Source organism: Acomys minous (genome assembly GCF_964271855.1).
Source record: "Acomys minous genome assembly, chromosome: 10".
In the NCBI taxonomy this organism is placed as follows: Eukaryota; Metazoa; Chordata; class Mammalia; order Rodentia; family Muridae; genus Acomys; species Acomys minous.
The window spans coordinates 74,640,306-75,793,738 of record NC_140491.1 but is presented as its reverse complement, the minus strand read 5'-3'; the positions used below and the strand labels follow the sequence as shown (position 1 = coordinate 75,793,738).

The 1,153,433-nt window shown below is 43.2% G+C and overlaps 10 protein-coding genes, 2 long non-coding RNA genes and 2 pseudogenes across 59 annotated transcripts; 7 read left to right on the top strand and 7 right to left on the bottom strand.

Moving 5' to 3' along the window:
• Nucleotides 1-101,872: 101,872 nt before the first annotated feature.
• Nucleotides 101,873-133,134, bottom strand: LHX2 (LIM homeobox 2). Of its 4 annotated transcripts, none has more exons than XM_084798616.1 (5): nucleotides 132,576-133,134; nucleotides 118,852-119,054; nucleotides 117,498-117,925; nucleotides 112,125-112,330; nucleotides 101,873-102,771 (listed from the first exon to the last, which is right to left on the bottom strand). In XM_084798616.1, the coding sequence occupies exons 2-5, from the start codon at nucleotides 119,049-119,051 to the stop codon at nucleotides 102,484-102,486; spliced, it is 1,122 nt and encodes a 373-aa protein (XP_084654742.1). In that variant the 5' UTR covers nucleotides 119,052-119,054; nucleotides 132,576-133,134; the 3' UTR covers nucleotides 101,873-102,483. The 4 variants fall into 4 exon arrangements, with proteins under 4 accessions (XP_084654742.1, XP_084654740.1, XP_084654741.1 ...); XM_084798614.1 differs by lacking the exon at nucleotides 132,576-133,134 and adding an exon at nucleotides 120,480-121,322; XM_084798615.1 differs by lacking the exon at nucleotides 132,576-133,134 and adding an exon at nucleotides 120,480-121,320 and having other exon boundaries at nucleotides 117,498-117,901.
• A 57,691-nt stretch (nucleotides 133,135-190,825) lies between these two features.
• On the top strand, nucleotides 190,826-667,810 carry DENND1A (DENN domain containing 1A). 17 transcript variants are annotated; one of them, XM_084797948.1, is made up of 24 exons: nucleotides 190,826-191,084; nucleotides 234,376-234,446; nucleotides 288,082-288,198; nucleotides 306,648-306,691; nucleotides 339,549-339,668; nucleotides 419,563-419,632; nucleotides 425,060-425,140; nucleotides 428,445-428,498; nucleotides 441,302-441,412; nucleotides 459,216-459,316; nucleotides 479,344-479,389; nucleotides 500,378-500,479; nucleotides 524,237-524,362; nucleotides 605,058-605,162; nucleotides 605,489-605,576; nucleotides 607,541-607,581; nucleotides 609,555-609,626; nucleotides 610,902-610,958; nucleotides 619,697-619,828; nucleotides 644,637-644,693; nucleotides 650,668-650,756; nucleotides 661,718-661,846; nucleotides 664,550-664,808; nucleotides 665,581-667,810. In XM_084797948.1, exons 2-24 carry the CDS (start codon nucleotides 234,405-234,407, stop codon nucleotides 666,793-666,795), a joined length of 3,258 nt encoding a protein of 1,085 aa, XP_084654074.1. In that variant the 5' UTR covers nucleotides 190,826-191,084; nucleotides 234,376-234,404; the 3' UTR covers nucleotides 666,796-667,810. The 17 variants fall into 17 exon arrangements, with proteins under 17 accessions (XP_084654074.1, XP_084654080.1, XP_084654066.1 ...); XM_084797954.1 differs by lacking the exon at nucleotides 288,082-288,198 and adding an exon at nucleotides 194,232-194,407; XM_084797949.1 differs by lacking the exon at nucleotides 288,082-288,198 and adding an exon at nucleotides 329,448-329,497 and having other exon boundaries at nucleotides 190,827-191,084.
• Nucleotides 293,997-294,986, bottom strand: LOC311606461 (ribosome biogenesis protein WDR12-like; annotated as a pseudogene). The gene is made up of 2 exons: nucleotides 294,907-294,986; nucleotides 293,997-294,768 (listed from the first exon to the last, which is right to left on the bottom strand). The product of its transcript is annotated as a ribosome biogenesis protein WDR12-like (transcript).
• On the bottom strand, nucleotides 433,321-439,385 carry LOC311606425. The gene is made up of 3 exons (XR_014782349.1): nucleotides 438,999-439,385; nucleotides 437,305-437,384; nucleotides 433,321-434,305 (listed from the first exon to the last, which is right to left on the bottom strand). It is a non-coding gene; the product is annotated as an uncharacterized lncRNA (long non-coding RNA).
• Nucleotides 667,811-667,848: 38 nt separating the features above from the next.
• Nucleotides 667,849-689,560, bottom strand: CRB2 (crumbs cell polarity complex component 2). 3 transcript variants are annotated; one of them, XM_084797936.1, is made up of 13 exons: nucleotides 689,396-689,560; nucleotides 682,368-682,691; nucleotides 680,137-680,332; nucleotides 679,913-680,052; nucleotides 679,253-679,438; nucleotides 678,948-679,061; nucleotides 675,736-676,608; nucleotides 675,138-675,646; nucleotides 674,548-674,713; nucleotides 672,937-673,708; nucleotides 672,349-672,465; nucleotides 671,565-671,691; nucleotides 667,849-670,331 (listed from the first exon to the last, which is right to left on the bottom strand). In XM_084797936.1, exons 1-13 carry the CDS (start codon nucleotides 689,490-689,492, stop codon nucleotides 670,107-670,109), a joined length of 3,846 nt encoding a protein of 1,281 aa, XP_084654062.1. In that variant the 5' UTR covers nucleotides 689,493-689,560; the 3' UTR covers nucleotides 667,849-670,106. The 3 variants fall into 3 exon arrangements, with proteins under 3 accessions (XP_084654062.1, XP_084654063.1, XP_084654064.1); XM_084797937.1 differs by lacking the exon at nucleotides 678,948-679,061; XM_084797938.1 differs by lacking the exons at nucleotides 682,368-682,691; nucleotides 689,396-689,560 and adding an exon at nucleotides 681,394-681,587.
• An 80,615-nt stretch (nucleotides 689,561-770,175) lies between these two features.
• Nucleotides 770,176-813,592, top strand: LOC311606992. Its single transcript, XR_014782491.1, has 4 exons — nucleotides 770,176-773,790; nucleotides 774,933-775,082; nucleotides 811,707-811,814; nucleotides 813,436-813,592. It is a non-coding gene; the product is annotated as an uncharacterized lncRNA (long non-coding RNA).
• A 13,729-nt stretch (nucleotides 813,593-827,321) lies between these two features.
• On the top strand, nucleotides 827,322-902,031 carry STRBP (spermatid perinuclear RNA binding protein). Of its 6 annotated transcripts, none has more exons than XR_014782488.1 (18): nucleotides 827,322-827,481; nucleotides 830,022-830,242; nucleotides 832,916-833,081; nucleotides 837,565-837,709; nucleotides 845,720-845,811; nucleotides 846,642-846,737; nucleotides 847,876-847,987; nucleotides 848,540-848,637; nucleotides 848,849-848,960; nucleotides 864,061-864,153; nucleotides 864,770-864,969; nucleotides 871,780-871,938; nucleotides 873,850-873,984; nucleotides 874,390-874,530; nucleotides 881,654-881,777; nucleotides 886,302-886,346; nucleotides 891,979-892,112; nucleotides 900,720-902,031. XR_014782488.1 is itself a non-coding variant. In XM_084798469.1 (17 exons), the coding sequence occupies exons 1-17, from the start codon at nucleotides 827,479-827,481 to the stop codon at nucleotides 891,981-891,983; spliced, it is 1,947 nt and encodes a 648-aa protein (XP_084654595.1). In that variant the 5' UTR covers nucleotides 827,322-827,478; the 3' UTR covers nucleotides 891,984-902,031. The 6 variants fall into 6 exon arrangements, 3 of the variants coding, with proteins under 3 accessions (XP_084654595.1, XP_084654593.1, XP_084654594.1); XR_014782489.1 differs by having other exon boundaries at nucleotides 898,031-902,031; XR_014782490.1 differs by having other exon boundaries at nucleotides 892,996-902,031.
• LOC311606460 (small ribosomal subunit protein uS5-like) lies at nucleotides 878,777-881,515 on the bottom strand (annotated as a pseudogene). The gene has a single exon. The product of its transcript is annotated as a small ribosomal subunit protein uS5-like (transcript).
• A 4,406-nt stretch (nucleotides 902,032-906,437) lies between the features above and the next one.
• RABGAP1 (RAB GTPase activating protein 1) lies at nucleotides 906,438-1,044,697 on the bottom strand. Of its 9 annotated transcripts, none has more exons than XM_084798463.1 (27): nucleotides 1,034,324-1,034,338; nucleotides 1,033,860-1,033,931; nucleotides 1,019,021-1,019,220; nucleotides 1,014,359-1,014,578; nucleotides 1,013,161-1,013,365; nucleotides 1,010,123-1,010,297; nucleotides 1,008,634-1,008,791; nucleotides 1,005,122-1,005,232; nucleotides 1,004,682-1,004,748; nucleotides 1,002,654-1,002,756; nucleotides 1,000,828-1,000,997; nucleotides 976,228-976,402; nucleotides 972,591-972,684; nucleotides 967,354-967,504; nucleotides 940,568-940,681; nucleotides 935,867-935,941; nucleotides 931,169-931,294; nucleotides 930,517-930,660; nucleotides 929,028-929,069; nucleotides 928,662-928,790; nucleotides 919,521-919,613; nucleotides 918,990-919,100; nucleotides 912,362-912,466; nucleotides 911,528-911,611; nucleotides 910,988-911,059; nucleotides 909,303-909,500; nucleotides 906,438-908,105 (listed from the first exon to the last, which is right to left on the bottom strand). In XM_084798463.1, exons 3-27 carry the CDS (start codon nucleotides 1,019,168-1,019,170, stop codon nucleotides 907,983-907,985), a joined length of 3,195 nt encoding a protein of 1,064 aa, XP_084654589.1. In that variant the 5' UTR covers nucleotides 1,019,171-1,019,220; nucleotides 1,033,860-1,033,931; nucleotides 1,034,324-1,034,338; the 3' UTR covers nucleotides 906,438-907,982. The 9 variants fall into 9 exon arrangements, with proteins under 9 accessions (XP_084654589.1, XP_084654588.1, XP_084654587.1 ...); XM_084798462.1 differs by having other exon boundaries at nucleotides 1,034,319-1,034,333; XM_084798461.1 differs by lacking the exon at nucleotides 1,034,324-1,034,338 and adding an exon at nucleotides 1,031,671-1,031,736 and having other exon boundaries at nucleotides 1,033,860-1,033,924.
• Nucleotides 947,810-966,518, bottom strand: GPR21 (G protein-coupled receptor 21). 2 transcript variants are annotated; one of them, XM_084798471.1, is made up of 2 exons: nucleotides 960,452-966,518; nucleotides 947,810-960,065 (listed from the first exon to the last, which is right to left on the bottom strand). In XM_084798471.1, exon 2 carries the CDS (start codon nucleotides 959,687-959,689, stop codon nucleotides 958,640-958,642), a length of 1,050 nt encoding a protein of 349 aa, XP_084654597.1. In that variant the 5' UTR covers nucleotides 959,690-960,065; nucleotides 960,452-966,518; the 3' UTR covers nucleotides 947,810-958,639. The 2 variants fall into 2 exon arrangements, with proteins under 2 accessions (XP_084654597.1, XP_084654598.1); XM_084798472.1 differs by having other exon boundaries at nucleotides 947,810-959,868.
• Nucleotides 1,044,698-1,044,815: 118 nt separating the features above from the next.
• ZBTB6 (zinc finger and BTB domain containing 6) lies at nucleotides 1,044,816-1,064,953 on the top strand. 4 transcript variants are annotated; one of them, XM_084799784.1, is made up of 2 exons: nucleotides 1,044,816-1,045,281; nucleotides 1,060,584-1,064,953. In XM_084799784.1, the coding sequence occupies exon 2, from the start codon at nucleotides 1,060,593-1,060,595 to the stop codon at nucleotides 1,061,862-1,061,864; it is 1,272 nt and encodes a 423-aa protein (XP_084655910.1). In that variant the 5' UTR covers nucleotides 1,044,816-1,045,281; nucleotides 1,060,584-1,060,592; the 3' UTR covers nucleotides 1,061,865-1,064,953. The 4 variants fall into 4 exon arrangements, with proteins under 4 accessions (XP_084655910.1, XP_084655909.1, XP_084655911.1 ...); XM_084799783.1 differs by lacking the exon at nucleotides 1,044,816-1,045,281 and adding an exon at nucleotides 1,059,414-1,059,567; XM_084799785.1 differs by lacking the exon at nucleotides 1,044,816-1,045,281 and adding an exon at nucleotides 1,059,529-1,059,686.
• Nucleotides 1,045,290-1,057,949, top strand: ZBTB26 (zinc finger and BTB domain containing 26). Of its 2 annotated transcripts, XM_084799782.1 has the most exons (3): nucleotides 1,045,290-1,046,865; nucleotides 1,052,940-1,054,219; nucleotides 1,055,638-1,057,949. In XM_084799782.1, exons 1-3 carry the CDS (start codon nucleotides 1,046,792-1,046,794, stop codon nucleotides 1,055,691-1,055,693), a joined length of 1,410 nt encoding a protein of 469 aa, XP_084655908.1. In that variant the 5' UTR covers nucleotides 1,045,290-1,046,791; the 3' UTR covers nucleotides 1,055,694-1,057,949. The 2 variants fall into 2 exon arrangements, with proteins under 2 accessions (XP_084655908.1, XP_084655907.1); XM_084799781.1 differs by having other exon boundaries at nucleotides 1,045,291-1,046,865; nucleotides 1,052,940-1,057,949.
• A 2,523-nt stretch (nucleotides 1,064,954-1,067,476) lies between the features above and the next one.
• RC3H2 (ring finger and CCCH-type domains 2) lies at nucleotides 1,067,477-1,117,398 on the top strand. Of its 6 annotated transcripts, XM_084798453.1 has the most exons (22): nucleotides 1,067,477-1,067,732; nucleotides 1,071,293-1,071,328; nucleotides 1,076,147-1,076,443; nucleotides 1,079,375-1,079,492; nucleotides 1,082,004-1,082,237; nucleotides 1,083,443-1,083,618; nucleotides 1,089,117-1,089,317; nucleotides 1,089,881-1,090,013; nucleotides 1,090,136-1,090,254; nucleotides 1,092,452-1,092,564; nucleotides 1,096,551-1,096,859; nucleotides 1,100,801-1,101,015; nucleotides 1,103,756-1,104,189; nucleotides 1,105,233-1,105,400; nucleotides 1,108,234-1,108,380; nucleotides 1,108,908-1,109,121; nucleotides 1,109,503-1,109,587; nucleotides 1,110,142-1,110,223; nucleotides 1,110,308-1,110,442; nucleotides 1,110,684-1,110,791; nucleotides 1,110,891-1,111,039; nucleotides 1,112,190-1,117,398. In XM_084798453.1, exons 3-22 carry the CDS (start codon nucleotides 1,076,213-1,076,215, stop codon nucleotides 1,112,383-1,112,385), a joined length of 3,567 nt encoding a protein of 1,188 aa, XP_084654579.1. In that variant the 5' UTR covers nucleotides 1,067,477-1,067,732; nucleotides 1,071,293-1,071,328; nucleotides 1,076,147-1,076,212; the 3' UTR covers nucleotides 1,112,386-1,117,398. The 6 variants fall into 6 exon arrangements, with proteins under 6 accessions (XP_084654579.1, XP_084654581.1, XP_084654580.1 ...); XM_084798455.1 differs by lacking the exon at nucleotides 1,071,293-1,071,328 and having other exon boundaries at nucleotides 1,110,178-1,110,223; XM_084798454.1 differs by lacking the exon at nucleotides 1,071,293-1,071,328 and having other exon boundaries at nucleotides 1,110,148-1,110,223.
• Nucleotides 1,117,399-1,128,482: 11,084 nt separating this feature from the next.
• PDCL (phosducin like) lies at nucleotides 1,128,483-1,138,236 on the top strand. Of its 2 annotated transcripts, XM_084797669.1 has the most exons (5): nucleotides 1,128,483-1,128,669; nucleotides 1,129,832-1,129,956; nucleotides 1,130,495-1,130,671; nucleotides 1,132,620-1,132,801; nucleotides 1,135,902-1,138,236. In XM_084797669.1, exons 3-5 carry the CDS (start codon nucleotides 1,130,500-1,130,502, stop codon nucleotides 1,136,451-1,136,453), a joined length of 906 nt encoding a protein of 301 aa, XP_084653795.1. In that variant the 5' UTR covers nucleotides 1,128,483-1,128,669; nucleotides 1,129,832-1,129,956; nucleotides 1,130,495-1,130,499; the 3' UTR covers nucleotides 1,136,454-1,138,236. The 2 variants fall into 2 exon arrangements, with proteins under 2 accessions (XP_084653795.1, XP_084653794.1); XM_084797668.1 differs by lacking the exon at nucleotides 1,129,832-1,129,956 and having other exon boundaries at nucleotides 1,128,484-1,128,669.
• Nucleotides 1,138,237-1,153,433: the final 15,197 nt, after the last annotated feature.

The following is a 1,153,433-nucleotide window of genomic DNA, read 5'->3' as shown; positions in this document are numbered from 1 at the left end:
TTTGCCACCGGCTAACATGTAACATGTCCCATGGCGAGACAAGGCAAGCATGCCAGCTGTCTTCCTATTACAAGGCTGTCCTCGGGGACCCACCCTCATGACCTCATTTGATCCCAATGGCTTCCGGAAGTCCCCATCTCCAGATACCATCATATGAAATGTAGGACCTATGTGGCCTGGGTGCCTGGGCCTAGAGAACCGCATAGCCAGATTCGTCCTGAAGAAGAGCTGGCTCAGCTGTGTCCAGAGTGTGGCTGAGGACTCTGAGAGTGCCTGTTAAGGCCTGAGGACTTTGAGCGAGCACTGAAAGCACAGACCAAGTGTGTGCTGCTAAACCAGCTCTCTCAGCCTGACCCAGAGCCCTCACTTTCAGCTTCTGCCAGTTCCCACGGTGTAAGTGTCCCACGACTCGTGTGTTCATTTCAGAGGGGCGTACGTCACTGGGTGCAAAGCTGGCACGAGAGTCAGCTCAACCATGGCTTACCAGGAAGCAACAGCTCAGAACTGGTAAAAATCATGCATTGGCTAGTGGTGGCCTGAGGTAGCATGAAGGGAAGAGACAATAGCCCTGATGTGTTCCAGGAAGGACAAGGCACAAGCAAACATCTCCGCGCAAAGGGATCACAAGAGACAGCAAGCTTCTCAGTTGCATGGAGCCAAGGGCTGCAGGGAACTTGGAAGTCAGCCTTATGGAAGATGAAATATAGGGATGGGGCAAAGGGGAGTGGCCTAAGAGGGGAGGAGGAATAGCTTGTACAAGGGTTAAAGAGATGAAAAGACTGTAGGGCATTCAATCTGGTGGAGGGTGAGCATGCAAGGAAAGGGAAGAAAGAAGAGAGGCCCAGAGGGCCCTGGAATGGTTGGGAGCCATCTAAGACTTTGGAGCTAAGAGATATTGGGATCTGATGCCTCTGCTGACTGGATCATTCTAGACTCCCTGGAGTCAAGATGGGGCAAGGGACCAGTTTAAGATGCCGAAGCAGGAGGACTGAGGAGATGGCTCAGTGGGTTAGGTGCTGGCTGCACAAGCACGAGGACCTGAGTTCTGATCCCCCCAGCCCATGTAATCCTGACAACAGGGGAAGAGGGAGGTGGATGCTGGGGAACCACTGGCTAGCCAGGCTAGGTGAAATAGCAAACTCCAGATCCAATGAGAGACCATGAGTCAAAACATAAGGTGAAGTGATGGAGGAAAGACATCTTGATGCTGAGCTCTGCCCCGCCCCCCCCCCTCCCAATTCCCACGGCCAGGTGAGCATACCTGCACACATGCATACCGCACACACAGAACAACCAACCAAACGACAACTGGAAATAGGTCAGCAGGAGATAAGACATGGGATACTTGAGGTAGAGAGAAAGGAGATAGGGAGGAAAGATGTGGAGCAGGGGGTGGGGGATGGGGGGACAAATAATGACCATGGATGCTGGTGAGAAACCAGGCAGAGTGATGATGGTGCTGTTTTGGAATAGGGAGAAAGCTAGAGAAACATAAATTGGGGTGGGGAGAGCATTATGGGGGATGTTTTGCCACTATGAACTCCAAGTTTCTTCACCAGGGGCCTCTCCATCTCAGGCATTCTAGTAGGAGAAGAGGTCAGGGCCAGACACCCCTTGCAGGGTAAATTATGTAGATTAGAACAAGTGCAAACCCAGTGCCAGGTGAGGACGCAGAGACCCTTGTTCAAACTTCATGGGCACGTGAGGTGTTTGCTGCCAGGCCTGGCAACCTGAGGCCACCCCTCAGAACTGACATGGTAGAAGGAAAGGACTGAATCCTGAAAGGTGCCCTCTGACTGCCACACAGTGCTGCGGCACATGCCTGCGCATGCACACACACCCATAGTCACACAAAGAAATGTAATAAACTTTAAAAATGCCAATTTCAAAAGAGTGACACCAAGGTATTAAACCAAATGTGGAAGCTGCACAGGTCACATGTCCCTGAAGTCACTTCTGACAAAGGGCAATTATTTTCCCAGCATCTCTTGCAGCTCAGCAGACACGCGGATGCTATTTAGTAGACGGTATCTACCAGCGTGGCATCAGGTGAGGGTGACTAAAGATAAGGGTGACATAGAAAGCGAGAAGCCAGCACTGTGCTGTCCTCACACATGCTTTTAGAGGTCAGCAGAGGAGACTCCAAAGGGAAGAAAAGGAAATGCAGGAAGTCAGTGGAAACTAAGAGGGGCAAAAGCTGTCCAAGATCGGAGAGGTGCTCAGCCATGTTGGGCTTTATGGTGAGAGGTTGGAGGGACACACCTCTGTGTGGCAGGGGAGGGGCAGCACCCTGGGAACGGCCACCTCAGTCATACTGCACACAGAATCACCTAGGGCTCTTGTGACATGGCAAATTCTGATTGCTCTGAGCCAGGGTGGACTCTGAGATGACAGGTTTCTGACAAGCTCTTCTGACAAGTTCCACTCCGAGGACAACACGTGGTCAAGGAGGTTCTAGGGCAGTGGCTTTTGAAATCGGCTTTCCCAGTAGAAAGATCTGGAAAGCTTGACCAACATGCTCCATCCCTCCACCCTATCCAATGAATGAAATCAGAGCCTCCAGACTGTGAGGCAAGGCCCTGAGGATTTTTTTTTTTTTAAATTCTAAGGGTGAGAGTCTAACACAGAACCAAAGCTATGGATTATGCCTAAGGAGTCTGGACCATTATTAACCACTTCATTTGGTTAACAGATATTTCCTCCATCATAATTCTTACATGTAGATTGCTACATATTTTTTATTATATATACTATTATCAAATTTTCATCCTATTTCCCTTTATTGTTATTACAGTGTGTGTAAGTGAAAGACAGAGGACAATTTTTGGAGGTCAAGTCTCTCCTTTCAGGATGGGTCCCGGGAAATCAAACTCTGGTGGTTAGGGTTTCACGGCAAGACCTTTTACCCACTCAGTCGCCATCTTGCTTATCCTAAAACTACTTTTCTTAGAGTTTAGCATATTTGTTTGTTTGTTAGTTTTTTGATACAGGGTTTCTCTGTGTAATAGCCCAGCCTGGAACTCTCTTTGTAGACCAGGCTGGCCTTGAACTCACAATGATCTACCTGCCTGTCTTCTGAGTGCTGAGATTAAAGGTGTTTGCAACCATGGCTGGCCTAATTTTAGCATTTATTACAATGCACAGATCTGGACATTTTCACTATCATTGTTACTATCATTATTGGTATTTTTGAAATAAGAAGAGCCACACGGAGAGGAAAAAACAGCACTGAAAGGCTTGAGGGCAGCAAAGACACCGATTGTGACAATATAACGGTGGACACGTGCCATCTGACATTTGTCTAAACCTGTGAAACTACCAAGAGTGAACGCTAAGCTAAACTATGGACTTTGGGTGATAAAGATATGTTGACGTAGGCTCATCAACGTCAACAAATAGGACACTGATAATGGAGGACCCTGGGGAGGGTCATGGAGTGGATGGGGAAACCCTCCCCTCTTATCAGGTTTGCTTGAACCCAAAATACCTAACAACAACAACAAAGGGAAATGTTTAGTGAAGGCCTTCTTGGCCCAGACCTGCACACAGTGACTAGTTCATGCTCTTACTTTACAAACAACGGTCTGGATTCCAAGAGATTCCTGTGATGACATTTGGTGGAAACAGTTTGAAATGTCAGTTATTTAAAAAGCCCTGCTCTAATATACTATTTTATAGCACGGTGCTCTCTATAATTGTGTGTGTTGTGGTGTGATGGATGTGTGAATGCTCACACCCAGAGACCATAGGAAGATGTTGGGTACCCTAGTCTATCACTCATCACCTTCTTCCCTTGAGGCAGAGGCTCTCACTGGACCTGAAGCTCAGCTGGTGGCCAGCAAGCCCCAGGGACCTTTCCATCTCCTCCCCACAGCACTGGGGCTACAGGTGCTTGCAATCATGCCTGGCTTTTTAAAAACATGGGCTCTAGGGATTGGAGCTCAGCCCTCAAGCTTTTGATGCCTTTCTCTGTGGCCCCTGTAATCTGATAACATTAAAAACAAAAACAAAAAACAAAAACCCTCTGTATAAGGACCCTCTGTAGAGACCCTGACTTAGGAGCTCTACAGTGGAGCCCTGTCTACATTTTCATCCTGCACCCCTGGTTCTATTCATCAGGCAGCTTGGAAAACAACTGTTATCATGCCCAGTGATAAGATTGTAGAGTATGGTTTTATTATCAACAGTTATTCTTTCCTGTCCCTGTAAGAGAACCATCCAGCTCCATCTTGCCCTGCTCATGGAGGCAAGAATGTAGTTCTCTGCGTTGCGGCAGAGCATCACGGTGTGGGTTAGAAAGCGAGTGGCATGGCATCTGAGGGCCCAGCACGAGCCTTGAATACAGTCCCATGATTCAGCCTGTTCTTGCACTGCACTGTTTGGCCTCTTGGCCTTCAAAAGAACATGCCCCAGAGAAGGGCTGTGACTTCATCCACAGGGCCATGGCTAAAATGCCAAGTCCCTGTGAAAAATAAAGGTCTGTTACTGCAAACTCTTGCAATGGGTGATGGTTATTACCCAGCACATCTGGCTAATCGCAAGGCTTAGCTGGAATATTGCATAGCCGTAGTGACATCTTTGTATGTGGGAACCCTCCTGCTGTCGTCTGTCAGCTCATCTTAGCAAAAGTAACTTTGAAGATTATAATCAGCATTCGGGAGATGGGTAAACTGAAGCTCAAACTGATAAGGAGGCTTGCCCAAAGTCCGTCTTCTAGGAATGGCCAGGGCACTCTTATCTCCTATTCCAAAGTCTTTCACCTGATTTGTGAGTCTTTTTCTATCTCCCCTCCTCCTTTCTCCTGGCATCAGCCTCAAGTACAACCTGTTGGCTGACACAGACATATGCAATATTTAATTCCCTTTAATTAAAATATATTTTAGTGGATTTTTTTTTCGGAGACATAACTCATTTTGATGGGAACCCATTGGATTTTAATGGGAAACCTATTAGGGGAACATATTGTGATCTTTAATGAAGCCAGGCTGCAAGGAGAACCACCTACAGGTAATTAGAAGTCTTCCAGGCCCTTGGGGAATAAGGTGCAATGAACTTGGGTTTGTTTAAGACAATTAGTGCAGACAATGATCTGGGAACGAATTAAATGGCCCTTGATTAGGAGCAGCTGTGCAGGTGATGTCCTCAGGAAAACAGGACAGGCAAGCTGGCTTCAGAGAGTGCGATTAGTGCTTATCTGTTTGTATTGGCAGCTGGCACCTACCCAGGCCTGGCAGTTTGCTCAGGTGGCTCCTTCCGGTCCCACCTTTCCTGCCACCCCTGTGTCCTCAGTGATACCTGCTCCTTCTGGGTCTTCCAAGCATCCCAAGGGACAGCCTGGGCTCTGGTGACAGATGGGCACATTGGTACTGGCAGCGGCGGGAACCTCATGATGTTCCCACTGGCAGATGCTCCTGTACTGGTGGCTGATACTCTCCTAGGTAGGCAAGTGGTCTCAGTACTCAAGGATGGATGCTTCTAACCTAATAAGAGCACTTCTATACACCGTGCGCAGGGGCAGGCACACACACAAGCATGCATGCACACATACCCATTTTACCTTTGCTGCTTTTGGTGTCTCCGTAACCCTAAAAGAGAGACTACCCCTGGTCTGGGGTGGGCACATGCATGCCATGCTGGAAGACTGACACTGGGGCCATAGCTGTGCCTACTTTGCTACAGTGCTGGGTGTTTTGATTTTATTTATTTTTGTTTGTTTGTTTTTTCAAGACAGGGTCTCTCTGTATAGCCTTGGCTGTCCTGGACTCACTTTGTAGACCAGGCTGGCCTCGAACTCACAACAATCCGCCTGCCTCTGCCTCTCGAGGGCTAGGATTAAGGGTGTGTGCCACCACGCCTGGCTACTGCTGGGTGTTTTATGATCCTGAGATTTTTGTTTAGTTTTTCAAGACAACTGTGTTGGTGGTGGATAGGAGTTGACAAGAAGGTCCCTCTATGAAGACAGAAATTGAACTTAGAAAGAATGTGCAGAGGTAGAGGTGAAGCTATCCCCAGGGCATGACGGACGTGTCCACCATGCCTAAACTGGTGGCCTCTGCTTCTGGGAAGGGTGCTCTGCACAGGTAGCCATAGGCTTCCATCATCACCACACCCATCGTTAGAGTGTGTGCTTTGCTGGGTGGATGTGTCTGTGATAGCAAAGGTGACACCACTCGAAGGGAGGGATGTATCCTAGGCAAGCCTGGAGCTCTGCCAGGCGTGGTGTCACACACCCATAGACCCAGCACTTGGGGGGCTATAAGCAGAAGGACCAGGGGCTCAGGACCAACAGCGGCAAGGATGAGGGCTTCCTCACAGCCTTCCCTGTGACTACAACACACAGGGCTACCCATGGAGGAGACACATCATGGGTGATACAGGACACACAAAGACAAGGTGGCCAGGAAGCAGGAGTCTGGTAAGCTGCCTGAGGGCTGGGTAGGGAGGCCCTAGGCATGCAGGTGAGGCTGGAACCCAGAGAAGATTCCAAGTAAATATTCTGGTGCCCAGAACCAAGGAGGCCAGGGAAGGTGGGGGCTCAGATCCTTATCCTCATCCCCATCCAGCAGCCCAAGCCCCCTCCTCAGTGCTCCTCACAGCTCTAGCTCCTGGCAGGGGCTGCGCTGCGAGATTCCCCATGCAGCCGTGACACGGGGCTGTAGCTAAAACATTGGTCTGGCAGTTTTCCCTCTTTAAGTTGAAGTGTGATGTTGGCAGGCAGTGGGCTGTGGTGGCAGGCTGCCAGCGAGAGCATGTGTTGGAAATGCTTGTTCCACGTTGCAGCAATCTGGGGCTCCCTTACCCACAAACTATACTCCCGAGCCAGCCAGCCATGGAGGCCAGAGCCTGGCACTGATAGAGAACAGCCCACTGAGATCAAGGGGTTGAGGGCACAGAGGGCCTTCAAGAACCAGGACAGACAGACATGAGGAGAGATGGAGCCACAGAGAGCCAGGGGGCCACCCTCAGAACAGAGAGACGCGTCTAGCTAAAGAGAAAGCCAGGAATACGGAGAGTTGACATCAGAGATGCAAGGAAGACCCAGCAATGACAGAATCTCAAGAGGATAAGCACATCTGGGTATGGCGGAGGCTACCCAACGTCCCAGCATTTGGGAGGCTGTAGCAACACAGTGAGATTCCATCTGAGGGGGTAGGGCAGGCAGCTGGAAGACTGGATCAAAGACCAGGACACAGTTCTGTCTGCATCCCTGATTACTGTAGAAAAAGAAACACGTGGAGCCCACAAGATGGCTCAGTGGGGAAAGGGCTTGCTGCCAACACGGGTGACCTGAATTCTATCCTTGGAGACCCACATGGTAGAAGGAGAGACCAACTCCTCTGAGATGTCCTATGATAAAGACCACCAAGCATTCATCGTGGCACATGCAGCCCGCCTCCAACACACACAAGCAAACAAATAGATATGCATTCAAACAAGGTTTTAGTGAAAAACAAACAAACCTCATGTATTCCCAGTTGTAAAAAAAAAAAAAAAAAGCAAGAAACTTGAAAGTTCACAGTAAGTCAGATTCTTCATGGATCTCCGAAAGGTGGAAGTAGATGAGTTGGTTTGGTCATCTACAGTCCAAAACACTGGAGGGGAAAGGCCTTGTGTTCAGAGTGGACAGGACCAAGGGCCACCAGGCCCAGCAGAGAATGCTGCAGCCATCTGAGCATGAGCAAGCAGAAGCTGTGCTTGCTGTTCACCAGAGTGGTGGGAGGAAACACTAGAACTGGAAGGCAGGGCCAGGTCCTGGGGTGGCCAGTGGCCCTCTAGAGACAGAACCAAGATCTCCATCTGCACACAGCACGGGTGGCGCTCCTTTACCGTGGTCACCAGAGACAAGCCCTCATGGTCAACAGCAGCCTTTAGAGATAGACAGACAGGGCTACTCAAAGCAAAGGGGCTGAAAACTAAGAGTGCTTTGTGTTTTGATTCTGGTGGTTTCACAAATTTTAACAAGCATCAGATTATTACAGTGTCCTTTTTTTTTTTTTTTTTTTTTTTTGGTTTTTTGAGACAAGGTTTCTCTGTGTAGCCTTGACTATCCTGGACTTGCTTTGTAGACCAGGCTGGCCTCGAACTCATAGTGATCCACCTGCCTCTGCCTCCCAAGTGTTGGGTTTAAAGGCGTGCGCCACCACCGCCTGGCTACAGTGTCCTTCTTAAGAGAAAGGAACCCCCACTGTGGTCAAACCACATCTTAGTAAAAAGGACCTGGGGGAAAGATGCTTGTTTTCTCAGACAAGCTCTTGCTCTATGGCTGGTGTCTCAGCCTCCCAAGTGCCAGGATTATGGATGTGCGCTGCATCTTGCTGAAAAGTTACTTTGAAAACCACAAATCGCTCTAGGATGTGTCACACATGCCTTTAATCCCAGCGCCCAGGTGGCAAAGGCAGGTGGATCTCTGAGTTCGAGGCCAGCCTGGTCTACAGCATGAGTTCCAGGACAGCCAGGGCTACACAGAGAAACCCTGTCTTGAAAAACCAAAAACTGAAACCGAAAAAGCAACAATACCCCTGCCTAAAACACACACAAATCACAAATGAAAGAGCCATTTCCCTTTGTGGGGTAAGGGCTTGAAATGGGAAGACGGGGCCACAGAACTTCCATTTTTACTGAAAACGTGTTTTATTGATGAGACCTGCTTGCCACCACTCCATGCAGGGCAGGTGGGGGAAGACTCCCAGAGGTCCACCTGCCTCCACACCACACAGCCCAGACAGAGGTCACCCAGGGGCCGGACAGCTACACGCCCCACCCACAGTGGAAGCCACTAAGATGTTCAAGTGTGTGGTGGACAGATAGGATAGAAACAACAGGTTGAGCATTATGAACTGAGATGGAACTGGAGACTTGAAGGTGGAGAAGGGTAGTCTTATGTGAGTAGCCTGCCCTGTCACCTAAGGCCATGGTGACACATCCCGCCCTGTGTTGCTGCTGAGGGCCATGTCTGGGCCCTCAGATAAAATAGACACTGGAATGACAAGAGGAAAATCTCAACATGAGGAATGAGTATTATTAAATAAAGTCATAAAAAACTTGGACAAAGTGAAAGTTTTCAAGAAATATTTGAAAATTCTAAGCATAATTACATGAAAACTAGAATATGTGCAAAAGATAAAAAGAAGTCAGCAAACTTTTTTTTTTTAATTAGGGGCTAGGAGTGTAGCTCAGTTACAGTCTCTGGGTTCAATGCCTATTGCTAAAAAAAAAAAAAACCCACAACCTTCCCTCTTCAGTGGGCTAGTAACAGTCTATGAGATGGGAAAGGTCAGAAGAAAATACTCAGATAGATGCAACTGTGTAATCATAGTTCTAGAAAGAGAGGGGGAGGAAAATTGTGTAGTAGAACTCTCTAAAGAGATCATAGGAGAGAGAGAGAGATGGCTCCATCTGTAAGGCGCTTGCCAGGCAAGCGTGTAAGGGTCTGAGTTTGGACTCCAAGCACTGCGTAGAGTGGGGTATGGGTGTGGGCCTGCAATTGATGAGCTGCCAGGTGCAGGAGTAGATCTGTAATTGTGAGCTACAGAGGCCTTGAGACCTTGTCTCAAAAACTAAGGCGGGGGTGACCAAGGAAGGTACATGGCAACACTCTGGCCTCAACACGTAAACACACATGTGAACATATGAAGATAATGGCTGAGTCTGTTCTGCTTTTCAAAACTGTTGAAACGTTGTACCTCAAGACATAGGGCCGTCATCAACCCTCAGGATGAAGTGCAGCCTCAGAGTGACAGTAAGAGGACTTTTCAGTGGGAACCTCAGAAGCCAGAGGACAGTGCAGTGACACCTTTCACCATGGAAAAAAAAAAAGAAAGAAAGAAAGAAAAGAAAAGCAGCCTGACAAGCTAGAGTGCCACACACAACAAAAGTTCCCTTCAAAACTTAAAGCAAACTGACAGTATTTCAGGGGCCAGGTGTGGGGGCACACACCTTTAGCTTCCGCACTTGGGAGAAAGAGGCAAGTGGATCTCTGTGAGTTTGAGCCTTGTCTACAGAGTGAGTTCCAGGACAGCCAGGGTCACATAGAGAAACCCCGTCTTAAAACAAACAAACAACAACACAAAACCAAAAAAAAAGTTGAAAATTTCTGGGGCTGGAGAGATAGCTCAACAGTGAAGAGCACTGGCTACTTTTCCAGAGGTCCTGAGTTTAATTCCTAGCAATAATATGGTGGCTCGACCATCTACAATGTGATCTAATGCCCTCTTTTGGCATGTAGATGTACATGTAAACAGAGCAGTCATCTATAAAATAACTAATTAACTAACTAAATAATTTAAAAGTTGAAAATGTTTCATTGTCAGCAGCCTTTCAAATTCAAGAACCACTTCCTTGCCAAACTTGGTTGCACAGGCATGCCTTTAATCTCAGCACTCAGAAGAAAAGCTTGGTCTGTGTAGTAAGTTCCTGGACAGCCAGAGCTACACATAGAGAGATTATTTCAACAGAACAGTTCCTCAGCCTGAAAAGTGGTCCCAGATGGATGTACGGGACTATGGGATGGAGTGACAAAACTGGTCAGTATCTTTAATTTGTCTGGAACAACAGCGATACACATGTGAGTGGAGCTTGGAACATCTGTAAAAAGCAAGATATCCGACCACACTAGCACAGAGTTCAGACGTGGAGTTAAAGCACTGTGAGCTCACTGAGTGCTCCAGGGAAAGGTCAAAAGGACCGAGACTTGCAGCTGTGGGACAGCACCACATGGCTTCATAGCCCCAAGTTAGATTCCCAGAAACATGAGGAAAAAGAAATGGGTCATAAGAAATCCTTGGAGAGATAATGGCTGGGAACCGCCTCCAAATTAATAAAAGGCAACAAAAAAGAAATCACAGATCCAAGGAGTTCAGATGACAGCAAAGAAAATAAGAGAGGGAGGGAGGGGAGGGGGGAGGGAGGGAGGGAGGGAGAGTTGGGCTGGCTGGGGAGAGAGCTCATTGTGTAAGAGTGCTTGCCGTGTGGATGTGAGAATCTGAGTTTGAATCTCCAGTTCCCACGCATGTCTGTAAAGCTAGCATTGTGCAAGGGCTGAGACAAGAGGACCAGTGGGCCTTGCTGGCTGCCAGCCTAGCCCTAATTCTGGTGAAAGACCCTATCTCAAAAGAGTCAGGTGGACAGCGATAGAGCAGGACACCAACATCCTCCTCGGGTGTGCAGTGGCACACACGTGTACACAATAAATTAAAATAAAGAGGAAAAATGTCATATTCAAACTGCTTACAATTAAAGGTGAAAAGAAGGAAAAAAAAAAAAAAAAACGAATCATAGAAGCAACCAGAGATAAAAGCCGTGTTACATATAGAGGTACAAAGACGAGGACTGCAGATTTCTCAGCAGAAATGACACAAGACAGAGTTCTGAGTGTCATCTCTTTCAAAGTATTAGGGGAAATGCCTGTCAACCCAGAATAATATACCTACTGAGAATATCTTTCAGTCAGGAGACAATGATGTTCTTATTCAGGAAACACAGAACATTTATTACCCGCATATTTCACACTAAAGACACAGTGCGCAGTTTTAGGTAGAAGAAATTACAGACAGCCTACATCTACAGTAAGAAATAAGGATGGAAATAGCGTCGATTAAAGTAAAACTAAAATGCACCGTATTGTGGGTTTACAATATATGTAATAGCTAAATATTTGATGAATTAATACAGCGAATGAGAGAGAGGAATAAGAAGTGTGCTTCTGTGTGGACTTGGTCCTATACTCAAAGCAATATAATTGTTACTTCTCAAAATGCTTGAGAGAGAGCAACCCAAAGAGGAGGGGCCATTTATTATGTCTCATGCTTCCAGAGGGTTCTCTCTATGGCCACTGGTCCCATTGGTTGGATGGAGCATGGGGTCTATGATGGGTCCTGTTTACCTTATGGCAGCAAGAAGCAGGATGAGGCATAGAGGAGCCAGGGACAAGGCACTCCCTTAAGGACCCACCATCCCTAGTGATCTAACCAACTCCTCCAGTGATGTCCTACATCCTAAAGTTTCTAGAACCTTCCCCAACTATCATCTCTATCTCATGGGCACCAATCCCCTAACCCGGGAGCATGTTAGAGGGACATCACATCTAGACTAAAATGATAGTGCTATTTGAAAATAGATGGATATCAATCAAACATAAGCAATATAAGATAGGGCAAGCACCAAAAAAAATGTTAAGGTGCTAGGGAGGTGGCTGAGTGGGTAAAAAGTGCTTGCCTCCCAAGTGTGAGGATCTAATCCCCAGAGCCTGTGTAAAAGCTAAACAGATAGTGTGTGTATCTGTAACCCAGCATGCATGGGTGAGATGGGAAGTGGAGAGCGAATCCCCGGAGCCAGGCCTATGCAGTGGAAAAATCAACAAATAGACCCCATCTCAAGTAAGGTGGAAGACAAAGACTAAAATCCTAGGTCGTCCTCGATGTGAGCTGTAGCATGCAGGCATGCTCCATATTCATACCTACAAGAGCATGCATACACATATACATCCAGAGGATTTTTAAAAACACATGTTTGTCCAGACACAGAAGCAAGGGGGATCACTAGGACTTTGAGGCCAGCCTAGTCTACATAGTGAGTTCTGGGCTAGCCAGGGCTACGGAGTAAGAGCCTGTCTTGAAATAAGAGTGTATGAGGAACAATGAGATGAAGCAGTGTGTAAAGCCACGGCTGACAGCCTGAAGACCCTCAGGACAGAAGAAGAGAACCCATCTCTTCAAGTTGCACTCTGGCCTCTACACATGCACCAGGACATGTGCACATACATGCACAATACACACCCACTATGATGCCCACCCTTGGTTGCCAGCTTGACCTTGACTATATCTGGAATTAACTAAGCTCAAGTAGCTGAGTACATCTGTGTGCGTATGTTTTGGCGGGGATGTGGGGTGTGGTGTGGTGTGGTGTTTAATCACCTATGGTGGGAAGACACACCTTCTGTTGGCAGCCCGTAATAAGGACAGGGAAGAAGGAAGCTTTTGTTCTTTGCCTGCTTGCTTTCGCTCTTGGTGACAAGTCCACTTCTTAACTGGCATGAGAGTCTACTTCTTTGGGATTCCAGTGTATACTGAAGACCAACTGAAACACCTACCCTCATAGACTGAACAACTACAGGATTCTTGGGTTTCTATTGGTAGACAGCCATTGTTGGACTAGCTGGACCACAGCCTGTAAGCCCTCTAATAAACTATATATATATGGTTTAAACATATGGCATATACATATAATTAGTTATATTCATTCATCTTATCAGTTCTGTTCCTCTAGAGAACCCTGAATAATACACACACCAACACACAAAATAAATAAATATGTAACAAAATATTTTTTAAAATAATTCATTTAATTACTCAGGAGGCAAAGGCAGGTGGATTGCTATGAGTTCGAGGCCAGCCTGGTCTACAAAGTGAGTCCAGGACTCAGAATCCTTAGAACTGGAGTTACAGAGTTATGAGCTACCGTGTGGGTGCTGGGGATTCCAGGTCCTTTAGAACAGCAGACCGAGCTCTTAACCACTGAGCTCTCTCCCCAGCCCCCAATAAAAACAGTTTTAATATAATATATGAATAAGCCAATAGCAAAAACAAAATGGTGACAGGTATTCTTCCACAGACAAAAAGAGCCAATTCAAGCCAAATTAGAGTATATGAAGGCAGCTCTTGGCCAGGCTCACTGACCTCACAGGAGGAGGTCAGTGAAGTCACCATGTAGATGGAGACAGAAAAGGTAGGAGCAAAAAAAAAAAGGGCGCTGTGTGTGTGTGTGTGGAGAGAGAGAGAGAGAGAGAGAGAGAGAGAGAGAGAGAGAGAGAGAGAGAGAGCGCAAAGTGTCTGGATTACATAGGGGAAAGTTTCCGGGGAGGAGAAGCCGATCCCCTGGGCTAGAGAGTTCAGGGCAAAGGGTGGGGTTATGCCAGCCGTGCCTTGTAATAGGGATGCTGGGAGAACCTGGAGGCCAGGTCTGCTTTGATATTAAACAGGCACTTCAGCCATTTGCCCCACGTCTGAAACTCAACAACAATGGACTGTAAAAATATTTAATTCAGGGCTGGAAAGGCAGCTCAGAAGTTAAGAGCACTGACTGCTCTTCCAGAGGTCCTGAGTTCAATACCCAGAAACCACATGGTGGCTTGCAACCATCTATAATGTGATCTAATGTCCTTTTCTGGTGCGCAGGTGTACATGCAGGCAGAGTGCTGTATATATAATAATAAATAAATATTTAAAAAATATTTAATTCAGCAGCCAGGCATGGTGGCACATGCCTGTAATCCCAGTACCCAGGGAGGCAAGGCAGGTGGGTCTCTATTAGTTCAAGGACAGCCTGGTCTACAAAAGTGAGTCCAGAACAGCCAAGGCTACACAGAGAAACCCTGTCTCAAATTAAAAACAAAATTCAATGGTATTTTCATAGACTTTTTGTCTCATGTTGCTTTGTTTGGGCATTTCTTTTGTCCTATTGTTCTTTTGCTTGTATATTATGATTTTTGATTTTGTGGGTTTTGTGGGTTTGGGGTTTGTTTTGTGTGTGTTTCTTTCTTATGTGTTTAGATTTTTTTTTCATTTGTTTGCTTGTTTATATTCTAAAAAGAGAGAAAAAGAGGCCAGGCACTGGTGCCACACATCTTTAATCCCTGCACTTGGAAGGCAGAGGCAAGTGGATCTGTGAGTTCGAGGCCAGCTGGTCTACAGAATGAGTTCCAGGACAGCCAGGGCTACACAGAGAAACCCTGTCCCAAAACACCAAGGGGGAGGCATTGTGGAGTTGAGTGGGGCAGGATATGGTAAAAGGCAGAGGGGTGAAAAGCATGATCAGAATACATTGTATGATAAAAAAATATTTTTTTAATTAAAATCCCTTGCTTCTTGCTGGGGATTTTGCCCCAGCAAAGAGGGACGTAAGTAACACACAGCTAACCCAATAGTTCCGTGGAGCTAGAGCATCAAATACTTACATCAAAACAAAAGACAAAATAGCACATTAATGATCTAAGCTCCCAACTTAACAAAGAGACAAGGAAGATCAAGTTAAATGCAAATCAAGTCGATGGAAAGAAAACATATAAACGGAAGGTGGTAAAGCCGAAGACAGAAATCGATCAGCTGTAAGTACAAGCAGGCCTCCTTCGCAGAGATCATTAGCATTCGTCAATTTCTAGCCAAACTGGCCCAGAATGAAAGGACGGAAGGCACAGTTACGTCAGAAATGAAAGACCTGCTAAGGCTTCAGATAAGGACATTTGACAAACAAGTCTGGTTCACGGTTTCAAGCCCTTAGCTGAGATGGAGAAATCTTTTGAAAGACGCCAACCATCAAAATTCCCTTAAGAGACAGAAAGCATGGTGAGCCCTGTGTTTCTTGAGGAAATGGACTTCATAGTTTAGAACGCGCAGTAAAACTGTACAGGTGGATAACCAGGGCTACACAGAGAAACTTTGTCTTGAAAAAACAAAAACAAACCAAAAAGACAAACAAACAAACAAACAAACAAAAAACAAAAACAAAAACAAAAATTGCACAGGTGAAGCCAACATTGAGTCATCTGGATCCTCCCGATTGGGACTCAGGGGCTGCCTGTCCTCGCCTGCCGCTGGAAGTGAGCGACTCCTCTCTGGAGAAGGATGACAGTTCCAGAGCCCCACAGTTTTAGACGTGCTCAGTGCTCAGCTCTTCGTTACCTTTATTTGTCGCCCAAGAGGATAGACAAGCAGGCAAAATAAGTTACATTTCTACCAACGGCTCAGGGTTTGGTGTTCCTTTTGAACCAATCAGATACATATAATAAATACTCTAAAAGCACTGGGAAGTAGCCATGGGGGAGGCAGAAACAGGAAAGGAGCTGAAGTTGGAGGGTGGGAACGCGGGCACGGTACCGAGTAATTTTCCTTCTTCCACTTCAACAGCTTTGCCTGAAGGCAGAACTTCGTCAGCACCCCATGGAGTTACTGAAATTTAGGCAGAACATTCAGTCTTGGGGTTGGGGAAATGGCTCCGTCAGTACGTACCGGCCACAAGAGCATGAGGACCGGAATCCAGATTCCTGGCATCCAAGTTAAAAGCCAGGCGTGGTTCCTCGAGTCTGAAACCCTCATCCTGGGGGAGGCAGGGGAAGACAGCAGACCTCAGAGCTCCCTGGCCAGTGGGTGTGGTCGGTCAGTGAGCTGGGTTCAGGAGAGACCTTTCCTCAAAAGAGGAGATGGAGAGGAGCAATAGGAGACACCTGGCATCAAGCTCTAGCCTCCACGCCCACATGCACACACCTGCATCCACACGCGCACACTCAGACATGACACATGCACACACCTGCATCCACACGTGCACACTCAGACACCTGGCATCAACCTCTAGCCTCCATGCCCACATGCACACACCTGCATCCACACGTGCACACTCAGACATGACACATGCACACACCTGCATCCACACGTGCACACTCAGACACCTGGCATCAACCTCTAGCCTCCACGCCCACATGCACACACCTGCATCCACACGCGCACACTCAGACATGACACATGCACACACCTGCATCCACACGTGCACACTCAGACACCTGGCATCAACCTCTAGCCTCCACGCCCACATGCACACACCTGCATCCACACGCGCACACTCAGACATGACACATGCACACACCTGCATCCACACGTGCACACTCAGACACCTGGCATCAACCTCTAGCCTCCATGCCCACATGCACACACCTGCATCCACACGCGCACACTCAGACATGACACATGCACACACCTGCATCCACACGTGCACACTCAGACACCTGGCATCAACCTCTAGCCTCCATGCCCACATGCACACACCTGCATCCACACGTGCACACTCAGACATGACACATGCACACACCTGCATCCACACGTGCACACTCAGACACCTGGCATCAACCTCTAGCCTCCATGCCCACATGCACACACCTGCATCCACACACGCACACTCAGACATGACACATGCACACACTCACAACAACAAAGACATCTCAGTCTTACTTAACTAAAAGACACTTCTCACAGCAGTGGAAACTGAGGCGAGGACTTTACAGAGAGAACAGAGGCAGATAGGTGAAGCCCCTGCTCTCCCAGTTCTGAGTATAAACTTTGGGGTGGGGGTTGAGACAGGGTTTCTCTGTATACCCTTGACTGTCTTGGACTCCCTTTGTAGACCAGACTGGCCTTGAACCCACAGCTATTCACCTGCCTCTGACTCCCCAGTGCTGGGATTAAAGGCATGAGCCACCATGTCCCGCTCTGAGCATAAACTTTACCCCAATCCCTAGATGACCCCTGGACCTCACATTCATTACAAAGTTTCAGGAAACATACACAGGACTAGAAAAATGGCACTAAGCCAATTTGTAATTTGGATTTGGACTTAGCTAAAGAAATGCTGCATTAAAAACCAAAATTTGCCAGGTGGTTTGGTGATGCATGCCTTTAATCCCAGCACTTGGAGGCAGAGGCAGACAGATCTCTCTGAGTTCAAGTCCAATCTGGTCTGTAAAGCAAGTCCAGGACAGCCAGGACTACAAGAGAAACCCTGTCTCGAAAACACCAACCAACCAACCAACCAACCAACCAACAAACACTTGAGCCCAGTGCATTGGCAGCATGCCTGTAATCTCAGCACTCAGGGAGGCAGAGGCAGGTGGATCTCTGAGTTTGAGACCATCCTGGTCTACAAAGTGTGTTCCAGGACAGCCAGGGCTACAGAGAAAAAAATATAAACAAACAAGAGACAACAAATGGGGCTGGATAGCATCTGCTGCCCTTGCAGAGGAACCAAGTTTGATTCCCGGAACTCACATGGAAGCTCACAATCACCTGTAACTCCAGTCCCAGAATCTGATGCCCTCTTTTGACTTCTGCGGGCACCAAGCATGCATGTGATGCACACAGGTATGTGTGATGTACATACAGGCATGCAGGCAAGACATTCATACACATAAAATTTTTTAAAAATCTAGAAAGTAAAAACAATGATGACAAGAACTAGTAGGATATGGAGGCACACGCCTTTGATCCCAGCACTCAGCAGGCAGGGGCTGGCAGGGCTCTGTGAATTCTTGCTACCACACCTAAGGACCTGAGTGTAGCCCCCAGGGCCCACATGGTGGAAGGAGAGAACCGAGTCTTATAGCTGTTCTCTGAGTCCACACAAGCACCTGGGCATCCCCACACAACAAATAAATAAACATACTTCAAAAATATATATAAAAAAATCAAACAATAGATAGAAATGAGGAAATACATAAATATTTTATATTATAAAATGAAAATTAATAGAATGGAAAAAACTCATAGCATATAGAATGGGATATTAATAATTAACACATACAAGCACATTAAAAACAAGCCAGCAGAGAAATGAGGGGAATACAAATATTAAATGTGGAAGAAACAAATGATAAAAATAAGATCCCCTCAAAGATGTCAATAATCATAGAACTTAGAATTAAAATAATGCTCAATGAGAGTTCCAAGACAGCCAGAGCTACATATTTGTCCCCATATTGAAGAAAATGTAAAATAATGATATCCATTTGTTGGTCTGATGTGTTTTGCTTGTTTGTTCGGTTTGGTTTGGTTTTTCGACAGGGTTTCTCTGTGTAGCCTTGGCTGTCCTGGACTAGCTTTGTAGACCAGGCTGGCCTCGAACTCACAGCGATCCACCTGCCTCTGCCTCCTGAGTGCTGGAATTAAAGGTGTGTGCCACCACATCCGGCTAAGTGTCTGTGTCTTAACTGATTGCTAGCGGGTTAGAAAATACTGTCATGATAATATTATGTTTTTAGGTTATACTGGTAATTTAACAACATCCATTGATGTTTGGACTATGTAAAGAACAATTTCTTTCACATGATTAGTAGGATTATTAATTTTAGAAAGTATTTTTGCATGACAAGCAGGCAATGTGTATTTAAATGTTTATATTCTTCAAGCAATCTTTCTTCCAGTAATCCATTCTGAAGCCATGCATGCACAAACCATGTGCACTTGAATGTTCATTGGTGAAGAAATAGCTAAATTAATCATAACATGGGGCTGTAAAGACAGCTCAGTGAGCTGGGCATGGTGGCACACGCCTTTAATCCCAGCACTTGGGAGACAGAGGCAGGAGGATCGCTGTGAGTTCGAGGCCAGCCTGGTCTACAAAGTGAGTCTAGGACAGCCAAGATAACATAGAGAAACCCTGTCTCGAAACTCCTCCCCGCCTCCAAAAAAAAAAAAAAAAAAAAAAAAGACAGCTCAGTGGTTAAGATCAGTGGCTGCTCTGGTGGAGGACCAGGGTTCAGCTCCCAGCACCCGCATGGCAGCGCACAACCTCCTGTAAGTATGGTTTCAGGAGACCTGATGTCCTCTTCTGATCTCTGAAGGCACCGGTAGTGCACCTGATACACAAACATGTGCAGAAAACAAACACAAAGGAATCTGTAAAGGGAGAGGGCGGTCCAGGAGGAGAGAACAGAAAGGAGGGCGGAGAAAAAGATATGAAGGCCAAAAGTTCTGGGAAGGAAAGAAGGGGCAGATGGAAGGATGGGGGGGGGAGAGAGAGAGGGGGGGGGGAGGGAGGGAGAGAGAGAGAGAGAGGGAGGGAGAGAGAGAGAGAGAAGAGGGAGAGAGAGAGGGAGGGAGGGAGGGAGAGAGAGAGAGAGAGAGAGAGAGAGAGAGAGAGAGAGAGAGGGAGGGAGAGAGAGAGAAGGAGAGAGAGAGAGAGAGAGAGAAGAGTGGGGAAAGGAGAGGAGAGAGAAGAGGGAGAGAGCCAACAGTCCTGGGAATTGAACTAGGCTCAAATCTCACCTGAGCCAGGTGCAGTACGTCGGTGCACACCTGTAATCCCAGCACTCAGGGAGGCAGAGGCAGGTGGATCTCTGCGAGTTTGAGGCCAGCCTGGTCTACAAAGTGAGTCCAGGACAGCCAAGGCTACACAGAGAAACCCTGTCTTGACAAAACAAAACAACAAATCATACCTGATTCCCACTCTGACCATAGCTCGTCCTGCCTGTTCCCATGGTGAAGAAGGGGAAGTGGGTCCAGGGCTGGAGATCCAGAGAGCCACTTAGCTGCTCCACTCCCTCTTTCCCTGCCCTTGACCCTCATATCCCTCAGGCTCTCTCAGTGAACAGGACTGAGAGCGTTGCCTACGGCCATGGGGAGAGTCTCGTGTTCGGGAGCTCAGGGAGAAGAACTAGAGCTGACATCATGAGGTTATCATCTCATGGCACCAGACAGTCCAGGAAAGAGGCAGGTGAGATGGTGTTTGCAGAATGCTGTCAATGTGACCCTAGGCAATGCAGCTCTGGCCTCAGAGCATGACATGGCTGTTGTCACCTTGATATCAGAAAAACTGTGTAACCACATGACACCTTCACAAGATAGGGCCCGTTAACATTCTCTGACCTGAGAGCTCAGCTGCTCACTGCTTGGCCCACTCCCACCACTGCATGTACTCCTGCCCCAGCTGCAACAGTCTTGGAGATTCAGAGTACAAAGGAGAAAGAAGGTTGATTGAAGTTGCATCTCCAGGGATGAATCTTTTGTGAGTAATCATCGGTGCTGGAGCAGGATTGTTTGCCTGTAAGTAACAAGATCTGATATCTGCCTGCAAGTAACCCCCACCCAGGCCCCTATAAGTAACCCTCACCTAGGCCCCTGTAAGTAACCCCCACCCAGGCCCCTGTAAGTAACCCCCACCCAGGCCCCTGTAAGTAACCCCCTCCTAGGCCTCTATAAGTAATCCCAAGAAATTCATTGGTTCCTCTAGCTGGACTTTAGTGAAATAATTTCTTTGGTCTCTTGGTGCCCTATTTGGGATGAATAGATGTGTCTTTATGTCTCCCAAGGAAAGTCATGCAGCTCCTCCCTATGTTAGAAATTGTCAATATAGAGGGACAGTTGGGGAGGACTCAGCACAGGACTGAGCAGACAACTGGACACATTACTCAGGGAGGAGGAAGGCCAAATCAGGGTCCTGAAGCACTTTGGCACTTAGTTTCAGCTCGATAGGACAGCATTCCTAGGGTCTGAGCCTTTGATCCACATAGACAAAGACACAAGGAGGAGTCCAGTTTCTGGTACAAGCACTAGAGTAAATCAAGACCATTCTTTATAATGTGAGACCCCTCAGGAAGGAGAAAACCAAACCAAATACAAGAGCAAGGTCTTCTTTGATGGTTTATGACTCAGAAAGCTAGAGAACTGAACAGACGTGAGGCCAGAATTCCTGCAGTGGAAGATAATGAAGACTATCAACTGTTCCATACATCCCAGATGACATCTGAAATATAAGTAATTAGCATTCCTGAAGGAATAGGCTGCTTACCTAGTTACAAATGCAGGTATCCTGGAGCCTATACAAGAATTGGCAAATGTACAGCAGACACCCAAAGCCTACTCATTTTCCACCCATGGCAGACATCATTAATCAACCTTGGACTGTCAGGAAAACACTCCTCATAGCTGCCACAAAATGCTTGACAAAAAGAACGTAAAGAAGTAATGGCCATCAGGGTGCTAACACACACTTTTAATCCCAGCACTTGGGCGGCAGAGGCAGGAGGCTCTCTGTGTGTTTGAGGCCAGCCTGGTCTGCAGAGCAAGTTCCAAGCCAGCTAGGGCTATATTGAGACACCCTATCCAAAACCTACAACTAAAACAAAAGCCAGAAAAGTTGAGTTCAGCTGAAGAGTGGCCTACAGTCCATCCCAGTGCGGAAGCTTTGAAGGCAGGAGCTTGGGGCAGCTGATCACAGAGTCGGCAATGAAGAAACAGAGAGATGAACGCTGGTGCTCAGCTCTTTTTACTGCATTTACTTTTAAGAGGTGGGCTGGCCGGGCGTGGTTGCGCACGCCTATAATCCCAGCACTCGGGAGGCAGAGGCAGGCGGATCTCTGTGAGTTCGAGGCCAGCCTGGTCTACAAAACGACAGCCAAGGCTACACAGAGAAACCCTGACTCAACAAAACAAAACAAAACAAAACAAACAAACAAAAAAAAGAGGTAGGCTGAGGACACACATGCCTGCCATGGGAAGAGTATGGTCAGAGAACACTTTTCAGGAGTCATTTTTCTCTTTCTACTATGTGGGTCCTGGGGCTCGAACTCGGGTCTTCAAGCTTGTTGAGCCATCTCCCCAGCCCCTCTTCTTTGTATTCAATCCAGGATCCCAGATCACAGAACGAACGGTACTGCCCACTTTCAGGGCAGGCCTCCCACCTCAACCTGACGTAGAGCCTCCTTCATTAGACGTCCTCAGCAATGCGTCTCCTTGATGATTCTAAACCTAGTGACATTAAAAATCAAGATTAATCAGCACAGCAGATACCTCATGGATACCTTCTCTGTGGACATGTGTGTGGGTATGCCCAGGTATGGGAGTGTGTGTGTTCACATGTGCATGTGTGTGCTCAGGTGTGTGTGTGTGCGTGCTCAGGTGTGTGTGTGTGTCTGTTCACGTATGCATGTGTGTGACCAGGTGTGAGAGTATGTGCACATGTATATGTCTGTGTAGGATCAAGAACCGCAGGTGCAAACCACTTTGTGGTTTTGTTTGGCTGGGCTGGCAGGATCTCCTGTCTCCCCTTACCCAGCACTGGGATTCCAAGTACACACATCCCACTAAACCTAGAGTCTTCCTGTTGTCTGAGCTAGGCTTTCAGTCAGAACTCGTGCTGACTGGAACCCACCATGTAGACCAGGCTGGTTTAGAACTCACAGAGACCCTGTGTCTTCCTCCTGAGCGCTGGGATTAGAGGGAGGTGTGCATTGTCATGCCTGGCAAAGGTTTTCTTTTGCTTTTCTTTCAACGTCAGTTTTGGGTCCAGACTGAGAGGCTTCATGCTTGTGTCACAAGCGCATTACTGATGGGGCCATCCTCCCAGCCCCTTCTCGAAGATACTCTCTAAAGGCACATTTTTTTTCTTATTTAAAAAAGGATATGTTGTCACCGTAAAAAACAACGAGAAGCAAAAGGAGAATAGAACCTCAGGAGAAAGGCGCTGCCCAAATCCATGGTGGCCCTTAAAATCGTAACCACAAACTGGGGCCCTTTGGCACCTGAGCATGCTGAATTAAAAGGAGTTTCAGGTCAGCCAGGGCCACACAGAGAAACCCTGTCTCAAGAAACAAACAAACAAAAAAAACAAAAACAAACAAAAAAAAACAAATAAATAAAATAAAAGACCCTGAAAAGTCTCTGGAGCAAATTCCCTCTGATCTCCTTCTGTCTTCCAGTATTTTGTTTTCTTTTCCTCCCTCAATATGAGTCACAGAAACCAGAATTTTTCTCCTCCGAGGCAGGCCATGGAAACTGGAACACCTGCCCCCACCCAAACTCTACAGTCTAGAAAGGCACTATCCTTTCTCCCTTGAAGGTGCTCATTCCTGAGGGCCCTGCCCCATTGCAGGAGGAAGAAATGCTAAGGCGGCCAAGGAGGATCTGAGCAGAGGCCTTGATGGCTTCCCTTGTTCACTGCTGCATGGCTATCCATTCGTTACCACACCCGATCATAAAACCAGTTTTCTGAAGGCTCCCTTGTCCCAGGAAACTGGTTTTTTTTTTAAGTTTTGGTTTTTTGAGACAGGGTCTCTCTGTGTATCCTAGGCAATCCTGGACTTGCTTTGTTGACAAGGCTGGCCTCCAACTCACAGAGATCCTCCTGCCTCTGCCTCCTGAGTGCTGGGATTAAAGGCGTGCGCCACCACTTCCTGGCCAGGAAACTGATTTTTAAAAGTGTTCTTTCCTCTCGCTAAGTTACCTTATATAACAGGGCTGCCAGCGTGTGAAGAAATGGATCCGATTCTCCTGTCCCTGTGCTGATTTCATGTTTCAAAGTCTCACTTAACCTTTTATCATTAGCCTTTTATTATGTTAGAAATTCTACATAAAAATTAAGGCAGGCATCATGGTATGTCCCTGTATTCCCAAAATTTGAGGGGCACAGAGAGGCAGGAGGATCTCTGTGAGCAAGGCCAGCCAGGGTTACAATTGAGATCCTGTTTCAAAAGAAGAAGAAGAAGAAGAAGAAGAAGAAGAAGAAGAAGAAGAAGAAGAAGAAGAAGAAGAAAAGAAGAAGAAGAAGAAGAAGAAGAAGAAGAAGAAGAAGCCTTTGCTAGTTCACAGCACAGCTCAGGGATGGGTGGAATATAATCTTTTGATCATTCTCATTTTTTTTTGTGTGTGTTGCTTTCATTTTTTTATCTTTATGAAATCATAGCAAGGGCATATATTTGAAGATACTGGTATGGACCTTTCTGCTAGTTTTATTAAGCTGTAAGAAGCAGAGACATGGCGTTAAGGGACCTCACCTCATGCAGTCATCTTTGAGAACAGTATGGCCTTGGCTCCTTTCTTCAGCACGGTGGTAGAGAGCTCCATGCGTCAGCCCCAGGCTGAAGGTACAGCTTAGCGGATTGGCTAAGCCGAGGCAGCAGAACCTAGAGAGCAGCTATCCGTGGCAGACAAAGCCTTCTGGCCTTGTCACTTCTTCTGTCTCTCCTCAGGGTGGTCTCCAAACTGTGACCAAAGGGCTTCCTTACTCTCATTTGAGTTCACTCCGCAAGGAAGGGAAGGGAAGGAGGGATTGGTGCAGGGCAAACGAGCTGACTGTTAGACGCTCTGGAGCCATGCTGCACTCGCTCTGCCTCCGGGGAGCTGACCTGGATGGTTTTGCTTGCTTTCCATTCAGCTCAGCCCATCAGTAAGAGACCAGAGAACGGAGGGAGGAATTTCAGTGTCCCATTTCCAAACTTGCCTTGCTAGAGCGGCCTTGCTAATCCCACCAGGTGAGAATAAGACCAGTACCATAGTTTTGGGCCAAATTGGAAGCAAGCTTTATTAGATATTGGCCAGGGTGATGGAAACTGGGCTGGGATGATGGTCACTGGGCTGGGATGGTGGACACTGGGCTGAGATGATGGACACTGGCCTGGGATGATGGACACTGGCCTGAGATGATGGTCACTGAGCTGGGATGATGGACACTGGGCTGGGATGATGGACACTGGGCTGAGATGATGGACCCTGGGCTGGGATGATGGTCACTGGGCTGAGATGATGGACACTGGGCTGGGATGATGGTCACTGGGCTGGGATGGTGGACACTGGGCTGAGATGATGGACACTGGGCTGAGATGATGGTCACTGGGCTGAGATGATGGACACTGGGCTGAGATGATGGACACTGGCCTGAGATGATGGACACTGGGCTGAGATGATGGACACTGGGCTGGGATGATGGACACTGGGCTGGGATGGTGGACACTGGGCTGAGATGATGGACACTGGCCTGGGATGATGGTCACTGGGCTGAGATGATGGACACTGGGCTGAGATGATGGACCCTGGGCTGGGATGATGGTCACTGGGCTGAGATGATGGACACTGGGCTGGGATGATGGTCACTGGGCTGGGATGGTGGACACTGGGCTGAGATGATGGACACTGGGCTGAGATGATGGTCACTGGGCTGAGATGATGGACACTGGCCTGAGATGATGGACACTGGCCTGAGATGATGGACACTGGGCTGAGATGATGGACACTGGGCTGGGATGATGGACACTGGGCTGGGATGGTGGACACTGGGCTGAGATGATGGACACTGGCCTGGGATGATGGTCACTGGGCTGAGATGATGGACACTGGGCTGAGATGATGGACACTGGCCTGAGATGATGGACACTGGGCTGAGATGATGGACACACTGGGCTGAGATGATGGACACTGGGCTGAGATGATGGACACTGGCCTGAGATGATGGACACTGGGCTGAGATGATGGACACTGGGCCGAGATGATGGACACTGGGCCGAGATGATGGACACTGGGCCGAGATGATGGACACTGGGCTGAGATGATGGTCACTGGGCTGAGATGATGGTCACTGGGCTGAGATGATGGACACTGGGCTGAGATGATGGTCACTGGGCTGAGATGATGGTCACTGGGCTGAGATGATGGACACTGGCCTGAGATGATGGACACTGGGCTGAGATGATGGACACACTGGGCTGAGATGATGGGCACTGGGCTGAGATGATGGACACTGGCCTGGGATGATGGACACTGGCCTGAGATGATGGACACTGGGCTGAGATGATGGACACACTGGGCTGAGATGATGGGCACTGGGCTGAGATGATGGACACTGGGCTGAGATGATGGACACTGGGCCGAGATGATGGACACTGGGCCGAGATGATGGACACTGGGCCGAGATGATGGACACTGGGCTGAGATGATGGACACTGGGCTGAGATGATGGACACTGGGCTGAGATGATGGACACTGGCCTGGGATGATGGACACTGGCCTGAGATGATGGACACTGGGCTGAGATGATGGACACACTGGGCTGAGATGATGGGCACTGGGCTGAGATGATGGACACTGGGCTGAGATGATGGACACTGGGCCGAGATGATGGACACTGGGCCGAGATGATGGACACTGGGCCGAGATGATGGACACTGGGCTGAGATGATGGACACTGGGCTGAGATGATGGACACTGGGCCGAGATGATGGACACTGGGCCGAGATGATGGACACTGGGCTGAGATGATGGACACTGGGCTGAGATGATGGACACTGGCCTGAGATGATGGACACTGGGCTGAGATGATGGACACTGGGCTGAGATGATGGACACTGGGCCGAGATGATGGACACTGGGCCGAGATGATGGACACTGGGCCGAGATGATGGACACTGGGCCGAGATGATGGACACTGGGCTGAGATGATGGACACTGGGCTGAGATGATGGACACTGGGCTGAGATGATGGACACTGGGCTGAGATGATGGACACTGGGCTGGGATGATGGACACTGGGCTGGGATGATGGACACTGGGCTGAGATGATGGACACTGGGCTGAGATGATGTCACTGGGCTGAGATGATGGACACTGGGCTGAGATGATGGATACTGGGCTGAGATGATGGACAGTGGGCTGAGATGATGGACACTGGGCTGAGATGATGGACACTGGGCTGAGATGATGGACACTGGGCTGAGATGATGGACACTGGGCTGGGATGATGGACACTGGGCTGAGATGATGGACACTGGGCTGAGATGATGGACACTGGGCTGAGATGATGGACACTGGCCTGAGATGATGGACACTGGGCTGAGATGATGTCACTGGGCTGAGATGATGGACAGTGGGCTGGGATGATGGACACTGGGCTGAGATGATGGACACTGGGCTAGGATGATGGTCACTGGGCTGGGATGATGGTCACTGGGCTGGGATGGTGGACACTGGGCTGAGATGATGGACACCTCATAGAATGAGGGTCCATACCAGGGATTCCCAGCGTTTGGTACCCATTTACATTAGTCAGAGGCTTAGAAGTCGAAACCCACAAGGCTGTGTACTTCCCACCTTCATCCAATGGGAGGCGGGTGCAAGCATACCTCCTGTTGTATGTACTTCCTGCCTATGTACCTCCCACCTACGTGTGAATAAGCACATCCTGTGCAGTCGGAACATCCAACCTTGCTTACTGAAGTGAGAACACATGGCTTGTTATTTGACACGAACAACAGCCCCCAGCATTCCAGGAAGTTATCTGCCCTGGGGTAAGTGGGCCTTACAGGTTAGCGGCATCTTTGTTTTACAGATCCCGTAAGCATAGTAATTTAAACTTAAAACATAGCTTTAGCCATCGCAGCTTGTGTCCATTTTTTTGAAGGCTCCATTCCTGCTCTGATGGTCCCCACTCTGGCACTCTCTCCATTCACACAGGTTTTTTTCTCCCTCTGGCCCAGAGGGTGAAGGAAGGACAGTAGCTCCTCATGGTGCCAGCATGGGATTACTTAAAAACGTCTTTCATTACATCTACAAGTTTATTTGTCAGGGGTGATACAGTGTATATGTGGAGGTCAAAGAACAGATTGTGGAAGGTAGGGTATCTCCTACCAATATGAGACCCCCGGAATCAAACTCAGGATATCTAAGTTTGGCAACAGGTGCTTTAACCCTCTAAGCCAGCCCAGGCTCCTGAACCCTCCTTTATCCCCCAATCCCTGCCCTGCCTGCAATGACTTCCCCCAACTACTCAGTGTTTGACATATGACAGGGTTAAGAACACAGTCTCCCTACACACACACACACACACACACACACACACACACACACACACACACACACGACTGCCCTCACTTTAGACAGCAATCAAAACTCTGGGGTTCCCCTGGCTGTCCTCACTTTTGACCAGCTGGTAACAAATCGGGGATTTCCATTTCTCCCTCACAGAGAACTCAGCTGGATGTGTGACCAGCAAGAAGATGCAAACCAGAACTGTTTAAAAAAGAGGCCAGGAGGATCCCACAAACTTCTTTCTCCAGTAGGGACCTGTGGTCCTCCCCACATGAGCCTGTGACAGTGAGCATGGTCCTGCCAACAGGGGGAGCTCATCTGAGCCACGGTGTCCACATTTTATTTGGGTTTTTAATCACACGGCACGGCTTATAGAATGTCCACATAGTCTAACTCAGTCCTGAATCCCACATCTGTAGGGCACGCTCTCCATCCTGACTCATTAATCAATACACACAACCTAGAAGTCATGAGCCAGCATCTCCTTCTGCATAAACAATCCAGTGTGGACCAAGAGCCCTACTGCCTGAAGAAAGACCCCACTGTCACTCAGGGAGTCCCAGGTTACTTCTGTTCACAGGCCATGGTGTGATGGTGTTTGCCTGTCACCTCAGCACCCAGGAGATGAAAGGAGGAACAGAGAGAAGGTTCGTGTAGTGACAATTCTGGAATTATGGTTTCTTTAAAATAACACACACACACACACACACACACACACACAGAGAGAGAGAGAGAGAGAGAGAGAGAGAGAGAGAGAAATATTGTAAGAGTATGTTTTTGTTTTAGTCCCAGGTGTGGGGATATGGGCCTGCTTCGGATTGTCCACAGCAGCTGATTATGACTTGCCTCATGCTCTAGCAGAGATGTGATTTTGCCAGCTGCAGATAGTTTCTGCAATTGTGTGACATTTGGAATTCTAGGAACTTTTCAGAGAGTATATAAATCTAAGGCCTCAAGAGGCAGGGTTGGTGTCTGTTGGTCGTTCAGAGGGCTTGATTGTGATTTCTTAGTAGTCATGCTCAAAGAAGAAACAAATGGAAAGAAATTAAATTCCGGGTGTCTCTGTCTCTCTCTGTCTCTCTGTCTCTCTGTCTCTCTGTCTCTGTCTCTGTCTCTGTCTCTGTCTCTCTCTCTCTCTTCTCTCTCTCTCTCTCTCTGTCTCTCTCTCTCTCTCTCTCTCTCATCTAATAATAGGATGTGAAACCAGGGGGATGAAGGGTGAGAAAAAGAAAAACCCACAAAGTGGCAAAAAACACTTTTGTCAAGTTCCTTTTGTCAAGCCTAATGGCTTGATATTGACCCCCTCAGCCACATGGTAGAAAGAGAAAACCAGGTACCTCCCTATCCTCTGACTTTCAAATGCTCATTTCCCAGATGACCTCCATCTCTCTCTCTTTCTCTCTCTCTCTCTCTCTCTCTTTCTCCCTCTCTCTCTCTCTCTCTCTCTCTCTCTCTCTCTCTCTCTCTCTCTCAATGTAATTAAATTTTTAAAATAAATACATAGAAAAAATAAATACATAAACCCTAAAGAAAGAACAAGGTGCCTCATATGGGTGTTTGTTTGTTTGTTGCTGTGATCCATGGGTCCTCCAGCGCCCAGGTAAAAGCCAGGCATTCCAGCCGGCAACTGTGACCCCAGCACTGTAGAGACAATTGGATCTTCAGGACTTCCTCCAAATTCAGTGAAACCAATGAACCACAGATGCCATTGTTATTATTGTCCCTGTGTCACATGGACTTCACTTACCTCTCCTTATTAGACTATAAAGATCACCTTTGAGGTAGAAATCATATGCAAATGGAGCCCTTGTCCAAATTAAGGATGAGAATCCCAATGGTCCTTCATCCTCCCATTCTGTGCCTCTAGGGGAGAGCAAGAAAATGCGTGCCCAGGGCCAGCGTGCCTGTCATTGGGAGGCTTCCTTGTGGGTATCTGCCTAGTTCACAAATGACTTTCTCCTCTTCAAATATCCTTCCTACCCAGACTCAAGCCACTGTCCCAGGACACAGCTGATGACGCCACGGGCTCTGACTGTAGACAGTCCAGTTTCAGCAGAGAACCATCTTCAAAGACATGAAGGACACCATCAATTAGTGATTTCAAGTGAATCCCAGCCTGAGTTTTAACTTCAAGATCATGGAGACGGATCTAGGCTAGAATGCAGAATGACATATCTCCTTAGCCCTTCCCTGGTCCCCAGTCCCTCACAGCTGCCCTGGCCCCACCAAATTCCACACACCCAGCCCCCCTCATCTCCTCCCCAGATCCTCACCCCACACATCACCTCAGCCCCCTCGCCTCTCCCTCTACTACTCTGTCAGCTCATGTCTAATCCTTTTTTTTTTTTAAGTTTTGTTTATTTATTTAGATTTTTTTTTTTGAAACCAGGCTTCTCTGTGTAGACTTGGTTATCTTGGACTCATTTTGTAGACCAGGCTGGCCTCAAACTCACAGAGATCCACTTGCTTCTGCCTCCCAAGTGCTGGGATTAAAGGCATGAGCCACCATGCCCATCTCTTTCTTAATTTTTTTCTTTTAGGTTATAATAAAATTACATCATTTCCCCCTTCCCTTTCCTCAAAATCATCCCATATACCCCTCCTTGCTCTCTTTCAAATTCATGGCCTCGTTTTTTTTATAAGTGGTTATTACATACAAGTGTGTGTGTGTGTGTGTGTGTGTGTGTGTGTGTGTGTGTGTGCACGCGCTCTACCTGTATAAGGTCACTTGTGTATATGTATGTTTTCAGGGCTGACCACTTGGTACTGGATAACCAGTTGGTGTACTCTTCCCTATCATAGGCTATTGCTATAGGCCTTGGTTGCCCCCTGTAGGTAGAAGGGAGGTCTCTGTGCTGAAGACACTATACACTTCAGACAGAGGTCCCAGGATCCTTTGAGATGGATCTGACCTGACAGCTCCCTCGCTGAGGACTAGTGTTCATGGAACTAGAAGACTCCATGTGACCTTCCGGAGGAGGGAGGCAATCAACAGTCCCACCCAGCTATGACACCTATAAACCACAACAATGGTAGTACAATAACCCCGAGGTAAGAGTAGTGGCACACGTGCCTTGTCGATACCCAGCGGCTCTCCAGCTAGACATAAGACCCACTGAACAAGAGGGAAATCACGCTTGGTAATAGAAACCTAGGCAACTGCCCAGAGCTAGTGAAGTCATGGACCTTGGAAGAGAGAGAGCCTATACCGGCCATTTTATTAAGCCATCATTATTCATAACTACACTCTAAATATTTATATTTGGTGAATGTAAATACACCCACAAATGACTATAGTCTTCACCCATCACCAAGGAATCTTCTCTTTGCAACAGACTGAGACCACTGCAGAAAATTACAGAAAACCACAACCAATCAAAATGCAGAGTTGTGGAGCCCAGTCCATCTATTCCTTTCTTACTGAGTTTTTTCTTTCTTTCTTTCTTTCTTTCTTTCTTTCTTTCTTTCTGTTTTCGAGACAGGGTTTCTCTGTGTAGCCTTGGCTGTTCTGGATTCACTTTGTAGACCAGGCTGGCCTCGAACTCACAAAGATCCACCTGCCTCTGCCTCCCTGAGTGCTGAGATGACAGGCGTGCGCCACCACGCCCGGCTCAGACATTCCTTTCTTACTTCATCACAGCTTAAGGTCTGAGAACCAGGCTGGGGATGATGGACAGAGACGGGTGGGGTAAGAAACATAGATGACACTGAATGCCTAAATAAGTACAGGTCCTGTGTGTGTGTGTGTGTGTGTGTGTGTGTGTGTGTGTGTGTGTGTGTAGCAGAAACCTGGCCTATCAGCACCAGACCTTCCTTTTGCTATCTCTGTGGGACTAGCTTGGTCTTCGTGATTTGCATGTCATTACCATATTCATCCCCAGCTCTTGCCATAATCCCGGAGACCTGTGCGCCCATGTGTGCGGGAGTGTATACACCCAAACAAATACACTTGAGTACACGTGTTCACACTCAGACACGGAGTTCCCAGCAATGCATGCCGTGTGCCCTGTTTGAAGAGCTTCATTAAGGCACACAGAGCTAGGGCGTTAGCCTTCCATGGGTAGCCCTCCACAGGCACTGACTGAACTCCAGGTCCTCCGGTACTATGAAGCATCCTTGCCTGAGCGTCTTACCCCATCCAGAACACTTTTTCAGGGTCCCAAGATCTGCTGGGACCTTGTTCTTTTCACAGCTCTAAGGGCAAACTCCCAGAGCAAAGGGAAGTTTTTGTGAAGAGATTGTGAGCCTAATGCCCCAAGCCATTGCCAGCCCAGCTCCCTAGAGGCAGAGTCCCAGGCTTCACTGAGACGGTGACAATGGTCAGACATGGCCAATCCTGGCTCCCACTAGAGGACTTTCTTTCCCTGGCAAGCTGCTCCACAACACACTGCCAACTCTCTGTCCCCTTGGGTTAGGGAGAACCTTGGGCTGGCTTTGTTGGGCTCTGTGCCCAAAAAAAAAAAAAAAAAAGTTCCTAAACCGTCAGCTCCAGGAAGGGAGGTTTTGCTCCATCGGGTATCACAGGACCAAAGAGCCCAGGTACAGGGGAGAGACAAAGAAGGGTGTGGGGATCAAAGATAAAGGAGGAGAAACAGTGACTGGCTTATCATGAGCAGTGTCCCCTGCCAGCTATCAAGGCCAGGAAAGGTCACTCACCTCTTGAGATCCTGTTTACTCTCAAGGGCCTCATGACACCCTTCCTGAAAGCTGAGGGTGCCTCAGGCTTGCACCACGAGCTCACACGCGCTCTCACCAGCTCAACCCGCATAGGTTTCGTGTGACATCAGAGGTTCTCCTTCCAGGGCCCCTCTCTAGTTGCCCCACCCCTCACGCCTCACCCCATTTTCTTAAGCCTCTGGGCTTCTACCGAAAGACTCTAGACAAAACTAGGACTTCTGAGTCCTCATCTGTTCAAGGAGTATGTCCCCAGGAAACCCAGGTGCCGGGACGCACTTGCCTTGGCCCAGGGCCTAAAGAGCACCCTCCAGAGCTTCCCCACCAAGCCCACCCTCTCCAGGCTGCAGAGCTCGTATGCTCTTGATTTTCACAAATAAATAACTCATTATTTCATCCTCCAGCCTCACACATGGAGTTAATTCCCATCCTGACAGAGGGGCCAGTGCCAGCCAGAACTGGGAGGGTTGCTCAATACCCGCTGGGCACCACTGTTTCCATCACAGCGTAAATTAGTCCCTAAGAGCCCCTGGCCCAGAGAGGCCATTCAGCCTGAGAAGGCCAGAGACTCAAATGACAAGTCTGTTTCTGCCTATGACTGTATGTCCACCAGACAGGCACTGTGCCCCGACCCGCACCCCCTCATCCCTCCCCCCACCTCAGTTTTCCCATCTGCAAAAGGTCCACGTGAACCCTGTGACCCCTCAAAGTACTTTCCAGCCTTGAGGTTCTCACATCATTCTGCGGTTTCCCAGCAAACAGCCTCTTACAGACGAGGGGGCCTTCCAAATCACCTGTGCGACATTGACAATCATCTGCAGCACGGCCTGGTAGCACCGGAAGGCGGTCCTTGGCATCCGCTGGCTTTGATGAGCATTCAGAACATTCCGCGGCACCTTCTGACATTTACAAGCACCCTGTGACCTTCTTTGACATTCCAAAGCACCTTATGACATTCCTCAACATTCAACTTCCCTCTGTGCCTTTCTAGGCGCGGAATTCCTGGGCACTCTGTGACATTCTACGTTCCTACCACATGGACTTGTTCTGCTTCCAAGGGGCCTCCCTGACACGACTGAAACAGTCCTTACCCCACACCCGCGGAGTGTCTCCCGCCCTGGCGCGGGACCGGCTGTGGATAGACGTCCTTGAACTTGGCTATGCAGGTTCTTGGGGGGCACTTCGTGGGCCAATCTCTCCAGCAATAGTAATCTCCCACTTTGCACCGGAAAGAACCCACCCTTTGCCCCTCGCTGCTACTAAACAGTTCAAGAAAGGTTCCATCCTTTGGGATGTGGGGGCGGGGTGTCCTTCATAGCAATAGTTTAAGCATACCAGATATTTGAAATTCTTCGGCCTATGGGAATGGCACTCTTATGTAGTTTAACTTAGTATAGGACAAAGGAGGTGGGCCTGGACGTCAGACAGTCCCAGGGACAAACTGTGATCTATTAGTTATGAACTGGGACCGCCCTTGCCTAGCCTTCCTTGCTGCAGCCACATCACGTTGTGGCAGAAGATGCAATGAGGCGGGGTAGAAGTTTTTCCAGGTTGGGGAACAGAACCCAAGAAAGACTTCAAGGTCTTCGTCCTCTAGGGCAGTAGCTCGAAACAGCTCCGTGAAAAAGAGGAACTGGGTCTGGGTCTCAAGCCCACTTCCTCCTTTCTGTGGATCCTTGAGAATGGGATTTTGTTCTGTGGGCCTCAGCTCTCCCATCTATCAAATGGGTAGGAAACGGGTCCTCTAGCCTTCTTAGCCTGGGCTTCTCGGGCTGGGGCAACAGGAAATCTTGAAGTTTGGGTGTGCCACTATAGGGGGTAAAGCCAGAACACTGATGACTATGTTAAAACTTCCAGGGGTGAGGACCGGTCAAAACTGACGAAGAGCAGCATTCTGAGCAGCCATGTAAAAACACTGTGAGGCTTTCTTCCATCGAGTGTCAGGAGAGCAGTACCAAGGTTCTTTAACCCAGAGGGGCAAACAGAACGGACCTAGCTGTCTACACCCTCTCTAGACCCGTGTGGCCCCTGCGTGGCAAGAAGGATCTGAGCCCCGGCAGAAACCTTAAGAGACTTCGCCCCCTAGTGACCACAATCTGCCATTGCAACTCAGGGCTCCCAGCCCTGGAAGGTGGCCAACTCTTGTTGACTTGCAGGGAAAACCCTAGGGAGCAAAGTTTGGGAAGAAGGTGACCCAATGAAGCAAAATTTGAGGTCTGGAGGGTGTTGAAGATGCTTCTCATGAACAAGTATTAAGCGCCTACTGTGTGCCTGGCAGCAGGCTAGGCTTTGGGGCCTAGTGTTAAATAAGACAGGGCTCTTTCTTACTTAGGAAGGCAGTCACACAATCCAAGGCTTGTGAGCTGGCTGAGGTCCTACTATGTGTCAGGGTTTTAACTCCTGATACTCTTCACAGCAACCACGAGAGGTGAAAATTACTATCTGCATTTTACATGGAGGGAAACTGAGGCTCATAGCCGTAAAAAGCAGAGCTTCAACTCTGAATTCGATCTAGGTGATTTCAGTGTTGAACACACCATGAGCTCTGTCGTAGAGTCTGTAATAGTCACCTCCTCTGGGAAGTGGGGCCATAGAGGTGCTTGGTGGGTTAAAGGCCCAGGTATTCTGAGGCCCGGCCCTTCTCACAGCAGAGGGCCAGATGTTTTCTGGGAGGCAGGACTGAAATCCAAGATCCTGGCATTGCTGTCATTGTCATGTCGAATGCCCCACCCAGCTTGCTCCTCCCCTAGCATGGCAGGGCCAGCTGCCTGGAGAGCTAGCCTTCTCTGGAGATGACTAGGGCTCTCTAGAGCACCCCCACTATTCTTGTGGGACCCCACTATCACCCCAGGGTCTGGAAAGAGTTTGACACAACTCTAAGCATAGCTATTGCTTGGTTCCTTTATGGGGGGGCACCCAGGGGAAGTGGCACCCAGGGGAGGGGGCACCCGGGGGCTCGGCTCTCCTCAGCACAGCAGACGCAAAGCCTTTTCTTCATGTTTGCTCTGATTCCGGGTGAGGCCACACCATGGCCTGCTCAGTGCGATGATATGGCGCCAGGTCCTGAATAATGGCTGTGTCAGGCTGTGTCCTGGGTGGGGGGACACCAGTGAGCAGTGAGCCTGCAGGCAGGACTCTGTGGGGAGGCATCGTGTCGCCTGGAAGGGCTGATGGAACATACATGACTGCAAGTGACCCTGGAGGGAGGTGTTCATGTGACTGAGCTGAGGACAGTATATACAGGGCTGCTGAGGGACCTTGCCTTTGACTCGTGACTGTGCGTGTGACACTATGTGGGTGTGAGCAGGTGAGGTTGTGAGGATCATGACTGCATGGTTGACAGTGATAGTTGGTGAACGGGAACATCACCATGGGCGGTGGACTTAGTATATGCTGGGTTGACATGGGGTGACAGGGCTGGTAGTGCAGGGTGACAGTATGTGTAACTTTGGCTATGCTGATGACCCTGGGAGATGGGACTAATTGTGTATGTGACATTGCTTTTTTGTTTTGTTTTGTTTTGTTTTTCAAGACAGGGTTTCTCTGTGTAGCTCTGCTGTCCTGGAACTCACTCTGTAGACCAGGCTGGCCTCGAACTTACAGTGATCTGCCGGCCTCTGTCTCCCAAGTGCTGGCATTAAAGGCATGTGCCATTACCGCCTGGCTGTGGCATTGAATATTAAGAGGGCAGAAAACTTCAGAACTCTCAGCGGTCACAGGGAGTGCCCCTCCCTCCTCAGGTAACTCGGGTCCCTCCCTCTTGATCTCCCTACCATACCTTCTAGGTGTGTGTGTGTGTGTGTGTGTAGGAATGGACCCAGGATTTTGCACATACTACACTGGAGATCTTTCCATTGGGTGCCATCTCAGCTCTCCAGTTTTAAAAGGGAGCACAGTGCCTGGGGATGTAGCTCAGTTGGTAGAGTGCTATCCTAGCTTGCATGAAGCCCCTGGTCCGATCCTCAGAACCACACGGCAGAGTGGCCCATGGCTGTGATCCCATCACTCTGGAGGATAGAGACAAGAGGATCAGAAGTTCAGTGTCAAAGGGAGGTGAGCTGGAGGACAGAGGGGAGCCCTGTGAAATGTCCTCCACGTCAACACATGTTGGCTGACAGGGTCACACAGCAGCTGTGGTCTGTGCCACACATCTGTGTGTGTGTCACACAACAGCTGTCTCACACACCTGTACACACAAGATAGATAGATAGATAGATAGATAGATAGATAGATAGATAGATAGAACAATTGTGTAGGAGGGGACTGATTGGGAAGATGTGAATATGTTCACAATACATGTAAACATATGTACATGTATAATATTGCTAAACATAACTAAAGGAAAACAATTCAAGGTCATCCTTGGCTATATAGTAAGTTCAAGGCCAAGACCAGGATACATCTCAAAATATATAATATAAAGTAATAATAAGTAAAAGAATATGCACATACATATACTAGTTGTATCCATTGGGAAAGGATGGAAACAGGGCTGGAGAGAGAGATGGCTCAGTGGTCATGAGCACTTGCTGTTATTGCAAAGGACCAGCACTCACATGGCAGCTCACAACCATGTCTAACTCCAGTTTCAGGGGATCTGATGCCCTCTTCTAACCTCCACAGGCATCAGGCACTCAAGTACACACAATGAAGATGAAACACACACACACACAAATGAATAAATCTGAAGCCAGGCATGGTGGCACACGCCTTTAATCCCAGCACTCGGGAGGCAAAGGCAGGCAGATTGCTGTGAGTTCAAGGCCAGCCTGGTCTACAAAGGGAGTCCAGGATAGTGAAGGCTACACAGAGAAACCCTGTCTCAAAAAACAAAACAAAACAAACAAAAAATAAATGAATCTGGAAAAAAATTGAAACAAATGCGATCAGTTATTTGTTCCAACCACGTGTGACTCTTACACTGCCCCTTTAGAAATCCTGAATTTGTTTGTTCTTTGCTTTGCTAGGAATGAAAAATATAGGCACCATTCCCATGCTAGACAGGCGCAACCACTGAGTCCCGTACTCAGCTGCCTTTCAAACTCTCAAAATTATTTCAAAAACCAGTTCATAGCAGAATGTGTCACCTACCCAGGCTGACCAGGCCACTGAGTGTTCACAGGCGGGTGAGACACTTTAGCCTCTTGCATTTTATAAGTAGGAAAACCCAGGCTCCGAATGCTTTTTAACGTTGTTCTCTCTTCTACTTCCCCTATGCATTTCTATTGCTTAAACATTGATGAATAAAAATAAAGAGTATAGAAACCTCTCCAGCATTTTTGGTTGATCCACGACACTTCCAGACATTAAAACTATTTTAAAATTACTTTGTGTGTGTGTGTGTGTGTGTGTGTGTGTGTGTGTGTGTGTGTGTGTATGTATGTGTGTGTGTGTGTGTGTGCGTGCACGCGTGTGCGCGCACTCCTGTGTGTGTATCAGGTGCTCTCAAAAGTCAAAGAACATTTTGTAGGAATTACTTCTCTCTTTTTGCCGTGTGAACACCAGGTTGAACTCAGGCCTCTCGGGCTTGGTAGTAAACACCTTTACCCAGCAAGCCATCTCAGCGCCTAGACATTTGTTGCCTGTATACATATGTGTGTTTCCTGGGGTCACAGATGTTAACATATATCATGTCCTGGAAATGGGGATAGAGATTGCTTGCTCATTCTGTGTTCTGGAGTCCACAGCCTCCAAGAAAACCAGACAGACAGAAGCTAGGCTGTGCTTTGGCTTAGTCCTGGAATCCCGTGCCATCACTTGCCCCATATTCTCCTGGCCATGGAGCCAGCCCGGTTCCATGTGGGAGTCTGTCTGGAGTGCAGAGCAAGAGGTTGTGTCTTACCAGAGTCCAGCTAGTTAACCTGCCATAGATTCTAACATGTGGGGACACAGCTCAGCAGGGTCCACATTTCTCACTGGTCAGGGCCTGTGTCCCCACAGACGCAGCTACACTAGGCCATGTTACTGGAACGGCATCTGCTTTATTCACTGCAGGAGGGAGTACACATGTGTGGAAATCCAAGGATGATTTTTAGAACTGGGTCTCTCCTTCCACCGCATGGGTTTCAGGGTTGGAACTCAGTGAACAGGGTGGAAGCAAGTGCCTTTGCCCATCTCACAGGCCCTCTTTTTATGTCTTCTATTTTGTCCCTAATTGTCTCCAGGCAGGTAACACTCCCTATCCCACTATTCCAGAAATGATATTCAAAGTTAAGGGGGAAAAGCACGTAAATAATTTTCAAAATGCTAAGTCCTTTTACGTACAGAACTTTGCCAGCAACACAGGTGGGAATATCTGATGCATGCCTTCATTGCATTTGTTTATTTTGCAGTGCTGGGGACCAAACCCAGGCCTTTGCATTTTATGTCAGGAAACACGAGGCAACCCCTATTGACAATGTAGAGCAGCTTTCCTCCTCTCTTTTCTTTCTTTCTTTTTTTAAAGTTTTTTTTTTAATTTTTGTTTTCCTCTCTTTTCTTTTAAAACATTTTAATTGAATTTTTCATACAATATATTTTGATCATGTTTTTCTCTCCTCACCCCGCTTCCCTTCCCACCCTACTCTACATTCATTTTTTTCCTACTCTTTAAAAAAGAAAAGAGAAAAAAGAGAGAAAGAAACGCAGATACACACACAAACCCTACGAAAACACAAAAATGGAAAGAAAAAAAAAAGCCCAAATAAAGCAAAATGAGACCAAAAAAAAGAACAAAAAACAACATTCTGTGTTGAGTTCACTGTGTTATGCCACCACTCTGAATGGGAAGTTTCCTTGTGTGATGTTGCTGCCTCACCACACAGTCCAGATCGGCCACATGCTGCCCATCAGGGCTCCTCTGAATGACAGGCAACCTGCTTCTGAAAACCCCCATGATCGCCATCCCAGGGATAGTAATTTCATAAGACAGATTTTTAGAAGCCACATTGCTGGGGTGTAGAATATAATTTATATCTTGATATCAACTGCTGAAGCATCCTTTCTTGTGATACAATTTACATTCCAACCAGCTGCAGCATGTGGACAGGCTCATGCTCCATGTCCTCCCCATTGCCGAAGAGCATGTGGTTGTTGTCCTGTTTTGTTTTAACAAATTTGTCCATATATATATAGTTTTCCACATTTTTTATTGTTACTAAGGGGATTAAGCTTTACTCATATGTCCCATTTGTAACATCCTTTTGAAACAGCTGACCATGTTTTCTAGCTCTGTTTTACCCTCCTCCTCTTGGGATGGTGGGGCTATTTTTTATTTATTCATGGGAACTCTTTATATATTACAGATAATACTTTCAGTCCGTACCATAATGTACAGATCATTATTTCTAATGAGCTTGCTTGTCTTGTAGGTTTGACTCCTTTTACTGCTTGGAATCTAATTATTTTTAACTCATTGAATTGCTGATCATTTCCTTGATCTCTTCTGGGCTTGGTGTCTTTCTTGTATAAACCTTTCATGGAATAAAGTCTTTTTCAGCAACCCTGAGTCTGAATATTGTCTGATTCTGCAAGCAGTTTAAGATCTATAGCCTTCACTGAACCCCCCACCCTCCTGGCACCAGGGAGGGGCAACATCCCAGAAGATAAAGACAGAGTCTGAGAACCCCCCCTACTCCCCCCTCCCGTTTATTTCCTGTAGCACACACTGGTGTGCTTGGAACAAAACAAGCTGAACTCTTAGGAGCAGTTCCCCTTGGAGGGCGAAAAGCTTCTTCAGAGGCCCAGGGGAGCCCTGGAGGAGCAGCTTGCTGGCCCAAGTTTACCACAGGAGGAGCTGCAGAAGCAGCAGCTGCTTCCTTCAAACGGCAGACATGAATCACCCTGCTGCAAACGCTGCAAATGCACTAAAAAGTGCGTAGATCCACACAAGCACATGGAAACAAGTCCGGGTGTCTGTTTTCACGACTGCTTTCATGTGCTCACACCAAGCATATGCACACATATGTGGGTACAAAGACATGCACGTGTGCACACAAATGCCAGGATGAATACAGGTCCATCAAAGAACTATAGCACTTCCTGTGTGAGTGGGTGTGTGCGTGTGCGCACACTCCCCCAAACACATACACTGACTCAGGCCCAGCAGGAAGTGGAGGTCACACGCAAGGTGAGAAGAACTCCATCAGGGCAAAGCGGCCGAGGAGAAGGCAGGCTGAGGGGACCAGAAGTCCATGATGAAGCTAAGGGACTAACAGTGACTCAGAGCAGCCCTTGCACAGAGTGACCAGGAGGCTGACAGATGTGCTCTTCAGGGTGAGTCTGGAGAATTGCAGATCTACCAGGCACTGCCACTGCCTGTGGGTGTGCAGAATCACGCAGGTGCAGCCTGCAGAAGTGGCTTGTGCGCTCCTATCATCCTGTGCCCACGGGAGTGCATAGTGAAGAGCCATGTGCACACAGCCCCTCCGTGCCACACACACACACACACACACACACACACACACACACACACACACACACACACACACACACACTTCCACAAGCAGGACCTGAAGCAATGTGCAGAGCTGCCCGGCCAAGTCTGAGCTCTTTCCTTACCCTTCCCGTCTCTGTCCCCTCCCCCACAACCAGCCCAGAGCCCCGCTCCTGAGCTGAGCTCTTTGTTACTCTCACCAAAGACCAAATCCCAGGGCGACAAAGGGCCGACAGGGCCAGCACAAATCACCGTCACCGGCCCTTCGAGGGCCCCAACTGCTTGAGTGACAGCTGAATCAAATGCGGATTGGGCGGCGGGGCACGCGGAAGGGGGGAGGGCGGGGGGAGGCTCTCCTTCAGGCAAGCCCCCAGCCGCAGAGCTGGGAGGTCTCCTTTTGGTTTCCATGTCTGCAAATCCCTCCCCCCACTTCCAACCCACTTTCCTAAGGGGCACCAGAGCCTTCAAGGCTTGGCAGCTGGCTCTCCAATAGCAGACTTACTCCCTGGCCGCTGTGCATCCCAGCTTCTTTGCATCTTACCTTCCTAAACACTGCCAGGCAAGCCCCTGGCCAGGCAGCCTCTTCTCTGGTCTGGTCTCTGCACGGGGCTGTTTTCCAGAAGCCAGATCCTCCTACCTGGAAGAGCCTTTCTGCCGTGTGAATCAAATCAGTTTGTCTCCTGCTTAGGAACCTTCCGTGGCTCCCCACACCTCTATCAGATAGTCTTAAGCCCACTTCCAGCGCGAGGCACCTCCTGACCACTGGCCCCGTTCCCAGCTTCCCCTGCCTCAAGCAGAACACCACTCCAATGCTGAGTCTCCCAAGCTCCCAAGTCGCACTGTAGCTCCCTCTCTTTCTCTCTGCTGGGAACCGGTCCCCATTGCTTCACTGGGGACTCTTGTGAGACCGGGAGGTAAGAGCAGGTGTTTTCCTTCCTTCCAAGCCATCGTGGGCCGTGTTTGTGTAAAACGCAATAAAAATGAGCTGCTAGAGTACAAAAAGTGAACACGTGAAATTAATACAGTGAGGCCCACCCACCTGAGATCAGCTTTCTTTGGCCTTAACTACCGCCCTTGCCCTTCGCAGGAGCCAGCAGCGACACTCAGAGGTGTTTAACCAGGAGAGATGGAAGCTGAGCTGATGAAACGTCTGTGTGCACGTTTGCTGTCTTCATAACTGTCCAAACTGTAAAGGACTTACATAGCCTTCCTGGCGGCTGGCAGGTATATGGTGCTGTCTCCACACACACTGTCTTAACATGCCATTGACAAGAACCACAGACATGATGTGGGGACGTGGCCAGGTCTCCAGTATGCTCTACCAAGTGAAACAGCCAGGCAAAGCCCCAGGCCCACCTCTGAGGACCCTCCCTTCTCTCTGCCCACTTCCCCGTAGGGAACCCGGCCCTTAGGATTGATTGCAAGCCCTAATCCAAAACTCTGAAGTCTGAAGTGCTCGAAATTCAAAGAAAAGTTCACACCTGACTTCATGTGACATCGCACAGACGGAAGGCAGGTGTGCCCCTCCCCCCAAAAAAATCCTGTAAAATCGCTTCGTGATGCTGAAACATTCCAAAATACCTTTGGTCCTAAGTATTTCAGATAAGAGGTACTCAGCTTGTATTGCATCAGGAGTGGGGTGGGGTGGGGGTGGGGGCTGAAACTGGTCGGTGGAGGCAAGATGCAAGGTTGGGAGGGGCAGCTCTGGCAGGAAGCATGAAGAAGATAGTGAGTACCTGTGCCTTGACTTGCTAGGGGTTCCGTGACACTGCACCATTAAACGCTAGCTCTCCACTCCTCTGCCCCTGGGAAACCATTCTAGGTCTCTTACCTGAATTAAACCATACCAACCTTACCATGGCAACTTCTTTCATTTAACACAGTGCTTTCAAGGGTCATACCTAAGAGTGACATGATTTCACTCTTTTTGGTTTTGTTTTGTTTTGTTTTGTTTTGTTTTTTTGGTTTTGTTTTTTTTTTTCGAGACAGGGTTTCTCTGTGTAGCTTTGACTGTCCTGGACTCGCTTTGAGGACCAGGCTGGCCTTGAACTCATAGAGGCCTGCCTCTGCTTCTCTGAGTGCTGAGATTACAGGCGTGTGCCACCGCACCCGGCTGCTTTCACTCTTTTTAAAGGCTAAATAATATTTCACAATATGTATAGGCCACACTGTGTGTATCCATTTGTCTGTACAGGGACATCTGCGTCATTTTTACATTGTGGATGCTGTGAATAATGCTGTAAACACTGGTGACAACTACAGGCCTGCTTCTCTAAAATTCAGCAAACAAGACTGCCACCTGTCATTTTGCTAAGCATTTACTCTCAATATCTGAAGTAGCACAGCAGGCTCTGCCTCCCCTTCCCTGAACCTAAAGGGTGGATTTTCTCTCTTTTCCAGGCACCCTCCCCAAGCCTTGGGCTGTGTCACATCCTCTGGAGTGGTCTGTAAAGAGCCCATCACTCCCAAGCAAGAAGAGTTCTGAGTGTTGTCTAATGGTAGCACTGGTTGGGTGAAACCAGAGAGCAGGCACAGCTCAGGACCAGCCTCCCACAGCTGAAGAACCAGACGGGATGAGGTGCCTGAGCGCACACCAGCTGGTTCCATGGCCATGCTCTCTGCTGTAAGACACACACAAAAAACAACAGCCTCTGTGTCCTCTGGCGTCTGGCAGGAGTCAGGGTTTGCCCCCTCTGCTGTCATGGGCTTATGTTCCTATGTTCACATGAATGTATGTGTATGCCACATATGTGCTACCTGAGCATGGAGGGCTCACTGTGTGTGTGTGTGTGTGTGTGTGTGTGTGTGTGTGTGTGTGCGCACACACACACACATTTCAGACTTAAAAAAAATCAAAAATTCAAGTTACAAACACTCTCATTTCAAACACCAGGAGTTCAAAGTGTTAGAAATGAAAGCTTTATCCACACCGACTGCCAAGGTATCGTGGACGTTTAAGAATAAGTTTTAAAAATACTAATACAGCCAGGAGGTGGCACACGCCTTTAAACCCAGCACTCAGGAGACAGAGACAGGAGGATCTCTGTGAGTTCAAGGCCAGCCTGGTCTACAGAGTGAGTTCCAGGGCAGCCAAGGCTACACAGAGAAACCCTGTCTTAAAAAACAACAAACAACAACAATAATAGAACGAATACAGTTAGAAGCTAGCAAGATGGCTCAGCAGGCAAAGGGGCTTGCTACTCAAGCCTAGTGACATGAGTTCAATCTGTGGAGCTCACATAAAAGTAGAAAGAGAGAGCAGACTCCACAAAGTTGTCTTCTGCCTTCTGCTCTTCACATAGACGTGAGGTAGGCACGACACACACACACACACACACACACACACACACACACACACACTTTATTCAATGCTGAATTAAAGTCATGGATGCACACATGTTTATACTTAAGCATACTCTGCCCCAGGCTGGATTATAAACATGTGCTTAGAAACACACACAGACAGCTGCAAGTAGTCATTGCCAACATTTGTGACACACTTCCCATGACTCCAGGCCCAGCCCCATTCTAAGTTCTTTGTTGTTGTTGCTTTTGAGACAGGGTTTCTCTGTGTGGCCCTGGCTGTCCTAGAACTCACTTTGTAGACCAGGCTGGCCTCAAACCCAGAGACCCATCTGCCTCTGCCTCCCGAGTGCTAGGATTACAGGCCTGCTTTCCAGCTCCATTCTAAGTTGTTATACACCCTGAGGATGAGTGTTCAATTTCCAGTCTGATCATACAGAAAAGGAAAACTAGGGTGACAGAAGTGAAGTGACCTGCCCCAGGTTTCAGAGCTGGGAAGTGGCTGAGCTGGGACTGAAGCTTTCACAGCTGCAAGTCCAAGTTCAAAGTATTAGATTCTTCACCAACACACAGCCGTATCCATCATGTGCTCATGAGTTTATACACAGTTCACATGGACCAACACACACAGGCACACATCTGCACATAGACACATAATTCAGATGGTAGCTTACACACAGAGACACAGATATACAAAACCTAAACACCTAGGCACACAACAGCAGGCTCACCGTGTCAGTTGTGGGCAGTTGGGGGCACACTGGATTTACCGACATGAATGTGTATGGAGTCCCATTTTATCCCCACCTGGGTCCTGACACAGACTAGCCCAGTTGTCAGGTGAGAGCCTGGGGGTTGGACAGGCGCTGTGCTAAGCCCTGCCAGCTGGTGGCTCAGCTCCTCCAGGGACAGGCTGATGCCTCCTACTCCCACCCACCGAGTAAGCAGAGCCACCCTTGGGGCTAACATCACAAAGCCCCACACCTGGGCCCCTCCCAGGAGAGACTGAGCTCAGGAAACCTCCAGGTGGCTGCCATTGTGGCGCTCCCCAGCTGCAGCCTTCAAGTGTCTCCCTAACCACAGGTGTGGCCAAGGAAGACAAATCAGTTTCCATCTATTGCCTGCCCCTCCCCAAGACACCTGCCCCTCAGAGCACATGGAGCAGCATTATCTGCCTTAGGCTCCTCAGTGGAAGGTTGAGCAGACAGGCAGTTCAGGTGTCAGAGGACTAAAGGCAGAGGGCAGCAGGGCAGAGTCCCAGGAGTGAAGAAACTGTCTTTAGGACTCTCAATTGAACACAAAAGACTGCAGAGTGACCAAAGCCCTTGTTGAGGGGTGCTTTGTGCCATACAAGATGAGGTCCTCAACAGAAGGGTGAGCTGAGGGCTCTGAGAATCCAGAGACTCCATACTGCCTAAGACCTGAGAATCCAGAGGGTACCGTTTATTTGAACCTACCCAGTGGTTTATGCCTGCAGCTGGGGTGACCCCACCCCCACCCTCCCATCCCCAGCACAGAGGGGATGCCTCACAGGCCCTCCTTCAGCTCCCAGTTCAGGCCTGTGTTTGAATCATTGGCCCTTTGTAGAGGTCTGAGCATGAGGCATGATGGAAGAGTTCATCCTAAATTGCTTTCTGTGGCTGTGGATAAAAACACCACAGCCAAAAGTAACTTCGGGGCGGAGATGGGGTAAGTGCCATGGGCTTTAGCACGCTTGATCAAGGTCCACGATGAAGGGAAAACAGGACAAGAATTCAGGGCAGGAACCAAGCCTATGGGGAAATGCTACTTAATGGCTTGCTTGGCCTTCTTGCTTTTTCTTTTTTTCTTTTTGCAGGATAGCAGAGATTTAACCAAACAAGCCAAATCCATGTCACCATCTGACTCCTTCTTGCCCACAGAGGACAGCAAATGCCAGGCTGCTTTCTTACAGAACCCAGGACCACCACCTACCTGCCTATGAGTGGCACTGCCCACAGCGAGCTGGCCCTTCCCACATCAACCAAGGAAATGGCCTATAGACTTGCTCACAGGCCAATCTAATGGAGGCGTTTTTCAGTTGAGCCTCTTTCCAGATGACTCAAACTTGGGTCAGGTTGACAAAACAAAAAAACAAAACAAAACAAAACAAAAACCAAACAAAAACAGCACAGTTAGGAATGACCCTGGCAGGTTTTGTTTCTGTTCTCAGCCCTGTGACCTGGCATAAGCGCCCCATCCATGAGCATCGATTAGGAGAAGGATACAGCTACCTCGGGGGAGTTCCTGACCAGGTTGTGATAAAGATTACATGAGAAAAGTGTCTGGAAATGCTCAAGCATCATACCTGGATCTGAGTCAAGACTTTAGAAATGGATGCGTATGGCTGGATTTAGCCCATTTGGCGGAGAGCTTGCCTAGCTTTCACTGAGCCCCAGGTTCCACCACCAAACACTGCATTAACCAGGTGTGGTGGTACACACCTGTAATCGCAGCATCTGGGATATGGAAGCAGGAGGATCATCCTTGGCTACATAGTGAGCTCAGGGCCAGCCTGTGCTACATGAGAGTTTTTTTAAAAATTGGTTTTTAGGAGTCTCCGTATGTCCTGTGGGAATGAATCTAGACTTCAGGGATTTGCTAAGTCAGGCCTGGGCTTACTCTTCAGCCTCACCTTGCCTGTAGCAGGTGGTGCCCTTGGCTGTGGAGCTCAGGGAGCAGATGGTATGAGACATCCCCTGGGAAGCCCACTGGGGAGGAGCTGAGCCTGCTGAAGCCTCTGGGGTAGCTCTGGATGGGGCCAGAGCTGCTGGATAGGCTCTTTCTGTCCATCTAACTATTCAGGCAGTCTGTACACTGTACTTCCCCCAACCAACACCCCTGCCCTGGGAGCCTGCTCAGAGAACTGACAGCTCCTTGTTAGATGTAGCCCAGGATTGCCTGTGCTTGTGACAGCCTTGGAGAGATTCAACATCGTCATTCCACCCATGAGAGAAGAGGTTGGGAGGCCCCTGGGGACGTGTGGAGGAAGCATGGAAGAAGGGCTAAATCGCTACCTGGGTAACTGGGGATTCGCATCCTATCTCAATCTATGCGGGCCTGGACAAGATGCTCTCTACCTCCTAGCTTTGCACCTGTAAAAATGGAAAGACTTAGCCAGGTGTGGTGGCCCATGCCTTTAATCTCAGGACTCAGGAGGCAAAGGCAGGCAAATGTCTGTGAGTTTGAGGCCAGCCTGGTCTACAAATAGAGGCAGATGGATTTCTGTGAGCTCAAGGACAGCCTGGTCTACAGAGTGAGTTCCAGGATAGCCAGGGCCACACAGAGAAACCCTGTCTCAAAACAGGGGGCGTATTATACCTATAACATAGGCTTGTATGGTATATTAAATGAGACGGTACACCTGCAACCCAGCGCTGGAGCCAACATGCCGCAGACATATTAGATCTGAGTAGGAGTATGCCCGTTCTTAGTCTTAGCACCCAGGACAGCTCCCCAACCATCGCTGTTTGGCTGCTGTCCGTGGTTCTGATGCTGATTCATTTCAGTTAGCTTGCCTGCCTGAGTCAGTACCTAGCACCACCATATTAACCAGAGGCAGTGGTGTGTGCTTGTAACACAAGATCTTGACATGGGACAAGAGACTCCAAAGTTCAAAGCCATCCTTAGCTACACAGCAAATTAGAGGTCAACCAGGGTGACATGAAAACCTGTGTTTTAAAAAACCGACTCTCTCATTCTCTAAGTTCAGAACCTTGGTGACTTGGGGACACTCTCAGCTCGATGGTGGTACGCTCCCAGCACTTAAAACATTTTTTTTCAAAACATTTATCATCAGACCTAAAGTATAGTTGAAGTATATGGTTCCTGTGGTACGCTGACATGTTCTTTTTCTGCACCACCCGCCCCACTTACATCAAGTGTCACTTGTGTTGGTTCAAGAGCTTCAATGTGTCACATAGACTTACACTTAAAGAAAAGGAGAAATCTCAATGGCATTTACTAACCACCAATAGATAAACTCTCCCGTTCCTTAAATCTCAAGCTACTGCCCAGAAACCCAGGTATCTTCAGCAGCACCTCAAAAACTATTGTCTCACATTTCTCCATCATGTGTAAGAAGAAGAATGGCCGAGGTAACCAAACCCCAAGTTCCTGCTCTTACATCTGGGCAGGGGTGAAGTTAAAGCCATGGTGAGTCCTGGCATGCCTTCCAGCAGGAAGTCAGGCACATAGGCTACCGGAAGAAAGCATCAGATTTGGCTTCGAATGCTGCACACCACCCACCAGCTCTGAGGTTTGGCAGCTTATCTGAGCCTGAGTTTTCTTGCCTAGGCCTAGAGCAACAGCTAAGTGCCCAAGTTTGGTTCTCAGCACCCATGACAGTTGGCTCATAAGCAGCTGTAACTCTAGCTTTGTGGGATCTGATGCACTCTTCTGGCCTCCAGGGCACCTGCAGTCATCACACACACACACACACACACACACACACACACACACACACACACACACACACACACACGCATGCAAGAGCAAGGAGGGTAGAGCGAGAAGGAGAGAGGGGGGGGAGGAATTAAAAAAAATTAAATCCGAGTTTTCTTATGTATAGAGGTCAACAATTTCCCACCTATACAAATTTATTGGTAAGACCCAAAGTGTATCAGTGTCTCAAAAATGCTTTACGAAGTGGCAAGTCCACTATCATCATCATTATTTTGGACATATTGAGTCTCTCTAGGGAGACACAAATTCCTATTAAATCACCTCCATCCTCCTCAAGGTTGGGGTTCTCCTGGAAACCTAGGCTCCCTTTCATTCCTGCTGGCTGTTTCCCTGCCGAAACCCCCGTTTCCTCCCCCATTCTATCTCTTTTCAGTGTAACACTCACCCCCAACCCCATACTTGTCCATTCTTGTTGGGTTCAAATCCACCTCTTCTGACTCTTCAGTGAGGAAGGCAGTTAATTGAGATGCAGGCAGATCTCACTGCAAGCCCATGTTGGTCCTCAGGAGCCCTGGCCCCTTCAGCAAGACACCAAATGTCTCTAACCTCATCTTCTCAACTGTTAAATGGTGATGATAAATCCAACCTCCTCATGAGAAAGTCACAGAGAGCAAAACAGAAACCATTCAGAGATCTCGGATGCACATGCTCAGTACCCTTTACCTGCCAGTCAGTTGTCCTGTTTCTGCCATCCTTCCTTGGCTTGCCCTCCTTTTTTTCTGAACAGTGGGAGCACAGAGCACTGTACCCAGACCTACTATCTCCTTTCTGAAAGCAGACTGTACTGACACATAGGGAATTAATCTGATGTCCTGGAACTTGCTTTGTAGACCAGGCTGCCTTAGAACTCACAGAGATCTGCCTGCCTCTGCTTCCCAAGTTCTGGGATTAAAGGTGTATGCCACCTTTTGTCAATTCTTGTTTGGTTGGGAAGACATATACAGTGTGTCCCACAGAACCCAAGACCCTGTCTAGGACAATTTATCTCTTGAATTGAGATCCTTGGTAGAATATTCAGATTCCCTGATTGTGGGGTGTCTGTGGCTGTGTGTGCATGTGTGCGTATGTAAGATTATGTGTATGCATAAGGGGGGACAAAGTGAGTCACATGATTGTGACCTTGTGAAAGTATACATACAATAGCGTGGTTAAGGACAGGTATGGGTGCATGTGGGTGTAGGTGTCATGTCTGTGTGCAGCTGCTAGATATATTATGGCAGTCCAGGAGTTAATAGCAGGCTTGGAGGGGCTCCAGCAGCTCAGAGATTGCTGATTGCTGGCACCTGCCACTCTGCAATGTCTCCCACCTATCCATAACCGTGCTGCTCACTTGGGGTCTCTCATCTGAATAAGGCAGGGTATTATGAGCAGCCGGCTGGACACACCAATGGAACTGGGTGATGGGCCCTTTAAGAAAGTTTTCCCATACATGTTATGAGTACTCAGTTGATCTCACTTGCTCACGGTGAGTGCTTAATTACCAATGATTCGTATCTTTTCACTGAATCTGCCTCTTGAGAATCCACATTTTGACAATGCAGGGTTAGTTATTAATTTCTATTAATTTGAAAACAATACAACTTTTTTTTGCAATGTCTCATAATTCAGACGTATCACTAACTCACAAACACACTCCCATTAATCCAAACCAGGAAAGTTCTATTATTTAATAGCAATATATACTGTGCTCAGGGGAAATAACTGCAAGGTCACTATTTACAATTCAATGATAATACATGACATCATAAGAATCCCTTTATCAGAACAGAGTGGAATGGAAGCTAGGACCTCCTGCACACGCCCCAAACTCCAGTGTGGGTCTTCCCCAAAGCCCTATTGTCTTGTATGATTCCTGTAACAGGACAGAGGGACATATTCCTGTAACAGGGCAGGGGCACAGATTGCCACTGGTCAAAGAAATGGTCATGGAGGTAAAGTGACTACAACTAAAGCCCACAGAGTGAATTAGAAAAAAGCAGACACAATTAAACCCAAAGGACATATTTGAGGTTTGTCTCGATGTATGTACAATAGGTACATACTTGTTCTGGGTTTGATCCCCAGAACAAAATATAAGCAAAAGAAAATAATTGGGGGGGGGAGGGGAGGTGTCTCTATAGTCTTGGTTTCTCAAAAGCTGGAAGCAAGTTCCACCCTTGCCTGTGGAGGCAGAAAAGAAGCCGTGGTTTGTCATCTCAAGTTCTGTAGGATATTGTTTTAGAGATAGCAATGGCCAGGCCAGGAGGCTGCTTAACAACATGCATCTTCCCTGCCTCTCAGTGCTTCTGTCCATCTGTCTTCAGTGCACCCACCAGGTGCTGGGAAACATCCAGGCTTTGTCTGCATCTGATGACCATGTAGTCTAAGGAAGGGAGGTAGAGTCATAATACAGTTGCCCTGAACAGCTGGGTTTGTGAGGTAGAGGGCAGCGCAAGGGACTGTGGGAGCCATGGAAATTATGATAGATGCAGTCCTTTGGGTAGGTGTCAGCAAGGGGGGGCGTTTGTATGGAGCAGAGCCAGCAGGCCAGATATTGTAGACTTAACTGTGTCTTCATGTGAGCTCCATGTGTCAAAGCTCTGTCCCCATTACCCTGGAATGTGGCCATATTTCAGGTTAAAATGAGATCGTTTTTGGTCATACCAACCACACCAGCGTCCTATAAGAAAAGATTTGAATATAGACACATGCAGAGGGAACAGTGTGAAGATACAGGCAGCAATGACCATCTGTGAGCCAGAGAAGAGGCCTAGGACAGCTCTTTTCTCAAGGGAGCTGTCCTTCTGACAGCTTGATCGTGAAGGGCCACTCTTCAGAATGGTGGGGAAACAGATCTGTTGTTGAAGTAATCTTTGTGATGGTAATTTTTGCTGGCTGGTTTTATGTCAACTTGACACAAGTTAGAGTCATCAGAGAGGAGGGAGCCTCGACTGAGAAAATGCCTCCATAAAATCGGGTTGTGGGCGAGCCTGTAGGGCATTTTCTTGGTGAGTGATTGACTGGGAAGGGCCAAGCCCATGGTGACTGAGACTGTCCCTGGGCTAGTTGGTCGTCCTAAGTTCTATTTAAAAAAAAAAAAAAGCAGGCTGGGCAAGCCGTGGGGAGTAAGCCAGTAAGCAGCACTCCTCCATGGCCTCTGCATCAGCGCCTGCCTCCAGGTTCCTGCCCTGCTTGATTTCCTGCCCATGTCTTCCTTCAGTGATGAGCAGTGATGTGGAAGTGTAGGCTAAATAAAGCCTTTCCTCTGCAGGTTGCTTTGGCCATGGTGTTTCATCACAGCAATAGTAACCCTGACTAAAACAGTGGTCCTGGAAGACTGAGAGAGGCACAGGATAGAGCCCTAGGAAGTTGCAAGTCCTCAGCTGTCTATGTGGGTACCCCTTGGTCAGGGCAGAAGGGCAAGACTATGGAGTGCAGTGTTGGAAGATGAGAACTGGACCTTCCGTGCTGAAGATTATAGATTTTCTTCATATTTTATCATAAAAAAATAAGCAAGAGAGAAACAGATTTCCGATTGCAGGTGAGTCCCTTCGGTAAAAGGCTCTTATAACAAGACCACAGAATCTTAGGACTAGCTCTCTGTGATTTACGGTACAAGAGAACACAGCAGATAAACACAAGCAAGCTAGCAGATCTAGACTTAGATTTTAGCATCCCATTCATTCACTCACATAGCTGACAGACACTCGCATTGCATCTGCTGGGTGCTGCATAGTTTCTTCACGGCTTTCCAATGGCCCTTCCAGCAGCCAAGGAGGTCAAAGATCCAGAAGCCACAGTTTGCAGACAACCTTGATGACCACGATGTCCCTCAGAGTGGTGGGGACAAAGGTACAAATGGGGTAAGCTGAAGGACAAGCAGATGGGAGTGGCCCACTGCCACCTAGCCCTTCTGAAGATGCAGATGAGGGCTTATGGGAAGGTGTTTTCCCCAGAGGTCAGGGCAGCATGTCTGGATGCTGACAGAGGGAACGGAGGCAGAAAGGCTAGGTGAGGAAGGACTCACGCTAACCACCACGAAGGGAGGTTCTGGACTTCCCAGGCAGACACAGAGGAACAGGGCAAGTGCTCTGGGCAGGACAGCGGAGGAGGTTTCAGGGCAGGGACGAGGGGAAAGGAGCTGAGCAGAAACAACAGCTGGGCAAACTTTCCCCGGGCTTGTGTGAGTTACTTACCAAGCCATTAGCTGCTGCTGCTGCTGCTGCTGCTGCTGCTGCTGCTGCTGCTGCTTGGGGACATTTACACCACAGGGGTTGGCAGAGGGTTGCACAAGGGCTTCCTTCCAGAGAGCCAGTCATTGCTGATGTGCTCAGTGGAATGGGGAAGTGAGGTCATCAGCTAAGCACCAGGAGAAAAGAGTGAAAAGTAGGGGGAAGACAGGGGTGTGAGTGAGTCATCTTGCCAGGGGTAGAGGTGGGGGTGGGGGGGGTTGGGGTGGGGGGGTGGTAGTGGTGGTCAGGAAACCATCCTCTTGCCCTGAAAACATTCCAAGTTGTTTGGCAGTTGAGAGTCCATGTCCTAGACAAGTTACACGTCTTGGACCACTTTGTGCCTGTTTGTATGATTGGGTCTGACTTTGGGGGATAAAGGGAGGATGAAACATATGGCAGTGGTCCACAGAGGTGGGGACAGCGACTTAGAGGAAGGAGCTGTGTTCTGGGCCTCGTGTTGTCAGAAGAAGGGAGAGAGTCAATCAGCTCTTGCTTTTAACCTCTTGGAGAGCTTGGCTAAGCAGCCCCTGCCCCAGAATGGTGCAGCCACCCTCCTCTGTAAACTAGGATGAGTGGCTCCAGGGACCCATTACCCCACCTCTCTCATCTACATATTTATCACAATACAGCAACTGCATAATTTGAGACGACTGTTAAAAAACCAGTCCAATGTGTTGTGCAATTTTTGCATTCCTGGGTAAAGAAAAATTACAGCAAGAAGGTGGTTAATTATTTCAAAAGACAAATTTCATGAAATAAAATAAAAATAGACTTGTTGTCCAGAGAGAATGTGAGAAAATAGGGGAAACCATGCAGAGAGCTACCCCATAAATAAAATGTATTAAATATAATACTGTATTTTTAAGTAGTGGGGGGTGGGGGTAAGGAGGCATGGGTTGTCCTTGAGACCCTATCAGAATGTGCTAGAACAGGGAGGCCAGGGCACCTGTAGTTCAGGAAGGGAGTAGGGCACCTGTAGTTCAGGAAGTTGCCAGGTGCCTATGACTCTCATCTGAGTCCTGACTGACTTAAGAAGTAACAGGAATTGAGTGAGTCCTGTATGGTGGCTCACAGCCGAGGCTGAGGCAAGAGAATCATCCTTAGGTCTATTGAAGAAAAAGGCAACTGTTGAGGACCAGCCATCACCTTGGTCTTGGAATACAGGCTTTGTACAGCTTTGTGTGAGAGCCAAATGGGCCAGTGGGATAAACCCTGGGCTAAGACACACAGGCCTATGGCAAGTTCTGTTGCCTGTGGCTGTAGGCTGCTTATTCAGTGGCCGTAGGAAGTGCAGAGCCCAGGCCATTTGCTCTTCCTGAATTTGTCCACCAGGGAAGTCACTGGAAAGGGGCTATGAGTGAAGGCTATGAGTGAAGGAGTCATTCCTTGGGGGAAGACAGCTTCGGGCTTCACCCCATTTTAAGGAAGTGGGAAGCCACGTTTCCAGAGATGGAGAGCTGAAAGCAGCTGAGACATCTGTGGTGTGGGCTGCGTTTCACTGGCCCATGCCCTGTGTTGCCCTACAGTATCACTTGAGTCCTTGTCGTCTTAATTCCTCCTCCAGGAAGTCCCTCGTGGCTCATTCCTTTGCCTCTTGTGTCCTTGCAGTTGGCTGCCTCATACTGTTGCACTAGCCCTCTGTGTCTGGTTTTATGTCTTCTTCTTTTCCAGCAGTGTCTCTAGGTGCGTGCTGACCAAACCAAGCAGACAGCTCATCAGTAGAGAAGCTTTGATTATCAACATGCACTTTCTTTATGGTGTGAATGTGTCACTCACTGAAGAGACTGGCTCTCTCTTCATGCAAGTAGGGATGTAATGACACCCCCAGTTTCTCTTGAAACTTATGGGGTGGCCTTCCAGCGACTATACTGCACTGTGATTGTCTGTGAGTGCCTGTAGCAAGTGGTGTGTGCTGGTGCAATGTGACAGGACTCACTGCGCAGGTGAAGGGCAGCGGCTGCCAGAGGCGGCTTGCCTCCAGTAGGGTAGAGCCCCTCCCTGAAAGGGGACAGAGCTCCTGCATGAAGGAAAACATCTTTGTGGCCTTGTTTGGGGCTCAGTGGCAAAAAGGCATTTCAGATGAGAAGTCAAGTGGTTCTGGTCACAAAGAGAGACACAGTGGTCCATGGTGCCAATGATGGGGGGCTGCAGAAGCAGAGTCCACAGAAGTTCTTGGTGCAACCAATGGAGGAAACCACTTAGAGCTCAAATGGCTGAAGCCTGCTTCACTCAACAGCCCAGAGTGAGTTGATTGTTGGAGAATGGTGTAAGGGGATGGCAGTGCCAGAGAGCTGTGCTGTGCCCAGCAGCCATGGACAGGGGAGAGGGAGCCAGGCAAGATGACAAGGAAAGACACGTTGTGATCAATGCAGCCGTCACCAAATAGAGGAAAATGACAGAGACGCCTCAGGGGCAGAGGGCAGAGGCAGAATGGAAGGTAGACTTGCTGCATTAGGATGGGGCTATATATGGTACTTGTTATGACAGTGCAGGTGACCTCAGAATGGAGAAGGCATGGAGCCTGCACACAAGGCTGATCAGTTCAGATGATTTGAGATTAGCCTACGATTGGGCCACATTGCTCCTTCTTCCATGTGATCTGTTGAATGAGAAAGGGTAGGCATGTCAGGGCATGCATCGTGCCCCAAAGCTCACACACACCCTGGGTGTGGACATAGCAGATTGGACTGGCAAGAACAGAGGAAAGGCTCAGCATTTCCTTCCAGTCCCTGTAGACCAAACGCTATCCAGCCCGCAAGGGGTCTGTGCATGCAGTCCACTGTGGGGCTGCAAGAAACACACGCGGCCCTGCCACAAGGGAACAGGCAGGGGGAGCTGCCCAGTGAGGGGTACAGATCTACAAGAAGGTGCTTCCTATTTGAGGGAAGGAAAGCTGGTGGGTCCTGGGGGTGTTTTTTGTGACTGAGACAGCTTGTAGACAGACACACATCACCACACTTGTGGTTAGTGGGAGTGTTGAGTATGTGGGGGTACACATCTGAGGCAGTGGGTCTCGTGTGTGCTTGTATGTGGGTGGAGGACATACATTGGCAAGTGTCGTATGAGTGTGTATGTGAGTGTGAGTGTGAATGTGTGTGCGTGCGTGCCTGTGTGTACAGACCAATACTGTGAGGGCCTAGTAGTGGCTGTGAGCAGGATGGTGAGAGCTGCCTAGAATTATTTTTCAAATGTGTGTGCATCCCTCATGAGTGTTTGTAGAAGTTGACACATCTGAGTGTGCAGACTGGAACATCTATATGACTGTTCAGTGCCGTAATGCTTTGGCAAGTCATTAACCCTCCTGTGCCTCAGTTTCCTCACCTATAGAGTGGAGCTAATTTGTCCTATCTCAGAAGGTTGCCACAAGCAATCAGTGAGGTGTGCATGTCCAGTGCTTAGAAGACATGTCCCATGCTAGGATCTATTGTCTTTCATTGTTGTTTTTCTACTCAGGTGAGTTTTCAGCTAGGAGCAGTCACAGTTCTATGCTTCTGCATAAGTGGAAAGCCATAAGTCCCAGGTGGGTGATCCCTGACGACCCCAAGGGAAGAGGGAGGGAAACTACACCCCAAAGCTGGACCCACGCCAGCTCCCCTGCCAAGGGCACATAGCCCCTTCCCGATACCCACTGGGAGACTGAGGGCTAGGGTTCCAGGAACCACCCTGCCCTTCTGCTCCTGCCTCCTACCTACACAAAGGACTGACAGGAGAGGGGGGTGCTGAAGTCAGACTAGCCAAGGGACCAATCCCTCCCACTCCACAACCTGACAGCTGTGGCCCAATTAAAATCAACAGTTCACAGGTGTTCATGTAATGACTCACGCACTGGCGCTCCACTCCCTTTAGGGCTCTTTTTAAAAAATTTAGAGCTCTTTAAATTTTATTCACCCACAACATCAAACCCTGGGAGGAAGTAATAAAAGAAGAGGAGGCAGCACTGCACACGCATGTGTGGTACATGCTTGCTCACTCATAGGCACCCATGCAACAGCCTTGGCCACGTCAATGCATGCTTTTGTGGGTATCTACAAACCAAAACACTCACTCCAGACATGTACTTGAAGACGTGAACGTTCAAATACACATGCCTCCCGACTGCTCACACAGCCTGGCTGACACACCCTGCTCACACAGGCCCTGACCCTAGTGGTTACCAATGGACCACAAGCTCAGTGGCCTAAAGTGATTCCCACTTATCATCCCACAGCTTTCATGGGTCCCAAGCCCCTGATATGAGGCCTTGGGAAGCTGAGTCAGGCCTTCATTTCCATGCAGAGGCTCTACTGGGGAAAATCCATGCCAAGCTTCCTCTAGTCATTGGCAGAATACAGGGCCTAGAAGTTATGGGGACTGGTGGCCCCAACACTGCAGGCTGGGGACTGAGGACCACCATAGCCTCTTGCCCAGCTAGCCTCCTCTGCAGGGCCACTTCATAGGGCCAGCAGGAGGAATTTTCCTAGGTTTCACTAGCAAGATAGAGTTGTACATGTGTGCCTACATGTATCTTCATACAAGCATGTATATCTGTGCCTGTGTGTGCATATGTATACATGTGAGTATCTCTACGTGCTCATGTGTACATATGTATTCATGCATATGCCTATGCAGTAGACATGTATGTTGTGTGCATGCATGCAAATAGATGTGTAGTATCTTCAGTTATGTTCTCTTTATATATGCATGTTTATGTGTATGTGTCTATGTGTACGCATGTATACACATGCGCCTGGGTGCAGATATGTGTGTCTGTATGTGTATTACATATGTGCATACCCATCATGTGTGTATATTTTTGCATCCATGTGCATATGCATGTTGATATGTATGTACCAGCATGCACATACATATGGATATATACAAGTGTGCATGTCTGTGTGTACCTGCGTGCATATGCACGTGCATGTGTACACATGTATGCCTGTTCCTTTTGTACAGAGCCATTGAACTGTCCAGTTCCAATTTGTGCATGTCACCACATGTTTTCTTTACTTCAGTAATGAGTTTTGGGATACAAAGAGAATGCCTAATGCCTGGCTTGCTGCGGACACACAGCAGCCATGCTGTAAAACCGTCCTCCTTCTTTCTGATGAATTCGCTCTTCTGTGAACACACAGGAAGAGCGCAGATGCTTTATCCTCTCTGTTAGCTTCATCCTTTCACTAAGCAGTGGGGATCAGGCTTGTACCTCCTTCCCCACACACACCCGAAAGCCTCTTGCATGCATTCAAAACATCTTCCCCAGGATTGGCCTCACTCCAGCCTTCGAGCCTCCAAAGCCGTCCTCCTACCTTCTCCTTCTCTCCACAGCCCTTCCTAATGATGCTCCTCCTTCCACTGCGGCTGCACGTGGCGGCGGCCTGGGGGGTGTGTGCTCATGTCCCCCTGCTCGCTCCTTCTTCCTTGGCCCCTCACCTGAATTATCAGGATCTGCTGCCAAGAGCCTGATACTCCTTCCGCGCTGCTGCTTAATAAGCAGCCTAAGTTTTCTGCACACTCTTTGACATCCGCTCTCTGAGGGAGCGCAAGCTATGGGGTCCAGGTACTGTGGAGCAGTGGCTACCATGGTGTAGGAGATGTGCAGGAAGTTATCATCTGCACAAGGACTTGCCAGGCCTCTGGAATGCAACCTAGTAATGATGCTGAAACTGCCTGCTGGGCCCTGGCCGGTCAGGGCTCACTTTTGGATTAAAAAACACAAGAGGCTGCCTGTGTTCTACCCTGTGGAAGAAGCAGTGCACAGCCTCTGGCTCTGGGGCTGGGGGACAATGGCAGCGCGAGGGGAGGGAAGATCCATGGTTGTGGAAGGACCACACGGTAGACATTTCAGACTTCAGAGGCAAAATGGTCCATCAAACAGTCCTGGGTACTCAAGCAAAGCCACATGCACAAGCCAAGTGTAGCTTGCCAAACTCTGATGTGGAGGGTAGTTCAGCCCATCAGAAGATTTTTTAAAATTTATTTATTATATACTTATTTATTACTTCCACCAGTGTGTATGCCTGCAGGCCAGGAGAGGGCAGCAGATCTCACTATAGATGGTTGTGAGCCACCATGTAGTTGCTGGGAATTGAACTCGAGACCTTTGGAAGAACAAACAGTGCTCTTAACCTCTCCAGCGTCCATTAGAAGATCTTAATGTGACAATAGGACCACTTGGTCAGGTCACAAGTTGGGTCACACGCTGCCCACTGTGACAGTGTGTGAATGTGAGTGTATTTCAGTTCCTCCCCTCTTCAGGCACCTGGGAAAGGGAGGCAGCAGATCCACATGTGCATCTTCCCCAGGGTCCCTGCTCATGGCTGTCCACAATGACGATTCCCAGGTAGTGAACATGATTTGGCAAGCTGTTCTGCTCCCCATCGTCATCCTTTGCCGCTCCCCTCCTTTAGTATTGGTCCCTATACTTCCTGTCTGACACTGCGGTGGCCTCTCCTGTCCAACTCCATTCATCTCTGCATCACCATGGGAACTGCCTTTCCTAAATTCCACCACATGATGCTTCCAGAACCCTCCACAGCTCTGTGGGGCCTGGAAGCCCACATTCCTTGGTTAAGTGCAGCTGACACTATTTTGTTACCTACATCTCTCATTCCTGGGGCTCGTGCTTTTCTTCTGGAGAAATGTTTTCTACTCCCCCACACAGACACATCACATCTCTCTCTCTCTCTCTCTCTCTCTCTCTCTCTCTCTCTCTCTCTCTCTCTCTCTCACACACACACACACACACACACACTCCATTTACAGTATTATGTCATGAACATCAGTCAACATGGCCCCACCATGGACCACCATTGATTGGTCCAGAGGTGATTAGATGTTGAAGATGGGCTAGTCAGAGGCTGCACTGGTTAATGCTTGCCAACTGGATACAAAGTAAAGTCACCTGGGAAGAAGCCTCAATTGGAGAATTGCCTCCATCAGATGGACTGTGGGTACGTCTGTGGGCCATTTTTATTGATTAATAGTTGATATAGGAAGGCCCAGCCCTCTGTGGGCAGTGCCACACTTGGGCAGATGGTCCTGGGCTGTGTAAGTAAGCAAGCTGAGCAAGCCACAGAGAACATGCCTGTCCTAGCTTTGCTCCTAGCACCATGACCAACTGCAGGTTGGAAAGAGTTTATTTCATCTTATAGGTTACAGTCCATCGTGAAGGGAAGCGAGGGTGGGAACCCACGCAGAAGCCTGGGCGTAGGAACCAAAGCACAGACTGTGGAGGAGTGCTGCTGCTTGCTGGCTTGCTCTGGAATAGAACTTCTTAGCCAGGCTGGGCATCCTGATCCAGGGGAAGAAAAAGCCAGGTGATAGAGAGACAAGTGTGGCAGACCAGAAGTGCAGAGGCAAGTGTAGGACACGGGACATAGAACATCTACTCTTTAGGCTGGGGTGGGGGTTAGGCCCCTACTCCATCACTTAAGCACCCACTTCTCACCACTGTCATCAGCCAGCCAAGCTTTGACACACTCTCACATGGACCATTTCCCAGGAGGCTCATGTTACTAGAAGTCAGGGGTGATGCTGCCAGCATCTAACTGTTGGATCATGTCAGACTGACAGTCAGTGGCTTTGCCCTTAGTAGGCAGAACATTAACCCTTTAATAACCGGAAGAAAGAGAGGCACAGATGTCCCAGAGGCAGGCCAAGTTGGCCTGGCACCAGAGGTAGCAGTGAGTGGAGTCGGCTAATTTTGCCAACTGAACAAAGGTGTCCTAATAGCTTGTGATGCCACCTGAAGTAAGCCCTGGAGGGCCACCTGTGCAGCTGGAACCTGTTTCCTCCAGACTATGCCTGTACAAGTCTGCTTGTGCTGCCATAACACAAGGTACACAGGCTGGCTGGCTCAACCTTTGGAACTTTACATTCTCCGTTGTGGAGGCTGGGACATCAGTGGTTAAGTATTAGTCAACTGAGTCCCTGGGGAGGTCTCTCTTCCTGAGGTGTAGACAGATGCCTCCTGGCTATTTTTATATGCCCTCACATGATGATAAAAAGGGAAGCACACACCTTTAACCCCAGGGCTCAGGAGGCAAAGACAGGCAGATTTTGCCTGCGAGTCTGAGGCCAGGCTAGTCTACAGAGCGAGTTCCAGGACAGCCAGGGCTATACTGAGAATCCCTGCCTCATTAAAAAAATAAAAATTAAAATTAAAAAAAAAAGCGGAAGAGAGAATGTGAGTTCTTCTCTTCTACCCCTATGACTTGTTTTTATTTCCCCCTAAAGTCCTATTCTCCATATAGGGTCGTACGGGGCATAAGGGCTTCAATATGTGAATTGGGAGGACATAATATCAGCGTACCTTCAACGCTCAGTCAACAAACACCTCAGTGCCAGATTTGTGCCATGTACCAGGGATCAGCGATGTCCATGGCTGAGCCAGTTCCCGACTCCTTCGTGCAGCCTTGATGGCTTGACCACCATTCTCTTGGCATGTCTCTCCCTCTGGGAGGTTTTCTTCTGTATGCCGCCCTTTAAACTCCTCCCACCCCTGGCAGAAACCCTCCCAGACCTCCAGTCTGTAGGCACACCTCCCTGTGCCCCACTTAGTCCTATTCGGCTCATAGCCACCTTATTCTGGCCTTTCACAACCTACCCAGACCCACGCATCTGCACTTTCACAGCTCTCTCTGTGTCTGCCCCCTTCTCCCCAACCACACATAGGTCAAGAGCTTTCCAAGGCTTGGGGTGGCATCAGGGTTGTCCCCATGTTTTCAGGCAGCAGCTGGCCTTGAGTGCTACACACAGCAGGGCCATTGCCCCACCGTCTTCCCTGGATGTTGGGAGTCTAGTCTTACAGTGCGGGCTTGCTTCACTGACAGTGGCTTGGAGGGCAGAGGCATAAGGCAAATGAGTGATGGTCCCAGGGGCAAAGCCCACTGAATCTCCCCAACCCCCGAATGCTTCCCTGCCTCCCCCATCTGCTTCCTGACTCAGCCCTGCTCAGGCTCCTGTCTTCACCTGGAATCTCCAGTCACTCTGGTCTGTCTGCTCTATGCCTCTGGACCTTTGCACATGCTCTTCCCTCTGCCTGCATCACTCTCCCCAACGCCCCCTCCCCCTTCCTTTGGCTATAGCTCAGCCTGTTCCAGGAAGATTGTCCTAAATCCCGAAAGTCTGGTCCTTTGGTTCCCTTCACCCCTCTGTGAGCTTCCCTAGGTCCCTACACTTTTTGCATAGTATTTATCATTGTCACCATCTGCTTAATTGTCTGTGCTTCTCATGGGAGTCGAATAGGCAACAGCTGCCTCCAACTGGTATGACGTGGTGCCCCCAGGAACACTCCCAGTGCCCAGATGCTGGGCTATAGTGTGGTCCACACACCAGCTACAGCATCATCCAAGGGCTTGTTAGAGATGCGGTGCTTAGCAACCCTGCTCCCCCACCTACTCTGTGTGATATTCTTTAGCAAAACCCAGGGGACTGCTCTGCACATAAAAGTCTGAAAGCAGCTTATGTAGGTCAGTGGTTCTCAGACTCGATTTCACACTGAAGTCACCTGGGAGATTTCAAAATCTCCCCATGCCTGGGTGCAGGGTAGACAGAACCTGGGGTGCTTAATCTGACTATCTAGATTGTTGAAAGTACTCCACCCCAAACTAGTACAAAGCGGGCCTTAAAAAAATATAGCCTAGTAAATGTCTCCCGAATGAATGAGGCAGCTTTTCTAAGCATTTTGTGTAACTCCCAGTGTGAATGAGGACTGACCCCATTGCCCAGATGAGCCAGGATGAGGCTTGAGGTGGGGTTAAGGAGCGCTGGACGTAAGCAGCAGAGCTCAAACCTCCTTCCTGGACAAGGGCAGAGTCCTTAGGAATCAAGCTGGCTCTACCCTGGCTCCTTCTTCAACTGAGAGAAGCCCCTGCAGACACAAGGGAAAACAAGTCCCTTGGGGCCCTAGGAGGCAAAAACACACATAAATAAAACTTGAACCCCAGTGCCCGCTGTGAAGATTAGGCATATATTTATAAAAATCCTCTGAGCCTCGGTTCCTCGGTTTCACGTTTCATTTACGGCGAACGCAAATAGCTTGGGCAGGAGTCTCTGGAATCCAGACAGCTTCAGGTTCCGCAGCATCTGTGCCACAGGCAGCGCAGGAGGCACCGGGATAATTTTAGCAGAATGTGTTATAAACAAGATCTGCAGAACAGCGCGGCGGGCTGAGTTTTGAAAACTTAGGATTCTAAATGTATAAATTGTTTGGAACATTTAACATCTAGTCATTAAGCAGTCACCCTCTTGCCCTCCACTTTCAGTGAGATGCTTGCGGCACGACAGCCTCCAGCTGACACTCCCTCCCCAGCTATGAAAGAGGAACCACTGTGATACACACGCATGCACGCGCGCGTGCACACACACAAACACACACACACACTCACACTTGCCTCACATGCTCACAGGCATCCATGCTGGCACACACACACACACAAATACATACATGACCACACATGCACTTACAGGCACCTATGTGCACAGGAGTGTAAACACACATTTACTCAGGCTAACAGGTGTCCATGGGCATACACAGGTGCCCATGTACACACATACCACATTCACAGGCAGCGTTGTGACACACATACACACACACACACACACACACACACACACACACACACACTCTCTCATACACTCATGCTCACAGGCATCCATGAGCGAATACACATATAATCTCACACATTTGCAGAAGCCTTGTACATACATGCCATGCTTATAGGCACCCACACCCACACTCACATACTCACACACTCACACACACTTACACATTATCAGAAGGCAGAACCGTGCTGAGGCAAAACACCCCCTCACTGCTGTCCTGTAAAGAATGTTTTTCGGGAACTGAGAAATTTATCTTTCTTTTCCGACTGAATTTTTTAACCAGTCTTACACCTCAGATTCCACATATCTCCCTGGGACGGAGGAAAAGAAATTGTGGGGGGGAGGTAGGCCCTGGAGTCACACCACAAGCTAGCAGGGTAAGAACACTGCCCCCGCCCTGGTACAGGAGATAAAACGGAGGCTGAGAGAGGGGACCTTCCCAAATCAGATTGCTGTCAAGGGCAGAGGGGACATCCCAAAGAGGGGGCTTGGTTATGTGGCAGCACCTGGCAGCCAGGGGTCCATATGGCCTTATGTGGCATCTACTGAGATACTGGTGTTCCTCTTGCTGTCAAATACCACACTTGATTCTTTTTTCTGTTTTGTTTTGTTTTGTTTTTGAGACAAGTTTTCTCTGTGATAGCCTTGGCTGTCCTGGACTCACTTTGTAGACCAGGCTGGCCTTGAACTCACAGAGATCTGCCTGCCTCTACCTCCCAAGTGCTGGGATTAAAGGTGTGCGCCACCACGCCTGTCGATTCTCTTTTCTTAAGACAGACTCTGGGAAAAAAAAAAAAGACAGAGTCTGAATGTAGTCTAGTTTGGCCAAAATCCACTATGTAACTCAGACTGAATTTGAACTCATGACAATTCTTCTACCTCGGCCTCCTGAGTTCTGGCTGGAGCTACCACCCCAACTAAATAACCCCTTTCGAATGGTGTGTGTGTGTGTGTGTGTGTGTGTGTGTGTGTGTGTGTGTGTGTGTGTGTGTTTAAAGCTTAGCAATTACTTTTCCTTTTTAATCCTCCTGGGAGCTGGTAGGATGGCTCAGTAGGTGAAGGTGCTTGCTGAGAATCTGAGTTCAGGTCTCTGGGGTCCACTGGCTCCTGAATGCTGTCCTCTGATCTTTACATGTGTGCTCGGCATCACAGACAGTTCATTTAGAATAGTTGTTGCTTTGTATTTGAGCCATGCTCTTTTTTTTTTAAACATATTTTTGCTTTTCCTGTAGGCTTAAGTTGTCTTTTTTTATTTGTCTGTCTGCTCATTTTTATCTTTTACACTTTGTTTCCTCCTTCTTTTTAAATTGTTATTTATTTATGGTGTGTGTGTGTATGTGTGTGTGTGTGTGTGTGCGCGCGCACGTGCGTGCATGCTGCAGTACAGGGATGGAGTCTAAAGGTCACCTTGCAAGAGCCAGGTCTTTCCTTTCACCATGTGGATCCCCAAGATCAGACTCAGTCATCACTGAGCTATCTTGAATGCACACTTTCTTGTATTTCCAATTTTTAAAAATGTCTTATTCCTCCCCTAGTCAATCAAGCTACCAGTTCCTCAGAAGTTTCCCTCCCGCCTCCTTTCTCTTTCTGGAGAGACCATTCACTAACCTGTTCTTGGTATCTGTCATCCTGTGACTTACAGTCACTACAGTCTTGGATTGGATCTGACATTCCAGGACCAATTTTACTCTTTCTTGGTTGACTTATTTTGCTAGCATGAATCTTAATTTACCATCCTAAGGTGGTAAGGGGGGAGGGGGGAGGAGGGAGGCATGTGTTAGTTATTTCTGCATCATTGTGACCAAAAACACCTGACAGACACAGCTGAGGCTCATAGTTTCAAAGAGTGTTGGCTCATCCTGGTGTAGCAGGCATGGCGGAACCTTGCCAGACATGGTTGGAGCATCAGAACAGCAGAAACTCTTAATATGAGGAGATAGAAGACAGAGAAGGCTGGGAATCATCTTCAGGATGTAGGCCCACCCCTAATGATCCCTTTCTGCAGTGTGTACCCTACCCTCTAAAGGTCCACAGCCTCCCCAAACAGCATTCAAAACAGGAGCCTGTGGGGGACATTGCAGAATCCAACCATCACAGGACACATGGAAATTCAATTGTGGAATCTTTAAAAATACTCTCTGCTGGGTATGGTGGCATACACCTTTAATCCAAGCACTGAAGGGGCAAAGGCAGGAGAATCTCTGTGAATTTGGGATCAGCCTGGTCTACAAAGTGAGTTCCAGGACTGCTGGGACTACACAGAGAAACCTTGTCTCAAAACAAAAAACAAAACAATCACAACAAAAACTCTCTTCTCTGTGTCGGGACGATGGGAAAAGCAAAAGAATCCAAGCTGGAAATCATTTTCCTTCTGAATGTTAATTTTCTTTTAGAAGCTGGTGTTCCTGGTGGGAGGGCTGATGCTGGCTTGATTCCGACTCTGTGTTGGTAAACTGAACTTTCCTTCGGAACAGCATTAGGATCTTTTTACCTGGATATGTTATGATGTGTCTAAATGTGTTCATGTAGGTGCTGGGTACTTGGTGGCTTCTCTCTCTAAGCACCCAGTGAAATTTTTCTGTTGCTATTTTGTTTGTTTCTGTCTGTTCCCCACCCATTACCTTTATTCTTCCCTTGTCTGTTCCAGGACTTGGGATGGCCCATAAAAAGCTCAACCTATAGTACATTTTCTAGTTCTTTTTAATCTAGCTCTGTGTTCTAGAAGGCATGCTCCAGACTTTGTGGCAAATGTTTTTACAATGCTGATATTATTTTCTTCTTCTCATATGTGTGTGTGTGAGTGTGTGTGTGTGAGTGTGTGTGTGTGTGTGTGTGTGTGCGCTAGTGCATGCCGTGTTTGTGTTTGCATGTTTTGGGCACACTCGTGTGTGCATGTGGAGGACTAAGGTTGATGCTGAGGCTCTTCTGTGATCTCTCCTCTGCCTTATTCTTTGAGTCAGAGTCTTTCATTCAAACATAGATCTTGTCAATTTAGCTGCATTTGATAGCTACTTACCTGAGGATCCCTTGTACCCACCTTTCAAGGCTGGAATTACAGGCAGAACATTGCACCTACCCAGTGTTCATGTAGATGCTAGAGATCGGAACTCCAGGTGTCCTCGCTCATACAGTAACTGCTATAGCCTCTGAGCCATCTCTGCATCCCCCAGTGATGATTTTAATCCTTCAATATCATCTCTGCTCTGCTAATAAATATTTCTTGTGGAAAGCTACCTTTATACTTTGGTGCCCTGCATTAGCTTTGTTTCCTCCCAGGTCAGTTTTTCTACGTAGCTTCATATTTAGCGCACATCTCTGATCCTCATCAGATGACTGCTGCTCTAGAAGCATCTTCCAGTGTTAACCAAGATGCTTGGCCTGATGTTGGAAGTGGGCCTTGTGGCTGGGGAGGACCTTTGGAAGAATAGTCAGTGCCCTTAACCTCTGAGCTATCTCTCCATCCCCCCCTTTTTTTCTTTTTAAACATCTTTACTATTGTTTTGATCATATATTGAGATCCATTGGGACAAAGGCTGAGCCTGTGAGTCCATCTAAACTGGGAGTACTGAATGCCTCGGTTTCAACAGGAGCGATTGCTACATTCTGTAAATTCTAAATGACAATAACTTTACATACACAGTCATTTGCATAAGGCAATTTAATGTCACATGGTTTATATTAAACAACTTTCCACTAAATAGTGAAACCTTAGCAACTCATGTCTGTGTGTAGATGTTCATGCTGTGTACACATTTGCATATGTGTGCGTGAGCATGTAGAAGCTTAGAATTGGACAGCTGCTCTTTAGATTACTTTTTGAGTTAGGCTCTTTCACTGAACCACTAGAGCTCACGAATTTGGCTAAGTTAGCTGGCCCGTGAGCTCCAGGGACCCTCCTGTCTCCTCCTCCTCAGTGCTGGGACTACAGATGTGCACATACAAACCTGGCTTTCTGACATAGGTGCTCTCTACCAAGTAAACCATTTCCCAGCCCCAACAGTTTTTAAGTAGATTTAAGGAAGACCCTGACTTCAATCTTGTTGGAAATTACATTTAAATGATGACTTTTTCTTTGCTTGCTGTAGCCATTTCTCATTTTGACAAAGTAAGATGGGCACCATTGCCCTTTCCTCACACAAAAGGGCATAAATAAAGCTCAAAGATATTGCATTTCCTGCTCAAGGTAGCACAAACAGGACACGGGGTCTCCCAGGGGTAAGGGTATGGTGAAATCCAGACAGACTCAGAAGACATGATGCTCTGAATAGACACTTCTCAGAAGAGGGAACACAGATGGCCAACGAGTTTACAAAAACCTGTTTGGACATCACAGAAATGCAAGTGCAACCCACAATGAGATACTATCCCAGTTAGAACAGCCATTGTTAAAAAATGCTGCCTGGGTGTGGTGGCACACGCCTTTAGTACCAATGCTCAGGAGGCACGGGCAGGTATAGGTCTATGAGTTTGAGGCCATCCTAGTCAACATAACAAGTTTCAAAACATCCATGGCTAGCCAAGGCTATATAATGAGACTTTGTCTCACAAAAAAAAAAAAAGTAATTCTGGTGGGGGTGGGAAGCAATTTGTACACCGTTGAGGGTGAACATTAGTACAGACACTATGGGCAAAACTACAAAAGTGCCTCAAAGACCCAAAAATAGAACTACCATGTGATCCGGCCATCCAGCTACTGATTATTGATGCCAGCAGATCAGACAGAACACACTTGTGTTCACTATTGCTCTGTTCACAATGGCCAGGATCCAGAATCAGTCTAGATGCTGTCAATGGATGGGTGGATAAAGAAAATGTGTATATACAATGAAATATCATTACCTATAAAAATGGTGTTCTGCCATTTGAAATAAATATGCAGAACTGGAGAGTTTTATGTCACATGAAATAAGTCAGGCACAGAAGGACAAACGAAGCATGTCGTCTCTCATACGGGGAAAGCACAGTCAGTTTGGAGTAGTGTTTCCTGGGGAGTGGGGGCAGGTAGAGAGGTTAGACAACAGATCGCAACACGTAGACAGAAGTCTTAAGTTCCACATCTGTGGCACAGTGGGGAAATTACGGTTCACAGAGACCTGCTACCGATGCTATAAGGAAGCAGGAGCAAGGAGTACTGGCACTTCACACACCATGTCATGCTGGAGACAGACACACTCAGCACCCTGATTTGATTATAGCACAGCCTTTGTTGAATTGTCACACTTTTCCCCAGACCATGAATACTTAAATAGCAATTAAAATGTAAAACTTTAAGGGAAGGAAATGGACAAAAGTATTTCTAATCTTATCTGTCATATAGGGTATGTTTCCAAAAATGTATTCTTTACCCAAAAGCAGGAAGTCGAGTATTCAATTAAAGACTGGCTAAACAATTTGAGTAGACATATTTTCATGAGGACTTACAAGTCAGGTGGGGCACACCTGTTATCTCCAAACTGGAGACGAGGAAGCTTGAGGATCAGGAATTTGAGACTAGCCTAAGCACTTAGCAAGTTTTGGGCCATCCTTGGTGATGCAGCAAGTCCTTGTTAAACAAACAAACAAACAAACAAACAAAATCCAAAACAAAAACTATGACAAGAAAAAGTAACAGTGAGGTTTTAGGGTTTGGACATGCATGCCTGCTTAGAAGGTGGAGGCAGGAGGATCAGGAATTCAAGGTCATCCTCATCTACATTGCCAGTTTTAGGCTAGCCTGGGATACATGAGTGCCCGTGTCAAACAAAATAAAACAAACAAACAAAAAAACAATAACAAAAACCCACAAGGGCCAACATGTGGATACTATCACAAAAGGGGTTTTTGTTTTTCTCTAAAAGAAAGAGAAAACTTGGACAGAAATAATAAAAAGGAAATGAAACTAAACATCATCTCTTTGCTGTGGTGCGGTATAATAGGAGGACCCAGCCTGGTGACAGGAATGACGTCACCAGAGAGGACAGCGGCCTAAGGAAGCAGGCAGAGCGAGGAACAAGCTGCGAGTTCTCCTAACAGCTGTCCCTCCTTTCAAGCTACTTATGTCTTAAGAGAGCCCATGGGACTCCTCCAGGCTGCGGAGGATACGGCCCTCTCTGTAGAAGCCCCCACACCCGCCCACTCCAGACTCCCAAGAGCAGGTCCTACTTATAATTATAGCCTGGCTTCATGAAAGGCAGCAGGAACAAATATTATTATAAGAAATCTTAAACACACACAAAAGCAGGATTGCGTAATGAGCCCTCTTGCCTTCGTGTTAGCCGGGGTGGCAGTTTTGTCAGTCTTGCTTCTGTGTGTAGCCCCACATCATCGTGTACTTACAATACACACTGAACCCCCACAATAAGCCTGTGCAATGCTCTGGCTCCAGCTTTTACATGAGAAAACTGAAGCTCAGAGACACACTCAGTCATTTACCTGAGGAAGGTCCAGCATTGCCAGAACTCGCACACGGGTCTGCCTGATTTTAGGGCCTGTGCTTCTGAACTATTCTCGACTGCTGGCAAAAGAAGAGTGGAGAAGGATGATCAGGGCCCACACCAGGAAGCGACGGACCCACCCTGATCCTCCAGTCACCACCCCAACCCCCACCCCTGTGGCCAGAGGTGGAGCCAAGGAGCCCATCTTGGAATATGTATTGATCCAGCTAGAAAGGATAAAGTGGATCTTGGAGTGCCACCTCCTCTGACTTGACCTTGAGTCACATGGGAGTGAGACTGTAACTCAGAGAGTCACTGGGGAGTTTCATTGACACAAGTAAGAAAGGTGCCTGGCACACAGTGGTGCTCCACAAATGGCAGCCTTGAATTTTTTGTCTAAGCTCAGGAGTGGCATGTTGATTTTGGGGGTGCATTGTGGAATCTGGGGGCAAATCCAAGCTGAGGAACTGGACAGAGGAGAGACAGCAAACCCCGATGGCTTGGTGATCATGGAACCTCCTAGAAGCCCAGTGCTCTGCTGAGGAGGCAGTGTGGTAGAAGAGTGTCTGCCTAGCACATCAAGGGCGTGGCTTCAGGTTCCAGCACTGAGAGGAGGGTGGAGGGAGGGGAAGGCCTGAAGACTTTGTCCTTCTCTGTAGTGTCTCCGTGGCTATAACATTGCGGGGAGAGACTTGGTGTTTCCCTGAGGCGCCACTGCAGGATAGAGTAGTGGTCAGCGTAAACAATGGCCGCCATCAACATGGCCTGCAGCACTCCAGGACTTATTCTGACAAACAGGAGACATCAGAGGAGACTTGAGGCTAAGCCATAAGTGGTCCTCAGTTTCTATTTCTTCATCCCCACAGTGTAGCCTAGCCTTTGTGTTCCTGCTGAGCCATAGTCACTGACAACGTCATGCAGGCCCGCACTCCTCGCTGCACATCAGAAGCCACGCCTGGCCAGCCCACAGAGCCACTGGGCATCTAAGACTTCTCGTGTGAGTGATGTGAGAACTGAGGGGCTCGGCACAGGTGAACCACATACCTAGATGGCAGCGAGATCAATAGAGTCTAGATTTAGTTCAAGCTGTTTCTGGCGCAGGGAATCGTCACCTCTACCATTCAACCCTCACAGAAGCCAGGACTGACGGGGTAGTCCAGAGAAGAAAGAGACCCAGAGATTGGGGCGAGGGCAGAGAACTGATACCTTCAGGGCTGGAAGTTTCTCTCCATCCTGTGCAGAAACCCCACCTGACTATGGTTGTGATATGATTCTGGATGCAGGATGTGAGTGGCCTCAGTAATCTGTGCGTATCACCTGGGTGTCCTTGTGTCTGTGAGCCTACGGCATGCTATCATGTGGTCTGTGGTGGTCTATGCTTGTGGTGTGTGTGTGTGTGTGTGTGTGTGTGTGTGTGTGCGTGCGTGTGTATGTGTGTATTATGTAAAGTACGTGACTCAGTTTGGCACGTGCTTATGTGTAAAGTGTGTAGAGTGTGTGTCAGGGATATATGTGTGAGGTGTGAGGCCTGTTCTGGTGTGTATCGAGGGTATGGTATATGTGGAGGTCTGTAGGTGTTGAGTATACAGGATGTGGTGTGGGTCTTTTAGATGTGGTCTCTGTGTGACGTATATGGTTCACATCGTGTGCTTGTGTGTGGCATGTACTGTGTGAGATATGTGGCTCATGTTGTGTGTATCCATGATGGAGTCCATGTGGGAGGTCTGGCGGGGCGGGAGGGGCCAGCAGCGTGCAGAATATGTAGAGGTCTGAGGGTGTTGAGTGTGGGCAGATGGGCTGTGTGCTGTGTGCTGTGTGCTGTGTGTGGTGTGTGGTGTGTGGTGTGTGTGCTGTGTGCTGTGTGCTGTGTGTGCTGTGTGCTGTGTGTGGTGTGTGCTGTGTGCTGTGTTGCTGTGTGCTGTGTGCTGTGTGCGGTGTGTGGTTTATGTTGATATGTGTTTGCGTGTGTGGGATGAGGTGTATGTAGAGGTCATTGAGTTTTGAAGGTGAGAAGGTGAAGGAGAGATAAACATGTTTTTTGTTATGATCCCAAGAGTGGGATGAGGAAAGGACGTGTGAGAGAACAGGTGATGTTAATCCACTAGAAGATGAACCACCTCGTGCGGGAGCTTGATTGTGGCCAGCTGAAAAACACATGGACAGACTCTAGGAGGTATATATATATACCCAAAACAGGAGAGGGGGCTTTTTGGAAAAACTTGGGTTCATCACTCCACTTTGGGACATTCCTAGAGAGAATCACTCGAGGGAAGTCTTTGGGGCTCCAGGCTCCAGGCTCCGGGCTCCGGGCTCTGGGCTCTGGCTGAGGCTCCGGGTTCTGGTTGCTTCAGCTTCCAGCAAAAGAAGTCCTGCTGACTACGCCAGGAGAATTGTTCCTCAGAACTGATATCCTTAAGGTTTCATTATTGTGTTTTTTAATCTCTCTTTCCTATTGTTTAGGTTAGTCAGGTTATAAGTGAGGTACTCTCGGTTTATAAGTTCATAATAAAATATAGTTATTAAGAAAATTGAGCCTACAGGAGGGGTTGGTGTGTATTATGTATGTATATGTGGGGGGCATGTTGGTGCGTGTGTGTGTGTGTGTGTGTGTGTGTGTGTGTGAGAGAGAGAGAGAGAGAGAGAGAGAGAGAGAGAGAGAGAGATTTGGTATATGTGGAAGTCTCCATGTATTGACTGTAAGAAGGTGGAGCGTGCATGACTCACGTTGGTGTGCGAGGTCTGTGGCATGAGGCGTCGTGTGTGCAACAAGAGAGGAGCCCCACTGACTGATGGTCTCGGGCGAGTGTTCGTTCCTTGCACCCAAGCATCTTGCTGACACTGATCTGGGCCTGGGAACGTCTTTTCCTGAATAAACATGATGTCATTTCCATTCCATTCAGCCTGCGCCGGGACAGCTGCTGTCAGCATCACTGAGGGAAATGCCACCTCGGCCCTGACAGCTGCCACTTGGCACACTTTGTAGAAAGCTTCTCTGGGAAGAAAAAAAAAACCAGCCAGTCATGCAGATGCTATTTAAAGCATGTTGCATCCTGATGAGCCTCGTGTAAAAAGCTAAGTGAGCTGGGGGACACGGAACCTGGGCTGGGCAGGGAGATTGGGGAACAGTGCGCATGTGCTGTGGTTCAGGGGGTGAAAGCCGTCCGTACCTCCCATTTTACAGGTGAGCAAACTGGAGTCTGAAGAGGGCTTGCCTGGGACCAGAGAGTAAATTGTTGATGGAGCGCACGGGCAGGGTGTGATAAGGAAGACTTTTAAGTCTAACAGAATTTGCTACCAATGGAGAAGCTTAGACCCAAAAAGGAGGAAAGATTGGCCAGAGGCGACACAGAAGATCACCACACAGAAGATCACCCACCATGCAGCTAGGTAGGGAGTTGGTCCCCTCTCTTAAACACACAGGCATCCCCTGTCTTGCATAACAGTAGGTGCTAAGCAGATGCAGACAGTGTGATAATTCATCTTCATGGCCAACTGACCAAATTTGGAATCACTTAGAAGACACACTTCTGTGTATGTCTACGAGGGGAGTTTCCAGAGGGTTTGAACGAGCAAGGAAGATCCATGTGGATAGTACTTTTTTTTTTTTTTGACCAGAGTCCTGGGCTGAATAAAAAGGAAGCGGACAGTTGGGCATCTACAGTCAACTTTCCCTGGTTCCTCCTGGAGCACCAGCCACCTCATGCCTTCCCTGCTATGATGGACTGTTTAGCCTCAAACAATAAAGCCAAAATAAACCCTTCTTTCGCAAAGTTGCTTTTGTCCAGTATTTTTTTCTCAACAGTGAGAATGATAACTGACACGAGTGGCTCCTTAGGGTGGATGACCCCCACGGTGGCACCCGAGGGCACCCATGTCATCCTGCTGCTGTCCAATTCGGTGCAGTGTTCGGTAAAGCTGATGAGGCAGAGAGCACGTTCTTCTAAAATGGGCTACATGTGAGATGGCTTTGTACCTTGGGCTAGTGTGGGTGTCTGAGTGTGATTCAGGTGGGCCAGGCTAACTGGTCATGTCTCTGTAACAAAATACCTCAGGAAATAACTTGAGGGAGGAAGGCTTTATCTTGGCTCAGTTGCAGCACCTGCTCCCTCCCCATAAGGGCAGGGACCATGGACTCAAAGGGAGTGAGTGTGTCTGCAACCTTGAGGAGGGGCCTTGCATGTCTTATAAACTTCAGCTTACAGCTTCTATTTTTAAAGATTTATTTATTATGTATACAATGTTGTATCTGTCTGTACAACTGTGTGCCAAAAGAGGGGCACCAGATCTCGTCATAGATGGTTGTGAACCACCATGTGGTTGTTGGGAATTGAACGCAGGACCACTGGACGAGCTGTCAGTTCTCTTAACCTCTGAGCCATCTCTCCAGCCTCACTTACAGCTTCTTGAATCTGACTAGCCTCCCTCCTCCCTCAGAGGGTAGGGCATAGCTGGGTAACACCTCAATTCAGAGGGAATTGCTACCAGACAAACACCATGGCAGAAGGGCCAAGTGGAGAAAAGCTGCTTGCCTCCTCAACACTAGAAACAAAGAGACTTAGAGAGAAGGGACAAGAACAAAGTATGTCCTTCAAAGGCAAGCAACCAACAACCTGCTCCCATCAGTGACCCCTGGCCCCAATCGTCTGTCCAGTGTGGATCAGTCCGTCCACTGAATTAAATGATCCAGTCATCTGTTGATAAAGCTGTTTGCATTTCTTCCTTGCATGTGTTTCTCTTAGAAAGTCCGTTCTCTGCCTCTCAAACTCCTATTCATCCTTCAAGACCCCACTCCAGTATCAGCCCTTCAGTGGGATAGAGCAGATAGTTTAGGGTTCTGGACATTCCTTGGAATGTCCAGGAAGTTAAAGTGCATGGGCTCATTCTCCTGCAAGCTCACTGTGTCCAATGCTAAGATTCAAGGCTAAAGGAAAACAGTTCAGAGATGTTTATTGAGTGTAAGTCCTACACGTTGACTTACTGGTGGGTGCTGGTTCCAGAGAACCCAAACAGAGGAACAGCTCCGGTGTGGTTCTGAGTTTGGGGCCTGATAAAGAAGGCCAGCCTCTTTGGATTCACACACTTCGGCCCCATTAACCTTGTGAGCCTCTCTTGACTCTGTGGACCAACTAAGCTCTCAGCCCATGGCCTTCTCGGTGTGAGATGCCAAAAGCACACACTTGCGGGTCCCGGTCCCAGGACTGAACTCAAGTCATCAGGCTTGGCTGTAGTACCTTTACCAGCTCACTGTACACGTTTCTTAACATCCCAAGAGGATGTGTACCCAGAGCCCTTCTGCTGCAGGAGGCAAAGCAAAGGCTGTCTCCAACACAGGTGTACACACACACACACACACACACACACACACACACACACACACACACCATGTGCACATGCACATGCATGCAAGTCAGCTGAGTCTGGTGTGCTTCTCAGAAGTAGCAGGCTTGTCTATCATGTTTGAAGCCCTGGGTTTAATTTTTAGCACCTAAAATGTTGGTTGGTTCGTGTGGTCTGGAGCCTCCATTTAACTAAGCTCTTTAAAAGTCTCCTGCTCATCAGGTTGTGATGTAGGATCAAGGAATAATACAATTATCTTGTTTAAAACTATGAAAATGCCCTCCCTCTTCCAGCTGTGTGTTTGCATGAGACCAGATGTTTTGCATAGAGTTCAAGCAACACAGTTTATCACAGCCGACTAAAGACCAAAGCCAGTAAGAGAACCTAGTTTTCGTACAGCAAGAAACCTCTGTGAGTTTCAAATATGCAACAAAAGCCGTGTTTCTCATTAAACTTGTCTTTTGAAAAAAATTACTGTTTTTCATAAAAGCTATGTTGAGCTTTTAAAATGCATATTTAAGTAATTTCGTGTTTATGTGTGCATGCCCGTGTGTATGTGTGCGTCATGTGTGTGCAGGAGTCCTCAAAAGTAAAAAGGGAGCATCAGATTCCCCTGGACCTGGAGTCACAGACGGTTGGGAGCTGCCATGTGGGTGCTGGGAACCGAACCTGGGTCCTCTGCAAGAGCAGCCAGTGTTCTTAACCACTGAGTCATCTCTCCAGCCCTACGTTCACATTTTTACATTTATTTTCCTTTATTTATTATTACTGGGGGAGGGGCGGGTGAAGCCCATGACACAGCACATGTGTGAAGGTCGGAAGGCAACTACATAGAGGCAGTTGTCTCCTCTCACCTGTACACGGGGTCATGAGGACAGGTCAGGCTGTGCAGCAAGCACATTAGCTGTGGGACTCTCTCTTCAGACCAAGATTATGTTTCTTATGTGAACAGTTAATGGGTTCTTTGTTCCTTTTAAATAACTCAGTAAATACTTTAAGCTTTAGCTTTCATGTTTTATAGTAAATGTCACTTAGCTAATAATCCATACATTAAGCAATATTAACGAACACTGATTGGCAACCAGTTTAAGAGTATAAAAGGGTCCAAAGGTAACTATGTGAGATCTACCTAGTGGAGGCTATTGTCTACACTTTCCAGGCAGAAACCAAGGCTCAGGGAGGCAAAGTGACTTTTTGTTGGTCACCCATATCTGAGCGCAGCTGCAGACTCTGCAGCCCCCATTTGTCACCGTCATTCCATCAGGGTTGGGATCTAGCTTGGCAGCTTTCTTAGAATTTCCACCTTCATCTCTGCCCTGTCTTCCCCACAGCTCGGTGAGGCTGGCGTACAGCCTGTCTGGCCACACAGGGCTCAGAGAAGGGCAGCGTCTTTCCCTAAGGTCCGACTGGGACAAGCAAAGCTGGGATTCGAAGCAGGCTGACGTGAGTGTGGAATCCGCCTTCTTCCCAGCACTCTCTGGGGAACCTGTGTGTCTGTGACAACCAGTTCTCAGTCAGGCTCTTGAAAGGCTGACAGCTGCAGGTGGTCCTATAATAACCACTCCATCTGTATGTTGTAATCTGAAGTCAGGCTGGCTTACGCATCTTATGTGGAGGGGAGATCACGGTCTGTATCCCTGGAGAAAACACTATATCTCTCTTGTATGTAGAACAGCAGGCTGCCGCATAACTATTCAAACAAAGTAATTTGGTTATACTGAGTGGTTGATTCATTTGGGACATGACCAAAAGAGGCAGAGAGTAGACAGGTCAAAGGGAAAGAGGAAGTAAGCTGATGAGGGTACCCGTTCAGGGGTGACCCTGCAAGCAACCGAGGCGAGACTTCACTTGTAATCTTTTGGGGCTGCTTGGAGTATGCCTCAGAGAAGCTGGGCTGAGGAACAAGGAGGCCACCATGTTTATCCAACCATTCCTTCTAAGGCTTGATCCTTTCAACCATCCACACCTTCTTCCCCTCCACTTGAGGCTGAGCTTGCCTTGAGGCACCACCAGAAGTGAAGAGATCCAGGAAGGCTCTGCCTGAGAGGAACCTTTCTGCATGTGACCTTGGGAGAGGGGGATGAGTTTTAGGATCCGGGTGCAGCCCTCAGCCATACCTTCCATAGTCAATAAATCCTTGATGGCACCCCTTAAAGCCAAGACTCCATCCTGGGCACTGGAGCCACAGAGACAAGAGAACGCAGTGCTGCAAGGACCACATAACAAAAGGGTGTTTGGGTTGAGTGTTGGTTATCACCCTCAGTAAGCCACACAGCAAACAGCCCTCAAATCGGATGACAGGTACCAGGCGTTGCCTTTGTACTCAGCACACTGTGGCTGGGCTGGGTTCTTCTAGCTTCCTCTGGGACCACTTGGATCTGGCTTAGATTTTAGGTCAAGTCCAAGTCTGTTCCACGTGAGTCTCATTTTAAGAGCAATGGGTACCGAGGGATGTTGTAGTGATAGATGGCAGATGTTCATGTGACCCAGGTAAAGCACAAATGCCTGTGCAACTCTGCTTTCTTCACGGTGAAGTTATCACTGGCCAAAATGATCCCCAATGGTTGGGAATGGATTCTCTGTGGCTCCCTTGGGAAGACTGACCAATCAGGGGGCAGAGGATGTGGCCCTATTGCAGAGAAAATGAAGTCAGGGGAGGCCACAATCTTACTTTCTAGAGAGTAGGAGTGAGGTCAGCTCTGGGCCCAAGTAGTATGACTGATTCTTAAAAATAGAGGTTAGGCAACTGCATGTGGCGGCCTACACTTTTAATCCGAGCACTAGGGAGGCAGAGGCAGGTGGGTCTCTGTGAATTTGAAGCCAGCCTGGTCTACATACCAAGTCCCAGGTTGCTTGCTGCCACCACCACAGAGATTAAAAAAACACATTTGACATCTTGAGGGCACAGAGAACAAGAGGACAATTATGGGCCTCCGAGCTGAGTCCAAACAGCCACTCCCTGTGCCTCTATCATCCCCACTGGACAGGGCAGACGTGGGGGCTGCCATTTGCCAACCTGCTTGTCAGAGTTACTCTGCCAGTGAGAGCCACTACCAAGACACTACCTGGGTAGATCCAGGTCTCTGCCACCAGTCCCTTAACATCTCAGTGTGTCTCACCCAAAAAGTAGGATCTAGCTTAACTACCTCGATGTGGCCGCCTGGTACTCCAACTGCCTCACCAGTGTGGTACCTGGTGTGTAGTAAGCAATCAGTGTGAGGTGATATGTGCAGTACCATGTACAGCTGTGTGAGGCTGGCACTTTTTATTACCCGTGTACATTTTATCTTTCTAAAACTAACTGAGGTATATTTTGCACATTGTAAAATTCACACATTTTGAGTATGGAAGTTAATTAATTTTAGTAATTTTTCCAAGTAGCACCAACATCACCAACCCTCACTTTTAGAAGACTTCAACATCCTAAGGATTTCTCAGTCCTATTTGCTATTAATCCCTTTCCCCTCCTTCTTCAGCCCCAGGTGACCACTAATATGCTTTCTGTTTCAATATCTCTGTCTTTTCTAGAAACTTCTTATGAATGCAATAACATATCAACCAGTACCTTTTACTTAGCTTGACACTGTTACGGCTTATCCATCAAGCAATGGGAATCTTCGGTCCTCTTCAGGGCTAAGTAATATTCCATTGTATGGATCTACCATTATATTTTGTCTATCCATTCACAGGGATGGGCATTTTGGGGTTTAGATATTGTAAACAATACTGGAATGTTTGTGTAAAAATGCTTTCTTTTCCCCTCTTGGGTGAAGATGTCAAGGAGTGGCTAGGTCATATCATAGTTTTTTGTTAAACTTTTCTAAAAACAAATTGTCTATCATGTTACTGGTGCTCCTAGTAGTAGTAATAGTAGTGTGTGTGTATGTGTGTGTGTGTGAGAGAGAGAGACAGACAGACAGAGACAGAGAGAGAGAGAGAGAGAGAGAGAGAGAGAGAGAGAGAGAGAGAGAGAGAGAGAATAATGTATGTCTGAAAGAATGAGGGTGGGTACATGTACATACTTGTGGAGGTCAAAGGCAACTCTCTGGAGCTGGTTCTCTCCTTCTAGCTCAGGTTCCAGGATTTGAACTCAGGTCATCAGGCTTGTAGGACAAGTGCATTTACTTGCTGAGTCATCCTCCTGGCCCTGTGTTGAACTTTTGGAGAAACTGTTCTCAAAGTGATATACACCAGTTTTTAGTCTTCAGCAGCACCTAAGGTTCCTGTCTCCCCTTGCCCCAGCACTTGCTCTGCTCCTGAGTTGTAGCTTATTGCCGTTCTGTTGGTATTAATGAGTAATGGCTAGATTACAAATCTTTTTTTACATATATTTTTATTGTATGTGCATTGATATTTTGCCTGCACATATCTGTGAGAGTCAGATCCCCAAAACTGGAGTTATAGGCTGTTGTGAACTGCCATGTGGGTGCTAGGAATGGAATCTGGGTCCTCTGGAAGAGCAGCCAGTGCTCTTGATCCCTGAGCCACTCTCCAGCCCTTAGATGACAAACCTTTTCACATTCCTAGCAAGAGTACATTAGCTGGGCAGGGGTAGCACATGCCTTTAATCCCAGCACTCAGGTGACAGAGGCAGGCAAATCTCTGAGTCTGAGGCTGGCCTGGTCTACAGAGTGAGTTCCAGGACAGCCAGGGAAACCTTGTCTTGAAAAACAAACAACAAAAGGATTACCTTACTTTAGTGAAGAGGAAAGAGCCAAGAGCATGAAGGTTACAGAAAGGGAATACACCTCAGGGGCAAACATTGGGGTGCCCAGAGGGAGGGATGGGCCTTCTTGCTTCCAATTAGGGTCAGTTGAATAGCCATGGGTGTGAGGCTGGCTTAACCCACTACTGCCTGCATCCAGTCTAGGGTGTGACACCCACCTCTCAGGCCTCTACAGGATCCAGGGGCTCCTTCCATGGTCTCCAGAAGGCCTCCTGACCCTGGTTAGAACCTGCAGATATGTGCCACATGCTATGTAGTAACCAGAGTCCTGGCTTAGCTAGACACCATATCAATCAGTCACTGGGACCCAAGGGCACAAAGGAGAGAGATCTGTTCCTACCCACAAGAAGGCCCTAAAGCACAATAATCAGCCCTTGTAGGCCAGTGTGTGTGTGTGTGTGTGTGTGTGTGTGTGTGTGTGTGTGTGTATGAGAGACAGAATATGTAGAGGACTCGGATGTAGCATCATGGTAGAGCTCTTACTTAGTTTGCTAAAGCTCTAAGTTCAATCCCCGCCACTATGAAAACAAACAACAACTAGATGCTGTGTGCAAAGGACTTGGGTGTGAGGCAGCATTCACTGAGGGCCCTCATGTGTTGGACAGAGACCTAAGTGGTTTCTGATGGTCTTGACAGCCTTGTGACCCAGGTCCAGCAGGAGGTATTGCTACTGGCCTGCTGGACTCACAGCTATCCTCCCATCTCAGGCCCAATCACTCCTACCCTGCCCAGAAACACTATGGTTCGAGCTTCGAGAACCTTCCCCGCTCTGCCCAACCTTTCTTCCCTCTGACTGAACTGCATTACCACAATCTGGGAAGTCTGTATCCAAACAGCGTTGGCTGTGTTGTATGTATTGTTGTAATTACATCATTTAACTAGATAAAACACAAAGAAATGAACTCTGTATAACAAAAGGAATGTGTTGAGAAAAACTAAATCGAGTGCTTTGGAAAATATGCAATAAGGACGGATTGCTAAAAATAAATCTGTTCGCTTTGGTTCAGGAGAGACTTGAGGCGGGAGGGAAGGATAACTTTGCAGGATTCCAAATTCCAATTGTTGCAAGACATCCTTGCATGCATCTCAAAGGAGGAAGGCTACCACACTGTGTGGTGCAGTTTACACAGTCAGAGCCAGACCCCAGGCAAACCCCTTTATCCCACAGTGGTGGCTTTGCCTCCCCCTACACACACACACACACACACACACACACACACACACACACACACACACACACACACGCTGAACATTAGAATAAGCATTCTGCCCCCCTGTGAATCTGGTCTTTTCTGTTGTTTGTTTTTAAAGATTTATTTATTTATTTATTATGTATACAGTATTCTGCCTCCATGCCAGAAGAGGGCACCAGATCTCATTATAGATGGTTGTGAGCCACCATGTGGCTGCTGGGAATTGAACTCAGGACCTTTGGAAGAGCAGTCAGAGCTCTTAACCTCTGAGCCATCTCTCCAGCCCCTGTTTGTTTGTTTGTTTTTAAAGACTAGGCTGGCTCTGAATTCACAGAGATCTGCCTTGCCTCTGCCAGTGCCTGGATTAAAGGCGTGCAGTGCCAATGCCTGGCTCCTTTCCCTGTCCCCTTCCTTACCACTCCTGATTCCCTAGGCAAGTGCCTGGAACATGCTGGGCAGCTGCTGGGCTCTGCTGGGCTACAATGGCCAAAGTGGATGGTGGGCTGTGTGGTGAGTGCGTGCAGAGAGTCTGGGTGCGGTGAATGTGTATAAGGCGGTGTTCAGAAGCCTCCCAGGTCTCTCTGGCAGGGCTCCATCTCCACAGAGTTTTGCAGGTAATCCTAAGTAATCCCTGGGCATTGCCACAGAAATCTGAACTCTGAGGAGGAGGCTGAACATGGCCACGGGGACTCGGCTCAGCGCAGATCTCGCTCACCTGTGGCTTCTAAACCCACTGGTGATCCCAGGCCCTGCTCCCCAACTCCTGGAGGCTGCCCCCACAGCCCCACAGGTGTCTTCACCCTTCCTAGGGGCAATGGCGCACTAAAGATCCTGCTCTGCAATTTTACCCCAGGACAGGAGGGACCTGGGGCTGAGTGTAGTGGCGAGGAGACCAGGCTCAAGTCACCTGGGTTTATGCTGTGACCTGGCTGTGTCCTGGCAGCTGCTCTAAGGCTCCTTCTACCTACCTGGGGGGGGGGTATGGCAGTGTCCACCTGAATTACGACAGGAGAAGCTCACCTGGGGCCATAATGCTTGTTCTGACATTTAGCTCTGTGTTTTTGGGTACGTGATGTAACTGTTCTATTCTGTATGTCACATACCCTGCCCCAATAAGAAAGTAATAGCACCCATTTCATAGGAGCACTGGCTAAGTATGTAAAGTAGTCAGAACATAGAACACAGGCAGCATCAGTACTGTGTGGGTAGTTTTGTTTTGTTTTGTTTTTTACCTTTATTGTCCTTTTTGTTGTTGTTTTAATGTAGGTTTGCATTAGGCACAGAACCCACCAGATCCCAGGGCATCTTGGCTGTCCCCCCCCCCACCAGCCTAGGCTCATGGTGGCTGAAGTCACAGTCTAACAGCAGATGGGTTAGAAGGCCCTCAACTCCATTTTCTAGACAAGGTAACTGAGAGCTCCCAGGGGTCAGTCCTACCCAGAGGCTAAGGTCCTAGAACATCTAAGTCAGAGAAGTCAGAGAGACCTTGATGGCTGGGACACTTCAGGGATGGGTGTAGCCAGAGTGTTTGGGCTCTTTTACCTGCCTGATACTTTTTACCACTCTTCTCCACCGCAATCCCAACCCCCCAACACTAAGTAGGAAAGAAAGAAGAATAGAAGGGAAAGAGGTGTAGATCTCTTTAGGTTACTTTCTGCTGATTAGGAGCATCAAGTTCCTTGAGGCAAGTCCAATCTTTGTTGTCAAGATATCTCCAACCAGCAACCAGTAAAAGCAGCAGCAGGAACCAGCAACAAAGGGGGAACCGAGGCAGCAGCGGTCGCCACAGGCTCTCTCAGGGCTCTTGCATTTATACCCTCTCAAGAGTCCCCAGAATTCCAAACATGAACTATTTTCAGCTGGCAAAATCACACCCCTCCTAGAGCACAAAACAATCATAGTTAATGGCTGTGGACAAGCTGAAGCAGCCCCATATCCCACACCTGGGTTTATATTCCCAACATTACTGGTTTTTGGGGGGCTTTTTATTTGTTTGTTTTGTTTTTTGTTTTTGTTTTTGTTTTTTGAGACAGGGTTTCTCTGTGTAACAGCCCTGGCTGTCTTGGACTCACTTTGTAGACCAGGCTAGCTTTGAACTCACAGAGATTTGCCTGCCTCTGCCTCTACCTCCCAAGTGCTGGGATTAAAGGAATGTACCACCACACTTGGCTTCTATAACTGGTTTGTTTGTTTTTTTTAAGAAACCAGAATTCTCACTACAGATGGGTCCATCTCTCTGAGGCCAGCCAGTCCTCAGACCTACTTGAGGCCACTGTGGCTGTTCTACACTGACCTCTCAGAATACATGATCTTGAATTGCAAAAAAAAAAAAAAAGAAAAGAAAAGATGGATAGTTCCTGAGGAACAACACTTGAGGTTGGCCTCTGACCTCTGCAGGCATGTACATCACACCCACACATACACACATGTGTACTGCACATACATGTACACATGTGTGCACCAAACATACATAAGCACGAGCTTGCTCCTTTCTGAAAACAAGGGTTACTGGTATTTGATATTTTTGCTTAGGCTTATTTTTTCATAAAGATTGAGGATTTCAGACTGATGTCCTTCTTATACCCTTCTCCAGATTCACCTTCCTTCCCTACGGAGGTGGCCACGATCAGGCAGCGTCCTCCGGCTCTACCTTTCTTTGTTTTTGCTGTTGTTTTGGAGACAGGTCTCACTATGCATCCCTGGTTGGCTTAGCATTCTCTAGAGAGACCAGGCTGGCTTTGAACTCACAGAGATCTGTTTGCACCTGACCCCTGAGGGCTGGGATTAAAGGTATGTGCCACCACACCTACCTAGTCTACTTTTTTCAAATCTAGAAACAATGTATGCATTTTCTCTGTGTGTTTTCAATTTGGGGGTAAATAATGTGATTTTACACTCAGCATCTTTCAGCTTTCTTTCTTTCCTCAGCATATTTCTTTTCTAAGGTGGTGTTAACAAGGAATGCCAAGCTGAATGTCTCCAACTATAGTAGTGAGTTCTTTCACAGTTCGGGAGGTTAGAGGTCAGTTGCCAAGGTCAGTGGTGAGCAGGGCCAGGCTCCCTCTGCAACTCGAGGCAGAATCCTGCCTGGCCTCTTCTACCATCCAGCAGCCTTCAGAGTCACGTTCCTTGACCATCTCTGCCCTGGTGCTATGTGGGCGTCTCCTCTGTTGATATCTGTGTCCAGATAGCCCACTTTTTATAAAGACAGCAGTCATAACGACCAGCGCCTTCCCTGATGGCCTCTCACCTGAAAGGACACCATTTCCGAAAGTAGCCACATCTGTAGTTACCTATAGTTGGAACCTGAACATATGGAGCAGGGGAGGAGAGGTGCGATTCAATGCCCTGTGTTGCGGGGGGAGGGGGAGGAGGCGGTGCATGTACATGAATATGTGGGTGTCCAGTCTCATGTGCACCCTCTCAGAGGCCAGAGTATGTTGTCAAGTCTATTATTCTTACTGCCTCGACACAGGTCTCTCACTGACCAAAAGTCTGCCACTCCAGCCAGGCTGGCCATTGAGCTCTTGGGATCTGCCTGCCTCCTCTCGCTGCTGCCGGAGTTAGAGTTGTGCAGCCGTGCCTGGCTTTTCTGGGATTTGAACCCGGGTCCTCAGGCTTTCAGAGCAAGCAACTTTGACCCATCCCAGAACACAGCACTTTTAAAATTAAAAACTCAGAGCGCGGTGTCAGCCAGTGAGATGGCTCAGCGAGTAAAAGTGCTGGGTGTACAAGAGTGACGGCCCGTGTCCCAGGCCCAGAACCCCTGTAAGGTGGAAGAGCAGAGCCATCTCTGCAAAGTACCCTCGGATTTCCACACAGTAGTTACGGCATGTGGGTAACCCCATCTCATGCACGCACGCACAACACTGAGTTTGTTTTGGTGGCACACACCTGGACTCCCAATACTTGAAAGGTGGAGTCAGGAAGACTGGAGGTTACCTAGTGAACCGGAGGTCAACTGGGCTGCCTAAGTCCTTGTCTCAACAAAACTAAAAACAATACAAAACCAAACCAAAACCAAAAGAAGCCAACAGAAAACCCTCTAAGTGTGGTGGTGCATGCCTATAATTCCAGCACTCAGAGAGCAGACGAGGGTGGGTCTCCGTGGTCTCCCGCCACCCTAGACACGTGTGTGGAGGTCAGAGGGCATCGCGTACCATTAGCTCTTGTCATCCATCACATGGTGTATGGTGTAAGACTGATTTTAGTTCCTGTAGGGAATTTATTTATCCAAACTTAACTTTTCAAATCCACCAACAGGATTTTTTTGGTTGGTTTGTTTTGAGGCAGAAAAGGATTGTTTTCCAGGTTACTTTCAAACTCCTGGACTCAGACAAAAATCCTTCTACCCTGATCTTCCACGTGCTTCACTGTGCCTGGTTCCCTGAAGAGCCGTAACGCTGTATCATCTCACCTGGGCATCCCGGGTAACCTGGCCTCCCTCCTGGTGGTCCATTTGCTCATGGGCACACTACAGCCAGGTTAGGCTCTTTACCAGGCCCTGCAAACAAGGCCGGCTACTTGCCGTGTCACGTTCCATCCCTGTCCTATCTCAGAGTGCTCCTAGGCATCTATCTCACGGGTTGGTTGGTTTGTTTGTTTTTGTTTTTGTTTTTATCTTTTTAAAATTTTAGAATCAGGCTAGCAGGTTTAATGAACAACCTCATTGGAGCAGAAATTGCGCTGGTTTTATGAATAAATGTGGGGACACAAAGGACACTGAACCCCCTTTCCAGGAACATGGTCTTACGTCCTTGTCTTCTTGCTTTGCCCCTTTTGGCAGGGTTTTATGTAGCCCAAGGCTGATTTCAAACTCACTACGAGGCTCAGGATGGGCCTGAGCTTGTAATCCTCCTGCCTCACCTCCCAAGTTCTGTGATTTCAGGTGCACCACCATGCCTGGTTTTATTTGTGGTTAAGGACTGAACCCAGGGCCTTATGCATGGAGCGACCAACTGAGCTAAATCCCGACTCCTGTACCCTAATTGTGCGTGTGCGTGCATGTGCGTGCATGTGCGTGCATGTGCATGTATGTGTGTGATATATGTGTATTATCTGTGTTTGTGTGTCTATGTGTGTGTGTGAGTGCATGTCTATGTGATATATGTGTGTCTATGTGTTTGTGTGTCAATATGTGTGGTGTATGTATGTATGTGTGTTTTATGTCTATATGTATTTAAGTGTGTATATGTGTGTGTGCGTCACACTTATATTTTCTTCACAGCGTGTCCACACATCTTTGGTCAGTCGGTTACTAAGCTCTGACAGTTTTCAGATCCCATCTTATTTTAGTAAGGTGACATTTTCTGATCAGGCACTGCTAGCAAACAAGCGTGCTGTGGATTTTCTATGCTGATCTCCTGCCCCACTTGCAGAGGATTTCCTCACTCCCTAGTCCCAGCTACCAGGAGTAGCTTTGAATGTGGTGATTTGCAGGGTCTCGGGGAAAGATGCAGCGAGGTCTAGAGAGGCAGGATATGCGCTAGGCATCTGACAGACCCGTCTGGGTTCAAATCCTGCATGGGTTGTGGACTCGCTGGGGAAGTTGACGTCTCATGCTCACTCTGCCCTGCATTACTGCAAGAGTCTCAGGAGGAGACAGCTCAAGCCACGTGCCCTGTATAGTGCCTGGTGCCAAGTGGGTGCTTCCCTGATGCTGCCTCTTATATTAAAATGGGGCATGGTATAATCTCGAGGCAGAGGGAGGAGGTTCAGACGTTCATGGCCATCCTGGGCTATATAGTAAGTTCAAGGCCATCCAGAGACACAAGAAACTAGCTCACTACAAAACGGCGCACTCACAAACCCAAATCATCATTTCTCTGGTGTTGTCACTTTGAGACACACGGCTCCCAGCCAGGAAGCGGTGGTTGTTGACTGTTCATTTGAACACACCAAGGGGCCTCTGCCTATGTCTGTGACGCTGCCTTCTGTTCCCATGACCTGAACGTTCTGAGGATTCCCTGGTCCCTAAGATAGACCACACCAAACATACTTTCCAAGCTGCTCACACAGCCTCTTGCCCCTGGTGAGGAAACAGTCCAATGGGCAGGTAGAAACCGAATAATGTTTACGTGATGACTCATTCCCTTCTATTCAAGTCACCTGTGTATACAGGGCCCAGCTCAGTGCCCAGTGTCCACAGTGGGTGGTGGATGGAAAGGAGACAGGGAAGGCAGAAGATGGAGTCAGGGCTTCTGACCTACATGGAAAAAGGACCAGAAGTGCCCTTGAGAAGGCTCCTCAGGGATCACGTGCTGTCTGTCATATGCACATTTAGTCACTTGTACCTGCTCTTCTAAGGATACACATGATCTATGACCCAGCAATTCCAAATGGAATATAGGCCCAAGGCATGAATTCATGGTCCACCTGACGCACATGCTCACTGAAGTGATCCTGTGGTTTGAATGACAGTGCCCCGCCCCCCCCCCACACACAGAGGTTCATGTGTTTGAATTTTGTTTCCCAGTTGATGGACTGTTTAGGAGGGATTAGGAGGTGTGGCCTGTTGCAGGAAGTGTGTCACTAGGGGTGGGGCTTTGAGGTCTAAAAGCCCATGTCAGGCCCAGTCTCACTCTCTGAGACTGCTGCCTGTAGCTACCGCCTCAGCACCATGCCTGCTACCATGCTCCCTGCCACAATGACCTTGAGGGTTAACTCTGAAACTGTAAGCGAATCACCATCTAAACGCTGTGTTTTTATAAGTTGCCTTGATCATGGTGCCTCTTCACCACAGTAGAGAGGTCACTAAGACAGGTCTCGAGCTGGGAGCAAGTTAAACACCCACAGGAGAAAGGCTAGATGCGTGAATTGTGGCAGATTTCTATGCTGAAGTACTACACGGCCATGAAAGGGAAATGGTTGGCTGCACCAGCGGACGGAACCATGTAAATGCAACCACATCGTTGCTACTCGTTTAGGAGAACGCAGGGTACAATTCCTCAAGGGCAAAGTTCAAGAACAGGCGAGGTGGTACCGCCTGTTACCTCAGCTTGGGAAGTGTGGAGGTAGGATTAGGAACCTGTGGCCTCTGGCCTTAGTGTGCAAGTGTGTGCCCACTTGTTTGCACCACTAAAAAGAAAAAAAAAGATACACATGGTTGGAAGACAACCAGATTGCCACCCACAGAGAAAGAGCTGATCCCACCTCACACCACACAGCAAAACAGACTCTGGGATAAAGACGATGAGGATGCACTTTCGAAGCCATTGCTAGGCTGAAGTTCTCTCTCTCTCTTTCTCTCTCTCCCTCTCCCTCTCTCTCTCTCTGTCTTTCTCTGTGTCTCTGTGTCTCTGTCTCTCTCTGTCTCTCTCTCTGTCTCTCTGTCTGTCTGTCTCTCTCTCTCTCTCTCCATCCCCCTACCCCAAGTCAAGATTTTCCTGTGTAGCCCAGGTTGTCCTGGAACTTACTTTGTAGACCAGGCTGGCCTAGAACTCACAAAGATCTGCCTGCCTCTGCCTCCCAAGTGCTGGGGTTAAAGGTAGGCGCCGCCACTATCAGCTTTTTGTTTTGTTTTCCTTCTGAAGTCCTTTTAAGAATGAATTTCAAACAAAACTCTGAATCTACAAATGAAAAGATGGATACGTTTAGCCACATAAAATTATTTTTATTTCTACAAGAGAAAACGACATAAACAAAGTCAAAAGGCACATACATTATAGGCATATCATATGCTATTGACAAAGGGCTGCTATCTCTGTCATTTTAAGAGCTCCTACGTATTAGGAAGGGGGGAAAACAACCTAATTAAAAAGATAGGCAGCAGAGATAGACAAACAGTTCCCGGGAAAGGAAACATAAATGATTCTTAGTCAGATGAAAACACGGTCAACCTCCCTTGTAGCAGGAGAAATGAGATTACAGCTCTGAGATACCATTTTCTATCTAACAGATTGACAAAGATCACAAAGTTTGATAACACGCTGTGTTGGCACGGGTGTGGGAAACAGGCATTTCCATTCACTGTAAGTGGGAGGGAACACTGGGGCAACCTCCCTGAGGAGTGATTTGGCAATATGTGAGTAAATTAAAAATCTGCATACCCTTTAACCCACAATTTTCATCTCTAGGAATCCACCATGCAAATATCCTCATACATGTGCCATTCAGTGTCTAGTGTAGGTACTTGCTTAGGCTAACAATAGATTGGAAGCAGCCTGATTTCTCACTCACGCGGAGCTAATGGAGTCAGGGTTCAAGTATCTGCTCAGTGGAATAATATACACTGGTTTAAAAGAATGGAGTAGATTAAAAAAATATTTTTGTTTAAGTAATTTATTCAGATTATATCTCATTTGTTATCCCCTCACTTGTATCTTCCTGTTCCCCCTCCCTCCCTCTTTCATCCTATTCCCCTCCCCTAGGTCTGTGACCAAAGGGGACCTTCTCCCCCACTGTAAGATCACAACTTATCAGGTCTCTTCCTGGTAGCCTGCTTACTCTTCCTCTGAGTGTCACCAGGTCTCCCCACCAAGGGAATGTGGTCAATTAGGGGGCACCAGAGTTCATGAATGAGTCAGTCCCTGCTCTCCACACAACTGTGGAGAATGTGCTGTCCATTGGCTAATCTGGATAGGGGTTCTAGGTTTGCTGCATGCATTGACCTTGGTTGGTACAATAGTTTGAGCTGATTTGCCTGGGTCTGGATCCTCCAGCCTTAATGGTCTTCTAATCGGTTTCTAGGACCCTCTGGATCCTTCTATTTCCCCATTATCCCTTGCCTCTCTCACCTAGAGTCCCAATAGGAAGTCCCAGTATCTATCCCAGTCTCTGGCTAAGTGAAGACTTTCAGGGGACATCTCTGTTGGTCTGTTGTCCAATTATAAGTGAGTATATACCATGTGTATCTTTTTGGGTCTGGGTTAACTCACTCAGGATGATAATTTCTAGATCCATCCATTTGCCTGCAAATTTCAGGATTTCCTTGTTTTTAATAGCTGAGTAGTATTCCATAGTGTAAATGTACCACAGTTTCTTTATCCAAGAATGGAGTAGATTTTAATGCCCAATATAGAAAAATCTCCATGGCAAAGTGGACCCAGTTGTCCCACTGCAAGGCCAGCCCTGCTTGGTGGAGCGCACAGGGCGGGGGTGAGGTGGGGGTGGGAATGGGAGGTTGGGGGTGTGAGCTGAAGGAACCCAGAGTGAGCCAAGAGGAAGTGGGGGCCATCACAGCTACACCTGAACAAAAGCCCTTTAGTGAAATGTCTTCAGGATGCACTTTCACAGACAGAGGATGTCTGTGGAAAGATATGCGTCTTGGTAAGGAATTTGTAGGAAAAGTTCTGTGAATCTGCATGGACTGTGGGTATAGGGTAGCCATGGGGGAAGTAGGGGACTATAACTTTAAAAAAATATATGACAAAGAAAGCAAAGGGGGTGGGTGTTGAGACGTCTCATCGGGGAAAAATGTTCTTGCCACCAAGCTCTGAGTGCCACGTGATGGGAGGTGGGACCAGAATCTAGAAAGTTGTCCTCTGACCTCCATATGCACTCGAATGGTCTCACACACACACACACACGCACACGCACACGCACACGCACAGAATAAATAAATGTAATTCTAAAAATTTTAAAAAAATAGAGAGTAAGCCATTTTCAGCTGAGATAAGAGTCTAAATTCCAGCTCCCCTGGGTCTCTTGGAGAAGTTACTCCAGGGCTCTCAACTTCAGCGTCACCGTCTATAAAATGGGAATAAAAACATGCCCTCGCTTCGAGGACAGGGGCTGGAAAGAGGCAAAAGTTTAAAAACTGGGGACTCTAGAAGGGTATATGAGGGTTCATGGGTTTATGGTAACTATTCTATGATTTTGAAAAGTTTTCTAAATAAAAAGTGGGTTTGTTTTTTGCTTTGTGAGTTTTTTCTTTATTGATGAGCAAGTCTTCACCCTCAGATGCCAAGGTGAAGGTGGGGGTCCCCCGGGAGGGTATGGGGGAGGGGAACTCACTCTCCTTCCTGAGCGCTGGTGGCCTATGCCCAGGCACGCAGGATACCCCAGTTCTGGCTGTGCCCCGATCAGATAGGGCGCCTCCCCCGCGCTGGCAGCTCTGGGAGGCGGCAGCGGGGAGTTTACGTAAGCCACTTGTTGATGGAAAAACAACGCACTGGCCCAGTAGTGGGGCGGTTTCTGGCTTGCTCTGAGGAAGCCCCCGGGGACCCAGCAGGCCATGGCATCCCCCATCCCCACCCCAGGTTCAGCCTGTCAGAAATGGGGGTCTGTATCCAGGCTGCAAGAGTGGTTTATCCGAATCCAGGCCACCCTGCAGATGTCACCAGGTACCTTGCCCTGGACCCAAGTGCTGGACCCAGTTATCCCACTGCAAGCCCAGCCCTGCTTGGGGCAGCGGGGGTGCGAGCTGTGGGAACCCGGAGTGAGCCAAGAGGAAAGTGGGGGGCCATCATAGCTACACCTGGAGCCTCCTTTCCTGGTTCCAGAAGCCAAGGAAAGCTGGGCCGGGCCTGCAGTTTTTGCAGGCACACCTCTTCAGTTCCCTCTTGGCTTTGGCAGAAGGCGTATGGATGACCAGGGTTCCGGTCCAGCTGCGTAACCTCATGGGCTCTGACCCAGAGTTCTTTATCTGGAAAACCAGGCTGACTGTTACTTGTACCAAACAAGTTTTGAGAATTACACGAGACATTCTGAGGATTAAAAGAGATGACTACAAAGCCCTTAACTCACACCCAGCTGTGTCTATCACACTAGCACGTGTCCCTGTAGATATAGATTGTGTGGTGGTGGTGGGGTGGATTGTCACACCTGCCCGTTCCATTCCAACACAGACGTTTGCTTTTCAGTGGCTCCCCCAATGCCTCTGCCCTAGCTCGGTGTCCAGCGTCATTCACTCAACAAGTCCCCATTAGTTCACTGTGGTGTGGCCCTACCCTGAGCACCCGGAAGTGATTTTTTTCTGATACTGTCCTCTAGGGGGCGCAAGCCAGGGAGGAAGAGAGAGAGCATGCGGGTAATGTTAAATATCCTTCTTAAGGATCTGGACAGAGTCAAACCGATGATTCATGGGAAAGCCCATTCTGAGCTCAGAGGGTTGTCCCTACCAGTTAGGAACTGCCCCGTCAATGCCAAAACCAGGAACCATTCTGGACCAAGTTTGGTGTCAGGCTAGAATCAACACTCAGCTTGGACAGTCCCTTGTTTTAGATTGTTTCAAGATTTTCAGCTTCCGGTTCCTCATCGTCAAGTGAAGATAACAAAACCTATCATCCAGGCTCCCACAAGGCACCAAAGAGCTCCCAAAAGAGGAGCTAATGTTTTTCAGTGTTCTTTAAATTTTGTTTTATATAAACACACACACACACACACACACACACACACACACATTGGTGTTTTGACTGTATGTGAGGGTGTCAGATCCCCTGGAGCAGGAGTTACAGACAGACATTAGCTGCCATGTGGGGGCTGAGAACTGAACCCAGGTCCTCCGGAAGTGTAGGAGCCTTTGCTCTTAACTGCTGAACCATCTCTCCAGTCCCTGCACCCACCCACCCACCCCCCTTTGTGAGACAGGGTCTTACTATGTAGCCCTGGCTGGCCTTTGCCTCCCAAGCCTTAGGATTAAGAGCCATGAGCCACCTCACCTGGCTTGAAATATATATATATATATATATATATATATATATATATATATATATATATATATATATATATATATATAATAAATTGACATTTTAGAGCTGAGGAAATGGAGGCCAAGCAATGTTAAGCAACTTGCCCAAAGTTAGACTGCTGGGAAGCTGGCTGGCTGAGACCCGAATACTGGATCTCCTAGCCTCCCAGAACAACCTGTATAAAGAGACCAGCAAGGACTCCCGGTCAGGCCTCAGCAAACAGTAGCTACGAGCATGATCCTATTAGTATATTCTGTTGGTATCATGGTGATCTCAATTACTCATCCATCCCTCCTCAGAAGAGGACAAGCTGGAGCGCTTTGAGTCTGGGTGAGTGCCAGCTAAGAGCTGGCGCCGATGCCGCCAGAGCCCCAAATTCAGGCAGAGCTTTGCTTCCTCATCCCACCTAGTAAGAGTCATCTGAGGGCTGGTGTGGGCAAGTGGGTCCAGTACCCAGGCCGGTCCCTCAGTGAGCAGGAATGTCACATGCCTCTCTGCCCGGCCTGATGCTGGGTACGCCCTCACCTCCCTGTGGGGGGTGGGGGTGGGGCAGGGGCAGACACTGGGCCTTTTGTGTAGTGCTCTCCAGAGAGCCCAGCCCTGAAACCTGTCCCCACCTCTTCTCCAGGCTGGGCAGAAGGTGCCCAGGGCCCTCCTGAGAGAGGAAAGAATCCAGGCTGATGCCTGAAATGCTGAGCAGAACCCTGCTCCGTGATTTCTGCCCAAGGGCCCTTAAACTGGACCCTTTAAACCTTGACTTCTCATCTCTCAAAGGAAACCTGGGATTCTGGACGTGGAGCGGGAGGAGGGAGGAGGAAGCCGGTCCCAGTGCTGGAGTTAAGAGGCACAGAGTCAGCCCTCTGTTGGATAGAAGGTGACAAAGGTGGTCACCCCTCCTTGGTGTCTCTACGCTCACCCCCACCCTGTGTACTATGAACAGGTCACAGTGCCTCAAGGCGCATTCACACCTGAGCACTCAGCCTGGATCAACACCGACTAGACAGATGATAAGCGGGATTCACGGACGCACTGCTCCTAAGCAAACGCAAATACTCTCACACAGTCAAGTGTTTTAAAACACACACATATACACGCCCGCACGTGCGCGCGCGCACACACACACATGCATGCACGCACACATGTGAGCACCTGGGAGTGTACTCCTAGATGTGGACATATGTCCCCGACACACACAGACGGGTGTATGCATCTCTGGAAATGCATGCAGCCCTGCAGACCAGACTAAGCAACACACACACACACACACACACACACACACACACACACACACACGCCGTGCTCTCTCCACTCAGCAGGGTGGCCACTGATCGCAGAGTGAGTCCCACAGGCCAAGGATGACAGCGTGCAGCTCTTCACCCCTCCCACTTTTGGGTTGCCCTTCACACCCAGGCCCAGAAGAGCTCTATCCAGAGGGTTGAGGAAGGGGTCTAAAAGAAAGGCAGGCATGTGGGAATCTGTGTGTCAGTCCACAGGTCCTGAGCTTCGGTCCTCTCTCAGCTCTCCACTTCGCCTAATGCAGGAGTTGGTATACCTAGGCACTTAACAATGATCACCCTAGCTTTGCTGACGACAATACCCTCTCTCTGGTGTCTTTGGAGAATTTCACCCTGAGACCTTTAGGCTACAGAGAGGAGACGCTGGAGACTCGGGGCAATGCCGAGGTGCACCGCCAGGGGGCGCTCTCCACTCGGCTGCGACGCTCCTGGGCAGGACCCCAGGTCCCACCTCCGATGCCTGCGGCTCCTATCTCACTCCCTCGGGAGCTGGTCAGTCCCACAGCGGGCGCCCCCGCAGGATGTCTGCGTTCCTCACTCTGCCGGATCCCACCTCGGCTCCGGCTTCCGCCCCCTCTGCAGTCCCTAGGGCCTTGCCTCTTGGGACAGTTCCAGGACTTCAGCCATCCTCTCTGCCCGGAACCGCCCCAAAGCCCACCCCCACCAGGCTCTGTCTGAGAACCAACAAGGCCATCCTCCTGTGGGGCTGCCTCCCACGCCTCTCTCCGTGGAGCAAAGACACATAAAGGCGTATTAGTTGACAGATGGCAAACATAACAGCCTCCGCCCCAAGGCAAGAACCTGTCCAGGCTCCAGGCTCTCCACTAAATGCTGTGGCTGCGGGAGTTACGCTGTTCAGGGGTCACAAATTATGAAGCAGGTGTTATTACCTGGGCTTCACACAAACCTATTACAGATTCCAGACGCTCAGAGAGGTGGGTGATTTGCCCAGAATCTGCAGTAGTGTCTGGCTCCAAAGCCGTAAGGGCTGCACTCCGACACTGGAGGCCCCAGCTCTTTAGACATGTTTATTAAGACCTGCCATGTGCCAAGCATTGTGCAGAGATGAAGAGGGACATGGAGTTTTGAACCTTTCAGCAGCTGAAAGGAGGGCTGAATTACGCCTGAAGTCTTGTCCTCACCTTGTCACCTTACTCAATTAGATGCTACCGGCCCGCACTGTGCTGGCTACACAAGGCTGGTGGACACTGGTTGGTCTGAAGTGAAGAAGATGAACAGTCAAGTGAGCACTGTGCTTTGAGGCAGACAGATAGGTATGCTAAACAGGGAAGTGTTGGGGGCTGCGGTATTGGGGCTGGAGTTTGGAAGGGGAGATCAGGAGCAGGACCCCCCAGGGCAGAGCCCACCCAGGGTGCAGCAGTCTGGCGCACCTGGCTGGCTTCAAGCCCAGAGATTGGTGCAGGTCCCAAATCCTGCCTCAGAGATGTTAGGCAGGGACTGACTGTAATGGAGCCACAAATGCCAGCTTGTGGCCACCTCGTTCAGGAGGGCTAGGAGACTCAGAAGACATAGTATGCCAGATGTCTTCCCACGCCTGCCTGGGAGCCTCTGGGTTGGGGTAGGGGGTGGAGGGTGGGGGGAGGACTCAAGAATTAGGATGGAAATTGACCTAAATTTGATGTCTTAAAGGCATTGAAACCTCAAGTCCCAAACCTGTGGACCCGTTCCTTTCAGCATGCCCTTCCTCCCCAATGCTTTCTCCCACTAGGTGGAGGGTCCTATGACCCCATCTGCCCAGGCAGGATGCTACTCCAGGTGTCTTCCACATCCTCTCAAAGCTACATAATTCCCTCTTACCTCTACTGTGCTCGCTAGTTTCATGTCAACTTGACACAAAGCATAGTAATCAGAGAGGAGGGAGCCTCATTTGAGAAAATGCCTCCATAAAATGGGGCTGAAGGCAAGCCTATAGTGTATTTTCCTATTTAGTGACTGATGTAGGAGGGCCCATGGGGAGTGGTCCCATCCCTCGGCCGCTGGCTCTGGGTTCTATAAGAAAGCGGGCTGAGCAAGCCATGAAGAGGGAGCAATGGTATGCAGTCCTCCTCCACGGCCTCCGCATCAGCCCCTGCCTCCAGGTTCCAGCCCCGCTTGAGTTCCTGTCCTGACTTCCTTCACTGATGAACTATGATGTGGAAGTGTGAGCCAAATAAACCATTTTTTTCCTCTGCTTGCTTTTATTTTATTTTATTTTTCTCCTGCCGTGGTGTTTCATGTCATCTAGGACATCTGCCATGACTTGACTGACTCTGAAATTTCCCCCTTGGCCCCCTCCTTCCTCCTCCTCCCCTGACTCAGTACCTCCTTGGTGTTCTTGAAATGACCCAGCAATAATACTGCTCTGTTGCTTGTCTCACCTCCCACCATCCTGGCCCTTGGTCTGAAAGCTCCAGTCACACAGCGCCTTGAACTCTCTGGGTCTCAGGGTCTTTGCACACCCTCGTTGCTCCCTTTGCCACGTGCAGAGTCAGTTCCCACTCCCTTATCCAATCTGTCAGTGGGTCTTTCTTCCCAGATGCTGTCCTTTGGCAGGCCCGTGTCTATGCTTTTATGGTTATGCATGGCCATCAGCATAGACATTGTTCTAATAAATGATTTGGGAGCCCTTTGACTCAGGTGTGCTTTGTAGATGCTAAGAATTCTCCCTCCTCAGGGTCTGTGAGATACCCCTGGCCAGGCTCCTCCACGGGAGGTGATGGGGAGGCAGTTAGACCACTTACTTGTTTGCTTGTTTCCAAGGTTGGCTTTGAACTCACTATGGCAGATGGCTTTTAACTCTAGATCCCCCTTGGCTCTTCCTCATGAATTCTGTGCTTTCAGACGTGCACTCATGTCTGGGGATCGAACCCAGAGCTAGGGACATGCTAGGCCAGCAGCCTGCTAATTGAAGTGCATTTCTACTCTGGCTATTTGGGAGAGCCTCAGGAGAAGTTATTAAGAGCAGTATAGCCGGGACGCTGGTGTGCAGCTATGTCTGTGCAGGTGCCCCCACACCCTCCTGCAGCACCCAGCCACCTTAAGCACTTTGCAGTCTGCTGCCTGATCTTGAAACTCAAAAACTCCTCCACTCATCCTGAGAGAACCTCCTCTAACTACTCTCCACTTTCTTGAGCACCCATGCCCTGTACTTCCAGTATTTCCCTCTGATTCTGCAAGATCTGCCAGAAGGGATTTGAACTCCCATGTGGCCCAGCCCTGGTGGCTGCTGTGGTGGGGGATGGGTCCATCCAAGCTGTGAATGTCCAATGGACCCCCCCCCATGCTATGTGATGCTTCCCAGCTGGTCTGTGAAAGCTTCCTGCAAGCAGGTCAGCAACTGGCTGTGGCTTCATATGTCTCCCAGAGAGCCCAGGAGCCTTAAGGAGACACCGTAAAGTTAAATCATCTCTGTGTCTGGATCCACAGTCACTGGGCTGGCTGAAGGGAGGATGAGTGCATAAAGAAAGATGAAAGAGAAGGTTTAAAGGCCTGCTTGACCCTAGAGCCCTGGTGTCCTGGTAGCACAGGAAGGCCCTCAGGTGATGAAGGAGCCTGGAGATGCCCAGTTATACCTGCAACCCATATCAGGGACTCCAGTGAGAAATTGGGAGGGGGAAGGTCCTGCTGTCAGAACCCAGCAGTTTAGTCCAAAAGGGTAAGCTATGAAACTGGACAACTCCCTCTCCAGTCTCACTGCCTCCCCAGGGTGCTGCCTCAGCCCCCTCCGGTCTCCCTGCCTCCCTCCCTCCTCACTGCAACAGTCTCTGAGGCCTCTCAAGAGGCATGAGTGAGAAGCCCATTGCCCAGGGCTTTCCCCATCATCCTGTCCTGTCCGCTCTGAATGTTCATCCACTAGCCTCCCAGCTCCACTGTGGCCTCTCTGTCAACCACTGACAGAGAGGTTCACATTTCCTCACAGAGAGATTCTTTAGAAATGTTCCAACTACAACTGAAAATAGTAAGGGCCAGAGTAGCCAAGCACCTTGCTCATGGTCCCCTCAAAGTTAAAAAGGTTGCAGAAGGGCTCTTCCATCTACCCTGGACACCCCCCCACCCCATGCCCTGTGGACAGGGGCTGGTAGAGCGGGAAAGGCTCATGATGGAGACTTTGGCCCCTGCAGCCTGCCCATGCTGAGCCTCTGTATGGATCTCAGGTCAAGGGGGACCCCATATTCACAAAATGTGTGGTCAGCAGACACAGTGGGCCAGGTTGGCAGAGCCTTCTCCTCTCTTGTCAGCTGGCAGCCTGGACACCACCTGTTTTTCCGGGCTCTTTCTTGTTCTGACCTAGGTCCCACTTCCTTATTCTTTAGGTATCTCTTCAAAAGCCCTAGTGGACTCGTGTCTCCCGTTTCCTTCCTCAGAAGAGCCTCGGAGTCTGTGGCAGGATCTCCCTCCATTCCCTTCTCCATCCCAATCTTTTTGCCTCCCTGTCTTTCCCTGGGTCTCTCTCTCTCTCTCTGTCACTCCACCTCTATCTCTTCGGTGTGCTGTCTTTTCTATGCCTACTGCTCATGTGTTTCTCTTCCTTCCCGTCTGCTCTCTACCTCTGCCTCCACCTCTATGTGTTGCTATCATTGTTTTTCTGTCCTAGCATCCTTGTTGGTTTCCCTCTCTCTCTCTCTCTCTCTCTCTCTCTCTCTCTCTCTCTCTCTCTCTCTCTGATTCCGGATCCTGAGCGAGAAACTCCTCCCACACCTGATTCCAGGGTCCCCATCTCTGGCCCAGTAGCAGACCTGTTTTCTAAACCTGCTCCTGTAGCAGGGCGGGGGACCCTGGGGCATCATTCCCAGGCCCTCTCCATCTGGGTGGCAGTGCTGACAGACGAGATAGTAATCAGGTTCGGCTCTGCCCGGGCCTGAGCAAGGGGCACAGCAGGGCTATGCGGGGGTGTCTGGGTACTGCTTACATTCACGTGCATGCACGTCTGAGGCTGGGTGCAAGTCCCCCATGTGGGGTGGTCTGGTGTCTGGCTGAGTCTACATGGGAGCGTCTGGGCCTGTTTTTGTCTGTCTACAGGCATCTGGTCTGAGTCTTCATGAGGTGCTGTCTGGGTAGAAACATCTTAGCTGGTGGGTCTGTCCCTCTAGGGTCCCCTCACGATGTGCGTAGGTATGTGTTCTTGGGGAGGGGAAGGGATTGGAATCACTGTGTATGTGTAGCCAGCCACTGGCCATGCCCTCTGCTGGCCTCCTCATGTGGTCCTAGTAAGGAATGCATGGATAAAAAGATGATGCCCCGTGCTGCTCCCCGCTCTTGCTTGCAAGTGTAACCATGAATGTATGTCTGTTTAAGTCCTTAGCTTAAGGTCTGGGACTTAAGGTGTGGGACCCCAAGCAAGTGAATGAATCTTGCTGAGCCTCCTTTGTTGATCAAAAGCAAATAAAACGGATCTCAAGTGGCTGGAGAGACAGCTCAGTGGTTAGGAGCACTGGCTGTTCTTTCAGAGGCTTGAGGTTCAATCCCCAGTGCCTACAGGGCAGCTCACGGCCATTGATAACTCTAGTCCCCAGTGATCTAACATTCTTTTCTGATCTCTGTGGACATCAGGCATGCACACGCCGCACAGACATATATGCAGGCAAAATGCCATTACGCATATTATAAATAAGTAGATATTTTTAAAAGGTAAAACAACAACAACAAACAAACAAACACACTAATCTCAAGTGTGAGAAGTGGGAACAGGTGCTATCAGAAAGGGGTTGTCAGGGAAGGGACCAGCGGAGAGACTCAGGGGGTGTGATAGCGTCCCATGTTTTGGCTTGGGTGGCAGCAACACGGGTGTGTTCACATGGAAAACATTTACCAACCTGTTTTGCTCAGGTATGTGCATGTTACATTTCTAGACGCTTCCCCAAAATCTACTGGGTTGCCGTTTGCTGCATATTAAATGATGGTAGGCATACGTGTGCCTTCGGTTTTTAAGAAAACATTTCAGCCCAAGCTTCCCGCACTCAGGCCAGGCCTGCCTCATTTCCCCCTGCCCCTGCCCCTGCCCCTTCCCAGCTACGATGGCCGAAGGAGAAGAGAGAGAGAGAGAGAGAGAGAGAGAGAGAGACCCCAGACCTGCTCAGTCTTCTCCAGCTACAGTGTCCCTCTGCATGTTTCAATCAGTGGGCTCTGAGGGTAGCCAGAGAGAAAGCAAAAGGGATCCACTCCACCTGCAGAGATTCTGGAGCCCCGGGCAGCACCTAGAAACACACGTTCATGCTTCCTGTCACCTGGCATTCAGTAAAAGACACCCAGAACCCACCCCAGCCGCACCCCCTGCTGGGGCCTTGAACACAGCTTTCTTTGCCCTCACCCGACCTGGGAGCCACACTCTGTATCTTACAGGAGAGGAAACTGAGACCCAAAGAGGCAGAGTAGCTCAGTGGTCAGTGGTCTAGATTCAGGTTTGGTTGCTCTGGATCCAGAACCCCTTTTTCTCTGGATTTTTTTTCAGGTTCCCTAAAGCTTTAGTAGAAAAACTAATTTCATTTGCTGTTTTCCTCTTGAAATTTTTGCAAAGATTTTTTTTTATATAGATTTAGTTTGTGTTTTGCATACATCTATGTGTGAGCCGTGTATGTGCCTTGTCCTGGTTGAGGTCAGAAGAGGGCCATCAGATTCTCTGGAATTGGAGTTATGGATGGTGTGTGTGTGTGTGTGTGTGTGTGTGTGTGTGTGTGTGTAAATGTTCATATGCGTGCAGGTTCACAGGGAGGCCAGAAACATTGGATTCCCTGGAGCTGGAGTTGCAGGTATTTGTAAGCTGCCTGATGTGGGTGCTGGGAACTGAACTCAGGTCCTCTGTAAGGACAGCAAGTGCTTTTGACCAATAAGCCATCTCTCCAGTCCCATCTCATGGGGGAAATTTAAAAAAAAAATCTCTCTCTGTGTCTCTGTCTCTCTCTATCTCTGTGTGTCTCTCTGTCTCTGTCTCTCTGTATGTGTGTGAGAGAGACAGAGAGACAAGAGACACAGAGATCAAAACAGAAAGGGAGACAGAGACAGATAATAGGAAGACTGGGGCTTAGGTTGCTCTTGAGTGACGGCATAGACTTCTCCCAAGGAAAAGCTGCACATTTTCAAGAGGCCGCTCACAGTGCACAGTGCACCCTCAGTCCTGCCAGGGGCAGAAGAGATGGGTGTGAGCACCTCTGACCTCCAACTACAGAACATGGGCATCAGACAGGAGAACAAATAAAGGGATGTGTGCAATGATGAACAAAAGGCACTTAACCGACCACACACACATACGTGCACTCACACACACACACACACACACACACACACACACACACACACACACACCACTGTCAGCATGATAGCTTGCCTCTCTCTGCTGTCAACGTTTTAAGTGCAAGACCTGGAGGTCTTTGGATTGCTAGCCACAATCCTGTCACAGAGAAAAGACCCCAAGAGCATTTGGCGGGTAGGCGAACACCCTGGAATTGGTCCCTAGGGCTCAGAAAATGCTCTGTTCTCATTCACTGAACAGTACCAGCACCAAGTCTTTTCGATAAGTGATTTTATTACTGGTTAGGTTTTACAAATTCTGATATCCGAACAGACTTCCACCTTAAAATTCTAAAACAAGAAAGCGACCGTTGGAGGGGATTTGATTTTTTTTCCCTTATTTTTTTTTCCTTTTTCTTTTTAGGACTATTCAAAGTAACAAACTTTTTTTGTTGGTTTTTTTCTTTTTTACATTTTGCTCTGGTCATAAATATACAGAGAGAAAAAGAGGGAGAGGAGAAAAAACCAACAACTCATCCAAAGTATGAAGATAAAACAGTATTCCTAAGGCACGTGGCAGTCTTTGAAAATACGGAAGCTCTCAGCCAACTTAAATTATTTGTTGTTTTCCTCGCTCAGTCCACAAAACTGTACAGGGACACAAATGTTGTGTTGCAGATATATCTCCCAAGTAATTCCTTAGCACACACCGCTGCGTTAGCCCGACGCACAATTCTTTTTTTCCCTCTGTTTCCAGGCGAGATCCTAAAACGTGGTTAGTTAGTTGCTCAAACCTCTATTTTTAAAATACACTTGGAATTCAACTAAAGATAATTTCTTTTTTAAAGAAATCGTGGGGGCTTGGGGAGAAGGGGGTGGCGAGTCATTAGAAAAGGTTGGTAAGAGTCGTTTGTGAAGGGCTGTGGGGCTCGTGGCCTTCCAGGTTGCCAGGCACAGAAGTTAAGACTGACGTCACAGTCGGCAGGGTGGGGCTAGTCAAGTCTGTGAGGGTTGTAGGAGTGCTGGAGGGGCTGAGCGAGGCGTTGGACAGCTCCGAGGCAGGGCCCGACGGTGTCCCTGTCTGTAGTGCGGCATCCGACGTCTTGTCCACGCCCGTGTTTTCCTGCCGTAAAAGGTTGCGCCTGAACTTGGCCCGCGCATTCTGAAACCAGACCTGTGTGGGACAACAGGGGAGGACTGGTTAGGGGAGGGGCAGGAAGGGGCTGGGAATAGCAGCAGCTCCTGGCCGCTCAACTCAGCTCAACCCAATTGTGGCCCAGCGGGAGGTCTAGAACGGCCATGCCACATTTTCTCTTTGCAAAAATAAAATAAAATTTTCTTTTCTCTTGTGGCTATGACTGGGTCACTCTTCCTGCCAGGACACTTCTTAGCCCCTTGCAATGGTACTGAGACTGAGACCTTTGAAATGCCACTATCCAAATGTGGCTAATGTAGCAAGTACGAGACTTACAGATTTAGCAAGAAAAAGGAAAGAAGGGGAAATATTATCGATTTTTATATTGATATACATATATTTTGGACATGGATTAAACAATAAATATTAAAATTTGTTTTATCTATTTCCTTGGACTTTTTCAATGTAACCACCAAAATTGTTTAAGTATGTGTGGCTCTCAGGCAGGCGCGCAGTGGCACACACCTGTGATCCGAGCACTGGGGGAGGCAGAGGCGGGCGGATCACTGTGAGTTCGAGGCCAGCCTGGTCTACAACAGTGAGTCCAGGACAGCCAAGGCTACACAGAGAAACCCTGTCTTAAAACAAAACAAAACCTAAATAAATAAATGACTCTTGTCACGTCTGTCACAGAAAGCAAAAACCAGACAGATTTGGGCCATGTATAATTGAAAGATTGGGGGTGGACAGTGTGCCCCACAAGTATTTATGAATACCATTTTAAAAAATGTTCCAGGGCCAGTGTCTGTCAATACCAGAATGTCATGAAGAACATGTAATGAATCGATAAGGAATGAATGAATAACAGGGAGGCAGTGGCCAGGGCCCTACTTTTTGCTCTCAGCTGGAGTGCAGAGAATACCGGAGAGACAGTCTGAAGGGTTGCTTTCACTTTTTCGGGGGTACATCACACTCATAGCTATGTGTATGCTTGAGCATGCACACACGGACATGCCTATACATATCAGTAAAGATGCACACAAAGCTCACCCCTGCCCATCCCCACCCCCTCTGCCCGCCCCCCCCCCACCCCGCGGCCTCTCTCCACAGCAGAGACCCTGAGGTACCCAGGAGCCCATGCAGCGCTTAAGAAGATGCGAAGGAAATCCAGGCCACTATCCAGGAATGGGTAGTTATTCCTCCCAGAGGAAAAAAAGTCCAAAAGACAGGGCCCCTTCACTTCCTTCTGCGTAAGAGAGCCCCTGGCCAGACGCCTCCCCATAAAACAAAGGGCCTTGGGGATTCTGAAGACTCCAGGCTGTCCAGCTGCGTATTTCCAGATGTGTCTGCATCTGCCTGTCTTCCCAGTGTCTCTGACAGGGGTGGGATGGGCTAGCTCCTGACTTTACCCTCCCCTCAGGACCACCCCAGCTGCAAGAAGCCTGTGGCCTCAAGCCGCGCCCCCCCCCCTCAGATGTCCTGACACAATTTGGGCTCAATTAGCAGCGTAGTCTGGCAGGAAGGAGAGAGATATTCCCCGTGAAGTGGGGAACAAAGCTGGCTCTCTAGAACACAGATCCTCCTCAAGAGAAAGCACATTTCTCCAGCTCTCTGCCGCAAGGAAGCTTATTAATCCTTTGAGGGGGGGGGCTAGAAGGTGAGTGTGGAGCTTCAAAGACCACCCTCAGCACTGCCCATCTAAAATAGTCAGGACCTTCTCCGCTGGCTCTAGAGTCTGCAGTGGGGGAGCCTGTGTTCATCTGGCCTAGGGGGTAGCTGGGGAACGGATGGAGACAGGCCCAAGGAGGACCTGACTTCCTCAGTCTCACGAAGGTCAGGCAGTGAGAAAGGCCAGAGCTGCCTTACTGCTCCCACACCACCATCCTGGCTCCTGTAAGAGGGCAGGAGCTGGAGCGGAGGAGCCTTTTGGGCCCTGGGAGTTGATTCGCTCTTCATCCTTAGGGGCTCCAGGACCTTGGGAAAGCTGGAAGGCCCGTGGCTGCCGCCTGTTAGCTATTTCCCAGGCGTTGCCCCAACAGCTCGTGTATAAACAATGACACCATCTTCACAGCTGCGTTCTCGGCTTTACGGGATCCCAGGCACTAGGAATCTGCTCAGTGGAAATCTAAAGTCAACTCTAAACCTGGCCATTCTGTGCAGTCCCTCTGTGTGAAGCTTCACCAAAATTCAATCACGGCTCTTTCAAAAAGTCCCCTCCCAGAAGAGCGCTGGGGGCAGGGACCCTGTCCAGCCCCGGGGATATGACAGGGAAAATCAAGATTAAATGCTGGTAATATGCATAGTGCCGCTGCTGGGGCTCGCATGAGAAATGGTGATGCTAATGCGTGACCTGTGTTGTGTCAGGCACCTTGCCACCCTGTACCATCCCTGGTTAGAGCCTGCAACGAGCCAGGCATGTGGTTTCTATTATTAGCCCCACTTTATAGATTTAAAAGTTACCCATGATCACACAGAGGCTAAGCCGATGGGAAACAGGACTGTTGGCCGTAAAAATGTCTACACTCTCCTTACCATACAACCCTGAGTAGGTCAGCAAGTAAATGAGTGAATGAAGGGACGAATGAACAAATGAAGCAACTTGGGCAGTAGAAAATCACTGAACGTATCTTCTAGGCCTGGCTCTGCCACCGACCAGCCAAGGGAACTACAGCTAGGCCCTTTCCTCTGGGCCTGCCTCAGTTTCCCACATGTACAAAAAAGATGGGCTGGAGCACAGCCCATCTCTGTGGCTTCTTGGGGTTCCGATGAGCTGGGGGGGGGTCCCAGGGCAGCTGTGAGTAGCACACAACTGACCTGCTCCACCTACCCATCCTCCTGAAACCAGAGGTGGTCAGCTGGCGCAAGCGCCACTCTACACAGCAGCTCGGCAGTTATTTTGGGGACAGCAAGGACAAGTGCAGGCATAGACCCATCAGGACACAACTAATACCAGGCCTTGTAAGAGTAAGCACCGCAGCCTGGCACAGAATGGCTCCTGACAAATCCCAGGAGAGTGAAGACACCATCATTGTGTGGCCCTTGTATAGGCTCTAGCTGTCTAAGGAGCGAGGTTTTGCTCGCTAACCTCTTTCCCTAGATAGCTTTCACCAAGAAGGCTGGAAGAGATGGGCATGATGGCCCATGACTGTAACCCCAGCACTGTGAGGCAAAAGCAAGCCGACTGCAAGATCATGAGTTCCAGGACAGGCTGGTGGACAAAACGAGACCCATTGGAACCCCCAATAAATCTCCTGGAACACTGAAGAAGCCATCCCAAAGGTGACACCTCATGCCCAAAGATGCTCACTGTGACATGTCTTAGCACAGTCAGATAGGCTGTGGAAGCATGACACAGCAGCTCGAGCAAGCCCTGGGGGAAATGCTGCAACAAAAGAGAGGGCATGAAAAAAAAAATCACAGCCTCCTCGCACGCAGAAAGCTGAGGAAAGAAGATTGCCGAGCCAGCCTGATGCACAGAATGAAAAATGGACACCCCTCCCCCAAACTCTGGAGATCTAGCTCAGTCTATGGAGTACTTGACCTGCATGCCTTAAATCCGGGACTTGAGCCCCAGCACAGCATAGCCCGATGGGGTATCATATGCCTATAGGTGGAGAAGAACCAGGACTTCAAGGTCATCTGAGGCTACGGATCATGTTCAAGGCCAACCTGAAACTAGATCATGTCTCAGAAAACGACAACAACAAAAATCTGCTTTGGAAACAAATAACAGCTCAACTACGGCTTCTGGTGTTACAATTCATGAAGAAGATATTAAATGGTGGTTGTTGTTGCTCCACAGTGAAAGCCAGGCACCATCTGAGCAAAGCTCTAAGCGTTTTGTCCATGTTAGCTCACGGTCCTGATAGTAATCCTGTGAGGTCAGCTTGAATATTAGTGCCCGAGACAGAAAGAGGCAGAACAGACAAGTGGATCCTTTATGATCCATACTCGCCCCTGACCACTTAGCCTCTCAAAATTATGAATCACTGAGCCTGCCATTTCACAGTGGCATTTCTTCCTTATCTGTCTTATGGGCCTGAATGGTGATCCTATTATTTTGCAGTCTTAAAAAACAACAACAACAACAACAACAACAACAACAACAAACGTTTTCCTCAGGGGCTGGAGAGATGTCTCAGTGATAAGGAACACTGTCTGCTTTCCCCCCTCGAGGACCAGGGGGCCCTCCCAGCACCCACATGGTAGCTCACAACTGTAACTCCAGTTCCAGAGGATCTGACACCCTTGCACAGACACACATGCAGGCAAAGTATCAACACACATAAAAATAAATCTTGAAAAAGAAAGGTTTCTTCCAAGAACTGAAAATGGTGATGAGCACTGGGTAGGACTCAAGAGCTTAGTTGTAGCCCTGGGTCTATCACGGAATTGCTGTGAGGTGTTGAGGAGGTTCTCCTCCGCTCTGGGATAATGTTCCCTCTTTCCCAGCTCAGTGGTAAAGCCCTTTGCCTAGCATGTGTAAGGTCCTGGCTTGGGTCCCTGTGACTGTAAGAAACAGGAAAAAGATTCAAGGCAAGTCGTCTGTGAAATTCCCACCCAGTGTGTCTATGTCCATACTGAAGGTGTCTAAATGCCAGACAGGACAACGACCATCTTATAAGTGGGAACCGGTGGCTCAAGGAGATGAATTCCCTCACATTCCCCTTATGGAAGCTTTCACTACTTTCTGCAGCAGCTCAGATTCCCACTGCACATGTTTACTGCACCCCCTCTGAATTCTCTACCAGGTTGATGAGAACTAACTAGTGATGGGGAAGTGGTTTTGAGCCATTGGTATTTAAAATGTCCTTCTAAAGTCACACCAAGAATCCCCAGAGACTTTACCCACCCAAGATCAATCAGCTGGCCGCCCCTCGGGGCATCTGTATATCCGAGAAGAACAAGAGGCCTGGGTGTGCTTAGGAAGTCCACACATACCGGCAAGGCATGTCACAACAAACCTCTGTCGAGGAGGGCACTGTGACTCCTGCTGGTCACTCTCCTCAATCTTGGAACATGAGTGTTCTGGCTGCCATGTGCTGTCGGTGACAAATGGAATTCTTGATGTGATGAAAGCTTTGCTACCAATTTCCAGAACCCTCCCGCTCTGCATTCTGCAGCTTGGTCCAAGTCACAATCCTTGTGGCACTTGAAAGATCCCTGGGCTCAAGCCCACATGGGCTTCACTCCTGGCTTATTTACTAACCGTAAACCAAAGGCTGGCCGAACCTCAGTTTCCCCAACTACAAAATAACAAAGAAAAAAAAACTAAAAAGCTGAAATCCCTACAAAAGACACGTGCAGATTGAACCCTGCTATGTGACATTAACATGCATGCACGGAGCCTCTGATATAAACTTTGCCAATTGTGTCATTTTGTTTCCTCCTTGCAATATCCAGTGAGATAAGTACTAGTGTCACTGTTGTTACCATGATTTGAGACAGGGTCTCACGAAGTTGAGGCTAGATTTGAACTCACTTGAATCGACTCTCCTGTCTGTATCTAGTGCTAGAGTTATAGATATGCTCTACCACACGCGGCTTATGCAATGCAGGGGAATCACACCCAGGGCTCCCGGTATGCTATGTCAGCACTCTACCAACTGTGCCACAGCCCTACCTCCTTCCTAACACAAGCCTCCATGGCCTCGGCATGGTTACAATACCTAGGATCATTCAGAGTGGGAGTGGGAGAGCTGAGCTAGGATCTCACTGTAGTGGCCTCCAGATTCCAACAAGGATGCCACACTGGCCAAACATGTTGGTGAGCCTCACACTGTATGTATTCAATAGAGCCTAGGACCGACGACACTGCCTTTCTTCACACACATCCTGCACTGCCCATCTCTGGGAACACAACTCAACTTCAATCCCCTTTGTCATGAAAAGCTTCTGAGGGGCTGGCTGAGGGGAACCATGGCCATGGGGAAAGAAGCTATAAAGAACACCAAAGAATCTTGTATCACCGCTAAGCTGGCGTGGGCTCACTGCTGAACTGATTCTGGACTCATTTTTTTTTTCTGATTTTATTCTGTAACATGGTTTTTGTTTGTCTGTGGTGCTGGGGATTTACCCAGGGTGGTATACGTGTAATTAGGCACTAAACTGCTTCCCCGGGCCAGTTTCTTATTATGTATCCTAGTCTGGCCTTAAACTTCAGCTCTTTCTGACTCAGCCTCCCAAGTGCTGAGATTACAGGCATGGGCTAGCCTTGCCCTTTTGAGAAACTGCTTAGTACATACCTACTGTGTGCAAGCAGGCATTGAGCTGGCACATTTCCCCCAGATGTGAGTTATTCTTCAAATCTCACAGGCAGGATATCAGGGTCAGAAAGAAGGAATTAATGCACCAAAACCCCGGGGCAGGTAACTTGGGGGAGAGGGGACAACGCCAACCAGTCCATCATCTCCCGAAGTCACATTACCAGTTGTCTCACACTAAATCACTCCTAGCCCATGTCCTCAAGATGTGCCACTGACGGTCAGGGCAATGAGGAGCAAGTCCCATCCTGCCTGTGCCTGTAACCCACAGCAAACCACTCCTGTTTTGCTAAGTCTTAAAACCTTCTCAACTGCCAGATGGTGGTCCATACCTTTAATCCCAGGAGGCAGAGGCAGATGGGTCTCTGAAACCAGCCTAGCCTACAGAGCGAGTTCCAGAACGGCCAGGGCAACCAGTCAGAGGAACTCGGTCTCAGAAAACAAAAGCAAAAATAAAAACAAATCTTTTTAACTGTAAAACAGGCAGGAGAAGATTAAGATGAGGTAGATGCACGGCTGAAAAGATGCTTCGCTGGCGCAACCAATTAGGCTTAGAGAACAGAAAGGATTTGTGCAGGAGCTAGAGAGAGGTCTGGAAGGAAGAGAGACGTTACCCTAAGCTATGGGCCCCAAGTGATGCTCTCAAACCCTGAGAAATCCAGCCTGGCTTGTCTCAGAGGAGAGGGTGCTGGGCCCATTGGCTGGACAGTTACCAGCAAAGTGTGGCTTTGGGCAGATAGAAGTCATCTGGGCCTCCATAGGCTCGTCTGCACTGTGGGGAGGGATATCCTATCGCTCAACATGGAGTGCCTGGCTCGTCCCACAGCTACCCCAACTAATTACACCAAGAGGAAACTGACTGCCTCTCTCTCTCCAACAGATGAATTTCTTTGGGGCCAGGACCAGATCATCGATCTAAGTGCCCAGAGCCTGGTACCAAGGATATTCAGCCAGATGAAAAAAATAAGGGATAGCTAAGCTGGAAATCCCATGTGTTCCTAAGCCAAGGAACCTACCTTCTCGCCCCTGAAAAGTCAGGCTTAGACTCCTCTGTATTAAGGCTAAACTGTGATGGTTTAATCTAGACAGCTGGAAGAGAGATGTGCCCTAGTTGGTGGCCTTTTTACAAATGAGAAAGCTATGGCTCAGAGAAGGTAACTGATTTGTCCAAGACACACAGCAGAAAAAAAAATAAACCAGGGGGATGTTCTGAGGCTAGGTTTTTCTGAACTCCAGATCCCACCTCCCTGCCATCTCCCCCCACCCCACCCCCCAACCCCCGTCCCCGACTTCCCAGCATCTGGAAATAGAGTGAAATCACTAACCAGAGAAAAAATCTTATGTCCTCAGTACAGGCTGGCTCCAAACTAAAGGAGGGAGCACAGAGAGTGAGAGGGTAGGGGTACAGGAACAGCAAGAGGTGTCCTGGACCTAGTCCCAGACCGGAGGAAATGACCAGAGGAACTTGAACCCCAATCACAGCAGTGCATTCCCCCAAAGTCCAAGCCAGGGGAACCAAAGGCTACCTAGCACAGACCAAACAGTGATTGGATCTTCCTCACCTCCCTTACTATGGCACCTAATCCCCGGAACCCAGCACTGAAGGGGTGCCCAGAGGCTTCCAGGGTGCCCATCTGATAAGTTCCATCATGACCTGTAAATCTCTGACCTCTGATTCATGCTTGTGCCTGAGTCACAGTTACAGCCCACCACCACTACCACTGACACCCCATAAAGTGTCCTTTCATTGTTTTCTGACAGTCATTGAAACTTCCTTTTGAGGTTGTGTGACCCTTCTGATTTGTCACTTCCTCAGTGTCAATCTCTCAGCTTTCAGAGCCTGTCCTCACCTCACTGTGACACCACAGTCAGGTTACATAGTCTCTCACAGTTTTGTTTTGGGTTTTGGTTAAACTTCTGGGGCTGTGAGGGGGGGCATTTTGCCTGTATGATGGGGAAACTGAGGTCTAAGAACCAGGGCTGTTCGAAGAAGTTAATCACATATCGAACTAACATAGTGTTATTTTTAAACTAACATCCACTGAGCACAAAGCATCAGTTAATTCCATTGTCACCTATGTCACCTCAGTAGCAGCTCCCACAGGTGAGCCATTCTTTTTGTTGGTTTTTATTTATTTATTTATTATTATGTATACAGTGCTTTGCATTAGATCACATTATAGATGGTTGTGAGCCACCATGTGGTTGCTGGGAATTGAACTCAGGACCTCTGAAAGAACAGTACTCTTAGCCTCTGAGCCATCTCTCCAGCCCCCAGGTGGAACATTCTTGTGTACATTTCACACAAAATAAACTGAGGCTCAAGAGGCTTAAGAGGTTTGTCTAGAACTGGGAATGAGTATCAGAAAGGCAGAAAATTTGAAATTTGTTGTCCCCACATGGTACCACAAGTTTGGGTTCCAGACTAGAGTTTTCAACATCTTTGGAGGCGTGGGAATCCCACAAAATTTCCAGATCTTGTCTATCAAGAAAGTGCCCTCACACATAAGGCCTGATTCCATTCGGTCCCACAAGCACTCAGCCACTTCCCTCCATACTAGAAGGTGGATGCCACTGGGCAGCCCACCGGAGCCAGCAGATCTGCAGGCACACCCCCCATCACCAAACCCTATTTCCTGGAAAGTCTGGGTGACAAACAACAACCAAGGAGATAATTTAGAGCTGCCAGAAGAAAATCCAATAAAGAACAGAATGGCCTGCAGGCAAAAGGACCGAGAGGAACAACTTGAGGCACTAAAAAGTACCTTGGCTAGGGGGCAAAGCAAGAGGGCTCTGGATTCATCCGAAATACTTGAAATTCTTAAAACATGAGCAAGTTGGAGAGTCACTTGAGTCACTGATGGCAATTAATAATGGTTTACCACGGGGGTTGGGGGGGGGGAGTCAAGTATGAAGACAGAGGACCACACATAAGAGAAAAGATGAGGATGAAAATAGGGAATATGTGGCGGCAGACAAAAGGGTTGACATTCTAAGACAACCTACAAAGGTAGAAGAAAGAAGGCGAAAAGCACTCTGGCAGAAGATTCTTCCAAAGTTCTAATCCATGCGCGCAGTTCTGCCTCCGGCCCTGGCAGCTGCAGGTACCCCCACCCCGGCCCAGCTAACCTGGAGGACTCTCTTGGTGAGGCCGGTCTTTTGCGCGAGCTGCTTCAAGTCCTTGGCGTCGGGATTGTGGTTAATGGCAAAATAAGACTTCATTGTCCGAAGCTGGTGGTGCTTGAAGGAGGTGCGCATGCGCTTTGTCTTTTGGCTGCTGGGGTAGGGCTGGTCGCGATCCAGGTGCTCCGCGTCGTTCTCGTTACAGCTCAGCGCTAGGAAAGGGACGCAGAAGCAGCAGGTGAATTTCCTGACTCTGCCTAGTCCACACCCTCACCGCCCACTGACAAACACATCTAGTCTGGGAACCTGGTTGTGTTTGCACACAATGGTGAAATGGGGATAATATCCCTATTTTAGATATGGAGAAAATGAAGCTCTTTGAAAAAAAAAGTGACCTACCTAGGAAACAGTGGAGCCAACCCTAGTTCTTGGAAAAACAAAACACCCAGAAGCCATCATGTTGCAAGAATAATGGGAATAGCAGCAGCCAAGACTTGCTGATGGCTTTTTGGATTCAGATGCGGCACTAAAAGGCTTTCTCTTTCCTCTTTTACGTGTATTTATTTTGTGGGTGGGTGGGGAGAGGGGTTCTGGGTATTGAACTCGGGTCCTCAGACTTGGCAGCAAGTCCCCTGACCCACTGAGCCAGCTTGCCAACCCTTAAAAGGCTTTCTTTGCAAGCAGACAGCGGCTGGACAGTTAAAGCAACTCTTTCTACAGATGTTGAGACACAAAGGGAAGGGCACAAGCCAGGCTCTGACACCCGTGTGGACCTGTCATCCATGGGCCTGCACTCTTTTGTTTCCCAAGCAGTCGCCCAAATCCTGCAATCTCCATCTCCCCTTGCAGTGAATGGCGCTTTCTCTCCCACCCAGAAGTTGCTGGCTGACAGCTTAGATTTCAGTCCCCTTTCATCAACTCTCCCTCCCTGAAGGACTGAGTAGGCTCCAGGGCCCCCAGCACCAGGCTGGGAGTTGCTTTTTTTTTTTTTTTCAATTTAATCTTCAGCACTGTCCGTAAACTGCTCCCCACGTTTGCAGAAGAAGCAGATGACGGGGTTCAGGGAAGTTGTGAGACGCCTGGCCATCTCAGGAAGAGAGCAGTAGGCACACACTGCGAGGGAAAGAGGCTGGAGGAAGCCGGCACCACCCATTAGATGCCTGCCTTAGGCTCTGGCTTTTTATGTGTCACTCTCCCATCACTACTGCCCCCATTTTAGAGATGAAGAAACTAACACCAAGGAAAGGAAGCTGCTCTCACACACTGGTAAAGGCTGAGCCCCTTCTCCCTTTTTCCTGCTGCACCACCTCCAAGAGGGCGGGGGTGGGGGGGTGGGGGGGGGAGATAAAGCCTGACTCTTTCGGGAGCCTGCCCTATCCCATGGGACTTTACTGGGGCCTGGGAAGGGTTCTTGGTTGGGGAGGACTTAGAAACTTTGGGTGTCAGTAACTGCTCAGCTGATGAGGACATACAGAATCCCTCATTTCATCCTAAGTCACCCCATCTTTAGAGAACCGAGAAAGTATCTTTCAACACAGTTCATGCCTGGAACAAAGGTGCCAAAATTAGCAAATAAATGTAAACAATGCCCAGTTAGATTTGAATTTCTAATAAACCACGGACAATTTTGTAACATCATCAAGTCCCAAAGAGTGCATGAGCCCAAAGGAAACTAAAATTTTATCGAAGATTTATATGCTGCTCAGGATACTTACAACATTTTGCCCAAAATTCAAAATTAAGTGGCTATCCTGACACCACTACCTAGGAAGCTCTCTCCGGGACCCTCTCTCCTTGCCCAAATACCATTGCCTCGATGAGTCCCTACTTCGAAGCTTGAAGCTGTAAATCAGGGTCGACCCTATATCAGGACATCCAAATGCCCCCCCCCTCCTCCTCCAACCAGTAATCCCATCTAGAATAACCAGAGTGAAGAATTTAAAGGGGATCAGAATATGACTCCCGCAAGCCAGCAGCACTAAACCCTCACAGGGAATGGACCCTCCAGTTTCTCCCAGCCCCCAGTTCTACAGGGTTGGGGCAGGCCTCCCCCATGGGAAATTGCTAGGCTCATCCCTCTGCCCAGCCCCCACCTGGGCCTCACTGCTGTTAATGAGCTCCGTGGGGACCCTGGCGCCCTGTAGGCCCAAGGGAGGTGCCCTGAAAGCGGCCTACTATGGGGGAAGGTGGTGGGGGGTGGCAGAGACGACAGAGGTAGAAAGCTGGAGAATGGATGGGGGAGGGGGCGGGACGATGGACAGAGCCAAGGGAAAGGAGCGGGGAACTAGAGCAAGAAAGCTGTGGCAACCGGGAGGGGGGTGGTGGGAGACAGAGAGGCGGGGTAGGGAACCACTGAATGGAGAGTCTCAAAAATAAGGGGGATCTGTCTGTGGTGGGGAGTCTGCGTGACAGAATTAATCTCGGGGCTCAAGAAGGCGAGGACCCTATGGAGAAGACTTTTCCAAACGGCTATTGGCTAGGAAGTGCAGCCAGCAGGGAAGAACCCGGGAGCCTTAGGTGGCCAGGCCAAGGCCCCGCTGGCAGTGAAGGCCGGGATAGGAGCTGGAGGAGCCGGAAGGCAGAGGAGGCGCTGGTGCCCAGACCCCCCTCACTTGCGCCCCTAAAGCCCGGGGCCGTGTAGGGATTCCCCAAGATCAGGTCTGGGGAGGAGCAAGGGCTGAGAGGAGGGGAGGACCAGGGCTTCCCCCCCCCCTTTTTTTCCTCTCAATTAGGCCGATTCAATGGAGCTAAAGAGCTCGTAAAATCATGAATAATTTACTCGTGATCTGTTATTAACCCATCGGGTTTCGAGCTCTTGTCGCTGGGACTGAACCTGTAATCAAATCTGACTTCGCCTCATTTTACTAAAGACGAGACTGTAGGTTCAATTGTCTAAATAATGGATTGGAATCAAATCAGTAATTACGCCGCCAGGCACACACACACACACACACACAGACACGCGCGCGCGCAAACACACACACACACACACACACACACACACACACACACACACGGGGAGGCCGTGTCGGTAGCCGGTCTGCTCGTGACTCCCGTAGCTGTGGCGCGCAAACAGCGCCCTAAAGTGCGCGCCCGAGGCCCCTCGAGGGTCTCACCACCGGTCGTCAGCCCCAGGCCGACCAGCAGCCCTGCTCTGGGTTCAGGGGGATTTGTGTCCCGCCTCTGGGGCCAGGGAGGGGGGCAACGCGCCAAGCCTAGAGGGGCCGTGGGAGGAGGGCGGCCACGGCTCCCGCCCCGGAAGAACTTTCCGACCTTACGACCCCGAGGCCTGGGTCGCCCTTCCATAAGCCCCCGGCCCAGGGGCTCCCCCACCCCCTGTTCCCCTTCGCCCCAAGCGTCCAGCTCCACCTCCCTCCGCAGGACAGTTCCCCCCCCCCGCCCCCTCCCCCGAGCGCGGGTTTCAAAGTGTCCTTAGGTCTGGCCCCTGGGTACGGGGCGCTAAACCAAGCAAACTGGTGTCCGCGCTATCAGAAACACGAGTTCCCCTTCCACGCGCACTTGCCTGCACACACAGCCCGCAGCCTCATCCTACAGATCCCACTTTCCAACCCCAGCTGCCCCACGACCCACACTGCAGCCATTTCTCTCCTGCCAGCGCCGGGAGACGAGAGAGGGGGCGACAGGAAGATCTAGGAAAGCCCGGCTGGGCCCCTCAAGCAAAATAGAGTCACCCTTTCTTCCCAACTTAGTCCGGGGAGCCCCACAGCTACTGTGAGCCGCACAGCCACTGCCTGTGGGCCCGAGCGCCGCCTCCGTTCCTCCCAAGACTGAGGAGTCCAAGCGGGCCAAGGCCGAGACCCGCGCGCAAGAGAAGCAGACAAACTGAGAAACACAGAGGCGGAAAGAAAAGAATAGAAGGGACGGAAATAAAAGAGGGGGGAGGGGGCAAAGAGAAAAATGAGGTAGCAGAGGGGCCCCTCCGGAACTCAGCTACTGGCCACATCTTCTCGCTGATTCTGCAAAGGACAAGGCTGAGCAACAAAACGCAAAAATAAATCTTGAAACCCCTCACTCTGTTTTTTGCACAATCACAAACCAGGTGGCAAGCTAGTGTGTCCAAGAAAACATCAGACCACTCCCCACACACAAGATACTCTGGAGTAGAGAGCCCTTCTCATTCTTAGGGAAGCTGACCCTCCTGATAAGCAGAGGCCACTCGGTTTGAGGAGGGAGAAACGGGCCTGGACCGGATCTACTTTTAATTTTAAGCCTAGTGCGTGATGAGGGTGTGAGCTCTAAAGAATGGTATCTATAGTACTTTCGACAAATTTTAAATCGCCGAGCCAACCACCACTTTTCCTTTTATGCAACCCGGGGTTGCATTTCCCCCCTCCCTAATCGATCTCAGGATCCTCTATCCAGCAATTTCGTTGGAGCGAAAAAAAAGGACCCTCTCCACTTGCCCCTATTTCCTTCCCTAAGCAGTTCAGACTATTTAAAATCCTAACAACCCTGGCTTTTTCCTTCACTACCACAGCCGATCAACAGCCCTGGGTTTGTTTTGGTTTTGCGCGTGGGCACACACGCACACGCACACACACAATCTTATGATTTCGACTAAGAGGAAAAGGAAAAAGAAAAAAATCTGAACATCGGATTTGTTGCTACAAACTTGAGAGGGAAAATAACTGCATGTCCTAAAGCTTTCCTTGGCCTGCAGATGTTGTTGGGCCTCAGAACCTCCGCAACTGTCCAGAGCCGGGATGGTGCTGGAGTGCAAAAGACCCTCTCTGGAAAGGCCCAAACTTCAAAGAAATACGAATCGAGACCCCCACACCCCCCTGTGAGGACTCTCCTGCCTCAGTCTCTTTGCTGAGAGCTGCTTGCTAGGAGGGGAAGGAACGCCTAGGAGACCTGATGGTGCGGGGTGTCGGAGGATCCGGCTGGACAGAAGGACCCATAGCCCTTGCTAGTAACAGCTCCAAGCCTGCCGCCCTAGGGACATTCCATATAACCAGCCTGCAAGCCAAACCCAACGGTGTTCTCGGCCACGGCCACGACTAGCATTTTCTCTTGGGACCCTTGCCGCCTAGAGCTATCTCCCTGCCCTCAGCCACTCAGCCTGCTTGGTGTCGGCGCCGCTGCCTTGCTCTCTTTCCCCGCACTTTCAGTACAGCAAAGCGGGTGAGGCAAACCAAAGGTGTCTCAAAAAAAAAATTTCTATATGACAAGGTCCTGCACCTGGATCGCCAATGAACTAATGCATCAAGCGAAAGAGCATCGACTGGAAGCTAGAGGACTGAAGTCCTTTCAATCAGACACCCTAGTGCGTAGGGCCTGGAAAGCCCGGGGCCAGAGTGCCTACTGTACACCAAGCACAACGCGCGGGGCCAAGGCTTCAGACGGTCTTGCACTCACCGGCGTTGTAGGCTGCCAGATCCGCCCCTGGTCCCGGACTCTTGCGCTTTCTTGGCCTCCCCTTCTGCACAGTGCCCACGCCGTTGTAGTAGGGAAGACCCAGCGGGTTAGCCCCGGCTGAGCCCAATCCTGCACTCTTAGCCGCTGCGGCTGCCGCGGCCGCCGCCGCCACGTCGGCATGGTTAAAGTGTGCCGGGTATTCGCCCTGCAGCAGTGCCTCGAAGTGCAAGCGGCAATAGACCAGGCTGTCCTTCATGCCGAAGTGGTCACCAGTCGTTAGCATCTTGTTACACGTGGTGCACGTGAAGCAGTTGAGGTGATATACTAAGTCCCGAGCGCGCATCACCATCTCTGAGGCCGAGATGCCCAGGTGGCAGCGGGCACAGCGCTGCACAGAGAACCTCCTGTAGGGACCATGGAGGGAGGGGCTGTGGGGACAAATGGTTGGGTACTCCCCCCCACCGTATCCCTATACTCCTCCTCCAGGTATTGCTGTTGGGGGTGTGGGGTGTGGGGAATATCCCCTCCTCAAGATGGACCGCCTGAACTTGGCTGAGAAGATTTGTAGAGAGGGAACTAGATTTCAAGCCAGGCCTGGCCCTATCTGAAATATTTCCCTTCACCGTTTTCACACCCACGAGAGATTCTACTTTATTCAGATCTGAGCAAGTCTTAGGAAAGACTTTACTTACAATGGGGAGAAACTCCCTCACTTACCCCTTCCTCAACCTTTGCCCCTGCCCTCCAGACCAGCACCTGGGAATCCTACACACCGCTGTAATTTGGAAGAAACAGAGATGGGGAAAGAGAGAAATAGAGACAGAGACACACAGAGAGGATCCATAAATAGGCCCTAACCCTAAACTGGGGAAGAGAAAGAGGACCTTGGCTCTTACTCTTTAACCCTGGCCAACTTTTACTACCACCCCCAGCCCCCAAGGACCCAGAACTGCTGGGCTATCCTAGCTCCCCCTCCAACTTGGTTTCACATCAGACATCAAACAAGCTGCCAGAGGTTTGGAGTGTCTATTTCTATCCCTTCTGGTTGAGTCAAGAAAGTTCAAAGGGGGTAGGAGAGTGAAGAACTCCCCCCCACACACCCAAGCTGAGTTTTTACGTACCCTAAACTCAGAGGAGGGGGGTAAAATCAGCTTTTCTGTTCCTACACTTCGTGATTGTTTCCAAGAGTGCCCCAAATTGCTAATTTAGAAAAATTGTCACCAAGTTTTTGGTGAGTGCTGGCTTGGAGAAAGGTCTACTTTACAGAAACCTCTACTGGGAGTGAAAGCAAAGGAGGAGGAAGGTGCGGGTCCCTCGAAGTTCAGTGGGGAGGGGGGGTCTGGGTGGGATCTACCTGTAGTAGTCTTCTTTGCAGTAGATGCTGCCGTCCTTGCTGAAGCAGGTGAGTTCGGACTCCAGGTTGAGCTTGCATTCACAGCACTTGAGGCAGCGCATGTGCCACTGCTTGTCTACGGCCAGCAGGTAGTAGCGGTCAGAGATCTTGCCCCCACAGCCAGCACACAACGCAGCTCGGTCACTGCTGATGGACGGCATGGTCTACAAAAGAAAGAAGACGGAAGAACGCTGTTAAGAGACAGCCTACAGCTGTGCTCCCAGCAAGAAAACCGGCCCTGAGCTCCGTCTCTGGCCCTGGCTAGCCTTAAAATTTGCCTGGAGGATGGTCTGGCAGGGCAGCCCATTTTCCCCATCTAACAGGCCCAAGCTACACAGCTCAACTCCAGGCAAGCAATGAGCCAAGTCGCAGCCCCGGTTTCCAGTTCTAAGTTGTTCTCAGGCTTTGGGTCTCCCTATTCCTACTCTCCCACTCTTGGGACAGAGGGGGGGGGGCTCTTCCCCTAAGCTCTCTAAGGGAATTCCACAAACTGTTTATTAAAAGTGCTGGGCCGCAGGAAAGAGCTAAGGGGTAAAGTAAGGCGAGTATTAAAAGTCTCGCTCCACACACACTCCTCTTCAGAGAAGCAGCAGAGTTCCTGGCCCCAAGCCTCAGTAGTCTCTTGATCCTTAGACCAAAGGTTCAGCTCAGGGCAGGTCCAGCAACTTCTGGCTCCTCTGCCACATCAGCTGGGTCCCTGGTTGAATCTTGAGAGAAGATTAAGTGGGATATAGGGCGACCTTCCAAGAGGGTGCAAGACAGGCCCAATCCGATTTTTTTTTCCCCTAAGCAAACAGAGGAGCGGAGGTTTATCCAGAAAGAAGGGTTCAGGGGAAACTGGCAATCATTGAGCTATGCTCTCGCTCTAGAAAGGAGAAGCTCGGGCTAGGCTTCCCACCTCCTTGGTCTCTAAAGGTCACTCTGCAGCCTCTGCTTAGGCAGCGTCTGCTAGTCTGGCCCCGGGGGAGGCTATTTGGGGCCCGGGACGGCGGAGCCAGGTACAGAGAACCTAATGGAGTCCTCCTTCCGCAGAAGCCAGGCCGGAGCCTGAACTCCGAACCATTGCCTGGCCGAATCTGGCCAGTCAGGAGCACGGGTCACAGTCAACGAAAAGCGCTGGCCCAGAAATCACAGGGTCCTGAAACTGAGCTAGGGAGAGAGCCCGACTGCTAGGAGACTGAAAGCAACTCAAACCAGCTACAGCCACAGGGCTCCCATCGGTTCTCCCTTTTCCCCGAGGCGCCGGCGGTAGCGGCAGCGCCAGCTGCTGAGTGGTGCAGAGTCAGGACTGTGGACCCGGAGCACCAGGCACAGGGAGAAGTGAGTGGCCTCAAGCTGCCACTTCTAGGACAACGTTCCCTTCCACCCTCGCGGTCCAGAACTGGGTTTCAATTTTGACTCCCTCCTCTGCTCTAGCAACCCAGTTTCTCCAGAGCCTGGCGCCCCGGGCCTCGCACTCTGCCGGAGGGTTTTCCTAGCCTTGGTCTTGTGCGTCTCGCAAGACTCTCCCCAAAGTTCGGGGAGCAGAGGCGCGGTCCGGCTCGGCCAGGTCCCAGCGCTCAGCCCCAACTCCACAGCCGCGCGCCTACCGTCTCCGTGTCGCCGCGGTCGATGGCGGAGCTGATGGCCGGAGCCTCGTTCTTGGCCCTGCGGTCCATCTCGTCGATGACCCCGTGCACCTCGGGGCCCGACAAACTGTGGAACAGCATCGCGGCGGGACTGGGGATGCGGCTGCCCCGAGGAAGGGCTTGTCCCCCGCCTTAGCTGCCGGGTGCTCCCGGAGTTAACCGGCCCAGTGCATCGCCACCGAGGCCCCGGCCCCGCCCGAGCTCGGCTGCGCCCCCAGGCCGGGCTCCTGGCCCCGGGTACCCGCGGGCCAGGACGCCTCCCGCCGAGGCGTGGGGGCAGCTACATCGCGGGGCGCCTGGGCAGCGGCGCCGAAGCCAGGGTCACAAGGGCAGGGGTTGCGGTGGGGGCGGGAGACCAGGGCAGAGGTCGGCGCCCGCTGCGGGCGCTTTCACGCCGCGGGCATCGCTCTGTAGGCTCTGGCGCCCAGGGCGCAAATCAGGGGCGCAAACTCTGCCCTAGGCGGCGGCGGCTGCAGTCAGGGTTCACCCAGGAACAGCTAGGTGCCCGCGGCGGCCCAGATGCCTTGACGTCTCTTTCCCCCCCCTACCCCCTGGGGTGTGTTCTCAACCAAAGGCGAACTGGAGTAGGGGTCTCTGCGAAGCCTGCGAGCTGAGCCGAGCCACCCGGAGAATTGAAGAGGAGGAGGAGGAAGAGGAGGAGGAGGCGGAGGCGGAGGTGGAGGAGGAGAAAAAGGAGGAGGAGCAGAATGGGAGGAGGGGCCGCCGGCCGCGGGCCCAGCCGCGCGCAAAGCTACCCAAGCGCGCGCCGAGCTTAGCCTCGGCTCCGCAGTCCGCGCCAGCGCAAGCCTCCGCGCCTTTTCTACAGCCGCGCCTGACATCACGTCCTGCCGCCGTGCCATTGGCCGCCCGGCGCCCCAGGCCTTGGCAGCGCGTGCTCCGGGAAGGCGGGAGACCCAGAGGGAGGGGAGAGGCTAGAGGAGGAGTGGAACGGAGAGGGGAGGTGGTGGGAGCTAGTGGGCGAGGCTGGAGAAGGAGGCGGGAGGGAGGGAGAAGGGAGAGCGCGGGGTTTGGAGTTTCTAAGCTGCGAACAGTTTCCTGTGTTTCTTCAGGAAGGAAAATTAAACCTTTCCTGTCGACTCTATCCTAAGAAAGCGCTGCCAAAGGATGCTTGATGAGGTCTCCATCCTTCTCTTTGGCCTCTGGCAGGGATGGGCAGAGAAGACAGTCTGAGAGTACAGTTTCAAGAGCCTTCAGTTGCTTCCCGCCCAGCTTGGCTTTGGTCTGAGGCGCTGCTCTCAGCTCCGCTCTGCGGCGCTGGGTTCCTGGGGACCAAGGGTAAGAGCCACAGGAGCAATGACTCCCTCGGGTAGAGGTCCAGGCAGCATATCCTCTCTCCAAGCAAGCTAGGAACTGTACTATGTATTGCTCCTGGATTTCCCCAAGCCTCTCCAGTCTGGAAGCACGTCTTTACGGACTCAGAAAAAGAAGCAGCAAGAAGTCCACAGCTCTCCCATCACGTGCAATGTGATCCCAAGAGAATGACTCAACCTCCTTTACACAGTTTGACTTTCTCAATGGGAAAGAAGAAGGCCCCCTGCTTTAAGGTGTTTGGGTTTGATAAAAGAAAGAAATAGAAAATGACTGGAGCATAGTAGGCACTCAGCGATTTCGCTCCCTCTTTTTCCTTTACTATTCAAAACCTTCTCACTCACATTCTCTTCCTATGGGACACTCCATTCCACCACCACCACCAGCACACACACACACACACACACACACACACACACACACACACACACTTCCCCCAGCGCCTTATCTGGATCCACCCAGCCACCTGGTTGCACAAGCACTAACAATAACACGGCCTGCTCAGCAAATCCCAATTGCCATCCCTGAATCTTTTGGCTGAAGCCAGGGCAATGGCCAGGTGTCTGGTGAAACAAGGATTGGGGAGTCAAAAAGGGATTTGGGGGAAAAAGGAAAAAAAGGGCAAGTCAGTTGCTCAAACCCCTTTTCTGGGTTCATTTTACAAGTTGCTTTCATTCCATGTTATAGGGAGTGAGAAACGTAGTCTGAAATGTCGGTCTGCTTGCCTAACACAATCAAAGGGAAGCCAGGACCTCTGCAGTTTATCTCACAGGACATATAATTGAGGTAGCATGTAGTCATGCTTTCCACATACTGTACAAAACTTGTGCACATAAATATGTGTTGCACTTATGGTGCCTACGCTTGTGTCCATGGGTGAAAATGCTCATGCTCATCTCTTTTGGCAAAAGTACAGCCAGTATGTGTAGTACATCTTTATTGGCAAAACCATAGCCTGCACTAACGGACTAACGGACAGGTTCACATCATACCCAAGGGGCCATCTGAACACCCAGCACCAACACGTGTGTCCTCAGGCAAGCCTTCTTAATCTTGGTGCTCTGTGAGCTCCTATCAATCATATTTGCAAAAATTCTTGCAGTTGTACATTTGTGTGTATACACTGCTCTTGTAAAGGTGCCCTAACTCGAGAGAAAGACCATCACTCCAAAAACAGGAATGTGCATGTTCATACAGACAGTATCTGAATAGTCACTGACCCACGATCAACTCTAGGAATATACAGGCACACTCTACTGGGGTATCGGGACATTTTTCCCCCTAAAGAAAGTAGGAAATTAAAAATTAAGTCTGGCAGTCTTCAGGTTTGATATGGAAGTTGCTCAAGGTGCCGGACACTTTTTGTAGCAACCCTGAGGTGTACGCCCTTGGTGCTGGCTGGACTCAAGGGGCTGCCTTAGGAGCTGGGCAGGGGGTACTCAGCGATTCTTGTTAAAAAGCTACCTAGGGGACAGGAAACCCTACCCATAAAGACATGTAAACCATTCGGTACCCATCTCTCTGACCAGCAGTCCCATCCATTCTTGGCCTGAACTCTCCGTTGGGATTCCCCACCCCGGGGCGCTTCTCTATTTATCCGTTGCTTTTGGCTGGGAGGCTATGAAGTCCATTAGAGGCTCAAGCCTATTTCCCGCCGCGGGGCGGCATCTGGGCACCCAGGCCCTGGGTTCAGAGGGCGCTAACTTTGCTAATCATGGGGGACATCGTGTAATGGCTTTGCCCTGTCCTGGGAGACTAAGCAAGGTGAGGAACAGGCTGTAAACACAAATCCTGACACGTGAGTGACATTTACACAGTACAAGGAGACGCAGCGGAGGGAAAGGGGGTGGGGTGGGGTGGAAATCAGGCTAAGACAGGTAACTGGAACATTCATAAACGTCTGGAAGGGCGGCCCCTCGACTCCCTCTCCCGGCCAGGGGTAAAGCACCCTCAGCTCCCTGTATCCTGCGTTTTGTGGAAGGTGACAGGTGAACGGGATTCAGGTCTGGCCACTGTCGCCTCTGCCTACCTCTCCACCATCTGCTTCCCTGCAGACTAGCAGACCCGGCGCATAATGAGGTAGCAGCCTCCAGCCGGCCACCGTGACTAACTCAGAACAAAAGCGCTCCTCCACGCCTTCTCCAACAAAAGGGCCACCAGCCCCGGCGCTCCCCGAAGGCTGCGGGGCTCCCGGCTGCCGGCTGCGGAGATACAGCGCGCAAACTTCCCTGGGCTCCCCGGGCTGGCGGCGCCACCAGGCTGGGGCCACAGAGGGAGGAAGCATCCTGCGCAGGGAAAAAAGTAAGGCCAGGCCGAGGAGGGGAGAGGGGGAGGAGGACGCGAGGCGCAGCGGAACCAGGGTGATTGATCTGCACGCTGTTACCAGCTCTCTGTCCCGTTATTAGAGACGGCCAAAGCAGGGCCACGCAAATACCCTCGGAATCGCCAACTAATTGACGCTGCAGGCAACTATTTCATTGTGCGCGCTGGTTTTATGTCTTCATAGCCGGTGATTGACAAGGTGTAATTAGTCATCTCACTCGGTGATAAACATGGGCACCCTCCTCCCGCGGCATCAGGCCGAGTGTACCAGCAGAGAAAGCGATAGTTGACGCTGATATACCATTACATCAAAATGAAGACGTTCAGAAGTGTGTGTTTGCTGTGACGCTCTCGTGGTTTATTTCTCAAATACGGCACCAACAGATTTACTTGATTTGCAAGTTAACTACAACATTAACTGGTTTTATTTATTTTGCCTCTTTCCTTCCTCTTCCTAGGCAGGGATGTTACTCTTGGAGTATGTGAAGACAGTTTGCTTTTTGACAAGCGAGCAAGCGGGCGCCCAGATTTCTGCAGCCTTGGAGTCTCCCCGGAGGGAAAGACAGATAGAACAAACCTCGGACTGGGGAGCCGTCCCGGAAGGGCTCTGCGCCGGGGAACCGCCCTACCCCTTGGCTCCAGACTCTTCTGCCTGGGGCTCCCGGGCTCGGTACTACTAAAGGATTGCCTCAAATTCTGAAAATGAAGCTGGGGTTTAGGGTTCCGGAAAACTCTCGAATAACAACTGTGGGGGACAAAGAGGCTATGCCACCACTTTTTCCTGGTCTCCCAGCAGAAAGGACTGTTTTCTTTAAGCTGTTGGCTTGGCTTGCAGTCACAGAGCCAGTGGCCCGCCACTCTTGCCCCTGTCCCCTGTGTAAAGCCTAACTTCTCTGGGCTTGCTTGTACCATTCAGCAAATTATATTCCTTCCTTACTAAAGTGGGTCTTGCTCAGGAACATATTCTCTCTCTCTCTCTCTCTCTCTCTCTCTCTCTCTCTCTCTCTCTCTCTCTCCCTCCCTCCCTCCCTCCCTCCCTCCCTCCCTCCCCCCTCCCTCCCTCTCTGTCATTTTAAGTGTGAGGAGGCCTGATCTGTTTTGAGAGCACCAACTAAACAAAGCCACCAGCCTCTGAAAATCCGTCTCCAGGTTACCCCATGTGCCCCCAAGAGACCCTATTGGGGACCGCTTCCTGCACTTTTGCTTTCTTTTTAACCCCTTTTTCTTTCTTGTAGAGCAGAGAAATGAAAAGATGATTTCCCCTACCAGGCAAAGGAATGTGGGGAGGAGGTAGCACCAGGAAAAGGTGGAGTAGGGGGTCATAGGAATGGTAGAGGAGCCCTACATCTTCAGTGAGAACTGTCCTCCATCCCTAGGCTTCCGGGCCTTATTCAGGAATGGGGGTGGGGGGACTGCTGTATATTGATGAGAGAGGTTGTCTGCAGCAGCAAATGTGCTCAGGCAAGGCTCTTTTACTATGAAATCTGTTCATTGTTTGGGTCATACTATACAGAAATCTGCTGATTGCTAGTATTGACAATATAAGTCAGTGGGACCTTCATTATTTCCAAGGGGAGCCCCAAATCTGTGGCACTAGGACAGAGAAGTGGCTTGGCTCGTGGCAAGCAGAGAAGAGTTCCTCCTCCTCTTTCTCCCCGCAGCAATCTGAACAATTCTAGGGGGGAAAAATGCCTCCCTGGGCATCAACTGAGAAGGTTGGGGAACTAACCAGGGCTCCCTTGCGCGCTTTCTCTCTCTCTCCCTCTCTCTCTCTCTCTCTCTCTCTCTCTCTCTCTCTCTCTCTCTCCTGTCTCTCTCTCTCTCTCTGGGGCCCTGTTAAATGCACTGAACTTAAAATGAAACACGAAGTGTGAATTTCAGGTTTGAACATGATGCATCGGGAAATGCGAAGGTTGGCAGCCCTTTCCTCTTCCCTACCTTTCAGTAGCACGTATTAATATTGTATTAAATATTATGAGAAAGTAAGGGTTGTGGAGAGGAATGAATGTGCTCAGATGCAATTTTGTCAAGGTTTTTATCTGTGATTATGGTTCCAGATGTAGGAACTCCCTGAGGAGGGACATGAGGGGCTGCTGGCATGTGACATGTGTTTTAAGGTGTTTGGCAGTGTTTCTCAAAGTGGTGACAAAATGTTCAATTTTATTACAGGGAATTGGTAAAAGAAATATGAATTCTAGGTCAGAGATTATTCACCTTCAGCAAAAAACGATTTACCATTATTGATTAGGGTGTGGAAAGTTTGTATCTGGGCCCTCCTCAAATCACATTGCCAACAATATAAATCTGTCAGATCAAATTATTCTTAAAGAACAATTGCAGCAAAATACACAATAGCTAATTGCATTATCTTCTGCCTCCCTCCAGCTAATTTCCACAAAAAGGTATACACTGCTCAGGAACAAAAAGGAAAGTGAACATTTCGACAAGAGGCCTTGTATTTCATGTGCTACAATTATATCTTGTACCTAGAGGGTCAGTTCTTTTTAATTTAGTCCAGAATAACAGGCAGTCCTTAAAAGGACATTTTGCTAACCCCTATTTTCAGTCTTTCAGGTTGAAGAGAACAATAAAATTTCTCACACAAGGAACTGTATTTGCTTAAATGAGTATCAAAGATTCTGTAGGAGGAAGTAGAGATGGTGGTGATGGGGGCGGAAGTAGATAAACCACCAGGTGGCTGACATCTCTTCCAATTCCATGCACTTAATACTGGGAAATTTTCTCTACCAGCCTTTATTCAAAGGCCTCTCAGAATTCAAGACACCCTAAATTCTATCCTGAACACAAGTTTCTGTAATAAATTTTTTTCTGAGCTTCACATACACCAACATTAATAGATTGGGGTGCCCAGCTATGGCTCACTAGCCTGTAGGTGGATTTGGTAACTATTTCCATAGAACAGAAAGAGGTTTTGCCTCAAGATTCTGAGTTTAGTTTCTCCCTGGATCTCCCATCAAAGGCCACAAACTGCCCACTTACTGACACTACTGCTGCTACACAGGTCATCACACACCTAGTGCATCATTTGACCCCAACCTTTCTGTAGCTGATGGGAGGGGGCACTGCGTTGTGCTTTCCAGCTTTGAGATGGGCTTGCCATCACAGATTGTGCTAGGTTTTAACCCAAACTGCACTTTCTTGGGGGTAGAGAAACTTCTTCTCTTGAGTGCAGGTCTAGGTACTTTTCCAACTTTACAACCATTAGCAGTGAGTTTGGGAGAGAAAATAGCCAACATGACTACCATCTTATGCAGAGTTCTTAGCAAGAGCTTTCCACATCCCAGCCCAACTTTCTCCTGGTCTGATTAGCAAATCTTTATTGCTGTCCAGGGAAGTTGCCATTGTCTCTTTAGGTGAGAAATGAGTCATTTCCCACAGATGCTTCGGCTGAAGTGCAGCCCCTAGGCACCCCCCTCCCCCAACATTTTTTTTATTCTTTCATTAATTAAAACAACTAATGTCCCATTGATTATCTTTGCATGAATGGAAATCATTAGAACCCTTGCAGGTATATGGGAAATTCTGTTTGCTTAAGTATTCACACTTTGATTTCCTATAGACTCATTTTTTTTTCAAGCATAAAGTGATTCAAACAAAACAAAAACAAAAATAAAATCTCTGACACTTTGCAATGAAATATGAAAATCAGTTTTCAATGAGCTTGTGGGGATCTCTGGTAGGAAGATATATGCAGACTACCCTGTTCTAGCACTGAAGCTGACCCTCTGATAAAGGGACTCTAGACAGTTAAGACAGACATTAATAGGTCGGCAGGCTCAGGTTTTTAATATGTGCTTGTTTAGAGTCAGATGAGGTCATCCAAACCACCTCAAAAGTGAATAAGAAAAAGAAAGAAGAGGAAGAAGAAGAAGAAGAAGAAGAAGAAGAAGAAGAAGAAGAAGAAGGAGAAATAGTAGTAGTTGCTGTCTCTTTGAAACTTCCCAATCCGTTGGCTGGTTCAGCTTACATCCATTTCTGGGGACAGCCATAATTAGAGTGATCTATTTTGCATTTACCCTCTTTACAAGCAGTACATTACCCACTCTTCCCATGCTTATTAAACAGTGCCACCTGCACCAGACTCAGCAAAGCTCTTCCTTCAGTCAGGCCCAGCTAAGGGTCCCAGACCATTTATTACCATTAACTGAAGCTCGGCTGAATAGGTGATGATGAGTAAAAGCAGCTTCTACGAATTGTTTATGAAAATCTTCTAAGCAAAAAAAAAAAAAAAAAAAAGTTATGAGTTCCTCAAATTGTCATCTTTTATAAACCTGTTTCATGTTCTCTATATACTAATTTAAGCAGCAATTAGCAGGTTGTTTAATTAATCCACTATCCTTTGCATGTCACCAAGGTGCTTCTAGCACAAACACTCATGGGGACTAGCCAATGCGGTCAATATTTTGTCACCCAAAGCCTCTGAAGCTGACCACCTTGATAGCCTCAATGGTATAAAAAGGATCTGAAGAGCCCAAGACTAGGCTAAGAAGCAAAGGACAGTTTCTAGGAAACCAGCCACGGATAGTCTGAATCCAGAGAGAGGGAGAGGCAGAAGAACTTGAGGCAGAAGCAGAGAAGGGAGAGGCAGAAAATGAATCTCATACACATCAGTGGCTAAAGAAAGGCACAGGAAGTTTCTAGGAAACATGGGACCATTTCTGACATTCAGCTATGTTCTAACAAACTCGACTTTCCAAAGCTGATGATTTACACATCTTTAAGGGCCTCGAACCTCACTGTGGCTTGTTCTTTTAAAAGCTTCCTGCTTTGTTCCAAATACTGCTTATCGTTGGCATTGTCAACAGCTCTGCATCTGGGAGAGATTAATTAAGTGATAGGTCAGACACAATGAGGTGAAAGGGCATGTCCACCCAATCAGAGCTGATTCATCCATTTCAGGGTGGATCAACTTTTTTTTTTCCTGGAGGTTGGGGGAGGCCAATTTTGGTTCTATCCCAAGGGGGGATTTGTCAATAGGGATATCTGAGCTCCTCTGGTGAATGTACATAGCTGAAAAGGAATGTTTTGCAGATTAAAGAAAAAAAAAGATCTAAAAATCTACACTCTGTTTTTTAAGGTATGAAAACAAATCTCAACTATCAATCCTGTCTGTGTGCTCAAGTTCTACAACCTGGGTGAGAGCTGATTTTCCTGAATGTGAGTCTCTTACAAAAATAACTAATTGGATGGTTATAAATAAGATTGATAGATAATAAAAAATTTTTAATTAATTTTCACTCCCTTCTCCTCTCTCTGAGTGCTTGACTCCTTCCTCTCAAGTCCACTTTTTAATTTCTAGAAGGTAAAGTGAAAGAAAGACATAGGAAAGGGAGTCAGAGAGGAAGAGAGTGGGAAGGAAAGAAGAAAGGGGGGTGATGTTTGTAGGTGTCATGGACTGAATTATAGACCAATTAGAGATTATCTTTAAATCTCTATCCTCCACCCCCTCCACACCTTTCTAAATAGATCTTTAGATTAATGAGAAATTAGTTAATTGGGGAAAGCCATGTGGCCAGTTAGCTTGGTTCCTAAGCAGAAGGGGTGGAGGACTTTAGATTCTACCCCCAGAAATGGCTTTCTCCCATATCTTCAGCAGTGAATCAGCATGGGTCAAAATTGGCTGCAAAATTGTGTGTGTGTGTGTGTGTGTGTGTGTGTGTGTGTGTGTGTGAGAGAGAGAGAGAGAGAGAGAGAGAGAGAGAGAGAGAGAGAGAGAGATGGACAGAGGATAGATATAAACTCTGAGCCTAAGAACAAGGCTGGGTCAAGTAAAGTAATTGTTCTGGGTAGACTCCAGATAAGATATTTGCAATATTTTTACTTTGTTCTTGGACATGTCTGCCAATGAAATTTCCATTTTCTAAAGCCTTCCTGCCCTCCTTCCTCCCTTCCTTCCTTTCTCAGATTGGTGTTAAGCAATGATAGGAATGTTTTTTAGTTAACTAGCCATTTCCATTTGCCAAAGAAACCGAATGATAGTTTGTTAGTTATCCAATTCTTTAATTCATCTGGGATCCATCTATATTTCTAAAACTGAGCAGAAATACTTAACAGCCTGATCAATAGCCATTGACCGTCAGCACACCTCGCACCCTAACATGCACAGCTTGATCATGTATATTTGATCATTGAAAAATTCAAAGCATCTTTCTGCTGTATATCAAGCTTCCCATAAAATAGTCTGTCTGTGGTCTTTAAAAGAGTGTGAGTGGCTCTCTCTCCTGGATTCATCTATCCATCCATTTACACACACACACACACGCACACACACACACACACACACACACACACACACACACAGGCACACCTTCTTGGAGAATTTATTGCTCATATATTTGATGAAGAACAAGGTAATTAACTGCGAGGCTGTACATCTGGGCGGCACTTCATATCCATTGCAATAATAAAAACACTTTTTTTCACATTTTAGCAGAAGAAAGGCTTAGTCCTGCCCACAGATTCAGAGGACCCCAGAGTCTCTGTCTGCAAAGCCTCCTTGTTATAAATCCGGCCTTCCTCTTAAGTGATGGCACACACAATTGCACCAAGGGGCACTAAGTTTACTGTACAAAAGCATTGCAAGAAAAGCTGGTCCCTTCTCAAAGCATGTGGTGGTTTGATATATATACAGCATATATGGCAGCAAACCGGGGCAATAGTCCAAGGGCTTGTCCTGTAAAGGGCCACAGGTACAAAGTGCATTTTAGGATCCTAAGGGCTGGTTCCCTAAGCATGTACCTTTATGATCTAGTTACCCCCAAAAGGAGCCAGTTGTGTAGAATTTTCCTATATTCAGGGCTCAGAAAAACTGATTCTAAGTTTCTGCATAATGGGAGCCCACAGACCCATTCAAATCACTCTAGGGATCTGACCCAATGAATACATCTGGCAAACCTGATCCAAGTTCCCAGCGCAAATCCTTAGAACCTTAACCCCAGAGACCACCCCTACCCCCAGCCAGGGGAAAAAAATTACCTGCAAAACCTCCCATCTCCGGAGTCCCCTGTTCTGTATTGCAAACTGTGCCCAGCACAAATTATTCGGGGGAGGGGGACCCTTACTTCTAAAAAGCAGCAGCATCTGGGCCGAGACTCCCTCCTTTAAAGGAGGGGGACTTCATATGATAATACGTGTAATATGATATGGAATGACAGAATGCATGACAGTTGCCCATAATACAGAGAAGTCAGTCAAAGGACAGAGGGGACATTTGGATAATTACCATCCATTGGCTAGTCAATCACTCGAACAGAGAGAAACTACACAAAACCCACAATGGAGTTGGGAAACAAAAGAGACCCGAGCCAGACTCAGGATTAACCGGTCTAAAGCGATCTAAATGCTTTTGTGTCTGAAGAACTGAGGCTCCCGGGTCCCCCCCCCCCCTCGTCCCAGGGAACTAATTGCGGGGATCAGAGTTAAGGCTTTCTCCCTCCTTTCCTATTTCTCTTTGTAGACTGCTCACCACGCAGTGAAAAACAAATGGTTTCTCTCTGTGTGTTCATTAAACTACTTTAAAGTTAAGGGGTGCAGGAGAGAGGCTAGATGTGGCCCCCTGTCCAGAGGTTGAGAGTCTTCTCCCATGGAAGATGCTAGAACAGTCAATCTCCCTTGGCCTTAATGCTTTGTTGAGAGGAAGGTCTCTCCTTCTTGCCCCTTGGAAACAAATGCTCATGCACCTGACTGAGGCTAGGCAGCTGTCTTCGTTCTGGTAGAGATGGGCTGCTGGTACCCTGCCTGCTTTGAGTAAAACGTCTCTCTGCGTTGCCTCCGCACCAGAAAAACACCAGGTTCCATGCCCCCGAGTTAAAGACTCGAACTGCACATCTGATTACTTGGGGGTAAAGGGGCAACAGAAGAGCGCGGCTAGCCTCCAAGCATAGGGAGGGTGCTGCGGACGGAGACGGTTGTAAATTGTGGGTAGAGAGAAATTCTTTTTAAATTGAGGAGTGAGAAAGAGGGAACAAACCCTTCTAAATTGGGAAAGAGAGAGAGAAAATGGGTTTGTTTGGGAAGAGAAGTAGAGACCCACTTCTTGCTTAGGAAAAGGAGAAGAAACGGGGTGATTCCTTTAAAGAGACATCAGGAAATGGTGACTTCAGAGACCGAGAGAGGACAGTGAGAGAGGGAGAGAATTCCTTAAAAGAGATGGTCACTAGAGCTCCATGCCCAAAATCCAGACCCTCCATTCCCAGGACTGGAAGACTGGTAACTATCACCCAGTTCCTTCCAGGGTCTCAATTCACAATTCATCTTGTGTCCCCGGCGGGCCCTCGCAGGTTCCGGGTTGGGTGGCAGTCGCAGTTTCTGTGCCGACCTGCGGGTGCCGGGGGTGGCCCAGCCTCGAGCCCTGCACGCAGCCCTCCCGGTCCCGGCGCCTCTTACCTTAGTGAGCCCTCGGCAGCGGGTGTGGCCGGCTCTGCGGGCGGCCCTGGGCCAGGGCCGGGGCGCGGGGGGCGGCGGTGCGGGACTGGGGGGCAGCAGCAGGGTGAACGCTGGCGGGGCTGGCACGGTGCCCAGAGGTGGGGACGGGGCGGAGGGCAGCCCTGGGGCCTGGCGATGCCCGCAGGGGGCCGGGGAGGGGCGCCGGAGCGCGGGCCTGGGGACCAGGGGTTCCCTCCTGGGGCCGGTGGGGCGCTCCAGCCTGAGGGCCAGCCCGGGAGCCCGGGCGGCGCTGCGATCGCAGTGGCTGCTGGCTCGCTTGAGCTGACAAATCAATCAGGGCCCGCAGAGCCCCGGGAGTTGCCACCCTGGCTGGGGCGCGCGGTCCCCGCGCTGCCAGCTGACGGCCGCCTCCAGTGGGCTCAGGCTGGCCGCGGTCATTAGACTGCGTGCGCGGGCGGGGGCGGCCGGGCCGGCGGGAGCCCGGGAGGAGGCGACCGCGCGGTAGCGTCCTGGCCTGGGCGCCCCGCCCGCCGCCGTCCCGCGCCCGCTGGGCTCCTCGCCGTCCACCCCCACCCCGCCCACCCCTGCTCCCGCCCCGTCACTGGCTTCGCCGGCCCCGCTCCCTGTTTGGCTCGGTCCGCCTCCCTCCGTCTCCCTCCATCCCAAGAGTCTGTCGGTCTTTTCGTCTCCTGTCCTCCCTGGATCTCTCCCTGTGTCCCCAGCTCTTCCTCGCTGCGCCTCTCTTTCCCAAGGTGGGGCTGCTCTCTTACCCCTCGCTCCTTACTCATTCTCACCATTTTCTCCCTCCCTCTCATTTCTACGCCCCCGCTCCCCCCCCCCCCCCCCGCACCGCGCCACTCGCTACCCCTTTCTCCCTCTGCTCGGGAAGATTGGCTGTCCTTTCCTGTCTCTGTTTGGAACAGAGGTCCCCCGAATCCAACTCAAGTCGTTTCCCTGCCCTGGGACATCGGGCAAGTCATTCCCGCCCCCCTGCAGTTTCATTATCTTTAATACAAGCTAATAAATAAGGAGGGGGTTATGAAGCAGGGTACGGAAGCAGGATGTGCCAGTGGCTCTGGGTCCCCCTCCTGAACCTCGCACATTAGCAAATGCAGCAGCTACAGTGGCAGCTGCTTGGCGACCAGGGCACCCTGAGACCAATTTAGCAGGGAGTGTCAAGGGTGATTTCTTCTGGGGTCTCCAGATCCTGACTGTGGTTTCTTAACGCCTGCTCCATATTTTGGCTGGGCACAGCCCAGAGCTAGGTCTGATATCCCAGGCTGTGTCATCTGCTGGTTCTTCCTTACCAGGGCCCGGGGGGATTGGCTTTTTAAGCACCAAGAGGTGTTTCCTGGACGGAATCTTCAAAGTTAAACAAATGTCTTACTTAGGCAGGTAACACCATCCCCAGTGTGCCTTTCCTCTTCTAGGAAATAGAAACAACCACTACTTTTCTTTTTAGGGTTGTGAGTTAGATTATTCATGGTTTGTGTACTGTGTCAGTCTTTGGAAGGCTTCCATTCTGCCCTGTCTTTTATTCAGGTTCTGTGGAAGGGATGGCAGTTCCTAAGACAGGCATGCACTGGCTCCTAGTTGGGGAGGCAAACTGGAGTGGGGGACTCATATCATGACAGCAGAGTGAGTGTGAGGACAGGAAGGAGTGTCCTGGGAAACTGATCTGGAAGGAGACTAGGATCGGGAAGGGGTTTCTCAAGGTGTGGTCTTCAAAGCTGAGACCTGAGGGGGAGACCAGAGGATACAGGCAGCTAGGAGGGGATGCTACAGGAATGCGTGAAAGCTGTGGACCAGGCGGAAGGTAGAAATGCCATGGTCAGAAGGCCAACGAGGCTGGAGTGTGTGTGTGTGTGAGGAGAATGAGGCTGGAGAGGTGGTCCAGCCTGATGGGGAGGGCTCTGCGGACTGAACCTCAGTGGTGAGGAGAACTGCTCATATTAATCCATAACTACTTCAGTTTTAGTTTTCTGTTTCTGAACTGGAAGAAGCCAGGTCTAGCAAGACACACCCTTTGCACTTAGTCTTTTCTTGAAGTTTACCATCATCTCTTGTCTTCCACCAGCCTATCCCTTTTTCTGTCCAAGTGACCTTTCTAAGAACACATAGCTTAGTTCTCTGTGTCATCAAGCCAGGCATGCAAGAGTTATCCTCAAACAGCTCTATTGAACAACTAGGAGCCAGGCAGCATCTGCTGTGTGCCAGGCAATGTGCTAGGCATTGCTCCTGCCCTCTCAAAACAAATCGCAGACACTTTGGGACACAGGACCCGGATGCCGTAGTCTCACAGAGTGCTTGAGACTGGAAGTTCTCTGAGGGTAGGCCTGTCTTGAATGGATTTACCTACTAGCTCCCCAGTATGTTGCAGCACACTGCCTGGTGCAAGGCGAACCCTCAATAATACCTATTGAGAGGACAGAAAACGAAATAAAGCTTCCACGCAGAGGGCTGGAAAGGAAAAGGGACTCACATGAGGCACGGAGGAGGAGACTTGCCTATGGAGAAGTAGCCAGCTGCAGGGCAGAAACGCCTTTAGAGAGTTTGGGAGCGCTTGCTCTGTGCCTCAAGACCTCTGCCAGCCTTTATAGCATCTCAGCCTCTTGGGCACGGTTACCTTCCTTTTTCTGATAAACTACTAGGGTCCAGAAAGGTGACCCCCCCCTCCCCCCTGGCCCAGAGTCACAAGGCCGGTTCTAGGGTTTGAACCCAGGCCCGCTGGTTCCTTTTCACTAAAAGGAAGAAGCAAAGAGAAAGAGAAGGCAGAGTGAAGAAGGAGACAGCTGAGAACAAAAGAAGGGCGGTGGTAAAGGAGTTAGCTCCTTTAGCGAGTAATTTTTCAACTTAAAAACAATTCCCATTTCCCAGCCCTGCGGAGGCAGGCACGGCGGATCTGAGGCGAGGCCGGCCCTCTGACTCGCAGGAGCCTGCCGAGGGGCCCGCAAGCTGCTTCAAAGCCGGCCTCTCCGGCACAGGCGCTTTTAAACTTCACACGGGGAAACTTTCCAGGGCTGACTTTCTGCACTTTGTTTCCAAATCAAGAGATGGGGAAGTCCCTCTCAGCCCAGCGGGGAGGAGAGCTCACTTGCCCTAGGGTCTGGGCTTGGCGAGGGACTCCCCAAGCTGGGCGACCTGGCCCTCCCCATACACGCGGATGGGGGCGGGGACCTGTCCCCTGCTTGTGGTGGTCTCCCGGAAAAGAATCAGTGTGTGGACTGCCTCTGGTCTCTTAGGGGGTGGCGAGACCTCACTTCCCACATCTGCTTCTTCCTAGATTTCCCTGGTGACAAAGTGGGACCTTCCTAGGAGGACCATAGTGTCTGCATGCTTTTCGTTCAGCAGCAGCTTCAAAACCGGATCAGTCTGTCATCCTCTGATCTCCACACCCAGAGGCAGGAAGGGTCTTTCTAACCCTCAGCTCCTTCTGATTTTTGGAATCCACATTTGGTTTTTGGATGTACATCAAGAGGCTGGCTCCGTGCATTTTAATTAAGCTGTCTTTTTTTTTTCATTTATTACTAATATACTCCTCTTAACTATGATTTATTTGTTAAACAAAGCACCATAAGCCGTCACTTATTCATCTTAATTTCAACAAAATTAAAGTAGTCGCTGTTAGATTGCACCTAATTGCACTTGCAATGAAAAGAACGGAGATGTTAATCAAAATAAATTGAAGATAAACAATAAAATCATTACATCTTTGCGACTGTAAGTGTAACTAATCAGTTTTGACTCAAAGCGACTGAACAGGAATAATGAATGTGTCACTGAAGGCTGGTTCATTAAGAGAAGCCACAGAGACCTGGTCTTTGGGGTAGCAGACAGACACCCTGTGTATGTGGCCCTGAGGGTTCTTGTCCCCTGGGTTGGGCAAAAGGGCTCTAAGGAGCAATGGGAACGTGTGGGTAGCTCTCAGGTTGGATGCCATGGGTGGAGAGCCTCCCAAGCTGCCCTGCCACCGAAAGGTTCTCTCATTCTGTTAAAGCAGCAAGGAATCCCAGGCTCATTCCTGGACATACCAAGTAACCAAGATGGAGCAAATTGGGCTGGAAGGTTGATAGGCGACAGCGATACCAAGGACACAAACAGGGAGACACACCCCAGGGGATGGGCAGGCAGAAAGAGCTCAGGAGAGAGAGAGGAATGAAGATGGTAAGAGAGCACGAAGAAGGAAGGAAAATTGAGGTAGCCCCTCTACCCGGCCCGGGGTGGGGGTGAGGAGCAAAGAAGCAGGTGGCTTCGCACAAAAGGAGGGAAATGGAGATAATGTTCAGGAAGCCTCAGAATCCCAGAGTCCTCAGGAGTCCAGGCAGGCACGTGATTGTGGGGATGGGACCAGAGACATGGGGGATGATAAAGATCCCTGAGTGGGAGAGGCAGGTGTCTCTCAGGCTCATATGTCTCATAGACTGAGACCCTTCCTCAGGGAGTGTGGATCTAACTGTGGAGGCAGAGAGAGGCCAGCTGGCACTGTGTTCTCCTCCGCTGCCTTGGCCGTACTCTCTCTTCAGTCTCGGACGCCCCAGAAGATGAGCTACCCTGGGAAGTAGAAAGCTATAAAGCTGTGGACATTTCCTGTGCAGAAAAGGACAGGAGAGACAACCTGAAAAACATGATTTTTTGTTTGTTTGTTTGTTGGTTGGTTGGTTGGTTTTGTGTGGTTCTGGGATCAAACCTAGATAGCATTCTACCATTGAGCCACATCTCAAGCCCTAGGATATGTTTTTTTTTCTTTTTAAATATTTACCTTGTACTTAGCTCTCATCTTTTCATGGGAAACACACCAATGAATTAGCTATAATGTCTCTCTGTGCCCCAGTTTCCTCATCCTTAAGTCATTTAATAATAGAACTGACTGCATATGTTTACCATAAAGATCTATCTATCTATCTATCTATCTATCTATCTAACTAACTAACTATAGGGCTTTGCTATGTAGCTTAGTTTGGCCTCATACTCCCAATTCTTCCTCATTCTCCGGAGTACAGGGTAACAGGCATATGTCAGCACGTCCAGCTTAAAAGAGTAGCTGTTTGCAAAGGCTCAGAATGGTTTTCAGCTCTTGGAATAGGATTTATATGTTTGTTAAACAAAGTTGAGTGAGTCATGTCTTAATGAGGCATATGCCTCAGAAGAGGAGATTGATCTTTGTTAGTTCAATCCAACAAGTTAAGGGACATAATAGAAGACCTTTAGGATGTTTCGAGGCCCAGAGTAGAGATAAGTTTACTCCTGTTGAATAAATTCTCAAAGAAGTCAGAATTTGTTCATTGAGGATGAAGGGAAGGAGAAAGAAATGTATGCAGAAGTACCCATGTGGGCAAAGGCAGATGACAGGATATCCCAATATGGGAGGCTGAGCAAGTTGGAGTGGACGTTGAGTAGAGGCCCAGGACTTGTATCTTGATTCCTTTGTCAGGGATCAGGGGAGAACATCTGGGGAGACATGGCTTATCATTATTATTTTTAGTATTGCTTACAATGCACTTGTTATACTTAAAAATGAAAGGTAACTTTTTGTATCAAGCCTTTCCTCCCCTCCTATCAGTCCACATGCTTTTGGTAGAGGTAAGTCCTCCATGATCCCGGAGGGAACATGTGACTCAATCCTGACCCAATCAGTGTGTCCCACTCCAATGGCTGCAGTGATTGGAGGAGGGATGGTAATTCCACCCAATGGGAGCTGATCCAGGGTTTTGATTTGAGGACCTGGGAGAGGTCTTTAATCCCTTCTGCCAGGGTCTCTAATCTGACAGGATTTAGGCTTTGGGGCTGCTGTCACCATCTCAGGACCATGGGGATTCTGAGACCAAAGCCAGCACAGCAGAAGGCAGCGCAATGAAGCAAAGAGAGCCCCAGTGACATTGTTTGAGCCCCAGATCCAGCCAAGATGAAGGCAGCGCTAGCCCCTGGCCCTTTTGGTTTCACGAGCCAATAAATTCCTTTTAGTTCAAGCCAGTTTGGGTTAGGTTTTCTGTCACTTGGAACAGAAATACAGGCTTTAGACAAGAATGTGTCATGGTCGTGTGTTTTAGTAACATGGCTCTGGCAGCCACAGCTAGGCTCGGGAACCTAAAGGAGCAAGTATTGAGGCCACCCCGAAAGAGGGCTTACGACAAAGGGTAGGCAGAGCTGGGGACTGTCATAGCTTATCACCATAAGGTGGGGCTCAAAACAGTGAAAATGATTTTTTTCTGTTTGGGGGTATGTTCAAATGCTCCCCCGGCCCCCCAACTAAGGGCTCAAGACCAGGCCTTTGCTACAGCTTCATTCCCTAAGGAGAATTATCTTCTCCCACCCTACCTTCCTTTTTTGGTGTGGTGCAGGGTTGGAGCTCAAAGATGTACCACTGAGCTGCAATCCCAGATCTTGGTTCCTGCTATGTAGCTGAAGATGACCTGCAGCTTGATATCCTTCTGTCTTGCCCTCCTGAGGGTTCAGGGGAGAGGCTTACCTATTTGATTTTGACAGCCTGGCCTCTGACTTACCATGCTTCAGGTGATGACCTTGAACTTTTGATCCCTCCTGGCTCTACCTCCTGAGTTCTGAGATTACAGGCATGTGCTGCCATGCCCAATATATGGGATGCTGAGCATTGAACCCAGGGCTCTGTGAAGTAGGCAAACACTCCCCAAGCTGAGCTATGTCCCTAGCCCCAAGAGACAGTTCTTCAAAAAGAATTCCGCCTTCAGCTTCTAGAGGTCTCAGGTGTAACTTGTAGCTGGATGGCTTCTATTTCTGCTGCCTTCCTCACATGGCATTCCATCTGCATCTGTGTCTATCTCTGGCAAGGATGCTGGTTATCAGATTTAATCCAGGATGATCCTATCTCAAGGTCTTAATTAATCTGCAATGACTCTTTTTTTTTTCCAATGAATTTTCATTTACAGATTCCACAAGGTGGGTATTTCTTGGGTGGGGGGAAGTTGCAGGGTTATCTTATTTGATCAACCACAACCAGCATGGGCAATGGCCACTAGTGTCCAAAGCCTAGCACAGTTATGTCCTAGAAGTCCCGGGTTTGCTGGCTTCTACCCTAGTAGACAAAAACATAAGCCCCAGGTTCAGGGAGCAACTCTGACTCAAAGGAATAAGCAGAAGGTAATAGAACACTCAATGCTCTTTTCTGTCTCCATGCATATACACAGGTGCATGTGCCTGCACATACACTCACACACATACACACACACACACACACACACACACACACATACACACACACACACATACACACACACACACATACACACACACATACACACATACACACACACACACATACACACACACATACACACACACACATACACACACACATACACACACACACACATACACACACACACACACACACACACACACACACACACACACACACACACACCACACTTCCCCCTAAAGACACAAATCCAACCTGCTCAGTCTGTATATATTACTTGTATTTCTGTTTTCAGGACTGACCATTTACCACTTGGTAGCCAGTCGGTGTTCTTTTCTCTGGGGAAGGCTATTTCTCCTGCTCTCAGCATTCCTTAGTTGCCTGTAGGTCTCTGTCTAGAGTTGTAACCTCACGCGCTTGCTTTCCCCCTTCCACGTTAGCCTGTCTGTTGATGTCCTTCTTGTTCAGGTTATGCCAAGGCAGCCATGTTGGTGAGATGCTAATGGTGTAGCTTCTGACATTGCTAGGAGACACAACCTCACAGCAAACTCCCTGCCCCTCTGGCTCTTACAAACTTTCCACCTCCTCTTACACAAGGCCCCTTGAGCCTGACGTATTTGAGTTGTGTTGTGGATGTATTTATTGGGACTGGGCTCCATAGCTCTGTATTCTGATCAGTTGTGGTTTTCCGTAATGGTGTCTCCACCTGTTGGAAAGAATAACGTTTTCGTTTACGTCTATTTATCATGTATAGGTGTGTGCATGTGTGCCATGGCACAGGTGTAGAGGTAAGAAGACAACTTGGGGGGATGTGGTCCTCTCTTTTCACCATGTGGGGTCCTGGGATCGAGTTCAAGTCTTCACCCTCTGACCTACCTTACCATCCCCCAAGAATAGGAAATTTAAGAGAAAATAGATTTAGGGAGGGGATGGGTTTGGCTTGGCCAATCTAGAATCTTCAGTGTTTTCAGCCAGGCCTCTGGGAACCCGGTTCAGAAGTGCCCGGCGTGTGCTTCACCCTTGAGTGGAGTGTCTGCTTCCCTCGGTCTTTGTGCACCGCCAGCTTCTGACCCTGTGTGCGACAGGTGAACTTGCTGACATTTGCCCCGAGCCGGGCAAAGAGATCGGGATTGTCATAAGCCAGCTCAGCTTTTCTACTCAGAGTTGGCAACTGTTCCCTGTAAGGATGCTGAGGCTCTGGCTTTCTTAAACATGTAAGCTGGCAGCTGCCAAAGCCAGGCCTCAAGCTTAGATATGTCTGTTCTCAAAGCGTGTGCTTATACCTAGGATACCAGGCTGCTGGGAGCAGTCCTTGGGGGTTCAGCAGTGGAAGTGGAAGCGTGTTCTTGGGCTGGGTCCCAGGGTTAGTGGCAGACAGAGGTGGTCACAGGAAATGGCAGTGATCTAAAGAAGGGCTTCTGAGATGTCTTCTGTTCTTTTTTCACCTGAGAAAAAATTCAATCAAAAACATTTCACCCTTTCTTATTTACTTTACTTATTTAGTGTGTGTGTGTGCGCGCGCGTGTGTGTGCATACAAGTATATGTTGGCTCTCTCCAAACTCAGGTTGTCAGGGTTGGTGGCAAGACCCTTATCCCTCCAGATGGTGGTGGCTCATGCCTTTAATCCCAGCACTCGGGAGGTGGAGGCAGGTGGATCGCTGTGAGTTTGAGGCCCACCTGGTCTACAAAGTGAGTCCAGGACATCCAAGGCTACACAGAGAAACTGTCTTGAAAAACCACACACACACACACACACACACACACACACACACACACACACACACACAAAGAAACAAAAAAAAAAACAACAAAAACCAAAAACAACAACAACAAAAAACCTTATTTCAGTGAACTAGCTCACTGGTCCTCACCTGAGAAAGTTTAATGAAATCCCAGGTATATAGATATATACACACAGGTGTATAAGTCAAACAACTGATAATAAAGCATAAAACATTTGTTTAAAATTTTCTTTGGTATAGATGTAATCTTATCATTTTTAAAAGTGAAAGAAAAATTGCATCTATAAATATGCATCTTTATTTTTACTTAAAGAATAAATTTTCAGCTGAATATTTGATACTGCAGGATGCAAAGCATTTTCAACATTTTTCAGGGTTGATTGATATTTTGATTTTGTGATTGGTGGCTGGTACTGAGAACCAGAAGCACATAGCACAAAATGACAGAACTATTTTTAAGGTCACTTCAGAGATCACTGGAAATTCTGTCCTAATTCCAAGTCAAATTTCACTGAATGATGTGTGTGTGTGTGTGTGTGTGTGTGTGTGTGTGTGTTGATGTTGATGTTGGTGTCTTTCTCAATTACTCTCCACTTTACTATTAACTGATAATTAATCAAGTAAGTAATTAATTGTATGTGTATGGGTGCTTTGCTTACATAAATGTTTGTGTACCACATACATGCCCTGTGCCCACAGAAGCCAGAAGAGGGCATCAGATCTGGAACTCTGATCTTCCATGTGGGTGCTGGGAACAAAACCTGGGTCTTCAGGAGGAGTACCAGATGCTCTTAAGCATTGAGTCATTTCTCTGGTTATATTTTTTGGAACAAGATCTCCTACTGAACTTAGAGCTTACCAATTGGCCAGGCTGCCTAGCCAGTGAGTTCTTGGGATCTGCCTATTTCTATCCCCCAGTCCTGAGCTTATAGGCACATGGCCAGGCCTGACTATATACATGCATGATGAGGATTTGAACTCGGGTCCTCATGTTTCCAGAGCAACTGCTGTTACCCACCGAATACTCATCCCTCAAAGAGAAACCTTTTATAGAAAACTGTTGCTTAGGAGCTGGAGAGATGGCTCAGAGGATAAGGGCACTGATTGCTTCTCCAGAGGTCCTGAGTTCAATTCCCAGCAACCACATGGTGGCTCTCAACCATCTATAATATGATCTGATACCTTCTTCTGGCCTGCAGGTATATGTGCAGGCAGAGCACTGTATACATAATAATAAATAAATCTTTTTTTAAAAAACCCTGTTGCTTAAAAAGGTTTTGTTTATGTGTATGAGTGTTTTCCCTGCTTGGCTGTATGTGTACCATGGCCATGCCAGATGCCTTCAGAGGCCAAAAAAGGGTTTTGGATCCTAAGGAACTGGAGTTTCACATGGGTGTAAACCAACATGTTGAGCTCTGGGAGCACAAGCAGCAGTGCTCTTAATGGCTGAGACATCTCTCCAGCTCTCAAACAGCAATTTATTTGTTTGTCTCACTGTGTATTCCAGGCTGATCTGGGACTCAGTTGGCAGACCAAGTGGCTTTGAACACTGCTTTTGCCTCCTCAGTATTGGGATTAAAGGTGTGTGCCTAATCTTAACATTCTAACGCAATACAAACTAGAGATATACTAAATTGATTCTTTCATGCTGCAAAATGATGGTAGGAAGATATCAGAAGTCTTTGTTTTCCATAATTAATCATTCTATTTCCAACCACACACTTAAAGTAATAACACTGCAATTCATAACACACACTATTCTCAGGTCTGAGTTTTTGCATGCTGTGATGGCAAACACAAGGTATAAACTATAGAAATTCACTCTCCAGTCTTGAGGAGCACTGATTATTGAGTCATTACAGATCTTTATGGTGACTCTCTTTGGTAAAGCCCATCATGAAGTGACCCCTGTCTTCTCTTTAGTATCATCGCCTCTGCCCCAGCTCTGCCAGCCATATGACCTTCCTCACCTAGCCTTTGTATCTGAGCCTCCCTCCAAACCCACCACCATCTTGGTTGCCCACTCATTCCTCTGGCCTCAGGCCCCAGATCAAACATCATTACTTGAGAAAGCTTCCCTGACTTTGGGTGTGGCCACTTTAAGTTCTACCAGGCTCACTCCAAAACTGGACTTTGAGACCTTGCAGAAGACATCTGGGCATCCCATGACCCTTTTATTAAAGACATCCTTGGAAATGCCTGGGGCTGTCATCACCTACCAGACCTTTGCAGCTGCACATGAAACATGCTCATATTTGGTTCACGGTTTATGGCTGAGATGCTTGGTGAGCCATCCTTTCTGTCGGTCCTAGGTTGTCAGTCTTCCAGCTCACAGGGAGGTGAAGGCTTCTGGAGAAACTGAGGACAAACTGAGCTCAGTTTTGAGGAACAATGTGACAGTTCCTCCCAGAACTGTACATACACTTAGCATCAATCACTCTTGCCCTCTGTGCTGTCACACTTAGTTTGTAGTAATCACATCTGTCACCTGAAGCTTTACTTTCTGGGCAGCCTGCTTACTAGGGGGTTTTCCTTGGAGTGTCTCCCTTTACCACACAATGAGGTCAGCCCCTCATCATAGGTGAAGACACTGAGGCCCAGAGTCATCTGGCTGGGAACTGGTGGCCTGGTACTTCCTGTAGCCGAACTCTCTCTTCTCTACCCATAGACCTCCGCTAAGCAACTGCCCACTGACATTGAGACAAAGTCCAGAACCCTTAAGGTGGTCCTGTGGCCCCTGTGTATGATTCGAGTGTCTCACGGGTACCCTTGCGAATCAGCTGCCTGACGGCTTTGCATTCTGGGAAACCATGGGCCATTGTGTCCATTTATCTCACACATACAATATCCGTTCCGGCTTATACAACTGACGGACTCTGAGGCAGTCTTTTTCCCTCCCTTTGGATGGTACCGGGTACTAAACTTGAATCTCATATATGGTCTACCATGACCTGTACCCTCAGCCCTTTTTTTTTTAATCTTTTAAAATTATATCATATTTGTGTATGTCTGTGTGTAGGTTTATATATGTATGCAGGTGCCTACAGAGGCCAGGTGAATTGGATTCCCCAGAAGTAAAGTTACAGAAGGTCGTGAGCCCCCTGACGTGGGTGCTGGGAACTGAGCTCAGGTCCTTTGGAAGAGTAGACTGTGCTCTTAACCTAAGCTACCTCTCCAATCACCTCAGTGCCCACCACTTTTTTTTTTTAACTTTTTGAGACAGAATTTCACTATGTTTCCCAGGCTACCCTTGAGTTTTTGATATTCCTGCCTCAGCTTCCCAAGTAGCTGAGATCACAACTCTGGGAGGGAATCCCATTCTTTAGCATCTACAGAAGCTGGTTAAATTACTTTTAATTGGATGACCCCGGTGCATATGTATGTGTATGTGTATGTGCCCTTTCATGCTGCAGTGTGCTACAAGTCTACACTGAAACTCTATGAATCTTCAGGCGGCCAGACGGTACTTGGTATGGGAGCAAAAGGGACCACTGGACTCAACTCCCAGCTCCCCAGCTCCTCCTTACACCAAATCTGGAGGCTCAGGGCCGGAGCTTCCAGCCCTGTGCTGGTGAGGGATTCTTCCCAGTATTTAGACTCAATGAGGGTGTTGCTCCTAGTCTGCCTTTGAGGAAAGGGCAGAGATGTCCATATTGAGGCAGGTGGGGCAGACACAGACTTCAAAGGCTTCCTTTTTAAGCACTGGCTGACAGGTAGCTAGGAGGCCAAGGGGCCAGAGGCAAGGTGGGGTACAGCAGACAGTGGACAGCCATGCCAGGGCTGGGAGAGGTTGTCCTCCTCAGTTGAGGCAGAGCATATGCAACTCTTCTTTTCCTCTGGGGACCAGGTGAGCACTCTACAAGGGCAAGGTGCAGAAGAGTAATGCCCGGTTCCTCAGCGCCCAGCACGGGACTAGACAGACTAGGTCTGGATCTTCCTGTTCCCCAAAATGTCTTTCTCGCAGTGTGAGATCAGTCCTCCCATTCCCTCACGCTGGCTCACTGCCTTCAAAAGACAAGTTGAAAGCTAAAGAACAAAAGACAACAAAACCCAACCACCTCCAACACGCACGTCCTTTGATGTGACATTTTTCCTTTTAGGGATGTGCTCTGTAGTCAGGAACACAAGCGTGCGTAGAGCCATCCAGCGGTTGCTGCCTTTAGTTGCCTGTGGGAAATGATCTGCTGAAGTCCAGTGGGTTCCAGGCACTGACCGAGGCTCTGAGATAGTCCCCCGAATACACAGACCTGACCCCTCGAGTCCCTCTAGAAAGTGCAGTCAGTAAGGGAAAGGGTCATGAAAAGCCATGTATGGGACTCCTTAGTTGAAATTACGTTAGTATTTTAAGTGAAGCATTTGGAGTGAAGGCGGCGAAGGTGAAATGTCTTCCTAATGGGGGGAGGGGCTGGATAGATGGCTCAGTGCCTAAGAGCACTTGTTCTTGTGGAGGACTCTGATTGGTTCCCAGCACCCACATGCCAGCTAGCTCCAGTTCCAGAGGATCAGACCCCTCTTCTAGCCTCAACAGAGGTGCTGCAGGCATGTGGTGCACAAACACACGTGCGTGCAAAACACCCATCGACATAAAAAAAAATAATCTTGGGAAGAAGATCCTTCTAATGGTATTTGTTGCCAGGGAAAACTAGCAGTATCCCAAATATTCACCAAAGAGGAATGGTGAGAAGCACGTCTATCCGTACAATAGGTTAGTATGTGCTACTGAAAACAACGAAGCCAGGCTGGGCATGCAGCGCAGGACTAGAGGATTTGCCTAGCACAGAAGCTCTGACCCCTAGTACCTTAAAAAGCAAAAGCTGCCAACCATTGTGACGCAGTCTTTTAATCCCAGCACTTGGGAGGCAAAGGCAAGTGGGTCTCTGTGAGTTTGAGGCCAGCCTGTTCTACAAAATGAGTCCAGGACATCCAAGGCTACACAGAGAACACTGTCTTGAAAAAAAAAAAAAAATATATATATATATAACAAAACAAACAAACAAAAAGGGAAAGCTCAAGGACAGACGCCTCAGGGGCTTTTGGAGATGGCTCAGCGGATAAAGTGCCAGCTTCGGGATCCTGAGGACCCGAGTTTGGCTTCCCAGCACCCACATAAAAAGCGAGGTGTTGTGAAGTGACCTTGCACTCTTAGTGCTGGAGAGTCAGAGACAGGGGGATTCCCCAGGACTTGCTGGCAGCCAACCTAGCCAAATTGGTGAGTTCTGGGTCCAGTGAGGATCCCTGTCTCAAAAAATAAGGCGGAGGGTGAATGAGAACACCACAGGTCAACCCCTGGCCTCTGCATACATGCCTATACATACATGCACACACACCCATGCCTCTGTACACATGCCTATACATACATGCATGCACACTCATGCCTCTGCACACATGCCTATACATACATGCACACACACCCATGCCTCTGTACACATGCCTATACATACATGCATGCACACTCATGCCTCTGCACACATGCCTATACATACATGCACACACACCCATACCTCTGTACACATGCCTATACATACATGCACACATACCCATGCCTCTGTACACATGCCTATACATACATGCATGCACACTCATGCCTCTGCACACATGCCTATACATACATGCACACACACCCATGCCTCTGTACACATGCCTATACATACATGCACACACACATGCCTCTGCACACATGCCTATACATACATGCATGCACACTCATGCCTCTGCACACATGCCTATACATACATGTACTCACACTCATGCCTCTGCACACATGCCTATACATAGATGCACATACACCCATGCCTCTGCATACATGCCTATACATACATGCACAAACACCCCCCCACTATATACGCATGTGTGTATGTGCACATAAATTCTTTAGAAGTCCTTAAAATAAAAGAGGCAGGTTATATAAGCATAATGTGAAAGACATCCTCAATATAGCATTAGATTTTTTTTTAAAAGAAAGGTGTGTTCTGTGCTTGAATACTAACAAGCATTATGATTTTTGTGTGCATTATTAATATTTTCATAGCAAAAGACTGGGAGAATATGTCCCATATTGTGAGCAGCTGTTATTTTGGGGGAGGGCAATACCTGTGACTTTTATTTTTTAAACATTCCAGTAGTGTTAGAATGGTTAAAAATAGACATGTAGTACCTTGGTAAAGAGAAAGAAATAAAGGTAATAGGGAAATAGGCTGATTTCTTTCTTCTGGTGTTGGTAGAGAGGAAATCAAGCAAGAAAGGACCACCGAGTCAAGGCCTTAGCCCCAAAGATTGTTACCATTGCTCTCACTGTATGTGTATGCACCTAATGTGTCTTCTGGGAGTTTATGACGTGGTGTGCATGTGGAGGTCAGTGGACAAGATAGTGGACTTGGTTCTCTCCATCCACCTTTACTTGTGTTCTGAGGATCAAATTCTGGTTGTCAGGTTTGCTTGACAAGAACTTTTACCTGTCTGTCTGGCTCCAGAAGATCCTGTTTTGAAATGGCTATCTGTAATAAAGGCTGGTCGTAGCAAAGGGCCTGTCTCCATCCCTTCCTCTCTCCCTTATTTCCACCTCTCTTTTTCCTTCTCTTTCATATAGCTCAGGATAGCCTTGAGCTTACTATGTAGCCAAGGATAGCTTTGAGCTTACTATGTAGCTAAGGATAGCCTTGAACTTACTATGTAGCCAAGGATAGCCTTGAGCTTACTATGTAGCTAAGGATAGCCTTGAGCTTACTATGTAGCCAAGGATAGCTTTGAGCTTACTATGTAGCCAAGGATAGCCTTGAACTTACTATGTAGCCAAGGACAGCTTTGAGCTTACTATGTAGCCAAGGATAGCCTTGAACTTACTATGTAGCCAAGGATAGCTTTGAGCTTACTATGTAGCCAAGGATAGCCTTGAACTTACTATGTAGCCAAAGAGGATCTTGCACTTCTGATTCTTTTGCTGGGGTTACATGTCTGAAGCACCACATCCACTTGAAGTCCTCCTCCTCCTCCTCCTCCTCCTCCTCCTCCTCCTCCTCCTCTTTTTTCTTGGTTTTTCAATTCAGGGTTTCTCTGTCTAGTGTTGGCTCTCCTGGAACTCACTCTGTAGACCAGGCTAGCCTCAAATTCAAACATCTGCTGGCCTCTCTCTGCCTCCCAAGTTCTGGGACTAAAGGTGTGCGTCACAACACTCAAGTTTTCCTTCTTAAAGACAATCTCCACCGGGACTAGAATTTCACAAGAGAGAAAAAAACAAAAACAAACAAACAAACCACAACATGGTAAGTAGGAGTAAAGAGCCTTGTAAATGGCAGCAAGGTACATTATGAAGTTTAGTATCCCGCCCTTCCCTTCAGCTAGGTTAGAGGCTTCGATCTCTTTGCCTTCAGGAAGGACACGGTGCTTTTTCCTCATAGTGCTGTTTGCTACTTTAGAATTCTTTTGGAAAGCAGCTATTCGGTGGTTCTAAACAGAGGGAATGCTTTTGCCAGACCTGGAAGCATCATATGGGATTGTTGGAAGAGGAGAAATAATTTTGCTCTTGGCTCTTCTCTCAGAGATGTGAAGTTTGCTTATATCATCTACCTAGGAAAATCCAGTAATGTGTCTGCTTGCCGATAAGCAGCAGTGATTTCTTCAAGCTTCCCTCGGCAACACCCCCCACCCCCGGTGCCTCCCCCCACTCCTCACAGGCAGCAGCCCCCTCCCTTTTCCCCAGCACAAAGACAGTATCAGGGGTTGTTGACTGAGTAAATGAATGGCCCACTCCCACCCAGAGTTTCTCTCAGCATCTTCAGGTGTGAAGCTCAGCTGAATAATTCACTGAACACAATCCACATCTCACTCCTCAAATAGACTTGGTAGGATTGATTGTGAAATGCCAGCAGGCACACTTCACATCTAACGCCTGAGCTAAGGGAAAAGTCAGCGAGGTTGGCTCAAGCTACATACCAGTTCACAATAGTTGAGATGCTGTTCCTGACTGCAGTTTGAAGGACAAGGCAGAAAGTGAAAGCTGACACAGGTCCTGGCCTTAAGGTGCAGAAAGGGAAGCGCCGTAGGCCTTGACCCTGGGACTCTTTCCAAGACACTGAGTCTTGGCTCAAGGCATGCTGGATCCTCAGCACCAAGATAGTGAGAAAGTAAGGGTCTCCCCAGGGCAGGTTTCTGGGGCCCAAAGTATGATAAATATCAGCTTGAGTCCAGCAGGGGTGGGGAGGTAGGAAGTTACGGGGTGAGGTGGGTGGGGCTGTGACATGAATTGAAGTCTGGCCAAGCATGAAGGCAGGAAGTAAAGTGATCAGTTTATCCACAGCAGGAGTCCAACCAGCCTCTACAGCTCGAGGTCTGGTCTATCACAAATGGGCCAGCAACAGCTGTTAGTGGTATTATCTAAATATGTTCTGTGGAAGCTGGGGGTGGCTTGGACCTATGCTGGTTCTCGGGATATTATCCAGGGGTCCTGGCTTCAGTGGTGAGTTCCACAACTGGGATTCTCCAGAGAAATTCAAGTAACAAGGTGCTGCGGGAGGCTTGTTGCTTACACACAAAGTGTACCTGTGAGCTTGCTGTGTGCCTACAAGACACTGGGAGCCTTCTACCTGCAGGCTCACAGCACAGTGGGGAGACTCAGTCCACTGCCACATAAGGGGAGAGGATTCCTACCCAGGGCCACTAGAGAATACAAGGCTGACAGTCCCCACAAATGCCTGACTTTCAGCCAAACCCTCACGCTCTCTTGGGGGAAGCCTCCTGGGTCCCCAGGATAAATAGCAGGACTTTGTGTTACATGTGAGGAAAGCAGCCCAGAGGTGCAGTAGCACGCCACACTTAGGCATCCAGAAGATAATGCTGCAGGAGGGAGAGCCTGCAACCTACTGTGACTGAGAAGCAGGTGTGAGACCTTCCGAACCAGGAACAGCATCTCAAAAGCTGAGCAGAAGGGCCACTGGGGACTGCCACACTCCCTAAGACACAAGGGTGCCAGAGGAGGGATATGGCTCTACTTCTGCACCCCCACCTGCCAGAGGGGTGGATTGTGTCCCCTCTCCCTACCCCCACTCTACTAGGACTACATCCAGGGGCCGGAGCTCCGAAGGTCTACATGGAGAAAGGAGTGTGTGGCTCAAGTGACTGGCTGGCTGGCTCTCATGGTCCTCAGAGAGAGGCAGGTACCCCTTATGGATCCTCTGCCATCCCCCCCTTCCTGCTCCTATTTTTAGTTTAAAGCTGTAGGGGTCGTTTGAAAACACAGCTGGATGCTCGAACACTGTGGTGAGGGTCCTCAGTAACCCCTCGTTTCTGCAGAACATGGCCTTGGTGATTAGCTTCACATTTGACTTCCTGATGTGACCTTGCTCTTGCCTTCCTCTCTAGCCTCATTCTCTATCCCTACTCCAAACACCACACACACACACACACACACACACACACACACACACACACCACATACACACACATCACACACAACACACACATATAACACACACATACACATACAACACATACATATCACACACACCACTACACACTATCACACACATCACACACAACACACACATATAACACACACATACACATACAACACATACATATCACACACACCACTACACACTATCACACACATCACACACAACACACACATATAACACACACATACACATACAACACATACATATCACACACACCACTACACACTATCACACACATCACACACACACACTACACATATATCATACACACATATCCACACATACCACATACACACACACACACACACTCACACATATCACACACATCACACACACACACACACTCACAGCATATTGAACACCGCTTCTCAACTATGACAGGCTCTCGTAAGCTTCTAGGTCTTTCCACTTGTCGCTTCTTTTGTATATAGTGTCTTGTCTTCATTCTTGCTTATCTAGGCCCTACTGACTGCTCTGCTGACTCTCACACCTCAGTTCTGGAAATATCTCCTGGTCCAGGCTTGCCTGAGCCCAACTGGAATTACATGCCTACATGTGCTCTGCCCCACTCCCATCACTGCACATGACAGACTGGCTCGGCAGTGCCTTGCTGTGTGTCTCCCTTATTAGGGAGCCTCCTGTCTCAGGCTGGACCTTGCCTGCCTCACCCCTGCCTCTACGAACTCAGGCAGGTCTTGCACAGGGCAAGTCAGGGCTGGCCAGTGGAGGCTGAGTGACCGGGTACAAGATGAGAAGGAACCACAAGTGTTCTCCCCGCTCTCCTCTGCCTCTCTTTTTCAGGCTGCACAGCTGGCAGCAGGGGGTTAAGCATGGAGATGCTCTAAATGTCTCAGGAGCATGAGGACCAGGTGAAAACAAATGGTTACCAGCCTGCCTCACCACATCCGCCAGGTTCCTGTCTGTTCTTGGCCCCACAGATGGTCTCCATGCCCGTCTGGGAGAAAGGCTCAGCCTTGGAGGATACTTAGGAGCTGAGAGCTCAGAGGGTATGCATGATCTCTCTCTCTCTCTCTCTCTCTCTCTCTCTCTCTCTCTCTCTCTCTCTCTCTTGTGTGTGTGTGTGTGTGTGTGTGTGTGTGTGTGTGTGTGTGTGTGTTACAGAGGGAGAGAGATGCTTACACACTCCCATCACTGCACATGACAGGCTGGATTGGAGGTGCCTTGCTGTGTGTCTCTGCTATTAGCCTAGCATCCTCCTATTTCAGGCCAGACCTTTTCTGCCTCCCTGAGCTCAGCCAGTGTGTGAGAAAAAGGGAAGCGAGGCAGGGAAAGGGAGCATGTTCACTCTAGGAAGCCTCAGTGCTCTTATTCTCTGTGATCTGTGCACTTTACATGCTACACTGCAAAGAGAAGTTTAGGTTCAAGCCAGATCTCATGATACAGGCCTCATCAAGAAACAGAGGCAGGAGAATGGAAAATTCAAGGCTTGCCTTGAGCTATAAAGTGAGTTCAAGGCCAATCTGGGCAACTTAGAAACACACTATAGCAAAATAAGGGCTGGAAGATGGCTTGGGGGTGGGGGCAAAGGGCTTGATTTGCTAGCATGAGGACCTGAGCTCAGATACCCAGCACCCATGTAGCAGGCCTGGTGGCACGTGCTTGTAACATCAATGCTAGAAAACTCATTTTGATAGCTAGCCTGTTCAGCTAATTTTCAAGCTTCAGGTTGAGTGAGGGACCTTGTCGCAAAAAGTAAGGTGGAGAGCAAGTGAAGAAGACAACCAACAACGCTACCCTGGCCTACACACACACACACACACACACACACACACACACACACACACACGCACGCACAAGGGAGCGGTCTTCTGACACATTCATATGTTCACGTGCATATGAAATACTGCTAGTAGTAACAATTAGAAATAAAATTATTATAGCTGAGGAATGCAGCTCAGCAACAGAACAATTGCCTGGTGTGAACAAGGCGCCACATTCAACTCCCAGCACTTGAAACCTTTTGGTTTTCTTCAGTTGAAAGTGAAAGAAAGCACAAATTTAAAAATGAGGGCTTGAGCTGGGGCAGTGGTGGTGCACACCTTTAATCCTAGCATTCCGGGGGCAGAGGCATGCAATCTCTGTAAATTCAAGGCCAGCCTGGTCTACAGAACGAGTTCCAGGACAGCCAAGGATACACAGAGAAACCCTGTTTTGAAAAGCCAAACAAACAAAAAACAAAACAAAAAAACAACCGAGGACTTGTGTATCCCAAAAGACATACAAAATACAGAAAATAACAAATTTTCTGGTGAGACTGTAGAGAAACTGGTGTGTGTGTTGGGGATGTATTTTGAGCCTGGAATCAGTCTGGGTTACATAATGAAACCTTGTCTCAAAAAAAAAAAAATGGTAGTTGGCCTTTCCTATCTTTTATAAACGTAATGTTTTGAATTGTAAGTTACATTCTGTCTGAAGTTCCTGTCATAAACAGTGCACATAAGAACTCAATTTGGGGTGTTGATTCTTTCTGGTCGTGTAGGAGAAAAAGAAGGAGAGGCTGGCTGTGATTCAGTTTGACTCTCCAACCTGGGTGTGGATTAGCTGTGGGGACAGGCAAGGCAGAGCGTTCCAGTTGGCTCAAGCTGGACTGAGCAGAGTTACATTAGAGAGATGCAAGTTCTCAGCAGAACAGCCGGAAGGTACTACAGCACCTACGACTGGGAGTCCGGCAAACACCAGATCCCCTGCGATATTTGTTGCACACCTGAGTTCTGTCTGTTTTACAGTGTGGAGCCCTAGATCAGGTGACCACTCTAGGGAGGCACAGGTGGGTGAGATGCCGCTCTTCCAAGAGTGTTGCTGAAATCGGAGCAGTTCTGCCTGCAGCCTTCCCCAATCCACCCAGACCACACATGGAAATGAGATTGCTTTGGCACGGTTTGCCTGGCACCACTCAACTTCTAGAGAAACGTATCTGTAAGAATCGATCATGTCGTGGCAGGAAACCAACGAGGAAGCAGGCAAGTGTGGCTTTGAGAAGTCGGTAAACAAGCTTCTGTGGGCAACCTCCAACCACGATTTCCATGGCTGCCCCACGGCTTGTGGGACATGGCGCCGGAGCTGGCCCAGCAGGCAGGCCTGGCCGAGGAAGGGCTCGTGGCTCAGCTGCTCTTGGTCCCTGCTCCATGAAGGCTGTCACACGCTCTCGGCATCCATGTGCAGCCCAAACACACTGTTCACTTCTCAAGTTGGTTTCAGACTTTGCTCTTTTTATTCCTGTTTTTCATTTAGAATTTTTTTGGCTGGTTCAAGTTCGAAAGGCAATTTCAACACTGAGCTTGAAGGCAGCAAACACAGCCTGTAAAAGAGCAGCGGGTGTATGCTTGCTGGTGTTGGTTGGAGAAGGCGCATCCATGCATTGAGTCTATTAGCTGGGCTCTTGCTTTTGGTCTGGATTTAATTCATAACCTTGGCCTTGCCTCCAAATGATTGACTCTGTGTACCTAATTGTGTGGCCTTTCAATCGCTCTTCTGTGCCTTTATTCACATTTATGTAAATACAGCACGTAGCATCGCTTTCAGTAATTTACAAAATTTGTGAACACAATCACATGTTCTTCATTTTTTTTTTTTTTTTTACATAAGTAAAAACAAGCCATTCCCTTTGACTGGTATGGTGTTTTTATGTGCTTCCTATGTTTTTTGTTGCCTTCCCTGTGGATTCTCTGGTTTGCTCCAAGCTCTTTGTCGTTGTAACAATGATGCAACGAGCATCTTTGTACTTGCTGGGCACAAGCTGCACATTTCAACGAATCTGGATGGAGTTGGGCTTCCACTGTGGGTTCACTGTATGGCCTTAGGCCTCTGATCCACCACCCATTGGAGGAGGAGGGAGGGAGGAGGAGGAAAGAGGGGAGGAAGAAGAGGAGACGGGGAGCAAGTGGTGCATGGCACAAGCCTGTAATACCAGCTCTCAAGAGAGGGCAGCGGGAAGATGAAGTTGACGTCATTTCTGGCTACATGGTAAGTTTGAGGCTAGCCTGAGCTTCATGAAGCCCCCGTCTCAAACAAGGGGTAGGGCAGAAAAAATTGCAGTGTTGTTTTTGTTTGTTTGGTTGGTTGTTTTTTCAAGACAGGGTTTCTCTGTGTAGCCTTGACTGTCCTGGACTTGCTTTGCAAACGAGGCTGGCCTCGAACACATAGCGATCCACCTGCCTCTGCCTCCAGGTGTGCTGGGATTAAAACCATGCCCGGCTTTAAAATTGCATATCTTTCATCACTACCAAACAGAATGACTTGGAAGCAGGCTCCTATCTGCCCTTATCTCCGCTTTATCTTCAACGTGGCATAAAATAGGTATTCAATAAGTATACCTGGGCCAAAATGACTACCATAAAGGTCACCCAAGATATTGTTTAGAAAAGAACATTGGCAGGTGGATCAATGTGAGTTCGATGCCAGCCTGGTCAGTAAAGGAGTCCAGGCCAGCCAAGGCAACACAGAGAGACCCTGTCTCAAAAAAAAAAAAAAAAAAAAAAAAAAAAAAAAAGAAAGAAAGAAAGAAAAAAGAAAGCCTTGGAAATGCTCAGTGTGCCTGTGGAAATACAAGCCATTCTTCTTTGCTGTTATTTATTTTTACTTTTTACTTTTCTTTCTTTTTTTTTTTAATTAACTCATTCATATTACATCTAAATAGTTGTCCCATCCCTTGTATCCTCTCATTCCTCCCTCCCTCCCGCTTCCCCCCTACTCCCCTCCCCTATGACTGTGACTGAGGGGGACCTCCTCCCCGTGTATATGCTCATAGGGTATCAAGTCTCTTCTTGGTAGCCAGCTATCCTTCCTCTGAGTGCCACCAGGCCTCCCCATCAAGAGGACATGGTCAAATATGGGGCACCAGAGTTCGTGTGAAAGTCAGACCCCACTCTCCACTCAACTGTGGAGAATGTCCTGTCCATTGGCTAGATCTGGGTAGAGTTTTGATGTTTTCTGCACATATAGTCCTTGGCTGGTCCCATAGTTTGCTTTGCTGTTATTTAAATAAAGTTAATAATGTAAAGCCAATACCAGGGCTTGCATTTTGTCTGTATCTGTCTCCAGGTTGCCTCCTCCTTCCAGGGCCTGCTTTGGCATCAGGAAACACTTTCTGAAGATTAATCAAGAAGGCCTGGTCTGGGGTTGGGAAATATGAGACCTGCCTGCCAGGCTGAGGTGGGGCAGCTTAATTGTCCCTTTTGAGTCAGGTGTCCAAGGGTCATTCACCATTCAAAAGCCTCCCCTGGGCTACCTTGGCCTATAAAACCTAGGTAATGCTGTGCACCCAGCTCACTTAGGTGTTGTGAAGATTAATTATGGCTTGTAAAGGGCTTTGAAGATGAAAAGTCCTTGTTATGAAAATAAATGGCTTCAGACACAAGCTTTCTTCAAGCCTTTAGTGCCTTGGTGCCTTCTATCCAAGGACCCTGGCTGAGTTCAGAGGTGAGGGTGGCCTCACTCCCACCCTCATGAGAGGCAAAGCTTGCCTTCAGACTTCTTCCAATGACGCAGGGCCCTGTGACTCGTTGCAGCTAGTTTTAAATTTTAAACTCCTGATGGATTTCCTAACTAGATGAGCTAAGCTGGTTCAAAATACATTAAACAGACTCAGCAATGGTGTGGTGAAATGTATTTCCGGTACTGAGCTTTTTGCTGTCAAATTTAATTATTCAAATTGGTATTAAAAATCGGGCTACTCCCTTTCCTGTGTCTTCCCAGATTTAGAGGCCTTTAAAGTGGAGGCCTATGAACCAAATGGGCATTGTTGGAAACTGGACATGAGTTTGGGCAATAGCTCAGCCCTTTACTGGCTTTCGACCTCAAATTTCCGATCTGCCAACTGAGGATAATCATAAATCACTAGGGTGCCCTCCCCACCTGGTAAGTAAGGAAGCTGAGCCAAAAGGGGTGATGTGGTCATACTTACTCAGAAGGAAGGTGATGTCCCAGGATTTAAACGTGGATCTGGGGGCTGGTGAGATGGCTCAGTGGGTAGATTCACTTGTAGGACAAGCCTGGTGACTTGAGGTCAGTCTCCAGAAGCCATGTAAGGACGAAGGACAGAATCAGCACTACAACACTGTCCTCTGACCTCTACATGAATGCTGCGGCAAAAGTTCCCCTGTCCCAATAAATTAAAACAAATCAAAGCAACACCAAAAACCTTAGAACCTGGATCTGCTTGGCTCTATCCTAGCAATCCCCATACGGTCTCACCTCTGAATAGAAGCTGGGTTTTGAGCATTTTATTTACTTATTTTGTTATTGTTGCTTTCTTCTTTTTAAACGTGTGCGTGTGTGCGCGCGCGCGTGTGTGTGTGTGTGTGTGTGTGTGTACGTGTGTGTGCATGTGTGTGTACGTGTGTGTGTGCATGTGTGTGTGTGCATGTGTGTGTGTGTACGTGTGTGTGTGTACGTGTGTGTGTGTGTGCAAACACATGGAGGCCTGCAGTTGACATTGGGTGTCTTCCTTGATCATTCTCCACTTTATGTACTGAGACAGTCTCTCAACCAAACCCAGTGTTTGCCAAGTCAGCCAGTGTAAGCCAGCCAGCTTGTCCAGGGATCCCCTACCTTTTCTCAGTGTCCAGATTATGGGCTGTCTTCGCCTGCTTGGCTTTTCCATGGGTGACACGGATCTGAAGGTCTTGTGTGACAAGTACTTTATCCAGTTCCCCAGTCTGAAGATTATTTTAGTTAGTTAGTTTGTTTTGTTTTGTTTTTAAGACAGGGTCTATTTTCACCCAGGCTGGCCTTGAATTTAACATTTAGCCAAAGATGACCTTGAAATCCCACGTTTACAGTGCTGGGATTACAGGTGAGTGACACCATGCTATTTATGGAATATTGGAGATAGAACCCAGGCCCTTTGTATGGTAGACAGGTACTCTTAACAGCCGAGCTACATCTCCAACCCCTGTTTTTATTTTATTTTGTTTTTTATAGACAGGGTCTTTCTATATAACCCTGGCTGTCCTGGAACTCACTACGTAGACAAGACTGGCCTTGAACTCATGGAGATCTGCTTGCCTTTCCCTCTCAAGTGCTGGGATTAAAGATGTGTATTATCACATCTGGTCCCTATTTTTATTTTTATATTTTGGTGCTGGGACTCAAGGACTTACACATAATAACCACATGATGCAGTACTGAGCAACAGCTCCAGCCTGGGAACTTGTTTTCTGTAATCAGAATCTAAGCAAATTCTAACTCGAGTACACAGAAAAAGGCGTAGCCCTGTGGGTTGTTTGTTCCTGTGTTCTGCATTGTATAGCCATTGCACATGCCAGCTTCTCACTGCATGCTGATGTTAATGCTTGCTCGTCCATGTAAGGACTGCTAGATAGAAGCAGGTCTTCTTATACTACATGATGGGACCAAAATACCTTGGTGGCTACAAGATCTCCAGACTCTTGGTGACCTTCTACATTTAAAGGGGTTGGGCTAAGCTCAGCAGCCTCACCTTTCACTCCTATCAAGGTCAGCCTGGCTGGATCCTTCTTTTTGCCACATCGTCCTATCTTTTTTTTTTTTTTTTTTTTTTTTACAAAACATTTATAGAGCTCCTCCTATGCCTGGAACTCGGGTTAATCGCAATGGCCCCATCTGACATTTACCACCCGTCAGGCACTGCACTTTCTAGGCATCACCTCATCGAAACCTCCTTGGTACTTTGAGGTCAATATTGACACCATCACCATTTTACAATGGAAAGAAAAAGATCTTCAGAGTGAAAACAAGCGCCAAAATACAAAATGGAGCCCACATTCTCCCCATGTTGTATATACTGCTTTCTTGACAGCATATACAACAACATATTCATTCCTATTATCTCCAGCCCCCAGCCCCGTATACAGTAACGCTCAATAAAAGTTTGCCATTGAATACATAATTAAAACCCTTAAAAACTGCTAATATGTGTCCAGAACGCTACAGTGTTGGCAAAAGGTTTTTCACTTTATGCCTGACTTTTGGGCTATACACTGGGGGTTGGTTTTACCATCCCACTTCAAGTGAAATTTGTAACAATAAACAGCGTTATTGGGGGCCACAGGAAAAAATACGATGTAGAAATCAGATAAGACTCTAAAGCAAACTCACAGAGAAGACACAACACTCAACAGAGCTGCAGGGCAGAGAAGTGTCTGTCTGGTTGGAAAAAAAAAATCAGATCTTACAAAGCGCTAGAGCTTAAGCCAAGATCATATGCACAGCACATGTTTTCTGAAAACATTCACATCACTTACACGGTTGGTGTGAGGCTTCAGATAGTAAGATTATGAGAAAGCAAAGCAAGATGTGAGAGGCAGAGATGGACAGAGAACAAAGTAAGCTCGGTCTTGTCACCACTTCCCCCGAGCACAACTCCCTTTCCAGAAACCTCCCCAAAGCCCAACCCTGGCAGCTTGACTCCCTCTTAGATGGTGCAGCTTGCAGCTGGGAGCTATGCTGTACGTAAGCAGACTGGGTTCAGATTTGGACTCAGTTGCTTCCAGTGTGTGACTTTGGATATGTGTACTTGGTCTCATTGCCTGCACTTATGAAATGGAATTAAGCCACAGGCTCGTTAGGATGACAGAGCTATTATTTTTAAAACTTCCTTTTAGAATTGTAGGAGTTAAAAATCTTAAATTGTTATTAGGTTCATCTTCTGCACTGGTCAGAGTAAGTAAGGTTTGGCTACAATATAAGCAACCTATAACTTCAGCAGTTAACACAAAGAGTTTACTTCTCACTTCTATCTATGGTGTGTTCACTGTGTCACAAAGAGATTCTGACCAAGGGAGCAGCACCATCTTGTTTGTAGTCATTGTGTCCAATAGGCAAGAGGAGTCTGCATGGTCCTCCAGTGACAGTAGGGACTTTTTCCTGGATGTGACCCATGCCATTTAAATATTTTTTTTGAATTTCATACATGTATATAATATACTTTGATCATATCCACCCACAACCCCATCCCTCACCAATTTCTTCCAGAGACTTAACCTTCCCAGGACTCCCTTTCAACCTTATGCTTTTTTTTCTCTTTATAACCCACTGAGACTGGCTAGTGGTGCTTGTACCCATTACATATCTATGACAAAGACATGTCACACAATCTTTCCAAGTACTTAGAGGCTAAAAGGTGCAGCCCTACTGTGTTTCTAGAATAGGCAGAAATGTTTGTTAAATGAGATCAGTCCTTCACTGCACATGCCAGTCACTGAGGGTAGACATATCCCTTAATGCCCTCAGAAATCTCTAAAGCTAAGATTAGGATTGCATGGCATGTGTATGTTCATGAGTGTGCATGTTCATGTGTACACACGTTAACATGCTGTGTATGTACATGTGTGTGTCTAGAAGTCAACCTCAGATATAATTCTTTAGGTGCTACACACCTTGTTTTTGAGACAGGGTTTCTTACTTGGTGATTAGGCTGGCCTGGTCTCCCCAACCCTGGGATTACAAATGTACACTGCCTAGATAAGCTTTTTAAAAACATGGTTTCTGAGGATCAAATATTGCTCCTCATATGTGCATAGAAAGCGCTTTCCCTGCCCAGCCTATGAAGCAGGGACTTGTGTCTTAAGTTTATAGTCAAACAATCTGATACTGAGAGATGTAACGTGACTTGTCTGGGTGATGAAAGAATGGTAGGGTCAGAGTTGTTATCTCTGAGCTGTGTTCCTGCAGCCGGGCAGTTGTCAGATACGGTGAAAAAACCACATTGCTGGAAGAACTAGCATTAGTTGAGCCCCCTCATATGCATCACGCCTTTGTCATCTCAGTTATGCATGAGGACTCCTTTCCAAACCAGTAATAAAAAGACCCCAGGTTTATGGGTTCAAAAACTTCCCAGCATCTACAGCCGAGGTAGCACTTGAGCCCAAGAGTTTCTGGGCCTAAATTCTCTACTTAATATCCTTTCTTTCTTTCTTTCTTTCTTTCTTTCTTTCTTTCTTTCTTTCTTTCCTTCTTTCTTTCTTTCTTATTATTATCATCCCTTGTTATAGTGATAATGATGGCCCTGGATAGTGGGAGGCAGAGAGTGTGTGAGGGTGGGTATTAGAGTTAGCTTGCAGCTCAGCTTGAATTTGGACCCTGCTCTTTATTGCGTCTTACCTTCTAAGCCTGCCACCTAGGGCTGACAACTGAGCTATCTCTTAGGGTTGTTGTACAGAGTAACTAAGGACATCATTATGATGGAAGTAATAACATATTTAAAAGAAATTAACTAGGTCTAGATACTGAGCTCAGAGATTTATATGCACAACTGATCCCCTCCTGCCCCTCTTAATTGTTTACTTTGGATATTTAGGTTCCAAGTAAGACAAAGAGATACCATCCAGACTCCTCCCAGCTTCCCCTAAGGTTAGCACCTGGCATTATAACCAAAGCACATTTACCAAAAGTAATTAAGATTGGGATGATACTTATATTTAAATCACACTTTTTTTTTTTAATTTCATCTGTTTCCCCACTAACATCCTCTTGAGCCTTTTGTCCCATGGCTCAATCTGGGTTGCAACACTGCATCTGGGTATCACACCTCCTTGGCCCTGGCTGATTTTCTCTGTTCCCTTTTTAGTGGTGGTGAACCCAAAGCCACTTCCCCGTTAGCATGCCAAGTGCACCCTGATGCTGAGCCACACCCTGCCTGCTGATCTGCTGAGATATGTGTGACTCGAAGCCCAAGACTTTACCATTTGTAAAGAAATGATTGGCAAGAAATCCACCGTTCCAAGGAAGAGCAGCTCAGAGAGCAAGAGGCTCACGGTGGGGAGACACCGACACACAGAGAACTGGCTGTGCAGCTTTAGAATACTGACCTCAGTATTCTCCCATCACAGCCAAGGCCAGGCAACCTGCTCTGAGAGGAGAGCACACCTGGGGAAGCATGTTGGAAGTAGCAAGCTTAGACACTGGGCTTAGACACTTGGGCTTAGACACTGACAGAAGGGTGTCTCTGAGAGTCAGGCCATCGTAGCTGTTCCTTGGCAGCAAAGCCAGATCCAGTATCCTGAGCCAGGTTGGGGGTCAGTGGCACAGGGCATCGAGACAGGACCAGAATCCACTTAACAGGGGCTTCCAACTAAACCACCCATTGAAGTGCTGACCTTAATAATACTAAGCATGCCTTATTCAGCATGCCTATCCGAGAGAGAGAGAGAGAGAGAGAGAGAGAGAGAGAGAGAGAGAGACAGAGACAGAGAGACAGAGAGAAAGAGAGACAGAGAGAGAGATTTAGAGAGCAGAAGGGGATAGGCAGGGTGGTACACACCTATGATCATAATGTTTGAGATGCTTGAGGTTGGAGGATTGTCTCAAATTCAAGGCCAGCAAGGGTAGCAAGACCTTATCAACAACAACAACAAAAGGTTCTTTAGGCACTTTTCCTGTAGCTTCCACCGCTTATCAAAGAAGCCTCTCTTTATAGCAAATGTAGAAAATGACAGCTGAACACAGTGGATCAGGGGGATCCCAGCCCTAACAGTTACATCTACACCACAGCTCCTGCACCTGTGGCTCAGGAAACATTGAGGAAGAGGGGGCAGAAAGGTGGTAAGATCCAGAATACCGGGAAGTCAGGTATAGAACAGTCATTATTAGAAATGGCTTCATAAAATAGATTGAACATGCTTTCCACACTGCCCAGGCATGGATCCATACAGCGTTGTTGTTGATTCCCTTCCTAACTTAAAGGGAAGCTTACACAATGTCTGGAGCCCTTGATGTCCTGCAGATGAAGGAGGAGGATGTCCTCAAATTCCTTACCCCAGGAACCCACTTAGGTACCACCAACCTTGACTTTCAGATGGAGCACTGCATCTACAAAAGGAAGAGTAATGATATTTACATCATAAATCTGAGGAGGACCTGGGAGAAGCTGTTGCTTGCAGCTCAGGCTATTGTTGCCATTGAGAACCCTGCTGACATCAGCGTCATCTCCAGGAGCACTGGCCAGTGAGCTGTGCTGAAGTTCGCTGCTGCCACTGGAGCCACTCCCATTGCTGGCCCCTTTATACCTGGGATCTTCACCAACCAGATCTAAGAAGCCTTCAGGGAGCCACGGCTTCTAGTGGTGACTGACCCCAGGGCTGACCACCAGCCCCTCACAGAGGCCTCTTACGCCAACCTGCCCATCATCGCTCTGTGCAACAGGCATTCTCCTCTGCACTATGTGGACATTGCCATCCCAGGAAACAACAAGGGAGCTCACTCAGTGGGTCTGATGTGGTGGATGCTGGCCTTGGAAGTACTCTGAGTGTGTGGCACTGTCTCCCATGAGCACCCATGGGAGGTTATGACTAATCTTTACTTTTACAGAGACACAGAGGAGACCGAGAAGGAGGAGCACAGCTGAGAAGGCTGTGACCAAGGAGGAACTCCAGGGCAAATGGACTGCACCAGCTCCTGAGTTCACCACTGCTCAGCCAGAGGTGGCAGACTGCTGCTCTGAGGGTGTTTAGGTGCCCTCGGTGCCCATCTAGCAGCTCCCTACTGAGGACTGAAGCACCCAGCTAGCCACTGAGGACTGGTCAGCAGCTCCCACAGTGCAGGCCACTGAGTGGGTTGGAGCCACCACTGAGTGGTTCTGAGCTGCTCTGCAGACACTTGAGCAAAGGGAAAATGGAAGGCAAATAAAGTTTTCAAAAGCAGAAGAAGAGGAAGAAGAAGAAGAAGAAGAAGAAGAAGAAGAAGAAGAAGAAGAAGAAGAAGAAGAAGAAGAAGATTGAACACTGGTGATAAATATCAGTGGACATGCTAATGTGGAAAGGAGAAAAATCAGTGGGGTCCCACCCCTAGACAAAGAACCACTGGCAACTAATGACTGCTGGGAGAAGGGGAATTAGTGTATTCCAGAGGTGAACCTCCTTAATGGTTGTCTAATGCAGATTGGCTAGACCCCAAACCATATACATACCATTGATGAAAGCAGACACCCATAGGCCACTAAGATAAGCTAGTATGTGGTTGAGTGATGGAAGGGAAAAGAGAAACAGAATGGTGCGTGCACAATGAAGAGAGGTGGAACTCAATGAGGCTCAACTGAGGAACAGCCTGATGTGATCCTAGCTGGTGCTGCCTCAGAGGGCCATGTCTGGGTCCCCAGCCTTGAAACCTCGAGACTCTGCATCAATATGTTACCACTAAAGGCCATGCAGTCATCCCTGGTCTGGGCTGTCATGTGGGGCCATGTTGGTCTGAGGGCTGTGCAGAGCTGGCTCCATCCCTCACTGAGGTGGTGCAGGAGAGCTGGCTCTGGTGGTGTGAGTGTGGAAAAGTTGGACCCAATGGCATGAGTGGAGAGAGCTGTGTAGCTGGTGGCAGGGAGGAGTCATCGTGGGCATGCTCCAATAGGTTGTATTTTTATATTTGTGAACACATACATACAAAGGCATATGTGTGTGCATAACAAAAATAATCAAAGAAAAAGAGGCTATCAACTTGAGAGTGGAGGAAGGAGCTGTGGAAAGAGGATATGTGGGAGGGGCTTGAGAGAGAAAAGGGAGGGGCAAAGCAATGCAATTTTATTTCAATTAAACTCATTTAAATTTCAAATTAGTTAAAAGCAAAATATAAGCAACAAGCAGGGATAGAGAAATAGCTCCATTGGTAAAATATTATGGTAAGCATAAAGGTCTGATTTCCACCCCAGAACCCATGCTTTAAAAAACAAACAAATAAACCAGGTTCATGCCTGTAATCCCAGGACTCTGGGAACCAGAGGCAGGCATATCTCTGTGAGTTCAAGGCCAGCCTGGTCTACAAAGCGAGTCTAGGACAGCCAAGGCTACAGAGAGAAACCCTCTTTTGAAAAACCAACCAACCAAACAAACAAACAAAAGTCAGTGGGGTATGGAGCCCTGTGAGTGGTTTTGTGGGTATCACAATCACTATCAAACCTGATGTTCACACTTGGAAGTTTATCCCAGGAACCATGTAGGGTGGAACAAGAAAACTGACTCCCACAACTGTCTTCTGTCATGGTCCACATGTGCCTCATCCCCAGTAAACCAAATTAAAAACATTAAAAATAAAATTCTGGATGTGGTGGCATCCATTTGTAATCCCAGCTCTGAGGAAACAGTGACAAATGGAACCCTGTGTTTGCTGGCCAGCCAACCTAACCTTCCTAGTGAAGTCTAGCCCAGTGAGAGACCCTGCCTGAAAAACAAGGTGGGGCCCGTGATATGGCTCAGTAAGTTAAAAAAAAAAAGTGCCTGCTAAGAAGCCTAATGAACTGAGCTCCATGCCCATTCAAAAAGGTCCTTTGTCCTCAACACAGACACACACACACACACACACACACACACACACACACACACACACACACACACACGCACGCATGAACACACACACACACAAAAAGTAAAAATGTAAAACGAAGTGCTTGGCTCCTGAGGAACAACTTTGGAGGTTTTCACACAGTCATACTTCCAAAGTCCACTCCCTGACACACGCCCAAAGAAGAACTAGAGCTCATCCTGACTTTATTCACGGGTAAAGAAATAATCTGGATGAATCAGCCGGCCAGGTGCATGTACAACTGAGAGGTTGTCCTTGATGCTGCCTGAGGCTGCATACAGGGCAGGAGCTAGTGACCATCTGTCAAAATACGAACAAGCGAAGTCACTCACTTAAGGAATTTGCATGCAATCCACTAAGAAGAGAATCACCCCATGTAGATCTGCCCAACATGTAGGACTCTGGGCTACTTGTTGACCCAAGAGATGTACCACCATGCTGCTCTCCGTAGAGTGGTTTCTGGTGTGCAGGTTGCAACTCACCAGCCCAGAAGGCATCTGGGCGGCACAGTGGGTGGTGGCCCAGACCCTGGGGTGCGGTGCTGAGGTTTGAGCAGCAATCCTACCACTTGATGATTATCTGGCCCTGTACAGCTCACCAAGCTCATCCATAAAGTGGGAATAAAGAGGATGGATGGTGACATTGTCTGTGTCAAAGAATTAGAAGAAGATGCAAGAAGTCAAGTTTCAGGGAGTTAGAATAAGTGAGTCAAATACATAGACAAGAAACAGACACACAGAGAAAGAGAGACAGAGACACAGAGAGAAACAGAGAGAGAGAGAGAGAGAATGAACATGTGACACGTTCATTTGGAATTTAGCTCAATTTTATTTATTTATTTATTTATTTATTTATTTATTTATTTTTGGTTTTTCGAGACCAGGTAGCCTTGGCTGTCCTGGATTCACTTTGTAGACCAGAGTGGCCTCAAACTCTCAGTGATCTACCTATCTGCCTCCTGAGTGCTGGGATTAAAGGCATGCGCCACCACGCCCAGCTCTTAATTCAGTTTTATAGCTGAGTATAAGCATCTCACAGGGTTAGCTAATGTAAGAAAATTTCCCTGTCTCCTCTCTCTTTCAGCACCAATTCTGACTTAAGTACCTCTAAAATAACACACATATATACACAGACACATGTGCACACATCACAAGACACACACACACACACTCACACTCACACTCACACTCACACTCACACACAGAGCAAACAATTGCCTCAAGAGGGAAAAGCTGAAGAGACTTCATTAGCAGAGGAAAGGTTGGGCTAACTCCGGAAGAGCAACAGCGTCTTCTCTCTTCAGATCTCTATTGTTGAGCTGCCTCTGGCGGGAAGGCTTCTCCTCCCTTGCCCAGTGCCTACCAGGTCTGTGTTTACATAGACTGCTTACTGCACAAAGCCTAGCCTGGCGCTGCCTTGGCCTTTCTATGCCCCTTACCTCAAATCATCCTTTCTTTTAGTATAGGGACCACCTACCACAGCAGCATCCCCTGGCACCTTCTTAGAGACCTGAGTCCTCACCCCAGACCTGCAGAAACAAATTGTGCAGGCTGGCAGCCTGAATGTCACCAAGATGTCCATGTGATTCTGATGGTACCTCTAGTTCGCCAGCTACAGCCATGAATGGAAACTGCTTTTCTTTGGGGGACATTGAGGCCCAGAGAAAGGAAGTGACTCCTCCAAGATCCTAAGATTCTGTGCCATCAGGGTACTGCAACTGGTCAAGCATGCACTCTTCTCACTAGACAAAGAGTCCTCAGCAGGGTTCAAGACTGATTCATTTTTATTTTACTGTCTATTTTTTAAGTTAATTACTTTTAAATTTTTGCATGTATATGTTTCATGTAGATGTGGGTTTAAGTGTGTGTGTGCTCACACATGTGTGCATACCTGTGTAAGCTAACCTCAGGCATTATTTTGCAAATCTATCTATCTATCTATCTATCTATCTATCTATCTATCTATCTATTTATCTATCATTTATCTATCTACTATCTGTCTGTCTATCTATCTATCTATCTATCTATCTATCTATTTATCTATCATTTATCTATCTACTATCTGTCTGTCTATCTATCTATCTATCTATCCATCCATCCATCTATCTTTGTATGTATACAGGCATGGCATATGTGCCACAGTACACCTGTGGAGGTCAGAGGGAAATTTGCAGGAGCTGGTTCTCTACTTCCACCCTGTGAGTCCTGGGGATTTAACTCAGGTCTTCGTGCTTGGCAGCAAACACCTTTACCTCCTGAGCCATATTGCTGGTTCCTGTCTACTTTATCCCTTGAGACAGTGAGTTTGTCATTGGCCCAGAGCCCTCTAAGTAGACTGGCTGGCCATCGGTCTCTGCCTCTCCAGCACTGGTGTCACAATGCCTGGCTTTTAAGATGTGAGGTCAGAGGTCTGAATGTGGGTCCTTGTTTGAGCTACCTCCCCTTCCCTCCGTTCTGTTTCCTAGGTCAAGCCTCATGTGCAAAGACTCTGTGACCTCTGCTGACTGTGTGAAATAAAAATCACAAACATTAATTAAGATTTGGCCTAGGTAGTTTATCAGTCCAGATAAGAAAAAAGTCCCAAGTGGATATTGGAACTGGGAGCCAGGAAATGGTTAACAATTTGAAAAATTAAAAGAAAATGTTGTCTACTGGTTGTGAGACGTTCCAATAATGAGGAGTCAACACAATTAGACAAGGCACTAACTTCTTGTGCAGACTGCCAGCTGTCATTCTTCCTGACTAGCTCAGATCAAAGGGACACATCTTATCTCCCAAGTTATTAGACATGACAGGGCCATTAAGTGGAGATATTGTCATAAGAAATATGTTGCTTGCTTTGAAAATAAACATCTCACCTTTGCTTCCTTTCCTCTGTGAAAAGCTGAAAGAAATCAAACTATTTAACTTGGGACTTTCCAACATGCTGGTGCCCTAACATCTTTTTCAGGATTTCAACTACTGCCCTTACTCCAGTCCCAAGATAACCATGTAAATTGAACTCTGGCACCATGGTGTGAAAGGTGGTAGTCTTGGTCCAGCCTTGCCTTTCCTACTTACAACCAAAGGTGATGCTATTCTGAAACCTTTTTCATAGGGAGACAGATGGGTCTCTGTGTCTCTGTTGTGGAACCCTGTCAACCAGGTATAACATGGCTGTACACACACACACACACACACACACACACACACACACACATTTTAAGATAAGATAATTTAATAAATTCTCTCTCTCTCTCTCTCTCTCTCTCTCTCTCTCTCTCTCTCTCTCTCTCCCCCCCCCCGCCCGCCCCCCTCCTCCCTCTGTCTCTCACTCTGTGTGTGTGTGTGTGTGTGTGTGTGCGCGCGCGCGCGCGCGCGCGCGCGCACGCGCGCACGCGTGCACCTTTAGGGAAGTCAGAAGACAAGTCATGGTGGTTAATTCTTTCCTTCTACTGTAGCGGTCTCAGGGACCAAACTCGGGTCTTCAGGCTTGCATAGCAAGCATGTTTGCTCACAGGCTCCATAAGGTGGGTTTCTGGTCCCATTTTTACAACGGTAGACTCTGTTCAGAGAACACATTCCAGGCAGCCTTAGAACTCTCCCTCTTCTAGTCCCTTCCTCATTCCATCTGCTCCCATTCCAGCCACACTGGCGAGGGCACACCAAGCTCGTGCCTGCTCCTGCAACTTCATGCCTGCTCTTCTCACTGCCTGGAATGTTCTCCCCTCAGATGCCTTATCATTCCTTCCTTTTACTTGCTAAATACAACCTCCTCAGACTGCCCTCCCATGAACATGTGACCTAAGTTCGTCCTTTCCTGACTATCTCGTCTTTACTCTTGACTAATATTTACTCACCAGTAGCTTGTCCAAGGCTGAAGAGGCAGAGATTTTATGTCACCCTTAAGCCTGCATTAACCCACAGGAAGTTAAGATTCCAATTGAGATGAAATTTACCTGACCCAAGACAAACCATTTTAAAGTATACATTTAGTGAAACTTATTACATTGGCCCTGCGGTATGACCATCACTTCTTAGCTCCCAAGCATTACCGCCTCCCTAAGCGAGACCTTGTGCTCCTGAAACAATTGTCTTTTATTTTTGCCTCCGCCCCATTCTCTTCTGCCCTAACCCGTGATAAGCACTATGTATTAATATCCTTTCTCTCTCTATGCCTCCCAGACTCTCTCTGGATTTCCCCACCCTGGACATTTCTTTCTTTCTTTTTCTTTTTTTTTTTTCTTTCTTTTTTTCAAGACAAGGTTTCTCTGTATATCTTTGGCTGTCTTGGAACTCACTTTGTAGACCAGGCTAACCTCGAACTCACAGAGATCTGCCTGGGTCTTGGACATTTCATACAAATGGAATCACATAATCAATACATGACCATTGGGTCTGGCTTATTTCACTAAGCATAATACAAACAAGGTTCTTCTACAACATAGCATGTATCTGTACTCAGTTCTTTTTTATAGCAGGTTAATGTTCCATATATATGTCCATCAATGATGGGCATGTTTCCATCTTTTGGATACCATGGATGATGCTGATAAGAACATTTGTGTATAAGTAAAAGAGGCTTCAAACCCAAGGCCTTGAACACATTTAACATGCACTCTGGCTACACATGGTCTTAGGACTGTTATTTTTCCTGCTTTGTTTTCCCCATCTATGGACTTATTTCTCACTTGTAGGTTTCAGTCCAGCATGCTTGGGGGTGAGAGTCTCTTTTCTTTTGAACATTGGGTCCTGCTGGAAATAGACCCCAGCCAACTGGCACCTCTGTATTTACAGGTAATGTAGCCTCCTGGAAATGAGGCTAATTTAGTTCTTCCGAAGCAAATGCCCATTGGGAAAATGAGTCCTATGTCTGTGCAGCGTCAGGCTTGCCTTCCTAGGGAGACATGTCAGGATGTGTCATCCTTGGCAGTAAATGAAGGCTGGGTGGTTTATTACTGCTATTAGTGATCATTTGTATGGGACTGGAGGTACGCACAGCACCCCACAATGGCTAGAGGAAGCTGGAGCAGAAGGCGACGTCAGCCCTGCAGGGTCATCATACCTTGGTTTATGGATGGGAATGATTGCTCACAGGAACCGGATGGGTTCTTACAAGCTGAGGAGGTCTCACTGGCTAGAGAGAATGAGTCTCTAAGTGCCTCTATGTGTCCACTATCAACCTGGATCGGGTCCCCTTCATTCTGTAAAGTATGAGGGACTTTTACCTTTACCTCCAACTCTAGGGATCACAGTCTACACTGGATGTGTCCTTCCATGTGTCCTGAGTTTCCCAAGCTCATTAGCACATGTCTCTAATCCCAGCACTCAGAAGGCAGAGGCAGGTGGATCTCTGTGAGTTCAAGGCCAGCCTGGTCTTCAAAGTGAGTCCAGGACAGTCAAGGTTACACAGAAAGACCCTGTCTTGAAGAACAAAAACAAAAACAAAAACAAACAAATAAGAAAAAAAAAGAAAAGAAAAAAAAGAAAGGAAGGAAGAAAGAAAGAAAAGAAAAAAGAAAAGAAAAGAGCTGTGGGTTCAGTTGAGACCCTAATGTAATGAAAAGGATGGCAAGAAACTGAGGAAGACTCCCACCCAACTCTAGTCCTAGGTCTCTACAAAAAGCATGCACATGTACATGCATACTAACACACATGCATGTGATCACACACATGGGAGCACACATGCCACACACATGCACATGAGAATAAATAATTTTGATACCTTAGTTCCTGTCTGTAAAAGGGAGATGACCAAGTGCCTTCCTTGTGAGGTGAGAGGACTTAATGAGTTAATACAAGCTCAAGGTGAGGAGGTGTCTCCGAACATTGAGCAAGCTTCTTGCACATCTCTGCTAACATCAGCGCATCCTTCCTTCTGCCTTTGGGTTGATCAGAAAGTCCCACGGGGCGCTTGGCCCTTGTTAGGGCAGTGGGTGTACTGGCTGGCTTTGTGTGTCAATTTGACACAGCTAGAGCCATCAGAGAGGAAGGAGCCTCAGTTGAGGAAATGCCTCCAGGAGATCCAGCTGTAAGGCATTTTTTCAATTAGTGATCAATGGGGGAGGGCCCAGCCCATTGTGGGTGGTGCCATCCCTGGACTGGCGGTCCTGGGTTCCAGACGAAAGCAGGCTGAGCAAGCAAGGCATGGGAAGCAAGCCAGTAAGCAGCACCCCCCATGGCCTCTGCATCAGCTCCTGCCTCCAAATTTCAGCCCTGCTTGAGTTTCTGTCCTGACTTCCTCCAAAATGGACTAGGATCTGGAAGTGTAAGTCAAATAAACCCTTTCCTCCCCAACTTTTTTTTTTGTCATGATGTTTTTGTTGCAGCAAGAGAAACCCTAACTAAGACAGTGGGGGAAGTGAATGTCTGATTCCCCAGCAAGATGGGTAAGGTTATTTTGGCCCTTGGATCCCCAGGACTTCCTGTCCTGCCTGAGCTTTGGCACAGGAGCTTTGGTCTGATGACCATTGTCATTCAATGTTGAAAGAAGAGCTGCTAATTTAGGGCTGGGCTGGGCTTGAATAGCTGGTGAGACCTACTCTCATGGAAGAGCGGAATCGTGGATTTTGTTCTCCTTGAAGCAGAATGCTATGAGTACCCTTTGTTGGGCTAATTGTTAACATAGGCACTGAGCATGGGCCTTCACTTCAGTCTGGATAAGATCTCTATCCTCATTTTGTTGTTTCTTTTCTTTTCTCAAAAAAAAAAATATATACATATATATGTATATATATATAATGTATGTGTTCATGTGGGGGGGAGGGAGGGAGGGAGGGAGGGAGGGAGGGAGAGAGAGAGAGAGAGAGAGAGAGAGAGAGAGAGAGAGAGAGAGAGAGAGAGAGGGAATGAATATCTAACTGCCAGGCACCACAGTTGTGTCTTTTCTCAAAAAACAAAGCAGATGCTCTGTACTTCTGGACTTCTGGGCTTCCATGAAAGCTGGCCTTGGGCAGAAGAGGAACACAAAGATTTCCTCTGGTGTCTTAATGACATCCTGAAGTGACACATACATACATGGTGTCCTGCCCCTCACTCCTTAGCTACATGATATCACCTTAAACCTTACTAAGAAATAGATACCCAAACTCAAAATAACACACCAACATGTCCACGTTTTGCTTTTGTTTTAATCTTTGTATGTTTGCTCACGTGTGCGTGTGCATGTGCGTGCGTGCGTGCGTGCGTGCGTGCGTGTGTGTGTGTGTGTGTGTGTGTGTGTGTGTGTGTGTGTTAGAATGCAGGCATGTACAGCATGCCTTGGCATGCATATGGAGATAGAATAGGAGACTGGGCTGTCTCCTGTTTTGACACTGCATATGTCAGGGTAACTGGCCTGAAAGCTTCCAGGGAATCTCCTGTTGCTGCTTCCCACCCTATTGTAGGAGCACTGGGGTTACACACACAGCACTATTGGACCTGGCTTTGAGTGGGTTCTGAGGATCTGAACTCAGTAAGCACTTTTACCTACTAAGCCATATCCCTGACACCTCCCCTATTTCTTTGGGTCTCAATTTCCAAAGGAAGCTAACCCTGTCATGCAGTTATGTTTTTTTGTTGTTCTTGTTGTTGTTTGTTTGTTTTTCATGATGGGGTCTCTGTATTCTGTAGCCCTGGCTGTCCTGGAACTTATTATGCAGGCCAGGCTGGCCTTGGACTCACAGATATCCACCTGTCTCTGCTGGGTGTCTTTCTTTATTGCTCTTGGCCTTACTCCTTTAAGACAAGGTCTTTGGCTGACCCTGAGCTGTCCATCTCATCTAGGCTGGCTGGGCCGTAAGCTCCCAAGGATCTGCCAGTCTCAGCCTCCTAACACTGCGATCACATGCACATACAACCATGCCCAGATTTTTACATAGGTACTAAAGATTTGAACTCAGATCCTCAGGCCCTCCTGCTAGCATAGCAAGTCCTTTAATCATCAGGCAACCTCCTCAGTCCCTGTCTATTCGTTAATAGTACCTTCCCCTAGACTGTAAATTTCATGAGAGTAAGGCTGCGTCTTTTTTACTCTGAGATCCTCAGCTCCAATTGTTATGGCATCAGGAAACCCTCGAGAAAAATGGGCAGTTAGCCCTTTGTTGCATGTAGGATTGGTGAAGATCTTTTCCCACTCTGTGGGCTGTTGTTTTCTTCTGTTGACAGTGTCCTTTGCCTAACAGAAGCTTTTGAGTTTCATGACGTCCCATGTATTAATTGTTGATCTTAGGGCCTGAGCTGTTGGAGTTCTGTTCAGGAAGTTGTCTCCTGTGCCAATGGGTTCAAAGCTCTTCCCTACTTTTTCTTCTAACAGATTTAGTGTGTCTGGTTTTATTCTGATGCCTTTAATCCACTTGGACTTTAGTTTTGTTCAGGGTGATAAATAAGCATTAATTTGCATTTTTCTACAAGTAGACATCCAGTTAGACCAGCATCATTTGTTGAAGATGCTCTCTTTTTTCCATTGTATCGTTTTGGCTTCTTTGTCAAAAATCAAGTGTCCATAGGTGAGTGAGTTTCTTTCTGGGTCTTCAGTTCGATTCTCTTGATCCACCTGTCTGTTTCTATGCCAGTACCATGCAGTTTTTATTACTGTTTCTCTGTAGTACAGCTTGATATTAGGGATGGAGATTCCTCCAGAAGATCTTTTGTTGTATAGGATTGTCTTAGCTATGGTGGTGGTGGTGGTGGTGGGGTGTTGTTTTCCCAAATGAAGTTGAGAATTGTTCTTTCAAGGTCTGAAATAGAATAATACTCAGCTATTAAAAACAAGGAAATCTTGAAATTTTCAGGCAAATGGATGGAACTAGAAATGATCGTCCTAAGTGAGTTAACCCAGAACCAGAAAGACACCGATGGTATATACTCACTTATAAGTGGATATTAGCTCAACATAGATGTGTTCTAAGAGTCTCCATTCAGTGGGGCATCAGGACAGATGCTGGGACTTGCAGCTGGACTCCAGGTGAGAGTGGTGTGGAAGAATGGGGAGATGGAAGGACCCAGAGGGTTCAGGAGCCCCATAAGGAGACCATGCAGGCTGGCAGATCTGGACCTGGGGGGCAGGGCTGCACAAACTATTGCACCAACCAAGGACAATTCATGCAGTAAAACTAGACCCCCTATTCAGATCTAGTCAATGGACAGCTCATTGTCCACAGTTGTGAGAAGAGCAGGGACTCCTGTCCCGATTTGATCAATTCCATTTGATGGAAGGCCTGGGGGCACAGAGAGGAAGGGGAAGCAGGCTATCCAGATGAGACCTGATAGGCTGTGGTCATATGGTGGGGGAGGAGGTCTCCTTCTGTCAGAGATCTAGGGGAGGGGAATGGGGTGAAAGACGAGGGAGCGTGGGAATGGGAAAATACAAGTAAGGGGATAATAATTGAGATGTAATCTGAATAAATTATAATAAAATTGAGGCGTGGGCAGAAGTGGAAGCATTCTGAGGGCAGTGATAGAAAACAAAGTAAATTCAATTAGCTTAAGTGTAATGTAAAAACCTTGCTTTTCTTCCTGAGCAGCTGAGATAAGCAGCAGAGATTTGGTTTCAGGGCCAGTTTAAGAAGAAAGACAAAGGGGCAGGAGAGATGGCTCAGCAGTCAAGAATTTGCTACTCTTCCAGAGGACCTGAGTTCAGTTCCCAGAACCCATGCTGGGTGGCTCACAACAGGCGTGTAACTTCAGCTTTAGGGAATCTGATACCTTTTTTTAGCATCTGTGCATACCCACATACACATGAACATACCTCCACATGTGCACCTACACACATACACATACCTAAAACAAATCTCTTTTTTAAAAAGTCAATTATTTTTCTCATCTATTTTTTTATTTCTGTGGATGCTGAATTCCTGGGGCTTTGCTGGACCCAGGAAAGAGGTCCTCAGGGACTATCACTCGGGCCCTAGCTATGCCCGTTCTGTACTTCTGTCTGGTGTTCTATGTTGTCTGTTATGTCTGATCCTCTGTGCCTTCACACTTGAAAAATCTGTGTCCTTTTTTTTTTTTTAAAACAAAAACAAAACCAAATTTTAATTTTCAGCATTTCTCTATGTGTCTGTGTGTGAGATGAAGCACACGTGTAGACTCAGAAGAGAACCCCGAGTGTCTGTCCTTGGCATCTACACCTACCTTGTTTGAGACAGGGTCTCTAGTCTGCCACTGCATACCCGGCTGGCTTGAGAGCTCCCAGGGTTTCTCCTATCTCAACTTCCCAGCTTGTAGGAGCCCTGGCATTATAACTGAGACCAACCAGGCCTGGCTCTATGTGGATTCTGGGGTATGAACCCAGCCCTGCATGCCTACATGGCCAGCACTACCCACTGAATTATCCCCTCAGCCCCTGTGTAGCTTTGTTTTCTAGAAAGCGCAGCCTCTCCCAGGAGGGAGAGCCCTTTCTCTACTCTGGCTGGAGCCCTTGGCTTGGTACTTGCCAGGCAGCTGCCTTGTGCTCAGCTGTCCTCCCCCCACCCCCCACTCCAGACCCCAGGAGGGCTTGACTTCTCTTCCTGAAAGGCTCTGCTAGCTAGGCGAGTGCGAGTGGGATCCTGTGGCAGTTCCTACCAAACTCCCAAGCTGACTGCAGACATTTGTGCTGTCAACAGAATTGCAGAAAATGCAATTCGTGTTGTTAATGAGCAGCTTGTTTGGGTAAACAAACCAGGTGAGGTGAAAAAAGTGATGCTCTCCAGCAGGAAACACAGGCGAACATTAACCAGATGGAGAGCCACACATTTCTGCACGCGTCCTATTCTACAGGCTCCGGGTGGCGGAAGGGACATTCCTGTACTGTGTGTGAGCTGGGACTGTGCACACCTCCTGTCTGATCTGGAGCTGTTTTTCTAGGAAGCAAGGAGAGCCCCACCTTTTGCTCAGGATCACCCTGAGTCTGGCTCTGTGCCTCACGCCCTGCCCAGCTCACTTCATTTATCATCAGTCTGCCCAGCACTGTGCATGCATCATAGCTGTGGAAACTGAGGCTTGAAAGTGAGAAAGAGGCTTGCTCAAAATCAGCATGGTGGATTTGAATCCACGTCAGCCTGATCTCTTAAGACCAAGATTGCACCGATATTTTAGTCTTTGGCCCTCACATCTGCCTTCAAGCCTCCCTTGGTGCACTGGAGGTCCCAGAGGCTGCTGCTCACAGCTCCTCTTCCAGATGATGATTTTGAGGAATGTTTGGGCTTCCTCCACAGAAGGAGTCCTTGCCTAACCGGTCAGGATGATGTAGCTTTCTAGAAATTGTGTGAGACAACTCTAAGTCATGTGTGTCTGTATCTGTGAGTGTCCATGTGTGTATGCCTATGTATGCATGTTCTCATGAGCACACATGCATTCTTATCTTTGGGAAATCAGTCACTGAGAGGTATTCGCAGGCATCTCATAGTAAGCTGACTGTGCAATATACAGAGTTAGCTGCTATCATCCAGGATAATAGCACACATACACAAACAGAGATAAGGCGACATTGTACAAACATGACCCACTTGGGTAAGTGCCATGGCCAAGATTGTTACCATGCTGACAGGGTCAGGAAAAAGGAGGGCCTAGCTGTAAGCTCAAGTCCACACATGTTTCTGCCTCTCTGTCCACATTGTTCAAGGGGGGAAAAAGGAGGGAAATGCATTGCATTCCTATGTTATAATACCATGGGCTATTCTCTTAGCAATCAAGGATGAAGAGTCCACAGAATTGTCATCAGTCACATAATCAGAAGTCGGGCAGACGGCATGGTTTGAGCTACACAGAGCACATGCGCTTTGCCCCTCTCTAGTGTCCGTGTGAGTTTTGCCCTAGAAGCAGAACTCAAGTTCTATGATGCTGGGGGGCAGCAGGGAGGTGCTTGCTGTGAATGCAGTCACCATCGTGGTGAGCCCTTTCCAGGGATTCTGTCTTCTTTACTACAAGAAAACTCAGGCTTGGAGATGCATCACGGAACCTAAGCTCGGTATATACTGGGGTTTGAACTGCAATCTTTCTGGTCCAGAGCTCTGAGTATTCAACCACTGGATTATCCTACCTTTCCCGCTTGTGAGCAGTATTACTCTCTCTCTCTCTCTCTCTCTCTCTCTCTCTCTCTCTCTCTCTCTCTCTCTCTCTCTGTGTGTGTGTGTGTGTATGTGTGTGTGTGTGTGTGTGTGTATGTGTGTGTGTGTGTGTGTGTGAGAGAGAGAGAGAGAGAGAGAGAGAGAGAGAGAGAGAGAGAGAGAGATGGGATTTTGCTAGGTAGCCTGGGATGACCTTGAACTCTATGATCCTTCTACCTCAGTCTCCCAAGTACTGGGATTACAGGTGTGCACCACTGTGCCCTGGTTATCTCCCAGCTTTCCAGGGGCCACATATGCCCTGTGAGGCCTCAGAGATGATCTCATTTGTCTTCAGAGAAACCCTACAGGGTAAATGCTTCTTGTTAACAGCTGAAAAGTCTGATGCTTGGGAAACGGGAAGAGACTTGCCCCAAGTCCCCCAGCTCCAATGTGGCAGGTGTGGGTGAAGGAAGGGAGCTTGTTTTCCATTCTGCTACACAGCCACCCAGCTAGTGACACGAGCCCAGCGGCAGAGGGGCATCCACAGGCAGCACCTTTGCTGAATTCAGACAATCTTCACTGAGCAGCTTGGCTCCTTTCAAGTAGGTGGAAGCCTTTCCTTTGAATGAACCAATTATGTTAAAAAAGCAAAAAATAATGTATGCGTATTAGCTAATGAGGATGTTGTTCAGGATATTTTTAGCTGAAGAGGGAGGGAGGGTGGAAGAGTGGGAATAAGGAGAAAGGGAGGGAGGGAGAAAGACAGAGAGACTGAGAGACAGAGACAGAAAGACAAAGAGACAGAGAGAAAGGGACAGAGACAAAGAGACAGAGAGAGAATATGGAGAATTTGAACTTGAAATCTGGGTTTAAATTACTTTGGGGGAAGCAGCTTGGGAGTAAGGCAATCACACAAGGCCCAGTCCTTACCACTTTTGGCTGTGAGAGGTAGGGGCCAGATTACATCTCTCCCTGCAAGTGTGTGACCATGTGTGTATGGTACCAACTTTTCATGGGCATTGTAAAACTTGAAAGTAGGTCTCCTGTAGGCATCTAGAGGTAATTTGTAAAACCAGGTTCATTAGACCCAGAAGCCCTAAAAAAATGATGCAAATCAATAAGTCTAAATCCTCACACTCATTTCAAGGGTACTAAGAAACAGCCTGGAGTATGCAAACACAAAACACATTTTGTTTCTGAATGATGTCACTTTTAAGAAACAGCTTGTAGCCAGGCCATGGTGGCACATGACTTTAATTCCAGCACTTGGGAGGCAAACAGGCAGATCTCTATGAGTTCGGGGCCAGCCTGTTCTATACAGCAAGTTTCAAGACAGCTTGGGCTACACAGAGAAATCCTGACTCAAAGAAGAAGAAGAAGAAGAAGAAGAAGAAGAAGAAGAAGAAGAAGAAGAAGAAGAAGAAAAGATGATGAAAAAGAAGATGAAGAAGAAAAGAAGCAGCAGCAGCAGCAGCAGCAGCAGCAGCAGCAGCTTGAAGGTGCTAAGAAGATGTTTCTGTCAGTAAACTGCTTGCTGTGTAAGCCTGAAGACCTGAGTTTGATTCCCTGCACTTATATAAAAAAAGTTGGGTATGACAGTGTATGCCTATAATACCAGCATTGAGAACATAGAGCCAAGAGGATCCTTCAGGCTTGTGGGCCAGCCAGTCCAGCTGAGTTGGTGGGTTCTATGTTCATGAGAAGCCCTGTCTCAAAAAATAACATGGAGAGCAGTTGAGGAAGACACCTGACATTCATTTCTGGCCTCCACAAGCTCACACAAGAGCACAACACACATACAAGCACACATACACATACCACACAAAGAAGCAACATGTGTCAATTTGGTTCTGTAATGGTAGAGGCAGTAGAAATACCTGGGGCCAATACTGCATAGATGACTTAAAAAGACTACCGAATCTTTGCTGCATTTGCAAAGTGGTGTTGACTGTAAAAGTTTAAATTCAGATCCTCTAGCCCTTGAACTACCCAGGTGAACAGAAAACCAAAGATGCACCATTTACAAAAACGGAAGATGATCAGTAACAAGATGGAAGAGTCTTGCCTAAATCACTGGGTTCATCAGGTAGAAATGGAAACAGCTTTACTTAAGTCAGGGGGTTTGAGAACACCTGACAAGTATAATCAATAACCAAATTAGGTTGAGGAGCGCCACATCTGGCTAGGAAGCCTATATATATCCAACCCTAGGGCTGCAGGGAACACAGTGTGGAAGAAAGAATGGCAGAGCCCAGGGGCACGGCAGGGAACAAGCCCAAGGACTCAGGGGTCCTCTTACAAGGTCTTCAGTTTGAGCCATCAGGGAGAAGCCAGGCAGGTAAGGGGCCACACTAGGCCAGATCCTGTACTATGTCTAATCCATACAAAGCTTTATAATACCCACTCCCCAAGTACAAGGCCTCATGCACACAGGAAACCCATAGGGAATGGTTGCTGACTGACAGGGCCGGAAGAAGAGGTCTCTGACGGGAACATGAAACTACCTCAGCATAGGGCCTGGCGCATAGGAGGGATCTGGTAAATGGGTGGATTTTTTTTTTTTTGGATTAGTTCTCACTAGCTTTTGTTAGATTTGCCCTTTTTCATTGTTTGATTGTTAAAAAGAGAATATATAGCCTCTACCCCTGAGGCATCTCAAGGCTAATCTATGTACTCCACATGTAGTAATATATTGTCTTTTCTTTTTTTTTTTGAAAGAAAAAGAACTATTTATTGAACATAATAATACAGACAGAAATAGGAGTTCAACCCACAAAACTGGTTTTTGTTTGCCTTAAGAACAAGGAAATATGAGTGAGAATCATTCAATCCTCGAGGTAAAAGCATTTCCCACCAAGCCTTACAATATTTGTAGAAAAGGAGAACTGATTCTAGCAAGTTGTTCTTTGGCCTCTTTACACACACACATACTCACACACTCACACACTCACACATACTCACACATACACACACACACACATACACACACACACACACACACACACACACACACACACACACACACACCACGGTCCTACATATTCCTACCATGCACACACACTAAATGAATGTAGTCAGTTTTTTGGGGGTGTTTTTTATTTTTTAAGTTTAAAATATTTTTATTATTATATGTATGCTTATATTATGACACACATATAAAATAAACTACACACAGCAAGAAGAACCACAACAAATCAGGAATTACATTAAATATATTTAATTTTCATAGTGACCCACTGAGGAAGATACTGTTGCCCTCACTTTTCAAATGAGGGAACTGAGTTAGAGAACGTTTCACAGCTTTTTCCCAAGATTCTATACAGAGCCAGGAAGTCTGGCTCCAAACCCCATCATCTTAGTTTCTCTAATAGAATCAGTTTAAATCCGTGGATAGGCAGTTAAAAACACTGCCAGGAAATTACATGTGTTATTTATTCTCTATATATGTATATCTATATATACATACATATGTCAATATATATACACACACACTTACACACACACACACACACACACACACACACACACACACACGACTGAACTCAGAGTTTCACATGTGCTAAGCATAGATTTTTCCAATGAGCTGTATGTTCACTAATCAATAATCCTATGGCTAGGTCAAGTTTGTTGTATGTGAGGTTTTTTCTTTTTTTTTAAATTTTATTTTAATGTATGTGCGTTGGTGTGAGGGTGTCAGATCTTGGAGTTACAGACAGTTGTGAGCTGCCATGTGGGTGCTGGAATTGAACTCTGATCCTTTGGAAGAGCAGGCAGTGCACTTAACCACTGACTGAGGCATCTCTCCAGCCCCTGTTTTTGATTTTTTGTCTAACTGTGTAGCTCTGGCCTAAAACTCACTGTAGATCAGGCTGGCCTTCAACTCAGATCTGCCTGCCTCTGTTTCTGGAATGTTGAGGTTAAAGATATAAACCACCACAGCATCTTTATCTTTTTTTTTTTTTTTTTTTTTGAGTCTTTCTACGTAAGTGGCCAGAAGTCCTAACCAGGGTGCCACATGCTCTCCAGCTCTGATTTATTATGGTCAAGTATACTACCTTGCAAGTGCTCCATGGCTTACCTCTCTCCAACTGCTCAATAATAAAAGAGAGCTGTAGCCTTGCTTTAAAGGTGAAGACGGTGCTACAGTGTGCTTGACTGACTGCTCTGAGATCAAAGCCAGCTGGGTGTGATGGCGCCAAAAGGTGGAGGCAGGCAGATCTTTGTGAGTTTGTGGTCAGCCTGGTCAATATAGTGACTTCCAGGATAGTCAGAGATAGATAGTGAGACCATGTCTAGATCTAAATACGTAAATAAATAAATAAATGACAAAGATCCTCACCCTGGGCTGGCAATGTGAGTCAGTGGATACAGGTGCTTCCCGCCAAGCTTGATGACCTGAGTTGAATTCCTGCCACCCACGTGCTAGGAGAGAACCGACTTCTACAAGTGTTCCCTGATCTCCACAAATGTGCTATGGCACGCATGCATCTCCCTTCTATTTACCCCTTACCCAACAAATAAGTGGAAAGAAGAAAGAAGAGCCACCACCTTTTACTCGGATACAAAACATTTGCTTATGGTGACAAAAGACCTAAATGTAAGATCTAAAACAACAAAATTCTCAGAAGAAAACAGGGGAGAAACTCATGACACTAGATTTGGCAGTGATTTATTGAATATGACTACAAAGGCACAGATAAGAGAAGAAAAATAAATTGGACTACATCAAAATTTTAAAACGAAAACTGCCTTTTTAAAAAAAAAAAAAATAAAGGACTCTGTTAAAAAGTGAACCCATAGAATGAGAGAAATGTTTGCAAGCCATATATATCATAAGAGGTTCATATTCAGAATGTAGGACAATCTCTGATAGGTCAAACATAAAGGAAAAAAATAGCTTGGCTGGTAGAGTGCTTGTCACTTTAGGCACAGTAGCATGCTGAAGGCCCTAGGTTTGACCCAGCACCACATGACCAGAGGTGGTTCAATATGCCCGTGATCCTAGCACATGGGAGGTGGAGAGTGGCAAATCATGAGCCAGGCAGACCTCTGTGAGTTTGAGGCCAGCCTGGGTGACATGAGACTATGTCTCAGAAAAAGAAAAGAGCAAAAACAATCCCAGAGCAACCTTATTTACAAATGAGCAAAAGACTTGAATGGTCATTTATTTCTCCAGAGAAGATGTGTGTGTGTGTGTGTATACATACATACACACATACATACATATATACATACATATATATATATATATTTACAAAAGGCCAATAAATACATAAAGGATGCTCAGCATTACTAGTTTACTAGTAGTTAGAGAAGTGTAAATCAAAAACACAATGGGGTACCCAATTCACACCATCTGGGAAACTCAGACATGCAAAACAGAAATGACAAGGACTGGAGAGGATGTGAAGACTTTGGTGCACTGAGGGTTAAGCATCCTGTTAAGTGGTTCAACTGTTTTGGGAAACAGTGTGGTAGTTCCTCAAAAGGTTAAAAATAGAATTATGATCAAGACATTTCACTTCTCGGCATATACCCAAAACAACTGAAAGCGAGGCCTGCTGACGGCTCTCGAATACATACGATGTGATACACACACACACACACACACACACACACACACACACACACGCAGTGAAATTCTACTCAGCTTTAAGAAAGGACATGCTGACACGCACTTCAGGATAAATGAACCTTGGAGACACTGTGCTAAGTGAACTACACAAGTCACTTACTTGATCCTACAGGAGAAAAGACTGGTTCATAAAGGTATGGAGTATAAAAATTCAGGAAATAAAACAAATTAGTGGAAGTAGATTATTGCTTTTTTTAGTGGATACAGAGTTTCAGTTTGGGGAGGTGAAAGAAATCATGGAGGTGGAGGATACTGATGTTTGCACCAAATACTACTCAATGGCACACTTAAAAAGTGATTAAGTCAGTCAGTTTAATGGTATCTATGTTTTACCACAATTAAGCATTAAAAATAAGAAATAAACTCACATGTGTGTGTGTGTCAGATGAGGCAGTGTAGACGCCAGATGACAACTTGCAGGAATCAGTCCTCTCTTTCAACCATGCTTCTTCTTCTTCTTCTTCTTCTTCTTCTTCTTCTTCTTCTTCTTCTTCTTCTTCTTCTTCTTCCTCAGTTTTTCTGAAACAGGGTTTCTCTGTGTAGCCTTGGCTGTCCTGGACTTGCTTTGTAGACCAGGCTGGCCTTGAACTCACAGAGATCCACCTGCCTCTGCCTCCCGAGTGCTGGTATTAAAGGTGTGCGCCACCACGCCGGCTCTCAACCATGCTTCTTTTAACACTGGGGACCCTGGGGATTGAACTCAGGTTGTCAGCTTGACAGTGGGTGCGTTTACCTACTGCAATCCTGCCAGCCCCCCCCCCCAGTGCAGTGATCCAGTATACTAAGTCCAAAGTTAATTGCTTTGATACAGGTTCTCATGTGTCGTAAGGGAATAGGTATGTGCTATCACACCCAGTCCAATATTTTTTTTTTTGCTTGTTTGTTTTTTGTCTTTTGAGACAGGGTTTCTCTATATAGCCTTGGCTGTCCTAGATTCACTTTGTAGACCAGGCTGGCCTTGAACTCACAGAGATCTGCCTGCCTCTGCCTCCAAAGTGCTGGGTTTACAGGGGCATACAATCTCACCCAGCTTACCGCACCCAATTTTATGTGATTCTGGGCATCAGACTTAGGGCCTCTTGCTTACTAGGAAAGCCCTCTGTCAACTGAACTATATCCCACAGCCTTGATTGTTTGATTGTGTGTGTGTGTGTGTGTGTGTGTGTGTGTTATGTGTGTGTGTGCATATGTATGCATGTATGCCACAGTGGTTTTGTGAAAGTCAGAGGACAACTTTGGGAATTGGGGTTCTCTCATCCTACCATGAATTCTGGGGATGAAACTTAGGTCAGGCTTCTGTGGTAAACACTAAGCCCAAACTTAAGAAAGCAGTTTCCAAATCTTGTTCTATGATTTGTTGTTTTAGGATAAGTGCCTCGAAATTAGAGATTTGAGGTCATTTATTTATACATTCAATAAATATTTATTAGCCACTGCATGCATTCAGAGACCGGTGCTAAATGTTGAGATCTGGATATTGACAAATCTAATGTGGTTCTTGTCTTTATCAATTGGAAAATTTACTAGACCGACATTCCTTTTGGCTGAATATTAAATATACAGCAAGAAGCTCATATCTTTTACTATTTCATCTTTACAAGGTGGGAGCCATACCCCCTTGATAGAGAACCTTGATAATCGAGGATTAGAGAATTTAAGCAACTTCTTCCAAGTTTACTCACCTCACAGCCTGTGTCTGCTTGACTCTCAAGCCTGTTCCCTGACCTTATGGCATAACCTGTCTGCATTCTCCTTCTAGGAGAGTCACAGTGTATTTGCCTAAACACGAAAGGCAGAGCTATTCTAAAATTAAGAAACCCATTTAACTCATCATGATTCTGCATACCACAAGCTCCTTTTGGGGGAAGGGGAGCAGCACCCCTATTAATGAGCCGTGGATTCTTTCTGCAGAATATAACCACAACACCCAAGAGAATTGAAAACATATGTCCACACAAAACTGTGTACACAAATGTTCACAGCAGCATTAATTACCCATAATATCCAAAAAGGAGAAAACCACCCAAATGTCCATCTACAATATGTGGATCAACAAAGTGTGGCACATCCAGCCAAAGGACATTATTTGGCAACAAAGAAGAAATTATTCACCCATGCGATGACACAGATGGACCTTGAAAACCTTGAAAAGATACAAGGCATAAAGGCTGCACATCATGTGACTCTACCTCTCCAATAGAACCGGAACAGACCAGTCCATAGAGGCAGGGTGTAGACTCCTGGGTGCCAGACTGGGAGGGCAGGGACTACTGGTGGGGGTGGGTTTCTTTGGGTGGGTGGGCAAAGTGTTCCAGAAGTAGTGATGATGAGATTAAACTAAAAACCACTGATATGCACATTTTCAAGTGATGATTTGTTTTTGTTTTTTGAGAAAAAGTCTCAACCTGTAGTCCAGGCTGGCTTTAGACTTGCGGCAATTCTCTGGCTTCAGTTTAAGTGCTGAAATTACAGGTGTTAGCCATCTTGCCCAGTTTAAAGTGATGTGTTTGATGATGCATTAAATAAATCAGATTTTTTAAAAAAATTAATGTACCAGAAACAACAGACCATGGAGTCCTAACTCACAGACCATGTATTCTGCCATTTAATGCTGTATAGTTAGGGTATGTGGTAGCTCCTTGAAGACCCTCTGTTAACTAACACAGCTACCCAAGTCCAAAGTTGAAAAACTAACGAACAATGGTGGTTTGAGGTTAGCTTGGAAACTTTGGTGTATCAGAGCATGCGTTAGTGCAGGAGGAATCACACCCTGCTGTGGGCTTTTCATCTGTTCCATTCACTTAGTGAGCCTATTTTAACAACAGTCTGGAAGGCAAAGTTTCCAATCACCCCCTCACTGGAAGATTTTAATTCTAACAATCTATTATGCCACGTACTTGGCAGGGAGCTCTCATTTTATTTGAATGACATCAGATAAATGAACCATCGAAAACAATGAGCCACTGGATTATAGAATTTTAGAAATGGACATTACTTTGTGAAGAGATCCTGGCCTGACTCTTTTGCTTTGAGTGTGAGGAAACAGACCTGGAGAAATGCAGTGTCTCGTCTAAGGCCACAAGAGCAAACACGGCCAACATGGGCAGTCTTGCAATATCTGCCCTCCCTTTGTTTCTTGGAAATGCTACTCCTGCCTTCAGCTGTGCACATGACTGTCTGGAATAGAGATCAGATTTTCCAGTAAGATGAGGCTTCACGACTAAGTTCTGGGCTAAGTGGTGTAAGCACTTGTGAATGGTGTGGAGAAGTACGCTTGCAGGTCAGGGTTTGGGGTGGATATGTTCTTCCCTCTGGGCTGTAGATTGGTAGCACAAGTTCAAGTAGGCAGCCTGGACAACAAAGTGGAAGATGTGATGTATTTGTAAGTAAGACAGAGCAGCAAATGTCCTGATGGATATGGAATTGAAATTGACAGAATATAAACAGTAAAGGAGGGTTAGGCATTTTGGGGCTCCCAAACCCAAGTACAGGACTATTATGTTTCTCTGTAGGTGAGCATGTGTGCATATTTGTGTGTATGCAGGGAGCACATGCATGTTTGCATGTGTGAGTGCATGCACGTGCGTGTATGTGTGTGTGTTCTGTGTGTGCGTCAGAGGGTAACCTCAGGTGTCATTCCCCAGGTACCATCCACCTTTTACTTGAGACCAGCTCTCTCATGGCCTAGAACTTCCCTAGCTCTAGGGGACCGCCTGTCTCTGCCTTCCCAGCACTGGGATTACAGGCACATCACTATACCTGACTTTTTTCTCTCTCTCTTTTAAACATGGCTTCTGGGGATCAAACCCAGGTCCTCATACTTGCAAAGTAAGTGCTTTGGTAGCTGAACCACTCTCCCAATCCTTATTACACTTATTTAAGAACAAATGTCAGGCCTAGGGTATAACTTGGGAATAGAGTGCTCACAAGCACAAGGCCCCGAGTTCATTTCCCAGCAACACAAACAATCAACCAAACGAAGCCAAGCATTAACCTGTGCTCAGAGCTTTTTACATACTAGTTGTCAGTGACTTTTGAGTGTTTTACTACATGTTCATCACTATATACATTATTGTCACTAATTTAACTCTCATGTTCACTATCTGATAGTATCATCACTCTCATTCTACCGAGAACTGAAATATTGAGTGATTAGAGAAAACTTGTCCAAGTTCATATATGTTGTAGGAAGGAGCCCAGGCAGCCTGGTTCCATGTCCTGCACTCTTGGCTCCTATATCACACTCTGTCTTATGACCTGAGCTCCTCCCCATCCTCTCTACCCATTTTACAGAGGAGGAAGTGGAAACAGATGATTGCCCAATTATTTGCTTAAACCCACAGTGCTGCAGACAGTCATTGCAGGCCAGACTTCTAACTTCTACTACTTCTACTCTGTTCTTTTCCCAGACCACCCTGTTGTCTAGAGGCCACCTGGGCAGACACATAAGCCCCACCCTTTGCCTCCCCTTCCAATGTACAACACACACACACACACACACACACACACACACACACACACACCCCACACACAACCACCCAGTAGGCATTCAGACATTTTTGTGGCCAGGATGGCTACAACCTTCTTTGAAAAGCAGCCAGCTTTTGCCCTCCACCAAATAACTTTGTTTTATTTATAGTCTCCTGCACAGAGCTTTTGAACTGACTGCTCATTCCAAAGAAGATCTTGATAACAACTGCTCCTTGGAGAGGTTTCATAGAAAACAAGGTGAGTAAACACACAGAACCCCTGCCTGTCTAGCAGAACATTGCTCCTGGGGGTGTTTATAAGTCTGTGTTGGTGTCTGGGTGCAAAGACTTTGAATTCAAAATGGCAGTTTGGACATTTCTTTCTTTTCTTTTTTTTTTTTTAAATTCAAAAAGGTTCACCCTTTGCCTTCAACAACCTCAAGGCATTGACAAAAGGAAGATCTGATTTTTATCCAGGAGGTAACTCCCAAAGGAAGAGTTTTTCTGTTGTTCATTGCACTTTCTTTGCTCCCTGCCTGCCTGGGGAGCCTAGGATGTTACCGTGGTGACTATGACATGAGTGCAGAGTGGGGAGACACTTTCTGGACTTAAAAGGGCTAAAATGGTAGAAGGGATGAACAGTACTTTAGAAGAGAAAATTAGCCGGATGGTGGTGGTGCACACCTTTAATCCCAGCACTTGGGAAACAGAGGCAGGTGGATCGCTGTGAGTTCGAGGCCAACCTGGTCTACAAAGTGAGTCTAGGACAGCCAAGGCTACACAGAAAAACCCTGTCTCAAAAAAAAAAAAAAAAAAAAAAAAAAAAAAAAAAAAAAGAGGAGGAGGGAAAATTGAAGGAGACAAGGAAGAAAAAGAAAAAGTCTAGTACCAAAAGGGACCCGTGGGCTTGTGGTGCCTTCTGACTTATGTCCAAAAGTGCCACCCTCAAGTACAACTAGGTCTGTCACGTGTCTGGAATTATTCAGCACTGATGTTGACCTTGGCTTCACTAGTTGTTAGTTGTATCCGCCAGGGAATATGCCTCTGTTTCCTCTTTGCAAAGTGGGAGGACGAATTCTTAGAAGCATCTTGAGGATTGGCATGTACCAGGCCTGGGGAATACTGTGCCCCATTCATAGAGGGCAGGCACTCATGCCTTCTCTAAACGAATCTGTCGTCATTGCTTCTTTGTGGTCCCTGTAGGCCTAGAGGACATGAAACTGGAGTACATAAAATGAGGCTCTCCAGGGCCTGCCAAGGGCAGGTAGCAGGTTGATGGTCCTGGCTCTCAAATATTTTCCTTTTTGTTAACTTCTGCCAGGGACTGTTGAGATCAAATGAGGTTTCAGTACTGTAGCCCTGATAATGACCACTAAAGAAAGCAGAGGCTCTTGTTGAGCCATCCTACAGGTTTTGTATAAGTTGCTCTTCTTGTGATGAAATACCTTACAAAAGCAATTTAAAGCCGTGTGTGTGTGTGTGTGTGTGTGTGTGTGTGTGTGTGTGTGTGTGTACATGCTTTGAAGACCAGCAACACTCAGGAAGCAGAGGCAGGCATAGCTCTGCCAGCTACCCAGGCCTATATAGTGAGACCCTGTCTAAAAAAAAAAAAAAAAAAAAAGGACCTTAGGGTTTAATTTGGCTCAGAGTTTGAGGGTACAGAACAATTAATATGGTAGAGAAGGCAGCAGGAAGATGAGGCAGCCAATCACAACAGTCAGGAGAGAAAGAGAGGAGAGAGAGAGAGAGAGAAAGACAGACAGACAGACAGACAGACAGACAGACAGAGACAGAGAGGGACACACACACAGAGAGAGACAGAGACAGACAGAGACAGAGACAGAGAGAGCTTCCCTGCTTCCCTGTTCTTTAAGCCAGCCCATGGAATAGAACCACCCTCCTGAACTAAACTAATTTAGAAACTCCCTCATAGTTTCTCACCTAGGTGGTTGTTGTAGAACCTGGTGTCTCAGCAAAATAGCCTCAACTCAACTGTGCCTGTTTGCAGAACATCAAGAGCAGGCCTGTTGGTTGTTAACAGTCCCTCAGAGGAGACTCCACCCGACCCTCCCAGGCATTTGTATGCAATCTTACTCTAATTGCACATTCCTCTGGGGCTGGGGAGGAGCTAGAGTACAGAGATTGTAGATTATAGAAGGTTAACTAAAGAAAACTATGTATGTCTATGGGAAAGCTATCATTCATGGTAGGGCAGACATTTAAAAAATTTTTTTTTCCAGATAAGGGTTTCTCTGTGTAGCCCTGTCTGTCCTGGAACTAGCTCTGTAGACCAAGCTGGCCTCGAACTCACAGAGATCTGTCTGCCTCTGCCTTCCAAGTGCTGGGATTAAAGGTGTGCGGGCGTAGTGGGGGCATAGGGTGAATGGTTTCCAGTGTAGTTGCTTTGAAATCACCCTCACTTCTATAAGCAACCCTCACGCATGCTCCATGAGTAAGCCCAATAAAATCATTGGTTCCCCAGGTTCAGCTTGAGTGGACTTACCTATTTAGTTTGTTATTGGGACCTTCTAAGGAGAGGGTAGATGCTGTTTCTATTTCCCAAGGAAGCAATTCTCAAAACATGATTCTAGGCAGTGTTAATCATCCCAAGGTCCTGTAACCTTTCCAGGTGGCTTTCCTGTGGGTCTTTACACAGTCTTAGCGGAAAGGTTAAGAGGAAACCAGGGCATGAAGTGGATAGCGTGACAGAAGATTTGTATGGAATTGGAGGGAAGGTACAAGTCTGAGGGGGCAGCACTGTCTCTATGGCAAAGCTGGTAGGTGAGAATGGAGAGAACAGATGATAGAAACAGGCCAGCACTGCCTAGAATGCCCTTGCAGGAGGCCAGGAACACCAGAAGAAAGTTTGGGCTGTGTTATCGATTACCCTTGTCTGCAAGTTATAGGTGAGGACATGACTTGAAAACGGAGAGGAGACACCTGACTAATTCTTCCTCAGTCATAGAGGTGCATGCACCTCTATGGTACCCTGCTTCTCGTGATGGGCCGACTGTTTTGTTTTCTTCCAAGCTCCTACTTAGGGATGTATATAAAAACTCTTTAAAGGTTCATGAACTTCATTCTTTAAATTTGGGAGACAAGAACCCTGAAGCTTGACTCAGTGAAAGTGGAGTCAATGAGGACTCCTGAATTAAAGCATATGTGAGGGGACGACAAATGCCTCCCACCAATCAGACACTCCAAATTTTAGCCTGTCAAGAGGACTCCACAGGGATGTGGATTAAGGTTTCTTCAGTGGCCTCTGGGGTCACGACGGAAGTTTCTTCAGGGTGTTTTGGGTGGGTTCTGATGGAGAGCAGTGGGACAGAGGTCCCTAGTTCTCGTCTCAGAAAAGCCCCAGGCCTTTCTAGTTGACTAGTGTCCGGATGTGCATTTCCACCTCGACCCCCATCCCACCCCCGCGGCGTCACGCGAGCGGACTACACTTCCCAGCAGGCTCCGCGGCCGGCGGCGAGGGCGGGTGGGGGCGGCTGTGTGAGAGACGGAGGGGGCGGCGCGCGCCGGGTACGCGCGCCGGCGACCATGGCGTTCGCCAGGCTAGAGCGAGTACTTTAACCCCGGGAGGCGACGGCAGCGAGGGAGCGAGCCTCGAGCGGGCGGGCCCCAGCCTGAGGGAAGGGAGGAAGGGGCGGGGAGAGCGCCGGAGGGAGGCCGGTCGGCCACGGGCGGGCGGGCAGCGCAGCGCAGCGCCGAGCGGGGCCCACGGGTCCATGAGGAGGCCCCGGGACCATGGGCTCCAGGATCAAGTGAGTGCGGCCGGGCGGAGCCGGGCCGGGCGCGGGGGAGGTGAGGCCGGGCTAGAGCTGCAGGCCGCGGGCTGCGCTTGGGGGACTTGTTGCCGGGATCGGAGGGGTTTCCCGCGTGGAGGCGTCAAGCGGGGAGGGGGAGACGGTTGCCATGGCGATGCGGGGAGGCCCGGGGTCTGGGTGCGTGCGGGGTGGAGGGGCGCGGGTGATTAGATGTCCCCTCCTCACCTGAGGGCGGGAACTGCTGACGTGACGAGGTGGCTCTCTCGGCGGGATGTACAGAGCCCCAGAAAACTGTCATAGCTGCTGAGAGTGGGGAGGTCTCCGAAAGCACGTCTTCGTGTGGGTGTGTTTGGGGTGACCCCGAGAGTTGGTAGGTCCCGAGAGGTTGCAGCCTGTCTGCTTGAGGCCTGTAGCCATTACAGAAGTGGTGTGAGGTTCTTCGAGGGAGGGGGCTCCTGGTGGATTTAAGGGCTAAACAGCCTGCAGGGAAAGGCCCTTTGCCTTTGCTTTTTCTTCCTCTTATCAAAGTCTACACAAGCAAGGGCCAAAGGCGATGAAGGAAGATACCTTTTGGGTTGTAACTGAGCACCTGATTTTGAAAAGGGTTTGTAATCTTATCTGGCAAATTCCCCCACTTCTTCATTCACTTGGAGTCTCTGGCTTAGTTTTCTGGTGCAAGGGCTGATACTTGTAACTTCAGCACCGGTTGAAACATTACAAGTTGACTTTGGAAAGTGCAACTTTTATGTGGCCCAGTTTGGGTGTGTTGCGTTAGACTCTATCTCTCCTCCCAGCCAAGACCTCTTCTGGCCACTCCTTTCCTCAGCCCTAGAACTCAGATGCTTTATCTCTCTCTCATCATTAGCAGCTGTTCACTTTTTCTTTATGACTAATAGAATTGCTTAAGGACATTTAAGAACAAATTTGACAGCATAGGCTTTTCTGAAAAACACCATAAACCCTCTTATAGGAAAGTCCATGGAATGTGTTTATTTCAGCATTTTGAGAATTGTACTAGGGAAGTTTGAAAGAGGAAGGGCCTCAAGGGCAAACATCTAATAATTATTCAAACACTGCATCTCATGTCCAGGTGATGCACATGCAGTGTGACCCTTGCCCAGCTGTTCAGTCTCTTCAGCAGTTAGGGTTCTCATTTACAAAAAAGGTGTCTTGTATGTTTTGCAGAAACCCTGTGACACCCGCTGAATGAAATTAGCAAGGTTTGCTTATGAAAATGAATGTGGAGGCATAAGGTGACCTTTACTTTTTATAGAGGGGGTTTAGAACGTAACCCAAACAAGAGTCTGAGAATCTGGGGAGGAAAAATGACTTAGTTTGTCAACTGTTGGGAATAAAAAGGCACTCCAAGCTAAGTAAGAGTTGTAAACGTGGTTTTCAGTAGCACACAGAAACATTTTCTGTAAGTTACCTCAGAGTAACAGAGGAAGCACCAGAATGCTTACCTTTCTTGTTCCAGAGAAATTCAGAGACTTGCTGGACTGGAGGCATCGTGCATTTGAATGAACATTAAAATAGAACAAGCAGACGTTCAGGTGACTAGCCGTCATCTGCTCTTGCTCTTGACAGTAGCAGGTCCACAGATACGTTTCTTCAGTACGTTTGGTGGAACGCATCACTGTAATATCTGTGCACTTGAGCAAGGGAAGTTACCAAGGCATGAAATTGTATTAAGTGTGAAATTAGTATGAAGAATGGCCTTATTGATCTTCAAACTAGACTGCTCAGTGGCTAAAAGAAAAAGACCTGGGAAATATGTTAGCCTGTGGTGAGACTGAAAGAGAGTATGAAAATAGAGGTAATGAAAGTTAGTTGTGATTTACATCGAGTGTTAATTGTGCACTTTCTGTTCATAGCTGATCGTATGGATAGACAAGAGGTAAGGGAATAATCAGTTTAGGTACCATCCTTACCATTGAAGAAAATGGCTTTGGTTGCTACTGGCCATTCTGTCAGGCAGAACAGTTGGTCAGGGTGTTCACCCAGCTGAAGTAGACGCTAAGTATGCAGGCCCTATTTAGTAGGTAGGTATGTAGGTGGGTGGGGCTTCCTAGGCCCCTCTAAGCAATCTGTTTTCTTTTGCTTATCTCTGATGTCTTGTGTCATTATAAGGACTTTGTGGATCAGATCTGGGTTCAAATTCCAGCTCTTTCTCAAGCTATGAAACAGTATGTATGTGAATCTGGATTTTGCTAGGGTAGGAGGGGCCTGCAGGATTGTTATGAGTAGTAAACACACGGTCAGGCCCCTGTTAGGAACTTAGTGTTTGCTTTACACCTTCGTGTCAAATGATTAAGAACATCTGATGAATTTTATGCCAGGAATGTCAGAGAAAGGCATGTTTAAGGTAACAGAGAACAAAATTTTAATGACCAAGGGTTAAGACTGACTTAACACACTGTCACAATATTAAAAAATAAAAGTTGATTAAAAAACAATACTGTGTGTAATTGTGAAGCCGATGTCTGCAGTATGATGAGTGATAAAGCATGTGGGTTACTAGATCCAGGGGGTGATTGACTGCTTATTCAGGCTTGGCAAGCTAAGGCCACTGGAGCAGTCTCTGTGTTGGGCACCATGGTAATGTTTAATGTGAATCATTTCATAAAACCCCCACAACTGTCCACTGGTGCTATTTATTAACCACTGTTTTCACATGAGACAGTGGGAGTCCACAGGCCTGAGATCAGATGCTAGTTCTTTACCAGCTGTTTGCACCCCCATGCTAGGTCAGGCGCCTCTCTGTTTCTGTAACACTTGTTCATTAGGATGGCAGTGCCAAGTCTTGTTCCTCAGTTGACTTATATTAAGTGGAACACAAACTTCTTGAGAGCAAGGGCTATCAGATTTGTTTTTCAGTTCCCTATATCAAACCTGAACTGGCACATGATTGTCTAGCAAGAATTTATGGGCTGTGTTTTAATAGGCTCTGAATTAAGATGCTAAGACATTAAGTTCTCACATTGAAATGTATATAGAATTAAACAAGAGCAAATTGCTAATAGAAATCTCAAAAAATTTTGTATTTATTAAGTATAAGGCAAATTATCTTGGTCTGGGTAGAACATTACTTTTACTAACAAGGGTTTGTTGGTCTGTTTATTCTCCCATGCTTTTCTCATCTAGAGTCCCAATAGGATGTCCTCCCCAGTTTTGTTGGTCTGTTTAAATAATGGCGCATTGTCTTACATCAAACAAAGCATCTAAGTGACAAAGAAAAGAGGTCACCAATATTCAGGTAGTTCACTGGAAACCTAAACCTTCAGCCCAAGCAGATATTTTCTAGAGTCATAAAAACAGTGGTAAGTGACATTCTTGGACAGGTATGTTTAAATCATATTTAGTGTTTGAGTGATCCCTGTGGACTGGAATGTGGTTAATATGAGGCAATTTAACAGATAATGCAGATGCACAGAAGGAAACTGTGAGGCAGTTTAATATTGCTTGCGGTGACATCCTAGAAATTGCTTCCAGGGATCAAGTCCAGGAAGTGGGTTGTTAAGTAATGGAAGGAAGTATTTTAAGTGAGTTTGAAGAGGCCTGACATTAATGGACCCTGAGAAAAGTATACTTTAAGATTTGAAGGCATAGGAACAGGATAGGCCAACAGCTTTGGCCTTGTGGTAGTCAGCATTAGCCCATATGCTATTCTGCTGTCCCCACCGGGCTGACCTCGAGGTTGATATTGGAGGAATACATTAATTCATTTACCCTCTTACTACAGAATTAAGAAGTGTCAAGCACACATTAAGCATTTAACAAACATTAGTTGTTATCAACTGTAGTAGTGCTGTGCCTGACAGTGTGTCCCAAGTACTAGAGGTACAAAAAATGAAGATTTTCTTTTGTGCTGAGGCTCCAGAAAGTACTAGATACAAGTACAAAATAAAAGCACCCAGCCCCCCACTCTTCTCCCTCAGACCCTAGGCATAATTCAATATAATTGCTATGGTGGTAGGGCGGCCAGTAATGACTAGGTGGTGGAGTGAAGGTGAGTCTTGCTACCCTGGGGGTGGGAGGGAGTGTTAAGGCTTTAGGGAGAGAATGTTCTAGTTGCAAGATGAATATGGACCATAAAGGGGTTAAGGGTGGTGATGGTGGCTGTGGCAATGACTGTGATTTCAACCAAGTGGTATGTATGAGGTCAGGCCTATTAGGGAAATGAAAATATTCAGTGTGAGGAACTGTGTTAGACATCTGGCATTACAGTGGGGATGATAGATGTTTTTTGTTTTTGTTTTTTGTTTTTGAGACAAAGTTTCTCTTTGTAGTCCTGGCTGCCCTGGGACTCATGGAGATCCACCTGCCTCTGCCTCTGGAGTGCTGGGATTAAAGGCGTGGGCCAGCACACCTGGCTGATAGATGATACTTATTTTTGTGGTACTAACAGACTAGTGGACCTGATAGATAAACTGAGTAACTTCACATAAGGTAATGTGAATGTGTTGTAAGGCAAGCAAGATGCTGAGAGGATGATAGCAAGTGGCCGTCCTATTTGGGATAGAGTGGTGGGGATGGCCTCACTGTAGAGGTGTTGTTTGTACTCCGAACTAGAAGACTTAAAAGACTTAAAAGAGGTAATAGTCATGTCAGCTTTGGGCAAGACTTTTATTTCAAGCAGAGGGCAAAGCAAGAGAACCCTGGGGAAGATTTTAGGAACTGATAATGTAAACAGGGATTTAGGTGAGGTCAGAGTGAGAGCATGCTTAAAATAGGCCTTGCAGATTTTGCGATGTTCAAAACTGCTTTGTTAAAATGGAATTCACATACTGTAAAACTTACGTATTTATTTTTGAGACAGGATTTCTGTATACTCTTGGCTGGCCTGGAACTCTATGTAGATCAGACTGGCCTTGAACTCACAGAGGTCTGTGTGCATCTGCATCTTAAGTGCTGAGATTAAAAGTGTGCAGCACCACATCTGGTCTTATATTTTTTTTGTTTTTTGTTTTTCAAGACAGAGTTTCTCTGTTTAACAGAGCCCTGGATGTCCTGGAACTTCCTCTGTAGAACAGGCTGGCCTCAAACTCAAAGAGATGCTTCTGCCTCTGCCTCTGGAGTGCTGGAACTAAAGGTGTGCACCACTACACATGACTAATAAAATCTTTTAAAGTATGTCTACAGAGTGAATGCCACAGTATAATTATGGAGCATTTTATTACCCTAGAAAGAAACTGTTAGCTGCCACTCCCTATTCTCCCAAATTTTTCCAACCCTAGGTAATCACCAGTCTAACTTCAGTTACTATAGATTTACCTGTTCTGGGCATTTCATATTATAACCTTTTGTGTATCTAGCTACTTTTCCTTTGCATAATGGTTTCAAGTATTATGTTGTAGTATGTCTGAGTCTCGTATTTTGTTTTGTTTTAGTTTTTCGAGACAGGTTTCTTTATATGTAGCCCTGGCTGTCCTGGAACCACTCTGTAGACCAGGCTAGCCTTGAACTCACATAGATCTGCCTCTGCCTCCTGAGCTCTGGGATTAAAGGTGTGTGCCACCACTGCCAGGCTAAGTCTTGCATTTTCATTGTAGGTAATATTTTGTTTGTTTTGTTTTTTTGAAACAGGGTTTCCCTGTGTAACCCTGGCTGTACTGCAATTCCCTCTGTAGACCAGGCTGGCTTTAAACTCACAGAAATCCACCTGCCTCTGCCTCCGGAGTGCTGGGATTAAAGGCGTGTGCCACTACTGCCCAGCTTTATTTCTTTACTTTTGTTTTATTTTTTTAGATTTCAAGACAGGGTTTCTCTGTGTAGCCTTAGCTGTAACTCTGTAGAGCAGGCTGGCCTGTGGGTAGTATTCCATTGTGTATATGCACCACATTTTACTCCTTCATTCATCAGTTGTTAGATGTTTGGGTTGTTTCTACTTTTTTACTCTTTAAAATATTAATATGAACATTTAGTGTAAGCATGTGCTTCATCTCTCTTGAGTATACGTACCCAAGTGGAATTGCTAGGTCTTATATGATAACTCTTAAAACAATTTTCCAAAACAGTTTTGCCATTTGATGTAAATGGGTATCTCCATGTGGCTCTGATTTAGTCCAAATGAAATCTATAGAAAACATAGGCTCAAAGTATAAAAGATGGCTTCCCATAAGAGGTTGAGGCTTGAGCTGAAAGGGAGGAGGAACTTGAAAAAGGAGGGAGTTCTCACAGGACGAGTAAAGGAAGTCCTGTGGTTTGAAAGTGGCTGTGAGTCTGTCTCATTCTTGTCAAGCATAGAGGAGCACCCTTGCTTTTAAAAATCGTATATGATTATTTTAATCATACTTATCACATTACTTTTTCTTCTCCTGCTTAGGCCCAACCCCACCTATTTTCATATTTCTCTCTGTGTATGCGAGTCCCACTGAGTTCAGTTCGGGTTGCTTGCATGAGCATGGGTGGGCCGCTTTGTTTCTTAACATAGCCCTGCTCCAGTCTGTTTTTGGTCTGCTCTTTAAGGGATCCCATTACCAAGAGACTTGATGCTTCTTGTGACTTCTTAGGCAGCACAAAGAGTTCATATCTCTGCTTTGTGATGCCGCTAGCATCTGAGATGTGACTTTTCTTTGTGCCTTCTCCCTCTAATGCCTCTTGCCTTTCAAATACAGTGTTTCCACCCCAGCCCCAGTAGACTGTAAGAAAGACCTAGAATGGTGGAAGAAAAATCTCAGATTGGGCTTTCTGTTACTAGAGACCCCAGTCAGCCTGTTGAGTTTTTATGACTTTTCTGAACAGTGTGTCTGTGCTACTCTGTGCTTTCAGTCTGAGCCATTGCAGTCAACTTAGGAAAGTTGAAACAGGGAAGGTAATTGTTTTTATTCAGGCTGTTAAATCTGTATGAGTCCCTGGCTGGAATGTTGGTTGCAGTTTCAAAGGTTAACCTTTTTTTTTTTTTTTTTCCATGGCCCTTGGAGAACTGATCCCTAGTTTTGCAACATTCTTTTTGCTGAGAGGACTTTGTTGGGACATGGAAAGATAAATAAGGAAGACACAAACACAACGAAGTTGATCTCCTTTACTCTTACTGAATTTATAACCATTCATTTCAAGTACAGTCATAAGTACATAAGGACATTTTGGATACAGACTGGATCTTATATATGATTGATGGTCTCATAAAAGTCTATAGTAGCCTTATCTGTGATGCTCAAATAAAAAATAGCCTAACAACACATTTCTCAGAATATATCTCTATTATGTATTTAAGTGTTGAGTGTGTATGTATGTATGCATATATATATAAAACAGGGTTTCTCTATGTAGTCATGGCTGTCCCTGGAACTCATTTTGTAGACCTTGAACTCAAGAGATTCACCTGCCTCTGCCTCCCGAGTGCTGGGATTAAAAGTGTGTCACCACCACCCAAAACCAGAATTTTTTTAAAAAGCATGTTTCAAATAAAAGCAAGAAAGAATTATGTTCAGAATGTATTTGTTCCTGTTGAAAAGACAGTGCCATTCCAAGAATTTGTCTCTGTTGGTTATATATCATTAGAATGTACTGTTAAATACACATCAGCAGCTGTCATGAGCAATGGCATTCCAGACAGAGAAGACTACAAAAGTCAGAGGGAGATAAAAAGTATAGCTGAAATACAGGAAGGACATGATTATATATGTAAATACACATGGACACAGATTACAGGATGCGGACTTGAAAAGAAAAAAAAAAAGCCTGTACCATTGAGGAAGTCAGTGAGAGTTGTAATGGGATCTCACTGGGGCTTTTAGGTAGACTACTAGTAGCAGCAGGTTAGAGAGCAGTGACCAAGCAGTGGCATCCCTAGGTTGTGCAAGTTGATCATTGGAACATGAGGAACTGTATTAGACCTTAAGATTTATTCTAGTGACAACTTTCAGGACTTCTGTATTTTCTAATATATTAGTGTAGCAATGAACTATTGGAATTTATAGGTGGATATATGTAAAGTTTGTTTCTTAGTTTTTTTTCTGACAGCATTGTGTGTAGGAAAAGGAAGGCTGATGGATTGTGGAACTATGAAGTAGTTTGTTTCAGGAGATGAAGGCCTGATCTGAGGTTTTGGCAATGGAAAGAAAAGAGATGAGTTTCAGAGAGATTTTAGGTAGACATAATGGGGTTGTGGACTCCAGAGATGAGTAAAGATGATCTAGCAACCTTAACAAAGTTATGTTTTAAATGGGGTGTTCATAAGGTGAGGACTGGTGCAGGATGTATTTGCATTTCAGAAGACAAGTGAAAGATTACAATTGGGAGAAGATATTTTGGCCTATAGTGAGAAAGGAAGAATCTTTTTTCTTTCTCTGTATAGCCCTGGCTGTACTGGAACTCATTATGTAAACTCATTCAGAGATCTACCTGCCTCTGCCTCCCTGTTGCTGGGGTTAAAGGTGTGCACCACCATTGTCTGGGAAGGGAAGAAATGTTTAAGAGCTCCACAATGAATACATGAGCTCTGGCAGACAAGTAAGACTTAAAGTGAGCTGGTTCCAGCTGCAAGAAGGAAATCTGCCCATGGCAGATTTAGAAAGAGAAAGCAACAGAAAGAAACACCTTTTGAACTGTTAGCCACAGGAAAGGCTTTAGGGACGTTGCATTGATATTGCTTAGGTCTTGTGAATAAACGGAAGGAAGGAAACCAATCTAGAAAAGATGCTATTTGAGTCCAAGATGAGCCTTGAACTCCAGGGTGTGAGAGAAGCTGGAATGGGGTATGATATAGTGCTGAAGCAGCAACCCTTCCCCCAAAAGTCTATTATGACATAACTGGCTTAAAACTTATACACTCTCTGTGCTGAATTCTGAGTCTCCCACCCTAGTGTGTGTGGCTGAAATTTGTAAAGGAAAGTACATATATCACATTGTGAGGGATCAAAAGAAGTCTCTGGTGTAGCTCCCAGCAGAGATATGACTCTCTAGAAAGCTATTAGAAGTATTGCTTGTTGAGGCTAAAACATGCTGACATTGAAAACCTGAAGTTTAAAAGGTTTAGAGAAAGCAGATATGTTTCTTTTTACAATTATGTATCTTTTTGTTTTGTTTTTTATTAAAACATATTTGTTTCCTTTAGTGAGACACTTAAGATGTATGCTATGTTTTACTAGATTTATTTGAAGGCTTAAGATCCTGATATCCGAAAATCATTCTTTCTCTTGCTGGCTGGAGAGATCAGATAAGCATGTAAATATTCAGAATTGCAGCACTTAAGAACATTTTATGTTCTCATAAATATTGGACATTTTTATTCCTTTTTCTAAAAGACATCAATAATTTATACTTTATTTTAGCTGTTATCACCGTTCAGTCATTTTCCATAGTGCTTAGAGTTTCATTTTAAAATTGATTTTATATTAGGAAACAAACACCTATAAAAGTAGAGCGCATAATGAGCCCCCAGATCACTCTCATCACTCAAGTTCAAGCCATTAATTTCTAGCTTTGCTTTCATTAGTAGGTAATAGCTTGTAATTCCCTTCCCACCTTCCGCTGTCCTGGATTATTCTGAATCAAATTCCAAATGACACATTTCATTCTTAAATATTTCCCTGCCCCGGAAAGATCTTTTTAAACAATGTCATACCTAAAAATTTTTAAGAGTTCTTTATTATCATTAAATATCTATTCAGCATTTCATGATTTTTTGGCTTATGAAATGTTTAAGTTTAATTTATTGTTTGGGTACACTGTGGATGATGTGACGTGTGTGTGTGTGTGTAGGTCAGAAGACAGCTTTGTGGAGTTGGTTCTCTCCTTGCATCTGTGGGTTCTGGAAATGGGATTCAGTGCTCAGGCTTGTTCGGGTGGCAAGCACCTTTATTTACTGTCCATCTTGCCTCCCCTCCATTTCAAATACATATTTGCTTGAATACACTGATGTCATACACTGTGTCTGGTTGGTATCTCATAAATCTTTTTTTCTTTTTGCAATTTCTTTTTCTTCTTGGTTTTTTGAGACAGGGTCTGTCTACACGGCCCTAGATGACCTGGAGCTCATTCTGTAGACCAGGCTAGCTGGGAACTTACAGAGATCTGCCTGCCTCTGCTTCTCAAGTGCTGGGATTAAAGCATCACCATTCCTGGCTCTACAATTTATTTCTTACAGAAAAATGTACTGTTATTTCTATGTAATTTCCACAGAATCATCATGGTTTATTAAATATTTCCTTTATCTTTTATATTTCCTATAGTAATTAGAATGAGTGATTTGATGAGATCCAAGTTCATTTTCTTGGCAAAAATACTTAAGTGGTAACAGCTGCTCTACTAGGTGGCACATGTTAGGTATCTGGTTCTCTCTCCTAGTTTCACTGGCTTGGGTGGTCACATGCCATACTCTGTTTCTGTCATATCTTTTGTTAGTTGAAATGCTTCTATAAAGAAAATCTTTTCCTTATCAACCTCTGAATACCCCCATCCTAGAAAGACAGGATGGATGCTTGTTTTCCTTTATGAGTTTTCATACAGCTTCCTTGAATTTTCTGAAGGCAATTAATATACTTTTTAAAATTGGAGGGAGTGTCACTTTAAATGCATTTATATAATCTTATTTGCCTTGCCCCCCCATCCTCTCAGCTATCAGTTATTATCCTTCCTGATACTGAATCTGTCCCTTTTGAGGGGGGTGCTCATTGGGAGTTTCTTTAAGTAATTGTTTGAAGTCCTTTTGACAAGGTCCTAGGAGTTTCTAAGAGTTGGTTTGTTTGTTTTTGCTTTTGCCATAAGATGTTCTAGTATCATCTTAAGTGTTTCTTGCTTCAGACCTGTATTCTACCATATCTCTTGGGACTCCTGCCTGCTTAAGGTGGAAATGATCTTGGTCTGGGTTTTAAGAGTTTTGTTTTTCAATATGGGAAGGTTTGCTGTTGTGTCAGTTGTTATTTCTAGGCTTTTCTGGATGTCAAAAAAGAGTAAGGAAAAAAAAAAAAAAAAAGGGTCTGTCGAGATGGTTCAGAGGTTAAGAGCACTGCCTGCTCTTCCAGGGCTCCTGAGTTCAATTCCCAGCAACCACATGGTGGCTCACAACCATCTATAATGAGATCTGGTGCCCTCTTCTGGTGTCCAGAAACACAGGCAGGCAGAACATTGTATACATAATAAATAAATAAAATTTTAAAAAAATTAAAAAAAAAAAAGAGTAAGGAAGGGAGGGAGGAGGAGAGGGGGATAGAATACGAATGAATGAATGAATGAGTGAATGAAAGAAAGAGAAAGTATTTCTGGGCAGTGCTGCACACCTTTCAAAAGCCCAGTTATTGAGAGGTTGAGGCAAAAGGATTCTGAGTTCTTGGCAAATCTGAGCTACATAGTGAGGCATGCCTTCACGTAGAAACATGAATTGTTTACTATGTTCATACCATTCTTTCCCAATTCCCAGTACAACAGTTTTATTACCTTCATCACCCTTATGTCCCAGTCACCCACACTGTGCTCAAAGACTTAATTTCTAACAACTCTTTGCTTTTTTTCTGTAATTCCCAGTCTACTCAGTAACAGCACCAGTATTGCTTCCAGCAGTAGGACTGCTAAGCATATTTATTATTATTTTAATACTGTTTATTATTGTTGTACATATGATATGTGCATGGCCTTGTACACCAGTGTGTAACGGAAGTCAGAGGATAACTTTGTGGAGGCCAAGCTTATTGTCTACCTTTATGTGGGCTCCAGAGGCCTTTTTTGTTTGTTTGTTTGTTTTTGTTTTTGTTTTGAGACAGGGTTTCTCTGTGTAGCCTTGGCTGTCCTGGACTTACTTTGTAGACCAGGCTGGCCTCAAACTCACAGTGATCTGCCTGCCTCTGCATTCCGAGTGCTGGGATTAAATGCGTGCGCTCCTCCCCCCTTCCTATGAGGCCTTTTAAGTGCTCATAATCACTGAACTATTTCTCAAGACTATTAATAGATTTATTCCTGTTTTTCTCCCCCTCCCCATGGGTGGAGAGAGGGAGAGAGAGAAAGTGAAAGAAAGTGAGGGCACTCATGTGCTATGGTACATATATGCAGGTCAGAGAAAACCTCTTGGGAATTAGTTCTCTCCTTCCACCTTGTTTTTGAGCAGGGTCTATTTAGTTCTTTCTGCCAACTGCACTTCACAGGTGAGCTTTCAGCCATGCTGTTGCTGCCTCCTGTTTGATTCTGAATACTGGGGCTGGGATTACAAATGCGACTACTGTGTTTCGTTTTTTTACATAATAGGTTGCTAAGCAAGTACTTTTACCCTCTGAGTCATCTTGAAGGCTCATTATATTACTATTTAATTTGATGGGGTTTGCTTGTTTGTTTTCATCTATGGGTATACATAAAGAATGTATAGTCAAATTACTGTTCTAAAATCAGTAGAAATAATTTCTTTGTGGTTGTGTCACCAACTTGAAACTACTTGGCTTCAAAAAATCTTTTGGAGAGTTGCTTTTTTAATTTTTTAAGCTTGGGGCAATTTTATTAGACTTTAAAAGAACAACCCTAGGGCAGGTAAGCTGTAAATCTCAGCAGCTGCCCAAGGAGGAGGATGGAGAAAAGGAAGAAAGAAAACCATGCCCTTTCTAAGCAGCTGCATGGTGGAAGTGCGGGGAGGTAGCTTCAGAAAAGAGTAAGAGGAAAGTACTGGAAAGAAGAAGAGAGAAAGAAGAAAAATGGAAAGTTAAGCTTCTCTGAGATAGAAAAGTGGGCAGAACCAACAGAGCTACACACTGCAACTCTATAAGGAACTGCTGGAATTGTTTTTAAAGACAACTGAATTTATTTTATCATCACATATATTATAGCTTCAAAGATAAATCTACAGAACAGGTATATTCATGAAGGTTCTGTATTCCTGCTCTGTCCCCCTCACTTCTCTTCTCCATAGGTAACCAGCTTGATTTTAGACTTTTATTTGTCATTTCACTAAAAGTGAACAAGAAAGGCAAATATGTAGCATATTTATGCATCTTTATGCTAGGCCTTCCAACGAAATTCTTGGCCCACTTTTCTCCTTTTGATTTTTTCTCATTCTATAAAGGGATGGCTCTTAACAGTATGTAGAAACCACCCTTCCTTCTCTGTAGACAGCATAATATTCCACTGAATAGATGGACCATGGTTTATTCAGCCTGTCTCATAAGGTGAGTATTTAAGTTACAAATGTTGCAGAATTAAATGCCCATGTGTAATATGCACACACATATAAAATAGTATATACATATTGTACATACATATATAATGTGTATATATATGTACATATATGTATTCCTAGGATGGAATAGTGGGTCAGATGGTATGTTTAGGACAGGGGGTGTTGTAGCTCATTGGTAAAATTCTGCTAACATGTCTAAAACATTTGGTTTGATCCCCAGAGCTAGAAAAAAAAACAGTCTATTTGTAATTTTGCTAGATACTCTTCCACATGGTTTGTGTCAGCTCACACTGCCACAGGAGAGTGCTGTTAACCTTATAGCTTTGTCAACAGACTGTCAGTCAGACTTTAAAAAGCATTTTGACTGGGCTGGGGATATAACTTGGTAGAGTGTTTGCTTAGCATGCAGGAAGCCCTGGGTTTGATCCAGCATGGCATAAAACAGGTGCTGTGATGTGTATCTGTAATCCTAGTACTCAATAGATTAAGTCAGGAAGATCAGAAGTTCAAGGTCATCTTCTGCTACATAGTTGGAGGCTGGCTAGGACAACATGAGACTCTGTCTCAAATTTTCTTAAATAAAATTTAAGTATGTGGTAATAAATCAAATCTTTTATAAGCTCATAAAGAACAATCCCTCTACCCTGCTCTTTTCCAGTCCTATTTGGAGTCAAACTCTGTTAACTGGTCCTATTTTTAGATCTGTTGATTCACCCATAACCCTAGATAAATCTGTCTGTTAATTGATCTTAGGCAGTAACTACTGATTGCCAAAAGTGAAAATTGAGTGCCTTTATAGTCCTTTTGTGTGTGTGTGTTTTGTTTTCTTTCCTTCCTTCCTAACTTACTTTCTTCTTTTTTTAGTCTTAGGGATTGAATTAAGAGCCTTCAAGAACCATATCATCCCCAGCCTTGGTCCACTGTTTTCTATATTATGTTAATAATGGAATTGGTTAATTATACTTAAAACTTATTTATTGTTTCACTAGCTTTTAGGAGTGTCTTTTGATTCAGTACTTTATAAGGCCCAGAAAATTATTATTTAGGCTTGCTGGTCTACTTTCTGTAAGCTAGACTTTTACTTCATGTGATAACTGGATTTTTAAAAAATGTATTTATTTGTTTTGGTGTTTTGAGACAGGATTTCACTTATGTAGGACAGGCTGGTCTTCCATTTCTGATCTTGCTGCCTTTGCCTCATGAGGGCTGAAATTATAGGCACATGCCATGATCCTTTAATTTTTTTTTTTCAAGACAGGGTTTTTCTGTGTAGCCTTGGCTGTCCTTGAACTTAGAGTTTCACCTGCTTTTGCCTCCTGAGTGTTGGGATTAAAGGCCACCATCACAAGGTGATCCTTTAAATTTTGATGTATGACCAGAGCCAAATTTTCAATGCTTCATCCTTATCTTAACTCTAGAAGTTGTGACTATTTAATTATGAGAATTTAATTCTACTAGGGCTTATAGGGCATAGGAATAATATTTTTTCCTATTTGGAGAAGAATGTTAATACTAGGGTCTAGAGAACTTTTCTTACAGTTCATCCAGAATTTAATATTATGTAATTCTATCTTTATTATTAGCTTCATATCCACATTTAAAGTTTTGCATTTATATGTGCATGATAGTAAAGTCTGACATCAACTTGGGGGATATTGTTTCTTAGAATAGTGTTCTTTCCTATTCCTTCTTCCTGGATTTCCCATATTTTCTTCTTCTTCTCCTCCTCCTCTTCCTCCTCCTCCTCCTCTTCCTCCTCCTCCTCCTCTTCCTCCTCCTTTCTCCTCTTCCTCCTTCTTTCTCCTCCTCCCCCTCTTCTTCCATTATTTGCCTTTATCATATCCTTTCCCCCTCAAACTTGAAATGGTGCTTGTGTGAGTCTGGACATAGTGGAGCATGCCTTGATCTTAGCACTCTGAAGGCAGAGGTGGGTGGATCTCTCTCTGAGTTTGAGGTAAGCTTGGTCTACATGGTGAATTTGAATTCTAGGACAGCCACAGGTACATAATAGAATGACCCTGTCTGAAGAAAGAAAGAAAGAAAGAAAGAAAGAAAGAAAGAAAGAAAGAAAGAAAAGAAAAAAAGAAAAAGAAACAGAAACAGAAACAGGAAAGGGAAGGGAAAGAGAAAGGAAAGAGAGAGAAAGAAATGGTGCTTGTGGTTTTTGTAAGTTCTTCCCCTTGCCTTAGTCTAGGGTCCCCTTCCCTGCTTTGCTGTTTTAGTCTGTGTAGGCAGCTGTATTGTAACCCTGGCAGGACCCTGTCACTATTTTACTGAGTTGATTCCATTATCTCCTCGTCCCTGGGCTATCATTTTTGTTTTAATTTGTCTGTTGGAACACAAGTTCAAGTTGTAGGAGACACTGCAAAAAGCAGACTTGTAGAAGTGCTTAAAAAGTAAACTGAGTTCTTGAGCACAGGTAACAAATGCCTTCTTTCTCAGCCTTGATTAGTAATTTATATGGGCATGGATGTTTAGGGTGACAGAATTTCCCCTCAACTTTACCTTAGGGATGTAGAGTACTTGCAAAGTATCCAGCATTGCACACACACAAAATGAGAATGCCAGGAGATATGGGCCATAGGGGAGGAATAGTATAACAGAACTGAGATTTCTTGGAGTAAATGGCAAGGCTGATTAGGGTTATGTTAAGTGTCATGTTGCTACTATCCATGGGGAACTTTTAGAGTTAAAAGTTGGACCTGAATGAAGCTCATGAGCAGGATGGGAAACTGTGCTGGTTAGTTTTATATGGATTTGACATAAACTGGAGTCATCTGAAAGGAGGGAGCCTTTTCTAAGATGGCTGTAGGCAGGCCTGTAAGGCATTTTCTTAATTAATGATTAGTGGGGAGAGCCCAGCCCATGTGAGTGGTGCCATGCCTGGGCTGGGGTTTCTGGGTTCTATAAGCAAATAGGCTGAACAAGCCATGTGGAGCAAGCCAGTAAGCAGCACTCCTCCATGGCCTCCGACCTCTTGCTCTGGGTTCATGTCCTGTTTGAGTTCCTACCTTTGGTGATGAACTGTGGTATATAAGTATAAGCCAAATAAACCCTTTCCTCCCCAAGTTGCTTTTGGTCATGGTGTTTGATCACAGCAATGGAAACCCCAACTAAGACAGGAACTGAAGATAGCAGTTTGGGAATCAGCTTTCAGGCTGTGGGTGGGGAACCAAAGGGACATCAGGACTCTGGTTTGCAGATAGGGCAAGTTTGTTGGTGTGTTGGGGACAGTGAACATCCTAATAGTACTGAGATTAAAGAATTCTGCCCCCACACTTAGTTGATGTGGTTTTGTATGTGTGCACAAGTGCATGAGTGCTCACTTGCCGTGGTATATGTGCAGTGGTCAGAGAATGATTTTCTGGAGTCAGTTCTCTTCTTTAACCATGTGGGTTCTGGAGATCAAACTTAAGTCACCAGGCTTGGCCATAAAATGACATTACCTTTAAAAAAAAAGGGGGGGCATTACCTGCTAAGCCATCTCACTGGCTTTGGGCTTTATTTGTTTGAGACAGGGTCTCATTACATAGCTGAGGTTGTAGAGTAGGCTGGCCTCAGACTCACAGAGATCTACCTGCCTCTGCCTCCCAAGTGCTGAGATTAACGGCATAAACCTTCATATCTAACCCTGGGTTTTTTTTTTAAGAACATTAAATTAGGAATCTGTACACAATTTTAATGCCCACTATTTGTGTTTGTGATAGTTCTGCATGACTAATAATCCTCAAATCATTTGGCTTTAGCAATTCCCCTTGGGCTCATAAATATTTATTTATGAATGTTTGTATGTATGTATACATGTATGTGTGTATGTATTGGCTTGCATTATGCTGTATCTGTGCAGTAAATACTGGGGATCAACAGAGAATGGTGATCTAGAATGTGCTAGTCTAACTGGAAAGAGCAGTCCAGGTTATTTTTGATTGCTGGGTCTGGAATAGAAAACCAGCCACTTGTTCACTCATTGCTGCAGGTTGCTTCTGTCCACCTATCTGCTGGTGGGCACTGCTACACGATGGGTAGTTAGGGCTTGGAATTAAGGAGGAAGAAACTTATATGGTGTCCTGGTGGCCTACTCCTTAGTATTTTCTCAAGCAAATTGGACTGACCTTGCACCTTGGTCTGACTTCCTCATAGGAAAAGTTTCACATTGCACAGGAAAGAACAATTTAGCAGAATATAAGTTGCAAATTATTAGTTCAGTGGTGCTTAAGCATGCTCAGGTGGTAGAATCCCTTAGCGTCGTGGTATTATGTGGAATGCTATGAAATATTTATATTTTAAACTTCAAGCTACATTTTCTCTCTAAATCAGATGCTATTTTATATTGTATTCCAGAATAGAGAGTAACAGGTGAGCACGGGGTAAGAACAACTTATAATAAGAAAAATGTAAATTATATTACCTTATTTTAAAATGCAAGTTTGGAAAAAGGCTATTTTGGATCTTAATCTACCTCTTAAACCTCCAGTATTTCTGGAAAGTTTATTGGAGAATCATTAAATAAATTGACTTCAGGGGAGATAAGAAGCTGGAGTAAATGAAGACAAGCCACACCTTCCCATTGGGGAGTTGTTGAATGTTGTTCTGAGCACAGCTACCATTATTACCATCTTCATCAGAAGAAGCTGTGACTACTCAAGAGTGCATCATGAGCTTGGGCCTGTCGACCTTGTCTCATAGGAGACGGGTAGGGGAGGGTCATGAGACCCTTACCTGAGATGTCTCTCCCATCTTTATACAGTCCTACCCTATCTGCATGTGGTCTTGTGAGATGCCAGCCTATACAGAGGGTGGAAGATTAACTAAAGTAAAGACTCCATGCATCTAAGGAGAAGTCATCATTCATGCTGGGTTGAGACTGTTACTGGTACTGCTGTTTTCAAGTCACCCACGCTCAGTGAGAAAGCCCAGTAAATTTATTGGTTCCCCAGGTTGGGGATTTGATCATTGGTGCCTTATCTCAGAGGTGGGGGTGAGGGGTGGGACCAGCATTTGTTTATCTCTTTCTGGGAAAAGTTCACATAACAAGAGTGTTAGGGAACCATTCATAGAAACTGGTAAGTGAGAAGAAGAACTGGCTTTGAGATCTAGAGGAATGGATTTGGTTGAATGTAAACTAATAACGTTCTAGGGAAACATATACAACATATAGCTAGAAAATATCTTAGGGCCAGCCACATAGTAAGGCTGTTAATAAATATTGACTGCCACTGTTCCCAGGCAGAGAAGGTATATATTTAGAAATTATTGGCATGGGTAAAAGTTGTGGTGCGGCTGTGAGAATTATTTCAAGACTGGATTCAAGGTTTGAATCCAGGTAAGAGAATTAAGTAGTACAGTGTGTGTTCAATAGAAGGAGGAATCTAACAAAGATAACTACATTTCAAGGTGGGTTGTTGATGTACTTTGAGGAGATAGTTTTGATGATAGGTACTTATTTATTTACTAAACCAACGCAGGAAGCATCGTCTTTGCTATCCCTTCCCTGTAATTTTTTCATCCCTCTATCCTATTTTAAACTACTGCTAAATTTATCTTTTTTTAAAGATTTATTTTCATTTTTACGTGTGTGTGTGTGTGTGTGTGTGTGTGTGTGTCCGTGTCCGTCCGTCCACTGAGGCCAGCAGAGGCCATCGGATCCGCTGGAGCTGGAGGTGCATGAGCTTCCCGATATTGGTGCTAGGAACTGAACTCCAGTCTTCCTGCAAAGTCAGCAGGTGTTCTTAACCACTGGGCCATCTCTTCAGTAAACACAACAAGTAAACTATAAAAGAATAATTTGGGCTTATAAAAAGTAAATTAAAGAATTTAATTCAATTTGATGTCCCATTAAGAAAGTGAAAAGAACCTATAGGTTTCTAAAATTCTCACATATTTTACCAGCTCTTCCTATTTCTACTGTTACCTTTATATAAAACATATATTGTATAGGCTGTGACTTACTAAGACAAACAACCCAGGATCTGAATAGACATATAATCAAGGAAGAAAAGCATATGATGGCAAGTAGCACATGAAAAGTTGCTCAGTATCATTATTCGTTAGGAAAATGCTAATTCAAAATAGAATGAAAAAGCCTGTATACTCCTGATATGAGGACCAAAATGAAAAAAAGACAATCTTGTTAGTGAACATGTACAGGACACTGAGCCCTCATATGCTATAACTAGGTTCAGAGGTGAGATTTGGAGTTGAACTCCCATCTGTACTCTTCCTCAGCTCTCAGTTTTGGTCATGGTAGACAGTATTGGGTTTTTTGTTGTTGTTGTTTTGTTTTTCAAAACAGAGTCTCTCTGTGTTAGCCTTAGCTATCCTGGACTCACTTTGTAGACCAGGGTGGCCTTGAACTCACAGCAATCCACCTGCCTCGGCCGCCTGAGTGCTGGGATTAAAGGCGTGTACCACCACACTCACCAGTGTTGGCTTTTTTTAGTCCTGTTTTGCTGGTCGCTTGTGTGTCTTTAAAAAAAATTATTATTATGTATACAGTGCTCTATCTGCATGTACACCTGCAGAGCAAAAGAGGGCATCAGATCCCATTATAGATGGGTGTGAGCCACCATGTGGTTGCTGGGAATTGAACTCAGAACCCTTGGAAGAGCAGTCAGTGCTCTTAACCTCTGAGCCATCTCTCCAGCACCTTGCTTCATGTCTGCATCTGTAATCTGAGTCTCACATGAGAGAGGAAGAAAAGATTCATGTCTTTTTGGAGAGAAGGGTCCTTTGAATACCTGTTTCTCTCCCCTCCTTGCATTGGAGTTGGCTGGCCTCACATTAGTTTTGGGACTGATTTGAGTCCATCTGGTGGGATAATGGAGAAAACGTGGCCAACTTACCACGGCTTTGGTGGTACTTTGAATTGAAGCCTTCTACCCAAGTCAGCCTGCTACTGTTTACTTTCTACATTCCTCAGATAGCTGCTCTATGAATTCTACCCTGGTTTCACAGATGCATTTTATACCTGTGGGGACAAGGTGGAGTGTGCCTATGACGTTTACCTGGAACACGAGCATATACATTTCTTTTGTTTTTTTTCTCTCTCTCCTAATTTTTTAAATCTTGCAATGTAGTTATTGAATGCTCCAGGGTGTGAGTGTGTTGTTGTTGGAAAATGCTCATCTACTTTCTAACCAAGAACTATAGGAACCTGGGGACCGCAAAGGTAGAAAGGACATTAAAAGCAGTTGTTGGTTGTGCACCATGCCTTTCTCCCCTCCAGAATAGTAATAAATCTTATGTTACATGTACCTTTTATGTTCTTTCCCCCCCTTCCTTTAGATAGGCTTTCACTAAATTGTCCAAACTGGCCTCTAGTTCTTTAATCTTCCTGTCTCAGCTTCTCTGAGTACTAGGCTTATAGGTGTGCACTGCCATACTCTGTCCTTTTGTGGCTTTTATTTTTAGCTTTCTCATTCTGAACCTGACTTTTTTTTTTTACTCATTTATTTATTTATCTATCTATCTATTTTTTGAGACAGGGTTTCACTGTGTAGTCCTGGCTGTTCTGGAATTCACTCTGTAGATAGGCTGGTCTAAAAGTCACAGAGATTCACCTGCCTCTGCCTGCCTGAGTGCTGGGATTAAAGGTGTGTGCCTTTATCACCTGGCTCTGATTTTTATATAATTTCTTCAGATTCACTAATTCTCTCCCTGGCTTTATCTTTTCTTTAGCCATTCGTTGAATTATTCTTTTAGTGTAGTTTTCATTTTTAATTTGAGTCATCTTATTTTGAGGAATATTTTGTTTTGGCTTTTTCAGTGTTTTATTTCTTTAAACTAATTAAACATCCTGTTTCCATATTCAATAATTCCAGTACCTGAAGTCTTAGAAAGTTTGAGTCTGTCATCTTTTCTTTTTGAGCCTCTTATTAATGGTCTTGTTTCTTTATTATTATCATTATCATTCATATATGGAGTATATATATGTATGTGTATATACTAAATATGTGAGCCATGGCATGTGTTTGGAGGTCAAAGGAGAACCTGCAGGAGTTGGTTCTCTGGGATCAAACCAGGTTGTAAGGCTTGGTAGCAAGCATCCTTCCCTGCTGAGCCATCTTGCCATCTCCTATGATCTTGTTACTTGAAAAGGTTTTCTGACTTTTGCCCATAGTCTCACATTTCTTAGAACTTTCCATAGAAAGTTTTTTGAGCGTGGGTTGAAGTGAATTCTTTGATGGGTTTTACACTTTCTTATGTAATGTCCTGTGGCCATTTTTAGTTGGGTGCCACTTCAAATTTATTTTTTGGTTGGGGGATTTTGGATTGTTTTTGACCATTTAGTAGCAATCTTGTGAGCTATCGGGCATTTTCCTTGAGTGTCAAATTTTTAGACTAGTGATTTTTATTTCAGTTCTTGAGATAACATGCACATAGTTTCTTTCATTTTTCATATAATCATTTTTATAGTCCCAGTTTAAATGGCAGGAAAGAATTCTTAGTTGCACTTTCCACCAGGATTAGTTACTTTTGCGCTGTTGTGCTGTGACAGAGTGACTTAGGGAGGAAAGATTGATTTTAGCTTGTTGTTTCAGAGTTCGTCAGTTTGGTGTGATGAGGAATGCATGATAGAGCAGTCCAGATCATGGCAGCTGAGCATATGAAGGAGGCTGTTCACCTCATGGAGGACCAAGAAGCAAGGGGTAGGGTGGTAGGGGGGCAGTGTTCTGCTGCCTTTCTTCTTTTCACCTCATCTGGGTCCTTAGCCCAATGAGTAGTACTGTTCACATGCAGGGCAGATCTTTCTCCTCAATTAAACCTCTCAGTTCTTAGGTCAGCAGCTCTCGACCTTTCACAGGGGTCACCAAAGACCATCTGAAAACACAGATATTTACATTATTATTTATAGCAGTAGCAAAATTACAGTTATTAAGTAGCAACAAAAATAATTTTATGGTTGGTGAGGGATCACCACAACATAACTGTATTAAAGGGCTGCAGCATTGGGAAGGTTGAGAAACACTGTCTTGAGTGATTCTAAATCTAGTCAAACTGAGTGAAAATTAACCATTACCACCGAAGGCTGAACCTTAGTTTTCTGATATTCCTGGAGCCTCATCAGAGCTGGAGAATGAAGATTACATTGGATTGAATAATAACCTCTGATAGGTCTTTTGTTTTGTTTTTGTCAACTTGACACAAGCTAGAATCATCTGGGAAGAAGAAACCTCAACTGAGAAAATGCCTTGATCAACTTGGCCTATCGCCAAGTTTGTAGGGCATTTTCTTGATGATAGATGTTGGTGGGCCCCGCCTAGTAGGGGAACTGTCATCCCTGTGGTTCTGGGTTGAAAAGGCAAACTGAGTGAGTTGTGGAGGGCAAGCTATTTCTCTGTGGTCTCTGCTTTAGTTTTTACTTCTAGATTCCTGCCTTGAGTTCTTGCTTTGACTTCCTTCAAGCTGTAAGAAGAAACAAACCCTTTTCTCTCCAAGCTGCTTTTGGTCTTGGTGTTTATCACAGCAATAGAAACCTAATTAAAGCAATGCCTTTTGGGACTAGACTAGTTTTTATGTTTTGGCTATTCTACTGCATTCTTCTGAATCTTCCTCATTTCTTTCAAGATCCTTAATATACCTAAGGAGATGGGGAAAATCCATTATTTATGGTTATTTCCTATGTGGTCAGAGGGCACTTAATGCTGGCAGATTGCCACAGTAGAATTTGCAGCTGGAGGTTTTCCAATTTGCAGTCAGGTTGATTTAGGTCTTGTTCATTAGCTTCTTCATGATACCCACATCTTTATTGGTACCCGCATCTTCATGGACACCCACATCGCTATGGGTATCAACATCTTCATGGGTACCTTCAGCTATGGGCAGCCACATCTTCATGGGAATTCACACTATGGGCACCCACAGCCCTTCTGCATCTTCATGGCCATCTACAGCTTGGAAATCCACAGCTATGGGCACCCACATCTTTATGGACTTCCATAGTTCTGCTCAAGCTCTTTTTTCTGCTTGTAATCTACTCTACCAAACCAGATCTTGAAATGTTTACTTCATGTCCCACCTCTTCAGGATGCTTCTGTTTAGTGTTTGGAAAGTTTGTATCAGTAAAAACTTGAAAACAGAGCCATGCAAAAACAATTCTCTCATGTCACCAAAATTTTTGGAAAGAGATTAGATAACCTGGACCATTGGCTTCAATTGGACTGATATCTTCACTTTGCGTTTGGTTTTACCAATTATTTGGCACCTAGTTGTGTATTTCTTTATGACAGCACTTCCAGTTGCCTGTTTACTTTCATATTTTATTATGTTTTGTCTCCTTGACTGGGTTTTAAGCTCCTTAAGAGCCATTATCTGTATGTATTTAGATTACTCATAAATATGTGTTGAATGAGTTAAATTTAGATGCTTCAGATGATAGTTGAAACCTAGAAATATTTATAGAGTGCATGGTTGAGTGTATCACAGCTCTGAATAATGTTTATTTCGCCAGGAAAAAGAAGTTTTAATATGAATCATGGTTGCTTACTCATCGCTCTCCTCAGGGAATTTCATTCAGTTAACAAACTTATCGAGTGCTTGTTAAAAGCCATTCTTTTTTGCTAGGGGTTTGGGAATACAGTGATAAAGTGAAGCAAGGTTGCCAGTCTAGTGGGTAATATTACATATGTTCATATAAGTAGGTAGCATTGCATACCACCTGGGAAGCCATAGCATAAAGCTTTGAAATGAGCCTTGTAAGGATGTGGAGAGAGCAATTGGGTTTTGTAAGGGAGTCAAGAGAAGCCTCCAGAGAGGAGGAGGCATTTGTTATTCGCTTACCCACTCCTTCAACAAATCTCTTTTAAGTATCTTCAACTTGCCAAACAGTGGTCTAGATGCATCCTGAGTAAGGTACTGTTAAGAAATAGAAGATATTTGAGGCAGGAAAACTGATCAAAAACATGCGTTTTGAAGGAAGTTTTGTGTTTGAGTTTGTACTACCTCTCCAGAGGCAAGCTGCTTTTGACTTTTAATTTCTACAGGACAGTGTACCTGCAAGTATGCATACAAGTGTGTGCGGGTGTGCTTGTCGTGTGTGTGTGTGTGTGTGTGTGTGTGTGTGTGTGTAGGCTGGAGATTGATGTTGCTAATTCTCCCCTGCCTCCCCTGAGACAGGGTTTCTCTGTATAACAGAGCCCTGGCTGTCCTGGACTCACTTTGTAGACGAGGCTGGCCTTGAACTCACAGAGATTGCCTTCTTCTGCCTCCTGAGAGGATCAAAGGTGTGTGCCGCCACACTCAGCTGCTAATTCTTTTCTATTGCTCTTTGCCTTATTTTTTGAGGTAGGGTTTCTCATTGAACCTGGACATTGTTTCAGGTAGGCTAGCTGGCTAGCAATTCCCCCAGGACCCATATGCCTGCTTGTCTTCCCCCAGTATTGGGGAGGGGCTACAAATGTATGCCACTCTGCCTGGTTTTTGTGTGTCTGCTGGGGAACTGAACTTAGGTTCTCATGCTTACTCAGCAAACACTTGATCCGTTAGAACAAATCTCCAACACTAGAACAAAGATTGTCAAAAAATCCTACAGACACTCTCTAACTCACCATATTCTTATGTAGGCAAATTTAGGATGAATATATAAACTTAAGGTAATAACATTTATTTGAGCTGGAGAGTGGTTAAGAGCACTTGCTGCTCTTGCAGGGGACCAGGTTCTCAGCACCTACATGGCAACTCATAACCATCTGTAAGTCCAGTTCCAGGCAATCTGATGTCCTCATGTGCCCTCTGTGGCCAGGCAATGCACTTAAGTTGCATATCTATATAGACAAGAAAATACTCATACACATAAAATCAAAACATCTTCAAAATACTATGAAGCCTTCAAGGGAAACAGTACAGTAGCTAGTAACAATGAGCAGGCCCTTCTCAAATAGCTTACTAGGTGGTAGTGCAGGTAGAAGGCATGTGAGTGGGTTAGACCTGATGGAACCGCAGAAGGCCTATGGTGGGGTGGTGGGCAGATGATGTTGAGGGGTCTCTCTAAGGATGAACTACAGTTGTGAATGCCATGCTTTGGTTATTATCCTTTTTTTTCTTTTGGATTTCTGGATGCATTGAGAATTTCTGCTTTTGCCTTTGGATTTTAAATTCTGCAGTGACATCCTAGGTGTAACATGTCAGTTAGGAGCCTGGACTTTGGAGCTCAGTCACCTGGATTCTAGTCCCAGTGCATTCCAGTCCTCACTCCTAAGAACCTGACTTCAGGCAGCTATCCTAACTGACACATACCCTAGTTTTCTGCTGGTATAATTGGTAATGAACCCACCTGTCTTGTATGTTTGTTTTGCTTTCTGGTCATTATGCTCTTTGAACCTTTTGTATTTGAACCTATGGAATATTTATATAATATACATTAAAATATGTTAAGTATTAAATATATAAATAATATATATAACACACATATTTATATTGTATATAAAATATAATTATTTTTTTGAGGAAATCATAGTTGGTAGTATGCTTGCATAGCATGTTTCTTAGTCACTGTTCTGTTGCTGTAAAGGGGCACTATGACCAAGGTGCTTATAAAAGAAAGCATTTAACTGGGGCCTGGACTACAGTTTGAGAGGTGTGATCTGCTGTCATTATGGCAGGGAGCATTGGGAAGGCAGGTGTGGTGCTAGAGAAGTACCTGAGAGTTACAACCTGATCTGGAAGCCAAGAGAGAGAAAACTGGGCCTGGCATAGCCTCCCCCTTTTTTAAAATTTAAAATAGATTTTTCTCATACATCCTGATTATGATTTCCTCTCTCTCTACTCTTCCCAGTTCCTCCGTCACTCTGCGCTGCCCCCATCCCCCAAATCTGGATCCCTTTCTGCTTTTTATTAGACAAGAACTTGTAAGAGATAATAATAAAATATAGTAAAATAAAATAAGAAAAACTATCACATCAAAGTTGAACAAGACAAACCAACAGAAGGAAGAGAGCCCAAGAAAAGGTACAAGAAAGAGAGACCCACTTTTTCTGCACACTCAGGAGTCCTTTGAAAGTACTAAACTGGAGGCCATCATATATATGCAGCTCTATAGACTAAACTGGAGGCCGTCATATATATGCAGCTCTATAGACTAAACTGGAGGCCATCATATATATGCAGCTCTATAGACTAAACTGGAGGCCGTCATATATATGCAGCTCTATCTATAGACTAAACTGGAGGCCATCATATATATGCAGCTCTATAGACTAAACTGGAGGCCGTCATATATATGCAGCTCTATCTATAGACTAAACTGGAGGCCATCATATATATGCAGCTCTATAGACTAAACTGGAGGCCGTCATATATATGCAGCTCTATCTATAGACTAAACTGGAGGCCATCATATATATGCAGCTCTATAGACTCGTGCAGGCCCATGCATGTTGTTTCAGTTTCTGTGAGTTCATGTGCAAGTTGCTTAGGCTGATTTAAAGGGCCTTATTTTCTTGGTGTCCTGAAATGGGCTTTTGAAACCTCAGAGGTCACCCTTAGTGACACTTCCTTCCAAAAAGGCCACACCTCCTAATCCTTCTAATTCTATCAGAGTTCTTTCTACTCCTTGGTGACTTAGCATTTAAATAGATGAGCCTATGGGGACTGTTCTTACTCAGATCACCACAATGTGTGAAGCCTTGGGTTCAGTCAGCGCCATATAATCTGGACATGTCTGTAATCCTAGCACTTGAGAGGTAGAGGAAAAAGATCCAAAGTTCAAGGTCTTAGTTGGCTATATAGTGGGTTTGAGGTGAGCCTGGATCACATGCGACCCTGTCTCAAAAAAAGAAACAAACAAAAAATAAGCAACAAAAGCCCCACATCATCACCACCACCACCACAACAAAAACCATTCAGACATGGAAAATAATAAAAGTAGTTCTGTTTGGTGTGACCAGTTAGGAACTTGGGAAGTTAGCAATTAAATTGACATAAATCATGAATCTTTATACTAATGCTTCAAATGTTATTTACTGTTTTGTAAGATAAAAGACATTGAATGATAGAATGCTCTGTTTAGAGTTGAAGGCATTGGATCCTGTAGAGGGCAGTCCTTAAGATCATGCTTTAGACAGTTAGCACCGATTCATATTTAAACTTGTCAGCCCGCCCAGAACCGAGACAAGCATTTTCCATCATTCCAGCCTGTATCCCTACAGCTGTACCTCTTGCTGATTTACAGGGCACACTCTTGGCTTTTACTGCAACTCTGCTCTGAAGGACTTCTTGGCAAGTTTGTCTTTTGTTTCCCAGTTGAGCTTCAAGGTCTCTGGACTTGGAGTAAGGTTGCCTTTCTTGTACCAATAGGTTTGAATAGCTGTGGCTAAATACTGTATAGGAGTAAAGCTAGAGCAGGAAATGGCATGAAAAGTAAAACTATTCCAAGTTAATGAATACTTTGTGATTTACTTAGATGAGTAAGTAGACCTACCATAGCTGAAGATTTCATTGAAAATTAAAATTCTCTTTCTCATTTTGTTAGTGTTTTTTTTGGAGGCAGCAGCCACTTGAGTGGATGGGCCATTGATACTGCAATATTCAGGAGTTGAGGTTGTACAGTTACTTGACATGCCCACAGGGAACAGAGAATCAGTTTGGCTTTCTTATCTCCCTTCATTTTCGTATTATTTCTCTACTTGCATGTGGCCTTCCATTGCTCCCTGTCAGTTTTAAGTACTGTTATTTAATTAAGTGGGTCTCAAACTTGGCTGGTTATGCACAAGAATCACTTGCAGGTCCTTAACAGTTTTCTAGGCCCCACTTCAGAACCTCTGCATCGGAGTCATTGGAACCCAGGAAACTTCAGTTTCAAAGTGTCTCAGATGGTCCTAGCTGAGCTCTAGAATTAGTCCCGAGGCCACAGTGGGCTGGGGGGGGGGGTGGCTTAATGTTTGTCAAATGTCCAGTTGCCTTTTATTTTTAAACAGGAAAGGAGGTTCCTACATTTCCATTTTTAAGAAATGGATGCATTTATAGCCATTTTCAAACTGTGTTCACACAGAACAATGAGGTTCTATGGGCTGATTTTTTTTTTATTATTAATTTATTCAGGTTACAACTCAATTGTTATCCCATCACTTGTATCCTCCCATTTCTCCCTCCCTCCTGCTTTCACCCTATTCCCCTCCCCTAGGTCTATGACCAAGGGGGACCTCCTCCTCCCTCACTGTATGGTCATAGGCTATCAAGTCTCATCCGGGTAGCCTGCTTATTCTTTCTTTGAGTGCCCTCAGGCCTCCCCACACAGAGGAGGTGGTCAAATATGAGGCACCAGAGTTCATGTCGGAGTGAGTCCCCGCTCTCCACATAACTGCGGAAAATGTCCTGACCATTGGCTGGATAAGAGTAGAGGTTCGATGCTTACTACTTGTATTGTCCTTGGTTAGTGCAATAGTTTGAGCAGATCCCCCTAAGCCCTGATCCACCCATCATGATGTTCTTGTCTGTGAGCTGATGTTAAAATCAAATACTGCTGTAGAATTTACCCCAAGTTCCAGGGTGGGGAAGAAAGCAGATAGACAAAATGTCCCAATTTTAAACCAGTTTTCCCCTCTTATTGAACAGAGATTCTTGATTTTGATGTAATCAAGTCCATTAGTTGGGTGCTGTGTGTGTGTCTCCAATGTTCTTTGGACCACCCAATTTGATGGTGTAGGCTTTTGGATACCTTTGGGGAAGGAGTGCTAGCAGGAAGTCTCAAAAGATTAGACAGAAATGAGAGAACAAAGACAGGCAAAGGGGGGTGAATAACCTCAACTTTAATATCAAAGTCTCTCCAAGACCGTGTTGTCTGAAGAGCTTATCTCTCTCTCTCCTTTCACCTTATCCCTCCTCCCTCTCGTTTCTTCCCAAGCTTTTCAGTGTAATGAAAGAGGGATTTCCCTTGTGCTGTTCCCAATCATGAAACAGATTCAGTCTTTTACCTTTAAGTATAATGTTAACTGCAGTTTTATTTATTTATTTTTTTAATTTCAATTTTATGTATGAATGGTTTGCTTGCATGTATGACTGTATACTGTGTACACTCCTAGTGTCCATGGAAGCCAGATGAGGATGTTAGATCCTCTGGACCTGGAGCTACAGATGGCTCTGAGTTGCCATGTAGGTGCTAGGAACACTGGAAGATCAGCCAGTGTTCTTATCTACTGAACTCACTCTGTAGCTCCAAAAGCAGGTTTTTGATAGGTGTCCTTTGTCAAGATGAGGAATGTTCCTTTTAGGTTTTTGAAGTTTAAAAAATATGGTGTTGAATTTTGTCAAATGCTTCTTCTTGAATCAACTGATAAGATTTTCTTCTAATTCAGCCTGTTAGTATTGAATTATGCTCATCAATGCTAGGTGATACTGATTTTTAAATACTGAGCCAGCCTTCCATTTCTGGAATGAAGCACACTTGATCAGGATGGATATTATAGAATCCTATTACTAATTACTAATGTAATTTTTATTAATATATTTTATTACATATTTATTTTGTGTGTGTGAGTGGGAGGGTGGAGAGAGAGAGATATGCAGACTTGGTATCAAGTGCCTTTACCTGCTGAGCCATTTCATTGACCTCTATTTGCTAATGCTTTGTTAAGGTTTTTGTGTCACCCTATATGAGAGATATTGGTCTGTATAGTGCATATCTTTATTTATTTTGTACTATGTCTGCTTTTGGGATGAAGGTAAAACTGGTCTAGTAAATATATTGAGAATTGTTCCTTTACATTTTTTGGAAGATCTTATATTGCATTGGCATTAAGTCTTCACTTGTTTAGTAGAATTCTTTGATGAGCCCACTTGCATCTACTGAGGGGTTTATGGGTCTTCTTTGGTCTGAGTAATTATAATTTCTCATGTTTATTCCTTGGTATGGTTCCTATATTTACATCTAACATTTTAAATTATTATTATTATTATTATTATTATTATTATTATTATTATTTGTTATTATAGGTTCTTACTAGGTAGCCCAAACTGGCTTCAAACTCATGGTGATCCTCCAGCTTCAATATCCCTCCCTAGTGCTCGGATTACAGGCACATGCCACTTATACCTGATGTCTGGTAGCTGTTTTGTATTAATATTAATGTGTCATCTCTAGTTCTAGTGATGAATATTTTGTGTCTGATATGTCTTGTTTTCTTCAGGGTTTTTGTGCTCAAGGGTGAGCTTTTCGACTGTGCAGTTATACTTTATCAAATTAGACTGTTTTGTTGCCTTCAGATACAGGTTTTTCATTTCACTCTCCTTGTTTAGAGAGTACAGTTTGTTAGGTGGTATAGTGTAAGGTTTTTGCTTACCCTTTAACTTCCTCACTCTATCCCACTTCATTTTAGATAGGTTCTGTTGTTACATCTTTTACTTTTCTGAGACAGGGTCTTCCTTTGTGGCTTAGCTCACTACATATATAGCCCAGCCTCAGTTCCTGGCCATCTCCTCCCTCAGCCTCTTGAGTTCGGGGATTGCAAGCATGTACTGTCATACTCTGCTGCTTGTTGTATTTTAAGTTCATTAGTCTTTTCTTCTGCATAGTTCAATCTGCTGAATGGTAGGCTTTACTTGTGTGAATCAAGTAACTACCACTGAGCCAATTCTCCAGACTTTTACAGACCTTTACTGTCTTTACATTTTACTTAGATACAGAGTCTCACCAAATTATTGAGAGTAATCTTGAATTCTTGCCTAGGTAGGCCTTGAACTTGCAATGTTTCATCCTTCCGAATAGCTAGAATTATAGGATAGACCCATTAGCCATGGTTTATTTTTTTTTAATCTCTAAATAATTAGTTTAAACTATTTCTGAATCTTCTACATTTTCAGGTTTTGAGTAGGTAGAATGAAGTTGTCAGTAGCTATTTGAAAGTTATTTCTGCTAATTCTAATTGGTATATTTATTATGATATCATTGATTATTAAATGCCCTAAAAGTTTTGACTGAACGTCAGACACTGTATATTTTATTTTGTTGAGGGCTGGGTCTTGTTATATTCTTTAAAATATTTATTTTGAGCCGGATGTGGTGGGGCATACCTTTAAACTCAGCACTCAGGAGGCAGAGGCAGGTGGATCACTGTGAGTTCGAGGCCAGCCTGGTCTACAAAGCGAGTCTAGGACAGCCAAGGCTACACAGAGAGACCTTGTCTCGAAAAAAAAAAATTATTTTTATTACTGTTAATTGTATGTGCATCGGGTACAGGTACCTAAGGGGGACATAGGTGTCAGATCCCTCTGGAGTTGGAGTTGAGGGTGATTGTTAGCTGCCTGATGAGGGTGCTGGGAAGTGGAATCAGGTTCTCTCTAAGAGCAGCACATGTCTTTAACATCTGAGCCATCTCTGTAGCTCCTATGTCTTCCTGGCCAGGGTCCTCAATTCTCTGGGAGATCTGATTGCTCAGTTCTGAAGGCCTTTACAGTTGCTTTCAAGTAATGACATGGTTTTTGAAGGGAATATATTTCTTGAAGATAAAAAACAAAATCAGTGGAAGTAGGGATTGCATAGGTATATGCAACTGCCCAAACTCATAGAACTATGCATTTTTAATATGTGTATTCTAGTGTATGCAGACTAGAATAAATACAATTGTGTAGATACAATTGTATATTGTAGGCATCAAGTTAATTTAAAAAAATAAAAGGGGTTGGAGTCTGGTACTTACACTGTTTGCAAGCCAGGGGGCAACTTTTTAAACTTCGTTGTATTTGAATGACCTCAACTATAAAGTGAGAATGATTATGATGGAGTCTTTAATGGACTTATCAAGAAGGGTAAATAAGATAATGTAGAAGTACTTACAACAATACCTGACATGTAGTTGTGTTTAATCCTTAGCAAGGCTCAGAAACTTTTTGTTCTTGTGAAGAGTATCCACCATTACTGATGGGACTAATGATGAGAACCCTCCCCTCATAGGCTTGACTTGAGGCTGAAGACAGACTATGGAAGCCATCAGTGAAACAAGTTCTTGTTGCACATTTCTGTAAATAGCTTTGTGATCCCCTGAAAATAGTATGACATATATTTTACTGTAGGAGCATTTTTTGGGGAAGGTAGTGAAGCTTTTGGTGAGGTCCTCTGTTTCTCTTTGCTGCCCATCCAGTTCCCTCTAGTATCTCTTCTCTAAACAGCCCCAAGCTGTTGGGGATAGGCAGCATGGTATGGCAGAAAGGCATAGGTTTAGTTTGAAAATCAGCCTTTAGGTGGAGTTCTGTATACATTTTAGCCTCAGTTTCTGTTACTGTACAACAGAGAAAATGATAGGCCACGGTACTTGGCAGGCATTGGCAATCAGTTTCAGAAGCCCATGTCTCCCAAGTTTGTATTGTACAGTGTTTTACAGATACATTGTTCTTGACACTGGGCTGGAAGCTGAGTATCCAGAGACCATTGATTTGCTCAGCATTTTTTCCATTGTAAAGGAGTGGCTTTCTTTTAGTTTTGGTAAAATGTGATATTTTTCTTTTGTGCCACAGTCTGTCCCTTGTTCTTAAAAGTCAGTATGCTCATTTCCTAGACTAATGATTCTGTTTAGTAATAGTATTTGAAAGCATAAGTGGGAGTCTTTGAAATATACAACAATGTGTAGATTTACTTACAAGACCTATCATTGGTAAGGTGAAGAGATTTATTTTTATTTTTTATTAGAGAGAGAGAGTGGGGAGTAGGGAAGGGAAAGAACACTAGTTGAAGTCATAGGACGACTCTAGAGAGTGGCTTCTTTCGTGCCATTTTGTTTTGAGGCATGGTTTGTCTTATTTCTGTGTACATGACTATTTGGAACATGAATTTCTAGGCAAATCTGTCGTTGCTTCCCATGTCAAAATAAGAGTTGGGCTTACAGATGCATACAACTGCATTTGGCTTTTTAAAATATAGATTCTGGGGAACTGAATTTTTAAAAATGTAGGTTCAGTTGTCAGACCTACACTTAAATGCCTTTACTCACTGAATCACTTTGCTGGTCCAACAGATTTATTTTTTTATAAATTAGTAATAGGTTTTATGCCAATGTAGTATACAAAGCATTTAATCTTTCTCCCTTCCTTCCTTCCTTCCTTCCTTCCTTTCTTCCTTCCTTCCTTCCTTCCTCTCTCCCTCCCTCCCTCCCTTCCTTCCTTTGTTCCTTCGTTCGTTCTTTCCTTCCTTCCTTTCTCCTTTCTTTTCTTGAGACAGTGTTTGTACATAGCTCTGGCTATCTTGGAACTCACTGTGTAGACTAGGCTGGCAGAGATCCATCTATCTCTGCCTCCCAAGTGCTGGGATTAAAGGCATGTGCCACCATACCTGGCTACTTTCTTGTTTTTCTTGGTAGCTATCCTTGAAAGACTTTTTCTGATGAGCAGGGCAAATGTTAATTCTGGACAGAGAGGAAGCTGAATGGTAAAATGGCTTGTTCTAATTGCATTGTTAATGAGGAATCTCCCTGGAATTTTGAACCCATGCTTTGTGATGCCTAGTAATCAAACCATACATTAGTACTGTGAGAAAGTCCTTTGAGCACATCAGGGAAGTTAGTATTAATGAAGGATTTTGTTAATTTTTAATAATTTATTTATTTTTCTTTTATGTGCATTGGTGTTTTGTCTGCGTGTATGTCAGATCTCCTGGAACTGGAGTTACAGACAGTTGTGAGCTGCCATGTGGGTGCTGGAAATTGAACCCAGGTCCTCTGGAAGAGCAGCCAGTACTATTAACCACTGAGCCATCTCTCCAGCCCCCTGTTAAATTTTTTTTAAAGGACTAAGATATAGAGAAAAGTTGTCAATATAGTATACAGAAGTTTTTTGTCTGTTTGTTTCTGTTTTTGTTTTAACAGAGAAAAACACCAGTTTAGAGTGACGTATGAAAATGATACCCCACCAGTCTGACCACTTCAGGGTGCTTTTCCTTTAAGCAAGATCATTGTTCTATGTAACAACAGTGCAACATCAAAATCATTACTACTCCTTATCCTTAGGCCCTACTCCAATTTCAGTAATTGTCCCAATAACACCCTGATGGTCAGACTTACACGTTGCCTTTAGTTGTCAGGTCTCCTTTCTTTCCTTCACCTGGGAGGAGACCCTTGGTTCTTCCCTTGTATTTTAGGACCTTAACACTTTGAAGATTACAGGCCAGATTTTTTTTTTTTTAAGGACCTTCTGCTTGAATAATTTGTTTCAGGCTAGCAGTCTCTTCCAGGACCACCCCAAAAGCTTGGCTGTGCCCCTTTTGTTGCATCCTAGCACTTGATTGTATTCAGAAGCCACTGTTTTGGTACACAGCGTGCTCATTCTATTGGGTTATTGATCCTCCCAGGCTGTCTCATAGAAAGAGCCAAGAAATACATGTACATTAAAAGTCTTTTACAGTTCATTTCCTTTAACAGTCTTTCTCTCTATATATATACATACATACGTTTGTGTGTGTGTAAAATCTTGACCTCATACTCATATTTCTAAGTGCAAGGCCAATTCCATGTGAGCTATGCTAGTTTGCTGTTACCTTCAGCAATGAGAAATAAGGTTTCCACATGCCAGCATTTGTGCCATCCTTTGCAATCTGTGTGGGTGCTTTCCCATTTCACCTTGCTTTCTAAGGATCATTCTTGGTGTTCCTCTATTCTCCTTTCCTACCACTGGCCTACTTTGACCCTGACTGCCAAGTATGATGGCCAAGTCCTCATGCCCACATCTGGTGAGTGCATGCCCATGAGCTTTCATATCCAATCAGGGTTTTCCATACGCTTGGAATGCTCTCCATTGTCTTTGCCTCTGACACCTTATGTTGGGTTGTCCTTGTTTGGTGATTCTTTATTCTTTCCCTGCTTTGACTCCCCAGGCCTGGCTGCCCCAGCTCCCCAAGCCAAGCTGTTTCTCAGTAGATAACCTTCCTTATCATGTGCTTGGATTACACATCTCATGCCAAGTCACCCCTCAGCATGTGCTACCCGCTCCTGTGCTGACATCCCTTGTTGGGTCACTCTTTCCTCACTTGCTCAGGTGCTCCCCACACTGGGTCACCAGCATGGTCATTCATTTTGTTTTGTGTAGCTCATAGCTTTAGGATTAAATTGTCAAAAAGAGGACACATTAGGGAAGGAGAAATTAAAAAAAAATGTGCATGTGATGTGCACGCAGATGTGGCCAGAAGACCACTATGGACTGTATTCTGTCCTTCTATCATTACCAGTGTTCTGTGGATTGACTGCATGTCACCAGGCTTGTACAGCAAGTACTTTTTATCTGCTGAGCCATCTCACTTGCTCTCGTTTCTACATTTTTAAAGGGCAGTTGTATTTATTGATAATAAATACTGTCTTTGCATATACTGATTCTACTGTTGACATGCCTAGATTTTCCATGGAAGGGTGGCCTGTGAGAGACTTTATGAACACAGTCTGGAGCTCTGCACATTGCTGAGTAATGCCCAGCCTATGTTTCTGTGTGGAATGCAGCTGGGTTCCTCTAGTGTCCCTGGGAGCACAGAGTGGTGTAAGACTCTTTCCCTAGTGATAGATGGAAGTCGAAGCTTTGTAACTCCTTTCATAGCAGTATCTGCATATCTTTATTAATGTGATCCTGAGAATATTATTAGAAAAGAAACGTGAAGTGTAAAGTCTTGAAGTGGCTTGTTTGTATAATTGCACAACTAAGTTAATCACTTTTAACAAGTCTCAACAATGACTGCATTCTCCTAGAAAGGTGTTAACTTGTTATGGGGTAGAAAGCACCCTTTGATACAACATTTTCAGTCTGGAAAAACGGCTTTAATTTCAGAGTCCACCGAAACAAATGGAGACTTGTTGGGAATATTAACACTACCTTTTTCTTGTTTGTTTAGCTTAACAGTATCAATGTTTATTAGGTGATGTTTGCTAGCAAGCTCTGAGGTGTATACTGATTCTGTTGACCATGTTATCGATGTTCAGACAGTGCCAGTTGGTGTTAGTTTCATACCTTAGCCCTTCACGTCTCAGTTTGTAAGAAGCTCTGTGTCAAAGCTGGGTTGGAGTTGTTAAGGCAGTGACGTGAGGGTTCTGAACACGGTGTTTCAAGGTGGTATACAGTTAAAAAGACAAGGGCCCGACACTGTGGCATGGTTACCCTTTGTAGCCCAGACTCATTTTGTAAAGAGTTAGTGTTATAGTTTTCTCTTAATCTCCTAATATGTTCTAATTGAAGAAAAGCAGATCTTAATTGAAAGCTGATGATCCCAGCACAGTAATCAATATCATGATGGTTTGGGTGGCGGATAGTGGGGAAAAACCAGTAAGCTATCCTGCTGCCTTGAATATTGTCAAAGCTTTTGTCTGTCTGCTGACTTCAAGCTGATTGTATTTAATCATTCTGAGACCATGGCCCTTAGCTCTGAGCAAGACTCTTCCTGTGAATCACTGAGAATTGTGTTCACTGGAGAGGTAGAGAATAGAAATGTTCTCTTGACTTATTCTCTGCCCTCTTTCTTCCTGAACTAAGAACTGAGCAGACTTCTTTCAAACACATTTTATCTGTTTGTGTCTGTTACTTTCCTGTGTGTAAGAGCTGGCGCTGTTGTCAGCAGGTGTGACTTATTGATACCTTTGACTCCATAGGAAAACATCTTTAGAGAGTAATAGGTGAAAGCGAGTTCTGTAAATTACCTCTTGCCAGAGAAAGAGAGGCTTGTCTGGTTGGAAGAAAACTCATTCAGGAAATATTTATTGTGCCAGGTGTCAGACCAGGGTTATGAGAAGACACAGTTGGTGTCCTCAAGGAGCTGCCAGTCTGTTGGAAAGGACAGATGCTTAATTGAGACACCACAGTGTTTCTCAGCCTTGGATGCACTTTGGAATAAACTGAAGAATTAAAAAGAATGTAGAATCTTGGGGATTTTAGTGGTCTAAGGCAGTGGTTCTTAACCTGTAGGTTGCGATCCCCTTGAGGTGGGGATGATGTGAAAGGGTCCTCTTTAACAAGGGTCTCATATCAGATATCCTTCATATCAGATATTTACATTATAATACATAACAGTAGCAAAATTACAGTTATGAAGTAGCAATGAAAATAATTTTATGGTGTGTGTGGGGGTCACCACAACATGAGAAACTGTATTAAAGGGTTACAGCATTCTAAGGTTGAGAATCATGGGCCTAAAAGTATAGCATGGGCATCAGGATTCTCAAAAGTCTCCAAGTAACCAGAACTATACTCAGGTTGAACTCAGTAAGAGCCTGGATAATGGGAAGCACAGTACAGAGGAGGGGCACTTAAACTTGGCAGAAAACTTCAAGGCATAAGAAGGAATGTCCTAGTTAGGGTTTCTATTGCTGTGATGAAACACCATGACCAAAACAACTTGGAAGGAAAGAGTTCCATATCACGTTTATCACTGAAGGAAGTCAGGACAGGAACTCAAAACAGGGCAGGCACTTGGAGTCAGGAGCTGATGCAGAGGCCATGGAAGTGGTGCTGTTTACTGGCTTGCCTCCCATGGCTTACTCAGCCTGATTTCTTATAGAACCAGCAGTTCAGGATGGCCCATCCACCATAGGCTGGGCCCTGGCCTACCAATCACTAAATAAGAAAATAACCTACAGGCTTGCCTACAGCCTGCTCTTCTGGAGAAGTTTTCTCAGTTGAGGCACCCTCCACTAAAGTGGCTCTAACTTGTGTCAAGTTGACATAAAACTAGCCAGCCCAGGGAGGCTTGAACTTAGGCTTAGTGTGTGAAACTTCTTAAAGGCTGAAAGATAGGTCCTTGCTGAAGAGAAGAACAGCTGAGTAACCTAGGACAGGACAGTGCCTGGTGCCTTTTATGTCAGTTCCTTCCTCTTCTGCTGCTGCTTTGCCCTGTCTTTAGCCTGTGTGCCATTTGTGGACCTCAGTGGTTCTCAGCTCCAATCCAGGGCTAATGTAACCCATAGGTTCACCCATGTTGAAAATTATGTGAGATCCTGCAAAAACACTGTTTAGGATCATAGAGTCCAAGAAACAATTAGTAAATGATGGTAGTTGTACAGTAATGATACTATTAGTAGAATTGGAACATGGTTTGATTAGAGACATATCCTGGTTCTTTATGGCTACAACTTATGGTCCAAGACCATAGGATATACTAGTGTGTGCAAGGAATATGCTTGGCAGGTAGGCAGGGTTCCAGATGAGGCCATGGATAAGAGTAAAAGGCAATTAATAATGGGGCATTGTGGCAGAACCAGGACATTTCCATGGTAATATGCTAAGATGTATCACAAAGGGCTCTGGGAAAACTTGGGTCCATATTGGAAAATTGGCTCTGAACATGGTATTCTCAGCATCATTACGTGTTCTAAATTAGCAGTGAGTGTTAATAGGACAGAAATAGGATTTTCAGCTTCTTTAGCCAAGTAGTTAAAAATACTGAGTGTCTTGAAGAGTGTTAGAGGAATAAGCGGTCTCAAGGTGCTCTCAGAGATCCTGTGCAAGTTGCTATGGCCTTTATTGTTTTACCGGCTTAATGAGAAAATTAAGAAAGGATTGCTTGGCTATTTGCATTTAGAGGAGGCACTTTCTAATTTACTTTTTGATTTGCAGAGAAATAAAAAATGCCTCCATCTGCATTGGCTTCACTGGCCCTTAAAATAACTTAAGTATATTTGTTATGTTATATAACTTGTCACAACATTAGTCACCACTTCTTCCATAAGGCAACATGTAAACCATCATGGGTAAGCATGACTAGAGCTTATAATTATAGACCAGTTTGTTCTTAACATTTTAGTCCCTTCTGCCTTTTTTTTTTTTTTTTTTGAGAAAGAGAGATTAAGAGAGACTGGAGAGAGAGAGAGAGAGAGAGAGAGAGAGAGAGAGAGAGAGAGAGAGAGAGAGATATTAAGAGAGAGATTAAGAGAGAGATTAAGAGAAACTGACTCTGATTTATAATCTTTGGCTTTGTGCAGTAGAACTCTGCCAGCTGCCTGAGTTAAGAATCTTAGTCTTATTACTTAACCCTCATTAGAGTGAGGTAGAGAGTGAGAGACAAACAGAAGCAGAAATACTTGTTTCTACAGACGGCCTTTTTCTTTGAAACATATCTTTCATTACAAAAATACCGTTGAAAGGTACTGAGATGTACTCTTTGTTTCATATATATTTTAGTTGTATATACTAAATCATTTGGGAGAATTCCATTTAATCAGTGGTTCCAAAATACGGTCACAGTTCAGGTAGAAACCACTAGAAGCTGGCTACTTGTTCTACTTGTTAGGAAGACTCTGGGGTTCTACCTCAGAGACTCTTGGGGGAAAGAAATCTATCTTTTAATTAGTCCTCTAGTTAATTGTAATCCATACTACAGGTGGAACATGTGGAACTGGAAGATCATATCTGTCATTTATTGTACTCTTTTCGACTCCAGGAAGACTAGTCTCCACTTCCTTTGTTCCTTACCAGTATTAACTTGCTTAGGTATGGGGGAAACACAACCTGACATGAGAGACAAAATCCTTGCTCTTCAACAGCTTATTTGCAGAAGAGGAAAGCTAACTATAACCAGTGTTGGGACTGGTATAATGTGGAGAATTAAATTAGGAGAGTATGATGGAGTTAGTCTTTCTGAGACCAAGTATGAGCAGGGTTTTGGGTGACAGAAAGAACCGGGTGAGCTTATGTGTCTGAGTGGTCAGTGTGCATAGATGTAGTAAGGAGAGAGAGAGAGAGAGAGAGAGAGAGAGAGAGAGAGAGAGAGAGAGAGAGAGAGAGAGAGAGAAAGTGGGGGGGTGGGGGTAGGGGGACCTAAAGTGAAATTGGATAGGTAGACAGAGGCCAGATCTTATAGGCTTCTGGGCCCCACTCCCCCTTTTATTCTCTTTTTAACTTCATTTTAAAAATTCTGGCAAGAAACATAAAACAAAATCTTCCATTTTAACCATTTTAAAGTGCTCAGTTCAGAAACATCTGTATTGTTCTGCACCCACCTGACACTTGAACTTGAAGTTTGACCTTGAGTATGTGCGATGCTTTGGAGAAGGTTTACATGAAGGGCTGACACAGTCTGTATTTTAGAATGAATGGACTGCTGCATGCAAAATTGAGGTATAATCACATGGAGAAAATAGTGGGAGCAGGAAGACTGTCAGGAGAGTAATATATTAACTGTACCATGAAGCACACTATTTGGGATTTTTATTTATTTAATTTTTGGGGTGTGTGGGTGCTGGAGCAGAACCCTGGGACATGGTACCATTGAGTCAAATGTTAAGTTCCCACAACTCTAGATGTATTCTGATAGCAGAATCAACAGAGCTTGCTGACTGCTTGGTAGTGACATATAAAGAGGTCAGAGACAGTAAGTTTTGTTGGTTTGAGTAACTTGTAGAGTTCAAGTAGCAGTTTGGGAAATAAAAAACATATGTTAAATTAAAATGTGTTTGAGATGTCTAAGCATAAGTGTTGAGTAGGCTTAAGAAATCTGGAATCAGGGAAGAAATCAGGTTGAAGATAGGATTTAGGGGCTTGTGAGCATTTGCTCAGTAATTAAAGCCATGAGACTGAATGAGATCATCTAGGTAATGAGTGTAGACAGCAGAGTCTTGACCAGGTTCAGGAGCAGGAGTTTTTAATGTGGGAGTGTGGCAAAGAAGCAGCAATAAGAAGGGCAGAGACCCATCAGAGCAATCTCCTGGAAGGGACAGGGAGGATGTGTTTGAAGGACAGTTTGATCAACTGTCGCAAAAGCTGCTGTGAGGGTAAGGCAAGCACTGGGAACTACTTTTGATGCATAGAAGCCATGTGGAGGTCTCTGGTGACAGTGGCAAGTTGTTGCGAAGATATGGCGGTTTTATGATGCCTGCTTGAAGTATGTTGCAGGAAGAAAGAAGGACCAGAAGTAACGAGAGTAGCCAGTTAGGGCATCCTTTCCTTAGAGTGGGTCTGTACAAATGTGCTGCAACTCAGGAAGGCATGGGTCTGTAACTGTTTCAGAATTTGAATGTAACACTTTCACATGCTCATGTTCATCATTTTAATTTTAAGAACATGTAAAAAGTTGAAGGAGTGGAAAGTGAGTAAAAAGATGTGTGGGAACTCTGAAGAGCACAGGGACAGAGGGCAGTTTAGAACACATTTTACTTTATTTTTTGAGACAGGGTCTCTTTATGTAGCCCTGGCTGCCCTGGAACTCACTATGTAGACCAAGCTGGCCTCGAACTCACAAAGATATGCCTGTATACCACTACTTCGACCTATGTGTAAAACATATTTTGAAATCTGTTTTAATCCAGAGAAACAACATTCTGAGATGAAATCTAGCCATTTGTAAAAGGTGTTTTAGGTTTTTGAAGAAAATCTTATTAATGCTTTTCACATTATACCATATATTATTTGTGAAAGAGAAATGGTATTTTATCAAATGTCAGAAACCTCAGGGTTTCTGATAGGAAGGGATGTTTCCATGTGGTATTTCACACACATTTTGGTGCCAATTTTGAAGTTCATGTTCTACCCTCTTGGTAGGAAAAAGAATGCAAGGTTTTTAAGCCCTTAAGACTTAAATTTACTTTTTTTTTTTTAAATTAAGATGCTCTGGTTTAGTGTCTTATTTTTCAGTATCTATATTTAACAAAGTATATTTAAATACCTTGAATTTTATAGTCAACTCTCTCTACTCAAGACACTTATTTAAAGCTAAAGCCTGAGTTTTTCTACAGTGAAAAACCGATGTTTCACGAAGTATAAAACATTTTTTTTCTACTGCTATGGAAATAGAGCAAGCATTATCTTATTTTCCTGACTCTCAAGATGCACACCTTTAATCCTAGCACTTGGGAGGCAGAGGCAGGTGCATTTCTGTGAGTTTGAGGTCAGCCTGGTCTACAAAAGGAGTCCAGGACAGCCAAGGCTACATACATAGAAACCCTGTCTCAAAAAAACCACCGAAAACCCACCCAAACTACTATTTATAAGATAGATGGTTATTTTATGTGGCACTAAGAAAAAAAGTTGTTGCCATTTACAATGGCAAAATGAAATAGTTGAAGATGTGAAAGTATGGGGGACCAAAGATCATCATTTAGTCAATGAAACATGGAATTGGAGGACTAGATGACATGAATTCTGTGGTTTTCAGTCAGCAAAAGGAGGTAGACAAGTTCTTTAGAGTGTCTTTCTTTGGGCCTCTCACTTTCCCAGTGAGAGTAACACCCCCACACATTAAAATGCCACAGTAAGGATCACATGAGATAAATGTAGGCTTTCCTGGGAACATTCAAAATATTTCTTTGGTTTAAATTTATGGCCTTAGATACTATTAAATAACTCAGGAAGGTCCTTATCTGAGCTTTGTTGTCAAGTTTAAAATATAATTTACTTAAGTATTTGGAAATACAATATTATCATCTGCTACAATATTTATTTACTTATTTATTGACACAGGGTCTCTCTATGTAGCCCTGGCTGGCCTGGAACTTGCTGTATAGATCAGGCTGGCCTCAAACTCACAGAGATATACCTGCCTACTCCTCCCAAGTGCTGGGATTAAGGCATGCATCATTGTGCCTGGTTTGCTAAATCATTTTTTTTAATCCAGTCTGGAAGTAGTTACCTTTTCATTATAGCAAAAAAGATAATATACCTACATGTTTTTATAACTCAGAAGTAACAACTATAAACATTCTGTTAGTGCTGTGATCTTTTATGAATTTATTATGAGTGCTCATGACATTAAAACGGTAAAGGAAGAAGGTAAAGGAATATAACAGTAAGCATGCACATATACGGTATTGCCATGCAGGCAAATGCTGTCTTAAATTTAACTTCTCATGTTCATAATCTTAGAGTGAGGTGATGGCGCCTCTAGTTTGGTATTAAAAAGCTGTAAGTAACATCATTTTTTGTCATATGTATGTTTTATCTAGTAATGTAGGAAAGGGTGCTACTGTATACTGTGGGTGCTTTGAGCTCAATTTCTTAAAAAATCCTACCTACAGCTTTGGAGATGGAGCTATGGAAGTCAGACATGACACATGCCAAGTCATAGTCGTGGTTAACTTACTATGTCCAGACATTGTGTCCAGATCACTTCTGTGTATTTTCTTAAAGTTGCACAATTCTTGGGGAATGCTGTTTTTATCTTGTATGTTGTAAAGGTTGTGGGCCAGAGTTAAGTAGCCTGCCCAAACTTTCATAGCTCTTCAGCTGAGATCTACATTACACTGCATCCCATGTGTTTTGTTTAATGCTGCCTCAATCCTTGTTAGTAATCATGATTTGTTTCCTTTGTAGGCAAAACCCAGAGACTACATTTGAAGTGTATGTGGAAGTGGCCTATCCTAGGACAGGTGGCACTCTTTCAGGTACTGGCTTCATCTAATTGCAATAATGATGTTTCTTCATTGTATGGAATAGCTGTAGGAGAAAATAGACGAATAATGTGATGTCTTTAAGTTCTTGGAAGTGCCTTTCCTTGTTTTTCATACTCACATCATCCTAAGAAGACTGGAGAATAAAAGCATAGTGAATATTTTCATGGGGATCCACTGCCTTAGCAGGCTTGACATATGGCTTTGTTTATTCTTATCATTGGGTGTTGGTTTGCATCTATCATGGAAGCCTGGAAACCAACTTATTAGGCCTTGCTAATGAGCAAGGCTTGGAATTAGACTACAGGACTAGAGGAGACTACAGGAAATTCTTTGCCTCTAAACTGCTTGAAAAAGACTGAATTTATCAATACTGTTGGTAAAAGAAGGTTGAGGAAACACTTCACACCCTAGCATTTAGTCTGCTTTCATAAGTGCCCTGAACAGTGGGGTCTCAGGTGAGGTTTGCGTGCCCTGTACAGCTGTATAAACCACTTGTTTTGTTTGTTTTGTTTTTGCTTTTTTAGGACAGGGTTTCTCTCTGTAGCTCTAGCTATTCTGGAATTTGGTCTGTAGACGTGGCTGGCCTCGAACTCATAGATCTGTCTGCCTCTGTCTCCCGAGGGATTAAAGGTGTGTGCCACCACCACCCAGCTTGTATCACTTACTGACCTAAAGTCCTTTTTGCTTAATGAGAAAAATAACCTTGTGCTTTTTTCCTTCATGTTTTTTGCCAAATGTTAGGGGCTCTTGGTCTTCACACCCAAACATTTGTGTATATTATTTGGTGTTTAGGGAAAGTAAATTTACTTGAATTAGAAATTTGAAGTATTAACTTATGCTCATAATTAGCTTTATGCCTTTGGTACTGTTTTCTGTTGCCTTACTTTCATTAGATTATTATAATTATATGCATAATGACTTTTGATCAAATGCCCTTTATTTTGTTATACATGTGCTGCCAGCTGAGCATCTATATTGTCAACACAATATAATCCTTAAAGACAGTTGAATGGCACCCCATAATACCTATGAGAAATTAGAATCTCAAGTGTAAAGTAGCTTACCAAGGCCATGTAGGGAGGGATAGTGAGGATTCTTGTTTCAATTCCACTCCACACTAGTAAGCTGTCTTTTTGAGGGCAGCATTTGTGTTGCATATATCTCTCCATGTTATCTGCAGGGCTTTGTACAGCATCACAGTGTTTGTTAAAGTGAAAAATTTCTCTCTCCCACCCTATCCCTTGCCCCCATGTGAAACTGATTACCAGTTTTATGGTTGTTTTAAGAGTAGAAAATTAAGGTCCACGTTAAGCTATGTCTCATGTTGTGCAGGGAGAGTACTGGACTTAGGAGCAAGTGATGTACATGCAGCCACTGCTCCGTGGGTGGACCTCATTCACTACCCAGTTGGTGACAGCTGTGATCTTATATGAGGAACATTTTGTTATTTCTGTAGTTACTTAATTTCCCTTCTTTAGTGTTTTGGAATTCTCCCTAAAGTTAAAATGTATTTTTTGAAAGATGAACAAAAAGTGAAAGCTATACAGTGAGATGGAAGAATAAGCAGGGACGCCTTTATCCTGCCTGCTATTATAGCTGTCTGGGGTACAGAGCCTAGCAAAGTGACAAAGGAGACCTGAAGACCACATACCAAACTGTTATTCAAAGGTTATATAGCTGGGCATGGTGGAGCATGCTTGTAATCCTGGCACGTGGGAGGTGAACCCATTATTTTGAAAATATTTTGAAGTTACAAGAACAGTTTGCTGCATGTGCCCCCTTTTAGAGTCCATTATTATCATTGTGTTACATTGACTTTGTCACTACGTATACAATCTTTTCTGCAGATGTGGCTCTTTACCCGTAAATATTTCAAGGGTAGACATTGTAAAAACAAGGACATTTTCTTTTATAATCCTAGTCCAGTTATTGAAATAAGAAAATTTAACATTGATGTGACATCAATTGTCATATTTAAACCGAGTCAATTGTCTCGAGAATGTTATTTATAACATTTCCCCTTCTGGTCCAGAATCTAATACAAGTTCATGGAACCCAATAGTTTTTGTCTGTTTAGTTTCTTTAATTCTGGATAGTTTTATAGCTATATTCCTCTCTTCTGATGACATGTGTCAAAATGTAGGTCTTTCGTTTCATCCCTGTTTTTGCGTTTGTTTGCCTGTGTCTTCATGATTACACCCAGGTTGTGTGTTTGTGATTTCTGCCCTCAATGTGTCTTACAGCAAGCATGTGATAGCTAGCCCATTATTTGTATAAAAATGCATAAAACTTAAAAGTGTGGGTTAACAAGTAATGTAACACAAATGACTACATGACTGTTAATTCAGGTGTGAGCCGGGCGTGGTGGTGCACGCCTTTAATTCCAGCACTTGGGAGGCAGAGGCAGGCAGATTGCTGTGAGTTTGAAGCCAGCCTGGTCTACAAAATGAATATAGACAGCCAGGGCTACACAGAGGAACAAAACAAAACAAAACAAAAAAAGAATGTTATGTGGGTTTTATGCCAAAACTAGTCTTGGCAACATAGCTATCTGCCCCATCCTATGCTATGCCTTAAGAGTTTCACATTGGCCCTCCTTTCACACTGCCACTTTACGTGGGGAACAAAGCTGCTGGGTGTATAAAGCATCACACTTGACACTTGAACCCTTTCATTTTATATTTGGGAGAATCCAAAATCTTAGGATTCCTTAACCAGATGGCCTGGAGCTTGTTTCCAGAGCCTGTATGGGTCTGTTCTGTAGGCTCTGTCCTCCTGAGGGCGAACTGTCTGCCAGTGTATTCACCCCAAGACTTTAGGGTGCTCCTGCATGGGGAGTAGGATATGGGACAGTTAATAGGTATAGATGAACTTGGGACTAGGTCCCTTGCACTGCGGGGTGTGGAAGGGGTAATGAGTAGCCAGCCAATAGCTAGTATTCCCTTTACTGTTACTTTTCTGCATCAAACTCTAAGCAGTTAAAAAATGGACACCATGTCTGACTTTTCAGTTAGTTCTAAAGGTCTATTTATCATGGGAGGAGGGAAAAGATATTTAATAGTTGTAAGCTTTTGTTTTTTTTGTTGTTGTTGTTGTTTTTGTTTTTATGTATTCTAGACTGGCTGTAGTTTAGGATGACCTTGAACTGATGATTCTTTTGCATCTACCTTCCAAGTATTAGGATTACAGGCATGCACTACCACACCCAGCTGTCTGACTTAAGGACTTAAATGTCTAGCTATATGGTCTGTAGATCTCCTTTGTACATTTGCTAGGTCTGTAAGTGTTAGAGATGGTCTTAGTCATACCCCAGGACCCTCTCCCTTCCTTTCTTTAGAGGTAACTATCATTCTTTTATGAGAGTCATTCCTTTGTTTGTGTTCATAGTTTTGTTACATGTGTATGACTTCCTGAAAAAATAATTTAATTGTACCTGCTTCTTAATTTTATAGAAATAGTTATTCTTTATGTGGTTTTTGCTCAGTTATGTTCATAAGGGTGCTTTATGTTACATGTCACTGCAGTCATTTATTTTCATCACTGTGATACTCATAGAATTGTACTCCAGCATTGTTGCTGCTCCTGTTACTGCTGGGGATCAAATGCAGGGCCTTGAACCTGCAAGGCAAGCATTCTACCACTGTGTTCTTACTCCCAGCCCTGTCTGTTCTGGTCCTGATAGTAAAGTTGCAGTGTTGAAGTCACAAGCCTGTTTTGAGTATTGAGAGTACCGTTGTGTTTTTTCTTACACATGTATCCTGGTGGGTGTAGACATATGTTGCCATTGATTCCTGTGTCATACTAAACTTTTCTTCATTCTCACCTGCTGTATTTGGTGGTCCCCACTGCTCTACAACTTTATCAGTACCTGGCATAGTTAGATTTCATTTTCATTAATCTGATAGTTGTTTTTATTTGCATTTTCCTGGTAATAGATTGAACACCTTATTGGTGTGGTGTCTTGAATACTTTCAGGTGTGTGTGTGTGTGTACGTGCGCGCGCGCGCGCGTGCGAGCGAATGGGTGGCTATATGTACCCATACATTTACCTACCTATATGAAGAAGTCACAGGAGGACATTGGATAGCCTGCTGGGTCTTGTACTGACCCTGGAGTATGCCATTTTGGCTAGGCTGGTTAGCCAGCATCTTGCTCATTTTTAAATAACCTTTCATTGTTGGCTCATAAAGTATGCATTATGGATACTATTTTTTGATTTGTCTTTCACTCTGTGGAAACTTTGATCAAATGTCTTGGTCTAAATATGGTATAAAATCAATATTTTTTTGCCTTACCCATACAGATATTTCTTTTAAAAGATTTGTGGGGCTGGAGAGATGGCTCAGAGGATAACAGCATTGTTTGCTTTTCCACAGGTCCTGTGTTCAATTCCCAGCAACCACATGGTGACTCACAACCATAAATAAATAAATCTTTAAGGAAAAAAAAAAGAGATTTGTGATTTTTGCCTTTTATATTCAAGTATTTATCAAAGACTTTAGTTTTTAACAAGTTAATACCTTGAAACTTTAAATTCTAAATTGATTTCTCATCCATGATTTATATAAGTTAGGAAGACAAACAAAGCTGAATTTCTAGCTACACTTTACAGCTACTTAAAACAGTTCATAAAGTATTGAGGTATTTCACATGATCAGCTAATGTTACAAAGATGAGAAAGGAAAGCAATATCCTTATCTTTAAAGACAGATCTTTTTTCCATCGATTAATCTAAATGTGTGTATATCAGGGAAGACTTTTCACTGTCAGTTACATGTGCTGTGCTCTGAGAAGAGGCATGTGATTTGTCAGTACTGTACAGAAACTAACTACACAGGAACCTTAACACTGCCGGGATGCCTTCCTCAGGCTGTACAGAACTTGAGTTGGAAATGGACATGTGCTCTGTGGTAATTTGTCAGATTTCCTTTTGCTGTTCCTAGTGAGTGAACTGTAGCTGAATATTGACTTCAGATAACTTTGCTTCCTTCTACAACCTTCTTATTGGGTAGCACTTGGTATATTTTCCCTTTTTTCTGTTATTATTTTAGGCATTAATTTGACTGTTTTAAATGATTGCTAAGAATGTACCTTTGTTCCTCAGATCTACATCTCTGGGTTTCCGGGCAAACTTAGATATAAACCTTACATTGCACAGTGCTAGTGTCTGGGCCTAATCTTGTCTTTGAAGTTTGTTTGCACCCCCCTGGAGGGATTAAATCCCTGCTGTGAGAAGGTGGGCTAAAAAGCACTGAGACCACTTTATGGGTCTTTAATTGAAAGGTTTAGTGTACATTTTGTTCTATAAATGTCTGTGAGAGTTCCATTCTTAGATTTTTTTCTTCCATCATGATAGATTTTTCCTGTAAATAAAAAATGTATATAGTGAATTTTTTCTCAAGACATATATTTACTGGCAGATTATCCCGTGTGTGTGTTTTGGCTATTCATCTTTAAATTTTTAGCAACCTTATTTAGAGGATTGAGCATGTTTAAGAGTTTTCAAATTTTGAACGGTTATAAAGAGGATAGAATGGCCATTCAATAATAGTTGTCATTAATATTTTGGTATACTTTTTTCTTGTTTCCTTCAATTAAGGCTTTTTTTTTCTGGTTTTTTTCTGTTTTTTTTTTGTTTGTTTTTTGAGACAGGGTTTCTCTGTGTAGCCTTGGCTGTCCTGGACTCGATTTGTAGACCAGGCTGGCCTTGAATTTACAGCAATCTGCCTGCCTCTGCCTCCTGAGCGCTGGGATTAAAGGCATGCGCCATCACTCCTGACTAAGGTTTTCCTAAAAATTATTAATATAGTTTTGTGAAGTCACTTTAGTTGTTATAAGTTATTGTACCTAGTGTTGATTACAATAGACTCTTTAGATGCCTCAAGGGTTCTTTTGTAAATGATAGCATTTTTGTGTATATCTTTCAGTCAGAAGCTTGTCATTTATGCACCAGATTTTGATTTCTTTCTTTCTTTCTTTCTTTCTTTCTTTCTTTCTTTCTTTCTTTTTTCTTTTTTCTTTTTCCTTTCCTTTTTTTGGTTTTTTTGAGACAGGGCTTCTCTGTGTAGCCTTGGCTGTCCTGGAGTCACTAAGTAAACCAGGCTGGCCTCGAACTCACAGTGATCTGCCTGCCTCTGCCTCCCAAATGCTGGGATTAAAGGTATGTGCCACCACACCTGGCTGTAGATTTTGATTTCTTAAACAGAAACTGAAATGCAGTAATGATAGTGATAATTTCATGCTCTTGAAATTATTGGCATGCATTATGCAATGAGGAGTTTAAAGTTATTCCTTGGCTATGTAGTGATGCCAGCCTGGGTTCCATGAGATCTTGTCTCAAAACAACAACAACACAAACAAACGCAAAACACAAAACAAAACAAACAAAAACTCTAAACAAACAAACAAATGAAACAAACAATAAAAAACCCACAGAAAATTGGCTAGTTTTGATTAGATTTTTGGTATATTTTGTTACTATATTTTTAATGCTTTCTAATTGGCCAGTTTGCTGGAGAACTCACCCTTCCATAAGGCTCCCCAGATAGGCATGCTTCACTACAGAAGCACCCCCACTGAATTCAGTAGAGTGTCAGCCATGATCAGAAGGCACCCTGCATAGAGAAACTCAGGAATGCATTTCTAACACAAGTGTCTCCTTACAGTTGGCCTTTCTGAGCCTGCTGCAGGCACTCTGCCTGGGCAGATGCTTAGCGTTGGGAGAGTGGCAGCATCAGGTTTTTTAGGGCTGCCGATCAGCTTCCTTCTGTGTGCACCCGTCCTGCAGCATTTGTAATGCGTTAGCCCAGTGGCCAGTATTTTAAAAAGATAAGGGTGGCAAAGTTGAGAAACTCTTGGGATTTTTTGAAAGTAGTGTTAGTCACAATGCTTTGGAAGTTGACTTGTTCAGTTACCCAGGTGTTAGGCAGCAACCCTAAGAAAACATTCTTTGCTAAAGTTGCTCTTAAATTTTTGTCTGAGCAACATTGTGAAGAACACTGGGACTTTGCTGTCTTACTATTTTGAGAGCCAGGTCTTTGATTTGGAGCTTCAGCTTTCATTGCACATGAATGTGGTCGAGGAGCTTCGTCTGAATCTGTGCTGATAACAGATGCCTCATATTATTAAGAATTTAAAAAAGAAAATTGAGAGGCTAGAGCAGTGGATCAGCAGTGTCTTAGGGTCTCTGTTGCTGGGATAAAACACCATGACTAAAGAAACTTGAGAACAAAAGAGTTTATTTCAGCTTAAAGTTCCACATCACGGTCCATCATTGAGAGAAGTCAGAACAGGAACTCAAACAGGGTAGGAACCTGGAGGCAGGAGCTGATGTAGGAGCCCATGGTGAGTGTTGCTTACTTAATGGCTTGTTCAGCCTGCCTCCTTATAGAACCAGAGTTACCTGACCAGGGGTGGCACCACCTACAATGAGCTGGGCCCTCCTAATTCAATCACTAATTAAGAAAATACACTATAGACTTTGCCAAGAGGCCAGTCTTAGGGAGGCATTCTTTTCAATTGAGGTTATTCTAGCCAGCACAAGGGTTTCAGATCATTTGTGTTCTTCCAGAAGACTCAGCTTTGGTGCCTAGCACCCATACCAGGTTGGTCACAACCATCTGTAGCTCCACCTTCAGGGGATCTGGCCCATACACCTCTATGTAATTAAAATTAATGATGATTAAAAGAAAAAGAAAAACCAACAAGGGTCTGGAGGTAGTGGTACATGCCTTTAATCCCAGCGCTCAGGAGGCAAGAGGAAGGTGGATCTTTGAGTTTAAGGCCAGCCTGGTCTACAGTTCGAATTCCAGGACAGCCAGGGCTACACAGAGAAACCCTGTCTCAAACACACACACACACAGACACACACACACACACACACACACTCCAAAAACAAACAAACAAAAAACCCCAACAACAACAACAACAACAACAACAACAACAAAACGGGAAAAAAGTTGATTTAAACTGTGCAATCTGGTGTATGTGAACATATCTAGTGTATGTATTTTTGTTGTTGGTGGTGGTGTGCTTTTGTTTTATCTTTTCTTTCTTTCTTTTTTCCCCCCTGAGATGGGGTTTTGCTATGCAGCTTTACCCTGGAACTCACTATGAGTATTATGTTAGACTTTAATTTGTGTCGATCTCATAGTGCTGAGATTATAAGCATGAACCCATAATACCTAGCATGTGGGAGCTCTTTTCAGAACCAAGTTTTATTTCAGATTAAAATATTCTTGAGGGAGATCATCTAAATTTACCATCATATTCTTGCATTGATAAGAAAGTGAATCCAGCAAACTTAAAGAATGGTAATGTCTTTTATGTCCTTATTATGTCCCAATATTTTCCTTAATATAGTTTGCTAGCTAGCTCTCTCTCTATCTTCTCCCCTTCCCCTCCCCTCTGTTTCTCTCTGTCTGTCTCTCTGTCTCTGTCTCTCTCTGTCTCTCTCTGTCTCTCTCTGTCTCTCTCTCTCTCTCTCTCTCTCTCTCTCTCTCTCTCTCTCTGTAGGCCAGAGGTCAGTGTCATTGTTGATTATTCTCTAACTTGTTTTTTAAGAATGAGTCTCTCACTTGAAACTGGAGCTTAGCAAATTGACTAGACTGGTGGACTAATGGGCTCTGTCTCCACAGTGTTGGGGTTATATATACACACTTCTGCACTCAGCTTCTTCTTCTTTTTTTTTTAAGATTTATTTATTTTTTATTATGTATACAGTGCTCTGCCTGCATGTACACCTGCAGGCCAGAAGAGGGCGTCAGATCTCATTATAGATGGTTAAGAGCCACCATGTGGTTGCTGGGAATTGAACTCAGGACCTCTGGAAGAGTAGTCAGTGCTCTTAACCTCTGAGCCATCTCCCCAGTCCTGCACTCAGCTTTTATGTGGATGTAGGAGATCCAAACTCAGTTCTTTATGCATGTGTGGTAGGCACTTCCAACTGAGACATCTCTCTAGCCTCTTTTTTTTTTTTTGTAATCTTAAGAAACTCTTGCTGGTGGGTGGTGGTGCACGCCTTTAATTTCAGCACTTGGGAGACAGAGGCAGGTGGATTTCTGAGTTTGAGTCCAGCCTGGTCTACAAAATGAGTTCAGGACAGCCAGGACTATTACACAGAGAAACCCTGTCTCCAAAAACAAACAGAACAAAACAACAACAACAAAAAGGAAAACAAACAAACAAACAAACAAACAAAAAACCAAAAAAAAAAAGGAAATTCTCTAAACTGGCCCTGGGTTTAATTAAGGAAATTAAGGTGAATTTGTGAATTTGCACAGTCTGGGCAACCTCCCAGTTCTAGACTGTGTGTTTAACTTCATCTGTATGGCAACTTCCTTACAGTTACTGCCTAACTGCACATGTACATGCAGTGGTTAGGGAAATCAGCAGAGAGAACACATTATTTATAATAGACAAAGAAATCTTACTATTTTTGACAAGTCTGCACCAGTTAACTCTCCCCCACTTTGTAGTCCTAGTGCTGGGGAGGTGGAGGCAGGGAAACCCTGGGGCCTGCTCACCAGCCAGCCTGGTCTAATCTATCCTAGTGAGAGACCCTGTCTCCAAAAGAAAAAAAAATCCAAAGTCAATTTATGGACTACAGGCCTTGCACATCCCTCAGCAACAAAACAAACAAAGTTTTAAACCTCTTGTTTGAGATACTGGTCTAGAGTTTCCCTCATTGAACTATTTTGTTGTTTGTTTGTTTTGTTTTGTTTTGAGATAAGATTTCACCTTGCAAGTGCTGAGATTGCAGGTGTTCATGTGTTGCCACAGCTACTTATTATAAGACTGGTTTTATAAAGTCAGGGGAAGCTTTGAGCATTGCAGTGTGCCTTGCCCCTTTTCTGTTTTAAGATGGCTACAATAATGCTTATTTCTTTAAGCCATAGTTGAGCCCAACAGCTTTTAATAATAAATTGGTTGCCTAATACGCAGTGAAGTAATAAGCATTATTTCAATTATAGAGGTACAAAACAGGATTTCACAAGGGTAATGGTTCCTTGTGTTGCAGTCCTTAGCAGGTTGTCAGGATAGAGTATAAAGCATAGAGTAAGAGAAGCTTGGCACTAGGAACTGACTTGTCCAAATGATGGAGCTGGAGCTCGAGTTCTAGTTCAAATATATTCCTTATATTTGTAAATGCTGTGATCGAAATAATGTATCATATATGCATGTATGTATGTATGTATATCTGTATATGCTTCAGAGAATAAATGAGAACACATCTACCTGTCACTCAGCTTCAGAAACTGAACATTTGGTGCCTCCCTCAATTTGCTTTTCTTTACCAAGATCACATTTTGAATTTTACATTAATTGTATATCTGTGCTTGGAATTGATGCTTTTTATTATATTGCTGCTACTTTAAATTGGTCATCTTGAGGGGGTTTGAACTGCTGTTCTCAGGAAGAAACAGAATATGAGCCACATATTTTCTTTTCTTAATTAATGCTTACTTTTTGGGAAGCAGATTTCAGACTTATTTTTTTGTTACTGAAGTATGCATTTTAGGAACCATCTAGTTATAAATTATGTCTAAGAATATCTCATAATATTTGCTTTATTTACAACAGTGGCCTTTCTTGCTGTCTTTGCGATTCACACTATCAGCTTTTTGGACTTTCAGGTGGACCAGATCTGTTAAATGTTAAAATCCATGCAAGCAAGAGATTGTTGAAAACTTTTTTAAAATTTTTTTTAAATTAATTTATTCTTGTTACATCTCAATGGTTATTCCATCCCTTGTATCGTCCCATTCTTCCCTCCCTCCCATTTTCCCCTTATTCCCCTTCCCTATGACTGTTCCTGAGGGGGACTTCCTCCCCCTGTATGTGCTCATAGGGTATCAAGTCTCTTCTTGGTAACCTGCTATGAAAACTTTTTAAAATAGATTTCTATGTGTGTGCTTTTGAGGTGGTGTGTGTGTGTGTGTGTGTGTGTGTGTGTGTGTGTGTGTGTGTGTGTTTTGTTTGGTTTAAGAGCAAATTTCCAAGCCTGTATTCTCTTAACTATATGAAGGAAGTACAAATGGTACTTGCTTCATGCAGCTGAGAAGCATTGATGGGAGTGCAAATTGCATAGGACATAGAGAATTCTTTATAAATGTGAACTGTTATTTTAAATCATTTGTGTTTAAGGCAGGAGTTCATATCTCAGTAGAACTCCTCTATTCAACTTTTATCAGTGAGACCTTGCTGGGGAGTAAGTAGCAAGCAAATAAAAGTAGCTTAAGTGGATTTCTAAGTCCTTGTATTTAAACTCAAGCCTTTTTATTCATAGAAATGCCTTTAGCTTATGCCCTAAATGCTCTGGCACAGCCCAAGGATTTGTTTGTATTAGATTTCTTGTTACAGTTTTGATCATGCTGATAACTTTATGGTTTTATTTCATCCAGAATTCTTTTTATAAAAGTGGCAGAACTCAGATTAAGTCTGTCTTGAGTATAAAAAGGAGTTTATTAGTGCTCCATATGACAAATCCAGTGGTAAAAATGCCTTCAGATTTCCCCAGATCTAGGCCTTCTACTTGTGTTTTCAGATATGTGCCTCCTTCTTTCTCATGCTTGGTCATCTTTATTGAGTCCCTGTGCAATAATAAAGTTAACTATGAAGAAATCCCAACTTATATACCACTATAATCACCCACATAGTAAAAGAACATTCTGTGGTGTTTTGAGATCATTTTAGATGTAACATGTTTCTGAGTTGTTTAGCTACCCAATTGTTAGGCAGCAACCTTAAGGAAAAAAAAAGTCATTGTTTAAATTTACTTTTTAAAAACCATCCAAGCTGGGCACACTTTACATGCCTGTAATCTCAGCACTGGGGGAAGCAGAGACAGGCAGATCCCAGCCTAGTCTAAAAAGTAAGTCTAAGATGGGCATTGCAGCGCACGCCTTTAATCCCAGTGCTCTGGAGGCAGAGGCAGGTGGATCACTGTGAGGACAGCTTGGTCTACAAAGCGAGTCCAGGACGGCCAAAGCTACACAGAAAAACACTGTCTCAAAAAACCAAACCAACCCAAACCCCAACAACAAAAACCATACAAAGTAAGTCTAGGACAGCCAGGGCTACACAGAGAAACCCTGTCTTGAAAAAACAAACAAACAAACCAAAACCACCACCAACAATACCCATACCATACCTTTAATCCCAGCACTTGTGAGGCAGAGACAGGTGAATCTCTATGAGTTCGAGGCTAGCCTGGCCTACAAAGTGAGTTCCAGGATAGGCAGGGCTATTACACAGAGAAACTCTGTCTCAAAAAACAAAACAAATTTAAAAACTACCTATGTTTCTCTATAGGCAACATTGCAAAGAAAACTGAGACTTTGCCTACTTAATATATTGAGAACCACGTTTGTGATTTGTAGCAGGTTCCATCTGGATCATGTACCCATCTTTGAACTACGTTTAGTTGTTTTTTGACAAGATTTCTCTTTGTAACCTTGACTGTCTTGGAATTTGCTGTGTAGATCAGGCTGGCCTCAAAGTCATAGAGATCTGCCTGCCTCTTCCACCTAAAGGTGTGTGCCACCATACTTGGATAAGAAGGTGATTAGTGTGAGTGTGTGCATGCGCGTGCCTATATGCACACATGGGCTTGATGGCCATTCAGTGCCATTTCCATAGAAGAAAGTCTGGTGAAGGGAGGATGGGTGTTAGGTAACTAAAAGAGATTTCTGTTGTAGCCATGAAGGAAATGTGCATTCAAAATACGCTTTTCAAAAAGCAGCAAAGTGTTTGTGTACTTTAGTTTGGAAAGATTTCCAACCCAAATAATTAAGGAAGGTTTTAGAATTTAGAAATGTGGATCTCATGTTGTTTCATGATTCCAGCTGTGGGAAACTGCAGCAGGAGTGACACTAGTGTGAGAACTGCATGGTGAGATCCTGTCTAAAAAGAAACAAGGTTGCTCTTCCCCTTCCTTGAGAGTTACAAGGTAAGGCTGGTTTCCTAGAAGTCTATATGACTAAAATCAGCTGTCATTGAATTCTTCATCACCTGTCCTGTACATGTTCCCTTTAGATTCTGCCTGTGCAGGACTGTATAGTAGCAGCTATGCTAGCTCTGTAGAACAGACCCAGACCTTATGTTTTAGAGGCATAGAAGGCTTTGTAAAAACAAAAACCTTTAGGAAGTGATGATATTCTCGCCTTTGAACTTCTGGTACTATTTCACAATGTATTTTGCATTTATGTTAAACACAGTCTGCTCAAGGCTTTGATTAGAAGCAGCAAGCCTTACTGAAGAGATCACCAGGAGTCTCCTTTGCCCAGCAGGAGGCTTTAATAAGTTGCTCCCTAGATCTAGGTCTTCCCCCCCCCCCCCCTTTTTAATCTGTTCTTACTTAGAAATTTTTGCTATCATGAGCCTCATTTGAAGAGAGAATAGATGCAAATCAAATACTGTCTTTATTTAAAAGTGGTGTTAAAAAACTTTGGGGATATTCTACCAAAAACAATGTTAAAGGAACTGTGTAGGTTTTGAAATCACAAGTCTTGAGTTCAGATTTCTTTGCCCTTCACCGATTGTTTGACACTGAGAAAGTTGTTTAAACTGAATACTAGATTGTCATCATTTAAATGGAACTTACATCTCTCTGCTTGACATGCTTTTTTTTTAAACTTTTTATTGATTCTTTGTTAATTTTACATCATGTATTCCAATCCCATTCATATCCCATTCTCTCCATATCTGCCCTCCACCCTTGAAACCTCCCTCCCAGAACAAAACAAAACAGCAAAAAACCCATCTTGCCATGGAAGCTATGGTTTATAGTACACCCTTTTGCCCAAGCAGTGTTACTTTGTGAATGTTCATTGCAATGAGTCATAGGTCTGGTTCAAGGCCTCTGGCTACCGCTACACCATCAATATTGTTTCCTCATTAGGACTCTTTTCAAATATCCTTTTGTATTCCTGTGCCATTTGTGTAGCTTTTGTTCTGCAGGACCAGTCTCTTCACAAGAGGGGGTAGATGTTGCAGTGGACCAACTCAAAGCCCTGATAAGGGTCTGGATGCTACCTGAGTTGGTCAGCCTGCTAGTGCTCCCACACTCATGCTATCAGGGCCAGGTCTCCAGCACTGTCTAGGCGAGGGATGTTGCCAACCCACCTGACTGTCACAATCGGCTGGAGTAGCTCTCCCATGCTGCACAGGTGAGGGACTGGGCCAGCTCAGCTTAGCCCTCGGACATCAACAAGGCCCCAGATGGTAGCAAAGACAGCAACACAAACCCCTGCTGTGGTAGGGCTATGGATCAGACATGACCCTTAGTGGCAACATGGGCCTGAATATCACCATGGCCTCAGGTGGCAACACAGGCTACTCACATCAAAGCTATTATGCCTCACCAGCCCTGTGTCTCCAGTTCTGTCTCTCTTCATAGTTCACAAACTGCTCCATTTCTCTTTCTCTCCCACATCTCTGCCACATAGTTGTTCATTGTAGTGGTGCCTAGCCGGCAGGCCTCTGGCTATTTTCTGCTTGCCTTTCTCCTGTTGGTGGTGGGTGGGCCTCCTTTTTTTTTTTTTTTAAATTAGAGATAATTTGTACTAAAATGTCTATCATGGAAACTAGTATAAACTAGATATTCTTGTAGTGACTTAATTTGCCATATCTAATTAAAAACATAAGTAAAAACTAAACAAAAAACCTCCACACATCAAAAATAACCAACCAACCTTCAGCAGTTGTGATGAAGAGATTAAACCTTCCTTTTGATAAATTTTTTGAAAGAGTTCAAATATTAGAATAGTAATTATTGTGTGAAAGGTTGACAAATTTTTTTTTCAGAAAACAGAGGACTAATTCTGAGTTCTGTTTATAATATTTATAATTATCAACCTGTATATTTTTCTTTTCATTTATGAGTCATGTTTAAACTTTAACAAGAACTGTGTGGTCAAGCCTTTATCACCAGTGTTCTTATTCACACTCTGTACCTATGAGAAGACCCAGAAGCCAAGAAAATAAACTACTATCAGAGACTTACTAAAATAGTTCATTTCTGGCTGGGTGCTGTGATGCATGCCTGTAATCCCAGCACTCGGGAAGGCAGAGGCAGGTGAATCTCTGTGAGTTCCAAGCCAGCCTGGTCTATAAAGTGAGTCCAAGCCAGCCAAGGTTACACAGAGAAACCCTGCCTTGAAAAACCAAAAAATAAAATAGAGTCCATTTCTAGAATGTGGTTTTTAATTGGTGTATGTTTAGCCCAGTTTTATTCCCCAGAAGTAATGATCACTGATACTCGGAATGATGGAATTAGCTTCTTGGATATCAGTGGAAATTTCTATTAGTTTATTTGGGTATACTTAAGAAGGAAAAAGTGACATGAATATTTGGAAAGATTTTCTATAAGGCTGAAATGAAGAAATAGTTTTTCTCATAGTCCCCAATGAAGTTGAAAATCAGCAAAGTAGGTCTCTCTTCCTACTTAAATATTTTGGTTAATAGAAGACCCCTTCCTGCAAAGGCCCACAGGAATATTGTTGGTGAAACCTGATTGAGAATGTGGTTTCTAGAGGAGATTGGCTGGGTTTAATCTAGTATGTTCTATTTGATTTTGAATAAATGACTTAAGCTCAGTCTAGTTCTGCAGTTCTCAGCCTATAGACTACAGCCTCTTGGGGATGTTGAATGACCCTTTCACGGGGGCACATATCAGATGTCCTGAATATCAGAAATTTGCATTACAATTCATAACACTAGCAAAATTACAGTTAATGAAGAAGCAACAAAATTAATTTTATGGCTGTGTGGCTGGGGGCGGGTGGTCAACACACAGCATAAGGAACTGTATTTAGGGTTGCAGCACTGGGAAGGTTAAGAACCTCTCACTGCTTTAGTTCCGTAGACTAAAATGGACATGATGACAGTATCTCACAGTATTTTTTCTGAGGATTAATTATGAGAAAATCCCCGCAAAACATATGGCAGAACACTTCTCATTATGGCGGAGTGTGTTGGATTTGGCTAGGGGTCTGAGCTAAGAAAACATCACCTGGTCCTGTGGTGGCCTCCGCTTCTCCACCCTTGTAGGCTTGGCTTTGGGATGGCTAAGCAGTTCCAGGGCTAAGGTTTTGGGGAGGTTTTAGCAGGCTTCTTTCTTGCCTTTAAAGGCCCCAACACGATCATTTTAGGCTTGTAAAAGGATCTTTATTCCTGGGGTAGACTCTGGAACAAGTTGTCCCAGTTTTTCCTTCTTGAATGGAGATGGGGGTGATTATTTGGACCTCTCTGAATTTGCTGCAGAATCAGTACTCAGCTAAATGATGCTGTCTAGGTGGTCTTGATCAGGTTCATTTTCTCTGCCAGTTAAAAAAATTAAAAGACAAAAACCTCAAGTGCAACAGGTAGCAGCAGAGAAATCTCAAGCACCATGAGACAGGAGGTGAAGCATTTCTTGACTGTAAGCAAACACACACATATGCAGCAGCCTGGCAGAGTAGAAACACTAAAAGCTGAAGGAGCCATTCTCTTCTGAGGCATCCTCCTCCCCTTGTGTAGGGTTGGTCAGTTTCAAGACAGATAGGGCACTGATTGGCCAGCAGCTGTTTTATGGCAGGTCCTGAACCAACCTTGAACTTGTCCATCAGCAGGGGCCTGCAGGTGGGAGATAAAAGCCAACAAGGCTTTTGTTTTAAGTTGTAGGGTTTTTGTCTCAAGTCAGGAGGGTGGCTATGAAACTGGCTCTTTTGGAAATTCACCACCTTTGTTATCTAGCTAGTCATGGCTCTCTTTCTATCTCTGCCTAAGAGGGAGTCTCTCTTATAAATGTAAATCTTAGAAAACTAACCACTGCTACACATTCCCTTGTTTTGGAAGACTTTTTAAAATCGATCACAGGACCTGGGGAGATAGCTCTAGGACCAGTAATGCCTAGAACTCACATAAGAGCGTCTGATCATGGTTTTAAGTACTTGTAATCCTTGTGAGGTGGAGACAAATGCGTCTCTGGTACTCACTGGCGGCCAGCCTAGCCATATTAACGAATTCTAGCCCAATGAGAGATCCTGCTTCTAATAATACAAGATGAGTGGTGCCTGACAAAGAACATCTGCACGTGCATATAAATGCCTGTCTAATATAGACACTCATGTGAATATATACTCATACACATACACACTACAATTTATCCATTTGACAATATTTATTGTAATTAATAACATTGTGGGTACTGTTCTAGATGAGTTCTGGCAGGATGTGCTGGCATCCTGTAAAGAGGGAATCCTAATTGAGAAAATGTCTACATAGGATTGGCCTGTAGGCAAGTCTGTGAGGCATTTTCTTGATTGATGGTTGATGTGGACAGCTCACTGTGGGCGGTTCCATCCCTGGGCAGGTGGTTCTGGACTCTTGAAGAAATCAAGCATAGCAAGCCCTGACGAGCAAACCAGTAAGGAGCATTTCTCCATGGTCTCTGCTTTAGTACCTGCCTCTCAGTTCCTGTTTCTAGTTTCTGCCCCGACTGCCTTCAGTGATGGACTGTGATGTGAAAGTGCAAGTGAAATAAACCTCTTTCTTCCCAGGTTGCTTATGGTAATAGTGTCTTATCACAGCAATAGAGACCTGAACTAAGACTAAAGGGGAAAACATTTGCAGAACTGTGAAGCAATATGTATTTGTTTTTATTAATTACATATGCCGTTCAATCAGGTTTTGATGGAAGGAGTGACTCTTTGCGTTCTGGCCACAGTCTGAGAATGTCAGTTCTTTAGTGCAGATTGTTTTGTTTGTGTTACCAGTATATACACAGCATCCAGAGCAGTGCTCTGCACATAGTAGAGACTCAGGACATATCATTCTGACTGAAGAAGGAGAGCTCTGGAGAGTTCTGTGAGCTGTTGAAGTTTTACTGTTGATAAATATTTCATTTCCAGTAGGCTGAATGGCTACTCTATTTATTATATTCTCTTTTTTAATGACAAGGTCTAGGGAGGGAGGGTGTCCATGTGAAACATGAGTTCTGTGAGTTTTTTTCTAGCAGTTTTTCTAGAAGACATTATTCTGCCTTTTCTATGAGCAGATGTGCTCAGGAAAAAAGTTTAAAGGCAGGCATGCTTACATTTGTCCTACCAGGAGAGGAATGCCTTTTCCTTCTGTTTAATACACGTCCATCAGACTTTCCAGAGGACAATGAGGCATTTACCCAGCCCTCCACTGTTTCTGCTACCTCTGGGAAACAGCCTGGTGGTCTGGCATCATGGGAATTTGTGTCACTAAAAGCTGTTTCCCTGTCCTATCCTGTAGCAAAGTAGTGACTTGTATCTGAATTAAAGCTCTACAGCTAGTGAGTTTCTCTTTGCAAAGATAAATTTGGTAGTGTTGTCTTGTAGGGCTGCCTGAAGATGCAGTAGGGCACTAAGTAAGTGATTCACAGTGCCTAGTTAGTTTCCTTTCCTCCCTTGTCAGATGAAATCATTGTTCTTCATCTTCAGTCTCTTGACACGAAAGTAAAACTGTATCATTTTTCACAGCTTGAAGGATTATGCAGGTTTGAAACTCTTGGTTTCAAGGGTTTTTGTTCTCATATATTTCCAATGGCATGGAAAAACTGTTTAAACCCCCCCCCCCATATACTCAATTAAAAAGTTTTCCGTAGTTTGAACTCAAAGTTAGTGGGGGTTGGGGGAAGGGGGAGAAAGAGGGGGGGGGGAAGGGGAGAGAGAGAGAGAGAGAGAGAGAGAGAGAGAGAGAGAGAGAGAGAGAGAGTGTGTGTGTGTGTGTGTGTGTGTGTGTGTGTGTGTGTGTGTTTATCCTGGGTTTGTAAATTTAGTTTGGTATACAAGGTACCAAAAGTTATTTCTCCTCAGGAAGTGCCTCTTTCAACAGTTTGTGAAGGCAGTGTAAATTCTCACTGGGCTCAAGGAAGATTGTAATACAATTTAGTACAACCAAGTTTTTTTTTTTTTTTAAGTTGTTAGAAACTAAAATGTGATTGCAGTGGCAAAGTTGTCAGCATACTGGAGCTTAACAAGTGTCTGAAGGATTAGTAGAGGAAATGTAGTTTACTCTGCAGCTTTTATGACAAAGAATTTAAAAGGTTTTTCTCTAAGCCCCACCATGTGTTTCTTCCTTTTCTCCAAAATATACCTCTAGGTTGAAAAGCAAGATGAATCTCTCAGGGAGAAACTATTAACTCTGAGGGAGTTTATCATTGTTAGAGAGGCAGCCGAGCATTTCCATTTGAATCGCCTCTCAGTGTAGCTTGTGCCCTAATCTTGTCCTAGAAGTTGGTAAGGAGTTTAAGTACTTCCTACTTTGTGTTTGCGTCCTTGTAGTGCCACCTTAATTTTCTTGGGACCATAAATTTTCTAATTCGGAAGTAAATAAACTTCTGGGACCCTGCACCTTGGCTATATATGGAAATACTTAATTGCCTGCTGTCTTCTCAGTAGGGGCACTGGCCAAAATTGTATGTTTTAGCATAAGTGTACTTGCTACTCCATTAAAAAATGCTACAAAAGACAAAATATTGCAGAAAGTTTGAAAAAGTGGTAGAGTATAATCATCTACATCAAGTCCCATTTCTAAGCTTGACTATCCCTGTGTTAAGTAGCTGTTGTTGGTGCTGTTCACATGAAGAAGAGTTAGACCTAATGTTTACCATGAGACCATCTTATCACTATTTGCAGAAGAGCTTTAGTCTCAGCAAGTGGTTCCCTGTTATTCCTTATCAAGTTCTGTGATAAAAGACAAATTTTATTGACATTTTTTCGGCCAAATTTTGTCGTTGCTGTTAGGGAGGGAAGTGGGCAGGTGAAGAGGAAGTTAGCTGAGTAGAAAGAAGGCTGAAGGAGACATACAAAGGTAAGCCATATTACACATGACTGTGTTTTCTCCAGTCCAAATCCATAGCAAACTTTTATGTGAGCCCTTTAAAAAAAAAACCATTGATTTATTTGCATGTACATTTGTGTGTGCTTGCATGCATGCCATCATGTGAGTGTGGAGGTCAGAGGACATCTTCCTTCCACCATGTGGTTCTGGGGGTCAGGTTTGGTGACAAATGTCTTTATCCACTGAGCCATTTTGTCTGCCAAGTGAGACAAAGCAAAGCAAAAAAGTATTATGAAAATAAATTAAAGTAGCAATATTTGGGAGCTGGAGACATGGATCAACCCTGGCTGCTCTTGCAGAGGACCTGGGTTCGATTCTAAGCAACCACATGGCGGCTCATATCTATCTATAACTCCAGACAGTTGTAGTCCTGGAGGGTTCTGACACCCTCTTTGGTCTTCTCGGGCCATCAGGCATGCAAGGGGTACACAGACATACATACATGCAGGCAAAACACCCACATACATAAAATAAAACTAAAGTAAATCAAAACTTAACAAAGTAGTAATACTTTAAAAACAGTTATATCATAATAATTATTAGGCTACACTTAATGTTTGCTTCTCTTTATTTTATCTGAGGAATATTTCTACTCATGGAGGATTTAGATCATGTTAGTCTAAAGAGAATAGAAGGCACTTACCTAAAGACCTGATGATGGGAGAAAAGTCTTTGTACCTGCTGTCATGTTTTGCTAGACTGCTACGGCTCAGACCCAGGACTGGACTTGGGAAGCAGCTGTGAGGGCCTCACCTTCTAGCTATAAGTTGTTCCTGGTGAAGGTTTGCTTTTGTGGTGAGGGAATGACATTCAACCTATGCGAAGACACGTGGCATGAATGCTACTTGACATCACACTTGCTGGAGCTATAGTTTCATTAAATCCAGTATTTCTATGTATGTCATAGTCTTTCTGCCTCAGCTTCCCTAGTGTTAGAACTACAGTGTGTCCAGGATCTCAAAGTTCTTTTAAAAAAATTAAAAATTAAGTATTTATAAGTTAGAGCTGGGGAGAGTAGCCTGTGTTTCTTAGAGATTGAGACAAAAATTGTGCTTTGTTGAAAAGGGTCTGTGTAGTGCAGTACTTGGTTGAAAACGCTTTGCCTGGCATTTGCACTGGACATATTTGGAGAAGAAAGCCTCCCTGCATTGTGCATGTAAAAAAGTGTTTGTAAGTGTGCTTAGAAAATGGCAGCATTTATTGGTCTTGGCTGTCAATGTCTGCTGCTCCTGACTGTGTTTAACCAGAAAGGGAAACTCAGAGTAGAAAAAGTCTCACTCCCAAGATTTTACAAGAAAACCCTTCTTTGTTGAGTTTTATATATATATGTTTTAAAGGAGCTTGACATCTTCATCAAGTTCACAGTGGGCTTGCTTTGTTTGCTTTCTCTTGAATGCTTGATAAGATTTTTCTTCTATTGTTTTGTGCAGCAAGAACAGATCTTTCCCTGGCTGGGGTGGGTTTTTTGTAAATCCACAATATGGTCATTGTCTGGTGGTGAATAATTGTGGCTGCTTTTTGTACAACCAGAACTAAGGCTTTGGCTGTGAACAGATTCCTTCTTAGCGTGAAAAGGGACTAATCCATGTAAATACAGCACCAAAATAAAGCTTTACAGAAAAAGGGGAAGGCCGCTAAGCAGGAGGGCACAGGTCAGCAATTTAACCTTTAACCTAACAAATAAGAAGCATGAAAGTTCCAGAATTGGTTTACAAAAGAAAGCTCCTGTGATCTGTCAGTTTTTCTTCTCAGGAGGGGGCTGGGGGAGAGATCTGACTGACAGCTACTGCCTTTTAACTGCAGCCCGAAATTAACTGCCAAATAGAGACTAGAATATTTGAGGGAGAAGTTTTCTTAAAGAAATGAAGGTGGCAGAATAGACTATATAGACCTCAGTCAAGGGACTTGTGTGGGATTTTAGCCTGAAAGTGGGGTGAAAAGCTTAGAACTGGACTGCTATTAGGGTCTCCCTCCAAAGGTTGTCAGTCTGTGGTCTGACTCTTATATCAAATTAGACATGAACATTGCAGTTTTGGGCCAGATAAAACTCTTTCTCCTTTTCAGTAGGATTACTGATACCCTTTGTAGACTCTTCATGCTTCCATAAATTAATTGAGCTTTTACCAAAGACTAAGAGCTTCTTGTAACTGTAATGAATATGTTTTCCACAGAAGGGCCATCTTGAGATTTCAGTACTTACAGCTGTCACAGCCTGGTACATTTTGAGACTCAGTGTAGTGTGTCGCCGTGAGGCAGAGGATGCAGGCATGTGCTCAAACACTGCTCTTTAACTCTATGGGCAGATACAGTTGAGGCTGAGCTGCAGAAAGTGGAGTATAAATGTTTATCAGGCTGCGAAGTGGGGAGACCAGAAGCCATAGCAAAGAAGGGATTACTCCATCTCTGCAGGCTAGGAAATAAGGTTTGTGTTGAGTGGCAAGTTTTACTTTTATCCTCTTTTACCCACTTACAAACTTTGCAAACAGTTTGTATTTATTTATTCATAACAGGTAATCTTGTTAATGAGTGTTAGTTTTTGCTTAGAGCATAAACCATCTGAAGTCTGAGGTTCTATCGCACTGTAGAGAATTTTGTAACTGGTAAAAACTTTAATTACTTAGAATTATTCAGATTAAGAGAAACTATGAACTAATGACTTTAAAGTAGGCTCCCTATAGATAAATAAGAATAGTAATTACACTGTGTTATTTATTCCCATGTAGAACCAAAGGTCAGGGGATGAGACTGAATTCTTCAGTTGTCCTTCCTAATGCTGTGACTCTTTAAAACAGTTCCTCGTGTTGTGCTCATCCCAACTGTAAATTTGTATTGCTACTTCATAATTATAATTTTGCTATTGTTATGAATTGTAATATAAATATCTGATATGCAGGGTATCTAATATGCAGTCCCCGTGAAAAGGTTGTTTAAATCCTAAGGGGGTCATGACCCACAGGTTGAGAACCACTGCCATAGAGCATTGTTGTTGGTTAGTATTTGTTTCTTCCAAGGTGCTTATAAGATTGCCTCAGTTTCGATAGATATCAGAGAGAGACCGCATAAAGCTGCCCAGTAGAAAAAGTATGAATGAAGTGGCTTCTCTCACCTCACTCCTGTATACATCTTCTCTTTACTTACTAGGTCCCATAGCCTACAATCTGGCCTTTTTGCATCTTCTGATCTATGCGTAATGGTATCATGTGTTCAGTCTTTGAAACACATAGCTGAAAACATGTCTTCCCTCCTTTCTGTGGTCTTATCACTCAGGCTAATGCCCAGCTTGTCAAAAAGTCTTCCACGATCCATTCCCTAATATGTCTGTGATGTCAGCCATCACAGTTTCACCAAATAATGTGTTTCCAACCAAATTTTGTGTATGTATTCTACTTACACATTGCATTTGGAAGATGTAAGAGAGGCTAATGTCTTTGAGATGGGGAGTGTAGTGTTGATGCTTTTAAAATTGTTACTGTTTGTATGTATTTCATACTGTGCTCTATTATTTAATCTTCACAGCAACACTGTAAGATATTGGGTAGTGTTTTCTGAGAAGTACTCAATAAATATCTGAGTTAGTGGATATCTTAGGGTTCCTCTTGCTGTGAGGAAACACCATAACCAAGGCAACTCTTATAAAGGAAAATATTTAATTGGGGCTGGCTTATAGTTTCAGAGGTTTAGTCAGTTATTGTCATGGCAAGAAGCATAGCAGCATGCAGGCAAACATGGTGCTGGAGAAGGAGCTGAAAATTCTACATCTTGATTTGCAGCCAGCAGAAGGGGACTGTGTCCACACTGGGCATAGCTTGAGCATATATAAGACCTCAAAGCCTGACTACACAGTGATACGCTTCCACCAACAAGGCTGTACCTTCTAATAGTGCCATTCCCGATGGGCCAATCATTTAAACACGTGAGTCTCTGAAGGTGATACCTATTCAGACCTCCACAGTGGATGAATAAAGGAATAAGTGGACTGTGGAATAAGAAAACTGGGGTTCTAGTCAATTCTTGTGCATATTAGGTGTGAAAATTTGCTTAGTACTATATCTTCTTGTAACCTGTTTGCTAACCTGTGAATTTAGGCCTGTTCTCTGCTTACTTATTAGAATGGTATGAAGACTGAGTGAAATAATACATAGTAGATAAAACTGTTTTCAAACTACTATAAACTCCTTGCAAATACTACTATTGTTTAGAGTATTTACTTAATCCATGTTCTGTAGGTGAAGAAAAAACCACTCATAAACACCAGTACATTTTTATAATTGGGAGAACACCAGAACTGTTTCATTTATGTAATATTGATATATACACTTTCTGTGATAGAAGATAGAAAATGCTATGCCCTTGTTTTATTTCATAAAGAAATTGCCAGGTTTATATTGTTAGTCATTGGTAGCAAAGGAAAATACCATGAGGTGGATGTTTAGATGTAATGTCTAGACTCTGTTCAGTGCACATTGTCCCTTCAGGGCCACATGTTCTGTGGGAGTTATAGAAGGTTGCTTGGTATGCTGTTGTTACTGTGCACTGTTTTATATATTGCTGCCTGCTAGCTGCTTCTTCTCACGTCCTTCCTTTGTCCCTACTCTTCTGTTTTATTTGTGGGTCTTTATCTGCTATCTTTTTACCTAAACACACTTTTGTAAGCCATTAGATTGTTTATGGTGAGAGCTTGGTTACCTGTGGGTTTATTTCACCTACAGGCCTGACAGTTGCTAGACTCCCAGACCTTGGCCCTGTCAGCAACTGTTTCTGCATGCCCCACTGGTATCTCAAAATAGAATGTAAAACACACACACACACACACACACACACACACACACACACAGTGTTTCTCATTAAGTTTTATTTATTGGGCTTTAGATTCAATGTTTTCCTTTCAATTCAGGTCACTTGTTGAGTTGTTCAAGTTATTGTTTGAGTAAATTGCAGTACTCAGTTTGTTCTGGTTTTGGTCAGCAGGAGCCAGTGTTTAGAATGTGGTTCTTAACCTTTCTAACCCTTTAATTTCAATTCCTCATGTTGTGGTGGTCCCCAGCCATAAAATCATTTTTGTTGCTACTTCATAACTGTAATTTTGATATTGTTATGATTCATAATGTAAATATCTGATATATAGGCTATCTGATGTGCAACCCCTGTGAAAGGGTTGTTTGACCATCAAAGGAGACATGACCCATAGGTTGAGAACTGCTGGTTTAGGGAATTGTGCTCTTTTTATCTGTCCTTGTTATTCTTTGAATGTACTTTTTTGCTTTTTGGCACAATTGCTATTTGATTACCTTTTCGTTAACCTCAAAACCTGTCATTTCTTCAAGAAGCTTTAATTCCTTTTAGTGGAAAATGAAGCTAAGGGTCCTGTTTGCTGCTGGGATGTGGCCCTTCCTAGGCTATCTTGGTTGGAGAGAGATAAGGAGTAGATGATGTGCATTTGGACATCTACATTTTCCAGCTTGATCCTGCCTCTCTTACTTGAGATATGACATTCAGGTGTTCTCTGTATGAAACTCCCTGTTCAGATTCTGTGACACTTCACCCTGGGGTAGCTTTAATGTGCATGTTTTACTCAGATTACTTTGAAACCCCATGTCTGCTAGCTGTTCTTGGAGATGTCACTTCTTGTTTGGGCTTTGATTCTCTATCCTGGATCACTCTCCTGGGTAGACACTTTGTCATTCTCAAGCTCTGGAACACTCAATATTAGATTGCTGCCTGAGCACAGGAAGCCTCCTTATACTCCTTGGATGCTTCTCCATGTTGGGACTTCTTATGTAAACACTGTCTGTACTCCACTCTAAACGACTAGTAGGAAGAGGAGGAGAAATTAATTTCCTCGACTTTTTTTCTTTTAATGCACAACTTCATTGTTTTTACTTTAGTGTTGGCCTTCCCTATTCTTCTTTTAACAACTGCCACTTAATTAGCTTCCTTTGTCTAGATGCCTCTTCTACCACGCTTTCAGAGTGTATTTGAAATAGATGTAATTATGCTATCCCTCTGCTTAACCCCGATAATTCGCATAATACTTCTTAGTGTGGAGCTCAAGGCCCATTGTGACCTAGCTGACCTCTCATCTCTCCTATCCTGTTGTTGGCCTTGTGCTCCAGTTCAGTCACTTCAGGCTCTTTGTCCCCTTATTTTTCTTTTTCCTGTTATCTTCTGCTTTACTTTCATTATCCACTGAAACTCAGATAAAATGCCACCTCTTCTAGACCTCTTATGTTTTCTGTCTAACCTTGTCTTCTGGTATTGCCATTTTGAAACACTTTGTTAGATACCCTTTGTCTTAGAATCTTGTTGTTTGAATTCTTCCATACAGGTTAGCTTTCCTAATAGGTAGCTGGCTAAATAAGGGGACATTTTGGCTGGCAAGATGGCTCAGTGAGTTAAGGTCTTGCTCCTAAGTCTGATGATCTGAGTTTGACCTCTGAGACCCATATGGTAGAAGGAAAAGAAAAGAGTAGCAATTCCTGAAAGTTGTCCTATGACCTCTACACCTGTGCCATGCATGTCCCCAATCTCAAGTTAATAAACCTAATATAAAAAGAGACATCTAAAGATATTTCTATTTTAGAGAATTCTCATTCAGTGGAGTTTGGTGTGTCTCCATTAGTAATGTGATATTAGTACCAATTTGTAAGACCATTGAAAGTCTCATTTACAGAGAACTGCAGGTTATAACTGACATATTAAAGGGATTTTTACCTGTCACTCTATGGTTGCAAGAGCTTTTTGAGTGTCTCTAGGTACTTACCCTTGTTTTTCATAGCAAGGTAAAAAAGAGATTGAGATTATATTAAGCATTCCTTCATGTATTAATCAGGGTTCTCTAGAGGAACAGGAACGATAGAATGAATATCTTTTAATAGAGGATTTATTAGATTGGTTTTCATGGTATGGTCTGGATAGTCCAGCAGTGGTTGCATTCAGGCAGGAGAGGCTTAGAGTCCAGCAGTAGCTCAATCTGAGGCTCAATGCTGTAGCAGCCCCACTCTGGTACTGTTGAGCCTGGAGGATTTTTGGAGATCGTGTTGGTGGAAGAAGCTGGGTTCTGATGTCAGTGGAGCTGTCAGCAGAAGTTGCAGAGGCAACAGCAGTGTAGATGAACTTACAAACAAGATGTGAAAACAAGCAGGCAAAAAGCAATAGCTTTTCTCTCAGACCCTGTATCTGGCCTGATACTGGAAGATGACACTTATATTTAAGATAAGTCTTCCCACTTCAATTAACCTAATTAAGAAAATACCTCACAGATGTGTCCAGAGATTTGTCTCTTATTTGATTCCAGATCTAGTCAAATTGACAACCAAGATTAACCATGACAGTTTATTACCTTCTATTTCCCATCTGCTATGTTTATTACCACTGGGCAGTGGCAATTCCCAGGACCATCCAACTACCTACATTGAAGACACAAGAGACCAAATAGGGGAGAGAAAGTGATCAGACAGTTAATCAGTTGCTTCCATTGATTAAATCAGTGGCTTGCTTGTTTGTTGTTTTGATTCTGAGCATCTTGAATTTTATTTTTTATTTTATTTAGTCCTCTTACCTAATCATGTACAGTAGCTCTTTGCAGAGGCTGTAGAGGAGTATCATCAATCAGTTCAGGGTGGAAGAGTTGTCTGAGAGCTGAGGTCAAAGTTCACTACTTGTCATCTGTTAAGAGCAACAGGAAATGTTGATTCCTCAGCTGAGAATGATCAGGCATAAGTCCAGACAGCATAACAACTCAAAAATTGATTTGTAGGCTGTTTTGCTGAATTAGTTATTATTTCAGAGTGTTTTTTTATTTTAAAGATTTATTTATTTATTTATTTATTTTACAGTATTTTTCCTGCATGTATACCTACAGACCAGAAGAGGGCATCTGACCACACTACAGATGGTTGTCACCCACTATGTGGTTGCTGGGAGTTGAACTCATGACCTCTAGAAGAGCAGTCAGTGCTCTTAACTGCTGAGCCATCTCTCCAGCCCTTCAGAGTGTTTTTTCTAGGGTTTCTCTTCCTAGACAACATGAGCCACTTTCTAAAAGTGATCATGTGTATTTACATGTTTTCCATGAAAATATCTAGGAAGCAGCTCATTTAGGTACACTATACTAATTATTGAAAGGTATACTTTTTAATCTAAGAAATGCTTTAGCCCAGTGAAAACTTTTTTTTTTTGAAAAGCTGACATTTTTTAGAGGTGTTGCCTGCATTGCTACCTTGTCATGATCTGAAATGGGCACAGTTTGAATATGAAGGGTCACCCCAAAGACTCAGGTATTGAATGAAACCTCGGTGCCCAACTGGGAGATATAGTCATTGGGTAGTGATTGGATCATGAAGATTCTGAGCTCAACACTGGAACCATACATTCAGTGGTTTAGTATTTTGAGAAGTAGTAGAAACTTGAGAGTAGGCTGATTTGGAGGAAGTAGGTCACCGGGGCATTCCCTGAAAAGACATACCTTGTCCCCATCCTCCTTTTGTCTTCCTGTACCTGTCCTCTACCACAGAGTTCTTACTGCCATGATGTTCTGCCCACCATAGGCCCATGGCCAAGGAGTCATCCACAAAACCATAAACTGGAACCTTTGAAATGAAACATGAACCAAAATCTACCTTTTAAGTTGTGAATTGTTTACATTAAGAATTTTGTTATAGTGACAGAAGGCTATCACAGAAAATTGGTCCTGAAGAAGTGATATTGTTATGACTACCTGACCCTATGGTTCAGAGTCTTTGTAAGGTATGTGGTCAGAATTCTGAAAAGTTGGGAGAGTCAGCCTAGAGAAGGCCTAGAATGCTGTAAGTGGAGTTTAACAGACAGAATTTGTGGGAGTTCTGAAGACCAGAAAGGTAGGTCATAGGAATTAGGAGTAAAGGTTGTGCTCAAGAAGCTTTGGGTGGCCACCAGGACTCTTGGTAACTGGGCAGTAGGCCCCTGTTTACATTCTGACAAAGTAATTGTCTACAGTTTATTCATTCCCAAAGTCTTTGTGAGAGGTTAAGTTTATGATGATAAATGTAAAGCTTTAGTTTATCTGCAGAAAGAAGTTTCAAGGCAGTCTTCTGTGCAGGCTGTTTCATATATATTACTGGCTACTTTTAGCCAATATATACTGAGACTGAGGAACATAAAGATTTGAAAACTTTGAAGTTTAGCTAGAAAAGAAGCACATTTGAAGTTGTAGACAAGGAGAGCATGGTTGCTAGAGGCATTAAAGCCACTTACGAAGGCTGTTGCAGTGTACTGATGTAAGAGGAAAGATGCCTTGAAGCAATTTCAGGATTCAGGAATTCTCTGGCTCTAGGGTCTTCAAGAATATACAGCTGTAAATGCCTTTTTAAAGACTTTTCCAGAACTGAGAGGTGGTGGCACACACCTTTAATCCCAGCACTTTGGAAGCAGAGGCAGGCGGGTCTCTGTGAGTTCGAGGACAGCCAGGGAGGGATACACGCAGAGAACTCCTAAACCTTGTCTTGAAAAGCCAAAGAAAGCAAGTACGGAAGGAAGGAAAGAAAGAAAGAAAAAGACAGACAGACAGACAGACAGACATTTTCCTTAAAGAGAGAACAGTGCAAGGATGCTCCTGCCTTTTCTGAGCTGCCTAGGAAGTTGTTTTCCAAGGACTCATTTCACCATGCTTAAACACTGAGATACTCAGAGGTTGCTATAGCCATGGACTGAGGATAGCCACCATGCCAGCTGATGACTTGGTGTTACTTGTGTGATGCTAGGTTTGCAGCCATGTATAATGCTAGAGATCAAGGTTGTGAAAGTTGCATTTAGATTTAAAAGAAAGCCTAGGAGGTAGGTAGTAGATAGCAGTCAGAATTCCTGTGGGCAGTCCCTGAGACAGCAGTGCATGAATCCAAAAATTCAGTGAAGGTCTCCAAGAAATCAGAGATGGGATAGGTGGATGTTGAGGAAAGCTCTGAATAGTGAGAGGAGCCATCCCAAGAAAGAGATTTATGTGGGTTGCAGGCATTGTACGTATAGACGAAGGTTGCCCAACCCATTTGTATTTGAGTACCTCAAATGGTAACCACCGTGGAGCATAGGATTTAATGTTTGTCCTACTTTTCATACTCTTGCATTGGTCTTATTCCCCCTTTCTTCCCTTTTAGATTGTGATTGTTTATTCTACTCCGTAGCATTGTATTTGGGATTTATAAGTTGTTCATTGATTTTTCTAGTGGCTTATAGCTAAGAATTTAATCCTCACAAGAGAATTTGGCCTTGAACTGTTAAGTAGTAGTTAACTTAAATTTTGAGGGAAACCTAGAAACAAACTAAAGATAATTTACATTATGAGATTACTAAAACCTTTGGAGTTAGGGAAAGATTGTTAGAGCTTAGATGTTGGAAGGCCTCCTCTATAACATGTGTTGTGGTGTGCTTCCCAGCTGATGAATCCAATCATGAGGACTCTGGTATAATCCTTTGAGGGACTGTTCATTTGACTTCTGTAAGTGTTGGAAATGATAGGAGGTGGGGTGGGATTACTTAGAAGAAGTATATCACGGGGTGGGGGGTGTCCAGGAAAGATTTGTGCTGTTTTCCTGTTTTTTTTATTCAAAGCACCACAGGTTGTACTATGCTTGTTTTGTTTTTTGTTTTTGTTTTTTAAAAGATCTGTTTATCTGCTTGTTTTTCAAGACAGGATTAGCTTCTTTGTATAGCCTTCAATGCCCTGGATTCTTTGTAGACCAGACTAGCCTCAAACTTGAGATCCGCTTTTTTCTGTTTCTTGAGTGCTGGCACTAAAGTATGCACTACCACTGCTCAGCTAGTTAACTTCTTCTTAATAGTGTCAGCTGAAACACAAAAGTTTTTAATTCCAGTGAAGTGTATTTTATTTAAGATTTCTTTTGCCCTTTGTGATTTGTATCTAAGAAACCAATATCCATTTTGGATTAAGTTTGGAAGTCTTAATCCTGTGCTTTTCCCAAAGACTCTTAGAATTGTGGTGCTTATATTTGGGGCATTTTGAGTTGGTTTTCATATATGCTGTTAAAGAACTAATGTGCTAGGTACTGTGCCTATACTCATAGGGCTTGGGGGCTGAGGGAGAATATCTACAATGAGGACAGCCTGGGCTACATAAGGAGTTCCATACTAGCCTAGGCTACAGTGCAAGACTTTCTGCTTCAGATCCTTCCCCTCTACCCTTAAGAAGGAGTTTAATACCATTCTTTTGCATGTGGATATACAGTTGTCATAGTACCATCTGTTGGAAAGGCTGTTTTTTCTCCATTGAGCTATTTTGGCTCTTTTGTTAAAAACAAAAACAATAACAAAACTAACCAGTTGACAATTATAATCATCAATTTTCTGGGCTCAATTCTTTTCATGTCTTTTTACTGGCACTACATTGTCTTGATTACTGTAGTAAATTAGGAAATAGATTTATGTGAATCCTTGCTATATTCTTTTCAAAATTGTTGGGCCATTTTCATATAAATTTTGATATCAGTTTATCAGTTTCTACAAAAGGTCAGCTGGATTTCCATAGGGATAAGAGAATGTGTGGATCTGTTTCAAAAGCATTGCATCTTAGCCAGGTTCGTTCTTTGAGCTGGTGACCATAGGATATTTTTCAACTGGATAGGTAGCCTTTGTTTTTTTTTCCTATTGTGTTTCTTCTTAGAGTAGGTAGAGGCTTCGAAATGGCATTTATTACATTTATGCTATCCCTTTTGATGTTATTTTAGTTGGAATTTAAACTTAAATTAAATTTGCATGTTTCCTTTTTGTCTTATTTGCTGGTGTATAGACATGTGCTTGATTGTATATTTACTATATATCCTGCAACCTTGCAGAATTAGTTTATTAGTTCTAACTGGCCTTTGTTTATGGGGAAAGCTTTCTGTAGTTATCATTCACCAGTTTGTTGAAGCTCCTTTCTATTCATAGTTTACTTGCTAATTTGTAGCACGAAGTGATGTAAACTTTGTGAAATGCCCCCTTCTGTGCCTGTTGAGAGAATCCTGTGAGTTTGTTCATCCTCTTGATGTGTCTTATTAATTTATTTTTGTATTTTAACCCAACCTTGCTTTCTTAAGATGAAGGTTACGTGTTGTAGTATATTACCCTTCTTATGAATTGTTAGATTTTGTTTTCTAGTATATTGTTGAGGGTTAATTGCAGTTCTTGTTAATCTTACCAGGGAAGAATAAGACTACTACCACAATTTGAGCTAAATATGGAGGAATCTTGATTTTACTGGGGTGGACTCAAGAGTTGGCCAGTGACTGCCTCCTAAGTTGGGTTAAAGAGAGCAGCCCCATATTTATATCTTGGTCCCTTTTAAAGGAATAATATCATGAGTAGTTGCAACGCAGGTTTACAGAAGGAAGACAATGGAGCAGTAATGAATTATAGAAAAAAAATCTCAAAAAAAGAAAGAAAAAAGAAAAAAAGAAACCCACCATGTGGCCCCCATATGATTAGGGAGAATAAGGGAGGGTAGGTATTCTGAAAAACATGTCAAGGTCATGGGTTGGTGAAGGTCAAGCTCTAGGAAACAGAATTAAAAACAACAACTCAACTCTTACAGCAAATGAAAACTTTTAAACAGTACAGCATAATGGCTCCTCCCTTTAAAATGGAGTTAGGCAGGTTTCTCATTTGTAGCTGGCTATTAGTGTCAGTGTTGTACTGGCTTCACTGAGTAATTGGGAAGTTGTTCTTTTATAACTTGAGTTTTGAAAGAGATTACGATGAGTTCTTCAAATGTGTGATGAGGTTCTCGAGGGACTATTTTGCTATGCACTGTGGAAAGTTTTAAGTTAGTAATACAATTTTTTTTTTGTTCAATATCAGCTCAGATTTCTATTTCTTCTTGAGTAAATTTTGGTAGTTTGTTCATCTCATTTAGCTAATTTGTTGAAATAGTTTATTAATGTGTAATCTTTAATTATATTAATTTGATTTTCATGATTTCTTTGACATTTCTGTCACAGTTTGCACTCACAACCACTGTTAACTCATTGCCATTTCAAGATGGCTGTTCCTGTGTTTAAAGCATCTTTTCTTACTCAATTTCGGGAACTGCTGTTTGTTGTTAAGATAATTTTTCTTATATGGCCTTGCCTGATTGTCCAAGCAGACTGTCTGTCTTTCCTTTGATTTTCAATGAACTCCTACATCTCTGACATTTCATTTGCTTTTTAAAAGGGTTGCTTGGGATTTTGTTTGTGTCCTTGTTCCTATTGAGCATGGAACACAATTTAAATTGTTTTTAAGGAATTGCATGCTGAATAAGTAGGGTACACACCTTTCCTCTGAGTTTTCTAGACCCTTTGATGCCTCAGAGGCATTTGAAATCAAAATGTCTATGTCCATTAATCCGAGATCTGGCCGCCTTCCAGTATGCATCACATTAAAAGACAAAAAAACCCCACCATTCCGTTAACTGAAATTTACTGCCTTTATCCTGGTGATCTGCTTTCCTGCTCTCCCTTCACAGTCAGCATTACAGAAAAATTATACTGATTTATCCTAATGTCTTTCAAATTAGACATTCCTTCCCATATTAAGTATCATCCTATTGACACTCTTGCTACTTTTTTTTTTTTTAATCAGTTCTCTCATTTTCTTAGATCTCATCTTGGATATTACATCTCCAAGGAAACTTTCCTAGCTCCCCAAAGTAGAATTGTTATCTTACTGTTTGCTCTTAGACGACTGACTTTGGCTTGTAATGACATAATTTGTGTAGTCATCAGTTAGGTGAGCATTTCTACTGGGTCTTAAGTGCCATGAAGATAGGGTCCTCTCACTATGTTGTAAGTAGTGCTGTAGGTAGACTGGATGCATATTTATGACATAACTGAACCAGGGAAAATGAGATAATTTATGTGGAAATGCTTTTAAAATGAAAATTGCCAGGGAAACATTTGTTATTCCAATCTCTTAACATTTAAACTGATTAGTTTATTGAATTGACAAGTTTATTGGTTTGTTTGTATGGAAAGAAATGCCAAATATTTGTGTTATTTAAGGACTAGTTCCCTTATCTTGTATTAGACATTGTTTACTAGAATTGTAGAGCTGATGTAATAGTCACTATTGTAAGCGAGGTCTCTGGAAAGTACCAGAATACCTTCTTGGTAATTATCACATTTGGGTTAAGATTTTACTTAGCACAAACTGGGTTGCAGAAATCCTTGTGTATTTTCAAGTAAAGGTGATGACTTTCTTCAAGATAGAACAGAGATGAAATAGCTCCTACATTTATTATTCTGAATGGAGCCTTGGGAGGAAATTCCAAGCAGCAGAATGCCACTTAACATTCTGCATGCTATTTTGCTCTTTAGTAGTATAATTGTAAAATGAGGTAATAAAACTGGAGAGGATATAATATTTATACCTGTGCAAGCAGTTCACATGATAAAATGTCACTTGGGACTGTTTACTCCATACTGGCTATTTGGATAAGCCCCACCTGCCTGGTGACAGGAGGTGCCGAGTGTTGAATAAATCTTGGAAGGGAGGTTAGGGTTAATATAGTAAATTCTGCAGTGGGAAAGAGAATGCATCATATGTGGTAATAATAATGGCTACTCTCTAAGTACAGCTTTTGCACCAGCACTTTGCTAGGACTCTGGGGACTAGAGGGACAGTAAATGAGAGAATATTGTGGACCTTCTATGCATCAGTGATCACGCTGAGCATTTCATTTATAACAGCTCTACCAGGTAGGCATTGTGTGTGTGTGTGTGTGTGTGTGTGTATCTGTGTGTGTGTACACACACACACACACACACACACACACACACACACACGTCTTATTGTTTTTCCTGTGAAAATATTCTGACAACCTCATCGGAGTTCTGTTATAATTATCATGTTAAACTTTGGTGCCTTTTTTTTTTTTTAGACAAAAAAAATTTTTAATGAGAAGAGACAAAGAGACATCAAAGAGCTTTTCCCTCTGATTGCTGTGTTAGAACTTTTGCCTGAAAATAGGTTACATTCCTTCTGTTTTCAGCTGAATCCTCATTAACTTTACATTTTAATGATGTCCAGGGCAAATTACACCATTTATGGTCAGTACCTTAAAGGGATGCTCAAAGGAGAATTAATTTTTTTTTAAAAGAATGGTGGATGTATTTATTTCAGGACTATAAATTGATCCTAGGTTCTTACAAATATAAATAGGATAAAAAAAGAAGTTATTTTCCATTTCCAAGTGACATAATTCTGAAGGAATTATTTTAATTTTTAAAGTAGAATAACCTTTGAAAAACTTATTTATAATATTTGGGAGTATGCAGCTAGCACCATAGTCCTACATTTATTTTTTAAAATAGTTCAGTTTCTCACTTACTTAGATTTAAATTCAATTTTACTGCTTAGCTTCAGAAATAATTCATAGACAGTAGATGCTCAATAGAAATAAATGAAGATACCTTCTTCCAGTTATGGAAAAAGCAAGGGTGATTGAAATGCTAATATGTTGATAGACACTTGTATTTGCACAAGAACAAGGGAATATGCTGTAAGGTGGAAGTGGGCAGCTACAGTATTTGATTTAGAAGAGCGATATGAACTGTAGAGCTGTATTTTCATCATACACTTTGAATGCTCAATTACTAGATGAGGAATCAGAATAAAATATCACATTGTGTCAGATAATCCTTAGCAATTAGTTGATAAGCAGAGTAAGGGAAATTTGACCTCTTGAGTGAGGAAACTGTAATTATGGGAATGTCCACATAACATTTGGTGCTTTATAAGGTGGACTGTAGTCCAGTTTTTCTTTGGCTTTTAATGTACCAAGTTGAATCCTTTCTCTGTCTGATAATCTTGGTGAAGCTGCCTTAAACTCAAGGAATGCAATTTCAATAAAAATAGTTTAAGAAGGGCAGGGTTGGAGGTGGAAGGGTCATTTGTACAGTAGAGGACAGGGAGCAGAGTGCAGTGGGCTTCATGAAGACAGACTGCACCTGGAACATTACTGGCCAGAGGGACCCCTTGATTTCTTTTTTCCTTCACTGGCTCTATTTGCTGAGTACTTATCTGTGTTTGTTCAAATCAGTGTCTATGTGATCTTTCAAGTGTGACTTCCTAACACTAACAGACACTTACTGTGTCTATTTGTAGTGCTCTTTGTATTCACTCAGGTGCTATGCGCATAAGAATAAACATAAGAAAAGGACAATTTTTACCTAATGTGTTAAGGACTGTTCATATGAAAATCTCTATGAATAGCCTTTAATATTTGCAAAATGGGGAACCAGTGGGAGGCTTAAGGGCATAGCATTTTGTTTTGGAATGGATTTTCTTTCTAGATAGCATACTTAGTAGTTGGCAAAACATTTTATGTGGCTTTAGGACCTGTAATTTTTGGATTTGATCCATTATGCTTAGTGACTCTTAATATGGCTGTTGTCAACATCTCTATCTTTAATGGCCTGTAAAGAACTGGTGGAGCCTACAGTTGCTTTGCCAGAATGTGTCATATTGTTTTTCTTGTCTCTGTGATTTTATTTCCTGTGGTTTCTGTTATCAACAGCTACCTGCAGCCTCAAATACTAGTGTTTCAAGAAAAAGAGACCACATTTGTATAACTTTGTATAGTATGTGGGTATACCTGTTCTACTGTTATAGTAGTTATTAATCTCTTACTGTGTCTAATTTGCAAGTTAAACAGGATATTTATGTATTCACTTGCCCAAATGTTCTTCCTGGCCATTGTGTTTAAGCAGGTTTTCAGCTTTCTGAAGTTTTGCCTTCTATTAGGTGGTCTTTATTAAAAGAGGTTCTGACTATGAGGATTGGAATAGAAGAGATAACAATAGAGTCAGTTTGCATCTTAATTTAGTTAGAATGATAATTTTAAAGTTAGTGTGTTTTTTCAATTGTCAGAAAAAATTACTTATATATAATGGTTTTATTTACATATTTTAAAAAGATTTTATTTGTTTTCCTTTTATAAGTATTTGATTGCATATATTTGAACCATGCGTGTGTATCTGGTGCCTGGTTCCTGTAGAGGCTGGAAGAGGTGATTGTTCCATAACTCCTTGGAACTGGAGTTAATGGATGATCATGAGCTGCCATTGGGTACTGAGAACCAGACCTGGCTCCTCTGCAAGGGCAACAAATGCTCTTATGCTTAGCCAGCTCTTCAGCCTTATAATAAGACGATTTTGAAGTTGCTTCACCTTTAAGTTGACCTTTTTTGTTTTTCTGGAAAGATGTCTATTTTTTTGTGGGAAAAAAGAGGGTATTAGTTGGGGTGTGTTTTTGTTGAGCAATGAGACCCTGTTGTCTGTGAACGTAGGTGACTGGTACATCCCTTAGTTCACAGAGTAGGGAAACTGGTCTAACCAAGCAAGTTGACAGTCCACGTGCCTTTCTTGTGTTCAGTTTTCTCATCAATAATATGGAGTTACCTTTACCTGCCTGCTTTATTATTTTGATAGTTTAATTGTATAAGAAATTTAATGTTATGAAGTGTTCAAAATGCCTTAATAAATATGTAGTAAAGGAACTGTGGAACCTTACAGAAATATTATTATAGCTGCTTTATGTAGTAAACATTTTGAAATATCATTAGTGTAAACTAGCCACTAGTTAAATGAAAGGAAGCTTCTTTTGGAAAATTGTGGTCAATTTTGTAACACAAATTAGCTATTTCTATTCTATTTGTAAGATAGTATTAACATTTATTTTAAAAGGCTGTATCTGCTTAAAAACTTTATTATATGCAATGATATTTTATTGTTTTCAGTGGTATTTTATTGTTTCCTTAATCTTGAACAGTGTATGATATTAAACCATTTTAAAAAACCCTGTAATATAAAATATTTAGCACTTAGACTTAAATTATAATGTATTTTACCTCTGACTTCTTGGCTGTTTTTCTTGTGGTATTTTAATAAATGTTATCTTTCTCCTCCTTTTTCAGAAGCCACTAGGCCTTTTATTTTTAAGAATACTTTGGTTTTTCATAATTAAAAAAAAATTACTTACATGATTTTTTTTTCTGTATAGGATGCCAAATCCAGTAAATGGAACACTTATACTTACGAATTTTAAATGAACCTCACTATACTGTAAACCCACTTATATCTTAGACTTGTTAATTTGTCTTAGGTGTGTTGTGGAACTGCACAATTGAGGCACAAGTGCTGTGAACATAGGATTTTGGACAAAAAGGGACATACAGTCTTCTTGTACTCTTATGTAATTGTCATTAAGTTTCTGATTCAGAAAAAAAAACCTGTTGTCTTTGAAACTTAATATACTGTGTCCAAATCTAATCAGAAATAATAGAACTACTAGACAGCTACTGTGTATTAGGCAGCCTGCTGACCACTTCACATAGCATTTTTAACCCTCAGTATTCTGTGAAGTCCATTCTGTTTAACTGATGAAGATTCAGAAGAGTGCTCTTACCACACTGTCAGGGTTTGGCAACGGAAGTTCTTCCCATTTTATTTGTTTGTTTGTTTTTAAAGAAGGATGTCTCATTTGTCTGGAACTCTCTAGCCCAGTGGTTCTCAACCTTCCTAATGCTATGACTCTTAATACAGTTCCTCATTTTATGGTGACTCCCAATCATAAAATTATTTTTATTGCTACTTCATAACTGTAATTTTGTGAATTATAATTTGAATATCTGATAAGGAGAATATCTGATATGCTACCTCTCTCAAAGGATTGTTTGACTTCCAAAGGGTTAATGACCCATAGGCTGAGAACCTCTGCTCTAACCCAAGGTCGTTTCAGACTTGTAGTGATACCCCTCCTCAGCCTCCTGAGTGCTGAGATTACATGCATGTGTCAAGACTCTTGATGTGTTGCCATGTTTATACTCGACACTCATAGAAGCTCCGAGACATCTAAAGGCAGAATATATTTTGATGGGAAATTAATGATTTGATTTTACTGCCCCACCTCTCACCTACTTCCCACCCCCTGCCACTGGAATGAGTGAGGTGCCATGGAGTGAGGTGTCATGGAGGATCATTTTAGGAGGGCTTTTTTTTCTATAGAAAGATTATTAGATCCCACCTCTCATCTTTTGTTTAAATTGAGATGAAAATTCAAAGATATCCAAGAAAAAGAATGAGAGCAGTAAAGAGTTTGTGGATAGGGTCAAGATTAACTTGACTTTTGGAAGGATTCTCTTGATTTTCTTTTGAAATTTAGCTTTTTAATTGATGGTAGGTAGGTAGACAGACAGATAGACAGACAGACAGACAGACAGAAATACCATGTGGTATTTCAGTAAGTGTGTGTATTGTGAATGATTAGATCAGGGAAACTGACATTCATCACTTCAAAGAACATTCAAATAGCTATTCTTCTTGGCCAGAGCTTATGTAGTGTTTCTAGAGCTTGTATGTGTTTTAAAATATGTTGTTATCTGTAGTCATTCTGTGAGGTAGATCCTTTCCCACTGAAACATTCTCCCTTTTCTTGGTCCTTCCCTCCCTGATTTCTGGGCACTATCATTCTACTCTTTACTCTGTGATTTTTTAATTTTTTAGGTGCAACGCAAGTGAGATCATATTTGTCCCCCAGTGCTTAGCTTATTTTACATAGTATAGTGACCTCAAGGTTCACTCATTGTCTTCAGGTTTCTGTTGCTGTGAAGAGGCAGCAAGACCACCTGTTTTACAATTTCAGAGATGTAGTCCATTATCATCGTGGCTGGCTGCATGGGGGCATGCAGACAGTCATAGTGCTGGAGAAGGAGCTGAGAGTTCTACATCCAGACTGGCAGGCAGCAGGGGGAGAAGGGGAGAGAGGGGGTGGGGTGGGGAGGCACACAGACAGACAGACAGACAGACAGACAGACAGACAGACACTGAAACTCTACCCCTTGCTTGAGCTCTTGAAAACTCAAAGCCTGCTCCTGGCGAGGTGCCTCTTTAACAATGCCACACCTACTCCAACAAAGGCACACCTCCTATAATTCCACTCCCAATGAGTCTATGGGGTCCTTTGCATTCAAACCACCCTCCCACCCTTTAAAAAAAAGACTTAGTACTATTTCATTGTATATATGATACCAATTGTATATGTATATATAGTTGGAGTGCCCTCTTGCTGTTCTTAGTCTCATTAATAAAATAATTTAAGAGTGGAGGCAAACAGAAGCTCAAGGAACACATTTATAGAGTTTGAAAGAAAAACATGCAGAGCAGGCTAGCTGTGATCCTCTGCAGTTGCCTAGAGGAGGAAAATGAATGAGAGATGGGAGGGAGGAGGCTGGGTCCTTTAAGCCAGTATGGAGTTCAGATACATGGCACAAATGGCAGGGAGGGAGCTTTTTGGCCAGCATCCAAAAGAAAGACAGCAAAGGAAAAGTTGTGCCTTTCTGTCTCTGAGTTCAAAAGGTGGGCAGCCCCTCATTGTGACAGCTAAGGATTGTGCTGGTGGGGTGGGAATTGGGAAGAAAAAGAACAGTACCTCATCAAAGAAAAAGAAGAATTTTCCTCTCTCTTTTGTGTTGCTTAAGGTGAGTCCACCTTCCTGGGATGATTCCTTGGTCAGGTGATTTGATTGGGTCCAACTGCAATGCCACATCTCTACCCAGGTCAGAGATTCTATTCTCTTGAGCAGTTTTCCCTTAATCTCTAGCATATAAAGGCTGTATTTTAAGATCTATTTATCCCTCAGTGGGCACATCAGTTGTTTCACCATCTTGGCTATTGGGAATAGCTGCAGTGAACATGGGAGTACAGGCCACCCTCCTCTCCACTCCTCTCCACCCTCTCTCTCTTTGACTTGCTCGTCTCAGACTTGTGAAGATCCTCTTGCCTCAGCCTCTCGAACACTGAGATTGTTAAGTGTGCACTACCATGTCTGACTGCAAACATCTTTTGAAGATTCCTTTGGCTATATACCCCAAAGTGGGATTACCATATCATATAATAGGTACTTTATTTTTCTGAGGAACATTTGTGTTGTTTTCTAAAATGGCTGTCCTTATTTGCAGTTCACCAACAGCTTGCCAGGGTTCTCCTTTCCCCTTTTATCTCTGAGTTTATGCTTTACTTTGTTTGTACTGGGGTGAGGGTGCTTGGCCTTATAAAGCTGCCTTCAAGGTGGAGCAGATCCCCTTGTCTCCCACCACTGTGCTTCTGGAAGCAGAGCTTTCTTTTATCATTTTGTTGCCACATGTATATGTGGAAAATCAGTTGCATTGTAAAAATTCTTACTTCCTGGAAACCAGAAATCCATTCAGCAAGTGTCCCTACCCGGATGCTTCCTCTTCGTTATTTCTAAATGACAGCGCTGATCCTGGGGGCATTCCAGGCATTCATCTAGCTAGGATTCCTTTTTTCACATTTTCTGTTTGTTGCATTTTCTCCTGTCTTATTTTATTTCTTTGTCCTGATTAGTTCACAGAGTATAATAGCAGGGACATTTGTGCTTTTTTTTCTCTTGTAAAGCAGTTATTCTAGAGGGAGAGTGAGCCAGTGATAAGAGCTGTTTATATTCTAAGCAGTTGATTTGTAATTAATGTTGCCTGGGCTCTCGCATGTTGGCAGAATTGGTAACAGCTTGCAGTATTTGTATTTTTTTCCCAATTCTTCTTCGTCTTCTTCTTCTTTTTTTTTTTTTAGTATTTTGACAATGCCATTCATATCTCATGAAAAAGTACCTCATACTTAAAGGTTAAGTGTACTAAAACGTGGATGGACAGGGGAGGAAGGAGACCCGGTGCTGCCTAGAGACCTTGATCTTTTGCCAAAGTATTTAAACAATTTAGTGTTTTGGTTTTCTAGCTCCAAGCTGCTTCTCAAATCCCTGGCTAATTAATCCAGTTAATGCTTTGTAGACTTGCTATATGCAGTGCTTTGGCTTGCTGCTCTGTCACTGAGTAGTCTGTTTTGTTTGACTGAGTAAGCCCAAGCAAGCAAGGCTAAACTCCTTTGGGTGCAGTACTGCCCAGGGGGCCTGTGGGTGCATGCAATTTTGGGTCTTTAATGCCTTCCTATACGTGGCTATATGTACATATATGCCTGTTCCTCGCAATTTTATAGTCTTTAGGTTCAGAATTTAAAGATTAAAGAAATGATGTGAAATAAATAATACCCAATAGAAAATGGGTATTTTTCATGGAACCAAAAGATCCAATCCATAGACTGAATGGCCCATCTCCTACTTACTGTGTGAATTATGCAAATTCCTCTAACCCTTGACTTGTCTAAGACTTAACTTTCATATCTATGAAGTGGGAAAAGTAGCTCTATATAATGGTTGTGTGGATAAACAGAAAATTTAAACACGGAAGTGCTCAGTGCAGGATGAAACTTACTTAGCAAATGACAAATGCATTGTAACTCTGTGGAGATCTGCACGTGTTAAATACAATGGTTTCTTTTGATGTTTTCTAAATTTTGGAGTAGGTAATCTTTTTATTTTGTTTTTCCCCCTTTGCAAAGGAAGTTTAAATATCTCAATTTGTATCAAAGGTATAAAAATCAAGTACTTAACCAGGTGTGGTGGTGCATACCTTTAATCCCAACACCCAGGAAGGCAGAGGTAGGTGGGTCTCTCTGAGTTTGAGGCCAGCCTGGTCTACAAAGTGAGTCCAGGAGAGCCAGGGCTACACAGAGAAACCCTGTCTCAAAAAAAAAAAAAAAAAAACAAAAGACAAAAAACAAAAAACATGAAACGAAATGAAATGAAAAGAAAGAAAGGGGAAAAAAAAATCAAGTACTTCAAGTACTTATTCTGATAAAATACAAATAGATGTATATGGCTTGAGTGTTGGTTTTAGAACCATAGCTATGAGTTTTTAATACAAATGATCATTTTTGAGCCTGAAGGATAAGTTGTGTGTTTTCGTACGAGCATATGTATGCCAGCAACACAGGTTGTGAGAGTCCATTCTCTCTTTCTCCCATGTGCCTCCCAGGAGCTAATTGAAGTTCCCAGTCTTGGTGGCAGGTGTCTTTACCTTTTGAGCCAACTTTGGGCCCTAATTTTTTTTTTTTATTTGTTTTGTTTTTCCCTCTAGTTAAATAACCAGGAGGCAATCTCAGGATAGTCACTGCAAGTGAAATTGATGATATTCTCTGCTAACTCCTTTCTGAAAGCCGTCTATATGGTCGTAGTTAGTGGAGCATGATTTAGAGAGTACCGAAGCAGCCTGAGGATTCTTTTCAGAGACTTCTACTCTGGTGAGGCCCAGGATTCTTGAGTTTGCCACAGAAAGGAATTTCAGGAGGAGTCAGTATGAAACAAGTTGGAGTTTATTAAGATGAGATTTTAGGGACTGTTGAGCGAACTAAGTGGGTAAAATGCTTGTTTATGTAAGTCCAATGACCTGAGTTCAAGTCTAGAACCCACAATAGAAGGAGGTGACTCCTGAAGTATGTCACATGTGTGCTGTGGCACAGAAGTGCCTAGGTGCACACGCGTGTACACACACACACACACACACACACACACACACACACATAAATTTAGCAAAAATGAAATTTGTAATGTGTAGTTAAACACAAAGGTTAATAGAAAGAGAAGTTTTCAGAGAAAATAGGACACACCCAAACATGGTATGGACTTCCCAAGGGCAAATCATCTTGTCAGCCTTACCCATATGAAGTTATACCTCAAAAGGTTACTGAGGAATCCCCTCGCCAGTGGTTTCTCCTTTTCAGTAAATTGGGCTATAAGATGCTTCTACAGGTGCTTTGCATAGGCTTTCAATCTGATAAGAGAAAACAAGGATCACAAAGGCTGCACAGGAGGGTTAAGACATGTCTTCCTAGCTGGGCGTGGCGGCGGCGCATGCCTTTAATCCCAGCACTCGGGAGGCAGAGGCAGGCAGATCGCTGTGACTTCCAGGCCAGCCTGGTCTACAAAGCGAGTCCAGGACAGCCAAGGCTACACAGAGAAACCCTGTCTCAAAAAACCAAAAAAACAAACAAAAAAAAAAAACAAAAAAAACCAACCCCCCCCCCCCAAAAAAAAAGATATGTCTTCCTAAATGGTGTTTCTTGTGTGCAAGTGTGCAGCTGGGAATGGTGAAAAGCCATGTATGCCTAGGCAATCACAATGGCCCATTGCTATTTTAATACTTATTTGAAACTTCTCACTAGTGTGGGCATTCTTCAAGGAAATGTTGTTAATTGTGCTTGAATTCTTGAATCAGCTGGTGAGAAGCTTCAACCAGAATTGGGTGAGAGGCTTCTTTCCATCCTATTTTCCTTGCTTTCTGTCCTGCTTCATTATGAGTTTCCTTATTTATTTATGTATTTATTTTAGGACAGGGCCTGGCACTCATAGAGACCTTCCTGCCTCTGACTCCCAAGTGCTGAGATTAAACATGTGCACCACCATGCTCAGCTCATTTTATTACATTGTTTTGTTTTGTTTTTCAAGACAGGGTTTCTCTGTGTAGCCTTGACTGTCTTGGTCTCACTTTGTAGACTAGGCTGGTCTTGAACTCACAGAGACCAGCCTGCCTCTACCTCCCTGGTTCTGGGCTTACAGGTGTTCACCAGTGCCCAGCTTCATTATGATTTTTAAATTCAAAATATACCTTGGTAATTAGGAATTACAAGGTTTACTTTTTTAATAGTTAATGGAAATATTACTACCAGCTCTACTCCAAAGGAACTAGTGTATTAAAACATGTAACAGTCCTCTTCTTTTTACTTATTATTATTATTTTTTATTTTTGGAGACAGGGCCTTAGTGCATAGCCCTGGCTTTTCTGGAACTCAGTTTGTAGACCTGGCTGCCCTTGAACTCACAGAGACGTGGCTCTGTTTCCCTTTTGCTGGGATTAAAGTTGTATACCACCATGCCTAGCCTTTTTTTTTTTTAATACAGCTAATCACATTTTGTTTATGACATTTAAAAACATATAAATGTTCCTATAAAATAAAGCACAGGAACAGACAGGCAGATAAAGATATCACTTTACCTAATGATAACAGTAACTTAAAACATTAGTGGATTCCCTTCCAGGCCAAGGAAAAGAACACTGCTAAGCATCTTACAGAACTTACTGCTGTATCTTCCCTTTAAATAGCCTCTGAATTCTCCCTAAAAACAACTAATCGTCGGTTTTAGAGTCTAGCTTTTTACAAAACACGTTTCCAAAAAGGTTTGTAGTCTAAAGGACCAAAGCTCACATCATCATCAAATTGCTCAGATTATTCTTTTGCCTCCACTTTCTTCCCTGTAGCTGCTGCCACAGCATGGAGGGAATAGGACATTTCCTAGGGCAAATCCATCAGCTCCTACATTGTAGATGAGGCTCCTAGTGTTGACTTTGCAAACAAACTAAGCCCAAAAGGTTCAGCTGCTTTAAGAAGGGAAATGATCTTAACCTCTGTGATGGTCTCCACCTCATCATGCATGATGAGGGTGGGATATATGTCAGGGGCGCTAGGAGATGGAGACATGCCTGCCTGTAGCACTAGGTGCTAGACAAAGTGAGGGCCTCACTCAGACATGTTCTTTGGCTTTATTAGAAGAAGAGTTCACCTTGGGGAGAGCTGAGGAAAGAATATTTTATGTTTATTTCAAAGCATCTAGTATTTTGCCTGTTTCTGAACATACATGAATGGAATTATATGGCTTTGTAAATTAAGTCATGAGTATTTTAAATTTTTTGGTTTCTATTCAACATTGTATTTATGAGATCATCTGTGTGTGTTCCTGTGGCTTATTTACCTCCACTGTGTGCCATCATGTGACTGTACCACAGTTGATCTAAAGAGAGTTTTTTAATGAATATTTCTGGGGAGTATGTCTTTGAGCTACGTATGTTCGTAAGAGTGAAATTACTGAGCCGTAGTGTACGTGTATATTTAACTTGAGCATAGATTGCCAAGCTGTTTTCCACTATGGTTGGACCAGTTTGCATTCCCATCTGCTGTGTGTGACTGCCTCTTGCTCCATGTCCTCACTAGTGCTCTATTAAGAGTCTTCTTAGGACTGGGTGCACCTACGCAGGTGGTAAAGCAGGCATGAGGCTTTAGGTTTGATTTTCCAGAAGGATGAAACAAATAAAAGTCTTTTCATTTTTCTGTCTTCTTGGTGATTGTACATGCTTTTCTTTTCTTTTAAATTCCATTTTTGTGGTCACTAATGAAGTTGACATCTTTAAATGTGCTTGATTATATATGCCAACATGCCATATATCTCAAAACCCAAATTTCTTTTGTCTCTCTGAAATTCTTTTTTTTAATAATTTATTTATTTTTATTTTATATTCATTGGTGTTTTGCCTGCTTGTCTGTCTGTGTGAAGGTGTCAGATCTTGGAGTTATCAACAGTTGTGAGCTGCCATGTGGGTGCTGGGAATTGAACCTGGAAGAGCAGTCAGTGCTCTTAACTGCTGAGCCATCTCTCCAGCCCCTCTCTGAAATTCTTAATTTATTGACCAGCAATAATATCTTTCCTCTCTGGCAACTGACATTTCACCATATGTAAGTTCACTTTTTTTTTTTTAAATCAGAGTTTGAACCAAAGGCCTCACACAATGAAAGCCAGTGCTCCAGTCCAGCCTAAGTTCAACTTTAAAAATATCTGTAAGTGAGTCTATGCAGAATTTCAGTTTCTATGCATGGCTTACTTCCTCTATCATAGTGTTCATCCATACTCCGTCAGAATTTCCTGTTTCTCCAACTTTATCTCCTTTCCTTTCCTCCTCTCCTCTGGGTATGTGCATGTTCATGACAAGACCCAAGGACAAGCGTGAGTGCCCTTCCTCAGGAGCTACCCACTGGTGGCTCTCTCACTGGGACCTGGGGCTCACTGCAGGGCCCCTGCATTTCTTTTTGTTGACCACTATTCTACATGGTCCACCCCAGGCTTGACCCACACCTTTAGACATAACTAGTGCCTTAGTTATGTAGCAGACACTTTCTTATATTTATCGTTTTCTCATTTAAATGCCCTCTTACACAGTATGATGCAGTTGTTCTCATTTGGATGTTAGGATATCTTTAAAACAATTTTTTTTAAGTTGGAAGTTTACCCCATCTCCTTTTTCTTGTTAAAAATGAGTCAGATGTGTGTGGGGGCCTCTGTAGGGAGGTAAATACAGAAGACAGTGGGAGGAGGGAAAGGGATGGTGGTATCTAAGTGGTCTGATAGGGCAAATGGGGAAAAGGGCTCTAAGGGAAAGGGAGGGAGGTGAATACAAAAGAAGAAAGGAAGAGGGTGAAATAACAACAAGGATGTCCGAAAAAGTTACAAGGAATCATACTATTAGCTAGCTATCTTTTTTTTTGTGTATGTGTCCATAAAATCTGTGTCCAATTTGAGAAATTGTCTTTTGAGTTGTTTGCCAGAATTGTTCAAGAGACTCCCAAAATATACAGCTTATTGCTGTTGCCTTTGATTGCCCTCAGAGATGGAGTGTAAGCCCCCCCCTTTTTTTTTCTGAAGACACCATGCACTTCAGAATAGGGTCAGAGACCATGGAGCTGGAACTGGCCTGAATGCTTTTTTTTTTTTTTGAGGACTTGATTTCACAGTATTGGAAGGCACCATGCAAACTTCCTAAGGAAGGAACCATATAATAGCTATAATGTCTATTAACCACATCAATGACCAGCATGGCATGATAACCTTAAGGGTGCAGTAGTGGCATGTATACCTTGGTGGTAACCAACAGCTCTCTAATTGGACTGAAAACACATTAAACCACATGCCTGGTACTGGAAACAGTTAACTACTCAGTGCTAATAAAGTTATTGGAAGAGATTATACAACCAGTAAGTAACCCAGAACAATCTCTGACAATAGTCTAAAACCATTTGTTCTTATACCTACAGATAAACCCTTTGCAAAAGCTGAAGATCACTACTGAAAACCACAACCAATCAAAATGCAGAGTTGTGGAGCCCAGTCCCAATTCACATATCTGTAAAACACTTCCACACCTAAGGCTTAGGGAACATTGTTCTAGATGAGGAAGAAAGTTTTTTTTTGTTTTTTTGTTTTTTGTTTTTTAAAGATTTATTTATTTATTATGTATACAGTATTCTGCCTGCATGCCAGAAGAGGGCACCGGATTCTCATTATAGATGGTTATGTACTATCATGTGGTTTCTGGGAATTGAACTCAGGACCTTTGGAAGAGCAGGCAATGCTCTTAACCTCTGAGCCATCTCTCCAACCCAGGAAGAAAGATTGTAATGACCAAAGAATCAGGGAATTTTCTGTGAGGCTGTCTTCTCCTAATAATCTCAGAAGCTTCAGCCATAAAAATCTCACCAATATGACAGCCCAAATGTGAGCTGAACAATGACACCAGTAGAGATGCCAAAGTAAACAGGGGAAAAAGCCCATAAGTCCTCAACCTACTCAAAGAACTATATATAGACAACTGAGAAAAGCTAGGGGAGAGAGGTGCTCTTGCTCGGGAAGTCATGCATCTCTGCCTTGATGGGCTGTACTTCTAGAAACCATCAGCCAAAAATAAACACTTTCTTCCTGAAGCTGTTTTGTCATTGTGTCTCATGAATGAGAAAAGTGACCCAATACACTCAACAAGGCTCATTACTTCTTGATCTATCAGAGTTGCCTTTCCCCCCGACCCCCCCTTCCAGGTATATACAGGGTCCCTTTTAACAAGAGACTTACACGATCTGCTGTTAGACAAAATACCTACTCCCCTTTTGATCCACCTGCCTCTGCCTCCCGAGTGCTGGGATTAAAGGCGTGCGCCCTCATGCCAGGATTGTATAAACCTTTAATCTAAGCACTCAAGAGGCAGAGGTAGGCAGATCTCTTGAGTTTGAGACCAGCCTGGTCTATTTAAAGGTATACAATGAGATCCTGTCTCAAAACAAATAAATGCAAATTAAAAATTAAAGTATTTATTTGGCAAGTAGAACTCAGATTTCCTTGTTATGCCTTCTTATCATACATACCTGGGGTTGCCTTCCTACTGCCTTTATTCTTTCTGGCTTTAGGAAAACTTTATAAAAGATAAGCTAGTAATGTTTTTGCTCTTGACTGAAATTTCATTCCAAAGGGTAAACTTTTGGATCTTTGTGTGCTGATATCTATTTTTACTTATTTATTTGGTGTGTGTTTGTGCCTGTCTCATGATGCTCATGGAGACAACTAGTGGACAACTCTCACTGGTTGAGGCTCTTCTGCCACCTGGTGGGATCTGAGGATTGAGCTCAGCTAGTCAGGCCTATGGGCAAGCTCCTCTGTCTGCTGAGCTGTCTTGCCTGCCCTTTGTGTTCTTTCTGATCGGTTAACCACATGGAGAAACCCCTTCTTGAGAGGTACTCATGCCTGAAAATATCAACTGGGACAGAAACTCATGGAAGAACATTTTGACATTTGCCTTCACTTTCGATCTTGTCAGCTCTGAAGCCACTAATGTTTTGAGGGTTTTTTTGTTTGTTTGTTTTTGTTTTTTGTTTTTAACTTTACAGACACTGTAAAAGAAATACGTATTTCATCGGTAATTTTCAAATGTGAAGCCTGACTTGAGAGTTATGAAATACACGATTTCTTTACAATGTGTTCATTGAACAACTCCTGAGACTTTGTGCTAGAGCCTTTTTCAAAGATTTATGGAGCACCACTCTGCTTTCAGAAGCACTTCTATTTGCTGGTCGCCAGCATCTGAGAGTTCTGTTACGATGCTTTCAAAGTTGAGGGCATAAGTTCTGAACCTGAGAAGAATTCTGGTACTTCTTCTAGAATTTAATATCTTTCTTTTGTGGACTCTATTTTTTTTACTGCTGAGTTAGTTGTTCTGAGTGCTTAGCACAGTACTTGATATGTAGTAAAGCTCTTTGTCAACCTCTGTAATTCATCTCACCCCTCCAGGCCTCAGTCTCTTCAGTAGAATTATTGTATGTGTGGGTTAGTAAATGTGACCCTTCGTTGTATGGGATTCCCCTTTACCACCATGGCAATCCCTGTGCTGACCTGGGTGTGGTGAAGGGTTTTTATTTTGTGTCACATAGCCATGGTAGGGTTGTAGTTCAGTCTTTGCCATTTATTAGATGTATGGCACCAGTGACTTCTTGATATCCTTGCTGGATCTCCTCATAAACACCTCAAACTCAACTAAACTTCACTCTTTCCATAGTCTGTTTGTGTTAGTTAGCATAACCAGATATCTGACCTTTTTCTCACAATATTGGAGATTGCAATCTGTAATTGGATAGCCTGTGGCAAGGTGGCATATGGTGGGAGTGCATGGTGGAACAATCTGCAGAAGAGAGAAAGAAGAAGGATTCAGGCCCCAATGAAGAATGCCCTCTGTGTCCTGAGTACTCCACCAAGCTCCACATCTTAAAAGTTTTATCACCTGATAGTAGTGCCATCCTGGGGACCAAGACTTATATCATGGGCCTTTGGGAGATGTTTAAGATCCCAGCTATAGCCCAAACTTAAGTTTCTTTTACAAAACTGGGAGATATACATTACCATCATCTCTCTCCACAACTCCTGGTAATGCACCCTCATCTCCACATCTGACTCAGGCTTGTACTTTCCAGCTCCATTGCCATTAGTTGTGCTGTTTCTCACTCACACTGCTTGAGAGGTCTTACTAACTATGTTCCTGCTTGCTCAGTTTGAGTTCGTTTTCTACAGATCCTCTACAGTGCCTTCCACTCCTGTGTAAAACATCTCAGCGGCTCCCATTTACAACTGAATGAAGGCCAGAGTTTTTAATTTAGCCCATGAAGACAATGGGTTGGCACCAGCAGCCTTCTTCAGCCTTATTTCCTACTACTAGCTCTCCTGTGTGTAGTGGGAGGCATATTGATCTCTAAAAAAAAATTTCATCTGACAAAAGTTTCCTGCCACAAGGCTGGCACTTTCTTAGTCATTGCTGTTCCCTCTGCATAGATCACTTTTCGCCTGCTTTTGCTTATTCCATTTCTTTGTATCCTTGAGGTCTGTGAACATTTTAGAACCCCTTCAGAAAGATTTCAGCCTTCAGAGAGACCACAGCCTTTCCTTTCCATTTAAAAAATTTTTTTTAAAAATTTACTTCCCAGTTAATGTCTTCATTTTGTGGACTCTGTTTATAGCTGAACTTTTCTGACCTTAACACAGAACTTGATACTCAGTAAGAACTTAGTAAATATTTACTGAAAGGATGACTAGTTGAATGAATATTACTTGCTGTGTGAGAATGATGTTGGAGCATAGATGGCATGAGTTTACTGATTTCTTGTTTTTTGTCCCCTGCTCACCCTGTACATATGAAACGTGATTGTGGCCTACTAGTTGGCAATTTACTATGTCTGACTAAACTTTAACGTATTTCTTAATGTGGGTAATGGCATAAAAATCAACTTGAAAGCCACTCTCGTGGCTTACATATAGCATGGGATAGTGCAACCTTTGGGCAACACTGTTTATGTTAGGGCAGTGAACTGAGCTAGAGATTGCTTCTAAAGAAATGTAATTTTGCTCTTGCTCTAGTATACTCCTTAGTCATAAATACCACATAAAAATCTTTTGCGATAACTGCTTCACCCTCTTTTACAGAAACAGTCTGTTTCCAACTCAAAGTAATTTTCACTTTTGTGTACTGTGTACCATAGTGCTTTCCTTTCTATCGCCTTGAAAACATATCTGCATTATTGTTGAATTTAGTGTGGGGAATCTGTCTTATATAAGCTATATGATGATGTTTAACATTATATTGTGTCTATCATAATAAAACTCACTAATAGTTTAAATTACTGCTCATAATAAATTTTATCACTTTTTATAAGTTTCTATGGCCTTTAGTATTACTAGTTTGATACAATCAAATGCTATACATATGCACAAATACCCAGATTATACATAAGATTCTCAAAGGCTAGACCCAGACACAAGGGAACCAAAGGATAAAGGCAATAATATTTACCCTTGTGTTAGCTCTGTTAACTAACACTATTTTTTGCGAGTGGTTCATATCAATTTGATAAACATTTATGTGACTGAGTAAGATTTTCTTCTTTAAAGCCAGTGGTCAGCTCAAAACCTTTGATGCTGTTGACTTTCTCAGTATTAATCATTGTTTTATAAGACAGTCTCTAAGGATGCATAAATTATGATAATGGAAGCCAGGAAAGGGCTAGAGCTGGTGGTGGTTGCTGCTGCGTTATTGTGTCCACTGGGATGACACTTTGTGTGCTTGCCCTCTGTGTATTGTTGGGTGAGGAGCTGAGTTCTGTCCCTCACAGAGCTGGAGACAACAGTGAATTATAAAAGGCACCAGAGAGCAGTCCTGCTAAGTAGTTTGTCTGGCACTCTTAGACTTGATAGGGGAATCTCATGAAAGCTTAAGTAGTCCTTTCCTTATAGCTTACTCTGTTCTTAGGCATTAGTGGCAAATGCTCAAATAATAAGATTCTTCTCTGTAATCTACCATAAAGAAAGGGATGGTCAAGTAACAGAGTCTAGTTTTCATGTCTTATTATTGAGCTATATCAGACATTGCAGAATGATCAGTAATAGATGCTATATTCTTAGAATAAGAACAAATTGACACTTTTTTCTTATCTGTTACATATTTTTATAAGTATGGTGTTTGTATTAGAAAAATTAGAATGAAATTTAATTTGCAAAAAAGGAATATGATACAAAAATTTCTCAACATTGCGATACTTCCAGTAGTCTCACTTTATCTATATTTTAGCCTGTTTATATGTAAGAAAATACTTTTCCTGAAGAATTTTAAACGAAACATATTTTTAGGTAAGTTATATATTACCAGGTTAATTGAAAAAGAAGTATAGAAAATTGCCTAGGATAATATTCATAGAAGAATTTGATAAGTTGTTAAAATACTATTCCTGAAGAGTTGGCTACTCTGATGACTTTGTTTGTCATTATGCACATCTTTGAAGACAGTGCCTGTGCTGTCCTCAGTCATCGCCGTCGTCGTCGTCGTCATTGTCATCTTCTACTTCTTCTTCTTCCTCCTTCGCTTCCTCCTCCTCCTCTTCTTTTTTTGGTTTTTCAAGAAAAGGTTTCTTTGTGTTGCTCTGGCTGTCCTGGAACTCATTCTATAGACCAGGGTGGCCTTGAACTTAAAGATCTGCCTGCCTCTGCCTCCCCCAAGTGCTGGGATCACAGGCATACTCCACCATACCTGGCTATCTTGAGTATTCTGAAATGCCCTTTCTTGTGTTTCTTCATTTTACTAGGCTGTTGTAACCCAATATGAAAATGGTGGGACAAAATATAAGACAAAAGACTAATTTTTTCTATTACCATGGACATGACATAAACTATGAAAACATGATTGTTGCCCTAACTATTTTAATTTCACAAGAGAAGGGGTGTGTGTGTGGTTTTTTGTTTTGTTTTGTTTTTTGTTTTTGTTTTTTTTTAAAGACAGGGTTTCTCTGTGTAGCTTTAGCTGTCCTGGAACTTACTATATAGACCAGACTGACCTTGAACTCTTAGAGATCCACCTGCCTCTTCCTCCTGAGTGCACCACCACTGCACTGCAATGTATATGCTTTGAGTATAAAATACCATTGCATTACTCAATTGATTTATAAATTAAAAACTTTAGTCCTACAAAAGATTATCACTGTAAAGTATGGAAAACAACAACAACAACAACAACAACAACAAAATCTTCACATAATTGTTTACTATTTTTCCTGTTTGTGGGGTTTTTTTCTTCTTCTTCTTCCCTAGACAGTTCTGTTCCATGCAGTGTTGGATAGGGTCATTTATTCATCAAAAGCTGGTGTGTCCAATATGGTTTCACTTAGGTGCCTCTTAACTTCACCTAGGTACCATCTTGTTGGGTCTTTAATGGACTATGTGCTCTTTCTTCATTTAGAAGTCTGTGGCAGCAAGAGTAAAGGACAAGCAGAAACTGTCAGTCGCTAATAGCTTAGGGCCTGAAGAGACCCAGTATGATGTCTTCTGCATCCTATTGTTCAGAGCCAGTCAGGAGGTCAGTCTGATGGGAGAAGGGGCATATGATAAGACTAGCTGGTGACATCTTTGAAGATTCTCCACTGGGGTAGTATCTGATACCCTGGAGCCCCTGTGTGCCTCTGTTCTTCTTGTTTCTCACTTTTATACTCAACTGTTAAATGTGTCATTTTATTATTGGGGAGAAGGGGTGTATGGCCCAGTGCATATGTAGCAAACAGAGGACAACTTCCATACTTTCCCTAAGGTGAGTTCTGGAGGCTGTCAGATTTGCACTGAGAGGAAGGCAAATACTTTCACCCAATGAGTCATCTTGCTGGCCTACCAACCCAATTAGAAAAATCACTTTTTTGCTTTTCATGATCAATTTCATTCCACGTGCTTGACAGGAATTTTTTGTTTAAAATTTTTTAAATTTCAATTTAAAGTAAGTGTGTGTTACTTGTTAAACTTACACACACAAAAAATGAAAATAGTTTCTAATGCTAGCCCTAGATTTTGATGATAATGACTATGTAATCACAAGTGTACTTAGCCTGATTGCATATCAAGCATTTCTTTTTGTCTGAATCACGTTGTCTTTTGAGGTTAAGTAGCCAAGCCACTGTATCACTGAATCCATAGTATTCAGTTTCTGAATTTTGGATTACAACTAGAAAGAAGTTGAGTTTGTGAGAGACTCACCCAAACTTTTGTCTTGTTTTCTGTTCTGATAGTAAGAGTTAAGATAGTGAAGGTTCTGTGTGTGTTAGTGTAAGTGCATGTGTGGATGTGTTCATATAGTGAGTAATTTTTTTTAAAAAGAGGTGGAGGATTATATACTAGTAGTTTTAATAATTTTTGGAATGAAAAAATAGTTTCATAGATGACTGTTAAATATCATTCTGTAATGTTCTAAAACTTTAATGTGCATGACAATTGGTGAATGTGTTAACGTATACCTTGCTAGACCCTAGAACCAGAGTTTAAGTAGCTCTGCTGTGAGCTTAATTATTTACATTTTTTATAGGCATTTTTGGGCAATGCCAAATCTACTGGCTTAGGGACCATAGTTTGGGGACATCTGTTCTGTGATATGATTTTTAATGGCTATACTATAGTTTCTTATGTAGATGCAGCATTATTTTGTCAATTTATTCTAAGACAGTTAGGTTGTGCAAATATTTGTAAACAGTATTATAATGGCCATTATTATGCACATTTATTAGCATTTCTTTATAGCATATTTCTAGAAATTGAATTACTTGGTCAAAGGGTCAGCACATTCCTAGGACCTTTAGTGTGTAAGCTGAATTATGTTCTAGAAGGCTGTACTCATTATATTTCTCCTAAAATAAAAGGAGAAACAAATCAACATTCTAAAGTTTTTCAAAAATTTAAAGAGGGGACTTTGAAAATAGTTTAACATTAAAATAAATTCATTGACTTACTAAAATTATTAGATTGAGAGGAAGTAGTAATTTAGATATAAAATTATAATATATTAAAAATGTGGGGCTGATGAGGTGGTTTAGCTAGTAAAAGGTGCCTAGGGACCTGAGTTTGATTCCCAGGTCCTACATGGTGGAAGGAGAGAACCAAGTCGTTTAAGTTGTCCTTTGACCTCTACACGTAAACTGTGGCATGTTTATACACGTGCATGTTTATGCATGCACTTGCGCACACATGCATGTGTACACAAGCACGTGCGTGCGCGTACACACACACACACACACACACACACACACACACACACACACACACACACACTGTAACAACCTGGCTAGTTTGTATTTCAGTTCTACTGTGGATGTGGATAATTAGCACTAAGTTACAGCTCTTCAGGTAGGAGGATCTTCTTCCTCAAACCTCCCATTATGTGCATGGCCAGGCTAGGCCAGGTTGTTAAGTATTTGTTATCTTGGTGCTGAAATCCCCTTGCAATCTTATATTTCCTGTTGTTTTTGACATAGAGCTTAATAATCTTTCATAGCAAAGCAATTATAGGGAAAGGGTTAGCAATTCCCAATTACAAGGTACAAAGACCAGGGCATAAATCTTGTTTGTGAAACTTGGTTCATGGTGTTGGAGAACGTCTTATCTTTAAGGTGTCAATGCTGTTATCCCTAGGAGTATAAAGAGAGGCTGGACAATCCTGGACACAGCTCTGTTCTCTTACTGGAGTCCCTGCAGTTAAGAATGGCCATCTCCTTTCAACTTTGAGAGAGGATCCCAGGAGAGATCAGTTAGTTGTCTCTTGGTTGTCTCATGCTAAGGGCCAGGAACAAGGCATAGCTTAGTGCTAGTGTGCTTGTCTAGCATGAATTAGGTCCTGAGTTTGACCAACAGCAACAACAAAAAGACAAAAAGCTTCAGAGCTATAATTTTCCCTGAGAAGGTGTGTTGGTGGAACTGGTGGTACAGTGTGAGTTTAGAATGCTTCTTTTTCTGTGTTGATATAGCCACTCTGTTCCCGTCACCTTTCTGCTGGGTTTTGTGAGGATTTTATGAATTCTAAAGCACACTTTAAAAAATACAAAAGTGCTTTTGCAAACTCAGAATTATGTGATATTTGGCCGCATCCAAGAGTCTGTTGAAATGAGCCAAGAGTGGTGGTGCACACCTTTATTCCCTGCACTGGGAGGAAGAGGCAGGCAGATCTCTGTGAGCTCAGGGCCAGTCTGGGCTACATAGTAAGTTCTAGCACTGCCAGGGCTATATATACAGAGAGACTCTAAGGGTAGTGTTGGAGGCCAGATAATTTTTTTCTGCTTCAGATTGTTCAAGCATTCTTAGTTTTAGAGGGACATCATATAAATTTGTAAAATATTTCCATGGCATTTAACTTCTTTGGATAAGTCCATAAAGTCTATATTCAGTGGGGTGAAGGGAACTTGGTGAAGATGAGGCTTGGACTTCAGAGTCATACAACCTTGGAATCTAGTCTTAGCTGTGTCCCTTAACAGCTGTAACTAAGAAGAAAACAGTGAGCCCCTAAGCCAGATCTCTCCAGCTTGAAGTATACAATGCTGGTTGCCAGTGTAGGGGAGACTATGAAGATGGGAATGGAACATTCCTATAGCCTTTGGGGCCCAGTGCCACAGAGGTCCTGGACAACTTGCTTTTTTTTTCTCTTTTCTTTGAACAGATGGTCCTAACATTCCTGTTCTTAAGTTATAGCAGCTTTGATTTTAGTATATGTACAGATTGCTATGTTGCCCTGAAAAGCTAAACCTCCAGTTTAAGGGTTTTATATAACGAGGGAGAGTAAGGTCTGTTAGTTAGTGTGACTTAATAAGTTAAAACTGCCCCTGTCCCTCTTTTTTTTGGAGGCAGGGGAGAGGGTGATATATCAGAAGTTACTCCTGGTCTGCAGAACAAAACCTGTTTGCCATGGTTGACTTTTTGATAATCTCCTACAGTTATTTATAGTCATATGAATTTATTGAGACAGGTCAAATGTGCTTGAAGGGGTGGTTTTGAACTTTACACATTTGCTGATTATTTAGTTACGAATTGTGCTCATGCTGGTCAATGGTTCCTGCTGGTTTAAAGACAAAAGGCACATCTGTAGTCAAGGCTTAGATAGTATAAAATCAGTTGTTTTGAAGTTGCAGGACAGCAATAGTATCTTGAAGGAATAATTTTAAACAATATAGCTGCTTGTTCTTTTGTTATTAAGGTACTATTTACTTGTACCTTCACTTTGATTATTATTTAATTTCCTGCTTAGCCATAATCTTTTTTATTTTTATTTTTATTTTTTTTATTTTTAGGTTTGAGTTGGCTTTTATAGGTTAAATTGTTTTTAGTTCTAATTTTAAGTGAAGGCATTAGGGATTCCTTTAAGGAATTTTAATGTGTTTGCTTTCAGTAAAGCTACATTATTATTAGATTCACAAAACTATCATTCAGTGAATACTATGTAATTGATCACTTTTTAAAGTGTATTATTGCTATTGATGTTATGCCAGGTATTGCATCTTTATCTTTCCTTTAATTTTTTTTTAAAGGTAGCATCACTTGGGCACAGAAAAGTAGTGTGCTTTGTTCTAATAATAAAGACGTGATTGTCTGAGAGTTGATTGTTTGAATTGTGTGAATCGGGGAGTGGTGTTTTCTTAGCATGACACTTTGGGAACGCTGCTTGGTTAGGATACTTTTGTTCCAAGATCTCTTTGAGTCAGTTCCTATTAAGAGTGAAATGTGACAAGCAGCATAACAATGAAAATATTTGAACAATACAATACTTGTGTTATTATTGTATGGCTTTGAGGGAAACCTCATACTGTGTCTAATTGAATTTATTATGCTTAATGAAGTTTTGAAACCAAAGAATACCTTTTTTGTTTACTTGACCATTAAGTTTACCTTCTTTAGTGTAGGTAAAATACACTATAAAGTATACAAAATGCTGAAAATTTGCATCCTGGGAGATAATTATACAGTGGTTGCCCTATACCATTTTCAGAGAATACTGTTAAAAATGATACTCTCTATGAGTTAGGTCCAATAAATAACTGGAGAAGGAAGTGGTAAAAATAGTAAATTAACATTAGCTTTCATTAATAGTTCCTGTGAATTTTTATAATAGAACTGATCGCAGTAAATTTATTTGGTAAATTATCAATGTCCCTGTTATGAACCTCCTTAAGAATGCCTGATAGGGTTGTGTTCAGAAGCGTATCATTAATTTAAAATGCTGTGCTGTTTCTTTTTTAAGAGAACAAAGAATTGGAATTTAGCTGCTTGATACTACTAGTTATGTAAATTATCATGGTAAATGTAATACTATGTAAAAAGGATCCATAGAGTAGTTACATGGCATTTTTTTTTTTAATCGTGAATCGTGAAATAAATTGTGTTGGCTTGTACAGGTATACTTCTCTGAGTCAGGAAAGACTGCAGTGGCACCTGTGAGACAGTTCTTTCCCTTACCACTGCAGCTATTAGGAGAAGTACACACCACCAGGTAGTCCTTTCCAACCTAAGCTTTGAAAAGCTGTGGGAAGCTGGTGTGTGTGGTGGTGAATTTTGAGGACTAGGTAAAAGTTTTGTTTTCTGTCCTTGTGAAACATGGTATTTGATAGGTACAAAAGAAAGCTGGTGATGCCTAGCTCCCTGGAATTTGTCTAGTTTCTTTTACTTGATAGATGAACTGGAATCTGGTTGATTTTACTATACTTTTTTGTTAGATAAAGGTGAATCATCTCATTTCACACTCCCTGGTCCCCACATGTGATAAAAATCAACCCAGTATATTCTTTTCTATCACTAGTTTTACCTCTCATATTTAACTGATATTAAGACATATACCCCCCCTTTTTTCAACAAGATAAAATTCTTTTTTATCAGTCATTTTAAAGCCTCTACATGGGAAGTGGTAGGGGAGAATATCTATAGGAGTATAGTTTATTGTCTGCTCCTCCGCTCAGAAGTAGCCCTATGTCTGTCCAGCTGACACTTAGAGCTTTATCTTCATGAGCAGCTGGATCATACAGAGGAGCCACACAACTTCTTGTAGCCCACATCTTGACAATGTTATCTAAAGAACCTGAGCTCAGCTGTGAGGTGGGTAGGAGACCACTTCACTGATGTCATCCAGCCTGTATGTGAGGTGAGGAACAGAGACACCAAAGAGCCATCTTTAGTTTGGGGATCCCACAGTCTAATGTGCCTAACTGTGCTTCCAGATGCCAGATCTTTGCAAAGGGAGGAATAGGAAATGCAATTAAATACTTTATTTCCTGTCAGAGTTGACTTAAGCCCACCAGACTCAACATCCCACACTCTAAATTGTGTGATCCTAAGATGCACTGCAGATTTCTTCCCCATCTGACCTAAGTATTGAGGAAATTGCTTCTGTATGGCCAGAGAGGGTCACCAGAGGTGTTCTTGTTAGTCCCAATTGCTCTGTTTTTTTCATTCTTTCTTGGTCAATTTGTGGATTCTTCTAGTTCATCTTTTTCATCTGTAGGCACTGTAGACCAGATCTTATCCCAGGAGCTACTGCAAAATTTAGTTCCCGAGCTATCAACTGCTATAGAATCCACCCCCCACCCCCCCAGCATGCTTTCTGTAGTAGTGTTGGGCTTTTCACTTTGATCCTTTCTACATTCCATTCCCATAAGAGAATAGTCTGATCCATTAATGCACTCAGTAATAAACAGGACAAAACGTCTTTTTTCACCCAAGCCACATCTTTCTGTATGTCCCACAGTCGTCATTATTGACTTTCCTTCTAATGACCAGATCCGAGAAGTCTTACCATAAGAACCAGACAGGATCCATTTCCTCTGCCCCTTTAACTGAGCTGATGCAGTTATCATGGAGCATGCATTGCTCTGGCTGGGCTGTATTTTTCTACATATTCTAGTTCCATAGCCTCTTTTGATGAAATGTTCTCCAGTTCCATGTGTTTGACCAAGGACATTCGAAGAAACTGGCCCTTGATAAGGAAATCAAACTTGACATGTTTGTGGAGCTCATTTTTGGTCTTCAGCAATTTATTGATGATGTTACTAAGGTCAGCAACTGCAGAGGTGAGAAAGGAACATCATCTACTGCATATTTCTTGTTCACAGTGTAGAAATGCCCCTGGAATTGTGCCCTGGTGGAAAGTACACATGAGACTGCTCCACAAAAACATATCAAGGAGCCCTAAAGTAGACATGTATGCCGCCTAATCCTCTCCCCTTTGAACTTACATAGTTAACTAAGTTGTAGTGAAATTCACAGTTACTCATACACGTAAAATGAGATTGTCAGTGCAGTTGCGAGTTTGCCCCAGCCACAGTCAGCCACAAAGGTACAGGCGAGAAGCTGCATTTAACAAAGTTTAGGGTTTGGCCAAGCCAGGAAAACAAGGTGAGATGCACAGAGAGTAGAGGATGTATATCAAGAGATAGTTGTAATAATGGAATGTAAGTTGGCATAGGGAGATGGTGTGGACCAAAGCAAATGAAAGCAGTGGGAAGATTGAGAGTGTACACTCATGTGGCATTGGTGAAAGCAGTGAGAAGATTGAGAGTGTACACTCATGTGGCATTAGTGTAAGCAGTGGGAAGAGTGAGAGTGTACACTCATGTGGCATTAGTGAAAGCAGTGGGAAGAGTGAGAGTGTACACTCATGTGGCATTGGTGAAAGCAGTGGGAAGAGTGAGAGTGTACACTCATGTGGCATTGGTGAAAGCAGTGGGAAGAGTGAGAGTGTACACTCATGTGGCATTGGTGAAAGCAGTGGGAAGAGTGAGAGTGTACACTCATGTGGGATTGAGGGGCATTGAACCAGAGAGAGAAGATAGTAGGGCATGGCTAGGGACTGGGACATTTGCAACAGGCTGCTTGAGGGGATTTAACACAGCAGTGCTTAAGCTTAAAGTGTGAATGTGGCCGTGTCTGTTAGTTCCTTTCTAGTAGCTGTGAGAAAACAGAAGCACAAAGGTTTTATTTTGACTCATGGGTACAGAAAATTTTATGGAGGTGGGAACATATAGTAGAGGCTGTTCACCTCATGATGGACAAGAGGCCCTGAGAAAAGAGAGGCAGAAACCAGGAACAGTTTAAGCTTCAAAGGCACGCCTACATTGACCTAGTTTCTGTAGATAGGCCCACCTTGTGAATTTCCCAGAAGTTCCTTTACAAAAGCATCAGTAGCCATGAACCAAATGAAGCATTTGACCATGAGCCTATGTGGGCACCAGAGTGGTAGATGAGGTTGGATAGAGGACAGGATTTTGGGAGAAGAAGCCAAGGAATGAAAAGTCCTGGGATTTGGAAGAACTGTTGTGGATAGTAAACCAATGGCTGTGATGGGAATGGTGTCAGAGTTAGTTTCCACAGGTTCTGGGAAGTAAGAGTGAATTAGTATATGACAACAAAATAGCAATGTGGGGTGTAGTCTGGTGAGCCTAGGGCAAAGGCTTAAGTTTTGGAGAGTAAGAAAGAATAGCTGGAAGTGGCAACAAGAGGACATAAGCTTTACTGCCAGGACAGGAGGGGTAGAGAAGAAAATTCCAAAGAAGTTTCTCCTGAAGTAGCCAGGATTGGATAGCATTGAGAATGGGAAGGGCCTCTCTGAAAAGGAGGCTGGAGAGTTGAGGATGCTGGGCTTTGAAAAGGGTAGAAAAAAATGTATGTGAGCATGCTACATGCTTATATAAACTATGTTCGTGAATATGCTGCTTGCCCACATACTTTTATGCTTGTCCTTTGGCAGCCTTATTTAACATCCAGTGCACCTTTGATTGTGGATACAGTTCTTTGTGTTTAAAAAATTTTAAAGGTGTCAGTGTAGCTAAATGATGACTCATATAAGCACACATCTATACCCTGTGGTAGCACATAGTTTCAAAGGCTCTGATTTGGAGGGTAAGAAAGAAAAGCATGCCAATATATTCTAGGAAAGAAAATCAATTTAGCGGTTAGACATGGGGGTTGAGAGATGAGAAACAGAAGCTGGGTGGGTTGCTCATAATGGCTTGGCTTAAAATTCTAGATTATTAGTGATAGTTTTAAAAAGTTTACCTTATTTTATGTGTATCAGTGTTTTGTCTGCATGTATGTGTGTACATTACATGCATGCCTGATTTACAGAAGGCAGAGGAGAATGTCAGATCCCCTGGAGTTACAGATGGTTATGGGTTCTCATGTGGGTGCTGGGAATCAAACTCAGGTCCTCTGGAAGACCAGCCAGTGCTTGTAACTGCTGAGCCCATCTCTTAGCTCCTAATAGCAGCAGTTTTATAGTAGCATGGTCTTGAAGCATGTGAAAAGGATATCATAGGTCTTAAAATTGTATTGTTATTTTATTTGTTTATTTTGAGACAGGGTCTTACTATGTAGCTCTAGTGGCCTGGAATTTGCTATTATATTCCAGGCTGATCTACATGCCTCTGCCTTAAAGGCCTGAGCCACCATGGCTGGTTAAAAATTTTAAGATGGAATTTTATTATTCTATCTTAATAATTCTAGTGGACATATACCCATAGCATTGAAAGTAGGCATTGGACAGATGATTGTGCATCTATATTTATAGCTGTGTTATGTACAATGGACAAAAGGAAAATAACCCAAGCATCTATTGATGGGTAGGAGGCAGACAATGTATGTGCCTATAGATGCAGAGTAGTGTTCATTTTGAAAAGGTGAGCAGTCACTAATGTGTTATAAACAGACCTTGAAGTTATTAGATCACATTAAACAAACCAGTTACAAACGGACAAATACTCCGTGATTTCTCTTACATGAGTTCCCTAGAGTAGTCACATTAATTAACAGAGGCACAAGCTAAATGGGAAGAAGGAATAAAGAAGTAGTGGTGCCACACGCCTTTAATCCCAGCATTTGGGAGGCAGAGGCAGGAAGATTTCTGTGAGTTCCGGCCAATCTGGTCTACAAATCAAGTTCCAGGACAGCCAGAGCTACACAGAGAAACCTTGTTTTGAAAAACAACAGATTTAGGTACCACTTCTCTTGATAGTACATCTAGGGGCAAGCAACAGTTTTCCTGAGGACAGATAATTCCTCCATGAAGAAATTTGTTCCACTTTGGCTTTTTGAGGTGATGTCATCAACAAGCTTTGCTGGCCTGGAGCTCTCAGTCCTCTTTCCATAGTCTCCTGTGTGCTGGGATTGCAGGTGTGTCACTGTGCCCAAGAAAATCTTGGTGGCAGCTCTGATCTCAGGGATAACACCTTTTATTTACCTTGTGTGCATTAGTTTGCTCCAGTTTCTCAGTTTCTTAGTGTTATTTAGAGGGTCCTTGGAAATATTTTCTTGAACAGAAAACCATTTTTTACCTTATGGCCTCATTTTTATTTAAAAAACTTTAAGCAAAAAGTTTTTTTCATTGATGATATAAGAATAACCTCTAACTTTTAAAATTCTTCTCAGTTTTGAAAATAAGCTCATTTCTTAAATATTGTATTTGTTAGAACTGGATGCTAATTACTTTGGAATCATTTTCTTTATATTCTGAACTTGGCAAAGGAGTCGAAGTAGAGGAATTGGAAGGCTCTCATTCATAATCTGTTAAGGCCTGTTTCATGACAACATGTTGTAGTTATTTGTCCAGATGTAGTCTTATTGTTGAGTCACAATAATGATGAGACGACAGATCAACAGGAGGATGTAAATAAATAAAGCCAAAGAAGAAAGCCAGTGTCTGATGGGCTCCAGCCGAATCCTGCCTCTTGTTGCTTAACTGTGGATTTGCTCTCAATGAACTTTTTTTTAAACCAGGCAGGGTCATTTTGATTAAACAAAGTTAAACTGCCTCCAGCCTAGGCACCCAGTCAGTGGTAGTTAGTGGGGTTATAATTGTTCTGCAAATGTTTTGAGTCAGATTGTGTTTCTAAAACTGAGTTTAGAAACTCAAAAAGCAAAGAAATGAACAGAAAGAACCTTCAGTTTACAAAGATTCACCTCAGGGTTTCTGAAAATCAGGAGAGTCCCTAGTGCCTCATGTTTACAGATCATTAGCAAACAGATGCCTGGAGGCAAATAAATGGTAGCTTGAAGATCTGCATCCACTGAACATAGAGAAACCAGTTTCTAAGAGACTTATAACAATCTAGGTAAGTAATAGAAAGCAATGGGAACATTTTAATTGGGTTTATAAAAGTTTACTTCAGAAACACCCATATTTCCAATTTGAGGTATGCCTATATGTCTATAGTCATTTATAGTGCTTGCTTATTTCTCCTTTGGGATTAACAATATCCTAGCAATTAATATTTATTCCATTTTTGTTGTTGTTGTTTTGTTTTGTTTTGTTTTTACCACATACCAAAGTTATATTAGGAAGCCCATGGCAGTCAAATGCGTTTCTTCAATTGGATGTTTTGAAATAGGCCTTTTTATCCACTTGAAGAGACAGGGTATTTAATTAGCTTATTCTTTTCTATTCTATTTGTTGGTTATTTGTAACAGGAAAGATTTATGTGGGAAACAAGCTAAGTAAACATGGGACCTGACTCCATGAAATATTCTGGCTCTGTTCCGTGTTCTATTCAGAATGAGGGTGTGGCATCATGGGCTTGACTGTTGGTCTAGACCTAGACTCCATTACTTCTCGGCCTCTCTTCCAGGAAGCGTTTGCTCTTCTCTTTTGGACAAGGCTCCATGCCCCTAGGCTAATCCCTGCTTTAGCCCTTGCTCAGCTCCAAGGTAGCTGCTTGTTAAGTGCTATGTTCTCCAGTTACGCTCTGTTAAATTTTAACTCCTGGGGGCCTTGTTCATCACCTGGCTGGACATGTAGTACTTGTACCACAAATGCATACTGACTTTTAAATGTTGGAGAAGTTAGTAAAACCCTAGGCAAACCTATTGCTTTCATTATAATAAAACTGACAAGGTAGTCCCCAAGGATAATTTTGTTGAGAGTGAAAAAAAGAGAAAATTTCAATAATATTCTTGTCACAGTGCTGCTGACACATAGCCAGTACTCTATCAGTGGTTTTGAGTAAATAAGTAAGTTCTCTCTTTTTTCCCCCATACAATCACAGATGTTATATCATCTATAAAGACAATATGTAGTAATGCCACCTTTTGAATATAAAAGACAAAGCTGTAATTTTAGTCTAAAATAGTTTCTCACATGGACATAAAAATGTGACACTTTGGTTATTTGTTCAAAAAGACAGGATAGGGCTGATGCTGTAGCTCAGTGGTAGAGCACTTGCTCTGCATGCTTGAGGCCCCAGGTTCTATTCCCAGTACTGCAGAAAACAATATCAAGCTAGAATAAAATAAATTGTAGCTCACAGAAAACCTTCATGAAACTGAAATTATAACTATTTAAAAAGGTAACATTCATCTATATGTGCTGGTGATCAATTTGATAGATTTTAGAAATTATAGAAATAAAAAGAAACTATAACTATTTAAGTTTAAATGCCTGGGTTGGAAACTGGAATATAATATGGGAAATGGTACTTTAAGTGAGAACATCCCTTTGGGGATATGTGGTGTAAATTTGGTTAAGGATGAGACTTATATTTCTTTTGTAAGTGAAGTTAGTTATGAGATTTACGTTATCATTAAGTGGTGGCATTTTCTGGTTAAAATATTTTAGCATTTTCCAGAAGGCAAGATGAATTCTCCAGATTTTGCTCAATGATGTCAAAGGACTCATTATTTGAAGAGCAGCTGATGCATTTAGAAGTTGTTGATTCATTTAATTGGTAACTGTACTACATTCATAATTCCAACAGCTGAAAACAATAGGTCAGTGTCTGCTGTTCATGCATTAATAGCCACGTTGGTGCAGGGCATGTCGGAAGAGCAAAACATGTTAGTCTGAGGAGGAATCCGGCTCCTATTGCTTACTATACCAAGGTGGGTTTTCTGCCCTTCATTGAGAAACACTATTTGTCTTTATTATAGATGTCAGTGGCCAACTATGCTGTGTCTATGTTATCAGGCCGGCTGCAATGAAATAGTATGTAATTGAGTTGAAATTTCAGTGTTGGGAGGAAGTGCTAAAACTGAGTCATGCTCTAAAATCAGCTCAGTGTTTTTATGTCTTTAGTTTTCATGTTTTAGAGCAGTAGATTTTTCATGCAGTAGATTTTTTTAAGTGATAAATTCCTTTGAAACACAGAAGCCAAATAAAGGTCCATTTGAAGAAATTAGAATTATTCTTTTTCTAATTAGTGGGTTATTTATACTCTTCTGAGATTTTAGGATCAAATTTCCATTTTAGTATTAGTAATTATTAACTAAAAACATAAAAATAAGAAAACTTCCTGTTTCATTGTCAAGAAAAGGGAAAGTGATTTTTAAATTGTGTAAAATATTTAAAACATTCCTTTTAAATTGTGACTTTTTTTTAATAGGTAAAATTTAACTGTGATAGAAATGAGTGCATTGCCAGAATAATTATGTTCACTTAAAATGCTAAACTAATAATTTGAGTATTTTATGGTTATAAAGTAAGCATAGTGAGTTTTTGTAGCTTTAATAGGTTTAATGAGAATAACCATCTTTGAAGCTTTTTATTTGGCTCAGTTTAGTTTGTAATCACACTCAGAAAACTTTAGCTTTGTATTGTACAAAGAATTTTTGAAAATAAAATTTACTTCTAAACATATTTAGAGAAAGATTATGGCACTTCCGAGAAGGTGTTACAACTTCTTGGAGTGTTTTCCTAGCCTACACTTTTGGTGTATAAAATTGGAAAATACCATTAGTGAATGAATGGTAGAGCGTATGATCATCCTGTGTGTAGCATATTCCCATCTTCTCATCTGGAAAGTTAAATCTGATCACAGCTTGGATTAACATTTATGATTGTAGGAGAGGATGATAGTATCTTAAACTCCATGAAATCAAGCAATGAGATTATATGACTGATAGTTGATGTTTAAAGCCTAGTCTTTTAAAGGGTAGGGCTTGATTATTATAAGAATCAAAGGTGTTCAGTGTTTTGTCTTTTATAGCTTAAAACGTACTAGAGACAAAGATTGGATAAGTTTAGTAGGCATTTAATCTAAGTTTTTCTGCTTTGATCTCTAGTATGTTAAAAGTGAAAGCAGTATAGGCTCCCGAGTGAACTGCCACGTGGGTAGCTTCTTTTAGAGTCCTCCTGAGAGCCCCAGTTATGGAAGTTGGTAACATTTAGTTAGTATATAGCTTGTTGCACATTTCATACAAAGTGAAGTCAGCATATTTTTCAATGATCTATTAGAAAATATGCCATGCCTTTCTCTTCAGATGTAGTGATTCATGGGTGAGGAGAGAGAGCCAGAAATAATATGGAATGATTTGTGTGTAAGGGTATGTGTTTACATACTAGTTACCAATGTGCAAATGAGACCTCATACAAAACCATGGTACTTTTATGATTTATTTTGTATTTTTGTTGTAAAAACTCTGTCTACCAGGTTTTCTAGGAACTTTAAGCCTAAGGCAAATTCAAGGGTTTTGGAGCTGTATAAAATAATTTATAGCACCTTTCCAGTGAGTCTTGGCCAAATTCTTATTCTATTAATTAAACATCCTGTGGCAATCTGGTATATCTTATTAAATATTTAAAAGTATGTATAGTTGGAGACTAGAAAACATGGGTTGTTGAGACCTAAGAAAGCCAGTCTTTTCTTTCTTTCTGAAGGTCTCCATTTTCAGCACAGCCATGTTCTCTGCTGGAATGAAATTGTACTGCTGAGAGTCCTGCACTGTGACAGTTTTGTCTGGTGGCCTTTAGGAGAAATGATGTTATTGTGAGGACAGACTTGTAGTAGCCATGCTTCTGGGAGAAGGCAGTGTTCTTCAAACTGAAATGACATGGAGCTTTGTCAGGAGCCTATTTTAGGCCTTTTGGTTAAAAGATGTGTGGACCCTTGTAAGATGCTCCGCATTGTTGATGAAGTATTTTAAATACGTAATTAATTTAAAAAATTCATTGAACAGTGTTATTTTGCCGAGTATGATGATGCACACCTTTAATTCCAGCACTCAGGAGGCAGAAGCAAGCGGATCTTTGTGAGTTTGAGGCGAGCCTGGTCTAATTTGTGAGTTCTAAGACATCCAGTAACCCTGTCTCAAAACAACAACAAAAGAAGAGTTTACTTAGGATATGATACAATTGGATTTTAAGTTTGAATCAGAACAAAGTCGTCAAGTCAGGAGGTTAAGGAAAAGTGTATGTTGTTATATGTTCTTATCTCTCAGTTCTCAGGGGAAAGGCTGGCATATACTAACCACTATTCTTATGGTCGCCCACATCAGCACATGCTTAGCTTGCCCTCTTCCATGGTGGCACTTTAGTCTGCAGATGTTCACATTAAAAGTTAGCTGGCTGGTGACACTGAATTTGGTGGTGTGCTTCTGAGTGAGAAGGTGTTTTGGAACATTAGAAGTTACAGTACTAGACGGTGGATAAAAAGTGGATATGTAAATATCAGACTGCTGTTTTCCAGTGTACATTATTTTCCATATAAATATATAGAACATTTCATAAAATGTTCCCAGACCATTTAAAACTCAAAGAAATGCAGCTGACGCAATGAAATCTATTGAGTACTTGTAAAAACATACAGACATGCAAGTGGATTGCTGCCAGACAGAAAATTTAAAGGCGGTTTGCTTAACTGCAGGGTGCTATGTTTTGTATGTGCCATGCTGAAAGTGTTACTAAGGCGGGGTGTTGTGTTGCTTGAGAAAAGCAGATTGTCTTTGGACCTTTGTCACTCACATGTTTCCAATGTCAGTATTTTGGTGACATTATGGCATCCTGATCAACTCAATGTGAAAAAACATTGCAGCCTCTTGTGCAAAATACATGCTTTAAGACAAATTGTTTGCAGTCTCTGTCTTAAGTTTTATAAAATGTCTTTCATAGTTTTATTAACTATCAGACTTAATCTTTGAGCTAATTGAATGGAACTTTATAGATTGGATTTTGGGCTTAAAAGGCATTGGCTTAAAAAAAAAAAAAGAATTGTTTTAGAGAATGTTAAAAACCCATGAAGTTTGCTTTTTGTAAATCTCTGAGGCCTTAAAGAAAACTAAACAAAGGTCTCATGCTTGAATTGTGGTAAACAATAGTGAGTGTATTGTCCTGGAACATTGTTCTATTAAAATCTGGGACTCTGACTTTGGGAACAGCCTTGGGCATCCGTGCTGCTAACTGTTGAAACAGTGCTGCTGTACTGTGCTTGGTATGGCCTTCTTCATGGCTGCCATAGTCATCTTTACTTTCAGTCTGTTAAACTGAGTTGATCCTTTTCCATCTATTTTTTCTTAATTCTGTTAGATTATATATGAAAAATCACTTAAAATATCATTTAAAGTAATGGGTATCTTATTAATATTGTTTTTTATTACTAGAGGTTTTAAAAAGAGATTTAAGAACTTTGTCTCACATTTAAACAAGAAAGTTTGAAGAATATACTACGAAGTTTGATTTCTAGTGTTTATCCTTTCAAAATTTGGTGGTAGAAAAATAAAACCTGTAGATTTTATTTCGGCTGTTATTTTGTGATCCCCAAGAAGCATAAACTAGTGCAAGAAAGAAGGCATGCTAGTAAGGATCTAATATGAAGTCATCTGTATGATTTTTTTTCTTGTTGAGGAATTATGTTAACCACATGGCATTTGGGAGAAAAGGAGCATGTTGTAGGTGACTGACTTTCCCACCATCTGGGCCGTTGTGCTTCTCAGTTACGTAGAGCTGCTGCTTTTGGGTTTGTTTCTAGACTAAAATGTTAGGTAGTTTTGCTTGTTTCAGGGATGATAGTCACTGTGATGATGATACTCTTCCTTCTTCCTCTTCTACTTCCTTCTCCTCCTCTTCCTACTCCTCCTCTTTTTCTTTTTTTTAAATCTCTGCCACCCACCAGGTTTGTTGGGCTGTCATATCTTGCTGCTCACTTTTCTTTGTTAGATTGCAGACAGTTTGAACATGTGTGGATCTGAAATGCTCCAACATCAGATGTTGACAATTTGGGTTAAGAATGTTCAACCCATAAAGTCTATACAAATATTCCAAAAATATGAAAACCTCACACATCTTTAACACTCTGGTCCCAAGCATTTGGATAAGAAATACTAAACCTAGACATCACCTGTCAGCTTAGCTAGTACCCTGTGGCCTTCTGTCTCAGGTCAAGTAGGCAGGTCAAAGATAGACAACACCTTTTCTCTCTGGTTTGAGAGGTGAGCCTCCAGTGGCGCTTCAGGGAGCATTACTCTAGAACCCCCCAGGTCACAACCTAGACACACCATTAGTCTCAGTAGTTGAAGACTTCCACTTGTCTTCACCTCCCCGTTTTTTATATTTTCTTTTATTTTTGAGATTATAACTTAATTACCTGTTCCCTATCCCCCCTCACCCTTCCTTTCTTTCAAATTCATGGCCTCTTTTTTTCATTAATGGTTGTTATATCCATATGTGCACATGTATACATATATATTCCTAATTATAACCTGCTTAGGAATGTGTTACTTATGGGCTAACCTGCTCATAATGTTACTTATATGTACGTTTTCAGGACTCACTATTTAGCATTGGATAAGCAGTTGGTGTGTTCTTCCTGATACAAGACTATTTCTCCCACTCCCAGCATTCTTTAGTTGTGTGTAATTGTTTGTGTAGGGTTGAGGTATTGTGGTCTTTCTCTCATGCACTTTGGCATGTCTATTGTTGTTGTGTGTGTTCAGTTCATGTTTAGGCAATTATGTTTGTGAGACTTAGTGAGTGTAGTTTCTGAGGTTACTAGGAGACACAGTCTCACAGCAAATTCCCTGATTCTCTGGTTCTTAGAGTCTTCCTGCCTGCTTTTCTGCGGTGTCTCCTGAACCTTAGGGTGTGGGAGTTGTCTCCATTGAGCTTAGGATCCAAACTCTACAATTTGATTGGTTGTTGTTTTCCATAATAGTAGTCATTTGTTGCAAAGCTATATGGGGAAACAATGCTTTGGTATTGTGAATATCTCTGTTCTTTGGGCTAATCTTGGACTAAAAAAAAAAAGTATACAATAGCTTTCATGCTTTTAAAAAAGATATTTCAAAAATTGAAAGGTAGTAAGTTTAGCTCACCCACCTGTTTTTGGTCTTTCCTAACTGAAGAATTAGTTGTGATTTGGAAGATTTGAACCTTTGCAAGGATTCATGTTCACAGGGAGGTAAACTTTTAAAGACAGAAATAAAAATCAAGCAATGTATACTGTGAGATTACTGTAGATGGGAGATCACCAAACATTGCCTTTTGAATTGATACATGAGTTCCCAAATGGATTGTAGTTGGCTTGCTAATAGTTATTACTTGGTAAATGTCTGTATTGACTTAACAGACTTAGCATTGGTCTTACAGTTATGACTGAAGAATAAAGTGACCCTTTTAGTAACTCCATACTACAAAGGTGGTCAGAAGAGGTATTTTCAACTTTGTATTTTTATAGTTTGTACATAAGCCTAATTATGATTTTATACTGACAGACCAAAATTACTGGTTTTGTTTTGAAGGAAACTTCCTCTAGTTGTGGCTTTGTTTTCAGAAGCACTCAGGGAAGGACATAGTTTATTTTTCAAAGTGCTGACATTTACATTTATTCCTTGAAAGAATTCTTCCCTTGCTATCCTTTTCTTTCTTGTCTGCCTGGCACTTAAGGTTTATCAGGCCAACATCTGTAACGATGAAAAGGAAGCTGCTGATTAAAGAAGAAAAGTCAAGCAGGTTTAAGACTCATTTTCTTTGGAAAAAAACATTGAGGGCAATTTGCAGCTGGCAAGATATTCACGTTAGGTAATAGTCTAAAGTTAACAGTAGCATCGGGCCTTTAAAATGTTCTTTTTTGTATTTCTGGAGGAGGGCAATGGGAGTGCCTTGCTGAGGCCTTCCTTGTGCTCATCAACATAGCAGCCTCAGCTGCCCCCCTTGGATCCCCTGCCAGGGCTGCTATCATCTTCTGATCAAATATTAATGTGTGATCCTCTGCTTGCTCACTAATCCAAAGCCAATTAATATTATCTGTCAATTATTTACAGATCCTGAGGTGCAGAGGCAATTCCCAGAGGACTACAGTGACCAGGTTTGGAATGCGTAATTAATTTTTTACATGACAAAATTTATTTCAGAGTTGTTCAACATATTATTACTGTTCTTTTTAACTGAAAGAGATAAATGAAGTTTTAGAAAGGAATAGAAGCGGTAATTAGGAACCAAAGACAAAAGTAAAACACAGTGAAGTGGGATTGAAAATATTAATGCTAGATTTGGGGTGTTTCCTCCAGAGGGCTATGCACAGCAACTAAGCAAGCGATACTACCTTAGGTGTGTTGTTGCGTGTAGGTCAGTAGGAAATTCTTTCAGAGCTGCCTGTGAACTGAAGTTTTTGTTTTGTTTTGTTTTTAAATATAATATTTAAGTAGTCAAACAGTCTGACCAAAAAGGGAGGGAGATTAATAAGGAATTGCAGCGGAGATGATGTCTGTTGTCATCCTGGAATAAGGAGGTACTTGGCAGGAGAAAGTGGCTCTGACCATGGGAAAGACTGCTGACGTTGCCCAGGTGATGCCATTACCTCTCAAAGTTCCAGCACTCTGCAAACAATGGCTGCACTTGCACAGTAGTGCTGAAGGTCTCATGTCACTCTGCTTTTTATAGCTGGTTCTAGGTTATACATTGGTGCTCCATTTTCTACCCCAAGGCTTTATTTGGCTCCTTGAATTTTTAGTTCAAATTTGCAAGTTGACATACTTTTTTAAATATTAGAAAAGCATCATTAAAAACAATGCTATCCCAATTTATTTTTGACAACTTTATCAGAACTTTCACACAAGGAATATTGTGTACAAAGCATGTTCTTGATGCGTTCATTCAAGATTTTCTGTTTGTAAGTCCTTGAGTGAAGGTAAGTATAATGGAAAAGAAACATGCAGGGCAGTGGTAGCATCTTTGTATTGTGGCCTGTCATAGAGAGAACAAGTTGTCTGATACTCTTTTTGAAAACAAGGGTGACAGTGTGACCAGGAATATAAACTAACCAATCCAATGGCATGTTTTGTAGTAAAAGTTTAGGATATAAGAATCCAGGAGAGGTGGTCTGGTTTGCTTTGTGTCTGACCTCAAGATTAAAATAAGATTTAAAAAAATTAAAATCTCTCTTTACCTCTTTTTTATCTTCTTTAATCATGTTTTAAGTTTCTATGAGATTAAGTCCTTTCAATTAACTGATATAATCCAAAGATTACAGGACTTTTAAGTAATATGTATAGAATGAAAACCTATTGCTCATAATTCACTGATCATTTTTAATATCTATAGGATGAAAAACTATTGCTCATAATTCACTGATAGTCATAGCTCTTAAGGAAATGATTGTTTTTAAATCTTTTAAGTAGGTAAATAATCTTTGTGATCCTAGCATTACCCAGGAAGGGACTGTTCTGTAGGAGAAAAGTTAAAACAGTGTGATTACCATCTGGATCTAGTCCCTTAAACAGAGTTCCTTACTATTTCTGAAAGAAGTTGAGTGAAATGATTTTTTTTTAAAAAAAGTATATAACATTAGGAATTACATAGGTAGTAAGTTTGTAACAAAACTCTAGAAAGTCGAGGTAAAGCAAAAATAAAATTTAAGAAGCATAAAGAAAACATAAATCATTCTGGTATTTTAATACTCGGAAGAAATTACTGGAACAATCTGGAATTTTAGCATCTGTATTCATTTCTCTAGAGTACATGTATGTATTTATGTGTTTGAGGAGTGTATGTGTGTACGTAATAATACTTGTATATGAGTATCCACAGATGAATCTAGACTGTTTTCTGCATTGTCATTTCATGTGGGTCCAGTGGACTAATGTGATGTTACCTGTGTAGAGAATTTAGTCCTTTACCTTTGTCAGTAGATGGCCTTACACACATTTCCTGTATCAAAGATGGAATGATTACAGTTAGAGTAGGCATTTATGAAGTAATAGCTGTAGTTACTTTTAAAGGTGCTCACAGGGTAGAGGTATCAGATTTCCTTGTTTGGATGAGTGACACTGGGTTGAACTTTGCAAATCAGACTTACAGACTCAAGGCAAACCTACAAGAATGTAAGCAGAGACAGGCAGATCTCTCTTGAGTTTGAGAGTCTACAAAGTGAGTTCCAAGATAGCCATGGCTACAGAGAAACCCTGTCTCAAAACCAAACCAAAACAAAACAAAAACAAAAACAAAAGTCAAAAAAGAAAAAAAAAAGCATCTTCTCAAATGGTAAGATATATAATCAACTCAGGAAATGAGACATGAAGAATCTCCTTGATTTTTGAAAATAATGTTTTCTACTTCCCAAAAATGTACTTGAGGAATCATATCTACTATGGAAGATAATGAATAATGCTTATTTTATTTGCCTTTTAAAAACACTTATTTTCTAATGCCATAGGCCTTTTCCATATTATCATTTGTTTGAATAAAACAAATTCTCTGTCTCTCTGTATACCATTCGAACTATCTGTCTCTGCCATATATCATTATAAAAGATTCTTAGAAATATTTCTATTATGTGTAAATTTTAAGTACAGCATTTCAGATAGTAAAACATTTATGATGTGGTCCTTAAGAAATATTTATCAGTCACTATCCAGTGTGGCACCTATTACTGTGTGGGTGTGAACACTACTGTTCTCTCCTGCCCATACCCTCTCACTCCAGTTTTCACTCCTCATTCACCTAAACTACCATAGCTTGTTTTTACATATAGTGTATTTCCCATGTTCCCGCACACTTGATCAGAGACTCTGGCTGATGCTAGATGTTTTATTCCGTGTGTTCTTTGTACCTTACAGTAAAAGAATCTGTCACAAATTATTGTGCCTCACTGCTTTAGAAACTGAGAAAAAAGGGAGGTTAGATTGACATCTGTGACTGAATAATGATGACCAGCCTTTTGGCTCTCCTTGAGCCACAAAGCTAGCACTGCCTTTAGAGTGGAAAAAGAAGTAAGAAGAAAGGGGAGGGATAAAAGAGAGTTACAAATCTGTGGTCTCAGAGATGTATTACTGTTGGGCCAGTTGTCTGCATGGTATGATAATCCATTTTGATCTTCTCTGTCTTAATTGTCTGCTAAAGACAAATGGGCAGTAAAAGTTCATCAGTTTCATCTTTTTGCTTCTCGTTTAGAAGCAGAATAAATGATCCATCACTACAGAGGAAGCCTTTCTTTCTGTCACGGAAGTAATGCAGACCCAACACGTTTTATTAAAATGTTTTCCCCTCATTATTTCAGTCCTCTCAGCTCTGATAGATCTTACTGTTTCATAAAAAATGTAATCTGAAATGTAAATAAGGGTCTTGATACAGAGAGAAGAAGTAATGAGCAGCCTGAGCCACATTTTAGGGCTCTTGATTGTAATTACTGACAAAGTGATTTCTCTGTGCCCCATTTTTTTTCTTTCCTTAAGTTGTCTGTGACACAGTCAGACCACAATGACATCTATGGTTTAAAAGCCATTAAATCACTGTAGCACTCGATATTTCAGTAAAAATCTAGTAAGCTTGCTATTTTTATCCTGAAAATGAAGGCTTTGTTAATTCCTAGAAGATGTACAGTGCCTATATTTTTTAAAAGAGCAAAACAAACAACAAAAGCAGGACGAACAAGGGCTTTTCAGAGTTCATGTTCCTGACTCATCTGCTGTTGTTTAAAGCTTAACTAGTTTAAATACTAAAACATCAACAGTGGTAGGGTTCTGACTTGAAAAGGATCTTGTACTTTTGAAAAAAAAAATCTTCTAACAGCTTATGTATGAGATGGAAAAAAAAAGAAAAGAAAACCTCTCTCTCTCATAAGTATATAATAAAATAGGCGAGGTTTTTTTTGGTTTTTTTTTGTTTTGTTTTTTGAGTTAAGATTACGAAATTGAGGCTAGATTTTACTCTGGGTTATGGGAAAAGTCTATTCTTTCCAACCTCCAAGAGTAAGCAGTAGAAAATTCCTGTTAATAGGAAAGAAGAACAAGAGTAATTAATGGAGTCTTCTCAGTTCTCAAAGATAACATGTAAGTTAGACACTGGAAATAAGAAAAACCAGGAATGTTTTTGAATCATGAATAAAACCATACTTCTGTAGTCAGCTAGGTGCCTTTTTACTTATGTCATTTTGTTTATTACTCTGTTCATTCATAATTAAGGAAATAACTGGTAAAACTTTATTGTATTAATACCATTTTAATGAACACTAGTTGAATTAAGGGAAAAATAGCTAAATGTACATGTTTGTAAATGGTTGCTTCTCTCATCAAAAGGCCATTATTGGCTTCAAAGCAACACATTTTTCAGATTAAAAATTGGTACTAATTATGATGTGTGGTATAAGGTAGTATGAAATAAAGGTATAGTAACTTATCAGATACTTCCATAAATAGCATTATACTGTATCAAGTAAAACAGGTATTACGCATGATTTTAAAACATACTGGTCATAATGTGATTATTTCTTATCATAAAACATGTACAATTATTAATTTCTTCTCACAATTTTGCACTTTTTATAGCCCATTGCTCCATAATAATATTTAGAGTTGAGAATACCAGAAGTTTTCTCCACCAAGTGCTCATGTATATTTTGCTAAAATAGTGTCATAGTTCCCCGGAGAGAGGGGGGGTCTGTGCATACCTACCCACCCCCATATACACAGATTGCTATTAGAGTCACAGGTAATTTTTCTTTCCACTGGCACCAAAACACAGGTTATAATGATTCCAGCAATTTTATGCATTTATAGAAAACTATAAAAAATTTATGGAAATCTTTATATAGAAACTGTGTTTCTTCTACAACTATATGTAAGCAATGTAGAAACATGGTGCACTGGGAAAAATAAAAAAGTGCCCTTTTTTTGTGGTTTCATATGACCTATGTGATTTTATAATTTCACTACAGAAAGCAAATTTTAAAAATAGACATGGATACTAAAAAACAAACACAATATATTTTATAATTTGGGCTAATTGTGATGGAAATTGTCACCTTTAAGTAGCATGTAACTGCTTAAATATGGATTTTCATGTTTGTATTGCAGATACGCTCTAAAGAAAACATTTCCTAAGCTTCTAATTATCCATAGATAACCTTGATGAGTTGATTTGAAGATTCTGGTTAGAGGGATTGTAGAGATAGTGTTTAAATGAGCATTGCTACTTGCTTGATGATTGCTTCATTTTTGATGAGGTCCAACATAAGAAAAGTTTCATGTTACTTTGTTTCAAAATTTTAGAGACTAAACATTCTGTTACAGAATTTAGTGTCTATTGGTTGATGGAAAAATCTGTTTAATAAGAAAATTGTATATGTAATCCACACTTCCTAAATATTTTACTAAAAAGGTAGCCTGATTGTTTTACTTTATGTAACATAATGTGTAATTCTTATACAAAATGCAAAACAAGGGACACTATTTGATTTCTGCCTGTTCTTACCAGGCAGGCAAGCACAGAGAAGAGGGCACCTTGTCTGTTATAGTCATAAGTAGAAGTTCAAGTCGAAACTGAGAGCTGGGCTTTGTGACTCACACACAGAAGGACTTGGACTTGGGTGTACCCCATTTTGCTGCAAACTTCAGAGCTTTCTTGCTTTTGCAGTTCTTCTCCAGCCTGCATGCTGTTAAGCTAAAGCCCACTAATGCAGTCGATTCAGATTTGGTCCATTTTGAATTGTGAGTCTCATGTGATCTTGGAAACTCAATTTTAAAAAATCAATACACATTAATATAGCTTTTAATTATGATATTTTAAAGCAAAATTAATTCTTGTTGGTGCTCTTGCCTCCTGAGCCCTCTTATCCTCTTTTTGCCCTTCTACCTCCTTTCCTCCATGGCTTCCTTTTCATTTTTGAAAAGTTTTTGCTTGTCTGTCTTTGACACAGGATATCATTGATTGGTCTTACACCTGTGAGCTTTCAAGGAATCCACCTATCTGCCTTTCACGTAGCTGCAAATGGCAGGTCTTTATGGCAGGAACTAGACGCCATAGAATAGAATCTGTGGATTCATTTGCATTTCATTCATAGAATTTGCTTATGGGATGGTGAACTAGATTACACTTTAAAACAATTCAGCATCCCAGTCTTAACATTAATGTAGTAATAAGGAACTATTTTTCCTTCCATCCTCTTTGCTGTTTTTGGTGGTAAAAACCAGTCTGGATTTTATTTATGCCGATAGAGTTTGGTAATTTTGTAGCGCATAGGCCAGACACTATGTCAGGAAGGGAAGAAGAAAAGAGCAATAAACTCATCTCTGGTCAGTAGTATGCTGTAGAAGTAACTTATGGCCAGAGTGTGTGGTACTTAATGGAATGGTGAGCTAGCCACAACTCCTGGTGTTGGGAATGTTGAGTGATGGTGCCATGTGAAATCACATCCCTGTCATAGATGATAGCAGAGGCATCAAGAGTGGTACAGAGTGGGCTAGAGAGATGGCTCAGAGATTAAGAGCACTGACTGCTCAGGTAGAGGTCCTGAGTTCAATTCTCCGCAACCAGTTGGTCGCTCACAACCATCTAAAATATGATCTGATGCTCTCTTCTGGCCAGCAGGTATATATGCAGACAGACTACTATATTGACAATAAATAAATAAATCTTAAAAAAAAATAAGAGTGATACAGAGAAACTCAAGTGGAAAATATTAGAGATTTTCCTAAAGAAATATCATTTTTAGACACATCTTACATAGTGCTTTCTAAGGTGGCTGTTGATTTATGGGGCTTTTAACTAAATGCCCCAGTACGTTTCATATACTTATATCTCTATCATCTGTCTCTCTCTCTATATGTCATTTATATTGAGGAGGGGCAGCTAATTGACTGACTGACTTGGCATTCTGGCATTGTAGGTGGAATTGTAATTTTTGTTTGCACAAATAGAAACTTTCAATCCCATCAGCCTGGACGGGATTGTAAGTCCAATAGCTGCAAAAGTGCCTTGGTACATAGTTTTTTGGAGTCATGGTACATATCAGTTCCCATGACTGCATTGAGTGAGGCTGCTTTAGTACATTGTATTACAGCTCTCTAAAGGACTCATTGGGTTGAAGATGGATGTATGAATCCAGATCAAGTATGTACTGCTCTATATATGATTTGTTTATTTATTGAGACAGGGTTTTGCCCTATAACCCAGGTTCTCTTGGAAGTTGTGGCCCCCTGCCTCATGCTGGGAATATAGCCATGTCACCATGTAATCTTTACTTAGTATTGTTATTAGAAGTGTTTTTTTTTCTTTCCCCCAACCCCATTAAAATGTAAGTGTTGGGGATGGGTAGATGGCTTGATGGTTAAAAGCACTGGCTGTTCTTCCAGCAGACCCAGCTCTCTATATAACTCTAGTTCTAGAGGAGTCAATGTCCTCTTCTGGCCTCTGTAGATACCAGTCATCCACATGGTGCACAGACACATGCAGGCAAAACATCCATACATATAATAAAACTGAAATAAGCCTTTAAAAATTTAAGTGTCTGAGGGTACTAGTAGATAGTTGGCCTTATTTTTAGCAAATTACTCAATAAGATTATCAGTGAACTAGGTCTAATTTTTGATGAATTTTAAATTAAAAAATTGAATTATACACATTTGTTTTGTGTATGTGTGCCTGTGTGGGAAGGCTAGAAGACAACTGGTGAGAGTCGGTTCTGTCCTTTTACCATTGAGTTCTGTGGATGGAGCATAGGTTGGCAGGCTTGACAGCAAGTGTCTTTACTGAATATAACAATTCACTGGCCCTACTTTTGTGAGTTGTAGCCTATCTCCTTTTAGTGGCACGTGATTGGTTCCTCTTGTTGTGTAGGCTCCTGCAAGTCTTGCTCATTTTCATCTCTAAATCCTCTCTGGTCTTTCCAAGTTTTCTATTTGCTTTTGCATCTATATGCTCAGAGTCGTGTCCCCCCCCCCCCCCCCCCCGGTGTATTCCTTGTAATGGCCAGCAACCCAGTGATGCCAAGGTCAATAGTATCTATAACGGTGGTTCTCCTTGGGGGGTTGAATGACCCTTTCACGGAGGTTGCCTAAACCATTGGAAAACACAGATATTAACATTTACATTCATAACAGTAGCAAGGTTGCAGTTATAAAGTAGCCATGGAAAGAATTTTATGATTGGGGCTCACCACAATGTGAGGAATAGTATTAAATGGTTGCAGCATTAGGAAGGTTGAGAAATACTGGCCTATAAGATAGCTAGAGATAGTGTTTTAAAACCTGTCAGATCACACCACTTCTCTTTAGGTAAAATTCTTCATTTTTATTTTCTTCCTACTATTTGTTTGTTTTGAGTTACCATCTCACTGTGTAGCCCAGGATGGCCTTGAACTTGTGATCTTCTACCTCTCAGTTCTGGTATTACAAGCTGTGTTTCCATGCCCAAATTCTATAGTTAGACCTTTTGGTGGTGGTTGCTGATACCTTCATGAGGTATCCAAATTTCTAAACTTGAAGACAGGTCACTATTTTTGTTGTTACTGTTTTTTTGGGGGGGGGGCGGGGGGGAGACGGGTTTCTCTGTGTAGCATTGGCTGTCCTGGACTCACTTTGTAGACCAGGCTGGCCTCAAAATCAATCCTCCTGCCTCTGCCTCCCAAGTGTTGGGATTAAAGGTGTATGCCATCACGCCCAGCTGACTGTCACCATTTGACCTTGATTCAACTTCAGTGCTTATCTCCTGTTACTATCTATAATACAGGTGTATACTTTCATGATTTTTCAGAACATGCTCTGCTCTGTTCCTATCATTTCTGTCCAATCTGCTTTTATGTTTGGAATATGGTTTTCTCACTCCCATACTAGAACACTTCTGCTCAGTTTTTGTCACCTTGCCTGTGAAATTGCCCTGACTGAACTGTTAAGTCAGGCCTCAGCTTGGAGAACACTTAGAATATTTACTTCTTACATTCTATTGTCTATGTGTTTGTCTCTTTTGTTAGTCTAAATTTCTAGGCATAGAAATGGCTATGGCCAGTGTTAGACTGATGAGGCTTGGTGAATAATATGTGAGTGTAGGAGCATGACAGTGGTGATTAAAAGCATGCATTTTGGGTGCGAGCTGCTTGGGTTTAAATCTTAGCTGCACCATTTACATTTTGAGATTTCACTTACTCTCTTGTAAACTAGAGATGGTCACAGTAAAGACCTTAGAGGATCTGGGTCAGGATTAAGTGAATCAAAGTGCATGAAGTGGAAACAAAACCAGAAAACAACCTAGCATGTAATTGTAACCAGTAACTGCAAATTCTTTGTTGTTATTAGAAGTAGATTTAAGGTGGCAAGCTAAAGTTGTTTGGTGCTTTATTAGTTGTTGAGGCTGAGTATGATAGATAACCTTTGCCTCTAGATTTCCTGATTCTTCTCTGGAAGAAATCTGGAACATTCTTCTTTGATAAACCTACACTGTTTAGAATGAAGTTTGAAGTCATAAAGGTGATCACAAGTGATTTGTCAAGGAAAGGAAGAGTGGGAAACCATTCTTGCATATTTATGTTCTGAGATGTACAAAAAAATGTAAAAGCTTTAAAAATGGTGATGAAGGGGTTTCAAGTAGTTTACATTTTTTATTACAGTCATAAAATCTATATGTCAAGACTCTGGTGATGAAAACCTCAGAAATTTCTTAATACGTCCCACCATCCTTGTAAATGAGCCTTTTTGGTTGTATATGGGCTTTGTATTACTAGGGTACCTTTCATTTTGAAATGGTTATATGTAGTATGGTAAAGACTCCTCTGACCATTATAATTTCTAACTAACTTCAGTCAGTTTCAGATTTCAAATGTGACATAATAATCCCAGACTGTGGGCATGGGGCAGGAGTTGGTGATTGGATATGAAAGGAATTCATAAAATTATTGACATTGTTTCTTTTTTGTATGTATTTGGTGTCGGAGATCATATATAGGGTTGCCTTTAAGGAAAATTATATTTATCAAGGATTATTTATTACTTACCAACCTTGAAAAACATAAGATGTAATGTTTCACATTGCTTTTACCCTCCATAAAATTTTCTTACACAGCCCACTTACCTGGTAAATACTGATTTTATAAAAGGTTGTGGTTGTTGTTGGTGGTGCTTGCCTCCTAACACCTGGGAGGCAGAGGCCGATGGATCTCTGTGTGTTTGAGGCCAGCCTGGTCCACAAGGTGAATCCAGGACAGGCAAGGCTACACACAGAGAAACCCTGTCTCAAAAACATAAAAACAAACAAACAAACAAACAAACTCAAAAGGTTGTAGTTTACATATTTCTTTCATTTAAAAAATTTTATGTGCATGGATGCTTTATCTGCATGTATATCTGTGTACCATGTGCCTGGTGTCTATAGAGGCCATAATTAGTGTTGGGTTTCCTGAACCTGGAGTTTAAAAAGTTGTGGATTCTGGGAATTGGACAGGGGTCCTCCAGCAGAGCAGCCAATACTCTTAACTGCTGAAATATTTCACTAGCCCCTGCCTTGTCCATATTTCTATCAGAAAGCCCAAGACAGGTAACACTTGCCTGTGTATCATCCTCCTCCAGGCAGGAAGCTGGGATGCTTGCCTGCTTTATGTTCCTAGCTCTTGGACTTGATGCATGGATGTTAAGATGCAGAGTTTTTATATATAATACTAAACAACTAAATAGTGGTCACACTCTGATCTGTGAGTTCAGAATTTAAACAAGATAGGACAAATGAAGAAGCATAATTATGAAACCTCCATTTGTAACACAAAGGAAATAAAGCATAGAGAAGGTTTTGATGCTTTATATGGAGTTGATGATATCTGAAGTTTTATTAAGCCCTAGGATGCGAATAAATATTTAGATGATGAGCCTGGAGTCAGGTGATTGAAAACTAAGAGTCCCAACACTCTTCTTCAGTTTCACATCTCAAGTAGGCTATGTGAAATAGGCACTCTCACTTTGTCCTCCAGACAAGCTATATTCTCATTCTCTCTCTCTCTCTCTCTCTCTCTCTCTCTCTCTCTCTCTCTCTCTCTCTCTCTCTCTCTCTCTCAACAGTATCTAACCTAGGACTTATGAACATGACAGAGAATACACTGATACACAGAAATACATGTATGAGGGGGAGTAGGTTGCTCCTCCCTAAGACCCTTTAGCACAGATCTTTGATTATACAGTTGCACCTGGAGAGAAAGGTAGGTGATAGGCTATAGCTTAACCTAGCATAGCGGCTGCTCCTGTAAGCTGTAGCTATGTGTTTGAAACTATTCAAATAAGGTATGAGATGGACAATTTCTTCTGTTCCTCCATGTTCAAGGTCGAATTAATCTACAGGAGGATAATATCTGCATGATACTAGTGATAGACTCATTGAACATAGGTAGAACTTTTAGTATTAGTTTCTTTTTAATTGCCACTTAAACCCTCTCAAGAAAACAGATGATCACTGGCATGTGAAAAAAAAAAAAAAGAAAACCAAAGTCCGGATGCGCTAGTTTCATAATCAGATGAAATTTGTATCAATCTAGTCTTTGAAATTATCTATATAATCCATATTCTTAGACATGAATGATAAACAATAAAAATTACTAATACATTAATACTAGCTTGAATAGTCTTCTCCATTTCTTTCATTTTCTATGCCATGAATAAATCTTAACTTTTAAAGCTTGATTTTCTCATAAATTCAAGTCTTTGGCTTGCCAGCTATTTTCATTGATTTTTATAGGAATTTAGCAGTTTGGAAGAACTCGTGGAGAATAGTTTCAGCCTGGAGGGGCTGTGAGTGGATTTGAGTCGGAAAGTCTTGTGCAGGTGGGATGCAAAAGGCTCCACACCCTCCAATGAGTCCCAGTGCATGAGCATGAGGTCCACACTCCCTCCAGGACATAGGATCCCTCATGCCATGAGCACTGCAACCCATCCATTTTTACCCACCACCCCCTCTTTTCCTGCCAAGCTTGCTTTAACCTCCTGTCCTGGGGTGTCTTGCTCAGTGGCTTTTGCTCCTGCTGCTGCTTTTGCCTCCCTCTTTCCACCCCTTTCCCAGCCTTGCCTGGGATTTCTGCTCATTCCTTAAGCCTTCCTCACACTTTCTGAGAAGCTGTTTGTAACCTATATGACTAAATTCAGGCCTCTGCTAGTTTGTCTAGAGCTTTCTGTTCCTTTCTCTCACAGTTCCTGTGCATTTTGGATGACCCGTTCTTGCATTTATTTCAGTAGCCTCTGTCTCCAGCTAGATTTCATTCCATGTGGACAAGGGCCTCACTTTACCTGGTGTCTGTCTCTTCCCTGGTTACTAGTACATGGTTTGCTACTAAATTGCCTAGTCAGTAGCTTGCTTAAATGACACACTTAGGGAAACACTGCTATTTCTTTTTAAGATGGTCTAAAGTAGACTTGATCTTAGGAGCTGCTTCACCCTCTGCTGTGTTTACAGATGCTTGGAAAAGTTTCAGAGACCCAAAGATGTTCCTTCACAAGTTATCTTGAAATCCAATCGCCACAGTGAACGTTTAAATCAGTGGGATTCTGAGAGCCTTTTTCCTTCTGATGGAGTGGGAGTCTGATGGGGTCAGAGCTGTATAGGAATATAAGTGGTTGAGCCTGGATCCTTGATGTGATGAACTAGAATACCTGTGAAATGCAAGGCAGAATGGTGATTAGACTTTGTGATGGGGACCTAGAACTGGGAGGCTGTGAGGAGGCTTCAGAGAGAGAGAAGGAAGGGAAGTCTCAGGAAACCGATTTAATGAAAAGGGCTTGGATTAGGAGTCAGAAGACAAATTATGGCCTGGAAGAGGGCTGTCCACTTTCTTCATTTAACAGAATGTTGGACAAGTAACAGTATGGTAGTGAGTGGTAAGAGAAGCAGCAAGAAAACCTTCCCCTCTTCTAATGCTGCGTTCAGAAATATTTACAAACAAAATGAATCTCAAGTGGAAAGATGGTAACAAATTCAGAGATCATGGAATCTTTTGTTTGCTTAGAAAAGTCGTAGACCTCACCAGGGGATTGTGAACGAAAGGAAGAAATGCTTCTGTGATTAAGTTGAGGCTACAAAACAGTTGTGAATGCTCAGTGTTGGAAAAGAACCTTAATTTTTCTTGTTGTATATTTTACAAAGTTTTCATTTAAAAAGACATGTAGTACACATTTGGCCATTTAGCAGCAGTCACATGTGAATGTTGGTTCACCACAGAACCAGTAAGCAATGCCCTTTTACCTCCTGGGAAAGTAGTTCTCAACCTTTCTAGTGCTGTGACCCTTTAATACAGTTCCTCATGTTGTGGTGACCCCCCACAATTTTATTTCATTGCTGCTTCATAACTTTAATTTTGCTACTGTTATTAATTGTAATGTGACTATCTGATATGCGGGATATCTACGTGACCCCTTTGAAAAGGTCATCTGATCCCTAAAGGGGTCAGAACCTACAAGTTGAGAACTGCTGTCCTAGGGGTTTCTAGAGTTTGGGATACTACTGAGTCTGTGCAATATTAGTTATTTCTTTCCTTGTCCTTCTTGTGCTCCTCACCCTCTTCCTCCTCCTCACCCTTTACCGTCTCCTCATTCTTTACCTCCTCCTCATTCTTTACCTCCTCCTCCTCCTCCTTTTCTTCATCTTCCAAGTTATGTGGCTAGCATCTTACTCAGGTTTGCTCACTGTACTCAACTGGTCAGATTCTGACTACAGAACTGGGACTAGTATTTCTGGTAGCACCTCCCGTGGCCCCCCCTCCTGTTGTTTTGAGATAGTGTCTCACTGTGTAGCTCAGATTTTTCCCAAGTTAATGGTCCTTCTGCCTCGGCCTCCTGAGTGTTAGGATTATAAGTGTGCGCTGCCATGCCTGGCTGTGGGATGTGTTGTTATTGCTTTTTGTGTGTGTGTCTTTCACATTATGATTGTTGTTACCTTTTCACCCCTTTAAGGGTCTTTAAAAGTAGACTATGTGAAAGAAATGTAACTGACTCCCAAGCCTAAAATATTTACTTTAGGCTCTTTAGAGAAAAAGGAATGTGTTCTTAAACATCTCTTTAGGTGCTAAGTTGTCCAAGAAATGAAGTCCATGACAATTCAGAGTAGCTTCAATACTTTAGGGCTTCTCTTTGAAATAGTGACTTCAGCTGCTGACTCCTGAGAATATATATGGTGAAGTGAATCATTTGATTGAAAGCTGTCTTGTTTGACTTGACAGTACATAAGAGGAGGAAAGGATTTACAAACAGTGTGGGATCACAGAAGAGTTCTAAAAAATGCTGAAGCCTATGCTGGTCCAATTTCTGCCCTTGGCTTATCTCAGGCAGCCAGGTAATTGTTAGTTCCTGTAATGTTGAAGCCAGAGCAAAAGAAAACATATATGTGAGGTTGAATTATTTTTTCTTATATTTTGCTAGTCTTCTGAAGAGAATTCCTTTTAAGAAAAGATTAAACTATTAAATGTTAGATTTAAGGAAGCCTCTTACACCATTTTCTGATTTTGCTAGTGTTTCATATCACCTGCCTCTCTAACGGGATGCCATCAGTCTGTTCTGACTGTAAGTTTCCTTGGTCCTGACTCTTCCTCCTGTCCTCCTTTCACTGTAAGTTGTGAGAAATATTAGTTGTGAAATAGAGATGACTATGCAGTGGAACCTTGTCTAATCAATTCCTAAATAATACACTCTTTCCAAAGCAGGTCTGATATTTACAGTTTGATTCCCATTTTCTGCTTGCAGTGTTTGTTGATGGTATCTAACATTTCCTGGCATCAGATAAATAAAGGCTGCTATTTCCTTTTCAACCTTTTCAGCTATTATCCTCATGCAAGAGCTAACAAGTGGAGGTTAGGTGAATTACTAAACCATGATCCTGTCCATCAAAAGAAGCTAGGAGCCTTGATTAGCATGCCTTGTTAACTGATAGGTTCAGTTCCATACTGGTAGTGCTAGAATAATTTGTATAAACCAAGCAGTACAGATTCCTTATTTTAGCACTAAGGCTTACAAAGGCTTCTTTTAGCAGCCTTTAATTTTGTACTTATGTATGTGACATAGCCTGTGGCTGTGATAGCTACTGTGAATCTGCAGTTGTTTGGGGATGAAAGGAGGAGGCAGCTGGAAACTCGGTAGCTACATCTAGCTGTCTACCTAGAGAAGGCCTTGATTTCAAGTTTATCTAAACAAGCTCGACTAATCCCAACTATCTAGGGGGATCCACTGTCAAAACAAGCAGCGTGGCCCTGAGGCAAACACAGCCATACAGAAATGAAGGCTGGGGCTTCCAATACTCTGATGACTGCATACTGGAGGCTTTTTTCCCCCTGAAAGAGGGTAAGAGAGGTAGAATTTGCATAATGCCTTTTCATTGGAAACTTTTGGAAAGCTGACAGACCCCCAGCTTATAGATCTGTAGCCACAATACAGAGTCTATAGGAGAATCCTTGAATGACCTAACCATATTGAAAGGAAATATAAAAGCGTCCAAGTATAGCCAAGTGAGAGAGGAAAAGAGGCCGATGCATTGTCTAACATCTGCTGCACTTCTCGTTAGTTTTGTTCTTTGCTATTCTATGTGGACTTTGGAGAAGCCTAAGACAGCCTAACATGAATCCTATAATCTTCCTTCTGAATATTTATGTAGCGTGCCAGCTTCTAAGCTGTCCTTTGCGTTTTCCTACTTCCCCCTCATTTTCATGCTCTCAAATGAGGCCAACATTTCAAAAGCTAAATAAATGTTTGTGAATGTTTATAAAAGATTTGCATAAATTTGTCCTTGTCTGACAAAGATCACTTTTTTCTTATGCCAGTTCTGAAAAAAAAAATTTTTTTTTAAAGGTTTTGGTTCTTGTCTTGACAACAAAGTCCCGCATCCCAGAACAATGATTGCTGATTAAGTGGGTATGCAGTTGTGGCTGAATAGGCTTTCAAGATACTGGGTAAAAAGACCCATCATCTGAAGGCTGAATTATAGAATTTAGAAAATGTTATCAGAGGTACATATTTAAATCAATTTTTATGGTACCGTGTCATTAGATAAGACAAAGACTTCTTACAAGTTAAAAGTATAACCACCCACGGTTTAAGAAATTGTCCTGTATAAATTTTAATAAATAGAATGTTTCATTAGCTCAGAATATTACCTCTCTCCTATGTTTGAACATGTTTAAAAATAATCTTTAGACCTTTAGGTATTTTTTGGAGCCTGTAAGTCTCCCAGTGGTATATGTGCATATGCTTACTGGGGTGCTGATCAGAGGGAGTTTAGTAGGCAGTCCTTTATATATCTGAATGCTCAATCATACCTTGAGAAAAATACAAATTCTATGAAATATGTGTCTGCGCTTAATTATAGGACATCCACACACACAGCACCCAGACATTTGTGCCACCAGTGTGTTTTCTGAACTCATTTATCTTTTAAAATTAGAATGGATTTTGAGGGGTGGCAGGGGAAGTTGTGGGGAGAGGCGCTAATTTAGTTCCAAGATATTGGAAGATTGGCAGCAGAGAGAGGTAACAGCCAGCTCTGTTCATCTTTTGGTTGTATTGGTTTAGAGGTTTAAGTTGTCATTAAGGCACAAACTAGAGCCACTTCTCTGACACAGTTTTTATCACATCTGCTAGGCTTGTGTCCCAAGAGGAGACGTGGGGAGCAGTGAATTCAGCATGGGCCCATTATCGACTGCTTTTTCGTGTGTTGTAAAAGGAGTGAGACCTCAGGGAGGCTTGGAGCCTCCTCCCGTGTAATGTCCAAGTCAGATTTGAAGGACTGGTGGCAGGAAAGCTTTGGCCTTGGGGTGTGAATTCTAAGAAATAGAGGCACAATTAAGTTTAAAAAATTCAAGGACTTTGAGCTTGATAATGAAAGATTTTTTTTCCTAGACTAATGTGAGCAGAAAAGATGCCCATCTGTGCACATTTTTGTGTGCATTTAAAATATTTAAAAGCTGACAGCTTTTAATACGCTTACAAAATAGTATTTTCTTAATCAGTGCTCTTTTTTCCTTCCTTCCTTTCTTTCTTTCTTTCTTTCTTTCTATCTATCTTTCTATCTTTCTATCTTTCTTTCTAGTAGTAGTTTCCCGAGGGCAAATGACTTCTTGAGGAAAATTGTGTTCGCAGTTTTACTGCAGGGACCCGTTCCTTTGGTATATGCTGACTTGAGGCCTTTTCCCTTTCCTTTTAAAATTGTTGGTAACACACATGCTCAGATAACAGGAATATAAATGATTAAGGAAATGATCAAACTAAAAACAATTTAAAGGGGTGATATGAAGTCTAAGGAACTGTACTACTGATGTCACCAAATGTTAATAGTATGAAATAAATTTGTTCACTTTGGAACTATTTGAACCCAGCCTTAAGAATTGTATTGGCATTTAATGTGGCCTCTCTGTTTTTTAACTCAATGCTGTGCGGTTTAAAGTTTATCAAATGAAAGTTTGGACTAAAGGATTTTTTTTTTTTATTGTGACTATGGAACAATTTGTAGGGAATTGTTTTGATGAAAGGAAAGAACATAAAAAGGATAAACCAAATTTGTTTAAAAAAAAAAAGAAAAAACCCTGAATTTTCACTTTGGACTTGAGAAGGCATAGGTATTGCCGTATAAAAGTAGGTCTTTTGCTGTTGGAACTTTCCTTTATTTTACCTGAAAGTCTTTGATAATGTAAACAAAAAGTTAATATATGTTGGGAATGTTGGGAAGGTCATTGTGTAGTAGAGTGCTTACTTGGAATGCCCAAGGCCCTGAGTTTGGTCACAGCGTGACTTAGAAAAAAAAGATTATATGAATGAAATTGATATGATATGCTTATAGAGTATGATAAATTTACTTATTGTAATGTTATCTTTGAATTGCCACACTAATTCTAAATGTTAGGTATAATTCAAAGTACTATAATTATGTGCATAACTAAAAATTAAAATTTATAAAAAGTAGTCTTGGAGTAAATATTGAATATTCCTAAAAGAGAAAATTAGCAGTGTATTTGAACGGGATTGTTCAAAAATTGACCTGGCTTTTATGTTTAGTGTTGAAAGGCCATTCTGTAAAACCCTTTTTTCAAAGCCTCTTTTTCTCACTGGGTGAGAAAATAAATAGATCTTAACCATGATATGGATCTTGAATTTAATTTGATGCTTATAATGGAAAAATAAAATTTTATTTACTCATTTCTCATTTAGGAAACTTCCCATTAACATCCTTGAACTTGATGCTTATTAAGTTTCTAGGAACTTCTGCATTACCATTCTTAACTATAAACATTAGAAACCTTTGTTAACTTTCCCTTGGAGTCACTGGCTTTAACTTGAAATGGCTTAAAGTGCAAATTTTGTTAGCTTTTTGAATGTGTGGATTGTGTGTGTTCTGTAACTTTCAGTTTGAGTTTTAAGATCATCAGTCAGAAGCTTTTCTTTCCCATCAGTGGCACAGCTCTCACGTACAGGAGTCGGAGGGTCAGCTTTCCCTCATGCTAGTAAGCAAAACAAAACAAAACAAAACCAATTTAAACACACTATGTTAGGAATTTGAGCTTCTCTTTTTCTCACATACCTATGATTTTGAAATGAACAGATTATGTATACAAAACCCAGGAAATGTTCTCCCACTGGCTCTCCTGTTTACCTTTGTCCCCCACCCCAAGCCCCTTCTTCCCCTGACCACCCTCCTCTTCAACCTTCCCTCCCCCCAGGTAAATTATCAACTGCTCTTTCAGCTTTTAGACTGCACTAAAAGGCTAAGTATAGTTTTACATATTTTAAAATACACTCATTTATTCACAGTATATCTTAGACATTTTCTTGCATACCTTTTTCCTCCAGCCTTTAGTTACGGAGCATGTGCACCATCTCTCAGTATTCTGTACTTTCAGGAGACACTGTAATGTAAGATCAGCTGGCACTTTATCCTTCAGAAGTACTTATTTGTGGGGTATGCCCAACTGCTGTTTTCATCTGTCAAATAAAAGTTACTTTTGTTTATAGGTTTCTTTGAAGAAATGAAATGAAGTATTTTACTTAGGAAAGGATGTCTGTTACAGGATTGCCTACACACCTTCTTACAGCCCAGATTTAGAGTGACTTGGTCTAACCTTCTTATGATTAACAGTTCCAGATAAATTCACTGAATTTAGTCTTCAAAGCTTTACTGATTCTATAATGTATATTAAAAATATAAAACTTTACTTAGTTTTTAAGAGAATGTCTCTGTGTTGCAACATATCCCTCTTTCTTCACAGTATGAAAATTCCCTTGATGGGCTTTCTGCCCAGAGGTGAGACTTCTCATTAGGGAAGATGAACCCAGGGTAGACCAAGATTAGCCCTGAGTTCGTTTCTGACTTCGGTTGTTTCGTCCTGCTGGGCCTGTGTTGGTTCAGTCTCCTGGTGGTCAGAGTTTTGTGGATGTTGCTTTTCTGCTCCTGTACAGCTGGCTGTTTAATATATGCATAACTGAAAGGGCTGTGTGACTCCCCCCACCCCCGTCCTGTTTCTTCCCACATGAAATCCCATATATTTTGTTATAAAGAAAAGCATTTTGGAAATTGTCTGTTTCATAAATTGTCTGGTGACACAAAGGGGTTGAATGCTGTATTCTTGTCTCATTTATTTTGAAAACTTTGCTACCAAACTCACCTTAATCAATGAGCTCAGTGTTGTCTCCAATAAGTTATGTGTTGGATATATTGATTGGGAGGGATTTTAGAAAACCCATCTGGGGTTTATAATGTCAGCAGTGTTTTGATTATGAAAAGAGTTGGAACCTAGGGACATGGAACCAGGTGGCGAATGTCCTAAAGCCAGTGGTGACATGGTGGACTGGTTCCCTCTTGGGATCTAGTTCATGCCCTGAACTTTAACTGTGGTGACTGGCTACTATAAATTCTCTTTCTTTCTTTCTTTCTTTCTTTCTTTCTTTCTTTCTCCATTAAAATTTTAAAAAGAATCAAACTGTACATAAAAAGATTTGTGAAAATATAAACTTGGAATTGATCTGGAGAACTGGCACACAGTCCTCCCCACCCCCACCTTTGCAATGAGGTCGTTTACATTTCATCAGCTGCCCTGTATTTCCGAGATTCCCTTTATGTTACCGGAGTGGAGGCTGAGCTGAGGCTGACTGGCTGAGAGAGCTTGTGTGGGAGAGAAAACAGTGAAATTGACATCTACAAACCAAGTTCCCTAGCCAGACGTAGTTCTCGAGAGAAAAGAGGGGTTGGTAACTGGTCAACGATTATTTCCCCAGTAAAATTAGTGTTGAAAGATTCTGCTATACTCTGCAATAACTAGAAGACTCAAAAAATATTCAAATCAGGGTTTTACTCCCCCTCCCTTGGAGAGTGATCTTTCCATATTTGAATAATTGTGTTTTTCTTTGGACAAAGAGGATAAGGTAACTGAATATTTATATATGATGAAAGCATCAGTATACAGAAAATTGGTTTATTTTGGCAGTTTATGATTTACAAAGAACGTTGCTTGTTTCTTTTTTCTTGTCCTCCCTTCCCTAAACTCAGAAGTAGATATTTTAGTTCTGATTGAAATCATGTGATTATGCCTATTACCAGATAGATGCTCATCCCCCCCCCCCCCCCCCCGCCTCTGACAGCACACCACCATCTTGTTTGACTTAAATTGAAATATCAAGCTCTTGTGGCATCACAAACATGAAGAAACATACGGTAATATGCAAACACACGCCTGCATTTTCGTACATCCCTTGTTCCCTCATCTCCCCTACCCTACTACTTTGTTGTGTAGAAAGAAAAGTTCTTGGGAGGTGGGTTATACTCAGGCTATGTGTTTCATTTCTGTATACTAATATTATTTGTCAGACAAGTTCATGGTTGACTATTACTCTTGATATAAGAAAGTGGCAAGTAGTTTCTATATTGTAGTGAGTAATAAGTTGGGCATATTTGATTCTTTTGACTCCGCTGTAGAGCACAATGCTTTCTTGTAGCCATGGGGGTCCTTTCTTTCAAAAATCTTTTGAGGCCTTTTCCCAGCACAACTCCAGCATAGAGTAGAGAAGTGCTTTCTGTACCTGAAACTTTTGAGGAGTAAAAGATAGCTGTCTTTGTAGCTGCTGATGTTGGCAATGAGTGAGCACATGGTACCGACTTTCAAAAAAAAATGTGTATTAAGTTGAGAGATGCTTTCTGGTGTTATCATGGTATCATGGGAGTTTTGTATGTGGATAATATATTTTAGAATTACATTAAAATGAGGCTTTTATACAGTCTCTTTTCCAGCATTTGCCTGTTAATATGTGCTTGGAAACTAATCCTTATATGATGCTCTATTTGAGCTACATACTACTGGTTTAAAATCACAGTAGGTACATTGCTGAATGCCACATAGAATATCCAACTGATAGGCAAATGCCTCTGAAAACATGCTGGTATTCTTCTCTGCTTCTTTAGTCCTTACTGTTTTATAGCATGCCATAACAGTACTGTGATATACGTAGACCCAATCCAAGATGATATTAAAACTAGGATATGCTCAATTGAATTGTCTTGGCAGAACACACTCTGGCAGAGCAAGTCATGTGCTTTCTGCTTCACTGAGTGGGTTATTAGATTGATGTGGTTTATTTCTTGAATGATAGAACTGGTTTTAAAAATAAATGAAGCGAGAAGCATCAATTCAGTTAGCATTGATAATTCATTATTATTTGTTAGAAAAGCGCTACATTTGTAAACTGATCTTTAATTTATCACTTGGATTAGTATTTGCAACAGGCAGATTTGTTTTCATTTAAACCAGTTTCCCAATGTGTCCTTCATTTTGGCTTCAGGTTGGGATTTAAAATAGTTAAAAAGATCAAATTCATGAAAGGAATATTTTTAAAGAATGTGTAACACTGGTCAATGACTTTATGATGAACATCAACTGTGGGCTGTCCAAGCCTGTGGTAAAATTAAGTCAAGCTATAGAAAATTCTATGAAGGAAGTAATAGTTAATTACTTGTATATATGTTTAGCTGTGTGCATATATGTATATGTAACATGTGTCTATTAGGAAGAGTTCCCCACCCCATGTTGTGTTGCATGTTCCAATGCTCTTGTCTTAATGTAAGAACATTGTCTTTTATTAATAAATTGTTGAGATGCTGTTGCTTTCTGTGCCCCTTTCCTGAAAAACTTGCTTGCCTTGATGTGCCTCAGCATTTGTAAGAACGTTTATTCATACTGGTAGTTTGCTTTGGATTTTCATAAGTTACAAGCAGGTAAGTATGTCTAATTATGGTAATGATGTTTAAATAAAAACATTGGTCACAGTTTGATTCCAAAATTACTGCATGCCAAAAATGGCAACTTCTTGATAAAGCAACTAAATGGCGTTTTAAACTCTAAAAATGAATTTAGGAATGTTCAGGAACAGTTATCTTCAAGTTGGCTTTATCTTCTTCTGTAATTCGGCCTATTGATACTGGGAAGCGCTGTCTAATCCTGGCCCCTCTGTTCCTAGGTAACAGGCAAAATCAGTGCCAGCAACAGCGGCCCTGCCAGGCCAAACCCATGTGGCTCAGTGTTATTCACTCTGATCCATATGGTCAGGCTGGAGATGGTCCCTGGAGGGGTGTTAACACTCAGCAACCCAAGCACCTCCCTCCCTTCGGAGCTTTCCTGCATGGCTCCTGCTGCTTGCCCATGTGTGGTTCTTGATTAATTTTTCATTTTTAATGAAGTTTGATCATGTTTATTATTTCTCATGATTGACTGCCTCGCACTTCTCCTGTGTAATTGATAAAGCACATATTTCTTCATCTGTCTCCTCTTTCTTTAGGGTAAAGTTGCTAGATGGTGTTCTGTGATTAATGTTAGATTTATTGGTCCCATTAGATGTATAAATTATCTCTCTTTCTCTCCACAGGAAGTTCTACAGACTTTGACCAAGTTTTGTTTTCCCTTCTATGTGGACAGGTAGTGTCAGATTTTCAAACTTTATTAGTATTAAAAAAAAAAAAAAGAATAGTATTAAACTTGCTGAAGAAAATAAAAGCCATACCATTCTTAACATTCTGTCTGTTTAACCATGATTTAAAGCACTTCTGCTCCAAGGAGAATTGCAGTATTTTCCTTTCCTGGGAATTTTATTGACACTATCAAAAAGTTTAAAGCTTAGAGCTGTGTGTTACATGGTTTGTGAGATGTATTTTGTGTGGCATTCAATTTTTGATTTTTGATTTTGGTTATCAGACTTAAAAACCATGATTAAGAATGGTTGGTATTTAATTCAATACTGTTGAATTTGTATTTAAGTATTAATATGTTTTGCTTATACAAATAATATATGACCACCTGGCCTTATGGTTTGTTTTTCCTTGCTTTCAACTCCAAATTTAAATAGAGAAGGACCTATTTTGTTTAGAAGCAGTTTACTACTTAAAAGATATGTTGCTAGATAGTGTTTTACTTTAGGTTTAAGTGACTGAAGGTGTAGTGTCTTTGGGGAATCAGCATTTCTATAGGCATGAATACAAAATATACACAAGCTTCTAAACAGCCCTTAGTATTCATATCATGAGAAGTGATTTATGGGAAAGGTACAAGTGTAAGAACTCCAGGACAACTGAAGCTGTGAGGCTTATTTTGTTTTGTTTGTTAAGTAATCCACTGCATGATGGCAGCAACTTTTCAAAAACGTAACTTTTTAAAATTGTAACTTATTACTGTTAGTAAAATGTCAAGGTGGTGATCTTCATTTTATGTTTTTAAGATCCATTTGCTATCGTCTCGATGTCAGTGAAGCATGGATCATGTGATCACTTGTTTACTTTCTTGTTGTCTCTTTTTTGTTTTCTTGGGAAACTGAACTGAGACTATATGTATTCTGTTTTTGTTTTTGTTTTTGTTTTAAATTCCACTTTTAGTGTTAGAGAGCTTGTGGAAAATAAGCAAATTATGACTAATGAATTTCTAAGAAAGCTGTGTAAAGTGTAAACCTTTTTCGGGAAGGTTCTATTGAGTATTTTTAGCATCCACAAATAGGCATGAAGAAAAGGATTTGGGTGGTTTAGCATGTATATGGATAGTATGCTACTGATTTTTTTCCTGTATATTGTAATACCAGTATCCTGGTTTATTTGTCAAAAGCCAAAGAGTGTTACGGGATGAGACTTGGTAGCCAAGGAGTTTGAGTCCTAGAAGCAACTCTGGAATGCTGTCAGCCACTTAGCATCAGTGCTCTCCCTGGTTCTCACATGTTGGTTTTAAGCCAATCAGCCATTGTAGTGGTTTCATGCTTAGCACTTTTATGACCTGGTAGTAGGATGTTTTATTAGTAGGTTGGTACTCAGAACAGACTAGCCTTGATTTTTAAGAGGGTCTGTCTTTGTAATGAGAATCCCTTCTCTCCTCCTTGTCCTATTGCCTCTAAAACATAGCAAGACGTGTATGGTATTGTTGAGAGATGTTCAATACAAATTTTATATTTATATGAATCAGCAGTGTATGGCATTTCTAGCCACCTAAGGAACTATATTATGAAGAGACATAGTTATATAAATTAATAAAGCTAAATACAGCTAGATATTTAACAAAATATATAAGAAGACATTTTGATAGCACTTCTTGCTAGAATGGTGATCTGTTTTGGTTAAGTGTTCTTTATGTGACCTTTTCTTTTCTTTGTTTTTTCAAGACAGGGTTTCTCTGTGTAGCCTTGGCTGTCCTGGGCTCACTTTGTAGACCAGGCTGGCCTCGAACTCACAGTGATCCGCCAGCCTCTGCCCCCTGAGTGCTGGGATTAAAGGTGTGCTCCACCACACCCGGCTCTAATTGACCTTTTCAACTAATATTAGAAGACACACCCCACCATAATGCAGTATGCACGCACATGTGCACACACAAGTACACACTTCTCATTTACACTGCACCCACCACCCTGCTTGCCTGTCCATTTGCATGAATCTGTCCTGAAATAAAAGAAAAGTAGAACTTCAGGGATAACTCTGAAACACCCTCTTCCTCTCCGTCTCTGTCTCTGTCTCCGTCTCCGTCTCTGTCTACCTCCACTCTCCCACCCCACCCCCACCCCTGTTACCTGTAACATTGGATGCTTTTTTTTTTATTGCTACTGGGAAATATTTTTCTTGTAAAACACATTTGTGCAAATCACTCATACCAGTGGTGTTCTTTATTTTTTCTTTTGCAACATTATTTAGGGATATATTTTGATATTCAGTGTATAATAGTTTGTCTTTACATAATAAATATTCCTTAAAGTAATTTCTACTGGTGCCCCAAACAAGAAAAACAAAGAAGATCCCACTTTATGTGGAAGACCATACTTTCTTTTGTACCTCTTTAGGCAGACATACTTCAGTATAGGAGAGATTGTCATAATTAGACTCATTTATGAGAAATACAGAGGTTTTAATGTCACAAGCATTTTTTAATTAGTTGTAGCACTTTCAAATAAATGAGCCCAGATTTTAAGGCCCACAGGTTTGTCCAGGTCTATGGAACTGTTGACTTAGTGAGTAGACTAGCAGGGAGATGAGATGAGCAGTGCCGCAGGTGATGGCACTTTCTGATCTCAGGTTTTCTTCCTTAAGGAACAGTCATGCAACTTCCTGACATTCTAGTCTGTACCAAGAGTAGGACTTCTACAGTCGTCATCAGATCACTCATCAGCACTGACGTTTTGCCATCTCTTGTACTGTTTTAAGGTTGTTCTTTCTGAAACTAGGACTTATCAAAAATAATAATCCTGGTAGCTCTGTAAAGTGAGCCCTTCTCATGTATTATCTCGTTTTATCATCCAGCTGTAAGAGAGAAGAGCAAGTACGTGCTCTTCATTTCAGACTGTCTGAGTGTGGAGGAATTATGACTTGCTCAAGGTCCTGTTAGGCTTATAGCCTGTCCTAGGTCTTGTCTCCCACTATATCACCTTGTAGAGAAAGACTAGTCACCAAAAATAGCCCAGGGAGGGGAGGAATGGAAAGAAAAGTAGCTTTGAGTGCCTATTGATTCTAGTCAAAGTGCTACCCTGGTGGTTGCTTCCTCCCTTACTCTTCCAGCAGTGGCCAGGTGATAGGTATGAAAGCAAAGGCTTATTCAGGGTAGGTGCCGTTATGTTGAGCTATATCCAGAATGTAGAAATGGTCTCAGATTTGAAGCTCTGTCCTCTGGGTATTTGCCAGTTTAGCTCAAGACATTCTGTAAAGGCATTATAAACAGTGTCTGAAAGGATGGGGAGACAACAGAAGACTAATATGTTCAGAGAGAACTTGTTATGGTGGGTGAGACTTGTGTTGAGTCTATCAGGCCAGCAAGAAGTAGGTAAGTAGAAAAGTGAGCTTGACACCCCATATGCACCATAGAGCAAAGCAGAGGGGAACCACTGAGTGAGCCTGGAGATGTTCAGCCAGAGCAGATGGAACCTGCTGGGGAGGCTGCTGTGCACTGTAAGAGATTGGGCTCTGGCCACAGGAGGTTCTGAAAATGTGCCTATGGGGTCTGAGAGTGCAGCATCTGCCCCAGACATCCCATTTTACAGAAGTCATCATAACCACAGTCACAGTGCTGGGGCGAAGGAGCACATTCCTGCCTAGAATTCTTTCTACCCACTACTATCATGAAGCCCTTGGTGGCAGAAGGAGTAAACACTTTGTTCCTGCCTTGTCTCAAGAAATGTTCACTGCTAGTGATGAAAGCACTTTCTCAGAGTGCATGAGAGACATGCCCCATTCTAGACTCAGCAATGACAAGTACATAAAATGAAGTGACACCATTTCATGGTTTTGGAAGCAGCCCCAAATGCTAAGGGGGCTCAGATGTTACGTGGCACTTTAGCTTGTATGTGTTATCTGCTGAGCACTGTACAGTGTTCCTTTCTTATGCTGACACATAAGCTATTTGCAGTGTTACCATGCTTGGTATTCTGCATATGGGCAGCAGAGGCCCAGGTAGGTTTAATAATGAGCTCAAGGTGTGGAGTAAGGCACCTTTAGTGTGTGGAGCGGACTGTTTTTCAAGCTCCTCATTTTGCTGCAACCTCTAATTCTACATTGTTTCTTTTTTTTGCTTTACCGTACTGCTGCCACTAGCTAACACAGCATAAAGTAATTATTTTGAGTAAAGATTATTTTGAATATATAGTTGCTTTAGAAAAATACAAAATTTAAATAACTGAAGAAAATGGCTCCCACACAGATAGAGAGTTTTCTTGGTTAGTGCATCATTGTAGATTGTCCCATACTTCTGTTTCTGTACCATATTTTCATTGTGATGGGTTCTGCTGTGGCTTGTGGTCATTTCCACAGCATTAGTGAGTAGCATGGCAATTGGCCCTAGTGGCAGAGTATGGGGTGGCCTGTAAAGAAATAGGTTCCCTTTGGGTGTGTCCTTGACTTGCTGTGTTCTGGAGGGAGGCTCATGACTTCTGTCCTGTAAACTGGGAAGTTCTCTATGGTTCCTCTAGTTTTGATACGTTTAAATTCTGTGGTTATAGATAATTTATTTTGTCAGGCGTACATAGACAAGGTCAGGACAGTTCTTTCTTAGAAATGCCTGGTGCTTTTCTTGAGCAGATAAGGGCTGCACTCTTTTTAACAGTCTGAAATCACTTACTGCTCTGCCCAGAACTCTTGGGAGACTGTCATTCTCAACACCTAGTTCTCTGTGGAGAGATGATAAGAAGCTTGAGGCTCAGGCAAATGGCAAGCTGTACATATGTAGGAAAGCTTTGTGGGTCACAGAATGTCAGTATGGGAAGTGGAATTTAATAAAGCTTGGCTCCTGCCTAGCAGTCCACAAACTCTCAAGGACAGGATAACTTGGCAGTAGACAGTTCTAAAGGTGATTATTAGTAGACTACAGTAAGCTGAGGTGACAGTGTTTTAGTTCGGGCCGTGAATTTTATGTATCACATAAAATGTACGACATATGTACGTGTTTTACGTACAACAATCATGGTCACTTTTGTTGTATACTTACTATGTGCTAATTACTTTATATTTTTTTATTTGTAATCTTTAAAACCCCTTTGCAGTGTGATGATTGATTTTACAGAAGAGATCAGAGAGATACAGTAACTTACCTATTCGCACACAGCTTGTGAGTAGACCTAGGATTCTTATACAAAGCCCAACTCTCAGTTTTGTCTTTCCTCTCCTGTGTCATTCTCAGTGGCTTAAAAACAACTTTTAGTATTTCTTCATCCCAAAGCAATACCAGCCTCTTACTTTACTCACCCAGTTACTGTCTAGTTCTTTAGTGCTTAAAAGAGTTACTACCTATAGCTGCCAACTCATTCCCCTTCAGCCTCTCTTGCTTTTGTCTTTCAGCTACAACTGTTCTTATCAAGTCCACCCAAAGCCTCCCTATCATTCACAGTGATAGACATTGTCCCTTCTCACCTTGATGCATCAGGACAGGTGACCTTCCCTCCTGTTTGTTCTGCCTGGTGATTGTCTTTTTTCCTTTGATGGCCCCTTTTTCATCTGCTGTCACAACTGGCATTTCTGTGGATGAGTCTTAGATACTCTTTTGCCTCTCTTAGTTCTTTTCTTAAGGTGACATCATCATTTCTGTAGTGTTCAGTACCACTTGTGTTCAGATAACTTCTGAATGTATTGCTCCAACTGAAACATTTCTGTGGCTTTCCTAACTAGTATGTTCAACTCTGTACTTGACTTTCTTTTTGATGTTTGAGATGAATGCTTTCCTTTTGATTAGAACTATTCAGGAGCCTTTCATTACTCCAAACACCCCGCTACCCAACCCACACCTACCCAAAAGAGCTAATATCTTAATATGACTTGTCTACCACTTTATGTGGTAATTCATTGTGATGCTGCTGTTTGTCCCTGTGCTTTAGGGGGCCCTTGTTATCTTTTTCATTCCTGCATGTGCCCGGCTCCTTTCAGTCCCCAGGACCTTTGCATAGCTTTTCCTTTGCTGGAAATACTCAGTTCTTATGCCTGTTCCATCTCATCCTTTGTTTGAGTCAATGTTGTCATCTCCAAGAAGCTGCTGGTCAATTAGGTAGTCAGCTATGTGAGTTGCAAGGTCTGTGTTTTTGTTGTTCCGTATGTGTTTCCAGTGTGTATTCTATCACCCTGTGTAGATGTACTCCAGTATGCAAAATGGCTAAGCTTAAAGTGAGTCTGACTTGAAAAAATCTCATTTCTCACTGAAGGACTGGATTCAAACAGCACATACTCTGTGCTGTTCTTGCACTGAATCTGTAAGCAACTTCAAACAAAATATTAAACACCCTTTTAAACAAAACAGGGTAGGAAGGATCTTGAACAGCTCATGAGCGTTTAGAGAGTAGCATGAAGCTTACAGCCTGAGCTTAGCTCTTGCTCTGTTCCCTTGTTTTGTACATTCTTCTAAGTGTGGGAAGAGTGCCGAGGGTGACCCTGGGCCTGGTCAGCTGGGCTTATTTCTGAAGGTGCTCAAATGTGCTTTCTGGAGCTTAATGAGAAGCACAGTCCATTCGCCAAGACAACTCTGCATTCTTGTCATAATTCGGTTCCTTAACCTGAGGTGAGACTTGTAGGGGAGGGCTGGCCTTGAATTAGAGCAGCACGGCAGGATGGGAAGGACATTGAACCACAAGTTGGCTTGGATTTTCGCCCTAGTCCTAATTACTTTGAAAACCAAAACAAAACCCCACACCTCAGTTGCCCACCCTTAAAACAAGAAAATTGGATCAGATGGTTCCTATGGCTCCTTTTGCTTTAATCATTGTGAAATCGCTGATTCTTGTAGAAATTATAAATGCTGATATTAAAAGGAAACGAACTGCAGCCTTTGAGGAAGTGGACCCCCTAGTTATTTTATTTTTATTTTATTTTTTAATGAAAAAATAGAGAATACTTTCATAGACTACCTCAGCTAGTAGAGCAAGTGATACAGTCATTGGAAATTCAGAGCCCTTCCAGTGAACCTCTGTTTGACTGCCCCTGACAGACTTAGTTTTTTGGATCTTGTCCAAGGGGAGGGGGAAAAATGAATCAACTGTTTTTGTGTTTTGATGACCTGTACCTCATCTCTTGTAGGAATTAAAAAAGTGACTCAGCCGGGTGGTGGTGGCGCACGCCTTTAATCCCAGCACTCGGGAGGCAGAGGCAGGCGAATCACTGTAAGTTCGAGGCCAGCCTGGTCTACAAAGCGAGTCCAGGACAGCCAAGGCTACACAGAGAAACCCTGTCTCGAAAAAGCAAAAAAAAAAAAAAAAAAAAAAAAAGTGACTCAGTTGAGAATAGTAACTGTGTCCTTCTAAATTGCAACATACCAGAAATAATTCATTTTAACGAAAAATTGAATCACTTGGTCCCCTAGAGGACTGCTCAGTTGTTAGAAAGCTGAGTTGGGCAAGGAGACTCTGTAGATCATGATCTTCCTGTGAATTTGATTTTCAACCAGTTAGTAGCAATACCTTTTATTAATTATTCCTACTAAGGACTGGCCTTTTAAAACACACATTCCACTGATTCCCAAAGCATACTTTTAGTTGAATGGTAGTGTCTCATACTTATTCCATGGAAAGAAGTTGAGATACTGAAATCTGGTTTTAAGAAACTTGCTAAGTTAAGGCCCAGGTAGTGGCAAATGAGCTGGGCTTTGCAGCAAGCCAATTAACAATGAGTCTTTCTTTGAGTTTATAGTGCAGTTATGCATACTTTTTAAAAAATTCATTTTTTAATGGTAGTATGAAGAGTAGGAAATTAATGGCAGTCAATTTGTAGGTCAAGTCATTTTCATGCTGGGTCCTTTTCCTAGAGTCTGTTTCTGTTTTGTTCTTCATCCAGTCCTATCAATAGCCTTCTTTCTAGGAGTTTTCATTTTGCACATTTTAGGTATAAAATCAAACCCCAAAAGCAAAATAATGAATCCTATTTGGTAGGCTCACACAGTAGCATTTCACAAAAATGTGACCTTATTTGTATCTTGGACTTATCCAAACCTGTTGCATTAAGTATTTTAATAAAAACAGGCTTCCCCCTCCCCCTGAGGCCCACTTTCCTCCCGGATCACTTTAATTATGTGAGCTAGAATCCTGTTTCTCACACATCTTCACTTCTCAACCTTGTTAAAATTAATCATATAATCCCCCTTTAAAACATAGTATTAAATCACCATAGTAACACAGTATCCAAGCTTTATAGATAAAACATAACAGCCATAAGAAGGTAGCATTTGGTGTCCCCTTGACAGCTCTATAACTTTTATGGAAATGTGTTCCTTCCCCTAGCTGTAAGGTGGGGGATAGCATTACTTACACCTGCTTTATTACCACATGGCTTTGAAATTGCCACCTTGTTTTTGTTCACCTCCTTAGTTAAGGAAGGAGAGTGGAATACTTTCTTGTCTTTCAGAGCCATTTTCCTGTGCTTGAAGTACTCTCCAAGGGATAGAATTGTTTCCTTAAATATAAGTAGGCAGGGCCCTTGACCTTTGTGGTGGGATACCCTGAAAATCTCTTTAATTTTACTTTTCTTTTGTGGCTTGTATAAGGGAGTCTTAGAAAGAAAGTCTATTCTATATTTGAAATTTTAATTCCGTAGCCTACCCAAAGAGGCTTGTTAAGAAATTATTTTTCGGCCAGGTGGTGGTGGTGCACACCTTGAATCCCGGCACTTGGGAAGCAGAGACAGGTGGATTGCTGTGAGTTTGAGACCAGCCTGGTCTACAAAGTGAGACCAGGATAGTCAAGGATACACAGAGAGACCTTGTCTCAAAAAATAAAAAACAAAACAAAAACAAAAACAACAATAACAACAACAAAAAAAGAAAGAAATGATTTTTCATTTCTACCGACAATTTGAATATTTTAACAAAGTCAGGGTCTTATCAACCTGAGTATACTTTGTGAAATATAGTATATGATACATACAAGTTGCTGAATTCCTTGGCTTAATTCACTGTAAAATTCTAAAATATTAGTGCAAACTTAAGTACTAGAATTTGGAATGAATGTTTGATTTAAAAAAGAGAGAGAGAGATGCAAGATAACCAGTAAACTGATTTTAAAAATGTACATTTTTGAAGCATTTTGACACTTATAAGAGTTTTAGATTTTTCTGCTTGTTAATACTCTTTTAAATTATTTATTAGCTATTTTTTGCTCTATATTGCTTTAACGTATAGTGGGCTCATTTTGTACTGATAGAAGAAATTTTGGCTTCTTAATGGCTTGAAACACTGCTTTACTTTTTTAGCCCCTTGAGCAAGCTTAGCATTTTAGTACTCCTGCACTCTAAGATAATAAATTTGTTTCTCAAAATTCAGAAACTACCAACGATTCAGGAATCCAGGAGAACAAGTTATAGCCCTGCTCCTTTTTCTTTCTGGTGTTTATGATGGCTCTTCCTAGCACTCAGTGAACTGGGTCAGTTCCCTAAGTAGTCTTGAATGTCCTTTTCTGTAAAATGGGAACATGGTTGAAATTCCAAGATTATCATGAGAATAAATGATATGATACATTAGGTATTTAACACACCACCTCTGGTGGCAGTGAACTGGTGCTTGTGGCCATTGGAGTCACAGCAAGGCTTATAAAACAGCTTTTGGCCACTCACCATGTACCGTAGGCAGTGCATGTCCCAGTTTTCTTCCACTTTAAATGAAGTGGATAGAGTACTTCTTCAGCATTGGCGGCTGATTCACTTAGCTACCAGGGCCGCAGCTCATTCAGGGGCATTGGCGAGTGTTGATAATTTTGACTTCTGGTGATCATTAGAGCAGTCTCCTCCCCACCCCCCTTATTTTCTTCCCTTTCCTTCTTTCTTCTCTCCTTTTCCTCCTTTTACCCACTTCTGTCTTTGCTTCTTCCCTGCTTCCCTCCCTTTCATTTCCCTCCACTTTCTTGTCTGCTGTCTTGAAGTGTGTAAATTTATAGTTCATTTATAAAGTTCCACAAAGGAAATGTATTAAGTTCAATGACTTGTGGTGATTAGATACTTTATCCGGAAACTTAGCACACACTCATTTCTCCTTTGTTCTGTCTTCTCTTCAGCCTCGCAGTTAGCCAAGTTGGCCAGAACTTCACGTTTGTGCTCACTGACATTGACAGCAAACAGAGATTCGGGTTCTGCCGCTTATCTTCAGGAGCCAAGAGCTGCTTCTGTATCTTAAGGTAAGGGAGAAGGGCTTCAGCCATTGGCTGGTTCTTTGAAACAGTTGTCTGCTTTTGCATAGTCCTTCTGTAATTAAGTTTTCCAGCTGTTGTTTTCGTGTCCTATCTGTTCCCCACAAGTCACTGTACTTGGGGAGAAGGACTTTGTGGTGTTGCTCTTGCACTCAGAGGGCCTCCAGATAATTGTATTTATTTATTTGCATCACATCCCTTGGGTGGGAAGGGCCCATTGCTCCTAAGTGGTATGCGGAAACCAGAGAGTCAGCAGGGCTCCAATCCCTCCTGCTGTTATCTGGAACTGTCAGAAATTAGTCTGTTAGGCTTCCCTGTGGACATTTTGTGTATGTAAGATTATTAATAAAGTATGTGTCTAGCTCAGGACAGCCTGCAGACGCTGATTGTGTGCTCCTTGGAGTAGCACCCTTGGCCTCTGAATAACTTTACAACCTGGCTACCTCTGTAGAAGTTCCAGAAAAGTGCAGAAGTGTGGGAAGACATCTTCAGGCCTTCTGAAATCCCCTTGCACACCAGAGCCACACTTGCTTAATGCTCTGTTTCCTCCTGCCAGAGGGCTAAGGCATTCTGGGGTGGGAGGATGTGTGGAAATCCGATTTTGGAGTTGCTGGTTCTGTGGGCTCCTGCTGGGCGCCTCCTGAGGGGGAGGTAAAGGCATCCCACGCACTCTCTCCTCTCCATCTGCCTCCCTTAACTAGGTGTTGCAGGGCCTGCCTCCCATCTCTCTCTGCTGTGGAGCAGCCAGTGCAGGCAGCAGGGAGGTGCCCATGACAAAGCCTGGGCCCCATGCTTGGGCCCAGCCAGGGGAGAAAGGCCAGACCCTCTGTGGATTCCAGAAGGGGCAATTCTCTGCTGTGCACTTTGTTCATCTTCTCACTGAGTAAAGGGCCTTCCCAACATAATTCACTCTCCGAAGCCACACATCACACTAGGACAAAAGGGCCCAACTAATGAGTTTCCTTTGCTCCTATCAACCTGGACCACAGCTCTGCATTTCTCTACACAGATCTCAACATTTTCCTTCCTAGTTAGTGAGGTCAACTCCCCTCAGCAGCAACCTTAGGATTTCTGATTTGGGCAAAGAGGCCTCCTGTACAGAGTCCTTGGGAATGGGTAGGACTGGTTGCTTTGGAGCAAGAACTGTATATCTGTCCTTGAGTAGCTAGTGCTACACACCTACCTACCCAGGAGCTAGACTTGGATGGTAATGTTTATTTACTTCTGACTAGGCGTAACTCTTTTTATATATTTATTTATTTATTTTTATATTTTTATTTAGAGGACATTTTTCTCTTCCATTTCTGGCTGTTATATATGTGAGCCTTGGCCAAGATACTGTATATTTACATTGTGCATTTGGAGGACTGAGACCTTAGTCCTGGTTCTTGAGTTTGGTAGAAAGGATTCTTCTGGCATGGTCATGGTGGTGCACATCTTGATCCCCCGCAGAGGCAGATGGAGCTGTGAATTTGAAGCCAGCCTGGTTTCCATAGTGAGCTCCAGGCCAGCCTAGCCTACGTAGGGAGACCTTGTATCGAAACAAAGCGAATGGAAAGATTTATTCCTTAGATTTGGGGGAATCAGTTCCTTCTCTCTCTCTCTCTCTCTCTCTCTCTCTCTCTCTCTCTCTCTCTCTCTCTTCTCTCTCCCTCCCTCCCTCTCTCTTTCTCTTTCTCTCTCTCTCTCTCTCTCTCTTTCTCTCTCCCTCCCTCTCTCTCTCTCTCTCTCTCTCTCTCTCTCTCTCTCTCTCTCTCTCTCTCTCTGTGTGTGTGTGTGTATGTGTGTGTGTTTGAATGGTTGGTTGAAACATTTGTCAAAAGATAGCCTACTGAAAAGGAGTTGGAGATGCCTGATGTCCCTTGCCTTAGTGCTGATGAAGATATTTTAAGACTCAGGAAAATTGCAGTGGTAGAATGGGCACACTGTGTCAGATTTAATCCTCCATAATGGGAAGACCCAGAAGACATACCCTTGACTAATCCTATGAGACACAAAATGGTGAGATGGGTTCCAGCACATTGAAGAATTTTATTGTCACACTTTTCCTTGTGCCAGACCTTAGGGTTGGAGATGTTACTGCTTTATTAGATAAATGCAATGGGTTTAATTGGTACCCAAAGTAGCAGGGGCAGGTGGCAGCACTGAATTGCCAAAGGCAAGGTGATCGTAGTTATTGCAATGGGCAGCATAGACAAAACAGTGACCATAATAGCCTGATACTCTGTAGTGGTCAGCACAGGCAAAATTACTTTTTTGGTGGCATGACTTGTGTGGACATTCAGTACTGGCTAATCAATCATGGCATTTCAAGGCATAAACAAGATAAGAAGCCTGTCATGTTTTTGTTTGATCTATGTAAGTAGAAAAATCCACATACATATGAAAGAAAGGCTCCATTAGGTCATGATAAAAGGGAATTTCTAGACTTGAGCCAGTTTGCAGACCCAAAACTCCTGAGGGAGGACCTTGATAAAATATCTAAAAGTTTTACTGTTAGCCTTTCTACAGTCCTTACCCAGGGGTCCTATGGCCTTTATAAGGGTTACTGTACACTAGAGGAAAGGAAGCAATCAGATCTTTGGGTTTTGGGAGCAAGGCTTAACCACCATCTGTAGACAACTGTTCTCTCTTTGAGACACAGCTCTTGGCTTGCTATTGGGTCTTAGTGGAAACTGGATGTTTGACTATGGGCCACCAAGTTACCATGTGACCCGAGCTGCCTACCATGGCTGGGTGTTACCTGATCCACCAAGTCATAAAGTAGGACCGGCATAGCAGTAATCCATCATCAAATGGATGTGATATATATGTGATTGGCCAAGTTAAATGAAGAAATTGCCCAAATGCATATGGTTTCTACTCCCATTACAATGATGTCTGCTTCTAAGCAAGTACCTGTAGCCTCATGGAATGTGCTCTATGATCAGTTGACTGAGGAAGAGAAGACTAGGGCCTGGTTTACTGATGGTTAACCTCATGTAGGTACCACCCAGAAGTGGACAGCTGCATCATTATAATACCTTGTGGGACAAACTCAAAAGATACTGGCAAAGAGAACTCTTCACAGTGGCGGAACTTCTGGTAGTACACATGGTCATACATTTTGTTTGGAAGGAGAAATGGCCAGATGTTCACTATTGTTGTGAAAGATTGTTCACTGATTCATGGGCTATAGCTAATACGTTGGCTGGATGGTCTTAGAAAAAGCATGGCTGGAAAATTGGTGAGGAAGACATCTGGGGAAGAGGTATGTGTATTGATTTCTCCAAATGTGCAAAGGATGTAAAGATACTTGTGTCCCGTGTAAAATGTTCATCAAAAGCATCAACTGAACTCAGAACTCAAGTAAGTAGGATGACCCACTCTGATGATAGCCTCTTTCCCTAGCTATTCCAGTCATTGCTCAGTAGGCTCATGACGAAAATGGCCATGGTGGCAGAGACGGGGGTTATGTATGGGCTTGACAACATGGACTGCCACTCACCAAGGCTGACCTGGATACAGCTGCTGCCAAGTGCTAGATCTGCCAACCACAGAGACCAACACTGAACCTCAGATACAACACTGTTCCTGGGGTGACCAGCCAGCAACCTGATGGCAGGTTGACTACATTGGGCCACTTCCTCCCTGGAAAGGACAACAAATTGGAGTAGATACTTGTTCTTCTTATGGGTTTTCCTTTCCTGCATGTAATGGTTCTGCCAAAACCACCATGCATGGACTTACAGAATGCCTAATCCACTGCCATGGTATTCCACACAGAATTGCTTCTGACCAAGGAACTTACTTCACAGTCAGAAAAATGCAACAGTGGGCCCACAATAATGGACTCCACTGGTCTTACCATGTTTCCTATCATCCTGAAGTAGCTGGCCTGAAAAAAGATGGAATTGCCTTTTAAAGACATAGTTACAGCACCAATTAGGTAGCAGCAGCCTGAGGGCTTGGGCAGGGTTTTCCAGAAGCCTTTGAATTAGCATTCTATCATATGATATTGTTTCTCTCGTAGCCATAATCCGTGGGTCCAGGTATCAGAGAGTTCCACTTACTCTCCTCTCTAGTACCCACTGGGAAACGTTTGCTTCCTATTGCTGTGACCTTAAGTTCTGGAGGAAGGAGAGCTCCTAAGAGATACAACAAACATTCTACTGAACTGAAAGCTCAGACTGCCCCTTTGGTGTCTTTGGGCTTCTGATGCCCTTAAGCCAAGAGGTTAAAAAAGGAATAACAGTGGAAGGAGGGGTGATTAGTCCATATTACTATGGGGAAATTGGGTTGCCTCTCCACAATGGAAGTAGGGAAGATTGTGTCTGGAGTGCAGGAGATTCTTTAGGGCTTCTCTTGGTGCTACCATGTTGTGTGATTAAAGTCAAAGGGAAACTAAAAACCTAATGCAGGCAGAATGATAATGGATGCATACCTTTCAGGAATGCCGTTTTGAGTCACTCCTCCAGGACGAGAGCCAGACCTGGGCTTGCTGAGGGTGGAGGAAATACAGAATGAATAGTAAAGGAAGGTAGTTATAAATACTAGCTAATGCCACTTGGTATTTGCAGAAAGAAGATTACAATTGACCCGAGTGTTTCTGTTGTATTTTGTTAAGACTTTTTTTTTGTACAGATATTTGTATTTTCTTTCCATTTCCTTATTAGATAATGTAACATCAATTAAGAGAATATCAGTATTTATCATATTTAAGCTTGAGATAATAAAAGAATGTCCCTCAAGGGACATTGTTTATAATGCATTGTGGTTGTAGACGGGATAGTTCTATCATGTAAGGCATAATTATGACCTTGTTAAATATATAATGAGTTTGTGATTTTATGTGGGATAGTTATATCATGTTAGGAGTAATTATGACCTGGTTATTGGTTTTGGTTGGAAATTAAACATGACATAAGGAGATATGATTATGTGTCAAGTTGACAAGAGGCAGATTTTTGATGGCTATTCTTGGTTGTCAACTTGACTACACCAGGAATTAACTAAAACCCAAATGGCTGGGTATACCTGTGAGGGATTTTTTTTTCTTAAATTATTTGAAGTGAGGTCCCACTTCTTATCCAGATCTTTTCAGGTAGGAAGATCCACCTTTAATGTGAGTCACACCACATATTGGCAGCCTATATACAGGGCAAACAAGAAAGAAGCTCTCTTTCTTTGCCTGCTTGCTCTTATCTTCAATAGCAAAGTCTGTTCCTTCAGTGGCATTAGAGCTGCCTTCTTCAGGTATATACTGAAGATTAGCTGAGACATCCAGCCTCATGGGCTGAACAACTACTAAATTCTTGGACCTTCTGTTGGTAGATAATTATTGTTGGATTAGCTGGACCAGGGCCTGTAAGCCATTCTAATAAATCCCCTTTCTCTATCTGTTCATTCTGTAAATTCTCTTCCTCTATAGAGCCCTGACTAATACATTAAACTAGCAGTTCTTCATGCTGCTGTTGTTTAGAATGAAACTGGCAGCAATTGTTTTGTTTTCTAGTTTGTAACCACTGAGAAAGATTTTGTGGTATAACGCATTCATTTGCCAGCCTTTAACTGAATGCCTACTATTACCTGTGTCTGCTTTGAAAGGCTTCCACACTAGCTAGAGAGATGATGACCTTAAGTAGTGTGTAATATATAATGCATGGAGTGTTCCCAAGGCCTGATGTCTTGTTTCTATTGACCTGTTAGTGTCAAAAGATCACAACAGTGGTTAAAAATGGTATTTTAAAATAGTTCTATTATACTTATTTATTTTATGTGTGCACATATGTATATAAATGTGAATGCAGAGGTCAGAGGGCATCTTGTAGGAGTCAGTTTTCTTATTCTACTGTGTGTGTTCTAAGAGTCAAGCCCAGGTCATCAGGCTTGGAAGCAAGTGCCTTAACTTGTGGAGTTATCTTACCAGCCAGTAAAAGTCCTGGGGGAGGGGAAGTGTGGGGACTGCAAAGATGGCTTAATATTTTAAGAGTGTGTACTGCTCTTACATAGAACCCCGATTGCCTTTCCAGCATCCATATTGGGTTCAGAAGCACTTGTAACTCTAGCTTCAGGGAGATCTGATGTCTATTGCCTCGGAGGGCACCTGCACTCATGTGCATGTACCCATAAAGAGATACATACACATAATTTAAAATAAAATTTAAAAATGAATCACTAAAAATGTGGGTGTGTTATTTATATAGTGTATGTACTTGTTTGCAGATGGTTTGAACATGTATATACACATGTATGTGGAGGCCTGAGGTCAATTTGAGTCTCTTCCTGGATCACTTTGTTTTGTTTGTTTTATGATAGAGCCTCTCATTGAACCTGTAGCTTATTGATTTGCTGGGCTGGCTGGACAAGATTTCTATCCCCTAAATGCTGAAATTACAGGTTTCTGCCATGCTGGGGATCTAAATTCAGGTACTTGTGTTCATGCAGCTGGCAGTTGGTCAACTTTGCCATCTTCTCGGCCCCTAAGAATACAGAGTCTTGTATGAATTTTGGAATGTATTTTGAAGGTATTCAATGAAAGTGGAAAAGAGACCATGCATAGTCTATACAAAAAGGATGCATGTGTAGTACTTCCTTTATGTTGGTTTGAGAACATTTTCAATTGAGGGCAGTGTATAAAATGGAGGGTCTGCCATTCATACCATGTCCAGTGGGGACTGGAGAGGGTTGCCTAGAGACAGCAGTTTGGGGCTAGCTCAGATATTATTAGCCTTATCCTTCTTTGGGTAAGCTTGATATCCAGCCACTAGTTGTAGTGTGCCCAGTGCTATGACTCAAATATGTACAAAAGCCAACTTTACTTTTAACTTCCAGTCTTCCCTGAGGGGTGCCACTCCCAGTAACGGTGTCTGTGTGAGCATAGCCTCTACTGTTCGCAAATTTCACTTCTTTAGTATCACTTCCTCTTTGGCTAGTCTCCTAGCCCTACATATTATATTTCTGGTTTCTATGAGCCATCATACCTCCTTGCCTTCACACATCGCCTCATCCTCTCAGAGTAGTCTTTCCTAGGCAAATGCCATTGTTCCTTCCTCTGAACACACCTTTCATTCTTTAAACATTTCTTTGTCTATTTATAATCCTTGATCTCCCTTTAATTTTTTCCAGTTGTATAGTCAGCTCTTCATAGGTAAAGGCAGTGTCTTAATCAACTGTATTTCCAACCTATAGAGTAGTACTAGACTGAGATACTGTGTATCTGTCATTCAGGAAAAAGAGAGGTACATCTAGAAAGAAAGGAGAGGGTAGTCAAGACTTGAAATGAAAGAATGGGTCTAAGTATTTAAAAGAATAAAAGCTAAATATTTACTGGTACAAGTGTGGTTCCTATTACTGAAGTCATTTCATACTAATTACAACTTTAAGGAGGTTAAGTGCTGCTTTGAGTCGGCCAGAGATTTAGTTTCGAGGGATTGGTATTGTGGTCATAAAGAACTAATTTATCTCTATCACAAAATTTAACTTCAATTTCACAGTCAAAGCTTCTTAGATCGCCTTTAGAAAATATACTTTATAGATTTACTTTTAGTTTTTGTTCCTCTTATTAGAATATATCCAGGAAGGCTGATGATTTTTGTTGTTTGAGATAGAATATTATTATATAGCCTGTGCTTATTTAAAAAACAAAAACAAAAACAAAACCCACACTTTGAAATTTTAAGTTGACTTTGAAAGATGTGTAATTGTACTGGAGTATGAACAAGCGTCATTAATACCCACGTCATTGTACCATCAAATGTATTATATCCTGCCATGATTGACTAGTTCTTAGCACAAAAGAATTTTCCTTCTCTTGAGATAATTACTTAACAAGTTGCTGGATTATAATTAATACTAAATTTCTGGGTTTTTGTTTGTTTTGTTTTGTTTTTTTTCTCCAAGACAAATTCTCTGTGTATCCCTAGAACACACTCTATAGACCTGGCCTTGAACTCAGAGGTTTGATTGCCTCTGCCTTCCCAGTCCTTGGATTAAAGGTGTGCACCACCACTGCCTGACTGTTAGTACTAAATTTCAAACTCCAACTCTGAGAACATTTACAAGTAAGTCTGTTGTTCTTCATGTTGAGGTCACAAAAGTTATTGGAACATCTTTAGATTGTGCCATTTGGGTATGCTGTGTTCTACACATTGATCTCAGAAATCTTTTGAAGTTGTTAAACAGAGAAACCTGGAACTGCAATTAGTCGTGGCTCCCAATTTCCCAAAGTGCCACGTCCCTTATTAAGGCTAGAACCATAATGAAATGTGCTATTTCAAGCCAAGTTCTGCTTTGGGATCTACAGAAAGAGTACAAGAATTCTAAGTCATGCAGTTGTTTAGAGCTGAAGAGAGAGAGATGTCATACAATCATTGTATTTCTTTAGTCTTCATAAAAGGACCTTACAGATAGTTGTGCATACATGTGCAGGTACCCACAGAGGCCATAATACAGTGTCAGATCTACTGGTGTTGGAGTTGCAGGTGGTTTTGAGCCAGCAAGTGGGTGCTGAAAACTGAACTCCTATTCCTCTGCATGAACGGCAAGTGCTCTTAATCAGAGCCACCTCTTCTGCCCCAGAAATAACCCTTTTAGCATGGTATCATCTCAGAAAGCTTTAGTTTAACTCTCTAGATCTTTATTCAGTGATGTATCTGTGTGTGCACTCTTATCTGATAAGAGCCATCCATAGCACTTGGTCTTTGTTCTTTCTTTATGTCAAACTCCTTTAGTAGACACAGATGTCTGTCTGCAAGTTCCCATTTGAAACTCTCACCTAGCATTTTGATAAGCTGAACTTCATAATACAAAGTGAAAGCAATAAGTACTAGTTCTTGGCACAAAAAAGAATTTTACTCCTCTTGAGATAATTATTTAACAAGTTGCTGGATGATAGTTAATACTAAATTTCTGGGGGGTTTTGTTTGTTTTTGTTTTGTTTTGTTTTGTTTTTTTCTCAAGACAATTTCTCTGTCCAAAAGTGAGTGTGCCTCTAAATATACTATACTGGCTATGAAATTTGTTTCCCAGTTCACTTTTGCTGTTCTTTCTAACTAAAGGAAGGCATTATGTATAAACTATAGTAATGTCTGCGTGCACATGCACACTCATACGTGTATGTATGTATGTCTCTGTGTATTTATGTAAAGTGCTTTTGGATCATAAATTAGACAGTGCTCATTTCTTAGTATTGCTGATTGGTTAAACACAGTGAATAGACACTTGCCTGGCAGTAGATGGGGGGAAAAACTCCTTACCCATGAGAAGTGGCATGAAAGGCCCTGAAAAAATGAGTGTATCCAGATAAAAGAACAAAGCTCATCCATTTATAATTGGAATGTCTGACTGTGGAAATGCGGGTGGGATATGATTAAGATTTGAGGACTGTTCCATATCCCAGATTTTAAACTTAGTTCTATGGCATACCATCAGACTGAGGGTTGAGGTGGTTATTACAGCTGTTGCTGTTTGTCCAAGGTGATCTGAATATGATGCTGCATATCACTCCAGGAAAACCATGTTGATTTCCACTGGACTTCTCACCACTGCTCCAAGTCCCCATTGTCCTTTCTGTGCATGTTGGCTTGTGGGCTTACGAACCTGAATAATGCTTGATAGAATCTTCTTCCTTTAGAAACCTTTCTAGCTGAATGGTAGGAACAGTCATGGCCTCTATTCTCTTTGGTATTGGGCCCATTTTTTTTTTTTAACCATAAGCCCAGGAAAGCTCAGCTTACATAGAGAAAAACTCTAGAAGAAGTTTGGCTTCCATCTTCTAGCTGTTCCAGGGTTCTTTAAACAAGAGGTACAGCTCAGGAGAAAGGTGAAAGGGTCCATTTCCTCATGTGGGTGCAGTGGCAGACATTCTTTTGGGTTGTCTGAGAGATGCTTCATGTAAAATAAGTGTTTGTGGTTGGGGAAGTGAGTTGTGGAAGAAAGCTCTGAGGACAGCTTCCAGATTTTTACCTTGAAAGCAGGTGCTACTGAAATATCTAGAAGCAGATGGAATCTCCTGATTTAAGCTATTTATGGTTGTCTTGCCTGAGGGTTCCCTACTATACAAAAATGCATAGCCTGATGTTTTAGGGCGGTTTGGGCATCAAAGCTGGGAGAGAGCAGCTTTTCTGCCTAGTGCCTTAAAGGATATCTTAGAAACCTGGATGTTTCAATCTGTACAACAGAGGGCTTTTCTTCTGCCTTTTAGTGTTTCTGTTTCTCTCTCCAGGTGTGTGATTTCTTTTGTCATTTTTCCCCTTAAAAGTAAGATGCACACCATGCTGTTGTTCTTTTCTGGATGATCATGTAGGAGAAGGGAGGCCCTGTTGGCATGCATGGCAAGTTTATAATTTCACTGGCTGTGAGGCCTGGGACATATATTATCAGTGTGCAGTCCCTGGGATTGCCTGCAGTTACTCTGGTTTTTAGTCCAGGGCTCTTTCTCAGCCCTCAGGATTTTGAAATAATGCATGGTGGTAAGTTCTCATCAGATCATCACTTTGTTGGACGTTATGAGTTCCTTATTTTAATTAATAAGACAGTGAGGTGGTTGAGGATAGAATACATTTTCCCCCATATTGATGCCTTACCACTTAGAATATAATCCTCTAGGGAGTCAAGCTCATTGGCAGTAACAAACTGTACAGTTTAAAGAAAACCACCTTTGAAGAGAAGAAAGGTCTGCTCTTGAAGCTGAAGTCTGTACAGTGGGAAAGACGGATGTACCTTCTGCTATGACAGCAGCAGTAGCTGACTGTGGCAGCCAGCCTTAGGTCATCTCTTCCTCCTGCCCCAGCCATCCCTCAGGTGACCAGAGCCCAGAGTGGTGCAGAGATTGGAATTTCAAGTCTTTTGCTAGCAAAAGTGTTCATTTCTGAGATGGAACAAGCTACAGAGAAATGAGAAACGGCTGCTTCTTTGCTCTTATTGTACTTCCTTGGTACTGCCAAAGCTTGCAGGGCAGCGAGGTGCTGCTGAACTCCATAAGGACAACTTGATTTTCTCTAGGCCTTTGCTTTTGGTTGAGCAGGAGGTAGAAATGGCCTAACTTATGCTATATACCTAAAATTACCCTTTGTGGCCAACCTGCACTCTTGAGGGCAAAGCAGATTTGCAAATACAGAGCAGGTCTGGATCTAGATTTACGCTTCAGTGACTAGTATGAGAAGCAATAGGAAGTCTAGTGCCTCACTCTGGAGGATGGAAATGGCAGACCACTTCAGATGCACATAGCACCAGCTGAAGTTTGAAGATCCTGTAATTCTAACATTCACCTATGAGCCACTTATTTTTAAGAGGCTGTTTTTAAAAATTAATAGCCACATTTATTTATTTATTTACTTTCTTATTTGTGTATACATGTATGTGTGCATGCATGTGTGTGTATGTTCATGAGATATGCACATGTTACAGTACAACTTGATGGAGTCAGTTCTTTCCTTCCACCATGTGGGTTACAAGGAAGGAACTCAGGCGGTCAGCTTGGCAGCAGGTGCCCTTCTCTATCTAGTCATCTCAATGACCCTAATACGTTATTTTTGAAAGTATGAAGGTTATACTTGTTCACTCCAGGAATTAGAAACCCTCAGAAAAGTAAGTCATCCCATTGCTCAGATAGTGACTGGGGTGTTTAATTCTTTGACTTGTGCATATGCAATAGGTATAGTTTTTTATCGCACCTCTTCAGTAACTAAATTATATGCATCATTACATCTCATTGTATGTATTTCTTGGGAATGTCTTAGACTACATAATTTAATCTTGCCCTATTGTTTCATAAGGGAAGAATTTCCTAGTGATCTGAAAATACATTAGCTAGAAAATATGATTAGTTAATCTTGACAAAGAGGAAACGTTTATAGCTTTTGGAAACTGCATGTAAAACTACAGAAAGTTTTAGATGAATCAAATGGGAAATAGCCAGCTTATCTTACTTTCCTGGATTTTACTCAGTCTGCTTGTGTCATTAAAGGACTCTAAGAGTAAGCAGTGCTGTATAGGGCAGAGAACAATGTAGCATAAGACCAGTTTACTTATACTCTGGTGCATATTATATTAGGAAAAGCAACATTTTAAGACCTTATGTCAAGACTCAAGGAATTTTAAAATATTGTAGAAAAATGAAATCCTATATTAAAGTTCTCAGTGGAAATTAAATAGAGTTTTAAAAAATTTTTTTCTTTTTATAGGACTTGAAACTATCAAACAATCTCAGGCAACATGAAGGGTGCTGTCCTTTAACTCAGTTCCTAAATGTTGGATCAGCACATAGTGATGTCTAACCCCTTATCTATAATACCAAACAATATTTATTACAAAATTAATCCAGGTAGTCATCATTTATAGTTTTTAATCCATTCTGTTTCAGATGCCTTTGACGTAAAGTGGGTGGAACCTTGCATGTGGGGTCAATTGTCCTATTGTTCATTTATTCAATCTGGTATTTGAACTAGTTCTTTATGTGTATTGATGAGCCCAAAATGCAGCAAAAAAATGGTTGCCTCTAAGATTCTTGATATTAAAAAAAAAAAAACACTTAAATTGTAGAAAAAGAACTTGGGTAGAACTCAGCTTCCTGTAGTTTGTTTGCTAAGATCTGAAGTGCCTAGTTTTCTTCTATTGCTATTATTTTAAATTTTATTTTTCCAGAAAGGCTAGAGACCTTTAGAGGTTTCAAACAAATAAACACTACCTCATCTGCCAGTGAAAACAAATCCAGTCTGAAAACTATAGAGTAGATTTACTGCAGTAGTGTCCTGTACTGAGCTGAGACTGTCTATGATGACTTTTTTGTATTTGGTGATTGTGAACACCAGTGTTGAAAGGGAGATTTCAGTTTGTACTTTGCTTTTTTTTTTTTTTTGTAACTATCTGAAAATGTACAAAAAGCTGATTCTCATCTTTGAGTGAAGGTGCCCACTATGAAGTTACCATTAGACATAATACTTGCTTTGTTGTTTCTTCTTTATGTATTCCTTAATATTCCAAAATATTATATATTCCACTTTTTTTAAAAGAAATTTTTACTCTTAGGGACTCTGTTGGATTTGTCCTTTCCTCAGATCTAGTACTTATATTGTGATGTAAAGAATATCCACACATCAGTACTTAAAAATCTTCCAATAAGATTTCTAGATAGAGATAGAGCTCACTGGTAAAGTGCTTCTGTAGCACGCACAAGATGCAGAGCTCAGTTCACAGTGGTAAAGAAGAAAGGAAGAGTTATAGTAACGATCCTTCTGCTTATCTGTCATTTATTCTTCATTTCTGTTCTTTCTATGGCAAATGGAAGGTGATACTGATTGATAATTGTGAAGTATAACCTGTAGATTGCATTCAGTGGAGATTAAATGGGCTAGTACATGCACATGCACACAAATGCACTGACACCTGCATATACACATCCACCTTCAAATCTGCACACACATACACATACATACTGCACAGTGTCTGGGCATGGTGGCACATGGCTTTAATTCAAGCACTAAGGAGGCAGTGCAGGCAGATCTCTGAGTTTGAAGTCAGTCCATTCTACACAGTGAATTGTAGGCCAATCAGGGCTGCACAGTGATAACCTGTCTCAGAAAGCCACCCCTCCCCCATAAAAACCCAATCAAAACACACACAAAAGCCCCAAAATTACTAATTAATGACTGCAAATGTCTATATAATCACCATTATGTAATTGCTAGCACTGAAAAATTAAATATATTTAGATATAAATTCCTGAATAATCTAGAATAGCTTTGGTTTTTTTTTTTTTTACTATATTAGTTTTATTACATGATTTGGAATTATTTTTAATTATTGGTTTTAAAATTATGTATTTTTGTATGTGTGTGTGTTTGTGCATGCATACAGATGTGTGCAGGTCAGATGACAACTCTAGGCACTTTATTCTTGCCTCTATTTGTTTCTGTATCTGTGAACTTCAAGCTAGCCGGCAAGTGAACTTCTGGGTGCTTCTCTGGTCTCTGGCTCTGATCTTGATGTTGGAGGCCTAGGATTACAGATGTGAACCACTGCCATCCCATTTATTATGAGAGTTCTGGCTATTGAACTCAGGTCATCAGGCTTGCACAGAAAGTGCTTTTACCTCATGCACTGTCTTCCTCACCCTTCCTTTTGAGATTTGTCTGTGCTGTAGTTAGTTTTCTTTCCTATATAGTTTGGCCCACTGTCAGAGCCAGGCATCCAAGGCTGTCTTCTTAACTGGGGAGTGTGCTTTGAGTTCTCTGCTAACTCTAACAGAGCCTCCATTTCCTCATATCTGTGTGCTTTATAATTAGAGATTGTGTGTGTGTGTGTGTGTGTGTGAGAGAGAGAGAGAGAGGGGGGGGGGGGGGAGGGAGGGAGGGAAGGAGGGAGGGAAGGATCTTGGTAATATAATCATTGGTTCCTTATGACACCACTTAGTGTAATAGCGATTAACAGGATAGAGCAGTTGTATTATTGTCATATCATAGATAAGATATGTATGGTCTTATATGCCATCAAGTATATATGAGCCTGATCACAGCACCCTGAAGAGGACACTTGGTAGCACCTAACTTTGTTGGTAGCATTAAAATGGCCCAATGTTCCTGTATAAACAGAAATATACAGTTAAAACTTTTAAAGTTCTTTTCACTTTTGGACATATGTTCTAGGAAAACTCAGAATTTATTTACAAGAAAAGCTTGGATGTTGTTCAGACTGTATGTCATGGTTTTTATGTCATTTATATTTTACATAGTTTATCAACATGTTTGTGAAGATACTTAGCATAGTGTATAGAATGGAAACTATAATTTAAAAGCATAACATTGTAGAATTAGGAAGATAATTAAATTAGATGGCAATTGTTGTGGATGATTCTTTGATGACATGGAAAATATCTAGGATGTAATTGCTGTACAAGAGACAGATTTTTATATGTGGTTTTATTTCTATTTAAGAAAAATGTCTTGGATCATTGAACATTAAAGCATTAACCATGAGTGGGCTGGGGGTGATAGCTCAGTGTTTATGAGTCCTTGCTGCTCTTGTAGAGAACCTGGGTTTGGTTCTCAGCATAAACATGGAAGCTTACAACCATTTGTAACTCAAGTTCCAGGAAATCTCACACCTTCTTCTGGCCTCTGCAGGTACTACATGTACATGGAGCACTTACATATATGCAGGCAGAATATTCACACACATAAAATAAAAATAATTAAATAAAGTATTACAGTGGGCATAGTTAGGCAATTTCTTAAGCATTTGATTTTTTTCCTCCCTTTGGATGTCTTTAAGAAAGTAGTTTTTAAGCTGGGTGCTTAAGTGGTGGTGCACACCTTTAATCCCAGCACTCAGGGAGGCAGAGGCTTGTGAATTGCTGTGAGTTCAAGGTCAGCCTGGTCAAGGCCTGCCAAGGCTACACAGGAAAACCCTGTCTCGGAAAAAAAAAAAAAAAAAAAACAAAAGAGAGAGAGGCAGGGGGAGGGGAACGGACAGGGGATGGGACGGACGGGACGAAAGAAGGTGGAGGGAGGGAGGAAGGAAGAAAGAAAGAAAGAGGAAAGAGAGGAAGCTCTTATGGAAGTTTACATCTTCCACCTTGATCTAAACACTCGTTTTATCATAGTTTACAAATTTTAAATTTATTAATCCCAGCACTCAGGAGGCAAAGGTAGGAGGATCTTTCTGAGTTCAAGGCCAGCCTGGTTTACAGAGCACATTCCAGGACAGCCAAGGTTACACAGAGAAACCCTGTCTCAAAATACCTAAAAAATAAAGGAAGAAAGGAAGGAAAGAAAGAAGGAAAGAAGGAAGGAAGGTAGGTAGGTAGGTAGGTTTTATTTTCAATGCGTGTCACCATTCTAAGTACAGAATGTCAGGGGAGGGAAGCAGCACAATAAGGTGCTGTTGCCGGGCGTGGTGGCGCACGCCTTTAATCCCAGCACTCGGGAGGCAGAGGCAGGTGGATCGCTGTGAGTTCGAGGCCAGCCTGGTCTACAAAGCGAGTCCAGGACAGCCAAGGCTACACAGAGAAACCCTGTCTCAAAAAACGAAACAAACAAACAAACAAAAAAATAAGGTGCTGTTTCCCCTTAAGTATGTACAGAGACTTGAGCCTAGGGATTAGACTTGGCTTTTACATTTTCCACCTTGCTAGCTCTAAGACCAGGAGTAAGTCATCACTTCCTGAGCCTCAGTTTTGTATTTCCCACGATGGCATGGAGAATGGTAGTTTTTATTTATTGGCTCATGTCATATACAGTGCATGTTACATTTTTGATACTCAATCTGATGTGGTCTTGCAAGATTTAAAGCTGCTATCATTATAAAATGTGCTGTTAATGAAAAGCATCTTTTTGCTTGGGGTGGTGTGGGTGTTGCCCTCAACTTGTAGTAAAGTCTCATATTGATCTCAAGAAGCATTTTATTTCAGAAATGTTCAAAGTTCATCTGACTTTGTGAAATCATTGTGATAGTCACAGGCGGGGGTTCACATCTGCCCTATACATCGCCATCATCCGCCACCAACCTAACTGACCTTTTAATTTTCCTAGAAGTTTATGTCTTGTTTGTGTAAAATGCCGAGGAGCCTGTTCCCAATACGTGCCTCAAACCTGTTTTTTTATGGCCTCAGGATCTCTGTCAATAACTTGCTTTATGTTTTCACAAACGGAGCCCTGGGGAGCTGTCGGCACTGTTCAGTGTGATCCAGCTGAGTTCCCCACTCAGACCCTTCGGTTTGCCAGGTTTTTGTTCATCCAGCCTAAGGATGGCCTGAGATTACAAGTATGGCCTCTCTTGTGGTGAGAAGTGAGAATTGTTTTTAATTGAGCAGAAACATGTGGAAGGATCAGGAATATCTCAAGGGATTACAGAAAAATTCCAAATTTGTACTACTTACAGCTTGTGTTTAGAACAGGGTCTGCTGGGAATAAATGTTAGTTAGTGTGGCCTGTGACCTTAAAAACTGTTGACATGGACTTCAGCCAGAAACTAGCCACAGACCTCCTTTGTTAAACTCATTCACAGCCCCTTGAAAACTCTAGTCAGTGGAAGTTGCCAGCTCCAATCTAAGCACAGCTTTTTTTTTTTTCCCATGCTTTGGAAACAGAGGATGCCCCTTAACCAGCAAGCCTTCTTTAATAGGACTACATGGCCTAAACGCAATTGGAATTGACAACTTCCTGGCTTGGGTTTGCCAACTGGCAGTGCTGGGAGGCTAAGGGGACAACAGCACTGGGGCGCTGTGCACTTGTGTTTATGTGTGTGCAGAGGAGACTGAACTCCAGGGCAGGGTGATACCCCTTCACTCCAAAAGCAATGCTTTGGCCCTAATTGAACGTGTCTTCCAAGTGTTCTGGCTGGGATAGACACATCAGAGTTATCTTGAGATATTTTCTTATTGAAGACAAAAAAGAAGGGGGCAGGGGGAAGCAGGCTCTTTTCTTTTCTTATGAGATGATCTCATCTTGTCATTCTCCCTCAGAAATGCTTGAGCAAACCCTCTGGTGTTGGGTTGTTCCAGTATGCAGTGAGAACTGAAAGGAGACAATCATTTTGGGGTCAGTCCCCCATCCCACTCACTGTGCAGCTCTGTGACAAGGTTGAATGTCTGTCAAGCTAAAAGGGCAATTAGGTATTTCTCCATATTCTCCCCTTACTTAGGAAACTGAGGAGCTAAGTAGGTTAAACAATTTCTCCTGCTCCTGTCAAAGGGACAAGAATATGTCTTACATGCATATGAGACAAGAAACAAACACCTCTGGCTCTTCTCTGTGATTCACAAAACTGTATTATTTGAAATACATTGCGTGAGACTTTGAGATGGGTAAATTGGGCTGAAAGAAGGAGCATGTCTTCAGCTGGGAGTTGACTTTAATACTGTTAGATGCTGATGGTGGACCAGGGGGCTGTCTTAGCTATCTGTTGGCATCTTGAGATATCTGGGTATAAAGATGGCTAATATCTTTTCTCCTTATCAGTGTGTAAAAGTCTGGTTTTTGGGGTAGAATATTTACTTACAGTTACGGTGTTGAAATTATTATTTTTAACAAAGTCTCCAACAGACTTTATCACTTCAAAAAGCTGCTGAGGTTTGGCATGATTTCAGCCAGGCATGTGTGATGGGAAAATAAGAATGTCACATCAGCCTAGGAATATGTAAACTTTGTAGGGGGGAAAAAGATAGGATTTTCTAGGAGAATTTACTTGCAGTGGAAAGAACCTGGAAGAGTACATGCCCCCAAATTAGGTACTTCTTTAGTACCTATTGAGGAAATTTTGCTGATATAACTTACTTTCAGATACAGTATTTACCTCTCCATACACACATGCACAGATAGATGCTGTACACATACATGTATGTGTACAGTTTCCCTTACTCTGTACTATAAAGCAATTAATGTTTTCCATAGACATTAAATGACATGTGTTTAATTACCTGACATTCTAAAGAGAGTTTCTAGTTTTAGCCAAAACTAGATTCACATTCTGACTTATGTATCAAATTATACTGTAACTCATAAATATAAGTACTATGTGTCTGTTACAGTTCTGATTTATTAGCCATGTAGCACATCTTACCCCTTGCCTTGTCTCATCCCACATCTGTAAACTACTAACCTGCACCCCCTGTATACTCAGGTAATTAATTTTATTCCTTCTCAAGTCTCTGATGGGGTTGAAGACCAGATAGTTTAGTTTTACAATTAAGCTTAGTTGTTTTGTGGTTAAGATGTTTTTAGGTCTTGATAGATGTTTTAAGTTGATAATGATAATGATAGATATTGATTTACATTCAGAATTTTAGATGCACCAAGATAGGAAAGATGTTTTCTTCAAGGCTGCCAAATACAAATAGCCAAACACTAAGAATGTAATATTTAGCCAGACATGGTGGCACATGCCTTTAATCCCAGCACTTGGGAGGCAGAGGCAGACGGATTGCTGTGAGTTCGAGGCCAGCCTGGTCTACAAAGTGAGTCCAGAACAGCCAAAGCTACACAGAGAAACCCTGCCTCGAAAAACAAAAAACAAAACAAAACAAAACAAAACAAAAAATGAAACAACAATAGAAGAAGAAGAAGAAGAAGAAGAAGAAGAAGAAGAAGAAGAAGAAAGAATGAATGTAACATTTATGTAATTTCTTATTGTTTCATGGTTCTTCTTGCTGTAGGTAGTTTATTATATACATGTGTGTGTGTGTGTGTAATAATATAAATGCATATGTAAAAAGCCAAAACAAAACAAAACCTAAAAAAAAAAAAGATAATGAGAACTATTTTGTCAAGTCATTCACATATATGTAATCATGTTATATAAAAACCTAATTTAGGGTTTAGCAATATTTTTTCTGCAGAGAACTTAATATTTTCTTCATGTGCTTTTCTCCTGTTCTTCCATCAAAGGGAATCATAAGAAAAGGTTTGATGTAATTTACTTCCTCTACAACTCTTCCTGGTCATTCAGGGAAAGGAGTTATTTTTGTAGGCTAGTTGAGAGGTACGGGAAGCAACATGGTGAGGTTGTTGAATCCCTATTTTGTGCTGAGAGTAAATTAAATTGTCAGTAAAAATCATTATATGGGTAGGTAGTTAAGAAAGCTTGATTTTTCTTCTTTCTTTTTTCTTCTGACAATGAAATGAGTACAGCCTCAGAGCAATAGCAGGCAGAGATTATTGCAGACATCTCAGAACTCGTGTTGAGGTCCCCTTTTACCCAGATTTCACTGTAAGTGCTCATGCTCTTACACACATACAGTCTTGTTTTCATGAGAAAACATTTATTATAAAATTCTCACACTGGGGAGCTGCTGATTGATCTGTTGGGTTTTATGGCCTCTGCATTTGGTATGTGTGTTCCATTCTTGGTGTTTTGTGTGAATTGCAAATTTTCTGAAGCCTTTCTTCTGTCTCCTACATAATGGAGGAGTAAGAATACATTCTGGATTAGGTGAAAGAGGGTGAAGAACTCTGGCGTGTGCAAGAAGAAAGATTACTTGTCAGATTTTATATTACTGAAGCATTCTCCACTAAGATTTTCAGGGTGAGAGCATGTCATCTTTTTCTTAAGATTTCCCTCCTAGTGCTACTTTATTTTCTAAACTTTTATTAATAGCTCTCTGCAGCTGAAGCAAATATTTGAGATTGTGTCTCTGCTCTGCTCCAGCTGGGAGTATCTTTCATACATCAAAGACAGATGCAAGCCTTTCATTAAAAGATAGTGGAAAGTTAGTCATCTCAGAAGAGTGGAACCAAAATCCTGAAGGAACTTTGAGCTACAGGTCCTGTCAAAGCTAGCTTGAGATTTTTCCATGGGTGACCACACTTCTTTCTCAGTTTGTCACTCCCAGTTACTTTCAAACCTGCTTTTCCCCTTAGTTTTATTTATATATAGAAATTTTCTTTATTCGAAGTTAAATGTAAAAGTTAAGAAAGATAAATGCTTTAACATTTATTTGTAAAAACCCAGAATTCTGCCCTTCGGATGAAAGTTGGGCCCTTATTTGTTACTTGCTCCTCTCACCCTCTCCCATATTGCTTGCTTGCTCAGTACTGACAAGGTAATTATTTGAAACTGAAGTTAGCTCTGAAAATGCCACAGAGCTCTTTTTTTTTTTTTAAACTGCTGAGGAAAAGCAGTGCTGACATCAGAGGACAGTTGGATTATGCCCTTCAGACTTTGTTCTTTAAAAAAAAAAAAGTCTGGATCCTGGTGAAGACTGCATATTATGTCCTAGCTAAAAGCTCAGCCGGCAGTTTAGAACATGTGTGTATACCAAGGCACACGTGCACATGCTATAGAAAAGGGTTGTAGGCTCCATCCTCTCTGTAAGAATCCAGAATGTCCAGAAGGAGTCTTGCAGTAGTATTTACTTTGGTCAGTTTCAAGCTCTGTGTCAGTATTTTCTAGCCAAAGGTGAAAGTTGTCCCCAGATAAATATTGGGATGGTCTGCCAACCAAATCCCAGGCAACCCAGTGAATTACTCTCTTTGACAGTAGAAAGGTTCTGTTCAAATTGCTCTGAATGGCATTTGACTATAAAACAACAGCCTTAACAAAAGTTGCTGCTGTTCTTCAAATGGCTTCTTACCAGTGGCCAGTTCTTTTGGCACTTAAAAGATATAAGGCTTATTCCACTAGTACACTCAGTGAAAGCTTTTGGAGCATTGCGCAGCCACTGAATGGTGAAAGGGGCACGAAGAAAGTGCGTAAATGTGTTGAAAGTGGTATCAAAAATAAAAAAACAACAACAACAACAACAAAAATCACTACATGCATGTGCATACACACACATGCGCGCGCGCGCACACACACACACACACACACACACACAGATATCCAGAGGCTGTTGATTCAGCAGTTTTCCTTTCTTTATGGATTTAGAGAAATATTTAAATTGTTTTTTGTTTGTTTGTTTTTATTCTCTTGTGCTATGTTGAACAGAAAGGCAGTGTTTGATGTAATCTGGCCCAGATATCAGCAATGTACAGACTTGTGATGATTATTTATCTTCAGGTTTTTACTTTGTAAAAGGAGAATCCAAAAACAGTTGTTTAGGGTTTTGTTGTATTTAGAGTCTGTTTGTGCTGTGTTAAATCTGTACAAAACAAATGTACATTAATTTAAATATGTCTTAAATTTAACTTCATTTTGGCTATTAGTCTTACAATCCTCTTAACAAATACTGGTTATGAGTCCCTTGGTAGCTGTTACTATACTCAGGGTTTTGCATTCTGGATATTGTCTCTCTTGTTTCAATTTCTTACTCTTCTGGAAAGCTTTCTCAGCTAAGAGTGTTGAACTCATAGGCTCTTTTAAATGGTATTTGACAGGAATTTTTTATATAAATTTCTCAGAAGGTTATTTGTGGTTGTTGGTACCGGTGGTTGAGAATACAAGTGACCAAACTTGAATAGCATTCCCCACATGGTGTTCTCTTCACTCACTTCTGAGGTGTGGGAATTGTGTGCTGTGAGACTATATTCAAGAGTATGGTTTTCAGCATGTTTCATAAAGTGAGAGTTGCTTGTGATTTATGCTCATCTACCTCCTTTGAAGTGCTGCTGATGGCTGCAAAATCCTCTGGAAAGAATGGATTCTGAAATGTTCTTCTGTGGATAGAGCATGTGAGCAAGGCCTTTGGAAGTTATATAATACCTTTTAAAGATCAAGGGTGCATATGAAAATGTTTGATTCTGTTATGTCCATGCTCCCCAACCCCCAATATCAACTCAGATTTTTTTTGAGTAAAAATAATTTGACTAATAAGGCGTGGTGGCACATGCCTTTAATTCCAGTACTCAGGGAGGCAGAGGCAGGTGGATCTCTGTGAGTACAAAGCCAGCCTGGTTTACAAAAGTGAGTCCAGGACAGCCAAGGCTACACAGGGTTAATTACTGTACTCTACTAGCTAACCAAGTAAACTTAATAAAATTTTTTGTTTAAAAGTATTGAGTAAATTGAGTTAACATCCTATAACTGACTTGAAGATTGCTGATTTCCTGGCACTGATGATCAGTTAAGGCAGGGGCCATTGGCATCAAAGTGCTATGCAGGAAGGATTGGGAGTTTGAAGACTTGGTCTATGCCCTATGTGTTCTGCTAATCAACCACATGATGCTAAGCATAGTGCCTGACTTGATCAGCCACAAGTGCACACATGAGGGAATTGGACTGGCTAGTTACCCATGATACTAAGACTCAGATCTCCTGAGACTTGTGAAAAATTCAAGCCAAAGCCATCTTATGAAGGTCCAGTGAACTTATTATGGCTTTATTGCCATAAATCATGCTTTTTGAATGCTTTCTTCCTTATTCCCAAGAGTACGTTTGTAATGAGTGATTAGGGGCCTATGGTAAGTTTTGTGCTTGTTTTCCAGGTTCACAACTATATTATCAATTTAAATTGCATTTGATTATTGACATCTTTGTGACTTTTAGGTGGGATATTAAATACAAATCCTCATTTGTGTTTCAATATAGATAAGTGTACTACTGCAATACTATTATCTTCTCTTTCTTCAAGGCTCTCCCTTAGGCCTCAGGATTTTTCCTTGCAACATTATAGAATATTCTAGCCTGGACTCTTGAGGTAGCAGAGCCACTAGGTTAGCAGAGGAGAGACTTCATTGTTGTCCCCTACTCGGCCTGGTGAGCTGTGTGACTTTAGGTGTACACTGAGTGTCACTCCCTCTGTGAATTCTGACTCTTCAACACTCCTGGCTTAGTTCTCAACCACTTCAAAAGGCTTTTTAGATTATTGGTGTCTTCTGTGTCATTAAATGAACAGCTGTTGGTGGAGAAATTTCAATCTAAATAGCTAGTTTCCATGATACTGGGTTTTCAAAAGTATGGGTCTTCTGGTGATTTGGAATGCTTGGTTGATAATAAAAATTTTGAATATAAAATGTGGTCCCTGGAAGAATTATTTAAAATACATATATTTAAAATGGCCATAGTAAAAAAGGAGACACATTAATTTTTATCAGCTAGTTAATAATGGAAAGGTCACCGAGCCTTTAAGTGAATGACATTTGTTCCTTGTGAAGGGTCAAGTCCCGTCTCTTCTTTTCCTAGCTACTACTGCATGAGCACATTCTCACTTTCCTCGACTTCAGTTTCTAATCTGTATAAAATAAGGACAGTAATGTGTCCCACAAGGAATTATTCTGAGGGACAATATGGTGTATCCTTGCAGTAATCTATCCCAACACAGGTTTTGAAATCTAGTAAGACTAATACAATAAAAGTAATACTTTTCCAAGCTTTGTTCTCTTTTGGAGTGTGTAAGTATCAGCAGAACTTTGCATGGTGGAAGCCATTGGTGTTTAGGGTAGTGCTCTGCATTTGTGCACATCCCTCCCTTTCATTAGCTCCGCCAAGGACACATAGCTTCATTTTATAGGAAGGAAAGAATGGGCATGAAGGCAAACACCTTCAATCCTAGTACTTAGGAGTCAGGCAGAATAGTCACAACTTCTAGACCACCGTTAGCTATATAGGGAGAAACTGTATCATAAAACCAGGCAAAACAATTAAGAGAAGGATACATCACAGAATAGGCATTGACTATTTGTCAGTAGTTGAAGCTAGCTCTGACCCTGGGATCCATAGTTTTTCTCTTGTATATACTTCTTCAGCTGGGTGCCAGTAGGTGTTGAGTGTGAAACTGTAGACTCCAAGGAGTAAGTGACATATGGAACATCTACCTGACACAGGATCTGAAGACAAGCACACTAGTGTCAATCAGCTATAATGTTGATAAGGAAATCTGGATGACTATCTATATGATAAGTGCTTGTGGATTGACTGATTTAATGAGGCAGGGTCTTGTCATATAGCCTAAAGTGACCTCACACTTGTAATCCTCCTGCCTCAGCATTCTAACAGGTCCACATTGCCATGCCTATTTTACTCCTTCCTTCCTTCCTTCCTTCCTTCCTTCCTTCCTTCCTTCCTTCCTTCCTTCCTTCCTTTTTACAATGCCTTTGACTGAGTCCAGGTCTTCATGAATGCTAGGCTAATATTTGACTGTTGCATCCCAACCCTCCCCCAACTGTGTATTTTATACAGGGGATTCCCTCTGATTATGTGCTTCTGTTGATTTCAGAATATCATATTATAGCCTTTAAATGATTCTGCATTTTGATTGAATGCAACATCCTATATTTCTGTTACTTAAAAAACTTGCTAAAATAAGCATAAAATTAATGACAGTTCATATTTATTGATGCTTAGTATTTGTTCAGTCCTTCCCACACATTCTGTAGTTCGATCTGCATACTGACTATATGAATGGCTCTGCTATGCCCATTATACAAAGAAATCAAGGCTCAAAGAGTTAAGAGACAGTGAAACTTGCCTATAGTGAGGATTCTTTTCCTTCCAGAGCCCAGTTTTAACTTACATACTGTAAAACTTACTCTTACTAATGTCCACTTACAGTTTTGACAAATTCATAGAGTCTGGTATCTGTTTCCAAACAATAATGCCTCTCCTATGCCCATATGATGCTCCTTGTAGTCAGACCCTTCTACCCTTCTACCCCTCTACCCTTGAGGACAATAGATTGCCAAAGATCTGATAGTTTTGTCTTTTCTGAAGTGTCGTTACAATAGAATCATTGCCCTTCATTTGTGGAATCCGCTTGTTGCACATAGCAGAGTACATGTAGGCTTGTCCGTGTTGTTGTATGTGCAAGTGATTAACTTTTGTGTTGAGTAGAGATTTGGATGTAACCCACAATGTGCCTGTTGGCCACTGATGGATATCAGAGTTGCTTGTGGTTTCTGTGATTGTGAATAAAGCCATTTTAAATATTGGGGAGCAGATTCTCATGTGAACAATGTTTTTGTTTTGTTTTAGTAAATGCCTACGAGTATGATGTGGGGCTGTGTGCTAAGGATTTGTTCAGGGGTGTGAGAGGCTGCCTTGTTTTCTAGTAGCTATGTTCTTTTGGACTTAGATTTGCACCAGCAATTGAGTTCTAGCTGTCCTGAATCTTCACCAGAATTTGGTATCGTCTCTGTCTGATTATGTCACCTATTCTCCACATCTCAGCACGTACTGAAATGATAGTCTCTGAGGCCCTGTGATTTGGAACTTATCTATCTGTGTTTAATTGCCTTCTGTATATCTTTGGCGAAGTGGTTGTTCAGAGGTTTTTTGTTTGTTTGTTTTTCTTTTCTTTTCTTCGTTCTTTGTTGTTATTTTGTTTTTCTCATTTAAAACTTGCTTTATCTCTTTATTGTTGAAATTTAAGACTTCTTTATTTATGATAGAAATATTTTGTCAGAGGTATGATTTAAAAATCATTTATTCTGGGTTTTCCATCATCTTCATTCATTGAAAACAATAGATTTTCACAGAGCAAAAGGTCTTATTTTTGATGGATTTGACATATAAATCTTCTAAAAATATTTATTTCATGATTTTTGTGTGTATGTTTGTATGTGGAAGAAATTGATACCAGAAAGTAGTCTGTTGTTGTGAGGACCCTGGCCATGTTGGAAGGATGTGAAGCACTTGGGAACTTCGGGCAAGAAAAGCAGTTGAGTGGTGTTAGCAGAGCCTAGAGATCCATCTTAGCAGAAGCCTGGAAGACAGTAGCATGAGAGCAATGAATGCAGAAACCAAACTCAAGAGGCTTTAGTGGGAAACAGTATCAGTGACTGGGCTAGAAGCCATTTCTGTAATGTTTTAGAAAAGAATCTGGCCGCCTTTGGCCCTTGTCATAAGAACTTATTTGGGGCTAAGTTTAAAACGGGCTAATTATTCTGGTGGAGAAGATTTCAAAACAACAAAAAGTTGAATCTGTAGCATGATTGTTACTATTGATAACACCCATACAGGTCCACATCGAAAAAGAACAAGTGGGACAGAAAGAACTATACAGTTTGTAGGGGGGGGGGGGAAGATCTGTAGGAAGCTTAATGGTTTTTTGTTTTGTTTTTAGATTTATTTATTTATTATGTATACAATGTTCTGTCTGCATGTGTGTGCCAGCCCGCCAGAAGAGGGCACCAGATCTCATTATAGATGGTTATGAGCCACCATGTGGTTGCTGGGAATTAAACTCAGGACTTCCAGAAGAACAGCCAGTGCTATTAACCTCTGAGCCATCTCTCCAGCCCAGGAAGCTTAGTATTATAGTGCAGAATGTGCTGGAAGAGAGGCTGTAGTTGTTGGGGAGATTAGTCCCATTAAGGCAATGCCTACTCTGTGTGCCCAGCTAAGCCTCTGACTTGTGAAAGAGTCTACAGAGTTTTCTGCTACTAGAAATCAATTGAATTTAAAAATAAAAAATGCTGCTAATAAAAAAAGGAGCCAGGACCATCCCAAGGTCAGCCAAACTTTGCAGCATCATCCACATGGTGCTGGCTTTAGATGCAACAGTATAGGGGTCATGGATTCTTCCTTCATAGTTTTAGAAAAATCACTGAGGTCAGGTAGAGTGTGGCAGGGGAGTCCATACAGGAAGACCCTGAGAGGGTAACAGCCCTGGAGAGGCCATGGTATAATGCTGTGAAAGGAAAGCCTGGGTTGCAGTAGAGTCCCTAAAATATTGGGGATGCCAGAGCTGTGTGTGATACTGTGGAGAGAGCTGCACATAGGGAGTGGAATCCGCCTAAGAGAGAGATGTATGTTGTAGGCAGCAAAGGTGGAAAAATGGAACCATCTAAACCCTTTGACGCTGGACATGGTCTTCTAAGATTTGAAATTTATCCTGCAGGGTTTTGGTTTTGGTGTAGTTCAGTATTTCTTTACTGACCATCCTCTCTTTTGGAATGGTAATATATGTTCTGTGCCATTATATGTTGAAAGCATATTTGCTTTTAGACTTGATAGGGTCTATAATTAAGAAATTGCCTTGAGGCCCAGAAGAGAATTTGGACTTTTAAACAGTGTTGAGACTGTTGAAGATTATGGAGACTTTAAATGTTAAACTAAATGCAGTTTGCATTATGATACGGCCATAAGCCAATGTGACCAGAGTGGAAAATAATTATTTGAATGAGAAAATGTTCTCCCTAGGCTCAGGCATTTGAACACTTAGTGTTATTTGGTGAAACTTTTTGGAGAAGTTATGGGGAGATGCTACCTTACTAGAAGAATTAAGTTATTGGGGGGGGGGCTTTGGGAGTTTAGAAGCCTCATACCACCTCCACTTTGCTCTCTGTACTTTATGCTTGCTGTAGAAGATCTGAGCTCTCAGTTTCCTATTCCTGCCCTATGCCTGCCACTTGCTGTCATGTGTCTCCACCACTGAATTTTTAACACTTTGGAGCCAAAAGCCAAAATAAACTGTTCTAAAGCCCGTGATATTTTATCACAACAACAGAAAAGTAACTAAAATGGACATGTTCATGCTATGGTTTGTTTATAGAAGTCATAGGATAACTTTCAGGGGTTTGTTCTTGCCTTCCTCAGTGTATTCTACAAATCAAATTCAAGTCATCAGACTTGGTGGCAAGCACCATTACTGGCTGAGCCATATCAGTGGCTCTCAATCTTATTTTTTATGCATTGTTTTTAATGTCATATTTGTTATCTCTTTGCATAAGCATAGATCACAAAGATCTCTCTATTTTACTTCTTAAAAGTTTTTTTCATTTTATGGTTTATCTGTAGTCCTTAGCTTCATTCTAATGTGGTTTTGATTGATTGTTTTTTGAGACAAGGTCTCTCTATTATTTAGCTCTGCCTGTCTGGAGCTCACTATGTAGATCAGGCTGGTCTCAAACTCACAAAAAATCTACCTGCCTCTGCAATAAATTAAAGTTGTGCACCAGCATATGTACCACCATAAATGGCTTTAAGTTGTTTGTTTGTTTTTTCAATTATTTATTAATTATGTATACAGTGTTCTTTCTGTCTGCATATAGACCTGCAGGCCAGAAGGTCTATATGCACCAGGTCTCATTATAGATGGTTGTGAGCCACCATGTGGTTGCTGGGAACCGAACTCATGGCCATAGGAAGAGCAGACAGTGCTCTTAACCTCTGAGCCACCTCTCTAGCCCTGTTTGTTTGTTTTTTAAAGGTTTAAAAAATATAAGCTGAGTTATTCTTCTCCTCAACATACATAGATAGATGGACACGGGGACGGACACACACACACACACACACACACACACACACACACACACACACACACCATGCCCAGAAACAATTCTTGAGAAGATTCTACTCTGTTAAATAACCTTTGCACTTTTAGAGAAACAGACTCTGTGGCAGTCTGTTCCAAGACCTTCGTATTCCACCGTCCTTTGTGTCTATCAGACTGATTACCATGGCCTGTTACAAGTCTTTAAATAAGATAGCATGATCTTTCCAGCAGTTTTTTATTTTTCAAAACTGTCGACTACTTTAGTTCTTTTGCTTTTATAAATATTTTCTAACTTTTTACTTTTAAAATCCATCCCGGTGGTATCTAGATGGATATTGGAATAAATATGTAAATCAACTCAATAAAATTGAAGTTTTGCCAGTTTTTTTTTTCAGTTTTCCTCATCTATGAGCACAGTATATTTATCTATTCATGTATCTATCCATGTGGTTTTTTTTTATTTCTTTCTTTGGTGTTTTGTATGTTTTGGTGTACACCTACCTTATTAGATTTAGAGCAAGGTTTCTTTCCTAGTTATTTGCATTTTCTTTGGGCGTCAATATAAGTCATATAATTGAAAACCTAAATGCTTGACTTTTCATTGTTTTTGTTCTACCTTTGCAATTTTTTCCCCTGATGGTGTTTTCCTCCTATCATTTGGTAGGTCTCTGGCAAGAAAGAGACTGTTTCTTGATGTTTGTTCTTCTTTGAGTCATCATCTGTTTGTGATCTCACAGCCCTTGCACCATTTTGTAATTATGATGTCAAAAGCAAACAACTTCAAAGGATACAGCTGGCCAGATCTGAAGTGTTCTTCTTTGGGCAGGAGGCTGGGCCTAAAAGTGCCCATGCTTCCTTCTTTTCCTTGGTGTTGAGGGCATCAGAACTGCTTTTGTTTTCCTTTGCGTATGGGAATGTTATTTGATTTCTCTTATAAAAATCTAGCTTGAACTATGAATTAAAATTAACTTTAATTTGATAGAAATGAAGTTGCATCATAAACATGCAGGGAAAGTCATTGTTTTCTGGTTTATTCTTAGTCAAATAACCAAGAATTTTTGGGAAAAATAAGAGCAGCTGCTACCCTCATTAGCTTCCCTCCAGTGGTTTTGTACCAGCCCATCTGTATTTTATTGCTGTGCACCTCACTCACTTGGAGCACTGCATGCCTAATACTTTTAGCATTCACCATCCTACTCAGTTCTTGTGACAACTGGGTAAGTGATATATGACAATGTGGAGTTCAGTGATCTGAAGGGCTTCTGTAGCAGTTGAGTTGGGTGGGACTTGAACACAGATCCTCTCTGATGATCTCTGGACCTTTCTACTTTGCTCTCTAAGACTCTTTCCAACTTTATTAGCTCATGGAACATTTTTGGGGGTGATAACATACATTTTCAGATCTGTGAAAGTTTCTTGGAACTGCCTCCCCAAAATTATTTTGAGTGTTATTATAAAGTTTTACAGACACCAAGTGTTTCCAAAGGACTCTTGCTATGGTCTCTGAATAATCTATAGTGAAGGGCCTGGAGAGATGGCACATTGGTTACAAGCACTTGCTTCTCTTGCAGAGGACCTGGGTTCAGTACCCAGCATTTACATGGTGACTCACAAACACCAGTAGCTTCAGTTCCATGAGATCTGATGGTGTCTTCTGTTTCTACAGATAGTTAATACTATTTGCACAGAATGCGTGTAAACATGCGTGCTTGCATGTGCACACATACACGAGATACACACACACACATACACAGCAAATACTGCATTCACAGAGTGCACACACACACACACACACACACACACACACACACACACACACATATGCAGGCAAAACATTCATACATAAAATAAGTAAATCTTAAACTTTCTTTACTTGCTGTATTTTCTTAATACAGCAAGAAATACCTGATTAAAAAAATTTTTTTTCTTCTATGTCAGTTGGGCACAAATTTACTACTGCCTGTCCTGAGTGCTTGTACTTTTGTAATTGCCCAAACCAGAGGTTCTTCCTTCTGCTCTCTTCATTCTTTCATGTTCTGGGCTGGCTGCTTGAGGGTTAGGCTGGGAATAAAGCACGATCCCTATCCTAAAGGACTTCGTGGTCTAATGCATTTTGGAGATGATCATGCTCAGAATAGCTAACGTATGTTCATATGATAGCCAGGCAACATAGAATCTATATGCTTCTATTGATTTAGATTTTAGGTAAGTTACTACTGAACTGTCCTGCTTGGTGTGTAAAGGGATTCCTGATGATAGCAGCTATCCTATATAATTTCAAAATGAAAGCTTTTCATAGTAAAAAATGTTTTTTTTCTGCAAATTAAATCATACAAAAATCCTGCAAAGAATACCTGTTATAGACTAAGCCACTGGTAAAGTGGCTTATTATTGCACAAATTATTGCACTTTTTATTGTACAAATATGTATGGGTGGGCACACACTTGAGCCAGGCTTCATATACAGAGACAGACCCACTAATGAACATCATAGCACAGCACAAACTTTGATGTTGAAGTCTGAATTCACGCATAAGAAATTAGATTTTGGGCTGGAGAGTCATTAAAGGCCAAGCTCACAATCAAAAAATATAAGAAATCAGATTTTACTGAAAATGTATTTAAATAGGAAATAGCGACTACATTTGGTTGTACAGTATTTCCTACTCGCTAAATGTCATGATTCAATTTCCTTTGTCATTTATCATTTACCTGCAAGAATCCAGTTTTTAGGTGACTACATAATTTCTCAAGAAGAAATCAGCCTGAAGATGTATGTGGCATTATTTGTTGCTGGATTAAGTTATTCCGCCTTTGAAGTTGGTCACAGCCTAAAAGCACAAGTTGTTTACAAAGGAACCCATCGATTCTCCTTCTTTCTCTGGAAGCATCCGAGCAGTGAGACCCACACAGTCTGTTTGGCACAGTGGTGGCTCTCAGCTGGCCCGGGCCCTCCTGCTGCTGAGCAGAGGATGCACCAGAGCTGGTTTGTGGCATGGTACAGCCCACCTGCAGTTCTGCTTGTGCTTAACTGGGGCCTTGCGACCGCGCACTACTACAGCCTGCTGTTTCAGATGCAATATCTTCCCTTTAATATTTTCCATCTGGCCAACAATGACCTATAAAGACAGACACAAACCAGGGTTTGAGTTATGAGGGGGGCGATGCTGAACCACTTCCAAAGCACACTGTAGAGCCTGTGGTCCTTTGCATGCTGGAGAGAATCGGACGGTTTTTCCCCCCCAGGTCGGTTTGCAAAGCGTTGTCACATCAGAGACCTGGGCTTTTTAGCTTTCAAGCATTTTAAAAGGCTTTGTAAATTCTGTCTCTGAATATCACTGAATGTTAGCATTTAACTCACAATTACACTACTGATAGTGAAGATTTTTGAACAAGAATATAATGAGGGTCACGAGTGTTTCATATTTAACTTCTAAATTTTCAGTTCTAGCTGAAGCTTTGACAATTAGGCTTGTGGCATAATTGGTGTCTTGTACTGAGTGGCACTGTAGTGGCAGATATGTTTGATGGTAAAGTCAGAGTAGGTTGAAATTGTGACTTCAAAAATCAGAAAGAGTTGCTGTTGTTTTTCTCTTTGCTAAGAATTTCTGGAAGATGCATTTGTTCCTACCTTTTTTCAGCCATCTTAAAATGGTAGTCTATAAAACTAATTTTATGCTTCTAAGTCATTAAAAGCATATTGAAAATACTAGTCAAGATCTGAATTTCAAGTTTGGGTTTTGACAGTTTTGTATGTGCTTTCAAAAGCCCTTGGGGATCATTTGTGTTTATCTGCTGCTTGGTTGTTTTGTGGAGAATCACTGCTCTCTTTAGGCTTTTCATACTAGACTGTCCTATAGAGCAAGGGGTGAGTTGCTCCTCTCTCTGCAGAAGATTGCCTGCTCTCCAGATTTTGCAGCACAGTACTCAAGAAAAGGCTATGCAGCCTCAGTGGGCATGCTGATACTCAGACCTCAAGTCCATGCTGCCACCTCCTGTCTACAGCCTCACTTTTGTTTGAGCAAACCCAGCCTCTCTTCTGAAGGAAGCACAGTAGATGTTTTTGGTTTTGTTTTTTTCTGTTTTACAGTTTTGTGCTTCACTGTCTGCTTCCCTTTCCCCCTGTTCTCTTCCCTATCTGCTCTCTTCCTCCTGCCCAGTGTTTGACTCTGTACCGGACTAGAAGCCAGATTTGGCCTGGAGCCAACAGCATTGCGCGTGCACACACAGTTTGCTTTTCAGTGCCATTAAAGAATGAAATTCCTACTGAAGGCTCATTAGGAAATTTAGGTGTGCTAGTTTAGAGGTTGATTAGATATTCCACAGGTGTGCACTCACAGGTCCTCCCTCTTTTGGTGCTTCTTGATGAATGAGGCTTATTTTATAATGCATCAGAGGGTTAGGATGAGAAATGCAGGTTAATTAGAAGAACCCAATTGACTCTAAAAAAATGGGAGTGGGCACCACATGCTAAGAATACAAAGACTAGACTAGCCAGTGCATTCAAGAATAATGAATTAAGGAAAACTTGGAATTTTCTTAGAACCCTGACCAGAAGCAAAGATCATACTAGAGTAGGTTTGTTGTCAGATAATTGTCTGTTTGCCAGGAATGGAAAATTAAGGGGTCACCAAACATTGTCTGCATTCTACCTTGAGCCTGGCCATGCAGTTAACAGTAGACATATGTAGATAAGATGTGGGTTATTGCAGCTATGTTCAAACCAGTGATCTTAACATGTTAAAACTTGGAAGCCTGTAAAAGCTTGTAGCCCTGCAGGAGCCAATCTGTCTCACTTGGTAACAGTAGGAAGTGAGACCTCAAGGGCCACTAAGAGGATTCCTCCAACTTGGCTGGCAAATTGGAACTGGGATGATGATAAGGAAATCACTTTAGGTAGGTTGGATGTCACAAGCAGAGGCCCATAGCCAAGAGAGCCCAGTGTTTCTGTAGTATCAAGCCATTCAGTGTACCTGAACAGTGTATTGGAGCTGTGAGGAATAACAGGAAGTGAGGTTGGCAGCCCCAGGAACAAGACCCTCACATGCTAGGCATGGACTTGCAGCTTGATACAGAAGTCAGTGAGGAGCTATCTGGAAAATCACCAGTTAGAGCATCATAGTTAGATTTATGTGTGAGAAAACCACTTTGGAGACAGTGTTGAGGACTCAGTTATAGGTGGCTAAGAAGGTGTGGGATCAAGATAGAGAGGAGGGAGCATGTTAGTATTTTGAGTGAGAGAGCAGGCCAGTAAGCTTGCCATTTAAAGTGGAATCCGGGCGTTTAGAAGGAGTATCACTACCTGGAAATCCTGGTTTTTGTACTTAAATCCCTAACTTTGCCTTTTAAATGCTCATGAAGTATTTGATGGGCAATGAGTGCTATTTCTTTTAGACATAAGTAGCTGCTGCTTCTTGTGAGTTTTGCCTAAAGTGGCACCGGGTTTCTGGTGTTCCCTGAGTATGAGCTCTCAAACAACAGTCTGAGGCAGCCTATTTGAATCCTGGGTGGCAGCAGGAGGCTGATCCTGGATTTCAAACATCTCCATAGATAAGCGAGAGTCATCTGTAAATAATCACGGCTCAACATAGGAGAAAACGTTGACAGTGATGAAGTTGACTTCCCAAGGTTCTTCTGAAAAGCATTTGAATGTATTATAAATAGCCTCATAGTCAGAAAAGTGAGTGTTTGTCTGTACGAGTTGCTGGGCCTTGTGAAAAGAATGAGTTTCCGTTAATGAAAGGATCAGAGAGCGATTCTTCTGATCCTTTGCTAGACAGAGCCCAGGCCTCTACTTTGATTATATTTGAAGTTGCAGGCCATTAATGAGAACACTTTAGCTGGTCTCAGACCGATCTTTCTTACTCTTCTCTTTACCTTTGTTCACTTGGGGCTCCCCTCTGCCCCCTCAGCAGGCACAGCCCCTCCTCCATTGAAGAGTAAGACCCCTTTTCCCTTGGATTTCAGGCTGAGACAGCTGCCTCTTCTGTCTCTTTGCCCGTCTCTCTCTTGTTTTCTTCAAGACTTAGCTGGTGGTTGGGGTGAAGAAAACTATTTGTCCTCTATTGTGAGTCTATTAACACCTTCCTGTTGGAATACATGATGATATGGAGCTATGTTTGAATGTAGTAGATGTACTTTTAAAAGAAACTTTGTGGTTTTAATTGATAGTCATGGCATAGTACAGAGTAATTGTCCATTTCCAGCGTGGAAATTAAATTAGGGCAAGCCTTTAATTATGAGCTGTAGCTGTTACTGAAGCCATGTGGCAGAATAAAAAGGGAGCAAGCTTCATAGATAGGATTCAAAGGCTGGCTCCCTCACTTAATATTCGAACCAAGGTTCATTTCTTCCTTCCTTCCTTCCTTCCTTCCTTCCTTCCTTCCTTCCTTCCTCTTTCTTTCTTTCTTTCTTTCTTTCTTTCTTTCTTTCTTTCTTTCTTTCTTTCTTTCTTTCTTTTGCGAATTTAAGATAATAGTTATTTAGGGAAGGGCTCTCTGCTCTGATACCTGCATATAGTCTGACAGCAGGAATCTTCCTCATCAATATCCACCAGTAAGAGCATGGCCCTGACAGGACTGGGGAGAAGGCTTAGAGTCCAAAACAGACTTTGCACCTGAGCTAGGAAAGTTCAAGATGATGTGATGCACCAGTGGGGAGCTCAGTGAAGTACCACAGCCTAGCAATTGGCCCCAGGTCCTTATCACTGTCACCTGGGCTTGCAGTTGAAAAGAACTTTCTTTCCTTTTTTGTTTTTTTTCTCACCCTGCCCCCAAAGCTTTTAGTTTCATGGGCAATCTGGTTTGGTCCCAAATTTTGACTACTGCCAGTGTTACCGCAGCAGAAGGGTACACAGAAAGGAGCCACTGTCATGGTCTGGTGGGTCTGGCTCATCAGAGGGACAAAATGCAAGCATACCTTCTCCTGTATGACTCTGCAGGAGGCTGTAGTTTCTTCCATGAGTATGGAAAGGATGTCAAGACTTCAGCCAGTACTGCAACTATCATCACATTTTTTTGTTGCTGCTCAGTGGAGCTAAGAAAGCTTAAGAACATTACCATCTGGGCAGAACCAACCAATGGTGAACTGTGAACTGCTTACCAACTTAACAGAAACTCTTGCTACCTCATTCATTAATTAGGCCTTTATGGCACACCTTCTCTGTGTTGCTTGGCAACCATAATAGCAGTCATTAAATTCTGTCATTTTATATTAACCCTTTGGCCCTGGGTGGATTGGGAGCCCCCACCTTAACACTAATGCATTTTACATTAGTACATCTACCTGGGAAATCTCATTCCCTTGACACCTCAGCTGCAAAGAGCAAATAGCCAGAGTCCAAAACCAGAAGAATTTCCTTTTTTCCTTCACTTTAGTGTGTGTGATTTTTAAGGCATTTATGAAATGTATCTTTCAGGATGGAGACCATTCCCTCATCTGCTGACAGACAGACATAATGTATACCCAGCAACATGAAAAGACAGTTAGAATCCCAGAGAAACAGGAGCTGGCTGTGACTTCTGTGGGCTCTGGAGGAAAAAAGGGCTGCTGTGAAAACCAGATGGGAGAGTTGCTAAGAGTTGTGTTTCTAAAACTGCCTCTGTAGATGCTCTGCAAAAATTTGGACCGTGTATGCTGTAAGAACAGAGGGAGTTTCAACAACATACTTCCAACATTTAAGTGATGGGGTGACGTGATAGGGAGGACAGAACCGTGTATTCCAGCAAAAGCTAGAGGAGAACTGGAGTTCCCCAGGCAGTCTCTGAGAAGCTGCAAAGGGCTCCTGCAGTGGTCCCTTCACAAATGAACTTACTCAAAACTACATAAGTATAAACAAGGAAAAAAAATCACAAGTTAAAATGGGGCTGAGACATGTAATAGTGCCATGTCCTCTTTTTATGGGATCTTGAATGCATGGAGTGTAAGTAATGTAATTCAGCCTCACAGAAATATTTATATTAAAATTAGAAGTTAGATTTTGCCAGACAAATGTAGGATTGAATTTCCATCCCACCCAGAAGCTGTGATTTTGGGCAGTAGCTTTCTTTTTGAAAGCCTTGGGTTTATTATTCTCTTTCATAGCAGTTTTACAGATGAAATGAGTCCCTGTTTAATGTATGCATCCCCCAGTCAGTGCCTGGCCAGTGGTATAGACTTTGTTCACTCAACCGACATGTGCCAGGTACACTACAGTGGCCATCAAGAAAGAAGCCCTCTACTCTCATGATTTTACAGTCAGGTCTAATATCTGATCCCCCTTTGTACTTCCACTTGCCAGGAAGGCCCAGAGAATCTTCTTACCTGGGTATGGTTGTTTATACCATGGTCGCAGTACAGGAAACTGAGGCAGGAGGACTGCAAGTTCTAGACTGCCTGGGCTTCACATCGCGATCCTTTCAAAACAAAACAAATAAAGGAGGCATTTCTTTTCCAGAGGTATCTGACAAGATCTGAGAGCACACAGTTTCTCATCTACCGGTCTGGTGCCTCTCCATGAAACATATGGTATTGTGCAGCACTGTGGAGTTTGCTGAGTGATACTGTGACCAGTCAGAATAATGTGGAAAGTAATTGCACCTGACAAAGGCAAGCGTAGTCATGCTCACTCACTAAGGCAAAGTTATTTTGCACCAGACTTGCAAACCAGATTATAGCTTTATACTGACAGCTTGAGTGAGTATTGTAAACTGGCTGGCCTTGTGGGTTATTGAGCTTAAGTAAACATTTATCTCTCACTCTTTGTCCCACCAAGCATGTATGCATCTAGGATCTTAAGTGGCTTTTGTTTGTTAACAGAACTTCCCTGGGAGAACTCAAAAAGGCAATTAGTCTTGTTCCTTGGAGCAGTGCCTCCACTGTATTAGATTTCACTGTACGCAAGCTTAAATGATAACCCAGGAGCAAGCCATACCGTGATCCGATTTGGTATTTAGTTTGATTTTATTAGTAGTTGCCTTTAATGGATGTCTTGTCATGTAGGTTTCCTGATTATTAGTAATTTAAATTGACTGAGAATGAAAGGAAACCACAGGCATGAAACTGATGGACTGTGGCTGCAGCAGGCTCCAGCTTTCCAGGCAGCGGTGATGCTGGCAGGCTCCCTCCCTCCCCCTCCCCTTTAAGGCTTTGAACACCCTTTCTGCTAATGCTGAAGATGAGAGCTTAATATTGTTGCTATCTGGGAACCTTTAAAAGCAAATGGGCATCGTGAGTGTTCCTTCTTCTTTGAAGGTAAGTGTTGACCATGCGCCCACTCTCTACTTGATCAGCTCTAATTTGACCCAGGAGTAGAGATCTGTGAAGATGCTAACTGAAAAACAATGATTGCAGGAGAAGTAATTTTCCTTGTCCATATGTTGTGCTTTCCCATCACTCTCCAGGACTGCTTGTCCAGTCTTGAGAAAAGGGACAGCTGAAAATGCATTTTTCCCCCAAGGGCACTGGGAAATAGCCAGAATCACATATCAGGCAGGGACCCAGCATAGCCTAGAGCAGCACAAGGCCCCCAGCTCTCAGACCCAGGTAGAGTACCCTGCCTTAGCATTGCTGGTCTGTGTAAGTGCTGAGATACTGGGAACTTTCACTGAAATTTAATTCTTGTTGTTGTTGTTGTCTTTTTGTTTTGTTTTGTTTTGTTTTGAGAAGCTTCTCTGTGTGGTCATTCTGTAGACCAGGCTGGCCTCGAACCTCTAGAGATCCACCTGCCTCTGCTTCCCATGTGCTGAAATTAAAGGAAGGTCGCCCACCATTGCCCGACCTAGCTTTAATTTAAAATGAACAAACTTGAAAGAAAGTAATTTTAGGTCTTTTATTAAATGTCTACTAATAAATTATCAAGCATGCTCCATTCAGGCATTGATGTGGGTGAACAAATGAAGGAATGAAGGAATGGAGGAAGAACAACAAATAATTGAAGGAAGGAGCTGTGCTTTCTGTCTTTCTGACTGAGGCAGTTTTTATGTGAAAGCTTTGAACTTCCAACCACTGTGATATACTGCCAACTCAGGATGCTGAAGTCATAGGCCCATATCTTGCAGAAACTTTTGTTTTCTTATTTCTCTTGCTGATCCAGAAAATGTAAGTTTTGAGCAAAACTTTTTTTAAAATAGTTTTTTGACACAGGATTTCTCTGTATGTAGCCCTGGCTGTCCTGGAACGCTCTTTGTAGACCAGGCTGGTTTTGAACTCATAGAGATCCACCTGCCTCTGCCTCCCAAGTGCTGGGATTAAGGGCGTGTGCCAACATGACCAAGGTAAAACTTATTTTTTAATCTAATGAAAAAATAATTTTGAAAAGTCAGTGAAATCTTTGTTGGAAAAATGTTTACTTCTGGCAACCAAACTGTGGGCTCTTTTTGTGGGGGAGCTATGATGTCTACATGCAATGTACTGTCCTCCCACCAACCCCGCTGGGATAAGCTACAGTCACCCCCAAAGTGGCAAAGTGTGTGAAACTGCCACTTTTCCCATGCCAGAGTGCTTTGGCTCTCTTATAGTAGGGCCAACTCTGAGAGTATTAGTTCCCCACCCCATAGGCCTAGGGTAGACAGAATAGCCTGGAGGGAGCCATCTGCACACCTTCTCAGAAACCCCTGTGGCTCAAGCTGGTCTTTGTGATCAAGGCCAGCTGCAATGCAGGGGGACACCTGCCCCAGCCTACCGGAATGACTTGGGAGTATCCTGCAGAATGTTGAGGTACTGCTTGCCACCAGCTGGCTAAATGTCCTTCATACTAAAATGCCCTTATGTTGCCTTTCCTTAAATTGATCACTTTTGGGGCACCTGCCAGGAAAGGTCCTAAAATTTATTTTTAAGCCTTAACTATATCTCTGGATAGCTGTGTTGTAAGCCAGTTGTGTGGATTTACCTCCTATGTACAAATACAAAGGTTCAGAGGCAAAGGCTGGCAGGTATAGCCACAGCTCCTGAGCTCTGCTTTCCATGAACAGTGTGGCCCTGCATGAGCTCTTTACCTATTTAAATACAACTCTCCCATCAATAATAACATCATACATAGTCACTCTCTCCCATGTTAGAATTAAATACAACATGTAATGACTAGTGTGGTAGTGTGCTTATGTGGTCTAGTTAAAAAAAAAAAACTTACTTTCTCTCTTCATTCTAAAATGTCTTTAAGTGCAGTTTAAAATGCCCTACTGAGGAGTTTATATTGGAGGCTGATGAAAAGCCTGTAGTCTGCACTCTCCTCTCAGAGTCACCATGGAGAAATGGAAATGCTGTTCTGAGCTGACCTGAGCCAGTGGTCCTGGGCTCTAATCTCTGATTCCCAGATGATAGCAGATGTCTCTTAAGTGATTCCAGGTGTTCTGAACAGAGTACAACCTCTTATCTGACACAGCCACAGCGATTCCTTAGAGTTCTTTCATATTCCCTCTTTATAACATTTGAAGGATCGGGATTCCTTGACAGCTGCCGGAATGCTAACTCCCCACTTAAAGGGACTCTGCTTCGAGTCCTTAGGTGATCTGTACACTTTCATGCTGTACTGTTTGATTCAGGCCCACATGCCAAATAGTTTTAATATGTTCTCTTTTTTCATTAAACAGATTTTGTCATGTCCAAGAGACTTCCTGCTGGTAGTAGCTCTAACATTTTTTTTACCGACCTGGCATTGCCTGCCCCTTGTTAACTCTCTGCATATGTCCCTTCAGAATATCCCCATTGGCATCTTAGCCGTGGAGATTTGTCTGACACCTTCAGAAGGCAGTACTTCTTCCCTTCCATAATTTCTGGGATGGTGTGCCCATCTTTTCTTTGAGGGGATTTCCCATTGGTAGGAACTGAACTTCACTGTTGTAACAGGAGCTGAGGTATTTAGCTAGAATTTTCTGCCAAGTTAAATCTTAGAAAATTTGAAGGCAGAGTAGTATAGTTACAAAGTAGAATTGCTGAATAATCTCAACTCTGCATTTCAATATTTTTTGGACTTTGGGCTAATAAGTTAGTCATCTAACTTTTCTTATAGTAGGCTACATTTAATTTTGTTTTGTTTCTGTTACCTGAAGTCAGGGGAGCTACAGATTTGTTTACACACATTTCTGGTGTCTGGTACATGTAGGTGTCATGGCAGTAGTACTGGTTAATATTTATTGTTTTCTTACCTTGTGTCAGCCTCCATTCTTGATTTTAAAACTTTAAAAATATTTATCTATGTATATACAAAAGGAGGGGACATGAGTGTGTGGCACTGCACATGTGAAAAGAAGAGAACAACTTGAAGGAGTTGGTTCTTACCTTCCATGGTGTGGAATCCAAGGGTGGCAGTCAAATCTGTGGCTTAGCAGTATGCTCCTTTACCTGCTGATCATCTTGCCAGCCTTCAGGAACCACTCTAAATGCTCCAGATATGCTTAACTTTTTAAACCTCACCACAACTCGAACAATTATTTCTAGCTTATAAATGAGTGAACAGAAGCACAGAGGGATTAGTTTACAAAAGAATGGAACTAGAATAAGGATGTTGATGGCCAGGCCAGTGCTCAGGTCTGGTGGTATTTGCCACTTAATGAATGAATCATTGGAAAGTTGAATAGATGGGGGAAGATTTAAAATAGTCATGGAGCGTAACTAGTGAAAAAGAGGGGCTAGTTGGCATTGAAACCTTAGCTGATATGGTAGACTATAATTGTGGAATTCTTAGAGATGTATCCAGGTGGAATTTCCCAAGCAATGTGCAGCAGCCTAAAGGCAGGCACAGGGAAGTTGAATAGTTAGAGCTTTCTACAGTCAGCCATACTCATGCATAAATGGTGAAAGGAAGAGACGCTGGCCTTTCGAGTCTTGATGTGAGCCATAGAACCAAGCTGGATAAGGGAGGAGTGAAGTGAGGGCTAAGGACAAATGGAGTAGGAGTTGTAAGAGGAGCCATACATTTGCTTCCGAGTTGGAGAGTCTTAAGCAGTGGTTTCAGAGGCAAAGCAGACTTGGTAATGAGGGTCAACTGAAGACTAAAGGATGTGGTGGAAGAGATGCAGTAAACAGGGAGATTATTCACATACATGAAAGGTTAATTGTTGCCCCCATCCAGTGTGCATGTGGTATTTCTGCTTTGCAGCAGGTAGTATTTCCTAGAAGTGGTAGAATAGGAAGGCATTGCTGAATTATATGTGAAAATGTATATATTTTTTATTTTAATGGACAGGATTTTATATATTTGTGATGTAATGTGATATTTTGATAGAGTATAAAATTATTGTTATAACATTGTCAAATCAAGTAATTTGACTTGTGAATATTAACGAATATTTGTTGATTCTTTTTGTGTAGACGTTCTCAAATTCATACACAGAGATGGTTGCTTCTAAGATACTTTAGTTTGATTTTTATGTGGTACAAGTTGCCCCTACCACTACATACAAATGACTAGAACTTGTTAAAAACTCAAACCAAGTTAGTATGATGCTGAAGTTTTTTCAATGAGCCTTCATTAGCTGACTCAACAGCACAGCTGCGCTTGGGTTATCTTTTCTCGCCTGGAAAGTGACTAGAAAGGATTCCCTAGAGATAGTTTTGTTGAACTTAGCCTTCAGATTTTGGCATTCAGACTCTCACAGTGATTTCCCAATTGATTGTTTCCTGAAACTGAACAAAAACCCTCAAAATTCTTATTACATAGTGCCTTGCTAGAAATTTGGCTGATGATATAGAACGACAAAATGGGACAGACAAACAAAAAAGCTCTTGCACATAATGCCCTGTGACTGTCTTTTCTTACTTTTACATATTGAGGTATGTGCTTTTTAAATTCCGGGCTGGAGATAAGGCTCAGTGGTTAAGAGCACCTGCTGCTCTTGCTGGGGACCTGGATTTGGTTCCCAGCACCTACACAGTGGCTCACAATTGTCAATAACTCCAGTTCCAGTAAATCCAACATCTTCTTCTTGCCTCCGTGGATACCAAGCATGCATGTGGTACATAGACATACATGCTGGCAAAACACATCAATAAAATAAGTAAAGAAAAACAACAAATGACAGTGCCTGCATATCACTGACATAGCTGAGTAAAGATGTTGGGAGTGCCTTGGCAGCCCTTGGTATACTGAGATTTGATATCAGTGTGGTGAGAAAAGAGAATTAACGTAGAGCGCAGAAAGACCACATTCTAATACTACATCCACCAAGCAGTTGGTGAAAGATGAAAGTTACTAAACTGTACTAAATGTCAGATTCTTTACCAGTAGTGGCAATTCTTAATTTATTGAATTGTGACTAGTGGAGGCAGATGTCTGGCACACAGTAATTGCTGAAGAAATTGTAAATTTTGCCTTTTTAATACCCACGCACCCCCGTTGTTCCAGCACATTTTTGGATCATTTGCTCTGAGGGATGTCTTGCTTCTCCACATTTCTTAGAAATTCTAAGTGTCAGTTTACCATACACTTTTCAATTTTCATTAGCGTGTTTAGCATTTAGGAGACAGCACTTCAGGTCACAGAGTTATATTTGCCAGAACTGACCTTGTAGAGGTTAAGGTTTATGACTAGGTTATTGTTGAAGAACAGACTATGAATAAGATTTAGAACTTTTTGGTTGTAGACAAAGGTGGCTATTTGCAAAAACTTAACAGTGACACAGGGAAGTGAACATGGGAATGTGTGAAGAATAAGAATCCCCTTTGGAGCCGGGCGTGGTGGTGCACGCCTTTAGTCCCAGTACTCGGGAGGCAGTGGCAGGTGGATCTCTGTGAGTTCAAAGCCAGCCTGGTCTACAAAGCAAGTCCAGGACTGCCAAGGCTACACAGAGAGACCTTGCCTCAGAAAAAAACAAAACAAAACAAAACAAAAAAGAAAAGAAAAGAAAAATCCCCTCTGCCTTTGGCTCTCTGAGGTCAAGTTAAAAATGTACCAAAGCAGAACCAATGCTAGCCATGCACAGAAACTCAAGGAAATTGAGGATAGGAATTTGTGGTAAAGACTGGATCCCAGATGAGAATTAGTCCTTGATCATTATGAGAATCACACCCAAAGGACATGAGAATGAAACACATACCTTCTCATTGGGCACTGGGACACTGGTGCTTAAAGACAGGGTAGGAGGAAAGGTGGAAAGAGAAGTCCTTCAAGCTGAGGTGGCTTCATGTAGAGGAGACCTGTGTGCTCAGTTAAACTTTCTCCCTGGAAAGGTTGCAGAAGGGCTGGCATTGCCACCCTTAGACATTGAACAGTTTGACCACTTCAGTCTTGCTGAGCTGTGGAGTGGCAGCGCTTTCTATATTGACCAGCTGGCTCAAGGTCAATTCCATGGGACAGTAGGCAGCCTACTGACAACCAAAAGGAGCTGAGACTGGGCTAGTTATCTTGGCACTGCAAGTTAATTTCAAGTTATATGTTTATTCCCGGGACATTTATTTTCTATGAAATACCTGAAAGCAAATGCCTGAGCCAGGGGCATCATGAAAAAACAAAAACAAAACAAAACAGGTGGTCAGTTATTAAGAGTCCAGTTATCCAGTTAAAATCCAGAATCCAGTTAAAAGCACAGTTCAAGCCTTGGGCTCTGAGAGTTCTAAAAGAGAAGACAAGTGAAGGCTTCAGGCACTTTACTTTCTTCTGGTTCAAATTTCGAGGTCTTAATTATATAATCAGTATATGTTCATTACTTATCCAATTCCTTTTGCCCAGTTGAAAAGGTGCTGTAAAGAAGTAGTAGAAGAAAGTCCTGTATAACCATACCATCTGTAAGCAGCTATAGGCACAGACTTTGCTTTTTCATATGCTCACATTTTGCACATGGTTGCTTAAAATTTTTTTCTAAGTCATGAATGTGTTTAGGCTTTGAAATAAGTACACAGTATACCAAAATATGAGGAAAATTACCCACATTTTTTCCTACATGAGAATTCAGATTCCAAAAAGTACTATGTAAGCACATCAATAGGCTCTTTGTAAATAACTAAAATAATACACATATTTAATTGAACAAATATCAGTACAATGCGTCTCCTTTGACCACTCCTTATTTCCAGTACTCCTTCCATAAGAGAACTGCATAATATGAGTGTGAGACGTGGGTGTGTGTGTATGTTCACGTTTGCACATGTATGCACATAAATGTGGAGCCCAAAGGTTGACATCATGTATTTTTTCATTGATTCGTCTATCCCTTTTTTTTGAGACAGGGTCTTTCAGGGAACCCAGAGCCAATCAATTCAGTAGGTTCCTTAGGCCAGCAGGCTCCAGGGATCTACTTGTCTCCATGTACGTAACTTCTCCAGTTTGGGAGTTTTAGATTCATATTGTGCCTAGCTATTATGTAAGTTCTAGGAATCCATTCAGGTCTTCTTGCTATGAGGCAGACTTAGCTATTGAGCCATCTCTCCAACCCCAGAAAAGAACTTTCCTATGTAAATAATCATTACATGTATTGTTTGATGCATATGGGAGTCTATCTCATTTGTAAAGAAAGTTATAAAATGAATACCCAAAATCTGTTTCTTTCTCAGTCTTTCCCATCCATTTAATGGCAACACCGTCTTTCCTTTTAAGCATTACAAAAACCTTAATAATGCCCTTGACTTCTCTCCTTTGCTCACATACTCTGTTTCCCACTCACCAGCAAATTCAGCTTCTCCATATATTCAAATGTATCTAGGATTTGATGACTTCTTTCTACCTCAGCATTACCTTCCTGATCCAAAGCACCACCATTTCCTAACGGTGAGTTAGTGTTGTTAGTATTCCTACTCTAGTCTTAACCTCTGTCCTGGTTGGCTTTAATTGTCAACGTTATCTAGGGAGAGAATCTCAATTGAAGAATTCTCTAGATCAGGTTGGCCTGGGGGATTATTGATATAAGAGGGTCTAGCCCACCTTGGGTGACAACCTTCCTTTGGCAAGTGGTTTCAAACTGTATAAGAAAGCTAGCTGAGCATAAGTTTGCCTGCTAACTATCAAGAAGCATCTTCCATGATTCCTGCCCATGCTTCTTTGGCTATGAAGTAAGTTCCTTAGTCAGACATAACGCTATGTGGAATAGCAGGCAGGCCTGCCTTTGAATTCCCTCAGTGATGGACTGTGACATAGAATTTAGGCCACATAAACTCTTGACTCTTTTTAGTTGCTTTTGTTTTTATCACAGTAATGAAGAGGAAATGAGCACAACTTCCTAGTAGCACAGAAAAGGATTTGAAAGACCTTTCTCCATTCTCCCAAGTAGGTTGCATAAGCCATTGCTTCTCTGCCTCTATAGGAGAGTGGTTAATTCGTTACATATGAAGGAATACTTAAGGCATCAAAACTTAGCTCTTCTTTGTTCTTACCTAACTATATTCTTAAAAGTTATTTATTACTTTTAATTTGATCTTTGAAAATTTCATGCATATATACAATGCATTCTCATTAATCACTTCCCAACTTCTCTTACATTCCATCCTTGTCAGTCCTCTTGCCCCTCCCCCCAGAAATCTCTTGCCCATGTTCACATCTTTCTGTTTTGTTTTGTGAAACACTAAGTTTAACTACGACTATTTGTATGACCCTGATTTTGAACTATACATTGGAGCCTGGTGAGTCATTGATCAGTACACAAGTGAAGACAATGACTCTCTCTTCCACTGAACACATCAGTAGCCAGTCATTCAGCAAGTTGAATGACTAGCCCCTCCTCTATCCATGTCTGACTGTGCAAGCCCGGTCTTGTGCAGGTCTAATGTAACTACAGCTGTTATGACTTCATAACTGCAGTGGCGTTGTTGTACCTTGAAGGTAGCACATAGCAGTCTTCCTACTTTCCCTCTCTCCATCCTTTTCTGCAGTGCTCCCTGAGCAGAGAAGCTATCATTTTGTCTCAGGTCACACACTACTACTGAGCATTGACCTTTAACTCTGATTCTCCTGCCTTTACCTTCCTAGTGCTGGAATTAACAGGTGTGTATGCTGGGCATTGAGCCCAGGGCTTTGTGCAAGCTTAGCAAACATGCAACTAAATGGAGTTACATGCCAGCCTCTTTATGTACCTGTATGTAACATAGCATCTAGTTATTTAAAAGTATTAGCTCCTTGGCCTCAAATCCTTTCTTAGCTTCGCTATGGAGAAATTGCTTCAGTACAAGGACCTTCGTGATCTGATCCTGTTTACCTCTCCTTATTTCATGTTCATGTCTTCATTTTGCTCACTGTCAACTGGGCATACTGGTCTCTGTGTTTCATCTGCCTTGATGCTTTTCTGGGTGGTCACCTATATGACACTCACTTCCACCCTGGCTGTGCTTAAATGTTACCTGCTTAGGAAAGCCTTCCAGACCCCTCTACTTAGAATCATCCCTGATCTCCCTTGTCTTTTGTTTTGTTTGTTTCTGTGCCATTTTCTCCTGTGTTGTTATTACACTTTCTGTCATCCTTTCATTTACTCCCATTTACTTCGGAAATTTGAAATCTCTATTACCATTTTCCACTTTGTGATGTCCCCTTCAGCAATTGGCACTTGTGTTTCTACCTCCAGGATTTTACTTTACTTGCTATACTGCATGCCTGTATACCCATCCATGCATCTTTATTATGCATTTCAAAACATGTTGCGAGCCAGGCATGTTGCACACCTTTAATCCTAGGACTTGTGAGGCAGAGGCAGGTGGATAGCTGTGAGTTCAGGGGCAGCCTGGTCTACAAAGTGAGTCTAGGACAGCCAAAACAACACAGAGAAACCCTGTCTCGGGGGTGGGGGGAGGGGGGAAACAATGTGTTGCAGACATCAGCATTGTGGTTTGAATATTTGTCCAAAAGCTCATGTATTTGGTCCATAGTTGATAGCACTATTTTGGGGATATTATGAAACCTTTAGGATATATGTAGCCTTGCTGAAGGAAGTACATTATTGGGGATGGGCTTTATGAATTTTTACCTTGGTCTGCTTCCTGTGTGTGATTGAGAGGTGATCTCAGTTTCCTGCTCCAGTTGCATGCCTTCCACTCCATTATGGACATCTGTCTAGTCCTCTGGAACTATAAACCAAAATAGTTTTCCTTAAGTTGCTTTTGCTCGTGGATTTTATCACAGTAACAGTAACTAACACAAGCAGTATATTTCCTTTTTGCTGTCATTCATATACTAACACTTAGTATTTCTATTAACTCCCACTGAAACACATGAAAAAATTAAACCTTGAGTTTTATGCACATGGGCAAGCAATTTCCTGATTTCTGAGCTACTCCTAGCCCAACAATTGAACTTCTTCTTTCTTTTTATTTATTATAATTTATTCATATTACATCCTGATTGTTATGCCCTCACTTGTATCTTCCTGTTCCCATCCTCCCTCCCCTCCCTCTTCTGCCTTATTGCCCTCCTCTAGACCTCTGACAGGGGTGGGGTGGGGTGGGGGCTGGGAGGTGAGGGGGCTCCTCTCCCACCTTATGGCCACAGCATGTCAGGTCACATCCCCTTCCTCTCTGTGCCTATATGGTATCCCCACCAAGGGGAGGTAATCAAATCGGGAGCCCCAGAATTCATGTCTGAGGCAGTCCCCTCTCCCCCAACAACCATGGAAAATGAGCTGTCCATTGGCTATATCTGAACAGGTGGTCTAGGTTCTCAGTATGCATTGACCTTGGTTGGTGCAACAGTTTGGGCAGGCCCCCGCCCCCGTCCTGATACACCAGTCTTGATAGTCTTCTTGTGGGGTTCCTGAACCCTCTGGGTCCTTCCATCCTCCCGTTTTTCCATACCACTCTCCTTGCTCTGCCCAGAGTCCAGCAGCAAGTGGCAGCATCTGTCCTGATCTCCTGTTGGGTGGAGTCTCTCAGAGGGTATCTATGTTGGTAGTGCTTTTTCTTAATCAGTCTTTCCCCTACTGCCTAGAGAATAGTTAGGTACAGTAAAGTACAAAAAAATTGTTTTCCCTAACTGAGTCCAGGACAGCCAAGGTGCTGTTACACAGAGAAACTCCCATATGGCAGGAGTGGGGGCCACTTGGGGAGGCTTGTCCCAAAATACCCAGCCGTTACCACACTTTTTAACAGTTCCCTTCAATGGCTTCCCATTTAGGATGTTACCTGTTTGGAGGGGGGTAGGGTAAGAAGGAAACAGAGATTGTCCCAGAAGCCTTCCATGTCCCTCTTTCTCAACTGTGGATCTGTAGTCATTGATACCACTGCAAAAGTAGCTTCCTTGCTTTTTTTAGTAAGTGGGAGCAAGGATCATGGCCTTCCACATGACTTATGGTTACAGTACTAGCCATGAACATGGCCTCTGGTTGCAGTAGGGTCATGATCCCAGACGAGGCCTTTGGCGGCATCCCAGATCATAGACATAGACATGGCCTCAGGTGACAGTGCAGGCCATTCAAATCAATATAACCCCCAGCAGCAGGCAGCAAAGCTTGAGGACATCACCCAGGCTTAAGTCAGTGGTACAGACAGTGTACATCCACATGGATCTTGGGCTTCATCACATTCTGGGACAGCAGCAACACCAACATGGTCTCCTATGGCCTCGTGGACCACAGTGGTCCTTCCAGGAGGTCCAGTCCTCTGTTGTTACCCAGAGTCAGGGCAATCCTGCAGCCAGGCAGCATGTTTGGGAGCTGAATCCACATAAGCTCCAGGTGCTGCATACCCTCCCACTAACCCCACTGCATAGCCACATCTTCCACTATAGACTTCAGCCCTCTCTCACACCAGTCAACGCAATGTGTCTGCAGTTCTACCTTTCTCCACAGTGCACACACACAGCTCTGCTCTTCCATCTTTCCCAGCTCTTCATCTCACATTCATTCATCATAGTGTCGCTTGCCCTGCATGTGGAGTGGGGTGGGCAGCCAGGGGCAGGAGTCCATCAAGTCAGCCTGGCTGGCTTCTGACCCTGAGAGGGGTGGGGTGGTTGGCCTGGCTGGCTCCAGTACAAAATCTTAATTCTGTCATTTCTGTGCCTTGCCAAACACAGATGCCTTTGTGATCCAAATAATTATCTAAACATGGAGTTTTACCCTCTCCTCTTCCCAGAATTTTTTTCTCAGTCCTCACTGTCCCTGCTTATAAGTGAACTCATAGGTATTCTTGTGCAAGGCTTCTTTTCAGCCAGCATTTGTTTTGAGATGTACCCATGCTATTGGGTTAACAGTTCCTTCTTTTTTATTGCTGAACTTTAGTCCATTGCATGGTTGCATCGCTGTTTATTGTCCTTGTGCACCTTCCAGTTATTGGTGGTTAAGGAGCAAAGCTTCTGTGAACTTTCTGATGCAAGTCTGTCTGTGCCTGTGCATTTTTATTCTTAGGTAAGCCAAAGTAAATTACTGCATCACAGGATGTTTCTTTTTTGTTATTTTAAAATTAGTTTATATCATTCAAATTATTAAGAGCACTCCAGTATTTCCATGCCATGTATATAAGGTACATTGATGGTGCATTTAATTTTATAGGAAATTTCCAGATGTTTTCTGAAGTGTACTATTTAACATTCCTGTCATCAGTGTTTGGGAGTTCCAGTTACTCTATATGCCTACCTTTTGTGTTGTCAACTTTTTATCTTAGCCATTCATTGTGTCTCATTGTGATTTTAATTTATATTTCTCTGGTGACTAATAAGCATTTTAAAAATGTGTTTATTGACACATGAAAGATCTGGTCCAATATTTGGTTATTTTTAGTGTTTGAGTTCTAGGTCCTTATAGTTTGGAAATATTTTCTTCCAGAATAGGAATTGCTTATTGATTTCCTTTTTCCTTTTGGATTTTAAGATTTATTGTTATTATTTTTATTTGTTTTAGATGAATGATTGTATGCCTGAAGACTCTGGAGGCCAGAAGAGGACATTGGTTCCTCTGAAACTAGAGTTTTAGGCAGTTGTGAGTTGCCATGTGAGTGTTAGGAACTAAAAACCTAGGTCCTCTGTAATAGCAGCAAATACTCACAATCACCCTCCAGCCCCATTTATTTTCTTAATAATGGCTTTTGATGAGCAGAAGTTTTTAAGTTGATGAAGTTTATCAGTATTAACCTGTTATGATTGATTTTTTGCTATAAGAAAACTTTTTCCATATCTTGAAATAGTTTCTTATTCCATATTCAACAAACTAGGATTTTAATATTTCCATATAGGTCAAAGAACTATGTAAAATTGACATTTGCATGTGATATGAGATAATATATTCACTCTTTCTGTATAATTACCTAGTCATTTTAATACTCCTGTAAACACTTTTTCTCATTGACTTGCTTTGGCTCCTTGGTAGTAAGTGTGTACTATGGGTATATCCTATACTACACATGTATTTTTTAGTATATCCTATGCTTTACATGTATTTGTTAGCCCTTATACTTTGATGTCTTAGTTACTGTGGCTTTAGAGTGAGAAGTGATTAGTGGTCATATGTATCCTCCAACTATGGGTTTTTTTTTCAAGATTTTTAAAGACATATATTTTATAGTTTTCTTATTTTGGGAGGGTATTTTACAGTTAGTTTAATCAATTTCTGTAAAAATATCTGATACTACACTTCATTTTTTAAAAAAGGCAGTTACAAGTCATAAAATTTTTATATGAAACCCAAAAGATGTACAATTTATAGAGAATATATAACAATACTGAGCCTTTTAACCCCTAAGCATGATGTTTTCCTCATTTATGGTGCCTTTAATTTCTCTCCTCCTCAGCCTTTCTTCACCTGCTGGTTGCATGTCTTCTGTTATGCTTATTTGTGGGTATTTTATTTTACTTTTAAAACTGTATAAATAAAACCTTTCCTTTATGTTGTTATGTTTGCAGTTATTTGCTCTTGTATGTACTTAGGTTTGGGCATTGAGCCTGTATCCTTGACCTTGCTAGTGTCAGTTACAGTGCTACTTCCTACATTCTCTAGGAAGTGTAAATAATAATGCCTCCTGTGTGTGGTGATTTTTCCTTTTGAATTTTATGCTTCTCATTTATCTTTCTTTCCTGTTGCTCTGGATAGGCCCTCAAGTGATGAATGCTGAACAGAAGTGTGGGGAGCCAATATTTTTTTTGTCCCCAGTTGTAGAGGGAACAGCATCGTAATATAAGTGTAATAATATAAACTATAGTTTGCTTTTCAGAGATGCCCTTTAGATAGAAGCAGTGCTATCCTAGTTCATGGAGAAGGTTTTAAAATTCTAAGGAGGTTCTAGATGTTGGTACATCTGTTGCTGTGAACATAGCTTTCTCCTTTATTCTTATTGGTCACAGCCTGTTTAATAATGTCTTTTTGGTTTTTACATATTATTGAACTTGGTGTGCTTGAGAATTTTGTCTCCATTCATGAGAGAGGTGAGGTGTTACATATCTTCTGTAATATCTTTGTCCACTCTTGTGACAAAGGTTTTTAATTTGTCTTTCATACTTAAAATTTTTGTCCACCTAAAATTTTGTTATGGATAGTACACAGTTGGGATCTTGTTCCAATTTAGGTATCAAGTTCAGCTGTAACACATCCTTAGTATCATTTTTTTCTCTTGACTTTGTTTGCTGTTTTGTTTTTGTGCCAACCCTGTCATACATCAAATTTTTCTGTATTCCTGGGTCTTATTTCTGTTTTGTATTAATGTGTTTATATCTATAACAATACCATGTTCTGTTAATTAACTATAATCCTTGTAGCTTTCTACAAAGTTTTTTCAGTCTTTCATTTTGTTTTGGTTGGTTGGTTGGTTTTTCAAGACAAGGTTTCTCTGTGTAGCCACACAGCTCAAACTTTGTAGACTAGTCTGGCCTCCAACTCAGAGATCTGCCTGCCTCTGCCTCCCAAGTGCTGGGATCAAAGGCGTGTGCCACCACGCCCAGCTTCAGATAGTATTTTAATTTTCTTGGCTTTCTTTCTGCCTTCCTATGCAAATTTAACTCCTGTTGACTTTCATAAAATACAGGTTGACAAGTTGATTGGACTTCACTAAGGTGAATCAAAAGCACTATGTTGAACATGGTGTCAATTTATATGTTTTATTTTGATGACATTTAAATTAGTCTCCATGACAGTCCACATCTTTGACTCATTTTTCCCCTAAGAACCATTTCTTATAGATTCTGTAAGTGTTTCCTTAATTACATGTTCTATTACTCTTTTGAGAAAAAATGCAATTGATTTTTAAAATACTAATCTTTGCCAAGGTCCCTAATAAATTTTAGTAATTTTTACATCTTTTGGGTTTCATATAGAAATTTTTATGACTTGTAACTGGCTTTTAAAAAAATTTTATTACTTTATTCAGATTACAACTCAATTGTTATCCCATCACTTGTATCCTCCCATTCCTCTCTCCCTCCCGCTTTCACCCTGTCCCCCTCCCCTAGGTCTAAGACGGAGGAGGACCTCTTTCCCGACTATATGGTTATAGGCTATCAAGTCTCATCTTGGTAGCCTGCTTATTCTTTCTTTGAGTGCCATCAGGCCTCCCCACCAAGGGGAGGTGGTCAAATATGGGGCACCAGAGTTCATGTCAGAGTGAGTCCTCACTCTCCACATAACTGTGGAGAATGTCCTGTCCATTGGCTAGATCAGAGTAGGGGTTCAATGTTTACTACTTGTATTGTCCTTGGTTAGTGCAATAGTTTGAGCAGACCCCCTGGGCCCCGATCCACCCATCAAGACATTCTTCTTGTAGGTTTTTATGACCCTCTGGGTCCTTCTATTTCCCCATCTCCTATATTTCTCGTACCTAGAGTCTCAGTAGGATGTCCTCACATCTATCCCACTCTCCTGGTAAATGAAGACTTTCACGGGACATTCCTTTTGTCTTAGTGCCCAATTATAAGTGAGTATATACCATGTGAGTCTTTGTGCTTCTGGGTTACCTCGCTCAGTATGATCATTTCTAGTTCCATCCATTTGTCCACAAATTTCAGGATTCCCTTGTTTTTAATAGCTGAGTAGTATTCCATACTGGTGTAAATGTACCACAGTTTCTTTATGCATTCTTCAACTGAGGGACATTTACGCTGTTTCCAGGTTCTGGCTATTATGAATAAGGCTGCTATGAACATGGTTGAGCTTATGTCCTTGTTGTGTGGTAGAGCATTTTCTGGGTATATTCTAAGGAGTGGAATAGCTGAGTCTTGAGGAATCCCTGTTCTTAAAGACTGGGAAAAGATCTTCACCAACCCTACATCTGACAAAGGTCTAATATCCAAAATATATAAAGAATTCAAGAAATTAAACACTACCAAACCAAATAACCAATTGAGAAATGGGGCTTAGAACTAAACAGAGACTTCTCAACAGAGGAATATCGAATGGCTGAGAAACACTTAAAGAAATGCTCAACGTCTTTAGTCATCAGAGAAATGCAAATCAAAACGACTCTGAGATTCCATCTTACACCTATCAGAATGGCTAAGATCAAAAATTCAAGTGACACCACATGCTGAGGAGGATGTAGAGAAAGAGGAACACTCCTTCATTGCTGGTGGGAATGCAAACTTGTACAACCACTTTTGAAATCTATCTGGCGCTTTCTTGTAACTGGCTTTTACTTGTTGTCTCTCCTTTACACTTTCACTTCCTTATCTGGGCTATTTCTGCTTTGGTGTTACCACTGTGATGTTGAGAAGAAGTAAAAGTAGTGAATTTCCTTGAGACCTGAGAAAGAGCTCAGTGAAAAATTATTGCTTCCAAGCCTGCCAATCTGACCTCCACTTTCAGGACCATATGGTAGAAGGAAACAAACAACTCCTGCAGGTTATCTCCGACCATACAGGAGTGTGCATATGAGCACATCCTTATACACGCACAGACTCACACACACAAATAAATGTTATATATACGTACATCTGTATATCATTTTATTTTTTAAGATAGCGTCTCTCTATGTAGTCCTGTAGACCAGACCTGCCTGCAGCTCACAGAGATCCACCTGCCTCTGCCTAAGTGGTGAGATTAAAGGGATGCACCACGATGCCTGGCTAAATAAATGTAATATTTAAAATGTTTTAAAAGAAACTGTTGAACTTCCTTATGTTGCTCCTAATTTTAAAGCAAGTACTTTAATCTGTCTCTGCTAAGACAGGTCAGAGGTGTTCTTCACTAGTCAAGGGAGTCAGTCTTTCCTGTGTTTGATGTGTTTGTTTACTTGCCACAGATGTCTAATTGCTGCCCTTAAACTGCCTCACTTATTCTCTGTTGCTGTTTTTAATTTGAGTTTTTGTCCTTTCCTCGGTGCTTTGTTTCTGATGTGAAATTTTTTTCCTTTTTAATCTTGCTTGAGATTTCTGGTCCAGCTTTACTAAAATCTCTTGAGCTGTAAATTCTTGGTAGTCTGACTTGTTTCACTTCTGCTTTTATGTTCATCTGGAAGTCTGATTAGGATACGTTAGACCTTTTTACTCTTTTTCATATTGCTTGTTGTTTTGAGGAGTGGGAGGTCCTTTTTTCCTATTTGATTATTTGCCTCTGCAGTAAAGTTTTTCAAGCTTATGGGACTCGAGTGATGGCTCACTGGTTAAGGGTGCTTGTTGATCTAACATGAGGCTCAGACTGTAGATGCCAGGGCCCATATCTATAGGCTTACAAGCACCTGTAACTCCCACTCCAAGAAATCTGATGCTTTATTCTGGCCTCAGAGGACACCCATGTGCACATGCTCATGTACACAGATACTTACATGGCTCATACACATGTACATAATATAAAATATAAAAAATTGTATGTGAACATAGTCTAGAATTTAATTATAGTATTGAAAGACTTTTCAAAAGTATCTTTGTATATATGTGTATATGTATATATCTACATATATAAACACACACATATACAAATATTCAACCATGAGAAAGAAAGAAATCTTATAACATGGATGGCACTGAAAGATAATCAGGTTAAGTGAAATTACTCAGGCACAGGATGACATGCTGTCATCATGGAAGGAAAAAGAAACAATATCCTAGAGGGAACATGTGGTATAGTGGTAACTAGTACCCGGAAGGGGAGGCTAGAGAGAGCTGAGGATGCCGACATATAGATGAGTAGGGGAGTTGCTCTAGTATTCTGTAGCACAGCTGGATAATTCAGTCTGTAGCAATTGATGATATATTTTAAAATAACTGGAAAAGAGGAGTTTGAAGGGTTTAAAACATAAAATGATGCATGTTGGGGCTGGCAACATGGCTCAGTGGGTAGAAGTAGTTGCCCCAACCCAAAGCTTGAGTTCACTCCTCAGGTCCCAAATGGTTAGAAGTAGAAAACTGACTTCCACAAACTGTCCTTAGATCCCATACATGGGTCATCGTACATTTAGGTGTACAAGGATGCATGCATGTGTACACACAGAGAAATAAGTCAAGATAATAATATTTTGAATAAAGAAGAAATGATAAATGTTCAAGAATGTAGGAATGCTAATTACCGATAAACCAAATAACCAATTACCAATTAAATCATTTCATATTATATATACATTGGTTATCAACAATATTCTTTCTATAAAGTATTGATGAGTTGTGTTCAAAGAAGAGCAAAATAAATGAAGAGACACAGCATACTTTTGGAACCAAAGACTCACTGTTGTCAGATACACAGTAGTCTGTATTACCTGTCAGTACGGCTAGGTTATAATGTTAAAAGAATTTGTAAAAAGAACAAGCCAAACACTCAGGAGGCTAAGGCCAAAGAGTTGTAGAGAGTTGAAGGCCAACCTGAGTTATATAGTATAAATAATCTACAGAACGCTCATTACCTAATTTAAAATCTTACTATACAGCCATAAACAAAATATTGTGGCATCAGCACAAAGATGGATTTATCTAGCAGTGGAACAGAATAGAGAAGCTTAACCACAAAATTTTGTTTTAAAGATACCTAAAGTAAGAAGGCTCAGTGGGTCAAGGCTCTTGCCTGAGAAAGCCTGGCTACCTGAGTTCAATTCCTGGAGTCTACATGAAACTGAAAGGCGAGGACCAGCTCCACTAAGTTGTCTACTGACCTCTGCTTGCTGTTTTTCAATTCCTGGCCTCTTTTTCTATTAATTGTTGTTTCATGCATATATGTGTATATGTATATATTCCTAAATACAACCTGCTCAGTCTATATCATGTTACTTGTATGTATGTTTTCATGGCTGGCCATTTGTCATTATATAACAATTGGTGTGTTCTTCTCCGGTAAAGACTATTTCTTCCACTTTCAACATTCCTTAGTTGCTTATAATTCTTTGTATATAGTTGAGACCTGGTGGTCTTTCCCCCATCTACTTAAGCATGTCTATTGTTGTTGTCTGAATTCAGCTCATATTTAAGCAGTCATGTGGGTGAGACTTTATGGGTATAGCTTCTGAGGTTACTAGGAGACATGATCTCTGAAAACTCCCTGATTCCTTGCCCCCTCTTCTGCAGTGTTCCCTGAGCCTTGGGTATGGGAATTATTTTGTCGATTGTGTCTACTGGGCATAGACTCTTTTTTGTTTTGTTTTGTTTTTTGAGACAGGGTCTCTCTGTGTAGCCTTGGCAGTCCTGGACTCGCTTTGTAGACCAGGCTGGTCTCAAACTCACAGAGATTCTCCTGCCTCTGCCTCTCGAATGCTGGGATTAAAGGCATGGGCCACCATGTCTGGCTTAGTATGCATAAACTCTTAAAAAACATTAATACTTTCTTTTAATTTATTTTAAGTTTTTGAATGTTTTGGGGTTTTGTTTTGTTTTGTTTTGTTTGTTTTTTTAAAGAAAGTAAAAATATAACAGAGAATTTTATGTTTAAGTCATCAGTTTTATTTTTGCAGGTTGGGAGAATCATTTCAGAAGGAAGCATGAGTGGATTTCTTTCCTATTATGATTTGCTATTCTTCTTTTCTCTCTCCCATCTACTCAATAAACATCATCCTTGGACCAATACGGGGAAGGGCCATTAATACAACAGTTGACATCCACAGCAAATATATAAAACTGACTTTGAATAAATGTAACTTTTGATACTATAAGAAGAAAATCATTAGCTTCATTTATTTATTTACTTGTCTTTTGAGAAACTAAGACAGGCCTTGAACCCAGTACTCTTGTCTTACCTTTCTGAGTGCTGGAATCACAGGCATGCTTATATACTAAATAGAACTAATTACTTTGAATCCCCCCTTCCAAAAGTAGAAATTCTGGTGTGTTTCCTTTTAATCATTTGGTAGTAATATATAGTATACATATATAGATATTTTTAAAGCTGTATACCTTTATTTGCTAACTTTTCTATATATCCTGATTTCCTCTCTTGGACAGGTTTTCATTTTACCTAAGGATTGTCTGCTGTTGGAGTCATTAATAACAGTGGCTCAGTTGCTGTCTGTTACTTTCAGCTGAAAAGCTGTGCTGAACTCATGACAAGAACTGTACCATTACCACAACTCTTGAGTAGATAACTCCATCTTATAGAAAAGAAAACAAGGGTTAAAAAACTTGCCAAATTTGAATCTGTGGAGCTGGGTTTTAAAATTGTCTTTCATTCAAGTTTTTGTGAAACATATACTGTCATTTAAAAAAAAAAACAACAAAGTTTTGCTATCAGAAGCAGCTCTGAGAAGGACATTTTGGTTTAGAAGTTACTGTCTGCATTTCAGGTGTCTGAGCATCCTTCTCAATGCCAGTCCTTCATACATTTAATCCTTCCTCATCAAGTGAATGTTTCAAAGTGAGTGTGGTTGTCCAGCATGCACACAGAACAAAACTATGCTCAGAAAGCCAAGTTGACTATGGAGTCCATGAACGGCAGAGCCAGATACACAGGAGTGTAGATGCCTTTCTGCAGGAATCCAGACCTGCAATTGTGCAGCTTTGTGATGTGGTGCCTACTCAGTGGTTGGACTCATAGTATAGAGCAAAGAAAAAATTGTTTTGTCCTTGGTCCCCAAGATAGTGAGTCATGATTTTAAGATTGTATTTAGGTAACCTTTCCTGCCTTCTTTATTAAAGGATACCAAGTGAAGGCTCCCTTGCCAAGGTAGAGGTCCTGACAAGGTCATATGGCCAAGGAGCATAATCACTCCTGTGATCTGTAAGTTACTATGAAGGTGTGCTTGACTCAGGATCTGCTCCCCTCATTTTAAATACTTATTTATTTTATGTACATGAGTGCTTTATATGCATGTACACCTGCATCCCAGAAAAGGCATCAGATCTCATTTTAGATGGTTGTGAGCCACCATGTGGTTACTAGAAATTGAACTTTAGAAGAGCAGTCAGTGCTCTTAACCTCTAAGCCATCTCTCCAGACCCCATGGGATTACATATATCTCTTAACATTTCACCTCATCTAAAACAAACTCCCTGTGGCTTCTTACTGCTGAGAATTTGAAACAACACTGATTCCTCTGGTTCTGTAGGGGAAGGGCAACTACTCCCACAAGTGGCCCAAGATTCTCAGAAGCTGCTCATTTCTACCTCTTCTGTCTGGCATGGTAATGACAGAGATCATTAGTCTCAGTCCTGGGCTGTTTTTGCTTTTCCTATGCATTCTTTTATTCTGGTTGGGAGTAGAGTGTTTAAGAAGACCTCAGAGTTAGTGAGAAGCAGTGTTTCTGTGGGTCGTGCCCTTGCCTTTTCCTTTTCAAGTTTAAGGCTTAGGTACTGTTAGTGTTGCCGTGTCTCTCACTCCCTAGCTTCTTTTTGTGCTGAGGGTCCAGGAATCTTGGAAACCCATAACAGAAGGGGAGGGGTAGATGGTGGAAGAAGAAAAGGAGAAGGTGACTGATAAAACTTGAAGAGAGCCTAGTAGGGTATATAATATTGGAACACATACCTTTAAGTGAACTTTTCATGTCTTTGTCAGGCACTCTTATTTTTACAGAACCTCTTTTAGACATGTATGGAAAAAGAGGACTATGGAACCAGGGGTGTGAAATAACTGCATGTATGTATAATTTTTTGAATCCTGGACTTTCAGACTTAGGGCCTGAAACCTTACCAATTGAACTATCCAGGCATGCACACATGCATGCGCTCTCTCTCGCTCTCTCGCTCTCTCTCTCTCTCTCTCTCTCTCTCTCTCATTTTTTTTTTAATGTGTAATTTTTTAAATGGAAAACTGGAAATCTGGGGAACAACATGGACTTTGTAGGCAGATGTTCATTGGCCTAGAATTTGGGCGTCTCTCTTTATGCAAAAGGAAGGACCCTTTTCTTGTCTGTATAGTTCTAATTTCCTTCATACAAAAGAGGCCTGAGCTGACAAAATGTGCTGGTGTTCAGGAAGAGGTGGCCTTTACATGGCACTTTATGACGTCTCCTTTGGGAGATTCACAGATGGTGCTGGTGGAGAGAAGCTTCTCTCTCTTCATGTTTTATCTTCTTTGTTTCCCAGTGCCCAGCCTGCCTAACCTTGAACGACTGACACAGAGAAGATAGCCATAGTAATTTAGAGAGGAACATGCTCAATCTTTGCCTCTTCTCTGCCTAATGAGTCCCTGTAAAAAATATATCAAAAGAAATCCTCATCTCAGAGTCCTCACATTTCAAAGTGGGATGTATGTATTATAAGAACTGCTGATTCATTAGGAATGCTTCCTAATTCCACTGCAACAGCTGCTTCTGGTTAGAATAAACTCCTTCTCTTTTGTGCCCCGTCCCTCTGAGGAGACCTTAAATTTTGGCTGAAGACTTTCCTCTTGTTTCATTCAGCCTTCTCTCTCCCACTCTGTTTCTGCCCTTTGATTATAGTGCTTATCCTTCTCAGTATTCATGCGATCTGAGCAGCCTACTGTACCCATGCCTCACCTTTGAAAGTGGCTTTTTAAAGATTACAAACACTAATACAACTCTTGTGGTAATGCTTTTTGTTTGCATTCACAGTGACAGCGGAGTATATTGTATAGCAGTAAAGAAAGAAGTTGCGATACGTTGTAGTCATGAATTCTAAGTGCAATAATTTAAAGTACAGGGAACAGTTCAGAAACTGCCATTGTCCATTAAATGTAACCACTGTATTAGCGTATCATAGCATGCTGTTCTAATCACTTTCCTCCAAATACCAGCTTTTGAAAGAAACATACTGTATATTTTTTTATACAAAATCTGCAATCGTGTAATTGAATGGCTCAGCAGAATAGGTAAATGAATGTAGCAATGTGCATTCAAAATGTCTCTTTGGTCTGTAATGAGCTGATTGAGGTTCACAGTTGTAAGACTTGCCATTTATTTTCTGATTTTATATTCTAGACCCAGACAAAAGTGCCTTTAAAAAAGAGAAAAAAGTAGAAGAAAATCGTTCATAACAATCAGGCAGCTTTTTGTCGAGACCACTATTGGATTTGGGGTTCTGGTGGTCTTTATGTAGCGGTCCATCTATAAGGTAGATGATATTATATATGATGGGGCTGGAAATGTAGCTGAATAGCAGAGTGCCTAGCATTTGAAAAGTACAGGGATCAGTCTCCAATACTGCCCACCCACCCCTAATAAGAAAAATAAATAAAAATGAAATAAAATTTTCCTATGTGACCATTTCAAATTTTAGAATTTCTGCATTTTTATTTTTATGTATATATGTGTTTTGTTTGTTTGTTTGAGACAGAGTTTCTCTGTGTCGCCTTGGCTGTCCTGGACTTCCTTGGTAGACCAGGCTGGCCTCAAACTCACAGCGATCCACCTGCCTCTGCCTCCCAAGTGCTGGGATTAAAGGCGTTCGCCACCATCCCTGACCTATATATATATGTTTTGTTTGCATGCATATTTGTGTAGCATATGTTTGCAGTGCGTACATAGGCCAGAAAAAGAAGACATCAGATACCCAGACTTGGAGTTATGGATGGTTGTAAGCCACTATGGTGTGCTAGGAACTGAACTTGGGTCTCTGGAAGCATAGCCAGTGCTCTTAACCATTGAACCATCTCTCCAGCCCCTCATTTTTGTAATTATCAACAATTTCTATTAGTAGGGTTGAGAGCTTCTCATGTACATGGAATCAATCACAATTGTAAGCAAGTTCTTTGGGTACCTATGCTACTTCCTTCATAGACACTTGATGACTTGTAGGTCTGATTTCCCACTATACACTGAGCTCCTTGAGACTGGAGATTGTGTCTGATTCACCCATTTGCTTCAGGATCTCAGAGGGCCTCACCACCAATACATGTTTGATGACCAAATGAGCCATAAAAGTCTAGTCCTGCATATGTCATAGAAGTTCTCAAACTATGGAGAAGATTGATGAACAGACATCATTTCAAATCCTAATTAGTACAGATGATGCAGATTCAATATAGATATAATTTTGAGCTTCAGGACAGTTTTAGACAGTGAAGACCCTTCGGTTCTTTTCCCCAGGCAAGAGAACTTTTCTTTCTTTCTTTCTTTCTTTCTTTCTTTCTTTCTTTCTTTCTTTCACCTTGCTTGGTGGGAAGCAGAATGGGAACAGGAAGGAAAAAGAGTAGTGTTGTAGAGCTGCCACTCACTTGGGACTGCTATTTGTGGGCTGGTTTGTATGTCCCTCGGATTCCATGGCTGTGTCGCTCCAGGGAAGTTCCTTATATGCTCTGTGCTCACGTTCCTTCTACAAAGTGAGAACCAACAGTTTAGAGTAACTGAGTACTCTCACACATCTGTAACCTGACTAAGTCAGGTGATAAAAACTTGGGTTCTGACTTTTCTGATCAAGAAGCAAAACCAAAACAGACTACCCAAACTATGGCCAGACCTCTGGGATAAAAGAAACCATGACACAGAATTCTTATGCCGAGTGTGGACAGAGATGGCCTATTTCACAGTGTGTTAGTGATAATGTAGATGAGGCTGTGGATGACCTACTGCGCTAATGCGTTAGTGGACTGAAGGCATTCTTCTAACATCCCCTCATGGGAAATGAAGAGCCCCCTGCACCACGAATGTGAGGTATGGCATTACCCACAGAACTGCCCTACCTTTAAAACGTGTCCCTTGTTTGTAACAGTAAATAACAAACTATGAACAAAGAAAAAAGTTAAATTAAAAACTATGACTTACACATCATACTAGAAGCCAGATTAAAGTTTGTGTATTGTATTTCCCACTTCCCTGACATTCTTAAAATGGTAAAATTAAAGGGCCAGGCAAGTCAATTGGGTGCAGGAACCAAGAGTAGGGTGAGGGTTGACTAACATGGCCTAGACGAGCCTCCTGGGAGTAGGCTGTAGAAGTGTCAGTCCTTGTTGTCTTGTGACTGCTACACCCACAAGCGCTTTTGTCAGATGGCTGAATTTTTCTTTATGTTAAAAAGAAGTGGGTTTTTTAAAGGTAGCAATGGTGGGGAAAACAGGTGGAGAACAGATGATCTGACTATAGTGTGGGTAGGGCACAAGAGAACATTCTGGGGTCCTGGAAGTGTATATGTTGCTTGAGGGTGGTTCTTATGCAGCCATATGCAGCTAACTCGTTTAAGGATACATAGACAGAGTGAGTGTGCTTCATCATATGTCTGTCAAAGGTAGTTTTTAAACAACCAAAAGAATGATGATGACTTTAGAACTTGAGCCCTTGTTTCAATCCCTCCCTGTCCCATCAGTAGTGTGATGATGACCTTGAGCAAGTCATCCCTAACCTGGAGTCTCAGCTGCTGTGAAAACAGCCACCTCGTATGTAGGTGAGAGAGAAAAACCATGCCTGATGGGGTTGAGATAGCCAGGCACCTTTCCTCCCTTATCTTGAAAGGCCCTTCTGGTAAAGCTGGTCTTTCAATTAACTGGAGCTCTTTTACTTGAGAGCCACCAAAAAAAAAAAAAAAAAAAAAAAGTTAAGCCGCAGCATTTGTGAAAGGTAAAGGTTCTTAATGCTAGCTCTTAAATCTTGTTTTACTATTGTTGTCTTTCATACCATCCAGCACACCATACCTCAGGGTTAAGTTTTAGCTAATTAGTTAGCAATACAGTATATGATGTTTCTGCAGTTAGGAAAGCATAAGGAAGCATTCGTAGTGTTAGCTTGCAGTCATTCGCTCCTTAATTCTGGTAATGTATGTATGCTCACATCCTAAATTTTTTCTCTGCATTCTGTCTTTGAAATAAAAATCTTTATCCTGTGGTAAATGAATAAATATTAATTTAGAAATCCCCATTGGCTCAGCCCACTGTTCTGTTAAATCATAAAGAATATCTATATACTTACAGCACTGAGCATTTTACATGCATTTAAAAGCCATTGCAAATATGACTGGTACCATTCTTTCTCCTAAGAGAGCAGTTAGGCATCTCTAACCTAATAATCAAAGCAGAAGCTACCTATTTTTCAGTGCTTGATATATTCCTTGAACTGTGACAGGCCCTTTTGTGGTATTTTGCTTAACTTGTTCCAAACCTCCACCCTGTTAGGCAAACAGGAAATGCCTTCCTTTTGTCTTGAGAGGCTGCTCTGGGGAAACAGCCCCTATTGTTCTGGGCTGCTTGACTCCACACCCGCCATATGTCCTGTACAGCTTCTGCTGCTTCCAAGGGGACAGGCAGCTTTTCTGACTAGCAGGTTCCAGTCAGCCTCCTGCCTGATGGGTACTCAGTTTTCAGGTCTTACCCTCTAGAGTCACATCCATTTAAAACTGTACTTGGTGGATGAAAAGAACCAGAGCTCCTCCTATCCCAAGCACCCAGGACTTCCACTGCTGTGCCTGTCCTCTTAAGCCTTCCAGTCTATCTGGTTCCAGACATCTACTTGGTGCTTTATCTGATCTCTCTTCTGCTCTCAGTTTAGAGTCCAGCCTGGAGGCTCCTTATAAGTGGACTGCCCTAACCATTTTATCCAAGATTCCTTCCTCCATGCCCATCCTCAACTCTCCAAAACTACCATCCAAAGCAACTTATTACCCCATCCAACTTCATGAATGTCCCAAGTAAGCCATTTATAACTATTGAGTCTTTGCCATATTTTGTTCTCTCTAGATGGAAATGACTTCTCATTCATCTAGATTTTCTTCCTGATATGGCTGGACCCCCCAGTTTATTAGAGATACCTTTCCTTGGGGTGCACATATTCCTGGTAGCAGCTGGGTCACAGTGTAATATTTCATTTCTGTTCATAATTCCCATGTCTGTTTTCTCAGGAGACTGAAAGTTCCTGGAGGCCAGGCAGTTCTGTGTTTCTTTCCTTATTTTTCCCAGCTGCCCAGCTCTGGGCTGACATCCATGGGTGCTTATTAAACACTGGCACAAATGGTCCACCCTTGCAAATTTGGCCTCCAAATATAACAGGGAAAAGTAGATTCTTAGTCGTTTTCTTCTTTCTTTTTTTTTTCCCCTCAAGAAGAGTCAGGGTTTACTGCAGACAACTCTATGAACCCTAAGGAAAGTCACCAAAAAGCTTAGATAACCACTTCTTCCCTAGAGCCACAGTTGATAGGAGCTGTGCAGGGAAAGAGCAGTAGGCTTGGGCATGAGCAGTTATCACAGTATCAGTTGTCATTTCATCTGGGAGCTTGTCTGGGAACTGGGTCATCATAGAAGTCAAGATACATAATGAAGCGGGAATACTGTCTTTCACTCTGCCCCCTATTACCTGCCTCCCCAAGTCCAACAAGATCACCAGAAGTTGGAAGCCTGGAGGAGTTTGTTTCAAAGAGGATATATATATTGTTTATTGGCATTAGGTATTGAACCCAGAATCTACCAATGATCTTCACTACCAGCCAGAAAGTGATATGTATTTGTTATGTGACACTGGGAGACTATGGAAAACAAAAACAAAAAGAAAAAAAACATTGCCAGTCATGTTGGCCATGCCTGTAATCCTAGCACTTGGGAAGCCAGAGGCAGACAGATCTGTCTGAGTGCAAGGCCAGTCTAGTCTACAAAGCGAGTCCAGGACAGCCAAGGCTACACAGAGAAACCAAAAGGGGAAAAAACATTTGTACATAATATAGAGCCTGCTTTTATATCCAAATATATTATAAATATTTTTGTATGGCAAATACACACAAGACATAGAAATCTTAGAGTTCATTGTAACCATTCTTACTGTACACTTAGGATGCTTCCAGTTGTGATTAGCATGGTACAGAAAAGACTTTCCTTTTTAACTTCTAAAAACACCATGTGCTAAAGACATAAACATAGAAGATGTAGGAAAGAATGTGGAACAAAGAAAAGTTCATAATCTTGAAATAAACACTAATGAGATTTTATTTCATCTTTTCGGAGAGTGTGCATGCCTGTATATGGTAAAGGGAGCATACCCTACTTTTCTTTTTTCTTCTATTTTATTTCATAGGTATTGTCTCACACAACTGAAAAACAAGCCAAAACATAATTTTCTGTTGCCTGAATTGAATGCAATTTATTTAATTATTCTCTTAGTACATGTTCAGTGTGTGAATGTTTTGCAGTTACAAGAAATAGCTACTATTTATATAATATACTACCAAAAATAAATCACAAGATTTAATGTAGATAAAAATAAGGCTAAAACATACTCATTTTCTGGTCTTCGTGTGAACTTTAGTAGTTGCTCATTAAAAGGCATGCTCTTTCTTATTGTAGGACTTTAAGAAATTATATTAGAGGAACTGGTTTCTGCCAAGAATTTTGCTGACTAAGTATCTTTTTCCAAAGTTGGTTTTAGTGTTTCTTTTTTAAAACTTATAATTATAGTCCTATTTTGAGGGGGGGTTATAATGCCAATTGTACGTTTTTGTAATATTGTAAATATCTCCTGGCTTCTAACAAACAACAATCCCTAAGCACAAGTGGTAGAGTTTCTGGCCCAGCCGTAACAGAGTGTGACTAATGGCGATCAGGTGTTGCACTTCTGATCACCATGTCCTGCGTTCCCCTGCTCGTTCATGTCTGGATTCATGTCTTCTGCTGAGGGGAACAACAGAACAAAGCTGAGAGTCACCCCGTTGGCTACAGTTGGCTATGGTACAGGATGTGTGGCTCTTTCCCTTTGTCTGCTTACATTCCCCCAAGTCTTGCATTTTTTTTGCCTCTCTCAGGTCAGTCCTAACTTTACCATAGTTTCATGTGCAGAATCTTAGCCTTAGTGATCATTCAGCTCTCTGCCCAGGTACTTGCATTATGTTAGGAAATGAATGAAAGATGCTGCCAAACAGTGATTGTTCCATTTTGGCAGCAGCCTAGAAATGCTAAAGGAGTAAGTATACAGTGTGAAAGCTGTCCAGAGGACACTCGACTGTACTGTTCCCTTGGAGAATGAGTACCTGCTGGGTTTTACTCTGATCTTTGAAGACATGTGATTTCAACAAGTTACCTAGCTTCTCTATGCTCCACTTTCCTGAGCCTCTACTTCAAATCACTCAGAGTCAATAAGCAAATTCTGGGTGATCTCCTGGCATGTGGTAAATCCGTGAATAAATAGAGTCCTTGGGATATTTTGATCTCTTTGGTATACCATGAGCAGCACAGCAGCAAAGGTGCTTGGAGCTAGGTGGATCTTGTAGTCTTAGTTTGGCAGATTATTTTCTCCTCTTCAGAGTTACTGTGGAGAGCTCTGCTTTCCTCTGCCCAGTGCAGGACTGCTACAGAATTGGGCAGAAGCAGAGGTTTTCTTCTGAGTAGCACAGTCTAGAGGGTGGGACAGATTGCTGTGGCTGAGGGAGGCAAGAGGAAGGTTACCTGGCTGGCAAAGATTCTTCTTTTACCTTTCCTCACAACCTTCAGCTTTACTTACATAAATACTTAGAACTGTCTGAGTGAGAAAGCCATGCGGTCACCAGAAGTAACTGAGAGCAGACCAGCTTCCTGTCGATCTTTGTTGCCAATGCTCCTTATTTGAGTCTGCTTTGCACCCAAAGGAGCCTTTGAACATGAGCTGTCTGGAGCAATCTCTGGCCTTATAACTTATTTTAATGTTCCTTGCACAAGGTCACTCTTGGATGTGGTGCTCTGGGCAGTCTCACCCCAGAGTGCTTCCCTTCCTTTATTTAACCTCTGACCTGTGAAAACAAGAGTTAATCAAGAGTTCTAAGGTAGCTAAGAGGAAGGGGAAGTGTTTGGTTACAAATTAAATATGAACAAGTCATAAGTCATAAATCCCCAGTAGTGCTACCAGTTGTGTGTCTCAAGTTGCATATGGCCCAGAGTGTTTGAATTATAAATTCAAGTTCAGAGCCCTCTGATTGCTTGGGGGTAAGTGCTAGGTTCATTTTCGTTTGGCCCCAAACTCTTTGCCTTCTAAAACATTAGTTTTATTGGACCAGCTACCTTCATACCCTATTTTCTCGCCTCATGCCTGCCTCTCTTTCCTCCCTTTACCTGCCTGCCTGCTTATGTTGATTGGTGTGCTGTTCTGTGAATTCAGACAGAACTGTTTCCCTGAAAAAGGTTAAGCATATGGAAAAAGTCGCCAAGGAACGGCACTGATGCATTGAGCGTAAATGGCTTTAAGAGACAGCCAGACACTTTTATAGAGAGATTTGCGATGGAATGAGAGAGCATTCAAGCAGAGATGTGGGTACAAATGAACAAAATGAGTGCTTTTCATGGAAACCGAGTGCCTTGTTTAGTGCTTCCTTAATAGTCACCACAAGAATGCACATAGAGCTTCATGCTTTAAATTTAAAAACGCTACTAAGAAAGCCTAAAAACTTGTGACATAAGATACGGTCTTTCTAGTAAGTTCTTTAAAATGTGCATTTAGACCACAACATGAGACACTGGAAACTTGAAATATCCCCCTCCCCTGGTTCAATTGAAGCATCTTAAATTGACCTGTTTATATTTGTGTTCCCAATATCACAATAACATGCACTCTAATTCCTAAAGCAAAGAAGAGTGGACACATGACTGGTGTCCCTGGAGCTGGCAAAGTAAGAAAACACACTGGATTATTGGTAGGAAGCCAAAGTTAAGATTGTTCAAGGTATTTTATAGTTTTGGAGGCAGTCTTTTACTGTATCAGGGTGTTGCAGTTAGAACCACAAGAATTCCACATCTCAGCTCAGGATCACTACTCTTACAGAGCAAGCAGGACTGAGAATGCAGACTGGACTAGTTTTGGGCTTAAGTAGTCACACCATCACAGGGATGTCATTCCTCTTCTGAGACTCAGTTTTATCATCTGTAAAAGAGGATAGTCCTCATATAGCTGCTACAAGTACTGTATCAAAGCACCTAACACTTTATAAGCGCCCCCCCCCTTCCCTCGTAGCTTTCACTTTTTCTAAAATGATGTCAAGTAGCGTCTCCATGGGATAATTACGTTTGTTGTTTACTATTAAAAGTAAGACAGGGCTACTTATAGAACCGTTTCTTGCCTTTGTCTTTTTTCTGTTGGGGGGGGGGTTGTTTTGTTTTGTTTTAATAGTAGAGACAGCATATGTCTCTCTTAGGCTGTGAAACCTTCGGTAAGGTGGACCTGGCTTAGAACCTCACTGGACCATTATATTATATTATAGTTGTAATTCCAGCCATAAAGTCAGATGATCTGAATGGGGAAACTTGCAGGTGTCTGAGTACAGGAGTGGGCTGCCCCATAAACTCCTGGGAACATGATGAAAGGCCTGTGTGCTCACCCTCTCTGGGCTCAGTGGAAAATACTGAGAATTACAGCTCCCTGTCAGTGCAGGTGATACTATTCAAAGGTCTCCCAGTAGCAGCTTTTCACCAGTGATAACAGCAGAGTGCCCCATGCTTTCCTCCAGAGCAATCTCCTTCAATCATAGTCATACTACCACAGAAAAGAAGACAGCAGACACTCCCTCTAAAAGCAGCAATTATTGGGCACCCATCAAGAGAGAAAGAAGCCTTGTTTCCAAAATCAAATTCAAGTGTATGTTCCAAGTGTATATAAGCTCGGATGTTTCACAGGAGGGGTGTGTGTGTGTGTGTGTGTGTGTGTGTGTGTGTGTCTGTCTGTCTGTCTGTCTGTCTGTCTGTCTGCTCACTCCATAATACAAATTAATATTTGTAGTCATTTGGCACATACAATACATTTTCCTGTGTACATGTAATAGCTCTAACAATGGGATGTTAATTATGAGCATAAATCAGAGATTCTTGAGCTTAACTGGATACTATAATAAATTTACAATTCAAGATTAGCAGCTGTGAGCAAAGCAGAAGGATCAGGTTGGGCAGGACTGGCTTTGATCTCCCAAAGGGGGTGTGTTTTTCTCTTACTTTGACTTTTGGTCTCATTAGCAGTAAGAGTGCAGCAATAGCAGGGTGAGGAAAGTTAGTGCTGCTCCAGGCACAGCTGGGATGTGTTTTGATACTCTACTCAGCCATGTCGTAACTTCCAAACAGCCATTCAAGGGTAGGTGTTACATCCCCATTTCACGGATGGGGAAGGAGGAGCATGCTTGGGCTACAGCTGATAAGTTTCCTTCTGTGCAGTTGGTGGTGCCACTTCTTTGAGAAGGCGTTTGAGATCTTTGCTTTGTCCTCTTGTGACCCTCTATCACTGTACTGTCTCAGTGCTACTGCGTTCTCTGTTGGTATGAGTTGTTCATCTTGTGAGCTCTTCAGATTTAGGGACAGAGGAGTACCAGGCATACACTGGAAAGTAATGTGATGCTGGGCTGGGACTTTACTGCCATTTCAAACTCCACAGAGCTCTTCTCTGAAGGAAGCTAAAGTGTTTAGCTCAGGAACGAGCTGTGTGCTTATCTCCTGGAAAGGAGTGTGCACAGCGCAGCTCTAAGGCTTGAGGTAGAGAACTTAGGCCAGCACCCACAATTGGTTTGTGTTGTGCCTAAAAGAGAGAGTCCCTCTATGCTGGGGTAATGGGGAAGGGGGTGTATCTTATGGAAGGCTCCACAGGGGGCCTAGGTGTTTCCTCCTCCACCCACCAGCAGTCAGGAAGGAAGGGAAAGGATGGAAGGTGTACAAGTAGATGAGAGGAGTCGCGGCAGAGCTTTCCTCTTCGGTACATTCGGAGACTGTCTGCTACAGGGTGCTTTTAAGGCTCATCTGCACTTGGAAAATTAGCTTTTCAATGAAGACAATGAGAAGAGGAGTAATTGAGAGACTGACATGTGTTGGAAGCTAGGGAAGGGCTAAGAAGTCTTCTGTAGCCATTCCTTTGATCCACTATAAGCATTTGCTCCAATGTTCAGATTATTTGTCACATTCCAACAGGATGTTGGCATCTTTGGTTTTTAATCCTGGGTTATTTTCCTAACCAAAATGTTGCCTGCTAAGTTGGGTTTCCCAGTAACAAGAACAGGCTGACTGTTATCCTATGGTTCCAGTGGTCCTGGCCTTTGTAGTACCTATAGCAATGATTACTGTCTGTCACAGGAAGTTGTGGCCAAGCACATTCACAGAGTTGGACAATCAGTATTCAGCAACTTAATACTAATAGAGAAGCGAAATACAAGCATGTAGAGTCAACTCTGGGGAGCTTCATGTGGGGGAAGCCCAAGACATCTTCATGTTCTTGTATTAAAGTGTGTCCATTTAAACAGACACCACCAATGCATAGTAAAAATGGGGGAAAGTTCAGAATCTTATCTAGAAAGAGTAAATCTAAGAGTTTGGAAACAAATATACTCAACAGAATCTAGTTTTTAATTTTAACAATGTATTAACTCTTAGAATAATTCATGAGCCGGATGAGTTTCTAAGGGAAGGAAGGAGTTGTGGTTTTTTTGCCTTGATAGCACTTCGTGTCTGACTTGTATAGCATAACCAGAAAGGAATCTTTTCTTTTTCCTTAAAGTATTTGAGAACTTTAGTTTCCCAAAGGCTTCTCTTGTCCTTTGATATTGAAATCATTTCCTTTTGATGTAGCTGTTGTGTCACCGTGCTTGTTTTTATCATGTTTCTCATACTTGTTTGTTATCTGGGCTGGTGCTGCCAGGTCTTCATTCATCAGTGCTGAGCAGGTGTCCAGCTCCCTAAACTGTCTCTGTGAAATCTGCCTCCTGACTGTGGGTTATGATTTACTTCACGGACTGCTGATATGTGATTTGGACACTGGCAAACTCTAGCAGGGGATCAAGGGTAGATGCTACAGAATGACAACTTCTGTTTGAGGCAGCCACACCTTGTTGGTGAATATTTTCCTCCTGCTGAGGTTCTGCTTTCTGACTCATTCTGCTTGACATATATTAGGTCTTCTGTTATATGTATAAGGAACCCATGACTCTGATACCAGGGCTCCAAAGAAAAGTTCCCACAACCAAGGTCAGCAAGAACAGTAAGCTGGGAAGCCCAGGAGAGGGCTTTCAGCAGTGGACTGGGCACCTCTCACTGTGTGTCAGGTCTGTAAGTTAGGTACTGGCTATTAAACTATAGCTGAATGTTGAGATCATATATACACATGTACATACAGTTGTCAACAATAAAGACATTTAAATATCCAGAAAGGAAAAAGTAACTCAAGACAAAATATGAAATGAATCTTGGTGTTTCTGGTCATGCTTGTCTGTACTGCATTGCTCATCCATAATACCATGGTCAACAATGCTTTAGGAAACACCTCAGCTCAGATTCAGATCTATTATTTTGTCAACTGCAGGGTGTTCATGTCTTCACAAGCTTTTCTTCTCTTATCAAAACAGTGGCTTGGTTATAGAAAGCAAGTACTTTTAATATTTTCCTACCATTAGTAAGTATCAAAGTAGCATACCATCAGACTGTATAGCATTAGAATATTTGATTTTACAAAATTGTTTGAGCTGCTACCATTTTGCACTGAATATTTGTATGAAGCAGCATTCTCCATATTGACAATTAAAAAGTGAAAATATTGATCACAGCATAGCAAGACCTATCTCAAACAAACAAAAATAATGATAAACTCAAAATCATTAATGATGTTCTATCTGTGGTATTAAATATTTAGTCAGGACTTAACTTTTTATGTGAAAGTAAGCAAGCAAGCCATCTGATTATTATGTAAATTTGTTTTTTATATTTAGTAAACGGTAAAATTACATGTTTGCTGAAGAATAGTTTAAGATGAAGTTCATTATGATTTATTCTTATTAAATATTTGGTTTGTATACCTATTTTACATACTGTTATGCCTGGGCCACATAAAATATTTCTCAGGCAAATATTAACTATCAGTACAAAAGCTTAAGAAACTTTGTGATGGCTGGGCAGTGGTGACACATGTCTTTAATCCCAGCACTTGGGAGGCAGAGACAGATGGATCTCTAATTTTGAGGCCATCCTAGTTCTGTTTTGTTTTTTTCATGATTTATTTATTATGTATACAGTATCCTGCATGTACACCTGCATACCAGAAGGGGGCACCAGATCTCATTATAGATGGTTGTGAGCCACCATGTGGTTGCTGGGAATTGAACTCAGAACCTCTAGAAGAACAGACATTGCTCTTAGCCGCTGAGCCATCTCTCCAGCCCTCAATCATCCTAGTTTAAATAACAAGTTCCAGGACAGCCAGGGCTACACAGAGAAATTCTGTCTCAGAAAGAAAGAAAGAGAGAGAGAGAGAGAGAGAGAGAGAGAGAGAGAGAGAGAGAGAGAGAGAGAGAAACTTTGAACAATATGGCTTGTTATATCTGTAAGCATAATTTATTTTTATTATTTTTAAATTATGTATAGGTGTATGTCTAAGGTATAGACCTGTGAGTGCAGGTACCCACAGAGTCCAGGAGAGGGAGTGTTGGATCCTTTGGTGGTTGTGAGCCACCTGACCTGGATGCTGAGAATTGTACTCAGGTCCTCTGAAAAAGCAGCAGTGTTCTTAACTACTCAGCCATCTCTCCAGGCCTGGTTGTTTCTTTTTAGCGATAAGGTGCCCGCCCCCCTGCCCCCCCTCCCGTCTTTGAGAGACTGCTCTCAAGTTGCCATAACCAGATGTCGGGTGTCCTGCCAGGGAGTTGTTACTTCATTTTATCTTCCCATATAATATGCCCCAAGTATTTACTTGCTAAAAGTTTACAATCAATTCCTTTTATTATTCTCTTCTAAACTAGAGCCAGGGTATTTTATTGACCTTTTTTAAGTTTTAAGGATGACTGGATTATATTAGCTAAGATTTTCCTCTCAGGAAAGCAAATCAGACGCTGGTTCTTATAGAGCTGAGTTGACAGAGAGAGAGGTGGCCACTTATAGAGCAAGTTGACAGAGAGAGGTAGCCTCTTTCTCATGGCTTTAAGGACTCATCCCCAGGATGTTCCTTCTCTTTCCTTGTCTCTTTGGTCCCATCTCAGTTGCTGAGTACCCAAGAAGCCCATTAGTTCAGTCTTCAGAGCCCAGCGCTGCATGCCTCTGGCTTTCGTCATTGCCTTTGCTCCAGCCGTTGCTTATGAGAGGTCTTTTTCTGTTTGTGCTGATCTTTGTGCCCATTGCTTCCAGCATTCCCACCTCACTGTGTCCCAGCTCATTCAGAATCTAGCTGAAGCTCAGCCTCTTTGAGATGGAGAGCTGCTTCCACAGCTGCCACCACTTTCTCAGTGTTGTGTAACTTGCTTTCTGGCCATGCCTTAAACTTTTCATCTGCTTTGCAACTCATATCATTACTGTGTACATTCCAGATGATGTGTTTACACTGTTTTTGATGGAGGAGACATTCTTTTATATGTATTGTCTTAAATACTTGCAAACTTACACACAAAAATTGGAAGTTCAACACAAAGGGCAGTTGTTTTTCTCCCGTTTGAGACATATTGCTAAAATAATAATTCATAAAGGCAAACATTTTCTTATTCACGTTTTTAAGAAATCCAGCTCAGAATTAACATTGCATATATTAGTAGTATCTGTACTTCAGTCTGGCCCAGTTCCTCAGTGTTTCTTCCACCTTTATTGTTTCTGTTGTTGTTCCTCCCACACATGTATTACAATTTAATTGTGTGCAAAGTACTCTGCAAGGCACTTGAACCTGTGATAAAGAATGAAACAATTCATCTCTTAAAGTAAGCCACTGTTTTTAATACTTTCTCTTTTCTGCCCCAGTGTTATATGATCTATATGTATATATGCAATTTATAGATATGATTATATATTCATACATGTGTATTATATATTCAATTATGTGTATATTTCTATATGCATGATTATATGTGTATACATATGTAGGACCATGTATATTTATGTGTCTGTTTGTTTCTGGTGATTCTCCCACCGTTATGAGCAGTGAGGCTCCTGTATCGTAGAATGGCCTCCTGTGGGATTTATCTGATGTCTCCTGGAGATGAGCTCTGCTTCCATGCCAAGTGTATGATAAAGTTGTGCTGCTTTCTGTGGCATTCTGTCTGGTGACACAGTTCTGTTCTCTCCTGTTATTTGTGGAGATTGCAACCTCAGGGTCTTCCTTCCTGTTTCCCTGTGACTTAAAACTTGATTGTGGGGCGGTTGGAGAGATGGCTCAGCCAATAAGAGCACTGTCTGCTCTTCCAAAGGTCCTGAGTTCAATAACCAGCAACCAACATGGTGGCTCACAACCATCTATACTGGAATCTGATACTCTCTTCTGGCATACAGGCCTATATGCAAATGAGGCACTTATACATAAAATAAAATCTTTTTTAAAATCTTGATTGTGAAGACTTACCTTGAGCCTATGTAAGAAATCTCATCACTCAACAAACATGTTGTTTGTTATTTTATCTGCATGGACTCTGTTAGCTTTGACGTTCGGATTCTCCTCACCAACTTTTGTGTCCTGCTGATATGTCCTGATCATGGATTTAACACTGCCTTGTTTAATATGGTATAAAGCATTTCTTAGCTCTTATCTTGGAAGCAGATATTTCTTTAGAGAACCCTCATTCTTAGTAGAGAATGCTATTTAGAAGCCAACATCCACCACAGGCTTTTTCTATCACTCAATCTCTCTCTCTCTCTCTCTCTCTCTCTCTCTCTCTCTCTCTCTCTCTCTGTGTGTGTGTGTGTGTGTGTATGTGTGTGTGTGAGAGAGAGAGAGAGAGAGAGAGAGAGAGAGAGAGAGAGAGAGAGAGGTCTGAATGTGCATATTTGTATTTATATTTCTGTGTCTTAGCTGTCTGTCTGATATGATTTCATAGCTATATCCAGCCAGGATTCATTCTTGTTTCTTCCCTAACCATATTTCTAATTCATGTGTCTGATATCAAGACTTAGGTTTTCTATTGCATGTTTAGTTTCTTGATCATTTCCCTTTATGTCACCATGTTCCTGCTACACCTTCCTTCCCACATGGCTACATTCCCTCGCTGTTTTAGGATCCACATTTTAGATGAAACTGCCACCTCCTCCTACCATAGACATCTTTCTCATTTCATTTGCTTGCATATTTTCTGGCTGCCTGCGTTGATTCCCTCCTCTTATCTTTCTCACACAGGGCTGCCTACCAGATGATCTCTTTCTCTCCTTGACTTTCCACGTCATTTCTGTTGCTGTCATCCGTTCTCTCCCTCTTGAGTTCCAGAGTTCTGCTTCAGCTTCCATTCTCTATCTAAGGTGTTTAGCTGAATACAGACCTGAAATCCTATCTCACATGTGTACGCTCGCCCTCTCTCTCTCTGTCTCTCTGTCTCTCTCTGTCTGTCTGTCTCTCTCTCTCTCTCTCTCTCTCTCTCTCTCTCTCTCTCTCTCTCTCTCTCTCTCTCTCTCACACACACACACACACACACACACACACACACACACACACACACTCGGTAAGATGGCTATTCTAACCACCCATCTGGTGAAGGGAGATGAGAAGTCAGAAAGTCTAGCCTCAGTTGGACTCAGTTCCTGAGTCCAGTTCTGGGGTGAGCAGCTCATCAAGCTGACACATTGAGAAGTGGAATTTTTTCATCCAGCCTGTGTTGACACTCAGGCTAGCTGCTTTATGTCCATACACACTATGGCTATTGTTAAAGTATCTGGAATGTGGGACTGTACTGCCTCCATGGACCCATGATGTTCATCAGGCCATGTGGAAAGGTCTTTGTGACATGACCCCAACTCTTCTAACCTTTTTAAGATTTCCACAGAACACCACTTCCCCATTGACAGATCGAGATATGAGGGCAAAGCTCCCTGAACTGTGATCCTTCTGTTCATGGATCCTACCTTCCCCTCTCCGCTGCTGAGGTCATGATAATTACCCCAAATCCTGAAATAGTGCTTGAGAAGGATAGCTGGCTTCTCCCACCTAGACACCCTCTCTTATGTTTATTTCTTTTCTGGACCAGGACTGTGGCCTTCTTGTTATTTGTCTTTAGTCCTACCACTTGTGCTGAGCCCACAATACAGTGCTCTCCTGCAGGGAGATGCAATCATACCTAAGAGTTTTGGGCCCTGGAAGCCACCACGGAGGAGTTATCTGATAGAGTGCTTGTTTCCTGTGGGGACCAGGAAGTACCATTTACTCACTGCTGACAGACACACACGGGATGGAGAGAGGGCTCAGTGTCCTCACCTGCAGCTTCCTGGTAGTAAGGCCGGGTGCCAGCACTAATGAAGCAGGATAGGAAGTGCCAGCAGACAGAGCTCAGCTGTGAACCATGGCCTCCTAGCTGGGGAAGCTGGGACACTTTGAAGAAGACAGCTGCAGTTTGATTTCAAAACCCTAGCACTGCCATCACTGGATATTCATCTGTCAGCACACAGGAAACAACATGTGGGGAACAGTTGTGCCTGGCTTCCTGGGTAGCTAACTACCAAGAGTCCGTGGAAAAGGATTCTGCCTACCATAACCAAAGAAATTGGTTAGGTGAAGCAGAGGCTGGTAAAGTAAAGTTGGCTAGCTCTGTGGGCCAGGAGGTCCTCACCAGGTGAGGTTATTGAGGCTGCAGGACGCATGCCAGGCTCTGTCTGTGAGTTGATTAGTCGTCCCAAACTACTTTAGTATGCACTTCTTAAATTCCACAGTCTGGGAGAAGCAGGCTGCTCTGCTGTACTGCCTCCTGTACACATTCATAAAAAGAGTAGAACTTTGCTTTCCTCTGATTGTGGCCTGTTTCTTCCCAGCTTGCCTTTTCCTCTTTCCTGACTTAAGTAGTTAGTTTTACCTAGTGCTATTCCTTTCAAGAAAAGAAATACTTGTAACCATTGCCTGGGTTTGTTTACCGAGTCCTTTAATCTGTGTGGTTTTCTTGGGAGGGGGTTCCTTGTTCTTCTCTAATGGCTTTTAGCTCATGGAGAGTTATTTAGCAGAAGAGGAAGAGAGCATGTTATCTCGTACCTAATCCCTTTTGAATGTTTACATTGCTCCCCCAGAGCTAGTGCTGTGGAGAGTGGCAGCAGCCATTTGCTCTGGAGGAGTCCATATGTGGCTGCCAGAGATGATGGAAACATATTAACGTAAGTGATAATACTGTCATAGAAGTGAAAAGTTAAGTTGCTTATCAGTATATTTTGATAAGCTACTTAAATTTTACAGTAGCATGTTCTGGCTTCAGACAGACGTCACAGATAGGAGCTTGTGCACTTTATCTGTCCTCTCTATTACCTCTCACTTCATTTATTACCCTCAGTGATCCAGCAGTAATCTGTACAGGGTGCTGATCCCCTCTCCCAGGCAGGATGCCACATCTGGGCCCTGCCTTGGGTCCAGGCCTATCTATTATTAACGAACACGATTTGCAAATGTGAGCAGACTAAAGCAGCAAGCTTCTCTCATGGTTGTTCTCAGTAATTTTGGGACCGTTGCTAATGTGGGGGCAGGGTATGCTTCTTGCGGGTGAGGATACTTCTACTAACTCTTCAATGGCTCTAATAGCCTTTGCTGTCTGCTAGTCTTCATCTGAGAAAGAGAGAGAGAGAGAGAGAGAGAGAGAGAGAGAGAGAGAGAGAGAGAGAGATTGGGAGAGGGAGAGAGATTTTGAGAGAGAGTGAGATTCCCAATAAAGTGTGAACTCAGAACGTAGGGCCAAAACTCATTCTTGGTCTTGGTGCTGAGGACATAGTGATGGAAGGTGTGCTCCCTCCTCTCTGCATAGTCTATTGAGAACACAGCCATGCTGTTGAGTGTTATGTTGTGGGGGGAGACATTGTAATAGTAGTGTATGCATGACTACAGAGGAACAAATTAGAGCACAGATGTAGGGGCAAGAGGGCATCAGGCTGTTAGAACAATGAGCAGACATCAACTAGACTAGTCCATGAAGGCCTGAGGGAGCAAAGGGCCGAAGTATACTGGCTTGGGCAGACCCAGTGATGCCTGCTATACCTAGGGTAAAGCTGCATGTCTCTAGAGGAGAGCCAGAGAGTTGGTCAAGATCTTGAGAAGAGAAAGTAGTAGAAGCATAGACTGCTGTGTCCCATAGCAGTAGATGCCACTGTAGTAACTGCACATGTTCTGCAGATTTAGATTGCTTCTGGGGGAGGAAGAAGACAGTTTGTTTTAGTTATTTCTTAGTAGCAGGCATGATAGTGGGGAAGAACAAAAGAGGATGCTGGCAATCGTATACCTCCAATGGGAGGTTCAAGCTTCCCAAAATCCCTTATCCTTCCCCACTTTGGGCACTTGGTGTTGGGAGGTGAGATGGCAGAGACAGGGCATGGTTGACAAAGCTAACAAGACTATAGAAGGCTCTAGTAGGTCATCTTTTGGGTCTATGGGAGGAGAGGGCTCCCAGGAAGGACCAGAGATCCTGACCTGGCCTCAGTCAAGATCGTTCCCTTCCTTTCCCTTCCTTGGCTTTGCTCTTTACTTGGTTACCCAGGTGGCCTCCTGACACCAGGCCTTCTTTAGGATGCACCTCAGACTATTGGATTATCTGTGTCTGAGCCCTACACGTGCCCTCTCTGACCCATGCCTAGGTCTTTGCTGCTGGGGCATAGGGTCCCCAGGTTCACTACACACACTTGGCCATCCCCTAGCCCCCAGATTACCTTTCTTCTTTTTGTATTTTTGGTCATCAAAGGAGTTTAGTGCCAGGGAGGACTAGGGGAAGAAACCCCAAGGCTGCATCGCATTGACTGCCTATGCAGCTTCGCACTCTCTGGCCAGGCCCATCCAGTACTGTATTTTTGATAGTTCATTCTGACAGGCACACAGAGGGTCAACTTGCAGAGTGAACTCTGCAGGCAGACCATCCTGTGAGTTGAAGAGAGCAATGGCCAGGACCTGCTAGATGGCAGAGGAAACAGAGCTATCCATTCCTGCTGCAGCAGTATAGCACAGGTGCAATAGAGGCAGAAAGTCTGATATGCTAACATGATTGGTTGTTGTTGTACAGGGCATGTAAGACACTTTGCAGAGGCCAACAGTAGGCATGTTGTGCATTACTTTGTGTCTAATCATAAGAAATAGAGTAGATATGGTGATGGTGGGAGAGGCCTGGCCACTAAAATATGGTGCCTGGTTGCAGGCTCTAGTTTGAATTTCTTCTCTATGAACTTGGTCTAGTTTTGAGGCAAAGGAATAATTCAGAATGGACAATTAGTGTTCTGCCTCACACAGGCATGTTTTTTAAAGCCCAGAAATAATTAACATTTAACCAGTTTGGATTTTATCTGCCATGGCTAGAATCTTCAGGATATAGAGAAAACCTGAAATGTTTTGGTTTGAGTTAAGCCCTCATTCGAGTTTTTGACCTGCATACTAATATTTATTGTTTTTCTTTGTCTTCCTCAGCTACCTCCCCTGGTTCGAGGTATTTTATAAGCTCCTTAACATCTTGGCAGATTATACGACAAAACAACAGGTATTTGCCTTTTTAAAAAATAATTCTTTTTAACAAGTAAACTTTAATTTTTATGATTATGAAAGTAACGTGTCTTATATTTATTTCACTAAAACATTTATGAAAAAAGTAATGCTTGCCCATCATAGAAAGGCTAAGAAATTCAGAAAATAGTAGAAGGAAAAAGAAAATCACTTCTTACCTAGTATGCCTTTCCTCATCTTTAAAATAAACATTGATAAATTTTTTAGATGTTTCTTCCTTGTTTTTTATTTCCTTCCAAGGTAAGGAAATAATAACTAGACTGCCCCTGTTCACAGTGTTAATATCACATTTTCCCAACAACCCTAAAAATGCACAATGTTCCTGCCATGTTACAAATCACTTAACTGGCAGGTGACTTACCAGCTGCCTCAATCTCCATTTTGATAAAGCTCTGTGGTATTTTTATACTAATTTTTGTAAGGGTCAGGAGTTTCTTTAACAGTTCTGTTTTACCTTAATCGCTTTTGGAAGAAATGGCATGCTAACCTAAGCTCTCAACTGTGGGTGACACAGGTTGTTTGTATCACTCTTCAAGCACATGTATTTGGGAGGTATTGTCACAGAATCATTTTTCCCACACTATTGGTAATACTGTTTAAGTATTTTTTTAATGGCTAACATTATATCCTATACCTTTGCTCTCTGAAACAGTTTCTTCTTATGGGGCTTTTTAATTATTTGAGATTTTTGTTTTCATTATTATAAGAAGTACAAAGGCTGGGGAGGTGACTCGGTGGAAAGGTACTTGTTGTGCAAGCCTGAGAACCTGAGTTTAATGAAACTCTAGCAGAAATGTGAGGGTCAGGCACAGCTGTGTACGCACCTATAACCCCAGCACTATGGGAGGTAGAGGCAGGAGGATTACTAGGGCATGGTGACTCCCAGCCGAGGTCCAGAATCAGTGGCAGACTTTGTTTCAATGGGAAAAGATAATGTTAGAGCAGGACACCCAATATCTCCTCTGACCCCTGTGAGTATAGTATGTATACATATGTGTGCACACACATATGCACAGGTAACGCCCTCATATACAAACACACAGAGGCGGGCATATGGAAAGAGGGAGACCAGCCACTCAAATCTTTGAATATAAAACATTTTCTTCAGTTTTTATTACTTCTTTGAAAATCTCAGAGAGGCAGTTGTAAGCTTGGCGTGGACATAAGCATTTATAATACATTTGCCAAACTAATTTCCAAAAGAATTGCCTATTTTCTTGAAGTACACTTTTTGCAACACAGTGAGTCCCACACTGTCACTGATAGCATTTGTTGAACTTGTCAAGTTAAAGTTTTCACTGTTATGAATGAGTTGAATATTTACCTGTATATCTAACTTCTTGTGTTTTTCTTGTTGGAAAGGACAATATTTTAAGATAAAGTAATGTATAGCATAATTATTAAATGCTATAAGTATTTTTCTGTTTGATTTTTCCATAGAATTCTGAAAATATTCTATTAAAAATTATAGTTCCATATTATTGCCCTGGGCCCCAAATCTGTATTTCTTTTATCCATATGATTCCTATAATATAGGCTCTCAAAAGAGCTGCAGTGGAGACGATTTTGTTCCTCAGTGCTTGCTTTCTCATTTTACCCCAAATGCTTTTTAATCCATAACAGAATCCTGATTTGTGGGGTTCCCTGAAACTTGCTTTGGGAAATGCCATTTGGCAGGAGCAGGGGTGGGATATTGGAAAGTGAGTGTAAAATGGATAAATCTTTTCTTTGAGTGAATTGTACTCACTAGCAAATGTGTTCCTGAGGTCACAACAGATGGCAGGAATGGTTCAGAGAAATGGCATCTCTCTTGCTTACCACACTCTGTGGTAAGCAAGAGTATGAAAAGAAGCATCAGGTCAAGAATTCTATCATAGGAGAACTGGCATCTTTGATGAATGAGGTAGCAGGCTGTCTTGGGATCTGTTCATTGATTTCTGGTGCACATTTAGCTTTGGTCAGACATTCAGGTTTCCACTCAATTTGAAAGTTATCTTTAATAAATAAAGGCATGTAACACATCTCTGAACTAGAGACTGATTCATGTTTTTGTACCTCACATTTGTACCAACACTGCAACTTACTACTGTTTTAAAAATGTGTCTAAAGATGTGCATAACTATAATGCTAGCATTTGAGAGGCAGCTAGGAGGATCAGGAATTCAAAACCATCCTTAATTACAAATGGGGATTCAGGCAGCTAGCAGCTTACTTGCCAATTAGGTGAGTTTGAAGCCAGTCCAGGCTACATGAACCCTTGTCTAAATAAATAAATAAATAAATAAATAAATAAATAGGAAGAAAGGAAACCTTGGGAAAGGAGGGGTGCAATAAACTATGTATAACCCTCTGGGGTCAGCGCTTTTGTCTTCTGGACCTGGTGAGGCTCCTGCCTTATGCTGTATGGGAAACTGAGATCAGTCACATGGCTTATGGAGTCTGTTTTTCCTCATCCAAGATGCCTGGCCAAAGGAATTATGATGATACAGAGTAGGGACTGTGTCTACAGTTGGCTTGTTCAAAAGGTGTTGGTTACCAGATTAGAACAGCCTGAAAGGAGGGGAGATTTCAGTTGATTATGTATCTGGTCAACAAGCATGAGTATGTTAGCTCACATCTCCAGTGCCCATATAGAAGATAGGCAAGCAGCTTTTGCATCAAATCCTAGCACTCAGGGAGAGGGACAGGCAGATCCCTGGAGCTCATTAGACATAAGTCCTAGCTGAATAAAGGAGCTCTGAATACACTGAGAGACCTCATCTTACAAAATGGACAGCAATCTAGAAAGATACCTGACATTGGCCAGTAGATTTCACATACACATGCACACACAAGAACACACGCACACATCATATAACCATGGAAGCCAAGACCCAAATGAAACTAGTATATTTTTCCCTCAAAAACTGTCTTCTTGTATCCAGAAGTAATGTGATTGTTGGATGAGGTAAGCTTCTATTTGAGGAAGTGTATGTGTGACCCTGAGAGTCACCAGATGTGGTGGCATAAGGTGGGGCTATGGCCACAATGTTGTCAGACCCTGAATACAGCAGAAAGGGAATCCGAATGGGAGGAATGACAAGGAACCTGAGCCTGCTTGGGGTGTTGGAGCCAAAGGAGATGAGAGTGTGTGCGTGGTAGAGGGGTAGTAGGTGTGAGATGTGATGTGTTAACTCAGCTGGGATCTGCGGAGATCTGAACAGGAAGGACACAACAGTGGTGGCTCGGTGCTTGGTGTCAGAGCATGAGACAGAAAGACACGCAGTTGAGGGTTGGGCAGTACAGACCTAGCCCCAAGATAGAGGCTTTTATTTATGTGCAGTATAGTCACACTATGCAGAGAAAGAACAGGAATGACTCCTGTGTTGGCCTGGAATTGGAAACATTATTGTGCAGCTAAGACTTTAAATATGTGAAAACAAAAGTAAGTTGAGATATAAAGGCCTGTGCTGGCCTGTGTGTGTGGTACTTGATGCCTCTGACCACTGAAAAAGGCCTGTGGTGGCCTGTGTGGTGTTACTTGATGCCTCTGACCACTGAAGGCCTGTGGCAGTGTGTGTAAGTGGCACTTGATGCCTCTGACCACTGAAGGACTGGTGTCAACAATCTCAAGAAGCAGCAAGTATCACACACATAGTTCTCAGAACTAGCTTGTCAATTCTCCCCCAGGAATAGGGTCCTGGCTATGTGAAGAAAGGATTACTTCCCCAGCTTGGGTAAGGAATGTATATGATGATGCTAAAATATCTTTCATGCCCCTAATTAAGAAAGTATTCAAAACATGATGGGGACATGTCCTCAAGATACAAAAGCAAAATAAAGGGCCAAGAGGTTATCTTAGTCTGGAGGGTCAAGGCAAACGCTGACAGCAAATGAAAGCTATGCACTTGTGGCAAGATAAATAAACAGATAGATTCAAAGCTTGAGGGACGAATACTTGCATAAAATGTCATGCTACAAAATGCTTTTTAAATGCCAGAGGGAGAGGTTTCCCAGTAGAGATCTGAGGTGAAATAGTCAAGTGACAAGAAGCATCATCAATGATGGACAAGCTGGGATTCATGAGGAGCCATCTGACAGCTGAGACTCCTTTTGCAAAATGGTCAAGTCCTAGAGATCTAGGAAAGATGAGAGCTTTTCCAACAGAACCCAAGAGTTAGCCCAGCTAAAGGCCGCTCATGCTTCTAGACTGGTTTGATTGTCATGAGGACATACACAACACAGCTGGCACAGCTGGACAGGATTAGATGGCATACTGGGCTGAGGCATACTTCCTGGTTGGGGTGATTAAACATGGTTATTCAGAGGAACCATGAGTATGTGTGTGTGTGTGTGTGTGTGTGTGTGTGTGTGTGTAGATGATAAGGTATAAAGTAAACAACTCATTCTCAAATAGTTGAGGAAATGAAAGGGCATTTGTCTATTTCTAAAATTATCCTGTAGGCGTGAAACTGCTTGAGAGTAAAACTAACCCTGTGCATACATGTTCAAGCACCTGTGTCCTCTGAGAAACTTGATTGTCAGAGCCCAGATTGAAGCAAGCTTGTAAGTCAGATTCCTCCCTTTCATCTCAGGCTCCCTGCCAGAGGCAGACAGGGCTATGGACTTAGACACTGCAATCATGCCTCCTTCCCTGGGCTGTGGAGCCTCCTGTCCAATGTGAGACCAGTGCTTCACAGTTCAGTCCTTCACTCTTCACAATTCCTAAGTGGGTGGCTAGAAGAATCCAGTAGTTAGGACATGGCTGCCCTTGTAAACTTAGCCTTTTATTAGCGCACAGAATTCTACAGGGAAGAAGTGGCTTTTGGATCATTTTGTGAGCGCTGTTGTTTTGAGCATCTTAAAGGCGAATCTGTTTTGAGTCGAATAATTTGTGCTGCTTTGTATGTTGTTCAGCTGCTCAGTTTCCCTAATTAAAATGCACGGCTGCTGTCCTGTATCACGTGCTGGTGAACTTGCTTCATTTCTAACTTTCCATAATTGGAGGCTGCTACATGTACCCAGTGAACACTCAATAAAATTAATTGAGGGTAATGATGATGAAGACAAGATCCACGGTGTCATTGTTATTTCTCCCAACCACCCCCGCCCTTGAAGCTCAGATTGTTTGCATTTAGAAGTTGTTGCTATGGAGTTTAAAGGATAGATTTGCTGAGAGCTTATGGTATATGATCCATAAAAGGTGGTCATGGTAGGTGTCTGACTGAATAGAAAATGTCAAACTTGGTGTGGGAGGATGAGTTTGGCTCTTGTGTTTGAGCCATAAGCAGTGTCTTTTATCCAACCCTACTTGAATATCAAACCTATTTCTGTCTTGGGGCCACTGTCTCCCACCGATCTCTCTGTGGGTCTAGACCTCACCACAGGTCCCAGCTTTTGTTACCTGCACCTTTCTTTCTTTCAGGAAAGTCAGTGGAATGAACTTCTTGAAACTCTACACAGGCTTCCCATCCCTGACCCTGGAGAGTCTGTTCACCTCAGCGTGGTAAGTGGGGCAAGATGGTGGCCACCCCAAGCAAGCATGTCTGTATGGATCTTCAGAGGAGGCCATAGCCACACTCTTATTTAGCCTGGGCCCCTGGTTTGAGGCAGGCTGGAGTGTGGGATTCTCCCTCTTGCTGAGATTCACTGAAGAAGAGATGCTCCTCAAATGACTGCTCATATTCTAAGTCACAGATTCAAAGAATAGGATGGGTGGACCTGTCAGCCTTTGTATCCCATCTTTAGCTACCTGTAGCACAGTTAAATTCTACTCTAGGCCCTCAGTCTTCAACACTACCCCTCTCCTGTTAGCTCATGCACCCTTCAGAACCATCCTGATTCTGTTTCTGAAAAAGTCTTCCCTGCCCTCACAGGCTTTCTCTTTGGCCCCAGTACCCTTGCATGCTCCTGTAGACTTAGTTCCATCGTGTGGGAGTAAGCTGGTTCCTAGTCTCCATCACTTGAAGGCAGAGCAAAAGTACTGGGCATAATTCCTAGCCTACAGCACTCAGTTTTTAAGTGTTTTGAGGTACATCTTGCACATCTTGTGTGGTGGGCTATGGTAGAAATTCCTCTGAACCACCTGATGGGAAATCTCTGTTCCAGTTGTCTATTTTGCTAATGATTGAAGTGACCTTTAACTATGTGGGCTCAGCTTCCTTATTTGTCACATAGGAAATCAGAAGAGGTGTGTAGGATCTTTTCTATAATTCAGTTACTAAATTCTTTATCTCTTAGATGGAAGCTGTCACGTCTTAATCAGAGTTCTGTGGTAGACACCCTTTGGCCAGGCACCCATTGTCGTGCAGACCTGTCGCCCTATCTCACAAGTCTAGAAGGTTAGAGAATTTTCTCTCCCAGCTTCTCAAGAAGCAGAAACAGTGCTGGTTTCAGGGATCAGGAAGGTATCTGACTTCATAAGGGAAACTAATGTGTCTTACCAGAATGGTATCAAAAGCCACAGTGTTGCCAATAACAATAACAATAACAATAACAAATCTATTCTAAGTTCCTAATTTATACTAATATTATCTCTGGTGTTTAAAATTGTTCCCAATGTAGGCTTTAACATTCTCATATCACCAAGGAAAGGTTTAGAGAAGAAAGGGTATGCAAGTAAAGTCATGCAATTTAGAAATGATGTGCTAGCTTTGACAGAGCTAATAGGAAGAAGGGATGAGGAGGTAAGGAGGAAGATGGGAAGCAAGAAGGAGGAAAGGGATTTACCCATGGGGGATTTGCTCATAGGGAAGTAGGGACTGGTAGAAAAGATGAGCAAGTGAGCTTTAGACCCAGACGTCACTGAAGCAGAGCAACCGTGCCTTTGTCTCAGTCTTTTTTCCTAAACAGCTTGATCTCACTGCTTCAGCCTGTAATGACATCCGACAGGTAGCTGTGGAGCAGCCAGGCTAGGTCACCAGCTGCCTGGGCGGAAAGGCCACTCCTTCCCCAAATGTCTACACAGGCTGCATGCTGTCAGGCCTCAAGGACAAGCCAGCTTTGGGGCAGAAGGAACTGTTGGGTGTGCAGCTGTTTCATTCCAGTGGATTCTAGGAATGTTTCTGACCTCCCCTGGTCCCCAGCATTTCATGGGCAATGGAGCAAGACAGAATCTCAAAGGACAGCCTGGGGACTAGTTGGTTTGGAGTTACGCTGGCTCACTCTTTACAATCCATTGCATCTGTAAAGGCAGATTTCCCCCCTCTTCACTAGACATTCTTCTTCCCAAAATGAATTTCTATGTTGAAGGGCTACTGCCTCATTTGGAATAGAAATATATTGAGGAAATGCCAAAGCCTGGGCTTTGTATCTTTAACCACTTTCTACAAGAGAATGTTCCTGTGTAGCTGCTGGAGGTGATTGACAAAAATAGAAATGAAAACTAACAACTTAAGTAGTAATAATTGTATAACAAAATTCAATTGTTAAGCTGGGTGTGGTGGTGCATGTCTGTCATCCAAACATTCTGGAAGCAGAAATAAGGGAGGATCAGTGCAAGGCCAACATCTGTAGAGTTCTGGGATGGCTGGAGCTACATAGTGAAACCTGTTTCAAAATGAAATAGTGAGTAAATAAGGTGCCATTTTTTGTGGGCCTTATGTATGAATTGCTTCTTCAAGTTTCTGTGCATAAATGCACAGGTGTAGAGTCTGATGCAAGGGAAAGGGCCTGGGTGTGGTTAGTTGCATGGCTCTGGTTTCAGCCTAGTTTCTCCCCATGATCTTAGAATATTTGCCTTTCTGGACATTAATCTGTCTATTTGTAATATGCAGATAATATCTATTTTCAAATTTTATTGTGGCAATTAGAAGTGAAGTTTTAAAGTATCTAATATAAAATTTTCTGTAAGCAGGTGTTCAATTAATATCCTTTGAGTGTCAGACTAGCAGCTCATTGTTGCCATCATTGGTGCAACTTGTCTCCAGGAGGTTTTATTTTAGAAAGCTTGTACAATTGATTTTTCTAGAAACCTACTTATTCTCTCATTACCCAGGAGTAAGGAGTTCGGGACAAGGTCCAGATTTGAGCTCACGCCATGGCTAAGCTGAACCTTTTCTGCACATGACCTTTCCTGGCCTTTCACAATCCATCTTTAATTGGCCAGCATGAGGCTCCTTCCAGTGCCACTTACCATTATCTTCTGAGCCTTTAAAAGAAGCGAGGAGGTGGCATTAGTTCAGACAGTTTTCATTTAACTTGGAGATATAGGCTTGTTACAAACATGGAGATGCCTCATTGCAAGTCTTTGAAGTCAAGTCTTCATCCTCACCCAGGCTCCATGACAATCACACTGCAAGTCAGGAGCTTATTCTCCATTAGCAGTCTGTGGCCCTTTCAAATGAAGTGAGAGGCCTTTGCCTGGTACCGTCTTGAGCTTCATATGAGCAGATTATTTTACTACAGTGTAGATTGATATGACCTTGGATGCTAAAATGGAATGGCAGGATGGGTTGTGCGTGCTCCTACTGTTATTTGGATTCTAAGAATTCACTGCCCTATTGAACAATACATTACAGAACTAGCCACTTATTTATGTTCAGAAACCCACAAATATCACATGGGAGTTTAGACTTAAGCTTTGAATTTTTTATTCACGTTTCCCAAAGACATTAATTCTCATGCTGATGTTACTGCTCCTAGCGTGGTCTGACATTAGCCTAAGCAGCTCTAATGTGGATAATTTCCTACAACAGAAACATGGCTTAATCATATGAGTAAGGAAAGATGCTTCAGAACATTTACCTGAATTTGGAATAAAGTTTAGATCATCTTGAAAAAATCTGCAGCTTATATTTTTTCTTTTCCAGCATTCTTACTTCAATGTGCCTGATACCAGAGAGCTTCCTAGCATACCTGAGAATGTGAGTACTTGGAAAAGGCGCATTACATTTATTTGTTTACTGCTTGTGTTTTTAAAACAAAAGGGTATATTTTCATGTATAATTGCTAAAACAAATGTAAAAAGAGCAATGGGTTATAATAGCAAAAGCAAACTGAAAATATCTATAAAATACATACAAGGAGAGGTGTTCTTCATATTTCTCAAAAGTAATCACTTATTAGCGGTTGATATTAATTCTGATCTTTTTAGGAAATTCTTACATAGCTTAAAATCACTTATTAGAAGAGCATTTTAGCATTTTCACTGATAAGATTCTTCATTGTCCACTGCAAAAATCTTCATTTGAAATTACAATGGAAACTTAAATTCTCCTTTCTATTATAGTAAGATGAAATGTTCTTAGCAAAGAAATTCCTAGCTAACAGTTTATTAAGGCAAGTGTACATAAGTAGAACCACACTCTTTTGTCCACTTCTCAGAAAGCATGTAGTAAATGAAGTAGGAGAATGCCCATCTTCACAAGGGCTGGGACACAGTGAGCTAAAGTGGCAGATCCGTAGGTTCATGTTGGCTCTCTGAACAAGCTTAATGACCTCTCTACCTTAGGACACATCTGTACAATATTTTACTGTGATTATAAACCATACAATGTAGAATAAAGCCTAAAGCAGCCACCAGAGAGGTACTTGGTAAAATATAAGTAGCATGAAGTAAACTCTTATTCACTTCATAGGATACAATACAGTAGTTTTGAGTGCATTTACATTCTATTGGTCTTCAGAATTTTTTCATCTTTCAAAACTGTAGCTCTGAACCTAGCAAGTAACAACCCTCAGTGCATGAAGCCATCATTCTACTCTCTGACTGTGATTGTTGCCTACTTTCAAGCACCAAATGTCAGTGGAATTATATACTATTTGTCCTTTTGTGTCTGGCTTATTTCACTTAACATAATGCCTTTAAATTTTTACTGTATTGTAGCAAGTGCCAAAATTCCTTTCCATTTAAAAAGAAGTGGCCAAAAGCACCCCAAAAAGGAAATTTCATAGCTTTAAATGCTTTTCTAAAAACAATAAAGTTGAGTTGGAATTCAAGAAATCAAAGGGCTAGACACATAGCTCAGTGCACAGCACTTGCTTGATGTTTGCAAGGACCAAGGTTTTCTATAAAGCACTGTAGAAAATCAGCTCAAGAGAGTAGAAAAAGACTAACAACAGGAACAACAAAGAAAACTAGAAAAAAATTTAATGTATTGTTATAGTAAAATTACAAATCAAGACTTTTTAAGAACATGAAAAGAGAGAGGTAGAGGCAGGCTGATCTCTGTGAGTTCGAGGCCAGCCTGGTCTATAAAGAGTGTCCAGGACAGCCAAGGCTACATAAAGAAACCCTGTCTCAGGGGAAAAAAAGAACTTGAAAAGATGAATTGGGAGAGGCTAGAGGGAGGAAAGATAAGGAGGAAAGTGAGGTGATTATATTTTAATCAAATGGATAAAAATAAAAGTGTAAAAAGCTAAATAAATACTCCCAATAAATTTGGAAAGTGGAAGTGTAGAAAACTGTGGCTGAAGTTAAGATAAATGTAATATGTGTAGAGAGTAACTTGGGAGGATTATCACATTGCCATCTCTGCTCCTGCCTCTGTAAACATATCAGGGTTTCTTTTGATTTATTGGCATGTTCAAAGTTCTGGCTTATAGAAAAGGTGTGTGTGTGTGTGTGTGTGTGTGTGAGAGAGAGAGAGAGAGAGAGAGAGAGAGAGAGAGAGAGAGACAGACAGAGACAGAGAGAGAGAGACAGAGAGACAGAGAGAGAGAGACAGAGAGAGAGACAGAGAGAGAGAGAGAGAGAGAGAGAGAGAGAGAGAGAGAGAGAGAGAGATCTCAGAGGAAGTGCTTCTCAAGCTTTGTCTTCCTTTCCTTGTAGCCTCAGACAGTGCTGCTTAGAGCACTGAGGGTGTTCATGGAGCCCTAGGGAGATAGATGTGCTGAGTGTCTGTTCCTGTGGTTTTAGCTCTGGTTAATTTATCACTGTTGAAACTAAGAGTTGGATAATACTTAGGACAAAAAGATTTCTTGTGGGTTTTTTAAAGTAAGTTTAGGAGCTATAGTTGAACAACATGCAATGGTGATCATGCTAAATGCACACCTCCATAGTTGCTTCTTCACCTAATGGTGTATTAAGAACAGTTTCCCATCTCATTCAAAATCTATCAGAAAAGTGCATATTAAAAATGAGTGCAAGTCCTAATTATCACCATTCCTCCCCAACCCTGAAACTATGGGGACAGTTTGATGACTGTCCCCAGAACTTTCTCTATAACTTTAGAATGACTATGACTGATAACCTATGTGTATAGCATATTTTTAATATAAAGGTCATACTGTTCACTATTGTACTTGTAGTTTAAATTATCCCAAAAGTTGTTCACATCTGTCTACTCTGATCTATGTGTGTCTGTGGTCGCAGCACCCAAATACAGCGCTTCACATTTGCTAGGCAAGCATTGTACCACTGAGCCACACTACCAACCTTAACATTTTTGTTCAATAGTACAAATAGTTTAGAAATCATATGGCATCGCATAGTAATTGAAAAGGCTTGTATCTCCAAGTACTCCATACTTACTCTACAGAAGCAGCTACTTCCACATGTTTTTAGCAGTTGTATTTTCCATCATTATTTTACAGATTTGCTTTTATTTATGAGTAGGTTTGTGTTACTATGTGAGTATATCTCACATAATTGTGGCTGCCCAAGGAGCCCAAAAGAGGGCATAAGATGCCCTGTAAGTGAAGTTTCAGACAATCGTGAGCCACCATATGGGTGCTGGGAACCAAAACTTGGGTCCTTTGGAAGGACAGCCAATGTTCTTAACCACTCAGGCATCTCTCTAGGTCCTACCATACTTTTAATATGTCCCTGTTGCTACATCTCAAGATTTTCTTTAATTTCATATATTACCTAATTGAATTTCTTATGTGAGATAAGAAGTTCGATGCCCCCTCCCAGAAACCCACATAGACAAACCACTGTCTCTCATCTATCTATTTGTCCTCTCTCATTCTTCCTCTGGCTTTATGGGGGGATGGGACAGTTATATTAAATCAGCAGTCAATATTTACATTTGAATGAACTGCTGAAGCAATCAGATTGCGGTTCCTTTTTTGTACAATTGTTGTAGATGAGATCTTGGGTTTAACACCTTTCTCTTTCTTGGTTTTAGTCCATCATTCTCAGGAAGCATTCTCCAGCAGTATCTGAGACAGTATGTTGCTGGAGGGAACAGTTTTGAGCTTGCATGATTGTACAGTGTGAATGTGGAATTCTAGTTTGCAAGTAACTCTCCTTTCAGAATGTGAATGCATGCTCACTGGTTTCTTTTTACTCTTGTAGCTTAGGAGGTTTGACCAGTTTGATCCCTATTGTTATTTTTTATGATCTATTGGCTTCTAATATCCTGAAATTGAACAATAACGTACCTTAGTGGATTCATTTTCACCCATTGGCCTAGGCATTGATCATCTTATCCATTTTGGAAACTCACATCCTTATAGCTTACAAGTATTTGGTTTATCTTTTTCTTTTTTTCTATATTGATCCTCTAATGTTCATTTTCTCTCCTATCTTCAACATTTCTCTTTTAGGCTGACCTCTACTTTATTTGACAATTTTTGTATCCTTTCAAATTTTCTACTTTGGCCATCTTATTGGTTTTTTGGGTTTTTACCTTGTCTGTGAGACTATAATTCCCAAATTAAAAAAAAAATTTTCAAATTCATTCTTCCCTCTGCTGTGATATTAGGCTTGTCAGTGGACACCAGCAACCCTCCCAGCTCATAAGCCTGCCTGCTTTCACAACCCTCACAGCTCACAACTTTCGCAGCTCAGCCTCCTGTAGCTAGGGCTACACAGATGCATCACCACACCAGCTCCTTCCAGTCCAAGCTCTTGTCTGTCCTGTGACTGTCTTGTAGAGCTCTGCCTGAGATGTGCCTTGTCACTTTTCTGTGCTCACCAGCAGAGCTTGATCCCAGGAGGAACCCTTGGGACTGCTGTGACTGAGTGCAGAGGTGGAGACGCCCATATCATCAGAACCTTTTCCTTGTGACTAGTCAGTTTCCTTCTGCCTGGAAAGTGGGTGTTTTATTACAGTGCTAAGGAAGCTGAGAGCATTATGAGATGACAACATATGATATGGTTATCTTGGGTTAGTCCCCTTTTCTAACTAATGCTTTTTTGGCCATCCTCAGTTTTACCTGGTATCCCCAGGACCCTTTGGTTCAGAGCATCTAATCAAAAACACATTTACTCCATCTGGACAGGTACAGGAAGCTAGCTGAGGAGTTGGGGACTAGGGAGAATTAATTTGGGGATGAATCATTTGTGCCCTTTTCTAACCTCTAGAAGTTGAGCAACTCCACTTCCTGAGCTTTCCTGGGCTCTGTGTATAAGCTGGGCTGGGTGCTTTTTGCCATGTCCACTCATCCACCTCAGCCTTAGTGCCCAGCCTTCTCTTTATCCTCCATCAACTCTCAGGCTACCTTGCACCAGGTAGTTTTTTGTTGCCTGTGTCTGTCTTGTATATTGCTAGGTAGGTTTGTTTGTTTGTTTGTTTGTTTGTTTAGCATCCTTGGGCATTACTCACTATATGATGGTATCAATCTCCTCCTTGCCTTAAGCAAGAAATGTCTCAGGTGTTTCCTAGTGTGCCCCTCGTGACAAACTAGTTTATTAGTAACATCATTTTATACTTTAGAAGGTTGACATCTGTCTTCTATTCTTTGGGATACATAAGTTTAAAATGCTTTTACCTGACTTTTCCTGGGAGGGTAGTGTTCGAAGAAAAAAGAAACTTGGGAGTTTCTCTTTGAGGAAGCACCTGGGTGGGTTGTTATGTTTCTTCTCTGCTAAATAATAACATGATAAAAGTAGTTACTTAGGTCTGACTCATCTTCTTATTTTAAGGGCCAAGATTTCCTTAAAAACTTGGTTTTTTTAAAGTAACTATGTTTTTATAATTCTCCAATTCTTAGCTTCTGAGGTTGGAGACATTGGTTTGAATGGTCTTCTCTGTAACACACCTCTAGCTCTTTGCTGCACTGTGTTAATGTCACCTCCTCTGCCCCCACCATTTTTGAAATTTAGATTTTCTTTGCTGGTTTTGCCACTAATGAGCCAATTCCTTGTGTATGATCCATTGTCCCCCTAAATCCCCTTTGCAAACCAGTAGAAGGCTTGTCTGTCTTTAAGCAGAACAGTAGTACCAATCTGCTAGTCTCCTAATGCATACCATTCCATTTTAATCCCTGCCAGCTACGCTGTGAGAGGTAGCCATGAGCCCCATTTTACATGCACAGAGCCCAGAGCTCATAGGCTCTGCTTGCTAGCCTTGGTCTGCAGGTCAGTGGGGTGTAGCAACCCCTGTTCCAAAGGTTTGCCCCCCTAGGGTTGACTTGTGATATTCATGAGGGAAAAAAAGAAATGATATTTTATATCTGAAATACACAGCAAAGCAAGGAAGCTTTTCCTCTAAGGAGACTCTGAACTTTTGTGAGACCAATTTGTGTGGGTTTGACACAGAATCACTATAGAGATCTAGCCATGTTGAAATTTGCATTTTAATCTCTTGGTGACTTTTCAGGGATTAATTTTAAATGACAAATGGCTGCATTGCAAATTAAAACAAGCAATAACCACAGGTTTGTTAATGTGATACAGTATGCTGTCACAGACAGAACATGGGTTTCAGAGATAGCCAGACACGGGGCTCCACCAGCCTGGGCCTTTGGGCTTCTTGTCTTCTTGGAACCTCAGCATTCTTATCTAGTAAAGGGAAACATGCAGAGCAGAAGTCTTAAATGTTAATCCCAAGGACAGTGCTGAGTGCCACCATCACTTTCTTTTTCTCCTTGTCCTAGTTTCCTGGGGACTCTAGTTTCATCTCCTTGAGGTCTCAGTCTGACTGTGAGCTGAGGAACACGAGGCTTGTCTTTCCTGAATGTTAGCTGACATTCTTGGTTTACAAATTAATGCCATCCCTCTCATGGAATATGTCTTTCATAGAGCCACAAAAGGCTCTTGGTGGCACCTGTCATTACTAGTGTGGTGAATAGAGTGTGGGTGCCCAGTGCTTGCCATAGAAGAGGGCTCTGCAGGCAGAACCTTCACAAAAGGACCTTTTAGTCTCTGCTAAAGGACCATCTAAATTTAAGAAAGTAAGCTACTGAAGGGCACGTAGCCTTTGGGACATGGAACCTAAAAATGTTGTTTTTCTGACATCAGAGAAGGGTTAATGTAAGAAGGGAAGGAAGAGCTAATACTTGTTTAATGCCCACTGTGGCTCAGGCCAGGCACTGTTTGTTACTTCCTAAGCTCTTACCTTAGCCAATAATGTGGTTGTTAGTCCCTTTGAAAAAGAAGGGAAACCCAGAGTTGTAAGTTCATTCACTTATCTAATCTCTGAGTGCAAAAATCAGAATTCATACCTTGGTGAGTCTAATCCCAGTGTGGAGATGCTTCTAGGTCCAGGTTCCAGTCCCACCTGTACTTCCCTAAGAAAGCATTAGTGGAAGCAGTATGATTACCTGCATGGAGAGCTGGTTAATGCCACTTGTCCTTTAAGAATAGAGGACTAGTACCTGGAGCTTATAGATGCTAGACTGGATGTTATTATTGGCCAACTGACTGGCTGGTTGGATGAGGGAATGAACTAATGAAGCGCCTGACCCTGAGAGAGGGAAAAGAACAGCTCCTTACAGCTGGCTTTTGGGCCAATTTGTCTACAAATTGTTAATGAAAAGCAAACGTGGAAAATTAATTCTTTCCACTTTCAGCCTCTTGTTGAAGTTAATTCTCATTATTTCTCCTATTTCTTTGTAAAAATAATTTTTTGCTTTTTCCTGAAAAATGATTACTATGTAATTGCTCATCAGGGTTTTCTGTGTCTATCAAGATAACACATGTAGGAGTAAATTTTATGCAGTCAGTAATTAAATGAGCATAAATCTTTATAAATTTTAAACAGGTGACCTGCATTTAAGAAAAAGTCACAGATCATGGGCAGATGTGTAGTAATAATTACATTGTAAGCTGGCTGCATAAGAGATACTTTGTTTTACACCCAGATTTTGAAGTTTACTTTTGATTAATGGGTAATCATATAGGCCTTAATTTGAAATATTAAACAAACCTGTCTTAATTATCTGGTCAGTGTCATACCAAGTAGTTAATGATGCGAGCAAAGTGTTTAGCTGGATAGTTATGTGCGACATTGCCCAGACTCTACTTTGTCAAAAGATGCACCATGGTATAGAAAAGATTTATGAAGTCATCATGACTTTCACAAATAAACAAAGTTGAGATGGCAGAAGAGGACCTATTATCGAGTACTGAGATTGCTCCTCCGAATTGTCAGATAATTGTTTACTCTAATGGTCTTTCCTTTTACACAGAGGGATAAAGCTGACCTTGAGTAACTCTGCTTTCTTTCCTGTAATATGCTTCTTTCATTTGACTGCTCAAATGAGTTTGTGCATTTTTTCCCCTTGGGCAGATTATTTTAGAACCCCAAATTTGACATTCTCTTTAAAGAATCTGATGCCACTAAGGTAACTTAAATTATTTTTTAAAATATCACTTAAGGGCTTAAACTGTTTTTACATTTTAAAAGTTAGGCCTAGTGCCGGGCGTGGTGGCGCACGCCTTTAATCCCAGCACTCGGGAGGCAAAGGCGGGCGGATTGCTGTGAGTTCGAGGCCAGCCTGGTCTACAAAGCGAGTCCAGGGCAGCCAAGGCTACACAGAGAAACCCTGTCTCAAAAAAAAAAAAAAAAAAAAAGTTAGGCCTAGTGACACAGCATGCCTGGCCTCTCTGCTGCTCAGAACACTCAGTCAAGAGGATGCTGAAGCTCAAGATGTAGGCACCAGTTTGGGCAATTTAGCAAGACCCTGCCACTCTTTAAAGAAAAATCATGTTGTAAACTATCTGAGCAAGAGTTGTATTAGGACCAGAGACCTGTTTATAAAACCAAGCCTCTGGCCTAGGAAGCTGCCTTGAGAGCGGGCACAGTGGGTCTTTATTCCTGTGTCGTGGTGGAGACTCTCAAAGACTAATCAAATGACAGGCTGGGGCAGACTAGCATCTGCTTTGAAGGCTCCAAGGAGTACCCAGCTTAGAGTCAGTTCTTTGGCTTGAGGATTATCTCATTTCCCTATGGTATTGAAGCTAAGATGCTTTCTCTCTAAGCCACATGATATCCCCTCCTGGGCCCAACCCACTCCAACCCCACCCCCACCTCCACCTGTTTCATAACCTCAGGCATGGATCACAGTGAGTGTGAAGTCCCCAGCCATCTCTGCTGGTGCCAGAGCTAACAGAGAGGAAGGAAGGAACAGCAATTGGAAGGTGCTCCTCAGGAGCATGGGGTTTGCCGGGTGTGGCTCCCCTTTTTGTCTGGATTGAGACCTTCACTAACTTCTTTTTGTACAAATGAGAAATAGAGGCTAAGGGTTCAAGGACTTACTGCACATACCTCCTCTGAAATTCAGCTTCCACATGACAGTGTCTGGATTCTCCCCACCACCCCTCACCCCCACCCCCCTTGGATCTGAGTTCTGGCCAGACTGGGAATTCGGGCACCTTCATATCCCAGCTGTCTAGCCCTACAGGGGATGAGTAAGGTGGGCAGTATATAATAAAGTTCAAACAAGGAAAGACATCTTCTTAAGCTTAGAAACACTGACACTAAATAAATTAAGATCAGAGCCCAGAGCCCAAGAAAGAGTTCTCCAAGCAAGATTCTCCTTTCCTGTCAGGTAAATTACCTGGTAGTAACTGTCAGAGGATGAAGGTGCAGGTACTTGGGCTTAGATGTGATGGGGTTGCAATGGTCCAAGGTTCCAAGCTGAGGAACAGGAAGCAGAAATGTCATGTTTGACAGGAATGGTGGTTGTTTAGAAGGAGGGTTGACACACTATTAAACACATAGACACTGAAATGTTTGGACAAATAGAAGGTGTGGCCATAGGGCCAAAGAGCCTTTCTTCCTCCCCTTCCCAAGTCTAGTTCTCTGTCAAGTCCTGTGCTTAAGAGTTTCTCACATGTATACCTAAAGCTTTCTTCTAAATTGTTTACACATTTAGATTCTTTCCCCCTCTGGAATGTGGTAGTAACCAGTTAAGGAGTCAGTAGGTCCTCCCATTTGCCTTCTTTCTATCTGCCTTAGGCTTTGGGAAGGTTTTTGCTTTGGGTTTTGGGTTTTGAGTTTTGTTTCGTTTGTTTGTTGTTGTTGTTGTTTTGTTTTGTTTTTGTTTTGTTTTTTCAAGACAGGGTTTCTCTGTGTAGCCTTGGCTGTCCAAGACTCGCTTTGTAGACCAGGCTAGCCTCAAACTCACAGAGATTGCCTGCCTCTGCCTCCCAAAGGGCTGGGATTACAGGCACATGCTTCGGGGAGATCTTTTTTTAAATCTTTGTTTATGTGTGGAGCTGCTTTGCCTGCGTATATGTCTGTGCACCATGTGTGTGCATGGTGTCAACAGAGGCCAGAAGTGGGTGTCAGATCCCCTGCAACTGGATTCACAGAGAATTGTGTGGGCTGGGAATTGAACCCAGGTCCTGTGAAAGAGTAGCTAGTGCTCTTAACTGCTGAGCTATCTCTTCAGCTTTAAAGAGATCTTTTTGAAACACAAGTGTGATCCTGTCTTTTTTTCCGTGGCCCCTTCACCAGCACTGAGTAATTGGCCACCTCATCTGGCTCACAGTCCGTTTTTCTGTCAAGTGCCTTTTTCTTCCTGCTAGACCACTCTCCTATGCCCCTGCTCACACCACAGCCAAGGGACAGGTAGTCTTCAGACACATGTTTCCTCTACACATAGATTTATTATTTCAATAAACTGCTAGATATTGGGATTTGTAATTTGCGCAAAGGTCCTCAGCCTAGTAGAAAACGTACTTAGACCTAAGTTACTGTAACATACAGACAAATTGCCATGGAAACACAAAGGAGCATTTGGCAAAGGAGTCCAGGAACCCTTCCAGGAGGAGGTGACACAAGGGCTGATCTTGTCAAATAAATGGAAATGTTTAGAGCAGAGAATTAGAGTATTCTGGAAGGAAGTAAAGGCCTGATGGGTGGGAAATGGCAGGGCAAGTTTGAGACATTGAGGTTTACCGTGGTGCTCAAGCTATTGGGCACTTAACAGCAAGAGGGGGATCCCTGTCCCCAAGGGGCTTTCTCTGAGCCGAAGCTTGGCGGGAACTAAGAGTAAGCCAGGGCCCCCTCTGCCCCATAAGTGCTCCCCGTCTAAGAAGTTCCTGGGTAGGGGCCGTTGGCACTCCCTCCCACTCTGACGGGTGGCATCCCAGAAGGAAAGAGGCAGGGGAGGAAGCAGATAAGAGAGACAGCTTCTGTTTAGACACAAATATCTTGGTGATCAGCACAGATGGGATGAGAAATACCAAAAAAAGTACATGACAGTTTAGAAAGAATTTGGCTAAATGTTACATATTTTTAACATACCTGTGTAGAGTTTTGGACCAAGCACCTGAGTCCCTCCAATCTTGACTGGGAATGGGGTCCTGCCTCAGTCGAGTGATGTTTATATTTCAGAAGCACGCCCTTCCCTGTCCCCAAAAGTATCCTTGTGAATTTTTTTTTTCCTCCCACCAAAATAAGGCACAGGATTTGTCTCTGACGCTGTGTCTCCCTATTTGGACGGCAAGCTGTGTAACATATTTCTCCTCAGCGTGAAGCTTCTTGGCAGACTCTTGAGGCCACGTTTTGGTGGCTTCAGAGTTATCTTTGGATCTGTCAAAAGTGCTAATGGGCTTTCTGGCCTTCTTTAAGCTCCTCATTTCTATTTTCTTGTTACTTCTATCCTCTTCTAAAAGAAAAATTCATATAATTCATCAGCATTTAAGCTCTCTCTGAAATGCTCAGCTGAGGGCCTTGTATTTTTGTTTGTGAAAACTGCTCTGCCGTGTCACTGTCTCGGGAACAAACCCCACCCTGACATCATTAACTCAGCGCTCCTCAGTCCACTGGGCAGAGAAATGCTTCCTGCCTGGCTTCATCCGGTTTCAGTGCTCATTTTATTTTATTTTATTTTTTCGTGGAGTTTGTTAGGAGGCAAGCTGGTATGATGGTTAACAGATAAGTTTTAGATGGAAAAGACCTGCTCTTGGCTCTGCCATTTCTAACTGGGTGATCTTTAAAAGTAACTAAGGCTTTCTAAGCTTTAGTTTCTCCATGGAGACACGGTAATGCCTACCTAAAGGTTGTTAGGAGGAATAAAAAGAAACATAGATAAAGCACACATGGTCTGGCATGTAAGGATTTCTCTATAAATAGGGCAACAATTTCCGGGAGGGGGAAGAGTCCCCTTTCTTTGCACATATATTTCCTCTTATTTTCCCTATTCACTCAATATTTTTTGAATATGATATTTTAATATATACCTTACAGTGTTATATATTTAAACCCTAGACTGAATTTTCTATTGTTTACTTATCATGTGACCCTTGTCACATTACATCACTTTTCTGTATCTCTGCTTTACAACTTTTCGTACAGAAAGTGACATCTAGTACAAGGAATAGTTTAAGGTTAAGCAAGGTGACCTGTGGAAAGCCTCATCATGGTAGATAGTAAATGAGCAATCTCTGGGAGGGACAGTATAAGGGAGTAGTCACTGTACAAAGCTATCTATCAATCCTCTTGCTCTTTATCTGTGCAGTTTGGTGTTTAGCCTATTTCTCTGGTCATACAGTAATAAATCACGAGATAAGTGCCCATTCTTATCCTCAACCATAATATTGAAAAGCACTTTATGCTATTTTGCATATAAAATCTACTGCTTTACTTAAACTGTGGGTTGTAGATCTTTAATTGTGATAAACTGCCATTCATGGTAACAGCATTCCTTCTCTCCTTTCATTTCTTAAGAATTATATTGTGCAGCATTGAAACCCTGTAACATTGAGAGATTAGCATATCCACGTGTATTATTAATGTCTGATAGATTCAGAAAGTGTTGTAGAAATGAAATGTTCTCCATTTCCCTGTTTAAATCTGAAGAGTTCTAGTCCATAATGCTAATTAAAGGAATAAAACCCAGGTTACAGGGGGAAAACAAAGCTGGTTAAAACTCTATTGTCACAACTGTTTATCTACATCTTACCCCCTCCCTTTTTGAGTGAAATGCTTGGGAGTTGTAAGTTTTGAAATTGCTTTAATTCTAGCAGAGCCTGTTTGGAGAGTGTATTCTATGGATGCCAGCAGTAAGAACAGAGCAGGCAGTACCCTGCCTTTGTGCTAGGATCTATTGGGTAGAAATGGGCCCTGTTCTTGAAGCATGACACTTTCTTTTGCTAGGTTGCATGGCACAGGAAGTTGGAAAAGTTCTACAGCCTAGGGTCCAAAGATCAGGGCAGAGTCCTGTCTTGACTGCTTATTAGACCATATGATCTTAGAGATCTACCTTAGCCTTGGTCTCCTCATTTTTGTGATTGCAGAGTTTCTGTGCTTCTCATCCTTTGGAGCAACATGAAAAACAAACACAGTGCTATGTACGACCTCAAGTTGTAACCCATAATCACCACACAAAGATGCAGTTGCTCAGGCTGCTCATCTCCAAGGCCTCTTTGAACTTTGCATTTCATGATTTCATACATGAGTAGAGCTGGGCTCCCAGGTAGACAGAGGAGGACAGAGGAAGAGCACATGCCTCCTGATTATTGCTCGTTCTCCCACTTTTATGAGATACTCTTCGTAATAAGAACAAACAAAATAAGCCACAAGCCTTGCTTTCTTCTTTCTCCTAGAGAAATCTGACAGAATATTTTGTGGCTGTGGATGTGAACAACATGTTGCATCTGTATGCCAGCATGCTGTACGAACGCCGGATCCTCATCATCTGCAGCAAGCTCAGCACTGTGAGTAGACCGTCCCGAGACGGCTTTGCAGTCATCTCATTTTAATTGAAAGATGTATCGGCAAGATTAAAGAAAATTTTAGGAAAACGAATCAGCCACATTCCCCTCATATGGTAATACATCATCGTCATTAATTATTCATGTCCCTTTACAGTGTCAAAGCCCATTTCATTTATTCTTATGGTCTCATGATCAATTATAAATAGTTTTCTGCCTATCTCCACATAACCTTATTTTTTGTCATTTCTTTAAAATGTTGGTACTGTATTCCATTGTAGCAATGTAGTCATGATTTACTTCTCTTGGTAGTTTTCTTCTCTTAGTAGTCATTTAGCTTGTTCATAGATAAATCCTGTAGTGGGCGATACTGTAGCAGACATCTTGGAGATAGCTCCCTTTAATTGAAACAGCCCACATGTATATGGGGACTTTGTAAATAATAAATATGCTAAGGAGTGGGACCTCTAGTCAAAGGCTATGATAAGCACAGGAATTTGGGGCTGCCAGATTGTTTCCCCAGAAGGCTGGGCCTGTGCAATGAATGTTGTCATCTGTATACAAGTGAACCACTTTCACTACAGCGTTTGCTAAAATTGTCTGTCTTTGTATGTATTGTCTGTGTGCTTGTGCTACAATTTAATCTTGCAATAAAACTAGGTTTAAAATGATATTAAGGTTTAACTTTGATATCTTTGGTTAGAGGTAACTATTTTTGTGAGTTTATTTCCTATATGTATTTTGTTAATATCTTTTCCCATTTACCTTAGATAGCTTGTTGTTTTGTAGGGTTTTTTTTAACTAAGTGGAATGTGTGTGTGTTTGTGTGTGTGTGTGTGTGTGTGTGTGTTTGTGTGTGTGTGTGTGTGTGTGTGTTTGTGTGCGTGTGTGTGTTTTCATGTTTGGAAGTGAATGTGTGTATGTGGGTACCAATGCATTTGTGTGCATATAGAGGCCCGAGGTTGATGCCAGGTGGCCTCCTCTACTTTATATATTGAAGCCAGGCATTGGATGTTTAGCCAGGTATTCCCTGTCTTATCTTCCTGCCTGCTGAGATGACTGGTGAGCCACCACCCCACCCAGATTTTTTTATGTAAGATCAGGAGATCTGAACAGCAGTCCTCACACTTACATGGCAATGCCTTACCCACTAAGCCATCTCTCAAACCCTGTTTTTGTCTGTTTGAGAGAGAGTTTTTGATTTATAAAACAGACTGGCCTTGAACTCATTATGAAACCCAAGCTGGCCTCCTACTTCAGCCTGGGTTTCAACTGTGAGCCACCAAGCGCAGACAGGTTTTTTTCATAAGTAGGTTCTTCATGTATTGTATTAATAACTTTTGCTGTATGTTTAACATAGTTTTTTCTTATTTATATTTTAATTTCTTCATCTGATAACAATAGTTAATATATATTTATATTTTTGAGACAGGGTTTCTCTGTGTAGCCCTGGCTATCCTGGACATGCTTTGTAGACCAGGCTGGCCTCAAACTCACAGAGATCTGCCTGCCTCTGCCTCCCAAGTGCTGGGATTATAGGCATATTCCACCACACCAGCTGGTTAATAATCTTATTATGAAAGTTCTCAAGTAAACACTCCAGAAGGTTGAAATCACTTTATAGTAATATTGATAATGATTTTTATCTAGTTACTGGTAGTAATTTACTGAAATTGCTTGGTAGGTGTATTTTTTTTTATCAGCTTTATTTGGGTTCTTAGATCTACCATCCTTCTCCATCCTAGTCCCCTCCAACACCCTAACACCAGATAGGAGAGACATAGGTTAGTGGGCATTGAGATCTTTTTAGACTACTTTCTGCTGATTAGGGCCATTGACTTCCTTGGGGCAAGTTTAATCTTCATCTTGTCAAGTTATCTCCAATTTCTTTTTATGGTGTCTTTTCTCATGGCCACTTGATGAACCATCAACAACAGTAGCATGAGTAGGAACTAGCAAGAGGACAGCCACATCCCTATAAATAATAAAGGAGGCACTGAACTGTCTGTCAGGCAGGCATTTCAGCATTAGTTGTCCACCTGTGGAAGGAAAAGAACACAGTATCTGTTTTACTCAATGGGAGACAAAATTTTTAATGAATTAAAGTTTAAATGTGAATGAAGTCAGCATTCTGTAAAACCCCTCCATCAATGAGGTGCATTTGGTCCATTTTCAGTCCTCACCTGGATTGGGGTCCAGCAGTCTCTTCTCAGAACATCAAGTACTGAACACTGTGTTGGAGGCCATGTGGCCATCATTGCAACTTTCTCATTTATGGTAGATAAACCAATGGCGAAGATTGACTTCCAACAATGCTTTGGGTACAAGAGTGACAGCAGGCCACACTGGGTCTTGTCACTATTAGATTGCTAATCCCTGAGTTAAGTGACAGGTTTTGGTGTCTTAGTTATTTTTGTTGTTGTTGCTTAAAATTTATTTGTATGACGTACTTTTTTCTTTCTTTCTTTGTTTTGAAACGGTGTTTCTCTGTGTAGCCCTGGCTGTCCTGGAACTCACTCTGTAGACCAGGCTGGCCTCAAACTCAGAGATCCACCTGCCTCGACTGGGATTAAAGGTGTGCGCCATTACCTCCTGGCGATGTACTTATTTTGATATGTGTATCTGTTTCAAAAAGTTTCGTCAAAAAAGGAAGATGCCAAGTCCAAGGGATAGAGACAAAATTACCTGTACAGGAAAAAAGAAAGAAAGAAAAAAAGAAACAATGGTTTTACAACTCTAGAAATGAAAAGATAATGATGCTATATCTCAAACTCCTAACCCAGAATTCTATACCTATCTAATAGAAGCCAGAAAAGTGTGCAGCTGCCTCATGACACCTGTCAACACCTGAGGTCTGCAGTCTATACTGTGCCCACTCTTGTAGGTGAACTGTTCATCCTCTCTATAACCAGTCACTCTGCGTGTCCAGATGACTTTGTCCCACAGTGTATTTTAGGGGTCAACATAAAAAAAAAATAGACAAAAATTGCTGATTTCCTGAAGCTTGGACTTGAGTAAAGGAGACTCTAGTCAGCCTAGGAGCTACCACGAAGTTCCCAGGAGTGGAGAGTAGAAGAGAGTTTCGAGAGCAGTGAGGAAGGGATCATGACCTGACATGCGAAATGCCTTGTTGAGAAGGTGCTTCTTAGTGCCTCCTTCTGCCTCCAGGCCACCTCGAAAACTGCTCCAGCGGAAAATCAGGAGCTTAGTTCTGCCCAGTCTTTGTTTCTCCTCTTTTGCTGGAGCTTTCCAAAGCACACACCAACATGATACAGTGACTCCCAAACCTTAACCACAAAGCATGGGCCAGAGAGGTGTCTCCAAAGGTAAAGGTACTTACTGTCGAGGCTAAGAACCTAAGTTCAGTTTCCGAGACCCACGTGGTGGCAGTGCAAGGAAAAAACCTACAACTGCAGGTTGTGCTCTGACCTCCACGTGTACATATGCATGCCTTCACACACATAAATAAGTGTTAACTTTTTAAAAAGACAACTCTCTGTGTGCCACATCCATTTCATCCCATTTCTATTCTTCCCTTTACCTCTTTTATTTTCTTCCCATTAGAACAAAATTCCTCAAAAGTCATCTGTTTCCTGTCTAGTCCTTCTGCTCTTGTTCATTCCTCACCATTTTACTGACACAGCTCTTGACTGAGCCACTGTTGACCTCTTGTTAGTAAAATAAAAATGAGCTAATACTTATAAAATCTTAGAACATGGTCTGCATGTGTACATGTTCATAAATAAATGCTTTGAGGAGAGCTCAGAGTTTGGTGTTTCAAATCAATACCAAGAAGATTACTTAGACAAGACAAGAAGATTAATTCTGTGCTGTGTGATTGAGTAAAGAGGAAGGAGAATCATGAATCAGGCTCTTGCTGAGTTTCAAATGTGCATTCTTTTTAAATTTTTGAGGGGAGAGTTGTAGTTTTTGTCTGTTTACAGATAGCCGACTGTAGCTGCGCTCTGAGCTCTATGATTGGTGATGAAACTACCCTCTTTCTGGGACATGGAGCTCTGCTCCGAACCAGAAGGCGCTCGGTAGAAGGAGCTGAGTAGACAGGAACTGGGTTCAAGCCTTTGGTTCTCTCCAGAGTCAGGATTTGTTCCCATTGCTGCCTCTAACTTCATCCAGCATAGCTTTTACTCATCTCATAGATGAGGCAGATGTGAAGGCTCTTTCAGCCTGCGGTGTTCTGAGGACTCTCATGGAAGAGTCTGATGTGGCTATAGTACCTTCAAAAACCATATGTTCTCTAGTTTGCCTGATAAGATATAGCTTACAGCTCCTCAGAGCTATTGAGGATCTGAAAGATAAAGGCTACGGAGTACTCCAGAGGACAGTGTCTATAAAACAGACTGTGTCTGGAGACAAACCAACACTGCTTAGCTCAGAGTCAGATAACACGTATCCCAGGGTGTCCCGGTCAATAACGTTGTGATATTCTGTATAAGACAAATGTAGGTTTTTTGTTCTCTTTGCTCAGTTAATGTTTATTGATTGTTTTCCTTTATAAATGATAAATAGGGAAGGCTTAGCTAAATCTTGTTCTCTGATTTCTTGGAACACAAAGATCCCATTTTTCTCCTATATTTTTACATCCAAGCTTGGAAATACTGTGGATAGCTAGTATATCAAAGATAGAAACATTTTAGAAATGGTACCTTGTAATACCAGTATCACTCCAAGTATTAAGAATTATTTCTATTTTACAGAGAAATCTGTTCATTCGGAAAGGTTAAAAAAAAAAACTTGTTTGAAGTCAATGTACTAGTCAGAGAGAAAGGAAGAAACAGAGTGTGACAAAATAGATCATGATGCTCTGTGTTGAAGGAATCGTCTAGAAAGGAAGAAATAGCCAGGGACTATGCACATAAGGGAACCTCAGCCCCTTCAGAATTCTTACCTTTGCCACCAGTTATATTCATTGGGACCCTTTGGTGCAGGAGGCTCCACTAGAGCCAGAGAAAAATTGCTAGGTGCATCCATCCCACCAAGAAAATTAGGAAACTCTCATAAAAAGCCAAAATGATAAGAGTTGGTGGATGGGGTGACTGGTTGAGCTGGTGGTGCTGATCTGAATGAAGAATCAGGCCAGACTACATAGTAATGAGAAGTTTTATGTAGCTCCAGGACTACCAGAGAAGGTTCCAGATGGCATCTGCAGACTGAATGTCTAGACCACTTTCATGTAGACCTACACTCAGTACTAAGTAAGACAGGCCTTTAGTTTTCTACTACCTCCTTAAGAGTCTTTTCTGAACCATACACTATGTCTGTTAGGTGCTGTGTAACATACATTCTTGTTAATGCTTATATATCCACAGGCATATTTGCACACGCGCGCGCGTGTGTGTGTGTGTGTGTCTGTGTGTGTGTATGTGTCTGTGTGTATAATCTATGATTATCATATTCTCTTTAGCTTTTGTGGCAACCTCAGGAGCTACTTGGTTTTATTCTCCTTTTGCATATAAAAATATTAGCAACCAAAAATGCACTGTCAGAAGATGAGCTGAAGAGGTGGAATTAAAACTCGCTTCTTTTGGTTCTAGGCCCTTTTAGCTACCCCATACTGCCTCCCAGGTAACTCTCCACTTGTCATGAGTTCCTCATGACCCCTGTATACTCAGAAACATTCTTGGCATGATTCCACTGACCTTAGGTCTGAGTGCCTGGTGCTGTCTTCACGTGCATACAGCAAAGCTTTTCACCGATTTCATGATTTCTGGGCACCAGGAATGCACACCTCCCTCTCTTGGCCAAGGTCCCTCCCTTCCTGTATCACTGTCAGTACACTGTTAGACTCCACGTCTGCCTGCTCTACCTAGTTACCTTGATCAAAGCCCTGGTATGACCCTGACCAGTGCAGTGGCTTTAGGGGTCATAGGCTGCACTTCCTCCTATCTTCCTGTCTAACTGCCCCCTTTCTAAAATTGGAGGAGCTAGAAAAATTTCCAAACCTAAGACTTCTGGTTAATTGATAAATAGGCATATTCCTTTACTAAGGATTTTATTTAGTCTATCCAGAGGATGGGTTTAAACAAATACTTCAGAAGGAAGCATGATTGGGGGTAAAACCATTCTGTAATTGAGCTTCAACACACAATTATTTGTATGGATCACATAACTATGAGAAGAATTAATATTTTTCTGATGGTACCTCATTTCAAAAAAAGAAAAAAAAAAAGACTAAGCTGGCCATAGTGGCGTACACCTTTAATCCTAGCATTTGGGAGACAGAAGCAGGTGTATCACTGTGAGTTCAAGGCCAGCCTGGTCTATAAAGAGAGTCCAGGACAACTAAGGCTACACAGAGAGACCCTGTCTTGAAAAACAAAAAATAAAAATAAAAAACAAAAATTAAAAATGAAAGAAAAGAAAAAACTAACATAAAGCAATTTCTCAGTTTCTTCCTAGCTAGACAAACATACATTTTTTTCCCAGAGACTTGGGCAGAGCCTCTGTATTGGTGCCCTGGACAAGTAGTAGGTGATAATTGTGTCTTCTTGCCAGCACCCCCAGCCTGGCCTTTGTAGATGTTTCAGTGTTGAAGAGAAGTCCTGGATCCTTTCCCAAGCTTGCCTGTCCCATCACACTCACGCAGACAGCAATCCATTGTCTGAGCACACCATCTGCTCTGGTGACCTGAGAAAGGACAGTTTGTAGCTGAGGCAGATTTTCAGATTTGTGTTAATTTTCACTTCTTTTTGGAGGAACTCCACCTCACCATGGCTGTGTCAGCCCAGGCAGTGGCCACGCATCCTACCAGCATGTGCAGAGCTTCCTTGCTTCTTCTGCACTAGAACAAACTAATCCTGTTTGTTTATCTGTAGCCCTTAAAGCAAAGAAGAGAGTGGCAGTTTAAGGAGGTTTGAAACTCTGGACTGGAGCCAGGGCCTCTTTGCCTGCACACTCCACTCTGCATGTTCCAGCCGTAGGAACAAACTGCATTATTTTGTTTCAAACTGTGCTCAAGGGAAGCCAAGACCTTGTAACTGGAAACTTCCCAAACAGTGAAGTCTCAGACTAAATTTAGTGTTCTATTTAAAAAATAAAATAAATCGAACATTTTGTTTGTTCATCTTTTATATGTTGAGAGAGGGGGTGGGGTTGAGATTAACCTAGTCACACTGACAACCTAAGAAATAAGAAGCAAGCTAATCCTTTTGGTGAAGAGGGAAATCCTTAAGAAAATGTAATGAAGTGGCATGAAATACAGACTTAGCAGCCAAACTTGCAAGTGGCGTAGCCTCTCTAATCTCCATTACATAAAATTTTATTGTGGCTCTGAGAATATGAAAAACGGTTAAAAATAAATGAAAGAACGCTCCACTGATACGAAGTAGGAAACAAGATTGCTATGTTTTATTTATGTGTATTTTCTTCAAATAAATATAATTCACTGCTTTTTTAACTGTATTCATTTAATTATGTGTAAGTTGGTTTTCTCCTGGACACCTTGAACTGTAGCTGTAGCAGAAAGAGCCTTGTGATGTTGAGGAGACTGTAATATAATGCAGTGTGTTAGTAATAGAATCTGTGATCCTCTGCTACAACTTCAGCCCTCCCCTGTAGCCACGCTGTTTTATCCTCCTCCACAGCTTCTTCTTCTTCTGTAGTTTGAACAAACACTGAACACCTGCTTTGAACTAGACAGCATTCAGAATGTTAGCAATTCCCAAATGCTGTTAGAAACACCCAGAAAGCATGCAAAAATGCGGGTCCACAGACAGCATCTCCAAGTACTTTGGTCCAAAAAGTCTAGTACAGAACCCAGGATTTTTCTTTTTTTTCAGGAGTCCCTATTGATTGATATGGAGCCAGATTTGGGACCATGGAACACACTGTTCTTTCCTGGCAGAAACAATATTAATTTGTTGATGGTATTGGTTGTACAGCACAGGCTCATCTTCACTTAGAACTATATAGTAGAGACTATATGAGACTATATATGTTTGTTTAGAAGACAGTCATGAAAAAATTCTTTGAGAGAGTCTTGGTGGTGGTCTTGGCCAGTCTAGAGAAGGGCATCACTAAGCATAATCTATCCAACTTTTCAAAACACTGTGAAGGCCAGGGCAACCCACCATGTGACTCAGGGCTCATGGGTGATAATAGATCCAGAGGCGAGATTTTTTTTTTTTTTTTTTTTAGGCATTTCATTAAAACATGCCTACAATTGTATTATTTGAGCAATAGGGGCAATTTGTGGAATAAGTTTATATATTCTTGTAGGGGTATGTTGTATGTACACATATGTATGTGTATGTACAGGTATCCTCACCTGTAAGCTGTATGTGGAGACTAGAGGCTGACATTGGGATGTCTTTCCTCAATAACTTCTCTACATTGTTACTGCTGTTGTTGTTATTATTTACTTAAAAGCAGTTTATCACTCATCCTGAAGCTAGTTGTTTGCCCTCGGTTGGCTGGCCAGTGAGCCCCCAAATCCTCCTGTCTCTAGTCCTCAGCTCTGAGTTACAAGCATGGACTGCCACACCCAGATTTTTTATATGTTCTAGGGATCTAAATTCAAAGACTTAAGCTTATGAAACAGTCTGTTTACCCACTGAAATGTCTCCCAGCTGTGGCTATTCTTTAGGTTTTAGTAGTAAGAAATTATTTCTTATGACTCATAAATCATGCCTCTACTGTAGAAACACAAATGGGCAATACTAAAATCACTTTCCTCTTAGTATGTTTGAAAATCTCTAAATGGAGCCCACTTGGCAGACGTTACAACGGCATTCATTAAGGAAGCAACAATGAAGCACTATGTACTGTGTTAGTGGGACAAGAATATTTATTATTTCCTCTGATGGTTTTGAAGATGGCGATTATGTTCACTTTGGTGTGCTCTGAGATTAAGCCGTGCACTCATGGATTTGTACAAACATAGGAGAAATTCACAGATTTGCTTCTCTGCCAGCTTGATGGGTGTATTCACTCTCCCAGCTAGATGCCTCAGACAGTCCTGATGGTAGAATCTTCCTCAGAAAAAGGACAGCAGGGTTGGAGGAGAGAATCAGACTTCAGATTAGGGTCATTATGTTCTGATTCTGCCTGTGTCTGCCATGTACTCAATCCCGTGAGCCATTTTCTAGCCACTTGGCCATCAGCAAATTGACCTCTGATATCTCTATGCTTTTTTCTCTAAAAGTAGTAAAGGGTTCATGATCATAGATGAGGTAAAACCGTAACCCAACACTGGCTATGCACAGCTCATTCCAGGAATGCCACTTGACACTGAATGTCATATTTGTAGGCAGTGACACCCAACCTGAATTTCAGAAGCAAAGAAGATGGTAGAGATCCTGGAGTTTTACAGACTGTGTGTATGACTGATGGTGGTGACAGTGAATTCCTCAAGCCACAAGAATAGTCATAGCAGCATGTAGGTTTTGTGTCTCCACTCATGTCTCACTCGTCACTTAGTCACTGGCTGAGGAGTCATTCAACAGAGCTTGAGTGGCCCAAGGAGCTGCAGTGTTCACATGGCTCAGTGTTCACCTGGCCTCCCAAATGAAGCAACATAACCATCCTTTCCATCTTCATTCACCGAGCCCTGAAAGCGATGATGCGCCAGTCTCTGCTGCCCAATGCTCGCCCCAGGCAGAATCAGGGATTCCTTCTGTATGTGCTGACATACTTGAACCTCTATTATAGCATCTCTTTCATAATGCTTTGTGTTGAAGTTGATTGTTTGCATTTTGATCTTTCTCTGTCTATTTTAACTTGCTCGAGGGCATGGTGTATACTCATAGTGGATGCTCAGTAATTGTCCGATTAATACAGATCAGAGCACAGAGGCAGCTTCATGAGAGCAGAGAGCACAGACTCAGGAGCCTGGCTTCCCAGGGTTCATATCCTAGCCCAGTCCTGAGCTCTGTGACTATAGGCAAATTTCCTTACCTACAGAATGGAGACATTAATACAAGTACCTTATAGGGCTGTTATGGGAGGTGAATGTGAAGCTCAGCCCCATATAAAGATGGTCATGATAGTGGCTGGTTTGGGCTTTATTCTTTGAGTTTGCTCTCACTTATTAAGATTGGATTTGGGATTTGCTCCATAAGGGAATCTTTTCATCTATTCATGCAAGGATAGGACCTCGCCACCCAGGTCCTCCTTTCTTTCCCCACTGATAGTATTCATGAGTCCCAATTTAATTATGTTGGGTTTCTGCTGGTGCTTGTTTGTTTGCCTGTTTGTTTCTTTTTCAAGACAGTGTCTCTCTGCATACCTCTAGCTGTCCTGGCACTCATTGTGTAGACCAGGTTTGCCTCAGAGAGAGAGAAAGAATGAGATAGAGAGAGAGCCATGTCTCTGCTACCTAAGTCCTGAGACTAAAAGCATGTACCACCACACTTGCCTTGCTAGTTTCTTTGTGGGGGGAATATCATCCTTCATTAAAACAATGTTATAAACATAAACCATAATATTGGGAGATTCAAAAGTAAATATAAATCTAGTTAGACTTAATGAGATGGCCGACTGATTTCTTTCTGAGTGCCAGCTTTGATCCACTGATGACAAATGCACATCAGGAGGGATCCTGAGGCCATCCATCTCCTTGCTCAGCAATGGCTGTCATGGGCACAGAATAGAGGTGCAGCCACGCGCGTGCTGTCTGTCTTTACATGGCTTTTTACTAATCATGCACCCTTGCCTTTTTCTTTTTCACCTTAAAGATGAAAAGCAGCACTTTCCTCTCTTGTGGTGGCTTCTTCCTGACATAGCTTACCTCACTGTGGTTTCTGCCTCAGCTTAGGTAGCTAACACTTTTCTCTAGCAGTTTTATTTGCTTTGATGTTTTGAAGTGTCAAATCGTGGCAGGAAAGCTTTTTACTCTGATTAATAACTTGCTCTAATTACTCTAGCTAGGAGGTAACTTTAAAAAGAAGACGGAAAGAGAAAGAATTAAGTGAGATGCCTGAGGAAGCTGCTTCTCAACTGGTTCATGGTGTTCTTAGAGGCCTGACTCTACTTGACCACATTGGAATTTGTTTGGGTTTGGTTTTCCTTCCCCTAAAGATAATGGAGGAGGAGGAGAGCTAAGCTGAGTTCCACCAGCTACAGGAGAAACTACTGAAGAAAGATTTCTCCCCTTTCCTCCACTAAAGAGGAGCACTGCATGTCGTCTTGTCGTCTTCGAAACAGGACAGTCTTTGCTCTTCTCTGAACTAGCAGAAGGCTGATTGACTTTAAAAGCCAGCTCTACCCCTACTAATATAGTCAGTACAATTGAAACATAGTCAAACCACCTATAATTGAAGGGTTTTTCTTTACAATGGTTCACTCACAGAGTACCTGAAAACTTTTTGCTGATTCTACAGTGGATTTACCACTTGAAAACGTGTAATTAAAAGCAAAAATCACAGCACTGTTTGAGTCACAGCATCACTTATTTCCTGACAGCCCACGAAGACTGTAAGTAAAGAACCTAGTTCTCAAGCTGAGAATGCTAATAAGTTCCCCAAGACACAACATTCTCTAAACCATTGGACATAGGATGAATCTTGTTGAAATGCATGGACTTTAAGGCTACAAATCTGCAGTTCTTTCTCTATTCTTTTTCATCAGTTTGTTTTTGTTTAAGCACAGAGGGGACTCCAGATGCCTGTAACTCTGTGAAGCAGGTGTCAGTGTGATTGTTTAACATTCTCAGCTCAGGATGTGAAGAATGACTGCAACCATCCGATCCCCCTGTGACAGCCTTTAGATCCTGGAGTCTTAGTACTTTCTCAAAAATGTGCAGTTTCCGGTGGTGATCTGTTGAGTGACTGCAGTTTGCCGGAATGTTGAGTGACCTTGCCTACCATTCTTGACGTTAAGCTGGGGCAGTCTCATGTTCCCCAAACACTTGACCCAGCACCTGCCCGATGTCAGGCAACGCAGGAAATAAGGAAACACTTTGAATATAGTCCCTGTGCTTGTGGAGCTGCAGCTGGAGCTATGCTCATGGTCTCCCGTCATCGTCCTCTGAGCTCTTCCGCATGCTGAGGGGAGAAGGGGCAGGCAGAGGGAAAGGTGGCACTTATTAGTTCAAGAGTTTGGGGGGAAGGGGTCCTTGCGGCAGCAAAGGTAAGAAACAGACTTTGGAAATAGACCCAGACTGATTTCTTCTGGGCCAGTACAGCTACAGGTCAAGAGAGATAGTGGAGGGACATCCTTCATGTCAAAGGATGGACGTTCCTCTAGAGTCAAAGCTGCAAGGGCACAGGGATCTTGCAGGCCAACTTCTGATTTTGCATGTAGAGGAAACTAAGACCCAGGAATGGTAGTATTTTGCTCTGATCAAAAAGACTTTTAAGTATGTGAGAAGAACCATGGCAGAGAGCTAGACTTTCTGATTGGTATGTCAAGGCCGGCATGTAAACCTTCCTACAACTAGTAGTCATTACTTCCTTGCGTAGAATTCCCTGAGGATTAAAGTCACCATGACACCTTAGTTAATTGACTAATCCCCAGGAAGTGATCAGATGTGTGGTTTTTAAAATGAATATTTTTCTAGTCCAATACTCCCATGCCTTGGGCATGTAATAAAGTTTGTCTGTTCTTTTTTTCATTAAAAAGAAAAAAGAAGAATGATTACTTCCTGTTATTGGTACTCTGTCATAGATATTTGCCCACTTAACAGCAAGGCAAATTAGTATTTACATAATTGGGCAGTGCTGACAGGGGCAATATTCATGTATTTTGGAATCCTTTGTACAGTGATGGCACCAGGTAGGCACCAAAAAAAAAAAAAAAAGCTTTCTAGTATAATTTATGTGTTGTAAAAATAGGGGCCATTATCATCTGACAAGACCGGTGTGAGAGTCCCAGTTCTGTTGTTTTGTCACCATGTGGCCTTAAGTGAGTTATTTCACTGTGAGACTGTTTCTCTGTCTGTGAAGTGTGGTAGAGAGTGTATCTGGGTACCCATGTGAGCATACCTCTAAAACAAGGCTTCCCATGGGCCTCCACTCTAATATAGTGCTTGCTGCATGTATTGCAGGGATTTTTCTTTTAGAATGGGTCTTTTTCTTTGTTTGTTTTGTTTTTTGGAGACAGAGTTTCTCTGTGTTGCCTTGGCTGTCCCAGACTCACTTTATGACCAGGCTGGCCTCAAACTTAGAGATCTGCCTGCCTCTGCCTCCCTGAGTGCTGGGATGACAGATGTGCATCTAATTTTTTATCCTATATTATGGATTCAAATGAAACATTGCAATCTTATTATTTGACCATCAGTCTATTTACTATATCTGAGAAATACCTTAAACTGAAAACAAAAAAGCATAGGAATGACATCTTGTGACTTCTTTCTCCTATATCATAGGCCATTCCCCATTCATGTCCTACCCAGATTGTTGTTTCTCCTTTTCCAAGCCTCACAGAAAACTCATGGAGCCATATATAAAGCTCTACAATATAGCTGACCTTGTGCACCTTTAATTGAGGACAGAATTTGCTCAAGTGCCACCACCACCCATCAGTGGTTTACTTTATAGCCTGTGTCCTGGCTAAACTGGCTGTTGGCTGTATAATTTGTCTAGTTTTGTCTGGAGCCTTAGACTATTCAGCTGCTTCAGGGCAAAATCTTTTGGGTGTCATTAAATGGGATTGATAATTGGCTTCTGATGAATATTCATTATGAGTAATGACTTTGGGCAAATTTTACACATATGATCTTTTATTCTCCCACCAAGTGAGATATTTGATAGAATCATTTCCTCAACTTGCACCTCAATTAAATATTCACATACCCCTTCGTTGACTATACTTCTTATTGTATATTTTCATTGCATTAATACTTTATCCTCTATAGGGAATGAGTGTAGCCCTTCAGACTCCTATGTGTGACTGCTGATACTGTGCAGAACTCTGTCTATAACTTCTGGGTCAGTGTAGATATACAGAGACCTTATTGTGGTTAGCTTAGCCACTGTTTTTAACAATGAACAAAATGGGTGTCACTTCATATTTTGGAAAAGAGCTGAACAATCCCCTGCTTGGTTTGTTTGTTTTCTTAATCAAATGGATGAATGTGTTTTACCAAATTGTAGAGACTTGACCTTAGGAAATCTCTAATGATGGGGCAGAGCTTGTAGGTTTATCTGTATGTCTGTTTGTTTGTTCTTAGTGAAAGATAATTAGTTTAAAACTTTTATCGTTTAATCTGGTAGATACATTTTGAGATTAAGAAGTCATGGTAAAAATGTTGTCTAGAGGTAAGATTTGGCCCAAAACAGTTTAAGCAAATAAGAAACAGGGAATCAAGTCCCACCTCAAACAAAACCATCCTAGTGGATAACTTGTGGTAATTACAAATATATATGTTTTTGATGACAGAAGGACATTTATGTGGTAAAAGATAGGGAGGGAGATAGGGAGGGAGATAGATAGATAGATAGATAGATAGAGCACTACAGCATAAGCATAGGATTGGATGGATGGATGGATGGATTAATGGATCATTCAGTTTTTCCAAAAGTGGTATATTTGTATGTCTAAGTTTGTCCTTGTTTTGGAATGTGAATTTGTGGAACTAATGAAATTGTTGGATAGTACTTAATATATAAGCCAAGCTACTTATTTGTTTGTTTGTTTGTTTGTTTTTATTACTTTATTCAGATTACAACTCAATTGTTACCCCATCACTTGTATTCTCCCATTCCTCCTTCTCTCCCCCTTTCACCCTATTCTCCTCCCCTAGGTCTATGACCAAGGGGGAACCTCCTCCCCTACTATATGGTCATAGGCTATCAAGTCTCATCTTGGTAGCCTGCTTATTCTTTCTCTGAGTGCCACCAGGCCTCCCCACCAAGGGGAAGTGGTCAAATATGGGGCACCAGAGTCAGTCCCTGCTCTCCACATAACTGTGGAGAATGTCCTGTCCATTGGCTAGATCAGAGTAGGGGTTCGATGTTTATTGCTTGTATTGTCCTTGGTTGGTGCAGTAGTTTGAGCAGAGCCCCCATGGGCCCAGATCCAAGGCACATACCTAAACATAATAAAGGCTATATATAGCTACTGGGTATCTTTATGTTGTAAATTTAGTGTAAGTAAGAATCTGTTTGTTTTTGTTTGTTTGTTTGTTTGTTTGTTTGTTTTAATTTATTCAGGGTGCACACTGCATTGGCAAGCACTTACATGCATGCAGTTGAGACATCTGGAGATAAAAAAAGATAGGGTCTTTGTGTATTTCACAGCCAGGGGACAAACCTCAGTCTGTTACAGTTCAGTTAGTAACAGAGAGTCAAGGTAAGTCTTCAGAGCGGAGAAGAGAGCTTGTTCAGAGGTCTAAGGGAAGAGCTTGCTAGTAGAAAAAACTTGAGCAGGTTTGAGAGATGAGTAAAATAGTGAGAGAAGAAAAGAGGCCCATCATTCCTTTACTTCTACAAATGGTATGTCGTAGGGTCAAGCTCATGAGGCAGTTGAGGTAGGTTGGAGATGGTGCTTAAAAGATAGACCAGACTGGCACAGGCATTCCATTCCAGCTGTGCCCTAGAGGTTTGCAAACAGGAAGTGATGTTGCTGGGCCTGCACGTGAGCAAGAATGCCCCTGGCAGCTAGTTAAGGATGAGCAAAAGAGCCAGTTCTCAAGGCCATTGTAACCTCCAGTCTGACTTGCGGGTAACATCAGAGTAAAGGGGATTTGTTCTTCACTCCATACCACCAACTATGTTTATTCTTCCAAACCCTAAAGAAACTAGCCATGGCAGTATGTATCTATATGGCAGCTACCTCCATCAGAGAAGCTACAGAATAGACTGGGATGGATGATTGGACCTCAGTGCCTGTCTGGATCTATCCGCCTGACACACATGTACCTGATTTAAAGAATGAGGTCTGGAGAGAAGAATGGCTGAGGGGCAGAGCACCCTAGATTCAATACAGAGCTTTCACAACTATACTGTGAAGCATCAGTAGCATGTTCAGTTTAAAGCTGGTTGTGTTATACTAACCTCTGGGATTCTTCTAACTGGATCTGGGCATATCACTCTGTCACCACATCAATGTCCTTCTGTCAGCAAAGGCCGGTAACCAGTTTAAAAAAAAAAGCAAAGGCCTCCTGGTGACAGGTTTTCTAGAAAACAAAACAACAACAAAGACAGAAATATAAATTGTTGGCTGCTGTCACTTAGTAGCTGGGTCCCCAGGGTTGCATGCTGTCCATTTTGCCATATTGAATTTTACAGAGATTGTATTGCTTTTCATTACCTTTACCTATCAGTTTTAATTGTATCAGATACTGCTTGTTGGACATCTCTAGCTCTTAAGACTAAAGAGAAGGAATATAAAACAGGTTGTTGAAAGAAGTGGGGAAGGATAAGCCTACAAACCATGCTGAAGCAGTTGATCAACTCTGTGGAAGAAGTAAATTCTCACCTCAGGTTTAGCCCACATTAATTGCAGATGGATTCAGGAGTTAAATGCTTATAGACATTTCAGAGGTCTTTCCTTGGACAAGAAGTGGGGCTCATCACTAAGGAAAACCTTGTCCACACAGTCATTTAAGCCTCTTCTCTCAGAGACCTGAGGAAAAGGAAAACTGACTTGTCAAAAACATTACATCAGATGATGTCCTTTACAAGTCCTTAGTCCTTGCTTATAAATCAATTTAAAAGATACTAGCACTCCTTTTAAAAGTCAGCAAAGAGAGGAAACAGACCCTTTATGCAAGAAATAGAGTCAGCTGTAGCCAATGGACAGCTCATTCTCCACGGTTGTGAGTAGAGTGGGGACTGCCTCAGACATGAACTCTGGGGTCCCCAATTTGATCACTTCCCCTTGGTTGGGAGGCACACAGAGGAAGGGAGAGCAGGCTATCAAGATAGAATGTAGTCATATGGTTTGGGGAGGGGGAGTCCCCTTCTGTCAGAGGTCATGGGGAAGGGAAAAGGGCAGGAGAGGGAGGGAGAGTGGGAATGGGAAGATACATGCAAGGGGATAACAATTAGGATGTAATCTGAATAAATTATAATAAATTAAAATTTAAAAAAGAAATAGAGTCAAGAAACGTGACAAAAAATATTCACCATCCATGCTAATCAGAGGGTCAAAAATAAAAATAAGATGGAAGTAAGTTTAAACTTGACTGCATTTGCTTAGTTCTGGTGACACCAGCAAGAGGGGCTACCCTCCATCAGTTATATTCACGTGTGTACTACTTACCTTCCTCTGCCTCTTGAGTGCTATAACATATCTGTAAGCCTTAGTTAGCTCTGGAATCTACACCTAGAAACCATATATCCAAATACAATTGTGTGACTTCATGATAGAAAGCAGCAAAAATGGATATGAAGAATACATTGAGGATAATGAAATGGTGTGTTTCCTAAGTCTATTTAAGGGTGTAGGAATATGGTATCAGATAATGTCAATATAAAAGAAAACAACATATTTACAATTTTAATATCATTAGAAAAGAAACAGCGAGTGCTTACATGTATAGTACCCTAAAATGTTCAGTAATTTTCAGAAAATGCCATTTCTTTTATCATATTCTTCATTTTCCCAATTTTCTACTCTAAATGTACATGAGCTTTAAAGCCTTTTATTCATTGATTTTTTTTTTTAAATGTAGTCCTGGGGGTTGGACCTGAACCTCAGACATACTAAGCAAGCGCCCTGAGCCTTGCATTAGCTTTGTAACCACGGGACAGGACATGAAATGTGTATTTTGAAGAGAAAGTCTATTGTATGCACTGGAGTGGCCATGTTTGACTGGGAGAAGTTTCCGCTGTGACTTTAGTCCTTAACTTTGGCAGCGCCCTCAACTTTGCCTTGAGATCTGACTCTCTGCTCCTCTCTGTTGCAGCTGACTGCCTGCATCCACGGCTCTGCTGCCATGCTCTACCCCATGTACTGGCAGCACGTGTACATCCCTGTGCTGCCCCCGCACCTGCTGGACTACTGCTGGTAAGGCTGTCCTTCCACCTCCTCTTGAACTTGTAGCTGCTGTGCGTGATACTAAATAAAAAAATAGTCTTATGGTACAGGGTTTGGAGTGCCTAACAACAGGTGCTTTGTGTCATGGCATTCTGAAGGTGTAAGAGAATAGCTAATACTTCACCATTTCTCACCATAGAGAAGCCAAAGCACCAAGAAATTGTTGGCGTGTTCCTACTAAGACATAGAAAATGGTGATAGGAGCCACCGAGATCCCAAGGTCCTCAGGTTTCAGCCATGCCCTGGCATGTCCTACCAACCAAACTTGCTTTTAACTATGGTCTGGGCCTTCTGATTTTTCTCCTTTTTTTCTTCTCCCTGGCTTCCTCCCCTTCCCCACTTTTGTGCATTTGTTTGTTTTATTTTACCTGTTTGTTGTTGTTGTTGTTGTTGAGACAGGATTTTACTGCTTATCCTAAATCAGCCTCAAACTTACAGCAATCTTCTTCTCTCAACCTCCTGAGTGTTGGGATTACCAGTGTGTCACCACACCCAGTCACATGGCTCTCTGAAGCTTTTAGAGGAATTCACTGTTGAGCTTGTATTAGTGGAGAAAAGGAGCGAAGCCATGGTGTGGGGCACAGCATTGGCCTGAGGCTCTCCTCCTTCATCTGCAAGATGAAGTTCTTCAAACATAATTGTGTTTTTAAGATAAAACACACCATATAGGATGGGTGGCTCCTGAGAAACATAATACCTGCTGTAGCACCCTATGGCCTTTGGAGGTGTGGTGGAAATAATATCGCTTTGGCGGACTTGGATCTGTTTTCCTTATGAATACTTTTTATCTGGTGTAATATATTAAGAGGCATTGTCTGGGAACAGCGCATGTCAGTAGATGCTGATAAGGGAATATAGTGTGTACGTCAAAAAGACCCTTGGTACCTGCAGAAATTGGAGCATCATGAGGAAGACTCCACTTGGAGGGCCCCAGCCCTTACTTGTTCTCAGATACGTCATGAGACTGGCCATTTACTCAGAATGATGGAGGCCGATCAACCCTAATGTTTGCCTTTTTTTCAGTCCGTCTGAAGAGGCACATCTAGGTAGCCATCTTGTGTCCTAGAAGCCTGGAAGTATCCTGATAACCCTGATTTGGATGTTTTAGGTTCAGCCTCTTTACAAGAAGCCACAAGTACAGCAGAGACATAGCTCAGGGTCAGCAAATATATGCCAGTGAGCACAGTGCCAACTGAGCTGGCCCATGTCTTCATACTTCCACCTTTATGATCCTTGTTTTTCTTAGTCTTACTTTCTCCCAGTTCCCTGTTAGATGTAAGAATTATAAAAGACCACATTGTTCCCTTCCCCCCACCCCCGCCCTTCCCACCCCCACCCCCCCCCCCTACCTGTCCTGGAACTCCCTCTATAAACCAGGCTGGCCTAGAATTCAGAGATCTGCCTGCCACTGCCTCTGCCTCTCAAGTACTGGGGTTTAAGGCATTCACCACCAGCAGCCCTGCACTTTTTTTTGAAAATTTTATTTATTTTTTATGTGTATGAGTGTTTGGCTAAATCCCCTGGGACTAGAATTACAGATGGTTGTGAACACCATGTGAGTGCTGAGGAACTGAGCCCAGGTCCCCTGCAGGAGCAGCAGTACTCTGAACTGCTGGGTCAGTCATTAGGAACTGAGCCCACATTGTATTTGTCACAGCTTTTTATACTTTGCCATGTTTTGGAAATTGTTTTTCCTTCAAGAGGCCTCCAAGATGCTCCTGCTCTGGATTACATTTGTGATCCCTTGTGGAATAGGTAGGAGAGATTGTATGTTCTCAAACAGAAGGATCAAGATACAAAGCCCTTGAAATAGATTTACCTTAGATTTACCTTATTTGGGATCCCTGCTTTCCCAAGGAAGTTTTTCAGACCCCAGCACTCCCTCAGCACCCCACCTTTATGCAAGTTACTTCTATGTCTCCTATCCCCTAGGAAACCATGGAGTGCTCTGCTCCCTCCATCAGCTACTACTCCTTCTGAAGGAGAGGGTCACTAGGCTCCTGTCCCTAAGCTGTGTCATGGTGCCAGATCCTCCATGTCCTTTGGTTTATAACACAGCATCTAGGAACCTCTCTCACTGCCTGTAGCTGCTGTCTACTTACCTACAAGTCTGTGTCACCCATTTGTTTTGACATCCTCAGCTCCTTTCTAACCCTGTCCCTGGCATTTTCTGTGGTTTTTGAAGCCACACTGTAGCCCCTCCCACTCCCTCTGTGCTCACACTGGTAGTGTTTGTTATCCGTACAGAGGTGACCTCCCTCCCTCAGTGACCTCATGAAATAGCACAAACAGGCTGAGCTAAGAGGACAACACCACGTCCTTACCTCAAGGCCATCACTGCCTGGCTGCACAGCTTAAAGAATGTGAATTTGTTTCTAGGGATCTCTGCCCTTACCTGAAGAGGGCCTTCTCAAATTCTTTCCAAATGCCTACTTGTATAGAAGTACATCTTAACATGAAACATACTGTCAGCACCAGGGTGACTTTTGACAGCATGCAACCATTTGAAAGCCTCTCCATTGCTTCCTGTTTCTTATACCCTCTGTCTTGACCAGAGCTTCCTCCTGACCTCCATGTCGCTCCCTCTCTGTCCTTCCTGTTCACTGGCCCTACTGGATTTGCTTGCCTTCTGGCTTACACTGGGCCTTCATGGAGTTCTTAGTATGGTGAATATTTGCGCTATATTTCAGATACTGTACAACATCTAGTCAAAGCCAAGATGTCAGTCAGTCTCTATCAAGAAGTACAAAGATAATGAAATGTTAAACACTGGCATAATGGGCCAGGTATGATGGCGCATACCTTTACTCCCAGAACTTGGGAGGCAGAAGCAGGCAGATCTCTGTGAGTTCGAGGCCAGTCTGGTCTACATAGTGAGTCCAGGATAGCCAGGGCTCAGCCAGAGAAACCCTGTCTTGGAAAAAACAGAACAAAACAAAAAGACAGGCATGATAAAGGAATACCCCAGAACTTTCCTATCTGCTCCTCCTTTGACAGATAATGCTGGAGAATTCTAAAGGCCACTGCAGGCAGGACCTACTAGAACATGGCGCCACCCATCCTCAGCCCTCCCTAACCCCTCTGCTCTCAGCCCTGACTCTTCATTATACCCAACATGGTCAGGCCAAAAGCTAGGCTTCTTATTCAGGTGAGGTCTGAAGGGCTAGATGACCTGCCTGAATTCCAAGGCCTCTGACTCTTGAGCCATCCTTCCCCTTTCTCTTTCCTGACCCTGGAAGAGGGAGGAACAGTCCCTCCAACGCCAGCCTCTCCACAGGGCTGAGGATCTGCTTCCTGAACTTGTCTAGGATACATCAGGTTTTTCTTTTTCCCTTTTTTGCTCTCTCCCTCCTCTACCAACAGAGATGTGCAGCCTGGGTCCTTAAGCAGACCTTTGGCTTGCTTGTGTTTCCTCTCTCCCACTCCCTCTTCTTCCTCTCTCCCTCTCTCCCTCTCCCTTTCTCTCTTTCTCTCTTTTGAGCTTCTAAACCAATTGGTTCTTAGTTTTTCTATTGACAACTACATCAGTGGAAAGAACATGTTGTCATCTGGTAGTGTTTGTTGTCAGTGTTTAAATGAAATTGTAGGACTGAACAGAAGATCAAAGAGAAGAGGACAGAGGAGCTAGAAGGAAAGAAAACGCATGAGTCACACCTAAGAAAAGGAAGGGGAGGGAGAGAGAAGAGGGAAGGTTTTGAAAGGTAGGAGACAGCCTCACAGAGTGACCCCCAGCATGGTTACATGGAAAACTCCTCCTCCATGTATATCAGCCTCACAGACACATTACTCACCACACCCATGTAGACAGACTGACAGACAGACACACACACACCCTTCAGTGTAACTCCAAGTGTTTTCCAAGGCACCATGGCATCCCTTAACGAGATGCCTGCAGTACTTAGTGCTATGTTTGGACAGGAGTACATGGGCTTTGGAGTTCAGGGATGGCAGGCCCCAGAGAATTGACAGAGCCCCTTTGCCAAAAAGTTCAACCTCAGCATTTCTTTAGTTGGAAAGTTTCCTTGCTAAATTATTAGCTATTTTAGAACTATCACCTTAAGCTTTGTGTGGTACCACACACTTAATGTAATGCTAGTCCTCAGAAATCTTGAGACAGGAGGGAGGTTTGCTTCAAATCCAAGGCTAGCCTGGCCTACATATTAAATACCAAAGCTCCCAAAGGTTGTATAGCAAGACTCTCAAACACACACACACACACACACACACACACACACACACACACACACACACAAATACACGTGTGTGCGCGCACACACAGAAACACAACACTACCCAGCAGCTTATAATTCAAAATCGTAGAGAGGAAAATGTCTTTTGGTGGCACTAGTGATAACAATCTCCTAGCCCCAGTCACTGGACTATCTCTTTTACCTCTGTAAGCTCATTCCATCCTCCCATCAGCCCTCCAAAGCAGGTATTACTAGCTCCATTCCACAGGTCAGTAAACCAAGGCCCTTGAAGGGCTTAGTAACTTGTCCCAGCATATATGCTCTATTCTGTGTGATTCCAGTCTCTCAATCATAAGCAAGAACTATACATGTACATAAACACATCCTAAAAGTCTAAAAAAGGAATATTTGTATATGTGGACATGAACAGGAACAGAGATCTGGAAACACATCAAAATGTTTAACAATGACTTGTGATGGTGAAGAGACTATTTCAGCATGCTTTTTATTATATTTTCTATTATTTCTATAATGAAATAGAACTCTTATCATTGAATGCTTTCTTTTTTAAAAAATACAGTTATTTAACACAGCTAGTTGTTTGTTTTAGCCACTGCCCGTCCTATCTTGCTTGCTGTCTGCCTTTTCAATGAATGCTGTCCCAGATCCTCTTTCCAATGCCATTTCTCACTTCAGCATTCAAGAGCTGTGTCATAGTCGGCTGAGCCACAGACATGGTAGCAGTTTGAAATAGAAGGCTTACTGGGGAAGGGTGTTGAGTCTTTGTAGTCCCAAGCTCTCATGGTTCAACTCCAAATTTTTGGTGCTTAAATAGCTTTGTGATGAGTCCTCCTCGTGTTTCTAGAATATCTTTCTCCATACAGTATTCTAGATATCTAGCTATCTTTCTCCTAGTCTTTTGTTTTCACAAAGAACTTTGTGATATCTGACCAAAGGATGATTTTGGGCCAATGGGAGTTGTCGTCTGCTTGTAACTAAAATGTAAGTGTGATGAAAGAAAAGACCACAAAAGAAGAAGGTAGACCCTCTGGTCAAGGCTTAACTTGATCACTTTAGTCTGACGTAACTGCTCTGGACAGAAAGTAAAAGTGTCATGAAAATTGAGTCAGTGTTAATTACCTTATTCTATTGAGATCCTTGACTTGAAAGTCACCAGGTTGAGTTGAATCCTTGGTGGCTGGAGCCAGCAGGGACAACCAACATTTTAAGCAAAGGACTGGGAGCCCACAACATGTAAATGTGAGGGAAGTTTGTTCTTCTGTGGATGATTTAAATGTTAAGTACATCCCCTTGCAGGGGATACACAAGTGGAATCTGAAAACTATTATCTCCTGTAGAAATGAACTCTCAATTTGCTCACTGCACAGGAAGGGCGGATTCTAGTCATTTTCACTGCCAGCAGGTGCCCTTTCTATGCATAATAGACTTCACAAGTGTAATTAACACATGAGGACCACTGCTGCCAGTTTTTCTTCAGGTGCATGCTGCTAGGAGTTTTCAGGACAACAATGCTGGCTACACGAGCCTCTCACATGGTGCTTGAAGATGAGGTATTCATTGACCTCTGAACAAAGACATGTTAAATGGGGCTGAACCTGTCCCCTGCTGTGATCATCACAGGTCATGCTCCTTGGACTCCTGAGACCCCAGAAGGTGTATACAGCCTTTGGTTGAGCAGAAGCTAGAAGAGCAAAGCTGTAGTTTTCATGCAGTTAATAAATGAAAGGATGATGCTGAGCACCCTGCAATTATGTGGAAGACTCTAATTGCACATTCACAAATACAACAACCAATTATCTGAGTTAACTTTAATTAGAGCTATAATCACAAATTTTAATTATCTGAATAAATCAGTTTAGTACAAATGGCTTCCCTTAAATATTTCCCAAATTAATTTATTTTCATGTCCCTTCCCCATTTTGACAGAGGATAGTGGAGTAGAGAGTGTTTAGGACTTGAGCTCACACAGATCTGGATTCAAATCTCTTAGTTAACCTCTGATGTACACTATCTTTTTCTGGGAGATGGGTACAATTTACCTGTTTTGTAGAGTAGCTGTGTGAGTCACAGGTAGTACAGAGCAGCTACTTAGTTAGGATGCTAGCTTTTCTCACCATCACTACAAACACAGGACATGAGTTTTAGTTTCCAGAAGGTCTAGTTGACATCAAGTGTTTCTCTTGCTTCAGCTGCCTCATGAGCTTAAGAGTCAAACTTTATAACTCATTTTCTCTTTTACCCATGAGATTGTTTTTATTTTGACTTTTGTATTTAACTTGAGTTATTGTATGGTTGTTTTCATTTGCAGCTGTGGCATAAGAATGAAAAGAAAAGAAACAAAAGCAGATGGCAGAGAAAGCGGAAGGAGTAAGACATTTCCAGCCCTTATGAATATTTAAAAGCATGTGCTGCTGGTTCCTTTAGATCTGTGCCATTCCCTTGACTCTGAAAGTGAGAATGAGAATGTTGCCTACCTTAGCTGATGGCCTCTCTGATTTTGGCCCATCCTGGAAAGCCTTCCATCTGGGGACAAAGGGGTTAACTTGCTGATGAGAGTCAGTACTGCCTTTCATAATAGTACTTACCATCTATGTAAGGTTTATGGTGGGCCCTTTTAAACACCATTGCAAGTTTTCAAAATTGAGCTGGAAGTTATCAGCCCCCTTGCATATGGGAGGAAACTGAAGCTCAGTGAGATTCAGACTGAACATTTGTCACTTACGTTAGAAACAATGGATCTTCACTTGAAATCCAAGGCCTTCTGATACCAAAACTTTTCTTACTAGTATCCGAGGGTCACAGAATAAGTTGCGCTATCACTGCAGTTTGTGAGAAAGTTCATCTGGTCTTGTTGACATCTTATGTTGTGTTGTCTATTTAATTATATGTTCACTCAGTAATGTTTGTAGACTACCAAGCACCATGCTGATTGGGTCCCAATAACAGCCATGTGGGATTGGCCCTGGCCTTAACTGTCCCTCCTTTCCTCCTTCAGAAATAGCCCAAAAAAAGTACCTCAAACTAGCCCTAAGATGAATGTGTGTTTGCCACAGTCTAGGTACTTGTTTACATATGTTGGTGATAAAATATTTTCAAAGCAGAGGAAGACAAGTTCATCTTTCCACCCAAAAGGACAGCTAAGTCAAAGATCAAGTTGCTAATGCTTTCCAAGCTTATGATTGAACTACTATGTCAATTGAGCACGTGTGGGTCAGACAGTTTACTGGTATTGTAGAAGTCATTCTCTGCCTTGGGGCAGAGGTGCATGGATTCTCTGAGAGATACCAAGTGGTGCTAGGCTGCTACTTGGGCTGCATTCCAGGTTGTGAATCAGCCCCACCAGTGACTCCTATCCCACCCAGGAAATGTAGCAAAACACACAAAAAAACTGTTGAGTACATCTGACTGAAGGATTCACGCATGCCATCAGCCTGGATACAGTAAAGTAACATCCAGAAACTCATGGCTGGATCTCTTCTAGTCATTATTATTGATGCCATGGAATTTCACAGAGGATAAGTCAGTGCTAAACTAAGGGAAATAGTTCATAGTCTTGTTACCAGAGACAAAAATGGAATGAAAGAATGGTCTGGTAGTAGGGCTATGACCTGGCTTTGACCCTAGCTTCCCTGCTTTCTACCTCTGAGAAGACCAGACCCCTTAAACTTCCTCTTTCGCTCAGGGGATATAGTCAGTACTACTAACACAGTGGTCTCCTCCCTAAACATTTGATTCTGCCAAGCCTATTCTGATGTTCTGTACTGTTGACGTGTGTGTGTGTGTGTGTGTGTTTGTGTCTATTGTGTCCCAGGGAGGAGGGAGAGACCTCTCTAACAAAATACAGTTGAAATTCATAGTACCTACCTAGGATGGAAGTAGAATAAATGGACAGTTATAGCTAAAATTGTCTTCTGGGTGCTCAGTTCTTGGCTGTATAAATGTATTAAAGAATTTTAGCATGTACACAAAAGCTATGTGTTTCCATGTTGCATTAAGGTACTCACTGTGCACTTGGCACCAGGCATAGGAACGTAGGAGCACATAGATAGTTTGGGATCTAAGAAAACACTGCTTCACAAAGGAAGTGTGCATCCCAGCAAAAGACAGGGAGTAGAAATTAGTAGTTGGTTTTGTTAAGGTAAGAAGGTACCAAGGGACTTAGAGGACCAGTCCAGTGCTCAGACAAGGCTTCATGTTCGTATGTGAAGAGTCCACAAAGAAGGGAAAAGATGAGAATGTCAGATTCAGACAGACGAAGGATATTGGATCTGTAGTGGCCATAGTCACATTGTGTGTGTGTGTGTGTGTGTGTGTGTGTGTGTGTGTGTGTGTGTGAATTGAACAAAGGGAAATTATTGATTTCTAAGTAAATTCTCAACAAAGATTTGACTGAACTTCATCCTGACATTTGAACAGAAAATCTGAGTTGGAAAGAAGTCAAAGTTGTAAATCAAAGTCCTGCGTCTAAATTTTGGTGATAACTGAATATGTGCTTGCTTGAGCATGTAGCTTTTCTGAGCCCCATTTCCTTCACCCCCAAAATTATTGCCTGGAACATAGTTAAATATATCTTCCTGCTTGTTGTTGATACCTTCTTCCTCCCCCCACCCCCTGCTGAAAGGATTTCTCTGTGTAGCCTTGGCTATCATGCACTCACTTTTTAGACAAGGCTGGCCTCAAACTCACAGAGATCCACCTGCCTCTGCCTCCTGAGTGCTGGGATTACAGACATGCTGTTAATACATTTTTTATTGCTATTAGAAAAGCGGTATATTCTTTACATAATTTTTTAACCGTTGGAAATGATATAAAGCAAAGATTAGTGCTGAACAAAGATGCGCAGTCTGCAGCAGACCTTTAGTATGGCTCGTATAGAACTGCCTGCAGACACAGGTATCTGGGATGCAGCAAGTCTGTTGTCATCAGCCCCAGTATCGTTACTTCCTTATATTGCTAGAGTCTCAGGGTCTCTTTCTTAGTCCTTTCCTCTTGCTATACCAAATCAGCCAACACTGGATAATTTATAAAGAGAAGAGGGTTTCAGTTTTAATTTGTTTTGTTTTGTCTCTCAGTTCTAGAAGGTTAGTTTCCACTGAGTTAGCATCTATTTGACTTCTGTTGAGGGTCTGTGGTACAAAATGAGAAAGCAAAGGGGCAAGGACATGTGTCCTGCAACATAGTGAAAGGAGCAAGAGGGGGAACCGCACCTTTTTACAGCCTGCTCTCAAGGTCACCAGTCTAGTTTCATGAGACCTGGCATTAATTTATTCACTAGAGCTTTTCTCCCATCACCAGCTGGCCCCACCCCCAAACACTGAGGATTTAAGCCTCAATATGAACTTGTGTGGAAATTCCTCTTTAAGCCATAGCAGAGTTAAAGAACACAGGAATGCACCTGCCCTGCCATTCCTATTATTGTACCGTAGAGCTTGTTGGTTTACTCTCGACATTTTGAAGCATTCCCCTAACCACCCCAGTGATCTTCTACTCCATTATTGAACCTCTAGATACACACTGCCAGTCCATTTTCTAACCCACCTGCTGCCCCTGTGTCATGGAACAGCTAGCTCTGACTTCTACTTACCTGCTCATGCTTGGCCATGTGCTATTTCCTTCTTCTCCCTGGAACTGATGAAGCAATGTTGCAGTCTCTACAGCAAATCATTTCATCTATCACTGGAATAAGGGGAAGGCAGGAGTCACAGGCCACAGAACAAGGGAACAAGAGATGCTTCTGCAGTGTGTCCATGCATTTTGTAACTGAGCTTTAGGGATACACACCTCTGTTCCCACAATGATTAACACCAGGGACAATAGGAGAAGCACTAGATTCTGTATGATCTCAGTGATTGTAAATGTCTCCCATAAACATTTGATCTGAGAAGCTAGACTAAACAAGTCATTGGCTGCTATGCATCCTGGCATGTGGGATGTCTTAAAGCTAGAAAAAAAAAAAAGACCAGAAAATCTAATACTTACCAGTTGCATTTATGTTCTTTAGCCCTCATTTATTTCATTATAAGCCCCTGTCTCTTGTTTAATTTGTGCCTTGTTCATTCCTGCATCTGTACCAGGGCCTCATGGGTTGCTGGTGGCTACCATCCGAGACTTCTCTTTAGGAGCCAACTTGGCTGCCCTGATTCTTATTGAATTCTCTATGGCTTTAAAGAGCCCTGTCTCTCGACCTTCCGCTGCTGCTGTGGTCTTAGCCATGAAGTCTTCCTGTTACTTTCTGTGTCCACCTCCTTCCAGGAGACTGATGAGACACAAAAGGGCAGGGTTTTTCAGGTTTTGATGTTGACCTCTGAAGTTTTCATCTGGGGTTTATCTTTTAATGAGCCCACTGACATGGCACTCTGGAAAAACATTTCCACACCCCATACAAGCCACCCCAGGTTGCTGAAGAAGAACATTGGCCTCCCTTCCTCCATTTTTATTGATCTGCTAGTGAAATGTGTGTGCCTTGCCACCATCTCAAGTGTCAAGCTTGGCTTGCACTGAGCCTGCCTCCACTCTCAGGTTTCAGGGCCCCCCACCTCCGCCTGAACATGGAAAATAGGCCCCCTTTTGCCTCCTTTTCCAATTTGGAATTGTTGATGAGCTCCTCTTGGAGACACCCTCTTCTACTGTTGATCACAAATCAGGGAAGACTGGGTTGGGGACCAGAAAGGAAGACTAATACCTTTCACCCTCAGAAATCTTTATTAAGCCATGGACTTTGCACCAGTTCTACAATTCAAGCTATGCCTCTCTCCAGCTGTGACTTTTGCCAAGCTACTTAACCTCCCTGGTCAACAGTTTCCTGTCATTTATGGAGACCAGCCTTTCATAGTTGCTACAAAGATGAAATGCAGTCTTCTTTGGTTCTCTTGTCAAATGCCAAACTATACCTTGTCTTCTTGCAAGGAGTGTATATACAGACAGCAATGTGTTTGTTTAATATGCCGCTAGCTCTAGGATACAAATAGACTAGAGCCAGATGGATCTCTGTTCCTGCCCCTTTCCTAAGCCCAATGTCATGTACAACACATGCTAATGTTCACTTAGTGAGACTATTGGATATATGAAAATTACCACACAGTAAAGGCACAAAAGGAGTGGTTTTCCTTTTCCCTTCTCCAGGGATGTTTTTAAGAATTGAGCTCCTGAGTAACTAGTGGTTCTATTCTGTTGTAGAACCCAAAATATATCAAAACCCATAGGTCTTGAAGTCCCTTGTGTACTGTGGTATGTATATGTCTGTAGCCCTCCACAAACTGTAAGCCATCTCTAGATTACTTATGTTAACTAATGTAGCCATGCAAATACTTGCTACTTTGTATTGTTGAGAAATGGTGGTAAGAAAAAAAAATACATAGTATAGAGGCAGACCTAACTACACATCACAGGAACTAGCCAAACAGTGCCAAGACCACAGAGACAGATCAGGGCTGTGAAGTGGGAGGGAGGCCATGGCAAGCTGTGCTACATACCACACTTTTTTTTTAAAGACAGGGTTTCTCTGTATAGCCCTGACTGTCCTGGACTCATTTTGTAGACCAAGCTGTCCTTGAACTCACAGCAATCCGCCTGCCTCTGCCTCCCAAGTGCTGGGATTAAAGGTATGTGCAACCATACCTGGCCAGGCCGCACTTTTTCCCACTTTGATTCATCAGTGCTCAGCTTACAGAAAATTTTAAGGTTTTCTTTTTAGAACTTTCTAGAATTTAAGTTTTAGAACATTTTTGATCAACAGTTGGTTAAATTTTTGGATGTAGGAACTGTGGAAATGAAGACTGACTATAGTTTATTTTTCATTGTGGATTATATACATCACCTTCTAATCCTGTTTACTTCTTTGAATCGGCAGACAGAGGACTCAGAGGTCAATTTGTGGCCATCAGCAAGTGTCACAGCATGAAATCTAGTTACTAACATCACTATGGCTTCTATTGTTCCCTTGGCTATTTATTTTCTTACTTTAGAGACTGTATTGAATATATTCATATAAATTGTGTTAGATAACTGTGTAGAACAAAAGAGAGAATCAGGGTTCAGGAGATAGTTTACCAGGTAAAGTATTTGCCATGCAAGCATGAAGACTAGAGTTCAGATCCCCAAAACCCACATAAAAACCCAACAAGCATGGAAGACCACCTGTAATTCCAGCCCAAGGACAAAACTGGGGAATCTCTGGATCAGGCTGGCTGGTCAAAGTAGACAAATTGGTAAGCTCTGGATTCCAGTGAGAGAGATCCTGCCTAATGAATAAGGTAAAAAAAAAAAAAAACAATTGAAGATTTGCAACAGCATTCCAAGGCACACACATATATATATATGTGCATCCATGGATACACACACACAGTTACACATATGAAGGTATATGAGAGTAACAGTCAACTCTAGTTAGTAAGATAACCTTTTATAGTTGCTAAATGTAGCATTAGGGTTGAGTCATTCTTACGTAGAGTAAAGGACCATGAAAAATTAAGGTTGGGGTAGTATCACTGTTAATAGAATGACTGAGAGTGAATTTCTGAGAATGCCTTTTAAATCAATAAAACAGCAGTATCAGTTGGAAGGTTTGAGGATTTTCCACACAGCTCTTGGTGTCCAGTGAGTGTTCAGTGCAGAGCTTTGCCACTGTCTTTGTTCTCCCTATTCTCTACATGGCACCACCGTACACTCAAAGAAACAGAAACCTATTTTCCTGTTGCTGACATCAAGAGGAACATACAGACTTGCACATTGTCTATCCCCAGTGGGGAACCAGGACCAAGCCTGTTTCAGGAAAGGTGTGAGAACACTAGGGTGATTGAGAAGTGGCAGCCTGGGCTCTGTGGGGCTTTAGGCAAGAGAAGGGCAACACATGCCTGAGAGCTCAGAGGCCATTTGAGACTAGAGGGCTTCCATAATGGAAGGGCCTTGGAGAAAGGTACATAGACACATGGGGAGTGGGGGGACATGACAACACTTCACGCTAATGTCAGAGAGCATACAGGAGGAGGCCATTTTCCCTCTGCCTGCTTCTCTCACTTAGTAAAGCCAATGTTTGTCTCCTGGGGCATGATGAGCCTGTGTTACCTCAGTCTAGGTCATAAGGTTTCCAGTCTCAGTTCTGCAGCTGTCTACTGACATGAATCCAGCTTCCTGAGATGAGCCTACTTCCTGAGCCCTAGCTTTCATGGTCCTTTACTTTCATGAGGTCTATAGAAGATACTGCCACACCTCGGCCTCACACTGACCCATGGCATATATTCAGCTGATATGGCTGACCTTGTTGGCTCTCTGTGCTACCCTGGTCACCACAGTGCCTTGAAGAGCCATCACTCTGTCACTTTCAGAAGACCAAAGCGGTAGTAAAGTAATTTGTGTTCTTTAGCAAGAATGTAGTCTTTATTCTGGTCAGTTCTCCATCCTTTTGTCCTTTAGCCTCTCTAACAAAGCTAGGCCTCTTTATTCAGAGCAGAATTTAAAACTGTAAGACAAGCTGTGTTTATATTTTTGTTTCTTTTCAAAACAAGAAAGAATGAGAAAGCTCAAGAAAATCAGGTCTTTCCTTGCCTTAAAAAAAAAAAAAAGCAAACCAAGGGCAGCCTCATGGAGAGATGGCTCAGTGGTTAACAGCACTGGCTGTTCTTCCAGAGGTCCTGAGTTCAATTCCCAGCAACCACGTGGTAGCTCACAACTATCCATAATGAGATCTGGTGCCCTCTTCTGGTGTGCATGAAAACAATGTACTCATGCACATTAAATAAATAAGTAAATAAATAAATAAATAAATAAATAAGAAAAGAAAAAGGTCATGCTAACTGCTTGGTTTTATGGGGGTTGGACAAGGACAGTGGGCTTCCCAAATCCATGGGTTGCCCCAGGCTCCTGCTTTCTAGGCAGACTTGTACACCTAGGATGGGCTTTCCCCCACAGCCACCCCTTCCCCATTGTCTGGGGAGCTATATGTTATATGTTGAGCAGCCAGTGTTCCTTTATATCACTTGCCTCATTTCAAATTAGTAGCAGCTCACCTCAGGGGAACATAATTAAGAGGGCTCTGGTTATCTGGGGGAAAGGAATTAAACAGATTGTAAAAGTGCAATAATATTGAATGGGATAGCAGGACCATTAATAAATCTTTAGTCTACATGCATGCTTATTCTAGGAGGAAGGATATACCTAGGTGAACTGTGCTGTCTGTCCCAGGCCAGAGTCGGTGGGGTGGGGTGGAGAAGCCTCTCAGGTATCCACATCTTCCCTTTAGGCCTTAGTATGGAGAAGGTACCATGTGACATCATGAGCACATCCTGGCTTGAGCTTCCTAGCTGTGTGTCCTTGGCAAATTACTTCACCTTTCAGAGCATGTTTCCTCACCAAGAATGAGGATAATAGCACTATTTTGCAGAGTTGCCTTGAGAATTGTGTATGCAATGCCTGAAAGTGGCTGAGTTATAGTCACTCAATAATATCAGTTCCTTTCCCACTTAGGATTCAAAATAAAGATACCTGTCAGGTAAAGGTCATTCTATTGTCATTTCCTTGACACCAGCAACGAAGGAAAGAAAGAAGAAAGAGTAGAGTAGGCTGCGCTCTCCCAGAACATAACTGAGGAAGTCAGGTAGTGCAGTAATTCCCAGAGAACAAAGGGACAGTGTAGATGTACCCTATTCTGCTATTCACAGATGGACAATAGCATCTCACAATCACTGTCAGCCACACAGCGGTTGTGACACAGTTGTCATGGCCTGCCTAAGCAGGAACTTGGTCGTAACTGCTAATATTGTCATTGCTTTAATTTAATTATAGATGTTATTGGGTTTATGTGTGTGGTCTCTTAGTTGCTATTTAAACTGTCTTCTGTGAGATCTGTCTTGGAATCTAAAGGCCTATAATTGTTATATTTAACCTGGATACAGTTGCTGTTAGTGATGCAGAGGTATTGTATTCATGCTTCTATTGTATCCGTGTTGCTCCTACAAGGGCAGCACACAAGCCAGGAAAATGCTCCTGGTGGGTGGACTTTGTTTTGTTTTGTTACTCAGTCACCCTGGAGAAACATGGACACTGATGGCTCAGATAAAGAAAATTGTTCCAATAACTAGGCTTCTTAATGTGACATTTGTAGGAGTAGGTCACCAAATTTGTTTTGCTTTATTTTTCTCTCAATGTATGCCTAGGAGTGAGAAAGGAGCATTTAAATGTGCCATTCTAAGTGTCAAAAAACAACAAATCACTGAGTTCACCATTACATTAAAGAGGAAGGGCCTCTAGGAAAAGGTGACACGCAACTCTAATGAACAGTGTGGAATGCACAGGTACCAAGAGAGTGTGTGCTCACAGTGTGTGTGTGTGCACAGGAGGTAGGAGTTAGCATTCTCCCAATGCTCATGGAATATCCTCTCACTGGTAGCCTGCCAGGTGCCCACCAAGATGAACAAGAAACCATTGTCTGAGCTGGCCAACACAGCTTCTGTCTGTGATCCCAGTACTCAGGAGACTGAGTCAGAAGGATTCCCATGAGTCTAAGGCCAGCTTGAGCTATACAGTAAGACTATTACAGACAGCAAAAAGGAAGGAAGGAGAGAGAAAAACTGTTGGGGGGGGGAGAAGAAGAGGAGTAGAAGAGAGGAGAGGAGAGGCAGTCCAGGGGTACCAGCCACCATGGGGCTGGAGGGAATCCCTTTGGACTTCAGAGTTACTTACTGTCTACCAGTGATGGCCACCTCATGGATTGACTCCAGTCCTTGCAGTAATCCTGAAGAATCTCCATTAGATAGGTACTGCCCTTTTGGAAACACCTTGCTAGAACACAGCAAAAGGTAAATACAAATTAGTACAACCCTTTGATTAATAATCACTGTCTGGAAATTCATGTACTATATATGAAGTTGTTTGTTTTCATTACAGTGTTTCTTATATTAATGAAAAACTAGGAGCAACGTATTTGTCTAATTCCAGGAATAGGATTCAATAAAATATGGTCCATCCTGCTAAGTAGAATAGTATGCAGCCTTTTAAATAACCATCACAATGGTTGCAGAGCGATATGGAAGATGTCAGTGGAGAAAATGAGAAAACAGTAAAATACATGCAGTTAATTTCAATCATTTGTTTAGGTTAATTTTAGAAAAGGATGAGCCAAAAATAGAAGTAGTTATATTAGATGGTCTAATCATGGTTAGGTTGGTTCCCCCCAAAATTGCCTCACATAAAGGCAAAGAAAAAGGTCTCCAAGAAAATGTATAAGTAGCTGTAATAATTGAGGTATGTAGGGAATAGAAATTATGTTCAGAACATACCTAGAATTACCCACTTATGCACTTGCCATGTTGGGATGGTGAGGAGGCGGCTTCCTTTTTCTTTCCTCTCCCACCCCCACCTAGAATTTGTAATTACATATTTGCAAAGCAAAAAAATACGTAGATTCTGGGAAGCATTTGAGGTGTTGGAAGCAAATGATAACAATAGACGAAGGTATTTGTCCAGATTTGCTTTCCTACAAGCACAAAGCTGCTCGGATTCAGAATGCTCATGTTTTAAATGTTGTCTAAATACAGACCGCGCAGACCTAACAATGCTTGGCTGCAAAGCTGCTTTTCTGGAAGACGCTCTAATCACTCATCCCAACTGTGTCCGAAGAGTGAGACCTCCTCTGTCCTTTCTGGCATCTCTAAATCACTTTCATAAGGCTCCCTCCTCTCTGTCAGGCTGTCATGTAGACTAACGTAGCATGGCGTTAAAACCTACACATTCCAGTTCCTAGAGAATGTTTCCTCTTCAGAGAACAGCCTGTAGTTCAATTACACCAAGGGCTTTGGCTGTCGGGATTATTTTCACCTTTTTCTCACAGTTGTGTGATTCTTTCTGTTTGTTAACTCACTTGTTGGGATTTTGGTTCTGAAATTCTATTTGAAACACATGGTCACTGGTCAGTTATGTGAGAGCTAGGAAGTCGGTAAGATTTAGTTCAATATCATGAGCTTGTGCCTCTCTCCCTGCATCAGGCCATGCTCTGGATACATTAATGAGTGGTCTTTTTTTTTTTTTTTTTTTCCTAGAATTTTGTGCTCTTCCTGCTTCCTTTCATTACATTAGGCAAGGCTCCACTAGATGAGACATTTGCAGTCTTAAGACTTCCTGCCGGGGTTCAGACTTTGTATTTTTGACATTGAAGCTGTCGTGTTCCTGAAGCTACTTAATTAGAAACACATTCATTTCAGTGTACACTGGAGAAAGCTCAGGCAGCAAAGCCAGGCACACTGGGAAGTTAGAGCATCTGTGTGGCTGGCAGCTAAGCTAATGGTTTACAGTTTCGGGGCAAAAATATCACAGGGCATTTCTTTGCCTCTTGAAGCAAAAGGAAGCTGCAAGTATCCCGCAGGTACCTTGAAGGGGGAAAAAAAAAGGATGGAAGAAGATGCTAGAAGAAAAGACAGCTCTGTTTCGTTCTACCGTAGTTTGTTTGTACAGTTCTTTCTTTGGCTATTATCAAATACAAAGTCTTCTAAAAGAATAGTTCTCAGACTGTGTGGCTAATATTCAAGTCTGTCTTCCAGGATCCGGAGATATATGATTGCTGAGATCTGTAGTAATGAGGACATTTTGTACTCTGAAGGATGGTTTTTACTTGAAGAATTTTATTTGTTGAGTTGTAATGAGGGAATTGCAACCTTTCTTCTTTTTTAAATGTTTGAAAAGTTTTTAAGCTTACATCTAATGTCTAAGAACCTTAGTTGTCTCCCCAGCAATCTCCAGATGCTGCATAAACTCCTGGTTTGTGGTCCTCTCCTGCCTCATTGTTTCCCAGGTCTGCATCTAGAGGGACATCATTGTCCCTCCTCTGTGGCCCCACAGCTGCCCCTGAGGGAAAGTGCCTAGACAGCCCAGTCAAGCCAAAGGTCCTGCCTCTAATTTCATTGAAAGCTACCCCCTGCTGATGTTGTAGGATGCTGGACATACTTGGAAAGACAGCCAGGAAGGTTGCCAATCATATCTGCCCTTTTTTTTCTACTCCCAAGGAAGACAAGGTGTGTTCCTCAACCTGGGGACTAAGTCACAGCCAGCCTGGACTTAGTTCTTGCTTGGCTTTGTGGCATTAGATAAGTAGTTTGGCCTCTTGTAGTCTTATTTTCTCCTTTGTAGAATGGAGGTTATTATGTGGGCTGGAAAAGGTGACTTCCTATAACCACTATCACATTTATCACCGGAGAGAAACAACGTAAATGAGTATATAAGTGCAGTGGAAACTCCCTGGAATCGATGAGAATGACCCTAGTGAGGTCTCCTAGTGATGGGGACCTCTATAACCAGGCAAGACTCCCAACAGTAGGACTGGGACATCAACCCAGCCACAAAACCTTTGACCAACCTACCCTAAGACTGACACTACCTAAATGGCCAGGAACCAGAGGCAGGACATCCCAGAGATCCAGGATAGAATAAACATGACTGGAGGAGTGGGGGAAGCCAATGGTATTTTACTCAGTGCCTAGCCCAGTTGTCATCAGATGGATGTCATCCAGCAACCCCTGGGAGCAGCTGTAGAGACCCACAGCCAAACACTAGGTGGAGCCAGGAAAACCCTGCAGAAGATGAGAAGGAAGGATTATAGGAGCCAGAGGGGTCAAAGATACCATGAAAGAATACACATCACTGGATCAACTAAGCAGGGCTCATAGGGGCTCACAGAAACTGAAGGGACAAACACAGGCCCTGTATGGATCTGAGCTAGGTCCTCTGCATATACCTTATGGTTGTAGAGCTTGGTGTTTTTGTGCGGATCCCAACAATGGGAGTTAGGGGTATATTTCTGATGCTTTTCCTGCTCTTGGGACTCTGTTCCTCCCATTGTGTTGCCTCATCCAGGGTTTGTACCCAGTCTTACTGCAATTGTATCTTTTTAGGAATTTTCAGTGGATATCTCTAGAAAGCCTGATCTCTTTCTTTCTTTTTTATTTTTTCCTTCCTTCCTTCCTTCCTTCCTTCCTTCCTTCCTTCCTTCCTTTTTCTCTTTTGAAGGGAAACAATTGATTTGGGGGAGAGGGGACAATGGGGGTGGGGGCTAGGAGGAGTAGAGGGAAGGGAAACTGTGGCCATGATGTAATATAAGAAAAAAGAATAAAAGTTTTTTAAAACGAAAATGAAACCTCTAAAAACTAATAAATAAAGAAATAAATGAGTGTACACACACACACAAACACACACACACCCCTACGCCTACAGAATGCCAGATTTTTAGAACCTCTGGATTTGCTTCTGCTCTGCAAAGGAAACAGACAGTGGAGGCTCTGTTGTCCCATCACCCAGCTGCATGTGTGCTGTGGCATGAGAAAGCTTGCTGGACACCCTCCAAACATTAGGCTGTATGTCTTCCTTGTGCTCTCTATGTAACCTTCACTTTTTCTCCATTATAATTATTGAGACCATAGTTTCCATTAGTATCAGGACCTCTGTACTATGTGTATTTATCTCCATCTATTAACAGTAGTTGGGATTGAGCCAAGAATCCCATTGCCAAGATAAGGTGACTGAGGCCAGGAAGCGGCCTAGCTGCTGTTTGGGGTTGGTAGTTGACACCAAGGATGATGTTCTTCCTGCTAGCCATGCCATTCCAAGTGCTGCCTGCATTTTTAAATTCTTTGACGTTTCTAGGCTTGGAAACAAAATGTCACATTAAGATTTTTGTTGTGAAAGGAAATGTAACTGTGCATACGTTTATTAAAACAGCTTTTCTCTAAATAGTGAACCATCTGTAATTTTCTGTCGGAAGCAACAGACATTAAAGCAGCTGTGTGTCTCTGTTTCTCTTCACAGTGCTCCCATGCCCTACCTCATAGGAATCCATTTAAGTTTAATGGAGGTAAGTGGGCTTCTTTCCTCCCTGATCCCTGATGTGGGTTTGGGTTTGCTTTTTGTAGCAGAAAAAAGGGATCTCAGGATATGCAGCTCTACACACAGGAGTAGCTGAAGCAACTGCTCATGTATACCCCACACCCATCAGCCTAGACCCTTTTAACTATCTCCTGCATTCTGGGCTTCTCTGCTTTGGTTGGAGATGGCAGATTTCTCCAGGGTGAATGCAGAAAGGTAGGAAGGTAGGAAGGCAGGAGGAAAGGTACCATTTGGGCTTGGATCAGGGAAGGAAAAGGGTTTGTTTGTTTCTCATAATGACATTCATTCTGAGTCACTATAACAGTGTTACATTTTTGTGGTAGGAAATGTGATATAAATGGTCTATAGAAGTTATGAAGATGAAAATTAAAATTATCCACATTGCCATTATTCCAGAATGAGCTACTGTTAGCATTTTACTATTCTTCCATCTAGTCTTATCCTGTAGATATGTACTTCATATAATGTTGTTTTTACCTATCAGCATTATGATATGAGAATCCCTGTCTTTTTTCATCTACCCTCAGAAATAGCAGTTTTCCATTTGTTCCCTGTCATTCCTACAACTTAACCACTTTTCTACCATTGAACACTTAGGTTGCTGGATGATTTTTTTTTTCACTATTATAAATAGTACTTCAGCAAATATCTTTATGCATAAGGCTTTATCTGCATTTTTTTTATTTTGCATTTATCCCTAGTGCAGAATCCCTAAAGCAGAAATGCTTGGTCAAAGCTATGAGTCTGCTGCCAGATTGCTTTCTGTGTGGCTGTACCAATCAGACAGCAGTACTTTCATGGGCTTTCTGTGCATTTGTTCATGCCCCTTATTTGTAGACTTGACCTCCTGGCTTTTCTTCCTCGGGAAAGGACAGACATTTGTGCTGCCCAGAGCAGGGTGGGGCTGGTCAGCTTGTTCATGTGACACAATGTGGGCTCTGGGAGGAAGCCCCCAGCCATGCCTGCTGTGGTGCTTAGCACGTCTTAAAAGGAGGTGCTACTTCTCTTCTGTTCCTTTCATTTCACGTCGACGAGGACCACCTGCTTCGCAGCTAACTGTTGCACACTCTGCTATTGTGCTTACGAAAATGAAACGAGTTGGTTATCGAAAAACCTGTTTGTTTGACATTGAGAATCTTGATCAAAATAGACCACAGAAATCTGCTCAAATTTCTAATTTGACAGGACGGCCATGTGGCTCCTACATTCTGTTAACAGTCCCTCCCTGTCATCACCCAGCCCTAAGCACATACAGTACAGTTTATGGACTCTCTTGGATGATGTATTTAGAGCAGACTGAAGAGATTGCTTGTGTGTTTTACCTTTGTTAAGTGTGGGGGTCTATTCAAAGCTCCCATTAAAAAGTTAAAAGTAAATCCTTTTTAATGGGCCTTTCATACTAACTGCTTTAGAGTTTAAAGCACTAGAGACTATTGGGTCTATTAGTGTCTGCAGTTCCCTCCTGCCTTCCAGTCTGCTCTGTCAGAGGTTTTCCCATACCCTTCTTGTGCCCCAGTACCTTCAGCATTCTCCAAAGTACCTGGTCTTGGCTTGCTTTTCTTCTCCATGTGCCCTCCAGCCATCTTGTTTGAGGCTCTATGATGCTAACACAGCTCTGCTCTGTGTCTGGATTGCAGGTCCCCACTGACTTCAAGAACCCACTGAACTTCACCTCCCAGAACTTGAGGTGTCTCAGTCTTTTCCCAATAGTTTATTATTTGCAGACACACATTCTGAGCACTTTGACATTCTCCAAAGTAACTGGGCTTGCTTTTCTCTCCATATTCCCTTCTGGTATTCCTGGGTCCTTGAAAGGTATTGCCTGCAGATGCCCCAAAGCTGGGGCACAAGCATTCTCAATAAATACTCACAAGTCTATATAAAGCATTTCCAATCTTGTTCCTTTCCCACTTGGCTCTTTTCCTTAGCTTTCTGGGATTCTTACAAAGCCCTATTCACTAACTTGATAGCAAAATGTGGGCCTTGTATGTTCCAAGAATTGTGCTTAGTCCTGGAGGTACAAAAATGAGAATAAGGTTTAGTTCTTAATCTCTTTATGGTGTGATCACTACGTACAGCACGCCTTCCACTGTTTTTCTGCATAGGCCCCAAGTTCCCCCACGGCTTCTCCACTGTTGTTGAGCTTTCTGACCCATCACTGTAGGAACACAGGAGCCAGTTCTTGAACTAAATAGATCCTGTACATCCCCATAGAAGCCCTGGCAATTCCAGAAAGTGCTCTATCATGTTCAGCTTTCACTTATGGAGTCTCTTACTCTAAACAATAGCTGTTTGTTTCCAAGTCCCACAGTGTGTCCTGTGGGGAATGAATCCCATGGGAGTGAAGATAGCATCGTCTTCTGTGGTGGCCTTAGCTTCTTGAACAGGATGCCAAGGGGGTGGTATTGTCTGAGGCACAGCTTTTTGATAAGGGTAAAGTTAGTGCTTAAGGAGCTATAACAGCAGATTTTAAAGCCTTCCAATAGGCATCACTGTTTGCAGGTCACCCAGCATCACCGTTGCTCATACAGAGCCAGGCCACTGGCACCTCTAACCCTAGCACTATTGGGCACAGAGACCTGAAGATCATGGGGCTTGCTGGTCTCCAGCCTATCTTTGTGTTATGTGAGTGACCCTGTCTCAGAGGAATGAGGTGGAGAGTGATAGAACAGGCACCTGGCATCTTCTTCAGGCTTCCATACGTGGGCATAGGCCCTCATATCTGTGTGCACATGCATGCACACACTCAAAAGAGGGGTTTAAATTTTTTTTAACCTTATTTGACTTTAAGTCAAACCCTTTGTACAGTAAAACATAAAATTCAGAGTGTGCTAAAATTTGAAGCACTTAAGTGAACCAGCATGAGTCTGTTCTGTCCAGCCTTTGAAGGCTTTAGGTGAGAAGGTTCGAGAAGTAGTGGCCTTGCTGTGACGAACTCTTCTGTGCTCAGTACCAAAAGAAAAACAAAAATGAAAGTTGTTCCAGCCTCTGGGTAGTTTTTAAGACAAAAAATGTTTTCTGTGGGCGTTGCCTTTACCCCTGCCCTACCCCCACCAAATGCTGAAATTCTTTCACTGGGTCTCCTGGACTTCAGCTCAGATTCAGGGCCCTATTGTGCTTGCTTGCTGGACTTACATGGCTCTGACATGGCCTTCAGTGCTGCAAGTGTGTCCTGAGATTTTCCTGTAGGTCCCCAATGCCTAGGGAGGAGTGTGGAGCCGAGGCTGCGAAGCTCTGTAAGGAAGGGGCTGGGGAGGCCCAGCTCCTCACTACACTAGTTTTCTTACTGGCAACTCAGCAAAAGTCTTATTTTTGACTGGCTTGTTATTTTTTCTTGAAAGCTATAGGCACCTTATTATGCCTTTGCATATGTGCCAGGATTTTTTAAACTTCAAATGAATGTGGCAGATGTTCATAAAAGTTTAGAAAAAGCTACCATAGGAAGACTTTTTAACCATTTTTATGACACTCAAATTTGTGCACAAAAAGAAACATAAATTATAACCTAGTATTCTCATTGGAAGGAAGGTTATTTTGAGGAAAGACCTACTTCTAGTCTTCAAGTTTGAGCAAGATGCTATTGCTGTTTGTTAAATGGTAACCTTGTCACTGTAAGAGTCCACTTTTCTCCCGAAGTGACAAGTTTATAGCTGTTCTTCTTTCCTCTCCCTCCTTCTGCCTCTTGATATTCTTTCTCTCATTTAAGCAATTGGAGGCTAGTGGCAAATGAGCAGAATAGCCGAGGGTATTGGCATAGGCCTAACTGCTTCTTGGAGAGAATGATCATGTTAGTTGGCAGCTAGGAAATCCCAAAACATGGCCAGATTACACACTGACTATTTCCTTTCATTCAACTGATCTCAATTTAGTTCAAGACACATTTATTCAGTCCCTGTTCTGTGCCATATCTGGTAGCAGGTGCCAGGTCATGTCTTGTAGATGGTGCTTCTCCTATTTGTAAATTAAGAGCTTCCTCACGCACTTTTAAACGGTGCTCTGTGCAAACCTTAGAGTAACACGGGAGGAAGTGCAGCTAGAAGTATTTTATGTCATGCTTGTTGGTAGAATGGTCAGGAAGGTGGCGGGAAAGGTGATAGCAGTGACATGTTTCTGAAGAAAGGCTCAGACTAGCTTGTAATTGAAACCATGCTGTATGCAGAGGCAGGATGTTTGGAATGTGGGTCCTGGAGTCTGACTTTCATACTTCCTGCTCAGGTGATCTTGGGCAAGGATATCAACTCATGAGCCTCTTGTTTTCTCACCTACAAACCCCTCTATGGAATCATTGGAAAGTTCCGGTGAGATAGTATGGTGCCCAGCACATAAAAAGCCCCATGGCTGTTTCTCTTGGTTCAATGTCCATAAACTCATTTATATTTCTAAGATGGTGGCTTTGAAATCTTAATATATAAACTCTTAGGTTCCCCAAGAAACAGTCTTAGCAAAATTGGCTTGCACTCCCTAGTGTCCCCTGGTTTGCACTGTCCCAGGGTTGGGAATAACACATTATAAGAGTCAATCAGTGTCCTTCCAGACCCTTGCCTGACCACATCCTTGCATTTGGTTTGTTTTTGTTGTTTCCTTGAAAAGTTTTGGCTAGATTATAGCCATGCAAGTACTAGATTTCTTGAGCTCCCAGTGAAAGTGGCAGTTGTGATACTCTGTCTCTCTGGATCTTGCTTTCTTCATCTAGGAGAGAGCAGCGTCCTGTAGATGGTCAGCATGCCGCATGGTCTGGCCCTTCCCACAGTAAGGCCCTGTAAGGCTTTCATGTCCCAGGTCTGTATCTCATAGTGACTGTGCCTAGCCTCTACCTTCTTGGAGGTTTTTCTGGAGCAGATGCAGACAGGTAGAAGTTAATGGCTGAATTTTGGCTGACATCAACTGTGGTAGGAGGCACCAGCCCTGGAGGGCTGAAGGCCCACACTTATGAAGAGATTTGGAAGCTGAAACCCAACCCGTAGACCAGGGCCAGGAAAGCCGGGAGCATAGGGAACAAACTGCATCTGCAGAGCCTGGAAGTGGGACCAAGGCTTCACAGGACCATGAGGAGTTCCATGCCAGCAGGAGCATGAAGGGGGAGGCCAGCTATCCAGGGCCTTGTAAGCTGCATTAAAGAGCCTGAACTTTATAGGGCAACAGAGAGCCATTGAAGGGTGTAAATAGGGGAGGGACATGGTCAGGCCTACTTGTAGGCCATTAGAACCAGTCCTTCCATATAAAATGCTTGGAAACTGCTTCACGCCGTTAATAAAGTAAATTGATATTTGTAAAGATCAAGGTAATTCTTAAGGAAATTACACACCAAAACCCTGTGTATAAAATTCAGATGTGTTAGCATTCCCAACACATGCCTCTGAATGGTTTCCTTTGCTACCAGGCCACAGCTGAGGTGTTTGGAGAACTTAAACACTACTGTTACTCAATGTTGTCCTCTCCTCTCTGAGCTGCTAGTTTTTGGTGTTTTGCCTTTTATTTTGCTGTTTTGAAGCAATCCTCCTGCCTCAGCCTCTTACATTCTAGAATCAAAGGCATGGGTCACTATACCTCACTTCCTCTCTGTGTTCAAATGTTTTTATGTTTCAGATATCCATTCTCCACCCTGGTTTGATGTTATAAGTTTGATGATGTCCTGAGTGGTAGTTCCAGGCCCCGGGAATAGGGACCATGGGATCCAGGACCAAGCTGCATTCTCCTAGCCAGCTTTCCTTTCTAGAGGCAAGAGACATGATGGCTACTCAGAGGAATCCTCTCTCTTTCTGTTGGTATTTCTGTAGGAAGACTTGCCCAATGGCGCCTAGGAACCTGTTTCTGCAAATTCACCAAGGCATCATTCTGAGGACAGAGTCAAACTGTCAGATCCAAGCTCATCTTCATCTCTGGAATGCAAAGGCCACACTGTCTGTGTCTGCAGTGGAGGTCTTGGTTCACTCTTGGGCTTTAATACAAAATTATAGGATTCTCTGATAGATAGGGAAATAATAGATAATTTGAGTTATTTTGGATGTGTGCTGTTTAAGATGGCAGGGTTTTTTAGCTAGTTTTTCCTTTTCATGTTTCTCATGCAATAGCAAGTCTTTAATCCTTTGTTCATGTTTTGTTTTTGTTTTTTTAAAACCATTCAGTACTGAGTAAAGCTGAGTGTCTCTTGTTAACCATTGAAGCATTCTGCTGCTTCTTAGGATTCTACATGTAGAAAGAGGTACCGTGTTGTTTATAAAACTCTGAGCCATAATCCTGTTCAAGTACAAATGCTGGCTCATGTGTGTCCTTATAATCATAGAAAAGTTCCATTGGGAATTGATTGTTGGGGCAAAAAATAAAAATCCAAGTTTGCATCAATCTCATTTGATGGATGCAGTCACATGTTCATGGTAAGAACCTGAGCAGGAGAGGGTGGGTAGGTAGAGACTAGAATGTTCCAAGTCTTTGAGTTATCACACACTGAGATGTGAGTAATCACACACTGGGGACTCTATCTCCTTTCTCTTGGGCACATGGCTCAACCTTTCTGTAAAATACACATAGCCACCTTGCAGAAGGAGGAACCAAAGCTATAAGTAAAACAATTCTCTACAAAAATGAGTCTGCCCACCCACAGCTGCTCCTCTGGGCCAAGTTGTCCCAGGCTTTGTGGGTTAGGCCTGTCTCTGCCTCACACTTAGGTCAGCCTTTTCCATCTTACTGTGGGTGTCCTGGGAGAGGGAATGATAGGACTCATCATGGGAGTGTAGCAACCCCTGCAGACAGGCTCTAGTTCCAGAATGATGGCACCCACATCCTGTCTCTCCAGGCCTCCTTGTCTCATTATATAAATGCAGTGGCATCTCAGAGACTTGTGAGAATTAACGAGTTCAATGAGTGTGACAAGGTTGTTCTAAGCATTCTATCAGGTGTTCCTAGTTGCATAGTATAAACGTAAGGGGCAAAGGTTAGATAATTGAAGCCCTAGAGATTGGTTGATTTTGTAAAGAAAGAAATAATTGGACAATGGTTTATTTAGCATTGCTCGACTTTCCTTAACATGTCATCAGCACCACCATCACATAAGGAATTCAGAACACAAGTTTTGTTCATCTAGGGCCTTCAGTGAGTTGGTTTCCCCTGGAAGCTCTCTCCTCCTCACAGTGGCATCTGCCTTTAATATACCGCTTACCTATGTTGAGACCAGTTCATAGAAAACAGCTTAAAGCCTCCATGGTACTTTATGTAATCAAAGGGAGCAAGTACTTCTGACAAAGGTAAGACTCTCCCAGAGTCCCGCATTCTCAATCTAATTCACAGTGGTTGAGTGTCAGTCACACTAGAGAAACTGAGTAGTTGTGCGGCACTGTGGATAAAGCTTTTGTTTTCCAGGTTTTTCTTTCATCTCTTAACCTGCTATTATAGATAAGGCCCGTTCAGCAATGTTAAAACTGACTTCAGAAGAAACTCTGAGTTACCAAAGGATGCTTAAATGAATTGAATTCTCATCAAATGAAGGTAAAGGGCGGGCTGCAGGAGTCCTGGAGAAGAATGTAAAGAGCCTGACATGCCTGAGTTTCTTCTAGGACAAGATTCCTTCTAACCAAGTTCTTGTTTAAAATAGGAATAAGATTAGCAGAGGAAAGGTATGAGTCATTTCACAGTCTGTCCCCTATGTGCAAAATGCTTTTAATCATGACCTCTTTGGAGATATCTCTTGGAAACAAATAATAGGTGAAGTTTGGATCTACTAATGTGCAAAATGCTTCAGCTTCCTGGTAACTGCCTTAAAAGGGCCTCTGGCCGTGTTAAGATGATCCTTTAAGGCTCACATTGATCTCTTGTATGAGTAGGTTCCTCGCTTAACAAAAATTTTTAATGAGAAACAAGCAAAAAAACTGTGTGCACACCCATATCCATGTTGATTTCCACATGTATCACCAATGGAAGTGACTTCCAGTACTTCATGGCTGTGGAACAGAAATACTTTCTTTAAAGAATTAAGGAACTCATCTGCCCAAGACAGTCTCTGCCCTCTTTTTCATCCTCTTTGTTTTACAGTGATTAACTCTCCTAAATTGATACTCACTTAGAGTCACTTTTAACTGAGGCCAGCCCCATGGGCCTGGGGACTTCTTTTCATAAACTCCTTGGGAGTGACTGGGTGTAGCCTGATGGGAGTGTTTCTATGGCAGTGATGATTGAAGAGAGACTCCCTTGGCCTAGGCAAATCCCACTTGGGATCTGGGCACATGTGGTTCTTGTTTAACATCATGCTCAGCAGCTCATGGTACGAATTTGTGACCATCAGGCATTTACTGTTGATATGTGAGGTCACCACAGTAGGGGTGTTTGTCAACCAAATTAAACTTCCTCTTAATGACCTAAAATAATTGATTCGGAAGGCATTTAAATGGTCCAGGGCAATGTGTAAGCAAGCTGAAATCTGGTGTTTTCTGCACAAATTGCTGTGTGCTATTTGGTTTGTGTTTTGCTTTTGTTGAGAATAGTGTGGATGGACTGTGGCTTTTGGAGCATTAGCTGAATCAGATTTGAATCCAGCTCCAACATTTGTCTCTGTAACTGGGGCCAGTCACTGTGGTAGCCTTGTGTACATTCAGGTCCCCGTCAGCTAAATGCAGGTACATACCCAAAGGCTGACCATTAAATGTCAGGCACATGAGCAAGCTCTCATTCAGTGACAAATATTATTTTTTAATAGTTTATACAAAGTGGCCCAGCCATGATGAATAACCACATCTCACCTACCTCTTGCTAACCATTTTCTCTATGAACCACTGTTTCTACTAAGCAAACAAACAAGATGCATAAAACTGGAGAAGTAACCCTCTTTTTTCCTATCATTTGGCTCTCAGTTGAGCTCAAGATTAAAGTTGAACAGGGAGATGTAGACTGTGAAAGGATATTCTGGCTATCCATTTACTAAGCGTAGGCCTTGGCAGGGGGAGCTTGGGGACATCACCCTGTGTTAGCGTGAAAACTAGGCATTGAGCTGGGCGGTGGTGGTGCACACCTTTGTAGAAGCAGGTGGATTGCTGTGAGTTCGAGGCCAGCCTGGTCTACAAAGTGAGTCCAGGACAGCCAAGGCTACACAGAGAGACCCTGCCTTGAAAAACAAAAAAGAAAAGGAAAGAAAGAAAACTAGGCATTAGCCTGAGGCCTTAAATATGGTTGGTGGTGTATTAAGACTTGTTGGAAGCCACCAACACCCCAAGAGTGTTTTCTACCAAAATGCTTTGGTCCATAAACCAGTACAGGCTGGGACCTGTGGACACTTCTTCAGCCCATGCCAAACCCCAGTGCCCAGCAGTCAGTGCTGGAAAGAGTCCTCTTCAGTATGTGCCTGCAAATGTTTTGTATTGACCAAATGGGTTAAATTATAAATCTTTATAAGTACATGTTTGTACTACTCATCCCTAGCCTGAGGAGAGGAGAGGAGAGGGGAGAGAGAGAGAGAGAGAGAGAGAGAGAGAGAGAGAGAGAGAGAGAGAGAGAAACACTAAGATTTTTGGAAGTCATCCCAATTTTTAAAAATAAGAGAATTTGGACATTTTGGCATATGGGGTTTTTTAAATGAAATTTCATGGAACTGAAAACAGTCAATTTTAGGTTTCCAAAAATTGTTTTGATTTTCGTTGGTATAAATTTGCTGCACATGGTTTTGGGGGAAGTTCTAAAAGAAACATTTTAGGACTTAAGGATTGGGTTTTTTTTTTTCCTTTCTTTCTTTCTTTTTTTTTTTTAGACTTATGATTGGGTTTTAAAAGGTAGATTGTTGTGGGTTTGGTCCCCACCCCCACCCCCAACTCAAAAATACAAAGTTCAGGAGGGCACAGTTTCACTTTTAGGGATGGTTTCTGGAAGTAAGTCATTTCCTATTGCTGAGCAGTGGCCATGGGACATCATTTCAGCACAACTGGACCCTGCCTACCCACTCCTCTTCTCCCACCTCGCAGCGAGTGTTCCATTAGCAGCAGCTGCTGTCGATCAGCACGTGAGTCACCTGTGTAGGGTCAGGCTTATTGCACGTCAAGGATCAACAGTGTCGGAAGAGAGGGAGATGCCCAGGAGGGGCTTCAGGCCACCTGCCGTGAGAGGATCAAAGGGTTGAAAGGTCAGAGGGCACGGCTCCCTTAACCATATCTGTCTGTGCAATAGCTGTTTCAGATTGTAAATCTTGGCAATTTCATTAAGTCCTCCCGGCTGCTACTGGGGCATTGAAATAATAAAATTTTATATCTGCTGCCTTTCCTGCCTCTGGCAGCCAGGTTGATATATTCTGTACAAGGTGGGTGTCTTATGAAAACCTTCCCTAGAATGATCAGAGCAGCACTAATGAATCCTCATATTGGGAAGTTAGAGTTCCCAGCATCTCATCCTTTGGAAAAAAATTTTTAATAGGGAAAACAGTCCCCACAGAAGCCATGCAGCATCCTTTTGGATTTATAGAGTACCTCTTCTCCAGAAAGCAGATCCCCAAACCTTCTCTCTTGCCACATGCTTCCTCAAGCACTCGGGAGGTAAGGTGGGCTCAGCCAGCCCAGCTCCTACCTACACAGCCTTGTCATGGTGCTGTGTCTTCTCTGGGCAACCCTAGACATCTAGCCAAGTCCTCCTTCCCACCCATCAGAGCTTGGCTGCATTTTTTTAGCCATGTCTCCTTAATATGATTTCCAGCTATTCTTCCTACATCTTCAAAGTCCTGTGGGCCTAGAGTTCAGATGCTCCTACACAAGACAGATCACAACACTGGCTGTCCTTAACCGCCCACACATATATTTAAGGCCACCTATAGTTTGTTTGCAAAGTGAAGAGATTGTCACAATGAAGGTGCTGTTCCTGAAATTTCAAGTGCTCCTTTTCATGGGAGATCAGTTTCCTCTGATTAAGTCCGTAATTCTCACTAAGCCATGTTTATGGGGGCAATAAACAATGTTTCAGCGTGCTTGTTAAGTTGGGTCTCCAACCTCTCCACTCTTTAAAAATTGACATTTCAAATAAAAGGCAGGTGGAGATGGGAGTTGGGGTTGGCTGGGCTTAGTGATGAATGAATGATGGCCAGTGGCAGTTGTGTAGGAGGAGCGAGGCCTTGTTTTATGGTAGGGAAGCCCCAAACCATTTTGGGATTAGGGAGTCCATATCCTCTTAAACTCCTGGTGAAGCTCCTGAGTCCCCGCCTTGTTGTTTCACATGGGATGGGTATTGTTGTGAAGCAGCAGATACATTACGAACTCACTGTTTAACTTTCCTGACAAATCTATTCTGGTATTGATAGGCCTATTTTCCAGGTGATAAAGTTTAGAGAAGTTATGTAGCTTGTCCAAAGTCACACAGTGAAAGACAAGGATTTGAGCCAAGTTACTACACTGTGTGAAATGTTTTAACATGCAAAAGCAAAGATATTATACTGATTTACTTTAGGGTCCACTTAACTATTTGCAAACTATCTGTGGTGGCCACAAGAGAAATATGTGACCCAACTACTATCCTCAGTATGTGCTCAACACCAGCTCTGTGTCATTTCATAATAAAAGGCCCCAGACTCTGTGTGGGACAGTCCCAAGCTCAATTACTCTTCTTTTAGAGCTTCAGTTTGTTGTCTATGAAATAAATCCCCAATTTCTACTCCACAAGGATGCTAGACTTGAAGATTGTGGCTTCAGGAGAAATGGCAAAACTCAGTTTAGACAGGAAAGCCTACCAACATTGAGCTGGCTGGGAGCTCTGGAGGGAACCTGTGTACTCGGCAGTGACTCTCTGAGTCTTACTAGCTATGATTCCCAGCCCACAGAGAGGGGAACCAGTGTTGTGTGCCTTGCCTAGAGCTACCTAGCTTGCAGGTGAAAAGCTGGGACATCAACCTTGGGGCTTTCTGACCTCCCAGACAGCTAGCTCCAGGTACTTGTGGATAGTCCACTGGGGCAAGGTCTCCTCCTCTGTGTCAGGGTTTCCCTAGGACCCATCCCAAGAAGGCTGGCAGCCCCTAGAGTTCAAAGTTCATAGTATAATTGTCCCTGTGTCCCTATAGCCCAACAGCTCTTGTAAATGACTAAGGAATGTGAGTGGCCACTCAGAAGAGGCACCACTGGAGAGCAGGCTCTCTAGCTGTGTTAATGAGCATCAGTGCTTACGACCTTGTGAGGTGGATTTGGCCTGACCTGGGAGTGTTTGCCCCACTTCTCTCCCCTGCCAAGCTTCTGTTTCTATTTAAAGCACGCTGGGAAATTCCAGTGGGTTCTTAAGGCTCTCTGAGCTGTGGGCTTAGATTTTAATTTTGTGGGGCAGGAAGGAGCCCATCAGTGACTCCTGGCTCCAAAGCCACCGCGTTTATCAACTGCTTGGCAGTTTAGTGACCTCTGGGGCCGAGAAAGGAAAGGAAGGTGTCACTTTTCCTCTGTCTTTACCCAAGATTTCAGAAGAGTAAAGAGCTTAGGATCCCTTTTGCCTCTCCTCTTCCCATCTATACTTGCATCTTTCCTCTTTGCTTTCCTCCTAGGAGGCCTCCGCCTTCCCAAGCTGTTCTTTGTTATGCGCTCATATGTATGCGCATGCATTTGGCTCCATTTTATATGTGCTGGGTAGTACAAAGAACACTGCAACCCACGTGCGTGTTTGTTCTCTGACACATCAGTTTCTAACAACACCGACATATTATTTCATCTCTTTAACTTTGGTTTCCTCATCCATCAAATGGGTATGATATTCCAGGAAAAAATAAACCCTCTTAAGGTCTATAATGATTGTCAGAAGAAACAGTTGTGTCAAATTAAGTAGGGGGATGCAGGGATATTGCGGTTCAACTCTGTTTAAAGCTAAGCCCTGTGCTTCTGAGCCATGGATCTTTACCCTCTGACCCTCTTTGTCATATAAGGATATCTAAGATTACGATGATATACACAAAAGGTTGGACCACACAAGGACACAACTAATGGCTGTCATTGTACTATTGTGGACATTGTGGGTACAAAGTGCATAAGAGTTCTGGCACTTGCCAGAAGATTTGCTGTGACTGTCAAGTTTTGCAACCCCAGGCATACAGTTAGATAACAAACTATTGAGATGTCATTTGGAGGTTACTTTTAACTATATTCTCTACCTTCAAAAATTTGAAAAAAAAAAAAAAAGCAACCTACTGCTAAAAGTCTTAACTTGAGAAGGCATCTTAGCTGAGTCAGGAGACAAGTCAGTTACCCTTCCCCAGCAGGATGAACTGAGTGAGCCTAGGCTTTATTTGAAGCAGAGCATAGTGGTCATGGTTATGAGGGTATTGAATCCTATCAGAACAGTGTGTTGCTGGGCAGTGGTGACTCACACTTTTAATTGCAGTACTCTAGAGGTAGAGGCAGGTAGATCTCTGAGTTTGAGGCCAGCCTGGTCTACAGAGTGAATTCCAGGACAGCCAATGCTATCCAGAGAAACCCTCTCTTAAAAAACAAAACAAACAAATAAAACCCTAGTATGTCAGGGACCTGAAAGATGGTTTGGTGGGTAAAAGTGCTTGCTGTGCAAGCCTGAGGTCCTGAGTTCAATCCCTGAAGCCCACATAGCAGAAGAAAAGAACTGACTCGCCTAGGCTAGCCTCCATATATTGCTCCATGCCACATATATAACAACAAGTAATAGTGAAAAAGATAAAAACAAAATATCAAGTTTCATCCTCACACTTTCCTCACCCCCAGTTATCCCATGTTGGGCTCTTTGGTGCTGCCACAGCAGGGCTATGCAGAGTAGATGGTGCAAATACAGGTACAAAATACATATTTGTTTGTTCTTCTAAAAATGCTCTTACAGTCGTATATAGAGATTGTGTCTATGGACCTATATTATGGATTTAAAACATGGGACTCAACTGGTTTTAAAAAGCTTCTCCTGGGCCCTTAATATCCAGGCCTGCCTCTCTTGTTCTTGCTGTTCCTCCTCCATCCTACTGCTTTCTCCTGCCAGGCTATCTTGGGAACATGAAAGTGTCTCAGTGGGACCACAGTCAATCTCTGCTTTACACCTCTCTAAAGGAGACAGGACAGCCTAAAGAAGAAGTTGTATCCTATAGATGTTTCCTGACATTGGTGTGTACTATCAATAAAATTATTAATAGAATTAGCAAGGACAAATTAATACCTATATACCAGATACTACCCTAAATATCATAATACATATTTACTCATTTAGTTCCCGAAACAAGCTGGTAAGACCATGTTACCACTTTTTGCTAATATATGAGAGTTAAAGGAGAAAGTGTACTTGTCCTAAGTATATGGTGAGCTGAGTCTGTGATGGACACACACTGTGTTCCCACCACCCAGATGCAGAGAGAGCATTACAACCTCAGCAACCTCTCTGGGCCAGCTCGACCCAGTCTTCTCCAGCCTACTCGTAACCACTGTCCTGCATATGGCTGTCACTTCTGCTGCTTCACTGAGCAGCCAGTTCAACAGATAAAGGGTCTAAGTGACTTGCCCATAGCATGGATACTGAGTTGCAACTCAGATATAGATAGTGTGGTCCCAGAGCATGAGCCAGAGCCAGGAAAACAACAGCAAACTAGTGGGGAGTCTTAATTTAAATAGCATAAAGTCATGACAGTAAAGTCTTATTAGTCTCTGCCTTCCTCAGAAAATAAGTTTAACTTTTTCTCCTCAGAGCTATAACCCCTTTATTGACATACCTGTCAAATCACAAAGGGAAAACCCTTCTCTAAAGTAGCCGACGTACTGGCGCTTAGTACAGACAGATACTGTGCTGAATTCCTCACACATGCTGGCTACACAACAGGTAGGTAGCTTTATCCCCACTTTGTAGATGAGAAAATTACAGCTCAGGAGAACTTGCTGGAAGTCACAGTCCTGAGGCAAGGCTTGGATCAACTGGTCTGATTCCAAGACCTGCCGATTTTCTTCCTGAGTTAATGCCTGCTGTCCCTGTCCACTGTGAATTTATCCTGTGCTAATTAATCATGGTAATTTTACATGGTTGTTATCATCACCATCATCATTGTTACTCCCATCGTACTTCCTGGAGCAGACTCCAGTTTGCTTACAGTGGGTTTGCATGGTCCATGTGGGTTTGCATTGACATCTGCTACAAGGCTGGACTCCCAGTAGAATGGAGCCAATCACAGCTGGTCTGCTCTTTCCCCAGCTAAGGAATTTGTACCTTTGCCCAACTCTGTGCTGGACACTGCAGAACAATGAAGTATGGCCCTGCCCCAGAGGTGGGCGTAGTATAAAGATAACAGAAAAGACTCAACACAGTAACCCCCAACACACACACCTCCATCCTGGTATAGGAACACTGCCCTCCATTACAGTCCACCAGAGGGGACTGGGGTGATTAGAGCTGGGCCCTGCTCCTCAACTTGCAGTCAGTTGGCTTCCCGTGCCAGCACCACTTGCTCCCAGTATTTACATCCCTCCATTCTGTTTAGAGCCATCATTTCCTTAATTTTATATGGCCTTGCTGTGAGTCCTGCCTTTTCACTAACTGCCCAATCCCTTTCCTGGACATTAGGTATTTAGACATACCCTAAGAGGGCACAAGATAAGCTCTTACATTGACATAAAGGATCTGAAGTCTTCAGGGTGGCCCTGGGAAGTTCCTTCTTGTCCTTTCTATGTCTACTGTGAGTTTATTCTGTTTTCTAGACATCATTCTGATAGGTTTGTCAACTACACTGAAGTATAGTTCATGTACAGCAAACCATCCATTTAAAGTATATAGTTCAATGATTTTTGACAGTTTTGAAGCCACCACTGTAATGAAGATTTGGCACATTGAATCACCCCTAAAAGGACATTAGTTTTAACTTAAATGCTTACCTTGCACTTCCTGTGTGCCAGGCACTACTTAAATACATTTAAAATGTTAGCCCGTTTAGTCCTCATAGCAAGCTGATAGGATAGTATCTTTATGTGAGCCCAGAAGAAAGAAAACAGGTATGGGAAGATTGACTTGCCCTGGCTGGTATAGCTGTTGTGGTTAAGTAGAACTCAGACTAGATGTGAGATCTGTGCTGCTCACCTATGGATTCTGTTCCTTCTCTCTCTGATCCCCACCTTCATTTATTTATTCATTTACTCATTTAAGAATTGTCTGCTGTGGGCCAAGTATTGGGGTAGGAACTTAAGTAGGAAACTCAGAGACAAGGCAAAGGATCAGTGAGTTAGTACTGCATGAGTAAACCTAGATCAGCGTGTTGTTCTGATTGTCCTAATAACTGCACCATGCAGGCTGGCAGGGTGCCTGACCACAGAGCCACCAAGTTCTGGAAATCATGCAGAAACCTCTACAACACATGAGCATACCACTGAGTGTCTTAGTCAGGGTTTCTGTTGCTGCAACAAATCACCATGACCAAAAAGCAAGTTGGGGAGGGAAATGTTTATTCAGCTTACACTTCCAGATCATAGTATATTATTGGAGGAAGTTAGGACAGGAACTCAAGCAGAGCAAGAACCTGGAGGCAGGAGCTGATGCAGAGGCCACGAAAGAGTGCTGCTTACTGGCTTGCTCCCCATGGCCCACCCAGGCTGCTTTCTTATAGCACCCAAGACCATCAGCCCATAATGAACTGGGCCCTCCCTCCAACAATTACTAAATAAGACAGGCTTGCCTGCGGCCCGATCTTATGAATAGCATTTCTTTTTTTTGTTGTTTGTTTTTGTTTTTTGAGACGGGGTTTCTTTGTGTAGCCTTGGCTGTCCTGGAATTAGCTCTGTCGACCAAGCTGGCATCAAACTCACAGATACTGCCCTGTCTCTGCCTCCTGAGTGTTAATTTTAAAGGTGTGTGCCGCCACCACCACCTCCGCTGCCATCACCACCCAACCAACATGAAGGCATTTCTTAGTTAAGGTTCCCTCCTCTCCAGTGACTTTAGCTTGTGTCAAGTTGACATAAAACTAGCCAGCACAGTGAAGATAGGGCTAGGATTGTCCTCTTTTTTCAGCTGGGATCCTGGAGGATTTGTGATGTCCAGTGCAGTGCTTAAGGCTACCCACATGGTATGGACGAGCTACAGATGACTCTTAGAAAATTGGCATTTCTAAGGTTTATTCCCTTTCCTAAAGGAATAATTTCCCTCCCCAACTTGCTTTTTGGTCGTAGTGATTTGTATCAGCAACAGAAACCTTAAGACACTCAGTGGTATTTAGAGATGCTAATGTGTGGTAAAGAGTTTCTGATCTGTTCACTTTTGATCATCCCGTGTGCTGTAAATTGCCCCTTGCCTGGCTCAAAGACAGGGGTCAAGCTAAGACTTTGACAAAAATACACAGGAAAAACATTTTAATGTTTTAATGAATAATATTGATGTGATACTGTTGTTTCTGTGTTTAGAAGTGTCATTTGGAAAGCTGGCACGTATATCAGTGTTGTCTTGGGGGATTTTTGTTGTTGTTGTTGTTGGTTTTTCCCCCTTCTTCTTCTTTCCATCCTGAAGAGAAGCCTATGGAGTCTGGTGGGGGGAAGGGTTTGCAGCTGGCAGGAGCCTTGGCATATGCTGTAACTAAAAAGAGAGGGAATGTGTTGGTGGGACAAGCTACCGGAGAGCTGTCTCGGTGTGCTGCGGTACTCGTAAGTCTTCTAATTGGGGAGGATTTTTGGAGGACTATTTTGACATCTGCTCGTGTCTTTGCTGATTTTTCTTCACTTAGAGTAGGAAACACAAGCTGTGGATAAAATGGCTTTAAAATAATTGGAAGAAAAGATATCTCTCCAAGTTGAATTCACCAGGGACACTTCTTAAGGAGTGGGAGCTAAAATCCACTTCTAGGAATCTGTCCTGAAGCACAGAGCTCCCAGCCTTCAGACTTCATGGCCATGTCATATATATTAATGTCTTAAACGCTGCAGGTAACGTTCAGCCAAGTGGCCTTGGTTAAGTTTGCCTCCGTGTAGCAGAACACTCTGGAACAATTAGTAACTGTCACTTAGCTTTTAATGAAGTAGAGTATTGCTTATGCTGTAATCAATGAGAAAAAGGGAGAGGGGAGCACTGCAGAGGATTTAGAGCAGTGATAGGGAAGAGAATACGCAAAAGGAAATAATTTAGAAGGATGGCTCCAAGCGGTAACCTTCTTTCTGCATAGTAAGCATATGTAGTTTTTATGTTGCAAAAGGCAAGTGTGGTTTTGCACAGGAGAAAGCAGGCCCTGAGAGAGTCAGCTGGGCCTGCCCCCCGCCCCATGCACAGCTGTTCACTGGGATTCCTGGGATTCTGTCCGTGGGTCTGGGAGTCTCCTCAGAGAAGTGTTAGAGTCAGACTCTTCCACAGCCAGTCTGCTGCACTCACTAGCTGTGTGGCACTCGGCACTTTGCTTAGCCTCTGAGCCTCCATCTTTGCCTTGAAGATGTCTCCTGCATAATGTTGAAGAGAAGTGAGCTAGCACTCAGGAGCCATCTTTCTCTCCCAGCACTCCCACTCACACAGCCTTTCAGGAGAGAGCACCCTCCAGCCAAGCTGCCTGTGATTCTTTCCTTGGGAAAGAAGGGAGCTTCAGGAAGCCCCTTGAGCCCATGCCAACCCCTTTAGAAGAGGCCTTGCCACCGGCAGGGCAGCATTGTCCCATGAGAGGAAACTGCCGACCCAGCTCCTGCCTGGAGCCCAGTGCTGGGGACAATTCAGTTACTAAGGGGACCCTGGCCTGCTAAGTCAAGAAAGGAGGCCAGGGTTTTTCCTCTTCAGCCTGCTGCCATTGTTGAAAAAGTAAACACTCCACTCAGCTTAACCAGCAAGTCCTCCAGCCAGGAGTGGAAGGAAATCAAAAGCCTGTTCCAGCCCAGCCTCAGAGAGTCCACAAGGGCTGGTCTGTGCTGCTGGGGAAGCTCTGGGAACACAGAAAGAAACAAGGCACAATTCTGACCCACACTCAACACCCACTCACAGTGCCTTTCAGCCCCAGGACAGCTCTCCAATGGCCATCACCTCCTGCCCCTCTGTTTGCAGCTATTGGGCGGGTAAGATGCGGCAAGGCGAGAGATGCCAGGGTACCATGGTCCTTAGCTCAGTACCCACACCCTGGTATCCTTCGTCACTCTTATTCTGCCACTGATGACAATCATCAGCCTTTGAAGTGAGAGCCAAGCTGTTTCCATCAACAAGCCATTGCTACTACAGCTCTTCTGACAGTACATAATAAAAAGTGATAGTAATAGCTGCCATATTAAGACCTACTGAGTGCCTAGCCCAGGGCATATATGACCTCTGATCTTCATGACAGCCTGGAATAGTGGTTTTCAACCTGTGGGTCATGACCCCTTTGGCAAACGTATCTTCAAAAATATTTACATTATGATTCATAACAGTAGTAAAATTACATTTATGAAGTAGCGATGAAAATAGTCATGTGGGTGGGGCACACTGGTACAAGCCTTTAATCCCAGCTCTCGGGGAGGCAGAGGCAGGTGGATCTCTGTGAGTTTCAGGCCAACATGGTTTCAAAGAGTATAGGACAGCCAAGGCTACACAGAGAAACCCTGTATGGAAAAATTAAAACAAAACAAAAGGCAAAACCTACTGAAAATAATCATATGGTTGTGGATCAGCACAACCTGAAGGGCTATATTAGAGGCTCACAGCATTAGGAAGGTTAAGAACCACTGGCCTAAAAAAATAAAGACAAAAATAAAAAAATTTAAAAAAAGAACCACTGGCCTAGAGGGATGGTAGGAAGTAAGGGGCACAGCTAGTCCAGTTTTCCAGGTGAAGCCATTCAGCTAGATGTGCCACCAGAGCAAGCCTCATCACTGCATGGAGTCTCCATCTCTTATCTCTGAAATGGGTGGTAACATCACACCTTCTGGTTTCTGATAGAAAAGAAAACACTGGTGGAGTAGGCAGTTGTGAGCTCTGAAATGTGTATGCCCTTAGTAGGAGACATGATTGTGGTTGACCTTCATGTAACTTCCTTGTACACCCAAGTATTTAACCTACTGAGGTGTGCAGCAAGACTGCTAAGTTCTGAAGTCCCCTGTGAGTCTCAATATGTTCTGCAAATAGGGCTTGTGTTCATTAAGACACACACACAGTTCTAGGGAGCCACTCAGCAGCTATGTTATTATCAACATTCTCATTTTCACTCAGCCTACAAATAAAGCTGCATTTAATAGAATGGTGAGTTTCAGAAGGGAGAGGAAATGCATTAGTCAAGAGTCTTGTTGGATCTCTCTAGTTCTCCATCAATGGAAAATATTTAGTAGATGCTTACAGGATGATCCATAGGTTTGGGGACTGCTCCCTGGCTCCTGGAAGAGTCTGTAGCAAGAGTTAGTGACTCTGGCCATTACATGGAGAGATTCTAGGACTTTGTTTCTTGACTTTTTCTTTTTTTAATCAGTGTAAGAGTCTCTGACTAGCATATGCCATCCTCCAGCTAGAAAGATCCTTGAAATGTTTATTTAGGTTCCATGATGTGTCCTAGAAGTGAGGGTCAGAATGTCAGACAATGTCTGCAACATTGTCTGTCTGTCTGTCTGTCTGTCTATCTGTCTCTCTCTCTGCCTTTCTGTCTCTTTCTGTCTCTCTCTGTCTCTCTCTCTCTCTGTCTCTCTCTCTCTCTCTCTCTCTCTCAGTCTCTGTCTCTGTCTCTCTGTCTCTCTCTGTCTCTCTCTGTCTCTCTCTCTCTCTCTCTCTCTCTCTCTCTCTCTCTCTCTCACACACACACACACACACACACACACACACACACACACACACTCATACATACACACACACACACACACACACACACACACAGGCCCCAGGGCATGTTACCTAGCCTCTGTGAGGTTTGAGGGTAGGGAGCAGGAGTGATCATGCAAGTTGGAGAATTTTTTGGCTGTTAAATGAGCAACAAAGGTGAGCCATATATCCCTAGGGCTGTGGCAAAGTAAACCTTTATTCAGTGGTGATACTGTTCTTCCTTATCGAAGGCCAAGAGGAAGTAACCTGTGTTCTGGTAGCAGTTCCAGTAATTCTGGATTTTCTTTACTTGCAGAAGGTCAGAAACATGGCCCTAGATGATGTTGTAATCTTGAACGTGGACACCAACACCCTGGAAACCCCTTTTGATGACCTCCAGAGCCTCCCAAATGATGTGGTGGGTATTCCTGTGTGCTTGTGCTGTGATTCTTGGCCTGGGAGAGGTGGGGAGTCTGTGGTACAGGGCCTAGTATATATCAGGATAATAGTAGTATACACTATTCAATAACTCTACCAAAAAAAAAAAAATCTCCTTACCATGTAGGACTTCCTGAAGATGGCAAATTGCAAGGTGCCTTTTTGGTGAAATGAACTGGCTGTGAGGATATAAAATAACCTGAGTAAATTTTTTTCCCTCTCTCAGCCTCAGTTTCCTACTTTGAAAGAGAAATACCAGAAAAGTGCTTAGGGTTATTATGGCAGATGTGGTAATATTGATCGGATGCCTGACAACAAGGAAAACAAAGGTGAAACACCAGCAGTCTCAAGAAGACTAGCATACATGCAACTGGGGTCCCAGAAAGTGAGGAAAGTGGGAGAAGACAGAAATAAAATTTAAAGAGTTTATAGTCAACTTTCAAAAGTTTTGATGAGAGTCAAAAACTAAGATCTCTGAGAAGCTCAGTGAGTGTCGTGGGTTTGTATGAAATGTCCCTCATAAGTCTCAGCATTTGAACACATGGTCCCCAGTGGACTGTGTGACGGGATTAGATGTGGCCTTACTGGAGGAAGTATGTCATTTAGGGCAGATTTCAAAAACTTACACCATCTCATGTTAGCTTTCTCTTCCTCCTGCTTGTGGATCAAGATGTAAACTCTCAGCTGCCTATCCAGCCACCTGCTACCATGTGCTCACTCCTCTATGGTAGATTCTTAACTCTCTAGAGCCATAAGACCAATTAAACTCTGTCATTTGTAGGTTGCCTTGGTCCTGGTGTTTGATGACAGCAGTAGAAGTGTAGCTAAGACAGAGAGCCTGGTACAGGCACACCAGACTGCACAAAACCCACACAGTGGAGCATTATTTTGATTTCTCGGAGCCAGTGATAAAGGAACAGGTCTAAAGTTAGCTAGAGGAAAAGGGAAAAGTTCTAAGAGAAAGCAATACTTCCAGCAGGGAACTATATCAGGAACTACGTAAGCCATGAACATAGTAGGGGATTTTTTTTTTTTTTTTTTTTTGGTTTTTCGAGACAGGGTTTCTCTGTGTAGCCTTGACTGTCCTGGACTCACTTTGTAGACCAGGCTAGCTTCAAACTCACAGCGATCTGCCTGCCTCTGCCTCCCGAGTGCTAGGATTAAAGGCGTGCGCCACCACGCCCGGCCCCTGGGCAATATTTTTATGAAGCACAAGTTTTCTTTTCTTTGTTTTGTTTTTCAAGTCAAGGTTTCTTTGTGTAGACCTGGCTGTCCTGGAACTTGCTCTGTACACCAGGCTGGCCTCAAATTCTGAGATCCACTTGCCTCTGCCTCCTGGGTGCATGGATTAAAGGCATGCACCACCACACCCAGTGAAAGACAAGTTCTCAATCTAAGTACTCTCTATCCACTAAAAATGTGCTTTCAAAGATGAAAGCAAATGTCTTTAAACATTTTTTCAGATAACAACAACAAAACCCAGATAAATGCTTGGAATCGGATCTGAGCTTTAAGAAATGTCAAAGGAAGTTCTTGGGGATTGGGGTAGCTAACGTAAGGAAGCATATATGACAAAGGATTGAAGACACCCAGAAACTTTAAATGCATAGGTCAATGTAAGAAGTGTATGTTCTCATTTTTAATTTTTATAAAAAAAAAAACCAGGCACTCAAGTAAAAATAATAGCAATATAGTGTGTTATTGCATAAACAGAGGTAAAGTACATGACAGCAGGGTCACAAAATAGAGCCTGGAAGCATCCTTTATTGGTTTTTATGTTCTATAGAAACTTTTGTGACATTGTTGGAAGGTGGACAGTATCAAGTCAGAGATGTATATTGCTGACTCAGAGACCACCAGAAGAGAAAAAGAGACAGTTTCATACAACTAGCCAATGATGAATGTTCTCAGTATTTTCCAGGAAGAATAAAAAAAGCACACATAGCTTGGTGGTGGTGGTGGTGGTGGTGCATGCCCTTAATCCCAGCACTTCGGAGGCAAAGACAGGTGGATCTCTGTGAGTTTGAGGCTGGCCTGGTGTACAGAGTTCCAGGACAGCCAAGGCTTTGTAGAGAATCTGAGGAGAACCAGTTTTCAGCACATGACACTCCAAGGCCAAGTTTTCAGCACAAAGGAAATTCATTTGCCCCAGAGGGACAAAGACAGGAGATAGAGGAAGAGGGAGAAGGGGATGGGAACCAAGGAGAGAGAAAAGGGATATTTGCCCAGGAGTGGGACAAAGGACAGCTTCTGGATAGAGAGGAGACAGACATTGTCCATAGGCAAATGGCAGTTTATAAAGGTAAAATGAGAAACCCTGTGCTAGAGTGAGGTGTTTAATTTTGATTGGACATATTAATCAGGGCAGCCAATGGGAGATTTTTGATTGCTGGGATAGCTGGACCTTGGTAATCAGCCTTAGGGGGAAGTGGCCAAATAAGGGCATAGACCTTGGGGGCTAGCTTTAGGTATGTAATGGTGTTTAGCAAGACAGAGAGACTAGAGAAGAAGTGAAAGGCTTTCCAGAGCCACGTTTGCCATGCTTAGGATGGCTAGAGTCCCTTCTGAAACTCTGTCTCAAATAAAATAAAATAAATGAAAAGGCACACACAGACAAACAGAAATATTAGAAGAGTGATGAGTTTGTCCTGCTTTTGACAGTAGCATTAAACATGCCTTTTAGGGGTTATTTTTCTTGTCCCTGTGACAAAATTATTGACAGAATCATCTTAATGGAGTTAAATTTTATTCTGGTTCATGATATTCAGAGGGTTATAGTTCATCAGGACTGGAAAACATGCCTGGTTGGAGTCAGATGTGTGGGCAAGTCCTCTAAACATGAGCCTATGAGTGACACTCCAGATTAGAACCACACCACACATCTAAATACTCCATTTAAACAGTTAATTACTTCTGATTGTATACTAGCTATAAAAATTTCACTGTGTGTATGTGGTATGTGTATTGGTTTGTACATGTACATGAAGGCTAAAGATCAATGTTCAGTCTTTTTCCTCAATGGCTTTCCACCTTTTTTTTAAGTTTTTTTAAGGGTTTTTTGTTTTATTTTGGTTTTTTTTGTTGTTGTTGTTTTGTTTTTCTGTTGTTGTTTTGTTTTGTTTTGTTTTTTTAATGTGTGTGGGTATTTTGCCTATATGTATGTCTATATACCATGTGCTGCAGTTTCCAAAGAGGCCAGAAGATGGTATTTCATCACTTGGACTGGAGTTTGGATTTAAGGGCGGGGTGGGGGTGGGGGCATTGTTACTGTTTCGAGACAGAGTTTCTTTATGTAGCCTTGGCTGTCCTGGATTCACTTTGTAGACCAGCTGGCCTTGAACTCAAAGATCCGCCTGCCTCTGCCTCCCTGCGTGCTGAGATTATAGGTGTGCACCACCACACCCAGCTCTGGAACTGGAGTTGTAAGGTGCTAGGAATCAAACCTAGATCCTCTGGAAGAATAGCCAATTGCTAAGCCATCTCTCCAGCCTCCACTTTTTTTTTTTTTTTTTTTTTTTTTTTTTTTGAGACGGGGCTGCTACTGAACCTGAAGCTCACTGATTCATTCAGCTTACTGTCTGGCCTGTGAGCTCCGGAGATTCACCTGCCTCTGTGCTCTCAGTACTGGAGTTACAGATGTCTGTTGCCACACCCAACTTTTACTTAGGTTCTGGGAATCCAAACTTAAGTCATCATGCTTGCTTATTGAGCCATCTCCCCAACTCCGTGAATTCCTCATTATAGATTAAGATTAAGAAATGAAAGAATGAGGGCTGCAGAGATGGCTTAGCAATTAAGAGAGCATGCTACTCAATCGTGAAGACCAGAGTTGGGATCACAGAATTGCCACCCTCATCAAGAAGCTCACGAACACCTGTAACTCCAGCTCCAAGGGATCAGTGCCCTCTTCTGATCTCTGTGGGTACCCATACCCATACACACACACACACACACACACACACACACACACACACACACACACACACACACACCCCACATAAATAAAAAATTTTAAGTTAAAGAATAGAAGCATTATGCCAGGTAGTCACTAATCAAAAGAGAGGCCAGGGTTCCATACAGAGGAAAAGCAAAGTGCTCTTCTTTCCAGGAGGGCATTCAAACTAAGATGTAGGCTAGAGCAATTTGCTTTAAATAAGTAAATAGTTTGCTCAGAGGGTAAAAAGATGATTGGACATGAAAGCAAGGGGGGGGGGCTATTGAGAGGAAGAAGGAGCCCAGCAAAAAGGGCCATGTAGATAGGGAGGGCCAGGCTGGAGAGATGGCTCAGTGGTAAAGCTAGGCTCACAACTAGAGGTGTAAGATGGTGAGGGCCATGGGTAGGAATGATGAGAACTGTACACAAAAATGCCATTGTGAAACCCATGTGCTACATACTAACATAAAGATTAATTTAAAATAGGATTTGCAAGCTGGGCATGGTGGTGCAGGCTTGTAATCCCAGCACTCTGGGAGTCAGAGATAGGCAGATTTCTGTGAGTTTGATGCCAGACTTGTCTACAAAGCGAGTCCAGTACAGGCAAGACTACACAGAGAAACCCTGTCTCAGGAAAATAAAGGGGGCAGGGGCGGGGGCGAGGGTTGCAAAGAAAACCGTAGTAAGTTTCATGGATAAACATCCAGGATTTGGGTTTAGTTTAACATGACAATGGTGTTATGTGGCTGTCATGTGACCCAATGTAATGTGATGGAAAGATTCTTTATGCCCGTGTTCTTTCCAAGATGTATTCTAATTATGAAAAAAATTATACATACTCAAATTTTAGAACATTCTACAACATAGCTGATCAGTGTATGTCAGTGTCATTAAAAAACAAAAAAGACTGAGAAGCAGTCATGCAGCAGAGGAGACAGAAGCATGACAACAAAGGGCAGTGAGGGATCCTGAGGTGGAAAGGAACAGTATCAGCCAGGGATGCACAGAGGAAACTCCTGTCTTGAAAGACCAAAAACCAAAGAAAGAAGGTAGGTAGGTAGATATAGTAATAGGAGAAATGGAGGAATCACAGTGGCTGAGAGCAATGCACCAATACTGGACTCCTAGTCTGTAATATGCAAAATTCCAAAATAAATGCTTATTTTTCAAAAAGAAAAATAAGATAAGGTTATTAAGACTATGCTTATTACTTAATTATCCTAAACAGCCTGTGATAGCACTTTCAAAGTATTGGAAGTAAACCTTGTATTATACTTGAGTTTTATGGGTACAATACCTCATATTAAAGTAGAAATATATATAACATGTAAAAATAATCATAAATTTGAATTTTATACCAATGTATCAAAATTAAATTTATTTTGCATCAATATACAAAAATTTATACTAATGAATTAAAAATAACTTCATTTGTAAATTACAATTAAGGCCTTAAGTTGAGAAGTAGATTCAATAATCTACTTTTTGTCCTATCATCTCTATATATTTCTATATTCCCCCTTCTTTCTTTCCAACTCTTATCTCCATACATAAGAAAGAAAGATAAAGGAAAAGAGAGACATCCATGAGCTGTCTAAAAAAGACGAAGAATAACTTAACCAACTCCCAAAGAAAGTAAACATCTATAGCCCAAGAACACAACCAAAACCCTACCCAAAGCCCCTTAAAGGAAATGGGGCATCGTTCTCTTAAGGTTTCTTCCAGCTGATTTGGAGTGAATAATACCTTTGTAGGGGCCCAAATAAAATTGAGGAAAATGGTTAAACAAACTAGGAGTAGCATTTGTGATCCAGTCTGCTTTTCCGCATGTTAAGAAATACCAGGCTTAATAGAAGTCCTATGTGAGACAGCCTAAAATATTAGTTGATCAAATCATAGTCAATTATTAGTCTATTTTTATCACAAGAATATACATACTAGATTTAACAGATAGATATGGTTCTATAGATAAGGTAAAATAGATAAGGTCTTCAAAAACTTCAGAGACCTACAGAATATGTCATTTAGAGATGATTTTATTATCCTAAAGATTCACTGATAATGAAACAGGGTAGCCCCTGGCAACATGCAGCCTATCTCAAAGAAGAAGATGAGCATCAAAGAACATCCTTATGAAGATGGCTTCAAATGTGGCAAACCATCCACTGGGCAAAATGACCTCGTTTCTGCCACAGACAGAATTATGTCTAAAAATAGGCAAGCTTGGATGCAGTCAGAGTCAACGGCCAAACTCTGCCAAGACAGGGTAACCAAGTCCTCAATAGTTTCTGACTCACAAATATGTCTGTCATATATACTGGGCCCAAAGACTGAAGATGATACTCCAAAATTATAGAGAGTTTTGGGCAACTGGTTTTGTTGTTGTTGTTTTATTGTTTTGTTTGTTTCACTTTGTAAGCTGCTAACTTGCACTTCTGTTTAGTCAGGTAATTAATTTTTATTTTTTCTCAAGTCTCTGATGGGGTTGAAGACCAGATAGTTTAGCTTTACAATTAAACTTAGTTGTTTAGAGATTAAGATGTTTTTAGGTCTAGATAGATGTTTTAAATTGATAGATACTGATTTACATTAAGAATTTTAGAGTCACCAAGATATGAAAAATATTTTCTTCAAGGTTGCCAAATACAAATAGCCAAAACACTATGAATATAATGTTCCTGATTGTTTCATGGTTCTTCTTGCTGTATGTAGTTTACTGTATAATATAAATATATGTAAAAAAAGAAAAGAACAAAGTAATGAAAAATAAAGAAAAAAGGCTATCTTTTTATGCCTGTAATTTTTGCAATTTAGAGGAAATGTACAAATTCATTCAAATACATAAATTTACAAGTGACTCAATAAGAAAAATATAAATGTCATTATTCTATTTAAATGCATTGCCATCGTGATTAAAACTTTTGAAGACAAATATAATTGTATATAGTTTTTCAGAATGTTCAGGTAAAAAGAACAACCTCCAATTTTATTTCATGAAGACAGCATTATCCTGAGATGAGAAAAAAAGTATAAAATGGGGCCACAGACTGACATGCCATATAAATAAAGATGTGAAATCATAAACAAAATATTAACAAATTGCATACAATAAAATAAAAAGATGATAAAACACAGTGAGCAAGTTAATACAGATTGGAAATCAGTTTCAGTGATCTGCCCAATCAAAAGACTAGAAAATTAGATCAAGAGAGCTGCAAAAAGCACATGTATTTTTAGGAAAACTTCATATAAATGCTCTTAGCATGTAGGAATTCTCACGGTAAGAGAACCATCTAGAAAGGACTTAGTACTCACATACCTGGAGGGGAAACTAGAGTGTAGAACCCAGAAAGGATGTCTCTTTTTCCCATTCAGCACTGAACTGGAGTCTCAGACTGGCTAACTAAAACAAGAAGAAAATAAGGGAATACAATCTCTGAAGATTAGAAAAGTAAATAGGAGCTGGGAGAATTCTTTGGCAAGGTGCCTGTTGCTTAAGCATGAGGACCAGAGTTTGAATCCCAACACCCATGTTTTTAAAAAGCTCAGGTACCACAGAGTTTACCTTCAACCCCAGGCTGAGGGGAGGGCTGGGGACAAGCAGATCCAGGAGCTTATTAGCTGGCCAGCCTAGATGAATAACCCCAGATGCAATGAGAGACCCTGGCTTCAATAAGATCCAGGCTGAGGAAGACATTGGATATCAGCCATTGGCCTACACATATACCCAAAGAAGTAAGTAAAGTTGTCATTACTCAGACAACGTGATCCTGTATATGGAAAATCTTAAGGCATCTCAAAAATGGTTTTAGCAAGGATACAGGAAAATGTCACTGTACAGAATTCAAATATATTCCTGTATACTTGAAATGAGCAATTGAAAATGAGATTTTTAAAGTGCCATTTAAAATAGCATACAAAACACAAAATGCATTTAACAAAAAAAAAGTGTAAGATTTGTATGCTGTAAGCTATAAAACATTTGAGAAAAATTTTTTGAAAGACCTAAATAAACGGAGAGATATTCCATGTTTTGGATTGGAAGACCCAGCATTTTTTACTCAATATTTTTAAGATGTTAATTTGCTTAAATTGATCTATAGATTCAATATAATCCCAGCCGAAATTCCAGATGGCTTTTTTGGGGGAAACTTGACAAGCTAGTTCTAAAATGTATATATGTGAATATGCTGAAGAACTAGGATAGTCAAGACAATGTTCAAAAAGAAAGCTAAAGCCGTAATGCTTTCATTACCTGCCTGTGAGACTTACAGCAGAGTGACAGCAACCAAGACGGTGTAGACGTACATCCAGCTCACAGACTCAAAGGAAAATTCAAAGTAAATCTTCATGTAAGTACAAGCTTGGTCTTGTTTGGGTTTTCTGTCCCCAAAATAAATGTGCTAAAACAACTAGATATCATGGAGAAAAAGAACCTTGACTTTTACTTCATGCAAATATTAGCTCAAAACAGATTAAGTGTCAAAACATATAAGCTGAAACTACAAAACAAGCAGAAGAAAACATGAGAGAATCTTCATGAATGTGTGGTAGGCAAAGATTTCTTAGCTAGCTCACAAAAAGTATACATCATAAAAGAAAAGGTTGTGAAGTAGATCTCGGGATGATCCATGCTTACTTCCAACAAATACTAGCACTTAACAAAATAGAGACAAACTACAGATATAGAAAATAATCTCAATAATTCTGTCTTTAAAGAAAAAGGCTTCAGGGCAGGAAAGTTTGCTCAATAGATCAAAGCAGTTGCTGCTAAGCCTAAAACCTGGGTTGGTTCAGAGACCCACGTGGTAGAAGGAGAAAGCTGGTTCCCGCAAGTTGTCCTCTATCCTCTACATGCACTATGACATGTGTAACCCCTCTGCTACAACATACATATAAAACAAATGTTATTTAAAATTTTAAAGAAAGAAAAGGGCACTGTCCAAAATATGTAGCGAAACACTAAGGCTCAGTATTATGAGAGCCCAATAGTTAAAGTGTACAAGAGATGTTCACTTAGCCAGCAAGTACATGAAAAGATAGGTAGCATCATTAGGTGAAGGGCACAAGTTAATACTACACTTATGGACTACTATGTACCCATTGGTATGGTAAAATAAAAACCTATGGGGCTGGAGAGATGGCTCAGTGGTTAAGAGCACTGACTGCTCTTCCAGTGGTCCTGAGTTCAATTCCCAGAAACTGCATGGAGGCTCACAACCATCTATAATGGGATCTGATGCATTTTTCTGGCCTGTAGGTGTGCACGCAGGCAGAACACTGTATACATAATAATAAATAAATATTTTTAAAACTTAAAAGCACTACATCTTATGCATATGTTTACTATATGGCCAAACACACAACTAGATATCTGTTGAAGAAAATGAAAGCTTATCTACCTTCAGGTGAGTGAATATGTCAGCTGCTTTATTCATAATTACCCTAATCTTAATAAAAGATCTACATGTCCTTCAGACAAGCATATAACTAAGTAGTTATAAAATGGAATACCTCCAGCAATAAAAAGAAACTGATTTACCCAACAAAGTTGATATCACCTGTATTTTACAATTAGTGAGAGGATCTACTAGTTAAGATGTTCTGATATAGGCACAGCTAAAGGTGGACATCAGATGAGTAGATTTCCAGGACTTTGTTGCCTTAAAGAAATATGAAGGGAATGAAGTTGTTCTGTATCTTGGTTGTCATGGTGGACATGTATCAAGAACTGTGTAGAACTAGGAGCTGAGGAGCTAGCTCAGTTGGTAAAGTGCTTGCCACTCAAGCATAAGAACCTGTAATCCCAGCAATGGAGAGGTGAAAAGGGAGAGACTGTGAGGCTTACTACCCAGTCAGCATAGCCTGATCAGCAAGCCCCAGGTCCCAGAGGAATCCGGTCTCAGAAAACAAGGTAGTCCAGGTGTGGTGGTGCAGGCAGCTCTCTGTGGATTCCAGGCACACACACACACACACACACCAACAACAACAGAAAGGTAGACTTCTGAGGAACACCACCCTAGGCTGACTGCTATCTTATGCTCAAATGTGCATGTATATGCACTGACAAGTACACACACACACACACACACACACACACACACACACACACACACACACACACACACATTGTAGACCTACTCACTAGGAGTGCTGAGTTGTAACATATATATCATACCCTGGTAAGACTGACTTTAAAATGTTTTAAGAACTGACACCACGCCAGGCATGGTGGTGCACGCCTTTAATCCCAGCACTCGGGAGGCAGAGGCAGGTGTATCTCTGTGAGTTTCAGGACAGCCTGGTCTGCAGAGCGAGTTCCGAGATAGCCAAGGCTACACAGAGAAACCTTGTCTCGAAAAACCAAAAAGAAAAAAAAATTGACACCACAAGAATTTTTAAAAATTAGTACATAGGTTTGTTGTTTGGTTTGTTTGTTTGTTTGCTTATTGTATGGGTATTTTATCTCTGCATGAATGTCTATGCACCACATGCATGCAGTGTCTTTAAAGGCCAGTTCACACACAGATGTGAGGCACCATGTGGATGCCAAGAACCAAAGACAGGTCCTCTCCAAGAGTAGCCAGTGCTCTTAACCACTGAGCCATCTCGCCAGGCCTGGCACCAGAAGTATTATCTGAGATGTGGAACAACTTGCCTGGAGCTGCCATCACAGCTAATGGGGGTAGGTAATGGCATAGCTACTTAGGAAAAAAACAGTTGATAGTTTCCTGGAGAGTTCCCACAGGTCTACCACAACACCAGGCAGCTCCACTTCTAGGTGTTCATCTAAGAGAAGGAAAAGCAAGCATCCAACAGAAGTTTCAATAAATGTGTTTGGTGGTAGTACTCATGGAACACAGTAACTGGCAGCAGCCTTAATGTGGTTTTACCTTGATAAACTGTTGTAGCATTTATTACTAAAAAAACAAAAACAAAAAAAAAAAAAACCTAACAAACTCAGGATTGACAAAACAATGTGAGACATTTAAATGTCTTAGAGTGAGTGAAAAGAAACCAAGAAGATAGATATGATTTCATTCATGAACATTGTAGAGAAAGCAAGCCTAGAGCAGGTAGCCTAGGGAGACCAGCTGGTGGGGTGAGGAAGCAGCCTGTGCCCTGACCTTGGTGGGGTGCATAGACTACCAAAACTCAACAGTCTGTCCTTCCAAAATACATACATTCTCTTAAGTTTTGATTTAATAAAGTTAAAGAGAAGAAGTCTTAGAAATTAATTTAGAATGAGTATTGAGCTGTGGCACCAGCTAGTTTCTTGTGATTTATGAAAATTGGGCAAAGGGTAACTTTGGAGTAGGATGGCTCATGATTTCCAGAGCTGCCCAGATCATCTACTTGTGAACAGATAACCTTGTCTCTGTTAGCTTTTCTATCCTTATGTAAAAAGGGAGGGGGAGGCTGGCACTGTTAATGCCTCCCACTTTGCTACTTTCTATGAAACTTGTAGTATACCATTTCACTGACAATGTTGCACTGTTCCCTGGCTATGAACTTGAAAGGAAAAATACAGAAGTGTATTCCATCCTTACTGATCTAACAGGCTTCATGTTCATCTCAAGCCCTGGCTAGGGTCTCTTAACACCATATTCTTCCAGAAGCAAAGATTCCCCCAGTGCCTGGAGATGTGCTGAGAGCTCCTGTGTTCTCTGGATATTGTATTACAGGAGTGACTCCTCCTCCAGGTCTGATCCCTTAGCTGAGTTTGCATGTGTTAGTACTGTCTAATGGACCATTTACTAATTTGGCAGTCATTTACTTGGTCCAGGTTTTATGATTAAGATTCTACTCTTCTCCATGAGGTCATAAGGTCATAGGCTAGTTGGTAGATGAGCTAGTGGATAGCTGGATGACTTGTTTTGTCCATACTTCTCCGGTTGTAGCCCATCCTCATGCTGTCAACAATAGCATACTCCAGCACAGAAGTACCACTCCTGATTCACAGTCCTATGATAGTGTCTCATTTTTCTCTGTGTGGAGTAGAAGTGCCGCATATAGCTCTTTAGAGTACCTTCATTTTATACTAGCAGCTTTTCCTCTGTCCATGGGAGTCCCGGCATATCCAGGGGGTAGATCTGCAGACATTTTTCATTCTTTATTTGTTCAACCAAAGGTTTTGGGGTGTGTTGGGGATACAGGTACCTAAAAACAAAATAAGTAGTCACTATCCTGCCAGCAGAAGGCAAGGTAAACTGGAAGGGGCGGCTGAGTGCCGGTGCTATGAGCGTGGTGAGTTGCAGAAGAGCAGCATAGCACAGTGCAGCCTGAAGAAACATGTGAGGAAAAAAGGGAGGCATAGAAGTAGAAGAAAGACGAAAGGTGTGGTCCTGAGCACAAATTTGACTTCAAGTGGAGGCAGTGGGAAGTGAACTGAAAAGCCAGTGACATGTCAAGTTCCATGCTATGATGTATCCCAGACTAAGAGGAGCCAGCTTTTCACTGTGTCTTAGCTTCCCAAAATCTGGCCGAAGCTTCCCTCTTCCCACACCTATCAATACATGACTTGAGTTTGGGGTCAGTTTGTATGAACTGTGTCACCTCTGTCCAGTGTGCAGTCCTTTGTCCTTCCTTGCTTTTAAAGAACTTGGTTCTGCACTGGGCTGCCCACCACCAGTGTCCACTCCATTTGTGCCTTCCATGCAGGAAGCAAAGGAGCGTCATGATCCAGTGCGCCTTGGCCAGAGTGTGTGTGTATGATTTGTCAACAATTGGGGACTTTATGGGGCTTCATTAAAGATGCCGGGGCAGGAGCACTGTGGGACATCAGAAGAGCCCTCAGCAGTAAACCACAACTCTGAGCTTTGGAACGCAGTAAATGTTTAAGAGACTTCCTTCCTTTCATTACTGAATTTTACTTCACTTTTATACCAGTAAAGAGTTGTGTTTTATTGGTTGAAATTTCTTGATTCCGTTTTCCCCAGGTCTGTTTAAAGCTACATTTTATCTTTGAGGATGTTTGGCTCGCCATGGAGGAAGTGCTGCCAGCGAATTCAATTAACTGGCAGAGCTCACAGATATTGTACATGGATTTCTTTTTTTTTCCTTCTTCTTCTTTTTTCACAACTGCTACATAAACACAGCTGGGTTTAATATTTGTTGTAACAAAGATTTAACTTGAATCATTTTACTCTGGGTAATTAATGTTTGGAATGCTGGTTCCTCTGCTTGGTTTGTAATCCTCTGCATTTCCCTACTCACGCTATCTAGATAATGAAGTGTGCTCCTCCAGGTCTTTTCCCTGCCTTAAAACTGCTTAATATTTGGCCGTTCCCACTAGAGAGCAGATGCTTTTCTTTGCAAGAATTGAATTTCTGTCAGCTCTTTTATGCATCATGTGTTTGGAACTGTAAGTGGATCAAGTTGTTCATCACAGCAGGGACACTGTGAAACACATCTATTATACACACTTCCCACCCCCCACCCTGCTTCCTGTTTTTCTCCCTCCCCTGAGGAGGTAGAGATGCCTGGATTCTCTTGGGAGATATCTCTGCATAGATATGCCCATGTGATCTGCCATGGATCCGGCCTGGCTGCCTCCCTAAGCATGGAAATCTATATCCCTTCAGCCCAGTCTTCTTGCTGAGACAAACTCCTTTTTTATCTTGGTAAACACCAACCACTTCATTAACTCCCAAATACACACCGAGTTTGGGCCACTAAATAAATCCACTAAGCTCAGCATAATGAGTGACATTTCAGTAATTGATGCCCTAGAAAATGTTTATTGTTGAGCCCATTACTTTTTAATGCTATGTAGTTGAACTCAGGTCTGTCTAAGCAACAGGGTAAATCAGTAGACTCACACGGATTTACTAAACATACATTCACTGGTTGACCATTCGAGGCACTGAGTTTTGGTTGGTTTGTTCGGAGGCATAGACTTGCTGTAGTGCAGCCTGGCCTTAAACTTGCTGTGTTACCCAAGTTGCTTGCTAACTCCTGAATTAAAATGATTCTTCTGCCTCAGCCTCCCACATTTTGGAACTAAGATATGCAGCCACACCTGATTTGAAGGCAGTGATTAATTCAATGGTTGGGGGGTTGTTTTTGTTTTATTTTGCATGCTGACATTGTTCATTTCCACTGTCCATTCTACATTGTCTCAAGGCCAGTGACATTTCTGAACATCTTTATGTCCATCTAAATCAGAACTCCTGGTAGCAATTGAGATAAATTTTGCTTTTGTCTCAGAGCTCAGTACAAGTGCACCCCAGTTTCTCAAAGCAAACCACCATGTTCCCATGGTGCTACTTTGTACATTTGAATCCTAGAATCCACTCTGACCTGATGGCAGAAATCCCCAGATGTGTGTGGTTTGGTTTGTCAACTTGACACAACATTGAAAAGCATATCTTAGGGATGTTCCTGCAATGATAGATGCATGCTTGGGTCTCAGATCACCAGGAGTGAATTGAGGCGTGTTTTTAGTAGGTATCACTTATTTGTGGCACATTCATTGGTCTGCAGGAGAAATGCTTATGTATAGAACTCCTTACAGTGAACTGCTAACACAGATTTTGCTTTTGAAGAAAGTCGTTAGTCTTTTGACAAACACTTTTAGTCATGATTAACTTGAGTCTTCCTCTTAGTTCTTTCCATTAGAGCATGGCTGTAAGTGTCCTGGATCATGAGAAATCCTAGTGTCCCTTACTTTTATTTCCTAGTCTGTTTGTTGTTTAATGGTGATGGTAGTTTTAAAATGTGGTAGAGGTTATGGGTTTTTGGTTTTTTTAAGTGTCTAGCATGCCTTTTGAAAGCACCTCTGCTTTTTCAAAGGTAACTTACATTTTTATTTTGTGTGTTCTGTTTGTAAGAGAATGCTTCTTGGTTTATTCATCTTGACAACTGAAAAGCCTTAGACCTAATTAAAAGAATTTTCATGAGCACCTTTACTGAACCATTTCATTACGCAGCATTGCACAGATTGCATTGTGAAGCATGGTGATGGTTTAAATCTGACCTTTAATCTTGGACTGCCAGGAGTTTTAGTGGGAACCTGCTTTGAAAATATTCCTCCAAAAGCATGCATGCATATGCTTGCACATATTTGGTTAGAAATAATCTTTTTATTGAATGGCCACCTACTAATATAAATATACGTCACTTTGAGCTCAGATCCCCTAATCTATAGCTAGATAGTATTTTCTAGCTCAGTGTGTGTGTGTGTGTGTGTGTGTGTGTGTGCTGTTAAAACTGAATTGTTTCACAGTAAAAAAAAAAAAAAAAAAAAGGCAATTTTACTTACTCTGAACCAAAAAGAAAAAAGGAAGAAAGAGAATTAGAGCGGTCAGATTTTTACGGGAGGGTAGGATACTGTAAGCATCTCAGCTACTGTATGTGACACTCTCTCCAAAGCACAGATCCTCAAATTCAGTGTGTGGCAAGGGGCTGGAGTGCATGAGTATAAATGGACCCTTCCTGAACCTTCTTTAGTAGCTAATAAAAGTAAGACTTTTTTGGTTTTGGTTTTAAATGATACTTTTTATAACAAAATAGCATTGTAAGATTTTGAGAGTTTTTCATAGGATGCTGGGCAAAACCATTATGGCATAGTAGAGTAAGCATTCACATAATGAAAATTGATTCTTTTGTCTGACAAAAGGCTGGGTAGAATTAGGACATTGCCTCTAACTTTCTGACTTACATGTAGCCAATGAGTTGTCAGGAGAGCTGGGGGTGGGGGGACAGAGATCGGGATCCCCAGGGTCATCACCTGCACCAGCACTGAGCTCTGCATAACTAGCATAGTCCTACACTCCCCCACAGAGAATCAAGATCTTTGTGGGGAAAATGGGATGCAGAAGAAGCAATTAAACCCAACTGAGGTCAAGGTCTACTCATGTTCTCAATAAAGAAATAGAAAAGCAGAGAATGAGAGGAAGCAGTAATGGAGATATATTAGGTTGGGAGAAAGTAAGCCAAGTGCAATTGGCTGCCCTAAGAAACCCTGGCATCACATGGCTAGCGCAGGCCCAGGCTTGATACAGCAGGCCCAGGCTTGACTTTGGTTTCTGCCCACCACTGGATTGTCTATGAGATGGAGTCTGAGTCTCAGTTTCTTCATCTGTGTGGTGGGGATAACCTCACCCAGTTTTTCTGAAGTCTTCATCCAATGCTGGGCATGGAAACACTTGCTATGTAATTTACTAACTAGTAGGGTGTTCCTGTTTCTTTCTCTTGATGAATCCATCGTTCTTTCAAAAATTATCACTGAAAAGAGAGTGCTCTGAGATCACCCTCACATACTAAGAATTTCTGCTTCAAATTTGAGACAACTAACAAAGGCATAAGGAGATTAACTGGGGGGCTGAGGAGATAGATGGTTCAGTAGGTACAGTGTTTGCCCTGCAAATATGAGGACCTCAGTTAGGATCCCCAGAAACCACTTAAAGGAAACAATGGCATGCCAGGAATTAGAGAGATGGGGAGGCAGAGGCAGGAGGATCCTTGAGGCTTAGCCATCCAGTCTAGCCAGAAATAAGATGGCCAGGTTGGGAAGATAGTTCAGCAGATTAAAGGGTTTGCTTCACAAATATAAGGACTAGAGTTTGTATCCTCAGGACCCACATAAAATCCAGGAGAGCTTGGTGGCCCATGTGTAATCCTGGGTACAGATAATGGAGATGGGATCCCTGAAGCAAATGAGCTAGAAAGACTAACCAAATGTATGAGTGCTAGATTCAGCAGGAGACTTTGCTTCGAGGAATAAGATGGAAAGTGATCAATGAACACACCTTCACATATATGTACCCCAAAAAAGGGTGCAGAATAATCAAGAAAGGCACCTATTCATTGATCTCTGACCTCAGTCAGTAAGTGCACTCACCAATAAATAAATAGACTAGGCCATTTTTTACTACTAGTGGAAAGAAGACAAAGTGAGCTAGTGTTTTTTCCCATCTCTGCAGAGGCAAAAACAAGTCACTCTGACCTCTGGAGCCAGCCACACCCGAGGGATTTTTGGAACAAAGTTTTAATGTCTAGTTTATTCAAGAAAGGAAGACAATCAATTTGTTTGGGAGGGATGTGACTGACTATCCTTATCTAATTTGTCAAACTAGCAAACACTGTTCATGCACCCAGCAGTTAGTACAGTTCCTATGAAGGGCTCCTGCACAGGATGGCTTAAGCCAGACTTGAGAAGAACTTTGTTTCTAGTCAGGTGCTGTGCCCACCCTTGGTCCTACCTTCCTAAACTGGCCAGTGTATTAGAAAATGCAAGCCTGAATTGGCTGTTGCCTGAATCATCATTATTCATTGTTAGGTGGTGGTGAAGAGAAGGTACAGTGAAATACATAACAAGAGAACTGTGGTCTAGTCTGAGGTATCAGACTGAGGGTGTAGCATTTGAACAGGGCCCTGGGTCACCCAGTATGGTATCTGCGATTTGCATGTGGCCATTTCAATTCAAATTAAATGAAGTAAAATACAGCCACCAGTTTCTCATAGCAGCCACATTTCAAATGCTCTGAGTGGTCTGTTTTCAAATAGCTTTGGGCAAGATCATTCCCATCATTGTATAAAACTCAGTTTGAAAAAAAAAATTCCAAATTGTAGGTTAAGAGGGTAATGATAGGTGAGAACACTCCAAATAGGAAATAGCCTATGCAAAGGTCCTGGGGTGGGAGAAAAGCCAGTGGGACTAGAGCTTATGCCTGCTGGTGGGGGAACCTCACCCCCTCACCCGAATGACACAGGTCCAGGCCTCACTAGGACTGTGTCCTCAGATTAATATCAAAATGGCTGAAATACCTTACGTTGTTAGCACTGGTGGCAAAAGATAGTTAAGAAAATCTTGGAGGGCCTTGGCGGCAGAAGCAAGATGGACCAAAGGAACGTCGTCTTTTGGAAAGCAGTGCAGTAAGGCCTGCCACCTTCAGAAGTTGACCTGTGGCAAATGTGGCTGCCCTGCCAAGCACAAGAGAAAGTATAACTGGAGTGCCAAGGCTAAGAGACAAAGCACAAGCAGGACTGGGTGGATGAGCCACCTAAAAATTGTCTACTGAAGATTCGGACAGATTCCATGAAGGAGCAACACCTAAACCCAGGAGGGCAGCTATTGTAGCATCCAGTTCATTTTGAGGATTTCAATCAGTCATAAAATAAATGCTCTTCTTTAAAAAAAAAAAAAAGGAGGGGGGATATCTTGGATATGACATTAATAGTATACCATCATAGCTGTCCCACCTCTAAGCCATAAGTAGGAACCAAGTAAGGAGATACATGTGTTGTTGAGTGCTCCTAGGTGTTGCAAGGGCTATCCTCCTTTGTGGGATAAAGATATGTAATCTGCTGTTATATAAAGAGCCAAAGGAAATTGGGTGTGATGGCACATGCTTTTAGTCCCAGCATTGGTTCGGGTGTGGGGGCAGGGTTGGGGGCGAGCAGGGGCAGATCTCTGTGAGTTTGAGTCCTGCCTGGTCTATATAATTAGTTCCAGGACAGTCATGACTATATAGAAAGACACTTTAAAAAAATAAAAAAATCTAGTGATGAGATGATAGATGGTTATGGTTATATATAAGGTATGGAACCCCCTTTTTAACCAATGGTGAGCACATTTTTACTTGTTGCCGAGAACTGGATTAGAAGACCCAGGAACTCTGCCTCATTCTTTCATGTGTAGCTCCATCCTAGCACGTCTTCAGCACTACTTATCAACAAAGAAGAGGCTGTGAACCCCAAGAATGATTTACAGGGTTTGATACGGGGCCTCACAGAAGGGTGAAGGCACCATTTTTAAAAAAATGTATTATTGCAGATTTTGCTTCACTAAAGAATATTAAAATGGTATTTGAGGCCTAAAAACTCAAGCAGAAGGCCAAGCTAGAAATGGGGCTTTACTAAAAGCTGTGGACAGCTTTAGAGTGTGGACCTTATTGTATTAGCAATAGGAAGCCCTGAAAATTACAGAGGGAAAGTGTCAAGACTCACCCTTTTTTTATCTGAAGATTATGCAGTTGAAGTATGGATTAGACCTGGGGGGAAAAAAACCAGGAAGAAATACCAGCAGAGAAGTTGTAGTAATCCTGGGGAAAGATAACATCTGAATTAATGACAACAAAAATCCAGGCAGACTACTGCATCCATTACCAGTTCATAGTCATTACACCCAAATCCTTACAATGTATGTGTACTGCCTGGTTAGAGTCATCAGAGAGGAAGAAGCCTCAGTTGAGGAAATGCCTCCTTGAGATCCAGTTGGGGGAGGGCACAGCCCATAAGAAAGCAGGCTGAGCACACCATGGAAAGCAAGCCATAAGCAGCACCCCTCCATGGCCTCTGCATCAGCTCCTGCCTCCAGGTTCCATCCCTACTTGATTTCCTTGTCCTGATTTCCTCCAATGATGGAACTATGATCCAGAAGTGTAAGTCAAATAATCCCTTTTCTCCCAAACTTACTTTTTGGTCATGGTGTTTTGTCCCAACAATATAAACCCTAACTAAGATGGTGTGTGAATGGCCAGTATAAAGGGACTGAAGTTCAATAGGTGAAGAAAGCAGGAAGCCAGGTCATCAATGCAGACCTTAGCTAAGCACATTACACCCTGTGCTACAACGTGAGGACTCAGTGGGGGTGGAGGAACAAAGGAAGCCAAGAGACCCACGACAGAAAGACACAGAGAGGCAGAGCCTGAGGGCCCAGCACAGAGGCAGTGTAGAGGTAGGCCGAGGGAGGACAATGCCACCTGTGTCGTTCTACCTTGTGGGCTCAGTTTTTTTTATCGATTATATTTTATTATGAACTTATTAAACAAGCCTACCTCCCTAACAACCCAACTACCCCCAAACTATCAGAAAAGGGTATTAAAAAACACCACAATGAAACCTTAAGAATATCAGTCCCTGGCATATTCAGCAGGGTTTCAGCAGACCAGCAATTCCACCAAAGTTGCTACTGGAACCTGGAGCAGCAGCTGGAACCTCAAACCTCAGCTGGAGTCCAAAGCCTTGAAACTTTCCCTGGAGCAGTTCTCTTTAGGAGCCTCTTGACGTGCAGGCATGAACCGCCAAAAACCAGTCCCAAGCAAAAGCCTCTCTCCTGTTTTGGGTATATATATTCCTCTCAGTTACCAGGTTTTTCTCCCTTACCAATGGCACCTTTTTTCCCCCAACTGCTTCAACCTCTAAATTTTCTAGTTGTACTGCCAACTCTGCAGTCCTTTCCAGAACGATAGAATTTACTGACCCTTCTAGTTTTTGCATCTTACCAGTTTCTCTTCCAATCTTTTTTTAAAAATGTAATACAGTAAAAGGACCAAGAGCAAACAAAAAAATTCCCTCTGGGTATAAAGCAGGAAAGCACTTTGCAACAGCAGCTAGGATTTTGCTAACACCCTGAGAGAGCACTGCTATATCTTGAAAACCTGTATCTTCCCCTGCAAAGTTAGAAGTTAAGTTGTCCATGATACTTGAAGCACATTGGGTGCCACCTGTATCGGTGTCCTCTTTACAATACTTGGCAGGATCCAATCAATTCTTTTTATAAACTGTATATGTTTGCTTTTCAGATATTTGTTATTAATGTCTCCCAAATAGTTACTTCAAGCTCTTTGCCAATCTTCATTAATTACCCATAATGACATATTCTCAGAATTAGTAAGAGGCACTACAATTTCCACCAGGTCTGTCCCTGACAGTTGACGCAATCTTACTCTTCCCTTTGTAATCAATTCAGAAATTTTTTTATGTATGTCTTCAATTTTTTACTTTGTTTATTTGCTAAGAATATCCATTCCATGATCCTGTCCATGAAACCCTGCTGACTACACCAGGGACTAACATCCTTAAGGTTTCATTGTAGTATTTTTTTAATATCCTTTTCTGATAGTTTGGGTTAGTCGGGTTGTTAGGGAGGTAGGCGCGTTTAATAAGTTCATAATAAAATAGAATTGATGAGAAAATTGAGCCTACACTACCTACTGTGACTGACTGCTGTCTCTGTGTTCCTTTCCACTCATTCAGTATTCAGATGCTTGTTTGCCTTGCTGCTGAGCTAAACTCATTCAATGAATGGTTATCAGTCCCATGCCATCCCCTACTCCCTACCTTTAACCCAGGTAAATCCAACTGAGTTCAGCTCCTAACCTTGAAGAATGTTAGCTCAACATTCTTCCAAGCAAAGCTGCCCTTCCCAAGCTTACTCACTTGTTCTGTCATTCTGCAGGACTCAGGAGCTAGCAAGAGAGATGGTAGACTGCAGCTCATGGCAGAACCATCCACATGGTCCACAGGCCTAGCTTAGTGGTCAGAAGAGGCTTCACAGATGAGGGGACATCTGGATTCCCTCTTTCTTTTACCCCAAGGCAGTGGCTAATTTGATTATTAAAGAATACCAAACTCTATTTTTATTATGAAAATAATGTGTGTTTTTAAAGGATAATCAAAACAATCAATTTTATAAAACAGAGTGAAAGCACCCTTACATAGTTAACAGTTGGTGCATGACACTTCTGGGTTTTGCTGCATACTTATATATTTACATGAGTTATTAAATGATTCATGATATACACACTGCTCTGCAACTTGAGCCCCCATCCATCCATTTGACAGTGTTTGGAGAACATCTTTTCCTGTGGTTCGAAATTCTGCCACTCCCAACTATACAGTGCTTTATCATGGACTGTGGTGATACAGATGTGGACAATCTTTCACAGTAGAATGGATGTTCACAACAAAACAAGCATATAGAAGAAACAAGTCTATATGCATGTACTGTGATATAATGTCAAGCAGCCTGCCCAGCCTGGCTTAAGTAGCCCAGCTATTCTGAAGGTGGTGATGGGGAGGGCCCAGATGCCAAAGGATTTGGCCCAGGATTAAAGTGGTTGTGTTAAAGGGGTTATTCACAAGATTACTAGGATAGTGGTGGGTAGATGGCATCAAGAAGGTAAAAGCAGATAGCCTACCCAGATAATGAATTGAGCTGCGCCTCACAGGGCAAGGTCATGAGCACTGAAAGGTGAGGGCAGGTTGTGGGTGGTGCTGATGAGATGTCAGAGTGACTGAGCAGGGATGGAGAGAGACACAGTCTGGCCTGTGGCCCAAGAGCTTGATGGTGCTACAGCACCCAAGGTGGATCGAAGAGCACGAGGGCTGCTATAGAGAGCAACTATTGAGTATAGTCTTGTGCCCTTTCCCCTTTGTTTTCTGTCTTCCTCCTGTGACAACTGATGAAAGGAGGAAGCCGTCCTCACTGACACCTCTACCACCCCAAATTACCCCTGACAAACCCCTATGTAGTGATACGACCAGCATCCCAGGAACACTCAGGGCAGGTTCAGCTTTAGATGTATGATGGCGGGTGATTTAAGCCTTCCATTTTCTTCCCTTGCTTTTATTTAAGAGACAGAATGCAATTCTGAGCCATTAGATAACATAGACTTGCAGTTTCAAAGTTTGAAGTGCTGGCAGGTCAAGACAAAAGCTTCTCCATGGTGCGGGATGAGTGAGGTCTTCAGAAGTCTTGGCCTAGGTGCTCACCGGGTGTCAGGAGCCCGGAACCACTTGGCTAGCTTCAGACCAGCGGGTGCAGACAGGAAGGAGCTCTCTTCTGTTTGCTCAGTTACCATCAGCGACTCCTTCTTTGTGTAAGATGGTAATGAGGCCATTAGGAGAGGCTCACCTGAAGTGCAGCTTGTGAATCCAAGGTAATTAAACACCTCCTGAATGAAAGGGAAAGGCCAGGGAAGGTTAAGTGAGGAATAATCCTCAGCACAGGTGGCCCAAGGCCTTTGAGGAGCCAGAAGAGCGACAGTGGCAGGCACCATTTCAAAGGATGGAAATGTCACCCTAGTCCTCATGAGGGACAGGATTTTTATTTGGGGGGTTGGGAGTACGTAATTTTTTTTTTTTTTAACATTTTAGTAAAGCATGTTTTTTCACACTTCTATTTTCTAGTTGAAAGCCATGGCAGAACTTACCTAGGGACCAAGGGGCCTGCATCACTCCTCAGGGCCCCTCAGTACTGTGGCCTTTGAGTCTGTGGTCCCAGAAAGGAAGCACAACAGAGGATTGCATGCTTGTGAACACCACACACACATACACAGGACATGATATGATACGATGTGCCCAACTACTTTCAGACAAAGACTATATTCTGGCCCCTGCTCACTTTATAGAAGTAGAGTGGCTGGCCCCTGGATGCTTGTTCCTGTCCCTTCTGACCTTGATGCAAATGACCCACCCCTCTAGCAACCTCACAGGGCTGTTCCCTGTACTCACTTTAGGTCCTTTCAGCTGTTCTTCGCTACACAAGCAACTCTTGCTATGCAGTTTCTTGCCTCCAAACATCTGCTATCTCCCTACCATGAATCCTTATAATATTCATCACTCCCAAAGAAGAACGGATTGAAGATTTCATATGTATAACAATATAGAAAACTAAGCATTATGATCCATGAAAGAATCTGGTCTGGTCATGTGAGACTGCCTACTGGTCCTGTGGTTCCATGTACATGACTTATGCAGAGTGGGCGCACCATGTAGATGTTGTGTGGAATTAAGGTGGGAACATGAGGTTTCTTCTGGAGGTAGTAAAATGTTCTAGAAGTAGATGATTTGGGTTGTTCTACATCCTTACATTTACACCACCAAACTGTACTCTCTAAATGTATGTATTCAGAGACGTGTGAAATACACCATAAGTCCTAATGCTGGGACACCTTCTTTTCCCCCATCAAACCGACCCCCTCCTGGAATTGTCTAAGGCTTTCTGGATGCCAGGCTCAGTCATATGTCCCTCTATGACCTGCTCTCACACTGTCTTCTTTTTTGTCTCATCAGATCTCCTCCCTGAAGAACAGGCTGAAGAAGGTTTCCACAACCACAGGCGATGGGGTAGCAAGAGCCTTCCTCAAGGCCCAGGCTGCTTTCTTTGGCAGCTACCGGAATGCACTGAAGATTGAGCCAGTAAGTAGCCTCTTAGTGTGTGACAGCATCTGTGTTTGGTTAGGGATCAGGTATGAGAAATCCTTGGTTCACCTAGAGGAAGGTGTGTGGGGGTATGGGGGTGAGTGGGTGGGTATGCATGTACACATGCATGCACGCTCATAGTTTTACCCTAAGCCTCATTGCCCCTTGTCTTTCCTCATCCTAGGGATTCACTTTTGGTGGCTTCCTATGTATAATCATGGTTTAAATGACCACAATAAATAAACAATGAGGACTGAGAAACAGTATGAGCTGTGTGCCTAGCCTTTCCACCTTCCAAAGCCTGGTTGACCATTTGTTTTCCTTGCCTGTCCCGGAAGGTGATGGGATTGAATGGATACAAAGAGGTCAGGCCTTTCCTAAAACCAAAGGTGGTTTCACCACTTCTTCCTGTTTCCACTTGAAGCTTCCCACAGATGTCCCCATACCCAGCCTACCTTTGCCTCCTGGTTGAACATAATGCATGTATAACCTAGGCAGAATGTGTATGAGAGACCAACTGTGGCCATACTGATCTAAGTCAACACAATCTGTTTCTAGTTTCATCCTTCCGGGGTCCTCTAATGACTATCAGCTTAAAACAAATTCCTATGTCCCTCTTATCTGGAAGGGATCTGGCTCCAACTCTGACATGATCTTGGGCCCAGACAGGCCAATCATTTGTAAGAGTTGACATAATTCAAGGAAAATACTGTCCTCACCCCTCTCTAAAAGGGGAATGGCAGGCTGGCCCAATCTTTCCCCAGGCTTTCTGAGACCCAGAAAGCTGGACACATCTCACCCTGGTACTTGTCTCATGGCATGTCTAAAATCCAGGAGTTATTGGCTAAAGGTGTACATTACTGGGTCTGAGCTGGACCCCTGGATCCCTGGACCCCAAAAGAGGGGTTGCTGATTGCAACTGACTCTGACAGGCTCTAGATTAAAGAACAGAAACCCAGAGGTTTAAACCTGGTTCTGTACTTAGCTGTATAAAACTTGAACAAGTCACCCTGTGGTTAAACTTTACTTACTTTACCTGTGAAAATAGATGCTTCCTTGTCTCTCCCTTCTGGTTGCTGTCAGCATCAAACATCCCTGAAGTATGTCTTAGAAAAGATGAGACTGGATGAGTAAGGCTTGAAGGAACAGAACAGGAGCACCTCCCCTGCCACAAGTATGAACTGTTGAGCACACCAAGGCTTGTGGTCTGGAGGTGGAGATAGAGCTGAGCTAGAGTCAGTGAGGTTTGGATGCTGGTCTAGGAGTGTGTGCTTTGCTCTGTATGAATGTAAGGTTCTACATGGAGATGTGAGACAGCTGATGGCAGGGTTAAGAATGAAGACAGTGGAAAAAAGGATTGACCTAATAATAGGTGAAATATCATGGACAAGAGCTGGGTGTAGTGGCACACACCTGTAATCCCAGCACTCAGGAGGCAGAGGCAGGCAGATCTCTGTAAATTCGAGGCTAGTCTGGTCTACAAAGTGAGTCCAGACAGCCAAGGCTACAGGAAAATCCCATCTCGAAAGACAAAAAAAAAAAAAAAAAAAAGGAAAAAATATAGTAGACAAAGGGCATATAGTGTAAAAGTGGCTCCCAAGATTGGGAGACTGAGAAGATAGTGGTGCCTCTGGTAAGAAAGGGGAAAGCCTAATGCCATGGTATTCATACCTGTGGGATTTGTAGTGGAAATGAGTTGGCACAGGCTACATGTTCTCATGCCTTATGTATCTCTATAACCTCATGTGATACATACTATATCTCCATTAAAGAATTATCTGAAACTAATGATAGGGTTGGCAGTAGTTGCAGCACGTTTCCTTGAATCTAACTTGTCATTTGGCCATAAGAGACACCTTTGTTGTAGATAAACCTTTATTGTAGCTATTAAGCAGAAGAGAGCACATCAGTTATAAGACACACCATATTTCAATGAGAAGAAGTTTTCATCTTAGAATTGATGAGCTGTGGCAGAACTGTTACACTGTCACTCTCACTCATCTGTGCAAAGGTGGCTTTTGTCTATAAAAGAGAAGGAAACCAGAAGGCTTGAAGTTTCCCAATTAAGCATTGCACCAGTAGTGGTCACTATGTTACCTAAGTGGGTTAAACTATAAATTTAATTCTAGCAGCTTCTCCTCATCTGAACAAAATGGAGTAGCACAATTCCTCATGCAAGATTTTTTAAAATGGTGTCAAAGCCCACATGAGCATGAAAGGGGCCAAGAGGCTGGGAGAATGGCTTGTTAGTGATGATCTGGGGTGTGGAGCAGACAGTGCTGTGCGATGGGAGTGCGTCCCCAGGATAATATGCCTTTTAGTTGTTTATCTGCTTATAAAATCATACCAATTAGGCCTGAGAAGATGACTCAGCAGCTAAGAATGCGTACTGTCCCTGCAGAGGACCTGAGTTCAGTTCCCAGAACGCACATTCTCCACACAACCACCTGTAACTCTAGCACCAGAAGAGCTGATACTGTCTTTTAGCCTCCATGAGCAACAGTATTCAAGCACATAGTCACACCCACACATACTCATAATGGTAGACAGACAGACAGAGAGACATTGTACCATTTAAATTGGGGATGTAGCTCAGTGATAGAGCCTGCATGGTATATACAAGGCCCTGAGTTCCATGGCACTGAGAGAATAACATGAAACAAATAGCACCTGCTCTTGGCTAAAATATTTAAAGAAACAGAAATAGAAATCAGAAGCACCCTGGTCCCATCATCTGGAGTTGAAGTGGTATGTCAGCAGGCTTCTGCCCTATTTCTTGTCTTTGATTTGCTCTAGGTTCATTTTGTTTGGGGTCTTGGGTTTTATTTTTGGTTTATTTTCATCTTTTAGGCAGATGAGCTATCCTTGACAAAACAATCTAGCATCCCACTTTCTAGTCTGTTTTGGCCTTTTAGTAAGCACTTTTCACATTATATAAAATCTCTTATCAAATGTCATTAATTACAGCCAGGCTATGGATCACAGTTACCTGGGAGGCTTCCAGAAATTAAATATGCAAGCCCACTGACAGATCTTTAGCTAGTTCCTGTGATCTGAAAGTAGGGCCAATGCCTATTCATTATCTTGAAGCTGGCCTTACTGGCTGTTGTTGACATTCCCCAACTTTAAGCCATGCTTATGAGAATATGTTTTTCTGAATCCTCATGTGTAGTTTTCTTTCTATTAGAATATTTTTAACCCCTTTTTAATTTATTCTTTGTCAATTTCACATCATACACTCCAATCTCACTCATCCCCATTTCCCCATATCTGCCCTCTGCCCTTGCAACGCCTCATTCCTGAAAACAAAAAACAAAAAATACATCTTGCCATTGCAACTGTAGTATGCCACACAGGATACCCTTTGTTCACACTTCTTTGTTTGCAAATGTTCATTGTAATGAGACATTGGTCTGGTTCAAGGCCTCTAGTTTCTGCTACACTTTCAATATTGGATCCTCACTGGGACTTCTCTTGGATATCCTGTTGTTGCCCTGTGTCATGGAGATCCTGTAGCTTTGGTTCTGCAGGATTGGCTTCTTCATGAGCTCCAGCAGTTCATAGATGGGGTAAATGTTAGGGTGGGTTGACTCAGAGTCCTGAGTGGTAGCTCAGTTGGTCTGCTTGCTAGCTCTCCTGCTCCCACACCACCAGGGCCAACTCTCCTGCTTTGCCCAGGTGAGGGTTGAGGACAGCTCTCCGTCGCTGACTAGGTGAGGGGCAGGGACAACTCTACCTACACAGCCCTCAACATTAACATGGCCTCAGGTGACGGCCCAGACCAGGGTCATCTTCATGACCTTTGGTGGTAATGTGGGACACAGACATGCTGCAGGACCACGGACCCAGACATGGCCCTCAGCAGCGGCACAGGCCAGGACCTCATTATGGCCTCAGGTGGCAGGCAGCGCAGGCTGCTCACATCAGGTTGTTCCTCACCACCCTTGTGTCTCCAGTTCCGCCTCTCTTCATAGTGCTCAAGCCATTCTGCTTCTCTTTCTTTCTCATCTCTCCATCACACATTCTCATCATAATGGCTCCCACACATACCAAGTCAGCAGTGACATCTTCTTTTGAAAGGTAGGATGATTAAATATTTTTTCAACCCTAAGATTCCAAAGGAAAAAAATCCCTAGTCAAAGTTGAACACAGCACAGAAAGACTGTAATTCAACATAGAGTCATCCAGTCTCGTGGCTGAACAGCCACCACAACCAACTAGAGAGATTAGCAAATCAGCTAGTGATGAGACATAAACACAGCAGAATATGATGAGACAGTTGTGAGTCTCCCCTCCACAGGTCCTGCTCTTCTTCCTGGGTTAGGATGTAGCTCTGGGAGCCTCGGTGACTCACAGAGTGGTCGGTGTCTCAAAGGAAGAAGGCACAGGCCCACTGGCACTTGCATTTGCTGCTTGCTCTATTGATGTACAGTGTAATTCACCATTTCCAAAGGAGTAAGAACAGCTGCCTCCTTCGAGTCTCTAGTTGTGCATTGTCTTCACTGCACACAAACTTCTTGGCTTCTCTCCCATCACTTCACCAGCTACTTGCTCACTACCACAGCACCCAGCCCAGGTTTGGCCCACAGTGTCCTGAATGATTTTTCCTAAGCACTTTCTCCAGCATGAACTCACTGGCAAAGGGTCCAAGACCATTTCAAGGGAACGAGGAAATGGGTGGCCGTGTGCAGAGCAAAACCCAAGAGGCTGAGGGAAGAGCAGGAGGCTGAGAACAGAGGAAGCCTGCAGAGAGGAGGGCCCTGAGCAGCCTAGGAGTCACTGCCCACCCCTCTGCCACACTTGCCATTACTACTTGTGGTGTCTTGCTGTCCAAATGGGTATGGTGGCTTCCCATCCAGGCTAGTGCTGTGTTGTAGTAGGAACCTGGTGACCGCAGAGTAACCGCTTGCGTTGCTCTGAAAGCATGAGCTACTGCTTTCTCCTCCACTCCTAAGCAACTGTGACCAAGGGCCCCTTTACACCTCTGAGCCTCACATTCTTTCCATGTAGAGCCTGCCCCTTACAGGACTGTAGTGAAGCTTGGACAAGCACAGCCCAGGGCCTACCTACCAGCCCTGGAACAGCCAATAGTATTTGTGGTGCAGCTCCTGCAAGGCCAATTGATCCCCGCCTGCCTGTGTACAGGGACCAGTCCTGGCCTGAAAGGTTCCTGCCTGTGACTTACACATCACTTGAGCCATTGTGTTTGTTTGTTTGTCTATTTGTTTTGTTTTGTGTTTTATTTTGTTTTTTCTCCTACTGGAAACATTGAGATTGCCTTTGAGCTTTGTTTTATCTACATCTGAAAGAAAGAGAAAGGTCTTCTTGCTAAGGCTGCTCCATACTGGACCTAGCCTAGGCTAGGTGGGTCTTTTCAGGGCCAGATAGATGAGTTGTTTCAATGGGACTTCTCCTAGAAGGTGAGAGAAACTGAGAAGGTGAGAGAATAACTGTGCCTGTCCCTCCTCAGTGACTTCCCACAAATCAGGGCAGAGTTCACCTTCAAATGGCTTCCCAGCCATGAGCTTCCTATTTACCTGACCTTTTCTGTGTCCATCTATAGGTGGAGCAGAGGCTCTACTTTGGCAATGACTTCCCAGAATGTAGGAGAGCCAGGAGGAGACTCCAAGACAAGGTTCCTCCCACTGCACTCCCTTGCCTATCTTTTCTCTAGTTCTCACATGTCCAATCCTAATAATTATTTTTGGTTCCTGTGCCAAGCACAGGCAATAGCACAGAATGTAGGTGTTAGCCAGAATATTTTGGACCAATGGACCAAGGAATCGCTGTAAGAAATGAAGGGATAGGGAAGTATGGGAGGCAGGGTTGGCCCCAGGTTTGTGTTCCTTGTGCATGCATTGTTCCCTATCCTGTCTGGCTATGGAGGTAGCTTCTCCCTAGAAGAGGGGAGGTGTCTGCAAATCACAGGGGCATGTGACCCACTTTTCAGTTACCTGGAAAACATCAGTGGCAAAGCCCAGGGTACTTAACAGTGTTGGCCAAGCCAACTTGTTCTTCCCACTTAAATGACAGAACTACAAGCAGCCAGGAAGCCCCATTCGGAGAACCTCTTTATCCATGTCAAGCACAGCACAGGCTCCAGCTCATTTATTTAGGCCTTTCTTGCTCTCTGACACGCCTCCTGGTAGTTGCCAGGCAACTCTGGGAGCAGCAGTGTGTGTTGGGGATTAACTAGTTAGGGCTGGGGTCCTTTTTGGCAAGAAGAGGATAAAAGACAAATGATTTTAATTGCTAGGCCAAGGGTCCATTATCTGCTTGGTGGAATAGTGCAACTTTCACAGGGTGTGGATAGCAGTGTGATGCTCGAGCTTGCCTTGAACGGGTCCCCTCGCTCCCTCCTAGGGAGAAGGCATGTTTTTTAAAAAGAATATTCTACCTTGCTCCTTTGTTTAAAATGATATCATCAGGAAATCTGAGCAAGACTGATTCATCCCTTTTGAAACGCACTGGCCAGTTTTGAAGAACTCTTGGACATAGAGGCTAGGCTTTCCTTTGTTCCTTCTATGCAGTCTCTTAACTTCTCTATGTGGAGTCACCTTGAGGCAGTGCATGTGAAGATACGTCTCCTGGATCTGGCTGCTATGGGTCCTAGAAATGTCTACTCAAAGAGTAGAACTGACCATGTTGTTGGCACCTGGAGAAGTGGCCTGTTCTGCGTGGTGGGATATTACAGGTACTCTATTTCATTAGCTAGTGTGGCCCTCCCAAATCCTGCTTGTAGTGCTGGGGTAAGTGCTATAAACAAGTTGTGTGAACACATAGCACCCATCTCAGTTCAGCCCATCCTAGATTCAGATAAGGGACACTCCTGTTGTTCACCTTTCAGTCCTTGGTTTTGTACATGATTCTGCTGAGTCATATTTATCCACCTAAAACCCCTCAAAGGCACAGAAGTTAAGATAAAGGCAGATTGATAGCTTGGCTTTCAAGCATGAATGCACCAGCCTGGGTTGTAGCAGGTCAGAGCTGCACCACACGCATCAGAATTCTGCTTGAGTGGAAGTGTTGATCTCCTGGATTTGAAGAAAGAAACCTGTGTTTATGTTTACTTTTGGAGTGATGGAAAATAGAAAATTATTCTTAAAAAGAAAAATTAAGACATTACCTCAAGTCCACCAAACATGTGTGTGTGTGTGTGTGTGTGTGTGTGTGTGTGTGTGTGTACATGCATTTTATGAATGCATTGCATAACTTGTTTCCCATAGTGCAAAGGGTACCCAGAGCTTGATGGGTTAAAGATTAAAGTCTGTTTGTCCCAAATTGAATCTGGCATCATGTATATTTTACGCTGCATGTCGCTGAGTAAGCCACAGCCATTATTTCCCTGGCCACACTTCCCTCCTGGGCTGTTAGGTTGTTCTCACCTTTTAGTACTTTATGTAATACTCTACCAACATCTCTGTGAATAAAGCTCTGAGATGTTCTTTCTCCTAAGCCTTCTGGGTGGAAGAAATTTAGGTGTGTACAGGAGCCTGAATGTGGGGGCCTACTTGTTCCAATGTGGGGGGAAAGCCAGTTTTCCGCTGACTCATATGAGAGGGCCCTTGGTGGCCTGCGGTGTACAGAGGATTTCTACAGTACCGATAGGGCAGTGGCTAATTACCCATGTTCCCATCTTGAGCCAAAAAGGACTTGAGCAGCCTTAAGACACTACGCTCAGCACAGATGAGAAACAAGGAAGCCAAGAGACTGGAATATGACCATGCACCAGCCCTGAAGTCTGTCTTTAGATCTTTTTTTTTTTTCCTTCAATTGTGGAAAATGCAAGATTTGTTTTTCTGATCGTTGCCGGTTGCACCTCTTAGGTGTTGCTGCCTTCGCCAGGCTACACAGCCATCACCACTGTATGTCTTTATAATCTCCCATCGTTGTCAACTGGTCCTGAGTGTTCGTTACTCAGTAACTTCCTGACTTTATTTCTGCAGCACTTGGTAACCTCTAATCCACCATCTATGAATTGCCCATTGATGTTTTTTAGAAGTAGAATAATATGTTTGTCCTTTCTATGTCTGGCTTATTTCATGTGACTTAAATTCAAAGTTCATCTAAGTTGCAATAGATATCAAAATGTCATCCCTTTTCAAAACTGAGTAATCATCTGTACATGGACAGACCACGTTGTGTTTTCCTTTCCTCTGTTCCCCTTTCACAAACATTTCCTACAAACCTAGGCTTCATAAAGGTAGGTTGTCTCATCTCTTGGCTCTTGTGACCACTTCTACAGCATGTGTATAAGCACTGCACCTCAGGTCAGGGTGGCTGTCCTGTGTGGTAATGTAGTGTTTATTTCATTTGCTTTGTGGAGCTAAGATGGACTTCATACTGAATGGCAAATGATCTCCCACTGAGCCACACCCCAGTCCCTGTGGAACCACCAAATTGTTCTCTTCACTAAGATGCTTTTATTACACCCAGAACAGTAACTTTATGAAGCCCAGATTTTTAGGAAAAGTCTGTGAAAAGTTAACTTGTTTTCCCACTTGTGGACAAACGGTCTGGAGGTTACAGCAGAGCCAGCAGCCTGAGCTCAGCAGGTGCACTGAGAACAGGGTCCAAGGTGGACTGCAGAGGGCTCACTCTCTCCTTCCCCTCCCCCTCTATATTAACTACTAGTTATCTGAATTCAAGATCATGTCTTGAGAATGGAGCTGGGAATGATGCTTCCAGCACTGGGCTCTCAGAGGCACCGCAGCAGCTCTGCAACTCTGGGGAGCTGAGCAGGTCACAGCATGAGGGGAAAGCACAGCTGTGGATACCTGGCTTTAACTATCTCATGTACTAGTGTATGCATTTGAACATCCTTCCACCTCTGGAGTCTCACAGTTCTTATCTGTAAATGGAAATACCACCTACTTTGTATGGTCATTGAGAAAAATAATGTCATGCATATAAAACGCCATACTGATAAAGATATTGGCTAAAAGTTGACATTTCCTGGATGACAGGTAAAATGGGAAGAGGAGAGGATGAAGCTGCTGCATTCTAGGACAGTGGCATCCATGTTTGTCCAGCAAGACACCTGTAACCATTCAGAGCAAGAGCTAGCAGAGGAAATACATCTTTTATCTCAAATGCTACGTGCTATAATTGAACAAAATCCCACATTCAATGATTTTTCTTTAATAAGCATTTGCTGTTTGTTCATCTGTATGGTTGCTCCCAGAACTTACAAGCAGGTGTGGTTCAACATGAAGACATTATTGTTAGAGTCAGTTTTTAAAACGCATTAGAGAAAATATCATTGAAACATTTTTTCTATTTTGTAAGAGAGAGATATTGCCATTGAGAAAAGTGACTATGGTTCAGTACTGGCACCAAATCAGTCACAACACAGGCACTGGTACAGCCCAGGAGGCTCTGTAACTCAGACTCACCCACTACGTGCTCGATGAACTGAGAACCATTGCTCTAGAAGTACACTGCCCAATTGAAAAAGTACACCACCTCCCTCAGTGTGAGAAGATGCAAAAAAGTGAAATACAGCCAGCATGTTATAGATTATCTCAGTGGTTCATTTGAAAATCCTGTCTCCTGTCTTGTGTTGCTCCTTTAGAATGAGTTCAATCGGCCTGGTGTCCCTCACATAGCATCAGTACATGTTCAGCCAGTGATTGTTAGTGACCACATGGATGGCTGATGCCTGCTTTCTATGCTTGGAGTGGTGGTCATGTTTCAGTGTAGCCACTTAGATAAGAAAAAGAAAATGTAACCAGGTAGCGGTGGTACACTCTTTTAATCCCAGCACTTAGGAGGCAGAAACTGGCAGATCTCTGAGTTTGAGGCCAGCCTGGTCTACAGATCAAATTCCAGGACAGCCAACGCAACACAGAGAAACCCTCTCTCAAAAAACAAACAACAAAAAGAAAAAGAAAAAAAGAAAAACTGTCACCTACAGCATACACACACACAAGCTGACACACACAGCAAACATGTCAACATTAAACAAAGACCTAGCCAGGCACCTGTATGGTAGCTGACCAGAGCCATTTACAGTCTGGAAAGGATCATGTGTGAGGCCATCGTGCACAGTCTGTATTCTCTTATGTTGTATATGCATGAAGAGAGCTTGTCACAGTATTGGCTGTGACAGCAGTAATGCTATACCTTAGTTGGAGCAAAAGCAAGCATAAGTGGTTACACTTACCGTATTTAAATCAGTTTTATCATTATAACTGTTTTCCTTTTCAATGAAACCCTAAGAAATGAGCCTTTCTGATTCATTTCCAATAGTAACACATGATAGTCTGGAGCCCCCTGTAACTCTGCATGCATAGCCAAGCTGTGAGCTTCTCAAGTGCAGGACGGGATCACCGTTCTTTCCTACACCCAGCATACAGCAGAAGCCCGTCTCGTCTATGGAGCCATGGTGTTTGTGGTACTTAGAATGAGTAGAGGATAAAATGGTAGATTGACTTCCCCTCCCTGCTGTCGGGCTTCCAGGGGGCAGGCTGAACAGTAGACGATGACACTACGATCTGTCACCACCTCCCAAGAGGAGCTAGAGACCTGATCGGGAAGGCATGGAGTATCACATTTGCACATGTGTCCCTGGCACGGAGCCTGCTTGGTACCTAGGACATTCTCAGCAGCTATCCTCTGAATGAATGAAATGGTCATATCTCTTATGTCACTTGTTGTTTGGGACTTGAGAAGAAGTCTTGTTAAATAGACTATTAAGTCTTGAGGAAAACAAAAGCCTAGAGCATTTATTCTGTTGGGCTTTTTACATAGTATAGTGCCTTTGTTGCTTTTCAGTCCCTGTGTAGGGAGAGCGGGATAGCCCCATTTTATCGACAAGAAACCAAGGCTGGGAAAGGTGGTGTCACTTTTTCAGAATGGCAGAACCAGGATCCAACCCCTCCATCTGCCTAACTCTAGGGGCCACACTCTTTACCCTGCACAAGCTCCACAGTGAGGATGACCATATGGTCTGTGTTACATACAGTTTGGGGGCCTTTCAGAAGGAAACTGAACTGGTTTTCCTCTTAGGAGTCAGTTCCTCTAATCTGTGCAAATGTTTCTTGACAAATACAGGTTAAAATAACACTACTTATAAACTATTCTGCAAAGGGGAAATGTCAAAATTTTATATATCTTTTAAAAACATTCCCTTAATAAATAATTTTAATTGCCTAATATTTTGTTGTTTAAATATTTGATATTTATAGTGATAATTGGATGAATAAGTAAAACATGAGTTTGAATGCAGCCCTCCTCCTCTTTTCCTGGGCTGACACCTAGTGGTGGTGAGCTTTCTCATGGCAGCATTAGCCCACGTTTCTTCATGGCTGTATTTTAGGATTTTTTAAATCAGTTATTCTTATGGTAATAAAAGTAACTACATTCATAAAAAGTAGATTTAATAAAGATCCCTGCAACAATAGTTTTTATTTTAATTTGGCAACTTTAGTTCAATTATCATCAAACCTTGATAGTAGAAAATGCTACACTCATTTGAAAATCTGGAAATGTGTGATCTTCCTACGGCCCTGACCGGCTGCCTATCCTGTTCTACACACTAGCACACTGTGACAAATCAGACTCAGTCACTATTCTTAAGGACACTGAAGGGGAGGAGGAGGCAGAAAATGAACAGAGAGCTGCCATCAGAGGAGAGAACTTCAAGAATAGAGTGTTGTGGGAGGTGGCAGGGATTTTCATGGTGTCTGGGGACAGGGGCAGAAGCTTCCCAGGGATGCTGGCACCTGGATGGGATCCCTGGGTGCAGGAAGGAAGCAGAACATGGAGAGGCTAGGGGCCTCGGAGGAGCGTGGCGTAGACAGGAAGGAATGAGGCTGGGGATGAAGATGGGGGGCTAGCTCCCAGCCTCTGAGAGGGCCATGAAAGGGTTTAGTCCCATGGTCTAGCACTCCCAGCACAGTGTTCCTTGAAGAGTTGGAAGTTGGTATGCTTTTAATCCCACAGACTTGGACACGTTCATGTCACCTGCTTCAGTTGTTTTATGTATGTATAGAGCATCTTACTGAAGCCCTGCTGCTTAGAAAAGAACAATAAAAGGTTAATTCTGCTTAGCCCAGTGCTTTTCAGAAGCCTGTCCCTCGCCAGACCTCTATTTATATCCTGCCTGGCTCTTACGCCTCACAGCAGTTTGGGAAAAACCACTGTGGCTGATGTGGACTGTGGAATTAGGATACCAGCTGTGTTCTTCTTACCCTAGTCCTGACTGTGAAGCACAGAAAAAGACAAGCTAATTCTTTTCCAAAGCATTTGTTGTCTGATCAGACAGAGAGTTTGAGCCAACAGGTGGCATTAAGACCCAGTTCCCAGCCATCACTGGGCTTTCTATTTTTTTTAAATTTTTATTTATTTATTTGTTTGATTATTTGTTTGTTTTAATTTATCACTGGGCTTTCATAGCTTACAGTCATAGGCTACCATTTGTTCCCTAGGTCCAGCAACTTTTTCAGCATATCAGGTTCTATCGTGGACAACAGAAGGGGTAATAATCCAAAGAAATGGCTGTACACATTACAGAGGAGCTGAGACCTAGAGACCAGCAATGGCTATGGTGATATTCCCAAGGCTAAGGACCAGTTGACTGGATTGAAGCCTGCAATTGAGATGGAGCTTCTAAAAGCAGGGTCAGGATGTAGCACCTGCAGAGGCAAAGAGAGACCTGCCATAGTGATATGGGTGCTGGAGGGGCCTGTACCATAGCTGCTTGAATCACCCAAGGACAAGCTATTACTCGGCAGCCTACCTATACTGGTAGCAAAAGTGGAGTGACAGCATGCGAGCTTCCTTAGCAGTTAGAACATGGTGGATAACATAATGAAGTGCCTTGGGTTTTTAGTGGACTTGATACAAACCTGGACTCTACCTCTTCTAACTGTGTGGCTCCAGACAAGTTACCATACCTTCCTGAATCCTGTTTCCTCAATTATAAATCAAGGAAGGAAAAAAAATACCTTCATGGGGCCTAAGTGATCTGTGTCTGGCTTGTTCCTATTATGAAACAAGAGGAAGATATCTAAAACTTCATGGGGCTTACTTACCCAGCAACAGACAGGAATGTCAGAAATCTGTGCATGTTGATTGACTACACCCCAAACTTCAGTGAATTGGCTGTCATGTATTGCCTAGCAATGATCAGCAAGTAGATGTTCAGTTTGCTGTTGTAATGTGGTCTCCTCCTAGAGGCTGTCAGGTGGGGAATTCTTGTAAAACATACTCTGGGTAACCCCAGTGTCAGAGAAGTACTCTATATGTATTGTTGGATCCGTTTGGAACAAGTTTTTAAAAATGAGATTCTGGGAGAGCTCGCATTAGAAAGCTGTGAAGCCTTGAGCACCCTTCTCCCTGAACCACAGGATTTTCATTTGCTAAGTGGGGCTAAGAATGCCATGCTCATGAAATTGCTTTGAGACTCAAATGCAATGGCAGAAGTAAAGTCCTTGTCCATGTTTTTCCCTGCCCGCCACAAGAAGCCTTTTATCCAGCGATGCCCAATTCACCAGCAGTCACATTCCATGGAGGCGTGGCAGGCGTTTGGAAAGCCTTTAACTGGAGATTATTTAACGTTTGGTTTGCTGGTCCCTGCTAGTGATGTGACCTGGCAGGTCTCCACTCAGCCCTGTTCCTATCAGTCACAGATCACTGGTATTATTCATACGCCACTTGCCTTAGACTTTCTTCACCCATTTTCCTACTGCACTGCATTTTCACTCTCATCTTTACAGCATTAACAATGGCATGTAGGGTTTGAGGTTGTCCTGAGCAAGTCAGCTGCCAGCTTAAAAGGTCATTATCATCTAGTCTCTGAAGGGAGCTTTTATACTAAAGTGGCTGGTGTGACCCTTCATGGACAAGTGTCAAACAAAATAGCATGAGAGAGAAGCACCTGATGTTTATGGGTTTCTACTGTTTTTCCTTCATTTATATTTTCTTGAGTAAATGTGCACAGTGTTATTTCTGATGTGCTAGATATGAAACTTGAAGCATGGAGAGTTGAAATCACTTAAACAACTGGGAGCAAATATTTTCTAGGCATTCCTCTACACACATCTTCTTCTTGATGCTTGGATATACAACAATGAGCGAAATAAAGTCCCCAAGCTAGGGACTAGTATCTATAGTTGAAGCTGCTCCAGAGGCTGAGATGGCTAGATCCATGAGCCCAGGAATTCAAGGCCAGCCTAAGTAACATAACAAGGCGCCCACATACACGCAAAATAAATTAAATTATATCCAGGCCTTAAAGACACAGGTAGGAGAGAAGAAAGTGAGCACAATGTGTGTTAAATGGCAAGATATGTACCAAAAAAGGAAATGGAGAAAGGACTGGCCAAAATGCCCAGGTGAGGTAGGTGCTGGGAAAGAGACTAGAGATAGTCTAAGTCTGTACTGTCCAGACTGCTTCTCCTTATCTTGGTGATGGTTTCTAGAGCCTGGCATTTGTTTGATCCTGTAGAGTGGGCCTTCAATCCACTCAGGAAGTGACTGATTGCCTCTATAATGTGTGTGTCGCTGTTGCACTCATGGGCATATCTTGGCCATGCCAGACATTATTTAGTTTACAGTTGGGTAAGATGTTGATGACATTTCCCCCCAACATTCTACATAAGCTACCTTCCGACATTATGAAAGCAGCATGGAAGAAGCTTCCTGTTCAGTAGCAACTTGATTTCTCTGTGTCCTGTTGACAAAGTGATATACACAATTGAAAGAAAGAAAGAAAGAAAGAAAGAAAGAAAGAAAGAAAGAAAGAAAAAAAAGAAAAGTTGTCCTAGTTTGCTTTCTATTGCTGTACTAAATACCATGACCAAAAGCACCTTAGTGAGGAAAGGGTTTATTTGTCCCTGTCAAAGTAAATAATTGAGGGAAGTCAGGGAAGAGACTCAAGCAGGAACAGGAGCCATGAAGGAGTGCTGCTTACTGGCTTGCTCGCCATGCCTTGCCCAGCCTAGCCCCAGGGCCCAGGGTGGCCCCACTCACAATGGACTGGAACCTCCCACATCAAGCAGCAATCAAAAAAAAAAAAATTAGCAATGCCCCACAGACATACTGATAGGGCCAGTATGATGGAGACAGCTCCTCCGTTGGGATTTCCTATTTCCAGATTCGTCTAGGTTTGTGTCAGGTTGACAGAAATCAATCAGCACAGAAGTTATATGCTGATAAGAACTTTTCTGTTTCCTTTCTACATAGAAGTCATTTTTCTGGCTATAAACTCTGTGGCTTATACTTATAGTATTGTCTAAGTCTGGCAACTCTGCCCCTCTTTCATCGGGCATGTGTTCTTTCTTGCTAGATTCCCATGGATTTATTTGTTGTTTCTCTCCATTCTCTTCAACCTGCTCCTGTCTAGCAGATTGACTAGACAGTCTGGTTCTGGTTCTATAGTTTCACGTATGCTACATAATCCCCAGAATATTTGAAATAAGTTTTAATTATATGGGAAACATACATTATTGTACATATTTTCTTTGTTTCAAGAAATTTTTCTGGGCTGGAAAGATGTCCCAGTAGTAAAGAGCATTGGCTACCCTTCTAGAGAGTCTAGGTTCATTTCCCAATGCCCACATGGCAGCTCACAACTGTCTATAACTGTCCCATAGGATCCAATGCTCTCTTTTGTTAGCAGAATACATACAGACAAAAAATCGTATGCATAGAATAGATAAATCTTTTTTTTAAAGAATTTTTTCACCAGACATATTGGCGTATACCTTTAATCCCAGCACTTTGGGGAGGGAAAGGCAGGTGGATCTCTGTGAGGTTGAGGCCAGCCTAGTCTACAGAGTGAGTTCCAGGACAGCCAGGGTGGATGTACAAAGAAACCCTGTTTGAGAAGGAAAAAAGAATTTTTTCTCAAATCCTAGGTTTTAACATTGATTTTGGTTTTGTTGTTCCACAGAGCCTAACTAACTGTGTTTTTAGTCTCCTTGCCTATCTCCAGTATTTCTCAGTTTCTTTAAAATTATTCTTTTTCCTTTTAGTATTTCATATTATTATTTAAATTAATAATTTCCTTAAGGCATTCCGTAATGAGTGGATTTTTCTCTATTTTTAAAATCTTTTAGGAGTTTTTTTCTTCCTAGATGTCTAAGTTTTTATGATTAAGATATATGTAGTTCTTTCATGCTTTGATGTCTTTAGCTAGTTTTAACATGGTATATAGTTTTTTCAATATTTTATTTTGTGTGTATGTATGTTTTGCCTGCACAAGTATGTACCATGCACATGCAGTGCCCATGAAGGCCAAAAGAGGCCACTGGATCTCTAGAAACTGAAGTCACAGACAATTGTGGGGCTGCCATGTGGGTGCTGGGAACTGAGCCCAGATCCTCTAGAAGAGCATCCAGTGCTTTTAACCACTGAGCCATCTTTCCAACCCCATATTTTTTTTAAATACATTTTTATTAATTTATACATATTACATCTCAGTTGTTAGCCCATCCCATGTATCCTCCCATTCCTCCCTTCCTCCCACTTCCCCCCTACTCCCCTCCCCTCCCCTAAGTCTGTGTCTGAGGGGGACCTCCTCCACCTGAATATGCTCATACGGTATCAAGTCTCTCCTTGGTGACCTATTATCTTTCCTCTGAGTGCCACCAGGCATCTCCGTCCAAGGGACATGTTCAAATATGGGGCACCAGAGTTTGTGTGAAAGTTAGATCTCCTTCTCCACTCAACAGTGGAGAATGTCCATCGGCTAGTCCGGGTAGGGGTTCAAGGTTTTTACTGCCTATTTTTTCCTTGGCTGTTGCCACAGTTTGCAGAGGGCCCCAGGGCCCAGACTCGCCTGTAGTTTTCCAGGACCCACTGGATCCTTCCATTTCCTCTTTCTCCCAGGCTTCTCACACCTAAAGTTTCAATAGGATGTCCTCCCCTCTTACCCACTATTCTGGTAGGTACAGTTTTTCATGGGGACGTACACCTTGGACTAGTGTCTCGATATAAGTGAGTATATACCATTTAGCTCTTTTTGCTTCTGTGTGAACTCACTCATTATGACAATTTCTAGTTCAATCCATTTGTCCACAAATTTTGGAAATTCCTTGTTTTTAATAGCTGAGTAGTATTCCATAGTGTAAATGTACCACAGTTTCTTTATCCATTCTTCTATAGAGGGACACGTAGGTTGTTTCCAAGTTCTGGCTATTATGAATAAGGCAGCTATGAACATGGTTGAGCATATGTCCCTGTTGTGTAGTAGTACATCCTCTGGGTATATTCCAAGGAGTGGAATAGCTGGGTCTTGAGGAAGCCCTATTCCCATTTTTCTGAGAAAGCACCAGATAGCTTTCCAAAGTGCCAACCCCATATTTTTAATATTTTTAAATTATGTGTTTGTGTACAGTTATGTGCATGTAAGCTTAGAGACCAGAGGGATCAGATCTCTAGACCTGGAATTACAGGTGGTCATGAGCACCAGGTTGGCCTCGCACAGCGATCCACCTGCCTCTGCCTCCCGAGTGCTGGGATTAAAGGCATGCGCCACCACCACCTGGCTGTAGTCATTTCTTTTAGGTAAGCTTTCATTGTCCTTAGGGATATTATTCTGGTCCCCTCATTTTTTTCTCATGATAATTTTGTGTAGGGTATGACCTTGGTGCTTCCTTATTACTTGTCTTACATAAAATTGGGTTTCCTGATACTAAATGAAATGGAGTTCAAGAAAGCTCTCCCTTCTAAATGTCAGAGCTGGCAATCTTGTTAGTGCCTTGAAGACCGGCAGCAGCCCTTTGCTGTTTTCTAGGTCGCCTCCCTGAGTTGATCTAGACCTGCTTCTCCCTTCTATCTGGTCTGCGTGCTGCTTGGGAGACTCCCTCTGGAGGGAGCCCAGAGAAACCAGAGGTCTCATGGGGCTACTGGGACAAGACCACTCCAGTCCTTTAACCTTCTTGCCACTGCATTTTTTTTTAATTATGAGATTTGAATAGACATTTCACAAGGGAAGCAGCATGGATGATTCATAAACCGAGGAAGCTATGTCCAGCTTTTTAGTGATCAAGGCAGTGTTACATTTTGTGTACATTAGAACTGCAGAGATTATGAAGTCAGTGCTTCACATTGATGAATATGGAGCTAGAAGAGGCTCTTCTAGTAGAAAAGTAAATTAAACCATGATTTTGGACAATACTATGGCTCAGTTGGTCTAAGAGACGTGAAAATGTTCTTATTCTTCAAAAAAGAAGAATAATCCAAATATGCATTATAAGGTAGTATTTTTGTGTTGTCGTAGATGGCTGGGATAATTAGTGTGTTCCAGTTCTAACATGCACGCATGGCTCGTAGGCACGGACTATGATGGTGACTTTCAGGCTCAGCAGTTAGCAGAGTGCAAATGATCTTAGGCCACATACACCTGTGATAAAACTTGTGCGAAGGAACCTTAGGGAGTAAGGAACTAAAGCATTTAAAGAGTTGGTAGGATGGGACTGGGATGACAGTTCACTTGTTGCTCTTGTCAGGGCCTGAGATGGGCTCCCAGCACCCGTGTCAGGCAGCTCACAACCACCTATAACTCCAACTGGGAGAGCTGATGCCTTCTTCTGGCCTCCACAGGCATATATGCCCACACACAGAGTACACATACAAGATGCATATGCAGATACATGAAAAAATAGAATCTTAGAAACAATGAGTTGGTAGGATATGGGAGGAGTAGAAATAAGAGTTGGTGGAGAAGCATCAAGGCACTGTAAGAAAATGAGAAGTGTGTTTCTTTAGGTACAAAGCTTGCAGGTATGCACGTTGTTATGCTACATATAGTTACATAATCCTCTCTCATCCGGAAGTATAAATTGCATGATAAGTTAGGTCAAACTGAATGAAACTACAAAATAGATGAGGCGTATATTTTCATAATGTGTCTTTTATAATATTATGCTTAAAACCTAGATCAACTTCCACTACTCTCCAATTTCAGCTACTTTGGACTTCACAAGGACCCCAAAATGTTGACCTTAATATGTTGAGTTTTAGGATTCCCTAGGTAGCTATGGACATGGTAGGGTAACTCAGCTTGATTATAAGTTAACATTCTTTACTGTTCTGAGTCATTACTCCCAGCCTTTGCCCCTTACTTGATGGGTCTTTCAAAGAAGAAAGAATTGCAGTCCTCTTTAGGACCAGCAGATTGCCTCCTGAAGCTTTGAACAGTTGTAGGGTGTTGTGATAGTCCCTCTGTAGTGCAGTACCAAGCACTCTATTCTGGTACCTCCATAATTGGCTGGACTTCTCCTCACTCCTTGAGACACCCCCAAGTCAGGCACAGGCAAGTCATCACAGGTCTGCACCACCCCCTCTCTAGGAGGTTCATCCTGCTGAACTCACAGACAGTGCAGCTGACAGCAAGTCATCCCTGGAGCCGGAGAAAGCCAGGCCTAATGCCATTTCACCTCTTTCTGCTATGCTTTAAACCTCAGAATACCAAAAGGTCCTGGAATGTTCCATAAGCTCTATAGCCCTGGCATGGTATATATTTATTCTCTTTCTCTCCCTTTGTTTGTTGGAGGATGTTGGTTGTTTACTTTTGTTTGTTTTTATGAAACAGCATCTTGAACTGTTTGTAGCTCAGTCTGGCCTAGAGCTCACTTAGTAACCAATCTGGCCTTGAACTCCTGGAAATCCCCCTGCCCCAGCTTCTTGAGTACTAGGATTACAGCATGAGTCACCACACACATTTCACCTTTTTTGTATTAACCAAAGTAAAGGTCAGATGGGGGAGGAGGGATGACTAAAAAGCGTTTTAAAAATATTTTCTGAAATTTATCTTGCACCCTTCCTGTGTATTGGACACAGAGCTAGGCTCTTGACAGCCAACAGCAATGTATGGAAGAATCACAATTTGGACCTGGGACTTGGTTCCACAGAAAATGCTGTCCTGGTCAGGGTGTAGTTGAGCATGCATGAGGCCTGGCAGCTCTCACTCTGGGGAAGGTTGTTACTTTTTCTTTTTGCAGGTGAAACAATTCCACATTGCCACAGAGACTATGAAAGCCAAAATGTGATGGTTCATTCACACATTAGCTTGTAAATCTTGAGTCTCCACCATGAGGCATCCTATATATGCTTGTGCACATGATCGCTGTTTCTGAGTGTAGAAAGCCGACACTCTGCATTATTTATCCACGTCTAAGATGCAGCATCTTTGATGCATGCTGTGCCCTAGGCTGCAGTCTTCCTAGCTCCTTTTTCTGTTGATTAATATACATTGAAGTTCTTAGAAGATATGGCCAGACCTCTAAAGATGACTGGGGAGTATGTAGGTTCTATGATGTGGAGGGATATGTTAGACCAATTTCTTTCTATGGTGGATGAGTTTTCTTATACCTTGTAGTTTCTCATTCTCATAAAAGTAGGAACTTTTTCAGGACAGTTAGGTAACTTCCATCTTCTAGATTCCCCAATGTAGATTTCACTTGATTTTTCAAAGGGTACAATGATAAAAGACAGAGGACCTACCTCCACCTTTGAACCACATTCAAGAGGGTTTCAGTCATTAATGATGCTTTGGGAACAGTGACAGTTTGAGGGACAAGCAGAAGGTTTGACCTAAGTGAGGAATATTCTACCAGATAGCCAGCCTGTACTCTTCAAAAGGTTAATGTCTCACAACAAAGGAAGGCTCAAGATCTATTCCAGATTAAAGCACACGGGAGCGGCAGGATGACTGAATAGAATGTGGAGCCAGGATTTTCTTTAGTATAAGAAGACATTTGGGGACAGTTGGTGAATTCTGAATCAAATCAGATCTGAGATAAAAATTTTCATCTTATGATGATTTCCTGCTTTTGATCTTTGCACTCCAGTTACATAAGAGAACATTCTTGACTTTAGAATATGCATCAACTTACGGTAACATAAGATTGTTTCATTAAAATCAATGTAAGAGAATAGTTAGTATATAACATGAATTTCATTTGACTGGCCTTATTAGAATATACGGAATTTCATTCATGAAAACATACACATGGCCCTGGAATACCTGCCAGTTAACACCATCCCCCAAGCCTTGGGAGATATGCCCATTGTTGTCCACCTCCTGGTCCTCAGAGTTTGTTTGCCTACATTTGTTTACTTGAAGGCTGTGCCGCAGCATGTGTGTAGAAGGCTAAGGCCAACTTGTGCTTCCATCCTGTGGGACCTGGGCTTGAGCTCTGTTGGCCAGGCTTGCCGACAAGCACCTTACTCACAGAGCTATCTCACTGGCCCAGCATTAGTTTTATTTCCCCCTTTCATCAGTACATGACAATTTCAGAAGCTATACCGTTTCTGCCTCCCAGCTCCATAGACAAACCAGATCTTCAGGGTAAAGTGTCCTGTTCATGTAATGTTTCTATTTCTTACCCACTTGTGTGGCAAACAATATACTGCTGTTTTTATAGTATTGTATCCTATTTCTGGTGGGGCAGTGATGAAGGTCTCTGTTGTGTTGCAGAGCATGGCAATCTGGGTGAAAGGTGAAGGATAATTTTTCCTTCTATTGTTACAACTTTCCTGTAAATACATAATTATATCAAAGAAGTTTTCTTTAAAATCAAAATTCAAATGTGGAAGGAAAGAGAAACAATTCAAATGAGAAAATGACCAAAGCACAGCACAAGAGATGATCCTGAACATAACTTCTATAGAATATATAAGAACATAAGTTTAGCTTAGTGTAAACTGTTTGTAAATATTACAGTACACTACAGCTATAAAATGGGGGAATGACACATTTTGGCCCAATACAAAAACTTTTTAGAAAGTGTATTTTTCTTTTAGAATGGACTGTTACAGAATACAAAAAAAGAAAAAAAGAAAAAGAAATAGTTACATATATGAAAATCATATAAATTAACTATTCTAAAATTTAGTGTCTTGTTGAATAATGCAAAAACTTTAACATATTATACTCATTGGATATCCCTATATGTGAATCTGACTGTTTCCACAAAATACTGACCATAGTTCATCCGTTATTTTATAATTGATCAACCTCTGTACTCATTATTATTTCCCTGTGGGCTTTTTTTCTTTTCTTGTTAAATTACTTCTTACTATTTCTTTCTGGAAGATCTGCAAATTCTTTTGGTCTAACTGTGTCTCAAATTCTTGTGCTTAGAGGATAGTTTATCTCAGTATGAAATTATATACTACCAATTGTTTTTCTTTTGCACCTTAAAGGCTTATTTTCTTTCATGTTTTTATTGATGAAAAGTTTGTTATCAATCCATTTCTCATTTTATAAAAACTTAACTTTTCTCTAAGATTTTCTTTCTTACTTGATTTCTGCAGTTTTACTATAAGATATAAAAGCATTTTTACTTGGTATTTAATGCATTTTCAGTCCTGGTGCTTATGACTTTTAAATTCTGGACTATTCTCTGGCATTATTTTTCTCAAACACTAACTGTATCTCTACCCCTACTTCATTTTGTTGTTTTGTTTTGTTTTGTTTTGTTTTGTTTTGTTTTGCTTTGATGTGTGTGTGTGTGTGTGTGTGAGAGAGAGAGAGAGAGAGAGAGAGAGAGAGAGAGAGAGAGAGAGAGAGGTGGTAGTGGTGGTGGGTGGGTCTTCTGATCCTAAAAACTCCTACATAGACATGTAAGCAATTTCCAATTTGTCATTCATGTTTCCAACTGCTATCTTTTTTAAAAATTTACATGGTGGGTGCATGTGCATGCCTGTGCCATGGCAGATGTGTGGCAGTCCTAGTTAAAAGTAAATAAGAAGAAGAGTCTGATTTTGAGTTTGTGCCTGCTTACCTGTCTGTAGTAAATTGATGAGTCTAACCCAAAACCTAACACCCTAGAACAATGAAGTTGCTTCAGACAACAGCACTCTCCTGTTGTGCAGGTGGATGTAACTAGGAGGGTGGCTGTGGCTTCAGCCCGACATTAAAGATGCCGTGTGCTAGGAGACTGAGAAATGTGAGGAGCTGTATTTGGCCATTTTCATTCTGTTGTTTCTAAGAAAGATGACTTAAGTTTCTTTTTCTTTTTCATAGTATACAAAATTTCCATCTTACCCATTCTTTGGCTAAGTGGGCTATTTACCAAAATTTGTTTGAATGCCCCTTGTCTCTTTCCAGTAGAAGAATTTTGGTTTAGTTTTATTGGGCAGATGTTGTTAAACTTAGAATTTTCAGCAAGAGAGAAATGATAAAATGTTTGCAGTGATATTCTATAAATATAAAAAGTCCAGTGTTATTATTCAATATCAGTAAGCACTCATAGAGTGCCATTTCTCAATTAGCACCATAGTGGGCAGAAGAAGAGTCCATTTTGCTGTGCAAAATGTCACTCATAGTTTTGGTTTTTTATCCTAAATAACATATGTGGAATTTGTCTCCAGGAGTTCAGTAATATTTAAAGAGAAGCCATACTCCCTTGCTTGGCTATTAGAGCCAAAGATAAGGGTGACATACACATTGCTGTGTCATTATTGATTTGAAAATACTAATCGTATGTTATTTGACAGTACATGCATGGTCTCAAAAGGAAAGCAAGCATGCATACAGTTGCAGTGTGGTGTTAGAGAGACCACACTGGAAGTGTTGCCTAAGAGACTGGTGCTGAAGAGGATAGGATTCATTTTGTGTGGCCAAGTCAAGGGCAGGTTCCCAAAGGAGGAACTGGTCGGTTGAAATGAATCTCGAAAAGGAGTCTTCTGAGCAGTGAATGGTCCCTTTTTTAAGCCCAAAGTATTGTACTGGGCTATGAATATTATGTTTCTCAAAGAGAACAGTGAGAATCCCTCCAGTGCCTTACAGAGAGCTTAGAGCCACATTAGGGGTTAAATCAGAGGATATTCTCATCTCAAGAATGTCAGAGGAGCTATCTGGAATGAGGTAAGTCCAAGGCAGAGGCCAACAAGAAGAAAACTGTTCACCAGCCCTGGAAAGAGTCAATGACATGATGGAGGTGAAGAAAAAGTCTAGACTGAAGGCAGGCTGGAAAGAGAGGCCCTGCCCAAATGGTGTGTGCCTGTAACCCTGCAAACACTGGCAAAGGAGGACCTTGAGTCCAGGTCAACCTGGACTACATAGAAAGACCCTGTTTCAATAGCAACAAAGAGACAGAATCCATCAAGGAAGAAAATTTGAGAGTGGAGCGACAGGGACAGGGTCAGGGAGTAGCTGAGGGTGACTTCTAAGTCCTAGGAGTTCTAGTTGCTTGGGAGCCCATAGGAAAACTTTGTTGTTGTTCCAGCCATAAATGTATGGCAGCTATTTCTTTTTTATCTATTTCTGTCAAGCATCCTGAGGAAAATAAACAATATTGGTTTCCCTGAAAAACAGTGAACTAAAGAGGCTGCCCAAGAAAAGAATAGTACCGTCATCTTAGCACCTTGTTAGGAACATAATGAGAATAACACGGGAAACTTAGTTCCCTAATTTAGCGTCTTTGGTGGAATCCTCTCCTTTGCAGGGAATGGCTTTGATACTGAGTTCGTGCCCACTGCCTTCTGCTCCCTTTCATCATTGCAGGTGGAGTGCAGTCATGTGTCCTGTCCGCCAGCACTGAACTCATGCCCCTCAGAATTTTCTTTCTGAATAATTAGATATTTTCATTTAATTTTCACTTAATTTTTGAAGTATTTTCCATACCTATTGTGTACCAGGCAGAGTGGCAGGTGCTTTCCACAGGTGCTTCTCCTTCAGTAGCTATAGCAACCTGAAAGATGGGTGGTAGCCTTGGAGTTACAGAAGGTCCGAGCAGGCCAGCTACAGAGTCAAGGGTTGCTAATAGTGAAGCAAGTAAGGAAAGCAAAGCCAGGCAACCCCAGTGACTGGTGGGGCCTTCCATCCACGTAGGTGAAGGAGAAGGACACCTGAAGGGAAGGACATTGACTTTATTCTGTTGAATGAGTCTTGTCAGTTGGTAATCAAGAGCTTCCACTTTGAAACTTTGAGCATGTGTCTGTAGAGGGTTAGATTTAAGAGGTGTCTAATATATGGATGCTAATCAACCAGACAGAGTGCATAAAGCAAGAAGAAAAAGGACACAGCAAACTGCAAGGAGGAATTAGCAAGAAAGCTAACAAGCTACATCCAGAGGAGTGAGAAGAAAGCCAGGAGAACACATCAGCCCATGGCTGAGACCGGGGCTGGAAAGATGGCTTGGTCAGTAAATCACTGCCTTATAAGCCATGAGAACTGGAGTTTAGATTCCCCAAATCTCAAATAAAAAGCTGGGTATAGGGGCTGGAGAGATGGCTCAGCAGTTAATAGCACTGGCTGCTCTTCCAAAGGATTCAATTCCCAGGACCACATGGCAGCTCACAGCTGTAACTCCAGTTCCAGGGGATATGAATCCCTCACACAGACATACATGTAGGCAGAACACCAATATACATTAAATCAATAATAATAAATTACTTTTTAAATTACTTAAAGAGGCGGGCTAGAGAAATGGCTTAGCAGTTAAGAGCACTGACTGCTCTTCTTTTTCTTCTTCTTCTCCTCCTCTTCCTCCTCCTCCTCTTCCTCCTCCTCCTCCTCCTCCTTCTTTTGGTTTTTCAAGACAGGGTTTCTTTATGCTATCTTAGCCGTCCTGGACTTGCTTTGTAGACCAGGCTGGCCTTGAACTCACAGCGATCCTCCTGAATGCTGGTATTAAAGGCATGTACCGCCACGCCCAGCCTGACTGCTCTTCTAAAGGACCTGAGTTTAATTCCCAGCACCCACATGGCAGCTAACAACTGTCTGTAACTCCAAGATCTGACACTCCCAAACAGACATACATGCAGGCAAAACACCAATGCACATAAAATAAAAATGAATTTTTAAAATTACTTAAAGGAAAATGAAGCTGAGAATAGTGACACACACAAAAAATTCCAATAATGATGAGGTGGGAGATAGGGGGTGGGGGGGGTGGCGTGGGGAAGGGAGAGAGATGTGGATCCTTGAAAGTTTGTGAGCCAGTTAGCTCAGACTCCACAGTAAGGTTCCAAGTCAATGAAAGACTATGTCTCAGGCAAAAAAGTAAAAGGCAAGGACCAACAACTAAGAGTGTCCTCTAACTTCAAATTAGTACCATCCAGATGTACATGTGTGTGTGTGCATGCATGCAGGCAGACACACACACACACACACACACACACACACACACACACACTCGGTTAAAGATTGAAAGGGTGTCATTGGCAAAGGAGGGCAACAGGGATGGCCATCTAGGTAAAGACAGGGGCACAGGAGTGAATTTCAATCTGATAGCTTCCATTTTCTCTGCCATACCTAAGTTGGAAGGGGTATGCACACATGTGTTGGGTAATGGTTGGGGCAGAGGGTGGCAAGGGTCAAAGAACGGTAGTAACAGTAGCAGGATGAGCCTGGAAGATTTACAGTTGTTTAACCTAATGCTTAGATTCTCTTGTTAATTGGCAGGCTATGGTGTCCAGCCTGCCTTGTTTTGGCCTGTGTCTGACACATGGTCTTGAATACTTTTGCCCTGTGGCTACTGTAGTTATTGTTCATTGAATTGGTAAGAATTGGACATCAGCTAAAGAGGGGTCCTGCTGAGGATGCCTTGGCTACTGATATTTATCTGCCACCTATTCACATAAATTGGTGATTGCAGTGTGTTCTCTTATGGCATTTTCATGGTGGCATGGCTTCCACAGATGCCCTCTGGAGGTCAGTGGGACACCTGCCATGTTGCAGATGAATTCCCTCTAGCAGTGAGCACTACACAGCAACCCAGAGCTCCTTCTAAAGGTTGTCCCCCCACCTAGGTACCCTTGCCAGCACTCTAAGATACACACATGAGTGGATGAAAGGCTTGGCTGGCTTCAGATCCTGGCTCTGCTGCTCAGGAAAGTGTGACCTAGAAACACACACCCCTTCTGAGCATCAGATTTATTATCTATGAGACAAGGAAGTAACATTTCCTCTCTGTAAACCAGTGTCTATGACAGGCCAGATAATATGAGCTGTATGGTACTGTTGGTTGTCTGTCCTTTCCCAGGCCCAATTACAGGAGAGTTCTGTGGTAGACCCTAGTCTGAAATCACTGGCTTTCTCTTCCAAGGTCACTAAGTTGGAGGCACACATTTGGTTGTGTTCCTTAGTTTCCACAGCAGGTGCCCACAATCATCACAGCCACTCTTGCCTGCCCTCCATCAGTCTGAGATGTTTCTTGTAGAAGCAGGTCAGAAGGTCCATCCGTTCTCTGCACTTAGTGTTTGGTCTGTCAAGTAGTGTGTTGTTAATATGTGATTGGTGGCCTCCAAGCCTTTGAAGACAAGGCACATCTATCCTAGATTTTCCACTGTTTATTGCCTTACACCTCAGCCCCTTTGCTTGTTTATATTTCTGTGGGCCTGCAATGGCATTTGACTTTCAACCTTTATCTCTAGATGCATACCAGCTTTATCACCACAGCAAGCCAGGCCATCAAGCCCACAGTGTACAAAACTGAAAGCAGATTTGGATTCCCTTGTTTTTCAAGCATATTTTTGAGGAATTTGTCCATTTATCCAATACTATTTGTTGAATGCCTACTCTGTGCTGCTATCTCAGAAGCCTCATGGCAAGACTGGCAGGAGCAGCCTTCTTCAGACAGATGTCAGAAAGGAGCAGTGTTTTTGGGAGCAGTGTTTTTGGGGGCAGTCATTAAGAGACCAGTCACGCAGTGCCAATTGTGGCCGCATGGTTCCATCCTCATGATGCCACCAGATCTTTCCTTCTTTTTTCCCCTCACTGCATCTTCTAGTCACCACCTTTATCTTGCTGCTTCCTCAAACATAAAGAGCTGCTAGACTTTCCTCATTCATGGATTCTCATGACTCAACTCAGAAGAACTCTAGCTTGAGAGATCAGTCACTATTCACACTGATGTCTGATCTGTCGCGCACACCTGAATGGCCCCAGGACCTATCTCACACATTGAATTGCTTCCAGGTAAATACAGTCCAGCCAGTCCCTAGAGATCAAGTTTCCTGGTCAAGGGGGATTGGGGAACAGAGCCCTTTCCCCAGAGCTCTTCAGCAACAGCCACTGAAGTTTTCACTGCCCTTGTCATGGCTAGTTTTATGATTACAAAGGGGCTTCAACTGTCCTGTTCCAGAAGCAAGCTATGTACCTAAACTGCAACCCATCTGCTGGAAATTAAAGCATGGTAAACACTACAGGTTTTTGAACCAGCGTGACTTGGGCTCAGGTATCAATCAATCTCTGTCGCTTATTGGCTGTAGGACCCTAAGGAAAATAAGTTATTCAAGCTTTGATTCCACATCTTAGTCTACCCATGAATCCATGACTAAGTGCTGCCTTCCATGGTCTTGAGCGGTGCCCTTGACAGCAAGAAAGTAAAATGTCCCACAAAGCACAGGGGTTTCATGCTGGGGTTTAATCTAAGCATTCACCTCCTTGTGCTGTCACTTGCATGGCTATAGAGCTAACAGATTTAGCCACCAGCTGATGGGAGGCAGTACTCTCTAAATGGTGAGGCCTTCCTCCTCACCCATTCCACCTTCATATGGACATCCTCCTATCTTAGTGTTCTCTTAGATGGTGAACTTGCCGAGGGAAAGAACTTCCTCGTCTTCTGTTTCCCTAGCACATAGTTGGCCTCATAGGATGCTCTTTCAAGGCTGAGCTCCAAAACTGCCCCTCTCAAGCAGCTTTGCTGTGGCTCTATCTCTCTAGCCTTTAGGGATAGTGTCCAGGACTTTGAGTGTCCCCAGTGCAGATACAGGGTACACTCAGTTCATGCCAGCTGAAGGAATCATAAAATGATATTTTCACCAGCCCTGGGCTAAGGACATAGTAGGAACTCATTAAAAGGTAGTCAGGCTGCTGTTATCATCATTAATACCAAAAAATAAAATAAAATAAAAGCAAGAAGACAAAAATGAAGATGGGCATTGGTCACTCACTTTGGTGTGAAGTGCGGACATTGATTGGAAGGCCATTTCAGAGAAGCAGAATGGCCCTTTATTCGTTTTGGGGAAGGGAGGAGGGTTAACGAGAGAGTCTTTTTCAAGTGTTTGCTCCATCTTGCTGCCACTTTACTATGTGTGGCTGCTGTTGCCATGGCAATTCTTTAAGCAATTGAATAGAGCAGCACTGAGTTGTTGCAAACTGGCTCTAATTGCTCCCATGCACCAGGCCTGCCCACATGACACACTCCACACAGTGCTCCCTCTTTCTCATGCGTATTTTCATAAATCTCCAGGCATTGTGCAGCTCCCTTACCCTTGTGACTTTGCCATCCTTGGGCAGAGGGCACAAGAAGCAAGTCTGGGTGGGAGAGAGGGCACTACCAATTTTCCCTGTGTGAGAAGCCATGCAGACTCCCAGGTTTAAGGGGGTAGCAGGATGTGGGCTCAGCAGGACCTTGAAACCAAATAAAACACTCGTGGGATAGGTTTATTATATGTATTTGCCATTGTTGGATAATTTAGTCATCTTTTTAAATCCAGCTGTATCATTGCTGTGGCCTCCCGCCATGAGGGCCCTTGCATTGTGCAGTAAGAACTTCTGGCTTTAGCTTCAGCAGGACCAAGGAGAACCAGGTCTGGGGAGGGGACACTGGTGACTTTGGTGCCTTCCTGCATGTCAGACACTGAATTGGGTGTTTCCCATGTGTCACTTAGTCCACCAGTACATTGTTCATGGGGTGAAAATAAGGGAGCCAGTAGTTAGGAACCGTTACCAGTGAGGAAACGGAAACACAGTTAGTGTGAACCTTTGTAGCCTGTACATGTACGACTGAGTTGAGTCACTAGCCTGACTGACTCTAAGCCTGTGCCCTTTCTCTTGACACGCTGTCTCCCAGGAAAGAGGCCAGCTTTGAGTGGTACAGAGGAACATTTCTTGTTTCTGTTTATTTCTTTTGTTTTTGTTTGCCTTGAGGTCTCTCCTTTGTAGTCCAGGCTGATCTCAAACTCTGATTCCCCTGCCTCAATTCCCCAAGTAAGTACCACTACATCCAGCCAAAGAGCCTCTTGGGGGGAAAATTTAAGCACTAAAGTGCCATGTGGCCCTCTCTTGATCTTTTTTTAAACTGAGTTTTTATTCCAGCCCACAATGATTATAGTATAGTTATCAGAGCCAGGGTTGAGAGCCAAGTTAGACTCTAAAGCCCTCTTACCACAAGGCTGTCTTCCATGGGTTTACTTGAAAGTGAGTATTCCATATGCATTTGAAAACTTGCCTGTCAATATTCCAGGAAGCCTGGTAGCCAGTGTAAGCATTTTCTTCCTATTCCTGGGATATTTGTAAAATCAATTTGAACCTTCAATGCACTTTGCCCACAGCCCAGAGTGGCATGGAGGCAGCAGAGCCTCTGTCTTTGTTGGCCATTCTAGGGGTAAGAAAGGCTGGACCTGCAGTAGTGTGGGAGAATCACATTTGACTTTTTTTTCTCTCTCTTATTTTCTGCTTTTTATTTTAATGCATTTTGAATAATAAAAGGTGGAAGGTGAACAAATTGTGGCCTGTTCTCATCAAAATGAGAACAGTAGCAGCAAGGTCATTATTTTAATTCTTAATAGTCTATATTAACCACTCTGAGTCATTGATTCAGACTGGTTTTATTGAATGGCCGAGGACAGAGTAATATATGGAGGTTTCTGCTGCAGAGCTGTGAGCAGTCTTGACACAGCCAGTGGGGTCATCAGATCAGTTCTTGACTAATTGCCAACACCTTGCTGGTGACATCAAGAGCCCCATTCTGTCCTCGGATCTTCTAGCCCACCCTGTCAGCCATACTACCAGAACTCAAGGAAGCTTGTCACAGGCTTCAGAGCCTTACCGTTTCCAGTGGCAACATGACCTTGTTGTCTTCCTAGCAGCTCTCCTGGTGGTGTCTCCTATGTCACTGACTGCTTGTAAGTCACATGATTGTGCCCTAAGCAGTCACTGGCAGTGGTCTCAGACCACTGGAACTGCCCTGGGAAATGAGACTTGAGCATTTATTCTTGAAGAGAGGATTGGCGTGTATAAGCAAACAAGGATCCTATTAGAGACAGGCTTGAGTATTACGTAAAGTGCTCTCAGGTCCCCCAGGATCTTTCACTCTAGGGACGTGAAGGCGACAGACAGGTGTGTCCTGTTCTTGAAAGCAAGTCAGCAGGCTTCTTTGGAGAGAAGGTCCACAGGGCATTGCCGTCGCCTCTCCTCTGTATTCTCTGGGGGTCCCAGGCACTCCTTGTTCCTGTGAGGAATCTTCATGGCCACTTTCCTCAGAAGGGGCCTGCACCGGGGTATGAACAGAGCTATATCCAGAGAGGAGCTGGATTCTGGATGTGTGGATGAGTAGGCAGGGTTGACTTGGTTAGCATTGTGCTGGGACTGTTTGTCTAGCTGCAGCTTTTGTTTTTGAGGGTGATATTTTGAGAACTGCTGTCTCCGTAGGAATATCTTGGTTATGTACAGCAGAGCCATCTCTGTGTCTACATTTTCTTGTTTAACACATGGCTGTCTTTATAATGAGTGCCTTCTTTATGTGGGGTTATCAGAGTAACTCTGAATCTATTTTACAACTAAATTAATGATATCCAGGAAACATTTATTTGGCTCTTTTTCTATTTATAATATTGTTACCAACTAATTGCCTCTGAATGTTCCTACTTACAGGGTCCTTTGTGCTAGTTAAAACCCATCCCACGTAGGTGAATCCCTAATGCCACTCAGGACTACCCAGTCACTTGTGAAGTTTCTCTTCTTGTCATGATGACAGGAGCAATCAGAAGAATGTATACCAGGGCCAAAGGCCAAGTTGAGACAGTATCTAAAAATAACAATGTGTATTGTTGGTTTTATTCTGATGATAAAAGTAATATATTTTCATTGTAAAACATTTGTGAAAGACAGAAAAGCATAAGGAAGGGAAAAGATCACTCAATGGCCAACAGCACCCCAGGCAATCTGCGTTAGGTTTAGCACACTCCTCTCCAAATCATTTTATGATTCCTTGTGTAATTGAGCTCACATGATCAATACAATATTTTTTCTTCTTTCATGGAATCTTTATCATGTATATTTTTCTTAGGCCCAAGACATTATCCATAATAGTCACCAATGGTGACTTTTGTGATTCCTTTGGTTACCTGTTCCCCTGTGGATATAAACTTAAATTCTCATTGTTGCCATTTCCTTACTCACATGCACATATGCAAAACAAAATAATTTTGTTTTAACTCTCCTTTTATAATTTTATTTTTATTCAACTTTCCCTCATACTGTTAGGCGAGTATCTGCTTTTTCTGTGTCCACGGATTCACTATCCTCTTGATTTCTTTGTTTTGTTTCCTACTGTTTTAAATGGTTTGTTTAAATGTCCATTAGTGTTTTGCTGCATGTGTGTCTGTGTGAGGGAATCAGATCTCCTAGAACTGGAATTACAGATGGTTGTGAGCTGCCATGTGGGTGCTGGGAATTGAACCCGGGTCCTCTGGAAGAGCAGCCAGTGCTCTTAACCGCTGAGCCATCTCTCCAGCCCCTTAAATTCGTGTGTACCCAAGTTTTTCATATACTTCCCACATTAACCTTTTTCTTATAAGTCTATATAGCAAATCTACTTTTTCTGGATTCAGACATTTTTCTTCAAATACGAAAGTTTCAGATATTAAGGCAGTTCCAAATATTTTATTTTATTCATAAATTATAGTGAATAGGCATCTCTTAAAAATAAAATTTTAACATTTTTCTTTTTCTTTATCTATTTATTTAAAAATCCAAAGGTACAGGAGAGTTGAAAACAATAGATATTGAATACTTATTTATTCATCATTTGTGATGTTTTGTATTGTCTTCCTAAATGTATAGATTCTATACCTTTTGTTTTCTTTGAGGTTTTTAACCAGTTAACTGCATCTTGCAAGAGTCATGACACTTCACTACTAGACATTCCAGTCTCCTAAGAATCAGGGCACACTCTTTCTCTGCTACAATCATAAGGCTATTTTCACTTTCAAAATATTTAGTTGATAGAGTATTGTCCAATGTAAGTAAATAGTGCACAAGCAACATTCAGTTCTCTTAAGAGGGTTCCAAAGTATCTTTCATAACAAACCTCTTCTTTAAAAAAAAATACACACACACACGCCTGGGCTCAAGTTGGGCATGGTGGTACACATCATTAATCGCAGCACTTGGAAGGCAGAGGCAGGTGGATTTTTGTGAGCTTGAGGCCATCGTAATAAGTTCTAAACTGCCAGACCTACATAGTAAAACCCTGTCTCAAAAGATAGATAGGCCGGGCACAGTGGCACATGCCTATAATCCCAGCACTCAGGGAGGCAGAGACAGGTGGATCTCTGTGAGTTTGAGGCCTTCCTGGTCTATATAGTGAATTCAGGCCAGCCAAGGCTACACAGAGAAACCCTGTTTCAAAAAACCAGAAAAAAAAAAAGATAGGTAGGTAGGTAGATAGATAGATAGATAAACAGACAGATAAACTTACGAAGAATCACACATTACATTTTCTTATGGTATCTTCTTAGCTTCCTTTAGCCCTTACAGCTAGCCCTTTTCTCTCCTGCTTTATTTTATCATAGTCTTTCTTGGCATTGGCATTTTTGAGAAGTCCAAGCCAGCTGTTATCTAGTGTCCTAAAAGGTAGGTGATCTAACTGCTGATCATAACTGTCCCAGTAGCCCAGATGCCTCAGGATTGTTGTGTGCTTCCAGCCCAAGTCCTGGAGGCAGCTCTTTCTTCAAGGAACGAGGGTTCCTTTTCCTGAGCCATGTGTGCTATGCTTACTGCTCATTGAGATTGCTGACACCAGGCCTTCAGTGGTCAAAGTCTTCACGTACCACACATACAGCCAACCATAGGCCCCCAACATAAGCTGTCATGATCTTCCAAAGAGAGAGAGGCGAGGGGAGCGCAAGCCCTGGGCGTACATAGCTTTACTTTCCCAGTAACTATAGGGCTAGAGATAGGAATTCTTTTTTTTAAACTTTCTTCTGGAACTAACCTGGTAACCAACACCTCTGGAGGCAGATGTTGGGCAGGGATGCACTGAAGATGGAAGGTTTTGTGTTCTCACTTAAGATGTATGTCAGGCAGGCACTATGTAACCAGTAAATCAAGGCTTTGCCACTATGCTCTGCCTCCCAGTCATGGTGACTCCAGATGCACTGACTTGGGCATCCTGTGTGTGAGGCAGCCAGCCAGCTTCTTCTGCCTGGACCCAAGGGAGTGCTCTTTATGTTGACACTGGTACCAGCTAGGACCAGTACCAACCCAAAGCACTCTTTCCAAAGAACTGGAAACAAGTTGCTTCACCCTTTGGGGTTCTGTTTCTTCAAGAGTAAAAGAGACAAGATAGATAAAATTCAGAGGCTCTCCACTTCTGCTACCTTCGGCCCATGAGCCCTCACTGGCCTCCTTAGCAACCAAGGAAAGGAGCAGAAATCTTGCCTGAGAAAAGTCCAGCATAACATCACAGTCTGTTGAGAGTCCGCTAGTTGCCTTCAGTCTCTCTTATCTCCCTTGCCCATTGGTGCCCACCTTCAGCAATGTGTTTTCAACCTGAATTTCCTAGTAACACACAAACAGTGTACAGGGAACATAGGAGTGGACCTTGACCATGGTGGGTTGGTGGTGGGTTTGAGCTTCCAAGTTGAATCCTGACACCACAGCTCAAGCCCCTCTCCCTGTGGAGAGGGGAGAGATGGCTGCACTGGGAGTGAGGAAGCAGACTCAGACACTGAGACAAGTGGGTGTCAGGTGGCCTTTCAGTATTTCTGCAGCTCACTGTAACAAAGAAATTAGTTAGGAAACTCATGTCTCATCCTAGAGACCGAGGGTGTTTCAAAATACAGAAGCATGCCTTCTCTGCTGTTTCAGAAGTCCTAGCTTGACCCTTGCCAACAAGCATGTGCCCTGCTTTCAAGGCCACCCCACACAGTGCTGTTAGGGATCTCTGCTAAGCAGTGGGTTCTGCTCTGTTGAGCGAGGTCTGTGATGCTCCCACACTGCTGACTGCCGGACTAGCCAGTTGCCATGCAGCAAGGAAGGAGTGAAAAGAGACAAGGAACTTGAGTCCCCACGATGCCGAGAAGGACACTCACCTTTCCTCATTTGAATCCTAGTCCCAGGATGCTGTTCTTGCCTGAGATCGGTGTCTGTGGCAGCCTCTGAGCTTTTAAGTGAAGTGAGCCAAGTGCCAGCCCATTCACTCGCACCCCATCCCCGTGGCTAGGGGCCACGCTTCCCCTCGAAGCCAGCACAAGGCAAGGTCCTCATGGGGCCTGGCCCTCTGTGTTCATGGAGGAAAAATGAAAGTTGCTTTATTCCCTGGCCTCTTCATGTCTCCCATTATGAGGAGAGGGCTCCACAGTGAGGTGCCGGGCTGTGATATTTCTGCTTCAGCGTGAGAGATTCATATGTTTGACTAATCAATTCTCTGGCACTGACTTCCTGGCCTGCATTTTGTTCTCTTGCTTTTGATCGTCTGTTTGCCTTTTTGCCATTCTGCTGCTTCTTGTTTGGAGCTTTTATTTTCCAGGAACACTTTGACCTACTGGATCCGCTATATTCTTCTCCCTCTCTCCCTTTGTCGCTTTTCTCTCTGATTCTGGTTTCCTGCATGATTGACCGCACACTGCTTCCACATACAAGCAAAGTAGAGACCTCAAGTCACCAGGCCTTGATAACTCCTGGGCTTTGTTTGGGGAGCCAGGAGACAGTGTACCCCAGTCCTCAGTCCTCAGCCCCCACCCCCCACCAGGCTAGGCTACAGTCCTCTGCTCTACCACTCCCCCATGCAGCCTCTTTACTATGAAGCGATGTGGGCTTGGTGCTCCAGTGGTCACAAAGCAGGATGTACCAGTCACAGCAAACTGTAAGTGGGTCACTTGAGGTGACTCTTCAGTGATCAGGCTCATGAGCACTCAGGCCAGCACTAGAACCAGGCATGCCCTGAGGGTGACTGTTGTTCTGCTTCGAGAGTTGTCCATTGACTGCTGGCGCCATCCCTCTTCAGTCAGCGATGCAGAGCACTTTGCCCTCTTTAGGCTGGGATGGAGGTAACCGGCCATGACATAGTGAGATAGTTTCCCAAGGCCCCTTACGGGCCATTTCCAAGGTCAGAGGAGGAGGAGCCCCAATGTCACTACCTTAGCTACCTGAGCTCTTGACATAGTGGAGGGGTCCATGCTGAGAAGGCCTCTGGGAAGGCTTTGTGATGGAATGGAAGATGTAGGAGTTGAATGGAGCCTGGCATGATGAGTCGGCTTCCAGGGCCAGGGGAGGAGAGCAGTGGGGCTTTGCACAGCCTGCCTTCTAGCCTATTCTGAGGTAACCATGTCCTAAACAGCATTTCCATTTGAGGTTCTCAAGTGCACAGGATGTTCTTGAGTCTCCTTTGTGGCACCTGCCTGAAGTTCTCCATCCTCTTGTAAGACCCTAGTGCCAAGGAGCTTACTCCTCTGAAGCAACATGTCCCACCTCTAAAATTGTCTGTGGTGAGGAATCTCATCCTACTTAGTGGAAATCTCTTCATCTACTCCCTACCCTCTCACTCTGACTTTGGGAGCAGTGATTCTATGCTGCTTCTATTGGTGCAAGGTGACATCATCTGGTGGGAAGACTCTGGGTATAGAGTTGAGACGGCTGGGGTTTCCTCTCCCTGGCTCGGTTTTGCTGTGTGCTGTCACACCCTCAGCTTTCCTGCTCTGAACCTTCACTGTCTCACCTTTAAACAGCAATGATAGTCCTTACTATACCCATCCTATCTGGTTCTCCCTCACAAAAATGGCATTCTCCCTAATTACAGGCACAGTGCTACAAAATGGCTTTCCCCTCCCCCCACTCCATCTCTTCTCTGTTTGGTGGAATTCAGTTCTCTGTCCACTTGACCTCATACTCTGGCTGTCCCATATTTCCTTTGTTGGCTTAGCTTCTGTCTGTACAATGTTTACACGGTTGTGATAAGAAAGATCTGCCCCGCTGGCCTGGGTACCAGATAGCCCTAATGTTGGCCACACAGAGTTGATAGGATGTTGCATCTGGACTCTGAAGTGATTGCAAAAAATGAGTGAAACAGAGGGAAAATATAAAGTGAGTGTCTTCCGGAACCAAGGCAACATGGTAGGGAGGTGAGGTTCCTGGGCCAGTGCAGGTTTCTAGGGCTGTCAGAGAAATATGGAAATAATTCTGGACTCTAAAACTGAGTCTTTGAAAGAGAAACTCTGCTGGCCCAGGAGAGGAGTGGAGTGAGAGATGCCCTGAGATGCAGGTGTCATCCAAGGGAGCTGGCATTCTGCAGCTGGGACAGCCACAGCTGCGTTTGCAAGGCTGGAGGGCCCTTGTAGCTTGATGAGAATCTTTGTAGATGTTTGTAGCTGTCACCCAAGAGCAGTAAAGGAGCATCCCCTGTGTGCCACCAGAGAGAGCTAGGAAGCTGGGTCATGAGGGAAAACCGCACAGAAGTGACACAGCAGAAGATACTGCTTCATGACCAAACCCTCCTCCCAACTACCCTTTCCAAGCTTCCTGTTCCCACCTTCCATGTGTGGAATCTAGTGTAAACAATAGATCTGTGTGACCCTGAAGCTCATATGCTACCTTGACAGAGTTGGTGTCCCACCTGTGTCCTGTCACCCCCACCTAGGTGTTTCCTGTAGGTGGCCCTCCTCGATATAGTCAGGTCCTTTCTGGTTTGCCTTTCTGCGTGGCAATAGGAGCCCATTCATGTACGATCAGGGATGTAAGTTTTCAGATCTCTGGTTATGCTACATGTGTCTCAACAAGGATCCTCCAGGGAGCTACTTCTGGTCAGAACCCATGTCCCTACCACTAAAGCACAAACAGCTTCAATCTCTGGTCCTTTGTTTTGGGGACAGTGATAATATGCTGTGACATGGTTGTGCATTTTCTAAGTTTATATTTTCTCCTGTGTTTGCATAAGCAGTGTGTATAGATGTGAGCTGTGTGAAGGACATGGCTGGGGGTGCTCTACTCTGGATTGGCTTCTATGTGATTTTTTTTTTCAAGTTTGAAAATGTGTTATAAATAACATGATGATAATTGGAAGATAAGTATATCAATCTTTTTCCTCTGTTCTTTTCTATGTTTTTAGATACAATTAACACTTCACACTTCACCTAGTCCCTTCTATGTTGCCTTGACGCTTCTTTGATAATTATTTAGATGTTCATGCCATCTTTGCTTTGAATGAGAATCAGTAACTTTTAAAACAAGAGTTTGGTTTTTTTTCCTCCCTCAATGGAGTTGCACACTTACAAATTACACACATGTAGATGTCTACTTGTCTTTTTGCCTTTAATTTGTCAAAAGATCATGACACAATTAATGAAAACTGTAAAGAAAAGAAATTGCCATCCAATCAAAGAACATACTGTGAACTTGTGGAACAGCTCATTCAGGTAGTTTCCAGAACAGAGAATTCCTCAGGAGACAGGGAAATGGAGAGAAAGAACCTCCTGGATGTCAGCTTGGAATTTATGAACCATGAATAATGCATTTCATTTGCAATAGTCCTATTTTCTCTAAGTGTACGTGAACACTGATTTGAAAAACCTGCTGGCATTTGAGTCTCTCTAGTCAGGTGTACAAAATACAATCCCACCATCATCACTGAAAGTGAGAGTTTAAAAAAAAAATGTGCTTCTTCCCACAACTGCTGCCACCCTCTCCATTTACCTTTTGGAACCTTGTGTCTTGTGACATGTGCTTTGGGGGCACAGCTCTGGTCTCATCTAGTGTAGGCATCTCCCCTTGCCTTTGGAATTCTGAAGCTGTCACATAATGTTATCATTAACCCATTGCCAGTGTGTTTGAAAAAGACTCTAGATGGATTTTGAGAGATAAAAAGATGTTTTCAGAGTGGATATGTTTTATAGGGAACTGAATAAATAAAGTCTAAAGGTGGAGATGGAAATTCCACCACCACCAATTACTTTAAAACAAAAAATAACTTTTCTATATTAATATTTTCTGCTTAAATTCATTAAGGAGGAAGAAGTGAAAATCTAACATAATCAAGTCAAATGGCTGTCAGCCTAGAACTTTGCATATAAACACACAGAGAGCCAGTTAATATGGGGTTGTGGTGGTTGTTTCTGCAGTGGTAGTGAAGATGCAGCCTTAGACATCAGAGGTCCTTGCTGCACAGATCGTGGGTCATCTTTCTGGAGGAGGCGGTAAGAGCTGTTTGGAATTTCTTCTTGGAAAGAAGTTCAAAGCCTCATGACCAAAAAAGCACTGGTCACTTGTTCTCCTAAGCCTGGTTATCATACAAAAACAACCTTTGTAATTCCTGCTGGAGATGAGGCTCAAGGATAGAGTGCTAACCTAGCATGCTGCCAGTGTGTGTGCGTGCCTGCGTGTGATGTACCCTTTTTTAAAAAGCACATAGAAGCACAAGTTTTGAACTATCTCCAGATTCTGAAGTTTGAGCTTATATTTATTCTGGTTGCCCTGAAAGAACATCGTTTAGTGGGAAAGACTTGAAATAAGTCTGGGTTCAGATCCCACTCGTGAGTTTCTGGCTGTGTGACTCTGGATAAGTAACTTACCCTCCTGAGACAATTTCTTCATTTGTGAAAGGAACTTAATTACCCCAATTTCAGTAAATTATTATGAGTATAAATGAGGGAATATGAATGAATAATCATACCAACAACAATTCAAAAATTGTGCTTACTCTATGCCAGGAACTGCTCCAAGCACCTTATATCATTGGACCCTTGTAGCAGCCTCGTTGGATGAATAAATACAGTTGCTGTGCTCTTGTGTAGATGAAGTTAGGATCCAAAGCACGGAAAGGCCCAGTGACTCTCCTGGCTTCACATAATTTGCAAGTGATAGGGCAGGAATTCTAACACACGGACATGCTTTGCTCCTTGCAGAGCCCGAGTAGTACTTGTTGTTCCTGCAAGTTTTCAGCTCGGGTGTGTTGGGGCCATCCTTTCTCACTCTGAGCACCAGCCAGTGGACAGCATTCCCACCTGCTTTCCTGGATTGTGAGGCCTTTGTCTATGGAGGTCTCACTGCCAGAGAGAAGTAACAGTATCTGTGACCCAAAGCCGTCAGGAGCATCATGTCACTGCAAGGCCTTCAAATATAACATTGCTAAATTCAGAGCTAGTGTGGGCTACATTTACAGCATTTAACATGTGAGAAAGTGGGCTTTTAAGTGGAACGGTTGTGCGATGGGATATTTCACGTTCCGGTTCAGCCATGAAGCTCAGGGCTGATAAACAAAGCATCCGAAGCCAAATGGCTCCTCATCTGACCCCAATTAAAATACAGACTTCATTCCATTCCATCCTGACAGGGAGGAACATATTGTTGCCTTTAAGGGAGTTTGGTTTAGTTAATGAAAGAATTTTGTTTTATTCCCCAACCCCCATCACACACCCAAATACAATATCTAATTAAATAAGATTCAATTTGTTTAGGACTTGTGTAGGGATGTGTTAACACTTTTTAAGCTGCACTGCCTCTATGTCTCAAGATGTCCAAGATGCTTGTGACTCCCCCCACTTTCAAAAGTCCATTGTTTAAAGACAGACGAAACCCATGTCACATGAGGCAAGCATTATTATCTCCAAGATAGAGCTGTGTACAGCTCAGTCCCAACAACCTGGGTAAGTCGTGTGAGTTCTGTGTAAACACCACATATTTTCATAAAGGCCGTTTCCTAGAAGCATTTGTACTCATCCATATTGTAATGTACCAATCACTATAGAGCTGTCCATATAGAATGTATCACACAGAGAGTTGTAGCTGCTAAAATATGTTAGGTAACATAAGTTGGGTATTGATGCCAATTATCACGGAGTTTCTTCAGTTATCTTGAAGAAATATGTAGCTGTCTGAAGACTTCATCATTTCATGTGAAGAGTAAACTGCTTTTGCCAGGCTGTTTTTGCAAGGCAGGCTGGGGGTGGGGGGGGGGTCTTGTATAGTATTGTTGCTTTCTTGTAGCCTCTTCAGTACCCATGCAATGGCTCATCATGGCAAATGGGACTACAGGGAGTAAGCAGAACCTTTGGGAGCATGATGGAGAAGCTTGCTCCAGCTCAGCAAGACAAGAGAGACATTTGGATTGTGATGGGTCAGGTGCAAGCCCCTGAGGAATTGCCTGGGTGGTCCACTGGGTTGCAGGGATGAAACACTGGTCTGGACATAGAAGAGCTGGCCCCAGGTGAGCCTCTCTTCTCATCATCTTGAACATACCAGAGTAGGGTCAGCAGCCTCTCAGGGCCCATCGGCTCTGCCGCTCTTGGATTCTGTATTCAGTAGAGCAGAAAGTACATGATGTTCTTAAATCCACAAAGAATTTACGGTCAGCTGCTTAGGATTTACGTTCTAAGAAGCAAAAGGTCTGTAAGTCTGTAAAGCCTGAGACGTTTTAAACATATCTTCTGAAAAAAAAATCTTCTGTTCCTTTCTAGTTGCTCCTTCTGAGCATTTATTTTGCATCCTTGAGTGCCCATTCTCTGCAGGCCTTGTAGGAGGTGAAAAGAGACAAGTTACTCATAGTCTGCCTTCCAGAAGCTTCCTCTCAGTGGGTTTGTAAAACAAGTAAAGATGCCAGTCTAAAAGGGATCTGTACAATGCTCTGAGGAGGTGGGGGTAGATGGAGCAAGGGGCATAACAGAGGATATTTTGTTGGGCTTTGAAGTGTGAGTACAGTTTTGCCAAGTGGTGAAAGGAAGCTTATGTCTATCCGAGATAGACAAGAATTAAGAATGTAGCAGGGTAAGTCAAAACAATGAGTCTTGCACTATTTGCCACCGAAGTGGGCTGCAAGAGATATTAGAAATGCAAATGGAAGGATGAGCCTGGGAAAGAAAGTCTGTGAACATTACTAGAACCAAGATATTCCATCCCACTGGCATTAATGGGTATCTTTGAATAAAAAGGGTCAAGGGACCCTGGGAGGTCATTCGACTGACTTCTCTTGAAAATATATAAAATATAGTATAGGCTCTGCATGTACAGCGATTAGAGTACAGGCAGGCGCTGCATAACAGCATTTCAGTCAGTCACAGACTGTATACATGCTGATGGCTCCTAAAAATCACAATAGAGTTTTTAAAAAGTCCTACTCCTCATGCTGTTATGACCATTGTAATGTCATCATGCAACACATTGTTATAATGTTGTGATACTAGTGTGAACAGATCTCCACTGCCAGTCATACAAAAAAACACCATTTCTAGTCAAGCACTGCCCACCATACTCAATAACAAGTGGCTGTGTTATTGGCGAGCATTTTCATCATTATTTTAGAGTATGTTTCTTTTACTATTGAAAAAGTTCACTATAAACCATTCTGCTGTTGTTACTGGCAGCAGCCTCTCCTCCATCTCTCTTTTACCTCATTCTTTTTGTTTGTTGTTTTGGTTTTGGTTTTGGTTTTGGTTTTTCAAAACAGGGTTTCCCTGTATGGCCTTGGATGTTCTAGACTTGCTTTGTAGATCAGGCTGGCCTCAAACTCACAGCAGTCTGCCTGCCTCTGCCTCCCAAGTGCTGGGATTAAAGGCTTATGCCACTACGCCTGGCCTTACCTCGTCATTTTAAAGAATATTATTAATGTATGTGTGTGCATGATAAGAGGAGCACGTGGCACAGTTTGTGTGTGTGTGGACATCAGAAAACAACTTTATTGTTCTCTCTTCCCACCCTTCCAGAGAGTGAACCCAGGCTACCAAGCTTGTACAGCCAGTGCCTTTACCCACTGAGCCATTTCACCATCTCCTACTTCGTCCTTGATTGTGGTTTTTCTTGTGCTTCATTTAGATTAGTGTTGTTCTGTACCATGACACACACACTACATAGTGTAAGTATGTAGGCTGTGACCTTTGCACTAGTTACTTTTTATTGCTGTTATTAAAACACCACAAACAAGTTACGAAAGAAAGAGTTCATTTTGGCTTATGTTCCCAGAGGGAGAGCTCATAATGATGGACAAAGTATGGCAGTAGGTGGCTGTAACAGGAAACTGAGAAATCATTTTTTCCATCCCAAACACAAAGCAGAAAGAGCAAACTGGAAGTGGGACAAAGATATAACTACCAAAGCCTGCTCCCAGTGATGTACTTCCTTCAGCAAGGTTCCCACTCTTAAAGGCTCCACAGCATCCCCAAACAGCACCACTAACCTGGAGTCAAATACAGCTATGAAAGACAGTTTTTATTTAAACCACCACAATATGGGTTATATAGTCCATGATGTTCCACATAATAGAAACACATACATTGTGGTTTTCAGTGCATATCTCATCATCATGTGAGGTGTGACTGTTGAATTTGTGTCTCAAACTTACTGGCCATGAACTCTTCTGACACAGAAGACCTGTTAGAGATGGGGAGAGAATCCTATAAGCATTTTAGAACTACCTTCCTGGTCTGTGGGAAGCATTAGAGCTAGGTGGAAATTAGAGCTAGGTGTGGCCAATATCTAATTACACTTGGAGTTGTCCAAAATCTATTCCATGGTGACCTGCTCTGAAGAGAATCTATACCTTCTCAGTGCTGTTGTTAAGAGGGCTTTCCACTGGTCCCACAAGATTGAGAGAGGCTAGGTGTTGGTATTGAGAGTCACCAGCCCCCCAGCTTTTCCAGAAGTCACAGATCCATCAGTGACTTCTTAGCATTGACAGAGCACCTCACAAAAGTATCATGGAGAGTTTATTTTTGGCTCATAATTTAAAAGGATACAGTCCATCGTTACAAGGAAAGCATGGTGGTAATAGCAACTCTTGTCCATGACAGCAGAAACATGAGGCAGCTAGTCACATCGTGTTAGAGGAGAGTGAGGACCTGACTGGGACTACGCTATGAACCATAAGCACTACCCTATTGTCCTACTTTGCCAGCTAAGTCATGTGCAAAGAGATCCACAAACTCTCTAAAAATAGCCATCTGCTGGGGACCAGGTATTCAAACAAGAGCTTATAGGGAACATCTCACATTGAAACCATAACAGATTGCATAAAGAATGAGCTGCCTGTTAGGAGGTGGGAGGCAGACGATGAAAACAGATACTAAAGAGTCTTGTAAGCAGCCAGGTGGTGACACACACCTTTAATCCCAGCACTTGGCAGGCAGAGGCAGGCAGAGCTCAGAGTTCAAGGCCTGCCTGATCTACAGAGTGAGTTCCGGGACTACATAGAGAGACCCTGTCTGAAAAAACAAAACAAAAAAGAAATCCCCTAAGCATTCTAGGAGATCTTCATGGATTTTCTGTTTGTTAAATGTTAAATGTCTCCTGTGGACCAAGGATTGTGCTGGGTTTTTAAATATATATTCCTGACCTAAAGAGGCAATGCTATTGTCTTACTTTGATGAGTAAAGATAGAGTCAAAGAGAAGATGGTTGACTATCCCATGGTCATAGGGCTGATAAACAGACATTATACCCGTGGTCTTAACCCCCATTTTGAAAACTTGATAATCTGAGAATTGACTCTCCACAGCAGCCCTAGGAGGTGATCAATGAGCAAGCAGAAGTTCATTGTTTCCCTAAAGAACTCAAGGAAATTTGTCCCTGGTGCTCAGATTCTTTTTCTGTTTTCATGTAGAATGTTAGAAGCTTAAAATAGATCAAATAACCTAATTGCAGTACTTAAAATTACAAAAAACATTTAGAAGAAAACACAGGCCAAGAGCTTCATGGTGCTATACTTGTCAATGACTTCTTGAACGTACCTACATAACAACAGCAAAAAACATACAAATTTGACTTCATGTCTTACATGCATTAAAAGACATTACAGAAGTATAAAAAGGAAGCCCAGATGGCAGAGGAAATATCTTTAAGTCATAAATCTAATAAGGAATTAGTATCCAGAATATATAAAGAACTCCTAAAATTCAACAACAAAAAACCCTCCAATTCCACAATGGAAAAAAAAGGGGGGACTTGAATATCTCCCAAGAAAATAAGTACATGAAAACCACCCCAGCCTCGGTGATCATTAAGTAAATACATTGTTTGGCCACAGTACTCATTCAGATGGTTATACGTAAAACCACAGAGTACAAGTGTTATTGGAGATGTAGAGGAGTTGGGTTTATTTTTATTTGAAAATATGGTGCAGGTGTTCTTGGAGGTCAGAGACATCTGTTTAGAGTTACAGGCAGTTTGTAAGTCACCTGACATTGGATGCTGGAAACTGAGCTCAGGTCCTAAGAACAGTATACACTCTTACCAGCTGAGTCATCTCTCCATCCCCCAGAACTGGAATTTTTATTCAGTATTGGTAGGATGTAAGATGGTACCGTTGTTACTTAAAAACAAAAACAGTTTGATAGTCTCTCAAAAACAGTAATAGAATCACATTATTGTCCAGCAGTTCTGCTTCTGGCCACACTCCCAGGCCAACTGAAAGTAAAGTCTTGAAAAGGTGTTGTACTTTCATAGCAGCATCACTCATAGTAGTGAACCTTGAATGTAGCCCAGGTGTCCCAGAGCTACTGAGTGACAAGCAAAATGTAGTATTGTGCAGAGTGCAACATTATACAGCTTGAGGAAGGAGCTTATGACAGTGTGGATGAACTCCCTACAGTCAGGGAATCTGAATATTCTACCAAGGAAATCAATTCAAGAGATAAACTGTCCTAGACAGGGCCTTGGGTTCTGCCGGACACATTGTATATATGTCTTCCCAAGCAAATAAGAATTGACAACAGGGCTAGAGAGATGGCTCAGAGGTTAAGAGCACTGTCTGTTCTCCCAAAGGTCCTGAGTTCAATTCCCAGCAACCACATGGTGGCTCAGAACCATCTAAAATGAGATCTGGTGATCTATTCTGGCATGCAGGCAAACACAAGAGCAGAATACTGTACAAATGACAAATGAATCTTTAAAAAAAAAACAAAAGAATTGACAACAGGTGGCCCATTCCTTTACCTCAGCACTTGGGAGGCAGAGGCAGGTGGATCTCTGTGAGTTCAAGGCCAGCCTGGCCTACAGAACAAGTTCCAGCACAGCCAAGGCTACACAGAGAAGCCCTGCCTCGAAAACAAAAAACAAAACAAACAAAAAAACCAAAGGTATTTAATGCTGCATAGTAGTGCCTCCCTGAAGAGTGACTGATGAGTCCTAAAGGAGGAATTAGCACGTCCCTATCTGTGGCTGCCACTGTTGTCAGCCCTGAAAAGGAGCAAGTGGTAGTTGAGCACATGGGCTTTGGAGCAAACAGCAAACAGCAGGGTCTGAATAGCAGTCCTGAGTGGCTGTGGTAAGTCTTCCATTTCTTTGTGTTATGTCTCCTCAGCTATAAAGCCCAGCAGGTGAGAATAATAATATGTCTCCTGGGGTTACTGTGAGTGTTAATTGAGTTAATATCTAGAAAGTGACAAGCACACTGCCTGGTACTCATGAAGATCTGGGAAGAAGGGAGCAGTCATGGCCCCAGAGCAGACGCCACGTTTAAGCATCTGAGCTCGTCCTCTTCATAGTGTGTGGCTTTGCCCAGCAATTCAGATGAGCAGGCAAGGATGAGAGGTGTTAAGTAATTTGCCAAAATCTGTGCATCTAGCAAGTGCTCAAAGAAGGAGCTGAACCCTGACCTGGTAGTCCCCAGAGCCCTGGCCCCTCCTATGACACCATCCTGCTCACACCGTTCTGCTTCTTGGCACCTTCTGCTCCAGGCTCTCAGATACTGTGAATCATACCTTCCATTGATGAGAGTTAAAACTCTCTAAAGAAAAAATTGGTTTCCCTGTAGTAGGCACATACGGTATGGACAAACAGGATGAGCTTCAGGATCCAGGAGATCTGGATTCAAACCTCAGCTCCATTCCTGAGCAGTTGGTAACTTAGACAAGCACTGATCATAATCAGCACACGATGGCTTTACCTCTCCATGCTCCTCAATAAAGCAAAGATCAAAATTGCTACCTCACAAAGATGGTTACAGAGGTAAAAATGAGGAAGCATGTGAAGCTAGCATATTGCAAGGGCCATAGTAGGGAGTCAAGTTTCCCTTCATCCTTGCCCACCAGCTCCTCTTTATAGTCAGAATTCCCCAGCAGTTACTCACACAAGGCCATCTCTTGGTCAGTAACATGGAAATTCTATCAAGAGCATCCAGCAGGAGTTCTACACCTGAACCTTGAGTGTCCTCTTCAGGCTCTTTGTGTGGTAACCACACCCTTTATCTCTCCTGGCATGGGGTCTAGGTAGCAACTGCGACCTTGTTTTTTATTTTACTTACTGTGTGTGTATGATGTGAGTGCAGGGGATTCAGACAACAACTCTTGAAAGACGGTTCTTGCTTCTACCTTGGCTTTGAGGGGCTGGGCTCAGACATTGGGATTTCTAAGCAAGCAGTTCCCCTGTTGAGTCCAAAGACAACTGTTGGAGCTCTTTACATGGGCCTCTGTTGTTCTGAGGTGAAACTATGGAAATATAACTAAAATGGGCAATGCTTCCTTAGCTATCCACAGAAGATAGACTCCACACATTAACCTCTCAGGTACTGCTCATGGGAACTGCTATCTGACAATTCACAGCAAAGGACTTAAGTATCTTGAAAGTGCTATCAAGCTGTTTAGGAGAGATGTTATACAAATTAAATGTTAGTAGATTAAATCATGCTCGTGTCAATTGCTAGTTTATCACAAGAATATACATCTTAGGTACAGCAGTTAGATATGACTCTATAGAAAGAAAAGGTCTTCAAAAACCCCAGAGACATGCAGAATATGGCATTAAAATTTGTTTTTATTACTTTAAAGATCATTGACAATGAGACAGGTTAACTCCTGACAACACCCAGCCTACCCCAAAGAAGATGATGAGCATCAAAGAACCTCCTTATGGAGATGGCTTCAAATGTGGCAAACAAGCCACTGGACAAAAGGTCCTCATTTCTACCACAGACAGAATTCTGCCTAAAAAGTAGGGCAAGCTTGGATACAGGCGGAGTCAACGGCCAAACTCTGCCAAGACAGGGTAAGCAAGTCCTCAGTAGTTCCTGCCTCACAAATATGTCTGTCAGATATATTGGGCCTGAAGGCTGAAGAAGATGCTCCAACGCTATAGAGAGTTTTGGGTGATTATTCAGGTAGAAAACTGTCTCTGTCATCTTTTCATTTGGAAAGCTACTAACCTGCACTCCTGGCACTCAGATAATCAAGTTTACTCCTTCTCAAGTCTCTGAGGGAGTTGAAGACCAGGCAGTTTAGTTTTCAATAAAGCTTAGCTGTTTAGGAGTTAAGAGGTTTTTACGTCTAGATAGGTGTTCTAAATTGATAATGACAGTATGTGATGGAGATTGATTTACATTCAGAAATTTAGAGGCACCAAGGTAGGAAAGATGTCTTCTTCAAGGCTGTCAAATACAAATAGCCAAAACACTAAGAACGTTAACATTTATATCATTCCTGATTGTGTAACTGTTCTTCTTGCCATAGGTAATCTATTGTATATATATGTAATAATGTGAATGTATATGTACAAAAATAAAATAATTTTTTTAAAAAAGGACTTAAGTATCCACCTTGTTGGGTTCAGGAAGCCTTCTAGAGTCACTACCAAGTGCCAGATACTATAGTAGGTGAGTCTGAGCTCCACACATCAGCATGGAAAGTCAGACAGCTCCCACGCTGTCATGTCACAAAGGAATGTGCAGAGCCTACAGAAGACATGGCAAAGCCAGTTCTTTAGGCAGGGCATTATACTTCATGATGAATGTTGATTACTCAGCTCTGCGGAGAGACCCATTCACAAAGGTAAGCAGTAGTGCTGGCTACATGACACCTAGGTGGCTAGGAGGTAGCACAGAGACATACCGGGCTCTAATCATGTGAAATCCAGCCGTGTCGTGTTCAGGTCCTCAACCCCAGGCAACCCAAGCAGTGTGGTCTCAGCAAGTGTGAGATACATAGGGCTCTGGGCAGGGAGTGGGCTCCAGCAGCTGCTTGCTTCAGCACATGGGTGACACATCCAAACGGCAGTGTCAGATTAAACTGGATTTCTATCCAGAATGCACCACTAACCTGAGCACTCTTCCAAGTGGGTCTGAGTGGTAGGGTACTGTGCAGCTCCACAGATCTGAAGTGGGGCTGGTTCTCATCTTTGCCTTCCCCAGTCCTGCAGAAGGCAGCTTTGGCAATTAACAAAGTGTGCTCTGTAAGGTTAGGCAAGAACTCAGCATGAGACTCTTGCTCAGGATATCTCTGGCTTTATTTTAAATACCGACAAGAGTCTAAAATCAAGGCCTCTTTGTGTTAAAGAAAAAAGAATCCACACCCAGCATGTCCTGATCAGAAATCACTTGACATGGCTTAGTTATTTGAGTGCTGACTAGTACCTAATTTTAGCTAATTTTTGTTGTTGTTGTTAAAATACCAGGAAAAGCAATGTGACTTTTCAAACTTTAAATCTCCTTTTTTGGAAGTGATGACAATGCTCCCCTAAGTTTTCTTCCTACCTTTCCACCTTTGAACAATTGATTTTGATTAGAAACATTACACCCAGCATTTACTTTGACATCCCTGAGCACAAACAGTCATTTTAATGGTTTTTTTTTTTTTTAAACAAAATCATGACAGGGACATCAATCCTTCGCCTAGTGTATGAAGGCCTGGTATATTAATTGGCTGTCAGATTCTGAAGAAGTAATGGATTAATGTGCTTGATCGTAACGCTCTGCTCAGAGACTGAAGTTTGATCCTGATGTCCCCAGTCTCTCTGCTTAATGCAATTACAGATATGCATTCAGGACATCTGAGTGGATTGCATTTCATTAATATGATTGGAGCGGACAACATTAGGCTGCTGTCGGGTCCTCTCTGACAGCTAATTACTAGAATGAAGCGTGTATACCGCTAAGGAACAATGGTGCCCTTATTGGAGCCATTAAGACAATAGAAAAATAGCGCTTTAAGATCCTCAGATAGTTACTTTCCATGCTTGTCATGGGTCATGAGGATAGCTCAGTATGAGAAGTTGGCAGAATGAGATGGGCCAGAGTCTTTAACAGCAGGGCGCCTGGCTATCTTTAAAGATGCCAGAGTCCTTCCATTGTCCAGCTATTCATCTGTGGCCTTTTGTGGTTTCAGACCATATTGACCTGGTAGTTTTCCTATTCCCTTTTGCTTCTGCTTTTCCCATGATAAAAGAAGTGATGACTTGGAGAACTCATGGATTGTTGTTTTATTTTATCTTTTTGTACAGGGTCTCATATAGCCAGCCTGATTGAAACTCCTATGAGTATGGGCTTGAACCTCCCATCTTCCTGCTTCCACCTCCACACATACACAATGTTTATGTGGTGCTGGGGATCATTCAGGCATGCTGGACAAGCACTGTACCTGCTGAGCTCCATCCCTTGCCCATATTACTACATTTGAGGAGAAAAGGGCACCTTTGTCATCTGGTGCTGAGACGCCATGTGGACCATTTGAATTTCTGAGCAGGGAGGGAAGAGTGCCTTAGGGAAACTAACTCTCCTGGACTATTTCTAGTTTCCCCACCCCTGACCTTACTAAGACCAGGGTATTCTTTTAACGCCCAGTGTATGAACAGTACTGTTTGTTCCTGAGGATTATTTAAAAAAAAAAAAAAAAAGATAAAGTCCCTAGATCCTCAAGCCTTGTTAGAGAAACAGAAAATAAATAAATAAATAAATAAATAATTGATTTTTAGAAAGTAATTGAGATAATAATAGGATTAATAGAGGGACAAGAGAAATACAAAGCAGGAAGGGGGAGGGCTTATCAGAGGAGATGAATGGGGTGCTGTGGGATGAATAGGAGTTTGCTGAATACCTACAAAGATAAAGCAGGGCTCCTACAGAGGGCAGTGGTATAGAGCTAGAAATGGACTGCCAGGCTGTGTCCTCAATTGGGTGCCTCTAGCTTACTGAGCTAGCTGAGGACAGACTCTGTTTCACCGAACCGTGTTTGGCCATAGCTCCCCAGGGGCTTTGGAATTCCCTATCAGGAGTCCTAGATTCCAGCCTTAGACCTGCCTTCTTGAAAACATATGTCAGTCCCGCAGGGTCATGTGGCCTCAATTTTCTCATCTGTACAACTGAAAGAAACTGTTCCTCCCCCTCCCCTGCACACCCTGCCAAGTTGATAGATAGGCCCAGTTTGCTCTAAGGCAGCAGTTCTCAGGCTGTGGGTTACATGTAAGATATTGTGCATATCAGATATTCCTAACAGTAGCAAAATTACAGTTATGAAATACCAATGAAATAATTTTATGGTTGGGGGTCACCACAACATGAGGAACTGTATTAAAGAGTCACAGCATTGGAAAGTTGAGGACCACTGGTAAGGACTGCTGTTATATGCACAGGACCCTCAGCTGTACTGAGGGGCTAAACCAATAGTTAAACTCCGACTAGATCGACTCCAGGGCCTACTGCATCTCACTGTTCCAGTTCCTTTGTATGACTGGTGTAAAAAGTTGGTTGCCCTAAGAAAGCAAAGAACTGGGGGCTGGAGAGTGAAGAGGGAAAGCTTCTAGACTCTAGAGGTTGTTTGCAACCTCTTCCAGCAATACAAGATCACATAGATTCTTAGCACTGAATCAAGCAACTGTCACTGAAGAGTCCCTCAGAGGCCCTGGCCCATGAGAAGCAGTATGTCCCACCATATTTTAGGGACACTAAGCCTCTCTGCTTGCCTACCCACATACTTGTTTTCCAGGACTGAGTATCTGGGAGGAGGTCCCCCAGAAACCCAGCAGTATGCTCTAGAATCCAGAGACAGATCATCTACCTTCCCCACAAGAAGTCTGCTGTTGTCTCACACTGCTGTCAGGAGAAGGGCTGGGAGCCAGTAAGACAGTGAGACAATCATGCCCACTGGTGCCATCCCCACTTTCCTCTCTGTCCCCTCCACATGCCTTCTTAGCCTCCAGGGATTCTCAAGCCATTCTTAGGGGACCACTGGCTAAAGTGTCCAATTCTGACTCCCAAATTTCTTCAAGATGCACATCTGCTTGAGAAGTGCCAAGCAGTGTAAGGCCTGGGCTGCTTGGAATGGGCATTTTATGAGCATTTTTAGGACAAAGGAGTCAGAAACCTATGAGGATTAGCAAGTGGGGAATGCATGGTTGTGACTGCCACTCTCTAGGTATCTTGTTGGCATTTTGACAGGTCCTCTCACCACCACTAGCCCCTCAGAGGCCTGAGTGTTTACTGAAAGGAGAGACTACTAAGCAAAATAGTGGAGGATAGGTGCCAGGTTTCTACCCTCTCTCTCCTGTTGCCCACAGTTGGGACATGGGGATGATGAGAACTGCCCCACCTTCCCCCCCAGATCTTGTCAGACAACATGAACTTCCCCACATCCTGCCCAGGCTCTGTGCTTACCTGAAGTCTTCAAATGAACACTGGCAAGTCTGTGGCTGCATCCGCCATTTCTGAAGCAGTAGCCACAGGTGTCACCATTATTCCCCAGGAGTCTCATAGTGTAAGCATAGAGTACTGCTTTCTTCTCTGAATTCCATTTACTAATCTCTCCATGGGTACCACAGCTCTCCCCAACCTGTTCCCTCCCGCCACCCGGCTAACACAGTTCTAATGGCTCCTCTCCTAATGATCCTCAAACAAAGAACCCATGCCGGAGGGTAATGCATCAATCCTGCTCTTGCTCCCTGGTCATTCTTGCTAACAGGCTTAGCTGTGCTTCACAGTCATTATCACATGTCGCACAGCCTTTGGGATGCAGAGATGATTTGCCAGCTCCACAATGCTTCATTTTACTAAAATGAAGGCAGAACAAAAAAATTACATATTTTTATAATGCACAATTTCTCCTGACAGGTCTTACACTAAAAGTCACCTGTGTCTCTAGTGCCTAAGGGACAGGGTCTCAGTTCTCCACCTGGCACCATCCAATAGCCAAATCCCCTTTCCTTCCTTTCCTTCACGTTCTCTTCCTGTCACCCCAAGTCCTCTGGCACAGGAGCACTCTGAACTGGTCAACATGTTCTCTTTTTGTCTAGAATACCCTTTTAAATTAGCTTACTAGAGCACCAAAATCAACCCTCCTGTTCTCTGTTCTGAGCAGCCCAGGTGGGGTTGTCCCCTCTCCTTTGTAAGCCTTTCTACCCAGTGAGTCTTTGTTGCCCTAACTGTCTGGCATGAAGCCTACAGCCCCACTGTGACAAGCATGATCAAGTTTTGGGTGTTCCCACCAAACTTGGATGCTATGAAGGGAAAAAGGAAGCTGTTTGAAGGGCCTTCCCATGTTGGAGTACCACCATCTCTTGCTTCAATGTAGACCCTTGAATATGTCCTGTTTTATGTGACCCTTTTTTCCAGGTAGTAAAATCGAGCCCCTGGGATCAGTAGTCTACACAGCCGGCTCAATAGTGACCTCACCCAAAGCCTGAGTTATATGGGAACAGGTTGGAGGGGGGATAGGAGACCTGTTGATTTTAAGCCAGCTATGGTACATACAGGGAAAGATGAGACAGTCACAAAGAGTTTAGAGAGGTCTGGGCTTCCCTGATGCTTTATTGGACCAAGCCCTGTGGCTGAAGATTCACATGGCAGTTTTAAGTATCCTTTCTCCATGGGACACAAGAGGAGACCGTACACAGGGCTTCAAATGGGCAGGGGCCAGAGGACCTTTCCAACTCAGGACTGAGGCAGCAAGTTAACACCATTTATTTAGCACATTCACTTGCAGACTCCTCAAAGGCATGAGCTCCAAAGTGCAGTGTCTGTGTGGCGTCTGACAGTGGGACTCCACAGGTACTTCCAGTCCAAGAATACCTGGGAGGTGTCTTCAGATGGATGTGTTCTGGTTTCCTGGCTAGACTCAACATTTTTACTTAGCCAGGCATTGTGGTGCACCCCTTTAATCCCAGCACTCAGGGAGGCAGAAGTAGGCAGATCTCTGTGAGTTCAAGGCCAGCCCGGTTAACAAAGCAAGTCCAGGACAGCCAAGTCTACACAAAGAAGCCTTATCTCAACAAACAAACATTTTTACTTAATGATTACACTTAGTATCTGAAAGCCTTGAGTCCCTTCTATTAATCTTAAGTTAACAGGGACATCAGAAGACTTCCGTTTCCTATCAGCATATTTATCCTCTGGCTTGTACACTATCTCTGGGCTCAGGAAGAGTCACTCCAAAATAGCTCAGCTTTCATCTTGTAGTCCCTGTGTAATGTTCTACAGCCCCATGCACCAGTGTCATCCACTTTGGTTATCCCAGCAGTGTCAGGGAAGTGCAGTCCTCACCATCAGGACTTGGTAGGTTCTAGTTGATCCCTGCCCCTCCTTCAGAGTTCCAGAAGTGGTCTCCAGAGCAAGCTTGTTAGATTTAGTCCAAATTCTGTTTTAGCTGTCTAGGCCCCAGACAGTAGCTCTGTTGGTTTGTAGCCACAGAGCTCTTAAAATGTGACTAGTCCAGGCAGAGATGGCCTCTAGATTGAAATGCACACCATTTTTCTAAGGGTTAATATGTGTATATATGTTTGCCTGCCTGTGTGTGTGCTCTGTGAGTGGAGCCAAAAGAGGGTCTCAGATTCCCTGGAACTGGCATTATATAGACAATCATGAATTGTCATGTACACAGACATACATGCAGATGATATACACATATACAAAATAAATAAATAAAATCTCAAAATAAGCTCAAGTCCTTTGAAGACAAATGTAAGGTGCTACCTCAAAAAGGGAAAAGTAGGAAAGAATAGAAAAACACAAAATTTGGTGTTACTGCTGTTCTTCACTGCTTTTAGATTACAAATGAACCAATTTTTATTAAAGAGTTAGTGACTGATAATAATAAACCTTCTCCTTTGTGTTAACAAGAACAAGACGTAGCTGGACCCTTCAGTACCACATAGAAAAGAATTATGTTTGGATCTCGTACACTAGGGTAGAGTCAATGGGGAGAAACTACAGAGCCTAAGAAGCTTAGGATCTTGTCCGGTGCCTATGCAGTCATTTCTCTGGCTGTTTCTGAGATTGGTGAACCTACCCATATCATCTGGTGATAGCTAGCATTCACAGCAGGGCATATGTCCTGTGTGTGCCCCTGCTATGCTAAGGGTCCTCATACTGTGCCTCTTTCTGCCCTCTACCTCCTTTAATCCTGGTAAGTTTGAGTGACAGATCCAGACTTCTAACATCAGACCGAGTATGTGACCTTCATCTGTGGTCTCAACACAGTCCCTTCCTTCCAGCCCTGGGTTTCTCCTGCAGGGGGCTGTGTGAGTGTGCACATGTAAGCATGTGTGAGACAGGGAACAGAAAGACATTCTCTCTGCAGGCACAGGGCAGAGGGGAAATCTCTTTTCACTTGTCTACCTTTGAAGCCTTCACCATAGGAGCTGTTTGGAGCATGGGGGTTAGAGGGGCACCTCTGCAGGCCTCCTGCCTAGCCGAATTGTAAGCATTAGCCACTTCTCCCAGTGGCTCTGCAGGCCCTCTCTTTCTTTGGGGATGATAGATGAAGGCAGGTGCCACATGAAGGGGTCTGTTTTCAAGCGTGAAGGAGGCTCACTTCAGCTCTAGCTTGTGGAGCATCTCCCCATCCCCAAAGGACATTTTACTGTAATAGGGCCTGTTAAATGTGTCTCTAAGAGAACCACAGCCTCTTCTCCAAGGGGTTTCAGATTTGTGTCCAGAAGGTCTCATCCAAAGCCATTTGGGGGCCTCTCAGGAACAAACCTTGTGGATTTACCACAGAAAGGCTGGGGTGTCCCCTTGATCACGAATGGATAGAGAGCTTTGTGAGTATCTTGCCACCTAGAGGAGGGTGTTTTTGTGAGTTGGACTGAAGAGTTTGGGCCCATTTTCTAAATTGTCTCCTGCAAACCAGACTGTGTCTCAGAGGACACGGTATCTGTTGCATTTAGAATTAGCTAGAGATAATAAATTCTGGATTTTACATATTTATTACCATTGTCCAGGCTCCCTCTGGTCTTGTAACCACTGCTACTACCCAACCTGCCCCCCTCTGGGGAGAGCATGAGCTCAGCGGTGCCAGCAGTTGCAGAGGCTGTGGGAGGGGAAGCGCAGTCAGGCTCGCTGTAGAGGCAGTTTGAATCCTGAGTATGCATCCACAGCTCTGCCTGGAGCCAATCGCTGCGCCAGCAGGTGGGATCTGGAGTGAATGAGAAATTCAATATTCTCCCTCTAGACCAGCACCCTTAGTCCGTACAAGATAGCATGAATCCTATGTATACACTGTTTTCTTCCTATACATATATACCAGCGACAAGGCTTAGTCTGTCAATTAGACACAGACGAAATGAACAAAAACTAGTAATAATGTAGAACAGATATATAACTAAGACTATACTAAAGGCTGTGTGATGGTCATTATTCTCCAAAAGAGCTAGCAATTGTCCTTCTTGTGATGTGAGGTGACATGCCTGCCTGGTGATGAAATGATGTATTTTAGGTATCTAACCACAGGCTCTCTGCCACACCATGACACAAGTTCAAGAAAAGCTACTAAATGATTAATGGGCAGGAAGCCTATACAGTATGGATACATTGGACAAAGATGATCACATGATTTTTTTGTGCAACTCAGAACAACACACCATCTAAAACTTATGAATTGTTTCTATCTGGAATCTTTTATGTAGTGATTTCAGACCATACTTTTCCACAGAAAATGAAGCTGTGGAACATGAAACCATGGAGGATTAGCATTAGCACCTGCCTTGAGATCCCGTCTTCTGGTAGCATTTCACCCTCTAGCCAGCAAGATGACATGGGAAGATTCTGAAGGACAGGCCTGTCTCATGAAGACACTTGAGCTCAGCCTTGGAGGTAGAGAGGCAGCATTTGTCAAACCATATGACTGAAAACAGCTTCTTTGATCCTCTGAGCCTCAGGGTTTTTTCATCCAGTGCATGGTAATAATGTATGTGTAAAACATAAGGCCAATGGTATCAGTAATCAAGCCCTTTTTGGTGGTGTTGGTGCTATATAATCTTAAGTGCAGCTCTTTTTGATCCCATTCTTCTTTTCTTGAATTATTTTAAGTTCAAACTATTGGTTTAGCAAGATGTGTATGTGATTATATTTTGGTGGTCGTGTTCAGACCCAGGGGGAAAAAGGTTAGGAAAACCCCAAGAGATCTTTGAAAAACAGGCTACAAAGTGTCCGAAGATCATTTCCGTCCAGGAAAGCCAGCTGTGTTCATTTAGAGGTCAGAGAGCAGCCTTGTTTTGCCTGTTGGTCGGTGAGAAGACAGCCATGAGCCTTGGGTGCTTCAAGTTAAGGTAGGGTAGAAATAAACAAGGCTACAGGTTGGCTTGAGGGGCCTCAGGCTTAGCTGACCCTGGCACCCTCCCTTTCTTGGTTGTAGATGGTAGAAACCCCACTGAAACCAAGAGAAAGGGTTGGAAGGGGTCCTCGTCCTCTCCCTGCAAAGTGCAGGCTATCTCCTGCTCCCAACATGGCTGATCTGAGAGGCCCATTGGTGCTGTCCAGCCCCTCTTTGCTTGGCCATTGTTTGGCTTTGTTTTTCTTATCTGTTTGTTTTGTTTGTAAACACCATCTTTCTCTGCAATCAGGGTAGAAGGGTCTTTGTGGTCCTTTAGCTTGAAGTGAGTCTCTCTCACTACTGTGTTATGCATCAGTTTGCACAAGAGATTCTGGACCTGAGTCATAAAACATGTGTCACACTGGGCTGATTATTGTGATAAGAGGACCAAACTCCACCCCTTTGTGCTTAGGTGGGGTCTGGTAGCACCCACCCCAATGGGAAAAGTGAGTTTCATTGCTGTATTAGTTACTGTCCTCGTTTCTGTGCCCACGTACTTGAAGCAACTGACAAGAGGGTTTACTTTGGCTACAGTTTGAGGGGATACTGTCCATCGTGGTGAGGAAGTCATGGCTGCAAGAGTATGAGGAGTCTGGTCACACTCCATAATCAGAAAGCAAAGAGCAGACAGGAAGTGGAACAAAGCTATCAACCTCAGGGCACCAGTCCCAGAACCCACTTCCTCCAGCAAGGCTCTACCTCTAAAGGTTTATAACCTTTTAAAACAGGCACACCAGCTGGAAGCCAAGTGTTCAGACACATGAGCCAAAGAGGACATTTCACACTGAAATCACAGTTAGAATCCACAGTGGATTAAAAGGGACACAAGCTGTAAGCAGTGGTTGTCAGCAGTACCCAGGGGGTTCAGGGGCCAGAGAGGACAGATACTAATAGAGTAGTGGAGTGAGGAGTAGCTCACTGCAGTGCTGTCAAGAGGACCACTGGCACAAGCTGGTGCTCAGGGCTGGCTGGCTATACGCATGCAGGTTCGTTGGCGCCAACTTGCTGAGAGGTTCCTATGGGGCTGTAGCTGCAGGTTCAGGTGAAAAGGTGCTTTGAGTACTCTCCAGGGCGGGGCACCCGCCAGCTGCTTCCTTCCTTTCCTCTCAGGCAGGGGAAGTGGCAGCACCTGAAGCCAGGGTGGTAAACTGTTCGGATGCCCCTGTGGTGCCAGGCCTCGGAGAGTCTAGTGTCTGTCTCACAGGCTGCACTCAAGGACACCACCCTTTAGCTCACTCAAGTCCTGTGTAGGGGACTTTGGAATTGGCTGCCCATGTCCCTGGTGCTCAGCCTCTTCTACACAGGTCAAACTCACAGTAACTGATAGCAAGCCCCTTCTTTAGGTAGTTCTCTCTTACACACTCCATCACCTTCTATTCCTCTAACAAGTAAGAACTTTACAGGTTCAAGGGTGACTTGGCCAAAGCCAAACAGGAAAAAGTGGTGGTACCCAAATCCACCCATTCCTACCCACTGATTCGTCCCTCATGTATCCAGCACAGCTAACGAACTGGTGATACTGAGGTGTGCATCACTGACATGGTGGTGAGAGGAGTCAACATGTTGTTCCCAGACCACGGAGGAAAATAATAAATAAAATCAGCCCCTTGGACTGGCTTAATAGTGGTAGTGGCTAGAAAACCTAAAGTCTAGACATTAGAGGTTATTTTCCATATGTGGAAGCTAAGAAGAACCTTTGATCAGTTGGGTTTTGTTTTTGTTTTTTATATTTATGGAGCCTTGCTATAAACAAGCACATGCTCCTCACAGGTGAGAGGCACGAAGAAGAGTCTTCTGGATGAACCTAGATGAACTGGCCTAGCTGATCCCATGCGTGCATGTGTATGCATACATGTGTGCGTGTGTGTGTGTGTTTGTGTGTGTGTTTGAGTGTGTGTGTGTGAGAGAGAGAGAGAGAGGGGAGGGAGAGGAGAGTGTAGAGGAGCGCCAGGGTCTCCCAGTGGAACATGGCAGGGGCTGGGTGAGGCCTTCAGCCCTCCAAAGCATGTGCTTGGGTTCTCAGGTGCGGGAGCCCCTACACATCCTGAGCCTGGTCTGCCTCTGCTCCACAGAGGAGATTACAGAGCTTAATGATTCGCTCCTCCGAGCTGCAGCTGATGCCAGCCTCTACCCCCTTTCCACCTAATTAGTCTCATTAATGAGCTCCTCTGCTCTCCACAGAGAGAGTTTCCTCTTTGGAATAAGAGGCAAAAATACCTTGCCCAGGTAGATTGCTGAAGCCTTTAATTATTGCCCACACCTGCTAAGCCTTGTGACTCACACTCAGTGATAGTGCTGAGCAGAAATGGAGCTTGCTTACAATCCCGAGCTTAGCTTAACTCTTTCAGCACCAGAATAGCTTGATTCTGAGGGGCATGATTTCCCCCAACAGTTGACACTTGCGCATCTCAAAGCAGCAGAGCCTTATCCTCACAGTGAGGAGCCTGAGAAGCAAGCTGAATAGTTCCTACCCAAGGGAACTCCCACTCCCAGGCAAGAAACTGCAGATCATTATAGCAACCACCTTTACCTCACACTGACTTGTATCTTGGTAGGCTTCAAAATGCAACTTTTCTATGGGAATGACCAACTCTGTGTTTCAAAAGAGGTGGAAGAGCACGAGGGTGGAAACATCACCTGCCCCAGTTACTGAGGCTGAGGAGGAGGTAAAGAAAGTAAGTCAGGTCTGGAGCCTCTACCACCTCTTCCTCTGGGCTCCAGTCACACCATAACATACAGAGAACCTACAACACGGCTAGTGCAAGACACTATGACATCAAGAGGGGGCAGGATTCACAGGCAAATGAACCCTGACACCCAAGTAGACCCAGTATGAGCATAGAGCCTGCCCTGTCAGGCACATCCCATCAACACTAGTACAGCAGGAGTGTGCACTATAAGGGGAGAGATGGAAAGCAGATGGAATGGGCAATCTGAACAGGAAGATCCTCACACAAAGAGTCAAGACTTTGTGCTTCTGTCCACTCCACATTGCAGCACCCACTGTGGAGAAGGGTTGGTGACTAGAGGGCAGCGCCATTAGGGTAGGGAGAATATCAGACAACTTGAGGGAAGAATCCTGGATGGTGTCCAGGCACATGTTCTAAAGTCCACAGAACATTCATACAAGGGCACAGCCCTTCATCCCCACAGAGAGGTTCATGAGTGCATCATCAGTTGCCAACGGCTGGAACTGCAGTCCAGATCCATCCCTCTCTTTCCTTCACCCTGTAGCCTGCTAGATATAGCAGCTCATTAAGTGGCTTAGACACAAAGACTAGAGTTTCCTGGCATGTGAAACTCTTGGATGTGAAACTTTTAGGGTAGAAACACAGACTTCCAAGAAATCAGAGATGCCAACTCAAACAGAACCAAGTCACTCAGACCAGATTTAGTCATATTGTAAAATGAATAAATGTAACATTTAATAGCACTTATTGGCTGTGGCAACAAATACTCGGAGACACTAGCCACTTTGATAGTTCATCCTAAGAGACAAAGCATGATTTTTTTTTTCTAATAAGAAAAAATGCCTCAAAGAAAGACATTAAGAATACCTACAGACCCCGAGGTCTCTGTGGCATGTCTGTGTCTGGAATCAGACACTTCATATAAAGTGACCAGCAGCCGTGTGAGGCAGGTTGGCATTATACAAGGCAAACTGAGGCTTGGAGAACTCATCCACAGTCATGTGGATGGTAAGTGACAGAGCCAGGAGCCTCAGCCTAGCTGTATTTCCCCATCATATACCTCATAAGAACATCAGTCCCAGCAGATGGATCATAGGGCAGGCTCTGGCAGAGCTAGGTGTGTAACCACTAGGCCAGCCAGGATCTGAGGCCCCTGGCCCATCTGGGACCTTATGCTTTCCAGGCAGAGACAGTCTGTAAGGTCTAGGCTGTTGTGGGGGGGGGGGGACATTTATTCTTGTGGGACAGCCTGGAGTTTCCAGGCAGGGGACAGAGATCAGAGGACAACTTGACATGACCCTCTTGCCCTTATGGAGTACCTCTGAGTGTCAGGCCCTACTTTTGGGGATTCCTCCATGCCCCAAATATAATCCTGGCCTAGACCTCTGCTGGACCCAGGAAGGAGGCAGCACCAGTGAATCCCATACTCCTACTCACCTCTCCAGAGCTCTTTCCGAGCAACTCAGTATGCTAGATCCAGGCTGTGGTAACTGTCAGCCTGTACATCCTCAAATCACTCTTGATCCCATTGCTTTCCCACCCTACCTTCCACCCCCTTGCTAGATTCCCTAGGCAGCCTGCTGAACAGGAACCCTGCCTTCTTAGCAGAGCAGAGGCCAGGGCATCCTTCAGAAGAGTAGCCATCTACACCCCCACCTCCTCCCTGACCACCCAAGTTTTAGAGTCCCTGGTGCCTTTGAATAATGATAGCTCCATGTTGCCCTGTGACTTATGTCCATACCCTGCTCTATGTGTCATGGCTTTGGCCATCTCATGCCTTTATATCTCTCCACCCCACTCAGCTTATTTGCCACTTTTAGACATATGTCATTTTCCACAGGAGGTTTTTACAGCCCCCAGACCTGCCCTTGGGATCCTGCTACATGCAAGCTCTCCCAGAAGGTCACAGGTGATGAGTGCGTGCCTGCCTATAAGATAGGTGGGCCCCCTTTAGACTGTGCTAGTTCAGATAGGCTCTGTGCATCTACCTACTAAAGTAGTGGGAAAAGTCTATGAAATCTCTCCTGCCTTGTAGATAGATGTACAGTCAGCTTCCCAAAGGCTGGGCTATGATGCATGCTTGCCAGGCCAAGGGGATAAGAGATGAAGAGCCCAGACTAGTCACTGTCTACATTGTTGTGCTTAAAATATAACAATAAAGATAATGAGCTAAGCATTGTGGCACACACCCATAATCCCAGCACTTGGAAGGCTGAGGCAGGAGAATTGCCAAGAGTTCAAGGCCAGACTGGAGCTACATAGTGAGGTACAGGCCAGCCTGATCTACAAGTGAGACCCTGTCTCAGAAAAACAAAACAAAATTGTTTATACTGAGTTCCATGTGTCCTAAAAGCTGATGATCTATTCCTAAGCCACCACAAAAAAGCAGAGTCCGCTCTGCATAAAGGCTCTACTTTCAAGGGGCCTTAAGATCATTTCGCCTCCAACAGGAGTGATGGAGTCGTGGAGTGGTCAAATGGAAGGAACCCGGCCCGCTCTTCCCTGCTTGGGTTTCCTAGTCTCACAGAACTGCAGTTGAATCCCTTTAGGACAGAAGTGATGATGGCTGCTGGGTAGAGGGTGGAGAGGGCCATAGCACCCAGCTTCCCTGCCCAGGGAGGGGAGCAAGAGAGTGTCTGTGTGCTTCCTGTGGCCTCAGCTTTCCCCACCACCTCGTTCTCTGGGCCCTATTTCTTGTTCCCAGTCTTGCTATGCCTGCTCATCATTCTGGTAGGTTTCTGGGTGGTAGGTAGTTGTCACCCCACCCCCTCCATCTCCACCACTAATAGCTGCTGTTTAGCTCACCCGCACATATTTTAGCCTCATAATTTTTCCTCCTGAATCAGCCTCTGCAGATTCTAATCACCTCACTTTCTCTTCTTCCCTGAATTCCCTCCAATTTGGAGATTCAAAAGAGGCGCTTCCCTGCATGAACATGCTGTGATTCAATTTGAAAATAAATTCCTCCTGGCAGCAGCCATCTTTCTGGAGAGTGACATTTAAGACTGACAGTGGACAAGATTGTAAACAGGTTTCCAATAAGAAAAAAAATCCGCGTTAAGTGCATTCTGTGAAATTTTTTTAAATGATGTGTGCATGTGTGTTGTGCTCATGTCTATAATTGCAGCCTTGCTGGGGCACCGTCTGCTATAGGAAGAATTCAGGGACCATGTGGGTCTCTTATAAACTCTGTTAGTGTTCTTTCACTGTACCAAAAGCCACTTCATTTTATGAGGCTCACTCCCATAAAAAAGAATGGACAGTTCATTCAACACACCCTGCGTTCAGTCTTACTTCACACACCAAGTCGTGTACCAAGTAAGGGAGCACTGGACCCAGTAAGACAGTTCACCCCTATGGCTGAAGAGCTCATGTCCTTGAGTGAAAACAGGAATAGATAGCACCTGATATGTGGTGTCATATAGGTAAGCTTGGGGCTCTTGGGGGTTCAGAGGACCTAGCAGTGTGCAGGTGTGGGAAAAAGGACAGTTTTGTGGAGGCCATGATGCTCAACTTTACCTGTAGGATAAGGAGTGGTTAGCCTGATACAGAAAAGATTAGCATTCCAGACAAAAGGAATGGCATAAGCCAGAAGGCCTAAGGCATAGCGTTGGCTACAACTTACAGAACGCTGAGGACAGCTGGCAGGAGTGGAGGCTTCTGCTTTGCAGAAGTTGTGGCTGGAGAGATGTTGGAGGCTGGCATACCCTAAAAACAGCCTTAGAGCTTGTCACAAAGGCAGGATAGGACTTAGGCTGAAGTGATAGTCAAAGTCGCTCATGGGTAGCAAAGCAGCAGGAGCAGGTGAAGCAAGCTTAGAAGCAGCACCCCAGAGAGGAGGCAGCTATGCTAGTAGGGGCAGAAGAGGAAGAGGCTGGGAGGCAACTGAGACAGCCAGGCAGAATCAGAAGAGCCTCGGGGTAAGAGCCTTGGTGCAAGATAGAGCATCTGCAGGAGTAGTTGTTACCTTGTATCTCTTCTAAAGCAAGCGAGTTCAGTGTTCACAAGCCCCACATACTAGCTCCTACTTGGAGGCTACAGAGACTCTATCCTGTAACCAGACAATATCACCAGTAAAACTAACGTAGCTGTCATCTGCCTTACCCAGTCATCACTTCTAAATAAAGCTCTTTCCAGGCTTTCTTGGGATGGTCTTTGACAGTTCCTTGCCGACCTACCAGTTAGCATGGGCAACTTCTAAAGGGAGTTCGTGAAACCGTCCAGACCAAACACCGGCATCCACCTCTCTTTCCTTCCTTCCAAACTAACCAAGGCCAGAAAAGGGGGAAGGCACAGTACTCAGCCTTAACTCCCACCCACTGAGCTCCCAGCTTTCTGGCCAAGTGGGATATAAGCTTCAGGAATTCCAGTGTCCTTCCAGAGCTGTGTGCAATCAATGAAGCAACCACCTTCAAAGGCTAAAGTGTCATCTGAAGAGCAGAACTCACCACCACTGCTTTTTGTAATGTTCTGGGTTGCAGCTGACAGTGGGCAGGAGAAGAGTGACTGGGATGTGATTGGAAAGTGATCTCCGGTGTCAGTCTGCCCAGCTGCTCCTCTCATCAAGAACAAAGGAGGGCTGCTGATGTAGGTGACCTTTTGAAGGGTGGCAGATGACAGAGGAAATATTCAGACTTGCATGATTGAGAACCCACCGCTACCTGCTTGTTACAGGGATTTGGGCAAAGTCGCTAGACCTTCCAGAGCCAACTTACTAACCCTATAGCTAACTCATTTTTAATACTGCCCTATCACTGCATTAACAATAAATACACTATATTAGCAGAATGCCATGCTTGGCCTCCCCTCCACTTGTGGAATACCCATCCTGCTATAATGATTCCCCTGCTGGAGTTCTGGCACTTACACTCACCCTATAGGGTTTCTACCCAATAATTTCATAATGAAAATTAAAAAGCACACACACACACACACACACACACACACACACACACAATTCCTTTCTGTAATATACAAGCAAGACAGTTACAGTGAAAACCTACATACCTGCCATGTAGATTACCCATTCCCATTTCTGTACACATGCTTTCTCACAAGCTCTGTTGGAAATGTGGCTTGGTGGTAGAGCCTTCACCTAGTATGTAGGGAGTCCTGGCTTTAGCTCTCGGCACTGAAGAAAAGCAGGCTTATATTATGCATGTATGAATGCACTGTCTCTTTATGCATTTCAGAGTAAACAGACATTGAGATCCTATCCCCCAAATATTCCGCATATCTCCTGGTAACTAGAATAAATACTGTCGGAATATGAAGGGCAGGCTCCCCGTGACTCTATCACTATTATCATTGTCATCAGTATTACTGGGAATAAATAATGGGGGTAGAGATTCGGCATTTCCAAAGGTGAGGCACTACTAGTCATATGGTGAAGAGGGGCTGCCCCTTCCTAGTATCCAAACTGCTCTTTATCCCATGGGCTAGCCTCGGGAAGGAGATGGCCAGAAGTCCAGCCACCATATGTCCCCAGGCAGAGACTTCGCCCCAATCCCTAAATGCTTATCTCCCTGACCATCACTAAAGCCCTTTTGAAAGCTCAGTGTTGTGACCCTAACAGTTTTCGCAGTACATGGTCCATTTGGTTCTCTGGGTTTGGTCCATCCCAGGTCCCAAGGGGTCAAGTACAGTGCTCACCCCCCTCTCAGAACTATCACCGGAGGGACTTGGTGCATGATAACAAGATCCAGGAGTTCAAAGGCAAGGGTCGGGGAAGGCAGAACCTGAGGCCACCCAGCACAGGCGTTGGTCTTGGGTAGGACTGAATCTTTCTACATCTTGTAGACCTGGAGCCCAGACTACAAAAGACTCTGACCCTACTTTTATGTAGAGTCATGTGGAATAGGAATCAACAAATATGCCTGTATGCCTCACATCTCTGTAGCTCAGCTTCCCAACTGTAAAATGAGAGAGATATGATGTCTACCTCACAGGGCTGCTGTGAGGATTAAATCATTGAGTACAGACAAAGGAAATGCCTAGAAAGGCTTTTAGCATAGGAAACACAGAGTACCCATTACCCTTGTCAACACATACCACCACTGCTACTGCCCTGCTTACTATCCAGGATTGCAGTACCTCAAAATCATATGAGCAGCTTTGTCAAGGAGGCCAAACCATGGCCCAAGAATGAATGAACAAAACTTCCCTGGGTAAGTGTGCATGGGCCACCAGATGCTAAAACCTTCTCAAAGTGATCAGCAAATGTTAGCTTCCCACCCAGTGGGAGAGAGGAATGTGGGACAAGAAACATAGCCATGAGGGCAGAGTCCTAGAATATCACTGCAGATCAGCAGCCCCTATGAGTGGGCTCTTAGGGCCACACTTGCCCCAGATCTGCTTGCCAGCATGCTGGGCCTTAAACCAAATCTCAATTTTCCCAACACTGTGACAGTGTTCATGGAAAATTTGGTTCAGTAGAACTGAACCAGCTATTTGGTCCAGGGGAGATCATCTGTCACAAAAGGAAATTCCTGCCCACTGCTTATCAAGACACCACCAATTATTTTAATCAGGAACCTGCACATAGTCAGAGCCTACAAGCCCTTGAACTTCCCAGAGGAATGGTATAAAAAGCCATTTACCTAAACGATTGTTTCACCTACATGTTTAGACACAGAAGCGTGCATGCCACTCTGGCACTGTCTGGGTAACTCATAATTAATATTTACTTAAAACAATCATTAGTCTCTGCTGGGTGACATTAAACCCATGTTCGCAATATTTTTAGCCAGGCCTTCCCCACACCTGCGGTTGGCAGGCAAGTGCGTGGCAGCGGGAGCCCCACGGTGCTTCATAAACAAGCCAGTGCACCTGGACCGCCATGCTGCACACCACTCAGACTGCCGGCTGGGACCGCTGACAGCCCGCCCCACGCTAGTGGCATCCTTCCTTCCCTACACTTCCAGACATCAAAAACAAAATATACTTCCCTTTAGTCCATGTGGCATCAGTGCCCAAACCACACCTACAGAAAGGGCATGGCTTTTCCTGAACCATGTAGGATTTCTCCAGTAATGAAAAGGAGGGTTGTAAGGACAGCTGTGACTAAATGCTAAAAACCCTCCATGTTCATTGCTTCCTTTTAAACTGTATGTACAACAATAACATGACAAGGCAGCCCCTCTCACTTTCTCAGAAGAGGAAACTGAGCCCCATCTAGCTGAACCTCTGCTTGCCACTATCCTACCCAGCCTCAGTTGTATTTGATCCCGCCAAATCAGCAGGAGAGATGAAAATGAAGTTAATGTACTGAGTGCCTCCCACTGGCTGGGCAACTTACAACAGGACTATGCTCGCAGGAGGTAAGAGTAAGTACTCTCTATATACAGATGGGTAAACTGAGGATCTAGAGTATTAAACTACCTAGCAAATAAACAACCAGAAATAAAATTAAAGCCCCAGCCTAATTCTCCAACAGGAAACATTTTTCCACCTTACTAAAGACCTTGAGAGACATGCACACAGCCACTACTGTCTACTTTTGTACAGACCTAAGCTCTTGCTATTTCCCTTCTCAGCTCATGTGAGGGATCTGCTTGTGATGTTTTAGGTTTGGGCTGTTGTGATGGCTCAGCAGATAAAACACTTGCTACAAAGCCTGATGGCCTGGGTTTGAGACCCAAGACTTAAGCGATAGTAGAGAACCAATTCCCATAAGTGGCTTCTGATCTCCACATGTGCACAAGCACATAATCAATATTTGAAAGAAAAATACTAAATATGGTAACGCACCTTTAATCCCAGCATTCAGGAAGCAGAGGGAGGCAGATCTCTGAGTTCTAGGACAGCTAGAACTACACAGAGAAATCCTGTCTTGGGGGGCGGAGACAAGAAGAGTTCTATGAGTTCATGACTAGCCTAATCTGCATAGGTCAGCCAGGAATATGTAATGAGATACTTTCTCAAATGCATATATATGAAAAGTTTGATGTTATATTCCAACAACAGTTTTTTAAGTTTTAAAATTTTTTATCCAAGTCAAAATTAAAATTTGTTCAGGAATTTATAATCTTCATGATTCTTCCGTTATTATTGCATTGATTCCATTAAAATAAATCTGTAAACCCTGTCTCAAAAAACCATAAGAAACAAAACAAAAACAAAATAAATCTGTGAAGGTGGATGTTGCAAAGCCCACTTCACAGAGCATTAAACTGAATTTAGAGCAGCCAATAGCCTGCCCAAGGCCAGTGCAGGTAGAATAGGAGCTCAGCCACCAGAGCTCATATCCACATACCTTGCAAAAGATTGCCTACTCCGTTAGGTAAGACCACATAACAAGGAGTTTATGTACTTTGAATTGAGGGGTTGGGGCAGTCTTGCAGCAGGGAGTCTAGTTTCAAGAGCCCCTTTGTCAAAGGTGGTAACATCTCCTCATCTGTGCCACAGGACAAGGCTGAAAATTGAAGTGGTGGGAAGTGGGTACACAAGTAGTGGTGCCCATGCCAATCTGTGAGAGAACAGGTGGATAGAGGCAGTTAAGAGTAACTTTACACTGGGGCTGGAGAGGTGGCTCAGCAGTTAAGAGCACTGGCTGTTCTTCCAGAGGACCCGGGTTCAGTTCCCAGCATCCACATGGCAGCTTGCTACTGTCTATAACTCTAGTTCCAGAAGATCTGACATCCTCTTCTGAACTTCATGTATACAGACATCCATGCAAGAAAAAACACCCATAGACAGACAGACAGACAGACAGACAGACATACAAACAATAGGAAAAAATAAATTTTTTAAAAGTGACTTTACATGATGAAAATGATCAGCGAGGGCATGCGGGTTCTGGAGGCGAGCAGAGCTGGCATTTTTTGGCCCAGCAATAGCTGCCCATCTGCTCTCTGTCAGAATATGTTAGGAGTGCATCTGGATTGCTGCCCCAGAGCCTCAGCTCCGGGCGGGTCATGTGGTCGTCTCCAAGACAACTCCAGGAGCGCTGGAAACTGCTGTACTTGGAGCCAGATGCTTCTCTGCACATGTGGTCTAATTAGCCGGGGTTCCCTGCCTCCTCCGCTCCCCACCCCTCCCAGCACATACCACCTTCTCTTTTCCCTGCCTCTCTCCCTTAGCCTTCCTCACATCCTCTGGCTGGCTGTGCACTCTATTTGCCTCTTCTTCAAGCATGCCTGTTGTCCTGGTACTGTGCAGGGAGCAAGCAATGCTTCGAACACCTCTGCCCTTGAGGAAGACAACTCTGGATTAGGAACTGATAGGTGACTAGGCAAGGGCATGACTAGCCACAAATGCCCTTCGCAATGGAGAGCGTGAGTGCTCAGGACCCACAGGAAGTTCAGCCATGGCAAGTGTCCTCAGTCAGCTAGATCTTTCGTTAGGCCTTACAAGGCATGAAAATTCCCCAGCAGAAGACGTGGCACATGAAAGAGCAGGAGTCACTGGTACCCTCTGGATAACTACGGTTTGTTCTGGTTACTAGACCACAAGGTATCTGGGGAATGAGGAGCTGTGGCCGTCTATTAAGGCTTCTCTCCACCTCTGAACTATACTTGGTTCTACAAGCACTAGGACCAGTGGGTTGAGGGGTGACAAGGTGGCTGTTGGGAGGTGAGCCTCTGAGTAAACAAAGCCCCTTCAGGAAGCTCCTGAAAATTCTCCTTATGACTCATTCATTGCTACCTGGAAAGTGCTTGCAAAAGAATAGTCAGAATGTGCTGAGAAGTGAAATTTGTGTCTTCTGAGGCACCAGCATCCACCACTTCTTGAATCACTAGCTCTCAGGAAAATGTGCCCAATGAGGAAGGAGCAAAGTAGCGTCTCCCTCCCTCACCCATGCATGATATGCTTTCATACCCCAGGATGCCAGCTCCTCTCTGCTTCCTGCCCAACCCACTCTCTGCTCACACCCTATCATCCTACTCCACTTAGCCCACCCCTGCCTCTCATTGGTGCTTTGCTTTTTTTTTTCCCCCTCCTCCTTGTATAGCGTTTCCCTACTCTTTCCAGACAGGAGCACCTTGATCACAGATATTTTTTGAAGGGAGGGTGTAGGATTTGCCACCTTAGACATGATGCCAGCCTCAAAAGACATGTAAAAGGGCCACGGTGGACATTCATTACTGACCCTTTGCATGTTCCTGTAGAGAGTTGCATGTCATTTAAGACCTCGAATATGAATTAAAGGATCTTTCCCTTATACATCTGAGGAAACAGGCTTAGAGAGGCTCTCTCACGTCTCTCTTTCTGGAATTCTGGGCTGCACTGAGCCCTTCTGAGGCTGAGACCCCAGGTCATCCAGACTCAGCACAGAGCCACTAGCCTCTTTGGACTAGGTAGTGACCATAGTACACAGAGAAGGACACCTTCACTTGAAAGATTAGTGGCAGTCATTTGGATTCTCCAGAAACCTGGAAGAAAGCCCCTGTCTGGGCAAAGGAGCCAGTTCTGAGAGTTTTGCACTGCCATGAGAAATCTGAGCCTGTGGCTCCTTCTAGTCTGTAGACTTGGGCCAGGCACATCTCTCTCTGAAGGAGAGGGATAAAAAGCCCATCTCCATAGGGCTGTCACAAGAAGCCAGTCTTCAACCAAGAGTCATCATAGGGCCCCAAGCAGGGCCACAATCTAGGCAGCTTTTGTGACAGTCCCCTTTCCCCTGGCTCTTGTTTAGTCTTGCTTCCAGAACCCATCATATGCTGGGTATAGATTGTACCTAACACATGCATGGAGTCAAAGCTACTTGCAGTACAGTCAATGTATGCAACAGGCAGAAAGCCACCAGAACTTAGGAGTTGTACCCTCAGCTAAGCACTTGGCATGAATCACCTGTGATCCTCACATAGCTGGGAAGCAGGGTCTCCCACCTCACCATGAAAAAGCATCTCAGAGGACTTGGGGCCTGCCCTGAGTTCCAGACCCCATGGGTGGTGGGCCTGCATTCTGTCTCATTTCTTCCATTCCTGCATCTGCATGGAGTGCTGATGTGGTGGTCTGTTTCTCTATGGAGCCACTACCTCCTCTATGTGTAGAAACAGCGCATGTCAGTGTTTAAAACTTCCTTGAAGATTTTCCAGTCACTCAACTTTACAGAGGAAGACCCCAAGGCCTAGGCAAGGAAAGGGAGCAAGGCCAGTCAGGTGTAGATCCCATGCTTTTCACACTTTGCAGTGCTACTGTTTCCTCACAGCTAGAAGCTTCCTGCTCCCAGGGCTCTAGCCAGTGCCAGGTACTGGACATGCAGCACCAGACAGAGGGCATCCAAGAAAGGGGTGATAATGAATGGAGGAGCCAGAGGCTAACAGGCAAGCCCTATAATTCAGTATGTGGACACTGCTGTAACAGCCCCTCCAAGGGCCTTGTCACCAAGGGACTAGTGTCTGCTCTTTGTATGACTCAGGAGGTGGAGCTGCTTCTGTTTTATTCACATATCCCTTTGTCTTTGCATAATTGAGCTGCAGATTTGCATAGGCACAGCCAACACTGGCTACTCTATTGATCATCTCTCCCAGGGACCCATGAAGCACTCAAACCTGATCCCCTCTCTGGTAGGCCTTCTCAAACCACGTTTTTCTCTCTGTCCTGTGGAAGGGAACATTAAGATGAAAAGATCACTGTTTTACTCCAGATCTAGCTCCCAGTGGCCCTGAGTTGACTGACACTGGTTGATCATGAGATCTCTGTGTGTCCCATTTGATTTCTGCCCTGAGAGAGAGCTATCATTGTGCTGCAGCGATGAGCGACCACTGCTACTCCACATAGACACACACACACACACACACACACACACACACACACACACACACACACACACACACACACACACACACACACACACACACACACACACACACACACACACACACACACACACACACACACACACTCAGAGCACCAGGTAGGGATTGGGTTTGCATTGTAGCAGCCAGAAGCTACATCAGGTGGAGTGGAACCACAGCCGTTTCAGCATTACTGCCCTATAATCCATCTCTGTGGCTTGGCTCTAGAGCAGCTCCAGCTGGCAGCTAGGTGACAAATATACACCTGTGATCTATGTCTCTTAATACAAGAGACATAATATGTTATATGTGCCCAGAACCAGATACACTTTGCCTCCAAACACTGGCCAGGCCCCTGCTCAACTCAGTGACCTCAGGCAGGTAACCTCGCTGGCAGAACCTCAATTTCCTTGTCTGTGAAATGGAGGTGATCTAAGACCTGCCTCACAGGTTGCCACAGAGAATAAGCGGGATAATGCATGTAAAACCAGCCAACACTCTGAGTGCTCAGCAAGTGGTAGTTGGTTTTAATCACTGCACCTGCTTTCCTCCAAGAGCTGATTCCCATCTGCATGTCTTAGGGGAGGAAAATCTTGAGCTAGTATGCACGAAGACCAACTTCATTGTGTCTCCTCAGCTTCCACAGGCCTCTCTGCTCATCTGCGTTCCTGTGCTAATCAGAATTTCCTGACTTCTCCCTGTTTGTCTCCGTTAATGCTGAAGGAAGGGGCTGCTGGCACAGATGAGCTGCGGCGTGGGCTGACGCGCCTGTGATTCGAATGTCTTTACTATAATCTAGCGAGTGTGTGCAGGGGGCCTCTGTCAATACTGGAGCTGTGGCCGGAATGGGCAAATACCAGCAGCCCGGCCATCTCTGGCCCACAAATCATCTGAGGAGCTCTGGGTGGGCGCCCACATTTGCCCTAACTTAAAATCATCCGAATGGCAAGGCGGCTTCACAAGGAGACATTGATTCTTTGTTTAGGGCTTGTTACAGGGAGTCAGCCCCCGGCATGCCTCACCTACTCCACATTTGCTACAGAAAGCTCTTTTGGTCCTGTCATTCCAAGGGTGGCTTGGCTCAGCCCTGTCAGGGTCATCTGATTGGTTGTGCAGTGATTCTCCTCCCTATGCCCACCTCATGATCCCAGTGTATGCTGTGCTTGCATTTGGATTTGGAAGTCATTAGACTGGAAAACTCTGAGATTTGGGGCTAAAGGCTTCTCCATGTGGGTGTCCCTTCCTCATGAGATGGGAATGGTAAGTGAAGGCCGTGGCAAGGGTGGACATTGCTGGCTGGCACACAGTGAATCGTCAGCTGACAGGCTCCCTTCTCTCCGTGCCCATGCTGCCGCTGGTGCTATGGCAAGGGAGCCCAGCTGTCTCTCCCACGTTGTTGTTGTTGTTGTTTTGTCCCTATAATCCAGTAAATAAGGATTAGGGCGCTCTATGCTCCATACCACAAGGGAAGCCACATTGGTCCCTTGGCAGCTGCCTGGCTGACCTGTGAGGAGTGGCCATCAGACCAGCACAGCCTGTCTTTCTGCCCTAGGAGTGGGGGGAATTTGGAAGTCTGTCAGTGAAATACAACCAAGATGAGGACTGCTAGTGATGAGTGGGGCCAGGCTTTCCAGCATTCTTAGGGCTGCTCTAAGCTGGTCACTCACCTCTGCCAGTGGTTCTCAGCTTCTACACTGGAGTTAGTTGGTAAAGTTGTGGGATTGGAGCACCCCAGATGATTGTCAAGGTTGAGACTGATTGATCTGCAACATTCCATTCATTCCAGCCTGGTCCCCAGCAACCCCAACAGGCATGTAGTTATGCCTGTGCTGAAGAGGATGGCTAGTTATAGGACATGGGGCAGCAAGGACACAGCCGGGCCGGGAAGCTGCTGTGTATCCCGCTCTCCCGTCCACCTCTCCGAAGCAAAAAAGCAGAGCCTGTCATCTAAGAGCTTGCAGGAGTCTGGGAAAATATGTCTGCCCATGGGTAGTGTAGGTAGAGACACTGGAAAAACTGGAACCCTCTTCACCTGAGCCACCTAGCAAGGTTTTCTGAGGAAAGTGACAAGATGGAAACCCAGAAGTTCTGCAGGAGGATAGATGAGTATGGGGGAGGTAGATTGGATGCCACTGACAAGGGAAAGGCAGCTATGGAAGGCCCAGAAACCCTAAATGTTATGCTCAAGATTCCAGAAACCCCAAAAACCTAGCTAAGATCCTGAGTCAGATCTTAGGCAGATAGCCAGCTGCAGAACCACCTGCTGAGCTCTTACTAACCTAGGAGAGATGGGGTGAGGCGGGGATGATCTCCAGGCTGGTCTCGGCAGCCTGGACTTTATGCAGTCACACAAGGCCTGCCCTCACTTTGATAATCTGCCATCATATTATAATTCTTAAAACTTTCCCTGTGAACTTGTGCATTCTGTTAAGTCCTGTGGGACAGTGGGGATGGACACCAGCAAAAGAGCTAAGCCTGGCCATGGCAGCCCCATAACGTCACAATGCCCACATAGCACACACGAAAAGTGAGATCAGAAAGACTCAAAGCATGCAGTAGTTCAACGTGGTAAGATCTGCAGTGGAGCAAGTGGAACCAGCAGCCCGTGGCCACACTCTGATTAGAACCAGAACTTGCCTCAAGCACAGGAGGAGGACTGGTTTCTCAGTGATGTGAGCGACATAGGAGCTAACGCAGGAGCCATCATGCGCTGTGTTCTCATTTCTTGTCCTAGCCAACTACTTACTCTGAAAATGACATAAAAAGAAAGGAGATGGAGCAATCGTGCCCCTCCTTCCTTTCTGATCACTGAGACAGAAAAGTATGGACTATGCCTGTATCGGGAAGTAAAATTAAAACAGTTGAGTTAATCTAGTGCAGCATTTCCATTGAATGATGAGAACCCAGGAGCTGGTTTGCCCAGTGGTTATGAGTACATAATGCCTTCCAGAGGACCAGAGCTCAGTTCCCAGCACCCACAGTCTTGTGCACATGCATATAACTAAAAATAAAATCTTTAAAAGAAAGAAAAAAAAACACAGGTGCATATACCAGCTATGAAATATGATGCCCATCCAATTTAGTATTTTTAAAACCAATATCATATGACATAAAATTGAACAGCAAAAGTCATGCTAATATTTAACATTTTTCTTTACTTGGAATGTCAGTAAATAATACAAACAAACAACATAACAGATTTTGAAAGAAAGAGCAGAAGGAAGGGAGGGAGGAGGAAGGGAGGTAGAAAGGTTAGATTTTAGCAGCATTTTTTTTTTCAAGAGTGTTCATTTTGCATTCGGGCCTGCTTGTCATACTACCAGCCATGGCAAGACCAGTCTCTGCCCTTAAGGGAGACTATTATTTGTGAGAAATTTAATGTGGAATCATCCATCTATGATCATCTGCTGTGAACCTCACACTGACACTGTGAGGTCTCACTGCAGTTATTACCAATGATGAAAGACAAGATGAGTTGTCAGACAGTACAGGGCTGACAGCTGAGTCAGGGTTCAAGGACAGGCCTTTTGACTCCAGGACAGGTTCACTCTTCACCATGTTGAGTTGCCTTATAGAGACTAAATCCACAGTTTCAAGGTTTTGTAAAGATGCCCTTAACGAAAGCAATCCCAGTCCTCTGGCTGCCAGGCACACTGCCACACTGTGCTTGTCTGTTTCCTGAACTTGACTTATGCACACTATTGCACACACTCACTCCTCCTGCAAACAGGATTCCTTTGAAGTAGTTGGCTTTCTATTATGGAAAATTCCAAGCCAATACAAAATAAACAATCACCTACTCTACCATGTTCTGTTGATTTTTTTATTGTAATTTAAATTTTTTATTGTAAAATTTCCCATCTTAACCATTTTATACATGCAGTGCTTTGCCCTTCAGTACATTTACTCTGGCATGCAACCATATCTCTCTCTCAGACTTTGTCATCTTCTAAATCTGAAACTCTCCACCCATTAAACAGCTCCTCAACTGCCAGAAGCCACCATTCTAGTCCTCTATATATGAATTTGATCACTTAGAATTACTAATCTTAAAACAAGCGTGGTGGCGCACACCTTTAATCCCAGCACTCGGGAGGCAGAGGCAGGCAGATCACTGTGAGTTCGAGGCCAGCCTGGTCTACAAAGTGAGTCCAGGATAGCCAAGGCTACACAGAGAGACCCTATCTTGAAAAACCAAACCAAACCAAAACCTGCAGCCAGGCGTGATGGTGCATGCATTTAATCACAGCACTTAGGAGACAGAGTCAGGTAGATTTCTGTGAGTTCAAGGCCAGCCTGGTCTACAGAGTGAGTTCTAGGACAGCCAGGTCTACACAGAGAAACCCTGTCTTGAAAAACAAAACAAACAAAAACATTACCAATCTTTTGACTATTTTATTTGAGTTAACATAGTATTATCGAGGTAAAACCATGCTGTAACATATCAGATTCCTTTTTATGGCATATGTAACGTATAGAAATACCACATTTTGACTTAATGGGTAAAGCACTTCCTGCTCTAGCATGAAGACCTGAGTTTGGGTTCCTAGCGCTCACATAAAAGAAAGGCCTGGCCATATCCCTGTAATCTCAGGGCTGAAAGGCAGACACAGCAGGATCTGAGAGCTTGCCAGCCAGCCAGTCTAGCTGAAACAGCAAGCTACAGGTTTGATGACAGACAGTGTCTTAGAAAGTAAGGTGGAGAAGGGCCAGAAAGATGGCTAAACAGGTAAAGGCACTTGCAACCAAGGCTGTTACCTGGTTTTAGTCCCCATGACCCACACAGTGAAAGGAAAGAAACAACTCCCAAAGGTTGTCCACTGACCTATGAACAACACTGTTACACATACTCACTCCTGTACACATATGCAAATATATATATAAGCTATTTTAAGAATAAGGTGGAGAGTCATTGAGGGAGATGCCTAATGTCAACCTTCTATACACACAGAGAATCACAGGCCCACACACCCATACACAAACACACACACACACATACACACACACACACACACACACACACACACACACACACACACAAATAATGTTGCCATGGACAGAATAGTCTTCCATTCCTATATGGTCTATACTTTCAATATATTTCCCACCGTGTATCTAGTATTTTTAGGACCTGTATTTTTTTATTATTATTCTTACACAGAACCTGGCTTATAAGAGCTATTTTGTAGAATGTTTGATTTAATGTAGGAATCTTCCAAAAATGACTTGTTTTAAATTTGAAACAGTTTGTAAAGAGGATAGCCCTCTTTTTGTCTTATAATCATATAGTAAAAGTAGGGTTTTTATAACAATTAAATTTGTTAAGGAACAGAGGAGTCAGCAGGACAAAGAAAGTTGTTTGAAGAACCTGGTGGGGGTTGTATTTTCACACCAGCACTGAAGATGCTGTGTGGATGAAGCCATTATTTCTGGAAGATTCAAACCTTTGGAGTCACGGGCTTCACCTGCTAACAAAGATTCAACTCATTAGTGATGGAGTTTTCGATTGATTCCATATGTCAAGAAGATAATCCAAGAGGGAAAACTTGTCTTTTTGTAACAGAGTCCTTGATGGGGTTGAGCAGCTGTGTTTTACTGTCCTTGGGGTCATAGATGGAAAACTCTCTACTAATGCCATCTAAGCGCAAATGCTCACGGCCTGACTCCCTGGAATTAACGTTGCCATCAGCAGGTTGCCCCAGCGCCTAGAGTGTCACCTAAGAAGACAAAAGGTTTAATCAATCAAATAAGAGAACTAAACCAGCAATGCTTGCAGTTTTCGTAAAGGAGAAAATTAACAAGACACTGTTCTGTAGTCTATTGAAGAGTGGAGTGTGGGTCGCCATGACAGCAGTAGGACATGGGTGTGCGAAGCAGAGGGTCTGAGCTCTGTGTGCTAACCCTGGTCCTATGGCAGGAGCCTTCGCCGAGTCCTGCTTATCCCCAGAAGGGCTGGTGTTCTGCATCCTAAATGTTTGATGAGGAGACCTTTGTGGTGTACATTCTTAGACACATTAATGGGACATCTATAGGCACCCCTTGTATCTTGGAAGGAGAGTCACTCCAGGAAATGAGCCCTCCCTACTTGACTCTGGGTAACTGTCCATTTCCCTTTAACAGTATTTGCTTCCATGCCTGAGACCCCTGATATTTTTAAGATGATCTCAGAGAAAACCCTGTTGTCACATTTCCCTGGGGGTTTCCCATCCATGCCTATGTCCTTTTCTCGGTCTTTATGACATAGATAATATGATCCAGGGGGATGCCACCTCCAATGAGGGGATAAGATACCCAAAATAGCCAGGCATGGTGGAGACAGAGGTAGGTGGATCTCTGTGAGTTCAAGGCCAGCCTGGTCTACAAAGCAAGTTCAGGACAGCCAATGCTACACAGAAAAACTCTTTCTGGGGGTAGGGTGGAAGACACCCAAAATATCATGTCTCCTGCAAAGTGAGAGTCTCCTGCAGCTAAACCCTACCTTGGGCTAGCCTCATACACAAATCCAGTTGCAAACGTTCTTGAATTCATCACTTTAAGCAAACTCCTGGTGATGCTGTGCCAAGGCTCCAGGTACAAGTGAACAGCTAATCTGAGCAGCTCTAACACCCTCCACCCTGAACACAAGCACCCTCCTACCCTGCATAGTACCCTCAGAGTTCTTCATCAGGCCAAGAAGGGTCTGTGTCACACTGAGGCTACAAGTCCTGTGGCAGAATCCAGGGTTGAACTAATTCTGGGGTTTAACTCACATCCCTCCACTTGTAACTAGGACACAGGCTTTTCAGTGTCCCCAGGGACTGTGGAGCTATGTTCAGCAGAGACTTGCCCTCCCAGGCTCCTTGTCAGAGAGGACACTGGGAAAGACTGTTCTAGCACTAAGGGTAACAATGCCTGGTAGCACCAAGCAAGGATGAGGTACTGCCACACCCAAGCCTGAGCCCATGCCAAAAGAAAAGAACTGTGGAAGGGAGGGCGGGAGGAAGGAAGGATAAATATGATGGACATGTGGCATGTGACCAGAAAATACCTTTGGAACAACAGGTGTGGAAGAATAGACACAAAGAGACTCAGAGGGTCTGTCTGAAGGACTGCTGGTCTGGCCACAGTTTCCCCATCTTCTCCCACACAAGACCCTTGTGTGTGTCACACACATTGTAAGGTGTGCAAAATTATGCAAACAAGTGTGTCTGCTCACAGAGAACACAGTAGAAGGGACAAAAATCCAGTCATCACATGAAGGCAGTACCTGGGGAGCCAGGATTTTTGAGTAGGATGGTGTCATGATTGAACTTTGGCCAGAATTGATATGGACCAGAATGAGTGAAATAGGACAGAACATGAGGATGAGCCCCCAGCATAGCAGTCTGTGCCTGTCCAAGGACATGGCTGGCGAACAGTGAGTGAATGTGTGAAATACCTCCCAGACTGGATGGGAAGGTCACTGGAAGTCTGACGGGTCAACTGTGCATGAGTGAGTCTCTGACAGCCAAGAAAAGGAAGGAGGCACTGATTTGAATGGAGATAATAGCCCGTAACTGAGAGTGCAGGCAGTAAGTTTTAGGTGCCTGATGTAGATCAAGACACATTTTAGAGGCCTAGCAAGGTTTTGGACTGGTGTCAAAATCATCAGTATGTGTAAAATCACCCAGAGAGAATATTGCCCTTCTGTGGCCCCAACAGTGAGGAGAAAGACGTGCAAAGGTTGGGACCTACCATCCTTGCCAATGTGCTGTGAGCAGCTGCAGCTCCTTCCCCGGAAGCTAGGGGCTGACTTCCCTCAGGTGCAGCTCAGTCTGCAGTGTTCCCCCTTGCCTCAGCATCCAGAATACTTCTATAACTGAAGCTGAGAAACTGAGAAGCAGCTCATCCAAGAACTGTTTCTAAATCATCTCACCATGTCTGTGTTTCTCAGCAATCAGTTTTCTTATTTGTTGTCATAGATGCTTGCATAAACTGCCTCAGATCCTTTGTAAATCTAGGGCGGGCTGAACTATATACAAACACATTTCCCCCATTCTCATATTTCTGGGCCATCCTTGCAACCTGAGCAGTGAGGCTGCCCAGTTGCTGACTTAATATTGACTAGACTGAAGCAGAAGTTCTTGGAACTTATAGGAGCCAGACAGCAAATTTAACACGTAACTCATTAAAACAGGATAAAAGCGGAGCTTCAATCATCTTTGTGTTTGCCACCAAGTCCGTGAAAGGAGGGGGTGCCCTTAACACTGCTCGAGATGTAAAAGTCAGATCTTTCAGAAGCGGGAATGCAAACCAAAATTAAAAGCATGTCTGCATACACAAGTACTGCAAAGGAGTTCAAAGAACGAGCAAGGCGTTGACAACATAGGCCTCGGTTATTTGGTTGATTGTTTTAAAACTGGGGGCATCATATTCTTGACTCAAAACATACTTTGTGAACAAAAACTTATTCATCAAACAGCTTAAACACAAATTTGTGCAGGTAGTAAATTATACTTTTGATCAGCCAGTATTTTGTAAAATATAACTTGATATAGGTGAGGCTGGTGTGGTAGGCATGGTGGAACATGCCTGTAATCCTAACACTTGGAAGATTGGGGTTGGAGGCTCACAAGCTCAGTGCCTGCCTGAACTGCACAGCAAGACCCTGTCTCAAAAACAAACAAAATAATCATTTCGTAAATGAGTTTAAGACGATTTTCCATAGTTGGTACCTGAGGAAAGGCCACCAACAAAGAAAGCACAGTGCCACCCTTCTGCCCCAGCTCTGAAAGATTCAGCTCTGCCTTAGCAGGGCCCCTTCAGCATGAGGTGCTGACTGACATCAGGGCTCCACCCTTAACTGTGGAAGGGAAAGTCTGGAAATCGTCACACTGCCAGGCACAGCACTAACTTCCCATAGGTTGTGATTGTCGTTAATAGGGAAGGGGTAAGTGGGGCTGCACAGCTGAGCTTGGCTGTCCACGCTGCCGCTAGCCTCTCTCTCTGACCTGGCATATGATTCTCACTTCCTGAAACAGAATGATGATCACAGATTCCGTAGTAAGGAGTAAAGGAGTAGCAGATGTGGGGTCCCTGCCTCTGACCATCACGTTTCTCCACTTCCCAGGAGGAGCCCATCACCTTCAGTGAGGAAGCCTTCGTGTCCCACTACCGCTCTGGAGCCATGAGGCAGTTCCTACAGAATGCCACACAGTTGCAGCTCTTCAAACAGGTGCCCAGCCTCCCTCAGGCCTGTGCCAGGTCCCTAGTATTCTACCTTAGGCACTAAGAGTGAGGGAAAGGAGGGGGCAGGCCTGGAGAGGACCGGGGCACAGGGGAGGATTTTTGTAAAAAGGGCATCAGGTGCCAGACAGGCCCTTGGTTTGCCATTTTTTGAGTTAGAAACACACAACCAGCATTTTCAAGAGACTTTTGGTTTCCAAAGGGCCTTTCCCATCTTGAAAAGCTGGTCTGGTTTTGGCATATACCACAGTGCCTAGTTGGATTGCTCCCTTGTCTATAGACAAGCTGTGGTACATTTGCTTTTTCTCTTTCCAGTTTATTGATGGCCGACTAGACCTTCTCAATTCCGGCGAAGGTTTCAGCGATGTCTTTGAGGAGGAGATCAACATGGGCGAATATGCTGGTAAGAAGCTGCCTGCGGCCCTCCTGGTACAGAGAACCTTTTTTTTCTTCTACAGGAGATGGAGGGAGGAGACTGACTTGGAAGAGTTGGCAGATTCCTCGTTTTCTGACAGGATGCACGAAGCTTGCCCATGTGAAGCCTCTGATCCCAGAGCAGTTGCTTCCCTTGGGTAGAAAAGTCTGGCAAAGTGTCGTGATCAGCATGATGCAAGGGTCACTTACCAGATTCCGAAGTAGGAGAGCTGAACTCAAATGGGACCCCTGTCTCATTGCTAGCTGTGAAACCTGGGCCAAGGCATTTCCCTTTCCAGCCAATGCTCTCCTGCTTATGCACTGGCAGTGCCATAGACGACCTGCCAGGGCTTCTGTAGTGAGGAAGTAAGCCACCCCAAAACAGTCCCTGCCATAGGGTCAGTGCTCAGCACATGTTTCTGTACAGTGTGAACATCATCAAGCCAGATGCAGTGGTGTGCAGTCCTAGCCATCAGGAGCCTGAGGCAGGGGATCACTTGAGCCTAGGAGTTGGGAGCAGCCCGGGCAGTACAGTGAGAACCTTTCTCAAACAAACAAGTAAATGAATAAAATGTGAACCTCATGGCTGGGTGGCCAGCCTCAGAAGGATCATCCTCTCCTTTTTCAAGGGAAGCCTCTAGAGCACTGGGAGGTGTCAGTAATGAGCATCTCCTGAGTCCCAGTCTGGCCATCGGTTCGGTCTTTGATGGCAGAGATAGCAATGCGTGTAGTTTCAGTCTTCAGAGTGGAATAATGTACCCTCCTACTACTGAGCCTGTCTACTCTGGCTGTGCTGATGACCTTGGAACATACCCAGGCTCACAGAGGCAGCTTCATAGCCACCTGTTTTACAGGTCCAAGCAGTCCATACCACAATTTTAAAGCCAGTGCAGAGTCTCTGGACAGTCATGGCAGACTGTTGACAAGCATCCCCTGAACACTACACCCAGAACTGAGTAAACAGTGTAAGCACTAGCTTTGGTCCTCAGGGAAAGAGATGCATGACTAAGACAAACACAAATTAAGCCAGTGAAGGATGAGAAAGGCTGAAGTGTGTGTTGTTGGCATGGTGCTCTGTTAACTCTCACTGCACCATTCAAGAGCTTAATGAAGAAGCAGGTTCTGACCATGGGAGAGGAGTTCTGGGACATGCACTCTGTATATTGCTAAATAAAGTCTCCTGTTGAGACCTCCTTGACCCTCAGGATACAATGAATGGGACTCACCCACAATTCCTGTCACCAGGCAAATGTATCAAAGGTAGCTTGTGTGTCCACAGGGTTTCTATACTGAGTCATTCAGCTCTGGTGCATCACAGAATATAGATGTGACCTGAGCTAGAGGGCTGTTCCCAGGGAAGAAGAAGGCTGGAGCAGGTAGAGCGCTTCCCTAGCATACATAATGTCCTAGGCTCAAGCCCCAGTGCCACATAAACGTGCGTTGTGCCAGGAGGATCAGAATTTCAAGGTCATCTTGGATAACATAGAAAGCTGGAGGCCAGCAGGAACTACATGACACTCTTACACACACACACACACACACACACACACACACACACACACACCAAAAAATCAGTGGAAAGAAGAGAAAGAAGCTTCCAGAGAATATGACATTTTAGCTGCCTGTTCAGTTCACTCTGATGCAGATGGCAGGGTATGGTGGCCAGAAGAGGGAAGCACATTTTTATGTCTTAAGGATGGACAGACAGATTGCTCAAGAGCCCAGGCTAGTCAGGGTGTGGGGCTGTGCAACTGGAAGCACAGCAAGGAGAGTTTGCACAGTGGGCCATGATACAAAAACTCCCTGAGAATGAAAACCTGGGGCCTGACTCACTGCCACATGCTTCAGAGGCTCACAGTCTAGCCTTTCTCTAGATTGTGAGCTTACCAGTCCACATGAAGACAAGTTAAAGACATCTTTGAATGACAGCCTCTCTCACTTCTCTTCCCCTAGGCAGTGATAAACTGTACCATCAGTGGCTGTCCACAGTCCGGGTAAGTGTGCCCTACTTAGAGCCACCTGGTTTCCTTTGTGGCCTCGTGGCAGCCTCTAGACTCTGTGGCCACCTACAAAGCTGCCTCAAGGCATGGGACATGCCTTTCTCTCAACTGAAGATGCTTGTGTCTTAATGCCAGGCCACCTAGAAGGAGACAGTCTCCCTTAATGGGGGGAAGGGGAATGAGGCAGGAAAGGCTTGCTCCGCTTGAGGCCAGCCAAGGCCCATAGAGTGAAGTATTGTTCTAGAACATTTCCTTTCATGACCAGTTGTCATTTTCACAGGAAAGCCAAAGATGTGTCTTTCTTGCTATCCTGCGGTGTCTTTCACAGCAAGGGCTCCTGGGAAAATGGAAAACACGTATCTGGGAGACTTTTCTTCACTCTTACTGCTACTGTGAAAAATGTCTTGTTGAATTGGGAGCCAGGTGCTCAGGGCTCCTGTGGCTTCTAAGGAGTTCAAATTTTGCCTGACTTTTCCATGATTTTCTAATGAGTGTGTACTCAAGGCCTACTGTGTGCCACAGACAGCTGGCCTCTGAGAATCCAGAGGGGGGCAGATCCTGCCCTGGGCGAGCTCCCCATCTCATTAGGGAGGTAGGCACGTAAACAGGCAACTCCAGCATAATGTGATAAGTGTTCTCTCCTGCTCCAGGCCAACCGCAGCTGCTGCCAAGGCAGGTCCCCTGGAAGTGGCTGCAGTTGGCCAGAGTAAGCAGCTCCCCCATGAAAGACTGCCTTTGTTCTTGGATGGCCAAACACAGCACTTGGCACATCAGAGGCAAGCAATAAGGACCTGTTGACTGATTGATAAAGGGAGTTTCAGTACTCCAAAGGACCCTTTAAACAGTGTTCTGAGTAATTTTGGAAGGCAGCATGGAATAGATGAGTGGGTGAAATTTTCCTATTGTCCTACAACATAGGATGCTTTCTAGGTCAAACTGTGATGTTTGTCACTAAAACTCAAAATCTTTAAGGCAAGCAGTTACCAAAAATGTGCTAAAAATTAAAAAGTCTATGCCTACTGTCATCTCTTATGTGACACATTTGATTAAAAGTCCTCCAGAAACATGATCCCCTGGGTCCAAGCCACCCCATCTGGCTTCCCAGCCTCATTTCCACCGTAGGTCAAGAACCCCTGTCCCTCTCAGAGCTCCCAACTTCTGTCCTTTGTTTCCTACTCCAAGAACATTCCTATCCTACTGGGCTCCACATCAGCCTGTACTCATCCTCCATGGTCTAGGTCAAATGCTTTCTGTTCTGAGGCCCTCCCCAGTCTTCTGGTCTCCAAACTCCCTGTATGTAAGCAGTGTGACTCTTAACATCCAAATTGGCCCATTTACCCTGCTCTGCCCCTCCCCCATACACACAAAGCCTGGTGGTCTTCAAAGAGACACCCCTTGGCTCAGGGCCCTTACAGCCTTACAACAAGCTACCAGGGTAGAAATGGCCTGTGCACTTGAGCTCACTTAGCTGCCTCCTAAGCCGTGGAAAGCCTTCCTCCATATCTTCCTCCCATGCTCCCCACAGAAAATGATGAACCATATTGCCAGAAGGTCTTGGTTGACCAGGACCTTGTTTTCTTCCCTGACATGAGTTAACTAAGTAGTTCACAGTTACAAAATATAACAGAACACTATCTATGGTAACTAGAAATTCTCTAAAGAGTTTCTGGTGACCATAAGGAAACCCTTGCCTCAGAAGGCCTAGACAGGGGCAGGTACTGACAGGAGCCTACTGTCTTCCTTTGACTAGTTATCACATGTCTCTTCCCCAGTTCCCACACACGTGCATGCACACACAGTGAGTCTGCTATGGCCCTAACTGACCCCAGTAACCACCTGGGCCTGCTTCTCTTCTCATGTCACATGCTCTGGAAATGTTGTCTGGCTTGATTAAAGAGAAGCACTCTTTGTTGGTGCTGGCCCACTCTCCCTTCAGCCCACATTGCTGATTGACATTTTTATTACAGAAAGGAAGTGGAGCGATTCTGAATACTGTAAAAACAAAAGCTAACCCAGCCATGAAGACTGTCTACAAGTTTGTAAGTACTGGTCGCAGTCTGGAAACCATGGATGGGTTCCTTCACAATACCTGACTTTTTTGTTTGATTGGTTTTGGGTTTGCGGGGGTTGGTTAGGGGGGTTCTTTTATTTTGTTTTTTGAGACAGTCTCTCACTATGTAGCTCTGGCTGTCCCAAAACTCACTCTGGAGACCAGGCTGGTCTCAAACTTAAAGAAATCCCCCTGTATTTGCCTCCCAAGTGCTGGAATTAAAAATGTGTGCCACTATGCCCAATACAACCTGCCTCTCTAGTGTGTCAATGCCTTGATTGCAGAAGTGACCAAAGGGTGGCCATGCTGTTTCTTAGCAGTCTCAGTGTTCTGAGAATTGCTTGGCATTGCTCTTTTATGACCTCCCCGTGGCAAGTAACATGTATGGTTATATATGTTGAGAGGATTGGGAGGGCCTCTATTTTACAAGCATGACTGTGTGCGCAGTGGGGAGACCTCCCTCAGTTCTGTCCCGAATCTTCATCCTGTCTCTTACCACTGCCCTATAGGAAGTGTTTTGTGAGACTCCTGCCCACCACAGAGTGAAAACAGGACATCTGTCAGTTCCTGGTACTCCATCTCTCACAAGCCTCAAGTATTTGTTCTTGTACTTTTTTCTATTTGCTCATTTGACTCTGAGCCACATACATGGAGTGGTTTTGTTTTATTTTCATTTTTAGTTGTGTTAGTTAGTACTTTCTGTCCTTAAGCTCTAGTTTCTATACTGGATGGGTGGCTACCAGCAGAAATGCACAGGTCAAAACTGACAGAAAATAGAAGCGAAGGTATCTTCTAAAATGAAATTTAGGAAGTGGCACTATAAAAACCTGGCAATTGCTGTTTTGTTTTAACCCTTCAACCTGGAAAGGAGATTGACCCTGAGGCCCTGCCCTGGTAATGTATAGTGGGGTTCTGAGTCTTGTGGCTGGTAAAGCTGCTGTTCTTTTACTGGTAGCTGTCACCAAGCTGCTGAGGGAAATAATTATAGAGAACAGAAGAAAAGCTTGGGAAGGGAAAGAGGAAAAAGAAGTCTCTGCCATCAAAATGCAGAAAATGAAATCCCTGCAAGAGCCTTTAAGGGATTTTTTTTTTAACCTTTTACCTTTGTATTTGTTTTCACAGCCATTATATTTTCAACTTGATGATCCCATTTTCCTTCATTTTTCTAGTAATCAGAGAAGGTGATTCATTGTGGACTGAAATCAAGCATAGACCCGGCTGGAAACAGAAAGGGAATCTTAACTTAAATTAATTTTTCATGCAGGCAAAAGATCATGCAAAAATGGGAATAAAGGAGGTGAAAAACCGCTTGAAGCAAAAGGTACTTGAAGTTCTTATTCAAAATGTATAAGCACCGTGTATGAAATGCGTGGCCACAAAAAAGTGGGATGTGATCAATAGAGGGCTGTTTGATACAGTGTTGTTAGCACACTTCAAAATGCATTACCAGCTGTCCGGGAGTTTCACACTGTTATAAATATTCACAGACAAAAAATTGTCTTCAAATAACATTAAGACTCCTTGTGGGATTAAACCCACAAAGGCAAGTGAGTTCAGAGTTACCACTGTCTCCCACACTGCCCCCACCAGGCCTGGGGTTTGCAAGTGTCCAGCAAAATTGGCTCACTCATTCGTATTCCCTACCACCCCACCAGTGCTCCATTCCTGCAGCCGCCCTCTGCCCAAGGTCATAACTTAAACCCAAAAGCATGTCCAAAGAAATGACCACCCTGTTTCTAGCACACACATGGCCCCTACATAAACACACACAAAGACACAGTGTGGGCCTCCCCCGACACTGCACAGAGCAAGAGTAGCCTAGCCTATATCTAAGGTACATGCAGGCAAACAGAGGCTCTAATTGTCTCTGTGGTCCATCAGAAAAATTATATGTAGTCACTGTGGCCGAGATTTCCTCAACCTGAGTCCCTGAGGGGTATAGCAAGGTGACCAGAGCTTGAGGGGGGAGGAGACAACACTACTGCAACATGACCTTCGATATTGTGATTGCCACTCTTTGTTAAAGATGGACCAGACTAGGAACTGTCACCCCAAATCCATAGAACAAAGTGTGAGTGAAGAGACTGGTTCACAGGTGAAGTAATTTGCCCAAGGCCACAGTTTGTGAGCCTGGCAGAAACAGGATTAGATTTCAGCTCTGTTGACCTCCACTGTCAGAATGCTTCTACTCTGTACTACCCACTGCTTTCCCCAGACATGTGTTTTCTTTTGTAAAATGTGTCTAGGATCATTTTCCCCACACCCCTAAATGTACCACTATCTTAGCAATTTGTTTTTGTTTTTGTTTTTAATTGAAAGCAGTTTCAACTTTATGAAGTCAGAAAAATCCTCATTAACTTGAAATGGGTCGAAGGAATTGATTCCTTTCTTTTAATTGGAAAATAATTTGCTCTGACTAAGCATTTAAATTCCTAGCTTCGGCTGACAGTAAATGCTTAACAGCTGAGGTTCTCAGCCTGCGATACAAACCCTGTAACACAAATCCACGCAGCCCCCGTGCCAGTCTGTTCACCCTGGCGGACATCGGCAGGTGGGACTCTTTACAGGTGTTATTTGAGTCACTCATCATACCTTTCCAGCTCCTGTGTCAGTCACGTGGAAATGAACTGGAGGGGCCTCCCCCAGTGTATAGATGGCAGGCTGTGGTTGGTTAGTGCATCGCTGAAATAAGCAAAGGCAGGGTCCCTCCTCATGCGCCAGACAAACGGCCTCATGGGTCTCCTTGCTTCTGCTGACCATGAAGCCAGAGTCTGCCCTTCAGAGAGTTCCCTCCCACCACACAGTCTTTCCACAGCAGCTAGTGAAGCTCAGTTTTTTTCATGTGTTTACCCAAAGGCTCATTTACACAATCTAGGTCGTGTTCCTTGACACACTGCACCTTTCCACTCCTTCATAGAATCTAAAGCTGATTTTCTTTCCCTCCCCTTCTCTCTCCTCAGCCCACGCCAGTCTTTTCAAGAATAGCTTCAGGAGATAATGTTCTATACAGAGTGTCAGTGCATCTCAGGTGACACAAATGGTGAAGGCATTTTATAGAAATGTGACTTGTCACCATTGGACTGTTGACAGATCTATTAGTGCACCCTTTTCAATTTTCACTTTTTCCCCCTTGGCTCTTACAGATTTCTACAGACTTGATATTTTGCAGTTGTTCTGGGAAGAGCTGTTTTGTAATTGAAACCCCAGGATTGTTCAGTGCATACAGGCCCCTGGTCTCTGGTGCTCCCTAGCTTTCTTTCTTGAGCTAATTTAGGATTTGGCTTCGCGTGACCTATCTCACTATAGTGGAAAATATTTCCTTGGCTTTTTTTCTCTCCCTTCCAAGACCTGCCCTCTTCATGCAGCATAGAACCTGTCTCTGTGGCTTCCCGAATACAGACATTGCAAGTTTTGTTTCTGCTATGAAATTGAAGCAGTTGCCAGACCCAGTTTTCTAATGCACTGGGTGGCCACCTGGCCTCCCCTAACTCTGCATAGCAATGGTGACCTCACACACATAATCAAGAACCCAATCTTACCCTCTTTGCTCTTACCTTGGGTTTGAATTGCAAATAGAGAACGTGGGGTTGACCTGTAGAGAGGTCACCATGGTGTGTATAGGGTCCATCTCTAATATGGCTGAGCAAGGCCCCTTTTGTATCCCTTGTTCATCTGTGCTATAGATTTTTCAAAGCCTCTGAAATAGCTTTCAGGGTATCTGTGACCATTGGCAAGTGATTGTTCATAGATCCTATAGTGTGGCTTTATTCCATGTCTGCTCTGCTTCAGGCCTGGAACAAAAAAAGAAACATGGAAAACCTATTTCTCTGGATAAATGGAACAAAGTGGCCAAGTTCTGCTATAGCCTGGCCTCCTTTGAGGTTTGACTGCACAGAGTTAGGAAGAAGGAGAAATGACAGGGATTCCAGCCATGGCTTCCTAAGGAAGACAGTGGCACTTCCTGGGAGCATGCCCTCACCAGGCCTGACCTACAGAAGAACATCAACAAGTCGCATTCTGCTCCCCTGGTTCAGGCTGTCCAGAAAATGCCACTTTAAATCCAGTGGGTGCAACAGGCTTCCTCTTCACCCATAGGGAATGCTAAAAATTTGCCACCCAACGGAGCTCTGTCTTCCTCCTGTGTGACCCTTCAGGAAGGAGTTGGCCCACCCATCCCTGCAGCCCCTTGTTTTGCTTTTTTTAAATGACATTTAGAAGGTCAAGTATTTTTTTTCCATTTGCCAACAAATTCCATGTTTATTGGGAAAGTTCGCAAATCCAAGATCCGTGTGCCCTTAAGGAATCCCTGATTTTTTTTTTCTTTAGTATCAAAATGCTTTAACCAAATGGGCCCATTTTGTAGCTATTTGGAAAGTTTCTAAATCACTCCTCTTTAACCATCAAGTTGAGCTTGATTAGTGTCTGTGACTGAAAGGAGCAAATTCACAATTGGCTTGACTTTCTAACTAAATGCTTACAATTGCAATGAAGGGCGTGAGCAAGCATGGGGGGGTGGGGAGAACAGGTAGACTCTTAACAAACAGACATTTCACACTGTATCACACAACTGTCAGCTCTCTGTCTTTAAACACATTAAAATATGCTGCAGCCTCAATCAGCAAAACTCCAATTTTGGCTACTAGTTTGATATCAATATTCATATTTTAATTTACATTTGCTGTTGTGGGAAGTAGGCTGGGAAAAGACAGGTACAACACAAATCTCAAAGTGAAAATAGGTTCTCTCACAGAAAATGAGAAGGTGCTGCCCTTGGCCATACACACCTCCAGTGTCCTTTCATGGGGATGTGGCATTTGGACTTCTGGGGCCAACCAGGAGATTGAGTCTGGTTGTGTAAGACAGTAACTGTTATAATAGTAACGGCCTGGGGGCATTACCAGCCCTCTTTGTTTTCCTCATCTGTAAACTAGGAAGGTGTTTTAGCAGTAGTATTTAGTAGCAATTCCATAAATGAGAGTACATCCTCTCCATTTTTTTGGCCTCATACCTAAAACAGACAGTTTACCCAAATGCTATGGGACCCCCTTCCTTTAAGTTGCTCACATACCCACAAGAGGAATATTTCCAGAAAGTGGCTCTAACACAGCTATATTTCTTTGGCTAAAGCCACCCCATCCTTGCCAACCTCAGCTAGCCCAGCAGAGAGAGGGGTGCTCTAGCCATTCTGTGAGTGCTGGACCCAACTCCAGTTGTGAATGCCTGGCCTGGCCTTGCTTCCCTGCCTCAGAAAGCCTGACCCAGCTCCTCCAAAGGCCAAATAGCCCACTTTGTTCCCCAGGTTCACCCGGCCCTGACTTCATGCCCCTGCCTACTCACAGTCACTCATCCAAGGAGGAAGATCATATTCTGTGCCCATCTTCTCCACAAAGGTAGAGGTTAGCTGTCAAGATTTTTTTATTCCAGGAAGTGCTCTGAGAAGGTATCAGGAAGAGAATTCTGCTCTGCCTAGGGTTGGGGCTTGGTGGTACTCTTTTTGCTCTTAGCTTGTGGTTCCTAGGAAAAATTTGCTACCCTATGGTGGCCTCTTGAGTTGTAGCTCTGTCTTCCACCTGCACGGCCCTTCAGGAAGGAGCTGCACCACCTGTCCCTGCCGCCCCTTGTCCTGCTTTTTTAAAATGACGTTTAGAGGGTCAAGGGTTTGTTTGTTTGCCAACAAATTTTGTGTTTATTGGAAAAATTAGCAAATCAAAGAAGAAAAATAATGTCTCTTTTCATCTGCATTTTTACATGGTATACCCTGAACACGTCCCAGCCTTCTAAAAATTGTATACTCTGGGGAGGCAACAGGAATAGAATTCTCCTCTGTCCCCTCTGACCTGCATAGGGTTGGGGCTTGGTGGTAGCCTTCTTGCTCATAGCCTTGTGCCTCCTAGGAAGAACTTGCATGTGTTTTTTCCATGTGTCTTTGTGTTGGATAGCTCATATATTTTATTGTATTGCCATATAAACACACATACTACACACATGAATGCACATACACACACACTTTAATCAGTTTTATTGTTGGACATCTGAGTTACTTCTAAGTTTCTTCATTTGAAAACATTTCTAGAAATGGAATTAGTGGACCACAGGGCATCCGCATCTTGCAGTATTTTATGTAAACTTCCAATTTGCCTTCCTACCAAGAGGGTATCAGGAGACCATACCCAGTCCCTTAGCTAATGGGTCAGTTAGTTCTTGGGCCACAGTGTCTTTAATCAAGGAATACAGGGTTACTCTTGTGGCTCCTACTCATGCAGTATATGTGCTAGTAGACAGAAATGAAGATGTTCACTGTTTTCATTGTTCTCTTGACCTGAGCTCCTCCCCCTCTGCTCCCTGTGGCATCCTACAAGGAAGCAGATGTCCTTCCCCAGATGGAGAAAATAGTGAAGATGCTAAACATTCAGCGGAGGAACTGTGAGAAAGTATAGAAACATTCGTGTCTTTAGATGTTCTAACTAAATGATACGTTGCTTTTAGGCACCCAGGCACATTTTCCTTTCAAATGTTTAGTTCAGCTTAACAGATTTATATGAGAGCTCTGCTAGACTCAAGAAAACCCAGGTCCCAAGGAACTTACGTTCTGGGACGCTTCACAGTAGATAGCATAGGGCATGGTAGCCTGTGACCAGTTTAGCAAGAAGGGCTTCCAAGGAAGAAGAGGAAATCATTTCTGATACCTTCACTTGGGCTTTTGTTAGAAGTTGATAAGATCTAAATGTCATGAGTCCTTATTTTAGGTTCCGCCACTTTGTAGCTCCGTGGTCTTGAATAGGTTACCCTTTCTGAATCCTATTGCCTCATCTATAAAGAAAGAATTATCCTATATATTTCATGATCATTGTGAGAAGTAAGTATGAGAATGGAAATCAAGAGTGTGAAAAAGTAGCCACTGAGTTAGGTGTCCCCACACAGGGAGCATCGTGTCTTTTACAGGTGGCAGATCCAGCCGGGCGTGATAGCACACGCCTTTAATCCCAGCACTCGGGAGGCAGAGGCTGGTGGATCGCTGTAAGTTTGAGGCCAGCCTGGGCTACAAAGCAAGTCCAGGACAGTCAAGGCTACACAGAGAAACCCTGTGTCGAAAAGCAAACAAACAAAAAATACAGGTGGCAGATCCATCGTCCAGTTTGCATAAGACTGGACTATCTCAAAGCCTCCTTATAGCTCATCTCATTTAAGCTGTTCTCCATGGGCCTTTGCCAAACAACTGGGAATCTCCCTGTTGTAAAAACAAAGAAACTGTTGCAGAGAGTGAATGAATTTGAAAGGTCAGGCAGCTAGTTAATATAACAGATCAAGCTAGAAGACAGCAGTTTTTACTTACTTAAGCTAAGACACTTTCCCCCAAAACTACCATGTATTCTTTTAAAAATAATTGTTTATAGTTTTCTAGTTAATATATTTTCCTACCATGTTACTTTATAGCTCTATTTTTTTTTCAGGCGCGCGTGCATACACACACACACACACACACACACACACACACACACACACACACACACACACAGCCACACACGACGTGTGTGGAGGGGATTATTTTCCTGGACCAAAACTGAGTTTGTTACTGTTTGGCCTCATTCACCCTGTGTTAATCCTCTAGATGCAGGCGCACACACCCCGAAATGCCCCTTTTGCCCTTTTGTTGCTCTCTGACACAGAAGGAGCCCCTCCCCTACTTTGTTCCATTTGACCCAGGCACCTTAGGGCAGCATCTTTCCAAGCAATCCATTTCTAATTGGCTGTCAGCAGCCCCTTTCATCACTGAGCTTTAGCTTAGCTGAGACTGGCCAATCCAGTGTGAGCCACATGACCCAAGACCTGTTTGTAAGGCCAAAAGGCCATCACCTTCCTATATCATTGACCAAGCAGAGATTCTTCTGGGCTGGCTTGTACAGCAGCTGGTTCCTTAGGAAAGGTAGCCAGGAGGTAGGCGAATGTATAACACTGTACACACATACACACATACACACACATATAGGTGTACAGACACCTATATAAAAGCTATGTATTTCGGGCTGGAGAGATGGCTCAGAGGTTAAGAGCACTGGTTGCTCTTTGAGAGGTTCTGAGTTCAACTCCCAGCAACCACATGGTGACTCACAACCATCTGTAATGAGATCTGGTTCTGCAGGCATACACACAGGGAGAACACTGAATATATAATAAATAAGTCTTTAAAAAAGTAAAAGCTGGGGCTGGAGAGATGGCTCAGAGGTTAAGAGCACTGGCTGCTCTTCCAAAGGTCCTGAGTTCAATTCCCAGCAACCACATTGTGGCTCACAACCATCTATAATGAGATCTGGCACCCTCATCTGGAGTAAAGGCATACACCAAACACTGTAAAAGCTGTGTGTTTCATTTCAGTAGATTATTCAGTAGCTAATGATGCTCTATGTTATATTATCTATTTCCTTTTGTCCCTAGCTCCAAAGTCCCCACTTACAGATAGAGAAACTGAGGCTCGGGGATCTTACCTTTGTCTCCTCCTTAATACATACCATATTTTCCAGTGTATAAGATGACCCACAACTTTAACTTTAACTTTTCCAGTTAAAATCTAGAGTTTGCAGACTGAGTTGCTGCACAGGATGTACATTAGAAGAGGGGTAGTCTTATACAGCGAGTATATTCCAAATTCTGTGTTTTAACCGGAAAAGTTAAAGTTGGGGGTCGTCTTACATGCTGGAAAATACGGTAATTAGTTCCTAAGTTACCACTTTTCCTCTGCGTCATGATTCTCTCAGTTCAGTTGAAGAAGAGTGGCCAGTGATCAGAAGTTTCTTACATGCAGAATTTAAGGAATATTCTATTGTCAGAAATGTACAATTGTTTTTGCAATGGAAAGAATTGGGTGTTTTGTTATTTAATTCAGGCTGTGAGGTACTTTGTGGTGAAAAATGATTACCTAAATGTTATATTTTGTACCTTTATTCTCTGACTTCTTCTAAGCAACTTACTTGACCTCAACAAAACACATAATGCTTATTTCAGAAGGGGAGCACATCCGTGTTTTGCCCAGCCCGCACCAATGCTCAGCTGGCAGCCACAGCCAGAGAAGCTATGGCCTGCCCTTTGCACATGGGTAGTTTTCTTAACTTAACTCACCAACCACACAAATAAAATGTAAATGTTTAGGCTTAAGAATATTCTCTTGGTCCTGTAGATACTCTGCAGGTCAGGGAGTCCTTTAGGCTCTTCCACAAATACAAGGAGAAGAGGAGAAGGCCAGGAATGTGATCAGTAAGCAGACAGAGAAAAAAGGCCACACTTGCAAATAATCAAAGTAATGCAAATTAAAACAACAATGAGGTCTAATTTTTCACCTATTAAATTAGCAATACATTTTTTAAATGATAAGGCTAACAAGTACCGTGAAACTGATAACACACCCATTGCGGGTAGTTGGTGTAAATTAGAAAGCAATTTAGTAGAATGAATAAAAAGCCTTAAAAAATGTGTGTTTGACCTCATGCTTTCATTCCTAGGGATTTCCACAAAAACAAAATATAAAAGGAAAGAAAAATGTGACATTTTTTGCTAGCATTTGGAAAGGAAAAATAAAAAACAAGCACCCAATAGTGATGGGATGAGTTATTAAATCAATAGATGTCTGCTCAATGAAAATATTATGCATCCATTAAAATTATTATTTTAATGACTATGTAGCACCATGGTGATGCTTATATTGAAGAAAAACAGGATATAAAATTATGCATGAGCTGTGATTACAAGTAATTTTTAAATGTCTGCATATAGACAAAGTGAACACGTGAAAATGAAAATAGGCATAGAAGAATGTAGAATTAAATAGGGTTTTCCACCACTGTAAATTATTAATGTTTACAGTTTCATGTAGATGGTTAGGCTTCTTTGGTGCTTCAGTATCAGAAGGTGTCTTAATGTTAGCATCTGTTTCTCCACCTCTCCCAGGGATCAGGCTTAGAATAGCCTGGAGGGAGTTCTTAACAGGCCTCTTGGCTTGTGGGGATGAGATGAGAGGGTAAAGGGCCAAGACCCCAGTGTCAACTGCAGACCTTCCTTCCTCTACAGGACATCACCGAGAATGGCTGTGCCTCCTCTGCAGAAGAGCCACTGCCAAAGACCATGCCATCCCCATTAGTGGAGGCCAAGGACCCCAAACTTGGAGAAGACCGGAGACCAATCACAGTCCACTTCGGGCAGGTATGTGCTATGCCCTTCCACAGGGCTGTTGGAGCCTTTTGGTTTTGTTTATATCAGAAGCTGGAGTGTGAGCAGCCCATGAGTTTACACCCAGCAAAGCACCTACATGCTCTTCAAGCTGTCGAATATTTGACATAAACATATTTTAAAGGTGAATTTTCAAAAACTGGATGGGGACAACATGACTTTTGTCATCACTAGCTCCACTGTTAAATGGAGTCCTTAAAGTGTCCACTCTCTCCTCTGACTTCTAGGCTCTACATTTAAGGTGTCGTTAGCTAAGCATCTCATTAGAACACTTTGGCATCCCAGGCCCTTCTTTGCACCTTCAAATAAAAGGCGACATGTAAAGGCTTTTTTTTTTTTAAGTCAATTAGGAGTTCTTTATTAATGTACTTCCTGAAAATCAATATTGGGAGTTTTTGCTTCTCGAGTAAAAACCCATGCTGTGATTCTAGAGATCCAACTCATTTCCAAACTGCTTGCAAGGATCTGAGTGCTTTAAAAAAAATTATCTATTCATTTTATTTTATTTCTTTTCTTTTAAGTAATACATTGTACTCTTCACAGAAATTGAAATTTTCATCCATTTCCTACTATGGCTATATTTTCGGGTTTTTTAATATATTTTCAATCAAAAAGATTAAGTACTCTTCCTTCTCTCTCTCTCTTCAGTCAGCTGCCTCAGTCTTCAAACATAAATGCATTGTGTACAGTGTGTGTGGTTTAATCAGGCGCTTTTGGTATGATTTTGATTCTGAAACACGGCTCCTTTAGTTATAGTTGTAACAAGAGTTTGCAAGGTTTCTTCTTGTTGTTACTTGTTTGTTTTTCTAGTGCTGGGGCTCTAGCCAAGGACCTGGTGCTTGCTCAGCAAGCTCTGTTGTACTACTGAGCTTATTCTTTAGCCATTCAGTAGATGAAGTATGATCAAGCTAGTCTGTATGACTTTTATTTACTCTAAGTAGGTTTGCTATTTCACCTCAGGAAGGACCTAGAATCCTGCATTTAAAACAGTTCTTATTTTGAGAGACATTCATTGAACTACTTAAAAATGGAGCCAGGCCCTCGAGGTGGCTCAGCAGTTAAGATGCCTGCAGCCAAGCCTGAACACCTGAGTTCAGTCCCAGCCACTGCATGGCAGAAGGAGAAAGCCAACTCTTTCGATGTGCCCTCTGGCTTCCACATTTGGGCCTTAACATGCACACGGCCCACATACATAAGCAAACACAATACAAAAAAAATAAAAGTGTAAAAGGGAAAAAAAGATCTAGCAAAACAGCCACTGTGGGTTGTTATTGTAAAGCATGAGCTGACTGCAGCATGGAAATCACTCTTTCCGGGTGCTATGCCCACACCTCATCAGTTGGGGAAATCTGCCTCTTTTCCAATTCTACACTTACATGTAGGGACTTCTGAGAGACTGGCACGTTCTATAAAGCAGGAGCACTGACTAACCAGCCGTTCTGTTCAAAGCACACCGATGTCTGCACCCTGAAAACCTGCCTCCTGCCAGGCCCAGTCCCTGTTAAAGCAATCCTCACCCCAGTTCCTGGCCATGTTTGCTGAAAGCAGCCCTGGTCGTCACCAGTGTGGCATTCCAGAGTCAGCTTTCCTTTGTCCTCATTCCTGCACATGTGAACCTGCCCATGAAAGGAGCCCTCACTGGTGTTGGGAGCCCATTACAGAGAAAGAGGAGGCGGGGGAGAGAGATTTCATGGTGTTAAACATTCCATTTTCAAAACACACAAAAAAGGAGGCCCTATTTGAAATAGAGAGACCTTCTTTCCAATTCAGCAAGAAATAGAGAGATGCTTTAATGTCATTCCCAGCTAAATGCAGAATAACAGTGTGCGTGCTCACACGGGCGGGGGATAAACAATTAAAAAGCCACCCCAAACTCTGTTGAAATAAGAGCTGTCTGTGCCTTCACAGGTCTGCAAACTGGAGAGGATGAAAGTGGCTTTTTTTCCCCGTTTGTCACTTCCCTCACGTGGCTGCCAGCATTATGCAAGTGTACGGGAAGGCAGGAATTTTTTTTTAATGCATGCATGCGGATTAAGGTCAAGCCCCTAGTATCAGCCATGCAGCGGGCTCTCCCTTCCAGCTGCAGCCACAGAGCCTACCCACAGCCGAGAGATGCCTTAATTGAGACGTGCTGTCAAAGTGACAAACACATTTGCATACAGTCTACACTCTATTTATTTTCTCTGGAAAGGTCTACAGTCTGCTGTTGGTTGAACATTCTTAATCAGTTTGCTGTAAGTGAACTGCCAGCTAGCTCACTTGTGCCGGCCCCTTCTTATTAGGTGACAGATTAGCTAGAGTGGGGGTGGGGGGCAGAGAAACCACAGCTATCCCTTCCTTTTTATTTTTTAAATTCTTTCCAGCTTTGCCCCTTGGTGGGTTGTCCTTCAGTCCTTCCCTGCAGTCTTCTCTGATGGGCCATTGGTCGCAGGAGTACAGTTCTTTTGGCCAGCCTGACTTGTAATGGTTCTTTCTAAATGTTTGCTACATTCTTTTGTATTTTCCTTGCTTGACATTCTTCTCTAATCAGTTTGAACCTAGTATGCATCCAAACTGTAGCCTCATCTCATGATGTCTCTAAAGCCACAGACTTAGCATACTAGTCCAGTTTTTTCCATCTGTAATAAAGTTTAAATGTCCACCTATGATTCACCAGAGCTACTCATATAGCCCCAGTATGTAAATTCTCTTCTTGGGGTGGAGGAGCAGACCTCACAACATCTCATACGAAGGAAGGGACCATTGGCCTTGTTTTATGGATCAAGAGCTGAAACACCTGAAAGGACCTGCCCAGACCCACATCACCACAGCCTGACACCCACACTCCAGGCAGCCTGACTAAACCCCAGTCAGATCATACCTGCTAACCCCCTGAACGTTCTCACCCTGGGCTTACATTCCCATGGATTGCTTCAAGTCCACTTACCTCGCTGGAGCAGGCTCAGTAATACTTGACTATAATCCTGGGCCGTGGGAAGCTAAGGGAGGAACAACACAAGTTTGAAACCAGTCTGGGATACATATGATATTCTGTCTCAAAGGTAAATAAACAAAAGGTTCACTTATCTGTCCTGTGAAACCCAGGATTGTTGCTATAGCTACGTTAATCCTTCTACATTACTAAACTAGTGCAAGTACCTAGGTAGGACAGCCCCAATGGACACAGTCCTACAAGGTGACAGCAAAAGGCCCTTTGCACAGTCCTCAGCAGTGGTGGGTGTAGCTGACAAAAGGGAAATTCAGTGCCAAGAGTGGCCACTGTCAGGGAGAAAAGATGGGTTCTCATACGCTGCCCACTGTTCTCTTCCAGGCTGGAACTATGTCTCTATTTACATACATACTTTTTCATCCACTCACCATGTATAAGATAAGTAAGCAGCCAGGCATGGTGATGCATGCCTTTAATCCTAGCACTCAGGGAGGCAGAGGCAGGTAGATCGTTGTGAGTTCAAGGCCAGCCTTGTCTACAAAGTGATTCCAGGACAGCCAAGGCTACATAGAGAAAACATGTCTCAAATAGCAAAACAAAAATGATAAGCATCCGGTCTTACCTTTGTAAGGCATAATAATGGAGACAGGCCTATAAATGGAGAGAGGGAAGTGGGGGGTGGGGGCATCAGAGGACAACTTGCAGAAATCAGCTCTCTCTTTCTACCATGTGAGTCTTGGATATCAAACAAGTTGTCAGGATGGGCAGCAAGCACCTTTACTCACTGATCCATCTTTCCAACCTCTAAAATGCAAACCTTGTAAATGAAAACCAAAGCTAGGAAAGATGTTGGACCCCTGTAATGCTAGCACTTGAGGAGAGATGCAAGGAAGAAGATCAGGAGTTCAAGTCTAGCCTGGGCTACATGAAATGCTGACTTGAAAGAAATAAAGAGTCAAGATGCTCCAGCACACAACAAGAAAATTTGCTCATCCATGTTCATAGCAGCCTTATTCATAATAGCCAGAACATGGAAACAGCCTAAGTGTCCCTCAATAGAAGAATGGATAAAGAAACTGTGGTACATATACACTATGGAATACTACTCAGCTATTAAAAACAAGGAATTCTCGAAATTTGTGGATAAATGGATTGAGCTAGAAATGATCATAATGAGTGAGTTAACCCAGAAGCAGAAAGACTCAAACGGTATATACTCACTTATATCTGCACACTAGCCCAAGGGGCATGTCCCACGAAAGCCTTCACTTACCAGGAAACTGAGACAGAGGGGAGGACATTCTATTGGGACTCTAGATGAGAGAAGCATGGGAGAATGGCAAGGTAGAAGGATCCAGAGGGTCCTAGAAACCTACAAGTAGAACATTATGATAGGCAGATTTGGGCTCAGGGGTCCCGCTCAAACTAAGGCACCAGCCAAGGAGAATACAGGTGGTAATCCTTAAACCCCTACCCAGATCTAGCCAATGGACAGAACATTTTCCACAATAGAGTGGAGAGTGGGATATTACTTTCTCACATACTCTGGTGCCTCACCTTTGACCATGTCCCCTGGAGGGGGAGACCTGGTGGCACTCAGAGGAAGGACAGCAGGTTACCAAGAAGAGACTTGATACCCTATGAGCATATACAGGGGGAGGTAATCCCCCTCAGAATCAGTCATAGGGGAGGGGAATAAGGGGAAAATGGGAGGATACAAGGGACGGGATAACCATTGAGATGTAACAAGAATAAATTAATAAAGGAAAAAAATAATAAAAAAAATTAAAAAAATAAAAAAAGAAATAAAGAGTAAAAGGAGAATATTACCTAAGTCCTAAAGCCAAATGGTTGCTAAAACATAGCTTCAGAGTTTAAAGGACTGAGTTACTCCTCATGGAATCAGTAGACAGTGGCAGAGCTGCCCAAAAGCACTAACAAGGAAGATCTATAGGTCCGCAAGGGAGGAGAGGGCATATCCAGTCCCTTCTCAGATCCCCAGAGAAGAGGTACAGAAACCAGTTTGGCTGTACTGGAATGAGCTAACAGCAACACCTCTGCTTCTCTTAGCTATATCCAACTTTCCCTCCTTGCTAGAGAACTGGACAAATGCTGGCGTCCAGGGACGCGTGCTGCCAGCCCTGGGTGCCTGCTGCCAAGGCTCATTGAGAAAGAAGTGGGACGACCAGTTCTCAGACCTTCCAGACTTGCTTCAGGTTTCCCACAATTTGTTGATCTATAAAATGAGTAATTGCTTATTTTCCAAAGTACAGATTCCAAAAAATACATCTTTTTAAAATTTATTTATTTTTATTTTATGTCCATTGATGTTTTGTCTGCATATATGTCAGTGTGAGGGTGTCAGATCTTGGAGTGACAGACAGTTGTGAGCTGCCATGTGGGTGCTGAGAATTGAACCCTGATCCTTTGCAGAGCAGTCAGTGCTCTTAACCGCTGAGACATCTCTCCAGTCCCTCAAAATACATCTTGATATGTACCTCTCTACTGCTTCCATTTGAACTGAGAATTATGAACTTTTTCGATGTAAAGTTTAAAAGCTGTTTAGAGGCTAGAGTGATGGCTGCTCTTCCAAAAGACCTGAGTTCAATTCCCAGCACTCACACAGAGGCTTATAACCATCTGTGCCTCTAGTTCTAGAGGATCTAACACCCATTTCTGGCCTCCATAGGCAACAGGCATACACATGGTACGTAGACATACAGACAAGCAAAATGCCCATACATTTAAATTTTTGCTTTGTTTTGGTTTTAAGGCAAAATCTCTATAGGTAATTCTAACTATCCTGGAACTGCTTGCCACATAGACCAGGCTGGCCTTGGATTCACTGAGATCCTCCTGCCTCTGCCTAGGATTAAACACATGGACCACCATGCCTGGCTCTTTTATTAAAAAAAAAAATGTTTTTTAAGCTGTTTAAACCAGAATCCCAATGAAGTACCATGTCTTTTACTGCCATGCTGAGCTGCAAATGCCACCCAGCCAACAAATGCCCCCTACACCCTTGGCTCTGAGTGTCCTGAGAAGTCCCTTCTGCCCATTGAGCTTGGAAGTCACACTTAATTCCCCGAAGTTCAGCCATTCCTCATGCACGCCTGCAGAGGTGTCCTATGTTCTCCTGATATCTCAAACATAGACCCCAGTTCAAACATACACTCCCTGCCATACTCCTTCCACAACCTCATCTCCTACCTCAGAACCTGACACCCTGAACACTGCTCAGTCCCCTCCTCTTCATCACCTCCCTCACAGCCTTTGGAACAAATGGCCACTCAGTGCACTGTGCCTCCTGATCGACACTCTTACTGTAGAACCCATATGGCCTTGTAGGCAGCCACTTCACTGCCATGCTCCTAGTGCTCCCTAACAATCCCACCTTCCCCCTTGACACAGGAGGTCCTTCACGTCTGTGTGTTCAAACCCAGAGCAGGTCTTTTGTAAAGCTCCTGGCTCCTGTAGGAAGAGGTGGTTGCTCTTCTCTGTATCTACCCCAGGACTCTGCACACACAGCCTTCTGACTGTTTGTTTAGTGCTTACCTTCCCCCATGAGAACATGAACCTCCTGGGAGTCTGCAGTCTTCAACAGGACCTGGCATGGAGTAGTCTGTAAACACACCGAAGTTTTATTATTACTGTAGATGTTTAAATTGGATCGTAATTAATTGACTATTGTTTGACTTCTCCCTATGTATCCCACAAGGTATTTGGTTTCCTTTCAGTTGCGATACTTACAATTCTGTTCATTTGGGGGAAAAATATTCCATTGGCACTCAAAAACTATTTGCACACTCCCTTTCCATAAATAAGGATCCGTTTCCAAGTCGAGGCAGTGGTAAGAACTGGGAGCCTGTCACATTGTACTGTTTATGTCTTTATGAAGTTCTAAGGTCAATCATAAATGTCCAACTGGTACAACTTGGGGACCAGTCAGAGGACTGAGACACCCTTCCTCTGTACCCAAGGTCACATGGACATATTTTAAGAGAGGGAGAGGAGAACTGTCAGAAAAAGAGGCCCTCATCTCTGAGTTATATGGAATAAAATTGCAAATATCAGGCCTGCAAACCCAGCACTTGGAAGGCTGAGACAAAGATTGCCACAGGTCTGAAGCCAGTCTTGGCCACATAGGAAGACTCTGTCTTGAAAACTACATCTTTGGGGGTTGGAGGTTAGCTCAGTTGCTAAAGTGTTTTTCATGCAAACATGATGATGTGAATTTGATCCCCAGTACCCTTGTACAAAGTTGTGAGGCATGACGGGGGTGGATGGGTCGGTCTATTGAGGTGGATCCTATGGTCTTGCTGGCCAGGCTAGCCAAAACTTCAAACTCCAGGCTCACTGAGAAACCATGTCTCAAGGTAGAGAATAGTTGAGGAAGATACCAGACATTGACCTCTGGCCTCCACATATGCATAGGCAAGTAGGTGTGCATGTCCACACACACATGCACATGCACTACACATACTCCCTCCAACGAGTCAGTCAGTCATCGTAATAAAGAGAGCTCAGATGATGGAAACTCAGAAGGCCTCCTTAAGAAGCACTCCTCTCATTTTCGGGAGCTAGCAGTACTAGAGAGTTCAGCAGTATGAGTAGGGCAGTCATCAAAACTCTGCCTCAGAATAGCACCTGTCAGACTACAGCAGTTCCACTCACTCAGGTGAAGGATGGTTGCAGAAAGTGGAGGTGACAGTGCATCTCCCCTGACACCACCCTCCTCTTGGGACCTAAGGGCCAGAGCATCAGGTTGAACCATCTTACTGGCTGGTTTTAAGAGCAGCTGAGGGAGAAGAATAGCACTGAGCTTCTGACTAGCTACCAGGTGCTGTGCTGAGACCTGAGGTCTCTGCTCTAGTGTCAGCTGCCACTGCCATTGCAATGGACTAAGCCATGTGATCCACCAGGCCATCTTGTTGGGGAGGGGTCTCAAGGCTTATCTCCCTTAGTGAGAACAGGACAGGCATGGAGATAATGAGGACTTGGGCAGGGGTGTGCAGCTCAGAGGCAGAAGTCAGCGTTCGTTTCAGGCCATGTTATGGCCTAAAGCTTAGCTCTCCTCCAGCTCCGCTGAGAACACAGCGATTTCTTATTAGTGCACACCATTAATCCGGTGCAGAAGCTGGGCCAGTGGCCCTGGATAGCGGATGTTGGACCACAGTGAGGCTTTGTTTCTGGTTACTTTCCAGACCTCAGGCCCTCCTTAACATTTCTGTGCCTCACTTGGTGCTAAAGCAAGGGCACTGGTATCCTGCACCTGGTGGAGACACCATAACCCAAATCCACCAATAATCACAGAAGCATGCTGGGTACTTTCCTGGTGGTTGTGAAGGAGATGAGTACAGAGCCACGTGGGTATGTGTAGGAGTTGATGGTATTGGCCAGGCCAGGTACCAGGTCAACTCTGAAGACAAGGAAGGACATATATTAGGAATTTATGTTGATTGGGGTATGTGGACAAGCAAGAGATATAAAATCCAAAAAATAAATTGTTGGCTCATATCAGCTGTGATTGTGGTTCAACTCTGGTATCAAGTCAAGTTAGCCAGGCCTTCCCCCACTTTTTCAAGGACCACTATCAACAGACTCTCTTATGTGGTGGTCATATGACTTACCACTGCAGAACACAACCTTCTAGCTATAGCTTCCACATAAGGTATGACCATGACTAACTGAACCAACCAGCTTGAATTCTGAGCCTTTCTCTCCTAGCCAGCCACCATGGCTGAGGGTCTCCTGCCTGTTGTGAATAAATCCCATGAGTGCACACACCTCAGAGATAAAGAACCAGTAGCTCCTGTAAAGGAGCTAGAAGGTTGTTCTTAAAAGCAGGACTAGATCAAACTAATAATGTGCATAAGGCCCAACAGAAAATTGTCCTCACCTTTTATCCTGTTCCAGAGAAAAGTTCATACCCAGAGCTGAGGTGAACCTATGATCAGAGGAGCATGCAGAGTCATAGGCAAACATCAAGTAAAACTCCAGATTTAAGGAGGCAGAGGCAGGTGGATCTCTGAATTTGAGTCCATCCTACAGAGCTAGTTCCAGGATAGCCAGGACCACATAGACAAACCCTGTCTCAAAACAAAAACAAAAATAGCAAAAAACAAAACAAAACGAAGCCAACCAAAAGAAGGCGTGGGGGCGGGGGGCAGCAGGGAGAGATAGAAGGAAGAGGACAGGCATGCAGATATGTCAGTGTGTGCCAGCCAGGGAGATTAGAACTGGGTGTCTCAGATGAAAGACTTAAGCCTGCTTCCTTCAGATGGAGAGTGGCAGGTCAGAAACAGTCATAGCTAGGAGTGGGAAAAAGCCATGAACCAGGTCATGGGTGCTGTGCCAATCTGTGAAATCAACCATTGCAGTCAGTGTGCCCCTTACTTCACAGAACCCCCAATCCTGTGGCTGCTGATTCAAAGTCATCAAGCTAAGAGGCATTCCCAAGGCCTTGTCTGCCATTTGCATTTAAATCCCAACTGTTTTAGTTTAGGCCTTGTTCCCTATCCAATCCATAGGAGGGACCCATTACTTTCTCAGAGTCAATATGATCATGTCACTGCAACCTGGGTGCAGTGTTCAGTAGCCCTCTCACTCTGGACCAGATCCTTTAACCTAAGACCAATGGGAGCAGCTTCTTCCAGCTGTGTCTTACATACCTGGGGAAGGCTTCAAGCCGGAGAAGCTACACATGGCTGCTGTTTAAGCCATCCTAGGATGGGTAATTGACATCATGTGGAGGCCTAGACTCCCCACCCCTGTCCTAGGTAGCCCACACTTGTTCTGTCCAGTGCCTACACTGGAGAGCACTTGCCTTTTAAACTGTTGCATTAGCCCAAGGTCTAGCCTCCAGAAAGGTCCAACTAAACTACCAAGTAATAGAATCTGAGCATCTTAACTGGTTGAAACTCTTGTTCTAAGCAGGAAGAAGGCCTGAATGGGCCCTGTGTCTGGGAACTGTGTTTTGTCCTCCCTGCCCATAGATGGCATCCTTCCAAGGTGCTGACATGACCTGGTGCAGAGCCCTAGGGCTGATGTGCCTGCAGTTTCTAGCACTACTTTTGTTCTGACATCTCCTAATGACACTCTCTTTTCTCCTAATTTTATGTGTGTGTATGTGTGCCTAAGTGTACATGCACACCATGTACATGCAGGAGCTCGTAGAAGTCAGAAGAGGGTGTTAAAGCCCCTGAAACTTAAGTTGCAGACAGTTGTGAGCTGCCTTCTGGGTGCTAAGAACCAACCCTGGGTCCCCAGAAAGAACAGTAAGCACTCTTAGCCACTAACTCTCTCCAGTCCCTCCAAATGTCTATTTCTACCTTCTTTCTGTTTCAGAAGTTTCAGCTACTATAATGGCTTACTCTGTCCTTGGACTTCTAACACTGCTACTCCCTAGCTCAAGCAAGGGGTCAGTGCAGCAGTCCTCTGCACCCCAGGGGCATTAGAAAACCCTGCAAGGAGTGACATGAGCCCTCCAGAATGTGCTTCCCAACCCCACTCTGGGTTCCCTGTATAAGCAGAATAGCACACCAGTCTTCACTTCTGCCAGTTCCTGCTTACTCGGTAAGACTCTGTAGGGCTCCCCCTACACTGGCCTAAGTTCTTCCTTCTCTCTAACCCTGGGCACATTGTATCCATTTATTTACCAGCTCTTTATGAACATCTGCTCCAGGCCAAAACTCCAGGCTAGGTGTAGGAAGAACCCCGATATGAATCAGCTCCTACCATCTCCACCACCAGGAATACCTTTCCTCTTCTGCTGTATCCCACAGAATCCCATAGCCCTACCCAAGCTCCCCTGCTCCACTAAGCTCTCCCGGGCTTCTCCCAAGGCACTCTGGTCCAGCTCTGTCCATGCCAGCTACTTCCTGCTGATAATTTAATAAGGTATAGTGTTGGCTTCATGGCTATATCTGGCACAGACAAGCCCCCCTTGAGAATGTGGGAAGTGACCTGGAGCTGAGTGAGGAAAAGGAGCTGCAGGCCTGCCCGCCTTGTGCCTTGAGTGAGCCATACCCATTCAAGGAAGCAGAAGCCAAGCATGAGAGGAGTTTGTTCCCTGGTGCCCAGTGCTCATATGCTCCAAAAGCCCCTTGTGTACAGCAGTGTCCCTAAGCCCAGCCCCACTCAGCAGCATGACAGTAGGGTGCCTTTGCCAGGACACCGTCCAGGACCTAAAAACAGCATTCCTTTAAGGCCTGTGTCAGAGCCACCCCAAGTCCAGCTCCTGCCATGAAGATATTGAAACTAGAAGGACAAGAGCAGGAAGTCTGATTCAGTGAGACCAGAGGAGGCATCAGATTAGAATCCTCGGGGCAGAGGTGGGAAGAGGGGTCACCTTGGTATCCTTGGCTAGGCCAGAAGTTCTGTCCAGTGGCACTGTATGTGTCCAGGAGCTACCCATGGCACATTCCCCCATCCAACCCTCATTTGGACACTGCCTATGGACCAGGGAAATTATTAACCTGTCCGTGCTCTTGAGAAGGGAGTCACAGGACCAACCAAGAGATGTAGTGTAAGAAGGGGTCAGGTGCACTGAAGAGGCTCTTGGATAGTGTGGACCTGCTGTGCTGGAGCAGGCACCCTCCAAGCCTCATGGCACTTAACCTTCTCAACAGCCCTACACACTGCATGCAAGTCTTTTTCCTAGAGAGGTCAAGCAACCTGACCAAGGTTGTAGAGTAAGTGGCAAGACAAGCACTCAAACTAGGCATAGCCATCTGAGCCAGAGTCTGGGTTCTCCTCACCTGTCACCAAGCCCTCCTCATCACCTTTACCTACTTCCCCAGGCATTTGGTTGACTAGAAAAGGTCAAGGTCACTTTGCTGCATTTCTCCCTTTCCTGCCTAAGACTCATGCCGTCAGCCTGTATGTGGAGCTTTACTTTGTCCCAGCACCAGTAGCTTTAACACAGGAATTTTCTGAATGCCCACCAGGTGCCTGGCAATGTGCTCAGAAAAGACTCAGGTGTTCTCGTGCCCTCTTCCCCACCTGGCAGAGCTGGGAGGTACCAGCAGTTTCCTGTATCCAAGGCTGCATGCCAGCCTCCTACACACATCACTCCCATCTTAGGAGCAGACAGTGTGAGGCCAACACAACACTAATTCTTTCTAGACCTCATGAACTCACTCCTTCACTCATCAGACACACTTGAGGTGTGGCAGGGGCTGAGGCCCCTGGGTCACAGAGAATGAGATGTTTCCTCCCTCCATGGTTCAATGGCTGGGAGAGTCTGTCCACAAACACCACAAAGAGAAAATGCTAATGGGCACAAGTGTACTGGCCATAGTGGGCACAAGTGCAGGAGTGGAGAACAGAGTAGGCATCTTAGAAGAGGGAACATCCTAGGGACTAGAGAGATGGCTCAGAGGTTAAGAGCACTGGCTGCTCTTCCAGAGGTCCTGAGTTCAATTCCCAGCTACCACATGATGCCTCACAACCATCTATAATGTGATCTGATGCTCTTTTCTGGCCTGCAGGTGTACACGCAGGCAGAGCACTGTATACATAAATAAATCTTTAAAAAGAAAAAGAGGAGGAGGAGGGAGCAGAGCCAGGGTGGAGATGAGCATTCCAGACAAGGGAATGAGACTTTAAGGAAATAGGGCCAGCATGGGCACCACAGGCCAAGCAGATAAGAGCTGGGAAGTGGCCAAGCCTTAGAGGAGCTTAAATTATACCCCATGGTTGACTTAGAGCCCAGAACAGGTTGTATTCAAGGGACTGACATCTGGAACCTGAACAGCTGGGACAGAAGTAGGTAAGCTAGAACAATCACTAATGACATCACTAATATTTCAAGTGAGAACTTGGGGAGCTCAACCAAGGATGCTGATTACATGAGTGAAGGTGAGGAGATGTTTAGGAGACTCACAGGCCAGAGCACAGCAGGAAGTCAGTGCCCTCCATAGCAGCTGCTGGAGATTGAAGTGGAGTGACACAAAAGCTAGACACTGGCTGCATTTCTGCTCTACATACTCAGCTGAGATTTGCAGCCCAGCCTGTGAGAGGGAGTGTCCATTGGGCTGTGCAGTCGGTGAGTAGACCTCCTCTACAGCCCAAAGCTAAGGCCAGCTGAGAGCTACCATGCCTCCATCCCTGAAATGGGTGCGACTCTACTGTCCCTGCAGCCCTATTTGTTCTCCGAGTAATGTGCCTTTTCGTCCAACTCCCCATGGCTTCCTCCTTCCATCCCAGGCTATGGGCTATTGTGGTCTCCCTGCCCAGATGGTGCGCTCTTCACCATCCCAAGATGCCTTTAAAACCTAAACCTGTGCCATGCTGGGTAGAGAACATGGGTTGTTTCAAGCCAGCCACTGGCCATTCTTGCAAACCCATTGGAACCCATTGGCAGCTTGTTAGGCCTTTTACGCCAAGGATCCCACAAATAAATACCACTGTATCTTGGTGCATCAGGGCTGGAGTATGGAAATAGAGGCACTGTATAAATAATGTATATTTACAAAATAAATGCAGCAATACATTAATGTTCAGCCATAACCAAGTCACCTAGTTTAACAGTGTAGGGGCTGCAAGGAGCTGCCATCCATCAGCGTGCATCAGCATCAGAAGTGACCACTGAAATGGAGGGAGGGTCCTGTGACCTTGAGGCCTTTAGTTTGAGGCAACTGGTGAGATCACAGGTTGGTACCCTAACACACAGCCTTTCTGCCAAGGTGTGACACCTACTGTGGCCGTGTGTTCCTGCAGATGTCTTGAGGTCTGCTGCTGAGCAGAAGGCTGATTAGCACCAAGTTGCAGGATGTAATAGGTTGCACCTCCAGGAAGATGGCTGGCTGGGCCAAAAGGATTTTCTAATTATGCATATTCACTCTGGCTTGCAAAGGGAGCCAGTGAGTAGACTTCCAAGTAACTCTTCCAAAAACCCTGTAACTTTCAGCCTCTCACCATGAAAGCTGGGCTAGGTTTTCACAGGGTCTGTGTCCATCTCTGACAACCCCTCTCTGAGCTCTGTCTCCCACTGGGCATCTGGTTCCAACATCTGGAACTCGGGAGAAGTAGCTGACAGAATGGCTAGAGTGGGCACCCCTCCCCTTGGTTGTAATGGCACAATGCTGGATTTCAGTATTTTAAATGAAAAATATATGCAGTTAGCTGTGCGCTGACAGTGTCCTTGAGGATTTGACAGTGAGATTTTCCAGCAGTTGGTCTTCGTTAGGATCCTGGCGGTGTTTAATAAGGCAGTGGAACTGCTGGCACCTTGGGCTCCTGTTTGTTCTCCGAGGGCTCGGGGCTGCTGCGGTAAGCACAGCGACCAGAGCTGATCATTACAAGGGCGTACGCCACCATGAATAAAAATGTCACACGTTTTCCCATCTCACAGCGGTACAAAATGTCAGTCCTGTCAAACACACATTGCAGGGAGCTGTGTGCAGTCCGTACAAATTGGAAAGCTGCATATTCCCCCAGCCTTCTGATATTCTTCATTTGAAGCTGAAGAAAAACAGTTGTTAACCTATTAGCTGGGATTTTAAACTCTGCTGAGGCTCTGGATGGTAGACTCTGACACAGATAGGAATGTATGCCAGGGTCCAGGAATTTTAAACCAAGTTCTCCATCCATTTGTTCCTAGAAATGGAGGAGAGAAAAATCCACTCCCTGTCTATCGAACCCAACTGTCTTTCTTTAACAGACACACTGGGGAAATTTTGGGATATTTCACGTCTAAGCTTCCTAATGCTTCAATGCCTGTATTCCACATGAAAGAAAGAAAGAAAGAAAGAAAGAAAGAAAGAAAGAAAGAAAGAAAGAAAGAAAGAAAGAAAGAAAGAAAGGGAAAAGAAAAGGGCTCTTACAAACAGCCGTAGGGCTCAGCCTGGCAAACCAGGGTAGCTCCAGGCTGAGAGTTGTTCTTGGCTGGGTGGTGATGGCACACACCTTTAATCCCAATACTCAGGAGGCAGAGGCAGGTGGATCTCCAAGGCCAGCCTGGTCTATACAGTGAATTCCAGAACAGCCAGGGCTACACAGAGACACCCTGTTTGGGGTGTAGTAGGTTCCTGATTAGAAGCAAGCCAGGAATGTTACTATTGCAAAGGACAAAGTAACCTGAGTGATGGGGACAACTGGTTAGTGCAGGTGCTTAGTAAAGGCCTGAAAGGACCTGCTGCTGGCTACTCACTCCGAGTGAACATTTATTATGTCCTTTACCATATGTTGGACCTGTACCAGGACCCAGAAGTGTCAGTGTAAGCCTCCCTCGCCAAAGACTGCCCCTCTTAGGGAAGAGAGGAGGCAGGATATGCCACTCTTTGGAATGGGGAGAGTGGAGAGCACCTCAAGGAAGAGAAGGCACCCTGGAGGGGTAGCAAAAAATCGTCAGGTGAGTGTGTAAGGGCTGGGACAGCACCAGTGTGTGTTGAAAAGGACAGAGGCACATAGCGCTAGAGTAGGTACTCTGAGTGATGGCAAAAGAAGGCCAGTTGTGATGGGCTAAGAGGTAAGGCCCTGGGGGCAAGGCCTGGGTCTTGATAGCTTGCTGAGCATGGGGATGTGACCAGTTCCCCAGTTCTCATGAGTTGGGAAGTGAGAGGTTATGAAATACTACTATCTGTACCAGTGCAAAATTAAGTGGAAGCTTTTCTTTTTGTTTCCTACTGCTGTACTGTTTGGAGTGGACACCATTCCAGAGATGATAAATGAGTCTTGCTTTTGCTGAGCTAGTCCTGGCCCTTAATGTACCGAGCAAACTCTCACCAACCAGGGCACAGTCCTAGAGAAATGCAGGCGGCTTTTCAGGCAGATCTTCCCATGGGGTTGAGCAGACCTCACAGTACAGAGAACTCCAGGATGTCAGCGAACAGCGTCATTGTGGGGGAGGGGGAGCAGTGCCCTGGGCTCAAGGAGTGTATGTCACCATCTGCCTTCCACTGCTCTGTGTACATGTGGTGTTATCATGAGAAGTGTGTGTACTCATGTGCATACCTGGGCTTGAATTGTGTCTGTGCCACCTGTTAGCTGTGAGGCTTGGTCTCGATGAGTCACTGAGCCATGTTACCTCACTGTTTCTGCCTTTTAAGGCAATATTGCTTTCTCTGGCATTCTTGAGACCTGTTATCTGCAGAGCTCCTAGCACAGACCTAGTACACAGCATGGGCCAAGAGCCAGCAGCTCCTGTTGGTATCAAAGAACATCTGGAGGTCTTTCCTCTCGCCTCACCACTAGTGAGACTCCTGGAAGATGTTGCCCAGGAGCCCACCCTTGGTGGGACCCCAGATGGCCATCAAGTGGAGGGAGCAGCAAGGCACCTGCCTCCTGCTTCTGTTTGGGCAAAGAATGGTACAGTCAGCAGAGCCCCCTGCCCTTGCCCAGCCACCAGCCGCATCTGGTACCCGACCTTCAACAGCCAATGGGATGGCACCTATTCAGGCCCTGCACCTGCACCAACTAAAAACAAAGGGCTCCCCTCCCACTGGCCCACGTCTGGCCCTCCTCCCTCCCCTGCCGCTGTCCCCCAAGCTGGCTAGGTCACCCCGCCACCATGCAGCCTTCCCTCCCAGCTGCCTGGCTGCTTTTGTTCAGCATGTGAACTTCCCCGTCAGCGGAGCTCCTTGCACGGGAAGTAATCAGGAATCTTGACAAGGCTTCAAACCACAAATGCCACTACAAATTAACCAGCACCACTACAAAATACTACTCCTGTCAACATTGGAAAGAGTGTACGGCTATTCAGGGCAGCCTGAGTGGCTTTCAGTGTAGCACGCACGCGTAGAAGGCAGGGTATGGCAGGGAGCCTGGATCGTGAGCCTAGCCTCTCTGGAGACCTCTTGCCCAGACCCCTCATCCCTCAGAACCACCTTTTGTCACAGATGCCCCTTCAGCCCATACACAGGTGGCACCTCGGGATAGCAAGCTCTGGACATAGGAAAACCAGAGGCTGAAGCTCATCCCCAGGTGTCAGTCTTCTTGTATGCTGTGAGAGAAGGTGAGAGACTTCTGTTTCCCTCCTGGAGAATGAGACACTGGCAGGGCCTCCATCCCAGGCTGGTCAGCATGACTGGCATGTTCTGGGTGCCCCTGGCCCTTCAAGAGGGCTCTGATGTGCAGTCCCCCCCCCCACCCTCTACCTCCCTTCTATAGAAAGAGGCCCTTCCTACCATGTTGTATAGGTGGACTCTCAGCAAGCAGATGGCCACTGCATCCTCAGCCATGAGATCAGGGTCCCTCCTGTTCAGCAGTTTTGCAAGAATATCCACCAGATGAGAGCTTGTTACCTCTGAAATGCTTTGGGACCAAGGATCCCCCATTTCTTTCTCAAGCCCTGCTGAGCCACTTGGGCCCAGAGCACATCACCAGGGCCCAGTATGCTCCAGCTGGCCTGGCTGAAACTCTGAAGCAGAGACAAGCATTTGATCCTCTCCAGCAAGCAGGATCAGCTCAGTCGTGGCTGGGCAAAGAGAACTGGAAATAATGACAGGAGTTGGGGGACAGAAGAGAGCCATGCCTTGGAGAGCTGGTTGGGCATTTCAAAGGAAACACTCCACAAAAATATCACTTCAATACACTTCCTTTTGGAGGCAAATCAAAAGAAGCCCTCTTTTATTTCCATACCTTGCATAACAGCAGATTTCCAGTCCCAAAGAGTAGCAGAGCCTTGCTCCTGGCCCAGAGGCCCTTTGTAAAGCCATAGAAAGCTTTGTCTTCCCCTCCCAACAGGGTCCGCTTCACACACAGGTCAGAGTATTGATGTGAATACTAGCCAGGAAAATTAACCAGGTGAACTCTTCCCTCGTTAAACAGCAACAGAGTGTAATTGTGAATTCTTTCACGCCTGCTCTGTTCCCAGCACATTCCCAGGACAAACTGAAAGACCCAGGCTCCATCCAGCTCCCCCTCAGCCCCCTCTATGCAGCCAGATGAGGTCTAGTGAGGAAGGAACGATGCAGACCACAAGGAGCGCAGAAATGACTAGGGCCACCTTTGGAGTCGATCTCTCACAGGCAATTGCCCCACTGGTCAGACCCACCTTTTCCGGCTCCAGAGTAGCAGAGCTTCTTCCCCTACTATCCTCCCAGGAGAACTGCTGCTTCTCCCTCTCCCTCTCACACCCCAAACTGGATGTGCAGAGCCCTTGAGTTTCATCAAGCATTTGTCCTCTCTGACCTCGGTGACTGCTCCATCTCCTAACATTTCATACCCTTTTCTTCACAGTGACGTGTGATTTTTTTAACCTCATAAGGACATTAAAGGGTTAGTCTGAGAATGTTCATTAAGGATAGAGGGATTTCATGTCCATTCCTAAAGAGCCCCATATCCCAAAGTAGACATCATAGAACTCCCCGTCTACCAGTAGCCAGTAATTGTCTTAAGATGGTGACCTTCTTCTGCTGGCCTGTCTCCTGTGTGTCCTGGGGCAAGGCCTCAACTCCCCTCACCTATGTAACCCAAGGCAGCAGCTCTCACTCCCTGTAGAGGACTCTGTGAAGTAGCAAATGAGTCAGATGGACAGGCAGTGCCCATGGCACATACAGACTGCTCCCCAGACATCCAAGGTGCCCCCTCCTTTCTCATGTATACTAAGCAGTCTCTGCCCCCACCCCAAGTCAGTGACTAGCAGATGAACATTTTCCATTCCACAGCCATATGCAGGATGCCTGTTCATCTGTGCAGGGCGCCCGCTCATCCGTGCCGCCCAGGTAATTAAGTTGATATTCCAATGCCACTTCCCCCCTGACCTTTTAGAAACAATGTGTTTTGCTGCATCAACAAATTAACTGCAAATCAGATGCTGTCCTTGTAAATGTGGATTTCATATCCAATGAGCATACTTACCTGGCCCACACAGCTGACAGAGGGCCAGAGGCCAGAGGCCTGCTCTTCTCTGGGACCTCTGCCATTCACACTTTCAGGCCTCCTTCTTGTGTTCACATCGTCCAGTGGTCCCAGTGGAAGTTGGGCAGACCTCCATGCCTAAAGAGGAGCAGTTACCATCTACCTGGCTTCCCTTTCATTTCATGCTCAAGAACACTAAGGTTTCTTGTGTTCCTGACTGCATCCTTCCCACTATGTTAGAAGTAAAATCACCTTTTTTAGCCTGTCAAGGCCCTCTTGTATCTGCCTCCCACCAGTCCCTCCATGTCTAAGCCTGCCCCGTGTACATCTTTGGCCTCACTCTACCCTTGCTGGAGTGCTGTGGCTCCCCTCTACCATGGACCCATACTTTCTACCACCCACATCTGGTAAAAGAATGTTTCTTCTGCACCTGTGCTGACCATGGTGTCTCTGTAGTCCCCTTGCCTCTAGTCCCTGTCACCCATGGATCCTGCATCTGATGCATTTTAGACTCCACTATCTGATGAATGAACAAACCAGTCACCTGCTTTCTTTGGAAACAAGAAAGCAGTGTTTTCTCTTAAGGCACACAGGGGACAAGGGGATTCCAGTTGACTTGGGAAACTCAGTGGATAAGAATAGATTAGTCCAATGAACTAAGAATGCTTTCCTTAGTTCTTGCTGCTGTGTCACCTCATATCAGTACTGCAACCTCTCTGGGCCTCTGTTTCCTGTCTATACTGGAAATAAACCTGTAACTTGCTTCACCAGGAACCAGGGGCTCAAAAGGCAGAAACAAGATTATTTTTTTTTATAATTTTTTTATTTTTATTTTATGTGCACTAGTGTTTTGTCTGCATGTATGTCTGTGTAAGGATGTCAGATCTTGGAATTACAGACAGTTGTGAGCTGCCATGTAGGTGCTGGGAATTGAACCTGGGTCCTCTGGAAGAACAGCCAGTGCTCCTAGCCGCTGAGCCATCTCTCCAGCCCAACAAGATTATTTTTTAAATAATCTATTTAATTTATTTTATGTGTATTGGTGTGAGGGTGCCAGATCCCCTAGAACTGGAGTTATAGACAGTCGTGGGCTGCCATGTGGGTGCTGGGAATTGAACCTGGGTCCTCTGGAAGAACAGCAGTGCTCTTAACCACTGAGCCATCTCTCCAGGCCCAAGGTAGAAATTCTTTGATTATGTCTAAAGTCTAGTGTCCTTCAGCAGAGCCTGCCTGGCTGACAGCACATACCTTGGAAAACCAAGGTCCTCGTGTCCCCAGTATTTTCCAGAAAGACCTGAGAGTATGACAGGAATGTGCAATTGGGTGGCTCTGTCTCAGCCGCAGGACCCCACGCTGAGCCTCCCATGGCTCTAATTGTGCTCTTGGAGTGTCCACAACAGTGTTCTGACAAAGGAGTTGTTTGCAGCTCCAGAGAGGTCAGCCGGGACCTAACACACACATGCACAGAGCTAATTCTGAACCTGCCTAGAAAGAGAAGCTGTGGAGATAGAGTCCTCCTCCTCCTCCTCCTCCTCCTCCTCCTCCTCCCCTTCTTCCTCCTCCTCCTCCTAAGACAAAGACTGTTTCTTATTGGTTTAGTCAGATCTCACTAGAGTATCCACTGCTGAAGGGAATGTGCTGTCTTGTTCTTCCATGAGTCTCCAGCCTTAGGCATACATCTCTGTTCTATCTGCATCCAGGGGAAGAACCCTTCCAATGTGTGGCCTTCAGGAAGGCAGGTATGCTGTGCTGACCTTCAGGAGCTCCAGCCCTGACCCTTCTTGCCACAGCCCAGCTTAGGAAATGCCAAATGCACTATTAACAAAATTCGTAGCCAATGGCCCCCAAAGACTGTGTAACTGCATGTCCCTCATCAGGGTCCTAAGGTTTACATACAATGTGATCACTATGCCACCTGGTCCTGTTCTGCTCTGTGTTAAAGCCTTTCTGCCCTCCCATTGTAGACCATTGAAAGGGCCCTACTGTAGCTCTGTACCTTAAGCTTCTTACAAGGAGCCACAGTTGGTAGAGCAGAGGGTTCAGGAAGCTCCCAGTTCATGGTAATGACAGTCACCAATCCTTCCCAGCTCTGCAGTCTCCTCAAGCCCCAACTCGAGGTGCTGTGGAGCCACATTCCCTCAATCCCTATCATGGCTGCCTTCTGGAAAGCAGTGTGTTTCTCTGCATTCATCTTCTTCTGGTTTTCTTTGTCCCCTCTTTCCACCTGAACTGCATCCATTCATTTGCCCCCTTCCACCCCCGACAGCTTTCCCCCATGCCCATCTTTGCACCCATGGCATCTGTCCTGAGATATTTGGGAAACTGCAGCCACCATAGCCCAGCATTCCTGCCCTGCCGTGATTACACTCAAAAATGAGGACACTGAGGCCCAGGGTTTACCAAAAGTCACCCAGCTACCCAGATAGAGGCTGGCCTCTATGGGATGATCAGAAAGGCATCCGAAAACCACATGCTTTAGCATTAGAAGCCTGGAACAGACTGCTCACCACTGTACAGTCAGTCCTTTGTCAATCTTTCAGGTGCCTTCTTGCTTCCACACAGATCTCCAGGGTCCCACACACTTGGTGGCAGAGTGCCCTAATAATTGGCACTACCACCTTTTTCTTTCTCCTTTAGCCCCTGGGGACTTTAATGCACACCCCTGAGAGCACTTCATTCTCCTCCTAGTGCCCACTCAGGGAAAGTGGCACTGGCCTGTGTCCCCACAGCTGTGTGCTTTAGATTAGCGTATACAACTGCCTCTCATGTGTAGCTCCCCAGAGTTCTGTCCTCAATGATGATAGCCTTCAGGGAAAACTCCTGATTTCAGAGGATCAGCAGGGTGTCCTGTTTGCTTAGGTTGGGCTTTGTTTTTACCTATCTGGTCATGCCAGGACAGCTAAATTGCATTATCCTTTCTTGGCATTTTTTTTTCTGAGACGGGTTTCTCTGTGTAGCCTTGGCTGTCCTGGACTCACTTTGTAGACCAGGCTGGCCTCAAATTCATATTTATCTGCCTGCCTCTGCCTCCCCAGTTGCTGGGATTACAGGGGTGCGCCACCAAGCCAGCCCTTCTTGGCATCTTTAAACTCCTACTCAGTCCTGCCAGCTTCTGGGCTGGGCGTGGCCACCAAGCTGCTGTCCAAGTTCAGTTGTAACCAGCACATGCTCCTGATAGTCACAGCAAAAATCAAATGCTTACAGGAATCTGCAAAATTAGCATCCTCGTCACTGGAGGTGGGACTCTGTCCTGGGCTCTGTCCAGAGCGCTGCAGAAAAGCAGGTGTGGAGGCACACCTGTGATCACCATACTCTGGAGGCAGCAGGAGGATGAGAGATGTCCAAGCTCATTCTCAACTACAGAGCAAACTTGAGGCCAGCCTGGGATACATGAGACCCTGTCTCAAAAATAAAACTAACATCCCTTGGGTTTCTAATGTAGCAGGAACTTTAAGCCAAAATCACTCACTAGGCACTCATCATGAAGTCTTATGACTACCAGAGGGTAAATGGAGGAGTACGCTGCAGGCTGCACCTGCCAGGGATATCGGAGAGTGCTGTAGGGAAAGAAAGTCTGTTCTAAAGAGGTTAGGTTGAGTCAGGCAGTGGTGGCACACACCTTTAATGCCAGCACTTGGGAGGCAGAGGACACTGGATCTCTGTGAGTCCAAGGTACAGAGAAATCCTATCTTGAAAAACACTTGGAAGAGGAGGAGGAGGAGGAGGAAAGAGAATTTAGAATGCAGCTTTTTTTAAAAGTTCATGTTTTGGGCTGTTTGGTGGTGTTGAGTGTTTGTAAGACACAGAAGCTCTGGCTGTGCTGACAAATGTGGTGAGTCTCCAGAAGGGACCAGACAGCCCACAGCGTTTCCCAGATTCATGTGGCTGGAGAGTTCTAACTCCCCTTTGAGCAATGCCTCTCCCAGGACCAGGTTCTCAGGAGACACACTGAGAGATAGCCACTTTCCCCTGAGATGACTTCAGATGGCAAGTGGATGGTTGGGCATGTGTGTGTTTGTTTCTTTAGGCGCAGAAGAGAGAGCGGCTAGAGGAGGGGAGACTGGCTAATGGTGGCAGCCGCTGATATCCACAGGCAGGGATATGTAAGATCTTACCAACCCGTTCTAAGAGCCCACTAGGGGAGAGGTGTGGTTGCCCACACTGCTCCTATGGGAACAGGGAAATTTGAAATGGTTATGTCATGGCCTAGAGTAACCTGGAGAGTAAGTGGGCAGCTGGGCTTCTATCTAAAGCAGTCTAATCCCAGAGGCCACCTGCTAAGCACTCTGCCACCAGCAGGGAAGACAATAATGCAGGCTAAAGGTGACAGTGGGACAAGACAAGAGACCTATGCAGCAGTAGAAATCCAAGCATGAAAGAAGCAGTGGAAGTGGCAGGGTTGGGGCAGGACACCTGGCCTGAGAGAACCTTGCACCTTAGAGGTGACTTAGGGGCTCTGTGTCCCTCTGCCCTACATACTTCCTATAATCCATGAAGAGGAGGAAACATGGCACCATGCCCATCCCCAACCTCCAACTAACAGCCAACTACAGCTTAGCCCTCATCCAATTATTGTCCGAGGAGCTGGGAAGCCACAGCTCATTTCTACCCACATCTGCTCTCTGAGTGCTGCTCTGCCAAGACTCTCAGGCCCTCAGGCTCCAGGGATGCCTGTGACATAGATCCAGACTTCTATGGGTCCCGTGAAGAGACCATACCAAGTGAGGCCCAACTCAGCAGCACTGGCTGAGAAAAAAATGTAATGTAAGCCGCACATTTGAATCACATGGAATTCTGAGTAAAGCATGTAAAGGGTAAAAGGAACAGGTGGGGTTGGTTTTTATAAGATATTTCACACAAAGTTCCAAAAATATTACCATTTCAACATGATATCAGTATAAAAAATAGCAATGAGATCTTTTATATTCTTTCCTGAGTCCCTGAAATCTAGTGTGCATTTCACACTTTCAGCACATCTTAATTCAAAGCCACCACATATGTACATTGGCTTCTGCACTGGCCATTGCTGAGTAGTCATTTTCAAATGGTGGTGTGTGTCTGTGAATTAAGTGACTGAATGGATGGGAACCAACGAGGGCTCTGCAGGGCTTGCTGGGAGTCTGCAGTCTTGGACGTATGCAGATCTTTTCTGTCCCTTGCTCTGCCTGCCCCTTTTCCTTCTTGTGTTCAGGACATGTCGCCAGGCTGTTAAGAGAACGAAGTCTGGCTTTGGAGATAGAGTTTCATAAGGAAAGCTACGAAATTACTCCTCTGTTGCTCCACATCCTGACTGCAAAAGCCAAGCATGTTCTTCAAGTTGTGTATGCTCAGCAGAGCAGGCTCCTCCCTTCCCAAGTCCCAGTCAACCTTTTACAGGCACAGCAATAGATCCCTCCAAGAAATAGACTGTGCAAAATGAGAGAATGAGGCTAGGGGGCCAGATGCTCCACCATAAGCCAGTCACATGTCAGCAGAGGTCCTTTGACTTAGAGTACGGGAGCCAGCATCTGTCCTGGGCAGGTCCTTGCTGGACAAGACCACATTTGCCAGGAGAGTCAAAATGGGAAGGTCACTCCTCCTTTAGGCAGAGATAGGAAGTGAGGCATAAGAGCCCAGTGCCACTTGAGGGTCACCTCAGGCTGGGCATGAACGAACTTTGGGAAGGATCTACATGACGCTACTAACAAAATCTAGACATACCAGCTGAGGACAGGAGCAGCCACTGATGGTTTTAAAAGTGGGTGTGGTGTGGTGTGGTGTGGTGTGGTGGGGTCATGTCCTGCTGCAGTTTACAAAGTCCCCCTGATGTGAGTAGAAAATGAGGATCAGAGCAAGGAATCCTGCTGAGAAAAGATTGTGATGATCCAGGCCAGAGCTAAAATTCTAGCAGGGGAAGGACAGGGCCCATGCAGGTGAGGGCGCAGAACATCCCCCCATTGACTCCAGACTCTAGTGTGGGTGCCTCAAGGCTTTTCCCCAGGCCTTGTGTAGAGATGCATGGAGCCATCTCAATATGAACTGATGTTTTAAGTTTCCACTTTAATGCAGCTACAAAGATTCCATCCCACTCGGCCGCCGCCTCCCAAGATCCAGCGCTCAAGGCCCGTGAGTAGCCGGTGGTGTGCCTCTCCATCTAACCCTGCCTGCCCCCGTCCCCTGGCCTCACTAAACCTTAGAGTGTGGACTCTCCTGCCTGGCACAAGGAAACTGGGAAATGGGTTTTTCAGCTTCCCTCGCTGCGTGGCATGAGCTGGAACTTGCATTTTCTGGGCTTCTCTCTCCTTTTTCTGAATCAGCTCAGTGACTTGCAGGCTGTAGCCGTGGGTAGCCAGGCATCTGTGTACAGCTTCGCATCATTTAAGCGAATCTCCCAGGGAGAATTGTATTTCTAGCCACTGAGCTTTAATGGCTCACTGCAAATGCCTCTTCCTCACAGAGGAAGCCACAGTGAGACGGCAGGGGTCTTATTCCCCCCAGGTCTTGGTTGGGAAATACGTTTGCTCTATCTTCCCAAGAGCAGAAAACATAGTGCCCGTTAAACGGAGACGGGCACCGCCCCCTGCTAGGCTTCACAAGGAGAGATGCATGCCCACAAAAAGTAATAAGGGAGGCTTAGAAAACAGAGGAAAGTACAGAGTACCAACCAGCCAGCATCTGTGAACAGAGTAGGACGTGGAGAAAAGCCCATAGGTTTTTTAAGAGAAATGCCTTGGCTGTAGTCATGGCCCAGAGTGACAGAGTGCTTACCTAACATGAGCAGGGCCCTTGGTTTGACTTCTTGCATCAGTGCGGAACATTTGTGAGCTCCTTTTCCCATGCACACAGACCTTGACCATTCTGGGACATAGCTTTCTCAGAGTGAGAAACCTACTAGGACGGTTTAATGGGATGGGAATCCCAACAGGAGGACTCCCAGCCTATTGCCCGAGGCAGCCATGCCCAGGCCCCAGACTCAGAGCACCTCAAAAGCTAGTATGCTGGCCCTTCTCAGTGCATCCCTCCAGATCCATCTTATGAAGGCACAAAGACCATGCTATGCTAAACCAAAGTCACGGTGTACATACCCAGCATCCATTGAGTAGCTACTGTCTAGGTAGATGTCAGATGTCCTGTGGTTCTGTTTCTTCCTCTTGCCCACTGAGTGAGGAAGTTAAAGGTTTGGGGTAGAGAAGGGGAATTTCAATAACTGCATCTGTAAGTTGGGAATCTACCATTCCAGCCACATGAGGTGATAGAGCCATTCAGTGCCCCTGTGAAATGTGTCACACATAGCAGAAAGAAGGAACAGGTAGCTTTGGGGGCCAGGAAGCACTTCTGGGTCAAATCTCATATAAGATAGCAAGTATTTCATACAAGCCTTAGCAGTATGGATTTGGGGATTCATCAGAACTGGGCTTGAGTGCTGAGGTATATGACTTTGGGCAAGGACTGAAGCTCTCTGACCCACCCTCCTCTATTTTATACCAGGCCCTCGTTCACAGTAGCTTTCTGTAAAGATGAACATTAATGCTATTTGGAAGACATTCTTTCTAACAGGTTTGCCATCTTACCACTTTTAAATAATCGCCTAGTTTATCAAAGGCCATTGTTTGCCTAGGATTTTATAGGCACTAAACCATTTGGAGGACCTCATCCTAGCTGGCCCTCATAGTAGCTCAAGTATACCAAGCATTGTGGTCACCCATTTCAGAAAAGATGCTTGGTAGCTTAACCCTTACCAAGGATCACCAAACTATAAAACTGTAGGTCCTTCTGCTGTTCCCAGTCCCACAGGCCTCTGTCTGTATGGAAGTGAGATAAGCTCCTCACACAGGACTGGGACAGAGACTCCAGGTGAAGAAACTTAACTAAGTTCTGTGCAGATGAGCTTCCTGTGAGGTCTCTGGACAGCATTATGCCATGGCAGAAATAAGAACTGGGAAGTATAAGCACCCTTGAATGTGCCTAGGACTGAGCTAAGTACGCCATATTATTTTGTCTATCCTTGCTCCAGCCCAGAAGCAAATGTCGCCAGGTGTGGTGGCACATGTCTTTAATCCCAGCACTCGAGAGGCAGAGGCAGGTGGATCTCTGTGAGCCAAGGCTACACAGAGAAACCCTTTCTTGAAAACAAAAAACAAAAAAACAAAAACAAGCAAATGTCATATCCCTAGTTTGTAGCCAAGATCAGAGAGATAGTAAGTGCCAAGCTAGCCTTTGAGACCAGACCTACCTCTCAAGTTCTCAACAGACAGCTTTTGGCAGCCATAGACAGCTGGTGGGTTCTCACGAATAGCCTTAGAAGCTTAGGCTCCAGGACAACCAGATCAATGTGGTTCAAGACGTGGTAGCTCTCTGAGAAAAAGTCAAATATTAAAAGCAGCTCTATTGGACTTTAGGCTTAGCAGTATGGCAACTTGGGTAGATTGTAGGGTACCTAGGCATCTGAGAACATGAGGAAGCAAATGTTATCCCAGAAGAAGACTAGGTACCAGCTACCTCCACCCGTAGCCAGGGTAAGAGGTGACTGACTAGCCATGTTCTTGGGACTCCTCCAGCTCTGCAAGTAGAGCCACTGAGAGACAGACTGAAAAGCTAAATGATATGTTGTCTACAGCCCAGGGTCCCCAGGCCACAGGGACTCTTATTTATTCTGGATGTATTCCTACCAGCATGTCCAGTAGACTCCAATCCACCCTGGGAGACCTGGGACACAGAACTCCTAAGGGCCACAGAGAAGACAGCATGACATGATTCCATGTCAGGATTTGTCAGGTCATTGACTATAAACATGGCTAAGCACAACAGCTGCTGGCCTGGGTGGCAAGGACGTGGGGTGGTAGGCACTCAGCCATGACAACAGGGATTGTGTAGCCCAGCACCTGTGGCGTGAGCTTGGCTGTGGCCAGAGGATCTGAGGGGTCTTCTTAATAATGGGAAGGAAAGAGCAAAAGAAAATCGTGCTGGTGTCTCCTGGATGAGGGGCAGCGGCTGGAGCCACCAGGGAGAGGCAAGCTGCTGTGGGCCCACATGTGAAGCTCTTTATAGCTCTCTATTTATTATTTCTTGCTCACTATTAAAATCAAATGTACTCAGTGCTTTTGTATTCAATACACACTTAACCCTGCCGACTTAGATTTCTCAGGTTTTGAATCCGGTGGGGAATTGGCTGGCTTCCCAACTTTCCCCTCCAGTCCCCCGAACAGAGATGGAAAGCCCTGTTTAGCATTCATTCCCCTGGTGCTGCCGAGATCCTAGCAATGGTGGGATAGCCCTGTTGTGTATGAGAGGGCTTTTTCCCCTCCAGCCAGCCGTAACCCTTCCTAACTACCCCAAAAGAGGGATGGCACTGTGGAAATATTCCGGGTTTGTCCTCATTGTCTTGTGATTCAGCTTTGATTAAACCAAATGCCCTGTGATTCTAGGCCTGGTTGTGGTCTGACACTGCATGGTCTGTGTGTGTGTGTTGTGTGTGTGTGTACGCCCATGTGCATACATGCAAACCATCGCCTCATGTGCATGCCTTTGTGGATGTCTGTTTGTGAGACTGTATATACACTGCAGTCTCCTGGCCCTGGTGCGTTTGGGTGTTTGTCTGTAATGATAATCCTACAGCAGTGAGGTATGTGTGGCTCTGGGTGGGTCTGTAACCACAGGGGTGACTGTCTCTGGTCCGCTGTGTCTTTCCCGCCCTCCCTCACCCCTCGCGCCTCTCCCTCCTCTGTCTGTTTTATCATCCCTAATGAAGCAGTCTCCTCCATCGATCCTGCTGATTGCCAACCCATTCCTTTTGTTTGTTGGCGCTGAGCCATTCAGCAGCACTCTGACAGCTCAGCTCGTCTAATTAGCTCTGTTGTTCTTTTTCCCCATGTTTCACCACGTTGCAAGTTCAGTTGAAGTTGCCACAAACTTAATCCCCCCCATTTCAGTAGCAAGTTCACATTCCTAACCTGTCTTCATTGTAGTAAGGAGCAGCCCTGTGCAGCACAAGCTGACAGGCCATAATGTCTGACCTTCCTGAGCACAGTCCCCAGGTCCCTGGCCAGGGCAGAAGAGCTGTTCCACCCAGCTGCATTCTCCTCCTTTGCAGGCAGAGTCTCAGGGATCCGAGAGGCCTTGCTGGGAAAACTAGCTCCATAAGAGAACAGGGACAGATATAGCCATCTATTTATTCAGCAAATGTTGACCAAATGTCTGCTGGGTGCAGGCACCATTCTAATAACAATGACAACCACAATAGTATTTACCACTGTTAGATTCCAGACAGTAACACTGGCCTGTCTACAAATTCTGCTGAAGCTCCACTATGTACCAGGCTCCTCACAGGATGCCTGAAAGGATTAAGGCTATCTGCAATCTATCTTCTTACAGGCACCTCCCTCCCTCCCTTTTGCTATTGATAAAAGGGGGCATCTCAGTCACAAAGAAGCAGGCAAGCATTTCTGGAGGCCACATTCTGTGCAGTGTCCACACCAGTGTGCTACCCACACCCTGTGGTTGAGTCTTAACAATAGCTCTGTGGAAGAAGACAGCATGTTTTGTGGAATGTTCTTGGCCTTTACCACATCTCTGATTTGCCAAATGAGGCTGAGCTCAGACTGGCTGCTCCACAGGAAAATCTTTGGTTCGGTCAGACGTGCGCAGACCTGAGGGCTCCATGAGACTCTATCAAGACTGGTCTTGTATGCAGCCAACTTCTGTAATCTTGTTCCTACGCCATTGTGCTGTGTCACCTACCAGTTGCTGGGGGCAGGGTTATTCTGGAAAAGAGCAGTAGGTAGCGGAGTGTGTGCACTATCCTTCCCATCTTGTCAGCAGAGCTCAGCCAGTGTGTCGTTGCAGATGCAGGGAGTGCTTGCCCCCTATACCTGCTGCAAGAGCCACAGAGGGACATTCTCGGCTCTCTTCCCAAACCTCATTGGCATGGGAAGTGGTCAGAGGTGATGGTACCACACATAAAGCCACACAATACTCATTGGACCAAATGAAACTCATCCTAAGACTTCCCAGAAGGGGCTGGAGAGATGGTTCAGTGATTAAGAGCACTGGCTGTTCTTCCAGAGATCCTGAGTTCAATTCCCAGCACCCACATGGTAGCTCACAACCATCTATAATGGGATCTGATTCCCTCTTCTGTGTGCATGAAAAACAGAGCATCATATACATGAAATAAATAAATAAATAAATCTTTTTAAAAATTTTTTTTAAAGTGCCAGAAATTCATTCATCGCAGACTCTGATGGGGCAGGCAAGGGGGCATCCTTTCCTCTGAGGCTCCATCTTGGTTTTCAGAGGTGGCAGCTCAGAATAATCCATCTACCCACAGTGTCAGCAATAAAAGTAGGAAGCTGGGGGCTGGAGAGATGGCTCAGAGGTTAAGAGCACTGTCTGTTCTTCCTAAGGTCCTAAGTTCAATTCCCAGCAACCACATGGTGGCTCACAACCATCTATAATGTGATCTGATGCCCTCTTCTGGCTTGCAGTTGTATGTGCAGGCAGAACACTGTATACATAATAAATAAATCTTTAAAAATTAAAAAAAAAAATAGGAAGCTATCTGCTGCCCTAAACTGGGCTTTGTGCAGCACCCAATTGAACCCTACTGGAGGGCCGGACGTAGGAGTACCCTGGGAAGCTGTTGGCTTAGCTGACTGGCTACTCTGTGTAGCTGTCAGTTGCTTCCCCACTTCCCTGAGAGAGGAAAATAAGTATCCTGTAATTCAGCTGTAAAAGAGTACACTGAGCATGTGTACCCACAAAACAAGTGTGAGTGGAACCTCCTTGTTCCACACACTGATTGCTGAATTCCATAGCTAAGGATTTTGTTGTTCTGCCTCCCATGTAGTTCACACCTCACTCTGCCCTCTGAAAGGCCAGTGGGTCTGCAGATGAGGAGAGCCTTTCTGCTTAAATTCCAGATAGCATGTCCATATGCCGTATGGTAAATGGTGGTATTTCCTTGACAAGCAGGACACTGGTAGCCCAGACCTGGAGAATTTCTGCCCAAGCCTTCTGGGCTACCTACCCTAATGCTCACAATGGACCTGTGGGGCCTTTCCAACTCACTCCTTCTTGGGGATTTCCCCATGCTCATCCTTAGGTCCGACCACCTCGTCCACATGTCGTCAGGAGACCCAAGAGCAACATCACTGTGGAAGGCCGAAGGACATCTGTCTCAAGCCCTGAGCAGTGAGTACTATTGGCCTCTCTCATCTCTCCCTAAGAACCCAAAGAGCCAGAGCTTTGTAGTGATGAAGCGTGAAGCCTCAGCCTTCCTCTCGGAGGCACCCTTGAAATCCTGAGCAGGTGTTAAACAAGGAGGCCAGACAGGGAGCAGGGCTTGGTCATTGGTGTCAGAGTCTGAGCCTCGGCTGTCACATCAGCAAGAGGCCCCACAACAGGGAACCTGGACTGTGCTTGCGTGGTGAAGTGCAAAGGCAATCAGTCATACTGCAAAGGTTCCAGGCCTCTTACAATGAAGCTGTAGAGTCCACAGGTGAGAAGAGGCTGCTTGTTTAGCAAGGCCACCCTCATTGTCAGCCTGCTGCTGTTCAAGATCCCCATGGCTTGAGTTTATACACACCATGTCCTTGCCCTTGGCCTCTCCTGGGCCCTTTGCTCTGCTGTGCCATTAGGGCTTTTCTTCAACATCCACTATGACCTGAAGTTCCTCAGGGTACTCCAGGACCCAGCCTAGAACCAACTTCAGTCACATCCCGAGTGACTGTTAGATGGAGTGACTGAGCCTGCTCTGTCAAAAGCTACAGACAACTCCAACTCCAGAGCCACCTGGAGAAAGTAGCACTATGTCTCCTGTGCTGGTGTCCATGGCCCTGAGCTCTGCCCAGACAGCGGGGCAGCTGCTCACCAGCTTCCTGGGATGTCTTTAGAACAATACTTTAGATATCATGAGTCCATCTGAGACTAAGGTTGTGTGATGTCTGAGAGAAAGTATCTGTCCTTTGTGTGTGGCAGGGAAGAATGCCCTTCTTTACAAAGAACTGGTGCCCACGGAGAGGAAAGATTCCAAAACGTCAGGCTGTGGCATAGCCCAGGCAGTTCTCCCATGGTCCTCTCTATAGAGCCAGCCGTCCTGAACTTAACACAGAGAACACTAGAGTGGGAGAGTGTGTGTGCATTTCTGGAGATGCTTGGATATGTGAGATTTTGAAGAGAAGATGCCTGAAGTTGGGAGGGTCTAACTTGGGCTGTGCACGTTGGCATGGTGGGAATACGAGGGACAGCGCCTTTGCTGTGGGTTGTCACTGCCCCCTTGTGGTGAGAATGCTGCATGGCTCTGGGTTGCCTCTTAAAAAGATTTCTCTTGAACAGGATGGAATTAGCCACCTCCTCATAACTGATCTAAACCTTTTACAGTGTCCTGGGATAGAGGCCAAGGACCTGTAGTGAGTCATAATCTGAGGGTGTCCTTACACACACACACACACACACACACACACACACACACACACACACACCAGAACAGCAGCAGTTCACATCCTATGGAAACACATTCCCTACTTTGCAGTCCTGATTAGAGATTGGACTCACCAAGCACATTTATTTATGCTGTTCCTGTTCCAAACCCAGTGACAGGGGGTGATGCTTTAGTGTATGCGAAGAGCCAGTTGTGTCAAGAAGGTGGCTCTCCCTGGTAATTGCCTTAGCCGTGTCGGTATCACTTGAGTATTTTCGTGTAATGTGCCTGTCTTAGATTTCTTTCCAGAAAGCATCAGGTTGAGATGAGCTGGACAAGAGTGGGGGGGCTGGTTCAGAGGGCTGGCAAGCAACAGTGACAGGGATTAAAACAGAGGCTCACAGGCACACCTCACCGCAGCTCAGGCCAGGGGGTAGGAAGGGATGCTCTAAGACGTCATGGCCAGGGTTTCTTTTCACATTTTCTTAATGAGGACGAGGGGAGGCTGTGCTCTCATCATGCCAATGACATTTCTGGTGCCACCCGGGTGTTTTCCTGCAATCTTCCATGCTGCCATCCCTTACCCTTCCCCCATGCTCCTCCACTTCCAAATGCCATGTCACAACAGCACTTGGATGTGTTTCTCTCAACTGTCACCAGCTCCAGCTGGCAAGACCAACTTCTTGAAACACAGGAAGCATCCAGCGGAAAATATTTTAATAAAACAGACTCCTCAAATATTGTTCTGGAAGGAAAGAAAAACAGCGCCACCAATCTGTCAGCTTTGTGTTGGGAGAGTTCGGAAGAGGGGCTGGGAAGCAGAAGCCAGTCTCTGCTGGCTCTTTGTGGAGGGTGGTTCCCGCTGGCACACATGGACTCGGGGCCAGGCCCTTTCATCCACTCTGACTTTTCTTCATCTCTCTGGGGATATTGAAGTACACTGAGACCTTAGAGGATTTGGGGTGCAGCTGAAGGGTGGTTCCATCCTTCACCTTCCTGCCCGGCCCTCACTTCCAGCAGAACATTCCAGTTATCTCTGTTCAGCACGGTGGAGCATTTTAGGAGATGAGCACTCAGAGATGCACCAAGATCCAGCAGGAATCAGCAGCTCTCCTCTGAAGTCGGCTTCATCTCTCCTGCTGGCGTGTTTCTGTCCATTGCTCTGTGTGTACATTCATATTTCCATTCATTCAGTGGACATATTTGAAAACCTGCTAGGCACATGCTAATCTTCCTGAATTAAGGTTTCCTAGCCCCTTAAGGGTACTTCTTAGCATTTAGATAATCACTTTAAAAGACTTCTAGGGGGAATGTCTGTTTTTCAGTCACCACTCAATGATTAATATGAGGTTAAGGGCTGGGGAAATGGCTCAGTCAGCATAAGGACCTGAGTTTGGATCCCCAGCACCCACACAAAAGATGGTGTGGTAGAACATACTGGCCAGCCAGTCTAGCCAACCAGTGAGCAGTGGGTTCAGTGAGAGACCATCTCGGACCAGTAAGGGAGAGAGCAATAGGGGTATCAGCCTCTGCACACATGCACACCTGCATGTACACGTGCACACAAACATTGTATAAACACACTCAAAACAATGAAAAAAACAATAATATTAGCTGCTCTTTTCTCTCCTCGAAGCGTTAGTCCCTCCTATTATTATTCTAATAAGCGTTAATCCATCCCATTGTTTTTTTTCTAAGAAGCAGTAGCTCCTCCCATCATTATTCAAAGCAGGAGATGCTAGTCAGTAGGATTCTCTGTCCTCTGTCCCAGAGTCCCTCAGCGCTAGCACTTTCCCCTTAGGAGGAGAGGGAGGGGGCACAGTTGGAAAGTAGTAGGGCCAGGTAAGTTCTGCTTCCTAGCCCTTGCCTTAGCATGGGGCCTATGTGGGCCCTTTGCATTCTGGCTTTGCCTAAAGACACTGCTGCTCTGTGTCTCAAGACAGCTTGCCCAGCTTGCCAGCCCTCTTCCCCGCTTCCGTGGAGCCTGGAATTGGGAATTGAGGCCCCTTGCTTGTGCTGTCACAAAACAGTCACAAGAGCCTGAGTATTTCCACTTGGGGAGGGAGAAAGCTGCAACATTGGCTGGATCCCACACCCTTTAGGCTAGTGGCAGGTCGGTGCTGCTGTTCCAGGTTCTTGATAGGGAAGCTGAGGCTCAGGCCACAGCTTTACAGTAATGCCAAAGTCTCAAGGCCATGACCAGCGCAACCGCCTCGCTGGCCCCAGCTTCTCCACCATCCAGCCTTTCTATTCAGAACCTGATTATACTTTGGCCATGAGTGCAAAGAGGGTCATGAGGTCACACTTCCCCTTGTTAGCAGTGGCCTTGGTTCACAGCCAGAGCATGCCTGGTTGTCAAGCCCCAAAGTATTTCCACCCAGCTTGCCAGGTGTTAGGGAATCCCCATGCAACTTGCTTCTCAGCCAGAGCCCATGGCCATCTCTGAGAGCATTGTGATCAGTATCACCCACCCCCACAGGACTCCAGCCTGAGACTGAGGCAAGGGCCCAATGACCACAGTGATGTGCAGGTGTCAGTCTTGTGTTCCCTAATAGAAGGCTGCAGTGGGATCAGGGACAGTAGCCCCCACTGAGTGACTGAGGAACATCATCTGGATATGGTTCCTCTTCATGGTGTATTGGTAGGGCCACCTTATGGGTACTGAGGTTAGGGACTTGCATATCACGGTGGACCTCAAGTGCCCTGTTCTGACCACCTTCCCTTCCCAAGCTTTCTGGACTACAGAGCTTGTCTCCAGTCTCATGCAGACGCACATTCTGCTGGCCACAACCTGTTATTTAAGTTCCCTTGCACTAAACAAAGAAGAGCCCAGATTCAGCCACCAGGGCGTCACAGCCCACTTACCTCTCCCAGCAGATCTACAGGAAGTCTGCGCTTTTTAAGCAATTTTGTTGTCAGAAGCATACAGCAGCCGTAGAAACAGCCTAGAGGTCAGGAAGGATACAAGTTCACTTTAAGCCCCACAACTTTGATTCAGCTACACATAAGTATCTGTGTAGAGTCTCCTCCAGGCTTTGCCTAGTCATGTTTTTGGAGCTCCCCAGTCTGTGCTATCCGACTATATGGACTTCTCTCCTGATTCTTGATAACTTCTGTCGTTTGTGAGGCATTCCTTCTTAGCCTTGCCCCTATACTATACTATCCCTTTAGCTTTTATTCCCAAGATTTCATTCATAAGAAGAATGCTGTGGTATTACCCCTGCTTGCTGAGCTCTCTCTCATTTTCTATCACTATAAGATGTGGGCCTGACCACCATTAGCTGAGAGCTATGTGTTAGGCACTTTACACATGACATTTCACTGCGTCCTCATGAGAAGTTGGGAGGTGGGAGACATGAGCTCTGTTTTATAGTAATGGCTGAAAGTTCAAGAGTCTGACCCTGCCCTTGGCCATGTAGCTAGTTAGAAGCAGAGCTGGGCTTCACTGCTACCTCTTGATGACTAAGCCAGTACACCCGCCCATCAGTGCTGAAGAGGATGCCTGCCCAACTCAGTGAACAGGAAACACACTGCCGAGCGCATTGCCTACCACCTCTGAGGTGCCAAGGTTTCTGCACCACCTGAGAGTATCCGGAGAAGCCACAGTCACACCCTAAATTAGGGGGCACATGTCCTCACCTCTTCAGCAACTGCCCGTTTCACTCCTCTAATGCCCAGATGTTTGCCTGTGACCACAGACTTTCCTTCCCGTGCCCCAGGCTCCAGTGTGAACCTACACTGTGACTTTGACTCACAAACCAGTGCTTATACAGACTTCTCCTCAAAGGTGTTTCCTGAATGGAGGAACACAGGAATTGGTGAAGGAAGGTTCCTGCTGCTTACAGTCCACTAACCCTGGAGATCAAGCTGGTGCCAATAAACAACTACAAACACCTAACAAGCACTTACTACATGCCAGGTGTGCATGGCCTGTGACTGTGAAGCTGCTAGGAGCTGCTACCAGCCCAGGAGCAAGTCAAGTCTCCGGGATGCCAGCTGGGCCTGGGCCCCAGGGGGGCAGGGGCAGCTGTCTTGGTGCTACCCCCCTGGCAGGCTGCCAATACCCACTGCCTGAGCAACCAGAAGTCCAAACACCCTCACAGAAGGTCACAGACCCAATTAGCAGAGAGGCCTATGACCTGACTCACTGCCCTCCCCAGTGGATTCTGGGTGGTAGAGACAAAGAAAATCCTGAGGCCAGATGAAACACTGGAGCCAGGACTGGAAAAGCAAGAACCAACAGGAGCCTTCATCCATGAGTGTTCAAGCTGCGGGGTCTCTATCTCACTGACAATGGCTGATATGACTGGAGACAGCAATAGCCCTTTACTGGCTCTGTATTCGACAGTGGAAAGGTCTTGGCTAACCTCCCTGCAGCCAGCTGGGACAGTGTGAGCCCCTCTCAAACACAAAGGCTTCTAGCAGGTGGAGCAGCTTGCCCTGAGACTGAGTCACGCACCTAGCTCTGCCATGAGCAGTCCCACTGCCACCATGGCCTTCTTGCAGGCAGGGTTTTTCCAAGGGTGAAAGGCTGAGTCCACACAGCATTGGTGTCTCCAGATTCCCCTTCCCCACCACCACAGCCTCATTCAAGAGTCGTGAGCCAAGGGCACCCCCAATCCCTACTGTCTCCTGGCAGAGCCAGTCTCCAAGGGAGTAGAAGGACCTAGACTCTTGCTGATGACAGTAGAAATGATCCATGACAGCAGACTACCCCTTGTTCTGATGGTGACTGGTAATGGCAGTGACCCTCCTTCTTCAGCAGATAGTCAAGCTGAGAACAAAGGCCACTGTGCACTAGTTCCTGCGTCGGCCTTCAGTTCCTCCCTCAGCACAGCAGCTCTTACTCTGGCTGCCTCAGGAGCAGCTCCAGGTCCAGCTCCCAGAGGTACCCAGCCTCGCTTCTGAGCCCCTTCTTTTTTCAGCCACTGCCAAGCCTGTGATCAGGGCACTGGCCCTGTATCATGGGATGGAGAGATGTGGAAACTGTAGGTAAGGCTGGCTGGCTGGGATGCAGCCAGCGAGGACCGCTCATCTGGAAGGTAACAACCACTTCTTCATCTCTGACCAGATGGAGTTGCCCTACATCACCCTGTGAAGCCACATGGGGGCAGCAGCTGAGGGCTCAGTACTTACTAGGCACTGCAAAGCCTGGTGAATGTTTCACTCCCTGCCAACAACCCCTTTTGCAGAGAGCTCAAGGTCCAAGGAGGTAAGGTGACTTTGCCAAGGTGTCTGGAAAGAAAGGAAAAGGAGGTAGAAAGTGGACAGGCTGGCCTTCTCCAGTACCTTCCTACACATGTACCATACCAGCACTGTCACCAAGAAACAAAAAGTAGCCAGACCATTTATGAAGTGAAGACCCTTTGTGCCGGAGCAAAGTGATTCTTCTAAAAATGATCATGGTGTCCCTTCATTACCTCAGGAGACCACGGCCTGGATGATTTCCCCCCATCTTTATCTCAAGTGCATTTAAATGTCAATTAAATTTGAAACATCTACATTTGTCAGCACTTCATTTCGGGCCAGCGTGACGTGCGGCTGATTTGTCCATGCGATGTGACACATAAAAAAACTCTCGAGATGTAGATCTTCCTCATTAAAAAATAAGCCAGTGCGATCCTGGAGCAGCAGAGAGTGCAGAGCACATCCCAGCTTCCTGACGCCGTGTCTCTGACATGGTATTTAAAAAGGAACAGCCTCGCCTGTCACCACTGTCACACACACGCGCTAACCAGCGACACGTTAAACCAAACATTAGAAAGGGCTCAGGAGTCATCCACATGGGAACTCCACTGCAGGGTGGACAAGGCAGGGCAGCAGGGGATGATAGGTCCAAGCCATGATGGACAGAGCCTTTCTCTCACACGGTGACATCACAGCCCTTGCTGGGTAGCCAAGTTCAGTGAGGCCTGCCTTTTCCCAGACAGCCCCTTTGTGTATAATAAAATCCAGGCAAATGGTGGGGGGCAGACTGCAGGGTAGTAGCTGAATTGGGTTAATGAGGAAAGAGGTACATTTTTTTTATACATTCTGCCTTAAGCTAATAAAAAATTTAAACCTGGACGTTTTCGATGGTTCATCCTTTATCCCTGACAAATATCTAACTGTATCTTTCATGGGGGAACATGAGCAGCTGAATTTAAATAAGTTTATTTTGAAGCCTCACCTTTCATTAAAAGGGGAAGGGGAAACCCCCTACCTCTCATTTCATTGTTTCAGCTCCAGGAAACAGGTGGCCAGACCCTGTGGTGTTTAGAGACAGGCGAATCCAGTTTCCATTCCAGCCCTACCTTCAGCTGCTGTGTGACCCCAGGCAAGGCACTCCCCATCTCTGAGCTTTGGCTTCTTTGTTATGAAGAATTAGTGATAAATTGTATGGACAGCATGAGAACTGTTTTTTGAGTCATCACCATTCTTGTGGTCTAGACATGACAAAGCTCTGATTGACCAAATCACACGGCACATTTCACCCCAGTGCTTGTCACTCAAGAAGCAATGATGTGCTGTGAGCACCCAAGCCTGGCCTGGCCAACAGAACCAGCTGGAGGCAGCTAGCTTGTAGATTGAAAAGTGGAACCCCCTCTCCTCCTGCTTCCTGCATTCACAGCATGTGGGAGGTCCTGGGTGATAGAGGTGCCCATTGCTGCAGGACTTCAGTGACACCAAAGTCCTCCCAGCAAAAACGCTCCAGGCTCACTGGGAATGTGACAGATTTAGTGGTGGTCAGCCACCATCTGATCTGTGCCAGAGAAGGGGCCCATGCTTTACATGGGTGTCAGAGAGGCATTCACAGTGAAGCTGAGGGTCACTAAGCACTTCCCTCTCTGTGACCCACGTCATATGTGCACCCATGTCTTGTGTGTACCCACGTTAGTGCTGGGACCTTCAGGATAGCCTGAGCTAGAGCCCCTAAGTTGCTTCTTGGCTTGGTTATCTGCTCATTTTTCTCTCCTTCATCAGTAGTCCCCAGTGCCCAGCTAGCTCTAGATCTGCTTAAACGCAGGCAGGAAGTGCCCTTTGGGTGGGTCGGTGCCCAGACAAATGGGGAGGTGGCTAGACAGCTGCATGTTAGGTTGCTGTGCTGAGAGCAACTTCAAACAATGGGGACCACAGCACTGCCCACCCCAGAGCCCTCCCAGAGCCTGTGGTGTTAACCTGAACCCTGTCTTGCGGCTTCTGCGCTTAGTCCTGTATACCCTGTGTCTAATCATCTCATGGGGCAGGTAGGGAATGCAAAGAGGAGGCACAGCTTTCGGAGCCCTAAAGTGATGAACAGATCTGGGGAATGGGTTAGGTGCTCCAGAAGGAGAAGGAGGGCAACCCCCAGCATGCCAGCCCTCATGCCTTCATCCTTCATGCCTACAAGCCTTCATCCCACTAATGTGGGCCCCAGGAGGAAGAAAAGTAGCAATGGCCGGGCCGCTGGCCTTGAGCTAAGTCAGGGACAGAATTACAGATTAACTAAGATCCGTGAGACACTAGGACCCAATAGCCAGGGAGAGCTAGGGACCCCAAGTCCTTCCTAGGGGGTGACATTTGGGTCAGGTCCTCAAGATGGAAGAACAGTCAGTGTGCTGGCATTGACAGGCACAAAAGCTGAGTGCCAAAGGATGCCTACTCAGAGATAATTCTCCAGCTGTGGTGCTGGGGATAGGTGGGAAGGGGCCTCAGGGCTTGGCCCTGCAACCCACCCATACCCAGCATGCACCTCAAGCTGTCCAGAGTGGAGTGTAAATGCTGGGCTTCCTGCCCCACAGCAGCTGGAAGCTGCCCTAAGCTAGAGAAAGAGAGCAGTTTACTTCCGAATCCCAGTATTCCTCCTCACCCCTTCTGCAGTGGGTTAACTTGTCCCTTCTAGTCAGCCTCATTGGCTATGAAGGCAGCAGGGACCTAGTTTTGTGCCAGGCCAAAAGAGACGTGTTTCTTTCTGCACAACCTCCTACCACCAGCATCCTTCCACCGCCAGTCCTTCTCCAGTTGTGGAAGAGCTGCACCTGCCCCCCTCCTGGTGTGTGACCCTGGGCTAGCCACAACCTCCACTCAAGTTTGAGGGCAAAGCTCGCTCGTGTCCAGCCTGCAGGGACAGGGAAGAAAATGAGGATGCACAGCAGGAAGTGCTGCAGCCATGGATAGTCTGGGCACTACTTCAGATAGTAACAGGTTAGCTCTAGGAATGGGGGGTCACAGCACTGGTTACCCCAGAGCCCTCCCCAGCCTCCTGTCAGGCCTTCATGCACTCCTTTCGAATGTGTCACCCTTCCCTAAATAAAACCTGAAAAGAATTTCAGTGTGGAAAGTGCAGGAAGGCTGCTTCTGAGGACAGATAGCCCTGATACCCCATGTCTCCTCACTGTCGCCCCAAAACTTCACTATTCCCTCTCAGGACTTCTCACAGTGAGCCCAGCCACAGAGGTGTTAGCTGCAACAGCATCCATGGTGGGGCCAGGATTTGAACCTGCCACAGTTTGGGCTCTCCTCTCCTGGGCCAGTGGCCTCTCATGGCACTGCTGGTCAGTATATAATTGATAGGAGCCAGGTGCGGATTCTCTGGGCTGGGTGTGTGTTTGTTTATAGAGCTAGAGTGCACAGGTGGCTGACAAGGGAGATATATTTTTTATAACAATGAATATTTAATTTACACATCACAGATGAAAAAGACTCTCTGAAGAAGCATCCGAGGGAGACTCCAGAGAGGGCAGCTAATCAGAAAAGGGTCTTCTTGGGGTTGCTTCCACATTGCTCACTTTTTTCTTAACTTTTTCCTGACTGGTTATTGAAGTCGAGATATGCATGCTATAGAAAAAGAAAAAGAAGCAGAAGGCGACGTCACCCTCCAGCCAGTACTAGAATTTAAGCACTTGCTTTTCCAGTCTTTCTCCTGTTCAGTTTCCTACAAGTAGATGAGGGAACACAGTATCCTCAGGGAACCAGTCCAGATGCCAAAATCCAGAATGCTCATGCCTGGTCTATGAAATGGTATAGTGTTTGCAGAGAGCCCATGCACACCCTACTATATGCTTTAAATCATCTCTAGGTTACTTCTTATGACTAATCCAGTGTGCATGCAGTGTAGGTGCTCATGAGCTGTGTTGGGTGAATAACATGACGGGAGAACAGACTGCACATGCTCAGTACAGATACAGTGTTTTCCAAACATTTTGTTTGTTTGGTTGGTTGGTTGGTTGGTTGATTGATTGATTTTCTCTGTGTAGCCATCGTTGTTCTGGAACTCACTCTATAGACCAGGCTGGCCTCAAATCAGAGATCCACCCACCTCTGCCTCCCTGTGCGAGAAATAAGGGTGTGAGCCACCACACAGCCATCTTGAACTGACAACTGATGGAATCTGTAGAGATGGAGCCTACAGATGTGGGGAGGCCAGTCATAAAAATGGCACCTGTGTCATGTTTTTAAATTCTCTTCATTAGCATTGTATATAATGCAAAGAGAGCATTTGGCCAGCAGTACCCAGTTTCACTTGCTGGGAGTATTTTAGTACTTTAAACAGAGAGCAGTCAACATTCATTGTTTAACTGAGTTAGCCTACTGGAAGTGGGTAACCAGGGCAGACATTTCTGGTTGAGAATTCAAGGCCCTTGACACACGTGGCAAACCCAGCTTCCTCTCTGCTTGGAGCCAGGCTCCTTATCCCAGTGGGTGCCCTGGGGCCTTCTCCCCACCTTGTGCTCTCATGGTACCCTAACTACCTCTTCTTTTCTCTCTTGTCCAGCCTGGTAAAGCCCTTGCGACACTATGCTGTCTTCCTCTCTGAAGACTCCTCTGATGAGGAATGCCGCCGGGAAGAGGCCCCCAGCACTGGCTTCTCTGAAAGCCGTTTCTTCTCTGCTCCCTTTGAATGGTCTCTCCCCTCTTTCCAGCTCCTTGGGCTCAGCCTGGTGACTCTTAGGGTGCAAGGGGGAGCATGGGGGACTGGGGCTGCTTGCTGCCATGGGGAGAAAAGCTCCTAGGTGCCAGCTTGCATGGTGGATGCCATGTCTACAGGCCTTCTCAGGCTCCTATTGAGCCAGCCCCAGAGGGCTGTGACAGCAAAGGTGACAGGTGAGACTGGAGCATCAGTCCCCATTCCTTACAAGGGGAAATGACTTGATTACTTGATTAACAGAACTAGTAACCACAGTAAGCCTGACTACTGAACCTCCTTTTTCAGTGCACCTTAGAGGAAGGCAGGTGTTAAGTAAAATGCTGACTTTAATTACATGAAACATGTGTTAACACCAACATATCAGCCATGAGTGGTGATGCTCATCTTTAGTCTCAGCACTTGGGAGGCTGATGTAGAAGAACTGTGAGTCTGAGGCTAGCCTGGGCTGCATAGCAGGTTCCAGGCCAGTCTGAGCTATACACAAAATCCTGCCATTTTCCCTCCCAATCTATACATGTGTGTATGTGTGTGTATGTATATATATATATATATGTAATTACATATATATATATATATTATACCTGACTTTCTTTAAATTAATTTCATCTTAATTATGTTAATTTATAACCCAAGCTACATACAAATTACAAACAGCTCTTTTTTTTTTTTTTTTTTTTTTTTAAAGAATAAGAAGGCACATCTTACATACAAATATTCTTCCCAGGAGCCTCAGGGGCGTGACCACAACCTACCTGAGTGCTAGCTCCTGGCCACATCACAGTCAGGGGCCTTGTCTCCTCCAGCACCCCACCCCTTCAGCTCCACCCTCTGCTCTGACCTCTAACCTTAGCAAGTTCCCAGCATCAGACCTCCCTGTGGCTTCTAAATCCAAGGCTGCTCTGCTGTCTGTTTTTTCCTGCTGCCAGCTCACTGTGACATAGCAGTGTTGAGTCCCCTTTAGCCGCCAGTCCCTGAGCGTCACATGCACCTTTTCAGTAATTCATTCTCTCTTTGATCTTTTTCTTTTAAATTTTTGAAGAATCAGCTCTTTCTCAGCGGTAATGTCTATGCTATCACATGTTTAATATGTCCACTGATATAGTTATTACTAGTTTGAACAGAGAGAGCTACTAAAGCAACACATGTTCATCTGAGTGGCAGCCCTAAACCACCCTGCAGGAAAAGCAACCTGCTTGAGTGACTCCCATTGACTTTGTCCAAGGCTTTAATCCCATCAGGCTCTGTGAATTAAATGATTGACACACGCACGCGTGCACGCACGCGCGCGCGCACACACACACACACACACACACACACACACACACACACACACACACACACACACACACACACACCCCCTCTCACGGTACTGGGAATGGAACCCAAGGCCTCACATGCTGGACGTTCTACTACTGAGACACAGGGAGCCCAAATGTTTCCTTACCTAGGCAATAGTTAAAACTCTCTTCTTTGGGGCCGGGTGTGGTGGCACACACCTTTAATCCCAGCAGAGGCAGGTGGATCACTGTGACTTCGAGGCCAGCCTGGTCTACAAAGCGAGTCCAGGACAGTTAAGTCTACACAGAGAGACGCTGTCTCAAAAAACCAAAAAAAAAAAAAGTTCTTCGTTATCCTGGGCCCAGAGTCAATTCCTTCCTGTGTATTTAAAAAGGAGCTGTCTCAATCCTAAATCAGAGCAGGAAGAGTTAAAATAACTGTGCCCTTGTGTTTAGGAAGTAGGACTCTAACTCATTCCTTTGTGCTCAGATTAAAGGCTCTCGAGTTCCTTGGTCAGAGTGAGGGAAGGACTTCGAGAGACTGGAACTTGGCTTCAGTTTTGCCCCTTGCTGGGTGTTGTGAAGCTCAGAATGAGTTACTTCCTGTCCTCACCTGTAGTGTAGGGTGTAAGTCCCAGCAATGTCTGATGAATAGAGCTGGGGCTGCCTCCCTCGTCATCTTTCCTTGGGCCTTTGTGTCACCATGCTTGCGACCAGCAGGTGGCGCCCTCCACCCACTTCACCACAGTCCGGGCAGGCGCTGCCTCCCTACACATCAGCGATGCCCTGAGGCTCAGAGGGAAAACAAAAGGAACCAGCTGTTGTTATTTATACCCAGCTCATCAGAAGGTTGTGATGTGACAGCCATGCATGCCTAGGTGGTTGTCACCAGCTCTGCATACCCTCCATACTTGCTCACAGAACCACCCACCACTGGAGCAGCTGAGATTCACAAAGATGAACTGATCCATCCAGGTCTCCCCAACCCCACCTCCCCACAAAGGATGAAACCAGGGCTCAAACAGAAGTCATACAAGCTGAGGCTTAGAAGGGTCCCTAGAGATGCTAGTGGTTAGGCATGCTCTGGACCTTACTCTGAAGCTAAGGTTGGTCACCATACATGGAGTAGGAAGGACAAAGAAATGCATGTGCCCACCTGCAATGCCCCCTCCACTCCTGCCTGGTTTGTATGTGTTACATACAAAGACCTTGGGCTCTAGGGCACTTCATGGTCTCCTCAGAGCAGGTGGGAGGCACAGCGTCCTGCCCAGGGCACCAAGCACACTCAAGAACCCAATCCAGCCCCAGAAAACCTCAAAACATTGGTCCTGGGGCTAGAACCACTTGCTGCTCCCAGATAGATGCCCTAGAGGAAAATTCAGCTTGCCCTGTCTCCTCCCAGGCCCCAGCCGTACCGGACATTGAAAGAATCAGACAGCGCAGAAGGTGATGAAACAGAGAGTCCAGAGCAGCTGGTGAGAGAGCCCTGGGGACCCATCCCTGCTCCACCTGACAGAGCTGCCAGCATTGACCTTCTAGAAGATGTCTTCAGCAGCCTAGACATGGAGGCACCACTGCAGCCTCTGGGCCAAGCCAAGAGTTTGGAGGATCTCCGGGCTCCCAAAGATTTGCGGGAACAGCCAGGGAGCTTTGATTACCAGGTATGGTGGGAGTGCAGCACATTAATAATGGGGTGTCTCCTGCTCACGAGGAGGGTCCTCTGAATCACAGGGAGACAGGAGATCAGGGAGACCCCCCACACCCCACCTTTGGCTTAAGTCAAGCCCCACCCTGTTGCGAGCAGCACACCAGCTGCTGGCTATCAGGGAAGCCATCATGCTAGCACAGCAGGGGGTGTCTGCCTGCTCCATTCTTATCTGGGGGGGATGCTACAAGGCTTGTCCAGGCCCACCAGGGCTCCTCGATCAAACTCCTGGGTTCTGGGTTGGTTCTCCCAGTGTGACTTTCAGCCACCTCCCATCTCTGGGCTTCACAGACCATCCCACATGCTGGGAGGGACTTGCTGAGGTCAAATGGCCTACAAGTGGCAGGCATAGTCAGGACTCAGATAGTCTCTCTTCCCTGGTTTATATGCCTTCAGCCAGGCCTGGTGCCACACTTGCCCCTTTGAGGGTGACCAAAGATACCACAGACTCTGAGCAGCAAAGAGGCCCGAACCATTTTTAGGTGGTCACAGATGGAGACATTTTCCTGAAACTGCTTGGCAATCATAGGCTTTTGTAAAAAGACAGAAATTTTTCTAAATTCCCGTTGTGGGACATAGTAGGGCTTGGAGTCCAGATAGGTCTGGGTCTCTGCAGGTGTCCTGAGAACCTGTAACTCCTCCTGGTCCCAGGAGCCATGTGCCTCGCATGCAGAAAGGTCGGGAATGGGCCAGCCTGTGGTCATCACTCCCTCCCTCTTCCCCCACAGAGGCTGGACCTGTGCAGAAGTGAACGGGGCCTTGGCATGGCTGCAGCTTTGAAGCTTCCTCATCCATACACTAAGCTCTGGAGTCTGGGTCAGGATGACATGGCCATCCCCAGCAAGCCCTCCACCACCTCCCCTGAGAAGCCCTCAGCTCTGCTGGGTATTTCCCCAGCCCTGCCTCACAGACCCCAGAACCAGGAGGGCATCTTGAGCCCCAGCGTCAAGGAGGAGGCTCCCATCTCAGCTCTGGGCAGCATCACTATTCCCCGGCCACAAGGCAGAAAGACCCCTGAGCTGGGCATCGTGCCTCCACCACCCACTTCCCGGCCAGCCAAGCTCCAGACTGCTGGCGGACCACTTGGTGACTTCTCTTCAGAGCCACTACAGATGGACCAAGAAAGGCAAGCTGCCCTGAGCCCAGCCCTCTTGTCAGGGCTGCTCCCCAGTGCTGCCTCACAAGGCCCCACGGAACTTCTACAGCCACTCAGCCCAGCCCCAGGAGCTGCAGGCACAGGCACTGATGCCCTACTTGCCCTCCTGGACCCACTTAACACAGCCTGGCCAGGCAGCACCATCCCACCACATCCTGTCACCCCCAATGTGGCCACCCCATTCCCCTCGCAGCTCAGCTTTCCCTCCACAGTGACACCCACCCCTTTTGCACAGCCACCACTCAATCCCTTTGTCCCATCTATGCCTGTAGCACCACCCACCATGGCCCTGGGCTCTACACCACCCAGGCATTTTGGGACCCCTCCAGCATCCCTGGGGCTGGCATATACGCCCAGCATCCTATTGTCTGGTTCTGGCTTCTATGCCCCTCACAGGTCTCAGCCCAACCTATCTGCTCTCTCCATGCCCAACCTCTTTGGCCAGATCCCCATGGGTACCCACACTAGTCCCCTGCAGCCACTTGGGCCACCAGCCGTTGCCCCCTCCAGGATCCGAACATTGCCTCTGCCCCGCTCAAGTGCCAGGGCTGCCGAGGCCAAGCAGGGGTTGGCCCTGAGGCCTGGTGAACCCCCACTGCTGCCTCCCAGAACCCCCCAGGGTCTAGAGCCGACCCTGCAGCCCTCTGCTTCTGCACAGGCCAGAGACCCCTTTGAGGATTTGCTACGAAAAACCAAGCAAGATGTGAGCCCGGCCCCGGCCCCGGCCCCGGCGCCAGCCCCCACCTCCGTGGAGCAGCTCCGCAGGCAGTGGGAGACCTTCGAGTGAGCAAGCCTGTGCCACTGTCCAATACCGTGCCTCCCCTATGTCCTATTTCTGACCAGGTTCCACTGGGGCAAAGGGACTCTCTCTGCCCCCCCAGCTCCACAGCCCTTCTCTGAGGCCTGGCCCTGAGGATGGTACCATCCCAGAAAAGCTGCCTGCCATCCTCCTCAGCACCTTGTGTGGGTTTTGCACTATATGTCAACTGGGACAGCCATATCCTACCACTTCTCCTCCTAGAGCCCAAGAAGACCAAGAAGCCCAAGGCTGCTCCCAAGCCCAGCTCTCCTCCTCTGCCGGGCACATGTCAGTAACACGCTGTGTGAACACATCTTTGGGGCTGACACAGGTGTTTGGGAAGAAATAAGGACCACTCGTGGGGCTGGTATTTCTCCCTGGTGGTCACCTTCAAAGCTCTCTAGCAATATACTCTTTCCTGTCTTTGCCTAACCACCAGACTGGAGTTGTTACTGGGAACCTAATGGCTGGCAACCCCAGCTCTAGCCAGCCCTTCCAGGGGTTGGAACACCAGCAACTCTGACTTATAAGAGAACTCCTAAATCTGCGTCTTAGGAGCGTCCCTCAGCTCTCTGCCACCCTCTTCACTCTGGGCTTTCATGTCAATCAGAGCTCAGGCTCAGCCTCCTACGTCTTAGGGTTCTATGGGCAGAGCTGGGCAACAGTGACCCAGATTCCAACTCAAAGGACAAGCTTCCTGCCACAAAGGGGGAAGCGCAGATGTTTGGGCTTCTGGGTCAGGACCAGGTGGGGCCCCAGGGCCCCCCCAGATGCCCCTGGAGTGAATACAAGTGGCCTCTAAGCCTGAGGCAAGTGGGGACCTGGAAGCCAGCCCTCCCCATTGTTTCCAGCTTCTCACCAGTGCAGAAATTCCTGAGGCCAAGTCACCAAAGTTATAATGAAATGTTCTGTTATTGTTTCTTTGATCTTCTTTTCCTTTTTACCTTATAGAGTTGATGAATCTTGAAAATTGATTCCTTTCAATAAACCAAGGTAAAACACAGCCTAACCTTTTAAGAAAACATCCATCAGAGACATGCAGGAAATTGTGCACATTTGACCTGATTTCTCATTTCCTACGTGTGAATGGTCAGACAGCTACCCCAGGGTTTCTGATGAGTACAAGGCGGGGGGAGGGGGGGTGGATCATTGGAGGTCCCTGTCACTCTAGGGTCCCCTCTCTGTGCCTGAGAGGTTGCTTATGGGTCCCTGAGGCATAGATCCGAGATGCATCCTTCCCCAGAGCTCTGTCTTGGTGTCTTAGCTACTGGGGAGTGGAATCTCTCCTGGGTCATAGGAACCCTCCTGGCATTCTGGTGTTCCAGGACAAGGTCTCAGTTCCACTTCCTCCATCCCAGCAAATTCCAGGCCCACTCAAGATGAGGTCGATGGGGTACCAAGGTGTCAGGCAGGCAGCCTGGGAAGTGGTCCACTGGGGGCCAGTGCACATGTTGGCTCTAATCTGTCTGGGTAGACAGATTGCACACAGACTGCATTTGCAAACCCATGGATGAACTCTGTGGGTAGTCAATAAAATTGGGGAGAGGGCTGTGGCCCTGAGTCCTTGAAAGAGCTCTAGGGGATAGGAACCCTGAGCAGGCACTTAACCATCTTCACCAGTCACCCTGCAGAAGTAGAGGCCACTATACTGAAGCCTATGTCCACTTGGGGCTCTGGGCCACTTGCACTTTCCCTCCCAGGGAGGGTAGGTGTGGCAGGACTACAGGAAGGAACAAGTCTCACCCCTCCCCCAGATCTCAGCCAAAACAGCATCTGCCCCCACGTGAGTACTTTGCTAGCCATACGGTGGCACGGGAGTGGAACTAGAGTGTGTTGCTATGTTGGCATTCCACAGGAAACATCTCAGGAGCTGGCAGCTGCCACAGTTCACCCAGCAACCTATGGGTAAGAGCCAAGCAGGCCTCTTAGCTTAGCATCCAGGGTCTCATGTCAAAGCTCCTACTGAGCTCCTGGTACCCCCAAGTCTGTACCTTAGGGAGGTGACTGAAACCTTGAAACATCCAGCTTCCTTGTGTAAAGTCACCTGGCATCTGCACATGGAAACTCCAGTGAGGGGGCACTGACCCAGTAAACAAGGATGACAAAGTCAAGGAGCTCTGGGAAGCTCAAGGGAGGCCTAGACCTGCAGGCCAGGGCCCTGGGGCAAGGGAGATCAGACGTCAAGCCGTGAGTATCCACAGGATGTATCAGTCTGCTTCTGCAGCCTGAGCGCCAATGCAGAAGCTGTGTGTCCTGGGCACTGTTGTTTGGCACATGACTGAGGCCTTCCTTGGCAATGGAACTACAGGCAAAAGGGCAGCCTGAGCTGGAGAGCCACAAGGTGGTGAACTTGCAGGGGACAGAAGGGCAGGTCCATTTTCCATCCCTCCTCTGGCCTCCTTGCCACGGTCCAGGAAGTCCTTTCAACTCTAGGCAGGCGAGACACTTTCTGGCACCCAAAAGGGCAGCCAGGTTTTTCCATCAGACTTCAGTTTTAACAGCTTCTGGGGTTGTCTGCCTGCCTGTCTCGGATCCTCAGAATCGCCTTGTGAGGTAGGCAGAGAGGTCTCTTCACGCCTGCAAATGCCCACAGCAGGCAGGGCACTCGGGGAAGCTGCTGCTTGGTTCCTGCAGGCCCGCCCTTCAGACATGGCCATGGCGCTGTCAGGCAGATCTGCCCTAAAGGGTTTTTGTTCTGGAAGCTAAGACTCGTTCCCCACTTCCCAGCTTCTCCAAGATAGGAGCTGTCCTTAGAGGTTGAACAAGATGTCAAGACCAAAGTCTAGGAGCTTGGGCAAGCTCCTGTCCAGTGCTAGAGAGCATGCAGCCTTGGGCTGCCCCTGTCTCAGAGGCATCCAGTTTGTCCCCAGACACGAAGCCCTTGCTACAGTCATGTAGATACACAGGGCATGCCCACAAGCTCTGTCACGACACACTACAGGCTGCAGGCCAGCACATCCCTCTCTTCTCCCCTCCTCTCCTCTCTCTCTTCCCTCCTCTCCCTCAAACACAAACACACACACACACACACACACACACCCCTCTCATACCATGGGCACCCACATGTGCCCTCCTGTATACAGCCCAGCAGGTCAGAGACATGCATACTCTCACATACACCCTATGCTTCCCTGAGTTATTCCCCATTCCCTGAATCCATGATGGACAGGGGCAAGGGCTGCCAACCATGGGGGCATATCCCATGCATGTCCTGAAAACAGTCTCCTTGGATCTCCAGGTAGAAGTCATGCAGTGACTGTGTAGGACCTTCAGGGCATGGCACCAGCAGCCAGGCAAACCTAGATAAGTCTCTCCTCTGGTGGCACCTTGAGGACACTGTCCATCTCCAGACGGGCCCCAGCCACCTCCTGCTGACTTGGGCTGTAAGTGCCCTCAGATTGCCGGCGCTTTCTGGCAGCCAGGATCCCTGAGAGGAGACCCAGGAGGAGGAGGAGGAGGCAGGCACAGGCTGCAGGCACTGCTACCTCCAGCAGCGGGAATGGCAGGGGCCGAGGCAGGCTTTTCTGCAAGAGAGATGGATGACAAGAAGACTCAGAGAAGAAGGCATCCTAGTGTTGGTGAGTGCCCCAGGGATGTACAAGCAGAAGCCAGGAAGCCACCTGTCTAAGCCAAAGCCAGGGGAGTGCTGCATAGCCCTGGCCAGGAGGGTAGACAGTGGACATTCCAGGAGTGCCTGTGTGTTTGGTGGGAGGAGGGGGGTCCACAGAATTCAATAGCAGAAAGCCAAGCTAGAATGAGCTGAGCCCACTAATGACAAGGACAGACAGAATTCCCTGCCTGCTTGCAAGTGGTTGCTCTGACAGCCTGGTTTGGGGGCAGCATTTCCCATCTGCAGTCCCAGAGTCCCGTGGTGCCCTCATCAAAGATTCCCTGTGCCTACAGCTCCCAAGTCCCAGAATCAGAACCACAGTCCAGAGACCAGACGCTCTGGCTTATCAGCCTTTCCCCTACATCTTGAGGCCTCTCAGCCTGCTGTCTGTCACTTGCTTCAGCCCTGAAGAAGGGGCCCCAAAGCTATGGAGTTCACACCTCTTCCTCCTCTCCAGAACTTGAGCAGGAGCTGGCGGGAGCTGTAAAGCCATTTCCTTTCCTGGTATGTGTGGGGGGAAGTGTGAAGGTGAGGAGGCAAAGTCCTTGGTCTGGAGGGATGGGGAATGCTGGGAAGGTGGGGAAACAAAGCCTACTAAGTTCACCTTGAAAGGGACCCTTCCTCAGAAGCAGAAGAAACTCCTAGCTTACAGCCAGCCTGCCAGCAGCCTCCCCAGACTGCCCTGACAGAAAACTGTATCAGCACCCACCGTAGGGTTCAGAGCCTCTCCAAGGCTCAGTGCTGGTCCCCACAGGTTCATACCTTGTCAGCTAAGCCTCCTTGGGGTGAAGGATACCTGCAGTGCCTGATCTGCTTCAGAAACTGGGTGCTGGAGCCTAAGGAGACTGTCTGCAGGCTCCATGTTCCTGTGGGCTCAGAAGCCAGCCCCATAGTACAGGTGGAAGATCCCAACCTGTCCTCCATGCCACTATTCTGGAAGCCACCAGGAAGCTCCAGGCTCTGCCTGGTGTGTGGTGGGCTCCCCAAGCTCTCCCTGCGGTGGAAATACTTCCTACACAAGGTCCTAGGAAGAGCCTGGATGTCCTTTCTCCCCCCTCAGCAAAGTCCATGCGGTGTTAAGTCTACAAGGGCCATACCCTCCCTGCCCTCCGTTAGGCCTGGCAGCTCAGCCCTGGGTACAACTCACCACCACTTCACAGAACTGGCCAGAGAATCCTGCACTGCAAGTGCATTCAAATGTGCCACTGGCAGCCCGGCAGGTGCCCCCGTTCAAGCAAGGGCTGGCTTCACAGGGTAGGTCAAGACTCTGACATCTGGAAAAGACAAAGGCTGAGAAAGCTAACTCTTCGCACCCACAAATGCCTCCCACTCCCCAACCGCTGCTCCTGCTTGGCTCAGCCCCGTCAGGTGACCAGAGCTGAAGGTGATTTCCATCACCTACTCACGCCCCTTGGGCCCAATGTTCACGACTGAGAAGGGCTCCTACTCCATAAGAATGGGGGGGGGGGTCAGGGTATGTGGTAGGGCAGGGATGCCAGCTGCACCTCCAGAAGGCTCAGAAGTTGCATTTGGGCCATGTTCACAGAGGACACAAAGGGCTTTAAGAAGCTGGGTGGGCCAAAGTGGTGGCGCACACCTTTGATCCCAGCACTTGGGTGGCAGAGGCAGGCAGATCTCTGAGTTCAATGCCAGCCTGGTCTACAGAATGAGTTCCAGGACAGCCAGCTACATAATGAAACCCTGTCTAGAAAAACAAAACAAAAACTGGGTGGACAACTACTGTGTGCTGGCATCTGCCTAACAGATGATGGTCTTGGAAGTCCCAGAAGAACCTACCGACCCTGGCGAGTCACCTGGCACTGATGTGGATGAGGAAGTGGACAAGGAAGGCACCATTTCCCTTACCCAGGCTGGGAATACCAGGGACAAGCCTCCCAGTCAGCATCACAGGCCCTGGTCCCCAGACCCACCTCAGGCCAACAAGGCTTTCCTGGCAACTGCAGTTGGTGCCTAAAGGGCCACCCTCACAAGGGGTGCCATCCTTGCAGGTGGAGTTGAGAGTACAGCCCTGAGGCAGGATAGGCAACCTGCAGAGAAGTGCAAGGCCAGATGAGCTGCTGGGGAATGCAGGCTCACCTTCTACAACTGCTCTGCCACTCCCCCCACCTCCCCAACCCCCAACCCCCGCAGACCCCCACCACCACCCACCCCCGGCAAGAGCTGAGACCTTGGATAAGTGCTGAAACTAAAGGGCAGGTCAGCACAAGGCAAAACAGTTCCTAAACTTGGGGAGAGAGGAAAGCAAGACCGGGCCTAGACAGCTCTGAACCCAGAAGGAAGTGGGGGAGTTGCAAAGACTCTGACCCTGGAGATGCACAAGGGAGCAACATGTTGTTCTTAATTTCAAATTTAGCCGGGTATTTTACCCTGTATTGTATCTTTATGAGCATTAAACTGAGCTGGCTACCAGGAACTCATTCCCTCCAAAACCGACCCGAGGTAAATCAGCAGTCAGCCCTGCCTGCCCCACTGCCACAGCGGTCCCCTGTCACCCTCACCTGCAGCGCGGGCCCAAGAAACCTGGAGGGCAGCGGCACTCGAAGCGGCCGTCAGGGCGCGCATGGCACTGACCCCGGACACAGGGCGATGAGCGACACGGGTCGGCGTGGGCCTCACAGCGGGGTCCTTCCCAGGTGGGGCCGCAGGAGCAGACAGAAACATCGAAGAGGTCGCGGCAGGTGCCTCCGTGCAGGCAAGGCGAGGGCGTGCACACGGGCTTACCATGGCAGCCCAGGCGTACAGCTGGAGGCAGGGGCCAGGCCACGAAGTGCTCGCGCGCGCCCCGCATTGCGCTGGGCCGAGGCGACGACAAGGGTAACGGGAGGCCACCGAGCGCCACGCGGCCCAGGCAACCCGTAAAGTTCTCGGCCAGTAGCAAGCTCGCTGCACCCGGGCCCTGCAAAAAGCCCAGGTCGCCACCCAAGCCTTGCAAAGCCACGGGCGTTGCCGCGCTGTCCAGCCATAACAGCCAGCGCGAAGCAGCAGCCTGTGGGAGCTCCCGGGCCAGACGCACCCTATGCCAAGCGCCATCGGCCACGTGTGGCCCTGGCGCGGGCAGCACCGAGCCCGCCACCTCCGCTGCCAGCGAGCCGTTGTGCACCGCCAGCAAGATACCACCAGAGCGGGTGCCCGCGGCGGCCCGTAAGAGCCCAGCGTCAGGGTCACGCGTGCGGAAGTCCAGAGTGAGCACGCTGAGTGCGGGAGATGAGGACACGTTGTGGCCACTGAACACAGCAGGAGGGCCCTCGCTGAACGTGGCCTCCGCCACACCTGCAGAGAGAGAGTTAGAGCTGCTTGCTGGGAAATGACCTGCCAGCCATCTTCTACAGTGCACAACTGCTGACCAGGGCAGCCACCCATCTGTCACCTGATCTCAAGAACTGCAGCTCCCTCTTCCATCCCTTATGCATTCTCCACCTGGAGGGACCAGTTCTAGGGCAATCTTGAAGGGACCACAGTACCTGCTACCCTGAAGGCCCTATTAACCATATCAATTCCTCAATCAGCCTGAAGGAGGCGCGCTCTTCACCATAGACAGGTAGGTGCAGGTCCAGTCACGCCCTTCTCTCATTCACAACTCTCCGTCAGGCTGGCAATGATGTACAGCTGATAGAATGCTTAGCATGTAGGAGTCCCTGGCACCCCACAAATTGAGTGTAGGGGCCCATAGCTGGGGGGAGGGGGGAATCCAGGCAGGAGGATCACAAGTTCAAATCAAGATCACCCTTTGCTACATAGTGAGTTTAAGGCTAGCCTGAGCAATGTGAGACTCCCCCGCCCCCTTGGTCTCTGACCCACCTGGCCTTGTCCCCCACCAACGTCTCAATCTATGCCCTGCAGCATTTTTCTAATCTTGTGATTTAGATATCCTTAGGAACATCAAACCCTCACACATGTCACCCCCTTCCTAATGTTCCTTTCCTGTGGCTCCCTTGAAGTTGCCTTGGAAACCTCAGCATATGCTCACCTCCCCTGAGAGTCTCTGTCCCTCAAAATGCAATGACCCACCATACTGGGACTGTTGGCCTTCTTGGACCCCAGCCCAACATCCCATAAACCCTAAGGGATCTAAGCAGCTTTGGTGTCCAGCACCCAGGACACAAACTCACACACAAAGCCATCAGGAACCTCCTCACAGGTGGCGGGCGGCAGGCAAGGCTGCCTGGGGCACCACCGCTGCTGGGCACAGGTGGGCCCTGTGAAGTTGTCAGGGCAGGTGCAGTAGAAATCACTCCAGGTGACGTGGCAAGTTCCACCATTGACACAGGGGTTGGGCTGTGGAAGAGTCAGGGTGCCAATGAACACTCAGGAAAGCAGTACCCCTACCCGCACGACCACCTCATCACAAAGTCAAGGGGAACTTGTCTTCACCCTACATTGCAGATGAGATAGATCCTAGGCCCAGAGAGGTGAAGCCACTTGTCTGAGAGGCCCAGACAATAAAGAGTTCGCACTAGGTTGGTAATTCCAGCTACTCATGAACCCTCCCCCTCCACGCCTCTTTCCCCAAACAGCAGATACAGAAAGGCTGAGTCCCATCCTCTGACATTGGTACAAACGAGATCTTGGGACCGTGGAAAGGAAAGGACAAGTGGACTGGGAGAAGATTGGGGCACTCCTGCTGTCACTCCAGTGACAGGAATGTGAGCTGCTCGTATGCCTGTCTTGAGCCTCAGTTCACCCTTTCCCAGGCACTCACATTGCACACGTCCTCAGACTCACAGCCCTGGGTGAGGTTGGAGGACCGGCCAGCATCCAGCTCGCTGGACCAACTTGAGTTCTCCATCAGTGAAGGAAAGAAAAGGAGCTGGAGGCCGTTGAGTTGTAGGTCCTGGAGACAGCCTCGGAAGGGCCCACCCCAGGGCTGGGTGTCATCAGGGGAGAGCCTCCCACCAACATACAGCCGCTGGCCCAGGTCCCGCAGCTGGTTGGGCCCAAAGCTAAGCTTCACCAAGTGGCGGAGTCCATCATCCCAGCGCCCAGGTAGGATCACAGCAGGATGACCCAACACCTCAGTCTGGATCTGTCCCTCACTCAGGGACACAGTTAGGCTAGCAACTGAATCATTGGCAAACTGGAGCAGCAGGCCAGCAGGCTCGCGAGTGCGGAGGAAAAAAGAAACAGTGAGGTTTGGGCCTAGCGGCTGGTGGAGCAGGAAGGAGGCTGAGCTCATGGCCCCGCCTAAGCCAAAGGTGGCAGCAGGAACCTCTGCAGAGAGAGACGGTACTGGGGTGAAGCCAGCAGGCTTAGGGACCCAGCATCAATGCTACCCACCCCTCCACCTGCTGACCCCTCACCATCAGTGCACGTGGGCCCATGATAAGGTCTCGGGCAGTCGCAGCGGAAGTGAGTCCACAGGTCCACGCAGGTCCCTCCATGGGCACAGGGCAGAGGTTGGCATGGTTCCGTGCGCTTGCACCCCAGGAGCACATTTCCGCTGAGCTCTTCAGGCAGTAGAAGGTGCCCTTCTACGTTCACATCCTGGAAGCAGCCTGCAAAGGCCCAGCCACCCAAATGGATGGAGTAGGGCCCAGGAAGTCCAGAGACCACTGAGGCTGTGGGACCTGTAGCCACAGGACCAGAAGCCACACAGAGCTGGTCAGGGCATCCCTCATGCCAGAGCCGCAGTTCCAGGGTTCCCAGGTGGAGTGCCACCTCCACGCGGTGCCAATGACCATCATTCAAGGGCGGGTCTGGCAATGTAAGGATGAGCACAGCAGTACCGTGTCTCCAGAGTGTGGCTTGGAGCGTGGCCCTCACCAGTACTAGCTCCAAGCTGTCCTGAGTGTCATTGAGAGTGGCCAGGGCCCCGGCAAGCAGTGTGGTACGAAACCTCAGTGCCAGGCCCAGGGTGGCACCAGCTGGCACCAAGGCCCACACAGAATTCCCAGACACAACCGAGAAGGTGGTATTTTGGCCACAGAAAGGCCCATGGGTCCCAGGTGGGCAGCGGCAAAAATAACTGTGCAGTCCAGACTTGAACGTGGGGATGCAGGTGGCAATCAGTGGGCAGGTGTGGCCCTGACAGCCTGTGAGCTGCACAGAACAGTCATGTCCACCCCAGGCCTCGGGGCACTGGCAGATGTATCCTGCTACAGTGTCGCTGCAGGTTCCACCATGCAGGCATGGTTCCGACTGGCATTCGTCCATGTCTTCCTGACATGTGAGGCCTGCAGGGGAGAGACCAGGCAAGGGTCAGTCAGTACAGCAGCCAGAGCCACAGTCTCCCTTCCCAGGCCATGTCTGATTAAGTCTCCATGCCCTGTGGGTTTGACTCCCTAAGCATTCCCTGGCTCCACCTCTTCTTCCTTCCCATGCCCCTTGCTTTGCCAGCTCTTTGAGCTGATCTGGCAGCCTCCAGGACAGCTGCCTTCCGAAGTTCCTCCCCACTCATCTCCATAGTAACCTGAGGTCTTTTCTAAGGTGTCACCTGTCTATACTCCTTTGCTGCATATGACCCAGCCTGCCACCTCGGTATTCACAACCGACATAGGCGAGGCCCTACCAGGCCCTACCTTGACCTTGCTATTACTGTATTTCCTGGAAAATCCTGCCTCAATTTCCCTTACTATTTTCTTTTTTTTTTTTTTAAGATTTATTAATTTATTATATATACAATATTCTGCCTGCATGTGTGCCTACAAGGCAGAAGGAGACACCAGATCTCATCATAGATGGTTGCGAGCCACCATGTGGTTGCTGGGAATTGAACTCAGGACCTTTGGAAGAACAGCCAGTGCTCTTAACCTCTGAGCCATCTCTCCAGCCCCCCTACCACTTACTATTTTCAAACTCCTCCTCATCCTGCATGGGCCTCAGAGGGCCCAGGCTTTCGCTTGTACCCAAGCCACTCCACCATGCTGTCCCCAGAACCCTGTGTTAAAAGCATGTTTACTCAGCTGCAAATTTCCTCTAGAGTCTGAATCTGTCCTCGGTACCCAGTGAAATGGCTTAGCATAGCCTTTATAGACGTGGAACAGCCACGGTGAATGATACGCCTGGAGCAAGCTGAGCACCCCAGGGCTCACTCCTCAGACCCTCTGCCCTAAGGTCTGCCCAGAGGTCCTTCACCGCACGGGAAGGTGCCATGCCCCCTTCCCCTCCAGGATCAAAAGGCCTGAGAGCAACCTCAGTTCAGGCAGAGCCTCCATAGCACAGCCAAGACCATCCTCACCCACACACCTCAGCTGTAGAGACCAGAGGAGTTGGTCAGGATGGATCAGCGCACACACCTACAGCCTCCTCCTCAGAATCACCAGGCACCTGCTATAAACTCTTCCTTTGGGAGGCCCCAGGCCTCTTACCAGCTAAGAGCCACAGGCACCACAGAAAGGGGCCCAGTGCCCACAGCCCCATCGGCACCACAAATGCAGGGCTCCCAGCCTAGCCCACCTGTGTCCTTCTGAGCTAACTCAGGAACGCCAGGCTGACCTCCCTGACCAGAGCCTTCTGGTGCCTCAAAGGAAGCTGGGCTCTCTGCCCAGCCTCACAGCTAGGATCTCTCCTCCAGGACTCGGAACTCGAGAGGTCTCCCTCCCTGTTACCCACCTCCTGTTTAGCTGGAAGGAGCTAGGTTTCCATAGACACTGTGTATGGCACCCCTCACCAGGCTTCATTGCCATCCCCATGAGCAATAGTTAGAGTGGAAAGGCCATCCAACGTGGGGGGCGTTAAACCCCAATATTTTTGAGCGGCCAAGCTAGGAGGGAGGGAATATTTCTCCAAATCCTTTCCCCAAGAAAAGGAACTGAGCTCCAGAAACCTGCAGGCAAAGGGCTCATGGTGTGCACTAGGCAGGAATGCTGGCATGTGGGGGAGTGCCACCCGCATTCCAGTGGGGGCAGGGACACTAGAGAGGGGAAGTCTGTGTGAGGTTCCCGGGTGTGGAGAAGGTTCATACTCCAGCCACTGGCGCAGGCGCAGCTCCCCAGAGCCGCATCCTTCTGAAGGCATGCACCTTGGCACAGCTCTGCCTCTCTTCTGTCTAGGCTGAGGCTCTGCCCCCCCCCCTTTGATTTGATAGCAGGGTTCAGGGCCCCACTTCCCGTCATCATTATGCTGGTTCTCCCAGGAAGCCTGCAGCCATAGCCACCAGCATCCAGACATGCACCCCAATTCTGACTCTAGTCCCGGCCCCTGTCTTGGGTTAGTCCCTTGTACGCCCTTCCCCCCCCCCCCCGCCCCAAAGCTGGCCCTGGTTCTATAGACACTCAGTATCTACAAGGCTGAAGTCACCAGCCAACATTTCCCAGAGCAGAGGAGCACCTGGCAGCCATGGTACCACCCACTCCGTGCTTCCCCGCTGACTGTACTCAAACTGGCCAGTCCCCCCCCCTTCCACTCACAAAGCTGGGGTTCCAGCTCAGCACACACACACACACACACACTCACACCCCACTGTCACCTGTGCCACCACACCCACCTCTAGCCTCCAGTCTGTATGCCTCGGTCCACATTCAGCAAGAAAGAACCATGCCACCTCCATGCCAGACCCACCCCAGCTGAGCACCTGTGTATCCATCTGGGCAGTGACACCGAAAACCATTGGGCAGGTCCTGGCAGCTGCCTCCGTTGAGGCATGGCTCTGAGGCACACTCATCCACATCCACGCTGCAGTCATCCCCTGTAAAAGGCTCAGCTGTGGCGGCTGCCTGCACCCTTCGGAGCCAGACCAAAATCAAAGGGTCCATTTTACAACTAGGGAGATTGAGACCCAGAGGGATGGGGGGAGGGGGCACGGACCAGGCAGGGTATTGGCCAGGCTGGATCCTTCCTTAGGGTTCTGGACCCTGCTGAATCCAGCAGGTAACTCACCGGCATAGCCCTGAGGACAGCTGCAAACGAAGCCAGAAGCGTGGCTGAAGCTAAAGGCTCCCGCAAAGGTGGCCTGGACACCCCCATACAGGGATGGGTCGGAGCGCTGCAAGCACCGGCCCCCATTATGACAGGGGTCCGAGGCACATTCATCCTCGTCCACTTCGCACCGCTCTCCACTGAAGCCTGGGGCGCACATGAAGACATTTAACAAACACAAATATCCAGGCAGCCCCCCCTCGTTGACCCAAGCCAACCCAGGGTCAGACAGAGGGACATGAGCTCAGGATGGAGATGCTGACAGACGAACAGTAGGGACTAGAAATGGCTAGCTACTAGTTTTTTAAGAATACTGTATACTAACACTGAAACACACTTCTTGTGGGCCAGGTACATCACCACTTCTCGCTGCAACCCAAGGGGCAGGTGCTGTTAGCAACCCTGTTTGCAAATCAGGAAACTGTGATTCACACAAGTTGGTTGCACGAGGAGGTCTCAGGGGTCCCAGATTGTACCCATGCGTGCACAAGGCTTCACACCTGCTGCACCCCAAAGGCTTGCAGCGCTTTCCCTTCTCCCTCAACACATACACCACAGAGCGAGAGAGGGAGGGGGAGGGAGAGAGGGAAGGAGGGAGAGGCATGCAGGCAGCGTACCCACCTGGCCAGCAGAGGCAGCGGAAGCTCCGGAGGCCGTCGAGGCAGGACGCGTTGTGCGCGCAGGGCGCCGAGGCGCACTCCAGCACCTCCTGCTCGCAGCGTGTGCCTTCGTAACCCGTGTCCGCGCAGTCGCACCGGAAACTAGCGTGGGCGGGGCGGGAGCTGAGCGCGTGTCCATCCCGCAGCCCACCTCCCCGCAGCCAGGGCACCCCGCCGAGGTCTCACCCATTGACCAGGTCGTGACAAACGCCACCGTGAGCGCACGGCTGGCTCTGGCACTCGTCTGTGTCCACCTGGCAGCTAGCGCCGGTGTATCCCGGCGCGCATACACAGCGGAAGGAGCCCACACCGTCCAGGCAGGAGCCTCCGTGCAGGCACGGCTCTGACGAGCACTCGTCCACCTCGGCCTCGCAGGTCACGCCTGGACAGGGATGAGAGAGACGCAGGGACCACATCTAGAGGGGCGATAAGGGTTCAACCAGCGCCCCAATCTGCTCCGATTATCCCAGATGCCTGTGGCTTGCTCATTCAAAAGAGGTGCAGCTGAAGACCCAAACAGGCAGATAAAAAGAAGCCCCTTTTTGCCTACTGGCCTCACAGCGGCAGCGGCTTAGGCCCGGAAAAGACTGCTGTTTAATAAGGATGACCTCAACAAGGGAGAGAGCTGGATCCTGTGAGGACAGGAGCCAGGGTCTGTTCTAGGGAGCTGGGGGCTGGAGGGGCGGGGACTTCTTCAGAAACAGCTTCTTGAAGGCTGAGATTGCCAGTTGGTGGCACCCCTCTTGAGGCAGAGGCACAATAGCCTAGGGGACAGATAGAGAAAAGGCAGAACCTGGGGAGAGTGGAAGAGGTGAGAGGCATGAGGGGTCAGATGCTAGTGCCCAACCAGACTCCTGCTCATCAACAGGGGTCAGGCTTTGGGTCTGGGGAAAGCTCAGCCATAGAGTGCTTCCTGCCCTTCCAGAGGACCAGAGTCCCGTTCCCAGCACTCACAGTCAGCAGTTCACACCAGCCCTGGCAGAGCAGACCTGCCTGGTTTGGCTTTCCGAGAGGATGCTCAGATAGCATTCCTGGTGCTCCCTCACTCCAGTCCCTCTCCCAGCACACACACACACACACACACACACACACACACACACACACACACACACACACGAGACACCCACATACATAAAATTTAAACCTTAAAAGAAAAAGTAAGTTGTTGGTAGGGATAACAATAGTCAATCTTTGTGGTCGCCTTGACCAGATTTGGAATCCCTGCTGTCCATGCTACGATGGACAGCAACCCTGCAAGAGCCGGAGCATAGTGTCCCTTCCTTTAGTTCCTTCTTGGCTAAGGACTTAACCACAGCAATGAGAAGGGTAACGAACACAGAAGTTCAGCAGTGCCTCAGTAGTGGCTTTGAGAAGGATGTAAGAAAGGGACACCACAAAAGAGGGTCACTCCAGACAGGACACACTTGGAGTAAGGTCACTCACCAACTGCTATCATGTCTTGACTTTAAAGCTGGAAGTCCCTGGTTCCACCTAGGAATTCCCACACCTCTGGGGGAAACCCTGAGTCCAAGTTGGCTCTCCCAGGATGGGGTGGAGACAGAAAATCTTTGGGTGTGGGGATTTATGAGACAGGTCCTGTCAGTGTGGGTTTCCATGGACTTTGCTGTGCCGCCTAAGCAGGCTTTGTCACGGGGGCTCTGGAGCCAGCTGACTCCAGCTGGAGCGCTCCCTCGCATCCCCCGCCAGCCTCGGGCCTCCTCCCTCCCCTGACCCTCCAGCCCCACTCCCACCTCTGTGCCAGGGAGAGCCAGGCCCAGGCTGCCAGGAATCCCAACTCCCCCACCTTGCTCTGAGCAGAAGAGAAATGAGTCACTGCCTGCTCACAGCACATTTGCAGGAATCCCACACATACAGTGCTCACATACCTGCTGACACACACACAATTCTTACAGAAGCATGCTCAGCTATGACACAAACAGGTGCTCAGAAGGCCCTTAGAGCTACCATACATATGCAGATAACTGGGAGAAATGCAGGGACCCAGTGTCTGCATTACACCCTGAGCCATACCAGGGACCATCAGGTGAGTCACACAGGGCCTACATGGCAGCTTGACACAAGTCTAGACTGCAGAAATGCTACAGATACCATCTGGGCAGGTGTATCCTGTAAGGATGCCTGAGGGTCATTCTCCGCCTCCAGCTGGGACCAAACTCAGTCTTGTGGCAGGGACAAAAACAGTATTTGTCAAGTGCCAGGCCTCATACTAACAACCAAACATACATGCACTAATCCCATCTGCCAAGTTAATAAAAAAAAAAAAACATCAGTTGTACAGCCAGTCCAAGATTGGGGTACCAAAGCTGCCAGCCAGTCTGAGACATCTCCAAAGCCTTATTGGGACACTCACACTGTGAGTACCTGGCTCAGCCCTCCAGGGTGACCAGTACCATTACCTGCATACCCCAGGGGGCAGTAACACTCGTAGCGATCTGCCAAGTTGTGGCAAGTGGCCCCGTGGTGGCATGGCCGGGATGCACACTCATCGATGTCCAGCTCACAGTGGGGACCCTGGAAGCCAGGCACACAGTAGCAGCGGAAGCCGTCAGGATCTGGGCCCTGGGGCACACACAGTGCACCGTGGTGGCACGGTTGAGTAGCACAGCCTCCAAGCTCCAAGGGCTCACAGGTATAGCCACCACTTTTTGTAGCCTGGCACTTGGTTCCTGGAGCACACGGGTCTGAGGCACAGACACTTGGGGTCTCTGAAGGAACTAGTCCTGTTTAAAAAAAGAAAGAAAACAATTTGGCTATGTGGGGAGGGTATGCATGGCACCCCCTTCCCCCACTGTTAGCCACAAACCAAAAAGTACCACAGGTCTGTTCATGTTCAAGAACCTGTGTGTACACCAAAGGTGCCTACGAGCTGAACACAAATGGCAGATGTCCACACCTGGAACTGAGGTGAGTTTTGTTTACTTATTTTGTGCTGCTTTTATTTATCTTTTTAAAGATTTATTTATTATTATGTATGCAGTGCTCTGCCTGCATGTACACCTGCAGGCCAGAAGAGGACATCAGATCACATTATAGATGGTTGTGAGCTAATATGTGGTTGCTGGGAATTGAACTCAGGACCTCTGGAGGTACAGTCAATGCCCTTAACCTCTGAGCCATCTCTCCAGCCCTATGCTTCTTTTTTAGAAGGCCTGTCCTGTGGTCCAAGCTGGCCTGGAATTGGTACGTAGCCAAGGAGGACCTTAAACATCTGGTCCTCCTGCCCCACCTCCCAAGTGCTGGGATTATAAGCTTACACTACCGGTCCAGGTTTATAGAGTGCTGGGGAGTCAAACCCAGGGCTTCCTCGTGGGCTGAGGAAAGTTTCCATTACAGAGCAGAGTGGACGGTATGAGTGACTCCCGTGTGAATGCATTACAAACAGTGGTCACCCCCTCTGCCCCTGCAGCAGCCCCCCAGGAGGCTCGGACTACCTTACGTTCCCTTTGCAGACAAGCAATAGAGGCTCAAGAAAGTAAAGACTTGCTGACATCGCATAGTCATAGGAAGGAATAGAGAGAGGGCTTGTTGCTGCTGCACCAGGCGGAACCTGGCCAGGCCTGTGTCCCCTCAGCAGCCTGAGGTGGGGTGGAAGAGGCAAAGGAGGGGACAGTTTCTATCCCCCCCCAAGTCCCCCACTGGGGGTCTGGTAACTCCATCCCTGTCCGAAACCTGAGATGTCCGACCTCAGCCCCAGAGAAAGAATGGACTTCAAAGGCAGGGCCTGGCTCAGTCGCTCTCACCCCTACCCATCCTGGTCCTGCCTGCTTGCCTGGGGACTTCCAGAGGACCCCTAGCTCTCTTTTCATCTTCCCCCACCTCACCCCCCCCCAAGCAAATGCTTGGTCTAAATACCAGAAACAAAGCAGGTATAGCGACTTTGGCCTACTCACTGGGTCTATACACTTGAAGCACCCTGTGTTGATTTAGAAAGCAAGTTCTCTGCTTCATGCCGCCCTGAAAGCCTTGTCACTAGCAAGCCTGAGTCCAAACCCCAGCTCAGAGAGCCATGAGCTAGGAGACCTAGGGTGAGACGCTTCTACTGAGTGCCCTCCTCCACCCCTCACCTGGAGTTCCAGGACCTACCTACCCTCCCCCACCAAGTTGTCATGCAGACACTAACCAGACCTGAGCAGTGAGCAGCATCAGGGCCCTGCACCTCCCCCTCCCCCCACTGCATGAAGACCCCACACACACACACCCGCCTCCAGATAAGGCTGTCAGCCTCTCAGGCGTCATCCACATTCCACGGAGGCAGGGCATCTGCCAGCCAGATCCCCGTGCTCCTCAGCAGTCCAAGCAAGAGAGAGGTCATCAAGCCATGGGGACGGTGGACCCAGGAGACATGGCTCTGCTCAGGGTCCTTTCTTCCACACGGAGACCTAGCATCCACCAGAAGTCAAGTGGTGGGGGGGGGGGGGGTCAGGTTTTGGAGTCTGAGATACTTTCAGGCCAAGAGGCCCTCGGTTCACAGTTGTCCCAGCCTTTCGGCCAAACCTGAACGTTATGGGCTGGGGGAAGGGGGAGCCTGGGCCACTTTGAGGGCGGGCTCACGTGGAGTGGGCGGTCCTTCTGCGTCTGCCACCTGGACTGGACCGGACAGATTGGGAAGCTCAGTGTGGCCCCAGGATAGATGCCCCCAATGAGGGTAAGAGGACGCTCTGATGGGAGATGGGGGCAAGACAGTCAGGGGCCTGCGATGGGAAGTGGATGGGGCACCTTCAGGAAAAAAACATGGTTTGAAGCCTCAGACAGATTCAGTGTTGTGAGGAGTCCCAGAATAGTGTGTATAAAGCCTTGACACCCAGTGACACCACCACCACCACCCCCTCCCGCCGCCGCTTGAGAGGCAGTGGCCATGATGGTCATGGACCCTTGGCCCCAAAGGCCCCAGAGGACAGTTGTAACTTCTCTTATAAAGCGCCTGACTACTGGGCCCCATGCCAACAACTCCCACTGTAATCCCATCAGAGCACAGATTCTCATCTCTGAGGCCCAAAGAATCCCCCACCCCAACCTGGAGCTTGGCCTCCTAGCTCAGATCCCTCTATGTTAGTGGCATAGCATGAGGGGAGAGACATTTTGTGATTTGGAGAAATCCCATCCCAGAGAGGCAGAGGCCGGCCCATGGCCGTCTCTAGAGGAGCAAGGCAGAAGGTTACAAAGGAACCAGAGCCTGCGCAACTTAGGATCTTCATTCGCTGCCTAGATACCTGTAATGTCGGCAGCTTTATCTGCCTTTTTACGACCCAGAGACTCACTTCCAGTCCCACCGCACTCCGCGGTGGCCCGACCAGCTCACAGTAAGCCCAAGAGGCCGATTGGGCAGGGGAGGGGAGGGGCTCTCCCTAGGGCCTAGCCGGAGGGGTGGAGCCTGTTGCCGGGGCAACAAGGGGCCACTGCTTATCTTTACAAATCCCTACTGACCTCTCAGACTGCCTGGGCTGACCTGGCAGAGGAGAGATTAACAAACACAGACACAGGACGCTGGCCCTTTCCTCCGACCTGTGCCCTGCCCCACCCTGAGGAGAAGCAGGCGGGGGGGGGGGGGGGGGGCTAATGTTTGCACTCACTGCCTGCAGTCACCTTATGGGCGCTGTGTACTAGGGCCAGGCATCTTTTGCCATCTTGGTACATTTGGTTCAAGCTAGAAAAGGGAGACTATTAGGAAAAGTAACTTTCCTATCATCAAAAGCCTGAAACCTTGCATCCGAAGAAGGACGCACAAAATTGTCAAAAGTCTGTCCCCAGCCCTTCCTCCCATGGCCAGAACAGTCTCTAGAGGTCTGAGGAATGGTGTCTGGCTCCTTGGTACAACACTTGTCTACCTTATGCAAAAGCCCCGGGGTCTGCATGCCCAGCACTGGGGAAAAATAAGATAGTAGCCTGGGCAAGCAGCACCCTGTCTACGCTGAGCCTAGCAGCTGGCACGCCACCGTGCCAGTCCCCGGCCTGGCTTAGGTCCCTGAGCTCACTCACTTTCTCTGTGCCTGCGATGAAGCACCGCGACCAAAAGCAACCTGGGGAGGAAAGGGTTTATTCAGCTCACACTGCCACACCACTGTACATCCCTGGAAGAAGTCAAGACAGAAATTCTAACAGGGCAGGAAGCTGGAGACAGGAGCTGATGCAGAGGCCATGGAGGAGTGCTGCTTGCTGGCTTGCTTCCCCAAGGCTTGCTCAGCCTGCTTTCTTTCTTTCTTTCTTTTTAAATTTTAATTTATGTGCATGTGTTAGTGTAGGGGTGCCAGGTCTTGGAGTTACAGTCAGTTGTGAGCTGCCATGTGGGTGCTGGGAATTGAACTCGGGTCCTTTGGAAGAGCAGGCAGTGCTCTTAACCACTGAGCCATCACTCCAGCCCCTCAGCCTGCTTTCTTATAGACTCCAGGACCATCAGCCCAGGGGTGTCCCCAACCACAACGGGCTGGTTCCCCCTCCCCGCCCCCACCCAACAATCACTACTTAAGGAAATGCTTGCCTACAACCCGATCTTCTGGAGGCATTTTCACAACTGAGGCTCCCTCCTCTCTGATGATTCTAGCTTGTGTCAAGTTGACATAAAACTGCCCAGCACAGAGCCCCAGGGAGTACAGCGCAACAAAGGGTCGCTGACATTCAACACCCACTTGGACTCATCTGGAAAAGGCAAAGACACCCCAGAAGGCAGAAACGCTTGGACACACTTTCAGAGATGTTTACCCCTGAGGCCAAAAAGCATACTTTAATAACAGTAATGGCAAGCTTGGGTGTTGTGACGCAGGGCCCAGCACTTGTACATACTGGAGCTGCTAGTCCCCGGCCTCAGAGCTCTGAGTGAGGGGAAGAAGAGCAGGGATGGCTCAGGTCTCCCACTTGTAGTGTGAACAGTTTCCCTAGTAATTAGTAATGTGCTCCCATCTAAAATGTCCTTGAGGGCTAAAGAGATGTCTCTTAGGTAGAGGAGCTTGCTGTGGAGTGCTGATGACCTGTGTTTGCCCCCTCAGAACCCCTGTGAAGGTGGAAGGAGAGAACTTCCACGGTTGGGCTCTGTCCTTTGACTTCCGCACCTGCTCGCACACATACACAGGTGATGACAATATACAATAATACAATTTCCTTGGTGTTGGGGGCTCCTGCCCACCACCACGCACATCACAGAATCACAGCATTAGTGCATCCAATCTGGAAATGATCCTTGGAATGAATGATGGTCCCACTTAACAGAAGAAAAAGTAGTGTTGTAACCAACCACCTGGAGTACCACCTCCAGGTGTGATCCTGGCCCTACCACACCCTGCTCTTGTGACCCTAGACAAGGTGCCGGCCTTCTCTGGGCTTTGCTCGCCTGCTCTGTAAACAGAGAGCGTGGAAAGCCGGTTGTGCTGGCTGCTAGGAGGATTGAACCATGTCCCCACAGTGGCTGGTTGTATGCGCGCATCAGCAAACCTTTACTGGAGCCCACCACCCAGCAGACCCTACACTGGTTGGGAGCGTGCAGCATCCTGGCTTCTTTCCTACAGCCCCACCCCTCACTTGGAGGAGGGGAACAGGTTTGGGGAAGACTGGCTGCTCCTTTGTGCACTGGGCTCCCTGGGTGTCCAGGGAAGGGGTGGGGGAGGGAACAACCCAGTGTGTCCCATTGTACTCCAAGATGCTTCATCCTCTCCATGGCAACCAGCAGTCCTTTGCTGTGGAGTGGCTGGGATGGAGGGGCCCAGCTCAGGGCCTGGCAGGATGAGCATGGGGTCTGGTCCAGAGCCTCCAGAACTTTCACCTTCTCTGGGATGGAAATTAGCTTTCAAGTCACAAAGCCCCTGGCACCTCCATTCTCTCAATCATCTCTGGGTTCTACTGTTTGTAGTGCCCCCCCCCCCACTGCAACTTCCGAGATCCCCAGAGATGGGCTGTGCACACAGGGGTTGGGGGGATGGCCCCTGAGAGCCCATTGGCGTCCAAGGGAATATACATGACATGGTATTCCTTCTGCACCCCTGATAAGCTGTTTCCCCCACACACACAGTGCGTGTGCATGCACAGTCCTGACTGTGAATGCATGGATGTCCATGCAGGCCTGCTAGTGTGTACACAACTGGTGTGTGCAGGCATGTGCTACATACATGGCGATGCACAGTAAGTTCACCAGTGAGTTCATAGAGGAGACCTGACATGTGCCTGTGGACACATGTCCTGTGGTAGTGTGTGTCCTAGTCCGTGTCACACATGTGTGTAGTAGTCATGGCGTTTGTGTACTGCAGGTGGGGCAGATCCAAAGTGCACAGATCAGAACCCTGTGCTCGTAATGTGCAGACAGCCTGGAGTTGCCTGGCTTCTCCACCCTCATTTTCATCAGGTGCCAGCTTCAAGGTCCCTTCCTTCTCCAACCTTCATTTGGTTTCCTCCCTATAAAATGGGCTCCTCACTATAATAGGGGTCCTCATCCCCCTTCCTGCCAGAGGAAGAGGTAATAAAGGCTTTGTGGGCAGGCAGAGGGAATGCCACCGGTAGGATTCACCGGCTGCAGGGGAACCCAAGCCCTCCCCGCTGCCCTCGTAACTATAGTGACCTAACCAAAGCGTCCTCCACACCCCCCAGTAGGAATTCCAGGCTCAATGTTGAATGCACTTGGACAAAGGCAAAAACCGCATTGGCTGCCTGGGCTGGCTTCAGGGAGCTCTTCCAGCCTGGCTGAGGAATTCCAGAGACAGACTGTGCAGGGGACACACACACACACACACACACACACACACACACACACACACACACGATCCCAAATCCCTAGCCATCCCAAAGAACCAGAACGGCACTAGTGGTGGTTGCCCCTCAAGTACAGGAAGAGGACCATAAAAGGGAAGGACACACACACACACACACACACACACACACACACACACACACACACACACACCTCCTGTTGCCAGGAAAGGCCAGTTGAACATGCTGGATAACTTACAGCCAGTTCAGCTAGGACTCACGGTTCTACACTCAGTCCCCTCGGACAAAAGTTCCACCTGCCCAGCAGCTTCACGTGCCACCTGCACCCCAGCTCAACACGTGACTCCAGCACACACTGTGGTGATTGCCTGGGTTTTCTGAAACTTCTCCAACTCACTCACTTCCACCTGGCCCGGCACACTTTCCCTAGGACACCTCACACCAAGATTCTCAGCTTTCTCTAAACTTACAATACCACACCACATCAGGTCTCCCAGCCGGGCTCCTATAGATCATATCAGCCCTCACCTCCTGGCCCTACTTGGATAGAGTCTTCAGTATGAAACTTCCAGAACACTCCAAGCTCTCCAAGTGAGTCTCAAGAATACCCCAACCTCAGGATCCCCACAGCTTTGGGGCCCAGGGCACTGTTCCCTGTAGCTTGGCTACCAGTCTCTCAGGCCAGGCCTTCAGTGTCTGCCTGGGGTGAGCCTACTTCAGGCCCGGCCACACTCACCAGCGGGGACCCAGGGCGGTAGCAGCAACAGTAGCAGCAGCAACAGGAGGTAGATATCTCGTCTGAAGCCCCAGATCACAGGCTCCACCAGCGCCATGGCAGCCGGCTCTGCCTCCTGTGGGAACCCTCTGCTCGGCGGGATCCGCGCCCCTCCAGTCCCTCCAACCAGCACTGACGCGATGGACAGAGGCCCGGCCCCTCCTCCAGCCCTCCCCCTCCGCCCCGCCTCCCACTGCTCCTCAGGGCCAGGATCCTCGCTGAGGGTCTGACCCGACCCACCGCTTCCTCACAGACACCAGCCCCTTTGGAGGCCTCAGCTCCAGACAAGGCCCTGAGCCTGACCCTGGGTCTCAGCGCACAAGCTGTCTTCCGAGGCAGTCCAGTCCCTGGGGCCAGTCTAAACTCCCGGGGCTTCTCCCACGTCCCTCGCTTCATCTCGCAGCTTCAGGTCTCGTTCCTCCTGCCCAGTCTCAGCTCAGAAGCGCTCCCTCCAGTCCTAACCTAACCTGCTCCATCCACACCTGAGCTAACAAGGTCCCTCCTCTCACCGGGGCTTCTGTTGCCGCTGCTCCCTGGGTCCCACATGGCCTCACAGCTCCTGTCCTTGTGGCTCTCAGTGAAAACTCTAAGTAGGCATTGAGCCCTGGACCACGTGCCCCAGACTCCCTTCAACCTTTCCCACACCTTCACCAGCCAAATGGAGCCTTTTCTGTATCCCCATTTGCCCTTGATCTTTGTCTCTGATGTTTGCAACTTTAGAAATGTCCCTGCAGTCCACGGGGGACCTTTCCGCTGAGTGGCTTTAACAAAAACAGCCTTCCGATGCTGCTCCCACCCCTCTTTCTGAAAAGTCTTTCTCTTTGTCTAACCTTATAGTCACATGTTGCACTGGGTGGAGCTTGGAGTTCTCATCATCTTAAAAAAAACCCTGCCACATTAAAAGAAAAAAAAAAGGCAACTCTTCTTCGATGCCCTAGTATGGGCAGCGGCTCCTTTTAAAGGGATCTTGAACCTCTGGCCTAGGTCAGTGATGGTGGATTGTGTGCTGAAGGCCCTAGACTCCGCTGTGTCCAGCAAAGCAGTGACTGGGGCCATGACATGTCCTTGGGGAAACATAGGAGGGTACAATGAACATTACAGGACATCAATAGGCATAGTCATCGTGTGTCACCGGCCCAGAGGACTGCAGGTACCCCTGGGTCCCCAGAGTTCAGAAAGGCACTGGAGCCCTGAGTGAGCCTGGCTGACCAGCCCGGTCCCCAGGGTTGGAGGCAGGCCTTGTTTTCTGGGACATCCACCCCAATTCTCTCATGGCCTGGGACTCCTACAAGTAGCCCTGGGGAAGTCATGCTCCACTCTTGGGGGAACATGGCTAAACAGATCCTCACCTACCCCCCCCCTCCCCAATGACTCAGGGTTACTCCCTCTGAATCTATCCTACCATCTCTAAAATGGGGGTAACAGCTCCAGCCTCAAGAGACTTTACAGGGTTGCAGTACTTTGCCTCAGGCATCTATACAGCACTAAGAATGTTAAATAGCAGGACCCCAGGTGGGGTGGGGTGGGGTGGAGAGGGTTTTGAAGAGGAGCCAGGCATCAAACAGGCATTGGTTCACCCCAGCCCATCCCCAGCACACATTCCAAAGCTCATGCGACACCTAGCGGTCCTGTGAGGTCTGCAGTGGACAGAGCCTTCCTGTGGCATGAGGAGCTTGTGGAGCTTGTGGACACATAAGAGAGCAAGAGCCAGCTGCCTGCCAGTGTTGACTTGGTAGAACTAACACATCAGAAGGGAACACAGCAGGCCAATGGTGAAGGCATACATACCAATTCAAATCCCCAGCCCCCCACTTTGCAGCTCTGAGACGTTGGGAAAGTCACAGCACCTCTGAACCTCATTAACTTCCAAGAAGGGGGGAGGGAGGAGTAGTAGCCAGGACCAGGTAGAACTGTCTTATTGATTAACTGTGTTTAAAACAGCTAAACAAAAAAATCCTAGTGGTGGTGCACGCCTTTAATCCCAGCAATCAGGAGGCAGAGGCAGGCGGATTGCTGTGAGTTTGAGGCCAGCCTGGTCTACAAAGTGAGTCCAGGACAGCCAAGGCTACACAGAGAGACCCTGCTCGAAAACAAAACAGCTAAACAAGTGCAGGTTAAATTAAACATGAAGAAAGTAATTTTAAGCCATATGTATTTCACATTGGAAATATATTTATTGGCTACACTGGGGAATATAGTGAAATAAGTTTGCTCCTGTCCATAGAATTCTGGAGTGTAAAATCCAGCTTTCAAGGCCAAGAGATAAGGAGCTTATCCTGCCACAATTCAAATACCTAAGTGCTTTGGTGGTAGATATACAATTTCCCCAAAGAGCAACAAGTATGCTTCCAAAAGGGGCAAGGAGCCATCTTCCTACAATTTGTATGGTGGTTGTATTTCTAGCACTTTCTCCTTTTTTGAATAATTTATTTAATTTTGTTCTATGTGCATTGTTATGAAGGTGTCAGATTCCCTGGAACTGGAAATACAGACAGTTGTGAGCTGCCAAGTGGGTTCTAGGAATTGAATTCAGGTCCTTTGGAAAAGCAGCCAGTGCTCTTAACTACTGAGCCATCTCACCAGCCCCCTGATTTCTGCACTTTCTATGTGTGGTAACAACTATGGAAAATACTCCCTATTATTTTCCAAGCCACTTGGGGTTCTGGGCACTGTCCATCAAAAACAGCACTCCAGGGACAGAAGAGATGGCTCAGTGGTTAAGAGCCATTGCTCCTCTAGAGAATTTGGGATCAATTCCCAGCATACACCTGGCAGCTCAAAATTAATGGTTCAGAAATCCAGTTCTAGAGGATCCAACCAATGGTCTCCTCTGGCCTCCACAGGCACCAGGCACACACAGATGCAAGCAAAAGCACCTATTAACATAAAATGTTTGTTTGTTTGTTTGGTTGGTTGGTTGGTTGGTTTTTTGAGACAGGGTTTCTCTGTGTAGCCTTGGCTGTCCTGGACCCGCTTTGTAGTCCAGGCTGGCCTCAAACTCACAGCGATCCACCTGCCTCTGCCTCCCGAGTGCTGGGATTAAAGGCGTGCGCCACCACGCCCGGCATAAAATGTTTTTTAAAAGTATTACTTTAAATAGCACTTCCTATGAAAGGCGCATGTGAAATTCTCAAGACAAGTGGCCCGTGGGCCAGGCCTGTAAGGTGTTTGCTGTCCTACAAATGTATCACCCTGAATCCAAGCCGCACTAACTGCCAGGGGCACCCCTGGTCTCACGATCATCAAAATGACCCAGTAAAGGGCCATGTTTGTAGCTTGGTTGGAAGATGGCTTACCCAGCATGCCCAAAGTCCTGGCTGCCACTCCCAGCAGAACACAGAGAGTGGTCGTGCACACCTGTGATTCCAGCACTCGTGAGGTGGAGGCAGGAGGATTAGAAATTAAAGGTCATCCTCAGGTAGAAAACCAAAAAGACTCCAAAATTCCCAAATAGCACAAGGTGGGGGGATTGACTCTATGTCACCTGGCTGCCCAGAGAGAGGGGCCGAGTCCCAGCTGGAAACTGTATCTATGTCCTGTTAACCCCTGGCCCTCTCAGGCCCAGCCAAGTTCCTAAGCCCAAGCTGACCCCGAGCAGTAGTCCTCTGCCCTATGTCACACCTCGCCTTCCTCCCTCCAGTGAATGTGACAAAGATGAGGGTGGGGGTTGCTTCCAGGAGTGCCCACCCCAGCACCCCAGGGAAGAGTTCAGATCCCCATTAAACTTAGTCAGAGCCTCTACTCACCTCGCATGGACCCCAGTTACCAGTGTGGACACTTGTTAAGACCCCCATGAGAACCATTCGGCCCTCACTCTTGCAGAGCAATCTCTCGTCTAGTGGACAAGACAGACTTACTGACAGAGCAGGAAGATGCTGACTCAGAGCCCATGGAGCCCCAAGGCCAGGGGTCAACTCTCTGGGAGCAGTTTCCCAGAGTGGGTTGGAGCCATGGAGTATGAAGAGGAATCTTCCAGGTGAAGAATCAGAAGCTAAAACCCCCTCTAGGCAAATGTGTGTCGGTGATGACAAAATCTGAGATCACCTGTGTTGCCCGAAAGAAAGCAGAGTAAAACAAGAACGGGGTCAAGAAAAGGTTTGTTGGTGCAGAGCTTGAAGGTGCCAAAAAAGTTAAATTTGGTCCTAGGGGCACCGGAGAAGCCAGGGTAGAGAATAAAGAAGGCAACGAGGCTGTCAGTTCATGTGGAAAGATTGTGGAAGATGTGTTGTAGGGTTGGACCAGAAAAAAAAAAAGCTGGAGGACTTCTGGGTTAAGGCACTGGGTGCCTGCTGGGGCTGGGAAGACGGAGAAGGCAGGAGCAAAGCCAAGACCTCAGCTAAGTAAATTATGATGGATTTGGCGGCGGCCAGGGCGAGGCTAGCGCCTTGACTTAAGGTTAAGATGACCAAGATAAAGGACAAACTACAGGTCCCCCTTCAGCCACCAGAGGGCGCTCCAAGACAGTCCAGGCTGCTGTCCCCAAGGTGCCTTCACTTGCCTCATTCTCCCGGCAGACGGCTTTGCAGGTGGGGACTGGCCTTCCTGAGGTGGGGGCGGAGGGATGCAGAGGTCGAGGGCTGCAGGCAGATTTACAGTTTACCTTTTCTACCCTGCTCGCCAGGGAATGACTCACCAAGGTCGCCTCAGGGTCAGATCCAAGCAGCCCCGCTGCCCCTGTTGGGAGAGAAAGGGACTGCAGCTCCCCACTTCGGATGGTCAGTAAGAATGGGCTTTCCTTAACAGTTTCAGAAAAAAGCACAGGTGGGCGTTTCCCACGAGCCACTCTATACACCCTGGCCCCACCTCTCAGTGTTCCTGGTTTGGGTGTGGTTACCGTTTGGGGCTGAGCAAAATATTTGGAAAAGAATCTTGTCTATGCTAGCGCAGTCTGGTGGAAGGTCCGTCAGGCTAGCCGCTCACGCTGCGTCTGGAGTCCTAGCTAAATGTCACAGATCCAGACTCAGTACAAGACTCAGGCTCAGCTCTGTCCAGTAACCTGGCTTCCGGCTGCAGTATAAGCTGGCTCCTCCAGCTAACCTCTAAGGAGGTGATTCTGAACCGCGTGCCTGTGGCTGTAGCGTCCATCCTCACTCCTCTTGAAATGTCCCTTTGTGCACCACCAGGAGAACCAGCTTTTCCCCACCCTGCCCTCCCTCGGGGCTGCAGGGGCAGGTGAGAGACAGAGAATTGCCAGAATGCAGTGCTTCCTGTCCGGCCGGGGGGATGAGAAGCAGTTAACCTGAGGGACAGACGTGAGGTAGGAGGACAGAGGACCCCTGGCTGAGGTGGCCTCAAGCAAAGCAGGCCACAGAGGTCCAGGGTGGTATAGCTGAAACAAAGCACACAAAGCCCACAGGCAGTTGGGAGGGAGGGAGGGAGGGAGGGAGGGAGGGAGGGAGGCAGATGCCAACAGACAGGAGGATGCAGAGAGCCCCCGTGAGATGGGTGTGGAGCTGGCAGTCTGAAAGGGTGGGGCCCGCCGAGGAGAAGGGAGTGAGTGGCAGGGGAAAGCTTCTGGGAAAGTGATTGACAACTCCACTTGCGTCTAAACTGAGCAATCTTTTCAATTTTTTATGAAAACAAAAAACAAGTAACAAATGGAGACGCTGAAATAGGAAACCGTTTCCTGTTCAATTTGACTGAAGCACCAACGCAAGCTGAAAATCACTCCAGCCAGTTTTTCCGCTAACCTGGAAAGGAGCACCCACCCGCCCGGCTGCAGGCCCACGGGCCTGTCTCCTCAGCTGAACTGAACAAATCAGGCCCACCTAAGCAGCACAGCTCCTGTTTCCCAGGAAACCTACGGCCTGGAGGGGACCAGGGACCCACACCCCAGAATCGTCTGGAGTGTGAAGTTTGGTAGGACCGCCACACAATTGATGATTGCCTATGTGCCTTCACATGCACACATGATACAACACCACCACACACATCACACAAACACATCATGCCATACATGTCTCCCCTCCCACATCACACCACACGAAAGACAGACACACACACAGAAAATACTCTCCAAACTTAGGCAGGCAAACACCTGCACACATATAATTCAAAATCCCACAAACCACGCCCACTCATCATACAGACAGGATGACCTGGCCACATACTGACCCCTGCATGCTCAAACACATATGAACCCAATCATATTCACACATGTACACACACACACATGCACGAGTGCACACCAAAACATGCACATATGTCTAGTCTCACCCAGCCTATGGACACATAGTCACTCTCTTAGAGTATGCCCCACCATTCAATGTAGATAGAGTCAATTATGACACACCCATGGGATCCAGAAACCTCCTCAGGACACAGCTACAGACACAGCCCTGACACATCCACAGCCACATCCTTCCCTCCTCACCCTGCGTTCATAAACACTCAAACACGCTCATGCAACCTCACACAATCAGGCTCGTATGTACATGTACATAGCAGGTCACAGAGCCGTGTGCTTTCCCGTCAGAACACAGCTGCAACACCTGGGTCCCGCCCCAGCCCTCCTGGCCAAGGACAAGGTGACAAGGCTGAGCTTCTGCCTCCACTCTCCAAGAGCCCGGGAGTTCCCAGAACTGAACAGTGGCCTCCTGTACAAAGGCCAAGGCCACATGCCCAATGGAAAGCCCCAGAGCTAGTTCTTAGCAAGCGCCTGGCAACTCAGGGGGCCAGGAAGGACCGTCATTCCCAGCTCAATGCCAGGCTATCCCGGCCTGCCCACCAGGGCTCGTGTGTGTGTGTGTGTGTGTGTGTGTGTGTGTGTGTGTGTGTGTGTGTGTGTTTGTGTGTGTGTAGCCCATTGTGTGCATTGTATGTATGTTTGGAGAGTGGGGAGTTGGGTGAGAGAAGACAGCTAGTGTGTTTGTTGTCTTTTGGGCTGAGGGCTCCTCCCTGTTCATTTGCCTTTACCTCCCTCAGATGGTCCTAAGGTCAATCCCAGGCCTTTAAGCAGGGGAGCGCTGGATCCTCGTCTGAGCCTCAGCTTCCTAATTTGGGACGGTGTGTATGTGTAATCCCTTTAGCATGGGGCAGGCCGCAAAGCACATACTTAGTTAAGTCAAGTCCCATTGTTACATACAAGCAAGTGTTCCTTTATTCACTCGACAAACTTATGACCAAGCCATGACTGCAAGTGCTCTCTATTTTACGGCCACAGAAACCGAGGCACAGAGTCCAGTCACGTCTTCAAGGTCTCACAGCTGGAGGGTGGCAGAGCTGGAGTTGGAAGCCAGGCCTGTCTGTGTCTTTAAATCCAGCTAGGAGACTTATGCTTCCCTTTTATAGTTCAAAGCCCTCCTCCTCCCATCTCCCTAGCAGCGGCCCCCTGTTAAATAAATCATCTAGGATGGGTTTCTAATTCCCAGACTTGGTTGCAAATGAATTATTCACATTGTAAGGCCTGCAAACCACAGGCTAGGCCTCATTACCCAAGAAGGGTTGCCTGCCCGCAACATACCGCTCGCCCGCTCTCCCGGGCAGCATGCCTGGTGGGCTGGCCAGAGAGGCTAAAGTTGGTGGGTGCCAGGGCCCTGTGCCTGTACCCTGCTCCTGCTCTGGGAACTGGGAGGAAGGAGGGGCTTTCCTCCCCTCAGGCCAGTGCTTTCTAATAAACTCTTTGCCTGCTGTAAAGAGCGCACAGGACTCTCCGGATTTAGCCAGTCTGGGCTTTCCAGCTGGGTCGGCCTGCAGCTGTGTGAACTCAGGCGTGCGGCCTGCCCTCTCTGGGCTTCTGAGGGAGGCTGGAGTAGGGCCAGCCTATTCCAAGCATTTGTCTTCTTCTCCTTGGGATCTGAAGCTTGTGCTGTCTGACCAGGCCCCATGTCACACACCCGGACACTGGGGTTCTGTCCTCAGGATGCCCAGTGTCTCAGGTGTGAGGCAGAGGCCTGGGAGGGATGGAGGGAACACAGTGGAACAGAACCTGTTTTTAGGGAGAAGCTGCTAGAAATGTGGGACTCTGCTAGGGGCAACTGGTGGCCAGTGCCCAACCAATATGAAGCAACAATGCCCAAGCCCTCTCACCTGCAAGGCGCAGCTCCCAGGACCCCTGTAGTGCGTGCCAGTATTTTCTGCCTACTTCACCCCTTCCGTTCAGGCCCTCTTCTGAGGGCACAGGCCACAAGACCTACAACTGTAACCATGACTACTCTTGACTCAAACTAGGCCTTAATCCTTGTCACAGACTGATCCCTAATCCTGGTTCAAAGTGAAGTCTGATTCTCGTCCCAGGTAGACTGACCCTTGATCTACATCCCCAGCCTTGATTCAAAGTAGAGCTTGATCCCTGATCCTCTGTTGGTCCAAGACAAAGCCTGATTCTCATGCCAGATGAACTGAACCCTGATCCTGTTCAGATAGAGCCCAGGCCTCCTGTGGGATGCTGAGGCCACTGGAGCCAGAACAGAGGTGGTAAAGTGGGAGGAAGAAGGCAGAGTCTGGCTGAGTCAGAACTGGAGCAGACAAACAGCCAGCCAGCCAGGAAGTCAGCCTCAGAACCTCAGGACACTCAGATGACTTTTCCAGAAATACCTCAGTGGGTTGCTTAGCTGAGAGAGCCACCCAAACGTGCCGCTGCTTTCTGCCCTCAGTGCTGATGCTCCTCAGGAAAAGCCAGCCTCTGGGGTTCCAAACACCTTCAGGTGAGGAAGTGGTTGGGGCAGATTTCACCTTTCACCTCAGGACTAGCCAATCAGCTCTTCCTCCTGGGATCTTCCCCATAGTGCTAAGGCCCAGGCTGGGGTGGGTCTCCACTGGCCACGCTCCTGAGCAGGCCAGAGACAGAGGGGAGCCTAAGAAGAATGGCAGGTGACCCCTTAATCTGTAGAAGTGGCCTACCCCCCAGGCTCAGGCAAGTCGCCACTTCTCCCAGGGGTACCTAGTCAAGGGGATCGCCTAGCTGTCACCAAGTACGGCTACTGGAAACACCTCACCAGTGAGGAAGATGAGGACTAGAAAGAGAATCCTACTTTGTTTCCAGAACTCTTGCTACTTGCCTCCAACTTCTGTCCATACCAGTCAAAGAGCAAAGACCACCACCCCCAGATGCTCCGTCCACCCGTCAATCCCACACCCACTTATCCACCTACCTACCTGCCCACCTACGGAGTTTGGGATTGTGGGGGCACAGTTGGGTTGGGGCAACCGAGGGAGCCAATCGTTAAACAAACATGCCCACAAAAGTGAACGCAGTGTGTGCTAAGTGCCTGGAGAGGCAGCCGGATGTCTTCAGCATTACAAAGACTGTCTCTCCTGGGGGTGCTTTCTGGGCCCCAAGGCGCTGTAAGCAGAAACACTGCAGAGACAGCCCTCAGGTTTGGCTCTAGGGAGCCAGCTGGCTTGCTGAAGCTGCAGACAGCTCTCATGGCCTTTATAAGGAGTTGGGGTCCAGGGGGTGTGTGGCTGGAGCAGGGGTAAGTGGGGGGGAGGTCTTTGAAAATCTCCCCCTGGAGAATCTTCTTTGGGAGTCAGCCAGATGGTGCCTGAAGCCTCCAGGAGAAATAAGGAATGCAGTTATTTCCGGAGGAGCGGCAGCAGGAGCAGACGGCTGGAGGAGGGAACAGCAGGCCGACCAGGAAGAAAGCAGAAGAGAAAAAAAAAGGGGGGGGGGAGCGGCTGGGTGGGTGCTTGGGGATTTCATGGCCCTGGGGTGGGTAGGGTGCTCAGTTCCCACCCTACACGGCTCACAACAAAGGGTGTCTAGGCGAGGCAACAATTCCTGTGTCTCTAGCCAACCATGTGCTTAGACGCAGCCACACAGGGTCCCAAACAGGGAAGTCACTGTAGCTCCATCCCATTATACAGACTGTAAAAGCGAGGCCAGACTGTTTCCGCTGCCCAGGAAGACAGCACTAGGTGGAGGGTCAGAACATGGCGCTCTGCTCCTCATCCCACCCTTGGCCACTTCCTTGTCAGACATGGACGGAAATGGGATTTGAGCTGGCTCCTTGAGGTTTTATTTGGCTCTCCTGACAGCCCAAGAGCTCATGGGCTCGGTCCCCACAGAACAAGTACCAAGGAAGCACCGGGGAACGGGAACAAGTCAGTATCGTGAAAGCGACGACCAGGTACTGATCTCATTGTGCCAGGACGGGAACCTGAGCCACAGCAGGGCAGAGGCGTGCCTGCGACCCAGGCAGGGAACAAAGGGGGATAGCGACGGGCAACAGCCCTGCCGGGTGGGGTGGGTGAGAGGTGAGGGGACGGAGGGAGGGAAATGAGAAGAGGTGAGACTGCCCCTTCCCACGGAGCTCCCTCCATCTCTACCTCCCAGGGAAAAGCCCCCCCCCCCCATCTCTCCCCTCAAGGAGACTTCCAGATTCTTTGCCAGACTGTTGCCTAGCAACAGTGCCCAGGCTGGCCAGCCCAACCCATTGCAGTCAGCCAGAACCAAGGTAGTACAGCCAGCACGGAGGACCGCCTGACTCTAGGCAGGAAGAGGAGCTGGACTCTGGGCCTCAGATACCAGGGCCTGGGCCGATGGAGAGCAGGCAGTGTGGAGCATTGCACAGAAAACTGAAAACTAGGGACGGGGTGGTGGGCACACGGATTAGACCAAAGGCCTCACTCAGAAGTCATGGCTCTGAGTCTTTCTGAGTCCCCTCCTGGACCAGTTTCACTGCTGTAGACATGGGGGACAGTATGCCCATGTCCCCGAGGGACAGAGTGAGGACCAGGTGAGTATACAAGGCTTGGTATTGAGAGAACAGCTGTCCTCACAGAAGCCAAATGCTTTCCCAGGGTCCTCCAGGAGAGGGAGAGTGGCCAGTGATTGAAAACTGAGCCTGGGGATTGTCTGGAGAGATGGTCCCCACTGACTGTCTCTGGTGGAGGTAGCTGGTGAATGTCCACAGACTCTCTACCAGGGTCACATGGTTAGAATTAGGAATCTCACGGTTCAGAGAAGACAAGGGACCTACCCAGGGTCACACAGCAGTGACTTGTAGAGCCAAGTCCAGCTGGCTTTGCCCTGCAGAGCTTAAATGCTCAGAAAAGAAAGTGACTTCCGCAGCAGGGAGGAAAAAGAACAAGCGGTGGAAAGAAATGCAAGCCATGGTGGTGGCAAGGAGGCTGGTGCGGGCCTGGAGCCACAGTGGAGGAAGGGGGCGGGGCGCTGGGGAGCCACTGATGGTCTCAGGTACCCGGGTCCGTCCTGGGCCATCTGCCCTCGCCTCCTACACTTGGCGCTCTTTACATCCATTCGCCCCACCCTCCACCCCCGCTGCTTCTCAACCACGGTGAGGAGCCATGTGTGACGATGGAGAAGGTAAAAATATATATGCGACCGAAAAACAACAACGGCTGACAGCACACGGCTATAAATACTCCGTGGTGCGGAAGCGCACGCCTCGATCTGGCTGCCTGCTGCCTGGGGCCCTGGCCTCTCTGGCAGGTGACGGGGATCTCAGGAAGCAGCAGAAACAGAACGACCACGACCACTGCTAGACCTACTATGTGCCAAGTGCTTTGAAGGCGTGGCATCACCCACATTTTCCCCACATACTCTCAACCTGCCGCGGACTGTCTCGGGTCGGGTATAGGTCCTTGGCGTCTGGAGTTCTAGAAGCCTCGGTGGGCAGAAGATAGGCAACTGACAAACAGAGACAAACTCAGGGGAACTTCCTGGTGTGCTGCTGCTATGCTGCTATAGTTAAGAAAGTGTAAGGTCGGGGCTGGAGAGATGGCTCAGAGGTTAAGAGCACTGTCTGTTTTTCCAAAGGTCCTGAGTTCAATTCCCAGCAACCACATGGTGGCTCATAACCATCTATAGTGAGATCTGGTATCCTCTTCTGGCTTGCAGAAGGCATATATGAAGGTGAAATGTATACTTAAATAAATAAATATTTTTTATAACTTATTTTTATTGTATGTGCATTGGTGTTTTGCCTGCATGTGTGTCTGTGTGAGGGTGTCAGATCTTGGAGTTACAAACAGTTGTGAGCTGCCATGTGGGTGCTGGGAATTGAACCCGGGTCCTTTGGAAGAGCAGTCAGTGCTCTTAACCATTGAGCCATCTCTCCAGCCCAAAAAAAGAAAGTGTAAGGTCAGGGAAGGAAACATCATCTGGTAAAGGTCACACAGCCAGGGAAGAGAAGAGCCGGAGAGAGAGGCCAACTGTTGGAGGAAAGAGAGCCGCGTCAAGCCCCGCCTCTCTCAGTCCTTGTCCACCACCAGAGAGAGCTCGAGACTCCAGACATTCTTCAGCCCACACACCTTCTACGGTTCCCTAACACCTTCCATATGAGGAACATATTTCTTAGCAGGGCCTTCAAGCTCCTTTCTTCTGGCTTCTGCCCAGCCCCCGGAGGCCACAGCTAACACACATATCTGAGCCTTGGGACCTCTACAGGTGCAATGCACTCACTGTTCCCTTTTCCGGTACGCTGTTCCCCATGGCCGCTTCTGCTTATCCCCTGGGGGTGGGGGTGGGACGGGGGGAGGGGCCTCAGCTCGAGACCCACCTCCTCAGGAAAGAGTATCCAGGATCTGCCATTGGCCAGACCCTCCTACTAACCTGCCTTCCGGGCAAGATCTGGGGCACAGTTGTCTGGGCCACTGTGAGTGCTGGGTCACAGCTGGAGATGGTGGGCTGCTGGCAGGCAAGTGCTCGGACACTCAGTTGGTGCCTCCCCTGAAGAAGGGGCGGGGTTTGGTGGGGATGAGCTCAGGTGAGTGACTTTAGGGACAATTCTGGAGGTGATGGGATAAAGCCTCCAGGTTCTGGAAAGAGAAGGAAAGAAACCAGAGGAAGAAGAGATGGGAGGCCCTCTGCGGGCCGTGCACGGCAGCTGGAATTTGTCTACGTTGCGGTTTCCCAGGGCTCCAGTACTGCCATGGAGTCACTGTGTGAGCCCTAACCACAACAGCCAGTCTAACTTTGTGCGTGTGAGCGCATGTACATATGTGTGTTTGTGGGGGTGGGGGTGGGGGGCATGCTTGGGTTGTACATACATGTGGGAGGCAAGAGGACAACCCTACATGTCATGCTTCAGACATGTTCACCTTTTAATTTTTTTATTTATTATAACAATTTTTACTATCGTTGCCATTAATGGTTGTGGGGTTGTTTTGAGACAGGGTTTCTCTGTGTAGCCCAGAGCTCACTCTGCAGACGAGGCTGGCCTTGAACTCACAGAGATCTGCCTGCCGCTGCTTCCCCACTGCTGTGGTAGCATACCCAGCTTTTATTTTTATTATTTGTATACATGGTGTTTTGCCTACATGTATGTACGGGCACCACATGTATGCTTGGTGCCTGAAGAAGTCAGCAGAAGGCATTGGATCCCCTAGACCTGGAGCTGCAGACAGTTGTGAGCTGCCATGTGCAGGCTGGGGACTAGCCTTGGTCCCTAGAAGACCAGCCAGTGCTCTTAACTGCTGACCATCCCTCCTGCCCCTTACCCTGTTTTTATTTCTCTTTAGAGACAGGGTCTCTCACTGGCATAGGACTTTCAGCTTAGGCTGGACAGGGGACCAGTGAGCCCAAGGGACCCTCTCTCACCTTCACCCTGGAAGCACAAGGGCCTTCCCTCCTGGCTTTGCCGTCCTGTGGGTTCTGGGGCTCTGAATCCAGCTCCATGTTTCCTGACTGAGCCAATCCGTTTAGTTCTGACTTTTTAGAGACCCTTACTGGAAGAGAAAACAAGAAGCAGATAATGTTAATTTTGATGCTTTTGTTCAACCCGCTGTTTTCCAAATATCCAAATACATTTCTTTTTTTTTTTTTAAAGTTTTTTAAATTGTGCATGTATGCGCACACATGACCACGTCATGTGAGTGCCTGTGGAGCACAGAAGAAGGTATCAGATGCCCCTGGACTAGAGTTACAGGTGGTGTTTGTGAGCTGCTCCCCATAGGTGCTGGGAAGCAAACCTGGGTCCTCGTTAAGAGCACTATTCACTCTCAACTGCTGAGCCCTGTCTTCTGCCCACCCCCAACATCATATGTAACAACAAAACCAAATGTACATGTTCTATATTTAACCAAGGTAAAAACAAAAAACAAAACAAACAAACAACAAAAAAAAACAAGAAAACTAAACCTAGTCAGGCGTGGTGGCGCACACCTTTAACCCCAGCACTCAGGAGGCGGAGGCAGAGGATCTCTGTGAGTTCGAGGCCAGCCTGGTCTACAAAGTGAGTCCAGGATAGCCAAGGATACACAGAGAAACCTTGTCTCGAAAAACAAAAACAAAAACAAACAAACAAACAAAATCAAAGCCAGCCTGGTCTACAAAGTGAGTCCAGGACAGCCAAGGCTTCACAGAGAAACCCTGTCTAAAACAAAACAAAACAAAAACAACAACAACAAAACAAAACAAAACTTACCATAGCTTACTTTCTTTTTCACACAAAGTCTTGAAAAGCCAGTCACCTGCTAAGAGTTCATTAGCCACATGCAGCCAGTGGCTACCATATGGAAACTGTAAGGTCCTTGAGAGGCAGGGACATACTCACTGACACCGTTATCTGGTGATCGTGGACCCTCAGGCAGTGTCTGCTGACTGGCTCACCCACTCCCTGAGGAGCAGATCAGGAGAATGACTGAGTATTCCAAGACTTGACAGGATCAGAAGCCAGACTCCCAGTCTGAGCCATGAGAAAAGCGTGGAGACAAATTCTAGTTCCAATCCCTTGCCTGACTGAGTGCCTCTACCCTTCCTGGGCCTCAGTTTCCCCATGTGGATAGCGCCCAGAAAGGATGGATTTTGTGACTTTTCTGGACTTTTTTCCCCTGAGAACTGTCTTCAGCAGATGAAACTCAGTATCAACAAGTTCCGCCGTCCCATTCTGCTGTGCCCCACCTTTGTGTGACACGGGATCTCTCTGTACTCATGGCAGGTGGCCTTCCACGCAGAGTAGAAGCAAAGCTGCTGCTGCATACGGTCTCAGCATAGGCGGCAGGGCCAAGGTGTGTACCCCAGCTCAGATCCTCTTGCTCCCACCCCCCACCCCCCACATCAGCTCAGAGTTAGAGAGAGCGGGGACAAGCGTTCTCTGTGATCCAACGGAGACAGAAAAGGAGGCGCAAGGTGTGGAGCAGGGCAGAACCGGGTGCAGAGCTCATCAAAAGTCAGAGCTCCGCTAAGCAGTCCCGAGATGCTTTGCGCAGCTGTGAGTTCATGTCCTTGTTTGTAATAGGGCTCAGAACTACCTCACAGGGTTGTGGAGCCCGCGTGCCCATGGAAGCAGGGCTGAGGGCTCCGAAGGCCTCTCTTGAGGGGGAATCGTGTTAGGCTGCACGGGACTTCCTAAACTACCAACTGTGTTGTTCTTCCTAAGCCTTTTGTCAATGTCACCGCAGTGGGAGGCTCTCGTGGATTAGCTTTTTATAATCCCCAAAGCACTTCAGAGTCATAAATCACTTTGGGACCACAGAGTTCCTTGTAAGTGCTTTCTAAAGTGTTGAGTGCTGTACAAGCCAGACAAGTGGCCTTTCCAAGCATGGACGGGGAGCTGCAGATGTAGCTTTGTTGTCAGAGTGCTTGTGTGGCACACACAGAGCCCTGAGACCCGTGTGCTGCACTGCAGAAACCAGGCTTTGTGGTGCATGCCTGTAACCCCAGCACTTAGCGGGAAATGCCAGAGGACCAGAAATCCAAGGCCGGATGACCTGAGCTTAATGTCTGGGAGCTACATAGTAGAAGGGGGAGAAAAAAAAGAAAAGAAAATTGACTTCTGCAAGTTGTCCTCTGACCTCCACATCCCTATGCACATATATATACATATGCACACACCACATAGGTAAATGTTAAATAAATAAATAAATAAATAAATAGATAGATAGATAGATAGATAAATAAGCAAGCATGTACAATAAGCAAGGTGAGGTGTGAAGAGCCGATGACCCCAGAGCATAAAGCCAGGTATGTTCTCCGGGCGGTGGTGGCCCAAACTTTTAATCCTCGCACTCAGGAAGCATAGGCAGGTAGAGCTCTGAGTTCAAGGCCAGCCTGGTCTACAGCTTAAGTTCTAGGACAGCCAGGGCTACACAGAGAAACCCTGTCTCAAAAAGCAAAACAACAACAACAAAAACACCATGGCTGTCATGTCCAGCTCCCTACAGATGTCTGCTCATCCCATGCTGAGGCCAGGGAGGTGTGCACGTTGACTCGGCTAAGCTCGTGTGAGGCCAGCAGGAACCAACCATCCCCTTCACCTTATAATTTTTTCCCCTCTGCTGTCTAAATAAAGTCAATGAACTTGATTCCGTTTAAAGATTTTCTTCTTGGGCCGAGAGTATTAGTGAGCATCCGGGCTGTTGGATGGGGCTGCCCTGGAGATGCCATGCAAGCACGAAAGCCAAGGGCAGTTGAAGGTCATGCCTTGAGCATCTTCCTCTAAAGCACTGGTGAGGAGAGAGTGCCCTGGGTGGGGAAGATCCTGGGTGTAATCTCAGCTCTGCCACCTTCTCATCCATGACCCTGGCCAAGAGCCTTGACTTCTCTGAGCCATTGAGCCCCTCAGTGGTATCAGGGGGCTGATGATACCATATGCCTGTGTGATGGAATGGTTGGCTGCACAATTCAGTCCTGTCCCTTCCTCTAACCCCAGGCCTCACACCTTCAGAAAACGATAAACAGGCTCTGCAGGGCCCTAAATAAGAATGGCTTTTCTACCCTTCCTTCCTCTCTTCCTCCCGTGTGTGTGTGTGTGTGTGTGTGTAGCCCTGACTGCTCTCCTGGAACTCACCCTGTAGACCAGGCTGGCCTCAAACTCCACCTGCCTCTGCCTCTGCCAGGATTAAAGGTGAGCACCACCAACACTGGCTAAAAATGGCTTTTCAAACAAAGAAGACTTGATGACCCCTACCTGGCAACCTGCAGCTCAGGCAGGCTGAACAAGCCTGAGATGACCCACCACCCCATGCCACATGGCGTAGGAAGGGCATAGCACTCCTGAGATGACCCCAGACACCCAGAGACCCCAGGAGCCACTAAGATGACCATGTAAATGGTGGAGAGATGGAAGAGAAAGAGGAGCAGAATCGTGTGTGCACACTGAAGAGAGGTGAACGGACGGATGTGGCCACCTGAGGCCATGGTGAGGTCCCGGCTACGTGCTGCTGCAGAGGGCCATGTCTGGGTCCATGCCCAATCTGGGCAGCCTCGTGCGGCCATGTTGATATCCTATGGCTGTTCAGAGATAGCCCTGCCCCTTACCGGCTGCAGCACTTAGGAGAGGCGTTCACTCTGCTCCCATGCATCTCACCTCGGCAGCACTGTAGAGTTTGGGAGAGCTGGCCCAAATGGCGTGAGTATTGTCAGGCTGACCAACTCAGCTACCACCCAGGCCCAGCCCCAGGGCCCTGAGTTGGCCCACCCCAACACCTATCCCATCTATGAGCTGCTGGTGCACATGAAAAAGCCAGTCCTGCAGATCCAAAGCTGCAGGATCTCCATGACATAGGCCACCAACAGGATATCCGAGAGGAGTCCCAGTGATATCCAGTACCGATAGTGTGGCAGAAGCCAGAGGGCTCATACCAGACCAGTGACTCATTGCAGGGAACATTTGCAAGTGAAGATGTGTGGACAAAAGGGTCTACTGTGTGACACACCACAGAGTCCACGGTGAGATTTTTGTTTGTTTACTTGCTTCCTTGCTTGCTTTGGAGGAGAGGTTGCAAAGGTGGAAGGGATGGGGAGATGAGCAGGAGTGGAGTACATGATGTGAAATTCACAAAGAGTTAATAAAAAAAATTTTTTTTTAAAAAAGAAAATTCAGTTTCTATCCCTACCTTTGTGACATATGTGTTTCTTCAAGCAAGTCACATTATCTATTTCCTCTGCTGTAAATGGGCATAGTAATCCTCACGTACCTCACAAAATGTTTGAAAGAGGGCTGGGGTCACAGCTCAATGGTAGAACATTTGTCTGACATGCACAAAGTCATAGGTTCGATCACCAGCATCCCCCCAAAAAGGCGAGAAAAAGGAGGAGGCCCACAAAAGAGCAAGCACACAGAGACAGGATCCTAGGAGTCAGGTGGGTCATTTAGAAAGCCCTGACGTCAAGCTTGATGACCTCAGTTTAACCCAAGCTGTCCTCTGGCTTGCACTTGGAACTCTCACATACACACAATAAACAAGTAAATGTAACAGAGACAAGATCTTACAGTACGTGAACACGAAACACAGCACAGCAGAACACTTGAGAAACTGTCATTCAGATATCCAAACTGAACTCCAGCCTCTAAGAACTAGATAAAAATGCTACGGACCCCTCAGAATCCCACACCTGTATCTGCCCCTTCTTTGCCACAGACCCACCTAATCCCTGAATCCCTAGTGTCTTTGGACTCCTCTGTGTACTCCCCACAGCTACTCAAGGGGGACATGCCCTTGGCAGTGGGTTTCACATGCCACAGCCACACGTTGGGGTTGGAGCTGTGTATCCACTGAGCCATCCATCACAGCCATTAGTCTATACCCTAGGGCAGTCTGTGTTTATGCTGGTGGTTGCATCTACAACACCTAGCACCATAGCTACCTTCAAAGATAGATGTCAGACACATGGGGAATGCTGTAGTCACTGTTCAATTGCTGTGAAGAGACATGATGGCCAAGGCAACTCTCACAAAAGGAAGCGTTTAACTGGGACCTTGCTTAAAGTTTCAGAGGTTTAAACCTATTATCATTATGGTGGGGAGCATGGTGGCATGTGGACAGGTGCTGGAACAGTACCTGCGAGTTCTACATCCTGATCCATAGGCAGAGAGAGAGCCTAGACCTGGCATGGGCTTTTCAAATCTCAAAGCCACCCCCAGTGGCTCGCGTTGTAGACCAGGCTGGCCTCGAACTCACTGCAATCCACCTGCCCCTGCCTTCCGAGTGCTGGGATTAAAGGCGTGTGCCACCACGCCAAGCAGCAGCCTGCCTTTGTAAAGAAAACAAGTGTGTTTGTCTGGTGGCCTTGGAGGGCTTGGCGCTGGCATGGGTCAGCTCTGGTGAGTGCCCTCTTGACTGTATCAGTCATGGCAGACAGTGGGAGTGGAGAAATCATACCTCAACCAGGACTGGCATGGAGAACAGGGCAGGGCTGACTTTGTGTGACCAGAGTTTCTGTTCTTGTTGTTGTTCATTTTTTATTTGTTTTTGTTGTTGCTGCTGTTGTTGTTGTTTTTTTTAATGTGTATGAGTGTTTTGTCTACATGTATGTTCTAGTACCCACAGAGGCCAGAAGAGGGCATCATTAGATGCCCTGCATCTGTGAGCTACTGTAGCATTCTGGGAATCAAACAGGGTCCTCAGAAGAGCAGCTAAAGCTGGTGAGCCCTTTGCAGCATCCCACAGCTACTCTCTGCAGCATCCAGTCAGCTGTGTGTCCACCCATCCTCTGAAGCATCCTCTTGCTCCGCCATCACAGCCACCGGTCTACACCTTGGGGCGGTACAGACCCATCTCTCCCAAGCTGCCTTAGTATCTTCTAAGGTGGGACTTCCAATGATGGGGCCTTACCTCTTAAAGCCCACACCACCTCAACTGTGCCTCAGTTTCCAACAGCAGGGCCCTTTGGGGACACATGCATCCAGCACCCAGACCATACAGTGTGTGGCCATTTCAGGTCCCAGGAAGAAGCCTCTGCTAGGGTCACATGGAGATCATTACTTAGGGATCCACCCTTTGCCCTCAGTCTGACACCATGCAGTTGGCAACTTCCACCAAGAGTTATCAGAACACAAGCACTGCTCCCAGAGCCGTCTGCACACCAGAGCCCTGTGGAAAGCTGTGATCACCAGCGCCACTCAGATGTTGCTCTATCCCCAGAGATTCTGAATGCAGTGGTCTGGCGTGGTGTCTGTGGCTTTATTTGGGGAAGTATCCTAGGTGATTAAATATCCACCAGGGAGGCCGAGAAAGGGCTGGGTTGTAAGCGGATGGGTCTGTATGCCCATGGGTTGCTACTCAAAGCTCTCTGTGGACTGAGCTGTCTGTGGGCAGGTGAGAGAACCTGACCATTTGGTGGAGAGGGGCCTGCACAGGCTTAGCAGCCACCTAGATCTAGGCTCACTCCCAACTCCTCACACCTGCTTCTCAGTTGGTGGTTTGGGTTCCCACCTCCCAGGTAGTCTGGGAGAAATCAGGAAGAGAATGCTGTGGGATGGCCCCGCACAGGGCCCAGCCTTAGGGCAGGTGAGGTTCTGGTGACCTTTGTGACCTTTTGCAACAAGTTTGGAGGTTAGGGGAGAGGACAAGCGAGGCCCAACACTGGTTTGTGCAAAGAGCCCCAAGTGGGGAAAGCAGGCAATTTAGAAGGAAGCTCTGGGAGTTCCCTGAACACCTGGTTAGGCCAATTATCTGCGCCAAGGCAAACCGTCGCTGGTCGCTGATCCGCAGTTCCATTGTCGTGCACGTCCCTGCCCAGCTCTGCATCACTGACGTCACACTGGTGGCTTGGATTCAGCCACAGCAGGAGTTTACTCCAAGGTCATCAGCAAATGTGAAAAAAAGAAAAAGCCGCACACGGACTCTCCTCTTCCAGCGCATCGCTAGCCTCAGGTAAGGAAACCTTTCGCCGATGTGGGTGCTATCGCCTGTTAAAGCAGTTTGCACTCAGTAGAGCTACCCAGCTGTGAATGCAGTTCATTTGGTAGAGTGCTGAGGAGCATGCATGAAGCCCTGGGTTCAATTCCCAGCACAGCACAAACTGACCAAGGAGCACGGTGGCATAGGTTTGTGATCCTAACTTCTGGGAGGTGGAGGAAGGAAGATCAAAGTTTAAGGTCATCCTTGACTACTTGGTGAGCTGGAAAAGAGCTTGAGCTACAAGAGACCATGCCCAAAACAAAACAAAACAAAAAAGCAAAGAGCAAAACCAAAACAAACAAAAAATCCCACATGCTTGTAAAATCCACTTAGCATTTGGCAACTTCACAGGCCTATGGAATTTCTAGAGGTCGAAACTCTGGGCGGGATAGGCATGCCGATTCTCAGGCAATTCGGGTTTGCAGGCCTCCTGTGTGCTGTGTGATGCCCACCTCATTTAAGCCTCCCAGTTCCTGTGTGTCCTTACAGGGCCCACAAAGTCCCGCCGTACGTAGGGACCCTCTCCAGGTTGCACAATTTCACGTGAGTCTGTATCCTGTTGAACCTGTGCCTACCCCCCACCCCCGGGTCTGGGCACTCCTTCCTCCCCCATTAACTCAGCGGCACCCCATGGACCAGGGCAGGCTTTGCTGATGTGATTCACCGGGCCCCTTTCCTCCGCCTCTGACATCGTTGGTATTTAAATCGGCACATGAATATTTCACAAGCATCCCAGGCGAAAATAACCCCCTGCCTGGTTATGTCAGGCCACAGCTCCAGTCGCTAGGCCAGGGCTCTCTTGCTATTTACGAGACATGCGATTCCGTCAGGCCTCCCAGCAGCAGCCCAAGGAATCGATAGTCTTTAAATAAGTCATTAGAGGAGCCGAAGGCTCCGGCAAGGCCTGGACGTAATCGGTGAAGAACTCTCCCGAGCTCCCTGCAAAGGGCCTCTGTCAAGCATTGTGACAGGGCCAGCGGGAGGGGTGAGACCGACCACGCTGAATAGCTGCTGGCCTGTATCAGGCTCTTCCTTCGTGCCAGGATTTGTCTGGTTTCCGCTCTCCCAAACTGTTCTCCTGAAGTCATGGAGGCTCCAGAATCTCCCAGCACCACACAGCAAGGAGGCAGTCGAAGTCACAGGTCTGTCCTGACGAAGCAGGGTGGTTTTTTTTTAACCTTGAGATCCTGCTATTTGGGCCTGGGCAACAGTTTGTGGTGGGAGCCCAGCCAGCGTGTCGTGTGGCGATTACAGCAGAGAATATGAGTAAAGTACGGCGGTGTACACGTACGAAAATGTCATAAGGAAGCTCATTGTTTTTTGTGCCAACAAAAATAATTAAAGGCGCTAAAAATAACTGGGGGAGGGATAATACCGTTCCCTGGCCTAGGGAGGTGCTTACGGAACCAAAGCCACCGATGGACAGCTAGACTAGGCTGCTCGTGGTGTGTCCTACAGGACACGCTCTGACCTTCTCTGTAACGTGGAAACCTCCCCAGGGTTCTCACGAGGTTTGAAGTTGTGTCCACAACTGCAAAGTTTTCGGAACAGTGCCAAGCACACCTTTGTAACTCCAATGCCACGACTGACAAGCCTCAGCCCATCCCTTAGCTTCCCTGAGGCCAACTCTCTAGCATGAGAAGAAAAAACTGTCCTCAAAGGCTGGGGAGAAACTTCTTCCATGATTTCTCTGCTTTCCCCCTCTCAACACCCCACCACCCGTCCCCAGGGGCTCTCCCACCCGATGCCAGTCCCAGCTGAGCTGGAAGCTATCCACAGGACTGCCGTTGGATTCAAAGGACCGCAGATGCCAACTCCTCAGACTCTGCTGGGCCTACAGGGTAGGAAGGAACACTGCACAGCGGCTTCCCAGAGGAAGGGTTGGATATCCAGGAAGCTGGAAACACACAGAAACAAACATATTTTTCCAGTGGACTTGGCCAGCGCGTTTTATTGGTCTGTAGTGGGTATGTGTTGGTTCCACTGATGGTGATCAACATTAAGGATCTGACCACCATTCCTTGTTTGGGTGTTTGTGAGAAAAGGGATCCAGAAAGACCTGTCCCTGTAGACACAGCCTCCAGGGGAGGGCTCAAGCTTGTGCCACTTTATCCTCTGTTCTCCCAGGTGTAAGGGGCTCTGGGACGTCCCTGTCTGGCTTCTTCACGTAGCTAAGGAAAGTGGGGGTGGAGTGGGGTTTTGTCCAGAACGCACTGTTGAGCAGCTGTTTTCTGAGAGGCTACTGTCACCCCAGTGGCTGTAAGCAAACTCCTTCTCAGTGGCCCCATGAATGAATTATAGGCATAAGATTACTGTGTAATTCAGATACTGAATTCTATATGCCCCTTCCCCAAATCTGGTTGCAACCCTTGCTCTGAGAAGCTCCTATCTCAATGCTGTACAAACTCTGCTCTCCAATTGTCCCCTGATGATGTCAATAAAGCATCTTACAGCCAATCATTGAGCAGGGGAAAGAATAGGGCTGGACTTCCTGCCAGTGAGGTGAGGAGGAGTGAGAAGGGGAAGAGAGGATTCAGCAGGGGCGCTCAGCTACAGGCACCCACCTGGAGCTGGGTGGTGGTGGTGGCGGCGGCGGCGCATGCCTTTAATCCCAGCACTCAGGAGGCAGAGGCAGGCAGATCGATGTGAGTTCGAGGCCAGCCTGGTCTACAAAGTGAGTCCAGAACAGCCAAGGCTGTCTCGAAAAACCAAAATAAATAAATAATTAAAAAATTAAAAAGATTTATCTGGAGCAAACAAAGAACTAAAAAAACAAGCAGCTTGGGGATTTTGGCAAAGATGGAGTCAGGATAACATAGAGGGTTAAGAACAGACTTAAGCTGCTCAACATTGTGTTGTAAAGCCTTCTAAACAAAGCCTTGTATAAAAGAGTCTCAGGTATTTCTGTGATAGCCAGGTTAAGAAATAAACTAAGAGGAAAAAAAAAAACCACAGTTATGTAAAAATAACTTTAACAATTAATCATGACCAGATGCCACTGGTTGGTGGCTGTCCCGTCCAGGGACTGACCCTGCATGTTTCTTGGATGCAGACTTCCTCTTTCTGTGGACATATCTCTCAGAGCCACAGAACTGTCCAGGTCAGGGATGGATTTGGAAGACTGTGCTGTATGATGGTAGCAGCAGGCAGTCAGGGCTATGAGGTCAGAGGTGACCCAGGGCACCTTTGTTCATGTCCCATGTCCCAAAGTGAGCCTGCCTGTGACCCTAGGAGGAGAACTCAGATGCATGGATCCTCAGCTGGGTCTTTGTGCTTGGTCTTAAGGTGGCAGGGCAACGTTGACACACTGGCAGGAGAATGGGGCAGCGTGGCTATGGCACACTCAGGGAGCCAGTGTCCCTAGCTGGAGATTAGAGTAAGCCCTCATCCCATGTATTTACCATGTCAGTAAATGTAGCTGTAGATCCAAGATCGCAGCAGAATGACATAGAAGAGATAAGTGGCTGAGTTTAGTTCTACACACACACACACACACACACACACACACACACACCAGCTATTATAAAGTTTTACCACCCCAGTTGACTAGCATCTGCTTGAGGGACTAGGAACTCCAGGATGGATGGCCAAGTGTACACACTCTCCCAGGACTTCACTCTTTAATGACGCCAGGAACCAGGTTCCATCAGACATTTAAAGACTGCTATAGCAGTGGGCAGTGATGTGTCATCTCTGTGGCTGTAGGTACCAGCAGGGGCCTTAGGGACCAGCTGGCAGGCATTGGCCTCCCACAGGGCACCTTGGCAGGCTTAGTACTCTTGGTCCCCATCAAGTCTGTTTCTGCAGTTTCCCTGTCGGGGGAACTGACCTTCTTCCAAGCAGCACCTTCCAGAACACTGGGGCCAGCCCCTCCAGGCAGCAAGCCCCCGCGGAAGCTAGCTGTGGACCACACAGCCCCCTGAGTCTCAAGCAGTTGTCACCAGGAGCCCCTTTCCTACCAGCTTGAACTCCACATGGGTCTTATGCCTTTTGCTCTAATAACAAGGTCCCTGCAGGAGATTTTGAGTAAATATCCACCCTGTCTTTTTACATTCTTCCAACATTCAAGGTCAAGGGGACCATGGTCAGAGTCAGTGTAACTGCTGTTCTCTGCCATCCAATGCACTTGATTTTATGCATTTAAAAAAGCATGATTCTGGGGGCTGGAGAGATGCCTCAGTGGTTAAGAGCACTGTCTGCTCTTCCAGGGGTCCTGAGTTCAATTCCCAGCAACCACATGGTGGCTCACAACCATCTATAATGTGATCTGGTGCCCTCTTCTGATGTGCAGGTGTAGATGGAGGCAGAACACTGTGTATGTAATACATAAATAATTTTTTTTTTAAAGCATGATTCTGCCAGGCACGGTGGCACACTCCTTTAATCCCTGCACTTGGGAGGCAGAGATAGGTGGATCTCTGTGAATTCAAGGCCAGCCAGCCTGGTCTACAAAAGTGAGTCCAGGGCAGCCAAGGCTACACAGAGAAACCCTGTTTCAAAAAAACCAAACCCCCCCCCCCAAAAAAAGGCATGATTCTAGTCAGGCATGGTGGAGCATGCCTGTAATCCCAGCACTTGGGGAGGCAGAGGCAGGTGGATCTCTGTGAGTTCGAGGCCAGCCTGGTCTACAAAGCAAGTTTAGGATAGCCCAGGCTTGCCTGAGAAACCTTCAGGTGTGGGGGAGGGGAAGGAAGAAGAAGAGAGGAAGAAGACGAAGAGGAGAAGGAGGAGAAAAGAGAAAGAAAGAAAGAAAGAAAGAAAGAAAGAAAGAGAAAGAAAGAAAGAAAGCATGATTCTGAGAAAGGCTCTGTAAGCTTCACTTGATGTGCATAGGGTCTGAGGTCTGCCCAAAAGAAAAGTGTCACCTTGTATTGTGACCTTCAGGCTGCCAAGATTCCTTCTCTGACAGTATTCATGCCTCACTTTCCAAGGCCCCTGGTGGTGTGAGTATAAACCCAGCCCCTCTTTCCGTCCCCCTAGACACCAGCTCCCATGGTTCCTTCTAAGTGGGCGGTCCCACAGGAGTAGTCCTGTTATTCCAGGCCCTCTAATCACGGAGGCTTCTCCCTAAGTCAGACAGAGCAGATGCTGTCTTCAGTGAACGCTCTGGACTGAGACAGGCTTGTGTCCCACAAGGCAGAGGAAGCCAATCTAAGGGAGGGGAAGCTGGCTTCATGGTCCAGCTGTGGCCCTGCCCTCAGGCAACATGGCTACCTATGGCCTCCTCTGCCTGCCTGCCTCACTCCTGCCCAAATCCCCCAGAGATGGCACAGAGATGGGCACAAGGCATACTGGCAGCTGTGACTAAGTGAATGTACAGATGTGGGCAAGCCAGGAGACATCTCACAGGCACAATGATGAGAACAATTGTTCTCTGTCGAGGTGTCAGCCACTGCCTGGGGTGGAAGGTGGCATCCAAAGTGGGTGTTTCTGTGTGCCAACAGTGGGAAGCCAGAAGCAGGTGGCGGCAGAGACTGGAGAAGCTGCCAGGAACTAGGCTAAAGGAGGCTTACCTGTCACAATGGTACCAGCAATGGGTGCTTTAAGTCAGAGCTGGCCACCTCCTGATCATGGCCAGGGTGTCACTGTGGAAATCTATGTGTGGGAGCCTGATATCCACACCCCCCATCCCATCCCTGTCTCAAGACTCCTCCCAGGAAGAAAATTGGGTTCTCCCACTGTACCCAACAGCCATCCCTAAACTGCTCTTACGAGGCCACCCATCCACTCTCTTGTTAAATCTAGCTTTCCTCAGCACTGACTGCCCCCTGATCTCTGTATACCCTTCCCTGTTCTCCTTGGCCAGTGCTGTTCCTGTAGGCAGCTCCATCTCTGTCCTTGGGGTCTCCTCTCGTTGTGTCCATCCCTGAGAAGCTGGCACCCTCCCACTGCCTGTTCCTGGCCCTCTCCTTAACCATTGTCCACCCTAGACAACCCCAATGCTTTCCTTAGCCAGGGAGCCCCGCTCCCCCACTCCCACTTTCTAGCATTCCTGACTCGGTCGTTCAACTGTTTAACTTGAGCTCCATGGACACCTCAGTCCCAGAGATACCCTCAAGCCAGACTTCACGTCTTCCCACAACCCACTGTGGACACCCTTATAATGTGGGCAACGTAGTGCAGTCCTATGAAGTCCCCCACCAGGAAGTGAGTCCAGCTTCCTCAGGGGCACAGTAGGGGCTGGGGATGTAGCTCAGCTGATGGAGTGGTTGCCAACATCGAAGTCCTGCATTTGATCCCTAGCACTGCCTGAGGCAGGAGGATCAAAAGTTCAAGGTCATTTTTTGGCTGCATAGAGAATCAGAGGCAGCTTAGACTGCATGAGATCCTCTTTTCTTTCTTTCTTTCTTTCTTTCTTTCTTTCTTTCTTTCTTTCTTTTTAAAAAAATTATAGATATTCCTAAGTAGGGCAGACTCTCAGATGTGTCACTGTGTGATTAGGGCCCAGGAGGGAGCGCCGCTTCTCACCTCTGACCTCTGGGCCTCCTGGAACTGGGCAGTAAATTGATTCACACCACCCTTGGAAGTCAGCGGTCAGCTGCTGACCACACTGTCAATTATTCAGGCACCCAGGGATTGCATGGAGAGCACAGATGGCTTAACTAAAACAGGGCTCCACCCTCCTTCCCTTAGAGGCCTGGGCAGGGTCAACCGCCAGCATCTAAAGCACCTTCCTGGATAGCCACGGGCACACATGCCTGGGGTCCAACCCTACACCCACACCCAGATTTTTGTTTGTTTGTTTTTCAAGACAGGGTTTCTCTGTGTAGTCTTAGCTGTCTTGGGCTGCACTGTAGACCAGGCTGGCCTCGAACTCACAGAGATCCGCCTGCTTTTGCCTTCCCAGGGCTGGGATTATAGGCGTGCGCCACCACGCCTGGCTCACATATGGTTCTTGAACCCCTCAAGGCCTTGTCCAGCCAGGGGACAGAATCCCAAGGGCAGCTTCATTCCAGTAGACATGACATGGGTTTTTCTTGTCACTAGAGACAAGCAGACACCGTGGGAGGCTAGCAGCCTCAAGACCATGGGCAGGAGAGTCACTGCACAGAAAGGTCCCTTGGGAACAAAGCTGATGGCACAGGCCATCTTGTGGCCTCGGGTCTTTTTTGGAACCAGGTGACTGAGAATGAAACTGCGTTCATGCACTAGTTGCTCCCTCTGTGCCCAGCGCTTTGTGAGATTCCTCAAGGCGAGATGAGAAGGGTTGATTTCTGCTCTTGAGTAAACCCTAGCTGAACGCTAATAGCAGAGATCCCGGCTTGGGGACAGTCCTAACCTCCACGTGCTGCCTCCCCCACGCCTCGCCTCTCCCAACCCTCAGCCAGGTGACTGACAGTGGCCTCTCCGTCAGCCAGGGGAAGCTTTTGCAGATGAGGCAGAGGCGTGAGAATATGCCGAAGGTCACACGTCCAGTGTAAATGATGGGACCTCAAGTCCCTGCTGTCAACTTTTGGGTTGGAGCCATAGGATGGAGATTAGGTAGATGGTCATCTAAGGCCTGGGCTGTGGAGAAGACAGTAGGAGAAATATAACAGGGTGTGGGGGGGATGGGAGGGACAGTCTATCCAAGCTGAATATGGAGAGGGTGACAGGGAAGACCTAGGAGGGCCCTACTCTTCTGGATAAGGAAGTCCTGAAGAAGGAAGGGAATCTGTTAGGGGCGGGAACAGCTGAGCCTGGGCCTCCTCTGGCCCCTGGATACCCACTTACTTCCTCTTTGTGGCTGTGTTTTTAGATCTTAGTTTCCAAAGCCTACAGGTGGGCAGGCAAGGCCTGAGCCTTCTTCTTGAGTTAGCTGTTCATAGTCTCCCCTGGCCTTGCCTCTGCTGTGGTCCCTCCCCCTGCAGTCCTGAACTGTAGGCCACCGAAAACCAGGGCTCTTCTCAGCTCTGGTTACCCTTCCTCAGGTCACACGGGGACCCACATCCTAACGCCACTCAGGCCCGGAAGCCCTACGCACTCCCCTCCCTTCTGCCCTTTCTCCTCCCAATGGTTTGAATCCGTTCCACTCCTGCAATCCCTGTGGGTCCAGATACAGGACTGGGCACTAGTACCTAAGCCTGTCACGAGGACTTTCCGGATTGCCCGTGTTGGGTTTATAGGTGAAGTGCTTATGATGCACAGGTCAAACCAGGACATGCCTGCATGTGAAAGGGTGCCGCTAGTAGTTATGAACTGTTAATTCTGCCCGCAGCACAGTGCAAAGGCAGGGGAACATTGTCGTGGTCATTCAGCTTCAACGGAAGGGTGGGGAAATGTGTGTAGTCGTGACAACTTGGCGGCAGGTAGAATTGTGGCACATCTGGCAGCAAGTGTAGGGAAGACTGTAGAGTCTGTGGTGCTGACAGCCTAGACTATGGATTTCAGTGTCCCAGTCCTCAGCCGTGAGAAGCACGGGAGTCCACGGAGAAACACGGTTTGTTTGAAATAACTAGAACAGGGAAGCAAAAGCCTTGCAGCTTTGCCATTCCTGTGTCCATAGCAGGCATTACTAATTGATCACAGGCCCCTCCGTGCAACTTAAGCCTGATTCAAGCTCACAGCTTTCAGTATAGTGATCTAGTAGCATCTAGGACTGACAAGTATTGTAAATCTGTCACTGGGGGTTAGACTCAAGGGAGACTAACCTCCCGATGTGGCAAGAAGCCTAGAATTTGTGGCTGATTAGGTTGGACTGGCTGGCTAGTAAGCCCCAGGGGTCCTCTTGTCTCTGCCTCCCTAGTGCTGGGGTTACAAGCACCTCGCCATTCCCAGCTTCTTCTTTATTTTTTTTTTAAAGAGATTTACTTATTTTATGTATATGAGTGCTCTGTTTTCATGCACACCAGAAGAGGGAATCAGATTCCATTACAGATGGTTGTGAGCCACCATGTGGTTGCTGGGAATTGAACTCAGAACCTCTGGAAGAGCAGGCAGTGCTTTTAACCACTGAGCCATCTCTCCAGCAGATGTGCTGCCACCACCCCCAGTTTATAAGCTCCTGGAGATCAAACCTATATCACCCTACCAACTGAGTCACAACCCCAGCCCAGTTTCTGGGTTTCCTAGCTGGGTTCTAGGCCAATGCCCTCGGCTAGGAGGGCGTCGTACACTGGATATCATGATAAGAACCTTCAGCCTGGTACCTGCCACACAGAGACTGCTGCTCCCAGGGACAGGGAGGTCAAACTGGTCTCATGGGATTGAGCAACGTAGCTGAGGGCCTGGAAAATTCGGCAGAGGTAATGTACTCCCTGTGGTACCTTCTGTACTCTCAGGCCTCAGCAGGGGAGGCAGAGCTCAAGTGGGCCTCTTCCCACAAACTAAGAAATAAAGAAAAAGGGCTCAGGCAGGGGTGCTACTGAGCACTTGGTAGGTTGTGAGGTCACCTCAAGAGGACGAGGCTAGTATTATGTCATCCATTCCCTGGTGAGATGTCTGCTCAGATGTGAGCAGCCATGCACCCCAGAGCCACCAGACCTGGGGTCACAGTGAGGCAGTGCTGAGAGGTCTCGAGTCTTGGCTCCTAGGAGGCACAGTGAGATTGGGAGTAGGGGCTTTGGAAGGCAATAGAGCTTGAAAGCTCCAGGCTTGCCCGCTCCTTCTCAGAGCTGAAGGGAGTTGCTGAGGGGCCAGCTGGGAGTTGCTGGCCTGGAGAGGAAGTCCAGTGACCTGAAGGGCTGAGAATCAAACCTTTGCTCAAGACCTGTGGAAGCTTCCACCTACTTCTTCCAGGGCTTGAGCTGACCCTAATAAAACCTGGAAACCAGCCAGGTGGTGGTGGCACACGCCTTTAATTCCAGTACACAGAGGCAGGTGGGTCTCTGTGAGTTCAAGGACAGCCTGGTCTACAGAGTGAGTCCAGGAAAGCCAAGGCTACACAGAGAAACCCTGTGTTGAAAAAACAAAAAACAAAAAGGAAACAAAACAAAAATCTGGAAACCAGAACCTTCTGGATAGGTGTCAGAAGGCAAAGAAACTTTCTTCTCCTCTGATCCCAGTGGGTAGGCATGTGGGCACATGTGTGTGCAGCTGTGCATGAGCGTGTGTCTGTGTGTGTGTGTGTGGTGTCACACATAATGTTTAAAACACCAAACCTTAAGCAAAATGACTGCTTTCTATTTATTATTTGTTTATTTTTATTTTTATTTATTTTTGGTTTTTTGAAACAGGGTTTCTCTATGTAACAGCTCTAGCTGTCCTGAAACTTGTAATTTTTTTCATTTTTCAAGACAGAGTTTCTCTGTGTAGCTCTGGCTGTCCTGGAACTCACTCTAGGCCAGGCTGGTCTCAAACTCACAGAGATCCCTCTGCCTCTCCCTCTAGAGTACTGGGATAAAAGTGTGCACCACCGCTGCCCAGCAAACAGCTGCCTTTATCATCAGAAGCATCTGAAAGTTTTAAAGTAGACAAAGGCATCATCAGAGGTTCCTGGTGTCTGGCTGGTAGGAGCAGTGACAGAGCCCACTTGGTGGCTACTAGAAGAAAGCGAAAGCTTAGTTATGTAAGGAGCCACTCCGTATGCTAGGCTGCAGGGAGGTGACTACTAGAAATAAGGTGGAAAAAGGCTGTGTGGAATGGTGTGGGAATGCTCTGGCACCGCCTCACCTTGTGCTCTTGCCTACAAGGTCTAGAGACCCATAGCTACAGGACATAAGTCCCAGGGGCAACATGAGTCACTGTGATGTTGGTTGGTTTGGGGCCCCGGCCGTAAAAGCGAACTTAACTCTTAGAAGCCGGTACCTATAAGCGAACCGGAAGCCAGAGCTCCCTGTTCTGGTGGAGGGAGCGGGTTGCAAGCCTGTATCCTGGCCTGACCAGCCCCTCCTAGCACAGTAAGGAAGCAGAGCAGAGCTGAGTCTATGTGGTTGTAAAGAAAGTAAGGTCTCAGAGCCACAGCAGTTCATGATCAAGTGCGCGAGTCTTTCTGCAAGCTCTGAGCCCTGAGGACCACCCTATCCTGGAGGGGTCAGCGGGGAGAAGGGAACACTTCTAAAACTGCTCCTCAAGTCGGGGGCGGGGGCGGGGGGCGGGGAGAGGGGCTACAGAGAGGAGCTCATTTGGGGAGTCCTCTGAATATGAGTGATCCACTAGAGGCAAAGAAGTCCAGGTCTGGGAGTCTGCAGAGAGAACGAAGACAGGCACGTGATAAGGGGCTGCAGACACAGAGTGCGGGGAGGAGCAGCTTCAGGAACCGGCCTAAGGAAAGAAAGATGAGCGGGGAACCCGGGCGGGGAGGAGCCCCACAGTCACCAGATCCAGACTTGCCCCCTGGCCTTCTCTGGACCAGGCCCTCCTTGGGCAGCTGATCCGCTAGAGAACCTAACCGCCTCAGAGCCCGCCCAGGTGGGCAGCCAGTCAACTTTACCTCCCTGTTTCCTCTATTCCCCCACCCCCACCCCCACCCGCCTCTTCCTGGCCTTGGCTGCTGCTCAAGACAGCCTGAGCCATCCTGCAGGCCCAAAAGCCTGGGCTGCCCTCCCGCCCCAGCCCTTCTCCTCATCGGTTTACTAGGCTGCTTGCCTTCCTTCTTCCCAGGCGCTTGCCAAGTTCCAAGTCCTTCCTGGCTCCCTGCCTTCTTCTCTTAGAGGCGCAGAGAGTCCTGTCTGCAGATGAAGCCAGGCAAGCCCTGGGACCCTTCCTACCTATAGAGCCGGAAAGACAGCCCCATGATCAGAAAGCCACATGCAGACCCCCAGATTTCATCAGACTCTCGTCACACCCAGTTGTGACCCTAGGCTCTATGTTCTGGGCCCATAGATTTTTAAGCCCCTACTTTCTCGCCCTTTTTTTTTTTTTAATTTTTAATTTTTATTTTTTTAACTAATGTCATTAATCCACCCCACAGTCTCAGCCCTCAAATCCCAGTCCCAGTTGGAGTTGCAGAGACTCAGTAGGGTGCCCAGTGGCTCTCTAATCCTGAGCTTACCTTCCCTACACTTATCATCTGGTCCTTCCTCCCCTGACCACTTCAAATACATGTGCTCAAAGCTACATGTCATATACCCTACGGAAGAACAAAACTAGCCTCAGTGTTTTGGAGAGTTCTGGAATGGCTTGTGTTTTCACACCCCTCCTCCCCTTTGCATGGTGAGCTGTTAAATTCATTTAGCGGCTGGGTTGGAGGCCGACCTGGGCCTGACGTTTCTTTCCTCCCCAGCTCTAACTGAGACCCAGGACTCAGCCAACACCCTCTCCTGTCTGCTCCCAAACCCAGTGTGAAAGGTATTTGTGATTGAGGAGCCTTAGCCGAGCCATGGGGATACTTCTTTTTAAGAGATAAATTCACACAACTTCAAAGGTGCCTTGGACTATCCTGCTTTAAAAGGTTCCTTTGACAACCCACCCCCCGGGAAGCCTTCACAAGAAGCCCCTTTATCTCACCCACGCGATGCTTCCTCAGCCTCCTTCTGTGGCTTCCCTTCTTCCTTTCTGTCTTGAGAAGCAAAACTCTCCAGGTCTCTGCCCAGATGTGCTGGTTCTGTGAGCCTCACCCTGCATCCTATCGGCTGTGTGATCCGAGGAGAGCAGTCTAACCTCTCTGGACCTCAGTTTCACCTGCGAGCAGGGATAATAGAAATAAAGATAGTGGGGTACAGGGATGGCTTAGGGGATACTGACTGCCCGACAAACATTTGGGCCTCAGTTTGGACACCCAGAAACTGTGAAACTCAACATGGTGGAACATGTCTATAACCCCAGTGCTCCTACGGTGAGATGGAAGACAGAGGTAGGGCAATCCTTGGGAGGTCATGGGCCTGGTAGCCTGGCTGGCATACACTGTGACAAGCAAGAAAGTGTCTTAGGGAGCTGGAGAGATGGCTCGGAGGTTAAGAGCACCGGCTGCTCTTCCAAAGGTCATGAGTTCAATTCCCAGCAACCATATGGCGGCTCACAACTATCTGTGAGATTTGGTGTCCTCTTCTGCTGTGCAGGCCAGAACACTATAAGCCAACTAACTAACTAAATAAATCTTAAAAAGAAAGAAAGAAAGAGTCTTAGTCATTCTTCTATTGATGTGAAGAGACACTATGACAATGGCAACTCTTACAAAACAAAGCATTTGATTGGGGCCTGGCTTACAGTTTCAAAGGTTTAGTCCACTGTCGTCATGGCAGGGAGCACGGCAGCGTGCAGGCAGGCATGGTGCTGGGGAAGGGGCTCATAGCCATATCCTGATCTGTAAGCAGAACAAGAGAGATTCCTGAGTCTGGCATGGGCTTTTGAAACCTGAAAGCCCACACCCAGTGACATGCTTCTTCTACCAAGGCCACGCCTCCTAATCCTTCTTCTACCAAGGCCACGCCTCCTAATCCTTCTTCTACCAAGGCCACGCCTCCTAATCCTTCTTCTACCAAGGCCACGCCTCCTAATCCTTTTTCTACCAAGGCCACGCCTCCTAATCCTTCTAATCCTCTCCACAGTTCCACTCCCTGGTGACAAAGCATTTAAACATATGTGTCTATAGGGGGCGCTCTTATTCAAACCACCCCACACATTGTCTCAAACAAGGTGGGATGGAAAGACTTGGACCACCACCTGTGTGCTATGGCTCCCTCCCCCCACATTATGCACACACACAAATTTTTATTTCTCTATTTGTTTTGATTTTTTTCAAGACAAGGTTTCTCTGTGTAGCCTTGGCTGTCTTGGAACTTTGTATACTAAGCTGGCCTCAAATTCACAGATCCACCTGCTTCTGCCTCCCAAGTTCTGGGATTAAAATTGTGTACCAGCATTCCCAGCCCCACAATGACTTTTTTTTTTTTAAGATGAAGACAGTGGACTTATTGGTAAGAATTTCATAATAGTGAACTGAAATCCAGTTCAAGGGCTTGGGGAGTGGCTCAGTTGGTAAAGTGTTTCCCTTGAAAGCAGGAGGGCCAACCAGGCATGATGGTGCACTGCTTTAATCCCAGCACTCTGATGTCCAAGGCAGTCGGATCTCTGTAAGGTCAAGGTCAACCTGGTCTACAGAGCAAGTTCCAGGACAGCCAGCACCATTCTACAGAGGAATCCTATCTTGAAACCCACCTCCCCCACCATAAAGAAAAAAAGGCATGAGGTCCTGAGTTCTATCCCCAGACCCAACATGAAAATGCCAAGCACAGACTAGGAATATTGCTCATTGGTGGATAAACCCTTGCTGAAGGCATGAGGAATGGACTTCTTACCGATCCTTGTCGGTCACATAAAGGCTGGATGGGGTTTTGGGGGGGGGCTCTTTCCTCTGCTCAGTAGCCCGCTCCTATCCTTGTGGGTGCTTTTCTGAATAAGCTGCTTCTATGTCTGTTCCTGAGCGTATGTCCCTGATACAGTCATTTGCACTAGGACATAGAGCCTGGAGTTAGGTGTCACCTGAACTCGAAACGGTGACTCGCACTCCTAAGCACGCTTTCCCTGTCACTCTCTGAAGTCTTCTTCCCTTTCTGCCAGTTGGCCCCTTGCCAATCTCCATGACAAAGGGCATGGCTTGCTTTCTTCCTCTTCTCCATCTCCCTTGTGCAGGCAGCTGACAAGATCTATAGCTTTGCCTGCCCTCAAAACCCCAATAAAACTGTCCCTGAGCTTAAAAACAAAAGCTGGGGTGACATGGCAGCTCACCCCATAGGCACAGCACTCAGGAGGCAGAAGCAGGGGTCACTAGGGCAAGCTGGTTAGCTAGACTGGCCAAAGTGGCAAGCTAAGTTCAGAGAGAGATTCTGCCTCAGCAAATGAGGTTCGGAGTGAAGAGGAAGATGCTTGAGGAGGAGGCAGAAGGATCCCTGGAGTTTGCTGGTCAACCAGGCTATGAGCTCCTGGCCAATGAGAGACCCTTTCTCAAAGAAGGTGGATGGTGTTCCCGAAGATGACACTCGGGTTGACCTCTGGTCTCCATGAATGCACACATACACGTTTATGCACACGGATGCCCACAGACATGCATAAAAAAGGAAAAGAAAAGGATCGCAGGCTCAATCATGGTTACTGCTACTATTATTGCTGTTTAATGCTTATCCATGGTTCTAAGGACTGGGCTCTGGCATAAACCACTGAAACTAAGAGGGGAAGAATGGCTTTAAATAGAATAGACACTGCCTCCAGGACAATGGAGAGTGAGTATTAGAGAGATAAAACATGCGTGGTGACATGTGCCACTCAGTGAATTTCTGGTTTACAACGAAATCAGGCCTGATGAAGCTCAGACACTCACCGAGAGGAGCAACCCCAGGGGCACCATAACCCATGCCAAAGCTCTAAGGGTTGGTTGCCTTGTTAAGGTGTGTGTGTGTGTGTGTGTGTGTGTGTGTGTGTGTGTGTGTGTGTGTGTTTGTGCATTTGCCAGTGTTTCTGTCTGTGGAGGTCAGAGGTAGCTCTGGGCATTCAAACTCAGGTTGTCATGCTTGCATGATAAGGACTTTGCCATTGAACCATCATCCCTGGACTTTCCTTAGTACATTCTGAATCAGACCTATCCGAAGGAGCTGACCCTGACTAAGCCCAGTGCACAACCCTTCACAGAATCATTTGAGTTCTCAGTGTTCCAGTTCATGGACTCACTGTGGGAAAAGCCGTCTCTGGGTCTGTCCCAATCCATGAAATCTTTGTGGGCATCTCTGGGGTCCCACAAGAAGTATCAGGGAAAAGGAAAGCTGATCACATAGGCCTCTTCTCTCCCCATCTCATAGTCAGTCTCACTTTCTTGGGTGTCAAGGATATCACTGGGGTGTCTGGGAGGCTCTCAATGACCCCTCTCAAGCACTGCCCACTCAGAGGTGGGGATCCTGGCAGCCATGTGGGTGCAGTATGGCCCTGGAATCATTGTTCTGAAGTGGCTTGTGACCCATGCTGTACCTGTTCATTTGAACTGGGACAAAGGAAGAGCCTCTTCTCCATGGGCCTGGAACTGGGGTTGTAGGCAGTGCTGAGAGGAAAACAAGCTGCTTCCATGTCCCTTTGGCACACTGCATCCCCAGTGAAAGTAATCCTAAGGGAAAAGTGCCTGGGAACTCCCAGGAATCTTTTTTTTTTTTTAAAGATTTATTTTATTATTATGTATACAGTGCTCTGTCTGCATGTATACCTGCAGGCCAGAAGAGGGCACCAGATCTCATTATAGATGGTTGTGAGCCACCATATGGTTGCTGGGAATTGAACTCAGGACCTCTGGAGGAGAAGTCAGTGCCCTTAACCTCTGAGCCATTTCTCCAGCCCCATCTCCTGGGAATCCAAAAGCGATCTGGTCTGAGGTGTGTGTGTGTGTGTGTGTGTGTGTGTGTGTGTGTGTGTGTGTGTGTGTGTGTGTGTGTGTGTGTGTACGAGACAGGGAGTCCTCAGTGGCCATAGCAGCTCTGGTAAGAGCAAGAAAGAGGTTCAGAGGAATCCAGAAGAAGCAAGCCCTACCCACCCCTGGGAAAAAGTAGAGGGACACTGAGTGTCCTGACAGCCTTCCCGGTGTGGACTTGTGATCTAATATCATGGCACTCGTGACTGCCTTCAGCCCATGGGTTCCAGAAAAGCAGACCTTCCACTAGTTGAGACAATAACAGTCCTGTTAATGCCATCAGTAATTAATGAGGTTCTGTGCCAAGGCAGCCCTCTGTGCTTTTCAAGGCAAATCCGCCTCCACAGCCTCATGTGTTCCTTCCCCATCTATATTGGAAGATGATGGATTATTCTAAGAGCCACCACGCCCACGGCCCCTACTAGACAGAAACTGCCTGTCTGGTCCATCTGACCTACTTCTTGAACAATGAATTGAGGTAATCTGTGATGTAAAGACAACCACCCACAGGTGCAGCGCCTCTGGAGAGCCAAGGCCCGAACCGGGCTGACCCATCTTCTCTCAGGGGTTGAGAATGATCCTCAGAGAGAACCGAAGCTCTCTTTCTGTGAGGACAGAAGCCAAGAGGCATGAAGAGAAGTGAGTGAGGTGGGTCTGGTAGAGTGCTTGCTTAGCATGAGTGAAAGGTTGCTGGACTTCATAAAGATGTGAGTGTGATGGGACCAGCTGCTTCAAGCTTCTGCCCCCTCGACTTCCCCACAATGAGGAGGTCATCTTGAGCTTCCTCAAGCTGCGAAATGAAACAAACTCTTTCTCCCTTAAGTTACTCTTACCATTGTAACAAGAAAACAAAGACGCTGATCAAATTAGAACAGAGCCGGTGAAGGGCCTCCCTTACCAGCCTTGCTCCTTCCATTTTTCCCAAGCTCCGATGTTTCCATTCTTCCTTCATCCTCCCTCCTTTTCTCCCTTCCTTCTGTTCCCTCAAAACTTGACTCTGATTCATCACTCGGTGACCCAGAAGAGTGAGATTGATGTCTTTGTCACCTTTCTAAATTCCCAAGGGGCTCAATCTAATTAGCTCTGTTGGAGTCTCTTTCTCTCTCTTGGTTTTTTGAGATGGGGTTTCTCTGTATGTATCCCTGGCTGTCCTGGAACTCACTCTGTAGACCAGGCTGTCCTCAAACTCTCACTGCCTCTGCCTCCCTTAGTGCTGGGATTAAAGGCATGTGCCACCATGCCCAGCTCCTGTTTGAGTTTCTTAATCACCTTTGTTCCAATCAGCTGTCATCAAGGAGCCCCTAGATCAGGCCAAGTACTGGGTTCCATAAAGGCTGAGATAAATGTCAGTCCATCATCCATCCAATGACCAACTGCCCACCCAGAACCTCCCATTCATCAATCCATCATCAACTATTCCTCTATCTTTCTGTCCATTTATCTACCATCTATCTATCTATCTATCTATCTATCTATCTATCTATCTATCTCCATTTATTCTCTCACAGTTGGATGGCTGAACTAAGACAGACAATATTAATTTTTGACAAGAGTATAGAGGAATTGCAACCTTCCTACATGGCTGGTGGTATGTAAGATAAAGCAATTACTTTTGAAAACTGGCAGTTCCTCAACAGGCAGACATATTTTCCATACGATCCAGCAATTCTACTCATGAAGCGTGGAAACATGTATCCACACAAAAACGTGTACATGAATGTTCACAGAAGCACTTTTTGTAATAGTCAAAAAGTAGAAAGAACTTAAGACCAACTTAAATGTTGGTCACTGCTGAGTGGATATACTCTTAGGATTCTGCTTCCTACCTATGATGTCATTGCTCACCCACATGGGGGGTGTGGCCCTGCCCAGGGCCATGTAAAAGAATAAACCCTCCACGAGGTCTCTCTCTCTTCTTCTTCTTCTTCTTTCTCTTCTTGTCTCTCTCTGGGGTACCCCTCCCCCATTTCCTTCTCTCCCCATGCTCATTTAATAAAGTCCTCTACAACATAATATCTGCCATCTGGTACCTTTATTACCTTATTATCTTATTACCTTATCTTACTGCCTGATATATTAAATATAAAATATATAAAATGTAGTATATCTATACAGAAGAATATTATTCAACCGTTAAGCAGAAGCAAAATGCTGGTGTATAATACAACATGGATGAGCCTTAAAAACATTACACTCGGGCTGGAGAGATGGCTCAGAGGTTAAGAGTATTGTCTATTCTTCCAAAGGTCCTGAGTTCAATTCCCAGCAACTACATGGGCTCACAACCATCTGTAATGAGACCTGGTGCCCTTATCTGGCATGCAGGTACACACTTGGGGGCAGAATACTGTATAAAATAAATAAATAAATCTTATCTGGGTGGTGGTGGCACATGTCTTTAATCCTAGCACTTGGGAGGTAGAGCCAGGTGGATTGTTGTGAGTTCAAGGCCAGCCTGATCTACAAAGCGAGTCAAGGACAGTCAAGGCTACACAGAGAAACCCTGTCTGGAAAAACTGAAAAAAAATTACACTCGGACTGGAGAGATGGTTCAGAGGTTAAGAACACTGTCTTAGAAAAAAAAAAAAAAGAACACTGCCTGTTCTTCCAAAGGTCCTGAGTTCAATTCCCAGCAACCACATGGTGGCTCACAACCATCTATAATGAGATCTGGTGCCCTCTTTTGGTGTGCATGTGTACATGCAGACAGAACACTGTATACTTAATAAATAAATAAATCTTTAAAAAAATTATACTCAGTACATCGAGATATCCTGTTTCAACAAAACAAAACAAACAAAACTGTACTCCAGAAAAGAAGCCAGGCACCAAACACTATATGCTGTAAGATCCCACTTGTTTTTTTTGTTTTTGTTTTTTTCTTTTTCGAGACAGGGTTTCTCCGTGTAGCCTTGGCCATCCTGGACTCACTTTGTAGACCAGGCTGGCCTCGAACTCACAGCGATCCGCCTGCCTCTGCCTCCCGAGTGCTGGGATTAAAGGCGTGTGCCACCACGCCCGGCAAGATCCCACTTGTATCAATAGGTAAATCTATAGAAAGATGAAAAGACTAGCAGTTGCTAGGGCAACTGGGAAAGGCAGTGACAGCTAAGGGCAAGGCGCATATTCTGGAAATAGAGGGAATGGTTGTGCAACTCTGAATATACATTGAATTATACTTTAAAAGGGTCAGTTTTAAGATACATGGATTACAGTCTCTGTATGGCCCTGGCTGTCCTGAAACTTCGTAGACCAGTCTGGCCTCAAACTCAGAGATCCTCCTGCCTCTGCCTCTAAGTGCTGGGATTAAAAGAGCATGCATGCGTAGCACCACCAGGCTGCATAGATTACAGTTTCAATAATGACATCTTTTAAGGGTTTAGGGATGTAGCTGAGTTGGTAACGTGCTTTCTTATCATGAAGAAAATCCTGGATTCAATCCCCACCATGATTAAACCAGGCAGGAAAGTATACACATCTAATCTCACTACTTAGGAACTGAGATCAAGAAACTCAGAAGTTCAAGGTCATCCTCAGCTGCGTTCAAGGCCATTCCAGAGTACATGAGAACACACACACACACACACACACACACACACACACACACACACTTGCTTGTCTTTGACTCTTCACAATGTACCAGGGGGTAAGTTGGGTGCCATCCACACTTTAGCACATTAGCCATGCTTGGGGACAGAGCTGTCTTACTGGGGACCTAAGCTTAAACCCTATCATCTTGGAGGCAGGAGAGACAAGAAGGGCGGAGGGCCAGCCAGCTTGACAGCAGGTGAGGACTGAACATGGCTCAGTGCGTCCTGGATTGAATTCTACTGCATTTAGGGGAAAGCAACTCCAACGGGGGGGGGGGGGGGAGATGGGGGGCCGGGGCTGGAGCAGAGTGAAATGTCTTGAACAAGAGGGCATTGGACATGCCTCCTCTGTGTGGCTCAGGAGCCAGGAATAGGGAGTTGCCTGGGCACGTCTCTTCTAGGCGCCCCCATCACCACGGGGGTAGGGTGGGGTGGGGTGGGGTGGGGTGGGGTGGGGTGGGGTGGACTTTTAGGTAGTTTCTGAACAATGAAAAGAGGTTGAAGGAGAAGCAAGGAGGTGACCAGGGTGGTAGAGCCGTCCCGTCCTCTGGAAATGAGGTGAATGAGTTAGGGCAGACTTCTGCCCTCCAGAAGTTGGCACCATGGCCAGGAGAGCAGCGGTGAACACAGCACATCCAGGGAGCAGGCAGAACGGAAGGAACAGGAAGATGAACAAAATGAAGGGCAAGGGGCCAAGGAACAGCGCGTACCAATGATAGGCACAGACAGTGTCCAGAATCAATATTTGTTCAGTGGGCGGCTCAGACCCACACCTTTCCAACTGGTGTTCTTCCTGCCTCGTCCCGAATGCATTGTCTGGGGTCAAGCTTTTACTCCTATGGTTTCCACAGCAGCCTGCCACTAAGGTGTTTTCTGCTCTTTTTTTGTTTTGTCTCTTTTGGGAAAAAAAAATCAGCGGCTTCAAAGATGCCCTGTTCACACATTCTTTGGGAATGTCACATTTGATCCGGCCGCTGGACGGGTTTGACTGCTTTATTTATGATTTCTGGCACTTTTCCTCTGTGGCTGCTCAGAATAGCTTCTGATCCTGCTCGCTCGCAGACACGGTGAAATCGAATCTTCCTGTGCTCGCCCTGATCTAAGCAGTTTTGCTTATGTAAGCTTCCAGGCCCTCCGGAGGAACCAGGCGGTGAGAGCCTTGCAGCAGCAGAGCTCTGCATAGATGTCAAACGCGCTTTTCCTCACGTGTACATCTTTAACTTGTGTGCTCTCCTTCTGGTAAAGCCATTCCTTCCCAGAGACCCCGTAACAATCGATAGAAGCTGTGTGCACACTCAGAAGGCCAAAGCTGGCCCACTTGTCCCCCTTTAAATGTTTTTGGGTTTATCCCTCAATAATACTCAAATCAATGTCCCGACTTATCTGTTCTTTGAAAGCCTCATCTCCCGCAGTGTCATGGGACTTCTGTTTGACTCTCTGTTGAACTGCCGCATTCTGAAAGAGCAGTGGGCTCAAAGGAGTATTTGCTGTGGCAACATGACATGTGTGTTAATTACTTTTCTTATTTCGTGTTTCTCTGACAAAATGCCTGACGGAACCAGCTTAAGGAGGGACGGGTTATTTGAACCCAAAGTCCATCTTGACAGGAAGGACACGGCAGCAAGAACTTGAGGCAGATGGCTGGTCACAAAGCAACCTTAGCAGCAAGGAGAGAGATGAACACTGGTGCTTGGTCCTCTTTCTTTTTCTTTCTTCCTTTTTTAATTAACCCTAGCCCATGGGATGGTGCTGCTCACACCTCAATTAACGTAGTCTAGAATCTCCCTCACAGATGTGTTTCCACGGTGATTCCAACTCCCATCAAGTGGACAACTGAGGTTAATCACCACAGTGTGTGTGTGTGTGTGTGTGTGTGTGTGTGTGTATGTGTGCCTGTGTGTATGTGTGCCTGTGTATGCCTGTGTGTGTGTGTATGTACATACATTGTACCATGTATGCCTGTATGTGTGTGTGTGCGCACATGTGTCTGTGTGTATGTGGACCCATGTATGCCTATATGTGTGCATGTGTGGACCCATGTATGCCTATGTGTGTATGTGTGTACAAGTGCACATGTGTGTGTTACTTAAATGGTTTCTGAATTTAAAATCAGACATCTAGGTGAAAGAGATAGTCCTCTCAAGTTCTTAGCTGGTAATTTAGTTAAGTCTTGGAGCTCAGTAAACATGTCCACACAAAAACTTTTACATGTATGTGCCTGGCAACACTTATTTCATAAGAGCCCCCAAACTAGAGACCACATGAAAGTTGGCTAATTGATAAGGGGCTAAGTGAATATGGTATAGCCACAAAAAGAAAAGTACTGACCCATGCTCCAGTATGGATAAACTTTAAAACATTATGCTCAGTGAAAGAAGCCAGACCCAAAACATGAGAGCTACCATAAGACAGTACCACAAGGTGGGTGGCTTAAGCTACTATACTAATGCAATACAATACAATACAATACTAATACAATAGTGTAGGCCAGATTGTTTCCTTCTGAGACTCTGGAGCTTTTTTTCTTTTCTTTCTTTTCTTTTCTTTCTTTCTTTTTTTTTTTTTTTCTTTCTTGAAACAGGGTTTCTCTATGTGGGCTTGGTTTTCCTGGACTTGCTTTGTAGACCAGGCTGGCCTTGAACTCACAGAGATCCACCTGTCTTTGCCTCACTGAGAGCTCGGACTAAAGGCATGCACTACCACGCCTGGCCTGTGAGGCTTCTTAAGTAGTTCCTGTCAGTCTCTGCTTAGGACTTTATTTTCAAAAAAGGTCATGTTCAAAAAAAAGGCCGTGTTCTGAGGTTCTAGAGTTAGGACTTCGCAATTTAAAGTTCCATAAAAATCACATATTATATGATTCTCCTTCATATAAAGTGTTCCAAATAGGTAAATCCAGGAAGACAGAAAATAGATCTGTGGTTGCAGAGGCTGGGAGAGAGAAGGAATTGGGAGCAACTGTTCATGGATACAGAGTTTATTTTTGAAAATGTTCCGAATCAGAACAACTCTGAGAATACACTAAAATCCAACAAACCATACCCTTTAGATGGGTGAACTGCACGGTCTGTGAATTGCACCTTCTTAAAGCTGTTATTTTAGGTGCAATTCTTGCCACACTTTTGCCACAGCAGGACTAGGCAGAGCACGTGATACCACAGGAGCAAGAATGTTTGGGGGGAAAAAATCAGCAAAGGCAAAAGAGTGGTAGCCTCAGGTCTTTAATTTCTCAAAAACCTTGTGCATTTGTTGTGCGCATCCCACCCAGATACAAGGTGGAGAATCTGTTCAGCCCAAACCTTCCTCCGACAGCTTAATGTTGCTTAAGAAAACATAGTCCCTTAAGCCTCCCTGGGCTTCCTGTAAAATGTTTGTCTATCCCTAGGGGTTAGGAGATGTGACTTTCCTTAGAGGCCAAATACAATTTTATGGCATTGTCAGGATGCCAGAGGCTGACAAGATCCTTGCCTGTTCCCTGAGCTGCCACCATGCATCTCAGCTGCTGCCTAAACCACAGGGAGGAGTTGACGGAGGCACAGTACCTAGTTCCAGTACCCAGTCCATTCACAGTAGCCATAAGAAGCAAAGGCCCCTGTTCCTGACCATGACTGGCTAATCTGGGGTGAACTGTCTGTCTGTCGTGGATTCTTCAGCCTGTCCTTGTTCTGGTGGCAGGGGGTGGGGGGTAGGGGGATGGGGCGGCGCATGTGACAAGCATCCAGGTGAGGAGGTTGTAGGTGAACAGCACAGCTGGCAAAGCCAACTTGGTAATCCTATGGTTTACTGAATCGTACCCTCCTAACTGCCCGCTACCCTCAAGCGCTTTGGGGCCTGAGGAGCCAAACCTAAACCTGCCTCACCACCAACTTGTGTGTTTTTGACTGAGTTTCTTAACCCATCTGGGCCTCAGTTTCATTATCTCTAAGAGGGTATAGTGATCCTTTAAACATAAACTGTGATGTCACGTGTGGTGGTGCACACCTTTAATCCCAGCACTCGGGAGGCAGAGGCAGGTGGATTGCTGTGAGTTCGAGGCCAGCCTGGTCTACAAAGCGAGTCCAGGACTGCCAAGGCTAATAGAGAGACTCTGTCTCGGGGGTGGGGGGGGTGGGGGGGGCGGGAGATAAAAAAAGACAACCAGAAGCTGTGACAAGAATGAAATGAGACTTGTCACTTTTGGCTGTCCCTTCCCATGGGGACAGCGAGGTCTGATTGGTGCAGCCCATCCAGACTGAGAACAAAAAAGGAGCAGACTGGGCACAGTGACCAAGTTCCCTCACGGCAGCCTAACACTGAGTTCAGCTATCAGGGATCCTCTGAAGACTGTTCACTGGCAGCATCCTGTGCTACTGGGGTTGGGACAAGGTGAAAAACAGTGGGATTGTGGGAGACAAACATGTTAGAAGCTGGATGGGGTTAGGGGCAAGGGTGGAGGATGCCTCAGTCAGTTTAATGCTCGCAACTCAAGCATGGGCCCAAATTCCATTCCTAGAACGCACAGAAAAGCGTGGTGGTGCACACCTTTAACCCCGGGACTTTGTAGGCAAAGGCGGGTGGATCTCTGTGAGTTCAAGGACAGTCTGGTCTACAAAGCAAGTTCTGGGACAGTCAGGGCTGTTACACAGAGAAACCCTGTCTTGGGGAAGAGAAACAAATCTAGGAATGGGCCAGTGAGGTTGCTCACCAGATAAAGGCACTGGCTTCACAACCTGACCCTATGCACAGGTGGAAGGAAAGAACCAACTCCAAAAAGGCGTTCTCTGGTCTCCACATGTGACCTGGTGGCTCATCTGCATGCATAACACACACACACACACACTAACACACAAACACACTAACACTCAGACACATTAACACACACAAACACACACCACACACAAACACACTAACACTCAGACACATTAACACACATACTTACACACATACATCACACACACACACTAACACACAGACACATTAACACACATACATCACACACACACATAAACACACACCACATACAGACACACTAACACATAGATACATTAACACACATACTAATACACATATATCACACACACCACACACCAACATACACCAACACACACAGACACACACTAACACACATGGACACATTAACACACATACTAACACACACATACATCACACACACACAAACACACACCACATACAGACACACTAACACACATGGACACATTAACACACATACTAATGCACACATATATCACACATGCTACACACACATACACACACACACATTTTTCAGCCTAGGCATATTGTCATGCACTTGCAATCCCAGTGTTGCGGAAGCAGGCACAGAAAGATCCCTGGGGCTCACCTGGCCAGCAGCCTACTCTAATTGATGAGCTCCAGGTCAGTGAGAAGCAAATAAATAAGAGGCTGGAAAGATGGCTTGACAGTATCTGTTTGTTTGTTTGGTTGGTTGGTTTTTCAAAACAGGGTCTCTCTGTGTAGCCTTGGCTATCCTGGACTCTCTTTGTAGACCAGGCTGGCCTTGAACTCACAGCAATCTGCCTGCCTCTGCCTCCCGAGTGCTGGGATTAAAGGCGTGCGCCACCATGCCCAGCTGGCTTGACAGTTGTAAGTGTTCGCTGATCTTACAGAAGACCCACCGTCAGGCCCCAGCGCCCGCAATGGGCAGCTCCCAACTGCCTTGGCTCCAACTCCACAGCGTTTGACATCCTCCTCAGCCTCCAAAGGCACATGTCATGTATCTTTTTCAAAAAGCACTTTGTTGTTGTTTTGAGCCATGATCTCTTGTAGCACAGGCTGGCTTCCAACTCACCGTGGAACCAAACACAACCTTGAACCAATCCCGATGCCTCTACAGCTCAGATATTGGAATTATGGACACGTGATAATCCCAGATATTTCTTTCATAATTTAGCAATGCTCAATGCACTTGCCTTCCTGTGCAGATTAAAGAAGCCGTTGTGTCACACCTATAATTCTAGATTTCAAGAGGCTGAGGCGGGAAGGATAGTTTGAGGCTAGCCTGGGCTACAGAGTAAGATCCTCCCTAAAAACACAAAGCAAACCAGCAAAAAAACCCAAAAAAACAAAAAACAAAACAAACAAAAAACAGGCAAAGGGACTGGAGAGATGGCTCAGAGGTTAAGGGCACTGACTTCTCCTGCAGAGGTCCTGAGTTCAATTCCAGCAACCACATGGTGGCTCACAGCCATCTATAATGTGATCCGATGCCCTCTTCTGGTCTGCAGGTGTACATAAATATATACAAAAATAATTTTTTTAAAAAAACAGGCAAAAAAAAAAAAAAACCAGGCAAGAGGAGCCGTCACATGTAAATATGTTGGAGCTGAGTCTGGCACACAGTAACGACTCAGTACATATTTGCTACGATCCTTGCTTATTCATCCAGTTGTTCCCTGGGCAGCCGTTCCTGTGCACATACCTGCTGGTGGTAGAGACAGCGGGTTGGACAGAGACCCTGAAGGCCGTGGAACAGACAGGCAAGAGCATAGTCCATTGTCACACCAGGGGACAGCTGCATTGGGAGCTCCTGTGCACAAGCAGGGAAGTTGTAGCTGTTGTAGCTGGGGGGTGGGGGTAGGACTCGGGGGGGGGGGGGGACACGGGGGAGACACAGCTCCCTGGTCTGAAGAAGCCTAGTGGAGGAGACTGTTCCCTGGGCCACACAGGATGTGTAGGAGTTCACTGCTTGTGAAGAAGCCTGGGGCAGCAGAAGCTGGGAGAGTAGGGTGCACACTCAAATAAGCTTAGAGGCCCCAGTTGTGGCCTTGCTGACCCATCTTGCTCATCCTAAAGATGGAGCGAGTGTCTGTGACTCATACCACAGGTTGACCAGGGGCCGGGGCAAAGTCACCCAAGAATTTCCTTCACCCAAAGGGGTGGAGCTGGAGAGGAATACCAAACCCTACCATTTCCCAGCGATCCCCAATGGAATGGTACCCCTTGGAGTCATAGCCGCTCTTGAATGCGTCTTGGCCTGTGCTCCCTTCCGGCTACTTGACTGGTATTGCTGGCAGCTACTGAGCGTCCAGGGACTGGCCAGCATCGGGCTCCATGTCCAGGGTTCCGCAGAGCTGGAGGTGCCATGGTCTCTCACACGCTAGGCATGCTCTCTACAAGCTGAACTGCAACCCAGTCTCTAGGCTCCCCATGTGGGGGAAACAGTCCACAAGCAGGAGAAGTAGGTGTGACTTTCATAGGGTAATGATGGCCGAAAGTGACAGCGAGAATAATGGGAGATTTCAAAGTCACTCTAAGTGTCGGAGATTTCGAAGGCTCCCAACCCAGGGAAATGATAAATGCCTGAGGTGGCCAGGTGTGGTGGCTCACACCTTTATTCCCAGCTTTCAGTCAGGCAGATCTCTGAGGGTTCGAGGCCAGTCTGGTCTACAGAGTGAGTTCCAGGACAGCCAAGGGCTGTACAGAGAAACCTTGTCTTGAAGAAAGAAAAAAAAAATACTGTTTCAATTAAAAATAGATACAATTTGAAAAAAAAAAAAGAATATGTACTATTTGAGGAAGTGTCAACACATATCTGTGAAAAGGAGAACATTTAAAAGGGGGAAGGCAGAGTTCGTTTAGGGAAGGTTGGTGTCTGGTCCTGAGAATGTACCTCAGTGGTTGGACGATTGCCTAGGATGTGCAAGGTCCTAGGTTCAATACCCCTGTACAGAAAAAAAAAAAAAAATCAGCGTACAGCATTTTGACCCTATAGAAGTCTGGAATACCTCTCCTGGATGCCTCTCTGTTCTCTAAGCCCTGGGAGCCATGGAAGGGTTTTTGAAGAACAGGAGGAGTAGAAATTAGATTCAAATGGAGGAAAAAGAGGAGGAGAGAGGCTAGAGTCAGGGCCCAGGGCGTGGCTGTTGGCAGAATCTCGCCCCAGCTAGGACTGTGTTGTAAGTCCAGCTCAGTTTTGTCTCAGCTTCTGGGCTCTCCAAGGCTAACACAGGCTCTGGATGCCCTTTCCCCCAAGCCCCGCCCACCTCCCCACCCTTCCTTTCAGCCAGCTCGCGCCTCCTACCTTCTCCCTTTATTTCTGCATTCAAGATGCTCACTGTGCCTCCCTCTGTCTCTCACCTGCTCTCCCCTGCGGTTAACAGTGGGTACTTGTGGAAACAACAAAACAAAACAACAAACACCCCACCCCCCACCCCACCCCATCTCCTTCCGGCAAGCTGGCTCAGAACCATGCGCTGGAACAGGGACTGTCTTCTTTCTACTTTAAGTAAACAGAATTGAAGCAACCTTGGCCTTGGACAACAGTCCTGTCTTTAACGACTTTCCTTCAAAACCACAAATGCATTTTGTCTCGATTTGAGGTGGTTCTTGCCTCTTGTCTGGGCAACCTCAGGGCGGGTGTGAAGCAGCATCTGGCAGCCTGAAGATTTCACCTCCGATGCTGCGCTTTTGCGAAACGTCAATGTCTCTGCCTAGCCAGACAAGTGGGCGAAGATAGCACAAGGCTGCAACCCATCAGCAAATGCTGAGAGTCAGGGAGGCAGGAAAGAAGACAGCTGCTCTGGGGGAGACACCCCAGGTCTGACTGGGGTGAGAACAGGAGACTGGCCCCATGGAAAGGTTGTTCAAGGTACCACCTGAGCTGTGCAACTTGAGCAAGTTATTAAAGCCTCCTGACTCAGTTTCCCTATATACAAAATCTAGGCAGTAAGGCCTTGTTCCTTAGAGGGCTGTTGTGGGAACCCAGAGGACAGAGAGAGCACTAAGGACGCATGCACTAGCTTTTGTCTCTTTAAAAACATTCCCAGGCTGGTGGGGGGGGGGGTGGTGGTGGCTTGTCTACATTGACCAGGGCCCTGAGTTGAACCCCAGCAGCAAATTAAAGAGTGATGGTACATGCCCCTAATCTCAGCACTCCAGAAATGGGGGGTGGGGGCGGTGGGGAGCGGCCACAGAAGATCAGGAGTTCAAGGTCATTGTCAGTACTCAGTTTGAAGTCAGGTGTAGCTCATCAAATTCTCCCTTAAACCTTACAATTCAGTGATTTTTTTTTTTTAGCATATTAGCAAGGTTGTGAACCCAAAATCACCATTTCCAAGTCTCTCTGTCTCAGTCTCTGTTTGTATGTACGTGTACATCAGGGTGTGCCTGTGGAAGTGGGGGATGACTTTGATAGCCACTTCTTTTCTTCTACTTTGTGGGGTCCAGAGATCAAACTTAGGCCCTCAGGCCTGTCAGCAAGTGGCTTTACCTACAGAGCCGTCTCTCTGCCTCCCCTAAAATACTCAGTACCCACAAAGACGCCTTGTATCTACTAGCAGTCGCTGCTCCAACTTCCCTGCTCAAAACAGCCATGCTCTGCTTTCTAGAAGTCTCTGTGGTCTGCCTGGGAATTTCATGTAATGGAATGTGACTGTAACAGTGTGTGTCTGGTTTTCTCAGTGTAGCTTTGTAGCTTTTTTTTTTTTTTTCTTTTTCGAGACAGGGTTTCTCTGTGTAGCGTTGGCTGTCCTGGACTCACTTTGTAGACTAGGCTGGCCTCGAACTCACAGAGATCCACCTGCGTCACCTCCTGAGTGCTGGGATTAAAGACGTGCGCCACCACCGCCCGGCTCAGTGTAGCATTTATAAGGCTCAGCCTTTCTATAGCACAGGTCAGTCCTTCCTTTTTATGCCCGAGTAATATTTTCTTGTGTGGACATGCCACATTCTGTTTGTGAATGAAAAATAAAAATAAAAAAGAAAGGAACATGACTAGGTATGGTGGGGGAAAAATTTTATGATAGATATGTGGGGGAGCATAGCCAGAAGGAGAGATATCTGGGAGGGTTCAAAGTGGACATGACCAGATGGGTCTGGGCTGTGTGGGAGCGGGGGAGGGAGGGGGCAGAAGGAGAGGGGAGAGAGGGAACTGAATACAGCAGGCAGGAGGCCCAAAGGTACAAAGAGGGCAGTGGGTAACCAAAATGGTTGAATTATATAGGGAAGAAAGTTCAGGGTAGTGGGGTGGCGTGTGCCAGCCAGGAGGGCCTTGTAACAGTTATGGACTGAGGAGATGCTGGAGGAGCGTCAGCCATGTCCCCTTTGATAGCTAAATAGGCACCTCAGCCTTTTGTCCCAGGTTTGTCCCAGGTTTGAAACCTGACAGTTTGTCTCTTTGATGGTTTGGTTGATGGACATTTAGGTTATTTACACTTTTTGACTATTATGAACAGAGCTGTTAGCATTGATGTGCACAGATGTTTTTTCTTCTCTGAGTGTCTACGTGGGTTGAATGGGGCTGCTATGCTTAACTTCTGGAAGAACTGCCAGACTGGTGTCTAGAACCTCAGCCTCAGAGTTTCTTGACTCTAGTTTTCCAAACAGTTTCTGCACTCCATTATTCCACAGGCCGCAGGGGAGTCGTGATAGCACCAGGAGGGCAGGTTAGAGACAGTTCCAGAACCTCAGCCAAAAGCCGGGCATAGTGGTGCATGCCTCTAATCCCAGCACTCGGGAGGCAGAAGCAGGTAGGTCGCCGTGAGTTTGAGGCCAGCCTGGTCTACAAAGCAAGTACAGGACAGCCAAGGCTACACAGAGAAACACTGTCTCAACAAACTACAAACAAACAAATGAACAAAAAACTACGGGCCCATTGCCTCAGGCATGTGGAGTTTTTGTTGTTGTTTGGGGGCAGAGGGGGCGTTTGTTTTTCGAGACAGGGTTTCTCTGTGTAGTCCTGGCTGTCCTGGAACTTGTTCTTGCTCTGTAGACCAGGCTGGTCTTGATGCACCTGCCTCCAGCTGCCTCTGCCTCACCAGTGTTGGGATTAAAAGCATGTGCTTTTTTAAAAATATATATATTTTTTATTTGCTGGTTTTATGTACATGTATGACACTGTATGACTTTATGTGTTCTACATGTACAGATGCCTGTGGAGGCCATACAGTGTCATACTCCCTGGAGCTGGCATTATAGGCAGTTAATAGCCCCTTGATGTGGGTGCTGGGAACTGATCCGAGGTCCTCTCCAAAAGCGGTAAACACTCTTAACCGCTGAGCCATCTCTTCATCCCCTGGTGGAGTTTTAATTGTATCTCTGAAGCATGAGAGGTACTGTTCCTTCTGTCCACAGGATGAGCAGGTGAACAGTGACAACCCCCTCCTCTACCTATGTCAGCAGACACAGCCTGGTATGGTCCTTGAGCCTTATGCCAAAGGCACAGGGGCAGGTATGATGTAGACTCTCTGGTGCAGACAGGGGACCTTGAAAGGATCCTTCCTAGCCTGCCCTTCTCATGCAAGTCTGCCTTCCTGCAGAGGGGGGCAAGGAGGGGGGCTCCTCACTCCTAACTCTCCTCCTATTCATCTCCTCTCTTCCCTGAACCCCATGTGACCACGGTTAAGAGTCCGGACATTTCCGAGTTCAGGTGAAATGACCTTGAGCTGTTTAATCTTGATGGCGCTCTCCTACTGTACGTGGCAGGGGTGGTGCTAGGGCTGTGAAGCTGGCGGTCACACAAGGGCTGCTGTGAAATGAGACTCCCGCTTCGCCACCGCCTCTGCCACCGTGGACAGCTTGCATTACCTCCCTGAGCCTCTCTTTAATACTCCAGGGAGTGGAGGTGCATGCAGAGCAGAATGTTAGTTGGGGCTGCAGAGAAAGATGCAAAAAGGGGGGGAGGGGGTGTAGCTGTGGTTATGATTGCTTTGACAGACTGAAAAAGACTGCATTTTGGTGCTATGTGCCTAGCATACAGCTCGTGTACGCTATGGTTTTCATCGGCCTTGGCCTTCGGGTGACTGATTAATACAAGGTTGAAGGCCCGAAAGAAGGTGGCCTTGGCTGTGACCCAGAGCATTGATATGAGCGAAAGATACACTCCTAAGTGGTTGGGGCGTGGCAAGCCACAGGGTGGTGGACACCTTGAGACAGAGCCGAGGGAGCAGGGAGCCAATCAGGAACTGAGTGAGATCCTGAGGGAGGAGGATTTTGCATGAAGACCCCTGGAGAGCTGCTGGGGTGTCATGCACCCAAATACCTGCTGTATAAGCAGCTTGGTCTATTAAAGGTCCAGAGAACAAGCAGCCACTTTGGAGATGCCATAAGATTTCCTGGGAGATGATCAGGTGTGAGTCCCATGACCAAGGGCAGCAAGCTCCGTGTGAGCTATAAGTCAGGGAGCCGGAAGGCAGTGCAAATCATGGCAGGCTTCTCGGGATGGTCAGAGTAGACTGTAGAGAGAGCCTCAGTCTAAGAGGGAGGGAGGGAAGCACAGAGGCTGGACCACAAAACTTGCATTAGGGAGAAGAGATGAATCTTTAAAAAGTATGCTGGTCGTCATGGCATGCGCCTTTAACCCCAGCACTCGGGAGGTAGAGGCAGGGGGATCTCTGTGAGTTCAAGGCCAGCCTGGTTTGCAGAGCGAGTGCCAGGACATCCAAGGCTACACAGAGAAATCATGTGTTCACAAAACAAAACAAAAATTATTAAGGGGCGAGGGGAGGGGTGGCAAGATGGCTCCTTGGGTGAAGACTTGATGCATAGACCTAGAGCCTGAGACTAAGTTTGAGCCCCTGAACCCAGGTAAGGGTAGAAGGAGAAACGACTCTAAACATCTGTTCTCTGACCTCCACACATGGACTGTGGCATGCTTACTCTCTCTCTCTCTCTCTCCCTCTCTACCCCGCCCCAACACCCCCTAGCTCCCCTGACTCCCTCACCCCTGCACCTCATGCTTTTTGAAGGAGTTACTAGAAAACAATCCCAGGGCATGCTAAGTATATTGAGATAAGTAATTTTTTTCTTATTTCAACAGATGTAATTTTATTGCAAAAAAAAAAAAATTAGCAGTGGGGGAAGTGGGGGCAGATGCTGAAAACACAATTAAAGAAAGGGGGAAGTGAAAGGACTTCTTTCAGTTTTTCAGCCACACTCCCAGGGATAAATAGCGATCACATCCTGAGTGCTTGCTTTGCCTGTTTTCTATGCGTTCTGCTGCTGCTGCAGCTGCTTTTTTTTTTTTTTAAGCAAAAATGGACTCCTATAATACAAACTGCGTGTGACCTACTTTTTAGAATGTATCATGAACTGCGCTCCTCGTCATTAAATGAGCTTCTTCGCCATCATTTAATGACTTTATAGTAACTCTCATATGAATGGAACATAATTTATTTAAGTAATTTTCTATTCTTGGATATTTAAGTGGTTTCTAATTTTTTTCAGTATCATGAGCATCTTCCAAATGATTATCCTAGCGGCTGAAACTCTGTGCACATCCTAATTATGTCCTTGGGATACATTTCTAGCAAAAGATTCACTAGAATAAAGACTATGTGGAGTCTAAGGAATTTTGATACACATTGTCAAATCGCTCCCCAGAAGGCTTGCACAGATTTATGCTGTTAGTAGCAAAATATGGGCTGCCTATTTTCTAGCATTTTTATTAACATTAGTTATGGTTTTCCCCCCCGCTTTGTGAATTTAACAAAGACCAGAATTCACGAACCAGGCCGGTGAGATGGACGTGATAACAAGCAGCTTTTTCACAGGTCTTTTGTGACAATCAAGCCACATAATGGAAAGAAAACACAGTTTACAGCCAGGAAGCTTCCTGAAGCAAAGGGAGTTGGGGAGCCAGCTAAACAAAGGGCTTATTTTCCCCTTAAGTACAAAATTGGTGTATATTTATAAAAATTGAGATAACCCACAGGTCTGATGGTAAGAAGTGAAATCACTTCTTCACCTCCCGCACAGCTCTCTGCCCAGAGGTCAGGTGTGCTTTCAGCTAGACCTTCTCTTAAGTGTGTACAAAGTCTGTGTGTGCGATCATGTGGATGTGTATGGGTACGCATGTGTGTATACACCACCACATGGTTTTTAAAGATGTATTTACACTTACTTCTTTGAGGCAATGTCTACCCCTGATCTCTCGTTTTCTCAGCTAGGCCGGAAACCAGCAAGCCCCAGTGAGCCTCCCGTTTCACCTTCCTGAGAGCCAGGGTTGTAGGCGTGTACACGTCACTGGGCTTATAACATAGATGCTGAGATCCAAACTTTGATGAGCAGTCTCTCCAGCTCCAACCCGTAGCATGTTGTTGCTGGTGTCCACATGTTTGTGCATTCATGTGTGAGAGTATGGGCACATGTGTCCACAGTCCATACATGGAAGGCAGAGAGTAAGCTTGGGTCTGGCCCTGGCTTCCGCCTGTCTCAGGTCCTCACACATACGCAGCCATCTCCTCACATCCTGTGTTGTTTGGAACAACGGAAATGCACATAGGGCTTGATTTTCATGTCTGACCTCATTCTTTGTAAGGTCGGCTTGGGTTTTATTGCTGGCTCAAGCGTCCTCCGGTTGTTCTTGTGCCTGAACAGCGTGACAGCAACCCATCCTCGCGCCCTTTTCCTTGCACGCTCGAACTGCCGTCTGTTGGATCTGAAGTGGCAGCAGGATCCTGGCGAGAGTAGACAGTTGCTCACCGAAGGCCAATGTTCTCAGCTCTGCAGCACGGGGAGGGCTGGGCATCCCGGGCTGGGACGTCTGGCAGCTCTCTGTTAGCCTAGCCTGGGTCGGAACCAGCTGGTCAGCCTCTGACTCTTTAGCTACCAAACTTCTGAAAGAAACCTGCAGTGAAGTATGGATCTGCCTCCAGCACACTTCTTGCTGGCCTCTACTGTGAAGCAAACCACTGAGGAATCTTTCTCTTGTTAATTAACTGGGGCCTTTATTAAACACCTTAGCAGCATAGCCAACTGCTCTGACCCAGCCGTTCCTGGGAGACATTCTGATGAGAGATCTTGTGTTCTAATTTGTACATCTTCGGCGACAGCCTTTGTGTCAGAGCCCACATTGATTAAATGAACACGTCACTGTCTGTTCAAGCCGGTTCTGCAACCTCCATTGTTTATCAGGTTCCTGCTCCCTGACTGGTACCAGTCTGGAAATTTATGTTTAGGATAATAATAAAAAACAATGATAGGGCTGGAGAGATGTCTCAGCAGTTAAGAGCACTGTCTGCTCTTCCAGAGGTCCTGAGTTCAATTCCCAGCAACCACATGGTGGCTCACAACCATCTATCATGTGATCTGATGCCCTTTTCTGACATGCAGGTGTACATCCAGAGAGAGCACTCATATATATATATATAAATCAATAAATCTTAAAAAAAAACAATGATAAGGATGTTTATCACTCTGTTACTAATGAGAGTAAAAATTAGAATGAAACTAAATTAGGGCAGTTATTAAGTTATGTCCTTACAGGGGCTGGTGATATGACTCAGTGGTTAAGAACACTTGCTACTTTTGCAGAGGACCCAGGTTTGGTTCCCAGCACCAACTATCTGTACCTCCAGCAGTTCCAAGGGATGTGACACCCACTTCTGAACTCCTTGTACACTAGGCACATACATCCAGGCAACACACACATTAAATAAATAAATAAACAAATAAATAAAATTTAAGTGTGTTCTTATGTACATCTGTGCATATATTAAAATTATGTTTATATAAGAATGCCTAGGGGGCTGGATAGATGGCTCAGTGGTTAAGAGCTCTGCCTGCTCTTCCAGAGGTCCTGAGTTCAATTCCCAGCAACCATATGGTAGCTCACAACCATCTATAATGTGATCTGGTATCCTCTTCTGCAGATAAAGCACTCATATGCAATAAATAAAATAAGTCTTTAAAAAAATTTTAAAGAATGCCTAGTAACAGGGAGTTTTCTGCCCTTGTTCATTTATTTTTGTTTTCTGAGGATCCAAGAGGAGGGCTGCATACCTGCTGGGCAAGAGCTCCACACCCTGAGGCAAAGCTGGGTGTGGTTCCACACACCTGCAACCCCAACACTGGGAGGTGAAAGATGAGGAGTTAAAGGTCATCCTTGGCTACTGTGTTCAAGACCAGCCTGGGCTACATTTGACTAAAAACAGAAAAGAAAGAAAGCAACTGAGCAAGTAAATGAGCACGTGAACAGTCTGCTGTTCTATAGGTTAAAGGTCATCTATGAGGGGCACGGGGCATGGTCTCAGTTTGTTTTCTTTCTTCTTTTTTTCCCCCCCTTTGTTTTTTGGTTTTTTTTTTTTTTTTGAGACAGGATTTCTCTGTGTAGCCTTGGCTATCCTGGCTTTGTAGACCAGGCTGACTGCCTCTGCCTCCCTGAGTGCTGGGATTACAGGCGTGTGTCACCACCCTTAGCTCTCTTAGTTTGATTTTCTATATGTGCAATGTTTGTTTTCAGCTTTCTCTATAACCTGCTTCTACTTTCGCTGTCTAAAGAGAAATACACACCACGGTCCACTGTGGCTGTCAGGCTGAATTTATCCTCTTCATAGTGTGACCTAAACTTCCTTCAGTAAGTATATACTGATCTACCATGTAAATGAAATAGTTTTTTTAAAAAGTTTTTTGAAAAGGCAAAGAAATCCATGAAAGTTGAAATGATCCAAATGACTAATAAACATGCCAACTCCCAAGCTTGTTAATTATTAAAATGCAAATTAAAGCAGTGTTGTGATGCTCTATTTTAGCCTATCAACGTTAAAAGAAAATCTGCTAGTGAACAGTATGTCCTGGCAGCAACGAGGCTCGAGAAACACTGTAGACTGCACATTTGAGGTCGACTCTGTTTGGTCTTTCTGAAGAGCTCTTTGGCTGGATGTCAAAGCCCTTTAAAATATGCAATTTATCAATAAAGTTGATTTAAAGATCTGTGTTTTTATTCTTCAGATATCTTAAGGAAATTGAGGAATTGTATACAGGTGTATGAGGGGGAAAGCCTGTCACAGCACTTTGTTTTCTCTCTTAAATACAGAAGTAAAAAAATTGTTTAAGGCAGGCCTGTTGGCCAGTGCCTATAAGACCAGCACTAGTGAGGTAGAGGCAGGATGGTCCAGTGCAAGTTTGAGACCAGCCTGGTGAGTTATCCAGTCAGGGCTACATAGTGAGTTATCCAGCCTGGCCTACATAGTGAGACCCTGCCTGGAGAGAAAAAAAAAAAAACTTGAGACTAGAGCACTTGCTGCTCTTGCAGATGACTCTGAGCACCCATATGATGGTTCACAGCTGTCTGTAACTCCGGTTTCACAGATCTGGAGTCCCTTTTTGGCCTCTGTGGGCACCAGACACACAAATGGTGCATAGACAGTCTTGTAGGCAAAACACCCATAAACACAAACTGAAAAAAAAAAATCATTTTAAAAGGCAAGGAAACACCAGCAAAGAATTGTTTAAAAGAATACTGTATCAGGGTGGTGATAGCACGTACCTTTAATCCCAGGCAGAGGCAGGTGGATCTCTGAGTTCGAGGCCAGCTTTGTCTATAGAGTGAGTTCCAGGGTAGCCAGTGCTACACAGAGATATCTTTTGTTATGTTTTCGTTTTTTTGAGACAGGGTCTCTCTGTGTTCACCTTGGCTGTCCTGGACTCACTTTGTAGATTAGGCTGGCCTCAAACTCACAGCGATCCGCTTGTCTCTGCCTCCTGAGTGCTGGGATTAAAGGCATGTACCACCACGCCCAGCTCCACAGAGATATCCTGTCTGGAGTGGGTGAGGGGGTCTGAGATGGAAAACTTCAGTCAGCGTGTTAGCTAGAGGCTCTGAGGGGGGCAGAGAGTGCTATAACAGAAATTAGTTGCAGGAAGCTGTCTGCAAGAGGCTCTCTGCAAGAAACAGAGTCCTGCTTTCTTGCTCTATGGGGAACGGCTCCTTAGCCTGCATCCTGGAGACCAGCAGGAAAGGAGGCTGGGAAAGGCCCAGACCTCCAGCACTGGCTTGAGCCTACGTGTTGGGAATGGCCTGTTTCTCCAACAGTGCTTTTTTTTTTTTTTTTTTTTTTTTTTTGCCAATACAACCTCCTCATTTGTGGGCCAGGAGAGATGGCCGACTTGGGTTCGATCCCCAGCACATGTGTGGTGGCTCACAACCCTCCATCATCCCAGCTCTGGGGGATTCATTCCACAGGCACACACATGTGTGCAGGCAAACGATGTTCACACATGAAGTAAAATGAGTAGATTTTTAAAAAATGCAACAACAACAACAACAACAACAAAAAAACCCACCTCACTTGAAAGCTGCTCTGTCTAATTCCGGCGCCTGAGCAGGCAGGTATCTTGTCCCCGCATAGCAGCCTTCCCTTTCTGCAGCCCGCCCCCAGCCTGGCCCACTTCTGTTCTATTCTGTACACGGGCAGCTGGCCAGGCATCAGTTACACGTCACGCAAGCCCAAGGACAAAGTACGATCCCAATGAGTAGGGTCTTGAACTTGACCTCTGTCCATCTGTACCTCTCGACCATTTTTTTTTTTTACCTTTCTCTAGCATAAACCACTAGTATGAGTAAATACTTCATGAGTGAGTGAGTGAAGGGAGTGAGTGAAGGGAGGGGTGTGGCCTGGGGGTGAGTGCAAGGACCCCTAAGTCAGAGACAAGCAAGAGCAGCAGAGTCCGTCAAAGAAAAGGGAGGCAGCCATAGAGAATCTGGAGGCAGCACTTGATGGAGTCCAGGGATTGATTGACTCAGAAGCTGAAGGTCAAACCACATTCTGAGGGTCCTGAATCATTTTGGAGAAGGTATGGACTGTGGGTTTAACCGGACTAAAGCGCAATAATAATAAAGTAATATCTGCTTTATTGCCGAAGGTTGAGGCGGGTTTAGAGTGAGGCCTGTTAAGAGCTGCTCACGGTTGAAAGTGTTTAAACTGAAGTTTCTTTGGTGCTGACTAGCCATAGTGGAGAGGGGCTGGTATAAACCAAGGGTTCTCTTCCCTTCCTAAGAGACAGCATCCTATCTCCCGTTTCCCCCACCCCCCTCGCCAGCACAGGATGCCGGCTATCCCTTAATCTTTGCTGCAGTGCTTGGAGCCCCTGCCAGTTTCCCTGCATTCTTTTGCAAGGCTGTCTTTGTGAAACCTCCTGTCGCCTAACGCCAGAGAGGCACATATGCTTCGGCTTATGCTTCTATTTAGAGCCGAGGGTTTGAAAAGGGTGTGCGTGTACATGTGGACAAGCATTTGGGTACGCATTCCTGTGGGTTTGTGGTTGTGAACACACACGTGCATGCATATGTGCTTGCAAAACCCGTACTGTATACTTACATTTGTTCATGCGCATGGGATCTTCTGCATGACTGCCTGTGCATGAAGCTGAGTTTGCGTATAAAGTGTACAGGCTCATGTGTTAACAAGCATCAATGCCCATGGCGAGATGTGTGTGTGTGTGTGTGTGTGTGTGTGTGTGTGTGTGTGTGTGTGTGTGTGTGCTTGCGGTATAGCAGGGAACCCTAGAGTGGTGCCCAAATGCATGTGTGTGCACTTGTGCCTTAGAGTGCTTATGGTTTGAGTTTGCTTCCCTTCCTTCCCCAGGAGGCATCAAGGCAAGTGCAAACTACAAGGAACAAAGGAATAATCTACATAATTTAGCCTTTGATCTCTGTCACCCCTGAGTCCTCTTTGCTTTCACTCCAGCTGCCAAGCTGCTTCCCAGCCCACTAGACTCCACCTCTGAGCTTTGTCTTGCGGAAGCCTTGGCTTTCTCTTGCCCGTTTACAAGGCTAACAGGACCAGAGAAAGATGAGCATTCAGTAAGCATGTTTGGTGTACGAGGGAGATATAACAGATATCTTACATGCATTCGCAAGTCATCAGGAATGCTACAAAGTATAGCAGGTTGAGGTTTGAAGAAATTAATGATGGAGGATAAAGCCATTTACCTCAACAATGCACTGACAGGTTAGCTGCAAATGCTAAACCTGTGCTTTTTTGTTTTGTTTTTCAAGACAGGGTTTCTCTGCATAGCCTTGACTGTCTTGGACTCACATTGTAAACCATGCTGGCCTTGAACTCACAGAGATCTGCCTGCTTCTGCCTCTTAGTGCTGGGATTAAAGCTGTGCACCACCACCACGCCTGGCTGGTCATCACAATGTTTTCTTTTTCTTTCCTTTTTTTTTTTTGGTTTTTCGAGACAGGGTTTCTCTGTGTAGCCCTGGCTGTCCTGCAGTCACTTTGTAGACCAGGCTGGCCTCAAACTCACAGAGATCCACCTGCCTCTGCCTCCCGAGTGCTGGGATTAAATGTGTGCACCACCATGCCCAGCTTTTCTTTTCTTTTTTAAAAAAGGATTTATTTATCTACCACTGCCAGTGAGACCCTGTCTTTAAAAAAAAAAAAAAGGATTTATTCATTATTATGTATACAGTGCTCAATGCTCTGCCTGCATGTACACATGCAGGCCAGAAGAGGGCATCCAATCACATTATGATGGCTGTGAGCCATCGTGTGGGTACTGGGAATTGAACTCAGGTGCTGAGCCATCTCTCTAGCCCGCAATGTTTTCACAAGTTCATTTAAACTACTGTTTGCTGATCTCTTACACACCTAAAGAATGTGATCATTCTTTAAGATGTTTCCCAATACTATCTCTATTTTACACGTGAGCTGAGGCTCAGAGAGGGTCGCATTGATTGACTTAGAAACACAAACCTGGGTGTTAAGTCCAAAGCTCTCACTGGATCTTCTAGGTTATTGTTGTTGTTGTTGTTATTATTTTTGAGACAGAGTTTCTCTGTGTAACAGCCCTGGCTATCCTGGAATTCACTCTGTAGACGAGGCTGGCCTTGAACTCACAGAAATCCGTTTGCCTTTGAGATTCAAGGGGTGTACCACCACTATGTAGACTACTTATTTATTTTTACATGTTTTGGCTTTTTAAAGTGTTTAAAAGATTTCAAAATAAGTGTGTTTGGTGGTATATACAGGTGAGTGCAAGTGCCCACAAAGGCCTGCGGCATCAGATCCCCTGTAACTGGAGTTACAGGTGTTTGTGAGCTGTTCTGGGAATCAAACATGAGTCTTCTGGAAGATCAGTAAGGTCTCTTTATTGCTGAACAATCTCCCCAGCTTAGCCTTCTAGTCCTAAAGCTTAGAGTGTGTAAAATATCAGAAGAATGGTAGTCATTAATAACAGGTTGATAATGGTGAATGTGTTGTATTGATGATATTTAACTCATTAGATACCAAAATTGCTAATAAATCACACACTTTTAGTAATTATTTACATATATATGTATATACATATATACTTTTTTTTTTTTTTGAGACAAGATCTTATGTGGCCTAGGGCTGGCCTTGAACTCACTATGTCACTGAGGAAAACCTTGAACTTCTGATTCTCCTGTCTCTACCTCTCAAGTGCTCAGGTGAGGTGTGTGTCACACCATGCTTGGTTGCTGTAAAACTAGGGGTTGAATCCAGGGCTTTGTGCATGGTAGGCAAGTACTCTACAACCTGAGATACATCTCTGGGCATAGTCATTGTTTTAAGAACAAGAAATGCTGTCTCCGGGGAGGTCAGCGATAGCTATTATTAGTTCTCTAAGGAAGCCAGACCAGCCTCAAAGCCTAACCATACTTTTTAAGCTGTGTGGCTTTAAGATACCTACTTCTCAGGGCCCCCGTTTCCTTATCTATAATACGAGGGTAAGAATAGCCTTACTTAGTTCTTCAAAAGACAACACGGAGTTACCATATGACCGAGCAATTCCACTCATAGGCACACGTCCAGGAGAACTGAAAGCATGTAGATACTGGCTAGCCGCATGAAAATGTGAATTGAAATCTCTACAGTATTATCCCCAGCAGCCCCACAGCAGGGGCAGTCTAAGCCTCCCCCAACTGATGCGTAAATGAAGAAAATGTAGAGCATTCATACAATAGCATATTATCCAGTCATAAAAGGGTGAAGTATTATGAAAACCACAGTGAGACCCTCGTGTACATCCTGGGATGGCAGGAGGAAAAATAGAGATTGGAGAGATAGCACAGGGGTTAAGGGCATTTGCTGCATTCACAGAGGACCCAGGTTTGTCTCCCAGAACCCACATGGCGGCTCACAACCATCCGTGGCTCCAGGCCTAGGGAATCTAATGCTTCTTTCTGACCTCCATGGGCATCAAACATGCACACACACACACACACACACACACACACACACACACACACACACACACACACACTTGTAGGCAAGACACTCATACACACATAAAATGAAATAAATAATTTTTTAAAATTAATAAATGGGGGATTGGAGAGATGGTTCAGCAGTCGAGAGCACTGACTATTCTTCCCGAGGACCTGGGCTCAGTTCCCAGCACCCACACAGCAGCTCACAACTGTCTGTAACTCCCAAGATCTGACACCCTCACCCAGACAATACATCAATGCAAGTAAAACAAAAATAAAAAAGTTTAACAATATTTAATAACTAGAAAATAAGGCTGCTGAGGTGGCACGGTGGGTGGAGTCACTCCTTGCAAAGGCTGATGACTTGAGTTCAGCGCTTGGGGCTTACATGGTGGAAGGGAAGAACTGGATCCTGAGAGTTTTCCTCTGACTTCCGTATGTGTGCTATGGTGTGCCCCCTCCCCCAGTATACGCACAAAGTAAATAAAAGTGTAATTTTAAAGTGTTAAATAGAAAATAGCAGTGATGATGACTACAGAGCCCTCATGTGATGCTGATGGAAATATAACACGGTGAGGCCGCTGTGAACAACCGTGGCAGCACATCCAAGAAATTACATGGAGCTGCCACCTGACCCAGGGGACCCGGGGGACACCAGAAGCATTAGAATCAGGAGACTGAGCCATTGTTCATAGCGGTGTCATTTATACGAGCTGAAAGGTAGAAAAGACCCAAATACCTGTTCACAGATAAACGGGGAAACAAAATGTGTCCGATGCTTACCATAGAATATGGAATGACATCTTGATACGCACGGCACAACACAAACGGACCCAAAGAACATTGTGCTAAGGGAAGACAAGGCCGGTGTAAATGAAACGCATGACTCCACTTGATGAAGAGCAGGCAGCATCATAGAGAGGTGGAAGATGCAGGCTACCAGGGGCAGGGGGGATGCAAGAATGAAGGCTTGCTGTAAGTTGGAACAGAATTAATATTGAAGACTTTTTTGGTTTTTTAATTTTAGGTATTGCTGTGGTCTGGGTAACTGTCCCCCACATGCTGTAGGTTAAAGGCATGCATAGAGCTGTGTGATGGTACAGCTTTAATCCCTGCATTCAGGAGGCAGAGCTACACACTGAGACCCTACCTGGGGTGGGGGAGTGGGGGATGGGGGGGGCAGGGGCAGGGGGGGCGCCGGGGGAAGACAAACAAGGCATAGTGTAGGTCTGTAGGGTGCTACTGCAGGATGCTGTGGATCTCCGTGGATCTTTAGGCAGAGGGCCTTGTGGGAGTCCCTTAGGTCACTGAGGAAAAGCCAGTGGATGGGGACTGTGGGACTCTAGCCACTGTGCCTTTCTCTTTGTTCCCTTGCTCATGATGTAAGTAGTCAAATGATCTGTCATGATGCGTTACTTTTCTATCTCAAAACAGTGGGGCTGGCAGGTCACGAGCCAAGACCTCCAAAACAGTTAGACAACAAACATCCCCTCTGCGAGTCGGTTCCCTCGGGTATTTCATTACGGTGATGCGAAGCTGACCCGCTATAGATACGAGTGATTATTATATGACTTTATGAGTCACTTAATGCCACAGAATCACATGTTTGTAAATAATTAAAATGATAGATACTTTATATAGTTTACCACAGTAAGGAAAGGGAGGGGCTGGGGAGATCGTTCAGTCAGTGAAGTGTTTGCTCTGCAAGCGTGAAGACTTGAGTTTACCATCACCCAGGTACAAAGCACGGCATGGTGGCCCATGCTTGTAGTTCCAGTGTTGGGGAGGCAGAGACGGGAGGGTCCCTGGGGCTTTCCGGCCAGGCAAAGCTAGCTGAGTCAATGAGCTCCAGGTTTAGTGAGAGCACAAATGTACTCAAACATGCACTCAGACCCAGAGAAACAGTGCACACACATGAACATGCACACACACAAACACATATACCCAAAAAGTAAACTAGAGCTGGCCAGTGGTGGCCCATACCATTAATCCACTCAGGAAGCAGTGAGAGGTGAATCTCTGTGAGTTCAAGGCCAGCCTGGTCTACAAAGAGAGTTCCAGGACAGCCAGGGCTACACAGAGAAACCTTGTCTCCAAAAACAAAAACAACAACAACAAAGAATGTAAAATAGGCAAGGCCTGTAAATCCAGCTCTTGGGAGGCTGAGGCAGGAGATTGCCAGTATTTTGAAAACAGCTTGAGTTGTATAGAGTTCCATATCAGCCCGGAATAGCTATGAGAGTGAGATCTTTTCTCCAAAAGACCCTAACTGGACAAACACACAAACAAAGAAACAAAAGGGTCTGGTGGGTGGGAATGTAGCTTAGTCAGTAGACACCTGCCTAGCATGCTCGCAGCCGTGGGTTACATCTCTAACACTATATGAATTGAGCATGACAGCACATGCCTGTAATCCTAGCTCTTGGGGCAAGGGAGGCAGAAGGATCAGAGGTTAAGGTCATCTCTGCATATTGAGTTTGAAGTCAGCCTTGGTTGCATGAGATCCTGCCTCAAAAAAAAAACCAAACAAACAAAAAAAAAACTAAACAAGCCAACAAACCAAAAACCAAGCTTCAAATCCTATGGGTGAAGCCAGGCATGGTGGCGCACGCCTTCAATCCCAGCACTTGGGAGGCAGAGGCTGGTGGATCGCTGTGAGTTCGAGGCCAGCCTGGTCCACAGAGTGAGTCCAGGACAGCCAGGGCTACACAGAGAAACCCTGTCTCAAAAACAAAACAAACAAACAAAAAAACCCAAACAAATCCTATGGGGAGGCGGGGTGAAAGGGCCTAGCTAGTGCCTCTGGACCACTTCACAGGGGAGGATGGGGGAACACTTGATGGACAGTCTCCCCAAGGCTACAAATGTAGAGGAATGAGTGGTGACACCCAACAGAAAATCCAGAAGCAAGCCAAGGAGTGCTTAGCAGTAAAATCAGCCCATGCTGCTGCAGGTGCCCTCCTAGAAGGTTCCTGTGAGGGTCAGAGGTGCTGTGCTCACACAATGAGTGCACGGAGACCAAGGTCCCAATTCCCAGCCAGCAGCTTTAGGTTTGTATGGCCTTTACCTTACAGGTTTGGCGAGTCTGGAAAAGGCATCCTAAGGGATCTGTACTTTATTTGGAGAAACAAGCGTGGTATCCTCCTCCCAAGGCTCTAGACCACTTACCCAGCACCTGCAGGCTTCAGCTTCCCTGTGTGAAAAACCTGAGCACATTTTGGGTTGTTGTGGGACTTAAAAGGAGATATTTGCAAAGCCCCTGGGATGGTGGTAAATGCTCAGTAAGTTATAGCAGTTACATTTAAGATGAAGTCTAAAAGCTCAGCCTTGCAGACTGAGGGGACGATCGATGGGGATCAGAGAGGCCATAGCACTTTGCACACAGGAAAAAAAAAAGCCACATCTCGTAGATGCTTTCCTGGTTGCGCTCGCTGTGACGATAAGACTTGCCTGCATTTGTGCTATGGTTTTTTTTTTTATGGAAGCAGGAGACCTTAGATGTGCACATTTGTTATAAGATGAAGTCTGCTCCAGAAACATCAAGTATATGAGAAGAGTGAGTCTTCAAATTGAGCATATAAAATATTGATAATTTACTGTTTCAAATAGTTAAGAAACATTCTCCTACAGCCTATTACCAATTTCCCAAAACTTAGTGCGCAATAGCGCTTACTTAATGCTAAGATGGCTCGGAAGATAATTTGATATTTCCTTGAAGCTTTAGAATTTCCTTCATGGCAAGGTCAGCACTTTTGAATCTCTAGCTGAATAGTTCCCAACCCTGGCTACACATTAGCATCCGCTTGGGAGCTTTTTACAAATGCTGGTTGCCTGGGTCCCAGTTCAAGCCAATTAAATCTAAGTCTCTGGGGGAGGAGTCTGGGTGCTGGAATTTTTTTTAAACTCCCCAGGTGATTCAGAGAGTTTCAGAGAGTGTTTGAGAACCGTATCTCTTAGCAGGGGCCTAACCTTCAGAGGGTGCCAAATGCAGACAGAGGTGCGGCCAAGAGGGTCTGCAGAGCTTGGGCCATGGAGGCATGGTAAGCCACAGGACATCTTAGAAAATGGAACGTTCTAAAGGCTTGGAATGAAATGCTTGCTTAAGTGAGAGTTCACATTTGCATGACTGTCCTGGTGATCTTTGAAGACGAACTGGAATTGGTAAAACTGGAGAGTCAGAATCTAGGGCGGAGGCTAAATTGTATCAGTTGTTTTTGCTGTGTAACAAAACAGCCCTCAAATCTAGGCGCTTAAAGCAATGCTTTATTGTGTCTGGGGATTCTATGTGTTGGCCTGGCAATTCCGTAGACCTCCCTGGCCTCCCTCAACTAGCTCTGGCAGGTTGGCTGGGGTCTGGAGTAGTGTGTTCTCTGTATCTCTCCAAATGGTCTATCGTTTAGCATGATAGTCTCAGGCCAGAGTTCCACAGAATAGGGGTGACAATTGGCAAGGTCATAAATTTGGAGGTCATAAAGTAGCCACTTGTACCTCATGCTGTTGTGTTCACTCAGCCAGGCAGGTGGCTCATTCAACAGGTGGCTCTTGATAGTCCCACATAGTAGACACTCTTCTAGGCACTGGGGAGAAAGTTAGGACTGACAGCGAGAGAGTCGGGCTCTCGTGGAGCCAACAGATGTAGGGGTTTGCAGAAACATGCTGCAAAAAGCAAATCAATACGTCACAGGAAGTTCAATCCCTAAGTGCGTCTGAAGAAAGAGGAAACAGAATAAGGGATCACCGTTTACAGGCACAACATTTATACTCAAAGGAGGGATCTCAATAAATAAAATCAGGGCAGAAGTCTGGGTGAAGTGAGGGAGTGAGGCAGAGAGAAGAAGTTCAAAGGCCCAGAGACAGAAAGCGTTCATCATCCCCCGTGTGAGAAATAGTAAGTCGTGTGTGGTCACGGTGCAGAGGGAGAAAGTGAAAGTGACTAAGTGGGAGGGGCCGGAGTTGGAGCGTATGCACTTGGCAAACCGCAATAATGAGCCTGAATTTTATTTCAGGTGTACAGAGAGAAGTTATTGGCAGGTTTGTGTGCAGGTCCGACCTTGGTCTTGTGTTTCTTGGGCTCATTCTAGTTACGGGGATAATAAAGATCGAAAGTAGGAGGACTGGTGACAAGGCTGTCGCCTGGATGGCATTTGTGGCAGGGGAAGTGGCGAACAAAGGTCAGGTTCTGGGTGTACTCCGAGGGCAGAGGGGAATGACACTTCCTGAATTGCTTGCCGTGTGCGGCTAAGGGGAGACGGAGGTGAGGTGGAGCACGGCGTGCTTTGCTGAGGTTCAGGTGGGGGCAAGGAGGGCTAGGTAAATGGGGTCGGGGTGTGCGCGCCCAGGTTTGACTTTGGGCATAGTAAATGTGAGATACTTGCTAGTGCTCCAATGAAGGAAGCAGGAGGCTACAGAGTAGGAGTTAGGTTGGGTGTGTGGATAGAAATCGGAGTCTTGGGCTGGAGAACCCGTTCGGCAGTAAAGAGTGAATACTGCCTTTGTCGAAGACCTGAGTTCAATTCCCAGCACCCACGCTGGGCAGTTTATAACCACGTGTAACTCCAGCTCCAGGAGGATCAGATGCTTCTGGCCTCTGTGGGCGCTATATTCACATAATTTAAAAAATGATAAAAAAATTTTTAAAAAGAAAGTTGTGTGGCCGGATAGATGGCTCAGTGGTTAAGAGCACTTGTTAGTCTGGCAGTGAACCAGGGATCCCAGCACCCCTACGGCAGCCCACAATCATCAGTTAACCCTAGTTTCAGAGGATACAGCGCTCCCCACTATTGGCAGCTTCAGGCATTGCAACTGTGCATATATACATGCAGGCAAAGCACCCAGAGACATAAAACAGATTTTTGTTTTGTTTTGTTTTGTTTTGTTTTTGTTTTTGGAGACAGGGTTTCTCTGTGCAGCCTTGGTTGTCTTGAGCTTGCTTTGTGGACCAGGCTGGCCTCGAACTCACAGCAATCCACCTGCCTCTGCCTCCCAAGTGCTGGGATTAGAGGCATGCACCACCACGCGCCGCTTATAAAACAGAATTTTTAATTAAAAGGAAATTTGAGCCAGCTGTGGTGCCACATGCTTTTAACCCCAGCAGCTTGGAAGGTAGAACAGGTGGGTCTCTGTGAGTTTGAGGCCTGGTCTTCAGAGTCAGTCCAGGACAGCCAAGGCTATACAATGAAACCCTGTCTTGAAAAACCAAAACCAAAACTAATCAACCAACTAAACAAACAAACACACACACACACACACACACACACACACACACACACACACACACACACAAAAGCCCCATCAACTCCCCCTCCCAAAAAAAAACCCAAACAAAAAGCCCCAAAACCAAACTAACCAAACAACAAAAAACAAAGGAAATTTGATTGTAATCAATACTCGTATCAAGCCAGACAGAATAGATGTCTCCAGAAGGCAGTCTGATATGGGAAGAAAATCCCCGAAGCCCGCTCCTTGGGTTACTCCAGTCTGCAGAGGTAGGAATGGGAGAAGATGTGGCCCAGGCTAAGGCCTTGCAAAGTGGAAAGCTTGGGAGGGGGATGGCACACTGAGTCCTGCATGTAAGAGAGTCTTCCTACAGAGACCAAGTGAGACACATGGTGCTGAATACTGCCGAGGGGCCAGGTAACTGGGGCAGAAAAGCAGAACTGACCGTTTCAAGATGGCAGTGTGGATGGAAGTCAATGGTGATGCTGACAAGATTACATGGAGCAGAACAGACTGAGTTGAGACAATAGGATAACTGCACAGAAATGGGCCTGGGTGAGTATTTGTACCTAGAAAGCACAGAGTGGTTTGGGTCCTGGTGTAGCTTGGTTGGTTGGGTGCTTGCCTAGCAGGCATGATAGCCCCTGGGTCTAATCCACAGCTTGCATAAACAGGGCATTGCAGCATAATCCTATAATCCCAGGAGGCCATTTTAGGGTCCATGAGACCCTGCCTCAAAAAATGGAAGCAAGGAAGGAAGGAAAAAAGTATTTGTCTGTTGATAGAAATAGTTTACCAGCCAGGGGCATGGTGGTTCATGCCTGTAATCCCAGCACTTGGGAGACAAAGGCAGGCGGATCCCTGTGAGTTTGAGGCCAGCCTGGTCTACAGAGTAAGTCCAGGACAGCCAAGGCTATACAGAGAAGCCCTGTCTGGAGAAACCAAAAATAGAGCTTACTGGTAAAGTAAAGCTTGCCTAGGATTACTCTTCAGTACCACTTCCACACCAAAAAATAAAGAGAAGAAAAAAGAAAGAAAGAAAGATAGAGAAAATTACCAATGACACAGGATGAGGAGGCTAACTGCAGGAATTGTGGGCCTGGGCTCAGGGGACAGGGGAGCAGCCCGCATTAGGTAGCAGTACGAACAGAGCTCCCATTGTCTGCAAATTGAGGCCAAACAGATGAATGGAGTCATCTGGAGATTTAAATCACAGAGACCCATGGAGAATCACATGTTCCCAGGCACCTGCTCTGGGCCAGGCAGAGGGGCTCACAGATGACTCACCTAGTGCCCCTGTAAAGCGGCCATTTCAGTACAATGTGCTAATCACAAACGTGCATATCAAGTGTTTTGAGAAGAGCGAGACCACGGGTAACTGCCTGCAGGGACAGAAAAGGCTGCACGGAGGTGACTTGGGGATGAGGCTGCAGAGGGGGCCCAGCTCTCACAGGTTGCCTGCTGGAGGAGGAAGGTCACCCAAGGTGGAAGGAGGCAGAGCATATGAACACCTCAGAGATGAGAAGATTCCTGGCTGCTTTTCTCTAGGCTCCACCTGTCTCTTTTCTTCTTTCGGCTCCCTTCTTTCCTTTCCCCCAAGCTGTCATTTCTCATGCTTCCTTAGTTCAAGAGGAAAAAAAAAATCTTTTTTTTTCCTCCTTTTGGAAAGTTTAATAAACTTCCGTTCAGCATGTACTGAGTCATGACAAAGGTGTGTTTCACACTTAAACAAATGTCTCAGATGTTATTTTTTGCACTTGAAGAATGAGCTATTTTTAAAGAAGCTCAAACTCCTTGGAACTCAGCAAGGGCAATTTGTGTGACCCGTTCTGAAGAGGCGAGCTTGCAGAGGAGCACAGTGACCAGGGGTATCAGGATCAGAGGACCTGGCAACGCGCTCCCTTAAATGATTCAGTGAGTCACTGAACAGCTTCACCTTTCTAAGTCGCTTGTTTCGTCTTGCCTGTCTTGGTCTTCTGGAAAACTCCAAGGGAGTGCACAACAATTAGCCAGTGTCAGAACGAGGGGAGCTGAGGGCACGCTCTCTTGGAGGAGGACCAGGACAGTGGCCCAGGAGATGGGCGAGAAGGGAGGGATTTGAGAGACGCATTTAGTGCTAGGTATGCGGCTCAGCTCTTGTCTAGGATACCTAATTCTGGGGGTGGGGTGGGGTGGGGTGTGGGGGAGGGGGTGGCGGGATGCAGCAAATCATGGAGAAAGCATCTCTCAATTGCTATGCCTGTCTGTGGGCCCTGTCTCCTCCCTGCCTGGTAATTAACTCCTTCTGGGTATCCTATGAGTTCCATCATCCATCCCTTTGAATCCGGCCCAGCTGGTGACTACTTGAACCAGCTGAGCATAAAAGAGATGTTGGAGGTCAGTCTTAGGCTCAGGTTTTTTTTTTTTTTTTTAAATGAAGTTCAGTATTTATTGCGGTGAGAAGCCCCAAACATCAGGAAGGGACAGGTGAAAGTTGTGCAATTTCAGCTGTATTCACTTGAAACATAGCTCTCTCTCTCTTAAGATTTATTTTATTTTTATTTCTATGTGTGAGCATGGGTATGTTCGCAGAGGCCAGAAGAAAGCACTTAATTCCCTGAAACTGGAGTTACAGTTGTAAGTTGTCGTGTGGGATCTGGACCTGAGCCCAGATGAGCATAACACGAGATGAACAGCAAGTGCTCTTAACCACTGAGTCATTCTCAAGCCCTTCAAAATGTAGAGTTTGTTGTTTTTGTTTGTTTTTGTTTTGATTTTTCAAGGCAGGATTTTTCTGTGTATCCCTGGCTATCCTGGCACTCACTCTGTAAACCAGGCTGGCCTTGAACCAGGAGATCCACCTGCCTCTTCCTCCCACAGTGCTAGGGTTACAGGCATGGGCCACCACACCCGGCTAAAATGTAGTGTTTTTGTTTGTTTGTTTTGTTTTGTTTTTAATTTAATTTATTTATTTTATGTATATGATGCATGTACACCTGAATGCTAGAAGAGGGCATTAGAGGGTATAGATGGTTGTGAGCCACCATGTGGTTGCTGGGAATTGAACTCAGGACCTCTGGAAGAGTAGAAAATGCTTTTAACCTCTGAGCCATCTCTCCAGCCCCTAAAATGTTGTTTTTTAGTGGATAGAAAATAACTCAAATTAATTTCTTTTCTTTAAAAATAAAGACAAACATCCAGGCGTGGTGGCACATGCCTTTGATCCCAGCACTCGGGAGGCCGAAGCAGGCGGATCTCTAAGTTCGAGGCCAGCCTGGTCTACAAAGTGAGTGCAGGACAGCCAAGGCTACACAGAGAAACCCTGTCTCGAAAAACCAAAATAAATTAAAAAAACAAAACAAAACAACAACAACAACAAAACCAAAACCAAACCTTTAAGGAACTGGCAAAAATGGCTGAGTGGGCAAAGGTGCTCACTGGCAGGCCTGATGATCAGAGTATAAATCTCAGGACACACGGCTGAAGGAGAGAACTGACTCCTCAAAAAGTCATGCTCTGACCTTAATATGCATGCTCAGACACACAATAAACAAATCAACAAAGCAAAGCAAACCTCTTCAGTTTTCGTTAAATTTTCCCACTTACTGACACTCAGCATGGAAACCCAGTCTCCGTGCACTTGCTGGTCTGAAGAGGATGCTGTACTTCTCAGAGAATCTGAGAAGGTCTGCATACAAGCAGTGGTGGGATGTAGTACAGGAAAACGCTCTGTAAACCACGGGGCTTTGAATAAAAGGCCATTGCTATTGTTAGGATTCTCCTCCCATAAATACTTAAGTCCTCCATTTCCCTCATCCTGTCCCAGCTGTCCCATGTCGCCCCACCCCAATTACCCCCATCCCCTGAACCTATTTTTGTAGGGTGTGGATGAAACCCAGCTATTTGTGTTTGCCAGGTAAGGACTCTAGCACTGAGCCACTCACCCCTCACCTCCCTTAAATGCTTACCATTAATTCAGTGACAGGGCCTAGAGAGATGGCTCAGAGGTTAAGAGCACTGTCTGCTCTTCCTAGAGGTCCTGGGTTCAATTCCCAGCAACCACATGGTGGCTCACAACCATCTACATCAGGATCCAGTGCCCTTTTCTGGCATGCAGATGCACCTGGAGACAGAGCACTCATATGCATAAAATAAATAAATAAAATCATTAAAAATTCAATGATAAATTTTTACACACGTTGGAGCCTCAGAAACATTCAATCTAGTGAATAGTTTTGTTTCTCTGTTGCTGTTTTAAAAACAATAGTACCATTATGAATTCCTAGCTTTGTCTACATTCAAAGTTTTTTTATTATGTGTTATAATTATTCTCCATCATAACCTCATTGTCTGGTCTTTGCCAGGTGAGAGCCCCCCTTAAACCTCTTCATGCCATTGAGAGTGGTCTTGTTCAGCTTGAGCACAGCCTTCACTTTTTTTTTTTGTATTTGTTGTTATTGATTTGTTGTTGTTTTTGAGACAGGGTTTCTCTGTGTAGCCCTGGCTGTACTGGACTTGCTTTGTAGATCAGGCTGGCCTTGAACTCACAGAGATCTGCCTGCCTCTGCCTCCCATATGCTGTGTGCCACCACACCCGGCTTATATCCTTGATTTTTGATATTACCATATGTCCCAAGGTGCAGGCTCAGCTTATGTATTTCCTGCTAATGTTGGTGAATGAACCCTTGCTTCAAGGCGGCCTGGGCCAGTTTTATGTAGAATGACATGTAGAAACTTCTTTGTCAACATGTTATGAAAGTCATATAATGTTATGTTCATGTTTGGGACTGTGTTTGGTTTAGGGGTTATTTAAAATTTGTAAGATTTAACCAAATATTTGCATGAATCATTTATGTAATTTCGAAGTCAAAGGGATCTTATAAGATTCATTAAAAGAAGTCTTATTTCCAATAGTTTTTCTTCTACTCTATGTTTTTTTCTCACCACAGAAAGAAAAACCTCCCTTAACACAAACAAGCAAACAGTTAATAGGCTGATTTTAATTAACACACACACACACACTAAAGTCTCTTCGCAACACTTTAACATATAGTAAAAACTAGCATGGATTTTTACACATCCTGCCATCTTTATGGTGGCTCCTTCAGTGAGAGCAAAGACTCTCTAGAAGCTTCTATGTGGTCCTACCTTATCCCATCCCTGCCCCACACCCACTTTATTTTTGTAGAAGTCCTTACTATAAGGACGACTGTGCACCACTATGACCAGCTGTTTGTTTGATTGTTTTTTGGTTTGTTTGTTTTTGTTTTTTGTTTTGAGACAGGGCTTTTCTGTATAGTTCTGGCTGTCCTGGAATTCACTATATAGACCAGGCTGGCCTTGAACTCAGAGATCTGCCTGCCTCTCCATCATGAGTGCTGGGATTAAAGGCCTGCTCTCAGAAACCATCAACTGTTAGCAGCTCCGCTGGCTGCTTTCTAATAAGCGCAGCATGTTATAACCAAAGACAGCTAGACAACGCTGAAAGAGGAGACACTGGATACAGTATACAGACCTCTAGTCCCACCACTTAGGAGGCAGAGAAAGATGGATCTCTGTGAGGCTGAGGCCAGTCTGGTCTACATAGGGAGTCCCAGGCTAGCCAGGGCTACACAGTGAGACTGTTTAGAAAAGAGAAAGAAAGAGGAAAAAGAAAAAAGAAATGAAGGGAAGGAGGGGCAGAATCACAGCTTAGTGAGACTCACTCCTTAACATTGGATGGTCACTCTAGAATCTAGAGTCTAGGTAATCACTTGAGTCCAACATAATCACTGAAAGTGGATTTTTAGAAATCTTTTACAAGGGGTCTGGGGATTTAGATCAGGCTCGCCTTGAACCCAGTATGCAGCCCAGGCTACCCTTGGATTTGTGGCACTCTTCCTGTCTCCACCTCCCAAATTCTGAGATCACAAGCATTTTCCACATGCCTGTGTCTAATGGACCGTGTTCAGAATACTAGAACAAATTCTGGAAGAACTAGAGTCCGTTTGAAATTTGTTATCCAAAAAAGTGAATGCAGCCAGGTGTGGTGGTGTACACCTTTAACTTCAGCATTTAGGAGGCAGAGGAAGGCAGAATTAGGAATTTGAGACCAGCCTGGTTTACAGATTGAGTTCTAGGATAGCCAGGGATACATAGAAAAAATCCTGTCTTGGGGGGGGAAAAAAAGGTAATTCTGGTAACACGTTATTAGTCCAGCAGATATTTTTTATATGGCTAATGCAGGGCAGGTCTCTAAGAGAATAAGAAAAGAGAGAACAATTAAATTCTGCCCACACAGGGCCTACAGTGTATGGCTTATTGAAGATCAGTGGTTAACATAACGTCTATTAGGGAACTGGCTCGGGTTTGGGTTTAGGGGACAGACTGGGTAGTTAGGAACAACTGACAGAAGCACGGCAGACATCCAGCAAGGTCCCAGGTAGCCACTGAGTGACAGCCGGGAGCTCTGGCTTCTTGGTGGTAGTTTCGAGACATCGTGCTGAAGCCCAGTAGTCACAGTGACACTTATTGAAGTGGGAGGAAGCCAAAGATGCTTGATGCATGACGCTGCATGACTTTTGGATGCTTATACAGGGGAAAGTTTACCATGTAACTATCTAAAGGTACCAAGTCATTCCAGTTTTCAAATGAACAAAGTCCATCCCAGCACGATTTGCTAATCCAGGGAGGCAAATGCTATGCAAAGTGAATGAAGATCCTGCCGGGTTTTGTTCCGACTCTACCAAGGGTTATTTACAATTTTTGGAGCGGCTTGTGAGCAACAGCAATTCTACCTCAGCACTGGAGGCCCCGTCTGATCAGTATCTGTCCTTGTTGTACTTGGGCCAGGGCTTCTCAAGCTGCGACACACACGTGGATGACCTGGAGATCTTGTTTTGTTAAAACAAAACAAAACAACAACAACAACAACAACAAAAAAAACAATGAGAGGGACTGTTTAATAATGGAAAGAATGCAGGAGAGAGAGAGAGAGACTGGCCACATCGTAGAGGGACAAGCTATGGAGTGATGGAGAGCAGGAAAAGGGGGCATCCAGGTGCCAGCGAGAGCCTTGGCTGTTGTTCAGTATCTTGGTCTGTAAAAGGACAGGAGGCAGGCAGGAGTGGGGGATGGTGGGGAAGAACAGGTACGGTTAGACCTACCTTGGTGTGACTGCTGCTGTTATGCTATATTGTTATCCAGCCCTTGGGTCAGTGCTGCCCTGCTTGTGGAGAACTTTGACTGTGCCTAGTGCTTCTCTATGTTAAATTTTAATCCCCTCCTTGTGCTCCCCCCGCCTTCTCCCCGAGACAGGGTTTCTCTGTGCAGCCTTGGCTGTCCTGGATTCACTTTGTAGACCAGGCTGGACTCGAACTCACAGTGATCCACCTGCCTCTGCCTCTGGGATTAAAGTCCACCACCGCCCGGCTTTTCTTCTTCTTCTTCTTCTTCTTCTTCTTCTTCTTCTTCTTCTTCTTCTTCTTCTTCTTCCTCTTCTTTAAAAACAGGGTCCCAAGTAGCCCAGGCTGGTCTGGGACTTGCTATATAACCAGGGACAAACTTGAACTGTTTGATCCTTCTGCCTCCACTTCCCAAATTCTGGGATTACAGGTTTAGGATATACTGCTTGGCTTTATGGTGGCGCACACCTTTAATCCCAGCATGCAGGAGGCAGAGGCAGGAGGATCTCTGTGAGTTCAAGGCCAGCCTGGTCGAGTCCAGAACAGCCAGGGATTGATACCCAGAGAAACCCTGTCTCGAAAACCCAAAAACCAAACCAAACCAAACCAAAACCAACAATAATAAAACCCAAAAAGTGTGTATTCACTTTATACTAAATGAAAAACATCAATGTAGACAGAATACAATAATCTTCCCTTTTTTCTTTTTTTCAAGACAGGGTTTTTCTGTGTACCCCTGGGTGTCCTGGAACTCTAGCTGTAGACCAGGCCGACCTCAAACTCAATAGAGCTACCTGCCGCTGCTTCCCAAGTGCTGGGATTAAAGGTATGTGCCACCACTGCCTGGCTGTTTGTATCCTTAAAATGTTTAAAGCAGAAAAAAAAAAAAAGAAAAAGAAAAAGAAAAAGAAAAAGAAGTTTCCAGCAGGGGCTAGAGAGATGGTCAGTGGGTAAGAGCAGGGGCTGCTCTTGCAGAGGAGCTGAGTTTGGTTTCCAGCAACCACAGCAGGTGGATCACAATGGCTTCTAACTCCAAGGTTTCTGACACTTCTAGTCTCTATGGGCATCCATATGTGCATATACTCACACATGGTCTTATATACGCACATATAATTTTAAAATATATACTTAAAATTTTTAAAGCAATGTGGAAGTAAAGTCATTTGCTTTCACATTCAATTCTATTTTCTAGGCGAAACCAGTAGTGATTGGTGTTTAATACTTTTTGATGTTTTTTTCTATGCAAATATAACATATATATTATAGACACATGAGCTATTTGTAACTTTCTTTTCCTCTCTTTCCTTGAAAAAAAAAACCATAAAACCTGGGAGGCAGAGGCAGGTGAATCTCTGAGTTCAAGGCCAGCCTGGTCTGCAAAGTGAGTTCCAGGACAGCCAGGACTACACAGAGAAACCCTGTCTCGAAAAACAAAACAAACCGACCAAGCAAACAACCAACCCCAAACGTAAAACCAAACCAATGAAACAAGAATGAGAGTAAGAACAAACAACAACAACAACAGTAAGATAAAACACTCAGGTCTCATGTAGCCCAGCTGGCTTCAGTCTCTTGACCTTGCTATGATGCCACTGAAGTCCTGACCCTCTTGCCTCCACCTGATCTTTTGCTAGGCTCACTGGCTTGATTCATGAAGGTCTGGGAACGGAACCCAAGACTTTGTGCCACACCTCAGCCCCTGAGCCAGAGTTCCACACAGGCCAGGTTAGCCAACAACTCTCTACAGAGCATCGTCTAGCTGTGAGGTTCTGACCCATCCTTGTTGGCTTTCCAAGTGTTTGGATTGCAGGTGGGCATCGTTACACTTGGCCACGATGTGTAATGAGACATGACAGAATTTTCTCGGCAAGTAGTGGCAGATGGGGTGAAGCGAGGGACAGAGACTGTGACTGTCATTTATGTGGTCTTTTATGCTCTCCTTACTTTTGTATCATGTTTGTTTTTCAAGGCTTTCCTTTTTACTATTATTTTTAGCATTTTTATTTTTTATTTTTTATTTCTGTGCTGGGCATGTATGAATGTTGGCACACGTGTGCGCATCAGTCTTGTGGGAGATTATTAGAGGATAACTTGTAGGGTTCTTTGCTTATACCATGTGGTCTCTGGGGTTTTTAAACTCAGGTTTGTCAGACTGTGTAGCAAACACCTTTACCTGCTTGGCCTGCCATGCAACCTACCCTCATTGCCCATTCTTGTCATGAGTCTTTGGAGTTATAAGCCCAATAAAAGCAAAATAAGAGATACTATTGAATCATTAATGCCATGTACTCTATTTTAAAAAAGTAATACAATTTGTAAGTGTTGGATTTCTAAGGGCCAAATGTCTTAAATGCAGTTTCACTGACTATTTGTGACAGTATTCTGAGGTATGCAAATTATGTGTGATTTGACAGATGAGGGCAATAAGACCTAGATCTGCCAAGGTCACACAGCTAGTGCGCAGTGAGTCTGGATCTTACACACTGCAGCATCTCTTTTTCCCTTGGCAGACTTCCTTTTATACTGCAAAACCCAGCTTTAATGATCTCATCCTCTGAGCATGGGGTTTTTCCTAACTTACTCAGGTAGAGGGATGACCCTTTTTCTCAAGGTGCTTACAACCCAGGGAAGAGACTGAACTAAATTACAGCTCAGTGACATAACAATGTGTTGTTGAGCCCGGTGATGTGCAAGCTGGGGGGAGTCTAGACATGTGTCTGAGGGCAGCAGAGGAGCTCCAGACAGAGTATGTTTTGAACTGAGAGAACCACCAGGTTTTCAGAAGGCTAGAAGAAAGTCTCCATCAGACATAGTGACCTGGGGCCTAGCACCGACTTCGGGAAGCTCAGAAGTGTTATAGACCTGGCCATAAGGTGGAAAGGACAGTTTTGTTGTTACCGAAGGGTCAGGTTGGCCCGAAGGTAGAGGCCATAAAGCCAAAGCTTTTTAACTGTAAGTGTTAGCACATTATTCTGTGAATGAAACACAGAGGTTAAATTTTTTTTAGTGATGCTGTGGATGCAACCCTGGAATCTGTTCATGTCAGGCAAGTATCTTTGAGTGTCATTCTCAGACCAGAGCGGTTAATATTTGAGTCTAGTACAGTAGCAAGAGAAGGGTACCACCAGAGGGATTGGTGTGGGAGGTCACTCCTCCACGGTCTTCTCAAATTAAGTGGTCAGGTTCTTTTGTAGGAATTTGCTTTAGGCCAATGACGCTGGCTTTTTCTCAGTGCATTCTAGCTCCCTAAACGGTGCAGGGCACTCACTCAACACATACACTGTAGGGGCTGGATTGGCTGGCAGAATCCTAGGCACCAATAATATGCCAGCCAACAGCTGTAAAATAAAACATGAACCTTTATATCTTCCGCGGTACTGCTGCCGGAACAAAGTGCGTATTTATTTAGCCAGTCTGCCTCAACCCTAAGGAGGGGAAAGGATTTCCCTGGTCATTAAGGGTTGGGTAGGAAGAGGCGATTTTGATTTCTGTTCAGTGCTTGTTAAGTGCCAAGAAAATTCGTATCCATTGTTTTATGCCATCCACTCGACCGCTCTTAAATCGTAATTACTGTTGTAGTTTCTGTGGAGTAGAAACTGAGGCTCGATCGGTTCTGTAACTTGGCCAAGGTCATACAAGCGGCAAGTGGGAGGGGAGTACAGGAGGGATCCAAGTCTCCTACTCAGCCAGGGTACTGCTTGCCCCTCCTCCACCCGGGAGGCATTGCGGCGCTTACTCTGTTAGCGTAGAGGCTGGGGCTGGGGGAAGCATCCCGCACCGGAGCGCGGAGCCTGGCGAGGACGGTTCCCATTGCATCCGGGAGCCGCTCACAGACCCCGCAGTTACGAAGTTTCCGCGCCTTTAGCTCTTTCCAAGCAGCTGGCCTCCGCTCAGCAGCGCTTACGCCGCGGGCGCAGCGGGGCTCAGGTGCGGTCGCGGCCCGGCGCGGGCGCCGCGAGGTGGGCGGGACGCAGTTTACGTAAGCGGCCTCGCAGGTGCAGGCGGCGGCCATAGGCCCGAGCGCCCTGCGCGCTCCCAGGTGCGCAGTTGACGCAGGCGGCAGCGCGGCGCAGCAGCGGCGGGCGCTGGCCGGAGCTCTCAGGTGCGGCAGAGCGCGCGTGCAGGGGGCGCGCGGAGGGCGAGGGGGCGGGCTTTCCGTTCCCCAGCAGCCGCGCGGCCCGCCCCCAGGCTTGGCCAATGGGCGTTCTCGGCGGCGTCACGTGGTCGCCGCCGCCGCCGCCGCGGTCGCCGCCGAAGCCGAGCTCGGATCCGCGAGCGCCACCAGGGCAGCAAGCCGCCGCAGCCGCCGCCGCTGTGCTGAGGAGCCGGAGAAGCGGGCGGACGAGGTGGCGGCGGCGGCGGAGCGGGAGCGGGGAGCGGACGCGGGCGGAGCGCGGCGGCGCGGGTAGGCTGCGGCGGGGTCGGCGCCTGCGCGGCGGGCCGTCCCGGGCGGGCGGCGGTTGAGGCGGCGGTTGAGGCGGTTGGAGGAGCCTGCTCGGGCCCCGCATTGTTTGTAGTGCGTCCTTAGCAGCAGCGGCGGCGGCGGCGGCGGCGGCTGCCGAGGCGAGGAGCGCGGCGCAATCCTAGCCCCGCGGCTTGGGCATTGTGGCCACGGCCGCTGTGCCCGGCCGGTCCGCACCAGGACGGAGGGCCGCCTTGCTTGCCTTCGGGGTCGCGGTCGCAGTCGCGGTCGCAGGTCCCGGCCCTGAGCCTCCCGAGGGCGTGGGCAGCGTGTGGGGCGCGAGCTCCGGGGAGGTGGGAGGGCTCCGGGCTCCGGGCTCCCGGCTCCGGGCAGGTGCTGGAGGACGTTGCGGACAGGAGCCGGGGAGAAGGCTCGGGGGGCGGACACAGGGTGTGGGCAGATTGGGGAGAAGGGAGCATGGAGGGACCTGGCCCCACGGTGACCAGGGCCTCAAGGGCAGGCCTGGGGGAACCCACGGGGGCCTAGGTCGGGTTCGAAAGGGAAGGAGGACGTTCCGTTTCGGGGTTCGGACGGTTGTCTAGGGGGATTTGGGGCGGGCAGAGGCAAGTGGGATGGTGGAGGGAGGGAGAAGATGGGCACCTCTAGGCAGAAATGGAAGGAGCAGATGCCCCGGTTAGCGCTGTGTGTGAGGGGCAGGGATTGGGGCAGGCAGTGGAAGGCCACCGGACGACTGAAGGGAAATGGCGGAGGAGGGGTCTGTAGCAGGGAGTGTGGCCGGCAGGCTGAGCCCCAAAGAGGGAGGGAAGGAGTGTCTGGGGAGGGGTTCTCTTAAATGGTGGCGGGTGAAATTAAGGGTGTTCAGGTAGGAGGTGTCTGTGTCCAGGACGGCAGGGGCCCCCTGAATAGTTGTCTGGCCAGGAGGTATGGAGGGAAACAGGAAGGGGTTGACAGACCAAGGGAGAAAGTCTGGTATTTGTCCTGTATTCAGGGAGATGAGGATAGGGTTAATGGGAGGAGCAGTGATTGACAAAGGGCCTGAGTTTGAGGGGTTTCAGAGAGAAATGGGGACAAGGAGGTTAGGTGGTTGGGTGGAGAGAGGAGGTGTCAAGGCAGGAGGTGTGTGGAGCTGTAACAGGGCAGCAGAAATAACTGAAATGGATTGTGTTTGTGTGAGAAATACTAGCAGGCAACAGCAGATGAGGGAACCTTGAGGCTGGGAGCACTCTGGAAAGGGACAGGAATGTGTGGCAGGATGTAGAGTGAGGTGGTGGACAGAGGGAAGGAGAGGGAGAATGTGTATGCGAGTGGTAGGTGAGGGGTAGGGAAATATGGAAAGAAGTGTTCTCAGGGCAGGAGGTGTGGAGAGAAGTTGGGGAGGAGGAGGAGGAGGAGGAAGGAGGGTGCGTTTGAAGGGAAATCACTAGAAGGTGGGATTCGGTTGAGGAGGTCTGGAGGACCAAGTAGAGGCAGAAGGGAAGGGAGTAGTCAGGGGACAGGGAGGCGATAGGGAAGAAAGGGTATTTTGTAATAGAGAATGTAAAGGAAAGTATAGTATCTACACTGAAGGAAAGGCCATGGTAGGTATGTATGGATGATGTCTGTGACTAGAAGGGGGCGGTTGTATGAGGTTGGTGTGGTGAGGTAAATAGGATGCCCATGTTTAAAGCAGGAAATGACTGATGGAGAAGGGTTCAGAAGTAGATACCTAAGAGTTTGGACGATTCAAGGTGTGGAAGCGTGAGGAAAGATGGGAGTATTTACAGTTTTAAGACATCAAAGGGCCAGGCAATGGTGGCCAAACCTTTATCCCCGCACTCGAGAGGGAGGGGCAGGCAGGACCACGGAGTGAGTCCAGGATAGCCAGGGCCACACAGAGAAACCCTGTCTTAAAAAACCAAAACTAGCCAAACAAACAAAAGACATTAAGGGTCCAAAATTATTAGGTCACTGAGAGATAATAAGAGAGTAGAGTGGAGAAGTAGAATGGGAGAGGATTATTAGAACTAGAAATTTGGGACAGTGGACAGAGGATGTGGCTCCTAGTCTGACATAACAGAAAATAGAGGACATGCAGCTGTGTACCTTATCTTAAAGCTTACTCTTTTAAAAGAGATGATAAAACCTGACTTTTAGGTCCACAACAAGTAAGTGGGAAGGAGTAAGGAAGAGCTGAATGTCCACTTTCAAGTTGGGAGGCATTGGTGTGTATTCATTTAGCTTTGTTGACTGATTAGTAGACAGACAGCTGTATGCCACCAAGAGGAACACACCCAAAAGATAAAGGAAATAGAATTGCAGTGGCTGCATAGCAGATGTCTTTGTGAAGCTGCAAGAGAGCAGATTCCAGAGGCCAGTAGCATCAAGAGTTCTGAGAGAGGAAGGGATACCTTATTTCTTGTGCAGTGTCTCAGATACACAGAAGCTTCCTGGGTAATGGGACCGTACTCAGGCACTGGATGATGTAATACATGAGTCCCAGCTACAGGCTGACAAAAGTAATATAAGCTTCTAAAAGTGGCAGAAATGGAGCCTTTGGATTTTAACCTTTAAAATGTTAATAACTGACACTGGGTTGTCAGCCTTTTTTCCCAAGTAATTCAAATAAACTTTAGTTGGAGGCTTTTGATTCTTTGGTATTTTGGTTTGTTTTGATTCATATGTAATGTTAGCTTTAAATAAGGAAAGACACCTCTGGAGTTGGGTGGACTTAAGACCATCAGCTTTCCAGACACATGGGAACTAACCTTTAGGAGTCTGGGCACAGATAATTGTCTTCTTTAGTTCTGTAGTTTGTGTATAATTTTTTTTTCTTTGGGTGGATGGGGTGGGGAGGGGAAAGAGATTTGGAAGAATTAAACAAACGGCCCTGAGACTTTTATAGTAAGCTTTTTCTTAGAATCCTGGAAAATGAATTCCCTTTTGACAGTTGAGATTTCTGTTTTGTCAGATTTCAGTAAAAAGTAAATTGTATCTTGTTACAGAAGTACCTTGCATTGCTACTCAATGAACTTTATGGTATGCAGTATGGTGTTGTGATTTCAAAGAAAAGGGCTGTTCTGCATACTTCCTGGGGTGATTTCTTTTGTCAGTTGGGAAGTATCTTCATGTAGGCATTATATGTCTTCTTTTTTTTTTCCTTTTCTTTTCTTTTCTTTTTTTCTCTTCAAGATGGGTCCTCTGTGTAGCCCTGGTTGTCCTGGACTCTTTGTAGACCAGGCTGGCCTCCAACTCACAGAGATCCTCCTGTTTCTGCCCCCTGAGTGCTGGGATTACAGGCATTCGCAACCACGCCCAGCTGGCATTAAACTTTCAAATAACAAGTTTAGGTAGAGAATCTTGTCTAAACATGGCAAGGGAGGAACAGAACATCAACGTTTAAGTAGTTCGCGTCTAACTATAAATATCTAAAAATAAAATGTTAATGATTTATTTTTATTTTTTTAAAGACAGAGTTTCTCTGAGTAACAGTCCTGGCTGTCCTGGACTCCAATTTGTAGACCAGGATTTGAACTCACAGAGATCGCCTGCCTCTGCCTACCAAGTGCTAGGATTAAAGGTGGTGTGTGCCACCACACCCTGCTAAGCTAATGATTTTTAATATCCAGATTTGAAGTGTTTAACATAGGGAGTAATGTTCAGAAAGCATTGCTAAGTGAATTTGTTTTTGGAGGGAAACATTTTCATGTGCCTTTGATTTTTTTTTTTTTTGTATGCCGTTGAGATTTAATGTATGTACAGAATATAATTATAGTGAGCATATCTGCTCTTCCATTGCTCCCTGGCAGGGAATTTGAGTAGTAGGAATATGAGATGACTAGAGTAACCTATGAAAATTCTAATATGGTCACTGCTGCTTTCTTTAGTCCCACTCCCTTTTTTTAGATATAGAGACTAACTCTGTAACCCAGAGTAGCCTAGAAATCCCTGTGTCACTCAGGTTATCCTCAAACACAAGAAACACCCTCCTGCCTTCTGGGTTACAGACATGAGCCAGCACACCTGTCACCTGTTTTAAAATCCCTCCTGTTCATTTTACTGTTTTTGGATAAGTAATATTTTCTTATTTAAAATTTTATGGTGGTGTGATGAAATTGGGTGAAATTCTACATCTTGTGATAGTATGTAGGTACTTTAAAGAAAGGTAGGTTATTTTGTCTTGGCAGACTAAATAATTGAATTCTGGTTTTATGTTCACTGATGACTTGCTGGACAAGACACTTAATCCTTTTGTACTTGTTTCTCTTCCAGAAACCTGACTCCTTATCTACCTCCCAAGAGTGTTGAGGTGTTTATAGAAAGCAAGTTTGTCTTTTTTTTTTTTTTTTTAAGATTTAAAGATTTCATTGTGTAGTTCTAACTGTCCTGGAACCCAATACATAGACCTAGCTGGCCTCCATCTCATAGAGATCCGTCCTGCCTGTGCCTCCTGAGTGTTGGGATGTGTCACAAGTTTAAGACTTTTGGAAGACCAAACTTTTGTTAATAAGGAGATAGGTTCTCCCTCCCTTTCTTCAGAGACAGAGTTTCTCTGTATAGCCCTGGCTGCCCTGGAACTCTCTGTAGACGAGGCTGGGCTTGAACTCACAGAAAATTGTTTGTCTCTACCTCCCTGGGATTAAAGGCATGCGCCACCAGCAGGTGGCTCCTTTATTTCTTTTACCCTTGTGGTTTTTAGGTTGGTCAAATATTAATTGTTATCTAAGAATTTGCCATTAGCAAGGCATAATGTCATAGTTTGGGAGGCACATGTCTGTGAGTTAGAGACTAGCTTGATTTACATAGTGAGTTCCAGGATAGCTACCCTGTCTCTTAAAAAAAAAAGATTTTGCTACTAGATAAGTTTGTGAGGCACTTAGAGGTGAGAATTTGTGCATGTCTTTTAACTCATTTTTGTCATTGTTGCTCTACTGTTCCTCTCCTCCATTACCTCAGTTATTGAATATACTGTTTATTTGAATTCTATTGTAGCTGAAGCTTGGTCAGGCATTGAATTTTAGCATAAGCCCAAGATTATTTCTAAACATGATCTTTAGAAGCAGCACTTTCCTAGCTCCATTAATTAAAGTCTTAAATCGGGAACAATACATAAGTATTTTGCAGAAATTTATGTTTTGAACACAAAAGTAGAGCTATTGCTTCTGTAAGTGCTGTGAAGCTTCCTTATTTTGATTTATTGAGGTTTTTATTTTTTAAAACAGCCTTTCTCTGTGTAGCCCTGCATGTCCAGGAACTTGTTCTGTAGACCAGGCTGGCCTCGAACTCAGAGATCCACCTGTCTCTGCTTCCTCAGTTCTAGGATCAAATGTGTGCACCACCATGGCCAGCTTCAGAGCTTTTTCTTTAAAAAACAAACCAAACCAGACCAAACCAAAAAACCAAAAACCTTTATTTTAAAATAATAAATAATGTGTTTTGTGTATGTGTGTCTGTTTGAGTGTAGGTTGTGAAGAGGCCAGAGGAGAGTATTGGATCCACTGGAACTGTTGTTTGACAGTTACGACAACTGAAGTTGAGTCCTCTGCAGGAGCAGTGTGCATGTGATCTTACCTGTTGAGCCGTCTCTTTAGCTTCAGCTTCATTGACTGACAGTGTATGTTTGCTTAAAGGAGATCTATTTGTAAAAATTTAAATCCTTTTCAATGTTGTCCTTGGTTTCTTAGCTAGAAAGAGTCTCTAAATGCTACTCTGGACTGCCACTGTACACATGTAAATAGCAAATTGATTTATTAGATGTTAACTTGCCTTGATTGTGGTAGCACCTGTCTTTGATAATAGTCTTTCTGTATCAGCTGATCTTTTCATTGGTTTACTGTCACATGTGATATGTTTGGGACTTGTTACCTATCTTACTACTGTTATGTTTTTTTTAAAGAATGGTTTTTAAAAATTAGTTTAGCTATTGAAAAACTTTTTGAAAGTTAGCTGTGAATAGCTTTTTATTCTGATTTTAGGAAACTTTATTTAGGGGTGTAAATTAAATTTATATGTCATTTGAAACAAATAAGTGAGATCAGATTAATGATGATATAGTGGTTTATGCCCAAAGCCTGTTATACTTTAATCTAGTTCTGAGTCTTTACATTGAATAGTGACTTGACCAAATGATCTGACTGGTTATTTCATCCCTAATTTGAATTATTACCCTACAATTCTTTAGGCACATTGTATTTAGGAAGCACAATGCCTGATCTGCAGAAGACTTTTTAAAAAAAAACGTGTGTATGGCTGTCTGAAGGAAGAAGCTCTAAATTTTAGTTATTTGGTATTCAAGTTCTCTTTAACTTGCAATATAATACTGTATAAAACACCTGTTTTTTCTAGTTAACTTTAGCATGACTTGAAAAGGTACAGTTGGTTATATCAATAGTAAAATCACAACAGTGTATTGTGTGACTTAATGGTTAATTTCCATATGAAAAACGAGAATTCTGCAGCAAGTTGTGTAATTACTGAGGTGCTTTGGGTCATGGATAAGATGTAGTTTGTCACGCACCTACAGAATTTTCTGTTTGTGTTTCCTAAGTGCTAGGCTTTGCACATTGCAGTGTCTTGTTTGACAAATCAGCATTTTGTTTACGAATTTAACCAATCCAGTACTGTTGACATGTTAAGTAATTATTGTCCTAAAGGAGCCTGTTGAGTCCCATATCTGCCTGTGGGCCCCCCCCCCCCCTTTACCTGTTTTAGAATGCTATTACTAAGCCTGCTTTCCTAGTTTAATCCAGAAAGCATACATTGGCATTTAGGCTCTAAGGCGTGTTTTGTACCAGACCTAAAATTTCTTAGAACTCAGTAGTACTATGTTGAGTAAAGACAAGCTCCTTCCTAGATAGATTAGTCATTAAAACTATTAGCTTGTGGAGGGCTGGAGAGAAGGCTCAGTGGGTAAGAGAACTGTCTGCTCTTCTAAAGGATCCGGATTCAATTCCCAGCACCCACATGACAGCTCACAACTGTCTGTAACTCCAGTTCCAAGGGATCTGACACCCTCACACCAATGCACATAAAATAAAATTAAATTGTTGAAAAACAAAAAAAACTATAGCCTGTGGAGCTAGGCTGTGTTTACTCACACCTTTGGAGACAGAGGCAGGGGAATCTCTGAGCTCAACTCCAATTTGGTCTATAGAGCTAGTTCCAGGACAGCCAGGGCTACACAGAGAAGCTCTCTCTCTGGGGGTGGGGAGTGGGACCTTAACTTTAGCCTGTGAGTTTGCTTATGTTTACTTAGTGTCACTGGAAAAAAAAATCTATTTTAAGATGGTTAGGCTGAGCCAAGTGTGTTGGTGCATATCTTTAATCCCAGCACTCAGGAGGGCAGAGGCAGGGAGGTTTTTGTGAGTTCAAGGCCAGCCTGGTCTACAAAGAGTTCAGGGCAGCCGCAGCCAGGGCTGTGTAATGGAGAAACTCTGTCTTGAAAAAAAAAAGAAAACGTAAAAGCTGTAACCTTACAGTAAGTGGTTGGTTTCTGAAAGTTAAGATCGGGCAGTCATTTCAAAAAAAGGTTATTACATTTTGTGTGTGTGTGTGTGTGTGTGTGTGTGTACACATGTGTACTTGTACTATAGTGGTGTGCAGAGGTCAGAAGACTTATTTGTGGGAGTCTTTTTTTTCCTACCATGTAAGAGACTGGGGCTCTCAGGTCATCTGGAGGCAAGGGTCTTTACCTGATGAACTATCTCCCTGCCCTTTTTATTTTTAATTAAAAAAACTTATTACTTATACAGTATTCTGCATATGTGCCTGCAAGCCAGAAGAGGGCACCAGATCTCATTATAGATGGTATGATTATGAGCCACTATGTAGTTGCTGGGAATTGACTTCAGGACCTTTGGAAGAACAGCCAGACACCCCCCCATCCCCCCCACTCCCCCCTCCCTCTTTTTTTGGTGAGACAAGGTCTCATTCCGTGGCCCCAGCTGACCTGGAACTGACATTATAGCCTTGATTATTTAGGGTGGTCTTGAATTATCCTCCCTCAGCCTCCTCAGTGCTGGCATTACAGGAATGAACTACCACATCTAGTTTTTGAGACAGAGTCTTGCTACTTACAGACTAGGTTGGCCTTGAAGCTGGATTCTTCTACCTCAGCTGTCCTAGAAGCTGTCATTACAGAGAAGCTACCTTCCCCTGCTAGAGGGAGTTCTTTTGAAGATGTGTCTGTGGTTGGGAGGATTTTGAAGCTCATCAATCCTTGCACTGACTTATTTGTGCAGCTTAGCCCATCCACACTTTAGCCTTTTGAGGATTTAGATACGGGTAACTCTTGAAATACACAATTTTGGGTAACTAATTTTCAGTTAGCAAAGCTAGTGAGAGATGTTGTAATTTTTATGTAAATAGCATCTAGGGAGAATAGTGTAAGTCCTCAGTGTGCATTTCCAGTTTTTTGTAAACTGATGTCAAGGTTAGCATGCATGAGTAGATAGATACCACATGTATTAATAATGAGGGCTTTAAAATGGTGTTTTATCTGCTTGCTTTTTGATAAATGTAGAGTTATTGAAAAACAGCTATATTTGTTACAGATTTCATGGCTAAAATTGGAGTACATCCTCTAGTTTACAGCTAGAATGCAGATTAAAGAAGATAATAGTTGGGATGGTGGAGAAAGCTCATTGTTTAAGAGCAATTGTGCTCTGAGGAGGGAGGATCCAGGGTTGGTTCCCAGCACCCACATGATGGCTTACAACCAGTTCTGGGTGAATCCAGTGAGCCCTTTTGTAAACTCTGAGGGCACTGGGCATACATATGGAACATATGTTCATGTAGAAAAACACTCAGACATAAAATCTAAAAATCCAAAAAAAGTTATGTTAAGAAACAATGCTTATGTTTTATTGTTTGTTTCAACACAGGGTTTCTCTGGGTAGCTGGCTGTCCTGGAACTCACTATGTGTATATAGACCAGGCTGGCCTCAAAATGAAGAGATCAGCCTGCCTCTGCCTCCCCGAGTGCTGGGATTATAGGCATGTGCCACCATTTCTGGCTTAATGTTTATTTTTAAAGGGAAAATTAAGTATTATATAAGTTAAGGTCTGAGAAGCAAACTCAGGGCCTTTGGAAGAGTAGCAACCACTCTTAACTGCTGAGCTGTCTCTCCAGCCCCCCAAGTTTAAGTTTTACCAGTAGCAGCATTTGACATGGTGGATGCCTTGCCTGCCTTCTTGAAATACTTGGTCTTTTTTTTTTTTTTTTTGTTTTTCGAGACAGAGTCTCTCTGTAGCCTTGGCTGTCCTGGACTCACTTTGTAGACCAGGCTGGCCTCGAACTCACAGCGATCCGCCTGCCTCTGCCTCCCAAGTGCTGGGATTAAAGGCATGCGCCACCACGCCCGGCTGAAATACTTGGTCTTAAGCCTAGGATTCTATACGTCCACTTTTTTTTTCCTCCACCTCTTTTTTTTTTTTTCCCAGACCCTCCTCCATCCTGATTCCTTACTCCTACCTTTTCCTGTTGGGGGAATCTCTGCTCCCCTCCCCCATTCTTTTGGTGCTCACATCTGATTTCTCTTTTTAAAAATATTTTAAAAATTATGTGTGTGTCTTCTAAGTGTATATATTAGAACTTTGTGTGTAGAGGAGCCTGCAGGGGTCAGAAGAGTCTTTGGAACTGAACCAGGGTCCTTTGGAAGAGCAGCCAATAAGTGCTTTTATTGAACCTCTCTCTAGCCTCTGATCTCATGGTTTTAAATGCCCAACTTTCCTTTAGTTTGGAACTCTGGGTTTCTATACCCCACTGCTAGTGTGATATTTTCCACTTTTGATCTTCTTTTTTCCTCCAAGACAGGATTTCTCTTCATTTCCCTGGCTGTTGTGTGCCTCAGACTCAGAGATATACCTCTGCCTCTGCCACCCAAGTGCTGGGACTATAGACTTGTGTCACCACTGCCCAGCTCACTTGCTTGCTTTATTGACATCTGAAACTGAATTTTTCTCAGACCAAATTCTCAACTTTTGCCCAATCTTTTCTAAATGTATTGATAGGCTACAAGTCTAGTTAATTGATTTTGAAGTCTTGTGCTAAATAAATAACCTGAGTGGTCAATGGTTCAACTTGTTTCACTAAGTTGCTCCAAACTATAAAAACTTAATATATTTTCAGTGGCTGGCTACAACTCTGAGCTCTCCTTGACTGCTGCTTCACTGGCTAAAGATAGCTCAATAGTGTCTGTCTTACCTTTTGAACTCAGATGTTGAGTCCTTGACACTTTGTCAAGATGAAGGTGCTACTTAGTTGAATTAAAAGGTTTGAATGAGGGCTGGAGAGATGGCTCAGAGGTTAAGAGCACTGCTTGCTCTTCCAAAGGTCTTGAGTTCAATTCCCAGGAACTGCATGGTGGCTTCACAACCTTCTATAATGAGATCTGGTGACCTCTTCTGGCCTGTAGGCATACATGCAGGCAGAGCACTGTAAACGTAATAAATAAAGGATTGAATAATAGATTATACTCCTTTTAAGCTAAAAAAATAATTAAAAATTACCCTTATTCATATGTGTGCATGTGTATAGGTACCCTTAACCATGATGTGCATGTGGAGTCAGAGGACACAATCTATTCTTTGTTTCTACTGTGTGGGTCTGGGGAATGGAACTCAGGAACCTCAGGTCTTCAGGCTTGGTGGCAATGCTTTTATGTGCTGAGCCAGCTACCCTTTTAAGATCCCTTAGGACATAGAATCACACTGGGAGAGCTTAGGCTAGCTAACCTAATTAGTGGTAGTTATGGTGTTAGTTGCCAAAACATTTCTAGAACAACCTATACTTAAAACATAGCAGAAGATATCAGGATTTATCTTCTGTTAAATGTTAGCGCATTTAAGAACAGAATAAGATTCTTATTTTAAATGTTCTTAAAAGAATGGAATAAGCTCACTGAAAAGCTTTGTAGCAGGAAATGCTTATATGAATGAGGGATTTTTTTTGCAAAATAATATTGGTTAATATATACACTTTTTATATATAGGCTACTTAATGATGCCTTTTAGTTAATGCATTTTTAAGTAGTAGGAAGAAGGCATCATTGAGCTTATTAGTGGAACACTTGCTTTAACAGGGTGACCTTGGTCTTACTGCATGATTCATTTCTTTCCTAAGCATTTTTTTTTTTAAAGAACATTTAAAGCCCTCTTTGTTCCAGAGAGGTTAAGACACTATTCCAAAGTCAAATAACAAGCTAGTGGCAGAATAGGGGCAACATGGTAGATTTGTCCTTTATTTGCTCTTTTCCCCACTCTTTTCTTCTTCCCCAGGGTTTTACTTTATGTAGCCCAGGCTGGCCTCTAATTTATGGTTCTCCTGAGGCCTCTCTTCCTAGTGCTAGGATTACAGGTGTGGCCGACAAAAGCAATGCATTTGTTGGCCTTCTGTTAAGTGTGCTCTGGGCTTACCTCCCTGAAGCTTCTAGCTTAAAAATATGGAAGAGTACCCAGGAGTATTCTTCCCTTGAACCATTTCCTACTTTCAGAAGTTCTTACACACTTTGAAAAAAAAATAAATCTATTTCCTTTGCTTTAAAAAAGGAAAAAAAAAAGTTAGAAAGAAATTTGGACCAGAAAATCCCCTAACGCTCACATCACTAGCACCAAAAATGTTGAATAGCAATACTTTTTTCCTGAAAAGTCTTTTATTTTTCTCTATTTTTGTTTTTGTTTTAGAAATTAACACATATTTAGTAGATTCACAAAGCCAAGTAAACTTTATGTTACATAGTTTGAAAACATTTCTATCATTTTGAGGTTAAACTAAGCAATTAAAACCATTAGAATTTTTAAAAAGGTAAGAAAAAACTGGGTGTGATGGCATATGCTTGTAATTCTATTCATGAGAGGCAGAGGCAGGTGAATCCCAGAGTTCAAGGTCAACTTGGTCTGCATAGCATGTTTAGGTCAATGCATATCTCAATTTTTACTCTTCCCAAATGGTTATTGTTTCCCAGAGGAGAAAACTAAAGCTCCAGTAACTTCTGATTATTTTAATTCGCGGGTTCAGATCCATATGGATTTGCCTCAAAAAGTTGGGTCTCTTTACTAAATCTGGGAGTGAGAAGGCAAAAAGCAAAAACTGGAGGCGTCATCTTGTATGGGGTAATATCTTAAAATGGTGTGTCTGCCTTATGAACCCCTCGGATCAAGAGGGAAAAAAAGAGAAACATCTGTCGGAACTCTTAGTAGCCATTAATATAAAAATAAGAAATTATAGTGTAGCTTCTGAGGCTTGTTTGTAGAAATTCTCCATCGCCCCCATTTATTTTTAGTTAATCTTTTATACATTTAATTTTATAAACTGATTTCTTATAGTAGACTTAATGGCATTGGAACTTCCTTCCCACTTTAAGATATTTACTTATATATGGTTAGGCTAGAGGACAGACAGCCTCAGATAGCAGTATCCTCAGGAGATCTGTCCACTTCCTCTGAAATGGTTTCTTACTGGCCTGGAACTCACCAACTAGACAAGACTGGCTGGCCTTAGGGATCTGCCTATCTCTTTCTCTATAGTGCTCAGATGGACAAGCAAGTGACAGCATGCCTGGCATTTTCCCTGGGAGTTCTGGGGTTGGAAGGTAGGTGCTTTACCATCTGAGCCTCCCTCAGCCCTCAAAGAGTTGTAGTTAGTTTGTTCTTATGAAGAACAGAAACAGTTTTTTTTAAAAAGCAGTCCTTGGGCAGGAGAGAGAACTAGAAGTTAAGAGTGTTAGCTGCTTTTCATTCTAGCCTGAAACTCTAGCTTCCGGGCATCCAGTACTGTATTGTTGCCTTCACAGCCACCTGCACTTGTGCTTGTGTGCGTGACTTCTCAGGATTAAACCTGGGGACTTGTACAAGATAAGCAGTACTGTACCATTGATATCCCAAGCCCCTAAATTGCGCTTTAAGGATTTCTTTTTCTTTTTTTTGTTTTTTGAGACGGGTTCTCTGTGTAGCCTTGGCTGTCCTGTATTCACTTTGTAGACCAGGCTGGCCTCGAACTCACTTCTGCATCCTTCAGTGCTGGGATCAAAGGCGTGCACCACCACACCCGGCTATTGGAAGAATTTTTTTTTTTAAAAGATTTATTGATTATTTATACAGTGGTCTACATGTACACCTCAGGACAGAAGAGGGCATCAGGTTACATCATAGATGGCTGTGAGCCACCATGTGGTTGCTGGGAATTGAACTCAGGACCTCTGGAAGAGCAATCAGTGCTCTTAACCTCTGAGCCATCTCTCCAGCCCCCTATTGGAAGAAATTTTACATAATATTTCTAGTCTTGTTTTGTATGTCTGTTTTAGGAATTCTCCTACTTTTAAAATTTGAAAGATCTCTTCCTGCCCACCCTCTCTTTGTAGACCAAATGGGCCTTGAAATAAGAAAATGTTCTGCCTCTACCTCCCAAATACTGAGATTTAAGTTGTGCACCACCATGTCTGGCAAGAACTTAAAAAGAAAAAAAATTATGTTTGTATACTTGTTCCCCTGGCGGCCAGGTGAGAGTGTTGGGTCTCTTGGAGCTGGAGTTGTGAGCTGCCGAAGGTGGGTTCTAGGAACCGAACTCTGGTCCTCTGCAAGAGCAGCAAGTGCTCTTAACCACTGAGCTAATTTGTCACCCTTTGAAAGAACTTTTCATAGCTTATTTTCACCTGTTATTCTAAAACTCTTTGGTAAATCACCCTGTAAAATAGATCACCTTTTCTTTCAGAAATAGGCATCTATGCAGTATGTTTCAGTGTGCAGGGTTTAGGGTGAAAAAGGATATAAGAGCTTCCTGAGTCCTTTGGATAGAAGGCTTGATTTTATGTGTGCGAGTATTTGCCTGCAGATCTATGCTTATATGTGTACCATGTACATGCTTGGGGCCTTCAGAGGTTAGAAGAGGGAGGTGGATTCCCTGGAATTGGAGTTATGGATGGTTAGGAGAACCATCCTGTGTGTGGAATTGAATTGGGATTCCCTGCAAGAGCAACAAGTGCTCTTAACCACAGAGCTACCTCTTTAACTCTGATGGAAGTTAAAAAAAAAAAAAAAGGGTTTTGCTGGCATAATATGAGCTACAGCAGCAACAGCTGGGCAAATGTTATGTGTTTAAGTATATTGATAGTTATCCAAAGTAGTATAGATTTTTGACGGTGACCTTGTGTCTTTTGCTAATATCCAAACAGTAGATAATGCCACAAATGGATTATGCTTTTAGACCTTTTATTTAAAAAGTTAAAATGTTCTTATTAACTTCGCTTAAACATTACACACTACTTTTCTAACTTTATGTAAGAAGTCTCATTTTCTTTAGAACCAGAAAAAATGTAGAGTACAGACAGACTTTGGTCAGATTTGTTATTTTTTTTTTGACAGTAGCTATGTGACATCCATCATTCTTTTTGTTGCTCTATTTCCTTGTTTATTTAAGTGGGATTTGTTTTTTAGACAGTGTCTCACATTGTATCCCTGGTTGGTATATAGCTTGCTATGTAGGTCATGCTAGTCTTGAACTCAGAGAGATCCACCTGCCTATGCCTCTGAGTGTTGGGATTAAAAGTGTAAACCACCATGCCAAATCTAGATTGGATTTTTGAGACAGGGTTGAGATTGGTCTCAGATGAGTGGTGATCTTCTTGCCTCATCTACTGTAATTCTGGGATTACAGATGTCAGTTGCTATGCCCAGCTTTTCATCTTTTTTTCTCTCCCCCAAGACAGGATTTCTCTGTAGTCCTGGCTGTCCTAGAATTTACTCTGTAGATCAGGGTGGCCTTAAACTCAGAGATCTGCCTGTCTATGCCTCCTAAATTCAGGGATTAAAGGCGTACACCACCACACCCTACTCCCTTTATTTTTAAAAAATTTCCCCCTAGCTCTCATCTTTTAAAGTGAGTATCATATCTTACAATTCTGTAAAGTAGGGTTAAAGATCTCTTCTCAGCATCTGGCACATGATAGTGTTAAGAGTGCAGCTGTTAGAGCGAGAAACCTAAATTTTGGTAGCTTAGACAACATTGTATATATAAGCTAGTAAAATTTCACCTGTGCAGTGTTCCCTCCCTCCTCTCTCCCTTCTCTGCCTCTCTCTTTCTTTGGTGTGTGTTGAAGTGTCATGTGACAGTTTTAGTTTCTTGCAGCTTACCTTCCTTTTCTCAGAAATGCTTGGTAAATGTCTCCTTGTCTACACTGATAATTGTACATTTACTTCAAATAATACGTGGTATTAAACAAGGTGATGAGGCATTTGCCCCTTAGACCAAGCACTTTTAGTTAGTGCTTACCACACTTAGAGAGGTCAGCTGTCAACCCCCCCCTTTTTTTTCTTGAGATAATTTTTTTAATTTTGTGTTTTGTCTGCATGTATTTATGTATACCACACCTGTGTGTGGAGGCCTGAAGAGAGTGTGGAGTCCCCTGGAACTGGAGTTACAGTTTTCAGTTGTCATATAGGTGCTGGGAATTGAACCCTGGTCCTCTGCAAGAACAGCTGGTGCTTTTAACTGCTGTCTCATTGCTCCTGTATCAAAGAAACCCAATCTTTTTTTTTTTTTTTTTTTGGTTTTTTGAGATAGGGTCTCTCTGTGTAGCCTTGGCTGTCCTGGACTCGCTTTGTAGACCAGGCTGGCCTCGAACTCACAGCGATCCACCTGCCTTTGCCTCCTGAGTGCTGAGATTAAAGGCGTGCACCACCACCACCCGGCAAGACACCCAAGTAAAAGAAGAAATATTGGTTGTCTGGAATGAATGAAAAGTGTGTACTCAGTGCTAATCTTTTTTTATAATGATGCTTAGTGATAAAACATGAAAAACTATATACTAGCTTATTAATTCTACTCCTTTATTATGATTATCTGTATAATTTCTTTTATTTAGTTCAGAAAGATATACCAAAGGCCTTTTTATTTTATAACTGTAGGGTTGAGGTGATGAATCATAATTTAAGTATATTAGCCATGGAGGAGACTTTGGAGATCAACTATACTAACCTTCTCATCTCATTGATGAGACAGCTGGCTCAGAGAAGTGGCTTGCCCAAGGACATAGAGAGTAAGTGAAGGTCTGGTCTCTAGAAGTTCAGTATTGTGTGGGTAAATGGCAAAGTAGAGAGAGCCCTGGACTTTGGAGCCACAGATTTGATTTTAAGTCCCGATTCCATTGCTATTAACTGTGGCCTTTGTTAAGTAAATCTGTTTCCTGTTCTGTGCTCCTTTGTGGGGTCCTGAGAATTAAGAGATAATGTACTGTATAGCACAGTGCCAGGCAGGCATTTGTTCAGAGCTCAGTAAGTGCTGTCTGGTCTTTTGTACTGTTTTTCTTGATTACTTAGAACAGGTCATATGGCTAAGTGATTATTCTTTATGAAATGGGAATCGATGAGAAAGTTTTTTTGACAAAGCCCTTCACTGAAAATCTGAGTTGTTGGTTGATTGGAGGAGGACACTGCTTACTGCATGCAAAATGGGTCGAAAATCTTTATCACTTGCTCCCAAATTGTATGTTGTTGACTCCTTCCTTCCTTTGCTTTTTTCTTCCTCCAATATAGGGTGTCTCTGTGTAGCCTTTGCTGATATGAGGCCTCAAACTCAGATATCTGCCTGCCTCTGCCTCCAAAGTGCTGGGATTAAAGGCATGCACCACCACCTGGATGACATACCCATTTCTTTTGAATATATATATTTTAAATAAATATATTTTTATATAAAATATTACTTATATATTTATAAAATTATATTTTAGTTATATTTACATAAAATATATTTATATAAATTTATATTTGTATATTTAAATGTACTTATATTTATACACTTATAAAATATATTTGTTTTATATTTCATACACACGTGCGCACACACACACACACATTTTTTCACACTAGCTGTGACTATTTCACAGGAGAAATGGATGTAGAACCTGGTATGCAAATATTTAATTTATATCAGCAGTTATCAAGCTTTGTCTTTATTTTTATTTTCTTTTTTTAAAGACAGAGTCTTACTGTGTAACTATCCTGGAACTTGCTATGTAGACCAAGCTGGCCTTCAACCTCTCATGTCACCATGTCTGGATTCAAGCTTTTTTTTTTTTTTAAACCAACTGAGGACCTTTTTATACTCTTAAAATTTTTAGGATCGCAAAGATCTCTTGTTTATATGTACTATTCTTTATTGATACCTAGAAATTGTATTTATTTTATTAAATGAATAACTAAAAGTTTGTTTCTGTGCATTGAGGAGTGTATGTGTGCACATATATGTCTGTGGAGGCTATTGAATCCCCTAGAACTGGAGTTATAGACAGTTGTGAGCATCCTGATGTGAATGCTGGCATCCAAATTCTTAGTAGTAGTAAATACTTTTAACTGCTGAGCTCTTTCCAGTCCCTGTTTTACCATTTTTAAAAATGCCAGAGACAATATAGTATATGTTAGCTCAGATGATATGTTAATGAAAAATAATTATTTTTCAAGATAGAAGAAAATTGGGTGAGAAAAGTAGTTGTTGCTTTAATTTTAATTTAGTGTAGCTTAATAGAAGACCAACTAACTGCATTTAGTTGTTGTATGTTTTGGTTGACGTAGGTGAAGATGAAAAATTTACCTTACACAGATATATATAGCTGGAAAACAGTAGTTTTTCAGATGATTTTAGACATTTTAATACTATCCTTGTATTTGACAGATGGTATAGGCTTTTAAGATTTATTTTAAATAATTATGTGTATATATGTGAGCCAGCCTCTTAGGGGCTTCTCCTTGGGAACTGTACTGTGGGCAGAGCTTCAGGAGGCCAGAGGCACCATCAGGTACCTCACAGAGCTCCTTCAGGAACACTCCACAGAAGGGAAATACCTTGTAGTTGGGGATGTGCAAGGTGAGGGTTACTACCTTCTTGTATTACACAGAAGATTCAATGCTCCCAGGCGGTGGTGGCCTTTAATCCAGTCTTGGGAGGCAGAGGCAGGTGGATCTCTGAGAGTTTGAGGCCAGCCTGGTCTACAAAGTGAGTCCAGAACAGCCAAGGCTACACAAAGAAACCCTGTCTTGAAAAACCAAACCAAACCAAAACAACAACAACAACAACAACAACAAAATGAATGCTGAGCTATGGCATCCTTCAGGCTCCACATGGTCTCTATGTCAGACTGGTCCATGAATTACCATGTCTGTAGAACGTTCCTTGACCTATTGCAAATAAATGACTCTCTCTTTCTCTCCCTGTCTCCCCTCTCTCCCCCTCCCTCCCTCCCTTCCCTCCCCTCGCTCCCTCCTCCTTTCCCTCCTCCCTTCCTTTCGCCTGAAGGTTGACAATGTAGCTTCAGGAGTTTTATGTCCATTATATACATTATCTTATTAATCTTACTTATCTTATTATCTTATTTATTTACATGTACATGTGTGTCTGTCAGTATAGGTGCAAGTGCCTAAGATTAGGGGCATTCCCTGGAGCCGGAGTTATAAGCAGTGGTAAGCTGCCTGATTGTGGGTGCTGAAAATTGAACTCAGGTCCTCTGCAGGAACAATGCATGTTCTTAACCACTGAACCATCTTTTCAGCCTGGCGTTAATTTTTCTTTAAACTGGAAGCCAAAATCATAAATGAATTGTGGATCAGTGACTTTTCCACACTTGTGTATTTTAAAATCTGCAGTGCCGGTTGTGGTGGTGCATACCTTTAATTCCAGCACTCGGGAGGCAGAGGCAGGTGGATCACTGTGAGTGCGAGGCCAGCCTGTTCTACAAAGTGAGTCCAGGACAGCCGAGGCTACACAGAGAGACCCTGTCTTGAAAAACCAAACCAAGCCAAAACCTGCAACCAGGCGTGATGGTGCATGCATAATCACAGCACTTAGGAGACAGAGTCAGGTAGATTTTTGTGAGTTCAAGGCCAGCCTGGTCTACAGAGTGAGTTCTAGGACAGCCAGGTCTACACAGAGAAACCCTGTCTTGAAAAACAATAAAACAAACAGACAAGCAAACAGAAAACAAAACAAAACCCTGCAAAGCTAAGTTGTCATTTATATTTTTACTGTCACTGTTACACTTTTTTTTCCTTTTTTTTTTGGTTTTTTGAGACAGGGTTTCTCTGTGTAGTCTTAGCTGTCCTGGACTCACTTTGTAGACCAGGCTGGCTTTGAACTCACAGCAATCCACCTGCCTCTCTGCCTCCCAAGTGATGGGATTACAGGCATGTACCACCACACCTGGCTGCTATACTATTTTTAAAAATAAATTTGTATAGCTTATTTCTAGTATATTTTAATAAATTATTTTGAGACTGGGTTGCACCATGTTGCACTGGCTAGTCTGGAATTCACTATGCAGACGAGGCTGGCTGAGCAGACTCCGCAGAGATTCTTCTTCTTTTGCAGCCAAGTGAATGGTATGTACCACCACAGCTGTCTTATTTCTACTATTTTTTTTAAAAAAGTATTTATTTATTATGTATACAGTGCTCTGTCTGCGTGCACACCTACAGGTCAGAAGAGGGCACCACATCACATTATAGATGGTTGAGAGCTACCATGTGGTTGCTGGGAATTGAACTCAGGACCTTTGGAAGACCTGACAGTGCTCTTAACCTCTGAGCCATCTCTCCATCCCATTCTACTATTTTTAAAGGTTGTTGTTTTTTTCTTTTCTTTTCAAAACTTTAACAGTGTTTGTCATTGCTGTTTTATATATGGGAGAGCAAGATTAAGATTACATGGATTATATATTTTATATATATTAAAATATAATCTCATTATAGTAGGCTAAAATGTGCAGATATTTTTGGTGGAAATACACAGAATAAACATCCATGCAAATATTTTTCATTGTAGAGATAAATGTTCTAATGCTTTGTAAGGTACCTTGTGTGTACCTTGTGCTTACATGTGGATCGTTAAAAGGATTAAAAAACATTGTAAAGTGCCTTTGTTGTGTGACAAAACTTCCTGGGGGGTCACAGTATACACTTCTACTAATCCTGCTAGGCAGCCCAAAACAGACCAAAGTACAGATACTACTAAAGTATAGCTTGGTGAAACTATATAAGGTTTATTGGGTGAGGGGTTACTTACAGGAGCAGAAATGACTCACAGCTGCATCATCAAAGTCCACCCCAGCACAGGTGACAGCTCACAAAAGTTATACACATTGCAGTCTGCAGATAACAAGGTGGAGAGTGTCCTTTCTAACTTTGGTGTAAACCACATGTCTAGGTAGCTCAGCTGGGTTCTCTTTTTTTAGGCAGCTCTTGTCTCAGGAGTCTTTATAGCTCAGCTTCTCTGAGAGTCTTCTTTGCCGCCCAACTTCTTGTTTGAGAGCTTTTATTGCTTCATTTGGCAGGGAGGGGCCTAGTGAATGTAGTCAGTTTCAGGGACTTGATGAGGCTATTTTGAGTTGTTTGCTTTTCCTGAAGGATGAAGTCTTGCAATCTTGGAGGAAATGGTTACAAAGCAGCCTAGATTTAGGAAACAATCAGAGGCTGTTAGAGTTTTTTTTCACCTCAGTATTATCTGATATACTATGCACATAAGATGCCCAGGTTTGTTTCTTTTTTTTTCAGTTTTTCGAGACAGGGTTTCTCTGTGATAGCCTTGGGTGTCCTGGACTCACTTTGTAGACCAGACTGGCTTTGAACTCTCAGAGATCCATCCACCTTCCTCTGCTTCCTAAGTGCTGAGCTTAAAGACATCAGCCATGAATGCCCAACTTTTTTGTTGTTTGTTTGAGACAGGATTTTCTATGTGTTCTGGTTGTCCTGGACTCACTTTGTAAACCAGGCTGGCCTTGAACTCACAGAGATCCATCTGCCTCTGCCTCCTTGAGTTCTGGGATTACAGGCATGATCCACCACTCCAGGCTCTGCAGGTTTCTTAATATTTTGGATATTTAAAATTTTCTGTTCAAGATAGTAATGCAACTCTCATGGCCTCTAAGGGATGTTGTTACTATGTTTGGGTGCTGTGCTACCTGCTTCATGTATATTGCATCTCTAAGGCATAAACTTCACCATGAAGTCACAAAAAGTATTTCTGTTTAATAAATGATCACACTCAGGTGTAGAAATGGCTAGCTGTCCAAGGTTCTTCAAAGAACAATAGAAGTAGAACTGAGAATTAGACCTATTCTGCTCTGTTTTGGGGATCATCTTTTACTTTTCACTTAGGCAATAAATTGAAATATTTTGGATTGTAATGGAATTTTTGTGGTTTTTGAGGGATAGTTGTATGTGGGGAGATGTTGGATGGTGGTTATTCTCTCTTTAAAAATACCAATTGAAGGCTGGGCCTGGTGGCACATGCCTTTAATCCCAGCACTCGAGAGACAGAGGCAGGTGGCTTGTTGTGAGTTTGAGACCAGCCTGGTCTACAAAGTGAGTCCAGGACAGCCAAGGCTACACAGGGAAACCCTGTCTTGGGGGGAAAACCCCCCCAGAAACCCTAATTGACACTTGAACTCCAAAGCTGATTTTCTTTCTATCCCTCCCTCCCTCCCTATTTGTGTATGGATGCATTTGTGTGAAGTCAGAAGATAACTTTTGGTAGCTGGTTCTCTCCTTCTACTATGTTGGTCTCAGTGATTGAACTTAGGTTGTCATGTCTGGCTGTATGCGCCTCCACTGAGCCATCTCATTGGCCCCTAACACTGATTTCAAAAGTTATTGAGGCTCTTAATTACCTAATTGCTTCATGAAATTGTGGTAAAATAGTAATGTTCAAAAAGTTGAGATCTCTTTTCAAGAGGATGGTGTACTCATGAGCAGTTTCTAGGCTAGTGCAGATGGTTTTTTAGGCCAAGCATTGACTTTTGCCATCTAGTAAGTAACATTGCCTCTTTATTGAATAATATGGTTATAGTCACATTTGAAAGACTATTGTGGTTTACAAAGCTTGAGGAAAAACTCATTTGTACTGGCAGTCAGCCAATATTTTATAAGCTACAATTTTCTTTAGAAAAACTGGTGGTTTGTAGCCCCATAATTTGTGGTTGTTCTGAACTTGTAAAAAAAGTATACATATTTAAAAATGACCATATTACTTTAATATTTTAAGTACATATAACTATCATATTTGTTATAGCATTTATTTAAATAAATATTGCTGGGCTGACAGTCTCTTTGAAGTCAATAATTTATGTAGCATGATTAGAGACCTCCCTCCCAATTCCTGACAAACCTAAAAATCAAAGACATTTTGAATAAAGTCACAGGCACAGTTAAGGGTAAGAAGATGTGCCTATTACTTTGTAGAATTCATGGGATTTTCATGACTTCTCCCTGCATGTGTTGTATTAGTTGTGGTTTGTTTGGGTTTGTTCAGTGTTCTGCATTAAAACAATTTTCCCCCCAAGACAGGGTTTCTTTGTGTGTCCACTACCACCATCACCCCGTTAGACTGCTGCCCCTGTTGCTTTTCCCCATGCAGATAGGAAAGAGTGCTATACTTCCTTGTGTGTATTGTAATAGTTTGTGGGTTAAATTTGTGAGAATAAGTCTTTTTGATTTTAGGCTAATATTAAATGGGGTATAATATCCTTTCTGCTTGAAAGATTTTGACAAGCCAAAGTAATAGTTCCATTTTTATGTCCATGGAGGTTTCTTCGAGTCTTTTTGTTTGTTGAAGGCAGATGAAATGCATGCTAAAGTTTCCATTAATTTGTGAACTGATTTTTGTTACAAAAATTTTAGCAAAATATTAGTAGCTTGCACCTTAGAAGTTGTTGTTAAGGACAAGGATCTCCCACCTCACCAATACTGTATAGGCTGACCTTGAACTTGTGGGCCCAGCTCATCATTTCTCATCTTCTAAAATAACCAATAAAGGCAAGCACCTGGTACGTGGCTCAGGGCTTGCTTAAAGAAAAAAAAAATACTGTGTACTCTTCAGCTCTGGAGGCTCTTGTAGAACACTGGAATTACCTGAAAGTTTGAAAAACGACAGATGCTTGAGTTTTTTGGTTTTTTTTTTTCCTTGAGGGATTATAATTTAATTGGTCTGACATGATGCCTAAGCACATAATAGAATTTTAGAGGTAGTCCCAATGTGAATCTGAGGCAGAGAGTAAGTGTTTATTAGCCCATTCAAGGAAAGAAATATTTTATTTTAGAGAATTTATTATTATTTTTGGAATTTACAACATTTTGTATTTTGAGGTATAATGTCACAAGCTGTTACATAAGAAATAAGTCAGGTTTTGTAATGTCATTTCAAGACTTACATAAATGGAATCCTTTTGTACAGTGATTCTCTACCTGTGGGTCTTGCCTCCTTTGCGATTGAGTGACCCTTTTGTTTTTGTTTTTGAGACAGGATTTCTCTGTTTAGCCTTGGCTGTTCAGGACTTGTTTTTTTAGACCAGGCTGGCCTCAAACTCATGGAGATCTGCTTGCCTCTGCCTCCTTGAGCATCACCATGCCTGACTGAATGACCCTTTCACAGGGTCACATGTCAGATATCCTTAACATCAGATACTTACATTATGATTCATAACAGTAGCAAAATTACAGTTATGAAGTCGCAATGAAATAACTATATGTAACAAGAATAAATTAATAAAAAAAGGAAAAAAAAAGAAAGAACTTTATGAAGAACTGTATTAAAGGGATTAGGACGATTGAGAACCACTGATTTAGTATGTCCCTTTGTAAAGTTGTCCTTTTTCTTTTAAAATTTTGATGTAATTCCCTTAAGATTCACCAAAATTGTTTGATGTGTCAGTAGCTAAGTAGTTTTCCATGTAGGTAGATATGTATCACAGTTTGTTTAACTTGTTGGAGAACATTTGGCCTATTTCCAGTTTGGCTATTACTAATAAAGTTGCTGTTTGAACATGCTTTGGTATAGCCATAATTTTCTGTTTCTCTGGATGTTTAAAAGTGCAGGTGCTGAATTGTTTAATGAGAGTATTGTTGGTTCTGTAAGGCCAACAGAGGTGTGTGTGTGTGTGTGTGTGTGTGTGTGTGTGTATACACCTTTTTGGTTTGTTTTTTTTGAGACAGGGTTTTTCTATAGTGCTTGTTTTGTAGGCTAGACTGGCCTTGAACTCTGAGATCCACTTGCTTCTTCCTGCTGAGTGCTGTGATTAAAGGTGTGTGCCACCATGCTTGGCTTATATTGAAAATATATTCACCATCACTGTAAAAAATGATCCAATGTTTTTGCATTTTCACCTGCATTTGCTACATATGTGTGTGTGTGTGTATAATTCTAGTGAGAAATCTTTTATTAGGTTTGAGGTTTGGAATTTTCTCTTGGTCTGTAGCTTGTCTTTATATCTTAAACACAGGTCACAGGCTTGATGAAGGTTGCTGTGAAAGTGATCAAGCAGGTTTCCCTGTCTTGGTTTTGCTTTTCTTTTCTTTTTTTAATTATTATTTTTATTTTTTAAATTTAATTAATTTATTTAGATTACATCTCAATTGATATCTCATCCCTTGTATCCTCCCATTTCTCCCTCCCTCCAGCTTTCACCCTATTCCCCTCCCCTATGTCTGTGATTGAGGGGGTCCTCTTCCCCCTGCATATGGTCACAGCTATCAAGTCTCATCTTGGTTTAAGAACTCCACTAGCTCTAAAGAGTTTTTTCCTAGAAAAAAAATTTTTTCCCCTGAAAGAGGCTTATAATTTTACTTTAAAAAATATTTATGTATTATTATGTATTCAATGTTCTGCCTACATGTACACCTGCAGGCCAGAAGAAGGTCTCAATATAGATGGTTGTGAGCCACCATGTGGTTGCTGGGAATTGAACTCAAGACCTCTGGAAGAGCAGCCACTGCTCTTACCTCTGAGCCATCTCTCCAGCCCTATAATTTTACTTTTAAATCTGTGCTGCATTTTGTTTTTCATAGACTGTTGGATATAAATTAAAGTTTCTTTTTGGTCTAGTTTGTTCAGCTTCATTTGTGGAAAAGCTATTCTCCACTGAATTGCTCTTATAGTTCTGTAGAAATTACTTCAGCATGCTTTGTGTCTCTGTGTCTGGGTTCTTTATATGTTTGTCACTTTAAATCTTCATTACTAAAGCCATATGATAAATGCTTAAATCGGGTGCAGTGTTCTGTTTCGCTTTTTTCAAAATAGTTTTAGCTATTCAAGGTATTACAATATAATAGTCTGCCTCCCCTCTTTCCTTACCCCTCCCTCTCTCCCTCCCTCAATCCAGACATGCTAGCAGCTGGGCTGTGGTGGCACATGCCTTTAATCTCAGCACTTGGGAGGCAGAGGCAGGTAAATCTCTGAGTTCAAGCTTGGCCTGCTCTACTGAGTGAATTCCAGAATAGCCAAGGCTACATAGAGAAACCCTGTTTTGAAAACAGAAGAAAATAACAACAATAAAACCAAAGACCGACTAGCAATTTCAGTAAATTTATAGATAATTTTAGAGTTAACATTTTTATTGTAGGCCCCTTTAGCATTGGATTTTGATAGATTGGAATGAAGCTACAAAGTAGTTCTGTAGCTAGTACTAAAATTGTTAAAATAGTGTTGAGAGATATGTATAATTAGTAAAACATTGAACTTTTAAAACCTCCCAATAAAGAACATTAATATAATGGAAGTAGGAGCAGTTGTTTATTTTATACATTTATTCACTTTGTGTCCTTAAACTTTTGTTATGGGACAGACACTGTTCTAGGTACTAGAATACAGTGGTGAAGATAGATATGATCTCTCCTTTTATTGACCTTATATTCCAGTGGAGGTAGAGTCAGCAGAGCCCAATAAATTTCATGTATTAATGATGTTACTGTTGTGATTTGAATGCGAAGTGGCTCTCCATAGGCTCATATGTTTGGACACTTGGTCCCCAGCTGGTAATGCTGTTTGTGGAAGTTATGGAACCTGTAGAATGTTGAACTTTACTGAATAAAATGTCACTAGGGGCAGGTCTTGAGGTTTTATAAAGCCTGTCCTCATTTCCTGCTCTTTGTCAGCTTCTAGGCTGCTAATGCCATGAGCTGGCCTTACAGTCCTGCTGATCCTTCGTCTCTCTGATGCACTGTATCCCTTTTGGAACTGTAACCCAAGTAAGCCCTTTCTCCCATAAGTTCCTTTGGTCACATTATTTTATCACATCAGCAGACAAGTTAGTGTGCTTGTGGTGAAAATTACAGAAAGATAAGGATATGGAATAACAAAATTTTAAGTGTCTTCTAGGAATGGAAGGGAATTTTGTGATCAACATTGATAATGCTAACCGGGAAGGAGAACAACAAATGAGAGTGAAAAGGTAGAATGTAATTTGTTATAAAATGAGCTTAGTGGGGATGGAGAGATGGCTCAGTGGTTAAGAACACTGTCTCCTCTTCCAAAGGACCCTGGTTCAATACCCAGCACACACATGGCAGCTTACAACTATCTGTAACTCCAGTTCCAAGGGATCTGACACCTTATACCAATGCACATAAAATTAAAAAAAATGAGCTTATTTATATTTACTTTGAAATCTTCATAACAAGATAAAGTTACATCTTCTGGAGTTCCTGTTTGCTCCTCCCGCAATTCATGGACTTAATATATTAAAGAAAATAAATAGTATGTAGGGTGTGTTTGAGTGTGTTAACACGTACTTACTCATGTGGAGGTCAGTGTCTTCATTGTTTTTGTTATTTTTTAAAAGTTTCTCATTGAATCTGGAGCTTGCTGTTACAGCTGAACTGGCTGCCAGTGAGCTTTCTCCTCTCCTCTTCCAAGGTGAGGAGTTATAGAAGTGTGCCATCACTCTTGGTTTTTATGTGAATTCTGGGAAGCTGAACTTGGGTCCTCAAGCTTGTGTGGCAGGCACTTTACTGATTGACCTATCTTTCCAGACTCCAGTTAGGATTTTTTTGGGGGGGGGGGTTTTGAGACAGGATTTTTTGTGTAGCCTTGGCTTTGTAGACCATGCTGGCCTTGAACGCACAGAGATCCACACCTGCCTCTGCCCCTGCCTCTGCCTCTGTGTGGGCTGGGATTACAGGACTGCCACCATGCCTGGCAGGAATTGAATTTTCAAAAGTAGTTTGAGATCATCTTGGGCTGCGTAGTGAGTTGAAGAAGAGCCTGGCTTACCTGAGACTTTACCTCAAAAACTAAAACAAAACAAAACGGGCTAGAGGGAGATACGACTCATTTGCCGCTCTTACAGAGAACCTGGGTTTGTCCCCAGAACTCAAATGATTACTCACAACCATAACTCTTAATTCCAAAGAGTCTGACAGCCCTATTGATGACAGGCACCAGGCATGCACATTGGTATACATACAAGCAAACACTCTTTAAAAAACTTTTTTTTTTTAAACAAGTATATAGTGTTCTGCCTGCATGTACGCCTGCATGTCATGTCAGAAGAGGGCACCAGATCTCACCATGTGGTTGCTGGGAACCAAACTCAGGACCCCTGGAAGAACAGCCAGTGCTCCCAGCCTCTGAGCCATCTCTCAGCCCCTCGCAAAACACTTCTACACATAAATAAATCTAAAAAGTACAAAACAAAAGCATTGGCATATAATGTGTTTTTTATATATATATATATATATATATATATATATATATATATATATATATATATATATATATAAATATAAAAACTCTAGGTTTAGCGCAGTGCTGAATTTGGGGTAGACAACTGGAGTATAAGACAGTCCTTACTTTCATTGACCTGTGTAAAGAGAAGTCCAAAAGATTAATTGGAGAGGACTTTTTGTGGAGGAAGGTTTGAAGAGAAAGCAGGACTTAAGTAGAGAAGAAGGACAATCCTGAGTAGAATACTATGTGGAAAATGGCTGGAAACAAAATAGGCTTCTGGTCAGAGGTTTGAATGAGTTATTTACTAGCCTCTGACGAGCTCCTGTTCTGCAGCCAGTGGCTGGATTTAGTGAACTTGTATCTGAGTTCTAGATAAGAGTGCCATGTAGAATTTATTTTGGGGGTACTTTAAATAATTTATAAGTTAACGTCTCTCGTGTGTGTATGTATGTATGTATGCTTGTATGTTATCTGTCTGTCAATCTACAGCCATCTAATTTATCTCATGGGTGTGTGTTATGTGTTCCTGTGTTCCTTCAGAGGAAAACCTATAGGAGTTGATTCTTTCACTATTTGTGTTCTGGTGATCAAACTCAGGTCATCAGGCTTGGTAGAAAGTGCCTTTACACTCTGAGAACAATGTGGTGGTTAGTTTTAATTATCAACTTGCACACAATAGATTTTGTAGAGAATCTTAGTGAGGGATTGTTTACCTTAGCTTGCCCTGAGGGTATGTTTGTAGATGATTGCTTCAATTGTAGTTGATAGGAGTCAGCCCTGTTGGTACCTTTCCCTAGTACTTACTGAACTGTTCCAGCAGAAAAATTGAGTTGAGCTCAGATAAGCAAGTGAGCATACACATACTTATTTCTGCCCCCTCTTACTGTGCGTGTTAAATGACTATCTGCTTCAGACTCCTACCACTATAACTTAGAATTGTAAGCTGTTTTTTCTTACAGCAAAAGAATGAAGCAGGACAGAGGTGGGTTTTTTTGTTTGTTTGTTTGTTTAAGTGAAAGACTTATGTTTACTGTGTTGTGGCTTTCCTGTTGTATATGTGTAAATTGATGAAGCTTTGTTGATTTCATGCATTAAGATTTATTCTTAGAGGCAATGTAAATTTCTGAAAATTTTCTGGGTAGGTAGTTTCCTTTTTACATTTTTAGATTAGTTGGATTTCAACTCTTTTTGTAATAAATTCATGTGCATATGTGTGATGCTAGAATAAATTTGTTTTGAAAACCAGTTTTATCAGAATTCTATACAGTCTTACGTTTTCCTACACAATCCTGTTTGTTGCTATGATGATTATATTAAATATTCAGAACCTAGGATATGCTTCTTTTATGCAGCTGTCTTCTATTGTTACTGTCAATTAGATAGCTGCTAGTGTGTTTGTAGGGGACTTTTCATTTAATTGTATATCTCTTAGAACACATCGCATCACACTATGTCAAGGATAATCTTTGGTAGTATTTTAGTGTTTCACTGATACATATTAGCTTCGTGATCTTGTGCTGGATCATGGTAGACTTTATATTTTAGTGAGAACAGCTTCATATTTACTGAATGATGGGTACCATATTTTCTATTGAGCAACTTTAAATCCTGGGAATACCTAATTTAAAAATAACAGCTCAGTGACATGTTAGTATTGCTTTTGTTCCCTACTTTAGGTGTGATATTGTTTATCAGGTGATAACAGAGGTTGATTCCAAAGTCCCACAGTTAGCAGTGGTGGAGCAGGGATTTGAACCTGGGTAGTCTTGACTTCAGAGCCTGTCTACTTTTTTACTGCTGTGCTTTAATGCCTTTTTGGGAAACTGTCGTGATAGGGATTCTTTCTTTCTTTCTTTCTTTCTTTCTTTCTTTCAAGATGGGGTTTCTCTGTGTAGCCTTGGCTGTCCTGGAGTTGATTTGTATTCCAGGCTGGCCTTGAACTCACAAGAGATCCACCTGCCTCTGCCTTCCTAAGTGCTGGGATTGCAGGTGTACATCACCTCTGTGGATTTTATCTTTTATATGTCCCTGTATGAGGACGTTAGAAACCTGGTTCTGAAACCTGGTGGTGGTGGCACACTCCTTTAAGGCCAGCCTGGTCTACAAAACTAGTCCAGGACAGCCAGGGCTACACAGAGAAACGCGGTTTTGGAAAGAAGAAAAAAAGGGGGGAGGGGTAGGGAGAAAGAAAAAAAAAATACTGGTCCTGTTTGGGAGTCTATAGTTGTACTTATCATACAAAGTGTGTTGCCTATTTTAATAAATACAGCAAGTAAATTCCCAGATTTCAGTGAATTACAGTAGCCTAGAGCAGGTGTTTCACATTAGCACATTTTAAAAGGTATTTAGGGACCTAAGTGAATGGGGATTTTATCTTCAGTGCAGTCCCCAAAGTATTTCTTATTGGAAATGTGGGACAAGAATTTTTCTTAGAAGCATGTTAGGTGAACATTGCACAGCATCCCTTCTAATTCCATTGCTGAGCACTTAGTATCGTTAGCCTTATCCAACTCAAAACGATTGGAAATTGACATGTTCTTTTCTTAGTGTATTTTCAGTTATGGGATCTCGATGTAGAGGTCTCGTTGCAGCTGTCACTCTTGGGAAGTAATGGAGACTAGGTTTCGGTGGAACCTACAAAAGCTATGTATTGAGTTTCAGTTGAAATACTTGAATAAAGGCTGCTGGTGGGGGGTATCCTCACCTCCTTTTTGAGATAAGTCCCTACTCTATAGCCATGGCTGGCTTGGAACTTGCTATGTAGATCAGGATGGCCCTGAACACAAAGATATGCCTGCCATTATCTCCCAAGTGCTGGGATTAAAGGTGCTATCATGCCTGGATATTTCCATTTTAACATACCAAACTTCACAAGCTTTTTTTTTTCCTTAAAATTTTTTTTGATTACTTTTCTTGGAACCTTATCTTGTTATAGATTCTTTCCCTTAGTTTAAAAAAGATAACTTTAGTGTAGCTGAATTTTAATAGCAAGAATCATGATTTTATTTTTTCTATATAATAAAATACCCTCTAGCTATTCTTTACAGCTTTAGTTTTGCTATTAATGGGAATATATCAGATAAATGCCATCTTCTTCCCTCCCTATACTATCTTCCTTCCCCCAACCCATGTGTTCTCCAACATAAAACCCAGGACCTTGTAGCATGCTAGACAAGGGCCCCCTGTTACTGAGCTATAACCAAACCCACAAGAACTGTTCTTTTTGCACCTGGTTAGTGACCTGTAATCTTTAGGATACAGTTTTTGCTTTTTGTTTGACAGGTTATCAATAAATGTTTAGTAGCTTATAAATTCTTTGAAGCTTCATTGAAGTCTGTATCATTCAGGCTAATATTCTTTGGATAGTTTTTCAAGAATATAGTAACTCAGGTCTTCTGTTATTTTAAATATATATATATATTTATATATATATGGAATACATATATATATGGAATAAAAAGCAAAACTAGATTAAAGAAAAGTTACATATAAAATTTGTTCTACCGTTGGCTAGGAATGGAAAGTTCTGTCATTGCCTCTTTGTTTGCCTGAAATAATCTTTGTCATTTTAATAAAGCTCAGCTATAATTGGTTATAAGATATGCCATTTGAATCCTGGCCATAATGTGATTTCCTGTATTCACCTGTATTAATAACACGAATGTCTAGTAAAAATAAAAATTAAGCCATTGAATAGATGCAAAATATTGGCCCAGATGAGATGTAGGTACTCTGTAATAGTTTCCTGAACAAAGGGGAGGGAAATGTTACGTATAAAGTAGAGTGGGCTAGGAAAATGGGTCTCTGGACCAAGAGTGCTTTGCTCTGGAAGCATGAGGACCCAAACTGTAGTGAGCAGTCCCATGTACAAAGGTGGGCATTGCTGTGTGTGTCTGTAACCCCAGCACTGAGGAAGCAGGCAGGTCCTGAGAGCTTGCTGGTCTTGGCAGCCTGGGTGACAGGCGGACCTTCCAGTTCAGTGAGAGACCTTGTCTGAAGGCAGTAAGACAGAGAGAGATAGGACACCCTGGGCTTTGCATGTGGTATGCAGGCATCTTCACACTCATGTACGTGAATTTCACATGTGAAACCCCCTCCCCACAAACAAAACAAAAACAAAACCCTCACCAAAACAAAAACATGAAACCACAAGAACAAAACCAAGTACAGACAGCAGAAAGAGCATTGGATGAGCCTGGGGTTTGAGCAGTGTCACAAAGAGCTATTTGGTTGGTGTCCTTGCTAAGATGCTTCACTGTTTGGAGTGAGAAATGCTCTTGTTTTAGTTAGAAGTCTGTGGTTATGTCTGTTTTGCCTTGTGAAGAAAGTTAATAGCATAAAGCTTCAAGGTCTTTTTCAGTTGTTTTGATGAATGATTATAATAGAAGATTGTTTTGAATTGTTCTTTGAAAAACAAGTTTTACAGGAGGCATGAAATGGGAAGTCTTTAGTTTTATGTTTTATTTGTGCTTCATTGTTGTCTTTCTCTTTGTATATTTGAGACAGCCTTACTATGTGGCCCTGGCTGGCCTGGAATTTGCTAGATAGCCAAAGCTGGCCTCAAACTCACTTGACTGCATAGAGATTGACTCACCTCTACCGCCTGTGTGCTGGGATTAAACCATGCCTGTCTCATGGTTCCACTTTAAAAGAGGCAACAAAATGAGGAAAATGGACCCAGTACTTTGAAAGCCTATTGGCTAAAGAACAGAACCCACTTAGTTACACTAGTTGGATTTTTTTTTTTTAATTTTCATTGTAAGGCTGAAGGCAACATATATAGTCTGTTAACCAGAGTATATGTATGTATATAAACTGAAGTCAATGCAATGTATTACTGTTAAAATTCTCCCTGATTTTGTTATGAAAAATCTTAAACATTCAAAAAGTTGAAATAGTTACATATATCCTGCAATCAATACATCAGTTTTAGTGTTAATATTTTCTTTTATTCTCATTTTCTATCAGTCCATCTTTTTTGATGAATATAAAAATTACTTTTGGACAATGGTGGTGTATTCCTTTAATCTTAGTACTCAGGAGGCAGAGGCAGGTGGAGCTCAGTGAGTTTTAGGCTAGTCTGATGTTAAGAGGTAGTTTAAGGACAGCCAGGGCTACCTAGAGACACCTTGTCTTGAAAAACAAAACAATTATTTTTATTGCTTACAGCATTTCAATATCTTTGTTTCTGTTTTAGACTTATGTCTGTGAGTGTTTTGCCTGCAGGTATGTATGTATGTACATCACACGTGTGTCTGGTGCTTGTGAAGGTCAGAAGAATGTGGTATATCCCCTGAAACTGGATTTACCTGTGATTGTAAATGACCATGTGAGTCCCAGGAACTGAACCTGTAAGGGCAACAGGTGCTCTTATCCACTGAGCCATCTCTCCTACTGGAATTTGGAGAGGCTTAGGTAGGACTAGAAGCAACAGTCAGAGGCCTTTAAGATTGTGTTTTCCAGACCAGGTGTGGTGGTGGTGCATGCCTTTAATCCCAGCACTTGGGAGGCAGAGGCAGGTCGATCTCTGTTCAAGGCCAGCCGGTCTACAAAGTGAGTCTAAGAAAGCCGAGGCTACCAGAGAGACTCTGTCTCGAAAAACCAAAAAAGAAAAAGATTGTGTTTTCCTATACCACTTCACTCTGCCGACCCATGGTAGCTCTATTCTTTTTGAGGACCTTTTTCTTCCCAGTAAAAATGTGTGACTGTTCTCACAGCCTTTATTTTTGTCTTCCACACAATTTTCTATTTTAATTTAATGTCCATATTTCTAGGAGGTAGACTCTGGCTCAGTCATTCCTCAATAGTGCATGAGCACAGGGCTTTGGAATCTATCCTGGTGGAAGCTTGCTTTTGTGGTTGTCTAAGATGCCTTTGTGTTAAGGAAGGATAGAAAAACCATTCGCAGACCAGGTATTTGTGTGTAAACTTGGTAGACACTGAAAACCATTTCTAACTAACTTTCTAGATAATTAGTGATAATTTTCTAGATAAGACCAGGGTATAGGAATAGCATAGAAGGGAAGGAGACGAATCACTATTTAGGTTGGAGTAGGGGTAAATAACTTCCTGGAAAAATGGGTAGTTTTGTTTTTGAAAGATAAAAGAGGGCACAGCAGGGTAAGCAGCTTTGTGACCCATACATAGAAGCACAGCAGGAGAAACATGCATGGGGAGTGGAATGCTTTGTTTAGGTAACTTTTTTTTTTTAAACAAAAGAGAAATAGTTTATTTATAATGTCAAATGGAGAGGCCACAGATCAAGCTTCAAATCTGCTTCTCCAAATAAAGACTTAGCATTTGGACAATGGTGATTTGAGAAGAAGTAGCACGAGGCACACACATATGCAGTCAATACTTAAGGACTTTTCATAAGACACATTAAAAATGATGTTCACTTTGGCTGTCGAAAAATTGACATCCTTGTGCCGCGAGCCTGCCGGTTTGGTTACATGGTGCCATGTTTAGGTAACTTAGCTGTAAGCAGGCCTATATACCTGCAGGATGGATACATTTGGCAGAGTGGTATTGTAGGGGGCAGAGGAACAGGGAGATTGGCTTAGTCGATTGAGGAAGGTGACAGTCAGATTTGTGTCTTGAAGAAAGGGTCATTTTGGATTTCAATTCTAGAACTGAGGATGAGAGGGAGGTGGATATCTAGTCCAGTCTGTTCTACAAAAAGTGAAAAGACCGTTTTATTTTATTCACTTACCTCTAGAGGCAAATAGGCTAGAGATAGTACATCTTTTGAGAGCATTGGATTGGAGAAAAATGTCCTGGACTGTAAAAAAGAGGAGAGAGCTGTGGGCATGAAATCTTCAGTACTTAGTAGTATTTTATTTGATATTGACAGTGCATAGAAGTTTAAGATGATTCCTCCTGGTCTTCTGACTCTGAATTAGACTATCAGCCAAAATAAGAAATTTAGGAGAGGCAGGCAGTGGTGGCATATGCCTTTTAATCATATCAGGAGGCAGAGGCAGGTGCATTTCTTAAGTTTGAGGCCAGACTGGTTTACAGAGAAGGTTCCAGGATAGCCAGAGAAACACTTGTCTAGAAAAACCAAAGAGAAAAGAAAAGAAGAAGAAGAAAAAAAAATTGAGAAGGCTGGAGAGTGTCTTTGCAGTTAATAGCAGTTGTTGCTCTTGCAGAGGACTCAGGTGTGGTTCCTAGCACCTTTTGACTTTTCTGCTTTGTACCAGTACTTTGTGCATCTGAACACAGCTGGAAACAAATGTTTGTGTACATGCTGTCTGACCATATTTTCAAGTTCTTGAGATTAAAAAACTCGGTGAGCCTTTAATGCTGCCAGGTGATGAATGTTTACTCCACTCACTCTATTACTCACTCAGTAGTTATTGGGCTACACAATTCTCTTTTTTGCTCTGTGTTACCATATAGTCCAGATTGTAAGCTCATGCTGGCCTTCGGTTTAAGATCCTCTTGCTTCCCTCTTCTCTGTGAGGAAAAGCTGTGCACTACCACACGGGACGTGTTTGTCTTTCATTTTAAATGAATAATACCCTTACTTCCATTCAACTGATTACCTTGCTCCCTACTTCACTAAAGTCAATGAAGCACTATGTATCTGCAGTTTTTGCCTTCATTCTTCTTTAACCACATACTATCTGGGCCTTTATTAAATCAAGCTCTTATGTACTATGTGTTATCCTCTTTCCAGCTACTCAAGATAGTGATGTAGGAATCTTCTTTATCAATTTTCTTTTATCACCATGTTTTGTTTTTTTTTTCTCCAGACAGGGTTTCTCCACATAATGGGCATTTTTTTCCTTCATGTTAAAACAATTGGCCTCACTTTAACTGACATTTAAGCTACCTTTGCCTACCATTTTCTTTTTCTTTTTCCATATTTTCCTTCTCTTTCTCCCTTTTTCTTTTAAGACAGGATCTCACTATGTAGCCTTGGTTAGCCTGGAGCTTGCTATGTAGATCAGGCTGGCCTCGAATGCAAAATTTGCCTGTTTTTGCCTCCCAAGTGCTGGGGTTAAAAGAATGCACTAAAAGACTGCACCATCACACCCAGCTCTTTGCTTGCTCGTTCCACCCCCACCCCATAAAACTTCTTAAATTTGTTTATGCCAACTGTTTTTCAGCTCTTCCCATCTCTCTTCCATCTATTGTTGTTGTTGTTGTTATTAATACTAAAATGTATTCCATATGTGGTGGTTTGAATAAGAATGCCCCATGGGCTTATATAGTTAAATGGTTGATCATGAGGGAGGGCCCCTACTTGACAGGGATTTGGAGGTGTGTGGCCTTGTTGGAGGAAGTGTGTCACTGGGGTTGGGCTTTGGCCTTTCAAAAACTCAGCCAGGTCCAGGGTTTCATTTTTCTGCTGCCTGGGGATCCATATGTAGAACTCTTAGCTACTCTTGGCTGCCTGCGTGATGCCATGCTTTCCACCATGAGGACTGTAAGCAAGTCCCAACTAAATGCATTCCTTTATAAGAGTTCTTTATAAAAGAACAATGACACCATATAAAGTTCAAGGTTATGTCTCTGTGCTTTAGTGTTTCATTTTTGTGCATTCATTACTGCTGATTCTAGAACATTTTTGTTACCCCTTAAAAAACCCTGAGCAGTTTCTGTCCTGTTTTCTTCCCAGTCACTGGAAATCACTGATCTGCTTGCCACATCTGTAGGACTTACCTGTTTTAGACAGTTTATGTTAGCAGGATCATGTAAATCATGGTCTTTATTTATGTTTTTGTTTAATGTTTTTATTGTATGAAATGGGGAAGGGATTGTTTTTGGCTTATAGTTCCGGGTTGGTATAATCCATCATAGTAGGGAAGATAAAGCAGAAGTCAGGGTAGCAGGGAGCTGTCAGGTCTCACTTATTTCATCCATACTCAGGAGGCAGAGTGAACAGGAAGTGAGACCAGGCTATAAAACTGTAAGACCTGCCCACAGCGACTCATTTCTTCCAGCAAGACTCTTATTTAAAGGTTCCAAAACCTTCCCAAGGTGGGGACCAAGTGTTCAAACTGCGATCTTATGAAGACATTTTACATTCAAACCTTGGTGGTTTTCAAGGCTCACTCATATTGTACCATGTAATCAGCTCTTTGTTATCTCTTATGACCAGGTAATATGTCATTATATGGATATGCCACATTTTTCTTATCTTTTCATTAGTACTAGACTTGTTTCCATCCTGTGAAAAATATTTATGATTAATTTTTTTCTTCTGGTTTTCTTTGAGACAGGGTTTTTCTGTGTAGTCTTGGCTGTCCCAGACTTTGTAGACTAGGCTGGCCTCAAACTCAAAGTGATCCTCCTACCTCTGCTTTCTGAGTGTAATTTTGATTTTGTTTTTGTTTTTTGAGACAGGCTTTCTCTGTGTAGCTTTGGCTATCCTCTGTAGAGCATGCTAGCCTTGAGTATAGATCCACCTGCCTCTGCCTCCTCAGTGCTGGGATTAAAAGCATGTACCACCACCCAGCAATTTTTAAAAAGGTATTCTAGAAATGCTTATGGATAAATACTTAGCAATAGAATTGCTGTCACATGTTATATTTGATATTTTGAAGAACCCTAACTTGTTTTCCGAGAGATGATTGCATGATTTTATAGCCCCATTGGCAATGTATGACTACTTCAGATTTTCTCCATCATGTTCTCAAGCTAGTTTGTATCAAGCCTTTCTGCTTTTCAACTGAAAGTGGCCAGCATGCCTACATTTACTTGTAAGTTGTCAGTCTTCATTTGGTTTGATATAAAAGCAACAGTTGGCAGCTTTTAATCCCAGCACTTGAGAGGCAGAGGCGGGCTGATGGCTGTTGAGTTTGAGGCCAGCCTGGTCTACAGAGTGAGTCCAGGACAGCCAAGGCTGCACAGAGAGACCCTGTCTTGAAAAACAAAACAAAACAACAAAAAACGAAAACAAAAGCAACAGCTGACAGTTGAGTACTCTCATACCTCCTAAGTACTCTTGGCTTTCAGGATGCTGTATTGTCTACCTTCTGTCTTCCTACTTCTAATTTTATTGATAAGTCCTGATCAGTTTCTGTATCCTTTGTTGTTTCACACTTCCTTTCATTTTAAAACCTCTAGAACCTATTGAGGGCACCATCTAGACTTGTATGTCTTCAAAGCCATATATTTACACTAGGGTGTCTAATGGACATTTAGAATGGAACATGCTTGCAAATCATTCTCCTTTTACAATAAATTAATTGCATAATTTTATAGTCCCATAGGCAATGTGTGACCTTTCCAATTTAGATTTCCATGAGAAACATGCTCTTTTCATAGGTCTCATTATGTCTGATGAAGATGGTGCTATCTACAGGTTGTTTGGTCAAAAATCCACGGGTTTAAGTATCATTTGTCTCATGCTATATCCAGTCTCTAGGAAGTTCTGTGGTCTTACCTTCAAATTGTTAGCTAAGTTGTAACAGTTCTTGCTGAGCCATCTCACCAGCTCATTGTTTATTTTCTGAGATCCAGCTTTGCTATACAGTGCAGACTAGGCATGGATTTCTTTTCCTCCCTACTCTCCGCCTTTTGAATGTTGCCTTGTGCTACTATGCTCTACTTGAATTATTAGCGTTTAATCATCCTGTGGATGTTGGCTTTGCTACATAGGATTGGAGATTCAGATATTACCACCCAAAGAAATGATAGTGTCACTGCAAATTCCAGAGGCAGTTGTGACTAGAGGAAATAATTGCTAAATCACTAGGTGCTTCTAATTTAGCGTAATGGAAATGGAACTTCTCTGCTGTCCTCTTACTGACCTGTATTTTGTAAGTCCATTTAATATTTTATTACATTGTATTTAGTTTGTGTGCCAGGAAGTACACACCTGTGTATCCACATGTGGAAGTGAGAGAACAACTTCCAAGATTCAGTCTTCTTTTTCCACCTCAGGGATACCAGGGATAGAACTAAGGCCCTAGGTAATCTCATCAGTCTCTAAATAAATTCAATAATAACCCCTCAAAAAGTCATGTACATTTTCTCTGCCTATCTTCACCCATAGTGTTGAAGTGTGTGTGTGTGTGTGTGTGTGTGTGTGTGTATAGAGGTCAACGGACAAATTGTGGCAATTTTTCCATCCACTGTGTGGGTTCTGGAGATTGAGCTCACTCAGGTCAGCAGGCTCAGTGATAAGCACCTTTAACTGAGAAACCATTTTGCTGGTCCATGCTTTAAAAGTCCTGTTAAATATGAGGATTAAGACTTTTGAGAAGTTGGCTTTTTGGATTTCAGCATTTGGCAGTTTGGAATTATGATTTCTAGGATTTTAAACATTACATTTTGGTGTTATGAGATTTCAGCATTTGGGGATTATGAGCAATAATGGTCTGGCTTGCTTCTTTCTTTCTTTCTTTCTTTCTTTCTTTCTTTCTTTCTTTCTTTCTTTCTTTCTTTCTTTCTTTCGACAGTGTTTCTCTTGTATAGTCCTGGCTGTCCTGGACTTGCTTTGTCACCAGGCTGGCCTCGAACTCACAGAGATCCGCTTGCCCTCTGCCTCCTGAGTGCTGGGATTAAAGGTGTGGGCCACTACGCCTGGCTTTTTTAAAATTTAATTTAATTTTATTTTATTACTCTGAAGCTTTGCCTGTCTTGCACTCACAGAGATTTGCCTGCCTCTGCCTCATGAATGCTAGGATTAAAGATGTATGCCATCACCACCTGGCAAAGGGTTCATTAGTCTTTATGAAGTTGAAATGCAAACATGTGTCAGAGAAGCTGGTGTAGATTTGCAATATTAAAATGTCAGTGTCTTTAGATGTTGTCAGTAAAAGAAAGTGGAAAATAAATTAAGAATGGGCACCACTTATATATTTATTTTACTATTTGGAAAGTCAAGCATTAAATCAGGTGTCTTTGGGGAAAATAACCTAACAAGTTGCTAATTGTAATTTGAAGTGTGCTTAACTTTTATTTAGCAACTGTGTACTGAGTCATGTAGACTTGCATTGATTAGAATATTTAGAGATATGCTGTTCAATGGTACATAAGTCCAGAGATTCAAGACTTGGTTCTTCTTAGATTATACTTTAGGTCAGTCACTGGTTTTCAACCTTCCCAATCTGTGACCCTTTAATACAATTCCTTACGTTGTGTTGACTCCAACCATAAAATATCTTTGTTGTTACTTAATAACAGTAATTTTGCTACTGTTATGAATTGTAATATAAATATCTGATAGACAGGCTCTCTGATTCACGAACCCTGTGAAAGGGTAGTTTGATCACAAAGGACTTGTGTTCCACTGATTAAGAACTACTACTTTAGGTCTTTTGTGGTCTGATTACTGGAGTTTCAGTTGGCAACTTTAAAAAAGTCCTTTAAATACAATTAAGTTTTTCCATTTATTTTATTTTTTTGTGTGTTCTTTATGTTTCTCTTTCTTTCTTTTGTTCTTTCTTTGTTTTTCTTGATTTTTCGAGACAGGGTTTCTCTGTGTTTGTTGAAGCAGCAAATCAGACACTTGTTACAGTAATGTCTGTCAAAGCTGTTAGCTGTGAAAACTCAGCACCACATTCATCAGAAGGACACTGTGGACGAAGTTGACTAATTTTGTCATTTTCATCCACCTTGTAGTATTTCAGCACTGCCAACTTAAACTTCTTCCTCTCATGCTTATTCTTCTTGAGAGCGGTATAAGACTTCTTTCTTTTATTAGCACCACCATGAAGTCTCAACACAAGATGAAGGGTGGACTCCTTTTGAATGTTGTAGTCCCACAAGGTGCGGCCATCTCCCAGCTGCTTACCCACAAGGATCAGCAGGAATTCCTTCCTTATCCTGGATCTTGGCCTTTATATTATCTGTAGTACCTGAGGGTTCAAGCTCGTTCCTGCTGGTCTTCCCTGTAAGGGTCTACACAAAACCCTGCATCTTGGTGGTGGCTCCACAGCAGGTGGAGGGTTGGAAAGGAAGAGCTGCCTAGGCCAACAGAGTTTCCCAGCCAAAGCTTCATCATTGTTTTTAAGAGGAATGGCAGATAAAATACAAAATAAACTTGTTCTGTCACCATTATCATCATCTGCAACCTTGATCCTATACCCTTTAAAAAAAAGATTTATTTATTTATTATTGTGTATACAGTGCTCTACCTATGTGTACATCTGAGGGCATCAGATCACATTACAGATGGTTGTGAGCCACCATGTGGTTGCTGGGAATTGAACTCAGGACCTCCGGAAGAGCAGACAGTATTCTTAACCCCTGAGCCATCTCTCCAGCCCCTATATCCTTTCGATAGATGCCACTTGCCTTTCCAGGCCCAAGATAACTCAGTTCTGAACATAAAGATCTTCAATCCTTCCTAACCCCCGCCCCCCATTTGCTTTGCCTGCCTTTGTCTCCCCTTTTTCCTTTTTTGTCTCCTTTTCTCCCTTCCTCTTTCCCTCACTATGCATCTTTCCCTCTCTCCCTTTATGGTGCCAGGGATTCTTTGTATGTGATGGGCAAGCTGTTTAATTGAGGTGTACTTCATGCATACATGAACTTGGAGAGAGACCCACAAGTATAAGGAAACCCCTCCATCATCCAGTTTTAGAACTTAACAAGTCAAGGCCAGCGTATTTTGGTAATATTTTACTCCGCTGCTCATTCATTTAAAAAGTTTTTTCAAGAAAATCTCAAGATGCATAAAATTTCATATGTAAAGTATTTTGGTGTGCATATTTAAAGGGTATGGACACCCATTCCAGAGAAACTCATAGGATTTCATTTTTACTTTCTAGAAATAATCCCAAAATGTTCAGATTCTGAAATATGTCTAGGTTTCCTCTGTTGTCTGTTTCTTAGGGTTTCTTTCTTTCTCTTTCTTTCCTTTTTTCTTTCACAGTGTTTAAAATATGAAATTGTATTGTAAAATTATATATACATATAATATATATATTTGTTTTTGTTTTTGAGACAGGGTTTCTCTGTGTGGCCTTGACGGTCCTGGACTCAATTTATAGACTTGGCTGTCCTCCCAAGTTCTGGGAGTAAAAGCGAGTGCCACTACTACCTGGCTAAAATATAATTTTAAGGAATAAGTTAAATCTGTTCATATTAGATATACTTGGAGAGTTGTCACTTATCATAGGCCCAAGTTTAAAGAAACTACCTAAAAATAATTGGAGTGTAGTATAACTTTAAAAAATTCACATTTATTTATTGTATAGGCAAGTGCCTGTTAACTCATGTCTATGGAGATCAAAAGATAGCTTTTGGGAGGTGGTGTTCTCCTTCCACCATGTGGGTTCCAGAGATGGTTCAGATTTTCAGACTGTCTGCAAATACCTTTACCTGCTGAGCTATCTTACCATCTCACTCTAATTTTATGAGTGAAGGAGTGAATGAGACAAACTCAAAGAAGTTGGGTTTTCCCCAGCCATGGTGTTGCTCACCTGTAATTCCAGCACTTGGGGAGGCAGAGGCAGGTGGATCTGTGTGAGTTTGATGCCTGTGAGTCCAGGACAGTTAAGGTACCGAAAAACCAAAACAAAAGAAACAAACAAAAAAAGTTGGGGGTTTTATTCAGATTTGACTAGCTTATTTCTCAACAGTAGCTAGAATGAAATCTGACTATAAATCTGTTGCTTTACATTAATTATATTACATAGCCTTTTTAAAAATTTAATTTTATTTTACTTTTCCTTAAATTATTTTACTTTTACTTAATCTCTCATCGTTTTAAGTCTAGTACTTTATTTTTTCTCTTTGTGGCTTTTCATAGATTATCAGTAGTGCTAATCTTGTTATTTATGTCATAATTCATTTTAAAAGGAGCTTGTTGAAGGGCTGAGTTATAATACCAACACATGAGCTGGAGATACTGAGCTGTCCTGTAAAGGTCACCGTTTTCTCTGACCCAGATACACAGCTTTTAATCTGGTGAGCTATGCTGGAAAGAGGAGTGAGTGTTGGCAAGAACTGGAAGTTAAGTTGTTTTATTGGATGGTGTTATAGTTACAGTTATTTTTATAAAACGGTGTGTGCTTCTCTCTTGGCTATCACACAAATAATTGAGACTCATATTATTTAAACAAGCTTCACAGCACAAGAACTGAGCAGTTATTAACTCTATTCCTAACCCTCTAAGCTAATTTGGTTTCCTCTCAGCTCACATACCAGAGATACTTGCACTTTATAGCTTTCTCTGTTCAAGCTCTTCTCTTGATGCCTCTTGGACATCTCCTGTGGCTGAATCCCCTTCTTTTTCTTCTAACTTCTCCTTCCATGGCTGGCAGCAAGTCCTGCTCTATTCTCTCCTGCTCAGTGATTGGCTGTAAGCTGCTTTATTGGCATATAAGGAAACAGTTGTGGAACAGTGTTTACACAACATTGAGACAGGTGATTCTCAGAACAAGGATCGAGACCAGATATGGGGGATACAGAAATCAGCATTTGAAGTACACAATACTACAGAAAGGCCTAATATATTTAATATTCAGCACTTTTGTATAACTTAAACCTTTTTAGAAAGATTATTTATTTCTTATTTATTATGTATTCAGTGTTCTGCTTACATGTGTTCCTGAACACCAGAAGAGGGCACCAGACCTCATTGTAGATGGTTGTGAGCCACCATGTGGTTGCTGGGAATTGAACTCAGGACCTTTGGAAGAACAGCTAGTGCTCTTAACCTCTGAGCCATCTCTCCGGCCCCCCTAAACCTTCTTTTAAAGGCAGAAATACTTATTTTGTTAAGGTGCAAACAAAACAACTTGAACAACTACTTCTTCTTCTTCTTCTTCTTCTTCTTCTTCTTCTTCTTCTTCTTCTTCTTCTTCTTTTTCTTCTTCTTCTTCTCCTCCTCCTCCTCCTCCCTCTCCTCCTCCTCCTTCTTTTTTTAATTGCTAAGTTTTAACCTTGTTGGATGTTGAGAGCTGGAGTGCAGGCTCTTGGGTTACTTGCAAACCTGCCCAAGTAAGAGAGACATTTGTGTTCATTTCGTCTTCAGGTACCTTCTTTGTCATACCAGCAGAAGAGTTTTTGGGAATCAATACTGTTGGCTTGTTTACCAAGGTGTTTTTTGTTACCCATCTGGGATAAGTGTACTGCATCAGGTTCAGGGGATAGGAAATATTGGAGCACCAAACTGTTTGTTGACATATTGCCCCCTTCTCCTTTAGGTCAGAATTTTCACAGGATCTGTAAATTCTAAAGGTAGTCAGTAAGATGAACTATATCACAACCTTTTCACTGAGAAGAAAATAAACAGCTGCTGTGGCTTACACAGTTCAGTTGCTGTTTCATTCTTAAGCATAGTTTAAAGGAAAAGATACCAGGTTGAGCTTTTACAAATTATTATGCAAAATTAAGTGTATATTTGCTCTATCATACGATTCTGGAAATCTTTGCCGTTATCTCAGAAGGCTTCTGGAAACACTGGTTGCAGGGATGCCTCTGCAAGCACCACACTGTGGTTGTAGAAAAGCCATTGAACATGATTGTGTATCTGTGCTTTTATATTACAAAATAAATTTATGCCATTTTCCTCACTACTTCTCAGGACTGTTGAAAGCATTAAATGAAGTACCATATAAGAAAATACTTTTGAGAAATTCTTATTTTTTTCTTCGTGCCAGGAGCTGTTACAGCAGTAGAAAACAGTAAATATTAAAGCTTTCATGTACCAATGATACATCTGTTTGAGACTACTATAGCAGGTATATGTCGAAGGGTGATTGTATTGTCTGATAAGGAATTGGGTTTATGGTAGTGTGACTTTTGAGCACATTCCTGAAACAGTGTGGAGTGGCGACAGAATTACATGATTATGAAGGATAAACTACTAACAAATACAGAGGTCCCAAGGTGGAACCTTAAGCAAAGATTCCACTGTGGATTGTATAAAGCAAGTGAGGATAGTGTCAGAGGCGGCAAAAAAAATGGGAGTCAGACTACTAGAGGTTTATAGCCTTAATTATTAACAAGTGTGTACTGAGACACAGAGGGCAGCTATTAGAAAATTTTAGGCAAAGACATGCCATTGGCCTACTTTGAGATTTTATTTTATTTTTTTTCTCCTTTATTAATTTATTCTTGTTACGTCTCAATGGTTATCCCATCCCTTGTATCCTCCCATTCTTCCCTCCCTCCCATTTTCCCCTTATTCCCCTCCCCTATGACTGTTCCTGAGGGGGATTACCTCCCCCTGTGTATGTTCATAGGGTATCAAGTCTCTTCTTGGTAACCTGCTGTCCTTCCTCTGAGTGCCACCAGGTCTCCCCCTCCAGGGGACATGGTCAAAGGTGAGGCATCAGAGTATGTGAGAAAGTAATATCCCACTCTCCACTCTACTGTGGAGAGTGTTCTGTCCATTGTCTAGATCTGGGTAGGGGTTTAAGGTTTACCACCTGTATTGTCCTTGGCTGGTGCCTTAGTTTGAGCGGGACCCCTGGGCCCAAATCTGCCTATCATAATGTTCTACTTGTAGGCTTCTAGCTCCCTCTGGATCCTTCTACCTTGCCATTCTCCCATGCTTCTCTCATCTAGAGTCCCAATAGAATGTCCTCCCCTCTGTCTCAGTATCCTGGTAAGTGAAGGCTTTTGTGGGACATGCCCCTTGGGCTAATATGCAGATATAAGTGAGTATATACCGTTTGAGTCTTTCTGCTTCTGGGTTAACTCACTCATTATGATCATTTCTAGCTCAATCCATTTATCCACAAATTTCGGGAATTCCTTGTTTTTAATAGCTGAATAGTATTCCATAGTGTATATGTACCACAGTTTCTTTATCCATTCTTCTATTGAGGGACACTTAGGCTGTTTCCATGTTCTGGCTATTATGAATAAGGCTGCTATGAACATGGTTGAGCAAATTTTCTTGTTGTGTGCTGGAGCATCTTCTGGGTATATTCCAAGGAGTGGAATAGCTGGGTCTTGAGGAAGCCCTATTCCCATTTTTCTGAGATAGCACCAGATAGATTTCCAAAGTGGCTGTACTAGTTTGCATTCCCACCAGCAATGAAGGAGTGTTCCTCTCTCCCCACATCCTTGCCAGCATGTGGTGTCGCTTGAATTTTTGATCTTAGCCATTCTGATGGGTGTAAGATGGAATCTCAGAGTTGTTTTGATTTGCATTTCCCTGATGATTAAGGAGGTTGAGCATTTCTTTAAGAGTTTTTCAGCCATTTGATATTCCTCTGTTGAGAATTCTCGGTTTAGTTCCAAGCCCCATTTCTCAATTGGGTTATTTGGTTTGGTGGTGTTTAATTTCTTGAGATCTTTATATATTTTGGATATTAGACCTTTTGTCAGATGTAGGGTTGGTGAAGATCTTTTCCCAGTCTGTAGGCTGTCGTTTTGTTCTCTTGACAGTGTCTCCTGCCTTACAGAAGCTTCTCAGCCTCATGAGGTCCCATTTATTAATTGTTGACATTAATGTCTGGGCTGTTGGTGTTCTGTTTAGGAAGTTGTCTCCTGTGCCAATATGTTCCAGGCTCTTCCCCACTTTTTTTTCTAAGTGACTAGTGTCTCTGGTTTTATGTTGAGGTCTTTTTTTTTTTTTTTTTTTTTTTTTGGTTTTTCGAGACAGGGTTTCTCTATGTAGCCTTGGCCATCCTGGACTCACTTTGTAGACCAGGCTGGCCTCGAACTCACAGCGATCCGCCTGCCTCTGCCTCCCGAGTGCTGGGATTAAAGGCATGCGCCACCACGCCCGGCTATGTTGAGGTCTTTAATCCACTTGGATTTGAGTTTTGTAGAAGGTGACAGATATGGGTCCAGTTGCATTTTTTTACACATAGACATCCAGTTAGACCAACACCATTTGTTGAAGATGCTATCCTTTTTCCATCTAATGGATTTGGCTTCTTTGTCGAAAATCAAGTGACCATATGTGTGTGGATTCATATCTGGGTCTTCGATTCGATTCCACTGATCAACCAGCCTGTTGCTGTGCCAGTACCATGCTGTTGTAATTACTATTGCTTTATAGTACAGTTTGAGATCAGGTATGGAGACTCCTCCAGAGCACCTTTTATTGTACAAGATTGTTTTAGCTATTCTGGGTTTTTTGTTTTTCCATATGAAGTTCAGAATTGAACTTTCAATGTCTTTAAAAAATTGTGTAGGTATTTTGATAGGGATTGCATTGAATCTGTAGATTGCTTTTGGTAGGATGGCCATTTTTAGTATGTTAATTCTCCCGATCCATGAGCAAGGAAGATCATTCCATCTTCTCATGTCATCTTCAATCTCTTTCTTTAGAGTTTTGAAATTTTTTTCAAACAAGTCCTTCACTTGCTTAGTTCGAGTAACTCCTAAGTACTTTATATTGCTTGTGGCTAATGTGAAGGGTGTAGTTTTCCTAATTTCTTCCTCTGCAAGCTTGTCATTTGTGTATAGGAAGGCTACAGACTTTTTTGAGTCAATTTTGTATCCAGCCAATTTGCTGAAGGTGTTTTTCAGCTGTAGGAGTTCTCTGGTGGAATTTTGAGGGTCACTTATGTAGACTATCATATCATCTGCAAATAGGGATAATTTGACTTCCTCCTTTCCCATTTGAATACCCTTGATCTCCTTTTGTTGTCTTATTGCTCTGGCTAGAACTTCGAGTACTATATTGAAGAGATATGGAGAGAGTGGGCAGCCTTGCCTTGTTCTCGATTTTAGAGGAATTTCCTTGAGTATCTCACCATTTACTTTGATTTTGGCTATTGGCTTCCTATATATAGCCTTTATTATGTTGAGGAAAGTGCCTTGTATTCCCGATCTCTCTAAAACTTTAAACATGAATGGGTGTTGGATTTTATCAAATGCTTTCTCTGCATCTAAAGAGATGATCATGTGGTTTTTTATTTTCAGTTTGTTTATATGGTGGATTACATTGATGGATTTCCGTATATTAAACCATCCCTGCATGCCTGGAATGAAGCCTCCTTGGTCATGATGAATGATATCTTTGATGTGTTCTTGTATTCGTTTTGCAAGTATTTTATTTAGTATTTTTGCATCAATGTTCATAAGAGAAATTGGTTTGTTGAGTCTTTGTGAGGTTTAGGTATCAATGAGACTATGGCCTCATAGAATGAATTTGGTAATGTTCCATCCTTTTCTATCTTTTGGAGTAGCTTGAAGAGTATCGGTATTAGCTCGCCCTTGAAGGTCTGGTAGAATTCTGCACTGAAACCATCTGGCCCTGGGCTTTTTTTGGTTGGGAGACTATCAATGATTGCTTCAATTTCTGTAGGGGAAATGGGACTATTTAGGTTGTTTATCTGTTCTTTACTCAACTTTGGCAAGTGAAATTGATCAAGAAAATCGTCCATTTCCCTTAGATTTTCAAATTTTGTGGCATATATGCCTTCAAAGTAGGATCTTATGATTCTTTGTATTTCTTCAGTGTCTGTTGTTATGTCTCCCTTTTCATTTCTGATTTTGTTGATTTCAATACTGTCTCTCTGCCTTTTAGTTAGTTTGGCTAATGGTCTGTCTATGTTGTTGACTTTCTCAAAGAACCAGCTCTTGGTTTTGTTGATTCTTTGGACTGTTTTCTTAGTTTCTAATTTGTTAATTTCACCCCTGAGTTTGATTATTTCCAGACGTCTACTCCTTTTGGGTGTTTCTGCTTCTTTTTTTCTAGGGCTTCCAGTTGTGTCGTGAAGGTGCGTATGTGCGATGCTTCCAATTTCTTTTTAAAGGCACTTAGTGCTATGAATTTTCCTCTTAGCACTGCTTTCAATGTATCCCACAAATTTGGGTATGTTGTTCCTTCATTTTCATTGAATTTCAGAAACTCCTTGATTTCTTTCTTTATTTCTTCCCTGACCCAGGTGTCATTTAGCAGAGAGTTGTTTAGTTTCCACATACGTGTAGGCTTTTTGTTATTTCTGTTGTTGTTGAATTGCAGCCTAAGCCCATGATGATCTGATAGGATACAAGGTATTATTTCAATCCTCTTGTATCTGTTGAGGCTTTCTTTGTGAACTACGATGTGATCAATTTTGGAGAAGGTTCCATGGGGTGCAGAGAAGAAGGTATATTCTTTCTTGTTTGGGTGAAAGGTTCTATAGATATCTGTTAGATCCATTTGACCCATGGCATTGGTTAATGATATTATTTCTCGGCTTAGTTTCTGTTTCAATGACTTGTCCTTCAGTGAGTGTGGGGTGTTGAAGTCTCTCACTATTATTGTGTGGGGATCGATGTGTGGTTTAAGCCTTTTTAGCAGATCTTTTACAAATGTGGGTGCCCTTGCATTGGGAGCATAGATGTTCAGAATTGTGATGTCATCTTGGTTGACTTTACCTTTGATGAGTATGAAGTGTCCATCCTCATCCCTTTTGATTAATCTTGGTTGAAAGTCTATTTTGTTCGATATTAAAATGGCTACACCTGCCTACTTCTTGTGACCATTTGCTTGGAATATTTTTTTTCCAACCTTTTATCCTGAGGTAATGCCTATCATTATGGGTGAGATGTGTTTCTTGAATGCAGAAGAATGTTGGATCCTGTTTATGCACCCATTCAGTTAGTCTGTGTCTTTTTATTGGAGAATTGAAACCATTGATGTTGAGAGATATTAATGACCAGTTACTGTTAAGAGTCTTAATTTTGATGTTGGTTCCAGTCGAGCATTTGTGTAGTTGTGTTTTTGCCATGGTATAGTTATCTATTTCCTGAGTAGTTTTGGTTGTAGCTTGACCCTCTGGGGTGGAGTTTTCCTTCTAGTAATTTCTGTAAAGCTGGATTTGTGGATAGGTACTGTTTGAATTTGGTTTTGTCATGGAATATTTTGTTTTCTCCATCAATGGTTATTGATAGTTTTGCTGGGTAAAGTAGTCTGGCCTGGCATTTGTGGTCTCTTAGAGTTTGCAGGATCTCTGTCCAGGCCCTTCTGGCTTTGATGGTCTCTGCTTAGAAGTCGGGTGTAATTCTGATAGGTTTGCCATTAAATGTTATTTGGCCCTTTTCCCTTGCAGCTTTTTATATTTTTTCTTTGTTCTGTATATTTTGTGTTTTGATTACTATGTGACGGGCAGTTTTTCTTTTCTGGTCAATTCTATTTGGTGTTCTGTATGCCTCTTGTATGTTTATAGGCATCTCTTTCTTTAGATTGGGGAAGTTTTCTTCTATGATTTTGTTGAGAATAGTTTCTGGGCCTTGGAGTCTGATATCTTCTCTTTCTTCAATGCCTATTATCCTCAGATTTCTTCTTTTCATGGTGTCCTTAATTTCTTGGATGTTTTGTGTCAGGAGTTTTCCAGATTTGGCATTTTCTTTAATGGTTGCTTCAAGATCTGTAATTGTATCTTCTAGACTTGAGATTCGTTCTTTCATCTCTTGGATTCTGTTAGAAAAGCTCAGCACTGTGTCATTCGCCTTCTTCTCTGAGGTCTCACATTCTCGTTTTTCTTCTGTCTGTGTGTTTATCATTGAATCCATTTTCATCTTCATATCTTGAACAGATTTTTTGATTTTTTTTCATCTGGTTGTTTACATTTTCCTGAAAATTTTCCAGTTCCACTCTCGCACCTGCTTGGCTGCATCTTCCTGCATCTGATTTCGAATTTTATTTGTTTCCTCCATTATCATCCTCATTACCAAGGATTTGAGGTCATTTTCTTGAGTTTCCATTGTATTTGAGTTCTCTGGGTTGTTTTCTTTGGGATAGCTGTAAACTGGAGACGCCATGTTGTTTTGGGGTTTTTTGCGTATGCTTTTACGCTGTCCGTTAGACATCTTGCCGTCTCTGTTTTTGTTGGGTAACTTCCAGAGTTGGGTGGAGGGAGTCTGATGATAGATTCACTTGTTTTCTCACTATTTCTGTAGGCTGGAAGCCCTGATACTTCACTCGTGTGGATGTCAGGAGGTTAGCCCTGTCGTTTTGGGCTCTCACAGCCAGTGATCCTCAGCTCCCCTTTGCTGTGGGTCCTGCAATCGTTCTGGTTCTCTGAATGAGCGTTGGATCAGGCCAAGGTATCCACAGCCTTTTGGGTCCCCTGCCAAGTCCAGCCAGGGATACTGGGCCCGAACCACGAGTCGAGCTCAGCTACATTCTCAGGGCCTGAACTGTCTGCCATAGCAGGAGAACTGCGACTGCACTGAGCAAGCACCTAGGGTGGATGTGAGCGCTCCACCCAGCCTGCGTCACCGCAGAACTGCGACTGCGCTGAGCATGCACCTAGGGTGGAACTGAGCGCTCCGCCCAGCTTGCGTCACAGCAGGAAAACTGCGGCTGTGCTTAGCTGGAGCCTAGGGTGGAAGTGAGCACTTGGCCCAGCCTGTTCCACAGCAGGGAGCTGTGCCTCGGGCAGAATTGCTTGCTGAGCTGAGCCAGCTTCTCCACGGCACAGCTCACTGAGCAAACCCAGGACTCGGGCTGAACTGTCTGCCGAGTCCAGTTTGGGTCTCAAGGCACCACGCGACCCAAATCCTGTCCAGACTCCCTTCTCCCGCAGCAACTCCCACTGTCCACCACACCAATCACCTCCACTGGAAGGCTCTGAGCTGCAAACCTCAGCTACCGCCGCTGGTGCCGCTGATGCCGCTGGTGACACTGCTGTCTCTGCCTCTGCTGCTCTGATCCCAGAAAATCCGAGCTCCTCCCGTGTGCAGGGGCAGGCAGGTCCTCCGCAACCTGGTCCCTCTGATCCGTGGAGCACTTCTGCTGCTGTGGTGTGGGGACCTTGGTGTTCCTGGCTCAGAAATCTGTGCAATTCCCTGAACTGTTCACTGGAGCTTCCAAACACGGTCCACACTGCTCCCCACCATCTTGGATCTCTACTTTGAGATTTTAAAAGAAGCTATTCTGTCCTGAGATGAAATATGATGTGGGGACTTGAGACAGAATGGATTCAGTAGTATAGTTTAGATGAGGGATTTTAGTGGTAGATGGTGGGTTTGGTCAGGTTTTAGATAGCTAGAAGGTAAAGATGAAAGGACTTGTTGATGGGTCAGATGTAGGATGTGAAAGGAAAAGAGGAGTCAGGCCCTGACTCCTTTGTTTTTGACCTGAGAAGTTAGAGGGATGGAGTTGTTGAGTAGTCATCATGGAGAAGTGGGAGGAGAAAGAGGACGCTAGGAAGGAAGAGGAGAGAATTGGTATGAATTGCTATTTGAGGAGTGGGTTTTGTGTGTGTGTAGAGTTAACCGAGACAACAGTTTACGAGGCATTCAGGTGTCTCTATTTTTATGCTTACTTGGAGCCTGGAATTTGGGTTGATAGAAATTTAGGAATTTTTACCGGACAAATGGCATTTACAGGAGAGTAGTTGCTGGCCTCCAATCTTTGGGCTATGAACCCTTTAGTGGGTCATATCAGATATCTTTCATATCACATACTTATATCACAATTCATAACAGTGGTAAAATTACACATAGGAGGAAGTAATTTTATGGTTGGGTCCATCACAACATGAGAAACTATTAAAGGGTCACAGCATTAGTAAGGTTGAGAATCACTGACTTAAGAGGTTTTAGAGATAAGACAGTAAAGTAGTTTATAAAGTTGGGAGAGAATAGAGTGACTGACTGGTATCTTTGTTGGAAGGAAACCAAGGGAAGTAAAGTGGGACAAGTAAGGAAGAGTCCATTGTGTCACCTGTTGCTGAAATGTCAACTAAGAGAATTAAATCATTTACAGCACTGAACATTGTGCAAATTCTAAGGCATCATGACCATATATGTTTTCAGAAGTACTCTAGTTACAAGTTAATTGGGGTGGATTTTAGAGGAACATGAAAGGAGAAAAAGCCAACCAAAAATATAGCCCAAAGAATTGGGGCCTTAAAAGGGGAACAGAGAAATGGGTTTGTAGCTATACCCATGCAAGAGGTCAAGATTTGTAAAATATCCTCTCTAAAGATGGGTGCCATTATAATGTGGGACTGCTGATAGGTGGTCCAGTAGACTGGAGGAAATGATGCAGATGACAGGAGTGCTAGGCTTGTTTTGTTAGACACAAAGGGATGGCAACAAGTATGGTTAAGTTCAGAGGTTTGTATTAGGACTGGAGACAGTTCATTCATAATACTAGGAAGAAAGGAAAGATAGGTGGCTTAAGATACACTGGCACTGTGCATGTTGAATGAAGTAGGAAACAAGGGTGGCTTGTTGATTGTGAGGTAGTAGGAAAAAATGTTTACGTGTTCAAGAGAAGTTGTAAGGAAATCAAGAGATTGTTCAGCTATCCAACACTCATACTGTAGAAAGTGAGAACCAACTCCTGGCTTTCCCATGTGTGCTGTGGCATGTGTACACCTTCCTTTCTCCCTTCACACAAAATAAACAAAAATGTAATAAAAAAGTGAAAAAGTTGAAAAATTTTCAGTAAGATCCTTATTTGCCAGTTAGTTGGGGCAGTCCTTAAACACTGGAGCATATCTAGAGCTCCAAGTCCTGGTAACCACTAGGGACCTTGTTTTTCCTAATACTGTGATATCACAATAGGAAACGTAGCATTTTCTTAAAAATACTATTTGTGTGTATGAGTATGTTTTTGTGTGCATGCGTATGTGTGCCTGTGGAGGCCAGAAGAGCGCATGGAATTCTCTGGAGCTGGAATTACAGGTGGTGGTGGTGGTGGGGTAAGCTGCTGGGATCTGAATTCCTCCTCTTTAAGTAGACCCAATGCTTGGAGCCATCTCTCCAGCCACAGATTTTGCATTTTAAATATAATTATTAAATACTCCCAAGAGTGTAGCACCACCTCTGTTTGAGGGAACTCTTATTGAGTCCTTGAAGTCTAAAGCTAGCAGAGTTGTCCTCAGAGGGGCTCCACCCAGCAGTGCTTTGAAACAGATGCTGAGACTCACAGCCGAACATGGGGTGAAACATAGGGAATGTTATGAAAAAGTGGGGGGAAGAGAAAAGGGACCTGGAGGAGACATAGAGCCAACTAATCAGGCCCCAGAGGGCTTGATGAGATTAAAACATCACCCAAGGACCATGCATGGAGTGGACCTAGGTCCCCTAACAAAGATGTAGCCAATGCACAGAACAGGCCTCATGTAGGTCCTCTAGTAAGGTAGTGGCTTCCTCTGACATGGACTTTGTTGCCTGCTTTTTTTTTTTTTTTTTTTTTTTTTTATCACTTCCCTCTGGTGTGACTGCCTTGCTAGGCCACAGGGGAAGAGAAACATGCACAGTTCCTGATGCAACTTGATGAGCTGGGGTGGGTTGGAAGTATGGCTCCTCTTCTGAGGAATAAGGGAGGGGGATGGGAGAGAGGGGAGGGTGGGGCTGGGAGGTGAGGAGAGATGGGCCTGTGGTCAGGACGTAAAGGCGGCGGTGGGATGGGGGTGGCATTAATAGCCAGGCAGTGGTGGCGCATCAAGTTTGAGGACAGCCAGGGCTTGTCTTGGGCTTGGGGGTGGAAAAAGAACCATTAGCTTGCCTGTGAGACTCCTACTCCTCTCATTCTCAGCTGCTGAAGGTTACTGATGATATAGCTGAGAGGGTTGGATTTAACTAGGGCTGCTATTTTATTTCACAGGTGAGGAAAGGAATTGCTGATGTGAATTTCAAATGATGAATATTAAAAATTGAATTAGGTAAGGATAGAAGTGAGGGCATGAAGAACTGTGAAGAAATGTTAGCCATGCTAGATTATAAGTCCTGGCCTGATGGAGAGTAGTTATCTAAAAAAAGGAAAGAAATGAAATCTGTAGAGGACAGGAATATAAAATAACAGGCCAGAGTTTTAGAAAGGCCATCTTTGTGGTTTTAAAATTCTAAGATTCGTGATGAGAATAGAGCTGAACATGTATCAGTGAATCTGAGCATTATCCTGGGACAGTGAGAAGAGAATTGACCCAACTATGTCAAATAACATAATTTGTACTGTATGGCCTGGAATTACAGTAGTATGAGAAATGGTAGGGAGAGAATGCTGTTAGGATTTTGCCATAAAAGACCTTGGTGGATGCCATTCTTGCTGAGTGGATGCAGTTGCTTAGGTAAAGTCATTGAAGTTTTGAAGAGGAGCCTGAGGTTTTCAAAAGAGTTTTCCCCAAGCATAGACAGAAGTGTTGGGGTAGAGTGGTACAGAAAGAAGGCTGAATTCCTGTTTATGGCAAAACTACTTCATTCAGTGGTGTCTATATAGGGCTACCAAAGAGTTATATTTGAATAAGTAAACATTCATAGTTGAAAAAACAAAGACTAAAATTAAGGATTTTAGCCATGTGTGTTGGTGCATACTTGTAATCTTAGCACTTGGGATGCTGAGGCAGGAAATCCAAAATCTGGATCCCAGGGTGAATTTAAATTGTATAGGGAAACCACACTTACCACACACCTCAGGATTTCCACTCACCCACTGCTTTTATTGTCCTGCTTTTAGATCTTCTGTGCTGCTTATACTTTGTTTCTGAATGACACAGTTCTCACTTTTCATTCTACTTCTCAGGTCACGCCTGCGCCCCCCCCCCCAATAATTTTATCTTGTATATCCACTTTTGTGGAATCTTCTGGTTTCACTGGAAACTGCCATATTTACAAAATCATATTTTTTTGTTGTCAGCTTAGCTTTTAAAGGCTGAGCCATATCTCCAGTCCCATATTTACTAATTTAGACTTTTTCCTCCCGAGACAGGGTTTTTCTGTGTAGCCCTGGCTGTCCTGGACTCACTTTGTAGACCAGGCTGGCCTTGAACTCCCAGTGATCCACCTGCCTCTGCCTCCCAAGTGCTGGGATTAAAGACATGTGCCACCACTGCCTGGCTCCTAATTTAGACCTCTTAAGTCTGTCTCCATATCCAGCTTGCCTCCTTGGATATATAGTAAATATCCCAAAATGTGTTAAAAATTCTACTTCTGACTTTAGTCCTAAATTCTATGTACCTTGTACATTCTTAAGCTAAGTGTATAGGTCAGAACCTTTGAGGTTGAGAGAAAAAAATTATGGTTCACATGTACAGACTTTTTCCTTGTCAGTATAATACTGCAGTATAAGAATGATTTATATAGGATCTCCATCATATTAGGTATTATAAATTATCTAGGGATGATGTAAAGTATATGAGGGTGTTCTGTAGTTCTTTACAGCCTATACCACTTTATCACACAGACTCCAACATCTCAAGTTTGAAAATACTGAGAAGTCTCTATGCTGCTAGACTAATCACTAAGCCTCCTAAGTGGTCTCTTCTTTCCATTCTCTGTCTCCCACGAGATTTAAAAATAAAACATGTGCAAGTATGTGGATGCATGTGACCCATGTTGGACATACCTGTAAAATGCTGCCTTGTACCTGGTTAGTGGTGTGACCTTAATTTTTTATTCTATTTCATTTGTAAACTGTGAATTGATTTATAAGTTCATTTTATGCTTTCCCCCCACCAATGTGACCTTGTAAACAGTGCTTTTATTATCAGTTATTGTATTATGTTGTTACACTGAGAAGTTGTTAGGGGTTCTTGTGTGCACAGAAGAATTGCTCTTTGTGTAAAACAACTGCCAAGTCAATGGTCAGGATTCCTTGGAAACATCAGAAGTTTCCTTGTAGTGTTGTTACTGCTTTGTTTGCTTTTAGTCTTCTTTCCCAATTTTGTTGGTTTAATGGCTTCACCTTTTTACAGAGTAAAGTTTAAACTTTCTGGTTGTGAGCCTAGCCCTTACTGCCTGAGCCACCCCTCCAGCCTGCATAGACTTTTAGTTTTTACTGAACACAAAGCAATCTTTTTTAGCTACTGGATTCACAGCTATGTCCCTTAGAATAAAATAGTGTTGAAAATGGGAGGTTGCTGAAGACTAGACTCCATGCGTTTTATATGAATGTTACAGTTTTACCGAAAATAACATTTCAAGAGACCTCTTTCCAAGCCAGGTGTGGTGGTGTACGCCTTTAATCCCAGCACTTGGGAGGCAGAGGCTGGTGGATCATTGTGAGTTCAAGGACAGCCTGGTCTACAGAATAAGTCGATAGCCAAGGCTACACAAAGAAACCCTGTCTCGAACCCCCCCCCCTAAAAAAAAATCTCCTTCCAAGAAGTTATGTCTTAGTAGTACTTGTGCATTCTCTTTGTCATATAATATTTGCAATAATCACATGTTGTTTGAACCTGTGTGTGTCCTGTGTCTCTTGTCAAATTTTTTTTTTTAATTTCAGGGAGATTTTGTAAACCAATTATAGGAATAGTTGTGTATGTAGATCATTTGAGTTTAGTTATAGGTCTATGTTTTCATGTAAATATTAAATGTCTTAATTCCAGAAGTCCAAAAAAGAATTTTATTGTTTATGAAAGCAACTATAATAATTTAAAAAACCTATTACTGACAATAATATTGAGAGAATTTCTATATTTGAAGCACCCTTAAAGACTGCTGCTTAGATGAGGAAGCTATTTGTTCTGAATCTCATAGCTTTCTTGTTTTGATAGTGACACTGTTAATACACAGGATCTGTCTTGATCTAGCCCCTATTTGTTTGTATAGCTGGGATATATTTTACCTACCCTCACAGTTTATTATTATTTTTTACCTGTAGTAAAATAAAATCTCATGAACTAGAATAGGCAGTGGAATGATTATTAGGTTTCTGCAGGCCATTCAGGGGAAATGGAGAGTGATATCTAGCAGCAAGGAAGTAACAGAGGCATAAATGTAGTGACTTTTCAAGTCTAGGTCATGGTTAATGTCCAGGTTAAGGGGGTGCTTGAGGTTTTGTTTTGTTTTTGAGTTAAGGAGACAGCCAGAAAAGCATTCTGAATTTTAATTCTAAAAACAAAGGATAACCATTATGCCAACATGTACTGTCAGTCTAATGGCAGTTTTAAGTGGGAAAGTATCATGGTAAGTCAGTGGTATTGTTACTATTAAGATGCTTTTTGCATTCAGTTTTCATGTAGGTCTGATAAAGTACCAATTTTTTATTGTAAATCTGATGGTTAATTGAATGAAATATTACCATCAGTACCAGTATTGCTTTTTTAAGGTGGTTTCTCTTGGGTGAGTCTGCCTTTGTAAATATATTTATGTCAGGAAGGGCTAGGGATCTAGTCACCACAGTGTAACTTAACTACCAGGAGGGTGGCTTTTCTGCCCATATCACTTAGACTTTTGGACCCAAGCCAATTTTTATTTAGTATAATGTATTACTTAAAAAGTAAGGGCCTCAAGAGATGACTTAGTGATTAAGAGCAAGTTCTGCTCTTCCAGAGGACTTATATCCAGTTTCTAGCACCTATGTAGCTTGTAACTACTTGTAACTTGAGCTCCAAGGGATCCAAAGCTGCCTTCTGGCTTCCTTGAGTGCCCACATAAATGTGACACACACACACAAATACATAAACAAACAAACAAACAAATAATAAAAGAGATAAGGTAATTTTTTTTCTGTAAAGAATTCTTTTTTTTTAATCCACATGGTTCATGTTTATGGGTTCTTGAAACTAATTGTAGACAAGTTTAAAAGTTATTTTTCTTTTTTCTTACAGGTGTATTCCAGAGAACAATTTTCAAACATCCTTGCTTATATTTGGCGTTGAGCAGTCAGGGGATTCAGGCATATGAGGAGGTACTGTCACACAAAACAGTGTCTAGTGAAGACGACAAGAAAGAGAGAAAAGGATCGGAAAAAGAAGCTAAAAGACCATAGGAAACCATGGTGGGTGATGACTGATATTTCTTTCTTTTTTTAGTTATAGATTATTATATAATGTAAATTTGGAAATGTTAATATTTGTATTGGTTTCAGTCTCCTCAGATAAATAGGGTTGCTCTACTGTTGAAGAAAAGATAGGGAGCTAGGGAGCACATGGTGATTCAAAACCATTTGTAACTCCAGGTCCAGAGGATCCAATGCCCTCTTCTGGTTTTCTTTGGTACTGCATGCATGTGATGTGGCATACATGCTGTGTGGCAAAGCACCCATCCATGTAAAATTAATAAACAAATCTTAAAATAAGAGAAGGTTTAGAAGCTACCTGTTGAAGCCTCATGCTAGTGACAAAGAGAAGGAATGCTTCCTAATAATATTTTATACTAAAACTGGCATTAACAAACCAATATAGCTCAGTAATCTTGCACTTAAAATGAAATACTTTCTATCTAGACTTTTACATGAAGTTCAGATCTCTTTCTCATGAAAATTAGTTTGTATAGGGCTTTTATCTGGTGACATGAATGGTGGAGGAATTTCTACAATGTGAATGTTTTGGGTCCAAAGGTAGTACTTACATACTTTTAAAATAATAGATTTGTCAGCTATACTAAGGAATGTTAAAATGAATATCAAGGAAGGTTTGGTTTCTGTGAGAGGTTAGATTTCGAATTCATGATGTTAGATGAGGTAATTATCTCTGATGTAAAGGTCCTTATATTTTTTAATTGTATTTTTGTGTAGTGTGTGTATGAGTGAGGGGGGAGAGATGAGAGTGTGTGTTTTCGGGGGGGCGGTAGAGAGAGGAGAGAGAATTTTCTTGTCATGGCATATGTATGAATGTCAGAGGACAACTTAAGAGAAGTTGAGTCCTTTTTTTTTTTCCCCCCTACTATGTGGGTCCCATGAATTAAACTCAGGTTGTCAGACTTGGTTGTAAGCATTTTTACCAGCTGAGCCATCTCACCAGCCTGGTACCTACATAAGATTTGCTGAGTGTGTGTGTCCCGTCCCCCCCCCCCACACAAAATTTTGTTTTTAGAGGATATTGTATAATTTTTTTCCCTAAGTAAGTGAGAGGGTTTAAAAGACAGTGTAAATTAGGAGAAAAAGTACAATAATAGTAATCAGTATATTTTGAAATATATTGCTTAGAAAGAATGATACTGTTTTTTAAATTTTTATTTTATTTTTTTATTGTTTTGGCTTTTTGAGACAGGGTTTCTCTTTGTAGCCTGGGCTGTCCTGGACTCTCTTTGTAGACCAGGCTGGCCTCAAACTCACAGCGATCTGCCTGCCTCTGCTTTCTGAGTGCTGGGATTAAAGATGTGTGCCACCACGTCCAGTGATACTGTTATTTTTTTTTAAAAATGTTGATTTGATTTAATATTATGCCAAGGTTTGAAAATATTCAGTTTGCTTTTTTGTATATATAAGCACTCTGTTGCATGTATGTCTGCATGGCAGAAGAGAGCATCAGATAGAAGAGGGCATCAGATTCCATTATAGATGGTTGTGAGCCACCATGTGGTTGCTGGGAATTGAACTCAGACCTTTGGATGAGCAGCCAGTGCTCTTAACCACTGAGCCATCTCTCCAGCCCCAATTTGCTTTTTTGGAAATGAAATTTTTATAATATCTTATATCAGAATTGTGGTCCTTCCCCCCCAAAAAAGCTAACTTGGGGTTTTCCCTTTTAGTTTTTTGTGAAAATACAGAAAGAAAACAACAATAACAACATTGTGACTTTGTGTTGCCTTTTGAATTATCTGCTATTAGCAGAGTATAATTTTGCTGTAATTATAGTTTTTACAGTCTTATATCTTAATCTCATATATATATGTATATATGTATATATATATAAAATACATAAAAACTTTATAGAAATACTTTGTAGTATTTTCCATAGTTCATACTATAAATTTGTATCTTGTATTATTACTCTTATTATATGGTCTTAATTTTGTTTTTGTTTCTTTTTGATTTTTTGAGACAGAGTTTGTCTGTTAACACATAGCCTTGGCTGTCCTGGATTCTCTCTGTAGACCAAGCTGACCTTGAACTAACAGAGATCCATCCACCTGCCTCTGCCTCCCCAGTGCTGGAATTATAGATGTGTGTCACTGTGCCCTGCTTATATGGTCTACATTAAAGTTGTGAGAATTTCTAGTACTTCGGGAGGTGGGAATTGTCTGGGTGTCCTGTTGTGAGTCACCATCATTCATTTCTAGATGATGATTTGGCGGGGTAGGGTAGTGGAGAGTGGGTAGGGTTGGGGGCGATCAGAAAGCCACAGGTTCAGCCGAAAGACAAAGTGTGTATAGTGTGACTGTGAGCCCTGCCATGTGAAATGCCTTCTGTTTTGGGTGTGAGGTTTAATAAAATAGGAGTTTACTTCCCACTCAGGAACATGCTTTTATTGTTTGAACTTTAACTGCTTTACAGTGGTTGTCAGTTGGTGCTATGCTGACTTAAAATATACTCATGTTATCCTTATGAGGTGACATTCCTTTTAATTTTTTCTTTTTTTCTCTTCCTTCTAACAGAGATCTATTAGGTCTTTTGCCAATGATGATCGCCATGTTATGGTGAAACATTCAACAATCTATCCATCTCCGGAGGAACTTGAAGCTGTTCAAAATATGGTGTCTACTGTTGAATGTGCTCTTAAACATGTCTCAGATTGGCTGGATGAGTCAAATAAAGGCACAAAAACTGAAGGGGAGACGGAAGTAAAGAAAGACGAGGCTGGGGAAAACTATCCCAAGTGAGTATTGCATATCTTTTGTCAAGCTTCGACCAGGGGAGCTGGTGGATCCTCTGGATTGAGTTGGTGATGTGCTGGCTGTTCTTTGAATTTTATCATTTGTAACATAACCAAGAAAGTTAGTGTTTGATGGCACTTTTTTCCCTGAGTTAAATTCTATAGGAAAGTAAGGAGGTATAATGAGTAAAATCAGAAAAAGAAGATATTTTTTTTAGGACCCCTTTTGAAAATATACCAATATTTGAGAGTTATGATACATCATTTGCTGTGTTGATTCAGCCTTTTAAATTACAAAATAAATACTGTTTTTTATTTCAAGGAAGTCATTAAAATACTGTTTATAGTTGGGCATAGTAGCACATGCCTTTAGTCCCAGTGGGAGGCAGAGGCAGGCAGATCTCTGCGTTTGAGGGCAGCTTCATCTACATAGTAAGCTTCAGGACAGCCAAGACTACATAGAGACACCCTATCTCAAAACAAAACAAAACAAACATTGTTTCTGTTAGACATTTTGAAATCATGCTATAGAAGAATATAGAAAAATGTACTAGCAGTGTTAACTGTGTTTACCTTGTTAGTTCATAGGCTATATCAGCATCTATGCTGCATATTGTTAATGTACATTTTTGTTACTTGTAAAAGGAAGGACTAATGGAAGGAAGCCAGGTTTGTAACAGTTACAAGAGAAGTGTTGTAAGGTAGCCATAGTAGTTCCATAAGATGAAACCACTGTGCTGCCTGTGATCAGATCATGAGATTGTATGTCATGCCAGTTTGGAGGTACTGTTTTGAGCACTGTTACTGTGATTAGAGTAACTCTATACCTACTTTGAAAAATGAAGTCATTTGAATTGTCGTATCATATTTATAGGTGTAAAAAATTCTGTTAGCTATGACTTATGCAAGTGGAAAATAGAGGCTCCAAAATTTCCCTTCAGCTTTCAGTTCCTTTTACATCACTGTGATATGTAGACAAGGAGGAGTAGGAGAGGGTCTGTACTGAAAGATAGTGCAGCCTTTTCCTTCAGATCACGATGAGCAGTGAGCTTCATACCGAAGAGTGTGGCAATTGACTGTTACATAAAACTGTACACTGGATTGTGTCTCAGTGTGTAGGTTCTTGTAAGTAATCGGTTTTTCTCAGATTTGGTGGTTTAAAATATTAATTGTTTAATTTGGAGCTCATGCTAATTATATTTTCTAGTGGTTGTGTCACTGATGGCATCCAGATTTAAATTGTATAAAAGCAGATTTATGTTGCTTTTTCAAATTTTTGAAAAATTGTAGTTTAACATATAAACAGATGTAGACAACATGCCCCTCTCTACTCTTATTTTTGAGTCTATGTTTCATGGAAGGTCCTTTTGCATCTTCTAATGCTTTTTTCCCCCAATGTTGTCTGTGATTCTTCCTACATGGTTGAGCTCAAGGAGTACAGAATAGATCTGTTTTTACTCTGTAAAGCAGGGGCTGATGTGTCTTTCAGGGTTAGAGCTGTGCTCCATAGACACATGTATTGTGCTCCTGGACCATGATCAGTGCCCCAAAGGATGTGAATATAAGTGAGACGAAGCACTCTTGCACATCCTCCTGTCTGTGCTCTCTTACAGGCTGACTCCAAAGCCAAATAAGTGACAATAGGTCTCACAGTTTGTATGACTAGGAATGTTAGAACCATTCTAAGTAATTTATTATATTGGTTTGCTTACTTTCTAGTAACTTATATTCAAATTCATTATTTCTTTAAAAAAATATTTATTTATTATGTATACAGTGTTCTACCTGTTTGTATGCCTGCAGCCAGAAGAGGGCATCAGATCTCATTATAGATGGTTGTGAGCCACCATGTGGTTGCTGGGAATTGAACTTGGGACCTTTGGAAGAGCAGCCAGTTCTCTTAACCTCTGAGCCATCTCTCCAGCCCTCAAATTATTTAAGATCAGGACTTTTGAATAAGGACTTAGTTTCCCTGCTCAATTGTGCTGTCTTCTACCTGTGGGGTGGTAAGATCAAACATCATGATTATAATTTAGAACTTAACACTGGGTGGTGGTGCACGCCTGTAATCCCAGCACTGGGAGGCAGCGGCAGGTGGATCTCTCTGAGTTTGAGGCCAGCCTGGTCTACAGAGCACGTCCAGGACAGCCAAGGCTACATAGAGAAACACGGTCTCAAAACAACAAAAACAAAAGAAAACTCCAACCAAACAAAAAAGGACATAATCTAGAACTTAATCAGTGAGGTAACATTTACTGGGTGCCAATTATTATTCCAGGTTATTTGTCATATTATTCTTCAGTAAACATGTAAGCATAAAAAGAGAAACAATAAAACATGTTGGGACCACTTGCATGGTCTTTTGGATGTCTGGATGTACAATAGTTTTTCCATTTATGTAGGTATTCTGGAAACCAATGATGATTAACTGTAGCTTGGAAAATGTTATAGAAATATTAATATGTGGGCTGGAGAGATGGCTCAGCGGTTAAGAGCACTGACTGCTGTTCCAGAGGCCCTGAGTTCAATTCCCAGCAACCATATGGTGGCTCACAACCATCTGTAATGAGATCGGATGCCCTCTTCTGGCCTGCAGGTGTACATGCAGGTAGAACACTGTATACATAATAAATAAATAAATTAATTTAAAAAATTAATATGGGCTTTTATTTGTAGGGATCAAGGTGGCCGAACATTGTGTGGTGTAATGAGGATTGGCTTGGTTGCAAAAGGCCTGCTGATTAAAGATGATATGGACCTGGAGCTGGTTTTAATGTGCAAAGACAAACCTACAGAAACCCTGCTAAATACAGTCAAGGATAACCTTCCTATTCAGATTCAGGTAAGTACTGTTGAACTGCACCTGAGAATTTGTAAGTCAGGGATAGGTATTAAAAAAAAAAACAAAACAAAAAACAGCATAATCTGGTCAGTGAGGAATCCACATTTCTGGTGATTTATACTCCGCATATATTTACCAGAATAAGGCCATTAATGTACAGTCTTAAACCTTTCAGGCATGTCTTGCTGAGGCTTGATCTACAAAGCAAGTCCAGGACAGCCATGGCTACACGGAGAAACCCTGTCTTGGGGAAAAAAAATTGAAGATTTGGTTAAAGTTTTTAATTTATTAACTGGGGTGTGTGTGTGTGTGTGCGTGTGTTTGCATATGTGAGGCCAGAGGACAGCTTTGTGGGTCTAGTTTTCTTCTTTTACCTTTATGCAGGTTCTGGGGACTGAACTCAGCCTGTCAAGGTAACATGCCAAACACTTTGACTTGCTTATAAACCTTCTTGCCGGTCCTAAGACTTAGTTTAAAGTTACCCATCTGTTAAGTTTATGAAATAGAGTCACTATTTCTGTTTGGTTTCCAAATTACTTTCCCATTGGCTTAGGTCTAGAAAATTATAATGATGGTATGCTCTTGGGCTCTGGTTCCCCTAAGACTCACCTTGTTAGCCTATCCAGAGATATGTGCTACACTGATGAGGAAGCTGATGTTGTCTTTCATTGCAGTTATGTTACTTGTATTCTGTTGGATTGCTGTTTATTGGTAACTTGTATTTTAGGCTGTCTTCATATCTGTGTCACAGAAATAGATGTCCGCCTACAAGTCTAAACTTTTGAGTTGGTGAATGTGAATGCTCATCTGTCCGTCCATGCTTGCTTTCCTTTATTCTTGAAAAACTATATTTAAAAATTTTTTCTTTTTTTAAATTTATGGAGCTAGAGGTTAAGAGCACTGACTGCTCTTTCAGAGGTCCTGAGTTCAATTCTCAGCAACCACCTGGTGGCTCACAACTATGTACAATCCAATCAGATGCCCTCTTCTGTCCTGTAGGTGTATGTACATGCAGGCAGAGCACTGTATACATAATAAATAAATACATCTTTAAAAAAATGTATGTATATGTGTGTTTTGCCTATGTTTATGGGAGGCCAGAAGAAGGCATTGGATCTCCTGGAACAGTTGTGAACTGACTGTGGGTGCTGGCAACAGACCCTGGGTCCTCTGGAAGACAGCCAGTTGTTCCTAGCCATTGAGCCATCTCTCTAACCCTCTTTGTTTCTTTTTAAATTTGTATTTTTTATAAATAAGACAGATACTTTTAAAAAAACAGTTTTTAGTTTTGATTAATTTAGGTGTGATTTTTTTTTTGCAAGTTTTAAAAATAAAGCTAAAAAATACAAAAACAATACTAAGATTTGATTGGGTTATTCTGATATATATAGACTATTTGTTTTATCTATTCAACCATTTGTTTCCTTCTTTTGTACTCTCCCTCTTCTACCGAGGGTCTCCTTCCAAAATATTCTTCCCTTTGCTTTCAAGTCTTAAAAACAAACAAACAAAATAACTCTTCCTCCAGCTATTTATTTGCTTTCCTGTGGAATTTTGAAGACAACTTGCAATAATCAGTGTATGTAGGTTCTGAGGCTTGGCACCAAGCATCTTTAACCACTGAAGTTGTCGTGCCTCCCTGCTTTCCCCCTTTTAAAGTTTAATTCTCATAAGAAAGAAAACATAAAGCCGGCCTGGAGAGCTGGCTCAGTGGTTAAGCATACTTGCTTTGCAGACAATCTGGGTTCAGTTCTCAGCATTCACAAGGTGGCTCACAGCTAACTATCTTCGACTCCAGTTCCAGGGGATCTACTGCCCTCTTCTGCCTTCTGTGGGTACTACACACATGTGGTGGACTTAATACACACAGGCAAAACATTCATACACACTAAATAAAAATACATAAAGCATTTAAAAAACGGAGAGTGCGCATACTATTTTAAAACTGCCTCTCTGGTTTCCTTCCTCCCTCCCTCCCTCCCTCCCTTCCTTCCTTCCTTCCTTCCTTCTTTCCTTCCCTCTTATTTTTGTTTTTCCAAGACAGGGTTTCTCTGTGTAGCCTTGGCTGTCCTGGAGCTTGCTCTGTAGTGCAGGCTGGCGTTGAACTTAGAGATCTGGCTGCCTCTTCCTCCTCCTGAGTGCTAGGGTTACAGGCATGGGCCACCACCTCCCATTCTCATATCATTTCTGTAGCTTTGAAGATATAGCATATTTGAAAGCTTCTGTCTAAACACTAGTGCTTTCTCTGTGCAGGTTTTACTTGTTGAGCTCTAAATGTTTCTTTCTCAAGTTAGGATCTTTATTTCTGGGCACCTCGGTTTTAAAATGTCACTGTTGATCTAGTGAATTTTCCAGGAAAAAATCTCAAGAGAAGGTATACATTCGCAGACCATCTCAAATTTTAGGAACTTTGGGCTTTCAGGGCTGGAGAAGACTAAAAAGATATAAAACATTCTGAAGTCTTCTAAGAGTTAGAAGAGGTGAAAAAAGCTTGAACATTTAGGGCCAATGGTAGATATTATGAGACATGTATTTCAATTTAAAATAGATTTCTATATTTGGGCGGAGGCACATTTCACTGGAAAGTGCAATCTTAATTGTCCACCAATGTTGATTAAAGTATACACATGTATACACATTTCCTTCTATTTAATCCACACATATAATTAATATTTCAGGAAATAATTTTTAGTGTGACCTTCACATATCCCCTACTACGCTGTACGTGTGTGTGTGTGTGTGTGTGTGTGTGTGTGTGTGTGTGTGTAATGATAATCTCTGACAGGACCTTTCTTACAGACTACTTACTGTAGAACTAGTCCAGCCGTTTACTTCTGCTCTCTCTCTGTACTCTACTAGGGTGGTTTTAGAACTTTTTTGAACAAAGGAGGCAAAGGTTGACAAACCCAGTAATCTTTGAAGTTAATTTAGTCTAAATTCATACAATGTTTTTTACTTTGGATGTATATTATAATTGAAATTTTTAGTTTGACTTATTTTCCAATAGATATTTTTAAAAACAGTTTTTAAAATGATTTTTTTTCATTTTAATGGGCATTGATGTTTTGCCTGCATTTATATCTGTGTGAGGGTATCAGGTCCCCTGCAACTGGAGTTACAGATGGGTGTGAGCTGCCATGTGGGTGCTGAGTGCTGAACCTTTGTCTTCTGCAAGAGCAGCAAGTGGTGCTAGCCACCGAGCCAGCTCTCTTGTCCTGTCTATTGTTTTACATGTGTGCTGGGATCCAACTTGAGTCCTTGTGCTTGTGTGGTTAGCACTGTATGACCAACTCATCTCTCTAGCCCTTCAATAGATAACTTTAATGATTTTTTTTTTCCTCATTGGCAAGATGAATGTTTATTTTGCTTCTGGTTCTTACATTCATTGTGTGTTTTTTCTTCTTTGAATTCTGTTCAACATTGAGTTTTCTTTTTCTTGCTGTTTTTTGAAGTACTTAATATTGAAATGGTAGTTAAAAAAACTATAAATAAGTTTTTTTAGAGCATACCCTTTATTATTTTCTTTAGCCTATTTTATGTCAGTAAACATATATTAAGCTTGATCATTAAGAAATGCCTTGTGCTGTGGTGGCACACACCTTTAATCCCAGCACTTATGAGTCAGAAGGTGGTGGATCTCTAAGTTTGAGGATAGCCTGGTCCACAGAGCAAGTTTTAGGACAGCCAGGGCTGCACATAGAAACCTTATCTAAAAAAAAACGAAAGAAGGAGGAGGATGAGGAGGAGGAAGAGGAGGAGGAGGAGAAGAAGTAGAAGAAAAGAAGAAGAAGAAGAAGAAGAAGAAGAAGAAGAAGAAGAAGAAGAAGAAAGGACTTTAATTGTACATTTAATATTTTATGAAAGCCTCAGGATTATATGTTTATCTCATTGTATGTTAAAAGAAGCAATATAAATTTCCCTGTGAATGCCAGTTGGCTTATCTCATAATGATAAGTCTAAATAGTTTCTTAGTGATTTCTATCTTAATTATACAAGGCTACTGTTTATACTCATTGTTTTAGGTGACTATAAGCAGACTTTTTTTTTTTAAGTAGATATCTTTTTCACTCACAATTTTATAGTCTTGTATTCTGTCAACACCACTGTTGTTTTGGAGAACATTTCCAGCTTATCTGTATTTATATGATAATTTACTATACTAATTTCAAGAATACTTATTTATACTTTGCTATAATACTGCTTATTGACATTTTACATGGAAGAAAAATAGTTTTAAATATTATTTCATAACTGTCTACATGGTTGACATTATGGTTCTTTTATGAGGGATGGAGAATTAGCTTGCTTAAGTTGAAAGAAGTTATCCACAAATTGAGGAACTAGTTATAGTTGTGGATCTTATTTGACTTTTTGGCATAGTGATACTAATAGTTAATATTATTTACTAACTTAGCACAAGGGTTCCCTTTTAGAGACTTTAATTTGATTAAATGAGTGTTTTTGTTATCTCGTTGACTTTCAGAAACTGACAGAAGAGAAATACCAAGTGGAACAGTGTATAAATGAAGCATCCATTATAATTCGGAACACGAAAGAGCCAACATTGACTTTGAAGGTGATACTTACTTCCCCTCTAATTAGGGACGAATTGGAGAAGAAGGATGGAGGTACATGTGTGTATATATATATATACACATACATATGTTTCTTTTTCTTTCTTTCTTTCTTTTTTTTTTTTCCCTGTAACAGCTCTTTTCAGTACTGTCTTAATTATGCCTTGGTATTTAGGAGGCCACAGATTTCATTTGCTTGTGTAAGCCATCTGATGATATTTTAAAGTGCACTTTCAGAGACTTGCGTTTATCATGTGAGCTTTAACTGTGCTTTAATTTTTCTACCACTTTGGGGATCTGCTTTCTTTTTTCTAGTGTAACTTCAAGTCATTGATATCAACCAACCTGTTTTATTACACTAGCTTACTGGTCAGATGTGGTATAAACCAGAACTATTTTAAATTCATTTGCTGATTTAGAAATTACTTACTTGTATGTTTGACTTCTAATAATTGTATACGTTTGTAAAGTTTAGTAATTTGTTATTTCTATGTAGATTTGGTTTATAGTATAAAGAAAAAGAACCAGTGAACACACACACACACACACACACACACACACACTTTTTATTTTGAAGACAAGAGTCTCACTGCATTGCCCTGGTTGGCCCAAAACTCACTATCTAGAGTTGGATGGCTTGAAACTCACAGAGATCTACCTACCTCTGTCTCTTAGTGCTGAGATTAAAGGCGTGGGCCTTCAGTAAATTTTTGAGAAGCTTTTGACCTGTTAACAATTTGAATAGGATATATGTTAAAAATAATAACTGTATGACATTGTTATCCTCATAAATGTAGAATGAGAAATTATTTATTAGTTTTAAAAAGTTCAGAGATGTGCTGAGCTTTTTTTTTTTTTTTAATTTAAATTTTTAATTTTTTTGTTTGTTTTTCAAGAGAGTTTCTCTGTGTAACAGCTCTGGCTGTCCTGGAACTCACTCTGTGGTCCAGGCTGGCCTTGAACTCATGGAGATCTGTCTGCCTCCACCTCCCAAGTGTTGGGAATAAAGGCGTGCTCCACTACCACCTGGCTTTTTTTTTTTTTTTTTTTTTTTTTTTTTTTTTTTTTTTTGAGACACGGTTTTTCTGTATAGCCTTGGCTGTCCTAGACTCACTTTGTAGACCAGGCTGGCCTTGGACTTAGAGAGATATGCCTGCTTCTGTCTCTCAAGTGGTGGGATTACAGGTGTGTGCTACCAGCTTGAGCTTCATTTTCTATGTTTTTATTTTGTTGAGTGAGTTTGTATTCTTAGTCCTTTTCAAAGACACATGCCATGTGATAGTTCTCTTGTGTTGGACTTTTGACCAACTGGCCAGTCTCACAACAATTTTAGGGACACTCTTGTACATATGGGCCAGTAGGATACTTGTATTTTTCGTCTGTCAGATTTCAACAAATCTCATTGTGTACCATAAGTATCACTAAAGTAGAAAATAATATAGGTCAGTTTATTAGTTTACTTTAAATTGTTGATAATGATACCATGTGTAGATTTTTGATTCTTAGACATGAATCATAGAATCCTGGAACTAGACTAGATGGCCACCTTTTAAAAGAAAGATTTTTTTTTTTTTTTTTTTTTTTTTTTTTCAGGGGGTGAGAGTTTGCTCATGTGGTCAACTAAAATCAGAAATAGTATAGTCACCGGAAACCAATTACATTTTTGAGTCATGGGCCAGGTGTGGTGGCGCACGCCTTTAATCCCAGCACTCGGGAGGCAGAGGCAGGCGGATCACTGTGAGTTCGAGGCCAACCTGGTCTACAAAGTGAGTCCAGGACAGTCAAGGCTACACAGAGAAACCCTGACTTGAAAAATGAAACAAACAAAACATTGTTGTGTCATATTCAAATTACTTTAAATCTATAGTTGGGTTTAATGCCTGTACTTTACCCTTTATATAGCATGTCTATAGCACCTCAGAAGAACTGGTCTCTTAAATGGCTTAATTTTTTTAACAGCAAATCTAGGATTTCTGATTTCTGGTGTATCAAGATAAATATTAATTATGGTAAGCTGTGTTCTTCTTGACCCTGTAGCACAAAACCAACTGTTTCTATGTAGAGTTCTAATTATAGGTGCTACTAAACGTTATTTTTGTATTGAGAGTTGTTTGTATCTGCTCCTGCTTTTATCTCTTTGAAGGTATCAGGAATAAAAGCTTTTTTTCCCCTTGTGGGCATTGTGTATTCGCATGGGATTTTGTCATAGCTTTCAGTGTTGAGTCCCTCAGGCTTAAGCTGTTGCTTTTAAAACCTTGATTTTGGTTCGGAGAGGCTTTTAGTATATTAATGCCTTTCTGGAGCACTATTAATGATAGAATGGGATTTGTATCAAATAATAAGCACAATCTTTATTTAATTGTTTTAAGTTACTAAGGTTCTAAAGGCCTCTCTATGTGATGATTCATCCATCAGCTTGTTGAGAATTAGGTAAAGCGAAGGGGTCAGCTAATGTTTAACATATGTTACTTCTCTCTTTGATGGCAGAAAGATTCACTTTGTTGCTCTTTTAATATCCCAGCCCTGGTGACCAACTTGATATTTTACAGTTTACTCGTTTTTTCTAATCTGGTCTTTGCTATAGATACCTTTTTGTATATATTCCTGGGCAGTTTGGAGCATCTAGCATAATTGAGCTTCTGCATCCTGGATTATGTAATGTTTGTTCGCCTAGACACTACTGTTTCCTTTGACGTAATTCTTTCCATCTCCATGGGGTGGAGACACAAGGCACAGTTACCTTTCAGGGATACCTGGTACTGAAAGATAGCTTTTTCTTCCATTCTTTTTACTTTCTTTCTTAAAGTTAAATAATGTCTTGTAGCACCTGATCTCCACCCTGAGACATTTTGTCAAAGTATTCTGACATGCTTTTACCACTCCCAAATACATAGTTTACAGTAGATACATAGCCAACTACTTTCCTTTCTTCTTTTAACTTGCTGAATGATTTTAGCAAAATGTAAATGAGAGGAAAGGAAGGTTGAGAACAGGCAGAGGCAGAGGACTGGGACTAGGTAGGGCATGGAATTTATCTTTAATATTGTCTGTATAGAATTGTATATAACTATTTATGTTCTAAGTTATCAAGAGTTCATAATGATTTTTTTTAAAGTCACAAATAAGACTTCTATGTTATCAATATTAACACACTCTATTTACTTGAAGGCCTTGTACTATTTATTTCCTTAAAAGAAAAAAAAATGGCATAGGAGAAAAAGCACAGATCTTGCTGCATAACATCTGTGTGTTCAGTTCTCCACTTTATTAGTGTTGTGTGACCCTGGGCAGGCTTCCTAATTTCAGAGTATAGATAATACAGAAACAATAAGTTGTTCACAGGTTTCAGTGAGAGACTTTATATACAGTGAGGTATACAACTAAATTCAAAGGAGGAAATTGCAGAAACAACTCAGCTACTACTCCTACTCAAATTGTCTCAAAAGTGAGAGTAATGTGAGCACCCTAGAGTCAGACAGCCAAACCTTGACACAGCTAAGCTATTTTTGTTTGTTTCAAGGCAAGGACTTACTATGTAGCTCTGGCTGGCCTGGAACTCACCAAGTACACCAGCGTGATACACCAGGATAACCTTGAACTCACAGAGAACCTTCTGGAGTACTGCCTTAGCCTCTGGAGTACTGGCCTGCCTTACTACATCTGTCCATATAGTGAACTTCAAACCATGCTTGAAATCCATTTTTATAAGTGAATATACAGTATACTCTGTGGTACTAGTCATGAGTTGGCTTATTGTGTAGCTTATGCTCTGTGGAAGGCACATCTTTTTTCCCCTCCTCCTACCCTTGTCTCTTATCCTAAGCACATAGGATACAGAGGCAGGTTACCAGAGACCATCACAAATGAATCTGTACAGTGAATTTTCAGTCAGCAGAGAAAACACAGTCCAGTGTATAAAAACGATACCGCCAATGGGCAGCTTGAATAATATTTCTTTTATGGTATTTTTATGGCTCACCATGTTATAAACATTTTCTCATATATGATTTATTTAAAAATGTAACACTGACCCTAGGAGGGAAGTAACTATTGCTCTGTTACAAGCAGGAATGTATCATATTTGCTCAGCTAACCTGACAAAGTCCAGTATAGAATCAATCCTCTTTCCCATTCTTGCCTGGGATTACTGCATGGACACTTAAGCTGTTTTTTTCCCTCCCCTTCTTTCTGACAATCATTACACAGCCTCAACTTTGGTGCTTGTAATTTTAAACTAGAAATGTATTTGCTATGGGAGGTGATAAATTGTATATAAAATTATGTTTACATTGTGATTTTAAACCAAGCAGATAGTGAACGTAGAGCCTTTTCTTGCTTATTCTAAAATCAGCTTTTGTCCTCAGTACTAAGGTAGAGTCAGAGCTTGACAGAGAAGTTGTCCTGGAGTTTCTTTTCACCAATTGATGGTAGACTTAGTAAAGGTCAGGACAGTAGACTGTTGCAGTCCATAATTGTGGTGCTGCAGGCTTTATTTTCCTGCCTTCCCCATGTGCTAGATATGTACTGTTGCAGAGCAAACCTATAGTCATTTTCTGTCCAGTGCTTGACTGTCACTAAGATACTGTTCGTGGCATAACTAGACAAACTAGGAGGACAGTGCTTCTTGCGTCCACCTGTTTGTATTACCGTGTCATTTTTTCATGAACAATAGCTTAGGCATGTCTTTCCAGAAAGCTTCAAGGAATTGATAGAAAAGAGGTTTCAGGATATCCTCAGACATAGTAAAAAAATTGTGTCAGGATGAGCCGAGAGCTCAGCTTCATCCAGATTTCCATGGAGGCTGCCATGATTCCCCAGCTCAGTTATTTTACTTTTGAAGAGCCAGGTTCTAGACACATAACACAGTCACAGTCACGTCTGCCTTTCCCCCTGTTCTTCCTTTGTAGATTAGTGTTCTGTTAACAGGGGCAGATACTTTGCATACAAGGCACTGAGAAAAATTGACTGCCTGCTGCAGAATGATGTTCATTGATCTAACCTTTAACCAGATGAGCAAGGTTAGGCATAATAGTCTTTTTTCCAGTGCTCAGAATGCTGCATGTACCTTCATAACCTGATAGTAGGTTACAAAAACATTCTTAAAGCCCATTTTTCTTTGCATTTGACTTTTTTGTCAATACTTGCCCATTTTCCTGTGCTATTTCTTATGTTTCTTATAAAGCAAGTGAAATGAATCATACTTGTATACTTAAATTTTTTTTTTTTTTTGCGACAGGGTTTCTCTATGTTCCCTTGGCTCGGAACTCACTATGTAGACCAGGCTGGTCTGGAACATACAGATATTCATCCACCTGCCTCTGGCTTTCTGCTCTTTGGTGGGGGAGAGGGCCTGAAACAGGGTTTCTCTGTGTGGCCTTTCCTGTGCTGGACTCACTTTGTAGACCAGGCTGGCCTTGAACTCACAGAGAGATTCAGCTGCCTCTGCCTCTCCAAGTGCTGGGATTACAGGCGTGCACCATTGCACGCAGGTGCTTTCTGCTGTTTTTAATGAATTAATGATGACTTTAAAAAAAAGAATCTTTGCTTACCTAATAAAGTTGAAACAAACACACATAGACCTCTCACACCTGTGTTAAAGTCCTAAAATATTTAAATTGAGGTTATGTCAGGAGTGACATTGTTTTCCCAGCACCAGTTTTGTGATTGTTACGTTAATGAGGTTTTTTTAATCAGTGAAAATATGTAAAAATATATTAGCCATATAAAGGGAGTAGACAGCATGGACTGTTAAGTAGCATTGTAGTGCTATATGCTATATATCAACATAGTATGAAAATCTTTTCAAGATCAGTGTATTGTTATAGTTCTGCTGTTTCCAGCCTCATGAATAATAAAACATTTTGGATCTTTTGACTGTCAGGGCATGAAGAAAAATGGCCATTTTGATGTTGATATAAAGCGAATCTGCTGCAAATCCTCAGTGCTGTTTTTCATCTCTTCTTAGTAAAATCTCTTGTTTCCAAATGTTGGCTGTCTGTAGCGAGCTGATGTCTTGACTTTTTTTCCAATAAGAATTTGTGGTTTTAATCTAATTTTGACATGAAAGAAGTCATCAAAAATGTCTTTCTCTTGTCTCTGCTAAAAATATCTATGTCACAATTAGGGTAAACTTCTTACAAACAATCTCTGATCATTGGAGAAAATATTGGGAGATGAACAGAGTTCTGGCTTCCTGCATCTTACCTCTGCCCCTCTTCCTTTGTCTCCCTCGTTCTGACATCTTGACTCCATAAGGTTGTAGAATAAAACTTAACTGTTAATTTAAAAATTGAAGGAAAAAAATAGGCAATTTGGATTATGCTCCTTAACAGACAGCCTTTGTCGGCTCAGCCTTCTCAGTTCTAGTGACTCATTTAGACAGGTTTTATCTTTTATATGAGTTTTACACAAATGCTTGTATTGAGTACAATTAAACAATTTGATGACAAAACATTAAAATGACTCACTTGTATATTTATGTCTGTAGAAACAAGTCCAGGAGTACCATATTTGTTTGGATGTATAAACAAGTCCACATTGATAATTCTTTTTGAGGCTTCTAGTTTTTGAGGAGAAATGAGTAATGGAATGAGATCCAGCATTGTGATTTTGGTTGGCAAGGGTTAATGGGAAACAATGCAGGCATCTGCAGTGAAGCTCACTTGGCAGAAAATAAGTGTGTAGCACTAAAGTCGTCCTCTAGTGTCACAGCAGTACAAGGAACTCACAGTTCTTCCTTTTGTTTGTGTTTTTAGTTAGGCATTATGCCTTCAGGTTTTGTAACATTTTAACTAGTAGAATAAACACTGGATTTGCCCCTGTAGAGTCACTGATAACTAAGGAAACCAAAAAATACCCATGTTCTTGTGTACCATTTAAAGTATTTACATCGCTTGAACCATGCAGTGCACTCCATATCTGCTGTTAATGGGAATACTGAAACAAAGTGTTGGTGGGACTCTTACACTGAAAAGCTTGCCCTCCCTCCCTTCCTCCCTCCCTGCCTTCCTTCTCCCCCCCCTCCCTTTTTTTTTTTTTTGAGACAGAATTTTTTCTGCCCTGGCTGTCCTGGAACTTACTCTTAGACCAGGCTGGCCTTGAACTCACAGAGATATGCCTACCTTTGCCTCCCCAGTGCTGGGATTAAAGGTGTTGTGCCACAACTTCTTGGCTTAAAAGCACTCTTACGAGAGAATAATAAATCTGATTTAGGGCTTTTTGTAGGAATCCTTTTTTGGAATTATGTTTTCAAATAATGCATCAAGATTTAAAAAATTGAAAAATCCACTTAATAGCTTAGCAGAATTAACTTGGTAATAGAAACTTGTATTTACTATTATGTGACATCTCAAATATGTGGTTTTTATTGTTCATCATGTTTAAGTCCATGATTAGGTAGCAGTGTGTAATGAACTGCCTTAAAGAAAAAGAGATCAATAAATAAGAAATATGTTTATTTTATATTTGTAGTTGTAAAATTTTGGCTCAAAAAAAATAATTGAAACAACCCCAAGGTAGCTTTTGAGTTCTCATCAATGGTCATTATTTAGTGATTGAGTTTGTTTAGAAGCAATTAATTTTCTTTTTGATCACAAGCAATTAATTTCTTTTTTGGTCACACGCAGTATATTTTCAGCTTATCTAACATTATTATATAAGAGCTCCAACTGTTAAAGATTCTGATGAGTTATCAAAATTTCTTTATTGCTATTGTTCCCAGATGTCCTACTTTGTAGCTTGCCAAAGAAAGCAGTGTTGTGTACTTAGTTTGTTTACTATGATGGTGCACATGTTTATTAATAAGATCCTGGATTGATAATCAGAAGCAGTGGTCACTAATTCCTTTGCTGAATTCCTTTTGCATTTTTTGCACAGAATCTGATGACTATTTATGTAAATAATGTGTACTTAATCTTAAAAAGAAGCAACAAAACCAAATTATAAAATTTTTTGGGAGTCTTATAACTTTACTCAAATGCTGCTTTCTTTTTATTGCTATTGCTGTTTTCTTAACAACACCCTTTCAAACTGTATCTGTTTCCCTTTATCCTATTTTATTATTAGAAAATGTAATGGTGAAAGACCCTCCGGACTTACTGGACAGGCAGAAATGTCTGAATGCCTTGGCTTCACTTCGACATGCCAAATGGTTTCAGGTTGGCACTTTGTTATTTTCTCACTGTTTCTATATAGCCATGTGTAGATTAATTGTATTTGGAACCCCTGTCACTTAGTGTTTTCTGTGTGCTGTATGAAATGGGGATACTTTGTAGCTCATAGAACCATTGTTGGAGTAACTCATTTCCTTTAGATAAAGTGCATTGAATAGCTTCCATTGTAGTGTGTGCATGTACGCATGTACCTGTGTGTATGAGCTAGCCAGAGCCCAACTTCAGTGTCATTTCTTAGGAGCTATCCACCTTGCTTTTTTTTTTTTTTTTGGAGATAGGATCTCTCACTAGGATCTGGAAATCACCAAGTAGGCTAGGCTGACTAGCCAGCAAGTCCCAGGGTCATCCTATTTCTGCTTCCTCAACACTGAGATTATAAGTATCTTGCCACCACACCTGGCTTCTAAAAAATAGATTCTGAGGGTTGAACTTCCGTGCTTGCATAGGAAGTTTTATCCCACTCAACTGTCTCCATGATGTTTTGTTGGCATGTGATTCTTTTTGGCTTATTATTCTGAGTAGTAGATGGTGGCTTGTAAAATGTACATGTAGAAAAGCTGAATGTTAATATATATTTCATGGAATTGGGTTGTCATGCGTTTACAAAAGGAGGTTTTATAATGTTCCTTTTACTCAGAAACCTGCCTTTCTGAACCATAACTGCTATTTTTCATAACTTGACGTTTTGATTTGCTTGAAAGCCAGTAAATTATTTGGTAATTGGTATTCATTTTAAAAAACTTACCCATGATCAGTGTATTTCAAATGAGAAATGGATTTCTATAGGGATATTGGAATCATTTTGTTTGTTTTAGGCAAGGGCAAATGGATTAAAATCATGTGTAATTGTCCTCCGCATTCTGCGTGATTTGTGCAACAGAGTACCTACATGGGCACCATTGAAAGGATGGGTAAGTATTTAAATGTAATTAAAAAACAAATCTGAAGCTATAGCAGAGAAATTGTAGAAATGATGCTTTTATGGAATGGCTATTTTTTGAGTTAGTCAAGGGTCGTATTGTCTGTTTTTGCCCAGAAATTTATGCAGCTTTATGAAATCTTTTATGAACACAACTTTTTTTATATCTTGTCTTTTGTGTTTTAGACCTGATATGTTTATATAAAGGTTTAAAATCTATATTTATCTATGTATATTACCTTTATTTTTTTTCTGACTTAAAGGCTTTATATCTTTTGGAAGTGCTGTTCTTCTTTTTCAGTCACGAGTCACTTGCTGCCCATGATAGCCTTCTTGGGTGGCTCATTGCCTTCAGTGTCATTTTTGTGGAAATTATCTAATAGACTGGTGTCTTTTTAATTTTTCATCAAATGTAGACACAGACCCAACATGTTAGGTTCAGTGCAATGTTACAATATATACTTTAAACTATGCAATTAGGTTAAGTGTAGTGTTTGCCTGATATTAATTACTAACTGTGGATATAACATATATTGTAACATTGACTTAATTTGGAAATTATTATGCTTGATTCAGTCCAGATTACAATTTTAAAAATCTATGAAAATAATGTAAAGTTACAAAGACCCATTTATAAGATAATAACTGAATATATGCACACCATCAAAAGTTTTCAGTTTATCTAATGAAGAGAAGTAGTTCTTTGTTTAGTCTAATCATTGCTCTTGGAGCAGGCTATTTGATGAATTTTCTTATATAGTTGAGTGCTTCCTAACTTAAGTAGAATTTAGATAAACCAATTTGTATCTTGGTTGTTTATTAGCTATTACATATTTGAAAGCTTGTTAATCATAATTAATTATATGGCTAGTTTTTTAATAAAATCTTTTCAGGGAAATTAAAAATCATAAAGTTTTTGTCTCATGTTTTCAGAAAATATCTAAAAATACTTGATTTAAAAATGGTTGAATTAGAGTAGATAATCATGGGGAAAGAGTTAAATGGTTCTTAAGTGCTAGATTGTCTACACTTTTTTGGCTTTCCTTTTAGATAGAAATGTCAGCTCACATTTAACTGGAATCCTTTTAACACTTGGTGCATGTACTAATTTGTAATTTAATATCTTCTAGCCACTAGAGCTTATATGTGAAAAGTCTATAGGTACTTGTAATAGACCTTTGGGCGCTGGGGAGGCCTTGAGACGAGTAATGGAGTGTTTGGCATCTGGAATACTACTTCCTGGTAAGGGTTTCAAACTCTCGAGGCAGAAGAATAAGAAAAATCTCATTTTAGTTAATTTATCTAAACATATGCTAAATGTTTGTCCTCTGCAGAGGAGAATGGTGTGTAGGAGTTGTATTCTTTGGAATTTTAGCAGCTAGAATGTTTGTGTGTTTTATGTGTACTAACATAAAGGATACTAATAGAAGCTGTCTGCTACGAATTAGAAGTCTGAATTTGGAAATATAAATGCTTATTTTAAAAGTATGAAGTTCATTTTGATTATATTCTAGTATTAAATTTTGAAAAATTAAATATAAAATCCATTTAAATATTAGGATGATTTATCATGCTATTCTAAATTCTTGGAGTAAGACTCAAATTTTGATTAGGTGACTTTTGTATAAAATAAGGACAATTAAGAGCTAACACTGCAGATGACAGAATGTCCTTAATATTCCACTTAATTGAGCAGAATTTTAATTCTTCAGTTTTCCCCCCTTTTCTCTTTTGTTATTTTGCTATGTTCTAGACTTTGTTCTAAATTTTTATTATTCCTTGCCTTTGCCAAAGGCGGTCCTGGTCTTCACGATCCTTGTGAGCGAGACCCAACGGATGCTCTGAGCTACATGACCACTCAGCAAAAAGAAGACATCACTCACAGTGCACAGGTATGAGATTGGTATAATATTGTTTGCTTAGAAAGACACCATAACCTTCATTTTAAAAATTGTTCTGTGTGGCTACTTTTCTTGTATCCATAAGTTAGGGAATTCTACCAGAATATAATATCAGTATATAATGCATGTTATTTACGTTAAATGCCATAAGAGCTAGTAATGGTTATTGAGATTTGATTAAACATAATGTTTTATTCTTTAGCATGCACTTAGACTATCAGCCTTTGGCCAGATTTATAAAGTGCTGGAGATGGACCCTCTTCCATCTAGTAAGCCTTTTCAGAAGTATTCCTGGTCAGTTACTGATAAAGAAGGTGAGTATGAAAGCTTTGTTTCTGTTTTTTAACTAGAGTTGATAGTGGTGGTGTGCACCTTGTTTAAGGGACTTAATGCCTTGTCCATCCATGTTACCTCTTTTCTTCTTAACTTAGTTGGCTTCTATCCCAAACATTGGTGGCGTCAGCTGGCTGTCTCATTTGTTCTTATTAGTGCTTAGCTTGTTTTTTTTTTTTTTTTTTTTGGTTTGTTTTTTTCTGTGTTAGATTTTGTTACTAGATAGACGTAAGGACCATACTTTAGGTCTAAGGAGAGGAGGTAAACCATAAGCCATCACTGGTCAGTATGATGAATTTCATGATGCTTCAGGGTGATTTATAGAAAGAAAGAAACAAAAATACAAGGGATGAGAAAAATGTATTGGAAAATTCATGCCTGTACTCATTGTTGTGTGACAAAACTTCCAGGGTAGGATAAATATAGTCAACTTCTCACTCCAGATAGGGAGCCCACGGCAGAGCAAATACAGATGCCATCCCAGTCCAGCTTGGTGAATCGGTGAATTTTATTGGGGTTACTTATGGTAATGTGGGTGAGTGGTTACTTACAGGAGCAGAAGTGACTCACAGATATCTGTATCACCAATGCCCACACCAGCACAGGTGATCGATCGCTCATGAAAAGCACACTTAGCTACAGGCAGCACAAAAGGTTGGAAAGTCTTTCTAGTGCCTCAGTTTTTCCAAATCCCTTCCAGGCAGCTCTTCTTGAGAGTCTTCTTTATAGCTGGCCTCTGCTTACCCTGGCAGGGGTGGAGTCTAGTGAGTCTAGCTGGTCACTTTCAGGGAGTACTTGAAGCTAATATTTTGTTGTTGTTCACCTCCCTGCTTAAGGCCCTTCCCTGCAGGATGGAATGTTTTAATCTGGGAGGATACAAACTCATTTACTCTGATTAGGATGTCAGAACAATGGCCAATTCCAGTAGTGGGGTTCTAATTATAGCTCTATTATGTACTAGTTTGAGGCCTTGACAACAATTTTCTTTCTCTCAGGAGAGCTATTACCATCTTTTTTCCCCCCTTTATTAAGGTCTGGTGTCAGATTAAATTGTCTGAGAACACATGCTCAAACATGAATTTGTTTACTTTGTGTGCCCTCACTGTCCTCCAGAAAACATTTCATGGTTTTGTATCTTCCCATCAGTCAAAAGAAGGATAGGTTATTTGGTACTTGATATTCTTTATCTAAGATGTAGCCTACCTCCTACAATTGATGTTACAATAATTTTGATATTAGAAGGATAGTACTCAATGTATTTATTTGGACAACATATTATGTCTAGTTTTAGTCTACAAAATCAAAATTGTTGCTTAGCTGGCTGTGGCAGAACAGAACCACAATCCCAGTACATGCAAGGCAGAGGCAAGTGCTTTAAGTGTTTGAAGCCAGCTGGTCTTCAAAACCAACAAAATACAAAGCTATTATATGAAAATAATGAGACTTTTGAGAGGAAGGATGTTTTATGAAGGCAGCTTCCCAGAAGATCCTATGATGTCTCTTGTCTACTGGAATATTCTTTTATATTGTTTTTATACTTCTGTTTCAATTTCTATTACATTACATATGGACATGTAGTTTAAAAAAAGAGTGCTAGGCCTCAGCAACTTCAGCACACAGAGTAGTAGTGGTTCTGAGAATCACTGCTTTATATTGTAAGCTCCTGAGGAAAGAAGTGCTCCTCTGTAGGAGGAGAGTTCTTGATTCTTATTGGTGATAGTACTGGAAAAGACATGTCCCTGTGATATCAGACATTTTCCATAAACTAGATGAAGTGACTAAAAAGTTTAAATATATTATTTGTGATTAGTAACAATTTTTTATTCCAGTCACTTAATTCATAGTAGTAGTACTCTTCCCCCCAGTAGGTAGTAAGACTATATCAATTGGTATGTTACTTAGGGTCTTTTTAATTTTAAAATGTAAAGATCTTAGTCAGAATTTGAAAACTGCATGTTTGTCAACGCACAGCATAAAACAGAACCAGAGAAGCAGTTATGTGTTAGCTGTCACTTCCTAGCTGTATGACTAAGCAAGACAGTTAACTACCATGTCCTATGGCCAAAAGATGATCTCTCTCACAGTTTGATGCTTTAATCACTAGGCTTCCTGATGTTTACATTTAAGTTTGTTCCTATAATTTTTTTTTCCTTCACACAGAATATTCTTTTTTAAATAGTGTTTTTATTAATTCTTTGAGAATTTCATAGAATGTAGTTTGGTCATATTTATCCTATTCCAGTTCCCTCACTTCCCTACCCATCCAACTTGATGGTCTCTTCTCTCATGCTTGTTCTCTTTCCACCCCTTCCTTCCTCTCTCCTTCCTTCTTCCCCTTTCCCTTTCCTCCTGTCTTCCCTCTCCTTGTCTCCCTCTGCATCAAGTCCAGTTTGTATTGGCCGATGACTCCTGTGCATGGGGCTGGCAAAGGAGTGTGGTCTGTATACCAGGTGTGACACCGTTGAAGAGAATGGACTTTCCCTCCTGCAGCAGCAGTCAGTTGCTGATAGAGGTGGCACTTCATGCCTTCCTCCTCTCCTCCATGCTGGGGTTTTGTGTAGCTTGATCCTGTTTGCGTAGGCCTTATACGTTTGTCACACTCCCTTTGCCTATTGTAGCTGGGAGACACCATCCACTACCTCAGGCTCTAATCTTTCCACCCTGTTTTCTCTGAATCTTGAGGGGGGTGGTTCTGATAATAGACATTTTAGGGCTTGAGAATTCTAAAGTCTCTGAATGTTGACCACTGGTGGGTCTCTGTTACTTGCTGTGTATTGCAAGGAAAAGCTTCTGGGATGAGAGTTGAACAGTGCACTAATCTGTGGGTATAACAGTAATTCATTAGGAGTTGTTTTACTGCTATATCCCTTTAGGAGAATAATAGTAGGTTTTCTGCTAGGGCTGTGATCTGTCTAGCCACAGGTTCTTTGCCATGTTGACAGTGTCAGATGTGGGTTCCATTTTGTAGAATGGGCGTTGCATTGAAATTGATTGTTTTATTTTAGTTTTTCGAGACAGAGTTTCTCTGTGTACTTTTGCTGTCCTGGACTTGCTTGGTAGACCAGGCTGGCTTTAAACTCAGTGATCTGCCTTCCTCTGCCTCCCAGAGTGCTGGGATGAAAGGCCTTGCACCACCATGCCTGGCTTTCTGTTGAATTTTAAAAGGTGGCTGTTTAGTCTCATAATGTGTGTGCAACTGTTGAACCATGGGGCATGTTTTGCCAGGCCATTTGTTACTGTAGCTCAGAGTACATTGTAGTTTGCAGCTGGGTGATTTTGATGATTACTTTTTCCCTTTGATCATGTGCATAGCACCTTCCAGCCCTATGGAAGCTGTGTGGTGGTGATGGGGCTTCTAGTTGAGTACAGCTCGATTTCTCCATGTTCTGTGACACAGTGTGTGTCTCTTCAGCAACAGTGTCCTTTCCTCCACTTCTGGAGGGAAACCAATAGCACTGGCAATAGCTATAATGTGTTTAGGGGGGTCTGTGAGACCCCCATTGGCTAACAAACCAAAAGAAGTAACTCATTTCTGGTGCTGGGGGTTTTATTCAATTAGTGCATGCTGTCTAATTGGGTTATTGTTCCCCATTATAGTGTAACTCTATTTGAACTATTTTTATATATGTATGTCTTTTAGGAAGCTTTTACAGGAGCAGTGCCTTCAGTGTGAGTTATCCCTTCCCATATTCCCTCCTCTTCCCTCCCCTTCCACTTCTTACCTCCTTTAATTCCTCCTGTCTTGTTTTTCCTTTCCCCCTTTATAACACTGCATTCTATCTCCCTTTCATTGAAAGATCACCTCCTCTCTAATGGTTCTTACTAGTTATCTAAATAACCTCTGTGGGTATTCCAAGTGAAATAGATGTATCTAAAGCTTAAAAGCCAATATCCACATATGAGAGAAAACATGTGATGTTTGTCATTCTCTGTCTGGGTTACCTCTCTCAGGATGACTGTTTCCAGTTCCATCCATTATATGCACATGCCTTTTTAAGAAACAGTTGAATACTATTCTGTTTTGAAAATATACCATATTTTCATTATCCATCAGTTGCTGGCCATCTAGGCTGTTTCTAATTTCTGGGTATTATGAATAGTGCAGCAACAAACATGGATGAGTAAATATCTCTGTAGTAAGACAGTGAGTCCTTTGGATATAGCCCGAGTGGTGTAACTGGATCTAAGAGCTTTCAGCTTTTAGAGGAAACTATACGTTTTTCATAGTGGCTGTGTCAGTTGCACTCCTACCAGCAGTGAAGAACTGTTTCTTTTTTTCTTCTCTCTTTTTTTTTTTTTTTAACTAAATTTTAAGCATCTGCTGGTCATCTGTATTTTTGATCTTGGACAGTCTCATTGGGATAAAATTAAATCTCAAGGTAGTTCTAATTCACATTTCCTTGATGGCCAAGGGTGCTAAACATTTTTTTAAAAGTGTTTCTAAGCTACTTGTGTGATCTTTCGAAAACTCTGTTTAGTTTTGTGCCCCATTTTACATATTTTCTTGATGTTTAGTGTTTTGAGTTTTTTGTATGTTCTAGATATTAACACTCTATCAGATGTATAGTTGCTAAAGGTTCTTTCTCCATACGTAGGTTGCCTCTTAATCAAATGATTGTCCTTTGTCCTTTGCCTGTGCAAGTGTTTTAGTTTCATGTGGTCCTGTTAGTCAGTTGTTGGACTTACTGTGTATACTATCAAGGTCTGGTTTAGAAAGTTCTTTCTGGTTCTGTATGGTCAAGCATATTCCTTTCTTTATGCTCTATCAGATTCTTAATATCAGGTCTTGTGTTGGAGTCTTTGATCCATTTGGAGTTGAGCTATGTACAGATTGAGAAACACAAATTTAATTTCATTGTTCTTCGGGCAGTTATCCACTTTTCCTAGCATTAAAGGTGCTGCCTTTTCTCCAGTGTGTATTTTTGACTTCTTTGTCAAAAGTCAAGAAGTCCATAGGTGCATGGACTAATCATGTCTGGGTTCTCAGTGCTAGTTCTCAGTTCTATCCAATGTGTGTTTATTTTTTTTTACTTAATGTCTATGAGGGCTTTATCTGCAGCCATGTGGTTGCCAGGAATTGAACTCAGGACCTCTGGAAGAGCAGACAGTACTCTTAACCTCTGAGCCATCTCTCCAGTTCCCTGTTTTTTGTTTTTCAAGACAAGGTTTCTCTGTATAGCCCTGGCTATCCTGGCACTCACTCTGGGGACCAGGCTGGCCTTGTACTCAGAGATCCCCCTGCCTCTGTCTCCTGAGTACTGGGGTTAAAGGTGTCCACCACCATAGCCCTGTACTGCTGAGCCACTCTTTAAACCCTGTTTTTGTTGACTTTTTTTCTGTAATGCTATATAACTTAAAATCAGGAATGGTGACATCTCCAGCAGTGTTTTATTTACTTGGTGGATTCTTTATTTTAGCTCTCTTGGGCTTTTGTGATTTTATATGAAGCTTAAGAATTTTTTCATTAAGTTTTTTTTGTAATTCTTTGAAGAATTATGTTGGGATTTTGTCGGAGATTATATTAAATATGCAGATTGCATTTGGTAGGCTAGTCATGATCACAATATTAACCAATGCACGAGCATGGGAAATTTTCCATTTTCTAGTCTCATCTGTGATTTCTTTTTTTTTCCAATGTCTACTTTCATACTTAGGGTTTATTCCGAGATTGTGTGTGTGTGTGTGTCTGTGTGTCTGTGTGTCTGTGTGTGTCTGTGTGTGCACGTGTGCATGCGCCCTCTCTGGCATGCTTGTTTTTATTTAGGAAGGCTATTGATTTGTGTGTTTTAATTTTGTAACCTGCCAGTTTGCAGAATGTGTTTATTGAGCTATAGAAATTTCCTGGTGGCATCTCTAGGGTCTTTTATGTATAAAATTATATTGTCTACAACCGTGGTTACTTTTTTTTTTTAAAAATTTCTTCCTTTATTTGTATCTTCTTGCTCTTCTTCAGTTGTCTTACTGCTTTAGCTAAGACTATGAGCAATCTATTGAATGACACTGGAGATAGTTGTCTTGTTCTCAATTTTAGTGGAAATACTTTGGGTTTATCTCTGTATGTTGAAACATATTTACAGCTCTTGGGTGAAGCTGACTTAATCATTGTTGATATAGTGGTCTTTTTGATACATGCCTGTATTCATCTTGCAAATATTCGATTGAGGACTTTTACATTTATGTTCATCAGAGATTTTAGCTTACCATTTTTGTCTTTTGTTGGGTCTTTGTCTGATTTTCGAAATACTGATTTGTAAAGAGAATTGATAAATATTCTTTCAGTTTCTATTTTGTGAAAAATTTTGAGAAGTGTTGGTGCAGTATCTTAGGATTCTCTGAATTTGCTCAATGTGTTGTAATAACTCCCTTTTCATTTCTAATTACAATTAAAATGATTTTATGTGTATGAGTGTTTATTTTTGTGTGTTAATTTTGCATGTATGTCTGTGTATCATCCACTTGCTGTTGGATCCTCTGAATTTGGAATTATGGATGATTGTGAGCCACTGCCGTAGTACTGGGGAACAAAATCCAGGTCCTTAGTAAAAGCGACTGGTGTCCTTAACCTCTGATCTGTCTTTCCAGCGCTCATCTCTAGATTCGGGTCATCTCTTCCTTCTGGCTAATTTGGCTAAAGGTTTGACAATTTTGTTTTCTCCTCGGCTTTCCCCCCCAATCTGTTTATATCATTGATTCTGTGTTGTTGCTTTTCTCTTCTGTTTCATTAATTTCAGCCATGTCGTGATTATTTTTTCCTGTTTACTCTCTGGATACTCATGCTTTTCTTAAGAGATCTTTCCTGATTTCTTGATCGGCACCTAGTGCTATGAACTTTCCTCTTAGGATTGCCTTCATTTGCCACATAGATTTTGGCGTGTTGATATGTGGTGTTTTATTTTGGTTCAGTAAATCCCATTCCCCACCTCCCCACCCCCCACCCCCACCCCAAAAACACACACACAAGTACACACTCTGTAGCCTTGGCTTTCCTGGAACTCTATAGGTAAACCAGGCAAGCCTCAAACTCAGAGATATCCTCCTGCCTCTGCCTCTGCCTCCGGAATGCTAGGAATGCTAGGTGTGCACCACCACCACTGCCTGCCTGGCTTAAATTCCTTCTATTTCTCCCCTTCCCTCCCCTTCCCTCCCCTTCCCTCCCCTTCCCTCCCCTTCCCTCCTCCTGCCCTCCCCTCCCATTTTTGTTTTAGTTTTTTTGTTTTTCCCAGAGACAGGGTTTCACTATGTTCTGGACCTCTCTTTGTAGACCAGACTGGTCTCAAATTCACACAGATCTGCCTGCCTCAGGCATAAGCTTGCTTGCCAGCAAATGTCCTTCTTGATTGCTCCCTTGACTCAGTTTTCATTCAGTATTGTGTTGTCTTGTTTACGTGCGTTTGTCTGCTTTCTGCCATTTTTATTGTTGTTGAAATTCAGCTTTATATCTTGGAGACCAGGTGTAGGATGCAGGATATTCAGGTTTCCTATATTTGTTGAGGTTTACATTATGTTCTAATATACGGTCAATTTTGGAAAAAGTTCATGGGCTGCTGAAAAGAAAGTGAATTCTTTAGTGTTTGCATAGAATGTTTGTTAGGTCCATTTGATTTATGATGTCATTTTAACTTCAGAGTTTCTGTCTTTATTTTGTGTCTTGATAACCTAGGGGTGAGAGTGGGACATTGAAGTGGTACCCTTTTACTGTTAGGGTCGGTCTGTGAGGGTTAGACTTTCTTTTATGAAATTGAGTGCCCCTTTGTTGTGTAAATGTTTAGAATTGTAATATCCTCTTGGTGATTTTTTCCTTTAATGAGTATGAATTGCTTTTTCCCATCTGTTTTGTCTAGTTTTAGTTTGAAGGCTGTTTTGTTAGTTATTAGAATAACCTGTTTGTTTCTCAGTTCTATTTGCTTGGAATATCCTTTTTTTTCCTTTTACCGAAAAGTTGTGTCTTTAATGAGGAAGTATGCTTCTTGTAGACAAAGAAAAGATTCATTCTGTTTTCTAGTCCCTTTGTTAGTCTGTTTTTGTTGGGAAGTTGATATTGTTGCTATTTAGAGTTACTGTTGAGTAGTGTTTATTAAATTTTTAAAAAGATTTATTTATTAATATATATACAGTTCTCTACCTGCAGGAAGAAGAGGACATTAGATCACATTATAGATGGTTGTGAGGCACCATGTGGTTGCTGGGACCTCTGGAAGAGCAGATGGTACTCTTAACCATTGAGCCATCTCTCCAGACCCCCCTCTTTTTTTTTTTTTTAATGTATTGATTTTTTTTTAACTTCTTATGGCTTACTGTTCTGGGATTATTTGTTCTTCCCATCTCTTGGTTATGTTTAATCTTCTCTTCAGATAAAATTTCTTCTCGTAGCCTCTGTTGAGTTGGCTTAGTAGATATGAATTCCTCAAAAACTTTAAAAATTATTTTATACTATGCATCCCCTTTTTCAACTTCTCCTGATTCTCTCCCCCCACCCCTACCCCAATCACCATCTCTTAGTCCTCAGAAAGGGGGAGCTCTCTTCCCTTAACAACTGATCCCAGGCTATCAAGTCTCTTCAGGATTCCCTGTATCCTCTTCCTTTGTGGCTTGACAAGGCTACCTTGCCCAGGGGGAGAATAATAGGCAACAGCAAGTAGATCCATATTTATCAACCTGTACTAAAGTCCAAGTGGATCAAAGACCTCAACATAAAACCAGACACACTAAATCTACTAGAAGAAAAAAGTGATGAAGAGCCTTGAAATCACTAGCACAGGAAACAACTTCCTGAACAGAGAACAAACAGCTCAAATTTGTTTTAGTCATGAAGCATTTTTATTTTTCTCTTTCAGTTGTAATAGATCATTTTGCTGGGTATAATAGTTTGGGTGGACATCTGTGGTCATTCAGAACATGTAGAACATTAGACCAGAACTTTTGCTTTCAAAGTCTCCACTGGAAAATCAGTTGTTATTCTCATGGGCCTGCTTTTCTATGTGACTTGGTTTTAAAATCCTTTCTTTGTCCTGAATATTTAGTATTTTTTATCATACATGGCCCTCCTCCCAAAGTCATGTTTGGTTTTCTGTATGCCTCTTGATAGCATCTTTTTCCTTAGATTTGGGAAATTTTCTTTTACCTTAAAAAAAAAATTCCTATGCCTTTGACCTGGGTTTTTTCCTCCTTCTTTTTTTATACTTTGTATTCATAGGTTTGGTCTTTTCGTAGTGTTCCAGATTTCTTGGATAATTTGTTTGGGTTTTTAGTTTAACTTTTTTTTTTTTTTTAAGCTGAATGATTCATTTCTTCTACCTCATCTTTCAGACATGGTATTTTCCCTTCCATTTGATCCAGTCTGTTAGTAAGCCTTTCCCCTGGCTTTTTGTTAAATTTCCTGAATCTTTCATTTGAAGTTTTGTTTGTTTGGCTTTTCTTTTCACAGACTATATATTAAATTGTGTTTTCATTTAACTTTTTTTTTTCAGTTTTTATTCAGATATGTATCCATATCAGCTTTGAGCTTGAATGTATTCATAATGGTATTTTTGAAGACCTTGTTTTGTGCATCAGTGAAGTTGATGGGTAGTAATTTGTAGAAGAGGCATAATGTCTTGGTTGTTCTTGTTTGTGTTTTTGTGATGGTATCTAGGCAGCTGGAGTTAGACTGTTTGTTTGTGGTGTTTAGGATACCTCGTCTTGCCTTTGTTGGATAGGTGTTTGGATCTTTGTTTACTGTTATTCCAACTTGTCAGGTTGTGGATCCGTTGAATGATTCTTAGACTTCAGTATTAGAGTGACTTATTTTGAGTGGGGTATTGGATAGGTGGGCAGGAATTGACTCTGGGGCACTCAGCTAGGGTTCTAGGTTGCAGAGGGGTAACTGTCGGTCAGGAAGGTCAGTGGAATAGCTCTAGGAATTCCTATTTCGAGTTCTGGTTCAGATTCTGGGTTTGGACATCATGTGGTTACAGGCTGGCACAGTGGCTGAGGTGGGTGGTTTCGGGAAAGGATTCTATTTATGTGATTTTAAATTTCAATTTCAATATTATAATGTTTTTCTCTCAAATTCCAGTTCCCTAACATATTCTTTATTTTCCCTGTGCCTTAGCCCTTTGCTCTAGAGACTGTGTGGGCTAGTCTTCAGCAATGGAAGAAGTCCCTGAATTCTTTTCATGGTTTCCCTTCTGTCTTCACTCTGTATCCTCTGGCTTATCATTATGATCACTCCCTGCAACACATACAGCTTCTGATCTTGATTCTGCTTACTGTGTCTTCTGTCGATTGTTTTAAGTAGTTGAAATTCATTTTCTACCCATAGCACATTGCTGAACATGGCTGCGGAAAAAACACATCTTGACTGCTCTCCTCCCTTTAAGCATTTTCCTTATGGGGACTGTTTGTGTTGTCTGTACTTGTGTACAAGTGGAAGAGTTGTCTCATAGCACTCAAAAGCTCTTTAACATCTCTCATTCCGTAACTCCTCCTCTCATTGGATGATCTGCATGCTTCTCTCTTTTTAGAGCAGTATGTCCGCAGGTGACTAGACATACTCTCATCTTCTGTCTTCCATCTTTCCAGTATCTTATTTGATGATCAGCTTTTTTGCTTGTGTAGTATGTTGTAGCTCCTCTGCAGCCCCCTCATCTTTTTCTAACTTTTTCCCCTGTGAATTGAGCTTATTCTATCAGGCTTTCTTCTTCATTGCTACTCAAGTATTACCTGTGACCTTTCCTTTACCACACTCAGTAGTTTGCTCTGAGCACTTCAAACATTTTATGTGTATGGCTGTTTTGCCTGCATGTGCAGCACATGCATGCTGGGTGCCTGCTGAGACCAGAAGGAAGGCATTAGCGCCCTGGATCTGGAGCGATAGTTGGCTGCTCTGTAGGTGCTGAGAGTTGAACTTAGGCCTTCTGGAAGAGCAGCTGGTGCTCTTAGCCACAGAGTTATCTCTCTAGCCCTTCAAATAATTATTTTTTTAAAAAGTTATTTATATAATCACTGCCATGGTTAAGAAACAGAATTTGTCTGTTTTTCAGGTATCATCTGTGAATCCCACCCTGTTATGTTCTTGCCATGTGAATAATGTGAATTATTAATCTGGATTTTTGGACAGTGTTTTCCTCTATTTTCTAGCTTTCCTTCTTGAGTGTGCTTTTTTCAATAATTTTGTTTTATTTGCTTTAAACTTTCTAGAAACTGAGTTATACTAGTTTAATCTCTTGTGGCTTTAATCTTTTTGTCCAGTATTGTTTGAGTTTAATTCTAGGTGTTATAGTAGTTTGTTATCTTATAGTCATCTATAGTATCTATACTTTTGAAGAATTTTTAGGTTATTTAGTATTTCTCAGCCATCCACTGAATTGTTACAAGTACTTTCATGCATGCCTTTTGAAGTGTTGTCTTGGAAAAAAATTTTTTTTTCCTCTGAGAGGGTTTCTCTGTGTAGCTTTGGCTGTCCTGGACTCACTTTGTAGACCAGGCTGGTGTCAAACTCAAGTGATCCACCTGCCTCTGCCTCCTTGAGCACTGGGATTAAAGGCGTGCACCACCATGCTCAGTGTGTCTTGGAAATATTATAGGCAACAAATGACCTAGAAATTTGTCCTGTACACCAATTTTCCCTTCTTCCAGCAAAGTATGACAGCCCCTGCTGCCCTCTATTCTCAACATGTGCTATTACTGGACACTTTTGTAACATGAAATGCTACTTTTCTTTTGCGTATCATATGATAACTTTCTCTTGGCTCTTTGAGCCAGCTTCTCATTTATATTTGTTTATTCTTCTTTGACTTTCTGAATTCTAAATATTAAAAATATCCCAGCATTCAATCCTCAGCCTTTGCCTTTATTTGCGCTTGATTCATTTAGTCTTCTGTCTTGAAATTCCTTCTTTTACCAAAACTGGCCCTAAAGTTGTACTTCTATCTTATTACTAGTCCTCCAATCCACAGTGCCTTTACATCATCATCACATGAATTGTCTAGCTTAATAACAGCTCAGACCTAAGATACCTAAAATATAACCTTAAAAAAAATCTTCATTTTTATTTTATGTACATGAGTATTTTGCCTGCATATATATCTGGGCACCATTATGCTCCTGGTGCTTATGGTAGTTCAAAAAGGACACCAGGTCCCCCTGGAATCACCCATGTAGGTGCTGGGAATCAAACCCAGGTCCTCTGGAGGAGCAGCCAATGTTCTTAATTGCTAAGCCATCACTTCAGCCCTTTTATCCTCTGTGTCTGTTCTTTTTCCCAGGCACTGGACATTTTTTTTTATCTTCTGTATTTGGCCAAAATTTGTTGAGTCAGTATTGACACCTGCTTTTACAATACTTAATTATACTCAGTATTTTTATAGGTGGTCAGGGTCTGGGCCAAATGTTTAGAGGTTTCTTGGATCTTTTATCCATTGAAGGTAAGTATTCACACAGACTAGCAAAAGAAGTAAGACAACTTTATTTTGAGCAAAGATGTACAGATCAGAGGAATACACTGCTAAAATTGACTTATGCGTGAACATACTTAAGACCCCAATTGTGGCTTCTTAAACACCTTTTACGTTGTTTAGGAAAAAAGAGTTTGGTTATAAATGGGCATAGTTTGGGTGGTACTGTATTTTGACTAATAGGTCTTCCTCCTCTTCCTCCTCTTCCTCCTCCTCCTCCTTCTTCTTCTTTGGTACTGTTCAGGTCCCTTCCTAAATACTTCTGGTTTTAATTATATGCACACCCACTTATGCATAGCATAAAATAGTAATGGGGTGATTCTCCCTAAAAGTTTGCTAGAAGTCATAGTTTTACCTTGCTTAGCACCCAAATCAGTTCAGGCTAAATCAGTTCTTCTGTTCTTCGTATTTGTACATGTTGGGAATACACTTGAGTAGAATTCATCTAAATTTAATTGCCACTAGGGGTGAAGAAATTTAAAAAGTGTGTGTGTGTGTGTGTGTCTGTCTGTCTGTCTGTCTGTCTCTGTGCATACGGGCATAACCAAAACCAAATGGAGCCCTAGTTACCGAAAACTATCTCCTGTGAGTACCTGCATCACTGTTATATAGCATGTTGTAATTAGTCTCTAACACTATGGCCAAGCTCTTTGAGGACAGGGGTATGTTTGTCCCTGTTACTTGTTAAGTACTTAAAATTGCCTTATGTTATAAATGCTGAAAATCTCTGTTATTGAATATATGCATACATGCATTTACAATAGGAATAAGAGATGCTGGCTTTTGAGTACTTGTGAGGATTAAGTTATTACATGTAATGGATTTAAGGATGATACCAGACCTATGTGGGTAACATTTATGAAAAATATTTTGCCTCAGAAGTGATCTGATTACTAAACCATGAAGGTTAAAATGATTGCTTTTTTATAAATGTAAACCTGTGTTTTCCCTAATTATTGTGATCAGCCCCAGGTCCTTGAGCTCTTTTCCAATGCCAGGGCTGATCAGATGAAGTCACAGAACTCTACCCATGTAGCTTACATACTTAATGTATTTAGCCAGCTTATAATTTCTAGTCAATTAAGGAGCTGCTTTTAATATAAGCTAATGCATAGGAGAAAGATTGAATAAACATGGTTCCTTTTTAAAGCTCTAGAAGACTGACATACTTAGAGTTGTATGTAAATGAGACACTGACGCTGAGCAGACACTACTATTTTGGTGGAGAACATTAAGATCGAGCTGACTGAAAAGTCCAGGACTCAAACAGTTGCTTACCTCAGTGATTATGCCAGGGGACAATAACTTTTGATACTGAGAAAATACAGAACTTCACTGTTGTTGCATATTTTGCCTAGAAGTATCTAGAAATCTTGTTTCATGAATATCTTGAACATAACTTTTCTTAGGAGAAGTCCTGTTAACTGATATTTAAGTTGAAGACAGAATTCATTAATATTCTGGGACAATCTGGAGACCTTTCCTCTCTTTCTCTTTTGAAACTTGAACAGCAAAGCTCCTACTTATGCTTGGGAGCATTGCTAACTGGCTGCTTCTTCCAACATTTGTATTAGTATCCGTTAGTTTAGGTTTCTTTCTATTATGTTGTTCCTAAGTCTCATGTTAAAATACTTTTTAAGATAGAAGCCAAGTAGAAAATACCTTGGAAATGCAGTTAAGGATGCACAAAATGTATATGCAAATAGACAATAATACACAATGTTCTTCTGACTAAGTAGGAAGTTGATAATGGGAGAAAAGCCTCAGAAAATTGTAAAGAAAATCTTGCAGAAGACATAATTTGATGATCAGATTTAAAAAACATAAGAGTTTAATAATTGACAATGATAAAAGCAATTTAGAAATACTTAAAAAGATAGATGAATTTTTCTAAAGGTCACTGCTTTTAATCATCTGATACATAGATGGCAGACTTTCTGTTCATGCTTGTAACAGATGCTAATAGATTCCAGTCTAGTCTGTTTGGCCTCTGTACTAAAATACCTTTGACTGGGTAACTTAGAAGTGACAAAGGGTTATTGCTCACAGTTACGCAAGCTGGAAGTCTAAGCTTAAAGCTCCAGCAGAGTTGATGCTTGGGTGTCTGGTAATGGACCTTTCCTCTTTCCTTTTTTGTTTTCTGAGACCAGGTCTCACTCTGTACTCTGGCTGCTCTGGAATGCACTATGCAGAGCAGGGTGGCCTCAAAGTGACTGCCTGTCTGTGCTTCCTGAGTACTGCGCTATCACTGCCCCAGCACTTGGTAATACCCCATTTCTAACAGATTGCACCTTATGTCTTCATATTATGGAGGAGGCAGTCTCTTTCAGACATATTTTACAAGCTCACTAATGCTCGTTAAGATTTTGCTTCTCATCATTGCAATAGGGGATTAAGATTCAGCATATGGATTTTAGGAAGACAGAAGCTTCCGGATTGTAGCATAGACATAGACGTGTGCATACCTGAATACATGTAGGTATTTACAAAAATGTTAATACATTGTTTCAAAAGAACATTGCACATTCTAGATTATAAAGATGGTACTTTAATTGATCACTGAAAACTTCTTTTTGAGATTTTTACACTCAAATATTATATAGGATCATTGTTTTAACTGACAGTGAAGGTCTGTAATTGTTTGTAGGTGCTGGGTCTTCAGCTCTAAAAAGGCCATTTGAAGATGGATTAGGGGATGATAAAGATCCCAATAAGAAGATGAAGCGAAACTTAAGGAAAAGTATGTAAATCCTTATTCTTATTGTGGTAACTAGAAGGTTTATAGCTTCAGAAAAATAAGAAAAGAGTTTAATTGACTTAGAATTTTAAGAATAAACCTTAGTTGACAAAATTGGTAATTGAAGAAATTAGAGTTTCTAAGTTTCATTACTTAAGACATCAGTGCTCACAAATACATTAACGTGACATTATTTTTACCATCCTATTATTATGAAAAATTTGAAGACTACTTATGGGGTGAATTTGTATTTGTATTTCAAAACTACTAAATTTTTAAACATGTGAAAGACCTAAAAACATTCTTTAGATTTATGTTATGGCTATGAATATTTTGCCTCCATGTATGTATTTGTACCATGTGTATGTCTGGTGCCTGCAGAGATCAGAAGAAGGCATCAGGTACCTAGCAATGTAGTTACTGGTGTGGTGAGCCTCCATGTAGGTGAGGGACTGAACCCAGGTCTTCTGCAACAGCAGCAAGTGCTCTCAACTGCTGAGTCATCTTTCCAGACCATCACATGGCAGATTTATAGTGATTAATAGGTGCTACAGGTGTACAGTTTGGAGCAAAATGGCTTTCTAGTTAATTTTAAATCTGCTTTCTCTTTCTTTCATAGTTCTGGATAGTAAAGCAATAGACCTTATGAATGCACTAATGAGATTAAATCAGATCAGGCCTGGGCTTCAATATAAGCTTTTGTCACAGTCTGGCCCAGTCCATGCCCCAGTCTTCACAATGTCTGTAGATGTGGATGGCACAACATACGAAGCCTCAGGACCATCCAAGAAAACAGCAAAGCTTCATGTGGCAGTGAAGGTACAGTATTTTTACTGACTTCCTTTGTTTTGTTCTGATAAGTGCTTACCCGTGTCTTTAAGGCTTTAAGGACAGTAATGTAGAAGCTTTTTCACCTATGGATCACATTTGCTGTTGTGACATGATATTTGTTGATTGTATGCAATTTAGAAAATAAAGGAAAGTAAATCTGTCAGCATACTTGTGAGGAAAAGGTAATATTTATACATGATACATTATTCATGGTGATGCTCTGTTCTTGAGAATTTTTATAGGGAATGATATTGAAGATTTTGGAACAATCATGCATATAGGAAGTTCTCAAAAAAAAAAAAAAGAATCTCTCAATAAATACATTTTATTTATTGTGGACTAATGCCAAAATGTCACACATCATGCATGTGCATTGAAGACTGATTTTTACTTAAATTCTGTCATATAAGAGTATATGGTGTAGTGGAGTGTGGTGGCGCACGCCTTTAATCTCAGCACTCGGGAGGCAGAGGCAGGCAGATCCCTGTGAGTTCCAGGACAGCCTAGTCTACAAAGTGAGTCCAGGACAGCCAAGGCTACACAGAGAAACTCTGCTTGAAAACAAACAAACAAACAAAAGAGTATATGGTGTAAAATAGAATTAGTCTGTTTTCATGGACATTACATTTGCTAAAATACCATTAAAGTAGAGGAAGCACTATGCTAGATGCTAAGTTAAGAGTTATGGAGTTTAATGTGAATAAGATGGAGATATATATAATGAATATATGGAAAGTATATTGTATGTTAGATAGTGATTAAAAAAGAACTGTAGGAAAATAGTAGCAATATAAAAACTATTCTGCCTTGTTTATAAGTTTGGTGCTTAGGTATGATTTTTGAGACTGTGAATAGAACCCAGGACATCAGACTAAAAAAATGTTAGGAAACTATTCTAGTTGTTTTCTATTGCTGTGATAAAGACCATGACCAAAATCAATGGGAGCAGGAAAAGGTTTATTTCAGCTTACAACTTACATACAGTCCATCATGAAGGGGAGGGAGGGCAGAAACCGAGAGGAAACCACTGAAGTATAAGCTGCTTGCTGATTTGCTCCCCCTGGCTTTCTCAGTTTGCTTTCTTAAATATCTCAGGGGTGGCTTGCCCCCACCCATTGGTCTAGGCCTTCCCACATCAAACATTTTTTTTTTCAAAGCCCACAGACTTGCTGACAGACTTCTTATAGAGACATTTTCTTGATTGTGTCAAGATGACAAAAACAAAACAAAACTCACTAGTGCAAATGAGCTGTACTGTATACTCAGAGAATGAACCACAAATTTAAAGCTCAATTCTATAGCAAGTGAGACAGAAAAGCTTGTGAAATAAACTATGATAAAAGACCAGTCAGTTGGTTTCTGAGAGTCACAGTTGTATTGGTATAAGGGTTAAGTGGGCATTTCTTCTTGGGTAGATCTTCACAAAACAGGATGCTAGTGTCTCCTTTTACTGTATGATAGTGGCTTTATAGCAAGTTGCAGTTCAGTAAAATTGGCAGGTATCTTGGTATAGTGGCAGTTTTTTTTTTTTAATGCAGTGAATTAGATGATATTGTTATTTGATGCTGTGATACAATATTATACCATGATGGATTATTTTAACCTAACTTGGTAAACATGGGGGACTTGTAGCCTTATGGTTTCTCAGTTTGCTCTTTTACACATTTTAGAGGTGTGTAAGCACACATCTTAAACATGTTATAATTCTAATGGTATTGGGCCAGAGGAGCAAGTTAGCACCCTTTTATTATTTGTGTTTGAGAAGTAGATGGCTTTCATGCTTTTTTTCTTCCTCTCTTTCTCTCTTTTTTATTTTTTCTCTTTGTCTTTAGTTGTAGTTTGGGTAGAATGTGCAGTTGAGTAGTAAGTAAACTATGTGAAGAGTTGAGTTCTGCCCATTGTGAAGGTCACTCAACTAGATTGCTCATCCACTCAGAGGAAATGAAATATCAGAGTGAATCAGTGTTGACGCTTTGGATACCCTTTGTGGATAGTTTGTTTATTTGGTTTGTCATAGGTATTCAGCAATGGGATATGGAGGTAATCAGAAGTAGCCTGTGTTCCTTTCTGGGTTTCCCCATTCTTATACACTAGTTTGTGTATTGGGCAGCTATAATCTAGAGTTTGCTTTCTGTGTTGAGGCAAAGAGTTCTTTCTGAAGTTTTCATAAAGTTTTAATGTTAAATTTTTTTTATATTTATCGTGTGTGTGTGTGTGTTGGGGAGGATGTACACGTGTGATGGTGTGACTGTCACAGTACAACTTGGGGGATTCTGTTCTCTATTTCTACTTAATGGGATCCAAGGTTTAAGCTCAGATTTGGCAGCAGGTACCTGTACCCTTTATCTTGCCAGTATAATCTTTTCAGGGAGTTTTTATTGTGCATCTAGCTTTGTAAAAGTTGGCTTTTCTTTCTCTTTTTATATGTCATGTGTGTCTGTTATACTTTAGACGATCTGTGAAACCTTAATTCCAAGAGTTAGAAATACAGTAATAATTTAACATTAAATATAGTAGGTGTATTTCTTCCAAGCTTTATTTTTACTTAAACTTGCAATTCCAAAATTCAAGAACATGTTTACTGTTTGATGTAAACAAGGGTTTGTACTAACTGGGTGGCAAAACCCAAGCTGAATTGATACAAGCCTATTTAGTCTTTATTCCATTTATGTTTCTGTATATGAATATAGGGTAGTACTTGAGAATTCACTTGGGATTTGGCAAATAATTTAGTATATGTTTTATGTTGGGTTTTAAAATGGAAACTTGAGAATTCTCAAAACAAATGGGCTCTAAGAGCTAGACCTATATGTTATATATAAAAATGTACATAAAGTATTTTTATATTGTTTTGCTTATCTCAACATAAGTTATTTTTCTATCAAAGCTTATTCTAATAACTGATGGGTGAAAATTCATTTTTATCAAGCTATCATGAAGTAATTGTTTAGGATGTAAAAATTTATTGCTTTACATATTTTTGATCCTGCTGATTATCCTCTAAGATACACTCTAGAGGTGGAATTACTGGACCAAAGTTAATGAATAATTCACTTTAAAATGTATCAGGAATTCTATTATGTATCAGCAATATATTGCCAAATTGCCATCCCTGAAGGCTATCCACATATTTACAAATGAGTTCAAGAAACAGTGTTGCATTTATGAAGACAGATCTTTTGATACAATTCCTTGTAGTCCATCTTTCCAGTCCGCTGTTCAGTAGCTTGGTGAGGGCACTGTACCTCTTCAGACAAATCACTCCAGAATCAAAGAGAAATGAATCAACTAGAGCTCTGTCTCTGCCACCTAAGTGTGGTTTGGCTACCCAGCTACAGCTTCCCTCTCCTTCTGCCACTCGTTTACCTGAAAAGCCCCTGACAGAGAGTACCCCTGACAGAGAGAGAGTACCCCTGACAGAGAGAGAGTACCCCTGACAGAGAGAGAGTACCCCTGACAGAGAGAGAGTACTCCTGACAGAGAGAGAGTACTCCTGACAGAGAGAGAGTACCCCTGACAGAGAGAGAGTACTCCTGACAGAGAGAGAGTACCCCTGGCAGAGAGAGAGTACTCCTGACAGAGAGAGAGTACCCCTGACAGAGAGAGAGTACCCCTGACAGAGAGAGAGTACCCCTGACAGACTCGTTTCATGAAAATCGTGGTTGGTGTAGAGAAAAGGTAGTATAGAAGGGGACAAAGAGTGAAGACTTTTTTCAAAGACAGGATCTCTGTGTGTAACCCGGGCTGGCCTGGAACTTACTCTGTGCTTATTACATGGGTGCTAGGATTCAAACCCAGGTCCTCACTGTTGTGTAGCAAGTAACTTTAACTGTTGAACCATCTGTTCAGTCCCTAAGTAGCAGAGTTCTTTCTGAAGGCAGGCCAAGGTAATTGGACATTCTATGTGAGATTGTGTGAGATGAGAGGATTTGGTCAGATGCTGTGAATGATTTGCTAAGAACAGAACCAACTTAATGTAGCAGAATTCTTGATGCAATGGGCTATTGTAAATAACGACTGAGGATGGAGCCTAATTTAAACAAAAATGTCCTTAGGATCCTAGCTAGAGTTTGGTCAAGAAGTAGAGAGTTGTAAACTCTTCACTTCTGACCTCTGTAGCCTGTGCTAGTACCCTGAGAAGAGAAGAAGCGTGATAGCGAATGACTTGAAATTTCTTGTTAGTCCTGTCCCTTATCTGTCAACCCTCCCTCTAGATTGAATCAAGGACTTCATGTATGCCAGGTAAGAGCTCCAGTTCTGAGTGATGCGTCTGCCTTTTTTAGTTATTTTAAAGGTTTATGTGTTTTTTATATGTGGCTAAGTGTTTTGTCTGTGTGTATGTGTGCCCATGCCTGCAGTTGGTCAGGAGAGAACGCTGGGTTTCCTGGACCCAGTTACAGGTGGTTGTGAGCCACCACATGGGTGTTGGGAACCTAACCCAGGTCCTCCGTAAGATCAGCCAGTGCTCTCAATGGCTGAAGCTCTTTCCAGCCCTTATCTGTTACTTAAAAAGAGTTATTAGGTATCTATTTGTATTGAAAGTACAATTTGTACAATTTCAATTTGTATTGAGAGATACTGAGCTTGGCAGTGGTAGCCCACGCCTTTAATTCAGCACCCAGGAGGCAAAGGCAGATAGAACTCTGTGACTTCTAAGTCAGCCTTGTTTACAGAGTGAGTCTAGGACAGCCAGGGCTAAACAGAGAAACCCTGTCTGGAAAAACCAAATCAAATTAAAAAAGGGGGGTGGGGTAGAGGGTGGCTGGAGAGATGGCTTAGAGGTTAAGAGCACTGGCTCCTCCAGAGGTCCTCAGTTTAGTTCCCACCAACCACAAGACTGCTCACAACTTATAATGAAATCTGATGTCCTCTTCTGGTGGGCAGGCACATGTGCAGGCAGAGCACTGTATACATCATCATCATCATCATCATAATAATAATAATAACAATAATAATAATGGATACTGTAGTCTTCATGAGATAATATATCACTTTTAAGAACTATTGGTAAATGTACTGAATTGCATTGCTGTCTTAACTTGTGTTAATAAGTAAATGACTTAAGACAAGTGAGAAAAGCCAAGAAAGAAGTGGTATTAAATAGTTAGCATTGCAGTTTTAAATCATCCATGTTAATCTGGGAAGTACTCTCTCCCATGCTGTGATTCTGAGATTTGAACGTAGGTCCTCTTAAGTCCTAGACCAGTGCTCTCATTCTGAGTTACATCCCTCTATATGCCTTTATACTAGAGGAAACAAGCCTTATTATTGGTGATACTTGGCTTTTGACCTATGGTGGGCATTACTGATGTTAGTTTTGTACCCGTGGCTCTTGTCCTGGGTGAGACTTCTCAGGGAGAGCATTATTAACAAGACTCAGCAGAGCAGGTATTTTCTCTATGAAATATTGATGTGACTAACCAAATGTTAATCAAATGTTAGTGTTCTTAGTGTAAAGTGCTGCCTGAATATTTTCAGAGCTTAAGATGTTAAAAGAAGTTCTTGGCTTTTATCTATTGCCAAATTAACTCAAGGAATTTATGACGAGACAAGAATGCCAGGTTCTCCGTATATGAATTGTATGAGTTAATTTCAAAATTGCTTTGTACAAGGTTCAACTTAAGCCCCCTTTTTTGTTTAGAGTATTACTGTTTTATCTATATTAGTAAAATGTTCTATATAGGTACCATTTTCTGCGATGGCTGTTTTTTTTTTGTTTGTTTTGTTTTAATTTGTCTACTGTAACAGCTTTTTGAATCACCAGTTAAAAACAGTTTGTATAATGGAGAAATAGCACATTGCTTTTACACACTCAAGCAACTGAAAGCTGATCTTTTATTTTAGACTTTACCCCTGTATCTGCGGACATTGTTTTAATTAAAGGCTGAGAGAATAGCCCAGAGATGAGTGTGTATGTAGCCTGGCAAGGCCTTGAAGTAAAGTAAAAAAGCTTTAATCAGTAGCTCTCAAAATGGTGTTAACTACTTTGAAAGAGATTTAAAAAGATACTAATGAACTCTTTCTTTTGTTTATCATAAAAGCAGTTAATCTGGAAGGAGAGGTCAAAGGTGATTTACATATTTGTGCACACATATTTGCATACACGCATAGATAGGCAGTATTGTAAAAGCTTTGTTTCAGAAAACTGAGAAAACTCAGAACCATAAAACTATGAAGCCTTTAGAGAGATGGATAGAAACACAGCTGGAAATTGTGGCTCTACAGGCAAACAGAACCAACCAGATACAACAGAACAAAGCACTAGCAAAAACTCAATTCTACTCATTGGCCAGTTTTTCCTCATGGTTGTGACATAGAATTTAGAAGTCTGCTGACTTAGTCTTCTTCTTTTGCAGATACAGAAATTGAAGACCATAGGAGAGTGATAGGATTAAACTTTCAAGCCTTCACTTCTTTCAAGTTTAGTTTTTCCCCCCTCAGGAGGGAAAAACTGTTTGACTGTGTGCCCCCTTCCCCCACTTCCATTGGTTGAGCTTGACTGTGCTATATGTTCTCTTTACTGTTTACCTCCAAATTAAATGAACTGGCAGCAATTTTAGGCTTGAGTTTTTGAAGTCTTGAAGCTAAGTACTCTGAGGATGTGTTCCCCTTTTCATGCAGTGCCATCCTGGAATGTGGAATGGACTGAACCAAGCATTTACAGATGTAGCACCATTCTTGTTTTTTACAGGTGTTTTAAGAAACTAAATGTTACAAATTTTGAAATCTATATATCAGAATTTTAAAAGGCTATCCTTTTTCATTTTGGGTAACTGTGTTTCAATGGAATTTGTACAGGTTTTACAGGCAATGGGATACCCAACAGGTTTTGATGCAGATATTGAATGTATGAGTTCCGATGAAAAATCAGATAATGAAAGCAAAAATGAAACAGTGTCTTCAAACTCAAGCAATAATACTGGAAATTCTACAACTGAGACCTCCAGTACCTTAGAGGTATACTTGTGTCCTTTACTTCATTAGGGTTAAGTAGTGTGAGCACTGTGGAAAGAATGCTCTGTGTCTCATAGAGGCATATATTACTAACATTATGTTTTATTTCTTTGAGTGGTGCTAGGTATCAATCCCTAACTCTTCTGCACGTTAGGCAAGAACTTCGCCACTGAGACACAGCTGGAGTCTCTGTTGCTTTTTGGTTTTGTTTTGCTTATTTTTGAGAGTGGGCTTCTGGTAGTCCAGGCTGGCCTCCTCCAACTCCCTGACACTGCCATTGACACTGAACTTCTAACCCTCCTGCTTCCACTTCCCAAATGCTGGGATAATAGGGACATTGCCATAACATAAGCCTATTTGACCTTAATTGAGCCCACATTTATTTCTAAGTATATTTATGAAGCCAGCCATATTTGCACATAGCTTTACATCTTGATCTTCTATCTAAAAAGAATCTGTTAACATACCTATGCAAAAAATAGGTACAACCTAATTTAATAGCTTACTGGCCATGGAAGTAACTTTTAGAATGCCATAAATATAATGTATCAAGACTCAGTACTAACCGAAGGATAAAAACCTAAAAAAATCTAGTGGAGGAAACAGATTCTTTTTTGAAGTGTCTGCTAAGCTGGGGTACATAAGGGTGTGCATAATTCACCATTTAATGTGTAAATCCCACAGGAGTGTGTAGACTTCCCACTGTCTATTTCAGAATAAGAATCAGTCCTGAATTGTCAACTGGTGACCCTAGATAATAGAATGGGATGAATCTAAGTTCTGGGTATGTACGGTACTTTGGGGTCAGCCCTTTGTTGACTCTAAACAGTGGGCTTTGGAATAATAGGAAGAGCTTACATTGTCGATTTTTGAAGAAAAGTGTTTATTGGGAGTAAGGAAACACATACACATAGCAGACCTACAGAGATAAAGATTCTCAAAAAGTGAGATTTTATCTCAACAGCCCAAAACAGAAGGTGATACTCTCTCCTGTGTTTCCACAGCAGGCGCACACAATTTCACAGTGATGGGACCAGGGAATGACTGCGTTTATTGTTATTTCTAAACTTCAGAACCCATAGGATTTTTAAACAAGATTTATTTATTTATAGTGTATACACTGTTGTGTCTGCATGTACAGCTGAGGCTAGAAGAGGGCACCAGACCTCATTGTAGATGGCATGGTTGCTAGGAATTGAACTCAGGACCTTGGCAAGAGCAGCTAGTGCTCTTAACCTCTGAGCATCTCTCCAGCCCCCAGAATCCATAGTTTTATAGCCTCTTGTTTTTACATTAGGTGTCTTCAGGTATGTTTAGAGGGACTGAGAGGCTTATAGAAACACTTGCCTCCCACATGCAAAGCTTAGTTATTTCTTGCATACATAAAGATAAAAAACAGTAAACCATCAAGACATCAAGCAAATTCCACTTGTTGTCTCTGCTTTGTTAGTTACCCGCAGTGTCAGAACAGGAACAATGTAACTCAGACCTTGGAATTTTGAACGGAGCTGTCCTACTTCAAAAGCAGGTGCTTGAGACGACAACAGTACTACTGCTTACAGTTTCCTCAGGAGATTCATTTTAGCCCTTACATGTTTTAAAGTAGACTTAATGAGTTTACCTTTTTAGCATAATTACATTAAAAAGAAAATTGGGGCTGGAGAGATGACTCAAGAGGTTAAGGGCACTGACTGCTCATCCAGAGGTCCTGAGTTCAATTCCCAGCACCCACATGGTGGCTCACAACCATCTATAATGTGATCTGATGCTTTCTTCTGGCCTGCAGGTGTATATGTAGCCAAAGCACTGTATAATAAACAAACAAACAAACAAACAAATACATCTTTAAAAAAAAAAGAAATTTAGTGTTCAGAGGTCTTGATTCAACCTCTCTTTCTTCCTTGTCCCTTTTAGGTAAGAACTCAGGGTCCTATCCTCACAGCAAGTGGTAAAAATCCTGTGATGGAACTCAATGAAAAAAGAAGAGGTCTCAAGTATGAACTCATCTCAGAGACTGGTGGAAGCCATGACAAGCGCTTTGTAATGGAGGTGTGTCCCTAGATATATGCCCACCTTATTTTAGTTTTTTTAATCTCACAGAGATCAGATAATAAAAAGCATTTTAGAATCTTGTAATTTTAAGAGCACTATTTGGGTATTCTCTACCTTATGATTTTTTTTTTAAACCTTACTTTTTAGATTGGTGTATTTACTAATGTTTTTCCTGCATGTCTGTATGTGTATTATTGGTCTGCTTGTTGGATCCCCTCACACTAGTTACAGATGGTTGCGAGCCACAATGTGAGTGCTGAGAATTGAACCTCAGTCCTCTGCAAGAGCATCAAGTGCTTTTAATAGCTGAACTGTGTGTCCAGCCCTGTGATATCTTCGAATTAAAACCACACAGAGGGAGTTGTTTGAGATAACTGTAAAGAGTGCTATTTTAAATTTCAGGTAGAAGTAGATGGACAGAAATTCAGAGGTGCAGGTCCAAACAAGAAAGTGGCCAAGGCAAGTGCAGCATTAGCTGCTCTGGAGAAGTTGTTTTCTGGACCCAATGCGGCAAATAATAAGAAAAAGAAGATCATTCCTCAGGTATGAGTTAAGCAAGCTTTGTAATACTCTCAAATTTCCTACTTACTTGCTGCTTTACCATTTCCTTAAGTTTTATTGTTTTAAACCCAGCACTTGGGAAACGAGGCAGGCAGATAGGTCCCTGTGAGTTTCAGGTCAGCCTAGTCTACATATCAAGTTACAAACCAGTCAGGGCTGCATGTATAGTTGTGTGTCCCTGAATGTATGCCACATTTGTATAGGTATACAGAGCCCAGAATAGGGCGTGGAGTTCCCTGAAGCTGGAGTTGCAGATGGCATAGGCAGTTGTGAGTCACCGGAAGTAGATACTGGGAGTGAAACTCAGAGCAGCTAGCACCTTTAACTGCTGAGCTATTTCCCCACCTCCAGTGTATTTTTAGTTGATATATAAGGTAATGGGTTTCATAGTGACATTTATATACATGTTAGTCATTGTACTTTTTCTCCCAGCCATTGCCATCTGTGCTCCAATCCTCTTCTCCACTGCTGGTACCTTTCCTTCTTCCAAATGGTCTTATTTTGCATAACACAATATCTCCAGTTCCATCCATTTTTCTGAAATACCATAATTTCATCTTATTTACAGCTAAATAAAATCTACTCCGTGTGTGTGTGTGTGTGTGTGTGTGTGTGTGTGTGTGTGTGTGTGTGTACACACATATCCATCACATTGTCTTTATTCTTATGTGTTGAACTTCTAAGCTAATTCTGTGTTTCAACTATTGATGCTGTAACAGTAGATATTGGTGTGCAAGTATCTTTGGTAATATATAGATTTAGAATTTAGAATTCTTTGGGTGTATACCTATAGGAATGGTGTTGCTGTGTTATATATATTGTAGTTCCAATTTTAGTTTATTGAGGAACCTTCAAATGATTTCCATAGTAGCTACCAAATTTACATCCCCACCAGCAGTGAATAAAGATTCTTCTTTTTAAAAAAATTGGCTTTATATATATATATATATATGGGTATTTTGCTTGCTTGCATATATATTTGTACCATGTATATACCTGGTGCTTTGAATCCCCTAGAAGTGAGTTATAGACAGTTGTGAACTGCCAGGAGGATGCTGGGAATTGAACCTGGGTCCTATAGCGGAACAGGCAGTGCTCTCAAACACTGAGCCATTTCTCTAAGCCCCATGTATAAAGATTCTTAATCTATATTCTTGCTGGAATTTCTTGTTTGCATGTGTATTATTAGGTGGTAGGACCAAACTGGTGGGCAAATCTGAGGACCTTGGGCTTGCAGGACAGACACTCTACCACTTAGCTGTATGTCCAGCTTTCTTTTCTCTTCTCCCTCCCCATCTCTCCTCCCCTCCTCTCCCTTCCCCTTCCCTGTTTTTTTGACAGTAGTTTTTCTGACCTGGGTGAGATAAAACTTCAGTGTACTTGTTCTCTGGTGGTTAAGGATGTGTTGGACATTATTTAAAACACTTACAGCCATTTACATTTTTTCCTTTGAGAGCCTTCAATTCATTAGCCTATTTTTTGAGTGAAAAAATATTTTTGGTATTTAATTTTTGGAGGTTTTAAAAATTATTATTATAAATTATTGATAATTCTCCTGTCTGATGTGTAGTTGGCCAAGACTTTTCTCCCATTGTGCACAATGTCTTAGCATCATTTTGATGACAGTTTTTCTGTTGTGTAGTGGGAGCTTTTTAATCTCATGCAACTCCAATTTGCCCATTCTTGAGTTTATTTCCTATGTCATTTGAGCTCCTTTTAGAAAGCCCTTGCTGGTTCCTGTTTTGTCCAACATTTTTCCCTTTAGCAGCAGAATTTCTGATCTTTCTTTAAATTCTTTGATCCATTTTAGGATTTTGTTTGTTTTTGGTTTGGGTGAGAAATTGGTCCTTTGTTTCATTCCTCTATATGGATATCCTTTTTCTTTGTTGATAGGGTTGTCTTTTTTTTTTTTTTTTTTTTTTACAATGTATGATTTTTATACCTTTGACAAACAACAGTGGCTGTAGCTGTGTAGGCTTATTTCTAGGTCTTCTAGTTTAGTCCATTGATCTGTATGCTGTTTTGTGCTAGTGCCATGCTGTTGATGCTACTATGGCTCCACAGTGTAATTAGAGGTGAGCTATTACCATGCTTCCAGTCTTAAAGTTCACTATAGAGATTGTTAACCTCTGATTAAGTTTATTTCTAGGTATTTTAGTTAGAAGCTGTTTAAAAATTGGATGTTATTCTTGACAAATGTGTTAATTTTATATAGAAAATTTACCAAGTTTTATTTGTTAATTTTATATTCTGCCACTTTTCTGAGAGTGTTTATAAGATTTAACTTGTCTTTTCTTTAGGGTGTTTTAAGTATAGGATCTTGTTGGCAATTTAGGGTTATTTGATTTCTGTTGTTCCCCCACCCCAAAACCCCTTCTTATCTTTACTGCTCTAAGTAGGACTTTGAGCACTATATTAAATAACAGAAAAAAATAGGAACCTACCTCATTTCTGATTTTTTTCTATGTTTAGTATAGTGTCAGCTATAAGTTTCTTGTATATAGCATTTGTTGTCTTGATGTATGTTCTTTCTATTCCTAGTTTCTTTGAGGCTTAATTTTATTTTTTTATCATTATTTTTAACTTATTTATTGCTGTAGCAGACATACACATGAAGGTATGCATGTGAAGTTAGGACAACTTAGAGAAATTGCTTCTATTCTATACTATGTGGGCTTTGAATCTCTAACTCAGGTCATCAGGATCAGTGGCAGTTACTCTTACCTGCTTAAGCCATTTCATTGGCTCTCTTTTGGATTTTTTTTTCTTTTTAACTTTTTATTGATTCTTTGTGAGTCTCACATCATGCACCCCAGTCCTACTCATCTTCTCATCCCCTTGTATTCGCCTTCTGCCTTTGTAACCTCCACCTACCAACATAAAAAACACATACAACAAAGCATAGAAACATGTTGTCATGGAAGCTTAGTATGTCACAGTGTGCCCCACAGTATACACTTCTATCCACACACCTTCACTTGTGAACGTTCATTGCAATGAGTATTGGTCTGTTTTGAGGTCGCTGGCTTCTGTCACATCATCAATATTGGATCCTACCCTGCCTCCTCTGGTTATCCTGTTGTTGCCCTTTGGATCAGCAGGACCAGCCCTTTCACGTGCCCCAACAGTGCACAGATGATGTAGATTTTGGGTAGGCCAACTCAAAGGCCTGAGTCTGGGCCTGAGTGGTTATCTGCACCACCAGGGTGACCTCTGCACCACTGTTTCAGCTAGGGCACCCAATGCTGCTATAGGCAGAAAGCAGGGTCACTTCTTCTGTGTTCACATCCCTGGGGCCAGCTTTACCTGTGCCCCCTCTACCAGGGACAGCTCTTCTGTTTTCACAACCCAATGACCAGTTCTGCAGATTGCTAGAGGCGGCATCAGCTCCACGCCTTTGAGGCTGGCTCACTCACCTCTGCCATCAGGGTCAGCTTCGCTGTGCTGTCTGGGTGAGGCACAGGGCCTACTCTCTTGAGTGCTGCCTCAGGTGAGCGGTTACTTTCTTGTCACTGACCTCAGCACAGCAGCCAGAGGTCCCAGCCCAAGGCAAGTCAGGTGGACATTTTTTTAATCATGAAGAAATGAATGTTATCAGAAGCCTTTGCTGTATCTATTGAAACGACCCTGCAATTTCTGTCAAGGCTGGTTGTGTGCCACTCTAGCTTCTTCTGAATTAATTAATTAATTAATTAATTAATTAATTTGCCCTACCCCCCAGCTCCCAGCAGGGTTTCTCTGTTTAGCCCTAGCTTTCCTGAAACTACCTCTCTGTAGACTAGGAAGGCCTAAACTCAGAGATCTGCTTGTCTCTGCCTCCAAAGTTCTGGGATTAAAGGTGTGCACCCCCACCATCGAGCTGAAATTGTTTATTCTTAATGACTTGGAAGCTTTTTCTTTGGGATAGGATGTGAGTAATGTATATTAAGGCAGTACTTCTCTGTTCAGTGGACTTTTTGGTTTATGCCCATACTTTATGGAGAGTGAAGTCATTGTTGGTACAGTGAGGAGTGGAGGTGATTTGGGCTTTCTAATATGAATATTTGTCCAGGTCAAAATATTGCCTGACTACCCAGAGGTACCACCCTTCTACTCTCTTACTACCATGTCCTTTTAAGGTTGGGGGAAGGGATTGAAGGGGGAGAGGAGAGAAGGGGGAGAGGGGGGAAGGGGGAGAGGGGGGAAGGGGGAGAGGGGGAAGGGGGAGAGGGGAAAGGGGCGAGGTGAAGTGTGAGTGCAGTATAAAGCATGACAGTGTTGTCTGTGCAGACTCCTGCTTTGGGAATGTCAATGCCACTGGATACCAAGGATCTTTATAAGCTATTAGGAAAAGATGGCCTCTAAATTACATGTATTAAGCATAAGGTTTTTCTACCCCTTAATTTTTGTATTACAAAGACAATTTTTAATATTTTAGGTCTCAATTAGGTACATAATTATGAGGGGATAAGATAATGTGAGTAAAATATAAGACATACTGTCTTCTTCACAGTGAGTACTGGTGGTGATACTAATGTCTGAATAATTATGTGATAAAAACAAATACATTGTTTAGACTAATGAAAGGAACTTAGACTAGTTGTGCTTTAATGAAATATTATATTTAGGTTATTTGGCGTAGGGTAAGTTCGTACCATTACATTTTACAAAGAAGAAAATTAAAACACTAAAAATAAAAAACTGATTAAGAAAAAAAACTGATTAGGTAGTTAAATATTTAATTGATGAAGAAGGCACTACTGTGGGAAGGAAAAGAGGGCATTAGAAGAGGAGCAAAGTATATATAAAATGTGATGATGAAACCCATTGTACTTGACTGATGCAGGAGGATCTGTGAGTTCAAGGCTAGCCTGGCTATATAATGAGTTCCAAAACAAATGAAAACAAAACAAAAACCCAAATGATGAAATAGGAAAAGCAACTGCATTTTCCATGTGGCTACACAGGGAAAACCAATCTAAGAAATGCACTCCAAGGGACATTAATATTCCTAGGTTACTCTGTGTAGACAAGAAAAAAGAAATGTTTCATGTGGGGAAAGGGGATATTGATAATTTATTTTACCAATTGCTGCTGCTTCTAATATAAGAGAAACAAGCTAGGTCTTATTCTTATTTTACAATTAATAGTGGAGATTGCCTGAGAGAGAGGATGTGATATCATCAGTGATACATGGCATTTGAAGCAAATTGAGGATTCAGGTAGTGTTTTACTTAATGATTAATACATACAGACACAGGCACATGTGTACATAGGACAGAAGAAACAGGCTCAAAGAAATCCCAGGACCTCATAGATAAGTGAGTGGCACCTGCATCTTTGGTCTTCCTGTCTTACTCTATTTAAAAAACAAAAAAAAACTCAACACACCTTGCTCAGGTTCACAGATAATTCTACGTAGTGTATTGCAAAAATATTTGGTGCTTGTGGCTGGGAATTCAGTGGTTTTTAAACCAATGTGTCAGGTGTCTATAATTACTTTAGTCAGATCTAAAATGACTGGGTGTACTTTGACCACTCGGATTTATATATTGAAAATTAACTATTTCCTGGGTAACTCACTAGTGAAACAGTTACTCAAATATTTCAATGTGTCAGCACATTGTTCAGAATAGTTTTTTAAATGTATTTTATTAATTTATTCATATTACATCTCAATTATCATCCCATCCCTTGTATCTTCCCACTCCTCCCTCCCTCCCATTTTCCCCTTACTCCTCTCCCCTATGACTGTGACTGAGGAGGACTTCCTCCCCCTGTATATGCTCATAGGGTACCAAGTCTCTTCTTGGTAGCCTGCTATCTTTCCTCTGAGTGCCGCCAAGCCTCCCCATCCAGGGGAGGTCAAATATGGGGCACCAGAGTTCATGTGAAAGTCAGACCCCACTTTCCACTCAACTGTGGAGAATATCCTGTCCATCGGCTAGATCTAGGTCGGGGTTCGAAGTTTACTGCATGCATTGTCCTTGCCTGGTGCCATAGTTTGAGCAGGTCCCCTGGGTCCAGACAGAATAGTTTTTTTTTTGTTTGTTTTGTTTTTGTTTTTTTTTGTTTGTTTTTTAAACAGAATTAATCCACTTTATTTTTCTTGTAAAAACCCTTATGTGGTAGCCACAGCTGGAGCCTGGGTTCTCTGAACAAACACTCTGGTGTGGGTTTTCACAAGATGACCAGTGAATTCGTGATGAGACTTGGTGAACACAGTTTCTTTCCAGAGATCAGGTGTCAGGTAGCTGTAGGTCTTGGAAATGGCATCAAAAGTTGCCTTGGCAAAGTTGCCCAGGGTGGCAGTACAGCCCCCTGGCTGATGTGTAGCAGTCATCAATACCGGCCATCATCAGTAGCTTCTTGGGCACAGGAGCTGAGACAGTGCCAGTGCCTCTGGGGGCAGGGATGAGCCGCACCAAAACAGAGCCACAGCGGCCTGTCACCTTGCATGGAACAGTGTGTGGCTTGCCAGTCTAGTTCCTCCAGTAGCCTCTTCGCACAGGGACGATAGAAAGCTTGGCTAAAATGATGGCACCTCGGATAGCAGTGACTACCTCCTTGGAGCACTTACCACCAAGACCAACGTGACCATTGTAGTCCCCAATAGCGACAAAAGCCTTGAACCTGGTCTGCTGGCCAGCCCGTGTCTGCTTCTGCACTGGCCTGGTCTTGAGAACCTCATCCTTTAGTGATGCACCCAGGAAAAAGTCAATAATCTTGGACTCCTTAATGGGCAGGGAGAACAGATAAATCTCCAAGGACTTGATCTTCATGTCCTTAACCAGGCAGCCCAGCTTGGTGACGGGGATCCACTCCTTGTCTTCGGCTTTACCTCCACGAGCCCCCGCGGCCTTGACCACGACCGACCGTGGCCCCTAAGCCCGCTGCCGGATCCTCCACGGAAGCTGCCTCGCACTCCTAGCCCTGGGCATTTGGTGTTTTCCCGAGGAAGAAGAAGCCAGAATAGTTTTTTAAGGTGTAGGTGTCATTTCTTTTTTGCAGATGGCCAACAGAAGAGTCTAACCACAGGTGGTTTACCGCGTCAGCTGAAGCCCCGTAGTAGGTGATAGGCTGAAAGCTCTTTCTCTCAATGATGACGTTGTTGTTGTTACTACAGGCAAAGGGTGTTGTGAATACAGCAGTATCTGCAGCAGTCCAGGCAGTTCGGGGCAGAGGAAGAGGAGCTCTGACAAGAGGAGCATTCGTCGGGGCTACAGCAGCTCCTGGCTATATAGCTCCAGGTTAGTGCCACTTGTTAAAGATAAATTGGCCTCTTGGATTCCAGGCCTGAAGAGCACCATTTCCTTATTCTCAAACGGTGTATGTGAAAGTCTCTGGAAATACTGCACATGAGTAAGAGGAATATATACAATGTCAGAAGGGCTCTACAGAGTCACTAGAGTCTTTCTGGAGGTAGAAGAAAGATAAGCATGGCTGACGTTGGATGGAAGAACGTGTTTTGAGAGGAAGGAATCTAAAAGCTGTTCTGTGAATTATGGTGTTTCGACAGTGTAGCAGGATGTGTTCTGTGGGTTACCATAGTCATGCTTGGTTTACCACAATTGCTATGGAGCTTAATAGAGGTGAGTCCTGGATAAGTTAGCATTTATAAAATTCAGTATTTGAGAACAGTGAAAGAAAACAAATGCAACACAAAATAAAAGTGTGTGTGTATGTGTATTAGGGGGAGTGAGGAGTTTATACAACTTATTTATTCAGAGCCCATTATATATACGATGCTCTATTTCTTCTTAAGCCTCAGTGTTTCCTTGGTGGAAATTAGTTTCCAGGTAAGGCAGCCAGGTCTGGGTGAAGCAAGCAGCACAGTCAGGACTTGGATGCAGGTACTAGTGTTCCTGGAGCTATTGACTTTTTTGCTTCACCACATGGCTTAGGGAGATCCAGAAAGCTGCCCACTTCTCTGCTTTCTGTTCAAATACATATGTGGTTTTAGTTATGAATCATCTAGCTGGCTTGTCTTTTTCTTTCTTTCTTTTCTTCTTTTTTTCTTTTTTCTTCCTTTCCTTTCCTTTTCTCTTTCCTTCCCCTTTCCTTTCCCCATTCCCTTTCTTTCCCCTTTCCCTTTCTTTTCCCTACCCTTCCCTTCCCTTCCCTTTCCTTCCCTTCCCTTTTTTCCTTTTTTCCTTTTTTCCTTTCCTTTACCTTGGCTTTCCTGAAACTGCTTCAAATTCAGAAATCCGGCTGCCTCTGCCTCCCAAGTGCTGTGCTTAAAGGCATGTGCTGCTCTGCGTGACAAGCTGGCTTGTTAAAGTGACAGTTTTTGTAGTGGTGAAGCAATGAAAAATTTCACTTGAGAAGCCATTTGCATTTGTTGACTAAGATGAAGCTTTATATGAAGATTAGGGCTTATCTAGCCCCTGAGAGTTCCCTTAGAATTGCTTCATATGCATGCTGTTGCCATTTGGGAAGTTTTATGAAGAATGGCACTTTGGAATTACAATTTTACTCTGGTTGCATCCCTAGATGAAATGTCTTAAAAAGAGTTTTCTTGATTTGAAACGTACCAGATATAGATTCTACTCTTGTTCAGTTTACAGTGTGGAAGGTGAGGCATGGTAAGCAAGCAACAAAATGTAAAACTGTGCAGCATGTGAGGGAGGAGATGGGATTGTGCCATGAAGTGTAGCACTACCACCTGATCTAGTCTGCTGGGTCCATGACGGCTTCCCTGAAGACTTGACACTGGAATGGAGTGTGGAGAGGTAGCAGGTGTTAAGTGAGAGGGCTGGGGTGGAAGAACAAATTCTGTAGGCAGAGACTCAGTGCTGTTGCTGGCCCTCTGGTTAGACACATTCGGTTCTTTCATCGACAGTAGTTTATTGTATAGCATGATCTCTGGAAATCTCCTAAAAGGCAGAGAGCCTTGAGTATGTCAGGAAAGGGTACTTCATACAGTTTTTGGCTTCTTCAATTCCCATATGGGCTACGTATACTTTGACTTATTATGGCTTGGATTTTGTCCACAAATCTTAAGTAGTGTGGGAAGTCAAGGGTTTGAAGGAGAGAAAGGCAAAATTAGATGTTATTTATAAATATTACTCCTTCTATAGGGTAAAGAGTAGATGGAAGGACAGACATGGGCATCGTGGCACCAATGTGAGGGCTATTATAGATGTGTTACCTGTATAGTAGACAGTGGATGGAAATTGGTAGATGCAGGGAGAGTAGATGGGTGACAAGATGTGAAGAAATTACAGGAAGCAACATTGTCCATAGGTGAAGTATTTAGACTGAAGGATGACGTTTCAAGGGTACTGTCAAGGTTTTTAGCCTGATGAACCTGGGGAGAGGGAAGGGGAGTAATTGTATCTCTTCAGGGAACGAAGAATACTTAACTATGTGTGAAAGGAAATAGGCATGTACTTTGATTCAGTTTGTGTCCAACATTAAGATACATTTTTGTGCGTCTCATTTTCTTTATTGAAAATAAATATGTTAGCCTTATTCAGTAATGGGAACTTACTGAGATGAGTCGGTTTTTTGATGGTTTGTTCCTTGGGTGCACAGTCTGGTAACATCTGTCATTGCCAGATCTTGTGTCATTTGCTTCCTGCCGGAGGGCTGTGCAGCTGTGTTTAGTACAGTGATGAGGAGAGGGATTATGTGTGTATCCTGCTTGCCAGCTCTTCTGTTCATAGATGGCATTTGTCTTAAGCCGTTACTTTGACCTGTACAAAGCCTGCCTTCTGAAGCTTAAAAAAACAAATCAAACCAAAACAGTTCTTTTATTGGGCAAGAAAGGATTAACTTTAGATTAATCTAGATCTTGAATGAATTTCTGTTATTTGTGGAGTATCTTACATGTAGCAGGGATTGGAGTAGGTATTTTTATATGTACTTTAACTTCCCTGTCCACTTAGCTGCTGTTGTGTAACACTGAAGCTCAGAGAGTCCCTAAGTGTAACTCGGAGACACCTTTCTGGTTAAAGGTCAGAATTAGAATCCTATTGGCCTTGTCAGTGGCCAACTTAACTAGTAGATTTATCTTCTAGGGAGGTTTTAGTAAAGTCTTTGACATTGTAGCTTAAGGAAATAGCTCTCATTCCCTGGAATACATTTATGAAATATGAATAAAATCATTAATTTTTATTTTGGCCTCTGCTACTCAGCTTTTCCTTGTTTATCTTAGCTGTATTGTGTCCTATTGAAATCTAAAGTTTTAGTATATACTTTTGAGTGTATACTAATTGAGTCCCTATTTTAACAGAGTCTAAATGCAGACTGTGAAGTACAAAGTGACCTTCTCTCTGGCATAACCTTGAGTGCTTTATAAAAACTGAGCAAAAGGGACTAAGATGTAGCTTGTGGCCCAGTGAGTGCTCAGGGTCAGATGGGCAGGAGCAGATCTTTGATTGGGCATAATGCAATATTGGGAAGCTATAGCACTATGGGCTGGGCAAAGTAGCGGACAGCAGTCCTGGGGAGTTGATGCTAGATGCTAGTCTCAATGGTAAGTCATTCTGAGCAGCATAAACTTACATAGTTCTAGAACAAACAGTTGTGATATAAAGCGGGAGAAAAATTAGATTTCAGTAGGGATGTACTTAGTGTGCATATGGTGTTGTACCTTGAGACAGTTTCACTATAGTCCTGGCTGGCCTGCAACTTGCTAATTTATAGACCTTGAATTTACAGAGATCCATCTGCTTCTGCCTCCCAACTCTGAGATTAAAGGTGTGAGCCACCATTCTCAGCTTGCTTTATTTCTATGTATTATTTTGAGACAGGATCTTGATTCATAGTTTAGGAGGCCATGGAGCCTTACTACATGAAGTTAAGGCTCAAACTTGGCTCCTCCTGTGTCAGCATCCATGGTGCTGGGATTACTAGTATGCACCACCACCAAGTTAGAGACCAGCCACACTGTTTGCCCTGGGCTTTGGCGAGGCCATTTCATATTTAGACTTTTAAGTTGTTTTTCCAGAAAGATGAGAAAGTACAATTTTTGTTAACAGGGTGCTTGCAATAACACTATAAAGAAGCTTGGGTTTTCCCATTTAAAAGATGGGAATATGGTAAATTAGGTGCTTGTTTGAGGATGGGTAAGCAGTTAGTGCCAGAATTAACTAGTTCAAAAACATTAGTGCTCGTAGTAGTAGGAGTAGGAGTAGTTGTTGTTTTTACTTATTATAATGAAATTTATTTTTTATAGGCAATGGACGCTAGTATATCAAGTTATTAACTTTTACAGGGAGACTCTTGGTTGGAGTCATATATTCAGATGCCTTTAAGTCATGGACGTTATCATTGGGCTCATGACCTGACCCATACATGCTCTTCAGTGGCATTTGAGGCTGCAGCATGCTCATTCACTGTTTTCTAAAAGGAACAATAGAAAATTCTGTATTCCATCTGTGAGAAATTGGTATTACCAATTACAGTTGTCTAAGTATTATTTTGTTTAACAAATGCTGTTTATTCTGCTAAGTTTAGGTGATACAAAGATAAGGCTTGATCTCTGCCACTTTTGTGGAGGCATAGAGACAAGTAGATAATTACAGTACAGTGTTAGACGTGCAGAAGGAGGGAGTGTGTGTGTGGGAGGGGGAGAGAAGGAGAGGAGAGGAAACAAATGACAAGAACAAGAGGGGAGGAGGAGGGTGTTGGGGCCAATTAAGAAGATCTCTGTTGGCCATAGTGTGAGGCTTTTACAGCTAAGCAGGACTGGGACTACTCTGTTGGGTGCTCCAGGTGGTATTTGAGAATTGGGCCTGGACTGATTGCTATCTTCTTCTTTACACCAGGTTATGGAACACCATATGGCTACAGCACAGCCGCTCCTGCATATGGTATGTACACCTTCTTATTGATTATTTTTCCTAGTAAATTTGTCACAGCAGTCCAAAACATAGTTTTAACCAGAGTTTCAATAAACAAGTTGGAGGATCTCAGATCTAATCATTCTAGTGGCCCAACTTAAATTCCCTCTGGAAATGCCACAACCTTGTGGTTCTTGGTTTGGTTGAAGTTGCTCTTCTCTCTGCTTTGCCTGACTGGAGAACTGCTTGTTCTTATTGCCTGTTTCTGACCATATTGGAATTAAACATTTGAAGTAATTCTTCTTACAGCCAGCCTATACTCCATTCAAAGGCTACTGAAGGGCCACACCCAATTCCTAGCACTGCCACCTGCTAGTTACAAGGCCACATTGTTCATTTCTGTATGGAACAGTGAATGTGGGTGATTTGAGTCGAGAAAAGGAAGTCCTCACTTCAAATCTGTACCCCTTAGTCTTTGCGATATATTTTGCTTTGGGAATAGATAGATGTCATTGGTCCCACAGAAATGATGGGGTTTGTTGCCAATGTTACTGTTTCTTTTGTAGAAAGTCAGTAGCTGATCCTAGGTGTATTGTTACTTTTCTTTTAAAAAAAAAAAATACCAGCAAACATGGGAATGAACCTTAATGGCCCTTTGGATAACTTTTGAATGAGGTTTATGTGGCAATGGAGGCAGTAGGTTTGGAGTCAGTGATATGCTCTTAGACATCTTTCCTAACTCAGGTGCTGTGTGTTAATAGAATCAGCCACCACCTACAGGATGCTTGCCAGTGAGAGAAGAGAGCAAAGTTGTGTGTGTGTGTGTGTGTGTGTGTGTGTGTGTGTGTGTGTGTGTGTTACGTCTACACAGCCCCAAACCAGGTATGCATGCACACGGAAGGCAAAGGTCCTCCATGCATCGCTATTTGTGGCATGAATCCTCTACATGAGCTCAGACCTTCACATTGTGCCTTTCTCTTCACACATCAGCTTTACTATTTTTGTTTTGATAATTATAGGTCCTTAAGACATTGCTATATTGAAGTGTAGAATTTGAATAGTTTGCCAAGGGTCAAAGGTGATGGGAGTTTTATTTGGGCAAAATACAGAGCCTAGACTTAAGTCCTTTGCCTGGTCATGTTCTCTGGCACACTCATGTGGCCCAGGCTTCCCCATATTCTGAACGAGAGTAATCCCAGATATGGGGGTTCAGGACTAGTTCAAGGGTATGAGTTTTTAACCTAGATTTCCTTCTGAGTTCAGACTGGCTCTTTTTTGTGTGTTTGACCATTGGTGTTTGCCCTTTCTCTAGTTTTTTAATGTCCCAAACACCTCATCCTGCCAGATCGGGGCCAGTTGGTTAACCCCCAGACACAGCACACTTGACTTATTTGCTATGCCTGAGTCTGTGTGTCAGTCACATAACAAGATGAATTCTATCAAAGTGTTACTAGAGACTTTTTCTTTAAAAATTTTGGTTTTTAGACTTCAGTTACATCCATGTTTTTCCTTAAGTCTTTTTAATTTTTCTTTTGTAGTCCTTAACATTCTTTCACCCTGTGGCCTCTGAGCCTCAGAAGGCTCCTCTCTCTCATGCGCCATATAACTGACTTCCAAAGCTGGTGTAATTTGATGCCCCATTTTTCACATAAAAGATTTGGTTTTTAAATGTTACTGTGATGCAAATCTACTAAAACAATGCTTTATTTTGGCTGTAAGGTAACTATGTCTTTTGGCCTTTGTAAAGCTGTTGCATGTGGGGTTATCTCCCTCTGATCATCTGGTGCTCTTGAATACCTGCTGTTGCTGCTTTGTGATTTCTCCTAGGGTAAACATCAGCATAAGGACAGGGGCAGATTTCAAATCCTCCTTAGTATGCAGGAGTTTGTGAGGCCACAAGAACGTATTAATTATAAATTAAGAAAACAATTAATCTTTCCAGATTTGCCATGCCAACATTAGTGGTAGCCACTGAGGAGACAAACACCTGGTGGTTGCTCAGGTTGGAGCTGTCTTTCTGGGAGTTGAGGCCTGTACAGAAAGCTTTATATCTTGACATATCTTTTCTTTAATATGTCGTGTGCCATGTACATTTCTAGAGTCACTTTAGGACAGAAATGTTAATCACTATCATTGCTTTTGATCATTAGAATTCATGCCTGCTCACTCAGATGTCATTCTATAATACAGGCTTTTTACCTTTGAGCAGAAAACATTATGTATCAATATAGAAGAGCAATTGATTTGTGAAGAGATTTGTGGGCCTCTTCCAAAATGGTATGAAGTGGACTGACTAATCTGGAAATGGTTAATGATAATTATTGTAAGACTTTTTAACCTGAAATTTTTATTGGAGTCCTCTCCGTTTCTTTTTTCTGTAGGTTTGCCCAAGAGAATGGTTCTGTTACCCGTTATGAAATTCCCAACATATCCTGTTCCCCACTACTCATTCTTTTAGCAAATGACAGAAGCTCATTCCTATTGAACAACAGTACAGTACAATGCAGAATGTTAGAGAAAAAGCCTTTTTATCCTGCTTTCTTTGAACACATACTTGATCAAAATTATTTGTAAAGAACATCTTTCCTACTTTTTGATTTTAACAAATGCAAATTCAGTTCTCTAAAACTTGAAAACAAACAAAAAGAAACCAGTTCTGTGAAATGGTACCTCATTCCTGGAAATAATTAATACCAGCCCCTTCGTTGTAGGGAAGTAAGTCTAGCAGCTCAAAGTTGACATTTTAAGAGAGTATCAGATTATGTAAAGTTAAATTTGTGAAGGATGTATAGAGTCTCAACACTGATCACAAATAAACTGCTTTGTTGTAACACAGAGTACTGCCTGGTTCCTGATGCAGTCACTGATTCATAGCTGATTGATATGTGCTTGCCCCAGGGCACTTTAATTTGGGCTGTAGTTACTCTTTTTTAAAAACACAGTAGAAACTTTTCATTTAAACCTTAACTTTGTAAATAATGAAGTGTGTAATTAAAGCCAATAAAATATGGGTTTGAATATTGTTTTAGCTTATTATTTTTGATATGTTTTGGTATCAATAATTTCAAGGAATCGAAACTAATAATAACTTAGCCCTAGAAACCCATTCATTTGTAAGCAAGCTGCTAAAACCAAACAAAGATGATTGTCAGTTTGACTCAGTCTACTTTGTAAGCTCTCTGTACTCCAGTTGTACAGGGGCACCCCCATGACAAAGTTACACTGTTATCCCAGCATTGCTTATTAAAATGATGGCACCACCCAAAGATGGAGAAGGAGGATTGTGATTATTTTAGTTTACGAATTTCCAAGTTAAAAAAAAATAAATTAATCAATCACCCTCTTTTGTTCTTGTGGCCTTCTTCACTCTGTAAGACTCTGTGCTCACTCCTTGACTTTTTTTCATGAAGATAGATGATTAGCAGTTTTCCTGGAATTCCTTGAAGGGTCTCCTTTCCTCTTCAATGATATCAGAATCTAAAGCAGCAACAGGATCCCCATAAAAACTTGCTCTCCGATTGTCCCAGTTCTCGTTGAGTGCTGCTGTGAAAAGTGACAGGTTTCAGCCATGGGTCAGCATTTCCTTTAAAGACACCTGATTACACTGGTGGGAACTGGGCGTCAGTAACATTGAGCTGTCCGGGGAAGGGTGCAGACCCAAGTCTTCACTTGCATTCTCACCTTGTTTGGAAAGCTGCTGATGTTACTAGAAGGTAAAGGTTTCATTAAGGTACTCACCCCCAGTCAGGCAGCAGCGGAGCCTTTTGCAGACACTTACCAGTCACTATTGTTAAAAATAAATTAGGAAATAACTACTTTTCTGTGAAATTCCTTTTTCAAAACCAAGCAGTGCCCATCACTTGAAAGTGGTCTTTGCTAGACTTGTGTGCCAGGCTCCTTTGGCAGTGAAGGTGAGATGGGCATGGAGGCACAGGTGCTGCATTACTGCTCAGATGTGTAGTACGCAGTCGTTTGTTCCTTCCCTGACGTTTGCTTTCTACTATTGGAGGGTGATACTTTAATAAAACCTTGTCACTTGCTGGAAATAGCTTTACCTTGTCATTCTCATCATGTGTGTTAGTGGCAAGACATAACTAAGCAGGGCCCCTTTCAGCTGGGAATTTTCATGTTCATTGATTTGTTTTGCTGACCTATGGATGAAACAGAGCCATCACTGAGAAGAAAAAGCATGGCTGCTAGTGTACAGATTTTATTAATTAAATGTTTACAATGGTCGTCTGGTTTTGGAAATACTATTAATTGGCAGTTACAGTTGTATTGTTATTTGAAATTGATCATCAAATTTGGACTCCAGGCTGGAATCTCCCTGGAGGTTTCTCTTTAGAAAATACTTTTGCAGTCTCTGACTCTGCTTCATAACTACACCCCTCTCTGATGGAGGAGGGAGCTGTGCTGTTCTCCAACATGATGGCCGTCATTTCAAATGGTTCCTACCAAGTCTTCCCCCTTTCTTCTTAATTTTGTTGTTTGTTGGAAGTTACTAACCATGTTGTAAACCTGCCCAGTTGCTGCAAACTTTTACATTTCTCTGCTTTACTTAAAACAATGGAGCTGTCAACCCTATGTTAGAAGTGGTAACCATGCAAGTTCAACTGTTTAAATTTTGTAATGAATTAAATGTCCTCCCACCTTTTGCCCTTCCCACCCTTCATTTTGTAATGAAAATTCCACTTACAGCTGAAAGAGCAGAGAAATATAAATGAAGCTCTTAGCTTCGTTCAGTTGTGTGAGATTAACGTGAAGCTCTGCTTCTCTGCTCTTTTCTCCACTGTAGGTGGTTTTTTCATTGACAGCCCCTATTGCCAGCCTCTGAGCGTCGCACCATTTATTATTCACTTGGGCCCTCAAGATTTCTTCTCTGACTTCTAGAACCATCAGGTTGTCTGGCTTGAATGACAATTTTCTATATCTTGGTCTTAGGAGCAATGTGACCCCTGAGGCTTTCCAGCTTTCAGATCTACCACTCTAACCCTTTTTGAAAACAATGACTGAGAATTTTAAAGAAGAGCAATACTTTGTCCAAAGCCACGATGTCTGTTTTAAAGCTCTCCTTTTGGAAATGTAGCAATACCTAGACGTAAGCCCTTCATTGTAGCTCTCGTCAGGGAGTTTCCAGATCAGGGTAGAGCTTAGACTCTGTGTGTGAGCTGTGCTACCCTCTGACACTTTTTAGTCGTTTTTAGCACATATCTCGATCACATACATTTCTGACTGTGTCAGCTAGCAGTATTATAATTTATCTGAGACAGGTGTCCTCCTTAAGCCATATCTTTTGGTGGGGGCCAGCACTTCACCAGGGGTGTGGCTGGCAACCTGTGTCCCTTAAGGCTGCAGGAGTGCCCCATCTCTTGTGCCCCATAATGGCTCCATAGATTTCCAACATACCTCATGCTGATGAGGTTCGGTGCATAGTATAGTGAAATAAGGGGTTAGGTTTAAGTAACTCCTGAAATTGTTTGTGATCTCTCATATTGTTATCCTTGGGAATGAAATACTGATGGGTTTTGCTTGCATTAGCCTTTTTTGAAAAATTGGGTGAATGTTTGAAAATCATGAATCAGTCACCATAATTAATTGAAGAGCTGGGAATACCTCGTTAATGTATTTTTAAAACTGGTGTTGGACCCTCTGTGTATTTCAGGTTAATACTTTTAAGCAGTTTTCAGCACGTTTATCTCACTTTATTCTCGTTCTCCTCGGACCTTCGTAGCCATATCACTTGTATAAAATAGGCTGAGATATAGTGACTGTAAGCTGTGATCTCAGTATACAAAGGTAAGCTCTTTTATTTTCTGATTAAAGAAAAAAATAACCAATTAACACAACCTGCATATATGACAATCATATGATGTATTTGATCTCTTAGGTCTTATGTCACTGCATAACTTAAAATTTTTATGGTCTAAATATAAAAATAGTAATTTTCAGCATTTGTTTTAATACTCTTGTAAATGCTTTTTATTCAAGAGAAACATTTCACCTTCACTGAGTCAAGTGTGTGTGGGTAGAAAGTTAGGATCTAGTATGTATGTCAGTTACACATACGGAAGGAAGCACCCGTTTGGATAGAATTACTCAGTCGTAGGAGCACTGTCTAAGGAGAGTTAAAGTGACAGGGCACTGTCCTGGCCAAGGAGCTTGGATATCAGAAGCAGTAACACTGGTAACAGTGCTGTAGGACTCGTGTGCATTTGCTGCACAGGCTGAGGGTACAAGTGCCAATCTCTCAAGAAGAGAACCTTCTCTGACCTGTGTTGCATGCCCAATACAGCAACAGCAAGAAGCCATTTAAAAAACAAAAAAGCAATAGAGAATCAAAAACAAAAGGTATGAACTGTGGGAAATATGAATAATTGGCTGAGTTAAGCTAATTATTTGCAGAATCAACTTGGGCAAGACTCAGAAAGATGAATACTAAGTTTATAGAAACCAAGTTGACTTAAGGAATCTGTCTTTTTGTCTTTATCAAGCTAGAATACTATTGCTCACTGTATTCATTCATGAACAGAGTTCACTTAAAGGATATGAGGATTAGGCCAAATATTTTAATAAGGATTTGCTTAATTTAGTATGTCCTGCAAATAGACCTCATTATGTTAGATGCTCTGTGCTAAAGCTGTGTGTATATAAATTTTATGTTTTACATTTCTTTCTATAGCAGTTTCTGTCATCTCTAGCATTAAGGCTGCTGGAATTTTGTTCCCATATGGAAACTACACGCAGTTCATGAAGTCAGCTTCTGTTAAAGGCTGTACAGAGCTGATAGGGCAGGGCAGGGCAGGGCAGGGCAGGGCAGGGCAGTCCTGTGCCTGTTGGTGTGGGTCCTTTTCTGGGACCAGGGAGCAAACCCTCTGACCAGTGGAAGCATCTGAAGTGTGAAAGTTTCCTTGCTGATGGAATTGGCCTTGTAAATGTATCTACTTTGGGAGATTGTGTATTAACAGCAGTAAAAGTTAATTTATTTAGTAGTTTAATTATAAAATACCGAATATTGTACACTTTTTGACACCACAAAATTGGTGTTACTTGAGGATGTTCTCAAGTAGCATATTTTTCTGGCACTCTTGAGGAGCTAAAATCTGCCCTGGTTGTGCGTAATCCAAGTGTATGGTCAGAAAATGGGATGCTAGCACCACTGCAGCCCTATTTGGCAGCACTTTCTATGGTTCTGCAAAGAATACAGTAGGAAGTGTAAGCAAGCACTTGACTACATTCTTTCAGTGGCAGGTGAGTGTTAACTGTTACAAGAAAGCACTTGCTGTAACTTTTCTGATTCACATTCTTCACTAATGACAGGAGTGGGGGAGAATAGTCAGTAGTAAGTTAAGAAGATGAGCTGGAGATGGTTTCCTCCCCAGTCTGTGTGGAGCCTGGAAACCAGGGGCATTGTGTGCAGAGTGGCATTTGAGAGCAGCCGGCTCTGTGCATGGGCTGCCTGTCATTCCCACTCTTTAATGCCAGAGCCTCTTCCAGTCACCCAGAACGGCAGAAGCCATGGCACTCAGGCTTGTTCTCTGCCACATGTGATTGTGTGCAGCCAGTGACCGTGGGCTCCTCAGTGTGACTAGGAGGCTTGGGGAGGGAGGTGTTTGCAATAACAGCAGAGCCAAGCACCTCCAGTCAAGATGAGCTTAAACACTGCTGTGTGTTTCTGTAGCCCCTAACTTAGAGAGCACAGTGCATCCTACTTTAAAATGAGCCCCACTTTTCCTAAAGTATTTTACAGAAAGGCCGTTTTAAGTAAAGAATTCATGTTGCACTAGTTGTACAAATACCTATCCTTCCCCACAAACCATCGTTTCAGTTAGGAGCTAACAGTTTCCGTTAATGTTTGAAGCAGTGATCTTTGGAAGTTTTTAAAAATAGAACCATAATGCAAATTTGGGTTATATAAGCTTTATAGCACAGCTAGAGGTACAGAATAGAAAACGTATGAGAATCTGGGCCAAAGCATTTCTCATTCTATCCCATTCTTGTGGAGCTTGGACATGTGATGAGTTTATATACTCAAGGCTTTTAATGGTACCTGGTACACAGGAGGTGCTCTGTGAATGCTGACTCTGCTGTTCTCGTCGAGGTGGAAGGAAGGACGTGAGGGAGGTGAGGCCACACTGTTAACAGCAGGTGCGTGGCCTGTTCAGGGCAGGGTTTACTTGTCTTTGTGCTCATAGGCTTGGGCAGCTCCCAGGCTGAGGCCAGACTTGGCAGGACAGATGTGCTCACATTTCTGATGCAGCAGTTAAATCACCAGCCAGATTGCAGCTCAAGGTCTGTAAATACTTGTTTAGGATTTATGGGTGCTTAGAATTTCACAAGGGCTGAACTTAGACCATCTACCTGCTGATTCAGGTTTCCTACCCACAGTTCAGTAATAACCTCCAGTGGCCAGAATCTAGTCTCCAAGGCTTGTGCTGTTTGCTGGTAGAGAACAAGTTGTTATGAGCTACAGAAGGAAAGGAGAGCCCTGGGAAGCACACTTAGAATGCTGTTGACTGGGGAGAGTTCTTGACTCTTGGTCCATGCTTGGACATTTAATGGAAAGCATCTGCCCAGTGACCATATGAGGCCTCCCTTCCGTCCGATACTCTTAGGGCATTATTATTCTATTTGTATCTCTCTCCGTTTGTCTACCTTCCCAACACAATTGGGAAGTTTCTGTTTGACACAAGGACAAGTGGGTTGAAACTGCTGCTGCTGAGCTGAATAAAGGGCACTTGTATCTACAGTGCAAGTGCTGGCTTACATATGCTTGCAAGGATTTGAGCCCTAGAAGGTTGGACAGATTGAGTCCCAGGCTGGTAGGAGATGAGTTCAGTGGAAACAGATTGAATAATGAGATGTTGTAATTTTAGAAAAAATTGTGTGGACAAGGATTACGTTTAAGGAGACCTAGTAAAAGTTAATTGTATTCCTCTTTAGCTGAAACTGTTAGTAGGTTTTTCATCTCATTTGGGCAGCGTTGAAGAAAGAAAGGCTTATTTATTTATTTATTTATTTATTTATTTATCATCATTATCATTAATATTTTTGGTTTTTGTTTTTAGTGTTTCAAGGCAGAGTTTCGCTCTGTAGCCTTGGCTGTCCTGGACTCACTTTGTAGACCAGGCTGGCTTCAAACTCAGAGATCCACCTGCCTCTTCCCCTGTCCCCTCCACCTCCCTTAGTGCTGGGATTACAGGTATATGCTGCCAACACACACACACACACACACACACACACACACACACACACACCCCACCACCACCACCACCACCAACAACAACAACAACAACCAGCCCCCTCCAAAAACCAAACAATCCTGACCAGTTATCAGAGAAGGATCATGGCCTTTTTCTATAACTTTACCATTTGTGCAAGTGGCTATATTGTCTTGCAAGAGGGTGATGTAAAAATTGACACCATTGCAATACTTGGGCAGTGGTGGTGTGTGAGTTAACACATCCTGGCTGGAAAAGAATGGTCCACAGTCATCTCTTTGCTGCTACATGGGTCTGCACAGTTGCAATTAGGACTTCGGTATCTCCTTTGTTGGAGATTGTTTTTCCTAGTTCCCTTTGTACAACTAATTATCCCAAGTAGTTCAGATAATGCAGCCTTGTTGTAAGACTTAGGCTTGGCCAGCATTTTGACATTATGTCACCTACAGTGTACATGTGACAACTATATAAAATATCACAGGAATGATTTTGGGGCCAGGAAGAGCTATTTGGGGGTATGAGTAGCCGATTTAAGAAGCCAGAATGGAAGTGAGGAAGGAACAGTGCTAGAATTGGCATTGTGGGCATGTGTGGCACTGGGACAGTCTTAATCTCAGGCACATCCCTCTTGGAGGTATGTTATTTTTGATCTAGACACGAGCCCGATGTTCCCAGTTAAGTGCTAGAGACAGGAGTCCCATCTGTGTTTGGTGCCAAAGCTTCTTTCTTCTCAGCATATTAAAGGATATCTAACAAAGGAGGATGAAAAGAAAGACTGCTCTTCCAAAGTTCAATTCCCAGCAACCACATAGCAGCTCATAACCATCTATATAATGAGGTCTGGTGCCCTCTTCTGGCCTTCTGGCACACACACACAGGCAGAAGACTGTATAAAAAAGAAATCTTTAAAAAAGAAAGAAAAGAAAACACGGGCTGTATAAACAGGGAGTTTTTGTGTCTAAAGCTTGTTCTGTTTAGATGAAATATCAAGAGGCTGGGGTACCTATTTTCATTAGCTCTTTTTGGGAACATATTCTCTGCTTGAGAAAGGTGGTGGAGTTTGCTGAGGGTTTTGCTTACAGGATAGAAGGAAGAGGTTGATGTAGGAAGGTAGATCTGGTGGCATAGCAGCTCACCAGACCCACATTGAATGCTAGGCATTTGCCACTTTGGAATGTGAATCTTCCCACCACCTTGGGCCAGGGTTGAGTGAGCCTGGCTTGAGAGCTGTGGGGTTCCTGGCTATTCCCCAGCCTGACTACAAGTTGCATAGGGGCAGGAAGATGTGGGGATGGAATGCAGAATCCCACTTTGCCCAAGCTCCTGTCATCTTTGACAACTGATGCCCTTTTTTTTTTGGTAGCATGATGTGGTCCATTAGGGAATTGGAAGAAAGAATCTTACTCTAACCAAGTCCCAGAACATCAAAGTGTGGAAGGAACCAGAGGCCCTAGTGTGCATGGACACACAACACTGCTGAGCCCTCTCCCATTTTGTGGTCCACTTCTAGCTCTGAGTCCTAGAGAAGGAGTGATGCAGGGATTATTTTCCTACAGAGAACCAAAACCCCTGAGGTCTTTACAAACCAGCCTGCTTGTTTGCGGCAAAACACTGTGGCTTCTAATTAGTGAGTATTGAGCCACACAGAGAAATAGACATTTCTGTGCTGCTCTGAGGATTAAGAGAAACTCTCCTAGGGACTGGTTTTGAATCTGCAACTGAAGGATCTAGAAGTTTGCTCTTACTAGGAAAGGCCTTAGGTAAAGTGATGATCCTCAGTTACATACATAGTGCTTGGCAGCAGAGCCCCCATAGTCTGCTCAGCTGCTGCTGTGCACTCCTCATGCCTGCTTCCCAAAGCCATTCCACAGCAGGGTCCTTCCTCTGTCTCTGGCACATTCTACTTAGCCTTTCTTCTAGACTTTCGGACTATACTGTGTGTGCCTTACAACATGGAACGAGCAAAACCAATCCAGCTCTCTTTTTCCCTTTCCTGCCCTAGCTCATGCTCTTCTGCTTCCTTTGGAAATGGATTGATAAGCAGCTCTAAGCCAGGAAGCCTAGTTTTTGCTAGCTGCACATTGGAATATTAATAGTCTTACGCTGTTACCAAAACTGTATATAATGAAGTACCAACTTAGTGGATGCTGCTTGGAAAGATCCTGGGCGTTTGGAAATGTGTTTTGGGGGTGGGGTTAGTCTGCATGTGCTTAATTAACCAAAGAGTCATCCTCACAGTGGCACTTTCCAGAGCTGTCTCATGCAGGGCTCTGCTTTGTTAGAATCTCTCATATGCATTTGAGGCTACATTAAGAAAAATTCGGGATGTCCTCTTTGGGAGGTTAAAGTATGGATGTTGCAAGTTGAGGAACTCAGAAAGGCGCAAGTCACTTGGAAACAAGACTAAACGACAAGGATGTCAAGGCTAGGAAGGGGTGGCCATAGGTAAACATTTATCTTAAAGGATTTCATTTACTTGTATGTGCTTCCACAAAGGAAAAGGCAGCTATGAGGACTATGGAGCTGATGGCCTATGTTGAAGCTATGAGCTGCTTTTGGTGGTGCATGAGGAAGACAGAGTTCATGGCCAGCCTCAGCTATGCAGTGAGACTGTCAAAAACACCACCACAGAAGTTGTCTGGTTATATCGAAGGAAGTGTGCCATGGGTTGTCTGTTTTAACCGCCCGTGACAGGACTGGGCGACATTGCCGGGAACATCTCTTTCTTGAGTATATCAACCTATCTTCACTCCTCCTTGTAACCCTCTATTCTGGAAGGCCCACTGTTTGGGGGGGCGTGTCACGTGGTAAGGTTTTCAGTTTAGGACAACTGAGGAAGGACAGTAGAACACTGGCAGGTGTAAGGTGCAGGAAGCGGGGGGGGGGGGGGGGGGGAGGAGGTGCGAGTAGAAGCAGTGCAGTCTTCTCTAGCGAAATCACCACAGCCAGCAGCTCTGTCCCACCCTCTGGGAGGGATGCTGTTCCTGGCCTCCCTCCGGGCTCATATCCAGCAGGCTCACTTTCAGTTTTGCAGAGCACTGGGAGAGGAGCCAGGCCTGTGAGCTGACTAACAGTATAAGAAGAGCAGAGAGCTGGATCGCACACACAGTTGGCCTGGCTCAAGAGACCTAGGCCTTCAGTTAAGACAGCACAGGACAATGAGGGGGAGACCTTGGCAGGGATGCATGTGAACAGAAAAAGGTGCAGTCTGCCAGGCCTTGTGAAATGCCATGCTATGGGTGCTGAAATGGCTACCAGGGTGAGAGTGTAGGTGGGAGGTATTTTCCAGAGTCACTGTGAAGAGCTGTGGGTGTTATGCCCTTTGTGATTAACCATACTCCATGTAGTGAAAAAGTTGTGAAAGGCCATCTGGACACCAAGAACCTGTCATCATGGCTGATGAGGAAGAGGTTGTTGTCATGCCCAGATAAGGATGGAGGGAATTGCTGAAACTGCATTGGAGACGGGGCAGCACTTAAGTGTCTACCTACAGGCCCGGCTTCTCAGCTGCACTTACCAGGGCCCATGTCTGCTCTTCCTAAGCCGATCTGATAGACCACCCCATTGGGAGTGAGTGGTGTTCCCTCTGACCAGGAAGGTACTGACAGAGTGTAGAGCCACTGGAGTGGAGCAGAGAACAGGAAATGGGGCTGTGGGAAGAAGCACCTCCTTGGCATCAGGCAGAGACGTTTGAAGCCAGCCAGTTGGTGCCTTTACTGTTTTCTACAAGGCTAGGCCTGCCCATCACAACCGTGGTAGGTACTGGATATTCCCTTATACTGGAGTCTGTCTTTTGCTTTTATTTAGATTTTAAAACTTTTTTTTTTTTTTTAAATTTTAAAGTTTAACCTGTGAAAGGGCTAGTGGTTTTGGGGATTCAATATGATTATAGTCTTTAGCCAGTGGGAAGATGCATTTTCCTTACAGAGGTTCTTAAGGTGGAAAAAGTTTTGTGGTTACTGAGGGATTTGCTCTGGGCTTCAGCTATGTGTTAATCTCTATCCAGCCACATCTCCTGTGTGCCATGGAAGACAGGTGGGAATCACAGTGCTCAGAATCATGTGTGTTTCAAAACCAGGGCCTTACACATAGTGGGCTTCTACTCCACCAGTGAGCGAATCAGGATGGTTTCTCCACCATTGAATTTGTGTGGTTTTGCTCGTGACTAAACTGGAGGTAGCTATTATTTGGAGGCCCAAGGTTAGAACTTTGGAAGGGTTAAAGGTATCTGTGACAAGGAGCCTGTTATAAGCAGTGAAAACTCTAGGGCCACACATATGTCACCTTCTGATCTGTTACAGTCAAAATCTGTTGGGAGCCCTCCCCCCACCCTTTCCTTTCCAGGATCCCTCACCACATTGGAGAATAGTTAAGAGCTGGATGGATGTAGTGAGCATTAGGGCACAGTTGCTGTCATACACTCAACTCTGCCACTGCAGCATGAAATCAGTACCTCAGATGGTATAAGGCATTGGTGAATGTGGCTGTGGCCAGCCCTGGCCTTAGCTGGTAGAGATTATTTACCCTTTTACATTTGTCCTGTGGCAGATTCCTAAGATGTCCTCTGCACTGACTGAGGATAAGGAAGGTGCAGATCCTGACAGCAGGAAGTGACAGGTACACACTGCTGGCCAGAGTGAAACAGCAGGGCTCAGGAAGGTCCATGTTAGCTCCCAGAGGAGTGCAGACTTTCTGAGTGGGGAAAGTCCTAGGGAGGCAGCAGCTCTACAGTTAGACCTGAGGAATGGTGTGCTTGCTCTAAGAGAATGGGTCCAGATGGTAAGAGGTGATGGTCCAGCCACAGCTTTTTGTTGCCCAGAAGTACTTGGGCTGGATTAGATGGATGGGTGACAGGCTGAGGGGCACAGACTAGTCTCGGGGTGGGTGGGCAGTTGATATATGAGTTTAGGAGGGTAAAGTGGCCACAGACACATTATATTCAGTAATGTCACTCTGATTATGGACCATGCTTATAAGTACAAATTACACCTTTTAGCTTAGTATGGACTAGACTAGTAAGGGGTGGGGCACTCTTGGGGTTAGGATTAAAAAAATGCAGCTGGAACTTTTTTTTTTGCCATGATCTTTTAGTGATGAATGAGTTGGTAGGATGTAACAATTTCACTATTCTTCAGGCCTTTTCTCTCTTGTGAGTCTAAAGATCACTAAAAATGTTTTCTTTCAGCCTTGCTCTTTTGGTATCCTGGACAATTTTGGCTTGTGCCCTTAAGGGTAAAGTGGTGGACACCAGTCTCCACCCTAGCCTCACCCCCCACCCCTTCAGAACAAAATCACAGTGCAAGGAAGCTGTATGGAATGCATACTCACTTCAAGCCAGATGTTGGCAGCCTTCTATGGACAGGTGAATACTGCCCCAGTGCATCCTGGGTCTGGAGGATACTCCTTGGAATCACTCTTTTTCCCCTCCAGGTAATTTCCTCAGGGCAGTTCTTAGCCAGGTTGAAAGTAGCTTTCATCTAGAAAGCACCAGCAACAACTGCTTGCTCTCAGTGAGGTTTTGTGATCTGAAGAGATTGTGCAGGGAGCTGTGCCTGGGAGACATGCTGGCTGTCTTCTTCAGCCTTGTTCTGTTCCCTCTGGTGCACTGGTTCTCAGCCTCCCCAATGCTGAGGCCTTTAACAGTTCCTCATGTTGTGCTGACCCTCAATCACAAAATTATTTTTGTTACTTCATACTGTAATTTTACTTACTGTTAACGAATCATAACGTAAATGTTTTTAGATAGAGGCTTGCTAGAGGTAGCATGACCCACAGTTTGAGAACCTCTGCTCTATTGGAATATGCTGCCCGGTCATGTCTTAGTGATGCGGATAGTAGACGGTGCATTCCTCACAATTTTCTGAAGTTGTTTCTGGGTTCGTGGAGGGGAGGCATGGAGTAGATGGAGAGTGACTGTCTTAGGTAGAGTGTGCAGTCTGCCAATAGCTGCTCCCCAGTCCTGGGGTTGAAGGCTTGTGCCACCACCATCCAGCCCCTCTGCCCCCTTTTTAATCTTTTATTTGTTGGCTTTATGTGTGTATGTGTGACGCTGTATCACTTTACGTGTTCTGCGTGTATAGATGCCTGTGGAGGCCATATGGTGCCATATTCTCTGGAGCTGGCATTATAGGCAGCCCCCTGAATGTGGGTGCTGGGAACTGAACAACTGATCCCAGATCTTCTGCAGGAGCACTAGTTTTGTAATTTAAAAAAAAAAAAAAGTTTTGTTTTGTTTTGTTTTGTATTTTAAAGACAGGGTTCCTATATGTAGCTCTAGTTGTTCTTGAACTCAGAGATCTGCTTACCTCCCGAGTACTGGGATTAAAGGGTGTGTGCCACCACCGCCTGGCTCAGGAATATTCTTCTATTTGGCAGCCAAGTCCTGTGTTGTGCTCTAGCCTCATATGGTGGTCCTTGTCATTTGGCATGGTCAGTCAATGACAGAGCTATGCCTGTTGACAGTGTCATAGCCTTCAGTTAAAGGCTCAATGCCATTTGTGATATTTTTCTAACCTGGGAAAGAGATGATGCTTAAAACAAACAAACAAACAAACAAACAAACAAACCACTGTACCTTAGCTATTTATGCTGTACTGGGAGCCAGAAAAAAAATTTTTTTGTTCCTTGTTGGTTGGTCAAGGAAATGAATCAAGAGTAAGGATAGGCGCTTTAGAGGTAGTTAAGGGTTAAAATTTCTTCCTATAACTTAGCTGCATATCAAGTATCTGGTTCCATGCCTTTCTCTGAGTGTTTGACACAACCCACCTTTACTGGCTGAGCATACCTTCTCACTCTGGCCATGGAACTTGGTTCTTATTGGCATAAACATAAGTGAATCGGCAACAGGACACATGTCCCATGAACACAGTCATGTCCCAGCTGACCCTCAAGCCATGGTATCCATGAGTGATTTGGATGTGAGCCAGGTAAGCCCACATTCCACAAATATAAACTGTTACACCACCCACCTGCTGCTAGGTACATGCAGTCCTTTCTTTAACACCCATCTTTTACGCTAAGCTAGCCTGGTGCCACCGGGTAGCAGTCACTCCTCACAAGACATCTAAATGTAGGATGTGGAATGCTCTTTTCCTCTTGGCTCACTTAACATGGTAGCTTTTCACTGACAGGCTGCGTGGCGTGGAGGGGGGCTTACTTACCCATTCTGGAAAGCATGCTCAGTTGTAGAAACTGCCAGACTTGGGCAGAGCATCTTCAACCTGTTTAGAGCCCTTGTTCTGCATCTGAGGACTTGGGAGTAGCACAGGCCTCAAGCACACCAAGACTCAGGCAAGTACTTTGTTGGTCCAGGATTAGAAAACTTGTCTATTGCAGTTACAGGTGGCATTTTTTCTCCAGGCTTTAGCATTACTCGGCTGTGATGTTGGTCAAGTTAGTGTTTAGGAGTCTGTTTAAAATACCCATTTGTATTTGCTGTTTTCCCAAGTACACAGTGTAAATAGTACAACTTGCAGTGCAAAGTCTTCGGCAATAACTTCATGATGTATACTATGTTAAATATTGGAAACCACAAGCACCATGGACTGCCCCACACCTTCTGGGCCTGTGGTGACAAGTAGACTCTGGACTTTCCAAGTGTCGGCGTGCTTGAAGCAGCAGCCTGGATGTGTGGACTATCATCAGTGCCTCGCCCAAAGATGCCTGGCCTTCATCCAAAGGGACCCTGCTGCTCCAAGCCCTGTGAGCAGCACCCACACTGCGGCTCCTTTGTGTTGAATATGTTGGACTCTGCCATAGACGGGCCTCCTTGTCTGGCTGCTGCAGTTTGTAATGCCTTGACATGTTGCATTTCTTTTCCATTTGGATGAATAAAAATAAACGCTATGTGTAAAATAGGAATGGGCTGGACTATTCTGTGCAGGACTCATTCTGCTGAAAAGTTAAGTTAGTGTTAGCTGCAGAGATGGGTCAGTGGTTAAAAAGGGCTCACTGTTCTTTCAGAGAGCCTAAGTTCAGTTCCCAGCGCCCAGCTACCCAGTGGATCCAGTACCCTCTTCTGGCCTCTGTGGGCACCTGCACATACACAGATACAAAAAAAAAAAAAAAAAATCAAGTACCCCCGCCCCAACCCCTGCTGCCTGTGAGGCCAACTCAGTTCATCTCAGAGGGTTTTCATTTCACACAGAGGGAGTGCATGTGTGCGTGTACTTCCACCTGGCTCTGAGTGGTGAGTCATGTGGCGTGAGTGCTCAATCTAAACCCTTTTACACACCTCACTTATAACCTTCACAACCATCCGATGAGTTAACGAACCCCAGCATTCCCAGAAACAGGAATAGAACATCTACAGGGCAGCAGCAAGCAGTTTGACTCCAAAGGTGGTGAAGGTCTTCTTCCAGCAGCCAGCTTGGGAAAGCTGCTGGCGAACAGTGTGACACCTGGCCCGCATCAGGTAAGTAGACAGTGACATTGGGTGCTGTCTCTTGAAGCACCTGATGACTCAGGCCCCTGTGCTTTCTCTGTACACCGTCAGCTTGTACTTGGAGGGTTGCTGGTGGGACTCAGAAGAGCCAGCAATTACATTCTTAGGGCCTGAGCTGGACATGCCTGCCTGTAATGGGCACAGGGCTCAGCCCACAGCAAAAAAGCTTATTGGGGAACCAGGGGAAGGGAGGGGACAGAGGATGTGTGACAGGCATCAAGAACCCCTGTGAGGTGGGCAGGTAGAAAGAGAAAGGTTGAGTGGGGTGTGTATTCAGGGCCATGTCTTATTATGCCCCCAAATCTCCATGTAATAATGTTCATACAGTAAAGAAACCACCTGCCGCACAGGCAGGGGTAAAGTAGCCCCCCCTACCTCTCCCACCCAACTCCCCACCCACCAGCTGCAGGACAACATTGCAGCTAATGTGACCTTGCCCCAAGCCCTTCTGTGAACTGTAATTTCTTCCCCTATAAAACAGGGGGGAGAGCCTAATGCTTGTGCCCTTTATTCTGAGCCAGCCATGTTGTATGGTTTTAATCCTGTCTGCTCCAGCTTATGTCTTCACCCTCTCCCCTCAGTGAATCTGAGGAGACTGACTCTCCCAAACCACCAGTGGCCTGTGTCACCTACCTCAATACCCCTCACAAAGGCTCTGGTTTTTGTGATGTGGTCGTTCAGATTTGGGCAACAGTGGTGGTCTGGGCTTAATTGTCCTTCAGACTGCAGATTGTATTTCTTACTAATCTTGGACAAAGAACAGACCATGACTACCTGGCCTGGTCATTCTCTTAAGTGCTTGCTGCCTCCTGCCCTTGCCACACTGCAGTAGGCCCCTGCCTGTAACACCCCCTTTCTGGGCCTGCCTCACCAACAGCTTAACAAACTCTGCTCCCATCTCTCACTAGCCAACCTTCACCTGTGACACCCATGCCACTCTACCCATTGTGTGGCTGTCCTCAGACCTCTGTCCACACCCCCTGCATGTGTCTGTGCATCCCTTCCCCAAGTCAGGTTACAGGAGAGAGCAACAGTTATCCACTAAGGGGATGTGCCTTCCAGGTCATGTTCAGCAGTACCTGAAGATATTATGGGTTGTGTGCTTTTGGCATCCAGTAGATGGAGTCCAAGGCAGATGACAGGATACTGCAGCAGAGCATCAGCAGCCAGAGCTGTCAACAGTGTTGAAATTGAGACAGTATACAGGTGACTCACTCCGTAGCCAATGCACATTACACACACATCGCCAGCCCTCTGTCTAAGGCCATCTAGTACCTGAACACTGAAAGCTAAACTTGTTAAAGAGTTTCACAGACTCCTTTTCTCATTTCCTGTCACCTATGCTCACACCCTTTTTCAACTTCTTGACCCCAAAAGGATCGTAAGAGAACTTCACAAACGCAAACTACCTTTAAACTCTTCAGCAACTCCTTCCCTACACCTTTCAAGTCCTTTGCATGGGCCTCCACCTGAGTGTTTTTCCCCCTCTCCTTCCTAAACATTGTCCTGTTTTATTGAGCAAATCCCGACACTGCAGACTTGTATCCCTTACATTTCTCCCTTGCAAAAATGTTGTACCTCACTGGTCCAGCTTGTCCCATATACCTGTAAGGTATCTCCCCAAATCTAGGATCCTTGTCTGAGCTGTTTTAGGCACACGCCTAAGGGTTCTAAGGATCTGCAGCTATGTGGAAGTCAGGGATCACTTTCCCAGGTCCACATTCTGGCATGCTTCTAATCCTAGACACTTTATAGGTGGTTCTGGAGGGCTGGTCAAGCGGCAAGCAGAGGGTACAGGGTTAGAAAAGCGACACTGAGCTGGGCATGGTGGTGCACATCTTTAGTCCCAGCACTCGGGAGACAGAGGCAGGTGGATCGCTGTGAGTTCAAAGCCAGCCTGGTCTACAAAGCGAGTCCAGGATAGCCAAGGCTACACAGAGACCCTGTATCAAAAAAACCAAAACCAACAACAAAGAAACAGAAAAAAAGCAACACTTTGATTTGAGAAGGGAGGGTGGAGTAAAGAGTGTTAGTAAAGGGCCTGGGTACCTGCATCCCTAGGGTGAGAGGGTATACCTGCCCAGGCCACTGCTTTTTCCATGGATAAGCAAGTATCCCAGGCTCAGGTGTTTGAGCTAAAGCCGCTCTTGAGTTGCTCTGGTACCATCAGTCCCTTGTTCCTTCTCCCATCTCCAACTGGTGAGATGATTTGCTCTTCCAAACCTTATCCTACCATCTCCTTATGAAAACCTTCCTTAGAAGGTCACCCACAGCACCGCACTTCTCAGGGAGGGCCACACACACTCACCTTGCACAACACAGTCTGTACCTAGTATGTTTTCCACCCATGTGCTGGTACACTTCTACTCCACCTGATGTGCACATACTGGTCCTGCCTGTTGCTGGGGGATGGATGGGAACGGGACATAAAAATCATAAAACTGCTTTTGTACAAAGCAATGCTGTTTGTACCAAAATATTTAATGAATATGCTGTTAAAACGAACAAAAGAAATAGTAATACAATTTTACTGGTTTATACTTCAGTTCATAAAGTTGACGCACAAACTACCCTAGCACAATGTCCACACACCTAGTTTTAGATGGGCTTACAGCTGTTTGGGTAACTGAACAAGAAAGACAAGGAAGTGGTGAGGGATGGTCTGGGTTAGGGTTGGCCACTTGTTATCTCTCCACTGTAGATGACCCCATCAAGCATTAGTAGAGCCAACAAAGAGAAAATGACTCATGTTTTTATATACAAAACCAAGCTATCTCTACACAGAGCAGAGAGGATGAGCCACTCGTGAGACTGCGTGTCAGCATATAAATTAAGTCAGAAGGTTTTGTTTTTAATTTAAAAAAGGTGCTAAAACCGCCATTTCATAGCTTTAAAGTGAGAATCCACAGCCCATCTGACCAGTAAGATCCACACCTGGCCACTCTGAGAGGCCTGACAAGGACCCAACCAAGGCAGGGCCGCACAGTTTGTGCATACTCTCATGTATTAAGTTTTCCCTACTTGTACAACCTGCTGTGCAAACATAGAGGTGAAGGAGCTCTTGCCAGCTCCTACAATGGCAGGAAGAACAGAGCTCAACAAACCTTGAATGAAACGAAGTGCCCATTAACCACAGACGGCAGTGGTACAGATTAGCAGGTTGTCTGGGATTTAAACACTGTCAGTGCACAGTACTGGGAAAGGCATATTTATATTTATATATATATATGTATATACACACACACAGACAGACATATATGTACACATGACACATTAAACAAAGAGCTGTCCATGTCATGATTGATTCAGTCTCAAGTCATGTGGCCCACTCCAGCCTTCTGAAATAGTTTTGGCAGCTAATGCTTTAAAAAAAAAAAAAAAAGACTTATGAGAGTTGCATAGAATTGCTCAGAAATGTGAATAATACCAAATCAAAACCTGTGCACTGTATTGGTTAACAAAATTAGGTAATTTTACTATAAGACCCTTCTACTCAAAAAGTGCTTCTCATCTTTTTGGGGACTTCTGCCGGCACTGACAGATAAGGATTACTCCAATTTCTGAACCCCTGTCACTGCCCCAAAGGGGAGAGGTGGGCAGTAGATGAGGCGGGGGAGGGGGGGGGGAGAGTGTGTGTGTGTGTATACACACAATATATATATATATATATGTATAGATATATACTTTTTTTAATAAAGGGTTTAGAAAATAAAAACAAAAACCAACACATTACAGAATGCCCCAACTCTGGCTGGGTGAAGTGTTCCTACATGGAAGAGAGGCCTGGATGGCACTCAGAGGCAGGAGTCTGGTGCATGTCCAGAGCATCAGTTGGGTTGGCAGGCTGCTGCAGGAGCCTTGGCCCACTGACCTACCAACATGCTACACAGCTATGACCTAAGGGACATTCTGGTCCTGGAACATGTCACAGAATCACACATCTGGCCAAAGAAGGCAACAAAAGGTGGTGTGTTTTCTGGAGGTGTCTGGAGGCAGCAGCTGTCCTCAGCATGTCTCTTTCCCTTGAACCCCAGTTGCTGTCTTTATGGAGCTCAGTGTGCGGTTAAACCAGGTCTTCTTGGCTGCCTGCACCTCACTGAGGGCAAGGCCCAAGTGGTGTTCCAAATCCTGTGGAGATAATAGTGAACATGAGGATCTCAGCTCCAGGAACAGCCTCTGCAGAGCCAAGAGCAGAGCTCTGTGTGCTCTTCTGAGACAGGTCTGCAGTGCCGAATTTGGGGGCTGTCCTAGTCTGAAATTACAACCTAAATACACCATTGCCTGTAACTGTCAGGCACACCATTACATAGTTAAAACTTCTCTAAGTCCAAATCACTTGGAGATTTTTTTTATACTGGACCTACAAGCTCTCTGCTGGCCGTGGCACCTGTTTCCATTCCTTCCCTGGGATTCCCTACCAGGCAGGCCTCTCCCCCCTTTGCTTGTGGTCTGCGCTGCTCCTCAGGACAGAGTGCTCATCACTCAATGTTCTGCTGCTGCTCTCTGCCCATAGCTTAGATACTGCTACCTTGGTGTTGACTTTATTTTTAACTTTGTCCTGTGCAGTCCCACTGACTCTCTCCCAGTACCTAGGGCAGACCCTGACAAAAGGATGTGTCCAGTTAACAGCTGTGGCACGGGAAAGATAGTCTGTAGTTTTAGACCTGGACCAGGCTGCCACTCATGGTGCTCCAGTGACAAGGATGGCTAGAGGCCCATATCCATTAGGTAGGTAGTATGCCCAAGGTTAGGTGATGGGTGTTAGAACAAAAGCCTTTGCATTTGTAGGGCCACCATCCTCATATATACATAACAAAGATTAGGACTCCTTCCCTCCACCCCTACCCCACCCCTCCACCACTGTTTTTTTTTTTTTTCAAATCAGGGTTTCTCTGTATAGCCTTGGCTGTCGGGGAACTAGGTCTGTCGTCCAGGCTGATCATGAACTCAGAGATCTGCCTGCCTCTGCCCCTCATAAGCTGGGATTAAACGTGTGTGCTGGGTTGGGCTAAGAGTCTGGTTTTTATATAGACACCAGGAACCTGAGGTGTAGAGAGATTACTAATACCGCAGATCGAATGAGAGAGCTGTAGTTTTTAAATGCTTGCTCTATGTCCCACTATAACTCTTGGTAACTATTAGCATGATAAAGTTCAGACTCTTAGGACAGCTGAAATGGTTAAACACACTCTAGTAAGTAAAAAGGATTGTGTTCTACCCAGAAGGGATACGGTCAACGTTTAGTGGTGGTGGCTGACCCGACACCTAAGTCATTTCTGGGTTTCTAGTCTATCCTGGGAATCTGACTGCCATTGCCGTTGTTACCTGGATCTTACACTCAGCTTCTACCAACTGCAGTTTGGTCTGGGCCAGTTCTAGCTCCATCTCCCGCAGCTGGTTCTTGAGTGTCTCTTTTTCTTCATCTGTGTCCTCATCTGAAACCCCTTTGGCTGAGCTGGCGGCCTTCACTCGCCCTTCTTTATTGAAGAAGTCTCGGCAGCGGTCGCAGTCATCTACCTTTTGCTGAAGTGAACACCGGAAGTGAAGAAACTCCAAAAGATGTCACACTGTCAGATACTGCATGTACCTCAGTGTCTCTTATGAGTTCTAGAAAAGCCTGGCTATCTTGGGGAAAGTGTCCGCAACCTGCTTTGAAGACTGCCTGGTTGGTGTTCCATACCAAAGGCAATAAAAAAATCCCTTCCTGATCTGCTGTACACCATGAGGAATTCTAGGCTAAGAAACAAAGTTGCACGTAAGCAAAGGCTCGTATGCAAGGATCCTCACTAACCGGCATACAGAGAGAATATCAACATGACAGCAATGAGATATGTTGGTTTGCTTATTCATGGGAGCTTGCAGGTTCTAAGAACTTATTGAAAAAAATTTTTATGATATAGAAAAATGGGTAAATACTAATACTGGTGTAAAGAAATAGGATACAAAACTGGATATAGATGCTGGAGAAATGGCTCAGTACTCAAGAGCACGTAATACTCTTCCAGAGGTCCTGAGTTTGATTCCCAGAACTGTATCAGGGGGCTCACAACTGCTCAAAACTCCAGCTCTGGCCTCCATGGCCACCTGTACTCGCATGAAATTACCTACCCCATAAACATAACTCAAAAAAAAAAAACTTTGAAAAAGATATATAAACAGTCACAAATACATTTCATCAAAACAGGATACCAACTTTAAAAAATCTGTTAATTATACCACCAAAAAAAGTCCATATGTGAAATTTAGAAATGTAAATGTTTAAAGAAAGGTTAACTTGGGATGAATGCAACTTTGTATCTTACTGTAAGGTCAGGAAAGGCTGGGAGAATAGGACAGTGTTAACTGCCAGAAACCAGGTGCTTCAGTGTAAGGGGCTGAGTTCAGTGTCCATGAAAAGGAAAAGAAGGGTGTATCTGTCTTTAAGCCACTGCATTGTAAGGTTTTTCCTCTTATTTCTTAGATTTGTGGCGTATTTAAAATACAGGTGCTTCTGTTCATGATGGAGTCTGCTGCTGGTGATATCTTTATCCAGACTTCACAGTCCTGTGTGCAAAGTTGACCACACATTGCCAACAGGTTAGTAAGGAACCTGTCTGTAGGTCATTGGCCTTTGTAAGGTTTGAAAAATAGTTAAAAGTCAGTCCTGAGTAACAGAAGCCCCCGAACTTGCAATAAAATATTAAGAATATGCATTGTGTTCAGATCCCGTATAGCAGAAGATATGAGTACAGGAGGGGAGTCTGCAGAAGGAAGAAGCAAGAACCCCCACCTCAAGTGACAGTTCGCCTTTCCCAGTGACATTCACAATCCTGGGTACTTGAGTGTGAGAGCTAAAACCACAGCACAGATGGTCTCATTCTCAGTCCTTCCAGAGAAACAGGCATGTGAGTTGGTTGAGCACCGAGCTGGGTCTATAGCAGGCACTTTATCTGTACTGCTCAGCTGGACCTACTCTGTCAAGGATAGGCCCATACCATGAACTACAGGGAATGAAATCTCTTAAGTCTTACCCGAATTTTCTCAATTTCCACTTTATTGGCTGTCTGCTGCTTCTCCAGTCTTTCACTCAGTTGAGAACAAATCTAAAGAAATATAACACCACAGACCTGGTTCAGTGTCATCTGCATAAGTTGGACTTTGGATAGACTCTGCCCCAGCAGCAGCTGGACTATGCTGTGACTGCATAGATGAGGGCGACAGAAGCACAGATGGGAACCAACCTGCAGAGTTCTCTACAGGCCTCTGTGAGGTCCCAGGTATAGAAAAAAGGAGTGCAATCTGGGTTTGTGCTTTCTACCAGCATTGGAAAGGGTGGTTTGCCAAAATTCAGAGACACTCCATCTCCTGACATCTGAAATACTCTGAATAGCCTGAAAAATTCGGGCTTTTGTGTACTACTGGTAAGCTAGGCACTCTGCAAGCATGCCTGTTTAGAACTTAGCAATCTCCCCAGTTGGAAGTCAGCTTCCGTACTTACAAGTGCGGCTAAAGTAAGAACATGGACTTGAAGCCAGGCCAGAGCCCAACTAGGCCCTGGTGCAGGAACTCACCTGCTTATAGTCACCAATGATAGAGCTGTTCTTTTTAATTTCTGATTCTGCTTTGTCAAGTTCCCGGCGGCACATTTCCTTTAACTGCACACATTAAAAAAAGTTTTAAGTGAAATAGGAAGAAGCTTGGCTATTAACTGCACAGTGCTGAGCTTTCCAAAACTCTGCCTCCCCTAACTCTGGCTGGGCTTAGTTCCCCTTACAGCCACCTGTTTCCTCCTCCCAACGCAATGCTAATCCTCTGTACTTAAAGCCAACAGGAGGAGAAAAGGTCAACAGTCCCCGAAATGCCAGTCCTCAGCTCTAATGGGGCGTCTACTGAATTGCTTGAGGCACTGTACAAAAAGACAGTGCAGGCCAAACAGATGGAAGAGCCCAAGAAAAGATGGCAGTGTTACAGGCAGGGCTTGGTCAGGCTCATCCAGGCCAGGACTGCCTGAGATGAGGAATTGGGAAGGTGGTTATGGGGTGCAGGAGAGAGGTGGGAGCTTGCTTTGGGTCCCCTGTCACCCACTGCTCTCAGGATAGTCTGAGAGAGGCATCAGAGGACAAGGTGGGAGGACTGACTATTCTGGGATGTGCCCTCTGTGGCAGATGCTAGCATTCTTCTGTTGCTTTCCGCACTGATGCACAGGAGCCTCTCCCACCTCCGTGATGTACTAACTCAATGCTTTAGTTTTTAGGAACCATTAAATTTTATGGAGGAAATTAAAACTGAAAAGTAACTGAAGCTACTATCACCAGGTTCTCTAACACCAAGAGAGTACCTCTAGCTGAACCCATCAGTATTGGCAAAATTCAGAGGTTTATGGGATGGGACAAGGATACCCTGACCTGTGCAGACTCCTCTTCTAATCTCCTCTTCTCATCTTCTGCATCAATCAGCTTCTGCTTGGTCATCAGGAGCTCCTTATTCAATGCATCTGCCTTTTCTTCTGCCTGAAAACATCAAGGAGATGCTGTCACTAAGCACTCACTATGAACTCAGAACTTGAAAGGTCATGACCCTATTGTAAGACTGGTCCAGCCAGTCCAGACTGAGGAATGGCATGCCCAAGGTCACACCTAGGCTACTAGCAGTGTGTGGTAGTGCAGGGCAGTGGTCAGGGGATGCGCTTTTGACTCATCTCTATGCTGAGTGACTCATGACTCACTAAGCTCCAGGTTCTCCATCTCAACATGCACTCGGCGCAATGCCTAGGTTAGTGTGGACAATAGAATGGCAGCTGTGAAATGTAATAGTTACAGTTTGCTGCCTCCAAATGGTTTGTATTTCTCCCATGCATCCCTGCATATGTTCTTGCTAAAGTAACTCGACAGAGAAGGCAGCTTTCTTCTGGTACTTTCTTTTATAATTTTGGATGGGCATATCCACTAGTCTTTTTCCAGCACACACTTAATGGCTGGTGAGTGGAGATGTGAGTCCTAGGGGGCTAGCCCTTTGATTCCTGACTCAGATCCCTTCACAGGTAACTGAAGGGTGACTGTCATGCTGGACAACAATCAAGGAAGCTAGGGATGGTCTTTTCTGGTCCCTTCCTGGACAACTTTGCTTGGCTTCTCTGACATTAAGCACTTATACAAATTACTGGGGCTGGGTCTGAGCTGTCCATTCCATCCTTGGGCCTTAACAGAAGAACTAAGACAGGCACGACATGAGCAAACGAGTCCGTTGCTGACTGCCTGCAGACCGTATGGGTATGAAACAGAAGTGAGTGCTGCCCTCACCGAGCATAGCTCACTACTTGCTCCTCCACTAGAACCCAAGAGGCAGTTACAAGCAAAATAAAGATAGTAGACCATAAGGAAACAGTAAGATAATGCAGCTGGCAGACAGCACTTGAGCACAGCTGTGACCTGCGCCCATTATCAATGCTGTAGCTCACATGAGACTGACTCCAAGAGTGGGTCAGCCAGGGGAAAACTGGCGAGGATAGGCAGCCTCTCCTGACCTCTCTCACAAGCTGGTGACAGAGATGGACTCCACAAAACCTGCTCCAGCTCTGCTTTGGCTGACCCTCAAGCACTGTGCCAGTGGAAAGGCGCACAGAGCCTCCTTGACTGCCCCGGCCATAGCCCTGAGGGGACCTCACTTGCTACAGTCATTCTAGTTAGGGGAGCACCTGACCTGAGACGAGACGGTCTAGGGAGGATGTACATAAACCCAGGTTGCTATTTCCAACCATGAAGGATGTTTAGGAAGCACATTTACCCTCCCACTGTAATCAGAATTCTGGACAATAGCTAGAAAGCAACTATAAAAAACTACAAAAGAAGAAACCATATACATTCTCCTATCACTGGGGCTTCTGTAAGAGAGTCAAACAGAAGGAATGCCTAAAAAGTTAGGGTCCTGTGTGGTTAAGGTGGCAGAAGCTGTGGGGAAAAAAGGGAGTCAGAGCAGTCTATAAAGTGACTGAAGCCCAAGCAAACACCTAAGGATGCAGCAAAAGGAAAAAAAGCAAACAGGACAAAACCAGTTCCTACCTGGATGTAACAGACAAAAGCTGTGTTAAAAGGAGAAGACAGAAAATACGCCTGTCATACAGCACACACAGACTTAGAGCAATAAGGACTACTGGGGCTTTTCACAAGCAAGTATGCACAATGGGAACATATCAGATGCCCCCACTCTGTGAAACCAAACCTTGTACGGTTGGAAGTAAAGTGTGTAAATAGATAACAGGGCCGTCCTTATAAGAACAGTGCTTGCCCAGAATTTCAGAATTTCAAATGCCGATTTTAAAAAAGGTTTGCAGTAAAATTTTAAAACCTTTAAGATAGTAGAGAATGTACAAATTAAACTTCTCCGAAGTCAAAATAAAACAGACACCGACAGAACAAACACTACAGACAAATGAGTAAAACATAAGCTGGTGTTTGGAAAGATGAAGCTTGCTGATAACCATCTAGTTAGGGGGCAGGGTGGATATAACCCAGCACCAGGAGTGCAGAGCCTCAGCAGCGTCAGGTCCACACACGTGGTCCTCAGGTCAAGGTGCTTAGAGACAAATTGATAAAAACCAGCCAGGCAGTGCACACCTCTGATCCCACCATTTGGGGAGCAGAAACTAGAACACCCCTGAACCCAGGCTAGCCTTGGCTATTTAGCAAGTACCCAGTCAGCCAGGGCTACATGCTGAGGCTGTCTTAAAACAACGGACTCTAAAGGTTGTCACATGAAGAATTAGAGAGATTCTCTACTTTGTATAGCTCCATTATCCAAGAAGTTAACTCACAATTTCCTGAAAAGTAAGCAGTAAGCCCACCACGAAGTTCACTAGACCACAAGTTCTAGGCCTGTGTAAACAATTCAGTCAGCCCCGTCTCACAATAAGACATAAAAAGACAGCTCAGCTGCAGCTCAGGAGTGGAATGCCAGACTGGCTTGTGTGAAGCCTCAGGTTCAACTCTCACTATTTATTATAAGCAATATCCTAAAACAAGTTTTAAACCCTACTGGGATTTAATTATAGGAACACAGTTAGTTTACACTGTAAGGTAACAAATTAACAAAATATGTGTATACATCATAACAAATGCAAGGAAAGCATGTGGCCCTGACAAAACTGAACAGATAACTGAGTAAAGGTTTCTCCACTCCTCAAATTGGCCCTAAGAGCTAACACATGATGCCACCCTACCTGCTCTCTAGCTAGGATTGCTCTAAAGACCTTAGCAAGAACGGAAGGCAGTGGAAAATGCAGAAGAAGCTGAAGTTACAGTCTTCACCCAGAGATAAGTGTGCTTATGTAGGAAACGCAAAGGAAAAAAAATCAAAACAACAAAAAACAGGAAACCTCTCATTACACTAAATCACAAATTTTGGTAAGGTCAAACAAAGGCTACAAAGTATGGCACAAAACCACTTTCCAGAGATTAGCAATCAATAACTGGAACATGCAATTAAGAAAACACCATCATTTACACAGACTAAGACAGGGTCAAGCCTCATGAACTGAAACCCACGCAGCAGTGCTGAGAGGAGCAGAAGACATGCCAGTACAAGGGTGACATGCCATGGGCAGGGGGCTCAGCTGCTGCTCACATGTTAAGTCTCTCTGCAAATTGACAGATTCCATGAAACTTCACTTAAAATTCCACAAGGTGGCTATTTCTAGAACCCTCCATGTCCTTTGTATTTCTGTGAAAGTCTCTATCAAGTGAGTTCTAAAAAGAACAAAGCCAGATGACTTAAATGACTCAATTTAAAAATTCATTATAAAGCTGCTACAATCAAGGATGGAGCAGCTAGAGTGTCACTTAGACCAACCCACACACAGTCAGCTGATGTCTGGCAACGGAGCTGGCGTGCTGTACTTAACCTGCTGGATTCCCCACCTCGCTGTGTTGATTTTCACCCTGAAGCCATACTAACTCAAAGCGGAGGAGCAGCCATGCTACAGGGGAGTCCCGGTCAGCCCCACGCCCCAAGGTTACAGTTGTCATCCCACTGCACAGAGGAAAAGGCTTTTTGGGGTCACCAAGGATGAGGAGAATTTTCTCCACAGCTGTGTAATCAATACCACAAAGAGACAAATGACAACAGAAATGATAATTTAGATGTGAGGGAAGAATCAAAGGAATCCACTTCTTTTTAAAAACTGAGCCTCAGAAGTCAAAAGGATGAGAAAGCGGGCTGGAGAGATGGCTCATAAGTTAAGAGCACCACCTGCTCTTCCAAAGGTCCTGAGTTCAATTCCCAGCAACCAAATGATGGCTCACAACAAACTATGAGATCTGATGCCTTCTTTTGACATGTGGGCAAAATACTGTATAAATAATAAATAAATCAAGAAAGAAAGAAAGAGAATGTGAGCGCACCCCACCATCTTCTTAACACGTTCAGTCATGGTCTGGAGTTAATAGAAGGTTAAAAAAAAAAAAAAAAAAAAAAACTAATTAAAAAAAAGAGAAGATGTACTCTGAAAGGGTGTCGCTCAGAACCGTGGGTGCTGGGTACTCCTGAATCCTATTTGGCAGGGCTCCTGTAGTCAGCATGCTTAGAGTGTAAGCACTGGACTCAGGGCACCTGGGGTTCACTCTGATGGCTATGCTCTATGATTAGCTGGGCAACCTGATTTGCTTCCATTTCATGATCAATGAAAGCGGATCATAGTCCTGTATATACAGAGCTTTTCCTGAAGGTTTCTAAAGATGGTGTAGGAGTGCCTGGTACAGTGCCTACCACCTGACAGTGCTAAAGATATGCGAGCCATTACAGATCAAACTCACTACCCTTCCCTAACTTGTGCTTGCAGTGCAGCTAAGCCATCAAATCTCAGCTCCTTGACTAGTTCTGTAACTATAATGGAGACTTTGGTATCACAGAAAAGATCTCAGGCATTCCAGTGAGGTCTGAAGCTCTCTAGTTTTCTGGATAGCTTCATCCCTCTGCACTTCGTAATTGTTAAAAACAAAATCATTAGCCTGGTGTAGAGGAGTGCAGAGGCAGGTGGATCGTTGTGAGTTCTAGCCAGCCTGGTCTATACAGGAAATTCTAAGCTGATTTGAGCTCCAGAGTAAGATTTTGAAAGAAAGAAAGAAAGAAAGATAGATAGATAGATTTCATTCCCTCCTTACAGAGCAGAGTTAAGGACGTGCTCATAAACTGCCTGGTGCTACAGGACATGAGTGAAGTGGAGAGACCTTTACGATTTGCACTGTTTCTACTTCAGGCCTCAGGAATCTAGCCTAGTTTTATGACTACTGCGTCAGGATGAATTGATCTGGAAAATAATATGGTTTATATTGCTTAGGCACAGGCTTTAAGAATTTAAGTCTAAACCAGGTGGCACATGCCTTTAATCCCAGCACTTGGGAAGCAGAGGCAGGTGGATCTCTGAGTTGCAGGACTACTGAGACTACCCAGGGAAACCCTGTCTTAAAAAACAAAACAAAACAACAAAACAAAAACCCACAAAAATAGAAAAAGAATGTAAGTCTACAGTCTGTCTCAAACCACTGCTGACTCCAAAAACTACAAACTGTAACAGCTCAAGCGGAGTAAGCGGAGTAAGCACCAAGGGCTCTGGCCAACCTGCCTCTGCTATACAGGCTGACTCCTCCTCATCGCTTCCTGTCTGCACCATTCACACCAGCTCCCTCTACACTCCCGGCAGAAATGCCCGAGCAGCAAGGACAGTACCTGCAGGTTTCTGCAGAGGAGAGGAGGCTCACCCTGACAAGCAAGCAGGCCTATGCCAGAAAGTCATTGAGAGGCCAGGTGTTGGTCACGGAGAGCTAAAGGCCTTGAACTCTTGTTCAAGGAGAAAGGAGAAAGGAGCCTTCTCAGTCATGTTTGATAAGCAGATGGAATTCTGATCCTCTGTTCTTTGCAGGGGTTTTTATTTGTTTGTTTGTTTGTTTGTTACAGGACGCCAAATTGTGCCATCCAGACTCTGCTTGTGCCCCAGCCATTATTCTTCCTGCCAGATCTTAGTGTCCAAGGTGGCTAGGAAAGCAGACTAAGTGATTACAGACAAGGTCTGTCTGAAAATTTTAATTTCTGAGAAAATGAAAAGGGGCAACAAATACTGCCACATTTTCCTCAGTTTTAACGACTGAGAAACCAATAAATGCACATGTTTTCAAGGAAATATACTATGTACATTTGTATACTTGGTTGGATGTCAAGGGCTTTCTGAACTTTACTCTTTTTTGCAATGTAATGTATACACAAGTGTGAGAAGCCTGAAAGCCCTTGGAAGCCTAAGTATATTGCTAGAATCTTGGCAAATCGACAAGTCATCTCAGGATACTGGGAGGTTAAATCCAGGAGCTTACAAAAATTGTAGTTCAGGGGCCATATCTAACCCAACGCCAATTTTTGTAAATAAATTTTTATTAGAAAACAGCACTCATTCATCTGTGAACTGCTTCTGTGCCAATGGTAGAATCAAGCAGCAGCAACAGAGACCATGGGCCCTCAAAACCTTAAACATTCCCTATCTTGCCACAGAATAAGTTAGCTAATCGTAAAGCCATGAATGGCCATTACTTCTTCTAAGGGAAGCTTGCAGTACAGAAAGGAGAAAAACAAAAACAGAGTATCTACCAGTGAACGGTTGCTCAGCATTGAGTGGAATGCCATGAACAGTGTTACCCAGCACGCTCACAACAGAAGGAAACCTCTGTGCTTCTTTCTGTGGAATACAGGAAGTGCTCACAACTCACTGCTGCTAACCGATAGCAGTGAGAAACAGTGAAAAATACTCCCTTGCACCCAAAACCCACCACAACCTCTCGATGTTTGGGCAAGCAGGCAGGACTCATGAGCACAGTGAGAGAACATAGGATGGCAGGGCACTAACACAGTGGAGGTCCCTTTAAAGGAAAGGCTGACAAGTGAGCTGGCTCCTAAGGGAAGGGTAGATAGAAACTATAGCAGTCAACACTAAAGTGTAAGGAAAGGATCAAGCGTCTCTGGTGTGAGCCTTCTCTTCATATCTGTCACACTTACATTATCCAGGTCCTTCCGCAATGCGATCTTGCTAGTGACCAGCTCATGAGCTAAGTCATCGTTTTCCTGTTCCAATCTCATGTTAGCTTCTTGGAGCCGCCTATTCTCCCGCTGCAGGAGGGAAAGAAGTTGGTTATGGACATAAAAAACAAACAAACAAACAAACAAACAAACAAACCAAATGTAATGGCAATGATAGCTTCTCAAGGGTTCAGCTTCAAAAGGGTTCAGTCTCAAGTCCTGTGGAATAAAGAGACATACATGGCTGTCTGACTGTGTTTCTAAACAAACAACTTCTAATTTTCTGTCTCCACAAAGAAGTGTGTCACTGAATGAAGTGAACCGTCTCTGACTGACTAAGGAAAGAACACCCAACCCAGGCAGTTGGCTTGGAGCAAAACTGCTCTTACTTTCTTATTTGTAAACTCAATCTGAAAACTAGGTTTGAAACATTACGAATGAATTTTTAATAAGATTGAATAAAGCCAGCTATGAGCACAAGGCTATGAAATAAAAGGCTGTAAAACAAACCTCCAGTCGCTCGACAGGGTCTTCCTGTTGTGCCTGCTGCTCCCTCATGGTATGGTACTCTTTTTCAAACTTCTTTAGCTTCTTCTGGCTAATCTGCCGAGGAAGTCACAGCACAGGTGAAGAACCTGACGGTGGTGCTTACTGCCGCTGACTTGGGCAGATCCAATTAATGTGGCCGTGACGTTTACTACTTTAGGATGGAAATCTTCATACACAAATTTAAGCCTAAGACTCTGAAAGGGATAGTTGGTTCCCAAACTTTTACTGACAGTGTTCTATGGAATACCTTACAGATGGCTTTGCTCACATGAATGTGGTGTTCTATTTTTCCCTAGTAATAATAATAAGAAGCCACCATTTTCTATAGCACATACCAGAGTGTCACTAAATGTGTGAGCATCACCCCCGTGCCTCTCCTCCCCCCACCCCAACTCCAGGTACAGTCCTCATCTGAGGGATCAGGACTTTCTGTCTCATGACTGACGCTGTCAAGAAGGCTTGTACTGCCAGGTGGTGATGGTGCTTTAGTTCTAGCACTCAGGAGGCAGAGGCAGGGGGCTCTCTTGAGGCCAGCTAAGCCTACAGGACAGCCAGGGAAACCCTGTCTCAGCATGTAAAACAACACAAAACACAACAAAAACCACAAAAACAAAAACAAAAAAAGGAGAAGGAAGAAAAGGAAGAAGAAGACAGGAGAGGAAGAAGAACAAGCGAGAAGAGGAAAAAGGAAGAAAAGGAGGAAGAAAAAGAAAAGGTGAAGAAGAGGAAGGAGGAGGAGAAAGCAGAGGAAGAAGAGGAGGAAAGGAGGAATAAAAAGAGGAAGAGAAGAGGAAGAAAAGAGGAAAAAGAAGAGAGTAGTAGTAGTAGGAGGAGGTGTGGTAATTGTAAAATCTAGGCCTGAAGTACTAGTCACTGGATTCCTTCCAAAGCCCAAGCCCTCTGCACTTCTAAACCTCCGGAGGCCTTTCCCTGCCCTAGCTCCTTGTGTCCTGCCTCCAACAGGTACACTTCTCTCTGCCCTCAGAAACAGGTCTCATTATGCCTCAAGCCTCTTCCTCCTGAGCCACAGGCTGAACCTTGCACTCCTCTCCTTCACTGCTCCACACAGGACTGCGCTTCCTTCTCACCCTCAATGGTCCTACTGTAGGAGAGAATCCTACAGTCTCACTACACCAGGACCAACCACTTCTTTTTCTTCTGGGGAATCTTGGTTCTCTCCCTCCTTTCTTCTCATCCGTATGAGGAGTTCCCTGTGTACTGGCATGTACTTTCCTTGCAGCAGTCCCAACCACACTTAAGAATGAACCTTCAGGATGCAACTCTCTTTTGTTTTATTCCTTCTAAACAACTTATTCTCTGTGTTTTAAAAACTGTATTTGGCAGGGGGCGTGGTGGTGCACGCCTTTAATCCCAGCACTCAGGAGGCAGAGGCAGGTGGATCTCTGAGTTCGAGGCCAGCCTGGTCTACAAAGTGAGTCCTGGACAGCCAAGGCTACACGGAGAAATCCTGTCCTGAAAAAACAAACAAAAAACCAACCAAATAAATAAAAACTATTTAAAAAAATAACTATAAACAGCACAGTAAAGTAGACATGTTCAGTTTAGAAAATAAACATAAACCTAGTGCTTATTTGTTCCCAAAGCTTGAATTACCAGCATTAAATTACTCATTTCCAATCAACTTCTAGACCACAGGTCCAGATAAATATAGATAAAAAGAAATCTAAGCAGAAATGGGTGCACATCTGCAACATGCTAGTGTAAGTGCCTACATTTCTTTCTGGTCATCCTTTGATCACCCTGGTGGATCCTCTCTCACTGGCTCTGGCGTTCTATGTGAGCTGTGAGCAGATGTGCCTCAACTGGAGCTACGATTCTGTAGTATGGCATTGCTATCTTAAAGCCAGTAGCCAGGGCGGTCCACACAATGATGCCCATTAAACACACGAGACCACAAACTAGAGAGGGATATCTCTACCACACATCTCTGTGTTACCCAATTTGGGGGCAAACTTTTATTGTGCTCCTAAGTTAGTCACCCAAAACAAGCAAGTATGGGTGTGCACACGCATAAAACATCTGTGTGATCAGTAAATTTATAAACCAATCCTTCCAGATAGTGGTGGACAAAAATAACTGACGCTTATGGGCAGCACTCTCCTCTACCTAGTAGTCTTTGTAGTCTAGGCAAAAGAGAAGTGAGGGTGGGACTCCCTTAGTGCCTTCTGAAAAAGAGTTGACATCGCCTCCAGTACTATGCCCTCAACGGACCTTCAGGATATTTCAAAGTTTCACTCTCATGCAAGGCTAAAAAAAATTAACACTTTCCTCACAGCCATACATTTTGAAAGGCTAATTTCAAATTTTTTTTAAAAGATTATTTATTTATTTACTTATTTATTTATTAATTACATATACATTGTTCTGCCTGCTTGTACCCAAGGCCAGAAGAGGGCATCAGATCACATTATAGGTGGTTGTGAGCCACCATGTGGTTGCTGGGAATTGAACTCAGGACCTCTGGAAGAGCAGTCAGTGCTCTTAACCACTGAGCCATCTCTCCAGCCCCCTCAAAATTATTTTTATATTTTATTATCTTTGATCGAAACTAGCTGACTAGTTGAGTGTTTGGTGAATGCTGGGCCCACGTCACGCACACCACCTTTTGCTGTTCAATATTTTTTTGCATAGATGTGATTTACCTTTATTATTTATTTTATAATTAAAAAACTGTTGTCAGAATTACTTTAGGTTGAGACAGTAGTTTCTTCTTTATATGACGGTCCAACCCCGTTCTCACTCTGTCTCCAAGGTGTCCCTTCTCAAAACTAGATGTGCACAAAGCCTCTTCCACCTTCCCTGGGATTTGCAGGTCCAAACTTGGACTCTGTCCACCAGCTCCGTCTCTTCCCATCCTTCAGCCTCAGTTTTTGTTTCTCCCACAAACTCTTTGTCTCACTGTGACTTCCTCTATCAATGACACTAATGTTTCCTTCCAACTCTTACTGATGCTAACTTTAGGAGTTTGGGAGTCTGCATACTAGAACCAGCTACTTCACTTTGCCCCTGCGGCCCAGAACCCAGGAAGAGAGCTGGCTTCCCACTAACTGAAAAGGTAGAGGCACTAGTAGCAAGAGCAGTGGCTGTGGTGGCAGTTCAAACATGCCAGGCCAGCTTTTCTATACATTTTTAAAGCACTAATTCAACTCCTTCATGGAACCTACCCAAGTTCAATTACTTAGGTGCTGCCCCTTAATCTTTTGTGTTCTGTCTGTTTTGCTTGCCACTCTACCTGCAGTGCCTAATCAGGTCTCCCTGATTAGAGTCTGCTATGGAGCATGTTCTTTGGAAAGCATTAGTGACATAAGGAATAGTAGCCAGATTGCATGGAAATACTTAACCAACAGAGGCACAGTTTCCATTCAAACATGCAGACTCATTTTCTCTTCTATTTAAGCTTAGGAGGAAGCAAAGAAGTTTTGCTTCTAAGCTCAGAAGGCCTTGTTAGCTGACCCTATCAGAAGGCTTCCAAAAATCACACCTTCACACAGAGGTACTGCTACCCTTCAGCAAGATGGAAATTGAAATTGAATCCTTGCTGTATTTAAAGTTTTCTCAAGAAGAAGAAACCGAACAGCTGGACAGTGTGGACAGTAAGTTAGGTAGGCAAGTTCACAGGCACTGAGAAGCGGCACTGTGGAGTTTCCTGAGCACGGGGGTGGGGCAGAGCCCTGCACTCAGTGGAACTCGTCAAGTACTTCCAGAGGGTCTCTGGGCCCTGAGACTGACTGTCTGAGGTCCTCAGTTAAGAATTTTGACATTAGGGAGATGTTAGAGACCTAGTGTAGGCCAACTTTAAATTAAAAAAAAAAATCTGTACATTTATTTACACTGTTCTGTGTACACACACATATTCCATGTGTGGCATGTGTTGCATATGTAGGTCAGAGGACAGCGTCAGGAGTTGGCTCTCTACTTCTACCATGAGACTTCTAGGGCCCAAGCTGAGGTTATCAGGCTTGATGGCAAGCACCTTTACGCGCTGAGCTATTTTCATTTCCCCCAGTCCAGTCCTAAGCATCTCTCCTTCAGTCATTAATCTGTCATGAGAATAGATTAATGTTCAATAGCTGCCCTGGTAGTGAAGCTGAGCCCCTGGAGCAGACAGTGGTATCAAGGCCCATGTAGATGAAGAAAGAGTGAGAGTGGCTGCAGACCCAGGCTCTAGTAAGGTTCAAGCTGCTTAGCTCTGTGAGAAACACAGCTCAGCTCTGGTCTTGGCTTGGCTGATGACTTGCTCATTTGTGAAATACTAAGAGTGCTTTTGAGTGTTAAGAAGAATATGACAGGAAACCGTCATGTTCAGTGCTCAGAATACTGTAAAGCACAGAGAGAGGTCTTTTCAGTAAGCAGTAATTATTCCTTACTGCTGCAGTTACTGGCAAACTATCAGAACTAAGAAACAGAATGGTCCCCTGAATACACAGGACATACAACAAACTACATAAATGAAGCCATACACAGAGGAGCATGAAGTAGCCTGGCCTGTAGAAGAGGAGGAGGTTTCCAGAATGCCTTCACAGATAAGGAGCTGCTGGTGTGGGGACCACAGGGAGCTGGGTAAAGGTAGGAGGCTGACTGTTAGAGTGGCACGGCCAGATTGAAACCTAGTTTCTGGGCAGTCAGGTGGGTTGTTAGGGAACCAACAAGAGGTGTGGTGCGGGAGGGATCCTGATGCCGAGTAGGACTGAGGCAGCCAACTCAAGAAATTGGACATTGGTCCACCTTCCAGCTCAAGAATGCTTGGATGCTGCTGTGCTTTTGAGTTACGAAGGCTTACACAGAGCTTTCCAGATGGTGAGATACTGCCATACAAATTTATGCCTCAAAACAGTTTTCTGAGATGGACAGGGCAGTGGTTATCACCTCATTTTACTATCAATTGTGACATGCATAAATGACCAGCATTCACTGGCACCAGCACAAGAAAAGTCTGGGTAGTCTTGCTTTCTGCTGTCTCTGTAGCATGCTGGTTACTGAACATAGCTCTTCCTCACTCAGAATATCTGTAACTGAGGAGCTGAACATCAGGAGTGCTCTAACATGTCAGGTAAGGAGACAGGCCAGGCCACAAGAGCACGTGAGCAGCAGCTGCTTACTTAAGGCCTCTATCTCTCTGTAACACTGCTGTCTAATTTATCCTGTATCTCACAGCAGACTGAGGACCAAGGCTGGCACTCTGAAATATCTGATATAAGTAAACACTATTAAAACTATGAAGTTTTTATTTCAAAGTTCAAATAGTTTATACCCACAGACCTTGAGATAGAATCAGGCATTTGAATCTGACCTGAAATGTTTTTCTACAATACAAGAAGACATTAGTAAGCAAGGCTCCAAGAGCCGACAGTCAAGCGAGCCTGGCTGGCTAAATGAGGAGGCAAGCCTGCTGCTGCCCAAGCACTAGCCAGCAGCATTGTCAGGCTCACCAAAAACACACATGCTTTCTCACAAAAATCTTCTTGTAAATGTATGGATGAATAAAACACTGTGGTCTCCCCTAGCCTTAGAGGGTAGTGTGACTTTGGGTACAATGTTCAGAGAGGAAGTTTCCTAATAAGAGGCCAGCCCTTCATTTACAGCAAAGCACATGCGCCTTTTAGAACCCAGATCTCAACTCCATCACCTACTGCCGTTCTTGGTAATTGACTTTTATGACCTGGGCGTCTCTAAGCAGACCTCACAGGCCACCATGAGGGCTCATTTCACTATGTGAAGCACTATGTTTCAAGTGTCTGTGAGTACATAAAAAACAAGCAAACAAAACCCCTAAGGACTTTGAGGGCACTACCCACAGAACACTCCCTGGTAACCACACCAATGGTCTGGATGGAGAATGAAGCATAAGCTGTGCTGCTTTCAGCTCCTGAGTAAATTCTGCATGACAAAGGGTTCTCTGCCTTTGCAGGACTCAGTCGTGAAGGGGCACGGTGTTCAGGCTTCAGCTCAGGAACTAGCTTGTGACCTGACTTTTCATCTAAACTAGCTGTACACCTCACACTTGTGTGACTCCTCTCTCTCAACAGCATACAATACCTATGCAGCTTAGGCAGGCTAAGGAACTAGGGGCCTCCTGTCTTTAGTCTCCCAAGTTCTGAGATTCTAGGCCCAACCTTTTTAGAGTTCTTGAATCAAACCAAAATGAATTTTTTAAAAAGGTCTAGAAACTGCCCCCCCACTCCCAATCACGCACGGCACTTACAAGTCTGAAACTGTCATGGAGTTCCTGGGAAGCTCAGGAGGGGGATATTCACAAATGGTTTTAAGATATTGTTAGTAGTAGGACAGTTTTCTGTTTACCGACTCCTAAACACATTGAGCAGACTGGTAAACTAGCTGGTGAGCCCTGATACACGCTAAGCTTTACATTACAAGCATGGATCCTAACTCCTCAAGAGCAAAACATTTCCGCCCCATAGTTAGCTCATCTAAGGACAAAAAAGAGAAGGAAGATGTAACAGGCCCAAAAAACCAAAAGGATGGGCACACAAGAAATGTAGAAAGTTAAGGCTCACGAGGCCCAGCGAATATGGTGCTTTTTAATCAACACACCCATCTTGTGGCCATTTCAGATACTGCCACATCACACTCAGTCCTCAGTGCACTTTTGCAGGAAGCATAAGGCATGGAGAGGACCAGGAGTGCAGGGTCAAAGGCGTCCTGCTCACTGCCCCACCAGGACCCCTTGGGCAAGCCTCGTGACTTCCATAGGCTTTAGATCCATGCCTGCTGTGCCCTCCCCACCTGATACTAAAGCATGAAGAGTAAGATGTTTGTAAACACTAGCTATACAGGCATCAAACATCGCAGCATTATTATTACAGTACTGAATCAGCACAGTAACACAAGTGTTTGTTTTTAGTTATGTGAGGCAAACTATTCCCAATTCTCACACCAATCAGGAGGCACAGCACAGTAAACAAACAATTTAAAACATTTAAAAATAAGAGAATAGGATAGCAGTGAATAACAGAGCTAAACTTTTAAACTTCTACACCAAAAACTTTTCAAGCTGGTTTCCATCCCTCACCAGTCACTTACCACACAACCCCTGCCCATGTCTACAGAGCACTGTAGTCGCACACAGCTCATCGTGTCTATTTCCTGTGTGGCCTTCAGGGTCCTCCCACATGTGGAGCACAGGGCACAGGCTCACGAGGCATTGCCAGGGATTAAATATGTACCACACAGTTCCACTATGCCAACAACCTAAGCACTCCCTCGGTTTTCCTCAGTGCAGCAGCAAGACTGAATTAGCCCTGTGTGCTTTTCTCCATCTTTTAGCAGAAGAGTCTTATGTCCTGTAGCCTGGTGAAGCTGTAGGCTTCCCGAGCTGAGTGAATTCAAGGAAAATTAGCCTCACTTAGATTAAGTACAAATAGGGGGAACAATACAAAACACACCCCAAACACACAAAGTTCTTCAGGTCTGAAAGGAATTTCATGCCCAAAATGAAATAGTCAATGTATGCAAATATTCCCAAGGCAAGCTGTTAGCCTTACTTCACTGGAAGCATAGGCAAGAAAAAAAAGACATTAGCCAGCTCCTATCTGAACTGTGGAAGTAAAGTATCAATCTGTATTCAACTAATGGCATTCAGCACTGGAGTCTCTTCTTAAGACTTGTTCAAATCTTTGTAAAAGAATAAGTGGAAACTCAACAGAATATTCGACCAGCCCAGCCAGCAAAGCAGTATTTATTTCTATGTCAGACACCACTCTTAGGGTTAAGGACTCAGCAAGAATTAGTTTCTCCTCTGCTGTCAACTCTATCTCAATGAGGTGAGAAGGGCTGGGGAAGCTGTTAGATACCGTGACTAGAGAAAACATGTCTGGTGTCTGAGGTGAAGACATGATGAAGCAGTGATGGACCCATGCACACAGCTAGCACCAGAGTTAGAAGCAGAAAGATTAACTGGTGCATAGTACAGAGGGGTGGATATGCTCAGTGTATGTCGGAGAATACAAGGAAGCCAGGGGTTTGAGGAAGAAAGTAAAGTAAAAAACAGCAGGAGATAGAATCACAGAAGCCACCCAGGCTTGTACACAAACTGTAGGACCTTGGAAGCCTCAGTAACAACCTGAGTCACAAGTTAAGGTAAGCGGTTTAAGCAAAGGAAAAAGGAACGAAAAGGCGGAACACTGTAGAAAGGAGGTGGTGGTCAGGTGGTCAGCATCAGGATACACTTTAGTGACAGGCTGTGGAGTGTGGAGATGTAGCCTATGAATAAGAGGAATCAAAAGTGGCAATGATTTGTAGAGAAAAGTGGATGACCGCTAGACTACTGAAAATGCCTAAATATGCCTAAATGCTGCATATTAATTGTCATATTATTTAGGGAATAATGACAATGAGGAAAAAAATTGTGCTTTTGCACACATGCATTTTCTCCAAATATCTTCAGTCCACAATTGGCTGAACCCACAGACAGGAAACACACAGATACAAAAAAAACCAAGTGTGTATGAAGATGTTTTGAAAATAGAAAGGTACACAGTTTACAACAGAATACCCCTTATTATAGGGTATAAGTCCTTACTGATAATGGGAAATCCTGCACGTTCTCAGAACTGGCATTATTTTGTTTTTGTGAGTTAGTCTTGCTATGTGGATCAGGTTTGCTTCGGGCTCACTATGTAGACCAGGCAAGCCTCAAACTAATGATTCTCCTGCTTCAGACTCCCGAGTGCTGAGACTACAGGTGTTTATCACCAAACTCAGTAAACCTGAATGGTTTTTAATTAATGACATGACAAGTACACTTACACAGGAACAATGTTCTGTAGTTATCTTCAAGCTATGTATATGAGAAATATATGAAATACACATGAATTTGGGAAGTACAGCTGACCTCTAACCCCATGATAGTTCAGCAAGAATAAAAATAGCAACACTGCCACTCTCACCAAACAGAAATCACCACAGGAAGCCCTAACAGCTTCCCAAACACTGTGGCAGCAAACATTTAAGTTCACTCAATGTGAACTATCAATTATGTATTACAAGCATTAACAATTTTATCAGAAAATCTAAAATATCAACTGAAAAATGCAGAATAAGTTACTGCAAACGTTACTTTACCTTCGTGTTGCAGGCTAGCTCCATGAGCCTCTTTGCATTTTCTTCAGAGCGGTACCTTTTAGGGAGCTGAACCCTGAAGAACTTCAAGGCACCCTCAAAGTCCGTCAATAGCAAGTCATCCTTGGAAGTCTTGAAGTAAGAAAAAGAAAGACATGTATGAAAAAAAATGTCTGTTATGAAGATACACAAGAAACATTTTACAATCCCAGCAACTTTTAAAGTATTTCTTAATTTTTTCAGAGTAACTTCAACATATTCCATCGATGAAAATGGCAGAGCAAATGACCACTTAGCATGAGATGAAACTAAAGACACCATGGAACAGGGCAGGACAATGGACACCTCAGCTCACCAACAGACATGTACCTTTAGTAATCCAAGGGCGACATTAAAAATGACACTTATTCCCTGAAAGAGAAGAGGCAAGACAGTTTTAGAGTCTGCATCGCCATGTGCTGTAAGCTTTAGGGCTATCATGGGAAGGTTCTTAAAGAGACCCAGTCTCCAGTTTTTCTCAGAGAAGACCTTTCCATCCTTATCCTCACACTCAAAGAGAATGAACACTTTTCCAAAGTAGTCCATGATCTCAAATGCAAACAGTATACTAATAAAATAGTGACATCAATATGGCAGTCCACACACCCTAGACCTGAATATGGTGTGAGTTGTCTAATTTGCTTTCCTTGTTTGACCAAAATGGCAACTCTGGGTGAAAAGCAGGTGAGGGAAGATACTAACAACTGTCTTTAACTTAAACTCAAACTAGCAGTGTCTGGGGCTTGGTTCTTTTTTTTTTTTTTTCTTTCTCCCTTTTTATTTTTAGAGACAGGATTTCTCTGTGTAGCCGTGGCTGTCTTGGACTATCTCTGTAGGCCAGGCTGGACTTGGAACTCAGAGATCCACCCACCTCTGCCTCCCAAGTGCTGAGATTACAGGTTTGCTTCAAAATATAAAAACAGAACTGTAATACATCATTATAATATTACAGTGGAAAATGTAATATTTCACTTAGAAATTATACATATAGAAGCAAAGACAGTGAAAGAACATATATCAAAATTTTATAAGTAGCTGAACTGTAGAGACAGTGAGATTAAAGTATTTTTAATATTTTTGATATTGTCCAAAGTTCCTGTCATAAGCACATTATTTTATAATTAGTTCTCTCTCTCTCTTTTTCTTTCTCTCTCTCTTTCTTTCTTTCTTTCTTTCCTTTCTTCCTTCTTTCACATACATATAACTCTCAAATCTCAAACTATGTTATGAGGCTAAGGTCATTTTCATACTGGCCAGTTTCTTTTTAGTGACAATGCTCTACTTTTTAGCAAACTGCTACCCAGCCTCAAGTCACTGCCATTTTAGCAGGTTGCTCACGTAACTCAGCCCACACATGGAAATGCTAGATGAGAGCTCCAGTAGGGCCTCTCTTTAAAAAGGAAGAATGCAGAGCTAGGAGTGGTGGCACACACCTGTACTGTCTGCATCTAGGAGACCCTAAACATACACCCACTCAAAATAGAGGTACCAGCTCTCAATTCAATTACAGATATGAGAGCTATCGACTGAGGAAGCATGGTACTATCAAGCTCTGTCTTCATCTACACAAGACAGAAACCTCTATTTCATTTACTCACTGTCCCAGAACCAAGCAATACTAACTAATCTAAATGTCTACTGTGTCTCTTCTCCGCGGAGAACCTCTCTGACAGGGTGAGTAGGACACTGGCCTCAGGCAGAATCACCTCAGCACAGATTTGGCAATACCAAAACAAAACAGAGGACAAGAGATTTGACAGAGCTGATAGTGAAGTACACTGCCCACACAAGCCGAAGTACTGTGAGCCCTGATACGCACCTCACATAAGAGCAGGTCAATGATATGGAAGACCATGTAGAGAGGGAATTTTGCAGTGAAAAGTGTTAGGAACCACTGGGAGGCATACATGTGTGCTTCAAGGCTGATATCCAGGAAGTGGTTGTACAGGTCAGGGATGTACTCCTGAAATGGCAAACTAATTAGTTCTGGGCACATACGCAGTTACCCTGTTATTTCTCAGGAGGCGCATACATCTGCCAGCAGTAGCCCCAAAACTCATATACTTGTGTTTTTCTAAGTATCTCTGAGGCGCTCATAACACTTACCAGCTCTTTTCCAGACTACAAACTAGTCGAAAGAAAGAGAATTCCCCAGAAAAGTAACAAGCATTAGGAAAGCCAGTTTTTATTTCCAAGTTGTGATATGTTTTGGGAAACTGTTTCACTTTGGTAGGGGACTTCTAAACAGTACCCTTGTAGTCTTGGTGAACATTTCCTTCCTGAATTTGATATAGAAATGGGCCTAAGTAATTTGCTCTTTAGATGGTTTCTAAGGCAGTCTTAACCACAGCAGATTCCCAGCACTGCTGATCCCTGCATCCTCATCACATAGTGAGAAACAACAGGAATAAAAGCCATTGTTCCCCAGTCTATGTGCCACTACTCACTCAACGCAGTCTGAGCTCCTTTACCTGCATGAGGCGCTCCAACTGGTAGAACTTGCAATGTAGATCTTCAAAATTTTGCTTGAAAAGTTCCCTGAGACCATAGTCAAACATGATCTTGACCAGAACACTGAATGCCTGTTCTTCGGGCATCTATAACAGATGGACAATAGAGGGTGGGGGACAAAAACAATGACTTCAGTATTTTTAGCTTGTCCCTCCACTGTTTTATCAGGAAATGGCTCAGAAACCCAGTTCTCAGTTTTGCTTAATATTAATTGCATTAATCACGCAGGCAAGGAATGTTAAATGAGGCCTACACTGTGCTTACCACTGCTTCCTCCACAGCAAGAGTATAATGAGGAATTATTAACCAGTAGAAGGACTGATGAGCACACAGGACAGCAAAGTTTATACCTCCCAAACAGAGTCAAGAACAGGCCCCTAACCCAGGAGGTGATAGCCATGCCTTTAATCCCAGCACTCAGAAGGCAGAGGGAGGCAGATCTCTGGGGATTTGAGGCCAGCCAGGTTTACAGAGAGAGTTCCAGGTCAGGTAGGACTACAGAGAGAAGCCCTATCTTGAAAAACAAAACAAACAAAAACAGGAACAGGCCCCTCTAGGAGGACAGGATTAGAGGTGAGTACAAACTGGCTGGTACACACTGTGTTTCAGCTTCTGAAACCACAGGCCTTTATTCAATCATTTTTCCTTCCTTTGGCTATGTCATTCTGGCAAATTGTTTTATCTTCTATCATTGTAAAAAGAAAAAAAAAAGACAGTTTGTCAGAGTTAAGCACCTTCCCTTGGATCTTCCTTGATACTTAATCTTCTTTAGGTGCATAAATCTCACACAGAAGGAGAAATAGACTATACAGCAGTAGTGGCTGAAGAGAGGGAACAAGGTAGGAGAAAGAACGCAGAGAGATATGAGGGTGGAGATCAGACCTAGGAAGAGTGGGGGCAGGAGAATAGAAGGCGTGTAGAGAAAAGAGAGGCTCTGGGTGGAGGTCTTTCTGTGACAAGATGGAGACCTAAGTCAGGGAGGCCCGTGGAAGGAGATGAGGGGACTCTAGCAGACACTCCTAGTGGCAGAGTCCATAGAGACTGAAGAAGACATCCTCTAACTAGACAAGTCTCCTAGTACAGGGAGGAGAACACAAACCACTCACAAAAACTTCAACCCAAAGTTTACCCGGCCTAAAGATGTGCAGGGATAAAGATTAAGAGCAGAGATTGAGGGAAGGTCCAACCAATGCCTGGCCCAACCTGAGATCCACCCCAAGGGAGAGAGCCAACCCTTCATGCTATTAATGTTACTCTGCTATGCTTGCAGACAGGAACCTAGCATAGTTGTCTGCTGAGAGGCTCCACCCAGCAGTGGTTCAAAACAGATGCTGAGACCCAGAGCCAAACATTGGGCAAAGTATAGAGTCTAGTGGGAAAGTGGGGGCAAGGAGAAAAGGACCTGGAGGTGACAGGAGCGCCACAAGACCAATAGTGCCAACTAACCAGGGACCAGAGGGGCTTGCTGAGACTGAAGCACCAACCAAGGACCTTTCATGGACTGGATCTAGGCCCCCTACAAAGATATAGCCAATGGCCAGCTCAGGCTTCATGGGGGTCCTCTAGTAAGGGGAGCAGGGGCCGTCTCTGACATGGACTCTGTTGCCTGCCTTTTGATCACTTCTCCCTGGTGGGACTGCCTTGCCAGACCACAGGGGAGAAGAACACTCTCAGTTCTCATTCAGCTTGATGAGCTGGGGTGGATGGGAAGTGGGGCTCCTCTTTTCTAAGGAATAGAGGATGCGGGAAGGGGAGGCGGGAGGGTGGGACTGGGGGATGAGGAGGGATGTGGCCATGAGCAGGATGCAAAGTGAAATGAAAAAAAAAAAGTTTGTGGCGGTAGAGATAGCTCAGTGGTTAAGAACACTTACTACTTTTGCAGAGGACCTGGGTTTGGTCCCTACCACGATAGTGGCTCACAAACATCTGTAACTCTAGTCTCTGGGCATCTACTCTATTCTTCCAGGTTCTGTAAGCACCTACATGCATGTAATGCATATAAGCTCATGGAGGCACACACAAATACACATAAATTAAAAATATATCTTAAAAAGTAGCTTGTCTCAAAAACCAAAACAAAACAACAGCTTATTCTAGAAAAGTCATTCTACTTCTCAGGTCTATGTTGCTCCTCAAAGTAATAACAGAGCAGCAGCACACCACAGTAGCATTTCTGTCTGCAAATGTCCACTTAAGTGGTGGCGTACTCCTTTAATCCCAGCACTCGGGAGGCAGAGGGAGGCGGATTGCTGTGAGTTCAAGGCCAGCCTTGTCTACAAAGCGAGTCCAGGATAGACAAGGCTACACAGAGAAACCCTATCTCAAAAAACCAAAAAACAAAAACAAAAACAAAACCAAAAAACAAAAAACAAATCCCACCACCACCAACAACAACAAAAGAGTAAGTGCATCTTCCATGACTTTATGGACTAAAGAATATGGAGAGAGATCTAGGTTTCAAAACATTAGGAAAGCACTGGCAATCCTTAAGGCTTCACATGACTGCAGCAAGCTTCAGAGAAGTCGAGATCAGATGGGTGAGCTTTCATGGAACATGATGCTGGTGGGCAGAGCACAGGACCCATCGAGAAAAAAAAACAAAAACAAAAACAAAAACAAAAACAAAACAGGTGAAAGAGGAATACAGGACAAAGCATAGCAGATTCTTATTGGAAATGACAGGGTATTTGGGGCAAATGCTAGCTTTTCTGGTATCTTAACAACATGGAAGGTGGCTTCATTTTACTGTATGAGGGAAAAGTGGCTTAATTTTCGTGGCATTTCTGATGCTGGGTTGCTCATTTCCCTCCCCACAAAAAAACCAAAACCAACCAACCAAACAAACAAAAAACCAAACACTCAAACAAAACCAAGGCCGACATCAGGAGCTCAGAATCGAAGTGGAATTTGAGAAAGCCACTTTCAAGGAGTGATACTTAAATGGTGATAAGTGTTACTTGAGTGAAATTACAATAAACAAATAAATAGATGAAAACCACAGGCGTGCAAGGCTGAGATATAAAGTCTGGCTGAAACAACAGATCAGAAAGAAAAACCGAACTTGGCCTGCTTATCAATTCATAGTGTTAGCATACTCTAATTCCCCTCAAACTAGCTCTGTTGTTCTCTATAACTCCGCTGTGCTGGCTACACTCACCACCAATCTGAGTTCACAGTAGATAAGTGTTTTTCTTTTTACCTGTAAAGTCATCTTCACAAAACAGCTTACAATCCTCGCTTTCCTCTCTAGCTGTGTCTCTTTCTCCCCCACCCACTTCCCAATCCTGTCACACTGTCTCATTTAATTCCACACATTTGAAATTCTTCAGCTTCTACATACCGATGATCCCCTTTGAAAGCAATGTTCTACTATGTTTTCATGACTTTACAATATTTCCATAGCAACATTACAAGGAAAAAGGTTAAGTGATACTGAAAAGCAAGTACATGATTTTCAGGGTCCACTGCACTGTAATGGTTTGTCTGCCAAGAGGAGCCTTAATCTAAACAAGATCTCTGCTACGGTCTTGCACTGTCCATTGCATTTTATGTGTATGGACCCTTTAAAATCCCTAAAGGCATGTGTGTGCAGACATCTGCTTACAGATGGTGGTGTCACTAGCTTTGTACTGGGCTCACTTAATCAAATTAAGAATGTGACACATTTTATGAGACAATGTGCTTAAATTTAAAAAAGTCGATGGCTTGAAACAAACAAAGACAACAGGGTGGTTTAGATCAAAAGTGTAAGGACAGAAGACCAGCAGACACAATGTCTGACTTGCTGCTGGATCAATAAAGGAGTCACATACAGGCAGGGGCTACAGCTCACTGGCAAAACACTCATCTAGCATGCAGCATAACAGAATAACCAACAGCCAATAAACTGCACAGCGGCTGGGCGGGGCACTGAATGTGGACTGTGTGATCATACTACAGTTATAATGAAGAATGCTCTGATCCTTACAAGATACAGGCTCAAATGTTTGCTACTTTCTTTTAAAAAGAGAGTAAGTTGTTTTTGTGGAAATGAAAAATGAAGACAGCGCTGATGGTTTCTGTTGCTTTTCAGAGCTTTTGTCTTGTTTTTGTTTTTTCGAGACAGGTTTCTCTGTGTAGCCTGGGCTGTCCTGGACTCACTGTGTAGACCAGGCTACTCCTCAAACTCAGAGATCCTCCGGCCTCTGCCTTCTGAGTGCTGGGATTACAGGGGTGCACCACCATGCCCAGCTGTTCAGAGCTTTCTTTGTACTTTGCAATCACATTAGTCAATCATTGGGATTATTTGATGTGCTATTAGAATCTTTTTCAGAAGGTCTTTTATGTCTATGTCATAAAGTATTTTTACCTTAAAAAATGAATTTATGAATATAAGGATACTAAAGAAAGCTGTGCTCTCTTCCCCCCCCCCAAATGTCCCTAAGGGTTAAACAATACTGACGTCTATCTAATCTTCTGAAAAATAAAAAGGAAATCTAACCTTGTATTAGTTTTCAATTCTGCCATTTATCCTCATTAAGTTTCTTTTCACAGTGCCATTATATTAGAAGTTTGTAAATATACAAGTTAAATATTCTAAGAATCTTGCCAAGCACAACCATAAACTATGCTTAAGCCCAGCAGGAGTGTGAGGTGGTGACACAGACCCAACTACTTACGTGGAGAAGCAGCACAGCTGCGAGGAAGGACTGGCCCTGGCAGTAACCAATCTCTTCATCATACACAGAATATGCCTGCATAGGGAGGAAAAAAAAGTGCTGAAACGAATGACACATTCATGGGCCATACCTGCTCTCTCAGACTCTGACGGCAGGAACCAAGAGGATGCTTGCTACCCAAGCCTTGCCAAAACAGTTTGATGGCCTGAGAATGATGCTGATACATCTCTTCAATCCCAGTGTTGCCTTCAGAGTAAAAAAGCTCTGTCACCGTATTACCTCCTGTGGCCAAAGACAAAGTCTATCAGAAATAAACTGAGCACTAATCAGGTTCTAACAGGTGCTAGTTCTAAGCCCCCATAGCATTCCAGTTCAAGCAGAACCAACACCCCTCTTCTCTGTAACTCTGTGGTATGTGCTAAACATGCATAGGTATTATAGAATTTAATAGGCCACATTTTAAATGTCCATCTTCTCCTGGGTGCTAAAGTTCTGAGAGAAGGGATGCTATGTTAGTCACCTAGGCATTGATTAGATAATGCTACTCAATCATCTATCTAGATAAAAGGCTTCTGGTGAAGACAGTGAGATTCTGGTAAAAGTGATGGCTCTAAAATTCCTTGGCAGTAGGTGATTATTCCTATTGCCTAAGAACATTATGCTGGCTACAACACTGACACCCATGGCCCATTCTCTGCGGCTCTTAGCTGGGTTTTTTATGATTAGCAATAGTTTTTATGTAGCCTACGGTAAAAAGGGGGAATGTCCACAAACCAGTAATTTTCAACCTGTGGGGTGTGATCCCTTTGGGATGTCACATGTCAGACAGACATCCTGCTTATCACGTTATTTACATTATGATTCATAACAGCAGCAAAATTATACTTATGAAGTAGCAACAAAATAATTTTATGGTGGGGGCGTCACCACAGCATGAGGAACTCTATGACAGGGTTGTACCACCATAAAGTAATGATGCATGATCCTATGATTTCTATCCTCTGTATGACAGATTTATTTCTCTTGGTACTTCCTTTACTTTCCCACTTCTGTGTACCAAAGTTCCTATGTCCTAAAAAAGAAACTTAAAATTAGGTGTTTTGGAATTTGTCTTTTAGGCAAATGAGCAGTGTTTATCAGATGATAGGTTAATATATAAGCAGGTTTTATCATTAGCTTAGAGACACCATAACATTACAAACACATACAATCCTATCTTCATGAACTCGGATAGAATTCACTGCAGTTTTATTAGGCTTCCTGGCTCATCACAGCTTGTCTGATGAGAGGGTTACAGGGTGAGAAGACAAGATAAAAAAAGAGGGCTTTAGAAAGCACACCACTTTCCACCCCTTAAGTTAGGGCCAATACTGCTGAGAGTGTGTTGAAAACAGTCATGACTAATAACCAACATAGTTCTCTGGGAAGTGTTGGTAATGTCTTTACAGGTATTACCAACAGTTTATCAGTTACAGAGTCAGTGGCCTATTTGTTGGTTTTGCTGGATTGTGTGCACAATATTTGTACACACTGCTAATATCACAGGGTTGACTTACTATCCTCATTCAGCAAAGGGCTCAGCACAGTTTGAGCAACTTTATGTAGCAAGATGAAATATATGCATGGAATCTCTATAGGAAGAGAACAGTATGTTCCTATTCAGGCTGATGAGGGACCAAATGAACGGACACAGGTATTGAAAGTCCATGGTGTATGTTGGGAAACAGTTGGAATATAAAGTTCAAGGGTCTTTAATGAAGAAAGGGAGGAGAAGTCATTTCATGAGTTCATGATGGTTAGGGAGCATCTGTAATATGCTCAGCAGTGGGCCAGGTATGCTACTGTCCTTGAGAACATCACTCAGTGAGGGAATTCCGACAAATCAATCAAGCCATGTAAAAGTGAGAAAGTTCATCTGATGAAGCTTCAGCATAAAACATCACCAATGAACTAAGGGGTTTTTATTTCATTCTACTGTGTTATGGCTGAACTACTCAAGATTTCTGTGGAAACTGCACAGATGAGCTAATTTTGGGGTAAATAAGAAGTAAATTTGGGGTAACATGAAAGCAGGCTAGACCCCAGAGGCTGGGCTAGTAATTCAAAGTAGCTTTTATAATTGCCAGCAATGTGAGAGGGTAAGTAACTCGCAAGCAAGCACGGGATGAGTACAGCTCTAATCCCACATGCAGTGGTAGGAGTGACGACTCCAATCACGAGATGCAGCAACTGAGAAGAGGGTCCTGGTGGGTCCTGACGCTGCCAGCTGGATAGGAAGTTGCTACTGGAGGGCTGAGAGGGACAATTTTGGATCAAGATTTCTGAATTAAGAAAAGAGACTTCTGAATTTTATTTTGAAGTATTAAAGGACAGATGAAGCAATGTGGAAAGAGGCTAATATAAAATGAATACACAAATTTGTCATAATAATCAACTACTTAGTGTTTAAAAGCTTTCACAATAATTTTTGGTTTTTTAGTCAGGATTTCTCTGTGCAGCCCTGACTGTCCTGGAACTCAACTTTGTAGACAGGCTGACCTCAAACTCATAGAGATCAGCCTGCCTCTGCCTCCTGAGTGCTGGGATTAAAGGAGTGCACCACCATGCCCTGCTAATAAACATGTTCTTTAAATGAACTGGAAAGACCAACTTTGTTCTATGATTCTGACAGAGACTCTCTGGCACCTAGGAATTTAGACCTCAAGCTAATGCAGACTTGCGTACATCTGTCAGGTATTGAAAACTGCTAGTCTGAGAGTGAGGGGGACCTCAAGGGAGCTATGTAGATCTGGAGAACTGCCATGTGAGGCAAGTCTCTATGGTAGGGCAGGCAGAAAGAGAGAAAACAGTTGTTGGTGAAGCTGAGTGGTGGGAGAAATAACCAAGATGGGAAAGTCAGAGGGGCAGGGAGAGCAAGAGATGGGAACTAGACACAGGAGTGGGAGGCAGAGGCAGTGAACACACAGACGCTTTCTGAGAACACGGTAATAAGGTAAGTAAGGGTTGGAGTTGGAGGTAACATATGGAAAAAAACAACCAAGAAGCACTAAAGGACCTAAGAAAAGTACAACAGAATCACAGCTTTGAGTGTTTTGGAGAAATCAAAACCATAAACTCAAGAACAACTTCTCTAAAGTCAAACTGTCTGTAAAAGTTCAAACCACCTAATATATCACCAGAAAGCCTGTCCTACAACTAGCTTATAGCTTTCTCTTTTCAATTATGAGCACGAGTTCTTTATAAAAACATCTTGTGCCTTGCCTGGATACAAAAACTACTTAATTTTGAGAAGGAAAAGGTCAAAGACCAGTTCTGAAGTCAGGACAAAACTAAAAAGTTCTGCTCCCAAGCTCTTTTCAGCACGGTAGCTCTGATGTATGTTATTTATACTCTTTAAGGTATAAATTTCTATCTTTAAGATGAGAATACATCTATTTTAAAATAGATTACAACTAAATAGGCTATTACTTTTACAGTATTCAGATACAGGCCTTTTAACACAAATGAGTATTTACCATCACTTACTTATTAAGCTACAGGTGGTGCTACAAACTCAGCTGAATGTGCACTGGCACTCTCTAGCGTTGGGCCATATCCACAGAGCCTATGTTCAGCGCTTACAATATATATAAACACTGCATGGCTCTCGGGTGTTTTACAAACCAAATTTGAACTCTAACTATGTGCTCTGAAAGATCATGGAGACACTGAGATAAAGAGAGCTAATGGCCTTTGTCCTGTCAGGCTTCATATTCAGCTACACTGGCGTCAGCTTTATGTATCTCTTCCTGGTTTTCAAACTTGTTTTTTCATGTTTGCTCTCTGATAATCTCACGCATGTATATAACACATCCACGCCCTCATCTCCCTCTACACCCTCTACAGCAGCACGTGACACATCCCTCTCCTCCATTTATCTTTTTGGTTTTCTGACGCACTGACTTGAACTATGATTCTGTATCTCAAGGGTTTCCAGCTCTTCACTGGAGTCTGGTAGGCTCCCCAGTGGGGGCTTACTAGCGGTACATAACTGAAGAGGACTCCTCCAGAATCTTTCAATAGTCAACAGTTCAGAAAGGAAGAGTAGGGTCCCACGGGTTCTTGCCCCATCTACAATTGGCTGATGCCAGGGACAGTCCTGTGCAGGCCTTCATCCTATTTCTGTCTCTTACATTCTTTCTTATGTCCTATGTTCTATTTATTTGCTGAGAGTGACTTTCAGCACGACAGCATGGCCTACGTGAATGTGGGCGCTTACAGAGTCCACATGCACTGGGCTCCCTGGAGTCCATGAAGTGTGAGGTCTTCCAGAAGAGCAGTGCGTATGGTTACACCGAGTCATCTCTCCACTCTCACTACTTTCTCATTTTTGATGAATCTAAAATTGTGTTATCTTTGGCTTTCAGATTCTTTCTTTTGTTGCCTATTTTTCTTTTCTAATTTTGAACACCTGTAATCCCACGACTTGGGAACTGGAAGCAAGAGAACAAGAATTCAAGGTCAACCTCTGATACATAGAGAGACTGAAGAGAGCTTAGACAAACGAGGTCCTGTTTAAAAAAAAAAAAAAAAAAAAAAGAACTCAAAATCCCTCAAACAAACAAGCTCCCAAATTATATTTTATAGTTTGTCTTTTATATAATTTCAAAGAACCAGAACCATCACTCAAAACCAATACTTTCACATTTTATTATGAAATACCTTGCATATTTTATATAAGGAATCTTGTCCATCTCCTCCTGTATCCTTGAAGTAGTCATGAGCTGGAAATGTGCGGTTAATATCTCTGGTGATAGCACTGTCTTGGGGAGACTCCTGTGGACACAGAGGAAGAGGGACAGGGAGGATTAATAAGATAAATATCTATTTGGATGTGTATAAAAGGCCTCATTATTTACATACTTTATAAGTGCTATAAGGTCAAACACATATTCATGCCTGTACTCTTTTCAGGGACTAATCACTTTAAGTAAGGGTAACGAGGGTAGATAAGATGGAAGAGAAGTGCCATTTCATTGCACACACCTCATAATATACTCCTCACGCACTGCAAGCAAGTGAGGCTAGTGACCTTTCTACTGTACAAAGGAAAATGAGCAGCAAAACTTAGTTTTCCACAGATGAACAACATTCAAGTTTACCTCAAAGGTGGGGGCAACATTGTTCTGATAGAAACACTTAACGCTTAATCTACTCTCTGGCACAAAGCTCATGTGCCCATTCTCAAATGAAAAAGCTAAGCCCCTTAACCAGGGTTTCCTAAGGGCAAATACAGAATACAGAACAAGACCACCAAATTCACAGGGATCAAATGCCCAATGAGAGACCTCCCACTTCTTCTGCCAGAAGAGAAAAATGATCTCTGAATCAACAAAAGTAAACAGGTACCAATGATGCCAGAAATTATCCACGAGCTACACCAGCACTCTGCGGGTTTCCATCTATCTGCTGCCCCTTTACACTGACTATGGGACCAGACATGAAAACTCGCATGCTGCATTTCTGAAACTTACAAAAATGATAACAAACTGGAGTCCCATGGGAACCAATGGCGCTTAAAATATTTGGTCTTACAAAATATGCTGAAGAACTTGGAACTATTTGATTTGCCATAGGCCAAGCCATATGACAACCCCCGCCAGAAGCCCTAATGATGACAAGTTTAGTAAGTTCTTGCCAGAATAACAACATTACAAATTACATAAAGTTCTGCAAACAAATCCTTGCCCTCAATACTGTGACCAGAGAGAAAATTTGGGTAATGATTTTAAGTATACCTACCTGCTGCTGTCAACTCAAGTTTATAGATGTTCAGTCCCCAGAAACACTGTCAGACCCTGCTGTAACTTGTATGTCCTTTTGAATACTTGATCTTTCACATGCAATGAATGTTTAAAAAAATACTTGCTGTAGTTTACAAAAGTCAATTCTCCAAAAATCTGTATGTTTCTGTATATTCAAATGTAGTAGCAGTTTGAATTAAATAATAGTAAATAATTGTATTTTGACTCTTGTATTTTAAGCAACAAATAAGACAGTATAAGTAGCTCAGAAACTACATCATACACAATGACAGTTTAGGCTGGCTAAAATTAAAATACCAGTCATTGGTGAGGTAATGTAACAACTGGATCTCTCATAAACAGTTTGTGGATTAAAATGTAAGGAAATTATAGCACGTGGTATTTCCTTGCTCCCAGGTCAAAACTGTTTATTAGTTCAAATCACAGTGGTACTGCACTCTGTAATCTCTTTGGACATCTGTTTTTATACCTTACTGTGAGAACTGGATGACTGGGTAACTTCTCAGAATAAAAAGGTGCTGGGAACTAGAGGAAGTCCTTTGAATATGTACTCTTTGTAAACTCAAGTTGGAAAATAGATAGCTAAGAATGGCAGGAAGAAAAAGAAAGTACCCAAACAAAGAAAATGCAGTGGAAGGCTGCCATGAGAAACAATGAGGAGAGAGGATTGCATTTCCCAAGTAGTTTGTTGCCCAAATGAAAAGTTCTCAAGAATAACTCCAAATGTTATAAATGCCATAAAACTGTATGAAACACTTAATAAAACAAAAGCACCTCAGTCAAATACATTATTTATCCATGAGACAGGGTCTCACTATATAGCTCAAGCTGGCCTCAGTCTTCTGAGTGCTGAAGATTATAGGTATGTGTGTCACTGAACCTTGCACATGTCCTAGCTTTAAAATGTATTTCATGAACAAAATATATTTTACTAGTTGCATATCCTTGTTTTTGTTTTTGTTGTTGTTTTACGGTGTGTGTGTGAGTGTGTGTGTGTGTGTGTGTGTGTGTGTGTAAGTCAGTTCTTACTTTCTACATTGTTGAGACAGGGTCATTCATTTCTGCCACCACTGTGAACTTTGGCCTAGATCCTCTGAGAGCTATGTGCTGATTCTCCTGTCTCTATCTCCCTCCCAGCTCACCAGAGGAGTGCTAGGATTACAAATGATCACATCTCTAAAAGCAGATTCTGAAGGTCTAACTTAGGTTGTCAGGCTTGTGTGTCAAATGCTTTTTTCTGCTAAGTTATCTCCTCAGTCTGCAGCTCCTTTTAAAAAGTCAACTATAGCTTGTTAAAAATAAATTCTCTAAACTGGTGGGATAAAAGCCCAAAGAGAAAAATAAAATAAAATTTAAGTGGCACTGAAGACAGACAGCATCATTTCATGACTGCCCATGAGTCTTGCCATTTGTAGTTTTGCTGTGTATCTGCAAATAGGGTTGACCAGATGGCGTTATATCTCAGCAAGAGAGCACCCGCCTCACTGAGCATAAGCGAAGCCTGGGTGTAATCCTTATCACCAAAAATAATAGCTGAGGGATTCACTAAGAGAATAAAATACCAAGAAATGAAAAAGAAGATGTTATGGTATTTGGACAATACCAAAAAATCTAAAATATCTTAAGTTGTATTTCAATTGTATATATCATATCTAATAGCTTTTCTAATTTGATAGAGTTAAAAAATGATAAAGAAAAACTAAAACTTATAACATGTTTGTCTGCTAACATCTTAATACTATACAAATGTTAAGGGATGTATCACAAGATTCTTGGTAAAATAAAATCAAGTTATGAATAGTAATCATATGAGGTACATTTACTTTGATAAAAGTTGTCAGTGTTTATGAAAAGCAGGGGGAAAACCCTTAGGCTTTCCCCAACTAACACATGTTCTTTGTTGTTATAAACATCACTATCAAAAGCAATTTGGGGAGAAAAGAGTTACACATGCCAGTCACAGTCCGTCACTGAGAGAACAAGACAGGAACCTGGAAGCAGGAGCTGAAGCCGAGCCCATCAAGGAATACTGCTTGCTGGCTAGCTCCTACTTAGCCTGGTTTCCTATAGTGCCCATGACCAGTGGTCCAGGGGCAGCGTTGCCTGCAGGAGCCTGGGCCCTCTTATATCAATACTTTAACAATAAGAATCTGTCATGTAAGGGCAGTGAGAAAACAGCATAGTTAAGAAATGAACTTTTTTTTCATTAAATCACAATTATGGAATTGTTTTCAGGCCATAATTACAGTACCATCTCACTAAGTTATGGCTCCGGGACACACTGAGACTGTGGACTGAAGGGAGGAACAGAACATAGACAGCACCTGTTATAGAGCTTCCATGGTGGTGAGAACACTACTGAATGTCCTTGCTGAAACTGTCTTCTAAGAATTATAAGCATTTGCCACTCCATGGAAAGTCAACCAGTATCTATTGTCTTTTAGTTGTCAAAACAAGAATTCTAAAAATATATGTAAATAAGGGATTTATTTAATAACAATGAAAATCTAAAAAACAAAGCAAACACCTCCATTGTTGACATGAGCTTTCAGGAATTCAGCACACACATTATGCAGCTGTGCAAACGCATGCTTGCTGGCCCCTCCCTGGCCAGTGCTCCTGCTCTTCAAGTCCTTACTAGCCTTTAAACTAGAAACCATGGGATCTCTGCCCTAACGTGCTACTTTTCCATACCAACGCAAGAGAAGAGACTTTGGTAGAAATCAAACTTGTTGGACTTTGGTAGAAATCAAGTTTGTTGGTAGAGATTACTTTTCACATATAGTTAAAAGAACTGTTCTCAGAGGGGGCTGGGGGAAACCCATGATGACAATAAAACTGCCATCAATTTAAAGTTAACAGCAGAATTTAAAAGCCAAACCAAAGAGAGACAGGAAATTGATCTATACATATTCATACACACAAAACACTATAAAGGCACTCAGTAGTTAATGTTTAAAGTTTTCCTTTCAAAGCGCCATTATTTAAAACACAGAGCAGCCTGGAAACACAATTCTATGAACAGAGAACATACAGGTAACTGGAGGCAGTAAAATCCGGCCACAGTTGGGTGGATTCTAGAGTTATTTTACTTAGACTATGGTACAACAAGCAGGACTTAAAACTCTAGACTAGGCAGTTCTGGTTTTGGGTATGTAGCTCTTGTCCTTGTTTAGTTTTCCCAATCCTGGGGAGGCCTCCTAACTAAGTTAGACCCTGTGGTATTTATAACCATCTGATTATAAGCCTAGCCTATTTTCTTGGGTTTATAAGAAACACTGTGTGGAAGAAGAAAGTGGGAGGCCTACGACCTAGTACATCAGTGGTAACCCTTCCCACCAGATTTGAGAATGATGTTGTTGGCCTATTCCCAATCTTGGCAGAGAAGTCAAGAGACAAAATACGTACTTATGTATTTGGTATGTTTTTCTGTTTGGACTTATGCCTGGTCTGGGGAGGAAGTCTGTAATCAGACAGCAGTTCAGGAATCTATTGTATGCTACCAATATCATACTTTATTGTAATCAAACTAATTTATAAAGAAAAGAGAAACACTGACACTTAGGATATAAATGATAGAAGATTTTTTTCCTTTTAGACTATGAATTACAAACTCCATAGAGCTCAAGAACAAGTTAGTGCTGGTTAGATGTATGTTGTTTTAAACCAGTGTTTAAGGTAGAGATTTCTATTAAGAAAACCATTTCAGGTTTTCTATTATCACTGGATCATTTAGTAAGATCTTCTTGTTTTTTGGAGACAGGGTTTCTCTGTGTAGCCTTGGCTGTCCTCAAACTCACAGAGATCTGCTTGTCTATGCCTCTCAGAGTGCTGGGATTACAGGTATGCACCACAGCACCTGGCTGAGTTTTTCCTTTTAAGACAAAAAACTAGAGTAACTTCAAATGCCTCTGCTTCTTCACTCTTTTTATTTTTATTTTTAATATACATTGTTGTTTGCTTGCATGTGTATCTGTGTGAGGGTGTCAGATCCCCTGGAACTGGAGTTACAGACAGTTGTCAGCTGCCATGTGGGTGCTGGGAATTGACCTGGGGTCCTCTGGAAGAGCCGTCAGTGAGTGCTCTTAACTGCTGAGCCATCTTTCCAGCCCCCTGCCTCTTCACTCTTATCCCCAACATCCAATAAAACAAACAACTCTCCCCAAATATGGAAAACAAAAGACAAGCATGTAATGTGACCAGAGTCTTAATTGTAAAAACTAAACTCAGCAAGCCTATTCTAGAAAATCTGTGCAACATGCAGTCTTTACATGTAGTTAAAACTGCATCACTGGATGGGTATGTAAACATTATTCTGACACTATGGTTCTATCGACGGCAGACAATGTTAAGAGGAAAGTAGCTGATTTGAGAAAAGATGGCTCTGCATTTGATAAAATGGAGCGCTGTCACATTGTTTCAAACCAAATATGGCATTATAATGCCTTTCTAAAAATAAATCTAAGTAACTCCCATGTGACATGTAGCCCTTTAGCTATGTCCATTTCCTTTTAGGGCTCAAGTTTCCCACAGGAAAACTGGCCCATGTTTGGCAAAACTGCCTCAAATCATGTATAGAAAAAACATTATCAGTCTTTTCCTGCTTGGAAGTTCTTGATTCTCCTGCATAGTAACACATCTAGAGAGCCCAAGGAGCAGACACACTAAAAACTTTTGTTACTAACAAAAGTGAACAGGCAGAGAATCGTTCTGAGTGAAAAAGTGGTGGTGATAGTGAGAGTGGCAAGTTACAAGTTAAATTAGAAGGCACAAAAATCTGCAAAGTCCTAATCACAACAAGCGTTTCTGATAACTATAAAGACTTCTAAACACTTCTTTCAATTTCATTTCTATCACCAAGTAAACTGGACATCAAATAGGTACTCTCCTAGTAAAGTTAACAGCTTAGCTAACACAGCTAACATACTGTAGGATGTGTGTGCTTACACTTTTACAGAGTGTCACATGCTAAGAACAACATTCTGGGCCTGATATGGTGATACAGACCTTTATCTCCAGTACTCAGGAGTCAGAGGCATGTGGACGTTTATGAATTATAGGCTTGCACAGCCTATGCAGTGAGTTTCAGGTAAGCTAAGAGTTAGAGAATTATAAAGTGAGACCCCCATCTCAATCAATCAACCAACCATCACCAACAACAAAATAACTAAAAAAACTTGCTACCAAGCCTGATGCCAGTTCAATTCTTGGGGACCACTTAGTAGAAAAGGAAAACTGACTCCTCCAAGCTGTTCTATGACCTCTATACTTCTGCCTCATCATACAAATGCATACAAAATAAATAAAACACAATTAACATACAGTGCATAGTACATAATACAAAACCTAAGTCCAAGTACTATATTTTTCAAGTTATGTTTTTATATGGCCTAACCCAGTAAATTACAATTATTAAAATGTTTCTTTTTTTTAATCTTTTATTTAATTTTTAAATGGAAGCAGCCCTAAGACAAAGTTTGGAGCTCCAAGTGTTTACATTTTTAAAAAAGATATATTTATTTATTATTATATATACAGTACAGGCCAGAAGAGGGCATCAGATCACATTATAGATGATTGTGACACCATGTGGTTCCTGGGAATTGAACTCAGGACCTCTGAAGAGCAGTGAGTGCTCTTAACCTCTGAGCCATCTCTCCAGCCCCTAAAATGGAATGTTCTAACTCCATGCTATTGCCTTGTTCTGGAACACGTGTTAAATGAGAACAATACTATGCATGGAGCTGCTGAACAGTGTTCAGATTCCAGGAAGAGGCCTGCATCCACACACCTATTCACAGGCTGTGTCTCATTATTTTAAAAATCATACTTTTAAATAGCTTTCAGGGAAAACTGTATTCAGGGAAAACTGTATTCTTAAGATCAAATATATGTGTGTGTGTGTGTGTGTGTGTGTGTGTGTGTGTGTGTGTGTTTCCAGATTTAAACTTTTTGCTTAAGAATTCGTCTCTGGTTGTTTTTTTTCCACCCATGAGACAGGGTCTCTCTATGTTATACTTGGCTGTCCTGGACTCCCTTTGTAGACCAGGCTGGCCTCAAACTCACAGCGATCTGCCTACCTCTGCCTCCCGAGTGCTGGGATTTAAAGGCATGCGTCACCACGCCCGGCTTTTTATAGTTTTTGTTTCTGCTTTTTTTTTTTTTTTTAAAGAATTGTCAAGAAATGACTATTTAAATATTTATCTGAAGTTCTGCATGGAGCCTGGCTAGGCAGTCTGGTTGTACTCTTTGGGGATCCACCTGGCTCTGCTTCCTAACTCTGGAGTTATAGATGCAGTGGACTCCCAGGCGCTGCGTGGGTGCTGGGGATCCAAACTCAGGCCCTCATGCTTGCGTAGTCAGCACTTTACTCACCAAACCATGTCCCTAGCTCTAGCCTCATTTTTTAAAGTATTATTAAAATGATACCTGCTATCAGGGCATGGTGGCATACACCTATACTCCCAGTACTTAGGGAGGCAGAGGCAGGTGGATCTCTGTAAGTTCTAGACCAGCCTGGTCTACAAAGTGAGTCCAGGACAGGCACAGTACACAGAGAAACCTTGTCTTGAAAGCAAAGCAAAACAAAACAAACAAAAGATACCTAGTTACACACTTCAGCCTCAATTCTCCTTGGCTTTAACTGTAAGGCCCAGAATTTCCCACATCTACACAAGGAATATATAACTCAGTGTTCCCAAACTGTCAGCAGTAACTCTTCTGCAAAATACTCTCTAAAGTAAAAAGAAATATGTAAGACTTTGCAGAGGACTTCACGGATGAGCAAGTGCCATTTCTAGTATGTAAGACTTTGCAGAGGGACTTCACGGATGAGCAAGTGCCGTTTCTAGTATGTAAGACTCTGCAGAGGGACTTCACGGATGAGCAAGTGCCGTTTCTAGTATGTAAGACTCTGCAGAGGGACTTCACGGATGAGCAAGTGCCATTTCTAGTAGCAGTCATTTTATCAAGCACACTGCTACACACCCAAGATGTGATAGTACCCAATTTTCAAATAAGTCTAATGAAGGAGCATCATTCCATTTTATAAAATAGAAACCTAGAGCCTCTAATAATCTCTCACTACTTTCTTTATCTAAGAAACAAAATGAATGAACAAATCTAGTAATATAAAATAACCCAGTAACAGAAACTGTTTTTAGAATCTCACTGTCACCATGTGTCTCATCTTGAAAGGATGAGGATTATTTTGGTTCCCCTAAAAGAAATACCAGAAATAACTCATGTTGTTATGTAAATAGTAGTTTGTCACCAAATATTGCTTTTCCAATTCAATTTATTTGTTCAAAGTTGATCAAATTTAAAGTTTTGCTTTGAAAAGGCTACTACAGTTCTGTGTTTTGTGCAGACTACCACAACCCTGTTATAAATGAGTCAGTAAGTCCACCATGACTACAACCACAGTAATTTACAAAAGGATAACTTTTTTTTTTGGTAGCCTACAAAGTGGTTTCTCACTTCATACACTGTTTGGTAGGTCTTTACTGACCTTTGTGTTTCCTTAATCTTGCCCATCTGGATACTACGACACCACTCCACCTGGAGGGGTAGAGGCCTACAGAAAACCCTCCCCCAGAGCCCATGCACCGCAATCTATGGAAACCCACACAATACTTTACTTCTTACACATTCCAGGCAGCACTTTGCATTCTCTTGCTACCTCCATGCTAGCACATTGTAAATTCCTTCTCATGATATTAAAAAAACAAAACCAAAAAGAAAAAAAGAACAAAACAAAAAACCGCTTTTCAATTGCTGTTGTATTCTCTCAATGAAAATCAAACACTAAGCTGGTGCAGTGGCTCATGTCCTCTAATCCCAGCATTCCAGGAGGCAGAGGCAGGCTTATCTCTGAGTGTTCAAGGCTGGCCTGGTCTACAAAGCGAGTCCTGGACAACACACGAGAAAGCCTGTCTTGTAAAACCAAAAGGGGGAAAAAGAAAGAAAGAAAATTAGACATAAAAATCTCCAAAGGAGCCACACAGAAAACCTATTGTAGTAGGTTAGGAACCAAAAAGACCTTAAGGCTCCAAAACTTCCCATACTTCCCATGGGAATACACTGACCTTCCTGGGAGAAGAATTTAAGATGAGTAACAGGAAGCTGTTCTTTAAGGTAAGTAAGGTGGTGCCAGCCACACACTTCCTATGAAGCAGCAGATAGCTATCTGTCTTTTTTGCTCCTCTTTGGCTCCTCTTCTGCTAAAATTCACTGCCTTTAGCTAACACAGTTGACATTCCTCATTACAAACAACCCTCCCTTAAAGGGCAGAGGACACAGAGCTTATAATGCACCCCCACATGTTCCTCAGAGGTAAGCAAGTCTATACCCCCATTTTACAGCTGGTTGTTTTTCTTAATTCAGCTATTTCCTGCACTGTTCACTCTTCACTGGCATGGGAGAAGGTCCTGAAGCTCTGTCTACTCACAGGTCTATATCCATTCTTTCTCCTTAATCTCAACAGTTTTGCTACCAGTTTTGGCTAAGTCAATATAATTTATAATCAATTAGAGTATATCTATGATTCACTTCTATTTTAACTTTCTATTTTTTTCTTCTCATCAACTGTCCTATTTTCCTTTTCCCCTAACTATACTATGCATATATCGGAATATAATTCCTTTAAAAGTCTGAAAGAGTCATTGGGCCAGGCATGTACACTCAGTGATAATGTACAGCTCTGTGAGGATGTGTAACTCTCTTTAGCCTGGCTGAGGCTCCACTGTATCCCCAACACCCACTCCTTAAGAACAGACCTCCTACTGATATGCCCTCTCCCTACTTATTTTTGATGAGTTGTTGTCTAATTTACCTTAATAGCCCTCTTACCCCCCCCCCCTTTTCCCCTTCTGTAGGAATTCTAATTCTCAGAGTTTCCTGGATCTTACATATTTCTTCTTCTCATTCTAAGGAAACACAGTGTTCAGCAACTCTAAAAAAGTATGTAAAGCTGGTGAATATAGTCAAATACACCACAAGTTGTAAAATGGGTTTATTTTATCCTCACATTTGAATAATAGAAATAACGGACATAATAATGAACATAAAATTCTGGACTCCTTCCTCATAGTAAGCTTTTAGGACTTTCCTTCATCCTCTGTATTCTGAGAAGGCATCATATCTTCTCCTCACATGTGCACTGGACCTTTTTGTTATAACTCCTCGCTATCCAGTTATCCTTAGCTGAGCCTGTTTTCCTCTTCACCTAGTACCCCCCTTCTCTGTCTTTATTTTACTAAAACTTTACTTTCTAGCTTGTCAGATGTTTACACTTGAATTTCAGACCTCTTTCTTTAAAAAAAAAAAAAGACTTTTTAATTTGTATATTTGGGTATATAAGTACTCACATGTATGAGTGCATGACAGAAGAGAGCATCAGACAGAAGAGGGCAAGAGGGCCACTACGTGGTTGCTGGGAACTGAACTCGGGACCTCTGGACAAACAGCCAGTGCTCAGCCCCTCAGACCTCTTTCTTGCTTTCCTCCTGCTCTTTTTTTTTTTTTTTTTAATTTTTAAAATTTTTTAAACTTTTAAATAGCACCTTGTCCTCCAATAATGGATACAAATTCTTTTTGGGTTGTATCCATTGAGAGTTTAGTTTCGGCAGTTCCTTAGGAAACCCACATCTTTGCTTGTTTCAGGCTGATTACTTAAAAAATATATATATTTGATTAATTTATTCATATTATATCTGAATTGTTATCCCATCCCTTGTATCCTCCTATTCCTCCCTCCCTCCCATTTTCCCCTTCCTCCCCTCCCCTATGACTGTGACTGAGGGGGACCTCTTCCCCCTGTATATGCTCATAGGGTATCAAGTCTCTTCTATCCTTCCTCTGAGTGCCACCAGGCCTCCCCATCCAGGGGACGTGGTCAAATATGGGCAGGCTGATTACTTTTTAAGAAGCTTCTGATTGTTGAAATAGTAAAGAGAAGCAGCCAGGAACAGGGTGTATGCCTACAGTCCCAGTTACTCAGGAGACTGAGGCAGGAATTCAAGGGCAGTCTGGGCAACACAAGGCAACCTGTTCTCAAAAAGCATATAAGCAAGATGGCTTAGTGAGTAACAATGCAAGTTCCTAACCCATTTAAGTCCAAACATTCCTGACCAATAAAAGGAGGATATGAAAACCAAGTAAGTACCTGAAAGGTTCCTCTGGGAAGTAAATGAAGCAGCTACGTGGGCACTACTGTCAGAAAGGCCTGGGTTATAATTGAGACCTCCACCTGGAAGCTGTGTGTATTTAAGTTTCTGCTTCCTAATTTGTTCTTAGTAAGGTTAAAAATAACCACTCACTCACATAGCCTCGAAGTGTTGGGCAGATAGCATAAGGCGTTCATGAAATTCTCCTAAAACCTAACAGCCTAAGATTTACATGTGTATTGTTGCTCCTTAGGCCTAGATTTAGGTACACATGCACCTGTACATGTGTAGGTGCGAAGTATATTCCTTGCAAAAGCAACGGAGAGTACTAATAGAGGGCAACAAACCAGAAGCAGACGTCTGAGTTCTTATCACAACACTAGGGGGTAGTTCAGTTGGGTTTGGGCCCTAGGTAAAATGTCAGAATAAGAGCAAATATTTCAACCGGGTGTGGTGGCGCATGCCTGCAATCCAAGCACTTGGGGAGGCAGAGGCAGGCAGATCACTGTGAATTTGAAGCCAGCCTGGTCTACAAAGTGAGTCCAGGATAGTCAAGGCTACACAGAGAAATTCTGTCTTGGGGGTGGGTGGGGTGAAGAGCTAAAACCAAACAACAAATACTTTTTAATAATTTACTGCCTCTCTTTTCTTTGTTACACAAGACCCGACATCCTATCTATCTGCTATTTTGACACGAGTACCCAAATGACACTATAAATTACCTAAGAGATCCCATATGCCTTATTTTTTCAAGTAGGCACTATGTGAAGACTAAGACAAGCTGCCCTAGAACGAAACTAAATGAAACCTGCTGCTCTTTGGATCATCACAAAACAGAAAGCTGCAATATAATAAAATATAAATCAGTGTCTTAAAGGACTATTTTCGAAGGCCAGTAAAACTTGCAAAGGATCTGATGAGAAGACAGGTGACAAGAAAACTTAGATGAAAGCAGCGTGGTGCTCAACAAAGCAGAGGCAGCACAGATGATTTCAGTTCTTCCTGGGTATGAATGGCCAGCCTTTTGCAATCACAGAGTTGATCCCTCACATCACAGAACAGTGTTACGACCTTCTATCCCCACCAGGCAACCATCTGCCTATGGTGTGGCTGATGATATACTCCCAGGAAAAAAACTGCCATTATGTGAACTTACCCTAAATAAAAGACTGACCGTGTTATCTCAGAAGAATGCCTTTGTAAATCCCTCCAGGTGAAGTTCACTCTGTGTGGAGTCTTGAAAACCTGATTACAGAACTTCCCATATGAATCATCTCAAAAGACAGATTTAAAAACTGGCAAAGAGACAGAGCAAAACAATATAGCCAGAGGTTCCAGCATGTCTAGTCTCATCTGTGGCTGATTTTATAGCTTCTCCTGTTTGGGTCTAGAGCCAAGGTGTGGTCTGACTATGTGCACCTTATCTATGCTCTGACAAAGTGGAGTTTGTAACCCTGCCAGACACACAGCAGCCTCAGGAGCAGTAACTGAAAACTTACTCCTACACTAGTTTTTTCTTAAAAAAAGAAAGAAAAAATAGTAATATCATCTCCAAGGAGTCTAGAGTAGCTCAGATCATATGGAACATTGTGACTGCATTTAAAACAGCCCTTTTATCAATCACAGAAGGACAAAAGGGAGACAGGCAGGTGACTAATAAAAGCTCATTGTGGAACAGATTGTGTTAGACTATGGGGATGTAGATTTCAGGGATACTGTCCCCTGCCTTCACTAAGTTTTCAGACAATAAAAGGAAGTAAAGAAGTGGTCATATGGTCTTCAGGTCTGGGATCGCTAAATAACTCAGAGTAGTGATCTACCATTGAGCCTCCACGTGTAGAGGAATTTTAATTCAGAACATAGCTATTCTGGCAAGCGATCACATCCAAAAATCTTCTAGGTCTGTGTGATCTGGCTAGAATACAGACATGCCTTTAAACTGCAGGAGACAGAGAAAAGCAGATCTCTGAGTTCAAGGTCAGCCTGGTATAAAGTGAGTTTCAAGTAAAGAAAAGCTTAGGTCCATGCATGGTGGTACATGCCCTTAATCCCAGCACTCAGGAGACAAAGGCATGCAGATTTCTGAGTTCTAGCCAGTGTTGTTCAGGCAGTTGGGTTGAGAGGGAGCTGAGAGGCAGTGTGATGGAGCTGAGTTTGTGGAAGTTCAGTGGAATTCAGAGGTGGTTTTACTGGGAAAGTTTTTGTTTGTTTTTTTGTTTTGTTTTTTTGAGATAGGGTTTCTCTATGTTATCTTGGCTGTCCTGGACTGTCTTTGTAGACCAGGCTGGCCTTGAACTCACAGCGATCATCTGTTTCTGCCTCTCAAGTGCTGGGATTAAAGGCGTGCACCATTACTGGGAGAGTTTTACAGAGACAGGTTGAAGGGAGAACAACTTAGACACAGGTCAAGGCAGAGAATGAGAAGGAGCCAGAAGATTAGAACAGATTGCTAGAGTTAAGTCTGAGGCCAAGCAGAGCAATTCAGTCAAAAGCAGAGAGAGGCCACTTTGAATCAGTCAGCTTGGAGAGGCGTTGGAGCCAGAACAGCTGAGTTGAACCAGCTAGCCAGAGCTCAGAAAGAACTAGAAAGGATGAGCTTATTCAGCAGTAAGTCTCAGAGGATGAATACATTCTAGGCCTAGGTTAGACTGTGTGGAGGCTAGAAGCTACCAGGACTAGGTCTAGGTTAGGACAGAAGCAGTAAGCCTCTGAGACGACAATTACATCTGCAAATAAATGTTACTTTTACATCCATGACTGAAATATATGGAAGCACACTAAGATACACAGCTTATATGTGAAGCAATGGCAGATACAAACAAGAGTGATCACTTTTATTTATGAAGCACTTCATAGTTTTTAAGGTATGTCTTCATCTGCTATCTGATTCATTCCTACAGAACCCCAGGAAGCAAGAAAGGACATGAACCATCTTTTCTCGCCCTACTTTACTAACCAGCTAATCAGTTTGAAGTTCACTGTTATTGTGTCAGATGTTCTTTTATCACCCAAGTTTTAAAGAAATGCCAGTGACTCATTTGTAGTCGTATGAAATGGCTACCTCAATTCTAGATTCTATAATATCAACAATATGTATCAACACTATAAAGACCTTAATATATTTACATTTGGTTTTTCTTCAACCTGATACATGAAAATTATGCAGAACCACAATATGCCATGACAACTCTGACAATTGCTACAATTCTCCCATTTTTAAATGTCTCTCAAACTGATCACATAACAAAAAACTCTAGCTTGCCAATTACTTACTTCAAATATCTTTTTAATACAGAAGCACATGGTCAATGAAATTAAGGCCATTTCCTACAAAGTAACTGTGCATATTTTTCAAATGAACCTTTGAAAAGCAGGGGCAATCCTCCCCAATTCATTCCACCATCTGAGTTTGTGAACCTGCCATTTCACACACAAGGAGATGGATAATTTCATAGCATAGAAGTTTAAGCTTCTCCAATCCTAAAAATATTAAATAAAGTATTTAAATAGAAAGAAAAAGCCACTCTTAAAAGGCTTAAAAATAATTTATCCAGCAATACTGCTAAAAGAAAATCTGCCTAAATTAGGATTTTGAATAAGAAGGATACCTTTGTGCTGTTCTGTGCTCTCTGAGGTAGGTACTGGCTCACATGCAACTACTTTTCCATGTCTATGAGGCACAGACATGCTCACTGAAATTGCTGCAAAAAACTACAATTCACTTACAAGTTAAACAATTGGTATAATCTTACTTTAAACTTTACAAGAAGTAACTTCACACTATGTCTAAAAGCAAAGTGTATTCTGATACTAGTGACATACCACAGAGTTAAACAAGCTATCTGAGGTAATTGAGTCTAAAATATATATATATTTTTTTCTTTCCTCACTCTGAACTAGTCAGATTGATATTTAAATAAAATGTCATCAAATGTTGCATTAAATGTGCCAGAAGAAAAAGATTAAACACCAACTTCTCAAGTCTTTAATGTAGAGAATTCTCCCACCCCTGAAGTCTGTAATTATACCATTCATCTCTTCCTACCCAGCAAATTCAAAATGAAAGGGCAGTGTAGACAATGAATCAAAGAGCAATGGAATTGGTATCTTAAGTCTTAAAAGTTTACACAGCACAATAAAGACAAGATAAACCGTAAAGACATCTGTTTTACCAAGGGTAATAAAAGTAATGAAGGGCCTAACCCATTATCTTTTACAATTACTGCAACTACTCAGTTTCTTCTTTAGTTTCTGTCTCAAATAGCAATATAAATTCTACTTTGAAAGAAATGCCTTTAAAAAACCAGACCTTAGTACTAGCAGCTGCTTTAAAAAAAAAAAAAACTTATTTAAAAAGCTGTTTGCATTCATTAACATATCAGCTTGTTTAGGTATTACCAGAACAATTCTTTTCCATTTTTACAAATGGGACCCTAGAACCCAAAACAAAACAACAAAAACTGCTCTCTTACTACAGCTTTAATGCCTTTTAATAATGATTGTCTCTAAGAATCTCATGTCTGCTAAACTAAAAACTCATAAGCACAATGCTAATGTTAAAAGATTAAACTTCCTAGCACATATGCATATATTTAAGAAAGCTGGTGTACTGGCACATCTGTAACTCCAGCACTTGGGAGGGGGATGGAGAAGACCTGGGGTAGGCCAGCCTAGGCTACAGAATCTACAGAGCTAACCTGTTGGCTACACAGTGCAAGGAAAAATGTGCATTACAAACAGCTCTGGCTGTTCTGGAACTCACCATGTAGAGCAGGTGACCTTGAACTTGGAATCTCAAGTTTAAGTGTTGTTATGATTCTCAGTCACTTAAAAAGTGTAAAGCTGAAGATATTTGAGGTTAAAATGAAATCAATGTCTAAAACATAAGATCAGAATTGGCTGGGAGCTGGGCATAGTGAATCTTTAATTCCAGCAGAGACAGGAGATCTTGGAGTTCAAGGCCAGTCTAGTCTAGATAGCGAGTTCTAGGACAGCCAGGGCTACACAGTGAGACACTGGCTTAAAAAGCAAAAGAGAACAAATAAATTCAGCTATGGATATAAAAGGAAATTTTACTTGCCTTATTTGTAAGGGTGTAATACCAGAAGAGAGAGAGAGAGAGAGAGAGAGAGAGAGAGAGAGAGAGAGAGAGAGAATATATGAGAATGTGTGTGTGTGTGTGTGTGTGTGTGTGTGTGTGTGTGTAAAGAAACACGATACCTTCTTCTTAAAAGGGAACAGTCTTCTAACATGAGATGGAAAACCAAAGCTTATCTGCCTGTTTTAAAAACATCTGTGTCCCTCTTGGATTTGGAAATCCACTTTCATTAGCATCCCCAGGGCTTCGTCCACTGCCCATTTCACTGTCTGCCACTGTTGCATCCACTCTACAACAACCTCTAGCCAAAAGCAGAGGTCAATTAATTTTTCTGAAACTTAATGAAAATTAGCACAAAGTAAAACAAACAAACAAAAACATAAAAACCAAACTACACAAAGAGGACATTCTAATGTGAGCTGTCAACAGCCCTCTTACCTTTTAGACAAACAATTCTCTTGGTTTCAAGACAGTTTTAAAACAAAGGTTAACACTACATATCAATACACAGCACTGTAATTCTAAACAGTAAACATATTTCCTAGAGCTTTGAAAAACAAAAGTAAAACCAGAAGAGTAAAATAAGAAATATATGACAAAGAATCCTTTCCCTCAAAAAAGAGAATAGCAGGAAGGAGACTCAGGCCAACTAAAACCCTCCTCCCCTTCAAAGGTGACTCCTTAGCAGGGCCCAAAAGAATGTTTTTCAAACTGGACCCGTGACTGTGATGCCAGATAACTGTTTAGAAGGCAGACAGAATACTCTGACCCAGGGCTGACTGGGTCAGCAGTCACTTACTTCTAGGACTCATTTCTCATCAAAAACTTTAGGTAAGAACAGAAAATACTAAATTCATATATATATATATCATATATACTTCCACTTTACAATGGACAGCTATCTGTCTATTACTTATTTAAATACACTTTGTTATAAAAAGAAATCTAACTCAATGTAAATATTCTCACTCTTCACACACACAGACATCAGAAAAGCACGGTAAAGCCACTTCTATGCACGTATTCACAATACTCAGAAGCACGAAGTAAAAGCAGCTGTTTTCATAAACTACGTGACTTCATTGCAGTTACTTCATGGCTCACTCCAAACTCTAGAAAGGAATGTTCAGGGTTCACATTATTCATCCTATGGAAATTTCTCTCAAGAAACGTGAAAACAAAACAACTTGCTGCCTGAATAAGTGCTGAATCTTTCAGTGCAGTTACATTTTGGCACAGATTTAAAAAAAATTCTTTGTTAGTTCAGTATATTTTAATATTTCCTGTTACAAGATACCAATTGCACATAAATTCCAAATTGTTTGGAAAAATCCAGAAAGGGACAAGAAAACAATTATTTTTAAGCGTTGACACTTTTCACACCCAGGCTCAGCCACCCCAGCTGGGAGAGGTGTCAGCTGTGGCTTTATTCCTTCTCAATCTGAGAACTGTAGTCACTTCCATGACATTTCAAAAACTGGATCAAGTGTGAATTTTTTCATGATCCTCATTCTTCTAATTTTAAATCTCATTTAGGAAACAACTTCTGCAAACTTAGAAGGTATCTGGATAGTCTGCATCTGCTCGGAGTCAAATCATTCTGTCCTAGATCTCTAGTAAACTGGGAGCACAAAGATGGAAGGGAAAAGCAGCAGTAAAGCCATGCTTTCTCCTTGCAAACAGAATGGCTGAGTATGTGAGCCCCTCAGATACGACATCCATTAAGGGGTCCTTTGCTCCTAACTGTGTAAGGGTCCTTGGCTGTGGTGTGACTTGCACAAGAAGTACACACAGACCCTGAGAGGCCCTTTAGTCCTCGTTGGAAAACACTGTTGGAGAGACTGTAAATGATACAGTTGCAGAAACTGTTACTAATAGCAAGCCAGGTAGTCAGGAAGGATGCAAGGCGGCTGCTGCAGCCAGTGGAGCTCTCCAGCAAGAAGTAGATGATGTACGGCAGCCAGAGGACATAAAACACACTCGTGATTCTGAATAGGACCATGGCATAGCGCTTATCTGGACAGGTCTGGGTTTCCCCAGTCTCTCCATTCTGGCTGCTGAATCGGGCTTGTCTTTTGCTGATTTCTTTTGTGTGCTGTTGGCAGATGCGGAAGATGTTGAAATACGTGAAGCAGACAATGAGGGCAGCTGGGGCATACAGCATTATCACGATGAACAATGTGAAGTAGGGGTTGGTGTGCCAGGACTCTGCACACCACTGAAATACATCTCCATGATATCCAGGTTTGCCCCAGTGGAAGAAGGAGGGCAGGAAGACCAGGGTAGAATATAGCCAAATCAGGAAAATACAGAGGCGTAGTCTCCAGGGAGTAACCAGGGTGTTATAGGTTAAAGGCTTAGTGATGGCAATATATCTGTCAATGCTGATACAGGCCAGAGAAGTCATAGAGACGCTCTTCAGAACCGACACTACAAAACCAAATAGTTGGCAAGTCATGGCCTCCTCCATCAGAAGAGGGTAGTGAAGGAGTGATAAGGAAGGGACCAGACAGCTTACCCCAACCAAGAGATCAGCATATGCCATTGTCTGGATAAAATAACTTGTGGTGTGATGGTTCAACAGAGGTGCACAGTGAAATACAAAGATCACAATGATGTTGCCAGAAATAATCAATACAGTTAGAAAGACAATAATCAGCACTTCCAAAAGACAGAACCTGACTGTTTCCAAGTAGCCCAGTGCCAGCAGACAGAAAGGATGGCTGCTCTGATTACCATCCAGGGTGGAGTTCATCTCGTGCTCAGGCTCTCACTTCATGCTGCCACCTGGCTGTTGTCACAGTTCCTGGGAGCAGCTACAGTCACCGCAGTCAGCTTTGCATGTGTGACAATGCCAGGGAGCCCTAGTCACCAGATTCCTGGTGCTGCTGCTGTAGTGCATTGCCTGCTGTGCAATTTCCCTTTAAATTCTTCCTGGAATAGGGAGAACCAACAGCACTTGTCTGGACAGCCCCAGACGCAGCCATACTGCCAGGTTCCCCATGCACATAGCACCAAGGGAGTAAGGCAAACTGGGGACAGTGTCTTCAGGCCAAGTGAGGGTGGGGGAGGGGCAGAGGGAGGAAGATTAGGAGCTTCAGCAGGAGTTGTAATGAGTCTCCTCTGAACAGCTGATAGAAGAAAAGGAGAGAGCATTTTACATTTTGCATTCCGTGTACTAGTCAAAGAACCTAGCTAGCTCTGACTGGCACCACCCCTCCCACTGTACCCTCAGCAGCACCCTCCGTAAAGAGCCCTTTACTCCAGAGGAGCAGCTATACCATGCTTCCCAGATCAACATAAAAGGAAAGAAATTACAGATCCATTTACCCTCATTTTCTTTTATTTAATCTGCTGTAGGAGAGAGAATCTCCTTATGGTAATCCTGAAAACATTTAGTTACATTACCACTGATAAAAATTAACCAAGATTAATCTTCTCCATTAACTACAATGTACTATTACCTCTGCAAACACCTAATATAATTTATCTGCTTAGCTCAATATCAGAGTGTTACCTGTAATTCTGCACGCTGAAATCCGAACAAAAGCCACAATACATCCTTAACAGAAAGCCTTGCAACGCAGGAATGTGCTTGAGCTTGCGGCGCTGCAGAACTAAGGCACAGAGGGAGGGGATAAAGGAGTAGGAGGGGAAGCAGGGAGAAGGGGTTTGGGAAAAGAAAGGAGAGAGGGCAGGGAAGGAAAGCACATGTGCTAGCACACTCTCTAGCATCCTGGGTAACTCATTAGGATTCATCGCCAGAAAGGAGCTCCTAGTTTCCCGACTGCACCATGGCCACTGACTTGGTGTGCCTGCAGTGCAGTGTTTCAAAGCTATTTTAATCTGGAATCCTCCTCTTAGGTAAATGAGCAGAATTCAGATTGCCAGTAAGAAAACTAGCTAGGCTGTGGGGAGGTGGGAGGTAGGAGGTGGGAGGCAGGGAAAGAAAGGAGGGGGGCATAGGGAGGAGTTATGAGTTGGGCTGAAGCACACGACCAGAGGGGTGAGGGGGAAAGTCCTATTTTTGTATACCATTTTCCCAAGAACAAAGAACAGTATCAAAGCAAGGAAGTGTGTCAACAGTACATGGCAACCGAGGAACTCTAATTCAGCTACACAGGAAGTTATAACTGAAAGACAATATTCAGTCTCAATTTTCTTTGTGCTGTGTTGCTGTCTGTTTTGCCTCTCCCTCTCCCCTCAGTCTAGTTAGGTACTCCACCTAAGTGACAGCCTGAGACAGCACACAAATATTCAGGTACAAGTCTTTCCATCTTAAAATGCAATTTTGTTTGTACCTGTCTAAAAAATGCAAACTGAAATCATACAGTTTTTTTCTTTTCTGAGATAATATCATAAATGGTGCTTTTCAACAACTGGGTGCTATGGGAATGGTATAGTTTTGCCTTAATAATGCCCCACACAAATACTGGCATCTGTAATAATCCCCGGAGATCTACACAGAGCACTATGTAATCCAACTTGTATATTTATTTGTATTTATTTTATACATGTTTTCTTACTGTGGGCAAAAGGATGCCTACAATCTTAATTCAGTGAAGTGTGAACACTGTTCACTTCAAGAAAGTAAGGAAGGACATGAGACATATGCTGTATGTGAGAGGCCTCAGCAGAGAACAGCCACAAAGGGACAGCCTCTTGGCTCAGAGCTTCTTATCTTTAAATCACTATCACTTACAGATTATCTGAGGTACTCTGATTCCTGTTCCTACCTGTCTCAGTCCCTTTCAGCACATGGTATGCTGAGGGGTCTACCTCTGAGCATCTTAACACTGTTCAGTAGTCTCTATCTGTAATTTTATATTCCATTATCTTAGCTGAGTTGTAGTCTGAAAGCACTGAATGGAAAAATCCTACAGTTTGAGACAGCCCACATTCACATAAACTTATAAACAAATACTGTTATAGTTAATTTATTATTATCTATTATTTTTAGTTTTTTATTATGTATACTTTGTAAGTTATACTTTATGAAGGTATAGAATGGAAAACAGTTACATGTCTAAAACTGTCTAATGCTTTAAGCACCCATTGGATGTCTTGGAAAGCGTCCCCAGCAAATAAGAGGCAGTCCTTTGCTATCACCCCAATCCAAGCCACAACTGTCTTTTTCCAGGTTTCACTGGAACCAAAATAATATTCTAAAAGTATAATGATAAACAGTAAATAACAGTAGGCAGCTGCTTACATTTAATATGACTATGAATTGTGCTAAGTGTTTTTACTTATTATGCCTGTTAATACTAACAATCATATAAGCAAATTTCTAGTGCCATCACATTTTACACCAAAGGATATTAAATTACCCAACAACAGAGCTAGGAAACAGCGGAGCTAGGATATGAAGCAAGACAATCTGCCTTCTGTCACACGTAAGAAATCATGTCATAGACTGTTTTTAAACTTAATTTCATTTACTTACTTGCTTTTTTTCTCTTTCTTTCTTTCTTTCTTTCTTTCTTTCTTTCTTTCTTTCTTTCTTTCTTTCCTTCCTTCCTTCCTTCCTTAAGGCAGAGTCTCACTATATAGAGCAGGCTGTCCTCAAAGCCTCTGCACTAGCACGCATTATACCGCATTAAACCCTAAATGTATGGCTTAAGTTGGGATTGGACACACAGCTAAACAGTAGAGGACTTGCCTTGTATGTATAACGCCAACACTGGAAAGACAGAACACTATCAAATAAACATGAAATAAAATGATTCAAATTTTTTTCTTGTTACACAAAACCATTAATATGTCACTTTCTAAGATTTGGCCCCCTACTGGCTTTGTTTATAGTTAACTGCCTAGTTTTCTCAGGACTGGAACAGAAAGACTTTTTTATTTTTTTAACTGAATAAACAATATAAGCCAAATACAACAGAAATTCTGTTTCTTTCAAATGAAGCTGCAGTTAACTGCTGGTGCACCCACAAGGGTAGGCATTTCTGTTCTTAAAGTCCAGAGCTTAGAAGGGAGCGCTGAAAGACCTGTACTAGTCTGAGGTTTCAGAGCACTGCAGTTTTGTATCATGGGGGTTTAAGAGACAGTTGACATAAGCCAAACCAAGACAACCCCAAAACCAAAAATACCATAACCAAGCAGAAAAACCCCACATCTCAAACAGTTCTGGCACCAAGCTTTTAAATAGAGATAGTCAATCTGTATCAGGCTAAATGATATAAAACTTCTGTGGGTAAAAACAAAATCCTAAATACTAACGGTTTTTAAATGGTCAAGCCTACATACATACACATACACAAACAACGTCTTAGATTTGACACACTCAATGGAGTGGAAATGTTTTCATAAAGATATGCAGATTGTTTATTTTCACAAGTAATTTAAAATGACCTACAACAGTAACTGCTTTATGGCAGCGAATAATACAAGGTAGTTTGTGTTATGTCTCCTATATTTTGTTTGCATACTTTTTAGTGCACAAATAATGAGTTTCACATGTGAATCAGTATACTTTATGTTCAAATGTCCTCCCACTCTCCTCTGCCTACCCAGTACCAACAGCCCTCTTCCTTTCACAAAATATAGGTGGTTTTTTGTTTTGCTTTGTTTGTTTTTTGAGACAGAGTTTCTCTGTGCAGCCTTAGCTATTCTGGACTCGCTTTGTAGAACAGGCTGGCCTCGAACTCAGTGGTCCACATGCCTCTGCCTCCCGAGTGCTGGGATTAAAGGCGTGCACCATCACGTCCGGCTTACAAAATAAAGTTTTAAAGGCAACTCACAATATGCCTTTTCATTAATAGAAGTTAATTAGCTTAGTTTTTATTTTTATGTGTATGTATTTGCATAAGATTATGTGCACTACATATTGGCATCTAATACCTTGAAGCTAGAACTGCAGTTGTGAGTTGCCGTGCAGATGCGAGGAACCAAACCTAACCCAGGTCCACGGCAAGAGCAATCGGTGCTGCTAATAGCCAAGCCTTCTCTCCAGCCCTGTAATTTCTTATACAGCAGGAGTATCTATTTTGAAATGGTAGAATTATGGTCTGTGTTGAGGTAAGACTCAAGAAACACTACAGTAATCTCTCAGTATCCAAGGACAACCAGTTACAGGACCTCTATTGGATATAAAATTCATGGACACTAAATGCCTTATATAAAATACGGCAGTGGGGAACTAGGGAATATGGTAGAATGCTTGCTTTTCATGTCCAAGATCCTGGGTTCCATCTCGAGCACTTCTATACAACACTCTTGTATAAATCAATCCTTTGTAAATTACGTAAAATACACAATGTGATGTAAACGCTATGTAAATATTTGTTATACTTTACTGTTTGAGAAATAATGATAAGAAAAAAGTTGATAGGTTCTTTGTTATTGAAGCAAATCTTTAAAAAAAATTTTTTCTACACTGATGGTTAAATCTGTGCATATAATCCAGTAACACAGAAGCACCCTCATCTGACATCCCAATGACTGGTCCAAGGTACAGCACATCATGTGAGCTTATAAATGGAAGAGTGAGAATGGTGAACCAGTGCTCAGCTTCCTCACTGCATGTGCTTCCTGCTAAACAGACAGTCTTTCATTGCTGGGTGCCCAGAGCTGCATTCTTGTGATTTCAGTCCTTGCCTATAAATTCCAGAGAGATATTTTTATTTCAGAAGGAAACAATCTGCTCAGTGATGACACTGTCATTGGTGCATTCTATTTCTAGACTTGTAGATGTGGCTGGGCCTCCACTGCACAAGCAATTAAGACATAAAATACTGCTTGCTTAGGGTCTGGATATGAGTTTGTAATTGCAGCAAAGTCTTACAACTGAAACCAAAGCTCAGCAGAGGAAAGGACATATACACATTTGAGAAGGAGTGAGTGGCTGGGAAGGAGAATGTCAGGGTGTGCTGTTGACCCACAGTCACTCACTATAAAATGCATTTACTGTAGAAACACTTCCTGTAAATTTTGAATACTAAGCATTAAACCAAAAGGAATAGTAAGAGAAAAATGACATGAAATAGGAATTATTATTAAATATAGCCAAAGACAGAAGACTGAGGAAGGTTCTGGAAGCTGCAAATTGCAAAGAACCTTCTTCTTCTTTTTTTTTTTTTTCATGCTCAACTCCAGCTTACATGTTGTCTGATTCAAACATAGTAATGAGACAAGCAGGGAGGCAGGCTCAGGGAATCACTTCCTAGGCTTCTGTTAAAACTCACAAGTACAATGGAGATTAGGGCTAGAGACCAGAAGGAAATCTACAAGTGCTTGTCTGGTGTGGTGATTTAGTCCCAAAACTTAGAAGGCAGAAGCAAGTGGATCTCTGTGAGGCCAGCCTGGTTTACATGTCAAACTTCATGTTAGCCAAGGCTACATGACGAGACCCTGTTTCAAAAATCAAAACATAACAACCCTAAGGGCATGTTTTCTAGAATGGACTCTATACTGAAAAAGTCTTGGTAACATTCAACACTTCTTTCTTGCTTGCTGTCTTGCTTTCACCTCTACATCGCTGGTGCTGGGATAACAGGAGTTAGCTATAACTACTTGGCTCAAGATTTTATAAGTAGAAAGAGTACATTCTAAAACAATCATAAAAGCACAATAAATATACAATCCAGGGCCACTGTCTCTTGATATTACAAAGCTTTATGCACCATGTGCAACTGTGTGTGCTACATTTTCAGTAGCTCTTGATTGTCCACGTATCCAGACAACAGCACAGGAAGACCCTACACTTAAAGATTCTTTTTCTGTTGTTGTTTTCAGCAATTTTTTTCCTTTTCTTCTAAATTTATTATAATGTATTCATATTACATCCCAATTGTTATCTCCTTGCTTGTATGCTCCCGTTCCCACCCTCGCTCTCTCTTCTGCCCTATAACCCTGTCAGAAGGGGACCTCCTGCCCCACCATATGACCACAGCATATCAAGTCTCATCCTGATAGCCTGCAGCTCCTTCCTCTGTGTGCAGTGTTTCCTGAACCATGGAGGGAGTGATACAAATAAACTCTTTTCTCGAACCTGTCTCAAGAGCTATACACCTGATAAAAAGACACCCTGAGGTTCTGGGAAAATAAACCACTCTATTATTACTTCCACTATGTTTTGTCAGGTATACTCAACAAAGGTCCTTCATCTATTCTTGAGTTTGGCTTCTGAGGCCCATAACTCTGTTTATGTTAGACATTCATTTTCTTTTGAAGATCATATGTCCTTTTTGTATGTTGTTTTAACCATTTAAAAAAGTAATGTACGCCCCTAATAAAATTTAAACATTTTCTTTACAAAGATTTTACCTTTTTGTCATATGAAAAATTCCCAAGTTGGGGTAGAGTAGTTAAAGGGAACTAAGTCTTGTCCCTGGGCCCCATGTTAGGATAGACAGAATGGATTTTTCCTAGTTTTCCTCTGCCCCTTACCCAAACATGTATGTACTAGGGCACTAGGGTGCCCAAACACACACTCACATACAACTCAAAGAAAATAAAATGTAATTTTTAAAGATTTCAAATGCTATGAGGGAATCTGTATCTTTATAACCCAGGTTTTAAATATACCTATCACCTATTAGTGGTAAGTGTAGAAACTAAAAGGCCTTCTTTTCAAAAAGCATACTTCTAGGGGGAAATATATATATATATATATATATATATATATATATACACACACACACACACATACATATATGAACGGTGCCTCATGCTTATAATGCCAGCACTTTGGAGCCTTAGGTAGAAGAACTGCCACAGGTTCAAAACCAGTCTTAGCTGTATGATAAATTCTAGACAAGATCAGGATCTCATTTTAAAAGCCAAACAAACAAACAGCTGGGTCTGGTGATGCACATTTTTAAGCCTAGCACTTGGGAGGCAGAAGAAGGTGAATCTATGAGTTTGAGGCCAGCACGGTCTACAGAGAGAGTTACAGGACAGCCAGGGCTACACAGAGAAATCGTCTCAAAAACAACAACAAAAAAAACCAAAACCAAAACCAAACCAAACCAAACCAAACAAACAAACAAAAAAAAAAAAAAAAAAAAAAAAAAAAAGAAAAAACAAATAAACAAAAAACCCACAAGAGAATTAAAAACAAAACCCCCACACCAACATAATGGCCAGCCTGGTCTACAAGAGCGAGTACCAGGACAGCCAAGGCTATATAGAGAAACCCTGGCTCGAAAAACCAAAAAAAGAAAAAAGAAAGAAAGAAAGAAACATTTGGAAACACAAATGGCCTGGCTCAAAATGCTAATCTAGGATGGCAGGACTAAGATACACAGTGGATTAAAGGATATGTCCCACCACTGAGATAAACTCAACAGAGAAAGTAAATTTTGTGCATTTATCTTTGTTCCAAGAGAAAAAACATCTTTGGGCTATACTTATGTAAGGTAAATTATGAAACACCCCACCATTCACTCTGAACCCTATGACCTTTCTGACCTTTGTGATGAGAACTCGATATTTTTCTACTAAGTGGTCGTTGTTGTGGCAGCCTGCTAGCAGCTGCCAGACTTCTCCACGAAGAGCTTCTGGGACACCACTTCTCACTAAGGATGGCAACTGCTTTGGTCTCACACTCAAGTTGAGATGCCTAAAAATAAAGCCGTAATTTATTACTTTAGCAAAGGAAAATGCTCTGAAAGATTCCATAATGAAAATAAAATGGTTTACAAAGGCACGAAAAGGTAAGGCAGTAATAATAACGAAAGATTAAGCATTGACATGGTACCTGAAAACCACTGTGTCTCAGTGTCTTTAAAACATCATCAAAAATGTAGAACTGGAAGCCTGAAGGTGGCTTTAATCATAGCATTCAGGAGGCGGAGGCAGGTGAATCTCTGAGTTCGAGGCCAGCTTGCTTTACAGAGTGAGTTCCTGGATAGCCAGGCTACACAGAGAAACCCTGTCTAGAAAATCCGACTGACCAAGCAAACAGAAAGTAACTGGGAACTGCAGGGACGCTTTTTGGTTGAGGCTTGTGTACAGCTTAGAGCAGAACTACACCTAGGTGCTGGAGAAACGCTCTGCTGCTCTTGAAGAGACCCACGTCAGCTGGGTCACAAACACCTCTAACTCCGGTTCTTCCTTCTGCCCACCTCCACCCTGCACACAAATGGCAAAACCACACACACACATGAATAAAAATGAGTCCTTGAAAAATTGCAATTAATGGGCACAAAGAAACAAAGGCTTAGCCTTCCAACAGTAACTATGAACTGCGTATTTATATATTCTCAGTTAAAATATTTCAAGTATGTTTTCAGCAGATTCTATGTCTCTTTCCTCAAGAAACAGCTTGAATATCTGTGGTAGCTAAGTTTTCGGGTTTTTTTGTTTTGTTTTGTTTTGTTCTCTGTGTAGCCTTGGCTGTCCTGGACTTACTTTGTAGACCAGACCGGCTTTGAACTCACAGAGATCCTCCTGCCTCTGACTGTGATAAGAACATTCTTACTGCAACAACACTGCAAGTTAGAAAAGCCTTGGGTTTTGGGCTTCACATAGAAAATGGTCTTGAAACACTGGCATAACATCAGTGCCGTGATCTTTGTGTCTTAAACTAACCCTATCGTAAGGGCAAATGCTGTCTCTAGATTACAGATGCAGAGAGGTCAAGGAGGCTAGTAAGGTCACTGAAGGCAGGTGCTCCTGAGACTTCAGATTCATGAGTGTTCCTCCATCAAGTCGCAGCTGTGCTGTGACTGGAGAGCCACCACTAAGTCACTAAAGTAGGATCCTGACACAGATATGCTCTTGTGACTATCAGATTAAAGCACAAATCAGTGACACAAAGAACCACCAGCACATTATAAAGATGTCAGACTTTTTACATCATCCAAATTCTATGAGAACAATGCAGTGTTATTTAAACATTGCTTGTTACTTGTTCTATGATTCTGTACCCTGATTGAGAGATATGAGCAATCTCATGTAAGCATTTCCTTCCATGTGTGTATGTATGGAGAGCTGTCATCAAGAAACAGTACTAGTAACTCTGCTAATTACAGGTTTGAGACACTATGGCCTTAGGATAAATAAACATCACAACCGATACACAATTATGTGTACTTTTCCAGCTATTGTTAGATTATTTTGATTTTCTTTTTTTGTATTATATGAGCTTTATTAAATGAGCATGGGGAGAGAAGAAAAGGGGGGGGGAGATACTCCAGAGAGAAAAGAAGAGGGAGGGATAGAAAGTAAGAGGGAGGAGCAGGTAGAGGAGAGGAGAGAGGTAAGAGCTGTTTTGATTTTCAATAGCAGAGGTGAATAGTTGTGATAAGACTCTCACTAGCCCACAAAAATCTTAAATATTTACTATTTGGCCCTTCACAGAAAAAATTGCTAACCCTAACTTACACTAGTAAAATTTCCTTCGGAATGATTTTAGCCATTGACAGTATCAACTCTACATATAACTTGCATACTATTTTATACTGAGGACATCAGTGCTCCTGTCCTCCTAGAATCATAGTCAAATGAACCTGGAGAATGACACACAGATACAAATACAGTTATTAAAATCTACTTTCGGTAGATAAGTTAGCTTCAGGATCACACTTGCTATGTTAAGAACTTCTGGGTTTGCCAGTTTACGTATTAGAACACGTAACCTTTGTGTGAAAATGCAGAAATCTGTTATATTTTTATAGTTGAAAGACTGCATACAATTTAGTGTTGTGCTAGGTATATGGTAAATGTTTAAACTAGCAACACTACAACCCTAACATCCATAAATTTTAATCAATATGGCTACAAGTAGTTTTACAAGCTTCTAAGTTCCATGACATTACAATGCTTACTATTCTCCCTTCCCCCCTCCCCACTTTGGACAGGGTCTCTCTGTGTAGCCCTGGCAGTTCTGGACTCACTCTGTAGACCAGGCTGGCCTCCAACTCACAGAGATCAGCCTGCCTCTGCCTCCTGAGTGCTGGGATTACAGGCGTGTGCCACTGTACCCAGCTCAATGCATGCTATTCTACAACAAATGGGATGGACAAAGATATTGAGATGGACGAAATAGACTAGATATATCTGAAAACATAACTCAAACAAGCAAAAGCAGTTGTGACAATCAGCAGTCAGCAGAAACAGATGGGAATTCAGTTAATATATTTAAGAGAATGGGAGGACACAGCTGATTATGAGTAACAAAGTTTGACAACAAAACAAGCTGAGCCATTACACAAAATGTGCTGGATTCACAGAAGTAAAATGAGGTCTTACTGGGTGTGTTGGCACAAGAATTAAATCCCAGGCAGAGACAGGTGGATCTCAGCAAGGTCGAGGCCAACCTAGACTACAGAGTGAGCCCCTGGACAGAAAATGAGGTCTGGACTGTAAACAGTGTGGAGATGGTTTTAACTATGCTATTATGGAGTCCTGTCAACACTGAATTTAAATGCTAGTTTAGTCCAGAGACATTTCATACATATAAAATTCCTACAGCAATAGTCCATACACTCTAAGTCCACTGAGCTGAAAATGAAACTGATAGAATTATCAGCAATCCTGTCTCCTGATAGGAAAGAACCATCACAATTTAACAGGAGGCATTCCCAAGGGCTTGGCACAGTTCATGCATTACAGTTGTGCATCTAAAGACAACTCATGCTTTGGTTGGTTGCTTTCTTTTGTACATATTTGACATTTCCCAATATAGAGTGTTTTGTCGAAAAGTAAAACACTGTGAGAATGTCATAGCAGATGGTGCCCACGTGTAGTGCTGGATGTGTAGATGCCCTTAGGGGCACTGACATCTGCTGAGACACAGCTTTACTAAAAACACAATGAGAGACTTAAAAGTCAAAACTTGTTAAGGGAAAAAAACCCTTAATGTACGAGGCCCATACAGAACTTTAATGACAACCTTAATAGCCAGAGCATCAGCAATGGAGACAAGATCAGATCACTTTTAAATTTAGGTTTTCCCTCCAAGACATCCTACCAAGGAAGAAAAGATACTACATATATGTCTCACCAGTGTATCTCTAGTTATGCTAATCAACACCCAAAGGGTATACTCTTTGAAAACAGGGCAAAGAATAGTGCTTCCTAACATCGTTGCCAAACTCTTCTGGTGTGTTTTACTTTTGTTTTTAAACAGGGTCTCACTGCGTGGGTCTGGCTGGTCTAGAATTCACTATATAGATCAGGTTGGCATCAAATTCACAGATCCTCTGCCTCTGCCTTGTGAGTACTAAGCATGAGACATCATGCTCGGGCAAATTCTTGTTTTTGAGACAAATTCTGCCATATAAACCAGGCTGGACTTGAAGTGTTCATCTTCCTCCTTCCATATGCCAGCACTGAGACTGTAGACATGGTCCACCACATCTAGCTTGAAGGAATCAGCCATGTTTTATTTGCAGTTTTGAGGATTAAACTGAGGGCATCAAGCATGCCAGGGAAGTGCTCCATTACAGAGATATATTCCCAGACTAAGACTAAACTGGGAATATACATGTGTTAGCAGTGAAAAAATGGACACAGCAAGGCACCCACGTCTTGCTTGAGATACCCTGCTGTGCCATTCCAGGTATCCTATGTATCACAGGCAGGGCAAACCCCACCTAAGTAGATACATGCAGACACACACACAGAGACACACAGACACACACAGACACAGACACACACACACACACAGTGACCTAATTTTTTTCTTCATAACAATTTAACAGATTTATTTAGAATTGTTGTAAATGGCGAACTGATGTTTTGTTTATTGAAGCACTCTGACTTACATTAATGGTTTTTTTGTTGTTTTGTTTGCCTGACCTTTATATAAAAATTTCCCACACAAATAGCAATGGATCTGCCAATATCTGATCTCTGTATTTTTCTACTTGCCAATTGTACTTAGATATCTTTAAACTCCATGGAGAAAATTATCTAACACAGAGAATCACTAATAATTGGAAGAGAGGAAAACAGACTGTGAAGGTGAACTGTCTTCTATTATTATAGATTCTTAAGGCATTTCACCATGTGTGTAGCCTGCTAATAGGCCACTGGTATGACTGTTAAACATCCAGCCTGGATAACATGCAGGTTGGTATCTTCACAAAGGCAAACAAGGCAGGCCTGACCTGCCTCATACACAGCACCAATAGCTACATTTTTGAAGCACATACCTGTTTTGAAACCCTATGGAATTCCTTGCACCGGAGGCTGTAAGGGATGTCTAAATTTGAAGTTTAATGGACTTCTAATAGCACCTAATTTCAGAGTATTAAAGAGCCAGTCCTGTAACCATTGTGTTTCTTCACTCTTCTAGTAGAAGGCACACTCTTACAAATAGCTTTCTATAGCCACAAGTAGATCTGTGGGGCAGTCTCCTTTGTGCAAGCACTATAGAGTTACACTCCTTCAGTCTGGCGTTAGTGATGGGGGCAGCGGCACAGTTCCCGTGGCTATAATCAACAGCCAGCCATTCCTATCTTCTCCAACGTACAGGACCAACTGTCTGTCTGTGAATTCCATGTCTGGACATTTTTTCTATCAGTAAGGCTTTATTAGGCTTCGGATGGTCTCAGACTGATTCATAGCTTTGCTGTTATTAGAATCTAAGAGATTCTAGAGCGAGATCTTACTTGCAGATCCCTGTTATTGGTTCCAAACTGAGAATCAGCTAAGAAGTTAGAGTCACAGGGGAGAAGCAGTGCCAGTCTGTAACTCACCATTTTGACAGAAGTTCTCCCCACGTTTCAAGAATTTTTTCTGCACATTCTTTGGAAACATCACCAAATCCACTCAAGAGAGGTTCATCATTATCTGTAATAAGCAAAACTTATGCTTATGAAAAAGAACCACATGGGAATATAAAGGCAACTGTAAACCTTTTTTGGGAACATAGAGCCACAATATATGTGCTTAGTATTTATGTACAAATGTGAAAAACTTTGTCACAGACACAATACTTTTGTAACTTGTACAACCTCTTTTTATAACCTCTTCTACTTTCTATATAGGTCTTTATTATGTCAATTATAGGAGTTATTTATCTACAAAATATAGAAGTCAAAATGTGGAGTGTTCTTTCTTTTTCCTAAGAAAGTAGCTTTATATACAAAAACATTTAACAGTTTATTTAAAATGGTAAACAAAAAACTTAGTTACCTAAGAGTGTAATAAAGAAGTAGTGGTAAATGGTGAAATAAACAATGTCTTTTGTTGATCTTCTCTCCTGTTCCACTTCCTAGCCTGCTTTCCCCACTTCTATCTTTACATGTTTGAAAATGCTATGACATCTAATGAATTGTGACATGTAGAGAAGGTAACTGAACACAAGTGTTTGTATTTACATAATGATATAATAAAAATATAAAGAGTTAAATCATCATTATGATCTATTGAAAACACTAAAAAGATGGGAATGAAACACACCAAGACATTAATAATCACTGCCTGAGTGAATGATGAATTATCATAAATATTTTTTTTTCTGATCTTTGATGACATTATGACTTTCTAAATGTTCTACAAATGACATTAACTTAAAACAAAACAAAATATTAAAAGGTAGGAAATAAATAATTTAAAATTTAAATAATAAAAATTAAGAACTTAGAGGGTGCTGGAGAGATGGTTCAGCAGTTCAGAACAGTAACTACTCATCCAGAGAACCTGGATTCAGTCCCCAACACCCATATAGTGTCCCACAACCACCTCTAACTATAGTCCCAAGGGATCTAAAGCCTTCTTCTTTCCTTCCTGGATGCCAGGAATACACATGGTGCATAGAGATATATGCAGGCAAAATACCGATACACTAAAATAAATAAGATCAATTTCAATTTAGTTAATCAGAATTTAGAGAGTATAAAAAAATGCAGGTGGTAAAGAAAGTGACACTGAGGGCTGAGGATGTAGCTCAGTCACAGACAGGTGCACATCCAGCACCAAAGATGAGAAAACAGAAAATGATGATATCGACTTAACCTTCTTTCTGAGCACTGGTGGGTTTTTAATGTTTTGCTATCTGCAGTATTAGGATTATGCTGTTTCACTGCTTTATTGGGCATATGCCTAGAAATGAACTTCCTAAGATAAAAACCATTGTTTTTAAGGATTTAGTAATTGCCTGACCAACTGTCTTCTCAAACAGTTAAAATAATTTACATTCTCATTAACTGGGTGAGTATTTGTCCTTATACATCCTCACCAAGCAAAACTGGGAGCACAGCTTCGTCATGTCCTCCTCCTCGAGAGTCCTATTACAAAGCACTGACTCCGAAAGCTCATAAGTTTTTGACACTTATTATTAAATTTCTTATATTGAAACATTTTGTATAATAGTTTTGATTGTGACACAAGGGAAACACAGATTGCATATAACTGAAACATTTCTGTATATGAATAATGAAGAGCAGAAAAAGCTCAAGACACTAAGGGCAATTTCCTCAAATTCTACTTTGTAATTTCTCAATTTCCCACTCATTAAAACATCCATCATATACAACCCGTGAAGGAAGACATGAAACAAAGTGCTAAAGTGGCCTGGGTGCTGCTGCTGAGATCCAGTTACACAATGAAATCTAAGTCCTTCAGAAGTAGTAGGATGATCTACCTTCCCCACTCTCTCCTACTGCTGCGGACTCTCAATAAATCAACAGTAATGGCATGGACTTTGTCACTAGAGTCCCAGGTCCCCAGGTTAGGGGGAGAAAGAGGGAATGCAAAGCCATTCATTTCAGAATGTTGTTTTGAAAGTGCAGCTTTTCTGTCAGAGGCCCTCTATGTGAGAAACCTCTCCGGAGACTGCCCATCCCCCTCACCCCCCCAAGGAACAAACACCACATAGGGTTCCTGGTGGGAAAGCTGGATTAGAGGGATTTTGACTAAAGAAGGCTTGGCCAAGACCACTGCCCTCCAGGTCTCCTGTCACAAATTTCTTGTTATGGGTGTGGGTCCTAGGACTTAACTCATCTGCCAATATTTTCTGACTACCTTCTGCACACTGGGTATTGTGGTAAGCACTAAGGATACAACACAGGGCAAACAGATCCCTAATTCTTCTGCAGAGTTGGAGGGGTAGCATCCACCTCCTCGCCATGGACTACAGGTGCCTTTCTTGCTTATTTCCCCCTACTAACAGTAGACTACTGAATTCACTCAAAAAATTTAAATATCATATGGTGACTGCCAGTTTCTTCTATCTGTGTAGCCTGGGGCAATTTTATTTATCTCCAATTCTATTTATTTATGAGAAAAATAAGGACAATAATAATAATAACTATTTTTCAGGCTTACTGTGAGGATTATGAGAATGAGGCACTTCGCTACCACAAAATAAGCATTTGATTGTTAGGAGTTAACAGTGCTAAAAACTGACCATAAGGTGATTAATCACAAGACAATGGGACTTACAACAACAACAAAGAGAGAGAGAGAGAGAGAGAGAGAGAGAGAGAGAGAGAGAGAGAGAGAGAGAGAGGGGTGAGGGGGGGGAGGGAGAGGGAAAGAGAAACAGACAAACAGACCTACAGACCTTAAAAGTCAGCGCTTACTCTCAACTTGAAAAAAACACATGTAATCATGGATATTTATCTCTTTTAACAAAGTTAACCATTCCTTGCACTTCTATAATTTTTGTTAATGTGATAGCTTAGCCATAAATATTTAGGGCAGCATATTCATCTCCAATGAGTTTTTGCTCTTTCAATCCTAACTCAAAAACCACTTTATGATGTCCCACAAACTCTCTACAATGAGAAATTTATTTCATGAACTTTGCGTGAACTTCACAGATACAAACTCAGATGACCTTCTATCATCCCAGTTTCATTCATTAAAAATGAAGCCCTTGACTGTTATGACTATCGTTGTAAAATACTCTTTTCCTGTACCCAAAACTTTCTTCTACTCCCCACTACCTTTAAATAGTAACCAACAGACAATAAAATCTCACTTTCCCAATCTGATTACAAGTATCTTAAAGAATACCCAGCTGGTGAGATGGCTCACTGGGTAAAGGTGCTTGCTGCAAAGCCTGGTGACCTCAGGGTGATACCTGCGATCCACAGAGTGAAAGGAAAGAGCAGATTCCTGGCACAGATATACTGTGGCACAAGTACAAAACACACACACACACACACACACACACACACACACACACACACACACACACACACACACAGAGTATCTTGGGGGAGGGCAATGTCAACTATGTTTTAGCATCTCCTAGTTGCTTGTCTATGGGAGACTCTCACAAGCATTCACTTGTGACCACATCCCACTGCCAGGCCCCCATAAAGAGGAAGTTGCAGCAGTATGCACAGCTCTCCATCCCTACAAAACCAACCTTTCTACACTTACCTTCTTCTTCATCATCCTCTGGAGGAGAGGGGATCATAGAGCTCTGGGATCCAGATTGTGGCAGACGAACTGAAGGACTGGCTGTAGTTTTCCTCCTCTCTCTTTCTGACTCACTTTCCAAACATACAACTTCATATAAAGTGTCAGAATTATTCTTTCTTTCCTTCTGTTTTATCTTGATGACAAAAAAAAAATGTATTATGTAGCAAACTTCCTTCTTTAATTATTATTTTTTATTTTATATTAGATGCAAAAATAAATGGTGTTTTCCTGAAATCTATTTGAAATATAACCTTTATCAAGTAGAAATGTTGATGTTAAGTGTTAGGACTAAACGTCAGGCTGGAGAGATGGCTTGGTGGTTAAAACACTATCTGCTCTTCCAAAGCTCCTGAGTTGAAGTCTCAGTAACCACATGGGACTTACGACAATCTATATTGGAATCTGTTCCCTCTTCTGGCATGCAGGCCAGAGTACTCATATACATAGAACATAGAGTACTCATATACATAAAATAAATAAATAAATCTTCAAAAAATCCCAACATGTGAGAACAAGAAGCAAGTGCATCTCTGTGAGTTCAAAGCCAGCCAGGGCTACATAGAGACTTTGACTCAAAAAGAAGGAGGAGGAAGAAGAGGAGGAGGAGGAGGAGGAGGAGGAGGAAGAAGACGACCTTTTAAGACAACTGAACATTTAACTAAGACTCCAGTTTTATTGTTTTATCTGTCATTAAAATAAATTACCAAATATTTAATCACCAAATTTAGTCAATGTGAAAGCTAACTGTCCTGTGTCTTTCCAATACATTTAAGATGTCTTTTCAGTTTTCCTACTTAAAACCACATATCAAAGCCATTCACACATCCTAAAAGTTTAGCATTAAGAAAATCCTTTTCTTCTTTTGCTCAGTTCAAATAGTATATGGGAGATTTTCTTAAACACCAATGCAGTGCCAGAAAAGGACAGTAGGTAAGGATGAACAGCAGGAAAGACATCAGTAAAATCCCAACAATTTTGTCAATTGGAATCAACATATATTCTTGTTTTTACTTTAAGGTAAGCACTATAAACAATCTACATGGGCCTAAATAGGAAAAAAAAAAAAAAGACACACACATACAGTTGTTAGTATAATACATATTTTGAGCACAACTGGAGAAGAGAAGGTTAACTTGAAATATGGAGGACAGGGGAGAGGGAGGCTGTAAGAGGCACAAGAACGGATGCCGACAGCACAGAAAGGTACCCTGCACAGCAGACAATGGTGGAGGGTAAGGACAGTCACAGAACATCAAAGTAGCCTTTACCACCTTGATCTCCACTTGGCTTTTCATTAAAATCATTACTCCTATCTTGGGAGTAAGGCCAAGATACTGGCAGTGTGTCCTTTCACATCATCCTGAAGCCCAATTTCATGTAAGAGTCTTAGCCTGAAGGCCAGGAATCCCTGCTGCATCGAGCATCTCTGCCAGCAGAGGCCAAACAAGCAGAGTAAGCACAACAAAACCTTGCCAAGGCAGACGGGTGCAGGTGGTCTGACTAGTTTAACTACTGCTCCCAGGATCACTTGGCTTTCCAGACAAATACCTTGTCGCTAACTCAGCTGTTTATTACTAACAAAGTACTCTGTACGACTACTAGTAGCCTACAGGTTTATGTCTAGGAGACATGCAAATAATTTGTCTAATAGAAAAGACAACCCAAAGGTTACCTATAGCATAGTGACCTTAGTAATTTTATTCTGTTTTTCAAGAAAGGTTTCTCTGTGTAGCCCTGGCTATTTGGAACTCAATCTGGAGACTAGGCTGTTTGCAAACTCAAGAAGTCTGCCTGCCTCTGAATTACAGAAACCAAAGGTGTGTGCCACCACAGATCTTATTTTAGAAAGGAGAACCACATAAACACAAGTTGTTCTTCTCCTTCTTCTTCTTCTCCTCCTTCTTCTTCTTTTCCTTTCTTTCCCTGAGACAGGGCTTCTCTGGTAGCCCTGGCTGTCCCTGAACTCACTCTGTAGACCGGGTTGTCCTTGAATTCACAGAGATCTGCCTGGCCTCTGCCTCTGAGTGGTGGTATTACAGGTGTGTACCACCGAGTACGGCTAGGCCTAAGTCCTTAAATACTTAGCTTTATCATCTTTCTGGTTAATTCATTAATGAACTAATTAAAAATTCTTGATGCGTATTCATCCCTAAATTGTAAACAGTATGATTTTAAGAATCATACTGATAGGAAAATACTATTTAAGTCTTTTGGTGTAAATTTGTTAAACTGCTTTAAAACAAAACAAAACAAAACAACTGTGCAGCCCTTCCCCACCGCCACCCCTGGGGCTGGCCTCAAAGTCAACTGGGATCCACGTGGTGCTGCCTTGTGAGCACTGGGATTAGAGATGTGCACCACCACACCTCGCTTATATTGCGCTTTGGAACATCTCCTAGTTGTTATCTGAAACACCTCAAAGCTTTCCAACACAGCTCTTCGTATTAAAAAAGTCTGAAAACAAGTAAGGGTTCTCCAAGACTATAAAGATAAGGTAATCAATGCCACTCACCGAGAAAGTCTTCCTTGATCATAGCGACAATACAGCTTGTAAATATTACAAGGAGTTGAGGATGAAAAGTTATTAACTCCACATGTGAAAATACTCATTGTTCAAACACATGAGATTCATTACACTACTTTAAAAATCTCTCTTTGAATTCTCTATAGTGAAAAGCTTCAAAATGTCCATGTTGCAATATATTTATATCTTTTGTAGATATTAAATAATTTAAGTATGTAAGTTTCTAAGCTGTTATCATATATTCTAATATATGCAAACAGGTCACAATGTGTATTGTATACAATATATAAAAATATATAATTATATAATTATAGGAAAATCAATCTGCCAAGACAAAGGAAGAACAGATATGAATAAGTGAAGACATCCCCTGTTTCTAGGTAAGATGACATGTCCTTAATAGAAGCAACAGCAACTAAACTAGAACTAAAGAGAATGTGGTAAATGTAACAAAATCTCACACATCAGTGATTCCACTAAAGGGAAACATTCTAAGATGCACTTTCTTTTAAAAAAATCATTTTTAATGTATGAGCCTGCGTGCATATACGTGCACATGTGTAGGTGTACTTGGGGGCTAGAAGACTGCCAGATTTCCAGAAGCTGAAGTAACAGGCATGCTTGAGGAAAAAAGCACTCTGAACTGATGGCCATCTCTCTAACATGCACTTTCAAGATTTCAAAATATTGTAACTTTTTAAAAAATTTTTAATTAATTTATTCAGATTACATCCCAATTGTTATCCCTTCACTTGTATACTCCTGTTCTTTCCTCCCTCCCTCTTTCAGCCTATTCCCCTCCCCAAGTCTGTGACAGAAGGGGATCTCCTCCTGCACCATATGGTCACAGCCTATCAAGTCTCATCCTGGTAGCCTGCTTATCCTTTCTCTGAGGGTCTCCCCACCAAGGGGAAGTGGTCAAATAAAGGGCATCAGAGTTCATGTCAGAGTCAGTCCCCACTCTCCACACAACTGTGGAGAATGTTCTGTCCATTGGCTAGATCTGAACAGAGGTTCAATGTTTACTACATGTATTGTCCTTGGTTGGTGCAGTAGTTTGAGCAGATGCCCCTGGGTCCAGATCCACCTGTCATGTTCTTCTTCTTGTAAGTTTCTAGGACCCTCTGGATCCTTCTATGTCCCCATTCTCCCACACTTCTCTCACCTAGAGTCCCAATAGGAAGTCCCCACATCTATCCCAATCTTCACTTTCAGGGGACATCCCTTTTGGGCTAGTGTTCAATTTTAAGTGAGTATGTACCATGTGAGTCTTTCTGGGTCTGGGTTAACTCACTCAGTATGAACATTTCTAGTTCCAGCCATTTGCCTGTAAATTTCAGGATTTCCTTGTTTCTAATAGCTGAGTAGTATTCCATAGTGTAAATGTACCACAGTTTCTTTATCCATTCTTGACTGAGAGACATTTAGGTTGTTTCCAGGTTCTGGCTATTATGAATAAGATTGCATCCCGTACAGTAAAAGATCCTCTAGGGGAAATCTCCATATCTGATTTCTAGCTGTACTACAAAGCAACAGTAATTAAAACAGCATGGTACGGGCATAGCAATAGGATGGTTGATCAATGGAATCGAATCGAAGACCATAAATCCACACACACATGGACACTTTATTTTTGACAAAGAAGCCAAATCTATTCAATGGAAAAAGGATAGCAACTTCAACAAATGGGGCTGGTCTAATTGGATGTCTATATGTAGAAAAATGCAAGTAGACCCATATTTATCACCATGAACAAAATTCAAGTCCAAGTAGATTAAAGACCTCAACATAAAACCAGAGACCCTAAATCTCTTAAAAGAAAAAGTGGGGAAGAGCCTGGAACTCATTGGCACAGGAGATAACTTCCTGACCAGAACTCCAACAGCCCAGGCCTTAAGGTCAACAATTAATAAATGGTACCTCATTGAGGCTGAGAAGCTTCTGTAAGGCAGAAGACACTGTCAACAGAACAAAGTGACAGCCTACTGACTGGGAAAAGATCTTCATTAACCCAACATCTGACAAAGGTCTAATACTCAAAATATATAAAGAGCTCAAGAAATTAAACACCACCAAACCAAATAACCCAATCGAGAAATGGGGCTCAGAATTAAACAGAGAATGCTCAACAGAGGAATATCAAATGGCTGAGAAACACTTAAAGAAATGCTCAACATCTTTAGTCATCACAGAAATGCAAATCAACTCTGAGATTCCATCTTACACCCATCAGAATGGCTAAGATCCAGAACTCATGTGATACCACATGCTGGCGAGGATGTGGAGAGAGAGGAACACTCCTTCATTGCTGGTGGGAATGCAAACTGGTACAGCCACTTTGGAAATCTATCTGGTGCTATCTCAGAAAACTGGGAATCGGGCTTCCTCAAGACCCAGCTATTCCACTCCTTGGAATATACCCCAGAGATGATGCTCCAGAAGATGCTCCACCCCACAACAAGGACATATTCTCAACCATGTTCATAGCAGCCTGATTTATAACATATTTTTAAAATAGCAAATAACTGGAGAAAATTGGGGGGGGAGGAAAATGATTAAGAAAACCAGGATTTAAAACAACAACAACAACAACAAAAAGAAAACCAGGATCTGTCTGAATGCACAATGTACAGGGCAGTAAGATTCAAGACCTCCTTCTATGCATGTTCGAGTGCTCTCAGATTATAGTAAGTCACAGAAAAATATCCACAACGTGCCAATTTACATTTTATGATAAAATATGACAAAAAGTATAATAAAATACACACGAATATTTTATTATCTTAAAAAAGAAAATTAAGAAAAAAAGTCGAAACTAGTAAGTGTTACAAGTGGACTGGAGACGCTGCTTTTGATAATACATGTGCTGATACACATTTTACATATTAACAATTTATATATTCAAAATATAAACTGAGAAAAACACAATTCACCTAAGCCCCAAACTGAAAATAAATAGAAACAAATTAGCCTAAGTAAATGTCGTATGATAACAGGACCACAATAAAAAAATTATTCTGGGCTGGAGTATAATTCAGACTTGGGCACTCACCTAGCTCAAGGCTCTGTGTTCAAGTCTGTTCACTGCACGCAACCAGAATTATTCCAAGTACCAATTTAATGTTACTGAAACATATTTAAAGAACAAAAAAAGTGGCACAAAAATCTTAAATTTCACTGGATAGTTTTATTTATACAAAACTGATATTTTTGAATTTTGAAGATAAATAAAATTAAGTATACTACTGGTCCTGTAATGAAACCAATATTCATAATGCAAAAAAAGAGAAAACGTTGTAATGTTAAGTAACTATAGTAAATGTGTGAATAAATTAAATGAATTCAGGCATGCGTAACCAATGGATGCTAAAACATGAATAAGTTGATGCAGAGCAGGATACAGTTGAAACCTTTTATCTGTGTTTATACTTTCTAGTTTTAGCTCCCTGTCACGAAGTAAGTCTAGAATGTGATATGGAAAACCACAGAAGTAAGCAATCGACCAGCTTTAAATTATATGCTGATCTGGGTAGCATAATGAATTCCATGCCATCTCACTCCAAACTGTTTAGGACACAGATCTTCCCTTTGTCAGCACACTCAGGCAACGGACTCCCTTCCTTTAGTTGTAAGAGCAATGTCACTGGGGCTGGAGAGATGGCTCAGCAGTGATGAGCACAGGCTATCTTTTCAGAGGCCTCAGGTTTGGTTCCCAACACCCACATGATGGCTCACAACTGTCTGCCAACAGGAGGACACCCACGTGATCTGAGACCCTCTCTCTATCCTCTGTGGGTACAAGGTACACACATTTGCACAGATGCAGGCAAAATACTTACACTCACAAAAGAAAGAAACGGGAAGAGGAGAAAAAAAAAGAAAACAAACACATTACACTGAGAACTAGTTGCTAAATGAGAAAGGGGCAGGAGAGTGGGGGAGCTAGTGAACCCCACCTTAACTGATCACACTCCCACTGAGAGTTGTAGAAAAACTTGGTATCACACACTTCCTAAGTTAGCAGTGAAGAGCACTCTCTCTGTATATTGATAAACACTCAATCTTCAGGGCTGGAGAGATGGCTCCAGGCTGCCCTTCCAGAGGACACAGCTTTGTTCCCTAGCACCCACACGGTGGCTCCATCTGTAATCTCAGTTCCAGGACGTCAGATGTCTTCTTCTGGCCTCCTCTGGCACCAGTCACTTAAGTGGTCTAGAGACATTTATATAGGAAAACATCCCCACACAGAAAATAAACATTTAAAAAAAAAATAATTTATCTTTATGTTATGTACATTGGTGTTTTGACTGCATGTATACCTGTGTGATGGTGTCAGAGTTACAGACAGGAGTTACGGACAGTGGTGAGCTGCCACGTGGGTGCTGGGAATTGAACCTGGGTCCTCTGGAAGAGTAGTTAGTGCTCTCATCTGCTGAGTCATCTCTCCAGCCCAAAAATAAACATGTTAAAAACAGATTTTTAAAAAAAAAGTTGGGATATTACTTTTATATTGCACGTGATATACCTGTGGTATATGTGTGTCCTGTCCGTGGTGTGTGTTATGTGCCTGTGTGGTATGTCTGTGGCATATGTATTTGTGTGTTGTACATGGATATGTCATGTATATGTGTGGGTGTGGTGTATGTATGTGTGTAGTACATGAATATTACGGGGGGTGGGGGGCAGAGAGAGAGAGAACACGCAAGAGACCAGAAAAGGACTTTAGTTGTTCTGTTCTATCATTCTCTGCCTCATTTCCTTGAAATAGGATCTCTTACTGAACCGGAATCTCACCATTTCAGTCAGGCTTATCTTGTCCCCTCAGAAATGGGGTTATAGACATGTGGGGCCATGACCACCTTTTTATGTGATGCTAGGATTCAAACTGAGATCTTTATGCTTAGTCAGCAGGCGCGCTTAGCCACTAAGACATCTTCGTAGTCACCAAATTTGGCAGATGTATACTAGTTTATCGCATATGCATGTATACACACACAGAAGAGATGGGAAGGAGAGGCCCAGGCTATCAGTGACGGTTATACTACTTACTGCTATCATCTTGGTGATGTCATTTAAGTTTTTCAGCTGATACTGACTTTATTTGAAAAATAACAATTACATATAAGATTAAATTCCCAATAGTTTATCTGGCACTAAAAACTTATTATGTATAAATACATGTAGGGGTGCACAGACCATGGCCTGCATGTAGAAGTCAGAGGACAACTTTGAGGTGTCAGTTTTCTTCTAGTATCTGGTTATTTCTGCCACATTGCTGGTTGGCCCCACAGCTCCTGGACTATACTCTCCCTGCTCTGGCTGGATGAGTGGTGGGCTTCAGACGGACATGACACATTAGCTTTTTAGAGGACATCTGGTATTCAAATAGGTCTTCAGTCTTCTGTAGCAAGCCCTTTCACCCACCGAAGCCACCAAATTCTATAATTTGGTATTTCTTTATCTTTCTCAATCTTTTTACATTTTTATCTTATGTGTTATCTTATGTATTTTTATCTTGTATGTGTGTGCCTGGTACCTGCAAAGGTGAGAAGAGAGTGCTAGAGCCTATGGACTGGACTTAGAGACTATAGTGAATCATCACATGAACGTTGGGAACCCAACCCTGGCACACTCTGTAAAAGCAGCCAGGGCTTTTGACCCCCTGATCCACCTCTTCACCTCATTTCGCTGTCTTTTTAAAAATTACATTTATTCGTTTATTATGTGAATATGTGATGTACATGTGTGTCTCATGCTACGGACCCTGTGTGGATCTCAGAGGACAATTCTCAGTATTTGGTCCCTACCTTTATATTGCTAAAAATACCTGGTTGGTTTTGTACTTATGCCACTATTGGAATATTTAGTATTTCGATCCTATTTAGTAAATGTTAAACATGTAGTTGAAAGACTATAGCTCTTTTTTCCCTGCTAATTTTAGGTTTCTTCTCTAATATGATTCCATCTTAATAAAACAATCCCAGATGGAAAGGCTTCCAACCTAAGAAGGAGTTACTGAGTCACCAGATAATTTTAGTGAAAGGAAAAACGAGAAGTTTTAAACACACAACCCCAAAAACATTTCTGTAACTGTTTCTTCATTATTTATGGTGAAAAGCCTACAAAAAGTTAAAAAAAACAAAAACAAAAACCAATAATTCAAAGAAAGACTATAATTCTATGCTATACATTCTATACTACACCTTCTATACTCTACTGTATTATACACTCTATTTTCCTTTCAGTCTGATTAGAAATCAAAGGGACTAAAAATTAAAATTACTGCTCAATTTAAGTAAATCCTAAAAAATCTTTTTAAGAAAAGACAAAACTAACATATCTTTATGGAAGAATCTTGGTTGACATTAAGAAGGCTGAGAGAATATTGTGTTTATAACCATTCTGTAAATTGTACTATTTTACATTTCTAGGTAACAGTTTCCTCACCCATGAGAATAGTACATATATTCACTGGATTGCTGTGAAAGTTATACACAACAGACACTGGCTAGTAAAGTTGTAACAGGAATAAATTCATGCTAGTAAGTTACAAAGAGTAAGATTAAGACTATTTGCAAGTATCTAAAACTGTAAAAGTTTGTTTAAATACTTCATAATTTACATAAATTAACAGTTTGGTATAAGGGTTCTAAAACAGAAAAATATCCCAATTTTTCACACTCTTCTTACATTTCTCCACTCCCTATTCTGCCCCACACCCCCCCCAAAATCAGACAGATTTATCCAAAAAGGATAAAAATTAAAAACTATTATAAGTTCTTGCCCACCTCTCAGCTTTCAAATGTATATATTGCTTTTTCACAAAGAAAATCTTAGAAATTCAGCTTCTGTTTAGTTTAAAACCTTAACAGAGGAGCATAGAATAATCAACTAAACCACTTCATAGGTATAATTATGGCTAATTTATCCTAACAATTCATCCTTTACAGCCTAACTTTAAAAATTAAGCTAAAAAGCCAAGTTAGTGGTGCATGCCTTTAATCCCAGCGCTCAGGAGGCAGAGGCAGGCAGACCACTCTGAGTTCAAGGCCAGCCTGGTCTACAGAGTAAGTCCGAGATAGCCAAAGCTACACCAGAAAGGCCCTGTCTCTGGAAAAAAAAAAAAAAAAGAAGAAGCTAAAAGGGTTGGAGAGATAGCTAAGTGGTTAAGAGCACTGGCTTCTCTTCCAGAGGACCTGAGTTCAATTCCTAATACCTACATGGCAGCTAACATCTGTCTGTAACTCCAGTTCCAGGGGATCTGACACCCTCAGACACATACACCAATGCATTTAAAAAAAAAAAATTAAGGCAAAAGTACTAGAATGACATACAGTATATATTTTAATTTCTTCATAGACTTTTTAAAAATTTCCAAGAAGATATACTCTATACAGAACCAAAAAACTTAATATTCCTACAAGCCCACAATCCTAAACAATAAAAAAAGTTTTTTTGTTTTTTCTTTAATTCTTTTGCCTGTATGTATGTATATGTACCAACGCATGCCTGATATCCACATAAGTCAGAAGGGGTGCTGGATCACCCCAGAACTGGAGTTATGGATCATTGTATGGTTGTAGTTGACACATGGGTGCTACAGGCTGAACCCAGGTCCTCTGCAAGAATGAGGATTTTTGTTTGTTTGTTTGTTTTTAGAGACATGGTTTCTCTATATAACCTTGGCTGTCAAGGGCTCACTCTTGTAGATCAGGCTGGCCTTGACCTCAGAGATTCACCTGCCTCTGCCTTCCAAGTGATGGGATTAAAGGTGTGCACCAGCGCCTGGCAGGAACAAGTACTCTTAACCACTGAGCCATCTTTTCAGCCCAGCATGCCATACGTTCCTTAAGATAGATATAACTAGACCCCCCCAAAACTCCACAGTATCAGGGAGTTCTTCTATATACACTAACACAAGACTAATAAACGCGAAAAATTTAACAAACATACAAGTTTGTGCTAAGAACATTAGACAATTAGTTTTTATTCATTGCCTCTTGCTCTAGACACTTTCAAAAGATTTGTTTCGTTTTCTGTGTATATGTGTGGGTATTATGCCTGGCTCAATTCTGTGTACAATGCACATAAAATGACTGACAGGCCAGAAGAAGATGTTGCATCTTCTGGAACAGGAGTTCCAGATGGTTGTGAGCCACCATAAACCCAGGTCCTCAGTAGGCCTTCCTCCTGCTGGCTCAGGTTCCCATGGTCCACCAGTGCCTCTGACCTCCACCCACTCTGGGCCTTCAGCAGCCTGCTTGTCTGAGCAGTGAGGATCAGAAGGGGCAGTCACACCCCTCTTAAGCATGGAGATATTTCTCTGGAGTGTTGGGGTAATCTTTCTATGTACTCTATAAAAGTTGTTTTCACCAGCACAACACAGAGGTGGAAAGGGCAGCTGCCATGACCGAGTGAGAGTAACAGGCCACATGGCAAGAGGTGGACTAGATTATCAGGTTAATTAAGTTAGTTAAGCTGGCTGGGAGGTAGCCTAAGCTAAGGCCTAAATCATAATAAATAATAATAGTCTCTGTGTCATTACTCAGGAACTGGTGGGTCACAGATAGTATGGTGCTATTTGGAGTCTGCCATGTAATCTAAGCATAAGGCCTAAGAAAAATTGTGGACACAGGAGCTGGATGTGGTTTCCTAGCAACCAAGCAGGCTAATGTGCAGGCAGGCAGATACTGCAGTCTCTTGGGCAGGCCTGGACTTCTGTATTCACTTGTGCTGTGCTGGGGTGTGATTGTCCCTTCTGATCCTCATTGCTCAGACTAGCAGGCTGCTGAAGGCCCAGAGTGGGTGGAGGTCAGAGGCACTGGCATAGCCCAGCAGGGCAGAGCACATGTGCCTGGAACATGTGGTGGTGGGCCACGGGAACCTGAGCCAGCATAAGGAAGGCCTACTGCTGCGCAGGCAGGCAGACAGTGGCTGCAACTAGAGTTGTGTGGAAGACAGAGCCAGTGAGCTGACTGCGCAGTAGTGGAGTCGGTCCTAACGCACAGAAGCTGCAGTCTCTCTCCAGTCAGCTGCGGCTCAGTGCCAAGTGGTGGAACTGCCCCTTCCCTGTGAGCGGAGTGGCTGAGCTGGAGTTGCTGGCTAATGGCAAGTACACAGCAGCTTGTAAAGAACACCAGCAACTGCAGGCAAAAGGAAGCCATTCCAGAGTGAAAAAAACCCTCAGATTTGGTAATGTATGTTTGGAACTGTGATTTCGTAAAGAAGAAAAGAAACTGGCTATATACAGTCCTAGAAAAAATATGTAGCTGGAAAATAATAAAGTGAAGTCTCTAAAGGAAGGAAAGGGTTAGAGAGATTAAAAGGAAAATATTTTCTATGTTTAAAAAGTGGAGAATACAGTGACAAAAGGCACTTGGGTCCCATATAATTTTGTTTCAATTATCAGCATAAATATAATCATTTTTTTCAGTAATGATTACAATTTTATATATCCTATTTAAGAAAGACCAGATTAAAGCAGACTAAGATAAGGAGACGAAAAAAAAATTCATGATAAGTTACAAGTAATAGAACAAAAATTGGAGACAGTTCTTTAACGCAAAATACACTTAAGATGAATCCAAACTAAAGCCTACAGCACCACCTTGTGACGAGACAGGAAAATGGCAGTTCAAGTCCATTAGAAAACCTACATTGATTTTTCAAGTTAAGGGCATTAGACTCAGATTAAAGAAATTCACAAGATTATCAAGAATTTGGGTGGCAGCCCATAGAGGCACTAGACTTAAAGAGATTTAAAGAAACCATAACCATAATTGTAAGAAAGGTAAGAGAGAGGTATCAAAGACCCTCAGAGATAGATTACATAATGCTTTACTGAGTTTAACCTTCATAATGACAAAAAGCTGCTGCGGAGAGACATTGTATCACAGAAAAAAACCCGCTAAATCATTTCAGCCTGGATATTTTAAAAGATACTCTAACCTCACAGTGGAAAGCAGGGAATGTGTTGTTCCTCTGGGGAAAAGGTTTTGTGTACGTTCATTCAGAAGAGAAATTATGGGTTCAATCAAAACTGATACAAATCAGGTATGACAGAGGAAGACCCCCGATAGTCTTAGCTACACACAAGAAGAGAGAAATCAAGAAGACCAAACAGAACAGGTAACATGAATTGCTGATCCTTTCACATGGGAACACCTTTGCGACTGATTGAGACATAAAAGTATCTCCATCCAGAACTTCAACTATATATGGCCAATAAATCCTTGGCTTTGATAGCTTCAAAACTTATCATGCCATTCTTTTAAATGTTTGGTTTACAATCCAGACTGGCTTACAGAAAAATGTCTTTTCTTCTGCTCATACAAAGAGCAGAAACTGTCCTTAATTGATCTGTGTGCATCCCAAATATCTCATACAACTTTAATTTTAGGAATGTATAATGCTTATGAGAAATTATATGTTTTTAGAACAAAAGAACCAGATACTGATGACGCTGGATCAGACCTGACAGAATTCGTCCTCCAGAATATTCAGATGCTGACACATCTGTCCTGGCATCCTGCATGCTCCAGCCTCAACTGCTGCAGCTGATATTCCTCATCAGAGCCTGCTCCCAAGACAGCTTCAATGAAAGCTGCTGATATTTATTTGTTTGTTTTGTTTTTCAATACAGGATTTCTCTGTGTAGACTTAGCTGTCCTAGACTCACTTTGTAGGCCAGCCTCTAACTGGCCTCAAACTCACAGCAATCTGCCTGCCTCTGCTTCCCGTGCTGGGATTAGAGGCATGCGACACCATGCCTGGCTTAAGCTGCTGATCTTAATTGCTCCAACATTTCAGACTGTTCCAAACAGGACTTCTATTAAGCCTGAAATTTCTCAACATTTAGAGACTGGATCACAAATGCTATGGCTAGCTTGCTTAACCATTTTTTTCCAATTTTATTTGGGCCCTCCAAAAGGCATTCTATGCCCCAAATCAGAGAAAAGCAACCTTAAGAGAATGACACCTCATTTCCCTCAAGGGAGTTGGGTAGGTCTTTGGTTGTTTTATTGGGCTATGGAATGTTTACTGTCATGGGTTGTATGTTATTAATGGTTTTATTCAGAGAGAAAATGAAGTTAGATTCAGGGATTTCTGTCTTTTCTTTTTCTTCTATTTTTCTCTTTCTTAGGTATGGAGATAGGAGTTGAAAAGCAAGAAGGGGGAATATAGAAAATACATAGAGATGATAGGACAAAAGATAGATTATTGAATCTACTCCTCAACTTAAGGCTTTAGCTGTTAGTTTCAAGTAAGGTTGTGTGTGTGTGTGTGTGTGTGTGTGTGTGTGTGTGTGTGTGTGTGTTTTGATACATTGGTACAGAATTCAAATTTAAGGTTCTCTTTGACACACACATTATATTTCTATTCTGGTATGAGAAATTGTACCCATACAACTCATTTATTATACAAGGTTTATGGGGCTGGAGAGATGGCTCAGAGGTTAAGAGCACTGACTGCTCTTCCAGAGGTCCTGAGTTCATTTCCCAGCAACCACAAGGTGGCTCACAACCATCTATAATGTGATCTGATGCCCTCTTCTGGCCTGCAGGTGTACATGCAGGCAGAGCACTGTATACGTAATAATAAAGAAATAAATCTTTAAAAAAATAATAATAATACAAGGTTTACTTCCAAAACGTTAAAAACTACTGTTTTTGTCTGCTGTTTAGGATAATTAATGAATGGAAGTCAATCAGAGGCATGGTCATGTCAAATACTAGTCTAATTTAGCACAGGAATATACATCGTAGGTTTAATCTATAACTATTCTATAGATAGATAATGTAAAAATAAATAAAGTCTTCAAACATCCCAAAGACCTACAGAATATGGCATTTCAAGATGTTTTATTATTTTAAGGATTCTTTGACAACAAGACAGGCCAATTCCTGGCAGCACCAAGCCTACCTCAAAGATGATGATGGAAATGTCTTCAAATGTGGCAGAGCCACTAGACAAAGAAAATATGTTTATTTCTAGCACAGGCTGAATTCTGCCTAAAATGGGCAAACTCGAATGCAGGCCAAATTGACTGGTGAACTCTGCCAAGACAGGGTAAGCAAGTCCTTAATTATAGTTACTGCTTCACAAACATGTCTATCAGATATACTGGGCCAAAAAGGCTGAAGATTATACTCCAACATCATAGAGAGTTTTAGGTAGCTGCCCAGGCAGCAAACAGTCTGTCATTTATTTTATCTTATTTTGAAAGCTGCTACCCTGCACTTTCTGTTTACTCAGGTAATTAATTTTATTCCTTCTCAAGTCTCTGATGGGGCTGAAGACCAGACAGTTAGCTTTACAATTAAGCTAGTTGCTTAGGAATTAAGTAGATGAATTAAGGTCAAGATAGATGTTTTTTAAGTGTTAGACACAAGATATGATAGAAATTAATTAGGTCTAAAACTTTAGACTCACCCAGATAGGATAATACAACATTTTCTTCAAGGCTGCCAAATTTCCTTTGACTAGACATTATATATGTAAGTCTTATCTACTGGTTTTTATCATTATTTCATAAACATTACTGTATGTTATTATATGCATATGCATATAATATGCATATAAAATTTTATATGCATATAAAATGGTCTTTTATTTAGACATAAAAGGGGAACTGCTGGGGGTTGGTCTGGTGCTAAGTATTTTAATGCTAACTACTGGGCCCCCAAGATCTGATCCCTGCCCAGAGGAGCACATTCTTATGTATACTTGTCCTTGCTGTGTAAGTAAGCCTTGCTCCACCTAATCTAAAGTTGACTGGTTAATAAAAAATGCTAAAGCTTGGGATTTGGCTGAAGAGAAGGAGGTGGAGTTTTGAGGTTGCAAGGATGGAGGTGGTGGGCTATTGGGGGGGCGGGTACAAGGATGGAGGACACTAGGAGGAGGCAGAGCAGGCGAGGAGGAGAATGGATGAATTCCAAAGAAGAAATTAACTCTGGGACCTCGGATGGGAAGGAGATAAACTGATAGTGGGATAATAGATTAGTTATTATGTTCACCTCTGTGCTTAATTTTTAATAAATCATAGATTCAATAGGTGGTTATTTGAGGGAAATTATTGATTAATGATTAAATAAGGTTTTACTAAATATGTGACTGACTATAAATTATTAATATACATCAACAGAAGCTTTCTCCCTTGTTGGGGTTTACAAATTACTCCTGAAAAAAATGGAAAGGAAAGATTCTATTAATTATTTAGGCTTTAAGATAGATAGGTCTGCAGAAAATCCAGCACAGAAGGTACAGCTAAAAGGAGACCAATTACAAACTCAATGATTTTCAAAATTTGTTGGGAGATATTAATTGGCTAAGGCCCAAAACTGTATTAACTATTCAAAGCTAAGTAACTTATTTCAAACCTTACAGGGTGATTCAGACTTAAATTGTCCAAGCAAAATTTCAGGTGAAGCTGAAAAAGAATTGGCTCTGGCAGAAAAGAGATTACAGGATGCACATGTGAGCCACTTGGATCTAAACCTGGAACATATTATAGTTATTTTGCCTTCGATTCATTCCCCATCCCCCATTATGCAGAAATAAGGTATCTTAGAATGGCTATTTTTATAGCATATAAACAGTAAATAATTTAAAACCTGTATAGAAAAGGGTTTTGATTTGATTGTGAAAGGAGTAAGACGTTGTCAATTCACAAGAACAGACCCAGCAGAGATTGTAGTGCCTTATACTAATGCTGAAATTACTACATCATGGGTTACCAATGAGGATTGGAAAAAGCTTGCAATGATTTATTTTTTAAGACGTTAACAACAAATATTGCAAAAGCAAGTAACTTCAGTTTATAAAAGGTATCCAAACTGAGAAACCCTGTTCTCAAAAAACCAAAAAGGGGGGAAAAAAATGGAATCCAAAGTCCATGGGCTTTAGTTTAGACATCAGAACTATATGCTATTATATGGTTTTATTAGATTTCCCAGAACCTCTTAGTATAGTTACTCTCAAGATGCAGAGAGCGTTGTTTTGCCTATAGAAACTGCTGAAATTATTCCAGATGATTCAGAATCACTCCTGTGATTTATACAACCGAAACAAGTAATCTGAAACAGACATCATCAAGTATTTATAACTCATATTCTATCTCATACAGATTTGCCAGGGTTACTGGCACTAGGAAATGAAGAGATAAATTAGTTATAATAGGAAACATATTAGAGGCTTCAAATTTGTAAAAAAGACATTATGTAAATAGATAGTAAATGTTAAAAAAAAGAATTCTATTACTTGGAGGCAAGACAAAGGAATTATAAAAAACTGTCTTATTTGTTCTTTATATAATCAAATTCCATACTTGCTGGAAGTAACCCTAAATGTAATCAAAGAAATGAGATTTGGCAGAAGGATATGTTTCACTTTACAGAGTCTGAAAAATTAAACTATGTACATCACACAATGGGCTTCTGCCTTGAGTTCTGAAAAGGCTGATTCTATAATTATACATGTATTAGAAATGATGGGTATATTAGAAACACCTTTGTAGATTAAAACGGATTATGGTCTGGCATATGGACCCAGTAAAATGCAATACTTCTTTAAATATAAAACATAAAATATAAAACATAAATATAAAACATAACTGATATATTTTACAAGTCAAACAAATGTAAAAGAATCTAGCTACTCTTTAAAGGAAATGTATATAGCCGGGTGTGGTGGTGCACACCTGTAATCCCAGCACTCGGGAGGCAGAGGTAGAAGGATCGCTGTGAGTTCGAGGCCAGCCTGGTCTACAGAATGAGTCCAGGACAGCCAAGGCTACACAGAGAAACCCTTAAACAAACAAACAAACAAACAAACAAACAAAGGAAATGTTCATAAAATAGAAGGGGGATAAGGGATCTCCAAGGATAAATTAATTATTGCTTTATTGACATTAAAAATTTTAAATGTCAAAAGAATGTTTAAAATGTCAATGAGCCAAGTTGCACAGTAGCTGAAAAAAACTGGATTTTAGATAGGACCAGCCCTTATACTATAAGGGTGTGTTAACTATTATACATGGTATAAAGTTTTCCCTTGTATTACTCAAATGCTGATTTCTCTATCTCACTCTTTGGTTTCAATCAAGACATGGCATCGAAAGCTTATTCTAAGAATGCCCTGTCTCCAGTTTGTGTAAACATGGCTTACTACTCTTGTCAATAAAAAGCAGGCCAGCCAGCCAGGCGTGGTGGTGCACGCCTTTAATCCCAGCACTCGGGAGGTAGAGGCAGGCAGATCACTGTGAGTTCAAGGCCAACCTGGTCTACAAAGTGAGTCCAGGACAGCCAAGGATAACACAGAGAGACCCTGTCTCGAAAAACAAAACAAAATAAAATAAAAAAGCAGGCCAGCCAATAACTGAGCAATAGGGAGAATAGGGTGGGACTTCCAATCTGAGCAAGGAGAGAAGACAATCAGGAGAGAGGGATTCAGCCACAAGAAGGAAAAGGCAGCTGGAGCACAGAGGGCCAGAAATGCAAATACTATGAGGATTTTGGCCCAGAGGCAGTTAGATTACTTAGAGGATTAGAATAGAATAATAATGCCCAGTTATTGTGTATTGAAGCTAATAAAATAAATCACAGTCTCTCAGTGTCATTATTTGGGAACTAGCTGGGTTGAAGAAAGTTACTTTATTAATTTCATATGACAGCTAACTTCAGAATGAAAGTCAAAAAATGTACTGTGTTGGGTGAGAGGTTATGCTTTTGTTGCAACAGGAAATGAAAAGCTGTAGACTTCCTCAAAGTTAATAAAGATCAGATTTGACTGGGGAAGACCTCTCAAAAATCTTAGCTACAGACAGGAAGGAAGAGACCAAGAAAAATAACAAAATTGGGTGATGTATATGCTGGGAACAGCTCTGAGACTGCTGAGACATGAATATCTCTGTGTGGCCCGTAATTCTGTTGGCTCCAAGTCCTCATAACTTATTGTTACATGACATCCTTCCATATGGCACAGATGGAAATTTATATTACAGTTTGGTTATATAGTTATATACATATATATATATATATATGTATACATATATATGCCTTTCACTTGCTCAAAGAACAGAGAATCATCTTTATTGTGCACACCACACATTCCATATATGTGAATACAGAAATATATATACTTTTAAGTTTGTGTGTTTTCAGAAAAAGAACCAGATACTAATTAAGACAAAAAAAAAAAAAAAAAGCACAGATGATCCAGCATCACAGACTGCCTCAGTAGCTGTTTTCTCAAAAATCTGCATCCAGAACAAAATTAAAGTAGCTAGCTCAGATGGTCCAGGCACATACACTGCTTCAGCCAGGATTTCAGTTAAGCCCTGTACTTTTCTATCACACAGAGACTGGACAGCAAATGACAGAGCTAGCTCTCATAGGACTTGGCCTATATCTCAATATTCTTAGGGTCCCCCAAAATGCTGTCAACCCCAGACAGCAGGAAGCAATTTTAAGAACAAAACAAGCCAGTCCCAAGAGGTGGGGTGGATGACTTTCACTTGTTTGGTGTATGACAGATGTTTGTTATCATTTACGAGGGTTGGTTACAAGTAGTAGTTAATGGGCACAGTCAGGAACCAAACAAAGAAAAGGAGATTTGATTCTGGGATCACTTTCTTTCTTTCTCTCCTATCTAGTGTTAGGGGGAAAAAGAGGGAGAGGGGATGAACACACAAAAGGGGGATATAAGGATGAGAAGACAGAAAAGAAGTTGATTATTGAACCTACTTTTAGACTAGAGAGCAACTACAAATCTCAAATATTTTACACTGGTATGAATTTTTGTATGTTGATAAAAATTTAAGGATGTATTTGCTACACATACTGTATATATGTTTCAACTCTTGGTTAAAGTACTGTATATACACAACTCATTTAAATATTTGATGTAAAGTTCTATTCCTTTTGAAAACTACTATTAAAAACTGTTTAGGATAATTAAGAAACACAAATTAGTACTTAGTCATCGATAATAAAAAAATATACTCTTATTAGGTACTAATTTAGTTAATTACAGAAATAAGTTTTATGTAGCTTCCTGTAGATGTTTTCAAATTTAAGCAAGCTAGAAACAAGCAAGGTTTGCCTATTTAGATTTACTTTAGACAGATAAATGGTCTTCAAACTCTTCAGAGATCTACACAATATGGCATTTAAGATGTTAACAAAGAGCTTTTCTAGTCAGGCATGGTGGCACATGCCTATAATCCCAGCTCTTGGGGAGGCAGAGGCAGGTGGATCTCTGTGAGTTTGAGGCCAGCCTGTTCCAGAAAGTGAGTCCAGGACAGCTAATGTTACACAAAGAGACATATCTCAAAAAACAATAAACAAGAACAAACAAACAAAAGGCTTTTCTGACAGAGAGACATGTCAGCTTCTGGCAGCACCACCATTACCCTTCAAAGAAAATGACGGGTACTGAAGAACTTCCACATGGAGCTTGCTTCAAATGTGGCAAAGCTACCACTGGGCAAAAATCTGTCCTTACCTCGACTACTGTGGACAAGCAGGACACTGAGAAGTCGATTGAACAACTTTGTAGAGACAAGATAGGGCAGTCCTTCGTAAGTCCTGCTTCACGAAAAGTCTGCCAGATATTCTGGGCCTGTAGGCTGAAGATGGATGCCCCAGCGTTACAGAGGAATCTTAGGTGACTGTCCAAGCAGCCATCAGTCTCTGTCATAGCTATAGTTTTAAGAGCTGCTTGTGCTGCACTTCCTGTTTGCACAGGTAGTATTTATCCTTTTCAGGGGGGTTGACGACTAGACAGTTACTCTCACATATAAGCTTAAGTTGTTTTAAATTTACGAAAATGTTTTAAGGTCTCAAAAGATATTTTTACACTGGTAATGCAAGTTATGATAGAAAATGATTTAGGTGCAGAACTTTGAACTAAACAAGATAGGATAGATAATAGAGTACTTTCTCCAAAGTTGCCAAATAAATATGGACTGGACACTTTAAATGTAATTCTAATCTGACAGTTCTCCAAATTGTCCTTATTATATATACTTTATTGATGTTATAAGAAGAGCCTTTTATTGGACTAAAAGGGGGAGATGTTGGAGTAATCTTTTTGCACACTGTATAAAGGTGGTTTTTGTATTATTCAAATGTTGCTTTCTGTAAGAGACCTGCATACTGTCTGGACCTCGGAATTGTTATTAATATGAAGCATCACCCGCTCCAGTATTTGGTAAACATAGACCACCATCACCTTCTAATTGGTTTAATAAAGAGCTGACAATCAATAGCTGAGGCAGGAAAGGTGGGACTTATGAGCAGAATTAAGAACTGCGTCAGCACGACACAGAGGTAAATGAAACAGGTCCCGGGACTGAGTGAGAGGTAGCGGACCAGCCATGGCACGATACAGACTAGAATATCCAGTGACGTTAGTCAAGCTAGCTGGGAGGGAGCCTAAGCTATAATGCATAATGACAGTCTCTGAGCCATTATTCAAAAACTGGCAGTTCTAAGACACTCCTCAATACTAGAGTCACTGTAGATACTTCAGAGCACTTATCTCACTGGGTGTGGCAGTGCAGGACTTTAACCCCAGCACTCAGAAAGCAGAGGCAGGAGGATCTCTGTGAGTTCGAGGATAGTCTGGTCCATGACAGCCAGGGCTCTTACAGAAATAAACCCTGTCTCGAAAAACCAAAATAAGTAAGTAAATAATTTCCCGCTACTCCCTTAATGTGCGGCAACACTTGCAAACTTGTTTGGTTTCTAAGGTGCTCTTCCTAGGTATTGCTCTCCCATCTAAACAACAACCGTAGCTGGGTGTGGCACAACCTATAGTTCTTAACACTCAGGAAACTAAGGCAGAAGGGATTGTGGATTTGAGGCCAACCTTAAACGTGTAAGGCTTTTCTTTGTTTTTGTTTTTTTAAAGATTTATTTATTATGTATACAATGTTCTGCCTGCATGTACATTTGTATTCCAGAAGAAGGCATTAGATCACATTATAGATGGTTGTGAGCCATCATGTGGTTGCTGGGCATTGAACTCAGGACCAGAGTCAGCGCTCTTAACCTCTGAGCCATCTCTCCAGCCCCTGCATAAGGCTTTCTAAATGGGTAAATAATTAAATGTTAAACAGTGTTTTCATTTTATGACTTATAGAGTTTTCTGGTTTTGTCACATCAAGAGGCTTCTCAGTACCTCTCAACTAAAATGCCTGGAAAATTTCCAATCCAAACTTTAAAGAACTTCTTATTAATGTCACAGTAACAGTATAAAGAGAGATTCTACTATTGTTGCCAATGTAGAATTCAGTAAACAGAGAGACACAGTTGAAAAAAGTTGCTGAAAGTCACGAAGTTGGCCATTGGTTAAAATCCAGGATACTGATCTTAAGCTAACCCCTTGCTCCTATGGAGATGCAGGGTTCTGCCTCTTTAGACAATGCTAGAAAGAAATCTTTATTCCAACTCTGCTTGTTTTTGCCCTAAATATACTCATCAGAACTAATTTGGATATAATGGATTCAAAAATTTATATTGATAGAACAATGTACACTGAAGTGAATCCACACATAATACTTTAATTTGAATTTTGTATAGTAGATAGTCCAAGTAACAAGCACATAAACTCAATTCAAGAAATACTTACTGAAATGAATAAAAATAATGACTGTTATCTAAGTAATTAGGATGGGTTCTTTTTGTTTTTTAAATTTTTAAAAAATATTTATTTTGTTCTTTTTTTTAAAGACTTATTTATTTATTATGTATACAATGTTCTGACTGCATATGTGCTTGCTGGCCAGAAAAGGAGACCAGATCTTATTATACATGGTTGTGAGCCACCATGTGGTTGCTAGGAATTGAACTCAGGACCCATGGAAGAGCAGACAGTTCTCTTAACCTCTGAGCCATCTCTCCAGCCATGAATAAGATGTTATAAGTGCTTAGGATAAATCCGTGAATATTGCCTTAGCAGAGATTATAAAATGGCTAAGAAACATTAAGAATAAGGATAAATATATTACATGATATAGATCATATGAAGATGACAGCTGGTTCTACATGTTGTATCAGATAAGCATGCACGGACAGATGAATGTGTGTTGCTGGATACAGGCAGTACCAAAGGAAGAGCAGGCAAACTGTAGTACTAAACATGAGAGGGAAGAAGGCTGAGGCAGAAATAAGCATTAGCCAGTATAATCCAGGGGAAAGTATTGCAAGGAGGAGTAGTTGATAAGGAACAGCTGATGACTGAGTCCTTAAGAATGTGCCTAGAGGGGTTGGAGAGATGGCTCAGAGGATGAGAGCACTGGCTGCTCTTCCAGAGCTCCTGAGTTCAGTTCCCAGCATCAATATTGAGATCTGGTGCCCTCTTCTGATGTGCAGGCATACATGTAGTCAGAACACTGTATACATATACAGTAAATAAATAAATCTTTAAAAAAAAAAGAAAAGAAAAAAACAAACAATCTAACAAACAAAGATTAAAGAATGTTCCTAGAGCAGAATGTACCAGGAAAAGGAAGAGAAAATTATCTGCTTGGACCTAGAAGGCAAAAGACACCAGTTAAAATCTGATAAGGATTTTGGCTTTTAAAAAAAAGAACAAATTTTGACTTTTAACAAATAAGAATAAAAGGTTTAGAGTAGAAAAAAAATTGTCTGATCTAACCTAACAGTCCACAGGGACAAAGACAGAAACAGAGAGATGACTAAAGAGGATATTAGCATCATCTAGGTGAAAAGCGATGGCAGTGAACGAGGGCTAGCAAATATTCAGGTGCAGAGAGAAGTGGTCAGACTCAGGATGTCTTGAAGGTAATAGGATCTCCTCAAACAATGGATAAAGGGGCAGAAAGGGGGAAAAAAGAGTAAAATTCTTGGCCTACGAAACTCTTAGATAGCGGCCTAAACTGCAACACTAATGATAGGCAAGCAGAGCATTTGAGGGTGGGGTAAGTCTGAGAGGTCCTAAAACTAAGAGAGATGATCTATGTCAAATGCTGCAGAAAAGTAAAAAGAAATGAGAACTCAGATTAGTGATTTAGGTCAAAAAGGACCCTAACTTCTTTCAAGAAATTTGGCTACATAGGAAAGTAAAGTAAAGTAGGGCTGATGGTAGAACAGGAAGAACAGAGGAGGAGAAGACAAGGGAAGCAGGCCCATGAAGGAGGAAGGGGAGGAAGGCGAGGAGGGGGAGGAGGGGGCGGAGGGGGCGGAGGGGGAGGAAGGGGAGGAGGGGGAGGAGGGGGAGGAGGGGGAGGAGGACGAGGAGACAACAGCAATGGCTGAAGCGGCCATGAAGACATACAGAACAATTGACTCCTGTCAAAGTAAACTGTCATGTAAGAAAAAAAGCAAGGACAATGATCCTTTTCAAAAGAACACAATAGAACCTGAACTGTCATAAATATGTAATCTGAAGTTACAACACAGACAAAGAGGAAGATATTACTCATCATCCCTTAAGCACCATTCAGTGATTTCTAAGGAGATACAGTATATAACACTCAAGTGTGTCAAAGAAAAATCTGCTCAAAAAAGAACAAAACAAAACAAAATCTCAGGAGAAAATAAAAAGCACTAATACAAAAGAAAAACACACTAAAGAACTAGCTGGACATTCCAGAAAGAAAAAATGTAAGTTCAAAACTTAAAAAAAAAAATTAAGAAAAAGAAACCAAACTTCCTTCAACAGACATAGTAGGGGACTGAGAAAGGTAAACAAACAAACAAACAAACAAACAAAAAAACTTCACATTCAGAGGAGCACCATCCTGAATGAGGTGAAATAAAGATATAGGGGAACACACTTTTATCAGCTCCACAATTTTAGGACTGCTACATGCTCTTCAGGATGACGTCCAATGAGGACACATGGAACCCTGGAGCTTCAGGAAAGTTGTGAGCAAAATTTGAGATGATTTTCCTTCCTAATACATTTAAAAGGAATATGGCTGTTTGAAAGGTCTAACAATAAATGATTAACAGCCTCAGGTGCCATCCTCCTTTCTCGCCCCGTTCGTGGCCCGGGAAATGAAGTACCTGCTTCAGTTTCAGAAAGAAGTTTTCAGTAGTGCTCCGTTTGCTGAAGGGCCAGAACAACCTTTCATTAGGTGAGCACACACGCACTTTTGTCTCTAGGAGAAATCGAACAGGCTCTTGTACTTCTGTTATCACCAGATCCACAGCTGTTGTCATGAACAGCACTTTATCTAGAGAGGAAGAGAAACAGTGAGGGGGGAAAAAAAAGGAAGAAATATATTTGTTCATATAATCACTTAAGTAATTGCTTTTAAGTATTTAAGGTATCTTTGCTTTTTGTCTTTTTGTTGTTGTTGTTGTTTGTCTGTTTTGGGGTTTTTGGTCCTGGAACTCACTCTGTAGACCAGGCTGACCACAAACTCACAAAGATCTGCCTGCCTATGCCTCCTGAGTGCTGGGATCAAAGGTGTGCGACACCATGCCCAAATGAGAAAACTTGTTTATACAGTATTCAGCAAGCCGACTTAGAAAAATATTCCTATAGAAACTATCTTAGAAGCAACCTAAGAAACAGCTTTGAGTCTCTGTGAGAATGGACTATGGCAGACTGACTTTTCTCTACATATAATCATTTGATTTTTTTTAACCATATATGCAGGGATTATCTCTACAACCAAATTTTAGAACTCTACTCATAAGAGAAGCCAAGCAATGATGGCTGAGGAGGAAAAAGTGCCTGCCACCAAGCCTGATGAGCTGAGTTCAATCCTCGGATTAACAGTGGAAGAGAGGACCAATTTCCACTGCCCTCCACATATATCCTGGCTAACACTCCCCTCCCCAGCACACACATCTACATACACACACACACACACACACACACACACACACACCCATACACATATAAAAATACATAAATATAATGAAAAAAGGGAAAAGAAAAAGGAAAGAAAGGGAAATAAATAAGCAAAAATATTGTTTTAGGTTAAATTTAAAATTTTTTAATTTGAGAAGGCCTAGAGAGATGGCTCAGAGGTTGAGAGCACTAACTGCTCCTCCAGAGGTCTTTGGTTTAATTCCCAGCAACCACATGGTGGCTCACAACTATCTATAATGTGATCTGATGCCCTCTTCTGGCATGTTGGTGTACATTTAAATAGAGCGCTGCTCATACATATCCTTTTAAAAAATGAAAGAATTTAAGAAAATTCAAGAATAAAATGTAAGCTGGGTGCAGTGCACATCTTTGAACCCAGCACTCAAGAGAGGCATTGCTGTAACTTTGAGGCCATCCTGGTCTATAAAGAGAGTCCAGGACAGCCAAAGATACACAGAGAAACCCTGTCTCAAAAAACAAACAAAAGAATATAATGTAGGAAATTCAATATTTATTAAAATTATTTATTTTCATAAGTAAGTAAGACTTCCTAATAACAAGATATGTACGTAAAACGTCTCAATCACCAGGCCAGACCAGGTGTGGTAGTGAGCACCATTAATCTCAGCACTTGAGAGCCAAGGCAAGAGGATCTCTGTTAGTTTGAGGTAAGCCTGTTCTACATAGCAAGTTCCAGGACAGCCAGGGCTACACAAAGTCCATGTCCTAAACAAAAGATATCAGTATCGCCTGGGGACTGAAGGGGTGCTCAGCGGTTAACAGGACTTGCTGATCTTTTGGGGGAACCACATATAATTCTCAGCACCCACACTGAAGCAAAATTAACTATAACTCCATTTTCAAGAGATTTGATACTCTTCTGAACTCTGTTGACATCAGGCACGAATATGTTACACAAGCATATATGTAGGCAAAACATCCATACATGTAATGTAAGAATAAATAAGTCTTAAAAAACAAACAAACAAAACCAAAACCACTGCACCACCTTTAGGAGTTTCTTCATTCACAACTTGAAAATGTGGAGATTTAGGATTCCAGCTTCCAGTAATAACATATGACTTTCCATCTGAACTTTTGCCCATAGACTCCTAAAGAAAAGAAAAGAAGTAAACCTTAATGCCAACATGGGCTCATCCTCATCTTGAGGCTTTAATAAAACTGGAGTTCAAAACACATAATTTTGATAAGGATTGTACTGATTTTTAAGGGTTTATAGTATATTTGATATACAATACAGAAGTTTCCAAAATATATATTAAAAGCATCAGGAATCTAAAGTACAGCAAAATTTTTTAAATTTCAAGTCATCCAGAACAATTGCTTATGGTCTCTTCCACATTCCATACTGCTGGAGAGGGTTATGGTAGGAAAGACGGGATCCCAATGTCTCAAAACCAATGAAGATGGAGTGATTTGAAATTGATTTGTCCTGTATCAGAATAACCAGGGGTTGCAAACAAGTTTTACTAACTGCAAACCACCTGACTAATGACTAAGTCGGCTGGGTTCACTTGAAAAGGCTAACTGACCAAATTATATCCCAAATTAACCAATCATTTCCTGTAATAGCCTCAACTTTGAAGGTGTTTACAAAGCACGAGTGTACTGACATTAATGGTACCTGTTCTGATTCAAGGAACAAATTATGCCCAAAAGGCATAAAACCATACTATGGTTGCCTCTGCAACCAACTATTTTAAAGTTTCCTCAGGACGCCAGCACACTCATTCCAGAGGAAAAGAATTCAGTGGGTTGTCTGCCTTCCTTCCAAGGTCATCACTGCAGGTACAGTAATTACTCACACTTGCAATTGCTTGGCCTTCTCTGGGATGAAACAGCAAACCATTAATGAAATCTGAATGGCCCTCTAAAACCTTATATTCATTTTTATCTTGATGATCTGAAATAAATAAACCTAATTTTCATATTAGCAGCTGAAGTACAAAATTTGATTAGTGGAGGAAATGATTCAAGTCTAGTAGTTTCTGGATTCCTATGCTATTAATAATGACTCTAAGATGAAATAATTTATAGTGTTTAGTACTTAATTCTTTCCATATCATTTCTTCCTCCTGAGATATACAATGTCAATAATGAAACAAGTACAGCCACTACATTCAGTTAGATTTACTGACTCTCCAGTATTGAAGGCATCATCTACTACTACATGCACAATCCACAGTGCAGGCAGCTTTTCTTGTGGCATCTTGCTTTTTATTGTATGCTGAAACTCAAAAGACAATAAAATAGTCTTCTACTGAACAGTGTTGTAAAACAAAGAGGCACTGATGTAGCCCTGAGTAAAGCTTCTCAACTATCACAAATTTGTTTAAAGATAGAGATGCATGTGAGTGCTTACAGTTAAGATTAAAGATACATCAATTAATTGTATAACTGTTCCTAAAGTTATGTGTAAGGTAAATGTATATAAATCACATCAAATGGAAAAAATATTGGTGAAATTTACCTCACAAAATCCTATGTTGAATTCTTCTGTCAACAGAATGATCACCACATAAGTTTTAGTTTGCAAATAACTATTTTCATATACTAGCAATAATCTTAATAACTCCCACTACTTGCATTAATTTTTTATTTGATTTTTTTTTTAATAAGGTTTTACTGTGCGACCAGCTCAGACTCCAAGGGCTGGAATTAGAGGTATATGCCACCATGTACAATTATTCCTACTTGTAAATAAAGGACACAGCAGTTTGATTTTCACATCAACCCTACCTCATGAATAAACAAAAATTATTATAGTCACTATACAGGTCAAGACACCAAGGCTGAGCCACTCATTCAAAGTCATACTTGTAAATCCCATGTGAAGAATAAGGAAATCCCCTTATCTTTATGCATTGCTTTGCAGACTACATGAACACTTTTATATAAACATGTTCTGAGTGCAATGTGATAAAGTAAACTGATATACTAAAACAGAAATAGTTATTACCTTCTAATAAAAACCAACTACAACCAAAAGAACCCACAACAACAACAAAAATCTCACCAAATCCAACAAGTGCATATCACTATTTCGGACATCTTTTCCTGGGCTAAGGAGAAGACCAAAGCACCTGTGGGGGGAAAAAGAACTAGCATAAACTTGTGTTAAAATTAATAACATACAGGTATATTTTAAGTTATCTCACTTAACTATTTACTTATGGATGGCAAAAGGGCATTATAAAATATCAATATTGTCACAATCATCATATTTACCTGAGCTCAGCATATTTTATCTTTTATTATCACATATTGGAGACTAGCAGTATTAACTGAAGATTTGTAAGAGTCATTTCAGGGTAATGAAAACACTCATTACAATAAGCACAATTATCAAGAGGTCAAAATACTTTGCAAATACATTATTTAATAGCATATGACTATTCTACTAGACATGTAAAAACCAAAACTCATATTTAAGCTAATATAAAGAGAAATGTTTACCTTTCAATAGCAAGTTCTTTGTTAGCTGTTTGCTGCACACATATGACAATCTTCTTATCGATCCCTTGGCGAAGTTTAAAGCATTGCCTGTCCTTGTCTTTCGGAACAGCACTGTAAGGCCAATACACTTCATTAATGTTGCAAAAATTTTTCTTGTCAGATATGATTAACAATTATTTTAAAGAGCTTACATTTCTGATCCTTTTCACTGGTTTACAAATAGCAAAAAAAAAAAAAAAGGAGAAGAACTGAATATAAATGACAGGTTGAAAAATATGTGACCAATTTAGTGCCTAGCCATGTCAAGTTACTGTCCTTAGGTAGTGAAAGCCTTGTGTTGTTATTATTCACATTGTTGTTATTAAAATGAGTAGCTAATAAACCCCAGCTTAAAAAATATTAAAATATTCTTTAAAAGACACTGAACCAAAATAATCATCTAATCTCTCACATACTCTCTAGCTCTAAATGCACTATCTTCAAAGCTAACAGTGCCACAGGTAAGCAGCACTGTGCAGCAAGTCTTGGCGCTTTACAACATCAAGTTAATGGGAACAGAACTGTTGGTAGATTAGAATACCTGAGTAGCTAAAACTGTTAGGTAAGTCCTTGAAGTGCATGTGCATTTGTGTTACTTGCCAATCTAATATTCTATTAACACTTTCACTATAAAGCTAAGAGTCCTGGCAAAGGAGTTTAGAAATGACAAACATGTTCAAAGAAAAAATTTGCACTCCAAACTGCTAAGTACTTCTGGCAAACAGGTCTCTATTTTCAACTGTCCTTATGTGCCTTAGGCCAAGGCTAGCTAAGCACAAGTAAACATAACCCATCTTAGCACTAATAGGCTGAGTTAAGATGCAGCTCAGCTGTAGAGTGCTTGCCTACTATACCCTGGGTTCAGTCTTTGGTGCCACAGAACATAACTCAGTACAAAGTCATCTCTGATTCCATAAACCTAAAAGGACTGTTGTACTATGAGGAGCAGAATGGAAAGTATAATCAGTGGGAATTCACTTTATTGCACATCAGGGGCCCATTTGTATTTCTTGTGCTGTAACTATGTTGCCTAAATGAGGAACTTTACATTTAGTCCTCACTGTAATCCTTAAAGAGATATGATCAAGATCTAACCTTGGAGGCTGAGGCACAATTTTATCTGGCTGAGTTGCCTGGAAGGCTAAATGAGACAAATCAATCAAGCAGGCAAGCAAGGAACCAGCCAGACAATGAACCAGCCAACCAATTTGGTTTTTTTGAGACCAAGTTTCTCTGTGTAGCCTTAGCTGTCCTGGACTCACTTGGTAGACCAGGCTGGCCTTGAACTCACAGTGATGAGCCTGCCTCTGCCTCTGAAGTGCTGGGATTAAAGGTGTACAACACCACACCCAGCTCCAAGCAATTGTTTTTCAAAGTTTTTCAGGGGTAAAATTTTATGTGCTGCTTTTTAAAATTACTTCTTTTTTCTAGTAATGAAGTTGGCTACCAGACGGCATGACAAGTACAAAAAGACAGCAGTTTCAGACAAAACCAGTCAGCTATTGTGCTTTTCACTGACAAGCGATTATTAGAGATCACTCATAATTTGATTTTGTGTAGTTTTATGAGGAAGATTTGTACATGGAATTATTAATTGTGATCACTCATTTTATGAGATGAGCTATATGGGAAAAAAAGTCATCTTGCAACCATAACTTACCTTTAGACACAAAGGATCCCCATCTAGAAACTGCATTTTACAAGTAAAGTAGGCGGGAGAGGGTAAGGAACTTCAAAATGGCCACACAGTTACAAGTGGCAGCAATTAAACACAGAGTTTTATTTGTATTTCAGGGTTCTTCCTATTACTCAGAGATATTTTATTTAAAAACCAAACCAGCCAGGCATGGAAGCTCGCACCTGTATTTTCACCCCTGGGAGGCTGCGACTGGAGGGCTACTGTGAATTTGAGGCCAGCTTGAGCTGCCATTTTGAGGTTCGCTCTCCCCCCTTCCTTTTCAGGACAGGCTTCCCATTCTCAAAGGATAAATGAATGAATTAATAAAATAATGAGATGAACACCAAACTTGTTTTTAAATGTATATAAATGCTAGATTTGGGACAAAGCCCGTATTTTTCGTAATGTGTTTAGATAAACTTTAATGGTAATACCAGATGTCAGAAACCAAAAAAATCTTTAAATAAAAACCAGCCAACTGCATTAACAAAACAAAAAGCAAGACAAATTGTGCTGAATAGTTTTATGTCAACCTGACACAAACTAAAGTTAGCTGATGAAGGAGCCTCAATTAAGAAAATGCCTCCAAGGCTGGACAGATGGCTCAGAGGGTAAGGGCACTGGCTGCTCTTCCAGAGATCCTGAGTTCAAGTCCCCGAAACCACATGGTGGTTCAAAAGCATCTAAATTGAGATCAGGTGCCCTCTTTTGGCATGCAGGCAGAACACTGTGTACATGATAAATATATCTCAAAAAACAAACAAACAAACAAAAACAAAACAAGAAAAAAAAGAAAGAAAGAAAAAGCCTCCATACTAATCTGGCTGTAAGCAAACCTATAGGCCATTTTCTTAATTATTGATTTATGGGAAAGGGCACAAGCCATTGTGGTGGTACCATTCTTAGGCTTCTGGTTCTGGGCTCTATAAGAAAGCAGGCTGAGTAAGCAGGAGGAGCAAACCTCATGGCCTCTGCATCAGCTCTCCCCACCAGGTTCCTGCCCAGTTTGAGTTCCTGTTCTGACTTTCTTCAATGACAAACTGTTATGTGGAAAGGTAGCTGAATAAAGCATTTTCCCCAAGTTGCTTTGGTCACTACAGCCAATAGTAAATCCTAACTAAGACAAAATATAGCTACTTAATATTGGCCATAATTTTTATTAGCTGTCAGCCAGCCAATCTGACTAAATTAATACAGTAACAGATATTACATAAGATGATTTTTTAAAAATGCTTTGAACAGCCAGGCAGTGGTAGCGCATGCCTTTAATCCCAGCACTTGGGAGGCAGAGGCAGGCAGATTGCTGTCGACAAAGTGAGTCTAGGCAGCCAAGGTGAGCACAGAGAAACCCTGTCTCAGAAAAACAACAACAACAACAACACAAACGAACAAAACAAAAACCCAAAAACAAACAAACAAAAATGATTTGAACACTGACAGTACAGCCAGGCAACTGCAGAGACAATCTCTTGTGTATGGAAGCCTTTAATCCCAGCATATAAGAGGCGGAGGCAAGGAGATCTCTGTGAGTTAAAGGCAAGCCTATAAATGTTGAGTCCAGGACAGCCAGGGCATTAAGAAAAGCCCTGTCAAGAAAAACCAAAAAGAAAAGAAAAAAGAAAGAAAGAAAAAAAAGATACTGTTAATCTATCTTTTCTCCCTTTATCACTTTCATTGTCTTACCCCTGTAGAAGTAATCATTCCAAGTATGAAAGGTATCTAATCTGACCTAGTGTACCACAAATATTAATGTATTAAATAAATTCAACAAAATAAATAGTGTGAGATACTCTACCTAAAATACCCTTTACCATCATCTTCTTTTATTTCTAAAGACACAGAGAAGGTAAAGATGTCACTGTCAGGAGTCTGCGGTGCAGTTGTGGCTGAGAGTGGGGTCTGCTTGGCAGAGCGGCGGAAGGCGGTGGCAAAACTGTAAAGTATCCGGCTTACCTATAAGCAGACATGGCAGGAAACTGGCTGTTATCATTAAGACAGAAAACACGTTCCCGCCAGTGACTTACAAAAGCATTTACTGCACAATATCCTTTACATGAAACAAGAAAATCAACTTCTGGGGATACAGCTCAGAATATTTTTTTGTGGGGGTGGGGTGGGGTGAGCGAGGGCGTACATAAGGGATCACTCCCGAATGCTGGGTGTGCTCTGCATCTTGATCTGGGCAGTGGGAAGTGGGAGAAACTCATCAGGCTGCCACTGAGGAGGTCTGTACTTTACAAAACTCTTTAGGTGTAAGGAGATGATACAACAGGCGAAGGCACTTTCCCTGCAAGCCTGCTGGCTGGAGTGGGATCCCTGATACTCCGTACGGGTGGAAGGAGAGGACAAATGCCAAAGTTGTCAACAGCTTCCATGCCCCAACCCCTGCATCATGCACACAAATATGCAAGCACAATAACTATATTAAAAGTAGACAGTACTTTATTAAGGTTAAATGTTTATTTACTTGAGAGAAGGTAATCACTTGTCTTTCCCTTATAAATTTTTTTTTCAGTTAACTGCCTAATTTGTTAGGTTTCTAAAACAAAATCATCAAAGAAGCATTTAAAAAGAAAGTTAAAAATATCAGAAATCTAACAAAAAACACTTCCCGAATGCTAGAACCTATGTAAATACACTTTTGATAACAAGCAAGGCTCTAAGAAGTTTAGGACACACTCCTAATAAAACATCTTGAAAATGTGCCAGTTAGGATAAGAAAGTGGACCTAATCAAACCAACAGATCACCAACAGGCCTCTTGCAGCAATGCATGTGCAACTGCATGAGTGTGCTACTAGTGCAGGTGAGCATGCACAGGTGTGCGCACTGGTGTGTGTGCACATGGAGGTCAGAGGTTATAGTTGGCTGTCTTTACCTATTAGCTTCTATGTTTGAGACAGGGTCTCTCACTGAACCTGGAACTCTGTTTAGGCTAGAATGGCTGCCATTGCGCCCAGGAGCCACCTATGCTTGCCTAGTTTTCTTTTTCTTTTTGCTTTTGTTTTTTTTTTGTTTGTTTGTTTGTTTTTTTGAGACAGGGTTTCTCTGTGTAGCCTTGGCTGTCCTCGAACTCACAGCGATCCACCTGCCTCTGCCTCTCGAGTGCTGGGATTACAGGCGGGCACCACTGCGCCTGGCGCTTGCCTAGCTTTTTAATGTGGGTGTCGGGAATGCGATTTAGGTCTCAGCATTTTACCACTGGCTCACTTCCCTGTCCTGTGGCCCTTGCAGCAACAGAGACAGTGGCAAAATCTCATTCGCAGTTCTTTCCTGAAGACTTACAGCTTCTTGTATTTCACAGCGAAAGACGTGTATCCTGAAGAGCTCTGCATTATAGTGACTTTCAGTGAATGCAAAACAGTCGCTCTCGGGGGTTCCATCATGCCCTCTGACACAAAACAGGATTTTGTAGATAGGGTAGTTTGCTATTTCAGTGTTGGTTTGAGGATCTAAAAGTCTAATCAGAGAAAAAAGGAAGAGATTAATTATAAGCAATTTTCTATTAGGACTCGAGAGATCTGTCCAGAAAGACAATCATGCAAGCCATTTTTAGTATGCTAGCCATCCTAATGTTGTGATACAGAAGTCACACATGGATGTTGAAGGTATCGATCACATAACTCCATGGTACTAAATCTAGACAGCTATATGTTTGGGAGAGGCATGCTGAAAAGTATTAAGACCAGAAAATATGATTCTTTTTCTTTTGGTTTGGTTTGGTTTTTTCAAAACAGGGTTTCTCTGTGTAGCCCTGGCTGTCATGAAATTCACTCTGAAGACCAGGCTGGTCTCGAACTCAGAGATCTGCCTGCCTCTGCCTCCCAACTGTAGGTATTAAAGGCATGTGCCACCACTGCCCAGTAGCAAATGTAATTCTTATAACATGCAACTAAATAGAGGCAAGATCAATGCATAAATTAAGACTACCAAAAGAGACTGGCCCCTTCCTATCTGATTATCTTCTTAAAAGAAATGTTCTATTTGTAAAAGTAAAAAAAAAATTACAGTGAACGACTAAGCACAAAAACTGATGTTCAAAAAAACTAATGTTCAAAAACCAACACATAAAATCCTAAAGGATACTAGTCAATTCAAATCAAAAGGACACCACTCAACCAAATCTATTCACTCTATAAATAAGCATGTGATAGCGACAATATTCAAGACTCTGTTCAGGGCACTAAAAACAGAATTATCAAAGGTCAAGAAAGAGACTTTGTAATTTCCATACTGTAGAGCAAAGCCACAGATGGGGAAATGTTCTGAGAGCCCCATTCAAAGTGGAAGAATCCCAAAGGCACTTTAACCCAGGCTAAAGACACTTCTAAGAAAATCTCTGAGAATGTGGGGCAAGACATACATGTTTTCTCATTTTCTTACAGAAGGGAAATGTTTTAGAGCAAAGTATAATTTCAGTTGTTAGAATAAACATTCTCTTTAAAATATCCATTAAAAGTAATTAGGATTGAAACTAGAATTTGAGATTCTGAAATTGATACCCAAAGACAAATTATATGTTCAGATTATCTATATAACTTCCTCCTTTCTACATATAGCTGCTACACTGCTACTATAAAAATCCAACATATTTCTTGTAAGTGTATTAGAAATTTATCCTAAGCGAATAAAGATTATCCACTTATAAATAAAGCACTCAAGTACTTATACAGTAACTGATACTATTATAACATAGTACTTTTTTCATTAAAAGAAAAACCCAGGCCGGGCGTGCTGGCCGACACCTTTAATCCCAGCACTCAGGAGGCAGAGGCAGGCAGATTGCTGTGAGTTGAAGGCCTCCTGGTCTACAAAGTGAGTCTAGGGCAGCCAAGACTACACAGAGAAACCCTGTCTCAAAAAACAAACAAACAAACAAAAAGAAAGAAAGAAAAACCCTTTAAAATATCTAACATTAGAAATGGTTACTATTATGTTTATATACTATTTTAAGCATACCTACTGATATGGCAAAAGGTTCACAACATAAAACTAAATGAAGTATAATATACATCACGTGTAACTCCAGTGCCAGCAAACAATGACTGATATAATCATATATACATGTATGTACAGATTCATAAACACATAAACAGACATACCCATTACCACTCTATGACTTTAGTATGAACTATCTTCTCAGACTCATGCACTGAAAGTTGTTAGTACTACTTTAGGAGGTGGTAGATCATTTGGACAGCAGGACAAAGCTAGAGAAACCTGGTCACTGGGACATGCTCATCTTTTCTCTGCTATTTTTTTGTTTCTTTCTACTTAATGGTTCCCATGAGGAAAGAAGTTGTCCTCTACCAAGACCTTTTGCTGTGACACACTGCCTCACCAGGCCTAGAGACACTGAGCAGCTAGCTGACCTTAGGTTGAAACCTTTGAAACCACTTGCCAAAATGAGTATTTTGTCTTTTTAATTATTTCTCCAGGGTTCTATTACAGCAAGACAAAGGTGAACACACACACACACACACACACACACACACACACACACACACACACAAAGAGTTTAGTTTTGTGTATGTGAGTACATGTGGAGTTAAGACAACCTCGGTGCTGTTCCTCAGGAGACATCTATACCGTGTGTGCACCCAAGCCTAAGTGCAAGTGAGCAAGTGCAAGAGTGAGATTGGGGCGGGGGGGGGGGGGGGGGGGGAGGAGTGAGGTTGGGGGGAGAGGGAGGGAGGGAGGGAGGGAGGGAGGGAGGGAGAGAGGGAGGGATAAGACTGACTGGCTAGGAACTTGCCAAACAGGCTAAGCTGGCTGGTCATTGAGTCCTATGGATCCACCTGTCTCTGCCTCTACAGCACTGGGATTATAAGCAAGAGCTGCAATACTTTGATTTCATATCCCTGTGATAACACAGTTATTTCCTCAGTCTTATAAAGAGTATTGATGCACCAAGATTTTAACTGTGTTTATCAATAGGAAAGTAAAATTAGAAGTTTTTAGTTCATGTCATTTTTCTGAAATAAATACATCTTTCTGCAATTATTTAGCAAATCTGTATTTAACTGGCTGATAACAATCATCTGGCTTAGTTATCTTTATTTCTTTGAATTAGTATAAGCAACACTCATTTTTCAGAATTCTCTGATTTCATTTCTCATTTTAAAAAAGGGGGAAGTGTTCACAGTTATAATGTTTCAATTACCCCTCAAGCCATTTATATCTCTAATATTCTATCCAGGATTGGGATGTGGTGCATGTAAAAATGAGCATTCATTTGTCGTGAGGGCTGCAATTCAAGAAGGTAGGAGTACGGCACCTACTAGTGCTTCCTTGTGCAGTAGCACTTCACAGGCCAACCTTACCTCACAGTTCCTTCTGATACATTCGGCACGGAGAGGGTTACATCCAGAGAATTCTGACACTGACTTCTCAAGATGGACATCATCCTCAAGGCTTCCACTTCACTCCGAGGAGCATTTACTGAGGCACAGCCTAAATAAGTTAGTTTACTGAAAACCACACTATCCTCATCAGCCACTGGTGTAAAAGGACTTGACACTTCAGAATCTGAAAGAAACAAAAAAAATAGGCATATGTGTCTCCTTTTAAATAGCATTGATACAAACAGAAAAAAAAAACCTAAAAGACACAGTTAGGTTCAAAAATCAAGTACTAATTAAGACAGTATGCCATATTCCAGGATATAAAAAATGTCCACGACAGCTAAGCAACTTACATTAGAACTGTAATACCAAGATTTTATGTATTGATGTTAATTCCAAATCCAAAATGTGACCTGAGTTTCAGATCTAACTCCTGAATCCATCTCCTAATTTGTTTTGATTTTATAATTTACACTAAAGCAAATATACATATAGTATCCAGTTACCCTGAACGCTCATGCCTTCTGGTTGCAGCTACAAACGCTTCCGGTCCCCAGCCAGCTCCTGCATCATCTCCTTTAACACCCGCTTCCATTTATCACGCTGCTCCTGCAGATGAGCTTTCCTGACTGCCCTAGCCTTTCTGCCCTGTGCTTCTCTCCCATTCCCAACTTGCTCTCTGATAGGTTATGCAGGCCTGAGACAAACATACATTTTCTAACAGCTTTTAATAGCTTTTCTTAAGGAAATGTGTTTGCTTCCAAAAGTTAAAAGAAATACGAACTACAGCTATCAAATGTCTTCTTGCCTGAAAAACTGGTTGTTTCTAATTTTCTGAGACAAGGTTTTATACTAAAGGCTGGCTTTGAACACATCCCAAATTTCCTGAAAGACTTTTTAAGCCATCTGAAGACAGACTTCCTTCTCAGTATCCTGTAGCAACTGGTTTTTGTTTGTTTGTTTTTTGTTTGTTTAATTCTTTGGTTGTCATAAAAATACAGGTAAAGGAAAAGTCAAACTGGCATATGTATCTGAAAACTTCTCAGATCTAGAATTTGGAGCTTTCAGAGAACTTATAATCATTTCCATGCTGTTCTTAAATCTGATACAGGACAGAAGACACTCGAGTATTAAAAACAATAACCTTCAGTTACACAAGCAATGCAATAATCCTGACCTCCTTGTCCAGGTTTCACTGGCAGGCTCATCTCTGGTTTCTGAAGCCCTACTAGAGACACGGGGTTAATGGTGGACGAAGCTGAGAGCTGATTAGAAAGAGGCCCATCTCCTTCACCATCCAGTTGTGACCTTTCCCCTGGCGGGTCGTCCATGGGAGGATCCATCAGCACATCTGCTAGCTCTTTCTGCAGCTGCTGCTCACTTCCATTCCCTACAATCTAAGGGTCACAAATACATGCCGTCAGCAAAACGAAGACCAGCACTAACTAAAGTGGGTCCATGTTCTAATGCAAAGTATCAACATTTCTTTTATTATAAAGATATTATCTGAATTTTTTCAAATGGATGACCTGGAACAAATAAAGGCTATAGCTGTTCTCATCTTTCAGTTTTTGATAAAAAGGTACACAGTGAATCCAAAACGAATACTCAGAAATAGGTAACCTAACAATATCAACATTTCTATTTAATAGTTTTCTTTTCTTTTTTGAGACAGAGTTTCTCTGTGTAGCCTTGGCTGTCTTGGACTCACTTTGTAGACCAGGTTGGCCTTGAACTCACAGTGATCTACCTGACTCTGCTCCCTGAGTGCTGAGATTACAGGTATATAGCCCTGCACTCAGCTTTTAATAGCTTCTCTTAAGGAAATGTGTTTGCTCCCAAAAGTTAAAAGAAATATGAACTACAGTAATTTCACATATATTTTATGACTCCTTGTAGAAGAATGTTAATTCAGAACACGGTGTTCTGGCAAGAGATCACATCCAAAGATCTTCTAGATCTGTGTGACCAGCTGAAATACAAACATGCCTTTAATCCAGGAGACAAAGGCAAACAGATCTGAGTTTGAGGCCAGCCTGGTACAGAGCAAGTATCAGGAAAAGAAAAGCTTAGGTCCAGGCATGGTGGTACATGCCTTTAATCCCAAACAAAGGTAAAGTTAGTTTGTAGAAGGAAGCACCCATGTTTGAAAATGATGTCTAATTGAGCGGCAGAAAAGGTGACGAATCAGATTTGACAGAATAGATTATGCCCAACTCTTATAAGAAGAGAGGAAAGGGAAGCTACTTAACAGGTAGTTTTACATAGAGAGGAGGCAGTTTTTACCAGGACAGTAGTATAGAGATAGGTTGCAGAGAGAGAAAACTCAGACAAAGACAGGAATGGGCCAGAAAATGAGAAGCCAGAAGATTAGAACAGATTGATGAGTTAGTTTGAGGCCAAGCAGAGCAATTCTGGGCTGAGAGAGAAGTCAGATTAAATGAGTCAGCTGGGAGAAGAGTTTGAGCCAGAACAGCTGACTTGTACCAGCCAGCCCAAAGCTCAAAAAGAACAAGCGGCCAGGTATGGTGGCACATGCCTGTAATCCCAGCGCTTGGGAGGCAGAGGCAGGCAGACTGCTGTGAGTTTTAAGCCAGCCTGGTCTAGAAAGTGAGTCCAGGACAGCCAAGGCTTCACAAAGGAACCCTGTCTTGAAAAACAAACAAACAACCCTCCCCCAAAAGAAACAAAAAACAAGTAAGGGTGAACTTAGTAAGCAGTTAAGTCTCAAAGGCTAAAAACATTCTAGGCCTAGGTAAGATTACTGTCCAGAGGCTAGAAGATTCCAGGATTAGGACTAGGATACCAGACAGAGACAGTAATCCTACAAGAAAACAGAAAACTGCCAAATTTTCTGTAAATTAATATAATTACAAATTTTTTAAAAAGAGAGACAACAATTGAAACAGGCAAAATGATACTTTTACAACTCCTCTTATAAATAAATCTCCTTTATTTTGGGGAAGATTTATTTGATATGAATAGGCCTTTAAAGTACTGAGACTTGTGAGTAAAGCTGACAACATAAGTCAGTCCTGAGAAATAAAAGCACTGTATTCCAATGATGACTTAGATGACTTATCTTATTTTTTATGATTTGTTGTTGTTGTTTACTAAGTTAAACCCCAGGCTTTAATAGTTTATCATGCCGGGTGTGGTGGCACACGCCTTTAATCTCAGCACTCGGAGATCGCTGTGAGTTTGAGGCCAGTCTGGTCTACAAAGCGAGTCCAGGATAGCCAAGGCTACACAGAAAAACCCTGTCTTGAAAGACAAAAAAAAAAGTTTATCATTAGCTGGGTGTGGTGGCACATGCCTGTAATCCAGAACTCTTTAGCTGGGTGTGGTGGCACATGCCTGTAATCCCAGCACTCTGGGAGGCAGAGGCAGACAGATCTCTGTTAGTTTGAGACCAGCCTGGTCTACAAACCAAGTTCAGGACAGCCAAGAAACCCTGTTTCCAAAGAGGGTAGGGGGGTGGGGGGGAGGAGGAGTTTATCATTAGATTAGTTCCTCATGAAAGGAAGTGAACAATTTAAAAAATTAAGTTAAAACTGCTCAATGTTCCAAACAAACAAACAAACAAACAAACAAACCATACAGGCAACAAGACCACGTATTGTTACTGTTTCTGTTTACTACTACTATTAAGGGCTAGAGAGATGGCTCAGCAGTTAACACTGGCTATTCATCCAAAGATCCTGAGTTCAATTCCCAGCAACCACACAGTGACACACAACTATCTATACTGAAAACTGATGCCCTCTTCTGTCTGATTGGTTATAACCAATCTTAAAAAAGAAAAAAGAAAGAAATATAGTAGCGAGCATTCTGAAGACTAAAAGCCACCAAACATTTATGCTTATTATACTTTTTAGTTCTGGAATTTTCAGCTAGCTTTTGAAAAATAACCGATCTCCTTATGGTTGGTTTTCCATGAATGCCTGTCTGGTGCCCGTGGGGGCCAGAGGTCCGCAGAGTGCCTGGAATTAAAGCTACAGACACTGTGAGCCACCACGTAGGTGCTGAGAGCCTGACCTGGGACCCTGACGATCAGCACGTGCTCTAACTGCTAATCCATCGCTCTAGCCTCTTTACTGATACTGTCTATAGTATTTGATGTCACTGTCACCCATACATCTGTTCTGTAGCATAATATTGTATAATTTGCTGGACATAGCAAAAAAGACTACTTTGAAACATTTCATATAATTATATTTTTGTAGATGTTGTTTTCCAAAGACAAGGTTTGTTAGGGTAGCTCTGGCTGTCCTGGAAATGCTGAATGTTAAATTCAATGGTCATTGACCAGAAATTTCTGTTGCCTGCTTTTTCCTCCTCAGTGTACAGAAAATATTCTGTATGTCTTAACAATTTGTATGTGTGTGTGTGTGTGTGTGTGTGTGTCTGTGTGTGTGTGTGTGTCTGTGTGTGTGTGTGTGTGTGTGTGTGTGTGTAAGGGAAACTAGACACTGTAAACCCTGATGATCCCACTTCAGGACTTCTTACTGTTTACAATTGTTGACAATGAAGACGCTAAGAGCTGTTTTATTACTTGCAACTCCCTACAGGCAAAACTGAGTCACTGCTCTAGAACTAGGAATGGGGACAATGACTTTCCTGAACTCCCCTGCCTTCTTTTGATCTTATTCTTTTCCTATGGTATGTTTTGATCACATTCTTTGATACCATTCCCATTTCCTCCCAAGCCATCTTCTTGATTATGCCAGTCTGTAGACAGATAACATTACTGTTTCAGTCAGGTAGGAGGAAGAGGAGATGGGGATGCTTAAAGTATGAGATTCTTACCACAGTTTTCATGATTAACACTTTTCATTTGCTGCATTTCTTTTCAAAGATCTCTAGAGACTTTAAATGCTATTTTTTATTTTTGTCTTAATGATGGTCACCAGTGCTTCTGGGAGTAGGTCATGCTGTTATGCTGAAAGTTGCTCTCAGCAAGTTAGCTTTTTAAAATGTAAATTAGATCATGTTCCCATTCAAAACTTTCAAAAATTCTCCTCACGTTTAGAACAAAGTTCAATTTTGCTACTAAGCTCCAACAGAACTGAGCATGTAGCGGCCCCACCCGCCCTCAGATCACACTGCTCCACTTTGTTCTGCTCAGTCGGCTGAGCCTCTGCCCTCTCTCTCAATGTCCACATGTGGTGCTGCCTTTGGAAAATTTCCCCAGTTTCTCCACGGCTTTTCCCATTTCATTTAGGGCTCACTTCAAATGTCTATTTCTCTCTTATCTGTACATCTGTCTATCCATCTATCCCCACCCCACTCCCTTTTTTAAACAGGGTTTTTCTGTATAACAGCCCTGGATGTCTGGAACTTGCTTTGTAGACCAGGGGGCCTTGAACTCACAGAGATCCACCTGCTCTGTTTCCCAGTGCTGGGAAAAGGAGAACAATTCTAAACTTAAAAATGCTTATAGCGTAAGTTTTGACAGAGATTTTAAAAATTTAAAAGGCTGGGTTCGGTAGTGCATGCCTTTAATGCCGGCACTCAAAAGGGAGGGAGAGAGGTAGGTAGATCTCTGTGAGTTTAAGTCTAGCCAGGTTCACATAGAGAAACCCTGTCTCAAAAAACCAAAACAAACAAACAAACGAACAAGAAAAAAGAAAAAAAAATTTAAAAGAAGCTAATCAAAACAAAAATCCTTAAAGAATAACTCATCAACCATATATAAAACTCTTCAACACCATTGAAAAATGTATCTATTAATTCTATGTTCGTCCCCATTTATTCTTTTTTTTTTTTACTTCCTTTTTAACTAACTCCAAGTTGCATATAGAGTTTAAGAAGGCACATTTAGGCTGTACAGCTTTACCTTGAGTCCTGTCTTCTCATCATCACTTCCGTTATTTGTAGATGGTGTCTCATCTCCTTGCCTGGAAACCAAGACAAAATCTTCACTATTAAGAGTAGACACTGAGTCTGAGGAGACACTGATTTTTCCAACAGAAGCCTTGTCATCCATAACTCAAGAATGAGGTGCAACTCATGAATGGTTAAATATTTTTTAAATGCCTGAAAAACAAAAACCATAGAGATTCATATAAGATGTCTATCAGGTATTTAGTTATATTCTATTTTTAAAAAGATATAAGATATTGATATATATTTTTTTACGCTTGTAAAATATTTCCCAGTATACATGCTATTTGTAATTTAGGCTTTTCATTCTTATGAGGGATTCTGTGCTATGAAGGTCAAGATATTTCAGATTCCAAATAAATAAAACACTCCCTTGACAATAACCCCACCTACATACAAGGCTGCCTTTGGCACATAATATAGCTCAGGTCTCAGCTTCCAAAAGCAAGAGGAACTAAACAGCACTCTGGCTTTTAACTTGTAATGCTTTACTCATAAGTGAAGCTAAAACACTTGATTATTTAACCAATTAACTATGTTTCCCTAGCATCATCAATACTAAAATTTAAAATACTAGGATGGTTATAGCAAACACAATTTCACATTAATACACAAGAGAGATAAATTCAAGGCAAGGAAAGCAGAAACTCTACAACTGGGAAATATATTCCACTAAAAACTGAATCTTCCCCCACTTTAAATTTCTTAGAACGCAAAACAATATAAATATTATACAACAGAACAGCTATGGCTCTATGCTCATCATATCAACATAGCTAAATGTTCAATCTCTTCAACTCAAGTGTTGGCTTACACTTTGAACTTTATCATTTATGTGTGTATGTGTATTTTCCCTGAATGTATGAATTTACACATGTGTGCAGTACCTAATGAGGTCAGGAGAGGGCTTCAGATTCCCTGGAGCTGGAGTTAATGCTGGTTGTAAGGCACCATGTGGGTGTTAGGCAGTGAACCTCTGAGAGAGCAGTAAGTGCTCATAGCCACTGAGACATTGCTCCAGCCCCTGTGCTTTGAATTTTTAATTGAACATATACTGACTGAGCATACGTCATTTGCCAAATACTATTCTCTAAGACTCAACTAAAACACCTATCCTCAAGAATTGCACCATTCCTAAGTATTAAACAGAAAGGAAAACAAGAAATCACAAATAATATTAAGCATAAGGAAATAGCAACCCTTGGGAAATTCATTTAACCAGCTAATGTCACAAATAAAGACAGATTGTATTCTGGACTTTCTGTTGCCTTTTATTTATTCTTATCATGCCTACAGATTATGGAGTCAGAACTGGGTGGTGGTTCACGCCTTTTAATCCCAGCACTCTAGAGGCAGAGGCAGGCTGATCTCTCTGAGTACAAGGCCAACCTGGTCTGCAATGTGTGTTTTAGGACAGCCAAGGTTACATAGAGAAACCCTGTCTGGAAAAAAACAAAAACAAAAAGGGAAAATAAACACATAAAATGGACGAGACCAACTATAAATACAATGGAGAAGGGCACAGTGGTGCTCACTGAGGCAGGAGGACTGCTGCATGTTTGAGGACAGTCTTGGGGATAACGACCTAGGTTCTCTTCCTAGAATGCACCTGGTGGCTCATAACCATCTGTAACTCCAGTTCCAGGGGACCCTGGGTATTCTGGCCTCTATGGGTACCAGGCACAGATGTGGTGCACACATATAATACATGCATGTAAAATACTCATAAACAGGCTGGAGAGATAGCTCAGCAGTTAAGAGCACTGTCTGCTCTTCCAAAGGTTCTGAGTTCAATTCCCAGCAACCACACAGTGGCTCACAACCATCTATAATGTGATCTGATGCAGACAGAGCACTGTATACATAATAAGTGAGTCTTTAAAAAATACTCATAAACACAAAATATTTAAAAATAAAAAAAATTCAATGAATACACAGTACAAATTGATAAATACCCAGCACTCAGGAGACAGAGGCAGGCAGATCTCTTGAGTTTAAGGTCAGCCTGGTCTATAGTATAAGTTCTAGGACAGCCAGAGCTATACAGAAAAATTTTGTCTCCAAAAAAAAAAAAAAAAGAACTTTAAAATGGTCTTCTGAAAAGCCAAAAGAAAAATGTTTTCATTTGCCCAGTGAATGGATACACATTCAACATCTGGCAAAGATAATGTTAGTAGTAATGTTAGCAGAGAGGCAAATTTATACAGGCTAATAAATGCTGGTTTAGGGTACCAAACTAAGAGACGTGTTGGGATAAGCATTAATTTAGACCTTCGCTGAGGATTCAGCATGCAGTAACCATCCTACAGGGGTTTCCTGGCTTCTGCACATGATCCAGCCCTTCTAATTCCAGGAGTCTTCTCAGTCTACTTGACCATTTCCACTTGAGTCAAAGAAACTGCTTCCCTTGCTTATGTTCCCACTGCAGGCAAGATTTGATTTTTTTTCCTTTTAATAACAGTATGTTACCTTTTTAATGTTATGGTGAATGTGTCCTAATTTAATCTTCATGGTGCTATTTTACAGATAACAAAATTAATCGTGAATGAGATGGTGTGACTTGATCAAAGTACTGTAACTGACAGAAATCAAGACAAAACTGCACTGTTATCTGTGGGTCCCAAAGCAGAGCTCTATTAAGGAAATAAAGCCTGTTTAATGTCTAACGTCCCAGTGCTGAGAAGCGTCTTTTAGAGCTTGTATTTTACGTTAGTTTCTCATGCTGAATCAATCTTTCATCTGTTTTAAACTGAAGTTTAAAGTGCAACAACAGCAGAAGGCCTGGAAAAACTGGCCAAAATATGACTGGAGTCTAACAACTTTTACTAATACTCTGGTCAGAAAGAATTGAGAGGCTTGAAGTCTCATCTGTTTTCTTTGAGGAGGTAATAAGAAAACAGACTTTATAAGATAATTTACTGTGTTGTCTGTTTTTATTTATGCTTTTTTTTGTTTTGTTTTGTTTTAGTTGTTCAAGACTGGGTTTCTCTGTGTAACAGAGCCCTAGCTGTCCTGGACTCACTTTGTAGACCAGGCTGGCTTCAAACTTAACAGAAATCCACCTGCCTCGGCCTCCCAAGGGCTGAGACTAAAGGCGTGTGTGCCACCACACCAGCCCCCTTCCCTTGTTTTTTTAAAACTTCAACTGACTGAGTCACTTAGCAGGAATGAGATTTATCAAAACACTCCACAGTAACTAAGCCTTCTCTCTAGTCTCCATGGATAAAAGGTAAGAGTCCTCCCCAGCTTCCATCATGAAGAGGCACCACCAAAATTGATATATATTTCGGCTAACATTCTAGAGACTTAGAGCCTTTGTCTTAAGACACTAAGGACTGATGTAGTTTCGTCTTAAAATTCTATTTTTATCAGTTACCACAAAAAGCCATTTACTCTTCATTCTTCACCCTGCAGTCTCTAATGCTAATTTCCATAGAAAATAAAGTACAAACTCCCTTGTGAAAATAGTTGTCTCCATCCATTTCAACGAGACTCCATGGCATCTCTTCATCTAATACATTTTATTCCTTTGTTTGTAAATACCACATAAACTAAAACGCAAGCTCCTTTTTTTGTGATTCATAAATGGCTGTTATCTTTAGTTCCTAGAGCAATGTCTGATAGTAGATGTTCAAATGCTTATTAAAGAAGTACATTTAAAAAAAAAAAGACATCAGATAAAGACGGAAAAAGACAAGGATGCCCAGTAAGAAGGTAATACCATTTAAATTTTATTTGGGGAGATATAGGAGGGACAGAGACAGGCCTTATTATATAACCCAGGCTTGTCTCAAACCTATGACCTCTTGAATATTGTTCTTATTTGTGACAGTGAAGCACGCAATTTGAACTTAAGAAAAAACCAATTCAGAATACTAAACCTAGGGCTAGGGTTGGGGTTATAGCTTAGTGGAACATCACATGTACAGCATGTGAGAGGTGCAGAGTTTGATCCCCCAGCACCAAAACAAACAATAAAAAACTTTACTGCATAACAGTTATACTATGCACTAGTACACTGGTTATACTAGTCCTTAATTGTTCAGCCCAGTTAAACAGTTTCTGTAAGAGAAAATGGTACAATATCTACTTCACAGAGCTACTGTGAATGATGAAGGGATTTATGTGGATATAGACATACAAAATACTTAATGTACACAGAATGTTATATGCATTCAAATAGTAAAGCCTTTAAAATTTTAAAAACTTAGATATTAGCTAATTTAAGCAATCCAATTTAGGAAGTATATTACTAAGGCAAAGTACATAGATTTCCTAACTGCACATTATAATTTACTTTAGTCTAAACAATATAAAGGAAAACACCGAAGAGAAAAATCTTCTTTTTGTACAGCACAACAGAGTAAAATGTATCCTACATACAGAGAAAGAATGTCAGTACATGGCAGGAGGAGACAGTAGAGGATTCTGTGCTGCTAAGGCTGGCCTCTGCCTCATTCTGCAGCTGAGAACTATGGCCTCCTCCCATTAAGGGTGGGTTCACCACACCTGGTTTATGAGGTGTTGAGCCCAGCTTGTATGCATGCCACACAAACGCATTTTGAACTGAGCCACAGCCCCAGGCCTCCATCTCTGTTAGATACACATGAACACCTTGGCTTTGGTAGACACTAAAAATAATGGTTTCCTTCTTTCACAACAGTGATGAGCTTCAAATATGTTACCCAGAATCCCATATTGGTAAGCAGAACTCTGGGATATTTCTTTTCCTACACATCTTAATAAAATCAGGCCAGGCATGGCCATGCATGCCTTTAATAAGTAGTTGGATCTCTATGCATTCAAAGTCAATTTGGTCTATATAGTGAGCTCTAGGCCAGTAGGCAAGGCTACATAGTGAGACTACTTCAAAACGAAACAGAAAAACTAAAAAGAAAATAAATAAAAGATAAAGTCACCTGAGGTGAAAGGTAATTTCCTTCACTTATGCAGTCTTCTGCATACTCAAAATCTAATGATGTTCTATATTTCATATCATCTTACTTTTCATTAGTTTTATTCTACTAACACATAAAAGACCACTAGAGATTTTGATTGAAATAAAGTCTCAGCCAGGCCAGGTATTCCAGCACGTAGAAGGCTGAGGCAGGGTTATTGAAGGTTCAAATTTAGTAGGAATGTAGGACTCTCTCTTACAAAAGTGGGGGAAAAAAAAAAAGAAAGAAAAAAGAAAAAGGGAAGGAGGGAGGGAGAGATGGAGGGAAGGAAGAAAGGAAGGAAGGCAGATATTTAGCACTCAGAGGTTGAAACAGGAAGACTGCCAAGTTCAAAGGCAGCCTGGGCTACATTGAGAGTCTTTGTATTAAAAAAGAAAGAAAGAAAGAAAGAAAGAAAGAAAGAGAGAGAAAAAAGTGGGAGGGAAACAACATCAAAACTCTTAATAAGCTTTTTGCCCAAACTCACTGCTATGTGATAGTAAGTGATAATTTTATGATCAATTATGTGCTTCTGCAAAGACCTCAGGGGGAAAACACACCTAGCGGCCAATGAGATGGCTCAGTGGGTAAAAGCATTAGAGACTAAGCCTAGTTACTTGGGTTCCTGAGTTCTATTTTCAGAACCTATATTGTAGAAGAAAACCTATTCCTGGGAGTTGTGCTGACTTCCACATGCATTGTAACATTCATGCATGGGCACATGCGCATGTACACACCCACCCCATGTTCTCCCTCCACACACAATTAAAAGTTTTTAAATATATCTGACTCATGCTGAATAAAGGTGCAAATTCTCAATCTCTTATAGATCCCATTAATGTATATTGAAATGGAAGGTAGTAGTCACAACAAAAGAACTTTTTTTTTTGTATAGAGTGCTATTAAATATTTGTATTATTTCTAGTTACTAAAATTATCTAATCCATTAACAGTAAACATACTTGTAGGCAGGCATGGTCCCCACACACCTTTGATCTCAGTACTTGGGAGGCTGAGGCAAGTGGATCTCTGTAAGTCTGAAGCTAGCCTGGCCTACATAATGAGTTCCAGGACAGCCAGTGCTACATAGTAAGACCCTGTAATAAAAAACAACAAGCAAAACCCTTACTTCCTACCTAGGAATTTTGGCACATGTTATTGTTGTCCCAGTTATTGAGGAGGCCTAGGCAGAGGACATCCTGAGTCCAGGGTCTGAACCAACATGATAACATATCAAGATCTCACCTCCCCATACAAGCAACAACAAAAATTAAAAAGCAACACTTCTAAACTTTTCTCCTTTTTCCCAACTCTCATTAAATTTCCACTTTAAAAAAAAATAAGAAACAACAAAAACGAAACAAAAAAAACCCTCAAAAAACAAAAACTACCCACAGATGCCAGGAATTATGGTATACACCTTTAATCCCAGCACTTGGGAGGCAGAGGCAGGTGGGTTTCTGAGTTTGAGGCCAGCCTCGTCTACAAAGCAAGTTCCAGGTCAGCCAGGTCTACAGAGTGAGTTCCAGGACAGCCAGTGCTACATAGACAAACCCTGTCCTGAAAAACCAAAACCAAAAACTTGTCCACAGGGGCAGGAAAGATGGCTCAGCGGTTAGGGGCACTTTCTGTTCTTGTAGAAAATACAGATTCAGTTCCCAGCACTCATATGATAGCCAACAACCATCTGTAACATCAGTTCCAGGTAATCTGACGCCCTCTTCTGGCCTCCAACGCATCAGGCACTCAAAGGTGCATAGACTATAGATGCACATGTAGCCAAACAACCATATGCATACACTAACAATAAATCTTAAAAAACAAACATATAGATCCTTTTTTTTTAACTGTAAACAAAACTATAATGCTCTGGGTAGTAGTGGCTCATACCTTTAGTCCCAGCACTCGGGAGGCAGAGGCAGGCAGATCCCTGAGTTTGAGGACAGCCTGGTCTACAGAGTGAGTTCCAGGACAGCCAGGGCTACACAGAGAAACCCTGTCTCAACCAACCAACCAACCAACCAAAAAGCCAAAACCAAAACCAAACCAGAAACCAACCAAACAAACAAAAACCCTACCCATAATGCAAAATTTCAAAACCCAAAGTAAATAAAAATAATCATTTCCTTATTTTGAAACTATCACTTTGGCTTTGTTTCCTACCTGCCTACCGTTCTCTCATTTAGGTTGCTTTCCTACTGCCTGTAGTAAACATTGGACCCTCTCCCTCTTGCCCTTGGCTATGTCATCAGCTAGCAAAGCTACTCCTATTATACTACCCCAGCCCAATCTTTTCTCTGAGTTCCACACAGACATTTGTGTTCTGGCTTCTGTTGTTTCTATTCACTATCAAGTGTCTGATCTTGGCCAGGTGCCTACAGGAAGAAACAAGGCATGCTGCTACCTTTGCCAGGTAGATACTCCCTTACAGTGGCAAAGAAAAGGACCGGCACAGTGCCTGGTACACCTGACATGACCTGGTAGGGCTCTTACTATCATGTCATTTCAAACCAAATCAAACAAAATAGTCCTCCAGGCTCTCTCCATCCCAATTGACCACAGATCCAAGAGAAGCAAAACAGAAAAACTTGGATTCTTCTTTTTCTTACATTTCTTTGGAGTTCTAATAAATTTTAGTAGCAAGCATACCCTTTGTCTTTCCTTCTTCTAAGTCTCACTCTCTAGTGCCATGGTTCTCAGCCTTCTTAATGCCGCGAGCCTTCAACACATACAGTTCCTCATGCTGTGGTGACCCCCAGCTGTAAAGTTATTTTCACTGCTAGTTCATAAGCATGGTTTTGCTACTGCTATGAATTGTAACGTAAATATCCGTGTTTGCTGATGGTCTGAGGTGACTTCTGTGAAAGCCCATAAAGGAGTCACAACCCACAGGTTGAGAATTGCTGCTCTATACACTCTCTAGTTATTAACTCCTTAGTTACAGAATTTCAAAATATTACATAAAATCTACATTCAATTCTTCTTCACCTTCCTCAAAATCTTGCAAATAGAACGAGGGCTAGTGAGGTGGCTCAGGACATAAAGGTGCTTCTGCCAAGCCTGAGGACTGGGGTTTGATCTCATAAACCCACATGGTAGAAGGAGAGAACAGACTCTACAAACAAGTCCTCTGACCTCCCTATGCATGCATAAAATAAGCAGATCGATCAATCAATCAATCAATCGATCAATCATCAGAGTTGGCTGGAGGCTGAAAGATGGCTCAGTAGTTAAGAGCCATCTAGAGGAACTGGGTTTGGTTCCCATCATCTACTGGGTGGTTCACAAGCATCTTTAACTCCAGTTCCAGGGGATCTGATGCCCTCTTCTGGCTTCTGCAGTCACTCAGCAAGCATGCAAACAAAACACCAATACACACAAAATAAAATAATGGCTTCTCCTTTGGCATGTTTAATTGTGATGTTTAACAGACACCCTTGCAGTTTTAGATGGCTCAGTGGTTAAGAGCACTGACTACTCTTCCAGAGTACCCAAGGTTCAAATCCCAGCACCCACATGGCAGCTCACAACTGTCTGTAACTCCAAGATCTGACACTCTCACATAAGACAAATGCAGGCAAAACACCAATGCACATAAAACAAAGGTAAATATATTTTAAAAGTTTAAATTCTCTAATGAGAAGCAGCTCAATGGCTAAGAATATTAGCTGCTCTTCCAGGGAACCCTGTTTCAATTTCCAATACCTACCTGATGACTCACAATTATGTGTAACTCCAGGGTTAGAGGATCTGATACCCTCTTCTGTCTTCTATGGAACATATGTAGCACACAGGCATACATGCAGGCCAAACATCCATATGAATAAAAATGATTTTAAAAATTAAAAAGGAAAGAAAACCAAATTCTTCGAATCACTTAGTCTTCAAAAGCTTGAGCCCAGCTATCATTTTAATCTTATCAAATCATACCACACAATCCTCTACATGGTTCACTAACTTTTTAGCTTTCAAGCCTTTGTGTATGGTGGTTTGTAAGTGAGAAATGTGCCTCTATTCCCCCAGTGAGTTTTCCCCACCCTCCAATAAAATTTAGTGACATAGTTGGGAAGTCAGTCCTTCCATCCTCCTCCTGAAATGTTGACTAGGGCTTCTTAGTTTTTTGTTTACTTTTTTAGTTTTAGCACAAGAATTATCGTATATACTATATAACAAGTAAGTTAAACCTCACTTCTAATCTCTATTTACTCTCTAATCATTTAGAAGTAAACAGTAACTATAAACCACCATGCTGCACACAGGAAATACATAGTCACAACACAGTATACTGGAACTATTTGTAGTTAAGGATTCTATGTTTTATTTATATTATTTTCATATACTTGCTTAATAAAAGTGCTCAGTAAAGTTGAATGGTTGATACAAAGCCCTCCAAATCCATTTATTCCTCATCCATGCATTCAACTGAGGATCAAAAATACACTGAAAAAAATTACAACCACACCCAACATGTGCTTTCCCACCTAAATAATACAGCATAACAAACAAAAAGTTACTCTGTACCAAGTATTCTCAGAGATGAGTTAAAGTACTTGGGATGTGCAAGGGTGTCCAGATTATATGCAAATACTACAGCATTTTGGTATGGGTAGGGTTTTTGAAGCACTCCCCTGCCCTGCAAGTTACTGGGGACAACTACCGCATGATCGTAATGGCAGAGTACAGTAATAAAAAGACAAATGACCAATATGCTACACTATGTGCAGGTTCTTGAAAATATAGCTACAGAAGCCAGGCGTGGTGGCGCACGCCTTTAATCCCAGCACTCGGGAGGCAGAGGCAGGTGGATCACTGTGAGTTCAAGGCCAGCCTGATCTACAAAGCGAGTCCAGGACAGCCAAGGCTACACAGAGAAACTCTGTCTCAAAAAACCAAAAAAAAAAAAAAAAAAAAAAAAAAAAAAAAGAAAAGAAAGAAAGAAAGAAAATATAGCTACAGAAGACTAATGAGAAAAAGCCCCAGATCCAACAACAGCACACTGTTTTGAGACAAAAATCTTATTGCATAGCCAGCCCCATCTGGCCTTAAACTCCTGTTTCTTGTCTCAGCCTCCAGGATGAGGAATTACAGGAAGGTGCCAACTATTGCAGCTGCTACCGTTAAACACCTCTGACTCTATCAAAACCCCAACTGTTATGGCCAAGAAGACAGTTAGACAACACTGATTCTCAAAACATACCCAGCAATTCCTCTGGAACAAACACACTTGTCACTTGCTTCCTACTCCTCACCACTTTTCACTGCTCAGTAAGTAAACTGTGCTGTTCAATAATCAAATGAGTATAGCTATGGAATCTTGAGGATACTTGTGTTATGGGCTAGAGAGATGCCTCAGAGGGTAAGAGCACTATCTGCTCTTCTAGAGGTCCTGAGTTCTATTCCCAGCAACCACATGGTGGCTCACAACCATCTATAATGGGATCTGGTGCCCTCTTCTGGCCCACAGACATGCATGCAGACAAAGAAAAAAAACAAAAAAACAAAAAACAATACAAAGCAAAACAAACCACTGTGTATATAATAAATAAATAAATCTTTTTTAAAAATCTTGTTATATCTAAAAGGGAGGTATATGTATTAATTACTGAGGGCCAATTTTAGGTCTAATGTGGAACTAAAAAGACTTGAACACATTGTTGCCAGAGCCACACTAAACTTGTCAGATGAGTATTAACTTTGTATGACAGACCCAAACAAAGACAGATTAGGTAACTTGTTTTACTTCACAGAGAATTTATGAAACTTGGTGCAAACTGAGGCACTGAGGTGCATCTGCTCTTTTCTAAGCTATATCTCACTCCTTGGTATCCCTATCTCCATTTTTTGCCTATTCCAGCCTGTCTTCTGTGTTGCTCTTAGGTGTACCCTTCTAAAATTCAGCCCTGGTTAATATTACTCAGCTCAGGAACAAGAATAGGAAGTAACAAAACAAGATGCTATAGCAAGGCTATTTCCATTAGGGTTGTATCTTTTAAAGGAAAATGAGTACTGAAGAGATGGGTCAGCAGCAAAAGTCAACATTGCCATGACAGTCCAAAGGACCTGAATCCAGATCCTTAGGACCCATTTGAAAGAAGAGCCAGGCAATGTGTCATGTGCCCATAACCCCAGCACTGCAGTGTGGGTCAGGGAGAACATTGAAGCTCACTGACCAGGTAACTGAACTGATGAGCTTCCGGTTCTGCAAGAGAACCTACCTCAAAAAAATGAATGCAGAAAGCAATTGAGGACAACCCCCAACGGCCACCTATAGCTTCCACAGGCACATGTGCACCATGAGGGTCTATGGTGGGGCCCAGAGGCAGAGCACACGCTTGGTGTGTATGAGGCTCTGGGTTTGATCCCCGCACTAAAACTGAACAAGTAGAGTAACAAGGGAATACATAGATTAGTCTCAGCTTTTCTTTTTCTCAGTTTTAAACTTGTTTTCTTCACACTAGTTTTCACATGAGTTTCTCACAGCCTGCTCCCCAAAAAGGATAGGACAGATCTAATGAACTCAATGAACTGTACCCCATCTTTAAAAGTATCGATTATTTTCCATCACTAATTGCTAAACAGACCCGGCTTTATTTAAAATCTGACTCTTAGCTTGGGGCTGCTGCTTTGAATTATATTAGTAAAGTAATGGAATCATGTGAAAGTCAGCTTTCTGATTAAATGCAGCTTAACTTTAAAAAATAAAAACAAAAGAAAATTATCTTGGGTATACTTGAAATCAAAAATTTGGAATCCAGCTTATATAAAAGTCACTCTTCAACAAATTATGAGACAGATTTTTCTTTTAAATGTTCCACAAGTGGGGCTGGAGAGCAAAAACAGAACCGAATTCTCAGTCTGCATAACACTTCTCTTAAGTGGTGCAAGACGCATCCTTAGAAGAATGAGATCAATATATAATTACTAAAATGGATAATGGAAAATGGGAAGAGAAAGTTCAAAACCAAATTACCGTTAAACTTTGAATAACACTATGTTAAAGTTATCACAGAAACTCAGTTACTACACCCTAAAAAGTCCAACACAAGCTACCAGTGAAGTTTGTCTCCATACTTCTGAAGCGAACAGAAGGCTCACTAGCCCTACCTTGCTGGTCTTAAAAAAAAAAAAAAAAAAAAAAGAGTAAAGCTGCTGTGGAGAAAAATTATTGCCACAAAGACTTTTAGAACCTGGAGAGTACACTGGCCTATGATGTCAGTGCTGATCTGCTACTGATAAGAGTCTTAAACAGGAATTCTTAACAATTATGCATTGGGTTCTGGGGGGAAGTTCAACCTCCAAATTTGCCAACATAGACAATTAAAATCTATTTTCATATTTTACTGCCAAAGTAATACTATTTAGCATCAATCATGAACTTAAAAGACAGAATTAGGGCTTTATTTGACCTTATAGTGATTGAAGGAAGTGATGGGGGTACTTAGCTCTTACAAAACTCTACTCTGAAAGAGAATCTTCAGAGTATTATAGATAACTTGGGAAGAGAAGGGAAACTTCAAGGCCAGACTCTTTAAAGTAACATGTTCATTACTTGCACACTTCCATATTTGGTCAATTTTTGCACATGGAAGAGAAACAAGTTTGGTAAGAGTCAACAACAGCGGCTGCATTCTAAGTGTAAATATACACCCAATATTGTTTTGCTTACATGTTTTTTAAACACTAACATTACCAGGAAAGGATGAAAGTGGAGGAGGATGGCCAAGCAACCAGTCTGTGAAGAAACAAAAACAAAAAAACATTCCTAAGCAGCTGTAGGTGAGGCTGGGTTTTCCTTTCAAGAATATACATGGGTACCTATTTTTTAATCTCTGGATTTTCTTTCCTTAGGGCTTAACTATGAAAAATTTGTTTAAAAAATACAAAGTACAAAAATGATTTAGATACACAGTTAAACAGGACTTGAAGGTAAATAGGGTTCTTGTTCCAAGAAAATATTGAATCTTGTTTACTTATTTACTCACTTGCTAAAGAAGTCTAATGATATCTGACAATCTTGAAAGTTGCAAAGATATTTATGGGGAGTCCCTGTCAGAAAATTAGAACACCAGTGTGTTCATGGAGATACCCAACACTGGCCCTGATTTACACAAAATAAATCATGGAAGTGACTTGGCAGAACAATTACTATGAAATTAACTTTCACAGTAGGATTTACCTAGCTGGGAATTTACTAAATAAAAGAAAATGACATTAAAAGTTCAGTTGTTTTATTTGGAAAATCATGCCTGTTATGTGGATAATGTGCACAATACTTCTCAATACGCAGAAGGGAAGAATCCCATGTTAAGATTCTGAGTTAAGAATCACTTGTAAACTGTAAAGAAAATACCATGCCAAAAATTCACATAGTTAATAAATTAAGTTCCCAAAGACATAGCTTACTAGTTAAATGTAAACTGAGTTTAAAAAGTAAAGCAAGCTGGGTGAGGTGGCACACACCTGTAATCCCAGCACTTGGGAGGCAGAGGCAGGCGGATCTCTGAGTTCGAGGTCAGCCTGGTCTACAAAGCCAGTCCAGGACTACCAAGACTACATAGAGAAACCCTGTCTCGAAAAACCTAAATAAGTAAGTAAATAAATAAATAAATAAACAAACATAAAAAGTAAAGCAAGGTTGGACACTGCAGTGTTCCTTGGTGGTAGATCACAGAATTGCATCACCAGCCATGTAGGCACAGACACAGGGTTGAAGAAACTGGAAAAGATTCCACAACATAGCAATATAGAAACTTTAATCATGAAACTGATCTAATATTTGTATTAAACATGTAAATTTTAGTTTTTGTTTGTTGTTGAGACAGGGTCTTGCTATGTAGCCCAGGCTGGCCTTGAACTTATGATCCTCCTCCTTCAGCCAAAGCATGACACGTAAATTGAAATGTACATACATACAAAAAAGTCACGTTTTCAAATTGCAGTTCAAATTCTGACGTATTAAGGATAATCATAAAAGAATTCTATCCTTTGCTCATTTTCATTTCCTAAATAAGCTTGGTTAAATCTTCAATATACAATATAACCTACAGTACTATAAACAGAAATGCATTAAGACAACAGGTCCTTTGCTTATATTTAAAAGTGCACTTCCTTGGCAGCAAAGCTTTTTTCCAAATGACTTTTCAGTTTGACAGTTTCACTACCTTCCATTGTTTCTCTGCCTAAATAAACAAAGCAGCTGGAAGCTCACATACTTACATCACTCTCTATTTACAAGAATGTAAATACAGGTGTTGATATAAATGAAAATATCAAATACACTGTGAAACCCTGCCCCTGACAGTCTTCTCTGGTGGGACGGGGGAACCACGCCCCATGAACTGACAAGCCCCGCGCCGACAACCACCGCCCCCCACCCCCACCCCCGCCCCGCGACTCCAAATCTCAAATACAAGTCTGGAGCAGTTTAAAAGGAGGCCGGCGAGCATGTTCAGTTTAACAGTCTGCTTACGACATTTGCTTCCAAGATACGTGGATCCTACAGGCACCACAGGTACGGGTATGCTAGCAAGAGCAGGTGCAGACTACAAATGTGGGTGTCAGAAGACTGAAGAGCTGACTACTATCAGGGAATGGACAGCGCACCCCATTGAAGGCGGGGGAAAGCCTCTGCCTGACTCACATAACCCTGAAGAGCGCTGAAAATAAAGGCACAACTAGGCAGGAGCAGGCAGGTGTTTCATGTAGACGGAAAGAGCGCGATGCCAAAGGCACTTTAATTGCAGGTGGAGAGAATCAGGCAGAAAAGACCAGCAAGAGAAAGGAGAGCGACACTGAAAAGAGTAAGTCTTTCGAATTAGGCACAGTCAAGGGAGGCAGTCCGAGGCCCAAACCAACCTCAGTCACACACACGACGACCTAGTGGACAACGGGAGAAACTGAGGCATTGGACACAGGCAGATCTCCAAACTAGACCGAGACAAAAACACAGAAGTGAAGAGAAACCGGCTTTGCTGGTAGGGAAGAGACCTCCCACAAGGCAGCAGTTGCAGGGCTTAAAGGCGGACAACCCACCCAGACAGGGGAAACCGGTTTGGGCAGGGGTTCTTGGAGGGGTGGGGGGGGGGGGGGATAGGGCCCGCGCATGCGCCATCTGCCCTCCGTGGCCGCTCCCCCACACCCAATCTTTGCTCCCCCTCAGAACTCGGCCCGTCGAGGTAGCCCCCCGCAACTCCCCGGCCCGACCCCGCCCGGCGGGAAGAGAACATAGCCGGAGTCCAGCTGGGGTGGCGAAAAGCGACCCCGCCTCTGGGATGGATGGGGAGACCAGGGTGAGGAGGGGAACGGCGAGCGTACCGGACCTGCTGCCGCCGAGCGCCGTCCGGGAGGCTCCGCCGCCTTGGGCCTCCCTGCCGCCCTGCCCCCGCCTCCCCGCCCCCTGCTCACGTGAAGCGGCTCCTTCCGCCCTCCGGCCCGCCTCCCGCCCCACCTCATAGGCCCCGCGTCCTCCCGCGAGGCGGAGCTTCCTTCCCGTAGCCCCACCTAGGCTCGGAGCCTGCCGGAGGATCTGCGCTTGCGCGCTGGCCTCAGCCCCAGCCGCCTGTGTCAGCCGCCCAGGCAGCGACGGGCTCTGGGAGGCGTCTGTCTACCTTCCTGAAGCAAGTCCTGTTTGCAAGGCAGCTAGTAACGCCTACTCAGCTCCTCCGGCATTTATCGAGGTGCACGGAGCCAGGGATTGGGATTGTGACAGAATCCGACCTACAAATCAGACTTCAGACTCCCTAGTTACCGGGTTTCAGGTACTAAAGAAACTAGGAACGAATAAGGTTGTTTGAGTCTGTGACTCAAAGATGAGACTTTTATTTGAAAAGACATTACAAGTGGAATAGAAAGCAATAGCAATAAAGCGAAGTTTAAAGTTCCTGTCCAGGATGAGCACACATACACGATGTAGCTAAGACCAAAGCAGGTTCTGTACAAATTTTTTAAAAAATTATTTTGTTGCTGAGGACTGAACCTAGGACCGCATGCATGTACTACATAGCTATACTCCCAGACTAATTTATTACTCATTTTGAGACAGGGCTGTCTTGAACTCACTTTGTATAGCAGGCAAGCCTTGAACTGTTCATCCTCCTGTCTTGACCCGCCCCCCCCCACCCCCGCCCCAGTAGCTGAGATTACAGGTCTTTTCCTCCAGGCCAGGCACTGTTACTACATAAAACTTAGTAATTTATACATCTAAAGCCGCTTACTTTTTTTGTTTGTTTGTTTGTTTTTGGAGACAGGGTCTATGTTAGCCTTGGCTGTCCTAGTCTCACTTTGTTGACCAGGCTGGCCTCGAACTCACAGCAATCTGCCTGCCTCTGCCTCCCGAGTGCTGAGATTAAAGGCGTGCGCCACCACGCCTGGCTCCGCTTACTCTTTATTCGAAAGAAGTACACTCTTTTCCTAGTGAGTCATTTACAACGAGACGGAGAAAAGCAATTATTTAAAAAAAAAAAAAAGCTATGCTATTACAGTTCTCCTTTGTGTCTGGTCCTGTGCAACAAGAGTGGTATTTCCTTTTTCCTTATACACACCCATTTAAAAATATGTAAATAATATAAGAAAGAATGTATAATCTCGGGCACCCCTAACAAAATGTTTACTAGTCTGGTGGCCAACTTGAATATATTTCTTGATTCATAAGTATAGTCAAAAAACATGTGTAAATTAAGTTTTATTAAATAAAACTTTATTACATAATCACAATGTTTAAGGAAAAAAGAAAACAAGTTGAAACAAATTTGGAGTATCATATTTTCGCTACCAAGGTTAACATTTCAGTTGGCAAGGCTGGTTTAGCAATCCGATGTCTTTTTTTTTTTTTTTGACCTCATGTAACCAAGGTTGGCATCAAGTCCTTGATTCGCAAGCTCCAGCTCCTAAGAGCTAGAATAACATATCTGTCTAGTAATCTCTTTTTTCAATTCACAATACCTACCTTGTTTCTGAGTATTTCATCTAATTATTAGATCATCGGTCGCATCTAGTTATGCCCTTTGAGTGTTTTTAAAATGTACAATTTGAAGATGAATGGCTGTTTGCGGATATCCAAAAAAAAAAAAAAAAAAAAAAAAAAAAAAAAAAAAAAAAAACCAAACGGAGTACAACATTCCTGGATGTGAATGCTTGCTTCAAGAAGTCTGCAGTCAGTCGCTGGGTTTGTCTTCTCAACCCTACAGTCTGGCGAACTAGAAGCTGTATCAGAAGGCTCAACAGGCTTGAGCCAAACATTCTGGACTAATGCGTGCTGTCCAGGGTGCTGTTAGAGTTGCTGTTTGCCAACCCTGGGTACAATGCAAACTGTTTAGTACACAGTGTTACTTGTGCACAGCGTGGAATGTTGACGTTGAATTTAGTAACGATGCTTGTTAATAGACTCTTCCTGACGCTTCTCTCTCTCTCTGTATCTCATGTATTCTCAGCGGGCCTCAAATTCAATATGGCATATGACAACCTTGGACCTGAGCCTCTTTAGAGTATTTTTATTGTTGCTGGTTTGAGACAAGGCCTCCCCCTGTAACTAGAGTCCTTTTAAAAAACAGACTTTATATAGTATAATTTAGTGCCTACTAATGTCACTTAATAGCTTACATAGTTCACATAAAACTAATTAGTTTTTTTTTTTTTTTAACCAGTGAGTGGCTTTGAAGCCAAAGATTGTGTGAGGACAGTGTATGGGTAGAATTTGGTGCTGTTAGGAAGAACACTGGAGCAAGCGTGGTGGCAACACGCCTCTAATCCCAGCACTGAGAGGCACATCTTTCTGAGTTCAAGGCCAGCCTGGTCTACAAAGAGAGTTCCAGGACAGTCAAGGCTCTGTTACACTGAGAAACCCTGTCTCAAAAAGCCGGGAAGGGCGGGGGGGGGGGGGGGGCAGGGGGGGAATCCAGGATAATAAGATCTCTGAATGCTAAAAGAAAATGCAACTCAATCTGTAGATACAAGGGTGCCCTTGGATATTTGAAAGGACAGTAATAATGTCATATTTGGTGTTTTCAAGAGAAAACTCTGGTCATGCTAGCAAGCAAAACAGGAGGTTAGTATGAGTCTGGAGACTGCATAAGATCAAAAAGGTTAAATACGAGGAAGAAGGAAATAGGGTATTTAAATACACCCCCACCTAAACTTTCGTTTCCTGACTGCTTTCTGTTGCTTGCTCAAATCTGCCTTAGAAGTCCTCCAGTCACATCTGTGTGTGTGTGTGTGTGTGTGTGTGTGTGTAGTGTACATATGTGTATAACAGTACATGTATGTGAGCATGTGCTGTGGAGGCCAGAGAACATTGTAAATGTTACCCAGCTACTGAACATCTTGCTTTTTTTTTTGAGACATGGACTCTCATTGGCCTGGAGTTCCCAGAGGACACAAGGGCTAGCCATCCAGCAGACTCCGCCTCCTCAGCAGAGACTGCAAGCATTCACTGCAAGGCCCTGCTTATTTGTGTGGGGTCCTGGGATTGAACTTGCGTCCTTCTGCTCACACAGGAAACACCTGAACAACTGAGTGAGACATCTATTCAATCCCATTACCAATATTTTACGTGCACTGCTGTACTTTTCAAAGCCAGACTTTTATTTTGGCTCCTTTTCATAATTTCTTTCTCATTCATGATAATCTCATTTTGTTCATATATTGCTTTTTTTACTTCATTCATGACTCCAACTTTTTGAGAGACCACAAGATAGTTGCTTTCAAGTTTTTGTCAGATATGGCTAAAATGCAAGGTCTTTGGGTTTCAACAACACCAATACTCCATAATATTTTTAGTTAAATATTAAATCAGATATCTGAGCTTCCTTGAGAACCTGTGAACTTAGTTTTTCTTTTGAATGGGCCACACTTTCCTGTTTCTTTATATGCCTCATGAATTCTTTGTATTTCTAAGAAAAAGATTTATTTAATTTTATTTAATGTATTTTTGTTTTGCTTGCATGAATGTTAAGTGGCGCATATGTGTGCCTGGGGCCTGCAGAGACAAGAAGAGGGAATCACATCCTCTGGAACAGGAGTGTCTGAGTCAGGGTTACTACTGCGGTGATAAAATACCATGACCAAAGCAACTTGGGGAGGAAAGGGCTTACTTCGCTTAGGCATTTGCATCACTGTTTCTCACAGAAGGAAGTCAGGACAGGAACTCAAGCAAGGCAGGAACCTGGAGGCAGGACCTCATGCAGAGTCAAGGAGAGGTGCTGCTTACTGATTTCTTTTCCATGGCTTGCTCAGCCTAGTTTCTTATAGAACCTGGTACCACCAGCTCAGGGGTGACCCCACCCACAATGGGCCAGGTTTTTTCGTATCAATCATTAATTAAGGAAATGCTGTACAGGTTTGCCTACAGTCCAAGTCTTATGGAGGCCTATTCTCAACTGAGGTTCCCTCCTCTCCAGTCTCTCTAGCTTGTTTCAAGTTGACATGAAACCAACACATGGAGTTACAGACAGTTGTGTAAATTGCCATGAAGATGCTAAGACCTGAACCTGGGCCCTCTCCAAGAGCAGCAAGTAGTCTTAAATTAATTACTGGGTTATCTCTCCAGCTCTGCTTTGTGGTTTTTGAAATTACTGAAAATTAAGATGTTTGCATCAAGCCGGGTGGTGGTGGCACACACTTTTAATCCCAGCACTTGGGATGCAGAGACAGGCAGATCTCTGTAAATTTGAGGCCAGCCTGGTCTACAAAGTGAGTCTAGGACAGGCAAGGCTACACAGAGAAACCTTGTCTCAAACAAACAAAAAAGACATTTGTGTCATATGTAATGATTATAGAAATCAAAATCTCCCTCACCTTCCTTATTTGCTGAGTTTTCGTTTTTGTTTTTATGTGTATGGGTGTTTTCCCCAGCAGGTGTATCTGTGTACCACGTGTATGCCTCGTGGCCCTCGTTGGCTAGAAGGTGTCAGACACTCCTGAACTGGAGCTACAGATGCTGTGAGCTGCTGTGCTGGTAACTGACCCTGAGTCCTCGAAAGAACAGCCAGTGTTTGTGACCACTGACCCATCTCTCCAGCCCAGTTTAAGTCTTTTTGGTTGCTGTTCTAGTTCTCCCTGTGCTGGGTTTCAGCATGAATTTGAGAGTAAACTTTTTCCTGGCTCTTCTGTGAGCCTGTCTCCTCCCTGGTTATGCACAGCAGCTGTCTGTGAGCCTGTCTCCTCCCTGGTTATGCACAGCAGCTGTCTATGAGCCTGTATCCTCCCTGGTTATGCACAGCAGCTGTCTATGAGCCTGTACCCTCCCTGGTTATGCACAGCAGCTGTCTATGAGCCAGTACCCTCCCTGGTTATGCACAGCAGCTGTCTATGAGCCTGTATCCTCCCTGGTTATGCACAGCAGCTGTCTGTGAGCCTGTACCCTCCCTGGTTATGCACAGCAGCTGTCTGTGAGCCTGTATCCTCCCTGGTTATGCACAGCAGCTGTCTGTGAGCCTGTGTCCTCCCTGGTTATGCACAGCAGCTGTCTGTGAGCCTGTGTCCTCCCTGGTTATGCACAGCAGCTGTCTGTGAGCCTGTGTCCTCCCTGGTTATGCACAGCAGCTGTCTATGAGCCTGTACCCTCCCTGGTTATGCACAGCAGCTGTCTATGAGCCAGTACCCTCCCTGGTTATGCACAGCAGCTGTCTATGAGCCTGTATCCTCCCTGGTTATGCACAGCAGCTGTCTGTGAGCCTGTACCCTCCCTGGTTATGCACAGCAGCTGTCTGTGAGCCTGTACCCTCCCTGGTTATGCACAGCAGCTGTCTGTGAGCCTGTACCCTCCCTGGTTATGCACAGCAGCTGTCTGTGAGCCTGTACCCTCCCTGGTTATGCACAGCAGCTGTCTGTGAGCCTGTCTCCTCCCTGGTTATGCACAGCAGCTGTCTGTGAGCCTGTACCCTCCCTGGTTATGCACAGCAGCTGTCTGTGAGCCTGTACCCTCCCTGGTTATGCACAGCAGCTGTCTGTGAGCCTGTACCCTCCCTGGTTATGCACAGCAGCTGTCTGTGAGCCTGTATCCTCCCTGGTTATGCACAGCAGCTGTCTGTGAGCCTGTACCCTCCCTGGTTATGCACAGCAGCTGTCTGTGAGCCTGTATCCTCCCTGGTTATGCACAGCAGCTGTCTGTGAGCCTGTCTCCTCCCTGGTTATGCACAGCAGCTGTCTATGAGCCTGTATCCTCCCTGGTTATGCACAGCAGCTGTCTATGAGCCTGTATCCTCCCTGGTTATGCACAGCAGCTGTCTGTGAGCCTGTCTCCTCCCTGGTTATGCACAGCAGCTGTCTGTGAGCCTGTGTCCTCCCTGGTTATGCACAGCAGCTGTCTGTGAGCCTGTATCCTCCCTGGTTATGCACAGCAGCTGTCTGTGAGCCTGTATCCTCCCTGGTTATGCACAGCAGCTGTCTGTGAGCCTGTATCCTCCCTGGTTATGCACAGCAGCTGTCTGTGAGCCTGTGTCCTCCCTGGTTATGCACAGCAGCTGTCTGTGAGCCTGTGTCCTCCCTGGTTATGCACAGCAGCTGTCTGTGAGCCTGTATCCTCCCTGGTTATGCACAGCAGCTGTCTATGAGCCTGTATCCTCCCTGGTTATGCACAGCAGCTGTCTATGAGCCTGTGTCCTCCCTGGTTATGCACAGCAGCTGTCTATGAGCCTGTGTCCTCCCTGGTTATGCACAGCAGCTGTCTATGAGCCTGTATCCTCCCTGGTTATGCACAGCAGCTGTCTATGAGCCTGTATCCTCCCTGGTTATGCACAGCAGCTGTCTGTGAGCCTGTACCCTCCCTGGTTATGCACAGCAGCTGTCTATGAGCCTGTATCCTCCCTGGTTATGCACAGCAGCTGTCTATGAGCTTGTGTCCTCCCTGGTTATGCACAGCAGCTGTCTGTGAGCCTGTATCCTCCCTGGTTATGCACAGCAGCTGTCTATGAGCCTGTGTCCTCCCTGGTTATGCAGAGCAGCTGTCTGAGCCTGTATCCTCCCTGGTTATGAACAGCAGCTGTCTACTTTGCTCCATACAAACAGTTGCTTTTTTTGTTGTTTTGTTTTTTTGTTGAGAACAGTTGCTTTTGAATGTCCTAATTTTTAAATTCCAAACAGAGTAGAAGGGAAACAATACAGATACTACTATTCCATTAAAACCCCTAAAATTTCTATCAAAATGGAGTCAAACAATGGTAGGTAGCCTGTGCTTATACCTCACTCATTGATCAGAAGAAACAGTAAGGGGCATGTGCAAGGCCCTGGGGTCAATCACCAACACTGAAAACAAAAAGAGATAGAAAGGAAAGAGCTCAAGCTTTCTTTCTTTCTCTCTCTCTCTCTCTCTCTCTCTCTCTCTCTCTCTCTTTCTCTCTCTCACACACACACACACACACTATTGGTTTGTTTGTTTGTTTGTTTGTTTTCATTTTTGGCTGCTCTGCTTTGTCACATGGCTGGTGGCCATGATACACTGAGAACTCTGAAACCATGAGTCAAGATTAAGTCTTTCCAAAATAAAAATTAAGAGGAGACAATGACAATATTGTATGTTCAGCAGTAGGTAGAGTAGCCATATGGAAGAAAAGTAAAGGCAGAAATTGAACATCACACACAAAAAAAATTATATTCAACATACATGTATGGACTATTCCATACAGCAACCACAGAATACACATTTTTCTCAGGCACACGAGAATCACCAGCAGAGTCAACATATTAGACCACAAAACAAGAATGACCGAAAGAAGAAAGCCAAAGGGAATTATAAAATACTTAGAAATAAACAAACATAATAAACACAATAAAATTTATGGGCTGCAGTTATGACAACCATCAGAAGGAAATTTAGTTGCAAACTGAGACCTCAAAGGTGGGTGTTGTGGGGTAGATAATTCATATTTGTAATCCCAGAACTTGAAAGGCAGAGGCAGGAGGATTATAAATTCAAGGCTAAGCTCTGACTAAACCCTGAGATGTAGGCCAATCTGGCCTAGACTCCATTTCAAAATTTAAAAACATAACAGAAGAAACAAACCAAAAGCCGGGCAGTGGTGGTGCACGTCTTTAATCCCAGCACTCAGGAGGCAGAGGCAGGTGGATCGCTGTGAGTTCGAGGCCAGTCTGGTCTACAAAGTGAGTCCAGGATAGCCAAGCCTACACACGAAGCCCTGTCTCAAAAAAAACAAAGCAAAACAAACAACAACAACAAAAACAAACAAACAAACAAAGAGCAAGGGAGAAATCAACAAAAATTCTGAAAAAGACCAACAAAACTGACAAACCTTTAGCCAGACTAATGAAGAAAGGAGACAATATATAACTAATAATAATAAGTGAACAGGGACATATTACTATCAACATTATAGTTTTTTTAAAAAATGAAACTATTGTAATAATTACAGAGCAAAAAAGAAAAGGACACATATTCCTGAGATGCATAAATGACCTAAACTGGTCCAAGCAATAACCTTATACCAAGCGATTGACTTAGCCATCAAAATTTCCCAACAAGGAAAGTCTCACATCATACAGTCTCATCAGTGAATTCTATTAAATGTTTAAAGAAAGGATTACTGAGGCAGGAGGGGGTACAATTGAGATATAAAGTGAACATATAAATTTTAAAAATTATCAGAAAGAAAAATATGTATACAAACGAAGAATTAACAGGGTTTTATTTCCTGAAACGTTTGCAAAAATTTGAGGAATAAATGCTTCCTAACACATTTTGTGCATCCAGCACTGCTGACAGCAGAGCCAGACAAATGCATTCTAGCTAAGTAAAAATGTACATCAGTATCACTGAAGACTAGATGTAAAAATAATCAACAATATATAAACATATTAAATCCAGAAGCATATTAAAAGCATTTCGCCATGACCAGGAAAGATTCAGCCTATTCCCCAGACCCAAGGTGCCTCAACAAAATCAATCAACAGAATACATTGATAAACCAAGGACTGGGGTACATGATCAGCTCAACTGATGCAGAGACAGTGCTTGTTCATGACAGCATGCCTCAGGAATTGGGAGAGTTAGGAATTGGCAGAAAATTCTTCAACATGATCAAAGTGTTTATGAAAAAGCCATAGTGAAACATATAGTCAATAACTTAAAGAAAACCATTTTTTTCCCTCTTAACATCAGGAATAAAACAAGGAGGTCCATTTTACTTTATAGTTACTATTCCTGAACAGGAATTGCTAGAGCTAGTGGACAAGAAAAGTAAGAGCATCCTGTTGGAAGATAAGTAAATAGTTTTGTTCATAGACTACATCAACCTATAGTAGACAGTCAAAAGAGGCCACAAGAGGGCTACCTGAACTAACAAATGAATTTCAAGGGTTATGCAAACACCTAAAAAAAGTGTTTTTAAAAATATTTTTAGGCACTAGCAATAAACAGTATGACAAGAAAATTAAGAAATCAAACCCCAATAAAAATGTCTGAATGAACCAAGAATGCAGAAAACCAGAAAGCATTTCTGAAAGCAATTAATATAGACCAAAAGAAAGGGACATCTTGTGTTTATGGACAGGAAGACATAAAGATTTTAATCCTATCCAAAACAACCTACAGATTCCATTAAAAACAGAAAACAAAAGAAATCCCCTTTCCAAAAGCCTCTTCCCAAGAAATGGTAAAGTCAATCCTCAAATGAATATGAAAGTAGGGCTGATGACGTAGCTCAGTAGTTCAGTATTTATACAGCTGAAGAAAGCCCTAGGTTCGATTCCTGGTACCAAATTCAAACGGAAGCGAAAAATACCTTGAAGAGCCAAAATAGTCTTGAAGAAAGATGGAGTGCTCACACGTAATAAGCGCAAAACTGCCTACAAATCCACGGTCATTAAAGCAGTATGGTACTAACACATGGATGAACATAGATCACCGTAATGTAGACGGCCCAGCAAGACACTCTCACAAAGGGAATCGATTTTTCAACAAGTCCACTTAATGGGCGAAAGGTCCACGTTTTCAACAGATGGTACGGAAAACGTATATACACAAAAGAATACAAGGAATTAAGAGTGGGAATAGCTAGTAGTGGTTATACAACCACGTACAAAGCCGCTTAGCTTAAAGTTCGGTAAATTACTAAAATGATCATTATTTCTGTTTTGCATAATAACGCCCCCAAGGGGTAAATAAAGTAAATGGAGGGAATGCAATAAACAAGCGAATTGGCAAAGCAAAGGGGGATTCAGAATGATAACCAGATTTTCTCATCAGGAAGAGGACCTGAATGATTAGTTCGCCAACCAAGAACCATAGCTGGGACTGGGCATGAACTTGATACAAAAAGGCACACTAAACACTGGACAAGAGGAAGTTCGTCAAAGTGGTTGGCTCTGGAGCTAACGACAGATTTTGTCAACGGCCAAGGTACCCGAAGCTATGGAAGAAAAGAGATAGATCTCGAAACACCCAAGGAAGATTCCCTAAGAAACACCAATCTCCACAAGGGGAGTGGGAGTGGAGGGGGGAGCCAACAGCTTTCTGCATTTCCGGCTCCAACGCAGCGAGTCCACATCCCTGGGCGGGAGGGACTTACCACGGCTTGCTCGCTGACAGGCTGTTCAGGCCCATGCAGGCAGCGGACAGCCGGAGCCCTGCGTGACAGCAGCCGCCGAGGACAGAGCTGGGCCAGCCTCCCACGGGAGAACCGCAGCTGCGAAGCACACCGAGCAGTCCCTCCGCGGCCCGATTCCCCGGCCCGGGCTCGCGCCCCGCCCACAACGCGGGAAGTCCCTCTCGGGGGCCCGTCGTCCTCCGAGCATTCCGATTGGCGGAGATGACCATGGGACCTGGAAGTTGTCTTTGTCCAGCCAGGGCTGCCCTTCCGGTTCCGTTGGGTCCCCCTTTGGCTCAGGTTGCCTGCCCCTCCCCCTTCCCGGAGCCCCGAGGGGCTGGATCTCCTGGCGTTGCCAGATCCAAATGGCGGTCTTGCCCCCAGGTCTGTAAGTTCGAAAGCGGCCAGGCTGGGGCGCGGGGTCTCTGGAAATGGAGCCCCCGTGGGGACCTGTATCGGCCACAACCTGCCCTGGGATGGTATCCGAAGAGCTGGTCTAGGCCCTTGGGGACTTGAGCCATTGGACCGGCCCACGCTGCATCCCACCTTCTTCCCCTTCCTACAGTAAGGAATCTCAGGATGCCCCAGGGACCGCCGCCTGGGACCCTCTACCTAGGGCCCCGTGTCTGGCCGGGACGCCAGACTCGGGCATTTTGTAAAAAGTGCTGGAGTTGAGGCCGGCAGAAAACTGAACGGCGGGAGCTAGCCAAAGCAAGGCCTTCAGTGCCAACCGCGAGACTACTGTAAGTCCTAGGTTTTGGTGGGTTTTACCCCTGCTCGGCCGCCAGCTCTTGTATTGCTGGTGCTGTGCCAAGCACTGGGGGTTCGTCAGAGACCCAGTGTTCACAGACAAGTTTGGAAGAAGATATATGAATAAATTGATGCCCGTATGAGGGTGGGGGTATGCAGTTGGTTATTTCCATCATCTGCTCTCGGGACAGTTGCTGAGAAGCCTGTAGAAAGAGCGTGGCCTCTAAATCCTAGTTGGTGAGAACGAAGTGTAGAAGTAAGTACCTTTCAGACGAAAGGAAAAGTTCTGCTACTGAGAAGTAACAGACTATGGGTTTTCTTTTTGAAGCTCTGAGCAGGAAACTGCTATGGTCAGATTTGTCTGCAGAAAGTCATTTTGTTCTCTGGGAAGCCTAGAGCACAGAAACAGCTGAATCTGGGCTCTCTTAGCTAAAAGCTAAAATAATCTATTGGAGATTATTTTTGAAAGAGTAATGAGATCATCCTGGTGAGATGCAGTACAATCTAAAATAGAGTATCGTTACGAGAAAGGAGGCAAGTGCTAGAGTGTCACAGATATTTATACACCCTAAAGGGGAAAAAGCCGAAGTCTTAGAATTTAGGTGTTGGCATTTGAAGCGTAGTGATTATTACAAAGTCAGTATTTGTGTTGAATTCCTGTCTAACGCAGGTGTGGAGATCAGCTCCAACATTGTGGCTACAGGTAAAGGGGCTGAGTTTTGGGATGTGGGCAGCGCCGTGAGAAGAGATGGCTTCAAGGTGGGAGCACTGAAAAGAAAGGCGATTTGAAGGATGGTGGCTACATTGGTGACACAGAAAAGCAAGTTGGAGCCCACAGTAAGAGGTAGAAACACAGGGTCAAAGCAACCAGCGTGACCTGGATATCAGAAGGAGAGAATTTTGAAGGGAGTCCACTGGGTCATTCCCAGCTACTGGAAATGGAGAAAGAAAAAAGTATCTTCTTTATTCACAGGCCTGGTAAAAAAAAAAAAGCAATTTTAGTATGTGAGGTAATAAAATATAAGGTATCAATGGCCTAATTGTTTCGACAATTGTAAATGGGGGAAAATGTGAAGGGTTTGTTTATTTACGCAAATCATTTAAGGAGCACATAACAGGCACCATTCTAAGCTCTTTTGAAAATGAGCTAACAGGCTAGAGAGATGGCTTAGTGATCCCAGCGCCCGCAGAGGACCTGAGTTCCGTTCTCAGCACCTTCCTGGTGCCTCGCAACCATCCTAACTCCAGTTCCAGGGAATCTGACACTTCTGACCTCCCCAGACACCAGGCACGCAAGTGGTGCACCTACATGCATGCAGGCAAACACTCACAACATGAAATAATCAAATCTCCTTCAATGATGGGCTTCTTTAATTTTCCTCAGCAACCGCACTTATTAGTGGTTGGCAAGAAATCCGGAACCAGAATTAGAACCTTAGCAATACGATTCCAGAGCCCATGCTTTCCTCACGGTATACGTGGTGACTAGACAGGAGTCAAGGGATGGGAGCATGGAGAGGAAAGCTAGGCTTCTTGGTTAAGACAGAGACCTGCAAGGATAGCAAGGTTGAGAAGAGGTAAGTGGCGAGTTTATGTTCTGTTGTGTCTATGTTTTGTCTTTCTTTGTCGTAAGGTCCCCTTCCACTCTGCTCTAACTTAAATGTACCTCTACTCCACTGTTTTCATTTTCAATTATTTACCATCTTCAATGAAGTTTCTTCTACAGCTTCAGGCATGTCTCTAAACATCCACCCTGGTGCCACAAAGGCTCTTTTGACACATTTTAGTGACCAGCCTTGTGAGTGACAATCAGAGATAATCCGGTCACTCAAGCCACATATTTTAGACTTATTTTCATCGTTTCTCTCTCTCGTTCTCTGTCTTGATGAGGAAGATCATTTGTTTGGGGATTGTTTGTTTTAAATTATTTTTCTTTTAAATTTCTCTATATAGTCACAATCTCATCATTTCTGTCTTGATCTGTTAAAAGGATGGCATTGTAAAAGGCTGCTCGCTCAGCCATCCCCTATATATTTTTTCTTCAAATTGCAGAATTTTGGATAGTGCAAAGTGTAAGCATCATGATTTTAAATATTAAATTCCTAGGGCAGGTATTTTCAAGTATATTGAGATTAAGCTTGATTAAAATTAGTAATGAGGATAGAGACTTAGGAATTCTTACTATAGGGAAGGAATGAAACTGAGAAAACAGACAGACTTTTCTGTGGAATTAAATCTCAAAAGCATAGCAACAAACCAGAACCATAGCTTTTAAGACTACACTTACCTTCGCACAATCTAGTGATGCCTCAGAAACAGGCTAGCAAAATAATGGTTTTTTTAAAAAAAATGAAACTGGCCCTAACGCTGAGGAGACGGCTCCGTGGGTGTGAGTGCTTGCTCCTTTTGCTGATACCAGAGTTTGCTTCCCAGCACCTACATCCTGTGGTTTACCATCACCTATAACTCCAGCTCCAGGGGATCCCGTGAGGCCACCTTTGGTACCTGCGTGCACATACACATATACATGCAGACAGACATACAGACATATTTATAAAAATAAAGTGAGTCTTTAAAAAACAAGACCGCCCTGGGATGATGAGTAATAGGGTTCAGGCATGAGATAAAGTCAAGAATAAATGTAGCAGTAGTGGTAGTGAGGACAGAGCGGCTCGTTAGCATAGTCTTCTATATATCCTTAACGAAGGTTGGTTTTAATTTGTACTTTTTGCAGATGTAAATCTTTCACTGAAGTGTAACGAAAATACACACGTCTACAGATCATAACATAACGCTCCCGAGATTTCATGTGTTGATTCAGGTTTTGGCTCTAACAGTTAGCATTTTCTTTTCTTTTCTTTCGTTTCTGGTTTTTCAAGTCAGGGTCTTTCTGCGTAGCCTGTTCTGGCCTTGCTTTGTAGACCAAGCTGGCCTGGAACTCAGAGATCTGCCTGCCGCTGCCTCCTGAGTGCTGGGATTAAAGTTGGGATTACCTTCGGCATGTTGTCTGTGTCCTCAGCTTCATTTTCCTCTAGGAAAATGTGGGTAATACTCACCTACCAGTAGAGATTTTCAGGACTGGATGAATTAATTTAGATAAAGCACTTAGCAATATATTTGGACTATGACAGGAATTCAGGAGACATTGGGCATCACTTTTGTAAAAGTGATTAATCTAGGTAGACGAGTGTTGTATGTTTCTGTTCCTGGTTTGAGAATGTGCGCACTACAGTTACCTTTATGTTACCTATTGTGCATGTACGTGTGATGCTGGGATTGGATTTAGGACTTCACACATAAAAAGTACACACTTAGCCGGGTGCTGTGGCGCACTCCTCTAATCCCAGCACTCGGGAGGCAGAGGCAGGCGGATCGCTGTGAGTTCGAGGCCAGCCTGGTCTACAAAGTGAGCCCAGGACAGCCAAGGCTACACAGAGAAACCCTGTCTTGAAAAGCAAAACAAAGAAAGAAAAAGTATTACAAATTTGGTCCTGCATGATCTAAAGAGTTGTTATTGTTGTTGTTGTTGTTGTTTTTCTTTTTTCCCCAAGACAGGTTTCTCTGTGGCCACTTATGTTTGGCCACATGAAATAATGGTAATTTTTTATAACTTCTGGCTAAATTGGAACATTCACTGTTCTAGTTACAGAATGAATATTTTTAAGCTAGTGTCACTAAAACTGATCAATGATAATATAGTTCAGCTGCTTCAAAATACTGCTAATATTCCAATGTTTTCTACTGTTTGAAAGTCCTTGGTTTCTCTGCCACATTAGCTTTTCACATTCCTACTCTCTCAGTGCAATTCCTAATCTTTATTGTGATCATTTTTTTTAAATCCCCGCATTCAGAATGCCACACAGGAGAAAACATACTTTGTGATTTCTAACATGCATGTACCACACCCTCCTAAATTTTACTTCTTTCTGTGACATTCAGCTAAACTATGACATTTAGAAGTTTTTGGAGATAGGGTCTCACTATGTGGCTCAGGCTGGCTTGGAGCTTGCATTCTGTATCCCCCTCACCCTCTGAGTACTGTGTGCAAAGGTTTGTGCCTCCAGCCCAGCTTGAGCCTCCTCTCTCTTCCCCCCCCCCCTGTGTGTGTGTGTGTGTGTGTGTGTGTGTGTGTCTTATCTGTCTAAATTTTTCTTCTCATTAGATTTCAAGTTCTGTGAAATACCTTTTTCTTTCTTTCTTTCTTTTACCTTTTACTTTCTTTTGCTTGTTTCTTATTCCATCTTTATTCCTTTCTAGGCCCTCATGGCCTCAGACACGCAATTCCTCCACAGATATGAATCTGGTCTACTTAACAGACATTTTAGAAAAAATTTATTTATTTATTATGTACACAGTGCTCTGCATGTATGCCTGCATGACAGAAGAGGGCATTAAATCACATTATAGATGGTTGTAAGCCCCTATGTGGTTGTTGTGAGTTGAACTCAGGACATCTGGAAGGGCAGTGCTCTTAACCTCTGAGCCATCTCTCTAGCCCCCTTAGTTTTCTTGTTGTTTTTGTTTTAATGAGCCTAGCCCTGTAGGTTCAGCTGCTGCACACTGAGCCTTCCCGTATGTTTAATGTGGTGTCAGGTGACAGAAGAGAATTAGGATGTGCTTGTTGCAGCCTAACGCCAGGGTGTGTAGTTTGGACAGGAAGGAAGTATCTGATGAAGCAGTTTGAGTGTTACATAGAAGGACTGTGTTGTGTGCTCTAAGTGGTCCGACAAGGGCCTCTCAGGAAGAGAGGCTAGACTGGCCAGAATGCGCTGCTCTAGAGTATGTGATGTGTAGAGCAAGTAGCTGTGGTATGTTCCAGCACTGTTAACACGTGGGCTTTGTCATCAGGAGCTGATACTCGGTGAAAAATGAAGATTGTGAATGTTGGGCTTCAAAATCTGTAAATGATGAGAGGCATAGTGGTCCACACCTTTAATCCCAGCACTCTGGAGGCAGAGGCAAGTGAATATCTGTGAATTCTAGACCAGCAATAAGTAAGTAAGTAAATAAATAAATAAACAAATAAATAAGTTCCAGGACAGCGGGGGCTGCATAGAGAAACCCTGTCTAAATAAGTGAATAGATAAATTTATTTATAAGAGAGACCTTATCTAAATCAGTAAAGAAATGGGTTCCTGGACTGCCAGACCTACATAGAAAGACCTTGTCTAACTAACTAAACAAACAAATGTAGAAAGGCCATATCTCAAATCAATGAATTGGTGAATGAATGAATGAAAAAGTCTAGATTTGGCCAGAAAAGCTGGTAGTCTCACTTGACTCTGCAGTAAGGGGCTGTTGAGTACGCAGAATTGAAGCTCGCGTTCCTAGCACATTGAGCTTATAGAACTGTTTTTTAAAGACAGAACTGAAATACCTGTTAACCTGATAGAAGACTGGTTTGTAAAAAGAGAATACCAGGTTTCTTTAGTGGCTAGTACACTGAAATGATGGGGTTTGTGTGGCTAATTCATCCTTCCTGTTCAGAAAGACACATGACAACACAAGTTTCAAGAAAACCTTGAAAGAATGCAATCAGTCCATGAAGACGTTCTCAAAAATATTTGCCATATAGACAGCAGTATGCATAATTAGGAGTTCGGGTTTTTTTTTTGTTTGTTTGTTTTGTTTTTGTTTTAAACAGCAGTGTTGTGGATTGAACTCAGGGCTTCACAAATGGCGAGGCAAATTATCTACTTCTGAGCTAGTAGATGTCCTCAACCCTTTGCAGAGAAGACTATATTATAACATTATTTACTTTTATTAGTGTTCTTTATTAATTGGCTTATAACCAGGAGGCTAGCCTAGATTTTTTTTTTTTTTTTTTTTTTTTTTTTTTTGAGGCAGCGTTTCTCTTATAGTCCTGGCTATCCTGGATTCACTTTGTAGACCTGGCTGGCCTCGAACTCACAGAGATCTGCCTGCCTCTGCCTCCCAAGTACTGGGATTATAGGCGTATACCACCATGCCTGGCTAGCCTAGCATTTTTGAAATGTGCTGTATGAGTTGAGTTTGAGAGAAAAGGAGCTGGAAGCCAAAGAGAACATTTAGGAATCAGTTCTTGTAGTCCACATGATGAAAAATGATGGACATATAGGGGTAAGAAGGTAATATAGCTAGTAAGTATTGAATCCACACCTTATTCTCACTCATACACCCACAGATTGGTTTATCTTATAGTGTTTTATTCCCCAAATGTAAAGCAATGTTCCTTACAAAAGAGGTTAGATTTATCCATAGTATACAGGATAAAGAAGTGTGCCTTTGTTAGTAACCAAATACTGTCTCTTTAAATCTGTGACTTTTATCATAAGTAGTTATACAAATAAATTCATACCAGTTTAAACAGGAAGGGGAGGGGAGTCTCAGCAAGTGGTATGCCTGTAGACTCTTTAAAATATCTGCACATTAGCCCAAGGGGCATGTCCCACGAAAGCCTTCACTTACCAGGAAACTGAGACAGAGGGGAGGACATTCTAGTGGGACTCTAGATGAGAGAAGCATGGGAGAATGGCAAAGTAGAAGGATCCAGAGGGAGCTAGAAGCCTACAAGTAGAACATTATGATAGGCAGATTTGGGCCCAGGGGTCCCGCTCAAACTAAGGCACCAGCCAAGGACAATACAGGCGGTAAACCTTAAACCCCTACCCAGATCTAGCCAATGGACAGAACACTCTCCACAGTAGAGTGGAGAGTGGGATATTACTTTCTCACATACTCTGGTGCCTCACCTTTGACCATGTCCCCTGGAGGGGGAGACCTGATGGCACTCAGAGGAAGGACAGCAGGTTACCAAGAAGAGACTTGATAACCTATGAGCATATACAGGGGGAGGTAATCCCCCTCAGGAACAGTCATAGGGGAGGGGAATAAGGGGAAAATGGGAGGGAGGGAAGAATGGGAGGATACAAGGGATGGGATAACCATTGAGATGTAGCAAGAATAAATTAATAAAGGAGAAAAAATAAATAAATAAATAAAATAGAAAGCAACGGGCTGGAGAGAGAGCTTAGTAGTTTAAGGGCACTTGCCGTTTTCCAGAGGGCTCCAGTTTGATTCTCATCATGCACATGGCAACTCGCAGCCATCTATAACTCCAGTCCCAGGGTATTGGACACCCTCTTCTGCTCTCTTGGATCAAGCACACATGTGACATACATATATGCATACAGGCAAAACAGCCATATACATAAAATGAAACCAAAGCAAAACAAATAAAAAATGTTAATAAAAATAGGAATCAAAAGAAAAGAATACTTTGTTTTGGCAGAAAGCAGGTACATCTTTAATGTAAAAGAAAATAATGTCCTCATTGTCACTTGAGTTATGATGATTTCATTTGAATAGAATTCTCATTTGAGAAGTGAAAAATAAACTTCTTGGACTAACTCAAGCATTGTTCTTGTGTTAAGTGTCTTAAGAGGTTGAGTGAGCGCCCAGTTATGTACGTTTCTATATGTCTACTCTTTGGGTACAGTTGACACCTGATAATGGTAAGGATAACTTAACGGCCTGTGAAAGCTGCTGTCATAGCTTTTTGGATACATATAAAACAGGCATGACAACACATTTGGTTTTGAAAGGTAAATTTAGGTTTCTAAATGGTTTAAATTTTCTTAAATTCCACCTTTTTTACATTTCTGTTCTTTAGGTCTGCCAAAATGTCTGAAAGATCAGATCTCCTTCACTTCAAGTTTGAAAATTATGGAGATTCAATGTTACAAAAAATGAACAAATTAAGAGAAGAGAATAAATTCTGTGATGTTACAGTTCTCATAGATGACGTTGAGGTGCAGGGGCATAAAATTGTTTTTGCTGCAGGTTCCCCCTTCTTAAGAGACCAATTTTTACTGAATGATTCCCGAGAGGTGAAAATCTCCATATTACAAAGTTCTGATGTGGGGAGACAGTTGCTCTTGTCCTGTTATAGTGGTGTGCTGGAATTCCCTGAGATGGAACTGGTCAATTACTTGACTGCTGCGAGTTTTCTTCAGATGAGCCACATTGTAGAACGGTGCACACAGGCGCTGTGGAAGTTTATAAAGCCAAAACAACCAATGGATAGTAAAGAGGGATCTGAACCACAGAGTGCTTCTCCCCAATCGAAAGCACAGCAGGGAGACGCCAGAGGCTCTCCAAAACAGGACTTACCTTGCATTCATCCATCTGAAGACAGTATGGACATGGAGGACAGTGATATTCAGATTGTCAAGGTAGAATCTATTGGGGATGTGTCCGAGGTTAGAAGTAAGAAAGACCAGAGCCAGTACATGCCTTCTGAACCCACTGCTTTACACTCATCAGAGCCCCAGCACTCCCTGATAAACTCAACTGTGGAGAACAGAGTCAGCGAGCTAGACCAGAGCCATCTCCACAATTACGCCCTCTCTTACACAGGCAATGATGACATCATCATGACCTCAAAAGATGTCTTTGGGCCTAATATTCGAGGTGTAGACAAAGGCTTACAGTGGCATCACCAATGCCCAAAGTGTACCAGGGTGTTCCGTCACCTGGAGAACTACGCCAACCACTTAAAAATGCACAAACTCTTTATGTGTCTACTCTGCGGCAAGACTTTCACTCAGAAAGGCAATCTTCATCGACATATGCGTGTACATGCCGGAATCAAACCTTTCCAGTGTAAAATCTGTGGGAAAACCTTTTCTCAGAAGTGTTCCTTACAGGACCATCTTAACCTTCACAGTGGAGATAAGCCCCATAAATGTAACTATTGTGACATGGTTTTTGCACATAAGCCAGTTTTGAGGAAACACCTTAAACAGCTGCATGGCAAAAACAGCTTTGATAATGCCAATGAGAGGAACGTGCAAGACCTCACAGTGGATTTTGATTCTTTTGCATGTGCAACAGTCACAGACTCTAAAGGTTGTCAGCCACAGCCTGAGGCAACACAGGTCCTGGATGCAGGTAAACTAACCCAAGCTGTCCTCAGCTTACGGAGTGAGAGTACGTGTGTAAATTGAACAGGACCTGGTGCTCACAGCGAGAGCTGACTGAGAGCGTGGCAATAGTAGGTGTTTTTAGGAGTGATTTGATAGTTTGTTCTCCAAAGCCTCCAAGCAGGTGGTAGTGGGTGAATTAAAGCACTAACAGACCAGGCAATTCCCACCTGCAGTGGCTTTGCTTTCCTTTTGTTGTCTTCTGGTTCTTTTTTGAGTTATTTATCCTGTGGTGTTTGTTTTCCTTTCCTAAGGAATAATTCCATTTGTCTACCTAGTGTCGATATATGTCTTAGACTGACACTAATCTTTCTACCAAGCACATTCTGAAGGTACCAACAGACAGCATTACCTACTTCCTACTAGTAGATGCTATACTTAGAAACGTTAACATTTTTTTCTTGGGGGAAATGAAGCTGGGATAGAAGGTGATGCTGCTGTTGACCCGGATATGTGATAGAGCCTCATTTTGTCTGCTGTGATTCATCCAAGGTTGATGAGTGCATCTGCTTCCTGCCATTTGTACTTTGTTTGGAGCTGCTATAAAGAAGTGTACTAGTTATTACTTTAAACACTAACACAGCCCATTGAGTTTTCCTTACAACCCACAATACAATCCTTCCAGCAGCATCTGCAGACAAATAGGGACCACCTTGGGAGGATAATCAGCAAATGAAAGAAATATAATAAAACAACAGAGGGTACATAGAAGGTTTCCTAAATAATATGCCTGAACAAGAAGCCAGCTGCTTATGTGTGTACCCTATTGATGCTTTTGTAATTGGTAGTAATTTAGCCACACTTAAGTGAGCTAAAGACTAATGGACTTTATATCCATTTATACATGAGAAAGGTGCATTTGGCCATAACTTTTGTCAGTGTACAATAAGTGTTCCCGGGTCTTCCTTTTCACATGCACCTTCATCGTGGAAATAGGTGAAAAAATTTAGTGGGATACAGAAGAACAAACAGAATTTTTGCATTTATATAGTCCTAGAGGTACACAATACACTGTCCACTTTGCTACCTTTGATAGTTGATATTGAAGGTTGCAAAAAACAATTCTTTGTTCTAAAATAAATTTCAGACAGCTTTGAGCCTGTTTCTGACCCAAGGGCTACAGTCGGGTGGTAGGATGGCTAGAGAATTTAGAAACTCTCAAAAGATTGCTTATATTATCTCTGCCATTTTAAATAAGGGTATTTAGAGTCAAACAGGTAGCCTGGCCACCATTGGCCAAAATACATCTGGCTAAATATGAGTGATTGTCCCCATATTGCCTCTTCCTCTCTAGCTTGGCTTTAAAAGAGTATCTTTTAAGTAATAATACCTTACCAGAATTTTTCCAGCTTTGTTTCACTATCATATATCCCTTTTGGCTTTCAGAGACAGCCAAGAATTTCTCAACAAAATGTCACAGAAGGACTTGTGGTAATTTTTAAATTTTATTTTATTTTAGTGGCTTCGCCTGTAATCTCAGAATTTACAAAGTTGCAGGAGGGTTGTTGTAAGTTAGAGGCCAGCCTGGCCTAAAGAGTGAGTCCGTATTTCAAAAAACCTAAATAAATATGATCATTTTACTGTAGTGGTGCTGGAAGTCAAATCTACTGTCTCACATGTGCTAGGCAAGCACTGTGTGTACTAATCAACGTTGTCTTTTTAGCTAGATGGATATTACATTATTTCTAAGTGGTAACTGGTCTGGCTACAAAGGGAAAGAAAGGCAAGTTAGAATAATGTAAGAAGGATCCAAATAAGAACCTGATTTTGTTTGAGAAACTTTATTTACACCAGACTTTTGTTTTTATTTTTAAGTTATAATAGTACATGGACAGATAATCCAAAAATTAAACTTACTTTATATAGAGATAGCAAGAAGTCTTAATTTCTTAAAAATTTGATACATTTACACATGCCTCAGATCTGAGGTATAATTCCTCTTCTACTAAATATTTAAATATGAGTACAATTGGCTAATAAGACTCCTAGGTACTTTATGTCCCACATTACTCGCTGATGGTCTAGTAATGCTTCCTAGCATTCTGAATCTTTTATGATTTGTCCAAAGAGCACCAATTCTATGCAGGAATAGCACTCCACTCATCCAGTGTTTGGAATATTTTCTCTGAACATCATTTCCCCCCCATAGGAACATTTCAAGATGGTGGGGCTCCACTTGCTCATATTTGTCCGGTTACTGTCAGTAGTTTTGAAGACTAAAAGCAGCCTGGGTTCAAAGAATACCGATCTCTCTGTTTCTTGATGTATTTCAGTCACTCAAAAGCCTTTTTTTTTTTTTTTTTAAATGCTGGTGACTTTGAACCTAAGGTCTTATGCATGTACTCTACCACTGAGCTACTCCCACAGCCTCAAGAAACATTAGTAAGCAACTGGTATTTCCAGGCACTGAGTTATGTTCTGAGGGTAGGAAAGTAAGATTGATATGGTCCCTGCCTGCCCTTATAGGGCTTATGGTGTCACGTGATTTTAGCAAGAGGAGGTCTCAAATTTATTTCCTAATAAGAATAAAATTGCCATGTTTTGTTTTATTATTTAAAGCAGTGGTTCTCAACTCATGACCCCTTTTAGGGAGAGGGGTGAAATGACCCTTTCACAGGGGTTTCCTAAGTTCATAGGAAACGAGACCTACATTATGATTCATAGCAGTAGCAAAATTGCAGTTATGAAGGAGCAATGAAAGTAATTTTATGGCCAGGCGTGGTGGCGCACGTCTTTAATCCCAGCATTTGGGAGGCAGAGGCAGGCAGACCTCTGTAAGTTTGAGGCCAGCCTGGTCTACAAAGTGAGTCTAGGACAGGCAAGGCTACGCAGAGAAACCCTGTCTCGAAAAACCAAAATAATAATAGTAATAATAATAATTTTATGGTTGGGGGTCACCAAAGCATGAGAAACTGCATTAAAAGGTCACAGCACTGGGAAGGTTGAGAACCAGTGACTGACAGTCAGCTTGCTTAACGTTTTCTGTTACTAACATGTTTAGTCCTCACCATTTGCGAGTGCAAACCATTTACTTGATTTGTGGTCTCTCCAGTTTTTGCCTGGAGAAGTCTTAAATCTGTGAGACATTTAATTTTCTTGGGACTTGAGTTCTTTACTTACATGTTTCTCAGATTTTCTAGCAAAGAGATCAAGTTACTGAAGGCACATATTTTTTATAGTAGAAGGCTTCTTTTAACACTAGTTGTGATTATATGGGGGCGCGTGAACCTTAGTTACTCAGCATTTGATTTTTTTTTTTTTTTGAGGCAGGATTTTACTATGTACCCTTTGCTGCCTCAGCCTCTCAAGTGCTGGGATTAAAGATGTGTGCCACCACCATGCCAGGCTCACTATTTGTGTTGTATGGATTCTTAGGAAAACTTCAAAAGGAAAAGGACTCTCTTCACTGTAGTTTTTTTTTTAATTACTGTTATTTATTTATTATTTAATATTAAAAAAAAGCTCCAAACTGAAGTGGCTCTGAGGTAAATCAGGTGTGGGTTTGCATTAGTTTAGAAGATGTGTAAGTGAAAGGTGACTAGTGTCACATTTCTGAAATACTGTCCTAAACACACAACTTAGAACATTTTATTTCAGCTCATGAATGGCTGTTCTAAATCTGTTGTATGTTAGACATACTTTGAACTACCTCTTTACTTAAAATGGGGAAGTTTCCTTAATAAAATTTGACAATTAAACTGTGGTGTCATTGACTTATTTCCCTACTGCCTTTCGTCCTTTACTTCTCGGTAATTTGAATTTAAATTCTTTAAAACATATGCTAATGGTGGTAAGGGGCTGAAAATGAAGCTCAGTAGTAGTGTTTCCCCAGCATGCAAATACCCAGGGTTTGATTCTCAGCACTAAGGGAGAAATTTGAGATTGACCTTTGAAGAAAATATGGGTTAACCAGAAATTAGTTGTTAGTAGAACCAGTTATTTCTTTATGAAGCTGCTGAGAATAAAGAACAGGGGTGGTGTGTGTTTATCAGTAGCCGAGTGTTTGACTAACATTCTGGAGGCCCAGGCATTGTTCCTGGCAACAGGGGCACACACACGTCATCATCATCATCAGCCATCCCTTCACTCCGCAAAAATAGGAACTGAATGCTAGACTCTGCGAATGCAAAGAAAGTGAAATATTGTCCTACATAATTCTCCTCCCTTGATGTGGCATATATTTTGATGTGGGTATGTAAGTGCAGTTTTGAAGCTAAGTCGTTTCCAGCTGGGTCCTGACTTACTGAGGAGCAGCGTAGAGATACTGTATATTCAGTATAAACGGCTTTTGAAAGGTTAAGTGGGAAAGAAAGCATCCGCGAGGCCCTGTGTTTAATTATCATCATGGCTTTTGGAGCCGCGACCGGTTACCTAAAGCAGGGTAAGGAGGTTGTCAAAGGAAAAGGCACATGGCAGAGGGGAGGCAGGTACAGTGGTGGAGCTGCGGTCTGGAGACCGGGGCCAGGTCCTGATAGGTGAGGTCCAATACAGAGCCGCGGGGTCCTGATGGGGCTCAGGGTAGGTGAGGTCCAATACAGAGCCGCGGGGTCCTGATGGGGCTCAGGGTAGGTGAGCTCCACTACAGAGCCGCGGGGTCCTGATGGGGCTCAGGGTAGGTGAGCTCCGATACAGAGCCGCGGGGTCCTGATGGGGCTCAGGGTAGGTGAGCTCCACTACAGAGCCGCGGGGTCCTGATGGGGCTCAGGGTAGGTGAGCTCCACTACAGAGCCGCGGGGTCCTGATGGGGCTCAGGGTAGGTGAGCTCCGATACAGAGCCGCGGGATCCTGATGGGGCTAAGGGTAGGTGAGCTCCACTACAGAGCCGCGGGGTCCTGATGGGGCTCAGGGTAGGTGAGCTCCACTACAGAGCCCTGCGGTCCTGATGGGGCTCAGGGTAGGTGAGCTCCACTACAGAGCCGCGGGGTCCTGATGGGGCTCAGGGTAGGTGAGCTCCAATACAGAGCCGCGGGGTCCTGATGGGGCTCAGGGTAGGTGAGCTCCGATACAGAGCCCTGAGGTCCCTCCGCCCCGCCCCTCAGCTTGTCTGCGGTTCTGGCCTTGAGCTCTCTTCACTGACAGCAGGACCAACCAGAAAAGATCCGGCTGCCGGTTTTCAGGCATTTTTCTGTCATTCCAGGAGCGGAAAAAGTGAAGGGGGAAAAAAAAAGCGTCTTAGGATGTCCTTCCGGGGCGTCCAGACAGTCCCGGTAAGGAATAACTCTGATTGACTCCGGAAGCGTTTCCTCCCAGGCTAAGTCCACTTTCCGGCCTGGGCTGCGGTTGCCGCGGACGCCTCAAAGCCAGTTCTGTTAGTCGGTAAGTGAAAGTGAAGGAGACCTGCCAGCGGGAGAGGTAAAAGGACGCCGCCCCCGCGGGGGTGCAGCCCCGTGCGGCCTCGGTTCCAGCCTGGCGCCGCACCCGCCTCGCCGGCCAAAGTAAGGCGGCGTGGGAAACCGTGTGTGTGGCTGGAGGGAGTTGGCAGGCCGGCGGGCGGTCTAGGATTCCTGTCCGCTCTTCCTGCTGTGTGTGCTCCTGTGGCTGCTGGGTGAACACAGTCTGGAGAGAAGATGCCCAGGGAGAGGGTAATCCCCGGTCACGTCAAGCCCTGCGTTGTGCTCCACGGAGCTAAAGCACGTGGGAACTGGAATCGTGAATGTAATAAATAGGCAAATGGAGGGGGGTTATGTTCGCTTGGTGTTATCTGTGCAGCAATAAACAATTTAATATGAAGGAGCTGAGTTTATGAAAGACCACCGAGATCAATCAGTAAAAGATAGGTTAGGGGGAAATCCTGAAGGAGTTTGCATTCTTTATAAAAACAAAAGGTGTCTGGGAAGTGGGGAGATGATGGAGTTAAACCAAAAGAGCATTTCTTTCTTTCTTTTTTTTCTTTCCTCATTTTTAGTCATAATGTTCTGGTGGGAATTCAGGATGGTAGTTAAAAGAGTGCTTTGTCAGGAGACCTGTTGAGTCATACAGTGTCCAAGGCCGTCAGGACTGGGGACTTCTGGTAGTGGTGGGTAATAGCCAACATGGATTACATTTTGTAATTTAAGGTGTTACGTGTACTTCTTAGTGTCACTGTACTCATTACTGGTATTTTAAAAAAATTATGTACCATGAGATGATACAAAAATACGTTTTGATTTCTTTGATTTACAGATGGTGATTTGGGAACAGATTCACTCCTAGCCCCCGGAAGTATAGTTTGGGTCTTCATTTTAGACCAATACAGGTTGGGAAGTGGGGGGGGGGGGGGGAAGCACTGTATAAAAATAATATGGAAAAACATTGCCTATCCTCTATCAATGCTTGTGCTCTGTTTCGCATAGATTGCGACCATGGCTGCCGAGTCTGACGTTCTACACTTCCAGTTTGAACAACAAGGAGATGTGGTCCTACAGAAAATGAACCTCTTGAGACAGCAGAATTTATTCTGTGATGTATCGATTTATATTAACGATACTGAGTTCCAGGGGCACAAGGTGATTTTGGCTGCTTGCTCCACTTTCATGAGAGATCAGTTTTTACTCACACAGTCAAAACATGTCAGAATCACCATCCTGCAGAGTGCAGAAGTTGGCAGGAAGTTGCTCCTGTCCTGCTATACTGGAGCACTTGAAGTGAAAAGAAAGGAGCTTTTGAAATACTTGACTGCTGCCAGTTACCTTCAGATGGTTCACATTGTAGAAAAATGCACCGAAGCTTTGTCGAAGTATCTGGAAATTGATCTTTCTATGAAAAATAACCAACACACTGACTTGTGTCAGTCCTCAGACACAGATGTTAAGAATGAAGAAGAAAATTCTGACAAAGACTGTGAAATCATTGAAATTTCAGAAGATAGTCCCGTAAACCTAGATTTCCATGTTAAAGAAGAAGAAAGCAGCACGTTACAGTCCGCTGTAGAGAGGCTGACAGCAGAGCGGAGGGGAATGGCATCACCAGAGCTCGCTACAGTAGATAGTGGCTTTAAAGAGAATGAGATTTGTATTCTCCATGTCGAATCCATCAGTACAGAGGATGCAGAGAATGGGCAGTTTTCAGAGCCTTGCACCTCATCCAAAGCGGGCATGTATTTCTCTGAAACCCAGCATTCATTGATCAATTCTACTGTTGAGAGCAGAGTTGTACAAGTTCCTGGAAATCAAAATCAAGGCTTATTTTCCGAGAATGCTGATGGAAGTCACGGTCCAGTCGATGAGATTCAGAATCAGGATGAGAATTTTACCTTGAGGCACCAGTGTCCCAGGTGTCCAAGGGGCTTTCTTCACGTAGAAAACTATCTGCGCCACCTCAAGATGCACAAACTCTTCTTGTGCTTGCAATGTGGGAAAACATTTACACAGAAGAAAAATCTCAACCGCCATATTCGAGGACACATGGGTATACGGCCCTTCCAGTGTACCGTGTGCTTGAAGACCTTTACTGCTAAGAGCACACTTCAGGACCACTTGAACATACACAGTGGGGACCGGCCATATAAATGCCATTGTTGTGATATGGATTTCAAACACAAATCTGCTCTCAAAAAACACTTAACTTCGGTACATGGAAGGAGCAGTGGTGAAAAACTATCTCGGCCTGATCTCAAAAGGCAGAATCTACTGTAATCAAATCATGAACTTGCAAAGTAAAGGGACTCACTCTCTTAGGCACCTCTGTTTGTAAAGATGCAGCATTTGTAGTGTGTTGCCCATCCCCGCAACCTTTAGTGTTTATTTTTGTTCTTACGTGTTATTCATTCTGAATTGCTAATAGTTCCAAAGTTGTGAATGGTGTCATTAAGTTTATGGGGTTCTACATTGTCTCAAACATTATGTATTAGTCCTCTGTTCAGCAGTAATTCCAGATTCTTATTTGTAGTTTTTAGATACGTGATTAAATGTTGAATCTAACTATGTAGTAACTTTAATGAGTTAGAATGACAAGAAAATAGATTTGAAAGCATAGTGTTACCCATCACTGTTAATTTTGAAAGCAGATAGGACTAACGATTTTCTTTTTAATGTTTAACCAGTGTTCTTAAGTCATAACAAGAACACCAAGGTATTGTCTTAAACTAACTAAAGGAGCACAATTAAGATTCACATGGGACCAGCAGAATGCCCTTAGAATTGCATCATTTAAATGTCCAGGAGAATATGTAATTAGATCCTTTTCCTGATCATATATAACATAGTTGGATTAAGAACTATGTGGCCAATGCAAGTATTTTCTTGGCATAGATTGGAAAGTTACTTTTCTTAACTAGTCCAGATTCATCATAGACATTTGTTCTACCATTTATGTAGGGTTGCTTTTTTTGTTTGTTTGGTTAGCATGCACTAAAATTGACCTTTCTCTGGGGAGTTATTTTCTATGAATTTAACATATATATAATTTTTTACAATTGGGACATAAATAATTTCATCACCTTCCCTAATTTCCTTATGCTTTTCCTTTGTAGTCGCCTCTTCTAGCTATAAATTGAGTTGTTTTGTTTTTGTTGTTGTATGTGTGGGTGTGTTTGCTTTGATTTTTCAAGACACGGTTTCTCATTGTAGCCTTGGCTGTCCTGGACTGGCTTTGTAGACCAGACTTGCCTTGAACTCATAGAGATCTGCTTGCCTCTGTCTCCTGAGTGCTGGGATTACAGGCATAAACCACCACTTCCAGCTCTACTGAGTTCTTCATCACTATAATTTGGTATAATGTGTGGTTATATAAAACTGGAATCTTATAGTATGTTCTTTTTATTTTTTTTAACCCAACCATAATCTTGTTGAGCTTCATTTATGTTTATATTAGCAAATCGTTACTTTTATATCTTTTTGTTGTTGTTGTTACTGTTGTTGTTTTGTTTTTCAAGACAGGGTTTCTCTGTGTAACAGCCCTGGCTGCCCTGCACTTGATTTGTAGACCATGCTGGCCTTGAACTCACAGAGATTTGCCTGCCTCTGCCTCCCGAGTTCTGGGATTAAAGGCATGTGCCACCAGGCCTAGCTACTGTTTTTTTTTGTTTGTTTGTTTGTTTTTACTTTAAAATTTTTTTAATTTAGGTACTTTATTCAGATTACATCTCATTTGTTTTTATTTTGCTTTTGACGGTAGGCTGACCTTGAATTTGCCTCACTTCTTGAGCACTGGGATTATGCCTGGCCCCCTTTTTTTGTTTTAAGTTGCCTATATGTACATTTTCTTTTCAAGCATAACCAGGTGAATATTTTAAGTTTGAAAAGCTACTAGAATTAGTTATAATGTCTCATTTGTATGAATACCTCTAAATTCAAAACTTTTGCCTTTACAATGAAGAGCAAAAATTACTGCAGGGCAGAGTACCTTCCCTACCATAGGAAGTACTCACCTTCAAGCTGTCCTGTTTCTCTACATAACTCAGCTCTACATAGAGTTTATACTGTATTTAAGTTCTGTTGACACTCTTCTGTATTTTAACATGTAATATACTTTGTACTATATAAGGGTTTTGTGAAAATCATAGGTGTTAAATACAATTTTGTGATTCTTTTGTGGGAATAATGCTCCAAATAGAATTTTAACTCTGGGAGAGACTTTAAAGAATCTAAGTCTCACAGTTTATGTCCTAACCCAAGTCACTAACTAATGACATTGAGCAGGCTACCTGCCCTTTAGCTTTTCTTAATTTTATATAAAATAACATTGATCTTCATAATTTGTAGAAGTATTTTTAGGCCTACATTTCTACAAATTTATATTCTTCATGTGAACAGAGGAGACGTTTATGTCTTTAGGAACACACTCCTGTTTGAATACTCTCTTAGAAACAGAACTTTGCTAAGGTAAACACTTTGTTCCACTGATAAAGCACTGGTTCGGTGGCTAATTTCCTGTCCCACATGACTCAAGAATAGCCAGTTACAGTTGTGAACGCATTTCCCTCTGAGAAACAGTTTACTTGTGATTGAAGTGCTTCTCTTACTTTTGCTTCCTGAGTTGAAGTCTGGAGGGGAGGGCTAGGGATGGGTGGAGAAGGGAACTATAGTAAACGACAGATTTTCTCTTAGGAAGTGGTATCTACTATATTGGGTGTTTGGACCATTTTGATTGAAGGTGTTTGAGTTTGATGTGTGCCTTGTAAGACTGTTGTAAAAAATTTTGTGCGCACTTTGAAAGTTTTGCTTGTAGAAAGCTGTTTTATAAAGTAGTTGTTATTTATATTATTTATTTCCATTACATGCACAGATTGATTTCCAAACATTCCTAGGAGCTGGGCGAAGTCTACATGCCTGTCTGTAATCCCAGCCCTTGGGAGGTAGAGGCAAGAGAACCAATTCAGTGCCAGCCTTCTTTATATAGCTAAGTTTGAGGCCAGCCTCAGCTACCTGAGACCTTGTTTTAGGAAAAAACAAAAATAAAAATATAAACAAACAGAAAACATTCCTGGGACAGTATCTGTTTGCATGACATGTCTGAGAAATTCAGCAAAGTAAAATCTGTTAAAAGATGCAAGAATACAAAGTAAAGTATAGCATTTATTCCTTTTTAAATACTTGTAGCTGTTTGTTTATAACATGACAGAAAAAGCAGTATGTTTGGGTTAAGCCTATATTCACTGCATTTATATACGTAAAAGATCTTGAAAAGGTAGTTGTTACTTTGTTGTAGAGAAAAATCCCTTCCTCGTTTCATTGGATGTAATTATGTTTGTATAGAACAATAAACTGCAGGTGGGAATGGAGAACTTTGGGCTTGTGCAGTTCTATGAGTTTTTAAAGGATTCAATTTCTGTTTTGTAATAAGGCTTTTTAAAATAATGTGTGTGGAGGGGTGTGTGTCTGTGTGACTTATTATTATTTTCAGTTACATGTATGTGTGTGGCCATGTGCTTGCCAGAAGCTGTGGATCCATTCCCTCCTGGAGCTGCAGTTACAGGCAGCTGTGAGCTGGGAACTACCCTCAGTCGCTGTGTAGAGTAGTCATCTGCATTCCCACCCAGCAGTCTGCCCTGCCCCAGGACTCAGTTTCTCCTGGCTACTTAATCATTTTAGAACTGCCTAGTGGGTTTCTTTATATCTGTACTAAAAGGTAAGGAAAGAATACCAGCTCTCCTGTGGCTTGTATATTAGTTGAGGTAAACAAACAATATATGTAAAGTTTTGAAATCAATTTGGAAAAATAATGCCAGGCATAAAAATAAAAAAATAAAAAAACAGGGAGCCAGGCGTGGTGGTGCACACCTTTAATCCCAGCACTTGGGAGGCAGAGGCAGGCAAATCGCTTGAGTTTGAGGCCAGCCTGGTCTACAAAGTGAGTCTAGGACAGTCAAGGTTACACAGAGAAACCCTGTCTTGAAAAACAAAAACAAAAGACAAAAACTGACAGGGAAAAGAAGATGGTTTTACTTGTAATGTGGTTTTACACATTTGGGGAATCTTTCCTCTATGAGCTGGAAAAGTGTATCAAATAGAAATATAATGGGAAATGCACACACACATATGCCTAGATACATAGTAGGTTAAGAAACGTATATATAAAATTGATCATTACTATGCCAGGCAGTGGTGGTGCACGCCTTTAATCCCAGCATTTGGGAGGTGGAGGCCAGCCTGGTCTGCAGAGCAAGTTCCAGGACAGCCAGAGCTGTTACACAGAGAAACCCTGTCTTGAAAAACCAAAAGAAAAAAAAAAATTACTCATTACTGTCCAGTTGAAAATACAGAAATGTGGTGATGGTGCACACCTTTAATCCCAGCACTCATGCTGAGGCAGGCAGATCTATGAGTTCCAGGCCAGCCTGCTCTACAGATTGGGTTCCAGGGCTACACAAGAAACCCTCACTGGAAAAATCAAAAAAAAAAAAAAAAAAAAAAAAAAGGAAAAAAAAACCCCAGAAATGTACACCTGATTGTTGGCAAATTTTCTTTTTTGATTAGCATAATTGAATGAAAATAGGAATAATGAATTAAAAGTGGTGGGGGCAGCGGCGGTTGTAGTGCAAGCTTTTGATCCCAGCAAAGGCAGCTGGACCTCTTGAGTTTGAGGCCAGCCTGGTCTTCAGAGCCACTTCCAATACAGCCAGGGATACACACACACCAAAAGCAAAACCGTCTTTTCTTGTCACATTTTCCAGAAGCTTTGAGTCCCTCCTGGTGTGGCAGTTGTAGGTAGTTGTGAGCTGCTGTGGTTATGGAGCATGTGTGTGTGTGTGTGTGTACAAATATTGGGGAGTAGGGTGAATTCTTGCTGTGCAGCCCAGTGTGTGTGTGTGTGTGTGTGTGTGTGTGTGTGTACAAATATTGGGGGGTAGGGTGAATTCTTGCTGTGCAGCCCAGTCTATGATTCTGCCTCAGCCTTTCAATTGCTCGTTACGCAGGCACGCACTATCACATCTGGTTTACAACTCATATATTTTAAAGCCTCATTATAGAGTTACTTTTCCGTATGCTGATTTATATACAGATTATGATTATGTATTTTTTGTTTTTTAACATCTCGTGTCACATTCAGTTACATATCATTAACAAAGGATACACAGTACTGGTCAACCTTTGAGGATTACTTTGATAAGTAAATTAAGTATAAATAAAACTAAAATACATTTAAAGTATCAGTTATACAGTCTGGCATATAGCAGTTATAATTGTTGCTTCCCTCGTCCTTATTCCCAGTCTTTCTTCATTTATAAGAACATGAAAGGAAAATTCCTACCTTACAGTTTGCCACAAATCCTCTAACAAACACTGAACTACAATTCCAACACTTGTAAATTTTGATCCTTTCCCCTTAGAGGTATTTGGGATTTTAGATGAGGTAGGTGGGTTTGTCAAACAAACGTTTTCACTTTGGTCCTGGTTTTGTTAACTGCAGAATTATTTGCTAATGTGGTCAGTATCTCATTACAAGAGAGTAAAGTAGGATTTAACATAGATGCATCAGGTTCTGCTCAATGGACGATAAGCTTTTCACCCTGGAAGTTTAATGTTGGCTCAAGCCCGCAAGTCGCCTAGCTCAAGCCTACATGAATGTCCAGAGTTTCCCATAAATCCCTTCGGCTTCCCTAGTCCTCACAGCATCTCCCACAGTACTCTGGGGCCCCCTCGTCATTTGACGAGGGCGGCTCTCTTCTGAGGGAAACTGACGCGCAGTTTAGGTGCGGGTGGTGGTGGGGGGGGGGGCACTAAGCTTCCCTTCCACCCCAACTCCCGGGCTTGCGTAATCTCGCGTGAAGTGAACAGTATCTTCTCGCGAGAGCTAAGTCGGGATCCCTCCAGGTCCGCCTCCGTGGTGAGGAGGAGGAGGAGGAGGAGAAGGAGAAGGAGGCGGAGGGAGGGAGGAGGAGGAGGCCCCGTCGCGGCCTTCGCCGCCGCCAACGGGGCTGTCCCTGTAGCTCCCGATGGAGTTTGAGGCCCTGAAACCGCCGCCGAGCTCTGCCCCGGCGAGACGAGGCGCCACCGTCGCCGAGCCGCGCCGTCGCGGGGCCCCAGGGAGCGGCCCTTAGCGACCCCGCCCGGGCCCCTCAGGTAGGGCGGGGGCGGGCACGATGCGGCTAGGGCTCCGGCCTCACTGCCGGGTCCCCAGAGGTGGGGCGGGGAGCTGTCTGTGTCCGGCGGCCTGTGCTCGGTGGACGCCGGTGCCCCCGAGGGTTGGGAGCCGCGGGCCGCACCTGACACTCGGCGGAACCCGGGCCCCGAGGAGGCCCCTCGCTCTGGTAGGGCTTTTTTTTTTTTTTTTTTTTTTTTTTTGACACGAAGCGAAACGCTCAAATGGCCACCTTCCTCCGACGCCGGCTAAAGGGACGCCGCTGACCACTGAGGAGCCCACCCAAGCGGTGGCCGGCTCCCTTCTTTGCTTACTCCAATTAGGAAAAGGGGCTTTTGAAGAGGTCCCCGAGATCAGGTCCTGTCTCAGTGTTTCCTTTCAGCCCCGGGGCTTGCCGAGACCCCAGCGCTGCTATGGTGGAGGCGATCTGAAATGGTGTAAATAAGAGATCCTGGCCAAACAATGCCCAGGGAGGGCTTAACCTCCCCTGGAGGGAGATGGCTGGACCAGAGAGGGTGCGCAGGGGATGTGACTAGGAGCAGAGGCATGAAGCCCAGCGAGGGAATTGGGCTATAGCCTTCGTTCCCTCGTTCGTCTTATTTTTCTTGGGGGAGCCTCTTGAGGAGACTCTTCCACCATCTTAGGAGAATGGTAGAAAGCATCTTTGTTTCTAAGAGAAACAGCTGTACTTTTCTCTGTCCTTAGCTTTCAAGAAGGAAGGGGATAAGGGTATCTGTCATTTCCATCCTTGAAATCACCAGAGTTTTAAGATTCTGGTAGACGTAGCCTTCACACCAAAATAGTCTCAAGTAATCACAGACATAAAGTCGTCAAATTCTATGATTCTCAACCTGTTTGTATTTTTGTTTAAGCTCCACCTCAGTTATTTTTAATCCTACTGCTTACCTCGGACCCTTAGTAATTTCGTCTCACCTTGACCCACTGTGATTAGAGTGACTTTATATCCCAAATAAAGTATTAAAGTGTTTAATCTTACTATCATTTTTTATTAGTCACACTTTAACGTTCCAGTAAAAACTTTTAATCTGAGAAAGCTAATAAAGACACACTGAAGTGATATTATTTGACCCAGAAAGAAACAAACACAGGTTTTAATGAGTCTAGTCTTTTAATGGTTAAACGTATACCAAGCCTAACTTGGAACCATTAAGAATAGTTTGTAGATCCCTATTTCTACCTTTTATCTGGTTAAAAAAACTACATCACTGTTCCGACCTCAACATCCGTGTCTTAAATTGTTTACTAACAACTTAATAGGAGGCTCTCACATCCTTTTAAAGGCCATTTTCAAACATTGCCATGTTTTGTTGATTTGGTGATACAATTTTTCCCAAATTTCAGATTTTGGAAAATTGCTAGAAGGATAAAACGGTAATATATTTCCTAATCTTGTTTAGAAAAGGCAGGTTTCATAGTTAAACACTCCTTTATTCTTTGAGAATCGCATTACAGTTTAGTTCATCAGTGGATCCTTTTAATTACCCCTGATCTGTTATTGTTGTGTTAGTCGGACATGCAAGACTGGACGTTCTTGTTCATGTTTTCATTCAGTTTCTTTGTTGGTAATTTGCTGCCTTCCAGTTGGCAAAGGCATTTTTTCAACACTCACAATTTTATATTTAAACCTAGAACTTCTACATTGTGTGTAGTGGGTAAGACTGCTATAAATTTGTAACAATTTTTTTATTTTTTATTTTGTTTATTTTGTTTTTTCTTGTTTTTTTTTTTTGTTTTTGTTTTTTTGTTTTTTTTTGAGAAAACGGTCTCCTCTGCATAGCCCTGACTGTCCTGGAACTCACTAGACCAGGCTGGCCTTGAACTCATAGAGATTGCCTGCCTCTGTCTCATGAATGCTGGGACTAAAGGTGTGCACCACCATTCCCGATTGTAATGAGGTTATAATAAGCACTTTTGGTTGAACTGAGTTGAAGTTTCACTTCCCAGTGATGGGAAAAGGAAGTCTGATAAAAAATAAAGCTAATTGGAAATTAAAAATGAATTGCATTCAGTCTCATGAATCTTGTTGGTTGCATCTTTGTAGTCGAGTTTTCTAAGCCCGTTAAAACTTTAAATGTGTGACTTACCTCAGAAATTCTAATAAAAATCAGATTTTGAGTATTATTTTATTATCATTCATTGTCTAGATTTACCTGTACTATATGATAGCTACGTGTGACAGTTAAGGACTTGAAATGATGCTAGTGTAATCTGAAATGTGTTTTTTTTTTCTTTTTCTTTTTCTTTTTTCTTTTTTTGGTTGGTTGATTGTTTTTTAGAGACAAGGTTTTTCTGTGTAGCCTTGGTTGTCCTGGGTCACCTTCATAGAACAGGCTGACCTGGAACTCACAGAGATCTACCTGTTTCTGCCTTCTGAGTGCTGGGATTAAAGGCACCACCCTGCCCTTAAGACTTAATGGGAGGGACTGGAGAGATGGTTCAGTGGTTAAGAGCCTGAGTTCAATTACCAGCAACCACATGGTGTTTCATAACCATCAGTAATGTGAACTGATGCCCTTTTTTGGCCTACAGGTGTACATGTAGGAAGAACACTGTATAGGTAATAATAAGTAAATAAATCTTAAAAAAAAAAAGACTTAATGGGAAACTATAACATTTTAATATTTAAGTTTTTACATGATCACTTGTTAAAATGATATTTTACATAAGCTGCATTGCATAAAATATACTACTAAAATTGATTCAGCTATGTTCTTTTTTCCTTTTTTAAAAATTCAACAACCAGAAATTGTTGTTTTGGGTGGTTTTTTCTCCCCTCAGATAAGGATCTATAGGGATCAACTGCTATGGAATAACACAATAAATAAATAAGTTATGTATGTGTGTACATATGTATGTATTTATGTAGATTCATGTGGAACCCAAAACTTTGCCAGTGATATCCTTTTAGAGACAGAATAATTAGACTGGTAAGAACTTTAGTAATAAGAAAGATAAGGTTGCTGTGTGCCGTATGCCTTTAATCCCAGCACTTGGAAGAGAGATATATCTGTGACTTAAGAGTCCAGCCTGGTCTACAGAGCAAGTTCCAGGACAGCCAGGGAGATACACAGAGAAACTGTGTCTTGAAAAGCAAACATACAAACAACAACAACAAAATAAGATTATCTGGAGGCAGGACAAATAACTAAGTTCTGTCTTAATGTATTTGAGCCTAGCCATCACTAAAGAAGAACTTTGTTACTTAAGATTGGAAGTTATTTTCTGATTAGAGTGCATTGAAAGTTCTATCTTATTTTAAAAACTGGGTTCAACACCTAATTTGAAGAGCAAAACTTGGTCTCATCCATTTTATAGCTTATCACAAAATGGCAGTTTTTGATATTGTGGTACAGTGTCTTTTTCCTCCAAACTCTGTTGTTCTTGAATAATATGCTGTAGAGTCTGCAGGTAATTTCCATTAGTTTTTGTTTGGTTGTTTTTTAGGTTAAGTCTTACATTGTACTTCTGATGCTTTCAGTATGATTTTAAATCTAAAGCTCTGTTTTGTTTTGTTTTGCAGTACCAGGGATTGAATTTAAAGCTTCACAAACATTAGGCAAGTGTTCTACCACTGAGCCACAACTTTGAACAAAGCTAATTACTTTGACATGTTCTTTATGAGGAAGTACGATTTAGTCCATTTCAGTAGCTTATAGTGTTCAGATGTAAATAATGGTTATTTAAAGTAACAAAACTGACCTCTAAGTTTATATTTTTATAAACAGAATTATAAAATATTATATGCTGCACTATTATGTATTACACACAAAGCAGTGAAAAAGGCATACACTCTATTCTGACTTTTTAAAATAAGTGTCATGGTCCTGAACTTACTGTAGTATGATATGTAGCAGAAAATGAGACAAGTGTTTAGATGGTGTGCGTTTGTTTTGGTAAAGACATTTGTAATTTGCATCTATAAGACAAGTCTGTTAGTCTTTATGTATCAGGAGTTTGGGTTCATAGAAAGAAACTTACTGCTTGGGGATATGAGGCTGTTTTTAAGGTTCTGCCTCTAATTTAGCCTTTACCCCCTTGTGTTTTATCTTAGGCTTTTTCAGTTTTAAGAACCAGTTACTAAAATTAGTTAATACAAAATGAGAATGTTTTCTCAGTCTCTGTAGGGACCTAGACTTTTGGGTTTTTAAATTTATTTTATCTTAACTGAAATGTTTGGGAAGTATATTTAGGGAGAAGTATATATAGTGACTTCATTAGTCACTATAAATGTTCGCAGCAACTATGATATCCACTGAATCAAATTAGTCATTGTTAAAATACATCACTATAATCCTGAAAGTTCTAGAAATTAACATGCTGAGCTCCCCACTGTTCATTTATATGATATGCTTTTTAAAAAAGCATTTATATATGTTTATGAGTGCTCTATTTGTATGTATATATACACATGATAAAAGAAGGCATCAGACAGATGGTTGTGAGCCACCATGTGGTTGCTGAGAATTGAACTCAGGAGCTCTGGAAGAGCAACTGGCCAGTGCTCTTAACAACCGAGCCTTCTCTCCAGCCCCTATCATTCTCTCCTCTTCTCTTCTCTTCTCTTCTCTTCTCTTCTCTTCTCTTCTCTTCTCTTCTCTTCTCTTCTCTTCTCTTCTCTTCTCTTCTCTTCTCTTTTTGGTTTTTTGAGACAGGGTTTCCCTGGCTGTCCTAAATTCACTTTGGAGACCAGGCTGGTCTCAAGCTCACAGTGATCCATCTACCTCTGCCTCCCTGAGTGCTGGGATTACAGGCTTGTGCACTGCCCCAATGGTCTTGGAGAACTAAGGAAGGGATGTTAGTTCTTGTCTGCATTGTCGAGCGCCTTGTGATACCCTAACTCAACAGACTTAGTGTTTCTACACAAATAGCCGTCTGGAAAAATACTAGTTCATATTAATAATTCAGAGTCCCAGTCATGATTCAAAATTAAATTCTTCTTTTGCTTGGATTTATAGTTCTGCAGCCAGAAAATAGAATATCAAATATGTCAGTTTTAGGGAGGATTTGCTCACCTGCTTATTGCCAGTCTGGACAATTAGAAACAGACTAGCTGGCTTTAGATTGGTGGCTCTAATCAGTTTGACAATTTGAGCATAAAATGTAAAAATAATTTATAACTTGACACACTTTAGTTGCTTAGAAGTAAAGATACTGATATTAATATGTAAATTTTTCTGCATTAGAGCTGTTTAGTAAAGGTTTGTACATTGTATGGGATGCTTTTTTATTTGTTTTGTTTTGTTTTTTGTTTTGAGACAAGGTCTCTGTGTAGCCTTGGCTGTCCTGGACTCACTTTGTAGGCCAGGCGGGATGCTTTTTTTTATATAGTAAGACCTATAAATCATGTTTACCAAGTAATTTTTAAAATCTGTTTTACAGCTAGGTGGTGGTGGCACATACCTTTAATCCTAGCATTTGGGAGGCTCAATGACTTTGAAGCCAGTCTGGTCTACAAAGTTCCCAGAGAAATCCTGGTTCAAAACAAAACAAAACAAAAAACAACTTTTACAATTAAAGAACTTTTTTTTTAACCTTTTAATTTTTTTTTTTAGACAAGGTTTCTCTGTCTAGTCCTGGCTTCCATAGAACTTGATCTATAGACAAAGCTGACCTTGAGTACACAGATTTGCCTGCCTCTGCCTCCCTGAGTGCTGAGATTAATGGTGTGCACCACTACATGCCAGTTTAAATTTTTTTATTTATTTACTTTATTTTGGTTTATTTATGTATTTTATGTATATGGTACTTTGTCTGCATTTACATCTGTACACCAGAAGAGGACATCAGATAGTTGTGAGCTGTCATGTGGTTGCTGGGAGTTGAACTTGGGACTTTTGGAAGAGCAGTGAGTGTTCCTAACCAGTGAGCCATCCTTCCAGCCCTCTCTCCTTTTAAATAATAAAGCACAATAAGGGCCACTAGAGTTTTTGTTTGTCTCTTGGGATGTTGAGGAGTGCTTGCTGTTACATGTTTCTCCTGATGCTGCCTACTCTTTCAAGCATCTAGTATTCTGTATGTCAAATGTATTTGCTTGGTAAACATTTGTAGGGGATAAAGTATTTGCTTTCTAATTATCCGAAATGCCTAGATTTGTTGTTAACTTAATTGCTTTTGTCAGACTTACCTAAGTTTTGAACTGGAAAATATTGAGGATTGTGTGTTAAGTAGTATAATTTAGATTGTGATTCTTGCCAGGTGGTGGTAGCATACAATTTTAATTCCAGCACTTGGGAAACAGAAGCAGACAGATCTCTGAGATCTAAGCCAGAGCTACACAGAGCAACCCTGTCTTGGAAACAAATAAAACAAAACAAATAAGATTGTGACTGTTTTGCTTTACTAAATACTATGCAGCTATTAAGCAAACAAAATATGTAAGATGATTCTCTCAATTATTTTTCTGTGTGCCTACTGTAATCAGTGCAAAGATAAAAATTTCATAGTTTGCTTTTTTCTGATTAGAATTATTTCAACAGAATAATGTTTTATTTTTCTTTTCCAAATTTATTTATTATGTATACAATGTTCTGCCTGCATGTATGCCTCCCCACCTGAAGAGGGCACCAGATACCATTATAGATGGTTGTGAGCCACCATGTGGTTGCTGACAATTGAACTCAGGACCTCTGGAAGAACAGCCAGTGCTCTTAACCTCTGAGCAATCTCTCCAGCCCAATGTTTTATTTTTCTAAGCCAACTCCACTGAGCCTGACAAGTTTTGGATACACAGACACACACTTTTGTCAAAAGTCTTATAATGAGCTATGACAAAAAAAATTACATACTTTTTTGTTTTTGAGGGTTTTTTTTTTTTCCATTTTATGTCATGGAGAGTGAGTTGCATGTAGTCCTGTGCATGTTAATGGACAATTTGTAGATGTTGGTTCTCTCCTTCCTCAATGTTGGTTTCAGGGCACGAACTTGAGTTGTCAAACTTAGCAGCATGCGCCTTTACCTGTGGGACTAGACAATATTTTCTTTGCTTTAGTTTGTCATCATTCTTGTATTATTCTTCCATTTATAGACAACATCTCTGTCATCACAGTTGTCTCTAGATTTTCAGTAACTCATTAAGATTCTGAGGTGCATCTTAACCGTGTCATAAACTTGCTCCTTCAGGTGCCAAGGTGACTTTTTCACATTGACGTATAAAGTATTATTTGTTGTAATAGTTGTGGTGCTAGGGATTGACTGAGGGCCTCCTGCCTGCTGTGACTGAGCTCACATCCTTATTCCTACAGTACTGTTTTGGTCAATAGTTTCTGAAGCTTACTAGGTATCAGTATATTTTGAAGTAGTGGTTATCCAAGGAAAACACTTCAAACTTTAATGGTCCAGTAGTTTGCGTTTTTGTGGGATTTTGTTTTGTTTTGGGGGGAGTGTTGAATTATTTGTTTTTTGAGACAGAATTTCACTGTGTATCCCTGGCTGTCCTAGAACTCACTCTGCAGACCAGATTGGCCTTGAACTCACAAAGATCCACTTGCCTTTGCCTCCTGAATGCTGCGATTAAAGGTGTGTGTCCCACTGCAGCCTACACATAATTTGTGTTCTTAAAAACAGAATGGGGAGAGCAAGTGAGATGGTAAAGATGCTACTGCCAAGCCAGATGATCTGTGTGCTCTGTCCTCAGATCCCAGATGATGGAAGGAGAAAACTGATCAGCATTCCATGGCCCACATGGGCCCACATAAATACACATTCAGACAAAATAAAAATATTAAATGTAATAAAAATTGATTGTTTTTAGTCACTAAGAGAAATACACATTACATGAACAACCAGTAGAACTTAGTTGAAAGGAATAGTACTCATAAATTGTTTCTGGCTAAGTTTGCAAAATGGATAATTCAACATACTGTTTTGTTTGTTTTTGTTTTTTGTTTGTTTGGGTTTTTGGTTTGGTTTGGTTTTGGTTTTTTTCCGAGACAGGGTTTCTCTCTTGCTTAGCCTTGACTTTCCTGGACTCTCTTTGTAGACCAGACTGGTCTCAAACTCACAGTGATCCACCTGCCTCTGCCTCCCTAGTGCTGGGATTAAAGGCATGCACCACCATGCCCAACAGACAGTTTTGCTTTTTGTTTTGTTTTGTTTTGTTTTTCGAGACAAGGTTTCTCTGTGTAGCCTTGCCTGTCCTGGACTAACTTTGTAGACCAGGCTGGCCTTGAACTCACAGTGATCCGCCTGCCTCTGCCTCCCGAGTGCTGGGATTAAAGGCGTGCGCCACCACCGCCCGCTCAGTTTTGCTTTTATAGAGACATCTAAAGCCTATATTCAGAAATGTTTCAGATTCTGGAGTGATGGGGAGTGATTTTAACAGCAAACTGAATTATTTATAAATATATCATTAATTCTTCCTCTTGTCTGTTTGCAGCTTATAGAACACTACACAGTAAAATAATGATGTGCTAGACTGCTAACCCGAGCATCAGCTTCCACAATGCCTGTGCAGGCAGCTCAATGGACAGAGTTTCTGTCCTGTCCAATCTGCTATAATGAATTTGATGAGAATGTGCACAAACCCATCAGTTTAGGTTGTTCACACACAGTTTGCAAGACCTGCTTAAATAAACTTCACCGAAAAGCGTGTCCTTTTGACCAGACTGCCATAAACACAGACATTGATGTGCTCCCTGTCAACTTTGCACTTCTTCAGTTAGTTGGAGCCCAGGTAAGTGTCCAGTATTTTTACTGATTTAATTTAGCAGTTGTCAAAATTAGTTCATCAGCTGTTGGATGGTTGTTGAAACCTAAAAGACATGAGTAGTTACTTTTTGTGAGATGTTCCTAAAATGATTTTTCTTCTTTTTCTTTGTTTTTTGTTTTATTTTAATTTTTGAGACAAGGTTTCTCTGTGTAGCCGTGGCTGCTCTGGACTCACTTTGTAGCCCAGGCTGGCCTTGAATTCAGAGATCTGCCTGTTTCTGAGTTCTGGGATCACAGGCATGTGCCACTGCACCTAGCTAAAATATTTTTCTTAATACTATAAATTCTTAAGCAAAATAATGAATCCCATAACAGTTTTCTCAATATCAAAGCCAGAATTTATCTATGTAAGTGCTTTGGTGGTTAAAAACAATTTGTATATGCATATATCAGCATTTATTCATTAAGTCATGTGGAAAGAAATAAAATCAGAAGTTTAGATAAAAACAAACCATCTAAATGCCTCAGTGGAGACTTTGTTGGTGCTATTTATAATTTTGGTTGGCTGATATTACTATCAACTACCTAGATAATGTAAATGAGAAAATGAATTACATCAGTAACAAATTCTGTATAACATGATATGCTGCTATATCTTTTGCAATGATTATTTCATATAATTACACTAAATCATAGCAAGAACCTAGGTTTGATAAACAATTTTTATTTGATGAGGGTCTGTTCAGTGATACATATAAAAATAAATGCTCTGAATATTATTTCTGATTTTAACTTTAGGTTTTTAGGTACCTGTTACCCCTATTTACAGATGAAGAGAAAATGAAATTTCATACACGGCATAATATATGTTAAAATAAGAAAGTAATGGCCTAGCATAGAGGCATATGCCTGGAAACCAAGCACTTCAGACATCAAGATATTGTTTGGTGCCAGGTTGGCCTACACAGGGAAACCCTATCTTAAAAGTCAAGTGAAACAAACAACATTTAGAAAAACAAACAGACCCAAGTAATTAAAGCAAGGAGTTTACAGTTTTATAAGGAAATGTCCCAGCTTATTTAGGAAATGTAATAATGCTCTATTTTCACTTTTAAAATCAAGACAGTGATTCTGTAATCCATAGTGTCATAGTTTAGTTGGTAGCATATTTTGTGTAATGTATTATAAAATATTGCTGTGTCTTGCCAACAGTTGCACTTTAAAGTGCAATACTACAGCTCTGGTGGTCTTAGTGTTCCTTCCAAATAGATGTTACTTTAGCACTTAAAATAACCTATGGATCTGTGCACTGTAACATCTTTTTGGGCTCATCTCATCACTATGGTCTTCTTGCTATATATATTAATGCATAGGGATTTTGAAAATGTTTTTGCCTACAAGGATTTCTTCCTTTCTACTTTCAAGTATTTATAAATGTTGCAGTTCTCCACGAAGTTTATCCTGACTATATTAGTAAATTGCAACCCTTCTCCAGTTCTTTGTTTTTTTAGTTTAGTTCTAAAATTTTTTAACTCTGTGAATGTGTCTTTATTCCTGTATGTATCTATATGTAGAGATGTGCTCATTCCCAAATACATACTTTATTTTTATGTGTGTCTGTATATGTGAATGTCACATGCATGTAAGTGCTTGGAAGAGGGTATTAGATCCTTAAAGCTAGAAGTTACAGGTTATTGTGAGTTGCCCAACATGGGTGCTAGGAACTGAACCTGTGTCATCTGGAAGAGCAGCAAGGTCTCTTAACCACCAAGCATTTTTCCAGTCTTCTCCATATTTCTCATTCCATTTATGTTTGTGGTGTATTTTCACTGATAACCTTCTAACATAGTATTTGTTTATGACTGTCTCTTTTGTCTACAGAATTTAAACTCTTTGAATGAAGCAAGACATTTTCTCTTTGAATTGCTGATAGATTCATAGTGTTGATGCATGAGAAATACTCTATAAGTGTCAGTATTTGTTGGACTGAATTGAACTTCCATAATAGCATGTCATCTTCATTTTGTAAATGTGAAATTTGATATGAACTAGTTAAGTAATTTTTCTCAAGGTCACACATAGGAGTAGCAAAGCCCAAAGTCTACCTACATTATTTATTTATTTCTTCTTCTGGTGCTAGGGATTAAATGGAGGTCCTCACATATGCTACCTGGGAATTCTCATTTCTGAATTACATCTCTGGTACCTATATTTCTGTCAAGAGGGTATGGATCATAAATTTTAAATTTAATAGGTAAATCATGTAGAAGCAATGCTAAATATTATAGGATGGAGACATTTTAATTTTGTTTTGAAATACTTTGAGATTTACAAAGAAGTTGAAATAAAGTAGTGCCAAGAACCCCTGAACAACTTTCCACAACTTCCCCTCATATTAGCATCTTTTAAAAACATTTTAAAAGTGCTGTCTCCAGCACTTGGAGACAGAGGCAGGCAGGGATCACTGTGAGTCTGAGGCCAGCCTGGTCTATAAACCAAGTACAGGATAGCCAAAGCTACAGAGCAACCCTGTTTTAAAATACTGTTTATAAAATGTATGTGTTCTCTGTGTGTATGTATATGCATGAGACTGCAGTACCTGCAAAGGCCAAAGTTGTTGGATCGTTTGGAGCTGGATTTACAGATGCTTGTGAACTGCCCGATGTAGATGCTGAGAATTGAACTTGGATCCTCTGGAAAAGCAATACATGTTCTTAACCTCTACGCCATCGTTCCAGCCACTTCATATTAGTATCTTTCATAATTATGGCTCAGTTGTGAACTCTAAAAGATTAACATTTATAAAATATTGTTAACTTTTCAGCTTCATTTTAAGTTTACTTATATGGCTTTGATGTATCTGCATAACAATGTTGTATTCACTGAGAGTATTAGATATACAAAAAGAGAAGTTAAGTGAGCTGAATAAATGCATCTTTGTGTTTTTTTTTTCTAGGTACCAGATCATCAATCAATAAAGTTAAGTAATATAGGTGAGAATAAACACTATGAAGTGGCAAAAAAATGTGTTGAGGATTTGGCACTCTACTTAAAACCATTAAGTGGCGGTAAAGGTAAGCTCATAGGAAATGGTTTTTATTGGTATGTAAGGCTTATTCAAGTGTTAAGTGTTGAGCTCTTAACAGTGGCTGGAACTCTTAACACTGTCTATCATGGAGTCTACAGTCTATTGGATGGGTGTACAAGTATAAATTATTTTCATTGAGCAGAATTTTAATTTATCCTTTTCCAGTGATTAGCTAGCTATTCCTTATAAGTGTAATAGTTATTGAATAAATCAAATATTTATTTTGTGCCTGTTAGTAAAACATGGAATTTAGGATCCTTGAGATACTTTGGAAAATGCAACCTTGACCTATATGTAGTACTTGCATTTCAGTGAAAGGAAAAACTATAATAAACAGTATGATGAATAAGGCTACACGGTGTAAATGGTAATTGGTATAAAAAAGAAAATACACAGGGATGAAAATGTCAGGGTGAAAGGATAAAGACTTAAAAATCTGTAGATCTTAAGAATGTTTAATGAAGCCAGATGTGGTGGCGCAGACCTTGTATCCCAGCCTGGTCTACAAAGTGAGTCCAGGACAGCCAGGGCCTTGTCCTGAGGGGAGGGGGGGTGGAAAAGAATGTCTAATGATGTCCTTGTTAGAATATGGCTTTTAAAATTGAATTGAGGTAAAAGAGGTGAGATAGGTACCCATGTAGATCCTGGAAAAGTGTTTTCTAGGCAGAGGGAATGGCCATCCGTTGTATTGTCCCTGTAACAAGAGGATAGTGTGCTTGGAGTTAATGTGAGTCTGGAAAGTGTCACAGGAATAGTTGAGATAAAGTATAATGAGGCAAGGTGATAGATACTGACCTCAGAATATTTAAAGACTTGAGCGTTTGCTCAGAGCAAAGTTGGGGAGTGGTTTGGAACAGGCTGGTTACATAATTTAATTGATGTTAAAAGGATCACTTGAGACTGTATAGAAAGACAAAAGTAAAAGTAAACAGTTAAGGAGCAATTGAGGCAAAGTTAGTAAAAGTGGAGCTTGGTACCAAGTTTGAAGACATTTTGAAGGTAAGGTAAGAATATTTCCCCAAGAGTATTTCCTGGATTTGGAATTTGAGGGGCAGCATAGAAGAGGCAAGTTTAACTCAGGAAGTTTTTGCTTGAGCTCCTACAAAGAAGGTTGTTCTAGCTTATAGGGTAGTGGAGGTAGAGCTTTGGATAAGAAGCTCAAATTAAGTTTTGGTTATAGGAAATTTGAGATGTCTAAGATGTGCTTAGAGCAGTGGTTCTCAACCTTTGTAATGCTGCAACCCTTTACTGCAGTTCCTCATGCTGTGGTGACCCCTAACTACTAAGTAATTTTTGTTGTTACTTTATAAGTAATTTTGCTACTGTTATGTATCATAATATAAACATTTAATATGTAGGATTCTGATATGTGACCCCCGTGAAGGGGATCGTTTGATCCCCAAAAAGGGTCCTGACCCACAGGTACAGAACGCTGACTCAGATGTTACTGAGTTTTAGTTTTGAATTAAGCATAAGGTGCATGGTCTGTAACTTTTGGCATTATTGTGACATATTTTATAGAGTGATGAGATTGGATGAGATCATGTATGTTTATAAGAAAGTCTCTTTAAGCAGGTAGATCAGAGTAAGGTTAAAAACTGTCAAAGGATACTAGATGGAAGAAAACCAAGAAAATGTTCTGCAAACCAAAGTAAAGTCCTTTAAAGGGTAAAGTCACTCATATTAAAAGTTACTGGAAAGTCAAAAAAAAAAAAAGGATTGAGGATTAACTGTGGATTTAAAAAGTAGATGTAATTGTCTTGATGGACAGTTTTGTGTAAGAGGTAGAGGTGTTATGGCAATACCTTAAGTGGAATAAGATTTCCAGATTGTGAAGCAAGAGGTTGAAAATAGTGTATATAGAAAATGTATGTATAGTATAGGGGAGAATTTCTGAGCAGTACTCTGAGTAGTAGGTTCATAGGAAAGGAATTTAAGAACTGCATTGGTACTCATTTCTATGAAACTTCATTCTTAAAAATAACCATTATTAATTGTTACTTTTTAAGGTGAAATTTCTATTCATTTGTCTGTAAATTTACCTCCATTTCCTTTATTAAAGATGGCGAGTAAAATAAATCCCAACATACTTTTTGGACAGATCTAGCCTGTAGAAAAAGACACCTAAATGAAATCTGAATTACTTAAGAATTAAGCTCTTTATTACTACAGAATGGTAATAAACAGGGACAGGTATTGTTAAAAAATTTTATGAGGGGGACGTGGTGGCGCACACCTTTAATCCCAGCACTTGGGAGGCAGAGGCAGGTGGATCACTGTGACTTTGAAGCCAGCCTGGTCTACAAAGTGAGTCCAGGACAGCCAAGGCTACACAGAGAAATCCTGTCTCAAAAAACCAAAAAATAAAAAATAAAATTATCAGACAAGGGACTCATAAAAAATTTAATTTAATAATTAAATACAGGTGATGAAAATTGTTTTGTTTTGTTTTTTTAATCGAAAAATGTTAAGTTTCTTTTGTCTCCATTTGTTAAAGGTGTAGCTAGTTTGAACCAGAGTGCCCTGAGCCGTCCAATGCAAAGGAAACTGGTTACACTTGTAAACTGTCAACTGGTGGAGGAAGAAGGTCGTGTCAGAGCCATGCGAGCGGCTCGCTCACTAGGAGAAAGAACTGTGACAGAACTGATACTGCAGCATCAGAACCCTCAGCAGCTGTCTGCCAACCTGTGGGCTGCTGTCAGGGCTCGAGGATGCCAGTTTCTAGGGCCAGGTAAAATAGATCACCATCTTAATGTTTTTATTGGTTACCAGACCTTGAGGATGCAAATTTTTAGGGCCAAGTAAAAATCCTACATACCCTGACAAAGTATTGTATAAGTTATAGTTTGTACTTACAGTCAGTGTTTTAGAAGAAACTTCTCATTTAATTCTCAGTGAGATAGAGGGCTCATCTGCAATGTGCAAATTAGAAAACTAATTTAAAAGAAGGGGCCTACAACTGCACAGGTAGTAAGTATGTCAAGGAAGATGAAATTTATTTATATTCAGATTTTCACTTTGTAGAAGCCCAGGCTAACCTGGAACTCAAGAGCTTCTTGCCTCAGCTTTCTAAATATTACAGGCCTGCATCAGTATTCTGTTATCTTGAACCATTATCAGTCTTCCTGGTGTTGATATTCTTGAATACAAAATATTTACTTTTATAGAATATTTGTTGTTTTAGGTTTGCCTGGTGTTCCCTTGTGATTTGACTCAGAATATTGTATATTTCCTTAGTTACAAAACAACATTAGTAGCCATGCAGTGGTGGCACATGCCTTTAATACCAGCACTTGGGAGGCAGCGGCAAGTTGACCTTTGAGATTGAGCCCAGTCTGGTCTACAGAGCAAGTTCCAGGGCAGCCAAGGCTACACAGAGAAACCTTGTCTTGAAAAATCAAAACCAAACAAACATATTTACTATTGCATGTTAGATCTGTGTAATTGCATCATGATCTGTGGAGATCAGAGGACAGTTTTATTGTCTCCTCGTCCACCTTTACCCTGACTCTAGGTTACTCAGGTTGTTAGCTTTGATTAGTAAACACTTTACCTCATGAGTTGTTTTTCTGGCTTTTGGTTTTTTGTTTTGTTTTGTTGTTGCGCGCGCGTGTGTGTGTGTGTGTGTGTGTGTGTGTGTGTGTGTGTGTGTGTGTGTGTAAACAGCCTTGGCTTCCCTGGACTCACTTTGTAGACCAGGCTGTCCTTGAACTCACAGAGATCTGCCTGCCTCTGCCAGCCCAGTGCTAAGATGAAAGGTGTGCTCTACCACACCCGGCTTGTTGGCTTTTGATTGATTTAAAAAAAATTTTTTTTTATGTTGTGATTTATTCTTTTCATGCTAATTAGATGTAGATTGTACTTCCATAAGTTGATACCCCAATGTACTTTGGATAGGCTTCATCAGTATAATATCTGTTCCTTTACTGTTTCTAGCTATGCAAGAAGAAGCCTTAAAGTTGGTATTGCTGGCATTAGAAGATGGTTCTGCCCTCTCAAGGAAAGTTCTGGTACTTTTTGTTGTGCAAAGACTAGAACCAAGATTTCCTCAGGCATCAAAAACAAGTATTGGTCATGTTGTGCAGCTACTGTACCGAGCTTCTTGTTTTAAGGTAAGCACTCTACAGCTGTCTTGACAACTGCAGGTTCATACCTGAGACGGAGGCTCCTGAGAATCCATGTCACCAGTCTAGTGACTCCAGAAATACAGAATGCTTCCATAATTTGAAGGAATTGCTTTTCACTTTTCCTTTTGCATTAATTCAGTTTTGGCACCAAGTACTTGTTTGTGCCTGTTAGTTTCAGAAGTATTGAATTGAACATATGTAAAATCCTAACTTTAGACTCTTAGAGGAGCTGTAAAAGGGAACTAAAGACACCTCACTTCTTTATATCAATTGCTTTAATAAGAAGTCCTATATCATATTGTAGACTTCACAAGAGTAGGAAATCTGCCATTCGAGGCGGTGCACTCCTGTAATCCTAACACTTGGGGAGGCAGAGACAGGAGGATCTCTGGTCTACAAAGCCAGTCCAAGACTGTCAGGAGTAGTACACAAAGAAACCCTGTATTGAAAAACAAACAAACAAACAAACAAACAAAAAAGGGAAATCTTTGTAATCCATTGTTTTCTTTATGTGTTGCGTAGTGATTAAAGTCTTTTTTTTTTTTTAAGATTTATTATATATGCAATGTTCTGCCTGCATGTGTACCTGCCTGCCAGAAGTTGGCACCAGATCTCATTATAGATGGTTATGTGGTTGCTAGGAATTGAACTCAAGACCTTTAGAAGGACAGCCAGAGCTCATAACCTCTGAGCCATCTCTCCAGCCTGATTAAAAATCTTAAATATGAAAATAGTCCACAAGAAATTAAAAAGTTGAGAAGATTACCACGTGGTATGATCATTTTGTTTGATGGACTGTGAAGACAATTTTAAAATGGAATTTTATTTTGTTACTGAAAGATGAGAAAAGCTACTTGAATCCTAGTTTTCTATCTATTATCAGAGTGTAGGTTGTTAGTTAGCACCTGAACTATCCAGAGATTTATAAACAGTCCTCACTGTCACACATGTCAACCTTCCTTTCTTCATTTACAGGCTTTAAGATTAAAAAAGGGTTTATTGAAAGTACTCTAGAAGATAAGTGACTGATGATGGAAGTATGTTCAAATAGGTTCATGTCCTTAAAGGAGATAAGGATTTAAGTGACATTCTGCTTTCTCAAACACCATGTTTTCAGCGAAGCAGCCAAGCTTTCCCACTGGGTTTCACTGAAATATCTGACTCTTTTTTTTTTTTTTTTGTATAGGTAACAAACTGCTATTTGGTCTATGATTGTTAAATATTTATAGTGGCCAATATTATTTGGCATTTGCATCACACTCATTTAGGATATATTCACTTTTCTCATTTCATCCTTACTGCCATGTAATCTTGATTACTAAAGATAATGCAAACTTAAATGCCAGGTCTCACTTGAGTGATGTTTAATTTTAGAAAACTAATCACAGTTGAATGATCATTGTTCAGTGTCTTTTAATCATCTTTGCTAGCTCAGCAACCAGATTTTTGTGGGTGTATGGTCTTTCCTCGGGATTAAGATTACTATAATCATGATTGCATACAACAGATTATTTGTTTAAATAATTTCTAGTAAGAATTGTAATTTATGTCAAATGAGATGACTCTGCAGTTAAGACCGCTCGCTGGCTGCTCTTCCAGAGGTCCTGAGTTCAATTCCCAGCAACCACACAGTGGCTCATAACCATCTGTAATGTGACCTGGTGCCCTCCTCTAGTGTGCAGGCACACGTGTAGGCAGAGCACTATATATATAATAAATAAATCATTTTTAAAAAATGAGATGACTCCATGGATAAAGATGCTGGCTACTGAGCCTAATGACAGATTTGATATATGAATCCCACATGGTGGAAGGAGAGCTCTGATCCTGCCACTTGTCCTCTCACCTCTACACACATACATGGCATGTACTCGCACACATGTATGCACACCAAACAAATAGCACCATTTATTAGTAGATGTTTTTCTATATAGATTCTTTCCTTACTGAGCATTGTAGTGAGAATTCTGGAATTTTGGGTCCTTTTAAAGCATAAATAATCTAAGAATGTGCTATCGTTTTAATCCTAGGTGTGGGGATATGGGGCTGCTTTGGATTGTCCATGCAGCTGACTATGATTTGCCTTGTGCTCTAGCTTAGGCATGTTTTTTTCTAGCTGCAGATAGTTTCTGTGATTGTGTGATGTTTAGAATTCTGGGAACTTTTCAGAGGGGATATAAATGTTAGAGCCACACTAGGTAGTGTAGGTGATTGTTGGTCATTTAGTGAGGTTGGTTGCTGTTTGTTAGTAGCCATGGTCAAAGAAGAAACAAAAGGAAAACAGTTAGAATCAGGGATTTCCTAATTCTCCTCTCCTTTTTATACTTGTTTCTTCCAGTCTACTGTTGGGGTAAAACTGGGGGGCATAAAGGTTGGGAAAAAGAACAACCCACAAAGTTACAAAGTCTAGCTACTGAGCATAGATTCAAACAAAGTATTCTCATGCTTAGTGTCGAGGTTCCCAACAGAAAGTACAGTATTAGAGTCATTCATGTGTTGTGTTCTTGGGTTCTAGTATCAGAAATTCTAATCCAGTAGATTTGGTAGTAGGTCTTTCAAGCTTCACAAGTAAGGTTTGAGTGCGTTTTGTATTGTTTTTAAAGACAGATTCCCCTGTATCCTAGGCTGACCTTGAACTTGTTATGGAGCTGAGGATGACTTTAAACTTCTAATCTTCTTCCTTTTACCTCCCAACTGCCAGATGATAGGTGTGCATCACTGCAGTGTTTAGTTTTTACCTAGTTCAGTATCAAAACCCAGCTTCATGCATGCTGGGCAAGCATTCCACCAACTGAGCTACAAGTTTAACCCTTCACAAATGACTTAAATGCATATTAGTGCTTTAATTGGTTAAGTCTCTCAACTGCTTAGACCTTTTGCTGTTCATGGGGCATGTGTGCACTGTATGGTGCTTAGGTGTGTGCTATAATCTCTACATCATTGGTGTTTCCCCCGTTCTTTGGGTTAAGAATTCCTTCTTTTGTTCTCTGATGTTGTTTTAAAGTAAGTTATTGAAGAATGCAGACTTTTAAGTTACATTTCATCTCCTTCATTATTAAATCCTTAGGATTATATTGATTGGGGCTGCAGTGATTAGTGGCTAAGTGGTTAAGACTACTTGTTGGTCTCGAAGAAGACCTCGGTTTGATTTTCAGCATCTACCTGGTGGTTCCAAGGAATCTGACACCCTTTTCTGGCCTCCCTGGACACAAAGCACACCAGTGTCAAGGGCTGGAGAGAGGGTTCAGAGGTTAAGAGTACTAGCTGATCTTCCAGACGTCCTGAGTTCAGTCCCTAGCAACCACATGATGACTCAGAACATCTATAATGTAATCTAATGCCCTCTTCTGATGTGTAGGTGTACATGCAGGCAGAATGCTGTATACATAATGAATAAATGAACCTTTAAAAATTTTGAGTGTCTCAAACTCTTACCTGTTCATAGGTGCTCAAAGAGTATATGGCCTATTCATTCTGAGGTGATAACTGATTTCCTCATGTTCATGTTTTTGGGCACATATTACTACTGCCTGATGTGCCAGCAGCAGAAATGAGAACAGTTACTAAAGCAGGACATAGTGGACACCCTGTAATCCTAGTAGCTGGGAGGTGTGGCCAAAGGCATTTATGCAATTTTGAGGCTAGGCTAGGCTTAACAGAGTGAGGCCCTATTAATACACATAACTGCTGAGGTAACCTAGAAGTTGTTTGTTTGTTTTACCAATGCGGAAAACAAAGTTGTGTGTGTTTGTGACGGTCTTGTTATATAATGCAAGCCAAACTTTGTGCTCATGATTCTCCTGTTTCAGCTTCTTGAGTGCTGGTATTTTAGGCAAGCAGTATTTTGTTCAGCAGGAAATTTTAAATTTTGAATAGATAAATGATTTGTCTAGTCTGAGTCTCAGAATTTGGTGTGTTTTATGTGCTTTGAGTCTTAAGTCTCAGAGCTCATACAGTGAGATGGATGGAAGGTGAAAGGAGGTTCCCTAGAAGCTTATGGACAGTACTATCAAGGCGGAAGATGAGATCTCACTCCCAAGGTTGTCTTGACATACACATGTACAGACACACACACACACACACACACACACACACACACACACAAAGATTTTGTGAGAATTTTAAAAACCCAACAAAACCATTCACTCTGCATAGCAGTGCTGTAGGTACAAAGACAGTCTCAACCCTAACTATCTCATTTCTTTCTTTCTTTTTTTTTTTTTTTTTTTGGTTTTTTGAGACAGGGACTCTCTGTGTAGCCTTGGCTGCCCTGGACTCGCTTTGTAGACCAGGCTGGCCTCGAACTCACAGCGATCCGCCTGCCTCTGCCTCCCAAGTGCTGGGATTAAAGGCATGCGCCACCATGCTCAGCTACTATCTCATTTCTTAAAGAAGCACAGTAATAATGCTTCTACTGAGCTACGCCAGCCTTCTTAGAGATGGGAAGTACTCAGCCTCTGCTCCCCTCAGTGTGAAAAAACTAATTTCCTAAGCTAGGAAAATGGTGTGTGTGTGTGTGTGTGTGTGTGTGTGTGTGTGTGTGTGTGTGTGTGTGTGTGTGTGTTTAAGACATGTATCTGATCATGGTGCTTTTGTGAAAATTCTCAGTGACTTTTTATTCCCGTCAGGATTTAATACTTAATTTACCATAGTATTTAAGGTCTTCTCTTACCTGTGTTAGAACTTTTAACTCTGTGTCATCTGCTCATTCATGTTTTTTTTCCTCTCTCTCCTTTTTGCTTCTTTGAGACAGAGTTTCTCTGTGTATCCCTCACTGTCCCAGAATTCACTCTAGACCAGGCTAGCCTAAAACTCAGAGATCTATCTGCCTCTGCCTCCCAGATGCTAGGTTCAAAGGCGTGCGCTACCTCCCCCTGGCATTACCACCTGATTTTAGAATTTTATTTTCCTCCTTTTCCTAAGAAAGTCTATTTTTTCAAGATGTAGCTCACATAGTCCTCAGGCAAGAAAAAATATTTTTTGAAAAATTTCCTTCTGTTTACTTGTCATATTTAATTGCCTTTTGTTTATGTTGCCATAGAGCTTCTAACAGTATCCTTACTGTAATTTTTTGTTTCTTTCTTCCCTTCAAAATGCTGATGAATTCATTGAAGAAAAGGACTGAGTATGTAGTTGTCTAGTTACTGTTTTGTTCCAAAAAGGATTTGTGTTGGCATTTTCTGCTGTGTGAGGTATCTGGTATAGATCCCCTTCTACCCCAGTCCCTATACCCAAAGTAAATTAATTGGATCAGAGGACAGAACAGACCCAGTTCTTTTTTTCTTTGTTTTTGTTTTTGTTTTTTGAGACAAGGTTTCTCTGTGTATCCTTGGCTGTCCTGGACTCACTTTGTAAAACAGGCTGGCTTTGAACTCACATTGATCCACATTCCTCTGCCTCCTGAGTGCTGGGATTAAAGGCGTGTGCCACCACGCCCGGCAGAACAGACCAATTCTAATGAGTTTGGTGTTTTTTCTTTTTAGGTTACTAAAAGGGATGAAGACTCTTCCCTGATGCAGCTAAAGGAGGAATTTCGGAGTTATGAGGCACTGCGAAGAGAACATGATGCCCAAATTGTTCATATTGCCATGGAAGCAGGACTCCGTATTTCACCTGAGCAATGGTCCTCACTGCTGTATGGGGACTTGGCTCATAAATCACACATGCAGTCTATCATTGATAAGGTTTGTGAGATTAGAGGTACTGACTGATTGTGTACCCTTTCTGCTTCACAGAGTACTATAACACAGGCTCTTGTTTGTTTATAACCTAATATGCTCATCTGAGTGGAAAATTCATGTATCTAACCTAGTGAATATGATAACGTAGTAACATTGTGCACTCTGGGCTTTATGCAGTCTTGGCTTTTATCCTCATGCTTATGAGGCTCGCTGAGAGCTGTAGCTCAGAGCTGTTGTCTCATGGTGTGATTACTGTCCTGTACTCACCTGGGAAATGTAAAATGTGCAACACTTTGTGAAGTTGAAAGCTTTCGTGTACATTCTGACCCCCAGAGAAGTAATATAGCTGATAAATATGTTTTTTAAGTGTCTAGTGATGAATTTCATAGGGCAGATTCTGAGGTGAAAACTTAATTCATCGTTGATTGTCCTATTTTGAAATCTGAAGACGCTTGAAAACTATTAAGATGATCTACTAGAAAATACTTGTGTTCTAAAATCCAGAGTAAAAATCTTTTCTTTCTTTCTTTCTTTGTTTGTTTCTTTCTTTCTTTTTTTCCTGTTAGCTACAGTCTCCAGAATCATTTGCAAAGAGTGTCCAGGAATTGACAATTGTTTTGCAGCGAACAGGTGACCCAGCTAATTTAAATAGACTGAGGCCTCATTTAGAGCTTCTTGCAAACATAGACCCTAATCCAGGTATGTGGGGAAATGCGCCAGTGCATGTACTTTATGGAACTTTGAGGTAAATAGCACAAGGGAATGACTACTGATACATTGTCTCCTCCAACCCCATCCCATCCCTTTGGCTTTTCATTTAGATGCTGTTTCACCAACTTGGGAGCAGTTGGAAAATGCAATGGTAGCTGTTAAAACAGTGGTTCATGGTCTTGTGGACTTCATACAAAATTATAGTAGGAAAGGCCATGAAACACCTCAGGTAACTTGATTTATTACACTTCTCACTACTGCTGTGTCCACCACAGCTTCATCTTCAATACTAACAATCTGATTGGCTGATGGACTCCTTATATAACTCTTTCTCTTAGACGTTGTGTTTTGGAAGGGCATGTCCGTGTGGGTGTGCGTGTGTAGCTGCACAGGCATTCCCCCTGGACTTCCAGCTCTGACAATAAGTGGCACACACAGCCTTCCTGCAAGTTTTTATTCTGCACTTTTTGGGAGAAACTCTTATTTTATTGTACTTGGTTAGTATTTCATATTATAATGAGTTTAAGGGTATTTTGTATATGACTTCCATGAATTATATTTTTTTTGACCAAGTATAGCTCATTAATTCCTTCTAAACATTTTGTCCAGTTCTTTTTTACAGCTGAAAAATTTTTTCTCCTTTGCTATATCTCAAGTGGATTTCTGTTTTATAATATATATGGAATTTGAAATTCCTCAATATTTTTAGTATACTTCAGGAAGGGAAGTTAAAATATAATCCCTTATCCAAATGACTTTATTTGTTGAGTTGCTTTGGGCCATTTTCTTTCTTTTGCTTTTTCAAGGCAGGGTTTCTACATAGCCTTGGCTGTCCTGGACTCACTCTGTAGACCAGTCTGGCCTCAAACCCATCCCAAGCGCTGGGATTAAAGGCATGTACCACCATGCTCCACTTACATATTTTCTTCTTCCCTTCTTCCCTCCCTCCCTCTTGCCTTCCCTCCCTCTCTCCTTTCCTCTCATTTTGTTTTTGTTTTTTTTTTTTAAACAGGGTTTCTCTGTGTAGTTCTTGCTGTCCTAGACTCGCTCTGTAGACCAGGCTGGCCTTGAACTCAGAGAGAGCTACCTGCCTCTGCCTCTCTGAGTGCTGGGATTAAAGTTGTGCCCAGCTTCAAATTCTCTTTCTAATCCTAACAACTATCTGCAGGGTAATTAATTGCTTTTGCGAAGCTGAAATTTAAGGGGTTTAAATATATAAAAAAGGTGTGCTATCAATATCTGACAAGGTAATGTCAAGTACTCGAAGCCCTATTAACTTCTCATTCTTCTATCCATATTTATTTAGAAAATATTGTAATATTAAGATATCAACTGAATGATAAAGTATTATATTGTTGTTGTTGTTGTTGTTGTTATTATTATTATTATTATTATTATTATTATTATTATTATTATTTGGGTTTTTGAGACAGGGTTTCTCTGTGTAACAGAGCCCTGGCTGTCCTGAACTCCCTTTGTAGACCAGGCTGGCCTTGAACTCACATTGATCTGTCTGCCTCTGTTTCCCGAGTACTGGGATTAAAGGCGTGCACCATCACACTGCACATTTTTAATTTTTTTTTTTAAGGTCACAGAAATAAGAACAACTTAAAGAGTTTGATGCACATTATATGCTTTTTTTTTTTCCTTATTTTTTGAAACAAGGTTTCTCTGTGTAGCCCTCGATGTCCTGGAATTCTCTTAATAGACTAGGCTGGCCTCACAGAGATCCACCTACCTTTATTTCCCAAATTATGGGATTATAGGCATGCACCACCATTGCAGGGCCTATGATACATTTTCATATCTTCCCTCATTGTTTGCCTGTGAATAGAGTTATATGTGTGAGTCAACTAATAAAGTGATAATTTTTATCTCAACTTTTTCTGGGAAAGTATTTGTTTGTTTTGGGGGGGGGGGGTTCGAGACAGGGTTTCTCTGTGTAACCCTGCCTGTCTTGGACTTGCTTTGTAGACCAGGCAGGCTGGCCTCAAACTTAGAGATCAGCCTGCCTCTGTCTCCACAAGTGCTGGTGTATAGGTATGCGCCATTGTGCCTGGCTTGAGAAGGTTTTAAATGGGCAAAGATAATAGTTTGCCATTTTCTTACGTTCTTTTAAAAATTGTTTTGTTATCACAACTTAAGATAGCAATAAATTGAGAAGTATTTCCCATGAAAATTACGTTATCGAAAAAATAAATACATATATAAATTTGAATCAAGTTCAGATAACCTTCAGCAAGAAAGCTTGAAGGCTCTTTCAGAGTTATTTGCCACTCTTACAATAGGATGGGTAGAACCTGTTTCAGCGTGAGAATTACTCATAGGATGTGACAAAGACTAAAGGGTGGTATAATCCTTAAGTTCTGAAGTCTAAAAAGTGAATAACAACTGATATCTTTTCCATTCGCTGAATGTTTATGTAGCCTCAGCCAAACAGCAAGTACAAAACCAGCATGTGCCGAGATTTGCGACAACAAGGGGGTTGTCCACGAGGAACAAATTGTACATTTGCCCATTCTCAGGAAGAACTTGAAAAGTAAGTCGGGAGAAATGTCTTTCATATAAGGTCATTGAGGGAGTGCTATATTACAGTATTAACTTTTGTGATGTTTCAAAGATAGAAGTAAGATGAATTGCAAAATAGCCTTTTTTTTTTTTTTTCTTTTCTTTTCTTTTCTTTTTCTCTGTGACGGGATTTCTCTGTGTAACAGCCCTGGCTGCCCTGGAACTCTCTTTGTCAACCAGGCTGACCTTAAGCTCATAGTGATCTGCCTGTCTCTGTCTCCCAAGTGCTGGGATTAAGGGTGTGTGCACCACCATACTCAGCTCAAAATAGCTTTTTTTTTTTTTAACCCATGAGATTAAACTAAGTGTAAGATTTGGATATTAGAGGGAAAGATCATATTTAGAAACTATTTAATAGCTGGAACCCATGTTTATTTTACTTTTGTAGAATGGAAATATTACTATTTGCCTCTATCTTGTTTGCTCAGGTTCAGTTGAACATTTCAGCAAAATCTCAGGCAAAATGTTAATGTAAGTTTTTCTTTTTCTGGCTTTTCCTCTTTTTAACATTGTTATGTTACTAAATAAAAAAGAAAGGTAGAAAAAAGGAGTAGATGACAGCTCCTAGGTATGGTGGAAGAAAAGGTTTATTATAGATAAAAGGGAGAGTATAGTCAGAGGCAGTAACATTTGGGAGAATCCAAAGTGAGCAAGACCTTGAGCCAAGCCATGTGAGGAGAGGGGAGAGCCAGGAGTCCAAGAGACCCAGAGGTCTCTTATCTTAGTATTGTGGTCGTTTGAATGTCTACTAAAATGGCCTGTTAGCCTCTGTTTACAGTGCTCTAGGACTTTCCTAGTCCCAAAATACAAGCTTAACCATATTCTTCCTGCAAACTGGTTTCAGGGTCCTTAAAACACATAATCAGGATTATCATACCAACCATCTCAATTTTCTGTTTTCCTTAGTGGCTATAATGAAATATTGTAAATATAAATTATACAGGGAAAGAACTATTTTGGCTCACAGTTTATGGGTACAGGTCATCATGATGGGGAAGTCATAATGACAGTCTACAGTCAAGAAGCGGGGAGCAGTGAATCTCACTCCTTGTATTCAGTCCTGGATTCCAGACTATGTGATGATGCCCCCTACACTTGGGTGTATCTTCCCACCCAAGTTCAACAGGAACATTTATCAAAGATGTGTCCAGACCTTGTCTTCTTGGTGTTGTAGGTTCTGTTAAGTTTGACAGTTAATATTTGCTATCACCCTTCTAATTAGAACAGTGCTGTAAGAAGGCTCTCATTAGATATAGCCCTTTGTTCTTAGACTTCCCCAGTCTACAGAACACTGAGCCAAATACATTTTCTGTATTCTAAACTATCCACTGCAAACAGTCTTAAATATGGCAAGGGCTTTGGCAGCATGCTGAAAGAAGAAACCAGTACTGCTCGGGCAAGTCAGGAACGCCTAGAGAAGCATGATTAGACTCAGATTGGAGAGAAGATGTACAAGAGGAAAAGTAAAACAAATGCACATAATTTTTGTATGACCAAGAGAACTGCAAAATTCTCTGCCCTGATGCGGCTCCATTTAAGTAAAAGATATAGTTCAGTTATGTGGACTATATCTGGTTGTGGATAGTTTTAATACAGAAAATGTATCTAGTTCAGTGTTCCATAGATATAATTCAGTCATGTAGACATGACTGTTGTGGATAGTGTAGAAAATGGATCTGGCTCTGTGTTCTACAGATTGGCAAGTCTAAGAACGAAGGGCCACATTTGGTAAGAACCTTTTTATAGCATTACCCTAAGTAGAAGGTAGGTAAAAGAGATAAGAAAAGAGAAAAAGGAGCTGAGCTCCTCCTCCCACTTCAGAAGCCCATTCTTATGGTAATAGTATTGGGTTTTTGTCAATTTAATACAGACTAGAGTCGTTTGAAAAGAGAAAGCCTCAACTGAGAAAATGTTTGTACAATATTGGCTTTCCTGACCAATCATTTAGGGCGTCTCACCTCTTAAAGCTTGTGTTGAGGATTAAGATTCCAACCTTGAGCTTGGGCAATGGTGGCCCAGGACTTTAATCCCAGAACTTGGAAAGCCGAGGCAGCTTGAGCTCAAGGCCAGCCTGGTCTACAGAATGAGTTCCAGGACAGCCAGGGCTACATGGGGAAACCTTGTCTTTTAAAAATAAATAAATAAAGTTATATAAATAAATAAATCAATGAATTACTTGATGATTTTAAATAAGTATTCAAATTTTGGTCTTTACTACATGATTGTCTGCCCTCCTCCCCACCACTAACAAGTAGCTAGCTGTTTGTAAACAAGTATAGAGTAAATGTGCAGATTTTATAAGAGGTTCTGGGGGTTGAATGGGGGCATTCCCGATACAGCCCATGACTAGGGAGTCAAAGATACAAGGGAAATATTAGTGGCTGGCAGTGGGTTGTAAAATGAGTGAGGCAGTACTTGAAGGTGCTCGTAGATTATTTGAAAAGAACTGGCCATTTCAATTGTGAAGTTTATTAGTCCATGGCTTTAGTGACCAGGAGCCCTGTGCGTATACCTTCTTTTCACTCATTTGACATTTGACATGTTTTATTATTGTTTTACTTCTCCCTCCTTTTGAGTCTCACAAACAAATTTTTGTTTATTGACTAACCTTAAGAATATGGACTTAAAAGGTTGGAAAGATGGATTATTGGTTAAAAGTCCTTGTTCCACAATCATGAGGAGGACCAGTGTTTGAATATCAGCACCAGTGTAACAAGCTAGGTATCCCCACAGCTGCCTGTACCCTAGCTGTAAGAGGGGTCAGAGGCAGTAGGAGAATGGCTCAGTCTTACTAGCAGTCTAGCTGAGACATGAGTACAGGCACACTCATGCATACGTGTGCATACACTCACACAGACATAAATTTTAAAGAGATAGGACAAAGAATATGTACTTGAATTTAAGCAAGGAGTAACTGGCCATTTTCCTTACAAACTTTGAAGAGTAGAATGAAGACATTTCAGAGAGCCCACGAGGACAGCAGGGTTTCCTTTCTCCTTGGTGGTAACAATTTGCCTTTCTGAAGAGTAAGTCTGCTTATGCTTCTCCTCCTCCTTCAGGAAGTATTTACTGAGCCTCCAACCTCTATGACTATATTCGTGTGATCTAGTCACTGGAAGGGTTGTTGACCTTTTGCTTTTTTGTTTTATTCCTCCATTATGCAGTCTTAATCTATGGATATTTTTCTTTTATTGAATATTTTCTTCTTCTAATGTTGTGTGTAAGACACAGACACAGAGACAGTGAAAGGGCTGAATGGTAGAGCTGCTTAAAGATGCTAAAGAACTAAAGGGACAGCTATTATACGAGCGTTAGTCATCATGATGACCATGGTGGAGGGCAGCAGTAAGAGAGGAGTTTAAGCATAATTAACCCCAAATGCTTTTCATTGTGTTGACCACTTAGAAATATTGAAAGAACGTTATAGAAAGTAAAGATCAGGACTAAGACTATATTACAGTATTATATCCAGTTTCCATAGTAAATATAATATCAGAAAAACCTATGATCTTTTTTCTTTGGACACTATATAAACTCATTTAGGGATAATATAAAATGTTTCTATTTGGTGTAAAGTTTGAAAATGAGGTTTTGAGTTTTTATTATTTCTTTAAAATTATGCTCTGCTTGTATAATTTAATAACAGCAGAGAATGCTTTCCACTCTTAGAGTCTTTCCTCTTTGTGTTACTTTGAGAATTTGGTGCTTTTTTTGGTACCACATAAAAATAAATTTGCAAACCCTACTCTTTCAGAAAGCTTCAAGTGCATGTGCACTTTGCTTGCTATTATCACTTACATTCCTGTATTTGCATGTATGTTACATACATATGTGACATGTAGACTATTTGATATTTAGCTGAAGAATCTTTTCAGAGTGGCTTCCTTTTTTAAGCATACTTTCTTTTTGTATTTTCAGATTAAAATTAAAAGCAATATTACAAACATATTTTTACAGGTACCGATTGAGGAACAAAAAGATGAGCGCGACTGTAAGAACGTTTCCTCTTCTGAATAAAGTTGGTGTAAACAGCACTGTCACAACCACAGCCGGAAATGTCATTTCTGTCATAGGAAGTACTGAAACAACTGGGAAAATTGTTCCAAGTACAAATGGAATTTCAAATGCAGAAAGCAGTGTTTCCCAGTTAATCCCACGAAGTGCTGACAGTGCAGTAAGGACTCTGGAGACTGTGAAGAAAGTTGGGAAGGTTGGCGCTAATGGCCAGAATGCTGCTGGGCCCTCTGCAGAGACTGTGTCTGAAAAGTAGGTGTTGGGTGAAAATGATGGAGTTCTTTATCCCTTTTAGAAATGACCTTTTTTCATCCTGAGGTATAATAGTAAATTGAATTTTTTATCTAGTTATTCATGTAATAGAGGAAAATGCTAAATACAAAGAAATTGTACTTCTAATCCTCATATGCAATTAAATAATAGCTCTGCGAAGTTGAAAAGTCACTTCAACTCATGAGTTTTGTTTTTTTCAACTACATTAGTGAGGTTAGGCCAGAATTACGGTTTCCATACCATATTTTCTTGAGTTCCAGTTATTAATTTCATAGAGGTGTTCAAAAGTAACCAAGTAGAAACCTAAATAGGCTAGAAGCTTGAATGTCTAGCTTCTACTGATTATCTGCTATAGTGTATAATTAAGGGTCAACTCTTGGGAGCCAAGATCTTTGGGCTCAAATTATGGTTCACTTTTTTCTACTATTATCATGTTAAACCAGTTATTTTATCTGTCTTATCTTGAGTTATTCATATAATTACAATATCTTCATGGGCTAGGTGTGTAGCTCAGTGGTCAAGTACTTCATATATTGATAGTGAAAATTAAATGAGTTAATACTGTACTATATTTTGAACAGTGCTTACCTATTAACCATTCTGCTTCATTTTACCACCAATATTGTTGTTGACTGACAACATCAGATTTCATTTCACAAATGATTTTTTTTAACCTTACGAAAAGTGTTGAAACTTTGAGATAATTGGAAGTTACTCTCAGTTTTGAAATCTCATATTTCGAGGTTTAGAGATTGAATTTAAAAGCATTTTCAAATTTTATTATCATTGTCATAAGTTTGTCAATACTAGTGTATGCCTACTGGAGAGTAAAACATCATGCTTGGCACACTGTAAACTTTTTTAAGATTTATTTATTATGTATACAGCGCTCTGCCTGCATATACACCTGCAGGCCAGAAGAGAGCATCAAATCTCATTACAGATGGTTGTGAACCACCATGTGGTTACTGGGAATTAAACTCAGAACCTCTGGAATAGCAGTCAGTGTTCTTGACCTCTGAACCATCTCTCCAGCCCTCACAGTAAACTTTTAATAACTTAATGTCATAGAGGCTGTATAAGTTAAATATAATATTTTCAACATGTATAGTTCAGTATATAATAGTAGAATTTTTTTATTAAAAGGATGATTTTTCACTGGGAGGTATTTGAGAAAAGATACATCAAAAATATTTACTACTTCACAAATGATACTGTGTGCTCATTCCAAGCTTTGTCTCTGGCACTATTATAAATGCCTGAAAAATAACTATCTCTGCCTTTAAAAGACACAGTGCTATAGGATGTGGACATAGCATTTACACAAAGAAAGCATACAAGCTAAAGATAGGAGTATTCCATGTTACTGGTGTAGTATAGAAGTTTTGAGGTGGAAACATTGTGGTTTACGTTTGTTGGTAAATATGTAAATTATTAAGGCTAGCCTTAGAGAACCGAATGTTTGTGGTAGAGATTGTAGCTCAGTGGTTAAGTGCTTGCTTAGCATGCATAATGCACTGGGTTTGAACCTAGTACCAGACAGCCATTTATATATCTCAAGGTTTAAGTTGTTGACTGATACACAAAATAAGCTTACAGATATTAATTGTTAAACCCTATGAGGCTACAAACACCTTATGCTATATGTTTAGGAATAGAATACTGAAGGTTTTAGCATGGTAACATTATAAAACTCTTACATTCATACAATGAGTTCTGTTATTCAGCCATAAAAAAAAAATCACCAAAGCACTATTTATGTGCTACATGTTGATTAACTCTGGTTATATGCCCAATACCAGGCCTGGTGGTACAGGTTTGTAGTCTCAGGCACTTGGTAGGTTGAATTATTAGGATCACAAGATCAAGAGTAGCCTAGGAAACAGGAAATTCAAGGCCAGCTTGGACAAATTAGTAAGAACTTATCACCACTACCCCCAAAAGGAAAAAGAAAAATGATGGAAAAGAACATTAAAAATGAGTTGGAGAGATGGCTTAGAGGTTAAGAAACACTGTTCTTCCAAATGTCCTAGTTCAATTTCCAGCAACCACACAGTGGCTCACAACAATCTATAATGAGATCTGGCGTCCTCTTCTGGCGTGCAGGCACACATGCAGGCAGAATACTGAATATAAATAAATAACTTTTAAAAAAAATGGGCCATGGATATATAGGTCATTGATGGCATGCTTGCCAATACCTACAAGGCTCCATTTTTAATATCCACTTCCAAGAGAGAGAAAAATTTATGGTGACTCAAAGATGCTATATACAAAATAACATTTGCAGTTCAATTTAATAGAAGTGTCAAAATAGGCAAATTCATAGAGACAGAAAAAAGTCCAGTAGTCACTGCTGGGAGCTAAGGGTGGAGTGGAAATAGGGAGTGAATGCTAGTGGGTACAGGTTTCTTATGATAGTTGGAAAATTGTAGGAGTTTATCAAAAGCCAGTGATATACTTTAAAACCATGAATTACAGTTACAGTTTTGAGTTTTGGGGGTTTTTGTTTGTTGGTTGTTTGTTTGGTTGGTTGGTTTGGTTTGGTTTTTTGAGAGAGGGTTTCTCTGTGTCGCCTTGGCTATCCTGGACTCGCTTTGTAGACCAGGCTGGTCTCAAACTTACAGTGATCCTCCTGCCTCTGCCTCCCGAGTGCTGGGATTAAAGGTGCACTCCACCGCACCTGGCTTGTAGCAGGGAGATCTTGATGGATAGAGGAAGGAGCACAGACAAAGCCATGGAGACATGGGAGGAATTGATTGGGAAGAGAGACTGGAATCAGAAGTCATGTAGGATGATAAAACCAGCATCTGGTTCCCTGTTGAGGATAGGACGGAAGATTTGCTTTTGCCCTTAAATCCGAATGTTTAAGATGGCTTGCACAATGATTTAATGAGCCTATGAATTAATTTACTTTGTCATTAATTTTAATACCTGTTTTCTGGCAAGCCTTCATAATCTGCCATTTTGCCAGGCTTGGTGGTGCACGCCTTTAATCCCTGCACTCAGAGAGGCAGAGGCAGGCAAATCTGAGTTCGAGGCCAGCCTGGTCTACAAAGTGATTACTTGCTTATTCAACCAAGAAAGTCCTTTTATATTAAAACCAAACAAAATTAATTGTCACCCATCCCCCGAACAGTTATTTATTAAGTACTTATTTTGTGCCAGGATATATTTTATATGTTCAACAAATGTTTACTGAGTGCCTGCTTCAAGTCAGGAACAGTTTTCAAATTCATGAGAGATAACAAAATAGACCAAAGTTGGGCTATCTTGGATTACATTTTAGCTAATCAAATTGTTTTTTACTATTTTTGCTCCTTTTCTCCCAAAGACTTCTACTGCTAGACTGTATTATTTACCTTTTACACTCACTGAGCGGGATAGTTGTTCTTTGGTTGTTGGGGTTTTTGTTTTTTGTTTTTTTTTACTTTTCCAAAAGGAAAAATCTTTTTTTTTTAAGATTTATTTATTTATCAAATATACACAATGTTTTGCCTGCATGTACACCAGAAGAGGGCACCAGATCTCATTATAGATGGGTGCGAGCCATCATGTGGTTGCTGGGAATTGAACTCAGGACCTCTGGAAGAGCAGTCAGTACTCTTAACCTCTGAGCCATCTCTCCAGCCCCCAAAAGGAAAAATCTTTAAAGAGTGAGTCAGCTGAAAAGTCACTTTAGTGCCTCAAGTTTTTATATCTTGTCAACCTTACTAGAATATGAGATCTCTTATTATATGATCTTGGGAATTACAGTGTGATGAAGCACTGACATTTTTTTGCCATATATTTTCCCCTCTTGAAATGCCTAATGTGTTTTCTGTTGATAGTTTTGCCTTATATCTTTATGAAAAATCTTCCCAAGAAAGACTTGGTCATCATAGTGAGTTCTTTTGCTCTTTGTTATATTTTCTCTCCAGTAAAATTGGTTCTCCACCCAAGACTCCTGTAAGTAATGCAGCAGCTACCTCCACTGGGCCCTCTAATTTCGGAACAGAGCTGAGTTCCATGCCTCCCAAATCCAGCCCATTTCTAACTAGAGTTCCAGTATATCCTCAGCATTCTGAAAACATTCAGTATTTTCAAGATCCAAGGACTCAGATACCTTTTGAGGTCCCACAATATCCACAAACAGGTAAGTAATTTTAGTCAATTTTAAGAACAAAGAAGGCAAGTGCATATATTTATTACCTAAATAAATGAGTGTCTAGACTATTTACATTAATAAATTAATTTCACTCTGGTGACCCATAAGTTTTCTACCTACCGTAAGAAATCTTGCTGGGTGTGGTGGCACATGCCTTCAATCCCAGCACTCGGGAGGCAGAGGCAGAGGCAGGTGGATCTCTGTGAGTTCGAGGCCAGCCTGGTCTACAAAGTGAGTCAAGGACAGCCAAGTGTATACAGAGAAACCCTGTCTTGAAACCTTCCCCGCCCCCCCCCCCCCCAAAAAAAGAAATCTTTGCTTCTAGTTAGTAATTCTATCACTTGGTAGATGGTGGCAGGGAGGATCAAGAAAAAAAGTCAAAGCCAGCCTTATCTACGTAGTGAGTTCAAAGCCAGCTTGTACTACATGAGACCCAGTCTCAAATAGACGAACAAAACAATAAAGGCTATTATTCTGATACTGGTATACCTTCATTAACATTTGCACCATTCATATACTTAGGTACATATGACTTTTACATTCATGTCAGTAGTATACAGGGATTTGTATTGCTATACATCCTAGTCAGTGTTTGGTATCTTTGTTTTATGTGTGTGTGTTTGTGTGGGGCAGAAGGAGATCAGGGGAGTACGTGTGCCACAGCACATACTGTAGTCAGAGGCTAATTTGTATGTCAGTTCTCTTGTTCCCTCAAGTGGGTTTTGGGATTGAAAACCGCTTGAACTTAGGTCCACATGGTAGGTACTTTTACCAACTGAGCCATATTCTGTCCAGCCTATTTTCTAATAGCCATTCTTACTAGAGTGAGGTGGTTTTTTTATTTGTATATTCCAAAATATTACTGATATTAAGCATTTTATTATACTGATTGGACATTTGAGTAGGCATTTGAGTATCTTCTTTTGACATGTTTATTTAGATCTAGTGCTTGTATTTATCAAGTTGATTTGTTTTTAATTGCATTTGTCTTATATGTAGCTTGCAAGTATTTTCTCCCATTCAGTAGGTTGCCTCTACAATCTGATAATTTTTTCTAATGAGAAGTTTTCTGATTTGATACAGTTCCACTTACTGATTTGCCTTTGTTTTTTTGTGCGTTGGGGTTTTTTCCCAGGAAATTTCTGCTTGTTCCTAGTACCCGGAAGCACGCCTCATGTTTCCTTCTTGTAGGTTTACAGTTCTGATTGACACACAGAGGTGTTTAATCCATACAGGGTTATTTTGTTTTTTGTTTTTTGTTTTTTTGTCTGTGTATGTTTGTTTGTTTGTTTGTTGTTGTTGTTTGAGGCTGGGTTTCTCTGTGTTGCCTTGGCTATCATGGACTCACTTGGCCTCGGACTCACAGAGATCCGCCTGCCTCTGCCGCACCGAGTACTGGGATTAAAGGCGTGTACCACCACATGCAGCTCAAGAATTGATTTTTTATAACTGGTTAGAGATAAGAGTCTATTTCATTCTTCTGCCTAGATACGAATCGTTGTAATTTGTAAGAATCAAGTAATCTATGAATGGCCTTCATGAAATGGTATATAAAATGCAATGTTTTGCATTGTTTAAAATATTTTTTCCTTTATGTATATAAGCATTTGCATGCATGTTTGTGTAACACACTTTTGCAGTGCTCATAGAGCTGGGGTTACCAATGGCTGTGTGCTGCTCTATGCGTGCTGCTCACTGAACACAGGTCCTTTGTAAGAACAGCAAGTGCTCTTAACTACTGAGTGCTCTCTAGTGCGCTGTCTGTCTGTCTGTCTCCCCTCCACCCCCTCTCTCTCTCTCTTTCCCTCCTTCTCCCTCCCATTCATTCATTCATTTATTTTTTGAGACAGGGTTTTTCTGTGCAGCCTTGCCTTGCCTGTCCTGGATTTGCTTTGTAGACCAGGCTGGCCTCAAACTCACAGAGAGATCCTGCCTCTACCTCCATGAGTGCTGGGATTAAGGCATGTGCCACCATGCCCAGCTACCATTGATCCATCTCTACAACCTTGCATTTATATTATATATATATAAATATATATTTTATATTATTATATTATATGTATATGTATGTATGTGTGTACTCCCTGGCTGGTCTGAAAATCATAGACCAAGCTGGCCTGGAAAGATTCACCTGCTTCTGCTTTGTGAGTGCTGGGATGAAAGGGGAATGCCATGACACCCATTTTTGTTCGTTTTTTTGTTTTGTACAATTTAAAAAGAAAATGAATAATATAAATTCTGAAAAAAAAAATCTTTCAACCTCTGTACCCAGAATACTTTATAAGAGTCAGTGGTATAGCCAGGTGTGGTAGTGCATGCCTTTAATCCCAGCATTCGGGAGTCAGAGGCAGTTGGATCTCTGTGAGTTCCAGGATAGCCAGGACTGTTACACAGAGAAGAAACCCTGTCTTGAAAAACCTTTTTTAAAAAGTCAGTGATATAACTGATTAATTATTTAGAAACCTCGGGCAAAAGATTCACTAAATGGAAATCAGTCTGCCATCTGCAAACAGCTCTGTAGTTTGATTTTAAGGAAGAGTTTTAATAGTGTTTAATGTTAATATTAATATGATGGTATCTTGACAATAATACTGTTTCTGTATCAAGGTAAAGATCAATGCTGATTTTATTTTCTCACATTCAAGGCTGCTTTAGACTTAAAACCATTATAAACTGTTGGGTTTTTACTAAGATCTTACATTGAATATTCCTCTTTCCAATTTTTAAGGATACTACCCACCACCTCCAACGGTACCAGCTGGTGTGACTCCCTGTGTTCCTCGTTTTGTGAGGTCCAATAACGTTCCAGAGTCCTCCCTCCCACCTGCTTCCATGCCATATGCTGATCATTACAGTACATTTTCCCCTCGAGATCGAATGAATTCTTCTCCTTACCAACCTCCTCCTCCGCAGCAGTATGGACCAGTTCCCCCAGTACCCTCTGGAATGTATGCTCCTGTGTATGACAGCAGGCGCATCTGGCGCCCAGCTATGTACCAACGAGATGACATTATTAGAAGCAATTCTTTACCTCCAATGGATGTGATGCACTCATCTGTCTATCAGACATCTTTACGGGAAAGATACAACTCATTAGATGGATATTATTCGGTGGCGTGTCAGCCACCAAATGAGCCAAGGACAACTGTGCCTTTACCAAGGGTAAGTGATGTTGAAAATAGAAATGTTGCTTTCATGTGTTAGTTGAGGTCCTTATGTCTTGAGTCAAAGCAGACAGACTCTCAATTGTGTGATTTGAAGACGTTACTTAACCTTTGTATGGCTAAGGGTTTTGTTGTTGTGCGGTTTTTGTTTGTTTGTTTGCTTTTTCGAGACAGAGTTTCTCTGTGTAGTCTTGGCTGTCCTAGACTTACTTTGTAGGCTAGGCTGGCCTCGAACTCACAGTGATCCACCAGCCTCTGCCGCTCAAGTGCTGGGATTAAAGGCATGTGCCACCACACTCAGCTGTTTCTTTTTGTTTTTTATGTTTGATGAAAATAAGAGTAGTTTTCATTTATTTATTTATTTGGTGGTTTTGTTTTGTTTGAAACAGGGTTTCTCTGTGTAACAGTCCTGACTGTCCTGGACTTGTTTTGTAGACCAGGCTGGCCTCGAACCCACAGAGATCCGCTTGTCTCTGTCGAGTGCTGAGACTAAAGGTATGCATCACCACCGCCCAGATGAGTAGTTTCTAATTTTAAGGCTGTTTCATGAGAATAAAAAACAAAACAAAACAAACAAAAACCCCACAAAGCTCTTAGAGCTAGACTTGATATGAATATTCAAACAATGTTATGTTCAGTTAGTAATTGATACAAAAATTTGAACATACAAGGACAAGCAAAGCCTCTTTTCAGCACCTTCATGTATGTATATGTGTGTGTGTGTGTATATATATATATATATATATAAACAACTTTTACACTAGAAAAATGAGTGCTCACATTTTACTTGGCATCAACTAAGTGTATGTTAACCTCTTTTGTTTGAGTATATAGAGAAAGCACTAGGTGCTAAGGCATTGTCTCTGCACTGGCTTGCACGATCTCTCTCTCTCTCTCTCTCTCTCTCTCTCTCTCTCTCTCTCTCTGTGTGTGTGTGTGTGTGTGTGTCCCAACAACAAGATCCAACTTTTTATATTATTCTCACAGAACATAGTTAAATTTATTTAGGTGACCAAGATTTCTTTCTTTTATCCCTCTTAGGAACCTTGTGGTCATTTGAAGACCAGTTGTGAGGAACAGTTAAGAAGAAAGCCAGATCAGTGGGCACAGTACCATACTCAGAAAGCACCTGTCTCTTCTACTCTTCCTATGGCAACACAGTCACCAACACCACCTTCTCCTCTATTCAGTGTAGACTTCCGAACAGATGTAAGAAAGGTTTTAACCACTTACTAATCACAAATGGTCAAACAGCTGACTTTTACTAAGGTTAACTATTTTGGATATTTTGGAATGGTATTGTATGGAGTTGAATGTAGTTCAGTAAACAGTTGGTATGTAAACTGTGGCTAGACCTTAGGAGAATCTCAAGAGAAGAGTCCTTTACCAGGATTTCAAAAGCTGTGCAGCAGTTTATATTTTTATTGTTATGTTTCTTGGCTGTTTGATTTTGGGCTGGGTCCAAGCCTTTCATGTCCTGTACCAGTGAGCTTCACCCTAATCCCCAGTTGGTGCATGATTCAAAATAAGATTTGTACCTACAATATATCTAGTAACTACTTTAAAAAGTGGTATTTTATTTAATTCTCACAAAAACCTTGGAGGGCAAGCATTGTCCCTATTTTATAGGTCATAACCCAAGGAGGCTATAATTTGTCCAGGATCTTTCAGCTTATAAATAGATAGAATTTTAATCCTAATAATATTTTTTTTTCTGTTTCACAAGAAGTGCAGAAATACTTGCAGTATTATTTCTGCAGTGCATACCTCTGTCTATGACAGGATGATTTATATTCTGTCTTTTCTTTCATTCTTTTTTTTTTTAGATTTATTTATTATGTATACAGTGCTCTGCCTGCATATATACCTATGCATCAGAAGAGGGCATCAGATCTTATTTTAGATGGTTGTGAGGCATCATATGGTTGCTGGGAATTGAGCTCAGGACCATTGGAAGAGCAGCCAGTGCTCTTAACCTCTGAGCCATCTATCTCTCCAGTCCTCTACCTGTCTCTTTTATTGTATGTTTCATGTGTGTTGTTTGTCTAAATAGAACATATTTAGAGAAAAAAATTCTTTTTCAGTATTTGTTGTTGTTGTTGTTCTTTTGAGACAGGCTTTCTGTGTGTAGCCCTTGTTAGAACTCTTTGTAGAACAGACTGGCCTAGAACTCACAGTGCTGGGATTAAAGTTGTATGCTACCACCACCTTGCTGAAGAAAAATCTCTTAACACACATACTCTGTGATTTATTCCTGTCCCCAGTTTTTAAAGCCTTTTCTATTACGAAAAGCGTCAGACACAAAAAATTATAAAGACATACAGTAAGTTGCATATAATTACCATATCACGTCCATAATTATCAACTTGGTCACATTTAGTTGATTTGTGCTTCTTACCACTGGATTGTTTTTGCATAGTTTTAGCTCTACATACATAGTCACTTTTAATTTAATTCGGTGAGTTGTTTGTTTGCTTTTTGTATTGTTTTGTTTTGTCTTTTTTGGTTTTTGTTGTTATTGTTGTTCTGTTTGGGTTTTTATTTTTCATGACTTTTAAAAATCTATGTGTATGTGTGTGTATGTGTGAGTATATGCCATGTGTATGTACACATGCCCACAGGGGCCAGAAGAGGGCATTGGATTCCCTGGAACTGGAGTTAGAGGAAATTGTTAGCTGCCCAATGTGGGTGCTAGAAACCAAGCTCAAGTATTCTACAATAGCAGCACACACACTCACCTGCTGAGCCATTTCTACATCCCTTCATCCTGTTTACAGAGTTTCACTAGGTAATTCAGAATATCCTCAGATTCATAGCAGTTCTCCTGCATTAGCCTTCTTAGTGCTGGGTATACAGACTAGGTTATATGACTAGGTTATAAAACACTTCATTTTTAATTGGTTCATATTCATCTCACTATACTGAGACTGCCTCAAAACAAGTAAACAGCTTGGCAATGATTGATAAAGATAACCATTTTTATAGGATGATAATTTTCATTACTTTATACAGTATGCTTTAAAAACTAGAATCTGCTATTGGCAAATAGCATTACTCATGACAAAATGTTTGACTTTTCTGTTCCTAAGTTTTCCTATCTCTGTAGTTAGTAAACTAGATTTTATGAATCTTACGACTTTTGTATCCTGGTAATATTACTATACTGCCTTAACATTTTCTTCCATATCTGTTCTTTTCCTTTCTTAGCTTCAGAGCTGCCTTTGAATTCCTTTTGCTATTTGATACTCTATGGTTTATTAATTATGTTTCTTTATTTGCTACATGATCTTTTCTCAAGAGAATTACAGAGTAGCTTAAGACATGAACCATGATCTGTCTTATGTTTATTTTTCTTCATTTTTTTTTTAAAAGGTCACATACTATGTTAGTTTGTCATTGTTAATTGATTTTCATTGTACTGGTCAGGAATTTTGTAAGACCATCTACAGGACTGAACCAGTATGACAGCTTAGGAAGTAGAGGTGCTTGCTGCAGACCTGATATCTTCAGTTTTATTCCTTTGACTCACATGGTGGAGTGAGAAAACCAACTCCACAGGTGTCTTCTGGCTTCTACTCACACATTATGGCACCTGTATACATAATAAATAAATAATTAATTAAAATGAAATTTAAGTATCAAAAAATCACTTAGTAAGACAAAAGTGAAAGAAGATAAAGATAAATAACTTAGGCACAGGAAAAAAGGTGTGTTTATCTTCTATTATATTAATATTATTGCCTGGAGTAATCTGCTATTTGATTCATTCTTTTTGAGGGAAGTTTTCCTCCGTACAGCCATGCTGGAGTGGAACTCAATATATTGCCCAGTTGACCTGGAACTCCATGCAGTTCTGCCTTGGACTACCAAATGACAGTTAATATGGAACTGGACCAGTATGTCCAGATGTTGTATTACTTACGGGAAAGACTTAAATTATTAACTCTACAATCCTTTAATTGTATAATAGTTACTCAGTATTAGTTACGAGCTTGTAAAGTTAGACTTCATACTAATTTTCTTTTTTCTTTTTTTTTAACAGTTCTCTGAGAGTGTGAGTGGCACAAAATTTGAGGAAGACCATCTTTCCCATTATTCTCCCTGGTCTTGTGGCACCATAGGCTCTTGTATTAATGCCATTGATTCAGAGCCCAAAGATGTAATTGCTAATTCAAATGCTGTGCTAATGGTATGTTTTTGCTTGATTGGGGAAAAGGGGGCTTTGGAGGTACAAAATATAATGTTGATGTCTCAAGTTTTAAAATGAATACTTTTATATTCTGGATATATAACTTATCTGTAAGTAGCAAGGTAATTTTTAAATTTTTAAATTTTTATTTTTGGGGGTCGGGGTGGTTCCGAGACAGGGTTTCTCTGTAATAGCCCTGGCTGGCTTGGACTCACTTTGTGGACCAGGCTGGCCTCTAACTCACAGAAGTCCACCTGCCTCTGCCTCCTGAGTGCTGGGATTAAAGGCATAACACCACCACACCCGGCTTAGCAGGGTAGTTTTTTAACAAGATAAGTTTTATGTAATGTTTCAATTATTTAACCATAGTTTGGTAGTTTAATATAGTTGTTATATGCCATTGAGATCTAAAGTTATTGTGAAATGGACCAGAAAAGTCAAATTCTAATTCTGTAATTTTTGAGAACACATTTTATTGTACAGTAATTACCAACAGCTTTTTCACTAGTATATTTTGGTTTATTCAGGACCTGGACAGTGGGGATGTTAAGAGAAGAGTGCATTTATTTGAAACTCAGAGAAGGACAAAGGAAGAAGACCCAATTATTCCCTTTAGTGATGGACCTATTATCTCAAAGTGGGGTGCAATTTCCCGATCCTCCCGAACAGGTTACCATACAACAGATCCTGTCCAGGCCACTGCTTCCCAAGGAAGTGCAACTAAGCCCATCAGTGTATCAGGTAATCTGTTTTATGAACACCAAAAAATATCTTACCATGTGCTTTTTCTAACCTGTGAGATAGAAAGCAGTCTATTTAATAACTTCAATAACATGAGAATTCCACATGCCAAACTGAGAATGATATGGTGTAAACAGAACCTGTGGCTAGTGGGAAAAAATGTGGCCATTTTAAAAAGTATATGTTTATATCTATGTCCTGACTTAAATTTTCTTTTGTCTTTTTATTTTTTTGAGACAGGGTCTCATTCTGTATCCCCGCTGGCTTCAAACTTGTGGTAGTCCTCCTGCCTCAGCCTCCTGAGTCCTGAGATTGCAGATGTACAGTGCCTTTTCTAGCTTATTTTCTGCTTCTCTAATTGTTTTTTTGTGTTCCCTACAGATTATGTTCCTTATGTCAATGCCGTTGATTCAAGGTGGAGTTCATATGGCAATGAGGCCACCTCATCAGCACACTACATTGAACGGTAACTCTACTCTCATTTCCTTACGCTGCTTTACTTTCAAACTTATATGTATTTCAAATACAGAAACCACTACTGGTTGTCCATGGAATAAGCCTTGCTAATTTGAGAGGTGTAAAAAAGTGTCCGAAGCAAATTTTACACTTGGAATAACAACTAAAATACAATCAGTGTTAATAGTTACAAAGAACATATGGTTGTTAATGATTTAGTTGCTGTATATGTCACTTTATTTTTTGTTTTTAAAAACTTTTTATTATTATAATTTATTCACATAACATCCAGTTGTAATCCCCCCTGTTCCCACTCTCCCTCCCTTTTCCATTTAGTTCCCTCCCCATGACCTCTGACAGGTGGAGTCCTCCTCCCCCACAATCTGACCACAGCCTATCAGGTCTCATCTGGATGGCCTGCATCCCTTCCTCTGTGTTCCGATAGGACCTCTCCCCTAAGAGGCAGTGGTCAAGTTGAAGGCACCTGAGGTCTTGTCAGAGAAAGGTTCCTCTCCCCCCCAATATATCTCACTTTAACTACAGTAAACATAATTCTTTTTAAAGGGACAGATTCATTGTTACTGATTTATCTGGTCATAGAAAGCATTCCAGTACCGGAGACCTTTTGAGCATTGAGCTTCAGCAGGTAGGCTCTGTTTATTTAGTTTTTATTTTTAAAAAGTAGGATAATAATTGAAAGCTAAGTATATGTTTTCCTCTCTTCATGGAGGCCAAGAGTAACTCGTTACTTCTTCAGAGGGAGGCTAATGCTCTGGCCATGCAGCAGAAGTGGAATTCCCTGGATGAAGGTCGTCACCTTACTTTAAATCTTCTCAGCAAAGAAATTGAACTGAGAAACGGAGAGGTAAGGAAACTGGACCTCTTGGCTTTATGCTCCATGTCTTGACTTCGGCAGTTGTATATGGGAATATATGGTTTCTTAGTGCATTCTTGTAATGAATGATTGATGATGATTTAAAACTTTGAGTAGAAATAAAAGTATTATCTCAGATTTCTGAACTAATTCTTTAGCTATATCATTAGGAATCCCGTTTTAACTTTAAAAATGTTCTGCAGGTATAAAATGAATATTTTTTTCTTTACAGAATGATTATACAGAAGACACGGTAGATACGAAGCCTGATAGGGATATTGAGTTAGAGCTTTCAGCACTTGATACTGATGAACCTGATGGACAAAGTGAACAAATTGAAGTAAATACTACAATTAGATAATAAGGTGTCTTTGTTCTGTTGCAAATTAAAATTCATAAAATAGTGTCATACTGAAGGGTTAACATTTTATTTTCTCAGGAAATCCTGGACATACAACTTGGTATTGGTTCTCAAAATGATCAGTTACTAAATGGAACAGCAGTGGAAAATGGCCATCCAGTCCAGCAGCACCAAAAGGACCCAGTAAAGCAGAAGAGACAGAGTTTAGGTGAAGACCGTGTGATTCTGTGAGTGTTAGACAGACCCTTCATAACCAGGGGCATAGGGCATAAACACTTAGAGAGCTAGATGCAGTGTTAGATTCATTTTTTGTCTTTTTACTATAAAGTAATGATCTGGTCAGGCTGTGTTTTTAGGGAAATTTGAACTAGTAAAGCAGTTTATTTTAAAACCAAAACTTAACTTTTTGTTGGGATGAAGTTCTCTTGTCTCTAGCATTAGTTTCTACTTCTTTAGTTTGTCAAAACTTATAGATCGCATGATGGAAAATTAAACCCTAGATTAATACAATAGTAATATCAATACTTGGAAGGCACAAGCAGAATCTGCTACTTATATGTTCTAAGCTGTCATGGAATCCATAGTAAGACCAGTTCTCAAACACGAACTGTACGAGCCTGGGAAGACGGCGCAGCAGTTAAGAGCACTTGCTGTCTATGCAGAGGACCCAGGTGTGGTTCTCAGCGCCCATATAGAGGCTCACCATCATCTGTAGTTCTTGTTTCAGGGGATCCAGCTGCCTCCTATGGCCTCCAAGGGCAGGGGACACGTGTGGTGCACATACAAGAAAAACTAATGTTTTTGTTAAATGCTTCTTGTTTTAAAAATCAAGGTTTTTTTGTTGTTGTTGTTGTTGTTTTGTTTTTATTGTTGTTTTTGTCTATTATATTACCATTTGGTATAATTTATGGCAAAGGTTTACTCCTGGTCTTAAACTTGATAATTTATATGTTATCAAATCATTATTTTATTTTGTATCATAAATTTGGAAAATTAGGCCTTTATAGTGACTTCTAATACTTTAAAATTTATTTTAATTTTTATGATCATAGGTGTTTTGTCTGCATGTATGTCTGTGCACCATATGTGAGCCTTGTACCCACAGAGGCTAGAGAGAGCATTACATCCTCTGGAATTGGAGTTACAGACAATTGTAAACTGCTATGTGGTACAGGTATTTCAACCCAGGTCCTCTGGAAAAGCAGCTAGTGCTTTTATCCATTCAGGCATCTCTCCCATTTTTAATACATTTCTTAATAAAGAAGACAAGCTTTTTCTGGGGGCTTACAGTTTGAAATAGCTTTTAGAGAGCGTGTATGGTAACATATATTTGCACTTAAAGTTAATTTGCTTTCACTATCATTTATTTTCTCTCAGGGAGGAGCAAAAAACAATTCTGCCGGTAACATCTTGCTTTAGCCAGCCACTCCCAGTGTCTATTAGCAGTGCAAGCTGCCTCCCCATCACCACATCTGTCAGTGTTGGCAACCTCATTCTGAAAAATCACGTTATGTCTGAAGATAAAAACGACTTTTTAAAACCTATTGCAAATGGGAAGATGGTTAACAGCTGAAAGGAGGCTCATCTTTCAAACGTGTGACCACACCATGGAAGCATTTACACTAGCTTTTTATATATATAATATATATTATATAATGTATATTTTTTTTAAAAAAAAGATATTACTGAGGGCATCCATTTCCTGTGGACTCTTTGATACTTCAAGCCCTCCTGCATTAGCATTATGAAAAAAAAAAGAAAATTTACTTTACTAGGGTAATGTTCACTTTCCAGAAATTATTGGAATTTGGACAACATTTAACTTAAGCTTCAAGCAGCTTTTTATGAGTTTGTAGCAATCCGGTGCAGTAACTGAGCCATTTCCTATTTTAAATGGCTTCTACAGTAAATTAACAACTCAGTTATTAAACTAGCAGGATCCTACAATGATACATCTAGTGAAAGTAGAGTTAATTAACTAACTTATTTCTATTTTATGTTTCACTGAGAGAAATTTCCATCTCATTCCAGCTGCTTTATTTATCATTTTCATTGGACTTTGCATGGATTTTTCTTTTTTCTGTCTTTTTTCTTTTTCTTTTTCTTTTTTTTTTTTTGAAGAGTGGAGTTAGACGTTCTTACCATAGAGTTTTACAGGGTTATATAATAGCTTTCTTTACTGCATTATATGTAGAAGTGTGGTGCAGTGCTTTTATCTGTAGCATTTAATTTTTTTAATTTTCCATTTTTCAAGAATAGTTTCTGCTTTGTTAATATTTATACACAGGCTACTTGTTGAAATAATTAATTAAAAATATAACCAAGTGCCTAAGTCTTTCAGCTGATGTACTAGATATTAAATTCTCCTAAGTTATGCAGAATCGTTTTTACAATTTTGATAAATTATGCACTAATGTAATGGCAATTTTTTAAAATGCAGATTTAAGCCTGTACATTATTGAATCTGATGACTTGGCAAAAGAATCAGGTGCTTTCAGCTTTCTTGAGAAAACCCTGTATGTAGCGTTTGCACTGACTAACAAGATGGTATTGCTGGGTCTTTAATTTAAAGAAATAATTTGGTGTTCATTGCATTATTTTAGTTAGATGTTGTTTATTGTTACTTCATGTTGGGTTTAATTTTCCTTGTTTTCTGACTGTTAGGTTGACAAGACTTTGAACCATGTAGTAGTAGAACATTGGCTAACATTTACCCATACTTAAAAATATGAATAATTTTTGCCCTGCCATAATGTGACTGAAATACTCATTGGCATCAACCAGCCATGCCCCAGATTTTGTGGGTGGTATTTTATTGAAGCTTAAATTTCAGTCAACATTTGAAAACGAAAGCTGGGCATTCCTTCCTGGTAGTAATCCTATAGTTTGTCTTTTTGTTCTTTCTCCATTTCTTTAAGATTAGTTTGACTTTTATTATTTTTTAATTAACTTCTGTGAAGTTGTTTACTCTGAAAATTGTACTGGAATATTTTAAGCCAAGCTGATCTTTCACCAGGTGTACTGTATGTAAGGGCTTCTCCTGCTAGCAAGATGCTTAAACAGGATCATGTTATTGGTCGTCTGAGCTATTTAGTTATTTTACAAAAACCACAGCATTGTATCAGAGAAGATTTTGATAAAAGTTTTGTGCACATTTCCAGGGGTGGGAGGGTTGACATTTCCCTGAAATTTCTTGATTGGAATGAGTAAATACTGGTGTTTGATACCTGTCTTAATGAACATGCTCATAAGGTGACTGATAAGTTGTAAATAATACCTGAGAAACAAAGGGGTAGTTTTGATATTCTGGTGTCAGTATGGAAGATCTTACACATTTATTTAATACTTAAGTGTATGAAGATGTTTGTTTGTAGCATAACAGCACAGTAGCCTTGACTTAGTTTCCTTTGGTTAGTATTGTACATTTTTGCCATGGCCAGTGCTCCCCATCCCTACAAAGACATTTTATTTATTTCACTCTGTAACCTGAAATGAAGAGGAACAAGAGTTTTAAACCATGTTACATTAACTTATTTCTGACATTATAAATTAGCCTAGGATATTACAGGAACATGATTGTTATATAATTTATATCAGAACCTTTCTATAAATATGTGCTTATTACATTTTAAATGCTTCCAATGTACTTTTTTTTCTGTTTGTAATTCCAAAAAGGTTATGTAAACCTGTCTTGTCTATTTCATGGGTATTTAATAGTGAGATCTTCCATGTTGAAGGTAATGTATTTTTTTTTAAGATTTTAAAATTGCTATTTTGTTACAAAATAGAGACCTATTAACAGTTGAGAGCTCCTTATGTGCCCTCAGGGAAAGAACCCTCCGTGCAACAGAACTACACGAACATCTTCAGCACTTTCTGAGGGTGATTATATACTACATAAATTGATCTTGTGTATTTAACCTTATCTTTTTAATTTTAAAATTGAAATTTTGAAACGTGGTTGTGCTCTGCTGGAGGGGTTGGGATGCTTAGGTGTTTGCCTACTTGTTCAGTAAACTATATTTCCTCAGTGTATGTGTACACCTGCCAACCTTATTGGTGTGTCTCAAAGCATTTATAGTAAAATAGTGCTGGTCTTGCAGCAGATGATCCCATAAAACAGTAACTCCCTATTCTTAAATGTCCACTCTTTCTCACTAATAACATGGGAATTGTTTCTGTGTTGACATTCTGTATTGCATCTTTTATGTGGTGACAACCTACTGTCTGTTTTGGTTGGTTTAGTTTCAAATAAGGCCATTGGATCTCTGCCACTTTAGAAGATAGAACAGTTCATCTGACCTTTCCTCACACTGGTACCTACTGATATTGTCGAGGAAAATAATACAAACAGATCTAGAGGGTGGCTTTTAAAAATTGGGGGCAATCATCACTTTACCCTTTATCAAAATGAGATTATGATGAACACATTTGGGATCAGGCTACAACACAATAGAAGAGAAAATGTGTAGTGTTGGTATCTGAACTGCTTGTGTTGCCTATGAGTCTTAATCAGAGAAAAAGCAGTCTCAAGTCTGAAAAGCAGAAAAGTGATAATGGGTTTCCTTTTTTTTTCCTTTCCCCTTCCTCTGCCAGTTTTCTGAGTCCAGTTTCTAGTCTGTGTGCCCCATTCAGATACTGTGAATATAAAATCATTAGTCTTGTGTGGGCTCGTTTCATTTTATGAATTCCAAGAGTTCTGTGTATAATCCTTCCAGTTGGTACCCATACAAATCAGACTCTCTTGCCTTTTCTTCCATGACTTATTTCAGTGCCATGCAGTGAGTCAATGTATGTGGGGACAATTGTACATTGTTATTTTTAAGAAAAGGTGGCTCTTTAGGCCAGTGACACTGATTCTCTGCTTTCATAGCTACTTACTCTAGTAAGAAAATTAAATGAAACCTCATACAAGAACTAAAATTTCCCATTTGTATGAAACCTAGTCATTTTGACCCAGATTACAAGTTGATGCTAAGTTACAAAGCACATCCTGATTTTATATACAGAAGATTACAGAATGCAGTAATTTGTAGGACATTTGAGTGGAATCATTTCACCATTTGAAAAAATTGTTTAAAAACGGTCTCTCCTGTTTTTGAATTGTAGATGTGGTAAAGCCCATGTTGTCTTTTTTAGCCAGACATAGAACTTGTAACAGATTCAGTATGTGATCTCAGCTGTGAATCTGAGTATTCCTTCCGTTGCTTCTTTGAGTCATTTTCTGAGCAGACTGTCACCAATATTGGTAACGAATCATTAAATCGAAAAGTTGCATTGCAGCTATGTATTAGTGTCTTAGAACTGTTCTTGTGTTTTAGTGAATCAAGAGTACTGATGGGATCACTTTCTGTAACTCCTTCTACAGAAGGGCCCCTTCTGCACGCAGGACACAGATGAACATGCTCAAGGAGTATCCCGTTTTCTAGAGATTAAGTTTGCTAGTAACTCCTTTACACTAGCTGTTTCTTTGTATCCCTTTGCTGGCAAGGGAGTACAAGGAGTCAAACCACAGATCAGAACACCCCACATTTGAGTGGAGACTTATTTTTACTCTAAGGGGAGTTATTCCCCCAAGTCTGAAACTGGCAATTTTTTTTCTCTTACATAAAAGTTAAAAAATGTCCCCCAAACCAGTGGAAAACAGACACTGGCTGCACTTAGTACTGCCAAAAGCCAAGGTCATTTGCACATATTCCATCAACCTGTCAAGAATTAGGCCTCAGTTATAACCCAAGGCATGGAAGTGCATGCATTCTCTTAGCTGGGCAAACAATTATACTGTAGTTGTGATACAACACATGTGGCTTTTATTTGTACTGCACATACCCACTGTACAGCCACTTGGGAGTATCGTGGTTAGCTTGCAGCAACTGCCGTCTGCATTTATACTGTTTATTGCATATTCTTTTCCCTGGGAGTGAAAGAGAAATGTTTTTTCTTGTTGCATTGATTACATTTTATAAATTTGCTTAGCTGGAAAGTTGGGAAAAGAGGCCTGTTTGTCAATTGTACAACCGATTGTGAAGCTTAGTGTGAATATTTTTACGTCTGTATTAGACATTTTCTTTGCAAATCTATTGTTCGATTGAAATGTAAATGAAATTAAAGATGGTGTACACCCATCATGTAAAAAGCAGGCACCATCTCTAAGATGGATTTAATGCTCATTTTTAAGGCATATACTCAGCTTCTATTTAAAACTATAAAATAATTCTGTACAATGAAATGGGGAATATATATGGGAATAAATTCTATTCCATTTATTTCAATTTGAATTTCCAAATTGTAATGTTTCCCTTTGTGCTATAGGAATAGGAGTAAATGGGGGGAAGGCTAGGACTTGTAAGGCCTGTACTTGGGGGGAGGGCAGAGATGGAACAATGAGGGTTGTGATGATAGTGAATAGCAAAGAGTGAATTCTGTGTGTTTTTGCGTAGCACTGAAGTGAGAAGATACTAGCTTTGGCTGTTCACAAAATAGAGCATCATGATTTTCAGTGTTTGAGAGAAAATCGATGGAAAAAGTTTGCAGTACTTGACATGTATTTGCATGCACAAAATAAAATTATTTGTCCACCTTAAAAGTTGTTTGCTTAGTGTCAATGTTAAGTTTATGGTATGTTTTAGTTGTCTTGATTTTCTTGATATATCTTAATAAAGCTGGAAGGCACTCCTTAAGTAGGGACTTAATTGATCACCTAAAGAGGTTAAAATATTTCTTAATTCTGTCTGACATTTCATTCAATATTTCCTAAACAGGAAATGGTGTAAAATAGATAATACTGAACTTCTGGTCTTTGGGACAGATAGGACAGATGCATAAATAGGACAAAGTCCTATGTTTTGAAAGTTGTTCTGTAGGCTTCAGAAGTTTTTTTAAAGACGGCCTAAATCTCAGCACCATTTTCATTGACCTTTTACTTATTCACCCAGCTGATAATGTCATAAGCCCCTGTCTGTGCTGCTCTTTAAGGCTATATAGGTCAATGAAATAAGCCCTTTCCCTAGAGGCTCATAGTGTAGAAATGAGAAAGACCAGGTTGAATAGCTCTGAGAGCTACACACAAAGGGGCCGACTATAGTTGTGTTGAACAAGAGGAGGTGCTTCTTTGTGAGACAGCATCTGGCTAGACTTTAAATTCTGCATAACTTTTTTTTTTTAACTTTTATTGAATGTCTTGTGATTTACATTTTTTTCTGCATAACTTTTTAACTAATAGCAGATTACCTTCCTGATCCACTTCATCTTTACACCTACTGTGTTATTTCAGTTGTTTTATATTTAAGATGTTATATGATTTTCCAAGATCTCATAACCAGGAAAAAATAGAGCCAGAGTTCTGCTGTCTTATGTCTCCTTAAAAAGTAATAGTGAGGGCAGTTGTATCTGTTGTCACCTACGTTGAAAGTGTGATTAAGAAACAGGAGGAGGGGGTGCTTCACTGGGCATGGTGGCACATACCTGCAATCCCAGCACCTGGGAGGCAGAGGAAGGCAGATCTCTGTGAGTTCAAGGCCAGCCTGGTCTGCAAAGTGAGTCCAGAATAGCTAAGGCTACACAGAGAAAACGTCTTAAAAAAAAAAAAAAGGAAGGAAAAGAAAAGAAGTGGGGCTTCACTGAGTAATAATATAAACAGCCAATTCTCAGAGCACTGAATATGTTCCAGAGTTCTAAGTGTTACAATGAAATCATTGTCACCATTTCCAGACAAGAAAAGGTATACAGATACTTTTGAGAATTGGCCCAAGTTCACACTGCTATGAGAGGTAGATGAACATTGAATACCATACTAAAGAGATCAGTTACATAAACTGAATGCTCTGAGATTTTAGAAAGGCAGTGAGTGATATAAAAGATGTGGCTGGAGATAGACCAGCAAAGAGATCAGATCAACACTTTAGGTAAGAAATGTTGACTACATGACCAAGCAGGATTGCAGGAAGAGGTGAACTTGAAGATTGGAGTTGGGGGAGAACAACTGACCAGATTTGCTGTGCAAAAAAATTATGTTAGACAACTATACATTATTAGAGGTGTGGAATTTGTTTAAAGATTACAACCCCTCCCCAAAAAAAGATTACAAACCCTATTTTGCCAGGGACAGACATAATTGTTACATGCAGTTTTGAATAAGTCACAGAGTGATTACAGAGTATAGGGTAAAGGAAGGAAAGCCATGGAGAGGTGATCTAGTCAGATTATAGGAGTTATTTCAGGGGTAAGGTCTTGTATAACCCAGGTTGGCCTCAAACTTAACAATCCTCCTGAGTGCTGAGGTCATAAGTGTACACCCTTATACCCAGCAAGGAAATGAAGCAGCATGGAAGAAATGAAGTTTCAGAGAGAATTTTGGTTAATATCTGTTGAAATCATTTTATGCTTAGCTGATAAGTGGTGGTGCACACCTTTAATCTCAGCACTTGGTAGGCAGAGGCAGGTGGATCTCGGAGTTTGAGGCCAGGTTGGTGGTCTACAGAGTGAGTTCCTGGAAAGCCAGAGCTACACAGAAACCTCTGTCTCAAGAAACAACAACAAAGAAAACAAAAAAGAAATGTAGAATACCTCATATGCCCATATGACCAAGCCTTTCTTCAGGTCCCTTCTCAAAATCCAACCTCAGTGAGGATCAGATGGACAGTAATGAAACAGGCAGTTTACAATAGATACCTTAAGACCAAGAGAATGGAGTACTTTTTAAAACTCTGTATTTTGAAATAGTTATAGATTCATAGGAAGTTAGAGAAAGTACAGACATTACCATGATTGTCCCATGGTAGTATCCTGCATAATTAATACAATGTCAGAACTAGAAAACTGATGACATATGCAATCCATAGACCTTATTTATACCTCAGTTTCATATCTTTTCACCTGTGTGTGCCCACACAAGCAGTGGGGTGTATAAGTGGTTCTTATGCAATTTTCTCAAGTTTAAGTTTATGGAAAAGCCATTGCTAAGATAACAGAACTGTTTCCTCTCATTCATTCTTTTAACCCTTTAGATTCACATTGTTTTTCTTCTCATACTTTCTGAACCTGTTCTCCATCTCTGTGATTTTTGTCATAGTGACAATGTTATATAAATGAAATTATACCATATGTAACCTTTTGAAATTAGCTCCTTTTTTTAAAATTCAGCAGAAGTACCTTGAACTCCATCCAAGTTGTTGCATGTATTAATAGTTTGTTCCTTTATATTGCTAAGTAGTATACCATAGTATAGATATACCATGGTTTGTTTACCCATCATCCATTGGGCATTTGAGTTGTTTCAATTTTTTTACTATTACAAATAAAGCTGCTATGAACACTTGTATAAATGCTTTTGTGTGGATATAGTTTTATTTCTGAAATATTGAGCAAATAAGCTGGTATTCTTTGTCTACCTCTGAAGAGGAAGATTTATGCTTAGGTGAATTCCTTAAAAATTCAGTGTTGTCAGGGCTGGTGAGATGGTTCAATGGGTAGAGCATAGGCTGCTCTTCCAGAGGTCCTGGGTTCAATTTTCAGCTTCCACATAACAGCTCACAACTATCTTAACTCCAGTCCTAGGGGACCTCATGGTCTTCTGGCCTCTACAGGCTCCACAGGCACCAGGCACTCAAGGTGCACAGACATACATGTAGGCAAAACACCTATATACTTAAATAAAATTTTAGAAAATTGAGATTGTAAAAATAGATACATGATAATAAAGAAAAAAAGGCATTTTCCTATATTAGTTTTCTATTGTCAAGTAAATTACACCCCCTCCCCAAAACAGCAGTGTAACACATCAGCACTTACTATCTCACAGATTCTGTAGGTCAGGAAGTTGAATATGACTTAAATGGGTCCTCTGAGACTGTTCAGAACTGCAATCCAGAAGTTAGTTGGCACTGCCATCATCTTACTGCTCCATTGTGAAAGGATAAACTTCAAAATCCATTCCTATGGTGGTTGGCAGGATCTCCTTCCTTATGAACTTTGGGAAGGCCACAGACTTTAGCTGGCTGTTAGTTGGAGTCCAGTCTGTCAGTTCTTTGCCAGATGAAATGCTTCATCTGTGTCAAAGAATGGGCCTCCACATACCAAAGATAGAATTTTAAGGTTGTTTATTCTACACTCCAATTAAGAAAGACACTCAGTCATAACAAATGGAACATCTTACCCAAATGAAAAAGGAATAGGGAAAGAAGGGTGGGGTGGGAGCTGAACAAGTCAGATAGCTAGATTGGGTATTTCAAACAGTTCTCATACTGTTTGCTGTCCTTTAAGTATAGGTAGACTTTTTAAAAAATTCATTTATGTATATAAGTACTCTATTGAATGTATGCCTGCATGACAGAAGAGAGCATCAGAAGAGGGCATCAGTTCACATTACAGATGGTTGTGAGCCACCACATGGCTGCTGGGAATTGAACTCAGGACCTCTGGAAGAGCAGACAGTGCTCTTAACCACTGAGCCATCTCTCCAGCCCCCCTTGGGTAGACTTTTAATATAGTCTTGCATCCCTGAAAACAGGACACTCTGGTGCACAGTGGATTTCTGAGCACATATCATACAGTGTATTTATACATCAGGCAACATAATCTTGATAAGCCCACCATCATGTATGCATGCAGTCCTTCATTGATCAAAATGTCATCAATTGGCACATGACTACATTCATATAATAAAATAATCCAAGAGACAAAAGAGACTTGTAATAAATATATAAAGATATTTTTAAAAACTAAGAAATTTGAAGCTTAAATCTCATTTCACTGGGAAACTTATTCTGATTAAGTAACACCCTCCTCAATGAATTGAAGCTTTTATGCATGTTTTTTTTTACCTGCTTCCTTCAAAAATTTAAATTTACTTAATGATAATTTGTAATCTGCTTGGATTTTCCCTTGCTAATGCAAATTGTTTCATAGTCACAAAACAAGTATGACTTTTATTTTTCTAACGAGAGTACTGTTAATATATTCTACTAATGCACAGAAAAAGATAAAAATATAAGTTACATGGTACTATTTGTTCAGTGGGAACTTTATTGTCCAGTCACTCCAAAATTCTGGTTACACTGGGCATAGTGGTTCACGCTTTTAATGACAGCACTCAGGAGGTAGACCGTCCGGGAGGAGCCCCACGTCCTCTGAGTTTCTGACTACTCCAGCTTCTGCCTGCCTCACAGGCTGGAAGTGTTCGGGCTGACTTGGAGCAGTAGGCCACTCCAACCTGAGGTCCATAGGATGTCACCCCTCCACAGAACTCACATGGCAGGGGTAGTGGTGGGAATGGGGTGGCATGGAGAGATAGCTTGCATTTCTGAGCCTAGCCCAACATCTAGCCTGATCCTGGGACAAATGGGTGGGATTTGGCAACTTAGTCAAGTCTGAGGGTTCATCCAGCCCTCCTGATCCATCACCCCCATTACCAAGTTGGGACAAGGAGGTGAAATTCTGAAGTGTCCGTCCAAGGGGAAGGCAGCAAACAAAGCCGTGCCTGATAGAAGAGGACCTATTTTAGTTTCTCTTTCTTGTTATTTTGAGACAGGGTTTCACTGTGTAGCCTTGGCTGTCCTAGACTCAATTTGTGGACCAGGCTGGCCTTAAACTCAGAGATCTGCCTGGCTGGGATTACACCCAGCTTTGGGGACCTATTTTAAAAATTCTTGTATATCTAAAATATCTGAAAGGAATAAGTTAAAAAAAAAAAAAGGTATATGCAGCTTCTTTTCGGTGGAGTGATGGTAAATCTTTGTTGTCAATTTGACTGAATTTTAAAGCACCCAGAAAACTGAAGCACATCTCTTGATCCATCTGGGAGGGTTTTTCCAGAAAGCGTTAACTGAAAGGGAAGGATGTGCTCTGAACTCGACCACCACCATCCCACATGCTAAGGCCCAGACAGAATAAAATGCAGGCGAGTCAGTGAAGTGCATGCCTTTCTACTTGAACACCAGATGGCCATATTTGTCCTGCCAGAATGGCCTGATCCTTCCAAAACTGTGAACTAAAACATTTCCTCTCCCTAGATTATTTCTATTAGGTATGCTGATCACAGTGGCAAGAACTAATAAAAATGGATAAGGAAGCTGGGTGCAGTGGCGCATGCCTGTGTTTTCCAGCACTCAGGAAGGCAGAGGCAGATGGATCTCTGTGAGTTCAAGGCCAGCCTGGTCTACAAAGTGAGTCCAGGATGGCCAAGGCTACACAGAGCAACTTTGTCTTGAAAAACAAGCAAACAAAAGGATAAGGCTGGAGTGAGGGCTCTAGGAGAAGACCCAGATTTGGTTTCCAGCACTCACATTAGACAGCTCACAACTACTTCCTCTAGCTAGGGGAGATCTGACACCATGTTAGTGCATGTTGTGCACTAGCATGCACACACCCAATTCAGACACATGCATATACAATAAAATTATATTTATTTTCTTAGTTTCTCTTCTTTCTCCTGGGTTTTATCTTGTGTTCATCCTGTATTGATTGCCTTCTTTCATAGAAATTCTCTTAAGCTTTTAAGTTGCCGTTTTTGAATAAATACAACAACAGCCAACCTTTCTGGCTTTGTTACCTAACTTCACAATCCTCTAAAAAATGTTGACCTAAATAGTCTCCACCCATTGAGTGTGGGTTGGACTCATTGGCTCACTCTCTCAACCCCATTGTTGGGGCTTAAATCCAGGGACTCAAGCATCCTAGGCAAATAGTAGTAGATTCCAAGGTTATAAAAGCATAGCTCTCTTCTTAGTTTTTTTTTTTTTTTTTTTTTTAGTTTTGATTTTAATTGTGTGTATAAGTGTATGCCTGAGTGTGGGTTTATGAATGTTGAATGTGGTGCCTATGGGCCCAAAAGAGGGCGTCAGATCCCCTGCAGCTGGAATTACAGGCAGCTGTAACTGACTGACATGACCCTGGGGATAGAATTCGGGTTCTCTGCAAGAACAATATGTGCTCTTACATTCTCTGTGCCACCTGTCAGTGCCTCCATCTTAGTTTTGGGCTCGCTTTTCCTTAAATAGTTAAAAAATGAGAGAGAGAGAGAGAGAGAGAGAGAGAGAGAGAGAGAGAGAGAGAGAGAGAGAATGTGTCCTTTCAAGGGCACAACATATAGAGGCAAGGAAACAGAGAAATCACCAAGAACCTCAATTGACTTGGTGAAAATGAGAGAGAGTGGTGTTTAGCAAACCAGACAATGAGGCTAGAGAAATGGCTCAGTGGTTAAGAGCACTCGCTGCTCTGGAAGAGGATCTGGGTTTGGTTCCCAGTGCCCACATGACAGCTTTCAACTGTATATAATTCCAGTTTCAGGGGATAGGACAGACTTCTGGCCTCCACAAGCATTGAACGCATGCAGTACACTTATATACATGTATGCAAAACATTTAGATAAAAATGAAATGAATCAAACCAGGCAGTGGTGGCGCACGCCTTTAATCCCAGCACTTGGGAGGCAGAGGCAGGTAGATCTCTATGAGTTCCAGGCCAGTCTGGTCTACAAAGCAAGTCCAGGACAGCCGAGGCAGAGAAACCCTGTCTCGGGGGGGGGGGGGGAGTCTTTAAAACAAGAAAACCAGAGAAGTATCTACAGAAGGAAGAGTGATGCGCTGCCAGAGGCTGCCTAGTGAAATCTGTGGTTCTTGGGATGTATATGGCTTTGGTGGAGTAGTGAGAGCAGGCGTTAAGTTGTAACGTGTGCATAACAAACGAGAAATGAAAGAACAGATATCTACAACTTTTGGGGTTTTAGAAGAACAGTCAGAAAGCTAGAGGTGGTCAGAGGAATGAAGAGGGAGGAAGTGGCTTAGACTTAATAAATATTTTGTTTATTTGTGGTGGTTTGAATGTGGATGCCCCTCATAGGCTTATATGTTCGAATGCTTGGTCCCATTTAACAGAACTATTTGGGAAGGAGTAGGAGGTGTGGCCTTGCTGGAGGAGGTGTATAAAAACTCACCCCTGATGCTGTGCGCGCAAGGAGAGCCAGCTGAGGGCACAAGAGCAGGAGACCTGGCCCTGGTACAGGAAGGCTGGCTGGCTGACCAACTCAGCTACCACCCAGTCCTGGATCCGGGGCTCTGAGTTGGCCCACCCCAATACCTATCCATCTGTGAACTGCTGGAGAGCATGAAGGAGCTAGTCCTACAGATCCAAAGCTGCAGGGTTGCCATGACACCGAGCCACAGCAGGATAGCTGAGAGGAGTCCCAGTGAGGATCCAGTATTGAGAGTGTAGCAGAAGCCGGAGGCCTCAAGGACCCAGACCAATGCTCATCGCAGTGAGTATTTGCAAAGTGAAGCTGTTTGGGCAAAAGATGTCCTGTGTATCACGCGGTGGAGAGATGGTTGCTTTAGTTTTCTGTTGCTGTTTTGGGGGAGGGGAGGTTGCAAGAGAGGAAAGTGGATATGGAGGGACTAGGAGAGGAGTGGGATTGGGGTGCATGATATGAACCTCACAAAGAATCAATTAAAAAGTCTTTTTTTTTTTTAAAGGTCAGTGTCTCCCTCTGACTTTGGTTCAGGATGTAAACCCCTCAGCTCCAGCTCCAGTACCATGCCTGCCTGTTTCCCGCCATGATTATCATGAACTAACCCTCTAAACCAGCGGTTCTCAACCGCCCCAATATGTGACCCTTTATTTAATACAGTTCTTCATATTGTGGTGATCCCCGGCCATAACATTATTTCATTGCTACCTCATAGATGTAATTTTGCTATGGTTATGAATCTTAATGTAAGTAGCTGATATGCAACCCCCATATGAATGGGTCGTTTGACCCCTAAAGGGGTTGTGACCCATAGGTTGAGAACCACTGTAACCAAACCCCCAATTAAATGCTTCCTTTTGTAAGAATTTCCTTGGTCATGGGGTCTCGTCAGAAATAGAACAATAACTAAGACAATATTATATAATAAACAATGCCTATTAGATGATTAAAAACTACATATAAATCCTAGCACTCAAGGAGGCAAAGGCTGTGAGTTTGAGGCCAGCCTGATCTACAAAGTGATGTACACATATAAATACATATATGTATACATATATATACATACACACATATGTACATATATATTTTTTGAATGAGAATGCTCATCATAGGCTTATATGTTAGAAACTGTAAAAAAGAGTGTCCCTTCTACTTCTGATTTTCATTTGTTCTGTAAAGGTAATTTTTATTTCTTATATATTTGCCAGTGATGTCTTTATGTGAATGTAATAAAAGTTGTTTGTATGATTTTTTTTATTTAGGAATCAGGTTGGTATATACTGATCTATTTATTTTATTGTATTGAGGTAGGGTCTCTTTATCTTGGGTTTCAGTGACTCTTCTGTTTCAACATCCATTATGGGAATTTCTGCTCACACAAGCCTCCACCCTTCTTATTAATTACTTATTAATAAAGTACTAACTCCATTATTAAATGTGACAATATATACCTGCAGCCCTATCTGTAGGATGAACCTCTGTAACTGGCGTGATTAGGCTAAAGGTTTACATTTTTATAATACTGGTAGATGTTTCTCAATTTTAGACTTTTAATATTCAGATAGGTTTTTAAAAGTGTCATATATATTTAAAGATTCACTTATTTATTTAATGTATATGAATGCTCTGTTTCATGCACTTCAGAAGAGGGAATCAGATCTCATTACAGATGATTGTGAGCCACCATGTGGTTGCTGGGAATTGAACTCAGAGCATCTGGAAGAGCAGTCAGTACACTTAACCACTGAACATCTCTCCAGCCCCAGTGTCTAATATTTTTTAAGAATGAGAAAGTTGGGGCTGGAGACATGGGTCAGCGGTTAAGTGCACTGGCTGCTCTTCCAGAGGACACAAGTTCAATTCCCAGCACCCACATGGCAGCTCACAACTGTAGCACAAGTTCCAGGGGATCTGGTGGCCTCACACACACATGCAGGCAAAACATCAATGCACATAAAAATAAATAACTCTTAAAAGGGTGCAAAAGTATATTGATGTGTTGTAGAAAGGAAGCCTGACCAAGCAGGGGAGAAAGAGAGGGTCAGTGGTATTAGCTCAAGGAAAGGGGAACTTCTGCAGCAGTGATTTATTTAGTGAGTGGCTGTGGAGAATGTTGGGCGCGTTTTGAGTGTTGAATCAAATGCAGGTCTCTTCTGACTGTTTTCATTTTTTCAGGTGAAAAAAAGAGTCAAGGTTATTAGAGTGAGGGGAGAGCAAGAGGCATTACAATTTCAGAAAAAAGATACGAATTGTTGCTCATAAAGTGAGAGAAGAAATTGCCTAAGGAAGTGGAGGATTGTGGGTGGCGCTGGAGTGAACTTTAAAGGACAAGGTACTGCTGTGGATGAAGAAGACTGCCCCATTAGGGAGAATGGAATAAAAGTAAAATTAAAGCCAGGCGTGGTGGCACACACCTTTAAACCCAGCATTTGAGAGGCAAGAGGCAGGCCTACAGAGTTCCGGGACAGCCAAGGCTACACAGAGAAACCCATTCTTGGGGGGCGGGGGAGGGAGCGAAATTAAAACCAAAGTATTCACTCAATATGTGTGTGTGTGTGTGTGTGTGTGTGTGTGTGTGTGTGTGTATGTGTGAATTTTTTTTTTACCGTATTTATTTACATGGCGTGGGGACACTCCTGTGTAGCATTCAGAGTACATCTTTCCAGTGTCACTTCTTGCCTTCCACCACGCGTGTCCCGGGGGATGAACTCGCGTCTGCATGCACCTTTGCTAGCAGAGTCATCTCACAGGCTCTCATGAACTCACTTAAAAAATATTTATAGAGATCCCTTTTGCAGAGACACTCTGAGTGCTGCCTGTGCTACTTAAAGCAGACCACAAACATAAAATGGCTGTGCAACACAGCTGAACAAGGTAAGGTATTTATCCTGCAGGCAAAAATACAACCGCTCCCATAGGAGCTTTTAAAATGAGTTGTGTTAAGGGTGGGGGGGTCGGAGGAGGACGACTGGAGGGTGCTGTCTCTGACAGCCTGAACAAATAGCTTCTAGTGGAAATATAGGCAACTTTGCAGTAACATATAGGTGGTCCTAGACCATAAATCGAGAGCTTCTTTCTTCAAGTTAAGAACCCTATTTCGAACTGTATTTTATATAATTAGAGCACATTTTATATGATTTAATTTGCTCACGGTTTTAAAAGAGCAATTTCAAAGTTGTGTACTGGACACTAAACCTAGGCAATTTGAAATCATCTTAGGTTTAAAAAAACTTTCCAAAAATACAATGGTTTCCTTGACCTCTTTATATAGATTTTCAAAGGTTATCACCAATTACAACTGTAGTACATTCTGTAAACTGTTGATCAACTATTTAACCAGCATTAGTTGATAAGAGTTATTCAGATTCTTTAGTTGTCTATGCCCTTTTCATGTCCAGTAATTCAATTCAGGTTGTCATACAAGTTTTGGTTGTCAAGGGCCGGAATTCGCATTTTTTTCAAGTTTTAATTTCTGTTCTTTAAGTTACTTATTCTTGAAAAAAATTAATGTTTCTGAACTACTTTTTCGTTTTAATGCACATGAAGAACCAAGAAAATGCATCGGTAACTTCTTTCGAAAACTGGAAGGAAATTTAATAAAAATTTCGCATTATTCAAAACTAGAAATACATAGTTCAAATGTCAAAACACCTACTGTCGAGGTGTTTTGCCCTAAGATGGGACCGGTAGCTTCTCCCCAGACGCCGGGATAAGCTTCTTGTGATTGGGCCGCGTGTATCCGCCATGACGCCGGAAGGCCGCCTGATTGGTCCGCATAGTCCGCTCTTCGGCGGCTTGTGTCTGCCGCGCAGGGCGTCCAGGCACTTTGTGTAACCGAGCATTCCTTGTTGCTGACTTGGAGCTGCTAGTTCAAAAGGAAGCGACTGAGCGAGCGAGGTAACTAACTGCACAGACGTCCGCGGGAGGAAGCGGCAGGCGTAGACATGGGTGGGGCAGGGGCTTGTGCGCCTCGGGAGAACTACCTAGCCTCTGGGCCCCTGGATTCCCGCGTCTCCCGTGCTCTCCCAAATCCCTTCCGGTCCCTGTGCGCCCCTCATCAGTACCGCCCTCCTCACTGTGCCCCTCCCCGGCTCCATCCTCAGGGTGCTCCGCCTCCTCAGCCCTGGCTTCCTCGCTGCTGCTGCTCCTCGGCTCCGCCCTCTTTGTGCCCTACTTCCTTTGAAGGAACACACCTTCCTTCCCTGCCTTCCTCTGCCTGGCCTCTTTGGCAAGCCTTTCGCTGGCCCTGCCCATGTCACTGCTCCTTCGCTTCTGTGCCTCACGTTGGCCCCGCCCTCTTAAAGTTTACTACTTACCCGGCCCCCCACCCCTCACCCCAATTAGGTTTACAGGCCCCTTCAGTACACTTCTCCTTTGGCCCTGTCTTCACCCATTGCACATCTCTGATGAATCTCGGACCGCGTTGTGTTTGTTCCTTTGGCACATGCATGACAAGGAGATTTTTAAAATTTATTAATTTATTCATATTACATCTCAATTGTCATCCCACCCCTTGTATCCTCCCATTCCTCCCTCCCTCCCATTTTCCCCTTACTCCCCGCCCCTATGACTGTGACTGAGGGGGATTTCCTCCCCCTGTATATGCTCATAGGGTATCAAGTCTCTTCTTGGTAGCCTGCTATCCTTCCTCTGAGTGCCACCTGGCCTCCCCATCCAGGGGACGTGGTCACATATGGGGCACCAGAGTGCGTGTGAAAGTCAGACCCCACTCTCCACTCAATGGTGGAGAATGTCCTGTGCATCAGCTAGATCTGGGTAGGGGTGACAAGGAGATTTTTAAAGTTTTCTTCCCTTCCCTGTTGCAAGCACCTTCCTCTTGATTGTCGTTTGGCCTGCACAGTATTCTTTCTCGGGGTTCTGCAGTGTGGGAGAGAGGTACACATGTAAATGCTGTGTGTTAAGTTTCACCTCCAGGCAGTGTGGCGTTGGTATGCTTAGAGGAAGGGCGAGGTTTTTTGTTTTTGTTTTCCTAGTCATTCCTGCTGGATCTTCAAACAGACTTCTAAAGAGCTGAACTGTTAACCTTTTCCCAAAGCAGCTGGGCCCTAACATCTGGTTATGATTTGAATTTTGTCATGGAGCTGGTGACACCTGTAATCCTAGCATTCAGGGAGGCAGAAGCAGGCGGATCACTGTGAGTTTGAGGCCAGCCTGGTCTACAAAGTGAGTCCAAGACATCCACGGCTACGCAGAGAAACCCTGTCTCAAAACAAAACAAAATTTTGTTGTGGAGACTTGCTTTAGCTGGTCAGAATTGGGCCAGGCTCTTAGTGAGGCAACAGTATACCCTTGGGGGTCCCTTTTGAAGTTTTCCCTGAGGACCTGTCCCCAGTTTGTCCGCTGGAGGTCTTAAAACTAAAAGTGTGTATGGATAAACCCACCAGCCAGTAGATTCCTCCTGGCCAGTGCACACGAATAGACAGACAGTAAGGAGCCTCTGAGGCCCCTGGAGTCAGACATCTGCGAGTCTGTTAAGAGCATAGAGCTTGGCAAAGCAGCTTCCCTTATCTAGGCCTCGGCTTTGCCTTCTATAGCAAGAGCCTGGGAAACTGTGCCCATAGCTCCATAGTTGAGGTTTGTTGGAAACATTTAAGATTCCCCTAAGTTGTCGGAAGTCAGCCCAAGGGCACCTAATGGTTCGGATTCATGCCTTTCTTGCTCAAGCCAGAAAAAAAAGTCCCTGATAATTGCCTTCTTCCAGACACCATGACAACCCTGGATGACAAGTTGCTGGGGGAGAAACTACAGTACTACTACAGCACCAGCGAGGATGAGGACAGCGACCACGAAGACAAAGACAGAGGCAGGGGAGCCCCAGCCAGGGGTTCCACGCCTGCAGAGGCTGAGCTGGCCAGCGACGGCGTCTCAATCAATACAGGTACTGGAAGGCTCTGAGCTCTGCAGGCTGACTCGAAGTGGCCTCTAAAGTGTGTATCAGTTAGCCTAGCTCTCCTTTCTCCAACTGCGGTCCTACTTTACTGCCAGAGTTAACCCAGTGTAGACATTCGTTGTGCTTCTAGCCTTTTCTCTGAGTAATGCAAATCTGTATGCATATCAGCATATGGCAGGCAATAGGCTGGACTGGGTTTGACAACCCATAAGTCATACATATGAGTATCCTGGTAGGATTTAATTCCTAGAAATGGCATATTTACACTACTAAGTTTTAAAAATTAAAACCTATTATTCTTGTATGAATATGCAATCGTCACATATTCCAAGATACCAGTGTGGAGATGAGAGGACTTTTTGAAGTTGGTTCTCTCACCTTTACAGATAAATTCCAGAAATTTACCTCAGGTCTCCAGGCTGGGACTACAGGTTCCTTACTGGCTGAACCAATCTCAGTGGCTCTTATACAGTTGTGTGTTGTTTTTATTTTTTAACTTTCTACTTCGGGGGATTGAACCGAGAGCTTTGTTTTTGCCACTGAGCCCAGCCCACTTTAACATCTTAATATTGTCACGGATTGCTTTAGTTGAGGCAGCACTTGTAGTCCAGCCAGTACAGATTTTCTTCCTTACAGTTTTTATCCTATTGTGTTAACACTTTAAAAACTTTTGCTATCCTGTTGGTTAAAAAACAGCCTGTTTTGTTTTCTTTTCGAGATAGTGTCACTATGTTGTCCGGGTTGGACCTTGATCAGGCCCAGAACTCCTGATCTCAAGTAACCCTCTCTCCGTGGCTTCTCCACTAGGGGCTCCTGGCATCCTCATGGCATGCACCCCACACTAGGGGCTCCTGGCGTACTCATGGCATGCACCCCATACTAGGGGCTGCTGGCATCCTCATGGCATGCACCCCACACTAGGGGCTCCTGGCGTACTCATGGCATGCACCCCACACTAGGGGCTCCTGGCGTACTCATGGCATGCACCCCACACTAGGGGCTCCTGGCGTACTCATGGCATGCACCCCACACTAGGGGCTCCTGGCATCCTCATGGCATGCACCACCACACTAGGGGCTCCTGGCATCCTCATGGCATGCACCCCACACTAGGGGCTCCTGGCATCCTCATGGCATGCACCCCACACTAGGGGCTCCTGGCATCCTCATGGCATGCACCCCACACTAGGGGCTCCTGGCATCCTCATGGCATGCACCCCACACTAGGGGCTCCTGGGATACTCATGGCATGCACCCCACACTAGGGGTTCCTGGCATCCTCATGGCATGCACCCCACACTAGGGGCTCCTGGCGTACTCATGGCATGCACCCCACACTAGGGGCTCCTGGCATCCTCATGGCATGCACCACCACACTAGGGGCTCCTGGCATCCTCATGGCATGCACCCCACACTAGGGGCTCCTGGCATATATACACACACACATACATACATACATACTGTTTGATCCTGCTCCTTGTTGCCTTTGGTGCTGGGGATCAGATCCAGGCTTTGTGAATGCTTGCTTACTTAGCGTTCTGCAGCCTGAACTGCATCCTCAGCCCATGGTTTTTGGAGGAACAATCTTACTAGAGCTCAGACTGACTCTGAACATGTGATCTGCCTACCTGTGGAATGCTTACATCGCAGGCATGGGCTGCCAAGATTTCTCTCTCTAGAATTCCACTGTCCTTCCTAAGTTTTTCTTTGTTTACCTTTTAGTAGATGAGTCATACTTTGTGCAGTGTTGGCTGTTTAATTCTTGCAAATTATGCGGTGGTAGACCTCATTGCATACGGAACACCCTGCCTTGCGCGAGGGTATGTGGAGGCTCCTGCTCACTGTCATAGATAGAGCGAGCTGATGTAAATTTCTATTTGCGGATATCAGCTGGTCCAAGCCCCCTGTCTGTTCTTGGTCGTGGTTGCCCTGCTCAGGTCCGAAAGGTGTGATCAATGACTGGCGCCGCTTCAAGCAGTTGGAGACAGAGCAGAGGGAGGAGCAGTGCCGGGAGATGGAGCGGCTGATCAGAAAGCTGTCTATGACCTGCAGGTCCCATCTGGACGAAGAGGAGGAGCAACAGAAACAGAAGGACCTCCAGGACAAAATCAGCGGGAAGGTAGCGGCTTCTTCAGGGCTTCCCTGGCCTGGGGACGGGCCTGGTGATTCAGGAAGGGCAGAAGTTGGATTTGGCTTCTGAGAAGCTTTGACATGCAGGGCAAAGTGGGGATCCCTGTCACAACTTGTGGTGCATCTGGGTTTGGTCTCAGCTCAGCTCCACATGGTTATGGCAGAATCTCTTCCTGAGTTGGTGCTTCTATTGGCTAAGTGAGGTCATTACCCTTCTCTTCCCATCTTAGGGAGTGGCCTGTTGAAAGTGTGGAGGATTTATTAGTTTCTTAATCGTCTTCATGATTATTTATTTTGTGGAGGCATACACAGAACAGACATTCTGGGAGATACTTGAGCCCAAGCCCCTGACACCTCCTTACTTTGTCAGCATTAAATGTCTCTCTTTTCTGCCCAAAGAAGACGTGTCTAGGAGTGGCTAAGATTAGTTAGCCGTGTCCTAAGGCTAACGGTACCAGTCACTGGGGCCAGCGCGAAGGCTCAGTGGGCAAAGGTGCTTACTATGCAAGCCTGGCAACCTGAGTTCAATCCCCAGAACCCATGTAAAGGTGGGTGGAGAGAACCAGCTCCACAGAGCTGCCCTCTGACCCCACCAGCACTCTGTAGAACATGCATACACACAGTGGCAGCAAATTGACATCTAGAAACATCAGCCAACATGAGCGTGCAGACAAAGCATTAAGCCAAGCGTTGATAACTTTGACGAGGGCCTAAAACCTAGACAAAGGCTGTAAGAGCTAGAAGGCCCAGTCAGTTTCAGCCAAGAGAGAGTCTCAGGTTAGAGTGATTGGAAGAAGAGTGTAATAAGACAGAGAATTCAGAAAGGTGCTGGTCAGTTACAGCACTGCCCTGACCAGGCTAGTGTGGTCCCTGGTTACCATCTCTAAACTATACAAGATTAGGCAGAGATGTCTTGCTGCACCAGGCAGGAAGGAAGGTATCTGTTAGGGATGCTGGCTGTAGCACAGTGTGCCTGCTACTCACAGCCATTGAGCAGAGAGGCCAGAATGAAGCAACAGTCATGTGACCACAGAGGTCAAATTTGAGAGATTCTGTCCTATTGAGTCACTTATAGTAGATCAGAACTGGCAACTGCCTGGCTGGCAGAAATGAGGCTGGGGGAAAGGTTAATATGACATATATGTATGTCAGTTTATAAAAATGTTTAGAAACATGAGGAAATACTTTAAAATTATTATTAATATTTTTTTTTCTTTTGAGACAGAGTCACACTATGCTGACTTAGAACTAACTATGTAGACCAGGCTGTAGATTATAGAGATTGGCCTGCGTCTGCTTCTTGAGTGCTGGGATTAAGGGTATGAGCCACTGTGACCGGTCATTATAAATTATTGTTAGTATTACCTATAGAGAAAAGTAATTTATGAGATACACACAGCCGCTGCTGCAGAAGCCAAACAACTGTAGTCAGTGACTAGCAAATAAAGAAGCTGGTTGTACATGGCTGTAATTCAACTGTGCGGGAGGCTGACAGGAGGCTTGTTGATTTGAAGCCAGCCTCGTGTATAATAGTAAGTACCAGGCCAGTCTGTTGTACACAGGGAAACCCTGTTTCAAAATGGAAAAAAAAAAAATTGGCACTGGCTAGCTGGTTCAGGGGTTAAGAGCGCAGGTTGTTGCTGCAGAGGACCTGGGTTTGAGTCCCAGCAACCAAAAGTGGTTCACAGCCTTCTGTTTCTCCAGTTCCAGGGATCTTCTGACCTCCAAAGGCGCCTCTCCTCATTTGGTACACATATGCAGACAAAATACACATACAATGAATACATTTTAAAAGAGAAAGGAGAAAAAATAATTTAGCATTTGTGTCATGTGTATGCATATAGTACAAAGCAGCAATGAGGGGTGTTCCTTCGGAAGTTCCTTAGTTGTTCTGTCTTTTCAGAAAAGGGTAAGAGTGAGTGAAGTAATGATTTGTCCAGACTGACAGACAGAATGATCATCAGAGAAGTGACACCGCGTGGTGCTGCTGTTTTGGAGTGAGTGGCAGTGTGGTGTTGTAGTTAAAACCTGAGCTTCTAAAGTCTAGGTTAAGGGACTAGAGGGATGGCTGAGCAGATGGGGCTGGGCTCTGCTCTTACGGAGACCCCAGTGTGGCTCCCAGAGCCCCCATGCTGACTTCCAACCGTGTGTAACTCCAGCTCCCGGAGAGTGACACTGTCTTCTGAACCATGCAGGCACCTGACCTCACATTCACATGCCCCACACAGACACATATGTGCACATAATGTAAAAGGATAAAAACAAATCTTGAAGAAAATCCAGTTTGAAATCTAGTCTTGTACTTTATTTATTTATTTTAAAGATTTATTAATTATGTAGACAGTGCTCTGCCTGCATTACACCTGCAGGCCAGAAGAGGGCATCAGATCACTGATGGTTGTGAGCCACCATGTGGTTGCTGGGACTTGAACTCAGGACTTCCCAAGGAGCAGTCAGTGCTCTTAACCCCTGAGCCATCTCTCCAGCCCTAGTCTTGTACGTTATGCTTGTATAAATTTGTGCAAATAATGTAAAATCTTGGAGCTAATACCTGCATTTACAAAATGGGGTTATTAAAGTTCTTGCAGTAAGATTAACTCAAGAATTCAGTGACAGGTGAATTCAATCATGATGGCAAGGGCATGTAGTCCTAATTACCACATGGTAGTGTATGCAGAGTATAGGCAACTAGCTTCTGCAAGTTGTCCTCTAAATCGCACAGGAGCACCATGGGCATGCCCCCTGCCCCTGGCCCCCCAAAAGTAAATTTCAGAGAGGTTCTGGAAAGATGACTCAGCTGTTAAATGTACTTGTTTTTGCAGATGACCCTGGCTTGGTTCCTAGCACCCGTGTGGTGGCTCTCAACCTCTGTAATTCCAGATCCCAGGGATCCAGTGGCCTCCACAAGCACCAGCAAGGATGTGGTGCACACACAACATACCTCTATACTTAAACATTTTTAAGGGGTGGGGTGTGGTGGGGTGGGGGACAGATGTGCATAAGACACTAGTATGAGCCTTAAGTATTCTAAGTACAGGGTGCATAGCCACATTGACCAGCTGTGTTCAGTGTCTGTTTTTGTTCTGTAGATGACTCTGAAGGAGTTTGGTACAACGGACAAGAGCTTGGATGACGAAGCGTTTCTGCAGCACTATCGGGAGCAGAGGATGGAAGAGATGCGGCAGCAGTTTCATAAAGGGCCCCAGTTCAAGCAAGTTTTTGAGATCCTCAGTGGAGAAGGGTTTTTAGACATGATCGATAAAGAACAGAAAAGCACCCTTATCATGGTTCATATCTATGAGGATGGTGTCCCTGGGACTGAAGCCATGAACGGCTGCATGATCTGCCTTGCCACAGAGTACCCGGCTGTCAAATTCTGCCGAGTGAGGAGCTCAGTTATTGGGGCCAGCAGCCGCTTTACCCGGAATGCCCTTCCTGCTCTGCTCATCTACAAGGCGGGTGAATTGATTGGCAATTTTGTTCGTGTCACTGACCAGCTGGGGGAAGATTTCTTTGCTGTAGACCTTGAAGCTTTCCTACAGGAATTTGGATTGCTCCCAGAAAAGGAAGTCTTGGTGCTGACATCTGTGCGAAACTCTGCCACCTGTCACAGTGAGGACAGCGATCTGGAAATAGATTGAAGTGATAGTCTAGTTCCATAGCTATCTCATTGTTTGGGCTGGAGGACACATGTCTGTATTTATTTCTGTCCTTCCTGTGTCTTCTGGCTTTTCAGCTGTTCTTTGTAGTCTCATTTAGTATGTGGAAAGTCAAGAAATTCTTAGATTAAATCAGAATGCTGACTCACTTTGTGGCTAGCAGTAAAGTGACTTCAAATTATATAAACAGGAAGCTGGGCTCTTGAGCTGTTTACCTCTCTAGCGTGACATCTCTGATACTTTTTCTAGTCAATATTGACATGGCACCCTTGAAGGCAATGTCTTAAAAATTGTCTTCTGATGACCTCAGAGTTCTACCAGGTCTGAGAGTAGACTTCCCTAGTGAGTGTGTTCTGTGCAACTAAATACTGCATTTCCATAATCACTTGATTGCAAATCATGTTTACTTGCAATCAGACTCATAGCTGTACTTTTAAAAATCTAAATTCTTCACCAGGGTCTGACTGAGGTTGGGAATGTCGCTCAGTGGGGAACACTTACCTAGCATGGACATGGCCCCAATACATCTAATTCCCAGCACTGTCAAAATTAAACCAGACAAAAGCTTCTGGATGCCTGCTGCTGCTGCTGTCAGCGGTGGCCTCTGCTGCGCGGGTCAGTGGTTCCGCCCAGCATAATGAAGTATGAGCAGGGAAGAGTGGTTTTGCTGGCCGCTGTCGTGATGCTGGGAGGCAGGCATCTTTCTGACCGGTGTTGGTGCAGAGCTTGAAAGCCTCAGTGGAAGGACCTTTTTGTACTGCTCATCAGCGTCTGTTCCTCTTATTTAACATGGTAACTTCTTGTTAAACGTAGATATTTTAAAATATTTTTTTGCATATTAGAAAAAATTAGTATTAGAGGAAAATTGGTGAAAATACAGGTGCAAAAATGGTTTAAAAACCATAATTCTACCACCTAAACACTATGTTTTGGCATACTTCATATACAGGTGTTTTTTTTATGTATTCATAGGCTTTTGTTTTTCCAATGACATTGGGATCATTCTGAGCATACTGTCTGATAGTGTGGTCAGCTGGTAACATAAGAATTTCTTCATATTATTCAATACTCTTCTGTAACATTTTAATAACTGTTGGTATTCCATTGATAGATACACTGTAATCTGCTTGGTGGTTGGTTTTTAGAAGGATGGCAAACTTTCTTATTATGAAACCTTTTATTATGAATCATGTTCATCATAGAACATAGAACAATAAAAATTAAGCTAAAAAGATATTTAAAAGCCATACAATTTTTACTACTAATAATTCCTTTTGCCATTTTTACAAATCTCTTTCTAGCTTTATGTATATGTGTGTATTTACAAAATTCATTGTCATTGAAGTTTTTTTTTTTCCTTTTTGATTATTCCTTAAATTGTATGTCATAGTATCAAGGGAAATGAAATGTAAAATGGAAGTAAATATTAGCCTTAGTATTCACACTTGAAATTTTTGTTTGCTCAGAAACAGTAAATGAGTCTTGAAAGTACCTGCTGGATTTAATCAGCAAAACCCGTGTGTCATTTTCTGACTAAGGGGCTCAATGTAGAAGTGAAGAAAATCATTAGGAGATGACTGATGTCAATGTTCTAGGTTATTCCTTTTCTTTTTTTAAATTTTTTTATTTTTAAGCATTATAAATAACATAGTTGCTGAGTTCTGTGTTCTATCTAATGTAATACTACATACTAAAATACTTTGGTGTATTGTAAAAGTTCTGAATAAGTCTGTGGCATTTAAATAAACCATGCCATATTGACCCAGCCCCTGAATACTAGATAATTTAAATTCCCAGTGTTTTGCTAAAGCACTTACCATCTTTGTGATTTCAGCTGTGTTTTGGATCACTATTCGCTCAGGTGTCTAGAAGAGTCACTGAGAAAATTGGCAGGAATATTGAAAAATTTTTTTCACTCATAAAATAATTTTGATCACACACAGAGAAACCCTGTCTCGAAAAACCAAAAAAAAAAAAAAAATTCCATACACATATGTATATAATGCTTTTTGATTATGTTCACCCCTGCTACCCTCTCTTGTCTTCCTCCCCCTCCTGCTGGTCTCCTTCCTCTTCCCAGATAGTTCCTCATTTACTTTGATGTCTTTTTGGGTTTTGATGGTTCACTGAGTTCAGTTTGGGTTGCTCACATGACATGAGTGAGGGGTTAGTGACTGGATCGTGGGCAGCTTACCAGCAGCTGCACTGCCGAAGAAAATGTCTCTTTTCCCTCAGCAACCATTAATTGCCAGTAAATGTCTCTTTTTCCCTCAGCAACCATTAATTGCCAGTAGCTCCTTAGGGAGGGGTGGTTCCCTCAGCGACCCTTAACTCCTTAGGGAGGGGTGGGGCCACATGAGCATTCCATGACCTAATTATTCTACCATAGTTTCACACATATAATATATAAATACGATGTATTCTGACCATATTCTTTTATTATCATCTCTTACTCTCTTCACCCTCTCACTGAACCCCTTTGCAGTGAATCTTTCATGTGTGGTTTGCATGTATGCACACGTGTGTGTACTCCACTGCTTATACTTGCTTACATGAGCACGGAATGGGTCATTTTCTTGAGTAAGGCAGCTTAGCGGCTAAGCTCCCTCACCTAGAAAACATCGTCTATATCTCCAGAGATGGGCAGGACCTCACCAACCCCTCCCTTACCTATGATGGGATGTTATGGGCTGTCTTGTCCAGGTAGTCCACTACAGTGATTTCATGGGTTCAGTAACAGTCCCCAGCTCTCCTTCCCGTCTTCTAGCACCTAATTTTTTTTCTGCAATCTTCCTGAGCCTTGGAGGGGTGAATATGAACAACCTATTTGGGGTAAACATTCAACAGTCACTTTTCTCAACATTTTGACTAGTTGTGAGTCCCCATTAACCATTGTTTAAAGACAGGAGCTTCTCTGATAAAGGATTAAAGTGGCAACCTATGCGTATAAACAGAGGCATTTTGGTACCATGATTATTTAGCAAAGCAAAGTAATGGGGCCCGTGACATCCCAGTCATGGACTTTAGGTTAATTTCCAGTACCCGGCTTAAATTCCTTCTGTGGAGTTGATCCTCAAATTCAATAAGAAAGTGGCTTGATACCATGGTAACAGTCATGCCATTATCCCACCAGTGGGCACATTTTGACTGGCAGGTGGTATTGTAGTTTGCAAGGCTCATGATGTTGAGACCTTTGATGGTTTTTCTCCTCCAACAGCCAGCATTGCACTTTCTGGCACTGTGAAAGCTAACCAGCAGGAAGGAAGCCTCCAGATCAATTCCAGCTTGGCTTCCCTGTGAGTTGCAACCAAAGTATATGGTGTTTTCAGCTTTCTTAACTAATAGAATATTGAAAAGCCCATAATGTGTGGTTTTTGTCCAGCTAATCTCAGTTGCCATAAATCCCTAATGGGACATGTCATGCCAGGAAGACAGTGTCCACACCGTTTCCCCTTCATTTAACTTTCATTTTTCCTGACTCCTTTTCTGTGCTTGTTCCCTGAGCTTTGGAGGAGGTATTGACCCCTAAGCAGTCCCTTTTCCTCAGCACTTTGGCTAGTTATGAGTCTCTGCAGAAATGAATGCCCACTGCAAAAAGAAGATTATCTGGTCAAAGCTGACATCAGCATAAAGTTATGGGTACAAACACCAATATTTGAAAGTGATAAGATAGACATGACATATCCATTATAGTTTGCTTTCTATTGCTGTGGTAAAACCACAATTTGGGGAAAAAACAAGGTTTATTTCAACTTACAGTTTATAATCAGTTACTACGGGAAGTCAGGGCAGGAACTTAAGACAGGAACCTAGAGGCAGGAACTGAAGCAGGAACTCTGCTTACTGGCTTTCTCAGCCTGACTTGCTCAGCCTGATTTCTTATACAACTCAGGACTACCTGACCAGGATTACCACCACCCATGGTAACTGGGCCCACCCACATCAATCATTAATCAAGGAAATGCCACATAGTCTTGTCTTACAGGCCAATTTCATGGGGACATTTTCTCAGTTGAGATGCTGCCTTCCCAAATGACTCTAGCTTGTGTTAAGTTATCAAACACACACACACACACACACACACACACACACACACACACACACACACACACACACAAACTAACTGGCACAAATAACTTCTCTTTTGGGCCTATGATATCCTCAGCCATGGGCTTTTGGGTAGATTCACAGTACTAGACATGAATTCCCTCATATGGAGTGGGCAGCAAATGCGGTCAGTAAGTAGTTGGTTGCCTCCATAACAGTCTTGCTCTCCATGTCAGAGACCATAGCTTAGTAAGACTATTGATAGCTTTCTCTCCCAGAAGAGTACATTCAAGATAGTTTTTTATAAAGCGTCCTATTTTTGTTAGAAAAATACAAACAATGTTGACTTTCAAGAACAGGATTCTAAAATAAAAGGAATAGGCATGTAATGGGGAATGTGCTAGAATCCTGTCTCTTAATTGGGTATAGCAAAAATAGCGTGAGTATTCTACAGGATAAGGACATGAAAGCAATGAGGGAAGGAGGATTCATTTTGGCTCACAGTCATAGGGGATACAGTTATAGTGGGAACGCACGGCACCAGGTGGCCCTATTGGTACGTATATGGCAGCTGATTGGTACATAGCACTAATCAGGGAGCAGAGAGAATTGAAGTAGGTCTAGGACCAGCCACCCTATGGCCTTACGGTGCCACATCTGCCAGGTGAGCCTCAAATAAAAAGTCCCACAGCCTCTCAAAATAATGCTATATGCTGGGAACCAGTGTTGGGACACAAGGCTGTAGAGGATATTGTTACATTCAGACCATAATATTCCAACCTGGCCATGGCGCTCATTTTATTCCCTCATACCCCCTAAAAGCACCCCCCATATATAAACCTCTTTTCTCTATTTAGTAATTATGGTTTTGTTTAGTGTCCATAGAATAAGGGGCACCTGTGTGATCCTGGATTTGGAACTAACCGCCTAAGCCTGGTGGGCTCACCAGATACCATGTCTTTCCTTCTCCCGGACTCTGTGGCCAGCAGACTAGCAGCATGTGGTAGGGCCCCTTTAGTTCTGTAGTGGTTTGAATGAGAAATGACCCTCATAGTCTCAAGCAGTTGACCACGTGGTCCCCAGTTGGTGGAGCTGTTAGGGAGGCATTAGGAGATTTGGGTTTGCTGGAGGAAGCATGTCACTGGGAGTGAGCTTGGGGTTTTTTGCTTTTTTTTTTTTTTTTTTTTTTTTTTTTTTTGAGACAAGGTTGCTCTGTGTAGAAACCCTGGCTCCTCTGTGTAACAGCTCTGGCTCTCCTGGCACTCACTCTGTAGACCAGACTGGCCTCAAACTCAGAAATCCACCCCTCTCCAGTGCTGGGATTAAAGGCTTGTGCCACCACACTCTCTGGGCTTGCCTTTCTACTTTGTGCTTGTTGTTACAGATGTAAGCACCCAGCTTCTTGCTCCTGCTGCCACAATAGAATCCTAACCCTCTGGAGCTGTGAGCCCTAATAAACTCTTTCTTCTATAAACTGCCTGAGTCTTGGTGTTTTATCACAGCAACAAAAACACTGAGGGGAAAAAAAGAGAAGAAATCCATTTCTACTCCATATATACAACTGTGAGGGAGGCCTGAGTTCTGTGGACCTAGGGCCAGTGTGAGCTGCTACTTTGAGTTCCTGGTTTGTCTTGGCCCTGTCATGTTCGAAGATGGTATTTCTCAGCCTCTCTTGCTTTCCTCCAGCTCTTATGTTTCTTTAAGCTCCTCTTCCACAATGTTCCCTGAGCCTTAAGTGGGGGCGGTAGTAAAAATGTCTTATCTACGGTTGAGCCTTCAACCATCCTTTACCCTCAGCACCTTGTGCAAACAGTGACTCGGTCTCAGTTCCACGTCCATTCTAAGCTCTCTTCTGAAGCTCAAGGAGGCACCTAACTTTGATCCTCTACAAAAAAAAAGTTTGTCTATCTTCCCAGCATACAATGGCACAGAGTAACCATGCCTACTCCAAAGAGGAAAATGGGGACGTAGCAAGGAAATACTAGACCAAAAGCAAGACTATACCCAGCATGGGAAAACTAATCCCCACAGTAAATCTGACGTTTATGAGGTGGGGTGGTATTACCAGGCTCCATGAGGCCTGGGTAGTTCCACCCTCCCCTCACAGTTCTAGTGGGGAACACATGGCCTCTCTCTCACTTGGGCATGCTTCATTTGGTACTTGCAACTTCCGTGGTGAGTGTCCCATGTTTCTGGCATCTCCAACATCATGCATGGTCTTCACTTTCATCTCTATGTGCAGCCCCACTCACAAACCACATTCAGGAAATCTGGCACGCTAGTCCTAGTGAGAGAGACTTTGCTTAGCTCCATGCCTTGAAGTGTCTTTTGCTCTAATAGTTTCAGAGTTTTAAGTTCGGCAATAGAGATCTACTTGGGTGGATATTTGAACAGGGCGAGAGGTAGGAATTTAGTTTCAGTGTTCTGTATCTCTAGCCACCAGGAAAAGACAAATCAAAACTACCCTGAGATTTCATCTTACCTTAAGTAGAAAGGCTATTACCAAGAAAGTAAAGCACGGTGCCGAATGCATGCCTTGTTCCTGGAAATCCCGCATGTGGGAGCTAAGGTACAAGCATTGCCACGAGTTCAAGGACAGCATACACTACAGAATGAGATGCTCTTAAAACAAAAACAAACAATAGGGTTTCTGAAATGGCTCAGTGGAGCACTCAACATTTAACTCGTGGCGACCTGAGTTTCATCCCTGAAACCCACATGGTAGAAGCAGAGAATCAACTCCTCAAGTTTTTCATCTGATATACATAGGCATTTCAGTGTGTGTGTGTGTGTGTGTGTGTGTGTGTGTGTGTGTGTGTGTGTGTGTGTGTGTGTTACAGCTCACAGGGTGATGGTGCTTCCTTGAAGAGCCATGAACTATTTAACAAAAACCCCAGTACCAGGCATGACAAATCTCTCCTAGACTTGGGGGCTTCAGAAGAGACTCCTAAAACAACACAAGCTTTTGCCATTGTCCTTTGGCTGCCTTCCAGAACTTTAGGTAAGGCCCTGTTGCTGAAGACACCACACACTTTAGATACAGGAGCTTGTGGAATAAAACTGATCTTGAAGCCTCCTCCCTAAGGACTGGATTTTATTGTATTGAAAACTATGAGAGAGGGAGAGGGAGGGAGGGAGAGAGAGAGAGAGAGAGAGAGAGAGAGAGAGAGAGAGAGAGAGAGAGAGAGAGAGAGAGAGAGAGCAATAGTTCAGTCGTAGCATGTTTATCTTGGGGGTAACCAAAAACTGCCTGGTAGACTTAAGACTAGCTCAATGGGAGGAATTCATACCTAGACAGCTACCCGTGGCTGGAGAGGTCATAGACCCTAGAAGAGAACCTACCACTGCCATTTTCCTAAACTAACATAATTTCTAATGCTATTCTAAATAATTATCCTTATAACTACAGATAAATACAGTTTTCCCTTCATCAAATAAGTTTCTTTTCTTTCAGCAGATGGAGACGATTACAGAGATTCACAATTTGTTAAATGCAGATAAAATATGACACTGGATCTGGGCGTGGTGGTGCACGGCTTTAATCCTAGCACTCAGGGAGGCAGTAGCAGGTGGATCGCTGTGAGTTCGAGGCCAGCCTGGTCTACAAAGTGAGTCCAGGACAGCCAGGGTTACACAGAGAAACTATCTTGTAAAACAAAAATCAACCACCACTACCAAAAACAAAAAGACTATTGGGTGCTCACTCTTTTCAACATCTGCAACACAAGCTCTACATTTAAGGGCCAGGGGAAATTGCAGAAGAAAAAGTAGGAAGAGTGTAAGAGCAGAGTATCAGGGGCGGGGGGAACAGGATGACATGGAGTTGGAGAGGTAAAAGGGGTGGAAATGATGTAGATGCCGTACAGGCATATAAAGTTCTCAAAAAAGAAAAAAATATAATAGACATGAGGTTGAAAGGAGTCCTGGGAGGACTGGGAGGAGAGGTTTGGGCGTGGATATGTTAAAAATACATTATATACATGTGTACTTTTTAATATTTCATTATTTTACATATACATTTATAGTATTACACACCTATACAATAAACTACATACAGCAAGAAGAACCACGAAACAATCAGGAACTATATACATGTTACATTCATAGTGTTTCGGCTATTCGTATTTGGCAACCTTGAAGAAAACATGTTTCCTATCTTGGTGTGTCTAAATTTCTGAATGTAAATATCTATCATTAGCTCTAAAATAAATAAATAAATAAATAAATAAATAAATCCGAATCTTGCCAAGTCACGTGGAAATGCCGGTTATGACTGGCTATAGCCACATGGTGGCAGCAGAGGAGTAGGAAATAAATGGTTCCGCTGCTGTCTGGCAGCTTGAACGTGTTGCGTTCAAACATATACAAGAATAACATCAGAGGATTTGTTCTTAGCAACAAGAGCAAGAAAACACTGACCTCCCACACGTTAGATGATGAGAGAAAATAGAACGCTGCTTGATGAATACAATGTGTATACACTTAGCGTTCAGATTCTGGTTACTTACGGGTCACTAGGAGAAGAAGCAGGCTGAGAAGAAGGGAGAGACGTCCTGACGGCAGTGACGTCTGACTCTGGGCAGCCATGTAGCCCCCTGGGTGAGAGCACCGCAACATTTAGCAGAAATTCAGTCCAATGACTCATTAGCCTGAGTTAGTGAGTGTGCGCACACGTAATTGAGACTATGTCTGTTCACGGTGTGAGAATTTCGTATGAATGATATTAGATAATTCTCACAACAGTTTCTGAGTGGTTTTTGTCCCAGATGTTTTAATTTTTTAAAAATTTTTTATAATATTTATTTATTATGTATACAGTGTTCTGCCTGCATGTACACTTGGACACCAGAAGAGGGCGGCAGATCTCATTACAGATGGTTGTGAGCCACCCTGTGGTTGCTGGGAATTGAACTCAGGACCTTTGGAAGAGCAGACAGTGCTCTTAACCGCTGAGCCATCTTTCCAGCCTGTCCCAGATGTTTTTGTTACACAATTTCCATGAGGTCAGCGGGCTAGTAAATAGTTAACGTCAAGAGTTAAATGTAGGAATCGAGACATACATGCAGGAAAATACCATTATGAAGCCCAGTGCTTTGTATGCCAGCTTAAAAATGAACTGAAACTAGTGTTTTGAGGCTCTATATTACCCCTGTCTGAATGGCTATTATCAAAACAGATGACAACCAATGCTGGGGAGAAGGTGGTAAAAAAGGGCCTTCCTTACTCCTGCAGCCATGGTGGATATCATTATGGAGGTTTCTCATAGAACTGCAAGTACGGCTGTGGGGCTGGGCTGATCGTTCAGTTGGTAAAGTGCCTGCTGGACAAGCGTAAAGCACAGAATCTGGTGGGGGCAAAGACGGGTAGAACCTTGAAGCTCACCGGCCAGCTGCCTAGCTGAAAGGACGAGCCCCGGGGTGAAGAAAAGATTTTGTCTTAAAAGATAAGTGGTCACACATGACTTCAGTTTCATCGCTCGGGAGGCAGAGGCAGGTGGATCTCTTGGGTTTGAGGTCAACCTGGTCTACAGAGCAAATTCCACGATAGCCAAGGTTACACGGAGAAACCCTGTCTTGAAAAACAAACAAACCAACAAAGCAAAACCATGGGTAACAACCTACCTTGACACATCAAGTCACAATAGAACTAAGTGCGTCCTCTCCCACTGAGGCCACACAAGGCAGCCCAGGTATGCGGAAAGAGATCCAAAGGCAGGCAGCAGAGTCAGAGACAGCCTCAGATCCAATTGTTAGGGCACCCACATGAAGAGTTGTGCATCTGCTAAGTATGTGAGGGGGGACTTAGGTCCAGCCCATGCATGCTCTTTGCTTGGAGGTTCAGTCTTTGTGAGCCTCCAATGAGCTCAGGTTAGTTTACTCTGTGGGTCTTTGATTTTTAAGGATTTTTTTTGAGGGGTGTACAATAATCTTGGTTGTTAGTCCTATCTTTTTCTTTTTTCCTTTTCTTCCTGTTGCTGGGTGTTTTTTGTTTGTTTGTTTGTTTGTTTGTTTGTTTTTTGTTTTTTTTTGAGACAGGGTTTCTCTGTGTAGCTTTGGACATACTGGACTCAACTTATAGGTCAAGCTGGCCCCAAACTCACAGAGATCTGTCTGCCTCTGCTTCCCAGAATGCTGGGATTACAGGTATGCGCCATCACACTTCATGGCTCAAAATAAATCATTTCTGCATCTATCCAATTGCTTTTTATATGAGCTGTTTATGTCATGGTGGTGGTGCATGCCTTTGATCTCAGGAGTAAGGAGTCAGAGGCAGGTAGACCTCTGTGAGTTCAAAGCCAGCCTGGTCTGTGGAATGACTCCCAGGACAGCCAGGGCTACAGAGAAACCCCGTCTTTAAAACAAAACCAAAACCAAACCAAAACAAAAACAACCACCCCAATGAAAAGAACAGTGCCGTTGTCAGTCTTCTTTTCTTTTTCGAGACAGGGTTTCTGTGTAGGTTGGCCTCAAATTCACAGAAATCTGCCTGCCTCTGCCTCCCAAGTGTTGAGATTAAAGGCATGCGTCACCACGCCTGGTGTGCTGTTGTCAATCTTGCTGAGGCAAACTTTTTTACGTCATAGTCAGTGGTGACTGCAAAGACTCGCAACCGATCACAGTACAGAAAATGAATGTGACTGACTGTGATCCAGCCATAAGTGGGGCACCTACGCCACCGGCCAGAGCTCAGGAGACACGACAGGAGAGGGAGCCGAAAGAATGGGAGCTCAAGAGAGTGGACAGAGGGACGTGGTGTGGAGCCTCACACCTCCTGGGCTTCTGACCATAATTTTGCGGTTCTTACATATGCGAGGGCAAGGATCTCGGTGCGCGGGCTCAGTTCCTCTCTTGGAAGAGGGAAACGCTGTAGAAGGGAAATGAGAATACAAGTCTCGAGGCTCATGAAAGTAGGGCACGCATGCAAGAGAAAAGGGAGGGCACAGGACAGAAGGCATGTGGGTGGCCTGGGACGAGGAGGGAGCCATTTAGGCTAAGCTAACAGCTTGCTTTAGCAGCTTGAGTATTGATCCGTTTGGAGAGGTACAAAGCAGTCTTTTCCATAAGGAGAAAAATATGCTTCCACTTTTCAACTCGAATGGCTGCATTTTCCCCGTGGAAGGGCCTGGAAAGAAGGCAGCTAGTTGAACTCTCCTTTGTACCCTTAGAAGGAGTAATCAGCTTGCATTTGTGATCTGAACCATCTTCTCCACTAACATCTCCCCATTTGCTTTGGCACATGACTGCTTTATTTTATAAAGGTAAAAGGTACGTTAAAAATGGGTCTGTAGAAGGCAGACTCGAAAATTCTTTTTTATTGCAATTGCGTATTTTTAAATGAATGAATTGGTTTATAATACCAAACATTATTTTGAATACATTGTAGGGTTGAAAGTATCAATACTAGGTGGGGGTGAGGGCTGGAGGGTGGGGAGTGGGGGATGGGGGGTGGGGAGTGGGGGATGGGGGGTGGGGAGTGGGGGATGGGGGGTGGGGAGTGGGGGATGGGGGGTGGGGGATGGGGGATGGGGGTGGGGGATGGGGGTGGGGGATGGGGGTGGGGGATGGGGCGTGAGGGCGGTTGATTAAGTTCTGAAAAGGCCAGTCACTTGAGGTTGAGATCGCCAAACATCTGACTTCTCTTAACCGTAGTGACTTCCTTAAAGGCTATGTCTCCCAATACAGCCATTTTGAACTGAGAGCTTTCACATACAAACTTTGGGAGACACAATTCAGTCATAGCGTCACCTATGGGACAGGGATAGTCCTCACTCAGCATCTCAGGCTTATTTCCACAGTTCCAAGGCCTTTGTGAAAGGGACTACAAAAGCATTGACCTGAAACAGTCTTTTCCCCCCCACTCTTAAGTATTATTAGCGACACTATGAAAACCGTAAATTACCCAGATATGTTTTATGTTGGCAAGAATTTTGCATGCTTAACAGGAAGTTGGCTGGCTAATTTAAAATACATCCATAACAACAACAACAACAACAACAACTCATTCTTTTAAGCCGGGGTCTCCTATAGCCTGAGTTGGCACAGAACTTCCAGACTTTACTTCCAAAGCGCTAGGCTTACTGGCATGCACCACCAAGCTTTGTTTAGGAGAAAACCATCAGAATTTTTCAAAGAACACTTAATGAACAAGGTAGACAACACTTATCTTTTGTTTTTGTTTTTCAAGACAAGGTTTCTCTGTGTAGCCTTTGGCTGTCCTGGACTCACTTTGAGACCAGACTGGCCTTGAACTCACAGTGATCCGCCTGCCTCTGCCTACCAAGTGCTGGGATTAAAGGCATGTGCCCTCACACCTGGCGTTAACCACTGTAGCTATCATCTTGTTCAGTGGGCTCAAAAAGACCTGTTTTGAGTGTATTCGTACACTCAGTGAAAAAAATTTTTTTACAGTATTATAATTAGTCAGGTTACAAATGTCCTGTTCATTTTCTTCAATTGGGAAATTCTTTTCCAAAGCACTTGAAGCTTGAACAAAAAAGACCACTTCCCCCACATCGTTCTGAAGCATTGCGCATGACCTGACACATTCTTCCAGAGTAAGTAGAAGCTTTTGTAAAGGGAGCATTTGGAAGGGAGTCACTCAATTGCTTATGCTGTCCTCCCCCTTGTTTTTTTGAAAGATTTATTTATTTAAGGTATATTAGTGCTCTATCTGCATGTACACCTGCGTGCTAGAAGAGGGCGCCAGATTCCTGTACAGATGGTGTGAGACACCATCTGATTGCTAGGAATTGAACTCAGGACCTATGGAACAGCACACAGTGCTCTTAACTGCTGAGCCATCTCTCCAGCGCTCCCCAATCCCTGGTTTTAACTTAAGATAGTAGCATCATGGGACATGCCCCTTGGGCTAGTATGCAGCTACAAGTGAGTATATACCATTTGACTCTTTCTGCTTCTGGGTTAACTCACTCATTATGATCATTTCTAGTTCAATCCATTTGTCCACAAATTTTGGGAATTCCTTGTTTTTAATAACTGAGTAGTATTCCATAGTGTAAATGTACCACAGTTTCTTTTTTTTAATTTAATTTTATTAATTTATTCTTGTTACATCTCAATGGTTATCCCATCCCTTGTATCCTCCTATTCCTCCCTCCCTCTCATTTTCCCTTTACTCCCCTCCCCTATGACTGTGACTGAGGGGGACCTCCTCCCCCTTTATATGCTCATAGGGTATCAAGTCTCTTCTTAGCAGCCTGCTATCCTTCCTCTGAGTGCCACCAGGTCTCCCCCTCCAGGGGACGGTACCACAGTTTCTTTATCCATTCTTCTACTGAGGGACACTTAGGCTGTTTCCATGATCTGGCTATTATGAATAAAGCTGCGTACTCTGCTGTCTCATATTTGACCAATGTCCCCTGGTCTCATGCTGCCATGCCCTCCACTCCACCATCATGGACTCTAAACCCCTGGGACCATAAGCTCAATTAAATAATTTCTTTTATACATTTCCTTGGTCATGGTCACAGCAATAGAAAAGAAATTAATGCAAAGATGCCTACTACATCCAAGTGGGAGTCACATGTGGACACAGCTTGGAGCCTCCCAGAGGCTGAGAGTAGCCTGAACACAGCAGCTGCAACGAACCCTTAAGAGACCAAAATGAGTAAAAAAGGGGCTTGGGGCGTTGGAAGTTCCTTTGGTTCTATTTGAAGGCAGCATCCTTATTCCCTAGGCCTATATCCCTGGAGCAGGAGGCTGCTTTTCCTCTTAAGGGTCCAAATTGATGAGAGGCGGGGTGATTGGTGCTGCCCCAATTCAGAGCACATTCAGGAGCCCTGTGCATGGTGATGATGCTATTCCTTAGTTCCTATCTTGTGAAGGAAAAAGGAGTCAGATTGACCTGCGGAGTACAAGCCGCGTGACCAGAGAGTCCCGGGGTTTCACAGGGCCAATCCTGCCAGCTGTGCCAGGCTGGGTGCTTCTTATAAGGGCTTTAGGAGGGTGCTTCCCAAGGCACTATGGAAACAGATAACTCTCTGCATGTTCATGTGTAGGTATGCATGTGTGTATATGATTGCATATGTTTATGTGTATGACAGATGCACATATAAGAGTGCTTCTCTGTGCATGAATGTTTCCAGTAGGATGGTTGATGTATATTGAGTGTGTGTGTGTGTGTGTGTGTGTGTGTGTGTGTGTGTTTGCCACAGGAGGAATTGTGCCTCCTGTGGGAGGGAATGACTTTTGGGTGGGAATGACTTTTCATGTTAGTGTTAGAACAACCTTAAAGGAAGAATTTTCAATATAAACACTTTCACTGATTTCCTACTGCCTGCTGCACCAAGATGGAATCTCCTCACTTAGTATCCAAGCCACAGAGTGCCCCCGCTTTGGTTTTTCAAGACAGGGTTTCTCTGTGTAGCCTTTGTTGTCCAGAACTCGCTTTGTAGACCAGGCTGGTCGCGAACTCACAGAGATCTGCCTGCCTCTGCCTCCCTGAGTGCTGGGATTACAGGCGGGCGCCATCACTGCCCGGCTCAGATTGCCCTTCTCTTTCCCAGATCCTTAATCTTTAAACTTATCTTTACTACTTTGACAAGAAGACAGCTAAACTGACCTTGTAGTCATTTGCTTACCACTGATTTCACTTTCCTGCCCCAACACTCACTTGATCCCACTTCCCGCGGCAACTCCTGCTACTCAGTTGTCACCTGTGCTGCTGGAACTAACTCACTTTGTGCCATGGGTGCCCCTAGTAACTCCCTCAGTCACTCATATTCCAAGTGTGTGGCTGTCCTCACGCTCTTCCTAAGTGATGTTGAAAGGACTTTAGGGGCAAACTAAGCTATCTGACTTAGGAGAGATGCTTTAAGGGATGGGGGGTTGAGGTGTCTTATTTTAGCTTGGGAATTTGTCTGTTTCTTCTTTATTCTCCAGGTTGGGCTCTGTTACTGTCTTTGTGTTCTTCCCTCTTCTCACTAAGTTGTTTTCTTATCCATAAAATAGGCTCAACATAATAACCATGGCTCTATGTTCCTTCTAGTTGATTTTGAGGACCTGTAAAACTATGTGGCTAGCTTCTCCACTGATACGAATAACACACAGGACCCATGTACATCCTTCAGGACTGTGATGATGGACAGCATCATCTTCCTCTGGAGACTATTTTCTAATCAAGGTGGGTCTTTACTGGGGAGCTGGGCAGTGGCAGGGTGTCAGAGGCCTTCCCTGGCCTCCCTTTGGGCTATTGTGTATATGCTCCTCATCATGTCAATTTACATAGGTCTAGTAGTGCAAACTTGTAATCCCAGCTATTTGAGAAGTGGAGGCAAGAGGATCACAAATTCGGAGACTGCTTAGCCTACATAGTAAGTTCAAGGCCAGCCTGGGTAACTTATCCAGGCCACATCTTCATATAAAAAGCAAAGAGGGCTGAGAATCTGGCTAGCATGTATGAGGGCCTGGGTTCAAGACCCCTCCCAACAAAAGATTCTAGTTCACGAGGAAAGACGGCAAGGAACCATCCTGCCCGGACTGAGTATGATCTTAGGATACGCTATTTAGAGGTTAAGGCTAAGATAATCTCGAGCAGACAGGAATATGATATGCTGTTAGGGTACTCATGGTGTTCTCTAAGATTTGAGGAACTGTCTTAGTTGCATTCTTCTCTCCTTTAGCCTGTGACATGCACGAATGCCATATCTATCTATCTATCTGTCTATCTATCTATCTATCTATCTATCTATCTACAGAGACAGAGACAGAGACACACACAGAGAGGCAGAGAACCAGAAACAGAGACACACAGAGGGAGACAGAGAGGCAGAGAGACAGAGACAGAAAGACAGAGATATACACACAGAGAAACACACACACACACACACACACACACACACACACACACAGAGACAGAGAGAGAGACAGAGAGAGACAGAGAGACAGAGATATACACACAGAGAAACACAGAGAGTGAGAGAGAGAGAGGGAGGGGGGAGGGAGAGGGAGAGAGGGAGAGAACCTTGTGGCTGGAGTCTTTACCATTTCTTCAATATACGTGCTAGATGGCTGGTTTCCTCTTCAAGGGGAGTGTGAAAGGCAAGCCCAGCCCCTGGTTAAAGCCTGCAGAACTGACTCCAAGGGGACCTTACTGGGCCTCGTAATGAAACATTGCATCCCACACATTGCCATGCTGTCCTCCCATCAGCCATACTCACTCAAGGGGTCAGGGGGTCAGCAGAAGTGGCCATTTAGTATTGACTGCCCCCACCTGTCTGCAGCTCCCGAATTCATTCCCACCCTGTCTATGCCAGGAAGGGCTTCCTAGGTAGGTGCAACTGAGTCAAGAAGACAAAGGAAATCCATAACAACTGTGACCTCTGTGTGGATGAAACCCAAAAGCTCTATTTCTTGAGGGTTCACTGTGCCCCAGGACTTGGAGAATGGTAGTGGCCATTGCCTAAGAGGTCAGAGTTATAGTATTTTTTCTAACCCCAATATTACCTTTAGGTAGAATATCATAACACAAAACACCCACAATGTCAACGCTGGTCCCTCATGTATTAATCTGAGAATGCTTGTAACCCCTAATGAAATTTAGGGAAACTTAAGTAAACCAAGCCCTATTGTTAAGCTTAAAGAAAAAATGTAATCTAGGCTGGAGAGATGGCTCAGCAGTTAAGAACACTGTCTGATCTTCCAGAAGTCCTGAGTTCAATTCCCAGTAACCACATGGTGGCTCACAACCATCCACACTGGGATCTGATGCCCTCTTCTGGTATGCAAGTGTACATGCAGGTAGAGCCTTCATCTACATAAAATAAATAAACCCTTTTTTAAAAAGAAAATATTTAACCACTATTCATAGCTCAAAAGTTTAAAGTGACTTAAATGTCGATTGGAAACTTAAAATGTTTTTTGTGTGTTATTCAGTGTTGGAAACAGAAGGCCATAG

Coding starts and splice junctions, on each gene's coding strand:
- LHX2 (XM_084798614.1), bottom strand. CDS start 120,599: ATGCTGTTCCACAGTTTGTCGGGCCCCGAGGTGCACGGGGTCATCGAC. Junction 119,055..120,479: donor ACCGCGGCGACACGGAGACG/GTAGGCGCGCGG, acceptor TTTCTTTTGTAG/ACCATGCCGTCCATCAGCAG. Junction 102,772..112,124: donor TCACCAAGAGAGTCCTCCAG/GTTAGCTGGGCC, acceptor TGTCCCACACAG/GTCTGGTTTCAGAATGCGCG.
- DENND1A (XM_084797939.1), top strand. CDS start 192,294: ATGAAATTAGCAAGGTTTGCTTATGAAAATGAATGTGGAGGCATAAG. Junction 192,341..234,375: donor AATGAATGTGGAGGCATAAG/GTGACCTTTACT, acceptor TTTCCTTTGTAG/GCAAAACCCAGAGACTACAT. Junction 425,141..428,444: donor AGTCTGTTCACCTCAGCGTG/GTAAGTGGGGCA, acceptor TTTCTTTTCCAG/CATTCTTACTTCAATGTGCC.
- CRB2 (XM_084797936.1), bottom strand. CDS start 689,492: ATGGCGCTGGTGGAGCCTGTGATCTGGGGCTTCAGACGAGATATCTAC. Junction 679,062..679,252: donor CTGTCCTCAGGGCTATGCCG/GTGAGTTACCTG, acceptor AGCCTTTTACAG/GGGATGACTGCAGCGTGGAT. Junction 674,714..675,137: donor AGTCTGAGGACGTGTGCAAT/GTGAGTGCCTGG, acceptor ACTCTTCCACAG/CCCAACCCCTGTGTCAATGG.
- STRBP (XM_084798467.1), top strand. Junction 845,812..846,641: donor GACATGCCAAATGGTTTCAG/GTTGGCACTTTG, acceptor TGTTTGTTTTAG/GCAAGGGCAAATGGATTAAA. Junction 881,778..886,301: donor TCCTGGCTATATAGCTCCAG/GTTAGTGCCACT, acceptor TCTTTACACCAG/GTTATGGAACACCATATGGC.
- GPR21 (XM_084798471.1), bottom strand. CDS start 959,689: ATGAACTCCACCCTGGATGGTAATCAGAGCAGCCATCCTTTCTGTCTG.
- RABGAP1 (XM_084798458.1), bottom strand. CDS start 1,019,170: ATGGATGACAAGGCTTCTGTTGGAAAAATCAGTGTCTCCTCAGACTCA. Junction 940,682..967,353: donor ATCGAGTTCTCATCACAAAG/GTCAGAAAGGTC, acceptor CTGTGTCCACAG/GAGTCTCCCCAAGACAGTGC. Junction 908,106..909,302: donor AAGCTGAGTGTAAGATCCAG/GTAACAACGGCA, acceptor TTATCTCCACAG/GATTTGGAACACCACTTGGG.
- ZBTB26 (XM_084799782.1), top strand. CDS start 1,046,792: ATGGGAGCATGGAGAGGAAAGCTAGGCTTCTTGGTTAAGACAGAGACC. Junction 1,046,866..1,052,939: donor GATAGCAAGGTTGAGAAGAG/GTAAGTGGCGAG, acceptor TCTGTTCTTTAG/GTCTGCCAAAATGTCTGAAA. Junction 1,054,220..1,055,637: donor AACACAGGTCCTGGATGCAG/GTAAACTAACCC, acceptor TTTGGCTTTCAG/AGACAGCCAAGAATTTCTCA.
- ZBTB6 (XM_084799784.1), top strand. CDS start 1,060,593: ATGGCTGCCGAGTCTGACGTTCTACACTTCCAGTTTGAACAACAAGGA.
- RC3H2 (XM_084798452.1), top strand. CDS start 1,076,213: ATGCCTGTGCAGGCAGCTCAATGGACAGAGTTTCTGTCCTGTCCAATC. Junction 1,083,619..1,089,116: donor ACCGAGCTTCTTGTTTTAAG/GTAAGCACTCTA, acceptor TTTTCTTTTTAG/GTTACTAAAAGGGATGAAGA. Junction 1,110,224..1,110,307: donor TGAGCATTGAGCTTCAGCAG/GTAGGCTCTGTT, acceptor CTCTTCATGGAG/GCCAAGAGTAACTCGTTACT.
- PDCL (XM_084797669.1), top strand. CDS start 1,130,500: ATGACAACCCTGGATGACAAGTTGCTGGGGGAGAAACTACAGTACTAC. Junction 1,130,672..1,132,619: donor CGGCGTCTCAATCAATACAG/GTACTGGAAGGC, acceptor TGCCCTGCTCAG/GTCCGAAAGGTGTGATCAAT. Junction 1,132,802..1,135,901: donor AGGACAAAATCAGCGGGAAG/GTAGCGGCTTCT, acceptor TTTGTTCTGTAG/ATGACTCTGAAGGAGTTTGG.